The sequence below is a fragment of the Delphinapterus leucas genome, chromosome 7, assembly GCF_059928025.1.
Source record: "Delphinapterus leucas isolate spDelLeu-1000000601 "Yukka" chromosome 7, BTC_Dleu_Yukka2, whole genome shotgun sequence".
In the NCBI taxonomy this organism is placed as follows: Eukaryota; Metazoa; Chordata; class Mammalia; order Artiodactyla; family Monodontidae; genus Delphinapterus; species Delphinapterus leucas.
This window is the reverse complement of record NC_143135.1, coordinates 50,041,412-51,192,406: the sequence shown is the minus strand read 5'-3', so window position 1 is coordinate 51,192,406 and position 1,150,995 is coordinate 50,041,412. Positions and strand designations below refer to the sequence as shown.

The following is a 1,150,995-nucleotide window of genomic DNA, read 5'->3' as shown; positions in this document are numbered from 1 at the left end:
TTCATTTGTGTTGCCAGCAGGGCCTAGGGAATAGCAAGGACTAATAAATATATGCTGAATTAAATGGAAGCTCTTAATCCAAGACCCTCATTTTATCCATGGGGAACAGACTTGGAACAGACTTCTTAGCCCCCTTGCACCTTATATCTCTAACTGAGCTTAACACCTAAATGGTCCAGGTGGTCCCTTAAAAGTCCAGGTGTCCAAACTTAAACCATCTCAAAGTAATTTCATCATCCTTCGATCCCCCCAAACCTGCTCTTCTGTGAATGCTTTCCTCTAAACACCACCACCATGCACTCAAACCAAGACATCAGGTTGGCACTGCTGTCTTCACACACATCTTCCACATCATATTAGCCACCAGATCTCATGATTTTATCTTCTGAATATGCTCTTCTGTCCATCCTCTTGCCCAGTGCCAAGAGAATAAGCCATTGGTTTATTGGAAATTGTGGGCGACCTTGAAAACACTTTTCAGAGGAGTGGTTGGAGGAAGAAGCCAGACTATGGAGGACTGAAGAATGGTTGAGAGAGGAGGGATGGAATCAGCATGTCATGACATCTCTTTTAAGAAGTCTGGCTGTAAAGGGGAGTCCTCCAACCACACCTGTGATTTCAAGTATCCATGCCATTTCCCTTTGAAAGGGATTCCTTTCTCATCTTTTTAAATTCAACTACCTAACCTGTCTTTTAGACTCAACTCACATATCACTCTCCCTGAACCTCAGGTTCTGTTAGGGTCCCACCTGGGCACCCACGGCCCTTAGACTTCCATCATCACAGCACCAACCACTCTATGGTGTCATTGTTGTATCCCTGTGAGGTGTCTCCTCCATCAGACTTGAAGAAAACACCTCCTGCCCCCAACAAGGGCAGGGACTGGGTCTAATCAGGCCTGACTGGAACATGGTAGGTGCCTAATGTATTGAATTTATCTCAAGTGAGTCAAATACAGGGTCAGACTGGAACTAAGGTCACCCAACTCTAAGTCCAGTTTCAAGTTAGGTACAATGACCAGACCCAGAGCAATGCAAGAGGCTCAGACAAACAATGCTCAGTCTCAAGTGACTTCCCTTACTGTGCTCCTTCCCCAAGGGTGATCCAATAGGGCTTTCTGGTAGGGGTGACCAAGATCTGAGCTGTAAGCCTAGAAGGGGCTAGAGAGATCTAAGCACTCAAGAGCCCCAGTTTTACGGGTAGGGAAGTTGAGGTCCAGAGCCTACATCTGCCCTGCACTGTAAGCCAGTGGGCCTGTCCAGGCCCTGGAGAAAGTAGAAAGCACCATCTCATGTCTCTGTGGGGCACCTGTTTCTACCCTCCAGGCCTAAGAGGCCCAGAGGCAAGCTCATGTGGGTCACCTGGCAACGGGGCAGGGATTCCCCAGAGACCTCACAGAATCTAAGGATTTGATCCAGATCCTCTCCTCTCCAGGCCCAGCCCCTTTTGTAGGTGGGGACAGGGACAGTCAATCAGGAGGTCACATGCAAATGGACCCCTCACCTCAGAAAAGCTCAAGTTTATAGCTTTTAAATTCAATTTTTAGGCATCCCCACTTTAAACAAACTTTTATCCTAGTTTGGGTATGGGGGATGCCTCAGAATGCTGGGCTGGGAATCCCAGCCCTGCCACTGATGAATTAAGTGACCCCGGTCATGTTATGTAACCTCTCAGAGCTTTAGTTTTCTCATCTGTAAATGAGGACAGTCTTTCCTACACTGCCCATTCCCAGGGCACAGTGAGAATCCAGCAGAACCATGTCTATGCATCTAGGTGGTCCTAGCACTTCTGGACTCAGTGGTTCTGCACATCAGAATCGTCAGGAGAAATTTTTTAAACCATAGATTTCCAAGGCCCCACCCAGAACTACAAAATTAGAGCATCCAGAAGTAGGATCTGAACATCTGAATTGTTCTTAAGTCCATAAACGATTCTAATGCACAGCCACATTGAGCACCACTGTGCTAGAAAAGGAGTTCACAGCTGACCACAGGTACTCTAACCCAAGCCCCCTACTGTGCCCACCCCAGGTCAGGCTGAGTGCTGGAGACAGAGAGGGGATTCATCCCCAAATCCTGCTTTCCAGAAACACTGGGGAGGGGGGTGTGTGGCAGGGAGACAGACACGGACTAAATTATAATACGCAGTAGTGAGGCCATAACAGAGGTTTTTTTACTCCTTCCTTCCTCTCTTTATTCATTCACTCATTTGCCCATTCAGTGACTACTGCTTGAGACCTACTTGTACCCCACCCTCATGCACCAGGAATAGGAGGGTCAAAATAGACTGTCCCCGGGCTTCCCTGGTGGCACAGTGGTTGAGAGTCCGCCTGCCAATGCAGGGGACACGGGTTCGTGCCCCAGTCCGGGAAGATCCCACATGCCGCGGAGCGGCTGGGCCCGTGAGCCATGGCCGCTAAGCCTGCGCGTCCGGAGCCTGTGCTCTGCAATGGGAGACGCCACAACAGTGAGAGGCCCGCGTACCGCAAAAAAAAAAAAAAAAAAAAAAAAAAAATAGACTGTCCCCATCACTGAGCACTCATTGTGCACCAGCTGTATACCCAGCACTGTGCCAGGTTCCACAGGGCAGAGCTGACCTAACCTGATCCTTGCCTTGAAGGAAGTTCCAGGTCTCCTGGGAGAATAGAGACAAAAATAAAGGAACTAGAAATCAGGCAGAATGAAGACAGGACTAAGCACTAACGCAGTGGGTTGTGGGAGGGAGCAACAATGCGTGGAGGTCTGGGAAGTCCTCCCTGAGGAGGTGGCAGCCTTTGAGGTGCATCTTAGAGGATAAGCATCATTTTGTCAGGAAATTAAGGGTCTTTGCCGCAGATAGAGCAGCACACGCAAAGGCTGGAGAGACAGAAAAGGTCAGGCATAGCTGGGAGCAGGGGGTTGAGCAGAGCAGTTGGAGCGCAGGGGATGAGGGGGATGAGGTGGGCAAGTCTGGCCCAGGCCAGATTCCGAAGGCCTTGAAAGCAGGGCTGTGGCTGGTGTCCTATGAATGATGGGGAGCCATGGAATGTTTGTGAGCAGGGAAGGGATGTGACTGGGCCCACTGCTGGAGGCACATCCTGGTGCCAGAATGGAGGCCGGGAGGGCTGAACCAGCACTTACCCAGATCCGCCTCTCAACATTACAGGGGCTCCACGAGCGGGTCACACACCTGACCTTGGGGCAAACCCGGCGGCTCCTGGGAGGGACGGTGGCTCCAGCTGGGGCCTGCTTAAGCCACAGAAACCCAAGAAGGGGAGGGAGGCGGGTGTCAGAGGCCCTCTACATCTGGAGAGACTCGGAGCTCTTCACAGGCCCTAGCAGAGCCCTCTGCCAGCTGGGCAAGGGAAGGGGGTATCCTCTTCTTCCCCAGCCCATGGTAACGGTGGGAAGCTCAGAAGGGGTGGTGATTTTGCTGAAGTTACACAGAGAAGACGGATCAGTAGTGTCTCTCCAGAATTAGCCCACCTTCGCCTGTTTCAGGCTGCTGAGGCTCCCAGTCTCCAGGGAGGACAGTACAGCTCTGATCTGCCTGCCCACCCACCTGCACCCAGCACTGGCCCCACAGCCTTGCCCCTGACTGTGCCCCCTTCCCTGTGTCAGGGGCTCCTCCTGGAGCCTCCACCCAGAGTGGGGTATAAACCTGCAGGATGTGGAGGGACAAAGCATAGGTCACTCCTATTAGGCACAGGACAGACAGACACAGGCATGAACACTAAGAGATGGGCAGACACTAGTACAAAGACACAGAGGTACAAACACACCCAGTTCGAGCAAGCCTAGGGACCAGAGGGATGCGCGCGTGTGTGTGCACGTGTGTGCGTGTGTGTGTGTAGAGCAGGGGGAGGTGGAGTGGAGTAGAGAGATTTAGGAAGCAGAGCAGCAGGAAGGTGGATAGGCAGAGAAGACACAAGGCAGCTTCATAGAGTCACAGAGTACAGAACGGTCAGCCCTCACCTCCTTCCTCCTGCCCCTCTTGGGCGGGACTGGTCTGCCCTACATAAGTGGGTTTGGAGCTCAGAGCCAGGTCCCTCCACCCTGCTGACCACTGCCCCAGCCTCCACCCAGAAGCCTGAGTCTGCTCCAAAGCCTGACCACAGCCCCCGTGCTTAATGCCCTTTATTGCTCCCCACAACCCTCAGGATAAAGTTCAGTTCCTTCACCTGGACTTCAAGGCCGTTTGTGACATGGCTCCTCAGAGGTCATGTCTCCTATTTCTTTCCCTCCACACCTTACCCTCCAGCCAGGCCAGACTCCTGGCCTTTAGACACACATGTGTGCATATACACACTTGCACGTACCACTTCCCCACCTCTGCTCATGTAGCTCCTACTGCAGTTAGTGCCCTTCCCTCAAAGTCTCACTGACCTAGGTTCCAGTGCAGGCTCTTCCACTGACTTAAGACGATGAGACTTTGGACGAGTCAATTCCCCTCTGAACCTCAGCTCCCCAGCTATAAAATGGGACTAAAAATACCAACCCCTAGCCCTTCTTATTGAAGATTAAATGATACAACCAATGCCGGGTGGTCAAGCACAATGCCTGGCCCTCAGCAGGTGAATGCCTGAGGGAGTTTCTAAATGCATCCCAGTCTTCCCTGCTACTTCCCAGCGGACTTTTTTTTTCTAGATGACAAGGAGCTCCACCGTGCCACAGGTAGAAGGAGCAAGCACAGAATCTGGGGTCAGGCAGATGGGGGTTGAGGCCAAGCTTGGCCACCCGAGCTCCTCAAAACCACGCCTTTGGGCAGCTCCTCAAAACCATACCTCCATCAATCACTAAGTTCTGTTGATTCCACCTCTTAAGTGTGTCTTATCCTCATCAGCTTGTCTCTGCCAGCAAGGCCTTAGTCGAGACCCACAGGCGGTCACCTGCACACTGTCCCAGCCTTCTAACAGGTCTCCGGGCAACCACTCTTACCCTCTACAGTCCATTCCCTACCTACCAGCCAGACTATCTTTTTAAAACTACAAGTCTGGTCTGATCTGCTCATGCCGTTCCTCTGCTTAAAAACTTTCAGTGACTTCCCAGTATTCTTAGCTGAAACCACTATCCTTAACAGAGCTTTTAATGCCTGGCTTTGCTAACCCTCCTTCCCCCACGGCTCTCTCTCTCCCTGAGATCCAGCCACCCCAGCCTTCCTTCTGTTCTTCAACTTGCCAGCATCATAACCCCTCTCAGGGCCTTTGCACCTGCAGTTCCCTCTGCCTGGAAAGCTCTTGCCTTCACCCCACCCCAGCCCTTTCACCCAGTTGATTTCTGTTATCCTTCAGGTCTCATCTTAAGCCTTGTCTGGACTCCCACCTGGATCAGGCCATCAAGGTGGATGCACATTGAATGCACTGCAATGGAATCACTAACTCTGTAATTTGTGACTTCACGCCTAGCTCCCCATTAGGCTGAGTCCAGGAAGGCAGGGCCCACATCTCCTTAGCTACCCTCTGATCCCTGGTCCTTGGCACGGTGCCTGGCACATAGTAGGAACTCAGTAAATATTTGTTGTGGATGAATAAAACTCAATCCTGTCATCTGCGGAGAGAACAATAACCCCACCTCACGGGACGGCTGAGGGCAGTAGCTGGTATTGTAACTATATCACACCTGATACATAATGCTTGCTGGATAAAAGATAGTTCCTTTCCCCCTGCTCACATGCCACCCCCTTCAACAAGCCTTCTTGGAGGCCTCTCTCTCCCTCCTCCAAGCACCAGTTGGATGTCTTCTGTCCTTTTCCACTCGGGACTCAGTCACTCACATATATGGAAATTGAGAACTGCTGGCTGGCAGAGACCGAATCTGAGTCACCCATGATTCCATGGCAGGTAGGGGTGGGGAGGAGACAGGGAGGGAAGGGGGCTCACCGGGGTGGAGTTCGCCTCCAGCAGTGCCGTCTTCCATGCTCTGCAATGCAAACCCACCAGACCATGAGGAGGGAGTTCAGGAGAAAGGAGATTGGGCCCCACATTTTAGACTTTCCTCCCCAACCCAGCCTCTAGCCCTAGTCTCTTGTGAAGGGGGAGATCCTCTTGACTCCCTTGGGTAGACAAAGGTGACCCCCTCTGCTGCTCCAGTCACATAGACAAGCCCTCAGTTGAGCTGCAGCCTCCTAATGCATTCTTAGTCCATAGTCTCTTTCCCTCTAGAAATTCCGGTTTCCCCATCTGGACAAAAGACAGCTGGGCTTGGGTGGTCCCTTAGGAGTTCAGATTCTGACATGCCTAGGCTGGTTCTCTGGCTGCAGCCCACCTCCACATCCCAAACCTACAAACTCAGTTCCCCAATGCTCTGACCCCAGAGCCCCGGGAACACCCAGTGGACACTGGACAATTGAGCCTTTGTTGGTTGCCATGGCACCTGGCTGGGGTGGACAAGGCGGCTCTGTGCTTTGTCAGCCTCCCCTACTCCCACACATCCCATCTCTTTCACTCTCCTGTAGCACAAAGGCCAACTGACCCTCCGCCAGAGAGTGGGAAGGGCAAGAATGTGAGTGAGGAAGACACGCTCAGTCTCTCAGTGTGCATCTGCATCTCACATGGGGGGCCCGCGGGCTGCCTCTGTTAGGCAGGTTAGGGTCTATCCCTCAGATCAGAGTACCCCCTGCCCCAGGCCATCTTCTAGGAAGGGAGTGAGAAGGAGGGCCTCTGAGGATGCCATGGGACTGTCTGTTCCTTTGTATCACCCCCAAGCGAGGGCTCACCTCAGAGGCTGCTGGATGCCCAACTCTGAGTGACCAGGGACCACACACCTGAGGTAGGTATGCACACCCCTCCCCCAACAGTCCTGAATTCATCCCTAACCATATCAGTTTCCTGGATACCATACCAATCACCATGAGCCATTCAAATCCACTCTGCCCAGCCTCCACTGAGACTACCATGCTCACGGGTCTTTGTCCCCTTTTCCTACCTTTAGGGAACTAGAGGCCCAATGAGGAGGAGGCGTCTGGTCATATTCCCCAAGATCCCACCCCATCCTCTCCTGGGAACCACTCACATGGCATCATCCCGGGTCTCTGCACACAGGTGCAGGCGGCCGCCCTCTCGTAGGTTCACGATCAGCAGGCCATCTCGGCTCCTGCCCTCTGGGGGCTGCACATCTAAAGGCAGACACACATATACGGGGTTTCCACAGGACACAGGCCCCAGGTTTCCCCAGTAAACCAGAAACAAGAATAGGAATTGACTTCTCTGAGTCCTTTTTATTGGCCACTGCCAACATCATCTGATCCCACACACTTTCCTTGGGATTCTGCTCAACTCTTTAGACCCTTCCACCTTTCCACATTGCCTGCTTCTCTAGTTAGGTATATCTATCTCCCAGTTTCCCTGTATAATTATGGCCTGAGCCTTGATCAAGGAGATTTGCTGTGTGACTTTGGGCCAGTCACTTAATTTCTCTGAGCCTCCTTATTTCATCTTTTTCCATTCCTAGCATGGGAGAGGGCAAGAACTGTGTCTGACTCACCTCTGTGAACCCAGCATAGGGCCCAGGTCCAGCACAGAGTAGGAACTCAATAAGGAACTGATTTCTTAATTCACACCCACATGAATTGGAGGTGATAGAGGCCCAGAAGCAATGTCTATGGAAGGCCTCTGAAAGCCGCAAAGAGCCTTCCACCTGCGAAGAGCAGGTGTTCTCAGACGGACACAGTGTGGGGGCCGTGGCCATAGTCACAGTGCCAGAGAGAAAGGGGCTCTGCTTACCGTGGCACTCTTGGCCTATCTTTATGTCTCGGACGTTGAAGCGGATGAGCACGCGGTCCTCTTCATCCTGCGCAGTCTCGTCTTGGTAGTAGCCCAGGGTTCCATCCAGCCACAGGGCAAACCAATTCCGCTTCCAGCGGCGGAGGATGGAGCCTGTGCGATATTCCAGACCCGCCAGGCAGGCTGATCACAGAGCCTGCTGGGGGGCAGGAGCCCTGGGTGGGTTCCCAGAGTCCCCTTACCCCCGGCCCCCAGTGTTATAACCACCCCGTCCTTGCCCGTCTACTCCCTGCAATGATGGCAGGGCCTCTCTCTGTCTTGCTCACCCATTGCCTCCCACTGGGCCTAACACATAGTCAGGGCTCCATAAATGTGCTGAATGGTAAATGAATGATCAGATTCTTTCCTTGGGGGAAGCTGGAAATCTTTTTTTTTTTTTTTTTTTTTAAGTATCACAAGACATGGAGCACCTCCACAAATTTAAATTCACGTCCAATTGAACATTTGTTTCTATACCTACAGTTCGTCAGAGAAAAAGCATTAAGTTGTTTTTGTATGAATGCAGAATATGATTTATGCAAGAATTAACAAAACAACTAGTCGTCAAGTGCTTGCCTTAAGGAAACCCTTAGTTTCCATTGCATCCATTCTGCTGAGGGGGATACAATGATTACTTATAATTATGAGCATACTTGAAAAAAAAGGCCAAGCCCCAGCTGACAGTCATTTGTGTAGTGTCTGCCTCTTCCACCAAATGGGGAGCAGAGGGATTGGCCATAGCTCACCTCACCTGTCCCGGCACCCAGCAGGACCTGGACTCAGTGTTTGCTGAACTGAATGAAGTGAGTACGGGTCATAGGGTGTGGGGAGCTCCTAAGCCCGGGACAGCTCTGATTCAGATCATGACTCTGGTCAGAGGTGGGTCTGAGCCCTAGCTTTAGACATTTTGTGACTGGAAAACTTTACAGAAAAGGGTAAAGACATAAGAGATCTTCCTAGAGCTTTACAAATTCCAAAGCACAGAGGCATTTTTCATTTTGTTCTGCGCCTTGTTCTGTGGCCAGCCCTGGGTATGCGTGCTATGGACACACAGAGAATTAAACTCAGTCCCTGCATTTGAGGTGCTCACAGTCTGGAGCCAGTATGAGGTGGGGGAGTGGTGAGGCCCACAGGTAAAGATGGTTATATATTTATCAGGGCTATAACAGGGGTATGTATGAGGCACTGGGAACGAAGAAGGGGGCCACTAACCCAGCTTGGTGCTACAGCAGGGGCTGGGGTGGTGAGGAGAGAAAAGGCAGAGAAGGCTCCTCACAGAAGGGGACATCTGAGCTGGGTTTTGAAGAATAAGTAGTTTACCAAGCAGTCAGGAATGTGAAGGACATTCCGGGCAGAGACAAGAGTATGGACAAAGGAGGGGAGGATAAAAAGGGCATGATTTCTTGGGAGAAGGGTTCACTGTGCAGGTCCAACAGGCCACTTTCCTCATCCCTGCCCCTGGACAAGGTGCAGGACAGATGAGGGCTTGGCCCAGGGTCACTCACTCTGTCTCCACAGCCAGCCGCCCCTCACCAGGGCCATTTCCTCAAAAGGACTTTCCAGGGCAGAGTCAGGCGGAACCTGTCAGAGGAGCCAAAAGACGCACGGGCCTCATCGGCTGCTCCACAGCAGCTCCTCAGAGAAAAGCCCCCACCCCTGTCGTCCCTGGGGGAGCCACCGAGGAAACGTGTAAAGGAGTGTGAGTAAACGAAGAGGGCAAGCCTGTCTGTCTCCTTCCCATTCTCTGCTCCAGGCACATAATCGGAGCACTGTACTTGTAGGGTCAGCAGGGCAGCCACCCACTGTGCTGGGGTGGGGCTGGGGGTCAGAAGCCTGGATTCCAATCTCAGCCCCATAACCTTGACCAAGTCCCTTCTCCCTGGCCTCCACTTCCAGATCTGTAAAAGCATGTCCATCGGGCAGGTAGAGACTGAAGTGATGAACTCTTAAAATGTTAGAAACCCTGGAATTTTCAAACGCTGGCAGCAGAGAATATTAGAATCATGGCAATGAATGAGGGACTTTCATGATAAGAGAAGCCTCCCTCACATTTGAACCCCACCACAGCCATTTACAAAGTGCATAAAATAATAGTTCAACAGCAACTATGATTGATCGAGCACTATGTGCCAGGTATACTTCTCAAGTGCTTTCATCTAGTATCTCGTTGAAGCCCCACAATAATCCTTGTTATTCCCAGGAAACTGGGGCCTGGAGAGGTCCAGGCACTTGCGCAGATTTGCTTGGTTATTAAGCAGTGGAGCCAGGATTCACACCCAACAGTCCTGGCTTCTAACCATTATTCTAGTAGGAGCTTTTAAAACTCCCGATACACAGGTCATACCCAGTAATAATTAAATCAGAATATCTGGGGGCAGGAGGTAAGCACTGATAGTCTTCAAAGATACCCAGGTGATTCAGTGTACAGCAAAGTTTGGGCCCCACTGCAACTCTATTGAGTACTTTACTAGATGGGTAGGATCTTTCCTCCTATTTTACAGATGGACAAACTAAGCTATAGCATGTGACTTGTCCATGTGTATGACGGAGTTTGGATTGGAATCCAGGTGCCCTCTGTTCTTGAGTGCGGCTTACTTTTAAGCTAGTGCCTTCGCCCCTCCCCCCACTAGCTCACACCTGTTGCTGCGCAGCAAGGGCTGGCTGGAACACCTGGGTTGGAAGGCCCGGGCTTGTCCCTGCTTCTCTTGCTGCTCCCTCCCATCTTCAGGCTCAGACACAGGTCAGATAAGACGGCCAGGTGCAAACTCCCTCTCCAACCCCCCTTGATGCACCCACCTGTCTACACCTGTTGCGACGCTGCTGCCAAAACGGCCGCTACTTGGTGCTGCGGCCTCCCAACCCGCTGCGCCTGCGCTTTGTGCGCCCCAGAGCGCCCGGGGCTGTTCACTCCCCAGGCTGCGCCCGGGGTCTAGCTGCCTCGGGGCCCCGCCCTCCGGTCCCGCCCCGCCACCGGGGAGGGGGCGGGGCGTGTAGAGATGTGCGACAGGAGGCCTTCTGGGACTTGTAGTCTGCAGGCCTAGATATGGGTAATCAATATACAGCCTCTCGTGGGTGGTAGCCCTGTGCCCAACCGGAGCACAGGTGAGAGGCCGCACCTGCGATTTTATTTTGCTATTAAGTCATTATTTTGTTCATTTATCATGAAATACTTTTTTCCCAAGAATCTTGATCTCTAATTTTCTAGAAAAATGTAAATTACAAGGAGAAACCAGGCTCCTAGCTTTGCCATGTTTTCTTGATACTTAGTTTGTGCCTGGCACCTGGCGTTAGTGGAGGGCATAAAAAAGCATCCGACAAGGCCCTTCCTCTTCTTTTCCCAGCTTCCCGTCTGGTGGAGGAGACAACATAAACACACAATTAAAGCACAGGGTATGGTTTGACAATGGGAAAGAAGACTCTGACTTTGACCAAGGGGTTCAGGAAGGCTTCCCAGAGGAGGCTGAAAGAGGTCTTGAAGGATGAGTATGAGTGTCCAGTATTTCAGCGTGTTTGGAAAGTAGAGTGCAGGGGTGGGGGTGGGGAGTGCATGGGGATCAGCAGGTGATGAAGCTGCAGGGGTTGCAAGGATATAACATGAAAGTCTTGGATGACAGGCTCGGGAGCTTGGGCATTATGACATAGTGACTGGAGCTTGGGCTTGCGGGTTTCAAGGTGAGGAGTTAGGCGGTTCAATTTATGGGTTGGAAAGGTATTTCTAGGACAGTCAAAAATGGATTGAAAGGGGCCCAACTAGAGAAAGAAGACTGTTTCTCTATCTACCACCACAGTCTGTTCCTCCAGGATCATTTCCTTGAATAGCTCAGCCCTACAAACCCCCACCTAGGAGCAGACCCAGGATGTCATTCAGAGCTTGTCAGGGCCTGAAAGATCCCTTGAGAACGGAACCCACCCTGCCCTGGGCCCTTTCTCCTGTCCCAGAGATCTCTTTCTTACCGGAGCTGCAGGGCTCATGGTTCCAGGGCGGCCAGAGCAGCATGTCTCAGAAGGCTCCTGCAGGGGGACATTTCCCTAAGCGCCTTGGAGATAAGGGGATCAGGAAGGTGCTACCAAGTGGAAACCGGAAGGGGGTGTCAAAGAGAGGGGGCACATAGATCCTAGAGAAAGTCGTCCTTTCTTTCCAGTTCCAGGCCCACCTACTGATCCCCTATTTGACCTTCAGTTCACTGGATAACAAGTCATCTGTGATTCGGAGGTGGTCTTGGACTAGCATCGCTCAGATTCCCAGTGGGGGGCGAAGCCAGCCCTCCTCCCTCGGTTGGGGGCGGGGCTCAATCCTCCTCCAGCCGGGCTTGACCTGCCATCACCCCAGTCCTGGATGCACAGCTTGGCTATTTAAGCTTCCCTGTCTTGCTCCTGGTTTTCTGTAATCCTGACCTCAAGCTAACCCGGTGCCTCGGACCTCCATGCAGTGCGTGCCTTGCTGGGGGATCCGCCAGGGCTGATCCTATCTGCCTCTGAGCTCATCCCCTCCATGCAGCCCCAGGAATCAGTTCTCCTAAACCACGCTGTTTTCCATCCTTGTGTCTGTCTGGAATGTCCCACCCCTACCTTCTCCAGACTACAGTTGCCGCGGCTACTGCAGAAAGATGGAAAGGAGGGAGGGTAGGGTGGAGCTGGCCTCAGGGAATCTGGGTGCTGCCCCTCTTCCCTGCCCTCCCTGCTCCCCTTGGTGGCTCCTTCAAAGAGGGACGGGTCAGGGGAACAGTGCAGACAGCTCCCAGATGACATTCTCTGGATTTAGTAACAGATGGAAAGAGAAGATTTTCCAGCATCAGTGTGGAATTCAGGGAAAGGTCTCCCCATTCCCCAACCAAAGATGGGGGCGCTATGACGAGAAAAAAGGGAAAGGGGAAAGGATGCTTGGCAAACTAAAACCACAGATGCCACTACAGAATCTAAACGCAGCATGACCTGACATAAATCTCTAAAATGTTGGTCAATGACCCTCTTTGAGAAGCTGATAAATGTTGTAGACGCTGCCCAGGAAAAAATACACACACATCACATTTTGCAGATAATTCCTGGGGCTTCATAGACCCCTGAAGCTATGATGATTACTACTGAGATTGTTTTTAATCTTCACAGCTGTGCAGATGGGTGGGAAGAGTGTGGATGGACAAGTGAGAAGTGCTGAGAGCATAATAGGAAACAGCTTCAGCAGTACTGGCTTTGAGAGGCTGTTTAATTAACTACAATGTATTGAGACCAACAAGCCAACAAGTTAACTTTTACATTTCTGTTGTAACTGTGGTACATAGAGCCATTAGCAGAGAGAAAAGTATTTTGCTATTTCAAATGTCTCTGGTGGATGAACAGCTCATGGCTAATATATTGTTTAGAGAATAGTGGGCTGGCTTATCAAATTAAAATTTACTACTTACATTTTCTAGAGAGTATAATATAATGAGAATAACTTATATTATCTCCATTTATCAAAAAATTCTGAAATTTACATCAAAATGCAACTGGAGCAAAACCTCTTATGTAAAAGTTTAAAAATAATTTTAGTGAGATATAATTTACATACTATGAAATTCACTCTTTTAAAGTATACAATTCACTGTTCTGATATATTCACAAAGTTGTGCAACCATCACCGCTATCTAGTTTCAGATCATTTTCATCACCCCAAAAAGAAACTTGTATGGCCAGGCCACTCAAGATGGCTGTTCTCTTACTCTCTGTGAATCCCCTGCGGACCCGTGCCTGCTTCACCTAAACCCTACGCAAATGACTGACCTTCCTACATACTTGCCCCAGGCCCCAGCTGGTAATTGTTCTTATCAAAGGGGCAGTGATACTGGTTTCCCTGGTAACTAATGAGCCCACCTGACAACAATTCCTCTATAACTGGTAATCTTCCCTTACCTCGGGAGCGAAGACTGCCACCATATCCTGCCCGCCATCTGCCGCGCATAGTGGGGTGTCACTCCAGGACCTTGCTTCGGACCTGTAAGCCCCCCCCATCCATTAAACCATCGATGTCTCTGTTGATGACTTCGGGCTCTTTCTTCAGTCTTGAAGCTGGGCAAGCACAGGCCTTGTAGGCCTGTGGGGCGCAGCCCAACAAAACTCTGTATCCTGGGACTTCCCTGGCAGTGCAGTGGTTAAGACTCTGCGCTTCCACTGCAGGGGGTGCGGGTTCGATCCCTGGTTGGGGAAATAAGATCTCACATGCCATGCAGCCCAGCAAAAAAACACAACAAAACAAAACTCTATATCCTCTAGCAGTCACTCTCAATCCCCTTTCTCCCCAGCCCCTGCCGACCACTACTTTGTATGAATTTGCCTATTCTGAACATTACATATGTAACCTTTCATGATTTGCTTCTTTCACTTAATGTTTTCTAGTTTCATCCATGTTGTAGCAGGTATCAGTACAGCTGACCCTCTGTATCTGCGGGGAATTGGTTCCAGGACTCCCCAAAACACACACACCAAAATCCTCAGGTGCTCAAGTCCCTTATATAAAATGGCATAATATTTGCATATAACCTACACACATCCACATCCTATACTTTATTTTATTTTTTAAAATTTATTTTATTTTATTATTTTTTTTTTTGGCTGTGTTGGGTCTTTGTTGCTCCGCGCGGGCTTTCTCTACCTGCGGTGCGGGGGCTACTCTTCGTTGAGGTGAGCGAGCTTCTCATTGTGGTGACTTCTCTTGTTGCAGAGCACGGGCTCTAGACGCGTGGGCTTCATTAGTTGCAGCACGGAGGCTCGCTAGTTGTGGCTCACGGACTCTAGAGCGCAGGCTCAGTAGTTGTGGCGCACGGGCTTAGTTGCTCTGTGGTATGTGGGATCTTCCCAGACCAGGGCTTGAACCCGTGTCCCCTGCATTGGCAGGCAGATTCTTAACCACTGTGCCACCAGGGAAGCCCCACGCATCCTATACTTTAAAATATCTCTAGATTACTTATAATACCTAAAACAATATAAATACCGTGTAAATAGTTGCAAATACAATGTGTTTTTACAACTACATAAATTTGCCTTCCCTAGGCAAATTCAAATTTTGCTTTTTGGCACTTACTGGAATTTTTTTTTTTTTTTTTTTTTTTTGCGGTACCCTGGCCTCTCTGTTGTGGCCTCTCCCGTTGCGGAGCACAGGCTCCGGATGCGCAGGCTTAGCGGCCATGGCTCACGGGCCTAGCCGCTCCACAGCATGTGGGATCTTCCCAGACTGGGGCACGAACCCGTATCCGCTGCATTGGCAGGCGGACTCTCAACCACTGCACCACCAGGGAAGTCCTGGAATTTTTTAAAATATATTTTTGATCTGTAGTTGATTGAATTCACAGGTGCAGAACCTGCTGGTATGGAGGGTTGACTGTACTTCATTTCTTTTTATTGATGAATAACATTCTATACCATGTTTTATTTATCCATTCATTAGTTAATAGACATTTTTGGTTTCTACCTTTTAGCTGTTATCAACAATACTGCTATGAATATTTGTGTACAAGTATTTGGGTGGACATATGTTTTTACTCCTCTTGGGTATGATATTGCTGCATCATATGGTAACTGTTTCACATTTTGAGGAACTGTCAAACTATTTTCCAAAGTGGCTGCACCATTATACAATCCCACCAGCAATCCATGAGCATTCCAGTTTTTCTCATCCTCATCAACCCTTGTTATTGTCTCTCTTTTTGATTACAGCCATCCTAGCAGGTGAAAAGTATTGTCTTGTGGTTTTCATTTGCATTTCCCTAGTGATCAGTGATGTTGAGCATCTTTTCATGTGTTTATTATCCATTTGTATATTTTCTTTGGAGAAATGTTTCTTCTCCATTTTTCAGTTGGATTGTTCTTTATTGTTGTAAAAATTTTTTTTAACTTAAAAAATGTAGATAATTTTCAAATAACTTTGAAGAAAAAAAATGAAATGGTCTTGCAGTGTTTCAGAGGTTTGAGTAGAAAGAAGGGTTACTTTCAGGCTCAAAGAACCTGGAAGGTAACGTACTTCCATTTCATGGACAGGAATGTCCAGAGAAAAACCCCGCCCATGAGGGAAGATAAGAAGGACAGCAATCTCTTAGTGGAAAGCCATCCCTGAGGGCTTCATCCAGGCTTGTGGCATGGGAGCCAGTTAGCTTTATTTGTTTTATGTCTAGGCTATAATACCCGTTATTCAATCAAAATGCTAATCTAGGCGTTACTGTGAAGGTATTTTGTAGATGTGGTTAATCTTTACAATCAGTTGACTTTAAGTAAAGGAGATTATCCTTGATGATCACCCAATTAGTCAAAGGGCCTTAAAAGCAAAATGGAGATTTCCCTGAGGAAGAAAACTACATAGTCTGTGGACTATAGTCTCAGCCCCTGACTGAGAGTTTCCAGTCTGCTGGCCTGCACTACAGGTTTCAGGCTTGCCAGCCCTCACAACTGCATAAGCCAATTCCTTGAGATAAATCTCTTTATATATGTATGTATAGCCTACTGGTTCTGTTTCTCTAGAGATCCTTGACTAATACAGGGAGGAAGATGTCTTCTTGTCAGGAACTCCCTGTTTGAATGTATTGGAAACACCAGATTTGGGAATGGAGGAAGAAAGCCTGGCAGCCAAGGAGGGGGTCTGAGGGGAAGGGTGTTGAGACCCTCCTATCTCAGAAGAAACAGCACCCCATGCCCAGAGATGAGGGCTTGCAAATGCTCCCTGGAAAATTCTCCATCTGGATCATCAGATGCATGAGGAACCACTTCTAGAAGCTCACTGTTTCCATTGTTGTTTGTCTCATATCTGCAATGTTTTGTCTTGAGATGAAGAGGTTTCTTTCAGCCTCCTGTGCTCTTGTCCAGTGATCAGGACCTTTTGGTTCAAGGGAGATAATTTGGTTTTGAGAACGAATGATGCTTTCCAGCTTTTCGTAAAGGTCTTTGATTTGCTCTCTGAAGGTCTTCAGCTCTTCATTTGCATGCTCATCTTGTCATTTGCTTCAGAACTTTCCTCCTCTTGTTCCAAGTAATGATCTTCCTGGACAGATAATTTCTCAAGAGACTCCATTTCTTTCTCTTGACAACGTTCAGTCACTTCATTTCCTCTTCCCTGAAGACTTTGACATGCACTTTTTCAAAAGTCAAGATTTGCTCAGCCTGAATACTTCTAAGATGATTAGTCATGTCGGCTTTTTTGTTTCCTTCTTTAGCAATGTTGATGTAGAATTGATTTCTCCCTCCATCTTGGATGTTTAAATGCACACTCGACTTTTCAACATCAGTCAGTTTCCTCCTGGCTCCTCTGGTCTGGTCATAAATACTGTCTCCACTTCCCAAGTCCAAGTCATTATCTGTGTTCTCTTCTCCAAGGGGAGCTGTCAGGTCTTTCATCTTTAGCCAACATTCCTCCAGAGACTTGACCTGACTCTTCACACATGCCCTGGAATTCTGTATGAAGGCCCTGAGTCTTTCTTTTGTTGCCCACATAGCATCAAGTTTGCTTTTGCTTTTTCCACTTGTATTTTTGATGGATTTGGTTTCTGCTTCCAGAGACAGGATCTTTCTCATGTTGTAAGAGATTGGCTTATCTTGATATGAATATTGAAGTTTTTCTTTTCCTAGCTGGTTTGCTATTAAGCATAAGATGGACTAAATCATGTGGTTAGGCATTTCCAGGGTGTCAGGCACTTCTTTCATTGCAGTGTGAAACTGACAAGGCCTTTTATTTTTTTACAGCTATTGCTGAATTGTTAATAGTGTGTTCCTTGACTCTTTGTACAAAAAAATTCTGCCTAAAACCAAGAGAACTGTTAACACATATACTGTCATGGCACATGGAACCAACTCCCATTGATGCCCAGGAGAGTGAGACGTGGTCTCACATTGTCAGGTACTCCCGCATAGAACTCTGCAGCGGCTCCCAAGTTTGCCAACAGTGCAGCTCCATGTCAGGACAAAGCCCCTCCACAATATCTAGGCTACACAGAGCCCCCTCTGCTGTTACCAAGTCCCTCTGGGAGTGGAGAACACTGAGCAAGTTTCCGCCCAGAACCAAGCCTGCATCTGGCAACTGGGCAGACTGTGAATGAGAGGGTCAAGGCGGGACAGGAAGAATACAACAGCCCTGTGTCAGATACCCTGATACCCTCAACCTTGTCCAGGGTTCCTTCTTTTCTCTACTTAAACCTCTCCTTCTGTGGCCCTGGAGGCCTCATCCTATTCCGTCTGCCCAGAAAATGCTGCCCAGCTGTGGGCAAGGCCCATCCTGTGGTTACGTGGCCTCACTGTCTCTGTGTCCCCTGTGCCCAAGGCAGAGCTTGGCACAGAATAGGTGCTCAGTGCTCCATGAATATTCTTGGAGAGAATGAATGAATGAGTGAACAGATGAAGGAGGGACAAAGCCATCATTTGCCATCCCTGCAGATTCACACGTAACAGTAGCTCTGTTGCCTCAGGAGATGGTTCCCTTAGGAGAGCTTAAAACTCGTTTCCAATCCAGTGTAAGATGGCGGAGAGAAAGAGGCAGTGGGAGCCCTGCCCTGGGCTCCTCATTCCTGGGCCACTCCCACCCTGCCATCCCCGCTAGGAGACTGAGTGTTTTATCATGTGTACATTGGGACAACAATGCCTGCTTCACATGAAGTTGTGAGGAGTAACACAAGAGTAGACATAGAGCCTGGCAAGTAATGTGTTCAAAAGAGTTTAGTAAAATTCCGTCATCCAAGGCATTAGCAACTCCTTCCATTAATCAAGTATTCTGTTATTCCACCCAGGTTTAGCAAGAGCATTGAGATAAGAAAACAAAATAGCAGTTATAAACTTAAGAAAAAAAGAGATAAAACTCTTTTTATTGTTAACAGTATATGCCTGGTAAACATTAAGAGACTCTAGTAAAAACTGCTAGAATTAATAAAAGAATTGGGCAAGGTGACTGTATATAAAATAAACAAAAAGTGCAAATTTTTTTTTTTTTTTTGAGAAAACTTCATATCGAGGTATAAAAAGCAACTGTAGACTGTTAGCTCCTCTCTCCTTCGATTCCCTCCTCTGGAACCTGGCGTCCCCAGGCCTGGTTGGCTCCGCAGCTCGCCAATGCTGAACATATTTCTGGGGGCAGAGTGGTGGGTAGGGAGAACTATTTTATCTGGCTTTTGTAGTTGTTCTCAGCAGAAGTGCTCACTGCCAAAAGCTGCTCTATCGCACTTGGAAGCAAAAGTGTCAATCTGTTTTTTTAGCTCTTAGAATGAATACTTACAATGAAAATTGGAGGGAAAATTACATTTGTAGCAACCAAAACTATGGAATACTTCAGAAAACACTTAACAAGAGAAGTATAGAACCTATAAAGAGAAACCACCAAATCTTATTAAAAGGTATAAAACTAGACTTGAATGAGTGAAAAGACATGCTGCATTTTTTTTTTTTTTTTTGCGGTACGCGGGCCTCTCACTGTTGTGGCCTCTCCTGTTGCGGAGCACAGGCTCCAGATGCGCAGGCTCAGCGGCCATGGCTCACGGGCCCAGCTGCTCCACGGCATGTGGGATCTTCCCGGACCGGGGCACGAACCCGTGTCCCCTGCATCGGCAGGCGGACTCTCAACTACTGCACCACCAGGGAAGCCCTATGCTGCATTCTTGAATGGAAAGATATAAATTCATAGAAGTGTTAATTCTCCAAAATTACTATATACATTCAATTAATTCCAGTTAGAATACTAACAAATTTACTTCATCTTTTTTTTTAGGAATTGACAAAAGAAAGTATGAAGAATAAAAGCAGAGGAGATATTGCCTAAACTTGACCTCTGTTCACTGGTGTCGAATAGAAACAAGGAGACAGAGTTTTGGGTGAAGTAGAAAAGAATAGCTTTATTGCTTTGCCAGGCAAAGGGGGCCACAGTGGACTAATGCCCTCAAAATTGTGTGTCCCACCCTGGAGGGGGTAGTGAGGAGTCTTACAGTGTTCAAGGAGCAGTGCGTGAGCAGCTCATGGGCATTCTTCTGATTGGTTGGTGGTGAGGTAATTGGGAGTCAACATCATCAACCTTCTGGTTCTAACCTGCCTGGGAGTCTATGAGCTTGTGGGCAGCATACAGATATCTTCCACCTGGTGGGGGTTTCAGTATCTGCAAAACAGCTCAAAGGACATGGCTCAGAATATTATCTGTAGCCCTTGAGGAAGAACTAAATGTCCTTGACTTTGTTTAATGGCTAAACTATTATTATTTTGTCCTGCTTGACTGCTTTCCTTTCTTTCTGCATTTTCTCATTTCTCTGATTAAATTTATTCTTTTTTTTTTTTTCTCGGTACTTGGGCCTCTCACTGTTGTGGCCTCTCCCGTTGCGGAGCACAGGCTCCGGACGCGCAGGCTCAGCGGCCTTGGCTCACGGGCCCAGCCGCTCTGCGGCATGTGGGATCTTCCCAGACTGGGGCATGAACCCATGTCCCCTGCATTGGCAGGCGGACTCTCAACCCCTGCGCCACCAGGGAAGCCCTATTAACTTTTCTTGAAACATAACATACCTACAGAAAAGTACACAAATCATAATGGTGCAGCTTGATGAAGTATCACAAAGTAAACATGCCTGTGTAACTAGCATCCAGATCAAGAAACAACACCAGCCTCCTTCAAGCCCCCTCCTAGCTGCTGACCACAAGGAATATATTTATGTTTACATATATGTATTTGTAGTTATTTTTGTTTACATATATTGTATTTATTAACAGAAAAGTAGTTTATTTTCCTCCCCACTAAATGCATTTAAACACGTATTTAAAGAAAGTCATTTTAAAGGCGCATCAAGTTATTTGCCTTCACCAGGGCACCCACAAATCTCCATCTGGCTCTTCTGCTGCAGCGCGGTAAAAGCATCTTGAGGTGTTCCTGGTTGTAGCCAAACCCCTGCAGTTGGGAAGGTGTGCTACTGCCCCCTTGGGGCCATACTTGGTTTCTGCATCCAAGCCGGGCACCCAGATCAGTATAGGACTTTACAATGCTTTAGCCAAGGTGAAGAATTAGATAAACTGGCCTCCATTCTGGACTGGCATTTTATTTATTATTATTATTATGTTTTGGATGCACCATACAGCTTGCAGGATCTTAGTGCCCTGACCAGGGATTGAAACTGGGCCCCACCAGTGAAAGTGCCGAGTCCTAACCACTGGAGCATCAGGGATTGCATTTTAGAGCAACCCTTCTAGTTGACAGTCCCCCGCTTGAGTAGCACCTGTAAAGGTACTCCAGGGGCTAGTAGATGATTGCCACCAGCAGTGGTGATTGTCCTTCATGGGGAGAAGATGGGTTAAGATGGGGAGTAGGGAAGGGCAGCTGAAGGTTCCTCCTGAAAGAGCAGCCAGCTTTGGCTAGAGACTGGCTTTGACATTCTCAGAACATGGTATTTGGGAGGACCCTGCGTGGGCTCAAATGGCTGAAGCCCTGAAGTCCCACTTCTCTGGAGCTTCTCCCTGACTCAGGTCCTGTGGGAGAGGTGTGGGAAGCTTCAGTAAAAACCAGGGGGCATGGCCACAGAAGCCCTGGACTTCACAGGCTAGGACCCACCAGTGTGAGCAGGCACAGAGAGGAAGATAGGGGCGAACACACAGAGTGCGATGGAAAGCAGTGGAGGGTTTTCGACAAAGAAATGACATCACGAGGGCTTCCCTGGTGGCGCAGTGGTTGAGAATCTGCCTGCTAATGCAGGGGACATGGGTTTGAGCCCTGGTCTGGGAAGATCCCACATGCTGTGGAGCAACTAGGCCCATGAGCCACAACTACTAAGCCTGCGCATCTGGAGCCTGTGCTCCGCAACAAGAGAGGCCACGACAGTGAGAGGCCCGCGCACCGCGAGGAAGAGTGGCCCCCACTCGCCGCAACTGGAGAAAGCCCTCGCACAGAAACAAAGACCCAACACAGCCAAAAATAAATAAATAAACAAATGTGGGGTTTAAAAAAAAAAACAAAACCACTTCTCTAATAATAAAAAAAAAAGAAATAACATCATGTGATTTATGTTTTTAAAAGCTCACTCTTTTTTTATTCTTTTTTAAATATTTATTTATTTGGTTGCTCCAGGTCTTAGTTGCGGCTCACAGGATCTTCATTGCCACATGTGGGCTCTTTGTTGCAGCATGTGGGATCTAGGATTGAACCTGGGCCCCCTGCTTTGGGAGTGCAGCGTCTTAACTACTGGACCACCAGGGAAGTCCCTAAAAGCTCACACTTGGGAGGTGAAAGGAACTGGTGATTTCTTGAGGTGAGACCTGGTAGATGAAGGGCCACGGAAAGTGGATCCGCTGGGGGGGTCTCTATGAATAGATAGTGCTGCTGGAGGCCTTGTCTCCTGCCTCTCACAGCTGGGGCTTTACCCTGCAGCTTGAGGAGCGGGCCTGGTTGAGAGGACAGAGCTAGTTGCAATCAGTTGATGTTGACAGTGGTCAATTCTAGTTTATAGCTACTTTACTGTCCCTATCTTACAGTTTCCTCTTTGCCTGTCATGCAAAGAAGTTATGGGACACACACCACTAGCCCTACTCAGCAGGGCAGTTATAAAAGAGGGTAAAATAGGGGAAGCTAACAAGCAGAGAAGTCAGGCACAGGCAATCCTTGGAATTCTCATTACCCACTGCACTGTGGCCCAGTAGAAAGGGACTGTTCCAGCAATGCTGAAATGGAGAAGGAACATATTTTGCTGACATGAATGATTTTTACTTGTTTTTTGACTTTTTTTTTTTTTTTTTTTTGGCCACACCCCGCAGCTTGTGGGATCTTAGTTCCCTGACCAGGGGTTGAGTCTGCACCCTCAGCAGTGAAAGTACAGAGTCCTAACCACTGGACCACCAGGGAACCCCATGAATGATTTTTAAAAAATAACTTAAATGGAGTGGATATGGGGAAGAGAACAGCTATGTGTCTATGTCACATTGGAAGCTCCCTGTCGAGGAAGTAAACTTGTTAGAAAGGGGGAGCTCCTAGAACCCAGCAGCTGACGCCACTGGGCTCATAGAGACGCGCTGAGCTGACTGTCTGGGGGGTGAAATGAGCCTCCATTTAAGGCCATCCAGATATATCTCTTTATAGACTTAAAAAGATATTTCGTATCAATTAGGATGTTTTTGGCTGTAATTAATTCTTCCCAACAGAAAGTGACTAAAGCCATAGAAGTTTTATAATCTTGTTTCACAGGAAGTCAGCTGCACAGCCCCCGGTTTGACTCAGTGGCTCAATCTGTCACTCAGGACCTTGCTGTCTCTCCCCTCAGCCACCCTCCCTGGCAACATCTTCCTTCAGGGTTGTAAGACGGCTGCTGCAGATGCAAATATCACAGCATTACACAACAACGTACAAAATCCCACCACCCCACCCTGCCCTTGTCTCTCTCTCTTTACTCTTCTTTTTTATCAGGAAGTGAAATCTTTCTTAAAATTCTGCTTCCAACCTCCCACCAGGAGACCTCCCCTTTCATCTCACTGGTCAGAAGAGGGGCACACAGACTCCACTAAACCAACTGCAGGGGACAGAGGCTGGTTTGGACAAGTCATGATTCATCCTATCAATGGGGAGAAAGAGAGAAAGCCTGTTGGGAAGTGACTGCCTGTGTCGGCCATTATGTTTTTTGTTCTCGTCTCTCATTACAAAAGTCGTATATAATCATTGCAGAAGATTTGGGAAATCCAGAGAAGGATAAGAAGAAAATCTCCTAATATTCTACCACCCAAATCCAACCACTGCCTTATCCATTTTGCACTGGTTTTATCCTTCTCTGCACTCCACTCCTCCCAGCCGCCTCCATCCTCATTTTGCACCAGCCCAGAAATCTGCCCGCCCACTCTCAGGCACACAAAATGTTGTTGTAAGCCATGGCCCTGAACTTGTTGCTCACTTTTTTTTTTTTTTTTTACTTAAAAAAAAATCCCGAGGGCTTCCCTGGTGGCACAGTGGTTGAGAGTCCGCCTGCTGATGCAGGGGACACGGGTTCGTGCCCCGGTCTGGGAAGATCCCACATGCCGCGGAGCGGCTGGGCCCGTGAGCCATGGCTGCTGAGCCTGCACGTCTGGAGCCTGTGCTCCGCAACGGGAGAGGCCACAACAGTGAGAGGCCCGCGTACTGCAAAAAAAAAAAACAAAAAAACCCCCCAGGTTATGTATAATGGATGTGTATGGTTTAAAGAATAATTATGTAATGAACACTTGTGAACCCACCACTTGGCTTGAAAACTAAAGCATCACTAATACCTTAAAGTCCTGATCGCATCCCCTCCTCTCCCTTCCTGAATTTACCTATATTGGTCGACTATTGCCACAAAATGCCAAGTATTGCCTCAAAATTCAATGAGCATTTGTCTCACTCTCATGGTCCACAGGTTAACTGCTTTGCACTAATCTAGGCTGGGTGGTTCTGCTTCAGGTTGTGGGTCAGCTGGATTTGGATCCAGTCTGCTCTACGTGTCTCATCTTACTTGGATCAGAGTCTACCTGGGGCCTATACTTCTTTCGGCAGCTCACTGAAGCATGAGAGCCACGTCCAACGGCACAAGCACAAGGCACTGCTCATGTTATATCTACTAACAGCCCACTGGCCAAAGCAAGTCACATGGCTAAGCCCAACCTCAGTGGGGCGGGGAAGTGCAGTCCTTCACAGCAGAGGGAGGTACAGTGAACATTTGCTAAACCATAATCCAGACTGTCACAAGCATGCCTTTTGTTTTCTTCGAGGCTTTACCAAATAGGGATGTATCTCTAAATTATATTATTTATAATACAATATATATAATATTACATAATATATAATACATTTATATCAGTTGTTTTCTTCTGTTTTTGAACTTTGTACAAGTGGATTCAGAGTGGATATGTTTTTTCTGAGCTACTTTTCTCCTGCTTCCTCCTAACTTGCTCTCTCCCTGTTTTATCTGTGAGGATGTTGGTTATGAACACAGGTAACATTCCCAGCTCACTTAAAGGAAGGGAATTAGGTAGTTCATAGAATTGATGGGAAAGCTGGAGAACCAGGCTCAGGAAGCAGACAGGATGCAGATCAGGTAGTGGCCTGAGGCTGGAGATGGAGGAGGAATTCTCTGTAAAGGGGTGCAAGGAAACTTTGGGCAGTGATGGAAATATTTTGTATCTTGATTATGGCAATGGTTACACAGGATATATGCATTTGTCAAAGTTCATCAAACTACATGTTTTATTTTAATTTATTTTTTTAAATATATTTATTTTTGCCTGTGTTGGGTCTTTGTTGCTGAGTGCAGGCTTTCGTGGCGAGTGGGGGCTGCTCTTCATTGCGGTGCGTGGGCTTCTTATTGCGGTGGCTTCTCTTGTTGTGGAGCACGGGCTCTAGGCGTGTTGCCTTCAGTAGTTGCAGCACGTGGGCTCAGTAGTTGTGGCTCGCAGGCTCTAGAGCGCAGGCTCAGTAGTTGTGGTGCACGGGCTTAGCCACTCTGCAGCATGTGGGATCTCCCAGGACGAGGGCTCGAACCCATGTCCCCTGCATTGGCAGGCGGATTCTTAACCACTGCACCACCAGGGAAGCCCAAACTATGTCTTTTAAATGAGTGTAGTTTATTGTATGTGAATTAGACATTAAGTTGATATTTTTAAAAAAAGGACCTGCTTCATTTAATAATCATTTAAAAAAGTCTGTAGTGGCTAGGGTTTGAGAAAGCAACTGTGGGGTTCTCCCCAGACCAGTGTTATATGATTTGGGGTGATATTTCTGTCTCCATACCTGGTTCCGTAGGCCTCTTGTTGATTCTGTGAGATCCCTGATAGCATTTTTTGTTTTTTGAATATAACGGGTTTATTGAGATATGTCTCAATAAACAATTCAGTGCTTTTCAGTATATTCACAGAGTTGTTCAGCCACAACCACAATCAATTTTAGAACTGTCACCACCCCAAAAAGAAAGCCTGGATTCTTTAGCAGTCCCTCATCATTTCCCTCTAGTCCCCTGTATTAGTTTGCTAAGACTGCCATAACAAAGTACCATAAACTGGGTGGCTTAAAGCACCAGAACTTTATTCTCTCGCAGTTCTGGAGGCTAGGAGTCCAAAATCAAGGTACTGGCAGCACCACGTGCTCTCTGCAGGCTCTAGGTGAGCGTCTGTTTCATGCTTTTCTCATAGTTTCTCATGTTGTCGGCAATCCTTGGTGTTCCTTGGCTTGTAGGTGCATGGCTCCAACTGCTGCCTCCATTGTCACATGACATTCTCCCTGTGTCTTGTGTTTTCACATGGCATTCTTTCTCTGTGTGTCTCTTTGTGTGTCTATTCTCTTCTTATAAAGACATCAATCATAATAGATTAAGAACCCACCCTACTCTAGTGTGACCTTATCTTAATTTACATCTTAATTACATCTGCAAAGACCCTGTTTCCAAATAAGGTCACATTCACAGGTACAGTAAGTCCCCTACATACATACGAATGAGTTCCCTTCGAGAGTGCATTCCTAAGTCCAATATGTTCATAAGTCCGACAAAGTTAGACTAGGTACCCAGCTAACACAATCGGCTATATAGTACTGTACTGTAATAGGTTTATAATACTTTCCACACAAATAATACATAAAAAACAAACAAACACAAAAAGTAAAACATTTTTAATCTTACAGTACAGTACCTTGAAAAGTACAGTGGTACAGTACACAGCTGGCACACAGGGACACGTTTGCATCTTTGAAAGTTCGCAACTTGAAGGTTCGTAGGTAGGGGACTTCCTGTACTAGGGGTTAAAACTTTAACATATCTCTGTGGGGGACAATTCAACTACAACCTCTCATCCCTAGGCAACCACTAATCCACTGTCTGTATTTATGGATTTACTTACTCTGGACATTTCATATTGATCTTGGGTGGCCTCAACCTGCAGTGGCTTGAAGCAGGATCTGAGTTCCCTGACAAGAGACTGAAGCCAGGCCACGGCAGAGCAAGTGCTGAATCCTAACCACTAGACCACAAGGGCCAGTGGCTAATGACAAGGCCCTGGCTTGTCTGCTTTGGAGAAATGAATTTCAACAAAGAGATGGAAAGTAGTGAAACAAGTAAAATGTTTATTAGAAGGAAAAAAAGGTACATGTGGATAGACACACATGGGTGGGCTCAGAGAGAGAGAATCACATCTTTGTGGTAGTTTAAATCATTTATATGGGGCAGTTCTTCTGGGTTTCCTCTGGCCAATCATCTTACTTTGCGTGGCTCTGAGTCCACATTTGGTTTAGCTCAGGGTCCTCCCCTGTGCATGTGCACATCTCTTAGCCAAGATGGATTTCAGTGCAGAGACCTATGGGAAGGTTGATACCACCTATTATGGGGTTGTGCCCCCTCCCTTTTTGACCCCTAAGGAGGCTTTCTGAACATGTGTAGTCAAGGAGGTCTCCTTGACCTCAAGAATGAGAAATACATGATCTCTTTATCTCTTATCTGAGCAGGACTCAGCTCCTCCTTGCTCCTGCCATTATCTTTATCTTGGAGTATCTGTCCACAGGGGACAGATTCCAGTTGCTCAGCCTGGGGCCAATCTATCTCCTGCCTCAATATAGGTGTTATTATACAACGTATAGTCTTTTGTGACTAGTTTCTCTCACATAGCGTAATATTTTCAAGGTACATCCATGTTGTGGCATGTTGGATCACTACTCCATTACTTTTTATTCCAAATAACATTCCACTGTATGGATATATCACATTTTGTTTATTCATTCATTAATTGATGGACATTTGGGTTGTTTCCACTCTTTGGCTATTATGAATAGCACTCTCTGAATATTCATGTACACATTTTTGCGTGGACATATGTTTTAATTTCTCTTGGGTATATACCTAGGAGTGAAATTGTTGGGTCATATGGTAACTCTATGTTTAATCTTACGAAGACCTGCCTGATTGTTTTCCAAAGCAGCTACACCATTTTCATTCCTACCAACAATGTATGGGGTTTCCAAATTCTTCACATCCTTGCCAACACTTGTTATCTGTCTTCTTACTTATTAGCCATCCTAGTGAGTTTAATGAATATCTCATTGTGGTTTTGACTTGCATTTCTCTAATGACTAATGATGTTGAGCATCTTTTCATGTGCTTATTCCCATATTTTTAGATAAATCTCCTCTCTTAAGGGCCAGAAATTTTTGTCATGTTTTTGTTGCTTACAACTGTGAATCCCAGAAATGTTCCTGAAGGTCTCCTTGAGAGGTGTCTGTCTTCTGAGTTGGTTGTGGGCCTAAGAAAGGGGTTCTCTAAGGGTCTTTTGAGTCCTCACTAAGGTCCCTGAAGATCCCATGGGTACAGAAGTTTCATTCCATGGAGACACTCCAAATTCACCAAGGCCTTCAGGGATGAGAAGCTGTTTCCTAACTCATTCAATCATTCAGTAAACACTCGCTGACTCTCCCTACCTGTCCCTTGTCTGGCTCTGTGCCTGGGGTTCCGCCTTCAAGGAGATCTGCTACAGAAGGCAGATGTGGACATAGCTGGTCACTGTTCAGAGTGACCAGCGCTACTGCAGAGGAAAACGCAGGGGCTCTCTGTCCCTGGGAACAGGAGGCTTCTTAGAGATGGAGACAGCTGAGGTAAGACCTAGAGGATGAATGGGAGATAGCCAGGTGACAGGGCAGGGAGTGTGGTGGTGATCGAGGAAGGACTCAGTCAGAGGGACAGCTTTGTATTAGTGGTGATATACGTTCAACTGCTTTAACAGTGATCCTAAGGGACATAAACAGACCATCTTTAACAGTTCAAGGTAAGCAGTCCAAGTAGGAGTATAAATTACCTATTTCTTCATAAGAAATTACCCCAAAACTTAGTGGCTTAAAACAGTAGAGATTTGTTGTCTCATGTATTTTCTGTGGTCAAGAATTTGGAAGTGGCTTAACTCGGTGATTCTGGCTCAAGGTTCTCATGAGGTTGCAGTCAAGACATCAGACAGGGCTGTAGCATCTGAAGCTTAACAAGAAGCTTGGGTGTTGGTGGGAGGTCTCAGTTCCTCATAATGTGTATCTGCTCTCATGATACAGCAGCTGGCTTCTGCCAGAGCAAGTGATCCAAGAAAAAGTGAGACAGAAGCCACAAAGCTTTTTTTTTAGTCTCAGAAGTCATACTCTGCAGGGATGTGAATACCTGGAGGTAAGGATTATTGGAGGCCATCTTGGAGGCTGGTTTATGTAATCTGCCTTCTTAACTCCAGTGATTTATTTATTTATTTGTTTGTTTATTTTTGGCCATACCATGCAGTTTGTGGGCTCTTAGGTCCCCAGCCAGGGATTGAACCTGGGCCCTCGGCAGTGAAAGCGCAGAGTCCTAACCACTGGACTGCCTGGGAATTCCCCTTAACCCCAGTGATTTATAGCTCTCCTACATGTAACACAGTCTCACCCTCCTCCAGCTCCCTCAAAAGACTCATCCCATTACAGCATCAACGTGGAATCCAGAATTTTGTTATTTTAGTCCAGTTCAGCTGCAAATGAGGCTCCTTGGGAGTAATTCCTTAAGTATTCTTATCAAGTACAGTTCTGCTTTATTCGAACACTAGCAAGAGAGAGACAAGTTATCTGCTCTCTACCCACCCAACATACAATGATGGGACAGGCCTAGGACAACTGCTATGGACTCTCCTACTCGAAAAGGGAGGAAATAGGAGGCACAAAGGAGTCACTGCTCCATAGCAATTCTGAAATCAAGCAAGGCACATTGATTCTGAAATCAAGTAGTTCCATGATTCAGACCCAACCTGAGAATACACTGTGGGTCTCTGAGTCATCTTTTTTTTTTTCCCATGAAGTTAGCCTGTTTTTGTAGCTAAGTAGTTTTTTCAGCCAATTTCTTATTTGTACAAGTTTAGGAGTCTAAAGCCTTCTTTTCATCTTATATCATCTCTGTCTCTTTCAAATGTAGGCATTTGAATTTGTGACACATGGTATAGACAAAGGTCTTATATGAAAAAATAAAATCTGCATTCAGGAAACTAGGAGTTCAGCATGGCCAAAACATTTGGTGTTCCCTGGGTTTCTTTCTGCTAGAATGTCTAAATATACTCACAATTATTGTCTAGTTATACATCAGCCCTCACACCCAACTGTGAGAGCCTCTAGGACAGGGCCTCTTTCTCAAAGAGAAATGACAAATCCATAAATATGGTAGATTTTCACACAACTCTCTCAGCAACTGTTAGAATATGCAAATTGAAAAATCAATAAGGATAAACAAGATTTGATAAGATGTTTAAAAATTTTGACCTAATTGACATATATAGAGAACACTGGATCCAATAACTATAGAATACAAATTCCTTTCAAGTGTATATGGAATATTTATTGATACGCTAGGCCGTTACATAAGTTTAACCAAATTTCAAAGAACTGAAATCATGTAGAGTATGCTCCATGATCAGTGTTGGATTACGGTAGTAATAAATTTTTTTTTAATTAAAAAAAAAGGAAAAGAAAAATGTTTGGAAATTGAACAGTATACTACCAAATAATCTATAGGTCAGCAAATAAACCACAATAGAAATTAAAAAATATTTAAAAACTTGTGGAATGCAGCCAAAGCAGTACTTAAAGTGAAATTTATGTTTTAAAGGTATGTAGTGGAAAGAAAAAAAATTGCTGAAAATTAATTATCTATATATCTACCTCAAATAGGTAGGAAAAGCACCCAGAAATTAAATCCAAATAAAGTAGGAAGAAAATAATAAAGATGAGAGAAGAGTTAATAAAATAGAAAACATGAAAGAGAGCATCGAAAGAACCAAATGTTAATTCTCTGATAAGACTCCTAAAACTGATACATTTCTGGCAAGACTGATGAATGAAAAATAGAGGATACCCAACTATCACTTTAGAAATGAAAAAAGTGTGTCATCATTACCAATTCTACATTCATCAAAAAGATAACAAGAGGGGAATTCCCTAGTGGTCCAGTGGTTAGTACTCAGCACTTTCATTGCCGAGTGCCCGGGTTCAATCCCTGGTCGGAGAAGTAAGATCCCACAAGCCGTGCAGCGAAGGTATTATGAATAACTATATCCCAACAAACTTGAAAATTCAGATGAAATGGACAAATTCCTAGAAAAACAAAGCCTATTAAAATTGACACAAGAAGAAATAGGAGGGCTTCCCTGGTGGCACAGTGGTTGAGAGTCTGCCTGCTAATGCAGGGGACACGGGTTCGAGCCCTGGCCTGGGAGGATCCAACATGCCGCGGAGCAACTAGGCCCGTGAGCCACAACTACTGAGCCTGCGCGTCTGGAGCCTGTGCTCCGCAATAAGAGAGTCCGCGATAGTGAGAGGTCCGCGCACCGCAATGAAGAGTGGCCCCCGCTTGCCACAACTAGAGAAAGCCCTCACACAGAAACGAAGATCCAATACAGCAAAAATAAAATTAATTAATTAATAAACTCCTACCCCCAACATCTTCTTCAAAAAAAAAAAAAAGAAATAGGAAAACTGAGCAGTCCTGTTTCTAATAAAGAAATTGAATTAAAAAAAAAATCTTCCCACAAAGAAAACTCCAGGTCCAGATATTTCCAGAGAATAGAAAAAGTGGAAGTACTTTTTGACATATTTTATGTGATCAGCATTACCTAGGTACAAAAACCTAACAAGAACATTGTGAGGAAGGAAAATTACAGGTCAAACAGAGATGCAAAAATTCTAAACAAAATATCAGCAAAACTAAACCAAGATCTATAAATAAGATAATATGGGACTTCCCTGGTGGCACATTGATTAAGAATCTGCCTGCCAATGCAGAGAACACGGATTTAGTCCCTGGTCTGGGAAGATCTCACATGCGAGGAGCAACTAAGCCCAAGAGCCACAACTACTGAGCCCGCATGCCACAACTACTGAAGCCCGCTAGCCTAGAGCCTGTGCTCCGCAATGAGAAGCCCCTGCTCGCCTCAACTAGAGAAAGCCCGAGTGAAGCAACGAAGACCCAACGCAGCCAAAAATAAATAAATAAATAAATTTATATATTTTAAAAAAGATAATATTACACAACGAAATTTTGTTTATTCCAGGAATACAAAGTTGGTTTGACATTTGAAAATTAATATAATTCACCCCAATAACAGAATAAAGTTTTAAAAAATGGCAGATCATCTCAAGAGATGTAGAAAAATAACATTTGATAAAAGTCACTGCCCATTTATGGTAAAATCCTTTTCAAACTACGCATGGAAGGGAACTTCCTTTATCTGATAAAGAGTAGGCACAAACAACCTACAGCAAACATCATGCTTTTCGGGAATATATAAAAATCTTTCCCCCTGAGATGGGGATGAGAACAGGGTGCCCACTATCACAATTTCTATTCAACATTGTAGTAGAGGTTCTCCCAATAAAATAAAAAGAAAACTTAAAAGATTAGGGGCAAAAAAAGGTAAAACTGTCATCATTTGAGGGCTTGGTCTGATTCTTCTGCCAGGGCCTGGCACAGAGTAGGTGTTTGGTGAATAACTGCTGAGTGGACAGATGGAGCAATAGATGGACCATGAGAATGTTAAGTAATGGGCCCCAAGGCAGGGGCCTTCACTATGGACACTGGCCACTACACAATCAGTAGAAAAAAATAAAACAACAGTGAAATTCCATACAGTGAGAATTTTTATTGATGAAAAGTTGTTGGAAGAATCACAGAAATCTTGATAAAATGCAGACCAGCCAAGTCCTGTCTCCATTTCTATTTTCTCTCTAGGAGCTTCAGTAGAGAGGTCAGGAATTTGGCCCACTGTTTTGACCCTAAGGATGTTTTTGTCTTGTGTTTATAAATGCAGATTTTTAGATGGAATTATATCATATTGATTACTTTTGTCTGAGATAATATTCCCCAGAACAAATGCCATTAGGTCAGTTCAATACTTTTGATTTTTCTACACAGCCTATTAAATCTATTTCCAACCTATCCATATTCACTTAAACTGAGCTACAATTATCTTCATCTGAAAAACAGTTTTTTATATAAATTTTATAATGATGATATGAGTTAGTCAATTAAAAAGATCCATATCACAGTTTAATAATTATAGCTTCTGCCATCGTAAGGTATCTTCTGTGGTCATTATTTCTGTGTTTTATCAGGTCTACTTTTCCTGGGACAAATATGCCAATCTACATTTTGTCAAGAAGACTTATTTGATTTTTCCATCAAGTTTTAGTCAATAAGTAATTTCTCTGTGTGCAATTTAGCTACTGTCAGTGTTATTTTTTTCTCTTGATTATGTAGTGGGTACAAATCTTACTCCACAAACTTAGGGGTGTAAGAAATGACATTATTTTATTCAATTTAAATCAGATTAAGTCCTGGTCATTATTTGGGTTCCTTCCCTTCCAAAGATCTGGGGTGTTAGGCAAGAAAAATATTTGGGGAGTCTCCTTCCCATGCTTAGTGGATACCAATAGACTTCTGTCTACCATGCCACCTCCAGAGAACAGGCCACACACATGTCCAAGCCCCAGACCTTCCTGGTTCTAGGAATCTCCTCTCTTTCACTGCCTTCAAAGGCACTGGCCTTCTTTCCTCCACCCCTTAACACTCCCCGGCCCCAGCATAATCATTTCATGGCCTTTCCAGAAAACAGCCTCCCAGACTGTCTTGGGTGAGAAACAGACAAATTTCTCTTCCCCTTAATTTATCTATTTAAGGACTGGAGTATTTCAAGGGAAGTTTAGGAGAAAGCAAAATGCCTAGAAGAAAATATGAGAGCTGGAAAGGATGGAGTTGGTCTGGGAGCACAGATTTCTCATTCTCTTTGAAATCAGTCTTGATGGACAAAGGATGGTCATCCACAATATATAAAGACTTTCTAAAATTAGAGAAAAAAAGAACCGCCTCCCCCTTAAGACCACAATGAGAGCAGACTGGTGGGTACACTGGTGGTTGCTATTCTGTCCTCAGACCTTTTCCATCTCTTGGACTTCATTAATGTAGCAGGCCTTACATATTTGGGCCAAGCCCCAGCCTTTGAGGGGTATCCTGGTTTCCAGGCTTTTCCCTCCTGGAGGTTGTCCTGTCTCCATCCTGCTCTCTCTGCACTGTTTTGTTTAACTAAAGTGCATTCTCTGAGAAGTGCTAAGATTGCTCCATCCTGAGATAACTTCTCCTTGCCTGAACTTGCCACTCTGCTCCATGCATCCGGTCATCCACAAGTGCCTTTTGTGAATCTTTCTGGAGCTTTCCTCCTTCATAAAGAACAAAAAAAATACAGTTGTAAGCAAACAAAACAGAAGGCAAAATACTTGTCTCTGTACAGAGCTTAAGGGTTAAAGAGAAATTTACATTAGACTCTCAGAACAGCCTTGTGAGGTGTATGTGAGTAAACTTTCCCAAGGGACCTCAGTCCAGAATGGAATTTGATGACTAGAGTGCCAGTGACCCCTGTCTTGCCCCCTTCCCATTCCCATCCTTGCGCAGCCATTGCGGGAGTGTCTGTGCAGGGCAGCCTATTTCTCTGGCAATGCAAGGAGCTTGCTTTGCTGGTGATCTTTGATGGAATAGGTTAGCAAGGCCAAGTCAGAAGCTGGAAGGAGGCCTGCTGAAGCTCCAGGTACAAGAGCCCTGAATGCCTTGGGGCCCAGGTGACTGCACAGCACAGACCTGGGGAGAGGACCCATCTCTCCTCTTCTGAATGGAATCTGGTGCTCTACTGAACCTGAGGCTGAGCTAAGGGGATGTCAGCACAGGACACAGGGGAGCTGGGCCAGGGTTGAAGGAGCATGGGATTTACACAGGGAATTTTTTGTTTCCCTAGACCTTGAAGTTCATGAAATCTTGTTTGTTTTGTCTCACAACTCAGAACCCAGAATCCAATATGGTATCTGGCAAATGGTAGATATTCAGGAAAAGCCTGATGAATGAATAAATGCATGGACATTATACCTGTGGGAGTGGGGGTTGGAGGGGCTTTGTAGGGGCACAAAGTCCTGTGCAATGTGACTTAGTTTATATTCATTCACTTGACAAATATTACTGAGTGATTAATACGGGCCTGGCACTGTTACTGTGTTGGGGATACAGTAGTAAACAAAATAGACAAACATCCTGGCCCTCATGAAACTTATAGTGTCTTGAAAAGAATCTGCAGGTGGCAACACTATCCTTATACTTGACCTCTTGGCCTGGGTTAGGTGTTCCCTCTGGGCTCCCACAGTCCCTCACTTTCTTCCACCATGACACTGATCACATTGGGATATAACTGTCTGTCAGCAGATTCCCCTAGACTGTGAGCTCCTTGGGGACAAGGCCATGTTCAATTAACCCTGGGGCCCTACCACCAGCAAAGGATCTGGGGTCAGTACCTTAAGCTGAATGAATGATGAATAAATATCGAACATGGTCCATCTTCTTCCACAGGGGTCCACAGACCCCAGCTGGAGGAACCTCAGCTCTTCTGGGAATAGAAGCCCTTTGTTCTTACCCTTTTTATGGAAGGCTTACCCACCTTCTAGTTTAAATGAAAATTGGTGGCTCCCTCCCTCCCCCTTCCCCATCGTCCGTACATAACTCAGAAAAAAAAGGAAAAAAAGGAAGGAAGGAAGAAAGAAAAAAGAAAGGAAGAAAGAAAGAAAGGAAGGAAGGAAGAAAGAAGGAAGAGAGGGAGGAAGGATCTCTCCTGCTCTCTGGACAAAGCAAAGTTATGAAACTCCTAGGGGTCAGGCACTGAGTTTTCCGTGAATTAACTCATTTCACCCTATAGGGAGATAATTTTAGCCACATCTTACAAGTGAGGACTTGGAGGTCCCGTAAGGAGAAATGATTTTCCCAATGTCATAGCCTCTAAGTGACTGAGCTGGGTTATGAACCCAGGTCTGGCCTCCTCATATCTGTACATTTTGTATGACACCAGAGTTCTTCACACTGATTTGAAGTATGAGCCATCCCAGGAGGCAGGGAAAGAACTAAGAGTGCAAGAAGGATTAAGAACAGAAAAGGCACAATTCAAAGACAATGGATGTTAACACCAGTTTTCCATAGCTGCTGTTAGAGATGACAGATTAAGTGAAACTGAGAAACATTTCCCAAAATAGGTTCCTCTGAATCTATTTGGGGGACTTAAGATATTTGCTAATTACTTGATTATGTGGGTTTCCAGTTTAATTGGTGTATTAGTTTCCTCCCTGCTGTCTTAACAAATTGCTACAAACTGGATGGCTTAAAACAACAGAAATTTAGGGCTTCCCTGGTGGCGCAGCGGTTGAGAGTCCGCCTGCCGATGCAGGGGCCACGGGTTCGTGCCGTGGTCCGGGAAGATCCCACATGCCGCGGAGCGGCTGGGCCTGTGAGCCATGGCTGCTGAGCCTGCACATCCGGGGCCTGTGCTCCGCAATGGGAGAGGCCACAACAGTGAGAGGCCCGCGTACGGCAAAAAAAAAAACAACAGAAATTTATTCTCTTACAGTTGTGGAGGCCAGAGGTCTGAAATCAAGGTGTTGGCAGCGCTGGTTCCATTTGGAGGGTCTGAAGGAGAATCCCTCTATTCCTTTCTCCTAGCCTCTGGTGGCTGCCAGCAAGCCTCGGTGTGCCTTGCTTGGGGCCACATGCCTAATCTCTGCCTCTGTCCTCACATAGCCTTCCCCTTGCTGTTTCTGTGTTTCAGATCTCCTCTCCTTTCTCTTATAAAGACATCACGCATTGGGTTTAGGGTCCACCTAAATCCAGAACTGATTTCATCCTGCCTTCTTAACTGCCAAGACCTTCCTACCAAATGAGGCCACATTCACAAGTATGCAGGTATGGGGGTTAGGACTTGGACATATCTTTTTTGGGAGATGCAATTCGCGACTCAACGCACTATAATTGGTATGCTTTTTTGGGGGTTAAGTTTATCAACATGAGCAGCTTTATGTAAAAGATTCTCCTAAGTGTAAACTTTCCTCCAAATTCTCTTCTAACCTTTATCACTAACAACCCTCACCTTGGTCAGCTCTTCAGAGCTTGTAAAGCATCTGGTGCCTTAATTAACTATTTTATCTACCCTGGGAGTTCTGTAAGGTCAGCCATTTTCCAGATATGGAAATAGGTGCAGGAGGGGAGGGAATGTGAGGACACCCAATCCTGGCTGAAGCGGCATTTGAACCCAGGATGTCAAGGCTCTTTCTTCACTGCTGCTGCTGCGCTGGAGCTTTGGTAGTTGTAATCAGTTTTTGCCGATTCATTTGTAATTTACTTGTGCCCTAAATTTTATTTAATGTGCTCTTTTCCATTGTCAGTAATTTTTTTCAGCTTTATCAAGATATTTCCCTTGTCATTTTAATTGGTTATCTATAGCGTCTATATACGTCATGTTAATTGATTGATTCATTCATTAATTCAACCACCATTTACAGAAGCCTTACCCTGTGAGAAGCTTCAGGCTGAACTGAGCTCTATGCCACAGAGACGAATGGGACCACCTTGGTCCTTGTCCTTGAGGGCAGTAAATTGACAATGAACATCCAGTGTGAGCTGGCTGTGGGAGCTGAGTGGGCTCCTAACCTAACTGGGGGGTTAGAAGAGGCTTCCTGATGTCTGAATTAGGTCTTAAAGGATAGGCAGAATGCAATGTTATTCCTTTACTATTGGCTATTAGAATTAAATATTAGGATGGGCATTTGACATTCATCTGCTGAATGTCAGGAGTGTGCTATTAGTTTTCTAGCACTCTTCCAAGCTGGCATAACAGGTTTATATATCAGCCTTCATCACAAATGGCAGAAACATCCATTTGCCCAATGTTGGGTCATTTACAAAACATTTTCACACTCCTGGTCTCATTTGCTGTCACAAAAACTCTTTGAGAATGCTTTGTTTATATCCACATATTCCTCTTGCTTTGTATCTTAGTCAAACTCAAAAATTTTAATTTTCCAACAAGACGAAGTGCAGGGACTTCCCAGGCGGTCCAGGGGTTAAGACTGCACTCCCAATGCCAGGGGCACAGATTTGATCCCTAGTTGGGGAACTAAGATCCCAAATGCCATGTGGCTCAGCCAGAAAACAAACAACAGGATGAAGTGCAAAAGTTTTAAAATTAAATCAGATAATTTTGGAAATTATAATCATTCAAATTGCACTGAGAATTAAACCAGGGCCTGGTTTCTGTTCCTAACACGGCCAATATCTCCTTCTCTGGGTCTTAATTTCCTCTACTATAAAATGGCCATGTGAAGGAAATTTAGGCCGTAGGATTAAATGAGATAATGGATCTTAGACCCCAGCACAGCCCCTGGCTCATTAAAGATTGGTTCTCCTAACATGGTCTCTAACATCCATTTTCCTGCAATTCTGAGGCATTCTTAAAGTAATACTCCAGCCCACGCTTGTGTGCCAAGGCTCCTTCCTAAAGAGGTGCTTTGAGAGAGAGAGCTCAAAGCCGGCTCATTAACATAGCTGGGAAAAACCATTTCACAGTCTGAGTCAATCAGATAGTAACAGGCAAAGGATAATGTTTTGACACTGTCATTTTGTCCCTGAGTTTGTTTTTGTTGGGTTGCAGAAAAAAATTGGACGGGTAGAAATAACACAAAATAAAACTGACAATGGCTAAAACTACACGTGGTAAAAATTTCTTATGGATGGAAAAGCAAACTGAATGATCCCATCTTTGTTGGTAACATTGAACATTGCAAAGTTGACCCCTGGGAAAATTCCACTTGGTAGAAATAATCAACACAAAATAAAACTGCCAATGGCTCAAATTGCTTCCAAGAAAAGGTGGACTTTGTGGAAATAATGACTAGAAATTTCATGACAGCTGAAGCAATAATCAGTAAAAATCGATAAAGATAAAAGATAACAGATGAATCAAATCTTATAAAACTGATAGAGAAAAGGATATATCTTATGAAATTTCAATTTAGAAAAAAGTCTAGGAAAGTCAGAAATTGTTTAAGTGTGCTATATAGAAAATTTATCAAGAAATTAAATTGGCTTAATAGAGCAAATTCCTTAAATACTTTAATAAATTCATTAATAATAATATAATTCTGAGTAAAAAGTTTACATGCCAAGGATTAGATGCAGGGATTTGGAGAGAGAGTTCTCAAATTAGATGAAGGGCTGGATTGTAAGTGGCAATTTACAGTCTTCAAAGCACTTTCATACCCACTGTTTTATTGGACTCTCCTAATAACGTTATGAGGTGACACGCCAGGAATCATCCTTTCATTTTACAGACGTAAACATGAGGTTCAGAAAAAAAAAAAAAAATAAGGGACTTACTAAAGGTCACCCAGCATGCTCATGGCAAGGTCTAATTTAGGATCTGATTACCAGATTCCTAGTCTGGTAAGCTTCCTCATACCTATTCCCGTAGCTCAGATATGCTTTCCTCGCTGGACAGATCCGTCCCTTTTAATTTTGATTGCCCATCTCCCACTGTCTGCCAGTTGGAGAAGTGGAGAAGAGGAGAAGGAATGAAGTGGGTTTAGAAGATGGGATGGTCAGTGCCACACTCAGAGAGGGGAAGGGACTTAGCCCACATTTCATAGGCACATTTCTTATTATTCTCAGAGAAGGGAGCAGAGGATATAGGAATTTTGGTGGGGGAGGGGACCTGGAATTTTAAGGCTGGGAGAATAGGATGAAAAATGAGGTAGTTTGAAAAAGACAGTGCCTGACGTATTTGGGGAAAATGAGTCATAAGGCATAGGAGTGTAATTAGATTTAGGTGGGGTGAGGCTGCTGAAGAGATTGCAGCAGGACTATGGACTAAATTAACCTTTGATTCAGGTAACCTGGGCTTTCTCTGATAGGCCTGTGCTTCTCCAGCGGGCTGGCTAGTGGAGCTCGAATGTTCTGGTGTTTTCTTGCAGAACGGTGAGGAATAATTACACAAAATCTAAAATACTGTAATTGAATACTGGATTTATGTTAAGTCACAGATCATCTGATACTATATTCCATATTCTAGAAGAGCTGGACACAGAAGGAAACAAATTTTTTTTCACATGCCATGTGGGATTTTAGTTCCCCCACGAGGGATGGAACCCGTGCCTTGTGCAGTGGAAGTGCGGCATCTTAACCACTGGACCTCCAGGGAAGTCCCAGAAGGAAACAATTTTTAAGTGTAAGACTTATTTCTTCAGTCTATAGACAATGCTTTGTTTAAATATTGCTTTGTAGACCCTTTACAATAATTTTATTTCTCCCTCTTCATTCCTCTTTGCCACAGTGATCTCTGGCTCACAGATTAGAAACCATCGCTAGAAGAATTCAGACACAAGGAAAATCAGTATGCCTAAAATATATGTTCTAGGGAAGGTAGGACTTTGGCTTGAGTTTCAAGAATGAGTAGGAGAAAAGGAGGAAATGGGTGTGGAAAGACCAGAAGAAGGAAAAATTTGAGAAGAGACAATGAAAATTGAGAAAATCCTCCCTACTAACTTAATGTTCTTTTGTGAATTGTAAGTGGCCACCATTATTTGTTTTACTTATTTTTATTTATTTATTTATTTATTTATTTGCGGTACGCGGGCCTCTCACCGTCGCAGCCCCTCCCGCTGCGAAGCACAGGCTCCGGACGCGCAGGCTCAGCGGCCATGGCTCACGGGCCCAGCTGCTCCACGGCATGTGGGATCTTCCCGGACCGGGGCACGAACTCGTGTCCCCTGCATCGGCAGGCGGACTCGCAACCACTGCGCCACCAGGGAAGCCCTACTTATTTATTTTTAAAATATTTGGCTGCACTGGGTCTTAGCTGTGGCACGTGGGATCTTTGTTGCTGAGCGCAGGACTTTTAGTTGCAGCATGCAGGATCTTTTAGTTTCGGCATGCGGGCTCTAGTTCCCTGACCAGGGATTGAACCCAGGCCCCCTGCATTGGGAGCTTGGAGTCTTGGCCACTGGACCACCCGGGAAGTCCCCACCATTATTTGTTTTAATTAGTGGAAATGTTGAGCTCCCAGAAAATCCAGACAGACCTCGTTTTGGAGCACCACTGAGGGCAATAGAAAGCCATGAAAAGCTTTTAGGTAGCAAAGACAGGCTGTTGTTGGATTTGAAAATTATATTTTTTGAAAATAGTTTTATAGCTTAAAAAGTTATGTGCTCTTTTTAAACAATTCAGGCAATATGAAAATGAAAATTACTTGAAATCTGACACTCTTTACTCCAAGATAATCACAGATGTTATTTTGGGGAACCTCTTTCCTGAAATCTTTCTATGCTTATAGAACATTGTCTCAAGCTTCATATAATAGATCATTCTAAACTTGCTATTCTCTTAACAATTTTTTTCTCTCGATAATAAATTGTGAATAGCTTTTGATGTCAAGAAAAAGATCCATATCATTATTCTAAACAGCTGCTTAGTAATGCATTGTTTGTATATATAATTTAACCAGCTCCTGTTGAAGGACATTTACGTTTACTTCACTGTAATCAACAATCTCAGATAACAACCTTGTCCATTCATCTTTTCCAAATTGTTTGATTATCTTTCTAAGGTAAATTCTTAAAAGTAGCGGAGCTGGGTCAAGAAGTACGCTCTTTTTATATTTGGGTTCAAGCTGCCAAATCGTCTACAGTTTTGCAGGGAGAGCAGAAGGAGGCTGCTGCATTAGCTCTGGTGCGAGACAGTGGCAACGGGTATTGCGAAGAAAGTACAGACTTCCAAGTGATCTAGCCAATGTAGGCCTGTTCTCGGTGGGTTGACATATTTCCTTCCTTTTTTCCTCTCTTTCACTTCTTTTTCTTAACATGGAGGAAGAACTGAGAACTGCATCTCCCAGCATTTCGCAAGGACCACACTCCCTGGGAACTGTAGTACCGGGTCTGAGAAGGGTCCGGAAGGAGGGCGAGAGTCTGTGGGAATGCTGGGAAATGTAGTCCAGCGGGAGGTGGTGGCGGGGCTCCGTGTGGGGAGGTGTGCGCGCGCGTAAAGAAGGCGGAGACGCTGCTAAAAGCGTCCCTTTGGGGATGGGGCCGCTGTGGTGCCTAACTTGCCTCCTATGTGGTCTTTGAGTCTACAAAAGCCACCCGCGGATGGTTGGCTTTATTCCAGTGTCCGAGACCTAGGAGGGAATAGTCTCTCCGCATCGGGCGCGCGCCGGGGGGCGCCGGCTGCGCGCGGACCGGAGTGGGGCATGCCGGGAGTTGTGGTCCCGGCGGGCTGAGGCTGTGGGACGTGTCGCGGCGCTGCGCTGGCTCCTCCTTCCCAGCCCTTCTCAGCGGTCCCCCGCCCCTTCCCTCAGCCTCCTCCTCCCTAGCCCGCAGCCCAGCGTCCCCTCCCCCCACCCGTCGGGCTCCTCGGCGGCTACTGCAGAGGATTCAGAGCCGAGTCGCTGAGAAGGAGGAGGCTCCCAGTCCCTGCGCGCCATCCGCCACCTTACTGGACACGGGCGAGGGAGCGAGAGCGTCGCCTCTGTAGCCTTCAGAGAAGACAAGGGCATCGCCGCTTCAGCTGCCGCCGCCGCCGTTTTCGCCTGCTGCAGCTCGCCGGTGAGGAGATCACCCCCCCACCCTACCCCGGTCCGCTCTCCCTGAGCCTGGGCCGGTGGTACTGGGGAGAATGAGAGTGGGGACTGCGGAGCCCCTTCGCGGGTTGGGGGAAGGGGGTTGAGGTCGCGATGGAACGGCGGGCTGGCTGGGGAGACTTGTCCAGGCGCGGGCTGGGGGTGGGGTGAGGGTGGGACACAAGCAGGTTGGGGGGGGAGAGACAAGGGAAGGGGACTTTTAATGGGAACGATCTGGGACAGGAGCGTGGGGTTGTAGGGTTGGGGTGGAATTTGGATGGTTTTGGGCGAAATGGATGTTGAGACTGGAGTGGGATGGCTTTTAATGGGGGAGGGGACTGACTGAGGGTGGTGGATTTGGGGTTGGCCTGGAGCAATTGACAGCTTGGGATCTGGGCCGGGTTGCGGGGTAAGGGGTTGATTGTAATAGAGAGTGCGACTGCAGAGTTGGATAGGACCCTGGGGGGTGACTAATTCAGGAGGGTTGAATTTGGGGTGGACCTAGGGCAGGCTGATAGAGGTGGTAGGAGCCGGGGGTGAGGAGGGTCTTGGCATGGGCTGAGACCTGAGCTTGAAGTGGGCGCTTGCCATCTGGGGGTGGTGGAATTTGTTGAGATTTTATGGAATAGCGTGGGTTAGGAGAGCAGAGGAGGTAGAATTCGGGGTTTTCCTGGGGAGTGCTTATGGAGGTTGGAATAGGAGCTGGTGGGGGGTGGGACTTTGAATGAGGGGAGTGTGAGGGTGAGCTGGCAGGAGGGGGTAAAGTAGAAGTTAGGCCCAAAATGGGCGAACAAGGATTGGAATTGGGTGGGGAGGGGAAGGGGGGGAGCACAGTGGGATGGGATTTAGAGTGATCTTAGAAGCACTGGTGGCTTCCTGGGTACAGGGTGAAGGCAGAGGGCACAGAAGATGCTTCTGGGCTGGACTTAAAGAATAGTGGCAGGTGGTGAGCAAGGTTGGGGGATGGTATCTTGAAGAAAATGTCCCTTGGCCAAGGTGGCAGAGGGAGTTTTGGAGCAAGAGTGTCTGAGATGAACTGGTAGGACTGGAGAGGTGGTTGCTAATAGTGAGGTAGCAGATGTGGCTAATTAAGGAGTGGGAAACCTGGGGTTGTTGGTATGGAGGGGGCAGGGAGGATGGAGAGGGGCAGTGAGCAGTGCTGGGAAGAGGTGGATTGGATGATTCTGGAGAAGGATTGAGATGGCCTCCAAGAGACACAAGAGGGTTGGGGGTTGGACTTAAATGGACAGCTTTGGAGGCTGTGGTTGGGGAGAGAGAAGGTACATAAAAGACTTTTCTAGAGGACTTCTTAAGCTGTTAGTTTTTGTTTGTTTCACTTGTATTAGTATCATATTTGGAAGTAAACCAACACAAAGGGTAAAGTTGAGAGGGGCTTCAGTTAAGGTAGAATTGAGGAGGGGAAAGTATCTTCTTTTTTTTTTTTGAGGAGGGAAAAGTATCTTCTATTATTCATGTATTATAAAAAGAAAGTTGGGGGAGAAAACCCCACTCCAGTAACTAAAGATGAAGAAGATGAAACTGGAATGTGATAGATGTCTTTCTATTTGACGTCTCTGCCTTCTCCTTTCCTCTCTCCTCCAGGTGCATTTAAAAATTAGTCCTGGAATTTGGTATTAAATAGATTTGATGAGCTTGAGGTGGTTAAGGGAGCATTCCTTGCTTGAGAACTGATGAATGAGACTGAAAAATACAAGGCTGAATTTATTTCCCAGTCAGGCAACGTGCATGTATTCAGAAAGAGCTTAGGCCTTTTTTTTCCCCTCCTCTTAAAATTGATTGCTTGAAGACTCCATTTATTGGTGTCCTGGTTTGCAAGGCAATTAGGCCCATCATTGTATTGCAGGCTAATAATCCAGAGATGAATCTTGGTACCACCGTTTTATGTAAACAGAGAGAAGACAGAAAATATGGAAATGTCATAAATATTCATTGGTGAGATAGTTTGGTATTTTCATTTGATTCTCTTTTGACATTACCTGATAAGATTTAAAATAATTGGACTATATTTCTGTAGATTGAATTTTCTTCTGAAGGAATTCAGGTGGTTAGAATTCTGTCAGATGTGGATAAAAACATAAAGAATCATTTTTATTTTATTTTATTTAGGAGATGTAAGCGTATTCCATTAACTACAAAAACAATACTTCCATCTATTCATCAGAAATTTTATTTAAAGCTTAATGATATGCTCATTCTCATGGCAGAAGAGTGATGCTGGAAAGTAGAGAAGGGTGTTAATGGAGGAAACATCTTTAGGAAAATAGTTTTCTGGACTTAATTGCATTAACTGTGATATGTTAAACCTGAAATGGCTGTTGATTAGAGCTTAGATTGGGGAAAAAATGGGGAGGGATGTAAAGAGGGATGTAAGGCACCAACGGGATCAAAATAATTCTTTTTTTGTTCAAGCTTCAGGGTTCAGCTTGTAAACAAACCATTTTCCTTGGCCTTCACAATTGAACACATGAAAATACCCAATATTAAGAATCTTTTTTTTTTTTTTTTTTTTTTCGGTACGCGGGCCTCTCACTGTTGTGGCCTCTCCCGTTACGGAGCACAGGCTCCGGACACGCAAGCCCAGCAGCCATGGCTCACGGGCCCAGCCGCTCCGCGGCATGTGGGATCTTCCCGGACCGGGGCACGAACCCGTGTCCCCCGCATCGGCAGGCGGACTCTCAACCACTGCGCCACCAGGGAAGTCCCAAGAATCTTTTTTTTTTTTTTTTTTTTATTGTAGCTCCAAAATGGGCAGAATGATTGAAGGTTGGACTTATCCTTGGAATTGAAAGTGTTTTGTTATGAGGAAGCTTTCTGTATTGCAATAAAAATCAGGTTTGAGCAGTTACCCATAATTTGATGAGAGAGTAATCTAACTAATGCAAGCATTTCTCCTCATAACTTTACTCTGGGGTCCAGACGTTGCTTTTGTGGATCTGCAGGCTTGATTTAGAGGTGGGATATTTATATGAAAGCCCTAGCTTTTGAGAGCTCAAACTGGAAAGTAATCGCTTGGGAGAATTGTCTTGGTGGATTTTCTTTTTCCCCCTCACAGCTGTGTTCACCTGTGCAGTAGAAATGTATATAAAGTGTTTTAGTATCTTCACCTCATTTGATTCTTCCAGTATTCTGGTGAGAAGGGGAGAGCAGTGGAGGTATTGGTAGACAGGTACCTTGGTAGAATGAATAGCTTGTTAATTTAGAGGTTGAGAGTCCTGAGTTCAAATCCCCTTTCTACCACTTGATAACCTAGTGATTTTAGTAAAGTCATTAAAAACCTTTCATACTTAGTGGTAATGGTTGCATAACATTGTGAATGTACTTACTTCCACTAAATTGTACAATTAAAGACAGTTAAAATTGTAAAAAAGTGAACAAAAAACAGTTGTCAAGGAGCTTTCAGTGTCATGGGAGAGAGAGATGATTTAAATGTCGTGAGAAAAGTGAGGCAAAACTAACGTAGTGGTCAAGAGTGTGGGTTCTGAAGTTTGTCCACCATTTACTACTACCTATGTGACCTTGGGCACAGTGGTCTCATCTGTAAAATGGGCATAAGAGAACTAATCTCATAGGGTTGTTCTGAGGATTAAACAAAAGAATCCATGGTAAGCATTTAATACAATGTGTTACATTGTACACATTAAAAATATTAGATGTTATTATTATTAGATAGAAGAGACTAGAATGTGAATAGCCTTGTGTGTCCTACCGTTGAGTTCTTAGTATTATGATCTATTATTTAGTAAGGAGGTATTACTTTGTATTATTATCTCACAGTTTATCTGCATATTAGTATGTTGGTACTATAGTCTAGGAACTTAAAAAAATATATATTTATTATTTGATTCCGCCGGGTCTTAGTTGCAGCTCGCAACTAAGCCCATGAGCCTTTATTGAGGCATGCGAACTCTTAGTTGCGGCATGCATGTGGGATCTAGTTCCCTGACCAGGGATCAACCCAGGCCCCCTGCGTTGGGAATGCAGAGTCTTAACCACTGTGCCACCAGAGAAGTCCCTAGTCTAGGAACTTTAAACAGTAAAGTAGTAAACATATATTAGTTGTTAGTTTCCTCATCTATAAAATAAGAAGAAAAACTGCTGAGAGGTAAAATGACTTGCTTAAGATTACACAGTGAGTGGAAGAGTTTGGGTTACAGCCCTGAAATTCTGATTCTTCAACTCTGTTTATATCTTCTTTTTAAATTGTGAGATAAACCATATGTATAAAAGTGCATATAATATAAATCTTTAATTTAAAGAATGATAACAAATTGAAGGCCTATGTTTTTGCTACCCAGTTTAACAAAAAGGAGATTTTTAGTACCTTTAAAGCTTCTTGTGATTCCCTGCCTGATTGAATCTCTGTCCTTCTCCCTCAGAAGTAACCACTTTCCTGAATTTTGTGTGAATCATTCCCTTGCTTTTAAAAATAGTTTTACCAAACAAGTATGTATCCTAAACAATATATTTTGTACCTTTATAACTTTATATAAATAGAATCATAGTGTTAAGTATTTTTCTGTGACTTGCTTTTTTCTTATTTATTATCCTTATTTTTTAATTTTAAAAGAGCTTTATTTCTTCCACCATTAATTAAAATAACATGCTCATAGCAGAAATTGGAAATTACAGAAAAAGTAAAAGAAGCAATATTATTGTCTATAGTCCCATTACTCAGCAACACTTCTTATTTGTATGTATATTATATATACACATATAAAAATATATTCTTTAGTATATGTCTGTAAGTATGCGTGTACATACATATATGGGTAGTCTAGATGGCAAGAGGAAGCCAGTTTGCATTTATGGTTGATCAGATTATCCAGATGTGGATCAATCATACTTGGAAATAGGAATGGGAGAGGGTAGTAGCAGCCTTTGTGAGCTGTGAAAGAACAGCATCTTAAGAGTTTTTTCTTATTGGCGGATTTTTTATTTACTAGATACTGATTCTTTTAATACCAGCTTAGAGCTTCATGTCATGTTTTGGCAAGTCACGTAACTCTTCTGATCAGAATTTCTGTGCATGTTTCTTTTTGCAGAAAGGCAGCCTGGTACATTGGTCCTCACCTGATTGTACAGGAGGGTCTGTCCTCTGATGTACAGAGTGGACCATGAATAGGAAGTCATTAGTTATGCATATCAGAAGCTTAGCAACCTAAACCCCAAGAATTTTTTGTCTAAGAGATGTGAAATCCAAATGCATTAATAATCTGTTAGAGTTTCAGTTTACTCTCCTGTAAAGTGGGGCTCAAATGAGGTAATAAATGTGAAAATACTCTTTAAACTGTAAAGCACTATATAAATGTTAGTTGGGGTGTTTTTTTGTTTTTCCTCTCTAGTTTACAAAAATGAAGTCAGGGCACCCCACACAGAGGTGAAAAGCTTGTTATATTTGGTTTATTGCCTTTCCAAAGGGTTCTTCTCCCAGTGGAGGAGGAATACGTGAAGATCAATTCACAGTTTCTCCCTTAAATCTTGAAGATTGTTGGATATGGTGGGACAGAGAGGGTGCTAGAGGACTTTCTCCTAGTGAATTTATGGGACCTGGTTCTACATTAACTGTGCTGGCTTGCTCAAAATGAAACAATTGATGCTTTTTGAAGTGGAGAATGCAGTATACAACGTTTGCTCTTCACTATCCTGACAAATACAGTCATTTCCCTCTTAGTTTTCTACCTGTAACTTATTACAAGGTAGAGTAGTACAGTGAGATGGATTATTTATGCATATGTAAAAGAGAGATAATACTCAGTTATTGGGTTGTTAATGGATTATATGAGATAAGAAGGACAAAGAACCCGGAACACTGAATGGCACATACGTAGTTGATGCTTAATATGGTAAATACTACTGTTGTTATTTTTATTTTACTTATGAGTTGTTTACAGCTAACTTTTCCTCCAGGCTATTCTTTTATTATTCAGTGTTTTCCTGCTGCTATATCTCCCCTTACTCATTTTACATTTGGAATATAAATTTATTTTAAAATTATCATAAGTAAAGCAAAACAAAGAATGTAAATCCTCAATGCATTCCAAGACCAAGGAGCTAGTAGTCGGTGTGTGACAGATATGTTTAAGACATCTGTTCAACAAGTATCTATTGAGTGGTTATTAGATGACAGTCAGGGAGTGCTGGGAGTATGGGATACAAAAATTAAAATTCCCTACTCTTAAGGAGCTTATAGTTAATCTAGTGTGGAGACAGACATGTCACACATAACTGTAGCATAATGGAATAATTGCTATGGTGGGGACCTGGGCAAGGGCCATGGGGAGGATCGAGGTTGACATGTCCTGACCTGCCTGAGAGAGCAAGGAAGAGAGAGATGCTTGGGGGAGTTAATGCTTGAGCTGAGACCTGAAGGATATGTGGATGTACTGGGGGAAGTACTGTACTGGTGGCGCAGTGGTTAAGAATCCACCTGCCAATGCAGGGGACACGGGTTCGAGTCCTGGTCTGGGAAGATCCCACATGTTGCGGAGCAGCTAAGCCTGTGCGCCACAACTACTGAGCCTGCGCTCTAGAGCCCGCGAGCCACAACTACTGAGCCGTGTGCCACAACTACTGAAGCCCGTACGCCTAGAGCCCGTGCTCTGCAACAAAGAGAAGCCACTGCGATGAGAAGCCCGTGCACCACAACAAAGAGTAGTCCCCTGTTCGCCGCAACTAGAGAAAGCCCACGCATAGCAACAAAGACCCAAAGCAGCCAAAAATAAATAAAATAAATGAATTAAAAAGAAAAAAATAAGGGGAGAGATTCTCCCCTCCCTTTTAAAAAAAGACATGCTGTACTATTATGCCCTTATTCTTTCCATATGTTGTGCCTTCCACCTGGAAAGCCCTCCCCCTACTGAGTTCCTTAATCTTTACTTTGTCCATTAGATGAGCTGTACTAATGAATGTATTTCATGGTTGTTCTTTCCAGCCTGTTGTTTAGCAGGAAGAGATTTTTGAAGCTTTTGAAACTACCTGATATTTAAGAAGAGATCTTTATTGTTTCTGCTTTCTCAGTAAATGTTGATATTCCTTAGTGTTGGCTCTTTGACTCACTGGACTTTTTAAGTTTCTTTCTTTGAGTAGTGTTGCCCACTCTATTGGCTTTAACTGCTGCTGTATGGTGATGACTCTCAAAATCCCTATCTCCAGCTCAGACCTCTTTCCTGAGCTCTAGACTTGTATATCTCACTGTCTACTGGCAACCTGCATACATCCATTTTGATGGTCCTTAAATTCAGTAGGTCCAGAACAACTCATTTTCTCCACCTCCTTCTTCTGGCCTCTCCCCTTTTGTATCTCCCTCAAAAGCTAAAGTCATCTCTTCCTGTAGTTTTGTCCTAACTTAAAGGCACTGCTGTTCATCCAGTCATTCAAGATATGAATCTGTGCTATTAGTCTTTTCTTCTCCCTTATCTCTATAGCCAAAAATAAATCCTTCTAAATATTTCTGAAACTCATCTCCCCTTTACGGTTATCCCCTTAGTTCAGGCCCTAATCTTACCTGGACAAGGGCAGTAGCCTCCTAACTAGTTTGTATATCACCCATGTAGTAAACCTGTCTTCCACCCAGCAGCCGGAACATCTACCCAGTGGTGTATATGTCCACATCACTCCCTTGCTTAAATCCCTTCATTGGCTCTACAGTCTTAAGCTCCTTAGCATGACATATTAGGCCTTCTATGACCTGTTGTTATGTACTCCTTCTGCCTGATCACCCACCACTGGTAATACTGAGTAGCATGTAGTTTCTACAGATATTTTACAGTTTCACACCTTTGCTCATGCTGTTTCTCCTTTTATTCATCCCTCTGGGTTAAGTGCATCTCCCCTAAGGAACCTTACAGAATCCTTAAGGTTGTCGTAAGTGCCCCCATTTTGTTCACAGGGAGTATCCAGTGTGTGCCTCTGTCATAATATTGATAATTGCCCTGTTTTAGGAAAATTGACTGTTTCTGTCTGCTCCTTCACTTAACTGTAAGTTTCTTGGGGGCAGGGGCTGTGTTCTAGTCATCTTATACAGTCCTAGGTCCTGGAGGGTGCCTTGCAGGTAGTGAATGATTAATTTTTGAAGTGAACATAGTAAGGAGAGATGACAAAGTATGTCATGTTCTAACGAGCAGTAAGGTGATAGGTGTTTTTCCAGATGTAGGTTTTTATTTATTTAGAATGGAATTTAGAATTTAATTGGATTGATAAAGGCTTTGATGATGATGGTGTATAGCACAAGGTTCAAAAGTAGAAGACAGCAAGATGGTGTGCTCAGGGGTTGGCAAATGCTTTCTGTAAAAAAATATTTTAGGCTTTGTGGGTCACATACAGTGTCTATTATTTTTTTCTCCTTCTCTTTCCCCTCCCCATCTTCTCTCTTCTTCCCCCCTCCTATGTTTCATTCTTAGCTCACAAGCCATACAGAAACAGGCCATGGGTGTGCCATAGCTTGACAATCCCTGGTACGTTATCAGAAATCAGACTTAAAGTTGTAGACTCCCCACCCCCAACCCCGCCACCGCGAGGCTTGCGGGGTTCTCCGAACCGAGCCCCCTGCAGTGGAAGCACGGCATCTTAACCACTGAACTGCCAGGGAAGTCCCTTAAAGTTGTAGCCTAGTGAAGAGCAAAGAGACTAAAGCAAGTTCATTTTTCTTGTTTTATTTATTATAAAATTAATTCCTTAGGAAATTATGCATATCTTTAGTACTGAAAATAATTGTACAGAATCTTTTTTGTCAAACTACTGTTTATCTAAACGTTTATTTTGTTAAATAGGCCATCGATTTTTAAAAATATATATATATTTATTTATTTATTTGCTTGTGCTGGGTCTTAGTTGCAGCAGGCAGGCTCCTCAGTTGCGGCTCGTTGAGTCCTCTGTTGTGGCATGCGTGTGGGATCTAGTTCCTTGACTAGGGATCGAACCTGGGCCCCCTGCATTGGGAGCGTGGAGTCTTAACCACTGCACCACCAGGGAAGTCCCTAGGCCATCAATTTCTGTATAAAGATGCTATGAAAACACCTTGGTTTATAAAGCTCCAATACAGCTCCCCCACCTTCTTCCTTTTAGGCAGGTGTCTGGGTACTTTCAGAATATGCCTATTTTTATGGTATTATAGATTGTGCTTTCTCTTAGATACAGACATTTTGAAGGAACCCTGGGCTGATATATTTTTCACAGTAAGCTTCAATCCCTGGCTGACTAGAGATTATAATCTCGATTTGGCTTCTGATCATGTCCTTCAGGCTTGATAGTTTCTGCTGATGCTCATATTTTCTAGCTTCTGTTTTATAGCCTTATATACATATCCTAGTTTTCTTTTTTTTTTTTTTTAAGTATTGTGTTTTTGTTTTAGTTTTTTTTGGCCGCACCACGAGGTTTGTGGGATCTCAGCTCCCTGACCAGGGATTGAACCCAGACCATGGGAGTGAAAGCCCGGAATCCTAACCACTAGGCCACCAGGGAACTCCCTATCTTAGTTTTCTAATGTGTTGTCCTCTCTCTTTTATTTTGAGTTGGTAGCAGAAATCCCTGTCTGTAAATATAGTTACACTATTTATACTTCTGCAAATATAATTATACTATTTTATTTGATCTACAGTGTATAGGTTGGTCATGTAGCATTATTTTCATTTTAAGGATGAAGAAATCAAGAGTCAAGAGGGTAATTAATTTTGGCCTTAGGAGTAGTAGGAGATGAAGGTGGAAAGACAGAAAGGACTTAATATTTGAATATCTGTGGTAGGCAATATGCTGGGTGCTTTCTCTCCCTTATATAATTTAATCCTCACATTTACCCTGTTTAGGGTATTGTGCCCATTTTACAGAAGAGGAAGCTGAAGCAACTGAGGCCTATAGGGATTAAGTAGCTTGCTTGCATTTGGTTACATAGTAAAAGAAGAGAAGCTTGTATTAAAAACCTGATCTGCCTTGCTCCAAAGTCCTTGTTCTTTTTACTGTGTTGTATATAAAAGTTCCCTGGTTTTAAATTCTTAGATCAGTATTTTTCAACCTACTTAGGTGAGTAGTAGCTTGGCTACACATTAGAATCACCTGAAAATCTGTCTTAAAAAAAAAAAATGCCCTACTTCTACCCTGACCAGTGTTAACAAAATTTCTTCACGTGAGCCTAAAGCAGGTGTGTGTATGGGTGTATTTTTTTTTTAGAAAATATAGATTAAAAAGAAATTGTATTGAGGTATATATACAAGAAAAAGTGCACAAAAAGTGTAACCAGCACTCAGATCAAGAAAGGGAACGTTGGGAATTCCCTGGCAGTCCAGTGGTTGGGACTCGATGCTTTCACTGCTGTGGCCCGGATTCAGTCCCTGGTTGGGTAACGAATATGCTGACTTCCAATACCATAGATTATTTTTGCCTACTTATGAACTTTTATAAGGTATGACTGGCTTTTGCACTCAGCTTTGTTTATGAGGTTCATTTATGTTCTTGTATGTAGCAATAGTTTATCCTTCTCATTGCTATATAGCAATAGTTCTCAAAAATTTTGGTGTCTTCACTCTTCCTATTAAAGACCCCAAAGAGCTTTTGTTTGTGGGTTGTGTGTACCAGTATTTACTGTGTTAAAAATTAAAACTGTGCATTTAAAAATAAACTTATTAAATGTTAGCATATTTTAATGAAAATAACTATATTCCACAAAATAGAAGAATAATATTTAAAATTTTTCCAAATCTCTTCACTGTCTGACTGGATACATATCTGCTTCTACATTCAGTCTGCTGCAACTGGTTGTTTTGTTGGTGGTATATTAAAAAAATCCAGTCCCACATATATGTGGCTAGAAAAGGGAGGAATTTTTTTTTTAAATAAATAAATCTATTTATTTATTTATTTATTTATTTATGGCTGTGTTGGGTCTTCGTTGCTGTGCACAGGCTTTCTCTAGTTGCGGCGAGCAGAGGTTACTCTTCGTTGCTCTTCTCATTGCGGTGGCTTCTCTGCTGCAGAGCACCGGCTCTAGGCGCGCAGGCTTTAGTATTTGTGGCACGAGGGCTCTAGAGCGCAGGCTCAGTAGTTGTGGCACACGAGCTTAGTTGCTCCGCAGCATGTGGGATCTTCCCGGATCAGGGCTCGAACCCGTGTCCCTTACATTGGCAGGCGGATTCTTAACCACTGTGCCACCAGGGGAGCCCTGACAGGCGGATTCTTAACCACTTCGCCACCAGGAAAGTCCCAGGAGGAATGTTTTAATTGACTTCTTTTTTTTTGGCTGCACCGAGAGGCTTGTGGGATCCTAGTTCCCCTACCAGGGATTGAACCCAGGTCCCCGGCAGTGGAAGCGCAGAGTCCTAACCACTGGGCTGCCAGGGAATTCCCTTGATGGACTTTTTAGATAACTATGGATATTCTTTTTTTATATACTACACCAGAACTTGTCAGTTGGTAGTTTCTTTAGAGGTCCATTATTTTGTGGAATCTGAAACCATATCAGTGAGCCTTTCATACTCTGTTACACTAAAGTCCATTGGTCTGTTTTGTACTTTGAATGGATTTTCTACTCATGCATAATTTTGTGTCATCATGCTTTGGTCATTTTGAAAACACTGTTTCATTGAGTTACGCAGATCTTCTAAAATGTTGACATATTTTATTATACAGTATCAAAAAATCACATTTGTTAATATCTCTACCCATTTCATCAGACAAGTCTTCTCTAGTTTTTGCTTGAAAGCCCAAATTCTATCATTGGCAACAAATACTGACAGTTGTTTTCCTTGAAGTGACAGTCTCACATTGTTCATTTTTGAAAGAATGTCTGCCAAACATCCAAGTCTGAATAATCAGTTTGTCTGGCAGTTGTTCTTTCAAGTAAAAATGGTGTTTCATGAAAAAAAGCAGGTAGTTCAGCTTGCAACTTAATTGCACAAGTGCCTAAGTGCTTTTCTTTGAGATAACTCTTGTACTTTGCTATGCAGAAAGATGTGTAGTTAAGGACTGAGACTTTTGTGGCTTCAGCAAGACCTCAGAATAGTTCTTTTTTTTTTTTTGGCATGGCTATGTAGAATGCAATGACACTATTACAGTTTGATGTCACTGCCTTAATTCAATACAGTATGATATAGTTTTATTTATTAGTATAATTATGTTTCCAGGCTTTACTGATTGTTTATTGAAGGAATAGGTGGATTTGTTAAACCTTTACTAAAAGTACTGCTTTGAAAGCTAGCATGAATGCAGTTGGTCTTTAACTTAGTAGAACTTTAGAGTTGAGCAGTTTTACAGCTTTGTCAGGATGTTAGAAAATCATTGGGCTTGGGACTTCCCTGGCGGTCCAGTGGTTAAGACTTCGCCTTCCAGTGCAGGGCTTGCGGTTTCGATCCCTGGTTGGGGAATTAAGATCCCACATGCCTTGTGGCCAAAAAACCAAAACATAAAACAGAAGCAGTGTTGTAACAAATTCAATAAAGACTTTAAAAATGGTCCACATCAAAAAAAAAAAAAAAGATAAAGAAAATCATTGGGTTTGATGCTTATTCTTTACCACTTGTGCACGTGTGCACGCGCGTGTGTGTGTGTTTTAATATTTATTTATTTATTTTGGCTGTGCCGGGTCTTAGTTGCAGCATGCGGGATCCTTTGTTGTGGTGTGAGGGATCTTTAGTTGGCGGCATGCATGCAGGATCTAGTGCCCCTACCAGGGATCGAATCCGGGCCCCCTGCCTTGGGAGCGTGGAGTCTTACCCACTGGACCACCAGGGAAGTCCCACCACTTGTGTGGAAAGAAAGGCATGAAGTAGTCTTTAGAGAACTGTGCATAGCTATGTATAAAAGTGATTGTGTCTTCCTACCCTTAACCTGGAGCATTTGCCACAGAAAAAGAAAAAGATGCAGATGAAGCCACAGCCAAGTGATCTTGTTGTGTAATGACTTTGGTTTTTCACTATGATTGGGCAGAGGGGGATGGAGGAGGTTGGCTAAATAAGTCATAATAATGAGCATTGTTTTACCTTTCAGCCAACACCCCTATACAGCCTGGATCCTTAGTTCTGGGGGGAGGAGAATTAACATTCATTGTGTGCCTGCATTGTGCTAGGCCCTTTATGTGTGGTAACTTATTTAAACTCACAATTAAACTGTAGGGTGGCCATAATTATTTTATTTTACACATGAGAAAGCTTAGGCTCAGAGATGTAGCGCCTACTCAGGCCCACCAGCCAGTAAGTGACTAGGGTGGGATTTATTCTCAGACTTTGCTACCTCCATAGCCTATGAATGGTCTTTCCTATATTCTGTGCTATCTTCCAAGGACAGTGTGTCACTGATTATTTCTGTATCCTTGATACCTGGAACCTAGTAGGGTTTAGTATTTTTTTTTTGCGGTACGCGGGCCTCTCACTGGTGTGGCCTCTCCCGTTGCGGAGCACAGGCTCCGGACGCGCAGGCTCAGCGGCCATGGCTCACAGGCCCAGCTGCTCCGCAGCATGTGGGATCTTCCCAGACGGGGGCACGAACCCGTGTCCCCTGCATCGGCAGGCGGACTCTCAACCACTGCGCCACCAGGGAAGCCTGGTTTAGTACATTTTTGTTGAATAATTGAGTTGGTGCTAAATGAGTGAACCAGTTTTTACAGAGTAGGATATAACCTAACACCCCTGGGCTACTGTGTAGATTGGTGCATGGTAGGGTCTGGTCACCATTTGTTGTTGTGGGGAAAGGGTCAATCTTCTTAATGATAGACTCTTTGAAACTATTTAAATAATTTGGATATTTAGGAATTGAAGAGATCTAATAGGATGAATTTTCCTTAGATTGTCAATAATCTCTTCAGAAATAGGTAATATATCTATGCTGCCCTTGTTTTCCCCCATACTAGCTGTGAGACCTTGGGCAAGTTACTTTACTTTACTGTACCTCATTTTTTTAATCTTTAAAAAGGGAAGGACAGCAATAATAGTACATAATTCCTAGGTAGTTGTGAGGATTGAATGAGACAATTCATATAAAGAACTTAGCACAGTGCTTGGCATATATTACTGTCAATGAATGGGAACTGTTATTCATATTATCCTTCTAGAATGAAGCCTGGATTTAATGTGACTTTTAGCATGTGAAGAAGGAACAGTATTTTGGCTTTTAAAGCATTTTTATTAGAGAAATAAAGCACTGAATTTATTGGGGTTTTTTTTTTTTTGAATTTGTTTTCTGAGTGTAGTTTACTTGGTCTTCCTGGCAGGGAAGGTCTATAATTTTGGCTGTTTGCCTGGGTTTGTTGGTGAACCAATGCAGGTATAGTATGGCTTTTGGCTCTCCATCAACTTTTTAAACTTTTTAGTCTAGTTGAAACAGTTTGAATTGTTCTGGAGAGTTCACTGATGTTAATAGTTCTTTCTAGATGAAAAATGTCTGTGAATGTGAGAAATGCCCCTTTCTAAATTTTTTTTCTAACTATACCACTCATTACTGAGGGGATCAAATATTTCTCCATAGTACTCTGCCCCAGAACCAAAGGAGGAGGGTGTTTTTTGAATTTTTCTGCATTTATTTTTGTTGGTAGTAATTTTATCCATACTTTTGAGGTTTATGGCTTTGACAGAACTTTTTTTTTTTTTTTGAAGTATAGTTGACTACATTTTGATCAGGCTGTGGAGTTATGGAGGAGAAAACCAACTACCCATTCTAAATGAACATATCTGAAAGCCTGCCTGCCCTTCAGTCAAGTGTCAGTGTAGGCACACTGTCTCCTAGATGGGGTTCCCTAGTATGTTTTTTTTTTCTTTTTTCGGTACGTGGGCCTCTCACTGTTGTGGCCTCTCCCGTTGCTGAGCACAGGCTCCAGACGCGCAGGCTCAGCAGCCATGGCTCATGGGCCCAGCCGCTCCGCGGCATGTGGGATCCCCCCGGACCGGGGCACGAACCCGTGTCCCCTGCATCGGCAGGTGGGCTCTCAACCACTGCGCCACCAGGGAAGCCCCCCAGTATGGTTTTTAGTAAGAGAGTTAGCTCAGTGTTCTCTCCCTAACTCTCTCCAGTGTCATTCATTGTTTGCCTCTCCTCCCAGCTTACATGTTTTACCTTTAGTACTAATGATGTGTATATTGTTTGGTGTTTGCAGTTCTCCAGACTTGCCAAGCTTCTTGCTTTAATGTCTTTGCACATGCTCCTCTCTGGGCCTGGACATCTCCTTTTAACTTTTAACTTGTCTAGCTCCTACTCAGCCTTTAAGACTCAGCCTAGGAGTTAACCTTTTCCAGAAAGCTTTCCTTGACTTTTCCGGGTTGGGATTGGGTGCCCTGTCTCTGGGTTGCCCTATCTCTGGGATGTAATTATCCATTTATTATTTATTGGTCTCCTCTACTTGCAGTGAGCAGGGGTTGCATCTAATCATCCTTTTATTCTCAAGAGCTCATTTTTTGGACCTTACACAGAATAGGCACCAGTAAGGTCTTGTTGAGTGAATCCATAGTTTCAGCCTGGTCTGTTAGCACTGTAACTTCCCAACCATGTTGTTCTAGGCTGAGTTTTAGTAGAATGACTTTTCTTTAGTGGCCATTGCACCTTCCCCTGCCTCCCCTTGTGTTGTGTCCACTATACTTCAGCTCACGCTTATCCTCTATTCTTTGCCCATAGCTGGGTCAGTGGAATGGTATACACACTAGACATGTATATCTTCATAAAGAACTTGATTTGTGACAGATCCTGGAATCTCACTTGGAATGAATGAAGTCACATTGGTAAATGGAGAAGTTGGGACCTTATGATTGCTTTTCTAACTCTTAGCTCTTTTCTCCGCTTCCAAATTTCATCTTTATTAATTTTTTTGTCAATTTTAACTTTTAGGTAACATAAAATGAATGCTACAAAACCAAACCACAAGTACTCTGCTTATGCATTTGATTTTTTTGAGCCTAAGTATAGGATTTGACCTCTCTGTTATGGTGGTGGGATGACTGAGACTTTAAGAAATGTAGGGTTTTTAAGGCTTATTAAGCCCTTCATAGTTCCTGACACGTGATTTAAATTATGGCTTCCAAAAAAATTTTGTTGATTAGAGTCTTAGTAGCAGGCAAAAATAATCATTTATGCTTGCATTCATTTAGTTAACATGGATATCAGGTTCTTTGCTAGGTAGGTTCTGATGATACACAGAGGTGAGTGAGATGTGGTCTCTGTCTCCAAGGAACTCCCAGGTGCAAGGGAGAAGCTATAAATAAATACATTACAGTTCAGTGTATGGTACATGCTGTAGAATAAGTAGCAGAGAGGGAGGTGTTAATGACTTTTTCAGGGAAGAGTTCTTGGAGGAATAGACACCTGAGCTTATTTCTGAAAGAACATTAGGTCTTGTGTGTGGAAGATTCTGGATATATGGTCATAAAATCTGGATTTGAACCCCAGCTCTGCCACTTACTAGCTGTTTGACTTGGGGCAAGTTGTGTAAGCACTCTGAATCTCAGTTTTTTTCCCCTGTAAAGTGAGGATGACCACGTCTGTATCTGCTTTTGAAAGTTGTGAGGATTTAATATACGTGAAAGAATTTCATAAATGTGCTAAACAAATATTATATCCTATTTGTTTTTCCTTTTTAATAAGTTTATTTATTTATTTTTGGCTGCATTGGGTCTTCATTGCCGCGCGCGGGCTTTCTCTAGTTGTGGCGAGCGGGGGATACTCTTCGTTGTGGTGCTTGGGTTTCTCACTGCGGTGGCTTCTCTTTGTTGCGGAGCATGGGCTCTAGGTGCATGGGCTTCAGTAGTTGTGGCACAGAGGCTCAGTAGTTGTGGCTTGCAGGCTCTAGAGTGCAGGTTCAGTAGTTGTGGCACACAGGCTTAGTTGCTCCACTGCATGTAGGATCTTCCCAGACCAGGGCTCGAACCCCTGTCCCCTGTATTGGCAGGTGGATTCTTAACGACTGAGCCACCAGGGAAGTCCCTATATCCTGGTTTTTGTGTTTTATTTATTCATTGATAATGGTATTTTGACAGATTGGAGCATAAGTTTTCTTACTCAAGCCAGAAATGAGAAAAAGAAAAAGATTGGGTATGTTAGTGTATAGATGTCGTTTATAAAGCATTAACACTGTATAAACATCACGATTTAGAGCAAAGAGTTTTTAAGTCCAGAATCCATGAGACTTTGGTTCTGTGCTTCTATGGAAGATACTGCTTAAGATGCTTAAGGAGTGGTCTCTGAAAAAGTACTGAGTGTGGTTCTGAGTGACTTGGATGGCAATAAGCCAGACTGGAAAGAGCTCCATTTCTTGTCAGGAGACTTATATCTGTGCCACTATTAAAGGTTATTTAACATTTCAGAATTGCATTTTCCCCATCAATAAAACAGAAAAAAATAATAGTAATTTGCAGACTGAGAATTAGGGATAAAATGGGTAAAGTGCATACTGTTAGCCATAATCAGTTAAAAGTTTGATTTGTAGAATATTAAAACAAATTTTCTCCTCTTTCAATACAAGAGACTTCTTTTAGAGAAACTTGCTTAAAGAATAGAGGGGACTTTCTATCATTTGTACTATACTAAGACTTATAGTATTTTACTTCTTTCTTCAAGTTCATTCCTCAGAAAAATTTTGCAAGGTGAGTTTAAATCCCAGCTCTTGCATTCACTGGCTGTATGACCTCAAAGTTACTTAATCTTTCTGTAACTTATTTTATGTGTCTATGAGATAGGGATATAGTGGTATTTACAATGTATAGTTGTTGGGAGGATTAAATGAGATAATTACATAAAGTGCTTAGATTGGTGTTTGGCACATGGTACGATTTCAATAAATGGTAGCATTGTTATTATCACTTTCATTTTATAAATGAGGAACTGGATACAGATTTAGCAACCTGAATAGATTCACTTGAAACCTGGGATTCAATCCAGGTTTGTGCAATGCCATTACTCTTTATCCTTTTACCAGGCTGCATTTTGTAATTAACATTTTATTTGTTTGGATACTCTTCTGAAGTGCTGTAGAGTGTGTTTGGAAATAATCTGTTACTCTTAGGTATTTACAACTTCCTTTCTGTGATGTTTTACTAATAGTTTATATAAACTCAGAACTAAATTGGTTAGGGAAAGAACTCTTTGGCCTGGTTTTCCTGTGATTAGACACAATTTAAGGGCAGATATTCTGGGGTCATGGTCAGTGATTAGTAAAAAGAACAATGTGTTTCTTCCTTCCTGAACAGGTTTATTGAGGTAAAACTGACAAACAGTAAATGACACAAATTTAATGTAGTTTGCTAAATTTTAGCATGTGTGTACATCTGTGAAACCATCACTGCAATTCAAATAGTGAATATATCTATCACCTCCCAAAAGTTTCCTGGTACCCCTATGCAATCCCTTCTTCCTGCTCTCTCTGATCCCTCATCCAAGCAAACATTGGTCAGCCTTCTATAACTTTTTACTTCTATTATTATTATAGATTAAACAATGGTTTTGAAGTCAGAGCAATCAGGACTGAGATCCCCAGTCTGCCACTGTGTTAGTTGGGTGACTTTGGAGAAGTCATTTTATCTCTCAGCCTGGTTTACTCACGTGTAAAATAGGGATTCTATCACCGGCCCAGAGGACCATGAGGAAGAGAGGAACAGTGTGTAGAAAGAGCCTAGCGTGGCGCCTGACTCATAGCTGGCCTTCAGTCCCTGGAAGTTGCTGGCCCAGAGTACATTTAGGAGTCAGAGCTCCAAAATGCTTTTCTATCACCTAGACCTTGTGTTCCCTCTTAGTGAATGAGCTTTCTTGAAATAGGAAAGTTTAGATTAGGCAGCTTAAGGACCTAAAGGGCTTTCTGGTACTCCTTCCTTCCCTCCTCCATGCCCACTGTTCCACGTGCTATTAATTATGAACAGATGTTCTTCATAAATAAGCAAAGAACTCCACCACAGATTTTTGAGCTCTTTATGCCTATGTTTAAGTCTGGCATTGTGATAAAGCTGCATGAGCAATGAGGTTGTAGTCAAAGTTCTGGGTTTTAGTTTCCATGCTGCCTTGGGCAAATTGTAAAATCTTTCTGAGCCTCAGTTTTCTCAGATATAAAGCTGGGACTGGGCTTCCCTGGTGGCACAGTGGTTAAGAATCTGCCTGCCAGTGCAGGGGACACGGGTTTGAGCCCTGGTCCTGGAAGATCCCACATGCCACGGAGCAGCTAAGCCCGTGCACCACAACTACTGAGCCTGCGCTCTAGAGCCCGTGCTCTGCAACAAGAGAAGCTACCGCAATGAGAAGCCTGCACACCACAACAAAGGGTAGCCCCTGCTCGCACCAACTAGAGAAAGCCCGCGTGCAGCAGCAAAGACCTAACACAGACAAAAAAAATAAAATAAAATAAAAGTAAAGCTGGGGCGGATCATACCACACAAATTTGTTGGGAGGATTAAAGGAGAATTTTGAAAATGAATTGTATGATGATGTCATAGTTCATCTGCAATGTCCCGTGACTGCCTTGCAGTGTTAGAACTCTGTGAAAGGTTCAGGTAGCATTTAAATTTGTTATCCTAGAGGTTTGTTTGTTTGTTTTTAAAAGTATATTTTATTAGGTTTTACTAATAGGTAGCACAAAAAAGCAAAAACCAAAGGTTAAAAGTGCTTAGAATTTAAAGTCAGAGAAACGTTAATTCAAATTTTAGTTTAGTGGCTGTGTGACCTTGGGCAAGTTATTTATTTTCTCTGAGCCTTAAATTCTCACCTGTCAATAAGGGATATCTGGTCTTCCTCTGAGGGTTCTTGTGAGGATTAGAAATAATGTGTGTACAGTGGTTGGCAAATAGCAGATAGCCAGTGATGCTAGTTTCTTTCCGTCCATTTCCAAAATTGGTAGATTTGTGAAGTTCAGTGAACTATTACTGAAGGGATTACTTTTGTGTTCCCTATTCCATGATACAGTTTGGCCCAGGATAGCCATTAGGTGGTGTCTCAGATTTCCCATTTAAGTCTGAAAATGCAGCTCGAGGTTTATGATGCCAGCAGTTATTGTAAAGGGATTTTCTTTTTCCTAATGGAGGAACTGATGCCATGTTTTTGTACTTTGTGATTAATTCTCATTGCTGTAGATGGAGGTACTTCGTATTGTGGGAGCCAGGGAAACCGGTATCCATTTTCCTTGTCTCTTCTGTCTGTGTTTATTTGGGTTGGAGAATTGTCTAAAGGCTTCTTAGTGAATAAAGTAGATTTGCTAAGTTCAGATTCTTCCTTCCTGGGTGAGCCCAGGAACAACCTAGTGGGGGGAAAAGCAAATAGGAGAACGTGGGGGTGATTGGTGAGTTCTGCTTGTAAAGTTGTTAGCAACTTTGAGTTTGGGGGCAGCGGAGAAGAGTTGTTCCTCCGTTCCCCTCTTCCCCTCCAGAGCGTTTACAGCCCAACACAAAGGGAGCTTTAAGATGGAGGTCTGCATTGTAATTTCCTAGAAATTGCAGCTTCTGGTAACTGCTCATTCAGTTTGCACCTCTTTGCTGCAGTAGATGAAACAATGGGGACAATAAAGCCATTTATCTGATAGCTGTAGCCTCAATGGCATGTTTGTTTTAATAATGGTATAATTTGCAGGGCTCATAAATTGTGATTTTATTCTCATGGAAATACTGCCTGGTGGTATTTGGATTCTCAGGTCTCCTGTTGTGGATAATTTCACTAACATTCTGGCTGACAATTCTCTTTATTCCACACTTCGTTTTAGATTGTTCAGGCTGGTTGGGTAATTAGACCAGTGCAGAGCCAATTTTCTTTAGTTTGGGGCTGGCAGGTGGTTACTAGGTAACTAGAGGATCTTCTGAACAGGCAAGAAATTCTGCTTAGGGATTCAAGGCATAAAAGCCGAGTTTGTTTTTGATTGTCATATGGAATTTTTCTTTTTTTTGTGTGGTACGCGGGCCTCTCACTGTTGTGGCCTCTCCCGTTGCGGAGCACAGGCTCTGGATGCTCAGGCTCATCGGCCATGGCTCACGGGCCCAGCCGCTCCGTGGCATGTGGGATCTTCCCGGACCGGGGCACGAACCCGTGTCCCCTGCATCGGCAGGCGGACTCTCAACCACTGCGCCACCAGGGAAGCCCCTGGAATTTTTTTTTAAGGTTTTGTCTATCCAATGCCAAAATATCTGAAAGAAAAAAAAATTTTTTTTTCAATCATCTGAATATTTACTTTCCATGGTACCAAACATCCCATTCTATTTGGAAAATCATATAGTTGAGTTTTTAATTTTCATCTACATGTTTTTTTCTGGGAATATTCACAGAGGGCAAAGGATGAGACTAGCTACCATGTGCTAGACATTGTCCTAGGTGATGCACACATTATCTCTAAATCTTAATTAGAACCCTGAGAGGTAGGTATTGTTTCTTCCATTTTACATATGCAGAAACCTAAATTCAGAGAATTTAAGTAACCAAATTAAGGTATCTCAGTTAATAAGTGGTGGGCAGTTTACCGGAGTCAAACCTCATGTTAGGTTTTCAATTATAGCTTAAGATATTCTGAAGATACATTAAAGTTTCTCTTCAGCTCTTAGATATTACAGTGATTGCCTCAGTAATATATTGTACATGAATTAGTACCTGTCATCAGATGTATATCTGATTGTTCTTCCTGTCATCTAATTTTTTTAATCTAATTTTTATTTTATATTGGAGTATAGTTGATTTACAATGTTGTGTTAGTTTCAGGTGTACAGCAAAGTAATTCAGTTGTACATACACATACATCCATTCTTTTTCAGATTCTTTTCCCATATAGGTTATTACAGAATATTGAGTAAAGTTCTCTGTGCTATACAGTAGGTCCTTGTTGGTTATCTATTTTATATATAGTAGTGTTATATGTGTCATCTAATCTTATATTATTATAGCAGTTAAGGTTCTTGGAGTATTTTGATTATCTTACCAAAATTAAAGGCCTTCCAGACATACTCTGTTTTAGGAATTCTTTAAAAGTTTGGCACTATATCATGTGCCAAAACATGATAGAGTCGCTGGAAATAACCTCAGACTTGTAGTTTGGGAACTGGGTTTTAAAATCTGGGCACTGCCACTTATTGGATGGTTTTGGATAAACCTTTTAACCCTCATTGGCTAACCATTACTCCTTGCATAAGCCTAGTTTTGCTCATCTGATAAGAATAGGGATATGATACCCACATTAAGGGATTTTAGGGTTAGTGCCTAGTATATGCCTGTAACATAGTAGGGGCTCAATAAGTGCTGGCTTCCTTCCTTCTTGACTTACTCTATTACTGAACTATTGGGATAATTTGATGCTTCTTTCATCATTGGCCACAGGATTTATTAAAAGATGGCCAACTTCTAGTGCTATTTTGTTACATTTCATGTTGATGCTGTTAAACTGATAAGAGTTCATTTTTCTCTAGGAACTTGCTGCCGAAACTAGGTAATTTGTTTAAGGGACATTTAGACATCTGGTTCATTGTTTATACTCTCTTAGTCAGGAGAGTGAGTGCATATATGGAAAGGGCATTGGATTTGTGATTATACAAACTTGGTTAAAGTTCTAGCTTTGCTTCTTACTAGCTGAATTGCTTGGGACAACTGACTTTCTCTAGCTGAGACTTGGAGGAGGAATAATAATAACTGACCTGTTTTGTTGTGAGGATCAAATGAGAATGGATGTGAAGATGCCCTTTAAACTGAAAAATGCTAGGTGAGATAGTAATCATTACGTGACTTTCATAGTTAGACCAGGTGGGGCTTAGTGAGAATCCACTGCTGTTTTAAGAGAGAAATTTTAAATTTGACTTGAACTGTATAAAGGAAACATTTTGTTGAGTTTATGTTAGCTGTTGGGGACAGCTGAAGAGAACAGGCCAGAATGAGGTCCTGGGTAGAGAAAGTATTGAGTGACTATAATTGGATGGTAGAGGTGAGAATGGGGTGGGGTGGGAGTACAGCTGTGAGGCAGGCCAAGGGAACTTAGAGAATAGTTAAGACATGAAGTTTGGATCTTGGTCTAGTCTTGATCCATAGAGCAAAAAGAGGGAGGCTCCTTGATTAGAAAATCTTAGAACACTGAGCAGTGTGTGGAGAACTGGTTGAAAGAGTAGGGATGGTTGAAAGAGTAGGGATGAGAGAAGCTAACAGTTTTAGCTTCTCTCATGAGGACACTCAAGTTGAAATCCCAGTTTTAAGTCTTCTAGGAATACGTACAGAAGTAAAATAGATTTTGTTTCATTCCCAGCCCCTCCTACCCCACAACAGCTGTGTGTCCATCTGGGGGGGGGGAACGTTGCAAGTAAAGCTTGTGCTTACTGTGCATGAATCACTTGGTGGCTCTCAGGTGGGCACATCGGCATATTTTCATTTAAAGAGGTGCAGGTGGCTGGCAAGTGGGGGATCTGCTTTTATAGACTAGAAAGCTTAATTTTATGCAGTCATATTCAGGTTATCTCTCCCCTGAAAATTGGTTCTGTTTACAGCATTTCAGTAATGCAGATGGTATTTTTCCTAAGTGGAACATCAACCAAAAAAATTTTTTTTAAATAAATTTATTTTATTTATTTTTTATTTTTGGCTGCGTTGAGTCTTCATTGCTGCACATGGGCTTTCTCTAGTTGCAGAGAGCGGGGGCTCTTTGTTGCGGTGCACAGGCTTCTCATTACGGTGGCTTCTCTTGTTGCGGAGCACTGGCTCTAGGCTCATAGGCTTCAGTAGTTGTGGCGCACGGGCTTAGTTGCTCCTCAGCATGTGGGATGTTCCTAGACCAGGGCTTGAACCTATGTCCCCTGCATTGGCAGGCGGATTCTCAACCACTGCGCCACCAGGGAAGCCCAGCCAAAAATTTTAATGTGTTTAATTATTGATGTGTCTGAATGGTGCAGTGTATTGGTTAAGATAAAGATTTTTTCATATGAAGAAAGCCTTCTGGCTCTGAAGTTTGGTACTACACCAGTTTTTTTCATTTTTCTCTCAGGAGGATGTTTTTTTCTTTACTACAAGTGCCTGCATTATGCTTTCTGCATCATTGCCTTCTCTTTTGAGTATTGAGGTAGAATAGTTGTTGTATAGGATAGTTTCAAAGTCTCCATTTTATTTGATTATCAGAACACATTTAGGCTTCTGTTTTCTACCTCCTTTGTCTATTAGTTTGAAGGTGTTGCAGTGATTAGGTAGGAGATGGATTTCTATAGGCTCCACTCAGAATCAGTCTGAGTTATTTTATATTAACTTCTTATATAATAATGTCAACTGATATTTGCATAATTTTTTTAGGTAGGTATTTTGTTATTAAAATTTTTTCTTCTGACCTGTTTCTTGCACTAAATTGGTAGCTCTTTTGGGGCAGGACCATGTATTTCTTCATCTTTGTATTCACTGTATTCAGCACAGATCTAATAATGATGATGCTAGCTGCACTGTGCTATATGTCTGACATTGATCCAAGGGAAATATTTGTTTCAATCCTCATTATCCCCATTTTATAGAAGAAAAAACTGAGACTTGGAGAGAGGAAGTAACTTGCTCAGTCTCACATATAATGAAGGGATGCAGCTGTGATTAGAACCCAAGTAGTCTGGGACTTCCCTGGTGGTCTGGTGGTTGAGACTCCAAGCTTCCCACTGCAGGGGGCACGGGTTCGATCCCTGGTCAGGGAACTAGGACCCCACATGCCGCGAGGCATGGGGCATTCCCCCCCCCAAAAAAAAAAGAACCCAAGCAGTCTGACTTCAGAGCCTATGTACTTAACCTCTACCCTATAATTTTTCAGAAACTGCTTGTAAGCATATATAGGTATATATAAAATGTATCTGATTTGCACCTTAAAACTCTGTGAAGCAGATATGCTGTATCCACTTTATAGATGAGGAAAAGTGAAGTAAATTAATTATACAAAGTTATGCATTTGTTGAGTGGCAGAATCTGGAGTCCAACTCCCTGGTTTCCTGACTCCAACTCCCATATTTTTTCCCCTCTATCATTACTATAGCCATTGGTTAGAGCTATACATCTATTTTAGGAATAATGTTTTTAGGTATGGAAATAAATTTCTTTATCTAGACTATCTGGAGATAAGAGGCAGGTTTAAAGAATCTTTCTGTACTCCCTTCTTTTTCAAATCCAAGGGGCAAAATTCCCCAGTAGATAGACTATGAAAGCTCCTTGAGAGTAGATAGGACAGCTGTGTGTGTGTGTGTGTGTGTGTGTGTGTGTGTGTGTGTGTGAGAGAGAGAGAGAGAGATTGGAGGGGGGGAGAGAGAGTGAGAGAGAGAGAGAGAGTGAGAGAGAGAGAGGGAGGATCTCTATTTTCCTAGTACCTGACACGGAGTATGTTTTCTGTAAAGAAAGGTTGCTGACAGACTGCATGATTGAAAGAGTTCATGCTAAGTCTAGTACTATTAAAGAGTGATGATGCTAAAATTGCTAGATTACTATTATATCCTTTGCTTTCTCCTGATTGCTTCATCCTTGGTCACTGATTATGTTTGAAAATTACAGTAACACTAATTATAATGGCATTTAATATATATTTGAGCCAGTATATGGTCACTGTCTATAACAGAGCCTTCATATGAGAGAGGGATTGCAGTTATGCATTTGTAATACTTGAAGAAGCAATTTTTCTATGTCTAGGGGAACTTAATTGTACTGAACTCTTTCTGATTGCCTTGTCAGATTTTCTTTTTGTATTTCTATGAAGAAGATATGACAGTGGCAAATTAGTTTTCCAGTTTTTTTTGCTTAAATATGCATTTTAAATAAATTGAAGTAATGCTCTATTGTGACTTCCTTTTTTTACATTGAAATATTAACATTAAAATAATAGAAGGCTGACTCAGTAGTATATCATTAGAACATTTATGAACTTTGGAACTTCGTAGAGCTGGGTGAGATCATCATCTGCTCCACCCTCACACTGTCCTACATTTCAAATGAGGACTGGAAGCCCAGGAAACTCAGTTAATTTGTCCAAGGTCATACAGTTGGAAAATGGATAACCTGGAACTAGAACCTAAGTTTCTCTGTTTTTTCCACTCTTTTTCTCCTTTGAAAACTATTTTCTTACTTTGGCAATTTTGAAGCCAAATATTGCCTTTAAGTTGACATCATACAGCTGAAATCACAAGCTCAAGAGTTTTGGCTCATCTGTCCTGTAAATAAATAAATAGATAAATATAGATAGATTGTGTGGCTTTTGATAGGAACATCCTAATAGCAACAAACATCAAGGAGCAAGTTCCCTTAATAGCCTTCTTCCTGGTCTTTGAGAAGAAGCTGGTTTTGTTTCATTTAGCTTCTAGGCAATATCACATTCAAATATGGTCATGACATAGCCTAGCTACTTGATTTTCTGGGTACGTTGCCCTGAATTATTTTTTGCGTATAATTATAGTGCAACATGTTTGAGAATTCCTAAGCCCCTCTTATTTTAGTCTGACATGGTTGTTATGTTCATGTAAATTACCCCTTACCTAGGAATGTCATAATTGATTCCTTTGTTCCAGATTGTAGATTTGAGTGTCAGGTAGTATTCTACATATTACTTTATCTTTTAAGAGTTAGTTGTTTTATTCTGGGAACTGTATGAGATCAAAAAATTTGAATTTTCAATCTTGATTACTTGGCTACAGTCCTGGTCCTACTCTGTCACTTGGCATACATCAATCCAGCTGTTTTCTCATTTTATGTCTGTGAGTGCACACGTGCATACATCATGAATGTTCCCCTCAGATCTTAAAGGTATTATCAATATATAGTAGGGCCCTGAGATTTGTCTTGCATACTTCCTTGCAGGTTTTACAAGTTTAGAGGGTATATAATTAGAGTACAGGGTAGCTGCTGAAACAGATACTCAAAAAGTCAGTGGCTCAAACAGAGACATTTATCTCTTACAGCTGGGTTGCATGTGCCTCAGTTAAATCTTGGCAGAAAGTGCGGGTAGGGTAGTGTCTATACTAAAAGGAAGAAACGGAAAATGGATACTCTTAGCAGCTTCTTCCACAGAGTCATAGGTAGAACCCTTAATGTAGTCATAGGTAGAGCTCATAATGTAGCCCTTCCCGCATCCATTATTCTCTTCAGTACTCACCGCAGCCTTTGAGGTAAGTGGTATTATAACCATTTTGCTAACTAGGAAACTGATTTTGAGGTATTAAGTGACTGATTTAAAGTCACATGGTTGGCTCAAAACCTGAATCCATTATCTTCTTCCCCAAACCTTCTTCTCTAGTGTTTCTTGTCTTAACTAATGCCACCACCATTCTCTCAGTCACTCAAGCTGGAAATTTGGGATTTCCTTATCTTCCCATACTCCTGCAGTCACTAAGCTATATGGATATTATTATTAGTTTAAGTTTATTTTATTTATTTATTTTTGGCTGCATTGGGTCTTCATTGCTGCGCCCGGGCTTTCTCTAGTCGCGGCGAGTGGCAGCTACTCTTCGTTGCGGTTCGCAGGCTTCTCATTTGGTGGCTTCTCTTGTTGCGGAGCAGAGGCTCTGGGCGCACAGACTTCAGTAGTTGTGGCTCGCGGGCTCTAGAGCGCAGGCTTAGGAGTTGTGGCGCATGGCCTTAGTTGCTCCGCGGCATGTGGGATCTTCCTGGACTAGGGCTCGAACCCGTGTCCCCTGCATTGGTAGGCGGATTCTTAACCACTGTGCCACCAGGGAAGCCCTAAACTGTATGGATATTGTAACCTTAATATTTCCCAAATATGTGCCTTTCTCTCCTCCCCATAGCTGTTGCCTCAGCTCAGACTCTCAGTATCTCTTGTCCAGACAGTAGCTTCCATTCTTCCCTTTGCTGCCAGGGTCACCTCCAGTGACCCCCCCCCCCACCCTTCTCAGCCTGACCTTGCCAAACTACTTGCAATCCCTGGGATTTACCATATGCTGTTATACTGTCAAACCATTACTCATGTTGTTACTTCTGTTCAAGTGGTCCTTCTCTTCTTACCCTGGCAACACACAGCCTTATTGTATTTTAAAAAATCTAGCACCAATATCACTTCCTGTATAAAGCTGTTGCTTTCTTTTCCAGGTAGAATTGACTGTTTTTCTTCATGTTTCTCCTGTGTTGATGCCTGTCATAGAACCTGTAATACTTTGTTGTATTCATTTATGTGTCTTCCTTGAACCACCAACACTTACTAATTGCTTGAATGAATGGAGTATATGACAGGTACTTAAATCCAAATTCTGTGTTTTTCTTATCATAATGACTCATCTCATGTGAGTGTGTACATATTTCTCGGGAGTTGCTTCCCAGCACCGAATCTGGAGTTCTGACCTTCTGGGAGCTCTTTTCTTTGGCAGTCAGGAGCAAACTCTGCTTGAACAGGGCTATTTCAACAAATAGGTGCCATTGTGGTATCATCATTGCCCTGTCACATGTTTAGAGTTCACATAAACAGTTTAATTTGTAAGAGTCCATCTCTCCGAAAGGACCTTAGAATAATCAAACTTGTGGGAAAATTATTTTTCCATTTTTGGGTTTTGTTTATTTGGCTTTTAATGCAGGTGCTGCTAATACGATTGTCCATGACCTGCAGAATAAATGTTGGATGTTTGGACTTAATTTTTGTTGATTAAATCAAGGGACAAAAGAGGTTTGCTATACATTTTGGAGGAAAAGTAGACAAGTTAGAAAAAAATGCATCCCCTTAAATGTGGTTTTATTCTTGAGGTTATTTACAATGAAAATGAAAAATAAATAACTTCAATTTACAATAGGCACAATTTAGGGAAACGTAACATCTTAGCCATGAGTGTAAATTCAACTTGGTCATTATCATTTCTGATCACTGAAGCTTACTTATTGTGGATTGAAACCATCTGTTTTGGTGTTAATCCTTTAAAACTCAATTGGTGGATGTTAACATGATAAAGGGTAATAAAGCTTGAAAGATGGTAGTCATTTGGTCTGGTTTACTTTTCAACTAATTGCATGCAAACTTAAGTGTCTTTGGGAAAAAGGAAAGGGAGGAATTAATGCTGTAATCAACTATTTTGATCTCATCTTGAGCCCTGCACACCTGTCACTGGCTTGTGGAAGTTTTCCTCTGTAATTAAAGCTCCTCTCCCATATTATTACTTAATTGGATGCCACTAGAGCCTGGTGAAACAGTGGAATCCTCTTAATTGCATACCAGCTCTTAAAACAAATCACCAACGTTTAATGTGGTATTGTTTTTATAAGCCTTTCCTGGAAACAGTTTTGATCTTCCAAGTCCAGAAGGAAATGTAGTCCCTGTATTTTGAAGCATTGAGGATTCTGGTCTTTATAGAAGTCATATACTACTTTGAAACATCTTTCCACAAAGAGTTAAAAAACAGTAATGTTTACACGGTGGTTTACAATTTGATCATGTGCTTTCCCTTGCTCTGTGTTGTTTTTTTCCTATAACAGCTTCATGAAGAAAGAATATACTCATGTTTCCCATTTTACAGGTGAGGAGACTGAAGGTCAGAAAAGTGACTTGCCTGGTGTTACACAATTAGTAACTGGTGGGGACTGATGTAGACCCCAAACCCTACCTCCTTTTTGGTACCTCATGCTGTCTCAATGAGCATAAAGTGCATGTGTGGAAATGTCATTTTTGTGGGTTTTAATTTTAATTCTGTTTTGTCATATGATAATGTGGTCTCAGCTTAGTGTGTTTGGTTCTTTTCTCTTTGAACTTTCAACCCTTTTACATATAGTGGAAAGAGGCAGCGTGGTAGTAGGTAAAGAAGCTAAAATGCTGGGAAATGATGGATTGTTTAGTTCCATGTTTGGACCATGACTGTATCTAGCGGAAACATCTTTCTGTAGCGTTGGCATGGTCTTTGCAGTCCTGCTGCTTATGTGGACAAGGCCTTTGCAGTATATTTAAGTGCTGAGCAGTTTTGACAGCTAATTTAAGTGAGCTTCTGTGGCAGTCACCTCCGTTGATGCCCCAGTACCCATCTTCCTCTCCTACCATTAGGACCTAGTAGTGGAAGGAGCTCTTGACAGGGAATCAGGAAACCTTTGTTCTACTCTTGTAGCTGAGTGATTTGCTACCTGACCTGGAGTAAGTTTGGTTAGTACCACCTCTATGAAGACTTCCCTGAGTCCCCTGGTGGCCTTAATGCCTTTTGTTTCTGGATCCTGTGACACTTAGCCGCTGTAGCACTTATTGCTTTGTACTGCAGTTATGTTTCTTTCTTTTCCATTGGAACCATAACTCTAACCCTTTTTTCTACCAGACATTTGCACTTATGAATCATTGCCCTAAATTCTAAATTCCTTGAGAGCACAGTCACAGGGTTTCTTGTGGTGGACGTTTGTAATTTGCTTCTTTAGCTTGATAATGGCCTCAGATGTTGGTTTTAGCAACCCGACCTCCCCATTATTTTGTGGTTTGGGTAGGAACTTCTTAGCCCTGGTGTACCTGAACTAGGCCCAAGCTAACCAGCACATCACATTCCTCTAGCCACAGTGATTGATTTAGGGGTAAAAATATGTTCTAAGCCTCTCTAAACTGGATGTTCAAGACTTTTGTGGGAGCTACTATAGAAAACCCTCTCTCAATCCTGCTGGACTAGAAGGGTGCTAGCTTCTAGAAGGACTAGAAGATGCTAAGCTGTTTGGCCACCATAAGAGGGGACTCTGGCTCATGATAGAACCAACATTGAGGAAGCAAGGCTAAAGAGATGGAGATGATGACTTGAGCTCTGAATTAGAGGCTCTTACCTAGGCTTCCCTAATCCTGGGCTTCATTTAATTAAGCCAGTAATTAGACCTTTTGCTTAAACTAGTTTTGATTAAATTTTCTGTCATTTACAATGGAAAGAGTTTTAACTGATCTATTTCTCTTCTGCACCTAGCATAGTTCATGGCCTAGAATTTGTTACATGCGTAAATGATCTCTATGAACATGAACAGGAATTTTTTCTCTCTGTCTGGTTTTTTTTTATAAAATGAGAATAATAATTTCTGTCTGTGTGATTCAAAGAGTTTTTGTGAATTTCTAGTCTCCTTCAGCACTTAGTCTATGCCAAACAATTTACCATTTAATTATATAATTATATATAATGGTTAACTTGTTTTCTCTCAACTAGATTGTTGAGAGACCCTCTAAAAGTGGGACTGCAGCTATACCTATTGTTTCACTCTAGTGCTCAGCACAATGTTGGGAGAATAGTGGGCATTCATGAATGCTTATTAATGATGGCAATAACAGCTATAATTTATTGTATACTTTCTTTTAAAAAATATTTATTTGATTGTGCTGGGTCTTAGTTGCGGCAGGCAGGCTCTTTAGTTGTGGCTCACTCGCTCCTTAGTTGCAACACATGGGCTCCTTAGTTGTGGCATGTGAACTCTTAGTTGCAGCATACATGTGGGATCTAGTTCCCTGACCAGGGATGGAACCCGGGGCCCCCACATTGGGAGCATGGAGTCTTAACCACTGCGCCACCAGGGAAGTCCCTGCACACTTTCTTTAGGCCAGACATTATGTAGAGATTCTACGTAAATTACCTTTAAAAGTTACTTAGCTAATAGCACTACCTGTTAGGTAGCTATTAGATAAGTAGTGTTGTCTTCAGAAGTTAGGTCATATAGTTAACAAGTGAGAAAGCTGAAATTGTTGGTTGAGTTATGATGGGAAATAAATGTGACTGAGCCTTCCAGAGCATATACTAGAAATGTTTGAGGGGTCTGGCTGAGGTGAACGATAGAGGTGAACATCAAGTAAATACCTGACAGGCCTGGAATTGCTTCAGAAGCCACCGTCGAGTCTCTTCTCGGCATAATTTCATTGATTTCCCCAATTTTATCAGTATTAAATAATGAAAGATATAGAGAGTAGAGGCTTTGGCAATTCCGGTTGTGAATGTAGTGTATAGTATGGTGGTGATGGCCCATTGAATAGCCCAGTAAATGCCCGCTTCCTGGGTCCTTCATGAATTAATGCCTTAGCAAATGGGCTTGACTGGTGCCCAGAGAATATTTTGCTCAGGTTCTGGCAGAACTACCTTGCTAGTAGGTAACCTTTAGTTTTTTTTGGTTTTGTTTTTTAAAAATATTTATTTATTTGGCTGCATCGGGTCTTAATTGCGAAACCTTTAGTGTTTTTTTATTATTTATTTATTTTATTTGGTTGTGCCAGCTCTTAGTTGTGACAGGCGGGCTCCTTAGTTGTGGCATGTGAACTCTTAGTTGCGGCATGCGTGTGGGATCTAGTTCCCTGACCAGGGATTGAACCCGGGCCCCCTGCATTGGGAGCACGGAGTCTTATCTGCTGCACCACCAGGGAAGTCCTGAAACCTTTAGTTGTTTTTTGTTCTTTTTAAAATTTATTTATTATTTTATTATTTATTTTTGGCCACATTGGGTCTTCGTTGCTGCTTGTGGTCTTTCTCTAGTTGCGGCGAGTAGGGGCTACTCTTCGTTGCGGTGCTCAGGCTTTTCATTGCAGCGGCTTCTCTTGTTGCGGAGCATGGGCTCTAGGCACGTGGGCTTCAGTAGTTGTGGCACACAGGCTTAGTTGCTCTGTGGCATGTGGGATCTTCCCGCACCGGGGCTTGAACCCATGTCCCCCGCATTGGCAGGTGGATTCCTTTTTTTTAAAATAAACTTATTTATTTATTTACTTTTGGCTGCATTGAGTCTTAATTGCTGTGTGCAGGCTTTTCACTATTTGCGTTGAGCGGGGGCCACTCTTTGTTGCAGTGTGCAGGCTTCTCATTGCGGTGGCTTCTCTTGTTGCGGAGCATGGGCTCTAGGAGTGCAGGCTTCAGTAGTTGTGGCATGCGGACTCAGTAGTTGTGGCTCGCAGGCTCTAGAGCGCAGGCTCAGTAGTTGTGGCACACGGGCTTAGTTGCTCCGTGGCATGTGGGATCTTCCCGGACCGGGGCTTGAACCCATGTCCCTTGCATTGACAGGAGGATTCTTGACCACTGTGCCACCAGGGAAGTCTGGCAGGCAGATTCTTAACCATGGCGCCACCAGGGAAGCCCCTGAAACCTTTAGGTTTTAATGAGCTTTTTTTCTTTTCATAAATACAATTTATTTATTTATTGGCTGTGCCACACAGCACGTGGGATCTTAGTTCCCTGACCAGGGATCGAACCTGTGTCCTCTGCCTTAGGAGCGCAGAGTCTTAACCACTGGACTGCCAGGGAAGTCCCTTTAATAAGCTTTAAAGTCAAAAACCAGATTAAGCAAGACATCAGATGGAGAAAGTTCAGCATTATAGACTTCATTCTATGATCGAAAATACTGTCACCTTGAAGCAATTCATTTAAATGGTAGACCAGGGTCTGAATCGTATGATGCTATTTATTGAGGACCTGCTAGATGATTTGCATATATTGTCTTATGTAATCTCCAAAAGAGCCCTTCAGGGTAAGTATTTCTATCCCTACTTGTGATGAGGGTCAGAGAGGTGAATAGAGGTCATACAGCTGTAAATATTCCCTTTTACTGTTTTGAATCATAGTCCTTCCCAAGATTGCAGCATTGAACCTCAAAGCAATAACCACAAAAGAGAAGAGGATACTTAAATTATCAAAAAAAAAGGTATTTTTATTTTCCAGAGTGCATGGTGTCACTTTTTTTGTTGTTTTAATTGGGGCCTAGTTGTTTTACAATGTTGTGTTAGTTTCTACTGTACAACAAAATGGAGTTCCCTGTGCTTTATGGCAGGTTCTCATCAGTTATCTACTTTATACATATTAGTGAAAGTGTCACTTTTTCCCCCTTGGTTAAATTATACGGATATGAAAATAAGGTCATTTCAATAATGGAAGGAGGCCTGATAAAGACCTCATTTATCAGGAGGTCTTTGGTTTATGGATTTTTCTTTTAAGTGTCTGGCTCTGCCATTTCCGGTCTTATATGCCATAATTTTAATATCCTTGTTAGGGATATATTATTACCAAATTTGTGTGGTCTTTGTTGTATTCATTCTACAAAGAATTTAGGATAGTTTACAATAGTAACTTAATAAAATAATATAAAAAAAGTTATTCAGTACCAATGAAAATGGAATAACATATGTGTCTCCCTACTTGCTGTAGGTGAGCTACAAATTTACTTCTGAATTTCCTAGAAACCTAGGAGAGAAAGATGACTTTTAAAAGGAGAAAACAAGGGAGTTCCCTGGAGGTCCAGTGGTTAGGACTCGGCGCTTTCATTGCCGTGGGCCCAGGTTTGATCCCTGGTTGGGGAACTAAGATCCCTCAGGCTGCACGGAGTGGACAAACAAACAAACAAAAATAGATATATACACACACACACACACATACATACATACACACATGTTTATATACGTTTATGTATATATGTATATATAATATGTGTTTATATATATATATATATAAATGTGCAAGCTATAGTTTGAAGTAGTATAGGGTAAGTTCCCAGAGGTGGGATTAATCTGCACTTCTGTGATTATAGGAGCTCCAAGGAGAGGGAAGCCACTTTTGACTGGGGTAACCAGGAAAGACTTCTCAGCAGAGCAGTGGATATGTTGGGAGTCCAGCAGGTAGACATGTCTGGCTGGAATGGGGACTTCGTGTAGGAGCCTGGGCCATCCAAACACATAGGTATTCAGACACTCCTGTTGCAGGATAGGTTTCAACCTCTTCCCCCTTTGCAGGACTCAGAGGCTCCTCATTTCTCTATATCAGTTGCATCTTCTGCCAAGGCCCTCCTTTGTGGTCTGGCTTACCCCCGTTTCCCAGGATGGATATACTTGAAGAAGCTACTTTATCTCCTATATGTTCAAACATGCTTGCTCTTCTTTCTTTTTTCCTGAAATGACTTTTTCCCCAGCTTACATGTTTTTTGCACCTTTCAGGCTCTTCTCACTGGAAAAAGGAGAGCTGGTGATACATTTGTGAGCTCCTGATATATTTGTTAATGGTGTAAAAAAAAAGTGCTTTGGCATGTAGAAGTAATAACATATTTCTTAAGTATGTTAATAATAAATTAAGGTTAGGAAGTTTCCATATTAGAGAAAATCAATAGATTAGTCTCAGCAAAAAGTACCTTAATTTTAAAGTGGATAAACCAGGGATATCAAAATTGAAAAAAAATTTGGTTTTAGACAACATCGTACTAGATAAATTTTTTGATGAATTACATTACATTACAGAATATCTTTACATAGTACCTGACGTATTGTAGATATTCAGTAATTTTTTTTTAATTTTAATTTTTGGCTGCACTGGGTGGGCCTTCATTGCTGCACGTGGGCTTTCTCTAATAGTGGTGAGCAGGGGCTACTCTTGGTTGCAGTGCGCTGGCTTTTCATTGCAGTGGCTTCTCGTTGCAGAGCACGGGCTCTAGGCGTGCGGGCTTCATTAGTTGTGGCACGCAGGCTCAGTAGTTGTGGCTCACAGGCTCTAGAGCGCAGGCTCAGTAGTTGTGGCGCCCGGGCTTAGTTGCTCCGTGGCATGTGGGATCTTCCCGGACCAGGGCTCAAACCCCAGTCCCCTGCATTGGCAGGTGGATTCTTAACCACTGCACCACCAGGGAAGCCCAGTAAATGTTTGTTTAATTGTATTATTTAAAAAAAAAACAACAAAAAAAACCTTTTTATTTTGAAAGAAATGTAGACTAGCAGGAAGTTACAGAACTAGACATAGAGTCCTGTGTAACCTTCCAACTTTCCCCAGTGGTGACATCTTATACAATGAAGAGAATGTCAAAACCAGGTAATTGGGCTTCCCTGGTGGGGCAGTGGTTAAGAGTCCGCCTGCCGATGCTGGGGACACGGGTTTGTGCCCTGGTCCGGGAGGATCCCACATGCCGCGGAGCGGCTGGGCCCGTGAGCCATGGCTGCTGAGCCTGCGCGTCCGGGGCCTGTGCTCTGCAGCGGGAGAGGCCACAACAGTGGGAGGCCTGCGTACTACAAAAAAACCCAAACAAACCGGTAATTGACATTGATACAGTATATTTACTAGACTACAGACCTCATTCATTCATTTTACCATTGTTTTAAAAATGCATCGCTTTGTGTGTTTGTGTGTGTGTGTATAGGTCTATCTCATGTATAGACTTGTGTAACAGCTGCCGCAGTCAAGATACAGAGCTGTTCTATCACCACAAAGGAACTCCTCGTACTGCCCCCTTTATATTTGCACATAAACCTCCTTCTCTCCTCCAGCCTATTCCTATTGCTGTCCTCTGGCAATCACTAATGTGTTCTTCATCTGTAAACTAGTTTTGTAATTTTGAGAATGATATATAAATGGAATCATATAGTGTATAACCTTATGAGATTGACATCACTAATCATAATGCCCTTGAGAGTCATCCAGATTGTTGTGTGTATCATATCATATTGTCCTTTTTTGCTGAATAGAATTCCATTGTATGGATGTACCGGCATTTATTTAACCATTCACCTGTTGAAGGACATTTGGGTTGTTTCCAGGCTTTTGCTATTACAAATAAAGCTGCTATGAGCATTTGTATACAGGCTTTTGTGTTTTTATTCCTCTGGGATAAATGCCGAAGAGTGCGATTGCTGGGTTGTATAGTAAGTGCATGTTTTGTTTTATAAGAAACTGCCAAACTGTTTTCTAGGGTGGCTGTACAATTTTACATTCCCACCAGTAGTGTATGAGAAACCCAGTTTCTCTGCATCCTTGCCAGCATTTAGTATTATCATTGTGTTTTATTTCAGCTATTTTAATAGATATGTAGTACTTCTTTCAGTTTTTCTTTGATTAAAGATACATTTGTCTTTAGCATATGGTGGGTTGATAGCTTTTCTGATTTGTTGTTTGTACCCATTGCACTTAATTTTTTTATTTTAATGTACTTTACTTTTTTTGGGCCACGTGTTACGGCTTGCGGGATGCAGGGATTGAACCCAGGCCCCCTGCAGTGGAAGCTTGGAGTCCTAACCACTGGACAGCCAGGGAATTCCCAATGTATTTTACATTTTTTAAAAAATGTAGGCCTACAAGGCTATTTAAAACTTTTTCCAGTATTTTAGTTTTCTCTTTGTCTCTACTTGTATCCTGGATCCCAGCAACAGGAGTATTAGCAAAAGTACCTTCACTGGGCTTTCCTGAGTGAGACTAATTCTATGGATACAGCCACCTGGACTTATTTAATGTTAGTGTAGTGCAATTGAGAATTTTGTTTATATTCTCATTTGTGGCAGCTCCCTAGAGATCTTGTTTTCTTTCCTGATGAGAATCAAGAAATGCCTTCTGTCTGTTGCTATAATTTGGGCCATGGGAAGAAAAGGCAATAACTCAGTTTTGGGGATTGTTTGTAAGGGGAGTGTTCTCTTATTGACTGACCGAAGTGAAGTTCACATAACATGAAATTAACCATTTTAGAGTGAACAATCCAGTGGCATTTAGTACATTCACAATGTTGACAACTATATCTGTCTAGTTCCAAAACATTTTCATCACCTCAAACAGAAATCCTGTACCCATTAACTAGTCATTCCCCATCCTTCCTTTCCCCCAGCTGCTGGCAACCACCAGTCCAATTCTGTCTCAGTGGATTTACCTATTCTGTATATTTCATGTAAATGAAATCATACCATATGTGGCCTTTTGTGTCTGGCTTATTTCACTTAAGATAGTGTTTTTGAGGTTCATCCACACTGTAGCATGTATCAGTGCTTCATTCCTTTTTATAGTTGAATAACGTTACATTGAATGGATATGTCACAATTTGTTTATCCATTCTCCCGTTGATGGACATTTAGGTTGGTTCTACCTTTTGATTATTGTGAGTAGTACTGCTGTGAACATGTGGGTACATGTATTGTTTGAGTACCTATTTTCAATTCTTTGGGGTCTATATCTAGGAGTAGAATTGCTGGGTCATACAATAATTGCTTAAGTTGTTGAGCTGTCAAACTGTTTTTCGTAACAGTTGCACCATTTAACATTCCCACCAGCAATGTATGAGGGTTCAGATTTTTCCACATCCTTGCCAACACTTGTTATATTCGCCTTTTTTTTTTAAATGACCATTTTAGTGGATGTGATGTAGTATCTCATGGTTTTAATTTGTATTTTCTTATTAGGTTTTTTTTTCTTTTTTTTTTGGCCGGGCTATGCAGCATGCAGGATCTTAGTTCCCCAACCAGGGATCGAATCTGTGCCCCATATAGTGGAAGCATGGAGTCTTAACCACTGGACTGCCAGGGAAGTCCTGCATTTTCTTATTGACTAATGATGTTAAGCATCTTTTCATGTGCTTGTTGGCCATTTATATATCTTTAGAGAAATAACTATTCAAGTTCTTAATCCATTTTTAAATTGGGTTGTTTGCATTTTGGTTGTTGAATTGTAAACATTCTTTATATATTCTGGATACCAGATCTTTGTCAGATATATGATTTCCAAATATTTTCTCCCATTCTGTAGGTTGTCATTTCACTTTCTTGATCATGTCCTTTTTTGCACAAAAGTTTTTAAATTTAATGAAGTCTAGTTTATCCATTTCTTTTGTTGCTCATGCTTATGGTGTCATATCTAAGATCCATTGCCAAATCTAGGGTCATGAAGATTTACCCCTGTGTTTTCTTCTAGGAGTTTTATGGTTTTGGCTCTTATATTAGGTCACTGATCTATTGTGAATTAATTTTTATATATGGTATGTGGTAAGGGTCTAGCTTTATTCATTTGCATGTAAATATGCAGTTGTCCTGGCACCATTTGTTGAAGACACTAGTCTTTCCCCATTGATTGATCTTGACACGCTTTCTAAAAATCAGGTGGCCATAGATGTATGGGTTTACTTCTGGACTCAGTTCTATTCCATCGATCTATATGTTTCGCCTTACACCAGTACCATGCTGTTTTGCTTACTGTAGTTTTATAGTCAATTTTGAAATTGAGACTTAGAGTTCTCCAACTTTCTTCTTCCTTTTCAAGATTGTTTTAGCTATTTGGAGCTCCTTGTAATTCCTTATGAATTTGAGCATTGGCTCTTCCATTTCTACAAAAAAAGGCTGTTGAAAGTTTGTTTTTAATTTTTTTTTTTAATAATTAAAAAGAAAGTTTTTGGCTGCACTGAGCAGCATGTGGGATCTTAGTTCCCTGACCAGGGATAGAACCCATGTTCCCTGCATTGGAAGTGTGGAGTCTTAACCACTGGATTGCCAGGGAAGTCCCAAGGCTTTTGGAATTTTGATAGAGATTGCATTGAATTTGTAAATCTCTTTGGGTAATATTGACATCTTAACAGTGTTAAGTCTTCCAGTCCGTGAACATGGGATGTCTTTGCAGTAATAATTCAATTTTAAGGTCTTCACTTTTCCAGCCTCCCCTGTGAATCACGTTTTGAAAGAAGAATCCACCTTCTTTAATAATGTGGAAAACCCACTTTTTGGAGTCTTGGAGATTTACAGACATTCATGAAGCATCAAGTTCATCCCCCTTCTTAGTTTTTAGTTAAAACTGCTTAATCTAATAATCTTAGTGGTTCACTATCCTCAGTGGCATATACTGGAAATACCCTGAATTTTGTAATCAGATCTGGGCTCCAATCTTGGCTCAGATTGTATAACATTGTGCAGTACAGATACTGTGCTGAGCAAAAATAGATATAGTTCCCATAAACTTATGGAGCTTACAGTCTAGTGGATGAGACATTGATCAAATGATCATACACACACAATGTATAAAATTATAACCGAGGTAAGTACTACCAATTAGTGCTTTGTGTTGCTCTGGGTAAATATCATATGGGAATCTGACCTAGTCTGGAAGTTCTGTGAAAGCTTCTCTAAGGAAGTGATATTGGATGTGAAGTCTGAAGGATGAATTGGAGTTTTTTAGGCAAAGGCAAGGTGGGGATGGTGAGTAGAGTCTTCTAGGTAAAGGGAACAGCATATATAAAGCCTCTGTGACAGAAAAGAGCTTGGTATATTTGAGAAAATGAAATAAGGATTGCCTATCTACAAAGTATAGAGCTAGAGAGGGGACATAAATGAAAAACATAGAGGACCTGATGTTTTTCTTTGTTTTTTTGTGTTTCTTTGGTTTTTGGTTTTGGCTGCGCCACGCAGCATGCAGGATCTTAGTTCCCTGACCAGGAATTGAACCCATGCCCCCTGCAGTGGAAGTGCAGCGTCTTAACCACTGGACTGCCAGGGAAGTCCCTGATGTTTTTCTTTATACTAAGAATAAGTGGAAGCCATTAAAGAGTTTTTCTTTTTAAGTTATTATAAAATATTGGCTGTATTCTGTGTGCTGTACAATACATCCTTGTAGCTTACTTATTTTATACATAGTATTTTGTACCTCTTAATCCCCTACTCTTATCTTACCCCTCCCCGTTTCTGTCTCCCCACTGGTAACCACTAGTTTGTTCTCTATATCTGTGAGTCTGTTTCTGTTTTGTTATATTCATTTGTTTTATTTTTTAGATCCCACATATAAGTGATAACATTCAGTATTTGTCTTTCTCTGACTTATTTCACTAAGCATAATGCCTTTCACGTCCATCCATGTTGCTGCAAATGGCAAAATTCTTTTTTATGGCTGAGTAGTATTCCATTGTATATATATATCACATCTTCTTTATCCATTCCTCTGTTGATGGACACTTAGGTTGCTTCCATATTTTGGCAGTTGTAAATAATGCTGCTGTGGACGTTGGAGTGCATGAATCTTATCAAATTAGTGTTTTTGTTTTTTTCAGATATATACCCAGGAGTGGAATTGCTGGATCACGTGGTACTTCTATTTTTAGTTTTTGGAGGAACCTCTATATTGTTTTACACAGTGGCTGCACCAATTTACATTCCCACGAACAGTGTACAAGTGTTCCCCTTTCTCCACATCCTTGCCAATGTTTGTTGTTTGTGGTCTTTTTATGATAGCTATTCTGATAGATGTGAGGTGATATCTCACTGTAGTTTTGATTGCATTTCTCTAATGATTAGCAATGTTGAGCATCTTTTCATGTCTATTCAGTTCTTTTGCCCATTTTTAAGTCAGGTGTTTTTTTTGATATTGAATTGTATCAGCTGTTCATGTACTTTGGATACTAACCCCTTATTGTTTATATCATTTGCAAATATTTTCTCCCATTCAGTACGTTGTCTTTTCATTTTGTTGATGGTTCCCTTTGCTGTGCAAAAGCTTTTAAGTTTAATTAGGTCACATTAAGGTTTTTTTGCTTTTGTTTCCTTTGCCTTAGGAGGCAGATCCAAAAAAATATTTTTCCAATTTATGTCAAAGAGTGTTCTGCCTATGTTTTCTTCTAGGAGTCTTCTGGCCTTACATTTAGGTCTTTAATCCATTTTGAGTTTATTTTTGTAAATACATAGTGTGAGAAAATGTTCTAATTTTATTCTTTTACATGTAGCTGTCAATTTTCCCAGCACCACTTATTGAAGAGACTATCTTTCCCCCATTGTATATTCTTGCCTCCTTTGTCATAGATTAGTTGACCATAGTGTGCTGGTTTATTTCTGTGTTCTCTATTCTGTTCCTTTGAGCTATATATCTTTTTTTGTACCAGCACTGTACTGTTTTAATGACTGTAGCTTTATAGTATAGTCTGAAGCTAGGGAGTGTGATACTTCCACCTCTCTTCTTCTTTCTCAAGATTGCTTTGGCTATTTGGGATCTTATGTTTCCATATGAATTTTAGAATTATTTTTTCTAGTTCTGTAAATAATGCCATTGGTATTTTGATAGGGATTTCATTGAATCTGTAGAGTGCCTTGGATAGTATGGTCATTTTGACAATATTAATTCTTCCAATCCATGAACACAGTTTCTTTCTTTGTGTTGTCTTCAGTTTCTTTCATCTGTGTCTTATGGTTTTCCGAGTACAGTTCTTTTACCTCCTTAGTGAGATTTATTTATAAGTATTTTATTCTTTTTGATATGAAGGTAAATGGGATTGTTTCTTTAATTTCTCTTTCTGATAATTCATTGTTGTATATTAGTTTTGTATCCTGCAACTTTACCAGATTTGTTGATGCACTCTAGTAGTTTTTTGGTGCTGCCTTTAGGATATTTTCTATGTATAGTATCATGTCATCTGCAGACAGTGACAGTTTTAGTCCTTCCTTTCCAATTTGGATTCCTTTTATTATTTTTCTTGTCTGACGGCTGTGTCTAGGGCTTCACATTAAAGGGTTTTATGCAAGGGAGAATTGCAAGATCTGAATTTGGAAAACAGCACTATGACTGAGATGTAGAGAAAAGATTATAGAGGAGTATCAGTCAGTGCAGGGACGCTCTTGCACAGATATGGTCCATGTAAGAGACCAGATGGTAGGTTGGATGAGGAGGATGGTAGGCAGAGATGAGGAGAAATGTAAGAGATGTATTTAGTAGGTTGAATTGCTAGAACTGTGTGATGGATTATATATTGGGGATAAAGGAGAAGGAAGTGATAAAGATGGCTCCCAGTGCCTGGCTTAATCACTAGGAGGTAGATGGTAGTACCTTTCACTGAAATGAGGACACTGGAAAGGGACTGGCTTGGGAATGGAGTATTATGAATTCAGTTTTGGACATGTTGAATTTGAGGTGACTTTAAGACATCCAAGGGATGATGTTGAGTAGGCAGTTAGATAAATGTGCCTGGAACTTAGAGAAAGGTAAGGGCCAGAGGAAAATTGGTTGTATGTTTGGCAGTTAGATGGTAAGTAAAGTCATGGACGTGGATTAGATTGTCTAGGGAGAGAGAATAGAGTGAGAAAAGAATAGAGAATAGTATAGTCTTTAACATTTAACCACTGGGCAGAAGAGGATAACCTTGGAAAGCAGGCAGAGAAGGGGCAGATAGAGAGGTAGGAGGAAAATTAGGAGAATGTAATGTTCAGAAGCCAAGGGTTTCAATTAGGAGGAAATGGACAACAGTGCTAAATGATGCTGAGAGATCAAATAAAAATAAGCACTGTTCATTGGATTTATCAGTGTGAAGGTCATTCATAACTTTAGTGAAATATGGTGAAGTGATTAATGGGGGATTGTTTAGCTGATAACCTGTTTCATTGAAAAATAGAATGTTAACCTAGAAGGAAGGTCATCTAGTTTAGTGAATTAAAAAAAATTTTTTTTTGAGCGCTAGAACCCTTTTTCTACCAATTATTACGAGGCTCAATACAAAGAGATCGAATGAGAGCTATTCTAGTTTAAGTGGGATTTAAAACACTACTCCTTTGTATCCCCCTTCTATTTACTTCTGGTCCTGGATACCTTTTCATAACCCTTAATTCTCTGAAGACCAGTTTGAAAACACTTATCTAGGTGGTTTCTTATTACTAAAGGGGAAACTGAGGGTTGGGGAGAGGTAGTCCCTTAGCAAAGCCTACACAGCAGGATTTAAGTTTAGAACTAGTATTAGTATAGTATAGTATAGTATAGAACTTTTACTAAAACTAAAGACCCTAGATCCTCTTCTAGAGCACGCTCCACAGACTCTGGACTCTAGTCTGTTCTCTTTTCCCCAGGCCAGCAGTTCTGACCCCTTGAGTCTTCAGGGTCCCTGTGACATGAAGAAAGCGTACTAAGAGGGGTCTGGAGGCAGCCTGCTTCCCTCATTGTTTCATATTTGTGTCCTTGAGGTGATGGGCACTGTGGTGGTTGTGTGTTTGCCAACTTTCATTACAACTCAAAGAATTAATTTGTCAAGTGGTTATGGTAATCCCTTGCCTCTTGCCAGTGAATGACTTAGGAACGAGTATGTGCCCAAAGTCTGGCCAGGGAGACATGACAGGAATGCTACTAGAAACTTTTGAGAAAGGTTCTTGGCTTAAAAAAAGCAAACAGAAAAAGATACCTGAAAAGGTGGCCTTTTTTTCTGGTGGATATTTTCTGCTACTTAATTTTTTAGAATAAACTGAGTCAGTTTGGTCAAATGGAGATTTTTTTTTTAAGTGAATTAAAAAAAAATTTTATTTATTTTGGTTGCGCCAGATCTTAGTTGCAGTTCATGGGCTCCTTAGTTGCGGCTCGCCGGCTCCTTAGTTGTGGTTTGTCGGCTCCTTGGTTGTGGCTGGTGGGCTCCTTAGTTGCAGCCTGTGGGCTCCTTAGTTGCAGCTTGTGGGCTTCTTAGTTGTGGCATGCAAACTGTTAGTCGTGGCATGCATGTGGGATCTAGTTCCCTGATGAGGGATGGAACCCACGTCCCCTGCATTGGAAGGCAGATTCTTAACCACTGTGCCACCAGGGAAGTCCTGGTCACATGGAGATATTAATAGTAATCTCTCAGAGTTGCTGTAGGAGTAAATTATTTAATGCATTTGGAAATCTCTGAGAACTCTTTGTTCATTGGATAGTATTGTAGATCACCCAGTAGAGCTAGGTAGAGGAATGGGCCACAGGATTGGAATGTTTTTAAAGTATATGGAGGAATAAAAGATCTTATTTAAATTACCCTTGAACTTGGTGGTGCTGGGAGTGGGAGAGGATGAGGTAAACCGGCCAGAAGGAGACTGGAGCTGGTAATGATTTCTAGGGGTGGTCTGGGGGAGGAAAGGGAGTCAGGGTTATTAATCAGTGAAGCATTGTTAAGCAGTAGCAATATCTTGGGCAGTGCCAGTGGAGTGTTTTTGTGCTCCTGGAGGAAACATTGTAAACAAATGTCCTAAGTGTCTTTGTCCTGCTTGGTCAATTTGGGGTCTGAAAGACCTGTGGTGAGCCACTCCTCTTTTCTCGTATAGTGGCTCAGTGTTGAGAGCATCCGCATCTCTGGCGACTGGGGATTACCTAGAAAAGTACTTGGTAATGACTCAATCTAGGTACTCCTAGCTGGTAACTTCTAGCAGAGCTGGAGGGGAGGACAGGTCAGGGGCCTAGGCCCTGGTTCTAACACAGGAGAGGTACCTGCTTGGGAAGAAGGTAGCATTTTTGTTGTTGTTTGGCTTTTTTTTTTTTTTTTTAGACAACAGTTGATCACTCCTCAAGGGTTTTGGAATCAGATCGACCTAGATTCACATTGCATCTTTACCATTTATATCATCCTAGATAAGTCAGTATGAAAACAAAATTGTAACATTTACCTTTCAGGGTTACTGTTATGATTAGAGATAATGTTTACAAAGCTCCAACCATAGGGCCCCATGCATATTAGCTGTTCAAGTAAATGATAGTTGTTTTGCTGTTACTAACAATTAACAAGGTTAAGTCAATGAGACCACTTTCATAACACATCTCTCAGATTACCCATGGATTTGCTTGTTTGTGGCCCTTTGGGGGTTCTATGCTTAGTATTTGTTTTAATTAGGACTCAGTTGCATGTAAAATTACTAAATTGGATGTGGATGGAAATGGCAATTGAAGGGAGGGATGGGGGAGACATTGCTGTTTTCCTTTGGCTCCAAGCTCCTAAGGGTTGGCCTTAGTCTTCAGAGTTTTACTTCTTTATCCTTTTTTCCATTTCTTTTATTTTCCCCATTTTTTATCCTTAAGTAACTCTTTTTTGCATTTTGTAATTTTTGAAAAATTGTGGTGAAATATTTATATACACATGTTAAAATTTACCGTTTTAACCATTTTAAAGTGTACCATTCAGTGACATTTAAGTACTTTCACATTGTTATGCAACCATCCTACCATCTATCTCCAGAACATTTTTCCTGTTGCACAACTGAAACTCATTAAACAGTAACTCCCCATTTTCCTCTCCTTCCAGCCCTCAGCAACAACTATTCTACTTTCTGTCACTGTGGAATCATACAGTTTTTGTCATTTTATGAGTGGCTTTCACTTAGCATAATGTCTTCAAGGTTCATCCATGTTGTAGCATGTGTCAGAATTTCCTTTTTAGGGCTGGATAATATTCCATTTTATGTATATACCATTTAAAAAAATCTGTTCATCTGTCAGTGAACACTTAGATTGCCTCTACCTTTTGACTATTGTGAATTTCGCATTGCTTACTTGCTTATCTATCTATCTGTCTATCTATTTATTTATTTTCGGCTGCTTGGGGTCTTTGTTGCTGTGCATGGGCTTTCTCTAGTTGCGGCGAGTGGGGACTCCTCTTCAGTGTGGTGTGTGGGCTTCTCATTGCAGTGGCTTCTCTTGTTGTGGAGCATGGGCTCTAGGAGTGCAGGGTTCAGTAGTTGTGGCATGTGGGCTCAGTAGTTGTGGCACACGGGCTTAGTTGCTCCGTAGCATGTGGGATCTTCCTAGACCAGGGATTGAACCCATGTGCCCTGCATTGGCAGGTGGATTCTTATCCACTGCGCCACCAGGGAAGTACCCCCATTGCTTTTTTTTTTTTTTTTTTTTGTGGCTGTGTTGGGTCTTTGCTGCTGTGCGCCGGCTTCTCATTGCAGTGGCTTCTCGTTTCGGAGCATGGGCTCTAGGTGTGCAGGCTTCAGTAGTTGGCGGCGTGCAGGCTCAGTAGTTGTGACTCACGGGCTCTAGAGCGCAGGCTCAGCAGTTGTGGCGCACGGGTTGAGTTGCTCCGCGGCACGTGGGATCTTCCCGGACCAGGGCTTGAACCCGTGTCCCCTGCATTGGCAGGTGGATTCTTAACCACTGCGCCACCAGGGAAGTCCCCTCATTGCTTTTTATTTTTGCTTTTTTTGTTTTTTTTGCGTTACGCGGGCCTCTCCCTGCTGTGGCCTCTCCCATTGCGGAGCACAGGCTCCGGACGCGCAGACTCAGCGGCCATGGCTCACGGGCCCAGCCGCTCCGGGGCATGTGGGATCCTCCCGTACCGGGGCACGAACCCGCGTCCCCTAGCATTGGCAGGCGGACTCTCAACCACTGCGCCACCAGGGAAGCCCCCTCATTGCTTTTTAATATAACAGCAAGTCCCCCTCTCTCTTTTTCTTTTTCTTCACAAATATTTATAGAGCACCTTTTTCATGTTCACTGTTTTTAGTATTGGAGACATGGCAGTGAACAAGACAAAGCGTTTGGAGCTTACATTCTGCTGATGAGAATGGGTCCCCCTTTGGAGTCTTGCGGGGGCTGGTGCTCTGATTTGCAGAGTTTGTGTCAGGCCAGAGTTTGTATCAGTAGTGTACTACCATCTTGAATGTTGCTGCCCTTAGACCCATTTTTCCTTTGTGTCTCAACTTTGGCACCTTCTCTCAGAGGCCTTATATGAGCCCCCAGGCTGAATTGTTTGCTCCTACTCTGTGCTAACCACCTTTCACTTATCTTTACCATAATGCTACCTAACTGTCTCTTCTGCTGGAGTTATCTCCTACTGGACTGGCACCCTTGTTGATTGGTTCATGTGCAGCTGCTTGGCTATAGTACATCAGGCATTCAGGTCCTTTGGGACAGGCCCCTGATGACTTCTGCAACCATGTCTTTCACCACTGCCCGCCTTGCACTTTGTACTCTAGCAACACTGAAATGAATATCATTTCCCCAGATAAATTGTTAAATTGTTTCTATTCTCTAGACTGTGCCTTTTTCCTAGAATGCCCTTCTCCCCTTCTCCAGGTTCATGCCTTTTTCCTTTAAATGAGTCGTCTTTCAGAAAGCCTTTGTGGACCCTCTCTAAACTATTTTGCCACATTCTTTTTGCTGGCTTCTGTCATGGTCTTTAAAACACTGTATGGTAATTGACTGGTTTCATGCCATCAAGGAACTCACAGATTTTAGCACTAGGTATTAGCTGGATTTCTGCCGTCTTCTTCCAGTCATCAAGCTTCAGTCCTCACCTCACTCATTGAACTTGACTTTGCTGTTGACAGACATTCTGGAAATGAAAGTGACCTCCTGGGAATCTGATTGGATTTCCTTCTTATTGCTCTCCCATTGTGTTTCACCCTTGTAGTTTTGTCAGTTCTCACTAGGATTAACGTAATCCTTCTGTATAGAAATAATATGCCTTTTACATTCTTCTCACCTGGCAGAGAGTCCAAAGATCTTGATCAATCCTGATGGTATTTAATATTCTGACTTTTCTTCTGTAAATCTCCTCCACCCTGTGGTTTTTTTGAAAAATGCCTATTATGGAAAATTGGAAAACTTGGCAGCATCTCCCTATAGCCTATTCTTCCTACGTCCTACCATGCAGAAATAAACTTTAAAAATTTTCAGCATTTAAAAAAGTTTTTTTCCTGTTTTATATAAAGATCATTATATATACTGTTTGTGGAGTGCTTTTTAATTTAATATTAGGTTATAAGCATTTTTCAGTGTCAAATTTTTTTGTTCAGTATCTATGACTATGCATTGCATGATGTGATTTATTTACTCATAACCTTATTGTTGGACATGTAAGTTACTTTCCATTTTTGGATATTATAATACTGGGATAAGCATCTTTGTAAATTTTGGTCTGTATTTTTTGTTAGCTTTATTCAGATAAAAATTTAGGAATACAGTAATTGGGATAAAGGTATACTATTTTTAAGGCTCTTGCTATATACTGTCAAGTTGTTCTCCTAGTTCATTGCAGGGACTCAATAAATATAATATTTGTTAAAGGAAAGAATAAATACTCCCTCAAAAGACTGTACCTAGTCATGCTTTCAACAGGAGGGAATGAGTACCTGTAACCCTCATACTGCCTTTCATATTTGACCCTATAAGCACCCTCTGTCCTTATTTGTTCATAGTTAGGGCTTTATTCTCTTGTTAGTTTCAGATTTAGTTGCTTTGTCTATTTTCAGATCACGTAAAATCAGGTCTTTGCTCCTTCTTTCTCAAAGAAGAGACACTTTCTCCTTATTTGGTCATGTTCCTTCTTCACCCTTGCATCATTCGTTGGTAGTATCTTCTGACTCAGCGGTCTCTTCCTGTAACCACAGAGTATGGAAAAACTTGACCAGTCTCATAGGTAATGTTTAAAATATGGAAAGAGAGTAAGCCCTAGTAGAAGAAAATCTAGTACTAGTTTCTGAGAGACCAAAGGGGATTCTTGTTTCTGTCCTAGCTGAGTGATCTTAACCTTTATTCACTCTGGGACTGTTTCTTATCTGTGAGACAGACCTACAAGAATACTTTCCCTATTTACCACATAGGCTTGGTTGGATTAATCAGTTCTTGGTGTGATTAATCAATTCAAAATACATTCTTTTTTTTTTTAAAGGAATGTATCAGTGTTGATTTTTATTTCTACACTTATTTACTGGACAGAAGAAAATTATCTCTCTTGATTCGTTTTATACAAGTTAACTTCTAATTTTTTTTTTCACAATACATTCTTATTGAATGGCTGCTGTGTGAAGATTGTATGATAAATTCAGAGAGGTGTTCCTCTTGTCACAGAACTATGATATCTTCAGTTCATTCATTCAACCAGTCATCCATTATTTATTCAGCTGGTCAGCAGATGTTTATTGAGGTTTTATGCTAAATATTAATGGAGAGGAAGACAGCAGATAAGTTGTAGTTCAGTGTTGGTAGTAACAACAAGAGCAACTAACAGTTAATGATTGCCTACTATGTGCCGGGCACTATTCTAAGCCCTTTACCTGTATTAATTCATTTAATTGTCACAATAAACTTTTAAGGTACATGCATAATTACTGTTCTATACAAATTACAGTAAGGTACAAAGGAGAATGTAAAAATAGTTAACCATTTAGTGAATGCCCACATGAGCCAAATATTCTTTAGATAGTTTATGTACATTTTCTTTCATCCTCACCGCAACTCTGTAGGTTTAGGTATTATCATTTTACACCTGAGAAAGTAGAGTCTCAGGAAGATAAAGAAATGTGTTAATTTCATACAGTGTGTAAGAGGTAGAGTTGGAATTGAACCCACTTTTAGTCCAGTTCCAAAGCCTTGGCCCTTAAGATTTTATTGGTTCAAGGCAGGAGGGTAGGTAAAGCTCTCTAGGCTAAGGAATTATGGGATCAAAGATATCAGAGTCCATTGTCTTTTAAGAGAATTGGAGGTAAACTGAAAGTACTTTCTTAAAATTGTGAGATTGTGCCTTCCATTTCCCCATATATCCCCACCTTTCCGGGACAGGCTAAGTAATCCTCTTATACCAGTGTGAGCATGTAGATAGTTTTTTTTTTTTTTTTTTTGCGGTACGCGGGCCTCTCACTGTTGTGGCCTCTCCCGTTGCGGAGCACAGGCTCCGGATGCACAGGCTCAGCGGCCATGGCCCACGGGCCCAGCTGCTCCGCGGCATGTGGGATCTTCCCAGACCGGGGCACGAACCTGTGTCCCCTGCATCGGCAGGCAGACTCTCAACCACTGCGCCACCAGGGAAGCCCATGTAGGTAGTTTTTAAGTACTGTACTTGTGACTCTTGCTGTTTGTTGATGGCACATGGCAGTTCTGAATGCTTTAGCCAAGTGCCTAATAACTGAAAATGTTATATTCATTCAGGACAGCTGCACCATGTAACCAGATGGGATTTTAAATGGACATGTTCATATTTTTAAAGCTAATTAAAAAATGTCAATTTGCAACCTGATGTTGCCATGTTAGAATTAATTTTTTTCTCCAATAAAGAATAGGCAGTGTTTCGTTAAACTCCTGTTAAATTGTTCACACTTGTTGCACACTGCACAGATGTGCTCAGCTGGCTGAAGTGGTTTTCCAAGATTGTGTGCGGTGAAAAAGAGAAAAATGTACAGTTTTAGTCTGAAGTCCAGAATGGCTATTGAATAAAAAGAGTGAGTATGATATTTTAGAGTTTATGTAACTGACTTTAATAGTTGCTTTTGTAGTTGTGCTATATAATTGAATCATGGTGTTACAGCTTTGAGTGGCATAGACTAATGGAGAGAGACCCATTTAAAATAGGTTGTGTTTAAAACTATTTGCATCAGATGGGCCTTGTCTCATCACTTTTTTTTTTCCCCCATTTTTGAAAAAGAATTGTGGTAAAATATACTGTCTCTTCACTTTTTGCAGCAACTTCCTGACTGGTCTCCCTGCTTCTGTCTCACCTCCCCCAAATCATCCTCCATACTGCTGCTCTGTGAGTTTTAATGTAGCTTTCACTCCTCTTTCCTGCTTTAAAACTTTCGGAGGTTTCCCATAGCTTTGATGATAAAATTCAAACTCCTTAGTTTAGCTTGCAGATCTTTTTCATGATTCGGCCTCTGCTTGCCTCATTAGCCTCAAATTATCTTTCTCATGTTGTTCCAGCCAACCTGAACTACTTGACATTTACTGTCAAGTCAAATTCCTATACCTTCATCAATGACGTTGTCTCTATTTGTGACACCCTCTCGCCCTTTCTTCATCTCCCAACCTTTTAATTTCCTTTCAAAATGTAGCTTGGGTTCATTTCTAAGCAGCCTCCCTTGTGGTTCCCCCACCCTTTGCCACATCACACCACTGGATTCTGAGCCTGTCCTTTGTGTTCTTCATAGTTTCTGGTATTTCCCCTTATCATAGAGCACTTCGCACTTTGTGTTATTCCAATTTAAATTTCTATCTGCCCAAACTAGAACTTATTTGTTTCTCTTTCTTTAGCCCCTAGCCCTTATAGATGTTCAGAAAATGTGCCAAATGACTACTTTTTAATATAAAGAGCATACTTTATATTTTTTATATAGAGAGGATATATTGATTTGAGTCCCCAAAAGTGTGATAAATTTTGAACAGTGTCTCTCTGTTTTTATTTCTGCCGAGTTGTAAGATTGTTCCAGTATTTGAAAGAAATTCCTTTTACAATCAACTGCAGTTTAATTACTTGCCAAACTTGAAACAAGAAATAAGCTTCTTCTTTATCAAGTCTTACATTAAACAGTGGAGCCTTGGTTTGGGGAGAGGGACTGAACAAAGGCTTTCTCATTACCTCTAGCTATCGTGGTTCCTACCTCTTTCCACAAGTTGGGATGATGGTGGGTAATTATACTGATTCTAGCCTATAAGGAACATTGAACTTATGGAGCAGAGACTCTGGTGGGCTGTGATAATACGAAAGGTGGGACAAGCTCTCTGTTACCCAGTGTCATTCCTAAGAGACATTTACTGGGAGTTTAGTAAGTGCTAGATGCTGCGATAGAGAAATGAATTAGGCATAGCTCCTGCCAAACTGCCCGCTAGACTGTGTTCCTCAGAAAACATACACAATCTAGACACAGCCCTGTCCAATTGAACTTTCTGCAGTGATGGAAATATTCTATATCTGGGTTATCCAGTGTGGTAGTCACCAGCCATATGTGGCTGTTGAGTGCTTGAAATATAGCTAGTGAGGCTGAGGAACTGAATTTTAAATTTTATTTAGTTTTAGTTAACATAAATTTGAATTTAAGAAGGTATGTGTGGCTAATGTATGGGAAAGCAAACATCCAGAAGGGCAAATTGGTAGGTAGACAGGCATGTAAGTAAGGAAGTATAATTAAGTGTATGTAATAGGTGCTATGATAGAAATATATATAGGGTTCGGTCAGATAATATCTGGGGTAAAGTGGAACCCAAAGGAAGAAGTAGATTAGTCAATTCTGGCAGTGGGGAGAGGGATTTAAGAAAAGTTTCATACCTTTATGAGTCTTAAAAGATGAATGGGTATACCTGATTGTCACATGCTAGCTTAAACAGTTACCACTGTCTTAGAGCATTCACAGGTTACTAGTTTTCCAAGAATCAAGACATAGTAAAACATAGTTACTCTTGAAACGTCGCTGTACACAGTGTAATCTTATCTTTGATTCAAAAAGAAATTTGGAGATAGGAACTTGTAAAAGTTTGGAGATAGATCATTATTTTTTTTTGATCATTATTATGAGAGCACTTATTGTATAAAATTGATGAGAAAGCTGGTAAATTGGTAATCCCTTTATTATATAATATAATAACTTATATTAGTTGGCACTTGCACTTTAAAATGGAAAAAAATGTACAATTTTTGCATGAACAAACAGCATTTACTAGAGATAGGCTAGTTTTCTAGCCACTGGCAATAGAGTAACACAGGTATGTTCTTGCTGTAATGAGAGTTACTGGTTGGAGGAGCACACCATACATACCCTTGTATTCTTTTTAATTAATTTTTTTTTTTTTGGCTGTGTAGGATCTTAGTTGCGGCACACGGGATCTTCATCGAGGCATGTGGGATCTTTTGTTGTGGTGCACAGGCATTTCTCTAGTTGTGGCGTGTGGGTTTTCTCTCTCTAGTTGTGACACACGGGCTCCAGGGCACATGAGCTCTGTAGTTGTGGTGCGTGGGTTCCAGAGTGCGTGGGCTCTGTAGTTTGCGGCACGTGGGCTCTGTATTTGAGGCACATGAGCTCAGTAGTTGTGGCGCGTGGGCTTAATTGCCCCATGGCATGTGGGATCTTAGTTCCCTGACCAGGGATTGAACCCGCGTCCCCTTCATTGTAAGGTGGATTCTTTACCACTGGACCACCAGGGAAATCCCCATACCCTTGTATTGATCTATGTGTGGATATATGCCCTCTATGTAAAGATAACAACATGGTATTGTTGAATACGGGATGAGAGCTATGGATAGTACTGCCTTAAGTCAGGAAAGGAGATGAACACTATGATCTGGGTCAATTATAACAGATTTTGTAAAAATGGATGGGACCTGAGTTGTTTCATGAAAGGTGAATTGAACTTAGGTAAACCAAATTTTGGTGGTGATGAGTCTCATGGGAACTGCAGCAACAAAGGTGCTGAAGCAGGTTTTCAGGGCATACTTAAGGGGCAGAGGGCTTCATGTTTGGCAGGTGCTCAGAGTTCTTGAAAAGGTGTATCTGGAAAGAAAGGCAAGAGCCAGTTTACAGAAGGACCTTACCTGCTAATTAAGGTGTATAGAGTTTATTCTGAAGGTAGTGGGGAGCTGCTGATAGGTTTTATTAGGGACTTGCTGTCATTGTTTTTTTCCAGAAGCAGTTGTGGGTTATCTAGAGCTCTTGGGGAGATGGCCTGCAGATGCACCATACTTTTGTGTGTGTGGGTATTTATGAGGAATTATGGATTGCATCATGGTGCTTATAGGAACCCTCCTTGTGTAGTACTAGTACACTGGAAAAGATGGATAAGCTCTTTCTTTTAATCTGACTTTATTCATTTATGCAATTATTTATATATTCAAATATGAGTGCTTCTCTGTGCCAGGTTCTGTGCCTGGGGATCTAGATGTAAGTTATAATTTCTGCCCTTAAGGAGCTCATAATCACGTTTTCGTCTGGCGTGAGTTTTTGTTTGATAAATCAGGGGCACCTGACCCATCCTGAGGACTAAGGATGAGGGCCCCAGTGGGTGGTGCTGACCATCCATTTTAGATATTCCCTAGTCCCCACCACATGGCAGTGACTCCTTTTCCTCCCCAGTAGATGCTTATTTCTCCTCTCACTTTGCCAGCCAGAGAATTCTTGCTTCCCCTGCAGCCTGCTGCCTGGCTAGAACACTGTGGCTTTTTCTATTTCTGTCACTTTATGTTAATTAAGCTAATTGTGGCTTAAAAAAATTTTCCACCTGCGTATGTGTCTGTTTGTCTAAGGGAGAATAGAGGAGAGGAAGTAGTCTCTATGCAAGTTTCTGAGCAAAATGAGCTCTGCTGCAAGCATCCCAGCTGCTAGGTGAGCCAGAAGTGCTCCCAAGATATCCCAGGATTATGAACGTCCTTGTGAGGACCAAGACAAAACCAGTTAATAAGATAGCTAAGAAAAACAAAGTGTAAACTTTAAAAAATTGCCATTTGTTTGGAATAAGCCAACAAACCAGACATTTCAAGCATGAAGGAAAAAAGGAATAAAGTAACATTTATTGAGGAGCAGCCCCTGATCTAAGTGCTTTGCATATAATTCCTACATCAACTCTTCTTTTTTTTTAAACAATTTTATTGATTTATTGATTGATTGGCTGTGTTAGGTCTTTGTTGCAATGCGCGGGCTTCTCATTGTGGTGGTTTCTCGTTGCGGAGCATGGGCTCTAGAGCGCGCAGGCTTCAGTAGATGCGGCGCGTGGGCTCAGTAGTTGTGGCTCGTGGGCTCTAGAGTGCAGTCTCGGTAGTTGTGGCTCATGGGCTTAGTTGCTCCGCGACATGTGGGATCTTCCCAGACCAGGGCTTGAACCCTTGTCCCCTGCATTGGCAGGCGGATTCTTAACCACTGTGCCACCAGGGAAGCCTCCCTACATCAACTCTTGAAGATAGGTAATATTTCTTGCTGATGAGGAAATTAAAGTTTAGAGAGGTGAAATAGAAGGTCAGAATTTGAATCCTGGCTCCTTTACTTCTTTCCCTTTGCTTTTTAGCTGTGAGATCTTTGCAAGCTACTTAACCGCCTGATTCTCACTTTACTTGGTGGTTAAAAAAAAAAAAAAAAGGAAGGGTGGCAGCCAATAATACTTAAGTCAAATGATTCTTTTTTAGGATTAAATGAAAAACCTCCTGTGAAAAAATCTAATTCAGAAACATAGTAGGTGCTCAGTTAAGTTTGGTTGAATGTGAACCTTTTGACACTTTGTTTAATCAGTGATTCCTTTTAAGGAACAGATTAAAATTCCTAGAAGGACTAAGATGTTTTTACAAAGAAACATGGAGACTTAAATGCAGTCTAGGATTAAATAAATACAGCTAACAGGTATATTTATTATTTGGTGTATTATGTTTATTTGATAGAAGCAACAGGAGAGAAAGGAACTTATGTGCTGAGGAGGCTTCACTGACCTTCCTTGAATAATAAGGTCTGATTATGCAGAAAGTTAGAAAGTTAGTTCCACGTACCCTCTCTTCCATCATCAAGCTCCTCCTTAGGTCCCCTTCATGCTGTTGGCACTTTAGTTTGGCTTATTGTGCTGCTTTTTTTTTTTCTTTTTTAAAGTTTCTGCTTTTCAGATAAATAAGCACTGACACATAAGTCATAAACTATGAGGTATGAGGGAATAAAGAACTTAAGTAGAAACTAGGGATATTTGCTTAGTGTTGGGCATGGAGTTAAGTTATAGCATCCATTTGTGGGATGGGGATACAGAGTGTGATGTTTGTTCTGCAGAGCCTTGGGCTAAAGGGGACAGTCCTTTGCCCAGAGCAAATATGAAAACTACTCAAAAGTACAAAGTGCCACAAAGTAGGATGGTGGCACTTTGAATCTGACAGTATTGGAGGGCAGTATTGAATTTGGGATGCTGGAGTCTCGGGCAGAGGGGGTCTTAATAGATTGTGTGTGTGTGTTTCCTGCCTGTGATGATCTAGAACTGTCATTATTTTGCTTTTTCTTTTATGGGCTGCATTGGGGCATGGTTCCGAAGGGAGTGACTGTGGAGCCAGCTACATTTAATTATGTACTTTTTTTACAAGAATGCTCTTGATGTTTCCACAATGCTTTTAATCTGCTATATTGGTTGTATAGTATGTCTGCTTCTAATGTGGCTCTGTTCAGTTGAAAGCTTAGGTCGTCAGGACTAGCCTGAGTAGTTATCTTTGTCAACTTCTATCTGTGATATTTAATATAGTATTTTATGCTGTAGTATAGTGGTTAAGGGCCTGGGCTATAGAGTCAGACTGCCTGAGTTTGAATTCAGTCTGAGTTAACTAGCTATGTGATCTTGAGCAAGTGGGTTGGCCTTACTAGGCTCAGCCTTCTCATTTGTGAAAGAGAGGTCTAATAGTTGGGGTTATGGTCAGGGTTAAGTGAAATAATGTGCTCGCTCATAGTAAACACTCATAAACATTAGCTATTATTATAATTTTACTTGAAGTAACATTACCACATATGCCTAGCTTATCTATTTATTCATAAATAAATAAATTGTGGCTCATAAAATTTACCATTTTTTTAACTATACAGTTCAATGATATTAAGCACATTAATATTCTTGTGCAACCTTCCCACCATCCATCTCCAGAACTCTCTTCATCTTGCAAAAGTAAAACTCTACACCCATTGAACAACCACCCCCCATTGTCCCCTCCCCCAACTCCTGGCAGCCACCATTTTACTTCCTGTCCCTGTGATTTTGACTACTCAAAGTACCTCATATAAGTGGAAGCATACAGTAGTTTTCTTTTGTGACTGGCTTATTTCACTTAGCATAATGTCCTCAAGGTTCATCCATGTTGTAGCATATGACAGAATTTCCTTCCTTTTTAAGGCTGAATAATTGTATATATACACCAGATTTCGCTTATCCCTTCACTGTTAATGGATACTTAGGTTGCTTACACATTTTAGCTATTGTGAATAATGCTGCTATGAACACAGGTGTACAAACATCTCTTTGAGACCCTGCTTTTAGTTTTTTTGAGTATATACCCAGAAATGAAACTGCTAGATCATATGGTTATTCTTTGTTTAATTTTTTGAGGAAACATAGTGTTTTCCACAGCAGCAATACCATTTTACATTTCCACCAATGGTGCACAAGGATTCCAATTTCTCCACATCCTCACCAACACTTGTTATTTTCTGTTTTTTTTTTTTTTTTTTTTTTTTGGTAATAGCCATCCTAATGAGTGTGAGGTGGTATCTCATTGTGGTTTTGATTTGTGTTTCTTTAATGATTAGTGATATTGAGCATCATTTCAGTGCTTATTGAGCATTTATATATCTTCTTTGGAGAAATGTCTGTTCAGGTCCTTTGCCCATTTTTGAATCAGGTTTTTGTTGTTGTTATTGTGAGTTTTAGGAGTTATCTATATATTCTGGATATTAATCCTTTATCAATATATGATTTGCAAATATTTTCTTCCATTCTATGGGTTGCCTTTTTACTCTGTTGATAATGTCTTTTGATGCACAACAGCTTACTTTTTAATATGTATGCAGGTTTTCTTAAATTTTACTTTTATTTTTTATAAATTTATTTATTTATTTTTGGCTGCGTTGGGTCTTCGTTGCTGCGTGCGGGCTTTCTCTAGTTGCGGCGAGTGGAGGCTACTCTTCGTTGTGCTGCGCATGCTTCTCATTGCAGTGGCTTCTCTTGTTGCAGAGCGTGGGCTATAGGTGTGCGGACTTCAGTAATTGTGGCAGCCGGGCTCAGTAGTTGTGGCTCACAGGCTGTAGAGCACAGGCTCAGTAGTTGATGGTGCACGGGCTTAGTTGCTCCGCGGCACGTGGGATCTTCCCAGACCAGGGTTTGAACCCTGTCCCCTGCATTGGCAGGCAGATTCTTAACCCCTGCGCCACCAGGGAAGCCCCTTAAATTTTACTTTTAAGTTAACAGTAGAGTTGACCTTTCTGTGTCAGAATTTAATAATGCTTAGATTTGTGTAATCACTACCACAGTCAAAGTACAGAATAGTTCCATCACCCCAAAAAACTTCCTTGTCACAGCCTAGCTTTTTAATAAGTGCCTTTGGTGGTATCATTAAGATGTCTTGTTTCAGGAATTACCAAGGTCAGTTACAAACCCGTCTGAAGTGTGCATGGTTCTTGATTGGTTTACTGGGGAATGCTGTGAACTTTTTTTTGTCTTTCTTTCTTTTTTTTCCCCCACATAGGTGACCTTGGGAATCAGATCCAGCCAACTCTTTTTTCATGTAGCATAGCACTGCTGACCCAGTAGTTAAACGCAGGGATATTGGATTTTGTGTTATACAGTTTTGATCATCATTCTGTTAATCTGTGATTATAAATGTGTTCTTATGATCTCTTAGTTCTTAGTACTTACTTTTATGAGTAAGTGCTACAGCTAGGTCTTAATTATGCTTACTAGCAAGAAGTTGGGCTTGAGCGGTCAGAAAGAGCCCTAGATTTGGAGATAGTGAATGCAGGACCAACTCCTGGCTCTGATAATTTACTATAGGTCTGAAATCATTTATTTATTTGGCTGCACCATGCGGCGTGAGGGATCTTAGTTCCCCGACCAGGGATTGAACCTGTGCCCCCTGCATTGGGAGCGTGGAGTCTTCACCACTGGACCATCAGGGAAGTCCCTAAATCATTTAACTTTTATGGGCTATGGATTTCTTACCTGCAAAATGGATGAGTTGATAACTCCTGTCTCACAGCCTTTTTGGTTGTATTGAGTAAAATAAAGTGAGAGTTATCTAGCCTTCAATAAATGTTAACTTTTCTTTTTCCTTAAAATTTTTTTTTATTTACTGTTTTACAAAAACTATTTTAATTTTTAGAAATTCCATATATTTGGCAACCACAGCCAAGGCCAGTCTCATCTGTGCTTGGCTTTTATAAGCTCTTATTTTATCTCCTAATGCCAAGGACGTGTTCAAAGTCTGTCCGAAGATGAGCTCTGGTGAGCAATTTGATAGCTGCTGCTGTGAGATGAAAATCCTACCCTGAATAAATGTTAATTTGAATGTGAATGGTAAGAATGTTGATAAATGGAACCTGAAATAAACCCCAGATTATTTTTTTAAAGTTTTTTTTACTTTATTGAGCTATAATCCATGTACCATACAATTTGCCCATTTAAAGTGTACAGTTCAGTGCTTTTTTATTCACAGAATTGTGCAGCCATTGTCACAGTCAATTTTAGATCATTTTCATTACCCGCAAAAGAAACATGTACCCTTTAGCAGCCACCCATACTTCTCCCATCTCCACCAGCCCTAGGCAACCAGTAATCTATCTTCTTTTTTTAAAAAATAAATTTATTTATTTATTTATTCCACCCCATACTTCTCCCATCTCCACCAGCCCTAGGCAACCAGTAATCTATCTTCTTTTTTTAAAAAATAAATTTCTTTCTTTCTTTCTTTCTTTCTCTCTTTCTTTCTTTCTTTCTTTCTTTTTTTCTTTCTTTCTGTGTTGGGTCTTTGTTGCTGCGCGCAGGCTCTTTCTAGTTGCGGCGAGTGTGGGCTATTCTTTGTTGTGGTGTGTGGGCTTCTCATTGTGGTGGCTTCTCTTGTGGAGCACGGGCTCTGGGCACACGGGCTTCAGCAGTTGTGTCACGTGGGCTCAGTAGTTGTGGCTTGCGGGATTTAGAGCGCAGGCTCAGTAGATGTGGCGCACGGGCCGAGTTGCTCTGCGGCATGTGGGATCTTCCTGGACCAGGGTTCAAACCCATGTCCCCTGCATTGGCAGGGGGATTCTTAACCACTGTGCCACCAGGGAAGTCCACTAATCTATCTTCTACAGTAGATTTGCCTATTCTGGATATTTCATATAAAAGTTATCATATAGTAGTTGGCTTTTTATGACCAGACTTCTTTCATTTAGTATAATGTTTTCAAGGTTCATCCATGTTGTAGCATGTATCAATACTTCATTCCTTTTTACTGCAAAATATTCCATTGTATGGATATACCACATTTATTTATCTATTCATCAGTTAATAGACATTTGGGTAGTTTCTGCTTTTTAGCTATTATGAATAATGCTGCTGTGAACATTTGTATATGAAGTTTTTGTGTGGATATTTGTTATATGTTTTCATTTCCCTTAGGTAGAAGAAATGAATTCTAGGAGTGAAATTGCTGGATCACAGGGTAATTTTATGTTTAACCCTTTGAGGAACTTCAGACTGTTTTGTGAAGTGGCTGCACCATTTTATTCCCCCCAGCAGTGTATGAGGGTTCCGGTTTCTCCATATCCTCTCCACCACTTGTCTTTTTTATTTTGGTCATCCTAGTGAATGTGAATTGAATGGTATTTCACTGTGATTTGGTTTGTATTTCCTTGATGGCTAATGATGCTGAGTGTCTTTTCATGTGTTTATTATCCATCTTATTACTATTTTTATGTACCTCTCTATGTTTTACTACCTAGCTAGGTAATATCCTTCTTTAATAAGATGGTGCTCTGTACCTAAAGGTGCTTATTAATACTTACTGATTTGTTAGCTGATTATAAGAGGATCCCAGAAGAAGAAGAATATGGCTTCATTTTACCATTCTCTCCTTTTTAAATTACTTCTACATTATCACTAGTTGAATTGAAAGTTCTGAGAGAGGATATCCAGAATTGAGAGATTTTCATTTGAAAATAATATTTAGTCTGTTTAGGGGAAGACTAGATTGAGGACATAAGATATTAATACAAAATAATTAATGGCTAAATTGCTGGTATGGATTATAGAGCACATACAATCTTGGCACTGGGGATATAGCAGTGAATAAATTAAAGTCCCTGATTTCAATGGCACTCTAGTGGGCAGAGATATGAAAAATTAGGCAATGTATGGGGAAAGGGAGTTATTGAAAAGGAGTCTGTTTTACTTTTATTATTTTATTTTATTTTTGGCTGTGCCGCACAGCTTGCAGGATCTTAGTTCCCCAACCAGGATTGAACCTGGGCCTCTGGCAATAAGAGTGCCAAGTCCTAACCACTGAACCGCCAGGGAATTCCCAGGAGGGGTCTCTTTTAGATATGATTGGTTGACCTAGGCCTTTTTGGTGAGGTGAAATTTGAGAAGAGATGTTATGAAATAAAGGAACACGTCATATTAAAAGTTTGAGGGAAGAATGCTTTAGGCAGAGAGAACTGTAAGCATTAAATCCCTGAGGTGGGGTTGTGCTCAGTTTATCAATGAACAACAAGGAGGGAAAGAATGTTCCTGCTGTTCACATTAAGGAGTCCAGTGCTTGCATATTCTTGGTCTTTGCTTTTGGCCACTTCAGAGTGGTTCCCAAACAACATGAATGTTGGTGTTAAAATTTAATTTTACTGCAGTGTGGCTGAAGTGTAATGAGCAAAGAGGACAGTGGTAGTGGGTAAGATCAGATAGGTAGAATGGATCCAGATTACATGGTGTCTTGTAGCCCATGGTAATAACCTTTATTTTATTCTGGTTGAGATGAGAAACCATTGCAGGATTTCGAACAGAGTAGAGTGACATGCTCTAATTGAATTTAAAAGGATCATTTTGGCTTCTGAGGAGAGAGGGATAGGGGATGGATAGGGCAAGGGCAGAGGCAGGGGAATCAGATAGGAAGCTCTAACAAGAGTTAGGGAATGAGATAAAGGAAACTTGAGACAGTGTGGTAGCAGTAGAGGTGGTAAGAAATTGTTGGAATCAGGATATGTTTTGAAAGTAGAGCTGACAGAATTTGCTGGTAGATTGAGGATTATGAGATTAAGAAAATAGTCAATGGAAGGTTTTTGACTTGAGTGACTATAAGATTGGAGTTGCTGTTTTCAGAGATGGGAAAGGCTGGCAGGTGCAGGTTTGTAGAGGGGGGTCAAGTGTTTGATTTTAGACATATTACATTTCAGATGGCTGTAAGACAACCAAAAGGAGATGTTGGGTAGGCAGTTGGATATACAAGTCTGGAATTCAGAGAAGTCCAGGTCAGAAATGGAAATCATTAGTATATGTAAAGTCATGGAGTAGATGTGATCACCCAAGAAATGTGTATAGATAGAGCAGAGAAGAGATCTGACATTTGAGCTCTGGACACGCTGACCTAGGTGGTGGTGGGGCGGGGGTAGGGTTGAGAAGATCAAAGGATCAGCCAGTGAAGTACAAGAAGAATCAAGAGAAAGTGGAGTACCAGAGGTCAACTAGTTTGGGGGGTAATGGCAGGTGTCCCAGCTTGGTTGCCTGGAGACCTAGAGTCTAATTATTTTTCTGTTCTAAATAACTGTGGGACATTGGACAGTTCACTTTACCTTTTTGGGCCTTAGAGTGATCTCTGAAGTGAAAGCCTTGACTAGATTGTCTCTAAACTTTTTCTCATTGTCATAATTTCTCATCATATATTTACATAACACATTATAGTTTGCATAAAACATTTTCATGTGTTTATTGGATTTAATCATCATAATAGATCTATGGGCCTTATTTTTTTATACCCACTTTACAGATAAAATTAAAGAAGTTTAGAGACTTGTCCAAAGTCACACAGTCATAGTCAGTTAGAGACTTGAACCCACATCTGCCTGATTGCAAAGCCAGTGCTCCTTATGCTATGTAACAAGTACTTTTTTTTTTTTTTTTTGTGGTACGCGGGCCTCTCACTGTTGTGGCCTCCCCCATTGCGGAGCACAGGCTCCAGACGCGCAGGCCCAGCGGCCATGGCTCACAGGCCCAGCCACTCCGCGCCATGTGGGATCTTCCCGGACCGGGGCATGAACCCGTGTCCCCTGCATCGGCAGGCGGACTCTCAACCACTGCACCACCAGGGAAGCCCTGTAACAAGTACTTTTTTACACTAATATTCTAGAGCTCTGTGATTTTGATCACAGGATTCATTCATTGATTCACTGAATATTTGTTGAGCACCTGCAATGTACTAGTCACTGTTCTAAGCACAGGGGATACAGTTGTGACCAAGAAAAAGTCCTTGTCCTCAAAAATCTTTCATTCTAGGGGCTTTCCTGGTGGCGCAGTGGTTGAGAGTCCGCCTGCTGATGCAGGGGACACGGGTTTGTGCCCCGGTCCGGGAAGATCCCACATGCCGCGGAGCAGCTAGGCCCGTGAGCCATGGCCGCTGAGCCTGCACGTCCGGAGCCTGTGCTCCGCAACGGGAGAGGCCACAACAGTGAGAGGCCTGCGTACCGCAAAAAAAAAAAAACAAAAACCAAAAAACTTTCATTCTAGTGGGAGAGACTGACAGTAAGCAAACAAATAAACTAATAAATAATACAATTTTAGTGTCATAATAAAAAAATAAAGCAAAGTAAGGGAACAGTATATGTTGTGGGGGATGATCAAGAAAAGCTTCTCTGAAGAGATGGCGTTTGAGAAGAGCCCTGAATGATCTAGAGTAGAAAACGTTGAGAAGATGCGAAGGTAGAGGAAATAGCAAGCAGAAAGGTCCAGAGGTAGGAGTCTGCTAGCTGTGTTTGAGGAACCTCAAGAAGGCCACTATTGGTTGGACAGGAGGTTGACAAACAATGCATAGAGCTTTGGAATCATTTAGCCCTGGGGGGTCATTTCTGACACCTGTCACTTAATTTGCTGTGTGACTGGGCAGAGTACCTGACTTTTCTGAGTTTTAATTTCCTTATATACAAAATGGAGATAAAAGAAAGAGTGTCTTGAGAATTAAAAGACAATATGTGTACAACACCTAGAATGTTGCCTGGCACATTACTTTATTAAATATATGTTTACTGCACATCTACTATTATCAGCTGTGTCATTAGACACTCATTCCACTATCATCTGGTAAATTCAGTTCGTTTTTCTCTGTTTTTTCAAGTTATTTTACTCTGTTTTATCAAGTTGTTCTAGTCAGCAGATCTTAAAGTTCTATTCTTGTGCCTGGGCTCTGCTAGGCATTCTCCCTGAACTCACCTTTGTATTGAAAAATCAAGGAAGAAAGTGTTGGACTGAAAAGAAAATGATTTAGAAGTTGATGAGTAGGTACAAAAGTAAGGGCTTGGGATTCTGGTAATTGCAGCCTCTGATATATTCATTTATTATGGAAAGAAACTACCTGTGCATTTCTGTCATCTTTCCTCATCACTGAATGCTAGCTCTACTCCGGCACTTCCCGGCCAGGCTTCCTGCTGACCCAAACCTGCTTGCCTTAGGAAAATCAGATAGGAGCCAAGTCCTCCATCCTTATAAGACCATCTGTTTTCAGAGCCACAGCTGCTATCCTTACAATTGCAACCCAACACAACTGGAATGATTTATTCATCTCCAGGCAACATTTGTGCACCAGGCTTCCAGCAAACTATAGTATCAGCTTTACACTTAATGAAGCATCCAGCACAGGTGGGGAGCTGTACCGTAAAGGATGCTTCTGGCTTACGAATGGCTGATGGACAGGTAGAGGTAAGCTGTTAATCCTGAACGTGTGGCCAGGGAGAGTAGAGTAAATACTGGGCAATAGGGGAGCATTTCTTGTCCAGTAAAGAGTCTCGATTGTATATACAATATTCCTGGAATTTCAAGATAATATAACTCATCTTTAAGTGTTGTACCGCTGTTGAGTTAGGTGAGAAAATTAAAATCCAGAAAGGGGAAGAAAGAGACTTCATTTAAGCTGCATACCAGTTTGGCACAGTTAAGTCTAGGACTCAGGTATTCCATTTCCCAGCCCACTGTTTACCTCCACATGTTTCATTGTACAGTGAAAAACTTTAAAGCAAATATGAGATGGCATTATTATTTTTTTGCTCAGTTTATAACTTTCTGATACTGTGAACAAATCACAACTTTTGTCCCTTAATAACTAAATGACCGAATTGCTAATTTTTTTGAACCTCTCTTCTTATATATAAAATGAGGATGATTAACACTTGTTCTGAATTATTTTATGGATTAAGCAAGGTAAAGTATACAAAAGCTGTTTAGGTTATTTTTATTAATCAGCAGATACTAAACAAATGCTAATTTGTCTTTTTCAGTTCACTTGAGCAGACACTGGTTAAACGTCTACTTTGTGCCAGCTCAGTTTCTAGACTCTTTACTTACATTATCTTTTTCTTTTTTTTTAAAATAAATTTATTTATTTATGTTTGGATGCGTGGGGTCTTCTTTGCAGAGCGCAGGCTTTCTCTAGCTGCGGCAAGCGGGGGCTACTCTTCGTTGCAGTGCACGCACGGGCTTCTCATTGCGGTGGCTTCTCTTGTTGCGGAGAACGGGCTCTAGGCGTGTGGGCTTCAGTAGGCTGCGGGCTTCAGTAGTTGTGGCACGGGGCTCAGTAGCTGTGGCTTGAGGGCTCTAGAGTGTAGTTGTGGCGCATGGGCCTAGTTGCTGTGTGGCATGTGGGATCCTCCTGGACCAGGGCTTGAACCCTTGTCCCCTGCCTTGGCAGGCAGATTCTTAACCACTGCTCCACCAGGGAAGTCCCCCATTATCTTATTTAACCTTTAGGTTCCTTTCTTTCTCCCCTTATTATATTTAGGATCTAATTGATACAATAGTACTCTTTTTCCATAACAAAATACTTCTATAGTGAAATCTCCATGACCGAGCACAGTTGTTGCAAACAAGTGATTCTTGCTTTAGAAAAATCTGTAGTGTTAGTATGAACCTGTGATGATATCTGTGGACCAGTGCAGGTAGAGCTAGTCTATGAGTCTTGGCTTCTGCCCCTCCTATGAGGTGCTTTGGGGACCCTGTGTTTAGAGGGCAAGTCATAACTATGACAGCACTCTTTGTCACCTCAGAGAAAGTTTCTGTTTCGGAATGCTTGGTTTTAGTGAATTGCTTCCTTTTCCACCTTAGGTTTTAGGCTCTTTAACAAGCCATCTTCTTCTCAAATCCAATTTCCCTTTACCACCAAGGGCTTGTAGACAGTAGTTCAGATGGAGAAAAAAAGCTTTCTCCAGTTCCTGGTGGTTCTGTAAGAGTGAGAAGGCCTCAGGGAGAGGTTGCATCTGCTTAATGGAATTCATTTGTGATGTGTGCCTGACTAGGCTGTATTTTAACAGGCACTCTGCTGGGGCTGGCTGAGGAGACGAGATTTAGAAATGGAGATCTGTCAACATGAGTTTTGGCTATTTCTGTACTTGCCAGTATCAGCTAGGGCTCCAAAGAGCTTGTTGGAATCGATGTTGCTGCTGCTGCTTATTTTCTTTTTCCTTTTCCTTTTCCTCTTCTCGTCTTTTCTTCTTTCTTTTCTGTCTTTTTGCCACCTGTGTCTATTGTCCAAGTTTTCCATTTGCACCTGGTTCTTCTGTTTGGTTGTTTTTCTAGGTTGTTGATCTGTTCATTGAGTGGCTCAGTATAATGCAATTCAACGACTAAGTGGAGATTTAGTAATGACTAAAATAAGGTACAGGGAAACCTAGTGTGAGGTGTAGTAGAAAAGCATTGGTAAACCCATAGACATGTGGCTTCAAATCTCAGCTTTGCCTTATACCTGCTCTGTGATCTTGGGTAAATCATTTGTTCTCTTTGAGACATAGTTTCTTCATCTCTAAAACTGGGAATATAAATATCTGCTGTGCTCAAAGTTGTGGTGAGGATTAAATGAGAGAAATGAGGAAAGAATCAAGCATTAAGTTGGTGCTTGTTAAATATTCCTTTCCATCTTTCCTCCCATCTCCTTGAGGGAGTGTACGTGGGAAAATCAGACATGTATACAAATGAGTGTGTATGAGTGTGTGTGTGTTCTCATGTATCTATGTGTTAGTTTAATATAGCTCTGAGAAATGGCAGAAAATTGCCCTAGTCATTGGGAATTGGGAGGTGAGGGCTTGGGAATTGGGAGGTGAGGGCTTGGGGTTGATGCATATCTTCCTTAAAACCAGGCTGAGAGACATACTCTGATACAAGGTAACATAACACAATCTTTGTGCCTTTAAAGAAGACCTTAGGGGAGAAAAAGAAAGAACCTGGTGGTGGAGGCCGTGGGATGCTACATTCCTCAGGGGGATCATTAGAGTGTCTCTGGTAGCTACTGGTCTCTTAGAGGTAGAATAATCTGCTTCACAGTAAACTGAGCGTTTGTAAGCATGAGAGTTGCCTTTTAGGAACAGTTAGTACATAGCTTGGAAGGTTGTAGCCACCAACCTTCCCTTTCCCACCCCCAAAATCTGTTATATCATCATCAGAATGATCTTTTCCTAGATTCAAATCTAATCATCTTAATTTGCTGTTAAAACTCTTCATTGGCTCCAAGTTGCCTTCAGGTTAGAGTCTAAATTCCTTGTATAACATACAAGGTCTTCCTTGATCTGATTTCTGCTCATCTCCTACTGCTCTTGCCTGTGCTCTAGTGACACTGCATTGTTTGCAGCTTCTTAACCTCTCCATCCTCATGTATGTTGTGGCCCATGATAGTCTTTCTGCTGTGCTGTACTCTTTCCTGTTCTTCTGTTTTACTTGACAGTCTCTACTCTTTCTTTAAAACTCTTCTCAACTACTGTGTTTTCTGTGAAGTCTTCCCTGACTTCTGAAGGTGAGGTGCCATGGGATGAGAGACTTCCCTTCTCTAGGTTCATCTAGAATTTTGTACATACAGATGTCTAACTACATGTAGCATCAGTGATTAGTAGGCACAGTGATGTCTCTTAATGCTTTTATGACCCATTGGTTTCTTTATTTTAGTGCCTTCATTGGGACACTCAATCCATCCTTATGTAGATCTATACACAACAGATATCTTTAGAATTAGAAAAATAAATGCAGATACAATATAGCTCCTTGCCAGACTTAGCAAACTCTATTTTACTATATGCCTCTTATCCCTGATGAAGTGAATAGCCATCAGTAAAATGAACCATTAAGTTTGGAGGAGCTATTTATTATCAGGTTGATGGCATAAGTCCATCTGATCTGATTTTTTTTTTTTTTTTGGCCATGCTGCGTGGCTTGCGGGATCTTAGTTCCCCGACCAGGGATCAAACCCGGGCCCCCTGCAGTAGAAGTGCAGAGTCCTAACCACTGGACCGCCAGGGAATTCCCTGATCTGATTTTTTTTTTAATAGACTATTGTATATTTTATTTTATTTTTCTTGATTGCTCCACCTTTTTATTTTATTTTTATTTTTTTAACATCTTTATTGGAGTATAATTGCTGTACAATGGTGTGTTAGTTTCTGCTTTATAACAAAGTGAATGAGCTGTACATATACATATATCCCCATATCTCCTCCCTCTTGCATCTCCCTCCCACCCTCCCTATCCCACCTCTCTAGGTGGTCACAAAGCACCGAGCTGATCTCCCTGTGCTATGAGGCTGCTTCCCACTAGCTATCGATTTTACATTTGGTAGTATATATAAGTCCATGCCACTCTCTCACTTCATCCCAGCTTACCCTTCCCCCTCCCTGTGTCCTCAAGTCCATTCTTTATGTCTGCATCTTTATTCCTGTCCTGCCCCTAGGTTCTTCAGAACCTTTTTTTTTTTTTAGATTCCATATATATGTGTTAGCATACGGTATTTATTTTTCTCTTTCTGACTTACTTCACTCTGTATGACAGTCTCTAGGTCCATCCACCTCACTACAAATAACTCAATTTCATTTCTTTTTATGGCTGAGTAATATTCCATTGTATATATGTGCCACTTCTTCTTTATCCATTCGTCTGTTGATGGACACTTAGGTTGCTTCCATGTCCTGGCTATTGTAAATAGAGCTGCAGTGAACATTGTGGTACATGACTCTTTTTGAATTATGGTTTTCTCAGGGTATATGCCTAGTAGTGGGATTGCTGGGTCATATGGTAGTTCTATTTTTTAAGGAACCTCCATACTGTTCTCCATAGTGGCTGTATCAATTTACATTCCCACCAACAATGCAAGAGGGTTCCCTTTTCTCCATACCCTCTCCAGCATTTATTGTTTGTAGATTTTTTGATGATGGCCATTCTGACTGGTGTGAGGTGTTACCTCATTGTAGTTTTGATTTGCATTTCTCTAATGATTAATGATGTTGAACATTCTTTCATGTGTTTGCTGGCAATCTGTATATCTTCTTTGGAGAAATGTCTATTTAGGTCTTCTGCCCATTTTTGGATTGGGTTGTTTGTTTTTTTGGTATTGAGCTGTATGAGCTGCTTGTAAATTTTGGAGATTAATCCTTTGTCAGTTGCTTCGTTTGCAAATATTTTCTCCCATTTGAGGGTTGTCTTTTCATCTTGTTTATGGTTTCCTTTGCTGTGCAAAAGCTTTTAAGTTTCCTTAGATCCCATTTGTTTATTTTTGTTTTTGTTTCCATTTCTCTAGGAGTTGGGTCAAAAAGGATCTTGCTGTGATTTATGTCATAGAGTGTTCTGCCTTCGTTTTCTTCTAAGAGTTTTATAGTGTCTGGCCTTACATTTAGGTCTTTAATCCATTTTGAGTTTATTTTTGTGTATGGTGTTAGGGAGTGTTCTGATTTTGTTCTTTTACATGTATGTCCAGTTTTCCCAGCACGACTTATTGAAGAGGCTGTCTTTTCTCCATTGTATATTATTGCTTCCGTTATCAAAGATAAGGTGACCATATGCGCGTGGGTTTATCTCTGGGCTTTCTGTCCTGTTCCATTCCTGATCTGATTTTTTAATCATTGGTAAACTTTGGCCAAGATACGCATAATTGTTATGCTTTCTTTCAAATAACTTTTCACTTGCATCCTCAAATTTCTTCTGATATAAATAGGATCTGAATTCTGCTTTTCATGCTGGAGTTTTCCCCAGATGTCTGGTAATCCTTGATTGTTTGTATTTTAAAATGGGATACTAAAAAGCTGATTGGAAATTTTAAATATTTGGGTGGAGCTTACTGATTATGGACCTCAACTATAATGGTGATCTGCCTGGGCTATTTGGGGGGCAACTGCAATGTCAGTATCTTTAGATCTTTTTACTAGGGCTGGTCAGATTCCCTTGAAGGATCTTCTAGTCTCCTTCCTAGAGGTTATGGGCCTGGCTGCCAGTGGTCTGGAAGCTGGGGGGCGGGGGGCGCTGCAGGGGAAGGCTGTAGGGAGGCCCTCAATGTTCAGTTCGCTTAACACTATTATTTTCAGTATAGTAACCCTGCCTTCAACTGTGGTGCTCCCACATTATGAGTTTATTAGATATGTTTTTAAAGGAAGAGTGAGGCCCCAGGGACTCTACTGGTAGTCAAGTGTGAAGAATTAGAGGCAGTTATTTTGGTTTTGAAGATGCTTTTTTTACTTACTTCCTAGTTCTCTGTGTGTTCCAGAATGACAAGGTTAATTCCTAAGATGAGAATTCAGTGCAATAAGGAATAGTCCTCATTTGATCCTTATGGTAGCCCAGTGGGACAGGTAATATTTTTCCTGTTTCCCCCCCAGGGAAATTGAAGCTCACTGAGATTAAATGACTTGTCCAAGGTCACTTGGCAAAATAAAGAGTGGCAGAGCTGGGACTCATTCTCTTCCTTTGACTCCAAATCCTACTCTCTGATTGCAGTGCATGATACTTCCTCCCTCAATATGAATGGGCTGCCAAAAGAGAAAATATGCCAGCCACATGGGTATTAGCAGTAGTTTGAACTGTTAGTAAACAGCCGAGTCCTCTTCCCTGGGAAGATTTCAGCTGATTAGAGTTCTCAGTCTATTTTTCCAATTTATGTAAAGGAGGAGGATAAAGAACTGTTGTGTTCGGACTTGCAACAAACTTTAATTCCTTTAGTGGAAGCACTAAAGATACACAGTTGCATTGCCAGTTTGGCACAAGGAAATACTTAAGCTCTCAAGTAGAAATAGCTGAGTTTCTAGTACAGCTTAAAGGTTCTGGACTCCAAGAGGGATTCATCATGAATCCGGGAACGTTAAGGCTCTAAGATACATTCATTCTTGGGCTTGAAGGTTGAGTTTGTCTACACAATTCAGTAGAATAATTCTGTATACCTTTTTGAGCTCCTGCTTACTAGGAACAATAATAAACACTGGGAAATATCTTGCTTAGGAATCTCATGGTCCAGTTGGGAAGGGACACACAAACAAATAATTACATTATTTGTAAGAAATTAAGTGTAAGAAAGTACTATAATTGAGAGATATACAACAAGTGCTGAGCAGGGGATGATTCATTCTGCCCAGATCAAGGGTACAGGGAATGACTGGAGAAAACTTTACAGTGAAGATGATGATTGATTTGTGCTTTACAAGAAGGGTCAGATCTTTAGATAGATAGGAAATGAAGGGCATTGTAGGCAGAGGGAACAGTATGTGCGAAATCCCAGAAAGAAGAAAGAGCTTGTTGTTTTGAGGGAAGCAGTGGGCAGCTTGATTCAGCTAGAACTGGAGAGTAAGGTAAACCAGGCCTCTTCTCTGGTCTAGGGCTCCAGGGTCCCTTCCTATCATGCTGTGCCAGCATCTGCTCACCATAGGCATATCCTTCCTAATATGCAAGTGTTCTCTGAAGCAGCCTGCATCTCCTCTCTATTCTTGCTTGCCTTTCTTCAGAGCTTATTTAGTATAATTACCTCTCTTCTCCAAACCTTTGTTGCCCTTTGAAAGCCAATGCAATTCCCTCCTAAGTTAATAACGACAAGTGTTCATAATTTGTTTCTGTGTCGCTTCCTATTCTAGAAGGATTTTCCATTAGTGATATTTCTGATTATGCCCAGGGTGGAGGTTTATTGTTTGGTTACTTGCATTTCTTGAGCCTTGGTTATAGATTTATTTTCAAGTTAACCTTCTATTCAGCTCAGGAATCCTTCAGCTTAGAGAGTAAAGTGTGGTAAAATGAGACCACCTAGGAAGCATCTCTTACTAGCCTCGAAGAGCTAGTAATTTCTTTTTGTCTTGGTGTTTGTCACCCCTCCCTAGAACTTTCTCTTTTTTTAGTGTCTGTCTTCTCGTCTAGATAGTGGACCATCTGAGAGCAGGGATTTATTATAATTCATCTCTTGTGTTTTCAACAGCCAACATAGAGCCTGGACACAGAAGAAGTGTTTGATACATGTTTATTATTTATTGAGAGTCAGGATATAGGAGTTCTAGTTTCAGTTCTACAAGTGTGTGACCTTGAGCAGATTACTTTCAATCTTTGAAACTGCAGTTTTCTTATCTGTAAAATACGGAGGCTGGACTCCGTGGGCAGTATCATAGCATTTATCCTACTTATAGCAGTCAGGGTCCGGTTGAAGTGATAGAAGTCACACCATTAATTTGAAACAGGTAAAATTTAATATAAAGAATTGTTAACTAGGTAAAAAGTAGTTAACTAAGAGAGATAAAAAGAGAACTCTGAGGTATAATAGAGGTGGTGACTGCAGAAAATGACTACCATCCCTAAGGCTGAGGGAAAAGCAAACAAGGAAGGAACTTACAAGCTTAAGAAAAGAGAGCTCCACAAGGCCAAGATTCTGAGGAGAGTGCATGGAATACACTCATAGGAATGTGCTGCTTATTGCTGTGGTGAAGAAACTGCCTAGAGGGCGCTCGCCTCAGAACCTGGAGAGCCCCTGTCTTCAAATCTACCATGTCCCCCTGTATGCTGATCTGCTTGCTGCCTTATAGAAAAACCAAACACTGGAAAAAGTCCTTTCTTTCTCCCTTAGCCTTGTAGTCTCCTTCCAGTACCTTCTATTGGCATAACCTGATGTGAACCAGCTGGGGAAGGAGAAATGTAGTCTGCAGAATCCAGTCAGAGTAGGGCAATGAAGAATTGGTTTAGAGCTGTAAGGCAAAAATTAACAATTTCTATATTGTAATAATCTGTTTCGATATTTGTCTTCCTCATCGCATCATGAGCTCGGTAGTGGCTGGAGCGTTGTCATATTTGTCTCTGCATTGACCCAGAATGGGCCTGGCACCTCAGAGTTGCTCAGTAAATACTGTTTGAATGAAGGAAAGTCTCTGTAAGATAGGGAAAATTAGGTGTTTATCTAGGTTGGCTTAAGTCTTATTATCTTGAAAGGGATTGGGGCTAGTCATCCTCCTCAGCAGTTAAAACCTTATTGAATGCTATTGTCTTGGGCCTATCGTGTGCATAGTTGCATTAGATGCTAGAGTAAGGACAGGGAAAACATCCTGCAGTTAATATTCATATATTCTATGAAATTAAACATATTCCCTTTTCTAAAGGGTAACGATCTGAAATCTAAGTTAGGTACTTTGTAACCAAGGGTATTCCTCAGAAGGGCAAGGAGACTAAGAGAGTCATGTGCAATTTAGTCCATTTCATCCCTACAGCCCATTGTATTATGCCCATTTTACAGATACAGGGCTTTCCCTGGTGGTCTGGTGGTTAAGACTCTGCGCTTCCACTGCAGGGGGTGCAGGTTCGATCCTGGTCTGGGAACTAAGATCCCATGTGCTGTGAGGCCAAAAAAAAAAAAAAAATCCTCATATACAGAGAGAGAAACTGATGCTGGGCTTCCCTGGTGGTGCAGTGGTTAAGAATCTGCCTGCCAATGCAAGGGACATGGGTTCAAGCTCTGACCCGGGAAGATCCCACATGCCGTGGAGCAACTAAGCCCATGCATCACAACTACTGAGCCTTAGCTATAGAGCTCGCAAGCCACAACTCCTGAGCCAACATGCCACAACTGCTGAAGCCTGCATGCCTTGAGCCCATGCTCCGCAACAAGAGAAGCCACGACAATGAGAAGCCCACGCACCACTATGAAGAGTAGCCCCTGCTCACCACAACTAGAGAAAGCCTGCGCACAGCAACGAAGACCCAACACAGCCAAAAATAAATAAATTAATTAATTAAAAAAAAAAAAAAGAAACTGATGCTGAGGGATTTGACCAAAGTTATACAGCTAGTAAGTGGCAAAGCTAGTCCAGGCTTGACTGTTTTAAAATTTGAACAGGGTGGTATTCTCTCTCTTTTCCCCAGCTTATGAGGGCAAGCACAGAGTTTTTGTTAGCTGATGGCAATAGAAACCTGTGGAACTGATTTCTGTTTCTGGCTGTTTGGGGCTGAGCAAGTAACAACAGAACGAAATAGCAGCACTTGCAAGGCTGCAATCATAGTGTTTGCTAGTAATTGGCCTTTTGAATAAGCCAGTTTGAGCCTGTGCTTCAGACACCTGATTTGTGAAGCAGTTGCTATCTGGCAACAGGGTATTCTTCTTCTTCCTCTTTTTTTTTTTTTTAAATCCCACACTAGCAGCTCACAAAAGAGTTCTGATGCATTCCTTGCAACATTAAGCTTCTTTTCTCTTGCTCTTCCAGGTTTCTTCCCTTTTCTGGGGCCTGAAACTAGATAGACTGCTTAATTATTATTAGGAAGCAAAATTTATGAGGCTGGTAGTGTTTCTTGCTTCTGGACCAGCACACACAAAGCCTTTAAGTAAGTTATTTAGGATTGAGTGTCAGTTGTTCCTTTCTCAGGTCATCAGCCAGGCAGAGTTGGGGACCCTGATGCCTGTCTCATTGCCTGAAGGGTCAGAATATTGCAGATGGCCTGGGAGAGATACTCTTACAGGAAAAGCTTTCCATTAAAAGCACTGGAAGAGGCTGGTGATGTCAGGATTTGCTAATCAAATTATTCATCTGGTTATTTTGTGATTATCCATTGGGATGCCCACTGCGATTGGCTAATGTGGGAGTATGATTTCATCATGACAGTGAAAAGCCCTTGGACCAATGTCATCTATCCTTGGTTTCTTTTGTACTACCATTGACTAGGGAATCTTAGGATAGTCACTTTCCCCTTTGACTTTCCTGGGAGTAAATGCTGCTACTTTACTGCTTTTCAGAAATGATAACATTTATATTTTGGAAGGAGCTGAAGAAGGAGTCTATACATGTCATTTATTTTTAACTGCATACTCATTGGAGTTGAAGTCTTACTTTCATTTTGTGGTTTAGTATCAAACAAGAAAGGGGATGTAGTAGAACTAGTATGGGCTTTAATAGCAGAACCACCTGGCAAAACCCTATTTTGCTGCTTAATAACTTAATAGTTATTTATACTGTCTGAGCTTCAGTTTCCTTATCATTAAAATGAGAATAGTAATACATAATAACAACAATAATAGTGATCCACAATTTTGGGTAAGTGAATTTCTGTGAACCTCAATTTATTTATCTGTAAAATGGAGGCAGTAATTCCTCAGTAATGGGTTTGGTTTGAGAAAGAAACTGGCTAACCTAAATGGAAGTGTCTAGTGGAGTGACTGGCACATAGTATTTGTGAAAGTTAAGTGCTAAATAAATGGCTATGACTGTTCTTAGGAGATCTGAAGGAAAAGATTCCTGAGGGTAGCATAGTTCTTGTGGGATGGGTCAGGGCTTAATAAATATTCATTGATTAATTCTTTCAGTAGGGAGCTCTTGTCATTTTCTTTAAGGACAGTTTTACTTGATCTGCTGGTGTTCTTTCTCCTACCATCATTTCTCCAGACAGAGCTATGGAGTTGTTTCCCCTGAGAGTTTCCTTCCTAAGCTATAGTCTTGATTTTGTTGTTCCAAGTTGCTCTCTATAGAGAAAGTGGGGTACAAAGTCTGAGTTGTGGTTCAAAACCTAGTAGTGTGTATTTCTGGGTCAGTGTTTTGTATATAAGATCAAGGCGGGTTTGTCAGAGGTCTTTAAGGAGATGTGATCATGCTGTTATTTTGCTATTTCTTTGGTATATACCAAGAGGGAGGGCTGGGCACTAAAAAAATGTTTTATGGACCAGTAAACTAGATATCTCCGTAAAGCTGGCCTGTGATCTACTTAACCTCTTCAGGCAAGAGACTCTGGCGAGTGTAAATTCCAACTGTTTTAGTACAGGGTTTCATTTCTCTTTTTGTCACAGAATTATAGAATCTTTAGAGATCTTCAGAAGCTGAAACACAGAGATTAGAGGGCTTAAGTCATGTGGTAAAAACAGAACCTATATTTCTTCCTTTTAACTCTCTTCCTGTAGTTTTTTGGAAAATTAATGGTTTATTTCATAGAATGTCTAGCCAACAATAAGCAGTTTATTTTTGAGAATACTCTGATTTTCCTTCTTACGAATGCTACAGGATTGTATTGAGCTGTGAAGTTTACAAGGTTCTTTCATGGCCAGTGTTGCCCTTCTCTTCACACCTTTGTGCCATAAGCAAGTCAAATACTCTTAATGATTTGAGTTTTTCTTTTTTTTTTTAAAAAAAAAACTGATGAGAAAATTGAGGCCCAGAGAGGGGAGATGACTTGTTCAGAGTCACATAGTGAGTGAATGGTAGGGTTAGTATTAGCAAGAAGGCCATTTTATTTTTAGGTTTTTGATTATCCCTGGGAATATTGTCATACCTTGTCATCACTGGATATTATTACTCTCTAAAATTTTTGCATGTCTGTTGAGAGAAAAATACCTTATTGTTTTAATTTTCATCTCCCTAGTGAAGTTAAATATTTTTTCATGTTTATTGGCCATTTGTAGTTGTTCTGTGAATTTTATGTCATTTATTGCACATTTTCTGCTGGTTTCTTTTTTTTTTTTTAACATCTTTATTGGAGTATAATTGCTTTACAATGGTATGTTAGTTTCTGCTTTTTAACAAAGTGAATCAGTTCTACATATACATATATTCCCATATCTCTTCCCTCTTGCGTCTCCCTCCCTCCCACCCTCCCTATCCCACCCCTCTAGGTGGTACAAACCACCGAGCTGATCTCCCTGTGCTATGTGGCTGCTTCCCACTAGCCAACTATTTTACATTTGGTAGTGTATATATGTCCATGCCACTCTCCCACTTTGTCCCAGCTTACCCTTCCCCCTCCCCATATCCTCAAGTCCATTCTCTAGTAGGTCGGCGTCTTTATTCCCGTCTTGCCCCTAGGTTCTTCATGACCATTTTTTTTTTTTTTTAGATTCCATATATATGTGTTAGCATATGGTATTTGTTTTTCTCTTTCTGACTTACTTCACTCTGTGTGACAGACTCTAGGTCCATCCACCTCACTACAAATAACTCAATTTCGTTTCTTTTCATGGCTGAGTAATACTCCATTGTATATATGTGCCACTTCTTCTTTATCCATTCATCTGTTGCTGGACACTTAGGTTGCTTCCATGTCCTGGCAATTGTAAATAGAGCTACAATGAACATTGTGGTACATGACTCTTTTTGAATTGTGGTTTTCTCAGGGTATATGCCCAGTAGTGGGATTGCTGGGTCGTATGGTAGTTCTATTTTTAGTTTTTTAAGGAACCTCCATACTGTTCTCCATAGTGGCTGTATCAACTTATATTCCCACCAACAATGCAAGAGGGTTCCCTTTTCTCCACACCCTCTCCAGCATTTATTGTTTGTAGAGTTTTTTGGGTTTTTTTCTGCGGTACGCAGGCCTCTCACTGTTGTGGCCTCTCCTGTTGCGGAGCACAGGCTCTGGACACGCAGGCTCAGTAGCCATGGCTCACGGGCCTAGCTGCTCCACGGAATGTGGGATCTTCCTGGACTGGGGCACGAACCCGTGTCCCCTGCATTGGCAGGCGGACTCTCAACCACTGTGCCACTGGGGAAGCTCTGTTTGTAGAGTTTTTGATGAAGGCCATTCTGACTGGTGTGAGATGATATCTCATTATAGTTTATGTTTTTTTTTTGCGGTACGCGGGCCTCTCACTGTTGTGGCCTCTCCCGTTGCAGAGCACAGGTTCCGGACGCGCAGGCTCAGTGGCCATGGCTCACGGGCCCAGCCGCTCCGCGGCATGTGGGATCTTCCTGGACCGGGTCACGAACCCATGTCCCCCGCATCGGCAGGCGGACTCTCTACCACTGCGCCACCAGGGAAGCCTCTCATTGTAGTTTTGATTTACATTTCTCTAATGATTAATGATGTTGAGCATTCTTTCATGTGTTTGTTGGCAATCTGTATATCTTCTTTGGAGAAATTTCTATTTAGGTCTTCTGCCCATTATTGGATTGGGTTGTTTGTTTTTTTGTTATTGAGCTGCATGAGCTGCTTGTAAATTTTGGAGATTAATCCTTTGTCAGTTGCTTCATTTGCAAATATGTTCTCCCATTCTGAGGGTAGTCTTTTCGTCTTGTTTATGGTTTCCTTTGCTGTGCAAAAGCTTTTAAGTTTCATTAGGTCCCATTTGTTTATTTTTGTCTTTGTTTCCATTTCTCTAGGAGTTGGGGCAAAAAGGATCTTGCTGTGATTTATGTCATAGAGTGTTCTGCCTATGTTTTCCTCTAAGAGTTTGATAGTGTCTGGCTTTATATTTAGGTCTTTAATCCATTTGGAGTTTATTTTTGTGTATGGTGTTAGGGAGTGTTCTAATCTCATTCTTTTACATGTACCTGTCCAGTTTTTCCAGCACCACTTATTGAAGAGTCTGTCTTTTCTCCAATATATATTCTTGCCTCCTTTATCAAAGATAAGGTGACCATATGTGCGTGGGTTTATCTCTGGGCTTTCTATCCTGTTCCATTGATCTATATTTCTGTTTTTGTGCCAGTACCATACTGTCTTGATTACTGTAGCTTTGTACTATAGTCTGAAGTCAGGGAGCCTGATTCCTCTAGCTCTGTTTTTTGTTCTCAAGATTGCTTTGGCTATTTGGGGTCTTTTGTGCTTCCATACAAATTGTGAAAGTTTTTGTTCTAGTTCTGTGAAAAATGCCAGTGGTAGTTTGATAGGGATTGCATTGAATCTGTAGATTGCTTTGGGTAGTATAGTCATTTTCACAATGTTGATTCTTCCAATCCAAGACCATGGTATATCTCTTCATCTGTTTGTATCATATTTAACTTCTTTCATCAGTGTCTTACAATCTTCTGTATACAGGTCTTTTGTCTCCTTACGTAGGTTTATTCCTAGATATTTTATACTTTTTGTTGCAATGGTAAATGGGAGTGTTTTCTTTTTTTCTTTCTAATTAATTTTATTTATTTTTGGCTGCGTTGGGTCTTTGTTGCTGCACGCGGGCTTTCTCTAGTTGTGGTGAGCGGGGGCTACTCTTCTTTGTGGTGTGCGGACTTTCATTGTGGTGGCTTCTCTTGTTGCGGAGCATGGGCTTTAGGCGCACAGGATTCAGTAGTTTTGGCACATGGGCTTAGTTGCTCCGCGGTATGTGGGATCTTCCCAGACCAGTGCTTGAACCCTTGTGCCTTGCATTGGCAGGCGGATTCTTAACCACTGCGCGACAAGGGAAGTCCTGGGAGTGTTTTCTTAATTTCACTTTCAGATTTTTCATCATTAGTGTACAGGAATGCAAGAGATTTCTGTGCATTAATTTTGTATCCTGCTACTTTACCAAATGCATTGATTAGCTCTAGTAGTTTTGTGGTAGCATCTTTAGGATTTTCTATGTATACTATCATGTCATCTGCAAACAGTGACAGCTTTACTTCTTCTTTTCCAATTTGGATTCCTTTTTATTTCTTTTTCATCTCTGATTGCAATGGCTAAAACCTCCAAAACTATGTTGAATAATAGTGGTGAGAGTGGGCAACCTTGTCTTGTTCCTGATCGTAGTGGAAATGGTTTCAGTTTTTCACCATTGAGGACAATGTTGGCTGTGGGTTTGTCATGTATGGCCTTTATTATGTTGAGGTAAGTTCCCTCTATGCCGACTTTCTGGAGGGTTTTTATCATAAATGGGTGTTGAATTTTGTCGAAAGCTTTCTCTGCATCTGTTGAGATGATCATATAGTTTTTATTGTTCAATTTGCCAGTATGGTGTATCACATTGATTGATTTGCATATACTGAAGAATCCTTGCATTCCTGGGATAAACCCCACTAGATCATGGTGTATGATCCTTTTAATTTGCTGTTGGATTCTGTTTACTAGTATGTTGTTGAGGACTTTTGCATCTGTGTTCATCAGTGATATTGGCCTGTAGTTTTCTTTCTTTGTGACATCTTTGTCTGGTTTCGGTATCAGGGTGATGGTGGCCTTGTAGAATGAGTTTGGGAGTGTTCCTCCCTCTGCTATATTTTGGAAGAGTTTGAGAAGGATAGGTGTTAGCTCTTCTCTGTTTTTTTTGTTTTTTGCGGTACGCGGGCCTCTCACTGTTGTGGCCTCTCCCATTGAGAGCACAGGCTCTGGATGTGCAGGCTCAGTGGCCTTGGCTCATGGGCCCAGCCACTCCACGGCATGTGGGATCTTCCTGGACCGGGGCACGAACCCACATCCCCTGAATCGGCAGGCGGACTCCCAACCACTGTGCCACCAGGGAAGCCCTTCTCTAACTGTTTGATGGAATTTGCCTGTGAAGCCATCTGGTCCTGGGCTGTTGTTTGTTGGAAGATTTTTAATCACAGTTTCAATTTCAGTGCTTGTGATTGGTCTGTTCATATTTTCTGTTTCTTCCTGGTTCAGTTTCAGACAGTTGTGCATTTCTACGAATTTGTCCATTTCTTCCAGGTTGTACATTTTATTGGCATATAGTTGCTTGTAGTAATTTCTCATGATCCTTTGCATTTCTGCAGTGTCAGTTGTTACTTCTTCTTTTTCATTTCTAATTCTATTGATTTGAGTCTTCTCCCTTTTTTTCTTGATGAGTCTGGCTAATGGTTTATCATTTTTGTTTATCTTCTCAAAGAACCAGCTTTTGGTTTTATTGATCTTTGCTATTGTTTCCTTCATTTCTTTTTCATTTATTTCTGATCTGATCTTTATGATTTCTTTCCTTCTGCTAACTTTGGGGGTTTTTTGTTCTTCTTTCTCTAATTACTTTAGGTGTAAGGTTAGGTTGCTTATTTGAGATGTTTTTTGTTTCTTAAGGTAGGATTGTATTGGTATAAACTTCCCTCTTAGAACTGCTTTTGCTGCATCCCATAGGTTTTGGGTTGTCGTGTTTTCATTGTCATTTGTTTCTAGGTATTTTTTGATTTCCTCTTTGATTTCTTCAGTGATCTCTTGGTTATTAAGTTGTGTATTGTTTAGCCTCCATGTATTTGTATTTTTTACAATTTTTCCTGTAATTGATATCTAGTCTTATAGCATTGAGGTCAGAAAAGATACTTGATACGATTTTAATTTTCTTAAATTTACCAAGGCTTGATTTGTGACCCAAGATATGATGTATCCTGGAGAATGTTCCATGAGCACTTGAGAAGAAGTGTATTCTGTTGTCTTTGGATGGAATGTCCTATAAATATCAATTAAGTCCATCTGTTCTAATGTGCCTTTTAAAGCTTGTGTTTCCTTAATTATTTTCATTTTGGATGATCTGTCCATTTGTGAAAGTGGGGTGTTAAAGTCCCCAACTATGATTGTGTTACTGTCGATTTCCCCTTTTATGGCTGTTAGTGTTTGCCTTATGTATTGAGGTGCTCCTACGTTGGGTGCATAAATATTTACAATTGTTATATCTTTTTGGATTGATCCCTTGATCATTATGTAGTGTCCTTCTTTGTCTCTTGTAATAGTGTTTATTTTAAAGTCTATTTTGTCTGATATGAGAATTGCTAGTCCAGCTTTCTTTTGATTTCCATTTGCATGGGATATCTTTTTCCATCCCCTCACTTTCAGTCTGTATGTGTCCCTATGTCTGAAGTGGGTCTCTTGCAGATAGCATATATATGGGTTTTGTTTTTGTATCCATTCAGCCAGTCTGTGTGTTTTGGTTGGAGCATTTAATCCATTTACATTTAAGGTAATTATTGATTTGTATGTTCCTTTTACCATTTTCTTAATTGTTTTGGGTTTGTTATTGTAGGTCTTTTCCTTCTCTTGTGTTTCTTGCCTAGAGAAGTTCCTTTAGCATTTGTTGTAAAGCTGGTTTGGTGGTGCTTTTGCTTGTCTGTAAAAAGGACTTTAAATATGTCCTGCCAGTCCTTTCTGGCTTGCAGAGTTTCTGCTGAAAGATCAGCTGTTAACCTTACGGGGATTCCCTTTTGTGTAATTTGTTGTTTTTCCCTTGCTGCTTTTAATATGTTTTCTTTGTATTTAATTTTTGACAGTTTGATTAATATGTGTCTTGGCGTGTTTCTCCTTGGATTTATCCTGTATGGGACTCTCTGTGCTTCCTGGACTTGATTTACTATTTCCTTTCCCATATTAGGGAAGTTCTCAACTATAATCTTTTCAAATATTTTCTCAGTCCCTTTCTTTTTCTCTTCTTCTGGAACCCCTATAATTCGAATGTTGGTGCATTTAATGTTGTCCCAGAGGTCTCTGAGACTGTCCTCAATTCTTTTCATTCTTTTTTCTTTATTCTGCTGTGCAGTAGTTATTTCCACTATTTTATCTTCCAGGTCTCTTATCTGTTCTTCTGCCTCAGTTTTTCTGCTATTGATCCCTTCTAGAGAATTTTTAATTTCATTTATTGTGTTGTTCTTCACTGTTTGTTTGCTCTTTAGTTCTTCTAGGTCCTTGTTAAACGTTTCTTGTGTTTTCTGCATTTTATTTCCAAGATTTTGGGTCATCTTTACTATCATTATTCTGAATTCTTTTTCAGGTAGACTGCCTATTTCCCCTTCATTTGTTAGGTCTGGTGGGTTTTTACCTTGCTCCTTCATCTGCTGTGTGTTTCTCTGTCTTCTCATTTTGCTTAACTTACTGTGTTTGGGGTCTCCTTTTCACAGGCTGCAGGTTCATAGTTCCCATTGTTTTTGGTGTCTGCCCCCAGTGGCTAAGGTTGGTTCAGTGTGTTGTGTAGGCTTCCTGGTGGAGGGGACTAGTGCCTGTGTTCTGGTGGATGAGGCTGGATCTTGTCCTTTTGGTGGGCAGGTCCATGTCTGGTGGTGTGTTTTGGGGTGTCTGTGGCCTTATTATGATTTTAGGCAGCGTCTCTGCTAATGGGTAGGGTTGTGTTCCTGTCTTGCTAGTTGTTTGGCATAGGGTGTCCAGCCCTGTAGCTTTCTGGTCGTTGAGTGGAGCTGGGTCTTGGTGTTGAGATGGAGATCTCTGGGAGATTTTCGCCATTTGATATTATATGGAGCTGGGAGGTCTCTTGTGGACCAGTGTCCTGAACTTGGCTCTCCCACCTTAGAGGCACAGCCCTGACCGCTGGCTGGAGCACCAAGAGCCTGTCATTCGGATGGCTCAGAATAAAAGGGAGAAAAGAAAGAAAGAGAGAAAGAGAGAGAGAGAGAGAGAGAGAGAGAGGGAGGGAGGGAGGGAGGAAGGGAGGAAGGGAGGAAGGGAGGGAGAGAGAGAGAAAGAAAAGAAAGAAAGAAAGAAAGAAAGAAAGAAAATAAAATAAGTTATTAGAATAAGAAGTAAAAAATAATTTAAAAAAATTTTTTTAAGTAATTAAAAAAAGAAAGAAGAGCGCAACCAAACCAGAAGACAAATCCACCAATGATAATGGGCACTAAAAACTATCCAAAAAAAAAAACCAAACAAAAAAAAACGGACAGACAGAACCCTAGGACAAATTGTAAAAGCAAAGCTATACACACAAAATCACAGAAGCATACAAATACACACTCACAAAAAGAGAAAAAGGAAAAAAATATATATATCGTTGCTCCCAAAGTCCACCTCCTCAATTTGGGATGATTCGTTGTCTATTCAGGTATTCCACAGGTGCAGGGTACATCAAGTTGATTGTGGAGATTTAATCTGCTGCTCCTGAGGCTGCTGGGAGAGATTTCCCTTTCTCTTCTTTGTTCGAATAGCTCCTGGAGTTCAGCTTTGGATTTGGCCCCGCCTCTGCCTGTAGGTCACCTGAGGGCATCTGTTCTTTGCTCAGACAGGACGTGGTTAAAGGAGCAGCTGCTTCGGGGGCTCTGGCTCACTCAGGCGGGGGGGAGGGAGGGGTATGGAGTGCAGGGCGAGCCTGTGGCGGCAGAGCCTAGCGTGACATTGCAATAGCCTGAGGTGAGCCATGTGTTCTACCGGGGGTGTTGTCCCTGGATCACGGGACCCTGGCAGTGGCGGGCTGCACAGTTCCCAGGAGGGGAGGTGTGGATAGTGACCTTGCACACAGGCTTCTTGGTGGCTGCAGTAGCAGCCTTAGTGTCTCATGCCCGTCTCTGGGGTCCGCGCTGATAGCCGCGGCTCGCGCCCGTCTCTGGAGCTCCTTTAAGCGGCGCTCTTAATCCCCTCTCCTCGCGCACCAGGAAACAAAGAGGCAAGAAAAAATCTCTTGCCTCTTCGGCAGCTCCAGACTTTTTCCCGGACTTCCTCCCCGCTTGCTGTGGTGCACTAGCCCCCTTCAGGCTGCGTTCACGCAGCCAACCCCCTGGAATCCGACCGAAGCCCGAGCCTCAGCTCCCAGCCCCCACCTGTCCCGGCGTGTGAGCAGACAAGCCTCTCGGGCTGGTGAGTGCTGGTCAGCACCGATCCTCTGTGCGGGAATCTCTCTGCTTTGCCCTCCTCACCCCTGTTGCTGCACTCTCCTTCGTGGCTCCGAAGCTCCCCCCCTCCGCCACCTGCAGTCTCCGCCCGAGAAGGGCCTTTCTAGTGTGTGGAGACGTTTCCTCCTTCACAGCTCCCTCCCACCGATGCAGGTCCTGCCCCTATTCTTTTGTCTCTGTTTTTTCTTTTTTCTTTTGCCCTACCCAGGTACATGGGGAGTTTCTTGCCTTTTGGGAGGTCTGAGGTCTTCTGCCAGCGTTCAGTAGGTGTTCTGTAGGAGTTGTTTAACATGTAGATGTATTTCTGATGTATTTGTGGGGAGGAAGGTGTTCTCCACGTCTTACTCTTCCACCATCTTGAGCTCCCTCTCTGCTAGGTTCTTTGTCTCATCAATTTTGCAGGGTGGGGGAGCTCTTTGTATATTAAGGGTATTCACCTTTTGATATATATGGTGTAAATATTTTTCATGTTTTATTTATGAAACTTGGTGCTTCCCTAGAGCACCCAAAGAGAAGAATCCTTTATATTGGAATAGCTATTTAAAAAAAATAGCATACCAAAATAAAAACAAACAAAAAAGATAAAAAAAAGAAAAACATAGAATACTACAGCTACCACTAACACTATTATTGAACTTTTACTTTATATGTTTCCCAGAAACTTTCATATTCTGTATTTTGTCCTTTCAATAACTTCATGAGGGGGCTTATGATTAAAATAAATTGGATTGAACATGTATGTCTTACCTTATCTCCTTTTACAAACTCCGTTGAAATGGCATAAAACTAGTATTAACTCACAAAGACTAAGAGAATAGACAAGATGGGAAAGGCACAGATGGTGAATGATTTAGTGGATCAGGGAAAGCGGAAAGCTAAAGCTACAGAGGGGATGTGAATCTGTATAAAGGCGTTTTGTCATACAAAACTCTAGAAAGCCCTAGGTATTGGAGGTTCTTCGCATCTTGAATGTTAGGATGAGAGGTGGAGCTGAAAACAGGAGTTCAGAGGTATATAAGGAACAATTAAACCATCACATCTTTTCTCTATTTCAGCAGAACATTGGAGGTTTATCCTCTAGAGAAATAAAATCAGAGAGGCCCTGGCTTTGGGAATACCAAATTTAGCTGAGAGTAAGAGAGGTGCCATTCTAAAAACAGGGATTAAGTGAAGGGCTCCATCTAGTTCTTATCTCCCAGAAATAGGTAGTCAGGTTTATTTTCCTCAGGTGGGAGATTAGAAGATTCCTTGCTGAGAAACTGACTCACAGACATCTGGGAACCTCCCCAGTAAAAAACCGGCTTGACATTTTCTCTTGTTACATTGAAGCCTAGAAGTTAACATGCCCTGCTGCTCATACAATGTTTCTCTGTGTGCCTTACTCTTAAATATGAAAGAAAAGGCAAAGATCACCTGATGTTTGAGAGAAACCTCTAACATGAATAACAAATGAAAACAGATATAAAGACCCCCATCCCTCCAAAAGAGAGCAGTGGGTAGAGATAGAGCACAAGAGACAATGTAGGAGCAAAAGAAAATTTGAAGAAAACTCAGATCAGTGAAGATACTGCCTCAGTGAAACAAGAATAGGGTTCTGTTAAAAAAAAGGAATAGTCAGAGAACAAAAAAGAAGTTTTGGACACTTAAAAAATATATCAGAGTAAAGAATTTAAAACGAAGAAGTAGAAAATAAATAAGAGGATCAGTTTTAACATTTATTTAAATATAAAAGTTATTTAAATTTAAGAGAATTGATATAATTATTTTTGATGATTTTATTCTCTCCAATTCCTGTAGTTTTTCTCCTTTAGATCTTTGGATCTCCTAATAGTCAGATGTGGGGTCATAGAGTGACAGAAATCGTCAAAGAAATAATATAGCAGTTTCCCAGAAATTAAGTACACATATGTTTATATTGAAAAAACCCCATCAAGCACTCAGTACAATGAATTTTAAAAAAGAAACACATCATTATGAAATTTCAGAACACTGAGTAGAGTGAGAATATCATAAAAGCTGCCAAAGAGAATTAACAAGTTGCATACAAAGGCATTGGACTTCTCAAAAGCAATATTGGAAGCTAGAAGAAAGTGGAGGAATTGCCTTACATTCTGAGAAGAAATCATTTCCAACCTAGCATTCTATACCCAGTCAAAACTAACAATCAAATATGAAAGTAGGGGGAAAAAAGACATTTTCAGACATCTCAAAAAGATTTATTTCCCATGTATGCTGTCTCAGGCAACTTGGTAGTTTGATATACCATAATGAGATAGGAAAGAAATAGGAAGGCATGGACCCAGGAATCAAGGGAATCTAACATAGAAAAGTGAGTATAAGTCCCAGAATGATGATTAAGGGGTATTCCAGGACCACAGCTATGCAGGAGACCTACAGACTAGAGAGAGTTATCAGATTTGAACGAGAGGTTGGAGATTCCAAGAGAGATGCTTTAAAGCAGCGGTCCCCAACCTTTTTGGCACCAGGGACTAGTTTCCTGGAAGACAGTTTTTCCACACATGGGGTGGGGGTGGGGGGAGAGGATGGTTCAGGCGGTAATGCAAGCAATGGGGAGCGGCAGATGAAGCTTCCCTCGCTCGCCGCTTACCTCCTGCTGTGCGGTCCAGGGCCTGGGGGTTGGGGACCCCACTTTAAAGAAAATACAAAACGACACCAGTAAATTATCTGACATGTTTGACCATATTACAAAGAACCTTAAAGTTATTTTGGAGAATTTGGAGATGAATTGGGGAAAAGGACATTAAAACCAAGCAAATTAAAAACGAGACAACTATTAATTCTAGGAAAGACCAGAATTCTAGTTGTCCAAGGAAGACAATGTAGTCATAATACACTATGTGGTTTAGCTGTGAAAATCATTGTATAGATCCTGAGTATTCTTGAGAAAAACAAGAAAGTGTTGGAATACTGTTCCTCCAGCTAACAAAACATTAAAAAGCTTTGGTAATCACGCCTTGGTGTATTCCCAAGAGAAATGAAAGCAGATAGCCACATAAAGGCTTTTGTATAAATTTTCATAAAAACAATATTTATAATAGCTAAAATTTGAAATCAACCTGTTGTAGGTTGAATTGTATTCCCTCTAAATAAATATGTTGTGATTCCGCCTGAAAATAATATAGACCTTGATATTAATGTTTTATTTAATTTTTATTGGGGTATAGTTGATTTATGAATATTGTTATGAATATGATTTATGAATATTAATAAATTAATATTAATTAATTTTGAAAACATTTTATTTTGAAATAATTATAGATTGACAGGAAGTTGCAAAGATAAACAGAGAGGCCCTATATATATTTTACCCAGTTTCCTCCAATGGTTAGATCTTGTGTAACTGTAGTACAGTATCAAAACCATGAAAATGACATTAGTGCAATGTGTATATATGGTTCTGTGCCATTTAATCACATGTGTAGATTTGTGTAACCACCACTGCAATCATGATACAGAATATTCCATTACTATAAAGATTTTCCTCACTCTACCGCTTTATATTCACAGCACAACACCCCCTACCCCCATCCCTAACTCCTGGAAACCACTAGTTATTTAACATTTGTATAATTTTGTTATTTCAAGATAAATATATAAATGGAATCATACAGTATGTGACCTTTTTTTCACTCAGCATAATGCACTTGAGACCCATACAAGTGGTTGTATATCAATAGTTCATTCTTTTTGATTGCTGAGTAGTATTCCATGGAATGGGCATATCCTAAATATTAATTTAACTAAAAATTGTGATGTGACTGTGTTGGTGGAAGGAGAAGTGTGTGTACATGTGTATATATGGGTGGTCATGGGGGTGATGATCATGATATGAAAGAGCAGACCTTCAAAACAGAAAGATGATAAATAATGACTAAAATTGACCCCAAAAGTGCCAATATAAGCATGTTTTTTTGAAATAAAGAGATAAATGCTAAGAGAAAGAGCTAAAAGTTGAAAGTGATTGCCTTTGAGAAGCAGAAATTCAGAGTGAGGTAGGGGACTGCTGCTTTTTGTTATACATCTGAAGTCAACTATTACCATACTTAAAAATAAGGCCCAGAGACTTAGGGGCCCAAAGTTTTAGAATGAATAACTAGAGAAGCTGAGCCTACAGCTCAGGCTCTCTGACTCTCACCAGGGACCTTTCTGCCTCTCCCTGCCTTGGAATGTTTGCTGATGTTTATATGAGTGAAAACTTGTGCTCCCAACAGAGCTCTTTCAATATTTTTTATATTGGTTGTTACAGCCTCTGCAGTTGGGACACTGCAAAGTACCTGACATAGCAATCAAGAGTCCTAATGACTCAGTTTCTAAGTAGCTGATGCTGGGGTAATAAATTACCATAAAACTGCTTTTTGAAGTGCCAACTTGACAGCCATGTCCGTTTTCATTTCTTTTGATGAACTAGGGATGGCTCTTTTATAGGAATTGTATGGACCCATTTTTCGGTTTGTTTTGTTTTTTGTTTGAAAATCTGTTGCTGGCCCCTGACAAAATACCCCTGTCATGAGAGAGGGAAGTCACAGCCTAGGCTTAGGAGTCAGAGAACTTGAATGCAATCTACTGCTCCACTACTCTCTTTGCTTGTTTTGGTGGGGTGTGTGTGTGTGTGGAGGGGGGGTGTTTGTTTCTCCTTTAGCAAGGTTGGATTCCTTCCTTTCTAAGCTACAATTTCAGCTTCCTTGAGAATTCCCTCCTTGGCATCTTTGTTTAACTCTAGTGTTCCCAGATTTCCTGTGCCCCTGATAGTTCTTTGGGTCACTTCTGCAAATGATTTATTGCTCATCCATCATGCGTGAGAATTTTATTTTCAGTGAGGAACCCCATTGTCTAGTGCTGGAGAATCATTCTTTGCTCTTCGCCCGCATGTGCCAACTATAAGATTCAAGCCCAGAGGGAAGGCTTCAGAATGAGCTAGCGCCCTAGTGGTTTACTTCAAATATTAGGTTATCCCCTTCCCAACTGTTGTTACCATTATAGCATTCTTGTCCACAGGCATTAGCCGCAAGCTCCCTTGGTTTTCTTTGCTTACTGATGAGGCTGCTCTGTGGTTGTTTTATCCAGCTGAAGACTAATTTCCTAATTGTGAAGATGAAAATAAGAGCTGTTATTCACCACCAGAGCAAAATGTCATGACCACGTATGAGCACAACTGAGAACAGAGCTTCATTTTTATCACCTGCCACCCCTGGGCTCAGTGGAGAGGAAGAGGGGGGTCCTTAGCCTGGTCAAGTGCTCTTGACCAGAAGGTGGGTAGGGGTAGGTGTGTCTCAGCTCTCTTATCCCAAAGAGCGATCCCTTTGGAGGGTTCCACAGTTGTTGCAATAACAGTACAGACAAGAGTATAGAGTGCTGTTATTCAGACTGCCCTGGAGAGTGGGCCAAAGGGCTCCTTTTATGGCTCTTACTTGAGAGGCACAATGAACATTCATAGGCTAGGTTGCACATGCAGAAAAAAGCCATCAGTCCTTTCAAATTATAACTCTAAAATCAATCTCATTATTAAAATAATAGCACATATATTTCCTGAAACTACTGTTCTATAATAAAATTTTATCTCATTTATAACTTGGTACTTGCTGGTTTTAACTAATGTTAGAGATAGGCTTCTAGACTAAAGGACCTTGCTATAAAGTAGCGTTTGCTGGGAGATCCCAGGCCCCTGAATTGGTTTTCTGGGAACAATTGCCAGTAATATTTTTTCAGCTGATGATTTCAGTTGTTTTTGGGTGCAGGGATAGATGTTTGATAGTAGTGTCAAATAATGTGTAAACCCATCTTTTTTTTTTTTCTCCTGTGGGCTTGACACGTGATAAGAGGACAAATGCTTTGGGTGGAGTAAGCCTTTGGGCAGGTTATTAGGGAGTTGCTTTGATGTTCTGAATTCTATAAAGGAGCTGTTTCTTTTTAGACAGGGCATCCTTTGGTGACAGGCTTGATCATCCTCCCCGTTAGAGGATTGTGGTTTCAGTGAAACATTTTGAGATGACTGCTGAAGAAAACTAGGTCAAATCAGGTATGATTTATGAAATGTACCATTAACGAGGCAATGAGAAAGTCAATTTTGTCTTTCTGTGCCCTGAAATTCTAAAGAGGTTAATTACAGGAAGTCCTTCAAACCATATGGTCCTTTGTCTTGGAAACGTTCCCATTTTTGAATAATGTGCTTGTTATGTGACTACAGCTAGTCTTACAGTATCAGTATCAGCACTTACTACTTGAGTTCTTTTGTTTTACATCTGAACTTATATAAACCTGGCTTTAAAATAATATTTAAATTAGAATTTTGAGAGGTGAATCTACTGATGTGCTACACTCACTGATCTATGATTAACCCAACAGTGTTGCTTCAAAAATTTCTTCTCAGGTCCTTTTGCTACTCTCCACCTTGTTCACTCTGTTCTGCCCATATTCATTGTCTCTTAGTTCCTCCAAAGCATGTCGAGTTCTTTTCTGCTTCAGTGCCTTTGCCCATGCTGTTCCTTTCCCTGAAATGTTTCCCTGCTCCTCCCTCCAACATGACTAACTACTCATCTGTTATGGCTTATTTAAATGTCACCACCTTGGAGTGTTCTTTCTTGACTTGTCATTCTTGAGAAAATCTCTGTTTCCTACTTTATGAGCACCTCTTACATGTTATAATTATAGGATATATTAGATTTTCCCACTTGCTCTTCATCTTTTTCCTCCTCTAGAGTATAAACTCTGTGAGGACAGGGACAGTGGCTGAGTGGTTCACTATTGCATTCTCAGTGCTTAAGACAATGTCTAGGGCCTGACACATAGTAGGAATTTGTAACAAATATTTGTTGAAAGCTTGAATGAATGAAGGAGCCCTTTCTTTTGGGGGAGCATCCAAAAGAGCCAGGCAAAAACTGAATGGCCTATAGTTGATTATATTTTTGGCTCATTTTTGACTTAGCTTTGGAAGTCACACAGCATTACTTCCTCTGCATCCTATTGATCGGGCTAGTCCAGCTCAGATTCACTGGGAGGAGAGTTAGGCTCTACCTCTTCATGGGATTGTGGCAATCTTTGGAAAATACAATCTGTCACAAGAGATTATTCCAAGCTGGGTACTGGATATCACCTCTAAGAAATGATGTAGCTCTATTCTAGGCATTTATACTACTCTGATATCCCTAGATAGACACTCCTGGAGTATAGAGAGGCAGAGGTTCAGATCATGATTCTGTCACTTACTAGTGATAGAGAAAGAAAAACTTATCAAAAAATTTAAGTGGTTCCTTCATTCATTCAGGCTTTCAATAAATATATTTTGAGTACTATGTGCCAAGACTCGGACATTGTGTTAGACACTGAGAATGCAGTAGTGAGCCAGGCAGCCTTTACTACTATCCTCAAAGCACACAGTCAATAAATGGAGTCACTGGGACTCCCCCCTCTTTCTGCTAAACTCCACTGCCTCTTTTTTAAAAAAGACTCTATTAAAATAAATAATAAAAGACTCCATTTTCTTAGAGCAGTTTTAGGTTTACAACAAAATTGAGAGGGAGGTACAGAGATTTCCCATATACCTTTCCCCCCCACAGGTACATAGTCTCCCCCTTTATTTATTTATTATAAATATTGATATTTATCAATATCAGTCATCAGAATGATATATTTTTTTACCAAGGATTAGCTTACATTGACACATCAAGATTACCTAAAGTTCGTAGTTTACCTCAGGGTTCACTCCTGGTGTTATACATCCTATGGATTTGGACAAATATTTAATGACATATATACATCATTATAATATCATACAGAATATTTCACTGCCCTGAAAATCTTCTGTCTATTCATCCTACTCTCCCCTCCCCACCCCCACCAACCACTGATCTTTTTATTGTCTCCATAGTTTTTTTAAAACTTTTAAAATTGAAATATAGTTAATTTACAACGTTGTGTTAGTTCCAAGTGTACAGCAGAGTGATTCAGTTTTACATATATATATATTTTTTTCAGATTCTTTTCCATTATAGGTTATTATAAGATATTGAGTATAGTTCCCTGTGCTATACAGTAGGTCCTTGTTTTTTACCTATTTTATATATAGCAGTGTGTATATGTTAATCCTAACCTCCTAATTTATCTTCCTTCCTGCCCGCCCCCACTATCCCCTTTGGTAACCATAAATTTGTTTTCTATCTCTGTGAGTCTATTTCTGTTTTGTAAATAAGTTCATTTATATCATTTTTAAAGATTCCATCTCCATAGTTTTTGCCTTTTCCAGAGTGTCATATAGTTGGAATCATACAGTATGTAGCCTTTTAAGATTATATATTTAGTAATATACATTTAAGTTTTCTCCATGTATTTTCATGGCTTGATAGCTTATTTCTTTTTAGAACTGAATAATATTCCATTGGGTGTACTACAGTTTATTTATCCTTTCACCTGCTGAAGGACATCTTGGTTGCTTCAAAGTTTTCACAATTATGAATAAAGCTATTATAAATATCTTTGTGCTGGTTTTTGTGTGGACATGAATAACAAGGAGTGTGATTGCTGGTTCATGTGGTAAGAATATGTTTAGTTTTGTAAGAAACCGACAGACTCTTCCAGAGTGACTGTACCATTTTGCATTCCCACCAGCAATGTACGAGTGTTCCTGTTGCTCCACACCCTCACCAGCATTTGGTGTTGTCAGTATTCCAGATTTTGGTCATTCTAATAGATGTGTAGTGGCATATTCTGTTGTTTTAATTTGCATCTCCCTGATGACATGTGATGTGGAGCATCTTTTTATATGCTGTTTTCCATCTGTATATCTTCTTTAGTCACATGTCTATTAAGGTCTTTGGTCTTGATTGCTGTAAGTCTTGAGTTGGTAGCATCAGTCCTCCACCTTTGTTCTTTTCCTTCAATATTGTGTTGGCTATTCTGGGTCTTTTTCCTCTCCATATAAGCTTTAGAATCAGCTTGTCAATATCCATAAAATAATTTGTTGGGATTTTTATTGGGATTGCATTGAATCCATAGATCAAATTGGGAACAACTGCCATCTTAACAATATTGAGTCTTTCTATCCCTAAACATGGAATATCTTTCCATTTTATTTAGTTCTTCTTTAATTTCATTCATCAGAGTTTTGTACTTTTCCTTATATAGATCTTATAATATTTCGTTAGATTTATACCTAAGTATTTAATTTTCTTTGATGCTATTGTAGATGTTATTGTAAATGGTATTGTGTTTTTAATTTCACATTAACCTGTTCATTGTTAATATATAGAAAAGCAATTGACTTTTATAATTAACCTTTTAGCCTGCAACCTTGCTATAATCGCTTATTAATTCTAGGAGTTTTTTGTCAATTCTTTTGAATTTTCTATGTGGATGATTATTTCATTTGTGAACAAATACAGTTTTACGTCTTCCTTCCCAACCTGTGTACCTTTCATTTCCTTTTCTTGCCTTACTGCATTAGCAAAGACTTCCAGTACGGTGTTGAAAGGAGTGGTAAGAGGGGACCTCCTTGCTTTGTATGGGATCTTAGTGGGAAAAGTTTGAGTTTCTCACCATTAAGTATGATGCTAGCTGTAGGTTTCTTATAGTCATTATCAAGTTAAGAAAGTTCTCCTCTTTCTAGTGTACTGAGAATTTTTATCATGAGTGCATGTTAGATTTTGTCAAATGCTTTTTCCTGCATCTATTAATATGATTATGTGATTTTTCTGTTTTTTTAGTCTATTAATGTGATGGATTACATTAATTGATTTTGAATGTTGAACCAGCCTTGCATAGCTGGGATAAATTCCGCCTGGTCATGGTATATAATTCTTTATATATTTTTTTAGATTCAATGTGCTAATATTTTGTTGAGGATTTTTGCATCTATGCTCCTGAGAGATATTGGCCAATAGTTTTCTTTTCTTGTAATGTCTTTGTCTGGTTTCGGTATTAGGGTAATGCTGGGCTCATAGAATGAGTTAGGAAATATTCCCTCTGCTTCTGTACTCTGAAAGAAATTGTAGAGAATTGGTATAATTTCTTCCTTAAATATTTGGTAGAATTTACCTGTGAACACACCTGGGCCTGGTGCTTTCTCTTTTAGAAGATTATTAATTATTGATTCAATTTCTTTAATAGATATTGGTCTATTCAGATTGTTTCTTTTTGTGTGTTTTGGCAGATAGTCTTTCAGTGAATTGGTCTATATCATGTAGTGTTGTTCATAATATTCCTTCATTATCCTTTTAATTTCCTAGGGGTCCGTAGTGATGTCCCTTTTTCATTTCTGATATAAGTTATTCGTGTCTTCTCTCTTTTTTTCTTAGCCTAGTTAGAGGCTTACTGATTTTATTGATCTTTTGGTTTTGTTGATTTTTCTCTATTGATTTTCTATTTTCAGTTTTAGTGATTTCTACTCTAATTCTTATTGTTTTTTTCTTCTGCTTATTTTAGATTTAATTTGCTCTTCTTTTTCTAGTTTCCTAAGGCCCACTGCCTTTTTCATAGGCATTTACTATCAAGTTGCGACCCATGCTGAAAGGAATGGTTCCAAATCTTCTGCTTGTGTAATTGACCCCAACTTGAATGGCTTATGCTTCCCATCTTATGTTGAAAAGGTACAGTATCTGCCTTCATGTTAAAAAAAAAACACCCAGGGTCATATCGGGTATTTCAAAAAGTGATTGGTATCCCTGAGTCAAGACCAAGGTTTGCAGTATAAAAGACACTTAATGAGATGTTTTCCCCTGATCTCCTTGAGGGACAGAAATATTTATTTTTACATTTAGGAGTGTACTTTCAGAGAACTAATGGCAACAAGTTCAGAGCTCTTGTTATTATAGGCTCATTTTCTAGACTTCTGTAATGTTCCCTCAAAGGGCTAGAGTCCCTAGTGCTTTTGAGGAGTTTTCTAAGATTCTGATTCTTAGAACTCAGCCAAAATGCCATCTTTCATGATGCCTCTCCTGTGAGAAGTGATTTCTTCAGCCTCATTTCTCATTTATTAATATTCTGTGGCATTTTTACTTTTTAACTTTAGCTATGTGTGCCCAGTTTTTATCATTTCTCCTACTTATAGTCCTCTTGAGGGCAAGACAGTTGTTCTGGATATTTTTGTATTAATCAGCACATTTTCATTGAGCCCCTGTATTAGTTCATGGGCTTTTATAATTCGTATATCATGAATGGTTATAGTTTTTCATACCTTCACTAGAATTCTTTTGTTATTTAAATAGATTGAGAGTGCCACTTTTTCTTTTCCTTCTTTTATTTATTAGATAGTTGTTTGGTTTGTAAGAAGTAACATAACTGTTGAAGTGTTACCCCTTCCTGGAATAAATGTCTTATAGAAGACACTATAATTGGCCAGAGGAAGCTCTTCTGAGGCAGAGTGAATTACGGTACCTTTCCTTCACACCTGGAGGTAGTGATGAGGAAGCTGCTGACAGGGAAGTACTTTTTCATTCTGTTACTTTAAAAGGACACTTGTCTTTTCCTACTGATCCTTAGATAGGTGTAGATTAAGCTCTGGGGGCTTGTATTAATTTTTCTTTAATAAGAATCTTTACCGGATTCTCGTGAAGATCAAATGTAGCAGTGTATAGGAGGTCATTTGGACATATAAAGTACCATACAGACAGGAGTATGGTTTTTTACCCCCCTCGAAAATTAATAACTGCTCTTTCTGAACTAGTTAAAGCACAGTTCTTCTCCCAAACAGTATGTTTTTTCTTGCTTTTGTCAGCATAGACTCCTATTAGAATTTCTCAGTCAACCATCAGGTTCAATGTCACATTTTTGATGGTTCAATGTCGCATTTTTTCCCCCAAAGGCAATTGCATTATGACACCTGTTTTTGTATATTTCACTTAATTATCATAACAACTGAGAGGATACTGTTAACTACCTCCATTTAAAATTGAGTAAATCAAGGACCAGTGAGTTTAAATAACTTAGCCAAAATAGTAAGAGGTAGAGTATAGATCTGAATTCATATATTCTGGGTTTGTTTCTTGTTAACATTTATATTAGTCAGGACATGCAGAATTATGCTGTGGTATCAAATTGGCCACAAGATTTCAGTGGCTTAACATGACAAAGATTTGTTGAATTCTTGCTCATATGAATTCCACTGCAGGCCAGGTGACTCTGGAGTGCAGTTGTCCTCCAGGAAGTGATGACTAGCGCATTTATGTTGCTTTTGTCTTATGATGCCACCATCTCAACATAAGACTTCCAATATGTCTTTGCAGAATGGAGAGAAAGGGAGGCAGGGAGGGAGGGAGGACGTGCATGTCAGAGCTGTAGGGTCATATACCAGATTTTGAATACTTCTTCCTGAAAGTGAGACATGTCACCTTCATTCACAGATCATTAGCACTAACTAACTGCAAGAGGTCTGGGAACTGTGGGGGCTGGCCAGACCACTTCACCCAGATGTTTCCCAAGGGAAATTATTTTTACATAGAACATGTTTCCTTCTAGCTTGCAAGTTAGGGATAGTTTAACATGTCTGAGCCTCATTTTATACTGTGAATGCCTCAAGGTCAGGAATTAAATTAATAAATTCGATAATTTTTAAGTTCAATTCAGTTAAACATTATTGAGCAGTTTTAGGCCTTGTTTTCTTTCCAAAATCTATAGCCTGTATCTATCTGTCTATCTATATTATAGGTAAGTAATAGTAACTAGATAGTTCTAGATTTTAAGTTCCTTGAGGACACTATAGAATAACGGTTAAAAGCACTGATTTTGAGAATTAGAATTCTGGGTCTGTCGCTTCCTAACTCTCTGATCCTCGGCAAGTTGTTTGTTTTGGCCGCATTGCATGGCTTGTGGGATTTTGGTTCCTTAACCAGGGGTTGAACCCGGGCCCTTGGCAGTGAAAGCGTGGAGCCCTAACCACCAGACCGCCAGGGAATTCCCGTGTTTTTTTTTTGTTGTTTGTTTTTAAACAGCTTTATTAAGATATAATATACCATAAAATCTACTCTTTTTTTAAAAAATAAGTTTATTTCATAAATTTATTTATTTATTTATTTTTGGCTGCATTGTGTCTCTGTTGCTGTGCGCGGGCTTTCTCTAGTTGTGGCGAGCAGGGGCTACTCTTCGTTGCTGCGCGCAGGCTTTCTCTAGTTGTGGCGAGCAGGGGCTACTCTTCGTTGCAGTGCGCGGCCTTCTCATTGCGGTGGCTTCTCGTTGCAGAGCATGGGCTTTAGGCACACAGGCTTTAGTAGTTGTGGTGTGCGGGCTCTAGAGCACAGGCTCAGTATTGTGGCACACGGGCTTAGTTGCTCTATGGCATATGGGATCTTCCCAGACCAGGGCTTGAACCCGTGTCCCCTGCATTGGCAGGCGGATTCTTAACCACTGCACCACCAGGGAAGTCCCATCAGCACATGTTTTAAAATAATTCAACCAGTGGAGCCCTGCTGTTGTATTCCTCCCTTTACCTGCTCTGGCAAGAAAAAAAACAAAATCAAAACACAAAAAAACTGAGGACCAAGAAGGCCCAAGATGTGGCCTCAGCTCTGGGCAGGATGGGCTGTTTCATTTGGCTTTGTCCTTTGTCTCTCCTGCCAGGCTCCTGACTGGTCCCTCTCCTTCTCTGGTCAACGAGGCTTCTTTGTATGGGCAGGGACTTTGGGACCTCAGTGGAGTGTTTCTGCAGAGCTTCCTGTGAGAAGTGTTCCTGTGATTAGCCGTGACCTCCTAGCAGCAGATGCATTCATCATTTGGCTTCAACTTTCCCATCCCCCATTTGAAGTTCCATTGGATCTGCCCGTCACAAAGCAGCTTCCATTGAATTCAGCAGCCTGTTTCTGGTTACATTAGGCATTATCTGTATTGCACTTTTGGCTCACCTCATGAATGGTCTAGTACTATGGTTATTTTCCACAGAATATCAAAGTTGGCAGGGCCCTTAAAAATCCCTGACCTAGGGAATTCCCTGGTGGTCCAGTGGCTAGGACTCAGTGCATTCAATGCCAGGGGCCCAAGTTTAATCCCTGGTCGGGGAACTAAGGTCCTGCAAACTGCATGGTGCGCCCCCCACCGCCCCCCAAAAAAATCCCTGACCTAATAACCCCTGCTCATTTCACAGAGGAAGAAAACTGAGACCTAATAAAGGGAAGGTATTTATCCAGTCCCACAGTTTCTGTGGTAGAGGTAAGACCAGGACGGTGATACCTTGACTCTAGCCAACTTTCCCTTTACCAGGCTCTGCTACCTCCTTCTCCCCAACTTACACAACATCATAAGCTCTTAGAGGGCAGAGATCATTCCTTATGTACCTTTATATCCCTCAGAGAGCCTAAGTTATTGGGTGTGCCTAATAACCTCTGAGATTTATTATCTAATTTTACATATGGTGAATATGTTGCCTAGTCGAAGAAGCTAGGTAGTTGTGGGTGGGGATCTTGGCTAGGAGTTAATGGAGCTGGGGTTCCAACTCACATATTCCAAGTCCAGGTTGTCCAGTTTTCTTTCTAGTAAGTTATAACTGGATTTGTGTGATTTTGACAGTGGAAGAACAGTCCAGCCAAGCTCCAGAGACAGTAAGTGTTCATTTCATTTGGAGAGAAGCATTTAAACTGATGTGGCCAGGGCACAGGTTGAATTAAGTGGAGGGAGATGGAGGGAAGTCAATGAGAAATGAGGTGAAAAAGATTCAGAGCCAAAGAGGACAGATCCCTTTAATGTGGGCTTTTCAGAGGAAGCCTCCTGGAGTTGGGAGCCTTGAGCTGGGCCTGAAGGACGGTTAGGATTTGAATTTACAGGGATGGTGCAAGGTTTGAGAGCATACATTTCGATTTCTCTGTAAACAAAGTTAAAAAGCCAAGCACTAAAAAAAAAAAAAAAAAAAAAAGCCAAGCACTGGTCTAATTTGCATAGAGCATTGTTGACAAGTGAAGGATGCTGGAGAGTAGAAGTTGGGGCTAGGTTTTTAAAAGCCTAGAATTTTAGGTGTGAGGATTTTACTTTTATTTCCATTAATATCACTGTATGTGCTTACTCGTTCTTCAAAGATGAGTTGTGGGAACACTGGATGGCAGCTGAGTAATGAACTCTCTACCTTTTTACTCTGTACAGATCAGGACTTTGTTTTAGGCATTTCTCTTTGATGAACTTACCATATGTAGCTCTGGCTATTCTTGAGTGGCCTCAGGGGTCCATGACATGTCATAATTTACCACTTTCCTGAGGTGAGCATTTGAAAAGTATTTGATGAGGCAGTGGCGGATGAGAGTGATTTACTTAGCTAAGGAATGGCTCCCACTTACAGTTAATGGCATTTCTAAATTCGCAGATTCTTAAGCCATCTCTGGGGATTTGTTCACAAATGATAAGGTTTTTAATATATTCTCTTCCTACATACTTTATACTCAAGTCCACAATTGGCCTAGTCCTGGGTTCTGATCTCAGCTCTACTCCTTGTCTGTGTGACCGCTGATAAGCCTCTTTCCCTTAGTTCTTATATCCATAATAACAATGATGCTGTGCTGGATGATCTCTAAAGGCTCTTCTGGTTCTGATATTTTAGGACTCTGTATATGGGTTGCAGATCAGCCTTTTCTTTGGCATTCTTCATGTACACAGATCATAATGCATTAAAACGTATTTGTATCACAGTGACTACACACATATTGGCTTATTCATCACATGCTTATGAAACAGTTCCCATTGGTGATCATGCTACACTGACTTTTTGGGTATTTTTATTGTGTCCTCTCCTTTTTTTTTTTTTTTTTTTGTCCTCTCCTTTTTATGTCCTCTGCTGCCTTCATGTTCTGGCTGTACCTTCTGTCATCCCTCAGAGCAGGCCAGACCCAGACACCACTGTGTTCTAATAGTATCAGAAAAGCAAACAACAGAGAAACACAACCAGCTCCTTCAATTTAAACTGGCCTTCCTGGCAGCTACAGATTATCAATTCCTGCACAAGCAGCCTACAGGTCTAGAAGGAGGAGATGACAGTTTTGTCCCAACTTGGTGGTAAAACCCCAAGCCTTACCTTTCATGTTAGTTGCAATTACATTTGCAATTTACATAGCTTGCATTTCCACTCCTGCTTTACTGCAGTATTAAAGATGTTTGGAAGGAGGCCAGAAATGCAAAAGAGGGAGCTAGCTATAAGGAACTATATTTAGAAAAACGTTTAAGACAACTGTCTTTGGACATGTTTTTTCCTCATTTTTATTAATTTCCTGCATAGTTTTGAATATGAGTAATAGTAATAAGTATTCCAAACATTTCATGGCACTTTAAACTTCAGAACCTTTTTTTTCCTTATCTAACACATCTTTATAAACAACCGGGAGATGATGCATACACACTATAGTTACTATAGTATGAGTATAAGTAACTATAGTTACTTTTTATTATGTGCCTGACACTGTGCTGAGTGCTTAACATGTATTACTTAATTTAACTTTTATATCAGCTGTAAAAGTGGTATTATCACCATTGAAACAGATGAAGACACTAGGAACCAAAGGGGTTAAGTAAGGTGCCCAAATTCACACAGTTTATATGTGATGGAGTTAAGATTTGAATCCAGCCAACAGTGCCTGGCTTCACAGCTGCTGGTTCTGTTAACTTCTGAGTTTTACAGACTCTCTGTGAAGTGTGGTGTTGTATCTTGCTCACTAGAGAGGTTATAACTTGCTAATAATCATGTGGCATGTATATGGTAGGTATAGGACCTGAAGTTTGATCACTTGATTTAAATCTATGCCCCTGGTTTTTATTTGTTTTCATTTTTAACTGTCTTATTTTTATATCTTAATGAGATGAACTACTTAACATCCTTTTGGATTAGTCTTGGTATGGATTATAAATAAATTATAAAAAGGTCTTACTTGGGATGCAAAGGAAAATAAGATGTTTTCAAGGAACTAATAGTTGGTTATAAGAAAAAGAAATGCACAAAAATAAATAAATAAGTAAATAAATAGTTTAAAAAAATATATATGTATACATACACACACACAATGGAATATTACTCAGCCATTAAAAAGAATTAAGTAATGCCATTTGCAGCAACAAGGATGGACCTAGAGATTGTCATACTGAGTGAAGTAAGTCAGACAGAGAAAGAGAAATATAAATGATACAAATGAACCTATTTACAAAACAGACTCACAGGCTTAGAGAAAGAACTTATGGTTACAGAGTTGTGGGAAAAGGATGGGGGGAGGGATAGTCAGGGAGTTTGGGATTGATATGTACACACTGCTATATTTAAAATGGATAACCAACAAGGACCTACTATATAGCACAGGGAACTCTGCTCAGTGTTACATGGCAGCCTGGATGGGAGGGTCGTTTGGGGAAGAATGGATACATGCATATGTATGGTTGAGTCCCTTTGCTGTGCACCTGAAACTATCACAGTTGTTAATCGGCTATACTCTAATGTAAAATAAAAATTTTTATTTTTTTTTAAGAAGATGTTGGGGGTAGGAGTTTATTAATTAATTAATTAATTTTTGCTGTGTTGCGTCTTCGTTTCTGTGCGAGGGCTTTCTCTAGTTTTGCCAAGCGGGGGCCACTCTTCATCGCGGTGCGCAGGCCTCTCACTATGGCGGCCTCTCTTGTTGCGGAGCACAGGCTCCAGACGCGCAGGCTCAGTAGTTGTGGCTCACGGCCCTAGTTGCTCCGCGGCATGTGGGATCCTCCCAGACCAGGGCTCGAACCTGTGTGCCCTGCATTAGCAGGCAGATTCTCAACCACTGCACCACCAGGGAAGCCCTAAAATAAAAAAAATTTTTTAAATGAAGTTGTAGGAGTAGAGGATGTAGCAGGGAGCTTGGCATATAGTAATAATAATAACTAATTAAAGTGACTTTTTTAGTTCTAGCTATATGGATTGTTGTATTTAGTACTCAAGGAATCCTATTAGGTGGGTACTATTTTTGTACCCATTTTATGTATGAGGAAATTAAATTATGTATAAGGAAATTAAATTACGTATGAGGAAGTTAAATCTCAGAAGTGAACTCTACCGGGTTCATAAAAAAAAGTAAAAAAAAAAAATTTTTTTAAGAAAAAAAAAATTACAAAATAAAGAAAAATTAAAAGAGAAAAAGAAACAAAAAAAAACATTAAAAAAGAAAGAAAAAGACAGGTACAGAATTAGAGGTGCTCCCACTATATATTAAGTGGGGAAAAAACCCTGAGTAGTTTGGACTATGAGTGATTTAAAGAAGGGAAATACAAGTGTGAGCTGTGATTTAATAGGGAGAGGATTTTTTGGGGGGGGAGGGGTTAAGTATAGTATATAATAATAAAAGACCCAAAACTCTCTTAAGTGTGATTAGGGAAAAATAAAAAATTGGAGCCACATTTTGTTTTTAGTAGGAACACAACTCTGAAATGTTTCTGTGAATAGGAAAGGCAATATATGTGAAACTTTCATGAATTCATCATTTAGTATATTTGTGTTTTCAGTGCCTAGCTTACACAAATGTTTATTGAATGAATGAATTTTGGGTCTGACTCTGAAGGTGCGGGGGTGCTGTGCCATTATTGTAATACAATGTGCTATAAAGGGTTGAAGATGGAACCTTTAAAGAATACCTAGTCTAGCTTCTACTTCTAACTGTTGAGAGAAGTGGGACCCAGGGAGTGGAAGTGACTTTTCTAATAAGTTGTAAAGGAGGACTAGAATCCATTGCTCCTGGCAGCACTAATGGTTTTCTGGAGTAGATTGCCAGTATTTTCACAGAGGTTTCATGAACACAGATAAAATGTATAGAGTAAATATTGTTGAAAGTATTTTGATTCACTGACTTCTTTACAGATAAAGTGAGGATATAGCGATTTGTTCTTTTCTTCTTATTTCTGTAGATCTTGTGTACCCAGTTTAGATTAGAAAGTTTCAGTAGGTTGAACCTAACTTGACCATAGTTCTCTGGCAGTGCAAATATAGCAGAGCTTTTCCCCTCAAAGACCTGGTTGGAAGCAGTGGCCTTTATTTCTGATGTATAATTTACCTCTCCTTCCTGGTGTTTGAGTCTTGTTGGTCTTGATAAATGCCTGTTTTCTATGCACAGCATGCAGTTAACGTGGGGTCCTGGTGTGGAGCTGCTTAGGAAGGTGGTGGGTGAGAGTGGGCAGTTAAAGGCAGCCTGGGTCTTTAACTCCTTTGGTTAATCCATTAACCCAGAGAATTTGTCTAATCATAGTGAATCTGTAAATCTCAGTGCCAGAATGGGAAACTGATGTGAAAAGGATTCATTGGTCTTGTTTCACTGCAGAAAGGAATGGAGGTCAAACAGGGTTCAGAAGTGGAGAAGAAATTGGAGTCAGTAGTCCCAGATTTGAATCTAAGCTCGGTCATTTATAAGCTGTGTGACCTTGGACAGCTTCCTTAGTCTGAACTTCAGGTCTCCCATCAAAATGGTGTTAGTAATATCAAGTACCTCAGAGAGGATTCAGTTCTTCCCCAGATATCTGTGTGGCTTGCTCCTTTACTACTCTTTTCGGACCTTTTCTCAAGTATCACCTTCTCAGTGAAGGTTTCTCTAACTATACTCTTAAAAATTGCAGTCCCTGTCCTGGCACTCCCTGTTCCCTTACCCTGCTTTATTTTTCTGCCATATCACTAAATGGCCATATTTTTTGTTACTATTTGTTGATTGTCTTTGCTCCCACTAATAACAATAACAAAATACAGCAATAATAGAACAGCTAGTTCTTATATTTGGGGCACTGTTTAACTAATTTAATCCTTATAGAAACCCTATTAGGCAGTACTTTTTTTTTTTTTACATCTTTATTGTAGTATAATTGCTTTACAATGGTGTGTTAGTTTCTGCTTTATAACAAAGTGACTCAGTTATGCATATACATATATTCCCATATCTCTTCCCTCTTACGTCTCCCTCCCTCCCACCCTCCCTATCCCACCCCTCTAGTTGGTCACAAAGCACTGAGCTGATCTCGCTGTGCTATGCGGCTGCTTCCCACTAGCTATCTGTTTTACGTTTGGTAGTGTATATGTCCATGCCACTCTCTCACTTTGTCACAGCTTCCCCTTCCCCCTCCCCATATCCTCAAGTCCATTCTCTAGTAGGTCTGTGTCTTTATTCCTGTCTTACCCCTAGGTTCTTCATGACATTTTTTTTTTCTTACATTCCATATATATGTGTTAGCATACGGTATATGTCTTTCTCTTTCTGACTTACTTCACTCTGTATGACAGACTCTAGGTCCATCCACCGCACTGCAAATAACTCAATTTCGTTTCTTTTTTTTTTTTTAAGATGTTGGGGGTAGGAGTTTATTAATTTATTTATTTTTGCCGTGTTGGGTCTTCGTTTCTGTGCGAGGGCTTTCTCTAGTTGTGGCAAGCGGGGGCCACTCTTCATCGCGGTGAGCAGGCCTCTCACTATCATGGCCTCTCTTGTTGCGGAGCACAGGCTCCAGACGCGCAGGCTCGGTAGTTGTGGCTCACGGGCCCAGCCACTCCGCGGCATGTGAGATCTTCCCAGACTGGGGCACGAACCCGCATCCCCTGCATCGGCAGGCGGACTCTCAACCACTGTGCCACCAGGGAAGCCCTCGTTTCTTTTTATGGCTGAGTAATATTCAATTGTATATATGTGCCACATCTTCTTTATCCATTCATCCGATGATGAACACTTAGGTTGCTTCCATCTCCTGGCTATTGTAAATAGAGCTGCAGTGAACATTTTGGTACATGACTCTTTTTGAATTATGGTTTTCACAGGGTATATGCCCAGTAGTGGGATTGCCAGGTCATATGGTAGTTCTATTTGTAGTTTTTTAAGGAACCTCCATACTGTTCTCCATAGTGGCTGTACCAATCATATTCCCACCAGCAGTGCAAGAGTGTTCCATTTTCTCCACACCCTCTCCAGCATTTATTGTTTCTAGATTTTTTGATGATGGCCATTCTGACCGGTGGGAGATGATATCTCATTGTAGTTTTGATTTGCATTTCTCTAATGATTAATGATGTTGAGCATTCTTTCATGTGTTTGCTGGCAATCTGTATATCTTCTTTGCAGAAATGTCTATTTAGGTCTTCTGCCCATTTTTGGATGGGGTTGTTTGTTTTTTTGTTATTGAGCTGCATGAGCTGCTTGTAAATTTTGGAGTTTAATCCTCTGTCAGTTGCTTCATTTGCAAATATTTTCTCCCATTCTGAGGGTTGTCTTTTGGTCTTGTTTATGGTTTCCTTTGCTGTGCAAAAGCTTTTAAGTTTCATTAGGTCCCATTTGTTTATTTTTGGTTTTATTTCCATTTCTCTAGGAGTTGGGTCAAAAAGGATCTTGCTGTGATTTATGTCATAGAGTGTTCTGCCTATGTTTTCCTCTAAGAGTTTTATAGTGTCTGTCCTTACATTTAGGTCTTTAATCCATTTTGAGCTTATTTTTGTGTATGGTGTTAGGGAGTGTTCTAATCTCATACTTTTACATGTACCTGTCCAGTTTTCCCAGCACCACTTATTGAAAAGGCTGTCCTTTCTCCACTGTACATTCCTGCCTCCATTATCAAAGATAAGGTGACCATATGTGCGTGGGTTTATCTCTGGGCTTTCTATCCTGTTCCATTGATCTATATTTCTGTTTTTGTGCCAGTACCATACTGTCTTGATTACTGTAGCTTTGTAGTATAGTCTGAAGTCAGGGAGCCTGATTCCTCCAGCTCCGTTTTTCGTCCTCAAGATTGCTTTGGCTATTCGGGGTCTTTTGTGTTTCCATACAAATTGTGAAATTTTTTGTTCTAGTTCTGTGAAAAATGCCAGTGGTAGTTTGATAGGGATTGCATTGAATCTATAGATTACTTTGGGTAGTAGAGTCATTTCCACAGTGTTGATTCTTCCAATCCAAGAACATGGTATATCTCTCCATCTATTTGTATCATCTTTAATTTCTTGCATTAGTGTCTTATAATTTTCTGCATACAGGTCTTCTGTCTCCTTAGGTAGGTTTATTCCTAGATATTTTATTCTTTTTGTTGCAGTGGTAAATAGGAGTGTTTTCTTAATTTCACTTTCATATTTTTCATCATTAGTGTATAGGAATGCCAGAGATTTCTGTGCATCAGTTTTGTATCCTGCTACTTTACCAAATTCATTGATTAGCTCTAGTAGTTTTCTGGTAGCATCTTTAGGATTCTCTATGTATAGTAGCATGCCATCTGCAAACAGTGACAGCTTTACTTCTTCTTTTCCGATTTGGATTCCTTTTATTTCCTTTTCTTCCCTGACTGCTGTGGCTAAAACTTCCAAAACTATGTTGAATAAGAGTGGTGAGAGTGGGCAACCTTGTCTCGTTCCTGATCTTAGTGGAAATGGTTTCAGTTTTTCACCATTGAGGACGATGTTGGCTGTGGGTTTGTCATATATGGACTGTATGATGTTGAGGAAAGTTCCCTCTATGCCTACTTTCTGCAGGGTTTTTATCATAAATCGGTGTTGAATTTTGTCGAAAGCCTTCTCTGCATCTATTGAGATGATCATATGGTTTTTCTCCTTCAGTTTGTTAATATGGTGTATCACGTTGATTGATTTGCATATATTGAAGAATCCTTGCATTCCTGGAATAAACCCCACTTGATCATGGTGTATGATCTTTTTAATGTGCTGTTGGATTCTGTTTGCTAGTATTTTGTTGAGGATTTTTGCATCTATGTTCAGTGATTTTGGCCTGTAGTTTTCTTTCTTTGTGACATCCTTGTCTGGTTTTGGTATCAGGGTGATGGTGGCCTCGTAGAATGAGTTTGGGAGTGTTCCTCCCTCTGCTATATTTTGGAAGAGTTTGGAAAGGATAGGTGTTACCTCTTCTCTAAATGTTTGGTACAATTCGCCTGTGAAGCCATCTGGTCCTGGGCTTTTGTTTGTTGGAAGATTTTTAATCACAGTTTCAATTTCAGTGCTTGTGATTGGTCTGTTCATATTTTCTATTTCTTCCTGATTCAGTCCTGGCAGCTTGTGCATTTCTAAGAATTTGTCCATTTCTTCCAGGTTGTCCATTTTATTGACATATAGTTGCTTGTAGTAATTTCTCATGATCTTTTGTATTTCTGCAGTGTCAGTTGTTACTTCTCCTTTTTCATTTCTAATTCTATTGATTTGAGTCTTCTCCCTTTTTTTCTTGATGAGTCTGGCTAATGGTTTATCTATTTTGTTTATCTTCTCAAAGTACCAGCTTTTAGTTTTATTGATCTTTGCTATTGTTTCCTTCATTTTTTTTTCATTTATTTCTGATCTGATCTTTATGATTTCTTTCCTTCTGCTAACTTTGGGGTTTCTTTGTTCATCTTTCTCTGATTGCTTTAGGTGCAAGTTTAGGTTGTTTATTCAAGATGTTTCCTGTTTCTTAAGGTAGGATTGTATTGCTATAAACTTCTCTCCTAGAACTGCTTTTGCTGCATCCCATAGGTTTTGGGTTGTCATGTTTTCATTGTCATTTGTTTCTAGGTATTTTTTGATTTCCTCTTTGATTTCTTCAGTGATCACTTCATTATTAAGTAGTGTATTGTTAGCCTCCATGTTTTTGTATTTTTTACACATCTTTTCCTGTAGTTGATATCTAGTCTCATAGTGTTGTGGTCGGAAAAGATACTTGATACAATGTCAGTTTTCTTAAATTTACCAAGGCTTGATTTGTGACCCAAGATATGATCTATCCTGGAGAATGTTCCATGAGCACTTGAGAAAAATGTGTATTCTGTTGTTTTTGGATGGAATGTGCTATAAATATCAATTAAGTCCATCTTGTTTAATGTATCATTTAAAGCTTGTGTTTCCTTAATTATTTTCATTTTGGATGATCTGTCCATTGGTGCAAGTGGGGTGTTAAAGTCCCCTACTATGAATGTGTTACTGTCAATTTCCCCTTTTATGGCTGTTAGTATTTGCCTTATTTATTGAGGTGCTCCTATGTTGGGTAAATAAATATTGACAATCGTTATATCTTCTTCTTGGATCGATCCCTTGATCATTATGTAGTGTCCTTCTTTGTCTCTTGTAATAGTCTTTAAAGTCTATTTTGTCTTATATGAGAATTGCTACTCCAGCTTTCTTTTGGTTTCCATTTGCATGGAATATCTTTTTCCATCCCCTCACTTTCAGTCTGTATATGTCCCTAGGTCTGAAGTGGGTCTCTTGTAGAGAGCATATATATGGGTCTTGTTTTTGTATCCATTCAGCCAGTCTGTGTCTTTCAATTGGAGCATTTAATCCATTTACATTTAAAGTAATTATCAATATGTATGTTCCTATTCCCATTTTCTTAATTGTTTTGGGCTTGTTATTGTAGGTCTTTTCCTTCTCTTGTGTTTCTTGCCTAGAGAAGTTCCTTTAGCATTTGTTGTAAAGCTGGTTTGGTGGTGCTGAACTCTCTCAGCTTTTGCTTGTCTGTAAAGGTTTTAATTTCTCCATCAAATCTGAATGAGATCCTTGCTGGGTAGAGTAATCTTGGTTGTAGGTTTTTCTCCTTCATCACTTTAAATATGTCCTGCCAGTCCCTTCTGGCTTGCAGAGTTTCTGCTGAAAGATCAGCTGTTAACCTTATGGGGATTCCCTTGTGTGTTATTTGTTGTTTTTCCCTTGCTGCTTTTAATATGTTTTCTTTGTATTTAATTTTTGACAGTTTGATTAATATGTGTCTTGGCATGTTTCTCCTTGGTTTTATCCTGTATGGGACTCTCTGTGCTTCCTGGACTTGATTAACTATTTCCTTTCCCATATTAGGGAAGTTTTCAACTATAATCTTTTCAAATATTTTCTCAGTCCCTTTCTTTTTCTCTTCTTCTTCTGGAACCCCTATAATTCGAATGTTGGTGTGTTTAATGTTGTCCCAGAGGTCTCTGAGACTGTCCTCAGTTCTTTTCATTCTTTTTTCTTTATTCTGCTGTGCAGTAGTTATTTCCACTATTTTATCTTCCACGTCACTTATCCATTCTTCTGTCTCAGTTATTCTGCTATGGATCCCTTCTAGAGTTTTTTTTGTTTGTTTGTTTGTTTGTTTTTTTGTGGTACGCGGGCCTCTCACTGTTGTGGCCTCTCCCATTGCAGAGCACAGTCTCCGGACGCACAGGCTCAGTGGCCATGGCTGATGGGTCCAGCCGCTCTGCGGCATGTGGGATCCTCCCGGACTGGGGCACGAACCCGTGTCCCCTACATCGGCAGGCGTACTCTCAACCACTGCGCCACCAGGGAAGCCCCCTTCTAGAGTATTTTTAATTTCATTTATTGTGTTGTTCATCGTTGCTTGTTTCCTCTTTAGTTCTTCTAGGTCCTTGTTAAATGTTTCTTGCGTTGTCTCTATTCTATTTCCAAGATTTTGGATCATCTTTACTATCATTATTGTGAATTCTTTTTCAGATAGACTGCGTATTTCCTCTTCATTTGTTACGTCGGTGGGTTTTTATCTTGCTCCTTCATCTGCTGTTTTTCTGTCTTCTCATTTTGCTTGTCTTACTGTGTTTGGGGTCTCCTTTTAGCAGACTGCAGGTTCATAGTTCCCGTTGTTTTTTTTGTCTGTCCCCAGTGGCTAAAGTTGGTTCAGTGTGTTGTGTAGGCTTCCTGGTGGAGGGGATTAGTGCCTGTGTTCTGGTGGATGAGGCTGGATCTTGTCTTTCTGGTGGGCAGGTCCACATCTGGTGGTGTGTTTTGGGGTATCTGTGGCCTTATTATGATTTTAGGCAGCCTCTCTGCTAATGGGTGGGGTTGTGTTCCTGTCTTGCTAGTTGTTTGGTATAGGGTGTCCAGCACTGTAGCTTGCTGGTCGTTGAGTGAAGCTGGGTGTTGGTGTTGAGATGGAGCTCTCTGGGAGATTTTTGCCGTTTGATATTACGTGGAGCTGGGTGGTCTCTTGTGGACTAGTGTCTTGAAGTTGGCTCTCCCACCTCAGAGGCACAGCACTGACTCCTGGCTGCAGCACCAAGAGCCTTTCATCCACACGGCTGCTAGTGTTCGAGGGTCTCCTGCAGAGGTAGGGGGCAGCTGTGGCTCACTGTGGGGACAAGGACACTGGCAGCAGAAGTTATGGGAAGTACTCCATGGCATAAGCCCTCCCGGAGTCTGCCATTAGCCCCACCATAGAGCCTGTCAGTACTATTATTATCCCCTTTGATAGATTGAAAAACTGAGGCATGGAGAAGTTAAGTAATTTTCAGAGAGAACATAGGTAGTTAGCAGTGGAGCTAGACTCTGAACCTAAGCTCTCCGGCTCCAAAGTCCTTGCTTTGATCAGTATCCTATACTGCCTCATTAGAACATAAGCTTCTTTTTCTTTTCTTTTTAAAATAAATTTATTTATTTATTTATTTATGGCTGTGTTGTGTTTTTTGTTGCTCTGCGCGGGCTTTCTCTAGTTGCAGTGAGCGGGGTCTACTCTTTGTTGCGGTGTGCGGGCCTCTCATTGTTGTGGCTTCTTTTGTTGCTGAGCACGGGCTCTAGGCATGCAGTTTTCAGTAGTTGTGGCACGTGGGCTCAGTAGTTGTGGCTTGCGGGGTCTAGAGCTCAGGCTCAGTAGTTGTGGCACGTGGGCTCAGTAGTTGTGGCTTGCCAGCTCTAGAGCTCAGGCTCAGTATGTGTGGCACACGGGCTCAGTAGTTGTGGCACACGGGCTTAGTTACTCTGCAGCATGTGGAATCTTCAGGGCTGGAACCTGTGTCCCCTTCATTGGCAGGCGGATTCTTAACCACTGCGCCACCAGGGAAGTCCGAGAGCAGGGATGTTTGTCTTTTTGTTTACTGTTGTTTCCCCAGGACCTAGAATAGTACCTGGCACGTAGTAAGCAGTGAATATTTGTTGAATGAGTGAATGTGTAGTGATAATATGTGAGGGAAAAAATGTTAAATGGCATTGTTTTTACCTTGACCCTTCTTTATCTTCTGGGGTCCTAACTATTGCTTTAGTCCTGTTCTGTTCAATACAGTAGCCAGTAGCCACATTTCAGGTGCTCAGTAGCCACATGTGGCTAATAGCTTCTATATTGAACAGCACAGATGTAGAACGTTTCTATCACTGTAGAAAGTTCTCTTTGGATCAGGCAGAGGGCAAGTAAAGTGAGGCCTGAGGAGGAGCAAGTGGTGAGAATGGAGAGATAGAGAGGGATGGGCTCCTGGAGGGCTTTGGATGCTAACATAAAGTTTGGACTTTATTTTGAAGCCCATGGTTCCTGAATTTGGCCACATAGTAGAAAAACCTTGGGAAGCTTGTCTAAAATTCTGACTCCCAGGTGGTCTTTTTTTTTTTATTTGGTTGCATTGGGTCTTAGTTGTGACATGTGGGATCTTTTGTTGCAGCGTGCAGGCTCTCTAGTTGTGGCACGCAGGCTCTAGAGTGTGCAGGCTCAGTAGTTGTGGTGTGTGGGCTTAGTTGCCCGGCAGCATGTGGGATCTTGGTTCCCTGAGCAGGGATCGAACCAGCGTCCCCTGCATTGGAAGGCAGATTCTTAACCACTGGACCACGAGGGAAGTCCCCATCCTAACCATTTTTAAGTGTGCAGTACAGTAGTATTAACTATATGTACCTTGTTCAGCAGATCTCTAGTACTTTCCTCTGGCAAAACTGAAACTGTACCCATTAAATAATTCCGCATCCCCCAACAGCCCCTGGCAACCACCATTTTTTCCTGTTTCTCAGGGTTTGTCTGCTTTAGATACCTCTTATAAGTGTAGTCATGTAGTATTTGTCTTTTTGTGACTGGTTTATTTCACCTATCATACACTTATTCACAGTGTAGCATATGACAGGATTTTCTTCTTTGTTAAGGCTTAATAATATTATTTTGTATATATACACCACATTTTCTTTATCCATTCATCTGTCAGTGGACATTTAATTTTCTTCCACCTCTTGGATATTGTGAATAATCCTGCAGTGAACATGGGTGTGCACATATCTCTTCAAGATCCTATTTTCAATTCTTTTGGATCTAGACCCAGAAGTGGGATTGCTGGATCATATACTAATTATATTTTTACTTTTTTGGAGGAAACTCCATACTGTTTTCCATAGTGGCTGCACCATTTTACATTCCCACAGACAGTCCACAAGGTTCCAATTTTTCTGCATCCTTGCTAACACTTGTTATTTTCTGGGTTTTTTTGTTTGTTTTGTTTTTTTAATAGTGGCTATCCTCACAGATTTGAGATGGTATTTGATTTGCATTTCCCTGATGATTAGTGATGTTGAACATCTTTTCATATGTGTGTTGGCCATTCGCATGTCTTCTCTGGAGAAATGTCTGTTCATATTCTTTGCCCATTTAAAATCAAGTTATTTGTAAAACTCTGTTGTAAATAAGAACCCCAGGTGATTCTGATGGAGGGTGGTGGTGAGTGGGCCAGCAGCTGTGTTGGAGAGTGAGGAGGCTTGGATCACTCAAGCTGCATTATTCTTGACTAGGTTATTCTTGGCATCACATCTCCAGTTTGATTTTTTGTGTGTGATGTCTATACTATTAAGGTTCAAATTAGACAGATGCTTCCCTGGGGAGTCTTTACCATGTCCTGAAATTACCCTCTCTTCCATTTTCTGAGCTTTTAGCCTCTTCTAATACAATCTCTTTCCTTTTCATCAAGAGTGCTTTCTTAGTGTTGGTGCTTTGGGGCAGGAATCTAACTCTCCTTTGCTCCCACCCCCCCCCCTTTTGTTTTTTTCAGTTTTTCTTCAGCTTCATCACAGTAAAACTCTTCCTGATCCTGTGCCCAGGCCTGTAGCCCAGAGCATCCTGGGGTCTTTGCATCTAACAAGGGTGGTTCTGCCAGGTTTTTCTGAGCCTTTTTGTCCTGAGACAAAAGATTTGGCCTCATATTTAGAGTCTCAACTGTTTGGAATGCAGAAGCTCCTGATCAGTCTTAGACCTCCCATTGCAAGGGCCCAGTAGGCTTTGAACTAACCAGTAAGCAGAGGAGATCTCTTGTGCTTTGGGTAGAAAAGTGGCCTCATTGCTACTCTTCTGGCTGGGTGTCTGGAGGCCTGAGGTCCAGTCCTGGATCTGTTACTGACTTGCTCTGTGACTGAGCAACTTACTGGGTCTCTGTTTTCTCTGTTGCAAAATGAAAGACTTGAATTAAATGATCTTTGAGATCCTGCCAAGCTCTAACTTCTCTGGTTCATTTCAGTTACTTAATAGTGTCCTTGGCTCTGTATTAGCCAGTAAGGAACTCCATAGGTTAACAAGATAGCCTCTGCTTTCACAGAGCTCATAGCCCAGGAGAGAAGTAGTCATGTAAACAACCTGGTCTGACTTGAAGCAAGTCTAGAATGGGGCTATCACCAAGTGTGTTTGGAACAGAGTGATTAGTTCCAGTTGGAAGGATATGTGAAGCTTTATGTAGGTTGGAGTGTTTGAGCCTTTGGTCCTGTCTTCATCTCTTCTGTTGTTCTTTCTTCTCCCATCTCATATGAATAGCCAAGCCCATTCCCTTCCTAAACTGTCACAGTTTTCATGGTAAATCATGTTCCTCCTTAAAAAACAAAAACTAACAAAAAACCTAAAACAAAACAAAACAAAAAACCTAAAAATTAAAGACACACAGTCACAGAAATCCTCTCCTCCTTTCTCCAAACTCCTGCAATAGTTTATAGGTTACCTGTAAAATTCCTTTAACTATTATTGTCTTGCCTTTCTTTTCTTATTTGGAACTCTGAGTTCAAGCTGCTTCTCTCATTTTGTCTGCTACCAGGAGTTTCAGCTCTGAGTAATTGGGTCTCATTTTTGCTACTAGATTGTGAGCTCCATAAGGGCAAACAATATATCTTAATCTCTCATCATCTATGCCTCTTCCAAGTGATTTACATAGTAGAGTGTCATTAAATGTAGGTTTGTTTATTTTAAACCAAGTCTCTTTGCTCTGATATGGATGTCATATTTGCATATTTATTCAGCATGTGCTTTTTATGTTGTTAAGTGATTAATTTATAACATGTAACAGTCTTTTTGTCACTCTTGATCCTTCTTTCTTGCTTTAACCATCTTCTTGGCTCTAAGAAGTATAGTGAACATCATGACATGTTGGAAAGAACACTGGGCTTGGAGTGTGAAGAGTCAGAGTAAAATCTGGGCAAGTTGCTTTTCTTCTTTGAGGCTTTTCTCATCTGTAAAGTAGATCTCAGCCCTGATTCCCCACTGAGTTGTTGGATGGCCACAGAAATGCTTTGGAAAGTCAAAAATCAATCTTTTTATTTCTTTGGCTTTTTGGGCATTTTTAATTTAACAGACATTCACAAAGTACATATTATGTGCCAAGTCCTGTGCTAGAGGGGCAGAAGGAAGAATCAGATATGGCCTTTGCCCTCCAAGGACTTTACACACTAATTGGACAGGTAGGTATGAACACAAAGGAATCAAGGGAGTGAACAAAGAGGAAAATAATTGGGGAAATGCTTGAATGTGGGACTTGCCAGCTTATGGGGTTCAGTTTGGGCACTTGGCTTGCCTTGTGAAGATCCCATCTATGATATCTTTTCTCAGAGTATAGCTGAAGTTGGAGAGAGGGTCAGTGTTCAATCAGTTAGTTTTATACAACAATAACAGTGTGGCACAGGAAAAAGAACAGGGAACTTGAGTTTAAATCTCTCGTCTGTCACCTAGAGGATATGCATCCTTGAGTGTGTCATGTAATGTTGCTGAAAGCTCAGCTTCATCATGAGTAAAATTGGAGAATGAATGCCTCAAATTTAACAGACATTTATAGGAGTCTACTCTGCTAGCTGGATTCTGAAGTTGCAAGAGTGAAAGGATAGTCTCCCAGGAACTCTGTGGGAAGAATTGTGCCATTTAGAGTGTGAAACAAACCACGTGAGAGCATCCTTTGACTGTAAATGCTATATAAACATGAAGACTTCCACCACGGATGGCTGTTCATAGGGCTGCTTCCCACTGGAATGGTGTTACCATAAGTAATGTCCCATCATATCTCCTTTCTGTTTGTGATCCTCTCTCTCAGCCTAGCTCTGTGTGTGTGTGTGTGTGTGTGTGTGTGTGTGTGTGTGTGTGTGTGTGTGTGTGTGTGTATGTGTGTTTTCTTTATGATCAGCTGGCCCCTGAAAGCTCTGGATTATTATAAGGAGTAAATATAATAATATCCCAGTGAGGTCAACTGGGATTATCATCTGATACACAGTAGGCAGTGACTAATGGGAGCTTTCATTATCCATGATCTGTGTGTCATCCAAGTCACAGAACAAGGGCAGCCTCTCAAATTACTGCCATGTTCTGGGTCTTGATCTAGGTACTAAGGGCACAACAGTGAACAAAATAGTTGAAAATCCCTACCATCATGGGACTTATAATTTTGAGGAAGACACATAATTAACAAAATAAAGAGTAAAATATTAAGTATGGTGGATAAGTGGGAAAGAAGAAAAATAAAACAAGGAAGGGAGAACCACGGGGTGATGGGGGGGTGGTGAAGATTTAACTTTTAAATAGGGAGCCAAGGAAGGCCTCACTTGAGAAGGTGACTTTTGATTAAGACTTGAAGAAGGTGAGAGAATGTACTAGAGGAGGAACATTCCAGGCAGAGGGAACAGCAAGTGCCAAGGCTCTGAAGCCAGACCTGGTATGTTTCAAGGAATGGCAGAAGACAAGGATGGCTGAAGTGAAGCGGTCAGAGGGGAGATCAATAGAAGAGGGCAGAAGATTGTGATGGGAGCACATCTTTTTGGGTCTTCTAGATTCTAGTAACGAGCTGGCTTTTCTGTTGAGTGAGATGGGAAGTCACTGAGGATTTTGGTCAGAAGAGTGACTTTTCCATACGTTTTCATAGAATCATTCTGACTGCTGTGTTGAGAATAGAAGAAGTGGTAAATGCAAAAGCAGGAGACTAGTTAGGAAGCAATTGCATTAATCCTGGTAAGAGATGATGGTGGCTTAGGTTAAGATGGTGGAATTGGGGGTAATGACAATTGATTTTAAAGATAGAACTGAAAAAGATTTGTTGATGGACTAGTTGTGAGGTATAAGAAAAAGAGAAGTCAAGACTGACACCAAAATTTTGACCTGTGCAATTGAAAGGATGGAGTTGTCATTGGCTGAACTGGGAGAAGACAGGAGAAACAGATTTCAGGGGAGGGGATGAGTGAATATAAAAATATGGTGGTATTTAGATCATGAGATTAGATGAGGTGACGTTGGGAGTGCATGATGATAGAAAAGAGACTCAAGATTTGAGCCTAGGTCACCATAAAGTTTAGAAATTGAGAATAAGCTGTCAGAATAATGGGGGGAAAACAAAACACTCCCCCCTCCCCAAACTCAGTATAGTGTCTGGAAACCAAATGAAAGAAGTATCTAGGGCTTCCCTGGTGGCACAGTGGTTGAGAGTCCGCCTGCCGATGCAGGGAACACGGGTTCGTGCCCTGGTCCGGGAGGATCCCACATGCCACGGAGTGGCTGGGCCTGTGAGCCATGGCCGCTGAGCCTGCGCGTCTGGAGCCTGTGCTCCGCGACGGGAGAGGCCACAGCAGTGAGAGGCCCACGTACCGCAAAAAAAAAAAAAAAAAAAAAAAGTATCTAAAAGAAGGAGAGAGTGGTCAACTGTGCGACATGCTGCTGTGACATATCCAGGAAAATGAGAGCTGAAAATAGGTCACTGATTGTAGCATGGTGGAAAGGTCATTGGTGACTTTGATAAGAACAGTTGTGGTGGTATAGTGGGAATGAAAGTCTGGTTGGAGTGAGTTCAGAAGAATGGGAGGAAAGATGAGAGAAAGCAAATATATATATATATATATATATATATATATATATATAGCTCTTTCTAGAAGCTTTGATGTGAAGGGAAGGAGAGAAATGGATTGGTAGCTGGTGTGTTAGATGGAATAAAGAAAGAAGTTTTTATTTGTTTATCTTATTTAGTTTTTAGACAAGACAAGTAGCAGTATGTTAATAGGAATAATTCTGAAGAAAAGGAAAATCCTGATGACGTGGGAGAAAGAGGGGGGGAAATGCCTCTCGTTTGATGAAGGGATGTAATCTAGTGTATCAGTGGAGGGTTGGACATGGACTGTTATCCATAGTAATAGGAGAGAAGTTAGTTAATGTGCTCAGATGCAGTTTGATAGGTAAAAGGAAGGGGTCTTGTGAAACTGCTCTTCCGGATGATTGATTTTATGTAGACAAATAAGCTAAATCACTGGGTGAAAGTGAGATTAGGAGCAGAGAAAGCATGAAATTGTCTAGGAAAGTAAATTGTCTTCGCAAATATAGAATGACTGTCAGGTTGCATTTAGAGCCCACATGAAAATAGTGATCATGAATATAAAGTTTAACTATAGTGAGTATAGTTGTATATGTTTCCCTCCTCCCAAGACCTGTGCCAGTATAAGCAGAGAGTAGATGGTGAATTGGATTTAACCAGCGTTGTTGGTTTAATCAAACTAGTGTTAATATAAGTGATAGAGGGCCAAGGGAGTGATTTTAAAAATCGATTGAGGGACTTCCCTGGTGGTGCAGTGGTTAAGAATCTGCCTGCCAATGCAGGGGACATGGGTTCGAGCCCTGGTCCGGGAAGATCCCACATGCACTGGAGCAACTAAGCCCGTGCGCCACAACTACTGAGCCCGCACTCTAGAGCCCGTGACCCAGGACTACTGAAGCCTGCGTGCTGCAACTACTGAAGCCCGTGCACCTAGAGCCTGTGCTGTGCAACAAGAGAAGCCACTGCAATGAGAAACCCGTGCACCTAGAGCCTGTGCTGTGCAACAAGAGAAGCCACTGCAATGAGAAACCCGTGCACCACAATGAAGAGTAACCCCTGCTCGCCACAACTAGAGAAAGCCCACTTGCAGCAACGAAGACCCAATGCAGCCAAAAATAAATAAATAAATTTATATTTAAAAAAAAAAATCGACTGAGGAATTTAAACCTGCCAGGGTTAGGAGTAAGGAAGCTGATGGATAGGTAGGTAGGATCAATAGATTAAATGTCCTGATAGGCTAAAGGATTATTAGAGGTGGGGTACTACAGTGAGAAAACTGGAAAAATAAGAGATAGTGGTTGGAGAATGAAATCTTTGGGATTATGATTATAGAAGATTGGTAGTTATTGGTAACGACAAAGTCAAGAGTATAACCAGAGGAATGGGAGGCTGAAATAGAATGGAAGTCAAGATCAACAGAGGAGAGAGGCAGTCAAATAACTGGGAGGGCAGTATGTTGTAACCATTATTTATATAGTTATTAAAATTACCAAGAATTATGGCAAGAATGGTGTTGGAGTGGATTTCTGGGAGCCACAATCTTTAAGCATTAAAAGGGAGTAACTTGGGGGTGGTAAATGGCTGCAAGGAAGAGTGATGTTGAATCTGATAATGTCAGATTCAAAACTGGTTGTTTGCATACAGGAGGGTCTGGAAAGAACAACGAGGTTCAAGGCCCACTGGTAGATAGGGAGTGAGAGAAAACCAGCCACCCTTTGAGAGGGGTGCAGAGGAAATATTATAAGGGACTGCCAGATTTTACTTAGAGCAGGAAGGTGAAGGGGGCATTCACAGAAGAGGTTGAAGATACATACAGAAATTTAGCTAACCTTGAGGTCCAGAGGTTACAGTGGAAAAAAAATGTCAGGAGTTGAAGAGGGGAGAGAGATGAGAATCAGAACGTGTAATGTATAGAGGCACATAGGATTAAAGTCTGGGAAATGAGAGATGGCCTGGGTGTCCTGGGGGCAGGGGCAGGGGGCAGGTGGGGTGCGGAACAAATGACACTCCCAGCAGAGAAGGAGGAGGTCTTTTCTAATTGCTTGTAGTAAGATTATCCACATTGGTCTTCCAATGCTTTTGGAAAGATATGATTTGCTGGTTAAAAAATAATCTATGTGGATAATATAAATCAGTGTGGATAATAGAAATTTGTTTGAAAATGTTAAAAACATGCTGCTTTGGAATAGGAAACATTTATAGATGTATTATGAAAACCAGACAGATACATACTTGTCCTCCTCCAAGAAAATGTTTGGTAATATCAAAGCAGATCAGTATCTTGTTCTAAACATTAATCTTCTTTATTCAAACATTGATCCCATATTGTCTTTTTTATTGAGGGTTATTTTGCTTCTTAATGAACACGTTGGAATTTATTTTCAGAGTAGCAGTTTACTCCATCTGAATGATCTATAGTTGGAAATAGATGTGCAAGATTGCAAATCAATTTGGTAATCTCAGTAGAACCAGAAGGAAAAAAATCCTACAGTGAGCTTTTGATTTTATCTTGAAAAGCTAAGTAAATGGTGGTCAGCTTTATAGTTTGTGATCAACTTTATCTGAAATTGAAAGTCTGGAATTTTTGTTTGTTTGTTTTTTGCTGTGCCATGTCTTGCAGAATCTTAGTTCCCCAACCAGGGATTGAACCCGGGCCCTGGCAGTGAAAGCACTGAGTCCTAACCACTGGGCCGCCAGGGAGTTCCCTGGAATGTTTTAAGAACTAATGTTTTCATGCTACAATATGGATAAACCTTGAAAACATTATGCTAACTGAAATGGAAAGTAGCATGATGGTTGCTAGGGAGAGGAGAGAATGAGGAGTTAGTGTTTAATGGGTACAGAGTTTCAGATGGGAAGGATGGAAATGTTCTGGAAATAGATGGTGGTGATTCGCACACCAGTGTAAAGGTACTTAATGCCACAAAATTGTATACTTAAAAATGGTTAAAATGGTAAATTTTATGGTATATATTTACCACCACAAACCAAAAAAAACTTCCAGTGTTTTAAGTGTCCAATGCCTACAAGACTGCTTGTCAAATTTTGGTCAACTGTACTTGCATCATATTACAAATAATGAACCCCTTTGTCTTCAACACCTTATGTTAGTGTAGTACTCTACAGTTTAGGAACTGTCTTCTTACCTGCTTTCCCTTTGGATCTTCAGAACAGCCACAAGAAATACATAGATAGGAATAGATAAGGGATTCTAAGAGATTTGTAGGTCAGGGACAGAGATAAGTGTCTAGACCAATATGGTCTGTCTAGTTCCAGAACCTCCCTATCCATAAATGTGGGGGCTGAAAACTTAAAATGGGAGCTTTTCAAGAGTAGAGCCTTGGCATCTTTGAAGCAATATAGTTCCTCCAGCAAAGGCTTCCTTTATTAGAGCTCAGAGGCAGTTGAGCTCTACACTGCTGACTTGCACATGGGGCCTGGTTTGTCTCCAGACCTTCAGCAAAGCATCTGGGCAAAGGTGAATGATCATATCACATCATCACATCAAAGCTTGATTGACTAAATACTATATACCCAACTTTTTTTTTCCCTAGAGGAAATTAGTTTTTAAAATATGCATAATGTAGTAGGATCAAAAGTAAATAAAGAGTTTCACAGTGAAGGAGGAAATAAGGAAAACAGAGTAAGTGAATCCAGAAGTTCTAGTTTATTGCTAAGGTTTGGTTCAACCCTGAGCTTCCTAGTGGCCAGAGCAAGGCCTGGTCCAAGGTTCACAGGATCCAGCATTTATTCATTTATTCTTTCAACTGATAGTTTATTCCTTTTAAGTGTTTGAATAGTCAGAAGACACACACACTGATCTCTGGGTGTAATATCTGAAGAAAATAGAGCTCATCTTAAACAATAGACGACATTAGTGGTTGCCACAATAAACTTGATGGTAGAGTCTATGTCTGGTTTATTTCTGTTTAGCCTATACCTGGCACCAGTAATTGGCTTAGACTGAATACTTACTATGGATCTACTGAATGAATAAGAAATGGTTGCTTTTTAAGGATCTGATGTAAAACTTGGACAAAGAAATGACTTCATAACAGTCATTTTGATGTTCAGCAAATACTGAATACCTTTGGTGTATACTTGGTCCTGTAGGAGATAAAGACATGAATAAATTACGGCTTTACCCTCAAGGGGTATTTTTAAAAAACCAAGGATACAAAGTAGTGTGTGATGATATAAAATGCTTTGGGAGGACAATGAGAGCTCAGAGGAGAGTTCTTTGTAGGCCAACTGTCCAGTTTTCCCATTGGTAAGTTGGGAATAATAAATAGTACTTCATAAGGTAGATGTGAAAATTAAAGGAGGTAACATAATGTAAATATCTAAGAAAAATTCCTCTCCTAGCTAAACATTTCATAAATATTAGCTAATATAATATTCAGGGAAGACATCCTGGAGAAGGAGTGCATGGAGTTAGGTTCTCTAGACCTCCATGCTCATCTCTACCGCAGCACATGGGTGTCCTTGTTTGACTCTTTACCTGTTTCCCTTCTTTGCTAGCACCAAGGTCCTTAAGGGCATGTTCCATAACTTATTCATCTTCATATCCCTAATGCTGGTACTGGGCCTGGTATAAAATAAAGGCCTAGTGAGGTTTATTGACTGAAAGAAGGAAGCAAGCAAGCATATTGGGAACCAAGCAGGCTTGCTTCTTTAGTGACTGAGAAAGTTCTAAAGATATGCTTTAAGGGAGCCCCACTCAGCTCTGAATTACATCTGACAGCATATTCTCCTGTGCTGTTATTCTTCTTCCATGTTTCTTCATTCCTTACTGCTTTTATACGCTTACTGGACTACTACTTTTTTTTTCAGCCGCGCAATGCGACTTGTGGGATCTTAGTTCCCTGACCAGGGATTGAACCCGGGCTATGGCAGTGAAAACGCCAAGTCCTAACCATTGGACAGCCAGAGAATTCCCTGGACCACTTCGGCTAACCTCTAAGCAAATGAACATAATGGTTGGTGGGTAGTTAGTTCGCAACAGTCATAGTCTCTCAGATCAGTATTTCCAGATACCCAGCTGTTCGTTGGACATCTCTGCCTCTGCTTGTTCAAAAATGAACACTATCTTTCAGTGCTTACGCTAGAAACCCCTTACTTTCCCCTCATCAAGCCCTGCATATAGAGAGTTTCTAAATCTGTCAGTTCTGACTCCAAAATATTTCCTATATTCTTTCCTTCTTTTCTGTTTCGCCTTTTTTTTAGTTAAGACCTTCTGTTTCTCTTCTGCCAGTCCATCCTCCATCTTCTCATGAAATATTGTTCTAAAACACAGATATGTTTATGGCACTTTGTTACTTTAATCCTTCATGGCTCCCTGTTCATCTTCATAGCAATTCTTTGGATTAAATGGTAGTGTTTCCATATTATAGATGAGATAATTGCCTTCCTGTAGCAGACAGCCTCAAGGTGACTAGTACCCCTCTTACTCTTTTGAGGCTTTCTAATTACCCTTCTAAAGCCATAGACCTGGGAAGAGGATAGTCCACAGTCCTGGGTGTCACTATGGACATTGCGGGTCCCAGGCCATTGAAATCACATGTGATGGATGAGGATGTTTCCCCAGATGAAATAATGATAAAGCCACCATTTGTTGTGTTTACATGTCCTCTGGCAAAACAAACATTGTCTCATTTAATCCTCTCAACAATCCTAGGATGTAGTTATCCCTGGTATTTCCACTATACAGAAGAGGAAACTGAAATTAAGTAAGCTCTCCAAGGCCTCACAGCTTGTGGTGACTTAAAAACCTATGTTCTTGGGCTTCCCTAGTGGTGCAGTGGTTAAGAATCCACCTGCCAGTGGAGGGGACACAGGTTCAAGCCCTGGTCCGGGAAGATCCCACATGCCGCGGAGCAACTAAGCCCGCGTGCCACAACTACTGAAGCCCATGTGCCTAGAGCCTGTGCTCTGCAACAAGAGAAGCCACCGCAATGTGAAGTCTGTGCACTGCAATGAAGAGTAGTCCCCGCTAGGCACAACTAGAGAAAGCCCGCGTGCAGCAATGAAGACTGAACGAAGCCAAAAATAAATATAAATAAAAACCTATGTTCTTAACCATTCATTATATGAAATTGCTAGGCAGCAGTTTGCACATGTTACTTCCCCAGGAAAGGTGATGACTTTGGGTGGTATAAACTTACTGTTGAGAATTCCCAATATAGTGGGCTTCATGGGTTTGCTTCAGAGAACTAACATATTTTGGTTACACTTTGACTGAATGGGTTCTTCAAACAAATACCTGCATTTCTTTATATTCCCTTAGTATCCTATGTCTCATGACAGATGGATCTAAAATGCCAAGAAAGGGACTTCGCTGGTGGTCCAGTGGTTAAGACTCCGCGCTCCCAATGCAGGGGGCCCGGATTCGATCCCTGGTCAGGGAACTAGATCCCACACGCCGCAACTAAGACGCAGTGCAGCCAAATAAATAAATATTTAAAAAATGAAATGCCAAGAAAGACACAGGGCCAGCAAAACGGCAGAGGGGCATTCCTGGAACTGTATTGTCGTACAGCTTATTTGTTCATTTCTCTTTCCACTTAATTGTTTGATCATCTGTCCACCCAGAGGATGGTAGCAAGGTGATACAGTGGAAAGCCTCCAGTCTAAGGGCAGGAGACCTGGGTTTTGTTCAGGGCACTGTCCACAACCCTGACTTGCCATGTATTTCTAGGGTAGTCCTTTCCCTTCTCTGTGCCTCAGTTTTCGCTTCTAAATAAAAATAAATAAAGCTATTGGGTGTCATGACCATAGTCCTCTTCCAACTAGCTCTCTGCAACTAGAAGGTGATGGAGATAATATGGCACTCGTACTTTTCAAAAGGAGCACCATTATTTTTATACTGTGTCACAGGCCTTACTAAAAAGATAAAATATGGTTTATATCTTTGCATTGCAAATCTAGCCTCTTGTGTGTAACCATTAAAGAGGGACTCTCAGGATTGCTGATTCATAGTCTCTCTAGAAATGCCTGATCACTCACTGTTTCTTGTAGTTTGGGATGTTATAGCAAGTGTGGCTGCAGCAACCCATTTCCAGCAAATTTTAACTTTGCTTTAGAGTTGTGTGATAATTTACAGTCATTGTATTATGTGGTTGTGAAACTGTGTTTATTCAGCAAGTATTTTCAAAGCACATACTTTGTGCCTGACTTTGTTCTAGGTGTCAGGGATCCCAGCTGTCATGTGCTTTACAAGCAGGAGTATGATACAATTACATTACAGTTGACTCTTTTTAAGTCAACTTAAAAATTAATTAATTAATTTAATTTTTGGCTGCCTTAGGTCTTCATTGCTGCCCGCGGACTTTTTCTAGTTGTGGCGAGCGGGGGCTGCTCTTCATTGAGGTGTGCAGGCTTCTCATTGCAGTGGCTTCTCTTGTTGCAGAGCACGGGCTCTAGGCGTGTGGGCTTCAGTTGTTGTGGCTTGTGGGCTCCAGAGCACAGGCTCAGTAGTTGTGGTGTACAGGCTTAGTTGCCCCGCAGCCTGTGGGATCTTCCCGAACCAGGGCTCGAACCTGTGTCCCCTGCATTGGCAGGCGGATTCTTAACCATGGCGCCACCGGGGAAGTCCCTACAGTTGATTCTTGAACAACACAGATTGAGCTGCGTGGTTCCACTTACACATGGAATTTTTGCAATAAATACGTACTACAGTACTACACAATCCATGGGAGGTTGAATCCACAGATGCTGAACCATGGATACGGAGGGCTGACTATAAAAGTTATACTTGGATTTTCGACTGCATGGTTGGTTTGCACCCCTAATCCCTGCATTGTTTGAGAGTCAACTGTGTAATGTGGTAAATACTACAGAAGCTTCTCAATGAAAGTAGCATTTAATTGAGCCCTGAAAAGAAGAGTAGGAATTGTCCAGACTAAAAGATAGGGAGACTGAGGAAGAAACCCCTGTGATTCAGAAGGGTGGTATTTCAGACAGGAAGAATAGCATGTGTAAAGACTCAGAGGCAAGAGAGTATAGTATGTTCAGGGGAACTCAGAGAAGATCAAATCTGCTGGATTCTAAAGTGTGAAGGCAAGAAAATGTTATTTTGAAATTACAGCCGTTTTAGGTATCATGCCTGGATTGTGAAACAGCATGATGTCATGGAAGGGCACAGGACTTGGAATCTAAAGACCTAGGTTATAGTCCCTGGCTTTCCACTAACCACCTCTGGAATCTTGAACTAAATCATTTAACTTTTCGGATTCTGTTTCTTTATCTGTGAAGTGGTAATTGTTAACTCTTGCACCATCCTTTTAAGCTATGAAAGTGCTGCACTATGAAAGCTATCCTTGACCCTTCTGCCAAACAAAATGACTTCTCTCTGTTTTAAGCACTTTATTTTAAAGTATAACACTTTTATTGTAGTCATTCTTTTACAAAACTGTTTCCTCACTAAAAGATGAATTATTTTAAGGACAGAAAAATGACACATAGTAAATCCCAAGTACTTGTGAGGTTTAATGAATAATTGGATTCTATATTAAGGGAGATTTGTTTGCCCTTAAACACAAAATTTGTTTGCCCTTAAACACAAAGCAAAACAAAACAAAACAAAAACCTTGAGAAGAAATTTTGTATTATTTGCAAGCATTTGGCTTTAAAAACAATTTTGTTGTGTTTTTGACTAGGAAAAAGCCATTTTCCTAAAGCTGTTTCAATGGGCTGAAGTTAGAGTGTGACATTTTGCAGATAAGCATTTCGTTAACAGGTAGGCACAAGAGGTGGTATTGAGCCTTTAGATGGAAAGATCTGTTAACTGTGGGAGCCTTTTTGATATTGAGATCCTCTTGGCAGATTCCTAGAAATCAGAGTTCTCCTCCATTTCATCTTTAAATTGAAATATTTTCGGAGACGAAATGATATATACAGAACTGTAAAACACAGAAATATAATGTGCAGTCTGATTACATTTGGCAGACAGTATGAAGAAGTAGATAGCTGCTATAAGAACCGGGCTTCCTTCAGCTGCATAGCACAGGGAGATCAGCACGGTGCTTTGCGACCATCTAGAGGGGTGGGATAGGGAGGGTAGGAGGGAGGCTCAAGAGGGAGGGGATATGGGGACATATGTATGCATATGGCTGATTCGCTTTGTTGTGCAACAGAAAATAACAGTATTGTGAAGCAATTATACTCCAATAAAGATCTATTAAAAAAAACAACTGGGCTTCCTTTTGTATAGAATTAAGGGGAAAAAAATGCCGAAACTGTGTTTTCTTAAATTTGGTAAGAAGTTAATGTGATATTAAACTATTGAATTCCAATAAAGCTTTCTTTTAACTTACTCATTAGTTACTTCATTGATCTAGTCAAAAATATTTACTGAACACCCTGCTTTATACCAGGCCCTTTACTAGAAATTCAGTAGTGAATAAAACAGATATGGTCCCTTGACCTTATGTTGCTTAAAATGTAGCAGGAAGAAAAGAATTGGGCAAGCAAGTTACAGCTGCAACAAGTATTTATAACAGACAAGTTCAGAGAGCTCTGGGATCATAAAATGGCCTGTAGCCGTGCCCAGTCTGGCTTTCTGAGATCCTTTTTTTTTTTTTTAGCTGTGCTGCACGGCTTGCTGGATCTTAGTTCCCTGACCAGGGATTGAACCTGCACCCTTGACAGTGAAAGTGCAGAGTTCTAACCACTGGACCGCCAGGGCCTGAGATCCTTCGTAAGAGTTGAGAGGACACAATTGAGAAATGGGGACAGGATGATAATATTACTGCCATGTTTTCCCTCAGATTCTGTGTCCCAGCCTTTCAGAACTATTCAGTATTCTCTGAATGTGCCTTGCTCTCTCATGGTATAATTTCATGAATGGTTTTTCCTTCCCCTTCTCCCTGTAGAATTCCTATTATCCTTCAAAACATAGATCAAATGACACATTCTTTTGAAATCTTATATATCTCTCTCCCCAATTAAATAGGATTAGGTTCAGCTACATATAACAAATCTAAAATAACAGTGGTTTAAAAACACAGGATTTTATTTTCTCATGTAAAAGAGTACACAGGCAGTCCAGGGCTGAAATGATCAAGGATCCAGGCTCCTTCTGCCGTCCTTGGTTTGAGACTTCCATTCTCAAGGTCGCTTCACGGAAAAGGCTGATGAGCTCCAGTCATTATGTCCTAATTCTAGATAGCAGGAACGAGTAAGGGGAGAAGGAAGGACACCTCCCCCAGCTAACACTGTTCCCTTTAAGCAGGCTTTAAGCATAAGTCCTATACTGTATTTCAGTTATATCTCATTGAGCAGAACTAACCACATAGCCGCACTTAACTACAAGAGTGGGAAATAGAATCCTTTAACTGAGCATATTGCCATCTAGTGGCAGTTAGAGCATTTCTCCCCCCCCCCCCCGTTAAATTAGTTGTTCTTTCTTTAAATTCTAGCACTCAGTATAATAAGAGTACAATTTTGCTATTAATTCTCAGTCCATGTCTGTCTCCCTCATATAAACACCCCAGGGACAGAAAATATCTGTTATATCTGACCTAGTAACACTTTGCTCAGAGCTTGGCACAAGAGGTTTCAGTTCACGTGTATAAAATGAGGGTATTGAATTAAATAACTTAATTCCTTTCAGCTTATTTTTAAAAATCTGTATTTTTTCTTTGCTGATTCAAAAATTACCAATTTGTATTATTTTAAGTAGCTTTATTAAGGTATAACTTATATATGATAAAACTCAACCATTTTAAGTGTACAATTCAGTGCTTTTTAGTGAATTTACAGAGTTGTGCAACTATCACCAAAATCCAGTTTTAGACCATTTTTAGTTACCCCAAAGAGATCGCTTGCTCTCATGTGATGTCAGTCCCCATTCCCTCTCCAGGTCCCAGGTAACCAAATATCTATCTGCTCCTTTTTTTTTTTTTGCCTTTATTTATTTTATTTATTTAGTTTTTATACAGTAGGTTCTTATTAGTTATCTGTTTTATACATATTAGTGTATACATGTCAATCCCAATCTCCCAATTCATCCCCCCACACACTTTCCCCCCTTGGTGTCCATAACGTTTGTTCTCTACATCTGTGTTTCTATTTCTGCCTTGCAAACCGGTTCATCTGTACTATTTTTCTAGATTCCATATATATGCGTTAATATACAATATTTGTTTTTCTCTTTCTGACTTACTTCACTCTGTATGAAAGTCTCTAGGTCCATCTACGTCTGTACAAATGACCCAATTTTGTTCCCTTTTATGGCTGAGTAGTATTTCATTGTATGTATGTACCACAGCTTCTTTATCCCTCTGTCGATGGGCATTTAGGTTGCTTCCATGACCTGGCTATTGTACGAATAGTGCTGCAATGAACATGCAGCACTTTTTGAATTATGGTTTTCTCTGGGTATATGCCCAGTAGTGGATTGCTGGATCATATGGTAATTCTATTTTTAGTCTTTTAAGGAACCTCCATACTGTTCTCCATAGTGGCTGTATCAGTTTACATTGCCACCAACAGTGCAAGAGGGTTCCCTTTTCTCCACACCCTCTCCAGCATTTGTTGTTTGTAGATTTTCTGATGATGCCCATTCTAACCGGTGTGAGGTGAATGAACTACCTCATTGTACTTTTGATTTGCATTTCTCTAATGATCAGTGATGTTGAGCAGCTTTTCATGTGCTTCCTGGCCATCTGTATGTCTTCTTTGGAGAGATGTCTATTTAGGTCTTCTGCCCATTTTTTGATTGGGTTGTTTATTTTTCTAATATTGAGCTGCATGAGTTGTTCATATATTTTGGAGATTAATCTTTTGTCCATTGATTCATTTGAAAATATTTTCTCCCATTCTGAGGGTTATCTTTTCGTTTTGCTTATAGTTTCCTTTGCTGTGCAACAGCTTTTAAGTTCGATTAGGCCCCATTTGTTTATTTTTGTTTTTATTTCCATTACTCTAGGAGGTGGGTCAAAAAGGATCTTGCTGTGATTTATGTCAAAGAGTATTCTTCCTATGTTTTCATCTAAGAGTTTTGTAGTGTCCAGTCTTTCATTTAGGTCTTTAATCCATTTTAAGTTTATTTTTGTATATGGTGTTAGGGAGTGTTATAATTCCATTCTTTTACATGTAGCTGTCCAGTTTTCCCAGCATCACTAATTGAAGAGACTGTCTTTTCTCCATTGTATATCCTTGCCTCCCTTGTCATAGATTAGTTGACCATAGGTGCATGGGTTTATCTCTGGGCTTTCTGTTCTGTTCCATTGATCTATATTTCTGTTTCTGTGCCAGTACCATATTGTCTTGATTACTGTAGCTTTGTAGTATAATCTGAAGTCAGGGAGTCTGATCCTCCAGCTCCATTTTTTTCCCCTCAAGACTGCTTTGTCTATTTGGGGTCTTGTGTCTCCATACAAAATTTTTTTTTTAAAAAAAAGATTATTTATTTATTTATCTTTGGCTGTGCTGGGTCCTCGTTTCTGTGCGAGGGCCCTCTCCAGCTGCGACGAGCGGGGGCCACTCTTCATCGTGGTGTGCAGGCCTCTCACTGTCGCGGCCTCTCTCGTTGCAGAGCACAGGCCCCAGATGCGCAGGCTCAGCAGCTGTGGCTCACGAGCCCAGCTGCTCTGTGGCATGTGAGATCCTCCCAGACCAGGGCTCGAACCTGTGTCCCCTGCATTGGCAGGCAGACTCTCAACCACTGTGCCACCAGGGAAGCCCCATCCATACAAATTTTAAGATTTTTTGTTCTAGTTCTGTAAAAAATGCCACTGATAATTTGATAGGGATTGTATTGAATCTGTAGATTGCTTTGGGTTGTATAGTCATTTTCACAATATTGATTCTTCCAATCCAAGAACATGGTATATCTCTCCATCTCTTTGTATCATCTTTGATTTCTTTCAACAGTGTCTTATAGTTTTCTGAGTACAGGTCTTTTACCTCCTTAGGTAGGTTTATTCCTAGGTATTTTATTACTTTTGTTGCAATGGTAAATGGGAGTGTTTTCTTAATTTCTCTTTCTGATCTTTCATTGTTAGTGTACAGGAATACAAGAGATTTCTGTGCATTAATTTTGTATGCTGCAGCTTTACCAAATTCATTGATTAGCTCTAGTAGTTTTCTGGTGGCATCTTTAGGATTTTCTATGTATAGTAGCATGTCACCTGCAAACAGTGACAGCTTTACTTCTTCTTTTCCAATTTGTATTCCTTTTATTTCTTTTTTTTTCTCTGATTGCCATGGCTAGGACTTCCAAAACTATGTTGAATAATAGTGGTGAGAGTGGACATTCTTGTCTTGTTCTTGATCTTAGAGGAAATGCTTTCAGTTTTTCACCATTGAGAATAATGTTTGCTGTGGGTTTGTCATATATGGGCTTTATTATGTTGTGGTAGGTTCCTTCTGTGCCCACTTTCTGGAGAGTTTTTACCATAAATGGGTGTTGAATTTTGTCAAAAGCTTTCTCTGCATCTACTGAGATGATCATATGGTTTTTATTCTTCAATTTGTTAATATGGTGTATCACATTGATTGATTTGCATATGTTGAAGAATCCTTGCATCCCTGGGATAAATCCCAGTTGTTCATGGTGTATGATCCTTTTAATGTGTTGTTGGATTCTGTTTGCTAGTTATTTTGTTGAGGATTTTTGCATCTATATTCATCAGTGATTTTGGTCTGTAATTTTCTTTTTTTGTAGTATCTCTGTCTGGTTTTGGTATCAGGGTGATGGTGGCCTCGTATAAGTTTGGGAGTGTTCCTTCCTCTGCAATTTTTTGGAAGAGTTTGGGAAGGGTGAGTGTTAGCTCTTCTCTAAATGTTTGATAGAATTCACCTGTGAAGCCATCTGGTCCTGGACTTCTGTTTGTTGGAAGATTTTTAATCACAGTTTCAATTTCATTACTTGTGATTGGTCTGTTCATATTTTCTATTTCTTCCTGTTTCAGTCTTGGAAGGTTGTACCTTTCTAAGAATTTGTCTGTTTCTTCCAGGTTGTCCATTTTATTGGCATAGAGTTGCTTGTAGTAGTCTCTTAGGATGCTTTGTATTTCTGTGGTGTCCATTGTAACTTCTCCTTTTTCATTTCTAATTTTATTGATTTGAGCCCTCTCCCTCTTTTTTTTTTTTTTTTTTTTTGTGGTACACGGGCCTCTCGCTGTTGTGGCCTCTCCCTTTGTGGAGCACAGGCTCCGGACGTGCAGGCTCAGTTGCCATGGCTCACGGGCCCAGCCGCTCTGCGGCATGTGGGATCTTCCCGGACCGGGGCATGAACCCGTGTCCCCTGCACCGGCAGGTGGACTCTCAACCACTGTGCCACCAGGGAAGCCCTCCCTCTTTTTCTTGATGAGTCTGGCTAAAGGTTTATCAATTTTGTTGATCTTCTCAAAGAACCAGCTTTTAGTTTTATTGATCTTTGCTATTGTTTTCTTTATTTCTATTTCATTTATTTCTGCTCTGATGTTTATGATTTCTTTCCTTCTACTAACTTTGGGTTTTGTTTGTTCTTCTTTCTCTGGTTCCTTTAGGTGTAAGTTTAGATTGTTTATTTGAGATTTTTCTTGTTTCTTGAGGTAGGATTGTATTGCTATAAACTTCCCTCTTAGAACTGCTTTTGCTGTATTCCATAGGTTTTGGATCGTTGTGTTTTCATTGTCATTTGTCTCTAGGCATTTTTTGATTTCCTCTTTGATTTCTTCAGTGATCTCTTGGTTATTTAGTAACATATTGTTTAGCCTCCATGTGTTTTTTTCCTTGTAGTTGACTTCTAATCTCATAGCGTTGTAGTCGGAAAAGATTCTTGATATGATATCAGTTTTCTTAAGTTTACTGAGGCTTGATTTGTGACCCAAGATGTGATCTATCCTGGAGAATGTTCCATGCGCACCTGAGAAGAAAGTGTAATCTGCTGTTTTTGGATGGAATGTCCTATAAATATCAATTAAATCTATCTGGTCTGTTGCGGCATTTAAAGCTTGTGTTTCCTTATCAGTTTTCTGTCTGTATGATCTGTCCATTGGTGTTAGTGAGGTGTTAAAGTCCCCCACTATTATTGTGTTACTGTCAATTTCCTCTTTATAGCTGTTAGCAGTTTCCTTATGTATTGAAGTGCTTCTATGTTGGGTGCATATATATTTATAATTGTTATATGTTCTTCTTGGATTGATCCCTTGATCATTATGTAGTGTCCTTCCTTGTCTCTTGTAACATTCTTTATTTTAAAGTTTATTTTATCTGATATGAGTATTGCTACTCCACCTTTCTTTTGATTTCCATTTGCGTGGAATATCTTTTTTCATCCCCTCACTTTCAGTCTGTATGTGTCCCTAGGTCTGAAGTAGGTCTTTTGTAGACAGCATATATATTTGTCTTGTTTTTTGTATCCATTCAGCAAGCCTGTATCTTTTGGTTGGAGCATTTAATCCATTGGCGTTTCAGGTAATTATCGATATGTATGTTCCTATGACCATTTTCTTAATTGTTTTGGGTTTGTTTTTGTAGGTCCTTTTCTTCTCTTGTGTTTCCCACTTAGAGAAGTTCCTTTAGCATTTGTTGTAGAGCTGGTTTGGTGGTGCTGAATTCTCTTAGCTTTTGCTTGTCTGTAAAGCTTTTGATTTCTCCATCAAATCTGAATGAGATCCTTGCTGGGTAGAGTAACCTTGGTTGTAGTTTCTTCCCTTTCATCACTTTAAATATATTGTGCCACTCCCTTCTGGCTTGTAGAGTTTCTGCTGAAAAATCAGCTGTTAACCTTATGGGAGTTCCCTTGTATGTTATTTGTCATTTTTCCCTTGCTGCTTTCAATAATTTTTCTTTGTCTTTAATTTTTGCCAGTTTGATTACTATGTGTCTCGGTGTGTTTCTCCTTGGGTTTATCCTGCCTGGGACCCTCTGCGCTTCCTGGACTTGGGTGCCCATTTCCTTTCCCATGTTAGGGAAGTTTTCGACTATAATCTCTTCAGATATTTTCTTGGGTTCTTCCTCTCTCTGTTCTCCTTCTGGGACCCCTATAATGCGGATGTTGGTGTATTTAATGTTGTCCCAGAGGTCTCTTAGGCTGTCTTCATTTCTTTTCATTCTTTTTTCTTTATTCTTTTCTGTGGCAGTGAATTCCACCATTCTGTTTTCCAGGTCACTTATCCATTCTTCTGCCTCAGTTATTCTGCTATTGATTCCTTCTAGTGTATTTTTCTTTTCAGTTATTGTATTGTTCATCTGTTTGTTTGTTCTCTAATTCTTCTAGGTCTTTGTTAAACATTTCTTGTATCTTCTTGATCTTTGCCTCCATTCTTTTTCCGAGGTCCTGGATCATCTCACTATCATTATTCTAAATTCTTTTTCTGGAAGATTGCCCATCTCCACTTCATTTAGTTGTTTTTCTGGGGTTTTATCTTGTTCTGTCATGTGGTACATAGTCCTCTGCCTTTTCATTTTGCTGTCTGTGAATGTGGTTTTCATTCCAGAGGCTGCAGGATTGTAGTTCTTCTTGCTTCTTATCTATCTGCTTCTATAGATTTGCCCTTTCTGAACATTTTGTATAAATGAAATCACACCATGTGTTGTCTTTCGCTCTGGCTTCTTAAACTTAGCCCAGTATTTTCGAGGTTAATTCATGCTGTGATATGTATCAGTGGTTTGTTCCTTTTTATTGTTGATATCATTGATATTTTTATTAAATTTTAAAAATTGTTTTCTTAGTGGTTGCTTTGGGGATTAAATATATATCTTCATTTTTTACAAATTACATATTGATTATAATCTACTTCAAATATAAACTAACTTAATTTCAATAAAATTTAGAAACTTTGTTCAGGTGTAGCTCCATTTTCCCTGTCTTTTACTTTGCGCCCTTGTTTTTCTGTAAATTAAATCTTTATATGTTCATATACCCAACAATATAGTTTTAAAGTTATTGTATAGAACTGTCTTTTAAGTGTATTAAGAGAAAAATATTTATACTATCTTTATATTTACCTACGTAATTGCCTTTACTGGTGCTCTTTATCTTTTCATGTGGATTTGAATTGCTCTGTAGTGCCATTTCCTTTCAGCCAGAAGGCTTTAAGTATGTCTTTAGGGTTTTTGAAAGGCAGTTTGCTAGCAGTGAATCATCTCAGTTGTTATCTATTTGGGAATGTCTTTATGCCTTTAATTTTGGATTTTTTAAAAAATTAATTTATTTAAATTTTTGGCTGTGTTGGGTCTTTATTGCTGCACACGGTCTTTCTCTAGTTGAGGAGAGCGGCGGCTGCTCTTCGTTGTGGTGCGTGGGCTTCTCATTGCAGTGGCTTCTCTTGTTGCAGAGCATAGGCTCTAGGCATGCAGGCTTCAGTAGTTGTGGCATGTGGGCTCAGTAGTTGTGACTTGTGGGCTCTAGAGCACAGGCTCAATAGTTGTGGCCCACGGGCTTAGTTGCTCCGTGGCATGTGGGATCTTCCTGTACCAGGGCTTGAGCCCATGTCCCCTGCACTGGCAGGCAGATTCTTAACCACTATGCCACCAGGGAAGTCCCTTACGTTTAATTTTGAATGATAGTTTTACTGGGATCAGAAATCATGGTTGGTACTTTTTTTTCTTTCTTTCAGCACATTTATTATTCCACTGCTGCTGGCCTCCATTGTTTCTAATGAGAATTGCGCTGTTAATCTTATTGTTGATCCCTTTTATCTGATAAGCTTTTTCTCTTGCCACTTTCAAAATTTTCTCTTTGGCTTTCAACAGTTAATGATGTGTACAGGTGTGGCTCTTTTTGTGTTTAGCCCACTTGGAGTTCACTGTCTTGGGTGTAGTTTAATGTTTGTTTGTTTGTTTTTAAAATCAAATTTGGGAAGCTTTTGATGATTATATCTTCAGATATTTTTTCTACTCCTTTCTTTCTTCTTGCTAGAACTCCCATTACTTGTAATGTTGGTTTGCTCCAGAGTTTCCCACAGGTCTCTGACTTCATTTTTTCTTTTTGTTTTTTAGATTGCATTATCTATGTTGATCTCTCTTTGAGTTCTATGATTCTTTGTTCTGCCAGCTCAGATTTGTTTTTGAGTCCTCTTGAATGTTTCATTTCAGAATACAACTTCCAGGGACTTCCCTGGTGGTCCAGCATTTAAGACTCTGCACTTCCACTACAGGGGGCATGGGTTCGATCCCTAGTCGGGGAACTAAGTTCCAACATGCCGTGCAGCACGGCCAAAAGTGAAAAAACAAAACAAAACAAATAATTTCCATTTGGTTCATTTTATAATTTCTATTTATTGACATTCTCTATTTGATGAGTAATTATCATCATACTTTCATTTAATTCTTTAAATATGGCTTCCTTTAGTTCTTTAAAGTACTTATAATAGCTGCTTTGAAATATTTATCTGCTGATTCCAACATCTGGGCCCCCATAGAGGCAATATCTATACGTAGTCTCCTGTTTTTTTTCCCCCCTGGTAAATGGGTCACACTTCCCTCTTTCTTTGCATGTTTTATGATTTTTTTTTGTTGAAAAACTATGTTTTAGATAATATAGCAACTCTTGATTCAGATTCTTCCACCACTAGCAGATGGGAGGGTTGTTGCTGGGGTTTTTTTGTGTTTTTGTTTTTTTTTTTTCTTTTTGGTTTATTCAGTGACTTGTTCAGACAATTCTGTATCTGTCTCCTTTGTAGTGTGTAACTGCTGATGTCTCTCTCTCTTTTTAACCATACATATTTATTTAATTATTTATTTAACATGCAAGTAGTTTATTCTGGTCATATTTTTTAAATTATTGTTTTAATTGTTAAACTTGGCTTCTTAAAGGTCACCCTTTGGGTCAGTATAGATTAGTGATCAACAATGACTGGCTTCAATCCTAGGCCAAGAAATCTTCTACCCTTTGTTGATGGATTTGTTTGTTGAAATGCATTCAAATGCATTTGTTTGTTGGAATGCATTCAAAGTCCAGGCAATTTGCAGTTCTGCTCCAACCTTTACTTTCAGTGTGTTCAAGACCTTACATTCACATAGGATCAGTAGATAGCTAGGACCTCTCCAGTTTCTCCTTAGCAGGTATGAAACCTTATAGATCACCAGGGATCCCATAGTGGGTCTTATGTTTTGTTCCCCAGCACTCCCTTTAAAATTTCTGGCTTATCTGCAGGCCTGTTGCCTGCCCTAACGAGCATTATGACCTTAGGCCAGCTGTAGTAGTGGCCTTCCTGGATAACTTACTATTGTTCCCCAGATTGTCCCTCTGTTGTTTTTGACAATGACCCTGGGCAATATCCAGAGCAAATTTTCTACACTCAGCTTCAAATTAAATCAGCCCACTCTGGCAAGAGTCATCCTCTTGTCCTGGCCTGATGGAATTACCCCCAGGGAGCTGGGGGTTGTGGAGTAGGAGCAGCTTCAGGCTAAAATGCCACAGATTCTCACTGTTCTTAATATGGTTCAGTAATTCTTCTTGAATAAACATTTCTCAACTTGATGTATGCCTTTGGTTAATTTTCAGAGGCCCGAAATGGTTGTTTTTGACAATCTTGTTCAGTTTTATTGTTGCTTTTAGGGAAGAGTTTGCTAAGCAGTTTAGGTATTCCAGAAGTTCCACTTCCTTGTATTACTTATGGCATCTTTATTTTTATTTAACTTTTAAAATTCCCTAGCTAGACCATAACCTCCTTTGGGCAGACACTATCTATATCTTTTCCCTACAGTGTCCATCCTAATATGCATTAAAACTTTAAGCTTTAATTTCTTTATCTGTCTGATGAAATTAATAATCCTTGTGTTGCTTACTTCAAAGGATCAAGTGAAATAGTGGCTAAAATCTCATTGTAAACTACAGATCTTCCTCAACTTACAATGGGGTTACATCCCAATAAACCCATTGTGAATTGAAAATGCATTTAATACACCTAACCTACCAAACATCATGGTTTAGCCTAGCCTACTTTAAATATGCTCAGAACACAGCAGCCTACAGTTGGGCAAAATCATCTAACACAAAGTCTATTTTGTAATGTTGACTTTCTCATGTAATTTATTGAATACTATATTTTAAGTGAAAAACAGGATGGTTATATTTTTACAGAATGGTTGCAAGTGTAAATCGGTTCTTTACCCTCCATCACATGGCTGACTTGGAGCTGCAGCTCACTGCTGCTGCTGCTGCCCAGCATCACAAGAGAGTTTTGTGCTACATACCACTAGCTCAGGAAAAGAACAAAATTCAGAATTCAAAGTATGTTCCTACTGAATGCGTATTGCTTTGATACCATTGTAAAGTTGAAAAATCTTAAGCGAACCATCCTGATTTGGGGACCATCTGTATAAGCTTTGTAAATGGTAAAGTTCTTTTTTTTTTGCGGTACACGGGCCTCTCACTGTTGTGGCCTCTCCCATTGCGGAGCACAGGCTCCGAACATGCAGGCTCAGCGGCCATGGCTCAGGGGCCCAGCTGCTCCGCGGCATGTGGGATCTTCCCGGACCGGGGCACGAACCCGTGTCCCCTGCATCAGCAGGCGGACTCTCAACCACTGCGCCACCAGGGAAGCCCAGTGGTAAAGTTCTTTAAAAAGTTTTAAGGAGTTTGTAAACTACAACACTGCAACCTGTTGTGCATGTGGTACTTCCAAGTGTTCATCCTTCAACCCTGTAACCTTTTTCTTGTCATTTTGTGCTCATAGATTTTGCTGTTGATTTGAAAGAAATAGTTCAGGTGGTTTTGAGGACAGCAGCAGGCTATTTGCAAAATGGTCTGGGAATGAATGCCAGCTCCACTAGGAGGGAGGTCTTTAGCACCTCTGTCTGTTTTCCTCAGTCGTCATGCCACCACCTGGCTCACCATTGCTTGTTCTGCCCAAGATGAGCTATCGGTAGAGGCTTCTCTGAATATTGGAAGTAAATGCTGTAGAGATGTGAAGCCAAGTAGTTGACTGAGATATGCCAAGAAGTGCCAAGCACCTTGAAACTTTTTCCAGAGTTGTTTTTTGGAGTAGCATGAAGGATGGTTCATTATTTATTCAACTATGCATTTAGTGCCCATTATATGCTGGTAATATTCTGAGTATTGGGGATACGAGACAAAATAAACAGAATCCTTGTTCTCATGGAACTTATAACTCTAATTGGGGAAAGAATAAACAAATACACAAGAAAATATATCAGTTAGTGATTGGTGTCAATAGGAAAAGTAAAGCAGGAATTGGGGACAGAGAACAGTAGGAGTTATTTTTAGATAGGTTGGTTAAAGAAGTAATTTCTGGCAAGGTGAAATTTGTGCAGAGACCTGAATGAAGTAAGGGAGTATGCCATTTGAATATCTGGGGGAAGGGCATTTTAGGTGTGGGAAAGCGCAAGTGCAAAGACCCTGAGGCATAAGCATACATGTGTGTTCAGGGAATAAGGAGGTCATTGTGAGTGGAGTGGAGAAAGCAAGGGATAGTGGTAGGAGTTGCAACTAGAGAGGAGGGGATGTGAAACCAGATCATATAAGGTCCTGTAGACCTTTATAAGAACTTTGGATTTTATTCTGAATAAGATGGGAAGCTATTGCAGAGTTGTGTTTGCTGACACAAGTAATGTAGACTTACTGTGGTTCAACCCCAGGGAACAGGGGAAATTCCATACTTGGCTCTGGAGAGGGAGCTAGACGGGACTTGCACAGCAGGCACTTATCTTACTTGACTTACTTAAGAAGTAAAATCAGGGCTTCCCTGGTGGCGCAGTGGTTGAGAGTCCGCCTGCCGATGCAGGGGACATGGGTTTGTGCCCCGGCCCGGGAAGATCCCACATGCCGCCGAGTGGCTGAGCCTGTGCGTCCGGAGCCTGTGCTCCGCAATGGGAGAGGCCACAACAGTGAGAGGCCCGCGTACCGCAAAAAAAAAGAAGTAAAATCAGGTTGGATCGGGAGCATATCGCAGCTAAGATCCTAGACAGCTGGCAGTAATAGAAGTCAGGCAGACAGTGCTTTTATTCTCTCATAACTGCCTGTGTGTGTCCAGCAGCGACCCAGTAGGTAGATTTGAACTGCCTCCATGGTGGGATCTATCAGGGTCCAAAAAGAGCACAAAGGGCCCCGAGTTAAAGGAGGGTTAGGGAGGGGCCTGCTATTCCAGAGGAGAAACCAGTGCTGGGTTGGGAGACTAGGGAGACTGGGAAACTCAAACTCATCTAGCACAGTGGAATTAGCTTGGACATTGGAATCAGAAGACCTGGTTATTCTCTCAATTCTTAGTTATGAGACTTTGGGCAAGTTGCTTCATTTCTCTGGACTTAAGTTTATCCACCTATAGTACAGTGAAAATAATACCTATTTTGCAAGATCATTGTGATCTTATGAGACTTATAGGGACTAATAAGGTAAGTCGGTAGCACAGTACTTGTCACCTGGTAGATCTTCAACAAATAGTAGCTGCTGGTAGTAGAGGTAATATTTATAATAGTAGTAATGGTTGTTTACCTTTACAGAATGCTCATTGTATACCAACCATTGTTTTAAGCAGAATTCTTAGGCATCTCAAATTTAAGTCCAAATCCAAATTTCTGTCCTTCACAAACATGTCCTTCACAAAACATGCTCCTTTCATAGTTCTCATCCCAGTAAGTGGCATTTTTATTATTCCAGTTTCTCAAGTTAACTTTGGAGTCATCCTTGATGTCTTTCTTCCTCTCATACTCTATAGTCAATCTGTTAGTAATTCCCATCAGCTTGATCTTCAGATTATACCCAAAATATGACTACTTCCCACCACTACCACTGCTACCACCCTATTTCAAGCCACCATTACCTTTCATGTGGATCATTTTAATAGCATCCTAACTCATCTCCCTGATTCTCCTCTTGCCTTCCTGCTTTCTGATCTCAGCTCAACAGTCAAAGTAATGTTCTTAAAATGAAGTCAAATCAAGTCACTCTTCTGCTTGAAACACTCCTAATCTCATTTAGAATAAAAAACAACGTCCTTATACTGGCCTACAAAGCTGTACATGATTTGGCCTTCATCACCTGTCTGATCTCACTGCCTACTCTTTTCTCTTTCATTCACTGTGTGTGCTCCAGCTAAACTGGCCTTCATGCTATTTCTCAGACATGGTTCCACTTCAGGGCATTTGCCTTTGCTGTTTTCTCTACTTGGACAGTTTCCCCTCAAGAGACCTGCATGGCTTGCTCCTTCAGCTTTTTCAGGTCTCTGCTTAGATGTCACTCAATAACATTTTCTCTAACTATCTTATTTAAAATTGTACCTCCTCCCCTTGGTACTCCCTATCCACCTTCAGAGGATTTCTCTAGCATTTACTGCCATCTGATATACAGTATATTTTACTTTTTAAAAAAATTTTGTGTCTTCCTCCCCCCTCCCAACTGGAATGTAAGCAGGAATTTTTATTAGTCTCATTCACTGCTGTATCTCAATTCCTCTATCAAGCTTATGTAAGACAAATGGCATTTGACATAGAAAGTCTCAGGCAGTGTCTTCAAACTGGGCATCAAAATATCCTTGGAAACACAAATACATAGATTCCTGAGCCCCATGCCAGATAGAGCATAGAGGATCTTCTATACCATGTGAAGGAGTAGGGATTTTATTCCCAAGGCTTTTGAGGGGAGTAATGCCCTTATCCAACCTATGCTTCAATAAAGAATTCAAGGATTAATTAGAGTTGGTTAGAATGGGGGAAAAGAGTCCTGTTAGGACTGTTTAATATTTCAGACAAGAGATATTGAAATTTGAACTAGAGAGCAGTAGCAATGAGAAAGGTAAGTTTATGAGGACTTGGTGATTGATTGGGTGTGAAAGAGTGGGAGGAATTTAGGATGACTTTCAGGGTTTCTGGCTTAAAGTGCCAGGTGGATAGATTGTCAATAACTGTGAGACGGCCAATACTGGATGGAAGAATGGGCTTGGGGAAGAATGTTGAGTTTAGTTTTGAATGTTGTGAGTTTGAATTGCTTATGGAGTTATCAGGAAGAAACGTTCAGGAAGTAGGTATGTGTGAAAGTAGATGTAGGTGAGTACTGCATTATAATAATTGTTTTAAGAGAGATGTGAATTTCATATATCATGAACTAATCTAGACAACTACAAATCTATTTTCTGTCTCTGTAGATTTGCCTATTCTGGACATTTCAGAAAAATGGAATCACAGAATATGTGGCCTTTTGTGATGGGTTTTTTTCACTCCATATGCTTTCAAGGTTCATCCATGTTGTAGTATGTATCAATACTTCATTCCTTTTTATTTCCAAATATTCCATTGTATGGATATACCACATTTCATTTATCCATTCATAAGTTGAACATTTGGATTGTTTCCACCTTTTGACTATTATGGATAATGCTGCTATGAACATTTGTGTTCATACATTTTCATTTCTTTTGGTATATATCTAGAAGCGGCATTGCTGGGTCATGTGGTAACTCTGTGTTTAACTATTTGAGGAACTGTCAGATGTTTTCCCAAAGTGGCCATATCATTTTACATTCCCACCAGCATCGTATAAGGGTCTAGATTTCTCCACATCCTTTCCAACACATTTTATTATCTTTTTGATTATAGCCATCCTAGTGTATGTGAAGTGGTATCTCGTGGTTTTGATTTGCATCTTTTCATGTGCTTATTGGCCATATATATAACTTCTTTGAATAAATGCATGTTGAGATTCTTTTCCCATTTTTTAAATTGGGTTATTGGCCTTTTTATTATTGAGCTAAGAGTTCCTTATATATTTTAAATACAAATCCCTTATGTAAATGATCTGCAAAAATCTGTCATTCTGTGGGTTGTCTTTCACTTTCTCGATGGTGTCCTTTAGTACACGAAAGCTTTTAGTTTTCCTTGCCTTTTTTTTTTAATACATTTATCTATTTATGTATTTATTTTTGGTTGCGTTGGGTCTTCGTTGCTGCACGCAGGCTTTCTCTAGTTCCAGAGAACAGGGGCTACTCTTCGTTGCGGTGCATTACTCTTGTTGCGGAGCATGGGCTCTAGGTGCGTGGCTTCAGTAGTTGTGGCTCTTGGGCTCAGTAGTTGGGGCTTACAGGCTCTAGAGTGCAGGATCAGTAGTTGTCGCGCACAGGCTTAGTTGCTCAACGGCATGTGGGATCTTCCCGGAACAGGGCTCGAACCCATATTCCGGGCATTGGTAGGTGGATTCTTAACCACTGCGCCACCAGGAAGTCCCAAAAGTTTTTAGTTTTTTTTTTTTTTAACATCTTTATTGGGGTATAATTGCTTTACAATGTGTTAGTTTCTGCTTTATAACAAAGTGAATCAGTTATACATATACATATGTTCCCATATCTCTTCCCTCTTGCGTCTCCCTCCCTCCCACCCTCCCTATCCCACCCCTCCAGGCGGTCACAAAGCACCGAGCTGATCTCCCTGTGCTATGCGGCTGCTTCCCACTAGCTATCTACCTTACGTTTGGTAGTGTATATATGTCCATGCCTCTCTCTCGCTTTGTCACAGCTACCCTTCCCCCTCCCCATATCCTCAAGTCCGTTCTCTAGTAGGTCTGTGTCTTTATTCCTGTCTTACCCCTAGGTTCTTCATGACATTTTTTTCCCTTAAATTCCATATATATGTGTTAGCATACGGTATTTGTCTTTCCCTTTCTGATTTACTTCACTCTGTATGACAGATTCTAGGTCTATCCACCTCATTACAAACAGCTCAATTTCGTTTCTTTTTATGGCTGAGTAATATTCCATTGTATATATGTGCCACATCTTCTTTATCCATTCATCCGATGATGGACACTTAGGTTGTTTCCATCTCTGGGCTATTGTAAATAGAGCTGCGATGAATATTTTGGTACATGACTCTTTTTGAATTATGGTTTTCTCAGGGTATATACCCAGTAGTGGGATTGCTGGGTCATATGGTAGTGCTATTTGTAGTTTTTTAAGGAACCTCCATACTGTTCTCCATAGTGGCTGTACCAATTCACATTCCCACCAGCAGTGCAAGAGTGTTCCCTTTTCTCCACACCCTCTCCAGCATTTATTGTTTCTAGATTTTTTGATGATGGCCATTCTGACTAGTGTGAGATGATATCTCATTGTAGTTTTGATTTGCGTTTCTCTAATGATTAATGATGTTGAGCATTCTTTCATGTGTTTGTTGGCAGTCTGTATATCTTCTTTGGAGAAATGTCTATTTAGGTCTTCTGCCCATTATTGGATTGGGTTGTTTGTTTTTTTGTTATTGAGCTGCATGAGCTGCTTGTAAATTTTGGAGATAATCCTTTGTCAGTTGCTTCATTTGCAAATATTTTCTCCCATTCTGAGGGTTGTCTTTTGGTCTTGTTTATGGTTTCCTTTGCTGTGCAAAAGCTTTGAAGTTTCATTAGGTCCCATTTGTTTATTTTTGGTTTTATTTCCATTTCTCTAGGAAGTGGGTCAAAAAGGGTCTTGCTGTGATTTATGTCATAGAGTGTTCTGCCTATGTTTTCCTCTAAGAGTTTGATAGTTTCTGGCCTTACATTTAGGTCTTTAATCCATTTTGAGCTTATTTTTGTGTATGGTGTTAGGGAGTGATCTAATCTCATACTTTTACATGTACCTGTCCAGTTTTCCCAGCACCACTTATTGAAGAGGCTGTCCTTTCTCCACTGTACATTCCTGCCTCCATTATCAAAGATAAGGTGACCATATGTGCGTGGGTTTATCTCTGGGCTTTCTATCCTGTTCCATTGATCTATCTTTCTGTTTTTGTGCCAGTACCATACTGTCTTGATTATTGTAGCTTTGTAGTATAGTCTGAAGTCAGGGAGCCTGATTCCTCCAGCTCCGTTTTTTGTTCTCAAGGTTGCTTTGGCTATTCGGGGTCTTTTGTGTTTCCATACAAATTGTGAAATTTTTTGTTCTAGTTCTGTGAAAAATGTCAGTGGTAGTTTGATAGGGATTGCATTGAATCTGTAGATTGCTTTGGGTAGTAGAGTCATTTTCACAATGTTGATTCTTCCAAGAACATGGTATATCTCTCCATCTGTTTGTATCATCTTTAATCTCTTTCATCAGTGTCTTATAATTTTCTGCATACAGGTCTTTTGTCTCCTTAGGTAGGTTTATTCCTAGATATTTTATTCTTTTTGTTGCAGTGGTAAATGGGAGTGTTTTCTTGATTTCACTTTCAGATTTTTCATCATTAGTGTATAGGAATGCCAGAGACTTCTGTACATTAATTTTGTATCCTGCTACTTTACCAAATTCATTGATTAGCTCTAGTAGTTTTCTGGTAGCATCTTTAGGATTCTCTATGTATAGTAGCATGTCATCTGCAAACAGTGACAGCTTTACTTCTTCTTTTCCGATTTGGATTCCTTTTATTTCCTTTTCTTCTCTGATTGCTGTGGCTAAAACTTCCAAAACTATGTTGAATAAGAGTGGTGAGAGTGGGCAACCTTGTTTTGTTCATGATCTTAGTGGAAATGCTTTCAGTTTTTCACCATTGAGGATGATGTTGGCTGTGGGTTTGTCATATATGGCCTTTTTTATGTTTAGGAAAGTTCCCTCTGTGCCTACTTTCTGCAGGGTTTTTATCATAAATGGGTGTTGAATTTTGTCGAAAGCTTTCTCTGCATCTATTGAGATGATCATATGTTTTTTCTCCTTCAGTTTGTTAATATGGTTTATCACATTGATTGATTTGCGTATATTGAAGAATACTTGCATTCCTGGAATAAACCCCACTTGATCATGGTATATGATCCTTTTAATGTGCTGTTGGATTCTGTTTGCTAGTATTTTGTTGAGGATTTTTGCATCTATGTTCATCAGTGATACGGGCTTGTAGTGTTCTTTCTTTGTGACATCCTTGTCTGGTTTTGGTATCAAGGTGATGGTGGCCTCGTAGAATGAATTTGGGAGTGTTCCTCCCTCTGCTATATTTTGGAAGAGTTTGAGAAGGATAGGTGTTAGCTCTTCTCTAAATGTTTGATAGAATTCACCTGTGAAGCCATCTGGTCCTGGACTTTTGTTTGTTGGAAGATTTTTAATCACAGTTTCAATTTCAGTGCTTGTGATTGGTCTGTTCATATTTTCTATTTCTTCCTGATTCAGTCTTGGCAGGTTGTGCATTTCTAAGAATTTGTCCATTTCTTCCAGGTTGTCCATTTTATTGGCATAGAGTTGCTTGTAGTAATTTCTCATGATCTTTTGTATTTCTGCAGTGTCAGTTGTTACTTCTCCTTTTTCATTTCTAATTCTATTGATTTGAGTCTTCTCCCTTTTTTTCTTGATGAGTCTGGCTAATGGTTTATCTATTTTGTTTATCTTCTCGAAGAACCAGCTTTTGGTTTTATTGATCTTTGCTATTGTTTCCTTCATTTCTTTTTCATTTATTTCTGATCTGATTTTTATGATTTCTTTCCATCTGCTAACTTTGGGTTTTTTTTGTTCTTCATTCTCTAATTGATTTAGGTGCAAGGTTAGGTTGTTTATTTGAGATGTTTCCTGTTTCTTAAGGTGGGCTTGTATTGCTATAAACTTCCCTCTTAGAACTGCTGTTGCTGCATCCCATAGGTTTTGGGTTGTCATGTCTCCATTGTCATTTGTTTCTAGGTATTTTTTGATTTCCTCTTTGATTTCTTCAGTGATCACTTCGTTATTAAGTAGTATATTGTTTAGCCTCCATGTGTTTGTATTTTTTGCACATCTTTTCCCTTAATTGATATCTAGTCTCATAGTGTTGTGGTCGGAAAAGATACTTGATACAATTTCAAATTTCTTAAATTTACCAAGGCTTGATTTGTGACCCAAGATATGATCTATCCTGGAGAATGTTCCATGAGCACTTGAGAAAAATGTGTATTCTGTTGTTTTTGGATGGAGCGTCCTATAAATATCAATTAAGTCCATCTTGTTTAATGTATCATTTAAAGCTTGTGTTTCCTTAATTATTTTCGTTTTGGATGATCTGTCCATTGGTGCAAGTGGGGTGTTAAAGTCCCCTACTATGAATGTGTTGCTGTCCATTTCCCCTTTTATGGCTGTTAGTATTTGCCTTATTTATTGAGGTGCTCCTATGTTGGGTAAATAAATATTGACAATCGTTATATCTTCTTCTTGGATCGATCCCTTGATCATTATGTAGTGTCCATCTTTGTCTCTTCTAATAGTCTTTATTTTAAAGTCTATTTTGTCTGATATGAGAATTGCTACTCCAGCTTTCTCTTGGTTTCCATTTGCATGGAATATCTTTTTCCATCCCCTTACTTTCAGTCTGTATGTGTCTCTAGGTCTGAAGTGGGTCTCTTGTAGACAGCATATATATGGGTTTTGTTTTTGTATCCATTCAGCCAATCTGTGTCTTTTGGTGGGAGCATTTAGTCCATTTACATTTAAGGTAATTATCGATATGTATGTTCCTATTCCCATTTTCTAAATTGTTTTGGGTTTGTTATTGTAGGTCTTTTCCTTCTTTTGTGTTTCTTGCCTAGAGAAGTTCCCTTAGCATTTGTTGTAGAGCTGATTTGGTGGTGCTGAACTCTCTCAGCTTTTGCTTGTCTGTAAAGGTTTTAATTTCTCCATCAAATCTGAATGAGATCCTTGCTGGGTAGAGTAATCTTTGTTGCACGTTTTTCTCCTTCATCACTTTAAATATGTCCTGCCAGTCCCTTCTGGCTTGCAGAGTTTCTGCTGAAAGATCAGCTGTTAACCTTATGGGGATTCCCTTGTGTGTTATTTGTTGTTTTTCCCTTGCTGCTTTTAATATGTTTTCCTTGTATTTAATTTTTGACAGTTTGATTAATATGTGTCTTGGCGAATTTCTCCTTGGATTTATCCTGCCTGGGACTCTCTGTGCTTCCTGGACTTGATTAACTATTTCCTTTCCCATATTAGGGAAGTTTTCAACTATAATCTCTTCAAATATTTTCTCAGTCCCTTTCTTTTTCTCTTCTTCTTCTGGAACCCCTATAATTTGAATGTTGGTGTGTTTAATGTTGTCCCAGAGGTCTCTGAGACTGTCCTCAGTTCTTTTCATTCTTTTTTCTTTATTCTGCTTTGCAGTAGTTATTTCTAGTATTTTATCTTCCAGGTCACGTATCCATTCTTCTGCCTCAGTTATTCTGCTATTGATCCCATCTAGAGTATTTTTCATTTCATTTATTATGTTGTTCATTATTGTTTGTTTCATCTTTAGTTCTTCTAGGTCCTTGTTAAATGTTTCTTGCAATTTGTCTATTCTATTTCCAAGATTTTGGATCATCTTTACTATCATTATTCTGAATTCTTTTTCAGGTAGACTGCCTATTTCCTCTTCATTTGTTAGGTCTGGTGGGTTTTTATCTTGCTCCTTCATCTGCTGTGTGTTTTTCTGTCTTCTCATTTTGCTTATCTTACTGTGTTTGGGGTCTACTTTTAGCAGGCTGCAGGTTCGTAGTTTCCGTTGTTTTTGGTGTCTGTCCCCAGTGGCTAAAGTTGGTTCAGTGTGTTGTGTAGGCTTCCTGGTGGAGGGGACTAGTGCCTGTGTTCTGGTGGATGAGGCTGGATCTTGTCTCTCTGGTGGGCAGGTCCACGTCTGGTGGTGTGTTTTGGGGTGTCTGTGGACTTATTATGATTTTAGGCAGCCTCTCTGCTAATGGGTGGGATTGCATTCCTGTTTTGCTAGTTGTTTGGCATAGGGTGTCCAGCACTGTAGCTTGCTGGTCGTTGAGTGAAGCTGGGTGCTGGCGTTGAGATGGAGATCTCTGGGAGATTTTCACCGTTTGGTATTATGCGGAGCTGGGAGGTCTCTTGTTGACCAGTGTCCTGAAGTTGGCTCTCCCACCTCAGAGGCATAGCACTGACTCCTGGCTGCAGCACCAAGAGCCTTTCGTCCACACAGCTCAGAATAAAAGGGAGAAAAAGTAGAGAGAAAGAATTAGTAGAAGTAGGAAGAAAGAAAGGAAGGAAGAAAGAAGAAAGGAAGGAAAGAAGGAAAGAAAGAAAAGAAAGAAAAAAGAAAGAAAGAAAAGAAAGGAGGGAGGGAGGGAGGGAGGGATGGTGGGAGGAAGGAAGGAAGGAAGGAAGGAGGGAAGGAAGGAAAAAAAGAAAGAAGATAAAGTAAAATAAAATAAAATAAAGTTATAAATTAAAACATAATTATTAAGAAAAAAATAATGGACGGATAGAACCTTAGGACAAATGGTGGAAGCAAAGCTATACAAACAAAATCTCATACAGAAGCATACACATACACACTCACAAAAAGGGGAAAAAATCATAAATCTTGCTCTCAAAGTCCACCTCCTCAATTTGGAATGATTTTTTGTCTAAAGGAGGGAGGGAGGGAGGGAGGGAGGGAAGGAAGGAAGATAAAGTAAAATAAAATAGTTATTAAAATAAAAAATAATTAAGAAAAAAATTTTTTTAATAACAAAAAAAACACCAGACGCATAGAACCCTAGGACAAATGGTGGAAGCAAAGCTATACAGACAAAATCTCACACAGAAGCATACACATACACACTCACAAAAAGAGGAAAAGGGGAAAAAAATCATAAATCTTGTTCTCAAAGCCCACCTCCTCAATTTGGGATGATTCGTTGTCTATTCATGTATTCCACAGATTCAGGGTACATCAAGTTGGTTGTGGAGCTTTAATCCGCTGCTTCTGAGGCTGCTGGGAGAGATTTCCCTTTCTCTTCTTTGTTCTCACAGCTCCCAGGGGCTCAGCTTTGGATTTGGCCCCGCCTCTGCGTGTAGGTCGCAGGAGGGCGTCTGTTTTTCGCTCAGACAGGACGGGGTTAAAGGAGCCGCTGATTCGGGGGCTCTGGCTCACTCAGGCCGGGGGGAGGGAGGGGCACGGAGTGCCGGAAGGTCCTGCGGCGGCAGAGAGTGGCGTGACGTTGCACCAGCGTGAGGCGCGCCGTACGTTCTCCCGGGGAAGTTGTCCCTGGATTCCGGGAACCTGGCAGTGGCGGGCTGCCCAGGCTCCCCGGAAGGGGTGTGTGGAGAGTGACCTGTGCTCGCACACAGGCTTCTTGGCGGCAGCAGCAGCCTTAGCGTCTCATGCCCGTCTCTGGGGTCCGTGCTTTTAGCTGCAGCTTGTGCCCGTCTCTGGAGCTCCTTTAAGCAGTGCTCTTAATCCCCTCTCCTCTCGCACCAGGAAACAAAGAGGCAAGAAAATGTCTCTTGCCTCTTCGGCAGCTCCAGACCTTTTCCTGGACTCCCTACCGGCTAGCCGTGTCGCACTAACCCCCTTCAGGCTGTGTTCACGCAGCCAACCCCAGTCCTCTCCCTGCGCTCCGACCGTAGCCTGAGCCTCAGCTCGCAGCCCCGCCCGCCCCAGCGGGTGAGCAGACAAGCCTCTCCGGCTGGCGAGTGCTGGTTGGCACCGATTCTCTGTGCGGGAATCTCTCCACTTTGCCCTCCTCACCCCTGTTGCTGGGCTCTCCTCCACGGCTCCGAAGCTCCCCGCCTCCGCCACCCGCAGTCTCCGCCCGCGAAGGGGCTTCCTAGTGTGTGGAAACCTTTCCTCCTTCACAGCTCCCTCCCACTGGTGCAGGTCCCGTCCCTATTCTTTTGTCTCTGTTTTTTCTTTTGCCCTACCCAGGTATGTGGGGAGTTTCTTGCCTTTTGGGAGGTCTGAGGTCTTCTGCCAGCGTTCAGTAGGTGTTCTGTAGGAGTTGTTCCACGTGTAGATGTATTTCTGGTGTATTTGTGGGGAGGAAGGTGATCTCCGCGTCTTACTCTTCCGCCATATTCCGCTCGTCCCGTCCGCACCGTGCAGTCCACGTCGCATTGGCAAAGTCAGCCGGCTGCTCCGTCTAAACCCCGTCTGGCTTCCCTGAGGCCTTGGTGGAAGGTGTGACGACCCCAGCATGTCTGTCCTAGGCCAAGAGGTGGAGACGGCCTTCCCCTCACCCCGCCGCTCTCTGCTGGGCTCTGCAGAGCCGCGTGTACCCGGGGCAGCACACCCTCCCCTGTGGTCGCCAGTTTTTAGTTTTGATGAATCCATTTTATCTATTTTTTTCCTTTCGTTGTTTGTGCTATTGGTATCATAATTACCATTGCCAAATCCGAGGTCACAAAGGTTTAGGCTATCTTTTCTTCTTTCTTCTAAGAGTTTTATGTTTTTAGCGCTCTCATTTAGGTCTTTGATCCATTTGGGGTGCTAATCTTGACCTTGTCCCTTACTTTGTGACCTCGGACTGTTCATTTGCCTTTTTCAGCCTCACTTATTTCATCTGTTAAAATAAAAGTTGATATGTGAGTGCACAAAACAACAACAGAAAACAGATCAGTGGTTGCCACAGCTGGGAGTTGTGAGCAGGGTATTGACCACAAAGATGAGAGAACTTTTGGGGGTGATGAAAATACTTTGTATCTTAATTGTGGTGATGTTTGTACAACTATATACATTTTTCAGGGCTCATAGAACTGGATACCTAAAAGGAGTAAATTTTACTGTACATATGTTATACCTCAGTAAACCTAGCTTTAAAAAAAAACAACACAGAAGCCTTACAACAACTCTACAAAGTATGTGTTATTCTTTTCCATTTTGAGGCTAGAGGAAACTGATACTTAGGAAAGTTAGTGGACTTGCCTATGGTCCCACATTTGGTATGTGGCAGTTCTAGGATTTTAACCTAAATCTGCCTGATTATAGAGCTTGTGATCTTCCTACTCATTTTTAGCCTGTCCCTGACAGTGTGTGGATTCTATTGTAAAAGGCTAACCTTCTCGTGGAAGCCAGGAACCCTGTCTGCCTGTGAGCCACTCCCCAGAAGTAGCTGTCTTATTCTTATTCCAAATTCTGAACCCCTGGCAGATCTCATTTCTGCCAGTCATTAATTGAGATTGGAATCCATGCTGTTGTGGAGTGCTACTCAGGCATGGTCTCCTGAGACTGTGGCCCTCATTTTGGAGCATCAGGAGACCAGTTTCAAAACTGATGAGTTTCTTTGGTTATGAAAAGCAGTTTCTAACTTTGTCCAATGAGCAGCACAGAGTACCTTCTCCGTAGGAGAGTGCTCGGATGTTTACAGGGCCCGTTGTGCTGCTTAGCACAGCCTTCCTTACTCTGGCTTATTTAGCAGAGAACCGGTCGGGTGGAAGAGAGATCCAAGGCAATCACCGTCATCATTTACATCTGCATGCCACTTTATAGTTTGCAGTGTATTTTAACATCTGTGAACTCTCTTAATTTTCTTAGCACCTTGCCAGGAGAGTGCTTATATTTAGAGAGAGTATATTCTTGGATAACTCTGGCTGCGTGTCTTTTCCTTAAATTGTGCTGGAATGTGTATATCTCCTGTAACTTTTATCCTCGAATTGTTCTAGTTTCAGTTTGTCACCTGGTGGTAGTTTCATCTAGCCTCTTGCCCTGGGATGATTTGGCAGCACTGCGCATTGGGTACATTTCAAGTTCTATCCTCTGAATTTGACCAACATCATTTCCTTTTTTGTCTGTTTGACTGCCCCACCTTCCTCTCTTTGGGAACCCATCTTTCCTCCACCTCTCATTCCAGAACCCTGGACAGAGTAATTAATCTCAGAGCAATCGTCATCAAGCCAGCTGTTGACTTTAACAGCCTGTCTTCAATGTTTGACTTGTTTCCTATCCTGAGGTGCTATGAGAGAAGTTAATGACCTAAAAAATTGCCCATCTATCATGTGAGCCTAGTTAGGAGGGAATTGTTTGATTTTTTATGACGTGTAAATAATAGTTCGGAGACATTTTCAAACATGTGTTGGCCTGTGTGTCAGAGCTGGTTCCCTAAACAAGGTGGGACAAATTGGCTGGGTAATAGAGCTTAATGACAGATTTTCCATTAATCAGAATGGAGACCGTGCTTTATTAAGATAATTAACAGATCACTTGTGCCGGTGATACTTATTGCACAGAAATTTCCAAGTTTCTTTCCCTTGAATAAGCTTTGAAAGAGATCTTGGCTATGTTTCCTTGTTTGCATTAAAATGATCAATGGCAGTAAATTCCCGTTTTTTTCCAAAACTGCTAGTAACTAGTATCCTGTCCTCTGTAAGTGCAAAAGGTGGGTGACACACTTGCTGCTCTTCCAGCAGTCTGTGTGTTTATCACCAGGTACTCGGGCTCCCCTGGTGAGGAGTAGAATTGCATCCTTTCCCAGCTCCTAGACTAGCATCCTTAGAATTAGAAAGGGCCTCAGAGAGCCTAAAGTAATTGATTTTACATCAGGACACTGAAGCCCAGAGAGGGGGTGGGACTTGGCCAATGCCACACAGTACACTCATGGTAGAGGCATCTGTGGGATAGTGGGACTAGTACTGAACTGAGAATCAAAAGGCCGGGGTTGACATTAGGCAAATTGTGTCACCTCTCTGCCTCTCAGTATCTTCATGTGTACAATGGGAAAAGTGTCTAGCATAGGGCCAAATACAAACAAATGGCTTTTTTGTAGTCCTCTTTCTACTGTACCATGTTGCTTCTCTATGAGTGTAACCTGAAGATTATAGATCAGAAGTTGTCAGGGAGAATGAGCAATCATTAATCAATGCTGTTTTTTGTTTGTTTGTTTGTGTCTCCGTAGGATTCTCAGTTGTCCACAATGAACCCTGTTTATAGCCCCGTGCAGCCTGGGGCTCCTTATGGCAACCCTAAGAACATGGCCTACACAGGTGAGTGGTGTGTGAATGGCTCTCATTTTGAGAAGTGGTGGTTAAGGATGTTATCTCATAACATTTTGAATGACTTTTGGTATACTGTGCCTCCAAAAGCCCTAGTAAAGCTTGGGAACTTGTAGAAGGGAGACATGTCTGGGGTCTAGTGCAGATGGAAATGACATTCTTAAGACCATGGTCTGTTGAATTGCCAACTAGGAGAAAGGAAGGGAGGTAACATTTATTTATCACTGAGTACCTACCATGGGCCTAGCCCTGCGCTGGGCACTTTTATATATCATGTTTAACTTTAATCTTAGAAGTAGTTGTACAGGGTGTGGTTTATTATCACCATTGCACAGATGAGAAACTACAGTTTCAGCAAGAGGCCACAAACAAAAATAGATATTTGAACCCAGGTCTGCTGATTCTGAAGGCTGATCTTTTTCCTGACTGCATACCATGCTGTTTCCTACTGCACTGCCTTTGTGTATGTTGTCCCTCTGTCTAGTATGCCATTGTCCCCTGACAACTTCACCTTATCCTTTAAGATCTCAGCTCTGAGCTCAGACAGCACTTTTCCAAGGAGAATTCTCTCCCTTACTTGGCCTTGGGCAAGCTTTTTTTTTTAATTAATTAATGTATTTATTGATTTTGGGCTGCGTTGGGTCTTTGTTGCTGCGTGCGGGCTTTCTCTAGGTGCGGTGAGCGGGGGCTACTCTTTGTTGCGGTGCGCAGGCTTCTTATTCGGTGGCTTTCTCTTGTTGCGGAGCACAGGCTCTAGGCACGCGGGCTTCACTAGTTGTGGCTTGCGGGCTCTAGAGCACAGGCTCAGTAGTTGTGGCACACAGACTTAGTTGCTATGGGGCATGTGGGATCTTCCCGGACCAGGGCTCAATCCTGTGTCACCTGCATTGACAGGCGGATTCTTAAAGCTCTTTCAGATAATTGCTAGATGACTTTGGACAAGTTGCTTAGCCTCCCTGAATTTAAATTTATTTTATAAATTGAGATCATATTATCTATTTCACAGGATAGTTATGAGAATTAAATGAGATAATTAGTACTCCATAGGGAGAGAGGGAAGATTGTCTTTGTTTCTACTAATCAGTGAAGATCAGTATCAGCCTGGAACTATGGGGTTTTTTGGCTGAGTTGAGTCTTCGTTTCTACGCTCAGGCTTTCTCTAGTTGCGGCGAGCAGGAACTACTCTTCGTTATGGTGCATGGGCTTCTCATTGCGGTGCTTCTCTTGTTGTGGAGCATGGGCTCTAGGTGCGCGGCTTTCAGTAGCTGCAGCATGTGGGCTCAGTAGTGGTGGCTCGCGGGCTTAGTTGCTCTGCTGCATGTGGGATCTTCCCAGACCAGGGATGGAACCTGCGTCCCCTGCATTGGCAGGCGCATTTTTAACCACTGTGCCACCAGGAAAGTCCCTGGAACTATGTTTTCAGTTAATTTTTCTGCTGGGATTCTAAGACTACACAGATAGTATAAACTCCACATAAGTAGAATACATTCAAACTTCACACAGGCCAAGGTTTCAAATTCTTCAGGAAACTTTCTTTTTTACCCTTAGCTTCCTGTTGTCTCTGTACTTTTCAGACAAATTTTTTTTCTTTTAAACTGACTTATGACTTCTCTAAATTCTCAGCTTTATGCAGGGGAATTTGAGTTCCAGCTCTTGGCTTCTCCAAGGCCCAGAGCCTCATCTCCCATCCCCTCCATAGCTATGAAAAGCAAGCCCTTTGATTGCCCAGACCGAAAAACCTTCCCAGAGCATCCCAGTATCAGTTCACTGTGAGAGTTCCTGATTTTTCATTTCATTTTTTGACCCTGGAGATTTTTTCTTTCCTAAAATCTCAAGTCTGCCTGTGTTTGTTATATAACATAAACTGTTTGCTATACTTTTTATCCAGCTTTTCTAAGTGTTACGGAGTAGGCAGATTTTCAGGTTATCTTTTCCTCCACATTGCAAGAAATAAAGATCCAAGTGAGATAATCTGTAAGCAAATGCCAAATACAATGCTTTAGAGTAAACATTTGTTATTATTGTTAGTAACAATAATGGTTATGTTAAAGAGTGTTAATTACCATTTGGCAAGCACATACTAGGTACTTTATATATGTTAATTATAATCTTATTAATCATAAACCCCATAGTACTCTTCTTTTAGCTAGGTAACTGGTAGTTTAATTCAGGTTGTATTACTTGGCCAGTATATGTAGCTTCTGAAGGATGAAGAAAGATTTGAACTCGGATCTTTATGATATCAAAGTGATATGCTTTCTGTTATAGCAAGCTGATTTGTCTTAAAATATGTGCTTCTTTCACTGCTTCCAGTGATAAGCTAGGGGAGAGGGTTTTCTTTTCAGTTTCTAGGACTAGGGAGCCTCACCTTTGAGGAGCTAGGAGCCTGCTCCTGGCCAGCAATTTGGGGTAGACTGGGAAGGGGGCACTAGAAGTGGAGGGTCAAGTCCATTGTGCTGTCATGTGCTTCAGGGGTAATGGGGTGGTGGACACAGGGAATAGAGAAGTTGGGAAAATTCCTGATTTTAAATTCTCTCTGAAATGTAAGAGGGAAATAAAATACAGCTTTGCAGTTATAATTCTGACACTAATTCCAATGTGCGGGTTCTTTCCGCACACCAAGCTGTTCTCTGACACCAGCTGGGTGTCCTACAGTTCAACTCAATTCTGACACTGTCTACCTGGAGATAACGTCATTTCAGAGGTTGAGAGCTCAGCCCCGCAAAACTGTCCTCATTTCGGATGCCAATCACAAGTCCAGGTTGTGACCTGTGCTTCTGACTGATTGGCTATAAATCAGAGGTTCCCATAACCCCCCTCCTTGGGTTCAATTACTTTGCCAGAGCAGCTCATAGAACTTAGGAAACCAGTTTACTCACTAGATTATTGGTTTATTATAAAAGGATGTAGCTCAAGAACAGGCAGATGGAAGAGATGCATAGGGCAATGTATGCAGAAAGGAATGTGGATCCTCTAGAGCAGGGGTCTCCAACCCCCGGGCCATGGACAACTACAGGTCCAGGCCTGTTAGGAACCGGGCCTCACAGCAGGAGGTGAGTTGCAGGCCAGCGAGCAAAAGCTTCATCTGTCACTCCCCATAGCTCGCATTAACGCCTGAACCATCCCCCACATTGCTCTCATTACCGCCTGAACACCCCACCCCCCGTCCGTGGAAAAATTGTCTTCCATGAAACTTGTCCCTCATGCCGAAAAGGTTGGGGACCGCTGCTCTAGAGGGTGCCACTCTCCCAGCACCTCCACATGTTCACCAACCTAGAAGCTCTCGTCCTTTTTGGTTTTTATGTTGGCTTCAGTACATAGGTATGGTTGGCCATTGCTGATTGATTCAACTTGCAGCCCCTCTCCTCTCCCCAGAGGTCAAGAGGAGGGGTGGGACTGAAAGTTTCAGATCTTCAATAACATGCTTGGTCTCCTTGGCAACTAGCCCCCATCCTTAGGTGCTTTCCAAAAGTTACCTTATTAACATAAACTCGGGTGTGGTTGAAAGGGGTTTGTCATGAATATCAAGACATCCTTTGGGAAGTCCCTGGCAGTCAAGTGGTTAGGACTCTGCACTTCCAATGCAGGGGCAGGGGTTTGATCCCTGGTCAGGCCGTAGGATCCTGCATACCATGCAGCGTGGACAAAACAACAACAACAACAAAAAGATATCTTTATTGCTCTTACCACTTAGGAAATTTCAAGGGTTTTTAGGACCCCTGTGCCAGGAACAGGGATGAAGACCAAATATATACTTATTATGTCACAATATCACAGCAATACAATGTATTCCAATGAACAGTTGTCTTCTAGCCAATTGACAGCGTTCTCTCTCTCTCCTTTTAAAAGCTCTTTTACTGAGCACTTACTGTGTGCCAAAAATTGAGCTCAGTGTTTTACAGACTATTTATTTATTTATTATGTATTTATTTATTTATTTATTTATTGTGGTACACAGGCCTCTCACTGCTGTGGCCTCTCCTGTTGCGGAAAACAGGCTCCAGACGCGCAGGCTCAGCAGCCATGGCTCATGGGCCTAGCAGCTCCGCAGCATGTGGGATCTTCCCGGACTGGGGCACAAACCCTTGTCCCCTGCATCGGCAGGCAGACTCTCAACCACTGCGCCACCAGAGAAGCCCCAGACTATTTATTTTTATACTTGCAGTAATCCTATGAAGTGGTTATAACTAGCTCCTTGAACACCTTGGAAAAGTGAATTTAGAGAATATAATCTGTTCATATACTTTCAAATAACTGAATGTGTAGATAGAGTTGTAGAATGAATGTTTATGTCCCCCCAGATTCATATGTTGAAGCTCTAACCCGCAATGTCATAGTATTTGGAGATGGGGCCTTTGGGAGATAATTAGGTTTAGATGAGGTCATGAGGGTGGGGCCTTCGTAGTGGGATTAGTATGCTTATAAGAAGAGGAGGAGATACCAGAGTTTTCTCTCTGCCTGGGAGGACACAGGAAGAAGGCTGCCATCAGCAAACCAGGAAGAGAGAGTCCTCACTATAACTCAACCAGGCTGGCACCCTGATCACATACTTCCAGCCTCCAGAATTGTGAGAAAGAAATTTCTGTTGTTTAAGCCACCCAGTCTATGGTATTTTGTTGTGGCAGCTCTAGCTGACAATAAAGATAGTACAGTGAACACTTGAATATGCTTCACATAGATTCACCATGACAATGGGCTTTTTACAGACTGGACATTTCTTTTTCTGAAAGGCCTCAGAAATGTTTCTCTGCTAGAAGTTTGAAATGAAGTCAAGACCAAAACATTCTCTATTTTTCTTTTCTTTCTTAAAATATTCTAATAGTGAGAGTGTCCAAGGATCACCAGAGGTCTGGTATATGTGCTGAAGAGAGGACAGGTTTTGGAACCTATCAGATCTGGAGTAGAATCTAGGCTCTGCCACTAATTAGCTGCGTGAGCTTGAGTGAGTTATTTAACCTTTCTGAATCTCAGTTTCCTCAACTGTGAAATGGGATAATGATCTATACAGATGGTTGGTTCATGGGTCCATGTTTATAAAGCTTCTGGCACCAGACTTATAGTTGACACTCAGTTAATGGTTATCACAATGCACAGCAATGAGTATACCTCTGTAGGGGAAAGAATATGGGATATGGAGTTAGTGACTTAGATTATAGACCTGATTCTGCCACTTAAAAACTATGTGACATCAGATAAATTATTAAACTTTCTGGACCTCAGTGTATCCTTTGCAAAAAGAAAAAGGACTAGGAATGCCTTCTTTACAAGACAGCTGAGAGTAATAAATGTAACAGGGCCAACCATTGACTTGTGAAGTTTCAAAAACCCAATTAGAAAAGAATTCTGAAATGTGAGAACAGATGGACTCCCTTATACTAACCCATTATTTTATAGGTGAGAAGATAGAGGAGTGTTTGAGGAAAGTGTTGGAGCTAGGTCTTGTACCTAGGTCTTCCCACAAAGTAACAACCAAGGTTTTATCCTTGAAAACCTTGCTTGTCAACATCCTGTCCTGGCCACTTCCCAATCTTCTGCTGGCCCAGACCAGCTCACATGCTCTCCCCACTCCTGTTCTGAGCCCTAAATGCATTTTCTAGCTTCAGCATGCAGCAAACATGTTAAATACTTCATATACCTCCCACAAAAGACATGACCCTCAAGGTTGCAAAGCTAGGAAATCGATCTGTTCATATACTTCACTAGTGTTTTTCATCAGTTTGTTTTCCCCTAGAATGCTTTCTTTACTTAAAAAAATAAAGTCAATTTAAGAAGCAGATCTGGGGGCTTCCCTGGTGGCACAGTGGTTAAGAATCCACCTGCCAGTGCAGGGGACACAGTTTTCATCCCTGACCCAGGAAGACGCCACGTGCTGTGGAGCAGCTAAGCCCATGCACCACAACTACTGAGCCTGCGCTCTAGAGCCTGTGAGCCACAACTGCCGAGCCTGCGCACCACAACTACTGAAGCCCATGTGCTCTAGGGCCCACATGCCACAACTACTGAGCCCGTGTGCTGCAACTACTGAAGCCTGTGCACCACAACAAGAGAAGCCACCGCAATGAGAAGCCCACGCACCACAACAAAGAGTAACCCCCACTTGCCATAACTAGAGAAAGCCCTTGCGTAGCAACGAAGACCCAATGTAGCCAAAAATAAATTTAAATAAAAAAAGTTAAAAAAAAGCAGATTTGTATTTGACACGGCAGTTTATCAGCTAGAGGACCTCAATAATTAAGCTGACAGCCTGCAAATACGATGAATAATCTGATATATCAGTAAGGTTTAAATAAAAAAAAAAAAGTCTTTCTCTGCAGTGACCCAGGCCCTGTACCTTTCACCCTTCTCTGTTAAGGATCACCTGGTGGAGGTTTTAAGACTAACTGACATTTGTACTTTGTTCTTTGCAAAGAACTTTTGTGGGTTTTTCCCCTATATATTTCTTATAACAAGTCTGGAGAGATAGCCCTTATTTTCCAAATAAAATGACTGGGGATGAGCTTTCCCAAGGTCATGCTACTACTGAGCCCGTGTGCCACAACTGCTGAAGTCCACGTGCCTAGAGCCCGTGCTCCGCAACAAGAGAAGCCACCACAATGAGAAGCCTGCGAACCACAACGAAGAGTAGCCCCCACTCACTGCAACTAGAGAAAGCTCATGCGCAGCGACGAAGACCCAATGCAGCCAAAAAAAACCAAAAAAACAAAAAACAACTAAATAGTCAAGTTTTCCCTTTTAAAATAAATAAATAAGTAAATAAATAAATACCTTTATGTTCCTCAGATTACATCTTTCTTCCCCATCCTTCCCACCCTTTATCATTCAGGCCATTCTTACTCTTTCTTGGATTATTTACACTGCCCCCCAACTGGTCTTTCTGACTCCTATCACATACCTTCTCCCCAATGCGTTCTTTACAAATCAACTAAAATCATTTTTCTAACTTGAAAATTTGACCACATCACTCAAGTGCTTAAAACCCTTTAATGATTCTTCACTGTCCTTTGGATAAAGTCGAAACTTCTTAGCTTGCAATAGGAGATTTTTATGACCTGACCATTCAGATCTCTCCAGCCCATCTTCTGCTCATCTTATCTATCTATATTCTCAGTCCAGATGGTGGCTGTCATTATGTTTTAGAGCTATAATTTCATTAGAGGTCATCAAATACAATCTTATTCTCAGATGAGGAATCTGAGGTCTTATAAGTGCCTAAGGAAAGAACTTATTACAGTTCACAGTGAATTCAGTATCTGATTTACTAGTACCCAGCTTGCCCCTGGCATACCATGAATATTGTCTAAATATTTTTTGGGTAAATAGATGGATGGACAAATATCAAAATTGGAAGTAGAAACCAAAACTTTGGCAGCCAATCTAGTTCTCTTTCTACTTACTTTATGCTGCCTCTTTATTTCCAAGAATGAATATGTATATATAAACACCTGGTATGTAGTTAGGCTCTCATTAGGTACTAAAACATTAGTAGCCATTGTTTTATTAGTCATCATTATATCCCCAGAGCCTAGCACAAAGATGGGTACAGAGTAGATTCTCGGTAAATTTCAAAGGGAGAAGTGAAGGAGAAGAGAAAGGAAGGAAGAAAAGGAGGGAGGGAGGGAGGGAGAGAGAAGAGGAGGGGAGGGGACAGGGTCACATCAGAGAATTATGAGATGGGGCTGAGGGAAAGACTCCTTTGATCTGGCTGCCCTTTCTAATGAGTAGCCCTCTGTCATGGCAGGAAGAGTCTGGGACAGGTTGCCAGTGTGGGAGAGATTGTTCTTGCTTTGTAGGTGAATGAACTGAGCCTCAGAGAATTTAATTTGGATGATCTGTTGTGACTGGTCAACCCTTTGGACGGACCAGATGGAACAGGGGGATTTTTCTCCTTATGAGTTATGAAGAGACAGCAGAGATCCTCAGAGAAAACAAAAGGGATCTTCTCCCCTTGCCTACTTGGTTTATAGCAAATTTTCTTTTTTAGAACAATGATAGTTGAAGTCTAACAATTCCTTCGAGCTTTTTAGAAAGGAAGAGGTATCCTCAAACCTCCTATGTTACCTATGTAGTCAGCTTTGGACTGGCTTACTTTGGGTCTCAGCTTCTTTGCTAACAAAGCCAGATTTGACTTCTAAAAACAAAATTAACTTTCAGTTATAAGATAAATAAGTACTAGGAACATAATGTACAACATGATAAATATAATTAACACTGCTGTATTTTATATATGAAATTTACTAAGAGCAAATCCTGCGTCCTCATCACAAATAAAAAATATATTTTTCTATTTGATTTTATATCTATATGAGATTATGGATGTTCACTAAACTTATCGTGATAACCATTTCATGATGTATGTAAGTCAAATCATTATGCTGTACACCTTAAACTTATTATTATAAGTTATTATTATAAGTCAATTATAAGTCAGTTATATAAGTCAATAACTTATTATAAGTCAATTATATCTCAATAAAACTGGACGAAAAAAATTGGACTCGCCTATACCAAATTTTCTCTGAAGCTTTAGAAAACAAGGGTCCGCAGAACCCCATGTAATAATAGATAAGAAGTAAAATACTTTACAACTTTACCATTTGTAATTTCATTGAATCCTTATAACAGTTGTATGAGGTAGAAATTTTTATTAAAAAATTGATTTTACAGATGAAGAAAGACTAAGAAAAGTCAATAAGTGTGTACAAGTTTTTACTGCTTGTAAGTGGCAAAGCTAAGACTAGAGCTTAGGTTTACTGGAATATAAATCCAATTCCAGTGTACTTCCCACTCCACCAGACTGTCAGGCAAGGCCTCTCTGGGTTTTAAAGGGAACACAAGCAGTGTGTCTACCTCTGATACATTATATGTGGTGTCGGTACAAAAAGCAAATGGATTAAATCTTGTCTGGGCAAGAATCATGCACATTAAACTGATTTGCTCTTTGCTTGTGGCTGATTTACTTGCCTGGATCACAAAATTATTTCCCACTTCGGTAGGAAAGAAAGCAGTGTTTTCCCCCAAAGAAAGAAGTGTTGACCTTGAGTTATTATTCCCCTGCTCCTTTTGGCTTCCTGTTCTCTGAAGAAGTTGTTCATTAATTTCATGTCTTTCTAGACTGTGAGCTCCTTAAGTATAAAAGTCAAGAACCTCCTGTGCCTGGAAGAGAGCAGGCAGTTAGTTACTCATTAAATATTCATTGAATTAAGCTATCATTATGTTTATATTAATTATAAATTACTGTTGCTGTAGGTAATTGTTTTATAGTAATAACTACCATTAATGTTAAGAAAGCTAGGGTGGCTATGCTACATTATCAGACAGAATAGACTTTAAAACAACAACAAAAAATGTTACTAGAGTTAAAGAGGGACATTTTATAATAATAATAAAAGAGTCAATCATTCATGAAGGTATAACAATTATAAACATATATACACCTAACAATAGAATCCCAAAATATGTGAAACAAACTATACCTAACAGATATCTGTAGGACACGCCAACAACAGAATTTAGTTGTCTCTAGTACACATGAAACATTCTCCAGGATAGTCAGTATGCTGGGCCATAAGACAACTCTCAGTACATTTAGAGGATTGAACTCATACAGAGTATGTTCTCCAGTCACAATGGAATGAAGTTATAAATTAGTAATAAAAAGAAATTTGAGAAATTTACAATTTAGTGAAAAATAACACACTCCTGAATAATCAATGGGTCAAAGAAGAAATCACAAGGGAAATTAGAAAATACTTGGAGATGAGTAAAACACACCATACCAAAATTTATGGGATGTAGCTAAAGTATACTTAGAAGGAAATTTATAGCTATAAATGCCAACATTAAAAATGAAGAAAAGGGGCTTCCCTGGTGGTGCAGTGGTTGAGAGTCCGCCTGCTGATGCAGGGGACGCGGGTTCGTGCCCCGGTCCGGGAAGATCCCACATGCCACAGAGCGGCTAGGCCCATGAGCCGTGGCCGCTGAGCCTGTGCATCCGGAGCCTGTGCTCTGCAGTGGGAGAGGCCACAACAGTGAGAGGCCCGCGTACCGCAAAATAAATAAATAACCCAACAGGGACTTCCCTGGCAGTCCAGTGGTTAGGACTTCGCCTTCCAATGCAGGGGGTGTAGGTTTGATCCCTGGTTGGGGAATTAAGATCCTACTGGCCTCGCAGCCAAAAAACCAAAACATAAAACACAAGCAATATTGTAATAAATTCAATAAAGACTTTAAAAATGGTCCACACCAAAAAAAAAACAAAAAAAACAACAAAAAAAAGTAAATAACCCAATTAAAAAAAAAAAAAGCAATGTTTAAAAAAAAAATCATCTCAATAGACACAGAAAAAGCTTTTGACAAACTCTAATACCCTTTTGTGATTTAAAGTAACAAAGAAATGAACAAAAACTCCAACAAACTAGGAGTAGAAGGAACTTCCTCAACCTGATACAGGACATTTACGAAAAACCCATGGCTGTCATCATACTTAATAGAAAAAGACTGAATCCTTTTCCCATAATATTGTGAACAGGCAAGGATTTCAGGTCTCACCACTTCTATTGAACATTGTGCTGGAGGTTCTAACCAGGGCAGTTGGGCAAGAAAATGAAATAAAAGTCATCCAGATTGGAATGGAAGAAGTAAACTATCTGTATTTGCAGATGACACGATCTTGCATAGAGAAAATTCTGAGGAATCCATGCAGAAACTATTAGAACTAGTAAATGAGTTCAGCAAGGTTGCAGGATATAAGATCAATATATAAAAATCAATCATATTTCTGTACAGTTGTAATAAATAATCCAAAAATGAAATTATGAAAACAATTCTGTTTACAATAGCATCAAAACAAAAAAAATAGGAATCAATTTAACAAAAGACGCATAAAACATAAACTCTGAAAACTACAAAACATTCTTGAAAGAAATTAAAGATGTAAATAATTAGAAAAATATCCCATGTTCATGGATTGAAAGATTTAATATTTTTAAGATGGTAATACTCCCCAAATTGATCTACAGATTCAACACAGTCCCTATCAGAATCCCAGCTGACTTGTTTGCATATTTTGACAAGCTGTTCCTAAACTTCACATGGAAATTCAAAGGACCCATATTAGCCAAAACAGTCTTGAACAGGAACAAATTCAGAGGACCCACACTTCCCAATTTCCCAGAACTTATTAGAAAGCTACAGGTAATCAAGACAGTGTGTTTTTGGCATAGGGGTAGACATATGGATCACTGGAATAGTATTGAGTGTCCAGAAATAAACCCTCGTATTTACAGTCAGTGATTTTCAACAAGGGTACCAAAAACAATTCAGTGGGGGAAAGAACAGTCTTTTCAACATATGGTGCTGGGACAACTAGATATCTACATGTGAAAGAATGAAATAGGACCCCTCTTTCACATCATATGCAAAAATTAACTCAAAATGGTTCAAAGACCTAAATATAAGAGCTAGAACTATAAAACTCTTATAAGAAAACTTGGAGGTAAATCTTTGTGACCTTAGATTTGGCAAGGGTTTCTTACATATGATACCAGTAGCACAAGAAGCCAAAGAAAAAATAGGTAAATTGGACTTAATCAAAATTTAAAACTTTTGTACTTCAAAGGACACCATCAATAAAACAAAAAGACAACCCACATATTTGGGATAAAATATTTGCAAATCATGACAGATAAGGGACTTGTACCAATGTTTATATGTCAAGAACTCTTACAAGTCGATAATAAAGACAACCCAATTAAGAAATATGCAAAGAATCTGAATAGATAGTTCTCCAAAGAAGATATAAAGATGGCTAATAAACACATGAGAAGGTGTTCAACATAATTAGTCATCAGGGAAATGCAAATCAAAACCACAGTAAGGTTCTATTTAACACCCTTAGAATGGCTATAATTAAAAAGGCAGATAATAACAAGTGTTGGAAAGGATATGGAGAAATTAAAACTCTTATATACTGATGCTAGGAGTGTAAAAATGGTATAGCCACTTTGGAAAAGAGTCTGGCTATTCCTCAAATGGCTTCCTGTCTCTATGGCCTTGCTTATACTGTTTTTATTTGGGAATGCCAGTTCTTTTATCTTTGCCTGTCAGAATCCTGCCTATTCCACAAGGCCCAGCTCCAATTCCAGTTCCCCAAGCTTATATACTTAGAAACAGATTCTGCTAGGTTGTATGTCTTTATTTGGTATTACAAAATTGCCTTTCAGAATGCTTTTATTAATTCCCATTGTTTCAGATCCTTCCTAACACTTGATATTGTCAGACTTCAAAATATTTGTCAGTCAGATAGGTGTGAAATGATACTGTATTCCATCTACTTGCATTTTGCTGATTACTAGTGTCGTTGAACATCTTTTTCTTTTCTCCTCCATCTCCCGAGTCATTTGAGTGATTTCTTCCATGAATTGCATGATTAGATTCTCTTGCCTTATTTTCATTTTCTTACTGATTAATATAAGTTCTTTATTCTGGATACCAGTTCTTTTTAAATGTGTGATAAATTTCTTACTCTGTGCTTGCTTTTTTTTTTTTTTTTTCGGTATGTGGGCCTCTCACTGTTGTGGCCTCTCCCATTGCGGAGCACAGGCTCCAGATGCACAGGCTCAGCAGCCATGGCTCACGGGCCCAGCCGCTCCGTGGCATGTGGGATCTTCCCAGACTGGGGCACGAACTCGTGTCCCCTGCATCAGTAGGCTGACTCTCAACCACTGTGCCACCAGGGAAGCCCTCTGTGCTTGCTTTTTAACTCTGTTTATAGCATCTTGTCATACAGATTTAAATTTTGATAAGTTAAATTTATCAACCTTTTGGTCTCATCTAAGAAATATTGATACTTTCTAATCCCAAGGTCAAACTGATATTCTCCTTTTTTTTTTTTCTAATAGTTTTAAAGTTTTTGTTTCTTTGTTTAATTTAGGTCTTTGGTCTTTCTGGAATTGGAGAAGTGAGAGGTGGGGATCTAATTTTTTTTTCTTCACATGAAAACACAAGTATCCCAATATATTTTATTGAATCTGAGCAAGATTCTTTCCTTTACCAAATCTTGTTAAACAGAATAATGAAATGAAAGAGTGAATTGATCTGGGAGGGAAAGGGATTCATGGACCAAATCATCAGTTTGCAAGATTTCATCTTGCTTTTTTATCTCTTTTAAAAGATAAATGCAGGGAGGGCAGGAATCATTCACGAACAGTCTGTAAAGTGCTGAGCACCTCCCATCTGTCTTATAGATGGTGGCGGGGCGGGGGGAGCAGCAGCATACTCCTGGAGTGGTGGTTGAGACAGAATAGGCCATCTGCTTTCCATTAAAATTTCTCCCATACTGGCAGATAGGGAACTTTGGTGATATTTTTAGATTTGTAAAAGAATGTTTCCCCCTGAGGAATAGAACACACTTACCTTATGTGCTTACTTAGTAGCAATTTTATTACTAGCTTTAACCTAGCCAATTTTCTTATCTTTTTTTGTTGTGATATTGTTTTTACACTGAAGACATATCAAGTTAGGCCTGCTCTGGTTTTAGCAGCCTTTCTCTTCTAGGGCCCAGCCAAGGTGAATGACCTGCAGGTTGGTGGCCTTCCACCTGATTGATGAGTTCTCCCTGAAGATGCAACAACGTAACTCAGAGCACAGTTGATTACAGGATAGTGCCCCCTTTCTTGTTACCTCACGGGGGAGTTGCCTTGCCCCAACTAAGAACAATGCCTCACTTACACCCTTATATTTCCCTGGGGCTCACTAGTGGGAGGCTGGGTGGGTGGGCCTTGAATCCAGTGTACAGGCTTCCTCAGATTCAGGTCTGGTGGGCTGCTCCAGAGCCAGCACTGCAGAACTGCTGCCTGCCTCCCTGACCTACATTTCCACCAGTATAGCACTCTTAGCAGCCAGGCCTCCCAACTAGTAAGAGGAATTCAGATTTAGGCTTTTTATCTGGAGCGAAAACATTCAAGGGTCCATTTAATTTATTTTCTTTCCTTCTGCCTATTTAAAGAAAAGAGGGAAGAAAGCCCACAAACCCTGCAGTTAGAATGTTTCCCATCTTTACTTTTAGCCTTTCAGCTCAGTGCAATAAAAATGATTTTGCTGTCAGGATGAAGTTTTGTGAGCTCTGCCTCCTAAACATCTTTGTAATTCCACTCTCTTTATCCCATTGTTACTGTTTTAGCTTTGCCTTTGGGCTGTTGCACCAACTTCCCATCTGGTCCCTCCTCTGATCTCACCCACTCTGAACCCCTTTCTACATTGCTACTGTAGTTGTTTTTATAAAACACAAATTTGAAACTCCCCAATTTAAAATCCTCCAATGGATTCTTAAATTCCATGTCTTAGCCTGACATTCAGATCTCTTCACAATCTGTCCCCAGTGTTGTTGGGTTTTTTTTGCGGTACGTGGGCCTCTCACTGTTGTGGCCTCTCCTGTTGCGGAGCACAGGCTCCGGACGCGCAGGCTCAGCGGCCATGGCTCACGGGCCCAGCCGCTCCGCGGCATGTGGGATCTTCCCAGACCGGGGCACGAACCCGTGTCCCCTGCATCGGCAGGCAGACTCTCAACCGCTGCGCCACCAGGGAAGCCCCCCCAGTGTATTTTTTAAACCTTCATTTCCTGCCACTCTTCCCCACTCACTGTAACCTCCAACCACACTGAACTATTTGCCATTTGCCTGATATGGGATACATTTTCATGCCTTCATGCATGAAACGAATATATATTTCTTTGTCCTTACCCTCACACACCTCTGACAAACTCCTCTTATTCATTGTTCAAGGCCAGCTAAGATCTTTCTTCTTCTGAAAAGCTGTTCCCAGCTGTCCCAGACCTGTTCTTCACTCCTTCCTCAGCATTTCTAGAATACCCCAACATTCTCTGATTATATATCATATATATTGCCTATAGATTAGTATAAATAATCTATGTTACTTCCCTGTTAGACTGTAAGCTCTATGTAGAGAACCTAGCACCATGCTTGGCACGGTAAGCATGTGCTAGATGCTAACTATGCTGATGGATAATGATGAAGAAATCTGGATTAAGTCACTTTAGGCCTTCATTGACCACTTATTACCGGTCTTGTGGTGTCAATTCAGTTTTGTTTTTTTTTTTAATCAAGGGAAAAAAGGAAGAGTGAGCGAGGCAGGAAGAAAATGGAATTATTTTAAGGGAAGATGATTTGTAAATTGAAGTCTGACCAAAGGTGGACAATCAGGATGGGGAAGAGTTGAAGGAATTGAGTCTGGATTTGAGCAAGAGAAAGTTCAGGAAGAATAACAGATATCTTCATATCTGTGGACAGTTGTGCTGGAGCAGAGGAAACAGACATGTTCTGTGAGGGTGGAACGAGGACCACTAGTTTAGAAGCTGTTCAGGGTTAGATTCCTTACAAGGTTGATTTTTAGCACAGAGTAAAGAATTTCTTAACCTCCAGAGCTCTCCAACAGGAGCTTTGACTGCCTCAAGAGATTCTGAACACACCATCATTAGAAGGTGTGCTGGCAGAGGCCATGTGGCCAGCCATGTGGGCCACTATAGAAGATATTACAGTGCTGAGTGTCAAATTAGACTCAATCATCTCTAATAACTCTGCTGTGTAATTCAGTGCCTGTGTGATACTTTTCAGTAACGTGAGCATGACCTATATTAGGATACTGAGTGGGAACAGAATAGCTTTTTTTTTTTTTAAATAACTGCACCATCTTTGACCAAATCGATTCTCCTGAGTAATTTCCTGTTTTCTCAGGTTTTGAATCTGAAATAAAAGAATGTTGGCAAAGAAAACGGCAGCCAAATCCAGAGGTTTACTCAAAGTAGACTCATGTTTTGAGGGAGGTTGTTAGAATGGACTTTGTCTCATTCAGCAGGCCCAGTTCTGTCTCCACTCTCTTTTTAGTAGTTGTGTAAGATAAGTCTAAGCTTCAATATCCTCATCTATAAAATGGGACTAATAATGTATTTCATAGAGTTAGGGTAAAAATTAAGTCAGATAAAGAAGTGCCTGGCACAGTGCTCAGAACGTGTTACAGATTCAAAACTGTATCCTTCCTCTTGCCCTCTTCTTTTTTATTTAGAGAGAATTAAAGATTTTTGTTTTGCTTGTATGGTTTTTTTGGTCGCCCCTAGGGTTGGGGGACAGTTTTCTTCATTTTAATTGTGAGCTTCAGAACTAAAGCTCTCTCTTCATTGCATAAGTGTTCCCCCTGCTCACAAAGGAATAATCCTCTTTGTCTTCCTGACCCAAGGAGTTAGTCTTCCACTACCTTTTTGATACTCTGCTATTTTTACTTCCTAAAGATCAAGTAGTTTCAGAAATAGTTTCTGATTTCTTTGAAAGTAATTTCTAATTTCCATCTTAATCAAAAAAATAGCTTTACATTTCTTCAGTCCTAATCCTAGTAACAAGAAGTAAAAGGGATTAGATTGTATTAACATCTGTAAAGCAGTTAAAATGTACACATCAGAATCCTAGGAAACCTGATCACTACTGTAGCCTTTGAGGTACAGAGGAGAAAAGCTCACTTGTGTCCATTTATTCTCTTCACTCTTGACCTCCAAAGAATATAAATACAGGAGGGGCACACTTGTTCCCAAGGAGCAAGTCATAGTTATTTGGTAGGTGTGGAAAAGGCCAGTTTCCACCACTGATTTACTGAATAATCTCAGCCAAAATATCACTTTACCTCTTTGAGCCTTGATTTCCTTATCTACAAAATGGGGAAAGTAACATTAGTGTTGTTTTGAGGCTTGAATGACATAGCATGTATGAAAATATCTTTTGTCTGAGTGGTGGGTGAAATATCCATGGTGTATTATTTGAATTCCATGTCTTTACCCCCAATGCACTTTAACAGATCCAGGCAGTCTTGGGGAACTGGGACTTGGAGTGCGCTCCACTCGCTTTGGTGGGGCAGAACCTATCCAGAGTCTTGGGAGTGTGCTGAGAGGAGACTTCAGCAGGTAATAGCCAGTCTAGCAAGTGTTACTATGACCTGAAACTTACATTCTAGTAGTGGGAGATAGGCAGTCTCCCATAAATACGTAAACGTATAGTATATCAGGTTGTTAACTGCTGTGAAGGAAAACAAAGCATGATAAGGAGCACAGAGAGTAATGAAAGTTGAAGATAGTATTTTAGAATGTAAGGTGACCTTTGAACAGAGTTCCAGAAGGGAAGAAAGGGTCAGGGTAAAGGCTCTGAGATGGGAAAGTGCTTGACACATTTGAAGAACAGCAAGGAGGCCATTGTGGCTGGAGTAGATTAGCATGCGGGCAAGGAGAGGAGGTTAGAGAGGTAGCTGGTGGGTCATTGAAAGGATTTCACCATAATTGTCTTGGGAAGCTACTGTGGGGCTTAAAGAGAGGAGTGTCATGATCTGATTTAATGTTTTAATGGATCTGTTCTGGCTGCTGTGGTAAAGAGACTGCATAGGATCAAAGGTAGAAGCAGGGAGACCCATTAAGAAGCTATTGCAATAATCTAGGTGAGAAATAACAATGACTTGGACTAGGATTGAAAGTATTCAGGCAATGAGATGTGGTCAGATTTTAAATATATTCTAAAGGTGGAACTGAAAGGATTTGCTGATGGATTAGATGTGGATAGGAGAAGAAGAGTAGAGTCAAGGATGACTGTAAGATTTTTGGTCTGAGGAGCTAGAAGAATGAGTTGTCATTTACTGGTGTGGAGAAAAAGCTTAGAGAACAGATTTGGAAGGGAATGGGAAGATAAAAGTAAATATTTAATTTTGAATGTCATAAGTTTAAAATAATAGCTAACTTTTTGAAGTCTTAACTGTTTGCCTGGCTCCTAGTACTTTGAGGTCTTACTAATTTAATACTTATAGCAACCTATTAAGTAAATAATATTATTATTCCCACTTTACAAATGAGAAAACTAAAGCACAGAGAGGTTAAGTAAGTGGCCCAAAGTCACACAAATAATTAGTGGTGTTGCTGGAATTCAAACCTAAGCTTAGATCTAGCTCCAGAGACCATACTCTTAGCCACTCTATATAGCCTTGATGTCTAGCAAACATCCAAGTGGAGATGTTAAGTAGGTAGTTAGATACTGTGAGTCTGGAGTTCAGGACAGCAGTCCAGTCTAGCAATATGAAACTTGGGCATAGGTAGTGGACAGATGAAACTGAAAAGGTAAGTTAGGGTCAGTGACTGTAAAGGGAGATATGGTCACAAGAAGACAAAATGATGAGATCAAGACCTAAAAGGCAACCTACCCTTTTAGGTGTGGTTAACCCGTCAGTCCTGCTTCATAGAGCCAAGGAAGGTACAAGCGAAGCCACTTATGGATGTCCCCAAAATGCTACCCTTCATCCTTCTGCCTGGAATGTTCTTCCTCCCCTTTTTCTGTCCACATCAAGGGACACCTAGTGCCCAGTATAATCCCTGGCAGACAATAGGTACTAAATAAATGTTGGTTGATAAAGGCCCCTTTTCTGCTCACTTTACATCCTTGTCATGGCACTTTTCGGGCTGCATTCTAACTGTCCACTCATCTGTTTTTCTCTCTCATTACTTGGTGACACTCTCAGAGCCAGGGACCCTCTTGGATTTGTTTCTTTTGTTTTTAAACCTTTCATAGCTCCAGAATACAATGCCCTGGGTAATCTCTTTATTGAGTACCTATTCTCTACAGTTATCTGTGCTAGGCACTAGAGATGCCAGCATCATCAACAGAGGCAGCAGGATGAGTAATATCAGTTGGGGACAAGGAAACAAAATAAACAAAACAAACCCAGAAAAGTTGTAGGAAGGAAGCCCAGCTTTCATATGATGCCCTTTTTGGACAGGGGAAGTTGATGGTTGGGAAGGGATACTCTCTACTGGCCACACAGACTATTCATCACCACCCTGTGTTTGAGAAGCTTGGATGCTTGCTGTCCAGGCTGAGGGGAAGAGGAGGTGGTGGTATGCTCAGGGAGTGGAAAATAGGAACTGATCAAGAGCTGTTGTGTACAGGCAAATGAGACATAGCTATGCCTTCAAGAAGCTTACAGATTGGGGAAAGGGGGGAGGACAGGAAATATAAACAAACCGTTGAAGTACACTGTGATAAGTTCTGTCATTGGGGACGCATGTGTCTTCAAATTTGTTCTGTTCTACAGGGTAGAAGGTAGAGATAGAGTTTGGTGAAGTATGAGATGTCCCTTTCAGACAATCAGAGCAGTTTCACAGTGGAGGGGGCTGCCGAGTCTCAGGAAAGGACAGAGTTTATTATGGTCAGTAGAGGCGTAAGAGCGGGGATGAATGATGCATGAGTGTGTTGCAGAGTAACCGTAGCCTCAAATGGCCTTGAAGGTGCTTATAACCTCTGTAATCCCTTCCTTTTTCTCAGCCTAAGGATGTCACCTAGAAAATTAAGAGGGCTCTTTCTAATGCTGCCATTCTTTGATACCTGCCAAATTCAAGTGAATGAAAAATAATTCTACTTCGAAACACTGAAGGAAGATCCTGTAATTGCCCCTAAAGTAAAAGACATCTGAAATGACATAATAGGGGTATGATTACCCTTGGCTGTACAATCTCTCACATGAAGCTGAATACAGATTTCAGCCATGAGACCAGGTCACTTCGCTTCCCAGATTAAACCCTTGACTTTCTCCTTGAGAAGTGGCAGACCTCCATATTGCTAATTAAGTGACAACAAGTTGGCTGCCTTGGTTCTGAAATCAGAAAATGATTGGGAGTAAAGAGAGATGAATTTTCTTTGGAATTGGAAAGGATTTAGGGAAAGGTATATTAACAAAGATACATTATTAAAGCTCAATATTTATAAATCCCAAAGAAGCTTTTAGGGATTTGGGGATTTAATCTTTGACTTTTAAAATCAGCTTTCCATTGTCAGTCAAAATACCAATGAGCATTTAAAAACTGCAGGGAGCAATGAGACAGGCACTTACACACTGCTAGTGTGAGTACAAATTGATAGTCTTTCTAGAAAGCAGTGTGGCAAAGTATGTGAAGATTCTTAGCATGTCACTTCTCATCATTTCTGCTGCTACTTCCCTGATCTGAGCCCCATCATCTATTGCAAGGAGTTTGCAGTAGCCTCCTAACTGGTCTCTCTGCTTCTCTACTCTTCCCCCATTATAGTCTGTTTTCCACACAGCAATCAGAGTGACTCTTTTCAAACGTAAGTCAGACCATGTTATTATTCTGCTCAAGACCCCATCATGGCTTCTCATTTCACTCAGAGTAAAAGTTGAAGTCCTTACAGTAGCCTGAAGGCCCTACATGAACTGACCAGCCTTTTTTCTCTCTGACTCCTCTACAACTACTTTCCCCCTCGCTTGTTCCACTTCAGCTACACTGGCCTCTTTGCTATTCCTCAGACATATCCCATATCATATACTCCCAACTTAGGGCCTTTGAACTGACTGTTTCCTTCCTGTGAAATGCTGTTCCTTCAGCCATCTTGCTTGGTTAACTCTATTTCCTTCAAGTCTGTGTGGAAACCTTAATTTCTCAGTGTGTCTTATACTGGTTACCCTATTTAATAGTGCAGTCCCAACACCGTGGCACATCTGATGCCCTTTACCCTGCCCTTTTTCTCTTTTCCATAGCACTTAAGACTTTTTTAAATATTTACTATTTATCCACTGCCTTCTCCAACCCTCTTAAAATATAAGCTCCACAAGGGCAGGGATCACAGTGTCTGGCACAGAGTAGATACTGAAATATTTGTTGAATGAATGGGCTTTAAAAATAGCACTATCTTTTGACCTAGAAAGCTCACTTCTAGAATTCATTCCTGAAAAAATAATCAGAAATGCAGCCAAAGATTTATTTGGGTTGTTCTCATACCTTTATTTATAATAATGAAAATTTGAAAACAACCTAAACCTATAAAAACAGAGTTATGGTTAAATAATTTGATATATCTACATAATGGAATATTATCAAGATATTAAAAAGTGTTTTGAAGAGAATTACGTGGGAAAATGCTTATAATGTTAAAGTGAAAAAATAGAATTTAAAACAACATTTACCCTTATCTCACACCATATACAAAAATGAATTAATGATGGGAATTCCATGGCAGTCCAGTGGTTAGGACTCCATGCTTTCACTGCCGAGGGCCCGGGTTCAGTCCCTGGTCAGGGAACTAAGATTCCCACAAGCCGTGCAGCACAGCCAAGAAAAAAGGATCAATGATATAAATATAAGGGTCAAAGCCTTAAAACTCTTAGAAGAAAATATAGGGTAAATCTTCATGACCTTGGATTTAGGAAGTGTATTCTTAGATATGACACCAAAAACATGAGCAACAAAGGAAAAATAGATAAATTGGATTCCATCAAAATTAAATCTGATAAAGTTTTTTTGTTTTCTTAGTTTTTAATGGAGTATAGTTGATTTACAATGTTATTAGTTTCTGCTGAACAGCAAAGTGAATCAGTTATACATATATCCACTCATTTTTAGATTCTTCTTCCATATAGTTCATTCCAGAGAACTGACCTATGCTATAGAGTAGGTCCTTATTAGTTATCTATTTTATATATAGTAGTGTTGTATATGTCAATCCCAATCTCCCAATTTATCCCCCTCCCCCCACTTTCCCCCCCAGTAACCATAAGTGTGTTTTCTACATCTGTGACTCTATTTCTGTTTTGTAAATAAGTTCATTTGTACCATTTTTTTTTTTTTAGATTCCACATATAAGCGATATCATATATTTGTCTTTCTCTGTCTGGCTTACTTCACTCAGTATGACAAATCTGATAAAGGTTTAATATCCAGAATATATTAAAAAGTCCTACAACTCAACAACAAAACAACCCAACTTTTTAAATGGGCAAATGTTTTGAATAGACATTTCTCCAAACAAATGTACAAATGACCAATAAGCACATGAAAAGATGTTCAGCATCATTAATCATTAGGGAAATGTGCATCAAAACCACAAAGAGATACCAATTCACACCTGCTAGGATGGCTATAATTTTAAAAAAATAGAAAAAAATAATAGGTGTTAGTGAGGATGTGTAAAAATTGGAACCCTCATGCATTGCTGGTGGGAGTGTAAAATGGTATAGCCACTGTGAAAAACAGTTTGGTGGCTCCTCAAAAAGCTAAAGATAAAATTACCATATAACCCAGCAATTCTGCTCCTCAGTATATACCCCCAAAAATTGAAAACAGGGACTCAAACTGATACTTGTATATCAGTGTTCACAGCAGCATTATTCACAATATCCAAAAGGTGGAAACAACCCAAGTGTCCATCAACAGGTGAATGGATAAACAAAATGTGGTATATATATACAGTGGAATATTACTCAGCCATAAAAAGGAATGAAGTTCTGATACATGCTAAAACATGAATGAACTCTGAAAAGATTATGCTAAGAAGCCAGGCACAAAAGGATAAATAGTGTTTGATTCCATGTGTTAGAATACATAAAGTATCTAGAATAGGCAAATTCATAGAGACAGAAAGTAGATTAGAAGTTAATCATGAAGAACCTAGGGGAAGGACAGGAATAAAAACGCAGACCTACTAGAGAATGGACTTGAGGATACGGGGAGGGGGAAGGGTAAGCTGGGACAAAATGAGAGAGTGGCATGGACATATATACACTACCAAATGCAAAATAGATAGCTAGTGGGAAGCAGCCGCATAGCACAGGGAGATCACCTCGGTGCTTTGTGACCGCCTGGAGGGGTGGGATAGGGAGGGTGGGAGGGAGGGAGATGCAAAAGGGAAGAGATATGGGAATATATGTATATGTATAACTGATTCACTTTGTTATAAAGCAGAAACTAACATACCATTGTAAAGCAATTATACTCCAATAAACATATTAAAAAAAAAGTTAAGATGGGTATGGGAAGAGGGAATGGAGTGTTATTGCTTAATGGGTACAGAGTTCTGTTTGGGGTGGTTAAAAACTTTTAGAAAAATACATAGTGGGGATGGTTGCACAACATTGTGAATGTAATTAGTGCCACTGAATCGTACACTTAAATGGTTAAAATCACAAATTTTATATATATTTTGTCACAATTAAAAAACGTTTTTTTAATCCTTATATATAATATGCAGTGGTGGACTGGATCAGGCTTGTGTGCGCTCTCTAGACCCAATTGTGAGCTTCTCAGCTACTTATACTTACTCAGTGATGTTGGTAGCTTGAAATTGGCCATGGTTGGGAGTGCTTACACCATGGAACTTAGCAAATGCTACAAATAGGGCTCTGCCCCAATCCCCTTGAGCCAGTTGTTAAATATTTACTAGCTCACCACTGAATATATGTGTATAAAAATGCATGGAAAACCATCTGGAGACACAGATGCCAAACTGCTATTATCTCTGGGGAGGAGAGTAGTAGTATGGCAGGAATGTGAAAGTAAACTTACACTTTCTACCATATATACTTCCATAGTGTTTCAGGGTTTTTTACAGTGAGCATATAGACATATATTTCTTGTATTGCTTTGAAAAAACAGACAGAAAAATGTGTATATGTTGGGACTGTGGTATTGGTGATTTTTCTTGAGAGGCTAAAACCAGTCACATATACTACCTGAAATGGCCCATGAAGAGGCTGAAGGCCAAGCTTGGGACTTGGATTCCATTTCCTCAGAAATCTGCTTTCTTCTTGCCCAAATAAATGGAACTTTTTTGTCTCTTCATAGGTTACCCTACAGCCTATCCAGCTGCAGCCCCTGCCTACAATCCCAGCCTGTACCCCACCAATAGCCCCAGTTATGCTCCAGGTAAGGAAAAAGTGAAGCCAGCAGTGGTGAGTGGGGTGGGAGGTGAGGCTCTATTTGGGAAAAAAAAGCCCGAAACACTTGCTGGCCTTTCCATGTCCTTAATTGCTCTGGGCTCAGCCTGTCCACGCTTGATTGTTCAGGGAGTCCCCTCTGGGAACTGGGGCAGTTCAGCCTCCGGGAATAGAATTTCTTCCATTCTCCTTGGGACTTAAAGTTGGCCCATCTCTCTTCTGCTGGAATATCTGAGACGTGTATCCTCCTCACAGAACCTTTTCTGCTCTCCCAGTATCCACACCCAGTTTTTGCTCGGTTTCCCCTGAGGCTGCCGTTGACACACACACACACACACACACACACACACACACACACATCCTCGGTTTCCCCTGAGGCTGCCGTTGACACACACACACACACACACACACACACACACATATCCTCGGTTTCCCCTGAGGCTGCCGTTGACATATATACACACACACACACACACCCCCTCGGTTTCCCCTGAGGCTGCTGTTGACACATATACACACACACACACCACCCACCCACCCCTTCCTGGACGTGGATTTGGAAGAGAGTGAGAGACTTGCCACATTTTCAAGCTGCAGCGAGGAACTTGTTTTTCAAAAATAATAAAGGCCCAACACTCCTTGGATAGAGGTTGAAATAGATTTGAAACTATCGAAGTTTTTTTCAGTTTGGGAGCAATGCAGAGGTTTTACCACCATCTTGACCCCCACGCTCAAAAAAACAAGCCACTCTCAGCTGGTGCTTTAATACTCAAGGAGCAGGAGAAAGAATGTGAGCTCTGCAGTTAGTAAGTCCTGGGTTTGAATCCTGATTACTCAACTCACTAGTTGTGAGTCCTTAGACAAGTTACCTCACCTCTCTGAGAAATGTGCTACACCTACCTCATGGTTGTAGATGGTCTTATGTAAGTTCCTCTTCATTTACTCAACAAGTATTTATTTGCTGAATGTCCTCCCCACTAGAATAGAAAAAAGGAAGGATGCTGTCTTTGCCTGAAGTAGCTTACAGTCCATTTGGAAGCTGACGTGTGAACAAATTCGTGGCTGTACAGTGTGATGAATATTGTAAAAGGAATACGTACAAGAGGAGAGGAAGTGGAGGAGGGAACAACCTCTGCCTGGGGTTGAGGGTGTAGGGGAGGCTTCACAGAGGACCTAGCAGTGGAGACTTGAGGGAGAAATAAGAGGCACTCTTTTTTGGTTGTTGTTTTTTTGTTGGTTGGTTGTTTTTTTTGTTGGTTGGTTGTTTTTTTGTTGTTGCTGTTAAGAGGCATTCTTTTAAACATACAAAGGAAGAGTTGGGCATTCTAGGCAGAGTAGAGCCTGGGCAAAGACATGGAGGTGTGAGGAATGACACTGAAGAACCTTGAAGTAGTGAGAATGGTTGAAGCATAGGCTCTAGGGTGGCGGCGTAATAGATGAATCTGGACTACAGATGTGCGAGAGCCAGATTTGGAAAGGCCTTGAATGTCATGATAATACCCTCATTTTCTTGTTTAGTAATTATTTTTTTTAATACCATTTGTTTTATTTGGCAATTGTGACTTTTTAAAATAATTTATTTATATCTTATTTATTTTGGGCTGCTTTGGGTCTTCATTGCTGCGCAGGCTTTCTCTAGTTGTGGCGAGCGGGGGCTACTCTTTGTTGCCGTGTACATGCTTCTCATTGCGGTGGCTTCTCTAGTTGTGGAGCACGGGCTCTAGGTGCACAGGCTACAGTAGTTGTGGCGCGTGGGCTCAGTAGTTGTGGCTTGCAGGCTCTAGAGCGCAGGCTCAGTAGTTGTGGTGCATGGGCTTAGTTGCTCCACGGCATGTGGGATCTTCCCGGACCAGGTATCGAACCTGTGTCCCCTGCATCAGCAGGTGAATTCTTAACCACTTCGCCAACAGGGAAGTCCCTGCATGCATTCTTTTTTTTTTTTTTTTAATTTATTTATTTACTTATTTATTTATTTTTGGCTATATTGGGTCTTTTTTTTAAAATTTATTTAACTTATTTTTATTTTTGGCTGTGTTGGGTCTTCGTTGCTGCGCGCCGGCTTTCTCTAGTTGCAGTGAGCGGGGGCTACTCTTCATTGCAGAGTGCGGGCTTCCCATTGAGGTGGCTTCTCTTGTTGCAGAGCATTGGCTCTAGGCGCGCGGGCTTCTGTAGTTGTGTCTCATGGCCTCTAGAGCACAGACAGGCTCAGTAGTTGTGGCTCACGGGCTTAGTTGATCCACGGCATGTGGGATCTTCCCGGACCAGGGCTTGAACCTGTGTCCCCTTCATTGGCAGATGGATTCTTAACCACTGCGTCACCAGGGAAGCCCCCCGCATGCATTCTTAACCACAACATTATAGTTGCAGTCGGCTAGAGAGAAATTGAGGTGTTAGACTAGAGCAGTCAGATTAGAGAGGAAAGGGAGAGCAGACAGGAAGAGCCTGAGACTGTGGGGATGCGGGGAAGGGAGAGATTGGAAAGCTCCTGGCATGTGTAAAGTACTGATTAAGTTTTAATTTTAAAGCACACAAAATATCAACCCATGTCTAACTTGATTTTCCCCAATTTTACTTTTGAAAAGTCAACATATTTCTAAGCTGTGACTAAACCAACCCAGACCATTTTCTTACACAGTCCACTAGACAGGGTGGTATTAGCACATTGTGTCAGAAAGCCCCAAACTGGGAGTTGGAAGACTGGAGTTATAGCACTAACTCTGCTACTGATTTTGGTGTGACTTTGGGCAGATCCTTTTCCCTTTGGAGTTACACATACACACAACTGGTCCGTGTCATATGTTGGGAGGCTGGCCTCTGCTTCTACCAGGTCTCCTGACTGCAGTGGAGGAGCTGACTCAAGGTCAGAGAGGACAGTGTACGTACGTACTCTCAGCTTCCTTCCAGAGCTGGCCGTTTGTGATGCTGAGAGATGCCTGCGGGATAGAAGCCTGCAAAGGAGCCAGGCTCTCAGGTTTAAATTCCTCTCAGCTTTTTCAAGAAGACCAAGAAGTTGCTTCAGAAAGAGCTATTTTTAGCAGCTCTAAATACCCAAAGATGTCCTCTATCCAGGATGCAGGGAAATATTTCACTCCTTCGTTGGTTCTGAAAGCAATGTGGGTACTTGAAGCTTTCTTCCAAGCTCTTAGTGACTTCAGGGATCTTACTTAAGAACTGTTTGGCCCTGCAGAAGGCAGAGCCAATAGAGACTTGTTTTCAAAATCTGGAGACCAAAAGATGGGTCATATTAATGGTAATCTGACTTGAAAATGAAGGGAAAGGATAAACAGGATAACTAATATAGGTAAAAATGAAATACCTCCTCACAAAAAAATCTGTTTATCAGTCATTGTCATCTGTTGTCTCACTTGATTCCATAGCAGCATGTAAAGTACAATTACTGCCATTTTGCATATGATGAACCTGGGGGAGGGGAGGGAAAAGGAATTTGAGTTTTCTGAACACCTGCCGTGTTCCAGACACTATGCAAGTCTTGTCACAAATCTTAATTTTTTTTCCGTAATCTTGTGAGTTAGAGCTTCTTGCCTTCAGTTTTGCTCAGAGAGGTTAAATAACGTGTCCAAAGTTGCACAGCTAAAAAGCAGTGGAGCTCAGATTCAAAGCCAAGCTGTCTGCCCACAGTCTGTGCCCCTTGTACAGCACCATGCTCTCCCAGAGGTCTCAGGGAATTAAGTGCCTCTGCATTGGTCCCGGCCCTCTAGGACTTTAAACAGAGCTCTTCAGAGGCCAAAGATGATTGGTTTTGTCCCTGAACCTTTACCTCCTCTAGCACATAAAGCCTCTGTCATGTGTGAAGTCCCTTTGCAATGCTTCGGAGACTTGAAATTTATTCTTAGCATGGACAAGCAAAGAGCAGGAACTTGGACTTACATACTTCCAGGCAGCTTCTGGGTCAGCTGCCTGGAGGATGTCATGGCATCCAAGGACATACCCTTCCTCAATGAATGGGCTTTCCTGGATGGCAAGTCTGTCACCCTCTCCAGGGTAGAGGTACTTTGCACCCTCTGCGTTCACTGTTTCTTGCGTAGCCTGGGGGAAACTGCTTTTTTAAGACAAAGTTTGTTTTTGTAACTGCAATATGTACTACTTTGCACAGATTCTTAGTGGTAATTTCAACTAACATTTCTATCCAACAGAGTTTCAGTTCCTGCATTCAGCTTATGGTAGGAGAGCTATTTTTCCTCATCTGTATTATGGCCTATGAATGTGTTATCTCGTAACAAAAGTAGATCCCCTCTCCTTCCCTCCCCAAATCCCATCCCCTAGGCTTGGGCTCCCCCAGGTGGCTCAGCAGCAGTTCCTGAAGCATGCAGGAACATGTCTGATGGTGCAAAATCATGGGTTGGAGACACACACGAACCGTCCCCTAGGGCAGCAGTGAAGGATCATGGCACTAAAAGGCGTCTCTCCCCTTCCTCACCTCTGGGGTCCCATCTGACCGAGGTCAGAAACCTTTACCCTCACATGGCTGCTGAATTCAAACAAACAAGTGAACAAAAATTCCTGGGTCTCTATGGCTCCTCTGTTGGCTTTATGGCAGCCCCTGCGGAGGAGTACCTGGATTATGCCTGTAAGAATGCAAAACACCAGTCTGCCCCACGATCAGATTTTCCATCTCCATTGGCAGTCTCACATGTTTGAAGACCTGGTTAACTTTAGATACAATCTATTCCCTTAGCCCAGATCTTGAGCTCTGGCTCATTTGGGGGGCATTTTCCTGGATGGTGAGAGGTGAGGGTCAAGTGTGCTAATAAGCCAGGGACCAGAGCTGGATTCTCTGGGCAGTGTGGACTCCAGGCCCAAGGCACCACGGGAACTTCTGGGCACCTGTGAGGGTCCCAGCAGTGTAACTTGACTAGGTCCTTTTTTGTCATAGACAGGAAGGGACCATAGGAGGGACTTGCTGCTTTCACCACCCTCACCTGGGCTGCTCAGGACAATGTTTTCGTAAAGTCTCTGCACACTTTCTCGACTTTTAACCTTGAATTATTTGGATGTTGAAAATTGAATTTGTGTGTGGCACATCTTTTAGGAGATGAGCTGTGAAAATCTCTTCTTGCTGCTGCTGTGGGCTGCGTGATCTTGGGCAATTTGCTAATGTCTCCAGGCCATAGATAAAGTGTTTTATTCCAGATGATCTCTGAGGTCCCTTTAAATGCTAACAGGTTGCCCTCTTACCGTCTTATTCTTTCAATTTTGCTAGTCACAGACCCATTTCTCTTATTGTTTATGAGGAGTCGTGTTTGTTTGCCTCAGGATATATGAACTTGAACAGAAGACTCCATATGAAGTGAGAGAAGCTCTCCTGCCTCCTCACCTCCCCTGTTATAGCATCTGAAATAGAAATACTAAAGTGTATGTATGGAGCTCTTCTCTTCACAAAATGTTCTGTCCCAGACCCTAAGCTGGCCCTTTGAAGATACAAAGTTCAGTAAGACAGGGTTCCTGTTTTCAAGGAGCTCAAAGTTTAGCGGGGGAGATGGACAAACTAGCAAGTACAAGGGCTTCTAAGAATCACAGGAACTGGGATAGTGAACCAAGTGGGATACATGAGGGGGCTGTGATCAAGAAGTGGGGAAAAGAAAGGACTTCATAATAGAGGTGAGTCTTCAGCTCCTGGTTGATGGATTAATAAATGTCTACCAGGTGGTATTTGGGGAAGGACATGCCAGGAAGAGTGAGCAGTGTGAGCAAAAATACAGAGAAGTGATGCTTCTTGGCATAGTCTGGGAATGGTGAACAGTTTGTGTGGCTGTCATGTAGGGTTTGAGAGAGAGAACAGTGAGTCTGGAGAGATCATAGGGCTAGATCACGAGGGGCCTTGAGTGCCACACGAGGAGTTAGGTAATGGAGAACCATGGAATGTTTTTAAGAAAGAAGTTTTTGTGATTAGGTTTAGGTCTTGGAAATATCACTCTGACTGCAGCTTGGAGATTGGAGTTGGCAGGTTTAAAAACAAACAGAACAGTGAGGAAGCAATTGCAATAATTTAGGTAAGAGGTGATGAGAGCTTCCATTGGAGCTGTCCACACCTGTGGGGATGGAAGAGTAGACAGACACCAGAATTAGAAACTGTAAGACTGGCTGACACTTGATCTTTGATCCTCACAATCAGTACTATGAAGCAATCAAGGAGTGGTTATTATTGCCATTTTATGAGACAACAGACCTGAAGTTTAGAAAGGTAAAGTGACTTGCCCAAGGTCCCACAGCTAATAAGTGGCACAGCCCAGGCTAGAACTCAGATTTCCTGACTTACTACATTGTTCAGGATGATGGTCCCTTGCTGCCTCTCCTCCTTGTAAGTGTGCTTAACAGATTGTTCAAGTGTCAGAGGGCGTGAGGGCCCCGTGTCCAGGGATGTGAACAACCCAGCACTTGGACGTGGGCCGCATGCTGTGACTGGGCCGTGGCCCTTCACTGCCATGGGTTCTCTCTCTCTCTTTTTTTAAATTGAGGAATAGTACATATATAGTACTACATAAAGTGCAAAAGTACGTAGTCTCAAACGTACACCTCAATAATATTTGACGTATATACACTTGTATTTATTCAAAATATAGACCATTTCTAGGAGTTGGTACCTTTCATGGCACCCAAGAACAGGCATACCTGTCAGAGCAGCGTCCTCTATTACCATGCCTCTAAAAGCTTCAGTTGGCTTGTCTTCATCCCACAGCTGAGCTCTGAATCACTACCAGCAGCAGAATGGGTTTCTTTAGAATTGTATGTGGACGTATAGCTAACTAATGAGGAAGTCAAGTCGACAGCTGTTATTTGTTGTTTTTTGTTTTCAGCCTTCGTATTTATCCAGTTATTTAAATTATTATGTATTCATATATACAGAAAAATATAGAAAATATTAGTATTTGTTTTCTTTATAATGAAACCAGAAGAAAATACCCACTTCTTCAGGAACATGTATAGGTTAGCTCACTTGCTCAGTTGGGAAACACATAATCAAAGGCACAGTCGCACTTGCTTCTTTCCTGGTTAATCTGGAACATTGTTTTACTGTGTGTAATGCTGTCTTGTTCACTCTCTGGTTGGCGTGTGGCTGTGTTGCATCCCCAGCTAGACCATAAATACCTGGTGTGCGGTGACCATGACCCACGTGTGTTCCTGTCCACCGTGGCGCTCCCCTCAGTGCTGAGTGCAGTGTAGGCCTCAGTCACTCTTTGGTTAATTTTGATTTACTTACTTTAATTGTCACACAGTCCTTTAGGCTAATGTCAGGCTTTTGGCTCATGATTAAAATTATGGTAAAGATGCACCACTTGGGTTAAAAACTGGACCAGAACAGGTCCTCCAAATTCTCAGCAGCCAAATTTAGGCCTCCTGCTCCCTGGTGGATTCCTGTGGGGTCTTGAGGGCCTGGGCTTGCTCTATCTGACTTCTCAGAGCTACATGTTTCAGTTTTTAGGGAGTTGTTTTAGGTGGCCAGGGCTTTCCAGCCACGTGGAGTGGCAGATTCTAAATCTGGAGCTATCTTAATAAGATTTTTCAACACTAATTGGGTCCTTTATTAATTCCCACCACTCCACCCATCCCTGCCCCCCAGGAAAAGAAACCCATGATAATTGTTTAAATTGACTGCCCTCCTCCTGTGTTGTCTGCAGAGTCATGTTGTAATGTCCAGCAAAGGCCCTGGACTCTGCATTGGAATTCTGCTGGATCTCCATTTTCTTCTACCAGAATTCTCCTTTTAGTGTCACTTCCCTGCCCCTGATTTCCTTCTCATTTCTCAGCATCCGCTGTATATATTGCGGGCCATTGATGCAAGCGCAGAGGCAGCCCAGAACAGCTATACTTCTATCCTTGGTTCAGCAAAAACAGTAGAGTCTTTGACCTCCTCCTCTGACCCCAGTACTTCCATGACTGAAGGAACCAGAGGCATTTCCTGTTACCTGGACAGGCAGAGGAGTTTATGGAGATCTCTCTGGAGGTGGATTATCCTTGTCCTGATGGAATGAGAGGGTATAGGCAAACTTGCTTCTCATACCACCCTGTCTTACCTAGCCCCTTGTTAAAATGTTTCACGTATATCCAACTGTTGCCAATACTAATATACTTTAAAACACCCCATATCCATGTCTCCCAAGACCTCATCTGAGTGGAAAAGATACTGTTAAAATCATTCTTCAGCCACAAGTAGAAATTTGGGTCAAGAATATTTCTCCTCGGGAATTCCCTGGCGGTCCTGTGGTTAGGACTCCCCGCTTTCACTGCCAAGGGCCCGTGTTCAATCCCTGGTCGGGGAACTTGGATCCCAAAAGCCGTGCGGTGTGGCCAAAAAAAAAAAAAAAAAAAATTTTTTTTCCCCTCTATTGTTTGAAAATATCAAGGGAGATACCTAAAATGTTAGGCAATCCCTCCCCCCATCCCCTTTGAAACCCTATTTCCTCTCTCCTTCCCTACAGGACACATGAAGGTAAGTTTTTTGAGTCACTCCCCACTTCTATTCCATAGGAAACATCATCCTTCAAATTTCTCAAGCTGAGCTTTGAGTCAGCCTGGGAAGTCTCTGCAGATTTCTTTCAAACTGAGCCTCATCTCTATTTCACACCTACCCCAAGTTTGACATTTGCTTTCTTAGTGGCCCAAAAGATCATCTCTAATTCATGAGGCGATATCTCAGGTGGAGCACCAGTAGCGCCTCAGCAGGAGACATAAAAGGTGCAAGAGGTTTGTCTGGCCCTGGCTAGGTCTACAGGAGAAGAGGTTTGCAGGTAGTGTCCCGCTGGACAGCCTTGCCTTGTAAGCCACCAAAGCTCAGTCCCTTTAGAGGAGATGGCAGTCCAGCAAGGTTCATGTCATGTGGTTATTAGTATTTTGGGGTCGCTCTTTGAAAACAATTTGTTAAATACACCTCCAGATGAGATTTCAGGCATAAAAAGGGGTACTCAGTTGATCTGGCCCAGTACATAGTCAAAGGCTCCGAGTTGCTACACGTTAACGAGCAGGTGGCTAAGGAGTATCCCAGAGTCTTAGGCTAGAATGTCAGGCAGTAGAAGGCAGTATTCATAAGCATTTTCATGGGTTTGGTAGTGGGTAGAAAATCCTGACTCCCCTACTTAGTATAAGCTTAGGTCTTCTCAGTTTCAAATCGTTTAGAAGGTCACTTCAGCACTCCTCCCAACCACTCACCCATCTCAGAAAGCTGAACCATCCTGTGTGTCTGAACAGGGCCCCTTGGGTTATATGTTTCCGTCCAGCTCAAGATCCTTGGTTTTGTGTCTGTGATTGGTGGTGCCCACTTCTTATTTCTGCCTAATGCCATTCTTGTGTCTTCCCTTAAGCAACTCTGCTGATGAAACAGGCCTGGCCACAGAACTCGTCTTCCTGTGGCACTGAAGGCACCTTCCACCTCCCAGTGGACACCGGGACCGAGAACCGAACTTACCAAGCATCCTCTGCGGCTTTCAGTAAATACAGCCTGTCTCCTCCTTTCCTTGTTCCCCTTGGCTGGGACTGATTTGCCTCTTAGGAAGAAAGGAAAGGGAACTTTTAAAACTGACATTTATAGGACACTGTTTTAAGAGGTTCTCTCTCCTACCCACCAAAAAATTCGCCCTCCTCATATAGAAACGGTCATCCTCTTTGATCACACACCCTGCTTTGAGGAGACACAAAGCAGTGAGGGAGAGAGAAGGAAGTACTCACCTGGCCAATGAGTTTGATGAGGGAAGGACTGTTACTGCATTTCAAGGGAAGGACAGAGGGCACTTTAAAGTCTTGTGGACTTTTGGACAGAGGGGGTTCCTCCAACTAGCACAGGGTTTTTCAACCTCAGCACTGTGGACATGGGGAGCAGATAATTCTTGGTTGGGGGGGGGCTGTCCTGTGCATATCCCCGGGGGCAAAATTGCCCCCTGCTTGAGAAACACTGCCCTCGTGGAGGCTACACTGTGAGAGCAAGGTATGTGCAGGAAGTCCTCGTGAAGGTTGGAAACCATCTGGCCTGTCAGATTGGTCACTTCACTTGAGGCTCAGTAGAGTGACTGATGGTTTCACCTTCACATCTGATTTTTAACACAAAATGGCTCCACTGGGTAAAATGAGGACGAGTGTTTAGAAATGACTGAGTGGCATTTTGACTCTGTATGAGGAAAAGCTTCGTGCCTTGTTGCAGTTGTCCAGAAGAGGAGTGGCTGGCTTTGGATGTGGTGAGTGCCAGTCTCTTAAGTTGTGCCAGCAAGGGCTGCACAGGCCCTCGGAGGGATGTTGCAGACTAGGCCCGATGGTTTGGGGTTCAGTGAAGTGTTAATCTATTAAGTAAGTAAATTAGAAGAATACATTGTATTTTAAATTTTTCTTTAAAATGTTATTTTCTCCTTAGCTATCATTGCCCCTTCAGGTCAACATCAACTTACGTTTATACAACATAACTCTCACCTTTTGCAGAATATGTTTTCATGATCACCCTCTCATTTAATCTACACTATAGTCCTATTTGGGTGGATTTTTATTCCAGTTTGAAAGCTGAGGCTCAGAAAGGTAATATGCCCAATGCCATCCAACTGGTAAGCAGCACGACTAGAAAAGTGTATCACCCAAGTTAAGTTTCTATTACTGACTTTTTTCCTTGAGATTAAGTTTACTCTTATTTAAGAGAGGGATGATAGCAGTAGGGAATTTTTCCAGGTACCTATGATATTATATATGTAAATGGGCATATACATGCATATTCGGTCTTATATCTGCACGTATGGAGGTAGATGCATATAGACACACCTGCTGTAGTGTAGCAGAAAGAAGCCTGGAGTGGAAGACCAAAAGAGTTGGATTCTAGACTTGGTTCTGTGTAACCTTGGATAATTCATGTCTGTGCTTTGGACCTTGCTTTTTCCAAATGTAACATGAGTGGGTTGGACTAGGTCATCTTTAAGGTTTTCTCTAGCTATTAGGCTCCTGATTCTATCACCTTGGTGCTGTATACCCAATATCTTCCACTCTTTCAGGGGCCTCCTCTCTAGCTGCCCAGGCCAGTAGTTGGCCAACTAGCCTTTGTTCACACATCTCCAGGTATGGAGTATTCATTCCCTCCAGAAGCAACCCTTTCCACAATGAGAAAGTCTGAGTATTAGAAGGCCTTGCCTTCTACTATGTTGACATCTTCCTAAAGTTCCACTGAAAAGTCCAGTAGCTATATCCCACTGTCCTCTCACAGGCTATCACAGTCCCTAGAAAGGGCCAAGATGTGCTCTCTTTCTTATAATCCGTAAATAGAGGTGGGATTGACTGGTCCTCCCATGTCCCACCAGAGTTCCTCCCAGCACACAGATTTTGTGGCTTCTAATACCACAGAAAACTCAGGGCACTTTGACAAATTCAATGTAATTTCACTAACACTTGCTAAGCCTGTTTGTAGTTAGGTCTCCCTTCTACTTATTCAGCACTCTCTTGTTCAGGAGACTGGGGGGTCAAGGCAAGAATCATACATAGAGCTTTGTCCAGACATATAAATCTGATAGTCAATAAACTGATCAGTCTAAAAGGCATCCTTAATGTGAGGATCAATGTGTTTGAAGGTGGTAGGGGCTCTACAACTGAAAAAGATTTATGACAGTGCAGAAGGATTGAAGAGAGGGCTGAAAAAGTTTTATCTTGCTAATGTACACACTCTCTTTATTACCCTATTTGATGGAGTCTAAAATTATGGTTAGCAACCTGAGAGAAAGAATAGGGTACCATAAACAAAGCCTCTTTCATAAGTCAGGGCTGGGACGGCTAGTAATCAAATTCCTTTTTCCTTTCACAATATTGCCTTTAATGAAATGAAGACACAAAGGCCAATATACCAAATGTCCAAGATTGGACTACAGAGATGTATAATTTCAGAAATGAGCTCTGCCCAGGGCATGGTAAGCCCTGAACTCTGGGCCCAGCCCTGCACTGATTTGCTGTGCAGTTTGGGGAAAGTTGCTGCTCCCCTGGGCTCTAGGCTCTTCATCTGAATTGGAGAGGATTGAATTCAAGTCTCTAATGTCCTTAAGGTATAGCATTCCAAAGTCCTAATTCTGTAACCTTCAAACGGAGGTAGAACTCTTTTCAGGAGTCCCAGGCCCTGAGTGAGTGAGTTGAATCTGAGTTCATTTGAGCAAAATCAGTGAGTTTCTGTTTTGACTTGGTTTTGTTTCATTTTTGTTTGCATCAAATCCAACGGCTTTTTTTTTTTTTTAACTTAGGTGCATAAAGTAATAAACACTGAATTTTGTGATACCCAAGGTAGCCCAGGCTACAGCCCCAGGGGAATTTCCAGTGATCGTCAGGGGTATGGACAGGACCATCAGTCAGTTGTGGAATGTCCTCTGCAATGATTTTCTAATAGAAGTCCCACTGAAATACTCAGAACGTAGAATATCAGCACTAGAAAGGTCCTCTGATATTATCTGGTCCAGTGAAGGTATTCCTTGAGAGAAGAATTGACCTGAATCACTGACAGAGCCCAGGACTGGGACCACTGTAGTCAGAGGAGGGAACATTGAGTCCTGGGTCCTCGTGAGCCTTCGCTCATTTGCTCGCGTCTCATCTGTGAAACGTTTGCATTGGTCTTGATGATCTCTAAGGTCTTTTCTAGCTCTGCAGTTCTGCTTCTCCCTTCTCAACCTGTCTGGACAAATAGGCAAGGCCTTCTTCTCCAGCATCATCTTTTCGGCCACCCAGTGTGTTTTGGCTACTGATTTGTATTTTGAGTTTGTGTGTGTCTCATTTCATAACATGAAGAAAGGATACATTTGTAGACAAGGTTATTCTTGGATGTGGAAACCAAATTCTACTGCAGTCTCTTGGAACCTTTTGATTTTCCTCAGAGGGATAATCTCAACACTTTGTAAGATGGTTGTCCTTGTGACAGAGAGGGTTAGTGCAGGCTTCCTCAGAGGATAAAACTTCAGCACACATTCTCTGGCAGCATAAAGGAAAGTCACCAGCACTGTTGGCCTGTTATCTTTAAAGAATCTTAAAATCATGGCATTTTAAACCATCAAATTTTAGAATCTTAGAATCCTGGAGTCTGTGTTCCAAGCTGGATCACACCATAAAAGTCATACTAGTTTAACCTCCTATGTACTGTCATCTTTCAGACCAGTCTCTGCTTGTATACCCCCTAGAACAGGAAGCTTACTATCTCTCTATACAGTGAAAGAGAAAAGAATAATAGCTAACCTTTATGAACTGCTTTTAATGTGTCAGGCATTCTTTTAAGGGCTTTGCACTTATTAGTTAATGTATTCATCACAGTAACCCTATGAAGTAAGTGCTATTATTATCCCCATTTAATAGATGAGGAGACAGATGTATTCTACAGCTGTTAAGTAGGAGGGCTGGGGTTTGGACCCAGGCAGTCAGTCTGGCTCCAGACTACTTATAATCACAACCCTGTGCTGTGTGGCTTTCAGAGACAGGCATCTTAGGATTCAGGGGTGTCCTGCCCTCCTGCATGGAAGAGAGGTGCTCTCCACTCTGGCAGGACTCCCCATAACCTGTTTTATTCCTTTAAATCAGAAGTTAGCAGGCTTTTCCTGTAAAGGCCAGATAATAAATATCTTAGGCTTTTGGGGCCTTATGATGTCTGCCATAACTACCATTCTACCAGTAAAGCAGCCATAGTCAGTATGTAAATGAATGGGCATGGCTGTGTTACAGTAAAATTTGATTTACCAAAACAAGCTACAGTCACACACAAAATTGTAGTTTGCATGTTTTAAATGTGAATAGGATGAGTAAAAGATCCTGTGGTAAAACAAATTTGGAAATAGTCTCCTGCATATCCCTATCTTGGAGATTCACAGTTCATCCTATCATTTTAAAACTTCTCAGTGTCATGGAATAAAACCTATTTTCTCTCTTATTTTATATTTCTCCTCCTCCTCCCCCTCTTCCCCCTTCCCTCCCACCTTCTCCTTGTCTTTTTTTTTTTGGCGGGGGGGGGGTGGCAAAATAACACTTAGGATCCCTTGTATACTCTTGGGACACACCCATCTTGAGAATCCCCTTTTACAGACAAGTAAACTGTGTCTCCAAGGTGAAGTACACCTCAAATAGCTCCTTCTAGATGTCTGCAAACCTAGACTCCCTGTCTTCCCCACAGTATCTGTTTCTCCTCCTGTGACCACATTTCATGATTAGCTGCACAATCTAGAAACTTGGAGGAACCTGCTCTAGACTTTTTCCGCAACTGACTCGTACCTCCGCTTCCAGTTAGTTTCTAGTTCTTATCAGTGCTACCTTCTCATTAATGTATTTTTCCAGCCCCATTGCTACTTATTTCCCAAGCATATTTGACCACAAAATCAGTTTCTCCAGTTTCTCATGGAACAAACTATGGGTCTGCAGGTGGAAAGATAAATGACATGATTCCAGGGGAGAGGGCAGGACAGCTTTTCGGTGATGCCTTGGGTGGTGACTAAATAACAGCTCTCATACCCTTCTGAGTAGCTCATCAGGGGCAGGGGGTCACCATGCCAAAGCTGTGGTGTGACTTGAGAGAGATTTGTGACTGTGTGGCAGCTTGCTTTAACTTGGGGTTAGGGTAGAAGAGACCCAGGGTCTTCAGAAAAATGGGATTTTAGTTCAGGAAGAGATCTTCATTCTTAGCCTTCTAATTTTACAAAATAGGAAACTAAGGCCCAGAGACTTGCCAGTAATCACAGCAGATTGGAGGAAATCCTGGCCTGAAGCCTGGACCTCTTCTCTTCCAGTAAAGCACCCTTTTCACTCTGGCCCCAGTCCCTTCTTGTAAAAACAGCCCCATGTTACTGAAAGGGTCCTTGGTGAGCATCTTGTAGGAGAAAGACCTGAGGCCAAGAGAGGTTCAGTGATGTGTCAGCCAGACCAAGCCAGGACGGGGACAGGGAAGAAGCCCCAGCGGCACCCCATTGGACATCCAAAGCCAGGATCCCTTGGCACTGTCCCTTCAACTCAGAAAGAAGGTGGTGTTCCTAAAAAGACTTGCTCTTTCTGAACCCCAGGATCCCCTAGTACAGAGTAAGAGAGTGGGGGCTACTTGATGATCCCTTGGGTTCCAAAGAATCATTCCATTTTGTGATTCTCTAAGAACACAGTCTTGTTCCTGAGTGATTCATGTTTCAGGTTTTTCCCGCGAACTTAGGATCTGACTCTCTTTTCCAGAAAATTCAAAGGAAGCACAATTTGTTTGAATGGCTGATTGTGAGCTTCCTGGGGCCTGACTTCTCAGCCCCTACCCAGCTTCAGTCCACCCTGCTGACCCCACATGGCCTGGGTTCCAGGTCGATGTGAACCTTTTTGATCCTTGACTTCAGTCTTTCAGACAGTGGTGGCCCTCCCCCAAACCCCAGGAGGGGAGGAAAGGCCAGCTGTGTAGAGCAAAGTTTTTCAGCATCCCAGAAGATGAGGGTCTCTGAATGGGGTTTTCAGTGGGGTTTCCACCTTAAAACTTGGCAGGGAAGAAGGGGAACATGGTGGAGGGCAGTCCAAAAAGGGAGAGAGATAAAAGGAGAAAAAGAGAGAATACAGGAGAAAGCAAGACAGAAGCAGCAGCAGAGGATGCCCTGAGGTGCTGAGTACGGAGACAGAAAAGCAAGAGGAGAGAGTGCAGTATAGCGCGAGCAGGTTGAGGGTCTCCCGTCCATGCACACCTGCCTGTCTCATGGCACATGGCTCAGAGTCCCAGACTGTTTGAGCTGCAAGGGTCCCTTAAGAGATCATCTGGTCCCAGCCTCTTATTTTATAGATCAGAGCCCTGAGACAGAGAAATAAAAGATGCCACACATGCAGCCACTGAGGGAGCTGCCTCTGGGGCCCGGGCTCTCTGGGTGGAGCCCTGTTCCCTGTCTGTTCTCATCTGTGTTTCCAGCCTGGATTCAGCCCATGTTTGTCTGGGGAGTCGTTGACTGGGACCTGCTGCCTTCCAGTGATGCTGTTCTGCCAACTAATTGAAAGTTTCTCTTATTGCCTTGGTACAGGATATACTGCGGGGACACCATACAAGGTCCCACCGACCCAGAGTAATACTGCTCCGCCCCCCTACTCCCCATCACCCAACCCCTATCAGACGGCCATGTATCCCATCAGAAGTGCCTACCCCCAGCAGAATCTGTATGCCCAGGTAGGTACATGTAGAAGCCCGGGACCACTTCTTCTGCAGGAAGCCACTTCTTCTGCAGGAAGCCACTTCTTCTAAAGGAGCCACCAGCCTGGGTAGGGTGGAGGGGGGTGAAGAAGAGAGTTCGTGGCTCTGATGAACTGTCGCTGTTGTGTCATTAAAACAATAACCTTGCAGTCTACACACTCCCCCAGTCTACCTCAGTCCACAGTCTGAGGCTCTTGTTATTATTTAGCAAAAACATTTGAGAAGCTCTGGATTAAGATGATCCAGAACGCCCTGTCTACTCTGCCCAAAGGTCAGCAGACCTGTGGGGCTGTGACAGCACAAAGCAGTCATGTGATCCAGGCAGTGGGATGTCACCTCAGACTATTGTCTCCATCCTCAACCTTTTTTGCCTCCAGGGAAATAGTAAGAGACATTTGGGGAAGTGCTCTGCATTTATGATATTTTTCCAGTATGTAGAATGGCAGCATTCACACCAGTATGATACTCCCACCAGTAATCTCTCATGTGTGCACATGCACAGTGCTCTGAAGTTCACCAGCCTCGTCCACAGCCCTCTTCACTCACTGATCGTGGTCCCTACCTTTATATTTTAAGCAGTCTAAGAAGAAGCACATTGCAATAAGATAAACATAGTAGATCATCATAGCAGCCCTAGGAGCGAGGCAGGACAGGGTTCAAGCCTTATTTTTCAGACCAGAAGCTGAGCCCAGCACTGAACTGTCCACAGCCATGTAGAAGACAGAAGCAGAGCCCCAGACCTTGTGTCCCTGGGCCAGAGCTTCTCTGACCCCATCCCTTAGGGTTTGGGACAGGCTCCCCTCCTCTCCCGAAGCCTGTGTGACCTCAGCCTTTTTTCCCCCAGGGAGCCTACTACACACAGCCGGTGTACGCTGCCCAGCCCCATGTCATCCACCACACCACGGTCGTCCAGCCCAACAGCATTCCCTCTGCCATCTACCCGGCGCCTGTCGCTGCTCCCAGGACCAATGGTGTGGCCATGGGCATGGTGGCCGGCACCACCATGGCAATGTCAGCAGGTAAGGGCAACATCTGTGTTGGTGTCCATCCCCTTCCTCCAGGAACTCATGACAGTGGAGAACACAGTCATGGAATCGATTGTAGCAAAGCATGAAGAATTCTATGCCTGGGGGTTCTAGGAACACAGAGGAGGACCCTCTAACTCTGTCCACAGGGATGGGGAAGATTTCACCAAGGAGGACGTATTGAGCTAGGCCTTAAAGGGTGAACAGAGGCTAACCAGAAAGACGAAAAAGGGAAGGGCAGTCCAGGGGTAAAAAACATGGGTAAAGCACATTCACAGAATGGAAATGGTCTAAATCACTTAGAAAATAGGGGCATGGAGTTGGAAGGGTGGCTGGAATAGTTGTCAGAGATAAAGTGGTGGAGAGTCTTGAATACCTTTAGGTAACGGGGAGATAGAAAGGGGTTTAAGCAGAGGAGAGATGGAGTTTGGTTTAATCATTCTCTCTGGCTGCAAGGTGGAGGCAGGCTTAGCCAGGGGGAAGCTCTGGTTTAGAGGAGACATGATGATGCTAGGACTCTGGTAGCAGCAGGGTTCCAGAAAGGAGGGCATAGGGCAATGTTATTTAGCAGGCAGGAGCTTAAGGACCTGTCCAATAATTAATTGTGAGGCTTAGGAGAAGCAGGAGTCCAAGAGGACCCCTTCTCCATTTCTGGCTTACTCCAGAAACCCTGCCCTTCGGGAACCTTGAGAATGGGGGCAGGGAGAGATGCCAGAGGAAGAGCAGGTTTAGGGAAGTCTTTGGATGAACTGGCATTAAAAAGAAAGGCATGAGAAGAAAAGAGGGCTCTGAATAACCTTTAGAGACCCAACTTTCAAAGAATCAGCTAGGTCACCTTCTGGGGGAAGAGAGTATGAGGGGTTGAGTGGACAGGAGGTGGGAGTTAGGATTTTATTCTGCCCCCTAATGTAGGCGTTGTTGAGGCCTCTCACTCCCCAGATCAGGTCAGCAAGCTATTGAATGTCTGCTGGGTGCCAGCCTTGTTGGTTGGGTCCTGGGGACCAAATACTGATAGATCAGACCAGAACCCTACCTGTAGGAACAACTAGGTTAGTGGGAACACAACGATGTGAACCAGCGATCACCACTCAGTGTGATGTTGGTGCAGTGAGGGGAGCATACAAAGAAGGGTGAAAGGAGGCCACTGAAGATGAGTGAGTGACTGTCCTGGAGAATGAGGAACGCTTCCCCTGGCAAGATGCGGAAGGGTGGGCAGCAGCTGTGTGAAAGGCTGTGGCTTCATCCTCTTCATCCCAGCGCTCTGGGACGGCCTCATCAGGTTTACTCTTCTCTCTCTGGATGCTCAGGTACCCTGCTGACTGCACCCCAGCACACCGCGATTGGGGCGCACCCTGTCTCCATGCCAGCATACAGGGCCCAAGGGACCCCTGCATACAGCTATGTGCCCCCGCACTGGTAAAGCCTGCATCCCATCCAAGTGAGTGGGGCCCAGGGTGGGAGAGGTAGGAGGGTGACAAAACAGAATTGTTACAAAGCCCCTGTCTTGGTCTGAAGCACAGGTGTCAGCAAGGGGCAGGTGACAGTTACCAGTTACTTTCCTGCTCCAGGTTCAGTAATATCACTCTTAATAATAACTGTAACTTTATATATATTCTAGATACTTAACGTATGCTCTCTCATGATCATCACAGTAGCTCTGTGAAATAAGGATCATTAGCTCTATTTTACAGATAAATACATAGTTCAACATCACTTAACCAGTAAAAACTGGGACTTGAACTCCAATCCTCTAGTACTAAATTCTGTGCTCTTTACCATACAGTCTTCAGGCTCTCTACCTGTGGGCCCCATTCTTCCAATGAACTTTTACCTCAGTCAGATGTTGGCTCTGACTGGGGCCAGGCAGAAACCCTGGGCCATCCCCACCACCAGATTCCTTGCTGCCCTCCGCAGCTGCTGAGGCAGTGCCGGTGAACTGCAGGGCTCCAGGGATTTGAAAATCCTCTGCCCTACTTCCTCATCTCCCCTGCTCTCCTCCTCCAGGAGCTCTTGGCACTGGACGGGAAACAGGCAGCTCCACTGGGAAGGCACAGAGGTCTCCACTTAGGGCTCCCAGCGTGAGGGAGGGGGTCCAGTAGCTTCCTGAAGCGGCCTCAGGGATATCACTGTCACTAACGGCCTTCCCCTTCCTCCCCCAGATCTGGAGTCACACATTGTATGCAACTACTCAAGTCTTACACAGGTGCTGGAGCAGCTCCCTAGCAGCACCACCTCTATTTGCAAGAAGAGACAACGGAAGTGCAAGGGTCACTTTATGCATCTTTAACGGTTTTGGTTTTTATTTTCGGTTTTTGTAAAAGCTGCTTTTTCTAATCTCCTGCCTCTCCCCACTGTCCCCCTTTTAGCCACTGCCCTTCCAGCTCTAGCCCTCCTCCTACCTGACCAGGCACATCCTCTCTGCTCTTCTTTTCTTCCCCAAGAATCCAGTCCCGGGAGCCTAGTCTAGCAGCAGTCAGAGAGTGGGGTCTGTTGCAGTGGTTCAGCTGAACGCGCAATTTCCTTTGAAGAGCATGAGAGATGTGATCCTCAGGTCCAGGGTAGGAACTCAGAGCTGTTGAGCAGGCCACATCTCTGGGGGATTGTTTCTTTTTTGATTTTCCTCAAGCAGGATTAGTTTAAGACATTACCATGTCCTGACACAAATGAAATCTCCTCTGAGAACCATCGCAACAGACCAAGAACAAAACCACCTGATTAGGTAGGAGTGTTCATAGCAGCTTAATAATACCCCAGATCAGAACCTGGGAAAACCAGATTCTTTCTTTGGGAGAACTTGGGGGAGGGGTGGGGGAGGGCACTATGGAAAGGAAGAGGGAAGAGGGTCAAGAGGCGCTTGCCTGCTGGCTTTGGTTGGTAAGGTCTCTGGCCAAATTGTCTGGGCCTGGACCCTCTAACTTGCACAGTGATGTTAACTGACTTGGCACTTCCTCAGAAGGTGATTTTGACCTCAGACCTACCAAGCAGCTGCAGGGTGGTGGGATCCCAGCCTCCCAAAGCCTTGGAAGGCCAGGTGTCCTGTGTAATCCAGACCTTGGCCCCTGGGCCCTCATGGATCCACTCTAATGAGGAGCTTGCTCCTGATTAGAGTGGAAACCTATGGCATTTCTCTCCCTTCCCTTTGCCCTTCCCACTGCCAGGGCTCACCTGTCTGTCCATGGCGCTGGCAGACAGGCCAAGTTCTTGGTTACCTTGTGCCATTCATGGCCACAGTGAAGGAACCACATTCCAGGCGGGTGCTGGCAGCTCTGAAGGTCAGGATAGTGAAGGAAAAGCAATAGCAATAAACACTTCATAGACTCATGGAACTGAAGGGACCTTAGCAACCATCTCATCCATTCCCCTGTTTGACAGATGAGGAAGCTGAGGCCCAGAGAAGCGGAAAGGACTTCCCTAGACCTTGCAGTAAATCAGCATTAAATGCAGCCTTCCTGCCTGGGGCATGTTGCCCATGAAAATTTACCTAGGGATGGATTGGCTTGGTTTTGTAAAAATGAAGTCAGCAGTGCCCACACCTGGTGAGCTCGGGAACAGTCTCTGGGCTTTTGTTTCTGCTCTTTCCCTCCATGGATTCCAAAGGCAGGGATTGAAGACTGGGCAGAGGTGACATGGGGGCAGATGGCAGGAACAGAAATTGCAAATGAAGAAATAGCGTTTGGAAATTCTGTGAAGACATCTGGAACTCTCATCCTATACCTGACTCCAGCCCTAGGGATGGCTGAAAAGGAGTCCATGCTTTTAAGACAGTAGCCCCTCATCCTGAGAGGAGAGGAGGAGGAGACACGGGCTCTCCTGGGAGAAGAGGGACGCACTGGTCTCAGCCAGGAGCCCGGTAGTCTAGCACTGTCCCCCTACTCCCAGCACTTGGCTGGGCCAGCAGCCCCTTTGGGGATGCGGGGAGAGGAACATTTTACTGTACAGAATGGAATCATTGATAACATTTATAACTTTTAAATAACTCTCTTCATTTGAAATTCATGCATACTTGGACATAATCCCTACCCCTACCTGCCGTGTCTCCCTAAAGGAGGAGAAAATCAGGAAGCCCTTGGGCCAGAAGGACCTCAGAGGCTATCTGGCTGTTCCCAGGAGGGCAAAGCCCAGCAGCATCCTCAACCCAGAGCCAGGAGTTGAGGGCCCACCTTCTTGGCTTTCCAGGGAAATGCAGCACTGGTAAGGAGAAGCCCAGCTGTCCTAAATTAAATGGTCTGTTCTGGGGTGCTGAAGAGGTTTCATTTTAAAACAATAGGAAGTTTTCCAGTGTTAATCCATTTTTTGCAAATACCTCCTCCTACTCTCTGGTTTTCTAAGGGTGGGTGAAGGTTGTTTTAGATTATGTCATACATGTTTAGAAAATGCCAAAATAATAATAATGATTATAATAATAATAGGAAACCTTTGCATTTGTCAGGTGCCTCATAGACTTCAGAGCACTTCACAGCCTTTAATTTACTGGCCGAGAGAAAGGGTCAGAGTTATTACACCCATTTGACAAATGAGGAAACTGGTTCTAAAAGGAAAGGGAACTTGCCCAAAGTGAGCAGAATGCTGGTATCCTGACAAGCTTCCCTGAACCCTGCTGCCTCCAGATGGGCTAGGGTAGGACCACAGAGAGAAGGAAAAAGGGAGGAGATCTAGGAATGACCTTTTTATTTTTGTTCATTCTACACCAGTAAGTAAAAACTAACATCTAGTACCTGACAGTTCACAAAGCAGTTTCATATCCATCATCTGGTTTAACCCTGTGAAATAGATTATTCTCTCATTTGATCCATGAGGAAACTGAGACTTGGAAAAGCAAAGTGACTTGCTCATAAGTGGCAGAGCCATTTGAATCCCAGCCTGCTGCCTCTGTCCCTGCACTCTGAATCCACACACGGCTCATGGACAGAAACATCAATGCTCAGTACCCTCTCTTAGCCCTAGTATGTAATTCAAGATCAAAGACAGGCCCCAAGGCAAAAACAAGGTGTGAAAAGGCTGTGGTCTGGAAGAGCCCAGGCCCAGCGCCCCTTTTTCAGCCTGAGCCACTGGAGTCCCAGTTCAGCTGGCCTCACCCTTTTTGCTTTGACAGAGATCCACAAGCCTGGCCAAGCTTGGGGAGTCATTGCAGAGGGACTGAGCCCAGGAGAACAGGGGCAGTAGTGTGCCTGTGGTAGGATGAGAGCACACCTGGTAGGATCACAGGCGTCTGTTGGGAGGTACCATGGGTGTTATCCAAAGATACTGGATGGCCCAGTGGTCAAGCTGGACAGAGGTCAGAGCTGGAAGGGCCCTGCCATTGTAGGAAGGCCAGCAAGCCAGAAAGGACAAGGGGTGTGCCCACATACATAGCAAGCTACAGCGTGGCACCAGCAAAGCCCTCTCTCCACCCCACTCCACTGCCTCTCCCTAGTACCACAGGCTTGGTGGCCAGGGTCAGGGGTACAGGTGGTTCCAGTCACCAGCCAACCCCCTTGGCTTCTGCCACTTCTACCTGGCTCCTTCTCATTAGCCTGGGGTCTAGGAAGCTGGAGTCTGGAGTGCCCCCAAGTGGTTAAGAGCCTGGAATTTATCTTTCTGCCGCGTTCTGGAAAAATGTATTTAATTTCTTCCCCATGAGACAGGGCAGTTGCTGCTGTTCCTCTTTCTCTCCTGGCAGTGACCCAAAAGTACGTATCCCACTCCTGTATCTTGAAAAAGGACACTCGCACCTGTCCAGAGTTTTCTGTCTGTGTACAAAGTACTTCAACATTGATTGCCAAAAATCCCCATTTTGTAGATGGAAAAACTAAGTCTCAGAAGGCTTAAGAGACTTGCCAAAGGTCACACAGCTCATAAGAGAAAGAGCCAAGATTTGAACTGTTTAAATCCTCTGCTTTCTGCTGGCACCTGCTGGGTCTGGGTGGCAGGCATGCAGAAGGGATGGGCTACCTATCTGCCCCCAAACAGGAAGACCCCACGGAAACCTGGGGAGCTCAGTCCTGCCAACTGAGCAGATTTTTATGAGGAGCCCTGGGAACCCAGAGGCATATCCAGATGGCAGCACCCAGAGGATGAGAATTTGCAAGAAAAGGCTTAACTTGAGCAAAACATTTTGGGGTCATGAGGTTTAGGACTGAAGACATGTTCAAGGGCAGCCCCAGGCACCTGTCCGTTGAAAGACCCATGTCCCTGGGAAGCCTGCGTACCCTTACTTTCTGACCCTGGAGAGCCTGCCCACTGTCCAGACCTGGCGAGTTGGCACTTCCAGGGGACCTGGTGTAGCCCTGAATGGCCAAAAGCACATCTGACTCAAGTCTCTGGGCCTGTTTTTCCCCTGGGTGAGGACCAGGATCTAGAGAGACACTGTGCAGTCCTTTCTCCCTGTCCCAACTCTGACCCTTGGGCACCCAAAGTGTTCCAAGTTTGAGGTATCCCACTCCCAGAGATCTGGGAGTGCTTCTTCGGAGAGGCTGGCTTTGTTCTGAGTAGGCTTCAGAAATGAATCACATGGAGCATAAAAGTAGTGCAGATCCTCTGGTCACCAAGTTCTGGTGTCCTCACTGTACAGACAGGACTCTGGCTGAGTCAGGCCTGGAGCCCTGCATATCAGATCCTCAGCTCTGCTCTGTGGCCAGAGAGGGAGGGCCTAGACGGCATGGGTCTTGGAGTGCTCTTGGCCCCAGCACTGTGGTTGAAGCAGTCATTTAGATGTCACCATGGCATTTTCTCCTCAGTTGCTGTTGAGTGAAAGTATGTGGAAGCTCTGCTTTTCCATCCTGTATTCCACATCACATAGGATATGTGGTCCCCAGCTGCTTGCCAAGCTTGGGAATCCGGAGAGGGCAGGTGAGGAGGCTCCATACTTGTGTCCAGCCCCAGGGGAATCCAGGCCAGACCTACCTCCAAAAGCAGGATCACAGCAGAGGAGACCCAGCCAGGCTAACATCTAATTCCACACCTGAGCCTCTGAGAGCTCAGCCTACTATGGGTGTGCCAGGCTGGTGGCAGGATCTGTCCTTTACCTGTCCATGTTCCCTTCTCCTAGATAACTTGTTTCTGAAATTAGGCATTACGTGGTTCTAGGGCCCAGCCTTTAAAATTCCTGACAGGCCAGTTTCAACATTCCATAACCAACCTTGCCTGAGCCAGACTTGGGTCTCACTCCCTCACTTTCTCCAATGGGTGTTTTCTATCTTGCACGCTGTTGAGTCCAGCCCAGTGGTAGGTGATTGGGGTTGGTTGTCACAGAGCCAGACAGGGAAACTAGAACTCTTGCTTCCCTGTGGCTGCATGCGTAGTCCCTGGGTATTCTTGCTGTGGCAGTGAGGCCCTGTACCCAGTCCAGCTCCTGGTAGAGGGGGTATTTTCCTTTCTGAGGAGAACAGATATAACAGCCTTGCTGATAAGTACCAGCCCATAGGACTCAAATGGGTGAAGTCATCTTTGGGCCTGACCCCAGCAAGACCAGCATCTCCAGGCTCCAGCCTTCCTCCTCATGCCTGAGAGTCAGGGAAAGAGTGGGACTGCCCAAAGACCACCTTCTTGGGTCAGCCAGATTATCTGGATCTGTGGTGGCACTCCAGCTCTTCCTTACCCAAGGGGATGTAAGGCCAGGCCTCTAGCAATGTGGAGTTGTCTGTAGTGACCTTTAAAGGCCCAAGGGCCTGTTCCCATCTCCTAACTAAAAGGTATCTTCATCCCTGTTCATGTCACACGACAGAGAAAACTTGTTCTCATGACATGTACCATCCCTGTGAGAGAGCGTTGTATATGATTTTGTATTTTTTAATTCATTTTAATCTACAGGTTGGAATCTAATTTTTAAATTTTATTGGAACTCACATTTTAAAAAGAAAAACATTTAAAATAATAATAATAAACATTTGACCAGTGTCTTCCAAGTAGTTTGATCAAAGAACTTATAGGTGTTTTCAAAACACAGCCTGGAGTGTAAAGATTGGAAAGCCCCATGGCCTCGCTTGTGTGTATGAAGTGTAAATCTGGTTTTGTTTTGTTTTGGATTCTTTTGGGTTTTTGTTTCATTTTGTTTTGAAGATCAGATAGTGATCACTCTGAAAGATTGAAGCCAAGAATTTGTAACTATGATATTTACTGTAAGCTGTAGAACATTCAATAACTATTAAAAAAATTTCCAAAAAACGTCTGGGGTGACCAGACTGGTGGTTCTTGGGGGAGGGGGACACAGACACCTCCTGGGCCAGTGAGAGTCCCCTGGGTTTCTTCCCAAGTTGATCCTAAACTTGTTTTCACCAGTCAGGTAACACCTACGCTGCATCTCCGGGGAGGCCCTGGGACTCACAGTTGGGCCTGGGAAGTGGCCGTCGGCACCTGGACTAAGGTGTGTGATACCGAGTGCCCACCATGTGGCCAGCACTGTGCTTTATGCTTCGCAACTCATAATCCTCACAGCAGGATGGGAGGTGAGCCCTGTTGTTAGCCCTGTCCTTGGTAGTGGGCAGCTAAGGAGGGTTAAGTAAGTACCTCGACCAAGGTTACAGAGCTAGTGAGGGGCGGAGTTGGAACTTACACTTGGTTTGGCTCCAAAGCCCAGGCACCAAGCCCCAAGCCCCACATTCTCCTGCCCACCCTGGAGGAGGCAATGCCTGTAACTCACTTCAAGGGTAAATTGGTCAGGTGGGAAACCAAGGGAAGGGCTTAGTGTGGTTTGTAGTCCCAGAAGGACAGTTGAAGGCAGTCATATGGTCTCCATCCAAATGGTCATCAAGTGCTGTCAGTTTTATTTACATCCTAAACATCTCTCTCTTGTCCAGGCCTGGGCTTCTCTCCCTGGTTATCACAGCCACCATCCCATCCTAGGGCCTGGCCCCTGCAGTCCACGCTCTCCCAGCCTCCAGGTATTCAGCTTCCTCAAATGGAGAGAATACTTGAGGCCCAAAGAGGCTAAGTGACCTGGCTGTAACTAACACTCAGGACTCCTGACACTCGAGCCCTTTCCACCAAACCGTACCCTGGGCCTCCATAATGCCTTCCCCAGTTTCCTCTCCTGTCCTCACCTGACATGAAACTTATTCTCCCTCCCTTGCGATGGCAGAAAGCGCTGTCGGGTGTGGTAGGGGAGGGCCTTGCTGGGCTCTCTTCCCCTGCACAGGAAAGGGATTTTTCCCAGGGACTCAGCTCCAGGTCAGTGGCAGGGCTGGGGGCCAGGAGCAGGTGGAAGGCAGAGACCGGGGCCCCAGCACCGACCATTCTGGCCCATGGAGGAGGGATTATGGAGTGAGAGAGGGCAGTCTCAGAACTGTCCTCAGTGGTTGGCCCAGGGCCCCACTGTGTCCTCCAGCTCCCAGCCCTGCCAACAGCCTGGGCCTACCTTGCTCAAGAGCAGGATTTAGAGCCAAGAAAGCTTCCACGTGAGGGTGGGGGCCCTAAAAGCCAAGGGTATCAGACACACCCCTACCTGATCCCTCAGCAACTCATCCCACTCTTTTGGGAGCTGGCCTCAGTATCCTCCAGGGACAAGAGACTGGGGCCAGGGCTATTCTTTCTCTTACCTTCCAGCAAGCAGGAAATTGGGGTGGTGGGAGTGGTCTGGAGGGGAGCAGTGCTTATTACCCCAGGGCCCAGCACTGAGATGGGGTGTGCGTTACCTAACCCGGGAAGCCCAGACCCAGCCTCAGCCTCCACCGTCGCTGGCATCTGTATGTGCCTCACCCCAGGCAAGAGGGCATCCAGAGACCAGAGTCCAACTTCCCCCTGGGAAAGGAGGCCAGAGACTGGGAGGGCTCAGCCTCCCACCCCTTTCCCCCAGGGCACTGTCTCGTCCTCATCTCAATGTGTCACACAAGTCCTCGGTGAAGTGGGGTTGGTTGGCTGAGGGGACAGCCAAGTTTGAGAAGCCACACCCTGAGGTGCAGCTGAACAGCTGGCGAGTAGGGACACCAGTCGCACCATGGCGGCCCCAGGGAACATTCCCCGGGGTGCACTCGTGATGCCCACTGGTCCCCTACAACAGACACCCTGTCCTAGACTTTGGCAACCTTTGTTGCTCCAGAAAATTCCTCCTGATGTCCAGCCTGTCTCCTTCCCTCCCCTCTCCTAGAGCAGGTGATGCTTTGCCTCCTGGGTCCTCAGAGGTGCCCTCCCTTTCCGTCCCACCTGAGAAGCCCCAGAGAGAGAAGCCTGTGCCCTAAGAGAGGTGAGAGAAAGGGAGAGGTCGAATCTCAAAGCTCAGCCTCCCCTCAGGCGGGGATTTTTCTCTGAAGCTGCTAGGCCGGCCCCTTGTCATGGCTTCTGCCCTGTGTGAAGCCTGGGCCTCCCGCAGGGTGTCCCTTTCCACACCTCCCCAGGCTCCATGAACCGTCACTTTTTGGTTCTTCAGCCTCTCCTTGGGCCTCTTTCCCATTAGTGTTGAAATATGTCCTTTTCTTCCATCTTTTTTTTGTTTGTTTGTTTTTCTTTTTTGGCCACACCACGCAGCACGCGGGGATCCTTAGTTCCTCGACCAGGGATTGAACCCGCTCCCCCTGCAGTGGATGTGTGGAGTCTTAACCACTGGACTGCCAGGGAAGACCCTCCGTCTTTTAAAACCATACCAAACACCAACAGAACCTGGAATTAACTAAAAACCCTCTCCCCCTGGAGCCTGAGGGCCTACTAGCTATTACCTGGCACAGTCAGGCTTCTGCAGAAAGCTCAGCCCACTGGGACCTGGCTCTGGTCTCGCCACATCCCTGTGTTGGCTAGCCAGGGGACGCTAGTCCTGACCCTGCAGCAGCGCCTGGCTTTGTGACCCACCCTGCTCCCCATACTCTCGTCCTTCCCTGGCTTCCAGGACGCTGCACTCTCCTGCTTGCTTTCCTTCCCACCTTTCTGGGTCTTCCCTGAGCTCTCTCCCTGGAACGTGCTCCCTCCCAGTCCAGTCCTGGTGCAAATGCCCATCTGAGTGCTTCCAGGTATCATCGTAGGCCAGGTCTGTCCCTTGAGCGCCGCGGGCCTGCACGTGCAGGTGCCTCAGGACATCCCGTGGGTCTGCATCACTGCTCCCCACTCAGCTGGCCCTAATCCCGTGAGCCACATCCCGGCACCAAGGCCTAGCAGTTCCGTCCTCTGTCCCAGGAGTCTTTCCATCGCCCCCGCAAACCCCTGCTCCTCCGTCTCTTGTCTGGATGGCTGCAACAGCCGCCTGTGGATCCCTGCTCCCACAGCTCCTGCACCCTCTACAGTGGTCAGGAATGAGCTGGCTAGTCATACTTTTTAGCCTTCCTGAATGCTCTAGAGGCTCCTTGGGCATCCCTGGCATAGGGCCAGTGGCTTCCAAGAACCCATGTGGCTGCCTTCTGCTGCCACCCCCAGTCCAGCCTTCACACCTGAGTCACTCTATACTTGAAGCTTCTCCGGCTCCTCATATTTTCATTGCCGTCCGGCCTTTGTACATGCTGTTCCCCCTCTGTGGAACACAGCTCCCCTTCCCACATTCTCCAGCCCTCAATATGCCTTACTTACCCCATCCATTTGCCAGGCTCCACTTCCTCTAGAGCTGTGCTGTCCAATACAGGAGCCACTAGCCACATGAGGTTATCAAGCCCTTGAAATATGCTACTTCATATTAAGACATGCTTTAAGTGTATTTACCACATTTCAAAGCAAAAAAATGGTTAATTCATAATTTTTATACTGATTTCATGTTGAAATGAAAGTATTTTAGATATACTGGTTAAGTAAAATACATTGTTGATATCATTTAAAATAAGTTCACTTGGTTCTTTTTACTTTTTACAATGTGGCTATTAGAAAAATTTTAATTACATACGTGGCGCACACTCTATTTCCGTTGGACAGCACTGCTTCTAGGGCCTTCAGTGAGAACCAGGTGACCTGAGAGGCCACCTCCGGCCCCACTTCAGCTGCTGCCTGGTGTCCACCTGCCAAACAGCAGGCGCTGCCAGGGGAGGGATGGCCTGACCCACACACGGAGCCCGACCCACAACTATTCACTGAATGGGCAGACCTGAAAGAGAGCGCCTCATGACACTACTTTCCCACCTTTTATTCAACAAATGGATGATGTAGAGACACAAGGGTGGGACAACAGCAAAGTTTCAATAAATAAGAGAAACGGGGACAGCAGTGGGCCCATGCCTGCACAGCCCCACATAAATAACGAGGTTGCTGAGCCAGAGTGGAGACGCGGGCTGGGCAGTCGCCCGCACTGCCCAGGCCAGGGGACGGACACACCAGTACCACAGGGACACAGAAACCACCGAGGCCAGAGGCCTCACCCCTTACCCTCCAAAGCGCCTGAGATCTTGTGGGTGGCTGGGCAGGTTGGGGCTCTGTACCACAGCCCCGCCCAGGTCAAGCCTGTTTTTTCAATTTCAATAAAAACAGCAGGGTCAGGGGCAGGCACGTGCATTATGCCCCTTCTGTAGGCAGAACCATGGATGGGCAGCCCCTTGGGAGCCTTGAAGGTGGTGGCCCTGAAGCAGCAAAAAACGGGGCCAGGTAAAACTAGTGGGAGGGGTGGCAAGGGGCCAAGTGCTCCATCTACACGACCCAGCCCAGAGCCTGCAAGATGCAGGAAGGCCCTGGGCACCGAGACGCCACTCTCTCCCCACTTCACAGTCAGAAGAATTGGGACCCAGTAATGGCCAGGGGCTTGCCCAGGAACTCGGTTCCTAGCTCATGGCTTTTTGTTGACCCCTCCCTTTGCAGGACCTCTCAGGAAGGAGGGGGAGGTCCCCTCTACAGAAGCAAGGAGTGGCTCATCACTAAGGCGTGGGGCCAGGGGTGCCAGGTAGAGGGCCCCTCCCCACCACTGAGGCCTAGCCACCTGGCGGTGCAGAGGACCCTGTGGGCTCCTAGGATCCAGCCAGGGCAGGGCACAGCATCAGGGACATCCTGCAGGGAAGGAAATGGGCGGCAGGGACGGGAGGGGCTCTCAACCTGCTCCTGCACACAGCACCCGCCGGCACGCTGGCTGGCCTGCCTCCTCACTGGGGTGGACGCTCCCACCTCCAGGCCTTGGCCTTGGCTGTTCTGTCTGCTGGGCCATTCTGGATCCTCACTAGCTCAGCTGCAGCTCTACCTCCTCCAGGAAGCCTTCGGAACCTCCCAGGGCAAGGCTGCAGTATCCTCAGATGAGACAGCCCCTCAGATGACCAGGTTGCTCTCACTCAGCCGGACCACATAGCGGTTCTCCTGGGGGACAGGGGTGAGGGGTCAGAGCTGTCAGGGGGCTTCTGGACTCCAAGAAGGAGTATCACAGCAAACAGCTGGCACAGACCAGCCACAGGCCTCTGCCCAGGTGAGTGGGCAGGTGGGCAAGGAGGGCCCCAAACCAGGGCCCAGGAGACTCCAGGAGGTAGTGAAGGGGAAGCGGGGTGACAGGAGGGGCAACATACCCAAGTGGTGAGTCCCCAGGAGGCAGTAGCCCTCTGTACCTCCACCCCTGCCCCATCTGCAGTCGGGGTTGGCACAGGTGCCAACAGACACCTTTCCCCTCTGGTCCTCACCTCGGCCTTGTTCTCTGCTGGGGACTTCAGCCATTTAGGGTGGCTTCCACCACTTCCCAGCAGTGTCCGCTGCTCACTGGAGAGGCCACGTCGTGGGGAGTCAGGGAGATCACCCCCTGAGGACCCGGCCTCCGTGATGGTCTTCACCTCTGAGGCCACCGAACTCATCCGCTGCTCAGGAATTCGGGCCACACGGAACCTGTGGGGAGAGGTAGTGCGATCATCCTCCATTAGAGGGAGGACCCCAGGTGTGGAGGGCGCAGCACCCACCAGGGTCACACAGCAAGTTCATGGGTCAGAGCCTGAGCCCTCCCCACGTCTTCCCACCCACTGACAAGCTCCCAACACCTCCCGACACTAGGCTGCAGGTGGACAGGCTCTTAGCCTGAGGCGGCGCAGGTGTGATGGGGGCTATGACCCTGCCCTGGGGGACCAGGGACTCCATGTGAGAGAGCGTAGCTGGGAAGACCTGGCTTTTCCCTGGTCGCCCCCACTGCAAAGAGGCCCACTGAAGCCAGGAAGGGTGAGGCCACCACTGAACCCAGTGTTCATGGATCAGGCTAGGGCCCTGCCACCCCCAGAGCTGTCATGTCATGTTGTGGCACCCTGCTGTGTCTATGCCCTCCTCACCTGCCCACAGACAAGATGGTGATCTCGCCCTGGCGTCCTGCCTTGGCCCCGACCTTGGGCACCCTGGCCGGGTTGGGCAGGAGTCTGGGAGTAGGAGTGGTGGCAGCTGCAGCCTCGGGGGACAGCAGCACCTCGGGCCACTTCTGGCTACAACGGGAGCAGCAGGGGCCAGAGAGTGAGGCCAGGCCCTGCACAGTGTGGAGGTGGTGGCGATGCGGGCAGACGTGTGGCATGCTGGGTGGGCCCGGCGGCAGCCTGTGGAAGACACAGGTGGGAGCGGTCACTGGGGCAGGGCAGGCCCAGGAGACCCCAGGAGGTAGGTGAAGGGGAAGCAGGGTGACAGGAGGAGCAACATACCCAAGTGGTGAGTCCCCAGGAGGCAGGCTGATTACCTGTGGTTTGGGGCCCTCCTTGCCCACCTGCCCACTTACCTGGGCAGAGGCCTGTGGCTGGTCTGCACCAGCTGTTTGCTGTGATACTCCTTCAGCAGCTCCTCCAGGGCCGCCGCATTCTCTGTGGGCAGCTGTAGTCAGAACCTGGCTCTGGGCCGTGAGGGGCACTCCCCCCAACCTCCTGCCCCAGCACAAGTCCCCCTACCTACCCGCCACCCCCTCCCTGGCCCAGGCTGTGTGCCTTTTCCTCCACCTCTCACCAGGCAAGAGCAGGCAGAGAGGCGGGAGCACCATGAGCCACAGTGGTCAGAGAGGGGGCACGCTGGCCTGAGGTATCCCGGCGGGAGGGGCAGAGCAGAGCTCTGGGAGGGATGGGGTCAGACCTCCCCCCTCACCTTTCTTCTCTGTGATCAGGCGCACCAGGACCCCAATGGTGTCCTCATTGGCGTCATCAGTATGGTAGGCAGGGTTGACCCCTGGGGAAGAACAGAGAACCATGATCCTAGGGAAGGAGACAGTGGGACACTCTGGGCTCACAGGCTACACCAGGACATGGCAGCAGAGGGCGCCCCTGGCCTGGCTGTATGCGTACCTAAGGGCCTCAGCTCTGATTCTGAGCCCATTATCACCTTCACTACTTACTCAGCATCACTGCTCCCTGCACCCAGCAGCACCAGGGGCTTAGCGGTTTCAGGGCCATCTGAACTCCACCGTCCCTGCAGATGTGTGGGATGAGGGAACCAGCCTCTCCCAGGGCCTGCCCTCTCCTCTCTTTAGCCTCAGGGAGCTATGGGCTGCCTCTCTGCCCATGACCTCCGACAGCCCCAGCAAACTCTGCCATCCCAGGCCTATCACCTCCCTGCACACCGCCCTGTCGGTATAACTAACTGAGGACCCGAACCTCAAGAGCATGAGACTGGGCCATGCAATCATTCCTGGGCCAGCAGCAAACAGAACTCCTAGGACTCGCACCCAGGCAGCAGCCAACAGTTAAAGGGAGTCCTAGGCCAGGAAAACAAGTGCAGTTCCAGGCAAAATGGCCTGAGTTGCCACTTTCCTGCCTGCCTAAAGCGCCTGTCCCCCTCCTGACCTCTGCAGACTGCAGTGTCGGAGGTTGAAAAGGGCGCTGGCATGGCAGGCGCCATTCTATCTTGACTTGGCCCCCAATTTCTGTGAGCAGTGTATGTGCATGTGGGATCCGGGCCCTACTGGCCCTCAGGGGACAGCGCAGAGGGGTAAGGGGAAGAAGAAAATGGACCCAGGGCCCTGGGGTAGGGGCAGGAGGAACATGTCTCTCCCTCTGGGTCCAGGGTTCGTAACTCAAACCACAGCCTGGAGCTGAAACCTGAGCCTCTCATGGTCCCTGTCCAAGACAGCTGCCCTGCCAGCCCTTCAGGCCAGAGGTCGGAGGTCACCCTGAGTACCCAGAAAGCAGTCCAACCCTTGAACCACACACACAACTGCAGCCCCTGAGGAGTCCAGGCCCTTACAGCTGGGTAGGGCCTCACACAGGGAGGGAATCCCACTGAAGCCACTTGACCGCTGCTCTGCCTCTGCTCTGCCCCAATTGCCATGTCGGGCCGCCTCACCCTTTCTTCTACTTTGCCAGTCCGCAGTGTCTCCTCTGCGGCCCACGTGCGGCACCTCCGGGAAACTCTCCTGATTAGCCCTCTGCAGGCCTCTCTCCATGTCAGACCGTCCAGACCAAGTAGGTTCTCAGCCGCGCCCTCTGGCCTCCCCACCCAGCCCCAGGCTGGGCCTCACCGCTGCCTCCGCCTCCAGGACCAGGCCCGACCTCCTTGTGGGCCGTGCAGTGGTAGCCCTTCCGCTTGAGCAGGTTACACACCAGGATGCCTAGCAGCCCCATGAGGCAGAAGATGGGCACAATGGCAATAACCGCATACTGGGCAGCTGTCTCCTCGGGGCTGCCCGCCTGTGTGCTGTTCCCAGGCTGCCGCGTCTCCCCTGTGCCGCTCACCCCTGCTGCCACCTCCATGCCACGTCGGGCCCGTCGCCCCCGCTCTGAGCACCACGGAGGATGGAGGCATGGAGGAAAGACAGAGGCAGAGAGAAACACACTCAGAGAGGCCCAGGGCCCGGGTTACTGTGGGCAGGGGTCGGGGCGGTGGGTGGTACCGGCATGTCCAGAGCACCCACTCTCCACCATGGTGGGGAAGTAAAGGGCAACTCACACCCTCCTTTTTGGCCATCTGACCAGTCAGCCAGCCTGAGCAAGGCCTCCTCAGCCCTCAGGACGGCCAGACCCTGAGGCCCCTGTCCACCCCTCATGATGGGTCAGAGGGGTGAACAAAAGGCAACGGTGCACATGCCTGGGCACAGCAACACCGGATCCTGCCTCCCCACAGCCTGACGCATGAGTTAGTTGCCTCAGAAGGTGACCAACTCAACAGGTGAGAGGAGGTGCAAGTGTGTAAGCGTATGTGCTCACACTCAGCTACGTGGGTTATTTCGAGGGGAAAAGGACAGGAGACTGGTTGGGATGTGAAACCCAAGCTGTGGCAGCCACCTGCTGGACAGTCTCTGCCACTCAAAGACGGGGTGAGAAGACACAGCCAGTGGACCTGCTGGACACGCTGTGGCTGCACACCCTCCCCTGGGCTAGGGGAGTGAGGACCCCCACTGCCCCAGACGGACACTGCGGGGCCCTTGGGCTCAAGCTCGCCAGACCCCTTCCCACACATACCCCGCCAGTCCTAGCCATCACCTGCCACTCACCGTAACAGCCGCGAGTACCCAGGGGTGTCCAGGAGCACGGCTGACAGGGAACACGGGGGACCTCTGACGGGGCAAACCACCTGCAGGGAGGGAAGATGTTACTGAAGCCCAAAAACTATCCTTAAGAGAGGCTGGACCTTCCTACTGGGCACCCTCACTGGTCCTGGCCCACCCCATTTCACAGATGGGAAGACTGTGGCCCACTCAAGAGGTGAGTGAGCCTGGGACCCCAGGATCTCAAGTCCTGGTCACCTGGTCATGAACACCCACACCCCACCCCATGGCTCACCCAGGCTGGCAGTTTCCACATAGTGTGTCTCGAGTTGCCGTGCCCACCTGGGCCTCCAGCCTCCCTTGAGGGCTGCAGCGGGAGTGCGGCTGGCAAGGGCTAGAGCCCCAGGAAGCTGAGAAGGTGCCTGGGGGGCAGGACCTGCATAATGTGCCCCGCCCTGGTTCCTGCAGGAGAGAAAGAGTGAGAACAAAGCCAGGAGCCAGGCCTGAGGTCCCTGCCCCTGGCCGTCAACAGTCTTCCCAGGAGAGGTGGATGGGCAGGGCGAGCTCACCAGGTTGGGCTCCTCGCCGGGTGGGCACGGCCAAGGGGTTGTTGATGTTGCAGTGGCCAGAGGCCAGGGCAACAGCTGGAAGAAAAGAGGGCAGGACACACTGAGGGAGCGGAAAGCACCGGGACATGGCATCTCTGGGGCCACCTACCCCCCACCCACTTTCAGTCACCCCAGGCACAAGGACCACCAATATACAGGGCCACCCCCAGGCTTTGGGGACACTCTCTAACCTCAGTCCCTTGTGCTACAAGTAAAATCTGCCTGTCCCAGACCTGCTGCATTGCCATTGCCTAGGCAAGGGGAGAACCACATCTGCTTCTGGAAAGTGCTGAAACGCCTCAGACAGGGCCAGATCAGGATCTTGAGCCCCTGGGTCTGTGAGTCACGCCCTTGTAGCTAACCAGCATGATGAGGAGGAAATTCTTCTGAATTCCTCTCTCAGGTTCCGCCCCCCTTCCTGCTGCCTTGGTCCACACACCACAGTTGAAAATGTCATTAAGCAGCCTCAGTTCATCATCCCTGGGGCCGAGACTGCAGATGGGGCCTCGGGGCCTCGGCTGAGTCTCTGGGACCACATCCTCCTCCGTGACCTTCCCACAACACAAGGCCAGCCCGTTCACACCCTGGGACCCACACAGAGCATGACAGGCCCCAAAGGAAGGATCTTCTCCATTCGTGTCCTCCCCCTATTCCTCTCGGAGCTCCCTCTCTTCCCATTCCAGGTGTGAACTATCTGCCCTGAACCCTGCCCGCAGGGGAGATCCCCCAGTCCTCCAGTTGGGCCCCAGTTTGGGGCAGGCACAGCGTATAGCCAGCTACCCTGAAGGGCAGAGGGAATGTCACACGGGAGGTGCCAGAGACCTCCTCAGGCCCTAGACGCGGCTCCAGCACGTGCCAAACAGTGGGAGGCCGACGGCACCAGGAGCACGTGGGGCAGGAGGCGCTTCCTAGGGTCAGACTGCCTCGATTCTTCAAAAGAAGAGCCATGTAACTAACTCCAGTACCCACTGCAGCACGAGGTTCCTTGAGCACAGGGCTCAGGACTCACCTTCCCCACGGTCCCATCCCCAACTCACCACAAGGAGGCAGGATAGGGGCCAGTGCGGTGGGCTCAGCTTCATCCTCAAGCCCCAGTGGGTCGCCAGCCTCAGGCAGATGGAGGGGAGGCTCAGACGGGGATGGGACAGGCAGGCAGGCAGGCAGCTGCAGTCCTCCTTCCAGGACGGGGCTGGACGGGAACATCGAGAGGTGTCACCGGGCAGGCAGAATGCTGGGGCGGCTTGGCCTATGCTCACTGGCCCTGCCCTCTGGTCCACTGCAAGCCCTAGCAGAGGTGGGGGCACCCTGTCTGGGGCCAGCCTCCCAGGGCAGCTTCCCAGTGGAGGAAGGGCTTCCTGCCTCTTCCATAAACAGCCAGCTGTCCTAGGCCCGGGCAGGGGAGCAGGGGAGGAAGGAAGCCTACAGCCTACAGCCTCAGCCCCGGGGGTGGGAGGAATGAGAGTGCTGACAGCGACCCCACGCCCGGCCTCCCCACTTGCATCCCCAGCTCTCAGGCTCCTGCCTCTCAGAACTCCTTGGGGCGCACAAGCATGCCCGCCTCTCCTACTTCTCTGCCTTCACTCTTGCTGTTTCTGCTCCAAGGAAGGCCTTTTCTGTCACATTTCAAAGCCCAACACAAAGGCCTCTTGTTGTGGAAGCCTCTCTAGACTTCCATTTCCCCAAAGCTCCCCCACCCCAACCCCATCACTGTGCTGGTCCTCCCACGGGTCCCACGGTCCCGCCTGGCAGACTTCTCCAGAGATCTGGGATGTGTCTGACTGCATCTCTTGAGCTGCGGGCAGACCTGCAGGGGTGGGGAGTGACAACCAGCATTCAAGCCTTCTGTCTTCTCTTGGGCACCTGCTGTGTGCTGGGCACTGCCCTCAGCACGGGAAAAGGTATGAACAAGACAGGCGCTGTCCCTGTCCTCAGGGAACTCACACCCCAGGGGAGACCAACGACCAACAGATAAACAGTGAGTGTCCCGTGCCAGAGCCAGGGAAGTGCCAAGAAACCAAATAAGGCATGTGAGGGCACAGAGGGTGATGGGCACAGGCCTGAGGCTGAGCCCCCAGGCTCAAGGGTGTGGCCTCCTCTATAGAAAAGTCTCCAGCGGAGGACAAGGTTGGAAGAGCAGGAAGAAGAATATGGATTGCACAAAAGGGATAGTGGCAGAACAAGGGAGTTCAATGACCTCTTTCCAGGAGGCCTGTCTCCAGGCTCAGGAGGGTGAAGGAGGAGTGTACATGGAGGGCCTCAGGCACAGGCCACAGGCAGCCTCTGACCCCCAAGGGGCAGCCTCGAGCAGCCAAGCCCAGCCTGTTGAGGGGGCCCTGCCTGGAACCCCGGGGCTGTCTGATGCCCAGCCTGGCAGGAGAAGCACTGCCTGCAGTAAACCCCAGGTCACGGAAGAGCCGAGAGCCCCTTGGCCTACAGGCGGCCCGGACTTCCCCCCAGGAAAAGGAGCCGGAGGAAACTGATACGGCTGCGCTGTGGGCCTGGCCTGGCACAGACCTCGGCGGGCCAGGGGTTTGAATTACACCCAGGGGAGGGGCTGGGGCAGTGGTCACGCTATCCTCGGGACTCTCCAGGTCACTGGCAGCGGCTCTCGGCCCAAGGCCAGCTCAGGGGAAAACCTGGGACAGAAGGTCCAGCCACAGAGTAGAGTGAAGGCTGCGCCCTGGCAGTCAGCACCCAACAGGTGGCATCCTCTGACCCATCCTCCACCGGTCCCTCCTCCCACATGGTAACAAGTGTCCCCCTGCCCAGGCCCAGTTCCTACTCAAGCCCATCTCTCCATGGCCCCCTCCTTGGTTTTTCATGGGAGCTCACCCACAGACTTGACCACGAGCCCCAAGACCTCAGGTTGGCCCCGTGGCCCTGTCCAGCCCCCAGACCCAGCACCCGTCCATATCCCCAGGGTGGGCCAGAGAGCTGGGGCAGGGGTGGAAAGTAAGAGACCCAACGTCCACCGAGGAGAGACTCCCCCCTAGTCCCACCCCTGGCCGTGACTGGCACCTGCTGGGTGACCTGAGCTCACAGGGAGGGGCTGTGCAGCTGCCCACCTCCAGACAGACGGGGAGCTATGGTCTCAAGACTTCGAGGAGGAAAGTGGGGTCCAAAGGCCCAGACTCAAAGCCAGCGAGGGCCCACTCAGGCACATTCACAGACACTCGCTGCCTAGCGCCCTGACGCCTTCTAATTATGTGCCTTCTAATTACCCCAAACCAGCACTTACTCCAGTCTGGCTGCCCAAGTCTCTGCTTACAGCAGCTCCCCCTGCCCCCACAATCAGCCTGAGCCCCCAGAGGACCTGCCCGGTCAGGCAGCCGCTGGCCTCCACCCAGAACACCCCTGCACACACGTGGACCCCTGCTGCTCTGACTCCCCTCTGCGCCTTCTCCCCACCCAGCCTCCAGCACCTATGCTCTAAGCCCTGGAACCCTGACTGAAAAGCAAGTTCAGATCAAGCCCCTTGGCTGGGGGAGGGGAGACTGAGAAGGCTCCATCCCCACCCCTCTGCCTTCCAGAAGGCAGGGCAATCAGTGACCTTCCAAAGCCCTGCGCCTCGGGGCACCTCCTGAGGTCTTCCTGGGGGAGGGCTGTCAAAGATGGGCAGTGGTGGTGGTCTTCTCCGGCCTGAGGGCTCCTGGCAGAGGAGAACCACCCTTCAAGGCCCCAGGGGCAGAGAAGGAAGTTAGCTTAGAGGCCACTCCTCCCTGAAATCTCAGCCTGGGGCCTGTTCCCACTGTCATCAGCTCCCTGGGGGACCAGAGCCCCTGCTTCACCTTGCTGGGTCTCAGTTTCCTCACCTGCAAGATGGGGATGTTTACGTCCCAGAGCAAGGCTGTCATGAGGTTTAAATGAGGTAACAAGCCTGATGTAGGTCATGTGACTTCCTCCCCATCACCCCTTCTTTCTCTCTACACCTCCCACCGAGGCTGCTTATGACCGTTTGCTTACTTGTTTATTGCTTGGCCCCGCCCCCCTCCACCAGACAGCAGCGAGGGCAGGGATGTCTGTCTCACTCACCACAAAACCCTGCCCCAGTGTCTGGAGCAGGAGGCCTCCAGAAAACAGGTTCACGGGGGCGGGGGGAGGGGCTCCTCACGCTCAGCCCGTCCCCACCCTCCAAAAAAACGCCCAAACTATTAGAACCAGAAATTCCCTGGAAGAAAGCCAACTAGCAAAGCTGAGACCAGGGCCCCAAGCGGGAGATGCCAGAGCCCCAGGGAGGCACAGCCCAGGAGTCCTCAGAGAAAGAGGAAGCTGTGTCACCACCCGGGCCTCCTCAGGCCTCAGCAGCTTCCCCTTTCCCAGAACTGAAGCTCATGGGGTCACCCGGCCCCAGCCTGGGGCCCCATCTCTGCACATTCCCTCTCCAGCCTCACCCGCCTCCGCGGTGGCCTCCTCCGAGGGTCTCCCACAGCTCCATGCTCACCCCACCCCTCGCCTGCCCCCTGGCCTCCACTTCAGCCCCCCACAGCTTAGGCGTCTCAACACCCAGATCTGACCCCTGTCCCTCCCCGCAACTCCAGCCACTGACAGCTGCTTTCTGTCCCCCACACTTGCCTCTCTCACCTGGCACTGGTACCTGCTGTTTCCTCTGCCCAGAAACCCCTCCCATCACCCTACTGACAGCTACCCTTCCTTCAGAGCTTAGCTCGAAGTCACTTCCTCCTGGAAGCCCCCAACCACCACCTCACTTGTGCAGTCCTCGCCCTGGGTGTGACCAGGCTACGCACCCACCCTTTCCCCACTGACGTGCTGCCCCCGTACCGGGTGCCCAGCACGTGAATAGGTATGTGCTGAACCAGGGGGATCAAAAAAGGCACTCAGGAGAGGGTCCACCTTCTCCCAAGGTCAAGAGGGCCAGGGAGCAGGCTGACGATTAAGAAGTCTAGAGGCTGGGCTCGGGGTGGGGGATTGAACCCGGATCTGAAGCCCTTGCCTGACTTGAGGAGAACCAGCCTTCCTTGCTCTGCTCTTCACTGGCTCGGTGGCTATGGACCCCACCCCCATTCCCCATCCCTCAGAGGGCTGTTGTGAGGCCGAGAGAACACACATTAAATGCTCAGCACAGAGCCCAACACAGAGCAGGCCCTCAGTAAGCATTCACCGTGCCTCAGGTTCCCCACGTGTAAATCGTGGAGGGGGTTATGGCACATACTCGATGGGAGGTACGAGGTACAAACGAGATTCTCTTATATTTATGTACAATGCTTGGCGCAGAGCCTGGTACACGGGAGGTGCCCGAAGATACACACTGACAATCTGGGGGATTGGGAGGGTGTAGGAAGGGAGAGGAAAGGTTGGTGGGCAGATCCCAGGTCACACCAAGCTTAGGCTGCAAGCTGAGAAGCCTGCATTTCCCCCAGGGCCTTGAAGGGTTAGCGGGGGAGGGAGAGGTGCGGGACAACTTGCGTCTCAGAGGGCTTGCCGGGCTGCCTGCCAAGTGAGGCAGGGCTGGGGAGACGGAGGTGGGAAGCAGGTAGCCACCTGGAGCAGGGGGTGTGGGGCAGGTATTTGTTTCCCAGCCAGCCTGGGGACCTCCCTGCAGCCTCCAGGGGCTAGGGTTGCCTGGAAACACAGCTGGACACAGGCCTTTCTCAGCAGTGGCTGCACCCTAGGCAGGAAGACAAAGGCCGCCCATCAATAGAGAAATCCAGGTTAGCAAGGAAGCCAGTGGTTCCTTGGCAACTGGGGCTGAAGTAGGGCAGTGCCCACAGTGGGGGGTAGTGAGGACAGCTAGGCATTGCCTCCTTTTCATCCTCTGCCCTCACAGGGAAGGGAACAGACTCCCATCGCCTCGGGCCAGGCCCTCATCCTGGGTTGCCTCCACTCCTCACAGGAGAGGTGAGCGTCCCTGCTTCACCCTTGGGTAACTGAGGTCACCCAGCCAGGGGGAGGTAAAGCAGGGGTGGAGCCCAGGCCTACCTGACAGCTTCCCACCTCACTCTGGCCCCTCCTACCCAGGAGCCTGGCCCAGGACCTGGCGCAAAACAGATGTTCTGAGCGTTTGCCAACCTGACGGCAGAGACTAGGGAGCTGGCGGCACACAGGAGGCGGCTCACCTGAAAGACTATTACAAAGCGCGCGGGCAGGCGCCAGGGAAGGAGGTACTGCCGCCATGGGGGTCTCTGGGGCCTCTGAGGTTTCCTGCATGCAAAGTGCCCTAGTCTACCACAGCTCCAGTAGGAAAAGGCACTGGGACCTGTGAGAAGCAGGAAGCCCAGGGAAGGAGGGGGAAGAGGAAGATCCCAGGGTAGAGCCCAGCTCCCTAGGACTAATGAGGGGCTGGGAGCCCAGAGATGTGCAGAGGCTGCCTCAGGGCCACTCAGTGAGAAGGGGTCCCCCATTCCCACCCCCAGCCCAGCCTCAGGCAGCCAAGATCTCCCAGGTCACAACCCTGGGGTGAGGGCTCAGGGGTGTGAGGTGGGGCCAGGGGGCTAACTGGCCCTTGAGGCTAAGAAAAGGGCTGAGGCAGCCAGACAGGGCCCACTCAGCCCCTCCCAGTCTGGGTGCAGATGCAATCCCTGCCCCCTCCCTGGCCTAAGCCTGGGGCTGGGAGGTGTGGCAGGGGCCCAAACTAGACAGTCGTCTCTGAGGCAGAGCTGGGGGTCCCCAACACCCCTCACTAAGAACCTACTACACGCCCATTCCCTTACCAGGCCTCAAAGACAGGGCTCCAGGCTTCACAAACGAGGAAGCTGAGACTCAGAGTAATACCCTGTAACCACTTAGTCTGAAAGGAGACAAGGTTTCCCATGCCGAGTGGGGACAGGCAGCTGGCAGCCCCTGCTCTTGCCACCCCAGACCTGGCATTCCCGCTGCTCCCACATGCCCTGCTCCAGCCCAGCACCCAAGCACTCAGAACCAGAGCCTTCCTGCAGGGAGGCCGCGCCAGTTCCCAGGACAGGATGGCAAAGCGCTAGGAGGGCTGGAGGACACCCCACTGCCCACCAGCTGTCGCCACTGCTACCTTCTCCTCCGAGAAGCCACCTTTGCCTCCTGCCCCGGCCGCGAATCTGTACCGATCACTACTGTGCCAGGGTGCCCAGAGTTGCTCAGCCCCGACCAGGCTGACCTGGGGAGGCTTTGAGAGAGACTGAGGGGAGATCACAGGCCCAGCCTGCCCCGTTCTCCGACTCCTCCTCCAGACTCAAGGTGCTGGGGGAAAGAGATTCCCCTGACCCCAGCAATTCCAGGTCAGGACCTAACGAACAGAGCCTGAGGATGGAGGTCAGCCTGAGGGGAAGGCTGGACCCGGAGCAGTCACACCTGGGTTCAAGCTCTAGGTCATCACCTAGGAGCTCTGTGACCTTGGGCAAGTTACTTACCCACCCTGAGCTTCAGGGTCCTCCCCTGCAAACAGGGGTTCTGGTCCCTGTCTCCAGGGATGCTGAGGGGATAAATGGAGCCCACTGTAAGTAATACTGGTCAGGGCCTGGCCTGACCAGGCCTCTCCTGAGCACCAGTCCTCAACAGCCCACAAGGGCCAGAGGAGAAGCCAAGCTCAGAACCAAGAAGCATCCAACGAAGGTCACCCAGTGGCTCGGGAGCAGGCAAGAGTGCTTGGGGAACCCAACATCAGTCCCAACAGCATGGGTGGATGAGTCTTGGACTCGCCAGGTAGACCCTGGGTGCCCATTTCCCAGCCCTTACACAGGCCTGTGTCCACCTGCTCCCACGCCAACTGAAGCCACAGTCAGGAAGGCCAGGGGTGCTGAGCAGTCAGGACCCAGCCCTACATCCCCGAACTTGTTTCCGCCTCTGTGATTTGGGACAACTGTGCCTGTCCAGCTGACCTCTTGGCATGGCTGGAGGTTCCATGGTTCATCAGGGAACAGCGACTCTTCTTATAATCAGGCCTCAGCCCAGGTGCCACCTCCTGCAGGAAGCCTTCCCAGCCTCCCTGTCAGGGTGGACCCGCCCCTCTCCTGGCCCCTTCAGCCATCATTGTTCGAGGTCCCCTTCAGGGAGGGAGGCAAGCAAGTGCACGCAGGAGGCGGGGCACAGCTCCATCCCTGTGCTCACTGCTCCTTCTTACCGTGAGGGTGTACAGGTCCAAGTTAGGCCCCTCCTTCTGGAAGCCCTCCTTCCTTCTCCCTCCAACCACACACTCAGACCCTGCCTCTAATTGGCTGCAGAGGCCCCTCCATCCCTCTCCTGTGTCAAGTAGCCAGGGCACACGCTCATAGCCACATGGGCAGTTTATTTATAGAGCACTCATCTTTCCCAGGGTGGCCTCGGTAAAAGCTCTGGCCTTCCAGGCAAACATACCTGGGTTAGGATCCCAGTGACACTGGAGTCCTGCAAGTCCCTTTCCGTCTCTGGGCCCTCTTCTCAATGCCTGTACCTGGACGGGGCTGCTGATGACCTGGGCATGAGGCTGAGGATGAGAGCCTCATGGTCCTACCCAGGGCTGAACACACAGCAGGGATGCAGCATCGGCACCTCAGTCTTCCCTGCCACCCCAACTGGGTGCTAAGGTCTGCCAGAGGTCATGTCCCAATCCTGAGTCGGGGTTGGGCGGGGGGGGGGGCTGCTGGCTGATCTCAGGCAAAATGCCTCCCCCTCTGGTCCAGCCCTCCTGCCTAACCTGGCAGAAGGGCTGGCCCTATAACGGATGGAGTGGGCCTGAGCAGCCCTACCACCACTTCCTCCTCGCCCTGCAGGTAGCCAGCCTGGTCCTTCTTTGAAAACTGACACCAGAGTTGTCAGACAACCCTCGCCTCCCACCTGGCGCCTGTGGGAGATGGGGCTGGGGGCTGGGCACGAGCTTGAGTGCCAGACTCCAGCACCAGTGACTGTGTGACTCAGACTAGGACTAGACCCTTCTGCCCTCTGAGTCTGGGTTCCCCACTGAGCAGCTTTGGAAGGAAAGGGATGCCCTGCCAGTGCTGCTGCATGGAGCCCTGCACCCAGGACCTAACACACATTAGGGCCTCAGGGGGGAGCGTCCTCTGCTGGCCCAGAATGAGAGCCTTGCCTGAGGAGTCCAGGGCAAGCACCAAACTGGCCCCTACGCACAGGAGTGGCCTTGAGTTTTCGCCCCTAACCCCCAGCACACACCCGGGAGCACTGGAGACCCTGGGTACCAACCTCCCTGTGCATCCTAACACACAGTAGGCCCTCAGCCTACGATGGCTGCCCTTCCTCAGGAAGAGGCCTGGCCAACACAGATATGGCAGCGGGAGAGGAGAGGCTGTTGGCCAGGCCGGCCCCACCCAACTGGGCATGTGGTGCCCATGAGGACCCCACCCCTGTGCCTATTCCCAGAGGTGAGGGGGGACATGTGGCACATGGACCACACAATGAAGAAGGACTAACGTTGGGCTGGGAGGGCTTCCTGGGGGAGGCAGTGGGGCTGGGGCTGTACCCTGAATGGTCAGGAGGGTTCTAGAAAGGGGAGACAGCAAATGCAAAGGCAGAGTACAACCAAGGCATCTGGTAGGGAAGGAAGAGGGTGAAAATGTAAAGTTCAAAAGGGTCCTGGAAGGAAAGCCTCGATGCTAGGATGAGGAGTCTGGACTATATTTTGCAGGCAAACAGTACAAGTTACCTTAGGGAGGCCACTCTGGCGCCGTGTGTGAGGGAACTGGAAACGGAGGCAGAAAGGCCAATACAGGAGTTTGGGCAAGGACAGCAAGGCCCAAGCTGGAACATAAGAGACGCCCTGATTTTACAAAGGCATGTCTCAGGCCTGCTTCCAGTCCTGGGCCACGTCCAGTCTTCTGGGGGACGTGTGGCAGGACAGAAGGTAGGTTCCCTGTCTGGAGGGTGAGAGCCAGAATATCAGGGTTGTGCAGGGCCTTGGTAAGTCCCAGCACTTCTCAGAACCTCGTCTCTCCCTCTGTAAAATGAGGCTGACCCTATGAGCAGGGGAAGGGGGCTGAAAGCTTCCCCTCCTTGACCAGAAATGGGCACCTGCCTCCAGCAACTGTCACTTGAGTCCCAACTGGGGCCACACTGGAAACCCAGCCGGACCCCACCACCATCCCTGTGGTCCAGGCAGCACAAGTTCCCAAAAAGGTTTGGCTTGGGCAGGGCACAGGGTGGGGCTGGGACCAGAAGAGGAGGTTAACCCTTGGTTAACCCTTCCCCTCTCCCTCCCCTTCCAGGGCCCTGAGCTATTTCCACCTCTTTGCTGGGGATGGAAATAACTCAGGCTCAGCCCCAGGAGACCAAGACAGCTATTCTGATCAGCCCCAAGAAGCACAACTCCAGTCATTCCAGAGAGGACAGAGGGACACCCGGATCCCCAGCTCCAGCTCTTGGCAAAGCAGCAGCAGTGGGCAGAGCTAGCAGGGTCCTCAGGGAAGAATGGGGACACTGAGGCCCTGAGCGGGTAGGCACAAGCTCAAGGTCACTACTAGCCTGTCCCTCAACCCCCACAGTGTGTGGGTGGACTGGGGAAAGTGCCCCTAGAACAACTCTGAGCGGGGGCACAGGGCCTCTCAGGTATGGTGAAGGTCAAGTGGGACTCTCAATTCTCCTGCCACTCTTGGAGCCTGGGCTATGCTGCTGACTCCCAACATTCTTCAGAGCCACATGGATGCTCCCCAAACCAGTTACAGGCTCTAGAAGGCAGGAGACAGGACTTTCTGGTGACCTCTGGCTAGGAGGTGAGAGTTAGGGGGAGGGAGGAGGAACAGGAAGACCATGAAACCCAGCCACCCTTAATGTTCTAGACACGTGTACACCACACTCAGAACTCACAGTGGCACACCCTGCCGAGGCCACGTTGCCAGCCTGCGTTTGAGAGAAGGAAGCCCAGATAAGCCATGAGCAGATATTAGGAAGGGGAGTGGCCCTCTCCAAGCATCTTACAGGGCTTCAGGCACAGGAGACCTGAATTCCAGTCCTGGCACTGAGCTGACTCTGTGTGACCTTGGGCAAGTCACTTCGCTTCTCTGAGGTTCTGTTTCCTTCTCTGAAAAACAGTCATCACATCTCAGAGCCACTGTGAGGATTCAACAAGAGCACACCATAAAGCATTCAGCATAGCACCTGGCACTGTCTCCCCAAACTCTCTCCCCGACCCAGAATGCAATCAACATTTTCAGAGGATGACAGCAGAGGAGAGAACGTGCAGATCCTTCAGCAGGTGTCTCCTCACCTCTCCTGGGCTAGGGAGCCTGATTTCCATTCCACTTTGCACGAACCCAACAGACCCTCTTGTGTGGGTGGGGGCCTCAGGAGGGTCTAGCCCAGATGGTGAAGAGGCCCTGCTCCAGCTCTCCAAAGCAGAGACGACTCATGCCCCCCAGGAACATGCCCCCTCTCCCCCCAAGAAGGGAACTGAAGAAAGGAGATGGGCACCAGAGAAGTCAATGTCTATGGGTCAGAATTTTCGGCGTGATCTGAGGAGCTGTGCTTCCAACCCTGTCACCAGCACCTGGGTGCAGCCCTGGGCCACTCTGTCCCCAGCAGACAGCCTGCTCCCACCCCCTACTGCAGTCTTTCTGCCTGAAGGGTGGTAGGGGAGAACAGAGACAGTTGACAGTTGACCCCAAAACAATAGAGAATACCAAAGTGATGATTCACAGTCCATTCACAGCCCAACACCTCAGTGTGCAGACAGGGAAACTGAGGCCCAGCGAGGGTGAGCGGGATCTGAGGGCAAGATTATGCCTGGGCCCAGTGAGAATACAGGTTACCAGGGACAGAGCTTAGCCAGGCCTCTTGGACCTCTCGCGCGTGTGTGTGTGTGTGTGTGTGTGTGTGCGCGTGCGTGCGTGCGTGCGTGTGTGTGTGTGTGTGTGTGTGACAGAGAGAGAGAGATGGCGCCTGAAGCTACTTCAGAGGCCCTCAGCTGCTGCCAGACCTATCACCCCACCAGATGCCCCTCAGCCTTGGCCCCTCTCCCTCTGCCAGGGCAAGTCACTCAGGGTCCACCCCCCTCCCTAAACTGAGCTCCTGAGGGATGCCCTCTTGGGGACAGTCCTGGAGAGACCCTTGTCCCCTCCCTGGCCCCTCTCCCTCCAGCCCCCATCTGCTAGTAGGTGTTTGAGGTCCCTCCTCTTTCCGCCTTTTACTCATTTCCCTGAGGTGCAGACGCGGACACAGGCGGACACACACACATACACACACACACACACACACACACACACTGCACTACTTGACCCCACAGCACACTATTACCATGTTCACTCACGTTCATGAGGGCCCTGGTGTCCTGGTCACACCCCAGGCCACACACACACTCAGTGACCCCAGTAACCCGGGGTCGCACTCACAGTGGGCTGGGGTCACGGTCACGCGTAGTGACCCGGGGTGGCTCTCTCACACAGTCACACGCCCACACTCTGCCTGTCACAAACACACAGAGCCCCTCGGTGTCTCCCCCTCGGCCCAACGTCACTGCCCAGTGTCCGAGCCACACGTTCGCCCTGGCTGGGCCGCCTCACGCGCCGTGTCACCCACAGTCACGGGCTGACACCGTTCAGAACCCCCCCTCCGGCCGCCCCGCGCCGCAGCCACACTGAGAAGCCGCCGTCCCGCCCCGCACCCCGTCCTGGTCTCAGTCCAAGTATCCCAGGCCGGCGCGTCTCCGAGGCCCGCCGGCTCCTCAAACTGCAAGTTCCGCCGCCGCCTCCCCATCACGCACGGTCGGGCCAGGAGCCGCGGCCGGAGGACACACAGCTCCCCCGGCAGGGAGCTCAGAGACGGGCGGGGGTCCGTGCGCGGAAGGCGCCGGAACAGGACGCGGGGGCGGGGGCGGGGGGCCGCGGGGCCTGGGCTGCGGCATCCGCCGCGCCGGCGAACTTCCTCAGAGACGCTGGGAGGCAGGGGGCACCGCTCGGGCCCGCATCCCTCTGGCCCCGGCCTCCGGGCTGGGGCTCCGCGCGTCCTCCTTACCTGGCCGCCCCGCAGCAGCTCCAGCAGCCCAGCTCGCAGGCCGACGCGGTGCCCGAGCCCGGCTCGGCGTGCGCACGGGCAGCCACGCAGCCTGCGCGCCTTTTGAATGAATCGCCGCCCGGTCCGGGAAGGCGCGCAGCCCCGCCCCCGCGCGTCACGGCCGCCGGCCCCGCCTCCGACGTCATAGCCCAGGTTCGCGACCCCCGCCCCCCGCCCCTGGAGACCGCCATGGGGCTCGCGCTCTGCAGCCCGGCCGTGCTGTTCTGTGTCGCCATCTCTCGCGCTCCCCGGGAACTGCAGGGGGCTGCGCCGGACAAGGCCTCTCGGATCAGCCGCTTCTGGGCTCCAAACCAATAAAGAAGGGGTTGCAAGATGCAAGATAGACTGGAGACTTGGATGCTTCTCTGAGACCTGTCACCACTGCCAGTGCAAACGGGGCCGCCGCTGTCCCTCCCTGGGTCTCGTTTTCCTCCTGGAAATTGGCAGTCAGGGACAAGGACCTCACTTTGCCTTGTTGAAGAGGCCCAGGTCCACCCCCAGAAACCCCACCTAGTTGTTGAGAAAGGCCTGGTGAAAGTGAATCTATAATGGAGGCCCACTTGGTGGTCTCCTGCCCATTCTTCAGGGCCCAGCCCAAACCTCCTTCCTCCAGGAGGCCTTTCCTGTCTCCATTCCCCGCCCCTTCCCTCTCTGCAAGGATAGTTAGTCCCTCCTTCCAGCAGGACAGATGATACACTGCTGTCCCTTCCCTACCACCAGCTGTCCCACCCTGCTGATTCCCAATGCCAGCCATCAGGGTGCCCAGCAGGGTGTGACTAAGGACCCCAGGGCACTATTCATATTGTATTACCAGCTCTGTGAATCGTGCCCCTTGGAGTTGTGCCATATGGTGGGCCAGAACTGGAGGCAGCAGCTCAAGAGCCAGGGTTTCCCCGACTTAGTACCATTCAGGGGATCCCAGGTGGCCCTCCCAGGACAGCAGGGCTGGGAGAAGATGCAGACAGTAGGAAGGGCCTTGTGCTGGGGAGGCAGAGGCCTGGCTGGGATCAAGATAATCACAGCTCATGGCAGAGGTGGAAGAAGGTAAATAAGTTGTTAGGGATACATTGTGAGGGGAGGTGGAGAATTCTAAATAAACTGTCATAGCATCTGAGCCATGGGGTGAGGGGGTGGGAAAGGTAAGGTCTCCAGGGTCCAGGAGATCCCAGGAGGAGAACTGGACACCTGCAGAGGGAGGGGGAAAGGGGAAGAGTTTCCATCTCCTTGGGCCAGGCCCAGGTTGTGAGGGAAGGGCAGAAAGAGCTCCAGGTCACTGATGTTGGGATCATAGCACCAGCCAGGCCTCTTGTATGTCAACGGACACCCCCAGAGCTAGGTCAGGGGTGATCCCACATCCGAGCCCACAGAAGGAGTCCGGAGAAGATCCATGCTGGGGACCTGCTGAGGGGGCTAGAGCAGCCCAGGACGCTCTCTATCCCTGCAAATGTTTTCTTTGTAAGGGGACCTTCTATGCCCCAGTTCCAAGTACTGCAGTTCAAATGGTGGCATTTCACACGCACCCAGTAGGCCAAATGGGGATATGCTTTTTGGTCAAGGAGCACTGGCTATTAATCAGACATCCTATAGAGGGTCCAGGCCTGTCTCTACTACCAGCTCTCAAATCCTTCCCCAACTCAGTTTCCCCATCTGAAAATTAGGCTGCCAAACTCATTGCCTGGAGGTCATTCCAGTTCTCTGTGAGAGGAGGCGATCTGCCTGACGTGGCCGAGTGGGAAGGGTGAGCAGCCACCAGAGACAGAAGAAATGACCAGGGATGGAGGGGCCGAGGCAGTCCCTCCTGTCCTCTGAACCACAGCAAGCTGCAGCTGGGACCCTGCCCAAGAGTCTGGGAACATTTAGCCGCTACAGTGAGGAGACAGGGAAGGAGTTGTGGAGGCCGCGAGAGAGATTTAGATCGGCTTTTTATGGAGGTTGGAGAACCACAGGCTCGAGAACAAAGGACTCTCAGAATCACAGGCTTTTAAAACTCCTGGCATCTCAGATGGATCCACGGAATCTTAGCATTACAAGCCCTGAGCCCAAGGACCTCAGAGACGATCTTGTTGAACCTCTAATAGTGCAGCCAGAAAAGTGAGCCCAGAGAAGGCCCACACCTCATCCTAGGTGGCACAGCACAATAAGCTGGGATGAGCTGTGGTGATCCAGAGGCAGGGACATGGACTCCATGTCCCACTGAGACACTCCCCGAGGTGGGGTGGGGATCCTGGGCCACAGGATTAGAGGAAGGGGGGTGTTTGCAGGGGATCTGAGCAGATGGCAGCCCCTGGGGTTATGGACCAGAAATGGTGGTACCCTCTGCTGGCTACCCTTAAATTCCAACGTGGACGTCCAAAGCAAGAGGAAATGTCCCAGCTCAGATTTAAATTTCAAAACTCTGCACTTGGCTAACCCCCCAACTGGCCAAGTTCTACCTCAGAAGGTGGGCTGTCCTCCTGTGTTTGTGCCTTAGCTCCAGGGGGAGGGTGGGCTTGGTTTAAGGAAAAACTGGGTTGGGAGGCCAGGGTGGGGCTCAGCTTGGGGTAGGAGCTGAGCTGGGGCTGCTAGGCCTGAGAGCTGGGTTCTGTCCACCATTTAGGTCCAGACCCTGGCTTGGGTTTGGAGTCCCACTGGGGTTGGGCTTTGGTGTCACACAGTTAGGGGTCAAGTCCTAGTTCTGCCATTGTCAGGTTGTATGGCCTTAAACTAGTGACCTCACCTCTCTGAATGCAAGCTCACCTGCCCAGGGTGTTGTGAGGATCTGCTGAGACTCCATTTGGGGGATACCAGCTTATTCTAGGCTGCTGGGCTCAGAACCCCCATCTGCTCCCTCTGGTCCCCCACCCTCAGTGTTTGCCCTGTGTCTCTCCACAGCCCAGCATCTGGGCTCTGCCCCCATTTCTCCCTGAGGCCTGCACATTGCCCCCTCCCCATTCAGACCTGCATCCTGCCCCTGACCCAGCCCCTTCACTTGCCTTTGCCAGGCAGGGCTCCTCACTGGCCATAATGGGCCCAAAATAGCACTTCCCCTTGCCGCTTCCTGCAACCTGGCCTGTGGCTTAAGGTCTGTGAGGACAGAAGAGAGACTTGGCGTTTGGCAGGCATGCAAAAGATGTGAAGAGCTCTCAGAGGTCACCTGAGTAAACTTTCTTCCTTTTCTGACCACAGGAAATCTTCCTGCCTGGTTCTCCTGTACACCCACCCCAGCCTCAATGCTGCCTTGCTGTGTGATGTTAGGTAAGTCTCTATCCCTTTCTGTGCCTCATCTTCCTTGGGAGGTAGATGTCTACCTAAACCCTGCTGCTTGTCCCTAGCCCAAGGAAACACCTGGAGAACCCCCTTGGAGAGATGGCTTTTGGCCCTGACTCTCTCTTCTGAAGTCAGGACATCCTTCCCAGGGCTGGTCTGAGGAACATGTGCCAGATACCTCAAGAGTGACTGGATGTGTCTCTAGCTGCTCAGACTCTGTGTCCTGTCCTCCAGCCACCCCATGTGGCTGCCCTTCCTCTCTTCCATGAGGCACAGAGACCTGAGCAGACAGATCACGTGTGAATCCAGGCTCTACTGCTTAGTAGGCAGGTGACCTTGAGGAAGACTTTTAACCTCTCTGTACCTCAGTTTCCTCACCTGAAAAAGATGATAATAATGGTATCAACCTCCCAGGACCACTGAGGATTAAACCGGATGATCCATGCTCCTGGCTTGCAGCAAACAATAAATGGGAGCTGGGGCTATTGTTTTGTGACATTCAAGACCTAGAAGGGGATCCCAGCTGAATTCTCTAGATTTAATTAAACAGATACTTATTGAGCACCTGCTGTGTATCAGGCACTGCAGGTGGCCTGGGGATGGAGCAATGAACAAAACGTCCCTCCCCCCTCCTGGAGCCCACATTCTGGCTTCCCTGCCTTTTCCTCTTTCCCCTCTGCTCCAGCTGGGCCTACACCTCGGACCCCTCGCTCCAGGCTCCCCCACCCCTCCTTGCCTTGATTCAAGCTGTTCCTTCCCTCTCACATCAAACCCAGCGGGATCTTAGTTCCCCATCAGGGACTGAACCCGGGCCCGCAGCTGTGAAAGCGCAGAGCCCTAACCACTGGACCGCTGGCAAAGTCCCTGGCCGTGTCCTTTAATAAGCAGTGGTTCTCCACCTCACTAGCAAAACTAAACCATGGTGTCAGAAGCCAGGGTGGTTGTTACCCTAGAAGGGGAGACTGGGAGGGGGCATGTGGGGAGCTTTTGCATGGTGGAACGTTCTCTTTTTTGGCCGCACCACGCGGCATGTGGGATTTTAGTTCCCTGACCAGGGGTTGCAGAGGCTACCCCTCCTGCAATGGAAGCGCGGAGTCTTAACTGCTCGACTGCCAGGGAAGTCCCAGAAGGTTCTATTTCTTGATCTGGGTGCATTTATGAAAACTTACCTAGCTGCCCACTAATGACTTGAGTACCTTTCTGTACAGATGTTATACTTCAACTGTTTTCCTGAAAATATTACTGACACCTGGGTCCTACTCTCAGCATTCTCATTTAATTGGTCTGGAATGTGGCCTGGCCCCCTCAGGTGATTAGAATGTACAGCCAAGATTGAGAAGGACTGCTTTAGAGGAGCTAGTTCTTCCAGGCTCTCCCCTGGGCTGGGTGCCTAACAACTGTGCATCCCAGGACCTCCCTGCCCACAGTTGACCTACTCAGGGCTGTGCACCTGTCTCTCCACAGGCTGCCCAATGCCCTGGGATGTGACCTGCTAAGAACAGTGGGCTGGGCCGGGCCCATTCCTACCAAGGCACTTGAGGAAAAATGATGAGGATTCAGCCTTGGGTAACCAGTGCTCAAAGTGAAGTCTATCCAGAGGCGGAAGAGGGCCTAAGGCAGCAGAAGCTGGGAAGCAGAGAGAACGGCAGCTGGCTGGCGGCGAGGCAGAGACCAGAGACTCAAGGTGGAGAAGCCAGGGGTCTTGAGATGGACCAGCAATAATAGCTGGGCCACTGTACTGAGAGCTATTTGCTTCCAGTTCATGTCTCCACTAATTAGCTCCCCTTTTATTTCTGGGCAGAATGAATCTCTTCCTTGCAATCCAAAGACCTGTGCACACCAAGCAAGAGTCCCGTGGGGGAAAGGATTGTCAGCCCCGATTTACAGATGAGGAAATGGAGACTCAGAGGGAATATAGCTCATCCAGAGTCCCATGGCTAGTTAGTGGCAAAATTGAGGTTTCTGTTCAGCTTCAAAGCCTGTGCTCCTTGTATGCTTTGTTTCATAAATTCCACCACATGAATATGGCTTTCTACTCTGTATCTGTGTTTTCTGTAATCCCCTCCTCCAAACTGTCCCAGTAGTGATGCTGCAAGGACATGTTTCATGCATGTCCCATGGCATCAGGGGCCTGGCAGACCCGAGATATGTGTATACCAGTGTGCAAAGCATAAGCCTGCACTCCCCTTTAGCAACTGATTTCTGTAAAGTCCTAATCATTTAGGTTGGAAAATGTTGAAACGTGTTCAGGAGAGCTGAGGCACAATTTGTCCTTTTCTAGAAGTCACCCCCTTGCGCCTTGCCAGTGTACCCTGGTGGGAAGGGCTCTCTGCCCCTGCAAAGAATGGCCCCATGTTGTTGGCCTTTACATCCTTGTGTCTGATTTAATGACCAGAAATCAGACAGACTTGGATTCTGCCCCTGCTCACCTTGGCCTCTGTCAGATTCCGAGCCTCATGAGGCTTTGGAGAGCACCGATTCCTGGAGTTGTAGACAGGCTCACATTCGCCTCGTTTTTCCCTTACAGCATGTGTCAGCTTCAGATTTCCAAGCCTTATCCAAGACCCACTGACTCAGGAGCTAGGGGGAGCCTGGAAATGTGTATTTAGATATAAGTATAATTTATGTATTATGCTTTGTGCTTACAATGTAACCTGTAAGGGATTCTAACATGCAGCCCTGGTTATAAAGTATCTGACTAGCACAACTCTTGGTTTTCCTGACGAGGAAGCTGCAGCCCAGACAGAGGCAGTGACCTGCCTGGGAAAACACAGCAAATCAGTGGCCGCCTTGCCATCTCAGCACTCTTCTGGGTCTCTGAGTCCCACTTCTGCCCAAGTGGGTGGGTGTTGGGAGGCCCACGCAGCTAGGGAGCCCTGAGGTTGCTGGCAGGAGGCCTCCACGGCTGCCGATGGGGACCAGTCATTTGGTGTTTCTATTTATTGACTCTTTAAACTTCATCATCCAAGGGAAGTTAATACATGACTGTTTGGTAGCAAGAGAAACATAGTCTAAGACCGCAATGACCCGCCCACCCCAAACAAAAACAGAACCAAACAGAACAAAAACAAACCCCAACTGACACCAGAACATTGGAGCTGCAGCTGAAGAAGCACGGGGGCTGGGGTCAGACTGGCTCCTGCAGTCGGGGGGCAGGGGAGAGGCTGCCCTCCATGGTAGCCTTCCCAGCCGAAGAGGCCATGTCCAGCCCCTCAGCTTTGGGCATCCTTCCTGGAAGGGCTGCCCCTGGCAGGAGAGGGTGTGAAGAGAGGGAGTCAGTGGTCAGAGTGAGGGGGCTCCTAGGTCCACCCTCCCAAGGTGACCATGTGTGCCAGTGCATGAGACACAGGGGCTGGGGGGCAACTGTGAGGAGAGCGAGGGCCCTTTCCCTGCTCAGGCCAGGAGAGAGCCCTGGCCAAGGCCCAGTCAGTGTTCCCAAATTCAGAAACCACTAAGGCACTGCCAACAAGCAAGGAAATGCCAAGGCCTGGGGAAGCCCCCCCCCCCCCGCCCCGGGATGGGAGTCACTGCCTCCTGTAGTCATCACCTTGTTCTGGATGACTGAGGGGACTTGGCCCTTTTCTCTGGATACTGGAGGGCAGCCCAGTCAGGACGAGGCCGTGGAAAGTGTATGTTAAGAGGCAGCGTTTTAGTGCCCCAAACATGCAGTGTGTGTGTGTGCGTACATAATGAGAGGGGGACTGGTCCCTCCAGGAAGGCTAGTTAGGGTCCCAGGGTGGTTCCTAGGGCAAGAATAGCGTTTTTTTTTTTCTTCTTCTGTCATTTTCTCACATCACTCCCTGCCCCAGGTCATTGCATAAATAAGTGCTTGGGAAGATACACATCTAAAAAGAAACATAAATACTGTACATGGGAAAGGATTCCATCCCCTAGCCCTCCCACTGCCCCCAGAAAACCCTCCAAATATTGCACATGGCCCTCCCCAGACCTGTGGGGTCCAGGCCCGGCCGTGTCTTTGGTAGAAGCTCCAGGGACAGAGGTCCTGGGCAGCCCACGTGCCCCCCTCCCCACCCCCATCATGACTGGGAGCCCCGGAGCAGCCAGAGAGAGGGCCGGGAAAGGCCCTGGCCCGGCTGGCCCACAGGTGCTCCGTCAGGAATGCTTCCACGAGGATGGGAGGTGGCCCGTGCAGGCAGGGGCGCGGCCCTGGTCAGACACTCCTGGTCGGGGTCTGCCTGTGGGCTTGGAAGAGGCAAGCAGGCTGAGGGCAGGTGGGCGGGCGAGTCCTGGGCCACCATGGACAGGTCACACCCTCCACAGGAGGAGGTGGTTTGTGCTGTCGTCTCGGCCCACAGTCTCACTGCTGCCGCCGCCCCCACTGCTGAGTCGGAAGTCCTCGTAGCCGTCGCCTCCACTGATAACCAGCATTTTAGGCCTGGCCGAGGCAGGGCCTCGGTGCCGAGGGGAGTCCCGATGCTCCAGTGAGGGCAGCTTCTCGGGGCCTGGGGGGCGGAGGGGAGGATCCATTAGCCTGGAGGTGACTGGGGGTGGCACCATCTCAACCTGGCTCTCTTCATACTCATTTTCCACTTCCAACAGCCCTTTCCCAGTTAGGCAACTTAAGTCTTCTCTGGACCCAGACAACTCCTGACCGAGGCTTCCCTGATTCCTGATGCCACAGCTACTACCTCTTGGGAATACGATTTCCTGTCCTGCCAAACAAGACTTTGCTAACTGTGACCTCCTTCATGTACATTTCCTAATATGTTTCATTTTCTATCCTCAGGGTCCCTTTCCTATCCTATCTGCCACTCTATTTCTATTTCCTGCTCTGCACATCACTTCCTGACTCTACTTCCTGCCCTACACATCATTTCCAGTCCTGTTTTATTTCCTGTTGTATATATCCCTTCCTGTGCCATATTCTAATTCTTAGCTTGTAGTTCACTCCCTCGTTCTCATGACATTCTCTGGACAGAATTTTACACACACACACACACACACACACAGTATCCTAATAGATTTTATTTTGGGGTTTCTATAGCCTATTTCCTGTAATATATGCCACTTCCAGCTCTGTATTACATTTTTCCTCCCTCTTAACCTTCTTCTGGCAGGACAGTGCAGAGTCCTAAACCCAAAGCCGAGGTCCCTGGGTTAGGGTAGGATGTGTAGACCCACCTGTGTCTGGGGGAGGTGGTGGGGTTGAGCAGAGCAGGTTGAAGCCATCTGGAAGCTGGACTGCGGCCAAGAAGCGGACGTGGCCAGTGTGTCCCTGGCCTAGGCCAGCAGGGCTGAGAGGCGCCCGAGGGCAGCTGACAGTACTGGGTGAGGTGGGCATGGTGAGCACGACGCCGGCACTGGTGCCCACCCACAGCAGCTCTTCACACACCAGCAGTGCTGTGATCCTCAGGCAGGCAGCCTTGTGCTGCCGGATGATGGCATCTGAGCCTGGGGTGAGAGACAGACCAGTGCTGGGGCCGAGTCCTGGCCCTGGCTCAGCCTCCTCAATACCAGGGACAGAAAGGCTCCAAGGGAAGGGGCAGTGGTAGACTGAGGTCAGTACCTGCCAGCATCCTGTGCACGGGAGGTGTGACGTCTACCTCTGCCAGCTGCTCAAAGGTGTCTGGATGGTAGAGACACACATGGGCACTACCCTTCAGTGTCACCCACACGCCCAGGCTGGAGTCCACCATGCAAGCCACGCTGCGGCTGGAATCCTGCCCCACGGAGAATGTATGCTGGGGGGCGGGGGTAGAGAGCAGATGGGTGACTGACAGGCCTGCCTTCGCTGGCCCCTCCCTGCCTTGTGCTTCACCAGTGCCCATCCCTCCCTCCCGACAACTCACACCAAACCTCTCCAGAAAGCCCACCGGATTGACAGCAAAGGCAGCCTTGCTCCTTGGTCTGGATGATTAACCTTTCAAACCTTGGTGTCACTGGAGCCTCCCCACTGAAACCTCAGGAATTAAAATGGAAGTGCCTTTTCCCCATGAAATTTGAGTGAGTTAATGATCAGAGAAGTTCAAATCTTGAAGAGTTTTAAGAGCAATCAATGGCTTCACCCTGTACAGCTAGGGAACTGAAGTCTAGAAGGGAAAGGAACCTGCCCAAGAACATCAGCAAGTCAGTCACAAACCTGGGCCTGAACCCGGCTCTACACCTCTACACTCCCAGCCCAGCCAACGACGGGGTAAGTGAAAGGGAAATCAAGGGAACTATAGTTACCCCTGAATACTACCAGGCTGACAATCTCTAATGTATATATAAATCAAATCAGGACTAAAGGCCAGAGTAATGCTAAGGGATACTGACATCAGGAAGGACCTTTGTCCACCCCCCAAAGACGCCAATGCCTGACTTGAGAAATGGGGTTGGGTGCAGGGAGGAGGAATAAAGAATTCTAATGTACATGGGGCGCTTACTGCAGCCCTCATCAGCTAGAAAGGAAATAAGGATTTGGGAAGAACAGGGGCTGGCCCAGATTCATACAGGGGTCAGGGGAAAGCCCTGACCTCTCAGCCAGATGCTTTTTTATGGCCCCGTGGTCCCATCTCCTCTCTCGTGGGCCTGGCTCACCCCAAGCACCAATTCCCCAACCCCACGGACATCCCCAATACCTCCAGCTGCAGTGTGTCAGGACTCAGGACAAGGACTCGGTTCTGGCAGCCACACCACAGCCGCCCACCCACAGACACCATCTTGGTGATGGGGCTCCCCTGAGCACCCAGGGTCACCGATTTGAAGTTCTGGGGGTCCCAGAAATGGCCTGGGGTGGGAGTGGGGTAAAAAGAACAGCAAATTCAATCTAGTATTGCATTGAGCCTCACTCTCCCCTGAAATAAGGTGCTGATAACCTCATTTATCAATGAGAACACCAAAGCCCAAAGAAGACCTGGGAGTTACCCAAAGTCACACCTGTAGACTTGTGGCCCCAAGGCCCCAGCTTGCTCAAGAGGGAAATCCAATACCAGCAAAGGGGCTCCAGGGGGGCGGGGGAGGGGTGGGCACTCACCTACTTCTCTTTGGTAGACCACGAGCTCTCCATTGGCCAGAGACACAAACACCTGGTTATTCAGATACCTAGGCAAGGAAAAGGAGTCATCAAGGGTTTCAAGAAGCCGAAGGAGATCACCTGGGCCCAGGGAATTGCAGATGGAATGGCTATGGTTCCTGAAAGACCACCTCCTCCCACCCCCTGTTCTCTAGGTGGTGGGCACCTGAGTCTAAGAAGAGGTAGTGACTTGCACAAGGACATGGTGTGTGAGAGGCACCGTTAGCCTAGGGCAGGCCTCTGGCCACTGAAAGGAGGGGCCAGTAGGGAAGGGGAAGGGGACCCGGGGGTGCAGAAGGAGGTCTGCATGTGTAGCTGAGAAGGGTCTGAACCAGAAGAGCCATCCAGGGGCCTTACAGGATGCAGGTCACAGAGGCCGAGTGCTGGAGCTTCAAGCTGTTCCTGCGATCACGGATGCTGTCAGAGGACTGGTACACGTGGACACTGTGGATCAGTGGTGTGTACCTGTGACAAGTGCTCGGGCGTACCAATCCCTGGAGTCACCCCTATTTGCCTACTTGCCTCCACCAGGATCTCCTCCTGGCAGGTGCCCACCCAAGGTACCCAAATCCCACGGCCTCCCTGTAGGTTTCAGACCCTCCGGCAGCCCCGGCTGGCAGTGCCCTTGAGGTCTGAACCAAAACCCTCCTACTTCTGCTTCAGGACACCATACAAGTTCTAAAACAGGGACCTCAGGTTCTGGCACCGCGACCCCGGCACCTCCCCTGTCCCTACCAGCCATCCTCAGTGCCCAGCCACACAGAGCTCTGGTAGGCCTCAGGCTCAACACTCAGCAGGTCCTCCAGGCTGCCACGGGTGAAGGAGCCACGGCTGGACCGGCGAAGGGCTCTCCCATCCATTGGGCTGGTGCCGCAGGGACTGCCAGGCCCGAAGGAGCCGGACAGTGGTGGGAAGCCAGGCTCCTGCTCCTCCTCCGAACTGGTAGCCTCTGCTGTGGCCTCCTTGGAGCTCGGGGCCTCCTCGTCTGAGGAAGACAAAGGTCTCCTTCTCCATTCCCCTCTGCCAGGCCCAAGACCTGGTATCTTTCTAGGCCTTAATCTTCCCTCGATGCACCCTTCTGGGCCATGCCCCGCCTCAGGGCCTCCCACCATTGTTCTCCCCACACCCCCAGACCTCTGCATCAGGTCAGCCCTTGTTACCTTGCGGACCGACAGCTCCGTGCTACAGGCTCCTAGTCCTAGCCTGGCCCCCTCTAAGCCACCACCACGGACAGAGGGACCAAGCACTCCACCCCTTCTACTCCGTCCTCCTCAACTGGTCCTCAGGATCCAGCCGGACTATCCCATGCTCTCTGGATCCTTGGTGTCAGAGTCGCTGCCCCCAGTGCTCTCTGTGCTAACATCCTGAGGCTTGATTCCATGCCTTTGCCTATGCCCATCCCTACTCACCCATCACTAACAGCTGGGCTGCCCCCTGCTCTGGGCAGTCCACCCTGCCTGACAGCCCCAGCTGGATACTCACTGCCAAAGCTAGAGGAGATGGTGGACCGGCTGGCCTGGCTTTGCAGGGTCCCTGAGGGGCTGGGCGAAGACTCATCGTCAGAGTCACTGTCAAAGGGCACCAACTCCGGGCGGGGGTCACCCTCTGGGGGGCCTGGTGCCATGTCCAGGCCCGAGCCCGCAATGGAAATGTGCAGGCAGGGCTGGGGCCCTGGCTCAGCCAGCGTCGCCGCTTCCTCGTCTGCCGCCTCGACGTCCAGTTCCGGCCCGGTGGGCTCGGGTGCCGTCTCTGGGGGGTTCCTCAGAGACGCAGTCCGCTCCCTGCGAGACGAAGCGGTGGGGACGAGGCCGCTAGTAGCCAGGTTCTGCCGCACTTGCCGGCACGCCCTCCAGGCCCCGCCCACATTCCCAGGACACGCCCACACGACGTCGGAGCGGCCGCTGTGTGTGTTGGGGGCGGGGACCCCGTCCCCAGGCCCCGGCCGGCCGGCGCCTCACCTGTGGCACCGGCGCTGCAGGCCTGGCACGGCCCCGATGCAGAGGATGCGGGCGGAGCAGACGGCGATGCAGGCCTCCACGTCAGGCTCGGCGCGCAGACTCAGCAGGCACACCTGGCCCACGTAGCCGTCGCTGTTGCACACCCACACCTCGGGCGTGGGCTCTGGGCAGCTGCTCAGGGTCGGGGCTGCGCATGAGAACTGCGGAAAGCGCCAAAGGATAGGGGAAGGTGAATGGAGGAACTGCTGCCAACTCCACACTGCTCTCCAGGCCCTTGTGGGTGTGTTTGGATTCTCAACACACCCTATGCATACACGTGCACACATACAGCACACGTGACACTCTTTACACATCAGATGCACACATCCCTCTGTGATATAGGCATCATATATTCATATATGTGTGTACACATGTATCTACTCCAAATATGATCACACATACATGTATGTGTGTAACAAATGTGAAAAATGGTAACTTTTGTCCATATGTATGCAGACTTATACAAGCACATAAATGAGACACTTTCACATCAATGATATAGTTCTGTTCACATGAACAGATACATACATGCACAAATGTACCCATATACGTGGGACACACATGCACTGACCATGTACTTGTGCAGAGAGCTGTACAAAGACATAGGGAGCCATTGCAATGTTCAAGACATGTACATGATGCTGTACACAGAACAAAAACACACGAACACATGCTGGCTTAGACTACATGCCCCCACCTACCCAGGTGCATACACACACCTGCATGCCGCTGCGGGTTTTCATGATGGGAATGGCCTTCAGGAACTCAGGGTCTAGACAGCTTTTGCTGGAGGCTGTAGTGGAGATGGACAGACAGACACTACTTAGCACCCACCTCACCCTGGTCCTGACCTCGCCTGTCTCCCTTCCTCTCGTGCCTCTCAGGGTCTCTCCAGGGAGAATGAGGTGGCTGTGGGTTATGTCCTACTTGTCCTTGCCCTCAATTTTCCCATCTGTACAATGAAAGAGGTAGACCCAGAGGTCTCTAAGGATTTTCTATGGACCTCAATCAACAGCTTTCCCTGATCCAGGCCTGCTCAGTGTGTGTGTGTGGGGGGGGGGGGTGCTGGGGGGGAGGTCCCGGCCATCCACTCCCGCAATAGGGCCCCTGCCCTAAGCTGATCTTATCCACAGAATCCCTGCCAAGGAGGAAGTCCTGGGGAAGTCCTATATTTCTCTGCAGAAGTCTAAGTCCACCCTCCCACCAGCAGGGACTGGAACATAGGACATAGCAGTCTCGGGATTTCTGGCTCCTGATGTCACAGACAGCTACAAGGTGCTGCCCACTTCCTGGAGGTTCTGGGAGGAGGGCACTGGCCCGGGCCCTGGCTTACCCAGTTTCCTCTTGGCCTCATCAAAGGCCTGCTCGAAGCCAAGGCGGGCATCAGGGTGAGGGAACTCAAAGATGAAGGAGTCGGTGCCCTCGGGCCTTGCGGTGCACAGCTCCAGCTTGGTAGGAGGGAAGGAAAGCGCGTAGCACAGTGCCTGCTTCTCCGACAAGTCCCGGTGCATGGCAGCCGAGAGGTCCCGTAGTGCATCATCTAGGCTCTGCAGGGATGAGGGCCCAGGCTTCAGGGCCTCACTTCTCCCCACAGCCTGATCCTGCCCTGGGGATGGGACTGGGGGTCTGCCTTTTCCCTCAGACAGAAAATGGGACTCTGTTTCCCCCCTGAGACCACGAGGTAGCCTGGATCCCTCCCATAGACGTGATGGGCCCTCTCTCCTCCCTCAGCTGCGGATGGAGCTGTGTCTCCATCCTCAGGCCTGGAACACATGACTTCCTTCAGATGGGGTGAGGCTGTATTTTGCCCCTCAGGTAACTGACAGCGATGTCCTCTCCCTCAGGCAAATGACAAGGCTGTTATTTCTCCTTCAGACTGGGTTAGGGAATCTCAGGCAGAAGGCGCAGACCTGGTGGGGGAAACCGAGGCTCTCAGAGAGCTTGCTCATCTGGCCCAGGGTGGTCAGGTCCTCGTCCAGGCGGCTGATAGCTTTCTGGATGTTCTCTCGATTGGCGGCTTGGGATGCCCCTAGTGGGGACAGAGGAAGGCCATGGGCAGATCCAGACACAGACAAGGTCAGGCTTGGACAGACACTCCTCCCCTCCCCTCCCCACCCCTCCCCTCACAACTTGCAGTTGGGTGCAGGGAACAGCCTGACTAACTGACAGCTTGTAAACCACAAGACCTCAGGTTAACATTAACCCCAAAGTTAATGGGCAGCTTGGACAGAACCTCCAGGCCCAAGAGCAGGGGACTGGGCCTGATTCACAGCCACCTGGCACAGGGTGTCGGTCCCTTGGAGGACTCCCTGGAAGAGCACAAAGAATAAACAGCAGACGGCTCTGCAGGTTATGCAGTCTCCAGCTGACACTGGAGTGTTGGGTGGTACAGCCTCCCACAGGGGAGTCAGCTGGGCAGGCAGAGCCTCCGGCAGTCAAATTTGCTGACCAGGGACTCAATTCCCCCACACAGGAGGGAGCAATGAGCTGACGACCTAGATCCTCTGGTCCTGTCCCGTACCTGACCACTGCCAAGTAGCTGGCCCTACAGGCCTGGCTGGGGGCGAACGCCCTGGACCAGTGGCCCACCAATGGGCGGAGTAGACAGCAGTGGAGTGTATTAGACAAGCCAGGGCTGAGGATATCTCCTGCTCCTTCTGAGGGGAAACTGTTCCCCCAGAACCCTCCCCCACCTGGGCAGCCACGCTTTCTTCCCTATGACCCTGGCCCTCTCTGGCCACAGCTGACTGGACCAGGTGTGGTAACCTAACCTAAAGGTAGTCATTTTCTCCACCGGCCTGTTCTCTGGTGAGAAGAGATGAGCTGGACCAATAATCAGCTTGTCTTCCTAAATAGAGGCCCGTGTGGGGCAGGCCTGGGTTCACCTAGGGGCTGAGTGAGCCTCTCCCTCACCCCGAGGGCCACCTCAAGTGAGCTCAGGGACAGAGTCTGGGCCTGACCTGCCTGCCGGTCCAGAGGTGCCTTCACCACCATCCCAGAACCACCACCCCACTCAGGAAGATGAACTGCGCATCCTGGAGCAGCTGGGGCTAACAGCTGAGTGAGAAAGGCCACAATGCAGAAAAGGCCATGATGGATCACAGGAGTTCGGAGGAGGCAGAGAAAGCTGACAGCAGTGAGAACCGGCCCAGAGGGGAGTGGGGGAGGAGGGGGGAGGGACGGACACACACAGCCGGAGGAGCCGTTCTTTGAAGCCACTGCCTCAGCTCCCAACAGTCTCAGCCCCAAACAAAAGGTTCATTCCAACCAGCCTTTTGACTGGACTGACTTGAGTGAGTCTGTTCCCCAGGCACAAAACTGGTGGCCCAGAACAGTGCGCCACCATCTACTATGGTGCGCTTGTGCACTGAATCAAGGCTACAGGTATGTCTGCGCTCCCTGCACCACCGCAGCCTAGTCCACCTGCTAGCCCATGGCAGGCCCCTGCCCAGTGAGAAGGTGGTCTGCACGGACAGGCACTGGTCCGGCTCTGCAGGGCACAAACTGGATCCCGCACGTCAGCCCCCTTGGACAGGATGGGAAAGTGAGGCCAGAAAGCAGAAAAGCAGATAGATAGCCAGCCAACCTGACCACAGCGCAAACCCTCCAGGCAGGTTTCTCAGAGGAAGACCCCCAAAGCCCAGAACCCCGGGCAGGCCTGAGCCAGCCCCACCTTTGATGATGTCTGCGTCTTCCAGTGGCAGCTTCCATAGCAGCTTGTACTTGCTGGCCGTGTCAATGACGCTGGCTGCCGTGTACCTGTGGGGAGCCGAGGGCGTGCTCTGGCCAGGGCTGGGGAGTGGGCCCACGGAGGGACAACCGCTCCCGCTGCCCGAGCTCCCCAACCGTATCCCGGCCACTCACAGGCTCATGGAGCTGCGCCGCAGGGAGCCTGACTTCCGCTTCAGGGTGGTGCAGACGATGAGGTCCGTGAACAGGAAGAGGGACCGGTCCTTCTTGCCACCGACTGCCTTCTGTGGGGACCGACGCAGGATTCAGGCCCAGAGGCCCACCCTCCTGCCCACCGTGCCCAAGGGGACAGCCAGGCCCAGGGAGGGGGGAGGGCTTCCCTGCATGCCCAGAGGCAGAGGCAGAGTTGGGACGTGACCCAGGGCTCCTGCTGGGGTGGAAGAGCAGGAGGCCGGTGGGCAGAAGCTGTGAGCAGAAGTGTGGAGAAAGCAGGGAGGTAGCGACAGGTGGGCAGATAATGGGACACTTCTTACCACTTCAATGACCATCTCCTGCCTCAGGAACCGCCGCAGAGGGGCCTGGAGCTATGGGGCAGGAGGGACAAGGGATCTTGAAGGCTCATTATGACTCCCTCCCCTCCCCAGACCCCGGTGACCCCTTGGCCCCGCTCCACGGGCCAGGTCAGTGGAAGCAACATCTTGTCCACCCTCTTGATGCTGTGTTGTCAGGCCATGGGATATGTGGCCAGAAACAGACACGGGAGAGGACACAGATGTAGACAGAGATGGACACAAACACACTGCAGACGCTGCTATGGACGTGGACATGGCCACAGTTCCAGGTTGGAACCAGGCATGGGTGGAGTGGGGCAGGGCGGCACTCACATCCTCCATGCCCTCGATGTGGGCCTCGATCTCCTGCAGCACACGGGCGTGACGCTCTGCCTCCTCGGCACTCCGCACGCCCTTGTTGATGCGTTCAGCCACCTGCTTGATGCTGCGCTGTGCATCCAGCAGGAGCGGGTGGTCCGGGTGGTCCTCAGGCGTGTGCTTCAGGAGGTCCTGGGGTGGGAATGGGCACCAGACCTCTGCTTAGCTGCCCCTGTCAGGCCCTGGGGCCCCACAGTGACTGCTGGAAGAGGAGGGACTGGGGGTAGACTCCAGAGAGGACTTCCTTTCCTACCTGACCCCTGTGTCTCCACCAAGTGGGGGCCACAGAGCCCCCTGCATCCCCACATGCCTCCAGGCTTTGCCCACCTGCCCACCCAGCCCCATGCCCACCTTCACCAGAAGCTCATAGCGTGGGATCCGCTGCACGGGCTTGATCATGAGGTCGGACAGTGCCTGCTTCTCCTTGTTCTCACGCATGCTTTGCTGAAACCCAAAACAGGGTGGATGGGCACCCAAGTGAGGAATGACATGCAAAGATGGAAATGTCCTGGGACAGGTCCCCAGCAAGCCCCTCCAGCTCAGCCCGAGGGCAGACGACCTACAGGGTAGGGCTCTGGTGCCCAGGCTGGGGGCTCCTGGGGTCCCCAAAGCTGGCCCACAGAGGGTGGCCTCCATCCCCCTGCCCAGCCCCAGTACCTCCAGGAACTTGAGAAAGGCAGGCCTCGCCTCCTTAGCCACACGCACGGCGTCCTTTGCATTGAGAAAGTTATCGACATAGGCAGAGTAGATGTTGACCAGGATGTCCTTGGAGAACTGTGGGTGAAGAGGCAGGTTGGGGACCCTCAAGGTGTCCCCTACCCCACCTCACCCTGTCCTGGTTTCCACTGATTCGCGAGCCAACATCTTTTCTCTCCATCTGGAAATGATAATGGTCTCTAAGGGTTTGGGCATGTGCTCCTGTGTCATGTGTACATGTCATATGTGTGACTGTGTGATTAAGCGTGTGCATGCACACACATGTTTCTTATCTGTGTGTGTTCATATGCACATGTACATATGTTTGCCTGGATATGTTCTGTGAGTACAGACCAGGTTCTCTCTCTTCTGACTGGGCTTTGCCATCCTCTGGTCTCCAACCCCACCAAGTCCAACCAGCCAGGTCTCCCTCCTCTGAGTGACACAGGCTCTTTCCCGCTGCGTGGCTTTTGCTCATGTAATTCCCTCCACCAGGAAGGTCCTTCCCCGCATCCAAATCTCACCCACCCTAAGGCTGAGCTCCAGTTCTGCCACCTCCAGGAAGTACTCCCTGCCCTGACAAGGGCTCTGCCTGGAACTATACCTGGCCTCTGGCCTCCCTGATCCCCCAAGACAAGTCTTCCCTCTCCAAGGAGACAGGTGCTCCCATCCCTCCTAGTAAAGCCCTGCTCAGGGCTGGCACACACTGCCTGGTGGCTAATACCTGCTGGCTGGCTGATGGCTGGGCTAAATGTGGATATTCTCGGTCAGAAGCCCTGGCTGCAAGTTCTGACACCCCAGTTCCTGTCTCAGCTGCACCATGGATGGACCAGGTGACCCGTGGTGCTGTTTCTGGCCCCCTCTGGGCCTCCAAATCCATGGTTCTAGGTTATAGAGGCCACTTGTTCCCCTACCCCAGATGTGTTGCAGAGCAGAGGCTGAAGCAGCTCAGGGAGGAAGACAGCCCCTCAAACCACCCCGCCCCCGATCCTGGGACAGGGCACCCTATGCTGAGCCCTCCGTCAGCATAGACTTCCACTGCTGTCCTTGGTCAGCATTAAGGTCCAGGCAGGGGGATGAACTCAGTGACAGTGAGGGTTGTGATGGGCTGGAGATGTCAGCACTCAAGCTGGGGTCCCACCACCACCGGGCCAAGGTTCTCGTCACATCGATTTGCAGGTCAGCAGGGACCTTCTTAGGCCCAAGGTCCACCCCACAACATCACAAACACATGCAAACACACCCACATCACATAAAAATAGATAAGGTGTTTTTTTGCTAGTAGAATTTTTTGGAAGGAGTTTTACAATTTTACTTTTGAATTATTTGGCTCTGAGTAAACATTCAGTTTGTGTTTCGCTAGGATTTCTCATCCATCATCATGCTTTTTTGGGAATTCTGGCAAAATAACAAAATGTAACTGAAGTTTTTTCAAATGGAATTAAATTCATGTAAATGAATACTAAATTTAACAATTAAAGAAAATGGCTTGTTATGTTTTACAAACATTTAGTTGAATGTTCATTAGTTTTGCTTTGCAGTCCTATTTGAACTCTGAAGCCAACACCTTTCCTAAGGTCCCAATCACTATTGTAGGATCTTGAAAAACTCACAGGCAGAAGGAAGTCCTGTCCGTGGTGAAAGGGCGGACGGGGTAGGGTAGAGCGTGGGTGCTGGAACCAGGTTTCTTGGGGGTGAATCCACCACCACTTACTAACTGACTTTGATCAGGTTACTTTTTCTCTCTCTACATGGCGGAGTCATAAACTTTATTTTTTGTTTGTTTGTCTTTTGTGGGTTTTCTTTGGCCATGCCCCGCAGAGCTTGCAGGATCTTACTTCCCCGACTAGGGATCAAACCTGGGCCCTAGGCAGTGAAAGTGCAGAGTCTTAACCACTGGACTGCCAGGGAATTCCCAGAGTCATCAACTTTAAACTTGGGAATAATCATATCTTTCTCCTTAGTGCTGTTGATATGTACAATGTATTTAGAATGCCTAGCACATAATAATTGCCAAATAGCCATTATTATTAAAATGCCTGATAGAGAAAAGAGCTAGAAGACTAGGCCAGTGTCAACATCAAGCCCGAGTCCAGGGTCAGGATCAGGGCAGCTGTTTACATTCAAGTTAAGGTAGGGGTTGAGGTCAGTAAGAGCATCCATTTGAGGTCTGGGTCACGGTCAGTGGCAGCTCAGGGTCAGGAGTAGGGTCAGGTCAGTGCCAGCAACTGGGATTGGGTCCAAGGTCAGGGTCAGTGTCTGGTTGGGGTTGGGATCCATGCCAGAGTCCAGCCAAGCTCTAGGGTTGGGCAGTGTCCAGGTTCAGGTCAATCCAGGATCTGGGGTCACTACCAGTGTCTGGTCAAGTTCTGGGGTTGGATCAGGGATCAGAGTCAGTCTCCAGGAGGGGTGGAGGGGTCCATGGCAGCACCCAGCCCCTCCTAGGAGAGGCCAGAGCTTGTGGGGGCTATAGCAGTAGACAGCAGGGCCACTCACCGACTGGACAAGGAGGTCTCCCACCTTCTGCTGGGCATGCCAGGTCTGCACGCAGTGCCGCACTTGCTCCAGGAACTGTTCATGGTGCGCCAGGAGCTCCGGGATCTGGTCAAAAATCTCATCCACCAGCGACGGGTCACATAGCAAGGAGTTCTCTGGCTGCTTCAGTGGCTGCATATAGCCCTGGGGGACCCACAGGGTCAGTACAGGTTCCCTCAGAGAGATGGCACCCCAACCCACCAGCATAGGCACACACAAAATCAACTGGGCCTGCAGCTCACTGGCCCTGCCTCCCGGATCTCCCTCATTAGACTCGGAGCTCTGGGAGGGAGATGGGAAGATCTATTCCTATGCCCCTCACTCTGCCGCCCAGGGCCTGGCACAGGATGGGGGTGAGGGGTCTTGGGAAAGATCTGTTGGATGCATGAGCTTGGAGTGAGGAAAGCATGAAGACTGGGCTCCTGGGAGACCCCACACATTAATTCAGCAATTATTTTTTTGAGCACTTACTATGTGCCAGGCACTGTTCTAAGAACTGGGAGACAGCAGTGAACAAGAAAGATCAAAATCCCTGCCCTGATAGAGCATACAGTCTAGTCAGATTAAACACACGAATAAAATAAATAAATAAAACCACATTTCATCAAATTTAAGATGTATCATTAATCATTTTTTTTGAAAAACAATTTTATTGAACTATATAATTCACACTCCACACAAGTCACTCTTTTAGAATATACAATGCAATGGTTATTAGTATGTTCGCAGTTATGCAACTATCACCACAATCAATTTTAGAACATTTTCATTATCTTCCCAAAAGAAATCCCATCCCCATTAACAGTCACTCACTCCCCACTCCCTACAACCCTTCCAGCCCTTGGCAACCACTAATCTACTTTCTCTATGGATTTGCCTTTTCTGGGTGGTTCATATAAATGAAATCAGACAATACATGGTCCTATGTAACTGACTTTTTTTAAAATTAAAATTTTTTATACAGCAGATTCTTATTAGTTATCCATTTTAGATGCATCATTAATCTTATTTATCTCAGAAAAATTTGCTGCCAATTAAGTTATTATAGGCCATCAATTATAGAATGAACCTGAATTTCAGAGATGGTAAAATGTGAAGAATGTGTCTTAGAATTGACTACATGTGGAAGTTCTGTGGTAAATTAAAAGGCGTTAATTGCTGTGGGGAAAATAAAGCGGGGGGGTGTGGGGGGGGGCATATGGAAAGTTACTGAAGGCTTAGTTGACACTATCTGAACACTGTTTTCACAGTCTTCAGATCTTCTGGTCAATCAGTGACTAAATCTCCCATTTTTCACCTCAAATCTGCATTCAATGGCGTTCCTGAGCATGAATAGCCCTGCTCAGTGGCTGCTGTCTCATTTAGATGTCGCCCTCTACTGGCCTAAACTGTAACTACAAGCCAAAGAAACAAGGCGGTTTGAAAAAGTATACGGGATGCTGCAAAAAAATTTATATCAAACATTTAAAAAACCTAGCTTGTTGTAAAACAAGCTTGAGAAAGTAAAGCTCAACAGTATCCTCTCGCCTGATTTGGGATTCTGAAAAGGTTGGTGAGGAGACAGGCGGCCTCCCTCTCACAGCTCCTTGGCTAGTCTGAACCAGGGCCGGATCTGTGCCAAGGTCTGTTGCCCAAGCAGCAGGAGCTAAACCGCTCACTTCCAGGTCCCAGCGCCTCACACAGAAGCCTGCACACAGTGGCAGGGAAGAATAAACAGTGACTGGGAACCCGATGCAGAACCTGCTAGGAGCCAGCACCTGCATTCACTCACCACATACTCGTTGAGCAACTACTGTGTGTGCAGCCTTCTAAGCGCAGGCTGCATCTGTGGGCAAACAGAAGTCCCTGTGCTTGTGCAGTTGACAATTTAGTGGAAGGAGGTGGAAAATAAGCACCATAAATAACAAAATGATCACACAGTATATCAGAAGGTAGTAAATGCAGTGGGAAATAAGACAGGGGGTTGGTCAGGGAAAGAGGGGTTGTTAGCTAGGAAGTGCGAGTTGAAGAAAGACTCCAAGGTTGAGGGTGACACTGAGGAATGGGTGCAGCCTTGGGACCTGGGTTCAAATCCCACCTCCTTCTGGCTGTTAACCTTGGCATTTAACTTCTTTCTTCATTTTAAACTCCTGGTCTGCAGGAACGATACCAATCAATTTGGGTGGCAGCGGTCACTAGGAAGGGGACACCGGGGCTGTAGAGTCCAATCTCAGTTTGAATACCACCTATGCTTAGGGAGCACCGCAGAGTGAGACTGACAAGGATTCAACCCAGGCTACGGCACTTCCTAGCTCTGTGAACCTGAGCAAGTTGCCTTACTTCTCTGTGCTTAGTTTTATCATCTGTAAAATGGGGGTTTATAGTGAGGTTTATATGAATTAACTTATGTAACACACACATATTAAGCACTCAATAAATGTCAGCTCTTAGTACTACTTGCTACGGTCTGAATGTGTCCCCCCAAAATTCGTATGTTGAAACCTAATCCCTGATGCGGTGGTTATTTGGAGGTGGGGCCTTTGGGAGGTAAGAAGGTCATGACGGTCAAGCTCTTGTGAATGGGATTTGCGCCCTTTAAAAGAGGCTCTAGAGTGCTCCCTCAGCCCTTTCACCATGGAAGAAGACACAGTGAAAAGACAGCCGTCCATAGACCAGGAAGCTAGTCCTCACCAGCAATGAATCTGCCAGCACTTTGACCTTGGACTTCTCAGCCTCCAAAACTATGAGAAATAAATTTCAATTTGTTTAAGCCACCCAGTCTAGGGAATTTTTATTACAGCAGCCCAAAGAGACTTAACAGTCTGTTACCACTTAATAGATGGATGACCCTGGGCAGGTTTCTTAACCTCTTTGAGCCTTCATTTCCTCAGATGAAGAAGAGCATTATAATATCTGCCTCACAAGGTTAATACAAGGATTAAAGGTGATTTTACATACACACACTCACACACACATGCATGTATGCAGGCAGAATTGCCAGGCAGTATGCTAAGTTATTCACGCATCTCATAATCTGCACCTGAGACAAGTACTATTATTATTCCCACTCAACAGACAAGGAAACAGAGGCAAGAGACTGGATATGTAACTTGTTCCAGGTCACATGGCTGGTCAAGAGGTAGTGCCAAGTTTGAACACTGGGGGCCTGGCTCCAGAGCTGTGCTCTGCACCCCTGGGCTGGACCTCAGTCCCTCCAACACACCAGGGCTGCCTCGAGCGACGGCTGGCTTCAGCTGACACTGTCTTGGCTCACCTCCACCCTTCCCCACCCAACTCTCAGTCTGGTGTCCTCAGCACCATCCTCCCTTAGATCTTCCACCCGCAGGCCCTGCAAGCCTCCACGTGTGCAGCCCTGCAGCCTGGAGACTCGGAGGTAGAGAGGCACGCCCAGCCCCATCGCCTTTTAATCTTCGCGCTGAGAGAAGGGGATGATTAGTTACATCTTGCAGACAAAAACACGGAGGCTCAGAGGGGTGAGGTGATCAGGCTAGCATCACCCAGAAGGGAGGCAAGTGACTCAATCCCTGGACTGTCTGACTCCCATGCCTTTGACTCCCACCTAGGGGACGACAAAGGACCCCTCAGACCCCTGCATGTCTACTCCTGCCTGGCAGGCAGGGGCACCTCTTAAAGATGGAATTCCAGTTATGGCCCTCCTGTGACTTCCTTGTACTCACAGTAAAGGCCAGCTCCTTGCCCAGCAGCCACACTGGCCACCTCCCCATCCCTAGCTACTCTAGGTTTCCTCCGGCCTCCCAGCCATTGTTCCCGCGGTGCTCTCCGCCTGGAACAACTCCCTCCGGGCTCTCCCTTTACTTAACTCCTACCCACCCTTCAGGTCTCAGCTAAACACCCAACACTCTGGCCCCCGACACCAGGGCAGACCCCCAGTCTGTGTTCTCATCTCTCTATGCATTTAAAAAATATATACGCATAAAAGCAATGTATTTTTGTGGTAAAATATACATAGCATAAAATTTGCCATTTTAAACATTTTTAAGTGAACAGTTCAGTATGCCCACATTAAAGTACATTCATGTCGGGATTTCCCTGGTGGCACAGTGGTTAAGAATCCGCCTGCCAATGCAGGGGACACGGGTTTGAGCCCTGGCCCAGGAAGATCCCACATGCCACAGAGCAACTAAGCCCATGTGCCACAACTACTGAGCCTGCGTGCCACAACTACTGAACCCCGTGGGCCTAGAGCCCGTGCTCCGCAACAAGAGAAGCCACCACAATGAGAAGCCCGCACACCGCAACGAAGAGTAGCCCCCGCTCGCCGCAACTAGAGAAAGCCTACACAGCAACCAAGACCCAACACAGGAAAGAGAGAGAGAGAGAAAAAAGGAAGGAAGGAAGGAAAGAAAGGAAAGAAAGAAAATTCATGTTATGGAACCATCACCACCATTCATCTCCAGTTTCATCTTCCCCAACTGAAACTCTGTACCCATTAAACACCAACTCCCCATTTCCCCTTCCCCCCGCCACTGGCAACCCCATTCTACTTTCTGTCTTTATGAATTTGGCCATTCTAGGTACCCCATATAAGTGGAATCATTCAGTATTTGTCCTTTTGTGACTGGCTTAGTTCACTTAGCATAATGTCAAAGAACTTGTTGTAGCATGTGTCAGAATTTCCTTCCTTTTTAAGGTTGAAAAATACACTAAGTATACTCTCCGTGCACTTTTGCATCACCATTTGTCCTCATGCATGGTCTGCCTGGTTACTGTCAGTCTCTGCCACAGACTGTGAGCTCCAGGAGACAGGACCTTACCCCTCACGCTCACTGCTGAACCCCCCAGAGAACGCTGCCTGCTACGCAGAAGGCGCTCGTTGCGGATTTGTGCAGTGAATGAATGAACACTCTGAATGTTTCCAGGGCTCTCCCTTCCACCCTTTGCTCTCGATCTGCCCAGGCGGCTTGAACAAACCTGTCCTCAACTGTGACTGCCAGGCCCCACTTCAGCACAGACCCACGCTTTCTATCCTGGGCCCCAGACCCACAAGTGCATCCCAGATCCTGGGCTTTCCCAGACCCACGCATCTGAACCTGAACTCACCCTCTTGCCCCACCTGTTCTAGGTAGCGCTCCTCTAGTGCCTTCATCGCCCAGGCCAGAGCCCAGGCATCACCCCGGGCTTCCCCAACTTGCCCCACACAGCCAACCAGTTACCATGCCTGGCCCGACCAGTCCACTTCCTAAATGTCTGTCCCCAACTCTCCCTCCCTGCAGCCTCTGGCCTGGTCGTGGCTTCTCCTCCCTTGCCTGACCTCAGTGGCCTTGGCCTCCTCTTCTGCTACCCCTCTTCCCAGCAGTCAGACAGATTTTGTAAAGCATGAGGGAGGCTACACATCACCCCTGCTCAAAGCCTCTCGGTAGTCTCCAGGGCGCTTGGTAGAGTCCAAACCCTCCTCCTGGGATCGAGGGCCCCCACCACATGAGCTCTGCTGGCTCCCTCAGTGTCACCACAGGACTGACCCTTTGTGCTCTGTGCCGGCCACATGGACCCCTGAAAGTGCCAGGCCTCTCCTTACTCGACTTTGCACATGCTGTTCCTGCTGTTGAGAGGCAGGGTAGGAGGAAGCCAGCACCTCCTCCAGGGAAAATTCCCCGACCCCACACCTCCCCGGCGCCCCCTGATGCCTTGAGAGCCCATATACTCAACTATGTCCCCAGCAGGACTGTCAGCTCCCGTGGCAGAGGCTTATCTCTTATTCATCCCTGTGTTTCCTGCACCTGGAACAGGGCCTGGCACAAAGCAGGTGCTAACATTTAATTCCATTCAACCAATATTTTTCCAGTCAATGAATAAAGTGAAGGCAGGGGGTGGGGAACCAGAGGGGATTCACAGATCGAAGCTCAGACCCAGGGCTGCCAAGGTGTGTGGAAGGACGGTAGGAGGAGGGAGCATCTGCCCTGGGGTGCCCCGGTCACACCAGCATTAAGGCCCCTCCTGCATTCTCTCCTGCCCTGGAGGGGGCTTCCTCCCATGGAGGAATGGGATGCCCCAGGGTCATTCCTCTCTAACTTCAGTCCCCTGTCCACAAAATGGGTTTGTTCCCACATGTCTGACAGCCACCTAGACTCAGAATGGTTGCTCTCAGGGACCCAGGCCAGGGCAGCCTCAAGCCTCACCTGCATCAGGGTGCGCAGTGACTCCACATACGACTGCTCTGTGTCCAGCAGGGTCATGGTCACATGCTTCCGCATGTCCTGGGGGGACAGAAGGCAGAGGATGAGCAGTGCCTTGTTCCTCTCACGCCCACCACCTTCAGTCACACGGGCCCAGAGAGCCCATCCATGCCCTCTCCCCGGTCTTCAAGGCCTGTCCTCCCCGCAAAGCACCCTGGACCCCCCACTCTGCAGGTCTGTGCTCATGTGCTCCCCCTGCAGGCAGTGCCTCCTCCTGCAACTCAAATGCCTGCCTCCCCGGACTGTGCCCCTCAACCCTTGCCCCTCTGCTCCCATCCCCACAGCTACTGGCCGATCTGGAGATCTCCTGTTTACTTCTTGGCTCCCCTGTTGGGCTCCTGAAAATAACTCAAAAAAACCCAATAACTTCTCACATCTGTGAAAGTCAATGCCTCCAGGCCACCCCCCACTCCAGCTGCCAACTCTGAAAACCCCACCTTCAGGCTCAGCACTGTGGGGTCAGTCCCTACCTTGGGCTTCACACCATTCCAGAAAGTCAAAAATGTCACCTCCTGCTACATATGAAGAAAAGGTGGCCCAGAGAGATAAAGTCAGTGCTGAATGTCATGAAGCAAGGTGGGGGCAGGGCTCAGCCACTCTCAGACAAGCCTGGATCCCAGTTCACTCAGTAAAAGAGGCTAACTGAGCCTTACTCCACACCAGCCACTATTCTCAGCATTGTGCATTATTTTACCCTTTTGACCACTCTGGGAGTATATGTGATTATTCTTCCCATTTTAAGGATGAGGAAAAGGAGATCGAGGCATCAACACCTCCATCCTGAGGCTCTGAGGATCTGCATTATGGAGTCCCTAAGGGGTCACCCAGACTCTGCAGCCACACACCCAGGGACAAGGTGCATATCCCTGACAGGGCAGCCCATATTCTGTGGGAAGGTTTTGCTGGAAGTCAGTCTAAGGATGCCTTCTCTGTGTTCCACCCCCTGGGACTCAGCTTACCTACTGCCCCCTGCCACCAGTTTCTATGCCTCTGGCCCGCTCCTCCTCCAGGAAGCCTTCCCAGGGGGCGCACCTCCAACAGATGCCCTTCCCAGGAAAGGACTCCACTCTAGGTCTCCTCCAAGCCCTGGAGTGGTCCTGAGCAAGGTCCCAAACTCCCCAGGGCCCAGACCTCTGGGGCTTATACTTCCCTCTCCACTCTCCCTCCCAGTCCCCTCAGCTTGGCCTCAGCTGGAGTCTGGGCTCCAGCCATCAAGGCCTGCTAGTCTGCGTGGATGCTCTTTGCATGTGGCAATGCCATGGTGGGTTGTCCATGTCTGTGGCATCCTTCTAGTCCCCACCCTTGGGAGCCCCTCAGGGTAGGGACTCAACCAGTGGAGCTGCCTTGGTCACTACTGCACCCAGGGTATGTCTGCTGAGTGTGCCCAAGTGCCGGGCTGGTCCAGCCTGCCTGATCCAGCCACTGCTCGTCCCTCTGCTTGCGGACACCTTAGGTCCCCCCACCCCCCGACCCAGGGACTCAGGGATCATGCCTGTCCCCAAGCCTGTACTATGACGAGGCATACTTAGAAAAGTGATCACCTCTGCTAGGAACTCGGGTTGGGGGTGTGAATGACACCCCCTTGGGGGAGGGGAAGAGGCTGCCTTGCCCCACCCCCCAGCCCTGTGCTCTGATGGGTGAGAAGGCACTGAACCCTGCCTCAGAGCCCCAGCTACAGCCAGACCATCTATCCTCAGTGCTTCTGAGGCCTTTAAAAAACCGGGGCAGCTTCCAGTAGGAGGCAGCACCAGTTAGGCCCACCCTAGGATGGAGAGCTTGGGAGAGCATCAAGGGCCAGAAGGGCCTCCCAAGGAAAGGCCCAGATGCCCCATCTCCTGCAGGGACACCTCAGCACTTCACAGATATGGCCTCATTTCAGCCTCACACTTCATAGCTCTGTGACAGGACTTGTCATCTCCACTTCACAGGTGAGGAAGTCAAGTCAGAGAAGTGACCTGACCTGTCTGGGGTCACACAGCCAGTGACTGGCAAAGCAGGGACCTGAGTCTCTTCAGCCCCCTCAAGCTGAGCCTTCGGGCCCAAGAATCCGGAGTTCACACTCTGACCAGCCAGCCGTGGGCCACAGGGTCCTCAGCCTGGCCCTTACCAGCTGTGTCACCTTGGGTGGTCACTTAACCATCTGGGCTTCCACATTCTCCTCTATGAAATGGAACAAATAATACCTCCCTCCTAGGGCTGGGAAAGCAAGGAGCTGGGGAGCGGGGCAGCTCTCTCCACACACCAGGCCTTTCAGGTCCATTCTTTCTCCGCCTCAGCGAGGCTGTTTATCGACATCCGTCTCCCTGCTGGACAGGGAGCCCCCTGACGGTAGGACCAGGCCAGGCTCAGCCCTGGGTGGTACAGCCACCACCCTCCACCTCACTTCCCCAGCCCAGCCCTGCCAGGCCCAGCAGTGAGGGTCATGGGCAGGGAGGCCTCCTAAGGGAGGCAGGGCTGCTGCTGGGCCTCATGGCCCGGGGCTGGGGTAACTCATGCAGGGAGGCTGATGCCGCAACAGCCGCCTTTCCCAGCCTCCTCCCTGCTTGAAAGCTCAGTGGGTTGTCACTCAGCTGTCAGGTAGAGGTATGGAAAACAAGGCCATCTCCCTGTCACTGCATCCAGCACCCCTTCCACACGTGCCCAGACACGGGTGTGAGTGTGAGTGGGGGTGGGGCTGGGGGCCAGGGCAAGCGGGAGGCAGGCAATGCAGCTGTCAGCCAGGTCAGCAGGCCCACCTGTTCTGAGCGGGACAGCCCGGGCGGCCCAGCCTCCCCCAGAGCCTCTCACCCCTCAACAGCCCCATCCGCAGACCTTCGCTGCATGGGGCACTGAAGGGGGAGAGGGATACGGGGCCAAAGGCATGTCACGCAGGAAGACAGAGGAGGGCCTCTCCTACAAGTATAATTGGGACATCATGACCCAAAGCCCGAGACTCCTATATACACGGCGTGAAGGCAGAGATACGTGTACACGGAGAGAAGCCGTAAAGACCAGACTCCCCCGCAAAGAGAAAAAAAAATGCAGCCATGTCACCCGGCTGAGAACCAGGTCCTTCATTCCAGAGACTTGAGGCAGTGGAGAGAGATACATACAATACAGCACGGGGAGGAAGACAAAACCACAGTCCTCACTGGAGCCCAGGAGAGTGGAACAATCAGAGTCCAGCTCCAGAGAGACGCACAAAGGCACAGAGACAGCCTGTGAAGCCTCCCCCTCCCCCGCAGGGGAACACACCACCGAGCCAGGAATGGGGACACCACCACTGCCACCCCAGCATGACACCACCCAGGCCCAGCGGCAGGGTTAGGATGGCAAGGGGGAGGGGCGCTAAACTGACTACCTCCTACCCCCCAGCACATACATTCATCTGGGGATTGCCTCAGGCCTGAGATGGAGGCTGGAAAAAACCTCTCCCTGAGCCTATGGGTCCAGGATACCTACCCCTGGTGACAGCCCCTGCCTCCACGCAGACCTGTATCGCATGCTTAGTGCCATTAGGCCTTGCCAAGGCTGGGTCTCAGGGTGCAGGCCTCCCACCCCCGCTGAGCTGGCTAGCCCTTCTGCCATCCCAAGTTTGCATTCTGCTGGCACCAAACCTCAGCGTCCTGCCAGCCACACCACCCCTGCCAGGGCTCCTCACAAACCTTCAATCTCCCTGCCCCCATCACTGGTCATTGAGCCCCCAGCCCCACGGCCAGGCGGCTGGTGTGCCGGATCAAAGTTTCTGGCCCTGAGCCCCAGCATCTGCTGGTGCCTCCCCCAGTCAGGGTCACCTGAGCTCTAGGCCTTGGCCCTGGTCCCTCGCTGCCCCTCCCCCTCCCCGTACCTGGGCTTCCCCGGGCTCAGCAGCGTCAGCGCTGCTGCTCCCTCCGGCGGGCTCCCCGGAGGCGGAGGCGGAGGCGGAGGCGGCGGCTGGGCCCAGATCACGCATGTCTTCCAGCGCGATGGTGAACTGGGCCAGGGTCTTCACCATCTGTAGCATGCGGCCGGCCTGCCGCCGGGGCAGGGGCGCCGGGGCGGCGGGGGTCTACGGGCCCCCTCCCTCCCACCGACGCTCCCTCCGGGGGCTCGGCCGGGCCGCAGCGGCGGTCGCGCGGTGTCAGTTCCAGCGTCGATCTGATGGCGGCGGCCGGGCCCGCGGCGGCGCTGTTGCCTCCTCCGCTCGAGTGCGCCCGGCGAGCCCCGCGCGCGGCGCCGCCGACGGCGCGGAGGAGGGGGGGGGAGTCGCCCGCTCCCGGGCCACCCCCCTGCTTCACGCGGCCGCATCTCCCCCAACACGCAAAGGACGCCCGACCTCGACCCCGCCGCTCCGCCATACAGAGGTGTCAGCTCTTGGGCCCACCTCCCTCTGAGGACACAAGTCCGCGCACATCCGTGGACAAAGGCGAGTACACTCGAAAACACGCACTTTTTGTCCACACCTGTATGCACGGAGGCACAGGCAGTGGCATGCAAATACCTACACAGAACAGGCTCACATACATGGATACCTGCCCTCGATCCTCGATTAGGAAACACGCCTGGGTCAGAGCCAAGGGCACACACAACAATATAGTTCCATACAGACCTGAGCCCTGACACACAAGAAACCCAGCCAGGGCTGCACACAGTGACATGTGCTTCTGTGTTCACACAGCTATAACCAGGCAAAAGTAGGCGCACAAATTTAGGGATGTGCACACATACACATCCCTGGGAACTGCTGCTGTCCTCCCGTCCAGGGGCAGAGCACTTGGACCGTGGAGGGGGGGCTACCAGGGAATGGGGCCCACCATGAGTCATCCCTACTCCCACCCCACCCAGCTGACCTGTGTCCTGTGCTTGAGACACTCCCAGAGGGTTCCAGTCCTATCCCTCTCCACCCCATCCCACTACCCCCCCCCCGCCACGTGGAGTGGCTCAGGCATTTACACCCTCTGCCCCACACCACCACCAGACTGTGCTCCAGGATGTCTCCTGGCAGGGTCCTCAGGACCTGTTCCTCAAATCCCAGGTGATGCCTGAACCTATTCCAGACTCACTTAATCATGAGGGGGGCAGGGTGAGCTTAGTTTTGCACCAGCTTCTACCCTTGCCAAGGGACTCTGATGCACCCTGAAGCTGACCCGGGAACTCATACTCCCCTAGTGTACTGAGGGCTCCCACACTCACCAAACCCCCAACTGACACCCTCCCCCAAAGCTGCTTCCCCCAGGGTTTTCTGTGCAGTGGAGACCTTCTGAACCCATCAACAAGCCAGTCCCAGCTCCACCTTGCTTGATATCCCCCTCCCCTGCCACTTCTGTTCTAACTCCTAGAAACAGACCGGGCTCTCTCCTGCCCCAGGGCCTTGGCCCATGTCTTTTCCCTCTCCTACAAGTGCTTTTTCTTTTCCTTTAAGACTAGTCTTAGCACAAATGTCACCTCAGGGAAGCCCTCCCTGATCCTCAGATTAGGTCAGGTGCACCTGCTCATGCTTTCAAAGAGCCTCAGTTTTTCTTAACCAGGTATCATAGTTTGTAATTATACATCTGAGCAATTGCTAGATTGATGCTCATTTCTTCCCAGGGGACAGCAGGTTCCCCGAGGGCAGGGTCCACGTCCCTTTTGCAAGCCATAGGACTCTGCACATAGATGCCAGCTCATGACAATTAACTCCAATAACACCTCCTCCTCCCTTCTCCCCACACACCAAGCAGTCACCACCGAAAGGCAAACCAGCCCATGCAGGTCCCTGCTTATAAAACTTCCCTGGCATCCCACGACACAGGATCAGCCCTTCCTGCTGGTCCTTGCAGCCTCTTATCCTGTTCTGCCCCACTGCCCACCCCATCCCCCTATTCAGCCCTCAACCAAGGTGAGTCCACACCCCACACCCCTGGCTAGCAGTGGCATCTTCAGAGAGTCCCAAATAACCAACACTAAAATCTTAACTCCCCAACAGACAATCCGCAAGTAGCCGACAATGAAAACAGGCAAGGGAATTCCAAGAGAGTAGCAAGAGAAAACCGGTGTGACCTGCACCTGGCAGGGGCTCCCAGAGCAGTGAGCACTACACAGACCGGGGGTGGGGGGTGGGGGGGATGCTCCCAGAGCCTGCATTGGGGGGCGGAGCCCGACACCAGATGGGTGCTCCCTAAGTTTGTGCTGCATAATGAGAGAACAATTGGTGAACCCATTTGTCTCTCCTGGGTCACATGAGGGCCCCGCCCAGAGTAACTCTAGAGCCAGTCGGCTGAGAAAGAATGATGCAGGCAAGAGTGTGTACTCTGCGCAAACTCCCTTCCTGGTCCCTCTATAGCAGTGGTTCTCAAAGTGCGTCCCTGTGGAACTCATGGGAACCGTGTTAGAAACGCACATGCACATTCTCAGCTTCCCTGACACCACCCTACTGGGATGGAGCCCAGCAATCTGTGTACGGGCAGCACAGAGCCTTCAAGGCCAAGAGCCTGCCTGGCCACCACATCCCCAGAGCGGGTACTTGCCCAGCCGCTTCTGCCCCACAGATGCGGAAGTGAGGGTCTTCCAGGAGGGCCCCAAGCCCTCTTCTGCCTCTGGTCTGTACCGAGGAATCCCGTGAGACCCCCCATCTCTCACCCTCCGAATGGGGTGGATTGTGGACTTCCCTGGGGGTGGGACCTGCTCCCCTTCCTCCTCCTCTTGGGCTCATCACATTGCGGAGGACTTGGAACAGCCAGACCAGTTGACTGAGTGATGATACGAGCAAGGAGGATGGACACCAGTCCAAACAGCCAGGTCCCAAAGATAATCCCACACTAGCACAAGGGCCTGTGGTCTGAAGGCCTCACCCCAGGCCCACTGCCTGATACTGCAGCTACTTAACCCACATTTGGCTTTCTCTCAGAACACCTCCTCCCCCATCTGACCCTCTCTCCAGCTATATGACCTGGGCCTTATTTCCTCTAAATTGTTGGGAGGTAGTGCACAGCTTGGGCTTGTTAGTGAGGTACACTCATTCCCTCACTCACTCCAGCGGGACCAGGCCCTGCAGAGATGAATCCATTCTGGCCGGCACCCAGGAGCTCCCAGACAACACACAGGGTTCAGCAGAGGGAGTGGCCTCTGCCTGGGGGACTGGAGGGGAGGGGTATCCAGGGAGGGCTTCCTGGAGGAGGCAGGGTTTGAACAAGGTCCTAGGGTCAGGAGATTCAGAGGCATGTGGGTGCCCAGAAGGCAGAGTTCACCAGAGGCCCCTGCCCTGGAGAAGGGGGCGGGGCCTGGTGCTGAAGGCTTTGCTTGCTGCCGCTGCTTCATTAATGATAGCTAATTAGATCCAAGCCCATTGCCGTGGCAACACAGGGGCTGGTCGGAGTAGGGAAATGAAAGGAAGCTGAGAGAAGGAACAGAAATGCACAGCTGCTGAATCAGGGTGTCCAGGGATCACCCCCACAACACCACAGGTATCAGAGCCCCTCAGGGTGAGGTCAGCTGGGGTGGAGGCTGGGGACACCCCTGGGCAGGTCTGGTTCTGCTGTTGTTCCTCTGAGCTCCCATTTCAGACACTGATTTCCTTTTGGGTATTGGCAGTTGTTTCAAGTGAATCTGGCTCAGAATAGTTTTTGTTAAGTGTGTAAGGTAGTTGGTAAAGGCCCATCTAGCCCTCCTCTTCATACCCCAAACCCCACCACACCCCATGTACCTCCCTCCTCACCAAACAGCTTCCCTCCCCCTCCTCAGTCAGGGGAAGGCAAGAGGCAGGGATAGGAAAGGGCTCTGCTCTGCAAGGCCACCACCCCACTCAAGGAGCCAGCTGGGCACCCCCTGCCAGCCCTGGGGAACACGAATCCTCCCGACCCCCATCTAGTCTGCTGACAACTTCCCCATCTCTGAGGGAAGCCTAACAACCTGCTTGCCTACTTCTAGACACACTCCCACCCTGAGCCCCACCAAGACCACCTGCAAGACCTCTTACCCACTTGGGGCCACTTGTGCTGGACCAGCTGGGGGACCAGTGATGAAAAAGGACATATGGATGGACAAATGGATGGATAATGAGTAATAGCTGGATAAGTGAAAGGGTGGATTGATGATGGATGAATAAATAAACGGATGGAAGAACAGAATGATGAATCAACGACAAATGAACATAAATGGATACACAGACACATGGTCCAGTGGACGAGAAGTTAATTGAGTTCTTATTTTATTCATTTGCTGATTAGTTTAACAAATATTTATTGAGTACCTTCCAGGTACCAAGCACTGTGCTGGGGACTTCAAGGTAAGAAAACAAGTCTGCGCCCTGCTGGGCACCACAGTATACGTGGGAAGACGAGAGTTGAAAAAGAAATGACAAGTACAATGCAGGTTCAGGGGCAGCAAGTCTCATCAGGCTCCTGCAGGATGCGGAGGGGTCTCCAGCCTTTCACAAGTGCACAGCTCTAACATATTTGCCAGAAGAGTGTCTGGGCCCCAGAGCTGCCCAAATCAGAACACTGGGAATGCCATAATCTTAGAATCCTCACCATCACTAATGCAAATTGAACACTTTTCAGGTGTGAAAGCACCCCACCATTGCTTTCCAAGCCCTGGCTCCTTTAATCCCCACAGGAGCCCTATGTCAAGGGCTTTGATATTGTTACTCCCCCATTTTACAAACAAGGAAACTGAGGCTCAGGGAGTCACCTAATTGGTAAGGGGTGGAGCCCAGGTGGCTGCCTCCAGGTCCCATGCTCTTAAAACCACCACCTACCCTGGAGAGAGCCCCTCTCCACCTCCCCTCAGGCTCCCCTGCCTCCCTGGTGCCGTGGTTGCCTGAATTCCCTTTCTCCAGCCTCATCTGTACTGAGACAGTGAGGCAAACACATTCTCCCGACCCAGGACGGATTTGGTAGAAAACAAAATGCTGTCCACAGGCAATGCTGGGATCACGGAGGATCCTCTTCCCTGGGAACTGCGCCCTGGCTAACGGCCCAGATGGACTGTCTGAGCTCCTGACCTCACTGATGTCCACGGGCATTAAGTTAGTACTGAATGTTCCCAACCTAACGTGCTATCCATTTTGCCGATGGCTGCTGCCCTCCTCAGGTCCTCAGGTTCATCAATGAAATGAAAGTTCCAAAAGAGGGACTTCTGGGTATAGCCATTAAAAGGGCAGACTGTGGAGCCAGACAGCTTGGGCTCAAATCCTGGCTCTACCACTTACTGGTGCTGTGACCTTGAGCAAGACACTTCCCCTCTTGGGGCCTCAGTCTCTCCATCTGTTCCTGTCTGAGACCCCTTCCCTCTTCTTCCCATCATCCATCCCTTCCCACGTCATGGCCTGTCCCTTACAGACCCTCCCTTCTAGGAGGCGGAGCCTTCTCAAGGCTCCACAGAGTTCCCAGGCCTCAGGCAGCTGCAAGGACAGTGTCCAAGCCACAGGACTCCCTTGGGACTGGCTGTTCCGGGTGGGCCCCAGAATTCTGGGGAATGTACTTTGAGAACGGGAAGGAGAGATCAAGGGCCTAAGGAGTCCTTCCTGCCACAGGGCCACTGCCCTACTTAGGTTGGACCGTGTGCACCTGGAGGTGGGACTATGAGAGACACGATGCGTGTCCCGACTGTTCGGATTCATCCACATGTCTGTGTATGCCCCTGCCAGTGGTCTTCTGTGGCCATGTGACTACACAGCCCCTCTGCTGTGGGTGATGGTCTGTGTGGTTCTGTGGCAGAGGTGGAAAGGGGCCACTTCAGTAAAAACCAAAACCAGCTATAGCTGAGCATTAACCATGTGCCAGGCATAGGTGAAGTACTTTACATCACTGTCTCAGTTATCCACACGAGCACCCCAGGAAGGTGTGGTACACTGCATTTTTAGGTAGCTACCACAATACTTTCCATGCCACATGGTCTTCTTACAATGTGGCGTTGACACTCTTCCTACAGAGTGATGAGGTTTACATTCCCTCTCCTTGAAACTGGGTGGACCTTTGTGACTACCTTGACCAACAGAGTACAGCAGAAGGGATACTGTGCGACATCCAAAGCTAGGCCATACACATGCCACGTACCTTCACCTTGCTCTCTTGGGTCACTCATTCTTAAAGGCCAGCGCCATGTTGTGAGGAAGCTCAGGCCGCAGGCAGAGACCATGCGTAGGGTACTCCAGCCAACAGCCCAGATGAGGTTCTACTCAAATGCCAGCAGAAGCTGCCAGACTTGTGAGTGAGCACACCTTCCAGATGAGTCCAGCCCAGCTACTGTCTGATTGCAGTCGCACGAAAGACTCTGAGTAAGAGCCACCTAGCTGAGGAAGCAGGCCCAGAGAGGTGAAGAAGCCACAGTTATGTAGCCAGTAAGTGGCAGAGCTGGGCTAAGAACCCAGGGTCTTTAATGTCCTGATGGGATGAATGAGGCAAGAGGATGCTTTCTGCACAGACCCAGATTTCATCTGTTGGCCCAGTGGGGTCCATCTGGGACCCCAGCCTCTGTAGCACTAGAAAATCTCACCATCCTTCCAGAAACTATCTCTGATGGCTGAAAGGAGGACTGAGGGGGCAGCTCTCACTCCCTATGCTGGGGCTCAGGCCCAGCTTCTGGCAGCTCAACCATGCTGGCCTCCCTTCAGCCCAGAAGAGACACCCTACCCACTGTACTGACCCCCTCACCTCAGGGAATGACATACATTCCCTATACCCTTGGTGGGGCCTTATTTTTACTGCCAGCTCATGTTTAGCGAGGTGCTGTTTCTTCTGTATTATCTCATTTAATCCTCACACCAATCCTCTGAGTTATATATCACTATTATCACCACTTTACAGATAAGGAATCAAAGGCTCTGAGAAGTGAAGTAACTTGCCTGAGGTAATGAAGTCGGATGTGGCAAAGCTGGGATTTGACCCCAAGTAATCGGCATATCCGAGAAGTTGAGTGACTTCACCAGGGTCACAAAACACATAAATGAGGAGTTAAGCCAAGCCAGAGCACCTAGAATTAGATGGCAATGGGCTATATCCTCTTCTCCGGATGACTGGAAATAGAGATGAAAGTAGGCAAATAGGAGGAAGGTCTCTGTGTGTCTCCCCCACCCCCCGCCTCGCCACTATAATGTTCATAAAAGCAGAGACCAGGTCTCTCCATGTTCACAGCTGTGTGCCTGAAATACAGTAGGTGCACCATACATATCTGATTGACTGACTTGCTCTGTGACTTTAGCCAAGTTGCTCCCCCCTCTGGGATTCAGTTTCCCCTCTGTAAACAAATGAGGGAGGAAGGAAGGTGCAGGTGGACTCTAAATTCCCCACCAGGCTCCCTGAGGGAGGTGGGTAGGTAAGGTCATGCTCAGAGATGGGGCATGGACAGCTTGACCTTCCTCCCTGATTGCAGGCGCCAGGATCCAGCCTTCTGGCCTAAGTGAGGAAGCTGGAGCTCCAGAAACTGCACTTCCTCTAGACACCCACAGGTGGCAACAGAGGCCCGCATGGCAGGGGCTGCGGCGCATGTGGTTTGAATTTAACTCCAGTCTTGTTTCATGTGGGTTTTTTCCCCTTCTTCTCTGCCCTCCAACAACCACGCCTCTCCTTTCTTTAATTTCAAGAAGATACAGCTGGATCTTCCAGCCTGGGAAGGAAGAGTTTCTTAACATTACGGATAATGGCCAGAAGCAGGAGGCGGGGGTTGGGGGTAGGTGGACAGACAGACGCCAACAGATGTGAAAAACATCTCCTGAAGAGCTAGTAAGCTCTGAATTTACTCACCTCCAGGGCCCAAGAGGTTGGGACTGTCATCCCCATTTTACAGGCAGAGAAACCAAGACCCAGATCTTCTGGGTCCCACATCTGAGTGGTGATGTGGGGTGGGGTGGCGGATGGGCAGGAATACCATTGGGAATCTGATGAAGCCTTCAAGTAGGATCTGCTAAATCTGGCAACCCTGGCTCCCAGGAAAAGCACCCACGCACCGCTGTGCACGCTGCTGCTCATAATAGTGGTCTGGCCCCTGGTCCCAGCCCTGGCTCAGAACTTGTGGATGAGGTCTGCTTCCAGAGCCCTCCCATACGAGCTCTAAAAATTACTTCCTCCAGAATGTCTAAACCTTGCTCAGCATAGAACACTGTACAGGGAATCGAGACCATATGGTCTGGGCCCAGCACCATCATCTTCCAGCTGTTTCAAACATCCCTTTCCCTCAGCCTTGGTTTTCTCACTTCAAAAATGAGGATGAACACCAACTGCACAGCAGGTGCTCTGCAAAGGAAGGCTCCCTTCCTTCACCTCCACCCACTCTCCAGCATACAGGGAGGCTGGGGTGAGGGATCGTGGGAACGGAAGTTATCCACTGCCTGTTTCCAGCCCCTCCTGTTCCCTCCCTCCTTCCCTCGAACCCAGGCACAGTGGGGGGGGGGTTCCATTTGTGTGTGTTGTTCGGGTGGGATGGGGTGTCCTGCCTCTAGAGCGGAAAATGATTCACTGGGCTGTGGGCCAGGCACCCTGGGAAAGGCCAGGCCAGCCTCAGGCCAGAGCCCTAGGGAGCCAGGAGGCAGGGAGGAGGGGGCAGGGCTTGCCTGATCTGGAGATATAATCCTGGGGGCTCTCAAAGCTCCGCAGCCAGAAGAGGCCATCTTCCCCACGTACCACAGTGCCAGAAATTCTACTCAGACCAACAAAGGCCCAGGGAAGCTTGGGGTGTTAGCAGCTCCTACAAACCTACTAATCTGACCTCTGTTCTAAGCACGGACGCTGCTGGAACAAGGCAGAGGTGCTCCCTTCCCTTTGGAGCTCACAGACTTCTGTATGCATGCCTAGAACAGAGCCCACCAATAGTAAGTAAAATACATCTTTGTGAATCAGTGGATGAATGAAGCAAGCATCAGTGTAATGAATGTGCACAGCAAGTTTAGAATGTCCATGGTCAATCCTCCCTTGAAGGAGGGAGCCAGAGAAGGGACTGTTCTTTCCCATTTTACATATGGGCACTGAGGCCTGGAGAGGAAAGTGTCTCCTGACTCCGAGGGTGGCAGGCAGTCAGCTGAGGCTAGAACCAGGCCCTTGGGGCTCTGCTACCACATCTTGTTCAAAAGGACCCAACCAGCTGGAAGGCATTACGGTCTCCACCTCCCTTGCCCCTACCCTATTCTAGGACCCAGGGGACACTCCCAGGAAGGGAGCAAGCTCTATCCGTCAGTCACTCTGGCCCTAGAGTGAGCTCTGGTGACCCTTGCCCAACTCAGAGGCCAGGGAAGCCCCTCCCATCACACCAGACAACTGTAGGGTGGTTGAGATGCGCAAGGAGAGTGACCATGCCCTGCTCAACGATCCCTCCATCCCAGCCTCGAGGGGGCTGTCACTGGGCTGGGGCCATGCTGGCAGAAGTGGTCTCTGCCTTGGCTGACAAGAGGCAGCCTCGGCTTCTAAGCCTTGCTGCACTGTATCAGCAACTAGTGACCAGCCGTAATGCCTGTGTGCACGTAATGCCTGTGTGTGTGTGTGTGTGTGTGTGTGTGTGTGTGTGTGTGTGTGTGTTGGGGGGGGTGGTACACAACAAGATTCATAGCTAAAGATCAGCCTGAGCCAGATCTAGGTTCCACTCTCGCAAGGCATCGGGGCTAGGACCACCACTGCCAGGAAGCTGCCCTGACAGCCCAGACCTGCTAACTCCCCTCCTTTTCTGAGCATCTTGGGTTTCTGGAAGGGCAGCCTTGAAACCTCAGACTTTCTCTAGGCTTACAATCGTAATATTGACAATAAGGGGCACCACTCAGAACTTCACAGTTTACAAAATGCCTGCAGGGCCTAATTTCATCTGATCCTCACAGCAACTCAGTGGGGAACCAAGGCTCAGTGAGGAGCCATAAGTTGCTCAGGTTCTCAAGACTAGGAGGTGGTGGGGCTGGGGCTCAAACCACGCCCCCTCTTCCACTGACCTGCTGTGGGACTCTGGGTAAATCACTTAACCTAGCTGTGCCTGCAAACAGGAAGACAGCAATGGCATACAAATAGGAGTTGATCTCTCTTGAGGGGTTCCTATGTGCTGCTTACAGGTATTTATTTTAACCTCGAGATAAGCCTCCTGGGTGGGCCCTATTATTACCCTGCTTTACACAACAGGACTATGGGCACAGGGAAGTTAAGGGCCTGGCCCAAGGTCTCACAGCCTACAGGATTTGTGCACCCGGCAGGCCAAGGGGTCAGGATATCCACATCTATTCCACAGAGCAGGAGAGGGGACCCCTTCCAGCCCAAGGGAGTAACCCAGATAGCAGCCCAGGCCCCCAGCACAAGGAGGACACTCATACTGCCTTCTTCACAACAGTGGGAACTGACCACAGGGTGAACTGAATTGTGCACTTATGCAGCTGTTTCAAATGCCATGGAGAAACGTTCAGTGTAATATTAAATGAAAGAAGCAAGGAGTATATATACCACACCGTCTCAGCGTCATGAAATACATATATGTATATGCAAAGAGAAAAGCCTGCACTGATGGCTGCCCTGACCTCTGGGAAGCCCACATCTGTGCCTCAGTTTCTTCATCTGAATAATAGAGAATATAAAGGGCTTACTTAGCACAGTGTCTGGAACAAAGATCTCTCAATAAATACTGGCTGTTATGAATAACCAGAGAACCTTAGAAGGCAGGTCATCTCAGAGGTAATCTGGACCAGCCCTCTCCCAGGGCAGGCATCCCTTGGCAGCTCTTTCTTGCATACCCCCAGGACCAAGGAGCTCACCCCTTACAATGGTACCCTGGTAGCTCCTTCTATTATGGGCAGGTCTGCTTGGGAGAAAGCCCAAGCTGGGCTGGGCCCCTCAGTCCCTGGGTGGCCTTAGCATTGGATGGTGGTGACCTTGGGAAGGATCATCCATCTCCCATTCTAAATCCTCTGTCTTAGACCTTCCTATGGGGCAGTTCTCCAGGTGCAAGGTTGGGAGGGGCTTTCTGGGTGGCTCTCTTGTCCCCAGCCCAGGAGACCACTTCTGTCCTTCCCACTGTCTCTGGGATAACTGAGAAGCATTTGCTGCAACACTTTGTGCCTTTTCTATTTTCTCCTTTGGAAAACAAAGAGAAGCCGGCTGGGTCTGACCTCCTCCCTGCCCCACCCCCAACCCCTCCATCCCCCAGGGGAGGGAGGCCCTCTCTGCCTCCTCCCTGGACTAGTGGAGAACCCCAAGAGGAGGGGCCCTGTGAGCTGGCTGTTGCCATGGCAACGGCAGCCCTGGAATTTGACCACTGGGGCCCAGGAGTGGGGGGTGGGGAGTTGGTACAGGCCATGCTGGGGGCAGGGAGGAGGGTCCAGAGGCCCAGGAAAGCCAAAAAGAGCAAAGGCAGAGCAGGGGTCTGGCTCCTTCCATGGCCTCAGTTTCCTCATCTGTAAATGGGAAGAGGCTTGGACCTCAAGATCTCTCTTTCCAGCTCTAATCTAAACTGGAATCTGGGTGAGGGCTAGGGGTGGGGGAAGTAACCAGAGCAAGGTCAGTTGCCCCTTTGATGGACAGAGACCCCAGGGGACAGAGACTCGTCCCAGGTCACATAGCAAGTCCAGAGCAGTACCAAGACTAGACCCTGGGGGGGTGGTCTGTCCACTGTGGCTTCCCTGTTTCTCCACTGGAGAGGACGAAGGATGCCTGCTTCATGTCTGGGGGAAGAGGCCCTCCAGGAATGGCTATGGCTGGGCTGGGCCCACAGTCCTGAGACAACAATGTGCCTACCCCAACAATCCCCTGCATTCCTGGACCCCGCAGGCTGGCAGAGGGCCTGCCCCCACACCCCTGCTTGCAGTGCCAGGCTGCAGTGGGTATTTTTATTTTTTTTAATTTTTTTGTGGTACTCAGGCCTCTCACTATTGTGGCCTCTCCCGTTGCGGAGCACAGGCTCCGGACGCGCAGGCTCAGCGGCCATGGCTCACGGGCTCAGCCGCTCCGCAGCATGTGGGATCTTTCCGGTCCGGGGCACGAACCCATGTCCCCTGCATCGGCAGGCGGACTCTCAACCACTGCGCCACCAGGGAAGCCCTGCAGTGGGTATTTTTAAATGGGTGCCTGCCCCTCTCCGCCTTCCCGCCTGACCACTCCAGGAACACAGTGAATTCTGCTGCCAGCCCCACTCCCTTTCAGCCAAGCCTGAGTAGGGGCTAGATCCACGGCCATCCTCTGTGTCCCTGCCTTCAGACAGCCCTCTCTTGCTGCCTCCTTCCTCACAGTCAATCCTGGGATCAGGGTGATCTCCAGGGCCCCTTCAGCCATGATAGTTTAGGCCCAGAGAGGGATGGGACTTGTCCAAAGTCACACAGCACAGATGAGGATTTGGGAATGCTATGCCACCAGCCTGTGCCCCACCTCTAACTGTCCATCAAGTTATACTGGTGCTGCCCCAAGGCTTCCTCACCCTCACCTCTCTGACATTGATCCTCAACAGCCACAGCCTTGCTCCCCCAGGGGGTCCTCACACCTACCTCAGAAAGATGCTCCCATTCTGACCAAGTCACTCCTGAGCTTAAAATGCCAGCCGTCTGGGAGAAAAATAGAGTTGGAACCGTAACTCACACTGCACACCAGGGTAAATTCCAACTGGAGCGAAGATTTAAATGTAAAACAAAACAAGAAAACATAAAATACCAGAAGAAAGCATGGGAAAATTGCTTTATAAGCTTGGAGAGGGATAGGCCTTCCTAACCATGACTCCCAATCCAGAAGCCATAAAATAGAAACTTGATAAATTAGACCACATAAAAATAAAAACTTACTGCATGGCAAAAATACACTATAAACAAACTCAAAAGTCAAGTGACAAGTCAGGAAAAAATATTTGCAATTCATAACCCAGACAAAGAACTAACCTCCTTACTATTTTAAATGTTCTTAGAAATTGGTAAAACAAAAGGCCAACAACCCAACAGGAAAATGGGCAAAGGATGCAAACAGTTCACAGAAAAGAGAATCCAAATGTCTCTTGGATATGCGAAAAGATGCTCAGCCTTACTCATTATAAAATAAATGCAAATTAAATACACTGAGATACCATTTCACCCATCAGATTGGGAAAACACCCAAAGGTCTGACTTGGTAAGGCTGTGAGGAAGAGGTCTCTTTCTCAGGTGGTGGACCCCCGTGGAGAGCATCAAAATTAGAATCACACATACCCTCTGTCCCAGCAATTCCATTACCAAGAAACTGCCCTAAACGTACACCAGCCCCCATACAAAATAACCTATGAAAAAGCTCATTCACTGCAGCACTATTTGTAACAGCAAAAGACTGAAAATGACCGAAATATCTTTTAAAATGTGGTTAAATACAGTTCGGTAATCTGTGCCATGAGACACCACGCAGTACAAGAAGGAATATGGAAGCTCTCAGGACACTGAAAAGGCAGATCTGCAAGCAATACTCAGCGGAGAGCAGTGTGGACCGTGTGCCATCATCTGTGTGGCAAGTGGGGAAAGATGGTGCATTTGCTGGTGTTTGCACATAAAAGGATTCACAAGAACTAATAACCGAGTGTCCCGAGGTACGCCAGGGTGGCTACTGGCGGGAAGGAGACTGTTTACCCGTTCTAATTTTTCCTAACCATGTGAATAAATTATCTATTCAAAATTTTATATATATAGACTGAATTTTTAAAAAACTTCACCTCACAGTCTGGCCTTTAAGCTTGCTCCAGGCTCACATCTCAGCTGTGAACAGCCTTTGCAGCCCTCATCCTCCTTCTCTCCCATCAAAGGCTTTGCTGCAGCCTCTTCCTCATGAACCATCCCTTCTTTATGCCCCCTCCTGGGTAGGAACCCTCTGGGCTCCCCTGGCCACCGCGCATCTCTGTCCCAGCCCTGATCACCCCTGGGATCCCTGTCTGTTTATGTGTCTGCACACTGCCCTGTGTTCCTGCCTATATACAGGACCGAGTCCTGAGGGGCTCTGGGTGAATGAAGACCGAATGGAAGAATGGGGGCTGCTCTGGAACACTGAGTTTAAAGACTTTGTTTCTGCTTTCTCTCTCCATTCTAACTGGTCTCCTCTTGGACAATTCCAGTCCCATCTGTGAGCTCCTCCAAGACGCTCTCCCTGCCCACCCTGCAGTCATAGAAGGGCTCGGCACTCCAGCCCTTTCTGCAGAGAATTGCTAAAGTCCTCCTTCACAGGCCACCTCCCCACCCACCCACTCCTTAGGTTGAGCGACCTCAGGGCTGGGCTTTGACTCAACCAGAGTGTGGACATGAGTCCCCAGCCTTGAAGGCCCAGAGGCTAGAACTCACTGGGCAACCCTGGCAATCCTGCTCCTCTCTGGGCCACAGATACCGTCTGTAAAGTGAGGTGGGCAACAGGCAGCTTTACAGCAGGGTGAGGATTTCTGCCAGTGAGAATCCAGCAGAGCCCCAAGCCCACAGAATCCCACCCCATATCTGTGTATCCCCTTAGCTCTGTTCCTAGGGCAGTTGCCTGGTGGGGCGGGGAGAATTTTGAGCCTCCCCTGGGAAACTCAGCTTATCCCTCCTCCCACAAAGATGACTATCTAGACTATTCTTGGTAATTCCATCCACTCTCTCCACCCCTGGGACCCCACCTCAGCCAGGCCAGGCCACCACCCTCCCTTCTACTTCCAACTTGCTGTATGATTTCCCACTGATCCCCACTGGTCAGTGGTCCAGCCCAGCTACCAGAGGCATTATCATGTTTGATTCTCACCAAAACCCTATAATAGGTGCCATCACAATTATCCCCATTTTACAGGTGCATAAACTGAGCCACAGAAGGACTAAGTACTTGCTCATGGTCACACAGCTAAGAGGAAGAGCAGGATTTGAACCTCAGCCACCTGGGTCCAATCTGTTCTAATCATTACACCGACACAGCTGGATACAGGATCAAGTGCAAGCACTCAGGCTGACCCCGACACCCTGGGTGACCTGGCCCTTGCTGACCCACCAGTATCAAATTTCCCCACCTGTATCATACTCTGGCTGCATCGTGCTCTGGCCACAGTAGTTCCTCCAACCCATCACACACTTTTTTTTTTTTTTTTTTTTGCAGTATGCGGGCCTCTCGCTGTTGTGGCCTCAAGGAAGCCCCCATCACACTCTCTTACACCCTAGGCTTTGGCACGTTGCTGGTCTCTGCCAGGTGCACCCTCCACTATCTTTATGCTCGGCAACTTCCTACTCATCCCACTTTTTTTAACATCTTTATTGGAGTATAATCGCTTTACAAATGGTGTGTTAGTTTCTGCTTTATAACAAAGTGAAACAGCTATACATATACATATATCCCATGTTTTTGGTGGCCAAAGAAGTGGGAGCGTAGGCTGCGTGGTGGGCCAGGTTAGGCTAGTGCCCAAGGTGGGCAAAGCCTGGTTCCTGAGGCCTTGGACTTACCAGGCTCAGAGCTCAGGCTTTCTCCTGCCAACACCTGTTCACACTTCCTTTTACTCACTCTCAATTCTGGGCAAGTCTTCCTGATTCTAACCTAAATTGCCTCACCCCAGAGGAGCCAGTGGGTCTCCTGGACCTCTAGAGAATTTGCCTCCACCTGTCTCCAGGTGACTGAGTGAGCTGCGCCGGACAGCATGCCCTCTGGGAGCATGCCTGGCTACTAGCTCCTACCTTCCACAAAGGGCCTGCACTTGCCCAGGCAGCAGCACTTGGCAATCAGGGTCTTCCCACCATTCTGACAGGTCATCCTCCTAGTCACATGGGGCCCAGCCCAGCGCTGGAGGCCCCTGGTGGGGACACTGCTTGCTCATAGGAGCCCCAAGGTAGGGTGCTCCATCAGCCTGGCTCCCTCTGGAGACCTGGTCCCCAACAGAGTCTGTCCCTGCCCAGGGAGGCTGGCTGGGCTGAACTTTTTTTTTCTTTTTTGGCTGAACTTCTGAGCCTGCAGAGAAACTGAAGGGAGAGGCTTATCCAGCTCTAAATCCTCCACCAGAGCCCCTCTGCCCCAAACAGAAATTCTCTGCCTGAGTCTCAGGTGGCTTCATGGAAGTACATGGTGGGGAGATGTGGTCAAGGGGGCAGACACGCTCCCCCACCTTCACTTAAATCAACGAGGTTCCAAGTTGACCTAGTTTATAGCTCAATGTCAAGATTCCTCTACAAGAAAGGGTTCTACTATTTTTAAAAGCTTGGAAATTACTGCCCTGGGATCAAATCCAGACTTTCAGTGCTGGCCTTCCAGACTCCCCAGGAACCACCCAACTTCTTCAGAACCAGGGAGATTTCATGGTAACCTAGACGCACCAGAGCTTTTCCGTCATAGGCCTCTGCCTTCCTGGTTCTTTCTGCCTGAAGGCCCTTGGCCCCATTTCTGTCTGCCAGGGCCTTGCTCGTTCTCCAAGGCTCTAGCCACTGCCCCACATTAGCCTCCCTCACCCTCCTTCTGATTCTCAGTTCTCAGATGGGGCTTCCTAGGGCAGGAACCCCTTCCTGTTTCTCCTATAGCCCATGTGCTCACCCTGCACGTACAGGCACTAGCGGATGGCAGTGGAATTGAATTTTATAGGTTACCCTGAGCTCTCCAAATGCATTACCAGGCTGATCCCAGAGTTAATTACCCAGGGCTAACTATAAAAGCTAGAGGCAGCTGTGCAGTCAGCTCAGTTATTCCACCAGCGACAATGAGCACCCCGGCCCTCAGACAAATTGCCAGGCTTCCCCCTGGCAGTGAGGTCCTGCTCCAGGCAGAAAGCAGGCTGAGGCCCTCTCCCCCGTCACCTGGTTCTGGTGTCCGCTGCCCAGCCCAGCCCCATGTTGGACACGCAGGGGTTTCAGCAGCAGGGAACTGCTCTGTTCACATCTCCCCAGATGGATAACGCCACTTATATCACCTGTTGACATCTGGCCGCCCATATCTACTACCACTTCACTGTCATTAAACCTTGCTCCAGGCCAGGTATGAGGGGGTTCTCAGGCTAGGTCCTCACTTTTGATTATCTGCCCAGATGTCTTTGTCAGTATAGAAGTCTGCTGGGTAGTGTGTGCGTGTGTGTGTGTGCGCGCGCGTGTGTGCGCACGCCTACCTGTTGTGGACCTCAGGCATTGCTCTTGTTGGGGTGTATGGGAGTCTGCAGGCTCTGCCAGGGCTCCTGTGCATCTCCAGCTGGAGCTCAGAGACCAACACTGGCTGTTTCTTCCTCAGCGCCCACGGCCCAGGTCTGGCCACACAGAAGGTGACCTGATGACTGAGGGGAGGGGGCCACAGTGCTGCCTGATGACCAAGAATTAAGCTCGTGCAACAGGGCTCAGGGCTAGGGGCCCAGAAGGAGACAGGGCAGGAGGCCGGGGATGGGGGAGGCAGTCTGGGCTGGCTGTGGGTCCGGGCCTCTCTGGGCTCTTTGTCCAAATATGGAAGGATTTTTTGTCTCCATTTGAGTCACGCCGGCCATGGCCCAAGAGATCTGCTTTCCAGATACTGCAGGCGGGACTGCGCCAGCACTGCCTGGCCTGCACCCCCGCCCCCAACCCTCCTTTTCCTGCCTGTGGCTCAGCTCAGCACCCTTCCAACCTCCTGGGCCAGAGCTTTCTCCACCGGCCGAGAGCCCAGCACCTACCTCAGCAGCTCTCCAGCACCAAGAGAAAGGTCCCTGGGTCCACAACGGGAGGAAACATTCCCTCTGTCTGCTCATCACCTACTCTCACTCCCCAAGGGCACCTCCTATTCAACTGAGCCACTCAACTAATATTTACTGAGCAACTACTATGTGCTAGTTCCAGGGACTAGGACTGTGGACTGTGAATCCTGCGGGCTCCCCATGTCCACTCTCTCCTCCTACGTGCCCACCTTGGTGATGGCACCACCCCTCACCCCGGCAGTCCTGAAATCCAGGAGCCTGAGTAACATTCATGGATTCTGGAATCAGACCGTCTGGACTTGGATTCCAACTCTTGGTTACCTTTCCTAACCTGTGCAAACTACTTCACCATGCTGTGCCTCGGGTTCCTCATCTGTGAAACAGGGAAACAGTCCCTCCCCAAGGCTGGTTGCGAGGATTAAATGAGTGAACATGTGCATAGGGCTCAGACTAATGCCAGGCACACAGGAAGGGCTTTACAAGCTTTGCTACCGTGACTGGTGACTCTCCACCCGCTGCACTATAGTCACGCAGGTGCTGTGGACTTTCCATCAGCTCCCTCCCTGTTCTCTCTGCATTAGACAAGGTTCTCTCCTGCAACCCTGGAGGGAGGCCGGCCTCGGTTCCAATACCACCTCACTCCTGAGCTCAGTTGTCTGAGCTTGGCACCTCACCCTCTCTGGGCCTCAGTGTCTAGGTCCCACCCCCACCCTCAATTGCTACTGGCTTGGAAAGTACCCTTTGCTCATCTGCCTGGTTGCTCGGGCCTGTGATTGCCCAGGGCAATCCGCAATTGCCCGCAAAGGGCTGGGCACGGGTGGTGGGAAGAGCTCAGAGTAGCCTGGGAACTCCCCAGGGCCACTGCCCGTGTGCCAGGAACAAGAGGGCTTGGCACAGGTGACGTCACCTGACCAGAACCAAGCACTGGGTCACAGGGTTAGCTGCAGGACACACCCACATCTCCACAGCCCAGACTTCTTGAGATCTGTCCACCTCCACAAGCAGAGAGGAGCTGAAATAGCTGTTGAGTCCTGCGTAGCGGAGGGGTCCTGACACTCAGGCGAGGATGCTGAGGAGACACCGCCCTATACAGGGCCCTCTTCCTGAGGCCTGGTTCTGGCCAGGGGCCTCCGTCTGCCTCTGTAGGAGGCCGAAAGATACAGGGGGTCAGAGGAGACAAGAGACAGAAGGAGCAAGACAGGGAGGAGGACAGGGTGAACAACAGAGGAAGGAGGAGAAAAGAAAGCAAGGCGCCCCCAGTGATGGAAAGGTCTGCTATGAGTAGAGGAAAGAGGTGGAGGAGGGAGGAGGCCCTCCCAGCCCAGGCCCAGGGTCCAGGTGACGAGGTGGGGCAGGCAGAGGAACAGCTCACCCTGCCCTCCTGCCCTCCTCCTCTTCCAACCGCTGGGCCAGGCCAGGCCCAGGACTATTTTTAGCCGGGGCTGAATTTAGCTGTTCCCTCGGAAATTCCTCACCCGCCCCAGGCAACGCCCCCGCTGGCCTTGGGGAGAAGCCTGGAAGCTCTGGTCCAGGCAGGAGGGGAGAGGAGGGCCCAGAAGCAGCAAGAAGCTAGAAGGATACTTAGGCCTCTGACGAGAAAACCAAAGCTCAGGAGCAGGCCCCAAATCTGAATCACTCCTCTCCCTACAGCCTCTGCCCTACTCTCCTCCAGGAAGGCCTCCAAGATTGCAGGGCCACACAACAGCACTTGTCTTGGGGTCTCTGGTACAAATATTATGAGGATACTTTGTGTTCAATTACAAACTACTCTGAGCACTGCTAGCAAGGCTGCCTGCCTGTCCACCTACCACTCTTCCCCCAATTCCTGAGAACCTGCAGAATCCAGAGCTCTCCTGGGCTCTGCCACATCTGGGACTCCCACTGTACAGATGTGGAAACTGAGGCCAAGTGCCGTGCCTTGGGTCATAGCCAGCCAGGCAGCATGGGCCTGCTCCTTCTCTCTCCCACATGCTCCCTACCCAGGCTGGTCCCAGAAGGGCTGGATTGGGGGTGCAGCCTGGAGCTCTGCTGTTCTCTGGTGACCCTTGACCCCACTGAGAAGCAGGGCACTTCCGCTGGAGCAGAAGGAAATGGAAGTTAGACAAAAAGCATATGGGGCACAGAGGCAGGGTCCTGAGCTGGCTGAGAGGTCCCTCATCCTTCCAGAAATGCAGAGGAAAGTTCTGCCCGGAGGCAGGGGGATGACTCAGATGACCCTGCATCTTGTCCACTGCCTCATTCTCTAACTCCAATAAGAGAGGTCAGCCCTACTCCCCCTACCCCCGTTTTGAATAGGGCCTCTGAGCCTAAATTTTACCTACAAATTATCTCCCTAGGAAGTTCTTTTCCCTCCATCCCTCCATCACGTGGCTCCCCTAAGCTCAGGCTTCTTCTCTCCCTGCTCCCTCCAGTCCAATCATCCCCCCTGACCAGAGAATGCTTTTTCATGTGCCCACCGCGCACTGTTCCTCCTCAGCTCTTTATCTTCCACGGCTCCCCACAGCACAAAGCCTCGGCAGTTTAACTAGGACTTGAGCCAGTTTAACCTGGCTCCTGTACACACAGCCCCTCCCTGTGTTGTCTGGTCCAACAAGAGACCTCCTGTCCTCTTGGCCCCAGACATACATCGAGGCTTCTCTTTCCTGGCTGGCTCAGCCCAATTCTCTAAAATGCCGAGTGACCCATGTCCCCTCCCCTCTCAAGAACTCCCAGTGGCCCCTTAAACCGGCTCTGAGGTGCACGGGCAGATTGCTGGGCCTGGTCCACTACTGCGCGGCCTCGGGCTAGACCTCTTCCCTCCCTGGGCCTTCATTTCCCCTCTGAATAATGAAGGGGTGAGGGGTGGTTAGAAGACACACTGGTTTCTAAGGGTCTTTTCGGGTGGACCATCCCGGCATTCAAGGCCCTGCCCCTCTTCTTCCTTCTCCTGCCTCCTGGCCTGCCAAGAAGTTGGACGTCTCACCACCAGGACCCACCCCAGGGAGACAAGGAGAGACAGAGGTGGGCAGTGAGGAACCAGGAGCAAGACTTCAGTGACACAGGCAGCCAAGAAAGATGGAGCCAGTAGGATTTTTTTGGGGGGAGGGGGGGTCCCTTCCCATCCTTCTGCCCCTTCCCTTCACATCTGCTCCTTGACCTCCAATGCCCTGTCCTGGGAAAGGACTGGATGTTTGTCCAAGGGGGCTTGGGGGAGGGGTCTCAGCAGTCCCAGGAGGCCAGGCTATGGGGCTGGCTGGCAGCCAGGACCCCAGTCCTCCCTCCCTCTGCTCCATGCTGCTCGGGAGCAGAGCCTGCTCACCCCCTGGGAACCAATAAACAGGAAACAGACACCAACCTGGTGCTTGCTCCCTCCGCCTGGCCCCCACCATCACAGTCCCCCAACTGCCCTCCCATTGGCCCAGGACCTGCCCCGCCTCTCCCCAGCCCCAGAATCTCAGAACCAAGAAGTAATAATCTCAAGTGAACGAACAAAATCAAGTTAAGAGGAAGCCTTCTGGAAAAAAACTCAGACTCCTTCATCTTGAAGCCACGAGATTCTACATCTGAACTGGTAATCTCAAAAGCGCACACTTTAAAGTGGCCACAATTCTGAGAGCTTCCAGACCTGGGGTCATGGGCTGAGGGTTCCGTAAGTATTCTCTTCGGCCCTCACGGTAACTCCATATCATCCTCACTTTGCAGAGCAGGAAACTGAGGCTCAGAGCTGAGATGCAATGACTTGTCAGATACCACCCAGCTGTGAGTTAGTCAGGTCAGAGAGGTCAACCCTTATCAGTCTGACCCCAAAGCCCAGGGCAAACAGACCGCAGACTCCCTGCCTTAGAGGGGCTCTCAGCCCAGAATGGTAAGCAGAGGGGACTGAGACCCACTTCACAGGCTGGTTCCAGTGGGTCTGGGGCTTTGACTCTGCTCTGCTCGCAGGATGGGGCTGGTGGTAACAAAATGGGAGGGGGAGCTGGAGAGAGGAACAAGGTCAGTGGGCATTTGGCTCCACTTCACTGCCCAGTCCCTCTCCCTCCACCCACCTCCAAAGGCCCAGGCTGCTGGGTCACTAACCCTACAGATGTAGCCAGGACCCCACCAACCCTCCTGTCCAGAGCTTTGTCCTGCTTCATGGCTGGAAAGAGATAACGAGAATCTGAGCAACTGGAATCAATTTCTCTTAGAATCTTAGAATCCTAACATCTTAGCATCTTTTTTTTTTTTTTTTTTTGGCGGTACGCGGGCCTCTCACTGTTGTGGCCTCTCCCGTTGCGGAGCACAGGCTCCGGACGCGCAGGCTCAGCGGCCATGGTTCACGGGGCCCAGCCGCTCCCAGGCACGTGGGATCCTCCCGGACCAGGGCACGAACCCGCGTCCCCTGCATCAGCAGGCGCACCCCCAACCACTGCGCCACCAGGGGAGCCCACATCTTAGCATCTTAGTCATGGGGGAGGAACTAACATTTTTTGAGGAAACCCTCTTGGCATTATTTCATTTAATCTTGATAGTAATCCTTGGTGGAGTAAAGGGGTAATGCACCCATTTTATGGATTCAGAGGGGTCCGTAAATGGTTGCCCTGGGTCTCAAAGCCAGCCTGAGAAGAGAAGGGACGCGGACCATGCTCCTTACCCTTCACGCGCCATCCTTCAGGTGCCACTTCCTGGGCAGCACCTCGGCCCCTCAGGGCGTGAAGGGACCTGACAGGCCCTCTGGTCCAACCCAGCACTAGGGTCGCCGATCCCCAACATGGAGCTCCCAGCACATGGGAATAGGGAGTTCCTCGCCATCTGCCCCGAGTCAGCCCAGGCCAGCCCAGCAGAGATGTGATTCCCACCCCCATCCTAGATCCCCCTCTTTTCTCTTTGCCCTGGCTCTAAACTCTCCTGCCAACTGCTCTTCTTGGGAGCTGCTTTATCCCAATTTTTAGCCAGCCACCCTAGAAGCCAAGCCCATCCACAGGGGACCCATTGGCTCTTCTGTTCCTCTCCCACCAGAGCAGGGCTCGGCCACCCTCTGGACCTCACCCACATCAGAGGGCTAAGACCCTTGCTGAGAACTCCTGACAAGCAGGGATGATGTCCAAGCTTTCCCTGTGTGTCCTTACTGCCCATCAAGGGGCTCAACAATTGCTGAATGAATGAAAAAATGACAAATGATCAGGGAAAGAAATGAATGCAGGATAAAAGCAGTGGGCCTGCGTCCACCAGCTCTACCCTGTGCCAGCATCTACCCTGGGCTCTGGCTTCCAGGAGCCGACAGCCCGACGCCTCTGCTCACCTGTCACAGGCAGAATAATGGCCCCCAAAGACGTCCACATCCTAATACACCTGTGAATATGTTATCCTACGTGGCAAAAAGGACTTTGCAGATGTGAGTAAAGATTTTGAGATGGGAAGATTATCCTGGATGATTCAAGTGGGCCTAGAGTAATCACAAGGGTCCTTATAAAAGGGAGGCAGGAGGTTTGGTTTAGAGTGAGAGAGAGATCTGAAGATGCTATACTGCCGGCTTTGAGAATGGAGGAAGGGGCCAGGGGCCAAGAAGTGCCGGCAGCCACCAGACCTGGAAAAGGCAAGGAAACGGGTTTTCCCCTAAAACCTCCAGAAGGAACGCAGCCCTGCTAACACCTTAATTTTATCCCAGTGAAACCCATTTTTTCTGACCTCCAGCACTGTAAGGTGACATTTGTATTAAGTCACTAAGCATTACAATTTGCTACAGCAGCAATAGGAAACTAATACACCACCTATCTGCCAGCCTAGACCCTGGTATTAGCTTGTGTGCCTCCCACCTCAGGTACCTCTGGAGACTCCCCTCTCCCTCTCTCCCTGCCCAGGGAGTGTCTCAGAGCCCTGTGACTTCCCCAAGCCCCAGAGGAAGTGTTAACATCCCAGCAGCGGCAGCATCAACACTTCTGTGCACAGGCTCCAGAGTGAGCCCCACAGCTCACAAGTGCGGGGAGAGGCCCCCCTCTATGTGTGTGGAGGGGTGCAGAGCAGCAGCTGGTCGTAGGGAAAAGGGCCCTGGGGGCCAGGCCTGGGTGAGTCCCGGCCCCACTCTGAGCCTCAGTCTCCTCAGTGGCCTAAGGGGGCTGTGAGCCCCACACCGGCACTTCAGTCTACAAGTTGGGATCCTACTAAGGACAGCTGTTGCCTCTCCTAGCAGGAGAGGAGGTTTTTCCTGGTGCCCAAGAACATGGAGGAATCCATGGCTCTGAGAGGGGAAGGGTCTTACTTAAGGCCACACAGCAGGAAAATGGTGAGGCTAAGGCTGGAACCGACATCTCCTGACCCCTAGTGCAGACCTCCATGTGTCATACCAAGTCATCCCTTGTGAGCCCCATAGCTACTGGAGCGGGGCTCAGATATCCTGGCTGGGGCCCTAGGCCCCTGCATGCCATGGGCTGGGGCCCACTTACAGCTCAGAGCGTGGCAGCCTGGCAGTCTTCCTCTGCCTCTGTCCACCCCTGGAATGCCTCAGAGGCCTGGGGGTGGGTAATGGCGGGGGAGTTGCATGAAGTATCAACTCCCATGGGGGGGGGCATGTCTCTAATAAGCTCCTGCTTCCCAAGGGACCCAGGGCCCCCATTTCAGGGCCTGCCAGCAAGGCGCCAGGCTGCCTGGGCACATTTCCCAATAAGTACGCCAGAGCTGTGAGCCTTTCTGGGAAACATAGGCTCCCCCTTCCCCCGCCCTACTACCAGCATCCCTGCCAACTCTGCTCAATGGGAACTCTGCAGGGACAATGTATGGCCTAGGAGTCAGGACACCTTGAGCCAAATTCCATACTTGAGACATAGGGCCTTGGGTAAGCCTCTGTCCTCTGGGCCTGCTTCATCCGTATACCGGGATGCCCACCTAGCTAGAGGACCAGATGGGAGGGACAGGGCTGCCTTTGGGTGGTGTGAGCTCCCTGTCTCAGGTAACGTGCAAGCTGCAGCTGACAGGTGTCATAGTGGCTGTGGAGGAGACACCAGTGGGATAAGGCACTGTCACTTGCCTCACTGGGGCCCTGGGAACCTCCATCCTCCTAGCCTTTGAGTCACACCAACAGAGGTCTACAGGGAGCAGCTAGTGCAGCGTAAAGCTCCAGTCTACCCTGGGGGTTTTGTCAATCTCCCCTCCTCACTCTCAGTGACCCATCACACACTGCCCAGGCATAGGAGCTGGAGGAGCTCTTTGTTCACCTTGAACGCTGGAGTCCAGGCCCTCACAAAGCCCTCTGGGCTGCAGCAGAAACCCACCACCCTACTGCCTCTGCCCCAGCCCAAGCCACCATCACCTCTCGTCCAGATTATTCCAGTGGCCTCCTGATCAGCCTCCCTGATCCACCCGCCGCCCCCCCCCCACGGCCTCTGCAATCTACCCCCACAGAGTAGCCCGAGCAGACTTGTGAAAGCCTAAGTCAGATTAGGTCACTGCTCTACTCGTAACCGTGCAACAGCGCCTGCCCCAACTCACCTCAAGTAAACACGGAAGACCTCCTATTGGTCTACAAAATCTACCTCATCTGGCCCCAACCCACTTCCACCCTCCCTTAATTCTGACCTCAGCGCCTACTTAACTCCATCCACAGAGTCCTCTTGACTTCTACCTCAAGGCCTTTGCACTTGCTGTTCCTCTCTTCACCTCACGGGTAGCCACCTGTCTTGCTCCCTCCAGGCCTCTGGTCCAATCTCACGTCCTCAGAGAGACTTTCTCATATCTCTTAATCTAACAGAGTACCCCTCCCTGTCATTCTCTAGTCCCTTATCCTGGTTTCTTTTGTTCCCCAGCCCCCATCTCTCCCTGTAGCACAATGTATCCATTTACAGATAGGTCTCCTCACTAGTCTGGAAGCTCCATGAGGTCAGGCCTTTGTTTCGCTTGCTGTTGTATCCCAGGGTCTCGGAGAGTGCCTGAGTGTCTAGGGGTTCAGTAAGTATTTGCTAAATGGACGAATGCATTGCCTTATCAAGGCTCACCCAAGTCTCTGAAACAAACTCTTAGGGCACACAACTTAACATATTCTTTCCCACCTACCAGCCTCTGCCCATGCTATGCCCTCCTCCTAGAAACCCTCCCTCTCTTCTCTGGATGTTCAAATTCTCCCAGTTTTCAAAGCCAAGCTCCAGACAGAGGCTCCTTCAGGAAGCCTCTCCTGCCAGCCCCCAGGCCACTCCCTCAACATCCTACAGCCCCTTCCAGGCTGCTACTAGATCCTGAATTCTCTTGAGTGTTTCGGCTCCCCAGGCAGCCTGGGGATGCCTCCACCCCACTGCTGGGCAGCATGTGTAGCCTGAAAGATCACAGATGGGCGGGAAGGAAGCAGGAGGGGCAAGTTCCTACACTGGGAGCCCCCTGGGGACAGGATTAGCAGCAGCCTCCCAAACCCAGCTGGTCCTGGAAATGTGGGGCTGGAAAATGTCAGACTCAACTCTGGTCCATCCCCCAACTCTTCCCTGTGATGAGGGGAGGACAACCCATTCCTGGGCCACACTCCCCCAGTAGCCCAGGGCGCTTAGGAAGGAGTGGGTGGGGGCAGGGAATAAACAGAGGAAAGGGACAGCCCCGTGCCTGTCCTCCCCCTCCCACCCTCCTCCTGCTGGGTGACAAGACATTTAATTATAGATATTTGGTACCACTCATAATTCCAAATGTCCTAATCGCCTCCTCTCCCAGAACCAGTTTCCATGGAAAAATCATAGCAAAGAGCCAAGGAGGGAAAGGAGAGAATCCCCACCCCTGTGGGTTCCCTGCCAAGGAGACAGAGTGAAGAAAGGTGACAAAGAGCTGCAGCCTGGCGTTCCTCTGCAAGGCAGGGAGCTGGCTGGGCAAGCTGGGGATGGGAGCCATGTCTGCTGCGGGCAGGGGGCGGGGGCAAGGTCAGGGTGGTGCATGGACCTCGCTGTGCCCTGCCATACTATGGGACCTTAAAGTCGGCATTCTCCTTTCTGAGTCTTGAAGTTCTTCCCACCGCAAACATGGGCTCCAGTGAATTAAATAACTACCATGAAAGTGTTCAGACAGGGGTGTGCAGGTGATGCCCCCAATGCCCCCTGACCCTGCCCCATTACTCATATGGTAGGCCAATTCCACCAAGAAACAGGGACCCTTCGGACCTCTTCGACTCTAAGACAATGACATTCTAGGATTCAGTGGGAATCTGAGTCTGCAGTTCTAAGAATTCAGCCTTGTGAGATTCTCACAGCTCTCTTTTTTTTTTTGCAGTACACAGGCCTCTCACTGTTGTGGCCTCTCCTGTTGCAGAGCACAGGCTCTGGACGCGCAGGCTCAGCGGCCATGGCTCACAGGCCTAGCCGCTCCGCAGCATGTGGGATCTTCCCGGACCGGGGCACGAACCCGTGTCCCCTGCATCGGCAGGCGGACTCTCAACCACTGCGCCACCAGGGAAGCCCACAGCTTTCATTTTTGAAGAATGAAACATTCAGAGTGTCTGGCACATAGTAAGCACTTAATAAATGTTAGCCACTCTTACTGCTATTTCAATATGCTAAAGTTCTCTGAGTCCATCCATCTGATTCTGAGACTTAAGTCACTTCCTATTTCTGGACTAGAGTTGTCACTTCTGTCAAACGGGTATCAGGTACCTGAGGGCAGAAGGTTAGATCATGAGACTGTACTTTAGGGCAGGATGGGAAGCCTTGGGATGAAGAGTCGCTGATCATCCAGGCCACCGTGGGTCTAAGTGGAAATGACAACGGCTGTGGGAGGGAGCAAGGCAGAGAGGCTCCACAACTGGGCCTCCTCCCCCTAGCACATCCGTTCATGGAAAGCGACCATGAGTGATATCCCTCATTCCCTGGGCTCCTAGGTTCTTACAGCTGATGCACAGAGCTGCCTTTCTCTCCCTTCCGGCCACACCCCGACTCCTCCTGTTTCCCTTGACCACCCTGCAGGCTGAGTCTCTGCTACAGAGCTTCAGTGACCAGGCAAAGACCACCCACTGTACAGATGGGAAAACCGAGGCCCAAGATGACTCTGTCCAGATCTCAGGGCAAGTCAGAGGCTAAGCCAGGTCTGGAACCAGGCTTCCTGCTCCCAACAGAGAGGCAGCACCATACAGAGCGCAAATACAGATTTTGGGGTGGGAGAGACCTGACTTTGAGGGACTTCCTGCAGCCCAGGGGTGGGTCAGGGACCCCCTCTGTCCCGGGGGCCTTTCCTGTCAGCCCCCTAGCTGGGCTCACACTGGCTTCTGCGTCATCAGCAAAGCGTGACAGACTCTTCCCTTCTTATCCTGGAGCCCACACCACACCATCTTCACCCACAGGCCAGGGAGCGCGACTGGAGCCCTGGGCCCGAAACAAGGGAACACTGTCTCCTCCGTGAAGGCCAGAAGGAGGGCTGGACAGCTGCTCCCCATCCTCCTGGAGCCAGAAAGAAAGGGACAGACAGCAGGAGGGATTCAGGCTAGCAGAAGGAAGAACTTCCAGGCTTTATGAGTGGGTGGGGAATTAGGGGATGGTGAATCTCTTCTGAGCTGACTGAAGTCCACCAGGTTATACTGAGGCCCAGAATGCCCAGCCCTGTGCTCAGAAATCAGTAGGTGGCAGGGAGGAGGGGCCAAGGCTGCTCCCTGAGAAGCAGCTGAGGCAGTGGACCCTGTTTTTTTCCCTCTCCTGCCCCCAGGGAGGGCATGATCACACCACCCACTCACAGTACACAAGCCTGCCAGGCAGAGACCATTAACCCCATTTTACAGAAGGGGAAGGTGAGGCATAAAGCAGGGATGTGACTGATCCTAGGCCACACAAGGATCTGGAGCCAGGGCTCAAACCCTGTTCTTCCAATGACAGACTCACCAGTTCTCTCCCCTAAGGGGTAAGAGGGGATAGCGAGCTGGGCCTGGATAGGGGGACTGGAGTGAGCAAAGGCTTGGAGGCTGGAGAGAGCCTCCACTGACGGCAGGGAGAAACCTGTGTTATGGGCAGGTATGTCCCCTCTCACAACCCCTAGGGGCAGCTGGGGTGGCAGGGCTGAGATCCCTGTCCCACATGATCCCTGAGGATCACATGGGACACAGAGACAATGTGATGAGAGTAGACCAGGAGCCAATTCTGCAAAAACTCCCACCTCTCTGGGTCTCAACGCCTCTTCTTAGGAACAGTCCCCCTCCCCCCAGTCTCCCTGAGTCCCTTGGTTCACCCCTGCTCACTCTCAGAGGAGATAATTATAAGGGAAAAGCACCTGGGGATGGGGTCCCTGGCAGGAGCTGCCCCTGCTGTCACCCTCCCCCACCCCCACATTCCAAAGACAACTGGCACTGGAGTTAGGGGCACCTGAGCCGCCCTACCAGGCTCTCAGAAAGAAGGACAGGTCCAAAATGTCCCCTCTCCCCACTCCCTGCCTACTGACTCTGCAGCCTCTGTTAGAGACACCAGAGCCAGGACCGGGGAACTAGAGACAGCAGAAAGAAACAAAGAGAGAGAGAGTTTAGAGGGGCCGTGAGGGCACTGAGAACCGGCAGTAACCAAAGTAGTCCAGGGTTTAGGGTTTCCAGGCACCTCACTCTGGCAGGGAACACAGTGGGAGCACAGGCCACGGCTGAAATAACCCCAGGCCATCTCCACTCTAAGCCCCAAATCCAGAGCCTCGAATCTAGCTTCCAGCTGGGATGCCACGTTACCACACTGCCGAGAACCCATCTGAACCCACAGCCCAAACTCCAGGGACAGCTGAAGCCAGAAGGAAGAAGGGGAGGCCGAGAGCCTCTCCCCGAGAGCGAGTCCCCCGGGGCCTGGGGTCTGACAGGGGAAGGAGGAAGCATCTCAGAGTCACCAGGAAGGGGGTGGGGTGGGGAGAAGATGCAAGCCGGCAGGATGGGGGACCAGCGCCCCCATCCTGACCCAGAGAGGCAGCCCTGCCTGTGGGGGCCAGAACCACTCCCAACCTCTCTCAAGGCCCCTCTCTGCTGAACTTCAGCAGCTCCTCCCTGACCCTGCCCTCCCTCAGAGGTACCCATTCTAACTGGAGGAGGCTTTAGCAGATTTCAGGCCCAAAGAGTGTCCCAATTCCAACCCATGGACTCCCCACAAATCTGTACAGCACAGCTGGAAGGAGATATAGGCACCACCTTGTCCACAACCCCTCTGATTTTACAGATGGGGAGATTGAGTCACATAGAATAGCCAGGGCTGCCAATGTACTTTATGGAGCCCTCTCCACTACTGCATAAAGCAATGCCTTGTACCTCTCCAATTCTCCCAGGCCCAGGTTCAGACCCAGATTTTGATCTGACATGGGAAAGCCACATGAGTAATGGCAAACCCGTGTCAACTGTGGGCCCCTGAGCCAAACATCCTACAAGGGGTTTGGCCAATAAGGCAGCAAGGTTTTTGAGAAAGTTCCATCACCCTCACATCTCCTTATGTATTGATAACAAAGAACCAGATAGGAATCTTTAAAACCAGTCCCTGAAAAACATCTAAAGGACCTGATTAGAACCCTTTGTAATTATCACCCAGAATACCCTAGAGCAGATAAGAACCTCTGACATTAGTACCAGCAGAAGCCTGAAGCCTCTGGAGCCTGAGAAGACAGGAGCCTTGTGTCAGTAACACTCTTAAAACTGCCTGGGCACTTCCAGAACCAGAGAATCTCCCTCAGACCTGGGCACCTGCCCAGTGAGCACACTCTAGAGACTCCTGCATAAGTCACTGTCCCTGGCCCTCCTTTGTCCCCACCCCAAAGGCCCCCCACAAAGACTCACCACTTGTGGCTTGCTGCAGCACTTGCTGGCTGGAGCAGGCTCATCTGGAGCCCGGACTGTCTCAGGGGGCTTGGCCTCGGCAGAGGGCGGTGCAATCGGAGTCAAGCAGGGCATATCCACTGGCACTGGGGCAGGGACCTCACTGGAGTGGAGGGTCAGCACGTACTGCTTAGTGACGTCCTCAAGAGACGGTGCCTGCAACGTGGGGTGGGCTTGGGCAGGGAAGCCCATGGGCTCTGGTACGGCCACAGGGGGGCCAACGGAAGTCGGTGGCTCAGGCACCATGATAGGCGTGAAGGTGGAGGGCACACTGGCATGACGAACGTGTTTGGAGGAGGGTCGGGCCCGGGACAGGCTGCCAGCCTGGTCCTGAATGCCCTCCTCTCTCGGTAGCTCCTGATGACTGCTCCGAGCTGGGCGTTTCTTGGAACCACGGCGGATGAGCCGTGGGGACAGAACATCAGCCAGTTTTGGGTCAAGGTGGAAGTCACGGTGGACAGTGGAGGAAGCAGGCAGGGCCTCAGGTAGGGCCCTCTCAGACTGTGCCCGGCCCCTGGCAGGACTGGGCTCTTCTGGTTCTGCCCGCCGCTCTGTGAGGATGGGCTCACTGCTGGACGGAGGCAGCATGGGCTCGACCTCTCTGATGGGCTCCCCTCCAGGGCCCTCGAATCCAGGCCCAGCCAGCTCCCCACGGCGGCTGGGGTCACTCAGAGATTTCTTCTTGGGGGCTTTGCCAGCAACCCTGTCATCAACCACACACCCTAAGGCACCAGGGCCCTGAACAATGCTCTGAATAACCTCTTGGTATCCCTTGCTCTCTTCACTGCCCACAGACCAGTCACTGTGGCCGCTGGTCAAGCCCTCGTCCACAGCTGGGGCTGCCGGAAGCCCTGCCTTGGGGCTCAGCGAGCCCAGGAGGTTGCTATCCACGGAGAACCCAGAGGGCTCCTCAGAGGTGGCAGCCCGGTGGCGCTGTGGAATTGGGTCACTCAGAGATCGGTAGGCCTCACCCGCCTCCCCATTGCTCAGTTCAGTCCCACCAGGGCCTGAAGGCGGGGCTTTGCGTCTCCTGCGGAGGGCACCTGGTGTGGGAGGGGTATCAGAGGACACCAGGGCCCACCCTCCCAGACTGTCTTCAGCCCCAGGGCCATGGTGGTTGGTCTGGGCTGAGGATGAGGAAAGGGGTCGCCACACCCCTGCGGTATCCAGGCTGCAAAATGCTGAAACAAGAGGCTCAGGGTCTGCCCCAATGCCCTCATCTGTCAGACTAGACTCAGGGCCGGAGAGCTCTTCCTGGGACCGCTGCCCTCGCATCACGTCTCCTGCCCAGTCAGGACTTCCAGGGAGGACATCACTTCCATCATCCTCCTGGGCACCCATGCGCTGGATCTTCTCAAAAACCTGACGGGCCTCTTGAACATACTGATCCTGGACGACGAGGGGCAGTGGATCCTCCTCGGCACCTGGGCCTGCCAGCAGGAGTTCAGATGAGCTGGGCTTCAGGGCACTGGTGCGGAGTAGGCGGCGGGCCACGGGCTTCTCAGAGCAGGTAAATGACTTTGCCCTTCGAAGGGTGGCCGTCAAGTCCTTCAGTGTGGGGCGGGTGCCAGATGATGCTGGGGCTGGGGAGGGCATGGGCTCAAGTTGCCCCACAGAGCCACCTGCTGATGGCGAATCTCTGCCATCTAAAGGGCTGCTCCCAAGGTCCTCATGTCGCCCACCAGGCTTTCGGACCCTCAGCTCTGAAAGGTCTGAACGCAGGAAACTGAGTAGTGTCAGGGTCTCTGAGGCAATATCTGGATTCGACAAGGACTTCCGTTGCCGGCTCTTGTCCAGCTCCAATCCTCCATCCCTCAACGCTCTCATGGTGCCCACAGGTCCCTTGGTGCCGGTTCGAGCCTGGGGCCTTAGAAGCCCTTCCCCAGCTCCAGAGCTAGGGGAGCGATACACGCCCCAGCTCCCAGAGCTCCGGCTAGCCCACAGGTCCTCTTCTTTGAGAGTCTCTGTGCTGGAATAACGGCTGCTACCACGGGAGCCTGCTGGGCTGGCCAGGTACGTGGGAAAGCTCACCTTGGCCACGCGGAAAGTTCCCCCCACAGTGTCTGACAAGGGCCGAAGTCCTTCTTGGGGACCTGGTCCACAAGGAGGAGAGCCAGTACCCCACTCCTGGGGTCCTTCCTCCCTAGGGGCTCTTGGAGATGTTGGGGGGTCGGGGCTCCTGGCTCCCCTTGCCGAGTCCATGCTGCCCAGATTTAACCCATAACTGTCCGGCCTACAGTCCTTATCCAAGAGGGAGCTTCTAGGCCTGGGCCCCGGCCTCCCTCCCCAGCAGTGGCCGCCCTCACCGTCTTGGTCCTCGTCACTACCTGAGGAGAGGCCGCCGTGGTAGGCCGGACTCTGCGCCCCGGGCTGCGGCGGCGGCGGGCCCTCCTCTTCCTCCTCGCTGGAGCTGGCAGTCCGACTGCTGCTGACAGGATAGGAGGAAACGATGGAGGAGGAGGAGGAGCGGGAGGCCCGGGCCCAGGCCTGCGGTTGGGAGAAGCTATGCCAAGAATGTAAACCATCCGCCGGACGCTGCGCTCGCTCCTGTTGCTGCTGCTGCTGCTGCCGCCGCCTCCTCCCCTCGGTCCCTGGGCCCGGCAGCGGCCGCGCCGAACGCAGGCCCGCCAGGGGGAAGCACGTCCGAGGAGGTGGCGTCGGTGGCTGCCGGGGTTCCCGGGTCGTGGGCTCCCACGCGGCACCGTCGGGGCTGGGCGTCCCCGAAGCCTCAGAGTCGGCACTGGGCCGCCTGGATCCGGGGCCACCAAAGAGCTTGCGCATCTCGGTGACGCTGGGCCAGGCCCCGCGCGCGGCTCCCTCCGCCGCTTCTTCCGCGGCCCCAGGGGAAACGCCCCCGTCTCGGGCCCCAGTGGCGTTGTCGTCCAGATGCTGCGCGTCGAAGCGCCTGGAGAGCTGGCGCACCGACGGCGAGAGGCTACGGAGCGGGCGCGGCTGCGCGGGGGCGGCCGGGGGCCCAGACGCCAGCTTGGACACGCGCCGGGAGGGCTGGCTCGCGACGTCCGAGACCGGCCGGCACGAGGCGCGGCGCCGCAGCCCGGAGGCGTCCGTTGCCACCTCCCTCGGCCCTGGCCCGCCGCTCCAGCGCTCCAGCAGCTTGAACGAGACGCTGCGATAAAGCTGGGGCCGGGGCGCCCCGTCCGCCATAGTGGCGGCACTCACTCTGGGGGGGCTGGCCTCGGGGAGCCGCGGCCAACCCCCCCTACGCCCCCGCCCCAAAGGAGCGCAGCGGCCGGCGTCCGAAGGCCTGGGTCCCGCAGCCGCAGTGCGAGGCGGTTAGCGGGGAAAGGGTGCAGGAACCGGAGCACAGGTTTATCTGCTGCGGCTCAAGTTTCTGCGCCCGCGGGCCGCATCGGCTCCATCCCGCGCGACCCCTCCCGCCTCAGAGTCGACTCCCGGGCCTAGCCCCCGCCTCGCCCGGTGCGACCCGGAGCATCGCGGCGCGACCCGGTACTGGCTGGATCCCAGCGCTCCGTTCCTCGGCTCTGCGCCCGCCCGCCAGCCGGCCTGCCTGCCTCCCCTCGCGCTCCCGCTCCGGCTCCCGCTTCCTCCCTCTAGGCTGCCTGCTCCTCGCTCCCTTTTGTTGCAAATAAACTTTGTGGCGAAGGAAAGGGGGTGGGGGGCGGGGCCTCGCGCCCAAAAGAGGGGGTGGGCTCCCGGCGCGCTCTAGTCTGGGAATCGGGAGTGAGGGGGAGGGGAAGGAATCGGGGAGGAGCGGAAGGAGAAATAAGACTGCTTGAGCACAGGCTGACTGAAGCGACCCTCCAGATGAGCCCCTCGGGAGCTCAGCGGGCAGAGCTGACCCCCATCCCCCCAGCACTCGCTGCAACACGCAAACTCTGAGTGTGGTCCGCTCCACAGGCGTACAGTCGGGGTGGCGCACCCTCTGCATTCGGGCGGAAACGCCTCCTGCCCAAGGGACCCCAACATGGCAACCTCGGACCCACAAACTCTCGTACACAACACCGACACTCAGGTAAAAGCAGAAGCACTCTCCCAGCCGAGAGACTCGCCTCCAGGGGGAGCGGTGCGCGCCGCAGACCAACCCAGGCGCTTGCAGCTCTCTGTCCCGCCCCTTCACCCCGCCCAGGCCACGCCTCCTACTAGGTCCTTCGCTGCGAATCCCGCTGTAACTGCGACCGGGTCCAGCCCCTGGCGCCCCCAAACGCCCCGCCCCTCCCACCTCTGCGGCCAGTCCAGCTCTGACTGTCCCCCCACCCTCCCCAAGCCGCTCCAGGGGCCCTCACCCTTTGTGACCACGCCCCCACGTTTCCAGCCGCGCGCCTTGTACCCCGCCCCCTCCTTCTCCAGCTCTCTGGGGTACGCGGCTCTAGCGCTGTCTACCGGCCGGATTCGCCCACCCCCGTGGAGCCTTGGACGACTAAAGCTGCACCCGCCACAAAAAAAAAACCAAAAAAAAACCCCGGAGAGTTGGGAAGACTTCACTTCCTTTACTTCCTTCTAGTCGTTAACTAGTCCCTTCAGGAGCCGTTTCAAACCTATTCCCTTCGCAAAGTGCACTGCCCTTCCTTCGACTTCACACACAAAAGGCGCTTTGACGGGAACGCCCTCGATTTACCACTGCCGAACCTACACTCCTACCTGACTCCCATCCGCCCTCCTGTCAGGCAAGGTGTGGGTGGCTTCTACTGCTTCACACCACCCTTGGAGGTAGATCTTATTGCCCCTTCTCTGTGGCTCATGAAGAAGAACTTTGACCAGTGTCAAAGTCAGGAAATGGCAGCTCCTGGTATGATTCAAATTCAGATTTCAGGAGCTTCAAACACCGTGCTTCTCCAGACAGCCTGTGCTGGTTCCATATCCCTGATGAGCCCCCAGCAGTTTCCTCCTCCTCCCTGGGCCTGGGATCAGCCTCCCCAGGAACAGCGGACACTCATGTTACCCTTAGCCCAAGAGGACTGTGGCTGAGCCCCATTAGCTAGGAGGCCCTGGAAGCAGGAGGCCCCGATCCAGATGAACAGGCAGGGCTGGGCGTAGGGCAGGAAGGTAGACACTCAGGCATTGCCTGACTACCGCATGAGACATGGAGGACTCAGCGAGAACCCCAGGGCCCTGCTTGCTGCTTCCCTTGGGTTGTGGGAAGTAACTGTAGGGAGAAAGCTCTTCCTCTTTGAGTTGAGACCAGCCTCCAATAAGTCCCTCAACTCAACCTTACCTCCTCTCTGTCTCAAAGGGGCCAGCGTATCGCTCACTCTTCAATGGGAAATTGATAGCAAGGAAGAAAGCTCTGTCTGGCCTATTGTCTCTCTGCCCTTTCCTTGCTGTGTGACCTTGGGTAAATACCTGCACTTCCCTGGGCCTCAGCTGCCTCATCTGAAAAGTATGGAGTGGGTTTAAGTTTCCCCAAGGGTGCCTCTCTCTGACTCTATTTGAAATCAGACTCTTGTCTCTTCTAGGTTGTTTTGGTATGGTGGGGGGGACCCTCATCCTGGAAGTCACTGCTCCCCTCCAATAATAATGATGGCCCTTGCCATCTGAAATTGATAATTTTCCAAGCTCTGTCACACCTGGTCATTTTCTGTCTTCAGGTCACTTCTGGGATAGAGGATAGAGGTTTTTATTCCCAAATCACAGATGGGGAAGCTGGTGGAGAGGAGCAGAGACTCAGGTCACAGGCTCCCAGCGCCCTGCAGCTTGGCCTTGAGGTGGGCTCCTTGGGGCCTTTGGACGAGGAATCCCCTTGGTGGGGAGGGAGGGTGTTTAAGGAGCTACGCTGGGCCTCCACCCAATGGGAAGCTCACCCAATCAGAGATCGGCTTGGCTGCTCCCCGCACCAGCCCCTTCTGATTCAGGATGAGACAAAGTCATCTTCCAGGCACAGAGAGGGCCTGGGTGTTTTTAACCCTCAGAATATTCATCTAGAAGGGGTCTGGAAGCACTGGGTGCCAGGGCGGACAGCAACACTAAGCCGGGCCCAGTGCAGGCACCCTCACAGATGTGACAGGTGGTCCTCAGCATGTTGCTCTTTCCCTTTGGGCCTCAGGCTCCTCACCTGTGAAAGGGGAATGAAAACAATAACCCATCTACCCAGTGAGTTGTGGTGACCCAGCAATATCAGGGCTGTAGAATCCCTTGGGGAAATGAAGATAGGAAGATTGTGATGGTCACAGTCAAGGCCAATGATGGGCCTCAGGCACTTACGAGGGAGAAAGATGAGGAGTGAGGGGACTCCAAGAAGCAATGAGCTCTGGACAGGAGCTGTCTTAGGGGGAGTCTGGCTCCTAACTCCGTTCCAAAGTCAAATAGAATTGACCCGAGATGGTCCCCTTTCCTGTATAATTAGGCCTCAAGTGCACAGAATTGGATTATTTGTAACCTTTTGTTCATGACACATTCTTACCAGTTATTTAATTGATTCCCATCAAAAAACAAAACAACTAGGGCCTTTACAATGTTCTATATCTCATTATATAGTTCTCCCACCACTCATTCTCCTGCTGCTATCCCGCCACCCACGGTTACCATCACCTCCTGTGTTCAGCATTCCCTTGCTTTCCTTTTTATATAGTTTTAGTGCATCTGTGTATTCCTTCAAAGTATATATTTTCATTCTAGTTATTTAAAACTTTATAAAAAGGGCATCTTGCTGTGTATAATTTTTTGGGATTTCTTTGTACTTAATATACTGCTAAGATTTATCCACTTTGCGTGTCGGTATAGTACATTCTGGCTGTGTGTTAACATTCCAATGTGTGAACATAGCACAGTGCATTCACCCACTCTCTCATGGACGGGCATTTGGGCGGTTCCAGCTGTTCGTGCTTGTGAACAGTGCAGCTCAGTGTTGTGCATGACTTCACGTGCACATGCGCAGAAGTGCTGGAGCAACAGCTATGCTGTTGTTCAACGTTGGAGAGGCATTGTCAAGCTGGGGTCGAATACCTCTTCTATGTTTTTTGATGGTGTGTTTCCTTTTCTGTGAAGTGCCTGTTTGTGTCTCCTGCCCATTCTTCTCTTGGGTTATAATACTCTTTTGTACTTTATGAAAATTATGCCCTAACTTTTCCACACTCCATACCTCTGGGGGCATAGGGAGGGCTGGTAGTATTAACATCATTTTACAGGTAAGGAAACAGAGGCTCAGAGAAGTGAAGGGGGCTTGTTCAAAGTCAGAGTCAGAAACAGCCCTTCTGCACTGAGGCCCAAAGACCTCAGCTAAGAAACCTTCTCTTCACCTCAAGCTGGGTCAAGGCTCCCCTGGTCCTCAGCCTCTATTGGTCCCTGACCATTCCAGGAGCTTTTTGTCTCCTTAGTGACACCTTCCTTGTCCCCTGGCCCTCTTTATGTTCTTCTGAGCTCTCCTGCCTGGTTGTAATGATCCAGATATGTATGTGTTTATTTCATTATTGCCATCTTCCATCAGACTAGGAGCTCACTGAGGGCAGGGACCCAATGCGCAGCATGATGCTTGGCATACAGTAGGTGCTCAATAAATGTTGTTTGCTGGATGAACTGTTTCCTTGTCTGCACCCCCAGCCCTTGGATTCTTTCTGAGGGTTGGGCTGGGTCTGAGCTGGAGGGAGGAACCAGCAGCATCCTCGCTAGGACAGATCCAGTACCCCTGGGCTTTTCCTGCTTGGCATGGAAGTCTCCTGAGACAAACCCTGGTTCCTGACTCTCTGGCTCCCCCATCTTGGCCCTGCCCCTCTGACTCCCTGTCGTCAACTTCCAGCAGCCAACACTCACGGGTTTCCTGTCTTGGAAGCTCCTTCCGTGGGCCTGGCCTCCTTTGGAATCTTCCTCTCTCTCTTCTTCCCCACCCAGCATCTCCACTTCCTCCCCTCCAGCTGCTCCTTGACTCACCTACCTCCACTGCGCCATCATGCCACCATCATTCCAAAACCCCAGGCTTTGACCCTCTACCTCTCCGGCTCCTCCTCCTTCCCAGCGCCCTGATGCTAGAGTTCCCAGGACTCTATCCAGGCCCTCTCTTACTCTCTTCCTCAGGAAGCCCATCCACTCCCTCAGCTTCAAGCCAAAAGTGGGATGAGCACTCCCCAGGCTTTGCCACTCTTCTAAGAAGCCTTCCTGGTGTCTCCAGACCCTGTTGACTCCTAGCTCCTACTTAGGTGGAGGCCTCAGCCCTCCACACCAGGCTGGACCTTGTCCCCCTTCCAGTCCACGACACTGCCTGGCCTCCACCGAGGTCCACCATCTCAGTAGGCATACTGAGTAAAGGGATTAGTTCTGGCTGTGGGTAACAAAGGCCTGAAAAACTGGTGGCTTAAAAAAGGTAGACATTTATTTCTCTCTCATGCAAAAGTCTGGATTTAGGTGACCCCAAACTGGAATGGTCAGAAACGCAAGCTGCTTTTCATGTTCCAAGATGGTGCTCCAGCTGTGATGTCACAATGTAAGCAACAAGAAGGGAAGGGAGGCCAGACACCACCTGTCTCTTAAAGACATTCCCTCCTCCCATATTAAACTGCCTTAGGGCATTTGGCTTATATCCCATGGACCAGGAGTAATTTATCTGGCCATACCTAGCTGCAAGAGAGGCTAGGAAATGAAGTTTTCATCCTAGGAGACTCTGCCTAACTAAAAGAGAATTGACAATGTGGTTGGCACAACTTCCTAGGGGTCCCCAGTTACTAGGACTGGGTGAGGCAGGTGGGCACTTGGAAGTCAGGTGAAGAAAGGAAAGGGGAGGGAAGGGAGGGTGAAGCAGGGGAGGATCTAGTATTTGGGTTAGAGAAAGGCTGTGTGACCTTGGTAAGTCAGTTCCCACATCCTGGTCTCAGCTTCCCCATTATAAGGTATTATAAGGATTAAATGAGAAAATGAGTATACCACACGTTGCATGGTTCCCAGAATGCACAGAGCCCGGCCTATGGCCACTACTGTCCTTGTGGCTCCCCAGTGCTTCCCTGGCCGGCAGCCTTTTCCTCTCTAGCCCTGCTAACCCTCCAGCTTTATATCAGGCCACAGCCCCGCCTATCCTTCCTCCGGCAGCCTCCATGCCTTTGTTTGTGCTGTTCCCTGCACCAGGGAACACCCTTACCCTTTTTTCTTCAGTGTAATTACATCTATCCTTTAAGACCCAGCTGCACCGCTCCTTCCCCCAGGAAGTCTTCCGCAACCCCTTTGGTCCCTCCTGCCCCTCACTGCACTCCACCCCTGTCTGTGTCGTCTCTGTCCCCATGCCAGCAAGCAGACCTTCCCAGAGTAAGCCCCCCACCCCTGCCCTGCCCCTCCATCACTGAGAGTGCTCTGGGTTAAAGTGAGAAGGGAGAAGGGCGGTGGGGAAGAGGAAAAGAACAAAAGGAGGAGGAAGGGAAGGAGGAATTCAAGCCCCCCCAAATGGTGCTTGGAATCCCTCCCTGGTCCTGGCATGTAATAAATGATTTTTTCCTTCTTATAGGAACAGATGGGGCTCATGGATTATGGCTCTTATTCTCAAAAAAGTGTGCTGAATTTTTTTTTCTTAAAAGACTAGCTGCCTCCTAGCTAAAGGAGGAAGAAAAACCCTTGCAATCTCCCCTGCTTAAAGCTCCTTGTTTAGAAACCTCCTATGCCTATTCCTAGAGACAGACCCTAGAGGAACTTGTGTGAGCAAAAGGTGAAACCATTATAACAGTAACATTCATTGCATGCCTACTATGTTCCAGGCGTTGTTCTAAGTGCTTTGCACATATTAGTTAATTTAATCCTCACAACAACTTTACAAAATAGGTACCATTATTACTCGCACTTTACAGTTACGGAAGTTAAGGTATGAAGAGGTTAAATAACTTCCCCAGAGTAACACAGCTAGAAATGATAGACCCAGGATACACACCCAGGTGAACTGGCTCTGGGGTCTGAACCCTTTATGCTCTTCTGCCTTGCAAGGGAAGCTGGGAATGGAATTTACCTGCGGCCCACAATTTCCACTCTTGGAAAAGTAACCAAGGGGTCACAGTTCTTGGCATCCTGCTGGGACAGTCATCTGGGACTTGCTGCCGCGCTCAGCCTGGGCTGTTGGCGGAGGCCCTCTGCCTTCTGCTCCCCCATCTCTTACTCCCCCGTGACAGGCAGCTGAAGAGCCTGGTCTCGGATGCAAGATGGGTAACACCTGGACTGCTTGGCACAGCATTGCACTATATGGGGACTAAGAACTAGTCTGTCTTCTGATGTCCCCACACATCTACCTCACTGTGACCCAAAGAATCAAACTGCCTTCTGTCCAAATTGTCAGCCCCTCCAGCAAGGACACTTTCAATGGATTCCCAAGATGGGCTGGGGCCTGGTTTTCCCCCTTCCTCTACCAGCTGCAAGCACACCTCAGACATTACTGTGGAGTTTAACTCCTGCAGAGCCCTCCTCTAAAGGTCCCCTTGGCTGAAGAGCCTTGGAGATTAGGCAGGGCTAAAAGAAAAATGCTGAAGAAGTTGTACAGTCCTTCCCCTCCCTGCCTTGTCCCTCTGCCCTTTCCTCTCTCCGCTCTAACCTTCTAAGGTGGAAGACTCCCTTTGCCATGGCTGGTTCTGCCAGTACTGGGTCTGTGTGGCATACTAGCAGCCATGGGCTGGTCACATTGTTCCACAGGAGGAAAACTGAGATCTGGGAGGAGGGAATAAGGAATGGAGGAGTAGTGAGCGGGGGTGGGGCGGGAGTGTGTGGAGATGAGGACAAGGAGCAGAGAGGACCAAATGAATGAATGGAACACAGCACATCCCCCAGAGATCTCATATTCATCCCTCAAAACCCAGCTCAAATGGCCCTTCCCAGAAGCTCTCACTTACCCCTCCCATCTTCTCTTACTCCCTTTATTGGTGACTCCAAAGTATGCAGCATACTCCTCAGTTACAGTACATGTCATACTATATTTTTGTGAGCAGCTTAACTCTCTCCCCAACTCTCCATGGCTTCTTGAGACCTTCTGGAGAACCAGCCCCAGGCTTGTCTCTCTCTGTATCCACAGGACCTGGTTCAGAAAAAGGGCTTAATAAATAGTTGCTGGTGAAGTTTTGGGGTCGGGGGGGGTCTCACTCTATGCCCAGCTGAGCTAAGCTCTAATTCTCTGCATGGTTTGGGGCTGGTGCAGCTTTTGATGCCCCAGCCACAGTGGCAAACACAATGGTTGCCCAGACCCCACGTGTCCTGCCCCAGTGGACTCAGCGACCCTGTCGCTGCCACTTGGCTGTGAGTTTCTGTAGCAGCTCCTGTGGCTGCCGGCGGAACTTCTTCTGGGTAAAGTAGAAGAGGATGGGGTCCAGCACACTGTTGGCACTGGCGAAGGGCCGTGTGCCCTTGTAGGCGGCCGCGAAGGCCTCCAGCACAGGGCAGGGGAGGCCGGGCGTAGAGCGCACCGCCAGGTAGGCTGTCTTGGTGATGTGGAAAGGCAGGAAGCTGATGGCAAAGGCAGCTGCCACCACCACAGCCATGCGGGCTGCCTTGCTACGCCGCTCCTGGGCCACAGGCCCTGCTGGGCCATCCTGGCGGCACAGACGACGGGCCAGGCAGCAGTAGCAGGCCAGCAGGGCAACAAAGGGCAGCAGGAAGCCAATGACTGTGAGGGCCATGCCATAGGGCATGTAGTGGGTGGCCAGGGCAGGTGGGCTCAGGTCATAGCAGACCGTGCGGTTACGCTGGATGCCTGTGGCAGCAAAGAGGGCTGTGGGCAGGCACTGGGTCGTCACGGCCAGCCATACAGCCCCACACACTAGCCAGGCAGCCCGGCGGCCCCCACGCTTGTGCCAGGGGGCCAGAGGGTGGCAGATGCCTAGGTAACGCTGGAAGCTGATGCAGGTAAGAAAGAGGATGCTGCCGTGTAGGTTGGCGTAGAAGAGGAAGCGGACCAGGCGGCAGGCGAGGTCTCCGAAGGGCCAGTGGTCACCTTGGGCATAGTTGTAGATGAGCAGGGGCAGGGAGCAGGCATACAGCAGGTCCGCCAGGGCCAAGTTCAGGGTGTACACGGCCGTGCGGGTCAGGGCCCGGCGGGATGTGCAAATCTGGGCAATGACGCAGGCGTTTAGTGGCAGGCCGGCTGCCAGCACCACCGAGTACACGGGCGGCAGCAGTAGCCGCTTGAAGTTCTCTTGGTAGACGCAGGTGGTGGGCGGCAAGCCCAGGGCCCGGCCTGTGTCATTGTCCCATTCCATGGCTGTTCAACTGGACTTCCTACATTCAGAGATGCTGGGGAAGCAACATACAATCTGTCAGTGGCCACACTCATTGACCACCCAGTAGGCCCCTGTCCCTCTCTGGGCCTTGATCTCCCCACGTGAACCATCTCTGATACTCACCACCCCACGGAAGCCCTCCACAGCCCTCACTTTAAGGAAACCTGGAATACGATAAAGCTCAAGCTTGGGAGAAATCCAATCCACTTTCTTGCTGTAATATTCACTTCCTACCAACCTTCTTGGTGAATTTCTATTCATCCTTCAAAACCCTAGTCAAATGTCTCCTCTGTAAGTGAAGATTGACAGACTTTGGTTTGAATCCCAACTCTGCTACTTACTAGCTGTGTGAACTTGAGCGAGTGATATGATGTACCTTATCTGAGTCTCAGTTTTCCCATCTGAAAAATGGGGGATTGATGTACCCACCTGTCAGGATGCCATGAGGTTAGAGGCACTAAATCGTGCTATGCAGGGCTTCCCTGGGCTCCCTGGAATTTGGAGATTGTGGTCATGGTGGGCCTGCTTGTCTATCTCTTCCCCCACAGACTGCGAAGCTCCTGAGGAGAAGTGCCAGGTCTGGTGCCTCTCTGTGTCTGAGAGCCCAAAATTGGGGCCTAGGGCAGGGAAGGCCCTGGTAATTAATTAATCAGCATGAGTAGAATGTCCACACTTCTGAGCTAAGGACAGTGCCCACCTCCTCAGCCTGGACTCCACCTTCCAAAGCCATGGTCATTCTTTTGGCTGCAGTCTTCCTATCTGTAGAATGGGGGAAGGAGGTGATTTAGGAGTTCCCTAAATCCTTCCACGGGACTTTTGGCTACAAAGGCGTGTCCGGCTGAGCCACTAGGGCCACAGCGCCCCCTGGTGGCAAGAGTGAAAACCGCTTCCCCCGAAGGCAAATGGCTGAGGGACCAACCAACTCCACAGCTACTTTACAGAGAGGGAAATCCAGGCACAGTGAGGGGCACTGACCGCTCAATCTTAGTGAGTTAGAAGCAGAGGCAGAACCAGAACCCAACTGACTAAGAGGAGGCAACTTAGTGTGACCCATGGACATGAAGTATAGAGGTTATAAATCTAGCTTCAGAGCTAGGCAGGCCAGGTTCAAATGCTGGCTCCCCTACTTCTATGCTGTTCTACAAAGGGGAGGTTGCTTGCCTTTTCTGGGCCTGTGTCCTTATCAGTAAAACTGTCATAGACCTGATATTCAGTAGGTGCTTAATAAATGCCATGCCATGCCATTGTATCCTACACCTTATCTGTCCACTCATCCCTTCAAGCTAGGTTTTGGGGGAGCCAGCAGCACAAATGCCTCAAGAGTTTCCCTGGTGGGATCAGTCTGACTTATTGATACTCACCTCCCAACTGGCATTTCCATATTTACTGGTGTCCAGAGAGAATTCACAACTTAAATCCAATGGTCCTGGAAGCCTTTGGGATAGTGAGTCAAATCACCCCCTCTCCCTATTTTACAGATGGGAAAAACTGAGGCCCAGAAAAAAACATGAAGTCCTGCAAATGCACTCAGAAGGTGACAGAGGGTTGAAGCTGAGTATAAGGGCTCTGGTCTAGATGCCCATGTTCAAATCCCAGCTCTGCCACATATAAGCTGTGCGGCCTTAGGCCCGTTACCGAACCCCTATGCTCGGCTTCCACACCTATAAAAGGGGATAATATAGTACCTGCCTCATAGGGTTGTTGTGAGGATCAGTGCCTAGCACAGGGTAAGGTGAGCTATTCGTTTTTTCTTTTTTTAAATTGGAGTATAGTTGATTTACAGTGTTGTGTTAGTTTCAGGGGTACAGCAAAGCGAATCAGTTGTACATATACATATATCCACTCTTTTTAGATTCTATTCCCATATAGGCCATTACAGAGTATTGAGTAGAGTTCCCTGTGCTATACAGCAGGTCCTTACTTGTTATCTATTTTATATATAGGAGTGTGTGTATGCCAGTCCCAATCTCCCAATTTATTCCTCCCGCACCCCTTACCCCCTGGTACAAGGTGAGCTATTCTTAATGTGAATATACCTGCTAAATAAAGTTATGAGATTTTTAAAAGTTAATTAGAGCAAAACATAACTCCTCAAACTAATTTCTCCCAACTTAAAATTTGATTTTGATGAAAATAGTTTACCCAGATTCGGGGCAACTGCAAAATGATGATGTTTGGATTCTCTAGTCTGTAACCCACATGCTACAACACCTTTAATTATCAAAGATTCTTCCTGGGGCTACAGTCCATGTGCTAGGAGTGCTGGGCACCCAGCTAAGCAGTTAAGCATGAGGTAGAGGCCAGAGGAGGAGGCACAGCAGTCCTCCCATTGTCACCAAGAAGCCAAGATTAGTATAGGCAAGAGAAAGTTCATTCATCTCTTCATTTGTTTGTTCCAGCCATTCTTTCATTCATGCATTCATTCTTTGTTTTCACACGCCAAACATTTAATGGGTACTCACTACTTGCTCATTGCATGTGGCATAGTGTACAGATGTAGATGTAGATAGATACATATACAGATATATGCATACACATACACATATTCATATACATATACATATGCTAGTCTGAGGGGGGAGACCAGTGTGAGCCACGGGATGGAAGAAACTTTTCAGAGGAGGATGAAAGATGGAGCAAGTCCCTGGTGGTTGAGGAAGATTTCCATGGATGGAGAGGGGTGTGAGGCCCCCGGGGGGGGGCGCCCAGGTGAGGAGGAAGAGGGCGCAGGCAGGGCCTGAGAGGAGAGCAGCATGCTAGGACAGAAGGTTATGGCGAGGATGGAGAGCAGGTGGAAGGAACTGTGCTGTGCCCCCCCTCTTTGGGGAGGTCTGTCGCCCTTGGACACCACCCCGAGAGGGAGCCCTCTGCCTCAGGCAACTGCAGTTTCCAGGTGTTTTCTGCCTCGCACTCCCTGGCGAGAGTGGCCCTCTGGGAAGGAGGCAGGGGCTGCTCTAGGGGATCCAGGCAAGCCTTCAGGTCTGCTCCAGGAAAGGTCACACTGGCTTCCTGATCCACTCGCCTTCTGAGGACCTAGGAGTGGTGAGCTGTTCTCCCACTTCCCGGCAAGAGCTGCTCCCAGGGAGGGCTCGTGTCGTCCCTGCCTCTGGGCAGCAGCTGACACTCCTTCGAGTTCTCACACCTGTCACTCACTCTTGGGCCCTGTGCCCTGGACCAGCTCAGACCCCAGCCTCTTCCTGGGCTCCAGCTGCTCTGCCTGCGGTGGAGGGCTTTCTAGCAGGTGGCTCTGACTACATCCTTCCCTGTATCCCTCTGCCCTTTGAAGAAAAGCTCAAACTCTTGTCCTGACAGTCAAGCTCCCTGCCGAGCCCTCCAGCCTCATCTGAAGTACCCCAGATGAGGTACTTCACTCTGCCCCTTCCTCTCTTGCCACACTGTTCTCAAGACACACGGCCATTCATGGCCAGAGATCCAGACTTCCTCTCGGGTTTCCCCATTTTTGCTGTTCCCGTCACACAAAATGCCATTTAACCCATCTCTGTTTGTCAAAACCCTAAGTGTCCATCAAGCTCCAGATCTAATCTTACTTCTGTCTTTTCTGATCCCCCAGTTGGGTGGAGTCCCTTTCTCTCTGCCCACCTCCCAAATCTGTGGACCTCCTTTAGGTCAGCGCTGGACCCAGCCTGCCTGCCCCCGTCCACCACCCACCCTGGCCCACGGCCCCCGAGATGTGCCAACACTTACATGCAGCCTCCTGTCCCTGAAGCGCCTTGGCGGCCCCAAGTGTGTTAGGTCAAGGGGAGGCCAGACATGCCCTGAGCCCAGGCTGTAACACCTCCGACAGGGCAGCTTCCTCTGTTTCCTGGCAGGGCTGTCTCCGATTGAAATAGCCCCTGCGGGGGCCTCCCCCCGCCGCATCACCCTCAACACCAAAGCCTAGCGGAAACTGAATCTAAGGAGCGAGGAGGCAGAGAAAAGATCTCCTTCCTGGAAACATCCCCACCCCAGCAGATGAAAGCGGGTGATGAAGAGGCAGACAGAGGTGGGGGAGGACCAGAGGCTGCTGCTCTAAGGCCAGCCCCACAGACCCAGCAGCTTCCTTTCTCCTCAGCCCTCTCTCAGTCTATCCATCTATCAGATGGGTAGTTTGGTGATTAAAGAACTGTTGGTCTCTCTTTAGCTATAATACCCAGAGCCGTTTTCCTAGTCACTCCTCCATCCATCCCTCCTTTCTTCATCCACTCAGTAGCTCATTCACCGACCCATCCATTCTTCTCTGTGGCAATCCACTTATGCACTCACTTATTCAGCCACCTTCTCCCTCCCTCCTTCTCTCTCTCCTTTTTTCCACAAGCGTGATCTTCCCACATTTCCCCACTTAGCAGTCACTGTTTCCTTGGACACTGCAGGCCCAGAGCTCCCTGGGAGTGAGGGGCGTGGGTTGTGGGGATAGAGGTGATGCCTGAGAACTCATCTGGGTGCATTCTCCCTGCCTGTGCCAAGTCCTTCCCAGGCCCCTCCGCACCACCGCACCAGGACTCGGAGCTGTTAGGACAACCAGAGGAGGAGATGTGGCTCCTTGCTGTCCCAAGGGGGGCAGCTCCAGTGGTGGAGATAGTACTCAGGGGCTGACCTGGAGGAGGTGGGCTTTCATTTGGAGTAGCTGAGGCAAATAGGGACAGAATGGTACAGGAAAAGATCACTGCCCAGGGAGTTTGAGGCCCAGGTTCTTGTTCTACCTTGGTACCTACTCACTTTGTGACTCTGGACAAGCCCCTCCCCCTCTCTGACCCCCCTCAGTACAATGTGGTCATACTGGCCACCAGTATGTTGTGAGGGTGACCTGCCAGAGGGAGGGAGGACTCTTTTTACCTTGTAAGGTATAAGCACCGATCTCACCCCCAAACCCATTTTACAGGCAAGGGGATTGAGGAACCGAGGTGGGGCCAAAAGTTTGGAACAAACTGAGAAAATTCAGGTTTGAACTGCTGGTAAGCGCTTGGTCAGTTGTGCATGGATTGGTCACCTACTGCTTATTCAAGTCTGTGCCAGGAGGTCGCTTGTGCCTGCTGAGAGTGTGGACCTCCTGGTCTGATTTGCGCTGTGCTAGGGCTCAGGAGGGCAAGGAGGCCTGGCCTTCATCCCAGCAGCCAGTTCTCTGCTGGGTTCCCAGGACAACCTCCTGTGGTCACCCCCACCGGGGTGTCTGTCCCAAGAATGGGAGCAGGTCCGAGGACTTGCTGAAGAGGTCAGCCCCAGCGTAGGGCTTGGGTCTCAGTTCCTGCCATCTGGATGGGGCCCTGAAGGGAGAGCTCAGGTCTTAGCGGTCATGGGTACACCTGGAAGGGCTCCTGGAGAAGGCATGTCTGCTGCTGGGCTTTAAAGGGCTGGGGTGACTTGGACACATAAAAAGAATGAGGAGGGCATCCGAGGCAGGAGGCACAGAGGTAGGGAATGAGTCTACCCTGTGAGAGAAATGAAGAATAAATATTGCAGCCAGAGCATGGGATGAGTTGTGCGAAGAGGGGACAAGATGGGAAGCCTGACGGGGGTGGCCTGTCATAAAACCTCAAGCAGAACCCAGGTGCCACTGCTTTGCTCCCAAGCCTGCCAGGGCTCCCAGCCCAGCCTCAGCCTTCCCCACCAGGCTTTCCAGCCCTTGGACCTATCACATGCTGTTTCCTCTGCCTGGGATGCTCTCACTCACCTTCTCTAAATAATCTCACTTATCCTTCCTTGTAGTTTTCTAATCTGTAAAATGAGAGTGATCATTGGTACCCTACCACATAGGCTGTTGTAAGAATTAACTGAAACCATGTATGTGAGCGGCCCTGGTACACAATAAATACTCAATAAACGGTTTTTTGGTTTTTGGGTTTTGGTTTTTGCCGCACCGCGCGGCTTGCGGGATCAGGGATTGAACCTGGGCCCTTAGGCAGTGAAAGTGCAGAGTCTTAACCACTAGACAACCAGGGAATTCCCAGACATTTGTTAACTGAATGAATCAATTCCAGGCCCAGCTTTGGGCTCCCTCAGTCCACCCCAGCCTCCACTGATTTCTGAGTCCTCAGCACCAGGTGTCATTCACTTAAGTACCTTCCCTGTGCCCGATGTTTTATCTGCAGTTCTGGGCTGGTAGTGGGTGAGATTATTCTCTCCATTTTATCGAGGAAGGAAGGCTAGTGAGTTTCCCAAGGTGTGCAAGACTGGTGGCATTTCAACAAGGTCCTCCTCACTCTACAGCCACCTTCCCCATTGTTGCCCCAAAGTCCATGCTTAGATGGTCAAGCCAGAGAATTCCCCTGGGAGTATCTTCCCTGCACTCAGGGCCTTTGGCCATGAGATGGCGCCAGGAGATTGCCCAGGATGGCCAGCCTCGTGCCTTCAGGCGCAGCCCTAAGATGAGGGCTGGGGGCAGGTCTCCATACCGCAGGGTCCTCCCCTCTGTGGCTGGCACTGAGCAACCTCAGGGACGGGTTTCCAACCTCAGTTTCTCCTGACCCACTCCCCAGCCTTTCTCCCATTTATGCCTGGATAAGCTCAAGCCTTGTTCTCAGATCCCTCACCTGGGCTCTCAGGAGCCACTGGGGACATTGGCAGGGCGTAGGGCCAGTGCTGAGCCCTATCTGGCTGAGGGAGAGGCCTGGGGAGTGTCTCCCTGACACCAAGCTTTCACCGTCCATCTCCACTCCAGGCACACCTTCAGCGGAAACACTGAAATCCCTCACCCCACAGAGAGGACAACCTCTGCCATTTCCTTTTTTCAATTCAGGCAACAGTGCATAGGGTTGGTTTCTGCCTATAGCAGAAGCAATTAAGTTTAGACATAAGGAAGAACTGATAGGGGTTGAAGCTCCTTGGGCTGGTTGGATCCTGTGGTCTCAGGATACCCCTTTAGATGACTTGGCAGCCTCACTCCATCCCAAATCCCGCCCCAAGGCCCTCTTATTTGGAAGGGATGAAGAGGCCTGACTACCAGAGGCAGCAGCTGGAAGTCTGAGCCATCGCCTGCCAGCTGGCCAGGAACCAGCTCAGACCAGGCTGGACATGGGAAGAGACCTCCTAACCTTGGCCTGACTGCCTTCTGGGTAACAAGACCTGGAAACCCCCTTGTCTGCCCCTTGCTTCTAAGCTTAGCAGCAAGGGCACAGGATGACAGAGATCAAGACCAGGCTTCCTTCCTCTGAGGAGTCAGACAGGCTAGGATGCATCACCAACTTGCTGTGTGACCCAGGGTGAGCCACCTACCCTCTCTGTGCCTGAGGTGCCACCAGATAAACGGCTAGATTCCTGAGACCAGTGCCTCCCAGGCACCCAGGGAACAGGGTGCCCCAGGGAGGCACCCAGGGAACTCCTGGAGGAGTTTTGGTCTCACCTGTGGTGTCAGGCTGGCCACTAAAGCAGGCAAACTTGGCAGTAGGAGGGCACAGGGAGACTTGATTTCTCTTTTCTTTTTCCACTTCCCCTTCTTGCCTCCTGCTCAACAGGAAGGAGTTCAAGCTGGAACTGAAACAGTCATTTTGAGTACAAGGAAGGGGAAGCTGCAGGCTTGGGGAATTTGGGGGTCGAGGCTGCAGAGCCTCCAGCCTCCAAGCCTACACACCATCACTCCCTTTTTTTTAAAACTTTTTGGCCATGCTGCATGGCATATGGGATCTTAGTTCCCCGACCTGACCAGGGGTCGAACCTGCCAGTTTTTCTCTGGCCTCCACAGGTTGAGCAAAGAGGAAACTTGCATCTCCTGCGGCTCTACTATGCACAGGCCCCAGTTGCCCATCCGTGAGCTCATGTAATCCCCATCACAATCTGGACAGATGTTTTTATTGTGCAAAAATACTTCATATGGGGACTTCCCTGGTGGCGCAGTGGTTAAGCATCCACCTGCCAATGCAGGGGACACGGGTTCGAGCCCTGGTCCGGGAAGATCCCACATGCCGCGGAGCAACTAAGCCCGTGCACCACAACAACTGAGCCTGCGCTCTAGAGCCCGCGAGCCACAACTACTAAGTCCACATGCCACAACTACTGAAGCCCGCATGCCTAGAGCCCACGCTCTGCAACATGAGAAGCAACCACAATGACTGAAGCCCGCGCACCGCAATGAAGAGCAGCCCCCACTTGCTGCAACTAGAGAAAGCCCGCGCACAGCGACAAAGACCCAGTGCAGCCAAAAATAAAAACAAAAAATAAATAAATTTATTAAAAAAATATACTTCATATGCCATATCTCATTTACTCTTCACAGTTACAATTCCCACTTTGCAGATGAGGAAGCTGAGGCCTGGCAAAGTTAGCAAGAGGTTCTCTCTTAGGCATGTGTATAAGGAGGTCTGAGATCACGGTGACCTGGTGGGCACAGGGCTGAGAAGTCACAGGTCAGCCTCGGGGTGAGGAACTGTGGGACAGAGCACAGGGTCCCGGAGAACAGCTGTGACAGGGCAGCCCCTGTCAGCAGGAGAGTCCATAATGGCCAGCTTTCCAAGTCCATGCCCATGGGGCTGTAGCAGCTCCCACCCAGGGTCCTGGGAGATCCCAGGATCTTTCAATAAACCCCCTTCCCTGGAGCTAGTGTGAGAGGGTTCCTTGCCTGGATCCCCAGGCTGTCCCATTTTTTAAATCTCCCCATGGAGGTGTGCCATTTGGATCCCCCTTCAAGAAAGACCCTGCTGTTTAGCTGCAAGGAGTACAGTTGGCTGACAGCCTCCATTGGTGCCTTCAAAACCCGGCCATCCTCCCAGATAAACAGGCTCCAGTCCGCTGGGGAAGAGATGGCCTGGGTCCAGTTGTCTGTCCTGTCCTGCAGGCCATCATTGTTCCTCTGTCATTTCTCCCACCCAATTCCCAGACCCCCTTCATCATGATGGCCTCCCTTCCTTCCTCTCCTGGAGTCTTTTTTTTTTTTTTTTTAACTTTTTGGCCATGCTGCATGGCATATGGGATCTTAGTTCCCTGACCTGACCAGGGGTCGAACCTTCTCCCCCTGCAGTGGAAGCACGGAGTCTTAACCACCTGACCGCCAGGGAAGTTCCTCTCCTGGAGTCTTGAGGATCTGGGAGAGGTAGGCCTGTGGTGACCTAGGTCTGCCAATGAGACAAGAGTGGGCTCCTCAGGCCCTGTAACTAGCTCAGGGGTGGATGGGCAACCTTCACTGGGCGCCTCAAATTCTGGAGCTTTTGTTGGAACACTGGGAAGCAGACAGGTTTCCCACTGAGTTTGCAAAGCTGGTAGGATGTAAGTCTGGAGCTGCTGCAGCCATGCTGACTGTCCTACGAACTGAAGATACTACCACCAGGGAGGAGACTGTCCAAAATAAAGCCAAGGGATGGCAGAGTTGAGAGGTGGGAACACGCAGGTTCCTGAGAACACCATCGAGCACCTGCTTCCGGCTGTACCTGAAGCTTTACCTTTCACTGGACTTTTTGAAGGTATGAGCTAACAAATTCCCTTTTGCCTCAATCTGTTTGACCTAGGATTGTCACTTGAAATCAGGAGTCCTGCCTATAGTCCTGTGCCCCCATTCCTCCCCTTTCCTCTTTCAACAGCCCATCTTTACAGCTTTGGCCTCAGAACCCTAATATCCATGCAGTGGAGGCTAGAACTGGCAATGAACCTGGAGGTCACCAGCAGAGGGGCAGGTAGGGACTGAGGGACTGTCAGGTCAAGCCTGGCTTCCATGGGGCAGCCAGGGAAGCTCCCCAATTCACTTTCCATGGGGAGAGCCCCTCTTCCATCAGCTTCCAGGGTAACCACTGTGTCATCCCAGTAGCTCCTGAGAAGGAAACTAGAAAGCTAGAAATCCAGGGTCTAGTCCTAGATCCATCACCCACTTGCTGTGTGATCCTGGGGCAGTCATTTCACCTCCACAAGCCTCATTTTTTCTGAACAACTTCACTGCTACAGTTTCTTGGCTACCCAGCAAGTGCCATCCACTGAGTTAAATGCTTTTGCAGCAGGATCTCTTTCACTCCTAGCCCTGTGTGGTGGCCTGTTTATCCCCATTTTACAGACAAGGAAATGGGCTTCGAGAAGGCTGGTGTCTTGCCCAAGGTGACACAGTGAGTCAGTGGTGAGCCAGGACTAAGACACGGCTCTGAATAATGATAAAGTTCATGCTCAGGGAGAGAGATGACATTTCCCTACAGAAAAATTGAGGCCAGAGAGATCAGGAGCTTCCCCAAAGTACACAGTAAATCCACCATGCCACCCTGTGTCTCGGGAACACAGTGTCCTGAGACAGGACAAAGGAATGGGGACTGGGCGTCAGGGCAGAAAAGAACAGCCCAAGGGGCGATGTCAGCCAGACTCCCTCCCTTCTCTTTGTCAGGAATTTGGGACAAGGTCTGCTTTCCCTTTGTGGTCCCAGAGACCAGCACAGGCTCCAGCTCCCAAGAGACACTGGGAAATGTTGAATGAGTAGACCCCGTCTGTAAAGATGAGCCTCAGGGCTCTGTCCTTGGCGCTGCCTGGCAAAATAAAATAAAATAAAGCAAATCAAATTTTTGGCTTGGCTGATGACATAGAATACCTGTCAGGGGGAATGAAGGTCATGGCTACAGGAATAGCACCTCTGAGACTTCTTGTGTCCCCCAGCCCCTGACCCTCAGGAAGGGCAGGCCACCAACACTGCCTGAGTGTTTACTGTGGATCATGGTCCTACCCATTTCACAGACAGACACTGAAGCCCCAAAGGTAGGCAACCAACAGCTCTCACAGGCAAGGTTTAGGTGCAGAGAAAATCTCAGAAGACCCCTCACTGCCCACAGAAGGCAGCCCTCTGCCTTCACCCTGCTCTGACCGTCTCTGGTAGCTGAGCCCACCTGGCAGACACAAGAGACTCAACTGGACCCCAGAGCCCCGGGTCAATGACAAGGCTCTGAGATCTGGATCCTCGGGCCAGAGAGGCCTTAAGAGCATCTGACCCAGAGCTCTCCACAACCTCTCAGAGAAGGGAGGCTCCCTGAAGCCTCTTCGATAGGCTTGTCTGGCCCCTGCTCACATATTTCCCATGACAGGGAGCTCACCCCTTCTCTCCCAGGCCACTGAATTCCACCTTGAGAAAGCTCAGTGAGACATATGCTTTGCCATACCAAGCCCTGAGAGCTGCCCCATCACTGCTTCTGTTCTGTAGTCCAACCTGCCTCTGGGGCCCCAGAACTTGGCTGCCCTCAACCCCCTAGGACATCCTGCAGAGACTGTCCCATTCATCAGCTGGTCTTCATTCCCATGAGCAAGTCCAGTCATGTCCAGGCCCAGGGAACCTAGTAGCAGAGCCCAGAAACCAGGCATGAGGCCAGGAGGCCATAACAATTTCCAAACCTGAGGACAAAGCCCTTTTCCTCCGTCCTGTCTCATTCCCTGCCTGGGGGCTGTGAGGGGGGCATGGCCTCTTCCCTCACCTTCAGATGTCAGCCATGTGGCACTGGGGCCCCCATGTGTGGCCAACCCAGTGTGGGAGGAGCAGCACTTTGTGGGCATCTGAGAGGTGTCCTGGGGGGAATAGATCAAAGTCAGGGCAGCTGCCAGGCTCAGGGTGTCATGTGGAGGGGTCAGCGGGTGGCACAGGGGGTCCTGCCACAGAGCACGTTTTTGTGTGTGGAGTGTGTATGAAAAACACAGGACAGACCTCATCCCCTTCAGGTGGTCACTCAAACAACATCTTCAGGGTGAGGCCCTCCCCCTCCACTCTAGTGAAAATTGCAACCTCCCAGTAGCACACACACGCCTCCGCCTCTGCTGTATTTTTATCCTTAGCATGTATCATCTTTTTCTTTTCTTTCTTTCTTTTTTTTTTGAGACATCAATGGTTTATTGGACAGGGAAGCATGTACCATATTTAAATGTATTATTTTATTTGTTTGCTTATTGTCTGCCTCCTCCCACCAGAACATAAACTCCACCAGGGCAGGGGTTTTCATGTTTTCTTCACTACTGCAACCCCAATGCCTAGGAATGGTGCCTGACACATAGTAGGTACTCTATAAAGTATTTGTTGGATGGATGGATGGATGGATGGATGGATGGATGGATGGATAGATGAATTTCTAGGGGTAGCTCGAGAACAGAGAAGATATAGGGACAGAAATCTGACTGGGGGCATAGGGGACTTGGCTCAAGGCTGTGTTTTATCACAAGCTGCAGTTGGTACTTGCAACATGTGTTTATTGGAGATTAGGGGCCGATAGAGACCTGTGGGGCTGCCTCTAACTGGCTGTGTGTGTGAGATTCAGGCTGTGAGCAGTCCCATCTGAGAAGGGTGAACAGGACATGGCCTGGTGGGCCTGGACTGCCTGCCTCTCCCTCCTGCCCTGTCCAAGGTCTCCATCTCCCCAAACCCCTACACTGGCCCTGCTTTCCCCCAAGAGCCTCCAGCCTCCAAGCCTGCACACCATCACTCCCTTTGCACCAGGGCCTCTGATTTGGAGGCCTCCAGCACCCTGGGCCAGCATCTTCTTGGCCCCTCTCCCTTCCTTTGCCAGCCTGGACCTCTACCCCAGGACTCCAGACTCCTGAGAACACAGCTCATCCATTTGTATCCCTCATTCCTGGTACCAGCAGCCTGCTCAGCCCTGCACTACAGAGCTGAGCGTGGATGGAGGAATGTGACTCAGCCCAGGGCCCTGAGGCCCCACAAACTGGTTGCCACCCCACTTGGCTGGGCTTCCAAACTTTCACCTGTCCCAGAGTGGCCTCTCTCCCTTCTTGTCCAAGACTTTGCCCTATCTTTCTTGTCAGGCCTACCCTCAATCCCAATAGCCCTCAACTCATACTTCAGAGCAAAGGAAGGCCTTTCCGAGGGGCCCCCCCTTCAACTTCCTGGCCATCTAAATAAATCCAAGCCTGCTTCCCTCTCTCCTCATTCCTTCTATGCCTCAGGCCACCTCCTCCTGTGTGGATGCCCACCCCCTGCCAGCTCCACCCCTCAGCCCGCAACACTTTCCATCCTCACCTCTCACCTTAGCAGCACCTCTTCCTTGACCCTGTGCCTCTCCAGCTGTGTCTTCTTCCTCCCTTCACAATCAAGCTTCTGAAAGAGTCCTTGCTGCTCTGCCTCTACTTCCTCCCTCCTTGCCCCCATTTCTCACACCCCTACCCGAGGGCAGGGTAGAGCAGGGAGTCTTTGGGCCCAGCTCAGGGGAGAGCGTTGGGCACCCTGTCCTTCTAGGTGAGGCTGGGAACCTGTGACTGTCTGAGCTCCATCATAAGCAAATCTCAATCTCAGAAGTGACCTTGATGCAATAGACTTTTGGAAAAAAACAAGCCACTTCTGTTTGACGTCGCCCCTGCTGAGGCTGGTGCAGGACTGGGGGAGGGGAGCCACCTCTGTGGCTTCCAGAAAAAGGCCTGGACTCTGCTGAGAATTTGGGGTGGAGCTCGGGATAGGCATGGCACCTCCAGAACATCTGTTTAGGTGGGAACTGGGTGATTCTGGAGGGGGTAGGTGAGAGGACTGATACCTCTGCATAGCTCATGATATTGGTTTGAGAAAACATCAATTGTCTGTATCACAGAATAGGATGGGCTGTCGATCATGGGGCAGGTGTGGGTGGGAGGCACAAAGCTCGCCCAACTATCCCCCGGCATCACTCCTGATCATACAAAATACGAGGATCCACTCCCGAATGGGTCTCTCCTCAGAGCTCCCTGGAAAACCCAGAATTCTTCAAGCCCATTAATTCTAATTCTCCAAGTCAGTCCCATACACTCTCTGCAACCTACCCCTACCCCTGGGTGGGGTCCAGGTCAGTGAGAGCCAAATGTCCATTCCTGGCATCCGCACCCCTCTGCCACCCATCACTGCTCCCTCTACAGATCTTGGTACTTGGCAGACCTGGTTTCCACCCTGGCTCTGCAGCTTATAAACAGTGACTCTAGCTCTCTGAGCTTTAGTGTCCTTAATTATAAAATAGAGATAACCATACCCATCTCACAGTACTGTTGGGGCTCAAATGCAGGAATGATCTAGAACGCCCAGCCCAGAATCTGGTGCAAGCAGGTATTCACTCAGTGGGGCTTTTATTATCACTCATAATTTTATCACAGACCAGCTTAGAAATGGCCTCACTTTCAGTCTTTGCTTATTTACCCACTCACTCACTTATTCACTCATTCATTCATTTCCCATGCATTTGCAGGGAGCCTTAAAATGTGCAGGGACTTCACTGGGCTTTGGACCTTGTCCTTGAAAAGCCTCAGCTGGTGGGAAAGACAGATGAGGGGGTCTCTGGGAAGACAAAGGAGGCCCCTATTCTTGCCTGGATTATCAAGGAAGGCTCCCTGGAGGAAGTGATTCTTTGATGGACTGTGGACGAAGAAGCGGAGGGTGTTGTTCCCCACAGAGAGACCTGCTAGAGATATGAGGGCACGGGTATCTGCAAGTGTTCGTGTTTGCAGGAGGTGAGGCAGAGAGGTCAACAGAGCTAGGTCCCAACAGGCCTCACTCAAATGCCAGGCTACAAATTTGGCCTCTGCATGGTGGGCGTCAGCCAAGGAGCCCTCGATGGTTTGTAAAGCAGGGCAGAGGGGTGAGCAGAGTTGAGATTTAGGAGGTTCCTTGTGCTGCTGGATGGAGGATGGATTGGATGTGGTTAGAGTTCAGGTCAGAGACAGTAGCCTGAAGTGGCTGGGACAGGGAGGCTGCAGGGCCAGCTGGTGGTAGGGCCAAATCAGGGGCCTCGAATGCCTGGCTCACAGCAGCCTCTCACCCCTCCTCTGCACACCCCTCCACCAGCCTTGACAGCCATCATGCTAGAAAGACAGATTGGAGGGGTCAGGTTCTCAGAACACAGATGAAAATCCAAGGCCCAGAGCAGCTGAAAGGCTGGTCTACAGCCTTGTAGAGTCTACAGGGGTCTTCTACCCCTGAACCTGTTCCCAAGCCTGCTGCATTAGTCTGACCCTCCTCTCCAGGGGAAGCAAGGGTGTGGCTTTGGTAGATGGAGACTCAGAGGAGTCTGGAAGGATGACTTGTTCCAACTGCCTGGGCTGCATAGGCCCTCCCGTCTCAGACTGGGGAGGGGGGCCTTAGAGCTTCCCGAGTTCTCTCCTCTCCTCCTTCACACCCATTTAGCAGCTGAGGAAACTGAGGCCCAGAGAAGAGAGGCATCCGGCTCCCAAGATAAACACAGCTTTCTGGGTCTTGGGATGGATGTCAGGTGTGGGAGACAGAATCCTTGGGTCCTAGCCTCAGCCCTGCTGCTGCGCAACTGGATTCATGATTCCTAAGGACACTCAGCTGGTGAGAGTGGAATGTCTGCGGCACCAGCATCTGGCCCTGGGCCTGCCCTTGTGCCCAGCACCGTTCCCAAGGCGCTTCTCTTCCATTCCAGCCGCTGGAAGGCATGGCTGAGGAGGACAAAACAGGGAGGAACCATCTGTTCCCAGGAACTGAGGGTCTGGGCTGGCCCCTCCTTTGCCAGAGGAGCCCAGGCCCCACCCTGCCTGAGGGGACAAATGATCCCATCAGCACAGCTCAGCCGAGCTGTGCCTCAGCCCCACAAGCTCTCCCAGAGTGGGCTTGGTAAGGATGCCCAGCTCTGGTCCCTGGCGCTTGCAGACTTGACCAAGCCCCCTCAGCGTCTGGCCTTGCACTTGACCTGGACCCTACCCAGGGGAGGGGATGGACTGTGGGGAGCGTATGGGATTGCACGACAGAGACGGGGTTACTAACTGGTTAAAATGGTCAGTGCTCATCGCATTTCCCCAATGGGAAACCTGAGGCCCCACTTCAAATTAATTACCAAGCCCTGTTTGCTCTCCATCTTTACACCTGTCAGACTGTCCCCTCCTCTCATCCTGTGGTCCCTGCCTCAACCCAGTCAGCAGCCACTTCATGCTCTGTGTCTTCTATGCAGGCAATGCATCCCCTTTCTGCAGTTAGAGAGGTCCTTGCTCAGCAAAAATCTAACTTCTTCACTCCCCTGCCTAAGCATTTTATGGCTTAGGGCAAGCCGGGGCCCTGACGACCCCTCTGTTCTCAGCACTAAGGCCTGCCCCTCACACACAACCCACTAGGCCCTGAGCTACTTTTACTTCCTGAGACCAGCTGTGCTCTCCTTTGCAGCCCAGTCAGTGCTGTTTTTGCCCCTGGATTGCCCTCTCCCCACACTGCAGCTGGCAGGCTCCTGCTGGGAACTCAATGGCACAGGAGACCCAGGTCCTGCCCTCAGGAGCTCAGCCTAGACAAGGGACATGTATCTGAAGACACACAATCTGAGGCAGACATCCTGCTCCAGAGCCCTGTGGGAGCCTAGACAGGGAGCGATGGTTCTGCAGGCAGGAAAGGCTCGGTAGAGGAGGTAGCAATGAAATGGCCAAGTGTGTACAGAGGCAAAGGTCATTTCAGGCAGAGAAAACAGCAAAGGCAGAGGCTGGATGAGGCACACTGAAGGATGGTGAACACAGCTGGAGCAGCCAGTATACCAGCAAATGTGGTCAGAAAAGAGGCTCAAACTTATAATAATAATGATACAAGCACTGAACCCTTACTGGGTGCCAGATATACAATACTCCATTTAATCCTCATAATGACCCTGTGAGATTAGACTGGTATTATCTTCATTTTATACCTCAAGTGGGGAAACCAAGGCACAGAGAGGTTAGCTGACTTGCCTGAGGTAGCACAGGTAGAAGGAATGGCTACTGGGCTATGAACCCAGGCAGTGTGGCTACAGAGTCTATATTCTTAGCTCCTACAGTAAGGGCTGGGGTAGGGAGGTTCTCAGGTGGCAGGGAAATCCAGCCCCTCCATTGCTCTGCTCAACCTGCCTGGGACCCAGCTTGCTTAGGCTCACCTGCTCACTAATCACAGGGTCCCATAAACATTGCCTCCTCCAGGAAGTCTTCAGGAACCAACTAAAAGGATTCTCTCTACTTCCAGTAGCCCCCATGGGAAATCTGAGATGAGGTATGTCCTTTCAAACACAGCCTCCCAACCCCAGCTGTCTATCAGATTCCTAGACCCCTTCTGGGGAGGAGTTTGCCTGTCAAGCATCTCTGCCTATAGGGAGCCCTGTCCTCCATTCCATGGTAATCTTGTTCATTCAAGGTGGACACCTGAGCCAGAGCTGATCAATCAGAGCATCCATCCAGACCCCTTACCAGTGACTGGTTCAGGGGGAACCAATTAGAGTCTACCCCAGGATTTTGGTGGAACCAGCATGAAAGTTTCTCTCCCAGGATTATTAGCCATGAGGGCCATGGAAGCCTGGTGCTTCTGGAAAGAACTTGGATGAGAATGTAGGAAGCCAGTAGAAAATCAGGAGAAATGATACAAAAAGAGAGACTGCTGATGGCATCACTGTAATTGCTGAATCTAACCATGTCTGATCTAGGTCTACTTTTGAATTTTCCTTTACATTCACTAACACCGTTCTTGCCCAAATTAGTTGCATTTGTTGTGTGCAATCAAAACAGACCTGACCAATATGACACCAAAAGCACAGGCAACAAAAGAAAAAATAAATTGGATTCCATCAAAACTAAAAACTTTTGAGTATCAAAGGACACCATCAACAGAGTAAAAAGGCAACCCACAGAATGGGAGAAAAATATTTGTAAATCACACATCTGATATGGGATTAATATCCAGAATATATAAAGAACTCTTACAACTCAACAACAACAAAGAAACCAATTCAAAAATTGGCAAAAGACTTGAATAGACACTCTCCAAAGAATATATCCAAATGGCTAATAGGCACAGGAAAAGATGCTCAACATCACTAATCGGTAGGGAAATGCAAACCAAAACTATCATGAGATACCACCTCACACTCATCGGGATGGCTATTATAAGAAAAAACATTAACTAACAAGTGTTGGTAAGGATGTGGAGATATTGGAACCCTTGCGCGTTGCTGCTGGGAATGTAAAATGGTGCAGTTGCTATGAAAAACAGTATGGCAGTTCCTCACAAACAAAACAAACATAGAAATACTAAAAGATCCAGCAGCTTCACTTCTAGGTGAAAAGAATTGAAAGCAGAGACTCAAACAGATATTTATATAAATGCCAATGTTCCTAACTGCATTATTTACAATAGCTTAAAGGCAGAAACAACCTAAGTGTCCACGGATGGAAGAATGGATAAACAAATGGTGGTATATATATACAATGGAATATTATTCAGCCTCAAAAAAGGAAGGAAATTCTGACACATGCTATAACATGGATGAACCTTGAAAACATTATGCTAAGTGAAATAAGCCAGATACAGAAGGACAAATATTGTATGATGCCACTTATATGAGGTACCTGAAATAGTCAAATTCATAGAGACAGAAAGCAGAATAGTGGTTACCTGGGGTTGGGGAGAGAGAAATGGGGAGTTATTGTTTAATGGGTACAGTGTTTCATATGGAGATAAAATAGTTCTGGATTTGGATAGTGGTGATGGTTATACAAAAATGTGAATGTGCTTAATGCCACTGAATTGTACATTCAAAAAAGGTTAAAATGTTTTATGTATGGCATAAGAAATATGTATTTTATCTTTGCCCCTAGTTCCTCACACAGAGCTCCTAAATCCCTTGGAATTTCCTGAGTGACAGGAGCAACTTTTGTTAACAAGTTGACTCTTGGCAGGCACCTAGAGAACAGAGAACTTCAGGATGGGGGCTGGTTGCCAGAAAGAACAAACCTTGATTAGAAGCTTAGAACTTTCATCTCCACCCTCTAACCTCCAGGGAGGGGGGAGGGACTAGAGATTGCATTCAATCACCAATGGCCAATGATATAATCAATCATGCCTCCAAAATGAAGCCTCCATTAAAAAAATACCCTAAACAACAGTGTTCTGAGAGCTTCTAGGCTGGTGAACACATCAAGGTGCTGGGAGGATGACCCACCCAGAGAGGGATGGATGTTTCTCGCCTCTTACCTTGCCCTATGCATCTCTTCCATTGGCTGCTCCTGAGTTGTATCCTTTATAATAATCTTGTTATAGTTAAAGTGCTTTCCTGGGTCCTGTGGGCCATTCTAGTGAACTATGGAACCTTAGGAGGGGGTCATGGGAGCTCCTGATTTATAGCCCATCAGAAGTACAGGAGGCCTGGGACGTGTGACTGACATCTGAATTGGGGCAGGGGGTGGGGGAGACAACTGAGCCCTTAACCTAAGGGGTCCAGGCTTACTCTCAGAGTTGGTGTCAGAATTGGTTGGTGTTACTAATACTACATATAAAATAGATAACTAATAAGGACCTACTGTATAACACAGGGAACTCTACTCAATACTCTGTAATGACCTATATGGGAAAAAAATCTAAAAAAGAGTAGATATATGTATATGTATAACTGATTCACTTTGCTGTACAGCAGAAACTAACACAACACTGTAAATCAACTATACTTCAATTAAAAAAAAAAGAATTGGTTGGTGTTAGGAGGAGAAAACTGCACACATTTGGTGTCAGAGGTGTTGTGAGTAAAAACAGTTCATTTTATGTTATATATATTTTCCCACTAAAAAATGATTAAAGGGACTTCCCTGGTGGCACAGTGGTTAAGAATCCGCCTGCCAGTGCAGGGGACGTGGGTTCGAGCCCTTGTCCTGGAAGATCCCATATGCCACGGAGCAACTAAGCCTGTGCGCCACAACTACCGAGCCTGCTCTCTAGAGCCCGCAAACCACAACTACTGAGCCCACGTGCCACAACTACTGAAGCCCGCGCGCCTAAAGCCCATGCTCTGCAGCAAAGAGAAGCCCGCGCACCCCAACGAAGAGTAGCTCCAGCTCGCGGCAACTAGAGAAAGCCCGCAAGCAGCGATGAAGACCCGACACAGCCAAAAATAAATGAATAAATGAAAATAAGTAAATAAATAAATAAAATGATTAAAAGGGTAAATTTTATGTTATGTATATTGTACCACAATAAAACACAAACAAAAACAACCCTGACCATTACACCTCTGTGTCGGGAGATAATTCTCCATGGGTCTCTCAGATTTTGGCAAGTCTATTAAGCAGAGACAGATAGCCTTTGCTCTAGACCATCCTTTCAACGGTGTTTGCATAGCAAACAGACTTGGAAGAGAGTGACAGTGTCTCCCTTTGGAGCACAAGGCAGTTTTGCTGGCTGTCTGGTATGACAAAAATAATGTCTTCCTTTAGGGCAAAGGTCAAGCAGGCTCACTGCCCATTATAAAGGATTTGAGTTGCCTCAGGTCTGGGTTCTTCCCTTGTAATGAAAGGCAATGCATGGGCAGGTATTATCTGGCCTTTACATTACCCTGTGGGAATTGGGGCTTGAGGAACCAGTGCTAACACTGGTATTCTCCCTGCTACTACTGTTGTGAGGAACAGAGTTCTTTGTCTCTAACCAGGAGTCTTAGGTCTTCTGCCAGCCTCCATGAAACTGTACTAGGCTAATTTAGTAGCCTGTAAGTGTGGTACAATCTCATGCCCTTCACAGTTCTTTATGCTATCTGCATCAGAGTCTCGGGTAGGAGATAAAGGAAATTCGTGTTTTTGACAATTCATTATGATAGCCAACTCAGGCTTGTGGGAATCTTGCCCTAGAGCTACACCCTGGAAGAGCTGGTTTCCCTAAGGTGCTGCACTTTCTTCCTCTTGGAGGCTGCTCCTCCCTGTTCGCTCCAGCTGCCAGGAAGCACACAGTTGAGTTTCCCTGACCTCCTACTGTAGGACCAATGTTAGTTTCAACTTCTTTTTAACTGTATATTCCTGCTCCTGTTGTTTTTTAAATTAAGATGTAATTCAACTACCATAAAATTCACCCTTTCAAAGTGTACAGTTCAGAGGTTTTTAGTATATATGTATTTTTTTTTTTTTTTTTTTTTTTTTGCGGTACGCGGGCCTCTCACTGTTGTGGCCTCTCCCGTTGCGGAGCACAGGCTCCGGACGCGCAGGCTCAGTGGCCATGGCTCACGGGCCCAGCCGCTCCGCGGCATGTGGGATCCTCCCGGAACCGGGGCACGAACCCGTGTCCCCTGCGTCGGCAGGTGGACTCTAAACCACTGTGCCATCAGGGAAGCCTGGTTTTTAGTATACTTTTAAGATCGTGCAACATTAATCCCAACTATATAATTTCAGAACATTTTCATTACCACGAAAGAAATCCTGTACCCATTAGTAGTTACTCCTCATTCCTCTCTCCTTCCATCTTGTGGAAGTTACTTATCTACTTTCTGTATATATAGATTTGCCCATTCTGGATGTTTCACATAAATGAAATCATATAATAAGCGTGAGTTTGTTACTGGCTTATTTCACTTAGCATAATGTCTTCAAGGTTCATTCAGGTTGTAGCATGGCTCAGCATTTCATTTTTGTGGCTGAATAATACCCCATTGTATGGATATACCATATTTTGTTTACCCATTCATCAACTGATGAACATTTAGGTAGTTTCCAGTTTTTGGCTATTATGAATAACATGGCTATGAACATCTGCATACAAGTTTTCATGTGGATGTATGCTTTCAATTTTCTTGGGTACATACCTAAGAATAGAACTGCTGAGTCATGTGGTCACTCTATGTTTAACTTTCTGAGGAACTGACAAAGTTTTCCAAAGTGGCTGCACTAATTTACATTCCCACCAACAACATATGAGAGTTCCAATTTCTCCAAATCCTCACCAACACTTGTTATTGTCCGTCTTTTTCCTTACTGCCATCCTAATGGGTATAAAGTGGTATCATATTGTGATTTTGATTTACATTTCCCTAATTACTCCTTTTTTATGTTGTCATTTATATTTTACCTTTTTGGTATATGTATTTCTGATTGGAGGCCTGACGTCTTTTGTGGAACAAGTACCCCATGGAGTAGGAGAGCCATGGGTGTCAGGGCCAGACTGTCCTGGTTTTGAATCCTCCCTCAGCTTCTGTTAGCTGTATGACCTTGAGCAAGTTATGTAAAACTCTGAGTCTCCGTTTCCCCACTTACTAAATGTGGCTTACAGTATTAACCTTTCATGGTTGTTGCTGTTATTATAAAGATAAACCTGTAATAAAGCCACGGTGTGGGCCTGGCATAAAGTAGGTCCTCGGTGAATCTTAATAAGTCTGAGAGTCTGACAGGGAGGTTTCCAGCTTGGTCAGGAGACCTAGGCTGGGGACTGTTCAGATTTTAATCTATTATCTCTTTTATTGAAGCAACTTTCTACAGCAGAAGTATTTTAGGCTGCCTCAAACATCAGCCTCTCTGTATCTCTATTTCCCTTTTGTGACTTGAGAAATGAGGCTGTGCACCATAATGTGAATGTTGGTCAGCCTGGAGGGCTCACTGTAACCTCTTACAAGTCTCGTCTCTTGCCTCAATCATCTTACTAGCTGCTGCCTAAAGGAATATCTCCTCCCTCATGAAGGGCTCTCCAGGGTGAGGAGGGAAGTGAACTAAACATTCCTAAGAGCCTACAAGTAATGCGCACTACCTTATTTTATCCGCTCCGTGAGCTGGCCAGGTAGGTTCTAGTACCCCATTTCACAAATGGGGAAATTGAGATTCCAAGAAGTTAAATAACTTTTCTGAAATCACACAGCCAGCAAATGCTGGCGCCTGGATTCAAACCCAGCTCTGATTTCAACATCTGATTCCTTTTCCCTGTGCCCTCTACCCCCCCCTGTCCCCCAACGGAAGGCCCTCCAGGAACTTCTGAATGAATGAGTGGCTGATTCTCCTCCTCCGAGCTCGACAGAGACAATGTCATCCCTCTGAGCTGAGATCTGCCCCTCAGACGCCACAGGTAGGCTCTCTCCTGGGGCCACAGAACAACCCCCAGTCTGTTCCAGGCCACAAAAAGCAGCTCTGCCCTGGGAGTCAGGATGCCGGGCTTTGCCCCCACTACTACAGACTTAACCCACCCAGGCTTCAGTACTCTGCCCATGAGTTCTCTAAGCGAAGGACTGGATCTACTCGCCTCTAGGTCCCTGGCATCCAGCACAGGGCTGGGCACAGATGCCACTGACCCAGCCTAGGCCATCTCCACAGACCCACAGCTGCATCTCGCACAGGCCTGCCCTCGCATGGGAGCTGTTAATGACAGGGCTGGCCCTGGGGCAGGGGGAACAGGAAGACACCTCCACATGTCCAGGCCAAGGCGCTGGCCCTCACCAGATGTGCCAACAGTCAGAAAGGAACAGTCAGAGCTGGGCCAGCAAATCCCCACCCCAGACTGAAATAGAAACCCATTTCAGAGACAAATGGGGAAATGGCCCCGGGACAAGAGGGGTGGGGTGTGGGTGTCATTGGGGAGGGCCCTGGAGACACAGTTTCCTGAGAGCCTTGACGTGTCTCTGCTGCAATGGGTGGGCACTGTCGCCAGGCTCTGCTAACTCACCCCTCCTCTAGGGAGGACAAGTTAGAATTCCGGGTCCCATCCTGGATAATATGCTTTAACCTCTCTGAACTTCATCTTCCTCAACTGCAAAATGGGGATAATGATAATCTTGGCTGCATTTGCTTTTATGTGAAGCACTTAACACATAGTAGGTGCTCAATAAGTGATAGCCATTGTTATTATCGCTTAACCTTCTCTTTCAGCTCAATATTGACTGAGTGATTTATTCATTTGTTTTTTCATTCATTTACACATTCAGCCAACCAGTCAGCACACCCTCGCTAGGTAGGCCGCAAGAGTTAAGGATAAAGATTTTGGAGTTAGGTAGGAGTTGAAACCCCAGCACTGCCCCTAGTTGGGCTGGGTAACGTTGGGAAAGCTATTTCCCCTCACTGAGATTTCACTTCCTTGCCTGTAAAATGGGATTAATAAGAGCACCCGGAGGGTGGGGGTACTGGGATGTTGTGAGGAGCCAGTGGAACAATGATGTGAGAGTGGCTGACACAGAGCCTTGGAGGGAAAAATGGGTGGCAGGTGGGCTGCGCAGGGGAGCCAAGCAAGCTGCCAGCCCTGCAGACTGGGCAGCCGGGCCTCCAGGGGCCAGATGAGGTGAGGGCGGGCTCAGAGCCTCCAGGGGCCGGATGAGGTGAGGGCTTCTCCCCTCCAGGGAGAAGAGTGGGCGGGCTCAGAGACAATTGCTAGGTTTCTGGACCACAGGTTGCTCCCTTCTGATAAACTAAGGAGCAGTGAGGAAACACGGAAAAAAGACTCGAAGAAGTTTAGAGAAGAGTCCCAGCCAAACAGGGAGCTTCGGACAGCATGGAGTTACTGCCCCAGCCAGGCCAGGGAACGTGAGCACGCACACCACGTGTACACACGCTCACAAGCTGCACATTCTCACTCATGCATACACACCCGAGGGCTTGTACACACACACACAGATGCACCATCAGAGGCACAGCACTTTATAGTTTACAAAGAGCCTTCTCTTTTATCTTCTCATTTGATACTGAGGGATGGAGACACTGTCCCTGAATTGGTGTAGGACCCATTCTAGAGCTGGCAAGAGATGTGCATCCCTGGTATCTTCCAGAGGCCAGGGCCCATACCACGGGCTGTGCTGCTCAGTTTTTCCCTTGTGGTGGTGTCGTGGGAGTTGAATGGCAACAGAAACGCCAGAAAAGTTTTAACACAGCTCCCTCAGATATACCCGTTCACCCTGCCGCACTCCCCTTTAGCAGACCGCACCAGGACTCAGGGACTCACTTTCTCCACCAGTCACGTGGAGGCAAGAGCTTTCCTAAGGGCCTCCTCTGTGGACTCCTATCTGGTCCTGATCCTTCCCAGCCTCTTCCCACCACAGGCTCCTGGGGGCACAGCCTCCTCTCTGAGGGTCACTCACCAGCACAGAACGCTTAACAGTTCTTCAAAACTCAGGGGGAGATCGTTGTTACCCCCACGTTACAAATTGAGGCCCAGAGAGGGAAAGTGACTCAAACCCAGGCCTGTGTGGCTCCCAGGCCCGCCTGCCCTGTTCCCCTCCTCTACCGTGGCCCAGCCCGGTCCCCAGGTCGCTGTCTCCTCTGCCCTCCGCGCTGCACAGGCTGCAGCTCTAGGTACAACCAGGCCAAGGAAGGGAGGAGGACCCCAAGTCCGCTCCCACTCTCTCTCCAGCTTGCAGCGAGCCAAAGTGGCTGCAAGCGGGCCATCTGTCAAGATCGCTGAGCTCTGAGGGGAGGTGGGGTCTTAGCACTCTCAGGGCACGGACCCAGAACACTCACCCAGGAGGGAATGAGCGCCACGCAGCTCTGTCAAGCGCTGGGGGAAATTCTGACTCCTGGAGCAGTCCCTATTCTAACCAGTTCTGGTGCCACAAACTGTCACATGCACATCTCAGAGTCGTCCCGGGAGACAGCCAATGAGGAAACCGAGAAATCCGAGGAGGGGAAGTAACTTGCCTCAGCCCAGAGCTGGCAAGCTGGCAAGCAAGGACTGAGACCCAAATCCAGAACATTCCAGCTCAAGTCCCTAACACCAAGGCTAACCAGCCACTTCCCAGTCACTTTGCCTTCTGAGTGTGCTCACCCCCAGAATGGGTATCATCAATTCAGCCCCAAGGGCTGTTGGGAGGATTGAGTGAGGTGGCATTGAAAGACCAGGGCTTGGGCTTCCCTGGTGGTGCAGTGGTTAAGAATCCGCCTGCCAATGCAGGGGACACGGGTTCAAGCCCTGGTCCGGGAAGATCCCACATGCCGCCGAGCAAATAAGCTTGTGTGCCACAACTACTGAGCCTGCGCTCTAGAGCCCGCAAGCCACAACTACTGAGCCCGTGTGCCACAACTACTGAAGCCCGCGCGCCTAGAGCCTGTGCTCCGCAACAAGAGAAGCCACTGCAACGAGAAGCCTGCGCACCACAACGAAGAGTAGCCCTTGCTCTCCGCAACTAGAAAAAGCCCGCGTGCAGCAGCACAGCCAAAAAAAGTCCCAACGCAGCCAAAACAATAAAATTAATTAAAAAAAAAAAAAGAAAGACAGACCAGGGCTTGGCCCGAGGTCTTGGCACCCAGCGGATGACCGTTTTCTTCCTCATCTCCACCCCACCCCTCAGCCCTCTCCTGGCTTTTCTCAAGTCTGAAGAGAGTCCTGGCACTGCTCATTGCTGCTGCAGGGAATGACTAACCTGGTTTTCTCAGCAGTGCCTGGAAGGTCCATTAAAGGATGCTGAGACTCTGAGATTAATGGTTCTGTTGTCTGGCTCTTGCCCCACAGGTCCAGATGCCTTGCCTTCCGCCTGTGGGCTGAGTATGGCTCCTGAGATTGAGGGTGATTTGGGGGGAAAAGTCTGAGCCCAGGCCACCATCGCCTTCCCCAGCTCCAATCCATCCTAGAGCTTGGGCTTGATGAGAAGGCAGCCAGGGTGGCTCTGCCTCTGGCCAGTGGTGGGTCTGGGCCAGCCACTCCCCATCCGTGAGATTAGTCCTCTTCCTCTTCCTCCTTTTTCTTTTTTTACAAGTACTTATTGGGCACCTACTCTGTGCAGGTAATGTTCAATGCACTTGAGAGCACAAAACTCCCTGCCCATGTAGCACCTACATTCTAGCAGGGGAGACTAGTTTATTTTAGTTCATGAGTAAATATATAGCAGGTCAGGTAGTGATAAGAACTATAGAGAAACATAAGGGAGGTTAAGGGGCAGAGATCCACAGGGCTTGGGGGCACTGTCTGGATTTTCTGGGTCCTCTTCTCACACCACCACCTCCCGCCTAGCCTGGAGGAGGCCCCAGACCCTGAGCCCCAACTCTGTGCCTGGCCCTGCCTTGGTGGGTCTCAGCAGCAGGCCAGGGGCCAAGGCGAGGGCTCCCTGGGCACAGGCCACCGCTCAGGACCACTAAGGCTGCAGCGCGGAGCATCCTGAGCCTGCCTTCCACTCGCAGCCTGCAGAAGCTTTCCCCAGGCTCGGAGAGGGAGTGCATCCTCCAACCAACCCCGATGTTTCATTGTAGAGACAGGGTGCTGGGCCCAGAGAGGGGCAGGGACTTGCCTGGATCACACAGCAAGGCAAAGGTGTCTTGTCCCCCTCCTGCCCTCTCCTCTGGCATGTCCACAATGGTGCACTAAGGGCTGAGCCTCAGCAGAGCACTGGCCTGTGAGGGACTGCCTGTGTCCTCAGCCTGCCCCATCCTCCCAGCTCTGACAGGCCAAACTCGTCTTCTCTCAGCCCCAGGAGGTTGAAGCCACTTCCCCTCAGCCCAACCTCAAGAGGTTAGAATTTTGGTCGACTGCCTCATCTTGCTCAGATGTGATTTCAGGTGGGTCCTACCCCTCTCTGGGCCTCAGTTCCCTCATCTGCCAAATGGAGGAAATGAAGGCACCTGCATCTCGGGTCTGTCAATGAAGAATGAGCACAACACTGGCAAGAGGGCAGTTTGCAGACTTTTAGGTACCACTCCAACGACAGAGGTTGTTATATGTTCCACACTCCTGTTTATCTGAAAACCAGCCTCCTCATGCTTGTGGGGCCCTGAGGCAACCCCCAGAGCAGGGCAATAAGTGAAAATTCCACAGAACCAGTTCTACAGAAAAGACAAAAACACCCCGGCTCCCAACCAGCGGGCCAGCAGCAGACAGGAAAAGCCCTTTCTCTGTCCTTGCGGTGAGAAGGTGAGCAGGGAGACACGGAAAGGGACAGGCCTGGGAGGACTGGGAAAGCTTATTCCGGAAGAAGGTGTAAGCCTGAGGTAACTGTAAGCCTCAAGTCCCAGGCTGGGAGAGGACGTACCTACACGAATGGCAGGTACATGCATGTCTATGTGGCGGGGGTGGTGTCAGCTATGAGTGGGTCTGACCTGCAAGAGGCACATGTATTCATAGCAGTGCATGTGTTTGGAATTGCACCCATGTGTATACGGTACATGTGTGTGTCCGTGTGAGTGGCCCTGGAGTGTGTACATTCACACGTGTGTTTGCCTGTGCTTGTGTCTCTGCATGTAATGCACACATGGGCCCACTCCTGGGGTGCCCACAAACCCCCAGTTTAGAGGCCTTGTTTTCCCAGGCTCAGCAATCCTTGCCACAATCCCAGGCAGGCCCAGATGCCGTGGAAGATTTGTGGGGTTCCTGGTCACAGCAGGCTCTCAATTTCCCTGGGGAACAAAAGCCATTACACAAGAGGAGGAGGAAGGTTTAGAGGATTAACTTGGCCTGCTCAGCCCTGGATATAGGCTTCTCATAGTGGGGGAGGGGTGTGCCCAAGGCCGAAGCCCTCCTCCTGGGGTCCTCAGCTGCCTGTGGGCACTGACCCCTTCACAGCTATCCTCCTGCCCTCAGTCACTGGCAGTAACCCCTGTCCAGGTACAACAGTCAAGCACTTTACAGTTTACAAGGATTCTATCCACAGTCACGTCCTCACAGAGTAGACTGAAGCGTGGACTTCGCACAAAAGCTTTGGCATCCTCTGAGAGCAGGTCAGGAATGTGCCTGGAGGCCTCACCTTGACCAAGTGAATCAGATCCTTAAGGGTTTCAGGCAGACATTGACTTTTGAGAAGCACTGATATAGAAACTCCATACAGAGCCAGCTCCTCGGCCTCCAGGTTCTCCCAGGATGGCTAAGACCCATTCAAGTAATCTATACAGGCAAACACAGTGCTTACCACAGTGCTTATACTATCTCATTTAATCCTCATAAACCCACGCAAAGTAGGTACCATTATTATCCCCATATTACAGATGGGAAAGGGAGGCACACTGAGTGGTTAGGTAACTTGCCCAAGGTTCCTGTAGCTAGTAGTAGCAGAGCCAGGATTTGAACACTGCTTCATTCAGCTGCAATGTCTCCATGTCTGGGTGGGAGTCAGTCTGGTGGGAGAGGCAAGAAAAAAAAAGCGAAAAATCCAAGAAGCCAGTGGATGTTCTCATAAGAATCTAGGGAATAGCAGATTTTACTTATGGATTGCTTTAGAATTTCCAAGCCCATAAAAGGCTGGAAGCAGCTCAGACAAAAGCCACATATGCCACATGATCCCATTAGAGGCAGAGCAGTGAAACAGCAGCAGAAACCTAGACTAAGATGGTGACTGAGCTTCCTGGCAGCCAAAGTAAGAGGTGGGAGGTGGGGAGGCTGTGAGGATTCCAGAGCTGGGCCAGAGTCACAGGACTGGAGATAAGGGGACCACTAGAGAGATATTCAGGAGGCAGGTTCCGTGGGACTTGATAACTGAATGGTGGAAATGGGGAATAAGGAGAAATGAGGAAGAAGCCCAGGATACACCCAAACCCCTCCTTCCTGCCAGGGTGGCTGGAGGACAGAGAGCACACAGGCAAGAACTGGGCACAGTGCCTCACACAGCAGGTGCCTAGTGAGTGTGTGCTACCGGCCCCCCGTTTTCATTCATGCCAACACCTGCTCAGGCCTGGGCCACTCCCCCCCTCACCCTGCCTCACATGGCCTGGGGGCTCAGGACCCTTCTGGCTCTACTCTTCCACCAATCTCTTGGGGGCTCCTGCTTACCATCCCAGCCTCCAGAGCCACTGCCCTGAAGCTACAGTTCCTTCCTTCAATCATCAGCTCGGGGGCTGGGGGGTGATCATGAGGAAATAATCAGGGAGAGAGTATCGTCAATCAGCAGGCCTGCTGCCCAGGACTCAGGGCAGGGCTGGCAGTGGAAATGCTGCAGGGCAAATGGTGACACCCAAGGAGTTCCCACCACCCAATCTCTTAAACTCTCCACCAATCCAGGTCTGTGCCAAAGGAAACTGCCCCCACCCCTCCACCCCACCCCCTAGTTCTTTAAGTTCTGAGACCAGTTTCTCAGATGTGGGCTGAGGCTGAGTGGGGAGGAGGGAAGGGGTTCATAATCATGGTGCCTTAGGCTATATTTTCACATCTTTTCATCTGATCATTCATCTGTTCATTCCCTCCTCCCTCATTCGACTAATGTTTATAGACTTGTCCAAGGACCGGGTCTCCATGACAGTGATGATGTCCCCAGTGGTGAGAGAGAGAGATCAGGGAGTTTTAGTCCTGTGTGCTAGATTGCCAGAGGAGGAAAGTGAGGCCTGGAAAGGGAAAATGACTTGTCCAAAGTCACACAGCTGAAGCGGGGACTGGCCCTCAGTTCTCCAATTGCCAGCCCGTGCTGAGTTCAAACACGACTGCGCATTAATGGCGCTGTTCTTACTAACACCACAGGAATCTTTTCTACAACCTAAGGTGCTTGGAGAGTCTCTCAGACAGAATGAGGTTTGCCTTTGGGGTCTCCTCAGCCCCATTTCTTGTTCTTTCCCTTCTTCCTCTTCGTGTCCCCTCCAAGAGCCCAGTGATCCCACAATTCCTTCATCCTGTGGGGAATGATGACAACTCGGTATCTGAACCATTTCCTCTCCTGAGACGCCTTCCCCTGAACCCAGAGCTACTCCAAACACTTCCATTGCCCCGATGAGAAGGAACCTCTGGGTTCACTGTCAGCCCTCCCAGGCAGCATATGGCCATGGACCAAGGACATTCCCATAACACATAGGAGCAGCTCCAGTGCTTGTGGCTGGCTGTGGAGGGCCCTTTCCTGGGGGCTTCTCAAATAGCTGCAGAAGTGACCTCTAGTATACCTTTCCTGGTAGTTTATACACTTGAAAGTGTCAGACTGCCAGACTGGTCAGAATCCTTGAACACTTGAGCTGGAATCAGGGAATGTTATAGCTGGAGAATAGAAAGTTGGAGTTTGGATTATAGACTCTTAGAATGTTTCAGTTGAGATTACAGACTCTTAGGGCTAGGGCTGTAGAATCATAAATAATTATAGCTGGAATTATGGATCAAAGGAAATCAGGGACAGAAATGATGCCAACATTACTCCATCCCCCCCTCTCTGACAGCTGAGAAGAGAGAACTGGCCTTGTCACCCAGCCAGTGGTGGCTGGGCCAGGCCTTCTGCTGCCCAACAGGGCTCTGTCCTCCAGATCTCCTGGAGAAGCATCCAGGGCCTCTGGGGCCGAAGCACTCCTTGCCTGGGGACAGTGGGGACAGTGGTCTGCCAGTCCTCTAGCCCAAGCCTCACCGCCAGCCCATCACAGCACCCCACCACCAAGGCGGATATATTTAGGTGTCCTCCCTGAATATGTTTCCACAGCTCTGGACACTGCCTTCTATGTCCCCTCCTTCTCCAAGGCCTCTGGGCACTTTCTCTAAAATGACCCAATGAAGTCACCAGGAACAAGGGCTCTTACTCTGCCAATGCAAATATTTCTCCCGCAAAATGAAGCCCAGCCTGCGGGGTCTCCTGGTTCAATTTGGTCTGGAGCTCAGACCCATCAGCTCTAACTCTGATGTTGCAGCATTCCTCTAACTTCCAGGGCCTGCTTTGGCCCAAGGACCACACATCCCTAATCCTACTCTTCTTAACTTTCCTCATTCCAGGCAGAGGGCACTCCTGCCCCTGCCCCTGCCAGTCCCCAAACACACACACACACACACACACAAACACACGTGTACACACTCGAGGGCACAGGCCAGCATTTTTCTGTTCCTCCCATGTTTGTCAGGAAAGAGGCCTCCATCCAAGCTCCATGCCTGCACTGGCAGCTCTCCCTTCAGCCTCTCTCCCACGCCCCATCCCAGACCTTGCCAGAGACTCAACATCTTCCCCTTTCAGACTGTATCTTCCCAGGAGCCAGAGTGTCTCTGAGACTTCAACAGCGATAGAGGTTGGGGACAGGAAGGGATCCTTCAGACATACTTAAGTGGGAGACTCTCAGATTCCCACCTGCCCAGCTCATGGGAAATCACTGGCTCTGTGGAAACGGAGAGTTCTTAGAGCAGGAAGGGACCACTTATATGGCAGCTCCATCACTGTCATTATAGTTTTACAACCTGTTAAGGGTTGTTATATGCCAAGCACTTTATAGCCAGGAACTCAGTCAGTCCTCACAATAACCCTACAAGGCAAATACTATTAATGTCTCCATTTTACAAAGGAAGAAACTGAGGCACAGAAAGGTTTTGCCCTAAGTCCTACACGTAGAGAGTGCCAGAGGTGGGATTTAAACCAGGCTTGGATAACATAACCACCTTGACAGTCCCAGGTGGTGGCTTGCTATAGGAACCCCCTTCACCTTGGTCCCCTGGGGTCCTGCAGCCTCTTCCTGCCCAGTCAGTGCAGAAAAGGTGAGAACTTCATTGATGGTCACAGCTCCTCCTGAGAAGCCCAGCTTCCCTGCCCCTGCATTAGAAATGACAGACAGACCCCACCACAGTTCCGCCATGCAGGACACATCCCCACGCCCCTGTGACCCCTTCCTTCACATACAGTGCACATGGCCATACACAACTCCAGCTTCCCACCACACAACTCGGCTGAACATCTGCACACAGCACACACCAGACATGCTGCCACACTCCCCCAGGAGGTCTAAGTCCTGCTATCTCAGTTTGGAGGACAGGCAGCGGAGTCCTCCTACTTTACAGGTGCTGAAGGGCCCCCAGCAGGATAAACCCAGCTCATCACCAAGCCTTGAGTCAACTCACTGGATGGGAACTTACCAGAACAATATTTTTACATTAAAACAAATGCAAAAATATTACAGAGAGGAATGCAAAATCCACATGAATTTTGAAGATTAAACAATGAGACTTCAAAGAATCTTCGTGTGTGTGTGCCTGTGCGCACACCCACGCGTGCCTGTGGGAGGGTGAGCATGGGACTAGCTGTACTTCCTCCACCCAGGTCCGGGGTGAGCTTTCACTCTCCCAAGCCCTTAGGGGCGCTGGGTGGAAAAGTCAGAACCACCCTAGGGAACACTTCATGGAAAATGTTCTGTCAAAGTAAGAGCTGCACAAATGCTTCTTGTCTTCCATTACTTGGCTCAGCACACTACACAGAGCCATGGATGTGCCACACACAGAACACACATCTCACAACAGGCACCACATGCATGCATGCACCATCGTGTGATTGCTCCCACCACACAGTGGACACACACCCTGGGCACACACGTGGAACCCCCGGGTTACCCTGGCACAGTCAGTCATGGCTATAGGGAGGTACCACACTTCTTGCACGCAGACAACACCACAATTCATTGGTCACACTCGACACACCTAGCACACACCACACACTAACTGCATACAACCCAGTACACACACATTGCCCACACTAATCTCTTACATACTGCCCACGACATACCCACCACACTCCTTCCCTCACGTACACACTCACTCCCCACGGGGAAACCCACCTGGGGCCCGCAACGCGAGACTGGCGTGGGCAGAGCTGCCCTCTACCCGCTCACCCCGGCACCGCCTGCCCCTCGGTCCCCCCCCCCCCGCCCCCACAGTCCTCATCTGGACCGCAAAGTCCCCCGGGCCGGGGACTTCATTTGCTCCGGCGCTGGCACGAGGCGAATCCGCGAACCGAAGCTCCGCACAGGCAGAAGGCAGCGGCTGCAGCTCAGACCCCGGGCGTCCCCGCTCCTCGCGCCGCAAGAGCAAAGAGGTGGGGAGGTGGTGTGGCCGGGCGGCCTCCAAGCCGGAGCTGGACTCCCGCTCCCGCCCAGGCGGGACCCGGCTGGACTGACAGTCGCTGGGGAACCCGGGGGAGGTGATAGTTCTGGAAGAGGCCGCAGGTGTCAGGAACCGGTGCTCTGGACTGGGACCCAGGAGCCCTGGACTCCAGCCCAGATTCCCTCACCTCTTCTACCTTCTCTTGGCCTCAGTTTCCCCCATTGTATTGGGGCCTGGGGTGGGGTGGGGGGCTTAAGTGGTGATTCCGACTTTCCAGCTCTGACATTCTGCAATTCTGGAATGGTGGTGGGGAGGGAGGGATAAAAATAAATGCTATTTCTTGAGCACCTACTATGTGCCAGGCATCATACTAGGTGTTTTAATACATTACCTCATTTAATCCTCATAGCAATTCCAGAAGTATTATTATCCCCATTTTACAGGTGGCAAAACCCAAGCACAGAGAGATGAAGTGACTTGTCCAAGGTCACACAGCTGGTAAGTGGCAGACCTGAGGTTTGAACTCAGACAGTCTGACTCCAGAGCTCAAGTACCCCTAAAGCATGGATTGGTGGCACTTTCTATACTGTACACTGCTCCCTCATTCTCATAACAACCCCAGGATCTTGTTGTCACAAATCCATTTTACAGATTAAGAAACTGAGGTTCAGGGGGATTATTTTACCCCAGGTCACCCAGCTAGCTGGACATCCTACTAAAGATGGGGGGTGGGGGTGGGAGTGATACTGGGATGGTATAATGAGACAGTGCCTGTCACATAATTGGTGCTCATCAGTGTCAGCATTCCTCCTGTCACTCCTCTTCCTTCTCTTCTTTTATCTCCTAAGCTCTCTTATGGACAGTGGCCTCTAATTCCCTCATCTCTGAAACCTCCCCTGACCAGTAGCCCTCAGACAAGCCAGCCCCTCCTCTTGGCTACCGCTGCAGCTTTTAACGAACAGTTGTTGAGTTCCTGTTCTGTGGCAGGTTCTGTGCTAGGACTGCAGATCCAAGTCAATAGGACAGTGCAGATAGCGCTGGCCTCATGGAGTTTATAATCTGGTGGAGGCCCCAGATGTTAAATAAATAGTCACATAAATTAATACAGAATTACACATTGTGGTAAGCGCTAAGAAGGAAAAGTGAAGGGTTAGAGGAGAGATTATAATGGGGGTGGGAGGGGGAAGGAATCTAGTCTAAATTGTAAGATTTGGGAGAATTCCCTGGCGGTCCAGTGGTTAGGACTCCATGCTTCCACTGCAGGGGGCACGGGTTCAATCCTCAGTAGAGGAACTAGGATCCCGCATGCCGCGTGGCTCAGCCAAATAAATAAATAAATAGTAAGATTTGGGAAGATTTCCCAGAGGAAGTGCCCTTTAAGCTGAGACCAGAGTGAGGAGTTGGCCTCAGCCAGGTGATGGTGAGGGAGAAGAGAGTCCCAGGCAGGGGAAACTTGAAGAGGGTGAGACAGGAAAGGGCTTGGCATGTTCCGGGAAATGAAGCACAGCCAGAGTGGGAGGTGCCCCACGAGCCAGGAGGCATGGTGGGAGATGGGCCTGAAGGAGCGGCAGCAGCCAGCCCAGACAGCCCAAAGTCAGGACCTTGGCTTTTGTCCAAAGAGCCGTGGGAGTCACCAAAACATTTAGAGCAGCGGAGTGACATAATCAAATATCTTTTTTTAAAATTGGGGTATATGGGGCTTCCCTGGTGGCGCAGTGGTTGAGAGTCCGCCTGCCGATGCAGGGGACGCGGGTTCGTGCCCCGGTCCGGGAAGATCCCACATGCTGCGGAGCAGCTGGGCCCGTGAGCCATGGCCACTGAGCCTGCGCTTCTGGAGCCTGTGCTCCGCAACGGGAGAGGCCACAACAGTGACAGGCCCGCGTACCGCAAAAAAAAAAATTAATTAATAAAATAAAATAAAACAAAATTGGGGTATAGTTGACATATAATGTTATATCAGTTTCGGGTGTACAGCATAATGATTCGATATTTGTATATCAAATGTCATTTTAATCAATCTCTCCAGCTGCTGGATGGAGAATAAGGAATGGGTAGGAGGGGCAAGGTAGCAGCAGGTGCCCAGCTAGGAGGCTGTTCTACAGTCTGGGAAAAGATGATGGCCGCTGGCCCAGGGAGGATGTGGGAGGTAGAGACTGGAGGACAGAGCCAGGGATATGTGGTGTCATGGGCTGTTGTCATACCCACTTCGCCTGACTCAAGGGGCCTTGAGGCCTTGGCTGGCTCAAGGGGAAATGGTTGCTGCCAGTCCTTTGAGGGGAGAAGGTGTTTGCCTGTGACTCAACGGATCTGGGCCCCTAGAAACCCTCACCTAGGGAAGCTCTTCTCTCCCTTCATGGTAGCTCTTCCAAATCTTCCCTCTCCACAAGCTCTAACTCACTGACACCGCAGCCCCACCTGCTACCTGACTGACCAAGAAAATTCACTCACCAAATGCTCACTGGTTCTTACCTGTGCTAGGTAGACATTAGGACTGAGGCCAGGCTCAGTGGAGGGGGCTCACTTAAGTTCCTGCCCCCGACCTCTCTGCTCAGCAGCCCCCTCCCCAAGTGGTCTCCACCCCTGCTGGCCTGTGAACATGCTCCAGTGTCTTCTTAAGCCTTGGAGCGCCCCTCTCCAGGCACTGCCCCCTCTCTTCCCTTCACTGCTGGTGGTCTCAGAAAAGTTGCCTCCTCTGCAGTCCTCAGCCCATTTATCTAGTCTCTGCTCCCAGAGCATCCCCAAAATGGCTCCTCTAAGGACCCAGTGACCTCCGTGCCCCTGAAGGACTGCCCAGGAAGTCACTCGATGGATACTGTCAAGAACTCCCTGTGTGACCTCCATAGCACCCTTCTCCTCCTGCTTCCCAGACTCCTCTCAGGGCTCTGTCCCACCCTTGTCTTCTCTGATCACTCAGCACATTCTCCCTGGGGGAGGGCAGTGGCTCTCCTTAAATTACCCCTGTGTGCTGGACACTCACAGTTCCCACCTCCAGCCCAGCCTTTCTCCTGCACCTCAGATCTATTGCTCCCTGGACTTCTCCTCTCTGATGACTGAAGTGCCCTCTTCTCTACAGTAATCTCCCCCATGCCCTCATCTTCACGACAACACCGTCAGCCCCTGTCACCTTAGCCCAACACCTGCAACACTCAGACAACCAGCCTCTCCTTTCAGCTCCCATTGCAGCTTGTATTCAACAATCATTTATTGAATTCCTACTATGTGCCAGGATTAAGGAGGCTTTCTTAAACAAAAACGTAAACAACAACAAAAAAGAAAACATCATAAAGGAAAAAAAGTGATAAACTCAAGTATAATAAAAATTTTAAAGTTCTATTAATCCAAAATACTAAAAGGGACTTCCCTGGTGGTCCAGTGGCTAAGACTCCATGCTCCCAATGCAGGGGGCCCAGGTTCGATCCCTGGTCAGGGAACTAGATTCCACATGCATGTTGCAACTAAGAGTTCACATGCCGCAACTGAAAGATCCCACATGCCTCAATGAAGATCCTTCACACGGCAACGAAGATCCCGCATGCCTCAACTAAGACCCTGTGCAGCCTAAATAGATATTTAAAAACAAAAAACAAAATACTAAAAAAAAAGACCACAAACTGAGAGGAGGTATTACAACATGTTAACAGACAAGGATTATAATTCAGCATATATAAATAACTCCTATATACCAATAAGAAAAAAACCAAACAACCTAATAGAAAAATGAGCAAAAAACGTGAGTAGGCATTTCACAGAAGAGAAAGCAAGCACGGCCAATACACATATGAAAATATGTTCAACCTCACAATCAGTCAGGGAAATTTCAAGTAAACCCACACATTTCAAGTAAATACAATTTCACACACATCGGATTAGCAAAAATTAAAGAGTTTGATAACACCAACTTTGTTGAGGGTGTGGAGAGATGGGAACTTTTATGCACTGTGGGTGGGACTCGAAATTGAACATACCAAGTTGAAGAACAATTTGTCAGTATCTAGTAGTTGAAGATGCACGTCATCTGAAAGAGTTATTCCACCCCAACATAAATAACCCGGATAAGCTTTAGCAGGTGTAGAAAAATGTACATCACAGCATTTTCTCTAAAGCAAAACATTGGGGACAATCTAAATATCCATCAATAAGAGAATGGAAAAATACATTTGCATTCAGGTGTCCCTTTCTATCTGAACGCTCACTCTCCCGATAATCGTTACAATGACTTTCAAAACTTTTTACTAGTAGAAAACCTGACTTAACAAACCTGCACGTGCTCCCCAGCACAAGTCTGGGTGAGAGGATGTGGGGTAAGCTGTGGTGGTAACTCCTCTGTTCTCCCAATAGGATAGGCTCGCACCTCATGCTTGTGTTCCTTAAACTTATTTGGTACATAATTGTTACCATCTTCCCCTCATTGTTAAGCAAAAATGTCTTCTAAGAAAGTGGGAAAACCTGAGCCTGAGAGGCTTAAGAAAGCCCACGCATTAGAAGAAAATGTGGAAGTAATAAAGCTCATTGAGAGGGCTGGACGCGTGAAAGATGTAAGCTTAGCCAGGCATGTATCCTCCTCCATCACACACAGGAACTGTCCTACGTGTGAGAAAACAAACAAACAAACAAAAACAGCCCATTCAGGAGACTTCCCTGGTGGCACAGTGGATAAGACTCCGAGCTCCCAATGCAGGGGGCCCGGGTTTGATCCCTAGTCAGGGAAATAGATCCCACGTGAATGCCGCAACTAAGGAGCCCACAAGCTGCAACTAAGCAGCCCACAAGCTGCAACTAAGACCTGGTGCAGCCAAATAAATAAATATTAAAAAATATTTTTTAAAAAAGAGCTCATTCAGTGTTAGATAATGAAGCAATCAGTGTTTTAAATGCTTTAGAGCTTTATGCAATGATGGAAATAGCCTATATCTGCTGTCCAATGTGATATGATAGCCTTCAGCCGTATGTGTCTACTGAGCAACTGAAATGCGTCTAGAGCAACTGAGGACTTGAAATTTTTAACTTCAAATTCATTTACATTTAAACTTAAATAGCCTCGTGTGGCTAGTAGATACCATATTGGACAACACAGCTTTATACTGTGCAGAAATCCTTGGTGATCATTAATAGTTTTAAAGAATTTCAATGATATTGGGGTGAAATTAGTGGAAGTTTTTGGATGAGCTGGCAACATATTATTATTTTTCCCAGATAAAATTCTGTAATATGAGCTTTTACTATCTACAGATTTACTATCAGGAATGGGCTATGTTAAGGGATGACTGTATAAGCATGTAATGGAATACTATACAATGGACAAAAATGAATGAACTAGAGCAGCACATGGACAAAGCTAAATCTCACAACTATAATGGAACTGAATAAAGAAGTATATGGGAGGATACACACAGTATGATACTATGAACATAACGTTTTAAAACATGCAAAGTAATACTATACTTATGTATAAAGACATGAATGGGAATGACCAACTGAGTAAAGGTCAGCTTTGACGGGAAGGAGGAGGTGAGATTATAGGGGACGCAGTAATAGACCCTGCTTCTCCCCTGACTCCCCAGCCCCCCACATGCTTTGCAAAGACAAAGGGTGATCAGGGCCAGCACAGAGAGGAGGCACCTCCTCTCAGAAGCCTTCTCTGTCCCCCTCCCCATCAGACAGTGCCCAGGGCCTCCTCGGGGCTCCCAAGGCCCCAGTGTTGGCCTCTGATGCACCGGATCACTCTGGCCTGATGTAGTCTCTCTCCACATCGCTCCCTCACCAGCAGAGGTGAGACACTGTTCCAGAACAGTGTCTGGAACACTGCCTACGAACACAGGCACTGTGTCTGTGGTTCACCAGCCCTGTTTTCTCCACACTTGGCACAGGGCTCTATAATAACTAAATGAAGGAATGAATATAGGTCTCTTTGGGGATTTAGAGTCATCATTATCATTCATCTCTTCTCTGACCCTCTCTATGTGCCCAAGCATGGTCAGGGCACCGGGGATACAAAGATGAATTGTCCACGGCTAGTGCCCTCAAGAAGTGTCTGGCTCGGAGAGGGGATAAGCCAGGATGTTGTGGGCAGAGGGATGCAGTGATGTGCACTGAGGCATAGGAACCCAGAGGGGCCCCTGGCCCAGCCTGGAGACATGGGTACAGGGGAAGTCAGGGTACAAGTCCTAAGCTGGTGTTTAAGAACAACTAGGGTCATCTGGGTGAAATCAGGGGAGGGGGCAGCATGCAAAGACCTGGAAGTGAGAGAGAACGTGGCAAATTCTGGGAACCTTATGTGTCTCAGTTCAGTTGGAGAGTCCAGTGGAAGGGAGGAGTGGGACAGACAAGGCTGAAGAGGCGGGAGGGACCAGGTCTTGCAGGGCCTTGAATGTCAAGCTGGGAAGCTTAGTTTATCCTCAGGGTGATGGGAGCCATGGAAGGGTATAAGCAGGGGAGGGGCATAATCAGAGTAATGTCTTAGAAAGCTTGCTCATCCCAGCTGCTGTGCGGACAGGCAGAAGAGGAGGCAGGGGACCAGTGAGGGCCAGTAGTCCAGGCAGGGGCCAAGCTGGTAGGGATGGAGGAGGGGTGATAAGTGAGGAACTGATTAGAAGGGGGATTGTGGGGACTTTTTAGGAAGTAGAATCAGCAGGATTTAGGCAGATTGGATGTGAATGTGAGGGAGACAGAGGGTTATCTTGGTTTGGGTTCGCCCAGAAGCCAACACCGGGGCAAGGAATCAAGTGCAAGTAGTTAATTTCTGAGATGATCCTGAAAGCATCACTAAGGGCCTGGGGAAGTAAGACAGGGAAAGGAAGGAAGCCAATTCAGGGTGGTTGTATGTTCAGGCCACTCAAGGTGGCTGTTCTCTTGTTGCCTTTACATCCCCTGCCCGACCAGTGCCTGCTTCACCTACACCCTACTCACATAACTGACCTCCCTACCTACTTGCCCCAGGCCCCAGCTGGTAATTGTTCTTATCAAAGGGGCAATGAGGGGTGTGCCCCTCTGTTAGTTTCCCTGGTAACCGATGAGCCAACCTGATGTCAATCCCCTTCTACCCCCTGGGAGTGAAGACCGCTGCCATGTCCTGCCCCACGGTTGCTCCAGGACCTTGCTTCAGACGTGTAAGCTCCCCCATCCATTAAACCATTGATATCTTTGTCGCTGACTCCCGGCTCTTTCTTCGGTCTTGAAGCTGGGCAAGCACAGGCCTTTGTAGGCCTGTGAGGTACAGCCCAACAGTGGTCAATGAAGAGATTATCCCTGGGGGTCAATCCCATTGGGAACCTCTAGGAGGCAGCACAGAACATGCCTCAGAGATTTCCCACATGAGTGACAAGGAATCTGGAGCATTTATCTATCAACTCTAGTTGTCATTGGTTAAAAGCTGGTCCCCAAATTTTCTGGCCCTTCTGGCCAAATGTGCTCCAGACGGCCAGAGAAAGCTCCCAGGCAGAGTCCCAGGTACCGTCAGTGAGAAGGTGTCGGGGCATAGGGAATAGTGAGCACTGAGGGTCATGATCAGGGACCTGCTCCAACATCTGCTACAGGGGAAGAGGAGGCCCATTTACTCCCAATAGGCTGAGCCCTCGTTCTCCAAGGTGGGCAGAGGAGAGGAATCTGTGTTGAAGTTGGGGTGTGGGGGTTGTCTTGATGGCCCTGACTTCTCCCCAGCGTCCTCTCCCCAGTCCTCAGCCTTCTTGCCTGGTCCATCCACTGCCCCCGGATGGTATGCAGAGCCTCATCTGATTTCCGTGGAGACTGTGCTCCAGCCCCTGGAAATGCCTACTCCGATTAGCTTTGCCAGGTGGTTTGATCATTGCACCCACGTCAAGTCAGAGAAAATTGGTGGCTCTTTAATAAAATAATATCCCATCACCAGGGGTTGACAGCAGGCTGGAGACACAGATTTGGGGAACTTACCAACTTAATGTTCGTTTTTCTAGGCCATAGGGCAGTGAGTTTGCTTAATGGAAGAGAGAAGATAGAGAAGAGGGTTTGGGCTGGAGCCATCAGTTAAAGGAGGGAAGAAGAGATGCCCAGGGACAAGACTGAAGAGAAGCAGCCAGAGCAATAAGATGTGCAGCAGAGCACTGTGGTGTCACTGAGGGCGAGGGAAGACAGGCTTGGGAGAAGGAAGGAGAGGGCTGCAGGCTCAGAGCTGGGCCCAGGAGCCAGGCGCCATCTACCGGGATCCAGGAGAGGTCAAAGAGCCCTGCGTTAGAGTGTGTCTGGAAGAACGCTTGCTTCCTCCTCTTCCTCTCCCTCCCCCTCCCCCCTCTCCCTGCCTCTGCCTGTGGCCTCAGAAGCCTTAGCAGCTGGCAGACGTCCAGTGAGACCCAGAGTTGACGAGCTATGTCTGACATTTCCAAAGACTTCTGAGACTTCCCTTGCTCCTCTCAGCCCCCAGCCTTGATGTACCTGCAGCCTCCTCTCCAGACCAGTGCTTTTCTTTTAGCCCCAACCATGGTCCCAAGACCCGCCCAACCCCTTTCCTGAGGTCGAGGAGCCCCATGCCGCACCTGTTTGCTCTGTCAGTCCAGCATCCGTGGGCAGCTTATGTCCTGAAAAGGGCCACCACTTCCGGAAGTTCCCCCTTTCACATTCCTACCACATTCCAGCTGCCCAACCAAGTATTAACCCACAAATTCATAACCCAGGAATTTTAGCCCTGGCAGCTGCTCCTCAGGGCTTTGAATTCCTCCCCTGCCTCCATGTACATTGATGGGAGATGGGGGTGAGTCATTGCCCCTTTCTGGGTCTTAGTTTCCTCAGCTACAAAATCGGGTCGACAATCCTTGCTCTGCCTCCTCCCATGGCTGGCTCTGAGGGTTCACACTTTGTAAATTCTGCTAGTTGTACGTGCTGTTCCCCCTCTTGGAATGCTGTTCCTTTCCTTTCTTCTTTGTGAGTCCTGATCACCCTTCCAAGCTCTACTAATAAAACATGCTACCATTTTTTTCATGTGTGCTATGAGCCAGCATTGTGCTAAGGGCTTTACATATGTTATCATGCTTCATTTGTACATGGAGTCTGAATAGATACTCTGATTATTCCCATTTTACAGATGAGGAAACAGGCTCAGAGAAACTATATGACTTGCTTTAGGTTACGCAGCTAGGAAATGTTGGTCAGAACTAGAACTCAGGACTTCTGAGGTAAGACTGAGACCTTTCTCATTTCAGTCTGGCTCCTTCCTATCATGCCCACCAGATCTGCCCCTGATTCAGAAGTTAGCTTGTATTAAAAGGAACACAGTGCATGTAGTAAAGAGGCGATAGTCCACAGAGGTCTGCTGGAGCCTCATTGGCCTCTGCAACACTGCCTGCTGCAGGGGGTTGGAGAGGGTAACAAAATCAATACGAGGAGCAAGAAGCCAAATTACATGAGAGTTGAACCCTGAGATCAGGGGGGAAATCTTTCACTGAGTACCAACAGTTCCCTGTCCCTTTTATTTATTTATTTATTTTTATTTTATTTTATTTTATTTTTGCGGTAAGCGGGCCTCTCACTGTTGTGGCCTCTCCCGTTGCGGAGCACAGGCTCCGGACGCGCAGGCTCAGCAGCCATGGCTCACGGGCCCAGCCGCTCCATGGCATGTGGGATCTTCCCGGACCGGGGCACGAACCCGTGTCCCCTGCATCGGCAGGCGGACTCTCAACCACTGCGCCACAAGGGAAGCCCCCCCTGTCCCTTTTAAATCAGACTAGTTGAATCTGAGGTACAGTCAGACATTCTTGTTTTGTTAAATAGTTTAAACCTCATAATGAAGAAAGAATTGATGTTTTCATTCATTTCAGCTCTTTAAAAATCAACAAATCAATATCCAAAGATTGGAAATGACCTAAATGTTATTCATAGGGAACTGGTTAAATAAATTATGGCTGTGAACAGAGCAAGTAAGCTTTTTGTGTATTGGTGTGAAAAGACTTTCAGGAAATCTGCAGAAGAAAGCTAGAAATATGTGTACAAGTATGTAGCCTTTTGTGTATAGAGAAAGAAAAAAGAGCACACGGCTTTTAGGGCTTGTATATGCATACAGTTATCTGGAAAGATGAAGAAACCATGAATGGTGGTTGTTTAATAGAGTTAATGAGAGAGAGACTCTTCACTGTTTACCTTTCAATATTTGTTTTGTTTGACCTGAGTGAATGCATTCTTTAGTTGAAAATTAAATAAAGAAACATATCACTTTCTTAAATCAAGGTGTCACATTTAATAAAGTTGCTGCAGGGACTTCCCTGGTGGCGCAGTGGTTAAGAATCTGCCTGCCAATGCAGGGGACACAGGTTCGATCTGTGGTCCGGGAAGATCCCACATGCTGCGGAGCAACTAAGCCGGTGCGCCACAACTACCGAGCCTGCCCTCTAGAGCCCGAGACACAACCACTGATCCCACGCACCGCAATGAAGCCCATGCGTTCTAGGGCCCGTGCTCCGCAACAAGAGAAGCCACTGCAATGAGAAGCCCATGCACTGCAACGGAGACCCAATGCAGCCAAAAAATAAATAAATTTTAGAAAAAGAAAAAAATTAAAAACAAAACAAACAAACCCACAAAGGAGTGTGCTAAGAAAGCATTCTTGAAAAAAAAGTTGCTGCAAATGAAGGGGTTTGACAGAAAGATAGATCAATGGAACAGGATAGAAAGCCCAGAGATAAACCCACGCACATATGGTCACCTTATCTTTGATAAAGGAGGCAGGAATGTACAGTGGAGAAAGGACAGCCTCTTCAATAAGTGGTGCTGGGAAAACTGGACAGGTACATGTAAAAGTATGAGATTAGATCACTCCCTAACACCATACACAAAAATAAGCTCAAAATGGATTAAAGACCTAAATGTAAGGCCAGAAACTAACTCTTAGAGGAAAACATAGGCAGGACACCCTATGACATAAATCACAGCAAGATCCTTTCTGACCCACCTCCTAGAGAAATGGAAATAAAAACAAAAATAAACAAATGGGACCTAATGAAACCTCACAGCTTTTGCAGAGCAAAGGAAACCATAATCAAGACCAAAAGACAACCCTCAGAATGGGAGAAAATATTTGCAAATGAAGCAACTGACAAAGGATTAATCTCCAAAATCTACAAGCAGCTCATGCAGCTTAATAACAAAAAAAGAGACAACCCAATCCAAAAATGGGCAGAAGACCTAAATAGACATTTCTCCAAAGAAGATATACAGAATGCCAACAAACACATGAAAGAATGCTCAACATCATTAATCATTAGAGAAATGCAAATCAAAACTACAATGAGATATCATCTCACACCAGTCAGAATGGCCATCATCAAAACATCTAGAAACAATAAATGCTGCAGAGGGTGTGGAGAAAAGGGAACACTCTTGCAGTGCTGGTGGGAATGTGAATTGGTACAGCCACTGTGGAGAACAGTATGGAGGTTCCTTAAAAAACTACAAATAGAACTACCATATGACCCAGCAATCCCACTACTGGGCATATACCCTGAGAAAACCATAATTCAAAAAGAGTCATGTACCAAAATTTTCATTGCAGCTCTATTTACAATAGCCCGGAGATGGAAACAATCTAAGCGTCCATCATCGAATGAATGGATAAAGAAGATGTGGCACATATATACAATGGAATATTACTCAGCCATAAAAAGAAATGAAATTGAGCTATTTGTAATGAGGTGGATAGACCTAGAGTCTGTCATACAGAGTGAAGTAAGTCAGAAAGAGAGAGACAAATACCGTATGCTAACACATATATATGGAATTCAAGAAAATAAAAATGTCATGAAGAACCTAGGGGTAAGACAGGAATAAAGACACAGACCTACTAAAGAATGGACTTGAGGATATGGGGAGGGGGAAGGGTAAGCTGTGACAAAGTGAGAGAGTGGCATGGACATATATACGCTACCAAACGTAAGGTAGATAGCTAGTGGGAAGCAGCCGCATAGCACAGGGAGATCAGCTCGGTGCTTTGTGATCGCCTGGAGGCATGGGATAGGGAGGGTGGGAGGGAGGGAGACGCAAGAGGAACATATGTATATATATAACTGATTTATTTTGTTGTAAAGCAGAAACTAACACACAATTGTAAAGCAATTATACTCCAATAAAGATGTTAAAAAAAAAATGAAGGGGTTTGATAGTTTCTCATTATTGAGAAAAATTGAAAAAATTTATAAACAAAATTTTATATAGGGATTTACCATTTTTCTAAGTAGTTTTGCATAAATTAACATATTAATCTTCTTAAGCCTTACTTAGAACAGATGACTACTCTCATTTCTTAGAGGAGGAAACTGAGGCTCAGAGAAGGCAATGGTCTTGTCCAATGTCACCCAATCTGTAAGGAAAGGAACTGGAACTGGAGCCCCGGGGCCTGATAACAGGAACCACAGAAAATGCAGAACAAAGCCACACCTTTGCTTCTCAGAGTGCTGGTGACCCATAAAAAGGGGGATAAAATAATTCTGTCCTCTTGAGTGGTTTGAAGATTAACTGAGGTAATGTATGTAAAACTCTTAGCACTGTGCCTACCACAGAGCAAATAATCAAAAACTTTCTTTAACTGCTGCTTTATTTAAATTTTATTTAAATAACAGAAGAGGATGTTCCAATTCAGTTGGCATTTCTTGAAATGCCATGAAATATTCATGAAATATGAACACCCCATATTTCAGCCATACGAACTAAGAAGGGGAGAAGCATCAGAGAACTGAAGGAAGTCTAGGAAGTGATCTTTGCCCTAACGATGCTTATGGTCCTATCGGTGAGACAAAGTTTAAGTAGACTCACATACCTTTTCTGTAGTTATTATTGTCAGTGTTCAGGTAATTTTTTCCATACTAAGCCTCATTGTAAAATTAAAAAGGAATTGTCCAATTTTATGTGCAGTGCTTTTAAATGACAAATGACAGAATTTGCAGGGAGAACTAAATTTTTTTTCAGAATATTTTATTCTATTTTGGATACTATTGTGCACAACGTTTATCCTCCACCATAACTGAGGTCCTGGGTACATATCTAGTCCCCTAATCATCCTGCGTTAGTGAGGGTTTTGACATTAATGGCGCCAAAATGGCGGTGCTGTCGCGTGTTCACTGCTTTATCTAATGTTTATTGTATGGACATACACGATGCTCACCTTGGCTTCTGGCAATTCCCAGATTAGAAAAATACTAACAGAAATGCTGTACTTATTGAAAACTGTCATATAAAAAAAACAACGGAATTGTTCTTTCCAGTTAATTTTTTTCCCCAAAGTTTGAGAATAAGGGGATTAATTTGCATCTCAGAGGAGAAAGCCCTTATTTCCTGGAGAGAGAAGTGTGAGGAGGGCCGCAAATGTCCTTACTCACCAGAGAGCTTGGTTCATGTGGAAACACTTCCATCTGCCACCACTTGAAGATGTGACTGGCAGAAGCTCTTAGATGTTGCCACTCTCAGAAGTGGACAAGAAAGGCCAGAAGAACAAAAGGTAGGATAACAAAAGGGCAAGATCAGGAGGGTTTGTGTCCACCTTGAGCTGCTTATGCAGGTTGGCAGGGAGGCATTTCATTGCAATCCTGCTGCCTCTTTCAGTAACCGAACTGACAAGACAGAGAACCCTTCCAAAGGATTTGGCACTTCTGGGTTTAGGGAAGCAATCCACAGTGTTCAACTTTTCTCCAGGTGGCTTATGGACTGATGGTGTATGTCCAGGATTTAGAGCAGGAGACAAAGGGTTCCAAGCAGTAATGTCTAGTGTATAAACAACTACACTTGGTCAAACCTGTATACAAGATGTGCAGGAGAGGAGAAAGCAAAGCACAAGCCAAGATTACCTATGAGGGAAGTGATGAAAAGCGTCTCTTAGAAGAAAGATCGAACAATCCTCCATCTATAGAATGGACATAGGGACAACATCCCTCTGTGAAAAAACACCAATAAAATAAAAACCTGGATCTCCTTACGTGATCACTGCTTTTCCTGGATTTTAACCAGCATTTTTCTTGTTCCTCAGGCTTTAAATAGGGAGTTCAGCATGGACCCCCGCACTGGAATAGAAAACTCACCAGTTTGCTGACCCTGGTTCATAGACCCTGGAGAATGTCTGATACAGGAATACTACTAGCCAAAGAAAAGAGAAATGGCATTGATGTGAGAGAGGCAGGTGCCACATGGTTTTGATTTGCCTTGAGCAAACTGGATGAAAATGAAAAGAAATGAAGACTAGGTACTGTGATAGCAATGCCCACTTCAATGAAAACCACCACCTCACTGACATAGGTGCTGGTACAAGGTGTTTAGAAGACGAGGAATCTGTCATATAGATAGTGGTTGATGACATTGACATTGCAGAAGGTTGGCCTAAGCTTCTGTCCTGTGTGGGCAGTGGCTCCAGCAAATCCCATCTCACACATGCACGCGCACACACACACACACACACACACATATGCTTGCACAAACCCAAACCTCAACACCGAATACATCTGATGAGATGTGGTGCTTTATACAATCATGGATTATAAATAGCTACAAAGCAGTCACAGGCCATTAATGTCAACACATAGTATTTAGGAGATGATAATGAAGAGAAAGAAAGTCAGCTGAGTCACGCACCCAACACAGGAGATGATGTTCTTTGATACAAAAGTCAACATCAACAGCAACAGAAATCCATGAAGCATTTGCTGAAGAGGAAACATAGCATTCGGGTGTAAAGGTAAGAACTTAGGCCAATTAGAGTGATTAGGGCCAGGTTCCCCACCATGGTGACAACTTGTTAACCCAGAAATGGTGAGTTCAGGCCCTAAGAAGTAGTTTCCGCCAGGCATTCCCATATGGGGAGACATGTGCAAAGAAAATGCACCTCCCTTTCAAACTATAAAAGATGGGATGATTCTCATGAGTACCATACACACTAAGTGGTCTGCTAGGGCTGCTGTAACAGAGTACCACAGACTGGGTGGCTTAAACAACAGAAATTAATTTTCTTACCATTCTGGAGGCTAGAAGTCCAAGATCCAGGTGACAGCAGGACTGGTTCCTTCTGAGGGCCTTTCCCCTTGGCTTGTAGATGGCCATCTTCTCCCTGTGTCTTCATACCACCTTCCCTCTGTTGTGTCTGTGTCCAAATAGCCTCTTCTTGTAAGGACACCAGTCCTACTAGATTAGGGCCCACCCCAGTGACCTCATTTTAACTTAATTGCCTCTTTAAAGATCCTTTCTCCAAAAAGGTTACATTCTGAGGTACTGGGTGTTAGGACTTCAGCATCTTTTGGGGGAGGGATTCAGCACAGAAGAGTGGAGAAAAGCAAAATGTAGTCCAGTCTCTTCTCTGTTTCTGATTTCCTCCCCCTGTTTCCCTTCGAGACAAATGGCTTCTGATCATTTGGGGATTTGGGACTTACACCTTTGTAGCAGTGAGTAGAGATGGGACCCTGGCTTCTACTTCCATTCCTATATTTACTCCTCTGCCATTTTTTCCCCGTATTTTGTTTTGTTTTGTTGTTGGTTGGTTGGTTTTTGTTGTTGTTGTTGTGGCAGGTATCCTGCTGGCTCTTCCTTCAAAATACATCTGGCATCCGTCCGTTTCTCACCACCTCCATTGCCTCCACCTGGTCCTAATCTTCATGATCTCTCGCCTGGATTTCTTCATTGGCTCCTTCCTGCTCTGGCTGCTCCCATCCTCAGCCCACTGTGGTTTATTCACCACACTAAAGCCAGATTCAGCCTTCTAAAACGTAAGGCACACTGTATCTCTGCAATGGCTTTCCACCTCACTCACTGTCCTACAAGATTCCACCAACCTCTGGCCTCCACTTCAATTCTTCCGTCTTCACCCCAGGCACCAGCCTCCTTCCTCTGGCAGCCAGACCTTTGTACTTACTGTTCCCTCCGGCTGGAAGGCTCTCCTTCAAGTCTGTTCGAATGCCCTCTTTTTAGCCTCTCCTGAGGCTTCACCTGACCACCCTACTTAAAAATCAGGGTTTCCGGGCTTCCCTGGTGGCGCAGTGGTTGAGAGTCCGCCTGACGATGCAGGGGACGCGGGTTCGTGCCCCGGTCTGGGAGGATCCCACGTGCTGCGGAGCGGGCTGGGCCCGTGAGCCATGGCCGCTGAGCCTGCCGCAAGGGGAGGGGCCACAGCAGTGAGAGGCCCGCATACCACACACACACAAAAAAAAACAAAAACAAAAATCAGGGTTTCCCTGGTGGCGCAGTGGTTGAGAGTCCGCCTGCCGATGCAGGGGACACGGGTTCGTGCTCCGATCTGGGAGGATCGGCTGGGCCCGTGAGCCGTGGCTGCTGCGCCTGCGCATGCAGAGCCTGCGCTCCGCAGCGGGAAAGGCCACAGCAGTGAGAGGCCCGCGTACCACAAAAAAAAATAAATAAATAAATAAAAAATCACATCCTCCTTCTCCTCCTAATCCCTCTTCCCTCTCTGCTGTTTTCCCCACAGCACTTGTCACCTCCTAACACAGCACGTAATTTACACTTTATGATACCTGTTCCTTTTTGTCTCTCTCACCCTACTAGGCTATAAGCTCCGAGGGAAGGATCTTTCTTTTTCATTTACTGATGATTTCCAAATACCTACAACAATGCCTACAACATAGTAGGCTCTTGGTAAATATCTGTTGAATAAATAACGAATGAATCAATAATAATAAGGTTCCTGCCTCAAAGGGCCCTTGTGAAACTTACAAGAAATAATTAATTTGACTTGCTTTGCAAAGGAAAGGAATTATATAATGAGTACCCACTGGTACTAGATGTTCTGCAAAACAGTTACATGGTTTATCTCGTTTATTCCTCACTATGAATCTCATTCATTCATTCAGTGAGTAACTGTTGTGCACCTACTATGCACTAGGCACCGTTCTAGGCACTGGGGTAAAGCAGTGACAAAACTAGACAAAACCCCCTGTCCTCTGAGAGCTTTCAAGAAGAGACAGACAATACAAATAAAACATAAGGGACTTCCCTGGTGGCGCAGTGGTTAAGAGTCCGCCTGCCAATGCAGGGGACACGGGTTCGATCCCTGGTCTGGGAAGATCCCACATGCCGCGGAGCAACTAAGCCCGTGAGCCAGAACTACTGAGCCTGCGCTCTAGAGCCTGCGTGCCACAACTACTGAAGCTTGTGCGCCTAGAGCCAGTGCTCTGCAATAAGGGAAGCCACCGCAATGAGAAGCCCGCACACCACAACGAAGAGTAGCCCCCGCTCACTGCAACTAGAGAAAGCCCACGCGCAGCAACGAAGACCCAATGCAGCCAAAAATATAAATAAATAAACAAACAAACAAGCAAATAGAATGTAAAGTGTATGTGATTATCCCTCTTTTTTATGACGAGGAAACTGAGGTGCCCAAGGTCATCTGATTAATGAGTGGCAGAGCCAAGATTCAAATGTAAGTCTTCAAGGTTTATGTGCTCTGTGCCTCGTGGATGAAGGCACCCGGGTTTAGGTGGAGTGAAAGCTTGTGGACAAGGTGTGTGGGTCTGGGGTGAGGATGCGGGGTGGGGTCTGGAGGGCTGGCTGAGACTCCCCCCCTTAATTTTTGCTTCCCACTCTATCCCAAGGGCCTCCCCTTCCTCATGATTGAGAGTCAGATGCATTTTACTTACTGCCATGCTGGTGGGATCCAAATCACAGGCATCTCGTGGGTGGTGGGTAAACTCTTCTTCCCAGATGGTGTCACAGGGGACGCTGGGAGGAGCAGTTGAGCTCAGTCACACCTCCCAGGGGATGGAGTCCTGTTGTAGAGGCTGCCATTCGAGGAGGCAAGGACTTCTGGGGGCATACAGAGGGCAGGGCTTTTGGTAGGGGTGGAGGCCCTGGAGTGGGGCAGGGTAGCCCCGGAGGGGGGCAAGGTAGGGAGCTGGGGGTGCCAACCTGGAGAAGAGCCAACTCGGGGTCATGGTGACACCTTCCCGTGGCTGCCCTGGGCTGAGGGCAGGTGTGCCGTGTGCCCCTAAGGCCAAGCTGGGGAGACAGAGCTCCTGTGAGGAGGGCTCTCCCACAGGGACAGGGGTTGCCTAGGAGGGAGTGATCTCTCCATCTCTGGATGTGGGGGGAAGATGCAAATGAGGACAGGGTGTTAGGGAGGTACAGAGAGGACCCTTGTTGGCGGGATAAGCCCTTTCAGAGACCCCAGCTTCAGAGAAGGGAGAAGATTCTGACTTCCCTTCAGAAGAGCTCCCAGACCAGATGGAGAGGCGGGTCCTCAAGGCCTAGAGCCCAGCCTGCAAGTCCTTTGGGAGGGCCTCTCTAGCCCCACTCCCCAGCACTCAGCTGTGTCCTCAGACCCAGGGTTTGGGTGTCTTCCTGGCAGCCAGTGAAGGTGGGGGACACCATCTGGGGCCTCTGGAAGGTAAGCAGGAGGTTAAAGGAATACCCATGGCCAGAGGACATCATAGAGCTGTCCTTGGGGACCACTCCTGGCAGAACAAATGAGTGTCAAGTCAGTGCCTTTGAAACCCCAAGCTGGGACACTGGGCCTCAGAGGGGCAGCGCCCTGAGGATGGAGCAGCTGTATCTGCCCCTCAGTCTTGCCCTCACAAAACCAGCAGTCCGACACATGCTCCTCTGAGGGAATAAAATACCCCACAGTGCTGGTGCAGAGTGGATGGATCAGCTAGGGGCTCTAGGGCGCTAGATGGGGAGTCCTTGCAAGCCCACAGGGGCAGGTTGGCTGGAATGGAGATCTGAAACGTCACCTGCTCTCACCCAGGAAGAGGCAGCAACCTCTTGTCAATGCTGATCAGCCCCCACCATCAGGAACACACCTGTAGCCAACAAGGCCGGGCTTACCACTTGCTGCAGCAAAGACTTCCCATCAGGGGATTCCCTGGGGTGTCTCCAAAGGGAGGAGTTAAGGAAGGGGTGCTTATAGGGTTGTGGGGCTGGAGTGAGTCAAAGGATGGTCTCTGGCAGAGATTGGTCAGGATTTGCAAAGCAGGAAGTTGCTGGAAGAGTCAGAGATCTTATGTAGAGAACACAGGAGCCCTCGTGGAGAATTACTATTAAATCAGTTTGCCTGTGGTTTTCTCTTGGAACATGTGGGTCTAAATACATGGGTGTTTTCAAGTGTGAGCTTAGTCTGAGATGGACATCACAGCTTGGTCAGGCACTGTTAACTGTTTTGTAAATCAGGTATGTTTTGCAAATTGTGTTCCCAGTTTCAATTCTCAGTCCTACCCCTATCTCACACTCTCCAACAACCTGGCTGCCAGCAGGATCATTTTCTTCTCATCACTCCACGGGAGAAAGTCTGGACCCCAGCCCCCATTCCTGCCTCTGCTGCCAGCTCTGGGCAGCAGGGGGCAGCAAGGCAGCATCCATGAACCCAGGACCCACAGTAGACTAAGCACAGCCTGGCAAGGGAGTTGAGCCAGCACTCAGATTGAAGGGATATGTTTGAAGCTCTGAACTGCCCCTTTTGATTTCCTTTGTTCCCAGGAATTCTGGGGACAGGGAACAAAAGGGTGAGGGAAATGGGAAGTAAGGAGGGAGGGAAACTGAAGGAAAGGGAGGAAGAATGGCGAGGGAGAGAAGGAAAGGGGGTCTACAGAGCTGGCAGCTGGATCCCCTCCCCACTCCCATCTCTTCCTGTCATCCCCAACCCTGTCTACTTCCATCTCCTGGTTTTAGTCTGACTCCATGGCAGCCCCTCCTGGTCCCTCTCTTTCTCCCACAGGCTAGGCACCCACCTGTGGCCCTTCTGTCTCCAGGTATCTATGTGGTACCTGCCGGGACAGCCCCTACCCCTCAGATTTCTCCCTCACACACAGATGTGACCACTGTGTGTGACATAAACACAGACATAAACACACACACACACACACACACACTACCACAGGCTGGGTGACGACTTTTAATTTCCTCCCCCACATTTTTCAATTGCTTTGGTCACAAAGGCTGGTCTGACAGTTTAATCCCACAGTGAGGTAGGACTTTTCATGTGGCTGCTGATTTGGAATTTGGCTCCAGGACATAAATCTGAGGACACAGAGGGGTGAAATACCCACCTACTAAAGTAACCTGAAAACAGTTGGGGTTAGATAACTTCTCTGAGTTTATTACCCAGCTCTCTACCACCCTTCACTCTTTTTTAACAATTATTATTTATTTAGGTGCACCAGGTCTGAGTTGTGGGAGGTGGGCTCCTTAGTTGCAGCTCACTGTCTCCTTAGTTGTGGCAGGTGGGCTCCTTAGTTGCGGCATGCATGTGGGATCATAGTTCCCTGACCAGGGATCGAACCTGGGCCCCCTGCATTGGGAGCACAGAGTCTTATCCACTGGGCCACCAGGGAAGTCCCCCACCCATTACTCTTGACTCTACAAGCAGAACACCTGACATCTCTGCAGCTGTGAGTTCACAACCTAGTGGGAGGGGGGAGGGGGCCGGACAAGGGCTTTCCCACTCCCAAGCCAGGTGAGGGATGCTCTAGGAAAATCACTCAGGGAGACTGGAGTATATCAGTTAAAGAGTTTCAGCAGGAAAGATGGGTCACACTCAAATTGGTGACTTTGGGATTGTTTAATGAAGAGACTCTTACAAAAGTGTGGTCTGGTGTTTGGGGGATTCCATGCAGAGGGGCACTGATGTCAGGTTGTCAGGATCAGAGAAGCAAGGACAGCAAGAGGGGGCTGTGGCAGTTCTGGGGATGATCCACTGGTCCCTTTCCTCCTCACCTTGCCCCACATCCAGAGGAGAGGGGCACGCAAAGGAGAGGGAGCAGGGTCCTCCCAGCACAGGGGAAGAGGAGGAGGGAGCAGTAAATTAAGTAGGCGACTGGAATTTTAAACTGGACTGAACTTCAGTTGTTATCCAAAAGTGACTCAAAGTTTTGGAGTTTACCAAATATGCAGTTATGGATGGAAAAGGGAAATTAGACATCATCAAGCAGAGAGAGTCGATGGGAGAAAAATAAAACAGTTGCATATTTGTGCCTTACTGCATGCTCACTGTTCAGTAAACTGGAAAAGGAGGTACTATCAGTTCCATTTTACAGATGAAGAAACTGAGTTTGCAATCACAGGGCTAGTGGTGGCTAAACTGGGCCAGAACCCTGATCTTCCTGCCTCAGCTTCCCTGTGTCCCCAGACCTCCTCCTTTCCCTGAAGCTGCTACTTGGTAACTCTGAGTTCAGCACACACTAAAGTCACAGTTGGTACAAACAGAACTGAATCGGGAGCTCCAAGGTCAGAACCCAAGGTACACCCCCTCTCACCCACATCACTCAGGCTTCTCCCCAGGATGTCCACCCCAGGCCTTCCAAGATGAGCTGTCACTCCCAGGAGGTACAGACCAGTGCTGATGGAGGAAACGGAAGAAGCCAGAGAGCCCTGGCCTCGCATTTATTCTCTATGCTGATCGCTGCATGACCTTGGGTGAGGCACAGCCCTCTCTGGTCTCCAGTCTCTCAATGCAGCCAAATAATCCCTGGGGTCCCTGCCAAGAGGGAAAACTGATTCCAATTGGTCAGGTCTCCCAGGGGGCTCACATGCTGTTTCACAGTGGCTTTTAGGAGTAACAGGCCCAGGAAGTGATGTCAAGTTTGGGAGGTGAGGAGTAGGGCAGGGAGGCCCAGAGGGTAGAAGCAGGGGAGATACTTTGGGGCAGGCGGATGCCTGCTGGACAATGGTTCAGGGCAGCCATTGTGCTGGGAGTGGAAAATCCTTTTCTGACTTCATCTCCAAGGGCTGAAAATAGTCTCAGGTGAGCCCCTGGGGGCTGGCTCGGTCTGGCCCATTGTTCCTGGCTGGGACAGGGCTGAGACTGGACACCTGGCTGAGCTGGAGCCAAGAGAGAGGCGAGCCCTACTGAAGAGGCTGGAGTGGCCGGGCAGAGCCAGGGCCCGCTGCATATGGGGAAATTGGAAACTGAGGCCCAGAAAGAAAAAAGTATTCACCATGTCACTCGGTGCATCAGGACAGAGGAGGATGAGTTTGGTTTCTGGAGCTCATTTCCCCCACCCTTCACCCCACACCTCAAGCACATACCCCTGGGGAAGGTAAATGCATCCTTCAACCTGCAGCCCAGTGACTCCTGGCCAAGTTCCAGCCTCCACCCCACAGGAGGCAGAAGCATCAGACATTCAACTGGCTCCACTCCAAGGCAATATGGGGTGCCAGTGGAGTCACTTCACCTTTCTGGTCACTTGATACTAGGGGAGACCCACTGCCCCACTCTAGTCCTCAGAACTGAGGGCTCATGGGGTCTTGGGAGTGCCTGGGGGAGTAGCTGTTAGTTGTGTCTTTGATGAAAAATCTGGGTGGCTGCTGCCCTAAGGTAGGGAGAACTGGAATGTGGGAAGCAAGGTCTTCAGGTTCTATAGAGTGACACAGAGAGGGCAAGCAGTTGGCCTCAGGTCACACAGCAAAAACTGCCCATCCATTGCCTGCTCTGGCCCAGCTCCAGGCCAGTCCTCCAGCCCTGGGTCTCTGACTCTTGGATAAACCAAGGAGAGGCTGCAGCACCCTGTGGTGGGCACCACCAGTCAGGGAGAAATGGCTAAGCCTGCTGCCATGGGTGGGTGGGAGCCCTCAAGCCCATAGGGGCGGGCTCTGGAAGATCAGGGGCATCCTCGTCTTCCTCCTCCTGCCATCACTTCTCCTTACTGCCCTTCCACAGCTCATCGCCTGGACAAGGTTCTGTAAACACACACAAGCTCATGAGCCTGAGAGCCACCCAGTGTCAAGCAGGGCAGCGGGTGGTCCCACACCTCACCCCAGGATGGACCTGCTCTTTCCTCCCACACCCTGGGGAAGCCTCACCCACAGGGGACACTCTATTGCTCACTGGCCGGACACACTGTCCTTTCCTTCAACTCACTTATCCCAGTGTGGTTACTTATTAAGTTATGTCAACTCCCTGAGGGCAGGGTCCAGCTCGCTCGCCTCTGTATCCCCTTGGCACAGTGCCTGGTGTGTAAACGCTTATCATGTGCCAGGCCTTGTTCTAAGTGCTTCATGTGTATTCATTCAGGTAAGCCTCCCAATGCCCTACGTGGGAGGTAGTATCTCCTTCTAGAAATGAGAAAATGGAGGTGCTGCAAGATTGATTTGCCCAAGGTGCCACAGCTGGAAGAAGTGGAGACAACCCTCAAACGCAGGTGGTCTGGGCAGAGAACTGGTGCTCTTAACTACATCTTCACTAGACTGCCTCTCTCATCTTGAATCACACAAAGGGTCGCTTACAAACTCTCCTGCCCCGCAGGGGTTGCAAGTGGCATGCAATACTGGAAAGGGAACTAATCTGGGCATCAGATGGACCTGAACTCAATCTTGACTCACCCGTTTACTGCCTGTATAACCTGGAGCAAGTCCTCACCTCTCAGAGCCTGTCCTCTCATCTGCTAAATGGGGGTAATAATGTCTATTTCACACGGTGGTGGTAAAGAATAAATAATAATGGATGTGACAGGGCGCTGCCTGGTGCCTGGGACATGGGTCAGTACCTTAGCTCCCTTCCTCAGGGGCCTGGTTCTAAACAGATCAGCCCAAATCTGCCTTGACAAGGGTGGTGGCAGAGGGGTAGCTTTGGTGGCCTGACCTGGACCAAGATAGGAGTAACTGTGTCTGGAGGGCATGTTGGCCAGGGCCTTTCCTAGCCTTTGGAGGGTAAGAGTGTCCCTCCTGGGACAAATGCCACCTGGGGCAGAGACCCCTATGTGCCAGGGCCCCTGCCCCCATTGCACGGAGCTCACTGAGAAGAGCTGCTGTAGGCCAGTCAGCAGGCATTTACTCCTCCCAGCTGCTCTCCCTGCCCCGCTCCGCCCCAGGTCCCTGGCCTCAGCTCCCCAGCTCCATCAGAGGTGGGAAGAGCTGGGGTGGTGGAGGTGATGGCAGGATTCCCACAAAGGCACTGACTTGCACTAAATGGAGCAGAGCTGCAGGGGCAGCCCGAGCCCCTGGCGCAAGACCAGGCGCCACGCTGACCTGCTGAGTGACCTTGGACAAGGCCCTGCCCCTCTCTGGCCTTGAGTCTGCAGCTGGGCTGGATAATCCCTGGGGTCCCTGTCAGGGGCTGTGACCTTTCACAGCGTCCTTCAGGAGTCAACAGCCCCAGGAAGTGATGTCAGGGCGAGGAGGTGGGGAAAGGGCAGCAAGGCCCAGAGAGTAAGAGGAGATATTTTGAGAGCAGGCAGGTCCCTCCACGTCACTGCTGGACAATGGTCTGGGGCTGGGAGTGGAAAATCCTGTTCTTACTTGGGCTGAAAATAGTATATGGCAACAGAGTAAAGAACCTCACCCACCAGGCGGGGGGCCTGGGCACTGAGAACAAGGCCAGATGTCCACACCGAAGAGCCAGACGGTTTGACTAGGGTCCGCAGGAGGGGCCCTGGGCCTGTCCCTGGTTCCCTTAGGGTCTTCATTCCCCACCCCCATCAGTGCCTGCCACAGGATTAGATGGTGAGTCAGGCCCTCCTGTCCCCTAGCTCCTGTGTCCTTAGAAATCTGTAGGCAGTTGGTTTAAGGAAGGCGTCCTGGCCCTAGGCCATAGTGTGGTCTCTATGTGCTGTGGGGCTCTCAGTTCTTGGGGTCTCCAGGACAGCTGCTGGAGGGGTAACTGGGCAGGACATGAAAGGAATGGGGACTATAGGGGAACTTGGGCCTGTGGTGGACACAGCCCCATCCCCAACCACAGATAGACACTCGAGAGCCCCCAAAGTCACAACGTATAACTCCCTGCCTCTGAGTCTGAGCAGGGCTGAGGGGGTCAGAGCTCAGCATTAACACTCCTGGCCAGCAGAGTATCTCACCTGGGTAGAGGCACCTTATAAACTGGGATTGGGTTCAGCCTGAGCAGCAGCTGGTAAGAAAGAGATAGGCTCAGGCCTGCAAGAAATGTTCAAGGACAGACTGTAAGAGATCATCACAAAAATGCTCATAAGGACCTGGGCTACATTAACAGGAGTATAGAACCTAGAATGTGGGAGGTGAGCATTTCACACTACTTTGGGCAAGTCACCCACATTGCACAGTGCAGAGGAATCATTTGGGTCATGGCTTACGACAGATCCCTGTCACATGGGGGAGCCCACGTGAGCAACCTCTGGGGGGTGCCGTTTTGAAGAGGCAGAGTGGGAAGGGTGGAGAAGTCATAGGAGGTAGGTGTAGGTGGGGTGGGGAAAGAAGGACCTTCTCTCAGGCAGAGTGGGCCCATCGGGCAAGGGCTCTCCCACAGGGAGAGGGAGAGAGAGAGTCCTTATCCTTGAGGTTCAAAGTGAGGTCTGTCAGTTTTGCCCTATTCCTGCCCAAAGACTAGGGCTGGGCCCTGTCCAGATGAACTCCACACATCTCCAGAGTGGTCCTGGCTAGACCCAGAACCTGTCCCAGGTGACACTCATCTCCCCCACACTAAGCTCTGACCCAGCCTGAGCACCAACCATTATGCCAGGTAGCTGGATTTTCCCAAGAGGCAGAGGACTGGACAGGAAGAGTGAATCTCTCCCACGCTTATCCCCAGTGCAAAAGAAACCTCATGGTTAGGGCAAGGAGGGAGCCCTGACTTGGCCTCCTTGTGACCCGCCCACCCTCCCCATTCCTGCCTTGAACCTGGGTACCAACTGCCCAGCCAGCTTCCAGTTCCTGCAGGCCCTGCTCTCCTGCCCCCATGTCTTTGCCTAGAATGCACCTGCACCTGGATGTTCTTCTCTGATGAAGTGCTTTTCTCAGAAGTCCACCCACTCCAGGAAGCCTTCCCTGATGCCCTGGTCCACTGCCCCAACCACTCAGCATTATCCAGTGGTGTGCTAGAGAAACTTGTACCTGCTCTCAAGAGCCCTCTGTTAATTTTTCAGGAATTTTGCAAGGAGGCTGATATCACATTGGTAGTCTGAAACTGGCTGTGGCAGGAGTATTTGTACCACAGAAACTGGCAATGCTGCAAATAAGGGGTTCCCCTCACCCCCGCACCCCCCGCCGAGAGTCAGCTAAATGGTTGAACTTTCACCAGCGCATGACTGGTCATCGCCATTAAATCCTAAACTGGGGGATCCTGAGGACTGGGACCCCACCTGACTCCCCTCTGCACCCAGCAAAACCAGGCATAAAAGCCAGTTAACTTTAAAGTAGAGGATGGCCTGGGGTCTGGAGAGTGCAGTTATATTCCTCGTATGAGGCCACCACTGAGGCAGCTACGGGGGAGGCAGAAGAGAACAGGTTGGAGAAAGGACACTAGTGTGGATGGTGAGAGCTCGCCAGGCTGTATCCCCAACCTCCAACTACACAACGGGGTCCGGCTCAGCAGGTAACAACACCTTTAGTACAAGTCCCAGCCTCAAACTGGCTCCCAGCCTCCAGATGGGTTTATGACATCAGTTCCCAGACGTTCATCCCTTGGGCTGGGCGTCCTCCTCAGAGCTGAGCCCACAGTGGCACTCAGACCACTCCGACTCATCGTGGGAACCTCTGGCTCAGCCCTGACTCCTTACCAGCGTCCTCTGGTCAACCTGCGACCCTGTCCCTCCCAGGTAGCTCAGGCACAGGCTTGGCTGTGTGACCTTGGTTAAGTCACTTTCCTCTCTGGGCCTGTTTCTCCACTTGACTTGATTAGTCTGGAGCCCAGCCTAGGTACCTTGGCAGGCACAGCCAGGTATTTATGTGGGATTCAGGCCAGGGGCAGCGCTGGCCCCAAACCCTTGCCTTTCTTAAAACCTTACCCCCCAAATCTCACATACAAATGGTGACTCAGGATGTGGGAACTGCTGAGCTCTCTGGACCACAGAGAACAAACTGCGCCCCTGTCAAATGACAGAGCACTGGGGTCATGGCCCCCTTGACCATCTGGCCTGATTCACTGATGGTCCATATCTGGGGAGACTGTCCCATTTGGACAAGTCTACAGTCCCACCCGACACAAACTGGCACAGGCCCAAGGGGTTCAGGTCCTACAGCCGGATGTCCTTAGTGATTTCACTACCAGGCGGTGTGGACTCTATCTGTCTAGAGTTCTCACTGCTGGCCGAGTCTTCTGTCCTCTTAGTGTCAGTTCTGTTGAACCTACGCAGGCCCAGCCTGCGGCGAAGCTGGGTGGTAGGGGTGGGATCTGTGGGTGGCTTGGCATCCCGAGCAAAGCGCACGAGCCTCTGCCCAGCCAGGAAGTAGAGCACAGGGTCAAGGCAACTGTTGGCGCTGGCCAGCGGCCGGGTGATCTTGTAAGCCATGTTGATGGCGTTGAGGGTGTGGCAGCTGAGGTCCAGTGAGCGGAAGGAGTAGTAGAGGGTGCGGGTGACGTGGAAAGGCAGGAAGCAGAGGGCGAAGACAGCTAGCACCACGGCAATGGTGCGCACCGACTTGCGCTTTGCCCGCGGCAGGCCTCCCGTGGTCCCGTGGGTTGGCTTTAGCAGCCGCCGAGCCATGAGCACATAACAGACCAGGATGATGGCGAAGGGCACCGTGAAGAGCAGGCTCAGCATGATGGAGCTGTAGGCCACGAAGTGGCTGAAGAGCTCGGGTGCCGAGGTGTCGTGGCAGGTAATGCGGCCACCACGTGCACTGGTGGTGACGAAGTAAAGCACGGGTGCCTGGCAGGCCAGCACCAGCACCCACACGGCAACAGCCACCCTGCGGGCGTAGCGGGCCCGGCCCCAGCGCAGCGAGCGCAGTGGACGCAGGACACCCAGGCATCGGTGCACGCTGATGCACGTGAGGAAGAGGATGCTGCAGTAAAGGTTGGTGTAGAAGAGGAAGCGCACCAGCTTGCAGAGCACTGTGCTGAAGGGCCAGTGGTCACCGCGGGCGTAGTAATAGACCAGCAGGGGCAGGGAGGCCGCGTACAGCGCGTCCGACATGGCCAAGTGGAACATGTATGTGGTGGAGGCGTTCCAGGTCTTGAGGCGGCACAGGAAGATGTAGAGAGCCACGGCGTTCAGACACAGCCCGAGCACGCACACCACGCCGTAGGACACAGGCAGTAGCACGTACTTGAAGTTCTCATTGAAGCGGCACTTGTAGCCCAGCTCATCCCCATCCCAGGTGCCATTGATGGTGCCATTCCAGAGGCCCGGGCCTGTGGCCATCGCCCTGAAGGGAAGGGGGTGGTGGGGAGAACGGTCATCAGGACCCAGCAGGGAAGCCTGACACCCCCACCTGACCAGGGCCATGAGGGACCCCAAGTGCCCACAGACTCCGTCGGTTAAGATCTGCCCAACTACGTTCAAGGCTTTTATTGTGTCTGATCTGCCTCTCTCCCTGGACCCAGGGGGCCCAGAACCTTGGAACCCTGGAACCTTAAGGATGCATGAGATCCATGACTGTCAGGATCATATAATTCTAACACTTTGGAACAGGGAGAGGCAAAATACCCCCTGAGGGCCAAATCCAGCCTACCAGTCTGTTTTTGTAAATAAAGCTTTATTGGAACACAGCCATGCCCATCTGTTTACATAGAGTTGAATAGTTGTGACAAAGACCATATGTTCCTCAAAGCCTAAAATACTTACCAGCTTGCCTTAAAAAAAAAAAAATCAGTGACCCTGTTTGAGAACCTCAGGAACACAGAGTTCTAGATCTAGGATTCTGAGCTCTAGAATCTGAGGATCTGGTGGTCCCAAAGGGGTACCATCTGAGATTCACGGAAAGGAGCCTTTGAGGCTGACTGGGTCCACCTCACACCCAGTGCCCACTGCCTGTTTGTGGCCAGTGGGCAGCCCACACCTTCCTGGTGGCATTAGGAAGTTCTTTCCTTTGGCTCAGCTTTCTTCTCTCTGAGGAGGCTCTGGCCCTGTGCCTGGTATTTTGGTATTTGAGGGAGTATTTACAAGGGTCTCCCTCTTCAGTCATTCATTCACCTCTCAGCAAATATTTTTAGGCACTCCTATTCTGGTACTTTCTGCATCTGTAAACAGAAGTTCTGCTCCCTGGCTTATGAGGCTACCAGATGGGGCTGTGACCCTCCTGAAGATTCCAGGGAAGTCTGAGGTGTAGGTGGTAGTGGGGGCATCGGGGGACTTCTGCTGGGGGGCAAATTCAGCTTCTCCAGGCTTGCCCAGCTTCTCTTCATGCATCATCACTACCTTGACCTTCTCCTACCTTGTCCCCAGTGAGCATATCTGATGCCTGACCACCCAGACAGTGAGCACCTGGAGATCAGGATGCCACCTTCCTCCTCTCCCCACCCCTCCAACGTGACCAAGAGCTCTGTCTCAGACTATCTCAGTCTGGAAGGCAAAGGTGTGCCCAAAGGTCTGAGGAGGTAGGCTGGAAATCATAACGGGAGTCCCAGAGGGGTAGGTTTGGGACAAACACAAAGAATAACTTTCTAATAGTGTGAAGGGGCAGGGGGAGCTGACATTATTCAAGCCCCACTACTACTATGTGTGCTTTATTCATGTGACTTCATTCTATCCTTACAACACGGTTGTGGGAGCCAGGTTGTCATGCCCAGGTTTCCGATAAAGAGGCTGAGACACAGATTATTCAAGTAACTTGGCCCAGGTCACAGGCTGGGAATAGGCTGCAATTCCTATCTGGGTCCATCCCACAATGGAAGGGGCTGTAGGAGGAGGTAGTGAACTCTCTGCTAAGGGGGTGTGCAAGTATCTCTCTAGCAGAGTCTGCAAAAGGACTTGTGCCCTATGTGTGGGTGTGTCTGGGATGACAGAGAGGACAGATGTCGTGTGTGTCCTCCCCACCCTGAGAATCTGGGGCTGTAAAATCCCTTTCATTTTGGAACCTGGGGTCCTGAGAGGCTGGGGCTCAGAGATTCTGCGGGGCCGGTGACATCCACTCCCTTAGACACTGAGCTTCTTGCCCAGCCTGGTCTCCCAGAAGCAGCCTGAGGCCCATGAAGTTAAGATTAGGGGGGGCTGAAGGACAAACTGCTCCCTCAGCTTCCTTCTTTCCCCATAACCCTCCCCTTCCCCCATCTTCCCTGCCTCATATCGTCAGCAAAGATGCTACCAGGAGGCAGGGAGCCTGCACTTGTGACCTCCCTCCCACGGACACAGGTTCCTCCCCAAGGAGCCGGGGCAGATCCAGGGTGAGGAGGTAGGTATGGGGTTGGGGTGGGGGGCGCTGGCAGGGCCAAACTGCTGGGACCCCTCTGGCCTGGGGCCAGGACTCAGGACCCAGCATTAAAGCACTTCCTGCATCCCACTCCACTCCTTGCAGCCCAGTGTCACCTCCACCCTTGCTGCTGGAGCCACTGCATCAGCCTCCCTGTCTCCAGCCTCAGTCTCCCCAGTCCAGAGGGGTCTCTGGAAAAGACAAAGTCATTCTCCTGCTTGAAACCTCCTGTGGCTCCTGTCTGCTCTCAGGAGAAAACCCAGCTCTTCGGTCTGGTACCAGAGGTTTTCATAATCCAGCCTCTGTCACCAGCCACATCCCCTGTGACCTGCAGTTTCCTGAATGCACCCAATGCTTTTCGCCTCCCAGCCTCATGTTGCTCCTTCAATCTGGGATCCATTCACACCTGTCGCCTCCACCTGTTGAAATTACAACTCTATCCATCAGCGCAGCAAACTCCGGTGATTAAGAAGAACCCGGCCTCTGAACACAGACTGCCTTTGTTCCCTCGTCTGTAAAATGAGGTGATTAACAGAACCTATATCACAGGGCTGCTGTGAGGATTAGGTAATTCGTGTAAAACGTTTGGAGCCATGCCTGGCACACAGCAGGTACGCTGTGTGTTACAAGCTTCGAGGCTCAGCTCACCTGCGGCTTTTTCCTGAAATCTTTGGGGAGCTCTCTCAGGCCAGGGGTGGAAGAGAGAGATAGAAGGTCCTGGAGGCTGTGAAGCAGGTGAGTGTGGTGGACCAGGGGAATGACTCCAAGGCCCAAGCTGGGGTCAGGCCTGGGGACCTCGTGAGGGAAGAGGTCTGAGAGCTGTTTGAGAGGGTGGCTGGAGAGACTGGCCCAGAGGGAGTTTGCATGGAGGAGGGGCCAGGATGCCTCAGGCTCAGGGGTCGGGAGAAGGGGGAACTCAGTGTCAGGCATGGTAAGTGTGAGATGCCACATCATGGACTGTGGGGAAGGGCGAAGGCTGGGACCAGCAGGTCTGGTGCACTGGGAGATGAGCAGGAGTTGCTGGCTCACAGGAGCTGTAGGAGGAGCCTGGAAGCCCGGGTGTGAGACTAAGAATCTGTGGTGGAGTCATTCCCCCTGGGGACACCGGCTTGGGGTGTGCAGCTCTGCCACAGAGCCCCAGAGGACATCAGGTATTTCCTGCCCTCCTGAGGTTCAGACCTCTCATGGGCTGAATCCCCTGGCCTGGTAGAACTGTGGTTCTCAAACTTCCCCCATGAGGTGCTCTGCCCTGCTGGAGACAGGGAGGGTGGCCCCTCTGTACTCCCTGCTCAGGGAGCATCCCCCCCAGCCCCACCTCCCCACTGCTGCTCCGCTCCTGCCCAGGTGCTGAGGCCTGCTGGGTCTCTCCTCAGAGTCGGGGTCAGGGCCCTCATCTTCCCTTCATGGTCAACATCTCATTGCTCTACACAGTTTCTTGCTAATTACTCATGATGGAATCTCTGACACTGATGAGAGGGGCAGAAACTTCCCTAAGTCTCTCATGAACCAAGGGAGCTGCCCTTTCCACCTGTTTTAAGACATCCTGACCTCCACCCTCACAGGCCAGCTGGGGACTCTATCATTGTGGCCCCTGTCCAGACTGACCCTGCCTGTCCTCTCCCTCCACAGGCTGGCCCACCAACCTGTGAGAACATCTTTCCTGCCCCACCCCCTCTGACCAGCCCCTGCTTATGGAGACAGCCAAGTGCCCAGCCCTCTCCATCAACCCTCTCCACTGCCTCTTCTGACCCCTGATGCCCTTAGGGCCTCACTCCCAGCTCCCCAGGACCAGCTCCCGCCTACCTTTGTCCAACACCACTCACCAGCCCCTCTGTGTCCAGTTCTGGCTGGCCCTGCGCTCAAGAGCTCCTAGTGTGGAGGGAGATGTGAGCCATGTAAGTGCCTGCCAGGCTTTCCTGCCTTTGTGTATTGCTGTTCTTTCTGTTTAGAAAGCCTTTCCAGACCCACACACACTGCACTCTATCCTGCCCATCCCTCAAGGCTCTTCTCAAATGTCACCTCATCTCTGAAGCTCTCCCCCTCCATCACTAATCCCCCAGGGCATTCCTCACACCCTGCTGGGAATTTGTCCTTCCACTCTCTACCCCAACACATTCCAGGTGCTCCTGGAGGGCTGGGTCCATCTGATTCCTTTCTCTGGTCCTATCATCCAGCAAGAGGCCTGATCCAAAGCAGGTATGACATGAATGAGAGAATAAATGAATGAGTGAGTGAATGAATGAATGAAGCAAGCACAAGAGCTATGGGAGGCCAGAGGAGGCTAAGCTTTATGATGGTGGCTCTCCTTTCCCTTATTCCTCTGAGGACCTTTCACAGGACAATGACATTGAAGGATTTCTCAGCAGCTGATCCTAGGTGGCCAGGGGTCACAACAGCCCTCCAGGGGCCCAGCTCACCTGAGGCCTGCTCCTGCCCTAGGCAGGCTCCTGGACTGTCTCTCTTTCAAGAGCCCTGCCCTACTCCGGACACATCAGAGAAATGCCAGAGGGAGGGGAACCGGACCCAGGCATTCTGGAGATGGGTCAGCTCTCTGATTCACATTCCTTTACCTCACCCATCTCTGGCTCAGGTCATGGGTCAGTCTGATCAGGAGCTCCTGATCCTAGATCACCACCCTCCTTCACTTTGTAGGAGTCAAGTCTGGGCAGAGCAACTTCCCTGCAGCATCCTCATTTCATCCTTCACCTCATTCCTTGGCAGATGCCGCCATAGAGGTTAAGCTGTTTGTTCAAGGTCACACTGCCAGGAATTGGAAAGATTGGGTTTGATACCCAGGGCTGTCTGGCTCTGAAGCCTGAATTCATCACAGCCTGGGAACGAGGGAGCAGGGCACAGATCCCCTTGATTTACCCCCAGTTCAGTGTATACACATGCACAAGTGCACCGGCCCCAGCCTCCCAGCCTCCCAGCCTCCCAGCCTCCCAGCCTCCCAGCCAGTAGACCCTGCCCTTGCACACCCATACCTGACCAGCCCCTGCTCTCGCTGTCAGGATGCTCAGCGCAGGCTCAGGTTCCTCACTCATGAATGCACCCGCCTGGACCCCTGGACCGAGCTGCAGGGAACTCTGTGGGAAACAGGAAAAACAGGTCCCCTGGCCTGGGGCCTCGCCCAGCTTCCAGCATTTCTCAGGGCAGGCAGTGCCTGGGCTCCTGAGACAGGGAGGTGGAGACAGCTTGGGCTCTGGGTCACAGGAAGTCAGCCAGGCCGAGCCTTCCCCGGGCTGCCTCTTCTGCTCCAGTCTTGGTCTGAAAGAGGCAAAGAGGTGAGCTGGTGTGCTTGTCCCGGTAGGCAGGAGTGTCCTCTGCACACCCTCAACCCCTAGCTGTCCACCCTTAGCTCACATGTTCTAGGGACGGTTGTTCCCAGCCTTCAGGCCCAGGTCCCCTTTCACAGGAGGGTGGCTCTGCCAGGCAGGGTCTCCCCCATACCCTGCAGAGTTGAGCTGAGCCTCCAGTGTCCCCTCCTTTGGTCCTGGTCTGGAAACAGTCAATACCCTCCTTGTCCAGTGTACACTCGACAGTACTCTGGCCAATCTAGTTTAGCTCAAGCTGGGTCTCTATCTGGAATACCCTTCCTCCCTCATCCCACCTCTAACCATTCCTCCACAGATGTTGTAAACACACAAGGACACACACAGGCATGGATACACCTAGATACACAGATACACAGAGATGTACATAGTCATACTCAGATGTATACACAGTATATACACACACACTCTCTCCCAGAGTGTTAAAACAGTCAGGGCCTGGAACAGCCTTTAGAAATCACCTCTGCCAACCTCCCATTTGACAGAGGAGGAAACTAAGACCCAAGGCCTCACGATAAGCCAGGGACAGAGCCAAGAGCAGAACCCAGGTCTGGATTCTGGCCCTAGTTTTATGTCTTGCCTGGAGCTCCTCCCACAGAGCAGGCACAGTGCTTCAGTGAGGGGATGGTGGCCTGGTGGAGGAACGCCTCTGTGTGGTCAGGCCCCAGCAGAACCTCAGACCCATCTCGGAGAAGAACATCCCCTTCCTTTTTCTCCCAGTTTCATTTCCCTGCAATGGGGGAGCGGGGTCTGAGACAGCTGAGCCAGGTCCCCAAGCTGGAAGTACAATGCAAGCATGGGGGAAAGTGGGGAGAGGAGATGGGTGGCTTCAGGAATAGGGCAGGGGGAAGGGGCACTGGAAAGGCCCTGGACCACCGTTTTCCCAGTGCACCTTGCCCCAGGAGTCTCAGGCTGACATTGGCCAGCGGGCTGGTAGCTGTTTGCCAGTCTGTTCTGGAGTCTAGTGACAAGGTGAAAGAAAGAGCTTCACCTTTTCACCCACTCCACCAGGGTCACACCCAGTCTTCTCCTCCTAGGCAGATATCTTCACTCAAAAGACTAAGGTAGAACAACACACATTCTCAAAGCCACTCTCCCATTTCTGAGAAGGGTCTCTACCATCCATCCTTCCAGGCTTCAAAGCTCCAGTATACCCTTGACAACCTCTCTCTTTCCCACCCATGTGAAACCATCACTCACCAAGCCCTGTCAGTTCGACCAATGCAGTGGCTTAGACGTGCCACTCTTCCCGACCCCGTGGTTTTGAGCCTGCATTTCTCCTCCAGACCATTGCACTAGCCTGCTTACTCCCTGCCTCCACTCCTGCCCCTCCTGTCCATCTTTCATACTGCAGTTATGGGTCTTCCTAAACCACACATCTGACCACATACTATGGAGCTCAAAATCCTTCCATGGCTCCCCATTGCCCTCAGGTTGACATCTAAGTTCCTGAGCCTGGCACTCAAAGCCCTGCTGATCTGGTGCCTGCCGTCCTCCACACCACTCTCCCTCTCCGCCTTCACCCTCATCTTTCTGTCTCCAACACAGCAAAAGCAGTCCCATGGTCATATCTTTGCTTAGGGATACCCTCCCTTATCTTCTAACAGCTATGTCATAACAAGAGTTGAATGCTTTCTCTGTGCCAAGTTCCATGTTAGATGGCTCCATCAACCTCTTCTCGTTTAGTCCTGAGAATTTCAGAGAGGTTGAATGACCTCTCCAGGGTCACAGAGCTAGCAAATGGCAGAGCAGCCCCCGTCTGTCTGACTTTAGGAGCTATGCCCCTGACTGTAAGCAAATAAGGTAGGGGTTCCCCAGAGAAAGAAAACCAGGCATGGCTTTCTTGGCATAAGAGAAGCCATATTAGGCCTAGGATTTAAGCCTGGCCAAAAATGCTTGCCCTTGAACAGGTCTCAGTAATTAATGATCTTAAGGGCAAGAGAAGTAGCAATAGCAAATACAATAAATCAGTTGTAAAGATTCCCAGCTCTGTTTCAATGGTAAAGATTAGCCTGGAGCACTTTCTTGAGCAGTTCTGCAAAATTGAACCCCCCCTTGAGGGCTCAACCACCAGATCAACTGGAACCTGAGGAATGAGGATGATGACCTTTTCTGACTTGAGTCCTCAGTCAACTAAAGCTTAGACCCTGTCAACCTTTGCCCCAGTTATATGCTGAGTTCTCTGCTCATATCCCTTGCAAGTGAATATTCATGTACCCTTAGCTTAAAGCTCCCCCAATTTTGCTGTTCGGTGAGACACTGCTTTGGGAAAGGTCCCCGGTGTTCTCCTTACTTGCTGCAAGTAGTAAGTACTTCCCTCTCCCGCTCTTTGGCTGGGTTATGCCTTTTGGCTTGATGCCCATGAAGAGGCGAACCCAGTTTTGGGGTAACTACCTCATACCCTCCAAAGCCCGGATCCTCTCTTCCAGGAAGCTCCCTGACCAGCCCTCTTTGAGCCCCACAGTTTTGCCTGATTAATTCTCCACCGGAGGGAACGTCTTACTGGCAGGGCCCAAGATCTACTCTTCCTGGTAGTTCCCCATTGTGAAGCAGCCATGATGGTTACTGTACCCATCTTACAGTTAAAAAAAAAAACCCATCAAGGCCAGAAAGGGTAGCCCAAGATCTCACCCAAGGTCACCAATAAGCCAAGGGCAGAGCCAAGCCTAGGATGCAGACGGACTACCCTCTCCCTTAACCTGGCTCTGCCTCTATCCCACACTGGGTCTTTCTCCCTGTGGTCCCAGGCTAGTGACCCCAAAGCCAGGAGGAGTGACTGGGGCAGTTCCCAGGCTGGTTGCAGAATTTCCAAGGTGGTTGGACAACATTCCAGCTTCTCCACTAGGGTGGCTCTGGAATGTACTGCCTGCTCCATACCCACCTGGCTGGCCCTGTCCAGTTTGACAGGGGAAAGTGACCCATCACCATTCTGGAAACTCCTGCTGCCTGCCTCTGCTGGGGGTGGAGTGCTGTGAAGGGAAAACAGAGGCTCTGGATCCAGAACACCACTGAGGGGCAGGGGAGGGCACTGGGCAGGTGAGAGATCCCAGTTCTGCCATTCCCAGCTATAGGATCTGGACAAGCCTAAGCTCCACAACTTAACTCTCAATTTCCTTGCAATCTAAGAACAGTACCTGCCTCGTAAGTTTGTCGAGATAACTAAAGGAGATGATTTAGACTCATTTTGTGAAATAATTAAAAGAGATATGATTTTAGCACGTGAAGAAGGCAGGGAGGATGGGGGTATCCCAGGAAGATAAGAGGGGCAGGAAACCCACAGGTATTATGGGCAGAGAAGCAAAGTCACAGCCAGACTGACCACAGATCAAGGTTCCCACACTGAAGGCTATCCTCAGAAGGGAGGGCAGCTTAGGGACCCCCAGCAGGACTTACACCCCACCATACCCTATCACCCACTCACCCTTTACAGGGGCTGCCATACCTACACCTGTCCCTGTGCGGGGCACTTAGGGACTCTGAGGTGGGTCAGACCCTTCCGTGATCTTGAGGAGCTCACTGTCAAGGCTGAGGGTGGAGGGAAGAGGACGGGGGAAGAACCAGAAATAGTCAGCGACAACTTAAGGTGATGAGAGCTGAAGGAACCAAGAGGGACGCTAATGGGAATGGGGGGCGGGCAGTGATCAGGGAAGGCTTCCTGGAGGAGAGGACACCTGCCTTTGAAAGATGGGTAGGAGTCAAGAGGGTGGAGAGAGAAGAGGAGCAGAGTGAGCAAAAACTGGGGCAATATGTTTGGGAAACTGTCAGTCATCCCTGTGGCTTGAGGGGAGTAGAGAGGGCAAGGCTGGGTTGGAGGATAGGAAGAATCTTGGAAGTCATCCTCTGCCCCCTCCCAAATGTCCTCCATGCGGCTGAAGGCCAATAGGTCCCCAGCCTTGTCTGGTGTGCTTTCTGCCCACAAACACTGGGGCTTGTCTGGGGAAACAGCTGAGGGCTAACCTCAGATGTTATCAGCAGGTGTAGTGTGAAGCCTCTGCAGCCTCCGCTGGAGGCCCTGGGTCTCTGTAGCCCCTTCTGGAATCTCTCTCCCCCTTGGGAGCCCTCAGGATCCTGACCGTAGGAGCCACCCACTGGGGTTGAGCTCAGAGCATCTGAGTGTGTGGGTCTCAGGTCAGCTAGGCTGGTCCTCCCACCTTACAGATCAGGAAACTGAGACTCCTGAAGAGGAAGGGCCTTATCAAGGTCTAGTCTTCTAATTTTCAGTGTGGGGTTGAGCACCCCCAAACCCACTCCAGGGCAGGACTCCAAGCCATCTGATCCACCTCTGAGCACAGCCCCGCACAGTTGCTAAACTGAACAAGTTCAGAACCACAATGCCCTGGACTCCACCCCAACCTATCACACTCGAACGTCTCCAGCCGTACTCAAGAGGCAAGAACCCTGGGTTCAGGCTCCAACTTGGAACCATCCATGATGTGCAATCTTGGTCAAGTCAGTTCCACTCTCTGAGCCTCAGGTTCTTCACTGGTCAGACAGGGAGAATCACTGCTACATAAGACAGCTCATGAGGAATGAGCAAGACAAGGGGGCAGGTGGGTGCTCCGTGGGGCTAGCAGATCATGCACTGTCCTAATGTGGAGGCTGCATCTGCCCATCTTGGCAAAGAGACCCCGAACACTTCTCAGCAGGGGGTCTTACCAGGTGACCTAGCAGAGGAGGAGGGGTCATGGTCAGAGGAGTCAGGGAAGCCTCCTAGAAGGGGCCGTGATCAGGTCTGTGGAGAAGCAGGAAGGGTCCAGTTTCGGAGGAAAGAGGGAGAATGGAGACCCCAAGGTAGAAAAGGGACAAAAGTGTTGGCCAGAATATACGTGAGCCTGTGATTCTGATTGTCTCACTCAGAGTGCTTCCAGGATTTGGAGTTCATTGGTTCTTACAGTCCAGTTCCAGGAGTCTCTGGTTCCAGGAGTGAACGCTAAATGTTTCTTCGCTTCTGTTATTCATTGCTTCTGATAGCTTTGGTTTTGAGATTTTCAGAACCACGGGAGTCTAGACTCTCAGAGTAACACAATCATAAATTGCTTTCCCAGGAGTCACAGTGTCTCAACAAACACTTGCTAATACCCCCATATGCCCAACCTCGGAAAGACCCTGCAAACCCAGACTCAGATCAGACTCTGTCAGGCCCTTGAGGAGCTCCAGTCCGGATTGGGAGAAAGACACAGACATGGACCAAGTCCGCTTGAGTGATTGAGCCATGACTAAGGGAAGCCCTGGGGAGGAATCCAGAGTAACCTCTAACTGGCGTGGGGAGGTAGTCAGGGAGAGCTTCCCTGAGGAGGGGTCATTTGAGCTGGGACTTGAAGGATGATATGGAGTTTGTCAGGTAGACAAAAAGGTAGGAGAGCACTGAAGGCAGAGGGAGGAGCACGTGCAAAGACGCCGTGGTGTGACAGCGTGGCCTGTCGGGGGAAGACTGGGGGGTCATGTGAAGTTGGAGTGGAGGGTTAGGTGGCACAGAATGTGGGAGGGCCTGAGGTCTCACACGGAAAGGCTTGAAGGCCGGGCTGAGGCCTCAATCCTGAGGAAAATGAGGAGCCCTGGCAGGGCTTAAGCAGGGAAGGACATGGTAGGAGGTGATCTTTGCAAAGATGGTGCCACATGGAAGTTGGATAGGAAAGGGGGGTCAGAAAGGAGGGATCGGGGGCTTCCCTGGTGGCGCAGTGGTTGAGAGTCCGCCTGCCGATGCAGAGGACACAGGTTCATGCCCCGGTCCGGGAAGATCCCACATGCTGCGGAGCGGCTGGGCCCGTGAGCCATGGCTGCTGAGCCTGCGCGTCCGGAGCCTGTGCTCCGCAACAGGAGAGGCCACAACGGTGAGAGGCCCGCGTACCGCAAAAAAAAAAAAAAAAAAAAAAAAAGAAAGGAGGGATCAAGAAGGAGACTACACACATAATGGTCCGTTGAGGGGAGCTGATCCCTTGGCCCTGGATTTCCTTGTGAGATGGAAAGCATCCTTGCTGGCCCACAGCCCAGCCACAGCAAGACTCCTCCCACAAGCTGAGGCTGGGGAGATTGGGCACTCACCAGGAAGCTGTAGCAACACCAGGATCCTCCCCAAGGCAGGGGGAGAGGAGAGGAGAGGGCCCCAGGAAGTCTGAGGGAGGCCCTCCTCCCATGCTTCAGTGCCCAGGCAGTGTCATTGTCACTGTGATGACAGGGCACCAGGGTGGAGCACCAAGGAGGAAGCAGCTGCCCAGAAGGGCCTAGGTTGCCCACCTTCCCAGCAGGGACTCCAGCTACTCACTGGACCAGACACAACTCAGTCCTTGGAGATGGCATGACAGAGGAGTAGAGGAACCCCTCTGCTCAAGAACCAACTGTATCTCTCCATGGAGCAAGATCTTTCTCTTCTATTATACACCTACTTTCACCTGGTCGTTCATTTCCCAAACACTCACTGGCACCTTCTCTGTACCCAGCCTGTGCTGGGTGATGTGGACAGAGAGAGACAGTGGGCCCGGCCTGACCTAGTCCTGCAACTGACCTCTAGGATGAGTACAGAGGTCAGGGAAGGCCCCCATAGCCAGTCTCCCAATGGCTGGGAGAGGCCAGACCTGAGGACACAAAGGCAGGCCTAAGAGGAAGGTGTGGGTCAAAAGGTACACCAGACAGACCCACAGAAGGAAGCTGGGGAGAGGAAAGATTTCACCGGGGTAACTGCACCCCCTCTCACCCAGATCAGCAAGGCTTCTCCAGCCCTGTGGGCAGCCTGAGCAGATACTATCTTACCAGCAGCTGGGTAATCAGGCCACAAGCAAGAACTGAAGACGTGTTTTCAGGATGGAATTCAAACTTCCCTCAGCCTGAAAACTAGAGGACCTGGCCTCACCCAGATGGGGCTTCTGTCTTGAATGCGGAGGGATAAGCTAGGTAGGGCAGGTAGGCAGGAATCCCAGCTTTCATCAGCTTTGTGACTTTGGTCAAGGTGCTCTCTGAGCCTTTATTTCCTTATCTGCAAAATGCGAGTAATAATTCCTCCCTTACAGGGCTGGTGGACGATAAAATGAAGTACATTTATAAAATGTTACTAGTAAGCTGTCTCTGCAGAGAGGGCAGGGAGAGGAAGGCTGTCAATAGTTAAAATTCCAATAACTAGCACGATCCCTCACTATTGCATTTGTGTTCTTGTATCGTCTTCAAAATGCATTTAGGTCTGTAAGTATCACGCGCCTCCCCTGTGCATTGCATTTTACAGCTTACAAGGCCCTTTCCTAGACACTGTCTTAAGAATCCTCATAGCAACCTGCATCCGAAGACACAAGGACCATCATGCCCAATTTACAGATGGCAAAACTGACACCTAAAGGGGCACAGTGGCTCCTCACAGCCAGGAAAGAAGCCAAATCAAAGCCTTCACGGGGTCACCTATGAGGACTTGGTGATGTTCTCACACTCTTTTAGCTGGTCCTTGGAGGATCCAGAAACCTCAAAGCTCTGTGCACCCTGGGCAGGAGGAGGACAAAAAAGGAGGGGCCATAGTCTCACTTTGTAGTCCAAGCTTGGCAACCATTTGTGAGTGTCACCCACCGTGACACTCCAACCCCTCCAACCAGACCCCAGGACAGCCCAAGGTAAGACGAAGTGGAAAGTGATAAGCCTTTCATGTCAGCTCTCCCCTCCCCCCAGCCCCACATATTCTCAATTCAAGACTTCACTGGTCCTGGCCTCCTTTTAGAGGCTGGCAGGGCAAGAACTGTCCCAAGGTCACCCAGCGTGTTGGGGGCAAAGCTGGGATGAGATCAATTTCAAGTCTCCTGGCTCCTACTAGGGGAGGGAGAGTCCTAACTCTCCCCAAATTCCTCAGCAAGAGCATCTGAGGACTCAGAGAACTGTTTGGCCAAGGGGACAAGGGCTCCAACTTTAAATAATGCTTGGATGGTTCTGGTGTCAATCTCACAAATGCCCTAAGCTTCACGTACTCAACACTACTCAATCCATTCTCCACGCTGCAACCAGAGAGATCTTTCTGAAATGCTGTTCTGACCATGCCCTGCTCACAAAACTTCCAAGGCTCCCTATTGCCTTCTGGATGAAATCCACGTTTTCAGCTTGTGCACTCTGAGTCCTGTAGTGCCCCAGGACACACTGTTCTGACAATCTGTGCACCCATTCTGGTGACCTGATTCTGGTTTCCCCTTCTTTGTAATGACGTGGAGCTCCACTGTAGACAGGCTTTCACTGGGGAAGCTGGGGACAGGGGGCAGGGGTTAGGGGCTGCTGCTGCTCTCCCAGTTTAGCTCAGCACTGTGCAGGGTCCTGGCAACACAAAAATGAGTGAGACCCAGTTCCTGCCCTCCAGGGGTCCCCAGACCTTGGGAGAGGGAAGGAGGAGACAGACAGAGACCGTAACAGTCCAAGTGGGACCAGGACTGCAAGAGCACAGAAGAGGCTCCAACCCAGCTGGGGGAATCAAGGAAGGCTTCCCAGAGGAGGGGGCATCTGAACTGGCCTCCAAGGCTGGGTAGTTCTCCAACTGAAGAAGATGAGAGTAGGAGGGCAGTTCAGGCAGTGAGTATAGAATATGCAATGGTCCAGAAGCAAGAAACTGACTACTGTGCACAGCAGCTTACATGCATTTACTAGAGGGTGAAGAGTCAGGCAGGAGAGGTGGCTGGAGAAAGTAGCAAGGACCAGTTCTCAGGGGCCTTAAGTCCCAGGCCAAGGGGCTCAGGCTTAGTCCAGTGGAAGTCCTGTGAAAGTTTAGCCCAAGGAGGAGAATGATTGGGATTTGGGTTTCAGGAATTTCCCTCCAGGAACTGATCTCCCCACCCCCAAGCATTGAGCCTGCCCAGGAGGATATTTGTGTTGAACATGACCCACACACCAGCTCAACTGTCCTCATGTTCCACATCATTATTACTCCCCCTTTACAGACGAGGCCACTGAGGCTCAGAGAAGGGACATGCCTTGCCCACGGTCACAGTGTACAAGGCACGAAGGAGTATAGCTCTCTGGGTCTCCAGAGAGCTTTTAGGGGGCTCTGTTTGCTCAAAGACTCTCTTTCCCAGCCGCTCCCACCAATAGATAGCTGAGACTTTATCTGGGCCCCACCCTGGCCCTCAAAAGCTCCCCATTATTCCAGCCTAGATCCCAAACAAAGTGGGCACTTCAGGCTGTGGGCCCAGGGAAGCTGCGGATGCATGATGAAAGGAACAGTTGCCATCAGTCCCACAGACTCCAAACTGGCAGTTCTGGTTCGCAGCAGGGCCTGGCCCTTGGGTCTGGCTCCCGGCGACCCCAAGCCTGACACCTGCAGCCCTAGTTGGGGTGGGGAGAGAGGGAACTGTCTTTCTCCTGACTGACCCTTCGTACCGCAGCCTGCCAGATTAAAACTGCCCTGACAGAGGGTTAACTGTCCTTCTAGGCCTCTGCTCTGGCCCCCCCAAGTCTTGCCGATGCCCAGGCGAGGTTGTCCCCCAGAGCGCCCCTGGAGGGAGGGGGCTCAGCGGGCTTCCAAGGCTGGCCTGTCTCTGGCTCTGGTCCCACGCTGCCGGGGCGCCCACACCAGAGCACAAACACAAACAAGTTCCACAGGTTCAGCAACTCGACCCCGCAGGGGCGCACTCACTCACCCAGTGACAAAGACTTTCCCAAATACGCGGACGCACATTCAACCGGGTATCCGTGCACGTTCACCCGGGTATCCGTGCGGGTATCCGTCCACATTTCCCAAGATCGAAGCTCCAGTGGAGACCCAGCTCTACCACGGACCTGCCGGAGCGCTCACACCGGCCGGGAACCGCGCCTCCTCGGCCAGCTCCGCGCGCTCCGCTCTGCCTGCCCGGTGCCGGCTGAGCCGCCACCGGCCGCGTATCCGGGCCCGCCCGCCGCCGTCTCCTCGTCTCCGGGCCCTGCAGGCGGCCCGCCCTCACCTCGCAGGGCGCTCGTCAGCCCGCAGTGCCCCGGCCGCGACTCCCGGTTGCCAGCGCCAGCGTCCAGTCGCCGCGGCGGGGACCCACGTGCCTGAGAGCCCCGCCCGCCCCGCCCGGCTTCCTACCCTGCTGGGTCAGGCCGGGGGCGGGACGGACTCTGGACAGACCCAGGCACAGCCATCACCACCTCCCGTCCCGACAGACACTCCGCCAGCCACTTGGGGACGCTGCCGGGCGATAGGGCCGAGGGGTCACGGAGTCCGCTTCGGGTGCTGCCCGGGGAGGGGCTGGCGGCGACTGTCCTACCGCCTGGGGACCGAGGCTCCCTGGGCTTCCTCATACGGGATGATGAGTGGTTTTCAGAGACGCTAAAGTTTTGCAAAGTTTGGTATCCTTGTGGCCCCTGTCACTGCCCACCGCGAGACCTTCCCCGAACCTGTGTCCACTCTTCCCAGGCACCTTGCTCAGAGCACTCGCCTCCTATTTCCAGGAGGAAATCCGGGCATTCAGGGTTCTGACTCTCCAGCTCTGGAGAGGAGGGTGGGGGGACCCTCCCCTGTGCTCTCTGTGCTTAATCTCAGCCAAGAAGAGTCGCTAGAAATTTCCTGAACACTCGGCTTGTTTTGGTCATCTTCAGCTGCTTCCCTTGAGCTGTCTTCTCAGACGACTCCAGACACAGACGTCACTCCCTTCTCTACCCTCAACCCCACTCCCATGGCTCCTGTGGCCAGGGACCCTATGTCTGTCCCTCTCCTGGACTGTGAGCTCCAGGAGAGCAGCGACCAGGCCTGTCTGCCTTCTTCTCACTGGTCCCAGAGGTCCCAGGAGTTGTTCAATACTTGTTGGATGTTTGAATGGATGAATGAATGAATGTCCCTCTCTCTCTCATTCTGGTCTAGGCGTCAGGAGTGCATGTTCTGGCTCAGCTTCAGCACTGACTCTGGGAGACCTTGACCCAGTTCCAGCCCCTTTCAGGGCCTCCTTTTCTGTGAATTAGAGGCAATTACACTCACCCTCCCAACAACCAGTGACCTTCCATGTATGGCTTTAGACAGTCAGTGTCTGGACCAGTGCACAGGAGGTCTGTTTCTGTGGCCAAGGAGCTTGCCCAGGGCCCTGGGACCTTGAGTCCTGCTGGGCTCCACATCAGCTGACTGGGGCCTGGCTGCAGCCTTGCCAGGAGTGGAAGCAGGGTAGACACACAGTCCTGTGTGGCTCAGCCGCCTCGGCAGTGCCCCAGGGACCTTCACCCGGGAGACACAAAGGCCTCTTGTCCAGCCTCCTCCACCTATTGTCCAAGCTGGTCCATGCAGCTTCTAGGGGGCTAGGAATCTCTGTGGCCCCTACTTATGGAGTCCGGGCCTTGGGGTCTCAGTGTGGGGAAGGCCCCCTGGACACTGGAGGCCTCAGCCAGCCCCCTTCTTGCCCCTCCCATCAGCCCTCTACTGTAACTGCTATTTAGGTCCAGAGAAAAAATTCCTTTGTTACCATTATGCGGAGCCAGGGCTCCGCCGCAGCCTCCAGTCGACTGGAAGGTGGGCAGCCCAGGTTCTGCTCCTGCTCTGGTCAAGTCCCGTACTTTACAGCAGAAGAAACTGCATCCCTGAGAAACACAGGGTCTGAGCTACCACAACAGGTGACTTAGGCCTGAGGCACAGAGGCAAGGGATTTGCCCTTGAACACCACAGCCTTGAGTCCCATCTTGCCTCACCTCCTTTGATGCTTCTCTGAGCCTCAGTTTCCTCTTCTGCAAAATGGCAATAATGACCCCTTTTTCAGTGGCCCGTCTGGTGTCCTTTTTTCAGGGTTTTGCCCATCATCCCCAGTGACCTTGGTTCAAAGGGTTAGGATTCCCCTCTAATAAGGGGCTGGAAGTCTAGGTCTCCTGACATCTTTCCCTGACACTCATTACTGGGCTTTGGAGATCATCCAGTCCAGCAGGCTCCAAATCCCCCAGCTGAGTCTCCTCTACTTAGGGCAGCCTGAGGAGCCCCCATCCCACTTCAACCTGAGCTCCTTTGCTTTTATCTTTGTATTTACTTACATTTTCTTGTAAGAGTTTGATGAACCATGATCCGGCTGGGAACTGAGGCCCAGCGAGTCCCATAGCAAGCCCCACACAAGGCTCCGTTACAGCTGGGTGGAAGAGCATGCAACCAAGCCAAGTCGCCACGGCGGGGACCAAGGCGGGCTAGTGGCGAAGGCCCAGACACGTAATGGTCCCCACGAGGAGGGGGGACCACGAGAGGAAGCAGGGAGCAGGGCTCCATTAGCAGCAGCGGGTCAGGATGGGGAGGGCAAGCCCAGGAGTGCTTCTCGCCAGGCATTAGGAGGCTTCCTGCCTCTCCAACCCTGAGGAGGCATTTGGCTCTCTCAAGACTTCTCATCTTCCCTCTCTGACTGCTCTCATCTCCCCTGAGAAAACCCACTCTGAGAATTTGTGCTGGGGGTGGAGCCCCGGCCCCGGCTCAGGTCTTGTCGCTCAGCTGGGACGTGACACCTCCAAGCCCTCCTTCACAGGTGCCATCACCCCCTTTATCCATTGCCTGCCTTACACCCTCTGGTGGCCACCACCACCCTCAAGATAAATCCTGGCTCTGCAGGCTACCACACCAGGCCTTTCCTCCCCCCCACCTCCCCTCCTGCCTCTGCTCCAGTCAGACTGCAGTGCTGAGTCCTCACTCGCCTCCTGCCTGGCACTTGCAGCTCCCCCTGCCTGTGCCCCTTGATGCTTCTCCACCCTTGGCCCTTTCTCCTAACTCCCCACCATGGCTCCTCTAAGTCCCAGCCCAGGTGCCCCATCAGGTACCTCCCTCTGTCACATCACTTACCACAGTCTTATCACTGTCGATATCTATCTCCTCCTCTAATGGGGATCTGCTTGAGGGTAGGGCTAGGGTCCCTCCTGTTCACAGTTAAATGTCCAGCACACAGCACTGTCTTTGTCACCTGGGCAACCTCAATGAATATTTATTGTATGAGTAAACGAGTAAGAACTCTACTGATCACCTTCTTTGTGCTTGTCATTGTCTCTTTTTTTATATAAATTTATTTATTTTTGGCTGCGTTGGGTCTTCGCTGCTGTGCGCGGGCTTTCTCTAGTTGTGACGAGTGGGGGTTACTCCTCGTTGCGGTGCGTGGGCTTCTCATTGCAGTGGCTTCTCTTGTTGCAGAGCATGGGCTCTAGGTGCGCGGCCTTCAGTAGTTGTGAGTCGCGGGCTCTAGGGCGCAGGCTCAGTAGTTGTGGCGCATGGGCTTAGATGCTCCACGGCATGTGGGATCTTCCCGGACCAGGGATCGGACCCATGTCCCCCTGCATTGGCAGGCGGATTCTCAACCACTGCGCCACCAGGGAAGCCCTAGTCATTGTCTTAAAGTATCTAATTTAATCTTCACCAGAACCCTAAGAGGTAGGTGTTATCTTTATCATTTTACATATAGGGAAACTGAAGTGCAGAAAGCGGAAGTGAATGTCCAAATCACACAGTGAGTCTGCGGTAGGTCTCCTGGCCCTGAAACTGCAGTGGGCTGGGAAGGAAGGCCCTGCTGAGTTCCCGGAGTGATGACTGAGCCATGGCACTGGGACCCACGCTGCAGCTCTGGTTACACAGGGCTGGGCTGGCTCCAGCAGCCTTGTCTTGCTAACTCTCTGGACTGCTGCATTGGCCTGGACCATCCCTGCCTCCCTCACCGACCGGGAACTGTGCTCCTCAGATTTCCAGGGCAGGGGCCAGGCCTCTGATGTCAAATGCGGCCTGGAAGCTCTGGCTCTTGGCATGCCAAGATGCTGGCACCCAGGGGAGGCAGCCCCAGAGGCAGGAAGCCTGGTCCAGGCCTAGGCAAGCCTCTGTTCTACCTTTCTACTAGCAGGACCAGCTACATAATTTGAGGGACCCAGGGCAAAATGAAAATGCAGGCCCCTTATTCAAAAATTAGTATGAATCTCAAGATGGGATAGTAGAGCATTAAATCAAGTACAGGGACCTTCAAAGCATGGGTCAACGCCTGTGAAGCCAGTCCTATCCTCAGAACTTGGTTCCTTCATCTGTCAAATGATGGCCACCTGGCCAGGCAGTGATAAGGATGAGGTGGGAGATGTAATCAGGAGTTTCAGTGAGCAGCACGAGGTTGGGTAGGGGTCCGTGTGGCCATCATTTGTTGTTTACCTCCCACTAACTAGCAGACCAATTCTTGTCAGGAGCTTGATTCCTCACACAGTTCCTTTTCATGAACTAAAAACTAAGGCTCAGGCAAAATGGCTTGGTCAGGGTCACAGAGAGACTCAGTGGGGGAAGCCAAGATCAGAGCCCTGGCCAGCCTCTCTGCAAAATTGGTGCTTTTTGTAACACAGGCAGAGAGAGAAGGGCAAGAGGGAGGGGGTTGTTGCTCAGGACAAAGAAGGCCACTGTGCAGACACAAAGACCTGACCACAGAGGCCCCTGCAGGGGCTGGGCCAGATGGGTGGATAGAAAAGCCCCTTGGCGACTGGGGGAGGAGCCAGGAGCTGCCTCCCAGCCTCTCCCTGGTCGTGATGGGGGTGGAGAGGTGGCTCGCAGAAGCTGGGAAATGGGTCAAGGAGGAGAAACAGACTCAGGGCCAGGCCCCTTATCCCAACCCCAGGCCCAGGCCACCAGAGCCAGAGCTCCCCACTCTGCCTCTCCCCAGCTTCTCCTGGGCAGCCTGCCAGCTGAAGGGATCCCCCCCGCACACCACCCACCACCTTGCTTTCCCCCACCTCAGTGAGAGTGGGGCTTGTCAGGGAGCTGACCATCTGACAGCTCCAACCTCACAATCCTGCTCAGAAACTTCTGGCTACTCTCCATCCCCCACAGCGGGAGGAAGCATAAGCACCTCAGTGTGTCATTCAAGGTCCTTCGTGACCTGCCCCGTTGACCTTTCCACACCCCCCCGTCCCCACTCCCTATCAGCCTTCCACAACCTAGTCACATGAGGCATCCCACAGTTTTCCAAATCACTCAGTCCATTCACACACAACGCTGCGTTTGCTCATGCTTTTCCTTCCTCCTGGAGAGATCTTTCCCCCTGCTCATTGCTGACTGGAATCCTTTCTCCTTCACTAATCAGTTCAAGGCCCCCTCTACCAGACAGCTTTCCTCTACCCCCACGGTTGGATGTAACCTCCGCTCTGCCCCCAATGTTAGATTCACCCATTCTTTTGCAGAGCTTACCCCAGTCTGGCTTGAGCTGTAGTTTGGATCCATAAAGCCTGCCTGGAGAAGGGGGCATTTGAGCTGGGCCTTAAAGGGTAGGTGGACTTGACTGGTGGATGACAGTGGTAAGCAACCAACAAGAGCTCACAGAACCAGCTCTCTCTCAAACATTTTATTTAAATCAATCTATTTGGTTCAGATAGCAAGGGGTCCATAGTTCAGAATGGCAGGAGGTGAGTGTGGGGGGCCGGGTCAAGGGATAGATAAACTGCAAGGGCCAAGTCATGACAGGTTTTATATGACATACCATGGACATTTTTCTGTTTGCTTGTTTAAAACACACCTGAATTTATTTCTCAGCTCTATGGTTTACTAAGTAATTCTGCTTTTATCTTTATTATTTTCTTCCCTTTAATTACCTTGGGGTAGTTTTCTGTTCTTTTTCTACAATCTTATTAAAGTGAATGCCTATTTTGTTTCTTGGCATTTTTTTAAATAACATAAGCATTTAAAGCTATGTTTTCCCTCTGAATTTAGCTTTGGCTGCACATTGTACGTTTTGATATGTAAAGTTTTCTTTATCATTATTTTATAAATAGTTGGTCATTGAATTTCTTATTTCTCTTTGACCCAGTAAAAGTCTTTTTAGGGGAATATTTAGGCTTAGGAGTTGTTTGTTTTGTTTAAAAGGAATATTGTGTTATGAATTTCTAGTTTTATTTCAGGTGTATAGGGGGACGTTGGTTTAATTAAAGTCTGTAGTTTATGTATATTTTATTTTTTATAATTTACTTTTTATGTGTTCTATGGAATTTTTAAAAGGAGATGTGTGTTCACTTTTTATAGGATCCATCTTTTGATATTTTATTAGTTTAGTTGAACCATACACATACACACACATACATTTTAAAATAATGTATATCCATATTTATTTTTAGCCTATGTAACCTATCAGACTGATAATGATGTATCTCTTAATACTTTTTTATTTACATTAACTTCTCCTTCTATTTGTACTTCATCTATTTTGATGCTCTATGATTCAATATATAAAAGCCTTCCTCATTATGGATTTTTTTTTTTTTTTTTTGGCTGCGGGCAGGCTTTCTTTAGTTGCAGTGAAGGGGGGCTACTCTTTGTTACGGTGCACGGGCTTCTCATCGCAGTGGATTCTCTTGCTGTGGAGCACGGGCTCTAGGCTCAGGCTTCAGTAGTTGCAGCGCGCAGGCTCAGTACTTGTGACATGCAGGCCCTAGAGGGCACAGGCTTCAGTAGTTGTGGGGCATAGGCTCAGTAGTTGTGGCACAAGGGCTTAGTTGCTCCACGGCATGTGAGATCTTCCCGGACCAGGGATCGAACCTGTGTCCCCTGCATTTGCAGGTGGATTCTCAACCACTGCACCACCAGGGAAGTCCATGGATTGTATTTTTTAAATGAATAAAAGTATCTCCCTTTTAGCCCATTTAATGCTTTTAGTCACAATTTTTATTATTTCTTATATCACTCTTACCATCCCCTACTTTGCACTTACCTAACATAGCTTTGTTTGTGGTTTTTAATGTAAATTTTCTTTGTCTTTTAACTTTTTTACTTAAAATTTTGAATGAATAATGTATCTACGTTTCAACAATTAAAAATACAAGAAAAAAAGATATACAGAGAAAAGCCTCCCTCCATTCTCCATTATTCATCTACCCACTTCCCACTTCTCCCTTCACCCATAAGCTAGAAAGTGGTTTCATTATTTTCTTGTGTATCCTTGAGTTTCTCTGTGCAAATACAAATATTTCTACTTATTTTCCTTTTTCTTTAAACGCAATCCATTTTATTTTTTAATTTTTTTTATTTTTGTGTTTTTGCGGTACACGGGCCTCTCACTGTTGTGGCCTCTCCCGTTGCGGAGCACAGGCTCTGGACACGCAGGCTCAGCGGCCATGGCTCACAGGCCCAGCCGCTCCGCGGCATGTGGGATCTTCCCAGACCAGGGCACGAACCCGTGTCCCCTGCATCGGCAGGTGGACTCTCAACCACTGCGCCACCAGGGAAGCCCTAATTTATTTTTATTTATTTATTTTTGGCTGCATTGGGTCTTCGTTGCTGTGTGCAGGCTCCCTCTAGTTATGGTGAGCGGGGGTTGCTCAGCAGTTGTGGTGCAGGGGCTTAGCCGCTCCGCAGCATGTGGGATCCTCCTGGACCAGGACTCGAACCCACATCCCCCGCATTGGCAGGTAGACCCTCAACCTCTGCGCCACCAGGGAAGTCCCTATTTTCCTTTTTTTAAAACACAAACATAACATACACAATACACAGAATCTTGCATTTTATCACTCAATTGTACCTCGGGGATTTTTCTTAATCTTCCTTCTTCAACTTGCACATTGCAAGTTTCCTCATTCTTTCTAGGGGCTGCAGAGTATCCCATCGTATCGAGGTTCCAGAATGTATTTAACCAATTCTGTGTTGGTAGACATTTGGATTGTTTCCAATTTTTGCTAGTACAAACAATGTTGCATTGAATAGCTGTGTGCATACTTTTTGTCCATGTAGGAAAATTTCACAGAAATATTATTACTAAATCAAAAGTATTGTGCATTTGTAAATTTGATAACTACTGCTGAATTGCATGTCATTGGGTTGTACCAATTTACCCTTCCATCAGCACTGTGAGAGAACTTATTTCTCCATAGCTTCACCAACACCGTGATAGCAAACTTTAGCAATTTTGCCAATCTGATAGGTGAAAAATCTTGTCTCGGTGTATTTGGATTTGCATTTCTCTTATTTTGAGCACATCTTTTCATAACAAAAGAGGCATTTAAGATCTATGTGCATTTCTTTTTCTATTATACCCTTTAACCATTTTTCTATTAGGTTGTTGGGCTTATTGATTCCTATTAGCTTTTTATATTTTAGGAAGATTATCTATCCCTCTGTTATCTGAATTAAAAATGGTTCTTCCCAACTTATCATTTGTCTTTTGAATTTACTTAGGTTTTTCTTTTTTAATTGTAGAAGTTTTTATTTTTCTGCCGTTGAATTGATCAATCTTTTCTCTTATGGTTTCTCGATTTTGAGCCATAATTAGAAAATCGTTTCCTACTCTAAGATCTTTTCCCCATGTTTTCTTTTAATACTCATATCCTATTTTTTACATATATATCTTTACTACACTTGGACATTATGTGTATTTGAAGTATTTCTTATAAGCAGAATATAGTCTAGTTGAATTTTATTTTTAAACATGAGGCTGAGAATCTTTGCCTAGCATAGCATAATTTATTTATATCTATTTCATAACTGACGTAGTCTCATTTTACTGCTTTATTTTCGTGTTTCCTTATTGCTTTGTTTTTTCTTCTCTGCTATACATTCTAGGTTTTTCTTGTTTTTATCTTCTATAATGGTTTAGAAAGTAGAGCTCCAGTTTGTAATTCTATAAACCTTCAGATTGTCAAGCACATATATTTAAACTCATATGTACCCAGTTACTAAAGTCAATAAAATGTGTCACTTATGGATTATGTGCTAGACACGGTGCTGGCTGCTTTCCCTGAGTCTCTACTGCTGTCTGCATTTTACAGACAAGGAAACAAAGCTCCGAGTGCCTAAGTAGCCTTCCCAATTTTCGATGATCTCCTCTGGGTGATACGAAATTTAGTAGGCTTCAGGCCATCAGGGCCACCCCTGGAGCTGGAATGGAAGAAATCTCACTTAAACAACATGGCTGAAAAGGAAGGAGGAGTGAATTCTTCGAAGTCAAATCCCCAAAGGATTCAAAAATCCCCACAGTGGATTTCACAAGGGCCTCACAACCCTGTGATATCAAACTGTTGGATTCCTGCCAGTCTGATAGGTGAAAAACCACGTTTCCTGTAGTTTGGGTTTGCATTTCTCTTATGAGGGAAACAAGCATCCTTTCATGTTTTCAAGCCATTTGCATTTCCATTTCTATAAACTGCTTGTTCACATCCTTTGCCCACTTGGGAAGCATCCAGCAAATAACCACTGTATCAAAGCTTCCTGGGGTATGTGTTTGTTTTGAGAATACCAAGCAGATGACTTTTAGAGGTTTATTCTGTTTCTCATAGAAAATCATTTCAGACATAATAAACTCTTCATCTGAATTTTCAGAACAGTTTTCTTCCTCCTGTGTGTAGGATCTTTTCACAGGTCCCGTGTCGATTGTTTTTGTTCACTCTTGCTCCACCAGGCAGAGAAAAAGCCAGGCCATGCACCGCCTCCTGCCCCTCTCAGCTTTACGTTGCATTGCTTAATAATGGTGGAAGTCTCAATCCCACCGTGAAACAGATGTTGTAGACACAAAAAAAGAGAAGCTGATGGGGTTTATTAGGGAATTATCACCAACATCATCAATAATAGCTGGAACTTAAATATCACTATCTATCTATATTTATATCTATATCTAGTGTATATTATATGTAGTATATAGCATATATAGTATAATATATAGTATAGTATATACAGGTACATTTATTTATATATATGTATGTGTATACATATATATATACTAAATATATACACACTAAATTTACACACATGTACGTAAATTTAGTTCTCACAACAATGCTCTAAATTGGTATTATTACTATCCCCATTTTACAGGTGACAAAGGTGAGGCACAGAGAGGTTAGGTTACTCGCCCAAGCTCACACAGTTAATAACTGATGGAGCCAGGACTCTACCATGACTTTCTGGCGCTGGAATCCATGCCCTCAACAACCCTGATGGTTGGGGTATGGCCAAAAGTCCATTTAGTCATTGCTGTCCCTGGGTCCCTGAGAGAAGAGTAAGCAGTGGGAATTAGTCTGTTTTATTTACTTTGGAACCATTGGTTCTTCATTCATTAATTCATTTAATCCTATGATTCATTCATTCAACAAATATGTATTGAGTGCCTATTACGTGCCAAGGCATGTGCTAGGTGTCAGAGGCATCAAGATAAATTTTAGACACGGTTCTTTTCCTTAAGGAGCTTGCAGTAAAGGAGAAGGGAGGCACGTGGTCAGTTAATGACACAGTATGACACATGCTATTCTGTTTCAGAGGGAGGAGCAAGTGGTGTGTCATCCAAGAATGTGTTTCTCAATCTGTCCCTGTCTACCATCTAGTTAGTGCAATTTCTCCCTCACACTTTGCCTTGTGATCCTCTCTTATCTTTAGTTTATATAGTATCATGGCAAGTTTTTGTATTATTGCTTATCTTCCTGATCATTTCACAGGGAAAATGATAGTGGAATGATCAGTCATGTCTACCCTAATTTTTTTTCATCCAAGAAACGTGGCCTTGTTCCTGAGAGTGATGGGGACCCAGGAAGGGCTCTGAGTAGGACAGACGGGCACTTTAGAATGAGGTCTCTGGATGTAGTGTGGAAAATAAATTGGATGGGGGAGGTGAGGCAGGCAGTGCAATGAGAAGGCTGCTCAATAGTTCAGGTGGAGGATGAGATCTGAGCAAATGCTGTGGCTGGGGGAAGGGGGAAGGGTATGGATCCAAGGAATATTAAGGGAATGGAATTCAAGGGATTTAATAATGTTTAATGAGCATCTACTAAGCACTGGCACTGTGCCAGTGCCAGGAATACAGCAGAAAACAAGATAGACACAGTCCCTGCTTTCATTCAGTCTAGAAGGAAAAGATAGACAATTGGAGCTTTTACAATAAAAGATAATAAATGATGTGACAGGACACTACAGAATAACAGAAGGGGAGACGTGGAGGGTGTGAGGGAGGAGTCCAGACTGATGCCTGGATTTCTGCCTTGGCTGTAGAAGTAGATGGTGGTATCCTTATCTGAGCCAGGGAACTCAGGAGGGCAGAACCCCATGGATGTCTCTTGGAGTCCCCCAAGCCCAGGACACGCAGGAGAAGGGGAGGTGGTGAGCAAATGACCATTGAATGAATAAATAAATGGATGAGGGTTTGTAGATACTCCCCAGCCCCCAGCCTGACCCTGAAGGAGGAAGATGGGGAGTGGTCCAGAAAGAAACTTCAAGTTTCAGGAAGCCCAGTGGTTACTCAATACCTGCAAACTAACCTCTTTTCAGTTACCCAACGGGCCACACGCGGCAGCTGTCACTTTCTCCTGATGTCCAGCAACCAGAGCTGGGCTGCCATGACTCAATATATTTGGGGCCTGGGCAGCAGGCAGACTCAGCATAGCCCTTGGTTATTCAGAGACCATCAGCCTGGGCCCCACAGAGTGTTGGAGGAACTGAGGGAGGAGAGAACCAGCCTTGCAAAGTCCCTGGGTACATGTCCCCAGAGTTAGGGACCCTTCCTCTGGCTCCCGCATCCCCCGTGTGCCCTCTGTCTCGGCATCGAGACCCCATCTCTGGGTCTATCTGCCTCCATTCAAGGGCAGGGACTGGGTGATCACTCTTTGTACCCCCAGCACCCAGCCCAAACAACCATTTCTCCCCAGCACATGATAGAAAATGTTTCTTGAGTTAGTTCATAGTGCTATGCCTTCACCACCAGGGGTTAGTCTCCTCGACCCTCAGGAGAAGCCCCGCTAGCAGCCACACAAACACCAGTCCCATTCTTGGCATGTGGCAAGGATGCCCATGGTGGGACTTCCTGATGGTGCCGTGGTTAAGACTCTGCGCTCCCAATGCAGGGGGCCTGGGTGCGATCCCTGGTCAGGGAACTAGATCTCACATGCATGCCGCAACTAAGAGTTCACATGCCACAACTAAGGAGCCCAAGGGCTGCAACTAAGGTGCCCGCCTGCCACAACTAAGACGCAGCGCAACCAAATAAATAAGTAAATAAAAATTAAAAAATAAACCAGAATATATTTTAAAATTCATTTCAAAAGAAAAGGATGCCTATGGTTATGTCCCTGAGTGGGCAGGCTGAGGCTCTGAAAGCATCTGAGCAGGTAGGAAAAGGCACCAACCCACTGCCCCCCTCCGAGCCTGTCAATATCTGAGAGTCTTAGAATTGTAGAATCTTAGAATCTGAAGGACAGAAAGGCCCTCTGTGGTCATGACCTCCAATTGCCCTTTTGTGAAATTCCAACTGTCCTGTCCAGGCCCTGATCACAGTGCCCTTGGCAACAGGAACTCACCGCAACCTGGGATCTGGGACCTGCCTTATGTGATTTCCCTGAGGGTCTCCTTTCTATCTTCAAGCCCACACAAACCCCAGCTGCCCCCAGGGACCAGAACGGGCCACCAGAGCCAGGGCTGGGGATGGGAGTGGGGTCCCTGCAACTGTTACCTCCAGCTCTCTGCCGTCCCCAAGAGATGAGGAAGTAAGCAGGAGATCCTTTCTCCAAGGCCACAGTTAAAGTGTCATCACATGCAATAACCAAACGATCAATGCGGCTGCATCAAGGTCAAGTAGGACAAGAGACAGGCCACTTTACCAAGCAGAAAGCTGAAGTGTTGTAGACAATTTTAAGGTCGTGTGCAATAGTGGTTAAAAGCATGTCTGTTACGTATGAGCTGTATGACCTGGTGCTTAATCTTTCTGGCCTTAGTTTTCTTGTAGGTAAAATGGGACACTGACCCGGTGGGCTTGCTGTGTGGATTAAATGAATGTACACAAAGGGTCAGCCCAGTATAGCACTAAGGAGGCACTCAGTGAATCCGGGCTCTCACATGGAGATGTCTGGAGACCATGTGAGCCGAACACCGCCCCTGGCTCCTCAGGACTCGGAGTCCGTCCAGGCTGATGGCCAACTGCAGTGCCATTGGGAAGAGAGAGGCCTGCTCCATCCTGGCAATTGCCCAGTGCTGTTGGCTGTGCCCGTCTTGTGGTCTCCCCACCCCTTGGGTCTTTTCTACCTGAAAGTGGGCTAGGGCTCTTCTTCCAACTCTTGAGTCACTTATTTGTGTGGCTCTTCAAGCAAAATGTCATGTGTTTACTGAAGTTTCCCAAGTGCCTGCTGGGAGCAGAGCCCTGTGTGGGAGGTCCAGGGGACAAGAAGAACCACTGAGAGTGGGTCCAGGGAGGTGGGGAGTGCCACACAGCCAGCCCCGGGGAAGGCAGGAAGTGGCCAGGCGAAAACTGCAGGCAGCTTCCATGGAACCCCACAGCTATCCCAGTTAAATTCATTCTCAAGTACGTATTAGACAAAGTTTTTTTTTAATGACTATAGAAATAATGTCTCTTCATTAAAAAACATCTGAAAAATACAGAAAAATATAAAACAAAATAAAAGGTCTGACAGTCCTAATCCACACAGATAACTGATGTTAAGATTTTGGTGTGTTTTGTATCAGAGTTTTCTATGCATTGTAACCTAGTCATAATGCACATATAATTGTATCCTCTGCTTTTTTTCACTCACCATCATGGCACAAACAAACATTTTCCTGGGATTTTACAACCTAGTCATTTTATTTTATTTTATTTTATTATTTTATTTTATTTTGGGCCGCGCTACACGGCTTGTGGGATCTTAGCTCCCCAACCAGGGACTGAACCCGCGCCCTCAGCAGTGAGAGTGCAGAGTCCTAAACACCGGACTGCCAGGGAATTCCCTATAACCTAGCCAGTAAAATTCTACCCTGTTGATTTCAGCTCATCATTCTTACAAAAATCCTTAACTTGTGTTGAGATTTAGCCGCCTCTTCCCAGGATAGAATGGTGCTGGGTGTCAGCCTGCAGGAGAAGGGAGAAAGAGGAGGAGAGGAAGCGGAGTGGAGGTGAAGAGACAAAACCAACCCCACTGGAGGTTCATTCTCTTTTCCCCTCTCTCCCTGTCAGGCTAAATCTGTTTCTCAGTATTGAAAAACCCAAGGGAGTCATCTGACCCCCAGAGTCACCTGGGCATACCTGATGTTCTTCTGAATCTTTCCCCTGCTCATTCCATAACCCTTCCTTAAAAGGAAGGGAGCTCACTCCCTGGTGGGTCAAAAGCCTTCTTTCCTGGGCACCAGTCCTGCAGACCCTGGACAACAAAGACCCTGCTCCAGCCTCCCTGCCTACACTTGGATCCTGTGCCCACTTGTCACGTGACATGGTTTCCAGGCCTCTGTAGTCTGGTCACCTTCTCCTGACCCACAGCATACCCCAACATGTCAGAGAGGCCTGAGAGCTCAGGTGGGTCTGGCTGAGTGTGCAGCAGAGCAGGGCAGTCACCTCTCTTCTGAATGCTATGTCTCTGTTAATGCCGCCTTCATTTGCTTGTTTGGTAGCTGTTGCCTTGGCTCACATAGAGTTGTGCTCAGCTCAAACTCTGAGCTCGTTTTTGCATAGTTGTTGGTAAACCAGTTCACCCACATCCTGTGCTTGGACAATCATTTGAAGAAATCTGCTGCAAGACTTGATTCTTTGTTCTCTTTATATATTTGAATTGTGATTCAACTCTTTCTCTCGGCTTCTTGCAGGAGAATTTGATACATGTGTGCTGTCTTTATCCAACCTATTGATAAGATGATAACTTGACAGGCCCAGGACAGAAATCCCCTTCCCACAGGCCCTAGTCCATAACCAGAGCTGCTACATAAGTTTGACCAGCTTCCTAAAAACCTGTGAAGATATATCACCTTCTTTAAAAATCTAATCATGCAGAGGTATACACAAAAGAATTGAAAACAGGTACTAAAACAGATATTTATACATGAATGTTCATAACAGCACTATTCACAATAGCCGAAAGGTGGAAACAACCCAAATGTCCAGGAATGGATGAATGGATGAACAAAATGTGGTATATTCATACGATGGAATATTACTCAGCCGTAAAAGGAATGAAGTTCTGACACATTCTACAGTGCAGATGAACCTTGAAAACATTATTCCACGTGAAAGAAGCCAAACACAAAAGGTCACATATTATGGTTGCATTTATATGAAATATCCAGAATAGGTGTGGGGGCTGAGGAGAGAGGGAAATGAGGAGTGACTGTTTAACGGCTATGGGGTTTTCTTTTGGGGTGATGAAAACATTTGGAACTAGATAGAGGGGGTGGTTGTACAACACTGTGAATGTATAAATGGCACTGAATTGTGCAGTTTAAAACGGTTAATTTTATGTTAAGTGAATTTCACCTCAACTTAAAAAATGCAACAGCAAAACGAAAACAAATGCATCTGCAAAAGAAAAAAAATCCAATGCATTCATCAGACAACCTTGTGCCAAGTACCGGGGACACTGAGATGAAGGGGACCAGCTCCCTGTTTTGGCCTGGTAGAGCCCAAAGCCTTTGACACTAACAGGGCGCTACCCTCTGAGATTCACCATCCTTTTTGTGGGTTCCCTCATTGGTTACTATTAACACCACCATGCAGACTTCCAGGGGTGCTGCCCCTCCCATCTTAGTGACTGGGCTGTTACAACACAGAATGCATCCTCTTAGTAACTTTGCAGTGGAGAAACCTAACAGACATAACCTTGGCCATGTGATCAAGGTTAACATCCACAGTAATAGATCGAATGTACCCTTGATCCGACGTGATGAGAATAGCACTTTAGCTGTGAGGTCTTACTCCTAAGGACTCTTAACTCTAGTCTAATCACGAGAAAAACATCAGGAAAACCCAAATTGAGAGACAGTCTACAAAATACCTGACCAATACACCTCAAAACTGTCAAGGCCATCAAAAACAAGTAGAGTCTAAGCAACTGTCCAGACCAGAAAGAGGGTAGGGAGGCATTATAACTAAATGTGAGGAAGTATCCTGAGATGGAAAAAGGACATTAGGTAAAAGTTAAGGAAATACAAATAAAGTATGGACTCTAGTTAGTTGACAATAATGTACCAATACTGGTTCGTTAGTTGTGACAAATACAAGATGTTACAATAGAGGAAACTGGGTGGGGGAGTGTATGAGAATCCTCTGAACAATCTTTGCAACTTTTCTGTAAATATAAAACTATTCTTGGGACTTCCCTGGTGGTCCAGTGGTTAAGACTCCATACTTCCACTGCAGAGGGCACAGGTTCGATCCCTGATCAGAGAACTAAGATCCTGCATGCTGTGCAGCATGGCAAAAAAACAAAAACAAACCAAAAAAAAGCTATTCTTTTTAAAACTTTATTTATTTTAAAAGATTATCTTAAAAATGTATCCTTCTAGGGGCTTCCCTGGTGGCGCAGTGGTTGAGAGTCCGCCTGCCGATGCAGGGGACACAGGTTCGTGCCCCGGTCTGGGAAGATCCCACATGCCGCGGAGCGGCTGGGCCCGTGAGCCATGGCCGCTGAGCCTGCGCGTCCGGAGCCTGTGCTCCGCAACGGGAGAGGCCACAACAGTGAGAAGCCCGCGTACCGCAAAAAAAAAAAAAAAAAAAAAAAAAAAAAAAAAAATGTATCCTTCTAAAATCCTTACAAGGGCTATAACAAGGCTGTTCAGATAGAGGTGACAATGGAGAAATGAACAGAGTGGAGTGTGACCTGCTAAACAGTTTGGTGTAACAGGTGTCATTTGTTCTCAGGTGCTAAGTGACCCCAGGGAGAAAAATAAGGGCTTGCCTGACTGCGACCCTACTTTCCAAGTTCCTCAGCAGCCTCTTCCTGACTTGGGAACCCCCTTGTAGACACCAATACCTTTAAAAATCCAGACTAAGAATCAGGGTTTCTCTTCCATAGCCAAGGACCCCATAGCAGTTCTGCTTTCCAGACCCTGGACCACACATCTTCCCCAGAGGACTTACACGGGGAAGAAATTTAGGTGAGATGCCTCATTGCCTTTTCACAGGTGTAGTTTCGAGGCCTGATGGTTATGTTCTAAATCAAAAGTAGAATGATATTTTAATCCTACATAATATCCATAGATGCTCCCACCCATTAATTAGGGATTATTTCCTTCTCTACTGAGCAAATATTCCTCCATTTGGTACGTGATATCATGGATGCCTCTGAACGAGGCTTTTCTCAAATACAAATGCAGGGCAGGGCACTGTAGAAGTTAAGAGGAATGGTTTAGAATAAACAACCCTAGATTCAAACCCTGATTCCATCACTTGTTAATTTACTTAAACCCTATGACCCTGTTTCCCCCACTGTAAAATAAGGATGATAATAATAATGTCTATTTTATAGGATTGTTGGAGGAAGAGATAATTCATGCAATGTGTGTAGCACAGAACCTGATATAATGTCTCAGGTTCCTGTCAAGTTTCTTGGATGGAGCTGATGAGAAATCCACAGGCTCCAGGGAAGTGGCACCTGCCACCAAGGCCACCAGCCCCTGAGTGAAACAGAAGCCAGAATAGAGACAGAGGACTGGCTGGATCCTGGAACCAATAGGAGGAAAGGAAGGGGTAGCAAAGGATCTATCCACAGCCAAACTTGACTCTGAGGGCTGCTGGTGAGGAGACTGGCACAGAGTGGCTCTCAAGGTCTCAGGCATGTCTGCATCCAACAGTACGTTATATTCTCCGAGGCAATCATAAGATGAATCATCGTGAAAACTGCCCCACACCCGCTCCTGTGAGGACTTGCCCTGTACCAGGTACATACCTGGAGAGGCCAGCGAAGTCCAGGAGGTCCAAGATGTGGGTTTCGATGTGCCCTGAGCTCCTGGAGCCCTCTAGTTGAAGGACCGTGAGGAGGCTTGTGTGGTACACCCAGGGGCAGCCAGGGTGGCAGAACAGTCGGAAGCCTCTGGGCGTTTCAGCCCCAATTGCACCCTGGTGCCCAGCACTGTACCTGGCACACAGTAGGTGCTTACTGAGCACACAGATGAGAGAATGAAAGGTACTTGTCCTCAAGTCCTTCACGGTCTAGCAGAGGAGACATGGCATGCTGCAGACCCATGAAGCATCTTGCCCAGAAGTAAGCCTGGATTGTGGCCGTTGAATACCTTGAGGGAGCAAAGCACTTGCAGTGTGATGCGTGGTAGGATGGTGTGAGCCTGGGCCACGGAGAAGAAAGGCTGTGTCTGCACAAGGGGACCAGCTACCCCAAGAGTGCTGAAGAGTGCATGACTCAGGGTAGGGCAGGGCTGTGGGCTGGAGGAAGGGTGGAGTACCCTGGGAAAGTGCCAGTGAACCCCAGGAGGAGCCAGCCTCATCTCTGCCTTCCTGATTCCTTCCCTCCTTTATTGTTTCTGTGCAAAGCCTGCTGCAGAGTTCAGAAACAAGCAACAGCTTTGCTGGCATCTGCAGCATGAGTAGCAAAGATCAGAATGGGATAAAGCTGGAGTGAGTTTCTCAGGGCCGAAAACAGGCAACATCTCAGAGATTACTTTAAAAATAAGGGCGGGGACTTCCCTGATGGTCCAGTGGGTAAGACTCCACGCTCCCTAATGCAGGGGGCCCAGGTTTGATCCCTCGGTCGGGCAACTACATCCCGCATGCCCTAACAAAGATCCCACATGTCCCAACAAAGATCCCGCATACCGCAACTAAAACCCGGTGCAGCCAAAATAAATAAATTTTTAAAATAATTATAAAAATAAAGATAAGGGCGGCTCAGGCTGACAAAAGCTTGAGCCTCAACATTGGATAAAGCTGGGTTAAAATCCTCGTTTAGTCTAAACTCCTAGCACCTGAATTCCCTGCTTCTTTAATCTGGGTATTGGGCATGGTGTCAGTAGGGGCCTGGCTCTTTGAGTTGGGGCTCAGTGCCTGGCAGGTGGACATCGCCTGTCACTGTTACTGCACTGCCCCAGACCATGGCTGAGAGCAGCAGGGGCCTCCACGTAGGGCAGAAAGCCACTCGCCTTACCTGATATTGCTGAGTGACTGTTTTCATCTACAAAAATTGCCCCAGCAACACCTGATGCCCTGAGTATGACTGGTCCTCCCAGCCAGCCGGGAGCAGCCGTACCCTCCCTCAGCTCTCTATCATTTCATCTTCCGTTCTGGGTTCTCAGCCCAGTTCTAGAGAGCATGAGAGAAGAGAAGAACCCAGCCCCTGCCCTCTGGAAATGTAGGATCTTGCAGGACAGGTCACCCTCCAAGCAATGGCACGTCATGACGCTAAGCCGCCACAGGGCCACAGCACTGGAGCTCTTGGCTCTCAGCCTCCTCTGCACTGATCCTCTACGCCATCCACACCCCTCCCCCCTTAGTTCATTGCACACACCTGGCCTTCACCTGCCCTCTTCCCTCCGTCTGGAAGGCCCTTCTTCCAACTCCAATGGGGAAGGTCTCCTGGGAGGCCCTTCCTCCACTGTTCGCCCCCAGCACTTTCATTTTTTCCACTGATTGAAGCCTGCTCTGTAGTAGGGCCCGAATAAAACAGAACAGGTAGGGCCCCACTGGCACAAAGCCTCTAGTCACGTGGACCGGTCAGCCCTGTGAAAGCACGATCATCCTCCTGTTTTGTGATCGTTTGTGTGCCTGTCTCCCCACTGGACTGTGAGCTCCAGGGAGGCAGGGGCTGTGTCTGTCCTGATCACTGTTGCGTGTCCAGCACCTGCTACATAGCGGGCACTTGGCTGATTGAATGGTTCTGTGACAGTGAGTCTGACAGCACACTGGGAACTCAGAGGAAGCGGTCCTGATGCTAAAGAACAGCTGAGGGAGCTTCCTGCAGTGGGTAGAGTTTGTATAGGAGGGAAAGGGGCAGGAATAGAGCAAGGGTGTGGAGGTAGGTATGAGTCTGGGCTGTGCTGGAGATGGTGGGGAGACCTGCCTGCCTTATTGGGAGGAGGGGTGGTGACATCAGCTGGATACGGGGCAGGAGGAGTTCAGGGGCTGCCTCTTGGGGCCTCTCTGCCTCTCTACACAGCTCTTGGTTTCCCCCAACTCCTGGTTCTCCCTGCCTCATCCCCCTACCTTCTAACAAGGCATCAAGAAGTCCATGGATAAAGGACTCAGAGAGCAGCAAAGTAGGTGACCAGAACTCTGGTCATCTGAGCGTCTGGGACCTTCCTCTGTTGAAGTCCCGGCTCTAGTCACCTTTCCCACCTGGAGTTGCCAGGTAAAATACAAGACACCCAGTTGAATTCAGACAAACAATGAGTAATTATTTAGCATAAATAACACTGGGGACATGCTTATACTAAAAAGTTATTCATTGCTGACCTGAAATTCAAATTTTTATTTGCTAAACCTGGCAACCCTTTCCCCACCCTACTCACCCCTGTCTTGGGCCTCCGGGAAGCCATCAGAGAGATCCTGGGCCTCCTGCAATATACTCAACAAAGGCAGAATTTAGATGGAAGAGATACTGAAGATTATTTAGTCTCATCCCTTGCCCCATGGACTGGGAGACTGAGGCCCAGAGGGGACAGGCACTGGCAAGTCCTTGGGCCCCTCCCAACTCCCTGGCTGTAACTTGGGCCTCCTGGAGAGCAGAAGGACCATTGAGGGTAGGGGTTTAGGAAAGGCCAGGGCCCTCCTGGGTAAGGCAGGGCAGGGAGCCTCCAGGTTAACCTACCCCCAGGCAGTTTCCTGGATCCTGACACCCCAGGTGAGTCACCACCTGCCAGACTACATCTAGAGCAGTTCCAAGGCCCTGCTGGGCTTGCTGCCTGAGGAGCTGGGCGGCGGGGTGTGGGGGGGGAAGGGATAGGGGGGCTGGGTGGGAGGGGGTTCTCTTGGGCGGGAGCAAGTGGGTGGGGCTGGACTTCACGGGAGAGGCCTGGCTAGCCCCCTCAGGCACTTCAGAGATGACTCAGTTTCACTCCCAATGAAGAAAATGGGTGGGGGGGCAGGGGAGCGTGGTAGAGGCAGGAACTTGATCAAAATCATCCAGTTGGGCTTCCCTGGTGGCGCAGTGGTTGAGACTCCGCCTGCCGATGCAGGGGACATGGGTTCGTGCCCCGGTCCGGGAAGATCCCACATGCCGCGGAGCGGCTGGGCCCGTGAACCATGGCTGCTGAGCCTGCGCGTCCACAACGGGAGAGGCCACAACAGTGAGAGGCCCGCGTACCGTGCAAAAAAAAAAATCACCCAGGCAAGTCAGACCCACAGGTCAGGGTTTTTCTATCAAATTGTTATTCCATGCTCCCTGCTGAACCTGCTCACTCCCCTCCCTGCTCTGTGTTTCTTCATCTCACTTTTCCCTCCTTGATATTATATTATGTGTTAGTTTATTATCAGTCTCCAGTTAAAACATAAATCCTGTTCACTCTCTGGAGATCCCAGAACAGTGCCCGGCACTGAGTAGGTGCTGAATAAGCCTTTGTTGAAGGAAAGCGTCGCTATTACATCTCACCTTGTGTGGAGCACGTGGCATGATGCTGCAGTCCCCCCAGCCCCAGGCGTGCCACACAGCCTCTGCCAGGAGCGCAGCTCTGTACGGGTCTGTGAGCCCCAGCCCCTGGCCTGGGTCAGTGGCTCCCTCCTCCACTTGCAGCCCAGCCTGGGTCCGGAGAACCAGGGCTGGGATGGCTTAGGGGTTGGGCTCTCACCTGTCTGTCCTAGCGTACCCTGTGAACCAGACACCACCCGGACATGGCTGGGGGGCTCAATCCCAGAGTTACACTGAGCTGAACTTCCCAGCCAGTGTGGCCCAGGGGATGGCACTGAGCCAAGAGATGATGACATGTCTGCCTTGCCACATTACCGGGCCTTTCCCCTCCCCTTGCTAGTCCTCTTTCTCCTTCTTTGTACAATGGCAGCTTTGGGCTGACTGATCGCTAAGGCCCACCAGCTCTGCCTGTCTTTGGTTTCTTCTTATTCCCTGTCCACCCCAGACCTCTGCACCAGCCACTCTAAGCCACTTGGTAGAGGTACCCAGTTCCAGCTAACAGCTATGTTCTCACGGCAGGTTTGCACAACAGATTTCCCTTTTTTTTTTTTTGCGGTACGTGGGCCTCTCAGTGTTGTGGCCTCTCCCGCTGAGGAGCACAGGCTCCGGATGCGCAGGCTCAGCGGCCATGGCTCACGGGCCTAGCCGCTCCGCGGCATGTGGGATCTTCCCGGACCGGGGCACAAACCCGTGTCCCCTGCATCGGCAGGTGGACTCTCAACCACTGCGCCACCAGGGAAGCCCCAGACTTCCCTTTTAACGTATGGATAAATAGTAACCTCTCAGTAAAACCTTGGAGTCCTCTCATGGCAGTAATTGTGCACGTACTGATGGGAAGGAACTCGCCACAGTGAGTAACATGCTCTGTTCCCCTCTCTTTGATTATCACTTTGACATCTGTCACAAACATACCTTCTGTTCCTCTAATAATATCTATGGGTCTATTTTGCTGTCAGCAGCAAAGCTTCCCTGAGTAATCTCAAAACTCTGAAGAAACAATACCTTGGTGTCACATTCTTCTCAAGGTTTATTTTGTAGGCAACTTTGCCAACAACAACCTCTGTTTATGCATTATACCCTGGGGGTGTCCACTGCTCCAGCCACTACCCTAAGGGTGTCCCTTATCTTTAGGTCCAAGACCCTCCCCTCTATCCTGGTCAGGCCCTTTGCTGACCCTATTCCCTGTCCTTCCCTGGGGCTCAAATCCAGGCCTTATCTGTCTTAGAGACCATGGATGGTTGGGGCCTCAGGGACTGTCTTAAGGGCACTTGGAACACTTCAATGTCAACCAGAGAATGTTACTCAGAGAGGTCTGTCCAGACTTGTCTGGCCCCAGCCCTCTGGCCAGTCTAGACATCTCCACCTCTAGTCAAACGATCTCCCTGGTATGTCCAAAGGTGAGCTTTGCATCTCTCCCCAAACCTGCTGTTATCTCAACCTCAGCGAGGGCACCTCCAGCCAGCTGGTCACCTGTGCCAGGAACTTGAGGATCATGGAGCCTCCTCTCCCTCCCTCCCTGCTCTCCTCCAATCACTCAGTCCTGGCCATCCCTCAGTGATATCCTGGGGATTGTCCACTTCTCACCTTCAGTAGCCTCACCTATGTTCTTATTTCATCTTCTCTCATCTGAACCTTGAGCAGTGGACTCCTTCAGTCTCTGCCCTCAATCCGTGCTCCATGCAGCAGCAGGGAGGAAGCCTACTGGCAGCACATCCACCCTCATCATTCTCCTGCTCAAAACCTTTCCATGACTCCCCATTGCCCTCAGGATAAAATTAGCTCCTTGTCCTGATATTTGAGGCTCTTCATGATCTGGACCCTGCCAGCCTCACCAGCTCACCTCACACTGCTGTTCCACGGACTGCTGAGCATTCTCCTCCTCCCAGCCTTGGTTCAAGGTGATCCCTCCACCTGGAATGCTCCCTCCTTCCTAATCCTTAGATGCCTTCACCTTCAATCATCTGGAGAGTCCAAGCCGTGGGAATCAACTGGTTATCCAGGGAGGATGGATAAACAAGGCTTTTCTCAGGGCACATGTGTATGTTTAGCATCAGTCAACGTTTATCTGTTTATTCATGTATATATAGGCTTGTTTCAAAAAGGATTTGAGGGCTTCCCTGGTGGCGCAGTGGTTGAGAGTCCGCCTGCCGATGCAGGGGACACGGGTTCGTGCCCTGGTCCAGGAGGATCCCACATGCCGCGGAGCAGCTGGGCCCGTGAGCCATGGCTGCTGAGCCTACGCGTCTGGAGCCTGTGCTCCGCAGCGGCAGAGGCCACAACAGTGAGAGGCCCGCGTACTGCAAAAAAAAAAAAAAAACGGGATGTGAGGTGGACCATTACACATTTACTGAGTTGTAGCCAACCGCCGCAAAGCTCCATGTGTGCATGTGCATCCACACTCCCTCTGGCAGACGTGAGATCCAGGAACCGCAAGGGCCAGGGCACAGGGCTCCAAGGTGAGGGAAGTCGGGGGAGTTGGGAAAGAGGAAGGAGGGTGGCTAGAGAGGTGGGGGGACTTGGAAGGAGGGAACAGTGAAAAGGGCATGACAGGAGGTGGGAACAGAGGGAACAGAAGGAGCAAAGGCTGCAGGTGGGGGGAGGGAGGAGAACCACAGGTGGGGGGAGGGAGGAGAACCGCAGCTTCCTTCTCTGACCCTTGCTTGCATTTCCTTTCCCTTTTGCCCATGTTGGCTTCAAGATCTCTTCCCCTTTCCTCTTGCAACATTGTCCAGTGGGGGACAGGGTGGCGATGGAGGTAATGGGGGCTGAAACTGCGGGAGCCACTCAGGCTCCAGATTCCCCTCAGGAAGGAGCCCTGGTCCCCAGCCAATGAGCAGCCCTGTGGTCACAGCACACTCTGGAGTTCCCAGCACGCTTTCCATCCTCCGTTCATCTCCCAACCAGCCTGTGACTATGTATCACTGTATCCATTTCATCAGAGAGGAAACCAAAGGCCTGAATGTTGGTGACAGAGCAAGGACTCCATTCCTCCGTCCTCAGAGGATAAAATCCTTCTTCTGTCAACTATTCCAGGTGCCATCTGCTCCTGAATCCTCTGGGCACAGCACAGGGAGCTCAAGAAGTAGGTTGGGGGCTTCCCTGGTGGCCCGGTCGTTAAGAATCCGCCTGCCAATGCAGGTAACACGGGTTCGAGCCCTGGTCCGGGAAGATCCCCCATGCCACGGAGCAACTAAGCCCGTGTGCCACAGCTACTGAGCCTGCGCTCTAGAGCCTGTGAGCCACAGCTACTGAGCCTGCGTGCCTAGAGCCCGTGCTCGGCAACAAGAGAAGCCACCACAATGAGAAGCCTGTGCACCGCAATGAAGAGTAGCCTCCGTTCGTCGCAACTCGAGAAAGCCCGCGCACAGCAACGAAGACCCAATGCAGCCATAAATAAATAAATAAATAAATAAATAAAAATTAAAAAAAGAAAAAGAAGTAGGTTGGCATCGGGGAGGGTCCCTGAGAAGGGTCTCCCCTCACTGCACCCTCCAGGCCGGGGAGCACCAATACCTGGGCTTAACATTCATGGGCTACTTTAGTCACTGGGCCCCTCTGCATTTCTACCTAGCCCTGGTGCACAGGGCATAGAACCCGGCCAGGCACCAGGAAGCCCAGGCTCCAGCCCCAATGCTGCCATCACTAGCTATGTGGCTCTGGCCAAGACCTCAGCTCCTCTGCCCTTTGCCTTCTGCAGGCAAGTTGCTGAGCTAGAGGGTCTTCAAGGTCCTGAGCTCTCTGACTCAGATTTCCCTGTATTTGGTTTCTCTGTCTGCAGAGTGTGTGCCAGGCTGAGAGCAGGACCAGTTCCCACCCCTTCCCGCGGGTCATCCCTGAGGGGGGGCTCCAGGCAGTGGGGATGGTGGCCAGGGGGTACAGATTCTAGTTTCATCTGTTGCAACCAAAGCTGGGGCTGGCCTGGCCCACTCCCCAACCGTCCCCAACTGACCCCAACACTGAGCGGCTGGTAATTGACCCAGGTTGAGCTGAGGCAGCTGTCAAGGCAGCCCTAAAATTAGCCCCAACAGGGATAGGGAGAGAGCCCTGGCCCGGGCTTCTGGCTCCAACAGCCCCAAGGGACTGAGCCCACACTTCACTGAAGGCGGGAGAGGTCAGCCAGAGTTCTGGCAGTGTCCCTCCCATGATGTTGGGTGGGGAGAGTCACAAATGAGTATGGACACATTTCAGGAGAGGGGATGAAGGGTGGGCACGCTCTGCCAGTTGCTTGGGCCCTGATGGAGTTCCCATTCCCCAGCCCATCAGGACCCTGGGAGGGTCCAGGGAAGGACCTTGCTATTTATATTCTTTCAGAGCAAGGTTGAGGCAGCCAGCCTCTCTTCCCAAGGCTGAGTTGGACAGCCTCACACCTTAGCATCAATTCCCAAGCACAGAGGAGCCAGGAGGTATGTCAGCCTGCTGTGAGAGTAGGTTGGAGATACCAGGGACAGGCCCAAAGCCAGCCCCTCCCACTTAGGAATATCAGCTCCGCCCACTTCCTTCCTCTCTGCCTTGTGCTCTGAGGATCTTGTTAAAATGCAGATTTTAATTCAGAAGGTCTAGGGTGGCATGTGAGATTCTTCAGGATTCTAACAAAGTCCCGGGTTGGTCTGCAGACTACTTTGATCACAGATCTTAGTTCCCAGCCAGCCTGGGTGGACCCCAAGGCCAGGCTCCTTGTCTTCTGTTTCATAGGCATTCTCCAGCCAACCCCAGTAGAGCATGTGGGCACATGATATAGTAGGTGGCTGACTGTTTAATTGTGGGTTCCTGTGTGGGTGTGTAGACGTTCATGGCAATCCTTGTGTCCCTGTGCATCCAGCTTGTGACTTGTTACATGTATAGAGAGTGTTCAAAAATGCAAGCAATAAAACAAAAAAACAATAAAAACAAAAGTTGCTAACATTAAAAAAAAAATAGCCAAGGGACTTCCCTGGCAGTCCAACAGTTAAGACGTGGTGCTTCCACTGCAGGGGGCACGGGTTCAATCCCTGGTTGGGGAACGAAGATCCCACATGCCTCATGGTGTGGCCAAAAAATTAAAACTAAAAAATTGAAAAATAGCCAACTTCTGTTGAGCACTATGCCCAGGCCAGGTACTAACAAGTTTACATACAATGTCTTATTTAAGTCTCATAACAACTCTGATGAGATGAGAAAATTGAGGCTCACAGAGGTTAGGTGACTTGCTCAAGGTCACATGACTGTTAAGTAGCTGTCAGGGTTGCTGTCAGGGCTGGGCTACACATGTGCACCAGTGTCGACCAGGGCACCCACCTTGGTGCCTGTGAGCTGGGGGGCATGTGTGCAGTTGGGTGGACATGGGCGAGTGCAGGAGCGAAGCCGCACCAAGGATGAGTAGGGGAGGTAGGAGTCAGTGCATAACGATCAGAGCATGTGCAGAAGGCAGGTGGGGAGGAGGAAGGAGACACAGGCATGAGTCAGACCAGCCTGGGCTTGATCCCTCCCCCTGCCAAGCCGCGTTTCCACTTTCTCCTCTGTGAAATGAATGTATAAGAGTTGCCTCATGAGGCTGCTGCTGTGAGAAAGGAATGTGATAACATGCACAAAGCGGCTCACCCAGGGCCAGCCTGACACACAGTAGGTGCTCAGGATGTGTGAGTTGGCCTTTCCTTCCCCCATCCCCCCATGACTGAACTGCTTGGCAATCTGGGGAGTGCATTCTCGCCTGGCTGGTTGCCGCCAGTTCATTGGATTAAAAGGAGGCATCCTGGGAAGGGCCAAGGACAAGCAGAGACAAGGCCAATAGGGTGGTGTTGGCATCACAGCTGAGAGAGCCCCCCAGAGAGAGACAGACATCCAGACAGAGCTTAGAGCCTGGCCCACTGCCTCTTGCACTGGCTGAGACAGGAGAGCTGCAAGGCTGGAGACCACCTCCTCCCACAACTCAGGAGAAGCCCTCTCAGGAAAGTAAACACCCAGTATCTTGACTCAGCCCTCAGCTATGCCAGGCACATCAGTCCTCATGGTACAGACCTTGGCCCCCAGTGGGGGCCAAGTCTCCTCTTGGCTGGGCCGGGCCGGATGTCTATTAGGTCAGGCTTTTGTAAGTCCCTGATGACTCATTTTCTCTTCCTCCACCCACACCCTAACCTTGCTCCCAGAGCTGTGGTGTCCCTGATACTGCCCACACCTGGATAGCTCCCAGCATGGGCAGTTTTGAGGCATCAGTAGGCAGACCCCTTACCCACCGACCATGCATTGCCAGCAAGTTTGCTGCCTGAGTCACTCCAAGAGTAATAAGCTGCCTCCTGTAGGCCTCTGCAAAGAATGGGAAGTCGCCTGGGGGGGGGCATTAGTCTCTCCTGGGACTCAGGTGAATGGAGAAGGGGAATGGAGCCTAGGACACACTGCTGATGAGAGATGCCTAAAGCCCATCAGGGAGACTGAAACAGCACTGGTGAGTCCAGATGGCTCACAGCATTCACCTCCTAAATTTCCCACGTGACGATCCTAAGGCCAAGAGAGGGCCATCACCAGGCCAGGGTCGCCAGGAAAAGGTGCGCAGAGCCCACCCCACCCACTTTGCTGATGGGAGAGCGCGGGGATGAGGCTGCGAAAGACGCTGGCTTTGGCGCCCCCATGTGGCAGAAGAGAAGAAAGACAGGGCTGGGCTGAGATTTGGGAAACAGGTTCCCCTGGGTGGAGTGACCCCACTGTGTGGGGAGTACCCTTCCTGGATACAGGGCGAGGACTCTCTCCAGTTACACAGCCCCTGCCCCAGCTGGTCACTTCAATCCAATATCTACCTCCCCCACCAGACTGGGAGCCCCCCAGGAGCAAGGTGGGGTCTGATCCATCACATCCCTCGGATATGCTGGGAGGGCATTGTGAAGCTTTGAGGAAGTGGTTTGAACTGAATTGAATTCAGTATACATGGAAGGAAACAGGGTGGAATGTGGACAAAGATTTATGCACAAGAATGTTCACCAAATCCATGTCTGTAAAAGCAAAAATGGTGTTGATTATTGTTGAAGTGGGTGATGGGTACAGGGGTCCATTATACTATTCAATTCATTTTAGTGTGTGTTTGAAATGTTTTGAAACAAAGGAATTAATACAAAACATAAAATTCTAACAATAGAAATCTAAATAAATTATGATGCAGCTGTGTAAAGGAATAGTGTCTAGAGGCCTTAAAAATGCTGCCATGGAGTTCTTTTGTTTTTAATTATAATAACTTTATTCATCTATAATTCACATAACATACAATTTACCCACTTAAAGTGTACAGTGCAATGGTTTTTATCATATTCACAACGTTTTGCGGCCATCATCGTAATCAATTTCAGAGCATTTTCGTCACCCCCAACAAAACCCCAAACCCGTTAGCAGTCGCTTTTCATCTGCTCCCAAACCTCCCCCTCCCCTCAACCCAGCCCACAAATCTACTTCCTCTCTCTGCAGATTTGCCTATTCTGGACATTTAATGAAAATGGGATCACATGATATGTGGTCCTCTGTGTTTGACTTTTTTTTACATAGCATAATGTTTTTAAGGTTTGTCCATGTTGTAGCATGCATTGGTACTTCATTCCTTTTGTGGATACACCCCATTTTATTTATCCATTCATTAGCTGATGGACATTTAAGTTGTTTCCACTTTGGGCTATTATGAATAATGCTGCTAATAACATTCATGTACAAGGTTTTGTGTGGATATATGTTTTCATTTCTCCTGAATATATACCTAGGAGTGAAACTGCTGAATCATATATTAACTCTATGTTTAATTATCTGAGGAGCTGTCAGACTATTTTCCAAAGGGACTGCATCATTTTACATTCCCACCAGCATTGTATGAGTGTTCAAATCTCTCCACATCCTTGCCACATGTGTTATTATCTGTCCTTCTAATATTCTAGCCATCCTAGTGGGTGTGACCCATGTAATTTTTAATGACATGGAAAATGTCCTTGGTGTAATGTTAGATTTTTTAAAAGTAGACTTTAGAACTGTTATACAGTGTGATCTCAACTCTATATAATATAAATTTCTACAGAAATCAGACTAAAAGATAATCTACCAAAATGTTAATTTAGTTATCTGCGGACAATTTTGTGTGATTTTTATTCTTTCCTAAATTTTTGACAATTTGAACATGCTTTCATAGGGGAAAAAAAGCCAATATTATAAAAGAAGTTTAAAAAATCAGTAAATATTAGAAAGAGATAATGCAAATAAATTAAAATAAAATATCAAAAATGTATCGAATGAAACTGATTAAGCGTCAGTATGCAGGACCTTGGGCACTTGGAGATGGGGTCTGAGTGGGGATGGAAGAGGCAGAAGAGTCAGGCCACAGATTTTAGGGTATAGGGGTGTCCAGAAAAGGAACATTACTTTCAGTAGGAATCAGGGAAAGCTTCATGGAGGAGGCAGCCTGCAGCTATATGGACTCTGAAGCAAGAGGCAGATTTAGACTCATGGAGATAAAGTAGGGGGATAGATTACAGATCCCAGATATCAGACATAGGCCTGACCTCTGTGTGCACAGACTGCTGGGGTTGCAGAACAAGGACTCCAGTGTCTCTATAGGAGAGACGGTGACCTGAGCAAATCTGGCTCTGCCTAATTTGGGGTGACTGACCTTGCCCAGTATGCTGAGGATGAGTTTCCTACTCTCTGAAATGGCCATGATAACCTTCCTTGAGAGTTGTCATGAGCACTGAATGAGATAGGAGTGTGAAGCAGTCTCTGGCACAGGCCTGACCCACAGCAAGTGAGTGATTTACTGCAAGGAAATAGGGAGATGCAAGGTTGACTCTAAGGATGGGATGATATAGGGGGAAGTCTGAGGCGAGGGACACTTAACTGGACCTTGAAGGATGGAGGATTGGTTGAGGAGGGGGCTGACATTCCAGGCAAAAGCAGCTGGGATCCTGAGTCCCCAGCAAGAGGCAAAGGGTTAAAGGACAGGCCAACTGTGGGTGGGATACTGGAGGGAGGAGCACCTAGCTTTCTGACAGTAGAGAATTTACCACAATAAAGCTACAAATACTCCCCCGGGAGGGTTGCCAAGAAGTCAGCTTATCTACTTTTACCAGCCAGTCCAGAGAGGCTCAAGGTCACACAGGGAGATTGGGGTCTCCCAGGCGAGAGCTCTTCTGCAGGAAGTGGCCCCAGGACTGTGGACTGCAGTGGGAATCAGGGGTTTGCTCCTGAGCCCTGTGTGTCCTCCCCACCCACCTCTCAGACAAGTGGCCCCCCTGGGATTATGGATGGAATTGGAATAAAGAGAGGAGGCAGTTTCATTTTCTTCTTCTTTTTTTTTTTTTTTGCGATACGCGGGCCTCTCACTGCTGTGGCCTCTCCTGTTGTGGAGCACAGGCTCCGGACGTGCAGGCTCAGTGGCCATGGCTCACGGGCCCAGCCACTCCACGGCTTGTGGGATCTTCCCGGACCAGGGCACGAACCCGTGTACCCGGCATCAGCAGGCGGACTCTCAACCACTGCGCCACCAGGGAAGCCCTCATTTTCTTCTTTATTCCTGTTTTGTTTCAGGTTTTTTTGCCCTCCACACCAGGCTAGTGCCGCCTTTGTCCCTGTAATAAATGACACAAGTGGCTGTTGCCGCTTTTTTTTTTTTTTTAATTAATTAATTTATTTATTTATTTATTTTGGCTGTGCTGGGTCTTAGTACGGCACACAGGATCTTCATTGCGGTGTGTGGACTCTTAGTTGTGGCATGCATGCAGGATCTAGTTCCCTGACCAGGGATTGAACCCGGTCTACCTGCATTGGGAGCACAGAGTCTTACCTGCTGGACCCCCAGAGAAGTCCCTGGTGCTGCTTTTTAAAGAATATTTCCAGAACAGCTTGTTTAGACTTTGTAAAAAGTCAATGTTACAAGATTTTGCAACTTATTGTCAAATGTTTCTGGGGGTGAAACCATATCCAGGGAGATAAAGCAAACATGGCAAAATGTTAACAATGAATGCACTGTAGATGCAGGGTATGTGGGTGGACATGGTACTACTCTTTAAACTTTTCCATAGATTAGAAAAGAATTGTTTTAAGTTTCGGGGAAAAAATGCAACATATAAAACCATACATAAAATGTGAACCAAAAATTAGAAGGAAGGAACACCAAAGAAACAGAATCTTTCTGACCTTGAGTTAAGCAAAGCGTTCATAGAAACAATACCAGAAACATGACCTGTGAATGAAAAATATTGATAAATTGCGCTTCATCAAAATGAAGAATTTCTGCTCTTTGAAAGACACAGTTAGGAGAATGAAAAGACAAGCCACTGTTCGGCAGAAGCTATTGCAAGTCACTCTCCATAAAAGGAGTTGTATCCAGAACAACTATAAAAGACAAAAACAAACAAACAAAAAACTGAAACAAATATAAAGAACTCTGAAAACTCAGTAATAAGAAAACAAACCACCCAATAAAAAATGGGCAAAAGATATGAACAGTTACTTCACCAGGAAGGTGTATGGATGGCAAATAAGCACATGGAAAGATGCTCAAAAGGCAAAAATTAGTAGAAGTACAGAGAGGAATAGGAGAATCTGCTATCATAGTTGGCGACTTCAGCACCCCTATTAGAAATGGGTCTAGCAGACTTCCCTGGTGGTCCAGTGGTTAAGAATCCGCCTTCCAATGCAGAGGACACAGGTTTGATCCCTGGTCGGGGAACTAAGATCCCACATGTTGCTGGGCAACTAAGCCTGCATGCCACAACTAGAGAAGCCCGTGAACCACAATAAAGAGCCAGCGCAGCCAAAAAAGATGGATCTAGAAGGCATAAAATCAGTAAAGACATAGCTGAACTTAACAGCACCATCAATCAACTGTGTATAATTGATATCTATAGACTACTTCATCCAACAACAGCAGAATATACATTATTTTCAAGCTCACATAGAACATTCAGCAAGATAGACCACATTGTGGGTCATAAAACACTTAACCAAATTTAAAAGAATAGAAATCATACAACTTCTGCTCTCAGACCAAAACAAAAATAAATTAGACATCAGTAACAGAAAGATAATTGGAAAATCCCCAGATACGTGGAGATTAAATAAGGCACTTCCAAATAACACATGGGTCAAAGGAGAAATCTCAAGAGAAATTTTTTTAATATTTTGAACTAAATAAAAATTAGGAACTTCCCTGGTGGCGCAGTGGTTAAGAATCCACCTGCCAATGTGGGGGACACGGGTTTGAGTCCTAGTCAAGGAAAATTCCACATGCCACAGAGCAACTAAACCTGTGCACCACAACTACTGAGCCTGCGCTCTAGAGCCTGTGAGCCATAACTACTGAGCACATGTGCCACAACTACTGAAGCCCATGCACCTAGAGCCCATGCTCCACAAGAGAAGCCACCACAATGAGAAGCCCCCGCACCACAACGAAGAGTAGCTCCTCCTTGCTGCAACTAGAGAAAGCCTGAGTGCAGCAATGAAGACCCAGTGCAACCAAAAATAAATAAATAAATGTATTAAAAAAGAAAAAATTAAAATACAACATCAAAATTTGTGGAATGCAGTGAAAGAATTGCTTAGAGGGAAATTTATAGCATTGAATGCATATAATAGAAAAGAAGAAAGATCTGAAATCAATAATCTGTTTCACTTTAGGAAACTAGAATAAGAAGAGCAAATTAAATCCAAAGGAAGAAGAATAAAAGAAATACTAAGATTTAGAGATGAAATTGAAAACAGAAAATCAACAGTGAAAAATCAAGGAAACCAAAGCTGGTTCTTTGAAAAGACTGATAAAATTGATATACCTCTAGCCAGGCTAACTGATAAAAAAAGAGAGGATATAAATTACTGATATCAGAAATGAAAGGGGGGACATCACTACAAATCCTATGGACACTAAAAGAATAATAAATGAATATCATGAGGAACTATGCCCACAAATTTGATAACCTAGATGAAATGGACCAATTCCTTGAAAGACACAGTCTGCAAAACTCATACAAGAAGAAATAGACAATCTGAATAGGCCTATATCTAGTAAAGAAATTGAATCAATAATTAATAACCTTTCAAAACAGAAAGCACCAGGCCCAGATGGGTTCACTTGTGAATTCTACCAAATATTTAAGGAGAAATTATACCAATTCTCTATAATGTCTTTCAGAGGCTAGAAGCAGAGGGAATACTTGCTATCTCATTCTATGAGGCCAGCATTACCCTAATACCAAATCCAGACAAAGACATTACAAGAAAAGAAAACTACAGACCAGTATCTTTCAATAACATAGATGCAAGATGCTCAAACGTGTTATTAGTCATTAGGGAAATGCAAATTAAAACCACGAGATGCCATTACACACCTATTAGAATGGCTAAAATTAAAAAGACTGACCATATCAACTGCTGATGAGGATATGGAGCAACTAGAACTCTCATACACTGTTGGTGGGAATGTAATATGGTACAACCAGTTTGGGAAAAAGTTTAGTAATTTCTTAAAAATTTTAACATAAGTCTCCTATATAACCCAGCCATTCCATTTCTAGGTATTTACTCAAGAGAAATGAAACCATATGTCAAAACCAAGTCCTGTACCCAAATAATCAAAGCATCTTTATTTGTAATAGCCCCAAACTGGAAACAACCCAAATGTTCATCAATGAATAAGTGGATAAACTAATTGTGGTACATACATACAATGGAATCCTACTCAGCAATAAAAAGGAATGAGCTGATGGACACCATCTGGAATGGTGGTATGAGGATCCCTGCAGACCCTCCCCCCAGTGGAACAACCGTAACTGTGAAAAATTACATATATATATATATATATATGTAATTATATATATATATATGTATATACACCATTCTCTGGAAATTGCCCTAACAGCACACAGCAAAGGACAAAATGTTTACTCAAGAAAATCTATTAAATCTTGGTAAAGACAGTAAGAGTCTGGAGCATCTGAGCCATGACCATTTCTCTGCCCCCACCAGCTAGCTCAGTGTGATGGAAACCCCACTGTAGACAGATGAAGCTAAGAACACAGGGCTCCTTCTTCTCCAGCTTTCAGTTGAGGGGTATGGTATCTTCCTAGGAGGAGCAGGCTGCCAGCATTTCTCATTGTCTCAGCTCTCTGTTGCTGGGACAATTGGTGCCACAAGAAAAAGGATTCAGTCAGTTGCTTCCTTCACACCATATACAAAAATTAATTTAAAATGGATCAAATACAGAAACTTAAGAGCTAAAAGCATAAAACGCTTAGAAGAAAACATAAGAGTAAATATTCAGCACCTTGGGTTTGGCAGTGGAATCTTAGATATGACAACAAAAACACAATCGACAAAAGAAAAAAAAAACTTTACAAATTGAACTCTGTCAAAATTAAAAATACTTTTACTTCAAAGGATACCATCAAGAAAGTGAAAAGACAATCCACAGAATGGCGAGAAATATTTGTAAATCATGTATCAGATAAAGGACTTGAATCTAGACTATATAAAACTATTACAACTTAATAGTAAAAAAACAAATAACTCAATTTTAAAATGGGCAAAGATCTAACTAGGCATTTTTCCAAATAAGATGGACAATTAAACAAATAGAAAAATAGACCATAAACACAAGAAAAGATTCTTGACATCATTAGTGATCAAGGAAATGCAAATCAAAACCACAATGGGGGGCTTCCCTGGTGGCGCAGTGGTTGAGAGTCCGCCTGCCGATGCAGGGGACACGGGTTCATGCCCCGGTCCGGGAAGATCCCACATGCCGCGGAGTGGCTGGGCCCGTGAGCCATGGCCGCTGAGCCTGCGCGTCCGGAGCCTGTGCTCCGCAACGGGAGAGGCCACAGCAGTGAGAGGCACACGTACAGCAAAAAAAAAAAAAAAAAAAAAACCCACAATGGGATATCACATCATATCCACAAGGATGGCCATAATTTAAAAAAACATAGAATAACAAAAGTTGGTGAGGATGTGTAGAAATCAGAATCCTCATAGATTGCTGGTTGGAATGTGAAATGGTGCAATTACTATGTAAAAAAGCTTAGCAGAGCTAAGGCTGGGGGTGGGCAGCCTGGAGGGCCAGGATCTGAAGCCCTCTAGCTTCCCCTTCTAGAAGGGATGTGCCCAGAGGGATGGGCAATGGGGAAAAACCTGTTTTTCTGGCATCAACTCATGCCAGCAAGGTACTAATGAGTGACTTTATATGCATTTTTTTATTTAATCCTCACCACATCGCCATGAAATAAGCACTATGATTATGCCCATTTTACAGTTGAGGAACCCGAGGCCAGAGTTCAGTAACTGCTTGGAGATTCTTCTCCTGATCCAAGGGTTGTGCCCGGGCTCCCTGGAGGCCAGAGAAGTCACAGGATTGTATCCCCTAGGATCAGCCTGTGAGAAGCTTGAACGAGCCCCTGGCCTTGGGGAAGAGGGGAGGCTCCAGGAATCAGGGCCTTTGATGCTGGGCAACCTGAACCAGAGGGGATAGGGTTGCAGTTCAAGGTAGGGACTGTGTACCTGCCAGCATCAGGGGTCAAAGCAGGAGGTGATCATGGGGGGCAGGGAATTGCGGGGAAGCTCTGATGACTACAGGTACCAAGGGCTGTGACCTTTCTGACCTCATATCCTGACACTTCCTCTTCCCCCTCAGTCCTGTCACCCTCAAGCTTACACACATAAACTCTCTCCTCTGTGCCTTTGCACAGGCTGTTCCCTGAGCCCAGAATGCCCTTTGTTCACAAGGCAAATTACTATCATTCTCTAAGCCCCAGCTCCAAGTGTCTAGCCCTGGGCTCCTACCTCTTTCTCATCCTTCTCTGTGAGATCATAATTGACTCCTTGAGAAGGTCCCCAGGACCTGGCCCAGAGGAGAGTCAATGGGAGTTGGGATGACAGTAATTCCTCTTCTCCAGCCCTGGACTTTCTGCTGTTGCAGCCCCTTATCCCCAGTGGCGGCTCTCAGCAGGCCTCTTCCTCCCATGGCTGGGGCCAGAATTCCTTCAGCACCTACCACAGAGCAGCACAGAGGTCCTTCAGTGAGTGAAGGCTGGAGGTGGCATCCCCAGTTGGACTCAGGTCCCACCGATTGGGCCCCAGGTGGCGCTGTCAGCCCAGGCAAGAGCTGAGAACCCTCAAGCCCCGGAGCCTCTGGCCCTGGTGCAACCTGGCACACGGAGATGGTGCAGGGTTGTCAAACCCTCAAATTCCAGAGCTGCTTCTCCTCATCCTATCCAGTGCATCCATATCTGATTTAAAAGCTGCTCAGGATGGGGCTTCCCTGGTGGCACAGTGGTTGAGGGTCCGCCTGCCGATGCAGGGGACACGGGTTCGTGCCCCAGTTTGGGAAGATCCCACATGCCGTGGAGCGGCTGGGCCTGTGAGCCATGGCCGCTGAGCCTGCGTGTCCGGAGCCTGTGCTCCGCAATGGGAGAGGCCACAACAGTGAGAGGCCCACGTACCGCAAAAAAAAAAAAAAAAAAAAAAAGCTCAGGATGTCAGGCCTAGATTGACAGCGGTGATCCTTCTAGCGCCCAGATACAGAGCAACATCAGTCTTTGCAAGGCCACACAGTTGAATCAAGAATGCCCAGATCTCCTGAGAGGTCTAGGGTAGGCAAGCAGCTGCCTAGGTACAGTCATTTCACCCAGACTCTACCACAATCAACTATATGATGGGACAGCCCCTTCCCCTCTCTGAGTCCAAGTCCTACTGCCTCCTGTGGGCCAATGAGAGCTAAAAAAATGGCCAGAATGCTGGGTTCTGGTCCTGGAGTGCTGACTGGCCGGTGCCCAACCCCTGAGCCTCAGGGACACTGGCTGTGAAATGCGGGCTGCACCCAAGAGCTCTGAGCTGCTGGAGTCCAGGATCCCACTGGGTGAGAGAAGCCTGGGTGTGGGGCCAGTGCCTTGGCCAAGGACAGACGGCTCCAGGAGCTGCCAGACGGGAAGCATTTTCCACGAGCCGGAAGGGCTGGCAGAGCCCAGGGCCAGGCTGAGCAACCACAATGGACCCTTGTGTGGAGGTTTAGCTTGGACTTACCTGCATGCCTGGCCCCTGGGCTGGGGTGGGCCCTGCTTTCTGATCTGCAGCTAGACCCAGCTCCCAAACAACTCATCCTAGGCCCAGAGACTGGGATCCCAGTCCAGCTCCAGAGTGACGCCCACAGGATTGTTGCCTGTGCCTGAATTTCTGCCATCAGCCTTCCTGGAATCTGCTTGCCTAAATGACCTCACACAAAATGAGAAAGCCCATCTCCCCAACCAGATGGGAGCCCCAAGAGGGCAGGGGCAAGTCTTCTTCTCCTCAAGCCAACTAAGGGAGCTCAGGACAGACTGTTGGGCCAGCCTGCTTCAGGTCTGACAAAGATTGCTGGCTAGGGAGCCCATCTGGGAGACCTTGGCTCTAGTCCTGGCTGAGCATTTCCTCCTCTGCCAGCGAGAGGGAAGAAGGGGTGGTAATACTCATTTGAGGGGACCCAAATGCTGGTGGGGAGGACCTTCAATGCATCTGGCTCCCCGTCTGCCTCAGGAAGGACTCCACCTAAACTGGACAGTCTCCACTCATTCTCCCCTCTTGCAGGCTCCCAATCACACTTGCCCCTGGAGCCCTGCCTGAGGCTCTGAGCTGCTTCCGAGGCAGCCCTCAGGAAGCCCTTCTGGACGCTCATGTGGGCTGCACACAGCCTCCCCTTCTCTGGGTGCCCATGGTCTTATATCCATCACTACTTGGAGCACAGGATCCTGCCCACCTAATGCTCATGGTCATCTCAGCAGCTACTTCTGGGACCCCTGCCATGACCAGGTTCCCCACGGGACACATCAGCCACCTTTGTGAGGTCCAGTAAACTGTCCTAAGCATGAAAGGAGATGATGCAGGAGAAGAGGCTGTACATAAACTGTATATACCACCATGAGTTGCTAATATTTACAAGATGGAAAATTTAAAAAGACCTAGTACCTGGATCAAATTTATCAAGGCTTGAGGTCTGAGATGAGAGGAACACAGTGGAACGTGAGTAGCACAAAGGTGGATTTGATGTCTGGCTACATTAGCAGAGGCATAAAGCCTAGAATGTGGGAGGTGACCAACCAGCTCTTCTATGTAGCCTTGTGCCCATTTCTCAGGAAAGGCTTCGGCACTGATGCCCCTGCCCAGGTAGTTTTACACCCAGAGCAGAGAAGATGCAGACTCACTGTCCTCCCAGTTTAATAGGGCCATTCGGGGCCATAGGGCACTGACTTTGGGCCCCAAAGAAGATCTGGGGTGGTCCTGGGAGGCTGGTCTCAGCTCAGAATGAGAAAGGCAGCCCCACAGCAGAAGGAGCTGCTTCTAGAGATAGGCAGTGAGGGTGTGAGACCGGGCTTGGATGAGCCCATATGGGAAGTCTGTGGAGAGGATTCCTCTCTTGGTGGGGTGGACTGAAAACTTAAGTGGCCCCTCCGTAGTAGGGCTTTGAGAGAGTCTAAGTTCCTGAATCACTCTAAGAATTTGAGTTTCTAAGGTCAGTGGTTCCTTGGCCTAAAGCCACTTGGTAGTGAATATCTCAGCAACACAAGAAACCATGCCATCACCTCTGTTTGTTTTGCAGGGTGTGGATCAATATACCTATAAAAAAACACAAAAAACAAAAACCTGTCAGCAGGAGGCAAGTTCCTGCTGTCCCAAGGTCATTTCTGTTGATTTTGTCACTGATACAACCGGGCAGCTGGGAGCCGGGGCAGTGCCTGCAGTTGGCCCCTGGCTTTCCCCCTCCCGCTACTTCCTTGTATTGTCAGCCCTGGGTATCAAACACAACCTAGCCTGGGTAAGGTCAAGAGCACAGGCTTTGGAAGTAAACAAACCTGGGCTTGAGTTTCTGCACTACCATCTACCAGCTGTGTGGCCTTAGGCAAGTAGCTTTGCCTCTCTGAACCTCTGTTCTGTGATTTGTTAAACATGGTCAAGAATGTCTGCTTCCAAGGTTGTGAGGATTAGAAAGAATATGTGCTAAGAACCTGGTACATAACAAATGCTCAGCAAATGTGGGCTCCTTTCTCTTTACCCTTTCTTCTCCTTGGGAGACATTGGTGCAGTGAGAGACCCTGGACTGGGGGTTAGGACATTCCAGGTCTGGTGAGTGGGTTTTGTTGTTCACTGGCTGCCTGACCTCAGACAAGTCCCTGGCCCTCTCTGACACTGGTTCATTACCTGAGGAATAAGGCAGGGGCACCAGACCATCTCTCTAGGGGCCCTTCTTTTTCCCCAGACCCAGAGAGAGCACTGACTTTCCTGAGCATGGATGGGAAATGCTCTGGCTGGGAGGCAGGACTCTGGTTTGAGGCTGGACCCTGCCCTGACATACCAGGTAATCTAGGACATGCTCCTTTCTCCTCTGAACCTTGGTCTTCCCTGTAGTGTAATGGATTGGATGCCATGGGCTCTGTAGCCCCTTTGGCTCTGTTGATCCAGGATCCAGTGATCCCCGTGGGTCAGGCAGGTCCCCTGTCCATGGGCACTGCCACCCGCCTCCCCACCTATAGCAAAAATCTCAAGTCCCGCATTCTCCGTGGCAGAATCCACCCTGTATCCAACCTCATGGTCTTTCCTTCTACATCTCCTCTAAGACCCTGAGAGCTACTGGGACTCCTGTCCCACTGCTTCCTTCTCAGTGTTCAGTGTCCCATGAGCCACCAGGCCTCTCTGGGCCCTTCTTCCCTGAAATCATGAGATTTCCTCCAATAGGGAATCCTCTTGATGCCTTCCTACTCATCTCACAAGAATAGAAGGAATGCTTGCTTGCAGAAAAGCCCCCAAGTAATGATGGCTGCACTTTGGAGCATGCAAGCACACCGCTTGAATTCCCACCATCACAGAGGCATCCCTTTTCCTGCAGCTCTGCAGAAACACATGTTTCAGGTTGGGCTATAGGTCCAGAGGACTTTACACTTTGCACCTCCTTGGAGAAGTAGGCAGAGCGCTTGAGAGAGCCCTGCACTTTGGCTTCACGAGCCGTAGCACGTGAGGTGAGAGGCAGTGACTATGTTGGTCTCGTTCCAGACAGCTGGCAAATGGCAAGTTCACAGCCTCACAACCAATGGCTCTAGAGGGCATCTGGAACAGTGAGAGGCCATCACTCTGCTGGGAGCCAAGCTCCTGCTCAGCATCACCATGGGGCTGTGCCCAGATACTGCCCCCCTGCAGGAAGACAGCTGCCCAGGTGCGGAGGCCTGGTTCACCCTGCATCTGATTTCCTCCTGGAGAGGCAGCCAGAGGTAGAACTTGGGGTTCTCCTTCCCACTGAGCCTGCTGGCCGTGTTGGCTACTGCTACCAGGTTGGTGAGGTCTGGCCAGGAATTCCACACACACCTGCCTCCCCCACCCCGAGGCTGGGGGCCTCCTCTGGGCATCCACAGTCCTGAGCCCTGTTTCTCATGGACTAGCTTACCACATTGTGCATGGCAGTCAGCATACTCCCCAGCTCAAGTGCTCTGGGGAAAGGGGATTGAGTCATTTTGATCCCCACGGCCCATGTTAGGGCTTGGCAAAAAATAGATACTAAATCATTTCTCCCATCTATGCCCTGTTTTGAGTCCTACCAGCACTGACCCATAAAGGTCCTAGCAGGGACCTCCTTCTAAGAGAAACAAAGAGGCCTTGGAGTGGGCAGTCCTTAGCTACAAATGATGGAAAGCCAACATTAGCCTCAGGGCAGATCCTGAAGGGGAAGTAGGGACTGTGGTGTGGGATATAAAGAGCACTATGGGGTCCCAACAGTCTCTCTGCTTTGGTCTCAACCCACTCTCTGCTTGCGTCCTGGGCTCCAGCCCACCCAGACACACTGCCTGTGAACTGCCAGATTTCTAGGTGTACCATCTCTGTGCCAGGCCTCTCACTATTTCCTCCTCTTGAACGCTTTCTTCACCCCCTTTTCTCTGGAACCCCTCCTGGCTCCAAAGTCTACTGACTGTGGGACACAGAGGTGACCGGTCCTCTCCATGTTCTCCCAGTTTTTTCTGCTTATCAGCTCACCTGCTCCCAGAGCTATTAGTGCTCTTTGTCTTATCCGTCTCAGGAGGCTGCTCTGAGAGAAAGCAAATACCAGCCTCTGCAGCCTCAGCTTCCCCATCTGTGAAATGGGGACAGCAATCCCTACCATTCCAGGTTGATATGAGAGTTAAATGAAATTAGTCAGGTCAGAACCCAGCACGGAGTCATTGCACTTGTCCACATACGTGGCAGGAGGTAAGGCATAGCCAACCTGCACCAAAGATGCAGGGGCCTCTGGGCTGGGGTTCTCAGCCCTGTGGAAAAGCTCCACTAAGCAACTGAACACCTCACCTCACCTCCCAGGCACAGGGAGGAGTGGCCCAGGGATGTGGGAGGCCAAGGAGAGAGGGCAGGCACATTATAACATCTCCAGGTACGGGCGGAATGAAGACTGCTAACCTCCTCTGGGCACAACTTGTGTGCCCAGCCCTCTGCCAAGTGCAACATGGGCTCCATCTGATCCACCCATGCCTGGCTTACAGGATCCTAGAGGACTCAGGGCACCACTTGGCTCTTTCCACTGTCCCCATACTGTACCAGTGATGTCATGATACCTAGAGGCAGACTAGTGTTTACTTATACTTATAATCATAAATGTAGTACTCCTCCACATAGTGAAAGTGAATTTACACCATGAGGAACTAACTCTTTTAAAAATAAACTTTATTTTGGAATAATTTTAGATTTATGTAAAAGTTGCAGAGATAATACAGAGAGGTCCCATATACCCCTTACCCAGTTTCTCCCATTAACATCTTACATTCCTATGGGACAGACACAACTAAGAAAATGACTATAAAACTATAAACTATAAACTACACTCCAGACTTTAATTGGATCTCACCATTTTTTCCAGCAATGTCCTCTTTTGTTCCAGGATCCAATCCAGGGTACCACATTGCATTTAGTCATCATGTCCCCTACTCCAGTCTACAGCAGGAGAGACTGACTTTTTAACTGATGATTTCACATGGGAAACAGAGGAGAGGACTTTTTCGTGGCTTCCTTCACGTTCACTTTCACAAGTTCACTTCAGAAAATCCCCGTTAGAGGTGACTTTTCTCACCGGAGCAGCCCACTCCTGTTCTCCCTTCACCATGATGCCTCTCCCAGACTTCAGGCTGCTGGATGCCCCAAGGAGCTCCCGCCCATCTCATGTCTCCCCTTTCCTCCTTTTTCTTACTGCAGGGATATTTAATTCTGCCCTGCCACTCTAACCCACCATTTTAACACCATCTTTAAGCATGTCAATGACTATTATTCTGGGAATTATAAAACACCTGGAATTTTAGTTTTAGTTCCACTCTCTTCCTGGGGCAAAAAAGTTATGCTCTCAGAGGAGTGAATGTGGAAAATACCCAACACAAAATTCCCCCAAATTCATCCTCCCTTCCTTCTTTCCTGCAGTTACCACATCCCTTTTGGGAACCCTGTGGTCCCAGGGAAGCCAACTCCAGGGGTGGAAATGTGACCTAAGGGACTTCCCTGGTGGCGCAGTGGTTGGGAGTCCGCCTGCCAACGCAGGGGACACTGGCTTGAGCCCTGGTCTGGGAAGATCCCACATGCCGCAGAGCAACTAAGCCCGTGAGCCACAACTATCGAGCCTGAGCTCTAGAGCCCATGAGCCAAACTACAGAGCCCGCGTGCCACAACTACTGAAGCCCACATGCCTAGAGCCCGTGCTCCACAACAAGAGAAGCCACCGCAATGAGAAGCCCGCACATCGCAACAAAGGGTAGCCCTCACTCACCGCAACTAGAGAAAGCCTGCGCGCAGCAACGAAAACCCAACACAGCCAAAAATAAATGAATAAATAAATAAATTTATAAAAAGAAATGTGACCTAAGCTTGACCAATCAGCACCTTCCATCTCTTGGCCACAGTGATTGGTTCAAGAGAGGCTTGTCGCCCAAGGTGGTCCAGTCAGAGTGAAGCTCAGGACTTTTGCAGGTGCTCTGGTTCACGGGTGCTTTGTTTTGCTCAGGGGGGTGGAAGGCATCCCAATGGAGATTGGAGGCCTGTGGCCATTTTTTTACCGCAACTGGTTGTTGAGGAGTTTCATTCAATCTGTTGAGGTAGACACATAAGCAATTATGGGTCTTTTTTTCTTCCTAATTACTCCCTTTACTCTTTCTTCTTCTTCTTTTTTTAACATCATGGGTAGACTTTTATAACTTTCTGGTCTCATTTATTTATTTAAACTTAGACCAGCCCAGTTTAAAACTTCAATCTCCTATCCAATTCATAGTGATTCTTCTACACCACCCAGGCTAGAATTGTGACTAGAGGGGCTTGGCATGGGAATGAACCATGATATGCCAATGACACACTCTGCTCTTTTCTGGTCACTAGCTCCTGGGGTTGGGGAGGAAGCTTGATGAGATCTCCTGCCAGCCCAAATTCACTCTGCAGTGGAGAGGGGTTCCTGGTCTTTCTCTGGTTCTGAGTGCCCTTGGTGGCCTCTGTGATATGGTGGTCTCCACAGAGGGGATATGTGTGGTTTCTTGGGTGCTGTTCAGCTCTACATTGGCCCCCTCATTGCCAAGGACTCCCACAGATAGGGGCCACCTGGCCTTCCTTTGTCCCTACCATTGGTCTGTCCCCAGCCCCTCTCCCAGATCAGGAGTCCTACTGCTTGGCCTAGTGGCTGCTGGTTGGCCCTCTGGTTCCTGCACCACCTCTAGCCCTCACGCTCTTTCACATGGAGCCATGGGAAGTATAAGGAACTGGGAGGGGTGGCCCTATTTTCCTCCCAGGCCCGCCACATCCTGGTCCTGACAAGCTTGCTGACACAGGCCCTTCCATGAGCTTCTTATCTTCAGAACTCTCTAAGCCACTATCTGTGTTCACAAACAACCCCAGTCTCATGGTAACATGGCCCAGGCACTCCCTGCCCACAGCCCAACTTTCTCACTACACTTTATTCCAGCAGCAGTGCCAGGATGAGCCTGTAGGGTTCTAGCTCAGCGAGTATCCAGGGGGAGAAGCCCCTCTCCCCCTCTGCAGGCACCGCAGTCTCTTCAAGGGAGCCTCTTGGATGCCTCCATTCTCCCTCTTCTGCCCCCCATACACACACGCTTAGCTTTGATGGGGAAGAGAAGTTCTGGAGATTTGGAGCCACTGTTGGTTGAAATGTGCAAGCATTAGTATGAAAAGGGGCCTGGAGAGACAGTGGGATTTCAGCCTGGATCTTCTCTCTCACTTCAGAGAAGAGCCCTGTGCCCACATCTTTGACCCCCCTCCCAACTCCCCAGCACTAGGTAAGCCCCTGCCGGCCTCAGCTCCAAGCCCCCCATCTCCTGTAAAAGGAAAAGAATGGTGCATTTACTGAGCTTCCTCAGACGTACATCTACCACAAGATGGCTTTCCTGGTCACAGTGAAAATAAGTGCTGAAGTGTTTCAAGTTCATGAGTCCTTGGCATTCATTAGTTTGCCCCTCAATCTGATTAGCAAGTGCAGGGACCAGCTAGTTGCCCCCAAGTGCCAATCCTCCTGGGTACCCCCAAGTGCCAATCCTCCTGGGTACCAGACTCTCCTCAGTGGAAGAGAGGATGCCCAGGGCTTTAGCCTGAGCTTCAGACTGGCTCTGCAGAACTTTCTGTTGGTTGCTAGCCTTCTGCCTGCATCAGCCCATGTCTCCTGTCAGGAATGCAGACTCAGGAGGCTGGGTATATCTGCATCCCTTCTGTCTCCCCAGTTGGTACTGGCTCCTCCAGCCAGAACTCTGCTGTTCATTCTTATTCTCTGAGGACTGCCCAATTCACCTCTCCCTCTTCTTCTTCCCACTTAGTTAACAGGGAGAATTTCAGGGACAGCATCATTCACGGTCCCAACAAGACACAGATGGCCCACTCAGTGGAAAATGGAAGGAGGTTTATTTATAAAGGGCCTATTTACAAAGTGTAGGGGAACTTCAATTGCAATATCCTGGAACTAGTAACAGCAGAATGGCCTGAATGGCCAAGGCGGGTAGGAAGCAGTTACTGGAACCTGGAATGAGAAAGACTCATGTGGAGTCAGCCTCTTCGAGAGGAGCAGTGACCTTTAGTTGAGGGACAGAGCCAACCCAAGGCACTGCCACTAAAAGGGAGCTGAGGGAATAAATACCCTGACCTCACTCTCCTCCCTTCCTGGGATCTCCATTGGCCTAGTCCAGCCTGAAGCCAGAAACACAGGACTCCTGTTAATTGAGTCCCCACAGATCAGCCTCCTGGGGCAGAGAGCAGAGTGGAGAAGGCTAGAGGATGGAAAATATCCAGCATAGGGAATCCAGTGTCTGGGGAGTTTCTGCCTTTTTCTGTAAGGCTTCCCTATCACTTGTACCCATGATTATCTGTTCTAGCAGGGCCAGATTCTCCAAGCTGTGGTCAAGCACACCTTGTCCTATAGCTCATGGCTCACAGCACAAGTTTTCAGTCTTAACGCATGTGGGGAGCACTTGTCTCTTTCCTGTTGTCTTTAAGACATATGAATCCTGGCACCTCCCCTTGGCACTGCATATCCCTTTAAGCGGCACTGGTCAGTCTTGCACGGAGATGGAGGCATTGATTTGCAGCTTTGAATCCATGTTTGGTCCCTACTGCCTGAGCCTAAAACCTCTTAATTTTTGCCAATTCTCTCCCTCTTTCCACCACCATCCTGTAACGTTTCGTTGGGAAGCTCTAACCACAACTCAGCATCCTCCTCTCTTTTCCCTGGGACTGCACTCCCTGCAAATGTCTCTCCTTTCTGGTAGCACATAACCTTGACCAGAGGTTTCAGTGCTTGTCTGGTAGCCAGCTCTATAGCAGCAGCTCCAGCTCCAGGAAATCCTGTCTCTGAACCTCAGGCTAAAAGGGGAGGGAGTGGGGGCCCAAATCAGCCAAGGGTATCTGCCCCAGTCCACCTCGCCCCTTCCTGGAGATACTCTGGTTTCTTAATAAGTCATGTGTCCTTCAAGGTTGGATTAAACATCAATTTCCAGCCTGGGGTCATACAAGGACGTTTGGTGGGGAGGGGTGTTGACATCAGTCTGTTGAGCTCATTTTGTAGGGTGCATGTCTCCATTTTTCACTGACTGTTATTTTCCTATTCCCATTTCTGGTATCAGCACCTTGATTTCCTCTGGGAGATTTTCCTGCCTGTGCGCTCAGTTCAAGGAGTTCCTGTGTGGCTCACCCCATTCTCCTAGCTCCAGGGTTGGGGAAGTACCCCAGCCAGTCCCATAGGACTCAACCCTGGTACTTTCCTCAGAACTATTAGGAAATTAAGCTCTTTCCCATAGGGCTGATGATGTCCTGATGGTACTTTTGAGGGCCATCTTGCCACCACATGCGGGACATAAACTGAGAGAGAAGCCAAAACAAAAGAAGGCAGAGTGGTGAGATGGAGACAAATTCCTGGTGACTTGACTTGTATGCCTGGATCTAGCCATTCCTGAAGCTAGACCTACTCCTGGCTTTCACATTTATGTGAGCCAATAATTCCACCCTCCCCTTTTATGTTTTTACGTTTTGTTTATTTGATTAATACATTAGAGATGAACTTCCATAATTTGCAACCCAAAGGATCCTGATTAATATACCTCTGGAAAAATCCATTCTTTTTTTTATTGGAGTATAGTTAATTTACAATGTTGTGTTATTTTCAAGTATGCAAAGTGATTCAGTTATACATATATATATTCTTTTTCAGATTATTTTCAATTATAGATTATTACAAGATATTGGGTATAATTCCCTGGGCTATACAGTAGGTCCTTTTTGTTTACCTTTTTTATATATAGTAGTGTGTGTATGTTAATCCCAAACTCCTAATTTATCTCCCCCTGCCCCTGCTATCCCCTTTGGTAATCATAAGTTTGTTTTCTATGCCTGTGAGTCTATTTCTGCTTTGTAAATCAGTTCGTTTGTATCATTTTTTTTAGATTCCATATATAAGTGATATCACATGGTATTTGTCTTTCTCTGTCAGACTTACTTCACTTACTATGATAATCTCTAGGTCCATTCATGTTGCTGCAGATGGCATTGTTTCATTCTTTTTATGGCTGAGTAATGTTCCATTACATATATGTACCACATCTTCTTTATCCATTCATCTGCTGATGGACATTTAGGTTGCTTCCCTGTCTTTATTTTAAATAGTGTTGCTATGAACATTGGAGTGCATGTATCTTTTTGAATTAGAGTTTTCTCTGGGTATATGCCCAGGAGTGGGATTGCAGGATCATATGGTAGCTCTGTTTTTAGTTTTTTAAGGAACCTGCATACTGTTCTCCATAGTGGTTGCACCGATTCACCTTCCCACCAACAGTGTAGGAGGGTTCCTTTATCTCCACACCCTCTTGAAAAATCCATTCGTGATCAGGCCAGAATGCTGATCTCACAGCCATAACTTCCCTCTGGTGCTGAGGTAATATTCCAGGGTTATCTCTACTTGGGCTGAATCAGCCTGTATTGGCACTTTTGCAGCAATGGGGAGGGAGGAGCATGTTGGCTTTTAATTTTTATATTGGTAAGAACATTCAACATGAGATTTACCCTCTTAACAAAATTTTAAGTCCACAGTAGAGTAATATTAACTATAGGTACAGTGTTGTATGTTTGGCTCTTTGTTTAGGGTAATGATTAAAACCCAGATTCAGCTGAGAATTTAAATTCCCATCAAAAGCCCTGGGCTGGGACTTCCCTGGTAGCGCAGTGGTTGAGAATCCACCTGCTAATGCAGCGGACACGGGTCCAATCCCTGGTCTGGGAAGATCCCACATGCTGTGGAGCAACAAAGCCCATGTACCACAACTACTGAACCCGCGAGCCACAACTACCGAAGCCCACGTGCCACAACTACTGAAGCCCACGTGCCTAGAGCCCGTACTCCGCAACAAGAGAAGCCACCGCAATGAGAAGCCCGCGCTCCACAGTGAAGAGTAGCCCCCACTCGCTGCAACTAGAGAAAGCCGGCACGCAGCAACGAAGACCACATGCAGCCAAAAAAAAAAAAAAGCCCCAGGCAGGGTCCCAAATGTGGTGTCAGCCCTCCTACCACAGCCTCCTCTCACGCCCCTCACCAAGAAGCAAGACTCAGAACTCCTCTCAATTACCCCAAAGTAAATCTTCACCACAAGGCCTTAGTGAGAAATGGACGTCATATTGAAGATTTCTATTTAGAGATGGAGTAGGGTTTACATCAAACGGGCTTCTCTCCCATCAAGCGATCCTAAGCCTCTCTCTTCTCCAGCGTCTCCCCTACCCCCACCTTTCTTGCCTCTCTTTTTTGCAGCACAGTTAGCTCTGGGCTACTCTTCCTTACCCATGATGTAAGGCTGTGATCTAGTGTAGGAAAGGCCATCACCCTCACCAAGACTTTGTTCTCAGCAAACCAGAAACCCTCGAGCTACCTGGGTATAGCTTCCTGAGAAGGCATGGGGGGGAAGAGAAATTTTAAATTTCTGAAACACATACATATTTTTCCCTGCCATGGGTTTTAATTCTTTAGAATCAAATATATACCCCACTACTAAATCATCCTCTACTGAAGATCAGGTTCTGCAAGTTACCTGGAGTCTTTTTCAGAAATTATTTTTCTGCTTAAATTGGTCAGTTTGTTTCTGTCACTTGTTCCCACAAGCTGACTGATGTAGTGGATCCCCTCTTTCCCTCAGTCTCTGCTTCCTCCCAGCCTATACTGACTCAAGCCCTTCTCTCTGTCTTCCTGCCTCATCTCCTGCTTCTAATGGCTTAGCTCCTTCCTCAGAATGAAGAGGAGGAATGGCTTGCCCACCTAACCCCTGTTGCCCCCACTTGGGAAGAGCATTGGGCCAGGCCATCTCTGCGGTCTCTAGCAAGTCTATAAACTAGCTGCCCTTGGGATGCTCAGCTGTAGCTAAGGAAGGTGGGTGGGAGGTATATGGAACAGGAGGAGGGGAGACCCCTTCACAAAATGGCAGGCATGACAAACACTCTGGGGCTTGGTCTGTTCAGAACTGGAGGTGACTGTCCCCTTACCTCAGAACTGGCCACATCACACCTGGAAAGTAGCCTCTGAATCCAATCCCCAGATCAGGAGAGAGCCCTGGACTGAGTGAGGCCTGCCTGACCAGAAGAGAGAGACTGGAGCAAGGAGGGAACATCACCCACAAGGGCCAGGTGAGGGAAGTAGGGAGCCCAGAGGACAACATCTCCATCTATACCTACTGACAGGCTCTCTTAGCATGGGAGCTGAATTGTTCTAGGTGGCCTGGAAGGCAGCACCGAAGAAGATATGAATATTGCAAGGGGCTGAGAAATATTTTCCTACAGCCAGAGCTGTCCCACAACAGTCCAGGCAGCCTATGAAGACAGTGAACTCTCCGTTGCTAGAGGAACTCAGTAAAGCCTGGGTGACTATCTGGCAAGGTTACAATGGAGAGGATTCCTAGAAGATTAAATTGGCTGAACTAGATGCTCTTTGAAGTCTCTTCCAGCCCTGAGCTTTGATATTTGGAATACTGACTTGGAATGAATAAAGACCGAAATGACTACTTAGTGCTTTGCTGCATGCGGCTGATTTGTCAAAGAAAGTGTCTGCTGAATGCATGTTGATTTGTCAAAGAAAGTGAATGAATGAAATTAACTGGTTGCTCCAATAAATACAGGATGCTTGAATAAAGACTGGTTCATTCATTGATTAGCTGAATGAAGATTGATTGCTTCGTTGCAAGCATGAATTAGCAAACGTAGGGCATAGATGAGCAGGCTGGTTAAATGAAGGTTTGATGGCTGATAGGATTCAGTTCCTTGGTTCCTGCTCTATTCTCTTATCACGACCTATATCCTGCTTGTCTTTCTTTTCCTTCCTCGTATAGTCCTAAGGAAATGTTTTCATTTGTGTGCTGGGTGTGGAAAACATTGCAGGCTAAAGATTCCTTATGCATAATCAGGATTTCATTGTAGGCAAATTTGGTTGCCCAGGCACGTGCCTGTGGTGACTGGTCTAACCTGCTTCAGGACTGATGGGAGATCTGAAATTAGTATCTTGACCAGGGGAACTGAAGGTCACAGCTGGGGCTGGGCCTCATCTGGGCTCACTCATGTGTAGGCAGAAAATGCTATGTTCTCTGTGGGTTAGCAGAGGGTGCCTATTTGGCAAGAAAATATCTTCCCAGACATTTTTTCAAGGTGCCTAAAATTCCACCAACAGAATCATACCTTCTTTGCACAACAGAGCTGAAAGACTGTTGAGGCAGTACCTTCCAACAACCTGTTCAGATTTTTGCATTTTGGAATAAGTAAGATCCCTGGTAAAATGTGAATGGAATCAGGGAAGGAATGTATGTGAAGCTCTAGTGGCTAGATTAACCAACTAGTGCCATCAATTCCTTAGGTCAACTTGGTCTGTCACCTGAACTCAGTGTCCCCAGTGAGGTTCAGAGAGATCTGGGCACAGGCTGGTTAAGCTTGATAGAGGGAATGAACAGGAGATAACCTGAACACTTGAGTACTATCCTGGGCTGTAGACCAGGAAGACAGTCCAAAGCCGTAGAGTTGAGCCTGGACACCAGTGCAAGGCCCCTTTCCCACACCATTGAGTTCCCCTTGGGGACCCAGGGGTCCTTCCCCACTGACCAGTGGAGCTTACTGGGGATGGCTATCTTGGGAGAGAGTTGAATAATTTTGAACCTCACAGGGGAAGGGGCTGGGCCTTCTTCCACCAGCGCCCTGGAAGCTCCTTTTTTCCCTGCAAATGTATTGCCTTCCTCCCCAGCTCTGCATCCCACTGGATCTTGAGCGAGGCAGCCTTTGTCGGGCCACAAAGTATTTTGTTTTGTTCTGCCAGGTCCTATTTACATCTGATAACCTCAAGTGACTGCCAAAACAGAGAGCCTCCTCCAAGGTGACTGGCTAAGTCCTCCCCCAAGGACAAAGAACGAAAAGCTTCCTGCTGCTGTTACACTTGGCCTCCTCCACTTAGTACTCTAGAAGGGAGGTGGCCACGAGTCAGGGACATTTTGAAACTGTGGAACCCACATTGGGACTTGAACCCATGGTCTTTTAACTGACATCACACACCTGGTCTCAGGACTTAATGAAGCTCAGGTTCTTGATGTCTCATCGTAGAAAGAATTCAGTGAGAGACAAAGTGATAGGTAAGAAGTGGATTTCTTTAGAGAGAAACACACTCCACAGACAGAGCTGGGCCATCTCAGAAGGTGAGAGCAGCCCCAGGGTATGGGGTTGTCAGTTTTTATAGGGGTGGGTAATTGCATAGGCTAATGAGTGGGAGGGGTATTCCAGCTATTTGGGGGAGGGGTGGGGATTTCCAGGAACTGGGCCACTGCCCACTTTTTGATCTTTATGGTCAGCCTTGGAACTGTCATGGCGCCTGTGGGTGTGTCATTTAGCTTGCTGATGTGTTACAGTGAGAGTGTCCTGAGGCTCAAGGTCTAGTGGAAGTTGACTCGTCCGCCATCTTGGACCTATTTGGTTCTAACCAGTTTCTGTCGTGTCCTCGGGCTATGTCATTCTTTTAAAGGTTGTGCCCTGTCCCCTTCCCTCCTGTTTCAATTTTACACTGTGCCATCAAGTTCCTCAGAAAGACTTCAGGGACCTCTGGGTGGGGCAGGACAGGGAAGGGGAGACCCAAAGAAAGTAAACTCAGACATGAGCCCCCGACCCCAACACCTCTCCAGCCCTTCTTGTCTCCAGCCACTGCCAGCCACTGCCAGCTCCTCACCCAGACTTCATGGAGCCTTTGGGTAACTTCCACAGCTTAAATATGTTAAAAACAAAACAACAACAACACAGTCCAACCGCAGTGAGATACCACTTCACACTCATTAGAATGGCTAATGTTATAAAATAACAAAAAGGAAAATAACAAGTGTCTCTAGCCTGTGTCCTCAGGAGAAACTGGAACCCTTGTGCATTCCTGGTGGGAATGTAAAATGGTGCAGCCACTGCGAAAAATGGCTTGGTGGTTCCTCAAAAAGTTAAACATGGAATTACCAGAGGATCCAGCAGTTTCACTTCTAGGTATATACCTCAAAGAATTGAAGGCAGAGACTCAAACAGATAATTGTACACCCATGTTCAGAGCAGCATTATTCACCACATCTGATAGGTGGAAAAAACCCAAAAGTCCATCAACAGATGAATGAATAAACAAAATGTGGGATATCTGTATAATGGAATACTATTCAGCCTTAAAAAAGAATGAAGTTCTGACACATGCTACAACATGGATGAAATTTGAAAACACTGTGCTAAGTGAAATAAGCCAGACAAAAAGGGGCAAATGTTGGATGATTCCATGTACATGAGGTACCTAGAATAGGCAAATTCAAAGAGACAGAATGTAGAATTAGAGGGTACCAGGGGCTGGGGGGAGGGAGGATGGGGAATTATTGTTTGATGGGTACAGAGTTTCTGTTTGGGATGATGGAAAAGTTCTGGAAATAGCGGTGATGGTTACACAACATTGTGAATGTACTTTATGCCATCTGAAAATGGTTAAAAATGGTAAATTTTATGCTGTATATATTTTACTACAAAACAAAACCTATCCAGGCCACGCTTCTTTGCCTAGAGCCAAAATTTCGTAGCTCCATCTTGGCTCAAAGGCTCTTCCTGCCCAAAGGTGCAGTTTCCGAAGGGGCCCGCAAACTGTGCCCTCAGTTCCATCAGCTATACTTGAGCAGAGATATTCTTTCTTACTCCATGGCTGTGAGATTAGACGGGATGAGGGATATTGGAACACCCAGTTAGCACACTGTACACAGGAGCAATTTCTTCTGCTTCATCCTGCCTACATACTGTCCTGAGTAGAGGGGCCCTTAGGGTTTAGAGTCCATTTCTTCATTGTACATGTAGGGAAACTTCATAATACAGATGAGGCCCAGAGAGGAGGCATGACCTGCCCAAAGCCACACACTCTTCCTGACTCACTGCCCAGTATCCTCTCCGGGGCTGGGGTGCTGAGAACAGATCACCTTGGGGCTGGCAGTGTTTCTCTGAGAGGTGATGATCTGTGACTTCTAGGCTCTGAAGCCTCTTCAGCTGGGCCAGTGTGGGGACCAAGTCACTAGGATGAAAACTAGGATGGTCCCACACCCAGGTGGAGAAGCAGCCACTTCCATCTAGGTGTGGTAGGGATGCCCCACCTACCCCCAAGCATTTCCCTACCCCTACTCCCTCCCTCCTCCTGCCTTCTCCTCCCAACTCACAGTGTCCCTAATTACTTCACTAGCATATGTCCTCAAGAGACCCCTTCAGACACAGGGTGACAGGCAGGACAAATTGATGGGTCAGGCAGTAGGGTGCCCAGATGAGTTTATCCAGTCAGCAAACTGTCACGTGCAGGCAAAGCCTGCCCGAGGTGCTGGGGAGCATTGATTTGGAGGGTAGGCATGTCTGGGGCCCAAGGTCGGGGGTCTAGAGGACAGACATTTCTTCCTACTCCAGCTGTTCTTCCAGGCCTAAAATTCCCTGATCTCATTTTCCAAGCAAAGTGAGAAAGGTTTAATGGAAACCCATTCCCAGCCCCAGAGGGCAAACAGCAAGGTCCTGACCTTGTGTGGGGTGGGGGAATCTGGGAGGGCTTTCTTGCATAGGGGATCCCTAATTTGAAATCCGGACAATCTATGGGAGTTGGGCAGGCCCAAGGAGTAGGAGTTAGAGGGAGGTGGTCTAGTCGTAAGGGGGTAGCTCTGACACTGTCTGGGGGCCCCTGTGTCCTGGTCCCAGTGTGAGCTGGGATGGGGGGAGGGTATAGGAGAGGATGGCTCTAGGTCCCTGGAGGGAGGGAGGGATGGGGGAGGGGGGTGGGAGATGGCCTGCCCAGGAAACTTAGAGGGGAACCTTACACAGGTGAGGGCAAGGTATCCTGACCTTGCAGGAGCCCAGGATGTGGAATCCCACCACCCTGGGAGGAGCCTACAGACTTTCCAGGGTGGGTTTTAGCAGACAGCCTGGCTGGTTGTAAGAGCTCTCTTTGGCCTGGTGGCTTTCTTCCTGATAACCTCCAAACCCCCTCAGGATGTCTCCTTTATCTCTACCTGACACGCCACCCTACCTGCCCCCCCCCCACCCGCAACCCCAGGCTCTGCTTCTCTGCCGTTGTTTCCACCTACCAGCCTGGTGCAGCACTGACCTCAGAGATGGGGTTGGAATGGTGTGTGTGGGGTGGGGGGTTGGGGATGGGTGGGGATAAGAGTGTAGTTCATCATAATTTGGAATCCCGTCATGTGAGCCAGAAGGGACCATGGGGATTGTCTAACCCAAACTATTTTACAAACGAAGAAACCTAGACCCAGACCTAGACTTGGGTAGGGAGTTGTCCAAGGCTATTCAGTGAGCTAGGAACAGAGACAAAATTAGAACCCAGGTCTTCTGATCCCAACTGAGGGCCTTCTTGCTCTGCCCAGAATCCTGCAGGAAGGAAATAAGCATTTTAGCTAGAGCAGTGGGTCTCAAATTTATGTCAGCTTGAGACACTGCACTGAAGTTCAATGTGGTCACTTTAGGGGTTCTTTGGAATCAGTTTGCTGATAAACCCAGACATGGGCACTGACACCTGTTTTATAAGATGTTTTGCATTCCAGCCAAGCCAGAATATTCTCCTGTCAATTTGTTTAGATTATTATTAAAGTGAAGGTACAACATTTTGAAATTCAGGTAGAGATTTTGCAGACTCTCATGACTAAGGCTAGAAACCTGGTTTGAGAAATGGGCTGGAAGGACAGACAATCCTGGGGAGGTGAACAGACAGGACTACACTGCAGAGTCCATTATGATGGGGAACAGGGAGGGGCTGGACTCCTGCCCCCTGCCCGCCCCATGCCCCAGCCCCCCAGCCCTCTCACTGTGACAGGCAGGCCTGGGAGTGTCCTTCCCATGGTTTTGATCCCATGGGAATCTTCAGGTTCCAGACAGAAGTCAAAGTCCTTCCTTGATGAGGCCTTGATGAGGGATCCTGGACTGGACATGCCCCATTATGATGGGGCACAGGGAGGGGCTGGACTCCTGCCCTCTGCCCAACCCATGCCCCAGCCCCCCAGCCCTCTCACTGTGACAGGCAGGCCTGGGAGCATCCTTCCCATGGTTTTGATCACATGGGGAATCTTCAGGTTCCAGACAGAAGTCAAAGTCCTTCCTTGATGAGGCCTTGATGAGGGATCCTGGACTGGACATACCCTTTTCTGGGCTTTGGTCTTCATCTGAAATACAGTGAAGTGGAGAGATTGGTGGGGATAGGGTAGGGGGAAGGGGGCAGGAGCATCTGTTTGTTAGAGCTGCCACTGCAAACTGGGCAGTTTTTCTGGTAGTTGAGATAGGTGGGAAGCTAAAAAGATCATCTTACCCTTTACTCCAATGCTGAGACATCATCTTTCAGAAATAATGCAAGAGGAAAAGGCATGGCTCTAGAAAGGACTGATAATCGCCCTTTAGTTATAATCTGGAGTTTGTCCCTTGGCTGGCAGCTTACATTTTTGTCCACAGATAATCATTTGGTCCTGTGGCAGCCCTGGGAAACCAGCAGACCGCCCCCACCCCTCCCCGAGCTCCCCCAAAGTGATCTCAGTGTGTTATTGCTGTCTGTGTTCCCATCACCTCCAGCCTCCCGCTCCACCCCAATGGAGCTGAGCCGCTCCAGAGTTGCCTCCTTTCTGTTCTATATCCCTAGGGCCCAGCAGCTCACCTGGACCAGAGAAAGCACCCAAAGAGCTAGCTGAAGGAATCAATTGAGACCAAGTAAGTGTTCCACATACATTCTCCCCCTAAGGACCTGCAAGAGCTCTGTACCTGGCTACCCAGAAGGAGGCAGATCAGTGACAAGTCAGGGGACCCAGAGCTTGAGCACAATAGGCCTGAGCCCGGGCCTCTGGGAAAACGGATGGCCAGCTGACCTTGGTGACGTAAGAGCCAGGACTGGGGCCACATCTTTTGGTTCACCCTCTGCTGGCCTCCCAGCTTCTTCGGCTCAGGAACGCCCAGGATTCCGGGCATGTCTGCCTGTAGCCTTCTAAAAATATCCCGGCTGCCCAGTGCCTCCCAGATGTCTGAGCACTGACTCTGTGATTTCCCTGCTGGTAATGGGTCAGCCCTGACATGAGCAACTGGTCTGGCTCAAGCCACTTCCTCTGCCTCCCACCACACAGCCTACCGGAAGCTTGGCCCAGCCCCACTTCCCAACCCTTGAAAGGCAAGGAGGGGTAGAGGCCTGACTGAGAGGCCTCAGAGATTGTTGACTCCAGTGCCTTCTGGGAACAGACCAGAGAACCAAGGTCCAAGGACTTGCCCAGGGCTCTTGGGACATTAAGGTCCTCCCCAACCCACTCCCCAGCACTCTGTTCATGCCTGCTGCTGCCCCACTTCCCACATGCTACCTGGAGTCCAGGTCTGTAAGCTGGATCTGACTTCCCCACTCCAGCTGTAAACTCCTGACAGCAGTGATGGGGAAGATCCCTGTGATGCCCATGGTGCCCGGAAGAGTGTCCAATCTGCAGTGCATGTCAGTAAATGTAGATTGGATTAAACGATGTAGTGGCAGCCAGGGCTGTGCACAGAGCCCTGGGCCAGGGACTAGGGCCTCTGGGTTCTAATCCAGGGTCAGCCTCTGTGATACCATATGTCCTCATTAATTGCTCTGGATGAGCCTCAGATGAACGGAGTCTGGATGAGATAGTGTCCAAGGACTAAGCCAGCTCTGCTGTCCCAAAGCCATGAACTGATGACCTGTTGGGTATTCCTGTCCTTCCCTTTGCTCCACTGTGTATGGGGAGACGGCATATCCGGCTGGTTCCACCCAGCTCCAGGCTCTCAGCTCCTACTCCCCCTTGTGTACCTCTGAACGTCCCGCCTCTGGTCCGACCCCCGCAGACCGAGCTCTTCCAGTGGTGCCACCCTCTGACTCTGCAACTGGGGGCCCAGGAGTGAACACACCAGCCCCACCCCTCACTTACTAACCGTGTGATCTTAGGTAAGGCATTGACCTTTTCTGGGCCTGAGTTTTATCACTTGTACAATAGGGATAAGAAGACCCACCTTAGAGGAGTGTTAGGAGAGTCAAAGGAGATTCCACATCTCAGATTTGAGGGCATACATCTCCTGCAGAATGTCTCCCCTGACCTCCCAGAATGGCTCAGGTGCCTTTGCTGGCCCTCCAGTTCTGCCTTCCCTCCCTCACACCACGTCCATGCTGTGTGGCTCTCCATGCATCCATCCCCCACCAGGCTGGTGGCTCCTCAAGGCCATTAAGTCCCCAGGGCCCAATACAGAGTCTTCACAGATGAAGGCCATGGGAAGTTTTTTGGCCAACAAAGTGAGTGAATAAAGCCTGGGGGAAACACAAAGTGTTGTGTAGAAGTCTGGGAGTCTGACTTAGGAGGGGTCTGCTTGAGAGTGGGCACTAGTGGTATGAATACAGAAAGCTGCTTGGAGCCCTTCCCTCATATCTCTGATTGGTGAATTCATCTGTGACAATCCCTGAGAAGCATCTTCTTCCCTGAGAAGCATCTTCTTCCCTGAGAAAGCTGTTCACCTGGGCACATGATGCACTCCACTGCAGGATTCTTTACAGGTCTGTCTCTCCCCTCACGATGTGGTGAGTTCCTTGAAGACAAGACTCTGTTGGATCTCATATACCAAGCACTGTATCTGGTGTGAGTCCAAAAAGGGCTGTGGAGAGAAAAATGTAGATGAAGACAATGATTTCTGAATGTGACATGTGGTTGAATTGCCTCATCGTTAATGCCCCTCCCAGCCTCGGGGAGGATGTTAAGTTACCAAGCTGTTGTCTTCCTTCTGGAGTCACATGTGGGTTAAGCGTAAGCTGGTGAAGATTGATAAAGAGCTGTGACTTTCCTCCGCTAAGGGAAGGCTGCAGAAACCAGACTCTAGACATAAAAGGCCCCTGGATATCCCAAAGATGTTTCTCAAGCCCTTGATCTGAGTCTATTTGCTCGTATTTTATACATTAATTTTACACCCTTGGCGATCTGGTTGTCAACAGTTTAAAGGTTAATTGGCAGCCATGGTGGGGTGAGGTTGCTGTTACAGGCAGGTGTCAGGCAGGCTGGCACTCACCAAGGCAGCAGAGAGAAGCGGCAGGGAGATAGAAAAACAAAACAATATTACACAGGCAAAAGCACTTAAGAGCAACACAGGTTGGGACCATTTAGTTAAGGTCAGGCCTCCCTAAAATAAATGCCCCTTGGTACATCACTGCTTCTGTTCTGGGAAAATACCTTTTTGGACCTCAGTCTCCCCCACCTGTAAAATGAACAGGTTTCATGAAGGGCTCTGTGTGTTTATGATCCTGCAGGAGTTCCCTCATGTGAAGCCTTTCACTTCACAACTATACAGGTCAAATGAGGTCAAGACTCCAGTCTCCAGGGGTTTTGGGTAATCAGGTTTTCCTGCCACAAATCTCCAAGGGTGGAGACTGTCCTTAGCGGGAGTCCACCACCAAAGCTGTCTGGGCTGAACTCCCAAGAAGAAATGACACTCCCCAGGTACTGGCACAGAGCCTGTGGCCCATCGTCAGCTTGCTGCCTACGGAAGGGGTGAAAAGGAAGCCTGGCTCTGAGTGAAACGGAAGTGCCTAAGGTCTGACAGTTGCTCTCAGCATTCTGCAGCCAGGAGGGAAGTAAAACTGTCCGGGCATCTGGCAGCTTCCATCCTGAAAGCCCATGGGACAGCAACAGGTGAGGCCTGGTGTAGGCATGCTCTCTGGTCCAGAGCCCTGGCCCATGCCGGCTAGCGGGGAGGTGGGAGGGGGAGGTCCCTGGAGAACAGAGAGATATTCACAGCCTAGTGGGAGATAAGTTACAAAATCATGGGTTAATCGTGATTATCAATGTACATATGGATGCTGAAAAACTGTCAACAGACCTAATCCAGCCTGAGGCTCAGGGAGAGCTCCAGAGCAGGTTAAATAACCTGCCCAAGGTCATATAGCTAAAAAGCTATCCAGCTGGGCCAGAGACTTGAAAGGAAGGGGAGTTCAGAAAAAGGCATAACTAAATAGTAGTCTAGTCAGCTTGTGCTTAGTGCTGTCATCAAGATCTGAACAAGGCTATGGAGACCCAGAGGCATAAGGATTAATTCTGACCTGGGGGAAGAAGGAAGGTTTTCTAGAAGCAGGGGTTTTGAGCTGGGGTTTGAAGGATGAATATGAGCTTATCAGGCAGAGAAGAGGAGGAAAGGCTGAAGGCAAAGGGAAGTGCATATATATGTTGTGTTTGGAACAAAGACACCTAAAATGATGAGGTTGAGAGATGAGGTCAGGTGGTCCAGCAGGAGTCATGTGGTGAAGGGCCCAGAAGGTCATGTTAAGAAGCCTGGGCTTCATTTGGAGGGCAGGGGGAGCCATAGAAGCGTCTTGAGCAGAGGAGTGCATGGTCAAAGTAGCACGTTAGAAGGCTTGCTCTAGCTCCTTAGGAGGGCAGAGGGTAGGAGAGAGCCGGGTTTGGGGCGAGGCAGGAATGTTGGCAGGGAGGCAGCGACAGAGGATTGAGGGTAACTAGGTCAGTGTCAGGCCCAACCCCTGGTGAGGAATTGAAACTTTTTAGGAGCCTATAGAGGTGTGGAGGAAATGAGAATTGAAACCTGGGCCCTGCTATGGCTGCGGTCTGTGCAGGTGCAGTTAGCAAGGGAAGTGAAAGAGTTGGGGTGACTGGCCGTCCAATCCTGAGGGAGGTGAGAGTGCTTGGGAGGGAATGCAGGAGGCCTGTCCTCAGGTGCGAACCTTGTTCCAGGCTAGGGCAGCGTCAGGCACCATGTCCAGGGAGGCCGAGGGGCACCTGCCACTGACCACTGTGTGGCCCACCAAGTCCCTGCCCCTCAGGGATCTCACTTCCTTCTGCCAAGCCTTTGCTCAAATCTCTCTTGAGATAAGCTTTTCCTCCCTCTCCTCCCTGCCTTTCCAGCAACCTGTGATTCCGGATGAGGCCCTGCCCAGCCCTCCAGGGAGCCTTCTCTGAGCAGAGCAGGTTCCTGACTTCCCACCCTGCCTGAGTGGTGGCATGGCCATGCCCTGCCTTGAGGCATGTCTTGTTCTGTGGTCTTGGTCCACCGTACTAGTCACTGTTGCCTTGCTGCAGGTGCCCCGTCCCATCTGACCCTTCCCACAAGAGTACATTTAGGACTGATGGTCAGAATCAGACCCTGGGGCCCTCAAGCCACATTGCACATGTCTGCCCTAGAGCAGGTGAATGGGAGGGCTGTTCCTGGGTCAGGCTGGTTGGGTCTTTGTTCTGGGGAAAGTCTTGGCCTGACTGAGCCAAGTAGGCAGATCTAGGTGGAGGGTCCCGTATTTTTTTTGGTAGTCTATTTCATTTTTTTTAAACCGAAGTATAGCTGATGTAGAATATTATATGTTACAGGTATACAATATAGTGATTCCCAACTTTTAAAGGTTATACTCCATTTATAGTTATTATAAAATATTGGCTATATTCCATCCTTGTAGCTTATTTTATACATAACAGTTTGTATCTCTTACTCCTTATCCCTATATAGCTCCTCCCCATGCCCTCTCCCCACTGGTAACCACTAGTTTGTTCTCTACGTATGTGAGTCCGTTCCTTTTTTGTTATTTTTACCAGTTTGTTATACTTTTTAGATTCCACTTATAAGTGATATCATACAGTATTTGTCTTTCTCTGTACGACTTATTTCACTTAGCATAATACTGGAGGGTCCTGTATTAGTCAGGAGGTCAGCAGGAAGCAATTCACCTGTAACGGTTCAAACGAAGAGACTTAATGAAGGGACTGCTGTACTGAGGTGTGGGCAGGTTAAGGGAACAAATAAAAGATGGTGAGGCACCCACCCAGAGACTAGGGCTGAAAGGAGGGGCAGGAATCACATCACCAGAGCCCGATGAGAGGTAGGGCTGCCTGGCAGAAATGGGATCAAGGAGGGAGTGGGGAAGGAGCAGAGGGAGAAATAGCCCAACCACTCTCTCCTGTCATCCTCCAGTCTCCTGTCGTTTCTCATTGTCCAAACCCAAATGGAAGCCAGTTGGCAAGGGGGTCTTGTGATGCAATCCACAGGGATCAACCTCCTGCAGGGCTGAGGGTCTGCGTTGAGGTGCAAATAGAGAATAACAATCCCCAGATATGCCTGAAAAATTGTCACCCAGATAGAATATCTGGAAGAGAGATATTCATTGGCCTTGACCCATTCATTTCTCTGTGATCAGTGCTGGGTTGGAGGTTTTTCTTACTGCCCCAGAGAGAAAAGACCAAACTTCACCTTTACATTCATATTGCTACCATCTAGAAAGCACTGTCTGGTGACCTAGAGAATGACAGAGCCACAGGGGTCTCAAGGGTAACCATCCCAGCCTACACAGTGCCTGAGACTCAGAGAAAGTGAGAGCTGTGCCTGGGGTCACAGGGCCAATGTGAGAAAAGCAGTATCCAGATTATGTAGTTAAGACCACATAGCTAGAAAGCAGCAGAGCCAAAATTCAAACTGGTTAGTCTGACTTAGAGCTTGACCCAGGCTCTTAACAGAGACCCCAAGCTGAGTGCCCAATATACAGGGAGGAAAGGCACTGGAGTTAATGTGACCCAGCCCAAGGTGCCTTGTCCTTCAGACCCACCCAGCCTCTCTTTGTGGTCCATGCACTCATAAGCCTCCTCCTGGGAGGAACAGCAGTGAAGTCACTAGCCCAGTGCAACGTGTGAGAACATAAACAGACAATAGGCCTGAGTAGGCCCTCAGGCACACCCTCCCTTAGGGTGCTGTACTGGGCCTTCTCTTCTGTTACCTGGCTGCCCATACTTAATGTTCCACTTCTGGTAAACCTCGCGGTCTTCAGGCCTTCAAATCCATCCATCTAGGATGCCTTGTCCTAGGTGCTGGGGATACAGTGGCACATAAGATCTTTTCCCAGAGATCTATGGGAATGGGGAGCACTGATAGGAAGGGTGAGACAGGCAATACACATGCCTATTATAGAGTGTGTCAAGCACCATAAAGGGGTATCAGTTTTCAAAATTTGAAGCAAACATCAAAGTGGGACGCCCACGAAAGGCCACAGTTCAACTTCGCAGGCTCATTTCCCAGAATTCACTATTCAAGCTCTTCCTAAACATGGCTCAGGCCCATCCAGCCTGCAGTTTTTGCTCTCTCTCACTGTTCCTTTCCTGGGAGTGTCCACCTCCCATGCTTCAAGGCCCACTTCCGGTGCAGCCTTCCAGTTTCCCTCTTTTAGACAGAGGCAGCTTCTGCACCTGGAACTACCATAGCACTTTGATTCTGTGCTTTGGAACTTCTTACTCAGGCTCAAACAATAGTGAAGCAATTCTAGATCTTTTTTCTCCATCTATAGCTCCTGGGTTTTTTGGGGTTTTTTTTTTTTTTAGCATCTTTATTGGAGTATAATTGCTTTACAATGGTGTGTTAGTTTCTGCTTTATAACAAAGTGAATCCGTTATACATATACATATGTTCCCATATCTCTTCCCTCTTGCGTCTCCCTCCCTCCCACCCTCCCCATCCCACCCCTCTAGGTGGTCACAATATAGCTCCTGTTTTTTTTAAAAAATTATTTATTTATTTTTTGGCTGCACAGGCTTTCTCTAGTTGCAGTGAGCGGGGGCTACTCTTCATTGCAGTGCGCGGGCTTCTCATTGCGGTGGCTTCTCTTTGTGGCAGAGAATGGGCTTTAGGCTCGCGGGCTTCAGTAGTTGTGGCACGCAGGCTCAGTAGCTGTGGCTTGCGGGCTCTAGGCTCATGGGCTTCAGTAGTTGTGGCACGTGGGCTCAGTAGGTGTGGCTCGCCAGCTCCAGAGCGCAGGCTCAGTAGTTGTGGTGCATGGGCTTAGTTGCTCTGTGGCACGTGGGATCTTCCTGGACCAGGGCTTGAACCCATGTCCCCTACATTGGCAGGTGGATTCTTAACCACTGCACCACTAGGGAACTCCTATAGCTCCTGTTAATTCAATTTTTCATTCTCCTCTCCTTGAATACTACAGGTGCAGCAACCATTTGCTCAATGAAAGTTTGGCAGCCTGGTTCTCAAGAGGAGGGGCTGGGTGAGTCCAGAAACTATGACAGAGTGGTTAACCATTTGGACACTGGAGTTCCAATCCTGTGTCTAATTGTGTGATCATGGGGAAGTTACTTAACTTCTCTGAGCCTCAGTTTCCCCATCCTGAAAGTCAGGATAATTGGTGTTGTGAGAATCAATGCGTTAACATAGTCAAAGCCCTCAGAGCTGTGCCTGGTACTCCATAAGCATGTAAGAAATGTTAGCTATTATTATTACAGCTGTCATTAGGAGCCAGGGGTGTGAGCTTGTAAACAACTCCTCACACCTAAGCAAAGCTTGTGCAGATACACACAGTGACTCAGCACACAGCCACATTTGGAGATCGGACTGAGTGGGTAACTGTAACCCCATTTTAGAGATGAGCAGAGGCTCAGAGAAGGTAGGGGCATTCATTCATTTGACAAATATTTATGGGAAATTTCCACATGTCAGGCACTGCCTCTCTTCCCACATGAAGATTACTGAATCCTCAGAGGAGGGGATGAAGGTACTGTGTTTTAAACAGGTACCCCTAGGTGATTCTCAGCTCAGGCAAGTCTTGGAAAATGCTTGGATTCTAGGATACTAGGACAAGCATCTTGCCACATTCCAAATTTGGAACTGAGTTTTATAAGAAATACCATTTTCTGGTGGCAGATTTGCATATCAGATAACAGCACAGACCCTGGAGCCTGATTAATTGGGTACAAATCTTAGTTTGCTTTACCCTTAGCAAGCGTAGGGTAAAATGGGGCTAATAATATTACCTACTCCAAAGTTGTTGTGAGAATTAAATTAATTATTTATGTGAAGCGTTGACACATAGTAGCTATTATAAAGTATAAGCTATTATTATTACTGTACCCAGTGTAGACAAGCATCAGAGAGAAGGCGGGGGTGGTGGATTTAATGCTTCTTACCCCAGGATTGGCTCTGCCTACAGTGTTGGCAGTGTCTGTCTCTTCAAGGAGACTCACCTCCTGCTCCCTTCCGCTGGAAGAGCTTTCCTGAGCCAGGGAATTTCCTCCCATAGCAGCTGATAGCAGCTCCCAGCATTCTGATGCCACGCGCTCTGCCTGCAGCAGCATGGCAAGAATTAGATCCCATGTTGGGGCCAAGGCTAGACTGTGAAGACAGGTGGGTTTAGGGGTTGGATGTGTCCATTTAGGAGGGCTGAAAACCAGAGGGGGGAGTACAGGTCCTGGGGAAGCTTCTCTCCTTACACTGGGTCAACTTCTGTTGAGAGTGGTGCTGAGCTCGCCCAGGCCACAGGATGTGGTATGTGGATGGATGTGTTGCAGACAGGGGAAGGGTGGGTGCCCAGGGAGCAGGCAGAATGCCAGGGCATCTGCCAGCCCTCCAGGACACTCATTTTGGCCTACTGCCCTCCAGCAGGGAGCAGGCAAGCATGTTTTGTTTTGGCATTAACTGGGCAGGCTGTGGGAAAATAAGCAACAGGCTTTCTAAGCTGAGCAGGGCCTGCTCCCTCCACAGGTCAGCGCACAGTGGTTACAGAGCTGCCACCTTCCCATACTGCTGTCCCTCCCAGACAACTCCAACTCCCTCCCCTGGTCTCTGCCTGACCCCCATCCCCCAGCTTAGCCTGGAGGGTCTTCTCCGTGGAAGAGGCTGACAGATGGGTAGCATCCCATGCCTTCCAGGCTGGGAAGCCCCAGTGCTACAGATGAGGAAATGAAGGCTGAGGGAGGGCAGGGACTTCCCGGGTCCTCACGGTGAGTCAGGATAAAACCAGAACTGTAGCTGAGCTTAACCTCCTCCCACGGGAATTCCTCTTTTTGTGTTTTATTATTATTTTTTTAATTTGCAAACAAAACCAGAACAAAATGAAGGGAAGCTGAAGGAAAACACATGTACGCACAGAGGAAACTCACATTTGTAGGCAGTATGATTGCAGGCATTTTATATAAACATTCCCATTTAATTCCCATCACAGCCCTGCAAAGAATCATTATTTCCCTTTTATGGACAAGGGAACTTGGTTTAAAAGAGGTTTCAGGACTTGGTCAAGAACCCAAAGCTTGGCAGGGGAGGAGGTGGACATCTAACCCAGGTGTGCCTGACCCCAAATCCCTGTGATGTTACCCCTGTACCCAAACCTGACTGTTTTACCCATTGGTCCTAGCTTCACAGAACTGTAATCGCAGTGCAGCTCCCAGTGGGAAGCCTCGGTCAGCATCCCACGTGGCAGTCATTCAGCCTTCCTTAACGTATCCCAGGATGAGTAGTCACTTGCTTACATAGCTCCCCAGCCTTTTGCAGATCATGTACCCGTTATTTCATTTAAACTGCACCCACCCCCCTAGGAGGAACACAGGCCAGAATTTGCAATGTGCCAAAGGTCACACTCGGCAAGTGCCTGGCAAAGATAGCACTAGAACCGTGGTTTCCTGCCCCCTGATGTCAAAATCATGTGACTCTTAGCTCCTACTGTAGCCCTGGAACTGTCCCCTGACCCCCCATCCAAGCTGTAACACTCCTTGACAGGGGCACCAGCTGACCACGTAATTCCCTGCCCCAGTGCCTGCCTCTCGGGAACTCACCTCTGGCATTAGATCCCTGCTACCCGACTCTCCTGGGCTGCCTTGCATGACTTGGACTCACTGTTATACCTTTGGTCCATGTGTTGAGATTGGGAGTTGCTGGAGTACAGGGCCTGGGTCTCACCCTAAAGACCTGCTTACAACTGAGCCCAGAATGAGGGGCTTGTTGACGCTGGATGGAATCCAAGGTCTAGTTCTGCCACAAAGTGACTTTGTGGCCTAGGGAGAGCCTCTGCCCTCTTCTTGTGGCCACAGATCTTGAAGCCTCACTCCAGTGGGCTGTGATTCTCTGTCTGCAGAGCTGACCAGTGGAGGAGACAGGCACATTCCTACAACAGGCTGACCAGAGGCCTGTGTTGAGAGATCACCTCAGGCAGAAGCAAAGGCCAGTATGTGTGTGGGAGACGGAGGTGGAGGGTGAAAGATGACTAGGGTAGAAAGGAAGTGAATGGGGGTGGGGTTCACAGGCTGCATGGTCTGCAGCATCATCCCCAGGTCGGGGTGGTGGGGCTCAGGCAGGGGACAGCTGGCATCTGGATGGGCTGACAGGTATTCCTGAGCGGCCCATGACAATGTGAGTGGGAGATAATGACAGAGCACGAAAGGGAGTAGAGGGGGCTTTGAATCCCAGCTGCAGGAAGGGTAAGGGGTGCCTTGGTGCAGAATGGGCAGATGGGATGGTGGCCATCTTCTCTGGAGAAAGCCTTGGATGGAGTGCCAACCTGTTGCGGGTGTCCATTCTGGACAAGGGTAGGGTGGGGTGCTGTTCACATTCTAGCCACGCTCAAGTGCTGCTGCATATTTTGCCTCCCTGAGGTTTCTCCCAGGAGCCCTGTGGAATTTTGGAATAGCTCATCTTCCAGTGCCCACTCTTATATCTGCTCCAGGCCAACTTTCAGTCCTGGCTCTGACTTAAACTTAGAATCACATTACTTCCAGGAGACTTCATAGCAGCATGCATGCTGGAGGGAGAGCATAGCTTCAGAGCCAGAGGTAGCCAGGGGCCAGGCCTGACTCTCCTGGCCCAGCTGTGTGACCTTGGGTAGGTCATTTCACTTCTGGGCCTCAGTTTGTGAAATCTGTGAAATGGATCATATGTATCATTAGGGGTTGTTGTGAGGGTGTAGAAACAGTGTAAATAACACGCCTAGTTTAACGCTTGAAATGTGGAAGAGGTGAAATAAATGGTAGCTGTTATCAATTCCTTCCCAGGGTGAGAATCCCATCTGTGGCCTCCTTGATGGAAGGGAGCCAGCACCTGCCTGCACAGACCCAGGGATGGGGGAGCTCACCCCCTCCAGGGGCAGCTCTGCCTGGAAAATCTCCTTCCTTAGATGCAGCTGAGACCTGTTTCCGTTTGGTCTCTGGGGCCACAGTGCAGGCTGCTCTGTGGTCACAGGAAAGCTTTGTGGCATTTCCCCCAAAGAATCTCAAGAGATCTAACTGGTAACACAGTGCTTGCCTGCATTGAAGGAGCAAGGCTCTGGAAGTCCCCAGCCTGGTTCAAAGGGTACATTTTCGTCAGGCTTACATGTCACAGAAATCTCCTTCCCCATCCCTGTGGAGTTTGGAACATACAGATTGTATCCTCCTGAGTCTCCTTTTTTCCTGGGTGAACTCTCCCAATTCCTTTGAACATTCCTCATAGAGGCGAACAGGAGAACTAGGTTCTGGTCCCAAGTCCATCACTTTGGGGCAAGTCACTTATTTTCACTGAGCCTCTGGTTCCTCATTTGTAAAATGAAGAAAACAATACTCTCTCATAGGATTACAGTGAAGATTAGCTTGGAAAAGTAATATAAAAGTTTGGGGTTTGGAAAAGGCACTTGGTAAATATTAGACACATTTTAAAAGAAACCACATTTAAAACAAATTTATTTATTTATTTGGTTGCACTGGGTCACCTTCCTTTTTTTTTTTTTTTTTGTCTGCATCGGGTCTCAGCTGTGGCACGCAGGATCTTTGTTGAGGCATGCGAAGATCTGTCCTTGGAGTGTGGGCTCTTCGTTGTGGCATGCGGGCTTCTCTCTAGCTGCAGCGTGCGGGTTTTCTTTCTCTAGTTGTGGTGCATGGGCTCTGTCATTTGCGGGCTCTCGTTGAGGCACTCGAGCTCAGTAGTTGTGGCGCACGGGCTTGGTTGCCCTGTGGCGATGTGGGATCTCAGTTACCTGACCAGGGATCGAACCCACGTCCCCTGCATTGGATGGTGGATTCTTTACCACTGGACCACCAGGTAAGTCCTGGCACTGGGTCTTAGTTGCGGCTCCAGGGCTCCTTACTCGCGGCATGTGGGCTTCTCAGTTGTGGCATGCAAACTCATAGTTGTGGCATGCATGTGGGATTTAGTTCCCTACCAGGGATCAAACCCAGGCTTCCTGAATTGGGAGCATGGAGTCTTATCCACTGCCAGGGAAGTCCCAGAAACCACATTTTTTGAGAAAGCAGTTAACAGGTAAGCCCATTTGGTGTTGCCCATTAGCTTTCTTTTTTTAATAAATTTTATTTAATTTATTTATTATTTTTGGCTGCATTGGGTCTTCGTTGCTGCGCGCGGGCTTTCTCTAGTTGCGGTGAGCGGGGGCTACTCTTCGTTGTGGTGTGTGGGCTTCTCATTGCGGTGGCTTATCTTGTTGTGGAGCACAGGCTCTAGGCATGTGGGCTTCAGTAGTTGTGGCTCGCAGGCTCTACAGCGCAGGCTCAGTAGTTGTGGCACATGGGCTTAGGTGCTCTGCAACATGTGGGATCTTCCTGGACCAGTGATCGAACCCATGTCCCCTGCATTGGCACGCGGATTCTTAACCACTGCGCCACCAGGGAAGTCCCGCCCATTAGCTTTTTATAACACCTGCATAATCATTCCAGAAATCATTCCAGAAAGTCAATGCCATTCCTGGTTTCAGAATAATGGCAAATCAGGTGGAGGGTGCCCTCCTAAATCCATAAAATAAAGCCCCAGGGTTTGACTTCAGCTGTGAAGAGCCTACTAAGTTCCAGGCTCATTCACTTACCTTACCCTGCAATTGGGGACCAAGGCCCAGAGAAGGCCCAGCAGACCAGTGATAGAGGCTGGATCCCAAGTCTCCCAACATCCAGCACCTTTATACCCCCAGTCCTCACTTCCAGTAAAGGGAGGTGAAGGGAGGATAATTTCTGGGCCAGACTAGCTGCACCCAGGACTAGGATTCAGCAAATCTTTGTTAAGCACCTTTTGTGTGCAGGACACATCTGGGCAAGCACTGTTACCCCTTCCTGGCACTAGCCTGGTGTCATTCATGGAATGGTTAGTCTGGAACTCAGCTATGGTGAAGGCCCAGGCTGATTCTTTCTTGCTCATCCTTGTGTCCCCAGTGTCTGGCCCAAGTCTTGGCACAAAGCAGGACCTTAGCAAATATTTTTTGAATAAAGGATGAATCAGAAAGCATTTATTGAGCACTATGTGCCAGGCCACATGGTAGGAGAAATTCTATTTAATACAAGACTGTATTAGAGGCTGGTATTAGATCCCATTTTTACAAGTGAGGTAATAAAGGTTGAAAGAGATGAACTGACTAGGTCAACACTTCACAGTGAATTGGTGGTGGAACTGAGACTGGAGCCCAGCCTGGCTACCTCCAGCTGGCAGCCCCACATCTATCAGGGAGCTGGGCCTCCAGCCACCTGCTCCCTTGCCTCAGGCCTTCCCTGATAGTAATTGGGGACTCTGATAAAGGGTGCACTTTTGAATGGCTTCAAGGAAACCAGGAATAGCAAGCCTGGTCTCCTAATTCCTATACAGATTAATCTGACTCAAGCATAGCTCTGATTCTACCGCCTTCCTATACAAGAATCTAGGCTAACAATGTAAACAACCTAGGTTGTTCCATCTTCCCAATTTCTGGCCAAGTGGCATTGGGCAACTTATTTGGGTCTCTCCAAGCTTCACTCACCTTCCTCTTTTGCCTGACCATACTTCTGAGAATACGTGTTTGAGACCCCAACTTCTGATAAAACTTGATTGATCTAATTCACCCTTCACACAGCTCACACAGCCCTATGGCTCTGGAAGAGGTATTTTCATTCTAAGGACCTCAAGGGAGGCTGATATCCCTACCCCAAGATGGTCTGGATAGAGGAGGAAGTTGGGGTGGGGAGAGCCGCCCAGAACATCCTCACAGGGAGATGAGGAAGCCTGAGCTCACCCAGCCAGCCAAGGGCAGGCAGAGTGAACTGGCACCAAGAGGCCCTGACTCCCATTCAAGAGCTTTCCTCTATTGCCCCTGCTGCTCCTTTATTTTTCCTCATGATTGTCATCGGCACCTGTTTCTCTATAACCCAGAGAACACTTAGTTACCCAGAGATTCTAGTCCTGCTGTGTAACCTTCATAAGGTCTCCACTCCTCTGCCTCCCATTTGCGAAATGGGGATCCTGGCCTTAACAACCTCATGGTCCTCTAGCACGCAGTCCACACTCTGACTTGGACGCCCTGTAGCAGGGAACCGATTTTTTCTTTGCAGGGCAACTAGACGCCCTCCCTCAAGCCAGGCACCCTCGGCCGCCGCGAAAGGACTAGTCCACGCTGCTCCTTGGTGCCTAGATCGGCCAGGCTCATCCGCCCGAGGGGAGAGGGGTGTTGGAGGACAGAGAAGCAAAAAACGGTACTCTCCTACTGTCCCCCTATTATCACACACACACACACACACACACACACACACACACACACACACACACACTCCTGCAGGAGCGCCTTATGCGCGTGCGTCGGCGCAAAGCCCTCTCCCGCCCACGTGCGCGCCCCCAACCGGGGGCGCGCGCCGCGGCTGGCGGGAAAGCGCGCGGGAAGCCCCCAGCTGGCTCCCACTGTGGGGGAGGGACAACAGGAGGCGTTTGGAACGTGCCATTCTCGGAGAGAACGGGGGGATTTTCGTGCTGCGGTAGCATTTTTACCCCTCTCATTCGCCGACCGATCCGTTAGCTCCCCCCGTCCCCCGCCGCGATACGGAGCTCCGCGCCGCGGCCACGCTCCCTCCCTGCAGCCAGGCCCGGCCCCTCGAACCCAGCTCTGGCCTAAGCTATTCCCTCCGCCGCCGGAGCGGGGCGCTGCGCCACGCGCTGGGGCCGGAAATTCCCGCGGCCTGAGTGGAGGAACCCAAGCGGAGAGTGCGGCGCCGCCTTCCACCTCCCCCGGCCGGGCGGGGGTGTTGGGCCCAGCGAGGGCCAGGCTGCCTGAGTGGGGGCGGGGGGGGCCGCGTCTGAGGAGCCGCGGAATCGGCGGCGGGTGGATAGCCGCGGCGGGCAGGGAACCGGACGACGGGGGTGCTCCTCAAGAGCCGCTCGGCGAGCTGGGAGAGCCTGCGACCCCGCACCCGGGCCCCCGCCCCCTCGCGGTCTCCGCCTCCTTGCCTCACACACCCCCAGGGCCGCCGGAGCCCAGGCCTTCTCGGCGCTTCTCCTCCTTCTCTTCACACTCACCCTCGGACCCGGTTGTCCTGCTATCCGCCGGCCTTGCTCCCTCCGGGGCGAGTCCTCGTTCTCAGGCTCTCCTTAAACACACAAGCACACCCCGCTCGCTGGGCGGCCTTCTCTTGGCCCTCCTCCTTCCCTCCTCACGCCGCCGTCGGAGGAAGATTGATGTCCCTTCAGCATCATGCAGCCGCCGCCGAGGAAGGTGAGAATGCAGCTGGGGGTCTTTGAGGTTTTGGGGGGATGCGTACAAGGAACGCGGCTGGGGCGACCACTGCGCCCCCTCCCCCTTTGCGCAAGGGGCCGTGACCGCCGTCGTCTCGGGCTTGTCACTGAGTTGCCGCCGGCTCCTGGCGGGGGGCGCGCGTGTTTGGTGCCTTCGCGTCGGAGGGGCGGCGAGGGCTCGTCCCCTCCACCGCTCGGTAGACCCCCCCCCATCCCCAGACATTTCACAAGAGTTTCGGGTGTGCGTGTGTGTATGTGTATGTGTGTGTGAGAGAGAGAGAGCGAGCGCGCATGGCAGTGCTGCTCTCTGCAAAGTGCTTTCTCGGGGCTGCACCGAGGGGAGGCGGGGGAGCCCCTGCAGCTTGCAGAGCCTTTTGCTTGTGTGATTGTTTAGTCTGCACCAGGTTTGAGCCCTCCGCCCGCTTGTCGCCACCCTCCCCCATTGGCAAATTTACAGGGAATTTGTTTCCAGCCTAGCCTTAATGTTTGGCTCGCTTTTCCCACGGGGTGACCGAAGAGAAGTCGCAATAGTCACCCCCACCCCAAGGGAAAACAAGAAATTAAGCATTGAGCGGTCCTGTCTTTCTCTTCCCCATTCCTGCCCCGCCCCTCCGACTAGGGGGCGAGGAAGGTGGTGGTTCTGTCCCCAGGAGAGAGAGAGCCGGGCCGTGCTTGGCGTGTGAGCCGTGATCTAGGCTTCGGGTGGGAGTGACGGAGTGACGGGTGCTCCGGGCTTGTCAGCAGCTTCCCCGCTTCGCCTTTCCAGAACTGTTTCAATGTCCCCCTCCCAGTTTTCCCAGGGACTGAGGCTGTGTCCTTGTCTTTTCAATCCTGCAGATGGTTACTGAGTGTCTCCTCTGGGTGGAGGAGGCTGTTCTATCCTCCCCTTGTGGGCAAACATTTGCTGAATGCCTAACTCATTCGTGTCTGCTCCCTCTTTTTTCTCTTTCTTAACCCGGGTTCTCCGGTTAAGTGAGTCTTTTTCTTTCACACACGTACACTTACCCCTCCAGTGGCCCTGCTTCGGCCATGGGGGTTCCAGGCCCACTGTAACCTGGATCCCGGCCTGGCGGGCGAGGCACTGGCCGGTTTGCATATACTGTTCTAGCTGTTTGAAGTGGAAACGCCACGGGGACCGGCTTGCTGTGGTGGCTTAAAAGCACTGCATATGCTGGAAGGTCACTTTTGCTTTCTCCTTTGTGAGAAAGAGATTGTGATTTGATGTGCTGTCCAGCAAGTCGAGGGCATCATCCTGAGAGTGTGCTTCTCGTAGCCATTATGGAATAATTTAAATAGTTGATTCATGCATATAATTTCATGATTGTGTAAGTTTCGGTCATGAGATATCTAGGCATTCTTATGCCCACTTCTCCCATCTACACTCTGCTCACCTCTCCTGATGTTTTAATGTCTTTGTATCCTTTTTGGAAGAAATAGAAGACAGACTCTTAAAGACCTGGATATGTATTGAGCTTGTACATGAAATGAAATGACTGGCAGTTTATTTTGCACCTCTTTAATCTGTAATTTTTATACTCGTGTACTTTCATTTAGCCTCTGCTTCAGGTTGTTTTAGCTAGTTTTTTCATTAATTATCTGCAGTAAACAAAATTATGTGGCTAATAATGGGTTTATGCTCCTCAGGGGAAAGGCAAGTAAGAGTTATATATTCTGACAAGTATTTCGTATTTTCCTTAAGTAATTTTTTTATTGTTAAAGTTGCAGTAAGGCCTCATAAATATATGGTATATTTTAGGTGAAAGTTACACAAGAACTGAAAAACATTCAAGTTGAGCAGATGACAAAACTTCAAGCCAAACATCAAGCAGAATGTGATTTGCTTGAAGATATGAGGTAAGGTTATAGTAAATAGCTTGAGAACTTCTGTATCTCTATTTCAAACAACCTTTGCATTACCAAGCCCCAGGAACTGATGATGGAATTTCCTTTTGGATTTCCTGCTTTAAGGCTGTTAGAGCTTTGACTCAGCTAGAAATTATAACTGGAATTAACACAATACAAACTTTTTTCCTTTAGTGGAGAAACCTATAACCTACACATACTATTATGAAAAAACAAGGTTCTTACAAATTTATCAGTCAGATTATAACCACTGAAATAGAAATTCTTATTTAAATAATTTTTCTGCTAAATTTCTTTCTACATTTATTGACCTTAACGATTTCACATGGAATTTTAAACTGACACATGGTTAATGGTTAATATCTGGGGGTGAGCCAGTCAATCTCAGATGATTATTAGAACATGGTAAATATAACTTTGTCTTTGAACATTAAATTTAGTGGGAAATGTGTTTATCATATTTTATTATTAAAGTTACTTGTATCCCTATTCAAGATAACTTTGAATTAAAAAGATAAGCCATCTTGCCAGCCTTGTGAAAGTCAATGTCTTTCTTTATAGAAGTAATCATGACTCATTTTATTGAAAGAAACACCACTGTTTTAACAATCCTATAATACAAACTGACAGTTCAACAAACATTTTTGTAAAGGAAAATGATTTGCATGTTGAAACAGAGTCGCTGCAATTATTTCCCTTTATTAATACATTTATTAAATTGGAATTGGGTCTGTAAGCCTCATCAGTTACTTATTTTTTCCTGTGGTGCACAACCTCATGTTGGTTTCATGAAAAATATTAACTATATGTTATTATAATAAAACTATATGTGTTTGGATAGCTGAATTGTTCGTAGCCCAAAGATTTTTACTTAGAGTTCCTTTTCCCCCCCATATTTAATTTAGATACTAAATTAATATTTCTACTATTTACGTATCTTTTCAGGGTTTCTAAGGCATATTAATTTAGACTCATCCAAACTTGGATATATCAAGATCATTGTTTTCTGACTGAAAACTACTCTATTTTTTTTTAACTTTTAATTTTATATTGGCGTGTAGGTGATTAACAATGTTGTGTTAGTTTTGGGTGAAAACTACTCTATTTTAATTCTGCATTTGTTTCTTTGTTTTTCTTGTGGACACAGGGAAATTTTTAGACTTAAATAATTCCTGTGCAAGACACCTGAAACTTTTCATATGGTTACGAATTAAGCTTTTAATATTTATTAAGTGAACGAAGGTATTTTATATTTTAGTAGTTTAGGAAGGCAAAATTCGTTTGTAAGTAAAGATCCTCTGTGGGGTATGGCTAGTCAGTAGTCATTAAGTCCTTTTGATTATATTCAAAAGACCTCTTGTTTGCATATTCTCTATTTCCCCTGTTGCTTGTACCTTGACTTATGGTCAGCTATATGGACACGTCACTGCTAAGTTGATGTAGATTGCTGCTCCTGTTGCTACTGTTTAGTTGTTTGTATTATTTCTGACTTCATCACATTTCACTGGCGTTGTTGCAGTAATATCCTAATTATTACTGTAGTGTTCTCATATCTTCCACCTCCCAATCTCTCCTTTTAAATCTGTTTTCCACGTTGTTACCAGTTAACTTTCTAATAATTGTTTATTTATTTTCTTTTTAAAAAAAATTAATTAATTAATTATTATTATTTTTGGCTGTGTTGGGTCTTCGTTGCTGTGCATGGGCTTTCTTTAGTTGTGGCGAGCAGGGGCTACTTTTTGCAGTGCCCGGGCTTCTCATTGTGGTGGCTTCTCTTGTTGTGGAGCATGGGCTCTAGGCTCGTGGGCTTCAGTAGTTGTGGCATGTGGGCTCCGTAGTTGTGGCTCACGGGCTCTAGAGCGCAGGCTCAGTAGTTGTGGTGCACGGGCTTAGTTGCTCTGTGGCATGTGGGATCTTCCTGGACCAGAGCTTAAAGGTGTCCCCTGCACTGGCAGGCAGATTCTTTTTTTTTTTTTTTTTAACATCTTTATTAGAGTATAATTGCTTTACAATGGTGTGTCAGTTTCTGCTTTATAACAAAGTGAATCAGTTGTACACGTACATATGTCCCCATATCGCTTCCCTCTTCTATCTCTCTCCCTCCCACCCGGCAGGCAGATTCTTAACCACTGCACGACCAGGGAAGTCTCTCTAATAACCGTTTATTACGTATCAGGTTCTCTGTGGTCTTCAGGATAAAGACCAAACACTTTGTCATAGCACATGTGGCCCTTTGCAACCTAGGTACAAGCTACAAGCTTCATTTCCTGGCTTAGTTATTACCATTTCATGCCCATGCATATCCTTTCTCCTTATTCCCCCTGCCCTGGCCACTTAAGACTTCTGGTTATCTAATTGTATTCTCGACATTCATGCTTTTGTGCCCTCCTAATTTTCATCTGGCAAATTCTGGTTACCACTAAGTTTGCAAGTTTGATCTTCTCTGTGATCTCAAAGAATTTTGATTTTGTACATGCTTCTGGCTTCCCCCCTCATGTGAATTCCTTGAAGTCAGAGGCTAAGTCTTATTCATTTTTGTATATTTGTACCCTTTGTAAACAGCTGACAGAATTGTTAAATGAATGTAACTGCTTATATTTACATGCAGCTTATTTGTGTTTAAGTGAGATATTTTATAAGCTTTGTTTGTAGGGGGCTGTAGTGGTGTCTGTTGAGCTTGTGTTTTAATTTGATTCATGTAGGCACTTTAAAATGTACTGTGGCTATTTGATGTAGAGTATATTTGTATTTATATATAATATGTAAATACAGAGACTGTTGGTGCTCCAAGGATTCATGGATTCTTTATTATTTTAAAGGAGTCAGTGTGGTTTTCTTTGTATTAAATAAATGGGATGAATCCCTTTATTCCTATATAATTGTGAGCAGAATACTGTATTACCTCCTAAAACATGAGTTTAGGTTTCTGATTTGCTCCCCCCCCCAATGGTAATACTGAATTTGGAAATTGAAAATTTTTACTCTCAATATTCATAACTTTAATTCCTTGAGGAGGAAGTGGTCTGGCTTTGTTGATTTATCTTAGCAAGTGGAATGACCTTTTAAAAAAATTCATTAGAAATCTCTGAACTTGGATTTTTATATGTATTATGTTGTAAAGCATCTTGCCTGCTTTTCCTTTTTTGAGGCTCTCACCACCTTCCTTCCCCAAATCCCACAAATATCTCTCCTTCTCACTGATGCACCCCCCACCAGTGTTATGCTCAATTTAAATTAGTATGAATTCACCCCTCAAAGTGCAAATACCTTTAATTCTTGACATAAAGAAGTAAGTAAGCAGAGAGAAATTTTTTGACTTTAAAAAAAGTTAAAAAAAAAAAAAAAGACCACAACACATTAAGCTGTAAATAGGAAAATTTTATTCTGGGTTATGGCTAGTTCCCACTCCCCTCCCCCCTTCTCATCTTCTGGAATTTTGAAAGGAGATCAATTATGATATAGTATTTTTCCTTTGCTCTCTTCCCTTTCTTCAGTTCATTTGAGTTCCAGGGGTGCGTAGAAGCTGGTGTGTTGGAGTAAAGTATGAGAAGGAAAGATAACTTATTTGTTGTTAATCAGGGACATTCCATGCTTTGGGGAGATTTTTATACTGAAGTGTTTCCTGTTGACATTTGCTATCAGCAGTAGACTAGCATACTTTACTTTCTTTTTCGTTTATTATTTTTTATTCTCTCTTTGCTTTCTAGGGCCACTTATAAATAAGTTTCTAAATACTAGAGCCTATGTGTTGTGTATTAATATAATGTATTTCTTGTTTATTCTTATGATGTGCTAACTCAAGTCAGTAAAGAAAGTTCTTTGCAGGGATGCAGAATATAAAGAATTACCTTCTTAGCAGACATTTTTAGGTCATTATATAATATTGAAAAGTCATAGAATTTTAGAGTCAGGTGGATACTGTGATGTTTGCTGATTTTATAGGTGAAAATGGAAACTGAGACAGTTGATAGGAAGTGAATCATATTGAGGTGGACTCTTCAGTTATTTCTCCTAATTTCTAGGCTAGTGTACTTTCCCCTATATCTGTATTTCCCAAGCTTCTAACCAAGGAACTCATCATGGCTCCCATTTTTGGAAACATTTTACATATCAAAAAGTACATTTTTGTTTTATTTTTCATTTTTCATATACTGAGCTGTCAGTCAGCTTTGAGTCAGTATTTTAAAACTAGTAACATGAGTCCAGCCAAAAGCAAAGATACTTAAACTTTACCTCAGAGCAGGTTGAGGGTATGTGTGGTTTCTCACAGATGTTCTGAAAAATTTAACCTGGCTCAAGAAGCATTTGTCCTTTCTTTGCAGACATCTGGAGGTCTAGTGACCTCAAGTGAGGAATTGCTATACTATATGTTGCCTTCTCTAAACTGTAGGTTCATGGGAGTCACTGGGGATTGGATTCTGAAGTCTGTTGATGGAAGCTCTGAGACTTTTTTTCATTATCTCAGAGACCTTTATGTCTAAAAGGGAAACTTAGAGGTAATCTGGTCTAGAGAGTTTTTTTAAAAAACAGGTTTATTGAGATCTAATTCACTTGCCATCCAATTAACCCATTTAAAGTTTTTTTGTATATTCATAGGGTTTTACAACCATCACGATACTTTAACTTTAGAACATTTTTGTCCCTCCTACAGGAAACTACCTATTAACAGTCACTTCCCATCACCTTATCCAGCCTTAAGCAATTATTACTTTCGCTCTCTGTAGAAGCAGAATCTATATAAATGGAATCATACAATATGTGGTCTTTGGTGACTGGCTTTTACTTAGGATAATGTTTTCAACTTTCATCCATGTTATAGCATCAATACTTCATTCCTTTTTTATTGCAGAATAATATTCCACTGTATGGATATACCACATTTTATTAATCTGTTCCTCAGTTGATGGACTTTTTTGCTATTATGAATAATGTTCCTTTGAGCAAATTTTTCTGTGGACTTATGTTTTCATTTGTCTTAGGTATATACCTAGTAGTGGAATTGTTGGGTCATATGGTAACGATATGTTTGACTTTCTGAGGAACTTTTCAAACTGTTTTCCAAAGTGGTGGTACCATTTTATATTCCCACTAGCTATAATGTATGAAGGTTCCAGTTTCTAAACATTTTTACCAGTGTTTGTTATTGTCTGTCTTTTGATTATAGCCATTCTAGTAGGTGTGAAGTGGTATCATATTGTGGCTTTGATTTGCATTTCCCTAATAGCTTATGAAGTTGAGCATTTTTTTGTGTGCTTAATGGCTATTTGCATATCTTCTTTGGAGAAATGTCTATTCAAATCCTTTGCCCATTTTTTAATTGGGTTATTTGTCTTTTTCTTATTGAGTTGTAAAAGTTCTTTAAATATTTATCTTATCAGCTATATGATTTGCAAATATATGCAGTATTTGCAGTATTTTTCCCACTCTGTGGAAGAATCACCTGAGGTAATTCTTATGTGCCCTAAATTTTGAGAACCAATGAAGGGGTGAAAAGAATAAGGACTTTGAAGATAGACCAGAGATTGAAACTCAGCTCTGTCACTAATGCTGGATAATCTAGGACAAGTTACTAAGGTTCTCTGAGCCTCATATTTCATGTATGTAAAACAAGGTTAATGCTTACCTTTTTGCTTTTCTGTAAAAGTTAAATGAGATAGGTGAAATGCCAAGCATGGTAGATATTCACCATTGGTAGCTATAGGATGTTGTCTTATACAAGGTAACAAAATAAGTTATTGTGTTTTATTAATTCTAAGAAGCACATTTTTTTTTACATTCTTATATTTCTGAAATCCGGTTACATCTTACAGTTGCTTTTGGTTGTGATGTGTTTGTCCTTGTCTCTTCGTGCACAGAACTTGCAGAGTAGTTAGCAGCAGGCTTAGAAGAAAATCCCAGAGATAATGGTTTGAATACAAATGTTGGATCACCCAGGCTTTTGTAAAATAAATAAATTTATTTATTTATTTATTATTTTTGGCTGCATTGGGTCTTCATTGCTGTGCACAGCTTTCTCTAGTTGCGGCAAGCGGGGCTACTCTTCGTTGCGGTGCATGGGCTTCTCATTGCAGTGGCTTCTCTTATTGCAGAGCTCGGGCTCTAGGCACGAGGGCTTCAGTAGTTGTGGCATGTGGGCTCAGTAGTTGTGGCTCGTGGGCCCTAGAACGCATGCTCAGTAGCTGTGGCACAAGGTTTAGTTGTTCTGCGGCATGTGGGATCTTCCTGGACCAGGGCTTGGACCTGTGTCCCCTGCATTGGCAGGTGGATTCTTAACCACTGTGCCACCAGGGAAGCCCCCCACCCAGGCTTTTGATGGCACAGAGGATGATACTGTGTGGAAAAACAGTAATGACTGATTCAAAAGTGATTCAGAAGAGTTTGAGCCTGAGTGTGACCAGTTTATGCACCAATTTATTCATTTACCTTTTAAAGATTGTGCACAAGAGTAATACATGCTAAAAATCTAATTAATGGGGACTTCCCTGATGGTCCAGTGGCTCCATGCTCCCAATGCCACTGTGGGGGGCCCGGGTTTGATCCCTGGTCAGGGAACTAGATCCCACATGCCACAGCTAAAGTTCTCACACACTACAGCTGAAAGATCCAGCATGTCGCAACGAAGACCCGGCGCAGCCAAATAAATAAATAAATAAATAAATATTTTTTAAAAAATCTAACAAAGTTTAAAAGAGCTCTTTTAATAAGTATAAATAAAAATTGTATCAATAAGTGATAGGGTATTGTATCAATTTAAATGGCAGCATTTTTTCTTAGTGGAACATAATGTGACTTGTAATCAGTGGAGTTTTAGATATGATGAAAATTGGAAGTAGCAGGTCAGGTGCTGTACCCTGGTCTTTTTCATTCATTCAACAATCATTGTTTCTCAATCCAGTATTCTTTCAAATTAGAACTTGATGTAAATCATGAGAGGGAGAATTTTTTAAACAGAGTCATATGGAATTAAACTAAGGAGTAATAATGAAAGTTACCCACCACTTGGGTTAAGAACAGAAGTATTGAAGAATTTTTATGCGCCCTTTTCCTTGATTTGGTCTTTTTAGCCACACCCAAGTATATACGTATGAGAGGTGGTGAAGATGATCCGAGTGGTAGGGTAGCTGATCACAGCTAGTGGAATGAGTACCAGCTTAGAGATATACAACCTGGGTACGAATCCTAGTTGTTAATCTTTATTAATTATGTGAATTTGGCCACAAGTAACCACAAGTTACTTAAACTTTAGTGAGCCTCATATTTCTTATCTGTAAAATAATGATAATTATAATACCTTATGGGGCTATTTTGATAATTAAAGTAATGCACATAAAAGCTTTCTTGCATAGTGTGTGGAACATAGTAGGTGCTCAACAGATGCATGTGGACTGTAATTTTGTTAAGTAATTGAGAATATCTGTTCAGAAATTATGGTCTTTGACTTACTTATCCTGTAAAGAGTTAACCTGTGAGTTAAAAAATGTAATGAACCTCGAAGATAAACTGTTCAAGTAATACCAAAGAATTTTCTTCACTAAGTTCAGCAGCCTTAGGTACCTTCCATCTTTCTGTGTGTTGATAATGATTCTCCTTATGATTGCTGGATGGCATACACAGTTCCAAGCATGCTATTCTCGTACAACATGAGGTGGAAAAAGAGAAAGGAAGTGCAGTTTTTCCTCATGCAAAATTTCCCTCTTTACCTTCCCTCCTTTCCTTCTACTAGGGAAGACAGTTTCTACCAGAAATTATCCCAGAAGACTTTCCCTTGTATCTCATTGGCTGAGTTTGCTTCATATGCCCCTGCAGCCTAGCTGCAAAGGAGGCTGGGAATGTGATTACCTTCTTGGAGAGGTGGTCTTTGCCAGTAAGAAATAGGTATTGGTTGCAGTAATATGGCTTTTCCACGTTACTGTTTGCCCTGTTTGCCACAGGGACCCATTTCTAATTTACTCCTAGTGTTTCCCATAAAAGTGTAAAAAGTGTGTTGACTTTAGATTATGAAAGATATAGCTAAAATTTCACTTGTCCCAAACAGATTGGGAATAAGAGACTCCTTAGAAACCATTTGTATCCCCTCCTTTCAACTGCTTTTAAGTTCAGTGTCTTAGGTTGGGAGTAGATTTTTGTATTTACCGTAGGTAATGGGCCAGTAGGCCAATGGCCTCTTAGGATTCTATTGTTAAGAATACTTAAGAGTGTTTAAATATCTTGCCACTTCTGGTTTTCTGATAACTTGGGGAAATCGTGGTCTAAGGGCCCTCCAGGTAGTTTCATTTTTGCTGAACTCCTTTTACTTCTCAGGTGAAAGTGTTAATAAGTAGTAAAGCGGCTAAACTGAAAGCAGGGAAGGACAAATAAGAGCTAGAATTACTCCTAGAAATTGAGGATTGGCAATTCCATCATGAAAGTGTAGAGAATGAAGCCTTTTACCTGAGGAGGCCTGTGGTGATAAGTTGATGTTTTTCTTTGTAAATTCTTCGAATGTTCATTTGAATTCCACAGATGCTGTCTGTTTTGTTGGTGTCAATCTTCAGGAATGACCTGATGCATAAGCAGGAGTTAGTAAGTCTGGTTTGTGCTGTTGGCTCTTCAGTGACTAATTGGGGAACTAGGCACAGAAACGCAACCCTCTAGTTTGTTCCATTGCTGCAGATTTCCTGTCATGTGTTGGTCAGGACTAACTTAATAGAATCTTAGCTGATATTTTTATTTCATTTTATTGTTTCCTCACAGTATTCCTTGGTCATGCTTTAACATTCCATTTGATCTCCTTTTTGGCATTCATGTATGAGTGTCTTGTCATCCAGATGTTTTCTGTTTTGTGAACTTTGAAATAATCCCAATTCAAAAAGAAAATGTTATTTCTGGTGTTATGTTAAAGTGTTACCATGTCTGTGGTCCCACAGGAAACAACTGGGAATGTATATCCCTTGATTATATTTTAGTGTTATTTGTTTTCCCCCCATTGGTGGCTGGAGAAGGGGGCGAGAGGCAGAGACTTTTTATTGTATACCCTTTTTGGTAAGTTTTGAATTTGGAACTATGTGAATATTATCTACTCTTAAAACTAAAATTAAATGATTCAGTATTGGTGAATATTTTATTGCTTGTCTGTTAAAGATAACATACTATAAGAATTTATATTAGTTGATGCTAAAATGTCATTTTTGGCTTTTAGTTAGTTTTTAGTGAAGTTATTTTCATCATTAATAGACTTTACAGTTTATTACTAATATATACCAAGTATTAAGAATACCTGATTCACAAACTTCATAAAATGATTGGTCTCAAGCTGGTTGTTGTTCAGAGTTGGGGAAACAGGCTCTGTGTATTACTATGTTCTTTTCTTTGTGTGTTGTGGAATTGTTTTGTCTCCAAACAAGCAAGCATATTGGGTGGTTAGATTGATGTACAGCTCAAATTTTATTTTAGTTAACTTTATTCAAAGGTTTTATATCAAAGTCATCATTTAACATATTGTTTCTATGGTAAAATGTATTTTGCATTATTAGCCAACTTTCTCCATGGGGAATTCTTTCATCTGTTTTACTCTAGAGGTATTTTATATACTAGTTTTCTCAGCTATATTGACCTAAATGAATATTTTTGGTATTCCATTTGCTTCCCTTGCATTTTTAGCTATATCTTTCTATTTTTCAAGTGGTGTTTTAGGTGTTACACCATGCATCTTTAATCACTCATTGTATACCTTGAGTTAATATTACACCATGCCACGTAAGACACTTACAACAGTCCAGTTCTAATTACTCCATCCCAGACTTTGTGCTGCATACTTTATAAACCTCACAGTACAATGTTAGTTTTGCTTTAAACACAGTTATCTTTTAAACAGATTAAGAGAAGGAAAAAACTTTTATATTTACCAGTTTTGACTCTCTTCCCTTCTTGAGACCAATACATAGGTTTGAGTTTCCATCTGGTATCATTTCTGTTTCGGTTGAAGAACTTCCTTCAGCATTTCTAGTGCAATTCTGCTGGTGGCAGTTCTCTTAGCTTTCACTTATCTGAAAGTGTCTTTATTTCACCCTCATTTTTGAAAGATAATTTTTGCTGGATATAGAATTCTGGATTGACAATTGGTCACTCCATTATCCTCTGGCTTCATTGTTTCTGATGAGAAGTTAGTTATTATTTATATACTTGTCTTGTCCTCTTGTATCTAATGTGCTCCTCCCCCCCCCTTTCTGATAGCTTTTTTCCTCCTTTTTATTGTTTTTCTGCAGTTTGAATGTGATGTGACTAAGTACCTTTGTAATTATTTTTCTTGGGGGTTCATTTAACTTTTTGGATCCATAGGTGATGTTTTTCAACAAACCTGGGAAATTTGGGGCTATTATTTCTTCAACTATTTTTTTCTGCCCCACTCTCTCTTCTTTCCTTTTTGGACTCTAGTTACACGTGTGTTAAACTGTTTGATAATAATCTGTGTTCTTCAGATTGGATAATTTTTAAAAAATTAATTAATTTATGGCTGCATTGGGTCTGTTGCTGTGCACGAGCTTTTCTCTAGTTGCGGCGAGTGGGGGCTACTCTTTGTTGTGGTGCTTTCCCCCCTGATTATGAGTCACGTTTCCTGCTTATTTGCATATCTAATAATTTTTGATTATTTGGACATTGTGGATGACACAGTATAGGAAGTTTCGATTGCGTCATCTTTCTTTAATGAGTATTGAGTTTTGGGGTTCCACTGAAAGCCTGTGTGTCCAAGGTGTGCAGCATTATCTCCACTCTGGCTGAATTGGAATTCCAGTGTGTCCCAGCAGTGTGCAGTTTCTGGTATCTGTTCGGCTCTCAGGCCTGCAGTAGTGACTCTCCTAGGCCTCATGGAGTCTCACCCTGGCTTGTGTGTGGCCTAATACTCAGGCAAGGATGCTCAGGGAACCCCCATGCAGATTGCTGGGGCCACCCCTTCTCATTGTTGTCTCCTCTCTAATACCCTGTCCTACAAATTCTAGCTTCTTCAGTAGCCCAGAACTGTGATCTCTGCATCTCAATTCAGTGAGACCATCATGCTTGGCTTAGGCTCCACTTCCCTGTGATGGAGTTGGGAAAGTGTCTCGGGCAGAAAGCTGGAGCAGATGTGGTACACACTTCCTCTGCTGCCAGTTTCATACCTAAAAATAGTAGAGTCATATATTTTGTCTAGTTCTATAGATGTTACTTGAGGAGGGCTAGTCTGGTACCAGTTACTTCATCATGGCTAGAAATGGAAGTCTACTTCTCAGATGTATTGGAAGAAGATATTTAACTGATTATGAATTTATATATATTTAATATCTACCTAATCTAAATTAATCCTTTGCTTTTGGGTATATGAATTTGGATATTACCTATAAAAATGTATGTATTCTGTAGCACAAAAAGTTTTTAACAGCTTTATTAAGATATAATTTTTATAAAAAGGACATGCTATGTAAAAAAAAAGATATAATTGATATATTATGTAATGCACTTATGTAAACTGTATAATTCATTGGCTTTTGGTATATTCACAGAGTTGTGCATCTATTACCACAGTCAATTTTAGAACATTTTCATTATGCTAAGAAGAACCCTGCACCCCTTAGCCATTACCCTTCCCTTTTCCCCCCATTTGCCCAGCCCTGGGCAGTCACTAATCTACTTTCTGTAGGTTTATTTGTTCTGGACATTTCATATAAATGGAATCATACAGTATGTGGTCTGTTGAGACTGTCTTCTTTCACTTGGCATAAGGTTTTCAAGGTTCATCAGCATTTTAGCATCTATCAGTACTTTATTCCTTTTTATTGTTTGGATATACACTTTTTTTTTTTTTTTGCTTTTTACTGTAACATTTTAAAATTGAGATATAGTTGACATATAACATTCTTTTCAATTTAGGTGTACAACATAAAAATTTGATATATGCATATATTGCAAATGATCGCAGTAAGTCTAGTTAACATCTATCACCACGCATAGTTACAAATTTTTTCTTGTGATGAGAACTTTTAAGAACTTTTACTCTCTTAGCAACTATCAAATATACAATACAGTCTTGCTAACTATAGTCACCATGCTGTACATTATACTCCCAGGACTGACTTATCTTATAACTGGAAGTATGTACCTTTTGACCCCCTTTACCCATTTCACCCACTCTCTGCCTCTGGCAACCACCAATCTGTTCACTGTATCTATGAGTTCAATTTTTTTTTTTTTCTTAAAGATTCTACATGTGAGTAAGATCTTGTCTTTGTCTGAATTATTTCACTAAGCAAAATGTCCTCAAGGTCCATCCATATTGTCACAAATGGCAGGATTTCCCTCTTTTTTTATGGCTGAATAATTTTCCTTTGTGTGTATTTTTGTGTATACATGTGTATATATCGATATACATATCACATTTTCTTTATCTGTTCATCCATCCATGGTCACTTAAATTGTTTCCATGTTTTGGCTATTGTAAACAATGCTGAGATGAACAAAAGGATGCATATATCTCTTCAAGAGAGTGATTTTATTCCTTTTAGATACATACCTAGAAGTGGAATTGCTGGATTATGTGGTAATTCTATCTTTAATTATTTGAGGAAACGTCATACTGTTTTCCATAGTGGGTGTACCAGTTTGCATTCCCACCAACAGTGTACAAGGGTCCCCTTTTCTCCACACTCTCACCAAACACTTGTAATTTTTTTCCTTTTTTTTTTTTTTTTTTGCGATATGCGGGCCTCTCACTGCTGTGGCCTCTCCCGTTACGGAGCACAGGCTCCGGAAGCGCAGGCTCAGCGGCCATGGCTCACGGGCCCAGCCTCTCCGCGGCACGTGGGATCTTCCCGGACCGGGATGCGAACCCATGTCCCCTGCATCGGCAGGCGGACTCTCAACCACTGCGCCACCAGGGAAGCCCTTTTTTTCCTTTTTGATAATAGGTATTCTAACAGGTGTGAAGTGGTATCTCATTGTGGTTTTGATTTACATTTCCCTGATGATTGGTGATGTTGAGGACCTTTCACTTATCTGGCCATCTGTATGTCTTCTTTGGAAAATGTCTATTCAGATTCTCTACCCAGTTTTTGTTTTTTTTTAATGTTTATTTATTTATTTGGTTGTGCCAGGTCTTAGTTGTGGCTCACGGGCTCCTTAGTTGTGTCAGGCAGGCTCCTTAGTTGCGGCCCGAGGGCTCCTTAGTTGTGCATGCAGACTCTTAGTTGCGGCACACGTGTGGGATCTAGTTCCCTGACCAGGGATCGAACCCGGACCTCCTGCATTGGGAGCTCGGAGTCTTATCCACTGCGCCACCAGGGAAGTCCCTCTGCCCATTTTTTAATTGAATTGTTTTTCTCTATTGAATTGTATGAGATCTTTATATATTTTGGATAATAGTCCCTTATCAGATATGATTTGCAAATATTTTCTATCATTCTGTAGGTTGCCTTTTCATTTTGTTGATGACTTCCTTTACTGTGCAGAAGATTGATGTAGTCTCACTTGTTTATTTTTGCTTTTTTTGCCTTTGCTTGTGCCATCTATAATGTAAAATATTAAAGATGATAGAAGGAGGGTGCCATCTCTGGTCATTCCTTGAGTCAGGCTTTACTCATTATTATCATTAATAATAATAATAATAATAATCATCTAATTCAAGGAATGACCAGAGGGTGTCACTCAAGAATGACAGTTCTTGGGCTTCCCTGGTGGCACAGCGGTTGAGAGTTCGCCTGCCGATGCAGGGGACATGGGTTCGTGCCCCGGTCCGGGAAGACCCCACATGCCACGGAGTGACTGGGCCCGTGAGCCATGGCCGCTGAGCCTGCACATCTGGAGCCTGTGCTCCGCAACGGGAGAGGCCACAACAGTGAGAGGCCCGCATACCGCAAAAAAAAAAAAAAAAAAAAAAAAAAAGAATGACAGTTCTCATGTTTTCCTAACATATGTATCTGGATCTGTTGGCTTTTTAGCTATATTTCTTTGCATTATTATTTTTTGTGGCTGCCCTGGTGATTACAGTATACATCCTTAATTATTTACTGTCTATGTGCAGTTAATATTTTACCACTTGAGATAAATTGTAGAAGTGTTATATCCATCTAGGTCCATACTACCCTTCTTTCCTTTATGCTAAAGTGATTATTTGTAGTATATCTACACACATTATAAACCCCACAAGACAATGTTACAATTTTTGCTTTAAACTGATACATGGTTTGTAAGTAAATTAAGAGGGAAAAGGCAAAAGTTCTAGAAGTCTTTTGTATTTACCTGGATATTTACCATTTTCAGTGCTTTCCATTCTTTTCTGGGGATTTGAGTTTCTATCTTGAATCATTTCCTTTCATCCTGGAGAACTTCCTTTAGCATATCTTTTTTTTTTTTTCTCCTTATAATTTTTTCAGCTTTACTGAGATATAATTGACATGTAACATTGTGTAAGTTTAAGGTGTAGATGTGTTGATTTGATACACATGTATTGTGAAATGATCACCACAGTAGCTTACTTAATACCTCCATCACCTCACATAATTACCATTTCTTTTTTGTGGTGAGAACATTTAAGATCTACTCTCTTAGAAACTTTCAAGTATCCAATGCAGTATTGTTAACTATAATCACCAGGCTGTACATTAGGATCCCAGAACTTTTCCTATAATGAAAGTTTGTATACTTTGACGAACATCTCCCCATTCCCCCACCCCCCAGCCCCTGGCAACTACCATTCTACAGTCCGTTTCTGTGTGTTTGGCTTTTTTAGATTCCACATATAAGTGAGATCAATATAAGTGATATATTCCACATATATATGTGAGATCAATATAAGTGATATATTCCACATATAAGTGAGAAAGACAATAAATTGTCTTTATCTGACTTATTTCACTTAGCATAATGCTCTCAACGTCCGTCCATGTTCTTGCAAATGGCAGGATTTCCTTCTTTCTCATGGCTCAATAATACTCCATTGTATATGTGTCATTCACATATATACATATGTATATATAATTCATATGTCATTCGTGTGTATGTGTGTGTATATATATATATATATATATATATATATATATATATACACACGGTGATTCTTTATCCATTAATTTGTTGACAGACACTTAGGTTGTTTCCATATCTTGGCTATTGTCAGTAATTCTGCAGTGAACATGAAGTTGCAGATATCTCTTCGAGATAGTGATTTTGTTTGCTTCAGATATATATCCAGAAGTAGAATTGCTGGATCATTTGGTAGTTCTACTTTTAATTTTTTGAGGAACCTCCACACTGTTTTCCACAGTAACTATACAAATTTACATTCCCACCAACAGTCCACAAGGGTTCCCTTTTCTCCACATCCTTACCAACACTTGTTATCTCTTGTCTTTTTGGTGACAGCCATTCTAACAGTGTGATGTGGTATCTCATTGTGGTTTTGATTTGAATTTCCATTTAGTGTATCTTGAAGTTCAGGTCTGCTGATGACAGTTTTGTTTTATGTGAAAATTTCATTATTTAGTCTTCATTTTGAGGGTATAATTGCCGGGTAATGATTTCTGGCTTGACAATTTTCTTTTTTTTAATCTAAGTGTAGTTGGTTTTTACAATGTTGTGTTAGTTTCTGGTGTACAGCAAAGTGATTCAGTTATATATATGTACACACACACGTGTGTGTGTGTGTGTGTGTATTCTTTTCAGATTATTTTCCATTACAGGTTATTACAGGATATTGAATATAGTTCCCTGTGCTATACAATAGGACCTTATTGTTGATCTATTTTATATGTAGTAGTGTGTATCTGTTACACTCCTATTTTATGCCTCCCACTGCCCCCCCTTCCCCTTTGGTAACTCTGTTTTCTATGTCTGTGAGTCTGTTTCTGTTTTGTAAATAAGTTCATTCATATCATTTTTTAGAATCTACATATAAGTGATATCATATGATATTTGTCTTTCTCTGTCTGACTTCACTTTGTATGATAATCTCTAGGTCCATCCATGTTGCTGCAAATGACATTATTTCATACTTTTTAATGGCTGAGTAATATTCCATTGTATTTATATACCTCATCTTCTTCATCCATTCATCTGCTGATGGACATTTAGGTTGTTTTCATGACTTGGCTATTGTAGATAGTGCTGCTGTGAACACTGAGGTGCATGTACCTTTTCGAATTAAGAGTGTTCTCTGTATATATGCCCAGGAGTGGGATTGCTGGATCATATGGTAGCTTTATTTTTTGTTTTTTTTTGGAACCTCCATATAGTTTTCCATAGTGGCTGCACCAATTTACATGCCCACCAATAGTGTAGGAGGGTTCCCTTTTCTCCACACCTTCTCCAGCATTTATTATTTGTAGACTTTTTGGTGATGGCCATTCTGACCAGTGTGAGGTGATAACCTTGTAGTTTTGATTTGCATTTCTCTAATAATTAGTGTTGTTGAGCATCTTTCCATGTGCCTGTTGGCCATCTGTATGTCTTCTTTGGAGAAATGTCTATTCAGCTCTTTTGCCCATTTTTTGATTGGGTTGTTTGTTTTTTTGATGTTGAGCTGTATGAGCTGTTCGTATATTTTGGAAATTAAGCCCTTGTCGGTCACATCATTTGCAAATATTTTCTCCCATTCTATAGGTGGTCTTTTTATTTTGTTTTTGGTTTCCTCTTCTGTGAGAAGCTTATAAATTTGTTTAGGCCCCACTTTTTTGGTTTTTTTAAATATAATTCTGAATATACTCTATTTTTTAAATAAATTTATTTATTTACTTTTGGCTGTGTTGCATCTTCGTTGTGGTGTGCAGGCTTCTCATTGCAGTGGCTTCTCTTGCTGTGGACTATAGGCTCTAGGCATGTGGGCTTCAGTAGTTGTGGCACGCAGGCTCAGTAGTTGTGGCTCGTGGGCTCTAGAGTGCAGGCTCAGTAGTTGTGGCACACGGGTTTAGTTGCTCTGTGGCATGTGGGATCTTCCCAGACCAGGGCTCAAACCTGTGTCCCCTGCATTGGCAGGCGGATTCTCAACCACTGTGCCACCAGGGAAGTCCCCACTTGTTTATTTTTGCTTTTATTTCTGGGATATACCACGATTCATTTATCCATTTATCAGTTGACGGACATTTCGGTTGTTTCACTTTTGGCTATTATGAATAATGCTTCTGTGAACATTCACGTACACATTTTTTCCCATGTACGTGTGTTTTCCTTTCTTTTGGGTGTATGCCTACATGTGGAATTGCTGGGGAATGTCTTAGCTCTATCTTTATTTTTGTTTGTTTACTATTTATTTACTGATTTGGCCACACAGCATGCGGGATCTTAGTTCCCTGACCAGGGATTGAACCTGTGCCCCCTGCAGTGGAAGTGTGGAGTCTTAACCACTGGACTGCCAGGGAAGTCCCTCTTTACTCTGTCTTTAAATGTTTAAGGAACTGCCAGACTGTTTACCAAAGGGACTGCACCATTTTATATTCCCACGAGCAATGTATTGTTCTGATTTCTCCATATTCTTGCCAACACTTGTTGTTGAACATTAATTATATCTCAGAGCCTCCCAGTACCTATGCATTCTGTCATCATCACCATCATCATCCCTGTTTTGTAGATGAGGAGACCGAGGCTCAGATTGGTTAAGTGACTTGCCCAAGATCAGAGTACTAAGCAATTAAACATCTGGGTTTGAACATAGGTGCATGCCTGACTTTAAAGTTTAAGTTCTTTGTCCATTGAAAACTATTGGTATATGATATATATATCATTTGAAATCAAGGGAAATTTCATCGTATTTCCAAGCAGTGAGAGCACCTATGTAGATAGATATTTTCTCAGCCTTTATTAGCTTTTGGCAGGGATCCATTGAATATAGGAACATCTTTTCCCTGGTTTTGATAGCTGTACTGAGTTTTCTTGAAAGTAGAAGACAGATGTCTTTCAGGATTATTTTAAATAACTGGGGCACAGCATTTTCAGTGCCCAGCATGTCTAGATATTTGGGAGGGAGGGTCTTGTTTCAAGAGTTACTACTTAGAATAGATACCAAAGAAGAGGTGTAAGATTCAGTGCCTTGCAGATCTTTCAGTCTGGCTGATTAGTACAGGATGGAAGAAGATCCACTGCCTGGAGTTTCATGTTTTTTCAGATGCAGGATTGTTGAAGGACTGTGTGAAAACTGGACTTTTAGAGATCTTTTGGCTCTTCCAATAATTATATCTGGGGTTTAGGTTGTATTTTGAGATGTTTCCATAATCAAAAATGCCTTATCTATTTTTTTTTTTTTTTGGTTGTTGTTATAAGTTAAGACCAGGAAGTTTTGTGGCCTCGGGGCGAAGGATACCATTTCTGAATAGAACTAAAGTCTTGCTATGCAGCAAGGTTTTTTCTGGCCACCTAATTATGTTTATTTTTAACCTTTTGGCAATGTACCTAAAATAAAATGTACTCCACAAATAGCTTAGAATCAGCTCATACTGGGTGGTAGAAATGTATATAATCTCATGATACTTTATATTAGTAAACTCACTTTAATAAAAAAAATTATTCTTTACATGTTTGAAACTAATAGGTTGCAAAAGTTATTGAAATGCTTTTTATGCAGAAAATAGGTGCCTATTAGCTAATTATGTTGTTTCATTTTGTATAGCTATGTGCATGAGGACAAATATTTTTCTGAGGAGAAAAGAATAATCATAAATTTACTTACAGGAAAATAATTAGATTTTCAAAGTTTCATTAGTTTATAATAAATACGGAAGAATAATAGTAGCAAATTGTAAAACTTAAAATTTTTTAAATGACTTTGACAGTGGCCTATTTTGTTAATATAGCATCTTTTGACATTGATTTAGGTCTAGTCTTGATATATTCGTACACATGTATTAAAATTAAGTCTTCACACCTCCTGTATGTTATACATCAGTATCGTTTTAAGGAAGCAGAAAGCAAGGAAAAAGATCTCAGAGATTAATTTTATGTAACTGGCAGGCAGAAAACTGAAAGATTTATGATGTACTGTCTTTTAAATGTACAGTGTAATTCAAGTATGAGGAATAAAATGTATGTTGCACTCATGATGTTTAAAGACAATGTAGTAAAAAATTATGTTAGCTTTTATTTGCATCCTATAGAAATAGCAAAAGTTTTCATTTGATTAAAATGTTTGATATTTGTTCCTTGCCATGATCTCAAAAGAATGTGTGTTCCATTTTAATAAAAGATTATCTGACTAATGAATGTCTCCCACTCTTCCTGGCAAAGAAAGCTTGGCATCTTAAATTGAGTCTTAAGCATGATATATCATAGATGAAAACATTTAGAGTCATGGTATTCAAAGGTGAACTTGATTATGGATCTCCCAACAAAATGCTTCTGGCAACTTTGTTAATATTGATAAATCCTAATGGAAGGTTATTTTTTTTTTACTTAAAAATGCAGCTTTAGGTGGGTTTTTTTTTTAGCTTTTTAAAAAAAGTTTATATTTATTTTTGGCTGCTTTGGGTCTTTGTTGCTGTGTGCAGCCTTTCTCTAGTTGCGGCGAGCAGGGGCTACTCTTCGTTGAGGTGTGTGGCCTTCTCATTGCGGCGGCTTCTCTTGTTGCGGAGCATGGGCTCTAGGCACGTGGGCTTCATTAGTTGCGGTGCATGGGCTCAGTAGTCGCGATGCATGGGCTCAGTAGTTGTGGCGCACGGACTTATTTGCTCCGTGACATGTGGGATCTTCCTGGACCAGAGATCGAACCTGTGTCCCCCGCATTGGCAGGCGGATTCTTTTTTTTTTTTTTTGTGGTACGCGGTCCTCTCACTGCTGTGGCCTCTCCCGCCGCGGAGCACAGGCTCCGGACGCGCAGGCTCATTGGCCATGGCCCATGGGCCCAGCCACTCCGTGGCACGTGGGATCCTCCCGGACCGGGGCACGAACCCGTGTCCCCCGCGTCGGCAGGCGGACTCTCAACCACTGCGCTGCCAGGGAAGTCCCTAGGTGGGATTTTTTAACCCTTTCTTTCCCAGGTCTTTTGTGTGTGTGTGCCATGAGAGCAACACTTTTGAAAAATGAGAGGACATAGTAATCTTCTATCATCATGCAGTTTTTACTGAATTGACCTAATACTACTTAAACGATGTTATGATAAAATGCATTAGAAGGTTTCTTGTGACTGTCTTCATCTTAGGGCCTATCCGTGACAAACTTGGACTTCAGTTTCTTTGTGATAAAATTATCTGTTTTCAGGTAACTCATTTTGACAGCATTACTTCTCTTTATTTATAGTACATCAAGAGCTGAAAGGCAAAGAAGTTTAAAGATGCCCAATTAAAATAAGACAGTTGGGGCTTCCCTGGTGGCGCAGTGGTTGAGAGTCTGCCTGCCGATGCAGGGGACATGGGTTCGTGCCCCGGTCTGGGAGGATCGCACATGCTGCGGAGCGGCTGGGCCCGTGAGCCATGGCTGCTGAGCCTGCGCGTCTGGAGCCTGTGCTCCGCAACGGGAGAGGCCACAACAGTGAGAGGCCCGCGTACCACAAAAAAATAAAATAAAATAAGTCAGTTGGTCAACACATGTAACTAGAGAAAAAGCAGCTGTATTTTAGACTGTGTTTAATCAGTCTGAGAGGTGGTGCTCCCCAACTCCTGTGGTGTTGGGAAGTAGGAGGAGGAAAGATAGTTATGTGATAAGGAAGATCATAGAGTTTTTCCAAATTTCTGAATGTTTCCTTCACAATGTGATGATATTGCCTTTGAAATATTTTGAATTCCCAGAATTAAACACAGCTTATTCAAATGTAGGTGATAACGCATTGTATAAGGAAGAATCCCCTGTGGACTTTGCAACATTACAGATGCTTGGCCCTACTCTTAAGATTCAGAGTTGGTTGATTTGGGGGAGCGATCTGGGCATGTATATTTTTAAAAGCATTGCAGATATTCACATTTGTAAGTAAAAATGAGAACTGGTGTTCTAGGGGTTATCACAGTTGTTTAATATGCATTTCAGATCTTCTTCCTGACCTTAGACATTCTAGGAAATGTTGCCTTGGCTAAGAGATACTACAGGAGAGGTGGATTTCTAGGATGTATAAAACTATCAATTGGTTAATCAGCCTGAGTAGAATAACTGAGTAGATTATTTGTAGGTTGAAAATGTCAGCAAGGGACTTCCCTTGGGAAGGTCCAGTGGTTAAGACTCCCTGCCTCCACTGCAGGGGGCGCGGTTTCGATCCCTGGTTGGGGAACTAAGATCCTGCGTGTGGTGCAGTGCAGCCAAAAAAAAAGAAAATGTCAGCAAAATAACGGGTAACTTTTCACGTTTATTTTACTTTTAACACAATCTTGTTGGATGAGTAAGAAGGTGGTGGTCTGGCTTGTTATTAAGTGTTTTTCTCCCTTCTTTTATTTGTATGTGATTTTTAAAACTACATCTATATATAAAAATGATTTTATTATTATTATTTTTTTTGTTTTTGGTGGAACAAGGAAGGATGAATAGTTTTATAATTATAATTCTCTGATTCTCCAAGTGTGTTTCCTAGACTAGTAGTATCAGTACCAACTTGGAACTTGTTAGAAGTGCAGTTTCTCTGGCTTTATCCCTGTTGACTGAAAAAAAATGCACAGCATAAGATTTATGAGTTAAGTTTTATTTTGGGCAAAATTAGGATTATAGTCCCGGAGATAGCCTCTCAGATAGCTCTGAGGAACTGCTCTGAAGAGGTAAGTGGAGAGGTATGTGATTTTGGTGAAGGAGGATATGTGTGTGCAATCAAGCGCACATTTTGGCAGAAGGTTACTGCTAGTCACAAGAAGGTTGCTGCTAGTCACAAGAGGCAGATGTCTCTGTTAATGATTTTAGTACTTTTCTAGATATGAGAAGATGCAAGAAATTGGGCTCATAAAATCTCCTGAAATTATCTAACTATTTTTTTCCAGTTTTTCCCAGAGAACAGAGTGCCTCATTCTTTATCTCCTCCCTGAACTCCTTTCAGGGTGTGTGAAGGTCAGCAACTGAAGTGACTAGTGACCTAATCCTTGTAGAGGCAGAAGGCAAGTGATAATTTTTAGTTGGCATCCCAAACCTACTGAATCAGAAACTCTGGGAGTGGGACCCAGCAAGCCCTTTTAGGTGATTCTTATGAATGTTAAAGTTTGAGGACCACTGTTACAAATTATAACTGTTGTTTACAGTGGTGTTTTATTATTTACCTATCTAGTACTTAACTAATTCATTGTTAGAACTTCCAAAATTTTATTTTAGATAATGCTCCAGTATTTTTGTATACATACCTAAGGATGTAGACATTTTTTGGCCCTTAAAAATTACTAATATTTTGTTAAGGCTTTAAGCTTTACAGGTTGCTTTTCTGTTTTTAAAATGCTTAAAAGTTTATTTCATTTAAATCTCAGCTACTCAAGAGGTAGGTATTATAACTCACTTCATATAGGTGAGAGAACCTAAGCCCAGAGAGATTCACTAATTTGTCCAAGATCACAATTTTTAATTTTTGAATATTTTATTAAAGTTATATATTTAGAATGCTTTAATCTCGGAAGCCTTTTCTGTACCCCTCTACTCGTTACTTTTTAGGTGTCCTTCCTCTGTACAAAGTTGAAATAATGGACTGTCTAGCTAAGTGGGACATAACAGAATAGTACTTGAAATATGAGGTGAGGGAGAAAATTACATTTACCAGAACTCCTTTCTGGGATAAATATGAGAGAAATAAGCAGAATCGGATAATCTTTGTGTGTGTGTGTGTGTGTGTGTGTGTGAGTGAGAGAGTGAGAGAGAGAGAGAGAGAGAGAGAGAGAGAGAGATTCCAAGGAATATGTACTTAATTGCCTTTTAAAAAGATTGAGTAAAATTAAGTCTAGGAATAAGTTTCACTTAGTAGGATATGCAAGTTTGGCGCCAGAGCTAAGTTGCTGGCATAGGGAAGAGGGCTGAGCTGGCCCTTATTCACTGCCCTTCTTTTCAGCAGCATTCTGCCTCTTTTCTAAACAGACATTCAAAAACAACAACAAAATTGACTTGAGGAGGTGCCAGATTAGCTTGCTTGGGGAGCTTGTGCTTTTTACTCTGCCTTTGTGCTCCCATAACGTCCTATGCTTGTCACCGTTAGAGCACTCATCACATTGTATGTTAATCTTCTGTGTTTTGATTTTTTGTTTTTTGGGTTTTTTGGTACATTTTCCCCTCCAGTCTGTGAGCTTTTTGAGAGCAAGACTGTATCTTTTATCATTGTATATATTACAGCCTGGTATATAGATGCTGAAGAAATATTTCTTACTGAATGAGACGTTGGCCAAACAATATTTAATACATTTTAAAATATAATTTTTAAAATTGTTGTTAAACTCAAGTTTTATTTTCCTTTGTTTACATAAAGACCTCGTATGCACTATAGTACCTAATTTTCAGTGTTGCATGGTGGTTGATGTCCTTATTCACATCCTTGTATATTTATGTAACTATCTTTTTAGAATAAATTTGTAGAAGTAGAATTGATGGGTCAAACGTTATCTACTGTTTAAACGATTGTTTATACTTGTTGCCATATTACCTACCCCTACTCCCCACCCCCACTGTCTGTATAGATTTACTTATTTCCAGACGTGGGAACAGCATATATTATCATTATTCTAATGTTCTAATATTGGTCATTCAAATAGGCAGAATAGTCTTATTTTTTATTTTTTTTGCGGTACGCTGGCCTCTCACTGTTGTGGCCTCTCCCGTTGCGGAGCACAGGCTCCGGACGCGCAGGCTCAGCGGTCATGGCTCACGGGACCAGCCGCTCCGCGGCATGTGGGATCTTCCCGGACCGGGGCACGAACCCGTGTCCCCTGCATCGGCAGGCGGACTCTCAACCACTGCGCCACCAGGGAAGCCCGGTCTTATTGTTTGAATCTGGATTTCTTTGGTTGTTAGCAAGGTCAGGTTTTTTCCTTCATATTGGACTATTTCACATTACTTTACATTTTTTTGTTAATCATCTGTCCTGTCTTCCTCCGTTTGGGCTGCTATAACAAAACGCCACAGATTGGGTAGATATAAACAGCAAAAATTTATTGCTTACAAAAAAACACAAATTATTGCTTACAGTCCCGCTTGCTGGGAAGTTCAAGATCAAGACACCAGCATGGTCGTGTTCTCCCGTGAGGGCCCTTTTCCTGGTTTATAGCTGGCATCTTCTTGCTGTGTCCTCACAAGGCTGAGGGGCTAAGGATCTCTTTGGAGCCTCTTTTATATGGGCAGTAATTCCGTTCGTGAGAACTCTACCCTCATACTTAAGTTCCTCCCTAAGGCCCACTGACTAATACCATCACATTGGATATTAAGATTCTAACATAGGAATTTAGGGAGGATATAAATATGCACACTGTACCATGTCCTTAGCCTAATTTTCTGTTTGAATATTAGGAGTTTTATAGGAGTTTTAAGTATTTTAGGCTGTTTGCTTTGTTTATTGCAAATACTTTCCCCCAGTTTGTTGTTTCTTTTTTAACTTTGACTTTTTTTAATCTAAAAATCAAAAGTCTAGGTTGGTACATACTCATGGGACACATGTGAAAAACCTAATGATACCAAAATTGAATATAAAAATATTCTAGAAAGTACTTTAAAAAAATGATATTCCATTATTAGATAAAGTAGAATTGAAGTCTAATCATTAATAGGAATAAAGATACTTAAAGATAAATGGAACAATCCACCTGGAAGAACTAATAAGCATGAAGATTTATTCACTTAATAACATAAGAAAGCACAAATTATAAAATTGTAAGGAGAAATTGACAAATCTGTAGTCATAGTGGGAGATTTTTAACATCAGGCAAATTTTATAAGGTATGTAGACTATTTAAATTCCATAATTAATAAGCTTAGTTACATACATGTAGATTCTACCTAATATGGAGAATATATTCTTTTCAAACACAAAAATTGATTACATAATTATTAGTTCATAAGGGAAGTATCAACAAATTCCATGAAAATTATATCATACATTTTTTTTCTTTTTTTTTTTTAATAATTTAATGCTGTGTTTCCTTTATTTATTTATTTGGCTGAACCGGGTCTTTGTTGCAGCACGCAGGATCTTTTTTTTCAGTTGCGGCTCACGGGAATCTTTGTTGTGGCATGTGGGATCTTTTTAGTTGCGGCATACAGGACCTTTAGTTGCAGCATGTGGGCTCTTAGTTGTGCTGTGGGATCTAGTTCCCTGACTAGGGATCGAACCTGGGCCCCCTGCATTGGGAGTGTGGAGTCTTAACCACTGGACCACCAGGGAAGTCCCAGTATAATTTTATAGATATAAAAATTGAGGCTTAAAGAGGTAAAGATACTTATCCAAAGCCAGGGTTAGAAAAACTCAGGTCTTTTGACTTCTAACTTGTTCGCCTTCTGCTTCCCTAGTGTATCTTTCTTTTGGAGGTCTTCCGCTGGGAAAGCGAGGTCAAAGAATAAAGAGTCTGGTATATTGTGGGGGCAAATGGTGCTGTCTTATGTGGAGGGTATACTGTAGACTGTGGAAGGGAAGGTGATGAAGTAGGGAGAGAATGCAAAATTGATTATTATTCTGTTTCATTGTCCTTGTTCTCTTTATCTTTGGCCTCATTTCTATCACCAATCTTTACAACATATTATTTATTGTGAAAAAAAAAGTCTTAGATAAAAGTGGTTCTAGGTTCTCTTCCCAGTTTTTCCCCCTACCTAACCAGAGCTACATATTAACAATTTTGTGTGTCTTTTAATTGCTCTGATCTGTATTTTCCTCATTTATGGAATGGAAATAACCTTTTCTTCTTACTTCACAGGGTTGTTGTGAAGGGCCGATGGGATAAGATGGGAAAGGACTTTGAAAAACTTGAAGTGCTTTACTAACAGGGGGGATTATTGTTTGCACACAAGAGTCTCTGTGGCTCAGTCCATTGCTAGGCTGCTTCTAAATTAATGTATTCTATTCAAATGCAATGAAACTGTGTTGTATAATTTGGTATTTCACCATTTAGTGTTCTAGCTCTCTTGCTTTATGTTAGTAAGTTTGAACTGTCTTTTCTGATTAGCAGAGGAGAATTAGGTGGTAATACCTTGAGTGTTATTTAATTGTACCAGGTGTAAAGAATACCAGGTGGCAGGCCAAGTGAGCTGGACTGGAATTATACTGTTAGCTACTAGCGCTCATATTATAGCTTGCATTTGAGTTCTCTGCGCAGTGGGGAAGTGTGATTGTCTAGTCCTTGGGAGCTGTTTAAAGGTTTTAATAACAGAAAACATTTCTTTGCATTTTTGTCTTAACAGTAGTATTTACTAGGACCTTAGGCACCTTGTTCCAGGTATTACAAAAGTAAAGGGTATAGGAATGCTTTTCAAAAATTTAAAGACTTACGAACCTCTGGAGGAGCGTTTACTTGATTCTCGGGATTCTTAGAGGAATAGTATGTCAGATAAGTGTGGCTTATTATAATTAGATTTTATGACTATCTAAAATAAATTTACATACATTTAAAATGACATGAAGAATGATGATGTTAACAAGCCCCTTCTCCTTTTTTGGGCATTTCTTAACTTTTTTCTTGAAAAGCATATTTTTTTTCCATTTGACAGTAATCTATGTTTTATGTTCAGATTTTATATAGGTTCATTTCAATTTAATTGAGCATCTATGTTCCAGGCATCAAACTTAATGCCTGGGGATGTATAGATGTGTAAGAGACATAAATGTAGGTATTTTCAATGTAACGTAGTTAGCAGTAAGAGAGATATTTGGTTTGGGAGTGTGTAAGACAGATACTTGGTCCAGCATAGAGTTTCAGGCAATGATCTCTGAAGAGATGATACTTAACCTAAGTCTAATCAAATCTTATAAAAGTGGAAGCAGGTTAAGTTTTCAGCAGCGATAAAAATTTTTTTGTCAATCTTTTGCAGATTCTGAAGTAGTGGTACTTAAAAGGATGGTAGTTGTTATTTATCATTTTTATTTTTTTCTCAATTTTATTGAGGTATAATTTACATAGAGTAAAACTCATCCATTTAAAAGTGTATGTCATTTGAAACATTTTAGTTTGTATGTAGTTGAGTTATCAAGGCCACTGCTTAACATATAGAACGTCTCTACCATCCTGAAATGTTTCTTTGTACCCTTCGATGCCCCAGCCTTAGAGGGCTACTGATCTACTTTCTGTCATTACAGTTATCTTTCTTAGAATTTCATATAAATGGAATCATACAGTGGGTATTTTGTATTTGACATCTTTTATTTAGTGTAATTTGTTTTTTAGTGCAGTGTTTTTGAGATTCAAGGATTTTTTCAGTGTTCCATTTCCACACACATCTTCATGGACACTATTTTGATTCATTAAGCTGTATGTCTATCCTTAAGCCACTACCCCACTGTTTTGATAAGTATAGCTTTTTAGTAAGTCTTGAAATCAGGTAGTGTAAGTCTTCCAATCTTGTTCTTCTTTTTCAGAGTTGTTTTAGCTATTTTAGATTTAAAATTTTTCAGTATAAGTTTTTATCATTAACTTGTCAGTTTCTTCAAAAAGCCTGTTAGGATTTTAATTGGGATTGCATTGAATCTATAGTACAATTTGGGGAGAATTGTCGTTTTAATAATATTGAGTCTTCCAATCTATTATTATTTAATTTATTTAATTTCTTTTTGTGATGTTTTGTAGTTTTCACTATACAGGTATTCCATATCTTTTGTTACATTTATTCCTAAATATATATATATATTTTTGATTTGTGTGTAAGTGGAACATTGAAAAATTCATTTTCTAGTTGTTTATTGCTGATATGGAAGGGAAATTAATACTATCAGCTTATATCCTGTGACCTTGCTAAATTTATTTACTATTTTAGTAGCTTTTTTGTAGATTCCTTACTATTTTCCTGTACCTGATCATGACATCTGAAAATAAAAATAGTTTTCCTTTTTCCTTTCCAGTTGTTGTTTTTTTTTTTTTGGCCGTTCGCGGGGCTCTCACTGTTGTGGCCTCTCCCGTTGTGGGGCACAGGCTCTGGACGCGCAGACTCAGCGGCCATGGCTCACGGGCCCAGCCGCTCCGCGGCATGTGGGATCTTCCCAGACCGGGGCACGAACCCGTGTCCCCTGCATCGGCAGGCGGACTCTCAACCACTGCGCCACCAGGGAAGCCCCCTTTCCAGTTTTTATGCCTCAGTGCTTTTTCTTGCCCTTTTGTACTCTCTAGGACTTCCAATACAATAGTGAATGGAAGTGGTAAGAGTGGATATCCTTGCTTTCTGTCTCCTTGCTTTCTTCCTAATCTTAGGTAAAAAACATTGAGCCTTTCATTGTTGCATATGTTTTAGCTGTAGATTTTCCATAGATGCCCTTAAACCAGGCCTGTGGAGTTTTTTATTCCTCCCTTCTTGAGGGTTTTATTTAAGCCATGGTATTGGATTTTGTTTGTTTTTTTCCAGCCATATTGAGATACGATTGACATATAACATTGTGTAAGTTTAAGTTATACAACAGTGATGATTTGATACATGTATGTATTGCAAAATGATTACCACGATAAGGTGAGTTTAAGACATCCATTGCATCACATAATGACTTTTTGTGTGTGTGTGTTGAGAACATTTAAGGTCTACTTTCTTAGCAACTTTCAATATACAATACAGTATTGTTAATATTAATCACCATGCTGTACATTAGATCTCCACAACTTATAACTTATTTGTACTCTTTGACCAACATCTCCCCATTTTCCCCAGCCCCTGGCAACCTCTATTCTACTCTCTGTTTCTATGATTTCAGCTTTTTGGGATCCCACATATAAATGAGATGATATAGTATTTGTCTTCTCAGATTTATTTCACTTAGCACAATGTCTTCAAGGTCTATACATGTTGTTAAAAATGGCAAGATTTCCTTCTTTTTTTATGGATGAGTTTATATATCTGTATACCTATCCAAATCCCTATCTATCTCTCACATTTTCTTTATTCTTTCATCTGTTAATGAACACTTAGGTTGCTTCCATGTTTTGGCTGTTGTGAATAATGCTATGGTGAACGAATATGGGCCTACAGATATCTCTTTGAGATAGTGATTTCTTTTCCTTCAGATATATATTTAGAAGTGGGATCATATGAATCATACAGTAGTGTTGAGTTTTTTGAAAAACCTCTATACTGTATTCCATAATGGCCATACCAGTTTACATTCCCACCGGCAGTGCACAGGGGTTCCCTTTTCTCCACACTGGCCAACACTTATTTCTTTTCTTTTTGGTAGTAACCATTTTAACAGGCGTGAAGTAATATCTCATTGTGGTTTTGATTTGCATTTCCTTGATGATTGGTGATGTGAGCACCTTTTATTGTATCTGTTGGACATTTGTGTGTTTTCTTTGGAAAACTTCCCTTTCAGGTCTTTGACCCATTTTTAATTGCATTATTATTATTTTTTGCTGTTGTATAATTTTCTTATATATTTTGAATATTAATGTCTTATCAAAATATGGTTCGCAAACATTTTCTCCCAATTCATAGCCTTTTCATTTTGTTGATTGTTTCTTCTGCTGTGTAGAAGCTTTTTAGTTTTGATGTATTCCCACTTGTTTTTTTGTCTTTTGCTTTTTGCATTTGTTGCTTGTGCTTCTGTCTCGTATCCAAGAAATTGTTGCCAAGACCAGTGTCAAAGAGCTTTTGCCCTGTGTTTTCTTATAGGAGTTTTATGATTTCAGGTTTTACCTTTAAGTTTTTCATCCATTTCAAGTTAAGTTTTGTGAGTGATGTAAGATAGGAGTCTGATTTCACTCTTTTGACATTCCTTTTTTTATATTCTTTTCCATGATGGTTTATCACAGGATATTGAATATAGTTCCCTGTGCTTTACAGTAGGACCTTGTTGTTTATCCATCCTATATATAATAGTTTACATCCGCTAATCCCAAACTCCCAGTCCTTCCCTCCCCCACCCCCCTCCCTCTTGGCAACCACAAGTCTGTTCTCTATGTCTGTGAGTCTGTTTCTGGTTTTTTTGTTGTTTGTTTTTAATATTTATTTATTTGGCTGCGCTGGGTCTTAGTTGCAGCACACGGGATCTTTGTTGCCACATGTGGGATCTTTAGTTGCAGCATGCATGATCTTTCAGTTGTGGCATGTGAGCTCTTAGTTGTGGCATGCGGGATCTAGTTCCCTGACCAGGAATCGAACACGGGCCCCCTGCATTGGGAACATGGAGCCTCAACCACTGGACCACCAGGGAAGTCCCTCTGTTTTGTAGATAGGTTCTTTTGTGCCATATTTTAGATTCCACATATAAGTGATATCATATGGTATTTGTCTTTCTGTTTCTAACTTACTTCACTTAGTATGATAATCTTTAGTTGCATCCGTGTTGCTGCAAACAGCATTATTTCATTCTTTTTTATGGCTGAGTAGTATCCATTCGTCTGTTGATGGACATTTAGGTTGTTCCCATCCAATTTTATTCTCTTGTATGTGGATATTCAGTTTTTCCAGCACCATTTATTGAAGAGACTATCCTTTCCTCACTGTGTATTCTTGTCTCCCTCGTCAAATATTAGTTGACTGATTACGTATGGGTTTATTTCTCAGCTCTCTGTTCTGTTCCATTGGTTTATATGTCTTTTTTAATGCCAGTACCATCCTGTTTTGATTACTGTGGCTTTGTAATATAGTTTGAAATCAGGACATGTGATACCTCTGAGTTTTGTTCTTTGTCAGAATTGCTTTGGCTATTCAGGGTCTTTTGAGTTTCCATACGAATTTTGGGGTTGTTTTTTCTATTTCTGTGAAAAATGCCATTGGAATTTTGATTTGCATTGAATTTATAGGCTTTGTGTAGTATGGACATTTTAACAATATTAATTCCTCCCATCCATGAACATGAGCTTTCTTTCCATTTATTTGTATCTTCAGTTTCTTGCATGAATATCTTAAGTTTTCAGTGTTCATCTTTCACCTCCTTGGTTAAGTTCATAATGTTGAATTTTGTCAAATATTTTTTCTGCATCTATGGGAATGATCATCTGGCTTTTCTCCTTTATTCTGTGGTGAGTTACATTGATTAATTTTTCAGTGTTGAACCATGCTCAGATAAACCCCATTTGGTCATTATGTATTATCCTTTTTATATAATGCTGGATTTGATTTGCTAATATTTGTTAAGGGCTTTCAAATCTATGTTTGTAGGGATATTGGCTGTAGGATGTTTTTGCTGCTGGTTGTTGTTGGTTTTTGGTGATGTCTTTTCAAGTTTTGGTGTAGTGGTGATATTGGTCTCATAAAATGAGTTGGTAAGTGTTCCTTTTTTTCTCTGCTTTCTGGAAGAGTTTATGTATGGTGGTATTCTTTCTTTCTTGAACGTTTGCTAGAATTAACCAGTGAAGCCATCTGGGCCTGGAGTTTTGTTTTTTGTTTTTTGAGAGATGAGTCTTTAATTACAAATTCCACTTTTTTTTTTTTTTTTTTTTGCAGTACATGGGCCTCTCACTGTTGTGGCCTCTCCCGTTGCAGAGCACAGGCTCCGGACGCGCAGGCTCAGTGGTCATGGCTCACGGGCCCAGCTGCTCCGCAGCATGTGGGATCTTCCCGGACCGGGGCACGAACCCGTGTCCCCTGCATCGGCAGGCGGACTCTCAACCACTACGCCACCAGGGAAGCCCTACAAATTCCACTTTTTAAATTGTTGTAGGGCTTCTCATACTTTCTATTTGTCTCCTTCAAGGAATTTGTCCATTTCATCTAGATTGCCAAATTTTTGGAGCATGTCTGTGGGTTCTTTGCACTTCCTGTGCATTTCCCATGGCTGACCTTGTACTTCTTGGATCCGTATAGTCATTTTTTTTTCTGGCTGCATACTGCTTCTGTAGCTCCTAGGAATTCTGGGGTTCACCTCTTGCATCTATTTTTAAGACCCATTGACACACCAGGTGACCCTATTCTATGATACCTGACAATTTATATGCTGACATTCACTCTCACTTTTAGGCCCACATATATTCACAGAAAACATCAATAATTTTTTTTAAATTAAAATTGAAGTAAAATTAACATAAAGTTTACCGTTTTAACCATTTTAAAATATACAATTCAGTGGCTTCCAGTACATTCACAGTGCTATATAACCATCACCACTATCTAATTCTAAACCACTTTTATCACCCCCAAAAGCAACTAATTAAGCTGTCATTCACCATGTTACCCCTCCCCTAAGTCCCTGACAATGACTAATCTGCTTTCTATTTCTATTGATTTTCCTACTCTGGACATTTCATATAAGTGGAATCATACTGTGTGAGACTGTAAAGGTTAATTTTATATGTTGGCTGGGCTGTGGTGCCCAGATTTGTGTCAAACATTATTCTGAATGTTTCTCTGAGGGTGTTTTTGTATGAGGTTAGCATTTAAATCAGTAGATTTTTAAGTAAAGCAGATTGCTCACCATAATATGGGTGGGCCTCATCTAGTCAGTTGAAGACCTGACTAGAACAAAAGACTGGTCTCCTGAGTAAGAGGGAATTCTGCAGGAGATGGCCTTTGGACTTGAACTGCATTATCATCTTTTTCCTAGGTCTCTGGTCTGGTGCCCTTCAACTTAAATTACAGCATCAGCTTTTCTCTAGGTCTTCACCCTATTATCCCACCCTGCAAAATTTAGACTTAACATCTCTATAATTCCATGAGCAAATTCCTTAAAATAAATGTCTTTTTATACATCTACACATGGTACTGGTTCTGTTTCTCTGGAGAACCATACTAACACAGTGGCCTTTTGTGACTGACTACTTTCACTTAGCATAGTGTTTTTGAGGTTCATCCGTGTTTTAATATACGTCAGTATTTATTACTTTTTATGGATGAATAGTATTTTATTTTATGGATATACCATATTTTGTTTATCCGTTGATCTCTTGATGGACATTTGGGTCATTTCCACTTTTCGGCTGTTATGAATAATGCTGCCATGAACTTTTGTCTACAAATTTTTGTTTTAACATCTATTTTCAGTTTTTTGAGTGTATACTGAGGAGTGGAATTATTGCAGTATATAGTAATTTTATGTTTAGTTTTTTGAGGAAGTACCGAGCACAACAGTTTTGCACAACAGGTGTACCATTTTACATTCTTACCAGCGGTGTATAGGGGTTCTTGTTTCTCCACATCCTGGTCAATATTTGCTCTTTTCCATTTTGTTTTTGTTTGTTTATGTTATAGTCATCCTAATGGGCGTGAAGTGATATCTCATTGTGGTTTTGATTTGCATTTCCCTAACAACTAATGTTGTTGGACATCTTGTCATATGGTTATTGGCTAGTTGTATATCTTCTTTGGACAAATGTCTGTTTAATACTTTTGCCCATTTTTAAATTGGACTGTTTGTCTCTTTGTTGTAGATTTGTAAGAGTTCTTGATATATTCTGGTTATTATACCCTTATTAGATATATGATTTGCAAATATTATTCCATTCTGTTGTCTTTTCATATTCTTTATAAGTTCCTTTGATGCACAAACATTTTCAATTTTGATGAAGTTCATTTTACATATTTATTCTTTTGTTGATTGTGTTTTTGGTGTTCCATTTAACAATCTGTTGCCAAATTCAAGGTAAAGATATATTCCTATGCTTTCTTTTAAGAGTTTTGTAGTTTTAGCTATTACATTTAAGTCTTTGATCCATTTTAAGTTTTATGTTTGGAATGAGATAGGGGTCCAACTTCTTTCTTTTGTGAGTGCAGATCCAGTTGTCCTGGCACCATTTGTTTTTTTGTTTTTTTTGCGGTACACGGGCCTCTCACTGTTGCGGCCTCTCCCGTTGCGGGGCACAGGCTCCGGACGTGCAGGCCCAGTGGCCATGGCTCATGGGCCCAGCCACTCTGCGGCATGCGGGATCCTCCCGGACTGGGGCACGAACCTGCATCCCCTGCATCGGCAGGTGGACTCTCAACCACTGTGCCACCAGGGAAGCCCTGCTGGCACCATTTGTTGAAGAGACTATTCCGCCTCTAATGGTCTTGGCATCCTTGTTGATAATCAGTTGGCCGTAGATGTTTGAGTTGGTGTCTGGACTATCAATTCCATTGAAAAATACTGTAAACCAACAGACATATACAGAACACTCCACCCAACAAAGCAGAATATACATTTTTCTCAAGTACACATATCTCAAGGGTAGACCATAAGTTGGGGAATAAACAACTATCAATACATTAGAAAATACCAAAATCATGCAAAATATCTTTTCTGATCACAATGGAATGACGCTATAGAAATCAACAGAAGGAAAACTGAAAAATTTGCAAATATGTGGAAGCTAAACACTGTAATCTTGAACAATGAGTGGGTTAAAAGAAATCACTAGGAAAATTAGAAAATACTTTGAGAGGGATGAAAACAAAAACACAACATAACAAAACTTATGATATGCAGTGAAAGTGCTTGGGAAATTTATAGCTCTAAACACTTACATTAAAAATGAAGAAAGATCTCATATTAACCTAACTTTACACCTAAGGAACTAGAAAAAGAGCAAGCCAAAACCAAAGCTAGCAGAAGGAAGAAAATAATAAAGATTATATTAGAGATAAACAAAACAGAGAATAGCACGACAATAGAATCAATGAAACCAAAGTGGGTTCTTTGAAAAGATCAACACATTGGCAAACCTTTAGCTAGTGTAAGAAAAAGAGAAGATGACAATAAATAAAATCAGAAGTGAAAGTGGGGACGTTACATCCTGTTCTACTGAAATAAAAAGGATTATAGGAGAGTACTGTGAGCAGTTGTACACCAACAAATTGGATAACCTAGACGAAATGGATAAATTCCCAGAAACACACAAATTACTAAAACTGAATCAAAAAGAAATAGAAATGCTCAACAGACTTTTGACAAGTAAAGAGATTGAATTAGTAATCAAAAAATCTTCCAACAAAGACAAGTCTAGGACTAAAATTCACGGTTGAATTTTACCTTATGGTTAAAGAAGAACTAACATCAATACTTTTCAGAATCTTAAAAAAAATAGAAAATGAGGGAACACTGCTAACTCATTCTATGATGTCCTTATTACCTTGATAACCAAAGTCAAAGATACCACAAGAAGCTACAGATCAGTATCCCTTATGAACATTGATACAGAAATCCTCAACAAAATACTAGTACACTGAATCCAACAACACATTAAAAGGATTATACACTATGACAAAGTGAAATTCATTCCAGGAATGAAAAAGTTCAATATAAGAAAATCAAGGAATGAAATATACCATATTAATAGAATGAAGGGGAAAAAAAACCCATTAATAGCACGAAGGGGACAAAATTCAATACCCTTTCATGATAAAAACACTCAAACTAGGAATTGAAGGAAACTTCTTTAATAATCCTGTTTTTTTAAATATTTCCTTATTTAGTTGGTTGCTCTGGGTCTTAGTTGTGGCAGGTGAGCTCCTTAGTTGTAGGATGTGAACTCTTAGTTGCAGCATGCCTGTGGGATCTAGTTCCCTGACCAGGAATCAAACCCGGGCCCCCTGCCTGTGGGGCTTGGAGTCTTAACCACTGCTCCACCAGGGAAGTCCCCTGAAGGAAACTTCCTTAACATGATAAAGGACACATATGAAAAGCCTACAAGTTAACATTATACTCAGTGGTGAAAGACTAAAAGCTTTCCCCCAAAAGGAACAAGGCAGGATGCCCACTTCACCACTGCTATTTTCTTGTGACTTTGACATTCTATAATTCTATCTGGAAGTGGTATTTGCTTCATTAGGGTTTTTGTTTGTTTGTTCGTTTTTTGTTTTTAAGTTTTAAAAATTCATCTGCTCCATGGCAGCATTTTTCTCATGAGGGTCCTTCAGCTACTCTGTTTTTCCTGTGCTGTTTTTTCTTTTTAAAATTTTGTATTTGCATAGATCTATTCTTGCTCCTTTTGGGGTTATTTTTGAATGAAGAGGGTTTTTCCTGTACAACTTTTTAGGATACCAGAAGTAGGTATCTTAGGGTAGCTACAGTCTTCAAATTTACAGTAATTTTCTCTATGACCAGGGTTGAGTTGTATGAATTTATTTTCTTTCTCCTCAGCCAGAGAAGATGGCTGCTGCAGGGCCGTTCATAGTGCAGGCTGTCTCACTTTTTTTTTTTTTTTGCCATACCAAGCAACCTAATTTCTGCCAGCGTAGATTGTTTGTGTGATTTCTAATTTAGTACTTTCTCCTCTGTTTCTTCAAACTGAGCAGCAAACAAAGGTCCCTCTACCAGCACATGTCCCCTGTTTTTTTTTTTTTTTGCGGTATGCGGGCCTCTCACTGTTGTGGCCTCTCCCGTTGCGGAGCACAGGCTCCAGATGCACAGGCTCAGCGGCCATGGCTCACGGGCCCAGCCGTTCCGCGGCATGTGGGATCTTCCCAGACCGGGGCACGAACCCGCGTCCCCTGCATCGGCAGGCAGACTCTCAACCACTGTGCCACCAGGGAAGCCCTGTCCCCTGTTTTTGTTGTTGTGAATGTGGTTTAAATTTTATACCTCAGAAAGCTGCAGTTGAAGAAATGTACTCCCCCCACCCCTTTGAGTTTTGGAACCTCATGCCTTATATCTACCCTCCTTCTCCAGTTTAATTGTCTCTCCTTAGGCCTCTCTTCCACTTACATTTCTTATGTTTACTAGTTTTATTGGAGATCATGTTTGCATTTATGTTTTATATTCTGTTTGTTGCTTTTGGGTAATTTCTGAGAGAAGGGAGATTCTGACTTTGCTCTGTTATCTAATACCAGAAGTACTTAAAATGTAATTTTTTGTTAGTGCTTTACATATTCAGTTAGTCAAAATATTTTAACTGGATTAAATTTCATAATTATAAACTGTAGATGTGATATTTTCACTTAGCTAACAAATACTTTTCTAGTATTTACTATGTGCCAAGGCTGTTCTACGTGCTTTATCAATATGTACTCATAATTCTATGAGGTAGATTTTTTTTTATTCTTATTTAATTGATCGGAAACTGAAACATGGTAAGGAAAATTAACTTGCCCAAGGTTACCTAATGAATAAGAAATAAGAATGAACACTTTCTACCTTTCATTCTATGCCTGTAGCATTTGTGGGTCTTGGCATCATTTGATTATACCTTATGCTAGTGAATCCCTTGAGCAGAGTCCATGCCTCATTCATTTTTATATTCCCAGTGCATATTTAGTAGAATACCTGAAATTCAGAAGATACTCAATGAATGTTGTTGGTGAATTAATATTTTTTATTAGGAGCCAAGTAATCTTCTCTCTGTCAGACTTATATAGCTTCAGTTGTTTGTTCTACTTGCCTTGTTTAAAAATATTTATTTTTTGGTATTCTCATGTCATCATTTTAATGCTATTGCCATATTTGTGTTAATAACACCTCTAAAAACAGCTGTTGTATTCCAGGGCAAAATTATAAAGTTTTCCTTATGAAAGAGTTGTCAGTGTCCTGATAATATAGGTACTAGTACCCTTACCCCAGTTTGCTATCCGTGCTAACAGATTATTTTTTATATTCTGGTATTAGTTATTTTTAAACAGTGTCATTTGTAAAATAAGAGGTCAGCGAACTCAGAGTAGTAAAAATGTGGTGGTCATCTTGTAGTTCATTTGTTTTTATTGCTGAGTTTTATTCCACTGTAAGAATATGTCACTGTTTGTTGATCTATTATCCCACTGGCGGGCACTGGGACCGTTTCCTGTTTTGGGCTATTTATGAATAAAAGTGCTATGAATATTCTTGTGAAGTGTTTTTGTGGAGATTTGTTATCATTTCTCTTGGTAAATGCCTAGTATTAGAATTTATGTCAAGATAGATGTATGTTTAGTTACATAAGAAATACCAGATTTTTTTCCCCAAGTGGTTGTACCATTTTACATTCCCATGGACTACATGTTAGAGTTTCATTGCTCTGTACCCTCACTGATATTTATAATTATCAGTATTTTTAATTTTAGCCATTCTGGTGGGCGTGTTTATTTTTAATATTCATCCTTATGGGTTTGATATCCCATCTCCACTACCACCATTAATAATTTGAATGTTCTTTGGTGTTCTGCTTATCCTGGTGATGAATTACAGAGTTTGGGAGTTCTCAGACAACTCTCACTCCAGATACCAACTGCAAGTTTGGAGGCCTCCAAGACCACTCTCACTTCTGTCATGACTTGCAAGATCGTGGTCCCCAAGACTAACCTTGGATTTGATAATTTGCTAGAAGAACTCACTGAAAGTTTACTTAAAATTATGGTTTATTATAGTGAAAGGATATATTTTAAAATTGGCCAAGGGAAGAGGTGTATTTGGTCAGTTAGATAGATTGACTGCCCATGTGGCTGACCTTGGTCTCCAGCTCCTTCAGAAGTTCAGCTGATACCACATGCGCCCCAGCCCCCCGCGCCCCCCAATAAATCACATTGTTGTTAGCATTTTCTATCTGGCATGGCCTAAGGGTCCCAGGTAAACAAAAACACTCTTATCAGGCATGACATTCCAAAGGTTTAGAGATTACCTCCCAAAGCCAAGGGCAAAGGCCAGACCTCTCTTTGGGCAAGGCTAAACCTTTATTACACACCTTTATACCTTCCTTGGTTGTTTTTTATTTTTCTTTCATTAATTTTCTAAATATTTTTTGACTTTTTAATGAAAATTTCAAACATACAACAAGGTTGAAAGAATTTTACAGTAAACACCCATCACCCAAACCTAAATTGTACTGTTAATATTATACTGTGCAGTATACTCGCTTTGTCACTTATCTGTGCATTTACCCATCCTCTATCCATCAACAATCCACCTTATTTTAAAAATTTATTTCAAAGTAATTGTACACATTACCAGACTTTTCCCTAAATAATTCCGCATGCAGATCATTAGAGTTCAGTATTTCTTATAGTTTCTTATTTTGAGGTAAAATTTATATACAATGAAATATAAATCTTAGGCATACAATTGCTAAGTTTTGACAAATACATACACTCAAGTAACCCAGCCTCTATCAAAATTTAATTTTGTATTTTTCTTTTCTTTTTTCTTTCTTTATTTTTATTTTTGGCTGCATTGGGTCTTTTTTGCTGTACGTGGGCTTTCTCTGGTTGCAGTGAGCGGGGGCTACTCTTTGTTTCGGTGCACGGGCTTCTCACTGCGGTGGCTTCTGTTGTTGCAGAGCACAGGCTCTAGGCGCGCAGGCTTCAGTAGTTGTGGCACGCGGTCTTAGTTGCTCCGCGGCATGTGGGATCTTCCCGGGCCAGGGCTCGAACCCATGTCCCCTTCATTGGCAGGCAGATTCGTAACTACTGCGCCACCAGGGAAGCTCCCCCCTTTTTTAAAAAATATTTATATATTTATTTGGCTGCACCGGGTCTTAGTTGCAGCATGCGGGCTCTTTTAGTTGTGGCAAGTGGGCTCTTAGTCGAGCCATGCGGGATCTAGTTCCTGACCAGGGATCAAACCCGGGCCCCATGCACTGGGAGCGTGGAGTCTTACCCACCGGACCACCAGGGAAGTCCCGTTCCTTGGTTTTTAAAGCTCACAAAATGTTTGTGTTAACTGATACAATCTGTGACCAAAGTCAAGAAACTTAATTGGTTTGTATGGGATATAGACTGTGATCTTGGATCCGCCTATCCCAGGAGCTAACCTAACTGAGCTGTTTAACTGAAACTTATGAAGTCTAAAACCTGATTATAGAGTTTCTGTCTGTTCTTTCATTCATTAAGCAAACGTTTATTGAACTACTACCGTTTTCAGGCACTGTGCTACACATGTAAATACAAAGCACACTCATTGCTCCCAGGGAACTCCATAGTCAATTAACAGACAGTTACAGTACTTGAAGCACGTGCTGTGTTATAAGATGCTGGAGGATCACAGAGAGGGTGTCTAAATCACCAGTGGAATTCAGGAAGATTTCTCAGGAGAGGTCATGTTTAAGCTAAGTTTTGAAGGATATGAGATTTAGGTCAAGTAATAAGGGAAAGGAATTCCAAGCAGAAAGGACCACGTTTGCTAGAGTGTGAAAGCAGGAGCCTAGGTCCTTTTACTATACTTATCTGTAGCCTAGGATGTGAATGGAGGAGTTTATAGACATGAAGCCACACTAGCAGTCAAGTCTGGATAGTAAGTAACCTCATCTGTCATGTTAAAGGAATTTAGATTTTTTTCTAGGAGTGATGAAGAGCCATTTCAGAAATGTTAGCAGGAAAGTGGCTTGATCAGATTTATTTTACGAAAATTATTTAGAGCATTAGATTTTTATTAAAGAATTGTTGCATGGATTTATTCTTATTCCTTTCTATATCATATGGAATTTATATGAGTTGATTGAAAATTAGTGCTTTTTTATCTTTAATTTTTTTTCTAATTATAGAAATATTAAATAATTATTAGAAGAAAAACATAGAATAGAAAATAAAGAATCTCATGTCCCCTTATTTTAACAATAAAAATTCGGATATATTCTTTGAGTGGCCCCCCCGATACGTATTTTCCAGGTATACAGAATTTATACAGATACCTGTATTACATAGAGGTATATATTAATATTTTTAAGATAAAATGAGATCTTGCTTTACATATTCTTCTGAAGCTTTTAAAAAATATTGGGTAATATATTGTAGCTTTCTTCACAGTACTTATAATTATCCCATTTATTATTAAATATTTCTTTGTATAATGATTTATTTACTATCTGTTAGTCCTATTTGATGTCTGTCTTATTCAGTGCTATATCATCAGTACCTATACAGGTACTTTGTTCCTTTTTATGGTCTTTTCCACGATAGCCAGTCAGTTAATGTTTATTGCATGAGTTAATTGAGGCTATCTTTCTATACCAGCACATACAGAATTACCACATTCTTTTTAGTGGCCATATAGGATTCTTCTGAATGTAATAGAATATATTTTGAAAGGTTAGTTTGTTCCATTTAACTATTAAATTTTTAAAAATACGCAGTGGGAATGTAAAATGGCACAGCTGTTATAAAAAATGGTTTGATGGTTCTTCGAAAAGTTAAGCATAGAATTATCATATGACCCAGCATTTCTACTCTTAAGTATATATTCAAAAGAACTTAAAACTTAGTTCTACATAGAAATTCATAAACGAATGTTCACAGCAGCATTATTCATACTATTGAAGATGTAGAAACAACTCAAATGTCCATTGGTGGATGAATGGATGAATTGTAGTATATCCATGCAATGAAGTATTATTCAGCCATAAAAAGGAGCAAAGTATTGATACATTCTACAACTTGGATGGATCTTGAAAACATGCTAAGCGAAAGAAGGCAGACACAAAAGATTACATATTACATGATTCCTTTTATATGAAATATCCAGAATAGACAAGTCTATGGAGAGAGAAAATTGGCTTAGTTGTTGCCAAGGGTAAGGGGAGTGGGAATGGAGAATGATTACTTACTTAATGGTTATGAAGTATTCTTCTGGAGTGATTAAAAAGTTTTGAAAGTAGGGAGAAGTGGTGATTGTACACACTGTAAATGCACTAAATGCTGTTGAATTGTATACTTTAAAATGCTTAATTTTATGTCATATAAATTTTACCTCAGTGAAAAATATATACATGTACACATGGTATAGATTCAAACAATACAAACAAGAAATCAGTAAAAGATCTTTCTTTTACCACTATGACCAATTCCTTTCTTCATAAGGAACCATTGTTAGACCAGTTTCATGTTAAATATTTCAGGGAATTCTATCACAGTGATTCCTAAGGGGACTGCAGTAGCATTTTTGAATGGTACAGTTTTATATCTGATGGACTGTGGTAACTGAGAAGTATCATAATGATCATAATCCAGCATATACATATAAACATTTTTATATGAAAAGATAGTAATATACTATATATATTATTCTGTAACTTTTTTGTTTACTAACCATTGCATCTTCCTATAAAGTTGCAATTTATTAAATAATCCATCTTTTCCCCTTTGAATCAAAATGCCATCTTTTTTAGTTACTAAATTTTTATTTATTATATTGATATTTGGTATTTGGGTATATTTGGGTGTATTTCTGACTTATGTTTCATTATCTCTGTTTGCTCATTTCATTACCGAGCTGTTTTAATTACTGTTGCTTTTAAACTTAATTTTTACTATCTGGTGAGAGTAGGTGATAATTTTTAACATTATTCTTTCTCAGAATGTTTATAACAATTCTTTTTTTAAAATATTTTTATTTATCTTTGGCTGCGTTGGGTCTTTGTTGCTGTGCACAGGCTTTCCCTGGTTGCGGCGAGTGGGGGCCACTCCTCACTGCGGTGCACGGGCCTTTCATTTTGGTGGCCTCTCTTGTTGCAGAGCATGGGCTCTAGGCGTGTGGGATTCAGTAGTTGTGGCACACGAGTGCAGTAGTTGTGGCTCGCGGGCTCTAGAGTGCAGGCTCAGCAGTTGTGGCGCACGGGCTCAGTTGCTCCGTGGCATGTGGGATCTTCCCGGACCAGGCTCGAACCTGTGTTCCCTGCATTGGCAGGCAGATCCTTAATGACTGTGCCACCAGAGAAGCCCCTATAACAATTCTTAAGTGTTCATTTTTCCATTTGAACTTTATAATCAACTTACCTACATAAAAGAAAAATTCTCCTGGAATAATGGCAAACTTATCTCTCAGCTCCTCAAACCTTGGCAACTGATAATCTACTTTCTGTCTTTATGGACTTGCCTATTCTGAACATCTTGTATAAATGGAATCATATAATATGTGGGATTTTATGTCTGGCTTCTTTCACTTAGCCTGATGTTTTCAAGTTTCATCCATATTGTAGCATATATCAGTACTTTGTTCCTTTTTATGGATAAGTGATATACCATCATATGAATGTAGCAACATCTTGCTTATCCTTTCATCAGTTGATGGACATTTGGGTTGTTGTCACTTTTTGGCTATGATGAACAATGCTGCTATGAATATTCATTTATAGGTTTTTGTGTAGGCGTATGTTTTAAGTTTTCATGGGTATATACCCAGGAATATAATTGCTGGGTCTTATGGTAACTCTATGTTAAACCTTTTGAGGAACTCTCAGACTATTTTCTGAAGCAGCTGTACTGTGTTACATTCCCAAAAGCACTCTACGAGAGTTCTCATTTCTCTACATCCTGCCAGCACTTGTTTTTGTCCATCTGTTTAATTATAGCACCCATTAATATTTTAAAAGAGAAACTGATGTTGAATTTTAACAAATGCCTTTATATCTTATATGAAGGTTATTTTTTTGCTCTGTTCTCTTGCTGTGGTTTATAATAAATAGATTTCCTAATATTGATGATGTAAATTTTGAGCAGTTGTGATCTTGTGTTTGTTTTATTTAGAGGAAGAAATTACTTAGTAGACATGTAATTGTTTAACAACAACTAAAAATTGCACTGACAATTTTAAAATTAGTTGATATGCATGTTCAGAGTAAAAGAGTTTAGTTCCCCTTTTCTTGCAGACTTCACTTGAACATTCTTATTTCAAGATGAGATACATCTAAGGTTAAAAGGGTTCTAAATAAATAGCTGAAATATTTCCTTTCATCTTTTGTAAAATATTAAAAATACCACCTCCTTCAAAATACAGGTAAGTTTTCAGATTTTTAATGATTAAAGTTTAAGCGAGTTCATTTTAATTAGTCTTGTTTGCCTGGGGAGATATATTTAGTAACACAAGTCATAATAATTTCTCAGTCCAATTTTAGTAAAACAACATGGGTGTAAAAAAGGTTTGTGCATATGTTTATAAGTGCATTTATTTACTTAAAATAAGAACTTTATTTTTTCAAACATAATGTATATTCTTACTAAAACATCAGAAAATATAGAAAGCAAAATCAAAAGAAGAAAGTGAAAGCCAGTAATCCCACTGTCCAGAGAAAACTTACATTACTATTATATATATGTATATGCAGACACACATAATTTACATATATATACACATACACCAAATATATATATAATAGAGTATACAAATGCATGTATACAGTGTGCTTTACATATATGCATATATAATATATAGTTTATATGTTTTCTCTTAAGGAGAGTAGACGAATTGTATTTTAAAGGACTGTGTTAAACACTTTATAATGCACCAAACCCCATAAGGAAAAGGGTCTTGCTCAACTCTTTTTTTGTTTGTTTTTTAAATTGTGGTAAAATACATATAAGATTTACTATCTTAATCATTTTTAAGTGTACAATTTAGTGCTATTAAGTACATTCATTTTGTTTTGCTGCCACCACCATCCATCTTCAGAACTCTTTGCATCTTGCAAAACTGAAACTCTCTACCTATTAAATAATAACTCCTCTGATCCCCTCCTCCCACTGCCTGGCAACCACCATTCTCCTTTGTGTCTATATGATTTTGACTGCTCCAAGTACCTTATATAAATGGAATCATACAGTATTTGTCCTCTTGTGGCCGACTTACTTCACTCAGCGTAATGTCCTCAAAGTTTATTCATGTTGAAGCATATGTCAGAAATTCCTTCCTTTTTAAAGCTAAATAATAGTTATCCATCCCAAACAAATGTAGTGAAATTTTAAATACTTTAATTTCTTACAGAAGAAGTGAGTAGTCATGTTGGTAAATTTAAATAATCATTAAAATGGGGAGTTTTGGTTTATTGCCTTTTTTTCTATTCCAGCTCTTTCTTTATATTTTTTACTTTTTACTGTGATATCTCTGCCTTAATGAAGTGCTTTTAAGAGCACAGATACCTGACACCTCACAGAAAAGTCTTTAAACTCAGACTACTCAAAGTAAATTGTTAATGTTATCATATTTCATTGACTCTACCTTGCCTGTGGTTTGTAAGGTACACTGTTATTTCATGTACTGTTAAGATAGAAGAAAATACTGCGAATCATTATTTATTTGTTTATTTATTTATTTTTAAAGGAACATTTATTTATTTTTTGGCTGCATTGGGTCTCTGTTGCTGTGTGTGGGCTTTCCCTAGTTGTGGCGATTGGGGGCTACTCTTCGTTGCGGTGCGTGGGCTTCTCATTGCGGTGGCTTCTGTTGTGGCGGAGCATGGGCTCTAAGTGCGTGGGCTTCAGTAGTTGTGGCACGTGTGCTCAGTAGTTGTCTGCCAGTCATTTAAAAGATGAATACCAATATCATAAATGTTAAAATGTGAAAAGTATTTACTGTAGAATGTGAAATATAATAACATGTGTGGAAAGGGTGCTCTTATTATGCCATAACATGTGGTGGCCTTGTACTTTGTTCTGTGACTCCTGTAAAAGAATGGAATGAAGGAAATGATTTGACTATTTCATGTTGAGAAGCTCATCAAATTTTGATTTTCACCTTGTTTTCTATAGTCCCTCTATGTTTATTATTTATATTCATGAAACATTTTTACTACCTACTATGCACTAGCCATTGTGATAACAGTAGCTAACACACACACGTGCGCACACACACACACACACATCTGTCTTTTACTCTGTGCTGGTCACTGTTTTGAGCACTTTATATATTGTCATTAACTAAATTTTACACTATCCCTATGAGGTAGATACTATTTCTATATCCATTTTACCAAGAAGGAAACTGAGGCACAGAGAAGTCAAGTGACTTGACCAAGGTCATACAGCTAGTAAGTGGTGGAGCTAGGATTTGAATGTGGATTGTCTTAACTCCAGGGTCTGTGGTGTCAGCAGTATTCTTAGGCACATAAGGTGAATGACATATTGTGCCTTCCCTCAACACAGCTTACCAAGCAGTATGTGAGGGTGTATTGATAACTTTACATAAAATTATTGTTATATGTTTGGTAACGAATTTTTATTTGTGTTTTTAGGACATTCAGTCAGAAGAAGGCTGCTATTGAAAGAGAGTATGCACAGGTAAGCTTGGAAGTGGAGGTCCCCATCCTAGAATACCTCTTCTTTGGCTTAAGGGCAGATATGGTTGTTGGAGAGAAGTGTTGGCATCCCTGTATCCTCCTTTTCTTATTTTTGGTTCTCTCACTTTGATCCTCCTTTTACTCCATTTGAATCCTCAAATGAAGAGCTAATTTGCTTCTTACTACAAAGAATGTTGTGAACATTCTGGGAGAAGATAATAGTCACAATATTTGTAAAGTATTTACAAGTATAACTAATAGTGAATACATTTTACAAGTATATATATTCATTCTCCCTTATATATCCCATACTCTGCAGTTTTATGAAAGGTTAATTATTTTTGTTCAATCAGGTATTTATTTCTCATTAGGTCCCTGTTGATAGAGAATGGCGTGCTTTCAGTGGATGATACGGTGCTATTTATAGGGAAATTTAAGCATTTATTTTATTTTTTAAAAATATTTATTTATTTATTTATTTATTCATTCATTCAATCATTCATTCTGTACCGGGTCTTAGTTACGGCATGTGGGATCTTTGTTGCGGCATGCGGGCTCTTAGTTGCAGCATGCGGACTTCTTAGTTGTGACATGCGCACTTCTTAGTTGCAGCATGTGGACTCTTAGTTGTGGTATGCAGGCTTCTTGGTTGTGGCATGCGGACTTCTTGGTTGCAGCATGCAGACTTCTTAGTTATGGCATGTGACCTCTCTGTTGTGGCAGGCATGAGGGATCTAGTTTTCCGACCAGGGATCGAACCTGGGCCCCCTGCATTCGGACCGTGGAGTCTTACCCACTGGACCACCGGGGAAGTCTCATAAGCACTTATTTTAATTAGAATCTTATTTGCTCTCAGATAGCTAAATGTGCCAAGGAAAAATTATGTTGATATATCATTTTGTGAGTATGTAAGAATTAATAACTACCCATCCTTATACAAAAACAGTTTAACATAATTTGGAAATTTTGGCCCTTGTAAGCAATTACTTTCCATGTGGAGTAGAATTATAAAATTGATCCCCCCCCCCAAAAATCATAAAAGTAGTATTTGTTACAAAATTTAAAAATACAGGAGAGCACTAGAAGGAAAAATTAACACCCAGGAAATGCTGTACATGATAACCCCTGTTATCAGCGTAATTTGTGTTGTTGCTGCTGCTATTGTTATTATCAATATAAATAATAAAATTGGGGAATGATTTTATTTGTACTTTGTTAGTTTGATTTTAGTTTTATTCTGGTTTCTTTGTAGTTTACCAGGTAGCTGTCTGCCTTTATTTTATTTTATAGTCTTAGAAAAGGAATTATCTATTTTTGAAAACTTAGATAGACTCAGTAATTCATTAATTCAGCTGTTAGTTATTGAGTGCTTATTATATATCAGGTGCTTTACATAATGAATATCATTAGTTCTAACTTTAGTGCTGGACCTTTATTCTTTGCATATATAATAGATACTAGTATTGATAGCTAATATTGATTTAATCCCGACATTGTACTAGGCACTTTGCTGATAATTTTACATATATTATCTGGTTTAATTCTCTCAATAAACCTTTAAAATAGGGAGTTACTATGCTGTTCACAGGTATGTTTTCATATAGTCCCTTTATAGATATGCTTCCATTGGGATCAGAGTATATGATCTGCTTTTAAAATTTAATACAGGGGGGCTTCCCTGGTGGCGCAGTGGTTGAGAGTCTGCCTGCCGATGCAGGGGACACGGGTTCGTGCCCCAGTCCAGGAAGATCCCACGTGCCGCGGAGCGGCTGGACCCGTGAGCCATGGCCGCTGAGCCTGCGCGTCCAGAGCCTGTGCTCTGCAATGGGAGAGGCCACAAAAGTGAGAGGCCTGCGTACCGAAAAAAAAAAAAAAAAAAAAAAAATTTAATATAGGGAATTCCCTGGTGGTCCAGTGGTTAGGACTCTGTGCTTTCGCTGCTGAGGGCCCGGGTTCGATCCCTGGTCAGGGAACTAAGATCCCAAAAGCTGCATGGCCAAAAAAAAAAAAAAAAATTTTTTTTTAATACAAAGTGAAAATTTTTTCATGATACATTCTTCTGTAACATATTGTAAAGTTTTAATAATCAAATAAATAGGACTGGTTCATAATTAAAAATATTAAAAAATACATTAAATTGTATGAAAAGTAGCAGTCCTCTGATGTAATGCCAGTCTTTTTCCTCAGAGAAAAGATTAAAAACGGATCCTGTTTTGGTTCTTTTGGTGATCTTTTCCATATCTTTAAATAATGTGCATAATTGATTCTTGATTTATCAACTCTAGACATTATTGCTTGATTACTACTTAATTAAATGAGAAATTAGCTTCTTAAGCCATTCCTTTCCAGCCTACTCTTTCCAATATAATTTGTCACTATTTTAGGGCCTTTGCTACTTTTCTTTTTTTTTTTTAAAGGGAACTTTATTTTTCTTCTTTATTTCTTCCTTCCTTCCTTCCTTCATTCCTTGGCTGCGTGGGGTCTTCCTTGCTGCGCGGGCCTTCATTAGTTGCGGTGAGTGGGGGCTACTCTTCCTTGCAGTGTGCAGGCTTCTCATTGTGGTGGCTTCTCTTGTTGCGGAGCATGGGCTCTAGGCGCACGGGCTTCAGTAGTTGTGGCACGAGGACTTCGGTAGTTGTGGCTTGTGGGCTGTAGAGCGCAGGTTCAGTAGTTGTGGCACAGAGGCTTAGTTGCTCCGTGGCAGGTGGGATCTTCCTGGACCAGGGCTTGAACCCCTGCCCGCTGCATTGGCAGACGGATTCTTAACCACTGCGCTACCAGGGAAGCCCAGCTACTTTTCTAACTCTAAATGATCTACTTAGCCTTCTATCTCTTCTGTTAAACACACACACACATATGTTACATGTATAGATATATGTATTTATGTGTATATACATATACACACGATGCAGTTGAATTATATTTTACAAAGCAGTCAGATTTACTCTTGAAAAATTTCTTTAAATGTCTGTCAGGTAAATTATATCTGGTTGTGTTTATATAATTCTATATAATAATGTATGCAAACTGTATAAGGTAGCTAATAGTAGATATTTCAAAATTTCATATTCATAAAGTAGAATATTTCTTTGTCTCTCTGCTTTGGACAGTTGAGTACATTTATGGAGAGCCAGTTTGCTGACTCTTCTTGTTATTTGTCATATTTGCCTTTTAGATGATATTTTTCAGTGTTTTCCCAGTTAATTTTTCAATTTATTTCTTTTCTTTTGAATTTATTTATTTTATTTATTTATTATTTTTGGCTGTGTTGGGTCTTTGTTGCTGTGCGCGGGCTTTCTCTAGTTGCGGCGAACGGGGGCTGCTCTTTGTTGCAGTGCGTGGGCTTCTCATTGCAGTGGCTTCTCTTGTTGCAGAGCATGAGCTCTAGGCACGCGGGCTTCAGTAGTTGTGGCTTGTGGGCTTCAGTAGTTGTGGCTCATGGGCTCTAGAGCGCAAGCTTCGTAGTTGTGGCGCATGGGCTTAGTTGTGGTGCATGGGCTTAGTTGCTCTGCGGCATGTGGGATCTTCCCGGACCATGGATCAAACCCGTGTTCCCTGCATTGGCAGGCGGATTCTTAACCACTGTGCCACCAGGGGGGCCCCTGAATAACCTGTAGATTCAGAGCCATTAATTTCCTTGTTTTTCCACACTGTATTACCTCTCTACCACTTAGTGCATTAGAAAGCAGCATTTCTTGACAGTCTCCCAGTATTTCCTCCAGGAATTTTTCCTCTTTGCTGATACCACTCTCTAAGTTTTCATGCAGAAAAGTTTCTTGATCTTAGATGGTGTCAATGGAAGGTTTTCTGACAATGATAAGATAGTACTTAAATGTTTGTTGTTGGAAATGTGTAGGAGTTCATTGTTTCCTCAAGCCACCAAATTCTGTTGTATCCTGACAGCAGTTAAGGGATGTTCTCAATAGTTAGATGCATCCTGATTTCAGAGATCTTAAAATGTTTAAAAAAATGTATTTTGTTAATAGAATTGATGAGATATGTTCTTTTTTCCCCCCAGGCTGTGTAGAGATTTCATTGTTTGAAAAAATGTTGAAACTTGCAGGGGGGCATTAAAGAAAGGATACTCCTAATGGCCTCTTTCTTTCGTAGACTGAGGAATGTGTTGCAAAGTAAAATATTCATAATATTATATATATAGATATAGGTATAAATATAATGTAATATATCCATATTGAGCTTTTTTTTTTGGTATGGGAAAAGATATCTAATTGCCGTTTTTTTATTTATTGCCGTAGCCACTAACTACATATTTTTCAATTTATGGACAAGAAGTGGGATACTAATTCAAGGAAAGGCGTTTTCAGTCTGAAATACAACAAATTAATGATGATGGGAAGATTACTTGACTTCTCTGACCTTTTTTTCCCTTCATTTTTGAACGGAGAATGATAACCATTCTTTCTTCCCTTCTTCTCAGCTAGTTCTGGAGACCAGATGCACTGGCCTCCAGAAATGAAGACTTCCCAGTCTATGTTTACACGTATAAGAAATATGAAAATAGTTCCCAATCTATGTTTACACATATAAGATGGTCCTTTGTGTTCTTATTGTGATAGTTTTCCTTTTTTTTTGCAAATTGTTGTAACCTAGCTTTGCTAGATAATAGATTTCCATATTAGAAAGGAAGTGATGAATTAATTATGGGGACCTTTGCATATAATATTAGATAATCCAAGTCCCATTTTTCTGGGAAAGGGTATAAGGTAAGGTAGTTGGAGGATCTTCTTCCCTTTGGAAAAGCACTGTAAAAACTCTGCCAATACGAGAACGTTTACTGTTTCATTAGGGTAACTACTTAACCTTTTTATTATGCCAGGTTTTTTTTTAGCTGTCTTTGTTTTTTTGTTTTTGGCTGCGTTGGGTCTTCACTGCTGTGCGCAGGCTTTCTCTAGTTGTGGTGAGCGGGGGATACTCTTCATTGTGGTGCACGGTCTTCTCACTGCGGTGGCTTCTCTTGTTGCGGAGCACAGGCTCTAGACGAGTGGGCTTCAGTAGCTGCGGCACACGGGCTCAGTAGTTGTGGCTTGCGAGCTCTAGAGCTCAGGCTTAGTAGTTGTGGCGCATGGGCTTAGTTGCTCCGTGACATGTGGGATCTTCCCAGATCAGGGCTCGAACCCATGTCCCCTGCATTGGCAGGCAGATTCTTAACCACTGCGCCACCAGGGAAGCCCAAGCTGTCTTTAAAAGTCTTTGTAAAAGCTTACAACCACAGCTCAGATTTTGTACTAGAAATTCATGCAATAGGATCAACTTTATGGAAATTTTCTTTATAACCCAAGTTATCTAGAATGTATCTATAATAAGAATCAATAACAGTTATTATCTTAAGCCATAGAGGTTTACAAAGTGAAATTTCCATATGTTAGCCAGCTTTAGATTTTGTAATTTTTACTGAATTGAATTGAAATATGAAGAGAAATTTTGACCTAATGACATTTCCTCTAACTTTTTATTTGAAAAAAACTTCAGATCTGTGGAAAAGTTGACAGAATAATATACTGAAGAATGGTCAATTTCCTCTATATTAACCAATTATTAACATTTTGCCCCATTTACATTATGTAGCTACACTTTTTTTCTAAGCTGGACAGTTTGAAAGTAAGTTATAGCTATCATGAGACTTTTCATCCACTTACTTTACTTTGCATCTTCTGAGAACAAGATCATTTTCCAAAATAACTAATGTCATTATCATATCCAAGATAATGAATAATAATTCTATAATGTCATTTAATATGTAGTTTGTATTCACATTTCCTCATTTATTCCCAAAATGTCTTTTATAGCTGTTTTTCCAAGATCCAGTTAAGGTTTACACATTGCGTTTGGTGTCTCTTGATTTTATTTAGAATATTTCTTTCACCTTTTTTGTTTTTCATGACATTGACTTTTTGAAAAATCTGGTCATTTTTCTTTTTTTAAAAAATTACATTATTATTGACTGTATTCCCCAACTGTACATTTCATGCCCGTGACTCATTTATTTTGTAACTGGACGTTTGCACCGTTTAATTTCTCTCACCTATTTTACTCATCTGGTCATTTGTCTTGTAGGAAGTTTTTTCGAATTGTCCAGGTTTTTTCTTCATGATTAGATCTAGGTTAAATTTTTAGCAAAAATACTACATAGGTGATGTTGGACCTAATAAGATTTTATGGTTTGTTTTGGCGAGTCTGATAGATTAGGACATATCACTGATATTGCCGTTTTCAAGCCTGATTGAATCTTTAACAGTGATAGTAGATTTTTATCATTTATCAGTTTTCAAAATTATCTCGAGCCATTTCTGTTTTATTGGTTTTTTGCTATATCACATTTTGCTGGTGCTCTAAAAAAAATGAAGACTTGTTACAGTAAAAGTATTTGGCAAGGCATAATTAAAGAAAAATTAAACATTTGAGAATTTGGTTTAATTTTAACTTATACATTTTAGTTTAAGTTATTAAAGTTTTTAAAATGTCAAAGCCTGTATATTCTTAACTTACATTTATACATATTTAAAAATCAACTGAAAATCAGAACATTTGTCATTATTGTGGGAATTTCTTTCAGAGAGTCTGCTAGTTGTTAAATTGAAAGTATGTGAAACATTTATGTTACCAACTGTCTAATGGATAATGTTTGATAATGACACTAGTATAAGCTTCCTTTTTGGGACGTTCCATAGTTTTGGCTATTATTTGTTGTTGGTACATCATCTAAATAGTCAAAACTATTTAAATAGCTTTAAAAGAAATGGAGTCACAATTTATGTGAACAGCTGCTTTGAATTTTTAATTTCCTCTATCAATTTTAAAAGTCTTTAAAAATATAGTAGTTGTGTTTTGGTTTCTTTTTGGTATCTAATATTAATATTCTTTTAAGTATTTTAATATTTTGGTTTGTCTCTGTCAGGAGCTTAATCGTGTGAATATTGATGTTTCCTTAGTTAGACCGTAAGATGAATGGAATCTATACTCTAGCAGGACTTACTCCACTTAATTTTTTTATAAAAGTATTATTTTAAAATTAGTTTATTTTAAGTTATACCACATTTCATGTGTTGAGAAAATATTTTGAGCACTCTTCTAGGTACTGTGGATACAGCACTGTCCAAAAAAGAAGAAAAAAAAGTTCTAGCACTTACAGGACTTATATTCTGTGGTTGTATATTGTCTTCCAATTAAATATATTAAATTCTTTCTTGTCAGGGAATTCCCTGGTGGTTCAGTGGTTAGGACTCTGCACTTTCACTGCCAAGTGCCTGGGTTCGATTCCTGGTTGGGGAACTAAAATCCCATAAGACGCACAGCACAGCCAAAAACTTAATAATAAAATTAAAGAATAAAAAAAATTTAAAAAGAAGTTAAAAATTCTTTCTCTTCAAAGCCACTGATGTGGCATTATAGTCAACTGAAAAGAATGACCTTTATAGAATTATTACTTGTGGTATATGTTGTCATCCTCTACACAAAGAATTGATGGGCCAAAAAGGTTGAGTATTATTTGTGAGATTTAGAGATCATACAGATGAGCTATCCCAATAAAAAAATATCATAAAGGAAAAGAATTTAAGTGGGATTGATCAGATGACAGCAACTTGAAAAATAGTACCTCAAGTACATGCACACTAAACTTGTAATACATTTTTAGGGAGATGTTAGAAGAAAGAAAGAAAATAATACTATGTATACCTATTTACACTTGAAGGGATTTGAGCCCTGAACTCTTTCAAGTTTCTTGGTACTTTCAGTTTCCTACAAGAGTATTAATGTTTTATGTATTAATGTTTATTAATGGTTTGTGAAATTCCAAAAATAATAGATAATAGATGTATTATTCAAAAATAATAGATGTATTGCATATCTATTTATACAAACAGAGCAAATGAACCTCTGAAAACACAGAAGCCATATGAGTCACTAACAACATTAAGTATTGGTGTAAAATTTAGTCTGGCTTTTGAATGTAGTTAGCTAACCACTGAGGTATTGGTAAAATCATTTGCAGTACTCAAACTGAAATTGCTAAAGGCAAGTTCTGTGTATTAATATACTTACTGTAGTCTTTGGCAGAATGCTGCTAGTGAAGGAAGGATACAAAAGGTTACTGTGGCTGGAGAGAAAGAGCAGGAAAAGATTGTGGACTTTAAGGGTGGCTCCTTGTCTGAGGACAAACACAGAGCAAACACAGGCACCCTGTCAAAAAGCCTGTGGTTATCACCACAGTCCCACCTCAAGTGCAACTTTTTGCTGTTTTTATTCTTTTAAGAAATAAATTTATGAAGAGTTGGGAGTACTACCCAAGAAGTTAGTGTTGTGTATATGTGGCAGGGTTCTTTTTTGGTAAATTTCATCAGCATAAAAGTTTAAAATGTAACTTATTTTAGCTGTGTACACCTAGCTTTCTGGACATTGCTATTAAAGAAGCACTGGTAAAATTATTTGAAATGGTGGACTGTATACTTGGAGTTTTCTATTTTGCCAGTCTTGTCCTGTAAAACAATAAGGATAACTATCTTGAGAGAAAGTTGAGGGTTGTTTTCTGTGTTCATGTTGATACTTATGTTTTTAAATTATTTTATTTTATTTTTGAGCTCCTTAGCTTGCAACAATGGTTAGAAATAAATTTTGGGAGAAAAGCAGTCTGATTTTTTTCCTCAAAATACTTGATGTACATAGTTTGATTTTTAAAGTTTTAAAAACTGTTGAAAGAAGCACTGGTGGATGTGAGTAAATGTTAGTATTCTTGGGCATGTAGATTTGCTAGTTTTGTCTTCTTTTTTGAAACTTTGTTATATTTAGTTTTATTATCTTGCTTGTTATTTGGCTCTGCTCCCATATATTATTGAGGAATTAATATGCAAAATATACTTTTTAAAATTTATTTTTTTTTGTTGAAGTACAGTTGATTTACAATATTGTATTAGTTTCAGGTATACGTACAACATAGTGATTCAGTGTTTTGCACATTATATTCCATTATAGGTTATTACAAGATATTAGGTATAATTCCCTGTGCTGTACAGTAAATCATTGTTGCTTCTCTATTTTATGTAGTTTGTATCTGTTAATTTCATACCCCTAATTTGTTCCTCCTTCCTTTCCTCTTCCCTTTGGTAACCACAAGTTTGTTTTCTATATCTGTGAGTCTTTCTGTTTGGCATATACATCTATTTGTAGTATTTTTTAGATTCTACATATAATTGATATCATATAGTATTTGTCTTTCTCTGTCTGACATTTCACTAAGCATTATATTCTCTAGTTATGTCCACATTGCTGCAAATGGCAGTATTTCATTCTTTTTTGTGGCTGAGTTAATATTCCACTGTGTGTGTGTGTGTGTGTGTGTGTGTGTATCTCACATCTTCTTAACCCACTTGTCTGTTGATGGGCACTTGGGTTGCTTCCATGTCATCATGGCTGTTGTAAATAGTGCTGCTATGAACATTGGGATGCATGTACCTTTTAGAATTAGTGTTTTCCTTTTTTCCTGATACAGACCCAAGAGTGGAATTGTTGGATCATGTGGTAGTTCTATTTTTAGTTCTTTAAGGAACCTCCATACTGTTTTCCATAGTGGCTGCACCAATTTACATTCCCACCAACAGTGTAGAAGGGCTCTTTTCTCCACGTTCTCTCCAACATTTGTTATTTGTAGACTTTTAATGATAGCCATTCTAACAGGTGTGAGGTGATACCTCATTGTGTTTTTGATTTGCATTTCTCTAATAGTTAGCAATGTTGAGCATTTTTTCATGTGCCTGTTAGCTATTTGTATGTCTGCTTAGGAAAAATGTCTATTCAAGTCTTCTGCTCATTTTTTGATTAGGTTGTTTTTTTGATATTGAGTTATGTGAGTTTTTTTTTTTTTTTTTTTGGCCGTTCGCGGGGCTCTCACTGTTGTGGCCTCTCCCGTTGTGGAGCACAGGCTCTGGATGCGCAGACTCAGCGGCCATGGCTCACGGGCCCAGCCGCTCCGCGGCATGTGAGATCTTCCCAGACCGGGGCACGAACCCGTGTCCCCTGCATCGGCAGGCGGACTCTCAACCACTGCGCCACCAGGGAAGCCCTGTGAGCTGTTTTTATATTTTGGATATTAACCACTCATCAGTTGCATCATTTGGAAAGATTTTTTCCCATTCAGTAGGTTGTCTTTTTGTTTTGTCTGTGGTTTCCTTTGCTGTGCAGAAGCTATTATGTTTAATTAGGTCCTATTTGTTTTTGCTTTTATTTCTTTTGTCAGGCATTATTTCTTCAAATATTCTCTCTGCCCTTTTCTCTCTTCTCCTTCTGGGATTCCCACAATGCATAATTAGTCTGCTTGATAGTATCACACACTTTCCTTAGGCTCTGTTTGCTTTTCTTCAGTCCTTTTTTCTTTCTCGTCCTCATACTTGACAGTTTTCATTGTCCTGTCTTCAAGTTCACTGATTCTTCTGTCTGCCCAAATTTGCCATTGAATTCCTTCAGTGAAATTTTCATTTCAGTTATTGCACTTTACAGCTATAAAAATTGTTTGGTTTCTTTTTTAGATTTTTCCATTTCTTTATTGATATTTCCATTTTGTTCACATATTGTTTTCTTGACTTCCTCCACATCTTCCTATAGTTCTTTGAGCATCTTTAAAGTCTTTGACTAGTTTGTCTGCCATAAGTTCTTTCTCAGGGACAGTGTCAGTTGATTTATTTTTTTTCCTCTGAATGAGCCATACTTTCTTGTGTCTTTGTATGCCCTGTGATCTTTTTTGTTGTTGTTGTTGAACGCTAGATATTTGAATCTAATAATGTGGTAACTCTGGAAATCAGATTCTCCCCTTTCCGAAGGGTTTGGTGTTTTTTGTTGTTTTTGCTTTTTGATTGTTATAGTTTGTCTCTGTGCCAGGTATCACCCTGAGGTATAAACTTAAGTCATTCTCAGGTTTTTTCTGAGCCTTTCTCTGTACATGCATGGTCACTTTCTAATTTTCCCTTTATATGTAGTAGTTTTTGAATTTTCTAGTCTTTAATGTCTGGCTCCTTAAAGGGAAAAAGTGAAAAATGACAGGAGGGAAAAGGGTGCTAGTCCCTTAAATTCCCTCAAAATCACTTCATCTGGAGGTGGAGGTGCTTTCAGCAGTGGGGGAAGGGGTAGGTTACTTAAACAAGAATGGCTGCCTGCCTCTTTGTCTGCATCTCTGTGATCGGAAGCGGCAATCAGCAGTCAGAACAGAGATCACTGATATTTAGAGTACAGTGTCTTTTTTGCCCATCCTGGTTCTTGGAAGTTATGTGCAAGGTGCTTCAGGAACACGTAACACAAGCTGAGCTGCCTGCCATGTGCCAGGAGTAAAGGATGGATAGCTGCTACTGTGTGAAGAATTGAAATTGACTGGAAAACACCCTGCAATTTACCCATCCACATCTTCCCCTGGAAGTTGCTAACGTTCAAGGTCTTCAGAGTTCCAAAATAGTTACAGCAGATAGATTCTACCAGAGCAGTTGTTGTGTAGGTAGGGAGACTGATTCCTGGTGCTTCCTACTCCATCATTTTTCCAGAATCCTCCTCCCATTGTCTTCTTTTTAACCTAGAGTCTAATGTGCTTCTGACTTCAACCCTGATCATAGCTTCGCTTTCTGGTCCAGGGAGATGATTACCTCATTTTGATGCCCATCTTTGTCTTATTGGTTTTCTCCTTTAATTTTCTAATTTCTCATTTATGTATATTTTGAGTGGGGTGGGCAAACATTGTATCAGGGCATGAATTTATTGTATGATCTTCACTTAAAGTCTTCCTTTTTTTAAAATAAATTTATTTTATTTATTTACTTTTGGCTGCATTGGATCTTCGTTGCTGGGCGTGGGCTTTCCTAGTTGCGAAGAGCGGGGGCTACTCTTCATTGCAGTGTGCGCGCTTCTCATTGCGGTTACTTCTCTTGCTGTGGTGCTAGCATGGGCTCTAGGCACGTGGGCTTCAGTAGTTGTGACACATGGGCTCAGTAGTTGTGGCTCGTGGGCTCTAGAGCACAGGCTCAGTAGTTGTGGCGCACAAACTTAGTTGCTCCGTGGCATGTGGGATCTTCCCTGACCAGGGCTTGAACTCGTGTCCCTTGCATTGGCAGGCGGATTCTTAACCACTGTGACACCAGGGAAGCCCTAAAGTCTTTCTTAGATAGTATTTATGGCTCCCTTTGGCTCTGGCATTGTATGGTATATTGTTGCCCATTTCTCCTGGAAAACTTTCTGACTGGAATGTATTCCCTCATTGCCTTTGAGTAGGAGCACAGGAAAAACAAAGCAGTGCTATCCTGGGTATTTTTCCACACCCTTGGCATTAGAAAGATCAGGATGTCTCAAAATAAATCATGAGTTCTTGGGATTTTATGTTTGAATTTACTAGTGACAGAGAATAGTAAGAAATGTGCACAAATTAAGACATGAATAGCGCCTCAACTTCCTGAACCGCTAGATTTGGTATAATTAGATTTTTGGTTAAAAGTCTCCCTTGTACATGTATTATTTTCCTTGAGGTTTAACTTTAACTAGTAATTACATTTGCATTCATTTAGTGAATTTATAAAAAAATTATTAACTCCTTTTTCAGTAATACAGACACAGAGGTTAGAGCTAGGCTTTGAGTGGTGTTATATCATAATTGATCAGGGTGTATTCCACCTAGTTTTTTAAAAAAACCTTTTAGTAAGGATAGTGGGTATACCAGGACAATATACAATTTGCTTTGCTTGTTAAAATAGGAGTACTTTTAAAGCTTTTTTTCTTTCTTTCTTTTTGGCTGTGTTGGGTCTTTGTTGCTGCGTTTTATTTATTTATTTTTGGCTTCATTGGGTCTTCGTTGCTGCATGTGGGCTTTCTCTAGTTGTGGCCATTGGGGGCTGCTCTTCGTTGTGGTGTGCAGGCTCCTCATTGCAGTGGCTTCTTTTGTTGTGGAACAGGGCTCTAGGCACCTGGGCTCAGTAGTTGTGGCTCATGGGCTCTAGATCGCAGGCTCAGTAGTTGTGGCGCACGGGCTTAGTTGCTCCACGGCATATGGGATCTTCCCGGACCAGGGCTCGAACCCATGTCCCCTGCATTGGCAGGCGGATTCCCAACCACTGTGACACCAGGGAAGTCCCAGGAATATTTTTTGATGCTATCATAAATGAGACTGTTTTCTTGATTTCCTCTTTGTATAGAGTGTTGTTATAAAGAAGCACAACTGTTTTTTGTATGTTGATTTTTATATTCTGCAACTTTACTAAATTCATTTATTCTGATGTTTTTTTTAATAGAGTCTTTAGGGTTTTCTGCATTTGAAATTATGTATTTGTAAACAGAGATAATTTTACTTTTTCCTTTCTGATTAGGATGCCTTTTATTTATTCTTGTCTGATTGCTCTTGCTAGTACTTTCAGCACTATGTTGAATAGAAATGGCAAGAGGGGGCACCTCATGTATTGTAAGTTGTGTATATAACCTTTTATCATGTTTTGTACTAGTAGTCTTAAAGTCAAGAATCTAGTCAGTTTGATTTTTAGGTGATTGATGGGCAGATTGTGATGACATCCAGTTATACCAGTGTTACATTGAGATGCTACATCTGAGATTGTCCATTTTAAACTGAATATTGGTATATGTTGTATACTACGTAATGCCTGATTTTTAGAGCCCTTTATGCAGTAATAACCTCAAGTCTTAATGCCAAGTTGCTATGGCATAAGCCTGACTGGTTTTATGACATTAGAAAAAAATGTTGCAAAACTTTTAAAGAATGTAGAATTGGCAGTCCTGGTGGCTCAGTGCCTCATGTCCCTCTTAGCTCACTGAAAGGCTGAGGGATTCTCATTCCTGGTATAGCTGTGGGGGTGCAGTACATTATTTGGGAAGCTCTGATTTAAAGCTAGTAGAGAGACATGGAATGGATCCTCCTTCAGAGCCTCCAAAAAGGAACCAAGCCTGCTGACACTTTTATTTCAGACTTCTAGTCACCAGAACTGTGGAAGAATACATTTCTCTTGTTTTAAACCACCTAGTTTGTGGTACTTTGGTACAGCAGCCCTGGGAAATGGATACAGTAACCAACTATAATTTTCCTATTCAGATATTAATTTGAGCTTCTTCATGTAGCTACATGTATAAATATGATTGAAAAGAGGACCTTCTCCCTCCTAAGTTATGATAACCATAGTTTTTGGAGTACTAAGTATATGTTAGACATAATTATTTTATTTAAATTCTTATAATAAACACTGTAAGATACTGGCTATTATACCTACTTTTAAAATAAAGACACCGAGGCTCAGAAAGGGCACCCCTCACACAGTCTGAATGTTGGTGTCTGACCAAAAGCCTGTGTTTTCTTTCCTGTCTCACTGTTTCTGTATGTACTTACAGAGGTCAGTTTCCGTTGGTGTTTATAGATTTTCTTGTGTAACTCACAATTAACTTTTTTATAATCTAGACAAATAAAAAATGATGGTCTCTTAAATGTACCAACCTTTTCCAAAAGTTCTGAGTTCTGTATAATTTTAGTATTTGTTTGAATTTCTTATTTTCAGCCAGGGGCCAGAGTATAGAACCAATTTATTTCATTCTATTATATCATTCTGTTCCTTTGGGATCATTGAATGGCTAAAACCAGTAGGTACCAAAAATTTCTCATGGGAGGTTCAGGAGCCTTAGAGTTATGTCTAGAGAATCAGAATGATTAGATATCCATTCTTGTTTATTAATAGCTTTAAATAGATCATTCAGAACAAATAGTTAGTAGTCGATTTTTATTTAAGAGAACCCCCCAAATGTAGGGACTGCCAGTAAAGACTAACATAATTGAAAGGGTATCATCTATCCCATTTATGATGACTGGTCATAGAGAAAATCAAACCTATTATCTGTCTTCAGTGGAAGGAGATGACATAGTCCTGAACATGATGGTTTTGTGCTCATGTTTGATTACAGATAATTTTGGGGGAGAGGTTGTGACATTGCCGAGTAAATATTGAAACACTGCAGGGATCAAATGCATACTTGACACTGCAGGGATCAAATGCATACTTGTGCAGCTTCTCCATTCAATCCCTTTTCTAAACAGTATTTATTAATAGTGTAGTTCGACTAACACTGAGGACCTACCATGTGGCAGGTGCTGTTAGGTGGTGAGGATATCATTAATAAAATTAGAATATTTCCTTTTCAGATACAAGTTTTTTATATTGGTAATGGAAAGTAACATTTTAATTGAGCTGGGGGAAGATAAAATAAAAACTATTTGCGGGCTTCTCTGGTGGTACAGTGGTTAAGAATCCACCTGCCAGTGCAGGGGACAGGGGTTCAGGCCCTGGTCCGGGAAGATCCCACATGCCGCGGAGCACCTAAGCCCCTGCACCACAACTACTGAGCCTGCGCTCTAGAGCCCCTGAGCCACAACTACTGAAGCTGGCGTGCTTAGAGCCTGTGCTCCACAACAAGAGAAGCCACTGCAATGAGAAGCCCGTGCAGCGCAACAAAGAGTAGTCCCGACTTGCTGCAACTAGAGAAAGCCTGCGCACAGCAATGAAGATCCAACACAGCCAAAAATAATAAATAAATTAAAAAAAAAACTATTTGCAAATATGTTATAAAAGTGGAATTTTAAAAAATGGTATATATAGGTAGATAATTTACTTGATATTATACATAGTTTAAGCTTTAGAACTAAAATGGAGGGGGCATGCCTTCTAGGATATTATAAAACCTGAAAAAAGAGAAGCAGTCTCTGCAAAATGAAATATTTTTATTCATTTGTAGTTATTAATAGGAATAATATAGCACTGGTTACTTTTTTTAACATCTTTATTGGAGTATAATTGCTTTACAATGGTGTGTTAGTTTCTGCTGTATAACAAAGTGAATCAGCTGTACGTATACATATATCCCCATATTCCCTCCCTCTGGCATCTTCCTCCCACCTTCCCTATCCCACCCCTCTAGGTGGTCACAAATCATCAAGCTGATCTCCCCGTGCTATGTGGCTACTTCCCACTAGCTATCTATTTTACATTTGGTAGTGTATATATGTCTCTGCCACTCTGTCGCTTCGTCCCAGCTTACCCTTCCCCCTCCCCGTGTCCTCCAGTCCATTCTCTACATCTGTGTCTTTATTCCTGACCTGCCCCTATGTTCTCCAGAGCACTGGTTACTTTGTGATGGAATTTAATTGCTGTGTTGTTACATTCCTCTTAAAAGTAAAAAGGACATGGTTGCTGTCTTTGAGTAAGTCTTAGTCTAATGGAGAAATAGACCCATAAACAAATGAAACTAGCTCACCTCGTTTTGCGAAGGAGAATCATTGTTCATCGTCAAATAAATGCATATCTAATGCTCCTCAGTAGAGCACTGCTTCATAGTATTGCCCACGTGAGAGAAGCTTCAGCACTTTAAATCATCAGGTGAGTTTAAATTTGGGATTCATATCTGAAATCACTTTTTATCTTTCATTTCAATGTGCATGTTATGTTATTTGCAATCAATAATTACATAGGTCTGTTGTTTGTTGTATCTTAGCATCAGTTTTTCTGTAGTAGGACTGCCTGTCTCTTTGATGCACTCTATACAACCTGCAGAGTGACTTTTGAATACGCAGTATAGCCTATGTTTTAAATCAGCTGGTCCCAAAGAATTTACAAATTGGGTGAAACGCCATCCAAGCTTTTAATGTGATGTATGGGAAAAAATATGAACAGAAATTTAATTTTATAAACTGCCATTACTCTAGCATAAATAGTTGCTCTTTCTGATTCTCTAAGTTGGTTTGCTTTATGGATTTTCTGAGAAAGCAGGAGGTAATCTAATGCTTTTACTTTAAAAGAGGGAACCGTAACACTGTCTAGGAAGCATTCCATGATAGCACTCATACCTCACTTCCCCACTTATAGAGTCCTTAAATACAGGATTATATTTCCCTTGTGATTTATTTCTAGCACTTAGTACAATATCTGGCACATTATACGTGCTTAAATAACATCTGATGCATGAAGAATGCTTTTTTCATGTGTGCTGTGTTAGAAATTACAATTCAGAGTGAGAATCAATAAAATGTTATTCTTAAGCTGAGAAAGTGATATTAGTAGAGGGAAATAGAAGCATGTCTTTTGACTAATAATTGAGAGCTACAGGTGGCTCATGTGGTATAAATTACTGCTTTATCTTCTCAGAAATTAATCATTTAATGAAGTTTACATTTAAATAGTTTGCAAAAACTTTATTTCTCATAGTAGGATTAAACTTTTACATCCATTTAATGACACTTGCCTTTGACTTTTAGAGTATTATATGTATGTAATTTAGCAGAGTTTTATATATATATATAATTTAGTAGTATTATATGTGTATAATTTAGCAGAATTATAGTCTTAGTCTTCATGCACTAATAAATGTAAACTAAACATTGATTCAAGGAGTATTCATTTTTATTGAACTGCTGTTAATGTTATTAACTGTTATTTTAATGAACAGTTATTCAAATAATTTTTTTAGTGACTTAAACATTAGAACTTGGTGAATTTTTGCATATGAGCAAGTGGTTTCTTAAATCAGTTTTTCAGGGTAGCTGCAAAGATAAGTAAAACTTGATTCGTATCCTCAAAGGATTTATAATCATGTAGGATAAAACAGATATGTAAATGAGTATGGTATAAGGCAAAATCAGGTGGTTTCCAAATCACAGTTGTATTCAGCAAGATTATAAGCAGAAACAATGCATACTAGTAGTGAATGATGAGAGAAGACTGGATAAAGCATTCACTGTCAATTACTGTTGGAATAAGATACTCCAGTTCTTAAAGTGAGGTTCCCTTTGTCCTGTTTGGCTCAGTTCTTAAGAACTAGGGCCTATTTTCAGTGTTTTTAGATTTTGTGAATTAGAAATCTTGACTATTTGCTAAAGATGGGTCTCTGGAGGATAAGAATTTTCTAAATGAAGAGTATAGCCTGATGGTTAAGAGTATGGTTTGAATTCCACCTCTGTCACTTATTAGCTGTATAACCTTGAGCAGTTTACTTAACCCTCAGTGCTTCAGTTTACTGATCTATAAAATAGTATGATGATGATGATGATAATAATACCATGTAGGGTGGTCATTTGTCTTTATTTCTTATTAGAGTATGCTTTCTCAGGGAAAGACACTTCATAGCAAAATAAATGGCTGGAGAGTCAGATAAACAAGACATTGTCCATGTGTGTGCGTGCTCACACATAGACTAAGACTCCAGTTGTAGTGCAGTGAGATTAGAACTATACTGAAAATAAGAGCAGGGAAACTGAGCGTTTTAGAGTAGGTTTTTAATCTGGAATTTTTAATCTATGGCGGGCTTCATTCAGGGAGAGAGCAACCGTTTCTTTCCTTTTTTTTTTTTTTTTAGACATTGACTTTTACGTTTGGAACAGTTCTGGAATTCTGAGGATTCTAAAAGCCTGGATGTTAGTTACCTAAGTACCTTCTCTGATTTTTAAAATATTTTCTCTGACTCCTTAAAAATGATCAGTGCAAAATTAATGAGACCCCCCCCTTTCTTCTATTTAATTTTCCATTATTCTCTGTGTGCTGTTAACTAATTCTCTATTTCTGTGTTTTCAATTCAAATCATTTATTTTTATTATTTTTTTTGTGGTATGCGGGCCTCTCACTGTTGTGGCCTCTCCCGTTGTGGAGCACAGGCTCCGGACGCGCAGGCTCAGCGGCCATGGCTCACGGGCCCAGCCGCTCTGCGGCATGTGGGATCTTCCCGGACTGGGGCACGAACCCGTGTCTCCTGCATTGGCAGGCGGACTCTCAACCACTGCGCCACCAGGGAAGCCCAATTCAAATCATTTAATCTGTACTTGTGAATAAAATTGGGCTCATTCCAAATCTTTCTTTGTAGCCAAGTATATTGTAGTCACTAAATTTTTCATCTAATATACTGAAAGGATGTTAAAATGTTAATATGCTTTATATTGTTCCCTTTTATTATTAATACATCTAAACATACAGCAAAGTTGAAAGAGTATAACAGTTAATACCCATATACCCACCACCTACATTCTACCATTAACATTTAGTATACTTGCTTTATCACATATCCATCCATATTTTGATCATTGTATCATTCAGTATTCCATTTTATTTTTGGTGTGTTTCAAAGTAAATTGCAGACATCAGGACACTTCCCTCTAAATACCTCAAGTGTGCTTTGTTTTTGAAAGATCTATTTTTTTCCCTTTTTTGTTTTGTTCAGAGTTGATGTTTTAATACTTTTTATTTTCTATTTATATGCTTTATTTTAATTTTGGACTGAACTCACTGCAGTTAATTCTGTTACTAAGACTTCTCATTATTAATGCTCAAAACTAGATTTGCTTTTTTTGGGGTTTGGATTTTTTGTAGTCATGTAAGTCAATTTTCTTAAATATTTTTGGCTTACATAATTATAGCATTTTTACCCTATAGTTTCCAATACTTTAGGATATGATTGCTGATACAAGTTTTGAAGATAAGTTCTCCATACCGTTAGACATTAAAAGTATTTCTTGTTTTTAAACTATGTAGAAGATCTCAACTAGTTTATGAATTGTTTTTAGCCAAGAATTGTATATCATCTTTCCTTATGGCTTGTAACTTCTTGAAAGGAAGAACTCAAATATTCGTTGATATATTGACTCTATGATATCAATGCTCAAGATATTCTGGGCACTGTTATTCTAAAGTTGAAAGTTTAAAAACAAATCCTAACATATTTTTCAGCAACTTTCAAGAATTATATTCATTATATATGTGGTGTATATTATAATGGAATTCAAAAAATCATAATAGGAAATTATTCAAGAGCTATGTAATAGTGAGGCATTGTTCTCAGAATAACAGGATATCCTTCTATTTTATAGACTTTGCATTTCCAGCCTATAGAAAAATATAATGACCTACTCTGGGCATAACTTTTTACAAAAATAATTTTATTATCTTAAAATAATTGAACCTTGGACATTGAATTGGATAACTATTATAGATTAACTTGTTATTTTAGAATTGGATTCCAAGTAACAAATAAAATCCAAAACACATCAAACTAAAATGATCTTTTCTACTATTTTCGTTGTTGCTTCTTGAAATCTATATAGGATACCATTTTTTGAAAGTGTTCAAAGTGCAATTAGATAAAAATTATAACAGAAGAAGGTCATTTTTCCCTCTGATCCACACACAGATGCACTCCTGTAGTTGGAACTCTTGTTTGTCTGGCTTGAAGATTCTTTTGGGTCTTCCAGATTTAGTGCTTATTCTTCTATCTGGATCAGATAAATCAAAATCAGACATGCAAATTAGAGTTTTAGGATACCCAGAGACAGACACCATGTAGAGGGGTTTTACATGCCCTTCATTCTCTGTCAGAGGTGATGCCTAAGTAGTATCTAAACTTAATTCTTCTGGCCCTGTGTCTGCAGGTAGGAATGTTTAATCATCTTAATGGTCCTGAGCTCCAGTAATGTCTTTGCTTATTGAATGATTGGGGCAGAAAAACAGAGAAGCCTTCTCAAAATTATGTTCAGCCATCTAGAGCAAGCGTTGGCAAACGTTTTTTTTTTTTCTTCAAAGGACTAGAGAGTAAATATTTTAGACTTTGAGGGCCATATGCTCTCTGCCACAACTGTCCAATTTTGCTGTTGTAGAGTGAGAGTAGCTGTAGATGGTTGGTAAACAAATACATGTGTTTGTGTTCCAAGGTTTATTTAGAAAAACAGATAGCAGGTTGTAATTTGCCAGCCTGTGCGATATCGCTGTGCTTCTTGAACTACCTGTTGTGAGGATTTTTTTTTCTTTAATAATTTGTGCATGGGGGAGGGGGAAGGGTAAGCTGTGACAAAGTGAGAGAGAGGCATGGACATACATACACTACCAAACGTAAGCTAGATAGCTAGTGGGAAGCAGCCGCATAGCACAGGGAGATCAGCTGGGTGCTTTGTGATCGCCTGGAGGGGTGGGATAGGCAGGGTGGGAGGGAGGGAAATGCAAGAGGGAAGAGATACGGGAACATATGTATATATATAACTGATTCATTTTGTTGTAAAGCAGAAACTAACACACCATTGTAAAGCAATTATACTCCAATAAAGATGTTTAAAAAAATTAAAAAATAAAAAATAAAAAAATAATTTGTGCATGGACACTTTTGTAAAGTACAATAAAAGTAAATTACTAGGAAAACAAAATTTATTTTTTAATGATAATTTATTCATTTTAATAGTCCTTTTTAAAAAAAATCTTTTGGCCACACCACATGGCATGAAGGATATTAGTTCCCCGAACAGGAGCTGCACCTGTGCCCCCTGCATGGGCAGCGCAGAGTCTTAACCACTGGACCACCAGGGAAGTCCCTGGAAAATGAAATTTAAAAAGACAAAATATAAGCCTAAAATTTTAGATTAAACAGATAATTACATTTCAATAAGTATAATTAAAACAGTTGTATGTAAGGAAAAAGAAAAGAATTAGAAATATTATAAATGTTGTTACTGGAAAGTATCTTCTAGCCTATTAATATAGAGTTGCTATAAACAGTCATAATTTTTTTGTCATTCTACAGTTCTAACAAAACAAAAAGTTGAGTGGAATTGCAACCCATTTATTAAATGTCTATATACACTCTAACAAACATTGTATATATCAATAAAATTTTTAATATGTCAAATAAATTTGCTTCTTGCTGTTACTTTATCTAATCTAGGTTGGATTGACAACAGTGCTATTCACAAGAGATAATGTATATCTAAACTATTCCTATGTTTTATTTTAACAACATTCAGTGTAGAGAAACCAGACTCACAGAGGTGTGTTGATGAGAATGGGAGAAGAGATTTAAAAGAAATTTCAACTAACTCAGGATATTCATTTCTAACTTTTTTTCTAAGATGAAGCAAATGGTTTTTTATTTACAGAATACATTTTTCATTAGTAGTCAGTTCCAACAATTTGTCCTGTAGAGTTATAATTAAATTTAAATTCTTTCTCAAAGAAATGGATTCTGGAGTCATAAATGTCCTGTATATGGATCTTCTTTTGATGGGAAAAGAAGATTGAAAATGTTTCATCAAATTTGTAAGGTGTGTTCAAACTTTAAATGACACAATAGACCAAATAGACTTAATTGATATTTATAGGACATACTACCCGAAAGTGGCAGAATACACTTTCTTCTCAAGTGCTCATGGAACAGTCTCCAGGATAGATTACATCTTGGGTCACAAATCAAGCCTTGGTAAATTTAAGAAAATTGAAATCGTAGCAAACATCTTTTCCAACCACAGCGCTATGAGATTAGAAATAAATTACAGGAAAAAAACTGTAAAAGAAATACAAACACATGGAGACTAAACAATACTCTACTAAATAACCAAGGGATCCCTAAAGAAATTAAAGAGGAAATCAAAAAATACCTAGAAACAAATGACCATGAAAACACGATAGACCAAAACCTATGGGATGCAGCAAAAGCAGTTCTAAGAGGGAAGTTTATAGCAATACAATCCTACCTCAAGAAACAAGAAACATCTAAAATAAACAACCTAACCTTACACCTAAAGCAACTAGAGAAAGAAGAACAAACAAAACCAAAGTTAGTAGAAGGAAAGAAATCATAAAGATCAGAGCAGAAATAAATGAAATAGAAATGAAGAAAACAGTAGCAAAAATCAGTAAAACTAAAAGCTGGTTCTTTGAGAAAATAAACAAAATTGATAAAGCTTTAGCCAGACTCATCAAGAAAAAAAGGGAGAGGACTCAAATCAGTAAAATTAGAAATGGAAAAGGAGAAATTACAGCTGACACCATAGAAACACAAAGTATCACAAAGGATCATAAGAGAGTACTACAAGCAACTATATGCTAATAAAATGGACAACCTGGATGAAATGGACAAATTCTTAGAAAAATACAGCCTTCCAAAACTGAACCAAGAAGAAATAGAAAATATGAAACTGTGATTAAAACTCTTCCAGCAAACAAAACTCCAGGACCAGATGGCTTTACTCTATCAAACATTTAGAGAAGAGCTAACACCAGTCCTTCTCAAACTCTTCCAGAAAATTGCAGAGGATGGAACACTCCCAAACTCATTCCATGCGAGGCTACCATCACCCTGATACCCAAACCAGACAAAGATATCACAAAAAAAGAAAACTACAGGCCAATATCACTGATGAACATAGACGCAAAAATCCTCAACAAAATACCAGCAAACAGAATGCAACAACACATTAAAAGGATCATATACCATCATATACCATGATCTCAGCGATGCAAAGATTCTTCCATATATGCAAATCAATCAGTGTGATGCACTGTATTAACAAATTGAAGGATAAAAACCATATGATAACCTCAATAGATGCAGAAAAAGTTTTCAACAAAATTCAACACCCATTTATGATAAAAACTCTCCAGAAAGTGGGCACAGAGGGAATCTACCTCAACATAATAAAGGCCATATATGACAAAACCACAGCAAACATTATTCCCAATAGTGAAAAATTGAAAGCATTTCCTCTAAGATCAGGAACAAGACAAGGGTGTCCACTCTCACCACTATTACTCAATATAGTTTTGGGAGTCCTAGCCATGGCAATCAGAGAAGAAAAATAAATAAAAGGAATACAAACTGGAAAAGAAGAAGAACTGTCACTGTTTTCAGATGACATGATACTATACATAGAAAATCCTAAAGATACCACCAGAAAACTACTGGAGCTAATCAATGAATTTGGTAAAGTTGCAAAATACAAAATTAATTCACAGAAATCTCTTGCATTCCTATACACTAACAGCAAAAGGGCAGAAAGAGAAATTAAGGAAACAATTGCATTTACCATTGCAACAAAAAGAATAAAATACCTAGGAATAAACCTACCTAAGAAGGCAAAAGACCTGTACTCAGAAAACATACAAAACACTGATGAAAGAAATCAAACATGACAGAAACAGATGGAGAGATATACCATGTTCTTGGATTGGAAGAATCAATATTGTAAAAATGACTATACTGCCCAAAGCAATCTACAGATTCAGTGCAATTCAATGCAATCCCTATCAAGTTACCAATGGCATTTTTCACAGAACTAGAACAAAAAATTTTACAATTTGTATGGAAACACAAAAGACGCCAAATAGCCAAAGCAATCTTGAGAAAGAAAAATGGAGCTGGAGGAATGAGGCTCCCTGTACTGTACTTTGTAGTATAAAAAGTTACAGTAATTAAGACAATATGGTACTGGCACAAAAACAGAAATATAGATCGATGGAACAGGATAGAAAGCCCAGAGATAAACCCATGCACCTATGGTCACCTAATCTATGACAAAGCAGGCAAGAATATACAATGGAGAAAAGACAGCCTTTTCAATAGGTGGTGCTGGGAAAACTAGACAGCTACATATAAAAGAATGAAATTAGAACAGTCCCTAACACCATACACAAAAATAAACTCAAATGGATTAAAGACTTAACTGTAAGACCAGACACTATAAAACTCTTAGAGGAAAACATAGCCCAAACACTCTTTGACATAAATCACAGCAACATCTTTTTTGACCCACCTCCTAGAGTAATGAAAAAACAAAAATAAACAAATGGGACCTAATGAAACTTAAAAGCTTTTTCACAGCAAAGGAAACCATAAACAAGACAAAAAGACAACCCTCAGAATGAGAGAAAATATTTGCAAATGAAGTAACTGACAAAGGATTAATCTCCAAAATATACAAGCAGCTCATACAACTCAGTATCAGAAAAAAACAACCCAATCAAGAAATGGGCAGAAGACCTAAACAAACATTTCTCCAAAGAAGACATACAGATGGGCAGCACACACATGAATAGATACTCACCATTACTAATTATTAGAGACATGCAAATCAAAACTACAATGAGGTATAGACCTCACACTGGTCAGAATGACCATCATCAAAAAATCTGCAAACAACAAATGCTGGAGAGGGTGTGGAGAAAAGGGAACCCTCCTGCACTGTTGGTGGGAATGTAAATTGATATAGCCACTGCAGAAAACAGTATGGAGGTTCCTTAAAAAACTAAAAACAGGGCTTCCCTGGTGGTGCAGTGGTTGAGAGTCCGCCTGCCGATGCACAGGACACGGGTTCGTGCCCCAGTCCGGGAGGATCCTGCATGCCGCGGAGCAGCTGGGCCCGTGAGCCATGGCCGCTGAGCCTGCGTGTCCGGAGCCTGTGCTCCGCAACAGGAGAGGCCACAACAGTGAGAGGCCCGCGTACCGCAAAACAAAACAAAACAAAACTGAACTAAAAACAAGTACCATATGACCCAACAATCTCACTACTGGTCATATGCCCAGAGAAAACCATAATTCAAAAATACACATGCACCCCAATGTTTATAGCAGCACTATGTACAGTAGCCAGGACATGGAAGCAACCTAAATGTCCATCAACAGAGGAATGGATAAAGAAGATGTTGTACATATGTACAATGGAGTATTACTCAGCCATAAAAAGGAATGAAACTGAGTCATTTGTAGAGATGTGGATGGACCTAGAGAGTGTCATACAGAGTGAAGTAAGTCAGAGAAAAGCAAATATCGTATAATAATGGATATATGTGGAACCTAGAAAAATGATATAGATGATCTTATTTGCAAAGCAGAAATAGAGACATAGACGTAGAGAACAAATGTATGGATACCAAGGGGGGAAGGGGTGGGGAGGGAGGAATTGGGAGACAGGGATTGACACATATACTTTATTGATATTTTGTATAAAATAGACAACTGGTGGGAACATACTGTATAGCACAGGGAACTCTACCTAATGCACTGTGGTAACCTAAATGGGAGGGAAGTCCAAAAGGGAGGGGATATCTGTATGTCTGTGGCTGATTCATTTTGTCGTGTAGTGGAGGCTAACACAACATTGTAAAGCAGCCATACTCCAATAAAAATTAATTAAAACAAAAAAGCAAACAGAGAAAAAACTGAGCAGGACCTTGCGGGGTCTTCCCAGGTACAAAAAACGAAACAAAGCAAAACAAATTTGTAAGGTGTGTAGAGATAATCTTTCAACAAATGTACAATATCTGATGAATGATAATTAATGAAATGAAATTATTACTTCAATGAAAATTATTATATTATGGAACATGTCATAAGTATCTCATTCAGTCTACTAACTTCCTTGTTTGCTTTGATCTTTTTGGCCATTGAGAAACATTTGTATGTCTTCCTTACATGAAGTATGAAGATCATTAAAAATAACAAATATATAAGACAGATAAGTCTGGCTGTCTAATTCACACCTTTAAAGTATTGGGACCAAACATTTTTTATCTTATAGAAACACTAAGAATTCATTTAATTTTTCATTTTTGACAGAACATTTCCCCTTGATACCATGGAACCTGTAGTATATGATCAGTTTCCATATTATCACTCAGTGAGGATACTCTCTACTATGTTGCATTAACCTTTAAGTAATCCACAATTATAGTACATCAGTAAGCATATTGTGTAGACAGGTGACTTTTATTTAAAATCATGGCAAGAATTTCTCAATGAAGGAAGCAGTGCATTGACTTACACTCTGGAGTAAACTCCTTAATCTGGCAAACTCCTTAATCCTTTAACTGTCCAGAATATTCCTGTCATGACAGTTGCACCATCAGAAAATACTGTTACACAAAATTTAAACTCCAAATCACATTTGTTGAATATATAATCTTTCATAAGTTTATGCAGTTCGAAGTTATTTATGTTTGGCAATTAAGCTGAAAAAAAATTCTTCCTTCATAACACCATCCTATTCAAATGTAATTGCCATGTTATCTTTGCATTTATAAAGGGTCAATAAAAACACATTGCTAGGTTTGTGTGTTCTATGAATTATTTTCCTTATCATTAGCCAGTTCCTGAATGCATTGAACTATGGTATCACTAGAAATTGATTCTTGCAGTGGGGGTGGTAGCGGTGGGATGAACTGGGAGATTGGTATTGACATATATACACTAATATGTATAAAATAGATAACTAATAAGAACCTGCTGTATAAAAAATAAATAAAATTAATTAAAAAATTTTTTAAGAAGATTATTGCAGACTCACTGAATATTTCCAAGCACACATATTTGATGGAGTTTTTCCTTAATGTCAACATATATGGTTTTTTTTGGTTTTAGTATCCTGAGGAACTACTGTGTAAGAACCCTAGAAAACACTAATGTTATATGTGAAAGAAGAAATGTGCTTCTCTTGGCTTTGTAATTCAGTACTCTTTATTTTCAAATTAATTTTTTTTGTGTTGAACTGTATTTCTTTATATTTTCTATATAAATGTTTTATTGTTTCATAGCCAGTCCATCTCTGCAAATAACACATTGTGGTTTTACCACTTCACTGTAAATTATACTTATAAGTAAAATTAGTATGAACTCTTTGGTCTTCCTTGTTTTGAAATCACTTCCATTGTTATTTGATTTACTATTTGTGCCTCATTCAGAGGTGTATCTTTCCTCCCCAAAGAAGGCCAGTTAAGCTTTTTGCTGTTTGTAAAACAGAAGTAAAAATATTTATTTTCTTAAGTAATAATATTAAATTATAAATTACTGGATTGATTAAAAATTTAAATGATTATAAAATGACAAGTTACATAAATAAATGATTTTATTTTCTCAGATTGTTTTCTCTTGCATTATAGTTGACAAACTAACCAATGTCAGATTGCTGTAAAAGTGTCTAAATGCGTACATTTAATTTCTGTACTTTTCTTATTGTGGACCAGTAACAGTTGGAGGACCTTTGTTCTGATCTAAGGATTACTGGAGGGTCACTGGGAGATGTTCTGAGTTTTTTTTACTATTTTTCCTAGAGTAGAAATTCTGGGCCTTTGGTGAAACCCAATTATAACTTTGTTTTGCTTTGTTTGAAATACAATGGGGAGAATATCTTCCCATATCTTTGTATGGAGATGTAATACCCAACAAATATAAAGTCAGTTTGAAGTAACTTTAAGCAGGCAGTTTGCAGATGTTCCTTTTATCTCCCTGTGTAGACATGGAAAAGCTTGTTTAAGGATAATGGTTATAGTTAATGCTGTCGTATTTTTTCACCTGATACTGAAAAATCATTATGGCAGTGCCTGGGTTCCTATGTCCATTTCACGATTACACCAATGTCCTTTCATAATAGGGACCTGTTTAAGAGTCTTATATGTTTAGCAGCTATCTCTCAAATATATTTTAACGAGGGTGACCCATTTCATATATGTTTATAGCAATCTTCTGTATATGATTTATAAATGTACACATACCTGTGTATCTGATATACCTATATCTTATATTTATCTAGACTGATAGATGTCCTTTTTTCCTCACCTACTTCTATATATGATTGAATTGTTTTAATGACTTTTTTTTTTTGCGGTACGCGGGCCTCTCACTGTTGTGGCCTCTCCCGTTGCGGAGCACAGGCTCCGGACACGCAGGCTCAGCGGCCATGGCTCACAGGCCCAGCCGCTCCGCGGCATGTGGGATCTTCCCGGAGCGGGGCACGAACCCGTGTCCCCTGCATTGGCAGGTGGACTCTCAACCACTGCGCCACCAGGGAAGCCCTGTTTTAATGACTTTTTAATGGAGCCTTGGAGCCGGAAGTGATGTAAAGTTCGTATGTTCCAATTCTCTTTACATTCATTCTCTCTTTTTAATATAGAGAAGGGGTTGGCAAACTACAACCATTTGGCTTGACACCTGTTTTTATAAGTAAAGCTTTATTGGAACATAGTCACGCTCATTTGTTAATGTTATCTCTGGCTTCTTTCTTGCTGCACTGGCAGAGTTGTCACAGGGATCATATGGCCTGCAAAGCCAAAAATATTTACTCTCTATGCACTTTACAGAAAAAATTTGCCAAACACTGATACAGAGGTCTTGCAACTTCTTTCTGAATTCAGTGATAGTAATTTTATTGTCGTTCAAGGCATTCATCTTCTAGTTAGAAAGTTCCTATTTATACTGAGCAAAAATCTTCTTTTCTGTGTAATCTTTGGGTACACGACAGTCTTTTACGAATTTGAAGACAACTTTTATGCTTGCTCTTACCTCTTTCTGCAGGTCTATACACCATTCCTAGTCTTCCCAGTCCTAAAATTCTGTAGTTTATTTAGTTCACACTTGAATGACCTATGTGCCTCAGTTTTAAACCTTTTACCAATGTTGTTTCCTGTCATTATTCCTCAGACATTGATACTCGGATCAGAACCCTAATAATCCTATGGATATGATTGGCTCAGAGTAGAGCAGACTGTTTAAGTTTTACTATGCATTTCTTATGTACTGGTCACTCAGTGATGTTATTTCTGTTAATATAGACTAAGATGCATTATCCTTTTAGATAGCAATGTTACGTTAGTGGCTTGTATTGAGCTTAAATTCAAAACCACGAAGTCTTTTACGTATTTTACCATTAAATCAGATCTTCTCCATTCTATTCTGAACCCACAGCAGAACTTTTACCTCTGTGAGGGTCCATTTTATTGAGATAGCCCACTGTGCCAGTTATATTGAGAAGTTTTTGCATCTTGAGTCTGTCATTCTTATATTTACTGTTTCTCTTAGCTGTCATGTAAGAATATGATAGTAGTGAGTTGCTTGATCATCACCTTGCTATATTTGCATGTTCATTATTGAAATGAACATGTGAAATTTTTATGGGAGTTTCTCTTAGAATTGATTGTAATTTGAATCATTTCTCAGCAAATAATCCTTTCCCACCCTTTTCCTTGGGGTGAAATAGTCATCTCTGACTCACTGACTTTGGACTTGGTCATATGACTTACTTGAGCCAATAGAATGGAGATGGAAGTGACAGCAGACAATTTCTGAAGTGAGGCTTTAAGAGCCCTGGCAAGTTTCTTATAGTTCTCTTGTACTTCTGCTATTTCCTACAAGAAAAACTTGCCCCAGCTCATTACTGCCCCTTCAGATTGGGTCCCAGAATGAAAGATAAGTGAAGGAGAACTGAACTCAATTCACAAACCTGAAGTGGAGATGCTCCAACCAAACTCGAATCATGAATAAGAAATTAGCATTTAATGTGGTAAGCCATTGGCATTTTTGGAGTTTTGTTATACAACATCAATTCAGCAATAGCTGACCCATACATGGCTAAACAAGTCATTCTGTTTGTAGGGAGTCATCTCTGAAATGCCTATTACCTGTAAATAACAAAATGATTCAATACTAGACCATCTACAGAGTGAAGTAAGTCAGAAAGAGAAAAACAAATATCGTATATTAACGCATATATGTGGAATCTAGAAAAATGATACAGATGAACCAGTTTGCAGGGCAGAAATAGAGACACAGATGTAAAGAACAAACGTATGGACACCAAGGGGGGAAAGTGGGGTGGTGGTGGGATGAATTGGGAGATTGGATTGACATATATACACTAATATGTATAAAATAGATAACTAAGAACCTGCTGTATAAAAAATAAATAAAATTAAATTTAAAAAAATACTAGGCCATCAAGAACCCTGGATAAAAGGAGATCAGAGGTAAAATTTCGGTCTACGTGTGCTGAGATGCATGTCCATGGCATGAGGTAAGAGATCCTCTGAGGAAAGGAACTACAGTTACTAAACAGGATACACAGATATATGCTGCTGCTCTCTAGCTGTGCCTCAAATGCTTTGGGTCAATTCTTTACTTCTTTACAGTTTGACTTGCTACCATTGTTAGGTTTTTCTACTTCTTTCTATTCCGTTTTCCTGTACCTCCTCATCTTCTGTGATTTTTTTTCACTTTTGGAAATAGCACATATTTTCACAGTTTATATGTAGTATGTAAAGAAATAACAGAATAAGACCACTGGAGTTCTAATTCTGGCTCTGCCATTTAACACAATCACTCCAAATAAGTTATTTAAACAATTTTGTCCTCTAAATAGGGGGGTTAATAAATAACTCACAGTTGCTGCTAAGCTGAAATGAGATGACAAAGTCGTTGGCTCAACGTCATTTGTATATACAGTCATTTAGCAAATACTTACTGAGTGAATTCTGAGGGATACAGTGCTTTGCACATTATTAAAAAGTCAGTGTGGGACTTCCTAGCGGTCCAGTGGTAAAGATTCCACACTTCCACTGCAGGGGGCACAGGTTCAGTCCCTGGTCCGGGAACTCAGATCGTTCATGCTGTATGGAGCGACCAAAAAAAAAAAAGTCTGTGCATTTTATGGCATTTTGATAATCATAGTCTTACAAAGTACTTGTTCGTATCACATTGATGTCAAGTGAAAAGAAAAGAGAATTCTATTTCTATTTGTGGAACAAAAGAACATAAGTATTTGCCACTAGAAATCATGGAACAGTTTTATGGATGTGTTTATGTTACATCATGGCTTAATGCTTTATTTCAGGACTTTTTACGTTACCCTTGGCAGTGAATAGGTACTGTCAGTAACTGGTAATTTTTGTTCTATCCGAAGATATGAATCCAAGGCAGAGTATAAGAAGATTGCTTATGCTCTGTTTGCTCTTCTAGTTACATTTATTCAGAATATAAATTCAAGTAGATATCATGCCACTTGGTATTACAAATGATCATATTCTTTTTGTATAACCTTGGATAAGGTACAATAAAAACAATGAAGCTAACAACTTTTCTCTCCTATTATTTGAGCTCATATCAGACATTTTGACTGTTTCATAGAAATTTTTGTTTTAATTTAAAAATTAATCGTGGTTTCAACAATTCAAATAGTACAGAGGTATATACAGTAAAATCAATTGTCTTCTTTTGTTTCTTTTCAAATCTTTTCCTTTTATGTGTGCTCAGTTAATATGTAGGGTTTTTTTTAATCCTTTATAAAAAGTAGGATCATACTTAAGTTTATTCTATACCTTGTCTTTCATATTTAATAGTATTTTTATCATTGATATTTTCCTCAAGTGAATACTTAAAGATGGCAGTTTTGGGCCTCCCTGGTGGCGCAGTGGTTAAGAATCCACCTGCCAATGCAGGGACACAGGTTTGAGCCCTGGTCTGGGAAGATCCCACATGCTGCGGAGCAACTAAGCCCATGCACCACAACTACTGAGCCTGTGCTCTAGAGCCCATGCTCTGCAACAAGAGAAGCCACTGCAATGAGAAGCCCGCGCACCACAATGAAGAGTAGCCTCCGCTCTCTGCAACTAGAGAAAGCCTGCATGTGGCAACGGAGACCCAACGCAACCAAAAATAATAAATAAAATAACTTCTTAAAAAAATTTATAAAAAAAAAATCTCAGTTTTATTGGCAGCATCATAGTTCACATTATGGCTGTAGATTATTTAACATCCACATTGACCCGCATCTGATTAATGTAAGCTGTTGAAAAACAATGCTGTAATGAACATCCTTTTTTATCTCGTTATACTTGTGCTTTTATTTTAATAATTTTGAAAATGGCGTTCCTGTAATAAAGCATATCTGCATTAAAATTTTACTTATTTATTTTAAAAAATATGTATTTATTTATTTTTGGCTGCATTGGGTCTTTGTTGCTGCATGCGGGCTTTCTCTAGTTGAGGCGAGCAGGGGCTACTCTTCCATGTGGTGCACGGGCTTCCTGTTGCGGTGGCTTCTCTTGTTGCGGAGCATGGGCCCTAGGTGCACACAGGCTTCAGTAGTTGTGACACGTGGGCCCAGTAGTTGTGGCTCGCGGGCTTTAGAGTGCAGGCTCAGTAGTTGTGGTGCACGGGCTTAGTTGCTCCACGGCATGTGGGATCTTCCCGGACCAGGGCTTGAACCCGTGTCCCCTGCATTGGCAGGCGGATTCTTAACCACTGTGCCACCAGGGAAGCCCCTAAATTTTTAAATAAATATTAATAGGTAAAACAATTTTTTTTCTAATAGGTAAAAAATTTTTAAATGCTATAGCAATTTATGTTTCTACTAACGATTTGTAGGAGGATCTGGTGCGTCTCACCCTTACCAGGAGTGGATATTGCCAGTCATTAATTTGTTTTTGCCAAGCTGGATCAAAAATAGTATCTAACTTTAAGTTTTATTTCTCTGAATACTGGTGTTTATGCACATTCCCATGTTTGTAGCAATTTGCAGTGCCTTTGGCTATTCACGTAGTTTTTTATTGCTTGTTTTTCCTTTTAAAATCATTTCATAGGGGCTTTTCAAAACTTATTGCAGGCATTCAGGCAAGAGGTCTTTTTTACTTTCCTTTCCATCTTTTGTATTAGAGTTTTTTATATAACATACTAGAAAAATAATGAATTATTTTTGTATATAATATGTGCATTGTTGTATATACATTAGTTACACACCATTTGCCTAATTTTAATGTATATCTCAAACACATTTGTGCTTTAGTCTCTAAAAGACAGAGTTTGAATTCTTTTATTATAGGTTGGTAGAATTTTGGAAATAAGATTTGGAAGTGACTTTGGAAATATTTTTTGTGAAGTTCATTTCTAAAAAAAATTTTTTTAGTTAATGAATTCAACGGTATTAATAGAGTCAATAGTCCTAGAATTCTGTGGTTGAGCTTTAGAGTAAAATGATATTTATTCAGCATCTGCTGTGTCCTAGTTACTGTGCTATAGGCATTTCATAGGATCATTTTAATTCTCACAACAATTGTATCCCTTTGGTTGAATCTCCAGGGGTCGGACTTGAGGAAATTTGTAACAGGGGTGCACATTGGAAATATCCATTGTTAACCCTTTTACTTTTCAGATGAGCAACCTGAGGTCCTAAAAAGTTACTGATTTTCTTGAGCAAGTAGTGCTATAGCTCAAACATCTTGGCCAGGCTGGGATTTCTTCTACCATCCTCCGCAGTAGTTACCCTGGGCTTAATTTTACTAAATGTCAGGAAAACTGGAACTTGGGGTAATTTAAAATTAATAACAGTGAAAAGTATGTCTGTGCTGTACTTGCAATGAATTTTACTTAATAGGGTGAGAAAGTTAATATTTACTTTTAATTTTTTAAAAAAGCAATTTGAGCTTGTTTTTGAACTTTATTGGAATGAAAGAATGATTCACTGCCTAAATTTAAATGAGTTTTATTTTAAATCTTTTAAGAATTATTTTTATGGTTGTCTACCTAAAAAATGACCTTACATATATGCAGAAAAATTAATATGTGCCTGTTTTACTGAATTATGGTTGATATATAAAATGTCAGGGAAACTTAAGGAGCATCGTAGTCCTATTGTAGGAAGAAGAATGGTAGAGAAGTATGTCCAGGGCCTTCTAGAACTCTTGTACAGTTTGTGCCCTTGCTAAGCTAGGGTTCCAACGGAAACCGAAAACCAGTCTTGGCTTTCCTCGTCACGCTGAATGCCTTGGCATAGTCCCTTGAGGAAAGGCCCCCTTTCCTTCACACAGAGATAATGGTTGCCTTGCCAATCTGTTTCCTGTGCAGTTGTGTCCTCCCAGAGAGGGCACCTTTAACTAATTCATCTACTAGAATGGTCCCTTTGAATCATACAGAGGTGATATATAGGATAGTGGCAGGCTCTGAATGTATCAGTAATCACAAACTTGGAAACAGTTACAAATACAGACTCTCACTGGTAATTGTTCTGTGTTCATCAGGATAGGCTATTGGTTTAACCCACAACCCCCAAATCTCTGAGGCTTAACAAGAAGAAACCGATTGTCACTTACTTAACACTTTATTGAAGGAGTTTGGTGAATGGCCTTCATGTGATCCAGGCTTCATTAATGTTGAGGCTCTAAGATTTTTTTTTCTTGTGGTATGCGGGCCTCTCACTGTTGTGGCCTCTCCTGTTGCGGAGCACAGGCTCCGGACGCGCAGGCTCAGCGGCCATGGCTCACAGGCCCAGCCGCTCCGCAGCATGTGGGATCTTCCCAGACCGGGGCACGAACCCGTGTCCCCTGCATCGGCAGGCGGACTCTCAACCACTGCACCACCAGGGAAGCCCTCTAAGATTCTTTTTGATTGATTGATTGATTGCCGCTTTGGGTCTTCCTTACTGTGCGGGGGCTTTCTCTAGTTGCGGTGAGCGGGGGCTACTCTTTGCGGTGCTCAGACTTCTCATTATGGTGGCTTTTCTTGTGGAGCATGGGCTGTAGGCTCACGGGCTTCAGTAGTTGTGGCTTGTGGGCTCTAGAGCACAGGCTTCAGTAGTTGTGGCACACAGGCTCAGTAGTTGTGGCTCACAGGCTCTAGAGCACAGGCTCAGTAGTTGTGGCTCACAGGGTCTAGAGCACAGGCTCAGTAGTTGTGGCACATGGGCTTAGTTACTCCACGGCATGTGGGATCTTCCCGGACCAAGGCTCAAACCTGTGTCCCCTGCATTGGCAGGTAGATTCTTAACCACTGCGCAACCAGGGAAGTCCAAGGCCCTAAGATTCTTAGGGCCTCAAGTCCTCTGCTGGATACTCTGCATCTAGCTAGCAGGAGAAGGAGGGAAACAGATTGTACAAGGGAGGTCTTGATGGGCCAGACCTGAATGTAGCATGCATTATTTCTTCTTACATCCTGTTTGCCAAAACTCAGTCAAACGGTCACATGTAATTTAAGAGGAGACTGTATGCCTTGAAGGAGGGGAGAATGAAAGTAAAGCTAGCAATCTCTGACTTGTTTGATTTTAAAATACAGAATTAGTGTTTTTTTAATCTGAAAATATTATTTTATCTATCTATACTGTGTACTGTTGAGTCAGTGTTTTAAGAGAACGATAAAAGTTGTATGTAATTTAACTGATTAATTCCTTTAATTACATAAATGGTCAGTGGATCTGGTAACCAAGATAGGAAGGAACAATTAAAGAAATAGAAATTTTAAATGATATATTACTTGGCAGGTTGCCCAGAAAAGTAGATGGAGCGATAAATACCTGCTTATGAAAACTAATAATATTTGCATTCACTACTTAATAGAGGCTTTTAATGATTTAATCTGTGATGCAAAGAGTTTTGTACTGTAGCTAATAGAGATCTTGTTGTATATGTTTCGTTAGATTTATATCTAAGAATTTCATTTTTTAAATGATAATGTAAATGGTATTGTGATTCTAAGTTCCACTTTTCATTGCTGGTTTGTAGGAAAGCAGAGGACTTTTGTATATTAACTTTGTATCCTGGGATTTCCCTGGTGGTGCAGAGGTTAAGAATCCACCTGCCAATGCAGGGGACATAGGTTTGAGCCCTGGTCCGGGAATATCCCACATGCCACAGAGCAGCTAAGCCCATGTGCCACAACTACTGAGCCTGCGCTCTAGAGCCTGCAACCCACAACTACTGAAGCTCGTGTTCCCTAGAACCTGCACGCTGCAACTACTGAGCCCACATGCTGCAACTACTGAAGCCTGCATGCCTAGAGCCCGTGCTCTGCAACAAGAGAAGCCACCGCATTGAGAAGCCCGTGCACTGCAATGAAGAGTAGCCCCCACTCACCACAACTAGAGAAAGCCCGCATGCAGCAATGAAGACACAACGCAGCCAAAAAACAAAAAAAACTTGGTATCCTGCAACCTCACTACAATCACTTGTTAGTTCCAGAGGTTTTTTCTGTTGATTCTTTAGGATTTTCTATATAGACGATCGTGTCATCTACAAACAAAAGACAGTTTTATTTCTTCCTTCCCAATCTATATACCTTTTATTGCCTTGTCTTATTACATTAGCTAGAACTTCCAGTATGATGTCAAAAAGGAGTAGTGAGAGGGGACATCCTTGCCTTGTTACTGATCTTAGCAGGAAAGCTTCAAGTTACTCACCATTAGGTATGATATTAGCTGTAGGGATTTTGTAGATAGCCTTTATCAAGTTGAGGGAGTTCCTCCCTATCCATAGTTTACTGAGTTTTATCATAAATGGGTGTTTGGTTTTGTCAGATGCTTTTTCTGCATCTATTGATATGATCATGTGACTTTTCTCTTTTTGGCCTGTTGATGTGATGGATTACATTAATTGATTTTCAAATGTTGAATCAGCCTTGCATACCTGGGATAAATCCCACTTGGTCATGGTGTATTTTATACATCATTGGGTTCAATTTGCTAAGATTTTGTTGAGGATTTTTGCATCTATGCTCATGAGAGATATTGATCTGTAGCTTTCTTGTAATGTCTTTGTCTAATTTTGGTATTAGGGTAATGCTGGTCTCATAGAATAAGTTAGGAAGTATTCATTCTGCTTCTGTCCTCTGAAAGAGATTGTAGAGAATTGGCATAATTTCTTCCTTAAGTGTTTGGTGGAATTCACCGGTGAACCCATCTGGACCTGGTGCTTTCTGTTTTGGAAGGTTATTAATTATTGATTCAGTATCTTTAATCAGTTGAACATTAATGATTTAAATTATGAATTAAAAGAGATGTCAGATTAGATCAATAAATAAGATCCAACAATATGCAATTGACAACAAACATATTATAGATATATCTATATCCAGGTATAGGCCTCTTCAGATTGTCTCTTTCTTCTTGTTTGAGTTTTTGGGCACATTGTGTCTTTCAAGGAATTAGTCCATTTCTTCTAGGTTATCAAATTTATGGGCATAGTTATTCATGGTATTCCTTTATTATCTTTTTTATGTCCATAGGATCTGTAGTGCTATTCTCCTCTTTCATATCCTATATTAGTAATTTGTATCTTCTCTGTTTCTTCTTAGCCTGGCTAGAGGCTTATCAATTTTATTGATATTTTCGAAGAACCAGCTTTTAGTTTTATTGATATTCTCTGTTGATTTCCTGTTTTCGATTTCATTGATTTCTTTTTTTTCTTTTTGGCTGCTCCATGCGGCCTGTGGGATATTAGTTCCCTGACCAGGGATTGAACCCATGCCCCCTACACTGGAAGCACGGAGTCTTAGCCACTGGACCACCAGGGAAGTCCCTCAGTTTCATTGATTTCTTTTCTAAGTCTTAGTATTTCTTTTCTTCTACTTCCTTTAGATTTAATTTGCTTTTTTCTTTTTTTCTAGTTTCCTAAGGTGAAACTTAGATTATTGATTTTAGATATTGTTTAAATTTTTGTAATTTATTTTGTTGAAGTAAAATAGTTGATTTACAATGTTGTGTTATTTTCTGCTGTACAGCAAAGTGATTCAATTATACATATATATATATACATTGTTTTTCATATTTTTTTCCATTATGGTTAATAACAGGATATTGAATATAGTTCCCTGTGCTGTACAGCAGGACCTTGTTGTTTGTCCATTCTGTATATAATAGTTTGCATCTGCTAATCCCAAACTCCCAGTTCATCCCTCCATACCCCCTCTCCCCCTTGGCAACCACAGGTTTGTTCTCTGTGTCTGTGAGTCTGCTTCTGTTTTGTAGATAAGTTCATTTTTGTCATATTTTAGATTCCACATATAAGTGATATCATATGGTATTTTTCTTTTCCTGACTTACCTCACATAGTATGATATTCTCTAGGTCCATCCTAAAATACATGGAAATTAAATAACACACTTCTAAATAACACATGGGTCAGGACTTCCCTGGTGGTCCAGTGGTGAAGAATCCACTTTCCAATGCAGGGGACACAGATTCGATCCCTGGTCAGTGAACTAGGATGCCACAGGGCAACTAAGCCCATGCACCACAACTACTGAGCTTGCATGCCTTGATGGGAGAACCTGTGCGCCATGAACTACAGAGTCCATGCACTCTGGAGCCCACTTGCCACAACTACAGAACCCACGCGCCACAACTAGAGAGGGAAGGCCTACACTCCACAACTAGAGAGAAGCCCACATACAACAATGAAGAGCTCATGCCACAGTAAAAGATCCCACATGCCTCAACGAAGACCCTGAATGCTGCAACTAAGACCCGACGCAGCCAAAAAAATAAAGAAAATAAACAAACTTTTTTAAATTAAAAATAAATAAATAAATAACACATGGGTCAAAAAAGAACCTCAAGAGAACTCTCAAGAGAAATTTTAAAATAGTTAAACTAAATGAAAATGAAAACTCCTTATCAAAATTTGTGGGATGCAGTGATAACAGTGCTTAAAGGGGAATTTACAATATTAAATCCATATTTTCATTGTGGTCTGAGAGCAGACATTGTATAATTTCTGTTCTTTTAAATATCTTAAGCTATGTTTTATGGTCCACAATGTGGTCTATGTTGGTGAATGTTCCATATGAACATGAGAAGAATGTGTATTCTGTTCTTGTAGGAAGTAGTCTATAGATGTCAATTATCCAGTTGACGGTGTTATTGAGTTCCGCTATGTCCTTACTGATATTCTGCCTGCTGGATCTGCCTATTTCTGGTAGAGGGGTGTTGGAGTCTCCAAGTATGATAGTGGATGCATCTGTTTCTCCTTGCAGTTCTATTAGTTTTTGTCTCATGTAGTTTGATGTTGTTAGCCATATGCATATTAAGACTTGTTATGTCTTCATGAAGAACTGACCCTCGTATTATTCAGTGCCCTTATTTATCCCTGATAACTTCCCTTGCTTTTAAGTTTGCTCTATCTGAAATTAATGTAGCTACTCCTGCTTTCTTTTGATTAGTGTTAGCATGGTGAATTTTATTTATTTTTTTTTATACAGCAGGTTCTTATTAGTCATGCATTTTATACACATCAGTGTATACATGTCAATCCCAATCTCCCAATTAATCACACCCCCAACCACACCCCCCACTGCTTTCCCCCCTTGGTGTCCATACGTTTGTTCTCTACATCTGTGTCTCTATTTCTACCCTGCAAACCGGTTCATCTGTACCATTTTTCTAGGTTTCACATACATGCATTAATACACGATATTTGTTTTTCTCTCTCTGACTGACTTCTCTCTGTATTACAGTCTCAAGGTCCATCCACGTCTCTACAAATGACCCAATTTCATTCTTTTTTATGGTTGAGTAATATTCCATTGTATACATGTACCACCTCTTTTTTTTTTTTTTGGTTTTGTTATTCCATATTTTTATTGTTGAGTTCTAATTTAGTTACCCTGTAGTCAAAGAGGCTGTTCTGTTTGAATATCAACTGTTTTTTTTTGTTTCGTTTTTTGGTTTTGTTTTTTTTAACATCTTTATTGGAGTATAATTGCTTTACAATGGTGTGTTAGTTTCTGCTTTATAACAAAGTTAATCAGTTATACATATACGTATGTTCCCATATCTCTTCCCTCTTGCGTCTCCCTCCCACCCTCCCTATCTAGGTGGTCACAAACCACCTAGCTGATATCCCTGTGCTATGCGGCTGCTTCCCACTAGCTATCTGTTTTATGTTTGGTAGTGTATATATGTCCATGCCACTCTCTCACTTTGTCACAGCTTACCCTTCCCCCTCCCCATATCCTCAAGTCCATGCTCTAGTGGGTCTGTGTCTTTATTCCCGTCTTACCCCTAGGTACTTCATGACCTTTTTTTTTTTTTTTATCTTAGATTCCATATATATGTGTTAGTATACAGTATTTGTTTTTCTCTTTCTGACTTACTTCACTCTGTATGACAGACTCTAGGTCCATCCACCTCACTACAAATAACTCAATTTCGTTTCTTTTTATGGCTGAGTAATATTCCATTGTATATATGTGCCACATCTTCTTTATCCATTCATCCGATGATGGACACTTAGGTTGTTTCCATCTCTGGGCTATTCTAAATAGAGCTGCAATGAACATTTTGGTACATGACTCTTTTTGAATTATGGTTTTCTCAGGGTATATGCCCAGTAATGGGATTGCTGGGTCATATGGTAGTTCTCTTTTTAGTTTTTTAAGGAACCTCCATACTGTTCTCCACAGTGGCTATATCAATTTACATTCCCACCCACAGTGCAAGAGGGTTCCCTTTTCTCCACACCCTCTCCAGCATTTGTTGTTTGTAGATTTTCTGATGATGCCCATTCTAACTGGTATGAGGTGATACCTCATTGTAGTTTTGATTTGCATTTCTCTAATAATTAGTGATGTTGAGAAGCTTTTCATGTGCTTCTTGGCCATCTGTATGTCCTCTTTGGAGAAGTGTCTCTTTAGGTCTTCTGCCCATTTTTTGATTGGGTTGTTTGTTTTTTTAATATTGAGCTGCATGAGCTGTTTATGTATTATGGAGATTAATCCTTTGTCCATTGATTAGTTTGCAAATATTTTTTCCCATTCTGAGGGTTGTCTTTTCGTCTTGTTTGTAGTTTGCTTTGCAAAAGCTTTGAAGTTTCATTAGGTCCCATTTGTTTATTTTTGTTTTTATTTCCATTACTCTAGGAGGTGGATCAAAAAAGATCTTGCTGTGATTTTTGTTAAAGAGTGTTTGGGCTATGTTTTCCTCTAAGACTTTTATACTGTCCAGTCTTACATTTAGGTCTCTAATCCATTTTGAGTTTGTCTTTGTGTATGGTGTTAAGGAGTGTTCTAATTTCATTGTTTTACATGTAGCTGTCCAGTTTTCCCAGCACCACTTGTTGAAGAGACTGTCTTTTCTCCACTGTATATCCTCTCCTCCTTTGTCATAGATTAGGTGACCATAGGCACGTGGGTTTATCTATGGGCTTTCTATCCTGTTCCATTGATCTGTATTTCTGTTTTTGTGCCAGTACCATATTGTCTTGATTACTGTAGCTTTGTAGTATAATCTGAAGTCATGGAGTCTGATTCCTCCAGCTCCGCTTTTTTCCCTCAAGACTGCTTTGGCCAATTGGGGTCTTTTGTGTCTCCATACAAATTTTAACATTTTTTGTTCTGGTTCTGTAAAAAATGACATTGGTAATTCGATAGGGATTGCATTGAATCTGTAGATTGCATGGGTAGTATAGTCATTTTCACAATATTGATTCTTCCAATCCAAGAACATGGAATATCTCTCCATCTGTTGGTATCATCTTTAATTTCTTTCAACAGTGTCTTATTCTGCATACAGGTCTTTTGTCTCCCTAGGTAGGTTTATTCCGAGGTATTTTATTCTTTTTGTTGCAATGATATATGGGAGTGTTTCCTTAATTTCTCTTTCAGATTTTTCATCATTAGTGTATAGGAATGCAAGAGATTTCTGTGCATTAATTTTGTATCCTGCAACTTTACCAAATGCATTGATTAGCTCTAGTATTTTTCTGGTGGCATCTTTAGGATTCTCTATGTATAGTATCATGTCATCTGCAAACAGTGACAGTTTTACTTCTTCTTTTCCCATTTGTATTCCTTTTATTTCTTTTTCTTCTCTGATTGCCATGGCTAAGACTTCCAAAACTATGTTGAATAATAGTGGCAAGAGTGGACATCCTTGTCTTTTTCCTGATCTTAGAGGAAATGGTTTCAGTTTTTCACCATTGAGAACGATGTTTGCTGTAGGTTTGTCTTATATGGCCTTTATTATGTTGAGGTAGGTTCCCTCTATGCCCACTTTCTGGAGAGTTTTTATCATAAATGGGTGTTGAATTTTGTCAAAAGCTTTTTGTGCATCTATTGAGATGGTCATATGGTTTTCTTCTTCAATTTGTAAATATGGGGTATCACATTGATTGATTTATGGATATTAAAGAATCCTTGCATCCCTGGGATAAATCCCACTTGATCATGGTGTATGATCCTTTTAATGTGTTGTTGGATTCTGTTTGCTAGTATTTTGTTGAGGATTTTTGCATCTATATTCATCAGTGATACTGGTCTGTAATTTTCTTTTTTTGTAGTATCTTTGGTTTTGTTATCAGGGTGATGGTGGCCTCATAGAATGAGTTTGGGAGGGTTCCTTCCCCTGCAATTTTTTGGAAGAGTTTGAGAAGGATGGGTGTTAGCTCTTCTCTAAATGTTTGATAGAATTCACCTGTGAAGCCATCTGGTCCTAGACTTTTGTTTGTTGGAAGATTTTGGTTTTTTTTTGCGGTACGCGGGCCTCTCACAGTTGTGGTCTCTCTAGCTGCGGAGCACAGGCTCCGGACGCGCAGGCTCAGTGGCCACGGCTCACGGGCCCAGCTGCTCTGCGGCATGTGGGATCTTCCTGGACTGGGGCACGAACCCGTGTCCCCTGCATCGGCAGGCGGACTCTCAACCACTGCGCCACCAGGGAAGCCCTGTTGGAATATTTTTAATCATAGTTTCAATTTCATTACTTGTGAGTGGTCTGTTCATATTTTCTATTTCTTCCTGGTTCAGTCTTGGAAGGTTATACCTTTCTAAGAATTTGTCCATTTTCATCCAGGTTGTCCATTTTATTAGCATATAGTTGTTTGTAGTAATCTCTTATAATCCTTTGTATTTCTGCAGTGTCAGTTGTGATTTCTCCTTTTTCACTTCTAATGTTATTTACTTGAGTCTTCTCCCTTTTTTTGTTGATGAGTCTGGCTAATGGTTTATCAATTTTGTTTATCTTCTCAAAGAACCACCTTTTAGTTTTATTGATCTTTGCTCTTGTTTTCTTTGTTTCTATTCCATTTATTTCTGCTCTGATCTTTATGATTTCTTTCCTTCTGCTAACTTTGGGTTTTGTTTGTTCTTTCTCTGATTCCTTTAGATGTAACGTTAGATTGCTTATTTGAGATTTTTCTTGTTTCTTGAGGTAGGCTTGTATAGCTATAAACTTCCCTTTTAGAACTGCTTTGGCCGCATCCAGTAGGTTTTGGATTGTCGTCTTTTCATTGTCATTTGTCTCTAGGTATTTTTTGATTTCCTCTTTGATTTCTTCTGTGATCTCTTGGTTATTTAGTAGCGTATTGTTTAGCCTCCATGTGTTTGTGCTTTTTACGTTTTTTTCCCTGTAATTGATTTCTAATCTCATAGCGTTGTGGTCAGAAAAGATGCTTGATATGATTTTAATTTTCTTATATTTACTGAGGCTTGATTTGTGACCCAAGGTGTGATCTATCCTGGAGAATGTTCCGTAGGCACTTGAGAACAAGGTGTAATCTGCTGTTTTTGGATGGAATGTCCTATAAATATTAATTAAATCTATCTGGTCTGTTGTGTCATTTAAAGCTTGTGTTTCCTTATTAATTTTCTGTTTGGATGATCTGTCCATTGGTGTAAGTGAGGTGTTAAAGTCCCCCACTATTATTGTGTTACTGTCGATTTCCTCTTTTATAGCTGTTAGCAGTTGCCTTATGTATTGAGGTGCTCCTATGTTGGGTGCATATATATTTATAATTGTTATATCTCCTTCTTGGATTGATCCCTTGATCATTATTAAGTGTCCTTCCTTGTCTCTTGTAACATTCTTTATTTTAAAGTCTATTTTATCTGATGTGAGTATTGCTACTCCAGCTTTCTTTTGATTTCCATTTGCATGGAATATCTGTCCATCCCCTCGCTTTCAGTCTGAATGTTTCCCTAGGTGTGAAATGGGTCTCTTGTAGAGAGCGTATTGATGCGTCTTGTTTTTGTATCCATTCAGCAAGCCTGTGTCTTTTGGTTGGAGCATTTAATCCATTCACTTTTAAGGTAATTATCGATATGTTTGTTCCTATGACCAGTTTCTTAATTGTTTTGCATTTGTTTTTGTGGGTCCTTGTCTTCTCTTGTGTTTCGCATTTAGAGAAGTTCCTTTAGCATTTTCTATAGAGCTGGTTTGGTGGTGCTGGATTGTCTTAGCTTTTGATAAAGCTTTTGATTTCTCCATGGAATCTGAATGAGATCCTTGCCGGGTAGATTAATCTTGGTTGTACGTTCTTCCCTTTCATCACCTTAAGTATATCATGCCACTCCCTTCTGGCTTGTAGATATTCTGCTGAGAAATCAGCTGTTAACCTTATGGGAGTTCCCTTGTATGTTAAGTGTTGTTTTTCCCTTGCTGCTTTCAGTAATTTTTCTTTGTCTTTAATTTTTGCCAATTTGATTACTATGTGTCTCGGCATATTTCTCCTTGGGTTTATCCTGTATGGGACTCTCTGCACTTCCTGGACTTGGGTGGCTCTTTCCTTTCCCATGTTTGGGAAGTTTTCAACTATAATCTCTTCAGATATTTTCTCAGGTCCTTTCTCTCTCTCTTCTTCTTTTGGAACCCCTATGATGCGAATGTTGTTGCGTTTAATGTTGTCCCAGAGGTCTCTTAGGTTGTCTTCATTTGTTTTCATTCTTTTTTCTTTATTCTGTTCCACAGCAGTGAATTCCACCATTCTGTCTTCCAGGTCACTTATCTGTTCTTCTGCCTCAATTATTCTGCTATTGATTCCTTCTAGTGTAGTTTTCATTTCAGTTATTGTATTGTTCATCTCTGTTTGTTTGTTCTTTAATTCTTCTAGATCTCTGTTAAACATTTCTTGCATCTTCTTGATCTTTGCCTCCGTTCTTTTTCTGAGGTCCTGGATCATCTTCACTATCATTATTCTGAATTTTTTTTCTGGAAGGTTTTCTATCTCCACTTCATTTCGTTGTTTTTCTGGGGTTTAGTTGTTTTTCTGGGGTTTTATCTTGTTCCTTCATCTGGTACATAGCCCTCTGCCTTTTCATCTCGTCTGTCTTTCTGTGAATATGGTTTTTGTTCCACAGGCTGCAGGATTGTAGTTCTTCTTGCTTCTGCTGTCTACCCTCTTCTTGCTTCTGCTGTCTTAGATAGATGAGGCTATCTAAGAGGCTTGTGCAAGTTTCCTGATGGGAGGGACTGGTGGTGGGTAGAGCTGGCTGATGCTTTGGTGGGCAGAGCTCAGTTAAACTTTAATCCACTTGTCTATTGATGGGTGGGGCTGGATTCCCTCCCTATTGGTTGTTTGGCCTGAGGCGACCCAACACTGACGCCTACCCAGGCTCTTTGGTGGGGCTAATGGCAGACTCTGGGAGGGCTCATGCCAAGGAGTACTTCCCAAAACTTCTGCTGCCAGTGTCCTTGTCCTCACGGTGACACACAGCCACCCCCCGCCTCTGCAGGAGACCCTCCAACACTAGCAGGTAGGTCTGGTTCAGTCTCCTGTGGGGTCACTGCTCCTTCTCCTGGGTCCCGATGAGCACACTATGTTGTGTGTGCCCTCCAAGAGTGGAGTCTCTGTTTCCCCCAGTTCTTTCGAAGTCCTGCAATCAAATCCTGCTAGCCTTCAAAGTCTGATTCTCTAAGAATTCCTCCTCCCGTTGCCAGACCTCTAGATTGGGAAGCCTGACGACGTGGGCCTCAGAACCTTCACTCCAGTGGGTCGACTTCTGTGGTATAAGTGTTCTCCAGTTTGTGAGTCACCCACCCAGCAATTATGGGATTTGATTTTATTGTGATTGCGCCCCTCCTAGCATCTCATTGTGGCTTCTCGTTTGTCTTTGGATGTGGTGTATCTTTTTTGGTGAGTTCCAGTGTCTTCCTGTCAATGATTGTTCAGCAGTTCGTTGTGATTCTGGTGTTCTTCCATCCATTTACTTTTAACCTGTAAGTGTCTTTATATCTCAAGTGGGTTTCTTGTACACAACATATTGTTGGATCTTATTTATTGGTCTACTTTGACAGTCTCTGTCTTTTATTTGATGCATTTAAACCATTAATGTTCAAGTTGAATATTGATATTGATATGGTCAAATTTATGTCTACCATATTGGTTACTCTTTTCTATTTGTTGCCCTCGTTCTTTCTTCCCTTTTTAGTCTTCCACTTTTTTCTGCCTTTTGTGGTTTTGATTGACCCTTTTATATTATTCTATTTTCTCTCCTTTCTTAGCATATTAGTTATATTCCTCTTTTTAAAGTTTTTTAGTGTTTGCCCTAGAGTTTTCAGTATACATTTATAACCAAATCTAAGTCTGCTTCCAAAAACTGTTATACCACTTAATGGGTAATGTGAGTACCTTATAATAACAAAATAATCCTAATTCCTCCCCGCCATTGCCTTCATTCACTTCACTTATATAAAAGCATACTTAACATATATACATATATATAAGATATATACATAAGTATGCATAATAGAATACATGGTTGCTATTATTATTTTGAACAAACTGTTATATGTTAGGTCAATTAAGAATAAGAAAAATAAAAGATTTTATTTTACCTTTATTTATTCCTGCTTTGATGGTTTCCTTTCTTTATGTAGATATGAGTTTTTGACCTATATCATTTTCCTTCTCTCTAAAGAACTTCTTTTAACATTTCTAGTAAGGCAGGTCTACTGGCAACAAATTCCCTTCACTTTTGTTTGTCAGAGAAAGTCTTTATTTCTCCTTCACTTTTGAAGGATAATGTTGCAGATTATAGAATTCTAGGTTGGCATGTTTTTTTTCTCTCAACACTTTAAATACTTCAGTCTTCTTGCTTGTGTGATTTCTGAGGAGAAATTGGTTTGATTCTTACCTTCGTCCCTCTGTAGGTTAAGTATTTCTTTCCTTTGACTTCTTTCAGGATTTTTTTCTTTATCTTTGATTTCCTGTTGCTTGAAAATGATATGACTAGGTATAGTTTTTCTGTTATTTATCCTGCTTGCTGTTCTCTGGGCTTCCTGGATCTGTGGTTTGATTCTAACATTGATTTGGGGAAATTCTCAGTCATTATTGTTTCAAATATTTCTTCTGTTTCTTTCTCTCTTTCTTTTCCTTCTGTCATTTCCATTATGCATATGTTACATCTTTTGTAGTTATCCCACAGTCCTTGTATGTTCTGTTCTGTTTTTTCTGTCTTTGTTCTCTTTGCTTTTCAGTTTTCCCCCTTTCGTCTAATATATCCTCAAGCTCAGAGATTCTTTACTCAGCCATGTGTGGTCTACAAGTAAGCTGATCAAAGCATTCTTCATTTCTCTTACAGTGTTTTTTAATCTCTGGCATTTTTGTTTATTTGTTTCTTAAGATTTCCATCTTTCTACTTATGATACCCACTTGTTTTTGCCTGCTATCTACTTCATCCATTAGAGCCCATGACATATTAATCTTAGTTGTTTTAAATAGTTTGTTGTTGTTGTTGTTGTTTTAACTTCTCAGTTTGACCCTCCTATACTGTTGGTGGGAATGTAAATTGGTATAGCCACTATGGAGAACAGTATGGAGGTTACTTAAAAAACTAAAAGAATAAAAAAAAAATCAAAAACTAAAAGTAGAGCTACCATATGAACCAGCAAGCCCACTCCTGGACATATACCCGGAGAAAACTATAATTCGCAAAGATACATGCACCCCAATGTTCATTGCAACACTATTTACAATAGCCAGGACATGGAAGCAGCCTAAAGGTCCATCGACAGAGGAATGGCTAAAGAAGATGTGGTACATATATACAATGGATTATTACTCAGCCGTAAAAAAGAACGAAGTAATGCCATTTGCAGCAGCATGGATGGACCTAGAGATTGTCATACTGAGCGAAGTAAGTCAGACAGAGAAGGACAAATATTGTATGATATCACTTACAAGTAGAATCTAAAAAAATGGTACAAATGAACTTATTTACAAAACAGAAAGAGTTACAAATGTAGAAAACAATCTTACAGTTACCAGGGGGGAAAAGGGGGAGGAATAAATGGGAGATGGGATCGACACATACACAATACTGTATATAAAATAGATGACTAATAAGGACCCACTGTGTAGCACAGGGAACTCTACTTAATACTCTGTAATGACCTACATGGGAAAAGAATCTAAAGAGTTGTTGACTTTTCAGTCTCTTTAGCTTTTTACTTGATGTTAGGACAGAGTGGGTAACTTACAAACTTCTTGCATGTAGAACCAGAAACTGGGAGCTCCACCCAAGGATCAGTGATTGCCTTTTTTCTTGTCATATGCCTTGGTGAATTGTTATGCTCTTTTCTGTATTTGAATTAGCTTCCAGCATTTGGCCTTTGAAGCTTCAGTGTCATGAAGTCTCTCTGAGAGTTCCTGTAATGTGAAATTTTTTTGTCGGCAGCATTCCTCTGGGATAACTCCATTCTTTTCTTCACACTCGCTTTCTTCATTTTATATCAGTATGTTCCCTTTCTTCCTCTGACTGCGTATCTAGAATCTCCTTTAAAATGGCAGCAGTATCAACATTCCCACAGTCAGCCATTTCTTCTGTAACTCATTGACATCTGGTTAGAATTTCACTTCCAACATTAACACTTTTTATTTCTTTGCTGCACTTTCATCTTTGTTAGCTAATTCCTTCTTTTGATTATACATTTTTATAAAGTGTCATGTGGCTTTATCACTGTAAGACAAAGAGGCAACATAGTTACATCTTTACTGTCTGTGTGTGAACTGGATAACAGATGCACAGTGATCAATCACTGACATACTTTCAAAGAAGTCACTGATCTTGATATGCATCTGTTATTTGCAGTGATTTGTGGTCCGAAGAGCTAGCAGCGAAGCCTGTACTTTATATAGTTACTCACGTTTAATGTACCATGGTAACTAAAATTCAAACTGTGTTGTTGGGGGAGTGGTAATCTAAACTGCAGTAACTGAAATTTATGTGTGTTGGAACCATGCAGAATGAGGACTGCTTGTAATTTTGATTTCTTTTTCTAGCTTTATCTTACTGTCAGTGGCCCCCAGTGTTGAAGGAGGGTGGGAATTGCAGCATCCTTGTCTTGATCCTGGTCTCAAAAGGAGACCTTTTAATCTTTCATCATTAAGTATAATGCTTGCTGTAGACTTTTTATATGCCAGTTGAAAGTCTTTTCTGACTTCCATTATGATTTTTCCTTGGATCAGTTGGTTATTTAGAAGTGTGTTTATTTTTTAAACATTATTTTTTATTGAAATCTGTATACATATATATTTGCACAATCATGAGTATGAAGCTGATGTACCTTAGTCAGCCACTACCCAAATGAAGAACTAGAACATTTTAGCCCTCCAGAAGCCTCCTTTTGCTCATTCCTATCACTAACTCCTCCCAAAAGGTAATTACTAACTTGATTTTAACAGATAGGTTTGTTTTGCTTGTTTGTGAACTTATTTAAGTGGAATCATACAGTAAGTACTCTTTGGTTTGGCTTCTTTACGTCAACATTATATTTGTAAGATTCTTATGTATTGTGTACTACAAGTAAGTTTCATTTATTTTCACTGATGAGAAGTATTCCATTATATAAATTACCACAATTCATTTATCTTTTCTGCTGATAGATCCTTGGTTTGTTTCCAGTTTATGGCAAAATAAAAATTTGTATACATTTTTGTTGGGTATATACCTAAGAGAGGAATTACTGGGTCATAGGGTATGCACCTCTTTACCGTTAGTAGATATGGCCAAACAGTTTTTCAGGTTGTTATACAATTTGCACTCCCACCAGCAGCATATGGGTGTTCCAGTTGTTCCATATCTTTGCCAACTCTTGATATTTTGGGTCTTTTTAATTTTAACCATTCTGGTTATTAATTAATCTTTGTGCAAATTATGGAGGGAACCTGTAGTAATTGTTTTCTTCTGTGTAGACACCTCCCTGGCCTGGTTGCTGCTTAGCCTCTTGGTTTATTTAATGCTACTCATAACTAGCCTATTAGTTTGAATTTTATGTTCCTGACCTGATCCTAATGTATTGTTTTTGACACTGGGAAGGATATTTTTTCAGTTGAGGCATATTTATTAAGCCCCTACTGTATCCTTTGGTGCCACTGTCAGAAACAGAACGACACTGGGCAATTTATGCCAGGAGTCTGAGAGAATAATAGATTAGGTATAGGTCCTCAGCAGTCAAGGGAAATGGTTTCCGAACTTCTTAAATGTCTACCCTGTACTAATACATTATGCATATTGTAAGCATGCACAAAATTGAAAATAAAAAGATAAGGTAAAATAAATAATTTTTAAAATATCTTATTATTATGGTTTCATATTACCATAATACATAAAAGTTATAATATACACTTTAGGCAAGACTCTGTGGTGGCAAACCAACCTAAAATCTCAGTGGCTTATAATAACAAAGGTTTATATTTTGCTTACTTTATAAATCTGTTGCAGGTTGGCTATAGCTCACTCCCACATTGTCACATCTTCATTCTGGGATTCAGTCTGATGAGATAGCCTCTATCTGGAATATTTGTAAATGGAAAAGAGGGTATGGCAGACCATGTCCTAATTCTTAAAGCTTCAGCTTGGAGGAAGTGTAATGCATCATTTCTACTCACATTTCATCAGCCAAGGCAGTCACATGGCCAAACCTGATGTCATTGGGATGAGAAAGTGTAATACTTTCTTAGAGGCAGGGGGAAAACCATCCCCCTGTATATATTTGTTTAATAACAGCCTTACTGAGATATAATTCACATACTATACAATTCACCCTTTTAAAGTGTACAGTTCAGTGGTGTTTGGTATATTCAGAGTTGTGCAACCATCACCACAAGCAATTTTAGAACATTTTTATCACCCCAAAAAGGAGCCCTGTACTCATTAGCAGTCACTCCCTGTTTCCCCATCAGTTTCTCCAGCCCTTGGCAACCACCAGTTTACTTTCTATCTTTATGGATTTTCCTCTTCCAGACATTTTATATAAATAGAATTGTATAATATGTGGTATTTTGTAATAGGCTTCTTTTGCCTAACATACTGTTTTCATGGTTCATTCATGTGGTACATGTATCAGTACTTTATTCCTTTTTATTGATAAGTAATAACCCATTGAATGGATATAGCTATGGATATATCACATTTTATTTATCCATTCATCTGTTGAGGACATTTGGATTGTTTTCATTTTGGGGCTGTTATGAAAAAGACTGCTGTGAACATTCATGTACGAGTTTTTAAGTGAAATATGTTTTCAGTTCTCTTGAGTTTGCAGTTAGGAATGGAATTGATGGGCCATTTGGTAACTCTGTGTTTAACATTTTTAGGAACTGCCAAATTGTCTTCCAAAGTGGCTGCACCATTTTACATTTTACTAGTAATGTACGAGGGTTCCAATTTCTCCACATTCTCACTAACACTTGGTATTAACTATTTGTTTGTTTGTTTGTTTGCTTTTAACTTTGGCCATCCTAGTAGAGTGGTAGGGAATATTTTTGAATAGTAAATAGAGTCTGCCATACTTAACTTGGGTGTCTACTCTATACATCAGAATGTATTGAAAACATTTTTAAAGAATCAGATACTTCCCTCACTAGAGTGTCAGTTCCTTGAAAGTAGAAACTGACTTATCTGTTTAAATTTAGGCTCAAGGAATGAATGGATGAATAAATTAAAGTAAGGATATGATAAGTGCTATAAGAGACATAAGTAAAATACTTTGTGAAGGTTTACTAGAAAAAAACTGGATCATTTCGAAGCTGGAGCTAAATCATTTTTAAAAGAGTTTTGAATGTTAACTTGTTTCATGGACAGAGTTTAATATATTTTTAAAAATTTATTTATTTTACTTATTTATTTGGGGCTGTGTTGGGTCTTCGTTGCTGCACACGGGCTTTCTCTAGTTGCAGTGAGTGGGGGCTACTCTTCGTTGCGGTGCACGGGCTTCTCATTGAGGTGGCTTCTCTTGCTGCAGAGCACGGGCTCTAGGCGCACGGGCTTCAGTAGTTGTGGCTCGCGGGCTCTAGAGCGCAGGCTCAGTAGTTGTGGCGCGTGGGCTTAGTTGCTCCGCGGCATGTGGGATCTTCCCAGATCAGGGCTCGAACCTGTGTCCCCTGCATTGGCAGGCGGATTCTTAACCACTGCACCACCAGGGAAGCCTGACAGTAGAGTTTATATTAACTAAATCTTATATTAGTAACACTACTGAGGTTAAAGAAGTTATCTACTTACGGTTGGTTTAATCTTAACAGTACATGTATTTTCTTTTTATTGAAGTATAGTTGATTGACAATATTGTGTTAGTTTCAGATGTACAGCATAGTGATTCAGTATTTTTGCATAGTATATTCCATTATAGGTTATTACAAGGTAATGGGTATAATTCTCTGTGCTGTGCAGTATATCCTTGTTGTTTATCTATTTTACTTATCTATCTATCTATTTATTTATTTATTATTGAAGTATAGTTGGTTTACAATGTTGTGTTAGTTTCTGGTGTATAACAGAGTGATTCAGTTATATATGTATATTCTTTTTCATATTCTTTTTTGTTATGGTTTATCACAGGATATTGAATAGAGTTCCCTGTGCTATACAATAGGACATTGCAGTTTATTTTATATACAGTAGTTTGTATCTGTTAATCACATACCCTTAATTTGTCCCTACCCCCATATTCTTAATTAAACATTAAAAATTTTGTAATGTCTTATTTTAAAATAATATATTTGACATCTATGAAGAATATCATAATCTGTTTCCAAGCATTTGAGAAAAATCCTCCCTTAAATGAATTTAGGGCAGAAGGACTTGGTCACATTTTCTAGTATAACATGAGTTCTAGAAACTGTTGAGTTCCATGTAGATAAAGTAGGACCATCTTATGCCTTTTACTGAATAAAACAGATAATGTCCCTTTGTCTTACGCAGGAGGGAATTGAGGAATGAGTAGGGCAAGAGAGGTTAAAAAAAATACTGTTTTTGAATCCTGTAGAATAAAAAATTCAACAGCAGTAATATTTGAAATAACATTAATTCTAGAGATAATTGTAAGATCAGGTGTCAGAGCAGGCAATTTTAAAACACTCATTTAGAAACTAAGGAATCTGATGACTTTATTTAAAATAAAAAACAACCCCCCCTCAAATTTTGATAACATAGTGTTAGTTAATAAATGCTAAGGAACAGTGTTCCCTTGTCAGTGTTGTATTTCAGATCTGATGGTTTTCTGTCTTCAGCCTGTTTCATTATGCCCCTGGGTGAAAAAGAAAAATAAGTATATGGAGTAAGAATAGTTCTTATTCAGCTTTGCCAGACAATATTTATCTCATACCTATAAGATGCAGTGGTCAAAAGTTAATACATTTCTGTATATATCTTACTGATAAGGGAAGGTGTAACCAACAGAGGAGATTTGGTATTAATAAGAAGGCAGAGCTGTTCAGCAAGGAGAGGTTGGAGAAGAAGATGGAATAAGCTGTGTATGCCATCTGAGAAATAGACATCAAACACAAACAGACATATACAACCCTCCCAATTGTGCCCCCCGCCCCATACATACAGTATGTAGCCTTTTCAGATTGGCTTCTTTCCCTTAGTGATATGCACTTAAGGCTCTTCCATGTCTTTTCATGACGTGTGTTTGTGTGTGTGTGTGTTTTTAATATCTCATGCATATTGTGGTGATACCCTTAGTGAAAGCACTCTGCCTCCAGCAAAAAAAAAAAAAACCTGCTTGTTTTTCCACATGACTGCGGAACAATTATAGCTTCTACTAGGAGCCCTTCTCCTGTTCCTGGGAAAATAGCTGGGTTGGCTGGTATTTGCATAATCGTCTTTAGGGCTATTGTGGGCGGGTTTGGGCTGCTGACACAGAGCTGCAGTCTGGCCACCTGTCCAGAACAAATGAACTCGGCCTTTGTGCAACATGATTATCTATTTCTTCATAGTGTTATTTCTGGGTAATGAATAATTTGATTAAAATATTATGAAACCTTTAGGAAATGTTTGTGTTGAACTTAAATCTTCCATTTGGGGGAGAGAGAAATTTCCTGCCTCTTCCACTGGCACAACTATATATTTCCATGCCACCTCTGGCATAGTTTTGTAACTGCTTTGTGAAATTATCATCATGAATATTAATTAGGGATGCGGGAATTTTAAAAGATACTTCAAAATGATTTGTATTCATTCTTCTATAAATTATAAATTAAGTGTTGTCTAATGTTTTCTAGGAATAATTAATTAAACATTTAAAGTCAGCAAAAGAAGAAGAAATATCTAAGGTCTTGAAATGCTAACCAGTCCTACTTCCTTCATTTTCCTTGATAATGAACCCCATAACTCATTTGGGAAGCTTCTGTCCTAATAATGCACACATTGCTATGTTGACTAATTTTATTAATCATCTATATTCAGCCTGTGATGGGAAATTTTTGTTTTTCTTTTTTTTAAACTTACATTTGACATAGTGTTGATATTTCTTGTATATAATGACCAACTGAATTAAATTTTCATGTTAGAATTAACTTGTAACTGATTGACCCTATAATCATAATATATAAGAAAAGTCTCAATATCAGAGAAGTGATCAGTGAATTAGTAAGCAATTTAAAAAAATTACTTGCCAGAGTTATTTGAGGACAAAATTTATGTGGTTGTGACAACCGTCACTTCTCTTAGTTCTCATTAAATATTTATTGAATGAATGAAAGATTGAATACTGCTAAGAGACATTATTGAGTACCTGTAGTATACACATCAGGTACTTTTTATGTGCTATTTCATTTGATTATTGCAACAATCTATTTTTTGAGGTAGGTGGTGTGCTTAATTTTTTAATAGACTTTAATTTTTAGCAGTTTTAGGTTCACAGTAATTTTGAGCAGTTAAGTTCAGAGTTCCCGTATACCCTCTGCTCCTACACATGCACAGCCTCCCCCTACTATCAACATCCCATACAAGAGTGGTACATTTGTTACAGCCAATGAACCTCTATTGACACATCATCATCACCCAAAGTCCATAGTTTACATTCTTCATGCTACACAGTCTATGGATTTTGACAAATGTATAGTGACATGCATCCAGCATCACACTATCACACAGAATAGTTTCAGTGCCCTAAAAATCATCTGTGCTCCACCTGTTTTCCCTTCCTTCCCTCCTAACCCCTGGAAACCACTGATCTTTTTACTGTCTCCATAGTTTTCCTTCTTCCAGAATGTCATATAGTTGGAATCGCACAGTATGTAGCCTTTGAGATTGGCTTCTTTCCCATGGTGATATCTGTTTAAGGTCCCTCCATGTCTTTTCTTGACTTGATAGCTCATTTCTTTTTAGTGCTCAATAATATTCCGTTGTCTGGATGTGCCACAATTTGTTTAGCCGTTCACCTCCTGAAGTATGTGTTCACCTACCTAATTTTACAGATGATGAGACTGAAGCTGAGATCAAGTAATTTGCCGGAGTTCACATGTATAATACATGTCAAATCTGAGACCAAAGCCCATGATCTAAATCAGTGATCTCTAGAATAGGTTGTTCACACTATTGGGGGTGTACAAAGATGGTTATATACACATTAAAGGGTTCTTTAAAAACTCTCACTGTTTGCCTTTGTATGTTGCACTGTACAGCAGTTTTCATCTAAGTGGATTTACTGATGATATTCTCTAAATTAAACTATCTCACAAACTGTACAAATAGCTTTAAAATATCACTGGGAATAATATGAAAATTCATTGGAGATAATTCTAATAATGCAAGGACAAGCAAACACCAAGAAAAGAGCAGAGATAACACTTCTTTTAAAAACACTTCATCAGCTTAAGTATAATGTAAAAATGATGATAGCTCAAACAACCTGAAAAAAGCAAGCCAAAAATAACTCGTGATTACCTGGAAGACCATTTAATAATGGATTTATAACCACGTTTATAATGAGGAGCTTTAAACTTGTAACTGTCTTGAGATAGTAGTTATTGGTATATAACATGAGACTATCAAATTGGAAAATTAATTATTGAATATTTATCTCATGCCTTTAAAGTTGTGTTTTTGTTATGGTTTTTGTTTTTTTTTTACATCTTTATTGGAGTATAATTGCTTTACAATGGTGTGTTAGTTTCTGCTTTATAACAAAGTGAATCAGTTATACATATACATATGTTCCCATATCTCTTCCCTCTTACGTCTCCCTCCCTCCCACCCTCCCCATCCCACCCCTCCAGGCGGTCACAAAGCACCGAGCTGATCTCCCTGTGCTATGCGGCTGCTTCCCACTAGCTATCTACCTTACGTTTGGTAGTGTATATATGTCCATGCCTCTCTCTTGCTTTGTCACAGCTTACCCTTCCCCCTCCCCATATCCTCAAGTCCATTCTCTAGTAGGTCTGTGTCTTTATTCCTGTCTTACCCCTAGGTTCTTCATGACATTTTTCTTTAAAATTCCATATATATGTGTTAGCATGCAGTATTTGTCTTTCTCTTTCTGACTTACTTCACTCTGTATGACAGACTATGTCTGTCCACCTCATTACAAATAGCTCAATTTCGTTTCTTTTTATGGCTGAGTAATATTCCATTGTATATATGTGCCACATCTTCTTTATCCATTCATCACTTATCCATTCATCACTTAGGTTGTTTCCATCTCTGGGCTATTGTAAATAGAGCTGCAATGAACATTTTGGTACATGACTCTTTTTGAATTATGGTTTTCTCAGGGTATATGCCCAGTGGTGGGATTGCTGGGTCATATGGTAGTTCTATTTGTAGTTTTTTAAGGAACCTCCATACTGTTCTCCACAGTGGCTGTATCAATTTACATTTCCACCAACAGTGCAAGAGTGTTCCCTTTTCTCCACATCCTCTCCAGCATTTATTGTTTCTAGATTTTTTAATTATGGCCATTCTGACTAGTGTGAGATGATATCTCATTGTAGTTTTGATTTGCATTTCTCTAATGATTAATGAAGTTGAGCATTCTTTCATGTGTTTGTTGGCAGTCTGTATATCTTCTTTGGAGAAATGTCTATTCAGGTCTTCTGCCCATTTTTGGATTGGGTTGTTTGTTTTTCTGTTATTGAGCTGCATGAGCTGCTTATAAATTTTGGAGATTAACCTTTGTCAGTTGCTTCATTTGCAAATATTTTCTCGCATTCTGAGGGCTGTCTTTTGGTCTTGTTTATGGTTTCCTTTGCTGTGCAAAAGCTTTGAAGTTTCATTAGGTCCCATTTGTTTATTTTTGTTTTTATTTGCATTTCTCTGGGAGGTGGGTCAGAAAGGATCTTGCTGTGATTTATGTCATAGGGTGTCCTGCCTATGTTTTCCTCTAAGAGTTTGATAGTTTCTGGCCTTACATTTAGGTCTTTAATCCATTTTGAGCTTATTTTTGTGTATGGTGTTAGGGAGTGATCTAATCTCATACTTTTACGTGTACCTGTCCAGTTTTCCCAGCACCACTTATTGAAGAGGCTGTCCTTTCTCCACTGTACATTCCTGCCTCCTTTATCAAAGATAAGGTGACCATATGTGCATGGGTTTATATCTGGGCTTTCTATCCTGTTCCATTGATCTATCTTTCTGTTTTTGCGCCAGTACCATACTTGTTATGTTTTATAATCGATATAATACGTAAATACAAAGCATTGGGGTATTATTTAAAACTAAATATACATATACTTTTTTTTTTTTTTTTTTTTACTGATACATTGGTGCAGTCAAAAAAGTTTTGGGATCCCTACTCTAAACTGTACTAGTTCATTTTGAAAGGTCTCATGCTAATTAAAAAAGTAAATTATCTTAATTTTGTTACCTTCTTCTCCTTTTAAGTTTTATCTGGATACTTGTTATCCTCCCTTCCTTGTTTGAAAGAGGGTTCATCTTTCTAATCAACCTTTCATCTTGACCCTAACCCTTTCCAGCTATGTTAACCTTATTTTTATAACTGTTAGCCGTTTTCTCCTGGTTTTCAATCCCTCTTTTTAACACTGGCTCCTTCTCTCAGCCTATGTTTTTCTTCCATTTTTAAATTAACAAACAGAACTTCCCTTTAACATACCTCTTATCAAACTTCTGCCTTCCCTTTATATATTTGTGGGGGGGGGAGGGAGAGAGAGAGAGAGAGAGAGAGAGAGAGAGAGAGAGAGAGAGATGTGTTGCTATCCTTGATTGGAGGAGGCAACTATGTTGGAAGAGACTTTAGTACCTGCCATACATGAAATTGTATGAAAGACTGAACTCGTGCTTTATGGAAAGAAAAGCTCAGACTCTTTCCTTGGTTTGTGTGTGATGTTTTTCTATTAAAAAATTTTTTTTACAATTATTTTTCACTGTGTTAAAATACACATAAAATTTGTCATCTTAACCATTTTTAAATATACAGTTCAGTAGTGTTAAGTGTACATTGTTGTACAGTCTCCAGAATTTTTTCATCTTGTAAAACTAAAGCTTTATATCCATTAAACAAGTGTCCATTCCCTCCTGCCAACAGCTCCTGAAAACCACCATTTTATTTTCTGTTTGTGTGAATCTACTTCATTTAAGGGGAATCATACAGTATTTGTATCATACCTAATGGGTAGAGTAGCTTTTAGATTTTTAAATTTATGATCAGTATTAAGAAATTCTTAATGGTAATCAATCTTGATGTCAATTTCTTCCCCCTTCAACATGTGGTTAGTTCCCAGGCTGTAGTTTTGCTTTGGAGCATCTCTTGTTCTTTTCTCTTTCCACTGCTTAGAGCATACTATAACTTCCTAATTGGATCACTCTGCTTTCTCTTTCTCTTTATAAGGAATCTTCCATATCAGCACCATGATCATCATTCTAAAATAAAGATCTGATTATTGTTCTCTCCTTTAAATTTCATTGGGTAACTTAACACTTACTGAATGCTTATTAAAATAGCTTTACTTAAACTTTACATGCCCTGTAAGTCATGAATTTACCTCCACTTTACAAATAAGGAAATTAACTGTTAGAGAGGAGATGTGACTTGTTTAGCATTGTACTACTAGAGAGTAATGAAACCAGGATTTAAACTCAGTATTATCTGACTCCCCAATTCCTTCCGATTTTTATACTTGACACATTTTTTTAATGCATATCTTTTCCCCTCTCCTTGGTCGCTGGGAAGTCCTTTATACTTCCTCCTTCAAGGCCCAGCTCAGACATGACTTTTTCTGTGAAACTTTTCCCTGGCTCTGCTTGTCTTCTCTCTCAAATCTGTCCAGTGGTTTTTGCTCTCTGTTACTTAATAGCACTTTCTACATAACTGTAATAAACCCTTTGCTTGATAAAGGATCATTTAAAAAACAGAAGATAACATGTTACTTTGTAACAAAGATTTATTAATTGAATTTGTGAAAATTATTCTTTACTAGTATTGTTAGAAGCATTAGGGATGAAAAATTATTTTTGTAGAAATGATATACCATTATAGATTATCCATATTTTTTGTTTGTTTGTTTGTTTGTTTGTTTGTGGTACGCGGGCCTCTCACCGCTGTGGCCTCTCCGCTGCGGAGCACAGGCTCCGGACACGCAGGCCCAGCGGCCATGGCTCACGGGCCCAGCCGCTCCGCGGCACGCGGGATCCTCCCAGACCAGGGCACGAACCCACATCCCCCGCATCGGCAGGCGGACTCTCAACCACTGCGCCACCAGGGAAGCCCGATTATCCATATTTTAAGAGAGCATGATGGTGACTGAAACTTTCAAAACAGCTAAATTATGAAACAATGATTTACCTAAAACTTTCTCATTTTATGAAGAGTTCAATTCAGGGTTCTATGTTTATTATTCCAAGTTAGATTATGTATAATTCTTCACAATCAGTTACACTGCTTTAGGGTGAAATACTACCTGTGTGTATTTTCATACTTAATCCATTGTCAGAACTAACATTGGAGCCTTAGTTTTTTCCTTTTTCACTAATCTGATTCCTAAAGACTAAAGATTCCTTAACCTTAGTTAATGAAAACTCAGTGTTAAAGATATAGATGTTAAATTAAAATCATCTTCTCTGAGAAAGACGCAGTTAAGAGAATGAAAAGACAGACTGAAAGAAAGTATCTGCAAAACATGTATATGATAAAGGACTTGAGTCCAAATTATACAAATACATCTTAAAACTCAACAATAAATAAATGACCCAATTAAAAAGGTCAGGGACTTCCATGGTGGCACAGTGGTTAAGAATCCGCCTGCCAGTGCACGGGACACGGGTTTGAGCCCTGGTCCGGGAAGATCCCACATGCTGTGGAGCAGCTAAGCCCGTGAGCCACAACTACTGAGCTTGTGCTCTAGAGCCTGAAAGCCACAACTATTGAGCCCACGTGCCACAACTGCTGAAGTCTGCATGCCTAGAGCCCGTGCTCCACATCAAGAAAAGCCACTGCAATGAGAAGCCTGTGCACCGCAATGAAGAGTAGCCCCTGCTCGCCACAACTAGAGAAAACCCGCACACAGCAACGAAGACTCAACACAGCCAAAAGTAAATTAAAAAAAAAAAAAAGTAGGTAAAAGACCTGAACAGACACTTCAACAGAAAAGATATACAGATGGCAAATAAGCATATGAAAGATGTTCAACATCATATGTCATTAGGGAATTGTCAATGAGATACCACTACACGCCTGTTTGGCTAAAATCCAAAGTAATGACAACACCAAATGCTGTCTAGGATGTGGAGCAATGGATTCCCATTGCTAGTGGGAATGGAAAATGGTATAGCCACTTTTGGAAGCTAAGCACAGTCTTATCACATAATCAAGTAGTTGCACATCTTGATATTTGCCCAAATGTGTTCATAACTTAAGTTCACACAAAAACCTGTACATCAATGTCTGTAGCAGCTTTGTTCATAATTGCCAAAACTTGGTAGCAAATAAGATGTCCTTTAATAGGTGAATGTATAAACAACTTGTGGTATATCTAAACAATGGAATAAAAGTCAGTGATAAAAGGAACTGAGCTATCAAGCCACCAAAAGACATAGCAGACACTTAAATGCATCTTGTAAACTGGAAGAAGCTGATCTGAAAAGGCTACAATGCTATATGATTCCAAATATATGACATTCTGGAAAAGGCAAAACTATAGAGATGGTAAAAAGATTGGTGTTTGCCAGAGGTTGGGAGGGAGGAGGATGAAGGGAAGATGAATAGGTGGCACACAGGGTAGTTTTAAAGCAGTGAAATTATTATTATGATAATGCAATGGTGGATACATAACATTGTGCATCTGTCAAAACTTATAGAACTGTACAACACAAACGGTGAATCCTAACGTAAACTGTGGCCTTCGGTTAATAATGTGTCAATGTGTTGTTTCATCAGTTGTAACACATGTATTACACTAATGCAAGATGTTAATATTAGGACAGTCTTATGGAGCAGGGGAGTATATGGGAACTCTACTTTTTGCTCAGGTTTTCTGTAAACCTAAAATTGCTCTTAAAAAAAAACTCTATTAATTTAAAAATGTATGTGTTTATTTGTTCACCAAAATGGTTAATGATTCGGTTCAGCATTTATTTACTGAGCAAAGACTGAACTGTGCTAGATTTTTATAGCCCTGTCCTTTAAAGAACTTACAGACATCCCTTAGCCAAAATATGTAGTGGTTTGAGATAGTCTGTGGTTATATCAGAGTGAGTTGAGTGCTCAGAAAGTGTTTTAAACTTTGAAAGAAGACCTGGTTTTGAACCCAGGCTTAACTAGCTACATGATCTTATACAAATTACTTAGGCTTTTAAAACTTCCGTTGCATCTACTGCATAAGGTGGTGGCTTTAAATGTTAGTTGAGTGCAAATAGTAGGTACTCAAATATTAACTCTAATGACTAGTTATGTTTTCCATTTAACAAGAGAAATGAGGAAAAATGGCTCTCATTTGCCTTGAATGTTCAGTCATATTTTGTCTGTTTCTTCTGGAATGCCCCCTTCTATTTTAAGATAACTAAGGGTCCAGCTCATGAAATTATTTGCTTGCTGATTTGCTACATTCCAGTTTCTGCTTGAAAGAGGAACTGCTTTTACAGCTGTCTTTGAGATCAAGTGGACAGTTCAATCATGCTGACTAATATAACACTTTTCTTACTGTTTAAAACAACAGCAACTAGTTTGTTTTTCCCCTCAATAAAACCCTTCAGTTAGAAGCTTACAAATAGATATCAGCTAATCCAAGCCTTGAAATCTAACTTTAATTTTAAAAATGGAGTAAGAACACAATTTTAATGATGTCTAGTGACTCTTTAATATTCTAAATAAGCCAAAATTTAGTATATTTTGCTCTAAAAATCTGTGTCATCATTTGTTTTCCAGTTGATAATGTTTTAAATATTATAAAATAAATCCCCCAAATTTGTTTTTTGACAAAAAATAATATTAATCTTTATTGGAAGATGACTGTAACACACAGTAAAAACTATTGTTTTTCTTACTAAAAGCTTCCAGCAATGTGAAAAGAAAAATTCTCAAAATGTGGGGGAAAGAAAAAACATTCAAAAAAGTATAACCATCATTTTGTGGTTAAACAATCTACTGAAAAATGGAAAATGAAGTAAAAACTATTGAAATAGGAGAGGTAAGCCTTTTAGTCAGTAGGGTTTTCTCTTGATTAAAGCTTGCATATAAATTGCTTTGGAAATAAATGGAAGAACTCTGTAGGCATAAACAAGACTATCTGGAGCGGGGGGGAAATGGTTGAAGTGAACTTGAAAATTATTAAATAACTGGCATTTAACATCAGGTAGATTTGGCCTTTTGCCTCCTAAAAGGAAGATACATTTTACTAAACAAACTTCCAAGTTATACAGTCCTATTGGCAACAGCATTATATAAACTGGACATTTAACATGTTCTCTCTGTTTAAGTCCAACACGATTTTTGCACATACTTTCTCATTAAACTGTTGTAATAGCAGCATTCAGTGGAGAACTAAGAATATTTCAGGCAGATAACTTCTATACGTCTTTTGTATATTAAGGGAAACACTGTGAGTTTTGTGTAAGCACAGTAAATTAACTTATTCCAGTTATTATTAGGACCATAACTCTCCAAGGAAACATCTTTTTAAATGTGTTTTTATGATGCTTTTTTTTTTTGCGGTACGCAGGCCTCTCACTGTTGTTGCCTCTCCTGTTGCGGAGCACAGGCTCTGGACGCGCAGGCTCAGCGGCCGTGGCTCACGGGCCTAGCTGCTCCGCGGCATGTGGGATCTTCCCAGACCGGGGCACGAACTCATGTCCAGTGCATCGGCAGGCGGACTCTCAACCACTGTGCCACCAGGGAAGCCCTATGATTCTATTTTAAGCTGAATGGTAGTAACGGTGCTTTTACTCTGAATTGAGTAAACGAAAGACATTGGAGGGTCTTTCTTAAAGAACGAGAATAACTTCATGGAAAACTTCTTTGAGAGTAGTTAACCCCTGAGCACTAAAGAAGAATTCACTATATAAGTGTAAGTGTAAGCTTCAAGGAACAAGTTGGATGCTTAGAAGTAAAAAATTTACCCCACCAACCTTCTCCCACATTTTCCCTACTATTTTTTCATCACGAATTTTTTTCACCTAAGTTATGCCAAACTGGAACTCCCTCTTCCTTTCTCAGTTGCTCAAATTCCTATTTGCTCTTTCAGATCCAGTTCCAATGTACTTAAGTTTATATAGGTTTTCCTGACATCTCTCACTTTAGGAGAGAGAGTGCCTTCTCCTCTTATACTTCTGCTAAACCTAGTATCATTTGTATTATAATCCAACAACCCTTTCTGCAATTAAATAGCCTACCAGTGTATTCATCCCTGGGGGACATACCATCATCTGTCCATTTGTATAAAGCCAAAATCCAAAGGGTCATCTTTGTTGTCTCCTTCCTTCTTATCTCTTCCATAGCTAGACCATTACCAATCATGTCAGTTTTTCCCTGCCAGATACCTTTATAAATGAGTTTGGTTCTCTCTATCCCCAGTGTCTCCACCGCAGTTCAAACCCTCATCATCTCTGCCAGAATACTGCTGCAATAGTCTTCTTTGGATCTAAAGAGTCTCTTGTAGACAGCATATAGTTGGATCATGATTTTTAATCTATTCTGCCAATCTCTCTGCCTTTCGATTGGAGACTTTAATCTATTTGCATTTAAAGTAAGAATGTACTGCTTTGTCATGTTGCATTATTGTCGCTTTTGTGTTGAGTTTTCGTAGTGGAATGTTTTAATTTTCTTCTTCCTTTTGCGTATATTCTTTGTGGTTATATTTAACATTCTAAAGTTGTAAGACTCTAATTTGAATTTACACCAGCTTAACTTCAGAAGCATTACAAAAACTCTGCTCCTTTACAGCTTCATCCCTAACCTTTTCATTTATTGATAGGACAGAATTATGTTTTTTTATATTATGTATCCAAAGACATAAACTAAAATTTTTTTATGCATTAGTTTCATATTATATAAAAAACAATATGTGGAGTTACAAAACAAAGTTACAATAACACTAGCTTTTGGACTAACAATTTTTTAAAGAAATGTATAGTCTTTTAAACCAAGTAGAAAACAGAAAGTGGAGTTACAAACCACTGTTACGATAATACTAGCTTTTATAGTTGCCCATATATTTACCATTAGTGAGATCTTTATTTCTTCATACTGCTTCAAGTTACTGTCTTGTGTCCTTTCATTTCACCTTCGAGATTCCCTTGAGCATTTCTTACAGGACAGGTCTAGTAGTCAGGAACTCCCTCAGCTTTTGTTTATCTGAGCATATTTTAATATCTCCCTCACTTTTGAAGGACAGTTTTGCTGCATATAGTATTTTCAATTGACAGGTTTTTTTCTTTTAGCACTTTGAATATATGGACCCACTGTTTTCTGCCCTCCTAAATTTCTGTTGAAAACTCTGCTGATAATCTTATTGAAGATACCTTGTATGTGGCTATTTGCTTTTCTCTTGCTGCTTTCAGGATTCTCTTTTTGTCTTTAGCTTTTGACAGATTGATTATAATGTGTCTCAGTGTGGGTCTCTGAGTTCATCCTACTTAGAATTTGTTGCGCTTCTTGGCTGTTTATATTCTTGTCTTTTGTCAAATTGGGGAAGTTTTTGACCATTATTTGTATAATCTCACTGTCCCTTTCTCTATTCTCCTTCTAGGACTCCCACAGTGCATATATTGGTCCACTTGTTGGTGGCCCAAAGGTTCGTTAGCCTTTGTTCACTTTTCTTCATTGGCGAATAAGGGTTCAGCAATGGCCATCTACCTCTGTGTCTGCACCTTTGTGTCTCCACATCCTTGATCAGAAGCAGCAATCAGTGATCAGAGCACAGATCCCTGATATTTGGAGGATGGGCCCTTATTGCCCACGGTGTCTCCTGCAAGCTGCATGCAGGCTGCTACAAGAACAAGTTCATGGCTGCCTGCCACTGGGCTGGGAGGTGGGGGGTAACTGCTGCTGAGCTAAGTAGAGAAATTGGTTGAAATTAACTTTGTTTAACATCCAAGCCTTTCTCTGGAAGTTACAGCCTTTAAAAAGACTTCAGAGTTCCAAAATAGTTATGTGAGACAGATTCTGTCATTGAATCTGTTGTCTGTGTTGGGAAACGGAATCCTGGTGCTTGCTACTTTGCCATCTTCACAGAATCCTCTCCTGCAATAGTCTTCTAAGTGGGAATATAACTCAGAAACAGCCAGATGGAAGAGATGCATAGGACAAGTATGTAGGAAGGGGTGTAGGGCTTCCATGCCTTCTCTGGGTGTGCCACTCTCCCACCACCTCTACGTGTTCACCAGCCTGGAAGCTCTGTACCCCGTACTACTGGGGTTTTTATGGAGGCTTCATCATGTGCGTGTGATCAATTATTAAGTCCATGTCTAGCCCCTTTCTCCTCTCTGGAGATTAAGAAACAGGGCTAGAAATTCCAAGAATATGGCTTGGTATTTCTGGTGACCAGCCCTCATCCAGGAGCCCACCAAAAGAGTCACCTCATTAGAACAAAAGACACTGCTATCACCCAGGAGAATAATTGGGACTTAGGAACTCTGTCATGAACTGGGGTCAAAGACTAAATGCTAGAACAAAATTCTCCTAGCACCGCTATTTACAAAAGTTTTATGAGCTCTGTGCCAGGAACAGAGACCAACACATAAATATTTTCTTTTATTTCACAAGGTACATAACTCTTGGATTTGACTCTTTTCCACTTGGCAAAATGAATTTAAGATTTATCCAGGACTTCCCTGGTGGTCCAGTGGTTAAGACTCTGCACTTCCACTGCAGGGGGTGTGGGTTCAATCCCTGGTTGGGGAACTAAGATCCTGCCTGCCTTGTGGCATGGCCAAAAAAAAAAAGTTGTGTAAATTAATAGCTTTTATTACTGAATAGTACTCTGTTCTAATGATGTACTATATTTTGTTTAACTGTTCCCCTATTGAGGGACACCTTGGCTGCTTCCACTTTCATGAATAAAGCTGCTAGAAACGTTTGTGTGCAGGGTTTTGTGGACATCAGTTGGCTAAATACTTAGGAGTGCTATTGCTGAGTCATATGGGAAGTCTGTTAATTTTATAAGAAATTTCCAAATTGTTTTCCAGAGTGGTTGTACCATTTTACATTTCCACCAGCACAGGCGTGTCCTGTGGCTCTGCATTCTCACTAACATTTGATAGTGTAGTATTTTTTTGGAATAGCTCAAAGAGCTATTCTAATAGGTATGTAGTGGTATCTCATTGTTGTTTTAATCTGCATTTCCATAATGACAAGTGATGTTCAGCATTTTTCATATGCTTATTTGCCATCCTTACATCTTCTTGATGAAGTGTGTGTTCAGATCTTTTGCTCATTTTAAAAATTGGGTTGGTTTTCTCTTTACTGTTGAGTTTTAAGAGCTCTGTATATATTCTGGATACAAGTCCTTTATCAGTTATGTGATATGTGTGTATTTTTCCTAGTCTGCAGCTTGTTTTTTTTTTTTTCTTCATTCTCTTAACAGTGTCTTTCCTAAAGGAAAGAATTTAATTCTAATAAAGTTCAAATTATCATTTTTTCCTTCATGTATCTTGCTTTTGGTGTTGTATGCAGAAACTCTTTGTCAGAGGTCAAAGAGATTTTCCTTTGTGTTCTCCTGCATGTTTTGTACTTATGTACTTTACATTTAGGTCTATGAACTGTTTTGGGTTAATTTTTATGTAAGTTATGAGATAAGTGTTAATGTTCATTTTTTGGCCTATGGTTATCCAATTGTTCCTGCACCATTTATCGATACAGACTATCCTTTCTCCATCTAATTGCCTTTGTACTTTGTGAAAAATCAATTTACTATATTTGCATAGATCTATTTTGGGGCTCTCTTCTGTTCCATTGAGCTATGTGTCCATTCTTTTGCCAGTACTACACTGTAACATTATAATATAGTAATTAGCCTTGAACTTGTAATGTGAGTTCTCTGACTTTGTTCTTGTTTTTCAGAATTATTTTGGCTATTTTAGTACCTTTACCTTTCCATATGCATTTTAAAATCAGTCTTTTGATATCTACAAAAAAGCTTTCTGGAATTTTGATTTGAATTTCTTAACAATGTGAACTCTTCTAATCCATTAACATGAGGTTTTCTTGGATTTTTTTCATCAGTGTTTTGGAGTTTTCCACATACAGTTCTTACACATATTAATATTTTGTTAGATTTATACCTGAGTATTTCATTTCCCCCCCAGTGCTATCCTAATTTTTTTTTTAAGTTTCAAATTCCAATTGTTCATTGCAGGTGCATAGGAGAACAATTGAGTTTTATATGTTGACCTTGTATCTTGCAACCTTGCTAAACTTATTAGTTCCAGGAGGGTTTTTTGGTTTTGTTTTGGGTTTTTTTTGTAGATTCTTTGGGATTTTCTACATAGACAATCATGTCATCTGTGAATGGAAGTAGTTTTATTTCTTCCTCTCCAATTTGTATACCTTTTACTTCTTTTTCTTGCCTTTTTGTACTAAGTGGGACTACAATTACAATGTTGTAAAGGACTGGTGAGAGAGGGCATCCTTGCCTTATTCCCAGTCTTAGGGGGAAAGCATTCACTTTCCATTAGAAGTATGTTAACTCTAGACTTTTTTTTTAATGTAATCATTTATTATTTTTAAATTAATTTATTTATTTGGCTGCATCAGGTCTTAGTTGCAGCACACGGGATCTTTTGTTGTGGCGCGTGGGCTCTTTGTTGCGGCTTGCGGGCTTCTCCTTAGTGGCAGGCAGGCTCCAGAGCACACGGGCTCAGTGGTTGCGGCACATGGGGTTTCTAGTTGTGGCACATCAGCTCCAGAGCACGTGGGAGCTGCCAGCTCCAGTTGCCCTGCTGTGTGTGGGATCTTAGTTCTCCCTCCAGGGATTGAACCTGCATCCCCTGCACTGGAAGGCAGATACTTAACCACTGGACCACCAGGGAAGTCCCAATAACTGTAGGCTTTTTGTATATACCCTTTATTAGCTTAAGGAAGTTTGCTTCTGCTACTAGTTTCTTCAGAATTTTTATCATGGATGAGTGTTAAATTTCATCTCTTTTTTATTCTGTTTGGTCCTCAAATCAAATAGGTCATTTAATATGTCATTAGAACTTGTTTTTTCTTACATAGCTAAATTTAAACAAAATTAATCTTTATTTTTGATAAAAGGAAAACTCTAAAAATATCTAAATACATATTTAATATGTAACATGAGATTAATACCTCATTTTATCATGAAATGAATAGAAAAGTAAGTAAAGACAATTTATTATGTAATTTAAAATAATATATTGATTTTTTTTACCTTAACTTCAATTATGTGCTGTACAAGACAATGAAAAATATTTCAAAGCTTTGCTTAAGGGGGGATGTGAAGTTCTCTATTACTATTAATTTTAGAATAGTTAAGACATTGTATAATTTATAATCATTGTATAATTTACATCAGTTTGAGAAGTATCCAACTTATGCAGTGGACTTTAATTTTTAAAAGTCATTTACATAATGTTGGGAATTTCATGACAAAAAGGTATATTATGTAACATGGCTTCCTATAATTTTGAAGTGCCATCTGATGTCATATCCTTATAAAATTTAAATATTAGTTTCTCTGTATGTTAGCGGTAAAAAATGGATACAGAATAACCTGTGTGAGATCCATGGGGCACACTTCTGCTCAGCTTTCTGTTGTAAATGGGCAAAAGGTTAAGCCATCAGTCCATTTCCCAGTGTCTATTGAACAGTGTCTTTCTTTGTGTTGCTTCACTTGTTAGAGCAATATAGCAAGTGTTATTGAGAGGTGAAACAAAGCAAGTCTTACATCAGACACTGATGGCTTTTTTAAAAGTTGGAATGGGATATTATTGGATGTTGCAAAGAGTATATTGATAATACATTTTTATAGAAACCACTGCTCCAGAGTAAACTGTATTGGAAATCAAATCAACATTATGTATTAGTGATACTCATGTAAATATAAATATTATATCTAATGCATCAGTTTTAAAGAGTAATGTAATGTAAAGTAATGTTGTGGGCCAGGGAAGTGATTCAAAAAAAAAAAAAACCATTTAAAAAAAAATTACCAGCCATGGGGTTTATCTTCCTTAGCCATTTACTTGTGGTAGATTTTACTTTCTACACAAGTAAACCTTTTATTCATAAGATGTAGCTTTAAGCATAATGTAAAAGGTAAACCAATTAAGTATAGAATGCTTTCAGAAGCATGAAGTGTTATTTAGGACCTTTCTTATAAGGGCCATGGAGTATTTCTTGAGCATCCATGCAGATTAGATCTTGAACAGCTGCATGGAGCACACAGAAGCTATGATTCCTGTCTCTCTGAACTAACTTGAATAAAGTCTTTCATCTAAAGATCTCACTGTTTGTCTATTTCATGAATCCCTCATCTCATCTCTGAAGCACTCCATTCAGTTTAGTACAGTTCAACATTGTGGTTTAGAGCTCTAGAAATTGCTCTTGTAACTTATAATGCACAAAAGTAACAAGTTGAAGTAATTTCAAAAAATTTTAAAGAATTATATAAAATCTACAGTGATTTTGTGGGCAAAGATTTAGAATGATAACTAGGGATTCTAATTCAAACTTAACTAGATTCTAATTCAAACTTAACTGTGACTTTAAGTAAATTTTGTATGTTCTAAGCGTCCAATTTCTCTGTAGTTATAACAGGGACTAACAGAATTAAGAGAAATAAGTGTGTTGAGATGCTCGTTAGTAAGTTCACTTGTTTTATATAAATTTACAGTGCTGTCATTCTGCCCTCTTAGTCCTTCTCATAATCTGAGGCTCCTATCATATCCCATGTTCTATAAAAATTGTTCTGCAACCACTTTAGCAGTTATTAAACTGAAAAAATCACTATCATATTATTGAGATGTAAATTTGTTAAGAACATATCAGATGATCCTTTCCTCCTCTGGGTACTTGTATCACATATTGCCACTTATTTGGCAACCCATCCGTTGCCTCCCATTTTATGCTGTATGCTTCCTATTCTTGTCTACATATTATGAGTTCTTTGAATTCAGGGATCTTACTTGAATCTTCATAAAAATTAATATGTACTGCCTTCTAAATATGGAATAAACTTTTTTCATTGCTTCAGAGTATCTTACACATATGTTCCCTTTCAGTAATGGACATGGTCAAATTTGACTATAATTTTACTAAGGAACTTATTTATTTATTGTATAAAAACCATCTGGTCATAATCTTAGAAATCTGATACATGTTTTTTTTTTATTTGAGTATATGAAAATTAGGGAACATTTCTAACTCAGAATGGCAAAAACACAAAAGGAGTTTGAGTATTATACATTAGAAATGGAATAATGTAGGTGGCATTTATTCGTGCAATCAGGGAACATTGTTGCTATCAGCTAAATACTAGGCTCTTTGCTATAGCCTGGAGACATAGTGATTAAAAAAAAAAAAGAAAGAAAGAAAAAGACAAGATCTGTACCTGATGGAGCTTATAGTCAGCAAATAGGCAAAGCATATTTAAACCAGACAGTAACAATGTATAAGGGTTATGAATACAGTAGGCTGATGAGAGAGAGAGCAACTGACTGAAGGGTGAGCTACTTTGTATACAGTGATTCGGAAAGCCCTTTTAGAGAAAGATACAAAGTAAGACCAAAAGGATAAGGAAGTACCTAGATTGTGGTCTGTAAATATGGTTTCTCTCTGAAAGTAATCAGAATTCCTTGGAAAACTAGCTTACTGCAGATCTGGAATAGGGACTGTAAAAGAAAACAAAGAAATTATTAAAGTCTATTGGGGTCATGATATGGGAGCCAACTTGGAGGAGCTCCCACTGACCACAGATGTAGCATTTGGAGCATCAAGAGAATTGTGACTGCAGTAGATTGAAACACATCCATTATTCAAAATATGTGAGTTCATAATGTTACTTTAAAAATTCATTGTTCACTTTTGGACCAAAACTGGACAGCCAAGTATTTATCTTGCCTTTCCTCTGAGAACTGTACCTCAGCATACCCAAACAGTCCAGGAGGGATAGTTCTTTAAAAAAGAATTCAAGCTAATAAATGCAGAAATAATGATAAACTATTCTCTCTCTTTTTTTTTTTTTTTTTATGGCGGTACACAGGCCTCCCACTGCTACAGCCTCTCCCGCTGCGGAGCACAGGCTCCGGACGCGCAGGCTCAGCGGCCATGGCCCACGGGCCCAGCCGCTCCGCGGCATGTGGGATCCTCCCGGACCGGGGCACGAACCCGTGTCCCCTGCATCGGCAGGCGGACTCCCAACCACTGCGCCACCAGGGAAGCCCTAAACTATTCTCTTTTAATGAAATGAAACCAAACACTTAGACATTTAAACTTTCCACATTTTTCTTTATATACTTTTGAATATTTTGTGTTCGGAAATTTAAAAATCAGTTTAAAGGAGGGGCAGCAAGAACTCCGCTGGTAGGAATGGGAGTGGTGGGAAGAGATTTCATACAAATAAAGAACGGTGTGAACAAGGTACAGAAGTGAAAAAAAATTCTGTACGTATTCAGGGAAGACTAAGTAATTGTATTCCCCAAAGTGCAAGGTATGTAAGTGGAAGTATTGTGGATATGCAGTTATATGTGAGTTTTCAGAATACATAGGACCTGAAAATAGTGAAACCAAACTATTGCCAAATTCAAAAGGAACTCGAGATTCAAAGGAGCTTCTCTGTAGTTCCTGCTACCCTTTGGGCTCATTGAAATAATGGTAAACAGAAACATTCAACAATGGATTTAATTAAGCCAAATTGATTTGGCAGCAGACCTTAGTAGAAAGGTACCATGTATAGAATGCACCACTGATTTTACTTGAGCAGCTTCTGCTTAAAGTAGGCAGTCAGTTAATGTGATTGTTCTTCATCTCAGCATTTTATTTGTTCTTTTTAAAGTTGCATATATAGAGATGAATATCCCAAAGTTAATGATTTCTGATCCATTACATTGGACCCTGTTACAGTGTTAGGGAACCGCATATGTTTCCTTCTAAAAGTAGTATGTTCTATATTCAGAGTGAGTAGTTTAACCTTGCCAATAAAATCCTGTACCTATTATGGATACTCTGTTTTGTCCAGGTTCATGTTTGTATGGATAACAATAAGTATTTCTTTGTGAAACTAATTTTTTCATTTTAAGTGATTTGTGCCATGGTATTATTTAAAAAGAAAAAAATTCTTAAAGTCTGTCTTGAAAATTACTAGTATGGAATAGCAACAAGGTTTGTCCATTAATTTTACCAGCCAGTGTTTATCTGTCTGCTCCAAATTGAATGTGTTGTAGTCTTTCCTGGTATATGAGTTTGACTGCTGGGATTCAGAAATGCAGTATATGCCGCAGCAGAGGAGTGATGGAAAATTGAGATGTCAAGCTGAGTAATCAGAGCTCTGTGGAGGTGGACAGCTGTGTTCCCTGTGATATACCGGGGTAGTTCGTTTTTATGGCTGGTCACATAGTTTGGTGACGTGGAAAGCATTTCAATTAAGTTTCAATTTTCTCATCTTTATACTCACCTTTTTCCTAAAAATGAGGACAAGAGAAGACTTTGAAAATAATGAAGCAAGTTATGGTGTTCTACCATTTATCATTGGTTCTTTACTTCTGAATTAAATTTATATATGGAAAGATGGGATTTGCTAAGTAATGTATTTTAAGGAAAAGAGCTTCCTTTATAGCACAATACTTATTTTATAATTTATATTATATTTTATTATATTAAATATGTATTTTTTAACAGGGTATCCAGAAGTTGGCTAGTCAATATCTGAAGAGAGATTGGCCTGGAATAAAAGCTGATGATCGGAATGATTACAGGTAACTTAATAAGTAGCTCTTGCCCATTTTCTTTAAAACTGGTTTCACACAGAGCCATGTCACATATATACAACATAGACTCCAGTTTTTTTAAAAATTGCTTCTTTCCTCTGCTGTGTTTTTAGATATAATATCAAAATTATCAGACAATGTTAATGTTCTACAACATATATATTGTATATGAAATAGATCATTTTCATATGTCTTAAGCCAAGATTCCATTTTGTTTAACTGATACCCACATAAGGAATTTAAAGCAGATAGATGACAATGGAACACAAATTGTTTCCTCAGTGTCCTATAAATGAAACACATTATCACAACAATAATGAAACAAGATTGTAATTTCTATCATGATTATTGATTCTTTACTTCTGAAACAAATCCTACATTTGGAAAGATAGGGTTCTGTGAGCCTAGGGGAAAAGAGTTTCTAAATTATATATATTTTATATATATGTATATATACATAGTATACAGACACACCCACAAGGTATCTAGAAATTGATTAGTCAATATCCCACATACAAATTTTAAAGAAGGTAGACAACAATGGAATATAAATTGTGTCTTCATGCAGATGTCTTTAAAATATTTATAATTTTGTTTAGAATTTGGTGTCTTTTTTGCAGTTAATTTGGAAGTATTTATTAGCTTTTGTGCTCAAGACTGTCCTTAGTGTTGAGGGAACCAGAAGTCAAAGACAGGATTTCAGAGCTTGCAGTCTGGTTGAAGTTAAGACTAATTATTACTCATGAAACAATAGCAGAGAATTCAGGGTAATTAAGAACTCAGTATTGAAGTGTGTGGTTTGGAATCTGAATATGAAATCAAGTTGCTGGATCATCAGGTAATCTCTTAATGGAGATGGAAAACTGCAGGATACACAAGAAACCTTAATAGTTCTTCACAGTTGCAAGACTGATAACTTGGAAGGTGGCATGATAGCTATAAATAATACATCTGTAGTTGCAATATGGAATAATAAAGCAAAACAGGAAATAAATATAGGAATTTTCTTGTGGACTTTTCAGTATCTACAAAGTTCAGCTAAGGGGGGAAAAGAGAGGAGATGAAACCCTAGGCGAAAGAGACAAAGCAGAGCAAAGCCTTGAGGTGAAAGTGAGAATGATATGTTCAGTATTGCTGGCATGAGGAAAGCCTGACAAGGAAGAGACTGGTTGCTAGAGAGTAAAGAAGGACTCCAACTTACAGATAGGTTCTATTCCAAGTTTGTTTGAAATTCAGGATGCAGGTTACCAAAGAAATAAGGATAAGGTTCTGCTCCCAGGCTAGCTTATGCAACCTAATTTTTAAAAGTATGTTAAGCCAACTTTTACTAAATATTTACTGTATACCAGATACTATGCTAGGAACTTTATCTCCCTTGATTATCAAAACGTGATAATCAAACCTGTGAGGTACATATGATTATCCCCTTTTTATATATGAGGAAACTAAGTCTTGGGTTGTATGCTTTACTCAAGGTCACACAGCTATGTAAACACTCAGTCATTTATTCATTCATTCTTTCTTTTTTCATTCTTTTTTTATTAATTAATTAATTAATTTATTTTTGGCTGCATTGGGTCATTGTTGCTGCACACAGGCTTTCTCTAATTGCGGTGAGTGGGGGCTACTCTTCATTGTGGTGTGTGGTCTTCTCACTGCGGTGGCTTCTCTTGTTGTGGAGCATGGGCTCTAGGCGCATGGGCTTCAGTAGTTGTGGCATGCGGGCTCAGTAGTTGTGGCTCGTGGTCTCTAGAGCGCAGGCTCAGTAGTTGTGGCACACAGGCTTAGTTGCTCCGCAGCATGTGGGATCTTCCCAGGGTCGAACCCCTGTCCCCTGCATTGGCAGGTGGATTCTTAACTACTACACCATTAGGGGAGTCCCTCATTCATTCTTTATTTATGAGATAGATGTGAAATATCTACTTACATGCTAGTTGTTAAAGTAGACTTCAGGATTAAAGAGAGTAGAAGGTATGGTGCCTGTTGTTAAGGAGCTTAAAGGAGATAGCCACTATAAACAGTTGCGATATTGGGTAGTAGTAGAGGTGCATTGGGACTGTAGAGGAAAACCTAGGCTTCTAGAGCTGAGTCTTAAAGGATGTGCAGGAGTTTGTCAGCACTGGGCAGAAGGAATTCTAAGCAGAAGTAACACCTTAAATGCAGGGAGACATGAGAAAATATGAATGTTAGGTAGCAATGAAGTGTGTATGGGTTGGAGGGTAAGAGGAGTGGTGGACCTGGAGGATACCTAGATAGGCATCATGAAGGACTTTGCATATCACAGAGTTTCTTTTTTATTCAGAAGATAACAGAACCATCAAAGAATTTCCATAAGAGGAGTGACAAGTTCAACATACTTTAGTAACTGTATGAAGGTGGACTAAAGGGATATGAGGAAGAATTCAGAAAGAATAGAATTGCAGGAATTTAATCCCTCATCATTTCTTATTTGAACCATGAAAATTATAGTAGAAATTAGGCTGTGGGGCAGATTTCAGAGATATTTAGAAAACTGAAGCTAGAGGACTTGCTATTGATTTGGCAGTTTTGTTTTTGTGTTTGTCAAATTTGTTCTGAGACAGACTACAAACAGTTTTCTGTAACTGTCAAACTATAAAGTAGTTTTCTCAGTATCTAAAATAGTTCTTGGAACATAGAAAGCATTTGATAAATATTTACTAACTGAAGGACGAAGTAGAGGGAGGGAGAGGAAGGGTTGTAGAATGACTCCCAGGTTTTTTAACTTAGGCAGCTGAGAGGATGGTGGTGCCATAGTGAAAAAAGACAGTAGATCAGGATTGAGGGTGAGAATGGCAGTTGCCATTTTTTGTTTGTTTATTAGGAGTTTATTTCAGCTCCAGTCAATTAAAATTTCCCTTTAACTTTTTTGTGTTTATATTTGTATTGTTAATTTAAAAATTCTTACCCAAATAATGCATGCTTGTTGAATGTGTAACAGAGTATAAAGTGTACCTCATCCTCTTTGCCAAGCATCTTCCATTCACATTTCTACTAGAGTAATTGCTGTTAGAAGTATGTGGTCTTTTCTTCCATATTTTTCCTGTGCAGTGCATACATGAACATAAACAGTTGTGCTGCTTTTAACAGAACTAGAATTATTATATACATATGCTTTTGTAATTCCCTCCACACATACACCTTCCATATACACACCTAAGGAGTCTATTTTACTTTATTTTTTATTTATTTATTTTTATTTAAATATGGTTGATTTACAGTGTTATGTTAGTTTCAGGTGTACAGCAAAGTGATTCTTCAGTTACACATACATATATTTTTTTCTGATTCTTTTCCATTATAGGTTATTACTAGATATTGAATGTAGTTCCCTGTGCTATACAGTAAATCCTTATTGTTTATCTATTTTATATATAGTGGTATGTATCTGTTAATCCCCTACTCTTAATTTATCCCTCCCCCTCCTCTTTCCCTTTCGGTAACCAGAAGTCTGTTTTCTCTGTCTGTGAGTCTGTTTCTGTTTTGTAAATAAGTTCATTTGTATTATTTTTTGGATTCCACATATAAGTGATATCATGTAGTATTTGTCTTTCTCTGTCTGGCCTACTTCACTCTGTATGATAATCCCTAGGTCCATCCATGTTGCTGCAAATGGCAATATTTCATCCTTTTTAATGGCTGAGTAACATTCCATTGTGTGTGTGTGTGTGTGTGTGTGTGTGTGTGTGTGTGTGTGTGTGTGTGTATCAATCACATCTTCTTTATCCACTTATCCGTTAATAGACACTTAGGTTGCTTCCATGTCTTGGCTATTATAAATAGTACCACTGCAAACATTGGAGTGCATGTATCTTTTTGAATTAGAGTTTTCATCTTTTCCGGATATATGCCCAGGAGTGGGATTGCTGGATCATATAGTAACTCTATTTTTAGTTTTTTAAGGAACCTCCATACTCTTTTCCATAGTGACTGCCCAGTTTACATTCCCACCAACAGTGTATGAGGGTTCCCTTTTCTAAGGAGTCTATTTTAGATGTCCCTTCAAGTCGGTTTGTTCAGGTTCCCTCTTCTTTTTAATGGCTATGTTAGTGCCATAGTGTGGGTAAATTATAGTTTGTTATCCATTTCTCTGTTGGTAGTTAATTACTATTGCAAATAATGCTGCAGTGGATAACTCACGTATGCATATAGTTATATCTTTGTGCATTGTGAAAGTATATCTATAGGGTTAATTCTTAGAGGGGAACATGCTGGGTCAAAGGGTTTATACATTTAAAATGTGAAACTATAAATTAACCTTCATAAACTCTGTCTTAGTATATTTTACATGTCTTCAAATTTGATTTGAAACTACCCATTTCTTTTTTTTACCAACAGGGCACATGGTCAATCTTTGAAAATTTTTGCCAGTCTGATGATACATGCACCATTTAATGCCATTAAACCCACCCCCGTTTGCCTGGAAACTAGACTTCTGTAATAATACTTTCTCTAAGACCTTTTTTTTTTTTTTTTTTAATCTTTGAGGACAGGTTTTTCAGTCCTGTCTTAGTCTGTTCAGGCTGCTGTAACAAAATACCACAGACTGGGTGGCTTATAAGTAAGAGAAATTTATTTCTCACAGTTCTTGAGACTGAAGTCCAAGACAAAGATGCCGGCATGGTCAGGTTCTGGTGAAGTCCCTCTTCTGAGTTGCAGACTTTTCAACTTTTAGCTGTGCCCTTACTTGGTAGAAGGGGTTTGGGAGCTCTGTGGGGTCTCTTTTATAACGGCACTATTCTGCCTTCACCTCTGCAAAGCCTCACCTCCTAATACCATCATCACCTTTGGGGATTAGGATTTCCACATACGAATTTCAGGGGACCACAAGCATTCAGACCATAGCAAGTCCTTTCTATGTAAATATTTCTTGGAGTTCCCTCAGCTCTGTTGTGACTGTTTTAAGTAATCTTATCTATATTTCTATCTTTAAATATTGCCTATTAACTAGTAATGATCTGTGTTTTTATTAACTCTTCAGCTTGGGAACCAACAAGTCAGCTGCCTCCAACTGTGACTTCTTTTCAGACCTCATCTTCTGTTAGGAATGTTAAGTAGCTGCTTCTTTGTCTGTGATCTCTCCCCTTCACAATTTCATTGCCACAGTACCACCAACCTGTACGTCTGTATGTCTTTGTAAAATAGGCCTACTCTCATCCCCTACTTGAAAATCTTCTATTGTTTCTCCTTGCTAATAGTATGAAATTAAAGAAATTTTTTTTTTATGATATCAAAAGCCAGGAAGAATCCTGACCCCAAATGACCTTTCTTTGCTCCTTTCTGGCCATTTCTCCTTTTTTCATGCTTGGTTCCCCAACCCTTGGGCACCTTAAGCTGCAGTTGTACTGCAGTTCTTATCACACCTCAGCTGGACTGATATCAGTCATTCTCCCTGCCTTTACTTCTGTTACCTAGGCTGAGGATAGTCTCCCTTCCTACTACCAAAAACAGCAATACATGAACACTTATTTATTAAACACCATACTTTCTCCTCTTATCAGTCACTATGTAACTTAATCTTAGATTATGAATTTAACTTGTCACATTTTCTAGAGTCCCCTTGATGTGTGGTGCTGTATTCCAGGCCAAGGGTAGATCTGTGATTTTTGTTTGTTAAACTTTTGTTTTTACTTAAAAAAAAATTATAGATTCATGTGCAGTTTTAAGAAATAATACAAAGAGTGTTCTTATACTCTTCACCCAGTTCCCCCAGTAGTAATAACTTGCATAACTATAATACAACATCACAACCAGGAAATTGATATTGATACGATCCACCAATCTAATTTAGAATTCACCAGTTTTATATGTACTTATTTGTGTGTATGTAAGTGTATGCATATTAAGTTCTGTGGTGTTTTATCACATATGTAGATTCGTGTGACCACCACTACAGTCAAAATAAATTTGTTGGTTTATTTCATAATAAAAATTTTCCCTGATAAGGTTTTCTCTGTTTTCCAGTGTAATAGTCATATGAGAAATAGTTCACAGCGAGATTTTAGGTGGTATATGGATCAATATTTTTGAATTTTACTAATTAAAACTTAATTATTATGGCAAGTTTTATTTTTCAATTAGAGTGGAATATGAAGTAGTAAGATACATATATTTTAGTTTAAAAGGTGAGTCATTTTAACAAAAAATAATAATGGTACAGGAGATAAGAGGCACACATTGTGTAAGACATACACAAAGAATTTAGTATACACCTTTTTTAAAGTGAAGAGACTCTTTTTAAAAATTCTTTAATAGTAATGCTGGACCTAGAACAGTCTTATGTCAGCAGAAGAGCAGAGGTTTGGGAGCCAGACAGATCTGGGTTTGAATCTAATCTCCATCATTCCCTCCTCTCCTTCCTCCTATAAATATATATTGAATGAGTGCTTGCTGTGCCAGACCCTGTTCTAGGTGCTGAGGATACAAGAGTGAATAAAACAAAGCTTCTGCTGCATGGAGTCTTCATTCTGGTGAAAGAAGACAAGACAATAAGCATATGAGTAATTAAACATTGTCACTTGGTGATAAGGACAGTAAGCATAGTTAAAAGAAAACAGAGTACCAAGAAGTGGTTGGCACTGCAGTGGATATACTGTGTAGAGCCTAGACTTTAGGGAGACAAGAGCAAAATCAGAGAGAGGTCATTTAGGCTATTATAGTAATCCAGGCATGAGATAATGGTGGCTGAAACCAGGGTAGTAGCAGTGGAAGAGATAGACAGTAATCAGATTCCATTATATTTTTAAAGTCTAGTGAACAGTATTTCTTGGTGAATCAGATGTGGAATATGAGAAATAAAAGGAGGAATCAATGATGATTCTAGGGGTTTGGGCTTGAACAACTAGAGGTTTGAGTAGCTGTCAATGAGATGGAATAGATTAACAGAACAGGTTTTAGGGAAATCAAGAATTTGTTTTTGGACATGTTAGTTTTAAGATACCTACTAAATATCCAAGTTGGATATGTTAAATAGGCAACTGAGGGGTTAGGGAAGATGTCTGAATTAAAAATTCAGGAATAGTCAGCATAGTGACAGTATTTAAAGCCTTGAGACTGCATGAGCTTATCTAAGGAGTGTAAAGAGAAGAAGCTGACTGTGGGGACACTCTAGCATTTACAGGGCAATGAGATGAAGAGGAACTAGCAAAGGAGCCTAAATTGTGGCTAGTGAGATAAGGCTAGACCAAGAGAGAGAGCTATCCTAGAAGCCAAGTAAAGATAACATTTCAAGAAGGATAAACTAGGTCAGTACTGCTGATAGACTGAATAATAGGCCCAAAGCTTGAATTGACTATTGGGATTAGCCACAGGGAGATCTTTGATGACCTTGACAAGTAATTTCAGAATGGTGGATGCTAAAACCTTATTTGAATTGAATCAAGAGTGACCAGGAGGAGAAGTGGAAACAGTAATTTCAGACATTTCTTTTGAGGAGTTTTGCTGTTAAAGGGAGCAGACATTGGGGTGGTAGCTGGAGAGAAATGGAGGGTTGATGGAGGGCTTTTTTTTTTTTTTAAGATGCAAGACATTATATGAGTATGATCCAGTAGAGAGGGAAAAGTTGATATTGTAGGAGAAAGCACAATTACTGGATTGCTGTTGAGTTAGAGGTTATATATACAGATGTGAAGGATTGGCCTTCAGAGCACAGGTAATTCATTGGAGTAAAAAGAGGGATGACACAGTGTATAGGTGCAAAAGCAGGGAGATAGGTAGATGTGGAGGGAGCATGTGGACATTATCTTCATACTTCATTATCAGCTGAAAGTGTGGTCATATTAGAGGTTTGAGATGAGAGGAAAAGGTGGGAAATAATTATCTAGAAGAGTGAGCAAATAAGTGGATTAGGGGAATATAGTAGGATCGCTGGGGGGCACTAAGGGATTATTTGACGTCAGTTGAAAGTGAGACTAGGCAGCATGATTATTGTTTACTCCAGCAACGTTCTATTGCACAGGCATTGGTATGGTGTAAACAGAATTTTGGATTTAACCAAGTTTGGAATTTGTAGATTATAATGACCGAAAGAGGACTTCCCTGGTGGCGCGGTGGATGGGAATCTGCCTGCGAAGGCAGGGGACACAGGTTTGATTCCTGGTCCGGGAAGATCCCACATGCCATGGAACAACTAAGACTGTGTGCCACAACTACTGAGCCTGCGCTCTAGAGCCCATGTGCCACAACTACTGAGCCCATGTGCCGCAACTGCTGAAGCCCGCGTGCCACAACTACTGAAGCCCGCGTGCCTAGACTCTGAGCTCCACAACAAGAGAAGCCACCGCAAGGGGAAGCCCACGCACCGCAACCAAGAGTGGCCCCCACTCGCCACAACTAGAGAAAGCCCGTGCTCAGCTAGGGTGTACATTAGTGGGTGATCATAATGGTGGACCATGAAATCTAGGCAGGGTAAGGAGCTGTAAAGGGAGATTATGAGAGGGAGTGAAAGACAGTGGAAAGGAGGTAGGATGAAATGGATTGTGGGTTCTGATAGGGTTGAATAATTGTTGAAGTGAGAATCCTAAAGGGAGTGAGTGGAAACAAGAGGTGTTGGTCAGAGATTAGATGATTAAATTGGTATTAGAACAGAGGGGTAGTTATTGTTAATGGCAAAGTTTAGGTTATGACCATGAGAGTACTATTTCCTGGTGAATAGCTGTAGAAAAATTTCAAAACCTCTCCAAGCCTTACTTTTTCTCCTCTGCAAAATGAGGATAATGCCTACTTTACAAAGTTGTCATGAGGATTAAATGATATGACAGATGTAAAATACATGACATAGTGCCTAGCATGAGATAGGTTCTTAAAAGAATTTTCTTCTTGTCTTATATAATTTTGAGCCTCATTTCCTGACCTGAGCAGAATAACAAAATACCATAAATGCTTGATACATTTCCTTATGTTTCAAAATTATATATATGAAGCCTAGTGAAATAAAATTTTTAGAAAATCACTCTATAACCCATTATTATTTTTTCACAATTGGAATGAAAAACACCACTGCCATTGGACCTACCACTATTGTGTTAACAAGAAGTACTTCTATTTCTTCTACAATTCTGTGACTATTACTATTTATTCATTTAAAAGAATCTGTGTGGCAAGAATTTTCACATCATTTTCATTTAATTGTTAAAATATCCCTGTGAGGTGCATGGTGCTGGTATTTTTGTTATTTTTCCATTTGCCAGTTGAGGAAATGAAAGTATAGTGAGATGTGCTACATACGATTATATTGGTTAAACTAGAACTTGAACCCAGGTCTTCTGACTGACTGGTAACCGAATTTCGTGAGTTTCATGGTGTGTCATTGTTGTGAATATGTTTGCCTGCTATTTATTTGTCTGCTAGTCTCTAAAGATCTCTTTTTAAACTCTGTAATGAAAGGATTTTTCTTTTTGTTGTACAGTCCTCATAATTTATACATTCATCCATTCATTCATTTTTTTTCATTCAACACATACTGATTATAACCTTTCTAATGGTTAGGCCATGTGCTAGGCCCTAGAAATAGCAATACAATTGTGAGAAAGACATGTACCCTTTATGAAACTTTTACTATAGTGAGAGGGACAAACATTAACAATTAACATAAAAATATTTATAATTGAAGGAATAGTGCTAGAACCATGTGAACAAATAACAGGGAGGGACTTGATTGAGTCTGTGCATTGGCTTGGTGGTGATCCTGAGACTTCCCTGAGGAAGTTACGTTTAAGTTGAGGTTTGAAGGTTGAGCAACAGTCAACTAGATGAAGAGGTAAAAGGAAAAGGGTGCTACCTAAGGGACGAGCATAGTTTCCTCCTTATTCCCCTCCTCTGTCCTTCCTTCTTTCCTTTATTCCTTCCTTCCTTCGGATTACAATTCATAATTGTCCTTGCTCATTTTCATTATGATTTAAAAATGTGTATTAAGTATAAATTAATAATTGCAAAACATAGTACTGAATTTTTCTCTCGGTGCATTCTCTGAGAAAATCAATTATCTGGACTGCTTAGGAGGTTCTGTGGTAAGTTTACATTCTAGATTCCATTGGTAGTCATACAGTAAGGTCATGGAGGACATTAATTTTGCTGGGTTTTTATTCCAGTTTTATTGAAAAATGATTGACATATATCACTGTATAAGTTTGAGATGTACAACATGACGGTTTGATTTACATATATTGATAAAATGATTACCACAATAGGTTTAGTTAACATTTATTACTTGTATTCATTTTGCTCTTCTTAAGCCCATCATTGCTTTTATGCTGACAGTTTTTGGTGGCACAACACACTGACTCTTTTTTCCAAAGGGAAAGTAATATACCTCTGCTTAAATAAGTGAATATTTCCATCAAAACTGATGTATTTGGTGTATTACAAGCTACTAATCCATTACACAAACTATTCCCTTGGTTGAGAAGTGCAGTTTCAAGTTTTTTTTAGTTCCAAGTAGGATGGAGACCCAGGCAAATTTTCTTTTTCTTGTTTTCACACTGTCATCCATTGACCCACAGCTAGCATTTTATGTAACACACGGTCCCATACATTGCTATAGTAGGAAATCCACGTGACACAAGAAGGGAAATCTTAGGAGATGGATATTATAATCTATCAGTGCAAGTATCTCTTTTTAACAAGGTACCATTCATTGTTATGGTAAGTTATAAAATATGTTTATAACTAGTTTAGGAGCATATTGGGACTGACTAAGGCATTTAGCAAAGCAGAAGAGAAGGTTTGAAAAGGAAGTTGGCTACAGAAAGCAAAGGATGAATAATTCTTTGACTTTACCAAAAGATTTCTGAGAGCACATTTATCAAGTAAAGGTGATGGGACTTGCTTGGAATGACTCCAGGCTGCAACGTGATGCTGGCGAAGCATTATTACAACAGAGAAACAGATGTAGAGCAATGATACCATAGACTTCTTTTCTCTAACAAATAGACTTCTCAAGAACATAAGCAGTTGTTCATGATTTTTTTTCCAGCACATCAGTTTATGTAAGAGAGCAATATAATATAGTTGAAAGAAAATGTACTTTAGAGGTATTCGTCTGTATCTCAGTATTGCCACACTCTATTGTGATCTAGAGTGATCCTCTAAATCAGCGGTCCCCCCACCATCACCGGGCCACACAGCAGGAGGTGAGCGGCGGGCGGGCGAGCTAGCAGAGCTTCATCTGCTGCTCCCTGTCGATCACATTACCACCTGAACCATTGCTCGCATTACCGTCTAAACCATATTCCCCCCTCTCGCCCCCCGTCTGTGGAAAAATTGTCTTCCATAAAACCAGTCCCTGGTGCCAAAAAGGTTGGGGACTGCTGCTCTAAATCTATCTGAGCCTCAGTTACCTCATCTGTAAAATCAGGAAAATAGCATAATGAAATAATGAAACTTGATATTCATAATGATACTCCTGAAACAGTGAAAGGCCTGGAAAGTCTGAAGTATTCACTAATTTTTATAGTGTTAGCTTTGTCTAGAATTGTAATCCTTGTATCAGTTTACTCCAGTATCAAGAACAGCTAGTGAATCAAAATAGCCCATTGTCAAGCTATAGAGGAATAGAGTGTATTCCAAGTTTCTACTTGTTATATATGCTAAAAATACTACTACCTATGAACCAATATAAATACACTTTAAACTATAAAGAAAACATTTATTTTGTCAGTGCTAGCCAGTGAGCAAAAGGTTAGACAACTTATTCTTCCTTTCCTCTGCCTAATACTTTTCTGTCCCTCTTTGAATTTAGGAGCATGTATCCTGTTTGGAAATCTTTTCTCGAGGGAACAATGCAGGTAGCCCAGTCTCGGATCAATATATGTGAAAACTATAAAAACTTCATTTCTGAGCCTGCAAGGACAGTGAAAAGCCTAAAAGAACAGCAACTAAAAAGGGTATTGTTTCTATTTGTTCTTTTCTTGTATGCATTTTAATATCTCACTGCTACATTTATAATCTGCAAGATTATGTTAAATTGCATTGTACACTTCGAGTTTTTCTATATGGTCCAAATGTTTCTGATTTTAACATGGATTTTCTGATTTCAACATGTTTCTTCTAACTACTGTATTTTATTAACTGACAAAGGTGAGTGTAATTTGAATCTGTGGACATTCTGAAAGCTCAGTAAACACTTCTTACAAATATTTTTCAGCTTAACTCAAGTAAATAGATTTACTTAGTTTGGTGTATATTAAAATAGTTACAGTGTTGTTAATCCCACTAAGTCTTGAGAAAATTGGTCTTAGTTTCAACTTGACCCATTTTGCATAATAATTTAAAGGAAGTTGACACATTGTTACTGAGTCTAAGCTCGCTATGCTGGCTACACACAGTACAGGCCAGTAAGGAATGGCGACTTTATTCGGAAAGCTGGCAGACTGAGAAGATGGCAGATTAATGTCTCAAAATAACCATCTTATCAGGGTCTGGATACCACTTTCTTTTATAGAACAGAAAGCGGGAAGAGGTGAGGAAGTAAAGTGAAAAGGGGTGTTAGTTTTGCCTGGCTTGGCCAGCATTGGGGAGGGGATGGGTTAATTTCTTCTTTTCTGAAGCCACTCACAGGTGGGCCGGGTCAGACAGTCTTCTTGTGAGCTGAACAAAGGCACTTTAGTTTAACTTTCTGGCAGAGGGTCAGGGTTCCCCGAGGCAGGCCATTATGTATGATTATAATAACAAAAGCAACGAAAAGCAAAGGTTAAAGTCAAAGAAACAGATCCAACATGGAGTCAAAATTGGCTCTTCCCTGTTACCATATCTTGACCATATATAGCAAACTTATTACCAAAAATGGTTTACTCTAAAGTTTAGCTATATAGGTTACATAAAAGTTTTTAAATAGATCTGTTTCTTTGTACAGAATTTTAAAATTCATAGAAAAAATCGTTATTAAATGTGATTTTTATGAAAAGCTTGCTATTGAAAGTAGGTGATTGAATTGTGTCCTTTTAGGAAAGGACACAGTTTTACAAAATTAGAGATTATCATGATGCCTAATAAGCAATTAAATTTTTCTTATAGAAGTATTAATACTTTAGAAAATATTAAAGTGATTATTTAAGGAAATAACATTTCACAAGCCATCCATTGTTTTGATTCTAATTGTCCTTTGGATTATCACTACTTTTTTACAAACAAAAACAACAAAAACCTAATCTTCCTTGTTTGCCAAAGATTATTTTAGTAGCATGAAATCAATATGTTAAATGTATCTCTTTCAAGCACTCACGTAGTATCAGTGGGTTTTAACATATTTGTTTAAGAATGCCTCAGTTTTATCTTTGCTCAAAATTATCTCTTTCAAAACAAACATAGCGAATAAACTACTGACCGAACATTGCTTTCTAATGGAAGAAAAAGCATTGTGTGTGTGTGTGTGTGTGTGTGTGTGTGTGTGTCCATGTCCATCAGTGCCTGCAGAGAGAGGGTGGGAGACAGGTAGAGAGTTGATACTACATCCTAACTGGAAGGAAATACGATGTTTCAAATAGCCAATGCATTCACCAAATGTAATTGAATTATTGGAAGTTCTACATTTCTCAGTATAGAAATTTTTTTTTTTTTTGGTTGCACCATGTGGCATGTGGGATTTCAGTTCCCCAACTGGGGATCAAACCCACACCCCCTACATTGGAAGGGCGGAGTCTTAACCACTGGACCACGAGGGAAGTCCCAATATCAGAATATTTTGAAAGAGTTAAAACCATTTGTGCTCTTCTCTGACCTGAATTTAACTAACATTCCTGGGCAAAGAATGTTAAGAATGTTTGGTGAGCTTTGACAAGTCCTTATATCTGTGAATTAACTTATATTATAGCTGATAATAATGGTATTTGTTTAAGCAGTTGTTAAACACTAAGTACATATTGAGCATACCTGTCAGGACTCTGAAATTACAAATGACAGAAACTTACTTCAAACTGGCTTAAGCCAAGAAGAGAATGTATAACTAAACATTTTAGCATGGATGGAATCCAGGCAGGGGTGGATCCAGGTCCTCAAATGATGACATTAGAATTCAGTCTTTCTTCCCATCCATTAGCTCTGCTTTCCCCAGTGGCTTCATTCTTTAGCAACTCTCTCTATGTGGTGCCCCCCAAAGTGCTAGATTTACAAATATCAAAGCTAGCAATCCTACATTTTCCACTTTCCCCAAAGTACTAACAAAACTACCAGAACTAAGGCTCATCAACTTATCTTGGGTTACAGAGGTTACAGTCTTCATGCAAACTACATGGACTAAAAATGGGAAAAGATGATTTGCCAAAGGAAAATTGAGATAGGTTCCCAATGGAGCAAGAAAAGCAACACATAGCCACAACTATTGGCTTCTCCAGTTGTACTCCCCAAACTTTACAACAAATTGACTCCACATAGGATCAGAAATCATCTATTTTTCTTCCTGTACTTCTCCAACCCTTCCTCTCCATGCTTTTTTTTTTTTTTGCCTATATTTGGATAATCTTATATTTTATTTTCTTCTTTTTTATTTTAGTGTGATAAGAACACTTAACATGAGACCTACCCTCTTAACAGATTTTTAAAGTGTACAATACAGTATTTTTGTACAGATGATCTCTAGAACTTGCTCATTTTGTATAACTGAAATTTTGTACCTGTTGGTTAACAGCTCCCTCCTTCCTTTTTTTCCAGTCCCTGACAACTACAATTCTATTCTTTGCGTCCATGAGTTTGATTATTTTAGATATTTCATGTAAGTGGGATCATGCAATATTTGTCCTTTTGTGACTGACTTATTTCATTTAGCATAATGTCCTCCAGGTTCATCGATGTTGTTGCATGCATAGGATTTCCTTCTTTTTTAAGGCTGAATAATATTCCATTGTATATATATACCACATTTTTTAATACATTCATGCATTGATGCACATTTTGGTTGTTTCCATATTTTGACTTTTGTGAATAGTGCTGCAGTGAACATGGGAATGCTAATATCTCTTTGAGATCCTGATTTTACTTCTTTTGGATAAATACCTAGAAGTAGGATTGCTGGATCATATGGTAGTTCTTTTTTAATTTTTTGAGGAACCGCCATACTGTTTTCCATAACAGCTGCACCATTTTGCACTCCCACCAACAGTGCACAACAGTTCCAGTTTCACTACAACCTTGTCAGTGTTTGTTGTCATTTGTTTTTTTGGTAATAACCATTCTAACAGGTATGAGGTAATATCTCATTGTGGTTTTGATTTGCAATTTCCCTGGTGATTAGTAACATTGAGTAATGTTACACTTTTTGTTATCAATTTTCCTCTATTAGCTTTTTAATTTTATAACCTTGTTATTCTTTTAGTAATTAACTTAGAGATTCCAGTATGCCTTTCTGACTTACTATAATTTACCATGAATTGGCACTTTTACTGCTCTCCAAACTTTACTCTAAATTAACTCATTAAAGCCTAATGTGAATTAGTATTTTAGCACCTTATGAACAATATAAAAATGTTTTAATAGTATAATTCCATTTACCTCCCCGTTATGACTTTTGTGCTGTTAGGCCTTTTGAGTCTGTCCATGTCTTTTGTACTTTTTCCACGTTTTCTGTATTAATACCCTTTTTTCTCTCTGCACTTCAGTCTGAATGTTTTCCACTGGTATCTTGCAGCTAATTAGCACTCTGTTCTATTTCTTTTTTTTCTTTTAATTTGTTTTGATTGATTGATTGAAGTAGAGTTGATTTACAATGTTTTGTTAGTTTCAGGTATACAGCAAAGTGATTCAGTTTTATTTTTTCTTCAGATTATTTTCCATTATGAGTTTTTACAAGATATTGAATATAGTTCCCTATGCTATCCAGTAAATCCTTGTTACTTAACCATTTTATATATAGTAGTTTGTATCTGTTAATCCCATACTCCTAATTTATCCCTTCTCCCCTCCCTTTTCTCTTTGGTAACCATAAGTTTGCTTTCTATATCTGTGAGTCTGTTTCTTTTTGTATATAGATTCATTTGTATTATTTTTTGGATTCCACGTATAAGTGATATCATACAATATTTGTCTTTCTCTGGCTTACTTCACTTAGGATGGTATTCTCTAGGTCCATCCATGTTGCTGCAAATGGCAATATTTCATTATTTTTTATGGCTAAATTATATTTCACCGTGTGTGTGTGTATACCACCTCTTTTTTAAAAAAAATTTTTAATTGGAATATAATTGATTTATAATATTGTCTTAGTTTCTGCTGTACAGCAAAGTGAGTCAGTTATACATACATGTATAACCACTCTTTTTTAGATTCTATTCCCATATAGGTCATTACAGAGTATTGAATAAAGTTCCCTGTACATGCCACGTCTTCTTAACCCAGTTGTCTGTTGATGGGCACTTGGGTTGTTTTTGTGTCTTGCCTATTGTATATAGTTCTACTATGCTGTTCTGCTATTTTTAATTTGCTTTTAAAACTTATCTTTTGGAATCTCAGTATATTTTTCAGTTCTGAAATTTTTATTTGATTTAAAAAAAATGGAGTCCATGTTTCTGGTGCAGTTCTCCATGTTTTTTCTTTATCATCTTAAATGTGTCACTCCTAATCTCTGTTTCATAATTCCACTATCTGAATCACTATAGGTCTCTTTTTATCATTTACTGTTTCTTTGTTTGTTTTTGGTTATTTGGGTCTACTGGTTTAGTAGGCCTCACAGTCCTACTGTGGATAAAAATTATAGAGGCTCTGGAAGATGTTTTCTATTTCCAAAGAGAGTTAAGTTTTCTAGCAGGCAGATAGAATGCTATCAGATCACCTTGATTGTGTTAGGGTCTGGTTTTAGGCTTTTTAGTCTGGTGTATTTCACTTATGTCCTTATTCCTAGGGTCTTACCTGAAAGTTTGGGGTGCTTACCAAAGCATTTCTACTTTGATGAGACTTGAACTCCAACCTTTGTCTTCTCAACATCATGTAGCTTCTCTGATCCCTCTGTTCACTGCTCAGCTCATTAGTCTTTCACCTACTGTTCTTTCCTGAATTTGTTGGAATTTCACTACACACATGCCATTTAGAAGTCAACTGATGACTCAGGGAAAGTGCATGCAGATTTTTGGATTTGCTTCTCTGTAGTACCCTTCTTTCCAGGTCTAGCCTCTCAAGTTCCTGCTGTTTGGGCATCCACAAACTCCAGCCTCTGTTTCCATAGTCTAGTAAAAAACCACTTTGTGTTTATATCTTACATCTCTGTGCCATGATTCAACAATTGCCCTAAGAAGAAAAGTCAAGGTAAATGCAGAGCTTACCTAGCTGTGCTCTGTTCTTCCAGATATCACAGTCCCTTCAGTCCAGCTTGTATTGCTGTTGTTTAATGCTGGCTATTTCTAAAAATCTCTTTTGTCTGACTTTTACAGTTTCTAGACTATAGGAAGATAGTCTAAAACAACTTGTTCTGTCATGATCACAACCAATTTTGACTTAAAATTCTCCCTCAGTAACATTTTCTAATTGAGGTATAATATTTATAATATAAAATTTTATAATATATATAAAATTTATAAGTTTGAGGTGTACAACATAATGATTCAAAATTTTTCTAGATTATATTTCATTTATAGTTATTATAAAGTACTGGCTATATTCCCTACACTGTACAATATATCCTTATAGCTTACTTATTTTATACATTGTTGTTTGTACCTCTTAATTCCATACCCCCTCTCTTGCCCCTGCTCCCTTCTCTCTCCCCACTGGTAACCAGTAGTTTGTTCTTTATATCTGTGAGTCTGTTTCTTTTTTGTTGTATTCACTAGTTTGTTTTATTTTTTAGATTGTACATATAAATGTTAACATACAGTTTTTGTCTTTCTCTGTCTGACATTTCACTAAGCGTAATACCCTCTAAGTCCATCCATGTTGTTGCAAATGGCAAATTTTCATTCTTTTTAATGGCTGAGTAGTATTCCATTGTGTGTGTGTGGCATGTGTATGTGTACATATATATATACCACATCTTCTTTACCCATTCATCTGTTGATGGACACTTAGGTTACTTCCATATCTTGGCTATTGTAGATAATGCTACTGTGAACATTGAGGTGCGTGTATCTTTTTGAATTAGTGTTTTCATTTTCTTTGGACATATACCCAAGAGTGGAATTGCTGGGTCATATGGTAGTTGTACTTTTAGGTTTTTGAGGAACCTTTATACTGTTTGCCACAGTGGCTGCACCAGTTTACATTCCCAACAACAGAGTACAGGGTTCCCTTTTCTCCACATCCTTGCCAACATTTGTTATTTGTGGTATTTTTGATGATAGTTGTTCTAACAGGTGTGAAGTCATATCACATTGTGGTTTTGATTTGCATTTTTCTGATGACTAGTGATCTTGAATATCTTTTCATGTGCCTATTGGCCATCGGTATATCTTCTTTGGAAAATTGTCTATTCACATCTTCTGCCCATTTTTGTAATCGGGTTGTTTGTGTTTTTGATATTGAGTTGTATGAATTGTTTATATATTTGAATTTTAACCCCTCTGTAAATTTTTTTTGAAGTCTTTGTTGAATTTGTTACAATAGTGCTTCTGTTTTATGTTTTGGTTTTTTGGCCGTGAGGCATGTGGGATCTTAGCTCCCCGTCCAGGGATCGAACCCACACCCCCTGCATTGGAAGGTGAAGTCTTAACCACTGGACCACCAAGGAAGTCCCCCCTCTGTAACATTTTAATGGTCATGTTCTTTTTAAATTTTTCTCTACTTCATCAGTTTTCTTTTATAATATTGGGGATAATTTCAGATACAACTATAAAGCGTCTGACCATTGTGAAGATTATAATGAGAATTATATCATGGCTTTTTCTAAATCACTTTCCGTATGCTGACATTTGCTTATAAATCAAAACAAGAGCCACAATAATCTATGGCTTTTTAAAATTTAATCTATTCTCTTTTTTTAAATTGAGTTAAAATTGACATATTTCAGGTGTACAATGTAGTCATTTGATATTTGTGTATATTGCAAAATGATCACCTCAATAAGTCTAGTTAACATTTGTCGTTCTTATATTAAACTAGCTATGCTTTTATCCATATCTTTCTCATTTATACTAGAGTTTATCTTCCTTGAAATAATTGGGACTCACATTTGTATGATACTTTAGAGTTTGTAAACAGCTACCATATCCATTATAGTCTCATTTGATTCTCATGACAACCTGTTAGATTTGTAAATATTATTATTTTTCAAATGATGAAACTGAGGCTAAGAATGTTAGAGAGACTTAGGTAGTAAATTATTGAGCAAGAACTTGAATATTCTACTTCCTAATTCCAAATCGTATTCAATCCTTTAAAAATACTTGGAGTTTAATGTTTAAATAGGCTTACAGAAAAATATATACAACTTCTTTACCTCAGTAGACTATTTATAGATGTTCCCTACTCCTTTACCTAATTAGTTTTTACAGTAGTTGTAATTAATACATGGATAATTTGTTTTAGGATATCCTGTTTTCTACATCCTCTATTTCCTAATTAATTGTTAACGTTTCTATACAAGCTTTATGTTTATTATTTTTTACTTCTGAATAAATTTTTCATTTACTCTGCTTTATTTAGTCATTCTTCTGTTTTATTACCACTAAGGTAATAAAAGTTAACTTTTTTAAAAGTTCTTTTCTTTTCTTTTTTTTTTTCTTTTTCTTTCTTTTTGGGCGCACAGTGTGGCATTTGGGATCTTAGTTCCCTGACCAGGGATTGAACCTGCACCCCCTGCAGCTGAAGCACGGAATCTTAACCACTGGATCACCGGGGAAGTCCCAAAAGTTTTTTTCTTAGGATGAATTTCCAGGACAGGACTGCTGGGTCAGAGGATGTACTAGTTTGTAGGCCTTCAATGTATTGGTCCAAGTTACTTTTATTTTTATTCGTGCCTTCAAGTTATTAGCAAGTCTGTCTATCCTAGTATCTGTCATACTCAGGAATCATACTTTTAATTTCTTTACTAGGATCCTGAATTTTAATATCCAAGTTTGTCGTTTTGTATGATCCCTTAGCCCTAATGTACACTTACACATCCATTTCTCTGTCTGCTCAGTGCTGGTAACTCTTGGGAAAGAGCTGGGCATATATCACATCAAGGCTTTTCTTAACGTAGTTATTATTAAGCTTGTTTTTAAGTATATGACTTAATCCACCTCAGAAAATTGGATTTCTACAGAAGAAACTTATTTTAAAAGTTGGAAAGGAAGTCCTGTTCCTTTGCAAATTAAGTTTGATGACTTTTATTTAATAAATATGTTTGATATTTTGTTATGTGCAGGCATTTTCCTTTGAAGAAGAACCCAGCTTACTCTCACTTGAAACAGTTCACCTGGGTGATGGAAACATTTGGTTGTCGTTTTAATGAATGCTAGGGAAGAAAGGATCACAAGAGATCTCTTCAGTGTGCACACAGGCTATCTCTAATACTGTTTGATAAACAGTATCTTAGAAACTTATGTAAAGGGAAAAAGCAAGTAGGAATAGAATCAACCAGAGTTTTCTGATGAGATTTTTGAGAAATCCTTTTAAAGATATGAACTGCCACAAAATTCATCTGATATTGTGGCACATATAGAAAGTAATTTAATTTAATAACCTTTTATAAATGAAAATGAATTAAGTAATCTCTATAAGATGTTTGGTTACCCGAGACTAAGGATAAATGTCCTTTAAAGGGTAGGGATATAAGGAGTGAGTGACTGTGTGTTTATGTTTCTGTGTGTGTGTGTGTGCACACGTAGGTGGGCATGCATATGTGCTCATGTACAGGTACCCATGGTGTTCACTTTGTGTGAATATACTGAGATCTTATCCACATGGTTTGCAGTCCTCAGGAAAACCTTTGACCTACTGTGTTTCGTTTCCTCTCAAAATATTCAAATTAGCAGACCCTTTCTTAATATTGCTTAATATCACCCTGGGACTCTTGGGCTTCCCTTCATTGATTAGTTTTCTGAGGCCAAGTTTCATTGTTTTGGATGAACATTTTGAATGTAGATACCTTACACCTGACGCCTCTTTTAAATAATCCATCCCATTTGCCCATTAAACACAGTTGTGTTTTTTCAGACCATGCCCCAGTTCCTAGTTATTAATATCTAATTGTAGCCATGGAGCATTCTTTCAGCTCTTCACACATGCAAACATGGCATTATTGGGATGTTTAGCACTTCTCTATGGGAGTGTCAGGTTGTCACGGTATTATTTAGTAAATAAGAGATTTGTTTATGATAAGGACTATTAAAAATTAAAGATTTGTTGCAAGATAAAAGCTTACTATTTTAGTATGTCTATATAATGAAACATTATTCAGCCATAAAAAGGCATGAAGAATTAGTACATGATACAACATAGATGAACCCTGAAAACATTATGCAAAGTGATAAAAGATGTATAAGGCTATGTATTATATGATTCCATTTAAACAGAATGTCTGGAATAGGAAATTTATGAAGACAGAAAGTAGATTAGTGGTTGCCAGGGGCTAGGGGGTAGGTGGAAATGGGAGTGACTGCTAATGGGTATGGGGTTTCTTTTTAGGGTGATGAAAATGTTCTGGAATGAGACAGAGGTAATGGTTGTACAACCTCGTGAATATCCTAAAAACCACTGGGGTTTGTGAGTTATATGTCAGTTCTTTTAAAGCTTACTATTTTAAGATAAAGTAACTCTGTGTGAAACCTTAAAAACATGGTTATCACAAAACTAGGGTACATACTATAATGGATTACATGGTAAATTCACTGTATGACTTTGGGTAAGTTGTTTAACCTCTTTAAGTCTGTTTCTTCATCTTAAAATTGGACTAATATGAATACTTTTATCACAGAGTTGTTTTGAGGACTAAATGTGATGTAATACCTATAAAGTGCTGGACATAGTGTATTGTGCTTATGCAGTGCACATAGGGAGTCTTCTTAAATGTAACTAAACATTCAGACTCATGAGTATCATAGGCCACACCTGGCATGAGGTTTACTTAGAAGGACATTCGGACAGGGAACACAGTTAAGCAGCAGGGCGGCATCCTGCATTGGTAGAATTAGTTCTCCCACCAGTATGCTTCAGTCTACATAGCTAATCAGAGTTATTCTGTTTGGTCCCCAGGTGACAGGTCTGGGACAAGGAAATGAGACTCACATGTGCAGGGGTAGCCGCAGACTCTAAAGGAGAGGAAAACCTTTTATTACAGCTCTATAGACAGAGCTTCCAAGGTCCCTGCAAGGGACATGTCCAGATACAGGAATCACCATACTCACAGAAGCCCAAAGCCAAGAGTTCTCCATCAAATATTTGTAGTTCATTTGTAGTTTATCCCAAGTTGATGCAATTTACCCATCAGGTAAATTCATATTTATACGTAGTGTTGCTGAATAACACAGTTGACGTCGTGTCTTAGTCAGGTTTCTGTTGAAACACAGACCTTGGAAGTTAAGGGTCCAGTTTTCATGCAGCGGGGAAAGAGGTGTTTTTTTGTTTTGTCTTGTTTTACCCTTTATTCACAGCCTGACACTTATTAAGTGCTCAGTAAATGTACCCATAGGGAACCTTCCAGATCTCTCACTTCCTGTAAAGTAGTGAAACTCTAGCCTATATGTCACATGTCTAAGTTTATTTGTGCTTTATCCTTGCTTTTCTGATGTCCTTGTTCTATTCCACACTGCTCACCGTGGCAAAATAGTCCCTTACTTACCAATGTCTCTTCCTGCTTTGCTGTGTTTTTTCAGTCTGCACCATGCACTGATGATGCTATTCCAGGCTCAGAAGTTTTTCAATGGGGGCTGCCCTGAACTGGCCCCAGACTGGTGAAACTTCTCAGTGGTTTGTTTCAAACTGGGGAAAATAATTCCCCCTTTGGATATCCAAAAGGGTCCCAAAGCAGTGTTACTTTGGCCCCATTGTGTTATAAGAGTTTTTTGTTAAGTATTTCTTTGAGTTATTATGTCTGTCTCTTCTCCTAGAATCTGTATGTGTATCCAAAGAGTTGAGTTGGGGATAGTTTTGAGTAATAATTGTTATGTGGTACCCAGGTTTCTTGCTTCTCTCCTTCATCTTGGGCTTATCCTGTCAGACTTCTCAGATTTCTTATTTATTTGTATTTTTGGCTGTATTGGGTCTTCATTTCTGCGCTCGGGCTTTCTTTAGTTGTGTGGAGTGGGGGCTACTCTTCGTTGCAGTGCGCTGGCTTCTCACTGGGGTCGTTTCACTTTTTGCGGACCACAGGCTCTAGGCACATGGGCTTCAGTAGTTGTGGCTCACGGGCTGTAGAGCGCAGGCTCAGTAGCTGTGGCGCATGGGCTTAGTTGCTCTGTGGCCAGACTTCTCAGATCTCAACCCTCCTTTCCCAGAAGTGAATCCTTCAGTACCCTTTGTACCATCAGTTCCCCAAACATATAGAGAAATTTTATTAATATTATGAAGATTACAGAATTGCTTTAATCTTTTGCCTTTATTGCTATGCTCCAACACTAAGAGCATTTTCACTGTTGCTCTTCTTATGCCTTAGCTTAATGTCAGTTATCAGCAGCACTCAGAGGTTATTTCTCAAAGCAGAGTTGTTAAGCAAACTGTGACACTATTCGATACATTACTTGAGATGGGAGTACTAGCTGTTCACTGTATTTCAGTTTGCAATTTGAAGGGTACTAAAAGTGCTGATTCTTCTCCTGGGTTTCCATCCTGAGGGCATAGTGCATAGTTCTTAGGACAAACTCATTTTCTGTAAGCCTGAAGACTAAAATCATAATAATTGCACTTTGTATTTTACAGTGTGTGGACCAGTTGACAAAGATCCAAACTGAATTGCAAGAGACAGTGAAAGATTTAGCTAAAGGCAAAAAGAAGTACTTTGAGACTGAACAGATGGCTCATGCAGTACGAGAGAAAGCTGACATCGAGGCAAAGTATGTGTTTTAGCATTTCTGAAAAAGTGATTATACAAATAAATGTTATTTTTGCCAGTACTTTGTTTTCTGTTAATACAGGGCATAGAGTCATTCTTAGGTTATATTGGTTTCATTGGACCTATAAATGTTACATACTTGAGATCAAATTTTCTTTTATATTAGTTGATTTTTATTTAAATTAATGTAAGCAAAATGGGAATATTTGATCAGTCAGTTTTCACATTAAATTGAATTTTGAAAAGGAAAGAAGACAGATGATCATGGTATTGGAAGCTTAGCAGAAGTCTGGTTAAAGTTGCTATGGTGTCTAAATATCAGGGTTTTAGAGCCTCAGTTTTCTCATGCCAGAGTAAATCAGTTGTAGTCGAAAATCCTTGATCCTCAGTATGCCTTTGAAGGACTATGGACGCATCAAGTGAGTAAGACCACTGACCTCAGTATAGAAACCTTGCCCCAGAATTTCTCTTATATGAAGTTCTAACGTATATAATTTTTAATGTATGCTTTAGGAACTGTGTGTGAATTTTACTTTCAATATATGTAAATTAAAAGTCCTTTATTTTGAGAATAATTAGGAAAAGAAGGAACTGGCAGTTTATAACAAAGAAATGCAAAGCTAGCAGTAGAGATTTTTGCAATGACAACTTGAGGAAAGATGAAAATTTTTTAAGGAAAAATAAACCTGTGTTATAGAATGGGATTCTGAAGATGTCTCTGAGGAAAGGTGAGACTCCCATTCGGTGAGCTCACTGATGGAAAATGTAGGAGTTTGAACACCTAGTCATGAAATCAGAAAGGCTATGCACATTTGTACAGACTAGGAAGGAGTCAGGGTTGTCTTTCTAATATACTTTTTTATCTGCAGGAAATTAAGCAATCTCATAGGCATCTTGTGAAAATTTAGGGGCTCCTGGAAAGTTTATTTTGTCCCAAGGGATGGTAAATGAATACTCATAAAGTGTTTAATGTTACTGGAAAACATATTTAATATTTCCCTAACTTAGTTTATCTTTATTATTTTATTTTTATAAGCATACAAATATTTCCTGTACTTTCATAGAGTCAGTGAACCCATCTTCCCAGTTAGACCTGAAGTTTTTAGATTAGGTGCTTTCCGTTAGGAATATCCTTTCATGGTGGTTCTTAAGAACTTGTTTTTTAAAATGCTCAGGGATTCTAGAACAGAGAATTGACAGATTTGTAGAGCATATATAAATACTTACTTTAGCCAAGGTCCACAGGGTGAAAATGAGGACAGTTGTGGGGCTGTTCCTGAGAAGTGTGGATTTGACAGGGTCTAATTCACAGGTGCTGATAACAAGAAACTGCCTTCAAATATAGCCCAGATTCAAAGGGGATACAGCAAATTAGACATTTAATTCAATGTGTAACTTTTCTGGAAAATTAATTCTGCAACAGAGAGAGAAATGCCTCTTTATCTTAATTCACTCACTAAGTGTTTATTGAATCACTACTCTATATCGGGTACTATGGATACAGAGATGAGGTAGATAAGTTTTGCCCTCAAGAAGTTTAAAGCCTAGAATTAAAAACAAACGTGTTTTAAAGTAGATTTATGATTTGTTTATTCACGGTAAACTTAAAGGAGTTAAGTACCTAAAGTCACTCACCTAGTAATTAATTTATTTTAGTAGTTGTGTGAAAACACTTTTATGTAAGCATAGAAAATAGATTAATTTTGCCTAATGAAAAAGGAAACCTTTATAGAAAAAAGTGATGTTTGGACACAGTTCTGAAGAATGGTTTTTCTAAGTAGAGATGAGGGCTTCCCTGGTGGCGCAGTGGTTGAGAGTCTGCCTACCGATGCAGGGGACACGGGTTCGTGCCCCGGTCTGGAAAGATCCCACATGCCACGGAGCGGCTAGGCTCCTGAGCCATGGCCGCTGAGCCTGCGCGTCCAGAGCCTGTGCTCCGCAACCACAAAAAAAAGTTTGTAGCTAAGTCGAGATGAGAAGGAAGATCAGGAAGGGGAATGAAAACTGGGCTGTATATATTGGGTTGACCAAAAAGTTCCTTCGGGTTTTTCCGTAAGATGTTATGGAAAAACCCAACCGAACATTTTGGCCAACCCAATAGTTTTTTTATTTTTATTTTTTTGTGTGGTACGCGGGCCTCTCACTGTTGTGGCCTCTCTGGTTGCGGAGCACAGGCTCCGGACGTGCAGGCCCAGCGGCCATGGCTCACGGGCCCAGCCGCTCCGCGGCACGTGGGATCCTCCTGGACGGGGGCACGAACCCGTGTCCCCTGCATCGGCAGGCGGACTCTCAACCACTGTGCCACCAAGGAAGCCCTAACCCAATAGTTTTGATAGATGATTTGACAGATAGAGATGTGTACATTAGGAAAGAGCATAGAAGGAAGGATACAGTTTGAAGGGATGGCTGAGTTCCACTTTGAATATGCATGTTCTGATAAATATGTGGGACCGTGGGGTGAATATATTTGGTAGAGGGTTATATATCTGACTCTCAGATGAGAATTTGGGCCTGAAGATCTTGCTTTGGGGGTCAGTTGCATATCAGATGATAGTTAAAGAGATGAAAAAAATCATATATAAAATGAGATGAGAAGTTGAGTTTGGAAACCTAAGGAACATTAACATATGGAAGGTAGGTGAGGAAGAGGAGTATGTAGTATGGTTCATTGTATATATTTTATTTGCTCTAGATAATAATCTTTGAGGACAGGAACTGTATTATTTTACCTATTACTAGTACCTTCTTTATTACCACAAAAGGATTGTATGAGGATTAGAAAATGAAGCAGAAGCCAGAGATTTGAATCCTTATATTGGAAAATCCAGATGCAACTCAGACTATTTAGATAATGGCTACAAAAAAAGTCGAAATGAGTATACCCCAAACACAGTCTTTCTTAACTCTGAACAGGCGCTCTCAAATTTTAAAGTCTGTGGCCTTTGCTTTTCTAGATCAAAATGAATAGGAATCTGATTAATAAAAACAAAGAAAACCCCCATCAAATATGAATATGGCAAGGTAGAAAAATAACAGGAGTCTCTTAGACCCAGCTTTTTTTTTAGTAGTGGAGTAGTTGGAATGCATGTTTGTACGTACGTCCTTGAATGTTTCTCTCTTGCTAGAAAGTTGAGAGGCAGCTTTTTCTGTCCTCACATTTGCTCTGCAGAGACTGGCTTGCTCTGTCTTCCAATACCAAACGGTCTGCAACTTTATTTCATATTATGGCATAGCTTCCAGCACATTCATTGACTTTTCCCATGGCAATCACCATGACACTGCAGTCAAGACAAACATTGCAGCTTCAGAAATTACTGGTTGTGGGGAATGTTGGTTGTTCCTTAGCATTTTTCTCCTTATGGTTCTCTCTAGTTGTTTGCATAAAGCCAAGATATTTTAATTACTGATTGTTAGATTATGGTTCCCCTCCCGAGCTGAGAGGGATTGAGGGAAATAAGGACACCAGAAAAGAGAAGCTTAAATAGAACAAAATCATATTAGGGCAGAAAGTCCAAGGGCTTTATCTCTATGTTCTGAATACTATAGATATGTTAAGAGTGGAGGGAGCACATAGGCAGGCACCCAAACAAGAAGAACTTTAAATGGGAGATGTGATGGAATTAAGGTCTTTGTAGAGCCTGGTTAGTATCATACAGTAGATTGCATTCCTGGCATTGGCACATTCATGGCACATTCCTGGCACATGGCCCTGAAAGCCTGATAATCTTTGTCTCCATAGGTTGGTTATCCATGGGCTTCTTTAAGCTTCCTTGTGGAAACTAAAGTATGTGCAATTGTATGATACTGGGAATAATCTATAGTTTGTTGACTCTTGTTTATTAGGAGATACCAACATATTGGATTTGTCAAATTGTATTTTTGTCATTCAGGATATTTTTATTTTATTAATCCCACTATTTTCTGTTTCACCATAATATTAAATTCTTCCTGTAGTAAAATAAAAGAAAATAATCATTGCTTTTGGTTTTCCATTTATTTAGTTCTCTTTTAGAATAGTGTCACGGGGAAAGGTCACTTTTTTAAAAATTTAGTAATTATAATACTTAATCATTTCATTATGTAATTTGATAATTTTATTAACATACTTTTCTATTTTTATTATAGATCTAAACTTAGTCTTTTTCAATCAAGAATCAGTTTACAGAAGGCAAGTGTAAAGGTGAGTTTTTGAAAACTGTATTTCACAATTGAGAAACCTTAGATTAAAAAAAAAAGAATTGGGCCTTTTGAGGGTGCAGTTCAATTATTTCCATCTGATTTCCATTTAGAGAAGCATTTAAAAGTCATTAGGGAAGAACTTTTTTTCCCAGTTCATGAGGGTTTTTCAACTAAGTGTCAGCACTTTGGATACTCCCTGCTTCTCAAGATTGCTTTAGAGATAAGTTTCTATACCTAACCTGCTTAGGTAGCCTTTTGTCTTCAACACTTAGTCCAAGAGACTTTAACAAGTCCATGGGCTTTAGAAAGCTCAATAAAATCCATTTCACTCAGATTTATACCTCTGAGCAGATATTTCGGGCCAGATGCAAGTGAATTTTTCCTGTGGGATCCTCAAGCTGTAGAATACCTGATAAATAAGCTTAGTGACCTACCTTTGTCTGCCTGGCTCCCAACTAGCATGCATTTCTTTTGGCACATTAGGGGGTGTTGATTTTTTTTCAAACTGTTTTCTAACTCCAGCAGATTTACCCAAGTCTTTGAAGATAAGGGACTTACTTAATTTGAGAACCTTTATCTTCCCATCATAATAAAATGAGCAAAACATTATGAAGTTCTCTCAAAAGCTTTGGAAATTCTTAAAGTGTAAATAACAAATATTTGAAAGCACTCTTACTGTGTCAAACAGTTCTAGTCACTGTTTATTTAATTCTTCAATAGTGTTGAAGAATTTTTATATGCATATAAATGTTTCTCTACATGGTCATCTTTACTCTTGTTGGGGAGCCAACTAAGAGTGGTATCCTCATATGTTTTTCAGTACAGTATCAGTTTGCACTGACTTTTTCTTTTCTCTTACTATGTTTTAGTTAAAAGCCCGGCGATCTGAGTGTAATTCCAAAGCTACCCATGCAAGGAATGATTATCTTCTTACATTAGCGGCAGCAAATGCGCACCAGGATCGCTACTATCAAACAGATTTAGTTAACATTATGAAGGTAATACAGCCTTAATATCTGTGGTAATATTGTATCATTAAAGACAAAACAACTCATGAGTTGACTGTTGGGTGTATGGGATTGAGTCTATACAATAGCAGCCAGGCTACCTCGCATTTTGTTGGAATATACTTGGTATTGTTTAGGTGACCTCTGTTTCATGTAATCTGAATTAATTTTAGTGTAAGAAAATGTTTAAAGCCAAATCATAGTAAAAGATTGTATTATTCCCTAGCAGCAGCAGATATTTACTGTATAGTGGTTATTAATATATGATTATTTTTTAAAAGCTTAGCTTTTTAAAATTTTATCATTTTATGCTTAATTGATAGGTAAACTTGTGCGTTAATATTTTATGAGGTGCCTGTGGGTAAAGCAAGAGAAAATGTAACTCGTAGTTATATGAAAATGTCTCTACCCTGAAATGTAGGGTTACAGTTTCTTGTATGACAAAATTCGATCTTGGTCTTTCTCTGTTTATACGCCTATATGTATCTTTAACTTTAACTCAAGTAAAGGACAAAGGGTGGAGGAGCAGAAAACTTTTTTAACATGCTGCCAGGTTTGCCCTCACTGCTGATAGACAAGTTCTGCTTTGAATTGTATCTCATTCTCTCCTGTTGTCTCAAGGACCCAAACTTTTGATTATTGTATCTTTATTTTCAACCCATCCCTCTCAAATGTATTGTTCTTAATGACTGTCCAACCACATTGCTTTCATTGAATTGCTTGCTTTACGAATCAGAGGTGTTGAGAACGGGGTGCAGCAGGAATGGGCGCTCTTTTTTTTCTGTAGTGCCTCTGGAAAAGAGATAAACTCTGTGCAGAAACTACGAGTTCTTTCCTTGAAAGTAGAGACAGGACATTTACTGGAAACTTTAAGGAAAAACGGAGGGATGGAGAGAGTAAAACTGAACTAAAATTTTTTATTTCCTTTTTGTTTATTGTCTGAAATCCCCTTTCCTGGCTTCTATCCTGTTCTGACTTCTGCTGGTTAGGATACAGGTGGTAAGAGAGACAAGGGATTGTTTTGACATCCCAGATGAGAACTCTGCATACATTTTCCCATAAAATGTTGGACCTAAAGGTTTAGACATTTTAGTATCTTATTAGGTGTTACACAGTGCTTCAGACTTACAAGGACCAACTGGAGACTTGGCCTCCCAGTATAACCTGGTTTCTCTAGGGAAATATATATACTCAGTTTCAAACAACTCCTTTATTAAAAAAGATTTTTAATACAGCTCACATTTAAGTTTGTAATTCCCCATATACCATCTGCTATTACAACAAAGCTGTTAACTATATACTTTCCCCTTTGCATATTTTTAAATGAACACTGTATTAGTTTAAGCATCAGCAAAAATAAAATCTTTATTTTTTATTATTTTTTATTTTTTTATTTTTTCGGTACACGGGCCTCTCACTGTTGTGGCCTCTCCCGTTGCGGAGCACAGGCTCAGCAGCCATGGCTCACGGGCCCAGCTGCTCCGCGGCATGTGGGATCCTCCCGGACCGGGGCACAAACCCGTGTCCCCTGCATCGGCAGGCGGACTCTCAACCACTGCATCACCAGGGAAGCCCCATCTTTATGTTTTTTAAATTGAATCCACAGCCAAAAAAGATCTCTTTCCTAAAACCCTATGGTCTTTTATAAACCAGGAAAGGTACAGAATTATTTGGGGGATCTACCCCCTGCCAGAATCAAAGAGGAGGTTAATGGGCCTAGCCAGCAATCAGATTATGTATCTTTGAACTTACTTTGAAGCCCTTATGCACCTAGGCATTTGATCATCATTGGGTAGGTTATGCTTCAGATTACTCATTTCATGAAACATTAGAGGGTACTGAAATGATTAAAAAAAAAAAATAGAGGCAGGAGTCCCTCCTATCCCTTAAAAATAGGAAAATATATTCTCAATTTTCATGTTGTATGTGTTCATTCATTTTCTTCCGCATGCTTATTCATAGTTTGCAGTATTGGAAAACTCCCATTAATGCTGTTAGCTACTTAGTAAGTTCCTATCATTGAAATGACAGTGGCCCTTTAGTAGCTGTCTTGGTAAGGTCTATTTTCTGGATTTTTGTTAAAGTTATAATGCCTTAAGTAGAATCTTTTTTTTAAATATTTATATGAATAGCTTGGAAACAGGAGATTTGAGTCATTGATTTCATCATACACATTTAATAGTCACTTAGAGTGTAGTAGCTATGCTAGGCTTTCGGAAGAAGCAAAAACGAAAAAGACACTCTTCTTATCCTCAAAGAGCTCAGTCTAGTCAAAGAAAGAGATACATAGAAATGATTACAAATTAGAATAATGAAATCACTTACTGCCAGAGGACCATGGTTAGTAGTAATAGCAGCTATCTTTTTTTTTTTTTTTTGATTGCTTGGTATTATCCTGATCACTTTGGGCATATTCTATCTCATTTTCTTCTTTATCCTGGTTAGAGTATATGGTTCATTATTTAAATAACACACTAGCCTATAAATGAAATGAAATGAAATGAAATGAAATGAAATCCCAGCTCTGGATGAACCACTCTCTCTATATCTGCATCTAAGTAGCCAAGCACTGTTGAAGAAAACTTTTCAACAGAACAGATTCATGATTATAAATTAATGTAGAACCAGTATCAAATGCACCCTCAACACTGCTCAGACATCCTACTGTATTTCCCTGGTTGACTTTCTCTACTATTTTCAACAATTTTTTCACCTTTTTCCCTTCTCCTCAAATCTGACTTACCCCTTTTCTTTCACACTTAGCAAGTGGTCTTTCTTCCTAATTTACAGAGAAAATAGAAACCATTAAAAGGGAACTCCATTATTGTCCCATTACAGGCTTCATCTGTGTTCAAGACTCTTCCAAAGAGTCTCAATAACTATCTAAAGATGACTGTTTCACTTCAGCTTTGGATCATATCTCATTCCCTCCTGCCTTCTCAGGGATTTATTAAACAATTGATTATTTTTTTCCTTATATTTCTTGGACGTTCTATTCTTACATTAACAGCTGATAGGATCTTAGTGATGACAGCCCTCAGTACGTCTTGTGTTACTCCTCTAATCTGGATTAATTGCCCTCTGTGTCCCGTGTAATGCAGTTATTCTGGGACCTTCCTTTGTCTCTCTCCTATGTTGGATCTCCAGCTGTCTGTATCACATCTTTTTTCTTGGTTTACTTTGTTCTTTGGTGGAATATCCTCCAGTACTTTCTTGAGAGACTGGGCATGGGAGGTAAGTTTTTTGAGATACTGTGTTATAAAGATGTCATTTTTCTGTGCTCATACTTGGGTATAGAATTAAAGGTTAAAAACCATTTTTATTCAAATGTTGAAGACAATTCTTCGTGTTTTCTTGTTTCCTGTGTTGGTACTGAGAACTCCAAACCATCTGATTCTTCATTCTTCATATCTGATCTAGTGTTTTTTCTTTTTAAAAGCTTATGAAATATTATCAATATGTCCTTTGATTCTTAAATTAATTCTTCCCTTTTTTCTCTTTCTAGAATTCTAATTATTAAGATGTTGGACTTAATTATTCTGGAATTCTAATTATTAAGGACTCCTGGCCTAGTCCTTCAAATTTCTTTTTTCTATTATTGTTCTTTGTCATTGTGCTCTACTGTCTGGGAGACCTCTTCAGCTTTATAGTTCAACTCTTTTATTAAGTTTTTAATTTTTTAAACATGGTTTTAATATCCTTTTGTTCCCTGAATGTTCTTTTTTTATAACAGATTTTTGTGCTTTATCTTCTCTTTTTAATTCTGGTGGTCTCAATAACAGAATTTATTTTAAAGTTTTGTTTTCCGTGCATAGTCTCTCTTTTAGCCTGTGGGTAGGACTTGTCAACTTTGAGCTTCACTGTAGGGTGTTCTCGTGGACCATATGTAGGGGAAATTGTAATGTCAGTATCCTTGTATCTCTCCTCTTGAGTTGGTCAAAACTCCTTCTTTGCTCCCTTCATCATTTCTTCAGATCTCTTTTCTTGTGTTGTTTGCTGAGGAAGACTTCCATGATCTCCTTAACCCAGTTACACTCCCACCCAATATGATGGTCTCATAAAATGGCTTATCTCATCTTTGAAGTACTTAACATGGTTGTAGTTTTACCTGTATCTGTGTGATTATGTGATAAATGCCTTATCTCCCACTTAACTATACATTCCATGAAGGCAACGATTGTGTCTGTATCACTTGAGACTCCATCCTTGCTACCTAGTACAGTGTTTGATTCCTAATATGTGCTAAATGTTTGTAAATTAATACATATTGAAGAATGAATGAATGAATGAGTGAATGAAGACTCAATCTCATTTTAATCCTTGCAGGATGAATCATTCCCATTTTACATATGAGGAAACTATGACAAAGCCTGTATTCAACTCTGGCAGGTCTCTCTGCCTTCAGAGCTGGTGCCATTAGCTCTTTAAATAATACCAGCTTATTGGACTTATTTCCTTTTTCCTTGTTAAATGTGGGATAATCCTGCGCTATCTTATCTCCTTTGGCTTCTGTGAGGAGCAAATGAGATAATGAAGAGTGTTTTTGTTAATTTTGAAACTTGTTTATACACGTTATATATTGTCCTATTAAGTAACAGAAATTCTATTATTCTGTTTTAAATAAACCTTGTTTTCGAGGAGGGGGAGAGCGTAGAAGAGACCTCAAATGCTTGGGAGTGAGAGTGGAACAACTGTTTGGGTGTCTAACATTGTTGGGTTCTCTGTCTAGGTACCCAGAATACATTATTTCATTTAGTTTTCATAACATCTTTCAAGGTAAATATCATTATCCCTGTTTTACAGGTCAGATAGCGGAGGCTCAGTGAGGTTCAGTTAATGTATATAATAGCCAGGACTTAAATCAAGGTCTCTGTAACTTCATACCCTGTATTCTTTCCTAGATTTCATGCTGTGTTCTTTTCTACATACCATTCCAATCTTCTTTTTGGTAAAATTTAGTATAATAAGTGGTAGCATACTATAAATATCATAAATTCTGAGAGAACTGTAGAATAAAATTAACAATTGAAAATGGCAGATTGTCCCCTGTTCTAATTATTCTAAAGAGTAAGATCATGTCAGTTTCTAAATAAAGTATTTAGACAGGTTCTCCAAGGAATATTTTGTATTCCTTATGCCAGTACTGATTAGCGTAGATACTAAATATATTACTCTGTGTCTGTATATTATCAGGCAAGTTTTTTTCAAACTCGAAACTAAAACAACAATGACAAAAAACAAAAAACTATTGCTAAGCCATGGAAACCAGATAACTGATTTCATCAAATCTATAGAAAGCAGTTCAGCTGACTGTTGGGAGGTAAGGTAGTTTGTTCCTCAAATGTTCCTTTTTTGTAGTGTATTCTTGTGCAATATATAAACTGATATTTTTACTTTTAGAAGCTTGTGGAATATTTTCTTAGTGGTTTGGATGAGGAAGGATGAAGTATAATGCATCATACTAGAAAAGGGAACAAATGTCAATCTAATGAAAGACTTTTTGAAAAGCTTAACATTAGGACCCTATCTCTAGACAAATGTTTAGTGGAAGCTAAACATATCTGGACTACTTGATAATTGGGCAAAGTAATAAAAGGTGAACATCTTTATATGTGACAAATATAGAATATATGATAATATGGCATATCTTTTACAGACATTTGTCTTGGTTAAATGAAGAGAAAGTCATTATTGGTATCCAAGTCTTTTATTTTTAAGGCTTTTCTGGCTAAAGCACTAATTATTCCGAAAGTCTTCTTCGTTCTCGTGTAGCATTTTTAACTCTCATCTTCTTGATTTTAAGTCATAACTCTTCTGGTTTCCCTGCCATCTCTCTAGCTGTTGTGCTTCTGATCCACCTAGTAATGTTTGTTAACTTAACAAATTAACATGGAAGTCCCCAAATCTCAAGATTGGCTCTCTGCTTCTCTTACTTTACATACTCTTTCTTTCAGAGAGTAATTATTTGGCTCTATTTTTATTAATATTGTATGATTCTCAGATCTGTATGTAACCTTGCCCTTATAATTATCCATATGTTTGCCTTTCCTTCAGTGGCTGAAACTTTCTAAACTAGAGGCAACTCTGTTTCCCATTGTTCCCTTGAATAAGTACCCCCTTCTAGGTTTCAGGTGACAACTGCTGACAACAGCTGCACTGTCAAATACAATAGTCCTTAGGTACATGTGACTATTTAAAATAATTAAGTATAAGTAAAATTTTTAATTCTGTTCTTCAGTCACAATAGCCACATTTCAAGTGCTCAGAAGTGACGTAGGTAGTGGCTACCATATTGAACAGTGCAGATATAGAATATTACCATCATCACAGAAAGTTCTGTTGGACAGCAGTGGACTAAAGCTTATTTAGTTTTTGCTTGTTTTCCTCCCTTCCTCCTTTATCTGGCTATCAATAACACTGATGATCATTTTCCCCAATAACCATAACCATGATTGTATTCGTATTATTTCAGAATTAATTGCTTCTTCATTTGCACTGTATACCTTGAAATCAAACAGAGGTTGGCAAACATTTTCTGTAAAGGGCCTAATAGTAAATATTTTAGGCTTCTCTGTCACAGCCACTCAACTCTGATGTTGTAGGATAGTCATTGACAACATGTAAACAAATAAATGGCTGTGTTCCAATAAAACTTTATTTATAAAAATAAGCATCAGGCTGGATTTGGCCCACAGGCCTTAGTTGCAGACCCTTGGTATAGAACTTTAAAAACTATATATGAAAATTTCTAAATATGTAAATACATTCAAAGAAAAATTAAATGAATACCCATTAACTCACCACTCAGCTTCAGAAATGAAACTCTGCTAATAAAATGGAAGCCTCCTGTATGACTACTCCCAAAACATCCCTCTCATCCACCACGTTGTAACCACCACTCTGACAATATATTGTATTGTCTTAGATGGTATTGTACCCTGTAATATTCTGCAACTTGCTTTTTTCCCACTGAACATTATATTTGTTGAAATTCATCAATATGGATTTTTAACCTTATTAATTACCATTTTGCTATTTAGTATTTCATTGTCTATGTATCATAAATTACTTATCCATTTTCTTAGCTGAAAGTTTAGTTGTTTTGGTTTTATTCTTATAAACAATGCTGCTATCAACATTCTTGTATGTGTCTCGTGGTGTATTTATGCAAGAATTTCTTAAGGAAATATCCATAGGAGCGGTGTGTATTATCAGCTTTACCAAAGAGGGCCAGATTGTGTTACAGCACTTTTTATTATACCTTTTAATACTGTTAGTGTATTATGTTAAACTCAGCAAATACTTGAGTGTATATTTGGTGATACGCATGGTGATACAGAGATAAATTGGACATGAGCCATATGAGCAGTGAGCCAGAAAGAAGAAGGTTATAATTCTCTAGAGCAGCCCCTAAAGGGTATATGGAATATGAGGTGATACATCCTTTCCCCTGCTATATTGTTTATATTATGGTTGGCTCCCTGTGACACAAAATATTAGGATACTTCTTGGCCATTTTTACCAAACTTCTAAAGCAGTGATTTAAAAATATTTTTAGCAGTTGAACAACTGCTACAGACTCCTACATGGAATCCATATACATAAAGCAGATAAAAGGGAAGCTGTTTGGTTAAAGCCTATGAGCCTCTTCCTGCTTTGTGTGGGTCCCATTACCCATACTTGCATATGTCATCCTCTACTTCTTTCCCTTAGTTCCTGAGGCATTATGCTGAATACTAGGGTTCCTTGAAATATAATTTGGAAACAACTGTTCTAAGACAGGGTTCCTTTAATAGAATTCTTAGCTTTACCTAGCTAATCTTCATGCTAGATTCCTTCAAAGTAATCTCTTAAAAATGTAAATCAGATCATGATAATGTGCTGCCCAAATCCTCCAGTGGACAAGACCAACAGGAAATTGAGTATTCTGATTTGAGAGCTTAATTGGATGTCTTAGGCTAGAGAGTCATCAATAATTGAGGGACAAAAGCAATCTTGAGAAAACAGAACAAAGCTGGAGGTATCATGCTTCCTCACTTCAGACTATTCTACAAAGCTATAGTAATCAAAACAGTATGATCCTGGTACAAAAACAGACACATAGATCAGTGGAACAGAACACAGAGCCCAGAAGTAAACCCACACACTTACAGTCAGTTGATCTACAACAAAGGAGGTAAGAATATACAACAGAGAAAAGATAATTTCTTCAATAAGTGGTGTTGGGAAAACTAGGCAGCTACATGTAAAAGAATGAAATTAGAACATTTTCTTACACCATATACAAAAATAGACTCAAAATGGATTAAAAACCTAAGTGTAAGACCTGAAACTATAAAACTCCTAGAAGAGAACATGGGCAGAACACTTTTTAACATAAATCTTAACGATATTTTTTTGGGATCTGTCTCCTAAGGTAAAAGAAACAAAAGCAAAAATAAACAAATAGGATCTAATTAAACTTAAAAGCTTTGCCCAGCAAAGGAAACCATGGACAAAACAAAAAGACAACCTACTAAATGGGAGAAAATATTTGCAAATGATAAGACCAATAGGGTAAATATCCAAAATATATAAACAGCTCATACAACTTAATGTTAAAAAAAAAACAATCTGATTAAAAGATGGACAGAAAATCTGAATAGACATTTTTCCAAAGAAGATATACAGATGGCCAACAGGCACATGAAAAAATGACCAAGTTGCTGATTATCAGAGAAATGCAAATCAAATCTACAATGAGATATCACCTCACACCTGTCAAAATGGCTATCATCAGAAAGTCTGCAAATAACAAGGAAGTGGAGAAAAGTGTTCTCTAATACACTGTTAGTGGGAATGTAAATTGGTGTAGTCACTATGGAAAACAGTATGGAGCTTTCTCAACAAAGTAAAAACAGAACTACCATATGATCCAGCAGCTCCACTGCTGAGTATATATCTGAAGAAAAGAAAAACACTAATTTGAAAAGCTGCATGCACCCCAATGTTCATAGCAGCATTATTTACAATATCCAAGATATGGAATCAACCTAAGTGTTCATCAACAGACAAAAGGATAAAGAAGATGTATGTAAACAATGGAATATTACTCAGCCATGTAAAAGAATGAAATTCTGCCATCTTTAGCACGGATAGACCTAGAGGGTATTGTGTTTAGTGAAATAAATCAGAGAAAGACAAATACTGTATGTTATCACTTATATGTGGAATCTAAAAAAAAATAAACAGATGAATGTATAAAACACAGGTAATCAAAACAGTGTGGTATTGGCACAAAAACAGATATATGGATCAATGGAATAGAATAGAGAGCCCAGAAATCCACACACCTATGGTCAATTAATCTTCTACAAAGGAGGCAAGAATATGCAATGGAGAAAGGGTAGTCTCTTCGGCAAGTTGTGTTGGGAAAGCTGCACAGCTGCATGTAAATCAGTGAAGTTAGAACCTCCCTCACACCATGCACAAAAATAAACTCAAGATGCCTGAAAGACTTAAATATAAGACAGGACACCATAAAACTCCTAGAAGAGAGCTTAGGCAAAACATTCTCTGACATAATCGTAGCAATCTTTTTTTAGGTCAGTCTCCCAAGGCAATAGAAATAAAAGCAAAAATAAGCAAATGGGATCTAATCAAACTTACAAGCTTTTGCACAGCAAAAGAAACCATAAACAAAACGAAAAGACAACCTATCGACTGGGAGAAAATATTTGCAGATGACACGACTGACAAAGGCTTAATCACCAAAATGTACAAACAACTCATACAACTCAATAACAAAAAAACAAACAACCCAATCAAAAAATGGGCAAAAGACCTAAACAGACATTTTTCCAAAGAAGACATACAGATGGCCAGTGGGCACATGAAAAGGTGCTCAACATCGCTAATTATTAGAGAAATGCAAATCAAGTACAATGAGGTATCATCTCACACCAGTCAAAATGGCCATCATTAAAAAGTCCACAAACAATAAATGCTAGAGAGGGTGTGGAGAAAAGGGAACCCTCCTATACTGTTAGTGGGAGTATAAATTGGTGCAGCCACTATGGAAACCAGTTTGGAGGTTCCTTAAAAAATTGAAAATAGAGCTACCATATGATCCAGCAATCCCACTTCTGGGCATATATCTGGAGAAAACTCTAATTTGAAAAGATACATGCACCCCAGTGTTCATAGCAGCACTGTTTACAATAGCCAAGACATGGAAGCAACCTACATGTCCACCAACAGATGAATGGATAAAGAAGATGTGGTACATATATACAACTCACCCATAACAAAGAATGAAATAATACCATTTGTAGCAAAATGGATGGACCTAGAGATTATCATACTAAGTGAAGTAAGTCAGACAGAGAAAAACATATAATGTGATATCACTTATATGTGGAATCTAAAAAATGATACAAATGAACGTATTTAAAAACAGAAACAGACTCACAGACATGGAAAACAAATTTATGGTTACCAAAGGGGAAATAGGGGTGGGAGGGATAAATTAGGAGTTTGGGATTAGCAGATACAAACTACTATATATAAAATAGATAAACAACATGGTCCTACTATGTAGCACAGGGAATCAAATTATATTTATATATCTATATATATCATATATATCTGAATCACTTTGCTATACACCAGAAACTAACACAGCCTTGTAAATCAATTATCTTCAGTTAAAAAATAAAACAAACCAGAAACAGACAGAAACAGACTCCAGATATAGAGAACAAACTAGTGGTTACCACTGGGGAGAGGGAAGAGGAAAGAGACAAGATAGGGTTATGGGATTAAGAGATACAAACTACTATGTATAAAATAAATAAGCAACAAGGATATATTGTACAGCACTGGGTAATATAGCCATTATTTTTTAGTATCTTTAAATGGAGTATAATCTATAAAAATATTAAATCACTGTGTTCTACACCTGAAATGAATATAATATTGTAAATCAACTATACTTCAATTAAAAAAATTTTTTAAACAATAAATGAGTATTGAAGCAGAGAGTATATAAAACTACTTACGGGATAATGTATAGGGTGATAAGAGGTATAAGGAGAATACTTAAACCAACTATTTTTAAGTCAACTTTATTAAGGTATAATTAACATACAATAAAATGCATCTATTTTAAGTATACAGTTGGTTGAGGTTTTTAAAAATATTTATTTATTTATGGCTGCGTTGGGTCTTAGCTGCGGTACGTGGGATCTTTGTTGCGACATGGGGGATCCTGTGCTGTGGCATGCGGGCTCCTTGTTGCGGCGCTTGAGCTTCTCTCTAGTTGTGGCACGCAGGCTCTCTAGTTGTGGCACACATACTCAGTAGTTGTGTCACATGGGCTTAGTTGCCCCATGGCATGTGGGACCTTAGTTCCCCAACCAGTGATTGAACCAACATCTCCTTAAAAGGTGGATTCTTAACCACTGGACCACCAGGGAAGTCCCCAGTTGGTTGAGTTTTGACAAGTATATATACCCATGTAATCATTTTCATAATCACAATCAATATTTAGAATATTTCTACCCCCCAAAACTTCTTTCTTGCTCCTTTGCAGTATATTCAATTTGTATCACTATATAACAGATTGACACAGACTTAGAGACTTTAAACTAACCCCATTTATTATCTCACAGTTCTGTAGGTCAAAAGTCCAGGTGGGCTCAGCTGGGTTCTCTGCTTAGGATCTCACAAGACCAAAATTCAAGGTGTCACCTGCTCTGGGTTCTCATCTGGAGCCTCTTGAGGAGAATCCAATTCGAGGATCATTCAGGTTGTTGGCACAGTCCTGTTCCTTGTGGTTATAGGACTTAAGTCCTTTTTTTGCCTACTGGCTGTAGGCTGAGGGTCACTTCTCAGCTCTTAGAAGTTATGGTCAGGTCCTTTGCACGTGACTCCCTTCATGTCCAAACTAGCACAGAATCCTTTTCAGTTTTTTTCAATCTCTGCTTTCTCTTTTGCTACTAACTAGAGAAAATTCTCTGCTTCTAAAGGGCTCCTGTGAATAGATTAAGTCCACCAGATAATCTCCCTTTTACTATGTAACATAACATAATTGTAGGAATGATGTCTCATAGTCATGTGTTCTGTCCACACTAAGATTTTATAAGGGCAAAAGACATTGGAATCATCCTATAATTCTGCCTACCTCAGCAGTCTTGCATATGTTTTGTTAAATGTATTCCTAAATATGTCAGTGTTACTATAATTTATGTTTTAATTTCATCTTTCAATTCTTTTTATTAATATTTAGAAATACAGTTGATTTTTACATATTGACCTGTCCAGTTGCTGTGTTACTCTGCATAACAGATTATTGTAAAGCTTAGTGTCTCAAAGTAGCATCAGCATTTTTTCTGCTCTTGAATCTATACTTTGGGTAGGGCTCAGAGGGGTTAATTTGTCTCTATACCATTCCATAGCAGCTAGAGCAGCTCAAAGGCTAGGGGCTGAATTCTTCTGAGTGCTTACTTTCTCATATGTTTGGTGATTGATGCTCCCTATTGGCTAGGACCTTGCTGGGGCTATTGGCTGGAGCTGCTGCACTTGGCTTCTCTGTGTTGCCTGGGCTTTCTCACAGTGTTGTGTTTGGGTTCCAGAGACAAATATATGAGTGAGGCAGGGAGGCTGACCAGACACAGGTAATATTGCCTTTTATGAAATTGTCTCAGAGGACATAGAGTCTTCTGCATTCCATTCATTGAAAAAGTTACAAAGTTCTATCCAGTGTCAAGAGGGATTGATGGGATAGATTCTACTTCTTAATGGGGGAGGAAAGGGGGGGAGGAGGCAAAGTTATGGAAGAACATATGGCACCAGAAATATTGCTGTGGCTTTTTTTTTTTTTTTTGCAAATGCAGTCTGCAATATGACATTGTATCCTACAGTTCCTAATTTCACTTATTAGTTCTAGTAGTTTTTTTGTGGATTCTTTATGGATTTCAGTGATCATGATCATGTCAAATCAAATATAGTTTACTTCTGTCTTTCTTATCCACAAGTCTTTTTATTTCTTGCCTTATAGCATTGGCTAGGATTCTTAGTATAGTGTTGAATAGAAGTGGTAAGAATGGACATGCTTGCCTTGTTCTGAGATCTTTTGGGGAAAGGAAAGTGAGAAAACTGACTTTCTAATTATTCTGGTAAAGTATACATAACATAAAATTTACTATTTTGACCACTTTTATATGTATAGTTTGGTGATGTTAAGTACATGCACAATGTCATGCAACCATCACCACTATCCACCTCCAGAACTTCTCAATCTTCTCAAACTGAAACTCCGTACCTATTAAACAATGACTCCCCATTCTCTTCTGTGGCCCCCTGGAAACCACAATTCTACTTTCTGTCTCTACGAATTTGACTACTGTAGGTACCTCATATAAGCGGAATCATACAATGTTTGTCCTTTTGTGTTTGCTTTATTTCACTTACCATAATGTCTTTAGGTTCACCCATGTTATAGTACATGTCAGAATTTCATTCATTTTTAAGGCTGGACTTTTATTTTCTTTATTCTGTATAGCATACAATTGTAAGTGCCTCTTTACCAAAGAAGTGAGATGAGTGCATTGTGAATCCTTGCTGCTGGGGATCTTAAAATTAGAAGTAGAACTAAGACCTCCACAAAAGTAACTACAATCTAAGGGCATATAAAAGTAATAGCCATTATTTATTAAGCTTTTATTCTATACAGGCTTTACATTCATATTATCTCATTTAATCCTCAAGGCAACCCTATATGTGCATGAATACCTTCCTTCCAATTATGTGGTTCTGTGAATGCAAATGGTTCAAATAGGTATAGGCCATCAGATCTCACTGGAATATAAGATTCCTGAGAGCAGGTTCTTTGTTTTATTCCCTGTTTTACACCTAACACCCCAAATTGGTGTTAAATGTATAAGGAGGGAGCAGTTGCAGTGGTCTTTCTTTGTGGAGGACCTTTCTTCATAGAAGAATTAGCATCTTAGGCCTTATGGGGAGTAGGATGTATGGTGGCAGAGAATGTGATTTCACAGGAATGGACTCAAATGAGCAGGGGAGTGAAAGTGATATACAGCAGAAATCACTGGTTCCATTGCTCTTGGGGAGAGGCATGAGAGTACTTGGTAAGAATGCTAGCAATAGAGGTTTTTTTTGTGGTTGTTGTTTTAATTTATTTTTTATACAGCAGGTTCTTATTAGTTATCTATTTTACACATATTAGTGTATACATGTCAATCCCAATCTCCCAATTCATCCCACCACCACCACCATACTCATCACTTTCCCCCCTTGGTGTCTACATGTTTGTTCTCTACATCTGCGTCTCTGTTACTGCCTTTCAAACCAGTTCATCTTTACCATTTTTCTAGATTCCACATATATAAGTTAATATACGATATTTGTTTATCTCTTTCTGACTTATTTCACTCTATATGACAGACTCTGGGTCCATCCACCTCAATACAAATAACTCAATTTCATTTCTTTTTATGGCTGAGTAATATTCCATTGTATATATATGCCACATCTTCTTTATCCATTCATCTGTTGATGGACACTTGGGGTGCTTCTGTGTCCTGGCTATTGTAAATAGTGCTGCAATGAACATTGTTGTACATGTCTCTTTTTGAATTATGGTTTTCTCAGGGTATATGTCCAGTAGTGGGATTGCTGGGTCATGTGGTAGTTCTATTTTTAGTTTTTTAAGGAACCTCCATACTGTTCTCCACAGTGGCTGTATCAATTTACATTCCCACCAACAGTGCTAGAGGGTTCCTTTTTCTCCACACCCTCTCCAGCACTTATTGTTTGTAGATTTTCTGATGATGCCCATTCTAACCAGTGCGAGGTGATACCTCATTGTAGTTTTGATTTTCATTTCTCTAATAATTAGTGATGTTGAGCAGCTTTTCATTTGCCTCTTGGCCATCCGTATGTCTTCTTTGGAGAGATGTCTATCTAGGTCTTCTGTCCATTTTTTGATTGGGTTGTTTGTTGTTTTAATATTGAGCTGCATGAGCTGTTTATATATTTTGGAGATTAATCCTTTGTCCGTTGATTTGTTTGCAAATATTTTCTCCCATTCTGAGGGTTGTCTTTTCGTCTTGTTTATAGTTTCCTTTGCTGTGCAAAAGCTTTTAAGTTTCATTAGGGCCCATTTGTTTATTTTTGTTTTTATTTCCATTACTCTAGGAGGTGGGTCAAAAGAGATCTTGCTGTGATTTCTGTCAAAGAGTGTTCTTCCTGTGTTTTCCTCTAAGCGTTTTATAGTGTCTGGTCTTACATTTGGGTCTTTAATCCATTTTGAGTTTATTTTTGTGTATGGTGTTAGGGAGTGTTCTAATTTCATTGTTTTACATGTAGCTGTCCAGTTTTCCCAGCACCACTTATTGAAGAGACTGTCTTTTCTCTATTGTTATATCATTGCCTCCTTTGTCATAGATGAGTTGACCATAGGTACATAGGTTTATCTCTGGGCATTCTATCCTGTTCCATTGATCTATATTTCTGTTTTTGTGCCAGTACCATATTATCTTGATTACTGTAGCTTTGTAGTATAGTCTGAAGTCAGCGAGTCTGATTACTCCAGCTCCGTTTTTTTCCCTCAACATTGCTTTGGCTGCAATAGAGTTTTTTTAATGAAGCTGAAAAAACTTTGACCTTGGGAAAAAATTCTAAAATGACTTTAAAGTAGCTCTTTTTAAAAATTTTAACCAAACAGATTAGAATGTGAATATTTGACTATTTATTATCTTAGCTTTTTATGCAGTTTTCTATGAAGTATTATATTTTTCCATTAAATTTGATTTTTTTTTTTTTTTTAGTGTAAGGCCACTTTCATATGTTAGAAATGTTGAATTATTTTTGCTGACTGGAAATGTAGACTTCGGTTTTGATTGGTCTTCCTAGATTCTGTAACATATTTACTGTTGGTTAAAAACTTGAGGTAGTGGACATTGATGGTATTAGCTTTGGGGCTAAGAAAAGAAGTGATATGTGAACAGACAAAATCTTCAACATTCTTAGCCATTTATAGCTTTAGAAAGTTTTCTTTTTTGGTCAGTCATTTATCAAGACCTTTCCCTATTGTTTTTCCTTTTCAAGCTATTTTGAAAAGGCACATAGTATTCATTTTTCTGATATTCTGGTGGCTTTTGATTCTGATTCTCATGCTGATGTAATTATGTCACAGAATATAATAGAGATTATATTCTGTCCCTGAGGTACTTAGTCACAGTTTAAACACCTGCCCACAGACAGGTGTTTTTCTGAACGTAGTGCCCTATTCCTGTGTTTGAGGGTCAGGCCTCACTTGTGTGCACTTGGTGATGTTTTACCTAGTGTAGCCAATGTGTAGGTTTTAAGTTTCATTCAGGAAAGCATTTAAACTTAAACGTTGTATTTCTTTATCACAAATAACATGCATAGAGTTTGCTGAACTCCATTTTCAGACATGACTTTATAATATCTGCCTTAAATGCATGTCAGGTCATTTTAATAGTTTTCTTATTAAATCAGTCAATTGACACATACCTTATTTTCTTGATTCTAAGGTTCAGGTTTTTAAAGAATCTTTTAATGTTTTCAAATCAGTGATACTTCTTATATTCTGTGGTTTCTTAAAGAAAAAGGAAGATAATTTTTCCTGAATTTCCAATTCGTACAAGACACAGAGGAAGAAGTTAAAAAAAAAGTGATTAAACACTCTACCCTCAAAAAATTAAGACAAAGACTGGTCTTTGTCTCTTTCTTTCTGTCTCTCTTTGTGTTTCTCTCAGACACACTTTTGAAAGTTAACTGACCATACAAGGTGGTAAAACCTAGATGCCAGTCACCTTTTCTGCATAATCCATTAATCTGCTTTTTATTCACAAGATAAACATTGCAAAGCCAAATGAAATGAAATGATTCTAATGTGATCCAAGGAGTAATTCCGTAGATGAAGGTGTAATAAGCACTGGGATGCAGTTTATTCTCTCATAACGTTTTGAAGGGAATAACTAGACTATTACTGTTGTATTTAATGTTCTGCACCAGAAAGTTCAAGTATTAACTTTAACAAGTGAGAATGAGGCTAAGTGGTATTCCAGGTGTGCTATTTGATATTGATCTTAAAAGCTGATAATAGGTAGCATATATATATTAATATATACACATATACATACATACATACACACACACGTGTGTAATAAAAATCATGTTTTTCATGTAAGATGAATCCTTGGACGAAACCTAAAAGTCATTATCCATCGATTTTATTTATTTATTTATTTATTTATTTAATTTCGGTTGCACCGGGTCTTTGTTGCAGCTCGCCAGCTCCTTAGTTGTGGTACACAGGCTCCTTAGTTGCAGCATGTGAACTGTTAGTTGCAGCGTGCTTGTGGGACCTAGTTCCCTGACCAGGGATCGAACCTGAGCCCCCTGCATTGGAAGCGTGGAGTCTTATCCACTGTGCCACCAGGGAAGTCCCACCCATCAGTTTTTGAAAGGAAAACTAGCTGGTCTTGGTCTTTGCTTTTGTAGCAACATCTTTTAACATTACTATTAAAAAACCATTAAAGCGCCAAGGAGAAGCAGTGGTCAGAGGATGAATCTCAGGTACATAGAAGCACAGCTGGATCCCTGGAGTGAAGGTGACTGGTCAGAAGCATTTTGACTTCTCCAAGCAGGCCTTATGTTCATGGAGTAGTTAGTTCATGGCCTTCAGTACTGTCAGGAGCAGTAGAAAGTTTCAGGACTTTCTGGAATGCCATCGCAGCACTATTATTTAAGAAATCGGAATAAAGCCTCATTCAGGAAATGAAAATTTATCCTCTATCAGTATAGTTGGAGATAAATATTATTTGGCAAGAAGGGCTCCCATTCAGGAGGGAGCCCACTGAGAGACCTGTGCCACAGTTATTCTAATCCTACCTGTTGCATTATGAGCCCTGATTGATCCTCATGTATTATCTTTCAATGACAGACACATCAAGACATAACTACAAATAAGATAGCACATCTGAGAAGGTGACCCTCTGGAGAGGAATAACTCTTTCAGAGCAAAAGGTTCAGGTCCACCTGAAGGTGTTTTCTAGGAAGCAGAATTATAAATAAAAGTTTAAATCAAAAGACAGAGAGATTTCTCAGTGTTGCAAAGAGTATTGGGTTATATATCATGAAGTCTTTTTGTTTGTTCAAAAAGTAATTTTGGAACAACTACCCCATACCCTACCTAGAACCTTCAGTGGCTTCTTATTCCTCCAAAGGGAACGGGAGAAGTCAAGATAATTTAAAAGGCACTATGTGCTCTTTTCTTTTGCCAACTTTATTTTTTGAAATTCAGGTATAATTTGCATACCATAAAATTTACCATTCTAAAGTGTACAATTCAGTGGATTTTAGTATATTCACAAGGTTTTACAACTACCACCCCACTATCTAAGTCTAGAACATTTTCATCACCCCAAGAAGAAACCCGGTACCCCATTAACAGTCACTCCCTGTTTTCCCTACCCACCAGCTTCTAGCAACCACTGATCTGCTTTCTGTCTCTGTGTTTGCTTTGTTCTGGATATTTCATAGAAATAGAATCATGCAGTATGTGGCCATTTGTGTCTGGCTTCTTTCACTTAGTATAATGTTTTCAGGGTTCTTGCATGTTGTACCATGTATCAACATTTCATTCTTTCTATGCTGAATAATACTCCATTGCATGGCTATACCTTATCCCGTTTATCTTTTCATCAGTTGATGGACATTTGGGTTATTTCACTTTTTGACTCTTTGTCTATCTCTTTATCCTCATTTCATATTTCTGCCCTCTTCACTCTCTGCACTTCAGTAAGTGACTCTCTTTCTGTTCCTCAGTAGTAACAAGCTCTCTCCTATGTCAAGGTATTTGCACATGTTCTTCTCTCAGCCTAAAACTATCCTTCTTCTCACTCTCCCATTCACTTTCTTAACTCTTAATCATGTTTCACGTCCCAGTTCAAATCTGTTTCTTTAGGGAAGCCTTCTCCAAACTATATCAGATTCCTCATTATATGTTCTCATAGCAGCAGATTTCTTTCCTTCCTAATATTCCTCCTAATTTGTAATTATATGCTTGATTATGTTGTCTTTTTGCTTTCCTCTCCTACCCCTAGTATACTGTAAACCTCATGAAAGCAAAGTTGTGTCTGTTCTCTACTCATAATTGTATCCCTGGGGCCTAGCACACTACCTAGCATATGTGTGTGTGTGTGTGTGTGTGTGTGTGTGTGTATTTGTTGAATGTATTAATGCATGAATCTATTTCCAACTATTAAGGACATAAAAATGAGAAACGATCTGCCCATGTGGAGCTTACAGTGCAGAGTTAAGCAGGCAAGTAAACAATTATTTTGCAGTAAGAAATGCTATAATGGCACTGTGTACAAATATAATGAGACCAGAGGAAATAGGAGGAAAGTCAGGAAAGGTTTCATAGAGGTGTTTTTGGTTTTTTTCTTTTTTTTAAAGTATTTATTTATTTGGCTACGCCAGGTCTTAGTTGTGGCATGTGGGATCTTTAGTTTGTGGCACGCGGGATCTTTTTTTTTTAGTTGCGGCATGCGAGTTCTTAGTTGCAGCATGTGGGATCTAGTTCCCTGGCCAGGGATTGAACCCGGGCTCCCTGCATTGGGGGCATGGAGTCTTACCCACTGGACCACCAGGGAAGTCCCACACAGAGGTGTTTTTGAATGAAACTTACTCTGTCTCATTTGGTAGAATGTAAGGCCTTGAAAGAAGGAAGTGTGTATTGTTTACTGTTGTGTTTTAGTCCATAGAAGAGTACTTAGTAAATATTTATACAGTTGAATCAAATTCAGTTTTCCTGGCAAACAGGCAAATTGAGAACATTCCAGATATAGAGACAAAAATAATTCCGGACTACAGAGATAAGTAGTTCAGTATCTGTACAGTATAGTGTATAGTGAGAGTGTAGCAAGAGATGGGGATGGGCTGTAGGAAGAGCATGTGACTGGATTTATATGCCCTACTGAGAAGATTCTGTAGACCAGGGGTCCCCAACCCCCGGGCCACAGACCAGTACCAGTCTGAACCGGGCCGCACAGCAGGAGGTGGGCGGCAGGCAAGCCAGCAAGTGAAGCTTCCTCTGTATTTACAGCCACTCCCCATCCCTCGCATTACCACCTGAGCTCTGCTTCCTGTCAGATCAGTGGAGGAGTTAGATTCTCATAGGAGCGTGAACCCTACTGTGAACTGAGCATTCACGGGATCTACATTGCTCATTCCTTATGAGAATCTAATGCCTGATGATCTGAGGTGGAGCTGAGGCAGTGATGCTAGCACTGGGGAGCGGCTGCAAATATAGATCATCATTAGCAGAGAGTTTGACTGCACAGAGACCATAATAAATCAATTGCTTACAGACTCATATCAAAACCCTATCAGTGAGTGGCAAGTGAAAACAAGCTCAGGGCTCCCACTGATTCTGCATTATGGTGAGTTGTATAATTATTTCATTATATATTACAATGTAATAATAATAGAAATAAAGTACACAATAAATGTAATGTGCTTGAATCATCCCGAAACCATCACCCCCACCCCCGTCCATGGAAAAATTGTTTTCCATGAAACTGGTCCCTGGTGCCAAAAAAAAAGTTGGGGACCACTGCTGTAGACAGTGGGGAGCTATTGAAGACTTTTGAATCAAGAAGCGAAATGATCAAATTTACATGTCAGGAAGATGACAGCGTGTGAAAGATGGATACTAAAAGCAGGAATACAAATCAGGCCATTACTACATGACCTGGGGCCATGAGTTAAAAAGGATGAGAGGATAGATTCAGAAGTTACAAGGAGGATTCTGCTGCTGCTGATGATAAAAGTTAACATTTATAGAGTGCTTACTATATGTCAGGAACTGTGCTAGACTCCAGATGAAAAGATAATGAATGACACAGCACTTGTCCTTGAGGAATGAGGACATATGTGTACCTTTAGAACATGTACACAATGTGATAGAGCACGGAGCGGAAAGAATGACCAACCCAGTCTCAGGGAGCAAGGAAAACTTCTCAGAGATGGCAACATTTGTTTTGGGCCTTGAAGGATATATGGTGGGATTTTCCTCTTCAAAGAAGTATAATGGCATCTTAAACAGAGAGAAGAACCAGTGCAAAGGCAAGAAGAGTGCCTTCTCATCGGTGTGGTTGGAACATAAGATTAGAACCATCAACTAGTCATCCTTTATTCTGCACATATTCCACTGATATTTTGCATTTGTTCCTTTAAAATTAATCCTCTTGATTTCTGTTCCATCATTGGAGTCTTTGGAGATATAAGTATTTGAATCTTGATTCTGTCATTCATGATATTGACCATACTCTCTGTCTTTGTAGCATCCATAAATTTGATAAGCTTTCCTTCTGTTTATCCCCCCAGAATTAGATAAAATCATTGAAACGGATAGAACCCTGTGGTTACTTGCTTAGTAAAGATCTACTTCCAAGTTTATCCCTGTCTCTTAATAAGCCACTGTTAATTCAACAACTGTGAAACCTGTTAGCTACACAGTTTTTTTCATCTAAGTTTTTTCAATCTTATTCACAATTAAGTATAATGTAACAATTAAAGGAGAGAAGTTTTGGAGCAAAGCAAATCTGATTTGACTCTTGGCTTTATCACTTCATAGTTTTGTGACCTTGAGCAAATTATTTCCCTTTTATAAGTCTCAGTTAACTCATCTGTAAAATGAGGCTGCTAAGTGTCCCATATTGCTTTTGGGAATATTATGTGAGGTAAATGTTTATTAAGTACAGTGGAAAAGTAGAAGTCAGCTGTATCACTATTAATAAAGATAATTTTTTGTTTATTAATTTAAAAAATTATATTGTGTGTCTACTGTGTGCATAGTACTGTTCTGGATATTGGAGGTACATCTGTGAAAAAGACAAAATAATACTTAAAAGCACTTAATATATGCTCAGCATTGATCTAAATTATTTACTCTCATTTACCTACCAACTCTCTATGGTAGGTACTCTTACTCTCCCTGTTTACAGAAAATGTAAGTAAGGCACAAAGAGGTTAAGTAACTTGCCCTGGTCACACAGGTAGGCAATAGTGACAGAGCTGGAATTTGAACCCAGACCAGCCTGGCTCCAGTGTGCTTTCTCTTAACCACCATGTAATACTGCCTCTCATCTGGAGTCACTTCCCCTGATGCCTACTGAAATCAGGATATTCCATTTTTATGGCAGTTCTACAATCTAGCAGCTCTAATTATTATTAAATAAATTAATTAAATAAGAGGGTCTGTTATGATCTCATGTTGGTATGATTTTTGTTTTAACCTGTGCTGGTTCCTAGTGATTACCTTTGTCTTTTCAAATTATAGAGCTATTTATTTAATAGTCTTTTCCCAGAATTTGATAGGAAGTCACATTAAGCTTACTCCTCTCTAAATTTTTTAATATAATTAAAGCACATTTTTACTGAAAAAAAATTGCAAAGAGAAAAACTCAAAGTTTATGTCCTTAGTTGACAGTTGTTGAAGAAAAACATCTCAAAATATGAGTTTCTTATATTTTTCCTGTTTTTTTTTTACATTGACTATCAATAGTTTATACCAGTGGTTCTCAAACTTTTTGGTCTCAGAACCCCTTTACACACTTAAAAATTACTGAGGAACCAAAAAGCTTTTGTTTATATGGGTTTTACCTATTGATAGCTGCTGTACTAGAAATTTTAAAACTGAGAAAATTTTAAGACACAAGAATAGACAAGTACAAATTTCATTAGCTGTTAGAGCAATTGCATCATCACATTACCTACTCTGGAAGACTCTATCATATATTTGTGAGAGAATGGTGAAAAAGGCAAATGATATTTTAGTATTTTTATGAAAATAATTTTGACCTCACACACCCCTAAAAGGGTCTCAGAGAATCCCCTCAGTGGTCCCTTGATTTCACCCTCAGAATTTATGCCTTATATTGATACTAAATAACATTTTTACTGCTTTTAGTCAGAAGAAACTCTAAGACTAAAATTGAAGGTCTGTAACAGTATTTCAATGGAATCCTTAGGTTTCAATAATATTACTTGTTAAGGACTATCTATGATTTAGATACTTTCAAGGATGCAGAGTTGAAACAGATACAGCTTCTTTCCTCAAAGAGCTTAGTCTCCTTAGGGAGAAACAGTATTTACAGGTCAAGTTGAAATACAGATTAGAAAGTGATAAGTGACATGCTGTGTATCTCAGAAAGTGAGCTCAGTATTGCAATTTATAAGGTAAGTTGCATAATTCCATAAAATAATGTTTGGCTCCTTATGATTCTCTTGACATAAGTGATTAAGTATAAACAAGAATTATAGCAAATTCAGAGATCTTTGTTTTGCATTTTGCTTAGATGGTACATTTAATAACTTACTCTGAAAGATTTGGGTACATAGAGAGCATGGCATATTGCTGTCATCAAGTCATTTAAGATTCAGTCTCAAAATTGTTCATTTCTGAACTACACATACTTTAAAAAAAAAATGCTTTAAAAAGCAACACTAAATACAGAGGAATACAATTCAAAATGGCTTGCAAACACCTGGATTTGATATACTTGTAGAGCAACTAACAATTAGGGCAGGCAGAGAACACATTTTTAACTGAACATTAAAAAAGAAAAGCAGGGCTAAAAGTTGCAATATTGAAGTTGGAAAGCATTCAATGTGATAAGTGCTAAGGCAGCCTCGCATGTATTGTACAATACCTGCCCATCCCTAGGTCACCATAGGTTACCCCACTTTGCAACCAACCAATAGTATTTCAGATCAAAAGCATGGTGAATAAGAAGTGTGCCTCTCTCCCCAAGCACGATTTACTCTCTGTACCTTCAGCCCTAAATTTCTGGCTCAGCTTTCTTACATCTGGGAATTCTTTTTATTACAGCCTTTCTTTACTTGCATCCTTTAAACCATAAGATTCTTTATTATTCTCTCTCCCTATCTTATACCTTCCCCCCACATCCACCCCTAACATTATCCAAGCAGAGGCAACTTTTTGGTGGCTTACAGGAGGGATGCTATTTTACTAGAAATCTTTGTAACTGTAAAAGAAATAGGGATGGCAAATAGGTTTCAGTTAATTGCCAATTGTAATAAATTAGTAGTGGCTGCTTGGAATGCTGTGCCAAGAAGTTACCTGAGACTGCTAGGCTCAAGTGCCATGATCCATTAGCAGTTTCTGTTGTGCGCATGAGAGGAGCAAATGCCAGCACATTGGCCTCATATTTGATGTCCCCAACCTAGTAAATCTCTGCTTTGGACCCATTTAAATCTATAGGAACAGCAAATTAAAACATACATATTCCATATTAATATGTATTTGAACTATGTAGTTTTTATCCTCTATGTCTGCCCTGTTTAAAATATCTTCCTCAAAGTCAGACTGAGGTCAGTGCATTAAATATCTGATGTAGCTCGATGACAGCAAAGCAAAAAACAAAAAAACACCCCCAGAAACTTAGAATCAGAGGAACTCAAATTGTAGTTCTGCCTCTACCAGTCAGCATATGACTTATCTAACCTGTCTGGATCTCAGCTGAACCAGTTTCTGACATACAATATTAAATGCTTTTATTGCTCCCTTCAAAAAACACAGGAAGCTATTGGGAGCAGATGCTGTGAAATGGCTATCTTTGAAGTTTATTGAAATCAGGCTTACCCTGTGTGGAGACTTGTCATTTAGCGTGACACTTGACTAAATATAGGAGCAGATCTTAAATTGATAGTCTAGATTGTTAATCTCAGAACGGACCAAGCCTCTCTGTTGAACAAAGACTGTAGAATATATGAAGTAGAAGAGAAAGATGACTGTTAAACCAGGATTAAAATTTCTGAAATGGGTGAAGAGTATTGATAGAACCTTAGAAACATCTAGGCTTGCAATCCCTTTGGCTAGTGCCCCACCCACTCACCCTCCAGATTCTAGTATTTAGAGAGACGCATGGCATACATGCACACACAAAGTATTACTTGTGAGTGTGTGTCATATTCTTTAGGTGTGTCAAAGGAGGAAAGTAATTGAGAGACTGATCTAGTCCAGTGCTCGTATTTCCATAGATGGAAACAGGTCAGGTATTTTGATAGACTAGAATATTCTATTCTGAAACAAGATTTTGGATTTTTGTGTTGTTTTGTTTTCAGCTTAAAAATTCTGCTTCTTAGGAATATTTGGTTAAAATAGATGATTTTTTTTTCTTAAATCTGATCAGTTTTAAGTGAGTATAGGTAAAAGTTAGGGAGGAGATGAGACCTTTCTCTGAATGTGGGTTTTTAATAAAAGGAGAATGTAGAATTGATGAACTTGGAACAGAAACTGATCAATGTGGGAATATATTGATATATAAAGAATACCCAGTTATTAGATTTTGTCCCACAGTGTTTATTTACATGAAGTCCAACAACTGTTTTAGAACTTTTCATTCTGCTTTTGTATTCTGCTCCTTAGCTCCAAAGGTTCGCCTATGACAGCTTAAAGCAAGCCATTTTCCCCCTTTGTAAAATAGTACTAAAGTGTGCAGGTGAAATAACGCCAAAATCTTTAAGATTACAGCAGAGTACTTTAAAGTAGTTAAATGGTAAAAATATGGTAAGGTGTGTGTGTGTATATACATATATATATATAGATTTTACATATATATATACATTTATCACTCAGTTTTTAAAAGGTTAATTTTTATGTTATTTTAAATAATTTATATTTGTATCATTCCAAACTTATAGAAAAATCGCAAGTACAGTAAAAACTAAGGAATCCCTTTTACTTGGATTTCTCCATTGATGTTTTCATAATTTTCTCCCTCTCCTTTAACATGTGTATGTATGTACGTATATGTTTGTGTGTGTATCCATTGTCATCATTCTTTTTCTGATCCATTTGAGAGCAAATTGCAGACATAATGCCCTGTCACTTCTAAATGCTCCAGAATTTTTTTACCCCAAATAAAGCTACTCTCCTACCTAACTATCCAAACCTACAACCATCCATATCAGGAAATCAACATTAATACAGCACTACCATCCAATTCACAGACATAATACAAATTTTACCAATGTTCCAACAATATCTTTTTTTGATTTCTGATATGAGATTCAATCCAGGACCATTTGTTCCATTTAGTTATCATGTCTCTTTAGTCTCCTTCATTCTGGAAGAGTTCCTCCATTTATTCCTGTATTTCATGACTGACAGTTTAAAGAGAATAGACCTTTGATTCTGTAGGTTGTCCCTCAAGCTGGGCTTGTCCCATATTGCTACATGTCCAATCTCAGGTCATGCATTCTTGACAAAAATACCTCAGAAATGATGCTGTGCTCTTCTTAGTATGTCATATCAAGAGGCCCGTGATATCAACCTGTCCTACCACTGATGATGTTAATCTTAGTCACTTAGTCGATTTGTTGTCTGCTAGGTTTTTTGCATTATAAAGTCATCATTCTTTCCTATGCAGTGGTAAATATTTTGGGAGGAAACTATGCCAACATCCTATTCCTCATCAAACCCCTATCCATCAGTCTTAGCACACGTTGAATCAACCTTCCTGAATCAACCACTTTTATGATGGTTGCCAAATATTGAAATATCTTCATCATTTCTTCTACATTTGTTAGTTGTCACTCTACCATACGGAAGAAGTTTCTATTCTTATTTATTTGTTTGTTTATATCATAGTGATGGATTTCTATTTTATTCAATGGATTGAAATTTGTTGCTCTTATTATTTATTATCATGCTCAAATTGCTCCATACTTGACCAATAGGAGTCTCTTCAAGCTGGCTCCTGTCCTTCACACATGTCCCTATCATTCTCTGAGCATTTCTGGTGAAAGATGCTCCAGGCTTATCATTTGCTTTCCTTGCCCCAATTCTGAAATCAACTGTTTCCTCAAGAACTCCTATTTTATTTTAGTGGAAGGTAATATTTAGAAACTAAATTCTGGGTAATTGGTGTGCTCATTGCTTCTGGGTATTATTGCTTCTTGTCCCTCTCAGTGAACAGAGCTAGGAAGTATAGACAGATACACATACATACAGCTACACCTATTTCTATATCTATCCGTGTGTGTGTGTGTGTGTGTGTGTAAACATAAACTCACATTGAGATGTCCAATTCCAATCCAATACCTCAGGATTCTTTCTAACCTTCGCCTTATCTATATTTGTATGCAAATGCCTTCTTTGACAGAAATTTGGCTCCCATTATCCTCAATATATTTACTTAAGCCCAGTCTCTTTGTATAATATTCATCTCCTGACCACTCTGGTCACCTGCTCAGCTTTGATTCCCGCCCCCCCCCCCAAACTTGCCACTCTTGAATTTTCCCAATCTCAGTAATGGTAACTGTGTCCTTGCAGTTGCTCAGGCCAGAGTCATCCTTGTTGCCCCTCTCCAAATCTCACAGCTATCCCATCAGTAAATTCCTTCAGCTCTACCTATAAATAGAACCATTTTCCCCCCATCCCCGTTGCTATTACTCTGAACCGTCACCGTTATTATCTCTTGTATGTACTTTAGCAAATCTATCTGACTCTGCTTCTACCCCACCCTTCAGTGTCTGTTCTCCACACAACAGCCAAAGCGATCCTTTTAAAACCTAAGTCAGGACTTCCCTGGAGGTCCAGTGGTTAAGACTCTGTGCTTCCGGACTTCCCTGGTGGCTCAGTGGTTAAGAATCCGCCTGCCAAGCAGGGGACACAGGTTCGAGCCCTGGTCCAGGAAGATCCCACATGCCACGGAGCATCTAAGCCCGTGCTTTACAACCAGTGAGCATGCACTCCAGAGCCCACAAGCCACAACTGCTGAGCCCATATGCCACAGCTACTGAAGCCCACACGCCTAGAGCCCATGCTCCACAACAAAAGAAGCCACTGCAATGAGAAGCCCGCACAGTGCAACGAAGAGTAGTCCCCGCTCACCACTAGAGAAAGCCAGCAGGCAGCAACGAAGACCCAACGCAGCCAAAAATAAATAAATAAAGACTGTGCTTCCAGTGCAGGGGGCATGGGTTCAATCCCTGGTCAGGGAAGATCCTGCATGCTGCACAGTGCCGCCAAAAAAAAACCTAAGTCAGATGTCATTCCTTCGCTTAAAACCTTCTGGTAGCTTCTCTTCTCACTCATTTTAAAAGTCAAAATTCTTATCAAGGTCCTATGTCTTCTACCACTTTTCCCTCATTGTAACTCAGCCATATTGGCCTCCTCACTGTTCCACAACAATCATCCTCTCACCTCAGGACCTTTGCCCTTACTATTTCCTCAGCAAGGTATACTTCCTCAGCAAGTATACCCCCAGATATCCACATAACTTACTACTTCTTCACTTCAGGGCTTTGTTCAAATGTGACTTTACCAGTGAGGCTTTCCCTGATTACCCAAAATAAGATAGCATCCTTTTCTTCACTCTCTAATCCTTTACTTTGTTTTTGTTTATTGTATTTACTATAACCGGGCATAATGTTTAAGAGCAGGGATTTGGTCTGGTTTTTCTTTCCACATAATATCCCTACCACCTAGAATAATGTATGACAAATAATAGACTCTTGATAAATATTTGTTGCATGACTTCTTGTGTATTCATGTTTGATGAATTCTTGTGGGTAAAAATGGTTTGGGTGGCATATTAGTGATGTCTCTTTTATATAGTTGTAAATTAGATAGATGTTTTACTTGCTTTATGAGGAGAATTAGTGTCAAATAAGCTAATAAGCATCAAATAACCTGGCCTTTAGAGAGACAGTTAACTTTCAAACTGTAAATCATTCAGAAAACAGAATTAGAGATTAGGGATATTTTGAAAAAGAACCTGTTAATGGAATTGGTAAGAGGTATGCTCACCACCAGTTACAAGTTTCTAAGATCTGGAGTTTACCTTGCTCCCGTAATTTCTGATGCTTGGCAAACCATCTCCAGACCATTTCTCAAAGAACGTCCTTCTTCCTCAAGTTTAATCTTTCTGATCCAAGACTGTTAGGCATCTCATTTTTTCCGGCATATTTTATTTTTCTTAATATTTAATACCATATTTATTTTATCTTCTGTTGGAGTACAGTAACTTCATTAGTTCCTTTTATTCTTTCCACTTCCAGTAATAAAATTTTTGAAATGTAAAGTATTTAGAGCCAGTAGAGGAATAGCTATTTTTTGCTTCACAGCAGCTTGAGGTTCTGGAGAGAGTGAACTATTTTTTTCACTTGGCGGGGGGTAGGTTATTAAAGTATAGTTGCTATACAGTATTGAGGGCAAACTATTGACATTAAGAAGAAACAGATAATTGTATCATGAAAGCCTTCCTCCAGGAGTAAGCTTTCATTGCCTTATATCTCTTAACCTGTGCAATCCTGTATCTTCATCTGTGAGAATAGGACTAATAGTATCCTTTTCATGAGTTGTAAATACGTGTAAGTGGTTGGCACATAGTAGGTGTTCTTTTTTTATATATATATAAATATATTTATTTTATTTTTGGCTGCGTTGGGTCTTTGTTGCTGTGTGTGGGCTTTCTCTCGTTGCGGTGAGCGGGGGCAACTCTTCGTTGCGGTGCACGGGCTTCTCATTGTGGTGGCTTCTCTTGTTGCGGAGCATGGGCTCTAGGCGCACGGGCTTCAGTAGTTGTGCCTCATGGGTTCTAGAGCGCAGGCTCAGTAGTTGTGGCACACGGGCTTAGTTGCTCTGTGGCTTGTGGGATCTTCCCAGACCAGGGCTCGAACCCATGTCCCCTGCACTGGCAGGCGGATTCTTAACCACTGCCCCACCAGGGAAGCCCCGTAGGTGTTCTTTTAAGTATTCAATTTCTCTTTCCACCTTCTGTGATCTTCTACTAATCAACATAACAATGTTTTAGCTATATTAATAAACACTTATGTATATAACCAAGTTTTCTTACCAAAATAGCTAACGTTGGTGAACAGAAATAAACAGAAAAGTGTTCGGAATTGTTTTTGCTCTGAAAATACTGAAGGCTAATATTAGATTAGTGTTTTCCCTTTCAAACCTTATATATCTTTGTGGCATTAAAATAGAGAAGAGAGAGTTACTTCACCTGAGCTACCAAGCAAACCAATATAAATGAAAGTATGTAGGGAGTTTCCAAGCATTAAACTCATTGGTGCTCTTCCTCCTTAACTTTATCTTCATTTGGTAAAACATGTGCAGACATACCATAAAGATGTAGGGATTTTTTTTTGGTTCTTACCAAAAATAAAATGCTCTAAAGTGTGCCTGTTGAGAGTGCCAACAGCGTGTGGATTCAGAAAGTTATCTTTTAAGTGAAAGAAAGAAAGAATGTGTTTTTATAGGATTCTTGTCAATTAGAATTTTCCCTAAGCTTTACAGGGTAAGAACTTTATCTCCTTTACTCAAGTCTAGCCTCATTTCCTCAGCAAGCATGATTGATCTCAGTTAGATATTAAGAACTTATAAACAAACTCTGAAATGGCAGATTTCAAATCAGTGGGAAAATTAACCAGATTATAAAGGTAATGATGATGAGGCTCTCTAGAAAAAGAAAAATTCTGATCCCCATATCATACCAAACCAAATTTTAGATTTGTTAAAGATAAACGCAACAGAGAAAAACATGGGTGAAGATTTATCTGATCTTAGTGTGAAGAGGAGATTATTAAGTATTCTAGCAAAGGTAGACACTGTATGGGAATGTGGTGATAGATTTGACAATCTTAAAATTTTAAAATGTGTAACACAACAACGATAACAACGACAGCTAACATTTATTGAGCTAAGTGCGAAGCCTTGTAGTAAGTGCTTTACATCTAAATCAAAGTGCCAAGATTGAGAAACTGTGTCCTAGAACTAAACGATCTATAACCCTGGTCTACTGTCCGTGTTATCACAGGCAGCAGTATCACCTGATGTTTTGCCATGGTGTGACAAGTATTACCAGCTTCCCAATCTGCAGCATCTGTTTCCTCACTGCTTGCTACTCTGCCACTTAGCAAATGCCACCTATATTAGTTTTGTTGTTGTTGTTGTTACAGGAACGTACCACTACAAGATACTAATTCTGTATTAATTAGGATACAGGCTAACCAACTGAAATAGAAAGACCCAAAATGTAATGGCTCAAACAAGATAGATGTTAATTATTTCTCATCCAATAGTTCAGGGTAGATAAGCAGGTTCTACCCCATGAAATTATTCAAGTACCCAGGTAGCAAGATGACTCTAGCGCTTTCTCAAATCACCCATTTGGCCAAACCTGGGTCATGACTTATATGCTTCCTAGCCAAAGGGTAGAGGAAAGAGAACCATTCTCTTAAGAGCAAAGATATACTAGATCTTAAGATCTAGTCCTGAAAGCGGTATATATTACTTCTGTTCACATTGTGTTGGCTCGCATGGCCATACCTAACAGCAGGGGAAGCTGGGAAGTACAATCCCACCATGTGCCCAGGAAGAAAGGGAGAACAGATTTTGTTGGACAACAAATGGTTTCCACCACAGCCACTATCTGTGCTGTTTCTAAATATCTGATAAGGTAGATGACAATGTAGGAGTTAAAAAGCTCTTATAAATCATTAAGAAAAGTTAAAACATCGTAAAGGAAATAAGGAAAAGTTACAAATTCAGTTTAAAAAAAGGGAAATACACTCTCATGTATAAGTTAAACTAATATTTGACAAGGGAGCCAAAAATACTCAATGGGCAAAGAAAGGATAGTCGCTTCAATAAATGGTTTTGGGAAAACTGGATAACTATATGCAGAAGAAACTGGACCCCTACCTTATACCATTACAAAAATTAACTCAAGATGGATTAGAGACTTAAACATAAGACCTGATATCATAAAACTCCTAGAAGAAAACACAGGGGAAAAGCTATTTCATATTGGTCTTGGCAGTGATTTTTTAGATATGTCACCAAAAGCACAAGCAACAGAAACAAAGACAAGTAGGACTACATCAAACTAAAAAGCTTCTGCACAGCAAAAGAAACTATCAATAAAATGAGAAGGCAACCTATGGAATGGGAGAAAATATTTACAAATCATAGATAAGAGGTTAACATCCACAATATGTAAAGAAATCATGCAATTCAATAGCAAAAACCAAAAACAAAACCCCCAAAAACCTCAGTTAGAAAATGAGCAGAGGGGACTTCCCTGGTGGCGCAGTGGTTAAGAATCCACCTGCCAGTGCAGGGGACACGGGTTCGAGCCCTGGTCCGGGAAGATCCCACAGGCAGCGGAGCAACTAAGCCCGTGCGCCACAGCTACTGAGCCTGTGCTCTAGAGCCCACGAGCCACAACTACTGAGCCCATGTGGCACAACTACTGAAGCCCGTGCGCCTAGAGCCCATGCTCTGCAACAAGAGAAGCCACCGCAGTGAGAAGCCCGCGCAGCGCAACGAAGAGCAGCCCCCACTCGCCGCAACTAGAGAAAGCCCGTGCCCAACAACAAAGACTCAACATAGCCAAAATTAATTAATTAAATAAATAAATAATAAAATTTTTTTTAAAAATGAGCAGAGGAACTGAACAGACATCTTTCCAGAGAAGACATAAAAATGGCCAACAAGTACATGAAAATGTGCTCAACATCCCTAATCATAAGGGAAATGCAAATCAAATCAAAACCACAATGAGATATCATCCCATACCCATTAGGATGGCTGTCATCAAAAAGACAAGAGGGGGCTTCCCTGGTGGCGCGGTGGTTGAGAGTCCGCCTGCCGATGCAGGGGACACGGGTTCGTGCCCTGGTCCGGGAAGATTCCACATGCCGCAGAGCGGCTAGGCCTGTGAGCCATGGCCGCTGAGCCTGCGCGTCCGGAGCCTGTGCTCCGCAACGGGAGAGGGCAAAACAGTGAGAGGCCCGCGTACTGCAAAATAAAATAAAATAAAATAAAACCTTTAAAAAAAAAAAAAAAAAAAAAAAAAGACAAGAGGGCTTCCCTGGTGGCACAGTGGTTGAGAGTCTGCCTGCCGATGCAGGGGACACGGGTTCGTGGCCTGGTCCGGGAAGATCCCACATGCCGCGGAGCTGCTGGGCCCATGAGCCATGGCCTCTGAGCCTGCGCGTCCAGAGCCTGTACTCCACAACGGGAGAGGCCACAACAGTGAGAGGCCCGCGTACCGCAAAAAAAAAAAAAAAAGACGAGAAAACAAGTGATGATGAGGATGTCAAGAAAATGGAGCACTTGTGAACTATTGGTGGGAATGTAAATTAGTATAGCCACTATGGATAAGTGAGGAAGTTTCTCAAAAAATTAAAACTAGGGACTTCCCTGGCGGTCCAGTGGTTACGACTCCACTTCCAATGCAGAGGGTGTGGGTTTGATCCCTGGTTGGGGAACTAGGATCTCACATGTGGTGCAGTACGGCCAAAAATTTTTTTTTAAATTTAAACTAGAAATATCATAAGATTCAGCAATCCCATTTCTAGGTATATATCCAAAGAAAACAGGGTCTCAAAGGGGTATCTGTACCCCCGTGTTTACTCTAGCATTATTCACAATGGCTAAGATATGGAAACCACCTAAGTATCTACTGATGGATGAAGGGATAAAGTGTGACATATGTATACAGTGGAATATTACTCAGCCACGAGAATCGAGGAAATCCTACCATTTATGACAACTTGGATGAAGCTTGAGGGCATTACTCTAAGTAAAATCAGAGAGAGAAGGACATACTGTATGATATTGCTTATATGTGGAACCTAAAAAAGCCAAACTCATAGAAATAGAATAGAATGGTAGTTACCATGACCTGGGAGGTGGGGGAAATGGGGAGATATTGGTCAAAGAGCATAAACTTCCAGTTATAAGATGTATAAGTTCTGGTGATCTAAGGTACAAATGGTGATTATAGCTATTAATATTGTATACTAGAAAGTTGCTGAGAGAGTAGATCTTAAATGTTCTCACCACAAAAAAGAAATGGTAATTATGTAACAGGATGAAAGTGTTAGCTAATGCTCTCTGGTGGTGATCATTTTGTAATATGTATGTGTCAAATCAACACATGGTACATCTTAAACTTAACACAATGTCATATGTTAATTAGATCTCAGTATAGCTGGAGAAAAAAGGAATAAAAGAATAGTGACAGTACATCTATAGCCATTTGAGTTTTGACTAGGGTGTCAAGACTGTTCAGTGGGGCTTCCCTGGTGGCGCAGTGGTTGAGAATCCGCCTGCCGATGCAGGGGTCACGGGTTCATGCCCCGGTCCGGGATGATCCCACATGCCGCGGAGCAGCTGGGCCCGTGAACCATGGCCGCTGAGCCTGCGCATCCGGAGCCTATGCTCCACAACGGGAGAGGCCACAACAGTGAGGGGCCCGCGTACGGCAAAAAAAAAAAAAAAAATACTGTTCAGTGAAGGAAAGAGTAGTCTTTCAGCAAATGGTGCTGGGACAATTGAATAGCCACATGCAAAGGGAAGAAGTTGGACCTCTACCTCACATCATGTATAAAATTTAATTCAAAGTAAATCAAAGACCTAAATGTATGAGCTAAAGCTATAAAACTCTTAGAAGAAAAAAGAAAAAATATTTTTCTTTCTTTGCCTCAGCAGTTATATCCTAGAAATGTATTCTGAGTGTATAAATAAATAACCATGAGAATATTTGTCTGCATACATGAGATTACGAGATGAAAAATTAAAAGCACTAAAATGTTTAAAAATAAAACATTCAGTATTTGAAGCAATATAAATATACTTTAAAATATAATATATTTAATAACAAACAATATGTTTATGATATATCATATTAATATGTATGTGATATAAATTAAATATGTAATAAAATATAATAACTGATATATCTAAATGATGTGATATGCTATAATTTTTTAAATTTTTTAAATTTTATTTTTTTATACAGCAGGTCCTTATTAGTCATCAATTTTATACACATCAGTGTATACATGTCAATCTCAATCGCCCAATTCATCACACCCCCACCCCCACCACCTCGCCACTTTCCCCCCTTGGTGTCCATACGTTTCTTCTCTACATATGTGTCTCAATTTCTGCCCTGCAAACCGGTTCATCTGTACCATTTTTCTAGGTTCCACATATATGCGTTAATATACGATATTTGTTTTTCTCTTTCTGACTTACTTCACTCTGTATGACAATCTCTAGATCCATCCACATCTCTACAAATGACCCAATTTCATTCCTTTTTATGGCTGAGTAATATTCCACTGTATATATGTACCACAGCTTCTTTATCCATTCGTCTGTTGATGGGCATTTCGGTTGCTTCCATGACCTGGCTATTGTAAATACTGCTGCAGTGAACACTGGGGTGCATGTGTCTTTTTGAATTATGGTTTTCTCTGGGTATATGCCCAGTAGTGGGATTGCTGGATCATATGGTAATTCAATTTTTCATTTTTTAAGGAACCTCCATACTGTTCTCCATAGTGGCTCTAACAATTTACATTCCCACCAACAGTGCAAGAGGGTTGTCTTTTCTCCACACCCTCTCCAGCATTTACTGTTTGTAGATTTTCTGATGATGCCCATTCTAACTGCTCTGAGGTGATACCTCATGGTACTTTTGATTTGCATTTCTCTAATAATTAGTGATGTTGAGCAGCTTTTCATGTGCTTCCTGTCCATCTGTATGTCTTCTTTGGAGAAATGTCTATTTAGGTCTTCTGCCCATTTTTTGATTGGGTTGTTTGTTTTTTTAATATTGAGCTGCATGAGCGGTTTATATATTTTGGAGATTAATCCTTTGTCCATTGATTCGTTTGCAAAAGATTTCTCCCATTCTGAGGGTTGTCTTTTCGTCTTGTTTATGGTTTCCTTTGCGTTGCAAAAGCTTTGAAGTTTCATTAGGGCCCATATGTTTATTTTTGTTTTTATTTCCATTACTCTAGGAGGTGGATCAAAAAAGATCTTGCTATGATTTCTGTCAAAGAGTGTTCTTCCTATGTTTTCCTATAAGAGTTTTATAGTGTCCGGTCTTATATTTAGGTCTCTAATCCATGTTAAGTTTATTTTTGTGTATGGTGTTAGGGAGTATTCTAATTTCATTGTTTTACATGTAGCTGTCCAGTTTTCCCAGCACCACTTATTGAAGAGACTGTCTTTTCTCCATTGTATATCCTTGCCTTCTTTGTCATAGATTAGTTGACCATAGGTGTGTGGGTTTATCGCTGGGCTTTCTATCTTGTTCCATTGATCTATATTTCTGTTTTTGTGCCAGTACCATATTGTCTTGATTACTGTAGCTTTGTAATATACTCTGACATCAGGGAGTCTGATTCCTCCAGCTCCACTTTTTTCCCTCAAGACCGCTTTGGCTATCTGGGGTCTTTTGTGTCTCCATATAAATGTTAAGATTTTTTGTTCAGTTCCGTAAAAAATGCCATTGGTAATTTGTTAGGGATTGCATTGAATCTGTAGATTGCTTTGGGTAGTATAGTCATTATCACAATGTTGATTCTTCCAATCCAAGAACATGGTATATCTCTCTATCTGTTGGTATCATCTTTAATTTCCTTCATCAGTGTCTTATAGTTTTCTGCATACAGGTCTTTTGTCTCCCTAGGTAGGTTTATTCCTAGATATTTTATTCTTTTTGTTGCAGTGGTAAATGGGAGTGTTTCCTTAATTTCTCTTTCAGATTTTTCATCATTAGTGTATAGGAATGCAAGAGATTTCTGTGCATTAATTTTGTATCCTGCAACTTTACCAAATGCATTGATTAGCTCTAGTAGTTTTCTGGTGGCATCTTTAGGATTCTCTCTATATAGGATCATGTCATCTGCAAACAGTGACAGTTTTACTTCTTTTTTTCCAATTTGTATTCCATTTATTTCTTTTTCTTCTCTGATTGCCGTGGCTAGGACTTCCAAAACTATGTTGAATAATAGTGGCAAGAGTGGGCATCTTTGTCTTTTTCCTGATCTTAGAGGAAGTGCTTTCAGTTTTTCACCATTGAGAACGATGTTTGCTGTGGGTTTGTCGTATATGGCCTTTATTATGTTGAGGTAGGTTCCCTCTATGCCCACTTTCTAGAGAGTTTTTATCATAACTGGGTGTTGAATTTTGTCAAGAGCTTTTTCTGCATCTATTGAGATGATCTTGTGGTTTTTCTTCTTCAATTTGTTAATATGGTTTATCACATTGATTGATTTACATATATTGAAGAATCCTTGCATCTCTGGGATAAATCCCACTTGATCATGGTGTATGATCCTTTTAATGTGTTGTTGGATTCTGTTTGCTAGTATTATGTTGAGGATTTTTGCATCTATATTCATCAGTGATATTGGTCTGTACTTTTTTTTTGTAGTATCTTTGTCTGGTTTTGGTATCAGGGTGATGGTGGCCTCATAGAATGAGTTTGGGAGTGTTCCTTCCTCTGCAGTTTTTTGGAAGAGTTTGAGAAGGATGGGTGTTAGCTCTTCTCTAAATGTTTGATAGAATTCACCCGTGAAGCCATCTGGTCCTAGACTTTTGTTTGTTGGAAGATTTTTTTTTTTTTTGCTGTACGCGGGCCTCTCACTCCTGCGGTCTCTCCCACCGCGGAGCGCAGGCTCCAGATGCGCCAGCTCAGCGGCCATGGCCTACAGGCCCAGCCGCTCCGCAGCATGTGGGATCCTTCCAGACCGGGCCACAAATCCGTGTACCCTGCATCGGCAGGCGGACCTCCAACCACTGCACCACCAGGGAAGCCCTGTTGGAATATTTTTAATCACAGTTTCAATTTCATTACTTGTGATTGGTCTGTTCATATTTTCTGTTTCTTCCGGGTTCAGTTTTGGAAGGTTATACCTTTCTAAGAATTTGTCCATTTCTTCCAGGTTGTCCATTTTATTGGCATAGAGTTGCTTGTAGTAGTCTCTTAGGATGCTTTGTATTTCTGCGGTGTCTGTTGTAACTTCTCCCTTTTCATTTCTAATTTTATTTATTTGAGTTCTCTCCCTCTTTTTGTTGACGAGTCTGGCTAATGGTTTATCAATTTTGTTTACCTTCTCAAAGAACCAGCTTTTAGTTTTATTGATCTTTGCTCTTGTTTTCTTTGTTTCTATTCCATTTATTTCTGCTCTGATCTTTATGATTTCTTTCCTTCTGCTAACTTTGGGTTTTGTTTGTTCTTTCTCTGATTCCTTTAGATGTAACGTTAGATTGCTTATTTGAGATTTTTCTTGTTTCTTGAGGTAGGCTTGTATAGCTATAAACTTCCCTTTTAGAACTGCTTTGGCCGCATCCAGTAGGTTTTGGATTGTCGTCTTTTCATTGTCATTTGTCTCTAGGTATTTTTTGATTTCCTCTTTGATTTCTTCTGTGATCTCTTGGTTATTTAGTAGCGTATTGTTTAGCCTCCATGTGTTTGTGCTTTTTACGTTTTTTTCCCTGTAATTGATTTCTAATCTCATAGCGTTGTGGTCAGAAAAGATGCTTGATATGATTTTAATTTTCTTATATTTACTGAGGCTTGATTTGTGACCCAAGGTGTGATCTATCCTGGAGAATGTTCCGTAGGCACTTGAGAACAAGGTGTAATCTGCTGTTTTTGGATGGAATGTCCTATAAATATTAATTAAATCTATCTGGTCTGTTGTGTCATTTAAAGCTTGTGTTTCCTTATTAATTTTCTGTTTGGATGATCTGTCCATTGGTGTAAGTGAGGTGTTAAAGTCCCCCACTATTATTGTGTTACTGTCGATTTCCTCTTTTATAGCTGTTAGCAGTTGCCTTATGTATTGAGGTGCTCCTATGTTGGGTGCATATATATTTATAATTGTTATATCTCCTTCTTGGATTGATCCCTTGATCATTATGTAGTGTCCTTCCTTGTCTCTTGTAACATTCTTTATTTTAAAATCTATTTTATCTGCTATGAGTATTGCTATTCCAGCTTTCTTTTGATTTCCATTTACATGGAATATCTTTTTCCATCCCCTCACTTTCAGTCTGTATGTGTCCCTAGGTCTGAAATGGTCTCTTGTAGAGAGCATATTGATGGGTCTTGTTTTTGTATCCATTCAGCAAGCCTGTGTCTTTTGGTTGGAGCATTTAATCCATTCACATTTAAGGTAATTATCGATATGTATGTTCCTGTGACCATTTTCTTAATTGTTTTGGGTTTGTTTTTGTAGGTCCTTTTCTTCTCTTGTGTTTCCCACTTCAAGAAGTTCCTTTAGCATTTGTTGTAGAGCTGGTTTGGTGGTGGTGAATTCTTTTAGCTTTTGCTTGTCTGTGAAGCTTTTGATTTCTCCATCGAATCTGAATGAGATCCTTGCCAGGTAGAGTAATCTTTGTTGTAGATTCTTCCCTTTCATCACTTTAAGTGTATCATGCCACTCCCTTCTGGCTTGTAGAGTTTCTGCTGAGAAATGAGCTGTTAACCTTATGGGAGTTCCCTTGTATGTTATTTCTCATTTTTCCCTTGCTGCTTTCAATAATTTTTCATTGTCTTTAATTTTTGCCAGTTTGATTACTATGTTTCTCAGTGTGTTTCCCCTTGGGTTTATCCTGTATGAGACTCTGTGCACTTCCTGGACTTGGGTGGCTATTTCCTTTTCCATGGTAGGGAAGTTTTCGACTATAATCTCTTCAAATATTTTCTCGGGTCCTTTCTCTCTCTCTTCTCCTTCTGGGACCCCTATAATGTGAATGTTGTTGGGTTTAATGTTGTCCCAGAGGTCTCTTACGCTGTCTTCACTTCTTTTCATTCTTTTTTCTTCATTCTGTTCTGCAGCAGTGAATTCCACCATTCTGTCTTCCAGGTCACTTATCCATTCTTCTGCCTCAGTTATTCTGCTATTGATTTCTTCTAGTATAGTTTTCATTTCAATTATTGTATTGTTCATCTCTGTTTGTTTGTTCTTTAATTCTTCTAGGTCTCTTTTAAACATTTCTTGCATCTTCTTGATCTTTGCCTCCATTTTTTTCCAGAGGTCCTGGATCATCTTCACTATCATTATTCTGAATTCTTTTTCTGGAAGGTTGCCTGTCTCCAGTTCATTTAGTTCTTTTTCTGGGGTTTTATCTTGTTCCTTCATCTGGTACATAGCCCTCTGCCTTTTCGTCTTGTCAGTCTTTCTGTGAATGTGGTTTTTCTTCCACAGGCTGCAGGATTGTTGTTCTTTGTGCTTTTTCTGCTATCTGCCCTATGGTGGATGAGGCTAACTAAGAGGCTTGTGCAAGTTTCCTGATGGGGGGGACTGGTGGTGGGTAGAGCTGGCTGATGCTTTGGTGGGCAGAGCTCAGTAAAACTTTAATCTGCTAGACTGCTGATGGGTGGGGCTGGGTTCCCTCCCTATTGGTTGTTTGGCCTGAGGCAACCCAACACTGGAGCCTACCTGTGCTCTTTGGTGGAGCTAATGGCGGACTCTAGGAGGGCTCTCCCCAAGGAGTACTTCCCAGAACTTCTGCTGCCAGTGTCCTTGTCCCTACAGTGAGCTACAGCCACCACCCGCCTCTGCAGGAGACCCTCCAAGGCTAGCAGGTAGTTCTGGTTCAGTCTCCCTGGGGTCACTGCTTCTTCCCTGGGGTCCCGATGCACACACTACTTAGTGTGTTCCCTCCAAGATTGGAGTCTCTGTTTCTCCGAGTCCTGTCAAAGTCCTGCAGTCAAATCCCACTAGCCTTCAAAGTCTCATTCTCTAGGACTTCCTCCTCCACTTGCCAGACCCCCAGGTTGGGAACCTGACGTGGGGCTCAGAACCTCACTCCACTGGGTGGACTTCTGTGGTATAAGTGTTCTGCAGTCTGTGAGTCACCCACCCAGCAGTCATGGGATTTGATTTTACTGTGATTGCGCCCCTCCTACCGTCTCATTGTGGCTTCTCCTTTGTCTTTGGATGTGGGGTATCTTTTTTGGTGAGTTCCAGTGTCTTCCTGTCCATGACTGTCTAGCAGCTATTTGTGATTCTGGTATTCTCACAAGAGGGAGTGAGAGCACATCCTTCTATCCACCATCTTGGTTCCTAATCCGGCAAGTTACATGTATAATTTATTTTTAAATTACGTTGTAGAAGATTATTTAATGATATGGAAAATAACACTACTAACTGTTAAAATGGATCATAAATAATATATAAGATATAGTCTTAAATTTATTTTTAAAGTCTATTGTATAACTATATGTTCAGATAGAAAGAAAGGATAGGATAGTCATCAAAATATTTAGAAGTGATTATTTCTGGATAGTGAGATTACCTATGATTTTTGTACAAATATGATTTCCCTATATTCCTCCAACCCCATACAATTCTGTTCCCTCTTTTCCAGCTGCTCTTTATACATAGTGTACAGTTTTCAAATTCCATGTTAGTTTCTGGTGCTCTCTCTTGAATAGCCTGACATTTGTGTTTTATATGACCAATCTACCACGCAGGAGTGACTAAGCTATAATGTTTCCCTTAGAAGCATATTTTAGACTACACTATAGTTACTTCTGCCCATTTGGTTTGAACTTAAGTATGTGTATTACTTATATATATTTTTATTTTACTTGTATTATTTTTATATTATATATTTTAATATAATTTATATTTTTAAGCCATAAAATGCTAAGCAATAAGTGAAATATTATTCTGCAGCAGTTTACCTATTTTCCATTGATGTACACAATAAAGTATCCCCAGATTTTATAAGTAAGAGTATAATTGGTGTCTATGTTAAGTGATGGGAGTAAAGCTGACCAGAAGATAGCTGCCCAGAGTTATAAATCAAAATCAATTATTAGTGTAAATGAAAAGGAGAATTAATATATTTCTGTGGTTCATCTATAAACCTCATCAGTAATTCTCTTCAATTTCCTCCCCTTTCATTATGACTATTAATAACTAACAAAGGTGTGTGAATTTCACCTCTACTGCCTTCCCATAATCGAAGGTAGAAACCTTAATGAGTAGTGAAATTAGGGAAAACAAAGAAACAGAAGAGATTTTTTTTTAAAGCCCCTAAATTAGCCATAGAGCAGATATATTTTCTACAGAATTATAGGTCTCCACCCAAGACTTGAGCCTTCCTGAACATCTGTGCTCTCCCATACCATTATATATTGATACCCTGCCAGTCTGTGCTGCCTTTGCCCTGATTCAATCTCTCACTAATGCTTTCCTTCTCAAACCTTTCTATCAGGCATCTTGGACTTGTGTTCAATAGTAAACAAATCCCTTATTTCTTCAACATTAAAAAATTATAAAATATTTCCAACATATAGAAAAATACAAAAAATAATATTATAAATGTTCATGTGTCCATTACTAAAGTTAACAAATAGTAACATTTTATTAGATTCAGAAAAATTTTTTAAGGAAATCATATACAGAGATAGTTTAAACTCCTAATAATTCTCATCTCTTCCATTCCTTCTTTTCTTATTCCCTTCCACCTGAGGGACAGCCACTATTCTGAGGGCACCATCTTTTCTTTCTAACCATGTTTTCAATACTTTTTAAAAATTCAGGTAATATATATTCATAAACAATTTACAATATTCTTGTGTGTTTTTAAAGAAATTGCATACAATGGCATTGTCTAGTGCTTGTTCTGCAAGTTAATTTTTTTTTTTTTGGGGGGCTGAATTGGGTCTTCACTGCTGTGCATGGGCTTCCTCTAGTTGTGGCGAGCGGGGGCTACTCTTCATTGCAGTGTACGGGCCTCTCATTGCAGTGTCCTCTTTTTGCAGAGCGCAGGCTCTAGGCACGCAGGCTTCAGTAGTTGTGGCACACGGGCTCAGTAATTGTGGCTTGTGGGCTCTAGAGCGCAGGCTCAGTAGTTGTGGCACACTGGCTTAGTTGCTCCATGGCATGTGGGATCTTCCCAGGCCAGGGATCAAACCCGTGTCCACTGCATTGGCAGGCGGATTCTTAACCACTGGGCCACCAGGGAAGTCCAACTTAATATTTTTATTTAACATATTATGGTTTTGAAATTTATCCACATATATATAACTCTGATTCATTCATTTGAACTTCTGTATTAAATGCCATTTTATAAACTGCATTTGATTTATGTATTATGCTATTGAAAGATATTTGAGTGATTTCTAGTATTTTACTATTAAAACAATGCTCCTGTATTTTTGTACATATTTTCGTATACACATAAGTCTGCACCTGGAATTGAAATTACTGAGTCATAGAGTATATACATAGTCTAGTACTGCCAAAAGGATTGTACCACTGTATGCTCTCTCCAGCAGTATATAGGTGTACCCATTTTCCTCGGTGCATAATAGTACAGACATTTTAGTTTTTGCCAATTGATGAGTTATAAATGGTATTTTCTATTTGCATTTCCCTAAACACTAGTAAAGTTGAGCATTTTTCATCATTCCTATTTTTTTCTGCTATGAATTGCTTACTCATATCCTTCATCATTTTTCTATTGTTATGTTTTTCTTATTGATTTGTAGGAATTCTTTTTTTATTCTGGATACTAATTGTTTGTTATATTTTAAAAGCACCAAAGTTCAGGAAATTCCCTGGCAGTCCAGTGGTTACAACACTGGGCTTCCACTGCACAGGGCGCAGGTTCGATCCCTGGTTGGGGAACTAATATCCCATATGCCGTGTGGTATGGTCAAAAAACCAAAAAAAAGTAACAAAGTCTGATGCTTTTTAATTTATATTTATGAACAGAAGATTTGAATTTTTATGTAATCAAAAATTATCATTCTTTTCTATTATTATTTGTATTTTTTGTGCCCCTACCTAGAAATCATATGGTTATTAATCTATATTTTCTTCTAAATGTTCTAAAATTTTGTTTTTGAGAGTTAGTCTTTAATCCTTTTGCAATTTACTTGTATGTATGGTTTAAGGTAGGGATTCTATTTTTCCTCTTTCTAGATAACCGCTTGTTCCAATACTGTCTGATTTCAATAGTGGACTGACCACTATTACAAATCAGTTCCCTTATACATGCAGATTTATTTCTTGGTTTTGTATTCTGTTTCATTGGTCTTTTTGTCTGTTCCTGCCCAGTATCACACTATCTGTTCTTCAAAATTGCAGTGGTTTGTAATGGTCCTCCTCTGTTATCTTTAGAATCAGCTTGTTGTCCCATGTGTATTTTAATCAGGAGTACATTGCGTTTATAGATTACTTGGTTGATATATTTTAATCTTGAGTCTTCTCATCTCAGTACAGGTTTCCACTGTCATCCAAAAGTAGAGTGTTCCTATGAAACCTTTTGTAAGCCACAGTTGCATAAAGCAAAGGAGCAATTACCTTAGGACACATCTTGCTAACAAATGCACAGAATAAATAAAGATAAAGTACAGCTGCTAACAGACACAATTCAAAGCTTTGGTGGCTTGGTGCTGAGATGCTGAGCGTAGTTTGTGAGGAAGGAGCCTTGGCAGTGCCTCTCTCGCAGCTTGAGGTGTGTACTGCCTCTATAACAGCTCACTGCAAAACAAATGCTGAATGCTTTTTTTTTTAGTAAAAGTGAAAATCCTCTTTGGATTTCTTTCAGTTAGCAAGAAACATATACTAATGTAAGTCTTCCGTAAAAGTGAAGTGGCATCAAGCGAACTTTCAATAAGTGGTGGATACCTGTATTTTTAGGTTTTTTTTTTTTTAATATCATTCAGTTAATGTTTATAATTTTCTTCCTAATGATGTGGAACATTTTTTTTTCTATTTTATAGTTTTTGCTCTTTTGGATTTTTTTTTTTTACGTTCCTTATTTGTTCATAATGCATATGAATGTTACTGTTCATTATATTAATATATTGACAGTTTTTTAAAACAGCTTTATTAAGATAATTTTTGTGTCATAAAGTTTACCCATTATAGGGCTTCCCTGGTGGCGCAGTGGTTAAGAATCCACCTGCCAATGCAGGGGACACAGGTTCAAGCCCTGTTCCGGGAAGATCCCACATGCCACAGAGCAACTAAGGCCGTGCTCCACAACTACTGAGCCTGTGCTCTAGAGCCCATGAGCCACAACTACTGAGCCCACGAGCCACAACTACTGAAGCCCGTGTGCCTAGAGCCTGTGCTCCGCAACAAGAGAAGCCACCACAATGAGAAGCCCGCGCACCGCAACGAAGAGTAGCCCCCACTTGCTGCAACTAAAGAAAGCCCACGCAGCAATGAAGACCCAACACAGCCAAAAATAAATATAAATAAATAAATTTATATTTTAAAAAAGTTTACCCATTATAAATACACAATTCACTCATTCTCAGAAAATTTATAAAATTTACAATTTCATTTTAGAAAATTTCTATCACCCCTAAATGTTCCTTCATACCTTTTTGCAGCTAATGCCAGCTCCCACTCTCAGCCCCAGGCAACCACCAGTCTGTTTTCTATGTCTATAGATTGCTTTTTCTGGCCATTTTATATAAATGAAGTCATACAATTTGTGGCTTTTTGTGTCTGGCTTCTTTCACTTAGCATGATATGTTTTGAGATTCATCAACATTGTACCATGTATCAGTAGTCCATTTTTTTTTAATTTTTGAATAACACTCCATTATATGGAAATATCACATTTTTGTTTATCAATTCACCAGTTGATAGACATTTGGATTTTTTTCTGGGTTTTGGCTATTTTTAGTAATTTTGCTATGAATATTCATGTACAAGTCTTTGTGTCATCAAATGCTTTTGTTTCTCCTGCATATGTAGACTTAAAAAAATGCACAATGTGAGAGTTGCAAGTTAAGTGTTTTTGGGGGCAAAATGAGGACTGCATCCCAGGAGACAGCATTTCAGATAGCTCTGAGAAACTGCTCCAAGGAGGTGAGAGGGGAGCTAGGATATATAGGAGTTTTGCAACAAAGGGCAGGTAGTCGGGAGCATAAAAAGATTACTGTTTTTTTTTTTTAATGTATTTATTTTTATCATTTATTTTATTTTTGGCTGCGTTGGGTCTTCGTTGCTGTGCTCAGGCTTTCTCTAGTTGCGTCGAGCGGGGACTACTCTTCATTGCAGTGCGCGGGCTTCTCATTGCGGTGGCTTCTCTTGTTGCGGAGCTCGGGCTCTAGGCACACAGGCTTCAGTAGTTGTGGCTCGCAGGCTCAGTAGTTGTGGCACATGGGTTTAGTTGCTCCGGGCATGTGGGATCTTCCCGGACCAGGGCTCAAACCCGTGTCCCCTGCACTGGCAGGCGGATTCGTAACCACTGCACCACCATGGAAGCCGATTACTGTTAATTAAAGTAACCAGATCATCAAGTTAAGGAATTTAACACCTTTCTGTGTATAGGAAGATGCGAGAGTCTGGGTCCACTGAAATCATTCCTTTGATATGCACTTCAGCTATCTGGGGCCAGTAACCTGTATTTTCATATCCTGAGTTTCCTCAGGGCTCACTGTAGGGAGTGGCTGCAGTCTGATGGCTGCTAGATGGCAGGTGTCCTTTCCTTCCTGAGTTCCCTCAGGGCTTACGTTGGAGGGCTAATTGCTGATGGCTGTGACATCCTTTGTTTACTGATATGGTAGGAAATATTCCATTTCTTACATAGATATCTAGCTATGGAGATTCCTTACTTTTTGAGTGGTTGTTATATTTCCTTTAAATTCTTTGAACAAAATTTCCTTTGAACATTTTCATAAAACTTTCTTTAAGGTCTGCATCTACTAAATCAAATATCTTGGTCTACTGAGGCAATATTTATTGCCTCCCTTTTTCTCTGAGTGTGGGTAACGTTTTAATGTTTCTTTGCATGTCTCATAATTTTTTGTTGAAAGTTGGACATTTGAGATTATAATTGTGGAAGATCTGGATTCTTCATATTTTCCCCCTCTGAAGATTGTTTTTATTCTTGTTTTTGTTCAGTTGGGTGGTTGGCTGTGTCACTGATTGCCCAGACTAATTCTGCAGAATCTGTCTATTCTGCAATATGGTGCTACTGACATTTCTGCTCAGTTTCTCTTTTTATTCTTTTCTTTTTTTTCCTGTATGCGGGCCTGTCACTGTTGTGGCCTCTCCCATTGCAGAGCATAGGCTCCGGACGCGCAGGCTCAGCGGCCATGGCTCACGGGCCCAGCCGCTCCGCGGCATGTGGGATCTTCCCAGACCAGGGCACGAACCCGTGTCCCCTGCGTCGGCAGGCGGACTCTCAACCACTGCACCACCAGGGAAGCCCCTTCTTTTCTTTTTGAAGAAATACTTATTTATTTATTTAAGGCTGCGTCGAGTCTTAGTTGTAGCACATGGAATCTTCGTTGCAGTGCACAGGCTTCTGTCTAGTTGTGGCATGTGAGCTTCTCTCTAGTTGTGGCGCTCAGGCTCTAGAGCTTGTGGGCTCTGTAGTTGTCGCGCACAGGCTTAGTTGCCCCGCGGCTTGTGGTATCTTAGTTCCCTGACCAGGGATCAAACCTGTGTCCCCTTCATTGGAAGGCACACACTTAACCACTGGACCACCAGAGAAGTCCCTTTTTATTCTTTTTTTTTTTTTAATTTTTATTTATTTTTATTTTTGGCTGTGTTGGGTCTTCGTTTCTGTGCGTGGGCTTTCTCTAGTTGCGGCGAGCGGGGGCCACTCTTCATCGCGGTGCGCGGGCCTCTCACTGTCGCGGCCTCTCTTGTTGCGGAGCACAAGCTTCAGACGCGCAGGCTCAGTAGTTGTGGCTCACGGGCCTAGTTGCTCTGCGGCATGTGGGATCTTCCCAGACCAGCGATCGAACCCGCGTCCCCTGCGTTGGCAGGCAGATTCTCAACCACTGCGTCACCAGGGAAGCCCTATTCTTATTTTTAAGCTTAGATTTCTATGGTTCATCCCTGTGTCTGCATAGCTTGGAAGTCAGTCTGTGATTGGTCAGAAATTGTGCTCAAACACTTCAAAGCAGTAAGGCTTTCACCCTTTGGATGGATCTGTTTGTTAGCTGGGGAGTACATTCAAAGTTCAGGCATTCTTACCTTGATTTTTTTTCTCCTGTGCCCTTTAAGGTCTCATCTGCATGTGCAAATAGCCTTCCTATCAGCTAGGGATACATGGAGAGTTTATGGCTCTTTCATTTCTATGATCTTTACGTTAAATTTCTGGGTAATCTGCTGGTCAGATGCTCACCCCCACTGGGACCACAATCTCAGTCTAGCAGAGCTGTTAGTTTTCCTGATGTGCTTCCCACCAAGATCACTGCTTCTATTAATAATACCCCTCGACATGAGTTTTTTTAAATCTCTGCTCCAAATCAAGTTAGTCTCTCTGGCAGTGAACCTGCTGGTTTTCACTGCTGGTTTTCAAAATAGTTCTACCTTATTCTGGTAGAACTATTACCTAACTGAACTGAACAGAGATGGGAACAGCCCCAGGCAAGAATGCCACAATTGCCACTATTCTTACCCAAAGGTCAGCAGTTTTTCAATTTATTGTTTGCTTTTGGTTGATTTCCAGAGCCTGTAATAGTTGTAAACACATACATTAAAAAAGAAGAGAGATCTCAAATCACTAACCTTCACTTCCATCTTAGGAACTAGAAAAATGAGAGGAAACTAAACGCAAAGCAAGAGGAAGGAAGGAAATAATAAACATTAGAGCAGGGACTTCCCTGGTGGTGCAGTGGTTAAGTCCCTGTGCTCCCAATGCAGGGGGCCTGGGTTCGATCCCTGGTTAGGGAACTAGGTCCCACATGCATGCCGCAAATAAGAGTTTGCATGCCACAACTAAGGAGCCCACAAGCCGCAACCAAGGAGCCCATGAGCTTCAGCTAAGGAGCCTGCGAGCCACAACTAAGGAGCCCGTGAGCTGCAACTAAGACCCAGCACAACCAAATAAATAAATATATTTTTAAAAATAAATAAAATAAACATTAGAGCAGAGATAAATGAAGCAGGAAATAGAAAAACAATAGAATCAGCAAAAAACAGAAGTTGGTTCTTTGAAAAGATCAACAAAATTGACAGACCTTTAAGTAGACTGACCATATTTGTTTCCTTGGACTGCCATAACAAATTACCACAGGTATGGTGGCTTAAAACCACAAAAATTTATTCTCTCACAACTCTGGAAGCCAGAAGTCTAAAATCAGGGTGTCAACAGGATTAGTTCCTTCTGGAGGTTCTGAGGGAGAATCCATTTCATACCTCTTTCTGGCTGCTGGAAACCCTTAGCAGTCCCTTGGCTTATAGACTGGCATCACTCCACCTCTGTCTTCACCTCAGTTTTTCTCGTGTCTCTTTCTCTGCTTTCTCTTATAAAAGAACAGATGAGGGACTTCCCTCGTGGTGCAGTGGTTAAGAATCTGCCTGCCAATGCAGGGGACACGGGTTTGATCCCTGGTCCGGGAAGATCCCACGTGCCGCAGAGCAACTAAGCCCGTGCACCACAACTACTGAGCCTGCGCTCTAGAGCCCATGAGCCACAACTACTGAAGCCCGCATGCTTAGAGCCCGTGCTGCACAACAAGAGAAGCCACAACAACGAGAAGCCCGCGCATCGCAACGAAGAGTAGCCCCCACTCTCCGCAACTAGAGAAATCCTGCACGTAGCAACGAAGACCCAACGCAACCAAAAATTAATTAATTAATTAATTAACAACAAAAAAAGAAAAAGAACAGATGAGAGTCTTAATTATATGTGCAAAACTCCTTTTTCCAAATAAGGTCACTTTCGTAGGTTTGAGGGGTTAAGACATGGATATATATTTTTTTTTTTTTTTTTTTTTTTGAGAAACTTTTTTTTTCTTTTGGCCTCACGTGGCTTGCGAGTTCTTAGTTCCCGACCAGGGATTGAACCTGCGCCCTTGGCAGTGAAAGCACAGAGTCCTAAGCACTGAACGACCAGGGAATTCCCAAGACATGGATATATCTTTTATGGACCACCATTCAATCCACTACCCTGCCCCCCCCCAAAAAAAGATTTAAATTACTAAAATCAGGAATGAAATTGTGATATTACTACCAGTCTTACAGAAGTCAGGATTGTAAGAGAATATTATAAGCAGTATACCAGCAAATAACCTAGATAAAATGGACAAATTCCTAAAAACACAAACTCAAAACTGACTGAAGGAGAAATAGAAAAATCTAAATAATTTTATAATAAATAAAGTGACTGAATCATAGTAAAAAAACTTCTATAGAAAAGTGCAGTACCAGATGGCTTCATAGATGAATTCTCCCACATATTTGAAGAATTAACACCAGTCTTTCTCAAATTCTTCCAAAAAATAGAGGGAACACTTCCTAACTCATTCTATGAGGGAAGCATTATTCTGATACCTTCTAATTTTTTCTACGCATATATTGTATATACATGCTTCAAAATCAGTATCATTTTGTTTTCACAAGTACCTTTTTCACATGAAACACATTTTGAAATATTCCTGCCTTTAAATATTACTTGAAAATGTGATTTTAATGACCACATAGTATTTGATTATATCAATATGCCATAGATTTTCACATCTGCTTTTGTCTGTTTTTATAAATCTGTAGTGAAGATTCTTTTATACTAACCTTTGTATACCTCTTTGATAACTTCCTTGAGACAGCTTTTTAAAAATGTATTCCCTGTTCAAAAACAAAGATTTGTTAATACTTTCCATAAGACTCATTACCTTCCAGAAAGATTATATCAATTTATACTCTGAAAAGCAGTGTACAAAAATACCTATTTCCTGACACCCTTATCAAAGCTGTGTTTTAAAATTAAATAGATACACTTATGAGAGCAACAGTTTGGATGAGTGTAATACTCTTTTTTTTTTTTTTTCGCGGTACGCGGGCCTCTCCCTGTTGTGGCCTCTCCCGTTGCGGAGCACAGGCTCCGGACACGCAGGCTCAGTGGCCATGGCTCACAGGCCCAGCCGCTCCACAGCATGTGGGATCTTCCTGGACCGGGGCACGAACCCGTGTCCCCTGCATCGGCAGGCGGACTCTCAACCACTGCGCCACCAGGGAAGCCCGTAATACTCTTAATTTAATATTATTTTAGGTTTTTGCTTACTGATAAGTTGAACATTTTCATTTTGTGCTATTTCAACAACTCTTCAGAACCGTTAAAATTTGAAGAAAAGGATGGATCATTAAAAGGATAAGAGAGTTAATGCTAAAGATAGTGATGATATATTAATAGAGTTGGAGCCCATATTTCTTACCAAGCGAACTGAAATCTAACATATTTTTATTAAGTACTTACATCCTCTTACATACTGTTTTAGACATGGAAGATAAAGTACTGTTAGCACACATTTTCATTGCAGGCCATTCATTCATTCATAATTTAACAGATATTTACTGGGTGCCTTCTATGTGCCTTTTACTGGAGATACAATATTTAACAAGATCCAGATGGCCTCTGGCCCCTTAAAGGAGAACAAAAATATAAAAATAGTCTTGTTCATTGACTATTTATTACTTTCCACATATTAAACTAACCTCATTACATATATTATTTTCTTTAATATTAAAATGATATTTGGAAACTGCATTTTGGAGACATGCATGTGTCTGCTCAAACCTGTTCACATCAACTAAAATACTAACATCCGTTATAAAAGACCTTTCAGTATTGAAAGTGTGGTGCATTTGTGATAAGCAGAGAATGAGCACACACCCCCACAAATACACACAGTCTCATTCCATTTAAATATTGTTTTAAGACTTTCAGTCTTTAGAATCTTGGTAGTGATGAGTTTGAAAGGCTAAGAATGATGACAAAGCTGATTCCCACTTAGGGCTAAAATTTATTTGTCCTGCTTCTATGAAATTAGAGCTAAGAATAATCATAAATGCCATTTTAGTTTGGCTTTGTTTGCACCTTTTACACAAAGGCTATAGCACTGTTGCATAAAACACTAGGGGCTCTTGCCAGAGGAGACTGAATAAGCTATTAGTCCACAGATGTTGTTAAAGAAGCTCCCTGGAACTTTACTTCTTGATTACAGAAAGATTCACTCACCATCTTCATAGATTTCCTATAAACCAGGTAGTTTTCGGTAAGAGATCAAAATCTAACAGAAACTGGAATGTTTTTACCAAACAGGCAACGTTTAAAATCAGAATAAACCTCCGTTAACTCTTTAAAGCTGTTATAATTGCAGATACCATTAAACTTTGGAATAAGAACCTAGAAACTTAATTTTTGTCTTATAATTTTAAATCCATTATTTAGAAAGGTATTTAAGGAGCAATCTATTACACCTACAGTCTTAGTAACTGGGTGCAAAAATGTTTATAGTTGTTACTTTTTTAGAAGTGGAATTATTGTTTTTACTGCTGAGAAATTGATTTTGTCTTTCTTGACTTCCTTCCTTCTTAAATGTCCTGAGCTAATGCTTTTTCTGTGATTCAAATACTGCTGAGCACAGCAGAGGTTGTTGCTGGAATTGGCTTCAGTATGGACATGTGAGTGTTTATAATAAGAAAAGCCAAATTCTTTTTTCATGGACTCTATACTTGAAAACTTTGATATACTGAATAACTATATGCCCCCCAAAGTACAGTTGACTACTGTGTTAAATTATGAAAACATACTGCTTTACATGTTTAGCTCAGAGCCCACTTCTGTTAAATGTAAAGACCAAAATGTTTATAGCTCTTATCCTTACTTTCTAAAATGTATTTTTTAGAAAACATTCATAATCTTAAATCAGCTTTAGGGTGCAACTTAAAGACCATTTTAAAACCTTCTGAATTGATTTATTAGGAAAAAATAATCAAAATGATGTTAGTCTTAGGTGAGCTTTGATAAATACTGATTTCAGTAGTTAAGTACTGAACCATTCTCTTAATAAAAAATGTGACTAATGTAATTCTTAAGACTTTCACATGCACCCTGGCATCATTTCCTCCAGAAAATCTTCCTTAAACCTCCACGTTTGTTCAGGTGCTTCTCTACTAGAACCCTGTATAATTAAAATCATACTATTACATGCTTGTCTCCAATACTTGGCCAAATTCTTCATAGTTATATACTCAAATACACACATACAAACACAGATTCAACTCTTAACATCATTCTTGGCATAGTTTAGGGTCTCAAGAAATATTTTATTGAATTGAACTGTTGAATAATTATTTTTTTAACTTTTTTTATATAGGAGTATAGTTGATTAGCAATGTTGTGTAGTTTCAGGTGTACAGCAAAGTGATTCAGTTATACATGTATCTATTTTTCAAATTCTTTTCCCATTTAGGTTGTTACATGATATTGAGCAGAGCTCCCTGTGCTATGCAGTAGGTCCTTGTGTCATAGTACAAATTACATAGAAAACTCAGGTGCAAAGAAATTTAGCTATCACATGTTAATATACCATATGTCTAAGATTGTTCCTATCACAGGCTGTCTTTGAGCTATAAAAGATCAGACCCCGTTCAGTATAACCACCAGTTGTAGTTCAGAAACCTTTGAAGGGCATTAGACTATTCCCTTTCTGTTAATCGTTCCATATATCCAAGAAATGTGTATTAACTCTTCCCTAAAATTTCAATGTAAGGAACTTTCAGACTACCTATATCTGGGATAATGCTTCTAAATTAAAACTAAGGCTTTATATTCTTCATGCTAAATATTTTCTGGCATTTCAGTACTTTAGTCTCAAAAGTGCACTCAGAAGATATTTAAATAATACAACCAAAAGATGAATATGGCGAAATTCTAGATCTAAATTGGAATGCCAAAAATTCTTCTATTTTCAGCAATCCTATTTACTAACTGATATGTATGTTTTTCTGGTTTACATACCTAACGATCTGAACTTCAGTCATAGTTTCTCCCAGAAGCCTTTCTGTTTTCCTCCTTAAGGCCTTTTGTCCCTACAGATCTTCTTTTTTTTTTTTTAATTTTTGGCTGTGTTGGGTCTTCATTGTTGTGCATGGGCTTTCTCTAGTTGTGGCGAGTGGGGGCTACTCTTTGTTGCACTGCGCAGGCTTCTCATTGCGGTGGCTTCTCTTGTTGCAGAGCATGGGCTCTAGGCACATGGGCTTCAGTAGTTGTGGCATGTGGGCTCAGTAGTTGCAGCTCGCAGGCTCTAGAGCACAGGCTTAGTAGTTGTGGTGCACAGGCTTAGTTACTCCACAGCACATGGGATCTTCCCGGACCAGGGATCGAACCCGTGTCCCCTGCATTGGCAGGCGGATTCTTAATCACTGCATCACCAGGGAAGTCCCTTCAGATCTTCTTGCTTCCAGCTGTGTGACTGTGCCCATATCATCACTACCTGTTGGTCATCAGGACCACAGCTGAGGAAGAGCCCCTCTTTACTGCAGGGGTGGTATAGTTGGTGAACAAAAATCTGCTATTTAACTAAGCAGGAGGCACGCTCTTCTAAACAGTCCTGTGGTGGAGTAAAAACTGGAACAGTGATGAAACTTTTTACCTTTGAATAATCTAGGACCCTCTTTTTCATGGGCAAAATTCCTGTAGGCTCTTAGATTATTTTGATTACAGTGTTATTTAAATATGTATAAATAAACCCAGGTTAAAAATATATGCTTATAGCTTTTATACAAGTATGAAACCAAAACAGAGTTATCATTTAATTACAAATGAATGTATAAAATCAGTAAAATTCAAATTGACAAAATGAATTAAATATAATAGCCGATAATGATCAGTTGACCCTAAATTGCTACTTGAAATGTAAGTTATGGTATTCTCTTCAGATTCTTTTGATTTCTCAGTGCCTATACTACCATACGCCTATAATGACTCTTTTCTCTCACCACTCTTTTCGCTTTGTTAGTATAGCACCCACTGATGTCATTTGATCTCCTCTGTGTTTCAACTATGTCATTTACATTTTAAGTTTAAAGTCATTTTAAGTTCAAGACCTATTCTCATTAACCTAAGACCACTGGAGCAAAACTACTTGGTCCATTGATTGTGAACACAAGCATTGGCACAGAAATCACACGGCAGTACTCCAGTAAAAGGTGATCATCTGTATAATCCTGGGTTAAATTATATCTTTTTAAATGATTTATTAAAATAAAAACAAAATGTAAATTCCCACAAATAATTTATGGACCGCAAAAATTATGTGATTATATCCTCAGCTTCCACTATAAGGAAAGCTACTCTAATTATTTTTGCCTGTAAGTATATATGTGAGGAACAAAATAGATTTGAGATTGGGATGGGAGCAAAAGGGATTTCCTAAAGCAGTATACTCAGACCAGTATAGTCTTGGCTTGACTCTCTTGAAGTACGCTGCTTTAAGTTTGCCTGCCCAATTCACTCACCTTTATCACATGATTTTACTTGATTGCTAATTCTGGAGTGTTTGTTGGAAATGAAGATTGTTTAGCAGGAGGGTGAGATGGAAAATAATGAATGGCTGAGGGACTAAAATTCATGTATATTTAAAAGATAGTCAAAGTGATATATATTAATATTAAAGCTTTTAAATCAAGTATTTTTGGAGTCTGTGAAGCTCCTTGCAAAGTTCTGGGATTCCCTGGAGCACAGAGATAAAACATGGTCAGTAAATAAGCAAACAGCAGGAGTAACAAGATATCCTGGGGAGAGAGGGGAATCTGATTTCCAGAATTGCCACATTATATTTTAAATGTCCCATTCTTAACCAAAAACTAGACATACAAAGAATCAAGAAAGTATAACCCATACACAAGGAATAAAAGGAGTCAGTAGAAACTGACCCCAAGGAAGCCCATATGTTGAACTTACTAAAGAAAGATTCTAAATCACCTGTTTTTAATATGATCAAAGAGCTAGATGAAACCATGTCCAAAGAACTAAAGGAAAGTATGAGAACAATGTTTCACCAAAGAGAGAATATGGACAAAGAGATAGAAACTATAAAAAGGAACCAAATAGAAATTCTGGAATTGAAAAGTACAGTAACTGAGATTAAAATACACTGGAAAGGGCTTCCCTGGTGGCACAGTGGTTGAGAGTCCGCCTGCCGATGCAGGGGACATGGGTTTGTGCCCTGGCCTGGGAAGGTCCCACATGCCGCGGAGCGGCTGGGCCCGTGAGCCATGGCCGCTGAGCCTGTGCGTCCAGAGCCTGTGCTCCGCAACGGGACAGGCCACAACAGTGAGAGGCCCGCGTACCGCCAAAAAAATAAAAATAAATTAAATTAAATAATAAAATAAAATGCACTGGAAGTATTTGGCAACAAAGCTGAACCGGCAAAAGAAGGAATCCATGAACTTAAAGATCAGACAACTGAGATTATCCAGTTTGAGAAAGGAGTAGATAATTTAAGGCTGATTTAAAATACAATGCATAAAAAAAATACAATGCATAAAAAAAAATACAATGCATAAAGCAATAGGGACTTCCCTGGCGGTGCAGTGGTTAAGACTATGTTTCCAGTGCCTCCACTGCACGGGGCATGGGTTTGATCCTTGGAGAACTAAGATGCCACATGCCGCATAGCCAAAAGATTAAAAATAAATAAATAAAATACTTCTCCCTTTAAAATAAAAGACAATGCATAAAGCAATAATTATAAAACATTGATGGGCTTATAATGTATAAAGATATAGCTCTATGACAAGAAGAGGGAGAGAATAGAGGTATGTAGGAGCATAGTTTTTTGTTTGTTTTTAAAGAATATATTTATTTATTTATTTGGTTGCACTGAGTCTTAATTGCAGCAGGTGGGCTCCTGAGTTGTAGCTCAAAGGCTCCTTAGTTGCACCTTCCTGGCTCCTTAGTTGCGGCATGCATGTGGGATCTAGTTCCCTGACTAGGGATCAAACCCCGGGCTCCCTGCATTGGGAGCGCAGAGCCTTAACCAATGCGCCACCAGGGGAGTCTCTGTAGGAGCATAGTTTTTGTATTCTGTTGAATTAAGTTTGCATTAATCCAAACATGTTTGCTTTAAATTAAGATGTTAATTGTAATCCTCAGGTGACCACTACGAAAAGAACTCAAAAAGAGCTAGTAAAAGAAACAAGGGAATTAAAACGGTACACTGTTTTACAGACCTCACAAAAAGATACTATTATTATCTCTTTCTAGATGAGGAAACTGAGGCTTAGAGAGGGTATACAGCTTAAGTACACAGCAGAATCAAGACTCAAAACCAGGTCTGTCACCAAAATCCTTTAATATAGGTCCTATAAGGGAAATAGGTGAAATTCTTGGGTAGAACATAGAAATGTTTAGGGTTTATTATTTTAATAACCATCTTTGGTAAGTACCATACTCTCTAGACTCTATCAGATCAGGAATTTAATGCTCAAGAAGGTTCAGTGTTTCCCCAAAGTGACATTTCTAGTAAGTGGTTGAACTGGGATTTGAATGCAGGTGTACGTGGTTCAAAGCTTTCTATTGAACCATGCTGCTTTGGGGTTGCAACCTAAATTTTGAGATAGTTTTAGCACACACAACTAGATAATGCATGCTAGTAAGTAACTCAAGAGGACGACACAGACGTTTTTTTTTTTTTTAAATAAATTAACTTATTTATTTTTGACCGCATTGGGTCTTTGTTGCTTCGCGCGGGCTTTTCTCTAGTTGCGGTGAGCAGGAGCCACTCTTTGTTGCGGGGCGTGGGCTTCTCATGGCAGTGGCTTCTCTTGCTGCGGAGCACAGGCTCTAGGCGCGCGGGCTTCAGTACTTGTGGCTCACAGGCTCCAGAGTGCAGGCTCAGCAGCCGTGGCGCATGGGCCTAGTTGCTCCACGACATGTGGGATCTTCCCGGACCAGGGCCCGAACCCGTGTCCCTTGCATTGGCAGGTGGGCTGTCAATCACTGCGCCACCAGGGAAGCCTGACAACACAGACTTTGTAGAAAAGCAGTATTAAATTTTCCTTTCCTGGCTTTGTAATTCACAGACAGAAAGTTTCTTACTTGTTTCCTCTTCCATAGAACTGAAGTAATTTAGTGCTTTTAAATAAAATAACCAAGTATAAAATTAGGTGATGTGTTTCTAATTTTACTTTATATCAGTTGACAAATTAAACCATCTATTAAGATATTTACAGTGATGCAAATACAGCCCAGTACTTGCTTTGATCTCTTTAAATTTGTAAAAATCTACTTTTTCTTTGCATCCTGCCTAAGTACACCTTGGAGTCCTTTCAGAAAGAAAAACAAATGTAGGCAGGCAATTATTGTTTTCTTCCATCAGCAAAGGAGGACTATAGAATTTCATGATTTAATTTTAAGACAGCTTATATTTATCATCATCTTGATATTTATATCCTTGACTTTTACCAAAGACTCTTGTAGAATACCCATTGCTGTCAGAAAAAGAAGGGTTTGCTTTTTCTAGGCTGCATTAAGGAAACTCAAGAGATTTCAGCATAACTCTATGACTACAGAATCTCTGCCCTTCCTGGATCTAAATAAGGAACCCACTGTTTAAAGTTCTTACTTTAGGGAAAATTGCATCAGATGCTTAGAAAAATGACAAATTTTCTTTCTCCTAACTCCTAGTTCATCATAATGTTCCTCTTCAAATAAGTTCCAGGAATTTATACTTTCCTGTAAAGTAAATGTTTAGTAGGACACCCTAGAATTCTAAGCTTCTGAATTTGTCTTTAGGATATCCCAATTTTTCTTTACTATTTTGAGTATTCACTACTATGAGTTGAGTTCCAAGCTCAGCTGATTTTAGAGATCAAGTTGATCAAATGAGTAAAGAGGGCAGAAGTAATATATAAGAGAATATATGGTCTACAGGTAACTGAAAAGAACATGGATGCTTAAAGGCATTCAAATTCTGATTTTTCAAAAACAGTGCTAGATTATTAAAACATATTGCTAATGAAAGTCCCCGTGGTTTCTCAGTTTAGGTATTACAGACTTCTTCCCCTAGCAATTTGTACCAAATAATCAAGAACAAAGTTTGGCTGTGTTTAAAATGTACACTTGGATGAGTTACCTCCCAAATTTTTGCATAATGGAAACCACCAAGAAGCTCATACTGCCAGATAAACTCATATTTGTGTAAACCTTGAAAGAATGCTTCTCCTGCCATTTCTGAGCATATATGTGAATTCTAATGTGTCATACATAGATTGTGAAATTTATGGCTCTGCACACATATCTATATAGGAACTGAAATTTGTGCAAATCTGCTCATTTGAAATTGAACATACAACTATACTTAGAAAACATTCTTGTGTCTTGCTCATATAAATGCTAGACAGGGCTCAGATGCATCTTCACCATGCATGTCCTTGTCAAACTATTATAGTCGTGACACTTTTATCATTTACTGTAAGCCTTAAAAAGTTTTTACCTTACTTTAAATTTATAAGAAATACATGGGGCTTCCCTGGTGGCGAGTGGTTGAGGGTCTGCCTGCCGATGCAGGGGACATGGGTTCGTGCCCTGATCTGGGAAGATCCCACATGCCGCGGAGTGGCTAGGCCCGTGAGCCATGGCCGCTGAGCCTGCGCGTCCGGAGCCTGTGCTCCGCAACGGGAGAGGCCACAACAGTAAGAGGCCCACATACCACAAAAAAAAAAAAGGAATACATGAAGCTTTTGGATTGTGTTTGTGATTCAGCTTTGAAATAAAAATTGCCTACTTCAAACTTTTAGATCTGTTTAATTGAACAGAACCAGGAATAGTAAGGCAAGCTATTGAATTGTTATTACTTGCAGTTAGTGATATTTATGAATCAAGATTTTTTCTTATAATGCAACCAAGAGAAATAATTTAGATATTAGGGCTGATATAGGCTACAAGTATCATCCATAATGCTTTAGTAAGGAATCTCTTAACTGCAAATAACAATGACTCAACTCAAAGTAGCTGGAGCAAAATAGGAATTTGTTGGTTCAGGTAAACAAATCACAAGTACAAGGTGATGCTTGCTCAGGAACTACCCAATCCAAGGATAGTCTCTTGCCCTCTCCTCTGCCCCCCATTCCCAGCTTTACTCTGCCAAGTTTCTCATCACTGCTTTTCCTTGTGAGTTGGTTTAAGTGTCCTGGGGGGAAGAATAGCCATTTGGTGGGAAGAATAGGCCATTTTGAACTCATCTTTCAGCTTCCATCCCAGGGATGACCTAATTTAGGTCAAGTGCCAGGCTCTGCCCAATAAGTTTGAGCAAAGGGCAGGGGTGTGCTGTTCTGTCTTGCATACCAGCTTGGCCTGCAAGTTTACCCCAGTGGTCAAGAGAGTAGGATCTGAGGGAGAGAGAAGGTATGCAACGTCATATATGTTTTATGTCTGGGATTCCACATAAAAAGATGCCACTACTAAAAAGGTTTGAAAACTACTGCATTAGACAGAGTTTTGTGAAATTAGTTTCTTCTCTAGCTTATACAAAATTTTACCAGTGTTACATAACATCACTAGGCTTACTTTTCCATCATGGGACTCAAGTGTGGGCTCATTCTTTTTTTTTTTAACATGTGAATTCTGATTGGTGTATTATTTGTTGAACAGATATATATTGAATACTACCAGTACATCAAACCCTGCACTCAGTACAGAAGACACAGTGGTAAACAGCCAGACAAGATCCCTCCCTTCGTGGAACTTAACAAACCAAAAGCAAAGACAGACAAATAGGCATTACCAATGCCTATTTTATGCTAAAATTTTACACTATGATTAGGAGTTATAAAGCAAAAAGACTTAATCATTCTGGATGTCCAGAATAGCTAATGATTAAGTGAAGATCTTGATAAGTAAGAGTTAGCCAAACCAAGGAGGAGAGGGTAGAGAGAAGTCAAGAAAGAAGAAGAGCCTTTGTGAAAACCCAGAGATAAAAGAGGAATATTGGAGGAATCAAAAGATGTACATTGTAGGGATAATAGGAAAGGAAATGGGGAGCAATAAGTAAAGAAGCGAAGAGGTAAGCCATGTCCAGATCATGCAGTCACAAAGTCATAAAGGTTTTTGTTTTGTTTTGTTTGTTCTTTAGTTTAAACGTAATGAGTAGTCAGTGAACATTGTTGAGCAGTCAAGTAAAATATGCAGCTTGGAAACATCCGCCTAGCCTCAATGTAGAAATAGGTTGGCAAGATGCAGGGCAACAGGAGATTGCTGCAGTAATCCAGATGAAACAGGATGTCTGGAGGGTAGTAGCTGTGAAGGTTAGGAGGAGGGGTTGGATTTGATTAATATTTAAGAAATTGAATCAACAAGATTTAGTAATTAACTAGATGTTGAGAGAAAGGCAGAGGGGAAAGTAAACCTTTACTTCCAAGTGTCCGACCTAGGCAGGTGAGTGGATAGTGGCATTACATACTAAGCTAGGAACACAAGAAGAAGAGCAGTTGGAGAAGAGAATGGTTTAGTCTGAGAGGCAGTTGGATATATAGGTGTGAAAGTCAGAGAAGGGAAATAGCGTCTGGTCAAAATTTAAGTCAGTCTGAATAATTACATGATATATTTTCATCGGAGTAAAGCTGACCCAATTAAGATAAAGTAAATGCTTGATTCTCTCTAATTTACTCTCAAAATATTTCTTCAGTGCCTTCCCTCTCATATAATTGGGGCCTGCTTTTGTACCTTCCACCCCTCTCAGTTCAGTTCATTTCAGTAAGCATTTATTGCAGGCTTTCTCTGCTAAGATTAAAGTAGGGATATAGGCAGAAACAAGTGTTGCTGCCCTCAAGGAATTAATGGTGTAGTGGGGAAATCAGATACATATAGAAATGTTTTCAGTACGCAATTTAGAATTGCATATTGGTGGGAGGGACAACTGTATGCAGAGCAATAGGAGATTGCAGCAATAATCCACATGAGACAGTTACTAAGTACTATGGTAGACAATGGTAAGTACTCTGTGTGATAAGTACTGTGATGGAAGCATTTGTAAAAAGCATTTTCAAGCTCTTTCCTTTGGTTCCCAATATTTAATTCTGTTTCAGGGAACTACTTCTTTTTAATTATTGGCTTTTTATCAAAGTCCATATATGCACTCTACCTTCTAATCACAAACCAGGTTGAGACAGTGTTAGCCAGAATTGCTTTGAACTTCATCTCTCGGCATCATCACTGGTTCAAACAATTGCAGTTAACTTGAGGCAGGGGGCTGGAGCCAATCATAGGGTAATCATCCACTTCCTGTGTTTTGAATTCCAGCCATTTCTTAATTTTTGTACCTCCTGCATTAACTTTATGAACACTAGCAATAATACACCTAGGCCAGAAGACCTCCAGCTCTCTTATTCTTATCAACCAGAAAAATTGGTACATGGGCAGGTTAATGAACACTGCAACCCTATAAAGGTAATAATTAAAATCTGGGGTATTCTGGGTGTGAATATGATGATATGATGAAAGAAATATTTTAAGATTAATCTCTGTGTGCTATAAGAGGCTCCCAGTCACTTGGCCCACCTCCCACCTAATGTAAATTCATTAAGCCTCATTTGGGTCCCTGAAGCCAAGAAAAGCCTTTACTGTATTTGGTACATGATGACTAATGGTACATTTTTCTCTTAACTGGAATATGGTGGGAATAGCTTGCCTGTGAGCTGATTCAGTGCATTTTTGTTGCTGTATTGAACTCTAGAGTAAAACGTTCATTTATTCTACAAATATTTTTGAGAATCTGCTATTTGCCAGGCACTGTGCCTGAATAAGACTTAATCCATGACTTGCAATAATACCCATGCAACATACAAAAGATTGTGGAAGCACTAAGGAGGAACTGGTTGAGTCAGCTTTGTAAAGCATTTGGAACATAGTGAGCCATTAGTAAATATAGTTGCCTGTGTTAGCCATCATTATTACTATTTGAGTGTGTAATAAGAAGGGAAGGACATTCCAGGCCAAGAGAATAACTTAATTGGAAACATTATAGTAAATGTCATTTTCCAGAATGACTTGGTGTGGTTAGGATGTGAGTACAGTGCAGACAACAGTGGTAAGAGATGGTGCTAACGAGAGGTAGTTTGGGACTAGATTATAAAGGCCTTTAGATACCAGCTGAAGAATTTTGACTTTTCAAAATATACAGTGGGAGCTTAAAAAAAATTTTTTTTGTAGCATCATTTTTTCTTTCTAATATGATATCCAGATTTTCTTTTTACATTTTTTATGGAAAATTTCCCGTATACAACAAAGTAAAAATAGTAGTATAATGACCCCCATGTATTCATTACCCAGCTTTAATAATTATCAATATGTGGCCAATCCATTAAAGATTTTTAAGCAAGGCAAAAAAGGAGACTAACATTGGGCCACTTCCATTACGTTAGTTGATCTTCATAGTGTCCCGTGGAGTATGTGGTATTCCCACTTTCCCTAATTATAGAAGAGAAAACCATCAAAATGATGAAGTAAAAGTTCTGAGATTCTAACCCATATCCAACTTATTTCAGAACTCAAGTTCTCTCCCATGCTGCCTTTATAATTCTGAAGTAGAGCATGATTCTCAATTGAAAACAGATGCTGATCTGCCTACTTCACATATTGGTGCTCTTGACCCTATTCAGGATGGTGGACTTCTCTGCCTCCAGCCACTGTTCTTCTACAGGGTCACCAGGATCTAAGTCTACATAAATATTCAATCTAATCAGCTAAAATGACTGTTTAGTCCAGTGGTTGTCAAAGTATGGTCCCCAGACCAGCAGCAAGTTGTTAGAAAATACAGATTCTCAGGCCCCACCCCCAACCTACTCAGTTAGAAACTCTGTGGGCTGGAGCTCATGATGCCTATATTGCTGTTTGCTATGTTTAAATAAAATGTTCCAAGGTTTCCTGCAAACACAAGGTCATATGACCATCTACCAAGAGCATTCTAAGGCAAAACCTCATATCAGAAGTAGCTATATGTTCATTTTTTAACAAGTTAATGAAAAGCATGTCCTAAGGTAGGAATTGTTATTCAGACTTAACACCAGCAGTCTCTCTGGGGATGTTGCCTAACCTCATGGAAAGGAATCTTAAGGAATTTGCACTGCCTATATTTACAGTGCTTGATGGTGCCATCTAGTGGTTTAAGCACTATAGAACGTGCAGATTTATTAATGCTTTGGGGACAGAATTTGTATATTTTTTAAAAGTCAATTTTATAGTGAATGTTTAATGAAAGTAGGATATATAATTTCCTTACTATAAAACCTCCATTGAGGATTCTTAGATATGACACCAAAACACAAACAACAAAAGAAAAAAAAAGCTAAATTAGACCTCAACAAAATTAAAACTTTTGTGCATGAAAGGACACTATTGAGGGACTTCCCTGGTGGTCCAGTGGCTAAGACTCTGCGCTCCCAATGCAGGGGGCCTGGGACTGATCCCTGGTCAGGGAACTAGATCTCACATACCACAACTAAAGATCCCGCATGCTGCAACTAAAGATACCACATGCTGCAGTGAAGAGCCCGTGTGCCGCAGCTAAGACCCGGCGCAGCCAAATAAATAAATAAGTAAATTTTTTTTTTTTAAAAAGGACACTATTAATAAAGTGAAAATGTAGCCCACAAAATGGGAGACTATGTTTGAAAATCATGTATCTTATAAGATATATGTATCCAAATATATAAATAGTATTCAAATATATAAGGAACTCTTACAACTCAACAACAAAAAGAAAAACAACCCAATTTACAAGTGAGTGTAGGACTTGAGTAGACATCTCTTCAAAGAAAATATACAAATGGCCAATAAGCACATGAAAAATCCCTCAACATCATTAGTCATTAGAGAAATGCAAATCAAAACCACAACGAGATACCACTAGGACAGCTTGAATAATTAAAAAAAGAAAAACGGAAAATAAGTATTGATGAGGTTGTGGAGAAATTGGAACCTTTATATGTTGCTGGTGGAGATGTAAAATGGTGCAGCCACTGTGGAAGACAGATTGTTAGTTCCTCAAATAGTTAGACACAGAATTACCAGAGGACCCAACAGTTCCACTGCTAGGTATATACCCAAGAGAATTGGAAAATCCATAATAGCCAAAAAGTGGAAACAATCCAAATGTCCACCAACTAATGAATGAATAAACAAAATGTGGCATATCCATACAATGCAGTATTGTTTAGCCATAAAATGTACTAATACATTGATGAACCTTGAAAACATGCTAAATGACAGAGGCAGGCACAAAAGACCATATATCATATGATTCCATTTATATGAAATGTCCAGACTAAGCAAATTCATAGAATTAGAAAGTAGAAGGGCTTCCCTGGTGGCACAGAGGTTAAGAATCCTCCTGCCAATGCAGGGGACACGGGTTTAAGCCCTGGTCTGGGAAGATCCCACATGCCGCGGAGCAATTAAGCCCGTGCACCACAACTCCTGAGCCTGTGCTCTAGAGCCCGTGAACCACAACTACTGAAGCCCACGTGCCTAGAGCCTGTGCTCCACAACAAGAGAAGCCACCTCAATGAGAAGCCAATGCACCACAACGAAGAGTAGCCCCCACTTGCCGCAACTAGAGAAAACCTGCGCACAGCAATGAAGACCCAACGCAGCCCCAAAAATTAATTAATTAATTTTAAAAAAAGAAAGTGGTTTAGTGGTTGCCAGAGGCAGGGAGAAAGGTCGGAATGGGTGCAGCCACTTAATGGGTATGGGATTTCTTTTGGAGGTGATACAAATGCCCTGGAATTAGATAGTAGTGGTGGTTGCACAACATTGTGAGTGTACTAAAAGCCACTGAATTGTACACTTTGAAATAGTTAAAATGGTGACCTTTATGGTATGTGAATTTTACCTCAATTTTTAAGAAGATCTTTGTTAATTTGTAAGACTGCAGAACCTTTATTATTATTACTATTGATATATTTTCCTATAGCTGTTGCTAGTATGTATGTATGTATTCTATTCTACTTTGTTAGCCTAAAATTATTCAATATATTCTTTTCCATCTACACAGTTTCCACAGTTTTTATTTTGGTGGCTATGCATATTTTAGTCTGTGTATATCATAACTTAATGTATCTCAAATGTTTAGTGGTTTTCTCTTCTTTTTTTCAATTTCAAAGAGTTCTGCTCTAAATGCTTAAATAAGTAAGAATGTTTAAAACTCTTCGTAGACTTTGCATTGGTGTTTCTTCCCCAAAACAGGATTTCTGAGTCTTTTTTTTATTTTTACTATTTCTATTGTGTTTTTTCTCTGACTGCTCTATAGTAAGAATATATTAATTTAGAATCTTACCAATAATGGATGAGGAAAAATGGAGGAGATTAATGTTTATTGAATGTCTGTTCTGTTCCAGGCACTGTGTCTGGATCCTTTACATCCATTATTTCATTTAACTCCCACACCTACTCTTATAAAGTGACTACAGAAGTTGACATAACTAATAAGCAGATGAACAAATGTCAGAAATGAAGCATTTTGTCTCCCAAGTGTTACCCTGTCCCCACAACTTTAACAATATTGGGGTTTACCTTTTTTAGTTCCTATTTATTAGAGAAATTCATGTTTTCCCAAGTGATTGTTTAAGGTTTATATTTATTCTTACATAACGACCTATATCTTTTATTAATTTTTTATTAATAGATTTTAAACTGAACTTACCTTTTAAACAATAGGCATTGTGTGTCAAAGCTTTATCATAATTTTTTTGCTTTTGTTTACTCCTCTTTTACAGGCTCTTGATGGAAATGTATATGACCACCTCAAGGATTATTTAATAGCCTTCAGCCGGACGGAGCTAGAGACATGCCAAGCTGTGCAGAACACATTCCAGTTTTTATTAGAAACCTCCAGCAAGGCGAGTTACCTTTAGTGCAATATGTGATGTTATCCATTTTAGAATCTAAAATGTTTTTTGCATACAAACAAAATGAAGGTACCAATGACATTAGAAGAATGCTTTAAAGGACAAATTTCCTGGAAACGCTATTTCTTCTAACAAAATTGGAGCGTGTATTGTTCTCCTTGATGAAGGTCAAAAAAGTCTATTGCCATGTATGTTGCTCTTGAGAAGAATGGTTTAAAGAGCTTTTATCTTTCACTCAAATGAATTTTGAATACACTCAGTTCGTAAAACAACAAGGTCATGTGTCAGTGTGAAGAATAATAAAGGGGCACAAAAAGGAAAATTAGCATTTTATAATTGATAAAGAAATTAATGTTATAATATCTTGTTTTTAAAAATTAACCTTGCCTTCTATATGCTGTCATTCTTTGATAGTAATCTTTTCATTCAAAAGTGTTGACATCCATCAACTTTGCTGGCCTGTCACATTGTTTACATAGAAAATAAATGAAATCGTTTTTCTTTAGGATCTGACAGATGAAAATTTTTTGCAGTAGAGAAACTGCCCTTTGGAAGATAAATTGTTCCTGCGATTAATAAATCTTATTTTCTTTCTGATAAATTAAGTGCATAGTAAATGTTTCCTGACTGAATGAATACATTTATTAAAATATATTCATTTTATAACTGCTATTTTAAAAGATCCAGTTCAATTCTCCTTTTTGGCAGGAGGAGCAGGAACTAGCTAATACCTTAGAAAGTTGTTTGGAAAGGAATCGGTCTCCATCTCACAAGACAGTGTCCAAAGACAGGAAAGAAAAGGGACACAGACTTTTCTTCCTGAACGCCTCCATGTGTATTTATTCTTATTTTCAGTGTACCATAGCTCCAATTCTATTTTTAGAAAAACATTTAAAATGTTAAGTTGATATGGGAATACAAATATCCCTAGTCTGGTGCTTTGAAATCCTGTCATATTTTTGTATTCTTATATTTTCACCCCCCAGGATTCAATAAAAGATATAAAAGGATGGATGTAGAGAAAGGATAAATGGATGAATAGATGGATAGTTAAGTGAAAGAAAATGTAGAAAAATAATAATTGAAGAATCTAGGTAGTGGGTATATAGGTGTTTCTGTACAATTCTTTTATTTTAACATGTGTACATTTGACATCTTATTATTACTATTGGTATATTTTGTTGTTGCAGGGAAAAGTCTATAAAAGTCTATAAAAATATCTTGGTTTTGTTCCTTTTATGGAGAGGTTGATTTTTGACTAGTAATCAGATTGTTTATATTTATTGGTCCATTCAGATTTTCTGTTTCTTTTTAGTACATTTTGGTAACTTACACTTTCCTAGATGAATTGTCCATTTCATTTATCAAATTTGATGTCATAAATTTGCATATAAAGTTGTTTGCCTCTGTAGTTGTCTCCCTTTTCATTTCTAATATTGTTTGTGCTTTCTCTCTTACTTTGATCAGACTTACCAGTCTATTTTATTAATGTTTTCCAAGAGCCAGCTCTTGTTCTACTTCTCAATGTTATTGTTTCCTATCTCCTTAATTTCTGCCTTTATATTCATTATTTCTTTCTACTTTATTACAGTTTATATTTTTATTCTTTTTCAGGCTTTTTTTCTATTAGGTTCTATATTTTCAGTCTTTCTTGTTTCCAAGTAAATCCACTTGAACCTAAAAAATTTCTCTTTCTGCTTTAATTGCAGTCTATGATACGTTTGTAGGGCTTTTTTATTGTTTCTGCATTCCACCCCCCCACCCCCGCCCCTGTCATTGATCCATGAATTATTTAAAAGTGAGTTTTTCCAGTTTCCATTCAATGGGGGGAGTATGTAATAGGGTGGCATTTTTCATTTCTAAGTTTATCAGAGAGACTGTCCCCAGACAGAATTCCTTGAAATCTCTTTTTCCAAGAATAAGTTAAGTTTGAATACACTACCTTTAGTTTATAAAACAGGTAAACATATAGTCTTTAAAATGTGCTAATATTTTATACAGCAGTTAACAATTTTCTAGGAGTTTTTAGCACATCCTCTGAGGTTGGTATTATCATGCTCATTTCATAGAGAGGAAAACAGACCCAGGAAGTTTATGTGGCTCGCCTGAGGTCACACACTCACACATAGTGATTTCCATGCTCTTCTACTATCTATGTTATCTCTTTAGCTTATATTATTTTCATAGAAAGTGAATTAAAAATGAATCAACTGATTTGGACACATAAAGAGATAAGCTTTTATTTTCCACTACATTCACTCATATGAGTATCTTACTCCCAGGGATGAGGAATAAATGAGATGCTCTTCTGTTTAGATTGAAAGTGGTAGTAATAAAAATTTTGTAAGAATGATGTAACTAGGAGTTGTGCCCTTTTGTTCCTAGTACCAGAAGAGCTCATACCTATAAGTTTTATGCCACGTGTTTTTCTGTTACAAAGAGCTTGTTATGTTGCTCTTGTTATACTGCTAAAAGCGACCTAGTGATCTAATAACCCAAAAAGAAGTTTGAAACTCTTTTGGTTTTTATTCTACACCATTACTAGCTTGTCTTTTTTTTTTGCGGGGTGGGGGGGCGGAATTCATTTTTTTCCACATATCTAAATTGTAACTGTACATGTTCTCAAAGATATTTTGGAGGTAATCCATAGTGACACATTGTAAATTTTACGATGCCCTCTATATCTTTTATCCCCTAAAGGGAAACAGCTGGCCCTAGGAACTTTTGTTTAATTTTAATTATTTATGAAGCTTGCTTTTCTTCTTAATATTTTATGAAATGCTTTTCTACATGTAACTGAAGCAGATGTTGTCAGAGATATTTTCTCTGGCATAGTTAATTCTAAAAGTAGTTCTACTGGCCTTACAGTTTGTTTATGTGTGTTTGCTTTCTGTCTGCATAAGGGAATTCCTACCAATTAATAATGTAGATCTTTTAACAATTCAAAAATAACAATGTTATTCTATATTTCTTTGGAAATTAAATTGTCTAGTATTGTCATTCTTAATACCTTGAAGACTTACCAAAAAAGTAAACTTAATAATATGAAGGGGAAAAAATCACATGATCATCTCAAAGGACACAGGAAAAGCATTTGACAGAATTCAACATTCTTTTATTATAAAAATGCTCAGCAGATTAAGAATAGAAGGGAACTTCCTGAACATGGTAAAGGGCATTTTTTTAAAACCTACATCACATATCACACTCAATGGTGAAAGACTGAAAGCTTTCCCCACCTAAGATCAGGAACAAGACGAGGATGCCCACTTTTCACCACTAATATTCACCATTGTACTGGAAGTCCTGGTCAGAGCAATTAGGCAAGAAATAGAAATAGGAGGCACCAGATCAGAAAGAAAGAAGTAAAATTATCTATATTTGCACATGACATGATTATAGAAAATCCTATAGATTCCACAAAAGTCCTAGAGCTAGTAAATGAATTCAGCAGAAGTTGCAAATACAAAATCAAAACACAAAAATCTGTTGTGTTTCCATAATACTCCCATCAGTGAATGAACTGAAAGAAAATTAAGAAAATAATTCTAACTACAATACCATTTGAAGAATAACTACTTAGAAGTAAATTTATCCAAAACGTGGAAAACTTGTACATTGAAAACTACAGAACATTGCTGAAATTAAAGAAGACCTAAATAAGTGGAAATAATAAATGTTTATGGATTGGAAGATTTCATATCACTAATATTTCAGTATTCCCCAGGGACTTCCCTGGTGGTCCAGTGGGTTAGATTCCATGCTCCCAATGCAGGGGGCCCGGGTTCCATCCTTGACTGGGGAGCTGGATCCCTCATGCATGCTGCAACGAAGATGCTGCGTGCCACAACTAAGACCTGGCTCAGCCTAAAAAAAAAATAAATATTTAAAAATATATATATTTCAATATTCCCCAAAGCAATCTAATCAAGATAGTATGGTAGTAGTATAAGGATAGACATGTAGACCAGTAAGAATTGACAGTCCAGAAATAAACTCAAACATCTGTGGCTAATTGATTTCGACAAGGTTGTCAAGGCCATTTGATAGAGAAGGAATAGTCTCTCCAATAAGAGGTGCTAAAACAACATGATAACCACATGCAAAAGAATAAAGTTAAACCCCTTCCTCACTCCATATATAAAAATTAACTCAAAATGGGTCAACAACCTAAAACTATAAAATTATAGAAGAGAACAGAGGTAAATCTTTATTGGTTTTGCCAGTGTATTCTTAGATTTAACATGAAAGCTCAAGCAATAAAAGAAAAGATAGATAACTAAACTTCATCAAATTAAAAGTTTTTGTGCATCAAAGAACATTATCAAGAATGTGAAAAAGACAGTCCATAGAATGGGAGAAAATATTTATAAATCATGTGTCTGATAGGAATTTAATAATCAGAATATATAAATAACTTTTACAACTCAACACATAAAAGACAAGTGACCCAATTTAAAAATGGACAAAGGACTTGAATAGACATTTTTCCAATGAAAATGTACACATGAAAAGATCCTCAGCACTGTTAGTCATTAGAGAAATGCAAATCAAAACCACAATGAAATACCACTTCCCACCTGGTAGGATAACTTTAGTATTTAAAAACAAATACACACACAATAGCAAGTGTTGGCAAGGATGTGGAGAAATTAGAACCCTCGTACAGCGTTTGTAGGAATGTAAAATGGTGCAGCCACTGTGGAAGACAGTTCGGTAGTTCCTTAAAAAGTAAGACACATGCAGGGGACACAGGTTTGTGCCCCGGTCCGGGAGAATCCCACATGCCGCGGAGCGGCTAGGCCCGTGGGCCATATGGCCACTGAGCCTGCACGTCCGGAGTCTGTGCTCCGCAACAGGAGAGGCCACAACAGTGAGAGGCCCGCGTACCACAAAAAAAATAATAAGACACAGAGTTACCATATGACTCGGCACTTCCACTTTAAGAGAACTGAAAAAAAGTGTTTAGGGCTTCCCTGGTGGCGCAGTGGTTAAGAATCTGCCTGCCAATGCAAGGGACATGGGTTCGAGCCCTGGCCTGGGAAGATCCCACATGCCATGGAAAAACTAAGCCCGTGTGCTACAACTACTGAACCTGAGCTCTAGAGCCTGCAGGCCACAACTACTGAGCCCACGTGCCACAACTACTGAAGCCTGCGTGCCTAGAGACCGTGCTCCACAATGAGAAGCTACGACAATGAGAAGCCCGCACACTGCAATGAAGAGTAGCCCCCACTCACCACAACTAAAGAAAGCTTGTACACAGCAACGAAGACCCAACACAGCCAAAAATAAATAAATAAATTTATTTTTTTTAAAAAGTGTTTAAACAAAAATTTGTACAGAAATGTTCACGGCAGTGTTATTCATAATAGCCAATAATTGTAAACACCCTGTGTCAATCAACTGATGATTAGATAAATAAAATACAGTATATCCATACAATGGAATATTATTTGTTCATAGAAAGGAATGAAGTACTGATACATCATACAACATGTGTCCCACAGAATAAAAAACATAAATAGGTATTACCATATTAAAAGACGTTTGTATGGGCTTCCCTGGTGGCGCAGTGCTTGAGAATCTGCCTGCCAGTGCAGGGGACACGGGAACGAGCCCTGGTCTGGGAAGATCCCACATGCCGCAGAGCAACTAGGCCCGTGAGCCACAACTACTGAGCCTGTGCGTCTGGAGCTTGTGCTCCGCAACAAGAGAGGCCACGACAGTGAGAGGCCCGCGCACCGCGTTGAAGAGTGGCCCCCTCTAGCCGCAACTAGAGAAAGCCCACGCACAGAAACGAAGACCCAACACAGCCGCAAATAAATAAATAAATAAATAAATAAAAGATGTTTTTATGGCCTAGGTTGTGTCCCCCTAAAATTCATATGTTGAAGTCCTAACCTCTGGTTCCTCAGACTGTGACTGTTTTTGGATATAGGGCCTTTAAAGAGGTTATTAAGGTAAAATGAGGTCATATGGACAAGCTCTAATCTAGCATGACTGGTGTCCTTATAAGAGGAGGTTAGAACACAAACAGGCACAGAGGGAAGACCATATGAAGACACCAGGGAAAGATGACCATCTACAAGCCAAGGAAAGAGGCCCTCAGAAGAAACCAACCCTGCCAACACCTTGATCTTGGACTTCTAGCCTCCAGAACTGTGAGGAAACAAGTTTATGTTGTTTAAGCCACCTCATCTGTGATACTTTGTTATGGCAGCCCTAGGAAACTAATACAGACGCTTATACTCACTATTAATCAAAGAAATGGAAATTCAAATCACCGTGAGATTCTATTCTATACTTATGAGATTGACAAAAACAGACAGGAATGACTGTTGGTGAGAATATGGATTAACGGAAACTCTTACACTGCCCCGAAGGGTACAGATTGATACGTCCAATATAAAAACATTTGACATTATCTAGTCAATTTAAAGATGCACTTAGCTTATGACCCAGCAGTTCTACTGCTCGGAATATAACCTAGAGAACCTCTGGCACATGGGTACCAGGAGACTTTTGAAAGAATGTTCATAGCAACTTCCTTTATAAGACTAGAAAAAGCTAGAAATAACCCAGCTGTCCACTGACAGTAAGATGAATAATGGAATACAAGATAGCAATAAAAATGGAAGTTCTGGGGCTTCCCTGGTGGCGCAGTGGTTGAGAGTCTGCCTGCCGATGCAGGGGACACAGGTTCGTGCCCTGGTCCGGGAAGATCCCACATGCCGCGGAGCGGCTGGACCAGTGAGCCATGGCCGCTGAGCCTGCATGTCCGGAGCCTGTGCTCCGCAACGGGAGAGGCCACAACAGTGAGAGGCCCACGTACCGAAAAAAAAAAAAAAGGAAGCTCTGCAGGCACATGCATTAATATGGATGAGATTCACAAATGTAATATTGAGCAAAAAGCAAATTGCACAACAAGGACCTACAGTATAGCACAGGGAACTATACTCAGTATTTGTAGTAACCTATAATGGAAAAGAATCTGAAAAAGAATATGTGTGTGTTTGTGCATGTGTGTGTATGGCTAAATCACTTTGCTTTACACTTGAAATTAACACAACATTGTAAATTAGCTGTACTTCAATTTTAAAAAAAAAGCAACTTGCAAAAGAATACACACACTAAGATGCCATTTATGCAGTGTTCAAAAATATCCAAGAAAACAGTATCATTTTGAGATACATCATATGTAGTAACTATTAAAAGGAAAAAAGAAAAGAGGAGCTTGGTAAAATTCAGTAGAGTGGTTACATCTAGAGCAGCATGCATTTGCAGAAGGGCAGATATTCCCCAAGGGAGTAAAAATTGCTTCTGGATTTTGAGGGGTGATTTGCAAAAAAATCTTAGATATTACAGCATTCCATAATACATAAACATATATACAGTATATTTGTGGTATTAAAATTTAATCAAAGAGGGAGATTAGGGGAAAAATGTCTTGAAAGGTTCCCTGGATTGGGGAGTGGGAGTGATAACACTTAAAAAACATTAAAAAAAAAAAAAAACAGGCTGAGGAACGTTCCTTTCGAAGGAACGTGGGAATGCAATAAGGAGAGGTTATATAGATTTTGACAGTAATAGTAATGTTTTATTTAATCTCAGTGATGGATACAGAGGTGTTCTTTAACAACTGTTTATTGAATGCTACTTTAGACAGAGTCACTGTGCTAGTTGCTGAAGGATACATCAGTAATGAGACTTAAGGCCTGACCTCAGTTGTCACAAGGAATGACAGAGGGGAGCAGGAAGGGACTGGAGGGAAAGATTACAAAGGGGATGAGGAAACTTTTGAGGGTGAGGGATAAGTTCATTATCTTGATTGTGGTGATATCTTTACAGGTGTATAGGTAAGTTAAGACTTACCAAAGTATACACTTTAAATATGTACAGTTTATTGTATGTCACTTATACTTCAGTAACAGCTTTACAGAGAGAGAGATTGGACATATATCCCAGAGAAAATGAAAATTTATTTTCACACAGAAACTTGGACACAAATGCTTTATTCATAATAGCCAAAAACTGGAAACTGCTTAAATGACCTTCAGTGAGTGAGGGATCAAACACATGGTGGTACTTCCATACTATGGAATACTACTCAACAATAAAAAGGAGTGAACTGTTGATACATGCAACAAATTGGATGAACTTATAGGAAATTATGCTGAGTGAAAATGGAAATCTCAAAAAGATATATGGTGGGACTTCCCTGGTGTTCCAGTGGTTAAGACTTGGTGCTTCCACTGCAGGGGGCATGGGTTCAATCCCTGGTCAGGGAACTAAGATCCCTCATGCCGTGCCACATGGCCAAAAAAGAAAAGATATATGGTGCATGATTCCATTATGTAACATTTGTGAAATAACATATTTATAGAAATAGAGAACAGATTAGCAATTGCCAGGAATTAGGGATGAGGAAAGTAGAGGGAGCTATTATGGAGTAGCACAAGGGAGTCATGTGGTGATGGTTCAGTTAAGTATCTTGATTGTGATAGTGGTTACATGAAGTTATACATATGATAAAATTGTATAGACCTCTACACATACACCACCCCAAAATGAGTGCATATATAACTGGTGAAATCTAAATAAGCTTTATGCTTTGTACCAGTGTCGATTTCCTGGTTTATATATTTATGCAAGACACCGACATTGGGAGGTGCACAGGATCTCTTTGCAACTTCCTTTCAAAATGAATTGTTCGAGACAGAAGACCAGTAACTAACCCAGTACCTCTAGTGTACAGATCTTGTTTTCTATGTACTTTCTCCTACTCACTTAAAAATAATAATAATAAAAGTAAATAAATAAAAACAGTGCTTCTTGGGAAAATAGCACTGATTCTAGATCTGGGACATGAAATATTTAAGGTAAATGTTAAATAATTTGTCATAATGGAAAGCAAGGAAACTGTCAAAATTATCAAAAACTACTAGTCCCATCTCAAAGGGACTCAGGATGTGATCTTGCTAGCCAAAGATGGGATAATTTTAGCATCAATAATGATAATAACAACAGTAGATTAAAACACATCAAATATTTTAAAATCCATGACTTCATAATAATAATTTATTAAAGCTATAATTGGTCATTCTTTGGAGGTTGCTAGGGAAACAGCTCAATTTGAAAACTAGATAATAAAGGGAAGAGGAAATGTTTATCCTGCCTTATACAAAATGTACCTCAAGGTAACTAAATAATTGACTTGGAAAGTTTTTCTTATGGAAGTATTCCAGCTAATAAATGAAAAAGGAATGATAGAATTCCTTGAAAAAGTGACAGAAAAAATAGAAAAATCTCTAGTTTTTGTAACCCCTAATATGTTTAGGCATTTATCATCATAGGTCTGTTCTATTAGTTTCCTAGGCTGCTGTACAAATTACCATAAACTGGATGGCGTAAAATGACCGAAATTTATTCCCTCTGAGTTCTGGAGGCCAAAAGTCAGAAATGAAAGTGTCAGCAAGGCTGCACTCCCTCCAAAGGCTTCAGAGGATAATCAGTTTCTTACCTCTTCCAGCTTCTCATAGCTTGAGACATTTTTTGGTTTGTGGTCACATTACTCCAGTCTCTGCCTCTGGTCTCATTGGCTCCTCTTCTGTCTGTGTTTTCTTCTGTTTGCCTTTTATAATGACATCACTTATCATTAGATTAAGGGCCCAACCACAGAATCCAGAATGACTTCCTAATCTCAAAATCCTTAACAATTACATCTGCAAAGGGCCTTTTTCCAAATGAGGTAACATTCACAAGTTCCAGGGATTAGGACGTGGACATCTCTTTTGGGGGGCCACCATTCATTCAGCCCACTACAACTGTTAATACCAAAAAGAGACGAGTCAGAGGCAAGCCTCTTCATAGAAGTAAACACCACCTTGTCAAAAAATAAAAATAAAACAAAAACCTAAACGCAAAGAAGCATCAACTTACAGGACACACAAGAAACAGAATACTGCGAGGATGGAGTCAACAAAACTTAGACTGTGGGAAACTCTACAAAACAAAAGCTCAGTTTCTTCAACAAACAAATTGCAGGGCGGTGGGGTTAAGGGAGATGGAGGAAGAAACCTATATATGAAAACAAACCTAAGCAACATCATCCATTTGCACTGTGGGAACCTTACTGTGATCCCGATTTGTAAAACTTTAAAATATGGAACAGAAATTTGAACATTTACTGGTTGTTTTATAATATTTTTTGTAAATTTTAATATGGATATATTTTTTAAAGTCTTTGTCTTTTAGACATTACACTGAAATATTTATAGATGAAATGATATGTCTAGGATGTGCTTCAATATAATTGGGGTGGGGGAGGAGCAGGTAGGTTTATAGATGAAACAAGAACTTGTGTTTTTGGAAGTTGGGTGGTAGGTACATGGGGATACATTATTCTGTTCTCTCTACTTTGAAATGTTCCGTAACAAAAAATTAAAAATTTAAAAAGGTTGATACTTCCCCCTTGAAAGAAAGAAAAAGAGGAAAGAAAGAAAGAAAAGGAAATTTGGTTTGTGGTGCTTGAGAGGATAGGTTTAGCAACTAGAAGGATGATCTTAGCTTTTTTCTGCATGGTGACTAGAGAGGCTGTGTCTCAGGGCTGTGTCAAGAGCTTTCACAGGGGACTTCCCTGGTGGCGCAGTCCTGTGTTCGATCCCTGGTCCTGGAAGATCCCATATGCTGCGGAGCAACTAAGCTACAACTACTGAAGCCCACGCACCCTAGAGCCCGCGTGCTGCAACTACTGAAGCCTGCGGGCCTAGAGCCCATGCTCAGCAGCAAGAGAAACTACCTCAATGAGAAGCCCACACACCGCAACGAAGAGTAGACTCCACTCTCCACAACTAGAGAAAGTCCGTGCGCAGCAACGAAGAACCAACACAACCAACCAACCAACCATCCAATAAATAAATAAATAAATAATTTAAAAAAGAATAAAAAAGAGCTTTCACAGCTACTCTAGCTTAAAACTGGAATCCAGGAAAAGAAAAAAACACATTTCCCTTTGAGAATATGCTTATTCAGCCAGCCTTTCATGACCATATTTTTTCAACCACTCCTTCCTCCATCCCTCCCCTTCAGTCTGGATTAAATAGCACCATCTTTTGTGCTCTCCTAGTACCTTCTACATACTTTGATAGGGTATTTTAATTGTGTGATCTGTTTAGTTCTCCCGGTTTCTAGATTATAAATTCCTTGAAGATATTAACTTTGTTTATTCATATTTATTCCTCTGTGTATTCCCCCTCTTGGCTGCATTTAACATTAGGCCTGGTAAGCTCTCTCAGTAAATGGTTGTTGAATGGGGGTGGGGGGTGCAGAGGAGCAATAGAGAATTGGGTTGTGCTGGTAAATAAAATGCAGAATATACCTCCTACTTTCTCCATCTCCTGAATGAATTCTTTTCCCAGGACTACTAAAGTATAGCCACAGAGCTGCTTTAAACTTTTCTTTTCTTTCTTCTGCCCGTCCTCTGGCAGAGGTGCTAATGAGCTGTAATATACTACAAATGAAAGAAGAGTTAAGGGTAAGCAGTGTAGCAAAATAGAAAATGGGTTTCTGCACAATCACATGTTGCTGATTTCCACTCTTTCCCAGAGTATATAATACAATGAATTCTTTTTAGATGACTGTCTTTCTGTGCTATTTGTTTTGTTACTTTATGTGTATTAGAATTCCCCTTCTCTATAAATTACTTTCTAGTCTGTCTTCTTGGTATGCTTTAAGATGGTAATTAGAATACAGCCTCCTTAAAAAGGTGGCAAGAAGTACTGGAAAAATACTATTTTGTGTTATGTATAAGGTTATTTGGCAGTTTCCTAGTAGATGGCAATCTCCATAAAGCAAACTTAAGAGGCCTACAAAACTTTAGAACTGGGAGAGACCTGACAAACTAATGGGCTTCCCTATTTGCACCCCCCACCCCCAACACACCCCCACCCCCCCACACCCACACCCCACACCCCCACACCCCCACCCCATGTTCAAAAGAATAACATTTTGTGTAATAGCCATCTTTTTGTAGTCTTAATGTAGTGCACATTGTCTAGTCCCCAAATCTGGGCTAGTTTCTAAACTAGTACTTTCCATACTTAGATTCTTGAGAAAATGGGACACAAGGATAACAACTATTATCTAAAATGACAAAAAAAAATTGTAATTATAATTTCTTTTTGACCACGTAGTACTGGATGATTGCTCATTTTTGGAAAACAGCAGAATAAAGCTTAAACTTTAAAACACAATTATTGAACATTTTAACCTTATTAAAGACTTAAAGATATTTTATTTTCTCTTTAGGTGGTACGAGACTATAATCTTCAGCTGTTTTTACAAGAGAATGCTGTATTTCACAAACCCCAGCCCTTCCAGTTCCAGCCTTGTGACAGTGATACTGTAAGGAAATTCCAGATTTTCATTTCATTTGTCTTTAAGCTATGTTTGTTCTTAAATAATTTCTATCCTTGGAATAGACAGACAAAAACTGACTGTATCTCAATATTATAACAAAACTGTGAGGATGCAGAGAAACTGTGACATTTCTTCTTTCTAAAATGTGACTAACACGCCCAGTATCTTTATGCTAACAACTTTCTGCTTAATAGGGTTAAATCATAAAACAAGTTACTGGAAATCTGAAAACTGAACTGAGGGAAAAAGAAAAAAATACTCAATAAATTTTTTTCAATTCAAATGTAAATTACATACTTTCTATTCATGAAATTCTTCACATGCATACCCTTCCAAAGAAACCAGTGGTTAAGTTTTAACCAGAATAGAATTAATAAATAGAATAATGAATATATGCATACAAATATTTTTACTGGTTTTATTAAAAATTATAGACCCTTTATAATTCCTTTCAGATTTCTTAGAATGTTAAAGTATTAACACAGATGCCAAATTGGCAGTGTTTAAAAAACAATCATTAATCATACATTTTTATCCTTGAGTTTAATCTATGAAAAATGATAGCCATTTTTTAATTAAAGAAAAAGAACCAGAATACTAATTTAATGACATTTTTAAAAAGGTATTTAACTTCTACAAGTTGAGAAAGCACATGTTGGCATATCTAGCACATTCTCTCAATGCAGGCAAACCAAGAGGGAAGTCAAGTTGTATTGGTAAAGTCTGTTGGTAAACCTAGAATCAAAACCAGGGGAGTTTATGATATCAGTTTAATGGTATCAGTTTAATAGAAACCTTTGCTGGAGATATCTTCATTACTTTTCCTACTAAATTTTAAGTAGCCCTGTTAGTGGCTATATAAAGAAATGTAGGAAATCAGCGTTTCCCTCTAGATTTATTAACCCTTGCCCTTTATAGTAGCGCCTTTTTTTATCGACCAGCTTTTGCTGAATGACTCGGAGACATTGTCCTGAGGATACAGGGTATGGACAAGTTTGCCAAGCTTGACTTAAAATTGCGACTAATTTGAGATTATTTTATCTTTGCCCATTTTCCTCAGGAAAATCAGAATAATAGTGACTCTCATCTCACTCATCCAAAGCCCAATGACAACCTGAAATCCTTCATTGTTTCTGAACACTGTGCTAAATGTTCTTAGCTGTGTGTCCCTGTTTGCCTTAAAATTCTAACTCTATGCTGTTTTCTGTCCTTGTGCAATCTGTACTGGGCAGAGTTTAAAAGCTGCCCAGCTGGTGGATATTGAGCTCTCCCCTGTCAGTGCTCTGAGAATGACCATAGCTGAGGTATATGGGGGTGTGGGTCAAGGGTGGGAGGGATGGGGTGTGTGGGTTTGCATGCTGATGAAGGGTGGGACCTGGTATTGGAATGAAAGTTATAAATATATGTGTAAGGGGCTACTGAATGCATAAGCTGGGGCTTTCCGTTTTTCCCTTATAAATTAGGGATTTCTTTTCCTCTTTATAGTGAAAAGATTGAGCTTTTCATTTGTCATCTTGTCTGAAGCACCTTAGTTTTCCTCAGCAGGAGTGCTGGAAAGAACCTTAGAGCTAACTTGCCTTTGTTAAAGAGGAAACTGAAGCCTAGAAAGGAAGAGAGACTTGTCCAGAGTCATACAGTGAATTAATGACACATTAATGTCTTGATTGCAGTTTAATGTTCTTTCCACATGCTACTCTGTTTTCTAAGAAGAAATGTTCAGCACTTGGGGAGCAGTTAATTTTGTCATAATGGAAAAAGATAAATGCTCACATATTTGTAAAAATCATCCCAGATTGTCAACCACTGAAAAAGTCTTTAGAATAATCATTTTGAAAATGTTTTTACCTGTAAAATTTGTTGTATGTACTTTTTGTTTTGTTGTAGATTAAGTATTCTTACTGCTCACAAAGAGTAAAATCCCAAATAATTGTTTTTACTCAGTATGGACTAGTACTGTTCTTTCATATGAGAATGGAACCATTGTTTACTTGCTTTTCTGGTTTCCTCTTGGAAAAGCCTGTCACGGAGAGTGCCAGTCAGTGCCCCATTAACTTACTCCTCCTGCCGGGGAAATGCAGGGCATGTAGGAAGCACTAATTGCCACTATCTTCTGTCGTATTTCTGAAATTGCTATTGTTACTATCCTATTTTGGAGCATATTTTAATTCAACAGACACTGAGTCCCTACTGCATCTGAGTGCCAGTCGTTCAGATAGAGGCTGAAGATAGCTATTACATGTTAAGAGCCTGGACTAGATGAGCTCACTGACATGTACACAAATAAGTACAATATAATGAGGCAAGTGCTGTATATGTTAGAGTGCTCCTGCTGTCCATTGATGGATACAGTTAATGCATCCTGATGTAGTATAATTTTTTTTTTTTGCGGTACACAGGCCTCTCGCTGTTGTGGCCTCTCCCGTTGCGGAGCACAGGCTCCGGACGCGCACGCTCAGCGGCCATGGCTCACGGGCCCAGCCGCTCTGCGGCATGTGGGATCTTCCCGGACCAGGGCACGAACCCGTGTCCCCTGCATCGGCAGGCGGACTCTCAACCACTGCGCTACCAGGGAAGCCCTGATGTAGTATAATCTTTTTACAAATTTTTTGAGGCATATTTACATATCATATAATTCACCCATTTCAAGTATATTATTCACTGATTTTTAGTAAATTGACCAAATTGTACAACCATCATCACAAGTAAGTTTTAGAACATTTTCTTGACCCCAGTAAGATCCCTCACGTCCATTTACTGTTAATCCCTATTCCCATCCCCTGCCCAGGCAACCTCTAGTCTATTTTCTTTCTCTATAGGTTTCCGTTTTCTAGAAATTTCGTGTAAATTGAATCATACAATATGTGGTCTCTTATGTCTTGCTTCTTTCACCTAGCATGTTTTTGAGGTTCATCTATGTCTTAGAATGTATCAGTAGTTTGTACCTTTTTAATTACTGAAGAGTGTTATGAATATACCACATTTTGTTTATCTGTTCATCAGTGATAGACATTTAGGTTGTTACCCACTTTTGGCTATTATCAATAATGCCGATATTAACATTTGTGTACAAGTCTTTGTATGAATATGTTTTCAATACTCTTGAGTTGCTGAGTCTTATGGTAAATTTGTTTCACTTTTTAAGAAATTGACAAACTATTACAAAGTGGCTACCATTTTGTGTTTCCATTACCATTGTATATGGGTTCTTGTTTCTCCACATCTTCACTTCCATTTGTTATTGTCTCTCTATCTCTTTGCTTATAGCCATCCTAGAGGATGTGAAATAGTATTTCATTGTGGTTTTGATTTGCATTAACCTAATGACTGATGATGTTGAGTATCTTCTAATGAGCTTATTAGTGATTCATATATTTACTTTGGTAAAATGTCTATTCATATCTTTTGTCTTTTTTTATCAGATTGTTTGTCTTCTTAGTATGGATTAGATCTTGAAGATGAATTGAAATTTACTTTGCAGTGATTGAAAAACAACATGCCAGGAAGTGAAAATAACAATTGAAAATAATAGGTGAAATTCACTGAAGATTTGTTTCATGCTAGATATTTTTCTAATTGCATTGCCTGTATTAACTCATTTAGTCCTCTCAACAATCCTATATTTTAGGTTCTCTTTTTAATCCTCATTTTATAGTTGAGGAAACTATAGTTAAGAAATTTGCTCAAGATCACTCAGCTAATAAGTGTTGGAGCCAGAAAAGCTTGAAAGTGCATCACCTGTTGAAATAGCAAGGAGGTTTGGTATGGTGAAGGTGTTGAACAACACCATAAATGTAGGTTGCAACCAGATTTTGTGTATGAGTTTTACATATGGTAGTATATGGAGAACTATGGAATGTTTTCAAGTAGGACAGTGATATGATAATTGTAGATGGATTCCCCCTGCGGGACAGTAGTGTTCCTTAATTTTATTTTGGATTTTATAATTTATATTAGGAACTTTGAACTCCTTATGGATTTAACACATTCATTTTTCACTCAATAGATATTTATTGTGTATAATTTGTATATACCCTTGCCTTATGTAGAGATGAGTAGTCAATAAATATTTGATCTAGATTTAGGTAAGATGCATTCAGGAAAGCCATAGGACTTTTAAAGTCACCACCATGATTAAATTTAACTTAATTTTCTTCTGAAGGTTTTCATATATTATCTTAACATTTTTTTAAAAAACTTTTTAATATAACCCATTTCAAATTCCAGTATTTTCCCTACAAAAGTCAAAAATGTCCAGTTGAAAACATACAGTCACAGTATTACCACTGGAATTTAATTAAGTGTTGAAATTATTGCACTTCTTCTTTTTGTGGCTTATCTTTTTTTATCTGCTGGTAAATCAAAATTCCTTTTCATTTTATTTTAATATATGATTATTTTGAGTCATGTTTTAGAATGATATACCAAAAGGAACTGGCCAAAATGATTTTATAAGGTCACAATTATCTATTCTGTGCAGCCATAGAATTAAATTAGGAATCTTAGTTTAACCATAAGATGGTTACAAGTGACAGTGATCAGTGCCAAGTTTCATCTGATGTAGTAATTTAGTAGCTGGCTTATGGTTAATACTGAAATATTTCCATGTCTGTATTTCCATATAGAGTTACCGATTTCTAAAGTATCCTTTCTTTATTCTTCTTTATATCTTCTGGTATCAGATGATACCAGAAAGTCAAAAATCTTTCTAGAAATAGTAAAGTTCACCTTTCTTCACTGAACTGAAAGTTTTTAATACAAGATTGTTCTGAGAAGAATATGGAATGTAGCCTAAAATTTTTTTAAAATAATTTTTTAAATTTTATTATTTTATTTTTTTGGCTGCTTTGGGTCTTTGTTGCCACATGTGGGATCTTTGTTGTGGCATGTGGGATCTTTTTTAGTTGTGGCATGAGGGCTCTTAGTTGCTGCATGCGGGATCTAGTTCCCTGACCAGGGATGGAACCCAGGCCCCCTGCATTGGGAGCGTAGGGTCTTAACCACTGGACCACCAGGGAAGTCTCAATGAGAGAATTTACATTTATCAGGCTCTCTATGTTGAAGAGTCATTCAGCTGTCACATGGGTCATACTTGTATTAGAGATTCATACAGGTGTTGTACAATGAGAAATCATGGGCTGTGCTGTGTGCTAGCTGTGTTTATTTATTTATTTACATCTTTATTGGAGTATAATTGCTTAACAATGGTGTGTTAGTTTCTGCTTTATAACAAAGTGAATCAGCTATACATATACGTATATCCCCATATCTCTCCCCTCTTGCGTCTCCCTCCCTCCCACCCTCCCTATCCCACCCCTCTAGGTGGTCACAAAGCACCTAGCTGATCTCCCTGTGCTACGCGGCTGCTTCCCACTAGCTGTCTATTTTACATTTGGTAGTATATATAAGTCCATGCCACTCTCTCACTTCATCCCAGCTGACCCTTCCCCCTCCCCGAGTCCTCAAGTCCATTCTCTAGTAGGTCTGCGTCTTTATTCCCATCCTGCCCCTAGGTTCTTCATAAACACACGAAAGAATGCTCAACATCATTAATCATTAGAGAAATGCAAATCAAAACTACAGAGAGGTATCACCTCACACCAGATAGAATGGCCATCATCAAAAAATCTACAAACAATAAATGCTGGAGCGGGTGTGGAGAAAAGGGAACCCTCTTGCACAGTTGGTGGGAATGTAAATTGATACAGCCTCTATGGAGAACAGTATGGAGGTTCCTTAAAAAACTAAAAATAGAACTACCATATGACCCAGCAATCCCACTACTGGGCATATACCCTGAGAAAACCATAATTCAAACAGAGAAATGTACCACAATGTTCATTGCAGCACTATTTACAATAGCCAGGACATGGAAGCAACCTAAGTGTCCATCGACAGATGAATGGATAAAGAAGATGTGGTACATATGTACAATGGAATATTACTCAGCCATAAAAGGAAACAAAATTGAGTTATTTATAGTGAGGTCGATGGACCTAGAGTCTGTCACACAGAGTGAAGTAAGTCAGAAAGAGAAAAACAAATACCATATGCTAACACATATATATATGGAATAAAAAAAAAAGTTATGTGTTTATTTTTATTTACATATTTATATATATTTAACCTCTCTGATTCAGCTTCCTTGTATGAAATGACTCTATTGAGTTTGAAAATTAAACTTGACTCAGTGCCTTGCACATAGTAGATAGAAAATAAATGTTGACAGCCTTTTTTTTTTTCTATCCACAAGACAGGCATATTTCATTTTTTTAGGTTGTGCCACTAATTACTATAAGAAATACTAAAATATCAAATATAGAAGACATTACCAAGATTATAAAATATTGCAGTCATGGCCCCCAGTTCTCAACTCCCTTACTGAGTCTATCACTGAAAGTCCCTTGGGATTTCTGCTCTCCTGTTTTATTCTACAAGGCATAACTCACCAACCTCTCAGCAGTTTTTAAGGCTAAAAGGCAATCTGTATGGAATAAAGAGCAGCCAATAGCTAACGATTAGTGTCCATTCTTATTCTTCTTATAAGAACATGACTTGCCTTGCTCAGCATCTCTCTGCCCTGTATACATCTCAATGTGTCTCCCTTCCATTACCAGAACTAGTGATATGTACCCTTAGGGAGCATTTCCTCACATCCTGTGAAAAAGGACAAGGTCAATCTGGGATGGGAAATAATACGAGAAACATGCACGTCCACAAAACTTAGATAAGTATGACCTATACAAGCAGGAAAAACTTAAGGAAACGTTTCCCTCAAACTTCCTGGTGGGGATGAGAAGACCTTTTCCTCTTTACCTTCTCTGAACTGCAAATAATAAGAACTTCACATATAATGATAAAAGAAAAGAGCTGACATTAAATTTCCAACATATGATCTTTTCCTGTTATTTGAACTGCTAGTTCTGATATTTAATTCTGCCTTCTATAGATTAACAGTTATATTAAGACGACCACTTGCTGCAATTAGGATTTTGCACAATAACGTTTCACTTATGTGGGGCATTTTATGCATCTATTTAAAAATAAGTATTTAGCAAAAATGCCCTTGTCTATAAAAGACTATATGGAGTCAATATATCATGCAGAGAATTTACCTGAAAATTCTCATTGTTACAAGTGGCTCTTTCTGTTGATGGGAATCTTATATTGCATATAGCATTGGCTCATCATCATGAAAGCATTGTGATAGAGAATTTATGAAAAATCCTCCTGATGGGTAAATAGGTACCATCATCTTGTACATATACTGGCAACAGTATCCAAAAATGAAAACCCTAATTATAGACGTGTCACTTTCTAGAATCAGCAGTACCTACAGTCAAGTGTTCAAAGGGGTCTGTCCTAAGTTCTAGAGCCTTTCAAAAAGGACTTACTTTTCACAGAAAACTTACCATCTATATAATAGATCTTTCTCCCAGTCTGGTGCCTTTTCTAGCCATTGAGAGGAATCCAGAGCTTTCCATAGATGCCTTGGTAACGTACTGACATGCAAGGAGCCTGGAAGTTCACTTTTTTTAAAAAATATACCTTGTGATTATAGCTCTTAAAGCAAAGTCTCTGTTAGAGCTACCAAACTAAAGGTATACTCCTCCTGAGGTTGTTCCATCCAGTCATGCCTCTACATACGTCTAGAGAGTACCAGACACAAGGTTTTTTTGGTAGTCTTTTGTTTTCATGTCAGGGACATATTCTCCTTTCAGATTTACGTTTGGTATTCTAAGCCAAGACAAGAGAAGGGTATTCCTTTTTCAGAGTTCTCATTAGTTCCTCAGCCCAGCCTTACTGTAATTGTATATCCTCTTCCTCAGTTGTCCAAGGTTTTCCAGAAATGTTCAAAAGCTCAAGCAGCATTAATTGTCTTCTAGTTTACTCCCCTGAGAGACAAGGCACACTCAACCCAGTTATCCGGATGAGTTGCCACTTCTCTTCTAAGTGAAAGTGCTGCTATCCAAGCATAGTTAAATCAGAATAAGTTAAATTATGTCTCATGAGGAACACTGCTACACTTCTCTCCACAAAATATGTGACTTAAAGATCCACGGTCTCGGACTTCCCTGGTGGTCCAGTGGTAGAGACTCCGCACTTTCACTGCAAGGGGCACAGGGTTCGATCCCTGGTTGGGAAAGTTCCACATACTGTGCAGTGTGGCAAAAAAAATAAAAATAAAAGATCCACAATCTCCTATCAAAAGCTTTCAGTCAGTGTGTCTCAAAATTTGGAATCTTTCAGGTTTTAGAAAGGTAATCCATCTGTCATATACTGTGTAACACCCTGAGCAGAGTGTATGGAAGTACTCAGTGATCAAACACAGCATCTTTGCAATAAAACATTTGAATATTCACATCAAATGAAATAAATAAAAACTATAAATAACCTCTCTTTAGTTCAATTCAAATTTTAGCTCCAAACTTACCAAAAAGAAAAGGAAAAAAAACTTAATGATTTTCAGAGCATTTTGGATTTCAAAATTACAGGACTGTGAACTTGTATAAACATGACTGCTAAGAATATAATAGCCTACGAAGATCCAGATGCTTTTTACATGAAGAGGTCCTTCTGAGAACAAATAATAATTAACTTTCTTAAAATAATTAACAGTGTAGTATTAAATTTCATAAAGAATAAGTTGGATCAAATATTTAACACAATACATCTCTTATCTACCAGTAAACAAGTAGTGCAGATCCCTTGAATGAGGGTTAATAAGATTGTTCCTGGCGTACGATATTAGCATGACAACCCTAACATTATCTTTCTTGAAAATGGATTGGAATGCTCGTATTTTACTCTGTTAGTGGTTTTCATTCATCATACATGACCATCTCTTTTCCTCTCTTTCAAATGGTTATATTTTGGTTACAGACTTGAAAAATAATGACTATGTTTCTTGTGTGAAAATCAGCTTTTCTATCCCTACTCACTTTGTCCTTCTGCGTGCAGGCTCAGATATATGTCTGAACCTTCTATACCCTTATGCTAACCTTAAAATGAACTGAAATCATATCTTTCTCTAAGGACAAAACAGTTAAGATGACTTAAAGACTAATATATCAAGAATATATTGGAATGAGCGGGAATTCCCTGATGGTCCAGTGGTTAGGACTCCTCACTTTCACTGCCAAGGGCCTGGGTTCAGTCCCTGGTCAGGGAATTAAGATCTCGCAAGCTGCACAGCCAAAAAAAATAAAAACATTCTGTAGTGTAGTTCTTTAAAGTTATTTAATAACTGTAAATTTTGAAGACTGTATTTTAATATTACTTTCTAAAAAGATTTGTAATTTTTAAAAACAACATTGCTAGGCTCTGAAAGCCTTCCTAAACTCTTGAAAGAGTTTGGCTTTTGTTTTTCTAAAAACAAAATTAAATCAAAAGATGTCTCTTCTTTTCTTTTGTTTTTGGCTGCATCATACGGCATTCGGCATCTTAGCTCTCTGCCCGCCTGACTAGGGATGGAACACATGCCCCCTGCAGTGGAAGTGCGGAGTCCTAACCACTGGACCACCAGGGAAGTCCCTAAATCAAAAGATGTCTTAACATTTAAGTAAAAGCCTAGACAAAATTTCATTGAAAAGAAATTTGTATTTTAGCAATGTCTTTTTTTTTTTCATTTTAACATCTTTATTGGAGTATAATTGCTTTACAATGGTATGTTAGTTTCAGCTTCACAACAAAATGAATCAGTTATATATATACATATGTTCCCATATCTCTTCCCTCTTGCACCTCCCTCCCTCCCACCCTCCCCATCCCACCCCTCCAGGCGGTCACAAAGCACCGAGCTGATCTCCCTGTGCTATGCGGCTGCTTCCCACTAGCTATCTACCTTACGTTTGGTAGTGTATATATGTCCATGCCTCTCTCTCGCTTTGTCACAGTTTACCCTTCCCCCTCCCCATAGCCTCAAGTCCATTCTCTAGTAAGTCTGTGTCTTTATTCCTGTTTCACCCGTAGGTTTTTCATGACATTTTTTTTCTTAAATTCCATATATATGTGTTAGCATACGGTATTTGTCTCTCTCTCTCTGACTTACTTCACTCTGTATGACAGACTCTAGGTCTATCCACCTCATTACAAATAGCTCAATTTCGTTTCTTTTTATGGCTGAGTAATATTCCATTGTATATATGTGCCACATCTTCTTTATCCATTCATCCGATGATGGACATTTAGGCTGTTTCCATCTCTGGGCTATTGTAAATAGAGCTGCAATGAACATTTTGGTACATGACTCTTTTTGAATTATGGTTTTCTCAGGGTATATGCCCAGTAGTGGGATTGCTGGGTCATATGGTAGTTCTATTTGTAGTTTTTTAAGGAACCTCCATACTGTTCTCCACAGTGGCTGTATCAATTTACATTCCCACCAACAGTGTAAGAGGGTTCCCTTTTCTCCACACCCTCTCCAGCATTTATTGTTTGTAGATTTTTTGATGATGGCCATTCTGACTGGTGTGAGATGATATCTCATTGTAGTTTTGATTTGCATTTCTCTAATGTTAATGATGTTAAGCATTCTTTCATGTGTTTGTTGGCAATCTGTATATCTTCTTTGAAGAGATGTGTATTTAGGTCTTCTGCGCATTTTTGGATTGGGTTCGTAGTTTCCGTTGTTTTTGGTGTCTGTCCCCAGTGGCTAAGGTTGGTTCAGTGGGTTGTGTAGGCTTCCTGGTGGAGGGGACTAGTGCCTGTGTTCTGGTGGATGAGGCTGGATCTTGTCTTTCTGGTGGGCAGGTCCACATCTGGTGGTGTGTTTTGGGGTGTCTGTGGCCTTATTATTTTAGGTAGCCTCTCTGATGGGGGTGTGTTCCTGTCTTGCTAGTTGTTTGGCGTAGGGTGTCCAGCACTGTAGCTTGCTGGTCGTTGAGTGGAGCTGGGCCTTGGGGTTGAGATGGAGATCTCTGGGAGATTTTCGCTGTTTGATATTACGTGGAGCTGGGAGGTCTCTTGTGGACCAGTGTCCTGAACTTGGCTCTCCCACCTCAGAGGCAGAGCCCTGACGCCTGGCTGGAGCACCAAGAGCCTTTCATCCACACGGCTATGCGAGGAGCAGCTCCTTGATGAGATGCAAAAACCACAGGCCAGCTGTGAACTCAAGAGTCTGCTTCCCAGTTCACCTGGTGGAAGCTGTGGGCTTTCCCTCCACAGAGTGCGCAGGCCCAGTGACTCCATAATGGCTGCTTTTTTTTTTTTTTAATTAATTAATTTGTTTATTTATGGCTGTGTTGAGTCTTCATTTCTGTGCGTGGGCTTTCTCTAGTTGTGGCAAGCGGGGGCCACTCTTCATCACGGTGCGCAGGCCTCTCACTATCGCGGCCTCTGTTGTGGAGCACAGGCTCCAGACGCACAGGCTCAGGAATTGTGGCTCATGGGTCCAGTTGCTCCTCAGCATGTGGGATCTTCCCAGACCAGGGCCTGAACCCATGTCCCCTGCATTGGCAGGCAGATTCTGAACCACTGCGCCACCAGGGAAACCCTAATGGCTGCTTTTTAAAGAACAAATAAATTTCATAAAATAAAATGTATAAAAATTCCTTAATTGGGAGATTCAAAAAAAATTCCTTCCTTAGTCATCCATTTTGAGTGGATTTTGTAGTGAGAATTTAAACATGAAGAAAGAGACCTTTTATTTTACAAGTGTGAGAGGGATCTCAATCCTCAAGTGAGCTTTGAGAACCTGTATTAAAATGCATGGTACTCAATAAATTAGTCCCCTTTCTCCTCTGTTCATTCTGTTCTTCCCTACATAAAATACTTTCCTTCATCCATTAGAAGCTGATTCTAATTCAGTATGTTTATTCTCTTGTCCCTCTGAAGGCACCATTCTAATAATCTGGTGGCCTGCCCCTCACTTTAGGTTATATGTTTACCAGCCTTTACTGAGGGCATTCTGTGTACTATTAGGCATGGTGCTAGATGCCAGGAAATGTATCCTTTCGAGGCCTCAGATTGCCTAAAGACAAATAGGAAACATACATGCAGCAGTCACAGTATAATTTGATGTTGGCCTGACAGTAGCCACTCAGTAGATGTCTAACAAATTTAATAAATTAATATAATGGAGATATGTCTAAAGTGAAGGAGCCACTGAGTCTATCTGGGAAAGTCAGGGAAGATTTCACAGAGAACAAGGACTTGAACTGAGATTTGAAGAATAACTAGGAATTTGTCTGTGGACAAAAAAATATAGGGGAGTTATTCCAACCAGAGGTAACAGTACTCAAAAGCATAGGCTTGTGTTTGGATTGACATTTATTTTCCAGGAAAAGACCTATCTGCTTCTGAAATTTTTTATTAAAGTTTGTATGATTTTTGAAATGTGATGTTTCCAAATTTTCAAGAATCACATTTAGTTGACCTAACTTATCAAATAACCCAAACTGACAGACTAATAAAAAACTACCTAATCTACATTTAAAAGTCGATAGGAAATTCCTTTTATAGCATTTCTCTTCAGTTTGTAATTTATTTGAATTATTTTTGTTCTACTATTACTCTGAGAATTGTTATGTTATAATATATGCCTCTTTTAAAATAATCAAATTAAATAAGTGCACTTTTCCAGAGCTAGGCTACAGTGCTGTTTGATATTGAATTGTAAAAGTCTCATGTTCTGCTTCAGGAAAATAACAATGTTCTTTAAATTATTGTGCTTAGTAGCCTATATGTTACTATTCCTTTATGTATTTTAACTATACTTTTAAGAGGTAAATGAAAAGTGTTAAAAGTATGAACCAATGATTAAATTAACCAGCATATTAAAAAGAAGCAGTCACTAGCATTCCTTTGCTGGAATCAACCACTACTGATACCACCATTTTAAAAGGTAATGATCTTTACTAGATTCAGATTTATATTCATCTTTGATCTCCGGAGTGGCATTAGAACATTTCTCTATGTATTGTTTAGTACCCTGGGCTGTGTTTGCCTTGTATGGAATTCTCATTTGTCTAGAACTGTATTATAGGTAGCCATGTTTTTCCATGGCTTGATTTCAGAATTCATGAAAAAGATCAATTTACTTGAATTTTAGTTATGTGTTATTATTCCCTGCCCAGAGGGTCCCAAAGTCACGTCTCCCAATCAGTGGTAATTGTGATCTGTTCTGATCATTGGGCACTCCTGAGTAATAGTAAACCCATTGGGAATGAGAAAAAAGCCCTATCTTTTTTTCTCCAGCTTTTAAGTACAGATAATACTCAGTAAAAAGGTACAGATTTGTATGGGCATGTTGGCCATGCAGCCAACACACATTTTTAGACCCATTTACCAGTTCCTAAAATGTACCTCAGTAATAAAAATTAAATATCTCTATCAGTTGCCTCCTTTCTGTGTGCTCTCTATAAGTTCATTCTCTTTGAGATCCTTTCATTATATCTTCCGTCTTGTTTTTGCTTTATTATTTGGGCTATCAAGAACCTGGGAATTATTTGGACTTTATTATTAACAGTAATGACAAAATTTTTTGTTTCAAGTAATTTTCTGTTGGGTCTTTAACATTAGCAGTTACCATCTATTGGATGCTTATGTATATACCATAAGAGAATGTTTAAAATATGACCTCATTTTGCCCTAAATAACCCCTATGAGATAGGTGGCATTTTCACCAATTTTTGGCTGTAACTAAGACACAGATTAACTAACAGCCCATGATCATGAAGCTAATAAATGGCATAGAGAGGATTAAAACTGGGTTTGTCTGGCTTAAAAACCTGTACCTGGGCTCTTCAGAGTATACCTTTCTACCATACATCCTATAGATTACATTTGCGTCTTCATCCAGGGTTTAACTTTTTAAACCCTGGCTTCTGAGGACAGATAATGTAAATGCCTAGATCCTTTTTCAAAATAAATATAATAAGAGAGCTGGTTCCCTAATAGCCCAAAGAATGAATCGGTGTAAAATGTAAATGTAAAGTTGGTTAGATTTGAATATGTTTCAATTCATTTATCATTATATAATCTAGCTTTAGCTGAAATGTCTGCATAGAGTAAAAGTTTTTCAACCTTGCCTACAGTCCCCCCAACAAAAATATTAAATTTTTAATCCAATTTATCAAATTCTGTTTACCAATTTTGAGCTATATGTGACCTTGCAAAAGTCAGTTTGGGTTTTTTTTCTTTCTTTTTTAATATTTATTTACTTTTGGCTGCGTTGCGCATGCAGGGCATGCGGGATCTTTCCTTGCAGTGCACAGGCTTAGTTGCTCTGCAGCATGTGGGATCCTAGTTCCCCGACCAGGGATTGAACCCGCATCCCCTGCATTGGAAGATGGATTCTTAACCACTGGACCACCAGGGAAGTCCCACAAAAGTCAGTTTTTAAAGATCTTTCCACTCTAAAATTTTGCTTTTTGTATTAAAATCATCTTTGGATAATTCATATTTTAAAAAATTATTTTCTTTCCTAGTTATTTTACTAAAGATTTTTTTCATGGGTTCTTAAGAGTTAGAGAAAGTTAAAATAGTTTAGTGGTTAAGAGCTCTAATTCTGGAATCGGAAGTGGTAACAATTGAATATCTGGCACACGCTGGAAATTTTATTTAACATCTCTGAGCCTTGATTTCCTTTTCTATAAAATGGCTGTGTGACCCATCTCATAAGATTGTTATAAAAGTTATGTGAAGCACTTTCCACAGTACCTTGCATAATAGTGGTAAACTATTACTCTTGTTTAGTTAGATTTTTCAGTTTGTTCTTTGTGAAATATGGTTATAGCATTTTAGGGCAAGAAGAAACCCTTAGTAATCATTTGATGTAGCACCCCTATCTTTGAGATGACATTAAAGCCCAGAAGAACGACAAAAGCTAGCTTGAGGTTTGGTGGTAAGTATAACTAAATTAAACCCAATATTTTTGAGGATGGATAGGTTGTGTCGCTGTTATTGTATTGTTTTATTTTTCTCTTTTCACTTCTATGCAATGATTCTTTAATCCCATTGAAACTGTTGAGTTGTTTTTGTCTGTGCAACTGTTTTAGTGTCATAGTAGGTTGGCATAAATACTTTTTCTTCTTTGCTTAGCTTAGCTAGCTTGCTTTATACCCAAAATGGATCATGCTACAGTTAGAGATGAAGCTTTAATGTTCAGCAGTGTAAGACAAAAAGCTGTGATCATTTACGGTTTTCATACCATCCTCTTTGTCTTCTGCTAATCTTCTGTGACATGAGACATTGCTTCCCACAGTAGTGGAGCATGCCTCCTGTTTTGAGTGCTGGTAAAGTGAAGGCCCTCTGGTCTACCTACAAAATGGTAGTGATTTCAATAAGGATAACAATACTTTTCTCTCTGTTTTCTCTTGTGTTGTAGAGCCGACAGTTAGAATCAGAAACTGGGACCACAGAGGAGCACAGTTTAAACAAAGAGGCTCGGAAATGGGCCACACGTGTGGCACGGGAGCACAAAAATATTGTTCACCAACAACGGGTAAGTGTGATAGAGAATCTTAGGTTACGTCTAGCATTAAGCCAAATGTCAAACCAGTTTAAGGAGTTGAATTTTATTGATGTGGAAAATACCTGATAGATGTTTTTTCTATAATTTCTCAGCACTCAGAAGTATGTTCTCAGCTATCTTCTAAACTTGAAAATTCCTTAAGCCCTCTAGCAGCAACACAGTAATTTATCTGTTTGCCATAGAATTGCTTAAGGAAGACTAGTGATAGTGTATTATAATCTTTTGGGCAGTGGAAGAGATGTGCATATGTTGAATTAGGCTTTTCATCTCCAAGACAGACTTTCTGAAGATGCAGTTGTAGATTCCATGAAAATGTATCTCCAAGACTACACTTTAGGGACTTCCCTGGTGGTCCAGTGGTAAGGAATCCTCCTTAACAATGCAGGGGACACGGGTTCAATCTCTGGTCATGGAACTAAGATCCCACATTCCGCCGGGCAGCTAAGTCCATGCACCACAACTACTGAGCTTGCGTGCCTCAACTAGAGAGCCTGCATGACACAAGGTACAGAGCCCATGTGCTCTGGTACCTGCACGTCACAACTACAGAGCCCTTGAGCCCTTGTGCCCTGGAGCCTGTGCACCACAACTAGAGAAGAGAAAACCCACACGCCACAACTAGAGAGAAGCCTGCACGCCGCAATGAAAGATCCTGCATGCCTCAACGAAGATCCCACGTGCCACAACTAAGACCCAACGCAGCCAAAAGTAAATAAAATAAATAACTAAATAATAAATAAATCTTTAAAAAAGACGAAACTTTAAGTACAAAGAAATTATTTTAGATATAGTAAATTTTTTTCTATTTTCCATTTATTTATAACTTTATTTTTCTTTTTCTTTACCTTCATATCCAGCTTCTTAAGAGAATTATCTGTGTTTAGTATCTGTATTTCCTAACCTCCTGCTTATTTTTTAGCCCATTACATTTGAGCTTTCCCTTCTTCCCCTTTCCCTGCACCAATTCATAGAGACTGCACATGCCAAAATTACCAATGATGTCTGTTACTAAATCCAGAATGGCCACTTTAATTTCTTATCTTACTCAACCCGTTGGCAGTTGTATCACAATTGACAGTTCCCTTTGTCTTGAAATATTCTCTTCTCTAGTCATCCATGACTTAAACACTGTCATGGTTTTCCTTTTCCTCTCTAACATTCCTAGATTCTTTTAAAGGTTCTTCTTTCTTCATCTTACATTTACATTTTAAATTCCTTACGCTTACATACTAGGCTATCTTCTTTTCTTATTCTTTATTCTCATTATAGGCAGTCTTTACTACTGCCGTGGTTTCATTTACCAACAAATAATAAATTACCATCTCCAACAATGGGCCTTTCTTCTGTGTATACATATACCCTCTAGCCTGCTTTGACATCTTCTTTTCACTGTCACATCTTTTCTCAGGCATCTCGAATTCAGTGTTCCACTTATCTAATGCTGCATAACAAGCCACCTCAAATTTAATGCCACAAAAAGAGAATCTTTTAAATTGTTTCTTACTACTCTGGGGATTGGACGGGCTCAGCTTGGCAGTTCTCATTTAGGAGGTGGGGGTGGGGGTCTGTCATGTAATTACAATCAGATAGTGGCTGGTGCTAGAGTTATCTCACAGGCTCCCCCACTGAAATATCTGGTGTTTGGACCAGGAAGACTTGAATAGCTGGGAACTGGAATAATTAGAGCACCTTGTGCATCTCTGTCTCTTTGTGGTCTCTCCATACAGTTTCTCCAACATAGTGGCTTCAGATTAGCTGTACTTCTTACATGGTAGCTGGTAGCACAGGGCTGCAAAGGTGTGAGCCCCAAGAGTGAGCCAAGTAGGAGCTATACCATCTTTTCTGATCTAGCCTCAGAAGTAACAAGATTTTAATTTGTGTCATGTTTTTATGAATTGAGGCAGTCACAAAGCCCTGTCCAGATTCAAGGAGAGAGGTCATAAAATATCAGTATTTCTTGGTGGGGAAATTGCAAGGTTCTAGAAGAACATGTGGAATGGGAAATATTGTAGTAGCTATTTTTTGAAAAACACAATCTGCCACAGCCTAACTTCTGGCCATAACAGTTCACATGCCTCTTGCATGCAAAATATAACTCTCCTCTTCACCCAAAGTACCCCAAAGCTCAGCATCAGACTCCAGCTTGAAATCTAGAATCTTGTCATCTAAATCAGATTCAAGGACAGATAAGGCTTTTGGGTACAGTTCCTCTAATACAGTTTATCTCAATCAAAAAATTTGTGAACTAGAAAGACAAGTTATCTGTCTACCACACATCTAATAAACAGAGATGAGATTAATTACTGCAGCTTTATACTTCAAAATATGAAGCACACAGAGAGATTTTTTCCACTAGAATGTCTGACTCTATTTGAAAGTAAATGTTCAGATGTTAAAAATAAATGTGTTTCCCCTCTCTGTTATCAAGGCATGTTGAGTCTTTCTTCTAGGAGGTAGAGACAGACAGATTTCAATGACTTTTCTAGTTCTTTATAGTGTGACCTCTGATGGGCTTTAATCTAGTAAGGTATAGTTTAAGCAATAAAATGAAAGAGAAAAATATTTGAAAAAAATTGTAGCTGAAAATTGTCCAAACTTAATAAAAACTGTAAACCCACAAATCCAAGGAGTTCAACAAACCCGAGGTAGGTAAAACACAAAGAAGCATATATTCAGTTTGTTAAAAAACAGTAATACTCAATGGTGAGAGACTGAAAGCTTTTCCTCTAAGATCAGGAATAAGATAAGGATGCCCCCTTTCACTACTTCTATTCAATATGGCACTAGAAGTTATAGCCACAGCAATTAGGCAAGAAAAAGAAATAAAAGACACCCAAATTGGAAAGGAAGAAGTAAAATTATCTCTGTTCACCAATGACAGGATCATTTATTTATTTATTTAGGCTGCTCTGGGTCTTCACTGCAGCATGCACTCTTCTCTAGTTGTGGCGCATGGGGTTTTCTAGTTGCGGCATGTGGGCTTAGTTGCAGTATGTGGGATCTTAGTTCCCCAACCAGAGATCGAACCTGGGCCCCCTGCATTGGGAGTATGGAGTCTTAACCACTGGACCACCAGGGAAGTCATAACATGATCTTATATGTAGAAAATCCTAAAGATTTCACACACATACACACACAGTCTCACACACACACACACACCTGTTAGAACTAATAAACTCAGCAAAGTTGCAGGAAACAAAATTAACTCACAGAAGTCAGTTGCATTTCTACACCATATAATATACATTATACAATGAATAATTAGAAAAGGAGATTAACACAACATTGTAAATCAACTATATTTCAGTAAGATAAATTTAAAAACAAAAACATAAAAAAGAAAGAAAAGGAAATTAAGAAAACAGTTCCATTTACACTTCCATCAAAAAGAATAAAATACTTAGGAATAAACTTAACCAAAGAGGCAAAATACTTCTACACTAAAAAGTATAAAACACTGATGAAAGGAATTTAAAAAGACATAAATAAGTGGAAAGACATCCTCCTTTCATAGAATGGAAGATAGTGTTAAGATGACATACCACCCCAAATGATCTACAGATTCAATGCAATCCCTATGAAAATCTCAACAGTATTTATTGCAGAAATAGAAAAACCTACCGTAAAATTCATATGGAATCTCAAGGGACTCCAAGTACCCAAAACAGTCTTGAAAAAATAACAAAGTTGGAGGACTCATACTTTCAAACTTCAAAACTTATTACAAAACTGCAGTATTCAAGACATTGTAGTACTAGCATAAGAACATATAGACCAATGGAATAGAAGTCTCAATATTTTTAAAATACCATTTATCTCCAAGTTAGTCCATATATAGAATGAAATCCAAGTCAAACACCCAGCAGGGTTTTTTTGTAGAAATTGACAAAATGCTTCTAAAACATACATGGAAATGCAAATGATCTGGTATAGCCAAAGCAATTTTGAAAAATAGGGATAGAGTTAGAGGGCTTACTCTACTTGATTTCAAGACACAAAACTGCAGTAATCAAGATGTTACTGTATTGGTGTAAGAATAGACTTATAGATAAATGGAACAAAGTGAAGAGTCTAGAAATAGGCACACACATATATGGTCAACTGGTTTTTAACAAAAATGTAACAAACTTGTAAAAATGCTAAATAAAATTTAATAAAAATAAATCCAACTGTGTTTTAAGCACATGACTAGGGTACAAGGACGATTCAACATTAGAAAATATATCAGTATAATAAAATGCGTTTACAGAATAAAGATGAAAAATTATATAATTATTGTCATAGTTGCCAATAAAGCACATAATAAAATGCTGTATGCCTTAGTGATTAAAAAGTAAAACGAAATTCCCAACCAGCTGGATTAAGACTTTTTCACTCTGACAGGGATAGCTTCCTGAAACTTGGAGCAAACATTATACCTGATGGTTGTATTAGTTTTCTATAGCTGCCATAACAAATTACCACAAACTTAGTGGCTTAAAACAATAGAAGTTTATTGTCTTACACTTCTATACATTAGAAGTCTGGGTGGGCTTGGCTGGTTTTTCTGCTCTAGCTCTAACAAGACCGAAATCAAGGTGTCCACTGGGCTGGCGTCTGGGGGAGAATCCGCTTCCAAGCTCATTCAGGCTGTTGTCAGAATCTAGTCCCTTATAACTGTAGGGCTGATAACAGTTCTTTAAACTGTAACAGCTAGGGGCTACTCTTAGCTCCTAGAGGGCACTCTCTCTGGTCCTTGCACATGGGCTCCTACATCAGAGTCAGCAGCAGTGCATTGCATCCTTCTTATGCTTGGAATCTCTCTGACTTCTCTTTTGGCCTGTCTCTCATCTCACTCCAGCCAGAGAAAGTTCTCTGCCTGTGAGGAGTCATGTGATGAGACTGGACTCGCTCAGATAATCCAGATGTTAATCTGTGTTAAGGTCTATAACTCTAATATATCAGTAAATTATGTCTTACATATACACATTGCCAGGGATTAGAGTGTGGACATCTTTGGAGACCATTCTACCTACCACAATGATAAAATAAGAAAACAGTACCTGTGATCACCACTTAATCAATGCTCTTAATGAAAGAAAGATAAGGTGTTTAAATATTTGGAAGAGGTACATCTGTCATTACTTATAGATGAGGTGATTGTGTACCCCCCCAAATATAAGAGACCCAGCTGTCAAACTATCAGACGTAGTTAAGAGTTCAGTAAAGTCAATAGAAACAAGACTACATACAAAAATCATTAGTTTTCATATTAGCTAGAAATAATAATCAATTGCAAAATGCAGTTGGAAAAAAATTATTCACCACAGCAATAAAATACTGATAAATAAACCAGTGTCATGGTTGTAAGAAGAAAGACTTTTTTTTTTAATCAAAGAAGACATGGGTAATTGGAGAGATTCAAATATTGTAGATTTTTTTTTAACTTTTAAATTCTTTTTTTATTGATGTATAGTTGATTTATAATATTATGTGTTTCAGATGTACAACATAGTGATTCACAATTTTTAAAGATTATACTCCATTTGTTATAAAATATTGGATGTATTCCCTGTGCTGTACAACACATCCCTGTAGCTTTTTGACTTTGTGCATGTCTGTATCTCTTAATCCCGTACCCCTGTTTTGCCCCTGTCCCCTTCTCTCTCCCCACTGATAACCACTAGTTTGTTCTTTATATCTGTGAGTCTGTTTCTTTTTTTGTTATTTTCATTAGTTTGTTTTATATTTTAGATTCCACATATAAGTGATAACATACAGTATTTGTCTTTCTCTGACTTTTTTTATGTGGTTTTTAAATTAAATTTATTTGTAATTTCAGTGAAATCCCAATGAAACTTAAAAAATATTTTTAGAGAAACTTCACAGTCTGATCCTAAAATGTATCTGAATTTTTCTTCATGTACAAGAATAGCCAGTAACAACAATAATGAGACATTTGTGCCTTAACACATACTGAAAGATGCAGTAATGATTATAGTAATTAAAACTGTAGTATCATACAAGAGTTAACAAATATATCAAAAAAAATGATCTGTGTATGTATGGACCTTTAGCTGTTGATTCAAACAAACCACCCTAAAAAGTCAGTTTCAGGCAGACAGGGAATTTTAATGGTGAACAGCATATTTTTTACATATATATATTTATTTATTTATGGCTGCGTTGGGTGTTCATTGCTGCCTGTGGGCTTTATCTAGTTGCGGCGAGCAGGGGCTACTCTTCGTTGTGGTATGCGGGCTTCTCATTGCGGTGGCTTCTCTTGTTGTGGAGCACGGGCTTCACTAGTTGCGGCACGTGGGTTCAGTAGTTTTGGCTCATGGGCTGTAGAACCCAGGCTCAGTAGTTGTGGCGCATGGGCTTAGTTGCTCCTTGGCATGTGGGATCTTCCTGGACCAGGGCTCGAACCTGTGTCCCCTGCATTGGCAGGCGGGTTCTTAACCACTGCACCACCAGGGAAGCCCTGAACAGCATATTAAGGCTACCAAGGAATTATTGTAAGGTTTGATAACAGTATTGTGGTTGTATTTCTTTTAAGTTCATGTTTTTAGAGACTTTCACTAAAATATATAGGAATGAAATGACAGGATGTCTGGAATTAGCTTTAAAATGCTTTAGCACAAGAAAAATAAAGGATAGTAGGTAAAGCAAACGTGGAAAAGTCTCATTAACTGTTGAATCTTAGTGATCAATATATAGGAGTTCATCATACTAGTCTCTTTACTTTTGAGTATATTTGAAATATTTCATAATAAAAAGCATGTTGGACTTCCCTGGTGGTGCAGTGGTTAAGAATCCGCCTGCCAGTGCAGAGAACACGGGTTTGAGCCCTGGTCCGGGAATATCCCACATGCCGTGGAGCAACTAAGCCCATTCTCCACAACTACTGAGCCTATGCTCTAGAGCCCGCGAGCCACAACTACTGAGCCCATGTGCTGAAACTACTGAAGCCCGTGCGCCTAGAGCCCGTGCTTCACAGCAAAAGAAGCCACAGCAATGAGAAGCCCGTGCACCACAAGGAAGAGTAGCCCCCACTTGCCACAACTAGAAGAAGCCTGCACGCAGCAGCGAAGACCCAATGCAGCCAAAAATAAATAAATAAATATTAAATTACTTTAAAAAAAAACTTATAAAAAAATAAGTAGATCAAAAATCAAAAACATGTTAATGGTATTTCAAATCTTTGGGGAGAGGATTTATTCAGTAAATCGCATTAAAGCAATTGTCTGTGTATTGGGGAAAAAATATGTGGTTAGATTTCTCCCTTCTGCCATATACAAGGTAAATTTCAAAAGAATTAAAGAGCTAAATGCTAGACACAAGACTACTAAAAACTAAAAAACATATAGAATATTTTTGGCATATTACCAGTGGCTTCTTAAGTAAGACACAAAACCCAGAACCCATAAAGTAAGATGCTTGATAAATATGACTACATAAAAAATTTCTGTAAAACAAAAGAACTTTTAAAAGTTAAGAGAAAGGGGGCTTACCTGGTGGCGCAGTGGTTGGGAGTCCGCCTGCCGGTGCAGGGGACGCAGGTTCGTGCCCCGGTCCGGGAAGATCCCACATGCCGCAGAGCGGCTGGGTCCGTGGGCCATGGCCGCTGGGCCTGCGCATCTGGAGCCTGTGCTCTGCAGTGGGAGAGGCCACAGCGGTGAGAGGCCCGCGTACCGCAAAAAAAAAAAAAAAAAGTTAAGAGAAAGGGAATAGAATGGGAGGAAATATTTGTGATATAAATAACAGAAAAACAACTAATATCTGGAAGGAAATAATATTTAAGTAATAAGAAAAAGACAAAAGAGTAGAAAAATGGTTAGAGGATATGAACTGCCTATTTATAAAAGTAGAAATAGAGATGACCAGCAACATATGAAATGATATTCTATTACAGAGAAATGAAAACTGAAACAATAAGATAATTTTTATAAAATTTCAAAGATTGACAATATCCAGTGTTGGTGAAATGTAGAGAAACGTGCTCTTACACACTACTAGAAGAGTAGGTACAGCCTTTTGTGAGCAATTTAGCAATGTCTATAAAAATGTAGTTTCCACTTCTGTGTTTTTACCTTAGATAAATATTCCCGTATGTGTTCAAAGAATCATTGACTAGGTTGTTTGCAGTACTGTTTATAGTATTGAGAAATTTGAAAACTCAGATAGCAATAAAGTAAGAGTAAACAAAATATGGTATGGTTGAACTATTGAATCTGTGGATTAATTAGAGAATGAAGTCAATCAGTTTGTACAAACACAAAAAGGTTTCTTAGACACATTGAAGGGAAGGTAGATCTCATTTTATTATTTTTCAAACAAAACTGTACAAAGCATGTAAGGAAATACATAAGAGATGGCTTGATAAAATACAAATAAATTGATGGGACAGTCTTTATCTTGGGGTGGGGAGCACATAGTGGGGTATGAAGATACAACAGACTTTTTACCATTTTGTATTAGTTGTTATTTAAAAACAATTGTTAATTAAAAATTAACAATTGTTAATTAAAAACAATTAGTTGTTATTTAAAAACAATTACATATTCATGTAATTTTTTAAAAATTAAAGGTATACATATCAAAACATGCAATTCAAATGAGGTTTATAGATAGTGCCAGTGTCAATTTTCTGGGTTTTATATTGTACTATAGTTAGATAAGTTGTTACCCTTGGGGGAAGCTGGGGGAAGGGACTCTACTACTTTTGCAACTTCCTGTAAGTCTATAATTATTTCAGAAGTTTTTTGTTTAACATCTGTATTGGAGTGTAATTGCTTTACAATGGTGTGTTAGTTTCTGCTGTTGCTAGCAAAATGAATCAGCTATACATATACATATATCCCCATATCTCCTCCCTGTTGCGTCTCTATCCCACCCCTCTAGGTGGTCACAAAGCACCGAGCTGATTTCCCTGTGCTATGCAGCTGCTTCCCACTAGCTATCTATTTTATATTTGGTAGTGTATATATGTCCATGCCACTCTCTCACTTCGTCCCAGCTTACCCTTCCCCCTCCCCGTGTCCTCAAGTCCATTCTCTACGGCTGCGTCTTTATTCCTGTCCTGCCCCTAGGTTCTTCAGACCCTTTTTTTTTTTTTTTTTTAGATTCCATATATATGTGTTAGCATATGGTATTAGTTTTTCCTTTCTGACTTAACTTCACTCTGTATGACAGTCTCTAGGTCCATCCACCTCACTACAAATAACTCAGTTTTCAGAGGTTTTTAAATTATCAAATAAATAAATGAAAACAAAGGTTAAAAAGGGAATCATGGTCACTTGTCACTAAAGTCTTTAAAATTATCTAGCTACTCTAATCACTTTAAGAAAAAAAAAGAGAAAAATAGAAAGCAATCATCATTTTCCTATTTTCTTTAATAGGTTCTAGATGATCTGGAATGTCATGGAGTTGCAGTTTCAGAACAAGGCCGAACAGAGTTGGAACAGAAAATAGATGAAGCTAGAGAAAATATTCGTAAAGCAGAGGTGAGGTGGCAGCTAATTGTGGCATTTTGCCAAGCTCCAGCAATGTCACAGCTGTGATGTGGACCTTTAGAATTCAGTTTCTATACACTGATTAATTTGAAGATTGATTCACCATCTGTGTCCAGAGTATTCTTTGTGAGTGCCTGTTTCATACAAGGTAGTACACAGAACAAAAAGACACTGAACCCATTATGAAGAGTTTACAATCATGAAACATCAAATAACGAAAGAATTAAGTTACAATAAAGATATTAATTTTAAAGTTTTCACAAGTTACATAATAAATCAGCCAGCATAGTATAGAAATTGATACATATAAGTTCAGTGCCTGGAAAAGTCTCCCCCCATATGAAAGGTTCACTGGATCCAGCGGCATAAGCTGACTTTTTAAGAACAGAGAAGAGTTGGTTAAGCAGACAAGGCAAGAGTTACAGCAGTGGATTTTAATCTTTTGTGGAGTCATGGGACCCTTTGAGGATCATATGAGAGTGTGAAACCCTCTGTACCACAAAAAAATGTACGTTTTATTTATAGTATTCAGAAGTTCATGTACCCTAGGCTAATATTCCGTGACCTAGAGGGGGAGAAGTTGAGATGGAAAGAAAAGTTATTTGCAAAGGAGGAAGATATAAGATGTAGTTTGGCAGTTGGATTTGATTAGCATGGAGGATTTTTGTAAAGAAATGTGGTAGAAAGTAAGGAAAGTCATTGTGGTTAAGACCAGTTCATGAAGGACCTGTGCACACTTGTATTTAGTTATCTATCCAGTGCAACATAGTGAAGGGATGTGGAAGTAGACATTAAAAATAACACTGCGGGGCTTCCCTGGTGGCGCAGTGGTTGAGAGTCCGCCTGCCGATGCAGGAGACATGGGTTCATGCCCCGGTCCAGGAAGATCCCACATGCCGCGGAGCGGCTGGGCCTGTGAGCCATGGCCGCTGAGTCTGCACTTCCGGAGCCTGTGCTCCACAACGGGCGAGGCCACAACAGTGAGAGGCCCGCATACCGCAAAAAAAACCCACAAATAAAACACTGCAACTGTCCAGCCTTCAACGAGAATATGTTCTTGTTAGGAAGGCTTAAAGAATGCCCAAGATAACTAAGACTGTAAAGCATAAGTGCCAAGGAGTGGTCCACACGAGTAAACTTAACCCTTAAGGAACCCAAAGGACACAGAGGTCACAGAGTTGTTAGGACAGGTAACACAAAGAGATAGGACTTAAGATGGATATTGACAGATGAAAAAGGGATAGCACAGACTTATGCCATGCAACCTCAAGAGGCAGAACTTGAACTGAAAGAAGGTAGGAAGGAGGCAGATTTGAGCTTGCTACTGGGAAATACTTTCTAACAGATCTGCCCAATGGCAAAATAAGCTGCCCTAAGATACAGTGCAGCACTATAAGTGTATAAGAAGACTCTATACAAGAAATTCTTGTATTGGGTTGAGCATTAATCTAAGCTAGTGATTTTCAAATACGCTCTCAGATCTCTAGAGGTTTTGAGGCAGTATTTCAGTGATGGGGGCGGGGCAAGGAGTGGGGGTTGGTAGTAAGTGGAGAGGCAGCATCAGCAAAGACAGGGAATATGAGCATGTTTCTGGCACAGCCCCATGGAAGTGATCTGAACCAGAAGAGGCTTGCTATCTTGCTATCTGCCTGGTCTAGAGAAGCCCCAGTAACCCCAGCTCGCCTTCATTCCTGGCACATGATCCACAGCCTCCATAGTGAAGAGAGTAGAGTGAACAATAACTAGCCATTTTCTTCACTGAATTCAGGGTCATGGCTAAACCGCTGCCCTAGGGTTCTGGCCAAGCACGTTGGCAGGCTCTTGCCTAGTTTGAGAAACGTTGGCTTGTGTAGAAGAACTTTTCTTGTTCGTTTCTCCAGACTCTGTGTGAAGCCAGTTTCAGAGCCTTGACAGAACAGGACAAGTCTCAGAAGTTTTCTGAAGGGTGTGTTCTCTCTTGTATTTTCCATTTCCAGACTTCATCCATGGTGTCACTGTCTGGTACCCTACCTCCACCATGCCCTTCAGTAGTAGCAGTAGTCTGCATTTAGGCTGAATGACCTGTTATTTCCATGAATGTGCTAAACTGCCTTCTGTTTGTTAGCTTAAAGCTAAAAATATGAAGTGAGAGTCCCACAACAGAATGTCTCATCTCTCCTAATACTAGTATTTAAGTCTGCAGTCTCAAAGGTAATTTTCTTACCAAAAATATGCAATATGCTAAAAACCGTGATGCCAGATCAATTATCTCAGTTTTGAATATCTGTGAAATAATTTATCCTACTGCTATCTTAAAGCAATCTCTTACTTGATTTCCACTTATCAGTTACAAAAAATAACCCAGCTAAAATTAGATGGAAAATATGAGGGTAGTATTAGAGTATTATTTACAAGATTGTCATAGTGAAATTTTTGCATAGACTAGACCACAAGAGCCTTCAGAGGAATTGACAGTAATGGTTTCAATAGATTCTCTTTTTCTTTTTTCTGCCTGTGTATCATTTGTATTGGATTTTCTCTTTCCATTCAATAGTTATTATAAATACTTCCACAAAAGAGAGTAAACTAGTTAAAATTCCATTATGTCCTTTATGTTTGGTTTTTAACTGCCGCAACATGAATGCTACCGTCCCTTGTTGATTAATCTGCTTTATCCAGTATTTTCTATAATGTGTTTCCATTCAGTGTTGCTAATTAGGATAGAAACCTTTGTGGCACTCAGTAATAGATTAAAGAAATTTTTCCAGTCCTAAGAAATTGAAAATGTAAATGGCCTGTGCTTTTCCAAAGAATAGGAATAGTATACTATTTCCAAAGAATAGTATAATAGAGGTTATACAGTGATTAATTAATTATTGGCTGGTTAATTTGGGGACAGACTCACTAATTCATTAGCTTAACAAACACTTAATGAGTATCTGCTGCGTGCCAGATACTGATGAATATACTAGATAAACATTGATGAACAACCTATTGTTATATTGTTATGATCTCTACGACTATCACAAGAATATTTGTACTAGCTGTGCTACTCTTTGCAGCCCCTGACTAATTTAAGAATTGGATTGAGGCAATAACTGCTTAAATTAAACTTTAATAACAATTTTCTTAACCTGGTATTTAGGTATTTGAATTTTTTGAAATGCCTTTTGTCATACGGATACACACACATTCTTGATCTGACATATCATACCTATTTTTAAGGTAGCTTGCCAAGAAACCAAGAGTTTTAAATGCCCTTTTTGGAAGCTGTACATGACTTATGTTTCAGGATACAATTATTTTTTTGTGTGTTTAAATTGTACCTTTATCTGGGTTGAGGGCAGTTTTTTCTCTTTTTCAACAGTGAAATGTTTAACACAAAGAGGAGGAAGTTAATGTAAGAAGTCAAAGATACCCAGAAATTTTTAATGATATTTTATACATGTTAGGTATTAAGGTCTGCAGGAGGAACTATAAACTATATGACTCTTTCTCCAAGATATTAACTAAATTTTATGATCTGAATTGAATGTTCATTTGAAAGCCAAAATACATGGTATCAAATGAATTAACAAAACCAAAACTAAAATCACTTCTTGTCTATATAAACACATTTTAATAGATACCATTTTTTTAAATTATCATCTCATAAGTTTCTCTTGTACATGAGGAATTCAAAATTACAATGTCACTGTTGTACTTACTCAATGACTCAAAAATGGTAAGACCCTTGCCATAATGCTCTAAGAGAAGTCGAAAAACCTCAGCTGCATAAAATGTGAGGCCTCATTACTACAAGGTTAATGAAATGCTAAGGGTGACCCTGCTATAAAAACAAAATTTCCAATCATATTATATCCAAATTTATATTACCTCCAGACTTGTTATTGTGGGGTTTCACTGTACTCTTATAATGTAGTATGTTAGTAGACCTCTTAACTAACCACTTTCTTCAATTTTTATTGTGAAAATTTTCAAACATACAAAAAAGATGAAGAATAAGTATATATTTTCCAATATGCTAAATTCAACTATTAATATTTTGCAATATAAATTTATGTGTTTATTTCTATACTATAAAATGGAAGTTAAGTTTAAAGGTCTGACTATAGTCTATATTTTAGGCAAGAATACTTTATAAACGATGCTGTGTTTTTCATCACAGTATGCTTTTATCAAGTTTTCTCATTACTGATGCTAAGAATAGTCACTTTCAATTCAGGTGGCACTACCAAATCTTTCTACTGTTAAAGTTCTTTTTTCTTTTTCCATTGCAATTAACAAGTACTAGTCACCTCTAGGGACAGCAAATGAGTATTTTTCTCCCTTTCTTAAGTATTATTACTATGTCATGGAATTTTAAAAATCAACTTTATTAAGGCATAATATACATAAAATAAAATGTAGCCATTTCAAGTAAACACTTTAATGTGCTTTGATAAATGCGCACCCCTAAATATCCACTGCCACAATCAAGATATAAAATATTTCTGTCACCCCAGAAGGTTCTTTTGTGGCCAGGCAACAGCTGATCTGCTTTCTGTCGTATAGGTTAGTTCAGCTCCAACAACATGAATATAGATCACTTGATATTGTCCTATACATCGCATATAAAGATGACCCCACACACTTTTATCCAGCCTTATTTTTTATCATAATCTCAGTTTGATGAGTTATTATGTATTCAAGTTCACTAATCTTTTCTTCTGTAGTGTATAACCTGCTATTAAGGCTATCCTGTGAATTGTGATTTCAGATATTACATTTTTAGCTCTATGAATTATATTTGGTTCTTTATATCTTCCAGTTCACTCCCATTTATCTTCATGTTGTCCTTTAAATCCTTAAGTATGTTTATGATAGTGACTTTAAAGTCCTCATCTACTCATTCCGTCATATCTGTGATTTCTGACTCTCTTTCTATTGACTGATGTTTCCTTTGGTTATGGCTCATATTTTTCTGCTATTCAAATACTTAGTACTATTTTTTACTGAATACTAGGAATTGTGACTGTTTGGCTGTTGAGTTTCTGGATTCTCTTTTCTTATTTTAAAGCCTGTTGAGTTTCGTTTGGGCAGCCAGCTCAGTTTGATCTGTTCAAGGCCTGTTTTTAAGCTTTGGGTTGGTTTAGAGTAGCCTTTCCAGTAGGGCTAATTTAGCCTTATTACTGATGAATTTCCTTTCTGCAGTTTCTTCTTTTGCCATGAGTATACAACAAGGTCTCTGGTCTCTCAACTCTGGCTGGATGGAACTGCAACATCTTTCAGCCCTATACAATCTCTGGGAGTTTTTCAGTTCACAGCTCCACGGTAGATGTTCTTTCCCCCAGTACTTATTCTTTACAAAGTCTCCTCATGGAGTCCCACCTTATGTATTTCGATTTATTATAGATTTTTATTCATTTAATCTATTTTCAGTATTACAGTTGTCCTTCTTTAAGCCCAATATTGTCTAAATTTGGCCATTGAGAGTCCATTTAAGCTGACTTCTGTGTCCTTTTGACATTACTCCCACTAGTCTTTGAACATTTTTTGCTTTCTAGCACAACAAGCTATCTTAGGCTCACCTTGTATTTTCCCTGCCCAGACTTAGAATTAGCCTTTTCTCCAAGAAGCTCTGCTTTCTTTTAATATAGAATAGTATTTAGACACCAAAGTCTAGGCTGTGAAGGTGCTTATTGTTATGGGTGTCATTTATTTCTTGGCCCTTCCTTTGTTGTTAGAGCTAGGAATTTTTTTTTAATCATGAGTTCATATTGTTATTTTCAATTCAAATTTAAAATTGGAAAGATTTTATTAAACTTCTTTATTTTATATTTATATCTTTTTATCTTATATTGAAATTTTAAGTTCCTAATAATATTATACGATATTTTATTTGCCTTATCCTACATCTATATTAAACGGTTTCAAAATTACAATGCAAATATTATTAATAGTAAATTACTGAGTGAAATTTAAGATTTCTTTGTAGAATATATCTCTACAAGGGTTTCTGCTTCTGATAATAAGGGGCTAGCTTATATCCTCTTTTAGATAACAATTATTAATAAGGGTAAAAAATATTTAAAATACCTATTTGATAGAACTGGAAAATGACCCAAAGCATATAAAATCTAGAGGAGAAAAGACTCTTCAGAGAATGGGACTATACGTGGTGACATTTACATTTTACAGCTCTTTGTGAGGGGCTGTACAACTAAAATTCAAGCAGAGAAGGGCTTCCCTGGTGGCACAGTGGTTAAGAATCTGCCTGCCAATGCAGGGGACATGGGTTCGAGCCCTGTCCCAGGAAGATCCCACATGCTGCAGAGCAACTAAGCCCATGTGCCACAACTACTGAGGCTGTGCTGTGAGCTACAACTCCTGAACCCCATGCACCTAGAGCCCCTGCTCCACAAGAAGAGAAGCCACTGCAGTGAGAAGCCCGCGCACCGCAACAAAGAATAGCCCCCACGCCCAGCACCGAATACCCAACGCAGCCAAAAATAAATAAATAAATTTACTTATTTATTTTAAAAAATTCAAGCAGAGAGCCTAAGTCTTTCTGGCTTGAGCTTGGATGTCAGGGAGTTCTCAAATTTGCATATAAATAACCATCCAAATCCTTGGCTAAACCTAAATAGACATGTGCAGCAGAAACTCCAAGGAACTTGGCAAGAAACAACAGCTAGGGCTTCCCTGGTGGCGCAGTGGTTGAGAGTCCGCCTGCCGATGCAGGGGACAGGGGTTCGTGCCCCGGTCCGGGAAGATCCCACATGCCGCGGAGCAGCTAGGCCCGTGAGCCATGGCCGCTGAGCCTGCGCGTCCTCCGCAATGGGAGAGGTCACAACAGTGAGAGGCCCATGTACTGCAAAAAAAAAAAAATCTAAGTTTGCAAATACCATGTTCCTCAATTGTTTGGTAAAGTACTGATAAGAATAAATCTTATGAAAACTAGATTACTTGGATTTGAGAAAACAGAATATACTTCTCTCTCTCTGTCTCTCTCTGTTTTCTTTGCTTCAGCAATTAAATGATTTACATTTATAATTTCCAAGAAGAGGTTTGTTGGTTCACTTATTTTTCAAAAACATTTCATTGCTTATATTAGTTTAAAATGCATACTAGAATGGTGCTGAGACAACTGGATATCCACATGCAGAAGAATGAAGTTGGACCCCTACTTCACACCATATAAAAAAATAAACTCAACTCAAAATGATCAAACACCCAAATATAACAGCTAAAGCTATAAAACTATTTTAAGAAACATAGGGATAAATCTTTGTGACCTTGGATTAATTTCTTAGATAAGACACCAAAAGCCCAAGCAACAAAAGAAAAAAATAGATAAATTGGACTTAATCAAAATTTTAAAACTTTTATGCTTCACAAGACACTATCAAGAAGTGAAAGACCCACATAATGGGAAAAAAAATATTTGCAGATCATGTATCTGATAAGGGACTTTGATCTAGAATACATCAAAAACTTACAATAAAAAGACAAAGGCAAAATAAAAGCAGTAAAAAGACAGCCCAATTTAAACATGGACAAAGGTTCTGAGTAGACATTTCTCCAAAGAAGATATATAATGATCAGTAAGCACGTGAAAAGATGACATCGTTAGTCATCAAGGAAATACAAATCAAAACCACAGTGAGATACCACTTCACACCCACTAGGATGGCTAGAATCAAAAAGGGCAGACATTAACAAGGTTTGCCAGGATGTAAAGAAATGGTAACCCTCACCCTGCTGGTGTGATTGTTAAATGAGGTTGCTGCTTTGAAAAACAATGACATTTCCCCAAATGGTTAAACATACCATTACTTTATGACTAAGCAATTCCAGTCCTAGGTATATAGCCACGTGAAATGAAAACATATGTCCACACTAGAACTTGTATACTAATGTTTGTAGCAACATTATTCATATTAGCTGAAAAGTTGAAACAACCCATCACCTGACAAATGGATAAACAAAATGTGTTCTACCCACAGTATCCATAAAAAGCAATGAAACACTGATACATGTTACAGCATGGATGAACTTCAACAACATTATGCTAAGTAAAAGAAGCCAGACACAAAACACCATATATTGTATGGTTCTATTTATATTAAATGTTCAGAATAGACAAATCTATAGAGAGAGAGGGTAGATTAGTGGTCCCATAGGCTACAGGGAATAAGTGATAAGGGAGCAATAACTAAAGGATATGGGGTTTTTTTTGGAGATGATTAAAAAATTCTAAAATTGTACTACTATATTTAAAATGGATAACCAACAAGGACCTACTGTATAGCACAGGGAATTCTGCTCAATATTATGTAACAACCTAAATGGAAAAGAATTTGAAAAAGAATAGATACATGTATATGAATAACTGGATCACTTTGCTGTACACCTGAAACTATCACAAACATTGTTAATCAGCTATACTCCAATAGAAAATAAAAAGTTTTAAAAAAAATAAAATTGTGATAATTGCACATATCTGTGAATATACTGTAAGCCAATTGTATTATACACTTTAAATGGGTGAATTGTATGATATGTGCACTTCATCTCAGTAAAGTTGTTACCAAAAAAATTATTAGAAGAATAAGATTTTTACAAGACCGTTTACCAAATAGTGTGCCTGCAAGCCAAAAACTTTATATAAAGGTCTATATGATATCCAAAACCATTGAATTGTGTACTTGAAAATGACTAAGATGGTGAATTTTATGTAATATGAATTTGTCTCTTTTTGTGTGTGTGTGGCCACACCATGCCGCACGTGGGATCTTAGTTCCCCAACCAGGAATCAAACCCGTGCCCCCTGCAGTGGAAGGGCAGAATCTTAACCACTGGACCACCAGGGAAGTCCCTTTATCTCATTTTAAAATCTTAGGAATACAATATAAATTCAGCAATGAGAGCTCAGTGAAACAAGTCAGATGTCAGATCCTTTTTGATACCAACTCCCTCAGCAGAGAATCCAGAGAGTGATCAAAATCACATACCAGAAGGGCTCAGTGAGCATACTTGTTTGTCCAAGATGTCCACAGAAGGCCATCAAGTGAAGGTCCTCAAAATTATCTCAGTGGAGCCTTCAAATGTTGAAGGAAGAGACAACCACTCTAGTATGAGGAAGAATGAAGCTGAGTTTACTACTTGCTAAAACAAAAGAGAATGATACTTACAAAATACAATCTTTCTGACAAAGTAGAACCAATGCAAAGGGTTTTGAGAAGTGTGGATTTCAGGGATTGGCAGATTTTCAAAACTGGGCATGTGTTACAGACTAGTTTTTAACTGGTGTGTAGGGATTGATGGACTGTTGGAAGCAGGAGTGGAAGCTTAGCTGCTGATGATTACTGGAGTGAGGCTGTGGTTGATTGGCTGCCTTGCAGAAGCTTGGGGCTGTCACAGATTGGCTGACTCAGAGGCATGGCTATTGGAGTAAAGCAGTTACTGTTTGATTGGGACAGGTTTAAACTAATTCTATGATTACTTGCTTATGGCTTGGAACAAGAGCCAAAGAACAGACAGTGTTTCCTTTTCTTGAATTTGGAGCACAGGAACTTTTTATTCTCAATATCTTCTGTTTCTGACAGCTGCATCATAATTTAATATAAAATCTGTACTCAGTAGGCAGTCAGGAATTGTGGAAATTTTTAAGCAGGGAAGTGACTGATGAGATCATTCGTAGACTTGTAAAAGATGGATTATAGAGGAGAAGAGAAAGTCCAGGAAATGGGTTAGAAGGCTGTTGAAAATGCTAAATTTTGGGATGTTCTGAGGCATAGCCTTATTAAAAGGAAAGGAAAGCAGACTTTATGGTGCGTTAACATCTTCCTTTTGATAAGTTATATTTGATGTAACTTGTCAAAATGCAAGTGAGCGTTTTGCCATTGTCAGCAAGCTCTGATTCCTGTTCTTGTGTTCCCTTCCCTCTTCCCTTCTTCCGCTGTTCCTCTCTCCCTCTTGCCAAGTGAAAAATTAACATCTATGCCAAGGAAGAATTGCTAATGAACATCAAGATTGTTCTAATTAATAAATCAGGAGTAACTTAAAAACAATCAATTTGAGGAAAAAATGCTCTGATTTCTGACCATTTTCTTGGTTTTCTTAGATAATTAAGTTGAAAGCTGAAGCCCGGCTGGACCTACTAAAGCAGATTGGTGTTTCCGTGGACACATGGCTAAAGAGTGCAATGAACCAAGTGATGGAAGAACTGGAAAATGAGCGATGGGCCCGCCTTCCTGCAGTGACCAATAATGGAACGTTACACTCGGTACGGTTTCTCTTCTTGGATACGATGGGCTGACTTCACTGGAGGATGCTATTCTTTGACTATGTAGCCAAACTTGATAATAGCCAAAATTTTAAAGAAAAAATAATGGTTTTGCTAATGGTTTGGGGTTTTTTCCTTTAGTCTGTCACTAATTGAGTTAAATTTAGTGCAGGAAAGCGAGAAGAAAAACATAGTGCTTTTCTTAAAATGTGCAGTGAAAAGTATGTTATCACTAGTAGCTTTATCATTATCCCACTCATGAAGTAGATATGTTTCTTGTCTGGAGGTAGCAGGATAAAAATTTTAGTCTGATGTTTCCAGAGTTTTCAGAGGTCTTCCCAGGGTAATGAAAATAAACATCCAGGGAGTTGTAAACAATTGTAAAGAAGGGAAAGGAACACAGTCTGTGGCTTAGTCTGTTTAGTTCACAAGGGCTGTCACACTCTGCTCACAGTATCTTTCATCAGGGAGACAGTGCTGCAGGTATAGTTTTACAAACAAAGCCAGAACTCAAGCTTAAGTTTTCTTCCTCCAAATCCAGGGCTTTTTCCACTCTGATGTCATCCAGTTCAGCCTTAGTTTTTCATCCTGGAGATCTGAGTATCAGAAAAGTTCAGTGATTTGCCTGATACTACATAGGTAGATATGTAATGCCTCCCTGGTCAAACTAAAGTGTTTTCTGCTGCTTTCTCCCTACCCATTATTCTCTCTCATCCAGTTTATTTCCATATGGCATTTATTACAATCTATACTTGTCTTCTTCTTTTCTTTTGTTTATTGTCTATCTTCTCTCGAATGTAATTTCCATGCCTACCTGGTTCACTGCTCTGCACAGCAAAGTGCCTGGCACATAGTAGGTACTCAATAAATGTCTGTTGAAGGACAGAGAATGAATTGATAGATAGATGGAATGTAGCAAACTAAAAGCTAAAACTCTAATCTTCCAAATTTCCACTGTATCCATAGTGCCTCTTCATTGTTTGTGCCTTTCAGATAAAAGGAATCCTTGCTAGAGAAATAGGCCAAAGTTTAAGAACATTTCTGGAAGTTTTATCAGTTTTTTCACATAGCATTCTGATTTTCTAATGAGAATACACTTGCATATTTAAAAAGGATTGTGTGTGGGTGTGCATATGAAGGAAAAACAATCTATTGAAGGTTTATTTTTATTTCACTATTAATGGTAATCTAACTGGGGGTAATAAGCACATATCACCCACATAACTTTGGGGTTAGAAGAACTTGCCCTGTTTCTAGTACAGCAGAGTTGCTCTGTCTCATGGAATGTCTCTTACTGTTGCGTCTTTTAAAAGTCCCAATTTCCATCTAATTCAGGTTATTCTATTGAACAGAACTTATGACGATGGCAAATTCCAGGCACATTCGTGCTTTTGGCTTCTTCAGCAGTACTGTTGGCAACCAGTCAAACACATGATTTTCCTCAGACTAGCACCTTTTCTAACTAAATCAACTGGGTAGGCACTTTCACTTATGTGCCTACTTCCTGGGCAAGTTGGAGATGACTTGGTGTTTCTCCTCAAAGAGCTTACAAGCTGGTAGAGCAGACAGATTTTTATGGATCTTAACAATACATGGCAGTGTATGACTGAGCTATTGTGTAGCAAACTCGAATTGCTAACTCCTAACTCATCAACACACCTTGGAAAAAGTCTCTGGGTTTCAGAGATTCTAAGATCCCTTCCAGCTCCAAAATCTCATGATTTTGTGAAATGCTATCAGAAAAGCTTAATATACCTCATTTTATTGCACTTCACAAATAATTGCATTTTTTAATGAAGTGAAGGTTTCCTTTTTCATTATTATTATATTTGTTATGGTGATCTGTGATCAGTGATCTGTGATGTTACTACTGTAGTGTTTTGGGGCACCATGAATCTTACCCATTGGGATACTTAATTGATAAATGTTGTGTGTGTTCTGACTGCTCCCCCAACCAGCCATTCCTCTGTCTCTCTCCCTCTTCTCTGGCCTCCCTATACCCTGAGATGCAACAATATTGAAATTAGGCCACTTAATAACCTACAAAGTGTTCAAGTGAAAGGGAGAGTTGCACATCTCTCAATTTAAATCAAAAGCTAGAAATGATTAAGCTTAGTGAGGAAGGCATGTTGAAAACCAAGATAGGCCAAAAGCTAGGCCTCTTGAGCCACAGTTAGCCATGTGTGAATGCAAAGGAAAAGTTCTTGAGGGAAATTAAAAGTGCTACTCCAGTGAATACATGAATGATAAGAAAGCAAAAAAGCCTTATTGCTGGTAGAGAAGAAGTTTTAGAGGTCTGAACAGATGATCAAACCAGCCACAACATCCCCTTAAGCCAAAGCCTTAATCCAGAGCAAGGCCCTAACTCTGTTCAATTCTATGGAGGCTGAAAGAGGTGAGGAAGCTGCAGAAGAAAAGTTGGAAGCGAGCAGAGGTTCGTTTATGAGGTTTAAAGAGAGAAACAGTCCCATAATATAAAAGTGCAAGGTGAAGCAGCAAGTGCTGATGTGGAAGCTACAACAAGTTATCCAGAAGATCTAGCTAAGACCATTAATGAAGGTGGCTGCACTAAACAATAGATTTTCGGTGTAGACACAATAGCCTTATTGTGGGAAAAGATGCCATCTAGGACTTTCATAGTTAGAGAGAAGTCAATGCCTGGCTTCAGAACTTCAAAGGACAGGCTGACTCTCTCGTTAGGGGCTAAAGAAGCTGATGATTTTAAGTTGAAGCCAGTGCTCATTTACCATTCTGAAAATCCTAGGGCCCTTAAGAATTACGCTGAATCTACTCTGCTTATTCTCTGTAAATGTAACAATAAAGCCTGGATGACAGTGTATCTGTTTGCAACATGGTTTTCTGAATATTTTAAGCCCACTGTTAAGATCTGCTACTCAGAAAAAAAGATTGCTTTCAAAATATTACTGCTCATTGACAATGCACCTGGTCACCCAAGAGCTCTGATGGAGATGTACAGTGAGACTTATGTTGTTTTCATGCCTGCTAACACAATATCCCTTCTGTAGCCCATGGATCAAGGAGTAATTTTGATGTTCAAGTCCTATGATTTAAGATATACATTTCATAAGTCTATAGTTGCCATAGATAGTGATTCCTTTGATGGATCTAGGCAAAGTAAACTGAAAACCTTTTGGAAAGGATTCACCGTTCTAGATGCTATTTAGAAGATTCGTGGGAAGAGGTCAAAATTTCAGTATGAACAGGACTTTGGAAGAGGTTGATTCCAACCCTCATGGATGACTTTGAGGGATTCAGGAATTCAGTGGAGGAAGTAACTGCAGATGTGGTAGAAATAGCAAGAGAACTAAAATTAGAAGTGGAGCCTGAAGATGTGACTGAATTGCTGCAATCTCATGATAAAACTTCAATGGATAAAGAGTTGCTTCTTACGGATGAGCAAAAAAAGTGGTTTCTTGGGACTTCCCTGGTGGCACAGTGGTTAAGAATCCACCTGCCAGTGCAGGGGACACAGGTTTCAACCCTGGTCCAGGAAGGTCCCACATACCGTGGAGCATATAAGCCTGTGCGCCACAACTACTGAGCCCGTGCACCCTAGAGCCCACATGCCGCAACCACTGAGCCTGCGTGCTGCAGCTACTGGAGCCCGCGCGTCTAGAGCCCCTGCTCCGCAACAAGAGAAGCCACTGCAATGAGAAACCCATACACCGCAACGAAGAGTAGCCCCTGCTCGCCACAACTAGAGAAAGCCCATGCGCAGCAATGAAGACCCAACGCAGCCAAAAAAATAAAATTAATTAAATTTTTTTTAAAAAGTGGTTTCTTGAGATGGAATCTATTCCTGGTGAAGATGTTGTAGATTGTTGATATGACAACAAAAGATTTAGACTGTTGCATGAACTTAGTTGATAAATCAGGGTTTGAGAGGTTTTCCTCCAGTTTTGAAAGAAGTTCTACTGTGGGTGAAATGCTACGAAATAGCACTGCGTGCTACAGAGAAATCGTTCGTGAGAGGAAGAGTCAATGAATGCAGCAAACTTCAGTGCTGTCTTATTTTAAGAAACTGCCACGGCCACCCCAGCGCTCAGCAACCACCACCCTGATCGGTCAGCAGCCATCAACATCTAGGCAAGACCCTCCACCAGCAAAAAGATTACGACTCGCTGAAGACTCAGATGATGGTTAGCATTTTTTGGCAATAAAGTATTTCTTAAGGTATGTAAATTTTTTTAGACATAATGGTATTGCATGCTTAATAACTACAGTATAGTGTAAACATAACTTTTATGTGCACTGGGAAACCAAAAAATTAGTTTGACTCACTTTATTGTGATAATCTCTTTACTGCGGTGGTCTGGAACCAAACCCATAATACTCCAAGGTTTGCCTATGCCAGCTAGAAAAAGAGGAGAGAAGTTTGCCTCATGAAGGAAATGTCATTAAAGATAGTCCTTGAAGAATTTTAACAGGAGATAAAGAAAGCTTCTGAGTATGAAGGAAGGAAACGAAGGAGATGTCCCTAGTATAGTGTCTGGCAGTGAGTAGTACAGTCTGGTTGTAAGTGTTGAATAAATTGGGTATTTTTGACAACTTTCCCAAAACAGCAGCTCATCTAGAGACATGTCATCCTCTGTGAAAGGAGCATTTTGCAATCCCATTCCACTCTTTCTTTCCTCTAGTCACTCTTACGGAGCCTGTGTCTTCCCACTTTCGGCTGAGGGATATAAAAATATAAATAAAGGAAAAGTGTAGGCATAAAATAGTTTAATGAAATCCCAATATTTATTTAAGCTGATTTTAAATGACAGCCCTGAAATAATTTAGAGGGATTTGTATCTCTTCATACTGACAGCTGGCTGGCGAGGGGCAGGGAGCATAAATACACATTCTGAGGGCCAAATTATTTCTTCCATTATAGATGCCAACAAAAGCATTAGTCATCAGGTTTAGAATTCCCTTCCATCTGGAAAACATGGTTAATAGTACTGTTAGACATTACTAGTGTAAAGTACCCTATAGAAGATAAGCGTTTTTAAAATATAGAGTCTGTTTACCTTATAGAATAAGGATAGAACTATATTTACTCGAGTATTAACTCTTTGCCTTCTGTATTATGCTGTGGTACAGAATATAGGATTGGGAAGGAAAAAAACACAGAATATAGCAATTTTTTTTAAACGGAGAGCATTCTACTGATATAATTATTCAGTTGATGGTTAACCGGAGTCTACATACAGCTTCCTATGATTGGATTGCTGCTAGTGACCCAGTCACCCTTCTGTCACTCATCCCTCCTTTCTCTTATTTTCTTTTTTTTTTTGCCAGTCTTAGAATTGTATTTTGGGGGGGCACAGGGTGAGGAACTTGAGAGAATCAACCCTTGCATTTAGAGCACCAGGACTTGAAAAGCCAAGTGCAGTTTTGTAAGTCAGTATTTTAAATAATGCAACCTCTACCAGAATTTCTTGTTTTTTCTTCATCTTCATATTCTTGGAATAGGAATACTGATAGGCCTGTTTTAATTGTACAGCAAATGCGGGTGCAGTGCAAGTTCAAAACAAGTTTGGGAGCTGGTTTACGTGAACCTGAGTTAGTTGCTTTGCGATCAACACGGTTTTTCATTCACCAGAATCTCGTGGGGCTTCTGGCTGAAGAACTTGCCCTCGTTCCTTCACCTCCGGCCGTTCCTATCCGTCTTCCAACGTTTTTTGGTTGTTTTTTTTTTTTAAGTCTTGGTTTTGAAATCATTTCTTCTTGCCAGGCCTCTAACCGGTTCTGTCAGTGGAGGACCCCTTCTTTCTCCCACTGACGAAAACAGGCCCTGCACTGACCCTGAACCTGAGATTTGGGGGTGACCCTTCATGCTGTGCAACTCTGACCTGCTCCTACTGAGATTTGGGGTGTGGGGGTGACCCCTCCACTGCATAACTGACGTTGCCCCCACACCCAGGTTGGTCTCTGGGCCTTTCCTTCTCTTATTTTCTTGCCTTCTCTTACTCAAAAACCCATACCCAGTTTACAACCTAATTTTGAAATTATGTTAATTGTAGAGTAGAAAGAGTTATATAACTAGATAATAAAAAATTAGGAAGTACGGTAGAGAAAAAATGACAAAAGCTCCATCCTTATAACACCACTGTTAGCAACTTGATTGAATTCCTTCCTCTTTCTACTATTCCTTTTTGAACATATTTATCATAATAAAGTTAATTTTGTATATTTTTATTTAACATTCCATATTGATGGTTGATCTTCATAATCATCCTTTTCATGTCTATAGTATTCCATCAGGAATGTGTTCACTTAACTGTTCTCTTTAGGTTTAATATTTAGATTGCGTCCGCATATTCTAAATAATACTCTTTAAAACATTTGTATGGGGGCTTCCCTGGTGGCGCAGTGGTTGAGAGTCTGCCTGCCGATGCAGGGAACACGGGTCCATGCCCCGGTCTGGGAAGATCCCACATGCCGCAGAGCGGCTAGGCCCGTGAGCCATGGCCGCTGAGCCTGCGCGTCCGGAGCCTGTGCTCCGCAACGGGAGAGGCCACAACAGTCAGAGGCCCACGTACCGCAAAAAAAAACAAAAAAACAAAAAAAAACATTTGTATGCATTTTTTTTCATGTTGGGGATTTTTTCTGTAAGATATGTTCTTAGAAGTAGAACTACTGAGTCAGAGATTTTTAGTTTGAGGTTGGTTTATTTTTGTTCTTTCTGCTCTTTTTTTCCTCCTTAGATTCTCAAACTATAGCTGACAGTGTTTACATAACTTCCTTGTCTTCAGCCACTTCCCCCAACTACCATGCCAAGGCATCCAGACAATTACTCTGTTGTATAGCCTCCCTAAGTGTATGAGCATTTTGCAGAGTTGCATAGAAGTAAATTCTAGGGGACTTCCTTGGTGGTCCAGTGGCTAAGGCTCTGTGCTCCCAGTGCAGGGGGCCCAGGTTTGATCCCTGGTCAGGGAACTAGATCCCACATGCATGCCACAAATAAGAGTTCGCAGACCGCGACTAAGAGTTTGCATGCCGCAACTAAAGAACCTGCATGCCGCAACAAAGGTCGAAGATCCCGTGTGCCGCAACTAAGACCCAGCGCAGCCAAATAATTAAATAAATAAATATTTTTTAAAAAATCATTTTAAAAAAAAATAAAAGAAAGAAGTTCTAACTCTACTCATTATAAAGACCATGTTGAATATGTGTTTGAAAGACAAGAATAAAGATTTTAAACCTTTAGGGAGCTAGTTTGGTTCCCATCTGCCTCAATAATGCCTTATAGTCCTTGCATCCAACAGGCTTTGTTTTTGTAATACAAAAATCTGTTTGTTGGCTTGAGCTAAATCCCAAAGAAAGAAACAATGGATTTTTGTAATGAAATAAATGTAAACTGTAGAAAATAATGGAACACACCTGCAACAATCTTCAATTGCTTTTATATTTACTGTATTTCCAAATGGGCAGTTGTCTTTTTATTGGACTAAACTCCATACTCAAAATGTCCACACTTTTAATGAAACTAACATTTCAAATTCCCAGTAACATCAGTTAAATTCAATTCAGTAAGCATGTATTGAGCCTGCACTGCTCATGAGACCCTTTGCTAGGTGCTGGGAATTACCTATAATGTCTGTTGAATTGGTGTCCACAGATTGAGGGAACAACTCTCACTTACTGACAGCCAAGACCAAAGTAGGACATTGAAAAAATGTAGAGCATTTCACTTCTAAGAGAAGTGTCTCTGACTGTGTTACGTTCTTTGACTTTCTCCATAGCCATAATAACAAGTAAAGTACCTGACGCAGATCCTTACATATATTACATGTTCAAAAATATTAATCTGAACCTCAAGATAAGTTGTCTACTCCAGTTCTACCAACTAGGCTTAAAATACTACCAAAAGGAGGGAATTCACATTGGTAAAGCATCTATTCTGTACCAGGTTCCATGTCAGGCACATTCATACATTATTTCAGTTAATGATCACAACCATCCTGAATGTATTTATAGATGAGAAGATAGATTTAGAAGAATTAACTGTCTCACCCAACAGTATACAGCTAGTAAGTGGAGAGAGCTGGGATTAGAACCCAGATATGCCTGCCTCTAAAGCACTGCTCTTTACTATACTTTCTTATTCTGTGGGTGACCCTTTATTCCTCTAACCTTTATCATGATTCATTTCAATTGCTGTGCATTTTTTTCCTTTTTTTCTTTTAAGCATCTGGTGAATCACTGACTGCCCTATTTTTATATAATGAATGGTCTTATAGCATCTTCAAATACTGTGTGGCCAGTTGTCATTAAAATTCCCAAGCTTTACTGATATTTTTAACAGTTTCACTGAGGTATAATTGACATACAATAGATTACACATATTTAAAAGTGTACAATTTGTTTTGTCTGACTTCTTTCACACAGCATGATTATTTTGAGTATCATCCATGTTGTTGCATGTATCAATAGTTCATTTCTTTTAATTGCTGAGTAGTATTCTATTGTATGAATATACCACAATTTGTTTATCCATTCACCCTGATGATGGGCATTTGAGTTGTCTGGGGCTATTACAAATAAAACTGCTATGAATGTATGTTTGGTTGGGTCATACAGAGGCTATATGTTTAACATTTTAAGAACTGTCAGGCTGTTTTCCAAACCGGTTGTACCATTTTACATTCCCTTCAATAGAGTACTAGTGTTCCAATTGTTCCACTACCTTGCCAATACTTAGTATGGTCAATCTATTTAATTTTAGGTATTCTAATAGGTGTGCAGTAGTGTATCATTGTAATTTTAATTTGCATTTCACTAATAATGTTGAGCATCTTCTTTTATGCTTATTTACCATCTGTATATCTTCTTCAGTGAAGTGTCTGTTCAGATCTTTCAACCATATTTTATTAGGTTGTTTGTTTTCTTTTTATTGCATTTTGAGAGTTCCTTTTATACAAATCCTTTATCAGATAGATGATTTACATAATTTTCTCCCAGTCTGTGGCTTGTCTTCTCATTTTCTTAACAATGCCTTTCAAAGAGCAAAAAAAATTTTTTTTTTTTTTGCGGTACACAGGCCTCTCACTGTTGTGGCCTCTCCCGTTGCGGAGCACAGGCTCCGGACGCGCAGGCTCAGCGGCCATGGCTCACGGGCCCAGCCACTCCGCGGCATGTGGGATCCTCCCGACCGGGGCACGAACCCGTGTCCCCTGAATCGGCAGGCGGTCTCTCGACCACTGCGCCAGCAGGGAAGCCCCCTGTGGGAGTTTTTTAAACAACAAATGCAATTTCTTTAATAGAGATAGGGTTATTCAACTTATTCTTCTTGAATGGACTTTGATCATAGGTATCTTTCAAAGAATTTGTCAGTTCCATTTAAGCTGCCAAATTTATTGGCATAAAGTTGCTCATAATATCTTTTATTATTCTTTGATTGTCTGGAGAATCTGTAGTGACATCACTTCTCTTATTCCTGATATTGTTTATTTGTGTCTCCTCTTTTTTTTCCCTGATCATCCTACTAGAGGTTTATCAATTTGATGTATCTTTACAAAAAGAAAAACAGCTTTTGATTTCATTGACATTTTTACCTTGTTTTTCCATTTTTTATTTTATTGATTTCTGCTCTGGTTTTTATTATTTCCTTTCTTCTGATTAATTTGGATTTAATCTGCTCTTTCCTAATTTTTTAAGGTGGAAGCTAAGGTCACTGATGTGAGACTTTCCTTCTTTTCCAATATAGGCATTTGGTACAAACATTTCCCTCTACATGTTGCTTAAGCGCCACCACACAAATTCAGATACACTGTGTTATTATTTTCATTCAGTTTTAAATATTTTCTAATTGGGCTTTTAATTTCTTCTTTGTTTCATGGGTTGTTTAGAAGTATTATTGAATTTCCAAATATTCGGGAATTTTACAGATACCTTTCTATTAATGACATAATTTATTTCCATTGTGGTCAGATAACATACTTGAATCATGTTAAATTTATTGAGACTTGTTTTGCGGCCCATTATATGGTATATCTTGGTAAATGTTCCATGTGTACTTGAAAAGAATATATAATCTGCTGGTGTTAGCTGTTATGTTCTATAAATGTCAATTAAGTCAAGTGGGTTTATAGTGTTGTTCAAGTCTTCTGTATCCTTACTGATATTCTCAGTTCCCTACATGATGCCCTGTGCCTTATGAGGTTTTCTGCTCTGTTAAGAGGGAATAGGAAATATTCCCAGACCTATGTGAATGCTGAGGATTGTTCCCTCTAATCCTTTGGGTGGTTCTTGCTGGCTTCAGGTAGTTCTTGACATATATGTGCTGATCAGTACTTAGCTGAAGACTTGAGGGAGACCTCTGCAGATTTCCAGAGTTCTCTCTATGCATTTCTTCATTACTCTACCCAGCAAACTCTAGCCACTTTGACCTTCCTGAATTCCCAGTTCCATATCCTCAATTCAGGGAGACCACCATCCTTTTCTTGGGTTCCCTCCTGCTATATCTCAGCTTGGAAACTTTTTTCATACAGTAAGTTGGGGAAATTGTTTCCCATCCACCAAGGATCACTAACTTTCATCACATGATGTCCAGTGTCTTGAAAACTGTTCTTTCATATATTTTGAACAGTTTTTTAGTTGTTTCTGGAAGGAGTTTAAATCTGGTCCCTAATATTATTCCATCTTGCCTGGAAACAGAAATCCATTTTGCTGATATTTTGAACATCATTTTTTATAATATACTTGTGTTGTGTCTGGAATGAAGTTCACTGTGCTGACTTTTCTGTCTAGATGGAATTCAGAGGCTCTGCTGGCCAGTTATAGGGAGCTGCCTTCCTCTGTGCTGGATGTCACCAGATTTTTTTAATCTATATTCTCCTTTTCTCATAAAAACAATAATGATGTATTAAGTACCTCCTATGTACCAAGCATGTGTTAAGGGTTTAAGTATTGCCTCACTTAATCCTTACTATAACCTTGTTAAGAAGTAATTGTCTTCATTATAGAGATGAGGTCATTGAAGTTGAGAAGTCAAATAATTTGCCCAAGGTCATATAGCAAGTAAATGGCATAGTCAGCATTCAAACCCAAGTCTGTCAGATCCAGGGACCATAAAGCTGATGAAGCCCTTCAGAGATAATTTTGCTGAATACAGGAGGTCAGCTACTAAAACCAACTTGGAAAAGTTCTTTTCTGCCCTTGCAATAAGAGTAAGCATTTTATAACATCTAAGAAAGGAAAAATATTAATACAGCTAGAAAGAATAGTTTTGATTAAAATTCTGTCAGATGACAGGAAGGAAAAGGGATGTGAGCAGTTGTTAAGAAACAGGAAGAATGTGATTTTAGAAATGCTGGGTCAAGAAGGCATTGCAACAGCTAAGTTACAGAGGGTGGAAGAGGAAAAAGGAAGAAATTGTCCTGAGATGACATACTTTGGAAAGCTGCTAGAGCAATGCAAAAGCATGTGGCAGTGACCCCTATTGCTGTCACTGCAACCTTTCAGTCCCTTCTGTGAGAATCAAAAAATGAACTCAAAATGAAGGAGAAAGAAAGGAACGTTTAGTATCAAACAACGTTGCCAAAATGAAATGTATTGGATTGATTCCCAGTGCCAAAGCACAGTACATACTAACATTCCTTATGCTATATTTTTGGAAACATGTTCTACCCACATTGGCTTGAATTTTAGTTTTTATAGATGTATGAGTATTTTGTTTTGTTTTTTGTAATGTCTATAACCTTTACTAGAATATAAAGGCAATGTCTTCCAAGTATATATAAATATGTTTAAGTTAGTTTTACGGCAGTTTCCTGCATGTGAACCTCATCTTTTATATGACACCATATTGGAAAATAATAGAATCATAAGCCTGAGATAATTTGAAAGGTCAAGATTTGAGTCTATTTTGTCATTGATCTGACTGACCATACATGAATATTTGTAAGATAAGGCATGTGAGGCACTCAGCTGTGGAGAATTTTCAGTAATAGTTATAAATGAGACTACTACAGGGGATTTGAAATGGAGGCAATAAATGTGACAAGAAATATGTACTATTTATTCTTCAGGAACCCTCTCCTTCACCCAGTTCTTTAGAATTTTATTAGGTAAATAGCAGGTGAAGAGAGTCTTTTAAAATGTCAGTGATAATTACACAAGAGAAATCACATTAACTCAATAAAGAGTAGAACTTGACATTATAGGCAACTTATACTTTTTGACTCATTGAATCTCAGGAAATCTCTGACCTTCTTCTCAATTCACCCTTTCCATATTCACAGGGCCCTCTGTGCACTTAGCATTTGGTTGTGCTCATTTCCCACTCTAGGTTGTGAACTCCTGCAATGCAGACAGCATCCTTCATTTCATATCTAAGAGCCTAGTTTAGTGTTCAGCATATAGTAGATATTTGGTATTCTAATTAATTGTTCTACTGTAAGGCCCAGTTCTGACTCTCCATTCCTTATATCCTTAATGTGTAAGCATTAGTGCCTTTGCATGTTTAAACATAGGGAAAAGTAGCCAAATAAGTGTTTATATGTAGCTAGAAGCCAAGAAACCTTTGAGCCTATTCTGTTTCTTCTTTATTGGATTTTTAATCTAAAAAGTAAAACAGGGGCTTCCCTGGTGGCGCAGTGGTTAAGAATCCCCCTGCCAGTGCAGGGGACACAGGTTCGACCCCTGGTCCAGGAAGATTCCACATGCCTCAGAGCAACTAAGCCCGTGTGCCACAAATACTGAGCCTGCGCTCTAGAGCCCGTGAGCCACAACTACTGAGCCCATGTGCTACAACTACTGAAGCCCACGCACCTAGAGCCCATGCTCCGCCACAAGAGAAGCCACCTTAATGAGAGGCCTGCGCACCGCAATGAAGAGTAGCCCCCGCTCGCTTCAACTAAAAGAAAGCCAGCACACAGCATTGAAGACCCAACACAGTCAAAAATAAATAAATAAATAAATTTATTTTAAAAAAATAAAAAGTAAAACATGCCTATTCTAATAGTTTATAGTTCAGAGGTATATAAAAAAACAAGCCAATCTCCTCTGTTCTCCAGTCTTTATTCTTCTTACTTTGCCCACCTCTGTTAGATATTTATGCTCATATAAATATTATTTGTATTTTAATATAATGGACAATACTCAAATACATTTTTTACACTCAATTCGATTTTAATTAATATATGCCTTTTAGCTATGATGGGTAATATACATTGAAACTGGGTTAAATTATTTTCCTGTGCTACATTTCAAAAGGAACTGTGCCCTTTTCTGTGGCAAAATATACATAACATAAACTTTACCATTTAAACCATTTTTAAATATAAAGTTCAGTGACATTAAGTACATTCACATTTTTGTGCAACCATAACTATCATCCATCTCCAGAACTCTTTTCATCTTGCAAAAGTGAAGCTCTATACCAATTAAACAACAACTCCCCTGGGGCTTCCCTGGTGGCACAGTGGTTGAGAATCCGCCTGCCAATGCAGGGGTCATGGGTTCAAGCCCTTGTCCAGGAAGATCCCACATGCCGCGGAGCAACTAAGCCTGTGCACCACAACCACTGAGCCTGCGCTCTAAAGCCCATGAGCCACAACTACTGAGCCCACGTGCCACAACTACTGAAGCCTGTGCGCCTAGAGCCCGTGCTCCACAACAAGAGAAGCCACAGCGCTGAGAAGCCCGCACACCGCAACGAAGAGTAGCCCCCATTTGCCGCAACTAGAGAAAGCCCGTGTGCAACAAAGACCCAACACAGCCATAAATAAATATAAATAAAAAATTAAAAAATAACTCCCCTGTCCCCCAACCCCTAAATCCATGACAACCAACATTCTACTTTCTGTCTCTATAAATTTGACTACTTCAGGTATTTCATATAAGTAGAGTCATACAGTATTTATCTTTTTTGTGACTGGCTTATTTCACTTAATATTAATGTCCTTAGGGTTCATCCGTTGTAGCATGTGTCAGAATGTCCTTCCTTATTAAGGCTGAATAATATTCTGTTGTCATATACCACATTTTGTTCATCCCCTCATCTCAGTGGATGCTTGGGTTGCTTCTACCTTTTGGCTATTCTGAATAATGCTGCTATGAAGATTGGTAATCAAATATCTGTTCATGTTCCTGCTTTCAGACTCTTTGGGGAGGAAGGATTGAAAGAATAGAATAGAAATTAAAATTGAAAAGAATTGAAAGAATAGAAGTGAAATTGCTGGATTATATGGTAATTCTGTGTTAAACTTTTTGAGAAACCATCATACCATTTTCCAAAGCAGCTACACATTTTACGTTCCTACCAGCCATGCACGAGTGTTCCAGTTTCTCCACATCCTTACCAACACTTAATTCCTCGTTTTTTTATAATAGCCATCCTAATGGGTGTGAAGTGGTATCTCATTGTGGTTTTGATTTGCATTTCCCTAATGATTAGTGATGTTGAGCATCTTTTCGTATGCTTGTTGGCCACTTGTATATCTTCTTTGAAGAAATGTCTTTTCAAGTCCTTTGTCCATTTTTGTTTATTTATTTTTTGGCTGTGTTGGGTCTTCGTTTCTGTGCGAGGGCTTTCTCTAGTTGCAGCAAGCGGGGGCCACTCTTCATAGCAGTGCGCGGGCCTCTCACTATCGCAGCCTCTCGTTGCGGATCACAGGCTCCAGACGCGCAGGCTCAGCGGCCATGGCTCACGGGCCTAGCCGCTCCGCGGCATGTCGGATCTTCCCTGTCCGGGGCACGAACCCGTGTCCCCTGCCTTAGCAGGTGGACTCTCAACCACTGTGCCACCAGGGAAGCCCGACTCTTGGTTTTAAAAAGAAAAGAAAAACACTCTGTCCTTTCATAACATGAAAAATGCAAGTGAGAACAGAACAGATACTTTTCTTTGTGCAGTTGAATAAGTAAATTAACATTTTGAAACAATCAGGTTTTAAGTGTTTTTCCTGCTTTCATCCATTTTCTTGAAGTAAGCAAGCTAGCCAATGGCTTCTGATTTTTCCTAGCTTAATGCAGATACCGAAAGAGAAGAAGGAGAAGAGTTTGAAGACAACATGGATGTTTTTGATGACAGCAGTTCCAGCCCTTCTGGCACCTTAAGAAATTATCCACTCACCTGCAAAGTTGTTTATTCCTATAAGGTTTGTATTTCTCTAACATACTTCTCATATTAAATTGTGACAACTCTGAAGATACAAGTAACTGTATCTACCCAGCCTCTTATACTGTACTTATCATAAAATTGGTGTTCAGTTCATGTTAGAGGCAACATAACATAATGGGAAAGAGTCCAGGCTCTGACGTCAGACTGCCTCGGTTAAAATCCTGTCTCTGACACTTACGATCTACATAACTACGCTAGTCCCTTGGTCTCTGTGAGCCTCGGTTTTCTTATCTATATTATGCGGATAATATTATAGGGCTAGTCTGAAGACTAAATGAGATGCCACTTTTATAGCAAAGCATTTAGCAAAGTGCCTGACATCTAGTAAATTTTCTGTAAATAGAACTCTTACCCTTATCAATTGCCTGACACAAGACCCCCCGTTACGATAGTTCTCAAAATTGATATTAAAATAAAATTGCTTGACAGAGCAGTTTTGTTAAACTTTACCTTTCCTAACCTTAATATAACCACCTCTTGTTTCCAGGTTAAGCAAGGATCTGGATAAATAGATTCCTGAACTTCCAAACCTGATTTGGTATAATAGTTCTTAATCTCTCTCACCCCTGCCCTGCTTTCCCATTAGCTTTTTACTCAAAGTAAATTGAGTTTCAGTTCCCCGGTTCCTCTCTTTTCCTTACTCCCTTCATCAATCACTAGCCAGTTCTGTTGAGTCCACCTCCAAAACATATCCTGAATCCATTCACATTTCGCATCTTGGTCTAGGCCATTGCTTTGATTACTGTAAAAGAAAAAAACCCTAATAATTGGTATCCCTTCTTCATACTTGTCTACCAACATACTTGTCTACCACTTTCCACTCTGCAGCCAGAATTATCTTTAATACGTATAGGAGGTTATTTTATTCCCCTGCCTAAAACCCTTTATAAGCTTTCCATCACACAAAGAAAAATAAACTCTTCACAAGGGTCTATAATGTCCAGATTGATCTGGCCCCTGCAAATCTCCTTACCTTCATGTCAGACCAACCCACCCAGCCCATGCACTACATGTTAGCAACTCTGGCTGCCTTTCAGTCTTCAAAAGCACTACGCACCTCTCTGACTTGACAGCTTTGCCCTTGCTGCTCCCCTACCTGGAACTGTCTTTTCCCAAATCTTGGTTGGCTGCCCACTGCTCTTCATATAGGCTCAGCTCAAATAGTGCCTCCTCAGGTTTCCCCTGACCACCTAAATGCATAGCCAACTCCCCAGTCACAACTCTATCCCATTGCCCTTTTGTCCTCATTTATTTACTATATAGCACCTATCACCAACCAAACTGAATCTTGTTTGTTTTCATACTTCTTTATCTGACTCTCCACTAAAGGTCCATGAAGGCAGAAACCTTGTCTATGTCTGTGTACCTTGTTTATGTGTCTTCAGCACCTAGGACAGTGCCTGGCACATAGTGGGTCCTCAGGAAATAATTGTGGAATGAATAAATGAATGATGTAAGGAAGGCATGAACAAATGAATGCCTTTCATTTTAATGAATGGCACTAATTTAAATGAATTCCTTTCATGTTAATGCCATGCTTAAGGGACAACAGCAGAGGAAGGGTCTGAGGAGAATCTAAATCATACATGGGACAGTCTCACTCCTACCACCACCATCCCTGGAGAGCCAAAAGCTGATATTATTTACTCCTCAATATCAGTGATTACCAGACTTTTTTTCATTTAACATCCTTTTATTGTATATTTAAGTTAACAATACTTCCTCTTTTCTAAAAGGGTTGGGATTTTTTTTTTCCCAATGTAAACTGTTTTGATAACCTTTTGAAAATTTGAAGTCATCTTCCGAGATACTTGTAAGGTGTTTTAAAATATTATAAAACTTGGTTGGGATTATTTCCCTATCTTCCGTCTCAGTATTATATTTACTTTGAAGTTCCAGAATTAAAATTTAAGGTCCTTAAACAGAGAGGGTCCTAGGTATCTGAGTGATTATTACATCTGAGGAATTTTACAGATGAGGTAGCATTTCAGTGGGGTCATGAATAAGATCTTTCTAGTTACAGTGATAAGGTAGGGAAGGGAAAGAGCCTTATAAGCAAACAGCAGATACAGAGACACAGTTTGATGAGATAATAGGGTGTTCAGGAAATGTTAAACTCAGTGTTGTGTGAGCATCAAGTGTGGGAAATAGAGCAGCTGGAAGTAAAGATGTCAGATAGACCTGTAGATCAGACTGAGTTTGGCTTTTATCCTGGCTGAAGGAAGCCATTGGGTGTCCTAAAATCAGACTAGGCTTTTAAATAAGGTACCCCTGGTCGTGGTATAGATATTCCAGAGAGGGTAGATTAGAGTGGAGTTAGTCTCTATAAGCCTAGTTGTGATTCCTATGGTCCAGACCAGCAAAGAAGGCCTAAGTTAATCTGGTGAGAACAAAGAAAAGCTAAATTTAAGGAGTAGTTTCAAAAGCCTTAAAAATGCTCATAACTTTGACCCTACTACTTACTATATATCCTAAGAAGGTGACCCACAATATAGAAAAACATTCTGGATACAAAATGCTCTTTCATCATAGTACTACTTTATAATAGCAAAGTTGGCAGTCCAATAAGGAAATAGTTAAGTAAATTAACCATTCATATAATGTAACCATAACAAAATTTTATGAAGATAATTGAAAATTATATTAGAGTTTTTTATGTAAGAAGAAATATGTCCAAAAAGTAAGATAGCAAATTGTATTACCTTAAGGTCTTAATTATACATATTTCTAGCTTTTCTACAGTGAACATGTGTTACTTTTGTAATCAGGAAAAATCATTGTTTTAAAAGAAAACAGGAAATTTAGAGAGATGGTGGTGGGAATGGAGGGCATGGCTGCTTCTGGGGTCCTGGCTGCCACTGCGTATTAGGACTTCATGAGGTAGTGTGAGACCACGTGTTTATTTAATAACTATTTACTGACTACTTGCTGTCTTTAGTTGGGATAAGTGAGAAGAATTACATTCCCTGCCTTAAGTAAGTCATTCTAATAGGAAGCGCACAAGTGCAAACAACTAACTTGAGTGCCACAGTAGTCAGTGTTAGAGGGATGCTCAAAGCCTTCTAAGAATAAAAGGAGGAAAAAGCAGCCAGCTCATTGTGGGTGGTCTTGGAAAACATATAAGCTTGGCATCAAATCATGAGTAATAATAATAGCTACCATTTATGAAGTCCTGTGTGCCCGGTATCGTACATATATATATATATATTTTTTCTAATCCCTTCAATAACCCTATAAGGAAGATATTATCAACCAACCCATTAATTCAACAAATATCAGTACGTGAGCACCTTCCATGTACCATGCTGTGCTCTTTTCTAGGCTTGGGGATATAGCATTGATGAACACAGACAAAAATCTCTGCCCTCGTGGAGCTTACATTGTAATAGGAATAAAAAAGAAAACTGAGGCTCTAAAAGGTCTTATGGTCACTTGCCTGTAGAAACAGACTGAAGCTGGACTTGAACTCACAGTAATCTAAATCTAGTCACCAGATGGGAAAGAGGGAGCAGGGCCTGCTGGAAAGAAGGAACAGCCTGATAAAAGCATAGAGGCAATAAAGAACGTGGTATGTTCAGAGAATAGGGAATAGTTTGCTGGGGCCAAAGCATCAAGAGACCACAGGGTTTTGAGTGTCATGCAAAGGACCTGACCTTGTCAAGTGGAAGAATTGGTCACTGCTTGGGTATGGTATGATCAAGCTAGTGTCTGCTTATATAACAATGTTGGACAACTTGCATGGACCTTCACGACTTTTTTTACAAGGGCAGCATTGTATTTAAAGGTGTTCTTAACCCTCCTGCTTTGCTATCACACACACTGAAATCTGGTTGTGTTGGATAACTTTTTAAGTTTTGCCACAGAATTTGTTATGTAGGTGCCTTTTGCTGGTATATTCAAGGCATAGTGTGGTTTCAGATTAGTGAAAAAATTCCATTGGAGGGGGTTGGTGGTGGTGGTGGGATGAATTGGGAGATTGGGATTGACAGATATACACTAATATGTATAAAATAGATAACTAATAAGAACCTGCTGTATAAAAATTAATTAAATTAAATTTTTAAAAAATTCTATTGGAAAAGCTATCAAAAATCAGTGAGCTTTTTTTTCCCTCATATTTTAAGATCAGAGGTAATCTACTTAAAATTCTGTCCTGGAGTATTTCTGTGATTGGTCAGCCATTTTCAATACTATTTTTCTGTCTCAAGTAGCTATTATAGCAATGTCCAGAATCTGGGTTTGATGAAATGAGTCTTTGGAAATGAGTCTTGCCTTACTTTTGCTTGTGTAATTTGGAGATATTTTACACTTTGAGACTGTGAAATCTGAAAAACTATATGGTCTAAAGCAGTAGTTTTAACTAATCTTGGGACTTGGGGAAAGCTTTTAAGGCTGTTCACTAAGAGCCAGAAGATGTCCACAGACCCCTCCTGTTACATGTGACAGGCAAGTCTCTTTATGAAACAAAGTCACAAAGTCTCTCTCTACAACCCCCCTGCAGAGTCCCTGAGAGCTTGCTCTCAGATTCTACTGCCTCAGGGGTAGTATTTAGGTGTCTGGTGCTAGTGGACTCCTGCTGTTAGGGATTTAAAAAAAAAAAAAACCACAGCAACTTCTGCAGAAGCACACAAGTGGATCAGCCTAGTTTCTACAGTTAAGTTGGAGCATCAGTCATTTCTCTCCTACAATTTTCTTCTCTTGGCCACTGTTTTACGGTGATTCCAGACAAATTCCAGGCACTGGTCAAGCTATCAGTCAATCCATGTACATAGCTCTTTGCATTTTCACAGCCTGCACCTCCATGGTAGCCCTCTGGTGTAGTTCTAATTCACGGCTTTCTCCTTTGCTTGTGCTTCCCAAATCATCATGGTTCTGTGCTTATTCATCCCACACTAACTCCCCCATCTTCCCGAGAATGGCAGGATTGTCATTTTGAAGAAATGGAGGCATCAAGAAGTTGAGTAACTTACCAATAGATACATAAGCTGGAGCTAGAACCCAGGTCCTCTACTTCCAGCAGAGTGCTGTGTTCACTGAACCTGATTGCCTCTTGAGGATTCCGTTTCTCCAGTTTTTGTTGTAGCTTTATTTTGTTTAGTTTTTTAAAGTAAAACTTCACCTCATTATGATAGTTTTACAACACTCAAATTTTTATGTTCAATACGTTTTTCAAAATCATTTCAATATTTTGATCCCCAGTTTTTGTTATGATCAGTTCACATCTGCTCTTTATCTAACCTTTTTAATTTTGTCCATGACCATCCTACATTGCAGGCTTCTCAACCAGATGAGTTGACCATTGAGGAACATGAGGTGTTAGAAGTGATTGAAGATGGAGATATGGAAGACTGGGTAAAGGTATATTCCTTTGCTCATATTGCCCCTTCTTGTGACATTTTCAGGAGTTTGTTTTGGTTCTTGTTGTACCCTGTCCAAATTGTGTGTGCAAACCTGTTTTGTCACATGTCTTTTACTCAGGCTCGAAATAAAGTCGGCCAAGTGGGTTATGTACCAGAAAAGTACCTACAGTTTCCCACCTCGAACAGTCTGCTGAGCATGCTGCAGTCCTTGGCTGCTTTGGACAGTCGGTCACACACATCCAGCAATTCCACGGAGGCCGAACTCGTTTCAGGCAGCCTCAACGGAGATGCCAGTGGTAAAGACTGAAACAAGGCACTCTTTATTTGGTCACATTTGGCCTAAACTGTATTACCCTGGAGTCAGCCTTCAGTAGGTTAAAAAGCACAACTTTATTCCTTTTCTGTAATATGTTTATTTGGTCACGTTTATCCTGTACAGTAGAACCCTAAAGTTGATCTTCAGTGAGTATAGAATTATAGCTGTACGATGGCCTTTTAGTTGTCACTTGTGCATGGGGTGGCTGCAAAAGTAACCTGGTTGTCGGTGTTCTTACTGCATTTTCCTCTCTCTTGCTACCTAGTCTGTTTTGTGAAAGCACTTTATGACTACGAGGGCCAGACAGATGATGAATTATCTTTTCCTGAGGGAGCAATCATCCGAATCTTGAACAAAGAAAACCAGGATGATGATGGCTTCTGGGAAGGGGAATTCAATGGGCGAATTGGAGTTTTCCCGTCAGTGCTAGTGGAAGAACTTTCAGCCTCAGAAAATGGTGACACTCCATGGATGCGAGAGATTCAGGTGCACAACAGGGGGAGAAAGCTGGATTAAAAGATGTTTAAAGAAAATGACTCCCAAGGAGTCTGTTGACCCACGCAAAAGTGGGCTGTGGTCTTGGCCTCACCCTCACCACTCCAATCCTTGGTTGCCGGGTTTCTGCAAAACTGAATTTGGGAAGCAGAGACTTGTCAGTCAGGCTCTTGTGCCATGGCTGTATGACAGCTCACTTCTCCCACATTCTGTTCTCTGAATTGGGGAACGAAAATACTAAATTGTGTGTGACATACAAAAGAATGGTTTGGTGGAGAGAAAGAAAGAAACCAGAGAGGGAATGTATTGTCTCTGTGGTTAGTTTATGCAGTAAAAATATTAGCTTGCTCTTTTTCTCCCTCACACTGTCAGAGCCTCCCTGCCCAGCCCAGGTCCTACTAGTCCTTTTCAGAGAACTGATGAGCCTGCCAGAGCTCCATAGGCTTAGCTCATCATAGCAAACCTTGTCTTTACGGGAAACTTCTAATTCGGATCAGTCACAGCAGGCCTGGCAGGTCCAGGACCATAAGGAACATGTCTGTCCATCTTACTTGTGTGGTATTGTGACCACTTAGCGTGACATTTACAGAACCTGGGGAAGTCAGAAACTCAGCCAATTATTTTATCTTCACTGAAAAATACAATTTGTCCCTTTTTTTGTTCTTCACTGAACTGACTAATTTGGTATGTTTTCAATAGAACTCTCGAGAATGGTTTGACTTGGTAACTGTTTAAGATAAACTAAAATCAGTAGTATAATGAGATCTGTGGAAGGAAAAAGTTAAATGCAACACAAAACTGGGGGTTGGGGTGGTTATTCTAGGCTCATTTGCTTCTAATGAGGCTGACCAAGAAAGTTAATAATCATAACTTAGCTCCAAAGAAAAGTAATTTGCCAGGAGTAGTCAGAGAAGCCTGCTCGTCTCTCCTTCCTCAAGTGAGCACTTCGTAACCTCTCTTCCCTTTGCTGCAGATCTCTCCCTCCCCCAAGCTGCCCGGCTCCCTGCCTCCACTGCCACTGTATGACCAGCCTCCTAGTAGCCCTTACCCCAGCCCAGATAAGAGGAGCTCCCAGTACTTCCCCCGCTCTCCTTCAGCAAATGGTAAGGGTTCTCCTGGGCATGGGTCTACATACACTTTCATTCAGAAATCCACACGTTCACCTGAAGAGCAAACAGATCTGCATTAGCATTTTTATTGCTCAACAACACAAATAAATTGAGCTTCTTTGATTCCCTCCCTTAGAAAACAGCTTCCATGCCGAATCGCCAGGATTCTCACAGGCATCCAGACATACTCCTGAGACCTCATATGGGAAACTACGACCTGTAAGTCTCTTATCTGGCAGGGTTATAGAATGCGTAGTTTCTCCAAATTGAAAGTTAGAAATTAATGTATCTCCATGACCCCTGTGTTGTTACTAATTCCCTCCATGCCAGGGTAAGATGGAGTTGGGAAGTTAAAAAGAGCTCTGGAAAAGGAAGGCTATAAAAATGAACACATCAAAAAAAAATAAAAATAAAAAAATAAAGAACACATCTTGGAAGGTCTAGCTTACACTGGTGCTTTCCTCACTGAGCCATGGAGAGATTGCAAGGTGACAGCTATGAAAGTGTATTTAAATTATAACAAGCTCTGAGAGCATTAAAGTGGTCTAATTGTGAAACAGAAGCATTTTTTTTTCCAGCAGGCATTTTATGAGAACCTATTTTCCAGGCCTCTAATTGCCTCTTTGAAGGACTCTGAAATAAGATACATGCATTTTGAGGTTTGAGAGCTTCTATTCTCAAAGGAATCTGTTCTTACAAATAATCACCTCTACTCGCCCCTCACTGACTCCACCCCACCACCCCACTGTGAAACAGCTCTTCCAGGGTCATAACTTTCGCATGCGAATCTAGTGCATATTTGCAATTTTATTTTCCTAGACCCCTTATCAGCATTTGGCACAGTTCTCTGAAGCACTCACTACCTTTGGCGTTGTTCATTCAGCAGATATTGAGTGCCTTGTTAAGGACTTGGCTCTTGATCCTAAACGTTTAGGAAGCTATTGTAAGATTGTAAGCAGGACAGTGGTATGACCAGTTGTGCATTTTAAAAACACTGTTATGGCAGCTAAGTGGAGGATGAATGGAAGGTGATAGAATGGACACAGGGAGCCGTTAGGAGGCTGGAGCAGTGGTCCAAGCAAGAGGGGACAGTAGTGTGGACTAGCGGGTAAGAGCGTGAATGGAGAGAAGTGGACCTGTTTGTTCTACCACACTTTCCTGGTCTGCTTTCTACTTCCTGGCCCTTCCTTTTTGTTACTGAGTCCAAGCTCACTCTTCTCGCCGCAGGACAGGCCAATAAATCGGGAGACGAGGTATTGAGGCGAAGAATAGCGACTTTACTTGGAAAGCCGGCAGACCAAGGAGATGGCAGACTAGGGTCCCCAAAAAACCATCTTGGATGCCTGTTTCTTTTATGGAACAGAGGTGGGGGAGGAGGTGAGGAAGTAAAGTTAAAAGGCCATTAGTTTTGCCTGCTTGGCCAGCATGGGGAGGGGATGTGTTAATTTCTTCTTTTCTGCAGCCATTCACAGGTGGGCAGGGTCAGATTGTCTCCCTGTGAGCTGAACAAAGGCACTTTAATTTAACATTCAGGCAGAGGGGCAGGGTTCCCTGAGGCAGGCCACTATGTATGATTATAATAACAAAAGCAACAAAAAGCAAAGGTTAAAGTCAAAGAAACAGATCCAACACAGAGTCAGAATTGGCTCTTCCCTGTTATATTTTCATTGACCTTTGCGGGCTTCTCTGCCTCTATCCATCTCTGTTGATGCTTCTCAGGGTTCTTTCCACAGGCTGCTTCTCTTAAAGTCATTAGAGTCACTCTCTGAGTAATCTCATCTACTCCCAAGGCTTTGATAACCATTTATTTACTGACAACTCCCAGATTTATAACTGCCAATCCAGTCTCTTCCCTGAGCTTCAGACTTGTGGAAATCTCAGTGTGTATGTACCAAAACCCCCAAAACTCAGCAAAACACGAGTTAATTATCTTCCCTCCCAGACATACTCCTTCTCCCATATTTCCTGTCCTGGTGAGTGGTACCCCCATCCTGCCAGTGCTCTGCCATCACTCGTGACACCTCCCTGACCCTGCCTTCCACAGAGTCATCGCAAGTCCTGCCAGGTTTACCTTGGAGACAGCTGTCAAGTTTTTCCACCCTCTGCTGCCCCACTGCCCGTACCCTAGTGCAGGCCAACATCAGCTTTCTTTCAGACCACCACATGAGTCTCCAAAACTGTCACCTGTATTCTCGCCCACCACCACTGTTTTCTTCAAACTTTTACCTGAGTCATCTTTTCACACATCTGATACTGCTGTTTAAAATCCACCAAAGATTCCTCTTTGCCTACAGAATAAAGCTCCGATTTTTAAATATGGATTAATGAGGCCCTTCATTACTTACCCCCAGCCTACCTCTCTAGTCGTCTCTCTTGCAACTCTCCTTCCAAGACATGTTGAAAGGTTTTCAGTTCTCCAAGCATTGCTCTCACTTTCAACTCTAGGCCTCTAGGCCTTTGCTTTGGACGAGGCTTTTAGGGCTACAGAGACTCTTGTGCCCATGAGGACTTCAGCCTAGGCAAGAACCTGAATCATGAGTTTCACATTTCATCCAGAACAATAGGTCCTTCTCAGTGTAAGAAGTTGTGAAAATTAAGTTGAAAGCACATGCTTAGAGCATTTCTGAGAGCCCTGGGGTGCCCATGTCCTTGGATAAATGACTAGTTGGGGTTTGGATGCTTCAGGCACTGAATCGGGAAGCTGACTGACAATCCATGTGATGGTTTCCTGCTCAGGTCCGGGCAGCTCCCCCTCCACCTACGCAGAACCACCGAAGGCCAGCAGAGAAGATCGAGGATGTGGAAATCACACTGGTGTGATGATGGCTTTGCCCGTCCGTTACTGCTACAATCAAGGCCAGGCTTAGAGTTTGGCCAGTCTTGTTTTTTAGGCACCTTTGCATGATGATGACTCGAACAGAGCAAAAACAAGGAGGATTATATGTGACTGGGTGGCCTCGTAGACTCCTCCCATGTTTTGAATATTTTGTGCCTTTTTTTGTTGTCATTTTCTATGTCATCTCTCCTACCACAGCACAAATCCTAGAGGGCTCTAGAAACACAGAGGGGGACAGCCCTCTTGCCTAACAGTGGCCCATTTTTGTATGAGACTCAAGACCAGGCCTCGATCAGGGCACAGTCACAGAGATACTGATCATGTGCACTCGTACAGTATATTACTGTGGCCACAAGGATGTGGCAAAGATTCTCATCTTTCTTCAAGTGGCTTCTGCTCATCTGATTGAGTTTAATCAGATCACATTGGCTACATAAGGAAGCAGGAGGAGGGATTTCAGGAGAGGCTGGCTCCTCCCCACAGTTAGTCCCCAAATTGAGAAACTGAAACCGTATTGGAAAAAAATGGACTGCCCTGAGTTTAGTACCAGTTGCATTAATGCACATCTCTTCCACAACTAACAGATTTAAAACAATAACAGTGTCCTTTGTATTAATATTTATGCCATTCATTTAGTATTAGTGGAGCTAACATGGAGGGGCTGAACTAGTAGCCGAATCTCATCCCATCACATAGACTAATAGAAAGGAGGCTGTGGCAAAAGCAGAAATGGAGCTTCCAGATCTGAAATGAGCCAATTTAATGTTCTTTTTATATTTGGGTATTTTTCATTTTAATTTTTACAGTGTATACTATTCTGACCAGTATCCTTAGAATCTGAATGTCTAGATAAGCTGGGGACACATACTTGCCTTGTCGAGCTTCTCTACTGGGGAGGCCTCTAGCATTATTTTATTCCCAAGCCAGTCCACTGGCCCAGGCAGCCACCCACCACATAAAATGCAGCTTCCCAGGTCCAACTGACCTGACATTTCCTTGGGAGGAAGAACCTGTGGCTCATGGAAACCAGCTTCCTGTGAAGGACTAAAGGATTCCACAGGTGCAAACTGACAGGTTCTCCACGTCACAGGGAGAGCCCGGAGTAGCCTTCTCTGCAGGCTAACAAACCCATAGCCGCAGGCGTCCCAGAGTAGGCCTCCAGCGGCCCTCCACCTCCTATGGAAGATAGGGAGTGCATTGCTTAGGGACTAAGGGATGTTTGCCAGTTGCTTTTTTTTTTTTTTTTAAATCAAATTTGTAGAATTTAATTCGAAAGTTGTCTTATGCTTTGAAAATGCCATCCCTCCTAAGAATCTAAAAACGTGAAATGCTCGCCAAATGTCCCCATGGGATTTTTGACCAAAAGTAAGGTCAGAGCTGAAGAAATTTTCAGTTAGTCATTTGATCACTTCAGTGACAGTACCCATTGATGAATCTTCTCCGTGATTTGAGGATTTTTTTGTTTTTTGCTTCTTAACCTGTTGATCTATTTGAGGTCTTTTTGTGTTTATCAAACTTATTCTTAAGTTTAAAAAAAATTTAAAGGGTGGGTTTTTTTTTTAAGATTTTAAAGTTTGTTGACAAGTTTAAAATCTTCAAAGCACTTTAGAAATCTTCAAAGTGCTGAAATCAGGCAATTCTTGCCACCCAGTCTTGTATTCTCTCTTTAGCTAGCAAAATTGTCCTTGAATCTGGGTTTTCCACATTCTCAGAGGGTTATTTGAAATCTTTTGTTATATTTTAAAATATTTTTTGGAAGAGCTGCTAATTTTATTTTAAAAATACAAAGTTGTAAAAATATGCCTCCTTTTTAAAAAGAACCCCTCCCTCCAGGACATGTAATCCAGTGTCACAGTGCACACGGCTGGGCTCAGAGGAAGCGCCTCTGTGCAGATGTGCTTTCTTTACAGTGGCTGTAAAAACTTTGTATTTATTATGTATAAAATGTTGAATAATAAAAAAATGGAATTAAGTTTTCTAAGTTTTACTTATAAAGAGATTTGGGTAAGCAGGCTTTTCCAAATACCCAGTGCTTCTTATAAAGATACTTCTAGGCCCTCCTTTAAACCCTACAACAGATACAGAGAGGGGGAAGTAAATTAATCCATCCATGGGACAAACAGCCCTGCATGCCACCCACCTGCCATGTGTAATACCCTGAATGCTAGAGATAGAAATAAATAAGTTGTGGTCTTGGCTCTCAAGGTTCTTTCCCAGTGGAGAAAAAAGGTATACACATGAGGACAGTACTGTGTGAGGTGCTGGAAGGGCGAGGCAGGGAGTGTGCTGAGGGAGCTGAGGAGGGAGCTCTGATTCTGCAGCTGGAAGGGCGAGAGGAGGGCCACTGAGTCCCCTCAGAGGATGTGACTGCTGGCTTCTAGGAAGTGGGCACTCTGGACTACTCTGTCCTTTCCTAAACCTCCACCCTGAGTAATGAGTCAAGGGAAGGAGATTTTACTGGTCTCGGGGGTGGCTAGAGGATTCCAGGTGAAAAGGTGAGTCCCTCTGGCTGCCAGCCGGCCCAGTGAGGATGAGAGGTCAGCCTGTTTGGGGAGGGGCCCCACAGCCCTCCTCTTCCAGAGCTGCGCATGTGCGATATGTATTCTTCCAGACGTTTTCTGTGCATAGAACTCATATGCACACACTGCCTTTTTATATGCGAGATTATATAATACATTTAGGTTTACCTCATTCTTTTTGAAGGCTGCATTATATTCCACTGTTTGGATATATCATAATTTAAACATTCCTGCAGTGATGGATGATGAGGTTGTATCCATCCATTTGCTATTTGAAAGTTGAAATGAACACCTTTGTACATAATTCTTTAAAAATTTGTTCCAGTAAAAATATTGGGTAAATTCCTAAATACGAAACTTGAGAGTCAAAAAGGTATGTGTGTATTTAATTTTGTTAGATGTTGCCAAATTGGCCTCCAAAATGACCGTATCCGTTGACACTCCCACCAACAGCATAGAAGACAACATGGACTTTGGAGTTGGAAGGTCTGAGTTAAATCCTGCCTCCCCCTTGACAGCTGTGGAACCCAGCTTCAGTGTCCCCATCGGAAACATGAGAATAATGCTGTGGATCCAAGGACATGTAAAGTGTGCAGCACAGGGTGGTCCCCACAAGCATCCCTCACCATCACTTTGCCCACCTTCAGCGGCCTCCCCTACAGAACTGCTCCTTGCTATCCTTCCAGCCTCCTAGTAACACAGGGCTGTCATGAGGCCCAATGGAAAGAGTGGGTGTGAAAATGCTTCACCATAAATATGGTAAGGACTATCAGTGCACATTTAATATCTCTTCCATCTCTTGCCTTCCCCTGCTAATGAAAGCTGCTCGCATTCAAGACTACTGTTGGCCCCAGAGGCCTGGTCTGTGACCAGCGGACGGAATTAAGCTAATCATCCCACCCCTGTATCATAGCTACATTGGGGCCTCCTTCATCACAGGAACTAAAGGTAAGGCAGCTGAACCAGGTTCGCAGCACATCACCTAGATCCCTTTCCTCTGACCCACCACCCCAGCCCACATCCACAGGCAGACAGAAGCAACTGGGAGGATATCCTCTGGCCGCAGCCCTGCCACCGCTTGATGGACGCCCTTTCCACTGGGCTGCCACAACCCTGACTTTAAAAGAAGTAGAATGAGATGATTTCCAAGGGCTTATCCAACTCTTATGTTCTAGATAAGTTCAGTTTCTAGATGCAGAGTGAGAACATCACACAAAAAGGTCACAATATTTGAGAACAGACTTTACGAACACAGAGACTTCTCAGGATGGCCAAAAGTTGAAAATTCAAGCCACTGAACTCTCCACTGGGACAGAGCAAACTGTCCTCTGGGTTGTGGTCACACCCGGGCTGCACTATTCACTCACTGCCCAACGAGCCCGGCCAAAGCTTTCGGTTGTGAAGCCCGTTATTTCCTAACCCTCTGAGGGGCCTTGTAACAAAATCTGGCTGCATCTTTGCATTTAATGCTCGTTATGAAGCTGTTTTTCATGACTAAAATACGTTACAGAAATTTTAGTTTAGAAGGGAGAGAGTTGTCCTGAAATCCTACAACTTAACCAGTATAAGTTTCCTCCTAGATGTTCCCTGTGTTTGCTGTTACTGCTTGATCTGCCAAGAACCCCGTGAATGCCAAAGAGCATCTTGTTTCTGGACCATTTTCCCCTGGTCCCACTGGCCAAAAAAACAAATGCAGCATTTCTGCTGTGTCTGTGTCAGAGAGCCCTGGTCTGAGAATATTTTCCTGGAATGTTATCCTGAAACAGCAGAAATGAACACACCTCTTAGGGTTCACACCTCTTCCACACTGTGTGCTCAACACCTAAGCATGTGTTTTGTCACTCACTTGCTCCTATGAGGGGCAGGGGAAGAGCCGGGTCAAGAGGCCTGTATTCAAGTCCCTGGGCTGCCTCGATTACCTGTGCCCTTAAGGTCATCCCTTCACCCCTCTGGGCTTTCCTCTTCTTGTCTCTAAAATAGGAACGAGAAGACAATACAAACTTCATAAGACCCAGGGGGATCAAATAAGATAATGTACAGATAAGCTGAAAATATTTTTGACTAGTGGATGAGCATCTGTAAGAAGAGAACTACCTGTACCAGACACGTCACGTCGCATCTCACAGATGGGTCCACACCTAGTGCCACCAGGATTCCTCCAGAGAACGATGGGCCAGGACCACCTCTATTTGTTCAGTCAGCAAACTTACTGCCCCAGGCCACGTTCTGGGCATTGAGACATAAGTGACTCAGTTCCCATCCCCGTCACCAACGGGCTCACATCTGGTGGGGGTGACGTGGGAACAGCAGTTTCAAGCCAAAGTGCTTCTCCCAGGACAGGGAGATGACCAAGGGGCAGTAGGACCCCAGAGCAAGAGCCTCTGTCATTTCTCCCTCTCAAGCTTCAGGCAGGTAGAGGAGGTGGTACCCATGCCTGTACCACAGCCCCAGGGAAGAGCCCGGATCACCAATGGTGAGGTGCAGAGCCATGGAGCAGGGAGAGTCTCACGGACGTGGAAACTCTTCCCACTGTGATTCGCCCAAGTTCTCTCAGGAAGGTAACTGGGAGTAGAACCTAGAACCTGGCCTCCAGAAGACCAGGCCAGCAGCTCTCTGCAGAGCCTAAGTCCAGTTTTTAGAAAAGAGGGAATCGGGGGCCTGGATTCTTATCCCTGCTCTGATGTGTGACCCTGGTCCCTCTCTGGCCCTCAGTCCATATGCACAGCAAGGGTGACACTTTTGACATTAGGGAACAAACTCAGGCAGGCAGCCCCTGTGTACTGAACACCTGAGTAGCAACTATTGAAAACCTGGAGAGAACCGGAAGCTCAGAGCGTTTTTTTTTAATACATCTTTGTTGGAGTATAATTGCTCCACAATACCGTGTTAGTTTCTGTTGCACAACAAAGCGAATCAGCCATATGCATACACATGTCCCCATATCGGAGTGGTTTTAAGCACAGGGTTCTATCCCTGCCCCCTCTGCTGCCCGGGACTGCAAAGACTAGAGGTGCAGCCTTCCCAGCTGGCACCCCTCTGAGCTCTTCCCCTGCTTGGCCTTTGCCAACCCTTTTCCCCACACTTGCCTCATTCCCTGGAATGCCCAGCCTGTCTCTGGCCTTCCAGACTTGCTCCTCCAGGAAGCATTCCCTCCAGGTAAGTTAAGTTGTGCATGTGCTCCCTGAAGTGAGGCAGGCATGTGCTAGCAGATCTGCCCCATGAAGAAAGGAAGACTTAAGGGGGGTAAAGGGGTCACTGTCCCAGGAGTTGAGTCATATAATTTCCTGAGCTCCTTTTCTGCATTCTCTAAGCAGTCTGAATTCACTGCAGTCCTGTGAGGTACTTGCCCCAGATGATGTAGCTGGTTTAACAGCCTCCCAGGATTCAAGTTCACCTCCCTCCTGCGGCCCTGCATGTCCCTCAGTTCAAAGGACACTAACCACCCCCCCCCGCCGGGCTCAGGCCTAGGCACCCAGGGCCAGAATGGAAAAAGAGAAGCAGGGAGGGATTTAGTTTAGACAGAAAGCTAGAATCATCTACCCGATGGAGGCAGTGGGCAGGCACACTGCTGGAGCACGGCAGGTAATGCCCTGCAGCTCTGCCTAATTGGGAGCCCAGATTCGCTGACATTTTGTTTAAAAAAAAAAAAAAAGTATGACAAGAGTCACAATCCTGCTGTGCCAACTGTGATGATCTCGTATCACTTACCCTCTCTGAGCCTCAATTTTCTCACCTGTGAAAGAGACACCTACATCACAAGGTGGTTGGGAGGAACAAGATACTGGATAGAAAGCACAGGGCACAGGGCCTGACGCAGCTCAGTAACGGTGGCTACTGCAAGCTTTGGTCTTTCTGAATCCCAGGAGGCGGGAGAATGGCCTTGGCAGACCTAGGCAGCTGGTGACTCCTGGTGGCCGCTGGGAGCCAGGGCATGAGGGCCAGACCTTCAGCAGCCTTAGATTCAAAAGATCCTGGACTCCTAGAGTCTTTGACTGTTAGACTTGCTGAGTCCTCAAATAAGAGAATTTAGTCACTTATGAACATTCCCTGAGGCTTTCTCTGGCTCTGAGGCCTGATCCCAGGGAATACTTTGCTCCCATCCTGGCCTCTGCCAAGAGCTTCCTGACTGAGATGGAGGGAAGCAGACACAAACGTGGTGGGGGGGGTATAGAGATGGAGGAGGCTCCTAGCCAGCCTGGCAGGTGAGGAGAGGCTCTCAGTGAGGGGATCCTGAAGGACAAATTTGAATTAGGAGTTGGGAGGGAAGAACATTCTGGGCAGAGAGAAAATCACACGCAAGACACATTCAGAGTAGCAACAAAGTGAAGATGCAGCTGAGGCCAGCAGGGCCACATCCTGAGGGTAAGGAGTTTCTCTGCAGGCAGTGCAGAACTTCAAAGGGTTGGACGTATGACCACAACACCTTAGAAAGTCACTCTGGCTGTGGCAAGGAGGGAACTAGGTGGAGAGAGCAGGTCGAGGACAAGGTGGCCTGCAGTGGCAGCAGGAATGGAAAGGAGAGTTAGACGCAACAGCCCCATGCCTTGGTGCCCAAGAAGAAGTGGGGTGTGAGGGGAAGAGACGCTTATGACAGGGATAGATAATGCCTAGGAGGCAGCTGGGTATGTCACCCAGAGCTCAGGGGACAGCTGGGCCGAGGGCAGTGAGTGAGCTGGGATCAGCAGAGTGTAGATTTGGGTATTTAGCCAACACTTAAACAGCCTTTGTCATGTGCCAGGAACTTTACAAATACTAATGCATCGAGTCCTTACAACAGTCTTCGAGGTAGATACTATTTTCCCATTTTACACAGGAGTAAACTATGGCACAAAGACATTAAGTAACTTGCTCAAAATCATTCTGCTACTAAATAGTAGAGCAGAGATTCAAACCCAGACAGTCTAGCTGCAGAGTCCTGGCTCTTAGCGCTCTCCTGCCCATCCTGGAAATAGTCTGCAAAACACTGGGACTCAGGAGAGACACTGTAAGGTAATAAAGGAGGCTGAGAGTTCTAGAGTAAAGCCTTGAATCTCAACTGAGCGGACCCCCAGAGGTCAGCCCCTATCACTCAGGGACAGAAGTCCCCTTCAACACCTGGTGACTGGCAATGGCCGTCCCACTGACCCTCCTCCACGCCCCAGGTTGGGGAAGGAAATGGGAGTGCCCAGGTTCCACCCTATTGGGTCTGCCATGTACTCCAGATGCTTGTTGTGTGGCTTAAATCTGATGCTGATGTAAGCGAGGCCCAGGCCCAGCCCACGGATGTCCTCCCCGCCACACAAGGGGTCTGCCTCTGGGGCAAGAATGCAGCCCCAGTCTAAAGGCAGGCCTGTTGTACCGAGTACTTGACATCACTCTGGTTTTTCAGGATCCTTTCCACAGGGCCCCTCTCGGCTGTCTCCCCTGCTCCCTCCTCAGAATTCACACGGCCCCTCCTCAACCTCGGTCTACCCTGGGTGCCTGAAACAGAAGGGCCCAAGGACCAGGACCAGCTTAGACCGAGGATGAAATTTCCACTGCTCCAAAAGCCACTGTCCTTTGCTGCCTCTGGGCCTTTCTTCATGCTGTCAGCACAGAAGGCGGGCCAGCTCTGCCCAGCTCTGTGCGGAGGCAGGAGGAAAGGGAGCCCAGCCTGGGTCTCCTTGAGCCTCCACCCAAAGGCTTCCCTGTTCCCTGAATGCTGCAAAGAGGCAAGCAGATGCCAGTTTAAATGTAATTTTTTTCCACTTTTGCCAGAGATAAAAAACAAAACAATACAGTAATCCCCCCCCCAACCCACACTTTGTTTTTAAACAAACAGGCCAGGTCCTGCCAGGCCTTCTTACCCACTAAATGCCACCCCCATCCCTGCACCCCTACTGGCCCTGGAGCCTCTGGGGCAGTGGGGAGCTGTCCTCCAGCTTCAGGCTTTGGACTAGAGCTCCAGCTCAGGCAGGGGAGTTGTGGCACTAATGCCAGAGCACAACCTTCCTGGCTTGGTCCACGCTCACCACGTGGCTCCCAGAGTAGCACCAGGCCACGGCATTGACGGCGGCGCTGAGGAGAGGGAGAGGCAGGCTTCAGGGGGCGTCCACTGCTGGGCTCTGCCCCTCATTACTGAACCTGGGCATTTTGAAGCCCTCTCTGAGCCCATCTCCTCACCTGTAAAATGGGCTCAGAGGGCTGTGGTGAGAGCAGACCCAAGTGCACATGGGAAGACACCTTGTGAACTATGAAGGGCTCAGGTGCGGGGGCAGGGAATGGAAGGTACGGGACAAGGGCTGGGGGTTCCAGGATGCCCAGCATGTCAGGACCTGGAATCAGCTTAGCAGGACTGGGGCAGGGTGGGGGGTGGGGTACTGGGGCTGGGGTGGGCAGGTGGGTGGGCAGTGGCCGTGCTCACCAATGGGGTCCCCGAAGGCTACTCTCCAGTTTCCCAGTGTCTACATCCCAGATGTAAAGAGCTCCATCCCAGGAACCTGCCAGTGCGTAGCTTCTGTCTGGGCTGCAGGGACCACAGCACAGCAAGAGAGAGGAGATTAGAGGTAAGGACACAGACAGAGACAGATGGGACACACTCAGGCATGGGTGCTGTGCTCTCATGGACACACCTGAACACAGCTTTGGTCCAGTCAGAACCGCACCTGAAGCCATCAGCCCTGAAAACAGACAGGGTCGGGTCAGAATGGAGGTGGCTCAGCCAGGAACTTACGGAGCTTCCTCTCTCCGGCAAGGGCTTGGCCACCTCACCAGGCCCTGATCCAGAGGGGCCTCCAGGGAGGGCCCCCCGCTGACGGGCCTTTTACAGGGGACAAGGCCCAGCTGCCACAGCCAAAGCCACAGGATCAGTGGGCACAAAGCAGGTACCTGAACACCTGGCGGACATTGCTGACACGCAGGTCGATGACCTTGAGCGTGTCGTCTCGGGAACAGCTGAGCAGATGCAGCTGGTCGTGGCTGAGGCTCAGGGAGGTGACCCGGCCCTGCACAGGGATGACCTGGGTGCAGCGGGGTCCCCTGAGGAGCAGGGACAAAGGCGAGGATGAGCAGCAGCCACCCTGACAAGGCTGCTCCTGACAGACTAACGAAGTCCAGAGGCGCCCCTGGTCTCAGGCCACTAAGGCCAAGGCTGACAACTAACCTCCCCCTGCAGCCAGCCCCTTCCATCAGGAACTTACTAAACCCTTGGGTCACTAAAATAAGTGCTGGGGGCGGGGGCGGGGAAGCAATGAAAGTCTGTCTTTAAATATGTGAAAGAGAGTGCAAAGGGTTTCAAAAGGCAATCTCTGCAGATGAGTCAGAAGCCTGAGGCAGGCCTGGCACTGGCTCTGGCACTGGTTCCAGCACTGGCTTTTATAAGCCATTCAAGCCTAATGCTGGGCTCTTAGGCTCAGAAAACAATATAACTTTTGTTCCTTTTGACTAAAAAGTGGTGATTATATGGGAAAAAAGAGATTCTCCATTTTGGTTGGCAAGACCCAGGCAGGGTCCCTTGGTTGGACCGAGGGCCAATAAGAAGGAGGCACAGGTCTCCAAGGGCAGCTGAGCCTTCAAGGGGCCGAGCCCAGCACAGAGGCCACCAGAGCCTCGCTTCCCCAAGGTACCCTCAGCAGCTCCATGGCTAGAAAAAGGAAGAGAATACAGGAGCCCTGCCCCCACCTCCACCACCCACAGCCTGCGCCTATCACCTGCTGTCCCAGAACCGGATCTTCTGGTCATTGTGACCACTAATGATGACATGGTCCCCACACACCACATCGTTACAGTAGGAAAGGACATTGATGGTCCTGGAACCTAGGGACCAAGGAGTAGAGCCCCAGCCTCAGAGAAGGGTTATCAGGAGCCAACCCACTGGATGTATGGAGAAGCTGAGGCCCAGAAGCCCCAGAGGTAAGGTGTCCTCCCAAAACTAGAACCCAGGTCCCCTGTTCCCCAGCCCAAAGCCTGAGGTCACCTAGAAACCAGGGAAAGCATCATCGATGGGGGGGATAGAAGAGGGGCCTTGGGAGGTTTCATCCCAAATGCCTGTAAATCTTGAAGCCACTCCCAGAGAGCAGGCTGAGGTCCCCCATAGCCTGGCAGGGTCCTGGCCGTTGGGAAAGGGGAGGGTTGGGCCTCACAGTAGGCTCGGCCTAGGTCCCACTCCTTCACTGTCCGGTCCCGGCTCCCGGTCACCGCCTGATGCATCGTTAGCTTGAATTTGGCAGCCGTCACCTTGTCTGTGTGTCCAGATAGTGTCTCCTGCCACCATCCCAGATATGCATCAAGGGTATGGCCAAGACTCCATAACAAACCCCTCCAGGTTCAAGGCATGACCCCTGACCCCCAGGCTGCCTCCCCAGTCAGGCCTCACCTTGGACTGTGCCTCCCCAACCTTCCAAAGCTGGGCGGCCTTATTGTAAGTAGCTGCCAGTACCTGGGAGCCCTGGGGAGATAGGAGGGGAAAGGATAGGTCCTGAACCTGGGCCTGGCCAGAGGCAACTGCAGGCCAGAGAGCTAGGGTCAGGGCTGCCTCAGAGCTTCCCCCAGCCCAAGTCACCCAGGTAGGCAGGGGAGAATCGAGGCCCAGGGAGGAGGATTGTGTAGGAGCTCTAGGATACCCGTGATGTTCCCTCAGGCCCCAAAGCCCCCACCTGCCCAGTGTGGAAACTGGGGGAGGGACATCCTATGCCCCCCAGGTCCTCTCACCGAGGGGTCAAAGTCCACACTGGTGATGCTGCCGCCAGCTCCTTCAAGGGTCTGGTTGGCCTCCAAGCGCCCTGGGGGGACCAGGAGAAGGGACAAGTGAAGTGAAGTCACTAATCTCACGAAACAGAGGAGCCTGGACTGTGAGTGGGAAGATGAGTCTCTCCTAAATTAGAGGACAGAAGTGCTGGGCCTGTTCTTGGGGGAGCGGCCAGGGTTGGGGAGTGGGGGTGGGGGTCTAGCTGGAGGCTGCACCTTCCTGAACTGCCAGCAGAGGGCCCCGGGGGGCTGCAGGTCATCTCGCGGATGTCTGGAAAAGACCAGAGAGAAGGGACTGTCCCTAGGTCACACGGCAAGCCAGAGCCAGGCCAGCTGGAGACTCACCTCCTCCAGGAAGCCTCTGGGAGCCAGCTCTCACTCCCCAGTACACCCCCCGCTACAGAACACAGAGTAGATAGCTAACATCTGCCTCACGACTGAGTTCTGAGGGCTCAGTGGCACTAGAAGAGGAGGTGGCCTGGTGGGGGGGCCCAAGGGCCTGTCCCTGTAGAACCTCGTGACATGGTGCCTCCACCACCCCAACAGGGACCATCTGAGCTCAGCCCTCCCCACCCCGCAGGCCTCGACTTCAGGAAGTGGGAGGCTCTGCCCTTCTTAGGAGCAGTGAGCCCAGAACTCTTGCCGCTGCCCACAAGAATGTCCCAGGTGAGGAAACGCAAAGACTCAAGACCCCTCCCACCAAGGAGCAAGCTGAAGGTGAGGCTGGCCTGTGGGCAGGGACCCTCACCTCCCACGACATTCCAGAGGAGGATGAGGCGGTCAGCCCCTCCAGTGGCCAGGAGGCTGCTACTGGGGCCAAAACGAACAGCATTGACCTCAGAGAGGTGGGCATCCTGTGGGGAAAAGGGGAGGTTGGTGCCCCTGGTCCTCGCCACACACACCTCTTTGCTCACACTCACAGCTCTCTGTCACGCATCTTTGCACACATCAGGTCTCTGTTCGAACACTGAGTTTCAAACTCAGCCCCACCAGGGCTCATCACCTCTGACTGGACCCCTGCAGCAGCCTCCCGCCATGTTCCCAATACTCCACTACCTGGCCTCCTGGTCTCCCGGCCTCCTGTCTCTCCCTCATTATAAAATGCCAAAGGGCTCCCACCACAAGCTGTGGGAGGAAAACTCCTGCTCCCAGTGAGGGGCCCATCCTTGCTTCCCCAGCCTCCTTGGACCACTCCTGGGACCTGCACTCCCATATCGTACCCCATGCACTTGGCCCAGCTCCTCCTTACCAGCACATCCTGAGCTCGGGTAGGAAGTCGGGCGGCCATGCACACAGGGATGCTCTGGTAACGCTGCTCAGGGGCTCCCCCAACTGAGTGGCCTCTCCTCTTCTTGAAACTGCAGGAGGGGGTCAGGAGGGCATTCAGCAAGGCCTTCTGACACGGGAACCTCGAGCTCTCCTGAAGCAGCAACAACAGGAAGCAGACACGGAAGGCAGCAGAACATGGCCAGGAGGTGCAGCAGGCACGGTCCCCACCAGCCTCTGACCCAGGGGTCAATGTGGAGACAGTAGGGGCACCAAGACAGGCACAGAGGCAGGGCAGGGTTGTTGGTGGATGCAGAGAAACCTCGGAGCAGGGTTTCAGTCCTGGCCTGGCCACTGCTTGGCACTGTGACCCTGAACGAATCCCTGACATTTCTGAACCTCCATTTCCCAAATGAGTAGTAGCTGCTTTCTGGCCTCAGGCTGGAGCTTTTGGTCCCCTGTGACGACCCAGGATGAGGGCCAGGGCCTGGAAGATAGCCAGGCAGGGGCTGGGAATGAGGCCATGCACCCAGCTCCTGCCTCTGGGACTCAGCAGAGACTCACACACAGAGTGCTGGGCAACGTACGGAAGGACACACTGAGACACATACACAGCCCAAGCCTGGGCTCCAGGAGCCTGACACATGCATCCAAGGGGCCCAGCACCTTCACACACATGTCGGTGCACACACACACTTACTCCAGAAGCCCCTTCACCACATCCACACAGCGGGACAACGTCAGGGAGGTGGCGGAGGCAGACCTGGGGCAGAATCGAGAGAGATGTGCTAAGGGACTGGCCGGTGGCTGTGCAGACAGCAGTCATTCATCCCTACACTCTTGAGCCTGGACAAGAACTTTGCTCCTCCAAGGCCAGGAGAGCACGATGACCCAGAGGAGTCCCAGGAAGATGGAGGAAGGGAGGGATTTGGAATGAAGTCTCCCAGTTTCACCATGATGGTTAAGACCTGCCTCACCACCCAAGTGCCCCCCAACAAAATTTCACGGGAGGCTGAGCTGGGGCCTATGGAAGGGGGTGAAGGCGCCCCCAGGCTGAGAAAGCACAAGGCTGGGAGCAGGGGGCTGGGAAACCTAGATCCCCAAAATACCCAGGAGATCATGTGTCCTGAGATGACCTGGCCCGCCAGGGCTAAGGCTTTGGGGACTGCATCTCATGCCCCTCCCCAGGGTTCCTTCACTACCCTGAGGCCTGGACACCAGCGACCTGCAAGAGAGGGCTGCAGGGGCTTCCCTGGTGGTGCAGTGGTTAAGAATCCGCCTGCCAATGCAGGGGACACGGGTTCAAGCCCTGGTCTGGGAAGATCCCACATGCCGCGGAGCAACTAAGCCCGTGTGCCACAACTACCGAGCCTGCGCTCTAGAGCTCGTGAGCCACAACTACTGAGCCTGCGTGCCACAACTACTGAAGCCCACGCGCCTGGAGCCCGTGCTCCGCAACAAGAGAAGCCACCGCAATGAGAAGCCCATGCACCGCAACGAAGAGTAGCCCCCACTCGCCGCAACTAGAGAAAACCCGCGCGCAGCAACGAAGACCCAATGCAGCCAAAACTAAATATTTTAAAATTTTTTAAAAATTAAAAAAAATGAAAGGACTGGAGGAGAGCTTACAGGCTGGGGAATGCGGGGAGGGCAGTCTCAATGCCAGGAAAATCAAGACAGACGGGGCAGACTGGGGGTGAGGGGCATCCAAGGACTGAAGCCTCAATCAGGTCCCACCCATATGAGCTCCCATCTACACATGCTTCACAGGCATTCAGGTACGCTTACCTAAGCTTGTACACACATATGCTCTGATGTCCCTGTGAGTATGCACACACATGCCTGTGACTGCTGAACCCTGGACCTTGCCAACAGGTTCCCTCCTGGTCACACCCTTTCACCAGCCTGACATCCCACCCCCAGAGCTCTGGTCCTGGGAAGGAGAAAAAGGGGGTGAGGACAGAGGTTGGGGTCCCGGAGGTGGCACTGAACCTAAGTGGCTCCAGGCACTGGAGGTCAGATCTGTCCTGGGGTCCAAGCTGTACCCCAGTCTCTTCTCAAGCCCCCTCTCAACCCAAGAGCTGGCCCAAGGTCCTAGAGGAAGACTCTGGGATGGGACCCAGCTCAGAGCTGTGGGACAGTGCTCACCTGAAGGGCCTCTTCCATTTCTCACCAGCCTCACTCTCCAGGAACGCTGGCTCAGCTGCCAGAGCCAGAGTGTCTGCTTCCTCTCTGATCCCATCTCCTAATGTGTCTGGGCTCCTGGGGGAGAGAATTAAGCTCAGATGGCTAAGGGACCAGGCCAGCCCCTCCGCGCCACGGTGAGGATGTGCAGACCCAGAGATGAGGGTGTCCCTGTGGACGCACGTGTGGCGGGCGCAGGTGCTGGCTCCTACGACCACACGTGTCTGCACGTGTCCTGGGCTCGTTCTGCCTGGGGGCCTCGGCACCGCGGCTGTGCACACTTGCAGTAAGGTGCACCGGCGGCCGCAGGCAGGTGGGGGCGGGGTAGAACTGTAGCGGCCCCGGGGCAGGGCACTGCAGAGGCCGCGGGGCAGAGCCCGCGGCAGAGCCTCGGCAGGCAGGTCTCAGGCGCATCCTCATTCTTACTCGCTTATGCTCACTGTCCGCTTGGCTGCCTTCTTCAGCTCCTGGGACACCCGCGCCTGCTTGGCCCTGGGATAGAAAAACTTCCTGAGAGTCGGGTCGCTCCCGTGCCCGGAAGGCGGGGCCGGCCCCGACCTGACAGGCCACGCCACCGCTCACGTCCCCGAAGGGCGGGCCCAGCGCTCTCACCTCTCGCGGCGCTCGTTGCGCAGGTTGCGCTCGGCTGCGGCGCGCGCCTTGCGCCGCACCAGCCGATCCAGCAGGTCGCGTGCCTCCTCCTCGAGCCTGCGCAGAGCCGCCTCCTGGTGCCCGACGTGCACGCGCAGCGCCTCATAGGCCGCCCGCTGTGCCGCGTTCAGCGCGCGCCGCGCATCCACCTGTCCCTCCTGCTTCTCCCGCGCCTCCTGCAGCTGCGCCACGCGGGCCTCCAGAGCTGCCAGCCTGGAGAACGCGGAGAGCCTCCATCACCGCCCTGGGGAACCAGTCTTGGAGCTGGGACAAACTTGCCCCTGGCCACGCGGCCAGCCGGCCGGCTAAGCCACGTCTCCGACCAAGCCTTCGCAGTCCTGCAGTTCCTGGCCTCTGCGACCAGCCACAGGCCTGGGGGCGTTTGAGGACGTGGGGAAAGCTGTCGGGCCCTTCCGGAGACCCGCGGGGTGACCCTGTCCCCTCCCCCTGGCAGTGATGGCCCCAAGCCTCCCCAAGGTGCGCAGGGGTGACCCCTCTCGCACCACCCGCGCCTCACCTGCTTTGCCGCTCCTCCAGCTGTGACTCCAGGGTGCCCAGGGCTGCGCTCTTCTCCACCACCTGGTAGGCCATCTGCAGCGGCGGAAGGGCCGGACAGGTAGGCATGGGTGCCTCTGGGCTGGGCCTCCAGCCCCTCTCTGGCCGACAGGCTAGTAGGACGGGGTCTGCCTCCCCTCTCACCTGCCCCCTAGCTCAAGAGAAAGCTGAGGCGCAGACAGGCGTTGCACCAAGCACAGGAATGCACTGCTGTTTCAGGGATCAACGGAAGGGCCTTAGGCTCTTTAGCCTAACACCCGAGTTTCAATTCTGGCAGTGCCACTTATATTCTCTGTGACCCGGGGTAGTCATTTAACCGCTCTAAACCAGCTCTGTTTCTTCACCTGTCCAGTGGGAATGGTTGTGCTTACCTCATTGGGTAACACGGAATTACTATAAGGAACTGTATCTCAAATAATGATGATTGGTCCTATAGCACTTAAGTGTGCTAGGTCTTATTCCGAGCACTCTACAGTATTAACTCTTTTAATCCGGTAGGAACTGCCATTCTCCCCCATTTTACACATGAGTACATTGACACAGAGCGGTTCAGTGTCTTGCCCAAAGTCACACAGCAGAACTGAGATCTGAACCCAGGCCACCTAACATGCTCCAAGTAAAGCGCTGGGGTATAGGAAGGGTTCAAGGGATGTGTGTTCTTTTCCCCACCTCTCCAAGCCCTGGCCTACCCAAGCGTAGATCCCAGAGAGCAAGAAGGAGCTCTGAGCAGAGGCACACAGGCTAACAGGAATGGACTGTGGGAGCGCCAGGCCCAGACTGAATACCAGAGCTGCCCCCAGCCCCAGAGTGGGGGTGAGCGTCATCTCATCTGTCCCCTGCCCCACTGAACAGTCCTTCATCCGAGAGCCAAGAGCTGGGGAAACCACAGAACTGAGGGGTCGGTGGGAGAGACAGATGCTAAGCAAAGCAGTTCCCACCACTGTGGCAAGAGGAATATGAAATAACCAAGGCTGGGGGCTCTTGCTGCTGACCTATCCCTGTGTTCTTTCTCACATGGGCCTGGCGAGAGATGGGCTGAGGAGCAAGGCTGGTGTCCACCTGCACTGACTCCTGGTGTGAGTGGGCCGGGGTTGGCCCAGTTTATAACATTTATAATTCCTTCCACCATTAAACAATCTGATCATCACTTCCACTTCCTCACCTGTCATATACTTTCACTGATGTTTTGGCATTCAGTATTTTTTTGATGCTTTTCAAAATCCAAATAATAGAGATGGAAAACAGATTAGTGGTTAGGAGTTAGGGATGATTGGAGGAGAGGGGCGAGTTGTGACTAAAACAGGGTAGCAAGAGGGAGGTCTTTGTGGTGATGAAATAGTGCTGTATCCTGATGGGCATGCAAATCTACACAGGTGACAAAATGACAAAGAACTATATACACTTCATACCAATATCAATTTCCTGGTTGTGTGTACTATAGTTACATAAGATATAACCAATGGGGGATATTGGGTAAAGGGTGCACAGGACCTCTCTGTACTGTCTTTGCAACTTCCTGTGGATCTATAATTATTTAAATAAAAAGTTAAAACAACAATACATGCTTGTTGTGATATGTGAAACAGTACTAAGAATTAAAGAAAAAGCCCCTCCCCATCCCTTGGCATATCCAATGGGAACTGAGTGGTTTGTGTCTAAGGACATGATGAGGAGGGAATGCTGAGGGCGAGGGGTGCGTGGAAGTATCCCAAACAAAGGGAACCATGAGCTCAGGGACAAGAGAGTGGCAGGAAATGCAACACTGAGGCCGGAGGACTCAACTTGGGAGCCAGGCTAAGGAGCTTTGGAAAATATGTACCAAACTGATCATGGGGAGAGGTGGTGAAAGGGGCTTCCACTTTTTTACTCTATGGGCTTCTGTTCTCTTGAAATGTTCACAACAAGCATGTATTTGTATATTACTTGTCTTTCTTTTAATGGAGATCATTTTTATTTTATTTATTTATTTATTGCGGTATGCGGGCCTCTCACTGTTGTGTCCTCTCCCGTTGCGGAGCACAGGCTCCGGACGCGCAGGCTCAGCGGCCATGGCTCACGGGCCCAGCCGCTCCGCGGCATGTGGGATCTTCCCGGACCGGGGCACGAACCCATATCCCCTGCATCGGCAGGCGGACTCTCAACCACTGCGCCACCAGGGAAGCCCTGGAGATCATTTTTATTATTAAAATATATCACTCTGGGCTTCTGGGCTTCCCTGGTGGCGCAGTGGATGCACGGGATATGGGTTTGTGCCCCGGTCCAGGAAGATCCCACATGCCGTGGAGTGGCTGGGCCCGTGAGCCATGGCCGCTGAGCCTGCGCGTCCAGAGCCTGTGCTCCGCAACGGGAGAGACCACAACAGTGAGAGGCCCGCGTACAGCAAAAAAAGAAAAAAAAAATCACTCTGAGTACATAATGGAGAATGGATGGGGGTGCCAAAAGAGGAGTGGTCCAGCGAGGAATGAGAGTAACTTGGACCAGGCAGACGGGGCACAAAAAATGGAAGTTGATGGATTTGGAGGCAGGATCCATGAGCTGGTGACTAGCTCAAGATGGAGGGCTGCTAGGGGTTAAAGGTGTCCCTGGGTTTCCAGCCTGGTGACTACCAGTGGAGGGGGGGATGATCTATCTCATTTATCACCTAGTCTACAAATATTCATTAGCATGGACTGTGGAGACAGGCCCCAGGGATACAATGGAGGCAAACCAAAGGCATCCCAGTTCTCGGGGTTCTCACAGCCCAGAAGGGGGCTCAGATTTTGAGAATCACCTCTCAAATGTAGAGTTGCAACTACAACAGAGGCTCTGAGGGAGAGGCTACCACTACGTTCATAGCCCCAAATACACATTAGTTGAGCAAGGGACTTGGCATGTGGTAACTAGGTAGGTGCTTACTGGCCCCTCAGCCTCCTCCAGTGGACTGGAAGCTCCATGGGGCCAGGTCCTGTTTACTGCTGCATTGCCTATGCCTTGGATATAGTGACTGTCAATAAATATTTGTTGAAAGAATGAATGGAGATCACAGAAAGGGGATTTGTGCGGGAGAGAGTTCAAATCCTGGCTCCAGCTCTCTAAGCTTTCGTTTCCTCTGAAATATACAGTTGTGGAGGATTAGCTGAAGTAACGCTTAGCCCAGCGTTCTCAACGTGGTGTTGGCCATATAATCACAGGGGCGATGGTTAGTCTGATTTTAGGCGTGAAGTCCAAAAAGCAGCTGAGCAAGAGAGTCTGGAGCTCATAAGAGAAGGCTGAGCTAGAGATGGGTCTGGGAGTTAGCAAACAGAAAGTCCTTGGGAGTCAGTTAACCCACCCAAGCTCCAAAGAACACCCACATCTGAAGGGAGGGGGTTAAAAAGGAGGGAAAGTAGCCAGAGAAGGAAGTTCAGAAGCAACAGCTACATAAGTGAGAGGAAAACCAGGACAGTGTGGTGAACCAGAAGCCAAGAGACACCATGGGGCAGGGGCGGGGGGAAGCAGTGGCAGGTGGAGCTAGCACACCCTGCCATGGAGATGGACCACCTTACTTTTGGTCTGCAAATGTGTATTGAGTGTCAGCTGGTACTGGGCCCTGAGGTTTGCAGGGCAAGTGGTGAGCAGAGCAGGCTGGACCATCCAGAAGGGGGAACAGAGGCTGCCTGTTTCCTGCACCCCTCACACACCCCTCCCTGAGCTCTCACTGCACTTCCTCCAGCTGCTGTTGGAGCCCACTTCATCCTGGGCTGCCAGGGCCAAGCTAGAGAGCACTCTGACCCCTGTCTGGCCTCAAGGCACTGGACTTTGGAATCTCCCTCACTTGCTGGCTCCCTTGGATGACATGTCCCAGCCCCAGAGTCCTGGATCCTGGGCCCACCCCATTCTCTCTCAGCCCCCTGCCCAGCCTACCTCTCCACACACCAGCCGGAGCCCCTCCTCTTCCTCTTGCCACTTCACCCTCAGAGCTGCTGGTGATGGGACTCCGTCTGAGTCAGGCCCTGACTCCTCCTCCCTGTCAACCAATCAGAGAGCGGTGTTCATTGTTCCTCCATTCAGCCAGAGGATACACACGAACAGTCTGAAACCAGAGCCGTGAACTTTCTCCTGAGGAAGGTGGGAGCCAGAAAGTCAGTAGAGGAAAAAGCAAGTCTCCAGAAACTAGAGCTGCCCGGGAACCTCTGCTCTTGGATTCCCCCAGGCCTGGAGTTCCCAGGCCAGGGTCCCCCTCAAGAAGCACCTCCCAACTCTGAGCCCCAGCCCATTCCTGGTTCTCATCTTCGCTCCCTCTTTGGAATAGGTGGCATTGTGCCCTTTCTGTAGGCATCAGGTGGCAAACAGAAAAAGACAGAGGTGTGTGGGCGTGGGAGGACAAATGCAGAGAGACGGACATTCTGAGCAGCTGGCCCCGGGGGAAGGCTGGAGAGCCTGCCTCCCCCTCCCCTGGGCAGCAGCCAAGGGCCACTGAGGTGCCTGGGAGAGAATGAACCCCGCATAGCCAGTGGGGGCAGGGCCCAGGAACAGGAAGCCCATTGTGACCACAAATACAAACACTCACCAGCCGCCCTGGTGGAGAGCCCGAGTGACATCGGTGGGCTCTGGCTGCAGCTTCTCTGAGAACTGGGCCAGCAGCTCCGCTTTCTCTAGGAGACGGTTATCTGCGGGTGCAAAAAAGGTGAGCCTGGAGCACAGACAGACTCTTTCCAGGAGACTCTAGGCATACAAGTTACCTCTCTGGCTGGGAGGGCTGCAGGAGCCGAGGGATGCAGAATTGGGAGCTACTGGCAGGCTGGGCTCTGCCCTTGCCTGAGGGGTGTCTGTGCAGCTCCATCAGGACCTCCAGCCCTTGCACACCCTCTAAGAGCATAGCCCCCAGGCCCTCCCAGGAGAAGACTTGCTCTCCCAGGGACACAGAAGGACGACCACTGCAGGGGAAGGAGATGGCTGGGTACTGCCTGCTGAGGTTCTCAAGGGAAGGAAGGGGCCAGGGGTTGATACCCAGGGCGGGGCCTGTCCCCAGAGAGCGATGAAACAGACTGAGCTCCACTAGCCTGTGGTCTTTGGCAAGATACTTCCCTTCCAGGGGCTCTTTCTGGGCTAAAAAGCAACCCTGACTTCCCCAGGGTTGGTGTAAGGCTCCCCCAAGGCCAGAACAGAAAGTCCTGGAGTTTGGTAGTTTCTGCTACAGACCCTGGAATACAGCCTCTCCACCCCCACCCATGGTCACTTCCTCTTTTCTCACCAGGCCCCGGTAGGGTAGAGATGGTAAGCCCAGGCCTAACTCCTCAGCTCCTTTCCCTATTCCTGTCCGCTACCAGTCACCTAGGTCACCTAGGTCAGTCACCTAGGTTGCTGGCCTTGTTCTCACACAAAACCCCACCCCAACGCTCAGGGAATTGCTCTGCCCCACCCTCACCCCCAGCAAATCTAAAGAAGATGCCATTTTGTCCAGTTTATGAGTGAGAAATAGGAGGCTTAGGGGTATGACCTGCCCAAGACCACAGAGAAGACTGGACTTCCAGTGTCTCTGAGTTCAGCCCTCCAGGATCAGTCCAGTCCCAAGATTTGCAGCTCCCAGGGGATGGGGTTGACTCCCTCAAATTGGACTGTTCCATTGTCCATCAGAGCAGTGGAGAAGTGAGGCTGCCTAGAGGCAGGGGGCTGGCCTCATATACCTGAACGGAGAGGACCTGCAGCCCAGAAGGCTGCAAAGAAATCTCCCAGGACAAGAGCAACAAATTCAGTTGTGGGGCTGGGGGGAGATGGTTAAGCAGCAGCCAAGATTAGGATCAGTGATGAAGCTGGAGGGACTGTGATTAGACTTTTAACCCCCAAACATACAATCTCAGATGACCAGAGGTGCTACACACAGGTGCACACCTGTTCATCCTGGCTTGAACTGCCATACCCCTTCCTGACCAGCTCCGCAGAAACACTATGAGAATCTGACTTCCCCAGGCTCAGCCACCTCCCTCCGCAGCCGGAATCCCCCTGCTTCTCCCTCAGGCTGGGGTTGGTTGGGCACAGAGATGCTCCAAAAACCTGAGCCAGGATCACCTATCAGTGGCAGAGCCTCAGACTCTGAACTGCCTCCCTAGAGATTCAGAGTTTAAAAGTAGCTGCTCTGGACAGCCCCGAGATCTTTCACTGTGCTTATGGGGACCAAATGGACTGACCAGGCTCTACCCCGAGGACGGCCCAAGAAGGGTAAGTCTAAAAGACCCTAAAAATCCAACATTCGCTTATGAAGCCGTGCACAGGAAGCCCAGCCGGTGGAAGGCAGAGCCAGGCCCAGAGGGGCGAGCAATAGCAGGGGCACTAGGAGGGAGCTCCGTCCCGGAGGGGGCTCTGAGCAGAGGCTGGACGGGAAAGGGCAGGAACGCTGGCTAGTCGGAGATAGCGCGTAAGAGACAGCGAGTCCAGCAAGCCCCAGGCTTCGGAGGCGAAAAGGCGTCGGGGCACTTGGGTCACAGACGGAGGGGCCAGACAAATGCTTCCCCGCGCCGGAGCCCTATCCCCTCGACGGCCCCGGGACGCACTGCACTCACAGGCCGGCACCAACTCCAGGAAGAGGGCCTTTTGCGTTCGGTCTCGCTGTCGAAGCTGCCGCACGATGTGGCGTTTCCAGCGGGCGGCTGGGACGCCGGGGTCGCTGGGCCCCGCCATGGCCGCCCTCTCCCGCCTGCACCGCGCGCTCCCCCCGCCCAAGGAGGCGCGGCCGGGCAGGGGCGGGGCTCCAAGGGGACTCCGTGACGTCAGGGGGCGGGCAGCGGCGGGGAAATCCCCGGATTGTACTAAGAGTGGTCTTGGGGGGGAGAACGGAACGAAAATGTGGGGGGGAACCGCCCCAGGCTCTAGACCACCCGGATCCCACAAAAACTCTCATATGAGTGGGGTCTCCTATCGCTGTCGGGGCAGAGAGCGAGGAGCGAGGTCGGAGCCTCCGGGGCGGCTTCCCCCTCGCCTGTTGGCGCGCTCCGCAGGCGGGGCCTCCGGAGCCTGTGTTCCTTAACCCCACCGCGCCCCGGCTGAAGTCAACAGTAACAGACGCTCTGGACCAGGCGGCTCTCTAAACCGGGCACCTGGAGACCACTCCCTCACACCCGGACCCTGCCCTCGAGGCCCTCAAGATCCGTGAGGGGAGGCGACACAGACACAAGGCAGACAATGTATGACAGCGAGATAAGAAAGCACGGAAGAGGAAGGGACTGAAGGGAGGAGGCCCTGCTTTGCGGAGGTGATGGCACTGAGTTGGGTCGTAAGGGAGGCAATAGGCATTGGCCAGGAGGAGAGAGAAACGGATTCCAGGCAGCTGGAAGAACAAATGCAGAGGTTCGAGGGCATAAAAACTTCCAGCAGATTCGAGCCTGGAAGGACGGGAGGCAGAACTGCCCTTGTGGGGAGCAAGGTTTTAGGGTCCAGTTCGTCGCAGAAAATTTAGGACCTTGAGAGTGAAGGAGTGCAGCTGATTTCATCCAGCAAACCCCTGGCCTAGAGGGGAGAAAAGGCTTGCCTGAGATTGCACAGGAGTGGATGGCTGAGCTGGCCTGCAACCCAGTATCAGCAACCCTGACTCAGGGCTCAACCGATCACTCTATTTGGGTGGCCTCTGGAAGAGCAGCAGCATCTCTTACAGGTACACTTGACAGTGAATCGTGGGTTTGCAGGGAACTGTGACAAAACTGCCTCCAGCAAGACCCCTGTGTAGAGCTCTGCAGACAGGATGGTGTGAAGAATGAAAGGAGAGATTTGCTGGAGCCATACAAGCCATGGAGGTGACAGGTTTGTTGAAATGCAGATGGGGATGGGTCACAGGTCTTGGAAAGCTGTAAATGCCAGTGACACCGCAGGAGAGTGTACCCTGCTCTGCTTTGAAACCACAATGAGTTGAGCTCAGTACCCTCTGTGCCACTGTCTTTGACTCTCATATCCTTTGCACATGCTATGTCTGCTGTTTGGAACATCTTTCCCTCTAGTGGGCCTGGCTCCTACTCATAGGTCACCTCCTCCAGAAAAACTTTGTTGCACCTGCACTGAGTTAAGCCTTCTCTGACCTCAGCCTCAGCCCAAGCCTAGCCTGTCTATTGAAGGAGTGGGTGGTGGGTGTTAACATTAACTAGAAGGTGTGCCCAGGAGAAGGGCATGGTACCCACTGGAGGCTCAGGGCCAGTTGACGACAGTGATAAATTCCCTTTAGGACTGACTGACTTGCAGGTGCCTGGGGACACCATCATAGGAGCTTAGGTTGTGCACATTGAAGGGTATATTATTGCTGTGAGGCACAGAGACGTTATTTCTCTCAGTTGGAGAGTCATATTGGGGTGAGGGTTTCCTAACCCTTTTCTGACTCACAAAACACTCCTAGGAAATTTAAAATAATTTTGTCATTTTTCGATAGTATATGATAAAGAAGTATTTGATTTTGGCTAAAAATATTTATTTTTTATCTTTAGAATATGAAAAGTTGGGACTTCCCTGGTAGCACAGTGGTTAGGAATCCGCCTGCCAATGCAGGGGACACAGGTTCGAGCCCTGGTCCGGGAAGATCCCATGTGCCGTGGAGCAACTAAGCCCATGCGCCACGGAGCAACTAAGCCCATGCGCCACAACTACTGAAACCGACGCGCCTAGAGCCTGTGCTCCGCAACAAGAGAAGCCGCCACAATGAGAAGCCCCCGCAGCCCAACGAAGAGTAGCCTCCGCTCGCCGCAACTAGAGAAAGCCCACGTGCAGCAATGAAGACCCAACGCAGCCAAATAAATAAATAAATTTATAAAAGAAAAAATATGAAAAGTTGTATTATAAAATTCGCTTTTTAAAATTTTAGGTAATATTCATAATATATGAAGGCAAATTTCTTTTTTTTTAATTTATTTTTTAATTTTTGGCTGCCTTGGGTCTTCATTGCTGCACACAGGCTTTTTCTAGTTGCGGCGAGCATTGCAGTGCACAGGCTTCTCATTGCGGTGGCTTCTGTTGTTGCAGAGCACAGGCTCCAGGATCGCGGGCTTCAGTAGTTGCAGCACATGGGCTCAGTAGTTGTGGCTTGCGGGCTCCAGAGCGCAGGCTCAGTTGCTCCACGGCATGTGGGATCTTCCCAGACTAGGGCTCGAACCCGTGTCCCCTGCACTGGCAGGCGGATTCTTAACCACTGCGCCACGAGGGAAGCCCTAAAGACCTACTGTTTTTTAGAATGTAGTTTGAAACTTGCACCTGGGTTAGGCATCTCCCAGCAGGCAAAGTGATTATTTAAAAGCCTAAATCAGTTCTTGTTACTCTACTTAAAACCCTTCTAAGGCTTTTCAGCATATTCAAAGCAAATCCCTAAACCTTTTCTGTGGCCTTCAAGGCCCTGCTTGGTCTGGCTCCTGCTCACATGTCTGACCTTACCTCTTTCTACTCTTTGATAAAACCTTATTCACAGCACTGAAATCACTGCCAAACTCAGTCCTACTGTGGAACCTTTGACCTGGCTATTTCCTATTCCTGGTGCTCTTCCTCCTGAACTTTTAGGGACTGACTCCTGCCCACAAGTCAGATTTCAGAAGGCCTTCGCTGTTCACCCAATCTGAAATAGCTCCCATCCCAATTAATGTCTACAAATCATCCAGTTGTTGTTCCTTTCGGAGCACTTATCACTCTCAGAAAGGATCATGTTTCTGTGTTTGTTTTGTTGTGTATGGCCTATCTCTCCGATCAGGCTGGAAGCTTCAGCAGAGCCAGGACCAAGTCAGCCTTGATCCCAGCTCTGTCTTCAAACACCTAGAACAGGGCCTGGCATCAACTGACTAGGTGATCAGTAAATATTTACTGCTGTTGCTGTTATCAAAAATATACAAAAACAGGGACTTCCCTGGTGACACAGTGGTTAAGAATCCACGTGCCAATGCAGGGGACACGGGTTTGAGCCCTGGTCTGGGAAGATCCCACATGCCGCGGAGCAGCTAAGCCCATGTGCCACAACAACTGAGCCTGCGCTCTAGAGCCCGCGAGCCACAACTACTGAAGCCCGCGTGCCTAGAGCCCATGCTCTGCAGCAAGACAAGCCACCTCAATGAGAAGCCCGCACACTGCAATGAAGACCCAATGCAACCAAAAATAAAATTAAAAAAAAATATATATATATATATACACACACACACACACACACACACAAAAACAGCTCTCATGACTCAGTACTTAGAAGTTTTGAATTCAAAATTGTAACCATTTTTAACTGAAAAATAAATCACATGCCTGTAGCCAAAAATTCAAATAGTCTAAGAGTGAGCCTCTTCACTTCACACCTTCATATTGGTTAGCATAGGACAGACTATTCAGTGGTCTTTTGGTTATCTATTACTTAATACAACTATTTCTTAATAGCTCTCATGATTCTGAGTGTTGCCTGAGCTCAGATGATTCTTGCTTTGAGTCTCTTACATGGTCGTAGTCACAACCAGGACTGGAACCATATGAAGACTCAGCCGGGTTGGTCGCTAATAATGGCTCACTTATTTAGCCAGCAGGAGATGCTGGCTCTTGGCTGGAAGGTGGATTCGAGCTGAAAACCTGAAAACGAAAGCCCTACATGTGGCCCCACCACATAGCTTAGGTTTCTCAGAGCCCGGTGGCTAGATTCTGAGAGGATGCATCCCAAAACAAGCATTCCAACAGACAGCAAGAAAGCTACTGGTCTCTTAAGCCTTGACCCCAGAAGCTAACACAGCATCACTTTCTCTGCATTCTACTGGCCGAAGCAGTCCCAGTCCAGGCCAGATTCAAGGACAGAGACCCCAGCTTTCAGTGAAAGGAGTGTCAAAGAATTTCTGGCCATCTTTAATCCACTATATGTGGTACCAAATAAACCTTCAAATCTCAGTGGCTTAAAACACAAAAATGTATGTCTCCTTCACATTCCAGTGTGGGGTAGACCATGTGGCGTACTATTCTCCTTCAACAGTGACTCAGATCCAAGCTGCTTCCTCCCAGCATCTCCATCATCTCAGAGTTCTTTGATCCCAACTGTTCGGATGGGAGAGAGGTTAGGGGTGGGGGTGGGGGGGAACATTCACACTGATACTTAATTGCCTTGGACCTGAAGTGACACATTCTTCTGCCCACCTCCTCGTTGGTGAGATCACATCTACTAGGAAGGCTGGAAAATGTAGTCTCCCCTGTTCCCTGGAAGAGAAAAATGGGTGTGAACGCATCATTATTGCTGATACACACCAATGTCCCAGTCTCCTTCTCTAGAAGTATCACCATGAACAATTTAGTGTGTATCCTTTCAGAAATATTTATATATATATGAGACTATAAACACACATGTAGCATTTACACGCTGTTCCACATTTGCTTCTTTATGTAACTATATTTTCAATGTCTTGCAGAACTTTCCATATCAGACTACATAGATCTACATCATTCCTTTTTTTTTTTTTTTTTTTAGTTTCACATCATCTTTATTATTGCTTAAAAAAAATTAAACAATGACTATCAAAATCTTTTTTTACTTTCAGGAAATTTGAGGATTTCTTTTGAATTTTAGAATTTTATTTTTTTATACAGCAGGTTCTTATTAGTTATATATTTTATACATATTAGTATATATATGTCAATCCCAATCTCCCAATTCATCACACCACCACCACCCCGCCACTGTTCTCCCTTGGTGTCCATACATTTGTTCTCTACATCTGTGCCTCTGTTTCTGCCCTGCAAACCGGTTCATCTGTACCATTTTTCTAGGTTCCACATATATGCGTTAATATACAATATTTGTTTTTCTCTTTCTGACTTACTTCACTCTGTATGACAGTCTCTAGATCCAACCACGTCTCTACAAATGACCCAATTTCATTCCTTTTTATGGCTGAGTAATATTCCATTGTATATGTGTACCACATCTTCTTTATCCATTCGTCTGTCAATGGGCATTTAGGTTGCTTCCATGACCTGGCTATGTAAATAGTACTAAAATGAACATTGGGGTGCATGTGTCTTTTTGAATTATGGTTTTCTCTGGGTATATGCCCAGTAGTGGGATTGCTAGGTCATATGGTAATTCTAGTTTTAGTTTTTTGTTTGTTTTGTTTTGTTTTGTTTTTGCGATACGCGGGCCTCTCACTGTTGTGGCCTCTCCCGTTGCAGAGCACAGGCTCCAGACACACAGGCTCAGCGGCCATGGCTCATGGGCATAGCCGCTCCATGGCACGTGGGATCTTCCCAGACTGGGGCACGAACCCGTGTCCCGTGCATCGGCAGGCAGACTCTCAACCACTGCGCCACCAGGGAAGCCCTACTTTTAGTTTTTTAAGGCTGTATCAATTTACATTCCCACCAACACTGCAAGAGGGTTCCCTTTTCTCCACACCCTCTCCAGCATTTACTGTTTGTAGATTTTCTGATGATGCCCATTCTAACTGGTGTGAGGTGATACCTCACTGTACTTTTGATTTGCATTTCTCTAATAATTAGCGATGTTGAGCAGCTTTTCATGTGCTTCCTGGCCATCTGTATGTCTTCTTTGGAGAAATGTCTACTTAGGTCTTCTGCCCATTTTTGGATTGGGTTGTTTGTTTTTTTAATATTGAGCTGCATGAGCTGTTTATATATTTTGGAGATTAATCCTTTGTCCGTTGATTTGTTTGCAAATATTTTCTCCCATTCTGAGGTTGGCTTTTTCTCTTATTTGTAGTTTCCTTTGCATTGCAAAAGCTTTTAAGTTTAATTAGGGCCCATTTGTTTGTTTTTGTTTTTATTTCCATTACTCTAGGAGGTGGATCAAAAAAGATCTTGCTGTGATTTATGTCAAAGAGTGTTCTTCCTATGTTTTCCTCTAAGCGTTTTATAGTGTCCGGTCTTACCTTTAAGTCTCTAATCCATTTTGAGCTTATTTTTGTGTATGGTGTTAGGGAGTGTTCTAATTTCATTCTTTTACATGTAGCTGTCCAGTTTTCCCAGCACCACTTATTGAAGAGACTGTCTTTTCTCCATTGTATATCCTCGCCTCCTTTGTCATAGATTAGTTGACCATAAGTATGTGGGTTTATCTCTGTGCTTTCTATCCTGTTCCACTGATCTATATTTCTGTTTTTGTGCCAGTACCATATTGTCTTGATTACTGTAGCTTTGTAGTATAGTCTGAAGTCAGGGAGTCTGATTCCTCCAGCTCCGTTTTTTTCCCTTAAGACTGCATTGGATATTCGGGGTCTTTTGTGTCTCCATGCACATTTTAAGATTTTTTGTTCCAGTTCTGTAAAAAATGCCATTGGTAATTTGATAGGGATTGCATTGAATCTGTACATTGCTTTGGGTAGTATAGTCATTTTCACAATATTTATTCTTCCAATCCGGGAACATGGTATATCTCTCCATCTCTTTGTATCATCTTTAATTTCTTTCATCAGTGTCTTATAAGTTTCTGCATACAGGTCTTTTGTCTCCTTAAGTAGGTTTATTCCTAGATATTTTATTCTTTTTGTTGCAGTGGTAAATGGGAGTGTTTTCTTAATTTCACTTTCAGATTTTTCATCATTAGTGTATAGGAATGCAAGAGATTTCTGTGCATTAATTTTGTATCCTGCAACTTTACCAAATTCATTGATTAGCTCTCGTAGTTTTCTGGTAGTGTCTTTAGGATTCTCTATGTATAGTATCATGTCATCTGCAAACAGTGACAGTTTTACTTCTTCTTTTCCAATTTGTATTCCTTTTATTTCTTTTTCTTCTCTGATTACCATGGCTAGGACTTCCAAAACTATGTTGAATAATAGTGGCGAGAGTGGACATCCTTGTCTTGTTCCTGATCTTACAGAAAATGCTTTCAGTTTTTCACAATTGAGAATGATGTTTGCTGTGGGTTTGTCATATATGGCCTTTATTATGTTGAGATAGATTCCCTCTATGCCCATTTTCTGGAGAGTTTTTTTTATGGTAAATGGGTGTTGAATTTTGTCAAAAGTTTTTTCTGCATCTGTTGAGATGATCATATGGTTTTTCTTCTTCAGTTTGTTAATATGGTGTATCACATTGATTGATTTGCATATATTGAAGAATCCTTGCATCCCTGGGATAAATCCCACTTGATCATGGTGTATGATCCTTTTAATGTGTTGTTGGATTCTGTTTGCTAGTATTTTGTTGAGGATTTTTCCATCTATATTCATCAGTGATATTGGTCTGTAATTTTCTTTTTTTGCAGTATCTTTTTGTCTGGTTTTGGTATCAGTGTGGTGGTGGCCTCATAGAATGAGTTTGTGAGTGTTCCTTCCTCTGCAATTTTTTAGAAGAGTTTGAGAAGGATGGGAGTTAGCTCTTCTCCAAATGTTTGATAGAATTCACCTGTGAAGCCGTCTGGTTCTGGACTTTTGTTTGTTGGAAGATTTTTAATCACAGTTTCAATTTCAGTGCTTGTGATTGGTCTGTTCATATTTTCTGTTTCTTCCTGGTTCAGTTTTGGAAGGTTATACCATTCTAAGAATTTGTCCATTTCTTCCAGGTTGTCAATTTTATTGGCATAGAATTGCTGTAGTAGTCTCTTAGGATGCTTTGTATTTCTGCGTTGTCTGTTGTAACTTCTCCTTTTTCATTTCTAATTTTATTGATCTGAGTCCTCTCCCTCCTTTTCTTGATGAGTTTGGCTAATGGTTTATCAATTTTGTTTATCTTCTCAAAGAACTAGCTTTTAGTTTTATTGATCTTTGCTATTGTTTTCTTTGTTTCTATTTCATTTATTTCTGCTCTGATCATAATGATTTCTTTCCTTCTACTAACTTTGGGGTTTCTTTGGTCTTCTTTCTCTAGTTCCTTTAGGTGTAAGGTTAGATTGTTTATCTGAGAATTTTCTTGTTTCTTGAGGTAGACTTGTATTGCTATAAACTTCACCCTTAGAAATGCTTTTGCTGCTTCCATAGGTTTTGGACCGTCGTGTTTTCATTGTCATTTGTCTCTGGGTATTTTTTGATTTCCTCTTTCATTTCTTCAGTGATCTCTTGATTGTATAGTAACGTACTGTTTAGCCTCCATGTGTTTGTGTTTTTTACATATTTTCCCCCGTAATTGATTTCTTACCTCATAGCATTGTGGTCAGAAAAGATGCTTGATATGATTTCAATTTTCGTAAATTTACTGAGGCTTGATTTGTGACCCAAGGTGTAATCTATCCTGGAGAATGTTCCATGTACACTTGAGAAGAAAGTATAATCTGTTTTCGGATGGAATGTCCTATAAATATCAGTTAAATCTGTCTGGTCTGTTGTGTCATTTAAAGCTTGTGTTTCCTTATTAATTTTCTGTTTGAATGATCTGTCCATTGGTGTAAGTGAGGTGTTAAAGTCCCCCACTATTATTGTGTTATTGTCAATTTCCTCTTTTATTGCTGTTAGCAGTTGCTTTATGTATTGAGGTGCTCCTATGTTGGGTGCATATATATTTATAATTGTTATATCTTCTTCTTGGATTGATCCCTTGATTATTATGTAGTGTCCTTCCTTGTCTCTTGTAACATTCTTTATTTTAAAGTCTATTTTAGTTGATATGAGTATTGCTACTCCACCTTTCTTTTGGTTTCCATTTGCATAGAATATCTTTTTCCATCCCCTCACTTTCAGTCTGTATGTGTCCCTAGGTCTGAAGTGGGTGTCTTTTAGATAGCATATATATGGGTCTTGTTTTTGTATCCATTCAGCAAGCCTGTGTGTTTTGGTTGGAGCATTTAATCCATTCACGTTTAAGGTAATTATCGATATATATGTTCCTATGACCATTTTCTTAATTGTTATGGGTTTGTTTTTGTAGGTCCTTTTCTTCTCTTGTGTTTCACATTTAGAGAAGTTCCTTTAGCATTTGTTGTAGAGCTGGTTTGGTGGTGCTGAATTCTCTTAGCTTTTGCTTCTCTGTAAAGCTTTTGATTTCTCCCTCAAATCTGAATGAGATCCTTGCCAGGTAGAGTAATCTTGGTTGTAGGTTCTTCCCTTTCATCACTTTAAATATATCGTGCCACTCCCTTGTGGCTTGTAGAGTTTCTGCTGAGAAATCAGCTGTTAACCTTACGAGAGTTCCCTTGTATGTTATTTGTCATTTTTCCCTTGCTGCTTTCAATAATTTTTCTTTGTCCTTAATTTTTGTCAATTTGATTACTATGTGTCTCGGCGTGTTTCTCCTTGGGTTTATCCTGCCAGGGCCGCTTTGTGCTTCCTGGACTTGGGTGCCCTTTTCCTTTCCCATGTTAGGAAAGTTTTCGACTATAATCGCTTCAAATATTTTATTGGGTTCTTTCTCTCTCTCTTCTCCTTCGGGGACCCCTATAATGTGAATGTTGATGCATTTAATGTTGTCCCAGAGGTTTCTTAGGCTGTCTTCAATTCTTTTCATTCTTTTTTCTTTATTCTGTTCTGTGGCAGTGAATTCCACCATTCTGTCTTCCAGGTCACTTATCCATTCTTCTGCCTCAGTTATTCTGCTATTGATTCCTTCTAGTGTATTTTTCTTTTCAGTTATTGTATTGTTCATCTCTGTTTGTTTGTTCTTTAATTCTTCTAGGTCTTTGTTAAACATTTCTTGCATCTTCTCGATCTTTGCCTCCATTCTTTTTCTGAAGTCCTTGATCATCTTCACTATCATTATTCTGAATTCTTTTTCTGGAAGGTTTCCAATATCCACTTAATTTAGTGGTTTTTCTGGGGTTTTATCTTGTTCCTTCATGTGGTACATAGCCCTCTGCCTTTTCATCTTGTCTGTCTTTCTGTGAATGTGGTTTTTGTTCCACAGGCTGCAGGTTTGTCGTTCTTCTTGCTTCTGCTGTCTGCCCTCTGGTGGATGAGGCTCTCTAAGAGGCTTTGAGGATTATTTTTTTTTAACTGATAATATTTTGTATTGCACAAATTGAATTGAGGTAATTCAATTACCTCAGCTGTTGCATGTGCTGTGCTTAGAAAATGCTTCTCTGCTTCAGTGTTTTATTCATTCAACAATATTTTCTTAGGTATCCACTCCATTTAAGGTACTTTAATGCAATTTGGGTCTCTTGGGGCACAACCCCCTGGATCATAGAACATGAGACAGCAGGACCCTGGTGCCACTGCTGCTAGTGTTGGAGGGCCCCCTGCAGAGGCGGTGGGTGGCTGTGGCTCACCGTGAGGACACGGACACTGGCAGCAGAAGTTCTGGGAAGTACTCCTTGGCATGAGCCCTCCCAGGGTCTGCCATTAGCCTCACCAAAGAGCCCTACTTCATTCTTTTTAAAGCTGCAAAGTAGGGAATTCCCTGATGGTCCAGTGGTTAGGACTCTGTGCTTTCACTGCCAAGGGCCTGGGTTCAATCCCTGGTCGAGGAACTAAGATCCTACAAGCTGCACAGCACAGCCCAAAAATAAATAGAAGAAATTTTAAAAAATAAAGCTGCAAAGTATTTCATTGTATGGATGTACTATATATATAAACCAGTCCTATAATGATCAATATTTAGACTATTTCCAATTATTTGCTCTTACTATGCTACTCTGTATAGCCTTGTATATAGATCTCTGCTTAAGTATGTTAGTAAACCCGTAAGAAGGTTTCTAGAAGTTATTATATATCCCAGTAATATCCAATTAGAAAATGTAGTAAAAATGAAGTCATTCATGACAGCAACAAAAACTAATATACTTAGGAGTATAACAAGAAAAAATTAACTAGCTGGAAATGAATGACATAAATTAATTTGATTGTATCACTTATATAATATATTTAATGTATCTTAATGTGATCAATTAAATTAACTGAAGAACATAAAAGAATATCTGAATGAAAGAAAATGTATAAAATGTTTGGGGTTGGGAAGACTAAAAATAAAAATATAATTTACACAAATTATGAATTCAATATATTCCCACTGAAATTCCAATAGGATATCATTTTTATGGAATTTGACAGGTTGTTTCTAAAACTCATCTCAAAAAGAATACCCCCAAAAAAATTTTTTTTAAGATTGAACAAAGAGGACCTGCTGTATAGAACGGGGAACCCTACTCGGTGCTCTGTGGTGACCTAAATGGGAAGGAAATCCAAAAAGGAGGGGATATGTGTATACCTATGGCTGGTTCACTTCACTGTGCAGCAGGAGCTATCACAACGTTGTAAAGCAACTATACCCGAATAAAAAAATAAAAAAATAAATGACAAAAAGAAAAAGAATGAGGAAAGACTATTATAATGAAAACTGCATGCTGTTGGTTCAAAAATAGGCAAGATTTGGATTTTCCCTGGTGGCACAGTGGTTAAGAATCCACCTGCCAATGCAGGGGACATGGGTTCGAGCCCTGGTCCAGGAAGATCCCACATGCTGTGAAACAACTAAGCCCTTGCGCCACAACTACTGAGCCTGTGCACTACAGCCTGTGTACCACAATTATGGAAGCCCGTGTGCCTAGAGCTCCTGCTCTACAACAAGAGAAGCCACCGCAATGAGAAGCCCGCGCACTGCAACAGAGTAGCCCTGCTCGTCGCATCTAGAGAAAGCCCAGGCACAGCAACAAAGACCCAGCGCAGCCAAAAATAAATAAATTTATTAAAAAAAAAAAAAAAACTTTAGAAAAAATAGGGAAGATTAGTAACTGAACAGAGAACAGAAATAGATCCTCCCCTGTAGGAATTTAATATAAGATGAAGGTGGCATTTCAAATAAGTGGAAAAAAGGAATCTCTTCAATAATTTACGTAAGGACAATTAGTTATCCAGTTAGAGAAAAAATTTAGTTAAAATTTTTTCTTCACACTATATGCAAAAGTAAATTCCAGATGGATTATATTACATTATAACTTATAATCATAAAATGATAAAGATATCAGAAACAAGTAGGATAGTTTATCGATAACCTTGGGATACAGAAGACCTTCCTAAACAACATTCACAGCACAAAAATCATTAGGGAAGAGATAGATAATTTAACCACATCAAAATGTAAAATTTCTGGATAATAAAAGACACTATGCCCTATAAAATTCCAAGAGCCTTTCTTGCAGAAATGGAAATGCCAGTCCTCAAATTCACATGGAATTGCAAGGGGCCCTGAATAGCCAAAACAATCTTGAAAAAGGACAAAGTTGGAGGACTTCACACTTCAAGATATACTAGAAATCTACAATAGTAAAAACAGCGTGGTACTGGCATAAAGATAGACACATAGACCATTACATTAGAATAGAACTGAGATCCAGAAATAAAGCCATACATCTATGGCCATTTGTTTTTTGACAAGGATGCCAAGTCAGTTCAATTGAGAAATAATTGTTTCTTCAACAAATGGCACTGGGGCAACTGGATTTCTATATGCAAAAGAATAAAGTGAGACCCTTACCTCACATCATATACAAAAAACTAACTCAAAATGGATCTGAGACCTAAACTTACGAGCTGAAATTATTTAAAAAATCTTTGAAGAAGCATTGGGGAAAATCTTCAATGACTATTATTTCATGAGTATGATACCAAAAGCACAGGCAACAAAGGAAAAAAAGAGCTTTTGTGCATAAAAGGAGATGATCAAGAAAGTAAGAAGACAACCTACAGAATAGGAGAAAATATTTGCAGATATATATCTGATAAGGGTCTAGTGTCCAGAATATATAAAGAACTCCTAAAACTCAACAACAAAAATAACCCAATTCAAAAAATAAGCAAAGGATTTGAATAGACATTTCTCCAAAGAAGATATACAAAAGGCCAATAAACACATGAAAAGGTGCTCAGTGTTATTACTCATTAGGGAAATGCAAATCAAAACCACAAGATACCACCACATGCCTACTAGAATGGCTATAATTTTAAAAAAATTGTTTTAATAGAAAATAATACACATTGGCAAGGATGTTAAGAAATTGGATGAATTGGGAGATATGGATGGACATATATACACTATTGATACTATGTATAAAACAGATAACTAATGAGAACCTACTGTATAGCACAGGAAACTCTACTCAGTGCTCTGTGGTGACCTAAATGAGAAGGAAATCCGAAAAAGGGGATATATGTAAATGTATAGCTGATTCATTTTGCTGTACAGTAGAAACTAACACAACATTGTAAAGCAACTGTACCCAATAAATTTAAAAAAAAAAAGAAAGAAAGAAATTGGAACAACCTTTGGGCATTGCTAGTGGGAATGTAAAATGGTACAGCTGCTGTGGAAAAGTTTGATGGTTTCTCAAAAGGTTAAACATGTAAACTACTGTATGACCCAGCAATTCCACTGCTAGATTTACTGAAGGCAAGGACTCAAAGAGATAGTTGTATACCCACTTCATAGTAACATTATTCATAATAGACAAAAGGTGGAGACAATTGGTGTCCATCAACAGATGAATGGATAAACAAAATGTGGTTTATACCTACAATGGAATGTTATTCAGCCATAAAAAGGAATGAAGTTCTGATACACGCTACAACTTGTATGAACCTTGAAAACTTATACTACGTGAAATAAGTCAGATACCAAAGGACAAATATTTTATGATTCCACTTATATAAAATATATAGAATACTCAAATTCATGGAGACAATGTAGATTAGAGGTTACTGGGGCTGTGTAGAGGAAATAGGTAGTTATTACATAATGTTTACAAAATTTGATTGAGATGATGAAACAGTTTTGGAAATAGTGGTGATGGCTGTGCAACATTGTGAATGTAATTAATGCCACTGAATTACTGTACACTTAAAAATGATTAAAGTGGTAATTTTTATGTTATATACACAAAGTAAAAAGAGAAAACAGATAGAGAGAATAGTATACACAAAGTGAAAGGACACTATACAAAGTAAAAAGACACTATACACAAAGTAAAAAGAGAGGCAGATAGAGAGATGGATGAGGAGAAAATACTTGCAACATGTATAACAAATTAGTAAAATCCAGAAGATATAAAGAACTTCCACAAGTCAACTAAAGAACAGAAAACCCAATATAAAAATGGGCAATGACTTTTATCAGAAGAAGAAAAACAAATGTTCCACAAAAAATAAAACTATGCAAAACTAGTGAAATGTAAGTTAAAGTATGACTGAGAGGTCAAGTTTCACTCATCAGATTGGTAAAAATTAAGAAATATATTAATATTTAGAGGTGAGGGGAAATGGAACCATCATTCCTGCTGGTGGGAACGTAAACAGGGCTAACCTCTTGGGAAGGCACTTTGGTCATACTACACACACACACATTCAAACACACCCTTGGCCCCAGCAGTTGCACTCCAGTATATGACAGGATGAATGGTTACATATATGGTATATCCACAAGGTGGAATTCAATGCAATCCAAAGAAGAAGCTGGATCTGTGTGTCCTAACATTGGAAATATATGTCTGAAATACTTCATAATACTTTTTAGACTTCCCTGGAGGTCCAATGGTTAGGACTCTGCGCTTCCACCACAGGCGGCCTGGGTTTGATCCCTGGTCAGGGAACTAAGATCCTGCAAGTCTCGAGGCTCGCCCAAAAATAAAATAAAATAACAGTAATCATAATACTTTTTAAAATTCAACAGGTTTATTTTTTGTTTCTAATGTTTATGTTTTGTTTCTAAATGATGAGATTAAATGTTCAGACTGCTGTTTGCAAGCAGTTTTCACAAATGATACCGGGGAGAGTGGGCTGGCTTTATTCTCGGAACATGAAAAGCCAAATGAAGTATGATCATCACGTCCACTTTTTTTTTCTTTTTTCTATCTGTAGCTTTGCAGTCTTAGTGACATCTGGATGTGCCGTGTATACATTTTGATTGGATAAATGCAAGAATCTGGCAACAATCATCTTTAGACAAATTTATAGGTTTATTTTTATGCTTCTCTTTAAATAGTTGTTTATGTCTATAACCAATGGACCACCAAAGATTATAAATTAAATAATATAGAACTAAAAATTAAACAGTCTAAAAGCATGAAATGGTCAAAATGCTTGGGGTTTGAGGGAAGTGAGTTCATCTGTAGCTAAAGGGGTCCTGGGACCCCCAACCTTCCCTACACACCACGTGCACGCACTGTTGACTATTGCATTAAAGTGAAAACAGTGTTTGGAATGGGATGAACTGAAACTACACCCACCAAGGAGAGAAACTTGTGATTTGGGCATCATTCAATATGGGCGAATGTGAACAATGCTTTGAAATGGGCAGGAAAGATGACCTCTTCTCATTTTCCAAAAAGGCAGGTCAAAGTTATATGAATAAGAGGAATAGAAAATTCTTTGGTAGATGAGATGTGGCAGAGGTGGGGTGGAATAAAGCGGCAAGAGGGTCCTTCACAAGGAACTTAAATCCTCAAGATGTTGAAGTATATTTGGTTTTAGGCGTGTTCAAGAGAAAACCAAGCACAGCCCAAGAGGAAGCTTCTTCCCACAGTACTCACCCTCCCTCTGGGCAGCAGGCAGGCCACAGCTTGACCCTATGCAAAGCCACCAGGCTCAGCGAAAATAGGTGGCTATGAAATTCCCAAGGCACTAGCAGGGACTAGGGACTGGATGAGCTGGTGACACAACTGGAAGAGCTTCTAGGGAGGAGACCATGAGAGATGAGGGGGAGACAGGTGGGATCGCCTCTGCAGCCTCCTCTGTGAGGCCCCAGCCATTATCGAGGGCTTGGGGGTGGGGGTGGGGGAAAGGGGCAGAGTAATTGAGACCCGCTTTTCACTTACAGCCCATCATTCCTTCCAACTTTCTAAAGTTTTAGGCTGCTGACCTATGTGAAAAGCAGCTGATCCAGTGTGATGCAGTTTGAGGACAGTGAGTGAAGAGGTACCTGACCCAGGTGAGGAGTGTCCCCACCATCTCATGGTCAGAGGTGGTCAGTGCCTAGTTCTTACTTGGAACACAGCAGTGAAGAGTGGTTGCCAAAAGAAAAAAAAAAAAGATTCAGTGTTAAATACACTGAGTTTGGGCTTCCCTGGTGGCGCAGTGGCTAAGAATCCACCTGCCAATGCAGGAGACACGGGTTCGAGCCCTGGTCCGGGAAGATCCCACATGCCGCGGAGCAACTAAGCCCGTGCGCTACAACTACTGAGCCTACGCTCTGGAGCCCGCGAGCCACAGCTACTGAAGCCCGTGCGCCTAGAGCCTGTGCTCCGCAACAAGAGAAGCCACCGCAATGAGAAGCCCGGGCATCGCAACGAAGAGCCAACGCAGCCAAAAATAAATACATAAATGAATTTCAAAAAATAAATAAATACGCTGAGTTTAAGGAACCAGAAGCAGACATCCCAGAGGCCAGAGAAAGGCCTAAACCATAAATTGGGGAATCAGCTTATGGATGGAAGTGAATGAGGTCATCCAAAGAGAGTACGCAGAGTGAAGAGAGGGCCTATGATAGAACCTGAATGGCACCAGTATTTCACCGTGTCCTAACCCAATCAAAGATCACCAGGGACAGATGCATAGTCCAATGAAGTCAGGTTTATTGACCCATTGCTAGGAGGAAGACAACACACCAGAGGAAAAATGAGATGTCCTACCAAACACAAAGGAATAGAGAGAGTTCTTATAGGATTTGAGAGAGAGGTGGAATTAGGTGAAATTTAAATGAGGCAATATTTTGATGGCTCAAAGCAAAGCAGAACTGCGTCTGGACTGCTCAGTGGACTCAAGGTCCTGTTTCCTTGGAAACAATAAAGTTAAGGCAGATGTGGAATATATGTTTAGAAATCCCTTATCTGAGTCTCTGCACCTGGATTGTAAATCCTGTCCTTTTAGGGATTTAACTCCTCCAGACAAGAGTTTCATTTCTACTTATATAATTTCAAACAGCAAAATTTCTGACAGTCTATGATTTTAGAAAACAAAGTTGCTCGGTAAGAAAGAAGTAGTCACTCAAAGGAGGGGGTTGTTATGACATTTTATAGTTGCAGTATATCCTTGGGGAAAATATTGTTTCTTATTAATTTTGCAGCTGGCTTTATCTGTGCCCGTTATTCCAGCCTGATGAACATCACAGCAGATTTTTACAGTCTGAACTAATTTTTAGGTTTTCAATGGACACACAATGGAGGTGGAATCTGCAAAGCCTAAGTGTAGTGAGTAGGCAGTGTGGACAAAAAAATGTTGCCTGACAAGTCAGTAAACAAAGAATGCTTCCTGCCATCCAGCCATCAGGCACTGCAGGCACCCCTGAACGGTGCACCCTGAGGGGAATTCTGGATGGAGAAAAACAGGATACTAGCCCTAGATAGTTAAGATGCATACCAAAGGAATAATTTCAATGAACCCAGACTCTTGCATCTTCCCATGCATAGGCACTAAAACAATTAACTGGAGATGTCTGGTTTCTTGTGTGTGATTAGCAGTAATCTTTGGATGTTCACTACATGTTTTTTTCAGGAAAAACTCCTTGCTCCTCCCTTACGTCTTTGGAACAGTCCTTCAGAGCTATCTGAGAGGCTGCCATCCCTGGCTATAGTCCTCAGTAAGGCTGCGAATAAAACAAAGTTCTCAACTTTTAGGTGGTGTACTTATTTTTAGTCAACAGTAGGAAGAAAACTAAATTGTTAGGTCTCACAAAGCGGGAAGGTGATTGTTGGTATTGAACACTAAGAGGTCTAGTCTAGTATAGTGTGCCGCTGTCAAATATGGTAGCCATTAGCCATAGGTGGCTATTTAAATGTAATTAAAAGTAATTAATTGAATTTAAAAAATAAACTCAGTAAAAGTTTTTCTTCCTCCATGGCACTTAGCCTCATGTCAAATGTCCAGTAGCCACAGATTAGACGCTACCCTACTGGACAATGCAGCTATAGAATATTTCCATTATTATAAACAGTTCTTTTGAACAGCAGTAAGAGAACTCAGAGTCCCAGGCGACGGTGACGCCTGGGAGTGCAGTCTCCTAAGAGTGATGGGGGTGGAAGCCCTGTGGGAGGTGCAGACACGTAGTGTGTAGTATTCTTTCTAAAACTCAGTCCAACAGCGCTACTCTCTCCCCATGACAGCTATCGTGTAACTCGTGCGTACCTCGAACCCACAGCCCAGGCTCAGAGAGCGAGGCTCCACCACTTCATCGCGTTTCCCTGCCTGCACAAACTCACTACCGTCCCCACACTCCATCTCCCCACATGCCCCAGGCCCTTTTCCTGCGTCTCTGGCTCTTGGACTTCTGGGAAATGTAGTTTTAACAGCGTTCCAACTCGGAAAAGTTCTAGCAGCGAATTGAGGCTCCCAAGAGGCAGTGAACGGGCCGCCATATCTGCCGTGAGGGGCGCCAAAGTCGGCACCCCTACTAAAGTACAGCGGTAACTGAGATGCTGGAGTCCTGGGAGACCGCGCTGTGCCACTCCCTGCCATTCCTTAGGTCTCCGCCTCTCCGGAGTTGTAGAAACGCCTCAACCCAAGCAGAGCAGACAGGGCCCCAGGGAATCATAGTAACTGGGCGGCCACAACCACTAGGGGACTTGAAGGCAGCGTCCGGCGGCGAACAGCCACAAGGCCATTGGGCAGCCCCTTACGCGGAGCGCACGCGCAAATGCTGGGCCTCAAGGCTTCCGTAAACACCAAAGAGCGCCTGCGCAAACGGAGCGCCTCGGGATGGACACGAGGGGGCGCCTTAGCAAAGGTAAGAGTAATAAATAGTAACGTAACCGTCCCGTTTTTTTTCTGTTGTCCTTTTTCTTATGGTTTGCAAAGCACAGCCCCCTTCATTGTCTCTCTTAATTTGATCCTTAGAGCAGTCATTTTACCAGTGGGGCAACGGGTCAGAGAAAGTCATACAGCCAGAGTCCTATCATCTTAAGAGTGTGGAAGACCACAGATGGTTCAGGATTCAAGGACTCTAGCCCAGGCTCTATCTCTGAGTTGCTGTGTGACCTTGATAGTTCTGTTCCCCTGAGGACCTAAGCTTTCTCATTTGTAAATGGAAATAGGTTATTGGAAGGATTGAATAAGATCCGGAAGTGAAACTAAGTTGCCAAGCAATGTTTAAAGGCAAAAGATTATTATAATTGGGTGATTGCAGATTGAGGAGCTATTTCCTCATTATACAAATTGCAAAACTGAGGGCCCCAAGAGGGGCAGGAGCTTGCCCCAGGTCTCAGCAGTCTGTGAGCAAGGGCTAACGCGCAGGCTTCCTGCGTTTGGGCTTGGAGCCCTTCCCTGCACCCCAAGGATTAGTATCTTTGTTGGATACAGGCTTAGAGAGACGGAGTCTGGAGGAGTCCCTATTCCTCATCCTTCTCCTACCCAACCCGGGCCTAGTGGAGAAAGGCCCTGTTCTGTTGAGATGACTACCAAAGGCCAGAAACTAAGGAGGAACTGGAGAATCCTGAAGACAGAGGACAGTGTTGCTGAGCTGTACAGACCCTGCTTCTCAGGAGAGTGGCCCAGGTAAACGAACGAACTCAAGTGTGACAGATGAAGGGGAAATATGAAGGGGACAGACCCTGAATGGAAAAGAGTGGGCTCTGTTTCTGAGCCTGGGAGGAATTGGGTGCTCAGGTGATTCCAGTTGGGGCCAGTGACAGCTGGAGGTGGTGCCTGGGCTGGCTTGGATGCTAAGGAGATGAAGTGATGCTGGTTGAGCTGAGAGGCTGTAGGAGCCACTCCTCCAACCAGGTGGAGCAGTCAGGTGGCACCATAGGCACACCTTACCACCCCCCAAGATCAGGCAGCTGCCTGCCAGGGAAATGAACTTTTCTCTGTCCTTTGGAGCTGGGCTGTACCCAGTTGTTTGTCTCTGGAGTGCTCTTAGAGGTTCTGGACGTAGGTATAGGAGGGGCTAGGAGACCCTAAGGTCTGGTTGCAGATGGGGCCTCCTCAGGCAAGTCATGAAAGGCAGGTGTTTGTAGAAATAGAAATTCAAGATCCTCCCCACCTCCAAGTATCTAATTCTCTGGGCCTTCACTTATCATCTGTTTTCAGCAGGGGAAACAGAGGCTAAAGGAAGAAAGAACTTTTCTTCAGGACACACAAGGAGCTGGCGTAAAATTGGACTAGGACAGGGATCTTTCCATTACATGGCAGTGATCAAACATCTTCATCAAACATTTATTGAGTGTCTAATGTATACGCTGAGAAGAGCTACCTTAGGGTACAAACAGAAGCCAGGAGTGCAGTCAGACCTGGCTTTTAACTAGCCCTTCCAGTGACTTAATGCTGGGATCCTGGACGAGTCACTACCCCACTCTGAGCCTCACTGTCTGTAGAGTGGCGTGGTAAGCCTTATTCAAGGGCTGTCTTGAGGTATAACTATGAAATGAGTTAAGAACTGTTACATGTATAGAACATCACCAGGCACGTGGTACATGCTCAGTAAACATTAGCCACTCTTTGTTACTCAGGAACACAGGTGGAGGCCACCTGCAGACAGGGTTCTCCCAGAGCCCAGCAGGGGCAGAGATGTCGCAGCCCCAGATCTGTCCATCTCCCAGATACCTCCACTCTGTGCCCAGGGAGCCTGCATTTCTGGAAGTCAAAGGGGGCACTCACATCCCCATTTCCCCCTCTGGCACTGGGAACCTGGCAGGGAGCATTTACACCTCTACATGCACATGATTCACTTCCCCACAACCTGGGTCCAGAGTAAAGGTGATTCTTGCCCAAAGGTCAGAGCCCTGGACAGTGAGACCAGAACCACAACCCTTTCTCCCGGCAGGACAGAAGTCCCAAAAGGCTGACAGCAGGGCCTTGACTTGTGTGTCCCTTGAACAGAGCAGGAGCCACGGGCAGAGAGGAGCCTGGGTGGGAGACAGGGCCCAACGTCAGATAACCCTGCCGCCAGCCCACCCTGTTTGAAGATGGCAGTCTGGCTCAGTGGTAAATTCAGCTCTGGTCCAGGCCTCCCTAGTGGAGGTCTGGTTCAAACCCCTTATTCACAGAGAAAGAAAGAGAAGCCCGGAGAGGCCAGGAACTCACCAGGAGCCCCACAGTAAGGTGGGAGTGAGCCTGAGCCAGAACTCAGGTGTCCTGATGTTAGGCCAGGGCTCTGCCTGGCAGCTGGTTTGGAGGGGGCAGGGCTTGGCTCCATGTCCTTCCCCACGGCCACCACAGTCCCGCTTGGAGCCAGCCACCCAGGGGGTGGGTGCATGGATAGGTAAAGGGAGGGGGGGAGCACAGGACCTGGTCTGAGAGAAGCCCAGAGCCGAGCTGGGGCAGGTGGACTGGGGAGCTCTCCTTGGTGTGTGTGGCTGCTGTAGGATTCTAGGGCCTTGTTAATCCGTCTGAGGCAGCAGAAGATAAAAGTACCACGGGAGCACACTCCTGGAGGAGGGGAGCAAAGCAGATTCAGGAATGAGTCACAGAGCCCAAGCCCTAAATTTAGAAGGTGCTGAAGGAGGCAGCCGCCCCCGGGAGAGCACTGTGGAGATGCCCGCTAATGCGGGGCACCAGGGCCTCAGGGAAGGGGGTAGAGGTTGGCAGGAGTCCCCTGCACAGCAGTGCCCCATGGAAGCTGGGTCTGTTCTAGGCCTGTTCCAGGTGTGAATTTTGGCCCCAGAATGAACCCCGACTCAAGGCAGAGCCTTCAGCCCCACTCACTGACAGAGCTCCTAGCAAGCCTTCCCCACACCAGCCCTTCACAGGGTCCTAGGAACCAGCCCCTGGAGTGTGGACGTCTCAGTACTGTCCTGCCCGCTGGCTGGGCATAGCCAGGCTCCCTGGGTCCTGCTGCTGTCCAAGCATCCAGTTGTCAGACACTGGGGAAGGGGCTGTGTGGATGCAAGGAGCTCATGCCATTGAGCGAAGGCCTTCCAAAGGGAACCCATCCAGGCCTTTGTAGCTGTTTGGAATTGGGGTGAGGGAGGGGGACAAGATGTCATAGCACTCACTTCTGCTTTATTCTCAGCCCTCCAGGCTCCACGTGCACCCAGACTGTTTCTTTTCTTCCATGTCTGAAGAGGGAGGCACTGCCTCCAGGTCAAGGAGCAGAGGCTTAGGAAAGAGGCCGTGCCTTGGGGACAGCTGGCAGACGGGGGTTAAGGGGCCTCAGGAGACAAGAACTGATAGCAGCTATGGTGTTTATTGAGTGCCCATTGCTTGCTGGGCACCGTGCTGAGCTCTCCACATGCGTGAACTCACTTCGTCCCCGAGGCAATGGTGTAAGTCCTACTAGCCTACTCATTCTAGAAATGGGAGTACTGAGACACAGAGAGGTTAAGTAACTTGTTCTAGATCACACAGTAAGAGGTTTTAACCCAGACAGCCTGGCTCCATAGCCCAGACTCTTAACCATTGTGGTAGACTGTTGAGCAGGGTATTTCACCCTGTCTATTCCTCCTCCTCTTCTGTCCTTCCCTCCCCATTCTCCAGTCCCTGTACCCTAGAGTCCTGGGAGCTTCTCTCTGGGCCTTGCGGGGTCTTGCTGCCCAGGGTGCTCCCAGGCTTGGGGGAAAGAGACTAACACAGCTCCACTGCAACCCCCCCACCATGCAGGACTTCACAATTTACAGAGCCCATCCACCTGCCCCAGGCCGGTGGAGAGGCATCTTGAGCACCACCCCTTCGACAGGAAGACAGACCAGAGAGGTGCAGGGCCTTACCCAAGGTCGGCAGGGCCCAGGGTGGAACCATGGAGACTCCTCTTCGGAAGGGCCCAGGCCCAGATGGCCAGCACCCCCTCTGCAGGCTGGGTCCTTCTGCTGATGATGTCTTCGGGGCACTGCCGCCTGCAGCAGCTCAGTTCGATTGCTGGGTTGATGCAGTCTTCCACAAGCCCTCAAGTTTCCAGTCAGAGGCTCCTGATCCATCTGCCTGACCCCAGGCCCTCCCCTCGGCTATGTGCTCAGGCTGGGTGGCAGTGGGGGTGGAGGTGCCTTTGTGTGTCTCTGGGGAGGATGAGGTTTTCTGGCCCTTTTACCAGGGCAAGAACTCCAGCCTTGGGACGACAGCCTCTTTTCTGGAAGCCCGCACAACTTCCTTCTTTCCGTTTCTTCGTATTTTTTAATCTCAAAGCTGGGCCCTCAGTGCCCTGCCAGGACAGTTTCCACCTCCTGGGACTAGAGGGGCCTCTGGGGAGCACTTAGGATCACCCGTTGGATGGGGGAAGGGGCAGAGGGTCCACCCCCCCAAGCCCCTAGGCTATTGTTCCTACCTGGGAGAGGCTCGTCTAAGAGGCCTGCTTGAGGAGCTCAGACCTGCCCAGGGACACAGCCCAGCCCAGGTATAACGTGACTTCCCTCGCACCCCTTCTGCCCCTGCCAGGGGACCACACGTGGGGATACCAAGGATAGGTTCTGTTTCTTGCTGGGCCTTATTTTTCTCATTTGTCAAATGAGGCTAAGAGTCCCTGTATGACCTTCCACCTAAGGTTATTGTGAAGGTTAGACAAAATGAGTGTGGCAGACTCTTACTCTGGCCCAGGGCCTCTTCACAGAGAGGATGTGCAAGGCCGTTCGTGTGTGTGTGCATGTGCACGTATGTGCACGTGTGTGCAACAGCTGTGACCCGGGTGCTGACTGTACCTTCCCAGGGCAGGTGAGGGACTGGTGTAGCTCTCTGAGGCTTTGTGATGTGGGTGTGGCACAGGGCCTCAGGTATAAGGTTGCCAGATTTAGCAAATATTTGCTACATGCTCATGCTAAAAATGATCTTCCTTATCTGAAAATCAAATTTCACGAGGTGTCCTGTGTTTTATCTGGCAACTCTACTTGGGTGACCTGGTGCACCCAAGCCAGTGTACCCATGTTGGGCTCCCACGCATGAGACTGAGGTTGTATGTGGCTGTGTGGGTCTGTGACAGGACATCAGTGTGATGGCACGTGGCTGTGACAGTGTCACCAGGAGGAGAGGGGATGTGGGTAACTGTGATTGTGTGCCTCTCTGTGACTCCCTCAGGCTCTAGCAGCTCCCTCAGGGCAGTGCTTGGGCTCTTTGCTCAGGGAGGCCCAGCAGGGGTAGGAGACCCACCCTGGGCAGACACTTAGATCCAGGTCCAGTTGGGACTGGGGTGCCGAGCCTATTGCCACCTGCATCAAACTGTAAAGGACATGTCTGTCTCAAGGCCGAGCCAGCCCTGGGGGCCTCAGGGTGCTCTGCCCTGGGCCCTTCCAGAGGGGCCTCAGGAATTACCTCTCTACTCTGCTCCTTCCTGGTGACATCACACAGGTCATTGCCCAGTCTTCTAGAACGGTGCCCCCAGGATACTGCCTCGTTACCCTAGGCAACCTGGGAATTTTCTCCGACTAAACTGGCAGGGCCAGTTACCCCTGAGGAGAGGGAGTTGGGGGAGAAGGCGTCAGGGGGGCCTTCTCATCTCCCAGGGGGAGATCCAGGCAGCCATCCGTCTGACTAGATGATGAGTTGGAGGGAGCACCCCAGAGCAAGTCAAGACCTGGTAGCCCCTCATTGTCCAGGACACTCGACAGGGTGGGGCCCTTGGGCAGAGGATGAATCCTGAAGCAGAGAGAGGGTGGTGACTACCCCAAGGTCACCCCTGGGGTAGTGAAAGTAGTGGTGTATAATGGGGAACAGGGACAGAGCCTTGGGTTAGGAGCTGGGAGACCTAGGATCTTACCTCTGCTTTGTCCCTGCTGGTGGGGCCTTTGTTTCTCCATCTGTACAGTTGGGGGCTGTGGCCATATGATATCAGTCTGAGGGTCTTTAGTCCTGATGGGGACTCAGCGAGGGGAGTTGAGGGGAATGTGAGGGACCAGGTCATGGATGGCTCCAGGCAGGTGCCCTGACCCTATTGCAACAGCTGTCAGGAGGCAGTGAGCAAGGACTGGTGTGGATATCTCCAAACGACCGCCAACCCCCATTCCAAGAGTCCTGTGGTACTGGAGGTCCCTAGATGGGTTCTGTCTTACTTTGATTCAGGGGCGTCCCCCTGCCTCTCACACCTCAGCTGCTCTCTCTGTGAGGGGCATGTGTAAGACCAGCACTTGCTCAGCACCCTGGGTAATGATTCCTCACATTCTCATGATCCCTCTCAGTTTGCCAAGCACCTTCTCTTTCTCTTACACGCTCCCGCCTTCCACTCCCACTCTGACTCCTGCTTGGTGTTGTCCCATTCTGGGGCTGGGGCCCAGAGAGGCACCTCACCCAATCCACTTTCCGTCAAGGGGCCCTGTGGCTGGTGCAGGGGCTGCAGCGGGCAGAGCAGGGTCATGCTTTGCCAAGCTTTTCCACTGTTTACTCTTTCCTGAGACTCTTAACAGCCATCCTGTCAAGATGTTACCTTAACACTTTTTTGTTGGAAATATGCCATTTTTGTACAGTGCATTTATTCCTCCCTACCCTTCTCCCTCCGGTTATATTTTTAGTTACTTGGGGGTGAAACTGATACATATACAACTCTTTTCCTTGCAATAATTCTCAGAGAGTAGGTATTATTATTCTAGATGAAGAAACTGAGGCTCAGAGAGGACATGTCACCTGCTCTTGGTCACACATTTAGGAAATGGTATAGACAGGATTTGAACCCAGTTCCACAGGCCCTTTGCACTTCCAGGCTATGGGAAGCAGGGATGGCCAAGTCCTAGGACTCCTCTCCAGACTCCTCCCCCAGGTCACCCATCCCAGCCCTCTAGCCTTCTCTCTGCTGCTCAGGGGTGTTTGAGACAGGATATGAATCTGCTTTGATCCAGGCATGTTTGGGAGGCTGTCATGAACCCTTGAGCCAGAGATACCTAAATTCCTGGGGTTTGGGGGGGCCTGCAAGGGCAAATTAATGATGAATAGGATGAGGAGTGATGCCCCAGCTAGCCTGGCCTAAACTTCCAGGCAGGGTTGAGCCCAGGACATAGCCATCTGAGCCCAGAGGTACCAGGTCACCCACTTTTACTGCCCCAAGACCCAAAAGATTCATTCTTGGTTAATCTATATTTGGATTTGAGTGTTGGTTTGATTTCTGCCATGTGTACCTCCCTGAGTTTGTGTGTCTCAGGCTGGCAGTGCTCTGGAGGGTGGAGAAGTCCTGTCTGTCCTCACTGCTATCTCCTGCTGTCACCCCAGCCTTATCTCTTCTACCCTAGACTGGGTGATAGGCATGAGAGGGGTACTGCCCTGGTGCCTGCTGTCAGCTGAGATGTGTGTCATTGGGGCCCTAAGAAGGCAGGAGCTGCCAGGCCAGTGCTCCTCTCTCTTTTCCTCGTGGCAGATCCCAGAGGCTACAGTTCACAAAGCAGGCTCTGTGTACCCCTCTTTGAATCTCCCGTTAGCCTGGGTATGAGGCTGTCAGATAAAACCACTGAAGCCAGGGGAGGGGCAGTGAACTGCCTAGGGTTGGGGTGGAGGCAGAAGCCATGCATAACAGAGAGCCAGAGCGCTGGCCTCCTGAACCCAGATCCAGCCCCCCTGCCACCCATTTCTACACACTTAAAGAATGTGGGTTAGAAGGGGTGAGGGTGATTATCTGACTATGCCCCTCACACTGGAGATCTAAGGTCATCACACAAGCCTCATGGGGACCTGCAACTCATTTTACAAGTTGGGCTCCCTGCTCACCCCCTCCACTTTTAAAATTGGGCCTGATTCACACACATCTCAGAGCCTTAAGCACTTCAGGAAGAAACACCTCTATTTGTGAACCCACCGTGACAACTCCTTATCTTTCTCGAGCACCTTTAAGAAAAGCTGTTCCATCCCAGAGCTCTAGGATGGTGAGGCTAGGAGGTTATATATTCTGATGCTCACATTCTACAGATGGGAAACTAAGGCTCAGAAAGATGATGGGGACAGCCAGAGCAGAGAAAGGAACCCCTGGGGTGGGAGGAGGCTGAGATCTGGGTTCTGGGAAGGATGGCCATGTACTCTCCGTGTGGCAGTGGGCAAGTGATGGGCACTTGTGCCCTATTAGCTGCCCATCCAGGGGAGCTCACCACGGGCCCTAGCTCTCCCTAGCCCTCTGCAGTCAAGGGCAAGTCACTAGGGTCAGTGAATGCTAGCCTTGGGCCCATTGCCACACTCTTACTGGCCTCACCTCAGAGAAATTGAACTATTGGCCTCAGGTCACACGGGGCAGCTGGAGGCAGAGCTGGCACTAGGACCCAGGGGGGCAGGTAACAGCCTCCCTGGCTGAAAGGGGTGGCTGGAGTACTGGTGGACCTACCTACCCTGTGGCTGTGGAGCTCTGGACAGCTCCGCCTGGGGAGGGACAGGGTAGCCCCAGAGCTCTGGGGCCAGATGCTCTTGAGAGCCTAGTCTAATCCAGGCGAGGTGTGTGAATACATGCATGGGTGCTCAGGAGGGGTGGTGGTGGACAAGGGCCAGAGTCGGGCTGGAGGAGAGCCTGGTTAAAGCTCCCAGCCGGGAGTGAGATGGGAGTGGCTAGTGGTTGTTGGGGGATGCAAGCTATGGGCTCTTGATTGTGGTAGGGGGAGTGTGCCCATCTTTGGGTCTCTGGGTGGTTCCTTGTGTCTAAGTAGGTTGTTGCAGAGGTGTGTACCTGTGAGTATGGGAGGGTGTTGAAGAGAAGGGGTTCGCAGGTAACTTCCAGAATCCCCCTTCGAGCACCTCCTCGCCCTTCTTCTCAGAGCCCACTCTATCTGGGCTCCTCCCCGACCCCTGCCTAAGGACTGGTAGGGCCAGGTCCCCTTCGGAGGCGGGTGGGGCGGGCGCTAGGACCCGGCGGGGCGGGGCTCCGAGACCCATCTGCTGTACCTCCGCAGCCAGGAAAATACCGAGCGCCGGCGAGCGGAGCCCCCAGAGCCCCCAGCCTAGCCCGGGAAGAGGGAGGGAGGGAGCGGGGGCGCGCGGGGCGGGGGGGGGGGCGCGTGGGGCGGGGCCGGCGGCGGGACCCACTGCTCCTCCCCCCAGAGCCCCCGCGCGGCCCCGGTCGCCCGGGCAGCGCGGCGGCGGCGGCGGCGGCGGCGGCGGCGGCGGCAGAGGCGCTCGCACCTCCGGCCCCGGCGGGCCCCGGCGGAGCAGCTGGCACAGGTGAGCGGGCCGGCCCCGCAAGCACCCCACCCAGCGCCCACCACGGGCCCCGCGCCGGCGCCGCTGCCGAGTTAGTTGAGCCAGTCCGGCCAGCGCTGCGCAGACCCCGCCGGGCCGTCCGTCACCTCGGGTCGCGGCCTCTCCCGGGTCCCGACGGGCCCCCCCCCGCACCCGATACGCAGCCCCCACTCCGGCCCCCAAACCGGAGGTCTGGGTCGCGCCTAGCGAAGGGGTCGGGGGGCGTACTGCTCTGTACCGGCGGTGCGCGCTGGCCAGCCCCTGCCTGTCTCTCTCTACCCGCCAGGACCCCGGACAGCCGCACCCGCGCCCCCAGCGCACTGACTCTGGTTCCCAAACCGGTCTTTCAGGTCCCTGGAAGGTGGCGTCAGCATCTGCAGCCGCGTCGACGTTGTTGGAGCTTCCGCGGAGGACCCAGGAGAGCCGGACTAGGACCAGGGCCCTGGGCCTCCCCATGGAGAAGTCAGCTGCCTCAACTGAGCCCCAGGGGCCTCGGCCAGTCCTGGGCCGCGACAGCGTCCAGGTGCCCGACGACCAGGACTTCCGCAGCTTCCGGTCAGAGTGTGAGGCCGAGGCGGGCTGGAACTTGACCTACAGCAAGGCCGGCGTGTCTGTGTGGGTGCAGGCTGTGGAGATGGATCGTACCCTGCACAAGATCAAGGTAGGGTTGCCCTGCAGCAGGTGTAGTCTGTACTGCACCCTTACTTCCTCTGACCAGGGAGTCTCCTGGTCCTCCCTCAGGGTTACAGACACTCGGTTGCACACCTCAGACTCTCCTGTGAGAAACCAGGAGGAGGCACAGTTTGCTGGGCAAGCCCCCATCTCACAGGTGGGCCAACTGAGGCCTGGAGAGGGGGTGTGACTCCCTCTGGCTCACTCAGCCAGAACCCAGGCTTCTGCACACCCCTGCCTGATCCAGGGAGGTGGGCTGCTGTCAGGCCTACCTAGGAGAATGGTCTCCCTCAGGGAGCCCTCTGCCCATGGAAGCCTTCACCACGTCCTGACTTGAGTCATCTGAGGAGGGAGACTGAGCCCTTCTCTCCTGAATTCTTGGTTCTTTCAGCCTGAGCTGGGTCTCTTTCCCCGCTCTCTGCACCCTTGGGTGCCAGGGACCTGATTCCTTCCTGTCTGATGCTCTGCTCTTCCCCCTTCCCTCCTGGCTGTTCCCTGAGTCTCCCCTGCAGGGACTCAGGATCCTGGCCGGCAGATCCTGAAAGCAGGACTTAAATGTCTCTGCCTTACACAGGGCCAGACTGGGGGTGGGCTGGGGGAGGGCCAGCAGATGCAAGGAAGATGTAGGCACATTTAGCCTCCCTCACAGCCATCAACCCCATTCCTCACAACCCCCTGATTTTCTTCTCTTTGCTTAGACAGGGCCGGCTTGGGGTTTGGGACCCCGTGAGCCCACCTACCCTGGGGAACTAGATGGGGAATAGGCTGGTGAAGGCTCTGATTAGAGGCCTCGGTAGCTTCCTCCAACATAACACATCTGGCATTGCTGTGAGTGCCACTTTTCAAGGGGGCAGGTCTCCCTTCAGTGGGGTGCTGGCAGTAAACTGTACCCTTCCCTTTCTCTTGCCTCACCCTTCCTGCTGTCCTTCTCGAACATGTGGAGGAGTGTATTCCTGTGGTGGAGGGGGGCAGAGGTGGAAGCAGGACACTGAACTCAGAGGGCACTCCTGCCCTTCCCCTACTTCAGCCCCCCTTGCCTGGGACCTGCTCTTGGATTTGGATTTAGCTCTGGCATCAGGGCCTCATACCAGGGCCAGAGATGTCTGACCTTCCCACTCTGACCTTGTGCCTTTCTGCCTCACTTTGTCTTAGTCATTTAGACCTTTGTCCACCTGTCCCCGTGTGGTCTTCTGGCTCACCCATTCTGTCTTCCCTTCTTCCTTCTATAATTCTCTGTCTGCACCCTGGCTATCTGACTGTCTCTTTCTCTCTGGGTTTCCATGTGTGTCTCCCCTCCTGGGACTCTCTACCCAGGCCTGAGGACCCTGGGCTGGGGCCTTCCCGGAGGCCTGACCTGTGTCTGAGCCTGAGGAGCAGGGAAGGGAAGGGCAGCTGGTATGTTCCAGCTTAGTGCTCTCTGAAGACAGAGAGCACTGTCTCTATCCTTCTTTGCGTCCTCAACCTCCAACACAGACAGAGCAGGGATGTTGGTTGAATGAAGGATGGAAGGAAGGAAGGAACAAAGAAACAAACTGAATAAAAGGTGAGCAAAGTTGTGAGAACAAGGTTGTTTTCCTGACTGTGACCTAGGAAAGGCTCAAAGGCTGGGCTGTGCAGTGGGGTGGGGAAGTGTAATTTCCCCACCGAGCTGGCTCTCCAGAGGGAAGAGAAGGGGAAAGTCTGAACTGTACTGAACCAGTACTCCCACCCTCTGTGTCAACAGGGCGGAGCTGCCTCCTCCAACTGGCTTGGTTAATGAATAAACCCAGCCTAGTCCAGGACTGGAGTTGGCAGTTCTGGGGACCAGAGTGCCACAATGGACCCCTTGTGGCCAGATCAGATTTGTCAGGTGTTCTTCCTTGGGAGTGGAGGGGACTTGGAAAAACAGGGGTATTGTGGGCTTGTGGTCAGGGCATACACCTGACCTTCCTTCCCTTTCAGACTCAGCAGAGGTTGGAGGTGCCTTTACAACCCCAGTTTCATACTCACTCCTCACTGGGGTGCAAGTATGGAAACCGAGGTCCAGAGAGGAACAGGGGCCAGCCCAGACTCACACAGCCAAGTCCCTGCAGAGCCAGACTTGGCACCCAGACCTTTAGCCTCCCTGCCTAGTTCTCTCTGCTGTGCTCCCCACAGTGGAGGGGGGACTAGGGCCAGGAGGTGAGCAGAGCTGGGGCCTAAGGAGGAGGCTGGGGCCTTGGTTACGGGCATCCCGAGATCTCTGATCCCCTCAGCACAGCCAGATGGAGCTGTGGGGGACAGGCAGAGGTCTCTGAGCTCCCCATCCCCAAGATTCCAGGAATCCATTTCTGGTAAGAGCCCCTGCTCTGAGCCAAGCGTTTCTCTCCACGGTCTAATTTACCCTCCGGCCAGTCCTGGGCAGTAGTAGGCTTGTCTCCATGCTACAAACAAAGAAACTGAGGCTGAGAGAGGTGATGTCACTTGCCTAAGGTCATATCAGCTGAGGCAGGAGTGGAACCCAGGCCAGCCTGGCTCCAGAGCCCCTGCCTCTCTCAGCTTGGGCTCACATCTTTGTCAACATTCTGGCGTTTGACCCCATCAGTAACTCTTTGAAGGGCGAGGTGTTCCCATCATCCCATTCTTGTTGGATAAATGAGAAGGCTGAGGCCCAGAAAGGGGGGTGGCTTGTCAAGGTCACACAGCAGGTCTGAAGCCAGAGTCCCCTGGGCCACTCCGGGAGGCTGCGACTCAACCACAGGTATTTGTTGAGCTCCCCCTCCCCACAGCCTGTTCTGGGCCTGCCCTCTGAGCCGGAAAAGCCAGCTGCCTCCTGTACATGCCCTGTGTGCATGATCCCAGGTTGGGGGAGCGGGTCCACCTATCTGCCTACCTGATTGATTTCCTCCACCTCACTCCCTTTCCCCCAGGCTTATCTTCTCCCTGCCCCTGCGTCCAGAGGTTTCTGGAAGACACTGTGGCTCTGGCCCAGCATTTGGAGCCAGGACAAAGGGACAGGGCTGCTGGAGGCCACCTCTTCCCTTTCCCTCCCTCCTGGCCTCCAGCCTGGTCTGGTCCCAAGCCTGCACTGTTCTCCGGGCACTGGAGAGGAGGCAGATACCACCTCCTGAGAGGTCAGGCTTCGTCCCAAAGGCAGACGCTGAACATGGATCCTGGGTCCAAGGCAGAGGGAAGCTTGGAACCTGAATACAGGTCTCTCGATGCCCAGGCCAGGCTTCCCCACAGCTCCTGTAGCAGTAGAGAAAAGGGAAACCGGGGGGGTCTGTCATTTATTCAAGCAGGGCCAGCTGGGGAAGAGGCTGAGGTCTAGTCCTGGCTATGGTATTCTTTTGCTGTGTTTGTGACTGTGGGCACATCCCTGCCCTCTCTGGGTTATGTCTCCATCTGTGCCATGGGGCTCTCCTGGCTCCAAGGGCCTCTAAACTCAACGCCTGGGCTGGGGCCCATGGAGAGGGATGAGGCACAGGGGACAGAAAGCAGGAGATGACACGGCCTGCCCAGCCCTGCCCTGGATGCTCATGTGCTCGGGCTCTCTGATGCTGCTGTGTACCTAGCCACCTGAGAGGCAGAGGAGACCTGGCCCCTGTCCTCAGAGGTGTCCAGACCTTGGTGGAGAGAAGACTGACAATTCTAGGTGACCCCCTGCCCACTGCATGAGGCAGGTGTCCATAGGCAGACCACAGAGGCAGGAGTGGGCCCGGTGGGTAGGGGCCTTGAGGGGCTTGACGGTTGAAGCAGGGGTGAAAGGTCTCCTGGGGGAGTGCAGCTGAGCACCTGAGGTTCCTCTTGCCACAAGAAGCTGGGTGGTGGGGACCTATCTCCTCTGACTTCCTGTCCTACGACTCCTCCTCTTCCCCTTTGGAGAAAGCTTCAGTGACCCCTCCTTGACCTGTCTCACTGGCCACCTGCTTCCACACCACAGGCCCCCTGGGTTCCAAGCTCTTAAGCCAGTGCTCTGGCCTGTCCCATCTCAGCACCTCATTCTCTCCCCCTGTAAAATTTGGGATCGTCTCAGGGATCTCCAAGGACCCTTCTCACTCTTAATGGTCCATGGGACTCAAAAGGGTCATGGGGAAGGTGGGGACAGCCGCAGGGCCAGGTGTTTTCTTTATGTTGTCCCACTGAGTCTTCACAACTGTCCTGTGGTAGTTGTGAGTCTTATGAACTCCATTGAACAGATGTGAAAGCTGAGGTTTAGGGCAAGAATTCACTTGTGCAGTCAAACAGCTAGAAGGTAGCCGAGGCAGGATCAGAGCCCAGGTCCTTGAGACTCCAAGGCCGAGATCCCTTCACTCCCTTGGGCCTGCTTATTAGCACCATTGGGCCCTTCCGTCTCCTGGACCCTGTGGCTCAGAACCTACCCCTGTCTTCTGCCTTCGATCTCCCTGTACTGTGCCGTTGTGGGAGGGCACCCTGGAGTGGTCCCAGCTGAGCAAGAGCCCAGTCCTTACTGTGTGACCTTGGGGGGGTCACTTCACCTTTACGAGTCAGTCTTCTTATCTGTGGTGGCAGAGGCAGGAGTTAATTGAGTTTTAGGGGTTTGGATTCAGTGAGTTCAGGTTCAGGCTGGGCCTCTGCCACCTCTGGGTCTGAGTTTCCCTCCTCTACAGGAAGAACTTCCTTCTGTACAGGAAGTTGCTGGGCAGGTGGTTTGTAGAGGCTGTCCTGGCCTTAGGCCATGGTAAAGGCTTCTGCACTGCTGGACACAGAGTAAGGATGGAGAGCTAAGGCCATGACAGTCTGTGCCACCTGAGAGGTCCCTAGATGGGGCTCCTGAATCCAGGCTGAGGCCCTGAGACCCCTATCTGGATGGCTCTAGCTCTGACTTGGTGTGAGGGCAGCTGGAGGAAGTAGTCCAGAGCTGTCCTCAGGGCACAGACAGGCCCCCAGAGAGCATGACCCCAGCGAGTCAGGGTCTGGACCTTCAGGTGCAGGAAATCAGAGAGAGGAAAGGTCAGAGGTGGCTGGAGGCTTCAGGGAAGTCTTTGTGGAGATGCCTGGGTTGATCTGAGGCCATAGGGGAAGAGCACAGGGTCCAGAGTCCTGGCCATGTGGCCTTGGGCAGATTGCTGCCCCTGCCTAGGCTTTAGCTTCCTCATCTGTCGCATGTGAATAGTAGTGCTGCCCTGCCTGTCTTTGGGCACTTCATTCAAGTTGAGGACAAAGAAGGAAATCAAACGAACCCTGCCCTCAAGGAACTCCCAGTTGGATGCTGGGACAGACACTTATCACAGGAGCTGCAGAGATCCAGAGCAGGCCTCTGAACCAGCCTTGGGGGCCAGAGAAAGCTTCACAGAGGAGGAATTCTCAGATGATCTGTTTGGAATTGGGTAGAGAATGAGGAGTACAAGTTTGACAGCATTGGGAGCATTTCATACAGAGGAACAGCTGTGTAAAGACCCAGAGGCAGGAAACAGGGCAGTGCATTAGGAGAGCTGCAGGTGGTTCATTGTGGGTCTTGGAACTCAGGGGGCAGGAGGTGATTAGACAGCTAGACCAAGGCTCTAGGATTTGGGTCCTGGAGGTTCTAGGGTACCAAGGAGGGTTTTAGACAAGGTGGGTGGTAGGAGGAAGATGCTGCTGTATTTGTCTGGACAGACATGCCAAGGCCTGCACTAAAGCAGGGACTGTGGGGAATGGAGCAAGGGATTGCATCCAGAAAGATTTAGGAGGGATAAAGGATGGGACATGGTGGTTACAGCATAACTCTTGTGCAGGCTGGGATGTAAGATAGTATGGACGTGCAGCCCCCTGGGGGCAAGGGACTGGTGGGGTGGGTGCCTTCAGTCAGTGTCCATCCACGCTGGGGCTAGAAGAACCCTCAGCCCCCAGGCTGGCTCTGTTCCTCCATGACCAGGTCCCCAGGCTCTGGCTTTTAAACTTTAACAAGCCCCAGCTCAGTTTCCAGCCGAGAGTCTTTAAAGTTTCAAGAGATGAGAGAAAGGAGGCAGTCCTGGAGACAGATGGGTTTTCTTTCTTCCCCTGTGTCTCCATGCCTGGCTGGGCCACCTGGAGCCAGGGCTGCGGGTGCCATGACCCCGGAGGCCTGGTGCTCTTTAGGGTTCTGGGACCTGAGCTGGGCCGCTCCAGTCTGTTCATGAGGGGCCAGCGGCCACCGAGATAGATGGGAATTAAAACTCTATTCCCACCCTGCCCCCTTACCTTTACCCCTGATCTGGGCAGGTAAGCATCCACCCTCCCCCCCGCAGCAACAGGTGAGAGGAAAGGTACTCAGACCATGCATTGGGCTCGAGGTGTCTCTGTCCCTCCCTGTGCCTCACTTCAGCCACACTTGGTCAGGCCTCGATGCTCTGGGACCCCTGGAGCTGTAGCAACACAGGGAGTGGAAGAAAGTGTCAGGCCCAGAACTTAGTGATGGGTCCCACACCAAATACAGACTCCTCTCACCTGTCATTAAAGAGAGGCTGGGCAGGTGGCACTGGGCAGCTGGAGCTGTTCTCTGGGGTTTTAGCATAATAATTGCCTCCCTGCCTCTCAGCCTGGCTCCCTGAAGGCAGCTACTTGCTACCTCTGACCTCTCTGTAGAATTCTTATGTCTTGGGGCAGTTGAACAATGCCTGCAAGTTTACCTCCCTCCCCTTCCCCTCCGCCACCCAATGGGAGGTACAGCTAAATACTGCCTTTGGTCTCCTCTGCATTGCCTGGGCCATTTAATCTCATCCTTTGAGTTCCCTGTCACAACCTGCATCTAACCTTGGTTTCCTGAGAAATCCCGCCACCACCTCCTTGATGCCTCCTCCCTGTTTTTGGACCCTTCTGGATTGCCTGGGACCTTGTACTAGACCAGGGAAGTGATGAGTCTTAAGGCAGAGGCCTGACAGCCAGAGGGGATGGAGTTCCCTTGTGTGTCTCCAGCATTCATTCATTCAACACATATTTGTTGTTCACATACTGTATACCAAGTATATCCAGGAATTTAGTGGCAAACCAGACACATCAGACCCTGTTGTCATGAGTTTACGTCCTGAGGGGGAGACAAGCAAAATAGAAGCAAATAACTAAATAAGACACCAGATGGTTGTTGTGTGTTATGAGGGCAGGATGATGTGATGGGAGTTGTCTGGCCTTCTATATTTGGGCCTTCTGTGTGTGGAGCTGGATTGTATGTGCCTGTGTGTGTGATCTGGTCCTTAGTTGGGTAGATTGTGAGCCCCTCAGGGGCAGGGCACCTGACAAAGTCATTAAATCTATATTGAATGTGTTTGTGTGTGTGTGTGTGTGTGTACACGTGCCTAAGGTTGGGTGTATGTGCCTCTGAATGTGAGACTCTGTGTGTGTTTCTGTGTCTGGCATTACTTTGTGTGTGTGAGTCACACCCCCTCACTGCAGCAGAGTTGTCTCTGATCCAATTATGTCTCCTCAGCTGTCTCCCAGTGGCTTCCGCCCCCCAGCTCAGCTCTGGCTCTGCCTCGGTTTTCCCCTCCCTGCTTCCCTGCAGCCTCCTGTCTTTGCCTCTGGGCATGTCTCTGGGTCTCAGAGTATCCCTTTGGGGTGTGTTTTCTATCCCTGTCTCTAATGGTTACTGCCTCTGCCTTTATGTCTCTACTTGTTCTGTTTCCTCCTTTTTGTTAATCTGTCCTGTTATTTATTCATTCAACAAACCTCTTCTCGTGTCTCCCACCCACTCTGCCAGCCACTGTGCTGGTGCTGGGGACCTGGAGATGGACCAGACCTGGGCCCTGCTCTTAAGGCCTAGTGGGGAGACTGATGGAGATGGTGACAGCCCTTCGTGAGGACTCAGGTCGAGGGAGACGTGGCTGACAACGTGGTGGGGGGCAGTGGCGTCTGGGTGGGACCTGTGGGGCCCATCAGGAGTCAGGTGGCAGGCTGAGAAGGTCTTGGTGGGTGCGGACTAAGGGTGAGGAAGGAGAGGAGGCAGAGCCAGAGTGGGGAGGACGTTTTGATTAGGATTTGATCTTGAAGGCAGAGAGAGGCAGCAGAGGCTTTCAAGCTGGGCAGTACCATCATCACTGGGTTTTATTTTTTAATTTTTTTATTGTATTTTATTTGTGGGATCTTATTTCCTTGACCAGGGATCGAACCCGGGCCGGCAGGAGTGAAAGCTCAGAGTCCTAACCACTGGACCGCCAGGGAATTCCCAGCACTGGGTTTTAGAAAGCTCCCTGGCCCCAGGTGGCAGATCAGCCTGGGAGCCAGGAGACCAGTGATGAGGCTGTGGCTGCACTGGTCCAAGCAAGGATGGTGAGGCCTGCCTGGGTCTGGCGAAGAGGAGCTGTTGGGAAGGTCATGGCCAAGCAGAATCCCAGGTTCCAGGCACAGGCGGGGAGCAGAGGGGAGTGGGCATTGGGGTTGGATAATCCAACAGTAGTGGATATGGTGAGGGTGAGCCTATGGGCTGTCCAGGGGGTGACGCCCAGGAGGCTGTTGAAAATGCAGTCTGGAGCTTGCTAGAGAGCTTTGGGGGTATGAGGCCACTGGCAGCGCCTGAAGTCCTGGGAAGTGTTTATACAATTTGTGTTTGTCTGCTTGTCTGTGTGTCAGCCCTGGCCCCTGTCTTGTCTCATTGATCTCTCCGACCCCCTTTCTTTTCTTGCAGGCCCACTCACACTCTGCTTTTTCTCAGGTCTCCCTCCTCTGTCTGGCTCCCCCACCTCCGCCAGGGCTGGAGCAGAGTGGTGGGAGCTCCAGACCAGGAGGTCAGCTTCCAAGAGATCAGAGCAGGATGTTCCTCAGCGGCAGAGGCCTGGGGGTGGGGAGGTGGGGGTGGGGGTGGGGGTCCAGGGAGGCTGCTGGAGACTAGGTAGGGGAAGGGGAAGGGGATGGAGGCACAGTAGGGATGAGTCACTCAGCCCTGCGTGGAGAGCAGCAGAGGGGCCTAGCTTGGTCTGCCTGCGCAGACTCTGGGAGCTGTGTCTAGGGGAGACATGGCAGTACCTCCGCCTACCACCGGTCTCAGGAGGGCCGCACTTTAGGAGAGAAGATGGGTTGAGGTTATCTGGTGCCAGATCCCCTTCCCTTCAGAAGAGGTTGTCTAGTCATTTTACAGGTGAGAACTCTGAGGCTGAAGGTGGGGGAAGGAGAGCCTGTGACGGGCCCACACCAAACCTGCTCTCTGTGTCCTTCCAGCTCCCCTTACTCCAGGCAGAGCTGCCCCAGCAGCCCCAGCCCCTAGCGTGGACCCTCCAGGGATAGTCCTCATCTGGCCAAATGCTGGCGCACCTGGGATTCCAGAGCAGAGCCTGGTTCTTAGGGAACAGCTTCAGGGGTGGACTTTGGGTCGACACTGGGTTCCAGGATGATTCTTCACTTCACTTTTCTCAGCCACCATTTACAAAAGGGCATAATCTTCCCTCCTCATGGGTAGTTGAGAGGATGGAATTAGGAGAATTTGCAAGGCCCTAGTGCAGAGCCTGTCACAGAGCTGGCACGCTCTTAACGTTTGCTGAATGGTTGAATGAATGAACAGTCTGAGGTACCCAAGGGACAGCTCCATTTCCTCCCACGTCCATCCTTGTTCACTTGGGTTACCTTGTGGAACTGCATGAGCCTTCTCCTTCCCCCAGCCGGTCCAGGCCATTTCCAGTCCCCTCCAGCACCTCTGCCAGGAGCCTCTTTCCCCTCCTTACATCTGGGTGCCATCTGTTATTCTATTCATCCTGTAGGACTCTGCTTAGGTGTGCCCGTCCCTGTACCTGCATCCCCCTGCTTCCTTCTGTCCCTGCCATGAGCCCCCAGGATTTTCATGCCTGTGTCCCAGCTGAGGGTGGAAGGACCCTGAGTCCCCTCTGGCTTTACTCTCGGCATGGCTACACCACACAGAGCATTTCCAGGCAATTCAGCATCAGCCTGGGCAGCCTCAGGCCCATCTCAGCAGAGTCCAGGCTCCCAGGTCCAGGGAACGAGGACCTCGGGATTCTGGACAACACACTTAACCTAGAAAAAAAAAAGTATGGTTTCTTTATCTTATATAAACTCTATTGTACCAACAGTAACGAGAACCCAAAAATGATAAATTAATCCCCCAGTGCCTCAATTCCTGAGTAAAACGTCTCCCTGGTTCCTTCCAGCTCTCATTCAAGGGTGTAGGTAATTTATGTACAGTTGAGACCATGCCACAGATGCAAGTTTGTGTCCTCTTTTGTTCATTTAACATTGCATCTGTGGGAATTTGTCATATTGCTATAGAATCATTAATTCAGGAACATTTCTGGCAACTGCTCCCTGCCAGACCTCTTCTGGGTTCTGAGGGGCCCCTGCCCCTGCCCTGAGGGAGACCACAGTCCTCAGTAGCTGGGCAGTGATCTTCAAGGTGATGTATCATTCTTTTTTTTTTTGCGGGCCTCTCCGGTTGTGGAGCACAGGCTCCGGACGCGCAGGCCCAGCGGCCATGGCTCACGGGCCCAGCTGCTCCGCGGCATGCAGGATCTTCCCAGACCGGGGCACGAACCCGTGTCCCCTGCATCGGCAGGCAGACTCTCAACCACTGCGCCACCAGGGAAGCCCAGTGCAACCAGTTTTTGCTGTCACTAACTGGGTAACAGTTTTACCATATGTTCACAAGCAGTGGTTATTTTATATACTTTTGCTATTTACTAAATGTAAACTGATACTTCAGTACAGATTGAATTTACTTTTCTTTATCAGAATTATTAAAGATCTTACAGAAAGTCCCAGAATCTCCCTTCACCTGTCTCTGCCCCTGCCCCTTACACTCCATTTTATGAGGATGATGGCAGAAGTAGTAATCAGCCTCGAGTGCCACAAAGAGTTTTACAAGCGTCCAGGGGGTTTTCACAACGACCCTTCCTTCTGACCTCCACAAAGCAGTGAGGGCCACCAGGCACGGCCCCAGCACTCTAAAAGTCAGAGAAGCTCACGCGGGCATGGCCTCTTTGCTGGCTCACCTGTCCCTCCTTCCATTCAGGCAGCATTTCTTTACTAGACCATGCCAGGCACTGGGGGTGCCAAGACGAGCAAGGGGCCAGGATGAATCGATGCATCGCAGTGTGTGCTGATGAAGGGAGGCGGTGGGGTGGAGGAGGAGGCCCCAGGCCAACCTGCATAAGTTAGGGACATGGTAGGTGGCCTGGGCAGGACACAGCCAGGCTGAAGTTTGAGGGCAAAATAGCAAAGAACCAGCAAGGGGAGGTCATGGGAAAGCAGGACTTATTAGATCTCTCTCCTCCTACACACCCCCACCTCTGCTTCCCCTGATGCCCTGTGTCAGTGCCCTTGAGCTGCTCTTGAGATTTGGTGGGGAAATGGGGGGAAGGTCTTAGGGGTCTCCATTCTGGGGGCCCCAGAAACCCAGAGGCAAGGGCAGGTGCTCTAGCAGCTTGGCTCGATGATGGCTGTGTGGGGCCTTTGGGAGGGGCAGTAGAGGGCCCTGAAGCCAGCAAGCAGGTGGTGCGCAGCCCTGGGAGGAGGACTTGGAGCAGACAGGGCAGAGGGGCCGCTGGAGCTGAGCCTCTCACGTGCCGTGTGCCCTGGGTCAGTGTCTGTATCTCTCAACACCTGGACTGACATGGTGAGGGCAGTGCCTGGTTGTGGGTTGTGAGGGTGGAGCCTGTGGACTTGTGCAGGGCCCTGGTATAAGAGGGCCACGCACCCCCTCCCTGTGCATCCACCCTGTGGCAGGATCTGGGGCACTTTTGTTGTTTTAAACTTTGTTCCTTGCCCCTTTGTATCCTGCCCTTTGGTGTCAGCAGGAAATTGCTCCCCTCGGCAGGGCCTGAGAAGTCAGGGAAAATTGCTGGGGCCTAGGGCTGGAGAAGGGCAGCTGCTGCTGGGGGCTTTATGTACAAGTCTCATTTAATCCTCACAGCTCTGCTCCGAGGGGAGGATTATCCGTTTCACAGATGAAGATATTGGGATTCAGAACTGAAGTACTTTGCCCAAGCCAAGGCCACACAGGCAAAAAGCAGCAGGACAGAGGCCTATCTGACCAGACAGCCTGGAATTGCTGCGAGTGTGAGCTTGTGGGGCAACGCGATGGCCCAAGTCTTCTCAGAGGAGACTTCCAGGTACAGAGCTCCAGTGCTGAGCTTTGGAAAAGCACAGCCTTGCCTTTAAGCCCAGGGAGGGCTGAGGATAGAGTCGGGAATTTTGTTCAGAGGAAGAATCTCAGAGCTTCGCCTGCCTGGTCAGCAAGCCTTTCTGAATCCAGTGAGTTCTGTGTAATAACCATCAATTAGGGCTTCCCTGGTGGCGCAGTGGTTAAGAATTTGCCTGCCAATGCAGGGGACGCGGGTTCAAGCCCTCGTTCAGGAAGATCCCACATGCCGCGGAGCAACTAAGCCCGTGTGCCACAACTACTGAGCCTGCGCTCTAGAGCCCGTGAGCCACAACTACTGAGCCCACGTGCCACAACTGCTGAAGCCTGCACGCCTAGAGCCCGTGCTCTGCAATGAGAGAGGCCACTGCAATGAGAATGCTGTGCACCACAACAAAGAGTAGCCCCCTCTCGCCACAACTAGAGAAAGCCCGTGCACAGCAACGAAGACCCAACGCAGCCAAAAAAAAATTTATTTTTTTAATTTAAAAATAAATTAAATAAATTAAAAAATAGTAGGGCTTCTCTGGTGGCTCAGTGGTTGAGAATCCGCCTGCCGATGCAGGGGACACGGGTTCGTGCCCCGGTCCGGGAAGATCCCACATGCCGCGGAGCAGCTGGGCCCGCGAGCCATGGCCGCTGAGCCTGCGCGTCCGGAGCCTGTGCTCCGCAACAGGAGAGGCCACAACAGTGAGAGGCCCGTGTACCGCAAAAAAAAAGGAAAAAAAAATATAATAATAATAGCCATCAATTAACTAAGGCAGTCTTCAGTTGCCAGCATGTTTGTTTTAGCTGGGCCAGTCCTGCCCATTGATGAAGGGAGCAGAAAGTCCTGACACTTTGGGGTCAGGCACACCCAGGCTCTGGTTCGCTCCACCACTGTTAGCTTTGTGGCCTTGGTTAATCATTTTACCTCTCTGGGCCTCACTTTCTGCATCTGTAAAATGGGGGTGATGATATCCATCAGGGTGTTGGGAGGGTAAGAGACAATATCTGCACAGGGTGCAGCTTGACGCCCTTGACGGCAGAGGTGGTTTGACCTAAATTTCAGCCCCTGTGGCGTCCGTGGTCCAGGTGCTGCTGTCTCTTTTGTGGGATGATGAGTTAGTGATTTGGAGCACATGGTAATGGTTACTGAGGTGGTAGCTATTGTTTGGGGCTATGATTGATTTAACAGCTAGTGCTCCACCCGGGTCAGGAGTACTTTCTCTGTTTTAAATACAGTTCTTTTGGGAAAGGGTGATTTGCTTAATAGTTATTCCTTTAACAAAACTGCTAAAATGCAATGTGGTGAGAAGTCAGTACAGCCTGAGGCACGTTTCAGAGCCCAGATGGACCCCTTACCCTTCTCTGGGCCTCAGTTTTCCCAGTGGTGACCTGAAGCGTAGTGGTGGAAAAGATCATCTCCTGGGTCCCTAGGACTTTGGGATAATCCATGTGCCCCATATATCCCACGGGCAAGGATATTGGAGACCTGCTGTGTGAGGTCTTGGCATTTGGGCCAGACTTGGATCCATCTGTCCGTGTCTCAGTTTGCTTGTTACTGCCCTGGCCATTGGCCCTCAAAGCCACACCACAGCCCCATGGACATGACCTGACTTCATTTCCTCTGTCTCAGGTCAGCCATCTCCCTGGGTCCTGGGAGATACTTCAGCCCCTTCCCCCACCACTTCCCTCTTCTTGTGGAGATTCCTCTTTCTGTAATGCTGAGCACTGGGAAGCCATCTCCCAAAGAAGCGCGGGGCAAGGGGTGGGAGAGAGGAGGGTAGAGTGAGACACTGCTAGGGCACTGGACCCTGCTCTTTTCTTATTTATTTAAGCCTCCAGGCTTTTGCACCCACCAGTCTCTCTGCCTGAAATGCCCTCTCTCCCCTTTCAGCAATTCAATTTCTTTCAGGTTCAGTTGCCCTCTGATCCCACAGTTCCCATGCCCACCCCCTCAACCCAGCTCATTCTCTACTGGGATTTTATGTCCCCATCTCTCCCACTGCCCACTTGATGGGCCCTCTTTAGGGCAGGGCCCAAGTCTGGTTCACTTCCCAGTTCCCTGCTGCCCAGTTGCAGCCCTTGCACAGCTGGCTCCGGGCAGTAGTGAATGGATGGACGGAAGGGCAGGGCCAGGTGAGGCAAGAGAGGCGCCTGGGGCCCAGAATGTAAAGAGGCACATGCAGACACGGCCTGGTCCTGGCCCTGTGGAAGGGTGCGTGGCTGCTCGTGGAAGCCTGCTTAAGTAAAAACAGCTACTGTTTTGGGGGTATCTATGTGCCAGGCATATTGCATACATTATCTCATTTAATTTAATCACAACATACCCATGAGATAGGTACTTTTTTAAATTTTAATTTATTTATTTAATTTATTTTTGGCTGCATTGGGTCTTCTTTGCTGCACGCAGGCTTTCTCTAGTTGTGAGTGGGGGCTACTCTTTGTTGTGGTACGTGGGCTTCTTACTGCGGTGGCTTCTCTTGTTGTGGAGCACAGGCTCTAGGTGCGTGGGCTTCAGTAGTTGTAGCACACGGGCTTAGTAGTTGTGGTGCATGGGCTTAGTTGCTCCGCGGCATGTGGGATCTTCCCGGACCAGGGCTTGAACCCATGTCCCCTGAATTGGCAGGTGGATTCTTAACCACTGCGCCACCAGGGAAGCCCTGAGATAGGTACTTTTATTATCCCCATTTTTCACATGAGGAAACAAAGACTCAGGTGAGTTAAATCTTGTGCCTAAGGGGAGGAACTGGAATTGGAACCTGGGATTGCCAGACTCAAAGCCTGCAGGAGTCACCCCTGATGGCCTTCCTTGCTTGTCCATTCCCTTCTGACCATGGCTCTATGGGGTTCTGGGCAATCCCAGTTCTCTACCTCATGTGGTTTGGAGAGAGTGGAGTGTAGGGGGTACACAGTCTAATTTCTCTAGTGTCACCTGCTCCCTCTGGGCCTCAGTTTTCTCAGCTGTAAAATGGCTGCACGTGGGACTTCCTGCTGTAAACCAGGCCTTAAGGGCTTTGCAGCCAAGCATGGCTTGCTCCTTGGCTGAGCAACCCCGGCACTGCCTCCCGTTCAGTTCTGGTTTCCAGGAGGAGCTCCCAAGCGTCCAGCCAAAGTAAGTGACTTGTGCAGGGCCCAATGGATTCTGGTCACAGCCCCGCCCACCAGGTGCTCTCCAGTGACTCACCTCTACCCCTACTTGTCCCTCCAGAAGCCTCTTAGAATTACCTTGCCCATGTGGTGGCTGCAGCTGCACACAGGAACAATGCTGGATGTAATTTACCCCTCTTGGCTCATGCACGCAGCCTTCTGGGGGCTGTGGAAAGAGCCGGGCCCAAAGCCAGACTGGCCACCTGGACCGCCTCGGTTTCCTCACCTGCAGCGCTGCCTCCACAGCCTGAGTTCTCCCCTTCCCAGCAGGCCCCACAGCTGACCTTCCTCCCTAGGAGCCTGCCGTGAGCTTGGGAACCCTTTGAAGTTTCCTTTTTTATCTTAAAATGTTATGCAGAGTTTATGCTCAACTCAGTGCCTGGTCTGTCTCATGGCTCTGCGTGCTCCTCCCACTGCCTGCTGTCTCAGAGGGAGGCCCCTGGTCCTGAAGCCACAAAAGTCCAGAGGGAGAAGAGGCAGTCTGGGCAGTGTAGGCCTTTCTCAGAGTGCACCCAGCCGTGGGTGCAGCTTGCCCTGGGGGCACCAAGGCTGGCCTGAGGGAAGAGGAATCCCCAGGCTGGAGTCTAACCTACAAAGCATAACTCTTTTGTCACTACTCCTTCATATACAGTCACTGTCTGGAACAACACGTTTGAGGACTTGCAAAGCCAAGCCAGCTTGCATACTTGGATTTAGAGAAGTTGTGGTTTCCTCAGAAGCCACACTTGAGTGCTCCTTCATGGTTAAGGGTATCGGAAGATCCGGTTTTGAAGTTCTGCTGCTTTCTTGCCATATGATGTGGACAGGTTGCTTCCTCTCCTGAGCCTCAGCTTTCTATTCTGCAGCACAGCTCACCGGAGGGTGAAGAGTGAGTGTGTGTGTTGAATGTCAGGTGCAACACCCAGACCTCAGTGTGGCTGCACAGTGGAAGTTTGTCTGTATGCTCCTGACCATGCCAGCTCCGGCCTCTGCCGTCTTCTCCATCCCATCCTTCTCATCACTTCGTTCGATCACTCATTTATTCATTCACTCATGTTTCATTAGTCTCTCTCAGTCTGATATAGCTCCTGAGTCTTTCCTTGACTTTCATGACCCTGACACTTACAGGCCAGACATTTTGTAAAAGTCCCTCATTTGGGGTTTGTCTGATATTCCTTATGATTATATTTACATCATGCATCTTTGGCAGAAATATCACATAAGTGGTACCTGTATTTTTTTTATTGCATCCTATCAGGAAACATCCAGTTGTAACTTGTCCTATCACTAATGATGTTCACTTTGATCACTTGATTAAGGTGGTATCTGCCAGGCAATGTGAAATTACTGATTTGATGGGAAGGAACTTTGAAACTATATAAATACCCTATTCCTCATTAAACATTAAATTTATTTATTCATACCTGTATATACTTTGCTTTCCTATTTTATTCAGTGGAATATAATCTGTTACTATCATTATTTATTTTAATACACGAGTTGGCCCAGCTTTAGCCCATGGTAGGGGACCAGCTGTCCTGTTTGCCTGGGACTGAGGGATTTCCCGGGATACGTACGGACTTCCAGTGCTAAACTGGCAAACCCTGATGAGTTGGTCATGGAACCAGCGGGAGCCCTCCACGCTGGCTCCTGTGTCTGCTGGGCAAGGTCCCTATCATTCTGTCAGTACATTGTCCTTACTTTCTGGCACAGTGAGATGTTCCAGGTACATCTTATACTTACTCCGACGTAGCCCTGGAATTATGCATTTCTCCAAGAAGACCTGGAGGCAGGACCTTTGAGTATTAGGCTGCAGCACATCATGGGCACTGGAGCAGATGGAACTCATTCAGCTTCCCTACAGGCCACACTGTTCTCTCTGCCAGGGCCACTTGCTAGATGCCTACCTTCCATGCTGAGCTTCTCCATGAAGACTGATTCCCCACATGCCTCACCCCACACAGCTGACCACCTCCTCTGTGCCCCACTGGGCAGTTTGGGTACCTCCCCATTTCCAAGTTGGTCTCCTTTCTCAACTGGAAGCCTCTGAAGGACAGGCCTCAGATTCATCTCTGACTCTTCTATGCTCTGCACAGAGCTGAAGCTGGTTAAATGACTGGATCTAGTCATACCACCTGGTGGAGCAGAAAAGCAAACAGAGGGCAGGGAGGGAGGATGACACACAATGAGTCTTTGCAGGCTGGAGCTGTCCTTGAACTTTGGTTTTCTTAACTAAAATGGGGCTTATCCCTCAGAGTGCTGCTGTAGGAATAAAATGTGGTAAAATGTGTAGAAAGCCCTTAGCAGGTGGTGAGCGCACCTCTCAGTATCTCTGGGAAACATTTTTATTTAATTTTTTTCATTATTGCAGAAGCAGTACTATATATATTAGAAAATTAGAAATACAGACAGCAAAAAGAAAATAAAGCTATTATATGCTCATCATTTATAGATTGCCACTCTTAACACCTTAGCGATTGTGCTTCCCAGGCCTTTTCTGTGCATATATTTTTCCCCCAAAATGAGATTATATCATGCACTCCATTTGGTAACTTGCTTTTCTTCAGGCAGCAACCTCCACCATTTTGTTTCAGTAAATTTTCAGCACATCTAATTAATACTCAGATCATATTCATATTTCTCCTGTTGTCCCAAATATGTCCTTATAGCTGTTGCATCCAAGCCAGTATGTAATCCAGGACCACACTTTCTATCTGGTTATTTGTCCTATAAGTCTTAGTCTAGCCCAGTTCCTTCCTTATGACATTGACCTGTAGAAGAGACTGGACTAGTAGCCCTGCAGAATGTCTCACCATCTGGCTTTGTCTTGTATTCTTATGGTGACACTTAACTTGTTCCTCTGTCCATTGTATTTTCTGTTAAGTGAAGCATATCCAGGGCTTGATGAGTTCACTGGTGCCTAGAATACCCAATGGGTAGTGTCCTTCCTGTGTCCTCTCATCACCATTAGTGGTGCCAGGGCCTAACCCAAGATTAGGGGGAAGGTGATGTGACCCCTCCCTCATATGGTTGCATGTATTTACTTTTTAGTAGAAAGTAATGTGTGGTTCCCTTGGCACCGTCTGAACACCCAGTTCTGGGAAACCTTTTTAAACTACGCAATAGAACTTGTCCATTTGCTGAGGGGAACATGATCCTGGGGTTTGGGCTTTCGGGTGAAAAAAAATCACAGAACAAGGATATGGACTGAGTTTCATCTTGCTGAGTGTAAATCTAGTAAAACCTGGTTCTGTTTTTATTTGCTTTCCAGACACGTGATCTAGGTTAAATCCCAGCTTTGCTACTTACCAGCTGGGTGACCGTGGGCAAGTTCCTTAACCTCTCTGAGCCTTAAGTTCCTCTTCGGATTTCTTATCTGGTAGAGTTATTGTGGGGGTTAAATAAAAAAAAAAAAAGTGTCCTCGGCTCTTTTCTCCCCTAGATGGAAAGCTCTTTGAGAACAAGGCTAATAAATAGTAAGAAATCCAAAGATGTTTGTTGGGGGAATTCCCTGTGGTCCAGTGGTTAGGACTCCTGTGCTTCCACTGAAGGGGGCATGGGTTAGATCCCTGATCGGTGAACTAAGATCCCACATGCTGCACTGGCGTGGCCAAAAACAAAACAAAACAAAACCCAAAACAAAACAAAACCAAACAAAAAACAAAGGTGTTTGTTGGATGGCGGAAAAAAGAGAAAAAGGAGGGCAAATGGTGATAAGTACCAGGTGATAAGTACCATGGAGGAAACACATCATCCATTTAGGCATTTGTTTGTTCATTCATGCTTTCATTTCATTTAACATGTACTCGTACCAGGCTCTGTACTGAATCGACTGAACCTCTGCCCATGAAGTTCAGGGACCTGGAGGGCACAAAGAGATTCAGTGTATGGCAGTCCAGAAAGTGGTCTGGGTAATTCAGGAAAACTTCCTAGAGGAGGAGACTGGGATGAATGGGGAGGTTTGGTGGTGGCTGAGATGGGGGAGATAGTCTCTGGATGCAGGGGCTTTTTCCTGGCACAGGTGGCTTCTGGGAGGGCTGGACAGGGCTCATGGCAAGAGGTGAGCCCATGCTGGCTTCAGAGGTCACTGCTCCTCCTGTCCTCCTTCTCCTCCTCCCTCCTTGCCTGTCTGCCCTCCCATCCCCTAGCCAGGACTTTGAGCCCTGTGTGACCTTGACAACCCATGTGTCTGTCTGCAGTGCCGGATGGAGTGCCGTGATGTGCCAGCAGAGACGCTCTACGACGTCCTACATGACATTGAATACCGAAAGAAGTGGGACAGCAATGTCATTGAAACTTTTGACATTGCCCGCTTGACAGTCAACGCTGACGTGGGCTATTATTCTTGTGAGCAGACGCAAGCACGCCGATCCCAGCCCCCTCCACCTCCATCCAGGCCTCCCGCCCAGCCTCCTCCTCCCCCGTTCCCTCCTTGGGGTCACTCCCATGGCCAGGCTGCTCAGAGACCTGAGTGCAGAGATGTAGGGCTGCCCTCGCTGAATCCCTATCCACTCCCAGACACTTGAGCACACATACATGTGCACTCACAAACACATACGTACTCCCATGTTCAAGCATACACATTCCACACAAACACACATGCACAGTCATGTACAAAACCCACAGCCACATGCCACCTACTCACAGTCACACATTTCATGGACACGCTCACAGTAATACTATTGTTTTCTCATACACTCACATTCACATATGCAAACAGATCAGGCCAGCAAGGTAAGGGCTGTGTGAGGCTGTGAGGAGCAGGGATGGCTGGATGCAGGAGGGGAGAGGGTTCTGTGCTATCTCTTTGCTAGTTGCAGAAACTAGGTCTGGTGGTGGTGGTGGGGTACATGTTTGGACCAGGGGGAGCTGCCAGTTAACCAGGCATCCCTATGTCTCTGGGCTTTGCCACGACCTTTCAGGCAGGCAGGCCAGTGGTCTGGCTGAACTGTCCCTTGCCCTCTACAGGGAGGTGTCCAAAGCCCCTGAAGAATCGTGATGTCATCACCCTCCGCTCCTGGCTTCCCATGGGCACTGATTACATCATTATGAACTACTCAGTCAAACATCCCGTGAGTCAACCTGCCTTCCCTGCTGGGTGGGCAGGGGAAGGTGCCAGCTAGGGCCGGGCCAGCAGGCCTAGCCCAGGGAGAGGACCCTGGCTGCTACCAGGACTTCTCTGTGACTTCAGGCCAGGCAGGAAGCCTTCTGTCCCTGTTTCCTTCCTATACAGTGAGAATAATGGCTCCTGTCTTCCTGCTGGGGCTTTCAAGCAGATGAGGAGAGGGTGGTGTGGGCCATCACTGTGGACAAGTGGGTGGGATGGACTGGCTGGGAAAGGGGGAGCAAGAGGTGAGAGGTAGGGTCCTCTGACCCTCCCTGAGTCTGGGTCTCCATGGCAGGCAGGACAGGCAGGTGCAGCTGGCCTGGGCAAGGGTGTGTGTGTGTGTGTGTGTGTGTGTGTGTGTGTGTGTGTGTGTGCGTGTGTGCGTGCGTGTGCACGCGCTCATGCGCGCCCATGTGTTTGCTCATGAGCCCTGACCCCAGACTTGGGTCTTTCTAGAGGGGAACAGGGGAAGCTTAAGAGGGGCAAGGATGACTCCTGACTCCTCCCTTTCTCCTCACCCCAATAATCAGGCCTGGCCTGGAGTGGATGCCAGGGGATGTGAACCAACTCTGTGTGTGTGTGTGTTAAGTGTACTTACAAAGACACCTTCTTTTCCCACACCTTGAGTCTCACCTCCCTGTGCCTTCCATCCCCAGAAATACCCACCTCGGAAAGACTTGGTCCGAGCTGTGTCCATCCAGACGGGCTACCTCATCCAGAGCACGGGGCCCAAGAGCTGCGTCATCACCTACATGGCTCAGGTGGACCCCAAAGGTGAGGGCTTGGCCCTGGAAGCCCATCATGGGATCCTTCTGTATACCTCAGGGGATGCTTGATCTACTGGGATCCAGAAGGGCCTCTGTTAGGAGGTGTTTTGTATTTGGGGGCATCTACACCCAAAACATTCTTTGAACCAAAGTTTGAGGTTTTACAATGGTTTGAAAAGCAAGGGCCAAGGTGGTAGCCACTGCTCCATGACGAAGCTTTTAGCACTCTTCATGGACTCCCGCTCCCCCACGCTCTGACTTGCTCCCTGCTCACTGGCTGCTCCCACTCTGCCTTGTTGGCTTCCATCCTGAAGGTCTGGGTTTCCTAGGCCCCAGTCCTTTTTCCCTTGGGAGGGCTCAGCTACTCCCCAGGCTTCTGTGGCTAGGTTGACCACATGTTTCTCTTTGCTGAGATCCAGATCCCTGTGGCCATTGGCCTCTTGGACATGTCCCTCAGGGTGTCTCTTAGGACCTGAGGCTCCCTGTGTCCAATGATGAACTTACTGTCTCACTTCCTAACTTGCCCCTTCTCCTAAGTCTCTTCCCTCCAGTCACTCATGCCAAAAACCTGGTGGTTGTCTGGGGTCCCCTCTTCTCAGCTCCCAAATCTAGCCACTAATTATTGATTTTACCTCCTAAATAGCTCCTAAATCTGTCATTTCTTTTCGTACTCAGCGACCTTGTCTGTCCATACAGCTACCAGAGGGATTTTTCCAAAGGACTTATTTCCTTGTGACTCTCTTCTGCTTAAAGTCCTTTTGTGACTTTCCATTGCCCTCAGAGTAAAGTCCAAGCCCCCTCCCCAGGTTTCCCAGTCCCTCCTCATAGCTTACACCTTCCTACCTATCTAAGCAGCCCTTTCCCTCGGCCTAGAAACACCTCTCTGCCCTTACTCATCCCTCCAGGGCTGCTTCACCACCTCTATCCCTGATACCCAGAGGACTTGCTGGCTCCCTGCCCTGTGGACCCATCCCCCTCTAGCAGAGTACTTGGCATACTGTTGGGGCCCCCCAGACAGTGAGTTCCTCTCTCGGTCCCCAGGGCTGGTCCAGGGTGGGTATCACTGAGTGAATGTGGAGTGAGTGAAGGAATGGATGAATGACTAGAGGAGGGGTAAGCCTTGAGCATCTTTGCCTGGGTATGCCCCCAGCACCACCGAGGGCCCACTGGCCCAGGCCCAGAGCTCCCCGGCACCTCACTGAGTGAGTTTATTGTGTGTCAGAGGCAGAGCAGACACTTGGGAATCAGACAGGGTGGAGAGCTGGGTTGTGGATTCTAGGTCAGGACAGGCTGGAGTGCTTAGCCAAGAGGTCTATGTAGCACCTAGGCTTCCTGGGCCAGGGGGCTTGGAAGGGCAGGCAGAGCAGCGGATGAGCACCAGGGCCATTCAAGGTAGAGGGACGGGTATGAGAAAAGGGAGGTCAGTGTGAGTAGAGGGGAGGCAGCAGGTGGGAGCTCGACTGGCCAGGATTTCAACCCAGGTGTTGCCTGTGGTCACCTAGGACCCTGTGGTTTTCTTTTGTGTAGCCCTTGGGCTCAGCAGAGGGCAGAGGCAGGGGGTGGTGGAGGTGGGGGGTTAACAGAGTTGAGCCTGAGGACCATGGTCTGAGGTAGAAAGAGGGGGTGAAGATGATGAAGTCTTACAGGACTTGCCTCACAGCACCCCCTCCCTAAGGAGAAGAGCATGTCCTCCCTGGAAGCCCCAGGCTGGAGTGAGGGGGCTGGTATGTGTGTTTGTGGGGGGCTGGTTCCCTGAGGTTGCTGCTTCCCTTTTCTCCTCACTACCCGTTCCTGCCCTCATAGGCTCCTTACCCAAGTGGGTGGTGAATAAATCTTCTCAGTTCCTGGCTCCCAAGGTGAGTGGCCTTGGGACTTTGCGGGTGTGGAGGTTGGGGGAGAGGGTTCCAGGATGAGGGGGTGGGGTCAGGGGCGGAGCTAGGGCTGAGGGGCGGAGTTATGAAAACCGGATCAAGAGTCAGGATCCTGGGAGCTGCGGACTGAGCCGCTGGAGGGCGCGGGAGGGGATGTGCTGAAGACAGTTCGCTCCCACCTCACCCCTTACTCGGCGGTGCGGCGGCTCCGCAGGCTATGAAGAAGATGTACAAGGCGTGCGTCAAATACCCTGAGTGGAAGCAGAAGCATCAACCGCACTTCAAGCCGTGGCTACACCCAGAGCAGAGCCCGTTGCCGAGCCTGGCGCTGTCGGAGCTGTCTGTGCAGCACGCGGACTCGCTGGAGAACATCGACGAGAGTGCGGTGGCAGAGAGCCGGGAGGAGCGCATGGGCAGCGCGGGCGGCGAGGGCAGTGATGACGACACTTCGCTCACCTGAGCGCAGCACCACGGCAGGGACCAAGACAAGACGGGGCGGAGCCCAAGGGTGGCGGATGCTCCCGCGCTTTCTTCCCTCCCCCACTCCTTGCGCCTCCTGGGGACGCTGGGCTCCGGTCCAGGCTGGTGCTGCGGCGTGGCTGGACACAGCCCCAATAAATGGTCCCACAGACTCAGCCGGCTCATCACTGTGCCTGCTTCCCACTTGCTCAGGGCACAGGCACCGCCCTCGGTCCCTCTGTTCTACAGTTCATTTTGTTAATTTTATTATTGATCACATGGACTTTGCTCCTTTAGATATCCCCTCATTTCCCGATATGCAGCTCGGAACACACCCTCTCCTGTCCCTGGTGTGTTCATTATCCTTGCATCCATTCATTAGTTCACTCTTCATCCATCCACCTGTCCTTGTTGTGTGTTCATTCGGCCATTCACTGCAAGCTATTTGGCTGCCTTTTGCTGCTCTAAGAGAAGGAGCAGGTCTGGCCAGAGGTCAGGGGTCAGAGAGTGGGCTTCTATTGCAAGACCTTCAGCCTAAGGCCGCCTGGGTCCAACCTATGGACTCGGGGTCTGACACTCTCCAGTTGTGACAGAAGGAGGGGGAGAGGTCCTCGGGGGCAGCATGTTCTGCAGGGAGTTTGGGGGTTGAGGTGAGTGTCATCAGACTCCAGTGCAGTGGAGGGACCAGGCCCTGTGACTTGAGCCCTCCCTAGATCATTTAGAAGACCTCAGGCCTGTGTTAACAGAAAGGGAGGGGCCTCCAACCCCTTGCCAGTGGTCAGATGCCAGTTCCCTGATCCTGTGTTCCACCTGGCTGCTTTGATGTCTAGGCTTTGAAGTCTAGAGGGATGCCTGGGCCTCTCCTGTTCTCTCTGTAGCCCACAGGTGCCCTCTGCTGCCTGAGGGTCACCCCCGCTATCAGGTCGGGAGGAGGGCCCCGTGCTCCACCCCTCTCCAGTGTTTTTGTACCCCATATGAATTTTGAGCCAGAAGTTCTCCCCAAGTTCTGGCCTTACCCTCTCCCGGTAAGTGACTTAACTTTGCCTGTCAGGAAGACACTTGGAGTCTACTTTTTCCTAGAGGGGCAGGGTGAATGTCCAGTAGGGGTAGGCAGGACATTCTGTAACTCATCAGGACTTGGCCAGTTTACCCAATACTGGCTTTGTAACTTTGGGCAAGCCCTGGAACTTCTTTGGAGCCTCATTTCCTAATCTATATCCTGGGGTGATGATTTTTCACCTTCAGGCAGATTGAGATGAAAGGAATAAGTTGCCCAGCACTGGGCTTGGCATGTAGTAGGTACTCAAATTAATGACACCCAATCTCAGCCCTGGACACAGGACCTAGGAATGCCTGCCAAACCCCAGACCCTCGACCCTCATCTGTGTGTATGCTGGCAGGATGGGTGGAAATCTCCCATTCTCTAGGCCAGGGAAGTTGCCTGGCAGCCAGGACCTCAGGCTGCCACCTTTATAAAGCCAAGGAATCCTTGGGCCCTCTGACTAGAATCTTCCCCACCACCCTGCTCCTGAGAGATGTGGGCCCAGGGAGAGAAGTAGGATTTTCTCGAAGAATGAAGTGGGTAAGGACTTCCTGGAGGAGGAGGTCAGGGACTGGTCTTCCAGCTTCCAACTGCCCCTTTCCGCTCTGTGGGTGGGGCGGTTTGTGGCTTGTCCCTCCCAGGGAGAGGGGCGGCAAGAGGCAGAGAGACTCAGGAAGAGATGAAGACTCAGAGGGCGGGTGTGGTGGAGGTAGACCGGAGCCGCAGGAGACGGAGACGGACCTGTGAGCAGCGAGAGGGACAGGAGAGAGGCAAAGATCAACCTGTCCTTAAGGCGGGCCAGGCCAGAGGACTCGAACACCCTGACTAGGCGTGGCCGGGAAGGGGGCGGGTCCCTGGAAAGGGGGCGTGTCCCTGCCCCCTTCCCGGTCCTCCCCTCCCCGGGGCGTCACGTGGGGCGGGCGGAAGCGCCCGGCAGGGTGGGCGCGCCCGGCCTGTGGCCGCGAGTTGGCTGCACCAGCGTCAGTGGTGGCCCCGGGACCCCGCGTCCCCGCGTCCCCGCGTCCCCGCGTGGAGTCTTCGCTCAGAACAGGTCAGTGCGGCTGCCGGGCCCTCCCCGTACGCTGCCCCTTGGCCGGGTGTGGCCAGGAGTTTCCCCATTCCGCAGAAGGGAACGCCGAGGCCGCGCGGCGACTCTGCGCCCGGCGACTACTTCCGCGGGCGTTTCTCTGGGTCACGTCGTCTGTTCTGACTGGTGGTGGTGATGGGGTCGCCTCTGGAGGATGCGCGGTCGGGCTAGAGACGGTAGGGAGGAGGGCGAACCGGCGGGACAGGGGGCTTCCAGCCTTCAGCCCTTTGGCGTGAAGTCTCTGACGTTCCGGGGCCAACTCGCCCTCGGGCACCTTGATTTTCTCATCTGTGAAATGAAGGCTCCCACTTCGTTGACTGCGGAGACCCTTACCGGTCTGCAAGTTCGTATGACCTTATGCGCTGGACCTGGGGCTCCACTGATCTTGGGCAGACTACTTCCGGGCTCTGCGCCTCAATTCCCCACCAGTAATTGGGGGCATGGCTTCCCAAGAGCCCCTACCTGGCCCAGTTGCTGGAAAAAGAAGGTGTGTGTTCACTGAATGGGGTCAAGCCAGGAGTGGGGTTATTGGGACTGGAGAGAGCAGACTCCGAGTGCAGCCTGAGGACATGGGGTGGGCGTTTGGTCCCAGATCTCCAGGGGTTGGTTTTTAGTGCTGGGGAACTCTGGTCGGTATCTGGCATATGCACCCTCACTCCCCCAAAGCTCCTGTCCTGGGGAGCCTTCCCCAGTCCCCAGGGCTGCAGGGTTGGACAGATATATGGAGATACTCAGAGAAGGATTTGACTGTTTGCCGAGCAAGGTCCAGACAGAGGCACCCAGGATACCTGTCCTCGGAGAGCAGAGTGTCCAGGCTGGGAGAGACCTCCCAGCAAGCTCATTACAGGGTAGAAGGAGCCCTGTGGAGTCAGAAGACAGGTGCAGACAGGTACTGGGATGGAATCAGGCACTGGGACTCTTGGAGGCTCAGGAAGGAGGAGATGGTTGGAATGGGCCTTGGCAGTTAAGTGGTAGTTCACAAGGATAAGGACCCTCAGAGGAGGGTAAAGCTTGTGCAGAGGCAGGAACTTGCATGGTGTGTTTGAGGAACGGCAAGGAGATGGAAGTGGCTGGAATGGGTAGCAGGGGTAGAGTGTAGAGAGAACCAATCCCCTGGTCCCGTGGCTGGTTGAGGGTTGTCCAGACCCTGGCTTGGGGAATCCTGTCTTCCCATTTGCTGCTTGCTCACTGGAATAGGGCAAGAGGGGGTTGTCCCAGGCAGAGCCCTGACAACTGTGAGGTGGAAGTGGGCAGATTGCTCCCAGGCTTCGTTGGGGCATTCAGGCCTCCCCAGTCAGCCCCAGCCTCACCCCCACCATCTCTTGGACTCCAGCCATGCCTTTCCACACATCACATCTCAGCCCTTTGTGCAGGTTGCTTGTCCTCCCCCCTAGCCTACAGAAGTTTTCTCCTCTTCCAAACCTCCCAGGTCCTTTGGGTCTTAAGAGGCGGGCCTTCTCCTGCCTAGCCTTTCAGTGAGTGCTGTGTAGGGCACCACTTAGGAAGGGTCTCCTTGGAGCTCTGTGGGGAAGGGGACTGCAGAACCATGGGGATGACTGGGACCTGGGATGGTCCCTGTGCAGCCACCAAACACTATGTGACTGTAAGTTCCCAAACCTCTCCAGTTCTCCATCTGCTGGGTTGGGTGATAAGCCCTGGCCCCATGCTCCAAAGAGAGACTGCTGGAGCAAGAATTGGGCCTGAGACTAATTCCTTCCCCCAGCAGTGAGTGTTTGAATGAAGAAAAGGGAGAACCTGGGGGGAAGGGGTCACTTCAGAGGGGTAAGGGGCCTCTGAGAGTCCTAGGGGCTAGTTGGGGACTAGACTAGTACAAAGCCCTAGGACAGAGGGGAGTCCCCTCCACTCTCTGGGGGCCCTCTCCCCTCCCCACCCCACTCTCCCTTTGGCCAAGCTCAAAGCCAGCCAGCTGATGCCCAAACAAGTGGCCTCTGTTCCCAGGATGGGGGGAGGGGAGGCAGGACCTGGGCTGCAGGGCCTGGGCTGCAGGCCCGTCTGTCCAGCACTGACCCTGGCCCCCCGTCCTTCACTCTGGATCTTAACCCTTGGGGGCCTGAGATGGGCCCTGGACTGCTTGAAGGCTGGTACCCCTTACCCACCAGCTGTCCCCGCCACCCCACTTTAGGGTCCCAAGGGTTCTGTTGCAGCAGGAGGGGGTGCAGTAGGACATGAATTGGAAATGGAGAAGGAAAGGAGGGAATGGAGGTGGGAGGGAGGCTGAAGCAGATATGGCCATGTACAGAGATCACTTGGCCCAGAACCTTTTCTCATAGATGAGGAGACTGAGGCCAGGGACCAGAGCTCAGACCAGGATCACACAGCAAGCCCTAGTGGGGGTCAGGACTGACCCGACTCCTAGTCTGGGCCCTCTTGGGGAGAAGAAAGGGAAAGGGAGGGACCTCTACTTGGTTTGAATACCTACGGTGTGCCTGACACTGCACATTTGTTAATTTATTTAACTTTACATCATTCCATGAGACAAGGGTCATCCTCCAGTAAGACAGGGGAAGAAACAGCCTCGGAGAGAGCTGAGTAATAATATCAGCGAGAATGACGCCAGCAGACATGCACACAGCACCTTTGTGGGCACTATTACGAATGTTAACCAGTTGCATCCTCCCAACAAGCCTAGAAGTTAGGCACCATTCTACAGATAAGGAAACTGAGGCACAGAGAGGTTAAGTAACTTGTGCAAGATCATGGCAAATTAAGTGGTAGAGGCAGGATCAGGACCCAGGCATTTGTTTGCTTCCTTTGGCCTGACTTCCCCTCCCCCAGCCTGACGTCACTCCTTGAGCGCAGTCCAGGGTCCCACTCAGTTAGGGGCTTTCCCCTGGGTGGTGGCCAAGGCAGCCTCGAGCAGAGTGTGACCCCAGCCATGCAGACCCGGCCCTCCCTTAGGAGCAGAGTCCAGTCCTTTAGGCGGCCCCTGTCACCCCCTCCTCTGGTCTCTGTCAGGCTGGACTCTTCCCCCTCCATAGCCCTGCATGGAGGGGCACTTCATGTTTCAGGAAGGGGCTCTGCACCAAGGGTCTGAACAGCAGGAGGGTGTGGGGAGGCCCTCAGAGATCCCCTACAAGTACAGTCCCAGTGGAGCTCAGGGACTCAACACCAGTATCCCCAGCCCTGATCAGAGAGGACATCTTGTTCACCTAGCCCCCCTCCACCCCCCCCACCACTGTCAGGCCCACAGACCTGTAGATTCCAATCAGGGTTCTGGAGAGGACAGTCTCAGCCCCAGAAGGCAGGTGACCTCAGGTTCAGGGATGGCCTGGGGTGGCGGGGAGGGAGGGCAGTGCATGGCTGGTCTTCCACATGACCTTCCTGTGGAATTTCTCTCTGTCTCATCCTTTGGAACATAGTTCAGAAGGGAAAAAAGATTCTGTCCCATAAACAGGGCGTCTGTCCCAGACCATTGAGACAATCAGAGTCGCTGGGAGGGGATGTGGAGTTAAGTGACCAATTCAATAACAAAATTATTATTTAATAGTAGTAATAATAGTAGCAGTAGCGACTGTTTTTTTGGAAGCTTACTATGTGCCAGACACTGTGCTAAACATTTTATGTACTGATTTCATTTAATCCTCAACAATAGTCGTATGGGGTAGGCCTGTTCCCATTTTACAGGTGAAGAAACTGAGGCCTCGAGAAGTTAAGTAATTTTCCTCAGATCATTTATTATATAGAAGAGCTGGGAGTCTGAATTTCTCTAGCTTCACAGTGAGAACCCTGAGCACTGGGAGACACTGCAGGCAGACAAGATCCAAACCCTGTCCTTCTCTGGGACCTCCCAGTCGGGGTGGCAGGCAGGGACTGGAGGGCCGCCGGGGCAGGTGACATTACTGGTGACGCGCTGTGGGGATGGGATGCCTGCTCTCAGGCTGGACTGGCTTCTGTCAAGTCTTAGCCCCCAGGGGCCCAGCCCTAGGATGAGCAGCTCCTGCCCACTCTTCCTGTCCTGTCCTGTCCAGTGTGGACTTTGTTGAGTACAGTGGTTCTCCTTTTTACTGCTGAGGAAACTGAGGTCAGTAGAAGTTAAGTGACTTGCCTAGAGTCTTTCAGCTGAGGAAAGGGAGAGCTGGGACTGGCACCAAGGGAGGGGGCTCTGAGGCCTGCACTCTACCTCCCTGCCTGGTCAGGGCCTCCTGGGCCTCTGAAGCCCTGAGCTTCCTTCAGATACTGCTCACCTTGCCTTGTCACAGTGTCCAAGTCTTTCTCTCTGGCCAAACCAGGAAACTGATTCCTCTCAAGGTGCCTGGGGTTTGGTACAGCTGGGTGTCGGTGACTGAACGAACAAACCTGGGGAACATGGTTGCAGAGCTAAGAGGCCAAGAAGCAGAGCCCAGCTGTGGTCAAGAGTGTGATGCTCATGGCCAGTGGGGTCCAGAGGAAGATTCAGGGGTCAGAGAGCATCCCCCCTCCCCACTGGGAGGGAGAAATGTGGCAAAATCTTCCTCCTCCTCATTGTTTTCATTGTTGTGAGAGCAAAAGACTGTGAGGACAATTGGGACCTCTCACAGCCACTCCTCTGTCCCCATTCCCAGGGCAGGGAACTGGAGGTCACACCTGGAATCTCAGCTTCCCAGGGCCTTTGGGGGACCCTGGCCCCGCCCTCCCTCCTTCTGGCCAGGCCAGTGCTGGTGTGGGTCAGGCCCTAGGACAAGGGTAGCGGTAGCAGGGCTAAGCTACCGCTTCGTGTTGCTCCCCTCCCCCACAGGTGCCTGGGTCTCCTCTGCCACCTTCCTTCCCTGCCCCTGGGCATCCCCTTCTCTCCTTCCCTCCCCTCCTTCCCACCATAATGCTGGGGCCAGGGCTCTGCCTATAATCAGGCCTGGAGTCAGGAGCTCATGGTCTGTCCCCAGTCTCTGGTTCAGTGAGAGGCCTTGGGTTGGTCATGGACTCAGCTTCCCTGGAGCTTCAGGGAGGGAGCAGGAAGCAGCAGCACCTGGGGCATCCCAAGCCCCCAGCCCCCAGGTGTGGACAGGTCAGGACAGAAACCAAACAACGCAGGTAAGGGGGGGCCGGGGAAGGGCTTCTCCATCCCTCTCCACTCCGACACTCCCTCTCTCCACATTGGGCAGCTGGGATTTTAGGATTCTGAGTCTTGAGACTGTGGGCATTGGGGATCAAGGATTCTAGGGTTTTATGTGCCAAAGATCCCCAGCTTCCAAATTTCCGAAATTCGAGGTGCCAAGAACTTGCAAAGCTTTCAGTTGGGCTGCGTGGATCCTGAGTTAAGGCTGTGAGCCCTGTGCCACACCTTTGGCCAGCTGGTGCCAGACAGACAAGGCCTGGAGAGTTTCTTGGGGCTGCTTGGTGGTGGTGCTGGGGGGGGAGGCTCTTCATGCCCTTTGCACCCACCACTCCCAGCAGACACCCCGTTGACACACACCTTTCAGGAAATCTGAGAACCAGGTTCTGGAATGGACTAGGTGGTAGCAGAAGAGATAGCCAGCTTAATGGGGGTGGGGAGGAGACAGACAGGGGCCAGGCCTCCTCTTCATTCGTTGGGGGTGGCGCTGTCCTGGATGCCAGGATGGGATTGAGAGGAGGCCCAGGGAGGGCTGGTGGCTGACTGGGTCACAGAGCAAAGCCTGGGCTGTACTGCCGGGCGAACCAGTTCCTCTCAGGGCTGGCATGGAATGTGGCTCAGCAGGCCCAGGTCCAGCTTTGGAGTGTCAAAGCCAGGCTCAAGGACTCTGAGGGGTGGTGGACAGAGACCTGGGCCCGGGAGCCCCAGGGGAGGCCCTGACCCTCCTCAGGGGGCAGGGAGACTGGACCTTGGCTGAGGGCATTCTAGTAATTCACAGTGCCTCTCCAGGTCCTTCCGGTGCCCATGTGGGCCTGTGGGCACAGCAGTTGCCCTCAAAGGGCCCTGGGCATGGGAGCGGGAGCTGCCTCATGGGGAAGAGGGCTGTTCCCTCCCCACAAGGGAGGTGCCCTCCTCTTGGAAGACTTCCTGGCTGGGTGAGTTCCTTTCTGCTTCACATACCTCTGGGGGGGGCGCCGTGCGTGTTCCTGTGTGTGCATGTGTGTGCTCTCAGGCCCAGAAACCTCCTTGGAGGACCTGTGCTTTTTCCTTTGTTTGGGTGCGATCAGCATTCCATGTCCCAGTGGGTTGGGGTAGGAGGTACCTGGCTCGGCACCCCTTGATGTGTGAGCTGGGTGAAGCTTTTACCCACTTCAGTGGGGACCTTCACCCAAGCGGGCCGCGGTGTAGTTCTGCAGCTAAAATGTGTTTCCAGAGGCCCTGGCCTGATGGGGAGAAAGGGCCTCCCTGAGCTTTGCCAGATGACAGCAGGACAGCTTTGGGGTGGAGTCTCTCTTGCTTGGGAAAGGGGTGCCAGAGCCTCAGCTAAAGTCCTACCTTTTCCCTCAGACTGCGGCTGTTCCTCTTGCTGTCTCCTTCTTAGCTCTAAAGATGGATAGCTAAGTCTAGGGAGGCCAAAGATCCAGGGAGTATCTAATGGTTCTAGTGGTTCTGTTCCAGGACGTGACAAAACACTCCTCTTCCTTTACTGCCTGTGACCTGAAAACCCACCTTTCTCAATGCAGGGCTGGCCTAGCCACTTGGAGATGGAGGGTTACTCCAGTGTCTCTGAGGTCACCTGAGGGGACCTCCCCCTCTTAGTTCTTCCAAGGAATAAGCTAGAGGAAGGGGATGGGGTGCTCAGGCTGGGGGGCCTGGGTCCTGTACTGACTCGTGTGGCCCTGGTTGGGTTCTTATCCCTTTCTGGGGCCCACTTTCCCCTTCTGGAAGCGGGGGGATTGGATTAGGATGTTCCAAAATGCCTAAGGAGCAGGTGCTTGGGCATGTGGGGAGCTAGGAGAAGGCGGGGCTGGGGTCTGGCAGGCAGGAGGCTGGAGCTCTAACTGGTGGGCACGAGCAGAATGGGAGGCACCTGGTCCTGGGGGGCTAGAGGCTAGGTTCTAGCCACGCTCTGGCCACTGATTGCAGTGTGACCTTGGACAAGTCATCACTTGCTTGGGCTCCTTGCTTTTCACGTGTAAAATTGGGAGATTTCATTCAAGCAGTAGATATTCACTGTCTGCCAACCCTGGGCTGGTAGCTGGGGATGCAGGGAAATCAGACCCCAGTCCTGCCTTCAGGGAGCACCCAGCCAAGGCTGGGGCGAGAAAGAATGTGTGTGTGTGTGACACAGCGACAGATAGTGGCATACCAGTGTGACCCAGGCTGTGACCGTGGGAGCCAGAAACTGCTGCCTAGAGCAGGTGACACTTGAACGTGAAGGGCAAGGTAGAGAAAGATGTTCCAGGCGGAGGGAGCCTGATGAGCAAAGTCCTGGAGGTCAAGTGTCCAGCGGTGAGGGTGGAGGGAATGAACCTGGAAAGGGGGAGTAAGTGGCCAGACCCAGAGGGTGGAGGCCCTTTGAGCCCCGCTGGGTAATGGGGAGCCGTGGGAGGGTTAGGCAGGCCAGGGAGGGGGGGATTGGTCTCAGAGATTTCTGGAAGTCTGGGGTGGTTCTCACCTGCTCTGGGGAACAGGACTTGCCCTGTGTGGGTGAGGGCTCCCCCAGCAGTGTTTATCGGGCCAGCACAGCAGGAAGTGGCAGGGGCAGCCACAGAGGTGGAGAGAAGGGGCAGGCCCAGCCACGGAGGGTGCCAGGAGTCTCAGAGTTGAAGCTTTCGCTCCTAGACCTCTGGACGTGAACCTTGAACCTTGGCACCTACCTCACCCAATTGTCCCTCACCCTACCCGTGTCACGGGCCCTGTCTCAAGCTCCTGACCAGGGCGAGCCATGCCTCCGTAGACGTCCTTTCACCCATGCCCCCAGTGGCCAGACACTTCTACCACTGGGGATAGAGCCATGAATGAGACAGTGCCCCATACTCTGGTTGAGGAGATTGACAATGAACAAATAAACATATAATACAGTGTCCGCTAGAAATAAGGGGGGTGTCGAAAAATGTCATGGGGTCAGGAGAGAGGGACTGATGGGGGCCACCTCTTTAGGCAGAGTGGTCAGGAAGGAAGGCCGTGCCGTGCATTTGAGAGGACGCTGGAAAAAGTATGGGAGTGAGTCATGCAGGTGTCTGGAAGAGCATTTCAGGCAGAGGGAGCTCGGGGCCCAGCCCTGAGGCAGGAGCACTCAGAGTCGGTTGGAATAACAGCGAGGCAGGCACAGACCATGCAGGACTGGCGGGCCTTGTCCTGGCTTTGGCTTTACTCTGAGGGAGGTTGGAAGTCACTGGAGGGTGAGAACTGGTAGGTTGGGATCTGTTTTTGTTTTTTGTTTTCTTAAATTTACTTATTTATTTATTTTTGGCTGCGTTGAATCTTCGTTGCTGCACGAGGGCTTTCTCTAGTTGCGGCGAGTGGGGGCTACTCTTCGTCGTGGTGCACCGACTTCTCATTGCAGTGGCTTCTCGTTGCGGAGCATGGGCTATAGGTGCACAGGCTTCAGTAATTGTGGCACGCAGACTCAGTAGTTGTGGCACGCAGGCTTTAGAGCGCAGGCTCAGTAGTTCTGGTGCACGGGCTTAGTTGCTTCGCGGCATGTGGGATCTTCCCGGACCAGGGATCAAACCCCTGCCTTCTGCATTGGCAGGCGGATTCTTACCCACTGCGCAACGAGGGAAGTCCCTGGGATCTGTTTTGAAGGCATACATTTATTCCCCACAAGCCCATTATACAGATGATGAAACTGAGACTCAGAGAAGTTATGTGAATTCTTAAGTCTCACAGCAGTAGGACCCCTGTCTGCGTGCCTCCCTGCCACCCCACGCACCCTGCTGCCCTTCATGGCTTCCTCTTGTCTGGACAGTGAGGCTGAGTGTCTTAGTGTGGTCTTCAAGGCCCTTCTCAGCCCACACTCATCCTCCCTCCCCTCTCCTGCCTGACTTCCCTGCTCCTGGTCTCCACACTCTCCCCTCTGGGGAGATGGAGTGGAAGGAGGGGCTCCTGTGTGATCTTGGGCAACTTACTGAACCTCTCTGAGGCTCAGTTTCTTCCTCATCTGTAAAGTCAGGTTTAAACCATCCACTTTCCAAATTGTCATGAGGATTATATGAAACAATCCATGTAGCAGGTTTGGCACAGCGCCTGGTAGATGGGAAGCACTCCATAACTATGGCCTTTTGTCTTTCTAAGCAGGGATGGCAGGGTCAGATAAGTAGGTTAGAATGTTCCCTGTGGGTGAGAGTCTTTCCTTTCTGTTGTCTGGTTATAGAGTCGGGGAGGCTGAGGTCCCACATCAAACTGGAGGCCAGAGCCTGTGGGGCTGGTCCCCCGTCTCCCTCTCTCCCTCTTTTCCTTTCCAGCCCCTGCCCCGCCCATCTGGTCACCTCCACCCAACCAACACAGGAGCTTCCTCTTTTCAGGTGCCAGCAGCAAGGGGCCTGCTGATCACTGGCTTTCCATTGCAGGGGCCGCCTAGGGAGAGGGCAGTGTCAGGTCCCTGTTCTCCTGGGCTGCTACTTCTGGGTGCAGAGGAGCCCCAGTCTCTCCTTCTGGGTGGGCAGGCACATCAGGTGCCCAGTTGCCTCAGAGAGGATGGAGTCAAGCAGCCTTCCCTTCCCCTCCCCCATCAGGCCAGGGCTGTCCTCAACCCCTCTGGTGTGTAGTGAGGCTCTGACTGACGTGACTCTGGTTCTGTCCACTCCTGCTGCCAGGGAGTCCGTCGTGTGCCCTGTGCACTCCCATCCTCCCTGTGGTTAGCCCTGTTTCCTCCTGTTTCTGCCTCATTTGCAGCGTTAAGAGCTCCCCCGCTCCGCTGCCAGCTCCCGCACGGGGGGCAGTTGTGACAGAGGAGGATCGTCCTGGAGTCACCCTGTGGTACCTCAGGCCTCCCCCTCACCCAGCACCTTTGGTGGGAGAGGTGCTCCCTGCCCTGCCTGGGGAGTCCCCAGCCCAGGAGGGCGTGTCTGTGACTGAGGGGCCGGGGGGCCAGGCCAGAGGCCGTGCTCTCCTGGTGAGAGGGCACCAGGTCTCCACAGGTGCTGTGCGGCTGGCTGGGCCCCCCTTCCAGGTGAGAAGGGCCTGAGCTGGGACCTGAAGAGTGAAGGGTTGGGGGCGTAGGGCAGGTGGATGTGGGTCTGGGCTGGGGGGTTCAGGTTTGGAGGAGCTCTGTCTTGTGGGGGGGGGGATGGTTAGAGGAGCAGGTAGAGGGTGCTCTGGTTGAAGGTGTGGGGACTGGAAGGGCAGGGAGGAGGGCCCAGGGGTCAGACGGGCTGGGGAGGGGCAGTGGGGATGGAGAGGAGGGATGAGTCAAAAGCGAGGTGATAAGGAGGCAGTTAGAGGAAGGCGAGGGCGTGGTCCAGAGTGATCTGTCTGGAGGTGGGGGAACTGGTAGGGCCAAGGAGTTCAGTGTGTCTTGGACTTTTTTTTTTTTTAATTGAATTATAGTTGATTTACAATGTTGTGTTAATTTCTGCTGTACAGCAAAGTGATTCAGTTATGCATATAGATTCTTTTTCATATTTTTTTTTAATAAAATTGACCATTGTAACCATTTTATTTATTTTTTAGAAATGCTTATTTATTTATTTATGGCTGTGTTGGGTCTTCGTTGCTGCACGCGGGCTTTCTCTAGTTGCGGCGAGCGGGGGCTAGTCTTCATTGCAGTGGCTTCTCTTGTGGAGCACAGGCTCTAGGCACGTGGGTTTCAGTAGTGTGGCGCACGGGCTCAGTAGTTGTGGCTCACAGGCTCTAGAGCGCAGGCTCAGTAGCTGTGGCGTACGGGCTTAGTTGCTCCACGGCACGTGGGATCTTCCCAGACCAGGGCTTGAACCCGTGTGCCCTGCATTGGCAGGCGGATTCTTAACCACTGCGCCCCCAGGGAAGTCCCTCCGTCATGGTTTATCACAGGATATTGACTACGGTTCCTTGTGCTATGCAGTAGGACCTTGTTGTTTATCCGTCACAGACTTTTTGACGGGGCCTGAAAACCAAACCTTTTAACTATCAGCTTCATTTATTGTGAGTTGAGGTACTTCAGACACTCACACTTCATCCTCTCCAGGGTGGAGAGGGGCTTGGGCATGAGGGGGGCCCCCGGTGAGGTTTGGGGGAACGTGGGTGAGGGGCAGGGCTAGGGTGGAGTCAGATGCTGTTTAGAGGACAAACCACAGGTACCCTGGCGTCTCATGTTCATAGTGACCCTCAGTCCATTTCTCATTTGAAAGTCTGTGGCCTTCAGTCTGGCCTCCGGATCTGTGGTTGGTGGGGAGGCGGGGATGTCATTTGATCAACTGTGTCTTAGACCTTCGGGAAGATAAGACAGTGAGGGAGAGGTTGAGCTTTGGGGCTCAGTTTCTCATCCTCCAGTCCAGATGGCCCAGGAAATCAGTTTCATTTACGATAGTTCTCTTGGTATTCTGTGCATGTTATATTGAAAATCACAAAGCTACTTTATAATGATGGTTTTGGGGAAGAAACTGGGACAAACTCATTTCTGATAGACTTAAAATGCTTTTATCATTGTAATTATGAAAGTGATATGCGACTGTAAAAGCTTTAAACAGTACAGACGAGGAGGTTGTAGAAAGTGATTAGTCTTTCAAGATTTGGGGTGGGAGTTAGAGGTAGGCCTGAAATTTAGGTCAGGGCTGTCTACTGTCCTTTAGTCTTAAATGTCCATTGATCATTAATAAAACTAGCGGTACATTTTATTAGGGCGATGCTGAGGGGGCTGCCCTAAGGAGGTTGTTAAAATATCCTACCTCTCATCTAGTCCACTGGGTGTGGATGTGCGTGTTGCGCACTGCCCAAGGGTACCTGGCTGGGTGCAGGGAGAGCTGGGAGAGGAGGACTGAAACTCAGCCTGTCCTCTTTGCTGAGCTGCATGCCCTGCTGTGGGGCTCCTGAAGCAAGAGGCATTTTTTTCTAATTTGCTCAATGGTCCCACCTAGGGTGGAGGCAGCCCCGCTTTCCCCAGGAGAGGCGAGTGGGTGAGTTCACTGTGGGGCGGGGCATATGCAGTGCCTGGGGCCCCCCAGGAGGAGGTCCAGGAGGCCATGGTGTATCCACCCTGGAGCCCTGCTGGGGAATGTGGCTATAGGCAGGGTGTGGGGGTCACTGGTATCTGGGGAACTGAGAATTTCAGGGTGCTGAAGGCATCCAGACTAGAGCCTGGCTACAGGGCCAGCACCAAGGGCTCCTCTGGACGGGCCCGGCCAAAGCCTCGGGGCTCGGAACAGGAAGTGTCTATCTTAGCAGCAGAGAAGTGAGCAGATGCCGAATGAGTGTGGCTTCTAGTACACACATGGTCATGTGTCATGGTCATCTGGGTGACAGCTCTGTTCTGTGGAGGGGGAAACTGAGGCTCAGAGTGTGACATGACTTGCCCAGGGCTTCAGGCAAGAAGTGATGGAGCCAGCACTGGAACCTGGTCTTGCCTGGCGTCCTGGGGGGATGGGGGTCTGGCCTGGAGCCAGTGGCCCCCAGTTCCCCACCAGATGGCTGAGGCAAGCCCTGGGGCCTGGACTCAGTCATTCCTCTGCCCTGAGGGCTGTTCCTTGTCAGCCCTCACCACTCCTGTCAGGCCACATCACAGATGGGATGGGGCAGAAATCTGGTGCCTGGGCAAGTGACGGGGCGGAGGTCCGGGGCTGGGGTTAGGGCAGGAGACGCCAGTGTGCCTCCTTGGCACCCATATGCCGTGGCCACCAGTCCCAGAGAGACAGAAAATAGGCTTCTGGGTCCGGGGGTTATAGTCAGCTGCCTGCCTGAGGGCCGCACCTGCTGCCTTGCCTGGCAGAGCTGGAGGGAGTTGGCTTCTGCGGAGGGGCGGGGGCCACTTCTGTGCCCTCTGGGCCAGGCACCCAACCCCCACCTAGTTCCTCATATCTGAGGGAAGTGTCTCTAAGTCCTCTTGCCTGTGTTAACAGAGCCCTGAGAACAGCCAGGAGGGCAGCAAACGAGGGTGGCCCTGCCCCCAGGTATGACCTGGTGATTGGGCTGGGGGGACTGGGGTCAAGGGGCGTGGGCAGCATCGGGCTCTGGGCAGTTGTACACAGTCCGGTTGTTGGTAGTGAGTATGGGGACTGAAGGCTGTGCGTGTGGCTGCTAGGCGGGATGGGCGGTGTGTGAACCTGGAGGCTGTGTGAGGTGTGCATTTGTGGTATGCGTGGGGTGTGCATAGTAGACCCAGGCCTAGCTGGATATGTAGTGCTTTTAATTCCTGTGTGGAGAGCTCTGAGGGCTCTCCTGAGTTCTGGGCGCTGGGGTCCCTGCCCAGCCTGCCTAGGATGGGGTGGAGTGCTGTGAGGCGGGGGCGGGGGGTGTTGGGGGGTGGACGAGCACAGGCCGCAGGTCTGAAGCTCTAGGCCTACCTTCCTCCCCTTCCGCTCCCCCCCACACCGTTGGGCCTTCCCTTGAATCCAGAGCACAGCTCTGTGCAGACAGGGGGCTTTGAAGATGCAGTTGGGGAAGGGTCCTCGCTGAGGGGACTCCAGAGCTGAGTGGGGAAGGAGTTGGGACTGTCAGGGCTACCGGATCCAGGCCTGACTCATTCATTCAAATCAGAATGCAAAGGAGGCTTACACCCACATGGGCGACCAAGGGCAGATCCCTAAACCTCTCTGGGTGTCACTACTGTCCTTTTACATCTCCTGTTCCTGCCCCACTGAACTCTCCCCATCTCTGGATCTGCCAGCTCCTTTTCCGTCCCCGGGTCCTGCACACTCAGTTCCCTTTGCCTAGAAGTGCAACCTCCTACTTATGCTCCAAGGCCCAGCTCAGGAGTGCCCTCTGGAAGCCTCACTGCCTCTGCCAGACAGTCACATCCTCTGAAGGCCCTGTTGGCTCTAGCAAGTGACCTGGGCAAGTTTCCATTTCACACAGCCTCCATGAAATGGGGTAAAAATCCCAGACCTTGGGACTGTACCGGGGATAATTCAGGTGAAGGTGGGAATCTGGTGGAGGCTGGGCATGCAGTGGATATTTAGGAAACCAAGGAAGTGGGAGTGTGCTTGTCCTTAGCTAAAGCTCAGGGCTGCCTTTCTGCTGGACTGGCAGTACTGGTGTCCCTAGTCAGTAGCGGGCAGGGATGGCGCGAGAGAGATGCTGTGCTGGGACAGAGAAAGGGCGATGAGATTTAAACTCTGCCATTGGGTGTTGGAAACGAGGTAGTTAAAGGACAGAAGGATGAAAGTTTTGGCTCCAGCAAGAGGGACTCAGGCCATACCTGCAGAAGGACTGGTTGGCAAGGATTAGGGAGATTCCAGACAACCCTTACTTACCCCTGGACTGAGTGCCCTTGTGAGCACAGCCAGGTCCTGGGCTCTACTGTGAGGGTTGGGGAGACAAGAAGGGGTACAGGGGTACAGGCTCTCAGGATACCCCAGGCCAGGTTGGGGGTTGGGTGGAGATGGACCCCCCACAAATGGGACAACCAGGAACAGAGCAGGAGCAGCACTGAGCTGCCTGACTCAGCCTCTGAGGCTTAGGGGCCCAAGGGGGCAGTCAGGGAGGACTTTCTGGAGGAGGCAGCCTGGAATCAGCACCTGAAGGTGGGAGGATGTGGTTTATTTACTCATTGACAACAGACAGTTTTGGGGGCTTCCACGTGTCAAGCTGGTGCCTGGTGCAAAAAGTGAAATGGAGGGAGTGGTGGGCCAGCTGAGCCTGGCTGGGGCTTGGGGCATGTGCTGACAACTTGGGCAAGTCACTTCCTCCCTGTGGGTGTTTGTTTCTTCATCTGTAAACGGCAGGGCTGGAGCCAGTCGAAGGATGGTCGGAGGAGCTGGACTTGAGGACACTGGGAACCATGGAAGGGGCTTTGAGCAGGCGTGGGACAGTGGTTGGCCCAGTGGAGAGGGGCTGGAGGGAGACAGGGTAGAAGCAGGGGCAGGGTGGTCTGGTGTGATGGTGAAGCCTGAGCTGGGCCCTTAGGGTTGGGGGAGAGGGGAACCCCCCACCCTGTGGCCATTGCTGTCTCAACAGGATGACACTGTCCTCTGCTGGTCCCTGCTTCCTTGTGGGTGGAGATTCAGTGATGTGTCATAGCAGCCGAAGGGCTTAAACCTCCAAACTTGGCCAGGATTAGGGTGGAGCAAGTGAGGCAAAATAAGTGAGTGCAAAATATGAGGGAGGGGGTGACCAAAAAGCTCAGTAATCAAAGTAAATAATAATTTTAGGAAATATTTTAAAAAAAAATTTTTTTTTTTTTATGGCTGCGCTGGGTCTTCGTTGCTTTGCACAGGCTTTCTTTTAGTTGCGGCGAGCGGGGGCTGCTCTTCATTGCAGTGCGCGGGGTTCTCATTGCGGTGGCTTCTCTTGTTGCAGAGCACGGGCTCTAGGTGCGCAGGCTTCAGTAGCTGCGGCCTGTGAGCTCGGTAGTTGTGGCTCGTGGGCTCTAGAGCCCAGGCTCAGTAGTTGTGGTGCAGAGGCTTAGTTGCTACGCGGCATGTGGGATCTTCCCAGACTGGGGCACGAACCCGTGTCCCCTGCATTGGCAGGCGGACTCTCAACCACTGCGCCACCAGGGAAGCCCCAAGCAATATTTTTTTAAAAATCAAAATTAATGAAAAAAATCCAAGATAAACAAAATATCAAAAATTTAAATAAAGAGATTCAGTATCACTGATTTCTTTTTTTTGCCTCAGGCTCTAGCATGGCTTAGCAGGGCACTGCTCCAAACTTCTTTTTCAAGCAGCTGCCTCCTCCAGGAAGCCTTCCCTGACCCCCGCCGGCTGAGGGCCATGTGGGCTGTTTTCGCCGGCTGGGTAGTATCAGACACCCTCCAGCCTGAGATTCCTGGAGGGTGGGTACACGTCTGAGGTCTGGCTCGTGCTTCTAATGCCTCAAATGAGGTTGTCCTAGAGGGGTGTCAGTGCGGAGTCCCAAGTCTGACCTTGGCCTGAAGCCTTTAGTGTAGGATTAGGAACTTGAGAGAGGCCCAAGAAGGGGCTGGGCCCTTCTCAGGGACAGAGGTGGTTTCTGTTTCCCAGTCCTCATCATTCCAGTAGCCTGGTTGGGCCATCATCCATCATTCCATGTTGAATCTTGAGAATACTGCCTGACCTGTAGCAGCTGCTCAGTTAGAGCTTGTCACTGTCGAGAGGCAGTGAGCAGACTGGTTAAGAGTCTGGAGCTGCACCGTCCAGTAGAAATGTAATGCGAGCCACAAGTGCAATTTGAAATTCTCTAGTAGTCACATTAAAAAGAAACAGGTGAAATTAATTTTAATAGTATGTTTTATCCAAATATCCAAAATGCTATAATTTTATTATGTAAGAAATAGAAAAAATTATTGAGATATTTTATATTCTTATTTCTTTGTACTAAGACTTCAGAATCCAGTGTGTATTGTATAGAGCATACTTCATTATGTGGCCACTTTTGGAGTTTCAGTAGCTATATGTGGCTACTACTAGTTACTGTATTGGACAAAGCAGGTATAGACTATATTCAAATTGCCCCTTCCCAGCTGTGTGACTTTGGGCAAGTTGCTTAACCTCTCTGTGCCTCAGTTTCATCTTAAATTGTGAGGTATTACCTCATAGGGTTGCTATGAGACTTAAACAAGTTAATAAAAAGTGCTTTAGGTGCGTGGCATGTAGTAAAGACTATTTACATTGTCTTATTAAATTCTTTTTAAAAATCGTCATTTGAGTAGCACTGCCATTTTTTGCCAACTCTTTATGAAGTACTAATTACTTAAGATTTATTTTTGAAATATTCACTTTTAAACCATACCTGTTTTAGCCCCATCCTAAGAGATAACTGTGAAGTCTACTTAAGATAAATACCTAATTAGTTAATTTTACATGTTCACCCGTACCCCCTAAAGTCATCCTGCAGAGACCAGCAGTTTGTGGTTGACCCTGCCCTAGTAGCAGGAAACGTGGCTCTGCCCAAGACCTGGCCCTTCGACCCACCCTCCCGAACAGAGCCCGGGCCGTCTGAGCTTGCTGGCGGCCTGCCCTCAAGGATGGCCGCTGCTTTCTCCTGCCTGGAAACACCTTCTTTTGGTTTCCATACACATTTAGGAGCAGAACCCCTGGGGTCTCACGCCCTTGCCTCACTCCTCCATCCCCCAGCTCTCAGGCTTAGTGGAGAGGGCCCTGTCTTCCTGGGTCTCCCCAGGTTCCCTTTGACAGGCTCTGCATTGTGGGGGCCCTGCCTCAGTCATGCAGCTGCATCTGCCCCCTCCCCATGTCTTCCCTGGGGGCAGTCCAGCCTCCTGGCCAGGCCCGACATCCCTGCCACAGCCACTGGTCCTGGGGGAGGGCCAGAGAACGGGGTGTCCTGACTCCCCTCTCCCGCTGGTGTGGCCTCCACCTCTGGGCAGACCTGTCGTTGGCCTGCCTCCTCACGCTGTCCTCACCCCTGCTGGAAGGCTTCCTCCCTTTAACCATCACCTGGTTTCCATTAGGCTCCCTGAACGCTTCCCTCTCTTCCTTCTCTTTCTCTACCCTCTTCCCCGTCTCTTGCTTTCTTACATCTCTTTCCTTTTCCCCATCCCTCGCCCCCTCCCCCTTCTCCCTTCCTCTTCTTCCTCCTGGCATCCAGCTGCCCAAAGTGGCCTTGCCTCATAGGCTTTCTCATTTACCCCTGTCCTTGCAGCTTCCACCTCAGGCCAAGATGAGGGGCCGTTCAGAATAGCTGCCGCCTCCGGGGGACCCTGGCATCCTGGGCAGCCCGGCTGGTGGTGAGTCAGGGAGGGATGGGGGCGCTGGGCTGAGTGTGGCAGGCTAAGTCCTGACGCTGAGGTGGAGGAAGCTTCATGAAGGTGAGACCTAAGGTCCTGCTTTCCATTTTGAAAACTGAGATTGAGAGGCAGAGAGAGGGTGAGGCCAGAGACCTTGCGAAGAGCCACCCGAGCGGGCTTGAAAGGGATGGGGCCACGCAGGGAGGGACCATTGGGTTGGGTGGGGTGTGTACCTGCTTACTTGATTTCCTTCCATGCCTGGTGAGTTATGGTCTCTTTCTTACTCTCAGATGATCGTGTTATCTTTTAAATTGTAATTTGTTGGAAAATGGTATAAAATTAAAAAGATACAGAGGATACAGTGAAAGGTAACCCTCCCTCTCTTGTCCTGCCAGCTGCGGGTCTCCTCCCCAAAGGCAGTTTCTTGTATACCCATCGGAGTATTCTGTGTATAATGTGTGCATATGTGTATATGTATTCTTTTTCTTTAACCCAGATTTTTACATAATAAAACAGTGTTCTGCACCTTGCTTTCCCACCCAACAATAAATCTCTAATATCATTGCATATGAACTTTAGAGTCTGCCTGTGGGTAATTTTAGTTGGGATTGTGTTAGCTTTAGCTTAACCCTGGAAGAACTGATGTCATTATAATGTTGAGAGCCAACTTATTTAAGAACATCAAATGTATTTCTGTTCATTCGTGTCTTCCTTTGGGACCCTCAGGAGCCTTTTATTTTTTATTTTTAAAAAAAGTATCTTTGTTTGGCTGCTGCGGGTCTTAGTTGTGGCACACAGGCTCTTTGTTGCGTCGTGCAGGCTTCTCTCTAGTTTTAGGTGTGGGCTCAGTAGTTGCAGCACATGGGCTCTCTAGTTGTGGTGCGTGGGCTCTAGAGTTGCCCCATGGCATGTGGGATCTTAGTTCCCTGACCAGAGATCGAACCCACGTCCCCCGCATTGAAAGGCAGATTCTTAACCATTGTACCACCAGGGAAGTCCCTCAGGAGCCTTTTAGAAAAATTCACATAGTTCAATATTTGGATGATAGAAAAAAGATGTAGAGTGAAAAGTTTCCCTCCACATGGAGGTGGGTTTCCAGGGAAGCTGATGGGGCCCAGGGAGGGCCTGGGCAGTGTGTGCATGTGGTCATGTGTTTTTGTAAATTCTTACAAAAGTAAGATGTTCTTTTTTTTGTGTGTGTGGTACGCGGGCCTCTCACTGCTGTGGCCTCTCCCGTTGTGGAGCACAGGCTCTGGACGTGTAGGCTCAGTGGCCATGGCTCATGGGCCCAGTCACTCCGTGGCATGTGGGATCTTCCCGGACCGGGGCACGAACCCATGTCCCCTGCATCGGCAGGCAGACTCTCAACCACTGCGCCACCAGGGAAGCCCTCTTTTTTTTTTTTAGTTAAAAATTTTTTTTGAATTGAGATGTAATTGACATATTAGTTTCAGGTGTACAACATAATGATTTGATATTTGTATATATTGGAAAATGATAAGATACTCTTGTATTCTTTTTCTGAAAGAGGGCATCCAAATTGGGTAAGCTTCAGGCCCTGTGAAGTCTGGCTCTGCCTCTGCTCCCTCCTGTCCTCCTCAACCCTCAGTTTTCCTCCTTAGAGGCAACCAGCGTCACCTGTCTCATATGTATCTTTTCAGAGGTATCTTATGCATTTAGTGGTAGACACATACTGATCTATCCTTTCCCCCCACCCCCCCCTTTTTTTTTTCCCATGTGAAAGGCAGAATGTTCTCTATACTGTTTTGAACCTTTCTTTGGTCACTTAATACATACTGGAGGTCATGCCTTATCAACATGTCAGGAGTTTCCTCCTTTTTTACAGAGTTTCCTCATTTTTCTTTAATCATTTAGCAACACATCTTGGAGGTCATCTCACACTAATATGTAAAACGTTTCCTCATTTTCTATGGCTCAGTATTCTCCCGTATGACTACACTGTAATTTAGTTAACCATTCCCCGATTTTTGGGTATTTTGCTTACTTCCAACCTTTTGTTGTTATACACAATGCTGTAACCAATAACGTATGCACGTCATTTTGGACATGCATCAGGAAGACTGCAGGGTAAGTGCCCATGGGTGGCTGGATCAAAGGGCACAGAAGCATCGGGGTTTCAAATCGATGGTGGCATTGCCCTTCCCAGAGGCACTGGCCCGGCCAGGGAGGGGAATGCCTCGCCCTGTCTCCACTCAGTGTGGGGAGGTTAAGTTCCTTTTCCTGTGTTGAAGAACCATTTATACTTTTCTTTCTGTGAATTTCTCTGTTCATATTCTTTGCCTATTTTTCTGTTAGGTTACTGGTCTGTGTCTTATTTCTAGGTGCTTTTCACTTTTTAGGAAAATTAGTCTATGTTTGGGGTGTGAGTGACAGCCCCTGGTTTGTCATTTATATTTTGGCCTTGCTTATGGTGCCTTTTTATTTTTTTTAATCATGCAGGAATGTTTGATTTGTATATAGTTGAGTATTTTACTCTTTTCTTTATCCTTCTGGATTTGTATCATTTCCAGAAGGCTTTTGCCTCTCTGAGACAAGGGTTTTTTAAGTCCTTTCATGGTTTTATTTATTATTTTGAAATCTTTGATTTGTCTGTAACTTATCCTGTTGTAAGGTGTAGAGGTCCAGCTTTGTAGCTTGCTCCACAGTTGTCCCTACAATTTAATAATCCATCTCTTCCCCACGAGTTTGAGATGTTACTTTTGTTGTATACTAAATTCTTAGATTTATTTGGGTCTATTTTTGAACTTTCTGTTCTGCTTAATTGATCTGTCTGTTCAAGTGCTGGTAACCTGTACTGTTTTAATTGCCATGGTTTTATGTTTTAATATGTGGTGAGGCTGATTCTCACTCTTTACCCTTCCTTTGTCCCACTCCCTCACTTCTGGAATTTTCCTGGCTCTTCCCGCTTGTTTGTTTTTCCACATGAACTTTCAGATAAACTTGTCTGGCCGCCGCCCGCCCCCCCCCCCCAGTTCTGTGTGTGTGCTTAGCAGGATAGTGCATGTTTATAAATTAACTGAGAATTAATATCTTTATGATATTCTCTATCCAGGAGAATATCATGTCTTTCTATCTGTCCAGCTCTCCTTTTTGCCCGTTAATAACACTGCACATTTTTCTCGCTATAAATCCTGCACATTTCTTTCTTTTTTTTTTTTTTTAAAACTTTATGTATTTATTTATTTTTGGCTGCATTGGGTCTTTGTTGCTGCGCACGGGCTTTCTCTAGTTGCCGTGAGCAGGGGCTTCTCTTTGTTGTGGTGCACAGGCTTCTCGTCATGGAGCTTCTCTTGCTTCTCTTGTGGAGCACGGGCTCTAGGCGCACGGGCTTCAGTAGTTGTGGCGCGTGGGCCCAGCAGTTGTGGCTCGTGGGCTCTAGAGCGCAGGCTCAATAGTTGTGGCGCATGGGCTTAGTTGCTCCGCGGCATGTGGGGTCTTCCTGGACCAGGGCTTGAACCCGTGTCCCCTGCATTGGCAGGTGGATTCTTAACCACTGCACCACCAGGGAAGCCCGATCGTGCACATTTCTTATTAAGTTTATTCTTGGTGGTTTTTATTTTGTGATGCTATTATAAATGAGGTCTTTCATCCTGGTTTCTACCTGGTCATTGCTTATAAATATCAATTCTGTTATATTAATTTTGAACCCAGCTATCTTACTAAATTCTTTTATTGTTTGTAATAGTTTCTCAGCTGAGCTTCTCGGGTTTTCCAACTCCAAACTTGTATTATTGTTAAGTAATAGATTAACTCTTCTTTCCCAGTTTTTATACCAGTGATATATTTTTGTTGTCTAGAACTTTTATGATGATGGAAGTTTTTCTACTGTTTTTCCATTAAGCAAAGTGCTGGTTTTTATTTTAAGGAAGTGTTGATCCATTTCTATTTTACCGATACTGCAATTTTTGTTTAAGTATGCTGGATATTGAGTTTTATCATAGGCCTCTTTAGTATCGGTGGAGATGAACAGATAACTTTTTTCTTTTGATCTGTTAATCACTGCTTTGCATCATCTGTTCCTTGACTCTTGCCAGTTCAGGAGTTCTTGAGTATTGGTAGGGGACCTTAGTCCCCATTGCCTAGCGCAAGGCTATCAAATGAATGAATGGCCTTTCCTATACATTTCCCCCTGTCCCTCCTCGGGGGTGGGGGGGGTTGCTCACTCACAGGACCAGGACCCCAGAGGCTGTGTGATGCGGGGTTGCCTCATCTCCTGGAGTATTCTGCTTCCTCCAGGGGCATGGAGGTGGGGGTAAGGCTCAACCCACAGACTGGGCCTGCAGGGGAACCAGCAGTGGTATCCCTCAATGCCACCTGTACTTGCTAACCCCTGGGCCTGGCCCTCAGCTGGAAACTGGCACCTCAGAAGGAATTGGGTCCTTGCCTGGGTCTTGCAGCGGGTGGGAGGGAATGTGTGTGCAGACATAGCCACAGCAGTGGCCAAGGCTGTGGATGGGGGTTCGGGTAGTACCAACTCTGAAGGCCCTGGAGGGCTTCCTAGAGGAGCTGGATGCTAGGAGGCCACAGGGGTGGGGTGTCAGGTTTCAGGCAGTGGGAGAAGCCTGCGTGTTCAGGGACCAGGCAGTACCTGGCCTTGCCTGGCACATGGGACACAGGGGAGAGGGCTTAAATACAGAGCTTACCCATGGCATGGGAAAGCCACAGAGAACTGTTGACTGGGGACCTATATCTGGGCAACCATGCCTCTGACCTGTGCCCATGTATCTCTTCCAGGTCTGGACAGAGTCCTGCTGGCTGGCTTCTGCTGACAGGAACAATGGCAGAGGCCGGGGATGGGGCCCTATCGGTGGCCGAGTGGCTGCGGGCACTGCACCTGGAGCAGTACACCAGGCTCTTTGAGCAGCACGGACTGGTGTGGGCCACAGAGTGCCAAGGCCTCAGCGATGCCCGCCTGGTGGACATGGGCATGCTGCTCCCCGGCCACCGCCGCCGCATCCTGGCTGGCCTGCTCCGTGCCCACACGCCCCCAGCCCCTGCACCCCGCCTGACCCCACGGCCCGTGCCCATGAAGCGTCATGTCTTCCGCTCACCACCTGTGCCCACCACTCCACCGGAGCCACTGCCCATGGCTGGAGAGGATGAGGGGCTACCCACTGCCCCACCCATCCCGCCCCGGAGGAACTGCCTTCCACCCACCTGCTTCTCCCCCCCATCCACGTCTGCCCCAGACCCTGTGCTGCCCCCGCTGCCTGCCAAGCGGCATTTGACAGAGCTCAACGTTCCGCCTGTGCCCCCTCGCACTGGGCCCCCCCGCCTGCTGGTGAGGTGAGTGGATGCCGTCCAGAATGGAGGAACATGGGCAGAGGATCTAGAGGGTTGAGGGGGAGTCTGTGGCCTTTGCCACTAGGGTAAGAAAGGCACCTTGGTGGAGGGAATAGCATGTGCAAAGCTCAGAGGTGGGAAGCACCGTCCACGGGTGCTCTGAGCAGACAGTGTGGCTGAACTGTTGTGTGAGCGAGGGTGGGTTCATGGATGGCGCTGGTGGGACATGCTGTGAAGGCCAGGCGGGGAGCCCAGGGAGGTTTTAAGCAGAGCGATCAGATGAAAGCTGAGTACGGAAAGGATGACCCCGGCTGCTGCTAAGGTTGATGGGGGAGGAGGCTGGGAGACCAGTGAGAGGGCGCAGGGCCAGGTGGGAGGCCCCCGCTCAGGCTGTGCTAGTGAGACTGGAGAGAAGTAGGCATATTGGAGTGAGAGGTCGGCCCTAGCGTGGACAGGACTTGGGGACGGCCTGGGCATGAGCAGAGAGGGAGAGAGGAGGCTCATGGTGTCCAGGTTCCCATCTTGGGTAGATGGTGGTGCAGTTCCTGACTGGGACCTGGCCACAGGAGGGAGCTTGGGAGGAAGTCTGGAGTTCAGTTTGGGGCCTGGTGAGTGTGAGATACTGGGAGACCAGAGTGCATTTCTCAAGTCAAGAGGTAGTATGTGGAAGAAATGGGAAGTCTAGAATGAAGAACTTGTTCTGGGGGACGCAGCAAGTGCCCTGGGCCTGGCGCGGGTGCTCCCATCTTCCCCTTTCACACTGCTCCTGCCACATGTCACCCGATCCTGGAGACACTTCTCAGGCCACATCCTGCTCACCCTCCCTCCTCCCCAGAACTGTTTTCTCCCCTCCTAGCTCCTGGTACTCCTTGTTTTCTTGAGTTTCCTCCTAATTCTGTGGACACGCCATTTAACCTCCTTTACATATGCCCTCCCTTCCTGCCATTTGCTGAGGTGCCCAGCTTGGAGGAGCATCCCCAAGTATGGCTGGATATGTGGGGTGTAATGGAGCTTTATTGCAGCACTTGGCCAAGTCACCCTAATCTGGGAAGGCTTCTTGGAGGAGGAAGAGATATGCAGAGAGAGGTCTCCTGGTCCGTGTTACTGTTGGGCACTGTGCTGGGTGCTTTGCTCACATGCTCTCGTTTGATCCCTGCTCAAGTGCTCCGGGGCATTTGTGTCCTGTTTTCAAGCAGAGAAACTAAGGCTCAGAGAAGGGAGGGCGTCACTGGCTGGATTCATGCCAAGTATATGCTAGGGGAGCCCCCGTGGGGAGGGTCTGGGAGGTTTTTCCTCACCCAGAGAGGGGCATAAAGTAAAGGGGCCTTCAAAGCCAAGCCAGGGCTGTGGTGTTTTGAGATTTGACGGGTGAAAGCACAAAAAGTTTATTGTGCCTTTCCCGGGTTCACACAACTGGGAGCACCACTGGGGTCCCCCGGGAGCCTGGCTTATAGACCGGACTGGAGTTTCCTGGTGCCACTGCACCCTCTAGTGGCCACTTTCCTGCAGGTAGGAGTAATTTCTCTTTTCTTTAACTCCATCATTAGGATGGAGTGTGTGTCTGTCTGTCTGTTTGCTTGTCTCTGGGGGTTGGGAGTGGGTGAACAAGGGCAGGAGGCAGGGCCCTGTCCATAGGACGTTCACGAAGGCTGAGGAGGCAAAAACCCCAGTCGAGGAGTGGAGGCCTGGGTTCCTGCCTAGAAGGCAGGATACCTGAGCAGGTCCAGCTGGCTCCATGACTCTGATTAGGAGCTGCCCCTCTGGGCCTGTTTCCCCATCAGGTGTCCTCCTTGGCCCTCCATGGCCCTCCTGGTACTGACATCTGAATTCAGGAGACTTTCTGGGTAGAGCAAGGGTCCTACCTTCACCCCAGGGTACCAGGCCCCACTCTCAGATCCTCAGTCTGAACTTAGCCAACGTCTGGGAGAGGCCAGACTCCCGTGGTCAGGAGTCCGGCCCCTTGTAGCTAGAGGACCCAAAATTCATTCCGTGCTCACAGAATTTGTAGGCAATTATTCCTTGCAATTTGGGGCTGTTCCTTAGGGCAGAGTAGCAGGTGAGCTGCCAAGCCTGGCTTCCTGTGTCATGGGGCCTTTGACATTTGGAATTGTGGGCATCTGCAGCCCTAGCATCCTGGGCTCGCAAGGTGTACAAAGTCTTTAAAGCCCAGAGGGAGAAAAACTAAGGGCGGACAGAGCCTCACATGTGTGTAACAGGCGAAGGCTGGGCAGGTTTGGGGCGAGGATTCAGCCTGACTGGCTACCCTGTCCCCTCATAGCCCCTTTCTATGACTCCAGGCTCCGTGGAAGACTGCTCAGCCTGGCCTGCTCCTGCCCCCCTTTCAGGAGTCCCTGCTTCCTGATGTGGCCTTCCTGTCCTTGCCTGCACCCTCTAGTGATGAGGGTCTCACCCTCTCAATCATAGGGCCTCTTACAACAGATCAGGTGGTGACTGAGGGAGCATTTTTGCCTGGCTCCGGTCCATCACTGGGCTCCCCAGCAGAATTTGGGATCTAGTGACTCCACATGAGGGCATGCCTGGCCAGTTTGTGTGTGTGCACCCCGAGACGTGTGTCTGTCAGGATAGTAGTGTGTCTGTGTATTTTTGCATCCGCACATGTCCTAAGGGAGGCGATGTATGATCCTAACATATGCACACAGGTGGGGATTTGAAACTGTACGCACCATACAGTTTCAGTGGTGACTTGCTGTAGTGTGTGCAAATTTATCAAGGCCTGTGTGCACACATACACGTGCCCATGCGTACTGGTATTGTGGGGACTCCAACAGCATGAGTGTATTTGTGAGTGCGTGTGATGTGGGTGGTGAATTGGCATGTGTGTTATTTGTGTACTGTCAGGTGTGAGCCAGTGTGTGCTTGTGCTGTGTTTGCACGCGCTGCCAAGAGGCTGAGCCCCCTAGAATGTCAGCTCCATTAGTGCTCAGATGCTCGTCAGTTTCATCTACGACTGAATCCCCAACATCTGAAACAGTGCCAGGTGCCTAATAGGCGCTCAGCAAGTGTTTGCTGTGTTAGTAAATAGATGAGGCCTGCATGAGCTTCTGTACTGCCAGGCGCTGAGCACATGTGCTGCCCGCGCTGACTCACCCCTAGTGGACCCTGGACAGTAGGGTTACAGGACACCCCAAATCCCTTCCCACTACCCAATCTCTGTCACCCCAGGCCTCTTAGAAAGGGAGAGACTTCAAGGGAGGCAGGCAGAAAAGGAGCAGGGATGGCGTCCTCTCCCCTCTGCGCCAGCTGGGTCAGGACTCTCAGAACCAGGTTCATTATTCTGCCTGGCCTGGGAGGACCCCATTGCACCCTCAAAGGGTTTGCACACCCACCATCACTTAAGCCTGTCATAGGGAACTAGTTAAGTCCAGAGATGCTGAGAAACTTGTTCAGAGTCACACAGCCCAGCGCAGGGGAAGCTGATGTTCAAACCCTACCTCCTGGCCTGGGACTGTCTACTCAGCCTTAAGTCTCATAGATGTGAACGCTCTGAGCCTGCTTCCCTGAGCGTGGCAGAGAGGTCATTCCTGATCCAGGGTTCCAGGGTCACCCTGCAGAGCCCCTCCTAGGCTGCTCTGGGCCTCTGTTTCCTCCTCTGACACCTGGATGTCTGGAGATACCTTGGGAAGAGGGAGTATTTGTCCAGACGGGACAGCTACCAGCTAGAGTCACACTGCAAGGCCTCCCACCTGTGCCCTCGACCACCCTGCAGCCCAGCCAATCCCTGGTCTTCCTGAAGGCTGATCACTTGTTGCCAGGGCAGAACTTGCTCCCTTCAGAGAGCCTCTTTCCCAGCTTCTCTGGGCCTCCTTGTGGGCGTGGGGAGGGGCCAGCCAGGGCCAGGGCCTTCTGGGTGTTCACTCTGTAAGGTCCTGCTAGATGGCACTGGGGTGGCTTGTCCACTCACTCCAGCTGGGTGGGGGGGCAGCCTGGGGGCGGAGAGGAAGTGTCTGTCCCGGGGGATTCTGGGTGACTTTTCTCTCTGTCTCAGTCCGTGTTTTCAGGAAGTGTGTGTGTTGGCCAGGGCTGCAGGGGGGCGGGGGGAGGCAGAGAGCAGGAAGCTAGAGGAGACCAGAGCTGGATTCAGACACAGACACACACGTACACGTACACACATTCACTCACTCTCCCGGACAGACCCACAGTTACACACAGGAACACACACTCAGACAAGTGATCACAGACACTCAGACCCAAATCACGGGTGCACAGAGCCATGCCTGGACCCAGACGCGGCCTCAGACATACCCAGGGAGTGGGGCCGGCCTGTCTGTGAGACCAGCCCAGGTCGGACACAGGCTGCACAGGCAGGGAACGGCACACGCTGGGCCCGGCTGACCAGAGCCACAGGAGTCCTCGGGCCCCGGACCCAGAGGGCGTCAGAGGGTGAGCGAGGGGCCACCGTGGGCTGGGCTGTCGGCCAAGGGAAGGTGGGGAGGCTCCTCTGGCGGGCCTGGGAGGGCAGGAATCCCTGTCTGTCTGTCTGCCACCTCTCCGCAGGCTGGGTTTTCTGTTCCGGTCTCCTCCCCCTCCCTTTTTTACTCTCAGAATTTTCTGTCTTCTTTCACTTTGTCTACATTTTCTGTTTTTCTCCTGCCCTTTCCTTTTCTCCCCTCTCTCTTCGCCCTCTCTGCCCTGGGCTTTCCAGGTCTCCATCTCCCCATAAACCTCTCTCCCGGGTCCACTCGGAGCCCCCTGGGGCCTGTTTCCTGGGCTTCACAGACTGCTCCTCTGTGGGGTCTCTGCCCTTCAGGGATCTGGTGCTGATCTCGGTTCTGGCTCCCTGCACCTCACTGAGGATTGCCTCCAGAGGCTTGGGTGACTTCTCTCAGGGTCAAATTCAAGGGTGCTGTGGCTCTGGGCAGCTCCTACCAGAGCCCCCTTGCCCTCCCCCCAGTCCAGGTGATAGGAAGGCCTGCCAAGGGCTGGCACTTAGCTGGCGACTTCCTAGCCCTCCTTCCAGGGCTGGTGGTGTGGTGTGGGTGCCTGTGTCATTGGGGGGCTCCCCCCAATTGCTGTGGTCCCTAATGAGCTCAATAACCCTGTGCTTGGGCCACTGGGGACATAGAGATTCCTCTAACCAGGTCCTGTCTGTGTACCTGGCTCTGCCCTGCGCCCTTGGCTCATCTTTCCATAGGGCCCAGCAGACACCTGCACCTTCTCCTCCAGCCAGGCCAGCCCTGGGTTGGGGGAGAGGGGCTAGTACAGTTGTGAGCCACCTGAAGGGTGAACTTCCTCCCCCCACTGCCTTCACAAGCCAGCACAGGGTCAGGCCTGGGAAGCAGGAAGAGCTGCCATGGGAGACCTGGGCCTCAGCCCTTTCCTGCCCATGACAGCAAGACTCCCAACTGTGTGAGCTTAGAGGAGGGAGCAGTTTGGGTAGACTTCCTGGTGAAGGAGGTGTGTCCTGAGCACAGGGGAGTCGATGAGGATTAAACAAAAAAAGACTCCCAGCAGGATGTCTGGCACATAGGGGGTACTTAGCAAATGATAGCTATATTGTTCCAGGGTGAAGTACAAAGAGCTGGGTGAAACCTTGGTTTTGAGGGTGGATGCCAGGTCCGTCGGGCACTGCTGTACGGAGGGATGGAGAGCTGCTGACCTCCAGTAATCAGTATGTGAGTGGGGCGATGGTCATTCATTCATTCAGAACACAGTCAAGGAAGCCCCCTCTGTGTTGGGTGATGCTGTGGCGTGGAGAGGGATTGGCCTGAGGGGACTCACAGCATATGCAAAAGCTGAGAGGCATACTGCAGACATCATGTCTAAGCAAGTGAGACCCCAAGAAGGGCTTTCTCTGCTGTGGCTTGGGCAGAAGTAAGTAGGACAGAGCCCGGAAAGCGCTAGAGGGGCTGACCCTTGGGCCTCATGATGGAGAAGGAAGGACGAGGGCAGCCACGGAGGAAGAAAGAAACGTAGGGCTGAGGCCTGGGCCCCAAGTAGGATGAGGAAGTGGGCAGTTGGGAAAGATTGCTCCTGTGGGAAGAGGAGGTCAGAAGAGGAGGCAGATGTGTCCAAATCAGAGTCTGATCCCACCTCTTGGCCCTGCTGGTGAAAATCCAGGAGCTGGGTTTGGGCTGGGTCCCTCCAAGGCCTGTGTGACCCTGTAGGCGGAAAGCCCTGATTCCAGGACAGGGTATAGGCCTGAATCCTTGGTCCTCTGAGGTCAGTTCAGTGAAGCAAACATTGACAGATACAACTATACTGAGTGCTCAGAAGTGTGGGGACTGGAGAAGCCTCAGGAGGCCCCTGGGGCATGAAGGGAGGCGCAAAGTGGAGGGGGAAGATGTATGATTTGCACCTTTGGAAGGAGAAGTAGGAGATGGCCAGATGGAGTTGCATTCCTGGTGGAAGGAACAACATATGCAAAAGCCTGGAAATATGCATTTATGGAATGCAGCTCAGTCAAGGATGGCTGGAATGTAAGAGTGGATCAGTTCAAGGCCAGCCTGAGATATTCAGGCTGCCCCACTCTGCAGCCCTGCCCATCTACCCTTATGGTGTTTGACATAAATAGAAAGGAGTGAAGGGAGAGCCAGGGGCCACCCTGGAGGAGAGGGCTATGGGACAGGTTCCTGGCCCATCCTGTGGGGCCTGAGCCTCCTTCAGCCACAGGCAGGGTGAGAAAGTTGTGCTGGTGACATGTGGCAGTTGGCTCTCCTTACTGAGTTATCAGTGAGCCTGGAAGCAGACCAGAGAGGAACCTGAGGCTCAGAGGTAAAGTGACCTGCTTTGTAAGGACACAAACTGATGTGAGGTCTAGCTGGGATGCAAGCCCAGACCCACCTGGCTGCAAAGCTCTGTCTCTTACCTACAGTGACCACAAATCTCATTTCATCCAGGACAGGCCTGCTTACATCTGTTGCCCTGACATAGTTATTAATAGGGCTTCTTTTAACTGTCAGAAATGTTCTGGTTTATATGATTAATTATATGGTCACTCTACTCTTACCCATTCTGGCTCAGGACCCTCATATATCCCTCAACCCACAGATACAAGGTTGGCTGTGTGTATTTGCCCTACACCAATAAAACAAACCTTCTTAGGCTGAGGGCCCAGGCTGGAGTGGGCCTGCCCAGGAGTGCCCAGATCCATATGTCACTTGGATAGAGGAGAAAGGGGCTTAAGGAGCAGAGGAGCCAGGAATGAGGGGGTGAGCAGCTCTGTGTGGGCATCTTGGAGGCTACCTAGAAGAGGCCCATTGAGCCGTATTTTGAGGTACAGATAGGCTTTCCATGGACTGAGATGTAAGGAGAGGGCAGGGAGATGCAGGCAGGAGGAAGTGGTGTGAGGGAAGGCTCATAGGAGGGACCACTGAGTCCCTGCTCAGGTTTGGGACTGATCTACTGGTCTTGTGGGGTCAGAGATCAGTGGGGAACATCCCAGCTGGACCTTAGCCACAGACTGGAGCTGGGGCTGCTCTAAGGGGTGCAGGCACTGAGTGGCTGGGTTAGGGTCATTCTGTGGGCACTGCCCCTTCCCCTGGGATATTCCCACATCCGTGCCTTCCTGATACCACTTCTCCTTTCCTGGGCCTGGCTCTGACTCAGCATGACCCTGGTCCCCTATGGTAGGCAGGCGGGGGGTCAGCTTGGAGGCTTCCTGGAGGAGGTGTCTATGATGAGGTCGGGAGGCCCATGGGGCCTCTTTCTCCCACCTTCTTGGCACATAGCCCTCTTCCTGCAAAGGCTTTGCTGGGAGAGGAGCCCTTAGCGTCTGTTCCCCTCTCCTTTCTTACCGTGGTAACACAGCCATCAGAGCTGTGATCACGTTTCCTTTTGGATGGAACATCAACCCTAGAGCTTCCTGGATCCTGAGTTGGGTGCCAGTGTGAGGAGACGGGCCTCAGAGAAGCCCTCAGATCCTGGCTGTGGCCTCCTCATTTGCCACTGGTGGTTGAGCTTTCAGCTGTGGTGCTGGATTTCCTGGGTGCAAATCCCAGCTGTGGGACCAAGGACAAATTAACTTCGTGTCTCTGTGCCTCCGTTTCCTCATCTGTAAAGTGGGAATAGCAATAAGCCATACGTTACTGAATGAATGAATCCACGTAAAGCACCTAGAAGACAGCTGGGAAAACACACACACACACACATAATTAATAAGAATTAATTAATCCAGGTCTTCATTTATTTATTCATCCCTGCTGAGTGCTGGGCATGCAGTAGTGAAGAAGATGGGTGTGGCACTTGTCTTAGGGAGCCCACATGCTGGGGAGCCAGGCCTCAGGAAGGGCAGGACCCTCTCATAAGATCAGGCAGTGATGGGGGAGGACTGGGGGCCAGAGATGGGAGGACCGATGCCGCTTGGGCTCCGAGGATACTCTGCTGCCATCACCTTTGCCTCAGCACTGGCCCTCAGTCCTGGGGGAGGTGGGGAGCCAGGCCCACTCAGGCTGCTTGGTATTGGAAGGGCAGAGCCTGTCTGTCCCCCCTGCTCTGAGCCAGTCTGACTGGTCCTGGTCCAACAGCTTGGAGCTCTGCTGTCAGCTGATCACAGACTGGGCCCCCAAGGGCCCCTTCCTCTTGGAGTCTGGGAGACTGTGTGGTCTCCAAGGACATTGTACTTGGCTAGCTGGGGGGCCGACACCGCAGGTCATGCCCTTAGGCCTGTGTGTGCTCACTCAGCCTTTCATTTGCTTCTCTCCCCACCCTGTCCGCCAACCTATCCACCTACCCATCCACCCCCCACCCACCCATCCAACATGCTCTTTTTGCTCACTCAGCCAGGCCCTATGGGTGGACTATGGGGATAAAGAGTCAAGTCCAAGGCTGCCCCTGCCCTAAAGAGACTCAGGGTCAAGTCGGGGAGACAGCCTAGTACAGTGTCCATCAGCGGGTCTTCATAGGTCCAGCTAAACCCCTACCCTAGGCCCCCTTGGCATCAGATTCCCTGAAAAGCATATAGAGAGGGAATAACTAGCCACCAGGACAGCAGCAGGTCTTCCTCTGCTGTGGGGTCCTTGTGGCAGTCAGTGCCACTGTCCACACATCTGTCCAGGAGCTGTTCTCTGTGGTCCTCCAGGGGCAGTTCAGGGATGAGGGATGAGACTCACAGCCAACAGGTGTGGGCGCCACCCTGGCTTAGAGAACTCTTGCCCCAAGGGGCCAGTATGTCTTGTAACAACCGCACAAGTGTGGTTTCAGGTCCCTGCACAGGCTGTGCCCGGTTATGAGCCACCACACTCTGGGAAGTCCAAAGCTCCGACTTCTCCCCCAGGTCAAGAGACCACTTACAGTTTCTCCTTAGTCTAGGTGCAGTTCCACACTCAGGCCACTTTTGCCAAAGGCACTGTTGCCTCAGAGCATGGCTGACATACCACTTTTAGCAGGTTTCTGGGGGAAAGAGTTTTTTTGTTCATTCTTTACCCTTGGAGAGGAAGGAGATAGGGTGCAGGGTAATGTGGAAGTAGCCAGGTGTCCTAAGAAGCACCCAGACTGTGGACTCAGGGTTCAGGTCCTGGCTTAGATGCTAGCACAGTACGTGGCACAAAGGAGGGAGGTAGTAAAAAGCAAAAGTTACTTGGAATAATTCATCTAAAGCTCATATCAGAGGGGAACATGGGCAGGGCCTGGAGGAGCAGGAAGGGGTCAGGAAAAACTTTCAGAGAAGGGGCAATTGAGAAAGAAGTTAAAGAATGAGTAGATGTTCTCTGATCAGAGACCAGGGAGCAAGGTATTCCTGCAGGAGGCAACAGCAGGAGCAAAGGTCCGGCATCATGGTCATGCCCCAGCCCTTCCTTGCCTTCTCGGCGGTCACACACTGTCAGCCACTGCCAGGAGCACTGGGGCAGTGGACCAGGCTGAGATCACCAGGGAAGAAAGTTGCCCACCCGCTCCGATGCTCTTCCTCAGCCCCTGCTGGATGCTGGCAGAGACAGCAGTTGGGGCCAGGCTTCTAGAGCTCAGGCACCTGTTCCGGCTGGTGGTCTCTGTGCATCCTGTGTGCTGACGCACGACACGCCTTGTCATGGTTAATCCTCCAGCCACCCTGCCACAACAGTTTTGTAGTCCTTATTTTACAGATGAGGAAACCGAGGCTCAGAAAGGCTAGGTGCTTGCCCCAGGACAGACAGGAACTGAGACTGAGGCGAGGTTGAAACCCACGTCTCTGATGTCCTTTGGAGACGCTCAGCCTGCAGGAAGCAGTGTGATCTGTGCTGAGACAGACAGACAGGAGCACTGTGGCTGTGGGAGTTCAGGTACCTTGAACCTGGCCTTGGAGTCAGAGAAGGCTTCTGGGCGGAGTGATAGCAGAGATGAGAAGTGTGGTGGGTTCAGGTGAGTTTGAGGGGTCCTGGGGGATGGTGAATATTCAAGACGAGAGAAGATGGTCTTGATCCAGAGACCCACGGCTTATGGCCTCAGGACTTGGTTTCTAAGGCTCTGGTCTGTGCCCTTGGCCTTGATGCCCATTTCAGTCCTGCGCCATCCATTCTCCAACAGACACCTTCTTATCCTTAAAATCTCAGGTCCAGGGACTTCCCTGGTGGCACAGTGGTTAAGAATCCGCCTGCCAATGCAGGGGACACGGGTTCGGTCGCTGGTCCGGGAAGATCCCACATGCCGTGGAGCAACTAAGCCCGTGTGCCACAACTACTGAGCCTGTGCTCTAGAGGCCGCGAGCCACAGCTGCTGAGCCTGCGTACCACAACTACTGACGCCTGTGCGCCTAGAGCCCGTGCTCCACAACAAGAGAAGCCACTGCAACGAGAAGCCCACGCACTGCAACTAAGGGTAGCCCCCGCTCGCCGCAACTAGAGAAAGCCCATGCGCAGCAACAAAGACCTAATGCAGCCAAAAATAAAAATAAATAAATAAATAAAAGCTCAGGTCCAGCCTTCCCTGACTCCCAGGCTAGGATGCACACCCCCCCCCACCCCTTTCTGGTCTTCATCTCTCTTTTAGAGTGGAGATCCAGTGGGTACATGTGGCTAAAACTTAGCACTTCGGGGACAGGTGACCCTGTCCCAGCAAGGCAGGGCCAGCTCATGAAGCCAAAGAAGGTGCCTGCTCTGGAGAGCTTGGAGGGTTTGGGGCAGGGGAGTGAGGCAGGGAGGGCTCTGTCTGAGTGTGTGGAATGAATGAGTTGTGCAGCTGCTCATGTGAGCTGGGGGGCGCAGTGGGTTTGAGTCCTGGTTCTGTCGCAGTGTCGCTGGCACAGTGACTCAGCCGCACTGAACTTGATGCCCAACTTTTGGTCTGTTCCCAGCCTTCCTGCCAAGGAAGAAGAGTTACTGTCACCGCCACCATCATTCCCTCCCCAGCCAGAGCCTGAGGAACCCCCGGCCATCTTCCCTCGGGGGCCTTCCCAGCCCCCATCTCCACCTCCCAGCCCCCCAGAGATTCCCCCGAAGCCTCTCTGCGTGCCCCCAGAGTTTGGTGAGTGCCGTAGCAAAGCATGGGGCTCTGGGTGGGTGGCCTGGGATCAGGGCTGGAGAGTCTGCAAGGGCGTAAGGATCGTGCTTCCCGTTCTGTTGGGCCCTGCCACCGACCCACTCTGTGGCCCTGGACAGGTGAGCATCTTCCCTTCATCCTCAGAATGGAGACAGCACCCAGCTCTCTGACCTATTGACTGTTAGGTGTGGGCAGATGGCAGACTTCTTGATTTGCCCGTGGTTTAAAGTCTGAGACTGTTTTCCATGGTCATGGGCAGTTTGCTTTTCCTTGGATTGTCCACTTTTTCTTGTCTCGATTCGGGTTGCTTTTTTTTAGCTTTTTTAAGACAGTCCCTACCCTGACCCCCAAGCTTGCTGCCCAGTCAGACCTCCCTGTGATGGCCTGGCCTCTCCTTTGGCCGCCCCCTAGTGCTGTCCTGTGAAGCCCCGAGAATATAAATAGCACTTCCTGTCCTTTGTGCCTTTTTTTGAAAGCCAAGCCAGGGTGGGGCAGGGTCTTTCTTAGGCTGGGGGAGGCCAGGCTTCTTTGCCTCTGAGTCTCCCCCTCCCCTCTATCTCCCCAGATGACCCTGACTACGATGAGGTCCCAGAGGAGGGGCCGAGGGCCCCAGCTGCCGTGATGACCAAGAAGGTGGGTCAGGCAGTGGTTAGGGTTTGGGCTGTCTGCCTGTCAGTGTGGAGGGCAGGCTACCCAGGCGCCTTTCAGACCCTGGGGACCACCAGATAGAGAGTAGGTAGCCGGCTCCCTGGAGAGTCCTCTTCCCCACTGTCTTGCTCTGTGGGGGTCTGGGGGCTCTGTTTTGTGGCTCCAGATCCAGTCTTCAGCTGCATCTGGATGGCTGTGTGGCCCCTTCTCTCTCTTGGTGTTTGGAGCACATCTGTCTTGGGGTGTCCCTCTGTCTCTGTTTCACTTTCTGTGTCCCCGTGTCACCCTCTTTCTGAGTGCCTTAATTTTCCATCCATGTGTCTTTTTCTCTATCCCTTTATCTTTCTGTCTTTGTCTCTCACCTGGGCCCGTGCCTGCACTGGTTTTCTCTGTCCCTGTGACCCCATCTCCCTGGGTCCCTATGCAGACTGCTGGGGGCTGGGGAGGAGAGGAGTGTGAGGAAAGAGAAGTAAATGTGCAGAGTTGTGTGGGTCCAGGATGGAGTGGACAGAGGGGGATGTGGCAGCCCCTAGTTGGGTGTGATCTGGGGCTTGGAGGGGAGCATGACACTGAGCGGGTCTGGGGAACAGGAGGACCCCCCAGTGAGCCAAGTCCCGCGGGCCGTGCGTGTGGCCAGTCTGCTGAGCGAGGGGGAGGAGCTGTCCGGGGACGACCAAGGGGATGAAGACGAGGATGGCCACGCCTACGAGGACATCCCCAAGTAAGCGTCCTCTTCTCTCGGGTGGTTCTCCCACCCAGCTATCCTCCTTCCCCAAGCCCGGCCTAGCCTCTCCGTGTCCTCCGCCCCCACCCCATGGGAGCCCCCACTCTGGCCTCCTCACTCCCTCTCTTCTCCCCCCAGTGGTGGATGGCACACTAGCAGCCTGAGCTCATCCTTGCCCAGCAGCCTCCTGCTTCCTGATCTCCCACCGCACCCCATGGACGGGCTGCCTGTGGGCCCCACTCCCAGCCCACCGGTCATCAAGGCTGGCTGGCTGGACAAGAACCCACCGCAAGGGTGAGTGAAGCCTGGTGGGTCCTACTGGTGCTCTGCATGGTGTGGGCTCTAGTATACTGGTATCGCGGATCAGAAAACCACAGGGGACAGGGTTATTGGAGCAGGTCTCCCTCCAGGCAGACTGTAACTGCTGATCATCCCCACCAGACCTATGCTTTATTACCCTTAACACTGAGAAGTCCTTTCTCTGGCGGTCCAGTGGTTAAGACTGCGCTCCCAATGCAGGGGGCACGGGTTTGATCCCTAGTTGGGGAACTAAGATCCCTCATGCTGCACAGAGCAGCCAAAAAAAAAAAAAAAAAATCCCGAAACTGGGAAGTCCTACTTTGAGTCTGACATCAATCACTCTTGCTGTAGGTAAAAGTTCATCTTCTCAGTGACCACTTGGGATCCTTCCTCCCTTGGACCTGGCTGTTCCTAACTTTGTATGTGGCTTCCAGAGGGGGCTAGGGTGATCCCGGAGCCTCTCCCTAATTCCCAGTCCTTTGCTCTGTTGTCCCTCTGCCTCTGCCTCTCCAGATCTTATATCTATCAGAAGCGATGGGTGAGACTGGATACCGATCACCTACGATACTTTGATAGTAACAAGGTGAGGCCCGTGTTCGTCCGTGATATGACCCTGCTTCAGCCTGGTCTTGGGTTGAACCCCAACACTGGACCCAGGTGGAGTCCGTCCCTAGATGAGTCCTCACCAGAGCTGTAGTGTGACTCCTTGAACTGTGTCCTCCTGGCCCATTGGCCAGCCTTGGCCTTGGCCAGGGTTGGTGTAGGGGCTGTCACCACCTGTGGGAGGTGGGGCTGCAACCTTCATTTCAACAGAGGTTGAGGGAGTCAAGGAGGGGCTGGGCCTCTGTGGGCCTCACCCCACAGTCGGCTCCTCTCTCTCCCCCAGGATGCCTACTCAAAGCGCTTTGTCCCTGTGGCCTGCATCTCCCGAGTGGCTGCTATTGGGGACCAAAAGTTTGAAGTGATCACGAACAACCGGACCTTTGCCTTCCGGGCGGAGAGTGATGGTAGGGAGGGGGGGGCAGGAGGAGGACTGGCAGTTTGGCTTGAGAAGTGAGGGAGGAGAACCAGGGCACATCTGCTCCCCCCACGTCAAACCGAGAGAGGAGTCAACCCTCTGTGAGGTGGGGGAGGGGAGGGCCTCCTCTGTCCAGCTTTGTGCTGAGTCCTCAGAACCACACATCCCCATTTACAGGGGAGAAGCAGGCTCAGAGAGGCCAAGCGCCTTGCCCACCCTAAGTGGCACAGCTGGGATTGGAGCCTGAGCTTGTCCAAGTCAGAGAACTTAGAGATAGGTGGGCCAGCCTGGGTGGGCTTTCTGGCAGAGGTGTTGCCTGAGGGGCCTGGAATGGGGAACCCTTAGGGGGATCCCCACCAGGCTGAGCTGGGGCTTGCCCCTTCCCCTGTGCCTGCAGCGGAGCGGAAGGAGTGGATGCAGGCCCTGCAGCAGGCGGTGGCTGAGCAGCGTGCTCGGGCCCGACTGTCTAGTGCTCATCCGTTGGGAGTTCAAGGCTCAGAGCCCCCTGACCGCGCCGGCAGCCTGGAGCTACGTGGCTTCAAGAATAGACTCTATGTGGCCGTGGTTGGGGACAAAGTGCAGCTTTACAAGAATCTGGAGGTGCGACTGGTCAGCCAGGCTGCCGAACCTCTCCCGTTTCCCCTGCCCACTTAGTCCCTTAGCCCTGCCCCCCACCCACCTGGTCCTTCAGCCCCAACCCCTGCCCACCTGTTCCCTCAACCCCACCCACCTGGTCCCTCTACCCCGCCCACCTGGTTCCTCAGCCCCTCAGCCCCGCCCACCTGGTCCCTCAAGCCCCCACCTCACCTAACCTTGTCCCTCAGCCCTGCCCACCTGGTCACCCAGCCCCGCCCTTTCCCTTTCCCCCTTCCCCTGACCCAGCTCTTTGCCTGCCCCGCTTCCTGCCCCTAGTTCTGACTCCTCTCCTGCCTGGTCCCTGAGCATTACCCTCCCATCACCGCCCTGGCTCTTGCACCTCTTACTTATTGCTACATGGCCTCTGATCAAGGTCCATTTACCCATGCCCAGATTCCTGAGCCCTCCCTTATCTCCTTCCTGGGCACTTTCTAGTCCCTAAAGTACCACCTCCCCCTCCTCTCTGCCCCCTCCCTGGGCCTTGAGCCCCACCCCTCAGGCTTGCCCTCACCCCTTCCCACCTACTGCCAGGAGTACCACCTGGGCATCGGCATCACCTTCATCGACATGAGCGTGGGCAACGTGAAGGAAGCAGCAGACCGACGCGGCTTCGACCTCACCACCCCCTACCGCATCTTCAGGTGAGCCTCCCTCATTGTTCACCTGCATCCTCACTCCCTCCCAGTATTTTCTTCTTGCATATGTAGGAAGCTGCCCCTTCTTCTAGGATGGATTTCTCCCCTCTCTTCCCAGCCCTACCCACCCTGCTGGGCCTTTACCTTCACTTGCTAACCTGCTCTGATCTCTTCCTTCTAAGAAATCTCACTTATACCCCCCTCCCTCTGTCCATCACTGTCCCCCCTTCCCTGCCACAGTGCTTCCATATGGGCTTTCTGCACCGCCCACTCACCCTGCTATCCCCTCCAGCCTGCCCTGCTCCCTCAAAAGTGCGTGTCTGTCAATAATAGTTGCTTGCGATCAAAGGCTGCTCTTCACTCCCTATCTCGTGCCCATCCTGGGTGCTTTTCCCTGAGCCTCCAAGACTCTACCATCTTGGTTTCCTCTGACCTCAGCCGTCCCTCAGTGATCTGTCTCTGTCCTCTGTCTTCTACCTAGATGGACTCGCCCACTCCCAGGCCTTCAGCCACTGCCTCTGAGGCACTGTGCCATGCCTGGGTTTAAATCCTGTGTATCAGCTCAGCTGCCGTGACGGAATACCACAGACCCAGGGTCTTAAACAACAGAAGTTTATTTTCTCACAGTTCTGGAGGCTGGAAGTCCAAGGTCAAGATTTTGTCAGGGTTAGTTTCTGGCAAGGTCTCTCTTCCTAGCTTGTAAGTGGCCGCCGCTTCACTGTGTCCTCACACGGCCCTTCCTCTGTGCACGTGGAAAGAGAGAGAGATGTCTGGCGTCCCTTCCTCTCTTTATAAAAAAAACCTGCTCTTAGGACATTATTTAACCTTAGTTACCTCCCTAATGGCCGTATTTCCAGATACAGTCACACGGGGGTTTGAGGCTGAAGCTCAATTTCTGTGAATTTCAGGGGGACGCGCTTCAGTCTGTAACATCTGGGGTCCATCCTTGGGTCACTTCATGACCTGGGCAAATCACTTGGCCTCTCTGTGCCTCAGTTTCCTCATCTGTGAGGCAGTCTCTGTAAAGCTGTATCTGATACAGCGTGCGGTGACTGCTCAGTCTAAACGATGTCACCCCTCCTCCAGCAGCATCTCTTTCGCCCTTAGCTCAGATCTCTGCCTTCAGGGTCTTTCTCCTGAGCTCTAGAGCTGCACGTCTAATGGTTCTGTGGACGTTTTCCCCCGTATATTCCTCCCCAGCTCACTGCTTCTCCTTGGGCCCCATCTCCACCCACGGGGACCCCACCTCTCCTACTCATCCCTGTGCAAACCCATCATCACTGCCCCCGTCTTGCCTCCATCACTCCCTCACCTCCGTCTGGCCCCTTTCCTGCAGGCCCTAGGCCTGTGGGCCCTCTGGCCTGGCGCCTGCCTCTTCACCCTTGGGCTGCCTATCTGTGACCGTCAGAGGATCCTTTTTCTTCCTTTTTGTTGAAAGCCAAGTTTGTATTTGTTCATTTCTTAGATTCGTAGTAATCTTTGATTGACGTCTATGGCCTGAGATTCTTTGCCATCCTCCTTAACTACCACACAACTGTAACCAGCCACTTTCTCTGGAGTTTTCCTTCTCTGTCAGCTCTCCAGAGCCCTGCCCATTTCCCTAGATCCTTGTTGTCATGGACCTTAATCAGGTTGATTTGGTGTTCGGCCCCAAGGGCCTCCACCAGCCTGGCGTGCGTGGGCTCCCGCAGTTGGACGCAAGCACGCAGAGATGGGCTTAGCGCTTGGCTGAGGCCTTGGCAGCTCGGAAGATTCAGGCTTCGTGGGCAAGGGTGGTCTCAGCACCTCTCGTAAAGCAGCGTTGACGTCCATTCCATCTCCAGCAGCAATGCCCTCCTCGGCCATGGCAGTGGTAGAGCCGAATCTTGAATGCACACATGTGACTTGGTGGCAGCAGGAAAAGAAAGAGCTAGAGGGAAAACATCTCTGTGTCCCTCACCCCCCTGAAACCCTCTACGGCTTCACTACTGTCCTCTGAGTACACTCTCACCTCCTCTGCATGGCACAGGCTTGCCTTCTCTGTCTCCCAGCTTCTTTTCTGCCAGTACCCCCATCCTGCCCGCAGGCCCTGGAATGCCCTGTGTGCCCTCCTGTCTCTTCACACGTGCTGTTCCCTCTGTCTAGCTAGAACACCTTTCTACCTCTTCACCTGGGTGAGCCCTCCTCATCTGTCAAGGCTTAGCTTGGGCACCATTTCTTCCCAACAGCATTTTCTACTCCCTGGGCAGGGCAGAGCCTCCTCTGGCCCCTCCGCCCCCAGCCCTCATTCACATGTCTCTCAGGTTTGGGGTGTCCTTGCCTTTGTCCACGCCCACCCTCCCCACAGACCCTGGGCGCCTCCCTCTTCCGACAGTCAGCTCTCAATGCATTATTCACCCCCCTTCGTGCTGTGCCACCTCATGCTGCCCCCAAATCCCTCTGAGTCCTTTCCCACCAGTCCCCTACCCCACTCCTGTGTCCCCAGCTTCTTGGCCGAATCGGAGCTGGAGAAGGAGCAGTGGCTGGAGGCCATGCAGAGAGCCATTGCCGAGGCCCTGTCTACCTGGGAGGTGGCTGAGCGCATCTGGGCCATGGCCCCCAACAGATTCTGCGCTGACTGTGGAGCTGCCCAGCCTGACTGGGCCTCCATCAACCTCTGCGTTGTCATCTGCAAGTGCTGTGCAGGTGTGTAGGGGGGTTGGGGTGCCAGACCAGGGCAGGACAGGGCTGAGGTGCTGAGAAGGCAGGTGGTCTGTCTGGCTGGTGGGGCTGGAGCGAGGGCAGTATCAGAGAGCATCGTTTATGAAGTTGCACCTCTGTGTCAAGCCTTTCCCACCGTAATTAACCTGCACGGCAGGGATTCAGCTTCTCACGTCATGAGTGGGGACACCGAGGCACAGAGAGGGGAAATGGCTTCTTCACGGTCACCTGGCAAGTAAGTGAGTCTGGATTTGAGCCCAGGCCTGTTGGAGTCTAGCACGGCTGTCACATCAGAAGAGCGGAAGTAGGCCAGGTCTGGCAGGGCTTTGCAAGCAGAGGGAGGAGCTGGTGTTTTATCCAGAGGGGGATGGGAGGCAGGGGCGGGAGGGACGTGGTCAGATTTGTGCATCCGACTCTGGCTGATGGGTGGAAGCTGCATCAGAGCTGGTGAGACTGGAGACTAGCAAGGAGACTGCTGCCGGATCCACGAGAGAGAGGAGGTGGAGCCTGGTCCCAGAAAGTGAGCATTTGAGAGGCGTTTAGATCTATGGAGGAAGAGTCCCAGGTCATACGCGGAGGATGAGAGAGAAAGAGGGTGGAGCCTCAGATACATTCATCTATTCAACCAGCGTTTATTGAGGGTCTGTGCTGGGCACTGTGCCGAGTGCTGGGAATTCGGCCCCACTGGGAACAGTCTTGGGTGGCTGGAGGTGGGGACCCAGGGGTGCAACAGTTCTGGGAAGTTGCTGTGGGACATCTAGGTCAAATGTCTAGGAGGCCTTGGGCTATGAGGGATGGGTGTGGAAAGCGATGACTCCATTGGAGACCAGATTAGGGAGGCATCGGCTCATGGAAGGAGTGAGGGTGTCCAGAGTGGATGAGATGCTCTGTAGGAGGTTGCAGAGCGAGGTGAGGCCTAAGCCAGAGCCAGGCAGTGCCAGGCACTCATGGTGCCCCCAGCCCAATCCCTGCTCCAGGGGTCCCTTGTGGGATCTGTAGCTGAGCAAGTTTGCGGCCTTCCAAGCCCAACTCCCCCCTCCCCTTTCATTTCACAGAGATTTATTAAGCGCTCACTGTGTCCCAGGCTTTGTTCCAGGCACTGAGGCTAGACCCTAAAGCAGGCAGTCAACATTCCTTCTCTCAGGCAGCTTACATTCTGATGGGGAGAGGCAGAAAATACATACACAAACCAGTAGAAGTATCAGGCAGTAACAAGTGCTAGGTAGAGAACGTGTTTGCCGAGAAGCCCTCTCTGAGGAGGTGACAGGTCAGCTGAGATCTGAATGTCAGGAGGGAGCTAACCTTGGGGAAATGGGGGAAGAGAATCCAGGCAGAAAGAACAGTGAGTGCAAAGGCCCTGAGGTAGGAATGAACATGGATGATTAGAAGAGGGAGGAGAATTTGAGTGTTGGGGGGGAAGGGGAGGCGGAGAGGCATGAGGTGAGAAGAAGCAGGTAAGGAATTTTGATCTAATTCTGGGGAGAATTAAGAGAGTGTCTAAAGCAGGGGTTTGAAGTAAGAGGTTTGCATTTTAAAGAGATCACTCTGGCTGGGTTGTGTGGAGAGTGGCCTGCAGGGGGCCAAGCATGGCTGTAGGGAACCAGCTGGGGGACTACTGCAGGAACCCAGGTGTCAATTACAGGGCTCAATTTTGGGGTGCCCTGGGCAGGAGTGTGTGGGAGATGGAGCTGCAGGCCTAGCCTCTGGGTCCTGCCCATGGCCTCTCCCTGTCTGCCCCCATGGGCACTGGGATCGGGGTGGGGGGGGAGTGCTCATGTAAAGGAGAGAGCCCAGATGACCCCGTGTCTGGCCCTCTGTCTACAGGGGAGCACCGTGGCCTGGGTGCTGGTATCTCCAAGGTGCGGAGCCTGAAGATGGACAGGAAGGTGTGGACGGAAACACTCATCGAGGTGGGGAACCAGCTATGTTTGGGGTCTGCCCCTCTCAGCTGCTGCCTGGGTCTTCCAACCCCATCTCCCCCATCTCACCAACCCCAGCACCCTGGAGCTAGAAGAGACCTTTGGGATCATCTAGGAGGTGGGATTTTGGAAAAGCTGATTCTTGGCAAAGTCAGCAAACTGGCCAGTGAGCTGAGAATGTTTTTACAATTTTAAAAGGTTGCTTGAAAAAACAAACAAACAACAACAACAAAAAACACCAAAAGGAATATGCCACAGAGACTGTGTCCTGCAAAGCCTAAAATATTTACTTCATTTTATCTCTACTCGTGCACCAGTGGGTGTGAGTATGTCCATTTGGGGGACGCTCACACGGGTACATTTGTGCCTGTGTACTTGGGGTTGCCAGGTACTGATACGTGTGGTAGTTACAGGGGAGAACCTGCAACAGGAGGCTGGACCAGGGCCTGACCACACATGGCCTTCCTGACAGCCCCAGGCAAGCTGCAGACTTCAGAGTAATTTGGGCGTCATATCCCCTGTGAGTTAGGGTTAGAACCCCCAGTTTACAGATGAGGACGTTGAGACCCAGGGAGAGAAAATGACTTGCCCAAAGTCACAGAGTGAGTCAGTGGCGCCTGGGACTGTTTCCTCTTTGTTCTCTGCTCTGACCCCAGCACCCCACGCAGGCCCTGACAAACAGGCAAGGTGGGAGGCCCAGGAAATGGCTGTGGAATGAGTGATCGGCAGAATGAAAGAATGAATAAACTAGTCCCCCGAATGCCAGACTCTTGTGCACAGTCTGCCCTCACCTCTTTTCCCCTGAGCCCAGAGAGGAATGTCAGGGACAGGAGATGCTTCCAAAATCCCTGTCCACCCAGTTGGCTGACGGGTTCGCCGCCACCCCCCGACACCCCACCCCCGGCTGTGATAGTCTCAGGAATGCAGAGTTCCAGATGTGGGACTGGATGGGGAAGTAGCAAGGCCCCCAGCCAGGCACCAGGCCTGGGGCGTCCGCCTGTCAGACTGCCTGCCTCTTGTCCTGGGAACTGGACTCAGGCCCAGGGTTGGTGGGGGAGCACCCATGGCCGCCAGCAGGCCCCGCTGTCCCTCAGCTTCCCTGATGGAAAAGTGGGCGTGTGGCCTGGCTCTTCCAGCCCCTCACCTAACAGCCTCAAAACCAGCATTTTGCCGGGCCTGGGCCCCTGGCTGTAGGCTCCCTTCTAACCTCTTGCCCACACCCGCAGCTCTTCTTACAGCTGGGCAATGCTGCTGGGAACCGCTTCTGGGCAGCCAACGTGCCGCCCAGTGAGGCTCTGCAGCCCAGCAGCAGCCCTGGTGCCCGGCGGTGCCACCTAGAGGCCAAATACCGTGAGGGAAAGTACCGACGCTACCATCCGCTCTTTGGCAACCAGGAGGAGCTGGACAAGGTCAGGGCACTGGGCCTGTGAGGCCTCTTAAAACACCCCCGTTATTCATGCCCCCCTGCATTCCCCCCTCTGTTTCAGCCCATCTTTTCCACTAGCTCAGAGTGATGAGTGGCCCTGTAGGGAAACTGAGGCCCAGAGGGCAGAAGGACCCTGCCCAAGCCACAGGGACAGTTGGGACAAAGCAGGGAGGAGCCAGGCCTGACCCTTGGGCCAAGGCCACGTCCCCAGCATCTGTCTGCCTCCCTCCGCTCCTGATTCCTCTGTCTCCTCACCCCGTCCTGCTCCTGAATCCTGCCAAAAGGAGTGAACTTGGTGGGGATGCTATTTCCTGTCAGGCTCATGAAAAACAGCTGGCTGCTCCAACCCACCCCCTTCCACACCCCACTCAAGATGAGGCCCCTCATGGGCCCCAGGCCCTGACAGGCTGGGAGCCAAGCCCTGTCCCTGGTCTGGCTTGGCCTGAGTGGGAGGTTGCCTGCTCCGAGGCAGAGGGATGCTGCTTGTGACTTCTGGTCAACCTTCAGCCCTTCCCCCAAGCAGCCCCACCCAGTCGGGCTCAGTCCAGCTAGAAGCCCAGTGGGAGCCAGGCCTCCACCTCCCAGGAACCCAGGCGTCCAGCCCCCAGCCCAGCCCAGTCTAGCCCGCTAGCCAGGAGGGGCGGCAGCTCCCATTGGTTGGGAGGGATGGGCAGGCGGTGAGGAATTCAAATGTGGGAGGAATGAGCTACAAAGCACCCCCCTCTGGCCTTCCACAAGGCAGAGGGAGCTTGAGAGCCTCTAGAGAACACGCCTGGTGGCTGACAGGGTCCCAGGGGGCTGTCAGCAGGGTGAGGCCTGGACTGCTAGGACCCCTGGCCTCTGTGGGGATGCCCCTGCCCCCCCCCCACTCCTCTTGGCCTTTCTTTTCCTCCTCCTGTCTTTCTTCCTCCCTTTCTTCTCTTTCACCCTGAGGATGGACCCCTAACCTGGGTGACCCCTTCCTCTTCCCGACCCCGCACCCCAACCCCACCGCAGCACGACCCCTGTCCCACTTGCCCCTCACTCTGGCTTAGGCTGACCCTCCCCACTCCTCTCCCCTCCTCCCAGGCCCTGTGTGCCGCAGTCACAACCTCAGACCTGGCTGAGACCCAGGCGCTCCTGGGCTGTGGGGCTGGGGTCAACTGCTTCTCGGGGGACCCTGAAGTCCCCACGCCCCTGGCTCTCGCTGAGCAGGCGGGACAGACACTGCAGATGGAATTCCTTCGAAACAACCGGACCACAGGTGAGTGGCTGGTGGGACCATCCTCCTCAAGGGATGGGGCCTCCCTGCTGCCAGGGTCTGGCCCTTTGGAGGGGATGCCAGTTATTGGGTGCTGGGGGCTGGGTATTGTCCTGTGAGGTTTGATTTACGTACCACTTGAGCTATAATTACAACTCCTCCAGGGGCCCTGGTGCAAGAGTGTGTGTGACGTTTCGGGTTTGCATGTCAGTGTACATCTGTGCCTCTGGCTTCCCCTTCACACGCGTGTTTGTTTGCATCTCCCTTTGTGTCTCCGTCTCTGCATCTCTTTGTGTATTTGTGGGTTCCTCCCTGACCCAAGTGTGGGACCTCGGGGTGGCATCCGTGTGCCGGTGTCCGTGTGTCTCTGAGTTGCTGTGGCTCTGCTTCCTTGCCCCTGGGGGTGTCGAGGGCGTTGGAGTTTGTGCATGTGCAGAGCGTGTCTGCGCTGCTGTCGGGGGGAGGTGCTGCATTTCTCTGTGTGCGGGGGACTCACCACAGCAGCCCTGTCCGCCGTTCTGTCTGGGTGGGGCTCTGTTGCAGACGGGTTGGGTCCCGTTTGGCTCCCACTCTCGGGGTAGCTGAGGAGGGGGTGGTGGGGGTGAGCGCCGCTGGTCATGGCCCAGCGCTAGCCTCTGGGGCCACATCCTAGGACTGAGGGTGGAGATCTGCGGCCAGGACTCTGGGCTCAGGGCCATGGGTGGGCGGGGTGTGCCGGGCTGGAGAGAGCCCAGGTGTCCAGGGAAGGCACAGGGGACCACCCAGCTGGCTTGGGCTTTGGGACTGCTGGGAGCAGGGCTGGAGCCAGGCTGCTTCCTTAGGCTTTGCATTGTCTGAGACATGCTCCCTTACTGTTGATGAGTTTGCTCGAGGCGCCCCCCCCCCACCCCCCACTCATTGTAGTGTGCCGGTCCTGTGCCTGCAACAGGAAGAGCTGGGCTGGGGATTCAGGGGAGCTCCCTGGAAGGAGAGGTACTGGAGCCGGGCCTTGTGAGTGGGATGGAATTCTCACAAGTGGGGAAAGGTGGAGAATGGCTTAGGCAAAATCCTGAATGTGGCAGTAGGAGCCCAGGAGTGCTAGTCAGGGAACGGTGCTGGGGAAGGAGGGGCGGGTGACTTGAGTGCCAGCTTAAATACCCAGCCCAGGTGGGGGCGAGGGGGACACCCTTGGATGGTGAGCGTGACCAGCCACTCTTTCCCCCCCTTCCCAAAAGAGGTACCTCGGCTGGATTCAGTGAGGCCCCTGGAAAAGCACTACTCAGTTGTCCTGCCAACTGTGAGCCACAGCGGCTTCCTCTACAAGACCGCTTCCGCCGGGAAGCTGCTACAGGACCGCCGGGCCCGGGAAGGTGGGTGCCGGGCCAGAGCCCGCCCTGGCCATGGCATTCTGGCATGGTGGCTGGGCCAGAGAAGCCAGAGCTGGCCAGGCTGGGGGATCCATGAGGGCACCAAGTGCACTCTGGGTGTGGTCTCGGGTACACAGTTGGTGCTTAATAAATGGGCTGATCGGGGTGGGAATAGAGCATGGCACTGCAGAGCAAGTCACTGCCAGAGTTTCCTTTAAAACAAAGAAGACTTTATTGAGTACCTATTAGGTGTGGGCCCTGTTTTGGGCATCTGGTATTTGGAGCACGTGGATGCTAGGAAGTTTGAGGACTAAGCTTAAAGGTCTGTCCATCTATCACCTCAGCCTTCCATTTGCTCCCAACTCTGAGTAAAATCCATGGTCCTTATTACCACGTCCCGCAAGGACCTGCACTCAGCCGCCCCACCCCATTACCTCTCTGACTCCTCTTCCCTCGCTCACTCTGCTCCAGCTTTACTGGCCTCCTTGCTGTTTCTCAGACATACCGTTCATGCTCACCAGACCCTTCGTACTTGCTGTTCCCTCTGCCCAAAATGCTTTTCTCTAAATATCTGCGTGGTTAGTCTCTCACTTCAAACCGCTCTCTGTTTCAATGTCACTCCTCGAAGACTTCCTTCCCCACCACTTAATCCAAAATAGCAAGCCCGACTTTCACACTACTTATCTGACATTACTTATGGGTCTGTTTATTGATTCTCTGTGCCCTGCTGGAATATAAACTTCTCTTGGCCAGCGCTGCAGCCTCCAGCACCTAGAGCAGTGTCTAGCACACAGTGGGCCCTTGCAGGTGTCTGCAGGATGAGGAGTGACTGAGGCAGGGCTGGCGCTCCTGGAGGGAGCCCAGGCTGGGAGGCAGGCTCTGGGACACACTGCCTTCAGAGGGCAAATGTCATGTCCTCGTAGCCAGGATGACAGACAGTATCTGCTGTGTGAGCATCGTTGAGGCCGTTGCTCACCGCATCCTTCAGCACCCCCGGATGAAGCCCTCCAACTCCCAAAGAGATTTCTTTGGAACTCTGTGTTACTCACCACCTCACTGCCCCTGGGGCACTGCCCCTAGTCTACCTTCCTCTGCCTGGTAATGTCATTTATATGACTGCCTGGGTCATCCTTTTTTCACTCTGGGTGCCAGGAAGCTCTGAGCCAGTGTGATACTCAATGCTGTGAACTATACGAGCCTGCGTGGCCTTGACAATCTGTTCTTTCTCCTACTTTCCTGGTCCAGATTCCCATTTCTGTTCCTTTATGGGATCTTGTCAGCCTCCTCAGAGTCACTATAGGAGGAAGCAGAGTATAGAACAATGGGCACTGCTGGCAAAGGAGGGTGGGGCACAGGGGGTTATGGTATGAAAGGCTTCCTATGGCATTTGGGCTGGCCTTGAAAGATAGAGGGTGTGGGTGAAGGGAACAGGGTGAGCAAAAGCAGGGAGTGTGGGGTGTGTGTGCAGGAGTGGTCAGAGAGGTGGCCGGGGAGGTGGGCAGGGGCAGACCTGGCAGGTCCAGGGGAGAGGTGTGGGCTGGGCTGGGTTGGTGGAGCTACAGGGAGGAGGATGGATTTGGGGGAAGCTTGTGAGTTAGAATGGAGAGGACATGGGTCAGGTGGGAGTGGAGGCCCAGGGAGGATGCAGAGGTAGTGTTCAGGTGAGGGTGAAGGGCTCCCTCATGGTTCCCCTGCCCAACTTCTTCCCAGAATTCAGCCGACGCTGGTGTGTGCTTAGCGACGGGGTCCTGAGCTACTATGAGAATGAGCGGGCAGTGACCCCCAACGGGGAGATTCGGGCCAGCGAGATTGTGTGTCTGGCAGTGCCCACTCCCAACACCCATGGGTGAGCACCCCTGGGCAGAATCACAGACTGTTATTGATGTAGAGTCCAACCCTCCACTGGGGAGACAGGGAAACAGGCCCAGAGAGGGGCAGGACCTCCCCAGGGTCGGACAGCAAGCTGGGGCTGTGCAGGGGCTAAACCGGGTTTCCCGAGGCCCTAGCCTAAGGCTTTTCTCCCACCTCGTAGGGGGCCAGGGGAAGGGTAGTCACCAGGGCAGTGTGGTGGGTGAGGGGGCAGTGCTGGGTGGAGTGGGCCTGAATCCTGGCCTGTGTATCTACAGTTTTGAGCACACCTTTGAGGTGTACACAGAAGGAGAGCGGCTGTACCTGTTTGGGCTGGAGAGCGCAGAGCTGGCTCGTGAGTGGGTCAAGTGCATTGCTAAGGTGGGCCTGGGTGAGCAGGCGGGCGTGGGAGGAGTCTGTCAGGGCCCAGGGTAGGACCTCCTGGCCAATCCCCCCTGTATCCCAGCTTTCCCACCGCATGGATCAGGGGCTGGATGGAGGGCAGCAGACACAGAGCCAAGGCCCTGATGTGATCTGCAGCTCCCTGGTGGTGGGGGAGGTCAGGAGACCTATCTCAACTATGTGGAAGGAGGGCCGTGGGCCTTGCACTCCCTAGGTGCTCAATATATGTTTAATAATGAATGACAGGCAGAGCCATCCTAGGATGGACAGTGCTGCCTCCAGGGGGAGCGCCTTGTCCTGGAGGAAGGAGGCAGGAAGGCTGCAGAGGAGACCTCTGCCCTGGGGACTAGAATCAGGTGCCCTCTGGCTCTCCTGTGCCGTGAGGGCCTGTGACTCTCATTCTCTTGTTCATCGACCAGTCATCTGTGAGGCTCCTGACAGTCAGTCCTCAGAGCCCCGGGGATCCAGGTGAACCCATCTTGATCCCAGCTCCTCAGTGGCTTCCATGCTGGTAGGGGAGACAGATGGGGTCCAAACAGCAAAAACTGTAATTGGTGCTACAACAGAGGGCAAGAATGCCTTGGTGCCGTGGGGCCCCAGAGAAGGGACATCCCTAATGGTGCCTGGGAAGGAGGAGGGCATATCTGAGTGAGTATGAAGTGGGACATGATACCCAACTTAGTTCACTGTGCTGGGTTCTGCCCTGGGGGAGAGAGAGGAGACAGCTGGGTAGAAAACAAGTACATGCCCACAAGCCAAAGGGCTGGGGTATCCAGGGCGGGCAGTGCTGTTGGCTGATGCAGCCTCCCTGGCCATCTCCCCTTTCTCTGGCCTCCCCACCAGGCATTCGTGCCTCCCCCGGCTGAGGATCTGCTGGCCCGGGATTTTGAGAGGCTTGGGCGCCTACCGTACAAAGCTGGCCTGAGCCTACAGCGGGCCCAGGAGGGCTGGTTTGCCCTCCTCGGCTCCGAGCTCCATGCTGTCTTCCCAGAGGGGCCCTGCGAGGAGCCGCTGCAGCTTCGGAAACTACAGGAGCTTTGTGCGTGCACCTGGGCCTGGGCCCCAATCTCCGGGGCACCCTATCCTGGGCTCCCAGGCCCCAGCCCCTCCCCAGAAGTTTGAACTGTACCCTAGCCTGGCCAGAAGGAGCCAGCCTGCCCTCTCATGTCCTCTCCTGGCCTTGGGGTGCATCTCAGCCACCCCAGGGGTTGGTGGGTGTGTCCCAGGGGTGTGTGGACGCAGAGAGCCTCAGCAGGGAGCAGGCTGGGGGCCATGAACAAGGCCTGGGCCTCACCTCAACCCACCCCTCCACAGCCGTCCAAGGGGACAGCGAGAACCAGGTGCTGGTGCTGGTGGAGCGACGGAGGTGAGCTCTGGCCTCCCTGAGGGGCTCTGAGAAGCCTGGAAAGTCTGACAGGCCTGGGAGGGGTGGGGCAGGGGTAGGTCCCCAAGTGACTGACTCCCCGGCCCAGGACGCTGTACATCCAGGGGGAGCGGCGGCTGGACTTCACGGGCTGGCTGGGGGCCATCCAGAAAGCAGCGGCCAGCTCAGGGGACACGCTGTCGGAGCAGCAGCTTGGAGACTCGGATATCCCGGTGATTGTGTACCGCTGTGTGGACTACATCACCCAGTGCGGTGAGCCCCGCCCCCATGGCACAGGCCCCGCCCCTCCCCACCCCGAGAGACTTTTACCTCCTGCCCCAGAGGCCAAGCCTCCCCTTCCCGGCCGTGAGGCCCTCCCCTTGACCAATGCTCCTGGCCCCTCACGTTTGGCTCCGCCCCCAGCTCAGCCCCACCCCTCTCCAGGCCTGACGTCGGAGGGCATCTACCGCAAGTGTGGGCAGACATCAAAGACACAGCGGCTGCTGGAGAGCCTGCGGCTGGACGCTCGCTCTGTGCGCCTCAAGGAGGGCGAGCAGCACGTGGACGACGTCTCCTCGGCGCTCAAGCGCTTCCTGCGAGATCTGCCCGACGGGCTCTTCACTAGAGTCCAGCGCCTAGCCTGGCTGGAGGCCTCAGGTGGGCCCTGCAGCCCGTGCCCAGCCTGAGACCAGGCCAGTGCTGCTGACTTGTACACTCTGATCTCAGTTTTCCCTCCCCTCCCCATCATGCACTTGGACTAGGCATGCCCCAGTGGTGGGCTCCAGTCCTTCTCCCTCCTTTCTTCTTATTCCCGTTTGTCACTCTATACAGAGCCAGGGTCCCTTGGAAAATTCTTTATCTTTGCTGCATGGCTGGCCTGATTTGACTTAGAGGGGGGCAGGGAGTGGTGTCACCTAGGATGAGAGGCAGGGCAGCCAGAGGGGTGGGATAGGGGAGGTGGTTACAAGAGGGTTCCTGACCCGATCCATCTTCCCCCCACCCAGAGATTGAGGATGAAGAGGAGAAGGTCTCCAGGTACCGAGAGCTACTGGCGCGTCTGCCCCCAGTCAACCGGGCCACGGTGAAGGCCCTTATCAGCCACTTGTACTGGTGAGAAGCGGCGCTACCTGGGGGCTGGGGTAGAAAAGACTCTTTTATTCCCAATCTGGCTGCCTGTTCTCCCCGGGAATCAGGTGGGCCTGGGAACTGAATGTTGCCTTATGATGTGCTCTGGTCTTGGACACTTTGTCTCCCAGCTTACTTCCTGCAGGGTGGGAGAATAGAGGCGGTTTCAGCTGGCGGACAGATCTCTCAGTTTCCCAGCCCTGCTTCTCCCCAGGACCCAAGATATGGCCAGAAAGACTGTCCCCTTGTCTCCTTAACTATTGTCCTCTCTGACTGGGACCTCCCCTGCCCTGTCTCCAGGGGCCATGCATGGGCTTGTCAGGAATTGGGCAGGTGAGGTGGGGAAGTCCTGGGCTGACTCCTCAAGGCCTCCATCCTTCCCTGTCCAGCGTCCAGTGCTTCTCAGACACGAACCAGATGAACACGCACAACCTGGCCATTGTGTTTGGGCCCACGCTCTTCCAGACAGATGGGCAGGACTACAAGGCCGGCCGCGTGGTGGAAGACCTCATCAGCCACTATGTGATGGTGTTTAGTGTGCGTCCCCAGCCAGTGGGCAGTGGAAGGCAGAACTCAGCCCTGGGTGGCAGTGACCATCTGTCCCTCTCCCTTTCCCAGGTGGACGAGGAGGAGCTGAGGAAGCAGCGGGAGGAGATCACTGCCATTGTGAAGATGCGTGTGGCTGGCACTGCTAGTGGGACTCAGGTGAAGGGCAGGGCCTGGGGTGGGGGGCTCAGGCCAGCCGCTTGCACCTGCTCCCCAGGCCTCCAGCTGAGCCCTGTCTCCCCACAGCACGCCGGTGACTTCATCTGCACTGTGTACCTGGAGGAAAAGAAGGCGGAGACAGAGCAACATGTCAAGGTGAGGGCCAGGGACCTAGAAGCTAAGGGGCCGGGAGAGTCAGGCTGGGCTGGGTGCAGGCTCAGATGACCAGGGGAGCACAGCTTACATGCTGAGGGGAGCCCTGGTTTGGGACCTGTATCTGGCTAGTGCCAGGGCCTGTCTCTTTCCCTTTTCCCCACCCAGCTCATCAGGACCACTCAGACACCCCCCTGCATCCCAGGACTCCAGAGGACCCTGAGAGGGGTGGGCTCGGCCCCTGGATCACACAGCAGGGTTGTGGCAGAGCAGGGGCTGGGGATGGGGTAGGCTGATCTCCTCCTCCTGCTGGGTCCCCACAGATCCCAGCATCCATGACAGCTGAGGAGCTCACCCTGGAGATCTTGGATCGCAGGAATGTGGGCATCAGGGAGAAGGACTATTGGACCTGCTTCGAGGTCAACGAGAGGGAGGAGGCAGGTGGGTGACCACAGGATTGGTGCAGGAAACGGGGTGGCCCCAGTCTGTCCTCCTCTACCCCACAGTGTGCTGACAGTGGTGGTAAAGGGGGTTTTAGATGATGGATGTTGCTGTCATGCTGTGATCTCAGTGATGGTGGTGGTGATGTGCTGGCAGGGGTTCAGGTGATGTGGCTGATGGAAGGGACCGTGAAGGGGTAGATGGTGTCAGCTATGGCGCTTTCTCAGGTGTCGGTGAGAATGGTGTTGCTTGCAAGGGTGGAGATGCTGAATTTGATAATGGGATTGTGAGTGACAGCATTGGTGGTGAGGGGGTAGTGGGTGGTGATGAGCATGCCGAAGGAGTGGGGTGGGGTGTTGTGAAGGCGCCAAGGGGAAGGTGAAGGGGAGTGATAAAGGCATTTTAGGGTGAAGGATGGTCTCAGTGGCAGTGGAAGATGAGGGCGTATCTGTTCATTTGTTTTACCGTTATTTGTTGAGTGCCAGGCACTGGGCAGGGAAGCCAGAAACACAGTCCCTACCCTCTTGGGGGTAGTCTGGTATGGAATAGAGACACTAGTCCCATGATCACACCGGTAAACGCACAACTATAGCCGTGTTAACTGCTGTGAAGGAAAGGGCCACAATGCCACCAGAGCTTTTTTTAAATTTTTATTATTCATTTATTTATTTTTGCTGCATTGGGTCTTCGTTGCTGCACGCGGGCTTTCTCTAGTTGTGGCGGGCGGTGAGCGGGGGCTACTCTTCTTTGCGGTGCGCGGGCTCCTCATTGCGGTGGCTTCTCTTTCTTGCGGAGCACGGGCTGTAGAGTGCAGGCTCAGTAGTTGTGGCTTGCGGGCGCTGGAGTGCAGGCTCAGTAGTTGTGGCGCACGGGCTCAGTTGCTCCGTGGCATGTGGGATCTTCCTAGACCAGGGATCAAACCCGTGTCTCCTGCATTGGCAGGCGGATTCTCAACCACTGCGCCACCAGGGAAGTCCGTCACCAGAGCGTATAACAGGGTCTTTGGCTTTGGAGTCCCTGGGTTAGGAGGTTAAGGCAGAGTAGGGGTTCCTTGGTGAAGAAGAGGGGAAAGTACTTCGAGGCAGTGGGAACAGCATGGGCAAAGGCCCTGTGGTGGCTGGGGACACTATTCTTTTAAGGAGCTTAAGATAAAGGACAGTGAGAGGTTGTGGCCCGGGATGGGGCTGGAGATAAAGGCGGAGGCCGCCCTCAGGGCCTGACAACAATGCAAGTCCATTGAAGGGTGAGTGGTTGGGAGCTTGAAAAGATTGCTCCTTACTGCTGGGTAGAGAGATGTGGGGAGAGGGGATGAGAGCACACAGCAGAGACTGCTTCAGAGGCCACAGTACTGGTCCAAGAAGATGGGATCATGGGCCAGGGTGGCTGCAAGGAGATGGACAGAAGCAGAGAGATTTGACACATGGAAGCTGAGAGGGAGGAGGGTTTGTTTCTGACCTCGGTGGCCTGGGGGGTGGTGCCGGTTTCCCTGATGAGGACACACAGGGAAGATCACCGGCTTGGTTTTGGACATGTTGGGTTGGAGCAGGTTTGGTCCCAGCCACATGTGTTGGGTGTGGGAGGTGGTCAGGGCAGCGATGTGGCGCCAGGAGGCAGAGGGAGTAGACAGTGCCCTTGGGCACGTAGGTGATGTGTGTCCATGGGCCAGCCCTCAGTGCTGTCAGGCCAAGTGGCCCTGGTGACGGTGTGCCCTCTCCCCAGAGCGCCCCCTGCACTTTGCGGAGAAGGTGCTGCCCATCCTGCATGGGCTGGGCATGGACAGCTACCTGGTGGTGAAGAAGCACCAGTCCATGGAGGCCATGCTGCTGTACCTAGGTAGGTGGTGTCCCTGGATGGGTGGTGCCTACAGGGTCGGGCAACCTGGTGGTAGGTCCCTCCATCCAGAGCTGGGGCAAGATCAGGAACAGCCCAGGCAGAGGGCGCCAGGCGGGCAGGCCTCTTCGGAGGCTGGGGCAGGATGGAGCAGTTTCTTTCATCCTGGGACCCTGCCCTGGGTGTCTGTGTCTGTGGGCGGGGGGCTGGTGCAGCCTGTGCCCACTCCACTCCTCCCCCAGCCAGCCATGTGGGTGAAACCAAGCACGGCATGATGAAGTTCCGAGAGGACCGCAGCCTCCTGGGCCTGGGCCTGCCCTCAGGTGGCTTCCACGATCGCTACTTCATCCTCAACAGCAGCTGCCTGCGGCTCTACAAGGAGGTCCGGGTACGTGATCCTGCTGGGTCCTGCCCCGAGGTGGGCACCAGCACCCAGGTGTGCTCAGACACCCGAGCACAGATGTCCCCCTGGGCCTAACAATGGGAGCATCCCCATCACGGGGTCTTGGGGTGGCACAGCAGTTGTGGGGAGCTGTGGATTCTCAGAGACCCTCCTGCTGTGGCCCTCGGTGATCACATGGCTTTGCCCTGGAGCCCTCCTAGGCCCTGGTACCTGGATGCCATCACATCAGGCTTGTGCTGCTCACCTGTGCCTGGTCATGGCACCCACAAGAACATGCTACGTGGTGACAGCCCCAGGTTGTGGCCTGTGCATGCCTTGTTGCTTCATAGGCCATACCCCGTCCCGGCCCACTCCATGCACGCCCATGCTGTCCACACGCCGGGCGTCCTCCCAGACCAGACGCCATCTCCGTCCTAGCACTGCCCCCGCTGCCCCAGCATACAAGCCACATCCCGCCATGTACCACTACACACACTGTCCTAGCTCTGGACCTGGGCCTCCTTCTTCCGTAACCCTGATCCTCTATCAAACAGAGCCAGAGGCCATGGAGCGGGGCCCCTGAGACCGTGAGTAGCTGTGGGTCAACTGCCGGCTGCCTTACACCTCCTGGGGGCCAAGTGAGCCTAGTGGGAGCATGGGGACCCAGCCAGAGCTCCTGGCCGTCTCCAGGCATGGTTTCCCAGCCTCCACCCTAGGGCTTGTGGCCTAGGCTCCTTCTCTTCATCCCCAACCCTATCCCAGAGTCCTTCCCCCAAGATAAGGTCCCCCATCAGTGCGATGTTCTAGACTTTTCCAAAAGATTCAGGGTGGAGGCTGTGGAGCCAGTTAATGGAAGCCCCTAGGTTTGGATTAGAGCTCTGATCTTCACCTCCTGCCACCCCTGGAACCACCCTCTTTCCAGCCCTGGAGAGAGTTCCAGGGCTATTAGAATGTCCTTGCTACTGCCCTCATCTTAAAACGTAAGAGCAGGACCACAGAGGCTTGTGGTGTATTCCCCAGCTGTAGTAGCCTCCCTAGCTGGTTGCCAGCCTTTGTTTGCACACCCTGGGAGAGGGGAGTTCATTCTCTCCTCCCTTGGTGCTGCTCTGTCCCTAGAATGATAGTATCATACTGAGTATCACTGTTCAGGTTCAGCTGAGATCTGCCTCCCATGACACCCCTGTGGATCCCAGCTGTGCCTTGGGTGCCACAGAGTATAGATGCTCTGCAGAGACAGGCAACAGAAACGGGTTTCTAAGGCCAGGGGTCCAGCCTAAGCTCCTACCGGTGTCTCCTGCCCTTTCTGCCCCTTGCGTCTCCTGAGGACATCTGGACAGGCCTGGCTGCCGTGGGAGCCCAGCAGATAGAGCAGGACCCTCACCTCCCTCTCTCTACACGTTACACCTCTATTAATGCAGCCTGGGCTCCTGCTGACCCTTGTGGGGAACGCCTCTTCTTCTTTCCTTTGCCTCCCTCTGTGATCACATCCTTGCTTCTGGGCCCGTCCACCCCTCCGGTCAGTTCCCCTTGGTTCTAGATGCTATTTCCCTGGTCCTCTCCCTCTAGGGGTGCTTAGCCCCTTGGAATAGAACCAGACCGTCAATGTGGACAGGGAGGAGGGAGAATGGCTGAGGCACCTGGAAAAGCAGCTGCTGGTCCCTTGACACAGAGGAGAGGAGGCAGGAGAGCTAGAAAGAAGCAGATCTAATGTTTATCGAACCAGGCTTGGTGCCCAGCCTTTCACATACTGGGACATGTAATCTCACTACTGTCCTGTGTGGAGGGGTATTGTCCCTTTTTCACAGGTGAGAAAGCAGGCTTCAGGTGACTTGCCCAAGGCCATCTCTAGGTGGTAGCTTGGGACTTGAACCCAGATTTGTTAGCCTCAAAGCTTCAGCTTTTTATTCCTTGAAATATAGGAACCAAGACCTCATAGCAAGGGCTGGTCAGCTCAGGGCTAGATGGTGCTCTCCCCAGTGGCAGCCGGCAACTGGTCTCACAGGAGCCCTGGGAAGGTGTGTTTTGGCTACTGAGGTGTTGGTGATTCTGGTATTTGCTAGTTTATGGGGCCGCAGGACAGAAGATTTGAAATTGGGACAGTCCCTGGCAGTTCAGGCTATGTGAACACCCAAGCCTCGTCCTGGAGTCTCGCATTGTTAAAGACCCTGAGGCACCTGGGAAAAGCACATTCTAGAAAGATCTTGGTTCCAGCAGAGGTCTTTGAGCATCAAGGAGTGAACTTCATTCCCTGCCAGTGACCTTATACCTCGGAGATGCTGGCAACATGAGCTGTTTGATCAGAAATGAAGATTACATTGACTGATGCTCCCCCTGCCCCCCAGAGTCCCCCTCAACCTTCTTGTCTTGGCCATGCTCACATCATAAGCCTGCCACGTACACGCCACACGCACCAGTACCCGAGGAAGTAGCGGCCTGAGGGTTGTTTTTTTCTGGTTCTGAAGGAGCCACAGCCTGGCCTGACCACCTCCATTCCCTTAATCCTCTCCACGCCCTGACTGCAACCACTGTTCCTGTCACACGCCTGGGCTGGCTCCGCCCACTCCGGAGTCACTTTACTCCTTGCTTTTAGTTCTCTTCCCCTCACACCCACAGCCCGACTTCTTCCAAGCCCACTGTCTGCTTTTCATTCCCTCAGCCTGATTCCTTCTGTACCTGCGGCTCAGTTTCCCCCACATCCTTTCTCCTGTCATGCTCAGAGCCGGATGTTCCATGCCTGCAGCCTAACTTCTTTTACGGACTCTGTCTCAGTCTTTCCATTCCTGCTGCCTGGTTTCTTCCAACTGCAGTCTGATTTCTTCAGTGCTCTCAGCCTTGTGTCTTCCCTGCTTGCATGCAGGCCTCTTCTTTCTTGTATTCTCCCTAGACGTTGTTTCTCCCATATCAGCAGCCTGCTTTCCTTATCTCTGCCCTGTTTCCTCCCTGCCTGCAGCCCTGATCATCCTGTACCCGCGGCTCACCTTGTTCTGGCCCTCTTGGGCACATAGCCGTTGTCCTGCTATGTATGTGCAGGAGATGTGGGGCTCCCCCTTCAGGGGCTTGGTCGGTAGGAGGACTGGGGGTGAAAGCAGGGTGAAGGTTCCTAATAAGCCCTCCTTAAACTACACCCACTGTGATAGCACCGAAGTCTCCACTGATTCCCTAGGCAGCCCATCCTATTGTGACCTCACAGGGAAGTCCACCAATTCCCGAAATTCTCCATCTCCCTGGCTATCCCCTAGTCCCCTCTTTTTGTTCCTGCTGAGGAGCCATGCCTGGGGGTGGCTGGGAGCAATGGTGGGGAACAGTAGAGGTGGCTCAATCTGTGACCCCCAGTTTTGGTTGTAAGTGACTCCCCCTCCCCTGCCATCCACCCTGGTGTCCCTGTTGGCACCAGGGGTGCCTGGTGGGGGCAGGGTTTCAAGCAAGTGGCTCTCAGAGCAGGAGGAAGGCTCATTAGCTTGACCTCCAACCCGCTGCTTCACTGGAGGTCAATGCTCCCATCCCCCTGCCTCTGAGCCAGCCTGCTCCTTCCGAGCCCAGACCCATATGCAGAGGTGGGGACCAGAGATGAGCATGTCAGTGATCTGGTGCCCCTCCCCAATACTTTGGTCTGTCGCTTCCTGGCCTAGACCACTGGGAAGTTCTTCCTGTGGTCTACGGAACGGCCATTCTGCTTCAGCTTGAGTCATTAGCCTTCACTTTGTGGAACCAAAGAGCCGGTAACTGCTCACCTCACAAGCCTTCTGTTCACACAGTCAACCCTGGAGCCTCCATGGGGCAGGGAAGGGTGAAGAATAAATAACCTGAGACAAACAGACAGCCGAGACTCTCAGCTCCTATACACTCGTTCAGTTTGGTGCCAAAGGGTGATGTGCAATGTGCAGACTTGTCCCTCTGCAGACAGCCTGGATCAGCCTATGATATTGACACAGATCAGTTCTCAATTTGCAGGGCAGCAGGGAGGGACTGGGGATCAACTGCTGTGGACATCCAGCTACCTCGGGGACAAGGGTTGACTGTCTGATGCTGGGGCAGGGAGAGAGGCCTGGGGGCTCTGTTGAGCTAGATTGTGAGCAGGGAGGGCTTTGTCAGGAAGGCTTGCTGGAGGAGGGCTCCTGGGCTGGGAGGTAGAGAGGCTGGGGAGAGGGGGGAGGGAGGCACCCAGTTGGGAGATCTGCCCCAGTGCGCCCCCTGACTGACTGAAGTTCCTACTCCTTCTTCCTCCGCCACCCAGAGTCACCGGCCTGAGAAGGAGTGGCCCGTCAGGAGTCTCAAAATCTACCTGGGAGTGAAGAAGAAACTCCGGCCACCCACCTGGTGAGCTGGGGCGGGGGAGGTGGGTCCACGACTAGGGCCTGCGGGGCTCAGAACTGATGGGGGAGGCACAGCTGAGGGCTGTGAACTTGACAGGGACTGGCTCATAGTTCTGAGGGTGTGGTCTCCCAGACCAGCAGCATCAGCATCACCTGGAAACACATTAGAAACCCGAATTCTTGGGTACCACCCCAGACCTGCTAAATCATGGATTCTGGGGCTGGGGCCAGCAGTCTGTGCTGTCACAAGCCACCTAGGGGACTCTGATGCTTGCTCATGTTTAAGAACCAGTGGCCTGGATTGAAATCCAGTTAGTCACTGACTAGCTCTGGGACCTTTCTGTGCCTCACTTCCCACATCTGAGGAATGGGGAAAATAATGGCACGCCTGTTCCAAAGGGTGGTTGTATGGTTTTTTTTTCTTCTTCTTTTTTGAGTTGAAGTATAATTGATACGGTGGTATGATTTAAAAGTTGAAAAGTGATGCATAGCCACTATCACTGTTGTTGACTGCAGTCACTAGGCTGGGGTTTCTGGCATTCACCTTTTACCCGCTGGCTGTGCCTGCTTCTCTCTGGGGGATAGGGCTGGGGGGTGGGGGAGCCGAGGCCCTGGGAGGCTGGCAGGGCTGTGAGAGGAACAGGCAGCGGCCGGGATGTGCTGTGCCCACAGAAGGACTTGAACTCTGCCCCCAGCCCTGGCCCAGGCTTCTGGGCTCTGTCCTAGGCTCTCACTGGGGCTATGAGGCCTCTCTGGGCTGTCAAGTGACCCCACCTGCCCCTTCTCTGCAGCTGGGGCTTCACGGTGGTGCACGAGACGGAGAAACACGAGAAGCAGCAGTGGTGAGTGAGGGCCCCATGCCGAGGAGAGATGGTAGCATGTCCCCCTTGGTTGGGTCCCCTCACTGTCCAGATCTGGGCCCTGCCCCCGAGACCCTGGGCGGGGCAACACGGTAGGGTATCCCTGCTCAGCCAGGCCCTGGCGGCATCCAGACCTGTGCCCCACCCTGTAGGTACCTGTGCTGTGAGACGCAGATGGAGCTCCGGGAGTGGTTCGCCACTTTCCTCTTCATGCAGGTACCAGGCGCGGGGTGTGGGGTGGGTCCCGGGAAGCCTCCATTACAGAGAAGGGGTATGAGTGCTTCTTCACTGTTCAGGCCACCGATTGCTTCAGGATGTTGAGTTGCCTTTAATCCACTTGTTCGTTCATTCTCATGTAAACCCTTCCTGGTACCTGCTCTGGTCCAGCCCTGAGCCAGGCATGCTAGAGACAGGGTGCAGACCCCTTCCCTCGGGCACTCACTCCCCACGTAGAAAGGAAAACAGACCCAGAAGGAGCCTGTTAGAGCCCAGTGCTGTGGTGACAGAGGGAAGCCAGGGACCCTACCTCGAGGAGGTGTTGGGTGAGGTGAGGAAGGCAGCAGGGAGGGGGTATCGTGGAAGCTGAATCTTTGGGGATGAGGGAGCCTTCACCAAGCAAAGGCGGGGGTGGGGCGGCTTCGAGGCAAAGGGAACAGTTTGCACACAGGCATAGCAGGATTGCCGACAGGGTGTAAAGGGAGAAGCCAGGCACGCTAGAAGTTGGCACTGGAAACGAAGTTGGGAGTAAAATCTCAGTCTTGAAGGCCATGCCAAGGAAGCTGAACTTGACCTAGTCGGCAGTTTGAAGGGAGAGTTTTAAGCAAGAGTGGTGCGCAGGGTTGAGTCTGAGTCTGAGGGTCCATTCTGGGTGCGGTGTGCAGGGGAGGATGGGCTGAAGGGCCGAGTCTGGAAGTGAGGAGGCCAGTGAGGTAGTTGCTGCAGTGGGCCAGGTGGGAACAGACTGGGGAGGACTCGAAGCCAGAGCAGGGCTAGAGGGGTGGGTTGGACATAAAATAGGTGTTTGTTTCTTTTGGCCGTATGGCATGTGGGATCTTAGTTCCCCAACCAGGGATCGAACCCGTGCCCCAGGCAGTGGGAGCACGGACTCTTAACCACTGGACCACCGAGGAAATCCCAAAACAGGTTTTTAAAATGAGAGCTCAGAATTGTTTGGGGAGAAGGGAGACAAAACTGTACCAGGGCTTGGGCTGAGCTCTTTTAGCCCTGAGCTTCCTGGTAGTCAAAGTCTAAAGGGAAACAGAGCAGATTCTAGAGTTTTCTTGGTTCCTGGTGAAAGGAAGCAGACACGTTCCTCTAGAACTGTTTTCTTGGCACTGCGTTCTTGAAGCGGTTTGTTTGTGGACCTGGAAATGAGGGTTGTTGAGTAATGTAATTGGCTGGGCTTTACCGGGGATACAGTCATGTTCTCCTAACAGCTGCTTCTCATATCGGCTCAGATCAAAGCTGAGGGTTTCACCTCACATCATAGCTGGAGGCATTTCTTGGAAGGGTGGGTGGATCCGGAGCTGAGTGTCTAGGCCAGCGAACAGAGCCCAGACCCCAACACCCCTCCTCTCCCCTGCTGCCCAGCACGACGGCCTGGTGTGGCCCTCAGAGCCCTCACGCGTGTCCCGGGCGGTGCCTGAGGTCCGGCTGGGCAGTGTTTCGCTGATCCCCCTGCGCGGCAGTGAGAATGAGATGCGCCGGAGCGTGGCTGCCTTTACTGCGGACCCCCTTTCTGTGAGTGGCTCTCCATTCCTGTGGGCAGGCGGCTGGGAACCTGGCTGGAGCCTGCCTTCCACCTGACTCACTTTGCTTCTCCTCTCTGAGTGCCCTCCGGCCCTGTCCCTCCATCCTCATTGGGAGTCCTCACAGGCCCCTTTGGTTCACCTGGTTCCCGGGAGACCCCTCTCTGCTGGCCCCTGGCCCCTGCTCCCTGTGAGTCTTCACAACGTGCTCATGGAATCTGGACTTCTGTGCCTTCCCACAGCTCCTCCGAAACGCCTGATCGCAGGTGGGACTCTGCCACCGTGAAGCCTTCGTGGGCAGACACCCTCATGCCCTGCGTGCCTGGTGTGAGCCAGCAGGGGGCACATGAGGAAGCCGCACCCCCAGACCCCTCATCCTGACTGCAGCCTGGGGTTCCCTGGCCAGGACGTGGGGGGCAGGCAGCAGGGTCTGCCTGAGGAGGAATCCCTTACCTGCTCTGTCCAGGTGCTCAGCCCTCCTGGCCTGGCCTGCTCCCCCACTGGGTCACACACCCTGAGTTTAAGGGGTTGGAGAGATGGGCATCAGTGAGGCACTCTGGCGGACTGCCATCCTTTCAGAGGCTCAAGGCCCTGGGGCCCCCGCTGGAAGGGAGCCCACCCCTCTGCCGCAGACTCCAGAACAGCTCTAAAGGAACACTCAGCTGGGGTGGGGAGGGAGCTCTTGGGTAAATGTATACAGGGCTGAGAACTGGACTTGGGGGACTTTAGCCCCCCTTCTGGTCTGGGCTTACTGGGAGGGCCTAGGCTGCCCGGTGCCCCTTCCCCACTTTGGGGACCTTTTGATAATATAAATATATCTGTATATTTTATCCCCTGGTGCTGAGGTCTATGATTGGTTGGGGGTTTCAGGTGTCCCAGGGTAAGAGGGGACAGGAGGACAGGCACTCCAGAGGTGAGTGCCTTGGACCCTGAAGCCGGGGACCTGACCCTGCTGTCTCCAGGCCCTCAGCTGTCCAGATACTCTCCCCCTGCCCCAGACAGAGCCCCAGGCTGGCTCCGAGCTGTCCTCATTGTACTCCTGTACAGATGGCGTGGGGATTGCTGGTCCTGACTCTGACCAGGACAGACCCCAGCTAGATTGAGTCCCTCTCCCTGCTGCAGTCTGATTCTGAGCCAGGGGCTGGTTGTGTGGTACGTGAGTGACTTAGGGTAGCTCGTCATTAGCCCTTCTAGAGACACAAGGTCACGGAGGGAGTGACAGGAGCTTTATTAAATTAGGAAGAAGGGCTTCAGGTTACCCTTGGCTTCCGTGCACACCCCTTCAGAGGTGCCCTGCCTTGGACCAGGAAGCTGCCCTCACTGGCCACCTCCAAGAAGACAAGGCCCTGGCAAGTGGGGGGGCGATAACGAGCTGTTCAGAGACGAATTTGGGACTCCCTGGGAAGGTGCCAGATACCACATTCCACCTCTGCCTAGAGCCTCATTACCAGCCTCTCTCCAGGGGCCCAGCGGGCAGACAGGCTGACCTCCCAGCCTCAGCCTCAGCCACTGGAGCTGGGCAAGCTGGGAAGCCCCTGACTTCTCACTGATCCAGTTCAGTGGGGAGGCCTGGATGCAGGTGGGGGTCTTGGTGGCCTGGACTCCAGGTTCCTTGTTCCTGTCTCTCGGGAAGGGGAGGTAGATGCCAGACTGGAATGGGTTCTCTGGCCGACTTCACAGGCTGGGACTAAGCCCCCCCCCACCCCGAGTCTCCCACTTTTGTCTTGCCCTAGGTGGGCTGCTCCGGGCCAGGCTGACCATTCCACCTGCAGCCAGGAGAAGACCGTTGTTCAAGTGCTCAGGGGCTGGAATTCTTCCCTGGATCTGACCTTGGACTGACCAGCTAACCCTGAGGCCCAGAGAGAGGGTGGGTGAGACTGGAGGCGCTCCCCCGCTAGGCTGCCAAGTGTCACTCGCCCCAGCTCAGGGACAGCCTGCAATGACCGCATTGGGCCACCAGGGGGCAGCCACGGACAACTCAACATTGCTGGGTCCCAGAACAGGTTCTGGAGGACCCCACGTCTTCTGTTGGAGTGTGGGGTGAGACCTGGCCCTCCCTGCCTTTGACCCCAGGGCTGGTGATACTGTGGAAGGCAGCACAATACAAGAAGTGCTTTGGACTCCCAGGCCATTGGAACCCGAAGGAGGGAGGAAAGGCCTTTGTGGGTCAGTGCCTGTGTATTCTATGTACTGTCTCCTGGCAGAGGAAGAAAGGCCAGAGAAGGGAAATGACTTGCCCAAGGTCACACAGCTCTTCTGAATCAGGGTTGAGGTCCATTTCCACTGCCCCATTTTGGGGGGTTCTCCTTCCTCCACTCCCTTCCTGATTCCAGCTCTGCTGTCTCCTCTCATGAGTGGCCCCATTTGTCCCCTGGGGAAGGGGATCTGAACGGTCAAGAGTTAATGATGCTTAAAGTGCTTTTCCTGGGGATCAGGGATGACATCCCAACGGGAGTCTTCGGGTCCTCAACCGTAATGAATTATGGTAAAGACAGCAGTGGTGGGTGGATTAGGGCAGGAGGCTCTGCTTGTCTTTGTGACAAAGATTTGTAGATATGGGGTCTCTTGGGACCCTGGGTGGTTTGTTCACATATTATTTGAGGTTGGGTTGAGGGGGATGGATAAAGAACCTGGAGCCAAACCTGCCGAGGTGTGGGCAGCAGCTCTTGGAGAGGCAGGAGGCTTCCTGGAGGAGGAGGTGCCCCTGAATTGGCCCTGAAGACTGGAAGCCTTTCCAGCTGTACATGGTAAGGAGGGGGTGCAAGTTGGGGTGAGGGTGGGTCGAAGTGTTGGGGGAGGAGGACAGGGCTTCCAGGGTCAACCCAAGTCACGGCCTAATGGCAGGGGAGCATGGGGAGGCCTGGGAGAGAAGGCTATGGCAAGTCAGAGCTTGGGGGTGAAGGCATTGTGGATGGAGAGGACGCTGAGCCAGGTGGGGAGTGGGGGCTGGGAGGTGGTGTGAGGTGTCTGTCTCTCTTCCGCCTCCTTCCTGTTCAACCCGCCTACCCTGCAAAGCATTCAGCAGCCATCCAGCCCTCGAGGGCCGGGCCTCAGGAGACCACTGGGCTCCACAAGAAATCGATGGGACTGGGGAAGGGAAGATGGGCCCTGCCTCCTCTCCGCCTCCCCCTGAGCCCGGGGATTGGAAGCGGGGCCTGGAGCTGAGACCTTCTTTCCTGGCCCCATGCTCTCATGGCTCCTAAGCCCCCTGCCCACAACTGGTTGTTTTTTTTTTTTAAAGAAGATGTTGGGGGTAGGAGTTTAGTAATTTATTTATTTATTTTTGCTGTGTTGGGGCTTCGTTTCTGTGTGTGGGCTTTCTCTAGTTGTGGCAAGCAGGGGCCACTCTTCATCGCGGTGCGCAGGCCTCTGACTATTGCGGGCTCTCTTGTTGCGGAGCACAGGCTCCAGACGCGCAGACTCAGTAGTTGTGACTCACGGGCCTAGTTGCTCTGCGGCATGTGGGATCCTCCCAGACCAGGGCTCGAACCCGTGTCCCCTGCATTAGCAGGCAGATTCTCAACCACTGCGCCACCAGGGAAGCCCCAAACGACTGGTTGTTTTTGAAAAGCGGGGGGTGTGGATGCCAACTGTCGGGGCAGATGCCAACACTCCCGTCTACAAACTAGATTTGGCTGAGTTCCTGAGGTCTCTGATCCTCAGTTTTCTCTTCTGTTCTTTGGAGGTATTAATAGCACCCACTAATGGGAGGATTAAATGAGCTAATAAGCGTGAAGTACCTAGCACTGTCCCTCGATAACCCCCTTCCCAAATATGTCTGGGGAGGCATCATGGCATCCAGAGTCCTTTCCAGGCCCAATATATTTTCATTCAACAAGCATTTCTTGAACACCTACAGTGTGTTCAGGGCTTCACTGAACAATGAGCTGGAGCAGATGAATAAGTGGTGTGGGGGAAGGAGGTGGTCTTCTGGTTGGGGGAGTCGATCAAGAAAGACTCCAAAGAGGAGGTGAGCCTGGAGGGACAAGCAGTGTTTCCGCAGGAGGAGTTGAGAGGGAGGCGTTTCTGGGAGAGGGAACGGCAGGAGCCACAGGCAAGCTGCTGTGGGCCTGCGGCGAGCAGCCTGTTGTGGTTGGAGCTTAGCGCACCACTGTCGCTCCAGGGCCTGTCCCCCAAGCCTCTGGTGTTGGGGTCTTCCCCAGCCAGCTTCCTTTGGTCAGCTCTGTGACCTAAGTGACCCAGACTTTGATCTGGGGTCTGTCTGTCTGTCTCTCATATACATAGAAGGATAGCTGGCATGAACCTCCCAACCTCTCTTCCAATATGACCCCTCCTTCAGGAAGCTCTTCTGGATTGTTCTTCCATGCAGAAGAACTTAGGGTGCACTTAGGATGTGTGTGTGTGTGTGTGTGTGCGCGCACGCGCACGCGCCCACATGTGTGTGTCCTGGCCACTTGGGTCCAGCTAGAGACTGGTCCAGGGAAGAGCTGTCAGGGAAAGGGTTCCTTGGTCAGACCAAGCTGGTTCAACCCCAGCGTATTCGCCGCTCCCATGCCACTTTCAGCCTGTGGAAATTTCCGCATTTTCTCTGCCATGGTTACAGCTCCTACTGCTGTATTTATCACCCTGGAGACACAGTGGCACAGGCACACACATGCCACACACACACTCATGCCCTGCACACACGTGGTGCCTGCATACTTTCTCCTGAACTTACACACACACACACACACACACACACACGCTGCACGTGTATGAACGCCCCTGCACACAAAGCTCTCTAGGAAAATTGCCGCCCTCCCTCCCGCTCCTTCACTCTGTCCTCCCACCACCACCCACCTCAAAACACTGAGACCAAAGAGATGGGCTGGATGGTGCCTCCCACCACTTGTCAGCTTGGGAGGCCCTTCCCCCTTCGTGACTACAGTGTGTTCTTCCCCACCACCCCGCCCTTCCGCCTTCTGCGTCTCCCCAGCTCTCCCTACCCTTCCCTCCTCTCTGCCACTCCTCTGCACTCCTGCATGTCTCTCCCTGCACCACAGTCACTCTGTCCTCTCTGGGTCACTCTTTTGACCCTCTGAGGTGGAAGCTGTCCTTCCTCCCTGCCCTCCCTCCTGAGGGGCACAGGATGGGGACCTCACAGGCACTGATGGAGACAGAGGGACAGGCCAGGGGGGCCCAGGGCCTGAGCCTCCTCAGCTTCTGTCACTTCCAGTCCCTCCTCCTGGGTGAAGGGAGGGCTGTGTGCCTAACACCATGGAGACCAGCGTCATGGCAACAAAGCCCGGTGGGCACAGCCTTCCTCCTCCGGGGGCCCCCAGAACCCCCTAGGAGGAGCTGCCAAGAGGCCCTGAGGAGGTGGGCCTTGTGCTGGGCCTGGTGCCCAGCACTGGCTGCCGTGCCCGCCTCCAGCTCATACCACCCCCAGATCACCCCCATCCTGACCAGCTCTCCTGCAGCTTCCACTACCACAGGTCACTAATCCCAGTAGGGTAAAATCATTTTGCAAACACGAACTCCAGAGCTGGGGACCCTGAGGGCTCATTTATCGACTGAGGGCCAGAGAGGGCAGGGGTTTGCCCAGGGGCACGCAGCATGTCTGGCCGAGCTCCTGACTCTTAGATCTCAGTTCTCTCCTCTGGCCTCCCACCTTCCACTCAGATCAGCTGTCAGTGGGGCGAAGAGGTCAGTTCAGCCGCCTGGGAGGTCTCCAGCCAGTCCTTAGCGTTGGCAGTAATGACGATGCAAATGATGATCCTGATAAGCCCTTGTGAAGCACCCACCACCTGCTGGGCTAAGGCTCTGTATGTGTCATTTTGTTTAATCCTTGTAACAAACCCTATAAAAAAGTTACTTTTTGTTCTCATTTTATCCGTGAAGAAACTGAGGCATAGACTTGCCAGTGTCAAGTGACTAGTAAATGGTAGAGCTGGAACAGGAACACAGGTCCTGCACACACGTGGTGCCTGCATACTTTCCCCAGCCAGCGCGGGCAAGCCAAGGCTTTATGCATGGTTCCCTTCCCAGCAGGCACTCTTCTAAATCAGTGACAAACTGTGTTTTCCATTCTGTCTTTCCTTCTGGAGAGAGTTCCTGGGGAAAGATCTGGGGCTCAGTCTAGGTCTGGCCTTAGGGTTTCGAGAAGTCAGGAGGTTTCTTTTCTAAGGTGATGGAGAGGGAACAGCATATTTAGTCCTAGGGAAAACCTTCCTTGCAGTCCGGCAGTGCATAAACTAGTTCGCAATCTCCAGGTTCTTTCAGAGTCCTGTCTAAACCCAGGCTGGCGCCTCAGGATGGAGGGAGAAGATCCTCCCTCCCTCCTGGGCCCAGACACAACTTCTCTCCCGGCCTTGATGGAGTCACGTTGCAGCTGCTTCCCTGCTGGCTTATGTAATCATTCAAATATAGCAGCTGCCTTTATCCCACTGAGTCGCACCCCCTCCTGCCCCCCCACTCAGGTGCAGGGAGTGACGAGGGGGAAGAGGTAGATTAGGGCTGAGTGGGTGGCTCGGGGCCTCCTGGTAAGGAGGATGCTAGTGTGCTGGATTGGAGGGTGGTGGAGGTGAGGGAGCTGGGCCAGGGCGGCAAGGAGGGTAAAACCTTTCCCAGAGTTGGAAGCCACAGAGTCACTCCTTTTCTGACCTGCCCCTGCTGAAATTACACATTCCTGGGGATCCCTTCCCAGGGTTACAAGCTGTATCTGCAGATTTCCCTCCCAGCCCTCTGTCCAGCTGGACGAGGGGAGGTGAAAGATTACAAGAGGAGGAGCTAGTCCAGTGGGGCAGTGACCAGCAGTCCTTGGTCATAGGCCCAGCCCTGCCCTTGACTCACCGTGCGACCTGGGTGTGTTTCTGCCCTCTCTCACCTGTTCCGCCATCTGTACAATGAGGGATTGGACTCTACTGGCTCTAGCACCTATGCTGCCTGATCTGTATCCCAGGAGATGACCTCGACCTTGGGCAGAAGGCACTTCCAAGTGTCTGGTCCAGCCCCATCCTAGGCTGACATCCCTCTCCTCTCATCTGTGCCCACCCTAAGTCTGCCAATCTTCCTGGGCCAGTTCAGCACTCCCACCCCATCCATGGGGCAGTGTAGGTAGAATGATAGGATTCTGAGCTGAGGGGCTGCCTCTCCCCTCCCTGAACTTGCTGTCTGTTCCACCACTTCACCCCCCTGCCCAGCAGGAACGGGGAGCTCACTGCCCCCACCTGAGGTCACCCCTTCCCTCATAGGGCAGCTTTGGCCGATCCTGGAACCTGAAGTAGGCCCACAATGAATGCCTCAGCTCTCAGTTTCTGCATCCCCAAAGCCACCTTCCTGAGATGTGGAAGAAGCCATTCTGGAGGCAGTGGTGACCTTTTGTTCCTTTCAGCAAAGGCCTTGTCACCACATGGTGTGGGGTCTGTGCTTAATGTGGAAATACAGGGAAGTATGCCAGGCCCCTGCCAAGGACATGGTGCTCCTCTAGCCATTGTCCTTGGAGCCACAGTTGGCAGCTTCTGGCTGATGAGGGGAAGGAGAAGCACTGTGGAATGGTTCCCTCTGTTGCTTTCCCCCACCTCCCTGCTGGGATCTTGCTGCCAAGACCCAGATGTAGACATCCTGGCGCCCAGCCAGAGGGAGTCACCCAGGAGTTTTCGGGCCAACCCTCCGTGAAACCGGTGTTCTGCCAATAACCAGCCTTCCGCCTGGGGTGTTTCACGCTCCACAGCCTCAGTCTTTTCCCTACAGGGGAGGAGAATTCCCACAGCAGATTGGTGAGGCCTGCACCACCTGTGTCCTCACATCCACCTGCAGCCTCTTACTGAGGGCTTGCTCCAATGTGTCCTGGACTGAGCTCTGAAGTGCCCCATCTCATTTCCACGCTCACCTGTGTCTCCTTCCTACTTTCCTACCTCAACATTTCTCACTTGTACCTGGTGAGGCTGCCCAAAGGCTGGGGTCTGGAGCTGAGGTGAATAGGACTTCGGCCCGTCCTTGAGGAAAATGTGATCCAGTAGGAGAAAGGAGATGGACCTGAGCAGGGGGATGAGGTGTTGGGACAGGTGGCAAGTTAGGGAGGGGAGAGACAGCCAGGCATGCTCCGCCCAGAATCCAGTTACCCCTCCTGCCTACCCTGTCCCTGGTGGGTGGGGGCAGGTGTGTGTTGAATTGGCCTAGGAAGGCTGGGCCAGGATTTGGGATGGGCAGAGAAAAGGAAGACAGAGGGAAGTCAACCTAGGAAGGGAAACAGACTATATACCAAGTCAAGGAGGAGGAAAGGACTAGCATGTGCTTAGGGACTAGACCCTGCGCCACCTGGAGCAGAGGGTGGAGAGGTCAGCCAGGGTCGATCATGAGAAACCTCAAATGCCAGGCTGAGGAGCTTGGCCTTTATCCTGAGAGCACTGGGAACCAAGCAAAGGTTTTGAGGAGGAGTTAACGTGACCAGCTAGATGTCTTAGAAAGTCAGTGCTAGAGGCAGGATGGAGATGGAATAAAGGGATTGTGTTGGAGTAGGGGGCTGGAGAATGACCAGGGAAGGGGGAAGTACGCTGGGGCTCAGCACAAGGAGGGAGTGGATAAATGTGAGAGAATTACAGAGGGAGAATTGACAGGCCTTGATGACAGATTTGACGGAGGAAGTGAAGGAGAGCGAAGAGTCAGGGCAACTTTGAAGTTTCCAGATTGGGGATTAGACGTTTGCTGATGCCTTTGATAAAGGCAAAAGATGTGTTGATGTTGAATATTTGAGTGTGAGGGGCCTGTGAGATGTTCCCAGAGGATATGTTGAGGTAGCCTGTACTGGACATCTGGAGCTCCAGAGAGAGGGCTGGCCCACAGGGGGCACTCGGGAGTTGCGGTGTTGGGGGAGCGCTCCATGCTCCGTGGGGGTGGGGTGGATAATGAAGGGAAGCAGGGTCCGGTCCTCCAGTGAGGGGGCAAAAATAGGAAGAATCAGTGAGGGAGACAAAGGAGCGGCCGTCTGGAAGCGGCGAGTGAAACAGCCGCTTGGGAGGGGCCGGGGAGGACAATGAGAAGAAGACGCCTTCTTTGGCAGTGAGGAGGTAGCTGGAGCCTATGGGGCCTGCGGTCCTCGCGAGGCGGTGGGCGCGGAGCGGAGGCCGGATCCCAGAGGCTGCATCCTCCCGTCGCTTTTGGCAGCCACCCGCCTCCCAGGAACATCCTGCTTCCCACCAGCTCCCCAACAAGCAAAAAAATGATGTCTGCTGGCCGGCTGCGGGGCAGTGGGCCAGGGCGTGTGAACGCGGTGCAAGCTGGTCAGCACCCTGGAGAGCGGCCGGGGGCGGGGCCTGCGGTGGGGCGGGGCTTCGCCGTAATCTCACGGGGCCTTTGGTTCCTGCACTGGCTGGTTTTGCAGGCCGGTTCGAGGTGGAGGAGTGAAGAGCAGACCTGGACAGTCTCAGGCCTTCTCTCTTTTCGGCACCTGCCCCCTCCCAACACTGCCTTGCAGGAACCCTACCCCAGCATTTGGGGCTGTTACTCCCTTGGCGCCATCAATTCAGTCTCTTTAGGGGAGGGAAGGGGAGAGAACGCACTATGTACCAGGAACTTTACGGACATTACCCAAACCTCACAGCTCTTTGAGTTTGGAGTTTGTCACCCATCTTTCAGATGAGAACACTAAATTGAAGTTCAGAGAGGTTAAATAACTTGCCCAGAGCACATGGCAGAGCTGGGATTTGAACTTATACCTGCCTGGCTCTAAGTCCTGGAGTGCGCATAGTCCTGGATCTTGCACCTCATTCCTACAGACTCCTTGCTTCCCGGGCAACTGTAGAGGCTGGTGTGGCAGTGGGGTGGGCAGGAGACCCTACCTCCCCCCCTGACTTGCTTGAGCATAATCCTGGGAGGTTGTTGAGGATGAGACCTCTACCATCATTTCCAGAGCAGGAGAGGAGAAAGAAGGCTGAGAGGCAAGTAAGGCCTCAATGCACCTGCTCCCCTCCACGCCCAGGAGGCATGCTCCTTTGAATCCTCTGACTCAGCTTCTGACCGCCAGGCTCCTCAGGGCATGAAAGGGAGCTGTGAAAGGCCAAAACTGGATGTGGTCCAGGGCCTTGGCTTTCTGAGCCCGTAGAATGCCTTCCTAGCTAGCAAGCATGGAGGGGCGAGGTCCTAGGCATGGGCCAGGTTGAGGAAACAGTTTGCCCAGAGCTTTCAGAGATCTAAAATTCCACCTTCTGAGGCCACAGTGGGAAGCAAAGCCTCCCTCACATTTTCTTTCCTAACGCTTCCTAAGTCACAGACAACTGCTTTCTGTAGCCCTCGGCCTGGGCAGGCCTCCTGCACAAGCTCGGTCATTCCTGTCCACCCCCATCCCTGGACGCATCCACACCCCTCAGCAGGGTCAGGTTTCCACTCAGCCTCGTGGGCTTTTCTGCCTGGAGCTCGGTGTGTGCGGCAGGGGTTACTCCCCGTCACAGCTCAGAGAGCTGGGGTTACTGGTGAGGGTTATGTGTAGCTCCTCTATCCTGGAATACACCCCCTTTTCCTGGGGCCCCCTCTTTGCCTTAAAAAACCCAGCTGATATCCTCTCTTCTGGAAATGCTTGCCAACTGCTGGGCTCCCTCTGGGCACCACAGACCCTGTGCTCCCCTCTGTCACACAGCAAGTACCCCCTTCCCCTTGCCTGGGTGCTGTTCCAAGGCAAGGCACCGTTGAGTCATATCTGATGAAGTTGGCCAGTGGTAGGTGTTCCTGAATGAATGAATGAGGAAGTTAGTGGTGGAACCAGGACTTGAACCCCCATCTCCTGCCTCCAGGTGTGGAGCTTTCTCTCCTCTGTCCAACAGGAGCTTTGCTGAGACAGTTCCCTACCTGTCCCATTGCCTAAAATGCCCCTATTCCATTAGGTTAACACTTCCTCCTCAGGAGTCTGTCTGCCCTCAGGGACATGGCAGAGGTGAAGCAGGCCCTCCCCTATGCCTATAGTCTGTGGACAGTGAAGCCGTGTGAGGCGTGCTGTGGCCTGGGTGCCACAACTCCTAGTAGAATTCCATGCTCATGCATCAGCTCCCACAGTGTCCGAGCTAAATAGAGCCCCCAAGAGGTGGACTCTGTGATGAGGCTTTGAGTCCAAAGACCATCAGCAAAAGCCCCCTGAGCCTCCTGTGTACCCAACTCCATGCTGAGGATGCACCCTAGGACATGATACAATCCCAGTAAGGGAAGCCAGAGAATTCAGTTCTGCCAGGAGGCCCTGTGGCCCTTCCATACTTGAGGAGGGCATGGGGGTGTCCCCTTGCCCTGAGGGTCTGGGTTCTGTCTACCTGCCCCTCATACCCAGATCCCATCCTAGCTCACAAGCATTGAAAATGCCTCAAAATCCCTTATCCTCACATTTCTCTCTGGGGTCCTCCATCAGCTTTCTCTCTCTCTCTCTCTCTCTCTCTCTCTCTCTCTCTCTCCATTTCCATGTCTTTTTCCCCCCCGTCTTTGTTCCTCTGTGTGTGTGTTTTCCCTATGACTCTCTGATCTTTTGTATTTCCATCTTGATCTCTATAGGGCTTTGATCCCTCGCTCCTCTCCTTCATGTGTTTCTCTACCCCGTCCTGTCTCTGTTTCTCTCAGTCTCTCCCTCTGTGTGTGAGTCTTTCTTTTCCTCTCTCCCAGCCGGAGCCTCTCTCTACCCCTCCCTCCCTCTCTCCCTCTGTCTGGGCCTCTCTGTTCCTCCTCCCTCCTCCCTCCTCCTTCTGCATTACCAGACCTGCTCCAACCTCCTCCCAGAGTATGCCTAGCGGCAGAGGCAGTGGCAGCCGAGAAGCAGGAGCAGCCAGGGCAGCAGGGCTGGGTTGGGGTGTTGAGTCCCGGCTGAGCCGGGGACAGGCCGCTGCTCTTGGCCCCCGTGCCTGCTGGGCCAGGCGCCCTGCCTGGAGCCCCGGGCAGGGTGGACAGGGCGAGGGGCCCCTTTAGTCTGGCTGGGGAGGCAGATGATGAGGAGCGATGGGGCAGGCGTGCGGCCACTCCATCCTCTGCAGGAGCCAGCAGTGCCCGGCAGCGCGACCGGCTGAGCCGTGAGTACTGTCGAGGGGCTGGGGTCCGGGTGCGTGGCTGCAGGAGGTGCCACGGACAGGGTCCTGGGAGTCCCTCCAAGGGGCTGGGGTTGGCGTAGAGCTGAGCCACGTGGTTGGATCGATCCTGCTCCAGGGCGCCCTGTTGCTGGACTATAGCATAGAGGGGGGTCTCTGTGTAGGGCGGGGGTGCCTCACATCAACCTAGGGCGTGTTGGGGCTGGGGTCCCATAGAAGGGGATGGTGGCTACGGGAGGGCTTGATAATGAATGTGAACCATCCCTTCAGGGGCTGGGGGTGGGGGAGGTCTGTGTGTGTGTGTGTGTGTGTGTGTGTGTGTGTGTGTTTCCAAGGAGCCCTGGAGTCTGATAGACTTAATTCAGGACTCTGGAGAGGGATGATGTCCCAGACCAGGGCGTGTGTGTGTGTGTGTGTGTGTGTGTGTGTGTGTGTGTGTGTGGAGAGAGAGAGAGAACATGAATTATGAATGAGTGGCCCTGGAGCAGGAGAGGGTCTGGGGCAACTGCTCTCCATGGAATGAGGATTGGGATTCAGAGCTGGCAATCTAGGCAACTTTGTCCCCGAAGCCCCTGTCCCAGAGAGAGTCATGGGGCTGGCTGGGATGTGGCTCCTGTGCACCAGCCTCATGAGCACCCACATGCAGCGAGATGCGCGTGCAGGTGAGTGGAGGGGGCTTCTGTGGAGATGCCCTTCCACCATCTGAGGGCTGCCGAGGTAGCAGGCAAGTGACACGTGTCTCCAAGTCAGTGGCGGTGCAGGTCTGTGCCAGGCTGTGTGTGTGTGTGTGTGTGTGTGTGTGTGTGTGAGTGTGCATACATGTGGGGGGTACAAGGGACATGTGGGGTGTAGAGGAGCATGTAGAGTTCTGGGGTCCTTGGTGGTTGGGTGTGCAGCAGCCTGTCAGGGTGTGTGAGCATCCCGGTGTGACTCTCAGAGTTTTTGTGAGAGTATGTGTGCAGGGGTGTGTGTGTGTATGCATGTGTGTGTGTTTGAATTTGCATATTGGCATGCATGTTCACGTGTGCTGTGTCTGCAAAATAGAGTGACTCAATATCGAGCATGTTGTTTGATTCCATGTGTATTCATGTCGGTGTGTGTGTGTGTGTGTGTGTGTGTATGTGTGGGTGTCTGTATTAGCATGTGTTCCAGTGTGGGTGTGTGATCATGGTGCTAGTGTGCATGAGCGTGTATGTCGGTGCTTGTGTGGCTGGTGTGTGTGTCTGTGTGTTCATCTGAGTGTGTGTGAGTGGCTGTTCCCTCCCCGCTGGCTGAGGACACAGCTGGGACACTGGCCCGCCGAGGCCGGGTTGGGGTGAATGAATGTGTGACCACCTCCGTGAGCTCAGGACAATTCATTCTACACCCTGTGGGGAGATCCAGAAAAGAAATAGGCAATAATGGCTCTGCTCTCTGGGGCCTCCTAAGCTTCCTAACATAAAATAGCTTGAAAATAATTAAGCAGTAAAGACCAAGATCAAGCTAAGAGGTGGGGGTGGGGCGTGGCCACAGAATAAGCAAAGGCCCTGGGTTGGGATGGGGTGTGTACCTGGAGCAATGAGGAAGCTGGAGGGGTAGGCAGGAACCACATCGTGCGGGGCTTTGAACTCCAGGCTTCTTGGGCTTTATCCTGAGGGCCCTGGGGAGTCCAGAAAGGTTTTGTGCAACAGAGGGACATGATCAGATTTGGGATTTAGAAAGCTGCCTCAATGGCACTGTCAAGGTTAAACTGGAAGGGAAGGGTGGGAGCCAGGAGGCCAGTGTGGAGGCTAAACCAGTGTGGGTATCAGTGAGGTCTGGGGCCACGTGGGCCAAGGGGCAGATGAGACCAGGGCTTTCTGAAGGGAGAGGTTGGAGGGCTTGGGAAAGAGGATGGGGAAGGGGAGCATGGGAGTGGCTCAGGCTTGGGCCAGGGTTGGGGGGGTGCAGTGGCATGACCTCAGAGGGTCCAGATGTGGGGAAGGAAAAGCTCTTGGAAGGCTCAGACATGGAAGGTAGTGAAGGGACACTTGTAGGGTTTCTAGCCAGGGTGCAGAGGGTCGGAGACTGTGGAGCCATCTCTTCCCAGACAGGGAAACCAAAGCTGTGGCATTGTCGCTCTCCTCCAGCTGCGAGGCTGGTGCTGAGTCTCAGTCCTCTTCCCTTTGGGCCTGCACAGGCCCTCTTGGTTGCCTGAGCTGGATGGCTCAGTGAGGGTTAACTGCCTTTATGCTCCTGCACCCCCAGCTCCCCCTGCCCACCAAACGGCTCCTGGCTCTCTTCCTGCTTCCCACTCCAGCCTCTTGTCCCTGGGGATTACTGATGGCTTGGCTGGGATCTGGCCAAATGGGGGAGGCAGAACTCCCAGCAATACCTCCCTTCAGTCTTAATGGACTGGGGGTCTCACCCTCAGCTACGCTGCTGTAACATCCAGCCTGCACTCCTCAGGCTTCTGCTGCTTTGGCCTCTCCAATCTACCCACTCAGTGTGCTTCCATTCCTGCATCTGATCATTCATTTGTTGATTCCTTTACTCAACAGAGATCCCCCAATGCCTGTTTGGTGCCCACTGGCTTGGCCTCTGAAGACACAGAGAGGACCCTGACTCAGACCCTGCTCTCAGGGAGTGCCCAGTCTGATGAGGAAGGCAGCAGTGGCAACACAGTGGAGAGTGCTGGGCAGAGAGAAGCTGTGGGAGTGGGGGCCTGCGCCAAGCCAGGGCTGCCCAAGAGGAGACATTTGAGCTGGATCTTGAGGGATGGATAAGAATTGCCCAGGCAGGGAAGGGCAGAGGAAAAAGCCTGTAAAAGTGGGTAGATGTGAGAAAGCACAGTGTGTTCGAGGGGCAAAGAGAGTTTGGGTTGGCAGGAGTGAGAAGGGAGTTGAGAAGAGGAAGAGAGGCAGAAGGGGCCAGATTCTGTAGGGTCTCAGGTGCAAGGCTAAGGGGCTTGTAGGGGCTTGGATTTTCCTCATAAAATTAGGGAGCTAGGGAAAGGCTTCGCATAGGAAACCTCCCCTAGGAAGCCCTCCTTGGTTCCCCGTTCCCTCTGATCCCATCACCCACCCTGAAGTCTTTCTCCCTGATGGTACAGGGTCAGGAATGCAGCCCCGATTCAGCCTTCCCCTGTGATGTCCCCTGTGTGTGAGCTCCTTACCCAGCCAGCCAAGGAGTTCCTCAAAGGCAGGAGCCACCTCCTTGTGCTTCCCCACCCCACTCACAGCACAGGGCTGGGCACCAAGGCTCAGTCAGTGCAGCCTCCAAGGCGGAGAGGACATGAAGAGCATCTGGGCCACCTTCTAGCAGTTATTTCACTCCTCTCTACAGCTTGGCCACAGATCTATCCAGCCCTGCTTACATACCCCCAGGGGCAGCATGCTCATCCCTTCCCTCTTGGGCAGCCCTTCCCTTGTAGGCCCAGCTACTCCAGGCTGCCTGGCCTTGTGTCATTTCTCCATCCTGGGTCACTGTCCTTCTTCCCAAGCAGGGCCAGGCTGGGGCATAGTGGTTCAGTAGTGCTATGAGAGATCAGTGGCCTTTATTCCAACTACAGATGGTAAAACAGATTGAGCAGTCCCTGCGCCCTCTCCAAAAATAAAGAAGCAGGCATGGCCAGAGTAGGGAATGGGGATAGACAATGAGGAGGACGTCCTACCGGCACAGAGGGCCTATGGAATCTCCTGGCTTCGCAAGAGCGGCTGTGGGCATGAGGGGAAGTTTCCCAGGACAGGAGGGGGAGTTGGAGGCAGAGACAATATTAGCCCCACCCCTCCTGCAGGTGAGTGATGTCATCCAGGGAGAGGGGGACTGGAGGGGCTCAGATAGACAGGGGAGGGGCCTCAGGATTCCTTCCTTCCTTCTTTCAGCAGCCATTCAATGGATTGCTGCCCTACCAAACGTGGCAGCTCTTCAGGGAGAGGGACAGAGCCAGTGACCACTTGGAGGGAAGCCTGTGGTCTTTCCTACCTCTGCCAGTGTCAGACAAAGGAATTTAGCAGGAGGGGCCTTGGGGCTGGCCTTAAAAGGAAGAGTCACTTCTCCCGGCAGAACTGAGAGACAGCTCCAGGAAGAGGGAATGCCACATAAAAAGGCCTTGAGGTGAGCACAAACATGGTTTTATTTATGTGAGGAATATTAAGAGTTCAGAGTGGCCTAAGTGTGAAGTTCAAGGGTGGGGGAAGGACTGGACAGAGCTGGAGTAGGAGAGGAGTGAAGGAATTGAGGTTAGAGTAGAGGAAGCACTTTCTACCACCAAGGTGTCCCCCAACAACTTTGACATGTAGGCCTGGTGCAGATTCTTGGGCCTGCTGAGGGTCTCCTCATTGTTTGAGAATGGGGTGTTCAGTGAAAAAACAGAGACTCTGGAAATGAGGGAGAGGCAGGGGCTGAAGAAAGTGGGCCCCTTCCAGAAAGTGGCATGCAAATGAATGCAAAGTAATATGCAAATAAACCAGCTTGGGCTTGGCAGCTTTGGCTGGGAGGATGAAACGTCACCCCCTTCCATGCTGGCCTCCCACCCCCTCTGCCCCAGCCCCCAGGACAGCCGGAGCAGCCTTGTCTGCTGCTTTGAGCACCTCAGTTTGTCAGAGCCACAAGATTGTGGCCTCCAGGACAGGGGCTACAGGCTCCCTGTCAGCAACCCCATCCTCTCGGGAAGTAGATGTATTTAGTAACATATTTTCAACGCATTTATCTCCCACTGTTCAGCTGCCCATTCCCTGGGAGAGGCCAGGTCCCCAGGGATGTGACCCACTTCTTTTAAGTCCCTGAAGTCACCCTTCTCACTGCCTTCCCTGAAAAACAGGAGGCAACTGGGGCTTGGTGCAGCAGAAAGGATTTAAATCAGACAACTGGGAGGACTTCCCAACGGTGTAGTTGCTGAGATATGAGAACCCTGTGTCTTCTGGGCTCTCACTCTTGAGATGGCTACCCTGGGTTCAGAGGAAGCTTTGAAAATAGAATAGAGAAGGTAGCAGACAGACATAGGTTCCAGTTTCAGCAACTTTACTCTGTATGGTCCTGGTCAACTTAATTAACTTCTCTGAGTCCCATGTGGATAATGGAGTGGGAATAATAATACTTTCCTGGCAGGATAACTGAAGGATCTGGAAGTGGAGCGCTTAGCGCCAGGCATGCAGCAGGTGCTCATAAAGATTCGCTGCTGCCATTATGAACCACCCACACTCACCTACCCTTTTAGAAAGATTCAGTGGGGGGCTGGAGGGGGAGAGACCAGAGCTAGTGAGCCCAGAAGCTGTCATCCCGTGGGAGAGACAAAGAGGTCTGAAATGGAGCAGTGGTGGTGGGAATGGTGAGAAGTGTGGATGTTCCGTGGGAGGGGCCGAGGGGCCTCAGAGACATGTGACCACCTCCCTGGGCTGCCCTGTCTGGTCTGAGACTAATCCCCAGGGAAAACAGTGGAGGAAAGGGCCTGATAAGGGCTTAGGTCTGTGGCCGCGCCCATGGCAGTCTGTGAGTCATTCTGGGAGTTGTAGTTTCCAGTGAATTTGCAGTGAGTACATTTTACTGCCACCTTGGATCCAAATCCACACCCTGCTGCTGAGGCTGGTGGGGCAGGCCCTGGTGAATGTTGGAATATTCGAGGCCCAAAGGTGAAGCAGCCTCTATCCCTTCCCTCAGGGATCGCTTAGCCTGATGTGTGTTGGCGGGTGCAGGGATAAAAGGATTAAGCCATAATTATGACTCTTCACACGTTCACACAGAAGTTTACAGCTTCCAGAGTACTGTTTTCACATCTATGATCTCATTTAATCCTCACCACAAACCCCAGAAACTGCTGTCTTCTGGATGAAGAGACAGGATCTGAGAAGGGAAAATAACTTGCCCAGAGGTATTCAGCTAATACTGAGAGAACAGGTCTGTCTGCCCCCCAAAGCTCCTGCCCTTTCCATGGATTATTGTCCCAGATGGCAAAGGCCAGGCCTCGAAGGACAGGCAAGATATGGAAAATTAGACATCTCAGCAAAGGAGTAGCTGAGCAAAGACCTGGCTCAAGAGTAAGAAGCAAGGGCTGGGCTCCCTGGGATATGAGACTAAGAGATGGACTGGCCAGCCCCAGAGACCTAACTCCAGGCTTTTGTTTGAACTTCTTGCTGTGGCCCACTAGGACTTACCCAAGGGTTCTGAGCAGAGGCAGGACCTGATTAGAGCTGAGCTTTGGGAGAATTGAGCTTACAGTCCTGGACTGATTGGACTGGAGCAGGGATACCCAAGAGAGCCTAAGACTTCTGAACTCCATTCTTGGTGCTCCCAGAATTTTGCTCCTGTTCTTCTGGCACACTTCTCAACTTCTCCTTCTTCCTCTCCCCCTTCCTCTTCTTCCTCTCCCTTCTACCTATTCTTCTCCACCACAGCCTGGGGAGTGATGACCATGTATCATAGAGCTGTGCTGTAATGCCACATATCTCCAGCAGGGGTGCTGTCACACAGTCCATTCTAGCCTTCTTTATGTTTGAAGAGGCTGGAAAAGGAGCAGAGATGAAGGGTGGGGAGAGGGCAATCCATTGTTCTCCACTTCCATCGTGCTGGGCGTGAGAGGGCCCTGCTGAAATGGCATAGGGAGGAAGTAGGCTGGAGAGACTGGACCCCACACGGCAGGGACAGACACGCTGGAGGGGTTGAACCTGGAAACAAGAAATTTTTTCCTCACCGTTCTGGGGCAGGCTTAGATTTGGAAATGGATTTAGACTGACATTGCAGTTGGTGTCTGGATTTCTATTGGATGATGATTTCCTTGATACTTAGATGGGGGCGAGATTGGTTGGTTTCTTTGTGTTTCTGTGTGTGTGTGTGTGTGTGTGTGTGTGTGTGAACGTGAACTTCCAGTTGTACATGTGTGTATATGGGTCTGAGAGGGTGAGAGTGTGTGGATCAGTGTTTGTATAAAAGTATGGACATATTCATATGTGTGAACATGTGAGTGTCCATTTTTATGCCCGAGTTATTGGTAGATGGTGGCTTGTTTGTATGTGTGCCTGTGTGTAGAGTGTTATATACATTGTTCTAGTAACGCTGTGTAGATGTATATGTCTGTGTATGTGGGTGAACATGTCCGAGTGGGAGAGCACAGATGAGTGGATATGTGTGAAGGTACCTGCTCTGCCTGACAGCAAGGCCATGCCCAAGGTATAGCTACTCAACACTTTCTCTCCTGGATAACACCTGCCTAAAGGGAGAGACAAGATGTGTGTGGACTTAGGCTGAAGGGGCTGTCATGTGTGGGGCTGGGCTTCCCCCCGGGGACTGTGGCCCGCTTCTAGTCAGTGAGGGCCCTGGAAGGAACAGATTGTCTCTGTGTCCAGGCTCAGGTGGGGCCAGCCAGGATCCTGGGCCATCAGACTGAGATGCTGGACATGGCTAAGAGGTGTCTAGCTTCCATTCTTCCTGGGAACTCTTAGTGGCTGCACCTGTTCCCCACTAGAGAGTTTCAGGGACTCTCAGTCCAGTCTTCTCATTATATAGATGCAAATATTGAAGTCCCAGAGTGGGGTTAGTGATTAGCCCAAGGTTTCACAGCAGGATCCGGGGAGGGATGGCAGGGCTTGGAGCAGAGAGAGGGGGTATGTCTGGCCTGGAAGGCCTCCCTCCCTCCAGCCTCTGGAGCAGGCAGGGGGCTCAGAGTAGAGATTCAAGTCTGTGACATGAGGCCACCTCCTGTACCTGGGCATTTCGACTCCTCCCAGGCCTCAGATGCCGCCTTTGAAGTTTCTACCAGAGCCTCTGCTTGCTGTGAGACTCCTCCAAGGAACTTGTGAAGCCTGTCATTCCGTGGAACATGGAGGCTCGAGGCAGAAGAGTCCAGCAGTGGGGTGGAACCAGGGAGGGGCCTCCTCTAGAAGCCTCAACGTCCTTATCTTTGTACCAGATGTCTTTGTAGGTTTCTGTTGTTCTAACATTCAAGGCTTTCCCTAAAATCTCTCCTTGGTCTCCTAGTACTGAGACTTTGCTGGGATTTGGGGCAGTCCTGGAGGCCCAGCTTGGCTCAATGTGAGGGGGCCAGGGTAGCCCCATAGGGAAGGGGCTGCCCTGGGAAAGAAGGATGAGCTTCCTGTCCATGGGGTAGGGAGGTGAGAGCAGGGGCTGGGCAGCCTGGTTAGGGACGTGGGAGATGAGACTCCTGCCCTAGCAGGGAAGTTGGTGGCAAACTCTCTGAAGTTTGTTAATCTCTAGCTGCCATGGAGGGACCAGAGGACATGCCTCTGCCCATTCTGTAGGAGGAGGTTGGAGCCCCAGGGTGCTCCCCCTGGCGGCCTGGCCAGTGGGAAGGTGCAAGGTTAGACCATCCAGCTGGAGGCAGGGAGATCCCCTTCCTAGGGGGAACTGGAGAGAAATTTGTCTTCCTGGAGATTTGGGATTGGAGGCAGGGAGCTGGATGTGAGGACATTCTGGTGGAGGTAGGAGTGCGATGGGTAGGACTGGCCAACTCTGCAGTGGTTTTGCTGGTTCAGCACTGGCGAGGAGGTAGCAGACAGGCAGACAGACACACAGCTTCCTTTGTGCTGAGTCGTTGGGGGTCTAGGGTGGGAGGCCCCTGGCTGGGGGCTCAGACATTGGCTCTGGGTGGAGCAGGGATGGAGCCTTTCTGGTGCTGGGGGCTGGGCGGGAATTAGGGTAGCAGAGGGGAGGAGCAGGCAGCCCAGTATTGCATCCTTCCAAAACCAGAGAATTCCAAGTTTTCTTTTTTTATAAATTTATTTGTTTGTTTATTTTTGGCTGCATTGGGTCTTTTTTTGCGGTGTGCGGGCTTCTCATTGCGGTGGCTTCTCTTGCTGCAGAGCACGGGCTCTAGGTGCGTGGGCTTCAGTAGTTGCAGCACGCGGGCTCAGTAGTTGTGGCACATGGGCTTAGTTGCTCCGCGGCAAGTGGGATCTTCTCTTACCAGGGCTTGAACCTGTGTCCCCTGCATTGGCAGGCTGATTCTTAACCGCTGTGCCACCAGGGAAGTCCCCAAGTTATCTTAAAACTTCAAGTGGGGTGGGGTTTAGGGGCTAGATGGAGAGAACAGTGTTTACAGAGTGCCCTTTATGCAGTTGTCCCTCGGTATCCTGGTCCCTCTGTGGACACCAAGCTCTGAGAATGCACAAGTCCCTTATTTAAAATGGCATAGTATTTGCATATAACCTCCATGTACTTTAAATCACCTCTAGATTACTTATAATAACTAATATAATGTAAATGATCTGTAAGTAGTTGTAAATACAATGTAAATGCTATGTAAATGGCAAATTCAAGTTTTGCTTTGTGGAACTTTCTGGAACTTTTTTTTTTTTCAAATATTTCTGATCCATGGTTGGTTGAATCCATGGATGCAGAACCTGCAGATTGGAGGGCCAACTGTATGTTCAAATCACCTCCTTCAGTCACCTCAACTAGGCTTCAAGGAGCTAGCCCTATTTTGTAGAGGGGAAACAGATGACACACTCAGATGGTTTAAGTGAAGGCAGTTTGATGCAGCAACAATTACAGAGAGGGGGTAGGATTAAGGGAACCAACAGGGCATGTGGAGGCACTCAGGACTAGCATCTGAGAGGCCCGAGGAGCAAGGAGAGTGCTCCAGATGCAAGCCGGGTCACGGATGGGAGCTGCCCTACAGAGCCTGTCAAAGGAGGTGGGGTGGGAGAGGGTGTAAATACCCTGAGCCCTCTCACTTCTCTCTCTGCTTGCCTGCCCTCACTGGCAGAACTGGATTGGAGGCTAGAGGGCAAGGGAGCTTGACGAAGCAGCGTTAGAAGTCATCCTCTGGGGCATAGAGAATGGCAGAAAAGGGTGGAGATTTGGAGGGACAAATGGATGATGGGAAACTGAAGCCCAGAGAGGGTGCCGACTTGCCCAAGGTCACACAGCCAGTAGGTCTCAGAGCTGGAGCCAGAAGTCAAGCCCTGCCTCTGAATACCCACTTTTTCATGCCCAGTGAGGCCTGGTGGGTGTACCCAGTCGTCTGCTGTTGGGTTGGAACTACTTCTTGCCATGACTGCCCTGCACCCTGTCGGGGCTGCACTGGGGCTGCTGCAGAATGTCACTCAGGCCATGGTCAACTTCGGGTTTAGGAAGCTCCAAGTGAAGGGTGAGTTAGAGAGGGCAGTGGGGAGGCTGGTGTGGAGACCCAAGTGAGAGGCAAGAAGGCTGCCATTAGGGGTGGCAGAGGACATGTGAGTTGCATCGACAGGTCAGGGGAGGAGTGACAGCGCCCACACCCCAGCTCACCTGCTTCAGCTATGGCCCTAGCTCCCCAGTGTCTGCCCACCTATGCAGGGATGTGTGACAACTCTAGATCCCCCTCCAGGGGCATTCCTCCCTGCCTCATCCTCCCTGGAGCTTCCACACTCCAGAGCACCCATCCATGGCACCCATAAGCCACCCCCTCAGACCGTGGCCCCCAAGAGCAAAGCTGTGTCACTGCTGCCTCATCTCTTAATAACACTTATTACCTGTCTACTGCCAAGTCTATTTAAAGTCTTCCCTTTTGAGACCTTCATGCTGGAGTTTGATCTCAGTCCTTCTTGCTGTTCAGAGCTTGGGCCTCGGGCCTCCCTGGGGGATGAGTAAGGGAGGTGGCCCCTCCTGGTGCTGGGGCAGTTAGGGGCCTTGGCCAGCCAGCTCATCCCAGTGCCCAGTGGGGATCCACTTTCAGCCTCTGCTGGACCTCAGGCTGCTGACTCATTATCAGTGATAATTAGTATCTCCAGTGCAACTTTCCACCCCACCAAGTGCTTGACATTCGTTAGGTGCTATTGTGAACGGCTGCATGCCGGCTTTAGCACCCCTGGCCCAGGCTTCTTCTCAGGGACTGAGTGCCCTGGCCACAAAAACACAGCTCCAGGCATGGGAGAAACAAACCCAAACAAAGAGAAAAACAGACACAGAAGCCAACATAAAAGAAGCGGACCACAGCCCACAGACATGGAGAGTCCCACAACACAAATATCAATACACACTGAGAAACAGACACAAGATGAGTCTAAAGATCAACCTAGACACAGAAGAAACAGAATGAACCCCAGTACCCTTGTGTATAACCCAGGCATACAGACCGCAGACATGCAACACAGATGCGGATTCAGCACATGCATGGTGCACAACCACAGAAACACTCATGCTCATCGTAAACACAGAATACCCATCAGGTAGCCATATCAAGCTACCTTGGATTCCCCACCTCTTACCTCTGGACTGTTGCATATGCTGTTCCTTTGGCCTGGAACACCCTTCCTCGACACCCCCTCCCTTTATTGGCTAACTCCTATCATTCAACAGGTCTTGGTGGTCCTTCCATACTCCCCAACCTCAGAGCTCTCCTGTGCCACATAGCATCACTGCTATGTTTTGCAACCAGTCTTTACAAGTTTGGGGATGAAGGCTTTTGGCCTGTGCCCCGTGAGATGGTGACTGAGTTCTGAGTGGGCGATTAGGGTCGAGAAACTAGGCAGAGACAAACTTTGGGGGGAGTGAGTCAGGAATAGCAGTGAGGAGCCCTGGCTACTCAGGGCCTGAGCAGGCATTTAACTCACTGGCTGGCACAGCTGGATGCCCTCTGCCTCATTTTTTTCAGACTCTGTCTGATTTCTTTTGCATTTCTTCCAGGCTTGTTACCTGACCCAGTTCCCTCCTTCCCAAAGGTGGCTCTGCCTCTTGCCACCTCTCCGAGCTCACACACACACGCTCACTTGCCATCTTTGCTTGGGTGTGCTCCCCTCTGCTTCTAAGCCTAGTGAAAACCTCATTATTGGAGGCCTGGGGTCAGAGGCACGACTTCCGTGCATGGGTGCATGGCTTCCTAACCCATGCCACTTAGTGTGGGAGAGGGAGGTGGTAGAGGGGAGTGATTATGAGCCCAAGTCTTCGGGACTGCCTCCTGGTTCAGCTCGCAGCTCCTCCACTCCTTAGCAGCAGGACCTGTGCTGAGTTCTACCACCTTTGTCTCCTCGTCTGTAAAAGGGGGATGATAATAGAGCCCACCTCGTTAGGGCTGCTGCGAGGATTAACTGAGACAAAGCTTGTGATGCACATGGCGCACGGTTCATCTCCCTCCCTGGGCTGCGTGAGAGCAGGAGGAGAGCTAATGAGATCAAGTCAAGTGCACCCAGGAGGTGCCTATGGAGTCCTTGCTAATTGGAACTGAATGAAACCAACATCTACAGTGTGAGCACCTACTATGTGCCCTCTGTAGCTGGTTCTCTGCACCTCCCTGCCTCAGTTTCTACATGGCTGCCAATTTTGCACAGCTGTTATACGATGGGGACCCAGAAGGTGGGGGTGTGACTGCTTTTTAAAATTTTTTTTACATTCATTTTATTGAGGTATAATTTACATACAAGAAAATCACCAATTTAAAGTATATGATTCAATGAGTTTTGGTAAATCTCTACAGTCATATAACCACCATTTCAATCAAGGAAAGCATAATTTTATCATCCCCTGAGACTTCCCTTGTGCCCTTTGCAGTCATTCCCCATTGGAGGTGACTCCTTCTAGGGCTGTGAGAGGTGCTGGGGTTTCCTTGAGCTGACAACCTGGGCACAGAGAGGGGACTGCCTCTGTATGCTGAGAGACACCAAGGAATGGCTTGCCCTTTCTGAGCCTTGGTTCCCGTGGACTGGTAGAGGCCAAGAGGCAAGAGGCCAGGGAAAGGAAGGGATGCTCAGGCCATAGTATCCTGAGGGTAGGCTCTGGGTCTGAGGGCTGGGTCAGCTGGGAGTGGTGGCCTCAGAAATCTACAGAGTGGGTGACAGCGATTAGGGAGTTGGTGTTCCCCAAAACCTGCCCCTGCATGGATCAGGTGTGCTCTGGGGCCCAGGTGGAAATGACCATATATCAGTCCAGACTGGAGCAGGGGCTTGTCCAACATGATTCCACTTGTGTCCTTATCTCCACCACGGGTCATAAACTCCCCTGGGGACTAGCAATTCCCCTAAAAGAAGGGGAGCTCTTTTGTTCCCCAGTCCTAGACCCAAATGTTAAAGCAATTATGTAACTAGCAATAAATTACTTAAAGTAATGACTCACTCAGCTTAATTAGAGCACGAGAGGGAGGGATTAAGGTATTTTTAGAGCACGCACCTCACTCCCTCCTGTGGAGGGAGACCTCTGTGCAAGGTAGGGGTGGAGAAAGGGCTGGGAGCTCATGGAAGGACCCCAGGTGTCTGCAAGGGGATGAAAGCTGGTCCTCTGCCCCGCTGAGGTCCCAACAAAGAGAGGGCAAGTCAGAGCTGCAGCAGGAGGGATTCAGGTAAGACTCAAGGAACACTTTCCAGTGGTGCTGATTAGAGAACTGGGACAGGTAAACTAGATTATGAACTCTTTGTGGGCAGGGACTATGTCTGTGACCCCTTCTCCACCTAGGAACAGAATAAGGATGAGACTTGGGGTCAGTCAAGCCTCAGTTTGAATCCCACCTTTACTGGATACTAGCTGTGTGGCCTTGGGCAGTTCCTTTATCACCCTAAGCTTCCATTTCCTTCACTGTAAAATGGGCATATCCACCTTTGTATATATTGTAAGGATCGAATGGGTTAATGTGACATGTAAAGCAAACCACAGTACTGACTTTACAGAACCAAAATCTCCAGAAGGGCAGGAATTAGGACTGTTTTGTTTACTATTGTATCCCAAGCTCCATTCACAGGGCCACGCATAGTAGGTGTTCAATAAATGCTTGTTGAGTGAAGCATGTTAGGTTCATTTCCATTTTCCAGCGCCATATGGGTTCCTTGTTTCAAGGTTTTGTGAATAAAGGAACTAGGTGAGAAGAGGGCAGGGGTATCTCACAGGTGGCATCTGGCCTTTCTCTCCCAGGCTGAGAGGAACAGGTGACTTCCAACAGAAAGAACCAGACTTCCAGGGAAAGGCCTGGGAGGTTTCAGAACCATGGACAGCCCCAGCCTCTGTCTTCCGGTTGCCAGGAGAGTTGCTGGGATGAAAGGGTCTACCGTGTATGCCCTACACAACCCTGGCTGGGAGGAGGAGCCAGCAGTCCAGTCTGACTGGGGAGACCAGAACCTTCGCTCACCATCACTGGGAGTTCAGAGGAGGGGGTATGAGTGCTGTGTGGGGCATCCTGAAAGGCTTCCCCATCCAGCTAGGATGGAACTGGCTGGAAGGATTTAGGCAGAGAGAACATCCAGGCATCTGCAAAATGCAGTAATAATTCCGACCCTGAAGGTTTTCTGGGAGGATTAAATGAGTTACTTCTTAGGAATGCCTGCTTGGAGAGGGCACAACATATGGGTTTACTTCCTTCCACCCCTGTGACATGAGGAGGGATGTTCCCCTGCTCTACTGAGGACAGCAGGGCCTGGACACTGCTCACAAGCCCTGGGGTGGGGACTTCCTATCCCAGCCTTCACTGACCCCCACCTCTGAGGCTGGACTGAGATGGACAAACAGTAGGTGCACAGGACAGACTGGGGAAAGGTCTGGGCTCCTCCTTCCTACCAGGGCATTGGGAGGCTGAGGGAAGGACACAGCTGGATTGGGCCATTAAAGTTTAATCCCTGACCCTCCCCCAGGCCCACAGCCCCAAGGCTCCTGCCCCAAGTGGCTGCTCTGATCAGTTCTGACCAGCTCTCCTCACACCTCACTGGCTTCCCAGGGCCTGGGTGATGAATTACTGATGACAGCATCGCAGCATCACTATGACGACCAGGCATGTTCTTAGCCTCCAGTCAGAATGCAGCGGCAGAGGCCAGAGACCTCTTTGACTCTGGGCCTTTGTACTGGTGTGTGACAGGGGCCAAAGGGGAGTGGGAGATGGGGCAGGACCAGGCATGGGGGCTCCATCTGGAGTGGACTAGAGTTCATTCAGATTGTCAGATGCAAGGGGACCTTGAGGACAGTTGTATCTCTCTGTCCCTCCTTTCTTATCTCTTTCTTTTCATTCCTCCCTCTCTTCCTCCTTCCTTCCTTCCATGTCCCTAGCCCCTTCCCTGTTGGAGGCCCACCACCTTCACGCCCTGGGAATGAGGCCCAGCCTGACCCTCACCCTTGGGAGCTCAGAGTGAAATGGGGACATAGACATTTCCTGGTCTAGGCTCCAGAGAAGGTGTGTCAGCCACTGGTGGCTCTGTTGGAGGGGTCTGGCTTAGCTCTGCCAGTGGCTGTGTAAAAGGCTTTGCCGAGGGGGTGATACTTCTTCTAGACCTATTGAGTGAGGAGGGGATTTTCCACTGGAGAGACAGAGGTCCAGGGAATTCCCTGGCTGTCCAGTCTTTAGGGTGCAGTGCTTTTACTGCTGGGACCTGGGTTCAATCCCTGGTCAGGGAACTAAGATTCTGCAAGCCAAAAAAAAAAAGAGAGACAGACAGACAGAAGTCTGGAGGTGAACTGGTGAACCACAAGGCATGAGTCCAGAGGTGAAACCTAAAGAGGGACGCGAGATTGATAAAAGTCCAGGACAGCCTAAGTGTGGGGTCTGCAGTGGGGAGCACAGGAGGAGTGGAGTCTGGGGAAGGACTGGGAAGGAGTGGACACAGTGAGGAGTTTGCAGTTTGTCCCACAGGGTAAGAGGAGCCCCTGAAGAATTTTATTGTTGTTGCTTGTTTAATTTTAGGGATGGGAAAACTGAGGCTCAGAGAGGGAAAGTGACTTGATTAAGCTCGATGAGGTCCTTCGAGACAGACTGAGACTATGGGCTCTGTCAGGGTCCAGCTAGACCCCAGCTAGGACCTCTTGCCCCAGACTTGCTGGCCAGAACTTTTCCAGGTAACTGCTACCTCCAGTGAGTGGGGAGGGCGCATGGGTGACTTTACCCTCAGTTTTAATGAAATTTGCATAGGCAAGGGCTGTGCTTATGGCCCTTCCTGCCTTGGAAGGATTGGGTGTGGGTGGGAAGTTAGTCGGGGAGGGCATCCAGGGAAGGACCTGGGGAAGTCAGGGGCTTGGCTAAGGTCAGCAAGAGATTAGGGTCAGAAATTGAATCAAACTTGGGTCTTTGGGCTGCCAGCCCCGACACAGTGCCACATCCCCTTACTCCACACCCTCAGGGATCCTTGACTGAACTGGGCACTGGTCCAAGAGGTAAGGGCATCTCTGAGCTGCTCACATTCTCCCCAGGGCTCTCCCCGGCCCTCGCGTCTGATATTGGGCCTGCTGAGGCTGGAATGTATCTGGGCAGAGAGAGACATTTGGTCCCATTGTTCTGATGAAGAAATTGAGGTCCCAAGATAATCACTCAGTAATGGGTCAGCACTAGACTGGGCCTGGCTGCCTGGCCCTTGGCTCGTCTACACTTCCCTTACCTGAAGCTGTCCCTTGCTTCTCTCCGTCCCGCTGTGCAGCATTGCTGGGCCTGCCAGCTTTGATGGATGGCCCCATGGCTCAGTCTCCCTCCCATTCCTTTCCGGATGCTGGGCCGTTAGCCTCCTAATCCCCAGTCCTACCTGGTGGCCGCCAAGCCATCCATCTTTCCTACACAGCCTCTCCCAGCACTGGTGGGTTTTTTGGGGTGCAGCAGTTCTCCCTTCTCTGTGACTGAGCTGAAAGTGTGGCTGCAGACCCTACTCTAGGGGAGTCAAGGGTTAGGGAGCAGTTTACGCCCCTTTGCTAGAGTGCCAGAAATCCCCCCTGGACCTTCCAAGGGAACTTACACATGCATACATGTGTATGCATGCGCATACACGCTCACGGTAACAATATTGAAAGCTTTCATGTATCAAAAAATACTGTATGTGAAGCATTGTGCCAGAGCTCTGCATGTATAATCTCATTCATCCTGTTAGTTGGGTACTATTGGTAACCCCACTGTACAGATAAGAAAACTGAGGCTCAGAGAGGTTAAGTAACTTGCACAGGGTCACATATCCAGAAGATGGAGGAACTGGGATTTGAACCCAGGTCGCATGGCTCACTTTTGCATTTGCAACTCCTCTCTTCTACTGACTTAGCACATGCACACACCAGCCTCCATGTTGGCCCCTACCTGGACCAGGTTCCTGAGGAATAGGGAGAGTGCTGGGCTGAGGAAGGGATGAGGGGAGTCACTGCTTATTGTCCAAAGGCGGCCCCCAGACTCTCACCCTGACAGTGACACTGATCAGCCTGGGAGGCTGCATGGAGGAGGCAGCCTCCAGGCAGTAGGAAGAGGTTGAGAGGCAGTCGATCGATCGTCCCTGCAGCGCTGCCTTCCAGGAACTTAGGCCCAGGGGAGTGTGGCACCGTGGGTCAATCATCCGGGCTGTGGCCCAGATTCAGCGTGCGGGGTGTGTGTATGTGGAGTGAGGCTGGCGTGGGTCCCCTGCCCGCCCCTCCCCCTGCTTTCCCTTTCCGCTCCCTCTCACCTTCAGCCTGCTGACCCTACACCTTCCCCTTGCTCTCCCCACTGCCCCCCACCGTGGGCCCTGCAGCCGAGAATGAAACTGCCAGTTCCCAGACACCTGTGTGTACCTACTGCTGTGGGGTTACCCTGCCCCAGAGGCTGATCCTGGGGTGGGCGCTGTGAGGTCGGGGGAGGGCAGGCAGGGAGGCCAGGGGTCAGGAGCTGCAGGAGGTGGAGGCGAGCCTTCAGAGACCTCAAGGGACAATTTAATGAGATAATGAATGTAGAGTGCGTCTTATCACCCGGGCATGCAGTAGGCGATTAGTCTTTGCTGGTTCCTCCCTCAGGAGTCTGGAGAGAGTGAGGCTGATGGGGGCAGATGGGGCGCCTCTGAGGGCACACAAGCTCCCAGAGTAGCTGCCAGGTGCCACTGACAGTGTTAACAATCACAGGAAAAATTAGCTCTGAGAGAGAGAGAGATTAGTACCTGACAGGTGACAGAGTCTAGCCAAGCACTATCATCTTTCTGACATGGGGAGGGGGACAGCTGGTGCTGGGAGGAGTGGTGGCCAGAGCAGGGCTTGGGACCCTCCTCACATTCCTACTGGGAAGTACCCCTGAACAGGCCTAGATAGCGCCCCCTTCCTGGAGCAGCTGCCCCCACCCTGGCAGAGGGGCTTCCGCCAGGCCCTCCAACTTTCACTGACCCCAGGAGACCTGGGTTCAAGTCCTGGCTCAGTCACCTGCTGGCTGGTAGTGGTTAGGGCAGTCGCTTTCCTGTCTTCTCATCTGTAACAGGTTACAGTGAGGATTAAATGACATGTTCCCTGTCCAGTTCCAGCCATTTCCCTGCCCCCAAGGGGCCATGCCCTTCTGAGTTCCCCAGAGCTTGTCTTCCCTAGTTGCAGCCCTGAGAGGGAGAGCTGTGAGCTGTCTCTCCACTGGATGCTGTCCGCTCCATCCTTGGGTCCCCACTGCCCTGACACAGGGCCTGTTGTTGAGGAAGAAGGAAGTAAAGGGGGTTCCATATTAGGCTCTGTCGTCTTCTCAGTCACTCTGGTAGGGGGACGAGTCTGCCTGTCTGTACTGATGGTGCCTCCACAGGTAACAAAGGCCTAGTCTGACTCGGATGGGGGTGGAGAGTGCGCTCTGGACTGGGATTCCCAAGGCCTGACTTTCTGCTCTTCCAGATACTGCCTCACTGTACGAGCTTGCACAAGACCTGTCCCTGGGGAGTAAGAGACACATGGAACCTTTCTGACCAGCCTCTTTTCTGAGCGTCTGTTCCTAGATGATTCTGTGTTCTGGGGGAGAGGCAGTGTGGTGGGCTGGTGGCACAAGGCTGGTGATGCCCATGCCGCAGATGGGCAGACCCAGGAGGAGGGGCTCAGGACTGGGGCCAGCCCAGGACTCTGTGCTCTCGGTGCCCTTGTCCTCATACTGCCCCTGCCGCTGCCTGCTCTGCCTTCCAGTCCACGTTGTGTTACCCCACCTGCCCCTCCATTTCTGGTCCTCTCTTGCTTTATTATCTGTCTCTATTGCCTCCTGCCTCAGGCTTATCTCCTCCTGTCACACTTCCATCCATCTCTGTCATTCCCCTGCGGCTTCCTCCCTCTCCCTCCCCAGGAGTTGGGCTTGTCTGAGAGTCAGTCCCTCTCTGCCGCTTGTCTGTCTCAGTGGTCTCTGAGCCTCAGCTCTTGTCTTCTTCCACCTTCCTGAATCTCCCTCTCTCTGATGGTGTCTCTGCCTTTCGCTGTCTCTGAACCCCCTTAGTCTGTCTCTGTAAGTCTCTCTCTGCCCTTATCTCTGGGTCTCTGTCTCTCAGAACTTGCCTGGTCCTGCCCCCTCTGCCTCCCTTCCTCCCCTTGCCAGCCCAGCCAGGGCAGTGGGTCCAGCCTTCCAGCCAGGAGAGGGGAGTGGTCCACCCTCCCTCTCTCTTGCTGGCAGCCTCCGAAGTCCCTGACAATTGCCCTCCGCCCTGCACCACGCGGGGCCTCGTTGCTAGGCCTTGGGCTGGCAGCACCTGGCTTCCATAGCGACGGGTGCCTAGAAACAAAAGTCTCCCGGTCCCACATGGAGTCTTTGCGGATTGAGCTCCTTTTGATCAATCAGGACAGGAAACGTGGCCCACTCTGGGCTGCCTCCAGCTTGGAGAGGCGTGAAGAGGAGACCACGGTCTCTGCCTTCTGGAGCTTGGGGGCTGCTGGGGTGGGAGGAGCTGCTCCAGTGTGGCCCTGAAGCCAAAGAGGGAGCCCCCTCCCACCGGGCTCTTCTCAGGAGTTGGCCTGCTACTGGGAGGCGTGGGTTTGCAAGGGACCGGGTTTGGATCGCTGTTCTACTGTTTCTAGCTGTGAGACTTTAGACAAATGACCTCATGTCCCGGGACCTCAGTTTTATGAACTGTAAAGTTGGGCTAATAATATCATGAGAATTAAATAAGAGAATCACCCGGGTGGCCCTGGCACTCAGTAGGTAGTCCCTGACGGCATTGCCCTCCCTGCCCCTTTAAAGTTGTCTAAGATTTAATTAGCAGAGAGGAGGGCGATGGAACCCTAGGCCTGGACAGTAGTATGAGCAAAAGGTGGAGGGTGGAAGGCAAGTGCAGGGGCTCACAGGGGCCCTCACCTCACCGGGTATTCACAGAGACGCAGCCCACACACCATCAGGCTCTGAGGGCTGTGGAAACCCTGGAGCTAGGGTTCTGGAGTCCCGGCACTACAGGCAGTTAGAATAATAAAATGTTACAATCTTGGGCTCCTCCATTCTCAGGACTCCAGGCTCTTGCATTCATAGAATGTAAAAAGCACAGACTCTTCTAATAATGGGATTTATAATAGAGGCTCTGATTTTCTTAGATCACAAAGCTCTGGGAGTTCTTGGAACCTGGAAGCCACAGACTGGGGCTCCCTCTATGACAGTGTCTGAGCTGGCAGGGAGTTTTCAGAGCATGGAGCCTCGGGTCCCTGTTGCTTAGAATTTCTTGTGCCTTGGCATTCCTCATGGGCTCAGCTCTGAGCAGTCCTGGTGTGTGTGTGTGTGTTTGTGTGTGTGTGTGTGTGTGTGTGTGTGTGTGTGCATGCGCGCATGCATGGGGGACTGGGGTCAGTGACCAACTGCAGCCTGAGGCACCTCTGGACCAGGGCCAGCCCAGGAATAGCTGGTGAAGGAAAGCTGGGCAGCTTGTGGGCTGCAGCTGTCCAGGCAGGGCTGGGTGGGATTCTGGCAGCCACCGTTGGCTGAGGACCTAATCGCCTTCATCCACCCAGCCTGCCCAACAGGGCTCAGGAGGAGGCATCTCCATGGGACACTTGAGGGCTGGGGTTAGAGCAGTCCTGCAAGGTCCTGCGGACTGGAGGGCAAGAGGCCCCGGTGAGGGGAGGAGATGGGGTGTGGGGGGGCTTGAGGGATGAGAGAAAGAGTGCGCTCAGTGAGGGCATGGGGCTCAGTGGCGCCTGCTGAAGAGTTTCTCAGCGCTGCACCCTCTGCACTGCCCCAGACTGCTGGGGATAGTGGTTGGTGTTGCGGAAGCCTGAGCACCTTGAATCTACTTGCCTATAGAAGCCTGGGGCGGGCTGAGAGCCAAGAGCTCCTTCTCCCACCTCTGCCCAAAGCTGGGAAGGCTGGTGGAGCTGTTGGGAAAGCTGGGATCTGCTGCTCCTTTTGCTCAACTTCCTTCCCATTCCCCATGGGAATCATGGCTTGGGATGATCAGGATTTGACAGGACGGTGCTGTGGGAGGAGTTGGCACCAGGCAGAGCCAGCTCCCACGGGAGGGGGTTGGCTGCAAAGAAAGTGAGCTCCCTGTCCCCGGGAGTGTGCAAGCAGAGGCTGGATTGCCAGTCAGGGTGACTTCAGCAAGGGGCTCAGATGGGGGAAGGTGGTCAGGAGGCCTCTTCTCTGGGAAAGGTGGGCTTTGTGTGATTGGCCAAGGTGGCCGCCCCTTCTAGACATCCCTGTGTCTCGTTTAGGGGGTCACCATCTGCCCCCCCTGTCCCCCACTCCTGCTGTGTGTGCCTGGCCCCATGCTGGGTATGCTGCATACGGACACATGGAGCTGAATCAGACCCAGTCTCTTTTGGGTCTGATGGGGGAGGCACACAGGGAAACAAATACAGTTGGGCAGGTCCTCCATAAGGAGGCAGATCAGGTTGGAAGGACGGTTCTACCACCGATTCCTATAGTCCACAGATGTCTTCTGGAGCAATTCCTCTGGGTCAAGCCTTGTTCTAGGTGCTGGGGCCACAGCAATGAGCAAAACGGGAAAAGAGTCCAGTCCCCTCGAGCTGACAGCACAGTGGGGAGGTCGAGTGCCTGGTAAGAGTACAGAAGTGCTGCTGGAGGATTGGTGAGCAGTGAGGGGTGTGGCCAGAAGGCAGAGTGTGGGGCCTGAAAGGATGGTTTGGAGGCGGGGTTAAGGACGAAGAAGGCCAGGACTGGAGCTCCAACTTTACCCTGCGGGCAGTGGGGACCCGTGTGGGTATGGGTGAGGCAGGGTCAGACTTGAGTGAAGAAAAGATTACTCCATCAGGTATGGGCATCGGGGAGAAGGAGACACAGTGGTCCCTGAAGGAGGTACTAGGGCAGGTGTGCCCACCAGTGTTCTATGTGCAGGAGCTCTGTGAGCAGGCGTATGGGGATGTGAGTCTGTGTGTAGGAGTATGTGTGTGTGTGTAGGAGTGATGGGAGTGTGTGTGTGTATCTACGGAAAGACAGTGAGTGTCTGGATGATTGTGTGTGGCCTGCAGCAGCCTTGTGTGACAGAAGGCTCTTGGGGTTTGCAGAGGATAAGGAGCAGATGCCAAGGTGTGCCAAGGCCCGAGTCCCCTGGACCTCAGCCCCGATGTGAGCTGGCAGGTCCTGGACTAGTCCTGGAATAGAATCCTCCGGGCTGCCTTCCCCCGCTAGGGTCGTGCAGCTGGCCATCTGCTGCAGACAAGATAAATGTGTATGCAAATAACATGGAAATGGAGGAGACCTGTGGTTGACCCACCCCTCTCCCCTCATCCCTTGAGCCTGAGCTCACTCAGCCTGTGCTCTTTCCCGGTTAGAGCTGCTGCGGGGGTTCTGGGAGCAGGCCCTGCCCACTCAGAGCCCAAATCCACATTGTCCCCAACACCTGCCTGCGGCCAGATTCTTTCTCTGTAAGGGCCACTGCCACATCTGGAGCCAATGCCAGCGGACACACAGAGCTGACCGGGGCTAGTGGCCGTTAGCAGCACCTCTGTTAGTTGTGAATTTGAGTACATGCAGACTCTCACATCTGCATCTATGTGCCATACTTGGACTCTTGTGCACACACACAATTGTATACACATACTTACATGTGTGCATACACACTCACACCTGGGCACACATACTGTCTGCACACACACATATGCACATTCCTGTAGATACGCACACATCTGTGTACACACGCACAAGCTCAGCTGTACAATGAAAGCATCACACATCCTTACAAAGATACAAACTTACAAAACTGTGCTCCGCCTTCACCCACATCATGCTCACAGACCTGCATGCAGGACCTTACACACATGCACACACCAGGGCTAACTAACGGTGGCTCACAGCTGTGCCCTCTCCGGGGCTGTGCCCACTGCGGATGGGCTCTAGCTGGACACAGAACCCGCAGAGATGTCAACTTCCTCCTGGGCCCTTCTTGGACTGTCCCCGGGCAGGGCCCCTTGGATGGTGGAACCCTCTTTTAGTCCATGGGCTCCACCTCAAGTCATGGAGAGACTGAGCCACACACACTGCCTCTTGAGGAGCCCCCACGTCGGGATCTGGCCCTCGCTCACAGTCCTTGGGCCTGGCATGCCCGGGCAGGCCTGCCTGCCCCAGAGAGCTGCCTTCTGCCCCGCTAGGCCTACCTGGATCCTGCCTTCCTCCACCCGAGCCGCTTGAGTCCTCAAAGAGAACCAGGCCAACCTTCACAGGGCCAGAGCCTTGCATGGGGCCACCCAGCATGTCAGGGCAGGGCTCAGGTTTGAACCTGGGCTTCTGGGAGTCTGACCATGGCTAGCAGCAAGAGGATAGATGCGTGTCAGGCACGCAGACAGGCTCCTGGAAGCAGGACACATGGTCATGGAGGATGGGAGCAGATTTGGGGTCTTTGGAGGGCCTGCTGGTGTCACACTCTTATATGGAGAGATGACGAGCGTGAAAGTCTGCTCACCAGTCCTGGGTGAGGAAGTGCTTTGTAAGCGCAGTGGTCCAGAGAGGGGTCATCGTTAGGAACAAGGAAGGGCTGGTTCTTGGACAGGGCCTGAGGTTGAATGGCCCAGTACCCAGGTTGACAGGCTGTCAGCTGAGTCACCTTTTCCTAAAATACTGAGTCTGAGGTAGCTGGGCCACTGGACTGCTTAATGTGGCCTGTAAGGTGGGGAGATGAAAAGAGGCGGCTGTGGAGCTGAGCCAGGTACCCCTGAAGCTGGGCTTCCTCATGGCAAAGGCGGGCTGAGGTTTCAGGGGCTGGGAGTGTAGGACCCTGACTGCATTCTTGGGGACAAAAGGAGAGGTGGGAAAATTCATTTTTCTCACATGCCTTTCCTCAAAAGGCAGAGAATGAATATAAAGCACAGATTGGAGCCAGATGGCCTGGGTTTGAATTTTGGCTCTACTACTTATTAGTTGTGTGACTGTGGGCAAGTTACTTAGTCTCTCTGTGCCTCAGTTTTCCTTATCTGTAAAATGTGGCTAATAATGGGTCCAACCTTATAGTGTTGTTGAGAAGATGAACTGTGAGTCACAGAGTAAGTGCTCAGCAAATGTTAAAGCCCAAGAGATGCTGGCCGTGCCAGGCCAGGGTTGGCCCTTGACTGTGAGGTCTGAGATGGCCTCTCCTGAAGAACAAACGCCTCTGGCGAGTGGCTGTAACAGATGCCTCCTGGATGCCTTTGTCCCACCCGCATATCCGGAGCCCAAGACTGAGCTGATGACAGATGCTCAGGATTTACCAAGAGATTTGTGCACTGGCCTCAGACTCAGTCCTTATAATAGCCCTTACATTGGTCACTCCCTTTACAGAGCAAGAAACTGAGGCCAAAAGAAGAGAAGGGAGGCCTTTTTCTGGGCCAGAACCTTTACATTATCTTAGCCCATGTAATGTTTTCTACAGTGTTAGTAAGTAGGACAAATTGCCCCCAATTTGAAGATGCAGTAAAATAAGATGCAGTAAAATTGCCCCCAGACATGACGCTTAGGAAAGATGCAAGAAGGGGGACCCAGAGGGCTGAGGTAGCATCCAGGGAAGGCCTCCTGGAGGAGGTGGGCCTCCGACTGGCCCCTGAAAGGTAAGCAGGCTGATAGGATCTAGAGGACATTAGGGTTGGGGTGGCTGGGTAAAAGCCTGAAAGTGAGAATGAGTCAGTCACGCATCTGAGTAGAGCAGGAAGTATAAATTTAAGGAACGGTGGCAAGAGGGTCAAAGCTGAAAAAACAAGTTGGGGCTAAGTCATAGAGGGTTTGCCGTGTCAGGCTGAGGGTTGGGACTTTATTGTGCTGATGGTAGGGAGTCACTAAAGGTGTGTGAGCAGGGGAAGAGGCATTGTTCAGAGTTGGCCCTCAGAAAGAGAGGTGGGAGAACTCTTGGCATGGAGGGCTTCCCCCTGAGCTGTGACACAGCTAGGACTCTGCCTAGCCTGTGTGCCAGGTGCCTGGACTGTGCCCAGGACTGGGCTCAATGACTCAACCTTGAGGAAATCACTCCCCAGGGAGAAAGGGCCCAGATGAATCAGCCCAGTGAGGTGGGGAGCTGGGAAGCTGGAGGGTCACTGAGTCACCCTCCAAGAGGGGTGGCGGGTGAGGGTTAAGGGGAGAATTGCAGAGAGAGGGGACCGCAGTACATGGGAAGGATTCAGGTCAGACCACAGCGAGGGCTGTCAGGGGACTCTGGCTGCCTTCACACCATTGTGGGGTTGATTCTCCCGGCAGTCTTGTGAAAGAGATGGGAAGACGAAAGCCCAGAAACCAACTGGGGAGGGGATCTGACCAAGGTCATAAAGTAAGTAGCTAGCCGGCAATGGCCAGGAGACACCCAAGAGCACCCTCCAGTCCAGACACGTCCCACCGCCCCAGCCGACCTCATGCCAAGCGGAGGCTAGGAACCGGTTGGGTCCAGGCAGGGAGCTGGCCCAGTTGACCCCTTTCCCCTCCGACACCCGCCCCTCCCGCGCAGATGGCAAATCGGGCCGGGCTGAGCCGCCGCGCTGGGACAGCAGGGGGCGCAGGAGCGTCACGGCTGCAGCGGGCGCCTGAGCACAGAGGCCGCTCTGCGGTGAACTGCGCTTCGGGCTCGCAAGTCCCACCGCGGAACTGTGGACTGTGTGGCCCTGGGGCCTGCACCCTCTCTGGCTTGCGGGGATGCCAACGCAGACCTGCCTGCCCAGTGCTGGAGGCCCAGTGCCCCTACCCACAACTTGGGAATGGTGCGCCTGTGTGTGCGCTCGCGTGTCAGTGCGCACGTGTCTCCCTCCCAGATTTGCTACTGCTTCCAGGGCCTGTCAGACTCGGAGCGACCTCTGAAATTTCCCCTGATTTCCCCCTTTTTCCTGGAAGAAGAGCAAGCCCAGGGCTCCTTGTTCGTGCCAGCGGTCCCTTCCCCTCTATCTATCTGCCCCTCCGGACCGCCCCCCCGCCGCCCCCTCACTGCGCTGGTCTCTGCCGTGGGACTGTAGCCTGGCTCCAGGACTTTATTAAGTAAGTGGTGGGGAGAGAGGATGTGATCAGGAGAGAGGCTCAGAGAGACGACCCCTGAGAGGTAGTGAAAGGAGTGGCGAAGGGGCAAGAGAAGGGAGCGAAGGCTGAGATCAGGCTATCAGGCGGGGGATCCTAATAGCGCACAAGCTGGAAGAATCTTGAGAGCAGAGAGATAAGGGAAGTGAGAGCTGGTCGGGGGCTCTGGTGGGGGCGGGAAGATTGGACGAGCTAAGAGGTGCTGTCCGGGGTTGCGGAAGGTGGGCGGGGCCGGGGCGGTCGGGGGGCGGGAAGTGGGCGGTTCGGGGCGGGGCCAGGGCGGACACTCGCGCGGATCAGGCAAAGCCGTCGCGGACGCCCTGGCCAAGCGCAGCGGCCAGGCCGGCGGGCGGGCGGGCGGCTGCGAGCATGGTCCTGGTGCTGCACCACATCCTCATCGCTGTTGTCCAATTCCTCAGGCGGGGCCAGCAGGTCTTCCTCAAGCCGGACGAGCCGCCGCCGCCGCAGCCATGCGCCGACAGCCTGCAGGTAGGGCCCCCCCCCCGCCCGGCTCTGGGCACGAGGGGAACGGGGTGTTGGGTGAGCGCCAGGCCGGGTCCTCCGCGGAGCGTGCTGTCGCCGGTCCCATGGTCTACCCCATCCCTGAACCCTCCTAGGGTGGGGACCCCTCCCCTAGCTGAAAATCCCAGTTCTGTGCTGGGACTGTAGCCCGTACCCTAGAGACATTGAGTCCTTAGCTCACAGTTCAAAACCTCACGCCAGACTCTGAACCCTTTTCAGATCTGGGACTCCACCCCCAAGCACTGAACTCCCAATCCACAATGGGACCCCTGTCCACACCCAAGAGTTCTGTTTGAGCCTGGAACCCCCTGCCTCCCAGATTAGTGGAGGACCCCTGCCCATAGCCCTGGACCCCCAATATATTTATCAGACTCCAGGCCCACCCAGAACACCTGAACCCCCGACTCTCAACCAGGACCCCCCCTCAGAGCTGGGGCCTCATCTCAAGCCCCTGAACCCCGACTCCACAGACTCATCTGTGCCCTCACCCAGATTCCCACTCAAACACCTGGACTTCAGTCCTCACACCAGACCCCACCCAGGGTCCAAATGCCTCTTTCCATTATAGTTTGTCTATCCTTCTCTGCAGGATCCCCCTCCCACCCTCTTCCTGCTTTCCCTCCTCCCTCCTGTATAGAAGATCCTAGCCTTTTCCGGCTTGTCTCACCCTCTCCTCTTGTCTCTCTCTGGGTATGGTGGCCCCCGTTTCTCCTCTGAGTCTTTCTGGGCATCTTCTCCCTCTGCCCCTCTATTTCTTTCTTGTTTGGTCTCTTTTGCCCACGTGCCCCCCTCTCTCAGTCTGCCCATCACTCTCCCAGTTTCTCTAGGTTTCTGTTTTTGTTCTAGGGCCTTTCCCTGTGGTCATTCTTCCCCTTATATCAGCCTCTACTTTGGGGTGGTGAGGGGACAGGCTCAGAATGCCCCACCGGTGTCCCCAGGACCTCTCCCCCTCCCCTGTTGTCAGGCATGGCATGGTGTGGGTGCTGGTGGAAGGGGCTAAACATGGAGCAAGCAGCCCTTGGGCGGTACCGAGGGATTTAAGGTGGGTGGGGATTGTGCAGTGGGGCACTGGGGTTCATAACTTATAAACCCCCTCATCCCTGCTGAACTGGACTTGGGAAGCCGGGGGCTTGGGATGAGGGAGGGGAGGAATAGCCTGCAACCTGGTGTCAGTCACCTGTGGTGGGAGGTGTCCAGGGCTGGGCGAGTCTGGGTGGTATGTGTTTGAGTAGGAAGAGCTGGGTTGTGTGTGTTGGGTGTGCCTTGTGTGTGATCCTGTGTGTTGTGTCATGTAGTATTGTGTGTGTCATCAGCGGTGGGATTATTGGGGGGATCTGTGGAGCTTATGCTGAGTGTGAGGACCGTGAGTGTAATGGCGTTGCATGGCGTGTGCAGCTAGGGAGGCCGAGTTGTGAGTGTGGAGTGGTAGATGTACGTATGACTGTTGTGTGTGGGGGGAACTTATGTGTACATGGCTGTGTGTCATCGTGGGGTGGAGTAGTTGTAGGGGCAGCTTACATGGGGGATTGTGTGTGTATTTGTGTGTGTTATGGACTGTTGTGTGTAACCGGGAAGAGCCGCTGGAGGGGTCTGATGAAAGGTTTCATTGGATGTCTTTGTAGAGGGGAGTGGGGGTGGGAGAGCTGTGTCTGAGTGGGTTTGCAGCCTAGGTGACTGGCTTCGAGTCACCGAGTTATACATCCTGGAGTTGCTCAGGAAATATATTGGGACCTGTGTGTTGGTGTTTGAGTGTCATGTGTCTGTGTGATGACTGTTTGTACAGCTCTTGGTAGGAAAGTGTGCAGCAGCCAGGGTCCAGGGGGCCAAGGCAAGGACTTGTTGACTGTGTGTGTGTGTGTGTGTGTGTGTGTGTGTGTGCATGCCCAAGTACATGTGGGGAGGAGGCAGTGTGCAGGCAGGACTGTCTGTGCTAAGGAGCTGTGTGTGCCCGCAAACATTTGACATTTTGGTGTGACATTAGGTGTGCACATTATCTATGCAGGGTGTGTCTCTATGTCTAGGTGATGTGTGTGTATTGAATTTAATTGGAACTGTGTGTCTGTGCTTGGAGAGGTGAGTGTCGGGTGTGTGAGGTGCGCGTGGGAGGTTGAGTGTGAGTGTGGCGTGAAGTGTGGGTGTGTGAGCTGGATGGCTTTTCGGTGTGACACGTGGATTATGTGATCTTCTCTCCCTGTGAGCTGTTTACATGTGAAGGGTATCCAGTTAGCTAGGGTATGTATGGGGAGAGGGGGGGCTGGAGGGCTGTGGAAGTTGCTGCAGGAGGTGAGGGAGTGGGTGTATAAGGTGTGTGGGGTGAGGAATGAGGTATGTGATGTTCGGGTGTGCAGAATACAGCAGGTGTCCCATAAATGTTTGTGGAGTGACGTGTGTGTGCAGGGAAGGCTTGGCTGCCATCCTGTTCTCGCTTCCCTCCCAGTTAGGTCCCCTGAGATGCCCAAGCCAGGCTGCCTCTACCCTTTGCCCTTCATCCTCCTCGCTTTCACCAAGGCCTTTGTCTTGGGTTTCCGGCTGAACAGGCGCTGGACAGGCGGGCGGCGGGCGACGTGGAGGTCCTGGAACCTTTGTTCTTTTCCTCTTAGCCTGTCTCATGTTTTGGGCCGGGATTGGAAGGGGCGGGGAGAGGATGCACGTGTCTCAGGCTCACTGTGTTTACTACCACCTCATGGTTCTCCGCAGAGGGTGGGGGTCCAGGCGCAGGCACTGAGGCCTGGGTGGTATCCCCGGCGGCGCCTCCTTGGCGCAGTAGCAGCTGGGGCTGGGCTGGGAGTTAGGCAAGTTTGCCAACCATGATGTCTTAGTCCCAAGTGTGGCCCAGTGCCCTTCCTTCTCATGTCATCTCTGGGGTGCTGAGAAGCCAAGTGCCCCCTTCTGCATGCTGCCCAGTTCTCTTCCCTTCTCTGTGTGGCGCCCAGAGAGGGTCACTGGGCTGGGAGGCAACCAGGAAGAGCTCAATCTATCTCCACTTGTGTTGACCCCATATCTGATGGGGGGATAGTTGCTTTCCTCACAGAGACCTTTTTCTGAAAAACGAAGCCAGATCACATCTTTAGGGACCCTCTAGTCTGATGGACCCAGTAGGAGGATCCAGGTCATGGGGAAACCTTAGTGGACAGTCTTCCAACAAGGACTTGAGAGCACGAAAGGCCAGGACTCCTTGTGGTTGGAAGGCACAGAGACCATCAGAGTCAGTCAGGGGAAGGGGCTCAGGGCCAATGCCTCAGCACCACATTCCAGAAGGTTCTCTGAAGTGAGTGGGCTTGAGCTGAGCCTTGAAGGGGGTGTTGGATGGGCAGAGAAATGTGGCCTGAGGCTGAGGAAAATTCTAGCCCAACTGGAAGAAGGGATCTTGAAGGCTGTTGATCATTCCCAAGCAATACTGTCTGGTTTTGAATTGCCATCCCTGAGCCTCCTACCTTCTCAAGCTTTCATGTCACCTTTTCCCATCCTGTTGTCTTTGGGCAGAATCATCATTGTCATCATCTTCATCATCACCGTTTAGGCAGCTCTTTCCAAATTCCAAGCTCCTTTCACAAATGTCTCCTTTAACAGGAGCTCATTCTGTTGTCTGAAAGCATTTATTGAGCACCTGCTATGCACCAGGCAGGCACAGTGTTAAGTGCTGCAGTCATAGCAGTGACTAAATAGGCCTCATGGGACTCCCATTTTCTGTGTCTAAGAAACCCCATCTTCATGGCCCAGCCACACTGTCAGCCCCTCAGGCCTTGGGCAGACGGCCCTCCCTTCTGTTTCCCGCAGCCTGACATGCACATGATATGCTCCAGGCATGCATCCCATGGTGTTGGGGTCTGGCTCCTGCCAGAATTCGAGCTCTTGAGAGGCTGGGCTGGGTCTGCCCATCCCATGTGTCCTGAGCTAGGTTCAACATAGATGCTTATATTGATCATCAGAGGTCTCTAACCCCCTGTAGGGGTGGCAGCCCCGCTGCCATCTAGGGAAACTGAGGCCCAGAGCAGGGAGATCTTTAGGGAGCCTCCTCTTAAGACCCTCCTTTGACCAGTGTTACCAGAGACCAAGAGTGGCCAGGTGACTTGTCCAGGTTTCACAGCAAGGTGGCAGGGCTGGTCCTAAAATACAGCTCTCCTGGCTGCCAGGCTGGGCTCCGGCCCCAGCACCATGCTGCTCCCTGGCTAGCCTCCGTGCTGCCTGTGGAGGGTAAATGATTATTAATGACCCCCCTGGCAAGGAGACAGGAAATGTTTCCCAACCACAGCTGGGAACCTGCTCCCTGCCAGCCCCAGCCACCCATACCCACCCTGGCTACGGTGTCAGCACTGATGTTAGCTCCATGCCGCCTTGGCCTTCTTTCTTTCCTCTTGCCCATCCGAATCCCACCTCCCTTTCCTTTAAGGCGTAAAGGACAAGAAGGAACAGAGCTTTCTCTTTCACATCTCTGTCTCCAACCTGCTTCATCTCCACCTTCTCCCCTGCCCCAAACCAGCCAGAAGTAGCCCCTCCTCCAGCAAGTCTTCCCCAAATGCACCACCAGCCCCTCCAGTGGCCCTGTCCTTGGCTCTGGTCACTGAATCTCCCTCATTTCAGACTCTGGTCCCACTCTGATGGTTTGCCCTGATGGCCCTAAGGCTGGCTGGGGACTTCCTGTGGCCTGTCCTCAACTTCTGTGTTAGGACTGACATGTGGAGGATCATCCCAAATGCTTCCTCCAGGAAGTCCCCAGCCCAGCCCAGCCCGGGGACTCTCACTTCCTCTGAGCACCCCAGCACTCCCCGCCCGTGCCACACACTGTGTGCAGCCAGGCCTTAATAGGTGGACAGTTAGTGAGCACCTGCGCTGTGCCCGGCAGGGAGGGTAGGTAGAGAGAGCATGGTGGGGGCCTTAAATTTCGGCCACACATTGTGCCAAGTCTGAGCAACAAGGCGTCTGCCTCTTGGCAGGTAGACAGACCCAGGTACCAGAGCCAAGGGTGGACAGGTGATAGGGTGGCGGAGGGGCACAGACAAAGATTGATGCTGGTAGATTGTGTGGGGGGAAGGCAGCGATGGGGAGAAACTTGGGGGCCATGGTGGGACAGAGCAGGGGCCCCGAATTCAGCCCAGAGTGGGAGGGAGGGCAAGTTGGGAAGCTTCCAGGAGGAAACATTTAAAATGAGAGCTGAGGAATGAGCCAGGAGAAAGTTCTGGACAGAGAAGGAGAGAATGGCGAATGTGAAGGCTTGCTGGTGACAGACAGAAGGAGGGAAGCATTCCATGGAGCTGGATGCTGGACAGCCAGGGTGGCTGAGTGATGGGATTGGTGTGTGTGTGTGTGTAGCATAGGAGACGAAGCTAGTGAGGCTGGCAGGGGCCAAATTGTGCAGGACTTTTATGCCATGTCAAGGAATTTGGACTTTCTTCGGAGGGAACTGCGCACTAGGGGAAGAGATGAAAGCAGTTCAGGGACTGTTCAGACCTGCGTGTTACGAAGCTCCCTGGGCCATGGGGTGGGGAGCACATAGAAGGAGTGAGGCAGGAGGCTGAGGCAGTGTGGTTCCGACATGGGATGATGAGACTGAATAGGGAAAAGCCAAATTTGGAGGGGAGGGGACAGAGGGGGCAGAGGTAGAGGAGGGAGCCCGTCAGCTGTAGAGGTGGAGGGAGAGAGAGCGCCACCCTGGGGTCTGGGTGGCCACATGAGGGAAGACACGGTTTGAGGTCACATGCCTGGGCCTGGGTCAGGGCCCTCTAAGGAGCAGAAGGTCTCAGAATGGCGTCCCAGATCAGGAGCTTTGAGGCTAAACAGAAACCAGGGGACCTGGATCCCACTGGGGGCTGCTGCGTCCTTGTCTGTAGCGTGGGGACACGGGATCTGCCCTGGGCGAAGAGCATTCAGAATTCAAAAGTTAAAACAATCTGTAAAATATAATACTTAATAAAATTCAAATTCAAAAATGTGTGAGTACATTCCAAAACGAGTTAAAATGTAAATTTATGAAAACGCTAAACGTACATCCGTGATGGTTTAATATCAACGGTAAGCCTTCACTGCTTTCCTCCTCTTTGATTCCAGCTTCCTTGAAGCTGCTGCCTCTGGTGTGGCTGGACCCCCAGGGGGTCCAGGACGTTCTGGTCTCTTGTTCAGGGCACCTCCTCTGGGGAGCCTGCTCTCTGGCTGGTAGCATCAGGGGGCAGGCATTTTGCTTTTCCTGTCCTCCACCCTGAGGGACTTGACCCCTCGAACTTCACCCATCTATTGTTGCCTTTATTTGAGGGGCCTGAGTACAGACCCAGGGAGGGGGAAAGGTGAGGGAGTTGCAGGAACCAAGGGTAAGAGGGGTGGAGAGATGCAGGGCCCAGTGGGGGTGGGGTCGGGAGGGAGGAGAAATGAGCAAAGCTAAAAGAGCAGCATCGCCCCAACTTGCATATCTGTATTTCTGAAAGTAAAAGTGGCGCCATTTCCGCAAGACTGGGTTACTGAGGTCCCATCTTGCAATCTCGGAGCCGGGCATTGCTTGGCTCCTACTGTCCAGTGACCTTGCATAAGGCCACTTTCTGGGCTGTATTTTCTCACCTGTAAAAGGAGGAAGTTGGGGTGGATGAGCTCTGGAGAATCTGGCATTGTCCGTTTGTGGGGTTCCAGCCTTCCATGACCCTCAGCTCCCGGCCAGGGCTGTGTGGATGCGTGGTTGTGTGATTCCGACATTCTGTGACTTTAAGATGCTGAGACTCCAGGAGCCGATGAAGCAGACGTTCTGTGATTCCAGGATTCTAGGATTTGATGATTTGATGATTCAATGATTCTAAATGGGGTTGCTGGGAAGAGCTGCAACCACCTGCCTTGTTAATGTCGATGTTCAGTTATTAAAAACATAGCAAGAAGCAATGGAGACAGCTTGGGGTGACGGGGTGGCCCCCACCCCCAGGGAGGAAGGGGAGGAGGGGCTGGGTTGGTGTCAGTGGGGAAGGAGACCATCTCAGCCTGGGTTGCACGGATAGTCTCTCCTGCCGCAGCAGAACTGGTGTGCGTGCGTGTGCAAGATCCACCACTCCCTAAGCTTTCAGGGTAAGGGGTCATCTCCTTCATCCCTCTGCCTCCAGTCTTCAGTCATTTCAGACTATGGCAGAGAGAGGAGTACCCTTTCCTTCCAGCCCCTAAAGCCTCTGGGAGGAATGTCCACAGTGGAGGAAGGAGAGGCCTGCTTACCCCCACCCTCTCCTTCCCTGGCAGCCTCGGCCTGAGGGGGAAAACAGGACATGAACACTTCCTGGACACAGACACGGGACTGCACGAAGCCCTGCCTGTGAGGGCCCAAGTACAAAGGGCCTCCGCCTAGGGCAGAGGCCAGGCAGCCAGAGGGGCAGTGTGGACATCGGCTAGGGACCCATTGGCACCCTTTGAGCGCAGGCCAAGGAGGGAGGACCCTGCTTGTGCCCTGGGCGTGGCTGTGAGAAGGGCTTACGGAAGGGAGGTCCCAGGCCAGGGGGCCTGGAGGGCTGATGACCGATGGGGGCTCCCTTGTAGCACAGGCCTCCTGCCCAGCACAAGGCCAGCTCCTTTGTCCAGCGGCTTGCTGCCTCTTGGACTGTGCACAGTCTTAGCACCCACATCAAAGGTGGGGAAAGAACCTCCAAGCAGGAGAGAAGGATCTCAGCCCTCTAGAGAGCCCACCCTGGCTGGGGCCCTCAGAACCCAGTACTGCTGCACAAGACCCAGCCTGCTGGGTTCACAGATCAAGTGATGGAGGCTGGGAGTTGGCCCCGATCCCACAACACAGCAGGGCCTAAAACACGGCTTCCTGATTCCCAGCCCTGGGAGCTCCCCTTTGCCTGCAGCTCCCCCCTTTCCCCTGGAACACCTGGAGAGCTGGAGTGGAGGCAGGACTCAGGTCAGGGGGGCAGAGCATTTGTCTGTTACCCACCATCTTTCTCCTCCCACAGGCCAGGAGGCAGGTGGGGCGGTGACAACTGCTCCCTGTCATGCGCAAGGCTGCATTGTCTACCATGTCCTGTCTTGGCCCTGAGGACAGGGTCCCCAGCAGGGAACCCCTCCCCAGCTCCCTGACCCACGATGGGCCTCCCTGGGGTTCTCCTCTCTTGTCCTCCTGCCATCCCACCCCTCGCTGTCGTCTCTGCTTCCTTTTGAGCTCTCTCCCCATCTCTGTAAGGGTCCATCTCTGGCTGTCTTTGTGTGTCAGTCTCTCCAAAAGATTGTTGGACTTGTGAGGGCCCTAGGAGGTCATCAAGTCCATTCCTTTTATTCTTCCGATGAGAACAGTAGCTCAGAGAGGGGAAGGTCCTGTCCAAAGTTGCACAGTAGGCTGTGGCAGAGCCCGGGTCACGGAAGCACCCTGTCTTGGCATCAGGCATCTAGGGTTTGAGGACTGACTGTGTCATGACCAACCTGACAGGCTTCTCTCCTCAGCCCTGAGCTGTTCTCCCTTCTTTTCTTTGTCCTCTGATCTGCTGCCTGGCTGACCCCTACCTCAGGCAGACCCTGCCCTTGGGACATAGACCAGAGCTGGGGACTCCATGACTGGGATGCACACCCATGCACAGATGGACACAAAGACACTTGCAACTACATACAGGTCCCAGGTACAAACCTATACCATGTAGTTAGGAGGCTGTCCTGGAACCTAGTGTTCTCTTCCTGTGAGGTACCACACACCTCCTCCAGGAAGCCCCCCAGGACCTCTCTGCAGAGTCTTCATCCCACCAGCCCCTTTGTGACAACTGAGTCCTATTGAGCCTAGGTTCCTCCTCTGTGACCCCAAGGGCACGGCTGAGTCTCTCTCTGGTCCTGGAGCCCCTCCTTCAGTGTTCCCTCCTTCTGTCTCAGGAGGGGCTTAGCTTCCTGTGGCTGGGTGGGGAGAGTCCTGAGGTCCCCAGAGGACAGTGGGACAATGGGGAGGCGGTGACAGATGAGACATTGCGTCTTTCCCAAAGTAGGCTCCACCCTACCCTGACCTCCTGGCTGGCGTCTGGGACACAGTCCTGGCCTGTGGACCTCTTAGGACTAGGGTCCTGGTCTGACACGCCGCCCCCTGCCCTTTCAGTGCAGAGGTCAGAGCATCAGAGCCCCTGGCCTCCAGCAGCAGCTCTCTAATTGGAAGCTGTGGAAGCCAGGTCCCCATGGTACCAGCAGCATATTAACAGAGTGGTGGAGGTTCCTGGGACCTCTGGGAGGGGTGAGCTGCTCTGAGTATGGGGCAGGCAGGAGGGTGGTAAACGCCGAGGCTGGGGCGGGATTATGGAGGCGCTGTGAATGCCTAGCCGAGACCCCACTCATCCTGTCCACCTTCCCTGTTCTTGAAGTGGGTGATGGGGACCCAGGGGGGCGTGGGGCAGGAGCCTCTTCAGGGAGTGGTGGAGAGCCTGGGGGGCAGTGAGAATCAAGTGAAACTAGCACTGCTTCTTCTCAAGGGGCAGGGGAAGGGACTGTCCTGGGGCAATTTGGTGGTGGTGGGTGGACCATTGGAGGCCAGGGTTAAGTAAAGAAGGCTTAGGCTTTCAGACAAAAGGGATGGGCCCTGAGGTCAGGCACTTATCTTGGTCCCCGTCATTTCCTCTGCCGGACATGGCTGGGTTAGCGGGGTCATCGCACAGAGGGAAGGAACTGGGCGAGCCAATGCACACGAGGCCCTGCAGTAGATGCAGGCGCATGCGCGACCTTGCCATGCCCTGGGCTGCAGACAGTCCCCCATCAAGGCCCAGCCATGGAGCCACAGTCGCCCTGGGAGATGGTCCCGTGTAGACCATCGTCCCCCACCCCACCCCCCAGACCCATGCATCCTGGGCGACACTCGGGCCCAGCTGAAAGCACTGCTGAGTAGGGAGACGCCCACAGGACACAGGGACACGTGGGACAACCAGACACCTTGCTACAAGCATCCACACGCTAGGTGCAGCTACTGTCACCCCTATGGTCACCACTAAGGAAAACCGTAGATTCCAGCAGTCACGGGCAGGTGTCCAGAGCCTGAGTGAGACGACGGGGCACCAGGCAGGGAACCCAAACCTCCCCAGCTCGCTGAGTGCCTGAGGCTATTTCCTAGCAGGGATGGGTGTCTCATCCCCCCCTCCCCCTCCCCCTCCCCACCACACGCTTCTGAAGCTGCCAAATCAAATCAGCCCCCGCGCCCGCACCAGGCTGGCATAGCGGCCAGCAGCTGACGGGAATGAATCCAGGCTCAGAATATCCCGCCGCCTGTGCCTGTCTGATGCCTGGGCATGCTTGTGGATGGGGGTGGGGAGGGACAGCCGGCCCCTGGGCAGTGCCTCCCAGGGCGGCTGGGGTTCCGGATGCCACCCAGGCGGTGGGCTCCTGAGAATGAGGAGCTCCTGAGGCACTGGCTTCTGTGTGTACCAGCCCTTGAGAAGCCGTGGAGTAGTGCTTATAGGATGCAGGTTGGGTGTCCGATTGGAGTCCAGACTGGGCTGAGGACTCCCACGTATGGTCCCATTCACTTAGGATTCACAGCAACCCCAGCTGGGAGCCCAGCCCAGTGACTGTGTGAGCTGGGCACTACAAATCCCATTTTATAGATGGGAAGCTGAGGCTTAGAGAGGGGAAGTGAAGGGAGAGAAGCAGAAGTGGAGGGGACCACAGAAAGAGTAAAAATGCGGTTTTCCACTCCTGAGGAGCCCCAGGCTTAAGGAAAGAGTTTAGCTCTGTTCTCAGAGTTGAGGGACTGAGAATACACCAGAGCCAGAGGCCATGGGAAGCAGGGTGCCATCAGGCAAGGCTCCCTGGAGGAGGCCACCTGTGGGAGACAGGAGACCCCAGATCTGCTAGGGGCTGGGGGAGGGGCAGCCTGGGGAGAAGGGGAGAAGGCCTGGCAGGCCTCAGCCCCTGGCCTTCTTGTCTCTGCAGCCAGCCGGGACCTCCTTGCACAGGAGCCAGTGCCCCCAGGGAGTAGAGACGGCACACTGCAGGTGAGAGCTCAGCGGAGGGAGGAGTGGGTGGGCTTGGGGGAGTGGGGGGCGCAAGCTGGGGGTCAGTCTGAGCATTGCCCCCACCCCTGGGAGGACTGGGAGGCTGGAGCCGAATCCCAGCCCCACCCCCTCCAGCCTAGGGTCACCCCACACCAAGACCACCTCTCCACCCTAGAGTTCTCTCCCCCTGAGGATTCGTCCTCCTCCCAAGTCACCTGGGTGTCATGACACCTCCCTTGTCCTCCCCACCCTCACCCAACAATTCCCTCTTGATTCTCTGCCCTAAGTATTTCCTGAACTCCTCTCCTGCTCTCCCTCTGCCTGCCCCAGTCCGGGACTGGTCATCTTTCCCCTGAACAGTCACTGGCTGTCTGCTTTCAGTTGCCCCCATTCTCCATGTGGCTGCCAGAAGGATCTTTCTAACACACAAACCTGAACTTGTCACTTTTTGGCTTAAAAATTTTCCATGCTCCCCCTCCCCCTGCTCCCTCTGCAGCCCAGGCAGGTTGCAGTCCCCCCTTCATCCACTCCTGCCTCCCTAGAACCGCTCCTGCTGGCCTCTTCCCCCCTCAGCTTCCCAAATCCTTCTGGGCTCAGCTCTAGCCTCCCCTCCTCCAGGAAGCCCTCCCTGCCTCTCATGCTCCCTCCTCTGAGCTCTCCTGCCCTGGCCACCGGCCGCTGGGGCATTCTGCTGTCTGTGCCTTTAGCACCCGGTTTTCTCCATTATGTGGCTCTGTGTGTCTTCCCCTCTGAACTGTGAGCATCTTGAGGCCTGCCTGGGATGTGCCTTTTTCATTCCTGGGTCTCCCACCGCCCTCCAAAGGGTACCTGGTGAGGGCTCAGCGAGTGCCTTTCCTTTGAGATGAGGGGTGCCGTCCCAGCCCCTGACCATGCCTTTGGGGGGCCTCATAGGAATTGTCAGTATCCGTGGGGCCTTGAGCAGCAGAAATGGGGTGGGCCGGGGGTGGTGAAGGTTGGCACAGAGGAGGGGTGTGTATGAAATCGGACCAAACAGCAAACCTCAGATGAACCTCCTTTGTGCCCAGGGCCTGGCTGAGAGGAAGGGGAGGCTGTTGCCATATCAGCCCCTCCTCTGGGCCAGGAGCTTTAGACACACTTCCCTGTTTAATCCCCACAACCTCCCTGGGAGGCAGGGGCTGTTAATCGTCTACTTTGGGGAAGCTGAAGCCCAGCGGGGTCACACAGTGAGTGAATCGGGTCACACAGTGAGTGAATCGGAGGCAGAGCTGAGAGTGGAGCTGTGTCTCGTGCCCAACCCTTGCTCTCTCCCTGCCCTCAGGTGAGATGGCAAAAGACGCTCACACAGGGCCTGGTGCCTAGTGGGGTCAGCGTGGGCTCACGGCTGGGACATGGAGCCCAGCCCTGAGAGTGTGCCTGCAGCTGGGCGCTGGGGAAGGGGGAGGGAGGAGGGGAACAGGAAAGTCATTATTAATTTATTTATGGTTACGGCACTCCCCGTGGGGTGGGGCTCCCCCAGAGCTGGGGCAGATGGCGTTCCTGGGAGCCAGCAGTGTCCCCGCAGCTGCTGCCACCCGCTAGGAAAGACTGGGTTTGTCATCCTCCCAGGAAGTGGAGAGGGGAGAGAGCTTTGGAGAAGCTGAGACCATCCTGGGCAATGGGAGCTGGGTCCCAAGGGAAGGAGTAAGGCCCAGGCTTCTTGTTTATGCCTCTGCTCATAGCTTCCTTTCCCTAGGCCCTTGGCCATGCTCCCTGCAAATTCAAGTTCTGCCCTTCCTTTCTCCCCCTCCCCATGAGGCATCCCCAGATCATCCCCATTTGCTCCCTCTGCCTTTCCTTGGCCTGGGTCCTGCTGCCCCCTCTCTCATACTGAGGATCTTGGGCTTTGAGCCCCTCAGTTCTTAGCTCCATCCTGCCCTCCAGCCCCACACCCACCACAAAGATGGCAGGCGTCTTCCTGGCCTCTGGGCGGAGCCTGCTTTGTTTCTGGGTTTACTTAGCACCCTTTTCCGAGTACCCAGGCCCACACTCAGCCCTGCTGGGGAGAGACAGGTTGATGCAACATAGAAAGGATAGGACTGGAGAGAATAGGGACCCTAGGGTGTTGCTCAACCTATTGGGACCACTGGAGGGAAAGAGGGAAGAGGGATGGGAGACTGATGAAGAGCCCTCCTGAGGGAGCAGAGCCTGGGGAGATGACGGCCTCATCCAGTGGACAGACCATGGGGTCAGATGGGCATGAGTTCAAGTCCCAGCTTCACCACTTCCTAGGTGTGTGACCTTGGGCCAGTCCCTTAACCAGCCTGAGCATCAGTTTCCTCACCTGTCAAAGGGGGATAAGAAGCTTCATCGTTATTGGACATAATCACTATTATTGGGCAAAGCTGCTTGGAGAAGTTACAAAGACAGTATGTGTGAGGTGCCTGCCTCAGGCCTGGCCCACAGAAGGTCCTTGGAGAGAGTTGGTACCCTCCCTGCTTCCCTCAAGGGTGAGATCCTTGGAGCCAGGTCTAGACAGCCGTGCTCTGTGAGACAGGGTGCACTGCAGGGCTAGGCTGGTGTTCATGGAGGTTCTGTGGGTACAGCACGTTCTCCTGGCACTGGCAGCACGACAGCCACGAGAGCAGGCCTGCCAGGACCCATTCCCACCTAGCGGGTGTCTGTTCAGCACACCGTCTTGGGATGGCCCCCTGGCCCCTGTGCCAGCTGGCCGGCTTGGGAGAGGGGCTCTTCAGGCACAGTCTGCAATCCTCCTTCAGCGCCAGGGCCATTGCTCTCTCTGGATGTCAGGGCTGAGGCAGTTCAAGTAGTAAGCTGAGCACTCTGGGTCCATGCCCTCTCTTTGCTGGCTCTCAGAGCCTAGATGGGGGCTTGGGAGCCCCAGCTGGGGCAGGGGCTGGGGAAGAGGCAGACATGGACAAGGTTACAGGTATCCACGCTAAGCACCCTAATGCTCTGCCTGGAGTTGACTCCTCTATTCCTGCGCATGGGATAAGGAAAGACCACACCCTTGTCATGGCATTGCCAGCGATGCCTGCTGGACCTCCTCATGTCCATCCCTTGTCCCCCAGACATGGCAGTGCTCACTTCCAGGGCACCCACTCTTCCTGACCTCCCTGACTTTGTTCGCACTGACCCCTCTCTCTGGAATGCCTTTCCCTTTTTTCTCCACCTACTCCCTTTTCAAGCCTCAGATTAGATGCAACCCCAGCTCAAGTCAGCCTCTCCTTTATCCTGGGCACTCACAACGCCAAGTTTCCCTGAGCTTACAGTGGGATAACTTGTTACCCCATGTGGTTATATATCCTTTCCCATGTAGTTGTAATGACTATACATCCTTTCCCACATAGTTATAAACACCTGGCAGGTAGGAACCAAGGCTGAGTTCCCTTTTTCTCTCCTGGGCCCATGTGGTTTTTAGTAGATGCTCAATAAATGCTTCCTGATGGAATGAGAATGGCTGTGGGCGGGGGGTGGGTGGGTGGGGTGCGGTTGGAGTAGTTCTAAGACGGGGGCAGTTGCTGTATTGGGTGCAGTCTTGGAGACTTCCTGGAGGAGGCAGCCTTTGAACTTTGAAGGATGGGGAGGGTCAAGGTCCCTGATGAGACCAGAGATCAGCTGGATAGTCAGAGCCATGTGGTCGACTTCTGAGAGGACCTTCTGAGGGCAACAAGGACCAACAAAGGACTGGGACCAAGAGCACAGAGGAGCCTGGAACAAGGACTCAGGGCGTGCTGCAGGAGACTGGCTCCATGCTGAGAACCCAGCTCCAAACACCTCTTTGCCCCTGGGTCCTGGTCTGAGGAACGCTTGGTCTCAGAGTCTGGAGTGAGGCTGAGGCCAGCAATGGTGGATAAGTGGGCCCCCGTGGTGGGACAGCCATAGGCAGGGGCAGGAGCCCAGCTGGTCCTGTCTGGTAGGATTGCTATGGGAGTTGGGAAAGGCTTTGTAGGTGAGAGGAGCAGCTTGTGCAAGGGTTTGTGGGAAGGGTGCCCCCAGGTCTCCACAGGAGAAGGCTGACATGTGAGTGGAGCCCTGGTTACTATGCAGGGAGCATTGGGGCGAGGCTGGAAGGGCTGCTGCAGGCAGCACTTTCCAGGCTCATATTTAAAATTCTTAAACGAATGCTCCTAACTGGCAGATGTGCCAGCCTCCTTCTGGATTCCACACATCAGGAGCAAGTGGCCTCCATGATGCCCCACAGCCCCGAGGGAGCTGCTGACAACAAGTTGGCCATAGCATCTGGCATCCCTGGGGGCCCGAGGCCCTGCCATCTGTCTGGGCCCACCTGTCGGGCTGCACAGGCCCAGGGTGTGCAGGAACTTGGGCCAGGGAGGCGGTCTCAGCTGCCACCACAGCCTGTTTCTCTGTCTGTCTGTCCATCCATCTGTCCACACCCCTGACTAAGGACAAGGCAGAGATGGGCAGATGCAGGTCCTGCCATTAGAGAAGCCTAGTCTGAAGGGGGAGGCATCAAGCACCAGGGATTTTCACCCAGAGAAGATGCAGGTGAAGCTGGGCCAGGCTTGTGGGCAGGCCAAGGCCCAGGGAGGTCCCCTTGAGGGCTTGCAGTGGAGGCTCAGAGAGAGGTGGGGACTGACTCAGAGTCACACAGCAGGTCTGGGGCAATTCCGGGCCAGATGCTGTGGGCCCCAGGGCTGGACGAGGTTCCTCTGGCTGGCCCCTCCCCTCCCCCCACGCTGCCTGGCCCTTGGCTGTAAACACAGAGAGAACAAGTTCCGTTTCCCGGGAAATATTTATCTTCGGCCGTGTGGGGAGCGTGCGCTGGCCTCCGCCTGTCCTTCCTGCGGGCTGGCCTGGGGCAGGAGGTGAGGGGGCTTGGCGGCCTTGAGGGGCAATCTGGGGGGCTCGAAGGCAGGGCCAGGAAGGGCATGCCCTGGGGCTCCGGCCTGGAGCTGGAGTCTGAATGCTGGTGTGAGAGAGGAGGGAGCAGATGGGAGAGAAACCCGCAGCCTAACCTCACGCCCTCTCACATTCCTATCTTCATCCCTGCCAACCTGTCTCCTCCGGTTCCTGCCTCCAACCCTTGGCTCCTGTCTGCTGCCCCCACCTTGGGATGCCTTTTCTTCCACTTCCTTGTCTGTCCCAGCTCTCAGCTGGCTTCCTCTGGGAAGCCTTCCCTAACTCCCTAACCCCCTAACCCTGTGTCCTCCCCCTTTCACGCCCAGTCCCTCTCCTCTGGCTCCCAGCAGCTTCAGCCTGAGCCTCGCAGACCAGCTAAGGTCTTGTCCCAAGCTACTCAGACAATGCAGACAGCTGCGTCCAGGCTGCCCAAGAGTCCCCCCTTCTGGGAAGCACAGGCCTGGGCACTCTGGGAGTGGGGCAGGGCCCAGAGGTCAGCTCCTTTCAGTGACACAGCACAAGCCCAGGTACGCGGGGGATCCAGGTTGATTGAACGGGGGAAAATCCCACGGGCCCAGCGAGGATAGGGGCAGGTAGAGGGGCCCAGGGCTCCTGCCAGCCAGCTGGCTCTGGGGCTTTAGGCTGTGTATCCCAGGCTGGGCCAGGCCTGACTGGGGCCCTGACAACAGGAAATCCTTGAAGGAGCAGGCAGTGGCTGAGCACAGCAACAGGAAGCAGCCTTGACATGGGGCAGCAGCTCTGGCGACTGGACCCAGTGGGGGGGGGCGGTGGGGGGAGCTTGTGGGACCCAGGGTGATGCTGAGGGTGGCACTGAGACACTGATTGCGGGGCAGCGGGTATTCTGCGGTGTGATACTGCGCTTGTGAAATCATGGGATACTGTGTGAAGAGTGAGTGAGTCACTGCGTGTGACACTGAGTGATAGCGAGTGTCTGACACCACTTGTCCAAGACTGTGTGAGACAGTGGATGTGCCACCAAGTGTGTGACACCGATACTGTGTGATACTGATTTTGTGATGCTGAGTGACCAAGTGTGACACTGAGGGTGTGACACCGTGAGGATGAAATATGTAAACACAGATGAATGACACTGTGCAATAACAGGTGTGGTCCTGAGTTTGGAGCTCAAGTGTCTGACACTGAATGGTCAGTGTGGGCCTCAGGCATATGGTGAGTCTGAGTGTGCGACCAAGGGCGTAACACAGAGTGACATCAAGTGTGTGAAAACCAGGGTGTGATACTGTGTGACCCTGACCCTGACATTGAATGTGTGATGCTGTGTGTAATGGTTGTGACAACGTGAACTGTGAACACACAGCCCTGTGTGTGATACTGTCATGGGAAGAGCCCGACGGGTTCAGGCAGGGAAATGACATGATCCAGTCTATGATTTTGAAAGAGTCTGTACTCTGGCTGCAGAGTGGATGCAGGGGACCAGTTGGAGGGGCCAAGAGGAGACGGGCAGACAGTTGGAGGCTGCTGCAGCCCCCTAGGCAGGAGATGGTGGTGCCTGGGCTAAGGGGTGGGCAGAGTTGGAGAGAAATGGACAAACCTTGGAGATATTCGCAGGTAGAAATGACTGAACTTGCTGATGAATTGGAGGATGAACCAGAAGGAAAAAGGGAGGATGGCTGCCAGGTTTCTGGCTTGAAGAACCAAGGGATGGTTGGTGGAGATGTTACTGGGATGGGTAAAGACTCGGGGAAGGTCAGGGCTCATGGGATGGGGGAGGACAAGGAGGCAGAGACTGACAGACCTGTTTCAGATGTAAGTCAGACATCCAGGTGAAGATGTCCAGTGGGCAGCAGAGGCCAGGCTGGGGATATATTTAGGAGTCAGCAGGCAGAGCTGCTTTATTAAACCATGGACCTTGCTGGGATGACCTAGGGAGAGAGCGTAGTGAGAGAAGAGGTGAGGAATGAGGACTGAGCCCTGAGGTGAAGGGGAGCAGCAAAGAGACAGAGGAGGGGCAGCCAGGGAGGTGGAGGAGACCAGACAGGTGAAGCCAGAAGTCACGGGAGGGGAGAGGTTCACCAGGGAGGGAGGCTGCCACGCTGTCAGGTAAGGTGGGATCAGGGAGATTGTGCTGGGCTGGGCCACGTGCTTAAATAAGCCTGGCAAGAACCCTGTTGGGGACAGGGTGGGGTCAGAAGCCAGATGGCCTGTGCAGGTGGTAAGTGGAGGTGAAGACAGAGCATAGTCAGCCCTTTGGAGACCTTCCACTGTGGGGATGCAGAGGAGAGGCATGGTTGCTGCAAAGAGGTGTGAGGTCAAGGGAGAGTACAATTTTTTTTATTATGGAGTATTTTAAACACACAATAGGAGGGAGAATACAATACGCTTGCCATATACCCCTCACCCAAATCTAGCAGTTATTAAGATTTAGACATATTTAGTTCATCTACCCCTCTTTTCATTTTCCTTTCTTGAAATACATTATTAAAAATTTTTTTAATTGTGATAAAATGTGCATAATATAAAATTTACCATCTTAACTGTTTTTAAATGTAGGGTTCAGTGATGTTAAGTACATTCACATTGATGTGCAGCCATTTTCCAGAACATTTTTCACTTTGCAAAACTGAAACTTATACCCATTAAACAATCTCCCCCTCCCCCCAGCCCCAGGTAACCACTCTTCTACTTTCTGTCTCTATGAATCTGACTATCCTAGGTATATCATATAAGTGGAATCATACAGTATTTGTCTTTTCATGACTGACATTTCATTCAGCATAATGTCCTCAAGGTTCATCCATGCCATGTTATAACATATGTCAGAATTCCTTTCCTCTTTGAGGCTGAATAATATTCTGTTGCATGAATAAACCACATTTTGTTTACCAGTTCATCCATTGATGGGCACTTGGGTTGCTTCCACCTTTTGACTTTTATGAATAGTGCTGCTGTGAACATGGCTGTACAAATAGCTCTTTAAGATCCTGCTTTCAATTCTTTTAGATATATAACCAGAAGTGGAATTGCTGGGTCATATGGTAACTTAATCTTTAATTTTTGAGGAACCACCATACTGTTTTCCACAGCAGCTGTACCATTTTACACTCCCACCAACAGTGTACCAGGTTCCAGTTTCTCCACATCCTCACCAACACATTTTTTTCTTTTTTCTTTAATTAATTAGTTAATTAATTAATTTATGGCTCCATTGGGTCTTCGTTGCGGTGTGCGGGCTTCTCATTGTGGTGGCTTCTTTTTGTTGCGGAGCACAGGCTCTAGGCCTGCGGGCTTCAGTAGTTGTGGCTCGCAGGCTCAGTAGTTGTGGCTCGCGGGCTCTAGAGTGCAGGCTCAGTAGTGGTGGCGCACGGGCTTCGTTGCTCCGCGGCATGTGGGATCTTCCCAGACCAGGGCTCAAACCCGTGTCACCTGCATTGGCAGGAGGATTCTTAACCACTGTGCCACCAGGGAAGTCCTTTTTTTTTCTTAATAGCAGCCATCCTAATGAGTGTGAGGTGGTATCTCATTGCGGTTCCTTTTTTTTAAAGTACATTTATTTATTATTTATTTTTTTATTTTTGGCTGTGTTGGGTCTTCGTTGCTGCACATGGGCTTGCTCTAGTTGCGGTGAACCAGGGCTACTCTTCGATATGGTGCACGGGCTTCTCATTACAGTGGCTTCTCTTCTTGTGGAGCACGGGCTCTAGGCACCCCAGCTTCAGTAGTTGTGGCACGTGGGCTCGGTAGTTGTGGCACACGGGCTTACTTGCTCTGTGGCATGTGGGATCTTCCCGAACCAGGGCTCGAACCTATGTCCCCTGCGTTGGCAGACGGATTCTTAACCCCTGCACCACCAGGGAAGCCCCTCATTGTAGTTTTGATTTGCATTCCTTGATTATTAGTGCTGCTGAGCGTCTTTTCATGTGCTTGTTGGCCATTCGTACATCTTTAGAGAAATGTCTATTCAAGGCTTTTGCCCATTTTAAAATCAGGTTGTTTGTTTACTTTGTGGTTGAGCTGTAGGACTTCTTTATATATTCTGGATACTAACCCCTTATTAGATATATGATTGCAAATACTTTCTCCCATTTTATAGGTTGCTTTGCTGAAGTATTTTAACACAAATCTCAGACATGATGTCATTTCACCAAAGGTGGATATTTTTAAGGTCAGAAGGTCCTGGATGACGCTGAAATGAGACAGTGCAACACAGAGCCAGCTTGGAACTGTATGTGTAAGGCTGTGTGAGGGTGACACTGGGGACCTTGAGACATTGTGTGTGACGCTGAAGGTGGGCCACCCTGATTGAGGGCAAAAGTGATAGTTTCACTGTGTGTGGCCCCGTGACAGTGATGTGTGACACTGTGGACACTGTGAAGTGATTGTGTGTCACTGAGTATGTGGGACGTGCCATATGAAGGTGACAGTGATCGTGTCCCTGTGTGTTGCCCTGAGGTGGTGAGTATGACACAGAGTGGATGCTGCATGGGAATGAGAGGGATTGCGGTGTGTTGTGGTTGACGGGGGTGTGTGCGATCGTGTCGGATCAGCGCCAGCCTCAGCTGCTGACCGTCAGACGGAGGACAGACATCACAGAGTGGACAAGGAGAAACGCTCGATGGGGACAGAAATGGTGTCTGGGCCCAAGAATGAGCTGGTGTGAGGCCTGTTCCTTTCTCTGAACTCTCCAGGAAGGCTTCCTGGAGGCAGGGCGGGAGCTCGGTAGTGGGACGCTGCAGGTACCTGTTAAGCTATGGTATCAGACAGCCCTGTCTGGCTGTGATATTTAGCAAGTTATTTTATCTCTTGAGCCTCAATTCCCTCAAGTATAAAATAGGGTGGTTGGGAGGATTACGTGAAATGGTGCTTTTAAATGAACACAGTGCCTGGCACTGAGCAAATGCTCAGTGGTCTCTTGGGGAGACCACCCCTCAAATCCATGTGCCCAGACACCTGGTGTGATGGGAGCGCCAGTGGGTGCACAGAGAGGGTGCACAGAATGAATGATGTATTCTATGCCCTCAGCCCTCCCTCTCCCGCCCCTTCTGTCCCCTGCTCAGCATTGTCAGGGCCTCCCCACCCCAGCTTGCTCCCCCCCACTCCTCTCCCTGGCTCCTGCCGTCCTCACCCGCTCTCAGCCTCCAGCCCAGGCTCCTGCAGCCTCATTCAATTAGGCCGATGCAATTTGCTCAAGAAAAAAATGCCATAATTTGGTTAATCACACCAGTAGGGGATCTGGCCCTGGTGGGGTGGGTGGGGATGGGTAGGAGATCCACCCCAGTAGCTGAGAGCACAGGTCTGGAAGTGCCTGTCTCTTGGGAGAGACCCACCCACTCCCTTGGGTTCCATTCTGGAGCCAGAAGAGTCCAGAGCTTGGGTCTCCCCAACTCCAGCCACAGAGATCTTGAGACAAAGGCTTGGAATGACCGGGTTCACTCGTGACCCTGGAGGGTCCCTGGCCCTTTTCCACGTCTCAGTCTCCCTGTCTGACAATGAGAGTGGGGTGGGGGGTAGTCTCTGAGCCTCTGGCCAGCATAGCTGGTCTCTGCATCCCAGATCTGGTCAGTCCCCCCTTATGGCTTCCGTAGGGCCTTCTCTTGGACTTTGGAGAGGGTGGGGTAGAGGGTGGGTGAAGGGGACAGAACCCTAGGGGGAGTTAGGAGGGGGCGGGTATCCTCAGAGCCTCATCTCTGTTCAGAGTCAGAGACCCTCTAGTCCCAGGCTGCATACCTGGAGCGAGGGCAGGAAGAAAGGGAGCTGGTACTTCTTGGTCACCTGCAGGGCCACAGCTTCTAACCTCGCAGGTTGTACCTTGCTTGCACAGGGCTCCAACAGAGGCAGGGTGGCACTAAAACCCAGCTCATTCTCCCCCACCAATCCTTGCCCCTCAGGCTGCATTTGCCCAGAGGGTTGGGGTCACCTCTTTGTAACTTGCACAGAGGTGGCCTAGCCCCTAGCTGGGAACAGCTTAGGCAGGACCTCATGGTTCCACTTGAGTCTTCCCAGTGGCTCTGGGAGAAGGCACCATTTTATAGACGAGGAAACAGAGCCCAGGGAGGTGAAAAGCTTGTCCAGTGCCACACAGGTGGTGTGTGGCAGGGTAGGGATGTGAGCCCAGGTCTGGCAGAGGTGATGGAGGAGGTGGTGGGGTCCACAGGGCAGGAGAATCAAGCCCCCCACAGGCACAGATGCCAACACTCAACCATAAACTCATTCACTTGCTCGGAGACAAAACCAGCCACCGGTGCACTCACAGTTCCACAGACAGCTACACACTTGCTGCACACACCCAGGCTCACACAGACACTGACAACCCACATCACACATGCACGGGCAGCCATACGTGCAGATGGCTCGTGCACAGATGGTGCCTCAGGGGTGCTCACACATTCACACTTTCACACACATTCTCCCAGAGTCCCAGAGCCACATGCTTTCACACAGATATCCTTCTAATAACCCAAGGGACATATTCTGCTGTGGTTACATGATGGCCTGTAGGGACATGCATCATGGACAACTAATGGGCAGGCCACACATGTGCTTAGGTCACTAGCAAAGCAGGAGCGGCCTACAAAGTGGGATAAAAAGTCAGTTGTGATGAGTGTATTCAGAATTTTGCAATCAGAAAAGTCACACAAATGTGATTTTAATGTTCATTTCCAAGACAAAATTTATATAAGGTCTGGTGAGAATGGGGTACATCCTCATCTTTTTAGGGTTTGGGGGCCTCTAAAGGACCTGCACAGATTCACAGGCATAAGAGTCACGTGAGATCTCCTGGGCTCACATATTTACCCGGCCCTGGGCTCTGTGTGTGTGTGTGTGTACACGCACTCGGTTGCTCCCGGATCCTTGAGATATGAGGATATGAGGAGGGAGAGTAGGAGAAGTTCCAGAGACTCCGGATGTTTGTTCTGTGGCTTCCTGGGCCCTCCAAAGGCAAATGATTTTGGATGCCAGCCTGTCTGCCCGGGTGGGGTGGTGGGCTGGTGGGTTGTGTGAGGAGCCCTGCCTCTGGAGCCCCAGCGAGGGGACCCTGCGTAATGATGCGGTGTGACCGAGGCCCACGGCCAGCTTCCTGTGGACTTGTGGACCCGTCAACGCCCCTCTCTGGGGCTCGGTTCCCCCATCTGAAAAATGGAGGCGGAGAGGAGGTGAGACTAGATGGGCTTTCACCCGGAGACTGAAATGGAGAGACATTCCAGGCCCAGGGTGCAGAAGAGAAAACCAAAGCTGGGGTGGGGAGATGGAGGGGCCAGTAAGGTCCAGGGTTCAGGGCAGGGCGTGGGGCCCCAGAGCCTGCAGTGTCTCCCCAGTGTCCCCTTCCCTGGAGAAGGGCCGCACCTCAGAGCTTTGCTCGGGGCAGCGGTGGCGCGGAGAGGCTCAGCCCTTGTTGATCTGCCAAGGGGAACAGTGGAGGGGAGGTGGGGATGAGAACAGGACCAGGGAGCAGGATAGCACAGCGGGGGTGGGGCACTGGGGCAGACCTGGGCTGAGCCTGGAAGCAGCAGTCCCCAACCTTTTTGGCACCAGGGACCGGTTTCGGTTTCGTGGGAGACAATTCTTCCACGGACGAGGGCGGGGGGAGGATGGTTCAGGCGGTAGTGCGAGTGATGGGGTGCATCGCGGCAGCTGAAGCTTTGCTCACTCGCCCACTACTCACCTCCTGCTGTGTGGCCGGGTTCCTAACAGGCTGCAGCCCAGTACCGGGTCTGCAGCCCCGGGGTTAGGAACCCCTGCCTGGAAGGACAGGAGGGGAGAAGAGAGGACATCTGGTGCAGGAAATGGAAAAGAAACAGCCAAGGCCTGGAGGTGGGGGGATGAAGGGGTTGGGGGCTTAAGGTTGGAGAGTTGGGAATAGTCTAGAGCGTGGAGCCTGGACCAGGGTGTCAGCAGGAACAGCAGTGGCCTCGTCTGAGGTGCTTCACAAACAACTCCAGCAGGTCCGGGAGCTCAGAGCCTATCCCAGGGCCCTGGGAGCCATGGCAGGCTTCTGCAAGGGAGGAATACAGCACTGCAGCTACGGGTTGGGGGAGGCTCAGAAAGGCCCCCCGCTCTGGGGAACAGAGCGGTTGGGAGCCCAGAGGCAGGGACATGCCTGAGATGAACCCTGCCCAGAAGATTTCTCATTCCAGCCCCCAATACAGTGGGACTATTTTTAGGAACAATTAAAGTGCTCACACATTCCTGCAGGGGCAGGGAGAAGGAAGGGGGGCCAGGAGCCAGTGCAGAGGGAAAGGGTGGACCCCGCTCCTCCCTCCAATTCTGGCTTTGTCCTCGGGACTGGGGAGGCTTGAAGACCCTGGCCAGCCCGGCCTCCCCAGCCCTGTCCCCAGGGTCCCCTCCTGGCTCTTGTGTCTGTCCCTCTGCCTCTGAATCGGTCCTCATCTCTGTCCCAGTCTCTTTCTCAGACTCACCCTCCCTCCCAACCCCTGCCCCCCATGCCTGGATTTGGGGAACAGCTGGGATGGGCCAGGCCCTGAAGACAGAGCCAAATACAGTCATGGGACCCACAGTGAGGCTGTGGGAGAGACACATACCAGAGAAGAACAGACTGAGAGAAAGAGAGACAGATATGGAGAACCCAGGAAGGCTGGGAGGGAAACAGAGAGCTCGGGTCAGAGCCAGGAGAGCCCCATGGCAGTGGCAGCCGCTCTGTCTCCTGCTGTCGGTCTTGTGCTGGAGGAGATGCTCTGCCAGACCTGCCTGCCCTTCACTCCCAGCAGCCCCTCCCCAGGTTAGCCCTTCCTCCCTGCCCTCTGCAGGCCCACACTGACCCTGGGCCTGGCCAGTGCCATCCAGCATTTACCTCCCACTGTGGGTACCGTGTCTGGCACAGAGGGAGAGACACGAGGCCCTGTCCCTGGCCTGGAGGAGGGCACCCAGCTCCACCCTGCACCTGAGAGGGGCTCAGCCCATCTGCTGGCCAAGGCAAGGAACTGGAGGGGCTGCTAAGACAAACAGTGCATAGCAGGGAGGGAGCCTAGTGTGTCCCGGAGGCCTCTGGACTGGGGCAAAGGCCTCCTGACTCCACGTGAGACCCTGGGCAAGTCCTTTCCTGCCTCTCCTGGTCTTAGTCTACCCTCATCAAGCTGGGGATTTGGCTCCATAGGCCTGGGGCCCTGTAGACTCTGATCCTGTGGGAATTCTCCGGAGGCCTGGGAAGAGGACAAGTGACCCACCCAGGAAGGCTGCCTGGAGGAGCCTTCATGAAAGAAGGTGATAAAGATAGTGCTCCTCTCAGGGAAGAGCCCCTCCTTCCTGGCATGCTGTCCCCTACCCTGCCTGCACTGGGAGGTGATCCTGAGGCAGAAGGGCCTCCTGGCCTGCAGAGATGCCTTGGAAAGGTTGCCAAAAGTTCTCAGCACAAGGCACCCTCATACCTTAGGCTCCTGTAAGACAGTCACTGTGCCAGACTTGGGAGACTTTGAGAGGGTGCAGCTGTCTCCCTGGCCTGGGGACCTCCTGACACCTGTGACAGGCTGTATGATACCGGGGTCCCCAGGAGGAATAGGGCACAACCTCTGCCCTCTAAGAACCCCCAGTCTGATCGGGGAGCCAGATGGACAGTAGTGGCAACTCTGCATGCCATGCCATCATGGGGAGCACAGGGCTGTACGAGCCCCTGGGTGGGAGGCTCATTTATTCATTCATTCGTGTTTCCAGTTGTTCCTTAAGCCATCATTTCCTGAGAGACATTAACTCTTTTCTGACGCTAGTCCACTGGGTCACTCAGCTCCATCCTCCTCTCCAGCTTGGGCCACTGTGCCTGCCTCTCAGAGGCTCCTGGACTTGCTTTGTCCAGCTCCCAGCCCACGCTGAAGGCCACGGAGCGGGTGAGGCTGAGGAGGGTTTGAAGACATTAAGAGTCATGGAACCCAGAGCTGGAGGCCAGCCAGGCTCATCAAGTCCTTTCTCATGGCACAGACTCCCTAGCAGGGCCCCTGTCCTTGTTTGCACACCACTGGGGTCGGGGAGCCCACCTCCTTCCTGCCCAGGCTTCTCTTTTGTGGTATGACTGACTCACAGCCAGCTTATACCTGCCAGCCCGCTGTGCCGAGCTCTGCCCACACGGGCCCTTGGCCCAGGAATCAAGGACAGGAGAGGCATCAGGTATTTGGGACAGCAGTGATGAGGGGATGCTACTGATGTGCTGGGGAGGGAGGCTGTGGCATCGAGAAGAATGTGGGCAATGGGAGTGGAGGCAGCTACTGGCTCTGCCCTGTGGATGAGGCAGCGGGACGTGGGGAGCTAGGGGAGAAGCCCTGAGCCTGTCCTGCAGTCCCCCCGAGACCATCTTCCCCCTCGCACACTGGGCTCTGCCCTCCCTCTCTCTTCCCACTCTGCTGTTCCCTCACCCCATCCTTTCCTCACCCCAGACCCTGTGCTAGGGACTGAGGGGGCCCAGCGAGTCAGGTCCTCAGAGAGCTGACTGTTCATACAATTCCTGCCTTCCCTCCCCAATTCCTTCCCCTTCTCCTTCATCCAACCCCAAACCTAGCCCTTGAGGAATCCAGGGGGCCCTGGGACAATTGGGAGGGCATTTTGGAGGAGGCAGGAGCTAGAGTAAAAGCTGAGACTGGCTTAGAAATGGTGAGGGTCCCGGGAGGAGCTGTGTGTAAATGTTGGAGGGAAGGAGCCCACAGGATGGGGCCGAGCTCATCGGGGAGGTCGGGGGACGGGGTGGGGGAGCGCCAGGACCGGGCTCAGGTGTATTCTACAGTGCACGTGTCTCCAGTGTGGCTCGGAGGCTGGGGACGCGGCCCTGTTGGAGTAACAACTGAAGCCAGAGTCTGCGAGGGGTGGGGGAGGGGAAAGGGGGGACCCAGAGGAGGGAGGAGAGGAAGAGAAGGAGAGGTAGGAGGAAGGGGGAAGGGCAGGTCCTTCCTTGAGGGCTGGGCCCCTGAGCTCCAAGAAGCCCCTTCCACATACCCCGGCCCCATGTCACCCCACTGTCCCCCCTCGCTCCTTCCAGGACGCCTGCCTCTGCCTTCTCTGGGGACCTTCTCTGAGGAGCCCCCTCGTGCGAGGGAAGTGGCACGGACCTGCTGCCAGAAGCTGGGTCATTCTCACCTGAGCAAGGCCCCACCCCTTTGATCCTTAGTCTCCTCAGCTCTAAAACGGTGTGGTCAGCACAGGTGCCTCCCAGGGTTGGTAGGAGGATGAGAGAGAGTGTGTGTCGCTGGGTCTCAAAGTGTGGTCCCTGGGGCGGCAGCAGCAGCAGCAGCATCTATGGATGTGTTGGAAATGCAAATTCTTGGCCTCATCCAAGACCTACTGTATCAGAAACTCTGGGGGTAGGGCCAGCAAGCTGGATATTAACAAGCCCTCCAGGGGATTCTGGTGCACAGTCAAAGTTGAGAACCACTGATGGATGCCTCTAGCACACAGTAGGTGCTTGAGAAAGGTGCCTTTTCTCCCCCAAAGCCTGATACCCCACTCAAGCAGGGCCCTGACATGTGAGCTTGTCCAACTGTGGCCTGGGTCTCTCTCCTGTCGCTTCCTCAGATCAGGTCTCCCAAGGGTCACCAAGCCTCTTTCCTCTATTTTCCTGCCCCTGGTCCAGCTCAGCCTTGTTGAGGGGAGGTCTGGGGCTGCAAGATCTTAGCACTCCTGGGCGGCTCTTGGCGTATTTAAGGCACCGGTGTCTGTTAGAGGCAGCTCCTGGGCGGGTGGCAGGTCTGGGCCGGCAGGAGGGGAGGGAGGAGATGGGGCTGCCTCTCCTGCTTCCTGGCTGTCTCCTGATTCTACAGGGCCAGACACGCTGTGAGGATGGTGAGAGTCACAGAGTAAGCTTGGGGTGCTTGGGCTCGGCTGGGGTCTGACGCCCAGCCCACAGGGGCTTCTCTGGCCTGAGCCTCCAGGAGGCCTCCTTTGGGGGAGCTCTGCCAGTCACCCCGGCGGAGCAGATGGGCTTACAAGTGCCAGGCACATGCTGGGCTCAGAGACAGATGTGTGCCTTTGCCCTTGAAGGCCCTGTTCTCTGGGAAGAGAAGAGACTGTGTATAATGCCCACCAGAATGGGAGGCAGGAAGCAGAAGAATAGATGGCATCTGCCCTGGCACCCCTGGTTTCTCTCATCATGGCCACTTTCCTGGGTTCCCTTGTCCTGTGGGTGCCTATCTTGGGTCAGGGGCTTTCTCCCCAAGTTTTTGAGGTAACCACTTAGAGGTTTGGGGGAGGAGTGGGCAGGAGAGCCAGGAGTTGGGGGGAGGGGCAGAACCATACAGGAGAGAGAGGGCGGAAGCCATCTGAGAGGAGAGAGGATTTGGAGGTGGGAAAAGGCGTTGAGATTCTTGGAGACAAGACAGGAGAGCAGCCTGTGACAGAGATGGGCGTCAACTGAGGGAAGCATGGAGAGAAGGAGCGAGACGTCACACTCGGAGAGATCAGGGAGACAGAGCCTGAGAGAGAGACACAGCCCCAGGGGGAAGGAAAGAGGAATAGAGAGGGAGAGGGACTCCAAAGTCCTGGGGGATCTTGAAGGTCCCCCCTTTAGAGAAAAGGACACCAAAGCCCAGAGAGGGAGGGCGCCCGCAACACCAGGCCACACAGGACCTAGCACAGGCAGAGCTGGGTAAGTCAGTATGTATGGTCAGTCCCAGTAACACAGCTTGTCTTAGGAGGCCCCTGAGTGTTGGGTTTGATGTTACTACCTTCTTCTAGGCCGCCGTGGGGGCACTAGGAGGCTTCCCTCCAGAGAGCGAGGGGTGGGCTCTAGGTTCCAGGCAGCGGGGAGAGCAATAGAAGGGTCAGTGGAGGTGGGGGAAGACATAGAGACTCACGGAGACAAGGCAGGAAACTAGCTTGTGATAGTGACACTGACCTTCAAGAAGGCCATCCGTGCCTGTGCTAGTGGCTCCAGAAGGGGTAAGGCCAAGGTCTCTGGCTTCATATAATCCATTAAGGAGTTAGAAGTAATTTTGTCCAGACCCTCTCCCCTGTCCAAATGAGTGCAGAAAGGCTGATCCAGCCCCAACGCTGGCTCCAGAGGAGCCCTCACTCAGAACAGGCTCCCCTTTCTTGGTATCTGAGGTGAAAGATTAGTGTGTGGGAGTGGCACTGTCTGTAGTGCTGAGTGGACCTACCTCCAACAATACAGCTGCAGGTAGGGAGCTGGGGAAAGTAGAAAGGCTCCATCCACCCATCCATCCATCCATCCACCCACTCCATCCATCCATCCATCCATCCATCCATCCATCCATCCATCCATTCATCCATTCACATATCCATCCACCCATCCTCACTGAATTAAAACACAAAATCATAGAACTATGTGTTGCAAGCTGGAAGGACCCATTTTTAATAATGAGGAAACTGAGACTCAGAAGAGGAAGGGGCCTACCAAGGCCACACAGAGCTTCCATAGTCAGTCCGGGACAGGACTGGAAATCGCTGCTCTTTTCTACACACCACAGATTCTCCTCTGGAGTCTGGGATTGCTGGTTGTTTTGCTGGTATTTATACTGATGGCTGTTCAGAATAGCTGCAAAAGCAGGAAACGTGACCTCTTTCGCCTCACCCTGAGCCTGGCTGTGTGTGTGAGTGTGTTTGCATGTGCGTGTGTGTACGTGCCTAAGTGCATATTTATGTGTGCATTGTATATAGGGTTGCGTTTTTATCCGTGTGTGTGCGTGTTTGTGTGAGGGTGTGTGCATGGCAGTATGTATATGTATGACATGTGTAGACGTTCGTGAGAACAGGTTTGGCTCTGTTTGTACTTTTCCTTTCCTCATCTTTTTAAGATTTCTGGGGTTTTAACCTCTGACTTGAGCTTTGTTAGTCCCCACCTGGGCCTCCAAATTGGGAATTTCCCTACTTCCCATTCTCAGCTGCTCCCCATTGATTCTCCTTTCACTGGGGCAGCCGCTCTGTCCTCTGAGCCCCGCCCCCCCGTGGACTTTGGAATTTGAGCTATTTCCTCCCTGAGTTGATGCAGGAGGTGAAGTTGCTTTGAGATCAGGGAAGATTCAAGGAGAAGGTGGCATGTGAGCGAGTCTTAAAGGCCAGGTATGAAGTGGCCTTTCCCAGCTGTGGTTCCTGCACTCAACACCCCCCATCCTGGGGCAGGCAGGGCAGGGCCAGGAGGTGGGTGGACAGAAGGATGCCAGGCAGAGAGCTCCGGGCTTCATGGGCCATGTCTGCATCCAGCCCACTCAGGACCCCTCCCCGCTGCTGCCCCAACTCTCCCAAAGTTTCCTTTCCCATTCCCCCCCTCACTGCCATTATCCTGCCCTCTGCCTTAGGAGTCACAGAAAACTGACCAATCCAAGCAAAGGCCAGACAGGCACCCACCAATTCCAGTAAAGGACAATTCAGGGCATTCCCCAATCCAAGTAAAGGGCAGGTCGAGGAGCCACCAATCAGAACAAAGGACAAACTATTCTCTCTAAGCCCCCTGAGGAGGGAGCTGGGGGTCAGTGCAGAGCAGAAGCAAGAGAGAGGCTGGAGATCCAGAGTCATGGGTTCTGGACCTGGCTCTGCCCTGACTGGCTGGCTGACCACAGATGGGGCATTGCTTCTTTTTGAGCCTCAGTTTCTTCATCTGTCAAATGGGGACACTTAGCTGTACCAAGTCTATGGCTTTGAGAAATGTCTCCCCCTACATGAGAGCTTACTCCATCACCTTGGCCCCTCTTCTCCAACTTCCACACTATACACATAAACTCCACTGGAGGGCAGGGTCCCTCAGGGCTTAGCTTGTCCATCCCCACTGTCTCCAGGCAGGAACAGACCTAAACCAGCACCGCCTCTGGAGCCAAGCCCTGGGAACCCAGTCTGAGGAGCCTGGGTTGACAGATTTTAGTTGGGGATTATTTGGGGCATCAGCTCTTCCTCCCTGCTTTAGTCTGCAGAATTGACCTCGAAAGGCCACAATAGCCCATGTGTATACTGTGCGTGCAGGTGTTGCTGAGTCCTGGCCTTGTGACTCCATAAGGAAGTAGCTGCACCTGTGTGAACCTGTACGTGTACCTGGAGGGTGTCTGAAGGCAGGCTGGGGTATTTCTGAGAGGACGTGAAGGTTTGTGGCTGTGTGGCTGGGTATGTGTGGTGCTGAGGGTGTGTGAACTGTGATGAGGAGTGCCTAAGGGTCAAAGGAGAATTGATCCAATTTGGGGATTGTATTGTTTGGAATGCGCAACTTCTGATGTCCTAGGATGGAGACACATCTTCATGACCAAAATGTATCCTCACTTGAGCAGTGAGGGGGATAAAAGAGGAGTTGGGGGCTCGAGAAAGCAATGCCAAGTGAGCATTTGGGGGAGACAGCCCATTACTGCCCCCCATCCTGCAACACAGGACTGGGTGGGAGTGGGAGGTGGGGTAGGGGAGGAAATTGAAGCCAAGAAGATGCAAGGTGAAATCTGGAGCTGAAGCTTGGACCCTAGGCTTCATCTGGACCCCAGTGCAGGACTCCCCTCTGTAGCCACTCTGAAAAATGGGCATCTAGCCATTTTTGCATACCCCCAGGTATGGGGAGCTCACTTCCTCTCTCCTGGTGGCCTCTGCCTGTGCAGCGTGGCTCTGCCTAGAAGAAGTTCTTTCATCCCACTGGGCCAAGGCCAGCCTCCTGTGAAATCCTATGGGTCTCCAGGCTGTCTCCAGGACCTTAGAGTCCAGTCCCCCTGCCCAGGAAAGCCTGAGATATTGGAGTCAAATACTGAGACCCCTGGGTTCTGCTCTGCTGCAGGCTAGGCACCCCTAGACTCTCCAAGCTTAGTGACATGCAGGACTTGATTTCCAGTTCCCTCCTTACATGGGTCACCTCCCCTGAATGAGTCTCATCTTGTCCTTACCTGGGACACAATGCACTGGGGATGATTGAATCAGTGAAGTAAGTCTCATCTTCTCTGTTTAGGTTAATGGATCTTTATTAATACGGCCTGCAGTTTCAGCATTTTAATGTATTACCAGCCACATTTACACTACGGGCTCATGCTGAGCCTGTGGTCCACTAAGACCCTCAATCTCATATCACTTTCACAAGAATGGGGCCACGCCATGTGTCCTGCATCCTACAGTTAATCACTTTGCTTTATGAACTCAGCCATCCACAAGGAAGCCATCAGAAAGAACTTCCAGGGGCTAGTGGGGAAGGCATAGCTGAGTGGATGGTATGAGTCACAATTCTGCCTTGGCCCTGGATCCTCTGTTCCATTACCTTTCTCTTTGATCCCCATGGTTCTGGCCAAGTTAATAGAGCGAGAAGCAGGGACCTTTCTTGTCTCTGTTCCGGCTCTCCAAGGACGGGGACTGTTCCTGGGACGGGAAGGCTGTGAGGCAGTCAAGGCTGATCTCTCCTCCTCCTATCTTGCCAGGGGCTGGCCCGTGTTTCTCGCATCTTGTGGGCTCATGCACCCCTTGGATTCTTGCTACTCCCAGCCCCTCACTAGGCTGACAAACGAGACTGTGTGAACCACCTCCCTCCTCAGGAAACTGAGGGGGACTCAGATTCAGCAAATGTTTAGCTGAGCACCTATGTGTGTGGGCACCCTGTGAGGCACTTCTAGGACTCAGTTTCATTTTATCTTCACATTAGCCTGTAGGGGGAGATAGCCTCAGTTGCCCCCAATTTACAGATAGAAGACTGAGGCTCAGTGACTTGACCAAGATGCCCACTGCTAATAAATAGTGGAGCTAGGATTCAAATGTGGGGTTTTTTGTTTGCTCGTTTTGCTTTGTATTAATGTGGAAGCTTGTACTTTCCCTGCTTTCCTGAGTTGTCCTTGTCTGAAGGACAAGAGACCTGGGGTCTAGTCTAGACTTGACCTCTTGACTCACTGTGAGTTCTTTGCTAAGTCCCTGGCCCTTCTCTGAGCCCCAGTCTCCCCATCTGTAAGATGAGGGGACTTGGACATTCTAGGGCCTTAAGACTGGTTGGATTCTGAGATCCTAAGATCCTGGGATTCAAGTGTCTGTGAGCCTTGGGCTCTGGTTTAAGCTGGGAATTTGTGTTCCCAGCCACCTGGGTAGGGGGGTTGCCCTGGCCTGCCTGGAAAAGGCCCTCACTGCCCTTTCCTCTCTTTCAGGATGCTTTGCTGAGCCTGGGCTCCGTCATCGACATTGCAGGCTTGCAATGGGCTGTCAAAGAGGCCCTGTCAGCTGTGCTGCCCAGAGTGGTAGGTACCTTGTCCCACGCTTCCCCTGCCCCCCTAAACCTTTGTCCAGCTCCTTGCTGTACCTACAGGGTTGAGAAGGAAAGAAGAAGCAGGGCCCCCCCTCCCCCTGTGAAGGGTTTGGGTGAGTGTTCTGAGAGGGCTTCCTGGAGGAGGAGGACTGAAGCTAAGCCCCCAAAATGAACTTATATAGGAATCCTGGAATGTCTGGGACAAAAAGAGCTTTAGAGCTTAATTGGAAAGATCATGTCTCAGATAATGGAATGGATTCACCTAGGATAATAGCTAGGACATAGTGGAGTCAGGTGGGCTTTGGAATATGTACAGCAGGAAGGATTGAAAGTAGACATGCAGAACTTCCTTGATGCCAGGTCTGGGAGGTGCTGAAATGGGGCTCAGCCTAGATGAATGGATCTGTGCCAAGTTAAAGTGTCCTGTCTGGAGTCAGGAGGCTGGACAGGGTGTCTTCTAGAAACCTTTAAGCTTCTCTCTGACCCGTCCCAACACCACAGATGAGGTTGCAGACTGGGGGAGACTGTGACCCTCTTCAACTGCCCCAGGCCACTCCCCAACCTGGCTCCAGTGGCCACTGTCCATCCCTTAGGCAGTAGCATGGATAAACTGGCCCTCAAGACCCAAAGCAGAAGTGTCTCAGCTGTGCCAGATAGAGGGAAGCAGGGACTGTCAGTCCAGGGAGGGAGGCTCTGACTTACCCTAAGGCACATGGAAGACTTCATAGAGGAGGAGATGCCTAAACTGAGTCCTCATAGCCTAGAATGTCCCCTCCCCTACTCTAGACATCACCCACCAGCAGAGCCCATTGTTTCTGAATCTGCTGGATGGATGAACCACCCGAGGCCCAGAGAGGGAGGGCACTTCCCCCAAGGTCACACAGCATGACAGGAACAAATGGGGCTTGACACCTAAGCACCCCCATCCCCTTTCCTCAGCTCTGCCTTTTCAAAACCTCCTGGAAGTTCAGAGCCCAGGAGGAGGGCTAATGAGTGAGCTTTATTGATTGTGAAATTGGTCGGAAGTGGGTGGTATGTTGGCTCCCAAAATAAATCCTCCCAGAGATGGGACTGAGGCAACATCTGGCCTGGGGTGGAGAAACATCTGGAAAAGAGGAGGTGGGGAGGATGGCAGGTCAGCGTCCGCGAGGCTGCGCTGGGAGTGGGGAGGAGGATGTGACTGGCCTAGTCTTCACAGGCAGGATGCCTGGTGGTTGTGCCAGCATAGACGCCCTGTACTGGATTAATCGTATCCCCAAAGCTGGGGGTTGGGAAGACAGCTGTGGTCCAGGTGACTAGGTTCCTGGGACAGTGGGAAATGTCTGCCTCGGCCCACCCCGGAGACCTGTATGAGCTAGGGAAGCCCTGACTTTGCAGAGCCCTGCTGCCTTGATTGCATGGAGGGGCTCAGCCCTCCAAAAAGGGGTGGGGAGATGGGAGGTCTGCTCTACCCCTAGGGAGGGGGGAGGAGATGGGGGAGGGGTCTCCCTACCCGCCCGCACCCCCAGGGTGGGGAGCTGCTGGCACCTGGCTCCCTCATCAGCACCCATTGTGGCAGGCGCCGCAAATGCAGATGGCGCTGCTGTGTCTGAAACGGTTCCCTCCTTCTCTGCAATAAACTCAGCTAATTTTAACCCAGAGGGCTGTGAGGGAGGGAGTGGGAGGCTCCTTCCTGCCTCCCCACCCTCAGGTTGCCCACCGCTCTCTCTGCCAGGGCAGGACTCTCTGTGTGACCCTGGATGCTGGGTAGTGTCTTAACCTCTTTGGGAGGCCAAATCCCTCAGGCCCCTCCCAGGCTGCTTAAAGAAGAAGGAGGCTGGAGACAGATGAGGCTTGGGTGGCTTCCTTCCCACTGATTTCTTCATCCCTGAGCTCCTCAGCTATACCCTCACCCAGGAGGACAGAGGGGCTCCAGGTCTTCCTGTGTCTGCCCTTCTCACTCTCCTCAGGCCCTATCATTTCCGGCCCACGCCACCACTAAGCTTGGCTCAGATTCTCTTGAAGTGAGACTGGGATATCTCCTGGGGGTTGGGAGAGGGTGAGGGGCTGGCTGGGGACAGCCACAGGCAACAAGAGTGTCTGACCGGATTGTGGACTGTCACAGTGGTGAAAGGCAACTGCTTCTGCTGAGAAAGATTCCACACTTACTGAGGGTGGGCCTTTAACATTTAGCTGCAATGTCACCTCCTCCAGAAGCCCTCCCTGATACAGTTAGCAGAGAGGAGAGCTCTCCATTCTCCCACTGAGAAAACAACACCTCTCAGCATACTTAGCTGGGCACAGGGGTGCCCCCTCGATGGGGTGTAGGCTCTGCTGAGCCTCTGCATCTCCCTTATCACCTGCAATGCGGGCAGTGGAGACGCTCTGCAGGTTGTGTTGGTTGTGGGTACCTAAGTGTAGCCAGTCCTGCTTGGAGGGAATGTGGATTTTCTCCTGTGGATCAGTGAGGGCAAGTGCTTCTGCCAGGACATGGTCTGGAACTGAAGGCAGGACTGCTCTGGGCCCTTGGGGAGGGTGGATTGACAAGCTGCAGACTTGACATTCTTCGACCAGAGCTTTGATCTCACTCTGGGGAGTGATCATTCCAAAATACAAATCAGCTCCTGTCTCACAGGGCTCACCAGCCCCTCCTCCCCAGCAGCAGACCCTCCCCCTAACACCCTCCCCTAGCTCCCTTCCAGCTCAGCACTGGGCTGACCCCAAGCCCACCTCCGGTGCCCCCTGCCCCCACCATCAGGTCTGTCAATGCTTTGGGCCCTTTACACTTACATACCTATTCCTCGGCCCAGAAGCCATTCTTCTGTGCCTCACCCACTCCCTGAATGTGTCTAATTCCCACTCCAGTTACAACTTTAAAGTCACTCCCTCCAGGAAGTCCTCCTGGCTTGGGTCATAGTTTGTGATTTCTTGTAGAGTTGTTTGTGTATCTGAGGTAGGAGGGAAGCTTCCAGGGTGTTCTGAGCCTCTCCTGCAGTACGGCCCTGAGAGGACACTCAGTTATTGTTTGCTGAGGCTGGAGACTTGGCAGGGAGATATCTCAGGACTGTGGGGTTGGGGCGATTTGTCTGTACCTTCAGCCCTTCAGACCCTCCCCAGCGCCTTGGATGTGGAGTGATAGGTAAGGAAAGCCGGCAGGGTGATGGGTCACTGCCTGCCCAGAACCCCTCCAAGAGGAGAGAGTGAGGTGCTGAGGTCATAAGGGAGCCTTCCTACCCTGACCGCACTTAGGATCACCTGGGGAGTAAAGACAGACAAACAGATGCCCGTGACCTTGTCATCCAGACCCGTGTCAGGCTGGGACTTGGCAGCTGGGAGGGCTTCTCCTCAGGATCTCATGAGTGCCTTCTGTCCTAGGAGACTGTCTACACCTACCTGCTGGATGGGGAATCCCGGCTGGTGTGTGAGGAGCCCCCCCATGAGCTGCCCCAGGAGGGGAGAGTACGGTGAGCTGTTCTCCACCCATTGCCCTCTCACACAGTCAAGGGTGACCACAAGGTCTGGTCTGACCCTCCCCATCTGACCTTGACCTCAGCCTCCCTGCCAGGTGGGGTTCCAGTGGCCGGGTCCACTGTCTTTTCTTGTGTTGTGTTGGGGGAGTGGATGGCACAGGGAAAGCGCCAAGTGGTAGGCTTTCTCCTGGAGAGCTGTTCTAAATCGCTGTAGCCTCCTCAGAGCAAGTCTCAGAAGATTGGGGCTACAGTTTATCAGTTAGAACCCCAGCAGGCTACGAGAACTGCCTGGCAGGTTCTCACAGAATCACAGAATTCGGAATCACAGAAGGCTGGCCCCACATGGTGTCAACTCTGAGAATAGGGAGATCAGAAGCAGCGTCCCGCTGTGGGTTCTGGAGCCCAACCGCTTGGATTCAAATCCCAGCTCCCATTTACTACCTAGGGCAAGGTACTCAGCCTCCCTGTGTCCTGATTTTCTTGCTTGTAAAATGGCAATAATAATAGTACTTACCTCATAGTACTATTATGGGAGGATTCTTGTGATGATTAAATGAGTTTAACACATGTAATGCACTTAAAACTGTATCCATAATGAATGCTAAATGTCTGTTTTTATTTTCATTATGATAGAACATTGGAATCACAGACTTTAGGAACATGGGCTCAGCACCCTATGGTCCCTTGATACCTCTGAGCTTACTGAATTCAGCCTCCCTATTTTCCAGATGGGCAAACATTGTGAGACGAGTCCAATGCCACATACCTGGTGTGAGGCAGAGCCAGGTCTGGGACACGGTCTCCTGGCTCCTGGCTGTCTAGGGGACAGTGAAGGGAAGTGGAGCTTGTCCGATGAGAAAGTGTTGACGGGCAGGGGTGCTGGTCCAGAGGGGGGCAGGCCATGGAGGACATGGGCACTGCCTTCTAAGCACCGCAGGGCCATTGTGGGCCCAGAGAGCACAGGGTCAGGAGCTGAGGGCTGAGTAGACACTAGCGGGGGTGTTACCAGAAGGCAGCTCTCCACTCCAACAGGCCAAGCAGTCAGGGATGTGGCTTTTTCAGGTAGTAGCTGAGGCTGGCAAGATACTCACCTTTCACAGAGGCCATGGAAAGAATGCCAGAGGTCCTGATGCTGGGGATGCTGGTGGTCCTGAGGCCCCTCCTGGCACTCGGAACCCTGGATTCCTTGACGCTAATTCTCTCCTCTGGCGCTTCCCCATGGAAGGGGCTGGCTCCCCTCCAACAGCTCTGAGCCTTCCCACCTCCTGTTCTCCCATTCAATTCCCTCATGGGGTGGGTGGTGGGTGACACTGTCCCCTTCAGCATCTCCTGACAACTCCTCCCCTCGAGGACAGTGTGAACCAAGCCAGCCATGCCCCTCTCTGGCCTCTAGTGTCCCATCTGTAAGACAGCGGGATAGGGCTGGGAGGTCTTTGGAATCTTAAGGGAAAAAAATGCTAGAATGTTCCTTCTGAGCCTTCCCTAATTAGCCCCTAATCCTCAAGAACTTTGCTTAATATGAGTTTGCCCGATCCAGGAAGTTTCGTCAAAGCAGCCTGGGAAGCCTCTTTTGGGAGAGGGATGCAGGATCGTGGGCTCAGGAGGCAAGAGGTGAGCATCCTTCGGGGTTTGCTCTGCTCCTGAGCCTGTGATGCTCCCCGTAGGCTTTCTACTGTGAGCTGGGGACGGGATGGAGGTTGGGGGGGTGTGCCGCCTGCGGTCCAGGCATCTCTGAGGGGGCTCAGATCCTCTGCGTCAGCAGCCCTTTCAGTATCCCCGCCCCCAGCCACCTCGGATTCAGTAAAGCCTTTGGAAAAGGTACAAAAAAAAAGCAATTGAAAGTGAATGTTCCAATGCAATTAGCCCAGAGTTGAGTGGAAATGGGGAGGCCTGCTGGGAGATTGGGCTCAGAAATCCCAGGAGGCCGAGGAGGTGAGGCAGGTGAGGGGGCAAGAGGGGTGAGGCAGTGGGACGTCCCACCAGCAAGCGTTGGGGGTGAAGGTTCAGGCCAGTCCTCTCCTCTGAAATCTGTGCTCTGCCCACCCACACACCCACCGTGTGTCTGGTGCTGAGCCCACCTCCTCGGCTCAGGCTGAGACTGAGGTTTGTGGAAGAGGCAAGAGCACTTGAATGGCAGTCAGACAGGCCTGGATTCTAGCCCGGCCCCATCCCTGCCCCACTGTATCCCCTTCCAAACCTGTTCTCTTATCTATGGAATGGAGCTAACAGTGGGCCCTGTCTATTAGCTTAATGAGATCATAGCTGCCCAGGGCTTAACCCCATGCCAGCACACAGTAGGAGCTTAATGATTGCTGACTGCTTTCCACCCCCAAGTCCCAACACATATACTCATTGGGTGACCTTGAGAAAATTACTTCCCTTCCAGAGGTGACCTCTGTGGCTCTGGCCCCATCAGGAGACCAGGCAGGAGCCCCAGGCTGAGGTGGAGCCTGAGCTCTGGCCATGCCCAGTGGAGGGGGCACTCCTCCAGGCAGCCCTGGAGGGCCGGCAGGGCTGGCAAACAGCAGCAGGTGTGAAGTAGAGGTGGATCATAAAGACAGATAAGGGCCCAGGGTGGTGTGGGGAGGCCCCATTAGCTACCCAGCCTCTCCTGCCACTGCCCCGTACCCCTCCGTGGGCTCACGGATGCCGTTTCACCCCCCCAGTGTGTTTTAGATTCCCTGCCTCCTTGTGCTTGGTTCATGCTCTTTCCTCCCCTGCAAAGCCCTTCCCTGTACCTTTTCCATCTCTACCAGCCCATTTCCCTTCTCTGCCACGGCCCAGCCAGAGGGCTGCTAGGAGGCCTGCTCTGTAGATCCCCGGCACTAAGGAGGATCCAGTTTTCAGAAAAGGTGTCTGGGTCTTGGTAGCCTCCCTCAGGGATGGGTCTGTCCACGAGAAGAACCCTGGGCTGGGAGCTGGGACAACATGGCTGCAATCACAATCTCATGCACTCTCTCTGGGCCTCAGTCTACGCTTCTGCGTGGTGATAAGATGGGACAGTGTGATGTCTGAGGGATGGTCCCACTATGAACCCTGAGGGCTGCAAGGGGGCTTCAGGGCTGGAGGGAGAGAATCCTGGAGGGCTGCCTGGGTGAGAGGCTTCCTGGAAGGCTTCGCCTCGCTCTTCTTGCTGCCCCGATCTCCCAGCCTATTGCAGCCCCCAGCCCTGCCGCCTTCCGCTCCTCATTGGGTCTCCTGCCGTCCTAAAGCCTCTGACTATTCGCTGCTGAGCGCAGTGAAATCTGGGGCCTTTCGGGCTGCAGCGGAGATACCGCCCACACCGGCCCCAGCTGTCTGTCTCCTTCTGCTACCGTGTGGGGGGCCCAGGGCCCAACCTCGAGAAATTTCTTCCTCAGAGCTGACCTGGTCACCAATCACTGCAGAATCTGTCTGTCCCTCTGATTTGTCTCAAGGGACACAGAGAACAGTCTTTTCCCATCTCTGGAGTCTCACATTCTGGGAGAGGGAGCGGGAGCGAGAGAGGAGGGTCCGGGGTCCTGCCCTGAATCATAATTAGTCTCCAAGAGAGATGAAAGGGTGAGAGTGAGGTTGAGGCCCCCGGAGTGGGAGGCGGCTCAGTCAAGAGGAGGGGTCCCCACCTAAGAAGGGGTTCAGAGGAGTGGAAGAGGGCCTGGCACTCTTTCCAGGCCATTGACTCTACTCTCCACTAAGCAAATAGTTGTTAAAGGGACGGAACTGTCATAAAGTCCACACCCGTTCCATCTCCCCACTTTGTGCCCATCTGTCTTTATCTTCGCTGGGGCAGCCACGACCACCCAGGCACCCAGGGCTGAGTCACTAGCCTTCAGTCTGGGGAGCGGGCCCTGGGCTTTGGCTGGGCCGACCCCAGCATCAAGGTTCACCCCCCAACATCAGCCTGGCAGGGGAGGGGGCCTTCAGGAGGGGAGAGGAGGCAGAGCAGGGGCTCTGAGTTGAGGAGAAGTCATAAGGGATGTGAGCAGTAGATGACGCCCCCAGCCCCAACTGGGTGGGGGAGACACAGCCTCGGAGTCCCCTCCCCGTTCCGATATCTTTGAAACCTCTAGGGGGACAGCAGTTCTGGGAAGGGTGAGGCAGAGGAAAAGGGCTCATATAGGAGTGGGTTGAGGTGAGCATGGCCTGGTGCCAGGGTGTGGGGACTCCTGAGGATGGAGGATCCTTGGAGGCCCCAGTGCTTGGTGGAAGATCAGACCCAGTCAAGGTTGACCTGCCCCAGCCCAGCCTCTCCTCTGCTGTCCAGGGACCGCTGAGACTATGGGGCCCTCACTGAGACCCGGTTTCTGTCTCTCAGATTCTCCCTCTCCAGTGAGAGTTTTACTCAGCAGCCAGCATGATCAGCCTGAAACTGAACCTGACCTTCACCTTTTCCTGCTCAAGTCCCTCTCAGGGCTCCCACTGTCCTCAGGATCAAGCCCAGCTCCTCAGGGCCCTGGCTGTCTCCAGCCTTGTTCCCTGTTGTCTGGCCACAGCAGCCTCCTTCCTGTTGGATCATCCAGCAGACACACATTCTTTCTTTCCTCTGAGCCTTTGCCCATGCAGTTCCCTCTGCCTGCACATCCTTTCCTGTCTGCTCTGCTTGTCCTCTAGGACTCAACTCAGGCATCTCCTCCTCCAGGAAGCCTTCCCTGACCCCACTTCTGTCCTGCACCTGGGTAGGCTGGGGCCCACTCTTCCTTCCTTTCTCAGAGCCCTTGTCCCTGCACTCAAGTGTGGGTCTGTACATCATTCCCCGCACGACACCACTCCTCCTCTTCTTAGTCCTCAGTAAGGAACCTGACCCAGAAGGACTCTGGAATAAATAACCACTCTGTGGAATGACTTTAAGTAGAATGTTCCCATAAGTATTTTAGTTGAGAACACTTGCCCTGGCTCTGGTTGGGGGGAATGGATTTAAGGGACCCGACAGGAGGCAGGAGGCGAGGGGAGAGGCTGCTGCAGGTTCAGGGGAGAGGTATCTCTGTTTGAGCTGGGCAGTGGCTTGGGAATGGAGAGCAGGGGACAGTTATGAGAGATGCATGGGAGGTGACTCATCCATTGGATGGGGGAGGTGAGAAGAGGGAGGCAGCTAGGACAGTTTGTGGACAAGCCGCAGGGGACCCGGTGGATGCTTGTGCTACTTCGGGGGAAGTGGTGGAGACGATAAGTTCCAGTCGGGCCTTGGGGCCTCTGGCAACTTCAGGGACACCCAGGGCAGGCCTCCAGGAGGCCTTTGGGTATCTGGGGTCTAGAGCTTAAGAGATGGGGGGGCTGGAGAGTCATGAGGCCATGAGCACAGAGGAGTTCTGTGCAGAAGAGAAGAAAGGCTGAGGGCAATTCCTTCATCAGGGTCCCGGGAGGAGGAGGGGAGAGGCCAAGGCAGCCCACGGTCTGGGGGTGGGAAGAGAGGAGTCAAGGGTTAGTGAGATGTAGCTGCAGCGCTTACTGACCAGCAGCGCAGGGACCAGCGCCACCTTGTGGCTGCCCAGTAACCAGATTGTCCAAGGCCAAGTGACTGGGTGGGGTCCACTAGAAGGGGTTTGGCTGAAGGTCAATAAGGCCAGCCCCCTGCCTCCACGAAGCCGCAGCCTTTATCGACTTAGTCACCAGGAAATGTGGCTGCTGTTGCCTCCTGCCACCCTAGCTCCCTATTCCTTCCTAGGGTGATTGGCACAGTTGGACAGCTCAGAACTGGAGCCCAGCCCTCCAGGAGCCTAAAGGTTTAGGTGTGAGGGCTGGAAGGTGGGAGACACCACTGGTTATTGTAGGTTCTGAACCAAGGAGCCAGGAGTGAACCGGCTGGGTTCAGAATGTTGCGTGACCTTGACTGAGGCATTTAACCTCTTTGGTCCTCGATTTCTCTAGCTGCTGTGACCTCCTGATCTGGTGACTTGCAGGCTGTCCCCTTTCTTTTCCTCACTTGACCTTTGCTGGGCTACCCTGAGTGACCCCACGTGCACACACCAGAGTCCTAGGCCCCCAAGCCTCTCTTCTCTCCAGGCCAGGCAGTTCCTACAAACACAATTAAGTGGAGGCAGCATGAGGGATGAAGAACCCAGGACAATTAATCATTAGGGAGTGGCATTTGGTGAAAAATCAGGCACTTAATTAAGCAGGAAGAGCCAGAGGCGGGGATGGGGTGGGAGTGGGGGGTGGGATGTGTGGTGAGACCAGAGAGAAACTCATTCTTCTTCCTACTGCAGCCTCCCCTGTCTCAGTTCCCACCTCCCCCTGCCCCCCCATCACACCTATGCCCTTTGCCTCCTCGACATTCATGCCAGTCCCTGTTGGAGGCTCAACCCCCTCAGGTCTTTAGGAAGACTCAAGTGTACTGGTCAGGAGTATGGGCTCTGGTGCCAAATGCCTGGGTTCAAATCCTGGCTCTACCACTTACTAGCTGTGGGACCTTGGACAGGTTACTTAACCACTCAGCACCCTAGTTTCTCCACCTGAAAAATGGAAATGATGGTAATATTTAATCCACAGGATCACTGCGAATTCTGAGTTCATCTGTGTAAGTTGCTTGGACGTGCATTGCCCAGTAAACTCCTGGAGTCCCCGTCCTGTGCCAACACCAAAACGTGCTCCAAAATGCTTTCCTGAGGATACTGATGCTTAGGATTCTACTCTCTTCACGCTAGTTCTCCCTGGGGGGCTCAGAGAGGTTAGGTCACTTGCCCAAGATCACGTAGTAGCTGTGGCAGGATTTAACCCAGACAGCCTAGCTCTGAGCCTTGGCTTTACTTGCTCTGGGGGATTTGTGAGAGATCCTGAAGGTGCCTTTCCCATATCTACCAGCAGGAGGCACCAGAGGCCAGACTGTAGCTGCCTGCTTCTCTACATGGGGAGGGGAGAGTTAGGGTCCGAGACTTTTATTTTTGCCCTCCTCATATCCACCCTGCAGTGGGTCAACTTGTCCAGATCCTCTCAGATGTGCAGGGTTCAGCCCACTGTGTGTCCCCAGGCTGGGGCCTGTTCCTCTTTGATCCAGGGACTGAGAGGTAGAATCATATCCTCTTTTCAGAGAGGCTGTGATCTCCCGGAAGCGGCTGGGCTGCAATGGACTGGGCCCCTCGGACATGCCTGGGAAGCCCTTGGCCAGGCTGGTGGCTCCACTGGCTCCTGACACCCAAGGTAAGGGCTGGGAGCTGGGCAGGGGCAGGGAGGGACTGTGGCCCCTGTCCCTGTCTGCATCTCTCCGTCTCCTTCTTTCTCTTGCTCTGTGTCTCTAGCACACCTGCCATCTAATTCTCTCTCTGTTGTGCTATTAACCTCTCTGAGCCTCAATTTCCTGATCTGTAAAATGGGAACAACAGAACCTACCTTGATGGGGTGTTGCTTGTGCTGGTTGTTAGATGGGCTGTAGTTGTCATGCTCTCTCTGTCACTGTCTGTTTTTCTTTCTCTTCCTCTCCATGCCCCCTGTCCGCCATGTCTCTCTGTCTCGTGTCTCAGTCTCTCTAGGTCTCTGTCCTCTGTCTCGATGTGGAAAGTGCACAAGACTGGGAGTCAGGAGACCTGACTTGCTGTGTAATCTTGGGCAAGTCACTTCCCCTTTCTGGACCTCAGTTTCCCAATCTGTAAAATAGGGGTGCTCAGCCTTACCTGCCTCCCTCCGTCCCAAGGTTGCTGGGAGGATCACGAGAAAGTTGTCAAGTGAGGGGGTTTCCTTCTATGCAGGGGTCGTTGCTGTGGTCATTGTTTTCACTGCCTCAAGACCCATCTCTCTGTCTCTCCGGGTCTCTGGGTCTCTCTGTGTCTCTGTCCTGGCCTCTGTCTGTCTGTGTCTTTGTCTCCCTCCCTGGGTCCTGGCTCAGTATCTCTGAGCCTCACTGGCCCCGCAGGACCACCTCATTGCCCTCTCCCCCTCAGTGCTGGTCATACCGCTGGTGGACAAGGAGGCCGGGGCTGTGGCAGCAGTCATCTTGGTAAGAGCAGTTGTGGGTAGGATGGGGGAGAGGAGAGCAGGGGAGGGAGCAAGGGAGAGAGCACTGGATGGAGCCCCACTGGTGTGTGTGTGTGTGTGTGTGTGTGTGTGTGTGTTGAGAGTAGCATGCTGGGCTGGAGCTGGGGAAAATGGGGATCTGGGAGGAGCCTGGGAGGAGCCCTCTGCCCCACCTTGAATGGGCAGAATGAAGCCGCGGGCCCAGTCAGCAACTTGCGGAAGGATGTACAAGCCCCATCTGGACTCTTACCACCACGGAGCCCTTGAAACAGCCCTGACCCTACTTGCTCTTTGGTATCCTCCAGGATGGGTTGGGGGCAGTGTCCCAAGAGGGCACGAATGCAGCGAGGTGGGAAAGGACTGAGGAGGGATGGACAGATATGACACCGACAGAGCCAGTGTGGGAAAGTCAGTCAGAGATTGGGGTCGCTGGAGCTAGGCGGCTTGAGGAGAGAAGGCCCATGGGGCAGGGCTCCTGGGAAGGCACCCAGCCCCAGCCAGACCTATGTCCGAGGCTGGGACAGACGCCAGGCAACGGGGCGGGCTTCCTGAGGTGGGTGACAGAGGGGCAGGGGCCTCAGCTGGAAGGGGGGGAACCCTAAGTGGGGGGAGTTGGGCGGGCAATTGGGCCAGGGCGCCCCCCTGCTGCTCTCTCGCGGAGCTCCCCGCTTTGGGCTCCCCCGTGGGGTTGGCCGAGCTTTGCGGAGTCCGAGTTCTGAGGTTCTTCCAGTCTCTCCTCCCGTGTGGAAGTGGGCGCTCAAAATCTTTGTCCAGTCCTGAGAACCGAAGGGTTAGCGCCCCCAAATCGCCCTCACTGGGGATCGACTTCCGCGGAGGCGGCCGCCACCCCAAGCAGGGGCGCGGACAGATAAATGAGCCGGTCTCGGTGCGCCCGCGGCGTGGGCGGGGGGGGGGGGGGACTCCTCCCAACCTCATTAAAACGGAATTAAAGGTTTCCGAGGCGCCTGACCTTTCCCCAGCTGCTGGCGGGGGAGGGCGGGGGGCGTGGGGGGCGGCCGCGGGGAGAGGAGGGGAAGGAAGGGATACTTACTTGGCTTGGTCTCCTCGGCGCCCCATCTGCCTGATTGAGGGGGATGCGGCCCCCTTGGTTTCTCCCGAAAGCTGCTCCCCCACCCCCAGCTTCTGTTCCCTGAAGGGAACGGATCTGCTGTTGGCACCGCGTTCTCAGCGCAGCTTCGCTCCCTCTTTTGGTCCCAGTCTGTACCAGAGCAGGTGGCTTGGAGGAGGACTGCATTCGTGCCCTCACTGTGCAGAGGTGCGCCGTGGTAGGCAGTGACTTGGTCGCCCACCTCTGTTGACGGAAAGGGGTCTGGGGGTGCCAGGTTCCTAGAAGGACTTCCTGTGCTGGGGCTGCGAGGGCTGGGTCAGCAAGGAAGCAGCCCCTGCAATGGGAAGATGCTTGGAAGGTTGTCTTGTGGGCAGGAGGATGGTCGTTGTGACCATTGTTCACCGTGGCTGAGGTCTGGCTGGGAGTCCAGGCTTCAGCCTTCTCCTGGGGGTAGGAAAGGCGTGTGTGTGTTGGGAAGAGGAAGGGTCTGATCAGTTGAACTTACCCCACCCTAGCAAAACTCTGCTCTGGGCCCTGTCCCAGGACAGGTGCTGGGGCAGAGAGAGGAGTCGGACCCATTTCTGCCTTCTAGAAGCTCAGTCTGGGGGAAGGCAGGGTCACCTTCAGACCACCACTGGCCAAATGAAAGAATGCAGCCAGCAGGAGCTCTAGTGGCAGAGGCTGGAGCACCAGGAGGTGCCTCACAGCGCAGACAGCATTTGAGTGGGACTTTGGGACACAGGTAGGGGGTGAACAGGCAGAGAAGAAGGAGACGGATATTCTCAGCAGAGGGCCCAGCATGAGCAGAGGCAGGGTGGTGGAGTGCTGGGGGAAGAGTGTGATCCCGGCAAGGCTGAGAAGGGGGGTGCATGCTGGTGAGCAAGATGCTACCTGTGGCTTTGGCTGCCAAGAGAAGCTCCCGATTACTGTCCCCTCACCTTCTCAAATACCCTGGGCAGTGAAGAGCTCTTGAAAGGTATTTGGATTGTTTGCCATCTGCCTCTCCTCCAAGCCTGAGCCTTCCTACTCAAGTAGAAATGTTCTTCTGAGGGACACCCCCTCCCCGGTGCACACACATCTGATGGATCCCGTCCTGCTGCTCCACCCCCATGCTCCTGGGGCCACAGGATCTCACATCCTCTGAGAGGCAGCATAGGCAGCCCCAAACCTCCCAGCTGTTGCCAGATCCTGAGGACTGAGGGCCTAGAGGGGGAAAGGGGGTGCCACAGGACAGATCTCTTGGGAGGGCTGACTCACCAGCTCCTTCCTCAACAAGCCCCATTCCTCTCTCTGGGTCTCTGCTCTTGTATTCATCATCCCTCCATCCATCCACTCACCCAGCCATCAATTGAAAGCATATTTCTTGAGCACCACCAGGCACTGTGCACTGGTGCTTCAAACACAGCAGCAATGACCGAGACAGACCAGATGGGCCCTGCTTTCACAGACCGTACAGTCTGGAGGGGTGGGCATGCTGGACATTAAACAAGTGAACAAAATAAAGAGAGAATTGCAAATGATGGCAAGTGCTAGCAAGGAAACCAGCAGGCCCTGCAAGGACTGTTGGGGCCTGATAGAGATGGGGTCAGCGGAGGGCTCTCTGAGGAATATGCTGCCCTGTGCAGGGCTGCCTGGCTGAGCTCTGGGACTCTGCAGCTCACAGTTCAAGGTGCCTTAATTGCAGATTCTTCGTGTGGAAAGAGTCTTTGGCTCTGTTTTTCAATTATGGGATAATAAGTCCCTCTGAGGAGCAGGCAGCCCTTCGTCTCAGGCATTTGATGTGTGATTTGCGCCCACTCTTCCCCCGAGCTGTGCCAGCACACCAGATCCTTACATGGGGGTGTGGTGTCCATTAGCCACGGTGAACTTGGTGAGGGTGGGGGGTGGGAGCTGTGCTGGGCTTTCAACCTTCTCTGCAGCTCCAGTGCCCACTCTTGAGTGCTCCCACTGGGCCCCAGACCCACCCCCTGGTTAGCAAGAGTAGGTGCAAGAGTATGTTCTGTTGGTTAGAAGGGAGCCGTGTGTGTGCTGGTGATTGTGTTTGCATATCGGTTGGGGGTGCGGGCAGAAGCGTGTGCATGGCTCTCAGGTATGTGAACTCAAGTATCCTGTTTACAGGTATGAATGTGCACGTGTGGATGGCAGTCACTGTGGGTGTGGGTGTGTGGATGTCTTCGAGTCTGTGACTGCACTGTGTGTGTGTCTATGTGTGTGCAGGTGCGCACATGCCTGAGTATCTCTATGGGACAGTGAATGTATGAGTGTGTGTGTGTGTGTGTTGGGGGGCGCTAAAGGTCTCCATGAAGTGTGTAGTGTGTTTGTGCACATGCTGGGTAGGGATGGGCTGAGGCAGCCCAGGAGTGTGTGCACAGAGAGGTACGTCCAGTGGGTGGAGGAGGACTCCATGATTCCTTCCTTCCCTCCAACCCTCTGAGGCTCTCATTCAGTCTCCCAGCTCTGTACTGGGACCAGGCTATTTTGCCAGCCCAGGAAGTCCACAGCCCTAGAGAGGTCCCAACTTTCCCTTTTCCTGAGAGATGAGTCCAGGTGGAAAGAACAAGAAGGATGTCCTCCCCCATCTACTAACAGTAAAATGCCCACGTTTCTGTAAACCATATGCAAATGAACCATGCTCCCAGCGCCTTTCAACAACCTGTCTTATAGGAGTCATAGATGGAGCTTCATCCAGAGCTTAACCTTCAAACCACCCTTGGCGGCCCAGCCCTCTTCCAGGTCTTCCTGCCTCCAGTCTTGCTCCCCGCAACTCCCCCTACCTTGTAGACCATGGTCCACAGATGCTAAAGCCTGCTGTGGGTCCCCAGTACAATCAAGCTGAAGTCCAATTCCTTAGACTTGCACCCGCCCTGTGGTACCATGGACCACACCACTGCCCGGGTCCTCAGCTCCCCATACCACCTACTACCCAGCACTGCCAGGACAGCCTCCCGCCTGCAATGTCGCCTCCGGGCTCTGCTTGTCTTCCCAGTTCTGGAAGGCCCCCAGGTGCCTCCCCCTCTGAGCTCCCACAGCCTATAAGTTCCCATCCACTCAATCTGCCCTCTCCTTCTTCCTCAGGTATGAAGTTCTGCACCCCCTTCATCACATCCACCACTCCATCCCACCCCAGCCAGACTGTGAGCTTCCTGAGCACCTGCTGGTCTCCTCCTCTCCATCTGCTCCTGGCAGGGGACTTAGAGCAGAGGCGGGCAGGGGCTGCTGAGTGGGGAGGGAGGATGAAGGAGGGGACCCCAGTGCAAGCACTGTGGTGAGCCCTGCAGGTGGTGAGCAGCTCTGAGTAGGTGCCCAGGAAGCTGGTGACGCAGGTGGGGAGGCTTGCTGGCAGGGCCTGCAGTGCTCCCCCCTTCATTTTCCTCACCAAGCACCCAAGCAGGGCTGGGAGAAGGGACTTCACAGAGCATGAAAGATGGGCTGAGGGGATTCCAGGTGACTGACACAGGGAAGTTGGAGAGGGACAGGGTGATGGGTGTGATGATGAGAAGGGATCTGGAGAAGGGAAGGTGTGGGCAGAGAAGGGGAGGGAGTGGGTGGTGCTGTCCCAACTCTGCCACTTTCTGTTCTGTGACCTTGGGCAAGTCACTCAAACTTTCTGGGCCTTGGTTCATCTGCAAGGTGGAAGCTTGCCTTACTTGTTGGTGAGAATCACATGCAAGGCAAAGCACCTTATCACTCCATTCATTCATTCCTTCATTCATCCTCCCAAGTTCTTTAGGCACAGCAGATGCATCATAAACGGTGGACCTCTTCCCCTACCCCAGACTTAGGGGCAGCTCAAATCCCAACTCAGAAAGAATGGAGCTGGGAGGCTGAGGCTAATACCACTGATTCCATAATCAGGGCCTGAAGGGCTCCATAGACTGAGAGATGGAGAGGGGTCCAGGGTCACCCCGTTTCCCTCACTATACACCTGGATTGTGCTGTAGATGGAACAGTAGTTGAAAAGGCAAAGATCAGCAAAGTTCCACTTCTTTGGATTAGCCCTCGAAGGCTTCCTGGAAGAGGGGATTTTCCTGAAGCCATCTGCTTGGTCAGAGGATGGGCTTATTGAGGCCCACAGACTGGAGTGTGTATGTGTTGGTGGGGACAGGTGTGTGCCGGGCATGGGGAGGGCACTCTGGTAGAGACAAGAGGCTAGGGGAGGTAGGTCACAGCTGGTCCCCTTGTCACTCCCCTCCAGGTGCACTGTGGTCAGCTGAGTGACAGTGAGGAGTGGAGCCTGCAAGCCGTGGAGAAGCATGTGAGTGGGGGTAGGGCCGGGGTAGGATGAGGGCTGCTGAAGACCCTCATCACAACTGATGGGAAGATGATCTGGCCCGGGAGATGGACAGACCTGGGTTCCAGTCCACTACCTCTGGGCTGTGTGACCTGGAGCAAGTCACCTAACCTCTCTGAGCCTCAGTTTCACATCTGAGAATGAGGATAAGGATAGCACTGACCTACTGAGGGTACTGGTGAAATAAGGGGAGTCAAATATTTTAATACTTAGGAAGGACTATCTACATAATGATATTGAGGCTCTTCCTGGAGATTTTATGATTTTGTGACTTTAACAAGAACTTACGACTCCCCATGGGTGCTAGAGACGGAGAAATCTGACCCTGTTCTGCCTTTTAAGAGTCTGGGGGCTAGGCGTGGAGACAAACCCTGTACTTAACCTGATCATGGACCGAGGGGCACTCTGGGGGCAGTGGGAGTCCACAGGAGGGTGGAGCGCTGAGGGATGAGTTGTTTGGGACGCGGGTGGGGGGTGAGGGCCATGGGCACCGCAGGCAGAGGGAAGGGCTCGAGCAAAGGGCGATAAAGGTGAGGCGTGTGGCTTGCTGACCGCTCTGCCCGTCCCAGACCCTGGTGGCCCTGAAGAGGGTCCAGGCCCTGCAGCAGCGTGGGCCCAGCGCGGCCCCGGAAGCGGTCCAGAATACTCCAGAGGGGGCGGCGGGAGACCAGAAGGGTGGGGTTCCGTACACAGACCAAGACCGAAAGATCCTGCAGCTTTGCGGTGAGGACCCGGCTGGGGCAGGTCCTTGGGGGCGGGGAAGGGCGGGGTCGAACCTGGAAGGGAGGGGCCCATGGGTGGGCGGGGCCTGAGGGTGGCGCGCACCCTTGGGGGATTCTGTGGGCCCTCTCTCTCTGACCCGCGCCCCGCCATTGCAGGGGAACTCTACGACCTGGATGCCTCTTCCTTGCAGCTCAAAGTCCTCCAATACGTGAGTCCCTGTGCCCCTCCTGGGACCAAGGTCCCTGTGAGCCGTCCATCTCAGTTCAGAGTCCCGTGTCCTGCCCCTCTTCTCTTCCCCACCTACCCGAGGAACCTCAAAAAGGCCAGAGGGTGGGGAGTGGGTTTGCTCCCAGATCCACGGTCAGCCTCTCGCTGTGTCCCTCCCTCTCAGCTGCAGCAGGAGACCCAGGCGTCCCGCTGCTGCCTCCTGCTGGTATCTGAGGACAGTCTCCAGCTTTCCTGTAAGGTGAGGGCCCAGGTCCACTGTGGAGCAGGGCGAGGGACCGGGGTCTCTGAGAGGAAAAACCCTGCCCATCCTTAACCAGTCCACCTCGCTCTGCCCATCAGGTGATTGGAGATAAAGTGCTGGAGGAAGAAATCAGCTTTCCGGTGAGTCCCGCACCCCCCTGTGTGGGAGTCTGCAGAAGCAGTTAAAGTCGTCTAGGCTCTCCTGGGATCTGCCCAGAGAGATTGGGATCTGCTAGAATCTCTTGGAATCTGATGGAATTATCTGGATCTTGAGGTCTACTTAGAAATGTTGTGAGAGATCACAACCTCTCATGATCAGGAGCCATTAGGAGAAATCTCTCACAGTCTACAGAAAGACTCACCTGCGACCATTTCACTTCTGTTGGAGTATTTCTGGATTTGGCTCTCTTAGAATCTGTTAAGATCAGTGAGAATCCTTGGATTCTGCTTTCCTTTCTCCTAGTTAGGGAAGACCCTCAAGTCCTCCATAGGAGATTCTGGTCAAGAGCCTACTCCCCCACCCTCACCCCACCCTCACTCCTCAGTGTTGACTCCATCCACAGTTTGGACTGACTGAAGAGGTAGTTGAAACTTCCAGACTTGGGGAGGGGGAAGAGGTCTGACATCGCCTGATCTTGGGAAGAGCTGGGCCCTGACTGGCTCTCCTCACTCCCCCAGTTGACGATGGGACGACTGGGCCAGGTGGTGGAAGACAAGAAGTCTATCCAGCTGAAAGATCTCACCTCTGTAAGCCATGGCCTGGCTGGACTGGCGGGGAGCCAAGGGGAGAGCCCACTGCCCAGTCCCCAGGGCCAGAGTCTCTGGGCCAGGGCAGCCTAGGAATGGGGGGAGACAAGACCCCACCGCATGTCATAGCATTTCCCACCCTGCATGAGCCCTTCAGCCCCTCCTGTTGCAGAGTGTGGTGGAGGGCGGGGGAAGGAAGCATATTTCCTCCTTCCCTGCCCTGACTTGCCTCCCCCTTGCCTCCCCTTTGCAGGAGGATGTGCAACAGCTGCAAAGCATGTTGGGCTTCGAGGTGCAGGCCATGCTCTGTGTCCCTGTCATCAGCCGGGCCACTGACCAGGTGGTGGCCTTGGCCTGCACCTTCAACAAGCTTGGAGGAGACTTGTGAGTCTGGGTGGAGTGATGTGGATCAGGAGATGGAGCTGAGAGGCCAGGCGGGGCTCGACTAGGGTAACAGCGCGGGAAGGGTACTGGGAAGGGAGTACTTACTATTCCAGCAGCGGTAGGTTGAATGGTTTGTCTGTGCAAGAGACTGTGAGATTATGGGAGCGATAGACCCTTGCCGCTGCTCCATTTTGACTTTGTAAAATCATGTTGCGGTCCAGGCGAGTTCCCCTTCTCTTTGCCCACTTCCTGCAGTTTGGATTATCCACTTTTTGCTACTGGCCTTTCCCCCACTTGGCATCCTTTGTTTTGGCATTTCTGCTGGGAACTGCCTGATGGAGGAGCGATGAGCTCTAGAATGGGTGAATTCTCTGGGACCCGCAGAGCATCACCGACCCAGTGGACAGTGACTCAGGGAATAGGCATGGGGGCTGGGCTAAGCTGAGGGTCCTTAGAGGCATTGACAGGGCAGCTGTAGGAATCGTGTGAAACAGAGGGGTAAGCAGGACACACGGTCAGGTAAACAAGCTTAGTCCGTATCTCAAGAACTGAGGTCAGATTTGAGGCCTAGAAGTCGTATCATAGATTTCATGTCCCACACCAACTCATTAATTGGTAGCAGCTGCCTGAAGCATTGTATTAGTTTAGTGAGAAACAGTGCTGTGATCGATCAGCCGTGTCTGTCCTGGGTGCAGCTTTAGAATGTGAATGCTGCCACACTTGGTCCAGCAGGCCTAGCAGTAGGGTGTAGTAGGCAGGTGAGGGGTTGCATTCTGATTCCAGGATGCAGAGAGATGCTGTCAAGATGCTTGGCCCCTGCGGCCCAAGCAAGCAGGCTGGGTTTGAGGGCTCGGACCTCCTGCAGGAAGTGGAGACTGGAGATGTTGGGACTAGAGAGTGTCAGAAGCCCAGGGATGGGGCCTGCAGGGGTGGGGCAGAGATCTGGGTGTCAGAGATCTGAGTAGCAGGACCTGCCAGCATGGAGCTCTATTGGCAGTTGGATGGGCCTGGGAAAATAAAGACAGGGACAAGGCAGAACCTGCTGAGGCAGCGGGGATGTAGGATCTGTGTCATTTGTCCCATCCTAGTGGTGGGAGCATTTGTGCCATTCAATAAACACACATTGAGTACCTACTGTGTCTGGCCCTATGCTCCCAGAGGGGAGGGTCCAGCAGGGTTTGTGACCTCTGGCTGCTGGCTGTAGCCTTGGGTTCTGAGGTGGCCCTGGACCTGGAGGAGAGGTGGTATCAGAAGGGAAACAAGATGGGGACTTGGTGACAGCCCTGAGGCCCAGGGCAGGGGCAAGGTCATCTCTGGGTTCCACATATTTAAGGGAGTGAGTGCTGAACAACTGCATGAGCCAAGGTGGTGCTCAGCTCAGAGCAGACACTGCAGAGAAGCTGCCTGGAGCCCAGAGAAAAGGGACTCCAGAATCCCTTTAGCTGGGAGTGCGATGGGGCGGGTGGCAGGGGCAGAGGTACAGTTACGACATTTAGCAAACACTTTCCAAATATCTCCCCTGTACCAGGCTCTGTATTAGGGGATGATACAGTCATGGTCCCTGCCTTCAAGACTTGATGTTTATTTTTAGGGCGTAGAGGGAGGAGGGTGGGAAAGGTATTCCAGGCAGAGCGAACAGTGTGGGAAAAAGCATGAAGGTGTGAAAGAGCCTGAGGTTTTCTCAGAACGATGAGGATCTTACTGTGGCTGAAGCTGAGAGACGCCCATAGAAGAGGGGAGAGAGGTGGGTGGGACTAGATGGAGAGGGCTCAAATGCCACGAGAAGGAAGGTGGGCAGACAGACACAGGGTGGTGGGGATTGGGGTCTGGATCCAAATCACTGGACAGCGAGCACGCGTGGAGGATACCCCGGCAGAGAGGAGCACTGAAGGCAGCCCCCAAATGGGGAAGGGACTAGGCGGGGAAATCTGGGGGCTGAGAAATGGTCAGAATCTCTGAGGAATGCTGCATCTCCCCATGATCCCCATCTGGAGAGGCTTACCCACGTCCCCAGCCCAGGTCCCACCTCCAGCTTGGTCCATCCAGTCCCACCAAGCTCCCTGGTGACAAATCATCTGGTGACCCCACTGAATGACCTCCTCAGGATTTGGGGCTGATCTTGTCCATTGTGAGCCAGCTCCATGAATCTGATGGGCACTGCCCTGCCCACAGCACCATAGGACTTGTGGAGGCACCAAATCGGGGCCTGCAAAGTGCAGGGAGGAGGGTAGGACAGTGACAGGAGCTGGAAAAGACAGGGCAGTGCCACCGCCCCTCCCTGAGGCTGGAGGGGCCCCTGGAGAAGAGCAGGAGAACACCCAGCCCCAGTCTGAGGGAGGAGACTCAACCTCAGTCTGGGTAAGTCTAAAGTCAGAGGAGGGAGACATGGCTCTGGCTTCAAGAAGCAATAGCCTGAGGAAGAAAACACATTTTGGTCAGAGGAGGATTAGAACTCCCCCCCCCCGCCCCCGCTCAGGAGCCCCCAGTCTGAGGGGGAAGCTGGCCCAAGCCACCTGTGCGGTGAGCAGCCCCAGCAGAGGAGTGAGTTTGCTGGTGGATTTCCAAGTGGGCTTCCTGGAGGAACGGAAGTAAGGCAGAATGGGGCAAGCAGCCTGTGGTCTGTCCCTCGCCGGTGACCCCCGCCACCCCACCCTGCCAGATTCACAGACCAGGATGAGCGTGTGATCCAGCACTGCTTTCACTACACCAGCACGGTCCTCACCAGCACCCTGGCCTTCCAGAAGGAGCAGAAGCTCAAGTGTGAGTGCCAGGTGAGTGGTGCCTCTCTCGGAGACCACGTTGCCCAGCTCTCAGCTCCAGCGAGTCAGCCACAAGGGAAAAGCCCATGTCTTTGGGGGCTGGTGGCAGGGAGACTACCTATGCTCTGGCGGCCTCTTAAAGAGGGAGGACAGGGCTCCCCTGGTGGCGCGGTGGTTGAGAGCCCGCCTGCCGATGCAGGGGACACGGGTTCGTGCCCCCGTCCGGGAAGATCCCACATGCCGCGGAGCGGCTGGGCCCGTGAGCCATGGCCGCTGAGCCTGCGCGTCCGGAGGCTCCGCAACAGGAGAGGCCACAACAGTGAGAGACCCGCGTACCGCCAAAAAAAAAAAAAAAAAAAAAGAGGGAGGACAGTAGCTCTTCAAGACGGCACCTCTGGCTGCAGGCACTGTATGCGATCGCCCTCTAGTGTTCAGATTGGACATCACCGCAACAGCTGGGTGGCTAGAGCTGGAGGTGCATTGCGCACCTCAGACTCAGGATGTCTGTGCACCCTCACTGGGGCTATTCCTCCCACTCCTTCACTTAGTAGCCAAATGATATAATTAGACTCTGCCAGCCTCCAGTCTGTCCAGAGAGCCCTAGGGGAGGAATGAGAAGACCCTGGAGCTGATGGAGGCAGGAGGCTGGAGAGGGTGACCCCCTGCAACCTGATTCCCTGTGATTTCTATTTTCTCCATTCCAGGCTCTTCTCCAAGTGGCAAAGAACCTCTTCACTCACCTGGGTGAGTGCACTGCCCTCCTTCATACCTGGCTGTGGGGTGGGAGTGGGGGGGTGGCATTTTGAGGAGGGGAGGTGGGCGGGCTTGGCCTCAGCACTCCGGCCTGGTCTCACCACTGTTCCCCATGCTTCTTGCTCCCACAGATGACGTCTCTGTGCTGCTCCAGGAGATCATCACAGAGGCCAGAAACCTCAGCAATGCTGAGATGTGAGTGAACCCGCCCGGGGGTGGGGCGAGAGAGGCCTTGGGCCTCAGTAGTGACCTCTTCTTTCCTCCGCTCTTTTTTTCCCCTCCATTGTCTTCTTGTGGGACCCCATCACGTTTTCTGTGATTCTTTATTTCATGCCTGTGACTCTCACTAGACTGTGACATCAAGTGACAGCAGGGGTGGGGCTTACTTTGCTGGCCATGGGTCCTCAGCTCCTAACACAGTGCCTGGTACAGAGTAGGCGCCACAAAAAAAAAAAAAAATAGTAATCGATCTGGACTGATGTCTGGAGTCAGCCAGCTCTGAGGAGAGTCTCTCCCTCCAGGCCTCAAAATCCAGGCTTTGCCTCTAGTCGTGAGATTTGAGGGCTGGCAGGAGAGGGGTGGCGGGAGAGGGGTGTCAGAGCTCTGTGAACCAAAGCCATCTCTCCACAGATGCTCTGTGTTCCTGCTGGATCAGAACGAGCTGGTGGCCAAGGTGTTCGATGGGGGCGTGGTGGATGATGAGGTGAGGCAGGGCCTTGAGGAGGGAGGGTGTGGCCGTGGTCCTGGGGGCCGGGAGTACGCAGTGGGCGCTGTGGAGCAGGCCCGATGGTTGATGGTCCGCTCTGCGACCGGCCACCAACTTCCTCTCTACGCCATCCCTGGCCCGGCAGAGCTATGAGATCCGCATCCCGGCCGACCAGGGCATCGCGGGCCACGTGGCGACCACGGGCCAGATTCTGAACATCCCGGACGCGTATGCACACCCACTTTTCTACCGCGGTGTGGACGACAGCACCGGCTTCCGGACGCGCAACATTCTCTGCTTTCCCATCAAGAACGAGAACCAGGGTGCGTGGTCCTGGCGGCTCCGGGAGGAGGGGTGGGGCGGGGCCTGAGCAGGATGGGGCGGAGCCGAGCGGACGTTCCACAAGCCTTCTCCACCACCCTAGTGTCCCTAAGCTGAAGGGATGGGTTTTCCCAAATACGTGATGTCCCTTGAGGACACCCTGGGAGGGCAGATCTCCGTCGGACACATCCACGGGTTCATCCTAGCCCCTCTTTGGTCCCCAGAGGTCATCGGTGTGGCCGAGCTGGTAAATAAGATCAACGGACCATGGTTCAGCAAGTTTGACGAGGATCTGGCGACAGCCTTCTCCATCTACTGTGGCATCAGCATCGCACATGTGAGGAGGACAGGGGCGTGCAGGACCCTCTGTTCTCTCCACATTGGCTCTCCTTGCTCTGTCCAGACGGGTCCGTGCCCTGCCCTGGGGCTCAGAGCCCTGCTGCTGGGTTGCTGTGCAATCTTCAGTACCTACTGGTCACCTCTGGCCTCAGTTTCCCATCAGAAAATCAGAGATACTACTTCCTGTCCTGTACAGTTAGCCTCCCAGGACTATGGGAGATCTGTTTTATTTCCCTCCATTCTCTGGAAGCAACCTCAACCCAAGCTCCTGGTTATTCTTTTTGGGATATGTTGGGTCTCATTGTCCAAGGCTGGCAGCTCTGGCCCAGGAATCCAACCCCTAGGCCCCCAACGCTGTCCCCCTTCCTTGCTTCTGTCTCTCTGTTGTGGGCCTCAGGTTCCATCACTGAAACCTGGGACAAGCTCAGGAGAGTGTGCCAAGTGCCAGCTCAAGTGCTAAGAGGCACTTGGAAGGAGGGGCAAGGGGAGGTCTGGATGAAAGTTGGAGGGGGCCCCCTACTCTGGGCTGGAGCTTGAAGGCTCAGACTGGGCCCAGCATGGGACAGGAAGGGGGCAGGGGTTCTATCTGATCCCATTGTCCCAGTCCTGGACGTTCTGAGATTTCACAGCCACCTTGCCTGAGCCCCATCTTTCCCTCTCTCCCCGCAGTCCCTCCTATACAAGAAAGTGAATGAGGCCCAGTATCGCAGCCACCTAGCCAACGAGATGATGATGTACCACATGAAGGTGAGCCCTGCACGGAGCTTCTGCCCTCCTTGTCAGGGCCCCAGGGTCCCCTGTAGCCCACCTTTTCCTCCCCTGCCTCCCCAAATCCTCAGGCGCCCAAGACAGGCTGGGCTTTCTTATCTTCCTCTCCTGAATATAAGAAGATAGACCCAGGGCTCCCCTGGTGGCGCAGTGGTTGAGAGTCCGCCTGCCGATGCAGGGGACATGGGTTTGTGCCCCAGTCCGGGAAGATCCCACATGCCACGGAGCGGCTGGGCCCGTGAGCCATGGTCGCTGAGCCTGCGCGTCCGGAGCCTGTGCTCCGCAACGGGAGAGGCCACTACAGTGAGAGGCCCGCGTACCGCAAGAAAAAAAAAAAAAAAAAGAAGATAGACCCAGAGCAATGCCTCGCCTTTTGCTCTGCTGCTCTCCTTCGGGGCAGCCGGCCTTCAAAGCAGTTTCTGGTTCAGCCCCAAGGCTGGCAGCACTACTTAGCCCAGGGAAGAATTGATTCAGCCAGGTGTTCCCAATGTCCAGGGATAATTCCCATCCTGGGAATTACTGAAGGCTGGGAAGCCCACCCAGGGCCCTTCTGACATACCCCTTAAATACAGTGGCCATGCATTCCTGGGCAGTCCCATTCCCAGACCTTGTGTTAGAAAAGCTGTCCCGGACTTTAGTTCAGAGTATGTGGTGGTCATTGTTCATTTGAACATTCCTCTCATCTGTGTCTAAACCAAAGTGTCACAGACTTTGTGGCTACGGTCAAAGCTGTAGCAGGAGGGATTGAGGTTAGACTCTGGGATGGTCCTCCCAAAAGAAGGAATCTTTAATTTATTGTCCATGAAAGGCTACCTGTGCTGTCATGAAGAGGTGTTCTCTGTCTCTGACAAGGATAGGCTGTCACAGATGAGGGTGGTCACTGGAAAGGAGGCCTAGTAGGTGGGCTGCAGGATGGTGAGGGGACGGCGGTGTTCTCCTGCCCGGTGATAACCCGTGGAGTGGATGGCCCGACTGGTGTGCATTCTGAGTGGGAGGTGCCCGCCACTGCGGGAAGTTGAGGTTGAAGACGTTGGATTGGGTGCAGGCCATCTTCTAATACCCCGGCTCGTTCCCTCTAGGTCTCTGACGATGAATACACCAAACTTCTCCATGATGGGATCCAGCCTGTGGCTGCCATTGACTCCAATTTTGCCTGTTTCACCTACACTCCTCGCTCTCTGCCCGAGGATGACACCTCCATGGTGAGCTGGCCTGTCCCACTTGAATGTGGAGGTGGAGAGTGCACAGCCGGAGATTGAAGTTAGATGTGCATAGGAACTTCCTGGCAAGACAGAGTCATCGAAGAAGGCTATAGAGTCTCCTCAGAGATGGAGGGGCATGTGGTCTGCCAGCATGGGCCACAGGGCCTGCCCAGGGGCCAGGGGCTGGACTGGAACCAACGATGGCCTCAGGATTGGCACCTCCCTCCCTGTTTTTCTAAGATTTTGTGTGAACTTGGTTCCAAGAGTTCTTAGATGTCATATTTCTAAGTTCATGGCTCCGAGAGTGCTCGGCTCTACCGTTTTATAGTTCTCTAGTTTAGATCTCAAGTTCCAAGACTCCAAAATGTTGGAGGCTCCAAGAAGGGCCAAGGCTGGGGGTGGGGTGGCCCATCTTGAAACTGACGATGCCTCTGATCCCTCCTTTCCACTCTCTCCAGGCCATCCTCAGCATGCTGCAGGACATGAATTTCATCAATAACTACAAAATTGACTGCCCAACGCTGGCCCGGTGTGTGTCCCCAGCCCTCCCCTCCGTGCAGGCAGCCCCATCTCTGCCTCCCTCCTAACTCTACTCTCACATCCATTGCCCCCTGCACTCTGGGAAGGACTGTCTGAGGATGCCTAGGGGAGGCCCACTCTTGTGAGGGTGGGGGGGACCTGTGAGTGAGAAGCAGTTCACAGACACTGGGACCACAGGATAGGAAAGGAATGGGGCAGGGCAGAGCCTGGAGGGTTTCCTGGAGGAGGAGAGCCTGAGGCCCCTGTGCTGCCCTCTCCCCTCCCCCAGGTTCTGTTTGATGGTGAAGAAGGGCTACCGGGATCCACCCTACCACAACTGGATGCACGCCTTTTCTGTCTCCCACTTCTGCTACCTGCTCTACAAGAACCTGGAGCTCGCCAACTACCTCGAGTGAGTGACTGCACTTCCCCCCATCTGGTAGCTGGTGGGGTCCCCTTCCCTGGGACAGGGTGGCACCTCCTGTGTGGCAGGCTTTACATACACTGCCTCACGGGACCCTCTTAACAGCCCAGTTAGAAAGGTACAAGGCCCCTTTCCAAGAAGGGGACCCAGGTGTCCTGAGCTCCTGTCCAGGCGGTTCCTGGACATCTGCAGTCAAATACTCAACCACTGAGCTATTCCCCTTATCCTGGACGTCTCGTCCAGCTGGCCCTCCTTTGGAAGTGTGGGGAGGCAGCAGTGGCTGACCTCCTTGTCCTGTGTCTCCTCCCAACCAGGGACATGGAGATCTTTGCCTTGTTTATTTCCTGCATGTGTCACGACCTGGACCACAGAGGCACAAACAACTCCTTCCAGGTGGCCTCGGTGAGACCCTGCCCTCGTCACAGTGGGCACCCTTTCCGAGGTGTCTGGGAGTCTCTGCGCTCCAGCCTGGGGAGAGGCGGGAGTTGGTGAGGCCAGGAGCCGGTTTAGAGATGGGAGGAGGCTCTTGCAGGCGTTGGGAGGTGGCGGGAGGAGCAGGCAGTTCTGAGCCTAATACGGCAGCACTTGCCTCTGGATGTGAGGAGTGATGGACTTTTCTCGGGCTTTTCCAGAAATCTGTGCTGGCCGCGCTCTACAGCTCAGAAGGTTCTGTCATGGAGGTACCACCGTTCTGCCCAATATCCCCGTTTCCACTGTCCCCTTAAAGCCAGTGACTTACTAAGTTAGACTGTGGCCCAGCTCGTCCCCCTCCCAAGCCCTCCTCCTCAGACAGGCTATGAGAGCTGCAGCCACCCCCAGGGCACGCCTGGCTCTTGTTCCCCGATGGGCTTGGCCCTAGGGGTGCAGGTGCGGCTGGGGGTACGAATCAGGCAGCAGGTTCCGCCTGAGCCCAGGTTTGCCGAGGGAGGACTTGCATTTAGCATGTTTCTCTCTGCATGTCTGGGGACACCCTGTGAAACCCCCTCCCCGCCCAGCCGGGCACAGGCTTCCCTGCCATCATACTCAGCTTTGCCCTAGACTGATGTGGGTGGGTCTGCACGCCCCCGATGGGAGCTCCTGGGGGCAGGGACAGAATCGGGGACATCTCTGAGTTCCCTGCACCTGGCAGAGGGCTTGGCACAGAGTGGGAGTCAGACTTGCAAGCTCGCCTTGCCCCACGCGGCCCCCGCAGGCCCCCTCCAGAGCTGCTACCGCTTGCACACCCCTAGAGACGAGGGGCTCGCTTCCTCTTGGGAGGCATGGTGGCAGCCCTGCTTCTGCCCTCCATGCCCTGGGCTTACCTGCCCCTCCTCTGAGTGACAGCCCTTCAGCATCAGGAGACAGGGTCCTTGCCCTCGCCTCGTCACCGCCCTTCCTTGTCAGCACACAAATGCTGGCTGCGTGAATTAGTGTCCAGGACTCCGAGGGATCATTTCAGAATCGTTCCAGCTTGAGAGGCCCTCAGAGCTTACCTTGTTGTGTCCTTCCATGTGACAGCTGAGGAATCCAAGGCTCAGAGGTGGCCAGGGACTTGCCCAGGGTCACAGAGAGGGTTGAAACAGAGCCCAGAAAGGGAACGGGCCCCGCACCCCCGACTCCCCAGTTCTGCCTGCTCAGCTCACCTTGGGGGCTGGGGCTGGGCCGGGCCTGCTCCCACTCTTGGGGTCAGTGAGGAGGGAAGCCCCCCACCCCAGCTGGACCCCCATCACTCCTCTCCCCCCAGAGGCACCACTTCGCTCAGGCCATCGCTATCCTCAACACCCACGGTTGCAACATCTTTGACCACTTCTCCCGGAAGGTGATGAGGCCGGGGGTGGGGCTGGGGGTGAGGAAATGGGAGCTGGGAGCTGGCCTGAGACGGGAGAAGGAGTGAAGCCGAGGGGTGGAGGTTCCTGAGGTCTGGGGGCAAGGGTGGGGTGTCTGGTCAGAGGCCTTGACACCCTCCCCCACCCCTGGCCCTGGCCCAGGACTATCAGCGCATGCTGGACCTGATGCGGGACATCATCTTGGCCACAGACCTGGCCCACCACCTCCGCATCTTCAAGGATCTCCAAAAGATGGCCGAAGGTGCCTGCCTTTAGCCCAGGCCTCAGGGATGGGGAGGGACCACCAAGAGGGGGATTCGCCTGGAGAGCATCCCCAGGGGTTTAGATCCACCCCTTCTGGCATCAACCCAGCAGGCAGACCCAGCCCTACATCCCTGGCTCCCATCCAGGGTGCTGAATTCCCTGGACCACTTTGGGGTGGGCCCTGGGGCCTTGCCCTCCGAGAGAGGGTACCAGGATGCTGGGTCCCTCTCCTTGACCCCGTTCTCTCCCCAACAGTGGGCTATGACCGAACCAACAAGCAGCATCACAGCCTCCTTCTCTGCCTCCTTATGACCTCCTGTGACCTCTCTGACCAGACCAAGGGCTGGAAGACAACGAGGAAGATTGCCGTAAGTGCTGCCCCAGCCTGGGAAGGCGCAGGCTGTACTCCCTGCCTGGCTCTGTGTGGCTCCCGCAGCCTGAACACCCTCCCTGTGCTGAGCTCAGCCTGTGGGGGAGACAGGAACCTGGACCCCCTCAGGACGACAGGTGGGGAGATTCAGGGAGGGGCATGGACTCACTGGGGGGGTCACTCATAGCAAATCAGTGGCTGGTGGAAGGTGGGCCAGAACCCAGCCACTCCTTCCCATCTGGGGCCCATCCCCCTGCCAGGCCGGAGATGGTGAGGGCAGGTCCTGAGGTCACAGTGCCTCAGTTTGCCCCCTTGGGAATGGGCTGTGGAGGAGCGTGGGTGGATGGATCCCACTCACAGGAGGTAATGAGAGTGTTGACCTTTCAGGAGCTGATCTACAAAGAGTTCTTTTCCCAAGGAGACTTGGTATGTAGGGAGTGACCGCAGGGTGTCCAGGTTGGGGGAGGGTTCCTAGCCTGGGCCCCGGGAGGGCTGGGTTAGCCTGATCCGGGTGCTTATGGAGGAAGGAGAGGGCCAGGCCTGACGACTTGATGCCTGCAGGAGAAGGCCATGGGCAACAGGCCAATGGAGATGATGGACCGTGAGAAGGCCTACATCCCCGAGCTGCAGATCAGCTTCATGGAGCACATCGCAATGCCCATCTACAAGTGAGCGATCTCGTGGGGCCTGCTAGGGACCCCAGCCAGGGACAGCAGGGTGGGTGGGATGGGGCTGGCTGTGGCTGTCACAGCAGACACAAGTGGTGGGCTGGCCTGGCTCTGCTCCAGCTCATCCACTCCCTGCCTCTGGGCACAACCTCTCCTGCTTTGCCCCTAAATGGGCCCTTCACTTCATCCTTGGTCCCTTATGGAAAGAGACCGCCATGTTCTCCTTGTGCTTCCCATCCTATGCCTCATACTCTTGTGGAAGTTTTACCTGTGGTCCAGCCCTAATCTTTCTTGCTGCTCACAGTCTAATTTCTGACCTCTTACCCTGCGCCCTCACATCCCCAGGCTGCTGCAGGACCTGTTCCCCAAAGCAGCAGAGCTGTATGAACGTGTGGCCTCTAATCGTGAGCACTGGACCAAAGTGTCGCACAAGTTCACCATCCGCGGCCTCCCAAGCAACAACTCGCTGGACTTCCTGGACGAGGAGTACGAGGTGCCTGACCTGGATGGTGCTGGGGCCCCCATCAATGGCTGTTGCAGCCTCGATGCTGAGTGAGTCCCTCCTGGGACTCCTCTTCACCCAGGCCTCCTCCCACAACTCTCCACTGGCCTGGCCACATGCCCTGGGACCAGAGCCACGGGTCCTGGATTCTAGACCAGGACTTCCCATGTGACCCCGGGCAAGGCCGACCTTCCACGGCCTCAGCTTTCTCGTCTGTATAATGGAAGACTTCCAGCCTCACCAGGACTTTATTTGTCCTCTGAGAGCACAGGGATGACAATGAACAGTGCGCCCTGCTCTGCACCTCTGACCACACCTTGGCAAGTGCCCCCCCTCAGGCCACTCTTCCGAGGCAGCCTGGATGGTTTCTCTTGGGCCCCATTTCTGCCCCACCAGATCTGTGCCCTTTTCCTCTGAGGACACCCCCTGCCCCCCAGGATCCTCACGCAAGAAGGTGAGACATCTGAGTGGGCAGAGTGTGGGTCTTAGAGACAGTCATCAGCTTGGCTGGGGGACTAGAAATAGCGATGGGGCCACAGGTGGCCCTGAGGACTGCCACTGTACTTATAGTGGAGACTGGGACCTGAGGAGATGAAGGGGTCCCATAAGGAAGCTGCCAGGGGGGCAGCTCAGTGCTCTGGGAGAGGGGCTCAGGAAGAAAGCAGGATAAGAACAGTGGGCAGGAAGGATGCCTGGGCTGGGAGGCAGGCCCATCATGGGTCAGCAGTGCTTCATCCTGGCTGTCCCTGGGCAAGTCCCTTCCCCTATCTGGATGAAACAGGAGGGTGAGACAATCCATTCTCTAAGACCCCTTTTAGATCAAAGTCCCCATAGCTCTGTGGAGTCCCAGGAGAGGCCATGGAGTGTCCCTGGACCCCTGGGGCAGAGAGCCAACACTGAGTCCCTCAGTGGCCCCCTGAGTGCACCCCCTTAGCCCGAGCCCCTCCTGCATTCCTGCAGCCAGAGGGGAACCTGGCCTCAGCCCTGGTAGGGCTTGTCTCCTCTTCAAGGCCATATCCACCTGTGCCCCGGGGCTAGGGAGACCCAATAGGGCTGGGCCTCTGGGGTCATCCCAGCCGCAGGTTCCTCCTTTCTCTGTTCTGTTCAGTACAGTGTTGTGGGCTGGGGGGAGGGGGCCACCTGCCTTACCTATTCTGAGCTGCCTTTAGAGAGATGCGTTTTTCTAGGACTCTGTGCAACTGTTGAATATGGTCCTGTGGGCTGACCGCTTTGTACATGAGAATAAATCTATTTCTTTCTACCAACCCTCCCCCACAGGGCTGTTTGCAGACTTTGTATGTGGGGTTGGAGGCGGGGGTGGGGAAACAGCCCTGGGGGAGGCAAATGCCTTTTAGAACTCTCAGGCTACTGGAGGCCCCACCTCTGCTGCCTAGCCCCTCTTCTGGGGGAGTCCTAGACCTGCTGGGGTATCCCCGGACCAGTCCTGTGACAGATAGTAGGGACTTAGGTGTGGATGGCAGATACAGAGGCCTGAGCATGGGGCAGCGATTGTGGACTGGAAAGGGAGAATTGAGGGGCTGAAGCAATCAAGGAGGCTGCCTAGAGGAGGTGACCTGGTACTTCTCCTAGACCCTCTGTCTGCTGGCCTTCCTTAGTCATGAGTGCCCATACAGCCGAGGCCTGGGCCTCTGAACCCCCTCCGAGCCACGGGGATGCCTGTCTGTGTCCCTGTAAATCCAGCCAGAGGGGTAACCTTGAGTCTGACTCTACCTCAGATACAGCCCTGGGTTATGGCTGCGGGGTGGGTTCCCTGCTCTCCTGGCTGTGAGAGTGTTTGCTTCTGCACAGACAGAGAGGGGCAGGTCCCAGATTGGGGACCATGAGGAGGCTCTGACTGGCACAGTCTCCATACCCCACTCCCCACTTGCCTATACCCCTCCCATCTTCTATCCCTGTTCATCTCTCCCAGATCAGTAAAGGTTGGCACGTTAAGGGACTGAGCACTGGGTTCTCCTTTCCTAGGAGAAGGAGGGCTGGGAGGAGAGAGACAGGATCATCTTGAGACCACCCACAATGGCCCCAGGGTGCCAGCTGTGCCTTTGGGACCACAGAGCCTGTCTGCTTCTTCTGCCCCACAGTCTGTCATGCTTTGGAATCTGCTCCTCTGGGCTGAATGGTCCCAGGGCTCTAGACTCCCCTTGGGGCCATGGGGTCCAGGCCCCTCCCCTGCCCAGCCCCTCCTTTGGGCTCCCGCAGTCTGTCTGCCCTCTCACAGCACAGGACCCAGGCTGACCAGTGGGCCCCCAGGTGGGGATGAATCAGTTCCTGGCCCAAAGCTGACACGGGAGGACTATTCTAATGGTGCCCAGCTGAAGCCAGCGTCGGTGCGGGCTGACATAGGTGCTCCTCTACCTGTGACCCCCAACCCCGAATGTGTGTGTGTGTGTGTCCTCTTCCACAAGCCTTTGGACAAAGTGGAAGCACATCCTGGGTACCCACCCCTGGGCCTTACTTCCCCTGCCTTGCATCTGCTGTCTGCAGCCCAGCACTCCCTTGAGGACATTTAATCCCATTCGAGGCCCTCCCTCCTTGCCACCAAATTAAACAACTCACAAATATTTCCTCATGCACTCGGGACCCTACGCTGAGGCCCAGAGCTAAATTCATCCTTGTCCCTGGTCTGGAGGGTCTAACAGCCCGGTGGGGGAGACACAGGCCATGATACCTATGGTCCCAGGCAGGGGCCTGAGAAGAACAGCAAGGTTTGGAAGATGAGCAGGCATTTTCCTGCGGGCAAAGGGGGTTGGGCACCCCTGGGAGAAGGACCTGCTCCTACAAATGCACGGAGAAGGGGAGTGGAGTGGCTGGCACACAGGGAATGGAGACTTGGAGGGGGAGCCAAGGCCAGATCAGGGAGGGCCATGAATGCCAGGCTGTGGAGTTCGGCTTGATTTTGTGGGCAGCGGGGAGCCAGGGAAAGGTTTTCAGTGGGGAGTGGCTCAGACAAGCATTTTAGAAGCTCCAGCAGGAGGACAGAGCAAGGACTGGGCGGGAGAGGTTGGGCAGGGATCATTCTAGGGCGATGCTCCATGCCCTGGGCGAGGCGAGGGAGGAGGAATTCAAGACGCATTGGACCAATTGGATGGGGGCGAGGGCAGAGGGCGGACTGGCAAGTGCCCTGGAAAATGAGCTGGGAAACGAACCGGCTCGTGAGCAGCCCCGGGCAGCTTTTCAGCACCACTTTCACCGGCAACTGGGTGTTGGGTGGAGCCTCTAGCAGGAGGTGAGCTCCCTGGGAAGATGGGCGGGGCAGCTGTTTGGGGCTGCCAGGGGAGGGGGTGGGAGGAGGGTGTGGGAGGACAGATGGGAGGAGGGCCATGCATCTGCAGAGCCACGGGCAGCCCTCACCAGGTTAGAGAACCCAAGGCTTAGCCCCAGGGCTCCTAGTGGCTGCCCTGCCCTCCCAACTTAATGGTTTCATTTTACATGAAACCTCACGATTCTTTTATTTTTTTTAATTTAATTAATTTTTTTATACAGCAGGTTCTTATTAGTCATCCTTTTTATACATATTAGTGTATACATGTCAATCCCAATCTCCCAATTCATCCCACCACCACCCCCACCCACCCCCGCGCCACTTTCTCCCCCCTTGGTGTCCATACGTTTGTTCTTTACATCTGTGTCTCTATTTCTGCCCTGCAAACCGGTACAGATGAACTGGTTTGCAGGGCAGAAACCTCACGATTCTGTGGCGTAGATACTATTAGTCTCATTCTGTAGCCAAGAAGCTTGAGGTTCAGGAGTTTAAGTAATCGGCCAAGGTTGGTGTGAGCCTGACTCCTCTCCAAGGGCTCTTTCTCCGAGATAGAGGAAGGAGATTCAGGAGGGCAGGGTCCCACCTAGAACTCACACTGCAGGCTAGACCTGGGGAGCTGGTCTATGTCTCCCACATCACTATGTCCCCACATCCGTCCAGTGCTGGGATCAGGGTCAGGGAGGGGATGGTGTGGGTTAGAACAGCGGACCCTCTTTTCTCTTCACACCTGCCCTGAACCATTCCTCTGGCTCTCAGCTTAGACTCCTCGGGCGGTGTGTGCCTGCTGGGTGCATGTGGTTTCTCTCCTCAGTTAGACTGGGAGCCTGATAAGGGCGGGAACAGGTCTGCCTCAGCTCTGGTTTCCCACATCCCTCCTCAGTGTTTGGCACATAGTAGGTGCTCAAAACAGGTGTGTTGATTGACAGAAAGTGGCAGAGTCAGGACTCCAATGCATGCATTGATCAAAACTCAGCTGAACAATGAGGGAGACCCTCTGAAAATCTCCAGAATTCTCTCTCTCTGCAGCTCTTTCATCTCTGGCACTCTGCCCTGTAAACTCTAGCCATCTAGCCTCTTCAGACTCACAGCTCCATCTCCTCAACCCAGGGGGCTTTCCAGGCTTCATCTGGTTCATCCTGCCTGCATGGTGGCCTGGAAACTCTCTCCAGGCAGTGTGGGCAATGGTAGGGTTTACATGTGTTCTCTGCCTCTTAAGACCCCAAACATTGCCTGATAACCAATGCCTTGAAAACCTTTATTTCCTACCTTTTGTCATTTTGTTGTTGCTATTTCAGGTAGGAGGGTAAATTTGGTCTTTATTACTCCATCTTTGATGGGAGTGTAAGTCTATTTTATAACTTTCATTGCAGTATAGTATACCATGTAGGAATGTTGACAGACATTTGGGTATTAATGTTTTAGCCACTAGAAACAATGACCATATGACTATTCTTGTGTATGTATGTATTTTGTGTATTTCATTGTATGAATACCTTTACTCCTGCTGTTGATGCATATCTTCTAGCTTCCGTCTAGGACCATTCCTTTTTATCTATGAACACTCTTTCAGTATTCCTTTTATAGCAGGTCTGCTGCTGCTGAATCACCCTGGTTTTTGTTAGTTTGAAAATGTCTTTGTTTTTCCTTTATTCTTGAAGGATGTTTTTGCAGCTATCGAATTCTAGGCTAGGGAAGGATTTTCTTGTAGCACTTTGAAGATAACATTCTATTCTCTTTTTGACTTTCATTGTTTCTGATGAGAAGTCAGCTATCAGTCTTATTATTGTGACTTCAAAAGTAATGCATCTCTTTCTCTGGCTGCTTTGAAGATTTTATCTTTGTGGTTTTCAGCAGTTTTATTGCTATATGCTTAGATATGGTTTTCTTTGTATTTAGCCTGCTTTAGAATCATAATGTGTCTTGAATCTGTGATGATTTTCCCTCTTCTCAATTCAATCTTCATCAAGTGTAGATAAGTCATTTCTCATAATTCAATGCATGCTAAGAACATCCTACAAAATTTTACTGAAATCCTGGGATAACAAGAAAGAAATGATGCAGAGGTGGGGAAAATATTTGTAATCAACCACTAGGTTCTCATCCTTGGGGTTCAAATTCACACCTCTCCTTAGGAGAGAAGGGTCACCAGTGGTGGTCTCTCTCTTTAGCTCCTGATCTATAACTGAGGATCTGTCCCTGACAAGACATCCCTACCTGGAATCAAGACTTTCCACTTTGTTGGGTGGCTGATAAGAGAGAAAAAGTACTTTCTCTCTGTCTCTCTAAATTTTACCTCTCAGTCAACACATTTTAATGCAGAACAGTTCAGTATTTAATTGTTTAGAACTTCTACATATCAGAATAGAAGTCTGGATTTACCATCGAAGGGAATTCCCTTCATGATAGTAAGTAGATCCCTGAGTGCTGAGTTCTAGCCCAACAGAATAAAGAAGGGCCAACGGGCAGACAGGTTCCCCTGCCCTGGCAGGTTTCTTACTCTTTCCTTTGACCATTAGGCTTCAAGTGCACCTGTATGTGGAGGCAGGAGGGCATCAGGGAGCAACCGTCACACTTCTAGCTCTATCTCTATCAGCTCATTTGCTGTTTCAGTGGTGAACCAAAGTGGAAGCACCCTTGTACCTGGTCTGAGTCACCATTCTCACCAATCTTTGCACCTGGGGGAACCCTCTGTGATCTGTCCCAGCTCACTGGTCTGTATATCTTTTCTGAATTTCAGATACAAACATCCAGTTGCCCAGTCCCTTCTGGATTGCTTTCCTGTGTTATAGAAGCTGGAAAACGAAAGTAACATTTCCCACATTCCACGTGGGTTTCACCTGTAACCTGGGTTCCACATAGAAGATGTTCCGTTCTCTTTTTTTTTTGGCCACTCTGTGTGGCTTGTGGGATCTTAGTTCCCTGAGCATGGATTGATCCTGGGCCCTCGGCAGTGAAAGCACAGGGTCCTAACCACTGGACCACCAGGTAATTCACAAGGTGTTCCTGATAAGACATGGAAGTGGAAGGAAATGATGGGCACTGATGTCTGCATGCAGATAGATAAGATCACCTGGAAAGCATCTGTGATGGGGGTGTCTGGGTGTTCTGGGGCATCCGTGGAGGAGTTTTTAACAGCCATCACCTCACATAGGTGCCAAGCAACAGGTGGCAGGGTGGTGATATTTCCACTAGAAAATTCCCCTGGTGTGGATGGGTGTTTTGGCTGACTGCTTTGGCCCTGACCTTTAACTGTGTAGCAGTGAGCCTGATTCTCTTCTCCTTCTGCTTAAACCTGTATGGATTGTGGTGTAGACAGCCAAGAACCTCAACTGACAGTTCTCTTGAAGCACTGATCTCATTAGTTGTGATTGTCCATCTTCCCCAATAAAATGTGAGCTCCCTGGGCTTCCCTGGTGGCGCAGTGGTTGAGAGTCTGCCTGCCGAGGCAGGGGACACGGGTTTCTGCCCCGGTCCGGGAAGATCCCCTGCCGCGGAGCGGCTGGGCCCGTGAGCCATGGCCGCTGAGCCTGCGCGTCCAGAGCCTGTGCTCCGCAACGGGAGAGGCCACAACAGTGAGAGGCCCGCGTACCGCAAAAACAAACAAACAAAAACAACAAACTGGCTTCCAGAACACCGGCAGGCTTCAGGATATTCACCAGGAGTAGGCCTATAAAAGTAGGACAGAGAAAAATAACTGAATTTATATTATATCAATCATCAAATGAATTTAAAACTATCACCAATGGAAAATTCCTCCCTAAAGAAATGTCACCCCAAACTACATCTTGTTTTCATCTCTTCATGTGACCTGTGACTCCTTATCCCTAGGTCCTCTTAACAACCAAACCCAGGCCCCCAATTCTGTGTTCTTTCTTATCTCTTAGCAGTTTTCTCATGACACTCTTCTAAGTTGCTGGATGGGTTTACCTGGACCCTCTTGGCGGCTGGCAGATGTACCACTAAGGGAAGAAGCTAGGCGGTAGAGTGCGGTGGTGAAGGATGTGGTGTCTGCCATCAGGAAGACCTGGATCAAGTCTCTGCTCTGCCAGTTCCCTGCTGTGAGACTGTGTGTGAGGCACTTACCTTCCCTGAGTCTCAATTTCCTCGTCTATAAAATGGGAAGAATGGTAAATCTTCTTGAGGCTGTTGTGAGGATTAAATGAGAAAAGGCAGGAGAGCCTTTGGCCACTGTCAAAGCTGCCAGCTGTGGAATTGCAGGGCTCTATCAGGGTGCATTTCTGGGAATGAGGAGCATTACTTCATTTTTGGCAAAAGCTGAGGGGTCAGGGGAGTGGTCCCAGGAAGAAAGCTTCAGTCTCAGATACAGAAAGGGCAGGTTCAAGAGTTTGAAAGAGGTAACTGTGGCATTCTGGGTTAGTGTATTGAATTGTGTCCCCCAAACGATATATTAAAGGCCCTGGACTTCCCTGGTGGTCCAGTGGTAAAGAATCTGCCTTCCAATGCAGGGGACACAGGTTCAATCCCTGATCGGGGAACTAAGATCCCATCAATCCCTGATCGGGGAACTAAGATCCCACATGCTGCAGAGCAACTAAGCCTGCGTGCTGCAAACTACAGAGACCACGCACTCTGGAGCCTGTATGCCACAACTAGAGAGAAGCCCGGCTGCCACAAAGAAAGATCCCACGTGCCTCAACAGAGATCCCGCGTGCCGCAACTAAGACCCAATGCAGCCAAAGAAAGAAAGAAAAATAAATAAATATTTTTTAAAAAGATATATTCAAGTCCCATCCCATCCCTCGGTACCTGTGAATATGACCTTATTTGGAGATAGGGTCTTTGCAGATGTCGTTAAGTTGAGGTCCTTATGAGAAGAAGGAAATTTGGACATAGAGACACACAGGAAAATGGCCACGTGAAAACAGAGGCAGAGATTGGAGTGATGCGGCCATAGCCAAGCAACGCCAAGGATTGCCAGCAACCACAGAAGCTAGGAGAGGGTCAAGGAAGATCCTCCCCTAGAGCCTTCAGAGAGAGCACGGTCCTGCCAACCCTGTGATTTCAGACTTCTATCCTCCAGAGCCCTGAGAGAATACATTTCTTTTGTTCGAAGCCTCCCAGTTTGCGGTATTTTGTTACAGCAGCCCAAGGAAACAACACAGTGGGTGAGGCAGGGGGCAGGGTACTTCAGCTCACAGGGCACAGATGGATTGGAGGGAGGAGGGGAAATAACTGATCATCATTTTCAAGCTTTGGTGTCTTGGGGCCAGCTGGCAGGACACCTAATCACTGAAGACCATCTGGGACATACACACAAAAGCCTAGCCGTCTTGCCTCAAAATGGGACAGCTCTGCAATACAATCCATGATTTATGCTCCAGAACCTCCTTCCCCACCAGGCTGAGGCTAGGGTCCCCTTAGACCACATCTGTCCTCAGTTCCTTCCCCTTTCCTGTCCTGCTTGCCTCACTCCCTTCCAGGTTGTTTCTGACAAACACTCCCATCCCCATCAACCACGTGGCCACCATCACTCAGAGTGGTCAGTACACACTTCCCCAGGCCCAGTCATGTGCTGTGCACCTGGTGTTGGTGCAGAAATTTAAGGCAGGCCCCTGCCCCGAGGGAGCTCACAGTAACCTGGGTGAAACATTAATTTATTCATTATTCAACTAGTTAATTAATTAAACACACATTTGTTGAAAACATACTATGTGCCGTCCCTGGCTGGGCATTGGAAAGGCTGCAGAGAGATCAACGAAACAGGCCAACAAGCTTGTAGAGGGATAAACAATCAAACTGGGATAGGCTGGGGCCTGGGACCCTTTACTGCAGTGCTTGCACCTGGATAAACGTCTCTTCAAGCAACAGAATACAAAGAAAACAAAGACTAGAAGTAACAACACACATGCGTAGTTGAGGCAATTAGAACCAACAGGCTACAAAAAGGCCACAAACCAACTGCCAGTTGGGAGGTGCCAGGAGCAAAAGCTCGGGGCTGCGCATGATCCCTGCACACAGCACCACCAAGGGGGTGGGCAGACCACCTAAGCCACCCCTCTGGCCTGACCCACTAATCTGCCGCTACCCTCACCCCATGTAAGGGACCAGCCCTCCCTCCTCGGGAGCGAGCAAGGGCACCTGTTACTTGCTTTCATTCCCTTGTGCCTCAGCACGAGTCCCAGTAAAGCCTTGCTTGAATTCCTCATCTGGATTCTTATCAATTTCTATTGATTAAAGAGTCCAAGGACCCGAGTAGGTAACGTAACAAACTCACAAGCAAATGTAGAACTGTAACAATGCCAGCTGGGCCATTAAGGAAAAGTAGATGTTGCTACAAGAGCCTTTGACAAGGGGATTTGACCTGGTCATGGTGGTCAGCGGAGTCTTAACAAAAGGAGGGAGGCCGGGCTAAGACATCAGGTGGTAAGAGTTAACTAGGAAAAGAGGGGAGGGAACAGCTTGTGTGGAGAGGCCCCATGGCTGGAGGAAGCACAAGAAGAAGAAGGGACTTCAGCAAGGTCAGTGGAGGGTGTGGCTGGGAGAGTATGAGAGGGGGAGGGGATTGTGTGTAAGAAGAGGCGCAGGAGGCAGGCAGAGGCCAGGCTGTGTTAGAGAGTTTGGGCTTTATCCCCAAAGGAATTAACATGAAGGGTTTTCAGTAGGCACGCTACCTGGTCAGAAATGGAGACACCCACTCTGGCTGCAGCACAGGTAAGAGCCCTTAGGATGGCTTCAGTGCTGTGGACAGAACAGTGAGGGAGCTCTTGCAGTGGTTCAGGTGAGAATGTGATAGTAACACGGGTCACGGTCACGGAAGATGGAAAGAAATGCACAGATTTGAGAGACAGCCTTGGTGATGGTTGGATATGATGTGTGGGAGGGAGAGAGATGGGTTGATGGTTACCCTACTTTTCTGGCTGTGCAAAGAGATAGATGGTGGTGCCATTTGCTGGGAGAAGGATCCCTGAAAGAGGATCAGATTTGAAGGAGAAAATCCTAAATTCAGGCAAAAGTCCTTTGTTAAACCCGATGGTTGAGGGATGTCAGCTGTTACCATCTACTCATTCAAAAGTTATTTAATGAGCAATTGCTGGGCTTCCCTGGTGGCGCAGTGGTTCAGAATCCGCCTGCCAATGCAGGAGACACGGGTTTGAGCCCTGGTCCGGGAAGATCCTACATGCTGTGGAGCAAAAAAGCCCATGCGCCACAACTACTGAGCCTGCGCTCTACAGCGCATGAGCCACAGCTACTGAAGCCCGCGTGCTACAACTACTGAAGCCCACGCGCCTAGAGCCTGTGCTCTGCATCAAGAGAAGCCACCGCAATGCGAAGCCTGTGCACTGCAACGTAGAGTAGCCCCTGCTCGCTGCAACTAGAGAAAGCCTGCACACAGCAACAAAGACCCAACTTAACCAAAAATCAATCAATCAATCAAAAAAAAATGTGCTTGCTATATGCTGGGCCCTGTGCCAGGTGCTGGAGATTAAAGGGAAGGGAATTAACATTTGGTGCACAATTCTGCGAGGAGGTGGGGTAGAGAGATTAAGATGGTCATTATGGTATTAGACAGACTTGGCTTTGAGGCCTGGCTCTACAGCTTTCTAGTTGTATGACCTTAGGCAAGTCACTTAAACTCTTTGTGTCTTAGGAACCTCTGTAAAATGGGATTTATCAATACATCTGTATCTCCTAGAATGTTGTATGGGTATGGTGACAACACATGTAATGCCTTTAGCACAGTGCTTGGCACACAGTAAGTGCTTAATAAAAATATGCTATTATTGGTTCTCTATGTAAGGCACTGTCATGTGTCATTCTGTTCAATATCTAATCCTTACTACAGCATCATGAGGAGAGAATTATTGCTGTATCTCATTTCAGAGAAAAGGCAGCCCTGCTGATTGTCTCCCCAACAGCCTTTCCCCTCTTCCTCACTGTAAGGAAGTAGGTTTTATTTGAGTGTTCATCATTCTACATTCAGGAAAGCTGGCTCCCTCTCTTGTCTCAGGGTGTAAATCCCGATTAGTCTAAACCAATCATGGTAAGTCCACTCCCCTATCCAATGACTGATTTAGGCAGTCATAGGGTCCATTCCTACCCAGTTATGAACTCATTCACGTTGCCCAGGAATGTCCTGGTCTTAGCACTAGTAATGCTGATTCCCAGGAAACACGTCAGTCCTGGGCAGACTGGGTTGGTTGGTCACCCTGCTTAGCCACTGAGACCTGAGCAGGAGACTTCTACAGGTATCTGTGTGTGTGTGTGTGTGTGTGTGAGAGAGAGAGAGAGAGAGAGAGAGAGAGTGGGAGGGAGGGAGGGAGGGAGGGAGGGAGAGAGATGGGGCATCTGGAAAACTTTCTCTTTGCTAAGAATAAATGGTAAAGGCATATGTGGGAGGACACGCCCTCTTTGCTGGATGTCTTTGTTTCTATATGCTATGCTTGGAGTTGCTGTAGCCATCCCCTGACCACAAGAAGAAATAAACGACATGCTGAAGATGGCAGGGAGAAGAAATAGAAAACACCTGGGACCTTGAGGCAATGGCTGGGCTGGAAGTGCTTAGCTCAGGAGTTGTTGCTATGAGAGTGATAAACTACAATATCTACTGATATCTGTTGCTTGCAACCAAAAGCATCCTGGTGCAAAATGGCACCCAGCTGGGTATAAGCCTGTCTCCATCCTGATGTTCATATCTTTTTTTTTTGCGGTACGCGGGCCTCTCACTGTTGTGGCCTCTCCTGTTGCGGAGCACAGGCTCCGGACGCGCAGGCTCAGCAGCCATGGCTCACGGGCCCAGCCGCTCCATGGCATGTGGGATCTTCCCAGACCGGGGCACGAACCTGTGTCCCCTGCATCGGCAGGCGGACTCTCAACCGCTGCGCCACCAGGGAAGCCCTGATGTTCATATCTTAATACTAAACACTAGGACAGAGATAAGACAAACTCTGGGAACAATTCCATTTGCCTAGAACAGTATTTCTCAAAATATGTTTCTTCCATGAGATGCTCTTTGCAGAAGGATTCCATGGTCAGGTGGGCTTGGGAGACATGACATGCAATATTCTTACCAATACATATTAATCTTGGGTTAACTCAAGAGTTTCTCAAAATCATTTCAGTGTGGAATTTTTAGTTTCTTTTTGTTTTTGTGAAGCCCTATTGATATCTCCCAGGTATTCCACAGAACACAGTTTGGGAAATGGTGAGGTAACAGATGAAGAGGCTGTCTGGAGCATCAGACCTTAGTGTTGGGCTCTGGATAGGAGACCACACAGGCCTTGGTTTGCCTGTTGTCTGTTGTGATTATCAATGGTGCCCCGTTTCCCTCTTCACTGGGGCCCAGTTTGGGATGATCAACGGTGTGATCACTCAGCTCTGGATGAGGAGGAGGGCTTCCCAGGGAGAAGAGGAAGTGATGGGCCCCTTAGGATGAGAGATCGCTGCTTTCCCCCGCGGAGCAGGATGGTGTGGCCTGAGTGTGTTGGCTGGGGTGATGGCACAGCCCGTCAGGAAGAATGAGGGAGTATGAAGTTGAGCTTCTGCACACGCTGTACATGTGATGCAGAAAGGGAGGTGGGGCGGTGGTGCAGGGTGATTAGCCTGGCTGGGCGGAAAGGAATGGCACTTTTACGTATAGTACTGTACATTCTGACATGTACCATTCCAGGCTTCAGTGTACAGTCAGGTCTGTTCTTCACAGTGTATCTTTATAATAAATAAGATAGTTCTGGCAAAAAAAAAAAAAAAAGAAAGAAAGAAAAGAAAGGGATGGCAGTGGCTTGCAGGCTGCAGCAACATGGGGTTGGCCTGGGCACCGAGGCTGAGCACAGCACCCTTGGCGGGTGTCCTCCCAGGACCGTACTTCCTCCAGAAAGCAGGGTTGGCTAATGAGTCCCTTGGGCCGCAAGAACCCAGACGTGTAACCAATCTGGGAAGGCAGAGGCCTAAAGGGAGCTGCCCAGGGCTGTTTGTTAATCCCGCCCCCACCAGCCCTGAGCTTTCCTTTCATTTGTTACCTCCCTCATTGGAATAGAAGCTCTCCAAGGTCAGGTACTGTGTGTGTGCTGCTCACAGTTGTATCTGTAGCACCTGAGGCTGTTCCTCATCCATAGTAAAGGCTCAAAAATTATGTGTTGAATAAATGAATCTGAGAGGGAGAAAAATATCTTCCTAAACCACCCGGTATGGAGAATCAGAAGGGCATCAAGACTTAATGAGTCTCTACTGCGCCCGGGGGGCCTGTCAGCAGGTTACCTACTACAGCATCCTCTGGCCCCATGGCAGAGGTTATGAATGGGCTAATGATATGCCACCAAATCCCATTCATCTTCTGAGGCTCAAGCCCCTCAGCCTCCAGGAAACCTTCCCATTCTGAGCCACTTCCCCTTCGCTGAGCCTCTTCTCCTCCAAGCTTTATAAAAATCCAGCTCTCAACTGCATGCTGTTCACTGTGGTATTTCATCAGACTGCCTCCCACTTGACTATAAACACTTTAAGAACAGAGGCTACATCTCTTGTTTCCAAGTCTCCCCCACAGAACCAGGAGCTGAGTTGAAGAACAACAACCCTCTGTATCCCTTAATTGATAGGTTTATCTTTAACACTGGTCCCAGCACGACCTTGACTCAGAGCCCTCTTCTGACAGTTAGTTCCTGCTGCTCTGTGTATATTCTCTCTGTTAGGACTGCTTTCTGCTCTGCCACAGAACACCTGACAAGCAGTGTCTTAAACAATCAGATCACTTAATTATCTCACACGAGGAGAGGTCTGGAGGCGGGCAGCCCAAGGCTGGGGCAGTGCTTCTAAGATGCCATCAGAGGCTCAGACTCATGGAGGCTTTTCGCTCTGCCCCCCTTAGTGTAGTGGCTGGTTGCCTCATGGCAAGGTGGCTGACGAAGTTTCAGGCATCACATCTATATTCCCGGCAGGAAGATGCGAGATAGGGGTGAGGCCAGCTAATGTGTCCCTTTGATCAGAAAATCAGAAGCTTTCCCAGAAGCCTCTAGCAGACCTCTGCTTCACCATACTGGCTACACTAAATATAAAGGAGCCTGAGAAAACAATTTAGGTTTTCCCACCTCTGTAGTTAAGGGGGCAAATGAAAAGTGGTTTGAGGATGAGTGTTACATTAGCCATCAACAGTGATTGCTGTACAGTCTATAGAAAGAAGAGAGAAAAAATAATCAGACTTGTCATTCCCTCAGACTGGCCATTCTGAAATCTCCTCACACCAAGCAGGACCCTGCTTAGATTCATTTGTTTCCAGAGAGACGCTCTAAGTTCTTGATTATAAATAAACATAAAGGCACAGTCCACGCCCTTCAGGGTCACAGAGGCAGGTGGGGAGGATGTGAAGGGCTGGCGGAGATAAAGCAATCATCTCCATGATGTGTGCTCCATGATATGGGATGAGGAGGATCTAACATCTCGTCGGGGATGGTTAGGGAAGGCTGCCCAGAAGTAGTGACATATGAGGTTGAAATGGCAGGTAAATATATGAGGAAGGGGCTGGAGAGGATATTCTTGATAGAAGAAAGTGCATAGGCAAAGGCATGGTGTTGGAAAGAGAGCATAGCACATGTGAGGAGCATCAGAACGTCTGTTTTGCTGGAGTATAAGGCGCCTGAAGGAGAGAGATGAGGTTGGTGAGGTCAGGTCATGAAAGGCATGATGTACCCAGTTTGGGTGCCTGGGTAACTGGTGGTGCCATTTTCTGAGATAGGAATTACTGAACTTAGTTTGGCAATGTTGACTTTGGGGGTCTCACGCTGTTCTTACTCTACAGGATTTCTCAGTATAGACTCACCTACTGCCTTGGCTTCAGTTACCATCTTCTGACTCCTAAATCTCTATACCCTGTTCAGATCTCTCTTCTATATCCCCAGCCTGCATATCCAATGCGGCTTTTGCTACATGACAACCGTGTCCCAAATTTAGTAGCTTAAAACTAGAACCGCTTATTTAGTTCCTGAATCTGTAGGTTGGCAATTTATTTGGTCTCAGAAATTAATGTCTCCCTTAAGGACTTAAAGGATACAGGGTGGTGGCTCCCATTTTATCCCCCATTTAGTCTACCTGTATTAGTATCTGCAAAAACCATTTGGATCATGCTAGATCATGTTGGATCTGTCAGTGTGTTCTTTTCAATCCCCATTAGTAAGGGAACCAAGAGCATTTCAGGTGTATATGGGAAGAGCAGTCATTCATTCATGGTCATGCCCCAAGACTATGATAACTCTTCTGCTCTCGGTCACAGTGTAGTCTGCAAAGACCTCAGTCATCTTGACTTAACTTCAGAGCATCACTCTTGTCTACTATATTGATGATATCATGCTAATTGGGCCTCATAAGCAGAAATATGGGGTTACTCTGAATGTCTTAATAAGACACGTATGTGCCAGAGGATGAGGAGATAAAGTCTACAAAGATTCAGGAGCCTACTACATAGGTGAAGGTTTTAGGGGGTCTAGGTCTTGAGCATGCTGGGACATCCCTTCTGAGGTAAAGAACAAGTTAGCACACCGTATACTCCTCATTGATAAGCAAGATACACATGTTTTATGGGTCCTTTGGATTTTGGAGGCAGTGTATGCCACACTGAGAATACTACACCAATCCATCGATCAGGTAGTTAGAAGTCTAGCAATTTCAAGTGAGGCCCGGCGGAAAAGAGGCCTCTGCATTAGGACCAGGCTGCAGGACAAGTTGCTCTGCCACTTGGCTATACGGTTAGAGACATCTCATGAGGTAGGGATGCTGGGCGGAGTGTCTGGCAAGCCCCAGTAGGAGATGCATGGCACAGTCCTCTAGCTAGGCCATGCCTTCCTCATCAAGGAATTATTCATTCAAAAAGCAACTCATGATGGATCAGTGGACCCCATTAGATGCTGACCAGGGGACAGACACCAAGTGATTATGAGACAGGAGCTGCCTATCATGAGTTGGGTATTGTTAGGTCCATCAAGTCATAATAAGGTCAGGCAGGCATAGTAGTAACCCATCGTATGATGGAAATGGTACATTCAGGCCTGAGGAAGTCCAACAGGCTCAAATGAGTTACACAAGCAGGTGGCTCAGAGGTGGCCCATGTCATGTAATCTGTTGCACTGATGCCTCTCCTGCAGCTCACACTTAAGGCCTCATGGGGGCTTCCCTATGACCAGATGATAGGGAAAGAAAACATCTCGGCCTGCTTCATGTATGGGTAGGCTGATGTGAGCCGAAAGTGGACTGTTGCCACTCTAAAGCCCTAGGCAGTGGTGGCCCTAAAAGGCAGTAGAGAAGGAAAATCCTCCTAGTGGGCAGAGCTCTGGGCAGAGATTTTGGTTGTGAGCATTTGATGGAGTGAGAAGTGGTCGAATGTAGAGGTAGACGCTTCTTTTCTGAGCAGCAGTGAATCACTGGCTGGCTGGTCAGGGGCCTGAAAGAAGAACCATGGGAAGATGAAGGAAGAGGCATGCAGATGGGCCTCCCGGGGTGGGCAACAAGTGAAGACATTTAAGTCTCACATAGTGTTCACTAGGAAGCATTGACCTCAGAGGAAGTACTCAACAGCCTCGTGGATGGGATGACTTCTCTGGCGGATGTCAACCGACCTCTGTCTTTAGCCACCCCGGTGCTGGAGCAATGGATCCATGAATGGAGTAGTCATAGTGTCAGGGATGGAGGCTCTGCACTGGCCCAACGGCATGGGCTGCCGCTCACCAAGGCTGTTCTAGCTGCTGCCTCTGCTGATTATCTAACTTGCCACCAACAGAGTCCCCAGTGCCGCTCCATCCCTCAAGAAGATCAAGCAAGTTGATTGCATCAGATCCCTTCTAAACTGGAGGGGGAGTGATTCTTCCTCATAGGAACTTAAACTAGCTGTGGGTATGGGTTTGCCTTCCCAGTTTACAGGGCCTCTGCCAGGACCAGCACAGAGCTGAAGGTGTGCCTGATTTCCTGACAATCTAATGGGCTAATGCCTCACCCTAACAGCCCCATATCATGATGGAGAAGGTGTGTCAATGGGCACATTCCCATGAGATGCATTGGGCCTCCTATAGAATGTGTCACCTGAAAGCACCTGGCCTGAGAGTCTTAGTGAGGGTGGTAGCCTGGGGATGACTCCTTGTGGGGTTGAGTATTCCTGTACTGTGCTGTCCTGTACAATGTATATTGAACCAATGGCTGTGATGTGGTGCTCTGTCTCCACCAGTTGGAATACAGGGTCCAGGAACACAAGTGTAGAAGGAGAAGTGGCCCCTCTTACCATCATTTCCAGTGTCTCACTCGCAAAAGTTGTGATTTGTGTTCCTATAACTTTAGGCTCTGTTGGAAAGAAGCCGTAGTTCCCAGGGAGGGGTAAGCTCTTCATCAAAGGACACAGGAGGGTTCCATGTAGCCTGAAGCTATAACTGCCACTGATCACTTTTGGATCTCTATACCAGCGGTGCAGAAGGCAAAAATGGGCTTGTGATGGTGGCAGGATGTTATCAACCCTGACTGCCACAAGGAGGCAGGGCTGCTGACGCTTAGTGGGGCAGAAAGGAGAGAGTGTCTGGAGCTCAGATTCCCTAGGACACATCTTGGTGCTTCTGCGCTCAGTAATAACACTGCCTAGGCAACTGAGGCATCCGTGATCTGACAAAGACAAGGCCACCAAGGGCTCAGATCCCTCATGGACAAAGGTCTGGGTCATCCCCTTGGCAAGCAGCCTGAGGGTGAGGGAAATTCAGAATGGGCTGTGGCAGGGAGAAATGGTAAGTATCAGTTAGAAATGCAAATTCACACTAAACTGAGAGACAATTTCTCACCCATCAGATGAGTATAAACCCCACAGTTGGACAATTTCTCTTGATGAGGCTGTGAGGAAAAGGCACACTCACACATTACTCAGAGTGGGGGGGTCTCAAAATAGTACAGCCCCTCTGGAGGGAACATGGCAACACCCAGCAAAATGACATGTGCGTTTACCCATTTCTAGGAATCTATCCCAAATACACACTGGCAAAAACCTGAATTGACAATGGCACAAGACTACTCATTGCCATACTATTTTTGTTAGCAAAAGACCCAGACGAACATCATCAAGAGAGCTGCACTTCTTTTTTGTGGCAGCTGTTGGGAAGGGTTGGAATCTGGACAAAATGCTGTGATTTATTTGTTTCTAACGAATGTGCACTGAGGGCCTGCTATGTGCTTGGTAGCTTACATATGTCACTCCATTTAAACTCAACAATCTTTCATACTTCCTGGAAACACATTTATATCTGCAATCTCTAACACAGAAATTCTAAGAATACATCATGAAAAAAATGGCAACCATCTTTTATGCACAAAGTTGTCTACTGCAGTATTATTTTTCAGAATTACTTTTTACATTTTATCAAAGTTATGTAGGTACATGGTTTAAAAAAAAAAAAAGCCAAGCAGCACAAAAGAGCTTATAATGGCATCAGCAATCCCCAGCTCTTCATCTTCCTGTCACAGCCTGGTCTCCGGAGGTGGCCCCTTTGAACCATTTATGGTTTTATATCTTTAAGAGGTTCCTTCTATATCTTTAAATAAAATGTTTGCTTGTGTGACTCTGCTTTTAGCAAGTTTAGATATTATGTATTGGCTTTCTGCTATAGATTACATTAGGGCTTGTTCAAAAGCAAACACTACTTTTTATTCTCTTTAGAGCCCCAGGACCTGGCCTTGGGCCTGGCAGGGAGTGAGTATTAAATAAATATTTGTTAAATAAAGGAATAACCGGGGTAGTTGGGGTGGGGGACATTGGAAGCAGAGAGAAAAACATGGGCAAAAGAACAGAGGCCCCTTCTTCCTGACTAATAGGACCCGGTTCTAGTTCAGGGTGGCTATGTTCCACCTAAAATTGCTCACCTCCCATACTCCCTTGCAGCAAGTAGAGACCATGCTGAGTACAGCTTCTGGGAAAGGTTTCCAAAGGAAATCTGAGGTAGTTGGTGTATCTTAGGCTCCTTTTTGCTCTTCCTCATTCTTCCTTCCTGGAACAAGGATGTGATTTCCAGAGGCTAGGTAGCCATCTTGCAATCACATTCTAAAGATGGAGGACCAAAACGGGAAGGAGCTGAATTTTCGAGGACATCATGCAGTTCGACACCAGCCTGGACTACCTACCTCTAGACTTTGTTATCTGAGACAAATAGTGTTTTTATTTGTTTAAGATCATGTAGTTGGTTTTTCTGTTGCTTGCTGCTTCATGCATTCTTAAGGGAGGGAGATGGAAAAAGAATGCCCAAAAGTTGGTGGTTATTGTTGGTACCAAAGGGATGCTGAAAATTTTATTCCATTGTACATAACTACCACAACTTCTTTATCCATTTTTCTCTTTCCTGGGATAGTTAAGGTGTACCAAAGTCAAGGCTCTTGTAAACGGAGCAGCCCTAAACTTTGGGGTGCCTGTGTCTTGTTGATTTTTAGTCTTCCCAAGATATACACCCGTGAGTGGAAGTGCCCTATGCTCTGTTGCTCTGTTTTTCAGATGTTTTAGGAAACACCATACACTTCTCCAGAGTGGCTGTCGGCAATTTACATCCCGCCCATCAGTGTAACAAGGCTCCCTGTTCTCCATGGTCTGTCAGGCCTCTCTTGTTTTTACACTTTTTTCGGATGGCCCTTTTGACCGGTGGGAAGGGAGACTTCATTGTAGTGCGGATTTGCTTTGCCCGCTTGCTTGGTTGGCCAAAAAGGGCGTATGCGTTTTTTCCTGAATATATTCAGGAAAAAACGCATACGCCCTTTTTGGCCATCTGCATCAGTGTGAAAGTTCTGCCGCTTTTCATATGCTTTAAAGGCAACTCCAATCTACCTGTTGAAATCTGTTTCCTGCAGTTCTGCCTTGCTTTCAAGTCCTCTTCGTAGCCTTACCTCAATATATTTTTGTACAATAATTGTCCTTTATAACTCTGCAGGTTTGTGAATTGCAGTGCCCATGAGTTCCATTTTTCAACTTGCTTTTTTGTGAGCTGGCCGCAAAACCACAGGATTGCTTCAGGCCCTATTCTGGTTCCCGGCGGCAGGCTGAGCTTTTGGTTAATTCTTCCTGATGGGAAATTAGAGTGACATGTGTGCCCGTCCAAACACCTACAGCTAGTCTCTCATTGGTTCTCCCTCTTCCCGTTCATCCTCCGGACAAATTGCAAACTGTGTGAAACAAGAGGTTAAAGTGCTGATTCTCCAAGTGGAGAGATTGTTAGTAAAGCGGCTGGAATGGCAAACCCGAGCACCAGGAGATGAAAAATGAGGTGCGTTTTAGAAACTTTCCTGATCACACCGTGTACGATCCTCTGGGTTTCCCATGCATGTTTTAGCTGTAGGATGCTTCCCTTGAACCTGCAGATTTGGGACCCATGGAATGGGTCCCAGGCAGTATTACTTTAAAGGGTCTGCATTTCCTCACCCAACCTCACTAATTCTCTTAGCGTGAACAATTTCCAGCCTTATATCTCATCCTGCTGTGGGTCTAGATGTGTTCAATCCATGTTGCATCACAGCCCCTGAGCAAAAGTTGTAAGAATTTTTCTCTGTCTTACTCTTTTATTTTTTGAAAATTTATTATTATATTGGTTACAGCTGATTTTCAAAGCTCTGTTTCTTGCTGCTGTACATCCACTTGATTCACGTACAGAGAGACATCAATAAATTCTTTTTCAGATTCTTACCAGTCGTATATATTCTTTCCTGGTGACTTGAGCGTGCTGAGTGCAGTTCTTTGAGGTACCATGTAGGCCTTGTCGATTATCAATTTGGTATTTGGAACGGTATCTTTGCTAATTTCAACCTCCTGGATAATGCCTCACCCTTCCCCACCTTTCCCCTTTAGCAACCTTATGTGTGTTTTCTACATATTTGATTACGCTTCTGTTTTGTAATTTATTTCAGGTGTAGCCATTTTTGATTCCACTTTTAAGTGATATCTTATGATATGTGTCTTTTTCTTTCTGACTTATGTCACTTAGATTGATCATACGTAACTCCTCCGGTGTTGTTGCAACTGGCCTTATTTCATTGATTTCCGGGCTGAGCAATATTCCACTCTACATAAGTACCACATCTCTTTTATCCATGTTTTCCTTCCAGGGACATTTAGGTTATATCCAAGTCGAGGCAGTAAACGTTGGGGTGCCTGTGTCCTGTCGATTTTTGTTTTTCCCAAGATATACACCCATAAGTGCCAGTGCCCTATGCTCTGTAGCTCAGTTTTTAGATGCTTTAGTAAACACAATACACTTCTCCAGTGTGGCCGTTGGCAATTTACATTTCCACTATCAGCCTCACAGGGCTCCCTTTTCTCCTCACCCTGTCCTGCATTTCTGGTGTTTACACTTTATGAGGATGGCTCTTCTGACGGATGCGAAGTGATACCTTTTGTAGTATTGATTTCCAGTGCCCACCTGTTTTGTTGGCTAAAAAGGGTGTATGCCCTTTTCTTGAATATATTCAGAAAAAACGCATACGCCCTTTATGGCCAACTGCATCGTAGGCGATGTTCAGCCTCTTTTCTTGTGCTTTAACGGAGAGTCCTTTCTACCTCTTCAAATCCCTTTCCTGCCATTCTCCCTTGCTTACAAGTCCTTTTCGGTGACTTACCTCAAGACATTTTTCGATGATAGATATTTTCAACTCTGCAGTTTCGTGAATTTTAGTGCCCCTGAGTTCCATTTTTCAACTTGTGTTTTTGGGAACTGGCCATAAAACAGCGGGATTTCCTCAAGCCCTATTCTGTTTCCGTGGGCAATCCTAGCCTTTGGTCAATTCGTCTTCCTGATTGGAAATTAGAGTGACATGTGCCTGTCCGAACACCTAGGACTTGTCTCTCATTGTTTCTCCTCCTTCCGCTTCATCCTCTGGACAAATTCCAAACTGTGTGCAACAGGATGTTGACGGTGCCGACATCCCCAAGTGGGGAGATTGTTAGGAAAGACGCTGGAGGGGTGAAGCCGAGCACCAGGAGATAAGGAGACGAGACGCCTTTTCCAAACTCTTCCCGATCAAACGGTGTACCATCTTCTGGGTGTCACAGGCATCTTTTAGCTGTAGGAAGGGTCCCGTGCATGTAAGGAGAACACCAGGGATTTTTCCAAATCAGTGTCTTCCCGAACCCCAAACTGGGGAAGTTTTAAGCTACGGCTACACGTATGTTCATTAAGGGCCTTGGGCAGCAGGCAGAGTCCGAACTTTAGATGATTGAAGTCTTCAGGGTCAGAAGCGCTCACCATCGGCTTCCCTTAGGTTACATTTTATCTGTCGTTGATAGATGATGTCGATAAAAATATCTTTTCTTTTTCAGATTATTTCCCCTTATAGGTTATTGCAAAATACTGAGTGTAGTTCCCTGTGCTATACAGTAGTTCCTTGTTGATGATCTATTTTATACATAGCAGTGTGTATGTGTTAATCCCAAACTGTTAATTTATCCTTCCTCCCACCTTTCCCCTTTGGTAATAATAAATTATAAGATTTTATACTTCTCAGAAATGGGGGAGCTGAAAGAGAGGTATCATTTTCAATGGAAAAGCATTCAAAACAAGACTGAAGCTTCAGCCAAGATTATTAGATGTACATCCTTGGAAAGAAATCACTTCATTTCTCTAATGTTGACCTGACAAATAAGACAAACCTCTTCACTGAACTTGCTTATAATAAAGTGATGGAAATATCAAATGGAAGTGTTAGAAACATCTTATTTTACCCGAGCCTTATACACTGCTCTATGTTAATTACAGTTTGGCTCACACATCTGTTCATTGAAGTTACAATGTTCTCAATTTCTGTTACTGATCCTCCAGAGTGGGCCCCAACAAGGGTCCCCCTGCCCAGTGTCATTGGAGCCAACAGATCAAGACTGAGTTTGGTTCAGAAGCAAAGGAAACTTTATATTTTGATCAGAGAATGGAGAGGTGAGAGCGTGGGCTCCCCTGCGGGCTGTGGGCCGGGCTATTGTGTAGGGGTCCCGGCAGCGTCAGCGGGAGGGAAGGGGTGGAGCTCTCGAGGGCCGGGTTGGCTGCAGCTCAGGCTCTATGTCGCGGAGTCTGCACGGGCCCCGCGAGCTGAGGTGTCGGCCCAGCCGTTCTGCACTAGGAAATCGGGTCTGAAGTGCCGGGTGTGGGACCTCTGCATGCGGAACCCTAGGAGCACGTGAAATTAGACAAAGCACAAAGGAAAAAAAGGTTAGACTTTATTTTATTGCCCAGATTCTATTTTTATCTCCCAGGAATTTTTCATGGGCTTTGCCAGTGACAAACCCCTCCTCTGCCTTTTGTCCCGTTCGTCATTCTTGGGGTGCTGAGGGTGCAGACCCCTCTTCTGTAACTGCTTCGTGCTGAGTTGGGAGTCCTCATACCCGGGGGGAGGAGGGGCAGAACTTCTCCCCAGCAGCCTCCAGGTGAGGTTGATGGTCCCCAGGCCTCCTGCCTCACTGCTCATCCGCCTGAGCACCAGCATTGGAAGTGCTATAGATTCTAATGACCTTTAAGGGTCCAGGAAAGAGATGCGCAGAGACGCTGGGGGGGCCGGTTTTACCCCGCCCCACATTTGTTTGGCCACCTTACTTAGGCTGACGGTTTCTGCCAGCCTAGATGCTCTGACCTGTAGTCTGTGCTTTCTTCAATTAGGCCCCTGAATTAACGTACAAACAGCACCAGGTGCCAGAGCCCTGCCCTCTCAACTCCCAGACAGTCCAGGGTTGGTGTTGATCCAGGACCATGACGGCCACTGAGTCAACGTCCTTTTGAAGTAGCCAGGAGTCCAACCGGTCTTATTGGCTGCCATCACTGCGGTGTCTGTAGGCTTTTCTATGGTGACAGCGTGATATACGGTTCCCCCGCCAAGCTTATTAGCTCCCCTCTGGGTGCAGTAAGTCCTGCAAGCAGTAGTCTGCTCTTTTGGGGCACACTCTTGTTTTCTGAGAGAAACTCCAGGTCAAGTGATGGTCACACGAGTCGTCATGGGGGCGCGTTGCCCCCGGTTGTCTCTGGAGGTTGGAGTTGGAGGGCCTCCTCACTCGAGGTCAGCGTGCCCATGGAGCGACCCCTGCAACTTCAGGACATGGTGGGTGGTTAGGATCACCACGTGGGGTCCTTTTCCCTTAGGAGGGAGCTGGCCTTGCGGGCTGCTGATTTCCAGGTTTTTAGATACCCCCAGTATCCTGGCCGGATGGGGCGGCGGGCCAAGCCCTTATTGACCGTAACTTCTCCTACCTGGAGGGCATTCTTGCGTTGTTCCATTTCAAGTGGTCCCAGTTTTTGCACTAATACTCCAAGGGTGATTCACCTTCTATGGGGATGTAAAGGTCAAAGGGTTTAGCTAAATTAGGGAGGTCCAGGGCAAGTGTCTGGATTGACTGCTCTTTCCATTCTTGAAAGGCCGCTTCTGGATTCTATTCAAAAGGATCATCATCATTTCCTTTCAGTGTTTCATATAGAGGCCCAGCTATTAGACTGTAGTTAGGGATCCAGATGCAGCAAACCTTGGCCTCCCCAGGAACCCCTAAGCTGTCTTCTAGTTTTAGAAGGGGTAAGGCTGCAAATGGCTTCTTCCATTTCCAGGGATGGGCTTCTCCGACCTTCTGTGAGAATGAAGCCCAGGCAGGTCATCTTAGTCTGTGATATTTGAGCCTTTTTCTTGGACACCTTCTATCCTTTATTGGCTACGTAGTTCAGAGGCCTCCTTAGTGGGGCTGGAAATCAGAATGTCGTTTGCATATTGAAGGAGGGTTCCCTTTTCCAGAGGTAGAACTTTTAGGTCTTTAGCTAACGTTTCCCCAAAGATGGTGTGGGAATTTTTGAACCCTTGGGGCAGGACGGCCTAACAGTATTGTTTTTATTTTATGTTGAGTCCTGCCACTCACAAGCCAAAATTTCTTGTGACTCTGGGACTAATGGGACACAGAAGAAGGCATCATTGAAGTCTAATACAGAATACCATGTCCTGGTGGATGGTAGAATGACCAGCAGGGTGTAGGAATTAGGAACTACTGGATGTATGTCCTCGGTGGCTTCACTGACTGTCCTGGCATCCATTACCAGGTCTCCAGCAGCCCACGGGACTCTCGTAGTCAGGCCCCTCCCAGGATACGGAACTTCCCTGGGCAGGTACCCCAGCAGGGCTGGGCACACAGGATCCGTGCACATAGCCCTCATTGCAGAGCAACCCCAGCTCACCTGTTGCTCAGAGCTGACACAGAGCACCTCAGAGCAGGACTTGAACTAACAAACCGCAGCTCCGACAGGTCTGTGGCCCTGGGCATCACTCTGTGCGGCCTCCCTCCGTTTGGTCTTCCAGAGACTTCCACTGCAGCCGGGGCACCAGGCCTCTGTCTCCACCCATCAGCCCTCCTCTCCCTGACTCCTGGGTTCCTCTCATTAGGAGAGGGTCTTCTTGAAGTTGTCTCCCACTCATGGGCCAGATAAAATGATTAGAGAACAGAGCTGCAGCCCCTTGTCTATCCTGACTCTCAGGAGCCCACACCTGTTCCTTGGAACTGGCCGGTTCAGCAACGTCCAATTTCTGCAATGTGAGCCCCTGAGGCGTGAGGATTGGCTGACCTGGGCAGCCTGACCCTGCCGGCCAGCCCTCCCCAGGTGTGCCTGGGTTGAGGTCAATATAAACACCGCTCCAGGCAGCAAGAGCTCCTGCAGCTGTGCCTGATGCCATATTCTCTGCCCCGTCAGCAGTGTCGGGGCTGGGCTGGTGGGAGGGAGTGAGGGGCCACGGCTTTGTGGGTGGCCCGGTGTGAGTGGGGCTCTGCTTGACTTTCTGCAGGAGTTGCCAAGCTGCCACCTGCTAAAGAAGAGGATGTGTCACCCATACCTGCCGCTGGAATTTCTCCCCGGGCAGAGGTGAGGAAGGAAAAAAGCAGTGGGGGCCGGGACAGGAGGGGTATCCCAGGCAGGGAAATGGAAAGCTTCCAGAAGAGCGCCCGGGGCCAGGACCATCCTGGCTGGCCTGCAGGCACCAAGTCGGCCTGTGTGCTGTCGCTGGTGTGGCTGCATGGCCCTTCCTATAGGCTTTCAAGTCCTTGTACCTATTCAGGTGTTTTACCTGGGAAGGGTGGGAACAGTTCAGCAGCAGCTGGCCTGGGGCTCAGCTCACGTCTACTCACAGACGCCTCGGCACAGTCCCCCAGCTTTGCAATGAGGACGCTCCTTGCGGGGGCGCTGCTGGCTTCATGGGAGACAATTTCCCACCTCTGACCAACTTCAGAATTGTTTACCACTGGAGCAAGTGCCCTGATAGGGTTTTCCTCTGTTTAACTGGTGGTTTCTGGGTTGTTTTTCTTTTTTTCTTTTTTGGTTCAAGGTAGGTTTTATTCCTCTTCTTTGTATTTATAGATATAAGCATGGAAATAATTCATTCATATAAATACATCTATGGGAATGGAAGAACTTTTTTTCTGTTTAATTATTTTTTTATTTTATTTAATTTTTAAATTTTATTTTTTTTATACAGCAGGTTCTTATTGGTTATCTATTTTATACATATAAATGTACACACGTCAATCCCAATCTCCCAACTCATCCCACCACAACCCCGCCATGGCTTCCCCCTTGGTGTCCATACGTTTGTTCTCTACATCTGTGTCTCTATTTCTGCCCTGCAGACCGGTTCATCTGTACCATTTTTCTAGGTTCCACATATATGCATTAATATACAATATTTGTTTTTCTCTTTCTGACTTACTTCACTCTGTATGACAGTCTCTAGATCCATCGACGTCTCTACAAATGACCCAATTTCACTCCTTTTTATGGCTGAGTAATATTCCATTTTATATATGTACCACATCTTTTTCCATTCATCTGTCTGTGGGCATTTACGTTGCTTCCATTACCTGGCTATTGTAAATAGTGCTGCAATGAACATTGTGGTGAATGTGTCTTTTTGATTTATGGTTTTCTCTGGATATATGCCCAGTAGTGGGATTGCTGGATCATATAGTAATTCTATTTTTAGGTTTTTAATGAACCTCCATACTGTTCTCCATAGTGACTGTATCAATTTATATTCCCACCAATAGTGGAAGAGGGTTCCTTTTCTCCACACCCTCTCCAGCATTTGTTGTTTGTAGATTTTCTGATGATGCCCATTCTAACAGGTGTGAGGTGATACCTCATTGTAGTTTTGATTTGCATTTCTCTAATAATTAGTGATGTTGAGCAGCTTTTCATGTGCGTCTTGGCCATCTCCATGTCTTCTTAGAAGAAATGTCTATTTAGATCTTCTGCCCGTTTTTGTATTGGGTTGTTTTTTTTTTAATATTGAGCTGCATGAGCTGTTTATATATATTGGAGATTAATCCTTTGTCCATTGATTCGTTTGCAAATATTTTCGCCTATTCTGAGGGTTGTCTTTTCGTCTTGTTTGTAGTTTCCTTGGCTTTGCAAAGCTTTTATGTTTCATTAGGTCCCATTTGTTTAGTTTTCTTTTTTATTGCATTACTCTAGGAGGTGGATCAAAACAGATGTTGCTGTGATTTATGTCAGAGTATTCTTCCTGTTTTCCTCTAAGAGTTTTATACTGTCCGGGTCTTATATTAAGGTCTGTAATCCATTTTGAATTTATTTTTGTGTATGGTGTTAGGGAGTGTTCTATTTTCATTCTTTTACATGTAGCTGTCCATTTCTCCCAGCACCACTGATTGAAGAGACTGTCTTTACTCCATTGTATAGTCTTGTCTCCTTTGTCATAGATTAGTTGACGATAGGTGTGTAGGTTTATCTCTGGGCTTTTTTTTTTTTTTTCCTTTTACACCTTTATTGGAGTATAATTGCTTTACAATGGAGTGTTAGTTTCTGCTGTATAACAAAGTGAATCAGCTATACATATACATATATCCCCATATCCCCTCCCTCTTGCATCTCCTTTCCACCCTCTGTATCCCACCCCTTTAGGTGGTCACAAAGCACCGAGCTGATCTCCCTGTGCTATGTGGCTGCTTTGCAGTAGCTATTGATGTTACATTTGGTAGTGTATATATGTCCGTGCCACTCTCTCACTTCGTCCCAGCTTACACTTCCCCCTCCCCATGTCCTCAAGTCCTTTATCTACGTCTGTGTCCTTAATCCTGTCCTGCCCCTAGGTTTTTCATAAACATTTTTTTCCTTTAGATTCCATATATCTCTGTTAGCATACGGTATTTGTTTTTCTCTTTCTGACTTACTTCACTGTGTAGGACTGACTCTAAGTCCATCCACTTCACTACAAATATCTCAGTTTTGTTTGTTTCTTTTTATGGCTGAGTAATATTCCATTTTGTATATGGGCCAGATCTTCTTTATCCATTCATCTGTCGATGGACACCTAGGTTTCTTCCATGTCCTGGCTATTGTAAATAGAGCTGCAATGAACATTGTTGTACATAACTCTTTTTGAATTATGGTTTTCTCAGGGTAAATGCCCAGTACTTGGATTGATGGGTCATATGGTAGTTCTAGTTTTAGTTTTTTAAGGAACCTCCATACTGTTCTCCCTAGTGGCTGTATCAATTTACATTCTCACCAACAGTGCAAGAGCGTTCCCTTTTGTCCAATAAATGCCTCTCCAGCATTTATTGTTTGTAGATTTTTTGATGATTGCCATTCTGACTGCTGTGAGGTGATACCTCACTGTAGTTTTGATTTGCGTTTCTCTAATGATTAGTGATGTTCAGCATTCTTTCATGTGTTTGTTGGCAATCTCTATATCTTCTTTGGAGAAATGTCTATTTAGGTCTTCTGCCCATTTTTGGATTGTGTTGTGTTTTTAATATTGAGCTGCATGAGCTGCTTATAAATTTGGGAGATTAATCCTTTATCATTTGCTTCATTTGAAAATATTTTCTCCCATTCTGAGGGTTGCCTTTTCCTCTTGTTTATGTTTTCCTTTGCTGTGCAAAAGCTTTTAAGTTTCATTCGGTCCCATTTGTTTATTTTTGTTTTTATTTCCATTTCTCTAGGAGGTGGGTCAAAAAGGATCTTGCTGTGATTTATGTCATAGAATGATCTGCCTATGTTTTCCTCTAAGAGTTTTATAGTGTCTGATCTTACATTTAGCTCTCTAATCCATTTTGAGTTTATTTTTGTGTACGGTGTTATGGAGTGTTCTAATTTCATTCTTTTATGTGTAACTGTCCAGTTTTCCCAGCACCACTTACTGAAGAGACTGTCTTTTCTCCATTGTATATCCTTGCCTCCTTTGTCATAGATGAGTTAGCCATAGGCACGTAGGTTTATCTCTGGGCTTTCTTTCCTGTTCCATTGATCTATATTTCTGTTTTTGTGCCAGTACCATATAGTCTTGATTACTGTAGCTTTGTAGTATAGTCTGAAGTCAGGAAGTCTGATTCCTCCAGCTCTTTTAATTTCCCTCAAGACTGCTTTGGCTATTCCGGGTCTTTTGTGTCTCCATACAAGTTTTAAGATTTTTTTGCTCCAGTTCTGTACAAAATGCCACTGGTAATTTGATAGAGATTGCATTGAATCTGTAGATTGCTTTGGGTAGTATAGTCATTTTCACAATATTGATCATTCTCATCCAAGAACATGGTTTATACCTCCATCTGTTTATATCATCTTTGATTTCTTTCAGCAGTGTCTTATAGTTTTCTGAGTACAGGTCTTTTACCTCCTTAGGTAGGTTCATTCCTACATATTTTATTCTTTTTGTTGCAATGGTGAATGGGATTGTTTCCTTAATTTCTCTTTCTGATCTTTCATTGTTAGTGTATAGGAATGCAAGAGATTTCTGTGCATTAATTTTGTATCCTGCAACTTTACCAAATTCATTGATTAGCTTAAGTAGTTTTCTGGTGGCACCTTTAGGATTCAGTATGTGTAGTATCGTGTCATTTGCAAACAGTGACAATTTTACTTCTTCTTTTCCAATTTGTATTCCTTTTATTTCTTTTTCTTCTCTGATTGCTGTGTCTAGGACTTCCAAAACTATGTTGAATAATAGTGGTGAGAGTGGATATCCTTGTCTTGTTCCTGATCTTAGAGGAAATGCTTTTAGTTTTTCACCATTGAGAATGATGTTTGCTGTTGGTTTGTCATATACGGCCTATATTATGTTGAGGTAGATTCCCTCTATGCCCACTTTTTGGCGACTTTTTATCATAAATTGGTGTTGAATTTTGTCAAAAGCTTTTCCTGCATCTTTTGGGATGCTCATATTTTTATTATACAATTTGTTAATATGGTGTATCAGATTGATTGATTTGTGTATATTGAAGAATCCTTGTATCCCTGGGATAAACCCCACCTGATCATGGTGTATGATCCTTTTAATGTGTTGTTCAATTCTGTTTCCTAGTATTTTGTTGAGGATTTTTACATCTATATTCATCAGTGATATTGTTCTCTAATTTTCTTTTTCTGCAGTATCTTTGTCTGGTTTTGGTATCAGGGTGATGGTGGCCTCATAGAATTGGTTTGGGGGTGTTCCTTTCCCTGAAAATTTCTGAAGAGTTTGAGAAGGTTGGGTGTTAGCTCTTGTCTAAGTGTTTGATAGAATTCACCTCTGATGCCATCTGGTTCTGGACTTTTGCTTGTTGGAAGATTTTTAATCACAGTTTCAATTTCAGTGCTTGTGATTGGTCTGTTCATATTTTCTGTTTCTTCCTGGTTCAGTCTTGGAAGGTTATACCTTTCTAAGAATTTGTCCATTTCTTCCAGGTTGTCCATTTTATTGGCATAGAGTTGCTTGTAGTAGTCTCTTAGGATGCTTTGTATTTCTGTTGTGTCTGTTACAACTTCTCCTTTTTCATTTCTAATTTTATTGATTTGAGCCCTCTCCCTCTTTTTCTTGAGTCTGGCTAAAGGTTTATCATTTTTGTTTATCTTCTCAAAGAACCAGCTTTTAGTTTTATTGACCTTTGCTATTGCTTTTATTTCATTTATTTCTGCTTTGATCTTTATGATTTCTTTCCTTCTACTAACTTTGGGTTTTGTTCTTCTTTCTCTAGTTCCTTTAGGTGTGAGGTTACATTGTTTATTTGAGATTTTTCTTGTTTCTTGAGGTAGGCTTGTATTGCTATAAACTTCCCTCTCAGAACAGCTTTTGCTGAATCCCATAGGTTTCGGATCATCATCTTTTTGTTGTCATTTGTCTCTAGGTAGTTTTTGATTTACTCTTTTATTTCTTCAGTGATCTCTTGGTTACTTAGTAACGTATTGTTTAGCCTCCATGTGTTTGTGTTTTTTATGTTTTTTTCCTTGTAATTGATTTCTAATCTCATAGCATTGTGGTCGGAAAAGCTGCTTGATATGATTTCAGTTTTCTTAAACTTACTGAGGCTTTATTTGTGACACAAGATGTGATCTATCCCGGAGAATGTTCCATGTGCCATTGAGAAGAAACGTGTAATCTGCTGTTTTTGGATGGAATGTCCTATAAATATCCATTAAATCTATCTGGTCTCTTGTGTCATTTAAAGCTTGTGTTTCCTTATTAATTTTCTGTCTGGATGATCTCCATTGGTGTAAGTGTGGTGTTTAAGTGTCCTGCTATTACTGTGTTACTGTTGATTTCCTCTTTTATAGCTGTTAGCATATGCCTTATATATTGAGGTGCTCCTATGTTGGGTATATATATATATATGTACTTATAATTGTTATATCTTCTTGGATTGATCCCTTGATCACTATGTAGTGTCCTTCCTTGTCTCTTGTAACATTCTTTATTTTAAAATCTATTTTATCTGATATGAGTATTGCTACTCCAGCTTTCTTTTGATTTTCATTTGCATGGAATATATTTTTCCACCCCCTCACTTTCAGTCTGTACATGTCCCTAGGTCTGAAATGGGTCTCTTGTAGACAGCATATATAAGGGTCTTGTTTTTGTATCCATTCAGCGAGCCTGTGTCTTTTGGTTGGAACATTTGATCCATTCACGTTTAAGGTAATTATCGATATGTATGTTCCTATTACTATTTTCTTAATCGTTATGGGTTTGTCTTGGTGGGTCCTTTTCTTCTCTTGTGTTTCCCACTTAGAGAATTTCCTTTAGCAATTGTTTTAGAGCTGGTTTGGTGGTGCTGAATTCTGTTAGCTCTTGCTTCTCTGTAAAGCTTTTGATTTCTCCACCAAATGTGAATGAGATCCTTGCTGGGTGGAGTACTCTTGGTGGTAGGTTCTTCCCTTTCATCACTTTAAATTTATCATGCCACTCCCTTCTGGCTTGTAGATTTTCTGCTGAGAAATGAGCTGTTAACCTTATGTGAGTTCCGTTGTATGTTATTTGTCATTTTTCCCTTGTTGCTTTCAATAATTTTTCTTTGTCTTTAATTTTTGTCAATTTGATTACTCTGTGTCTCAGCATTTTTCTCCTTTGGTTTATCCTGCCAGGGACTCTCTGCGCTTCGTGGACTTCGGTGGCTATTTCTTTTCCCATGCTAGGGAAGTTTTTGACTATAATCTCTTCAAATATTTTCTTGGGTCCTTTCTCTCTCTCTTCTCCATCTGGGACCCCTATAATGTGAATATTGTTGTGTTTAATGTTGTCCCAGAGGTCTCTTCATTTATTTTCATTCTTTTTCTTTATTCTGTTCCATGGCAGTGATTTCCACCTTTCTGTCTTCCAGGTCACTTATCCATTCTTCTGCCACAGTTATTCTGCTACTGATTCCTTTTAGTGTATTTTTCATTTCAGTTATTGTATTGTTCATCTCTGTTTGTTTGTTCTTTAATTCTTCTAGGTGTTTGTTCCTTAATTCTTCTAGGTCTTTGTTAAGCATTTCTTGCATCTTCTCGATCTTTGTCTCCATTCTTTTTCCAAGGTCTTGGATCAGCTTCCCTATCATTATTCCGAATTCTTTTACTGGAAGGTTGCATATCCCCACCTCATTTCGTTGTTTTTCTGGGGATTTATCTTGTTCTTTGATCTGGTATAAAGTCCTCTGCCTTTTCATTTTCTCTATCTTTCTGTGAATGTGTTTTTCCTTCCACAGGCTGCAGAATTGTAGTTCTTCTTGCTTCTGCTGTCTGCTCTCCGGTGATTGAGTCTATCTTAGAGGCTTGTGCAAGCTTCCTTATGGGAGGGACTGGTGGTGGGTAGAGCTGGGTGTTGCTCTGGTGGGCAGAGCTTTAATCTGCTTGTCTGTGGATTAAATAAAAGTTTAATAAAAAGCTTAATCCGCTTGTCTGCTGATGCACGAAGCTTGGTTCCCTCCCTGTTGGTTGTTTGGACTGAGGCGACCCAGCACTGGAGCCTACCTTGCTCTTGGTGGAGCTAATGACGGACTCTGGGAGGGCTTACGCCAAGGAGTATTTCCCAGAACTTCTGCTGCCAGTGTCGTTGTCCCCATGGTGATCCACAGCCACTCCCCTTCTCTGCAGGAGACCCTCTAACACTAGCAGTTAGGTATGGTCATTCGCCTATGGGGTGACTTCTCCTTCCCCTGTGTCCTGATGTGCCCACTACTTTGTGTGTGCCCTCCAAGAGTGGAGTCTCTGTTGAGACTCTGAGTCTCTGAGTGCAGCTGAGACTCTGAGACTTGTAGTGGAGTCGCACAGACTCTGGGTCCTGTGAAGCTTCGATGTTTTGTGGTTCTAGAAATCCTATAGGAGACAGTCCACAGCAGGTGAAGCTAATGCTGTCAGTAGAGGTGGTGAAGCCAAAGATCTTCAGTTCCGATGAGAGGTGCCGATGTACATACAGGACAAAATCATCTCGTGTGAGTGTAGTTCAGGCACGTTTAAGATGAATGCAGTCATGTTAATGCCTAACATCTTCTATTTTGTGCCTGTCCTCAGGGACCCCCTCCTCAGTTCCTGATGCTCCTATAAGTCATGTGCAGGGGAATGGAGAATGCGCTCTGTCCAATCTGAGCCCTGAGTTACCCTGTGTGTATCTTAGGATACTTTATATTTCTGTGGTGGCTGTTGTAATATCATCTCTTTCATTTCTGATTTATTTGGGCCCTCTCTTTTTAACAAAACTTACTACTGTTGTCTTTTATTCTTTACAGAAGTTTAATAAGTGTTTGATCTACTATCCTTACTCTATGTATACATTTTGCAGTGAGATTTTTACTTTTGTTTGTTTTATTGTTACTATCAATAATTAGTGAGACTTCTTTTAAGCTACCTTCAACATTGCTTATAAAGCTGCTTTATTAGTGATGACAGAGCTTTAATGGAAGTCATGTTCTGGTTGTAAATTAGAATGCAATGTGCCAGCAAAAAGCCCCTTAAGTTTATGTCTCATTACTTCTTCTTTTTTCAATTTAATTTTTATTTTTTATCAGAGTAAATTTGATTAAAATGTTTTGGTTGTTCTAGGTGTGCAAGATGTGGTTCTTTTACACATATACATGTATCTATACTTCTTCAGATCGTTTGCTCATGTAGCTTATGACACAATGTTGAATAGTCTTCTCTTGGTATTCTGTAGGTCTCTGGTGATTATATATTTCACATGTGTTTCTATATCTATGTTGACACCCATATCATAATGTATCCAATCCTCACACCTTTTATTTGGTGAACCATAACTTTGTTTAATGAATCTGTGATTGCCTTTCTCTGTGGAAATATCTTCATTGGTATCAATTTTTAGCTAACACCTATAAGTGATATTATAGGATATGTGTCTTTTGCTGTCTGACTTAATACAATTTGCCTGATTACCTCTAGAATCATCTACGGTGCTGCAAATGGCTTTGTTTTATTTTTTTCCCTAGCTAATATTCCATCTGTACATGTACCAGTTCTTCTTTGTCCACTCGTCTCTTGATGGACTTTTTGGTTGCCTCCATGTCTTGGCTATTGTAATACTGCTGCAATGCACATTTGCCTGCCTGTGTCTTTCCAATTCTGTCTTCTTATGTTATAGGCCCAGGAGTGGGCCTCCTGTATCATATCGTATCTCAGGGTTTACCTTTTAAATGCACCACGATTCTCTTCTCATTAGTGGCTCTTTCCAGGTTACATCCCACTTAAAGTTGAGGGTATGCATTTCTCCACAACACCTTCAGCATTTATTGTTTGTAGTTTTCTTGCTGATGGATATCCTGAGTGGTGTGAGCTGATACATCTTTGTGGTTGAATTTGCATGTGACTCATAATCCGTTGAAATTGAGCTTTAAGGCACGTTCTTTTTATTTTTCAAACTGTGATTACTGCTTAGTTCTTCAAAGTGTTTTCTTAAAGTATGTGTCACATTTTGAAATTTATTGGCCAATACATCCCTCAAGACATTTTGAGGGAAGGTTTCACTTGCAGCCCTGCAGTACTTGTTCACATGAAGTGACCATTAGCACAGGCTTTAAAGCTTCTTTTGCAGGTAACAGACAGAGTGTGGCAGCCTTTCTTCATTCCCCATGCTGGTACTAGGGAAACAGACCTTCTGGCCAGTGGTCTTCCTCGGTTATAAATTGGAGTGGAATGTGCCCGGATAAACCCCGAAAAGCTGATGTCTCCTTAATATTGCTTGTTTTTTAAATTTAATTTATATTTTTATTGGAGTAATATTCCATTGTGTATATGGACCACTTCTTGATGCACTCCTCTGTTGATGGACATTTTCATTGCTTCCAAGTGTTGGCTATATTAAATATTGCTGGAGTGCAAGATTGCCAGCCTGTGACTTTTTGATTCTCATTTTCTCAGGTGCCAGGCCCAGCAGTGGGTGTGACTGATTGACTGGTAGCTCAATGTTTACCTTTTCAAAGCACCTCCATTGTGTTTTCATTAGTGGCTCTTACCACGCCCCCCTTAAAACCAAGAGTATGAATTTCTCCACAATCCCTTCAGCATTTATTGTTTGCAGCATTTTTACTAATGCCCATTCTGACTGCTGTGACCTGATAGGTTTTTGTAATTTGGGTTTGCATGTCTTTAAAAATTCCTAAAATTCATGATTTTTCCATGCCTTTTTTTTTTTCTGTTAAAAAAAATTGTGAGTACGATATATCTCTTGAAATTTTCTTCTTGGAAGGTTGCCCTCTTTTGAATTTTTGGTCGATATTCGACCCCAGGATCTTTTTGGAGGGCAGGTGTCATTACAGAACTGCAAGTTTGGTGAATATTTAGTGACCATTAGCACTGGGTTTAAAGCTGCTGTTGTGGGAAATGGCCACAAGGAGGCAGCATTTCTCCATTCCCAAATCTGGGTACTAGGGCAGCAGAGCCTTTCTGGAAGTCGTGTTCCTAGGTTGTAAGTTAGAATGGAATGTGCCAGGAGAAACGCCCATAACTTTATGTCTCATTACTTCTTGGTTTTTAAAATTTATTTAATCGGGGTAATGATTAGATATTGTTTGTCCAGGTGTACACAATCTGGTTCATTTGTACTATATATATATATATATATATATATATATATATATATGTATATATGTCTATTCATGTTCAGATCCTCTTCCCATGTAAAATATTACAGTGTTCCGTAGACCTCCCTTGCTATATGGTCGGTCTTTTTGATATATGTTTATAATATGTATTTGTGTACATATGGTAACGATAATCTTAATTTATCCATTCTGCCCACCTTTCCTTTTAGATAAGCATACTTAATTTCTAAGTCTGTGAGTGTCTTTCTCTTTGGAAATATGTTCATTTGTGTTAGTTATTAGATAACGCCTATAAGTGATATCATAGGATATAGATCTTTTGCTTTCTGACTTACCTCATGTTCTGTGATTATCTCCAAGCTCATCTATGGTGCCTCAAATAGCAGTGTTTCATTGTTTTCCATGGCTAATATTCTACTGTGTACATGGACCACTTCTTCTTTATCCATTCATCTGTTGATGGACATTTAGGTTGCTTCACTGTCTTGGCTATTGTGAATAAGGCTGCAGTGCAGCTTCTGCAGCCCGGGTCTTCTCGACTCTGGTCTTCTCAGGTGAGAGGCCCAGTGGTGTGACTGCTGGATTGAATGGTACCTCAATTTTTACTTTTAATCGCAGCTCCTTTCTGTTCTCATTATTGGCTGTTACCACTTTGCATCTCACCAGCAGCTAGAGGGTACACAGTTCTCTATAACCCCTTCAGAATTTATTGTTTGTAGACTTTTTGCTGATGGTCAGTCGATTGGTGTGAGTTGAAACCATTTTGTAGATTAGATTTGCATGAGTCTAATAATTCCTGAGGTTGAGCTTTTACCCATTTTCCTTTTTTTTAAAAAGAGTGAGTCAAACTTACCTCTTCATACTATCTTCTTGAAAATTTTGCCAGTTTTGAATTTTATTGGCCATTCCCCACCTCTGCACAATTGTTTAGGGCAGGTGTCCTTTACAGGCCTGAGTCCTTGTGAATGTTAAGAGACCATTAGCTGTGGGCTTAAAGCCGCTCTTGAGGGAAATGGCCACAAGGTGGCAGAATTTCTACATTTCTAACTGGGATTTTGGGCAGCAGAGCCTTCCCGGAAATTGTGTTAGTAGGCTTCAAATTAGAGTGGAATGTACCAGGGCACATCCCAAAAGATTATATCTCCTTACTTCTTGTTTGTTTTTTTAATTTCATTTTTATTAATTATCAGAGCAAATTTGATAAAAATGTAGATTCTCCTAGGTGTACAGAATCTGGTTCATCATATCAGTGTATCTGTCTATTCCTCTTTGGATCCTTTCCCGTGTATGTTATTACAGAGTGTTGAGTAGACATCTCTTGGTATTCCATAGGTATTTTGTGATTATATATTTCATATGTATTGGTACATGTGTGTTAACCCCCATATCATAATTCATACATTCCTTACACTTTTCCATTTGGTTAAACATTTTTTTTTCTTAATCCATGCTTTTCCTTCTCTTGGAAATAAGTTCATGAGTATCAATTTTTAGGTAACACCTATAAGTGATGTCATAGGATATCTGTCTTTCACTTTCTTTCTTACTTCAATTTGGGTGATTATCTCTAGGTCCTTACATGGTGGTGCAAACTGCACTGTTTCATTGTTTTCCGTGGCTAATATTCCATTGTTTACATGGACCACTTCCTCTTTGTGCATTTTTCTGTTGATGGACATTTTGGTTTCTTCCAAGTCTCGGCTATGTTAAATGTTCCTGCAGTGCAGGATTGCCAGCTTGTGTCTTTTCCATTCTGCTCTGCTCAGGTGACAGGCGCATGAAAGCACCTACCAGATCCCATGGTAGCTCAATTTTTACCCTTAATCGCACCTCCATTATGTTCTCACTACTGGCTGTTACCAGTTTACATCCCCCAGCAGCTAGAGGGTACGCAGTTCTCTGAAACCCCTTCAGCATTTATTCTTTGTAGACTTTTTCTGAAGAACATTCTGACGGCTGTGAGGTGAACATTTCTGTAATTGGATTTGCATGGATTTATTAATTGCTGATGTTGCACATTTTTGAATTCCCTTTTATTTTAAAGAAAAAAAAAAGAAAAGACAAAATGTGCGTAAAATATGCCTCTTGAAATTGTCTTCTTGGAATGTTGACGTCTTTTGAATTTTCTGGTCGATTTATGACCCCAGGATTTTTTTTGATGGCAGGTGTCATTTACAGGCCTGCAATTATTTTGAATATTAAGTGACCATTACTGCTGTTGTGTGAAATGACCAGAAGGTGGCAGCACTTCTCCTTACCAAATCTGCTTAATAGGGCAACAGAGCCATAACGGAAGTTGTGGTGTAGGTTGTAAATTAGAATGGAATGTGCCAGGAAAAGCCCCTTAAGATTATGTCTCATTACTTCTTGTTCGTTATTTTAATTTAATTTTTATTCTTTATCACAGCAAATTAGATTACAATGTTTTGTTTGTTCTAGGTGTGCAAGATGTGGTTCTTTTACACATACACATATATCTATTCTTCTTCAGATCCTTTTCTCATGTAGGTTATGACACAATGTTGAGTAGTCTTCTCTTGGTATGCCATAGGTTTTTGGTGATTATATATTTCACATGTGTTTGTATATCTCTGTTAACCCCAATATCGTAATGTATCCAATCCTCACCCTTTCCATTTGGTTAACCGTAAGTTTGTTTAATGAATCTGTGGTTGCCTTTCTCTCTGGAAATATCTTCATAGGTATCAATTTTTAGGTAACACCCATAAGTGATATGATAGGATAGGTGTCTTTCGCTTTCTCACTTACTACCAGTTGCATGATTACCTCTAGACTCCTCTATGGTCCTGCAAATGGCATTGTTTCATTTTTTTCCTTGGCTAATATTCCATCTGTACATGTACCAGTTCTTTGTCCACTCATCACTTGATGGACGTTTTGGTTGCTTCCATGTCTTGGCTATTGTAATACTTCTACAGTGCAGATTTGCCTGCCTGTGTCTTTCCAATTCTGTCTTCTTAAGATATAGCCCAAGAAGTGGGCCTGCTGGAACATATAGTAGCTCAAGGTTTACCTTTTACAGGCACCTCCATTCTATTCCCATTAGTGGCTCTTAGCAGGTTACGTCCCACTTCAAATTGAGGGTATGCCTTTCTCCAAAACCTCTTCAGCATTGATCATTTGTAGTTTTTTTTTTTTTTGCTGATGGTTATTTTGAGTGGTGTGATCTGATACCTCTTTGTGGTTGGATTTGCATGTTTCTCATACTCCCTTGAAATTGAGCTTTCAGGCATGTCCTTTTATTTTTCAAACTGTTATTACAGCTGACTTCTTCAAATTGTTTTCTTGAAGTATGTGCCACACTTTGAAATTTTTTGGCCTTTACCTGCATCAAGACATTTTAAGGGCAGGTTTCATTTGCAGCCCTGCAGTACTTGTGCATATGAAGTGCCCATTAGCACAGATTTCAAAGCTGCTGTTGCAGGTATCGGCCAGAGGACGGCAGCATTTCTACGTTCCCCACTCTGGTACCTAGAGAAACAGACTTTCCTGCCAGTGGTGTTCCTCAGTTATAAATTAGAGTGCAATGTGCCTTGATATACCCCCAAAAGCTTACGTATCCTTACTTATGTTTGTTTTTTTAATTTAATTAATATTTTTTAGTGGAGTAATATTCCATTCTGTACCTGGACCACTTCTTCTTTGTGCATTCCTCTGTTGATGGACATTTTTGTTGCTTCCCGGTGTTGCCTATGGTAAATATTGCTGGAGTGCAGTATTGCCAGCCTGTGACTTTTGATTCTCATTTTCTCAGGTGATGGGCCCAACAGTGGGTATGATTCATTGACTGGTAGCTCAATGTTTACCTTTTCAAGGAAACTGCATTGTGTTTTCATTAGTGGCTCTTACCACGTCCCAATTAACACCGAGGGTACGCATTTTTCCACAACGCCTTCAGCATTTATTGTTTGCAGAATGTTTGCTCATGGCCATTCTGACTGGTGTGAGCTGATAGGTTTTTGTAATTTGGATTTGCATGTCTTTAATAATTCCTAATATTCAGAATTTTTCCACATCTTTCTCTTTTATTTAGAAAAAAATAGTGTGAGTACAATATACCTCTTGAAATTGCCTTCTTGGAAGGTTGCCATATTTTGAATTTTGTGGTCGATTTCGACCACAGGATTTTTTTTGAGAGCAGGTGTCATTTACAGGCCTGCAATGATTGTGAATATTTAGTGACCATTAGCACCGGGTTTAAAGCTGGTGTTGTGGGAAACGGCCACAAGGCGGCAGCATTTCTCCATTCGCAAATCTGGTTACTAGGGCAGCAGAGCCTTTCTGGAAGTCCTCTTACTAGGTTGTAAATTAGAATTGAATGTGCCAGGAAAAAGCCCCTGAAGTTTATGTCTCATTACTACTTGTTCGTTGTTTTAATTGTTTTAACCGGGGTAATGATTAGAATACAGTTTGTCCTAGGTGTACACAATCTGGTTCATTCGTACATCATATATATCTATTCATGTACAGATCCTTTTCCCATGTAAAGGATTACAGAGTGTTCTGTAGACCTCCCTTGCTATGTGGTCGGGCTTTTTGATATATGTACTTAATCTGTATTTGTATAGGTATGGTAAACCTAATCTTAATTTATCCATTGCCACCACCTTTCCTTTTAGATATGCATAGTTTGTTTTTTAAGTCTGCGTGTGTCTTTCTCTGTGGAAGTGTGTCCATTTTTGTCAGTTGTTAGGTAACACCTATAAGAGATATCATAGGATATATGTCTTTTGCTTTTCAACTTACCTCATGTTCTGTGTTTAACTCTAGGCTCATCTATGGTACCTCAAAGAGCAGTGTTTCATTGTTTTCCATGGCTAATATTCTACTGTGTGCATGGACCACTTCTTCTTTATCCATTCATCTGTTGATGGACATTTAGGTTGCTTCCATGTCTTGGCTATTGTGAATAAGGCTGCAGTGCATCTTTTTCAGCCTCTGTCTTCTGGATGCTGGTCTTCTCAGGTGAGAGGCACAGCCGTGTGCCTGCTGCATCGAATGGTAGCTCAATTTTTACTTTTAAACGCAGCTCCTTTCTGTTCTCATTATTGGCTGTTACCACTTTGCATCTCACCAGCAGCTAGAGGGTACACAGTTCTCTATAACCCCTTCAGAATTTATTATTTGTAGACTTTTTGTTGATGGTCAGTCGACCTGTGTGGGTTGAAACCTTTTTGTAGATTAGACTTGCATGAGTGTAATAATTCCTGAGGTTGAGCTTTTATCCATTTTCCTTTTTTTTAAAAGACAGTGAGTAAAACTTACGTCTTCATATTATCTTCTTGAAAAATGTGCCTGTTTTGAATTTTGTTGACCATTGCCTACCTCAGCACAACTTTTTAGGGCAGGTGTCCTTTACAGACCTGAGTCCTTGTGAATGTTAAGTGACCATTAGCTGTGGGTTTAAGGCCGCTCTTGCGGGAAAGGGCCACAAGGCGGCAGCATTTCTACATTTCCAACTCTGGGCTTTTGGGCAAGAGAGCATTCCTGGTAATCGTGTTAGTAGGCTTCAAATTAGAGTGGAATGTGCCAGCGCAAACAACCAAGAGCTTATATCTCCTTACTTGTTGTTTGTTTTTTAAATTTAATTTTTATTAGGTATCAGAGCAAATTTGATTAAAATGTTGTTTCTCCTAGGTGTTCAGAATCTGGTTCATCATATCAATGTATCTGTCTATTCATCTTTGGATCCTTTCCCCTGTAGGTTATTACAGAGTGTTGAGTAGACATCTCTTGGTATTCCATACGTATTTTGTGATTATATATTTCATATGTGTTAGTACATGTCTGTTAACCCCCATATCGTAATTCATTTATTCCTTATACCTTTCCATTTGGTTAAACATAATTTTATTTTCTTAGTCCATGCTTTTCCTTCTCTTGGAAATAATTTCATGGGTATCAATTTTTAGGTAACACCTAGAAGTGATGTCATAGGATATCTGTCTTTCAGTTTCTTTCTTACTTCACGTTGGGTGATTATCTCCAGGACTTTATAAAGTGGTGCAAACGGCACTGTTTCATTGTTTTCCTTGGCTAATATTCCATGTGTACATGGATCACTTCCTCTTTGTGCATTTTTCTGTTCATGGACATTTTGGTTTATTCCAAGTCTTGGCTATGTTAAATGTTCCTGCACTGCAGGATTGCCTGCCTGTGTTTTTTTCATTCTTGTCTTCTCAGGTGATAGGCGCATCAAAGGACCTACCAGATCACATGGTAGCTCAATTTTTACTGTTAAACGCACCTTCATTATGTTCTCACTACTAACAGTTACCAGTTTACATCCCCCCCAGCAGCTAGAGGGTACAAAGTTCTCTCAAACCACTTCAGCATTTAGTCTTTGTAGACTTTTTGCTGATGGTCAGTCGACTGGTGTGAGTTGAAACCTTTTTGTAGATGAGATTTGCATGAGTCTAATAATTCCTGAGGTTGAGCTTCTATCCATTTTCCTTTTTTGAACAAGACAGTAAGTCAAACTTACCGCTTCGTACTACCTTCTTGAAAATTTTGCCTTTTTTGAATTTTTTTGGCCATGCCTCACCTCAGGACATTTTTTGAGGGCAGGTGTCCTTTACAGCCCTGAGTTCTTGTGAATGTTAAGTGACCATTAGTTGTTGGTTTAAAGCCGCTCTTGTGGGAAACCACCACAAGGCGGCAGCATTTCCACATTTCCAACTCTGGGTTTTTGGGCAACAGAGCCTTCCTGGAAATCGTGTTAGTAGGCTGCAAATTAGAGTGGAATGTGCCAGGGCAAACCCCCAAGATCTTATATCTCCTTACCTCTTGTTTGTTTTTTAAATTTAATTTTTATTTATTATCTGAGAAAATTTGATAAAAAATGTGTTTGTTCTAGGTGTACAGAATCTGGTTCATTATATATATGTATCTATCTGTTCATCTTTGGTTCCTTTCCCGTGTAGGTTATTACAGAGTGATGAGCTCAATTTTTAACTTTAAACGCACCGCCATTCGCATCTCACTACTGGCTGTTACCAGTTATCGTCCCAGCAGCAGCTTGAGGGTACACAGTTCTCTAAAACCCTTTCAGCATTCATGTTTTGCAGACTATTTTGCTGATGATCACTCTGATGGTGGTAAGGTGAAAGTTTTTGTAGATTGGATTTGCATGGCTTTATTAGTTCCTGATATTCATCATTATTCCATGCATTTTTTTAAACAAAAAGAAAAAAAAAGACAAAATGTGCGCAAAATATGCTTCTTGACATTGTCTTTTTGAAATGTTGACGTCTTTTGAATTTTCTGGTCGATTTACGACCCCAGGAATTTTTTGAGGCCCGGTGTCCTTTACAGTCCTGCACATATTTTGAATATTATGTGATCATTAGCGCTTGGTTTAAAGCTGCTGTTGTGTGAAACAGCCACGAGGCGGCAGCATTTCTCCTTTACCAAATCTGGTTACCAGGGCAACAGAGCCTTAATGGAAGTCCTGTTCTAGGTTGAAAATTAGAATGGAATGTGCCAGGAAAAGCCCCTTAAGATTATGTCTCATTACTTCTTGTTCGTTATTTTAATTTAATTTTTATTTTTTATCACAGCAAATTTGATTACTATGTTTTGTTTGTTCTAGGTGTGCAAGATGTGGTTCTATCTATTCTTCTTCGGATCCTTTTCCCATGTAGGTTATGACACAATGTTGAGTAGTCTTCTCTTGGTATTCCATAGGTCTTTGGTGATTATATATTTCACATGTGTTTGTATATCTCTGTTAACCCCAATATCGAAATGTATCCAATCCTCATACCTTTCCATTTGGGGAACCATAAGTTTGTTTAATGAATCTGTGATTGCCTTTCTCTGGGGAAAATCTTCATTGTTATCAATTTTTAGGTAACACCTATAAGTGATATCATACATTAGGTGTCTTTCGCTTTCCCACTTACTACAAGTTGCATGATTACCTCTAGACTCATATATGGGGCTGCAAATGGCATTGTTTCATTTTTTCCCGAGCTAATATTCCATCTCTACGTGTAGCAGTTCTTCTTTATCCACCCATCTGTTGATGGACTTTTGGTTGCTTCCATGTCTTGGCTATTGTAATACTGCTGCAGTGCAGATTTGCCTGCCTATGTCTTTCCAATTCTGTCTTCTTAGGTTATAGGCCCAGGAGTGGGCCTGCTGGATCATATAGTAGCTCAATGTTTACCTTTTAAAGGCACATCCATTCTGTTTCCATTAGTGACTCTTACCAGGTTACGTCCCACTTCAAATTAAGGGTATGCATTTCTGCACAACCTCTTCAGCATTGATCATTTGTAATTTCTTTCCTGATGGTTATTCTGAATGGTGTGAGCTGATACCTCTGTGTGGTTGGATTTGCATGTGTCTCATACTCCCTTGAAATTGAGCTTTCAGGCATGTCCTTTTCTTTTTCAAACTGTTATTACAGCTTACATCTTCAAATGGTTTTCTTGAAATATGTGCCACATTTTGAAATATTTTGGCCTTTACCTCCATCAAGACATGATGAGGGCAGGTTTCCTTTACAGCCCTGCAGTACTTGTTCATATGAAGTGACCATTGGCATAGGGTTTAAAGCTGCGTTTTCAGGTAATGGCCAGAGCGCAGCAGCATTTCATAATTCTATGAAATGTAATTGAACACAAAAAATATATATTTTTTCTTTTAAATTTCCATTGTTACTTTTTTAAAGTACAATTATAATTCAGGTTCTTAGTAACAAGTGAAATTTAAAAGACTAAAGGAAAAGATAATATTTTACCACTTGCCATCCTTTCCCATTTACTGAAACGACCAGCATAGTGTGTAGATTTCTCATTTTATCCAGGTGTTCTATACATCTGGAACATCATGTTTCTCACTGTAGAAAAACAGATTTAGCTCTCACACTTTTTATAGGCTACATAACAGTCCATAGAACACAAGTAGCAAGTATTTCAGACTTAGGTTTTTGAGGGACACTCAGGATACTTTCTCTTTTATTTTGTTGTTCTGCTAATTTTTTTTAGCCACAGAAAAATATATTTTTAAAATACAAAAAAAGAAAATTAAGTTAGGGGTAAGGATTAGGGTTTAGGATACGGGTTAGGTTATGGGTTAGGGTACGGATTAGGGTAAGGCTTAAGGTAAGAGTTAGGGTTATGGTTAGGGAACGGGTATGGTTTAGAGTACAGGTTAGGGTACGGCAACGGGTTAGAGTTTGGGTACATGTTAGGGTCCGGATCAGTGTTAATGTATGGGTTAGGTTTAGAGTACGGGTTAGGGTAAGTGTTAGGGTTAGGGTTACGCTTGGGGAATGGGTATGGTTAAGGTTACAGGCTACGGTATGAAAACGGGACAGGGTTAGGGTAGGTGTTAGGGTACGGGTTAGTGTTAGTGTACGGGTTAGTATTAGGGTATGGATTAGGTTAAGGTTTAGGGTTAGGGTTAGTGAACGGGTACAGTTCAGGGTAAAGCTTAGGGTACAAAAACGCCTTAGGATTAGGGTACGTGTTATGGTACTGGCTACTGTTAGTGTACGGGTTATGATTAGCGTACGGTTTAGGGTAAGGGTTAGGGTTAGGAAACGGGTATGGTTTAGGGTACAGGTTAGGGTATGTCAACGGGTTAGGGTTAGGGTACGTGTTAGGGTATATGTTAGTGTTAGTGTACGAGTTAGGATTAGGGTACGGGTTAGGGTAAGGTTTAGGGTTATAGTTAGGGTTAGGTTTAGGATTAGAGAAACTGTATGGTTTAGGGTAAAGGTTAGGGTATGACAACAGGTAAGGTTTAGGGTAGGTGTTAGGGTACAGGTTAGGGTTAGTGTACGGGTGAGGGTTAGAGTTAGGGTTAGGGTACAGGTTAGGGTATGGCTATGGGTTAGGGTTAGAGTACGTGTTAAGGTATGGGTTAGGGTTAGGGTATGGGTTAAACTTAGGGTACAGTTGAGGGAATAACTATGGTTTACGGTTAGGGTATGGGTGAGGTTATGGGTTACTGTTAGGGTACGAGTTAGGATTAGCGTACGGGTTTCGGTTCCATTTGGGGCTAGTGTTAGGCATAGGGTTAGGGTACGTGTTAGGGTTAGGGTACAGCTTAGGGTATGACTACGGGTACAGGTTAGTGTATGTGTTAGGGTACAGGTGAGGTTACGGGTTAGAGTATGGGTTAGGGTTAGTGTATGTGTTAGAGTTACGGTACAGGTAAGGGTTAGGGTACAGGTTAGGGTGAGGGTACCTTTAAGGGTATGGCTACGAGTTCGTTGTATGGTACAGGTTAAGGTACGGGTTAGTGTTAGGATATGGGTTTGTATTAGGGTACAGTTTAGGGTTAGGTTTAGGGTTAGTTTTACGGTTAGGGTACGGTTTAGGGTACTGGTTAGGGTACCACAAAGGCTTGGGTTTAGGGTTTGGGTTAGGGTTAGGGTACGGTTTAGGGTTAGGGTACTGGTTACGGTTAGTGTATGAGTTAGGGATAGGGTATGGTATGGGGTTAGGGTACGTGTTAGGGTTAGAGTACGGGTAAGGTTTAGGGTACTGTTTAGGGTATGGCTGCGGGTTAGTGTTAGGGTACGTGTTGGGGTACTGATTAGTGTTAGTATACGGGTTAGTATTAGGGTACGGGTTAGGGTATGGGTTAGTGTTAGTGTACGGGTTAGTTTTACGGTATGGGTAAGGGTTAGGGTTAGGGAACGAGTTTGGTTAGGGTTAGGGAACAGGTTTGCTTTAGGGTACAGGTAAGAATACGTAAACACGTCAGGATTAGGGTAGGTGTCAGGCGAACGGATAGTGCTAGGGTATGGGTTAGGGTTAGGGTACAGGTTAGGATTAGGTTTAGGGAACGTGTATGTTTTAGGGTACAGGTTAGGGTACGACAACGGGTTAGGGTTAGGGTATGTGTTAGGGTAAGTGTTACTGTTAGTGTAAGGGTTAGAATTAGGGTACGGGTTAGTTTAAGGCTTAGGGTTAGGGAATGGGTACGGTTTAGGGTACAGGTTAAGGTACGACAACGTGTTAGGGTTAGGGTAATGTTAGGGTATGGGTCAGTGTTTGTGTACGGGTTAGAGTAAGGCTTAGGGTAAGGGTTAGCATTAGGTTTAGGGAATGGGCACGGTTCAGGTTTGGTTATGACAACGGGTTAGGATTAGAGAACAGGTTAGGTTACGGGTTAGTGTTACTGTAGGGGTTAGGATTAGGGTACGGGTTAGGGAAAGGCTTAGGGTAAGGGTTAGGTTTAGGGATAGTATTAGGGAATGGTACGGTTTAGAGTACAGGTTAGGGTACGACAACAGTTTAGGGAAAAGGTACGTTTTAGGGTATGGGTTAGTGTTAGTGTACAGGTTAGGATTAGGGTACATTTTAAGATAAGTCTTAGGGTAAGAGTTAGGGTTAGGGTTAGGTTTAGCTTTAGAGTTAGGTAAAGGGTACGAATTAGGGTAGAGGTTATGGTGTGACAAAGTGTTAGGATTAGGGTAAGTGTTAGGGTATGGGTTAGTGTTAGTGTACGTGTTAGGAATAGGGTACGGATTAGGGTAAGGCTTAGGGTTAGGGTTACGTTTAGGGTTAGGGATAGGTAACGGGTATGGTTTAGGGTTAAGTTCAGGGTACAACAACAGGTAAGGGTTAGGGTACGTGTTAGGGTACGGTTTAGTGTTAGTGTACAGGTTAGGGTAAGGCTTCGGGTATGGGTTATGGTTAGGTTTAGGGCTAGGGAATGGGTACGGTGTAGGGTACAGGTCAGGGTACGACAACGGGTAAGGGTTAGGTTACATGTTAGGGCATGGGTTAGTGTTAGTTTATGGGTTAGGATTAGGGTACAGGTTAGGGTAAGGCTTTGGGTAAGGGTTACAGTTAGGGTTAGGGTTAGGGTTATGGTTAGGGAACGGGTACAATTTAGGGTACAGGTTAGGGTACAACAACGGGTAAGGGTTAGGGTACGTGTTAGGTTATGGGTTGTTAGTGTACGGGTTAGGATGAGGGTACGGGTTAGGGTCAGGCCTCAGGTAAGCGTTCGGGATAAGGTTAGGGTTAGGGAACGGGTAATGTTTAGGGTACAGGTTAGGGTACGACAATGGTTTAGTGTTAGCGTACGTGTTAGGGTATGTGTTAGTGTTAGTGTACAGGTTAAGATTAAGGTACGGGTTAGGGTAAGGCTTAGGGTAAGGGTTATGGTAAGCCTTAGGGTTAGGTTTAGGGTTAGGGTTAGAGAACGTGTATGGTTTATGGTACAAGTTAGGGTATGACAACGGGTTAGGGTTATTGTACATTTTAGGGTACCTGTTAGTGTTAGTGTATGGGTTAGGATTAAGGTACGGGGTAGGGTAAGTCTTAGGGCAAGGGTTAGGGTTAGCATTAGGGTTAGGGTTAGGGAATGGGTGTGGTTTAGGGTATAGGTTAGTGTATGACAATGGGTTAGGGTTAGGGTACGTGTTAGGGTACGGGTTAGTGCAGTGTACGGGTTAGGATTAGGGTACGGGTTAGGGTAAGGATTAGGGCAAGGCTGAAGATTAGGGTTAGGTTTCGGGTTAGGGAATGGGTACTGTTTAGGGTACAGGTTATAGTACGACAAAGGGTTAGGTTTAGGGTACATGTTAAGGTACAGGTGTTATTGTATGGTTTAGGATTAGGGTACAGGTTAGGGTAAGGCTTAGGGTAAGGGTTAGGTTTAGGGATAGGGTTAGGGGTAGGGAACGGGTATGGTTTAGGGTACAGGTTAGGGTATGACAATGGGTTAGATTTAGGTTACGTGTTAGGGTACAGGTTAATGTTAGTGTATGTGTTATGATTAGGGTACTGTTTAGGGTAAGGCTTCAGTTAAGGTTTAGGTTTATGTTTAGGGTTAGGTTTAGGGAACGGGTACAATTCAGGGTACAGGTTACGGATCGCCAATGGGTTAGTGTTAGGGTACGTGTTATTTTATGGGTTAGTGTTAGTGTATGGGTTAGGATTAGGGTAGCGTTTAGTGTAAAGGTTAGGGTAAAGGTTAGGATTAGGATTAGGGATACGTTTGGGTTAGGGTTAGGGAACGGGTGAATTGCAGTGCCCCTGTGCTCCATATAAAGTGATGGAAATATCAAATGGAAATGTTAGAAACATCTTATTTTACCCGAGCCTTATACACTGCTCTATGTTAATTACAGTTTGGCTCACACATCTGTTCATTGAAGTTACAATATTCTCTATTTCTGTTACTGATCCTCCAGAGTGGGCCCCAACAAGTGTCCCCCTGCCCAGTGTCATTGGAGCCAACAGATCGAGACTGAGTTTGGTTCAGAAGCAAAGGAAACTTTATATTTTGATCAGAGAATGGAGAGATGAGAGCGTGCACTGCCACGCAGGCTGTGGGCTGGGCTGCTGTGTAGGGATCCCAGCAGCATCAGCGGGAGGGAGGGGGTGGAGCTCTCGACGGCCGGGTTGGGTGCAGCTGAGGCTGTATGTCGCGGAGTCTGCATGGGGTCCTGGGAGCTGGAGTGTCGACCCAGCCATTCTGCACTAGGAAATCGGGTCTGACGTGCCGGGTGTGGGACCTCTGCACACGGAACCCTAGGAGCACGTGAAATTAGACAAAGCACAAAGGAAAAAAAGGTTAGACTTTATTTTATTGCCCAGATTCCATTTTTATCTCCCAGGAATTTTTCATGGGCTTTGCCGGTGACAAACCCCTCCTCTGCCTTTTGTCCCATTCCTCATTCTTGGGGTGCTGTGGGTGCAGACCCCTCTTCTGTAACTGCTTCGTGCTGAGTTGGGAGTCCTCATACCCGGGGGGGGGGCAGAACTCCCCAGCAGCCTCCAGGTGAGGTTGATTGTCCCCAGGCCTCCTGCCTCACTGCTCGTCCGTCTGAGCACCAGCATTGGAAGTGTTATAGGTTCTAATGACCTTTAAGCGTCCAGGAAAGAGATGTGCAGAGACGCTGGGGGTGCCGGTTTTACCCCGCCCCACATTTTTTCGGCCACCTTAGGCTGATGGTTTCTGCCAGCCTAGATGCTCTGACCAGTAGTCTGTGCTTTCTTCAATTAGGGCCCTGAATTAATGTACCAACAGCACCAGGTGTCAGAGACCTGCCTGCTCAACTCCCAGACAGTCTAGGGCTGGTGGTGATCCAGGACCATGACGGCCACTGAGTCAATGGCCTTTTGAAGTAGCCGGGAGTCCATCCGATCTCATTGGCTGCCGTCACCGCGGTGTATGTAGGCTTTTCTATGGTGACACCGTGATATACGGTTCCCCCGCCAAGCTTATTAGCTCCCCTCTGGGTGCAGTACGTCCTGCAAGCAGTAGTCTGCTCTTTTGGGGGACAGTCTTGCTGTTTTCTGAGAGAAACTCCAGGTCAAGTAATGGTCACACGAGTCGTCATGGGGGCCCGTTGCCCCTGGTTGTCTCTCCGGAGGTTGGAGTTGGAGGGCCTCCTCACTCGAGGTCAGTGTGCTCACGGAGCGACCCCTGCAACTTCAGGGCATGGTGGGTGGTTAGGATCACCACGTGGGGTCCTTTTCCCTTAGGAGGGAGCTGGCCTTGCGGGCTGCTGATTTCCCGGTTTTTAGATACCCCCAGTACCCTAGTCGGATGGGGCAGCAGGCCAAGCCCTTGGTGACCGTAGTTTATCCTACCTGGAGGGCATTCTTGCATTGTTCCATTTCAAGTGGTCCCAGTTTTTGCACTAATACTCCAAGGGTGATTCACCTTCTATGGGGATGTAAAGGTCAAAGGGTTTAGCTAAATTAGGGAGGTCCAGCGCAAGGGTCTGAATTGACTGCTCTTTCCATTCTTGAAAGGCCGCTTCTGGATTCTATTCAAAAGGATCATCACCTTTTCCTTTCAGTGTTTCATATAGAGGCGCAGCTATTAGACTGTAGTTAGGGATCCAGATGCAGCAAACCCCAGCCTCCCCAGGAAACCCTAAACTGTCTTCTAGTTTTAGAAGGGGTAAGGCTGCAAATGGCTTCTTCCCTGTCCTGGGATGGGCTTCTCCGACCTTCTGTGAGAATGAAGCCCAGGCAGGTCACCTTGGTCTGTGATATTTGAGCCTTTTTCTTGGACACCTTCTATCCTTTATTGGCTACGTAGTTCAGAGGCCTCCTTAGTACGGCAGGCGATCAGAATGTCGTCTGCATATTGAAGGAGGATTCCCTTTTCCGGAGGTAGAACTTTTAGGTGTTTAGCTAACGTTTCCCCAAAGATGGTGTGGGAATTTTTGAACCCTTGGGGCAGAACGGCCCAGGAGTATTGTTTTTATTTTATGTTGAGTCCTGCCACTCACAAGCCAAAATTTCTTGTGACTCTGGGACTAATGGAATACAGGAGAAAGCATCATTGAAGTCTAATACAGAATACCATGTCCTGGTGGATGGTAGAATGACCAGCAGGGTGTAGGAATTAGGAACTACTGGATGTATATCCTCAGTGGCTTCACTGACTGTCCTGACATCCTTTACCAGGTCCCCAGCAGCCGACGGGGCTCTCGTGGTCAGGTCCCTCCCAGGGTATGGAGCGCACCTGTGCAGCTTCCCAGCAGCCCATGAGGCTCTCGTGGTCAGGCACCTCCCAGGATACAGAGCTCCCCTGGGCAGGTACCCCGGCAGGGCTGGGCACACAGGATCCGTGCACATAGCCCTCATTGCAGAGCACCCCCAGCTCAGCTGTCGCTCAGAGCTTACACAGAGTGCCTCAGAGCAGCACTTGAACTAAGAAACAGAAGCTCTGACAGGTCTGTGACCCTGGGCGTCACTCTGTGTGGCCTCCCTCCGCCTGGCCTTCCAGAGTCTTCCACTGAAGCTGGGACACCAGGCCTCCCTCTCCCCCCACCAACCCTCCTCTGCCTGACCCCTGGGTTCCTCTCATTAGGAGAGGGTCTTCTTGAAGTTGTCTCCCACTCATGGGCCAGATAAAATGATTAGAAAAGAAGCCAGAGCTGCAGCCCTTTGTCTATCCTGACTCTCAGGAGCCCACACCTGTTCCTTGGACTTGACAGGTTCAGCAAGGTCCATTTTCTGCAACTGTGAGCCCGTGAGGGGCGAGGATTGGCTGACCTGGGCAGCCTGACCATGTGGGCTAGCCCTCCCCAGGTGTGCCTGGGTTGAGGTCAATATAATCACCACTCCAGGCAGCAAGAGCCCCCGCAGCTGTGCCTGATGCTATATTCTCTGCCCCGTCAGCAGTGTCAGGGCTGGGCTGGTGGGTGAGAGTGAGGGGCTACGGCTTTGTGGGTGGCCCAGTGTGAGTGGGGCTCTGCTGGATTTTCTGCAGGAGTTGCCAAGCTGCCACCTGCTAAAGAAGAGGATGTGTCACCCATACCTGCCGCTAGAATTTCTCCCCAGGCAGAGGTGAGGAAGGAAAAAAGCAGTGGGGGCCGGGACAGGAGGGGTATCCCAGGCAGGGAAATGGAAAGCTTCCAGAAGAGCGCCCGGGGCCAGGACCATCCTGGCTGGCCTGCAGGCACCAAGTCAGCCTGTGTGCTGTCGCTGGTGTGGCTGCATGGCCCTTCCTATAGGCTTTCAAGTCCTTGTACCTATTCAGGTGTTTTACCTGGGAAGGGAGGGAAGAGTTCAGCAGCAGCTGGCCTGGGGCTCAGCTCACGTTTACTCACAGATGCCTCGGCACAGTCCCCCAGCTTTGCAATGAGGATGCTCTTTGCAGGGGGGCTGCTGGCTGCATGGGAGACAATTTCCCACCTCTGACCAACTTCAGAATTGTTTACCACTGGAGCAAGGGCACTGATAGGATTTTCCCCTGTATAACTGGTGGGTTCTTTTATTTTTTTCTTTTTTGGTTCAAGGTAGAATTTATTCCTCTTTTTTGTATTTATAGATATAAGCATGGAAATAATTCATTCATATAAATACATGTATGAGAAAGGAATAATTTTTTTCTGTTTTTTAAAATTTAATTTTTTAATTTTTAATTTAATTTTATTTATATTTTTATACAGCAGGTCCTTATTGGTTATCTATTTTATAGATATAAATGTATACATGTCAATCCCAATCTCCAAACACCTACCACAACCACACCCCCATGGCTTTACCCTCTCGGTGTCCATACATTTGTTCTCTACATCTGTGTCTCTATTTCTGCCCTGCAAACCAGTTCATCTGTATCATTCTTCTAGGTTCCACATATATGCATTAATATACAATATTGGTTTTTCTCTTTCTGACTTATTTCACTCTGTAGTACACTCTCTAGATCCATCGACGTCTCTACAAATGACCCAATTTCATTGCTTTTTATGGCTGAGTAATATTCGATTTTATATATGTACCACATCTTTCTCCATTCATCTATCTCTGGGCATTTATGTTGCTTCCATTACCTGGCTATTGTAAATAGTGCTGCAAAGAATATTGTGGTGAATGTGTCTTTTTGATTTATCATATTCTCTAGGTATATGTCCAGTAGTGGGATTGCTGGATCGTATGGTAAGTCTATTTTTAGATTTTAGGGACCCTCCATACTGTTCTCCATAGTGACTGTATCAATTTACCTTACCACCAATAGTGGAAGAGGATTCCTTTTCCCACACCCTCTCCAGCATTTGTTGTTTGTAGATTTCCTGATCATGTCCATTCTAACAGGTGTGAGGTGATACCTCATTGTAGTTTTGATTTGCATTTCTCTAATAATTAGTGAGGTTGGCTTAGGGTAAGGGTTAGGGTTAGGGATAGGGTTAGGTTTAGGGAACAGGTACAGTTTAGGGTATAGGTGAGGGTCCGACAATGGGTTAGGGTTAGGGTACGTGTTAGGGTATGGGTTAGAGTTAGTGTATGGGTTACAATTAGCATACGGGTTAGTGTAAGGCTTCGGGTAAAGGTTAGGGTTAGGCTTAGGTTCAGGGTTAGGATTAGGGAACAGGTACGGTTTAGGGTACAAGTTAGGGTACGACAACGGTTTAGGGTTAGCGTACGTGTTAGGTTATGGGTTAGTGTTAGTGTATGGTTTGGATTAGGGTATGGGTTAGCGTAAGGCTTCCGATAAGGTTTAGGCTTAGGGTTAGGGAAAGGGTACGGTTTAGGCTGCAGATTAGGGTCCGACAATGGCTTAGAGTCAGCGTACGTTTTAAGGTATGGGTTAGTGTTAGTGTATGGTTTAGGATTAGGGTACGAGTTACAGTAAGGCTTCGGTTAAGTGTTAGGTTTAGGATGAGGGTTAGGTTTAGGGAACGGGTACGGTTTAGGATAAAGTTTAGGGTATGACTACGGTTTAGGGTTAGTGAACGTATTAGGGTATGGGTTAGTGTTAGTGTACGGGTTATGATGAGTGTATGGGTTAGGGTAAGGCTTCGTGTAAGGGTTAGGGTTAGGTTTAGGGTTAGCATACGTGTTAGGGTACGGGTTAGTTTTAGTGTACGGGTTAGGAATAGGGTACGGGTTACGGTAAGGCTTCGGGTAAAGGTGAGGTTTAGGATTAGGGTTAATGTTAGGGAAAGGGTACGTTTTAGGTACAGGTTAGGGTACGAAAATGGTTTAGGGTTAGTGTACGTGTTAGTGAATGTGTTAGTGTTAGTGTACGGTTTAGGATTAGGGTATGGGTTAGGGTAAGGCCTCGGGAAACTGTTAGGGCTAGGGTTAGGGTTAGCGAACAGGTACAGTTTAGGGTACAGGTTAGGATACGACAACACTTTAGGGTTACCGTATGTGTTAGCTTTCGGGTTAGTGTTAGTGTACAGGTTAGGATTAGGGTACGGGTTAGGGTAAAGCTTCAGGTAAGGGTTAGAGTTAGTGTCAGAGTTAGGCTTAGGTTAGGGTACGACAAAAGTTTAGTGTTAGCGTACATGTTAGGGTGCGGGTTAGTGTTAGTGTACATGTTAGGATTAGGGTAGAGGTTAGGGTAAGGCTTCAGGTAAGGGTTAGGGTTAGGATTAGGGTTAGGGAACAGGTACAGTTTAGGGTACATGTTAGGGTACGACAACAGTTTAGGGTTAGTGTACGTGTTAGGGTACGGGTTAGTGTTAGCGTACGGGTTAGGATTAGGGTATGGGATAAGGTAAGGCTCCAGGTAAGGGTTACAGTTAGGGTTAGGGTTAGGTTTAGGGAACAGGTACAGTTTAGAGTACAGGGTAGCATAACACAACGGTTTAGGTTTAGCGTATGTGTTAGGGTGCGGGTTAGTGTTAGTGTATGGGTTAGGATGTGGGTACGGGTTAGGGTAAGGCTTCGGGTAAGTTTTAGGGTTAGAGTTAGGGTTAGGGAACGGGTATGAGTTAGGGTACAGGTTAGGGTACGACAACAGTTTATGGTTAGCGTATGTGTTAGGTTACGGGTTAGTGTTGGTGTACGGGTTAGGATTAGGGTATGTGTTAGGGTAAGACTTTAGGTAAGTGTTAGGGTTAGGGTTAGGGAACAGGTATGGTTTAGCGTACAGGTTAGGGTACGACAACGGTTTAAAGTTAGCATATGTTTTATGGTACGGGTTACTGTTAATGTATGGGTTAGGATTAGGGTACGGGTTAGGGTAAGGCTTTGGGTAAGTGTTAGTTTAGGGTTATGGTTAGGGTTAGCGTTAGGTAATGGGTATGGTTTAGGGTACAGGTTAGGGTTTGACAACAGTTTAGTGTTAGCGTATTTCTTAGGGTACGGGTTAGTGGTAGTGTATGGGTTAGGATTAGGGTATTGGTTAGGGTAAGGCTTCAGATAAGGGTTAGGGTTAGGGTTTGGAAACGAGGACGGTTTATGGTACAGGTTAGGGTACGACAAATGTTTAGGGGTAACGTATGTGTTAGGGTATGTGTTACTGTTAGTGTATGGGTGAGGATTAGGGTACGGGTTAGGGTAAGGCTTCCGGTAAGGGTTAGGTTTAGGGTTAGGGTATGACAACAGTTTAGGTTAGCGTACGTGTTAGTGTACGTGTTACAGTTAGTGTATGTGTTAGGATTACTGTACGGGTTAGGTGAATGCTTCGGGTGAGGGTTAGGGTTAGGGTTAGGGAATGGGTACAGTTTAGGGTAAAGGTTAGGGTACAAGGGTTTAGGGTTAGCGTACATGTTGGGGTACAGGTTAGTGTTAGTGTAGGGGTTAGGATTAAGTTACGTGTTAGGTTAAGGCTTCAGGTAAGGGTTAGGATTATGGAATGGGTATGGTTTAGGGTACAGGTTAGGGAACGAGAATGGTTTAGTGTTAGCGTATGTGTTAGGGTACGGGTTAGTGTTAGCGTACGGGTTAGGATTAGGGTACGGGTTAGGGTAAGGCTTCGGGTAAGGGTTAGGTTTAGGGTTAGGGAACGGGGACAGTTTAGGGTACGACAATGGTTTAGGTTTAGCGTACATGTTAGGGTACGGATAAGTGTTAGTGTATGGGTTAGGCTTAGAGTACGGGTTAGGGTAAGGCTTTGGTTAAGGGTTGGGGTTAGGGTTAGGGTTAGGGAACAGTGACGGTTTAGTGTACAGGTTAGGGTACAACAATGGTTTAGGGTTAGCAAACGTGTTAGGGAAAGGGTTAGTGTTAGCGTACAGGTTAGGATTAGGGGACGGGTTAGGGTAAGGCTTAGGGTAAGGGTTACGGTTAGGGTTAGGGAACGGGGATGGTTTAGTGTACAGGTTAGGGTACGACAGTGGTTTAGGTTTAGTGTACGTGTTAGTGTAAGGGTTAGTGTTTGTGTACAGGTTAGGATTAGGGGACGGGTTAGGGTAAGGCTTCGGATAAGGGTTACGGTTAGGGTTAGGGAACGGGGATGGTTTAGTGTACAGGTTAGGGTACGACAGTGGTTTAGGTTTAGTGTACGTGTTAGGGTATGGGTTACTGTTTGTGTACGGGTTAGGATTAGGGGACGGGTTAGGGTAAGGCTTCGGATAAGGGTTCGGGTTAGGGTTAGGGAACAGGGATGGTTTAGGGTACAGGTTAGGGTATGACAACGGTTTAGGGTTAGCGTATGTGTTAGGGTATGGGTTATTTTTAGTGTACGTGTTAGGATTATAGGACGGGTTAGGTTAGGGCTTCGGGTAAGGGTTAGGGTTAGTGTTAGTGTTAAGGAACGGGGACGGTTTAGGGTAAAGGTTACAGTACAACAACGGTTTAGAGTTAGTGTACGTGTTAGGGTATGGGTTAGAGTTAGTGTACGGGTTAGGTTTAGGGGACGGGTTAGGGTAAGGCTTTGGGTAAGTGTTAGGGTTAGGGTTAGGGAACAGGGACGTTTTAGGGTACCGGTTAGGGTACAAGAATGGTTAACAGTTAACGTACGTGTTAGGGTATGGGATAGTGTTAGTGTACGGGTTAGGATTAGGGGAAGGTTTAGGGTAAGCCTTTGGGTAAGGGTTAGGGTTAGGGTCAGGGAACGAGGATGGTTTAGGGTACAGGTGAGGGTACGACAACGGTGTAGGGTTAGCGTACATGTCAGGGTATGGGTTAGTGTTAGTGTATGGGTTAGGATAAGGGGACGGGTTAGGGTAAGGCTTCGGTTAAGTGTTAGGTTTAGAGTTAGGGTTAGGGAACGGAGATGGTTTAGTGTACAGGTTAGGGTATGGCAACGGTTTAGGGTTAGTGTACGTGTTAAGGTATGGGTTAGGATTAGGGGACGGGTTAGGGTAAGGCTTCGGGAAAGGTTTAGGGTTAGGTTTAGAGTTAGGGTTAGGGAACGGGGTTGGTTTAGGGTAAAGGTTACGGTACAACAAAGGTTTAGGGTTAGTGTGAGTGTTAGGGTACGGGTTATTGTTAGGGTTAGGATTCGGGGATGGGTTAGGGTAAGGCTTCAGTTAAGGGTTACGGTTAGGGTTAGGGAACGGGGATGGTTTAGGGTACTGGTTAGGTTACGACAATGGTTTAGGGTTAGTGTACGTGTTAGGGTACGGGTTAGTGTAAGTATTAGCATTAGGGGACGGGTAAGGGTAAGGGTTAGGTTTAGGGTTAGGGCATAGGAACGGTTTAGGGTACAGGTTAGGGTACGACAACGTTTTAGGGTTAGCGTACGTGTTAGGGTATGTGTTAGTGTTAGTGTATGTGTTAGGAGTAGGGGACGGCTTAGGATAAGGCTTCGCGTAAGGGTTAGTGTTAGGTTTAGGGAACGGGGACGGTTTAGGGTACAGGTTAGGGTACGACAAAGTTTAAGGGTTAGCGTATGTGTTATGGTATGGGTTAGTGTTAGTGTATGGTTGAGGATTATGGGACACGCTAGGGTAAGGCTTCGGATAAGGGTTAGGTTTAGGGTTAGGGTTAGGGAATGGGGATGGTTTAGGGTACAGTTTAGGTTATGGCAAAGATTTAGGGTTAGCGTATGGGTTAGTGTTAGTGTACGGGTTAGGATTAGGGGACGTTTAGGTAAGGCTTCGGGTAAGGGTTATGGTTAGCGTTAGGTTTAGGGTTAGGCTTAGGGAACGGGGAAGGTTTAGGGTACAGGTTAGTGTACGACAACTGTTTAGGGTTAGCGTACGTGTTAGCGTATGGGTTAGTGTTAGTGTACGGGTTAGGATTAGGGGATGGGTTAGGGTAAGGCTTCTGGTAAGGGTTAGAGCTAGGGTTAGGGAACAGGGACGGTTTAGGGTACAGGTTAGGGTACAACAATGGTTTAGTGTTAGCGTACGTGTTAGGGTATAGGTTGGTGTTAGTGTATGGGTAAGGATTAGGGGACAGGTTAGTGTAAGGCTTCGGGTTAGGGTTAGGGGATGGGGACAGTTTACGGTACAGGTTAGGGTACAACAACGTTTTAGGGTTAGCATACGTGTTAGGATACGGGTTAGTTTTAGTGTACGGGTTAGGATTAGGGGATGGGTTAGGTTAAGGCTTCTGGTAAGGTTTAGGGACAGGGTTAGGGTTAGGGAACGGGGATGGTTTACGGTACAGGTAAGGGTATGACAATGGGTTAGGGTTCACATACGTGTTAGGGTATGCATTAGTGTTAGTGTACTGGTTAGGATTAGGGGACAGATTAGGGTAAGGCTGCCGGTAACGCTTAGGGTTAGTGTTAGGGAACAGGGACGGTTTATGGTACAGGTTAGGGTATGAAAACTGTTTAGGGTTAGCGTACGTGTTAGGGTACGTGTTAATGTTAGTGTACGGTTTAGCATTAGGGCACTGGTTTGGGTAAGGGTTAGGGTTAGGGAACAGGGATGCTTTAGAGTACAGGTTAGGTTACGACAATGATTTAGAGTTAGCGTACGTGTTGGGTATGGGTTATTGTTAGTGTACGGGTTAGGATTAGGGGACAGGTTAGGTTAAGGCTTCGGGTAACGGTTAGGGAAAGGGGGTGGTTTTGGGTACAGGTTAGTGTTCAACAATGCTTTAGGGTTAGCGTATGTGTTAGGGTATGGGTTAGTGTTAGTGTATGGGTAAGTTTTAGGGGACGGGTTAGGATAAGGAATCGGGTAATGGTTAGGGGTAGGGTTAGGTTTAGGTTTAGGGAACAGGGACAGTTTAGGGTACAGGTTAGTGTTAGTGTACAGGTTAGGATTAGGTGACGGGTTAGGGTAAGTCTTTGGGTAAGGGATAGGGTTAGGGTTAGGGAACGGGGACGGTTTAGGGTACAGGTTAGTGTACGAACACGGATTAGGGTTAGTATACGTGTTATGGTACAGTTTAGTGTTAGTGTACGGATTAAGATTAGGGGACGAATTAGGGTTAGGGTTAGGGAACGGGGACACTTTAGGGTACAGGTTAGGGTATGACAATGGTTTAGGGTTAGCATACGTGGTAGGGTACGTGTTAGTGTTAGGTACAGGTTCGGATTAGGGGACAGGTTACTATAAGGGTTCGGGTAAGTGTTAGGGTTAGGGTTAGGGTTAGGGATCGGGGATGGTTTAGAGTACAGGTTAGGGTACGACAGTGGTTTAGCATGAGCTACGTTTAGCATGAGTACGTGTTAGGGTATGGTTTAGTGTTAGCGTATGGGTTAGGATTGGGGACGTGTTAGGGTAAGGCTTTGGGTAAGGGTTAGGGTTAGTGGACGGGGACGGTTTCGGGTACAGGTTAGTGTACGACAACGGTTTAGGGTGAGCGTACATGTTAGGGTATGATTTAGTGTTAGCGTACGGGTTAGGAGTAGGGGACGGGTTAGTGTAAGGCTTCGGGTAAGGGTTAGGGGATGGGGATGGTTTAGGGTACAGTTTAGGGTATGACAATGGTTTAGGTTGAGTGTACGTGTTAGGGTACGGGTTAGTGTTAGCGTATGGGTTAGGATTAGGGCACGGTTTAGGGTAAGGCTTCGGGTAAGGGTTACAGTTAGGGTTAGGCTTAAGGTTAGGGAATGGGCACGGTGTAAGGTACAGGTTAGGGTACGACAGTGGTTTAGTTTTAGCGTACGTGTTACGGTATGGGTTAGTGTTACAGTACGGGTTAGGATTAGGGGAAGGGTTAGGGTAAGGCTTTGGGTAAGGGTTAGTGTTAGGGATCAGGGACGGTTTAGGGTACAGGTTAGGGTACGACAAAGGTTTAGGTTTTGCGTACGTGTTAGGGTACGGGTTAGTGTTAGCGTATGGTTTAGGATTAGGGGACGGGTTAATGTAAGGATTCAGGTAAGGGTAGGGTTCGGGTTAGGGTTAGGGAACGGGCACGGTGTAGGGTACAGTTTAGGGTATGACAACGGTTTCGGGTTAGCGTACATTTTAGGGTACTGGTTAGTGTTAGTGTACGGGTTAGGATTAGGTGACGGGTTAGGGTAAGGCTTCAGGTGAGGCTTAGGGCTAGGGTTAGGGAACAGGGACGGTTTAGGGTACAGGTTAGGGTATGACAACAGTTAAGGGTTAGTGTACGTGTTAGGGTATGGGTTAGTGTTAGTGTATGGGTTCGGATTAGGGGACGGGTTAGTGTAAGGGTTCGTGTAAGGGTTAGGGTTAGGGAACGGGGATGGTTTAGAGTACAGGTTAGTGTACAACAACGCTTTAGGGTTAGCTTATGTGTTAGGGTACGGGTTAGTGTTAGTCTATGGGTAAGGATTAGGGGACGGGTTAGAGTAAGGCTTCGGGTTAGGGTTGGCGTTAGGTTTAGTGTTAGGAAACGGGAACTGTTTAGGGTACAGGTTAGGGAACGACAATGATTTAGGGTTAGCGTACATGTTAGCATACGGGTTAGTTTTAGTGTACGGGTTAGGATTAGGGGATGGGTTAGGGTAATGCTTCGGGTAAGGGTTAGGGACAGGGTTAGGGTTAGGCTTAGGGAATGGGGACGGTTTAGGGTACAGGTTAGTGTACAACAACGGTTTAGTGTTAGCATACGTGTTAGGGTATGGGTTAGTGCTAGTGTACGGGTTAGGATTATGGGACAGGTTAGGGTAAGGCTTCGGGTAAGGTTTATGGTTAGAGTTAGGTTTAGGGTTAGGGAACAGGCATGGTGTAGGGTACAGGTTAGGGTATGACAACGGTTTAGGTTTAGCGTACCTGTTAGGGTACGGAGTAGTGTTAGTGTACGGGTTAGGATTAGTGGACGGGTTAGTGTAAGGCTTCGGGTAGGGGTTAGGGTTAAGGTTAGTGTTAGGATTAGGTTTAGAGAATAGGGTACAGGTTAGTGTACGACAAACTTTTAGGGTTATCGTACGTGTTAGGGTATGGGTTAGTGTTAGTGTACGGGTTAGGATTAGGGGACGGTTTAGGGTAAGGGTTAGGGTCAGGGTTAGGGTTAGGTTACAGGGACGGTTTAGGGTACAGGTGAGTGTACGACAACAGTTTAGCATACGTGTTAGTGTACGGGTTAGCATTAGTGTATGGATAAGGATTAGGGGACGGGATAGTGTAAGGCTTCGGGTAAGTGTTAGGGAAAGGGTTAGGGTTAGAGTACGAGGATGGTTTACGGTACAGGTTAGGGTACGAGAACGGTTTAGTGTTAGCGTACGTGTTTCGGTATGGATTAGTGTTAGTGTATGGGTTAGGTTTAGGGGACGGGTTAGGGTAGGGCTTTGGGTAAGGGTTAGGGTTAATGTTAGGGTTAGGGAACAGGGACGGTTTAGAGTACAGGTTAGGATATGACAACAGTTTAGGGTTAACATATGTGTTAGGGTACGGATTAGTGTTAGTGTACGGGTTAGGATTAGGGGATGGGTTAGGGTAAGGGTTAGGGAACAGGAATGGTGTAGGGTACAGGTTAGGGTATGACAACGGTTTAGGGTTAGCGTACATGTTAGGGTATGGGTTAGTGTTAGTGTACGGGTTAGGATTAGGGGTGGGTTTGGTTAAGGCTTCGGGTAAGGGTTATTGTTAGTGTTAGGGTTAGGATTAGGGTCAGGGAATGGGGAAGCTTTAGTGTACAGGTCAGTATACGATAAAAGTTTAGGGTTAGCATACGTGTTAGGGTACGGTTTAGTGTTAGTGTATGGGTTAGGATTAGGGAAGGTTTAGGGTCAGGCATCGGGTAAGTGTTAGCGTTAGATTTAGGGTTAGGGTTAGGGAACGGGGACAGTTTAGGGTACAGGTTTGGGTACGAGAAAGGTCTAGGGTCAGTGTACGTTTTAGGGTATGCATTAGTGATACTGTACGGGATCGGATTAGTGGACGGGTTAGGGTAAGGCTTCGGATAAGGGTTAGGGTTAGGGTTAGGAAACGGGGATGGTTTAGGCTACAGGTTAGGGTATGACAGTGGTTTAGGTTTAGCGTACATGTTAGGGTACGGGTTAGTGTTAGAGTACGGTTTAGGATTAGGGGATGGGTTAGGGTTAGGGTTAGGGAACAGTGACGGTTTAGGGTACAATGGTTTAGGGTTAGCGTACATGTTAGGGAATGGGTTAGTGTTAGTGTACGGGTTAGGATTAGGGGTGGGTTAGGTTAAGCCTTCGGGTAAGGTATATGGTTAGTGTTAGTGTTAGGGTTAGGGTTAGGGAACAGGGACACTTTAGGTCACAGGTTAGGGTACGACAAAGGTTTAGGGTTTGCCTACGTATTAGGTTACGGTTTAGTGTTAGTGTATGGGTAAGGATTAGGGTACAGGTTAGGGTAAGCCTTCAGGTAAGGGTAAGGGTTAGTGTTAGGGTTAGGGTTAGGTTTAGGGTTAGGGAATGGGGACGGTTTAGGGTACAGTTTAGGGTACGACAACGGTTTAGGGTTAGCGTACGTGTTAGGGTATGGGTTAGTGTTAGTGTAAGGGGTAGGATTAGGGGATGGGTTAGGGTAAGGCTTCGGGTAAGTGTTAGGGATAGGGTTAGGGTTAGTGTTAAGGTTAGAGAACAGGGAAGGTTTAGGTTACAGTGTAGTGTACGAGAATGGTTTAGGGTTAGCGCATGTGTTAGGGTACGGGTTAGTGTTCGTGTATGGGTTAGCATTAGGTGACGGTTTAGGGTAAGGCTACGGGTTAGTGTTAGGGGATGGGGATGGTTTAGGGTACAGGTTAGTTTATGACAACGGTTTAGGGTTAGCGTACGTGTTAGGGTACATGTTAGTGTATGGGTTACGATTAGGGGATGGGTTAGGGTAAGGCTTCACATAAGTGTTAGTGCTAGGGATAGGGAACAGGGACAGTTTAGGGTACGACAACGGTTTAGGTTTAGCGTACGTGTTAGGGTACGTGTTAGTGTTACTGTATGGGTTAGGTTTAGGGGACTGTTTACGGTAAGGCTTTGGGTAAGGGTTAGTGTTAGGGTTAGGTTTAGGGTTAGCTTTAGGGAACGTGGACGGTTTAAGGTATAGGTTAAGGTACGACAACGGTTTAGGGTTAGCGTACGTATTAGGGTATGGGTTAGTGTTAGCGTATGGGTTAGGATTAGGGGATGGGTTAGGGTAAGGCTTCGGGTAATGCTTAGTGTTAGTGTTAGGGAATGGGGACGGTTTAGGGTACAGGTTAGGGTACAACAACCGTTTAGGTTTAGTGTACGTGTACAGGTTAGGGTACGAAAACTTTGTCGAATTAGCGTATGTGTTAGGGTACGTGTTAATGTTAGTGTACTGTTTAGCATTAGGGCAAGGGTTAGGGTAAGGCTTTGTGTAAGTGTTAGGGTTTGGGTTAGGGAACGGGGACAGTTTAGGGTACAGTTTAATGTACGACAATGCTTTAGGGTTAGCATGTGTGTTAGGGTACGGGTTAGTGTTAATGTATGGGTTTGGATTAGGGGTCGAGTTAGGGTAAGGGTTCGGGTAAGGGTTACGGTTAGGGAATGGGGACAGTTTAGGGTACAGTTTAATGTACGACAACACTTTAGCGTTAGCGTAAGTGTTAGGGTACGGGTTAGTGTTAGTGTATGGGTTAGGATTTGGGAACAGGTTAGGGTAAGGCTTCAGGTAAGGGTTAGGGTTAGGGAACGGTTTAGGGTACAGGTTAGGGTACGACAACTTTTTCGTGTTAGCGTACATGTCAGGGTACGGTTTAGTGTTAGTGTATGGTTTAGTATTAGAGGACGGGTTAGGGTAAGGCTTCGGGTAAGTGTTAGGGGTAGGGTCAGTGTTAGGATTAGAGAATGGGGACGGATTAGGATTAAAGTTAGGGTATGACAACGGTTTAGTGTTAGCATATGTGTTAGGGTAAGGGTTAGTGTTAGTGTATGGTTTAGAGTTAGGGGACGGGTTAGGGTAAGGCTTCGGGTAAATGTTAGAATTTGGGTTAGGGTTAAGGAAAGGGGACTGTTTAGGGTATGACAATGGTTTAGGATTAGAGTACGTGTTAGGTTACGGGTTATTGTTAGTGTATGGGTTAGGATTAGGGGATGGCTTAGGGTAAGGCTTCGATTAAGGGATAGGGTTAGGGTTAGAATTAGGATTAGGGAACAGGGACGGTATAGGGTACAGATTAGTGTACGACAATGGTTTAGTGTTAGCGTACATGTTAGAGTACCAGGTAGTGTTAGTGTACGGGTTAGTATTAGGGGTGCATTACATTAAGGCTTCGGGTAAGTGTAATGGTTAGTGTTAGGGTTAGGGAACGGGGACGGTTTAGGGTACAGGTTAGTGTACAACAAGGTTTTAGGGTTAGCGTACGGGTTTGGGTACGGGTTAGTGTTAGTGTATGGTTGAGAATTAGGGGACAGGTTAGGGTAAGGCTTCGGGTAAGTGTTAAGGATAGGGTTAGGGTTAGGGCTAGGGTTAGGGAACGGGGACGTTTTAGGGTACAGGTTAGGGTACGACAATGGTTTAGGGTTAGCGTACGTGTTATGGTATGGCTTGGTGTTAGTGTACGGCTTAGGATTAGCGGACGGGTTAGGGTAAGGCTTCGGGTAAGGGTTAGGTTTGGGGTTAGGATAAGGGAATGGGGACGGTTTAGGGTACAGGTTAGGGCACAACAACCGTTTAGGTTTAGTGTATGTGTTAGGGTATGGGTTAGTGTTAGTGGGTGGGTTAGGATTAGGGGATGGGTTAGGGTAAGGCTTTGGGTAAGGTTTCATGTTAGGGTTAGGTTTAGGTTTAGCGTTAGGGAACGCCGACGATTTAGGGTACAAGTTAGTGTATGTCAGTGGTTTATGGTTAACATACATATTAGGGTACGGGTTAGTGTTAGTGTACGTGTTAGGATTAGGGAAGGGGTTAGGGTAAGGCTCCCTGTAAGGGTTAGGGTTAGGGTTAGTGTTAAGATTAGGGCACGTGGATGGTTTACTCTACAGGTAAGGGTATGACAATGGTTTAGGATTAGCGTACGTGTTAGGGTATGGATTAGTGTTAGTGTACTGGTTAGGATTAGGGGACAGATTAGGGAAAGGCTTCGGGTAATGCTTAGAGTTAGTGTTAGGGAACGGGGATGGTTTATGGTACAGGTTAGTGTAGGAAAACTGTTTAGGGTTAGCGTACGTTTTAGGGTACGTGTTCTTGTTAGTGTACGGGTTAGCATTAGGGCATGGGGTAGGGTAAGGCTTCGGGTAAGGGTTAGGGTTAGGGCACGGGGATGGTTTAGAGTACAGGTTAGGGTACAACAATGGTTTAGGTTTAGCGTACGTGTTAGGGTATGGGTTGCTGTTAGGGAATGGGTTAGGATTAGGGGATAGGTTAGGGTAAGGCTATAGCTAAGTGTCAGGTTTAGGGTTAGGGTTAGGGAACGGTTTAGGGTACATTTTAGTGTACGACAACAGTTTAGGGTTAGCATACGTGTTAGGGTAAGGGTTAGTGTTAGTGTACGTATTCGGATTAGGGGACAGGTTAGTGTAATGGTTTGGGTAAGGGTTAGGGTTACGGAACGGGGACAGTTTAGAGTACAGGTTAGTGTACAAGAACGCTTTAGTGTTAACGTATGTGTTAGGGTATGGGTTAGTGTTAGTGTATGGGTAAGGATTGGGGGACGGGTTAGAGTTAGGCTTCGGGTTAGGGTTAGGGTTAGGGAACGGGGATGGTTTAGGGTACAGATTAGAGTATGACAACGGTTTAGGGTTAGCATACGTCTTAGGATACAGGTTAGGATTAGAGAAATGGATAGGGTAAGGCTTCGGGTAAGGGTTAGGGACAGGGTTAGGGTTAGGGTTAGTGAACGGGGATGGTTTCGGGGACAATTTAGTGTATGACAACGGTTTACGATTAGCGTACATGTTAGGGTACGGGTTACTGTTAGTGTACAGTTTAGGATAAGGGCATAGGTTAGGGTAAGGCTTCGGGTAAGCTTTAGGGTTAGGGTTAGGGAACACGCATGGCTTAGGGTACAGTTTAAGGTACAACAACGCTTTAGGGTTAGCGTAAGTGTTAGGGTACGGGTTAGTGTTAGTGTACGGGTAAGGATTATGGGACGGGTTGGCGTAAGTCTTAGGGTTAGGGTTAGGGTTAGGGAACAGGGACGCTATAGGGTACAGGTTACGGTACGACAACGGTTTATGGTTAGCATACATGTTAGGGTACGGTTTAGTGTTAGTGTATGGTTTAGGATTAGGGGACGGGTTAGGGTAAGGCTTCGGGTAAGCATTAGGGATAGGGTCAGGGTTAGGTTTAGGGTTAGAGACTGGGGACGGTTTAGGTTACAGGTTAGGGTATGACAACGTTTTAGGGGTAGCATACGTGTTAGGGTATGGGTTAGTGTTAGTGTATGGTTTAGGATTATGGGACAGAGCAGGGTAAGACTTCGGGTAAGGGTTAAGGTTAGGTTTAGGGTTAGGGAATGGGCACAGTGTAGGGTTCAGGTTACTGTACGAGAACAGTTTAGGTTTAGCGTACGTTAGGGTAGGGCTTAGTGTTAGTGTACGGGTTAGGATTAGGGGACAGGTTAGGGAAAGTCTTTGGGTAAGTGTTAGGGAAAGGGTTAGGGTTAGGTTTGGAGAACGGGGACGGTTTAGGGTACAGGTTAGGGTATGTCAAACATTTAGAGTGAGTGTACGTGTTAGGGTACGGGTTAGTGTTAGCACACGGGTTAGGATTAGGGGACGGGTTAGGGTAAGGCTTCAGGTAAGGGTTAGGGTTAGGGTTAGCATTAGGGTTAGGGGATGGGGACGGTTTAGGGTACAGGTTAGGGTACAACTGTTTAGGGTGAGCTCACATGTTAGGGTACAGGTTAGTGTTAGCATATGGGTTAGAATTACAGGACGGGTTAGGGTAAGGCTTCGGGTAAGTGTTAGGGTTAGGGGACTGGGACCGTTTAGGGTACAGGTTAGGGCACGACAACGGTTTAGGGTGAGCGTACGTGTTAGGGTATGGGTTAGTGTTAGCGTACGGGTTAGGATTAGGGGACGGGTTAGTGTTAGGCTTAGGGTTAGGATTAGGAGACGGGGACGTTTTAGGGTACAGGTTAGGGTACGACAACAGTTTAGGGTGAGCTTACATGTTAGGGTACAGGTTAGTGTTAGCGTACGGGTTAGGATTGGGGATGGGTTAGGGTAAGGCTTTGGGTAAGAGTTACAGTTAGGGTTAGGGGACAGGGATGGGGATGGTTTTGGGTACAGGTTAGTGTATGACAACAGTTTAGGGTTAGCGTACGTGTTAGGGTACGGGTTAGTGTTAGTGTACTGGTTAGGATTAGGGGACGGGTTAGGGTAAGGCTTCAGGCAAGGGTTAGGGTTACGATGGGGGACGGTTAAGGGTACAGATTAGAGTACAACAATGATTTAGGCTGAGAGTACGTGTTAGGGTATGGGTTAGTGTTAGCATACGGGTTAGGATTAGGGGACGGGTTAGGGTAAGGCTTCGGGTAAGGGTTAGGGTTAGGGGACGGGGACGGGTTAGGGTACAGTTTAGGATACGACAACGGTTTAGGGTGAGCGTACGTGTTAGGGTACGTGTTAATGTTAGTGTAATGTTTAGCATTAGGGCAAGGGTTAGGGTAAGTCTTTGTGTAAGTGTTAGGGTTAGAGTTAGGGAACGGGGATGGTTTAGGGTACAGTTTAATGTACGACAATGCTTTAGGGTTAGCGTACGTGTTAGGGTATGGGTTAGTGTTAGTGTACGGGTTAGGATTATGGGACGGGTTAGGGTAAGGCTTTGGGTATGGGTTAGGGTTAGGGTTATGGAATGGGCACGGTATAGGGTACTGGTTAGTGTACGACAAAGGTTTAGGGTTAGCATATGTGTTATGGTATGGGTTAGTGTTAGTGTACGGGTGAGGATTAGGGGAAGAGTTAGGATAAGGCTTCAGGTAAGGCTTATGATTAGGGTTAGGGTTAGGGAGAGGGGAAGGTTTAGGGTACAGGTTAGTGTACGACAACGATTCAGGGTGAGCGTACGTGTTAGGGTATGGGTTAGTGTTAGTGTATGGTTTAGAATTAGGGGACGGGTTAGGGTAAGGCTTTGGGTAAGTGTTCGGGATAGGGTTAGGGTTGGGGTTAGAGAATGGGGATGGTTGAGGGTAAAGATTAGGGTATGACAACATTTTAGGGTTAGCGTACGTGTTAGGGTACAGTTTAGTGTTAGTGTATGGTTTAGGATTAGGGACGGGTTAGGGTAAGGCTTCGAGTAAGGTTTAGGTTTATGGTTAGGGATAGGGAACGGGGATGGATTAGGGTACAGGTTAGGGTACGACAACGGTTTAGGGTTAGCATTCTTTTTATGGTATGGGTTAGTGTTAGTGTACGGGTTATGATTAGGGGAAGGGTTAGTGTAAGGCTTCGGGTAAGGGTTAGGTTTAGGGTTAGGGTGAGGGTGAGCGAATGGGGACGGTTTAGAGTACAGGTTAGGGTACGACAAAGGTTTATGTGTAGCGTACGTGATAAGGTATGGGTTAGACTTAGTGTATGGGTTGTGATTAGGGGACGGGTTAGGATAAGGCTTCATGTAAGGGTTAAGATTAGGGATACAGTTAGTTTTAGGGTTAGGGAACGGGGACGGTTTAGGGTACAGTTTAAGGTACGACAATGGTATAGCTTTAGCGTAAGTGTTGGGGTACGGGTTAGTGTTAGTGTAGGGGTTAGGATTATGGGACGGGTTAGGGTAAGGCTTTGGGTAAGGGTTAGCATTAGGGTTATGTTTAGGGTTAGGTAACGGGCACGCTGTAGGGTATAGGTTAGGGTATGACCATGGTTTAGGGTTAGGGTACATGTTAGAGTACGGGTTAGTGTTAGTGTTCGGGTTAGGATTAGGGATGCGTTAGTTTAAGGATTCGGGTAAGGATTATGGTTAGTGTTAGGGTTAGGGAATGGGGACGGTTTAGGGTACAGGTTAGTGTACGACAACATTTTAGGGTTAGCGTACATGTTAGGGTATGGGTTAGTGTTAGTGTATGGTTGAGAATTAGGGAATGGGTTAGGGTAAGGCTTCGGGTAAGTGTTAGGGATAGGGCTAGGGTTAAGGCTAGGGTTAGGGAATGGGGACATTTTAGGGTACAGGTTAGGTTAAGACAACGGTTTAGGGTTAGTGTACGTGTTAGGGTACGGGTTAGTGTTAGTGTATGGTTGAGAATTAGGGGACGGGTTAGGGTAAGGCTTCGGGTAAGTGTTAAGGATAGGGTTAGGGTTAGGGAATGGGGACGTTTTAGGGTACAGGTTAGGGTACGACAATGATTTAGGGTTAGCGTATGTGTTATGGTATGGCTTGGTGTTAGTGTACGGCTTAGGATTAGCGGACGGGTTAGGGTAAGGCTTCGGGTAAGGGTTAGGTTTGGGGTTAGGATAAGGGAATGGGGACGGTTTAGGGTACAGGTTAGGGCACAACAACCGTTTAGGTTTAGTGTATGTGTTAGGGTATGGGTTAGTGTTAGTGGGTGGGTTAGGATTAGGGGATGGGTTAGGGTAAGGCTTTGGGTAAGGTTTCATGTTAGGGTTAGGTTTAGGTTTAGCGTTAGGGAACGCCGACGATTTAGGGTACAAGTTAGTGTATGTCAGTGGTTTATGGTTAACATACGTATTAGGGTACGGGTTAGTGTACGTGTTAGGATTAGGGAAGGGGTTAGGGTAAGGCTCCCTGTGAGGGTTAGGGTTAGGGTTAGTGTTAAGATTAGGGCACGTGGATGGTTTGCTCTACAGGTAAGGGTATGACAATGGTTTAGGATTAGCGTACGTGTTAGGGTATGGATTAGTGTTAGTGTACTGGTTAGGATTAGGGGACAGATTAGGGAAAGGCTTCGGGTAACGCTTAGAGTTAGTGTTACGGAACGGGGATGGTTTATGGTACAGGTTAGTGTAAGAAAACTGTTTAGGGTTAGCGTACGTCTTAGGGTACATGTTCTTGTTAGTGTACGGGTTAACATTAGGGCATGGGGTAGGGTAAGGCTTCGGTAAGGGTTAGGTTTAGGGCATGGGGATGGTTTAGAGTACAGTTTAGGGTACGACAATGGTTTAGATTTAGCGTACGTGTTAGGGTATGGGTTGCTGTTAGTGAACAGGTTAGGATTAGGGGATAGGTTAGGGTAAGACTACTGGTAAGGGTGAGGTTTAGGGTTAGGGTTAGGGAAAGGGGATGGTTTAGGGTACATTTTAGTGTATGACAGCAGTTTAGGGTTAGCATACGTGTTAGGGTAAGGGTTAGTGTTAGTGTACGTGTTCGGATTAGGGTACAGGTTAGTGTAATGGTTTGGGTAAGGGTTAGGATTAGGGAACGGGGACGGTTTAGAGTACAGGTTAGTGTACAACGCTTTAGTGTTAGCGTATGTGTTAGGGTATGGGTTAGTGTCAGTGTATGGGTAAGGATTAGGGGACGGGTTAGAGTAAGGCTTCGGGTTAGGGTTAGGGTTAGGTTTAGGGAACGGGGATGGTTTAGGGTACAGGTTAGGGTACAACAACGGTTTAGGGTTAGCGTACATCTTAGGATATGGGTTAGTTTTAGTGTACAGGTTAGGATTAGAAAAATGAATAGGGTAAGGCTTCAGGTAAGGGTTAGGGACAGGGTTAGGATTAGGATTAGGGAATAGGGACGGTTTAGGGTACAGTTTAGTGTACGACAAAAGTTTAGGGTTAGCGTACATGTTACGGTACCGGTTAGTGTTAGTGTACGCATTCGGATTAGGGGATGTGTTAGGGCAAGGGTTCGGGTTAGGGTTAGGGTGAGGGAATGGGGACGGTGTAGGGTACAGGTTAGTGTTCAACACTGCTTTAGGTTTAGCATATGTTTTAGGGTATGGGTTAGATTTAGTATATGGGTAAGCATTGGGGGAAGGGTTAGGATAAGTCTTCGAGTAAGGGTTAGGTTTAGGGATAGAGAATGGGGACGGTTTAGGGTACAGGTTAGGGTACGACAACAGTTTAGCGTTAGGATACGGGTTATTGTTAGTGTAAGGCTTCGGGTAAGGGTTAGGGACAGCGTTAGGGTTAGGGTTAGGGTTAGTGAACGGGGACTGTTTCTGGTACAATTAAGTGTACGACAACGGTTTAGGATTAGCATACGTGTTAGGGTACTGGTTACTGTTAGTGTACAGTTTAGGATAAGGGCATAGGTTAGGGTAAGGCTTCGGGTAAGTATTAGGGTTAGGGTTAGGCAACGGGGATGGCTTAGGGTACAGTTTAATGTACAAAGCTTTAGGCTTAACGTAAGTGTTAGGGTACAGGTTAGTGTTAGTGTACACACAAGGATTATGGGACGGGTTGGCGTAAGACTTAGGGTAAGGGTTAGGGTTAGGGTTAGGGAACAGGGATGCTATAGGGTACAGGTTAGGGTATGACAACGGTTTATGATTAGCGTACGTGTTAGGGTACGGTTTAGTGTTAGTGTATATTTTAGGATTAGGGGACGGGTTAGAGTAAGCCTTTGGGTAAGTGTTAGGGATAGGGTCAGGGTTAGGTTTAGGGTGAGAGACCTGGGACAGTTTAGGTTACAGGTTACGGTATGACAACGTTTTAGGGGTAGCGTACGTGTTAGGGTATGGGTTAGTGTTAGTGTATGGTTTAGCATTACGGGACGGAGTAGGGTAAGACATCAGGTAAGGGTTCGGGTTAGGGTTAGGTTTAGGGTTAGGGAACAGGCACGGTGTAGGGTTCAGGTTACGGTACGACAACGGTTTAGGTTTAGCGTACATGTTAGGGTAGGGCTTAGTGTTAGTGTACAGGTTAGGATTAGGGGACAGGTTAGGGAAAGTCTTCGGGTAAGTGTTAGGGAAAGGGTTACCGTTAGGATTAGGGTAGGAGAACAGTGACGGTTTAGGGTACAGGTTAGGGTACGTCAACGGTTTAGGGTGAGCGTACGTGTTAGGGTACAGTTTAGTGTTAGCGTACGGGTTAGGATTAGGGAACGGGTTAGGGTAAGGCTTCGGGTAAGGTTTAGCATTAGGGTTAGGGGATGGGGACGGCTTAGGGTACAGGTTAGGGTACGACAACTGTTTAGGGTGAGCTCACGTTTTAGGGTACGGGTTAGTGTTAGCGTACGGGTTAGGATTAGGGGACGGGTTAGAGGCTTCGGGTAAGGGTTAGGGATAGGGGACTGGGACTGTTTAGGGTACAGGTTAGGGCACGACAACGGTTTAGGGTGAGCGTACGTGGTAGGGTATGGGTTAGTGTTAGCGTACGGGTTAGGATTTTGCGACAGGTTAGGGTAAGGCTTCGGGTAAGGGTTAGGGTTAGGGGACAGGGACGTTTTAGGGTACAGGTTAGGGTACGACTACAGTTTAGGGTGAGCTTACGGGTTAGTGGTAGCGTACGGGTTAGGATTAGGGGACGGGTTATGGTAAGGGTTCAGGTAAGGTTTACGGTTAGGGTTAGGGTTAGGGGACGGGGACGGTTTAGGGTACAGGTTAGGGCACGACAGCGGTTTAGTGTGAGCATATGTGTTAGGGTATGGTTTAGTGTTAGCGTACGGGTTAGGATTAGGGGATGGGTTAGTGTAAGTCTTCGGGTTAGGGTTAGGGGATGGGGATGGTATAGAGTACAAGTTAGGGTATGGCCACGGTTTAGGGTGAGCATACGTGTTAGGGTACAGGTTAGTGTTAGCGTATGCTTGAGAATTAGGGGACGAGTTAGTGTAAGGCTTCGGGTAAGTGTTAAGGATAGGGTTAGGGTTAGGGGTAGGGTTAGGGAACGGGGATGTTTTAGGGTACAGGTTAGGGTATGACAACGGTTTAGGGTTAGCGTACGTGTTATGGTACAGCTTGGTGTTAGTGTAAGGCTTAGGATTAGCGGACGGGTTAGTGTTAAGCTTTGGGTAAGGTTTCAGGTTAGAGTTAGGTTTAGGTTTTCCATTAGGGAATGCTGACGATTTAGGGTACAAGTTAGTGTATGTCAATGGTTTATGGTTAATGTACATATTAGGGTATGGGTTAGTGTACGTGTTAGGATTAGGGAAGGGTTTAGGGTAAGGCTTCCGGTAAGGGTTAGGGTTAGGGTTAGTGTTAAGATTAGGGAACGGGGAAGGTTTTTTCTACAGGTAAGGTAATACAACCGTTTTGGGTTAGCATACGTGTTAGGGTACGGATTAGTGTTAGTGTACTGGTTAGGATTAGGGGACGGATTAGGGAAAGGCTTCGGATAACGCTTAGAGTTAGTGTTAGGAAATGGGGACGGTTTATGTTACAGGTTAGTGTACGTATTAGGGTACGTGTTCTTGTTAGTGTATGGGTTAGCATTAGGGCATGGGGTTGGGTAAGGCTTCGGGTAAGGGTTAGGTTTATGGAACGGGGATGGTTTAGAGTACAGGTTAGGGTACGAGAACGGTTTAGGTTTAGCGTACGTGTTAGGGTATGGGTTGCTGTTAGTGAACAGGTTAGGATTAGGGGATAGGTTAGGTTAAGGCTACGGGTAAGGGTGATGTTTAGGGTTAGGGTTAGGGAAAGGGGACCGTTTAGGGTACATTTTAGTGTATGACAAAAGTTAGGGTTAGCATACGTGTTAGGGTAAGGGTTAGTGTTAGTGTACGTGTTCGGATTAGGGGACAGGTTAGTGTAATGGTTTGGGTAAAGATTAGGGTAAGGGTTAGGGAATGGGGACGGTTTAGAGTACAGGTTAGTGTACAACAACCCTTCAGTGTTAGCGTATGTGTTAGGGTACGGGTTAGTGTTAGTGTATGGGTAAGGATTAGGGTATGGGTTAGAGTAAGGTTTTGGGTTAGGGTTAGGGAATGGGGATCGTTTAGGGTACAGGTTAGGGTACGACAACGGTTTAGGGTTAGCATACGTCTTAGGATATGGGTTAGTTTTAGTGTACGGGTTAGGATTAGAGGAATGGTTAGGGTAAGGCTTCGGGTAAGGGTTAGGGGCAGGATTAGGGTTAGGGTTAGGGAATGGGGACGATTTAGGGTACAGGTTAGGGTACTTCAACGGTTTAGTGTGAGCGTACGTGTTAGGGTACGGTTTAGTGTTAGCGTACGGGTTAGGATTAGGGGACAGGTTAGGGTAAGGCTTTGGGTAAGGGTTAGGGATAGGGGACTGGGACTGTTTAGGGTACAGGTTAGGGCACGACAACGGTTTAGGGTAAGCGTATGTGTTAGGGTATGGGTTAGTGTTAGCGTACGGGTTAGGAATAGGGGACGGGTTAGGATAAGGCTTTGGGTAAGGGTTAGGGGATGGGGACGTTTTAGGGTACAGGTTAGGGTACGATAACGGTTTAGTGTGAGCTTATGTGTTAGGGTACGGGTTAGTGTTAGCGTACGGGTTAGGATTAGGGGACGGGTTAGGGTAAGGCTTCGGGTAAGTGTTAGGTTTAGGGTCAGGGTTCGGGCTAGGGTACGGGGACGGTTTAGGGTAAAGGTTACGGTATGACAATAGTTTAGGGTGAGCGTACGTGTTAGGGTACGTGTTCGTGTTAGTGTTCGGATTAGGATTAGGGGACGGGTTAGTGTAAGGCTTCGGGTAAGGGTTAGGGGATGGGGACGGGGACGATGTAGGGTACAGGTTAGGGTACGACAACTGTTTAGGGTGAGCGTACGTGTTAGGGTACAGGTTTGTGTTAGCATACAGGTTAGGATTAGGGGACGCGTTAGGGTAAGTCTTCGGGTAAAGGTTAGGGTTAGTTTTAGGGTTAGGGGAAGAGGACGGTTTAGGGTACAGGTTAGAGTTTGACAACAGTTTAGTGTGAGCGTACATGTTAGGGTATGGGTTACTGTTAGCATACGGGTTAGAATTAGGTGACGTGTTAGTATAACGCTTCAGGTAAGGGTTAGGGTTTGAGTTAGGGTTAGGGGACGGGGTCAGTTTAGGGTACAGGTTAGGGTACGACAACAGTTGAGGGTGAGCATACGTGTTAGGGTACAGGTTAGTGTTAGCGTAGTGCTTAGGATTAGGTGACATGTTAGTGTAAGGCTTCGGGTAAGGTTTAGGGTTAGGGTTAGGGAAATGGGATGGTTTAGGGTACAGGTTAGGGTATGACAACAGTTTAGGGTGACCGTACTTGTTAGGGTATGGGTTAGTATTAGCGTATGGGTTAGGATTAGGGGATGGGTTAGGGTAAGGCTTCGGGAAAGGGTTACGGTTACAGTTAGGGTTAGGGTTAGGGGATGGGGACTGTTTAGGGTACCCGTAAGTGTACGACAACGGTTTAGGGTGAGCGTACGTGTTAGGGTACGGGTTAGTGTTAGCGTATGGGTTAGGGTAAGGCTTCGGGTAAGGGTTAGGGTTAGGGTTAGGTTTAGGAAATGGGGACGGTTTAGGGTACAGGTTAGGGTAGGGTACGGTTTTGTGTTAGCCTACGGGTTAGGATTAGAGGATGGGTTACAGTAAGGCTATGGTTTATTCTTAGGGTTAGGGTTAGGGGATGGGGACGGTTTAGGGTACAGGTTAGGGTACGACAATGGTTTAGGGTGAGCGTACATGTTAGGGTACGGGTTAGTGTTAGCGTCCGGTGTAGGATTAGGGGATGGGTTAGGGTCAGGCTTTGGGTAAGGGTTAGGGTTAGGGCTAGGGCACAGGGACGGTTTAGGGTGCAGGTTAGGGTACGACAACGGTTTAGGGTGAGCGTACGTGTTAAGGTATGGGTTAGTGTTAGCGTATGGGTTAGGATTAGGGGACGGGTTAGGGTAAGGCTTCAGGTAAGTGTTAGGGTTAGGGGACAGGGACGGTTTAGGGTACAGGTTAGGGTACGACAATGGTTTACGGTGAGCGTACGTTAGGGTAAGAGTTAGGGTTAGGGGTAGGGTTAGGGGTAGGGTTAGGGATAGGGGATGGGGACGGTTTAGTGTACAACGGTTTACATTAAGCGTACATGTTAAGTTAGTGTTAGCGTATGGGTTAGGATTAGGGGACGGGTTAGGGTAAGGCTTCGGGTAAGGGTTCGGATTAGGGTTAGGGTTAGGGGATGGGGACGGTTTAGGGTACAGGTTAGGGTATGACAACGGTTTAGGGTGAGCGTACGGGTTAGGGTAAGGCATTGGGTAAGGGTTAGGTTAGGGTTAGGGTTAGGGTTAGGGGACGGTTTATGGTACAGGTTAGAATACGACAATGGTTTAGGGTGAGCGTACGTGTTAGGGTACTGGTTAGTGTTAGCCTACGGGTTAGGATTAGGGGACGGGTTAGGGTAAGACTTCGGGTAAGGGTTAGGGGACGGGGATGGTTTAGGGTACAGGTTAGTGTACGACAATGGTTTAGGGTGAGTGTACGTGTTATGGTACGGTTTAGTGTTAGCATACGCGTTAGGTTTAGGGGACGGGTTAGGGTAAGTCTTAGGGTATGGTTCAGGGTTAGGGTTAGGGGATGGGGACGGTTTAGGGTACAGGTTAGGGTACGACAATTGTTTAGGGTGAGCGTACGTGTTAGGGTATGTGTTCGTGTTAGCGTACAGGTTAGGATTATGGGATGCGTTAGGGTAAGTCTTTGGGTAAGGTTTAGGCTTAAGTTTCGGGGACGGGGATGGTTTAGGGTACATGTTAGGGTACGACATCAGTTTAGTGTGAGCGTATGTGTTAGGTTACGGGTTAGTGTTAGCGTACGGGTTAGGATTATGTGACATGTTTGTGTAAGGCTTCGGGTTAAGGTTAGAGTTAGGGTTAGGGTTAGGGAACGGGGACGGTTTAGGGTACAGGATAGTTTACAGCGGTTTAGGGTGACCGTACGTGTTAGGGTATGTGTTAGTGTTAGGGTACGGATTAGGATTAGGGGACGGGTTAGGGTAATTCTTCGGGTAAGGGTTAGGGTTAGTGTTAGGGTTAGTGGACGGGGGTGGTTTAGGGTACAGGTTACAGTACGACAACGGTTTAGGGTGAGCGTACGTGTTAGGGTATGGGTTAATATTAGCGTACGGTTTAGGATTAGGGGACGAGTTAGGGTAAGGCTTCGCATAAGGGTTAGGGTTAGGTTTAGGGTTAGTGTTAGGGGACAGGGACAGTTTATGGTACCTGTTAGGGTATGACAATGGTTTAGGGTGAGCGTAGGTTTTAGGGTATGGTTTAGTGTTAGCCTACATGTTAGGATTAGGGGACAGGTTAGTGTAAGGCTACTGGTAAGGGTTAGGGTTAGGGTTAGGGGATGGGGAAGGTTTAGGGTACAGGTTAGTGTACGAGCACGGTTTAGGGTGAGCGTACGTGTTAGGATACGGGTTAGTGTTAGCGTACAGGTTAGGATTAGAGGACGGGTTATGGTAAGGCTTCGGGAAAGGGTTAGGGTTAGGGTTAGGGTTATGGTTAGGGTATGGGGAGGGTTTAGGGTACAGGTTAGGGTACGACAACGGTTTAGGGTGAGCGTATGTGTTAGAGTACGGGTTAGTGTTAGTGTACGGGTTAGGATTATGTGTCAGGATAGGGTAAGGCTTCGGGTAAGTGTAAGGTTAGGGTTAGGGAATGGAGAAGTTTTAGGGTACAGGTTAGGGTACAAGAATGGTTAACAGTTAACATACGTGTTAGGGTATGGGATAGTGTTAGTATACGGGTTAGGATTGGGGAAGGTTTAGGGTAAGCCTTCGGGTAAGGGTTACGGTTAGGGTCAGGGAACAGGGATGGTTTAGGGTACAGGTGAGGGTACTACAACGGTGTAGGGTTAGTGTAAGTGTTAGGGTACGGGTTAGTGTTAGTGTATGGGTTAGGATAAGGGGACAGGTTAGGGTAAGGCTTTGGTTAAGTGTTAGGTTCAGAGTTAGGATTAGGGAATGGAGATGATTTAGTGTACAGGTTAGGGTATGGCTACAGTTTAGGGTTAGCGTACATGTTAAGGTACGGGTTAGGATTAGGGGACGAGTTATGGTAAGGCTTCGGGAAAGGGTTAGGGTTAGGGTTAGGGTTATGGTTAGGGTATGGGGAGGGTTTAGGGTACAGGTTAGGGTACGACAACGGTTTAGGGTGAGCGTATGTGTTAGAGTACGGGTTAGTGTTAGTGTACGGGTTAGGATTATGTGTCAGGATAGGGTAAGGCTTCGGGTAAGTGTAAGGTTAGGGTTAGGGAATGGAGAAGTTTTAGGGTACAGGTTAGGGTACAAGAATGGTTAACAGTTAACATACGTGTTAGGGTATGGGATAGTGTTAGTATACGGGTTAGGATTAGGGGAAGGTTTAGGGTAAGCCTTCGGGTAAGGGTTACGGTTAGGGTCAGGGAACAGGGATGGTTTAGGGTACAGGTGAGGGTACTACAACGGTGTAGGGTTAGTGTAAGTGTTAGGGTACGGGTTAGTGTTAGTGTATGGGTTAGGATAAGGGGACAGGTTAGGGTAAGGCTTTGGTTAAGTGTTAGGTTCAGAGTTAGGATTAGGGAATGGAGATGATTTAGTGTACAGGTTAGGGTATGGCTACAGTTTAGGGTTAGCGTACATGTTAAGGTATGGGTTAGGATTAGGGGACGGGTTAGGGTAAGGCTTCGGGTAAGGCTTAGGGTTTTGTTTAGAGTTAGCGTTAGGGAACGGGACGGTTTAGGGTACAGATTAGGGTACGACAATGGTTTAGGGTTAGTGTACGTGTTAGGGTATGGGTTACTGTTAGTGTACGGGTTAGTATTAGGTGGTGGGTTAGGGGAAGGCTACGGGTAAGGGTTAGGGGTAGTGTTAGGGAAAGGGAATGGTTTAGGGTACAGTTTAGTGTACGACAACAGTTTAGGGTTAGTGTACGTGGTAGGGTACGTGTTAGTGTTAGTGTACGGGTTCGGATTAGGGGACGGGTTAGTATAAGGGTTCGGGTAAGTGTTAGGGAAAGGGTTAGGGTTAGAGTATGAGGATGGTTTACGGTACAGGTTAGGGTACGAGAACAGTTTAGAGTTAGCATACGTGTTTCGGTATGGATTAGTGTTAGTGTATGGGTTAGGTTTAGGGAACGGTTTAGGGTAAGGCTTCGGGTAAGCGTTATTGACAGGGTTAGGTTTAGGGTTAGGGAACAGGGACAGTTTAGGTTACAGGTTAGTGTACGACAACAGTTTAGGATTAGAGTACGTGTTAGGGTACGGGTTACTGTTAGTGTACGGGTTAGGATATGGGGATACGTTAAGGTAAGGGTTCGGGTAAGGGTTCGGGTTAGGGAACAGGGATGGTTTATGTTATAGTTCAATGTAGGACAACACTTTAGTGTAAGTGTTAGGGTATGGGTTAGTGTTAGTGTACAGATTAGGATTAATTGATGGGTTAGGGTAAGGCTTCGGGTAAGGGTTAGGGTTAGCGTTAGGTTTAGGAAACGGTGACAGTTCAGGGTACAGGTTAGGGTACGACAACGGTTTAGGTTTAGTGTACGTTTTAGGGTATGAGTTAGTGCTAGTGTATGGGTTAGGATTAGGGGACGGTTTTGGGTAAGTCTTTGAGTAAGTGATAGGGTTAGGGTTAGGATTAGGGAATGGGGACGGTTTAGGGTACAGTTTAGTGTACGACTACGGTTTGGGGTTAGCATATGTGTTAGGTTACGGTTTAGTGTTAGTGTACGGATTAGGATTAGGGGACGGGTTAGGGAACGGAGACAGTTTAGGGTACAGGTTAGTGTACGACAAAGTTTTAGGGTTAGCATATGTATTAGGGTATGGGTTAGTGTTAGTGTATGGGGTAGGATTACGGAATGGGTTAGGGTAAGCCTTCGGGTAAGGGTTACAGTTAGCGTTAGGTTTAAGGTTAGGAAATGGGCACGGTGTAGGGTACAGGTTAGGGTATGACAGCGGTTTAGTTTTAGCGTATGTGTTACAGTATGGGTTAGTGTTACAGTATGGGTTAGGATTAGGGGAAGGGTTAGGGTAAGGCTTTGGGTAAGGGTTAGTGTTAGGGATCAGGGACGGTTTAGGGTACAGGTTAGGGTACGACAAAGGTTTAGGTTTCGCGTACGTGTTAGGGTACGGGTTAGTGTTAGCGTATGGTTTAGGATTAGGGGACGGGTTAATGTAAGGATTCGGGTAAGGGTAGGGTTCGGGTTAGGGTCAGGGAACGGGCACGGTGTAGGGTACAGTTTAGGGTACGACAACGGTTTCGGGTTAGCGTACATTTTAGGGTACTGGTTAGTGTTAGTGTATGGGTTAGGATTAGGTGACGGGTTAAGGTAAGGCTTCAGGTGAGGCTTAGGGCTAGGGTTAGGGAACAGGGACGGTTTAGGGTACAGGTTAGGGTATGACAACAGTTAAGGGTTAGCGTACCTGTTAGGGTATGGGTTAGTGTTAGTGTACAGGTTCGGATTAGGGGACGGGTTAGTGTAAGGGTTAGGGTTAGGGAACGGGGACGGTTTAGAGTACAGGTTAGTGTACAACAACGCTTTAGGGTTAGCTTATGTGTTAGGGGAGGGGTTAGGGTTAGTCTATGGGTAAGGATTAGGGGACGGGTTAGAGTAAGGCTTCGGGTTAGGGTTAGCGTTAGGTTTAGTGTTAGGAAACGGGAACTGTTTAGGGTACAGGTTAGGGAACGACAATGATTTAGGTTAGCGTACATGTTAGCATATGGGTTAGTTTTAGTATACGGGTTAGGATTAGGGGATGGGTTAGGATAATGCTTTGGGTAAGGGTTAGGGACAGGTTTAGGATTAGGCTTAGGGAACAAGGATGGTTTAGGGTACAGGTTAGTGTACGACAATGGTTTAGGGTTAGCGTACGTGTTAGGGTATGGGTTAGTGTACGGGTTAGGATTACGGGACGGGTTAGGGTGAGGCTTCGGGTAAGGTTTACGGTTAGAGTTAGGTTTAGGGTTAGGGAACAGGCACGGTGTAGGGTACAGGTTAGGGTATGACAACGGTTTAGGTTTAGCGTACCTGTTAGGGTACGGGGTAGTGTTAGTGTACGGGTTAGGATTAGTGGACGGGTTAGTGTAAGGCTTCGGGTAAGGGTTAGGGTTAAGGTTAGTGTTAGGATTAGGTTTAGAGAACAGGGACAGTTTAGGGTACAGGTTAGTGTACGACAACCTTTTAGGGTTATCGTACGTGTTAGGGTACGGGTTAGTGTTAGTGTATGGGTTAGGATAAGGGGACGGGTTAGGGTAAGGGTTAGGGTCAGGGTTGGGGTTAGGGTACGGGGACAGTTTAGGGTACAGGTGAGTGTACGACAATGGTTTAGGTTTAGCGTACGTGTGAGTGTACGGGTTAGCGTTAGTGTATGGATAAGGATTAGGGGACGGGATAGTGTAAGGCTTCAGGTAACTTGTTAGGGAAAGGGTTAGGGTTAGGTTAGGGTTAGAGTACGAGGATGGTTTACGGTACAGGTTAGGGTACAAGAACGGTTTAGAGTTAGCATACGTGTTTCGGTATGGATTAGTGTTAGTGTATGGGTTAGGTTTAGGGGACGGGTTAGGGTAGGGCTTCGGGTAAGGGTTAGGGTTAATGTTAGGGTTAGGGAACAGGGACGGTTTAGAGTACAGGTTAGATATGACAACAGTTTAGGGTTAACATACGTGTTAGGGTACGGGTTAGTGTTAGTGTACGGGTTAGGATTAGGGGATGGGTTAGGGTAAGGATTCGGGTAAGGGTTAGGTTTAGGGTTAGGGAACAGGAATGGTGTAGGGTACAGGTTAGGGTATGACAACGGTTTAGGGTTAGCATACATGTTAGGGTATGGGTTAGTGTTAGTGTACGGGTTAGGATTAGGGGTGGGTTTGGTTAAGGCTTCGGGTAAGGGTTATGGTTAGTGTTAGGGTTAGGGTCAGGGAATGGGGAAGCTTTAGTGTACAGGTTAGGTTATGACAACGGTTTAGGGTTAGCATACATGTTAGGGTATGGGTTAGTGTTAGTGTACGGGTTAGGATTAGGGGTGGGTTTGGTTAAGGCTTCGGGTAAGGGTTATGGTTAGTGTTAGGGTTAGGGTCAGGGAATGGGGAAGCTTTAGTGTACAGGTTAGTATACGATAAAAGTTTAGGGTTAGCGTACGTGTTAGGGTATGGTTTAGTGTTAGTGTATGGGTTAGGATTAGGGCAAGGGTTAGGCTAAGGCTTCCGGTAAGTGTTAATGTTAGGTTTAGGGTTAGGGAACGGGGACAGTTTACTGTACAGGTAAGTGTATGATAATGGGTTAGGGTTAGCATACGTGTTAGGGTACAGGTTAGTGGTAGTGTACTGTTTAGGATTAGGGTACGGATTAGGGTAAGGCTTCAGGTAACGCTTAGGGTTAGTGTTAGGGAACGGGGACGGTTTATGGTACTGGTTAGGGTACGACAACGATTTAGGGTTAGCATACGTGTTAGGGTTTGGGTTACTGTTAGTGTACAGGTTAGGATTAGGGGATGGGTTAGGGTAAGGCTTCGGGTTAGGGTTAGGGGATGGGGACAGTTTAGGGTACAGGTTAGGGTACGACAATGGTTTAGGGTGAGCGTACGTGTTAGTGTATGGGTTAGTGTTAGCGTGCGGGTTAGGATTAGGGGATGGGTTAGGGTAAGGCTTCGGGTAACGGTTAGGGTTAGGGTTAGGGTTAGGGGATGGGGACGGTTTAGGGTACAGGTTAGGGTACAACAATGGTTTAGAATGAGCGTACGTGTTAGGGTACGGGTTAGTGTTAGTGTACGGGTTAGGATTAGGGGACGGGTTAGGGTAAGGCTTCGGGTAAGTGTTAGGGATAGGGTTAGTGTTAATGTTAAGGTTAGAGAACGGGGAAGGTTTAGGTTACAGTGTAGTGTACGAGAATGGTTTAGGGTTAGCGCATGTGTTAGGGTATGGGTTAGTATTCGTGTACGGGTTAGCATTAGGGGACGGTTTAGGGTAAGGCTATGGGTTAGGGTTAGGGGACGGGGACGGTTTAGGGTACAGGTTAGTGTACAACAAAGGTTTAGGCTTAGCATACGTTTTAGGGTGCGGGTTAGTGTTAGTGTACGGTTTAGGATTAGGGAACGGGTTAGGGTAAGGCTTCGGGTAAGGGTTAGGGTTAGGGGTAGGGCACGGGAACGGTTTAGGGTACAGATTAGGGTATGACAACTTTTTCGTGTTAGCGTACGTGTTAGGGTACCGTTTAGTGTTAGTGTATGGTTTAGTATTAGAAGACGGGTTAGGGTAAGGCTTCAGGGAAGTCTTAGGCGTTGGGTCAGTGTTAGGGTTAGAGAACGGGGATGGTTTAGGATAAAAGTTAGGGTATGACAACGGTTTAGTGTTAGCGTACGTGCTAGGGTAAGTGTTAGTGTTAGTGTATGGTTTAGAGTTAGAGGACGGGTTAGGGTAAGGCTTCGGGTAAATGTTAGAATTTGGGTTAGGGTTAAGGAAAGGGGATGGTTTAGGGTACAGTTTATGGTATGACAACGGTTTAGGATTAGTGTACATGTTAGGGTACGGGTTATTGTTAGTGTATGGGTTAGGATTAGGGGATGCTTAGGGTAAGGCTTCGATTAAGGGATAGGGTTAGGGTTAGAGTTAGGATTAGGGAACGGGGACGGTATAGGGTACAGATTAGTGTACGACAACCGTTTAGTGTTAGCGTACACATTAGAGTACCGGTTAGTGTTAGTGTACGGGTTAGTATTAGGGGTGCGTTACATTAAGGCTTCGGGTAAGTGTAATGGTTAGTGTTAGGGTTAGGGAACGGGGACGGTTTAGGGTACAGGTTAGTGTACAACAACGTTTTAGGGTTAGCGTACGTGTTTGGGTACGGGTTAGTGTCAGTGTATGGTTGAGATTTAGGGGACGGGTTAGGGTAAGGCTTCGGGTAAGTGTTAGGGATAGGGTTAGGGTTAGGGCTAGGTTTAGGGAACGGGGACGTTTTAGGGTACAGATTAGGGTACAACAACGGTGTAGGGTTAGCGTACATGTTATGGTATGGCTTGGTGTTAGTGTACGGCTTAGGATTAGCGGACGGGTTAGGGTAAGGCTTCGGGTAAGGGTTAGGTTTGGGGTTAGGATTAGGGAATGGGGACAGTTTAGGGTACAGGTTAAGGTACAACAACCATTTAGGTTTAGTGTATGTGTTAGGGTATGGGTTAGTGTTAGTGTATGGGTTAGGATTAGGGGATGGGTTAGGGTAAGGCTTTGGGTAAGGTTTCATGTTAGGGTTAGGTTTAGGTTTAGCGTTAGGGAACGCCGACGATTTAGGGTACAAGTTAGTGTATGTCAGTGGTTTATGGTTAACGTACGTATTAGGGTACGGGTTAGTGTTAGTGTACGTGTTAGGATTAGGGAAGGGGTTAGTGTAAGGCTTCCGGTAAGGGTTAGGGTTAGGGTTAGTGTTAAGATTAGGGCACGTGGATGGTTTACTCTACAGGTAAGGGTATGACAATGGTTTAGGGTTAGCGTACGTGTTAGGGTATGGATTAGTGTTAGTGTACTGGTTAGGGCTAGGGGACAGATTAGGGAAAGGCTTCGGGTAACGCTTAGAGTTAGTGTTAGGGAATGGGGACGGTTTATGGTACAGGTTAGTGTAGGAAAACTGTTTAGGGTTAGCGTACGTTTTAGGGTACGTGTTCTTGTTAGTGTACGGGTTAGCATTAGGGCATGGGGTAGGGTAAGGCTTCGGGTAAGGGTTAGGGTTAGGGCACGGGGATGGTTTAGAGTACAGGTTAGGGTACAACAACGGTTTAGGTTTAGCGTACGTGTAAGGGTATGGGTTGCTGTTAGGGAATGGGTTAGGATTAGGGGATAGGTTAGGGTAAGGCTATAGCTAAGGGTCAGGTTTAGGGTTAGGGTTAGGGAAAGGGGACGGTTTAGGGTACATTTTAGTGTACGACAACAGTTTAGGGTTAGCATACGTGTTAGGGTAAGGGTTAGTGTTAGTGTACGTGTTCGGATTAGGGGACAGGTTAGTGTAATGGTTTGGGTAAGGGTTAGGGTTATGGAACGGGGACAGTTTAGAGTACAGGTTAGTGTACAACAACGCTTTAGTGTTAACGTATGTGTTAGGGTACGGGTTAGTGTTAGTGTATGGGTAAGGATTGGGGGATGGGTTAGAGTTAGGCTTCGGGTTAGGGTTAGGGTTAGGGAATGGGGATGGTTTAGGGTACAGATTAGAGTATGACAACGGTTTAGTGTTAGCATACATCTTAGGATATGGGTTAGTTTTAGTGTACGGGCTAGGATTAGAGAAATGGATAGGGTAAGGCTTCGGGTAAGGGTTAGGGACAGGCTTAGGGTTAGGGAATGCAGACGGTTTAGGGTACAGTTCAGTGTATGACAACAGTTTAGGGTTAGCGTATGTGTTAGGTTACAGGTTAGTGTTAGTGTACATGTTCGGATTAGGGGATGTGTTAAGGTAAGGGTTCGGGTTAGGGTTAGGGTGAGGGAATGGGGATGGTGTAGGGTACAGGTTAGTGTTCAACAACATTTTAGGTTTAGCATATGCTTTAGGGTATGGGTTAGTTTTAGTGTATGGGTAAGCATTAGGGGAAGGGTTAGAATAAGTCTTCGGGTAAGGGTCAGGTTTAGGGATTGAGAATGGGGACGGTTTAGGGTACAGGTTAGGGTACGACAACTGTTTAGCGTTAGGATAAGGATTAGTGTTAGTGTACAGGTTCGCATTAGGGGATGGGTTAGGTTAAGGCTCGGGTAAGGGTTAAGGACAGGATTAGGGTTAGGGTTAGGGTTAGTGAACGGGGACGGTTTCGGGTACAATTTAGTGTATGACAATGGTTTATGATTAGCGTACATGTTAGGGTACGGGTTACGGTTAGTGTACGGTTTAGGATAAGGGCATAGGTTAGGGTAAGGCTTCGGGTAAGCTTTAGGGTTAGGGTTATGGAACGGGGATGGCTTAGGGTACAGTTTAAGGTACAACAATGCTTTAGGGTTAACGTAAGTGTTAGGGTACAGGTTAGTGTTAGTGTACGGGTAAGGATTATGGGACGGGTTGGCGTAAGCCTTAGGGTTAGGGTTAGGGAACAGGGACGCTATAGGGTACAGGTTAGGGTACGACAACGGTTTATGGTTAGCGTACGTGTTAGGGTACGGTTTAGTGTTAGTGTATGGTTTAGGATTAGTGGACGGGTTAGGGTAAGGCTTCAGGTAAGCATTAGGGATAGGGTCAGGGTTAGGTTTAGGGTTAGAGACCGGGGATGGTTTAGGTTACAGGTTAGGGTATGACAACGTTTTAGGGGTAGCGTACGTGTTAGGGTATGGGTTAGTGTTAGTGTATGGTTTAGGAGTACGGGACAGAGCAGGGTAAGACTTCGGGTAAGGGTTAGGGTTAGGTTTAGGGTTAGGGAACGGGCACAGTGTAGGGTTCAGGTTACTGTACGAGAACGGTTTAGGTTTAGTGTACGTGTTAAGGTAGGGCTTAGTGTTAGTGTACGGGTTAGGATTAGGGGACAGGTTAGGGAAAGTCTTTGGGTAAGTTTTAGGGAAACGGTTAGGGTTAGGTTTAGGGTTAGAGAACGGGCACGGTTTAGGGTACAGGTTAGGGTACGTCAACCGTTTAGGGTGAGTGTACATGTTAGGGTATGGGTTAGTGTTAGCACACGGGTTAGGATTAGGGGACGGGTTAGGGTAAGGCTTTGGGTAAGGGTTAGGGTTAGGTTAGCATTAGCGGATGGTGACGGTTTAGGGTACAGGTTAGGGTACAACTGTTTAGCGTGAGCTCACGTGTTAGGGTAGAGGTTAGTGTTAGCGTATGGGTTAGAATTACAGGACGGGTTAGGGTAAGGCTTTGGGTAAGGGTTAGGGGACTGGGACCGTTTAGGGTACAGGTTAGGGCACGACAACGGTTTAGGGTGAGCGTACGTGTTAGGGTATGGGTTAGTCTTAGCGTACGGGTTAGGATTAGGGGACGGGTTAGGGTTAGGCTTAGGGTTAGGATTAGGAGATGGGGACGTTTTAGGGTACAGGTTAGGGTACGACAACAGTTTAGGGTAAGCTTACATGTTAGGATATGGGTTAGTGTTAGCGTACGGGTTAGGATTGGGGATGGGTTAGGGTAAGGCTTTGGGTAAGGGTTACGGTTAGGTTTAGGGTTAGGGAACGGGGACGGGGATGGTTTTGGGTACAGGTTAGTGTATGACAACAGTTTAGGGTTAGCGTACATGTTAGGGTACGGGTTAGTGTTAGTGTACTCGTTAGGATTAGGGGATGTGTTAGGGTAAGGCTTCAGGCAAGGTTTAGGGTTAGGGTTAGGATGAGGGGACGGTTTAGGGTATACATTAGGGTACGACAACGATTTAGGCTGAGAGTACGTGTTAGGGTATGGGTTAGTGTTAGCGTACGGGTTAGGATTAGGGGATGGGTTAGGGTAAGGCTGCGGGTAAGGGTTAGGGGACGGGGACGTTTTAAGGTACAGGTTAGGGTACGACTGGTATAAGGTGAGTGCACGTGTTAGGGTATGGTTTAGTGTTAGTGTACGGGTTAGGATTAGGGGACGGTTAAGTTAAGGCTGCATGTAAGGGTTAGGGTTAGGGTTACGGGTTGGGGACAGATTAGGGAACAGGTTAGGGTATGACAACAGTTAGGGTGAGCTTATGTGTTAGGGTCCGGGTTCGTGTTAGCGTACGGGGTAGGATTAGGGGACGGGTTAAGGTAAGGCTTCAGGTAAGGGTTAGGGTTAGGGTAGGGGATGGGGACGGATTTGCGTACAGGTTACTGTACGACAACGTTTTAGGGTGAGCGTACGTGTTAGGTTATGAGTTAGTGTTAGCGTACGTGTTAGCATTAGGGGACAGTTTAGGGTAAGGCTTCGGGTAATGGTTAGGGTTAGGTTTAAGGTTAGCGGACGAGGACAGGCATGGTTTAGTTTACAGATTAGGGTACGACAATGGTTTAGGGTGTGCGTACGTGTTAGGGTATGGGTTAGTGTTAGCGTATGGGTTAGGATTTGGGGACGGGTTAGTGTAAGGATTCGGGTAAGGGTTACGGTTAGGGTTTGGGTAAGGGGTAGCGGATGGGGGCGGTTTAGGGTACAGTTTAGGGTATGACAATGGTTTAGGGCGAGTGTACGTGTTAGCTTACTGGTTAGTGTTAGCGTACGGTTTAGGATTAGGGGACAGGTTAGCGTAAGGCTTCGGGAAAGGGTTAGGTTCAGGTTCAGGGTTAGGGTTAGGGTTACTGGACAGGGATGGTTTAGGGTACAGGTTAGTGTACGTGTTAGGGTACGTGTTAGTGTATGGGTTAGGATTAGGGGACGGGTTAGGGTAAGGCTTCGGATAAGTGTTAGCTTTAGGGTTAGGGTTAGGGAATGCGGATGGTTTAGGGTACAGGTTAGGTTACGGCAATGGTTTATGGTTAGTGTACGTGTTAGGGTATGGGTAAGTGTTAGTGTATGGGTTAGGATTAGGGGACATGTTAGGGCAAGGCTTCGGGTAAGGTTTAGTGTTAGAGTTATGGTTACGGTTAGGGAACAGGGACGGTGTAGGATACAGGTTAGGGTAGGACAACGGTTTAGGGTAAACGTATGTTTTAGAGTATGGTGTAGTGTTAGTGTACGGGTTAGGATTAGGTGACGGGTTAGGGTAAGTCTTTGGGTAAGGGATAGGGTAGGGTTAGGGAACGGGGAAGGTTTAGGGTACAGGTTAGAGTCCGACCACGGTTTTGGTTTAGCATACCTGTTAGGGTATGGTTTACTGTTAGTGTATTGATTAGGATTAGGGGAAGGTTTAGGGTCAGGCATCGGGTAAGTTTTAGCGTTAGGTTTAGGGTTAGGGTTAGGGAATGGGGACGATTTAGGGTACAGGTTTGGGTACAAGAAAGGTTTAGGGTCAGTGCACGTTTTAGGGTACGCGTTAGTGATAGTGTACGGGATCGGATTAGTGGACGGGTTAGGGTATGGCTTCGGATAAGGGCTAGGGTTAGGGTTAGGGAACGGGGATGGTTTAGGCTACAGGTTAGGGTATGACAACGGTTTAGGTTTAACGTATGTGTTAGGGTACGGGTTAGTGTTAGAATACAGTTTAGGATTAGGGGATGGGTTACGGTAAGGCTTCGGGTAAGGGTTAGGGAACAGGGAAGTTTTAGGGTATGACAATGTTTTAGTGTTAGCGTAGATGTTAGGGAACGGGTTAGTGTTAGTGTATTGGTTAGGATTAGGGGTGGGTTAGGTTAAGGCTTGGGGTAAGGTATATGTTTAGTGTTAGGGTTAGGGTTAGGGAACAGGGACAGTTTAGGGTACAGGTTAGGGTACGACAAATGTTTAGGGTTTGCCTACGTGTTAGGGTATGGTTTAGTGTTAGTGTATGGGTAAGGATTAGCGTACGGGTTAGGATAAGGCTTCGGGTAAGGGTTAGGGTTATGTTTAGGGTTAGGGAACGGGGACGGTTTAGGGTTAGGGAACGGGGACAGTTTAGGGTACAGTTTAGGGTATGACAACGGTTTAGGGTGAGCGTACGTGTCAGGATATGGGTTAGTGTTAGTGTAAGGGGTAGGATTAGGGGACAGGTAAGGGTAAGGCTTCGGTTAAGGGATAAGGTTAGGTTTAGTGTTAGGGTTAGGGAATGGGGACGGTTTAGGGTACAGGTTAGAGTACGACAACGGTTTAGGGTTAGCGTACGTGTTAGGGTACGGGTTAGGGTTACTGTATGGTTTAGGATTAGGGGACGGGTTAGGGTAAGGCTTCGGGTAAGTGTTAGGGATAGGGTTAGTGTTAGAGTTAAGGTTAGAGAACGGGGAATGTTTAGTTTACAGTGTAGTGTACGAGAATGGTTTAGGGTTAGTGTATGTGTTAGGGTATGGGTTAGTGTTCGTGTATGGGTTAGGACTAGGGAATGGTTTAGGGTAAGGCTATGGGTTAGGGTTAGTGTTAGCGGACGGTTTAGGGTACAGGTTAGGGTGAGTGTATGTGTTAGGGTGCAGGTTAGTGTTCGTGTATGGGTTAGGATTATGGGACGGGTTAGGGTAAGGCTTTGGGTATGGGTTAGGGTTAGGGTTAGGTTTAGGGGTACGAAATGGGCACGGTACAGGGTACTGGTTAGTGTACGACAAAGGCTTAGGCTTAGCGTACGTTTTGGGGTATGGGTTAGTGTTAGTGTATGGGTTAGGATTAGGGGACGGGTTAGGGTAAGGCTTCGGGTAAGGGTTAGCGGTAGGGCACGGGAATGGTTTAGGGTACAGGTTAGTGTATGACAACTTCTTCGTGTTAGCGTACGTGTTAGGGTACGGTTTAGTGTTAGTGTATGGTTTAGTATTAGAGGACGGGTTAGGGTAAGGCTTCAGGTAAGTCTTAGGCGTTGGGTCAGTGTTAGGGTTAGAGAACGGGGACGGTTTAGGATAAAAGTTAGGGTATGAGAACGGTTTAGTGTTAGCGTACGTGTTAGGGTAAGTGTTAGTGTTAGTGTATGGTTTAGAGTTAGAGGACGGGTTTGGGTAAGGCTTCGGGTAAGGGTTAGAATTTGAGTTAGGGTTAAGGAACAGGGATGGTATAGGGTACAGTTTAGGGTATTACAATGGTTTAGGGTTAGCGTATGTGTTAGGGTACGGGTTATTAGTGTATGGGTTAGGATTATGGGATGGCTTAGGGTAAGGCTTCGATTAAGGGATAGGGTTAGGGTTAGGGAACGGGGACGGTATATGGTATAGGTTAGTGTATGACAACGGCTTAGTGTTAGCGTACATGTTAGAGTACCGGTTAGTGTTAGTGTAGGGGTTAGTATTAGGGGTGCATTATGTTAAGGCTTCGGGTAAGTGTTATGGTTAGTGTTATGGTTAGGGAACAGGGACGGTTTAGGGTACAGGTTAGTGTACGACAATGGTTTAGGGTTAGCATACGTGTTATGGTACGGGTTAGTGTTATTGTACGGGTGAGGATTAGGGGAAGGGTTAGGATAAGGCTTCGGGTAAGGCTTATGATTAGGGTTAGGGTTAGGGAGCAGGGAAGGTTTAGGGTACAGGTTAGTGTACGACAACGATTCAGGGTGAGCGTACGTGTTAGGGTATGGGTTAGTGTTAGTGTATGGTTTAGAATTAGGGGATGGGTTAGGGTAAGGCTTCGGGTAAGTGTTCGGGGTAGGGTTAGGGTTAGGGTTAGAGAATGGGGATGGTTGAGGGTAAAGATTAGGGTATGACAACATTTTAGGGTTAGCGTACGTGTTAGGGTACAGTTTAGTGTTAGTGTATGGTTTAGGATTAGGGACGGGTTAGGGTAAGGCTTCGAGTAAGGTTTAGGTTTATGGTTAGGGATAGGGAATGGGGACGGTTTAGGGTACAGGTTAGGGTACGACAACGGTTTAGGGTTAGCATTCGTTTTATGGTATGGGTTAGTGTTAGTGTACGGGTTATGATTAGGGGAAGGGTTAGTGTAAGGCTTCAGGTAAGGGTTAGGTTTAGGGTGAGGGTGAGGGAATGGGGACGGTTTAGAGTACAGGTTAGGGTACGACAAAGGTTTACGTGTAGCATACGTGATAAGGTACGGGTTAGTCTTAGTGTATGGGTTATGATTAGGGGACGGGTTAGGATAAGGCTTCAGGTAAGGGTTAGGATTAGGGATAGGGTTAGTTTTAGGGTTAGGGAACGGGGACGGTTTAGGGTACAGTTTAAGGTACGACAACAGTATAGGTTTAGCGTAAGTGTTAGGGTACGGGTTAGTGTTAGTGTATGGTTGAGAATTAGGGGATGGGTTAGGGTAAGGCTTCGGGTAAGTGTTAGGGATACGGTTAGGGTTAAGACTAGTGTTAGGGAACGGGGACATTTTAGGGTACAGGTTAGGTTAAGACAACGGTTTAGGGTTAGCGTACGTGTTAGGGTACGGATTAGTGTTAGTGTATGTTTTAGGATTAGGGGACGAGTTAGAGTAAGCCTTTGGGTTAGTGTTAGGGATAGGGTCAAGGTTAGGTTTAGGATTAGAGACCTGGGACGGTTTAGGTTACAGGTTAGGGTATGACAACGTTTTAGGGGTAGCGTACGTGTTAGGGTATGGGTTAGTGTTAGTGTATGGTTTAGGATTATGGGACGGAGTAGGGTAGGACATCAGGTAAGGGTTCGGGTTAGGTTTAGGGTTAGGGAACAGGCTCGGTGTAGGGTTCAGGTTACGGTACGACAACGGTTTAGGTTTCGCGTACATGTTAGGGCAGGGCTTAGTGTTAGTGTACGTGTTAGGATTAGGGGACAGGTTAGGGAAAGTCTTCGGGTAAGTGTTAGGGAAAGGGTTACGGTTAGGATTAGGGTAGGAGAATGGTGACGGTTTAGGGTACAGGTTAGGGTACGTCAACGGTTTAGGGTGAGTGTACGTGTTAGGGTACGGTTTAGTGTTAGCGTACGGGTTAGGATTAGGGAACGGGTCAGGGTAAGGCTTCGGGTAAGTGTTAGGGTTAGCATTAGGGTTAGGGGATTGGGACGGTTTAGGGTACAGGTTAGGGTACGACAACTGTTTAGGGTGAGCTCACGTGTTAGGGTACGGGTTAGTGTTAGCATACAGGTTAGGATTAGGGGACGGGTTAGGGTAAGGCTTTGGGTAAGGGTTAGGGTTAGGGGACTGGGACTGTTTAGGGTACAGGTTAGGGCACGACACGGTTTAGGGTGAGCATAGGTGGTAGGGTATGGGTTAGTGTTAGCGTACAGGTTAGCATTTTGGGATGGGTTAGGGTAAGGCTTCGGGTAAGGGTTAGGGTTAGGGGACGGGGACGTTTTAGGGTACAGGTTAGGGTACGACTACGGTTTAGGGTGAGCTTACGGGTTAGTGTACGGGTTAGTGTTAGCGTACGGGTTAGGATTAGGGGACGGGTTATGGTAAGGCTTCAGGTAAGGGTTACTGTTAGGGTTAGGGTTAGGGGACGGCAATGGGGATGATTTAGTGTACAGGTTAGTGAATGGCAACGGTTTAAGGTGAGCGTACGTGTTAGGGTACGGGTTAGCGTTCGGGTTAGTGTTAGCATACGCGTTGGAATTGGGGACGGGTTAGGGTAAGTCTTCGGGTAAGTGTTAGGGTTATGATTATGCTTCGGTTTAGGGGACAAGGATGGTTTAGGGTACAGGATAGGGTACGAGAATGGTTTAGGGTGAGCGTACGTGTTAGGGAACGGGTTAGTGTTAGCGTATGTGTTAGGATTTGGGGACGGGTTATGGTAAGGCTTCGGGTAAGGTTTATAGTTAGGGTCAGGGTTAAGGTTAGGGGACGAGGACGGGGATGGTTTAGGGTACAGGTTAGGGCACGACAGCGGTTTAGTGTGAGTATACGTGTTAGGGTATGGTTTAGTGTTAGCGTACGGGTTAGGATTAGGGGATGATTTAGTGTAAGTCTTTGGGTTAGGGTTAGGGGATGGGGACGGTATAGGGTACAAGTTAGGTTATGGCCACAGTTTAGGGTGAGCGTACGTGTTAGGGTACGGGTTAGTGTTAGCGTATGCTTGAGAATTAGGGGACGAGTTAGTGTAAGGCTTCGGGTAAGTGTTAAGGATAGGGTTAGGGCTAGGGTTAGGGAACGGGGATGTTTTAGGGTACAGGTCAGGGTATGACAACGGTTTAGGGTTAGCGTACGTGTTATGGTATGGCTTGGTGTTAGTGTATGGCTTAGGATTAGTGGACAGGTTAGGGTTAAGCTTTGGGTAAGGTTTCAGGTTAGGGTTAGGTTTAGGTTTTGCATTAGGGAATGCTGACGATTTAGGGTACAAGTTAGTGTACGTCAATGGTTTATGGTTAACGTACGTATTAGGGTATGGGTTAGTGTTAGTGTACGTGTTAGGATTAGGGAAGGGTTTAGGGTAAGGCTTCCGGTAAGGGTTAGGGTTAGGGTTAGTGTTAAGATTAGGGAATGGGGACGGTTTTTTCTACAGGTAAGGTAATACAACGGTTTTGGGTTACCATACGTGTTAGCGTACGGATTAGTGTTAGTGTACTGGTTAGGATTGGGGAAGGATTAGGGAAAGGCTTCGGATAACGCTTAGAGTTAGTGTTAGGAAACGGGGACGGTTTATGTTACAGGTTAGTGTACGAAAACTGTTTAGGGTTAGTGTACGTTTTAGGGTACGTGTTCTTGTTAGTGTATGGGTTAGCATTAGGGCATGGGGTAGGGTAAGGCTTCGGGTAAGGGTTAAGGTTATGGAACGGGGATGGTTAAGAGTACAGGTTAGGGTACGAGAATGGTTTAGGTTTAGCGTACATGTTAGGGTATGGGTTGCTGTTAGTGAACAGGTTAGGATTAGGGTATAGGTTAGGTTAAGGCTATGGGTAAGGGTGATGTTTAGGGTTACAGTTAGGGAAAGGGGAACGTTTAGGGTACATTTAAGTGTACGACAACAGTTAGGGTTAGCATACGTGTTAGGGTAAGGGTTAGTTTTATTGTACGTGTTCAGATTAGGGGAAAGTTTAGTGTAATGGTTTGGGTAAGGATTATGGTTAGGGTTAGGGAACGGGGACGGTTTAGAATACAGGTTAGTGTACAACAACCCTTTAGTGTTAGCGTATGTGTTAGGGTACGGGTTAGTGTTAGTGTATGATTAAGGGTTAGGGTACGGGTTAGAGTAAGGTTTCGGGTTAGGGAACGGGGATCGTTTAGGGTACAGTTTAGGGTACGACAACGGTTTAGGGTCAGCATACGTCTTAGGATATGGGTTAGTTTTAGTGTACGGGTTAGGATTAGAGGAATGGTTAGGGTAAGGCTTCAGGTAAGGGTTAGGGTTAGGGTTAGGGAATGGGGACGATTTAGGGTACAGGTTAGGGTACGTCAACTGTTTAGTATGAGCGTACGTGTTAGGGTACGGTTTAGTGTTAGCGTACAGGTTAGGATTAGGGGACGGGTTAGGGTAAGGATTCGGGTAAGGGTTAGGGTTAGGGTTAGGGATAGGGGACTGGGACTGTTTAGGGTACAGGTTAGGGCATGACAACGGTTTAGTGTGAGCTTAGGTGTTAGGGTATGGGTTAGTGTTAGCGTACGGTTTAGGAATAGGGGACGGGTTAGGGTAAGGCTTTGGGTAAGGGTTAGGGTTAGGGGATGGGGACGTTTTAGGGTACAGGTTAGGGTACGATTACGGTTTAGTGTGAGCTTAGGTGTTAGGGTATGGGTTAGTGTTAGCGTATGGGTTAGGATTAGGGGACGGGTTAGGGTAAGGCTTCGGGTAAGGGTTATGTTTAGGGTTAGGGTTAGGGGGTGGGGATGGGGACGGGAAAGGTTTTGGGTACAGGTTAGTGTATGACAACAGTTAACAGTGAGTGTACGTGTTTGGGTACGGGTTAGTGTTAGTGTACTGGTTAGGATTAGGGGACGGGTTAGGGTAAGGCTTCGGGAAAGGTTTAGGGTTAGGGCATGCGGACGGTTTAGCATAGAGATTAGGGTACGACAACAATTTAGGGTGAGCGTAGGTGTTAGGGTATGAGTCACTGTAAGCGTACGGGTTAGGATTAGGGGAAGGGTTAGGGTAAAGCTTCGGGTAAGGGTTAGAGTTATGGGATGGAGACGGGGAAGGTTTAGGGTACAGGTTAGGGTATGACAATGGTTTAGGGTGAGCGTACGTGTTAGGGTACTGTTTAGTGTTAGCGTATGGGTTAGCATTAGGGGACGTGTTACGGTAAGGCTTCGGGTAAGGATTAGGGATAGGGATAGGGTTAGGGTTAGGGGACGGGGACGGTTTAGGGTACAGGTTAGGGTATAACAACGGTTTAGCATGAGCATACATGTTAGAGCAAGGGTTAGTGTTAGCATACGGGTTAGGATTAGGGGATGGGTTAGGGTAAGACTTCGGGTAAGGGTTAGGGTTAGGGGACGTGGACGTTTAGGGTAGAGGTTAGGGTACAACAAAGGTTTAGGGTAAGCATACGTGTTAGTGTGAGCGTACGAGTTAGGATTAGGGTACGGGTTACAGTAAGGCTTCGGGTAATGGTTAGGGGACGGGGATGGGGATGGTTTAGGGCACAGGTTAGGGTACAACAATGGTATAGGGTGCGCATACGTTTTAGGTACGGGTTCGTGTTAGCGTAAGGGTTAGGATTAGGGGACGTGTTAGGGTAAGGGTTAGAGTTAGGGGACGCGGATGGTTTAGGGTACAGGTTAGGGTACGACAACGGTTTAGGGTGAGCATACGTGTTAGGGTACGGGATAGTGTTAGCATACGGGTTAGGATTATGGGACGGGTTAGGGTAAGGCTTTGGGTAAGGTTTAGGGTTAGGGTTAGGGGATGGGGACGGTTTAGGGTACAGGTTAGTGTACAATGGTTTAGGGTGAGCGTACGTGTTAGAATACGGGTTACTTTTAGCGTACGGCTTAGGATTAGGGGACAGGTTAGGGTAAGGCTTCGGGTAAGGGTTAGGTTTAGGGTTAGGGTTAGGGGACGGGGACGGTTTAGGGTACAGGTTAGGGTACAATGGTTTAGCGTGAGTGTACGTGTTAGGGTACGGGTTAGTGTTAGCGAACGGCTTAGGATTAGGGGACGGGTTAGGGTAAGGCTTCGGGTAAGGGTTAGGTTTAGGGTTAGGGTTAAGGTTAGGGGACGGGGACGGTTTAGGGTACAGATTAGGGTACAATGGTTTAGCGTGAGCGTACGTGTTAGGGTACGGGTTAGTGTTAGCGTACGGGTTAGGATTAGGGGACTGGTTAGGGTAAGACTTCAGGTAAGGGTTAGGGTTAGGATTAGGGGATGGGGATGGGGACAGTTTAAGGTACAGGTTAGGGTACGACAACGGTTTAGGGTAAGCGTACATGTTAGGGTACGGGGTAGTGTTAGCGTACGGGTTAGGATTAGGGGACGGGTTAGGGTAAGGCTTCAGATAAGGGTTAGGTTTAGGGTTATGGTTACGGTTAGGGGACGGAGATGATTTAGGGTACAGGTTAGGGTACGACAACAGTTTAGGGTGAGCGAACGTGTTAGGGTACGGGTTAGTGTCAGCATACGGGTTAGGATTAGGGGACGGGTTAGGGTAAGGCTTCGGGTAAGGGTTAGGGTTAGGGTTGGGGACGGGGATGGTTTACGGTACAGCTTAGGGTATGACAACAGTTTAGGGTGAGCGTACATGTTAGGGTATGAGTTAGTGTTAACGTACGTGTTACAATTAGGGGACGGGTTAGGGTAAGGCTTCGGGTAAGGGTTAGGGTTAGGTTTAGGGTTAGGGTTAGGTTTAGGGGACAGGGACGGTTTAGAGTACAGTTGAGTGTACGACAACGGTTTAGGGTGAGCGTTCGTGTTAGGGGACGGGTTAGAGTTACCATATGGTTTAGGATTAGGGGACGGGTTAGGGTAAGGCTTCAGGTGTTAGGGTTAGGGTTAGAGTTAGGGGACGGGGACGGTTTAGGGTACAGGTTAGGTTACTACAATGGTTTAAGGTGATCGTACGTGTTAGCGTATGGATTAGTGTTAGCGTAAGGGTTAGGATTCGCGGACAGGTTAGGGTAAGGCTTCGGTTAAGGCTTAGGGTTAGGGTTAGGGTTAAGGGAAAGGGACGGTTTATGGTACAGGATAGGGTACGACAAAGGTTTAGGATGAGCGTTCGTGTTAGGGTACGGGTTAGAGTTAGCATATGGTTTAGGATTAGGGGATGGGTTAGGGTAAGGCTTCGGGTGTTAGGGTTAGGGTTAGAGTTAGGGGACCGGGATGGTTTAGGGTACAGGTTAGGTTACTACAACGGTTTAGGGTGATCATACGTGTTAGCGTATGGATTAGTGTTAGCATAAGGGTTAGGATTCGGGGACAGGTTAGGGTAAGGCTTCGGTTAAGGGTTATGGTTATGGTTAGGGTTAGGGGACAGGGACGGTTTATGCCACAGGATAGGGTATGACAAAGGTTTAGGGTGAGCGTACATGTTAGGGTATGGGTTAGTGTTAGCGTATGGGTTAGGATTAGGGGACGGGTTAGGGTAAGGCTTCGGGTAAGGATTACGGTTAGGGTTAGGGTTAGTGGACGGGGACGGTTTAGGGTACAGGTTAGTGTACGACAGCGGTTTAGGGTGAGTGTACGTGTTAGAGTATGGGTAAGTGTTAGCGTACGGGTTAAGATTATGGGACGGGTTAGGGGAAGGCTTCGGGTAAGGGTTAGGGTTAGGGGACGGGGATGGGGACGGTTTAGGGTACAGGTTAGGGTACGACAACCCTTTAGTGTGAGCGTACGTGTTAGGGTATGGTTTAGTGTTAGCATACGGGTTAGGATTAGGCGACAGGTTAGACTAAGGCTTCGGGTAAGGGTTAGGGTTAGGGTAAGGGGATGGGTACTGTTTAGTATACAGGTTAGTGTATGACAACTGTTTAGGGTTAGCGTACGTGTTAGGGTATGGGTTCGTGTTAGCGTACGGGTAAGGATTAGGGGACGGGTTAGGGTAAGGCTTCGGGTAAGGGTTAGGGTTAGGGGATGGGGACGGTTTAGGGTACAGGTTAGGGTACGACAATGGTTTAGGGTGAGCATACGTGTTAGGGTATGGGTTAGTGTTAGCGTACGGGTTAGCATTAGGGGACGTGTTAGGGTACGGCTTCAGGTAAGGATTAGGGATAGGGTTAGGGTTAGGGGACGGGGATGGTTTAGGGTACAGATTAGGGTATGACAATGTTTTAGGTTGAGCGTACGTTTTAGGTTACGGTTTAGTTTTAGCGTACGGGTTAGGATTATGGGATGGGTTAAGGTAAGGATTCGGGTAAGGGTTAGGTTTATGGTTAAGGGATGGGGATGGTTTAGGGTACAGGTTAGGGTACGACAATGGTTTACGGTGAGCGTACGTATTAGGGTATGGGTTAGTGTTACCCTACAGGTTAGGATTAGGGGACGGGTTAGGTTAAGGCTTCGGGTAAGGGTTAGGATTAGGGTTAGAGTTAGGGTATGGGGACTGGGACGGCATAGGGTACAGGTTAGTGTACGACAAAAGTTTAGTGTGAGCGTACATGTTAGGGTACCGGTTAGTGTTAGGGTACGGATTAGGATTATGCGATGGGTTAGGGTAAGGCTTCGGGTAAAGGTTAGGGTTAGGGTTAGGGGACAGGGACGGTTTAGGGTACAAGTTAGGGTACGACAACGATTTTGTGTGAGCGTACGTGTTAGGGTACGGGTTAGTGTTAGCGTACGGATTAGGATTAGGGGACAGGTTAGGGTAAGGATTCGGGTAAGGGTTAGGGTTAGGGGACGGGGACAGTTTAGGGTAAAGGTTAGTGTACGACAACGGTTTAGGGTGAGCATACGTGTAAGGGTACGGGTTAGTGTTAGCGTACGGGTTAGGATTAGGGGACGGGTGAGGGTAAGGCTTCAGGTAAGGGTTAGGGTTGGGTTTAGGGTTAGGGGACGGGGCCGGTTTAGGGTACAGGTTACGGTACGACAATGGTTTAGTGTGAGCGTACGTGTTAGTGTACGGGTTAGTGTTAGCGTACGGGTTAGGATTAGGGGACGGGTTAGGGTAAGGGTTAGGGTTAGGTTTAGGGTTATTGGACGGGGATGGTTTTGGATACAGGTTGGGGTACGAAAATGGTTTAGGGTGAGCGTACATGTTAGGGTACAGATTAGTGTTAGCGTATGGGTTAGGATCCGGGGACAGTTTAGGGTAAGGCTTCGGGTAAGGTTTAGGCTTAGGGTTATTGTTAGGGGACGGGGACGGTTTAGGGTACAGGTTAGGGTACGATAACGGTTTAGGGTGAGCGTATGAGTTAGGGTATGGGTTAGTGTAAGTGTACAGGTTAGGATTAGGGGATGGGTTAGTGTAAGGCTTCGGGTAAGGGTTAGCATTAGGGTTAGGGTTAGGGGACAGGGATGGGGACGGGGACAGTTTAGGGTACAGGTTAGTGTACTACAATGGTTTAGGTTGAGCGTACGTCTTAGAGTACAGGTTAGTGTTAGCGTATGGGTTAGGATTAGGGTACAGGTTAGGGTAAGGCTTCGGGTAAGGGTTAGGGTTTGGGTTATGGTTAGGGTTGGGGACGGGGACGGTTTAGGGTATGGGTTAGGATACAACAACGGTTCAGGGTGAGCTTATGTGTTAGTGTATGGGTTTGTGTTAGCATATGGTTTAGGATAAGAGGACAGGTTACGGTAAGGTTTAGGGTTAGGGTTAGCGGATGGGGACAGTTTAGGGTACAGGTTAGGGTACGACAACGGTTTAGGGTTACCGTACATGTTAGGGTACGGGTCAGTGTTAGCTTACGGGTTTGGATTAGGGGACGGGTTAGGGTAAGGCTTCAGGTAAGGGTTAGGGTTAGGGAACGGGGATGGTTTAGGTTACAGGTTAGGTTACGGCAATGTTTTAGTGTTAGTGTACGTGTTAGGATAAGGGTTAATGTTAGTGTACTGGTTAGGATTAGGGTACGCATTAGGGTAAGGCTTCGGGTAATGCTCAGGGTTAGTGTGAGGGAACGGGGCCGGTTTATGGTACAGTTTAGGGTCCGACAAGGGTTTAGGGTTAGCATACGTGTTAGGGTGCGGGTTACTGTTAGTGTTCGGGGTAGCATAAGGGGCTATGTTAGGGTAAGGCTTCCGGTAAGGGTTAGGGTTAGGTGTAGCATTAGGGTTAGGGACCAGGGACGTTTTAGAGTACAGGTTAGTGTATGTCCACGGTTTAGGGTTAGCGTACGTGTTAGGGTACTGGTTACTGTTAGTGTATGGGTTAGGAAAAGGGGATATGTTAGGGTAAGGCTTTGGGTAAGTGTTAGGGTTAGGATTAAGGTTAGGGAACGGGGACGGTTTAGGTTACAGTTTAAGGTACAACGCTTTAGGGTTAGCGTAAGCTTTAGGGTACGGGTTAGTGTTAGTGTATGTGTTAGGATTAGGGGATGGGTTAGTGTAAGGCTTTGGGTAAGGGTTAGGGTTAGGGTTAGGGAATGGGGACCGTTTAGGGTACAGGATAGGGTACAACAACGGTTTAGGCTTAGCCTATGTGTTAGGACATGGTTTAGTGTTACTGTACAGGTTAGGATTATGGGACGGGTTAGGGTAAGCCTACCTTTAAGGTTTAGTGTTAGGTTTAGGGTTAGGGTTAGGGAACGGGGACAGTTTAGCGTACAGGTTAGGGTATGATAAAGGTTTATTGTTAGCGTACGTGTTACAGTACAGGTTAGTGTTAGTGTACGGGTTAGGATTAGGGGACGGGTTAGGGTAAGGCTTCGGATAAGTGTTAGGTTTAGGGTTAGGGAATGCAGATGGTTTAGGGTACAGGTTAGGTTACGGCAATGGTTTAGGGTTAGTGTACGTGTTAGGGTATGGGTTAGGAATAGGGGACGTGTTAGGGCAAGGCTTCGGGTAATGTTTAGTGTTAGAGTTATGGTTACGGTTAGGGAACAGGGACGGTGCAGGGTACAGGTTAGGGTAGGACAACGGTTTACAGTAAATGTATGTTTTAGAGTATGGTGTAGTGTTAGTGTACAGGTTAGGATTAGGTGACGGGTTAGGGTAAGTCTTTGGGTAAGGGATAGGGTAGGGTTAGGGAACAGGGAAGGTTTAGGGTACAGGTTAGAGTCCGACCAGGGTTTAGGTTTAGCATACCTGTTAGGGTATGGTTTAGTGTTAGTGTATTGATTAGGATTAGGGGAAGGTTTACGGTCAGGCATCGGGTAAGTTTTAGCATTAGGTTTAGGGTTAGGATTAGGGAATGGGGACGATTTAGGGTACAGGTTTGGGTACGAGAAAGGTTTAGGGTCAGTGCATGTTTTAGGGTACGTGTTAGTGATAGTGTACGGGATAGGATTAGTGGATGGTTTAGGGTATGGCTTCGGATAAGGGTTAGGGTTAGGGAACGGGGATGGTTTAGGCTACAGGTTAGGGTATGACAGCGGTTTAGGTTTAGCGTACGTGTTAGGGTACGGGTTAGTGTTAGAGTATGGTTTAGGATTAGGGGATGGGTTACGGTAAGGCTTCAGGTAAGGGTTAGGGTTAGGGTTAGGGAACAGGGAAGTTTTAGGGTACGACAATGTTTTAGTGTTAGCGTACATGTTAGGGAACGGGTTAGTGTTAGTGTACTGGTTAGGATTGGGGTGGGTTAGGTTAAGGCTTTGGGTAAGGTATATGGTTAGTGTTAGGGTTAGGGAACAGGGACAGTTTAGGGTACAGGTTAGGGTACGACAAATGTTTAGGGTTTGCCTACGTGTTAGGGTATGGTTTAGTGTTAGTGTATGGGTAAGGATTAGGGTATGGGTTAGGATAAGGCTTCGGGTAAGGGTTAGGGTTAGGTTCAGGGTTAGGGAACGGGGACAGTTTAGGGTACGACAACGTTTTAGGGTGAGCGTACGTGTCAGGATATGGGTTAGTGTTAGTGTAAGGGGTAGGATTAGGGGACAGGTTAGGGTAAGGCTTCGGGTAAGGGATAGGGTTAGGTTTAGTGTTAGGGTTAGGGAACGGGGACGGTTTAGGGTACACGTTAGAGTACGACAATGGTTTAGGGTTAGCGTACGTGTTAGGGTACGGGTTAGTGTTACTGTATGGTTTAGGATTAGGGGACGGGTTAGGGTAAGGCTTCGGGTAAGTGTTAGGGATAGGGTTAGTGTTAGAGTTAAGGTTAGAGAATGGGGAAAGTTTAGGTTACAGTGTAGTGTACGAGAATGGTTTAGGGTTAGTGTATGTGTTAGGGTACGGGTTAGTGTTCGTGTACGGGTTAGGACTAGGGAATGGTTTACGGTAAGGCTACGGGTTAGGGTTAGGGTTAGCGGACAGTTTAGGGTACAGGTTAGGGTACGACAACAGTTTAGGGTGAGTGTACGTGTTAGGGTACAGGTGAGTGTTCGTGTACGGGTTAGGATTAGGGGACGGTTTAGGGTAAGGCTACGGGTTAGGGTTAGGGGACGGGGATGGTTTAGGGAACAGGTTAGGGTATGACAATGTTTTAGAGTTAGTGTACATGTTAGGGTATGGGTTAGTGTACGGGTTAGGATTAGGGTTGGGTTAGGTTAAGGCTTCGAGTTAGCATTATGGTTAGTGTTAGGTTTAGGGTTAGGTTTAGGGAACGGGGAAGGTTTAGGGTACAGGTTAGTGTACGACAACCGTTTAGGGTTAGCGTACGTGTTAGGGTACGTGTTAGTGTTAGTGTACGGGTTACGATTAGGGGACGCGTTAGGGTAAGGCTTCTCATAAGGGTTAGTGCTAGGGTTAGGGAACAGGGACGGTTTAGGGTACAGGTTAGGGTACGACAACGGTTTAGGTTTAGTGTACGTGTTAGGGTACGTGTTAGTGTTACCGTATGGGTTAGGTTTAGGGGACTGTTTACGGTAAGGCTTTGAGTAAGGGTTAGGGTTAGGTTTAGGGTTAGCGTTAGGGAACATGGACAGTTTAAGGTTCATGTTAGGGTACGACAAAGGTTTAGGGTTAGCGTATGTATTAGGGTACGGGTTAGTGTTAGCGTACGGGTTAGGATTAGGGGACGGATTAGGGTAAGGCTTCGGGTAAGGTTTAGGGTTAGGGGTATGGTAAGTGTTAGGGGACGGGGACGGGTTAGAGTACAGTTTAGGATATGACAACGGTTTAGGGTGAGCGTACGTGTTAAGGTACGTGTTAATGTTAGTGTAATGTTTAGCATTAGGGCAAGGGTTAGGGTAAGTCTTTGTGTAAGTGTTAGGGTTAGAGTTAGGGAACGGGGATGGTTTAGGGTACAGTTTAATGTACAACAACGCTTTAGGGTTAACGTAAGTGTTAGGGTACGGGTTACTGTTAGTGTACGTGTAAGGATTATGGGACAGGTTGGCGTAAGACTTAGGGTAAGGGTTAGGGTTAGGGAACAGGGACGCTATAGGGTACAGGTTAGGATACGACAACGGTTTATGGTTACCGTACATGTTAGGGTACGGTTTAGTGTTAGTGTATGGTTTAGGATTAGGGGACGGGTTAGAGTAAGCCTTTGGGTAAGTGTTAGGGATAGGGTCAGGGTTAGGTTTAGGGTGAGAGACCTGGGACGGTTTAGGTTACAGGTTAGGGTATGACAACGTTTTAGGGGTAGCGTACGTGTTAGGGTATGGGTTAGTGTTAGTGTATGGTTTAGGATTATGGGACGGAGTAGGGTAAGACATCAGGTAAGGGTTAGGGTTAGGGTTAGGTTTAGGGTTAGGGAACAGGCACGGTGTAGGGTTCAGGTTACGGTACGACAACGGTTTAGGTTTAGCGTACGTGTTAGGGTAAGGCTTAGTGTTAGTGTACGTGTTAGGATTAGGGGACAGGTTAGGGAAAGTCTTTGGAAAAGTGTTAGGGAAAGGGTTATGGTTAGGATTAGGGTAGGAGAACGGTGACGGTTTAGGGTACAGGTTAGGGTACGTCAACGGTTTAGGGTGAGCGTACGTGTTAGGGTACGGTTTAGTGTTAGCGTACGGGTTAGGATTAGGGAACGGGTTAGGGTAAGGCTTCGGGTAAGGGTTAGGGTTAGCATTAGGGTTAGGGGATGGGGACGGTTTAGGGTACAGGTTAGGGACGACAACTGTTTAGGGTGAGCTCACGTGTTAGGGTACTGGTTAGTGTTAGCGTACGGGTTAGGATTAGGGGACAGGTTAGGGTAAGGCTTCGGGTAAGGATTAGGGTTAGGGGACGGGGATGGTTTAGGGTACAGGTTAGGGTACGACAACGGTTTAGGGTGTATGTACATGTTAGGGTATGGGTTAGTGTTAGCGTACGGGTTAGGATTTTGTGACGGGTTAGGGTAAGGCTTCGGGTAAGGGTTAGGGTTAGGGGATGGGGACGTTTTAGGGTACAGGGTAGGGTACAACTACGGTTTAGGGTGAGCTTACGTGTTAGAGTACAGGTTAGTGTTAGCGTACGGGTTAGGATTAGGGGACGGATTATGGTAAGGCTTCAGGTAAGGGTTACAGTTAGGGTTAGGGGACGGCGACGGGGATGATTTAGTGTACAAGTTAGTAAATGGCAACGGTTTAAGGTGAGCGTACGTGTTAGCATACGGGTTAGTGTTAGCGTACGGGTTAGGATTGGGGACAGGTTAGGGTAAGGCTTCGGATAAGGGTTAGGGTTATGATTATGGTTCCGCTTAGAGGACGAGGACGGTTTAGGGTACAGGATAGGGTACGACAACGGTTTAGGGGGAGCGTACGTGTTATTGTATGGGTTAGTGTTAGCGTACGGGTTAGGATTAGGGGACGGGTTATGGTAAGGCTTCGGGTTAGGGTTAGGGGACAGGAATGGGGATGGTTTAGGGTACAGGTTAGGGTACGACAATGCTTTAGGGTTAGTGTAAGTTTTAGGGTACGGTTTAGTGTTAGTGTATGTATTATGATTAGGGGACGGGTTAGTGTAAGGCTTCGGGTTAGGGTTAGGGAATGGGGACCGTTTAGGGTACAGGATAGGGTACAACGGTTTAGGCTTAGCCTATGTGTTAGGATACGGTTTAGTGTTAGTGTACAGGTTAGATTTATGGGACGGGTTAGGGTAAGCCTACCTTTAAGTTTTAGTGTTAGGTTTAGGGTTAGGGTTAGGGAATGGGGACGGTTTAGCGTACAGGTTAGGGTACGATAAAGGTTTATTGTTAGCCCACATGTTAGAGTATGGGTTAGTGTTAGTGTACGGGTTAGGATTAGGGGACAGGTTAGGGTAAGGCTTCGGATAAGTGTTAAGTTTAGGATTAGGGTTAGGGAACGCGGATGGTTTAGGGTACAGGTTAGGTTACGGCAATGGTTTAGGGTTAGTGTACGTGTTAGGGTATGGGTTAGTGTTAGTGTACGGGTTAGGATTAGGGGAGATGTTAGGGCAAGGCTTCGGGTAAGGTTTAGTGTTAGAGTTATGGTTACGGTTAGGGAACAGGGACGGTGTAGAGTACAGGTTAGGGTAGGACAACGGTTTAGAGTAAATGTATGTTTTAGAGTATGGTGTAGTGTTAGTGTACAGGTTAGGATTAGGTGACGGGTTAGGGTAAGTCTTTGGGTAAGGGATAGGGTAGGGTTAGGGAACAGGGAAGGTTTAGGGTACAGGTTAGAGTCCGACCAGGGTTTAGGTTTAGCATACCTGTTAGGGTATGGTTTAGTGTTAGTGTATTGATTAGGATTAGGGGAAGGTTTAGGGTCAGGCATCGGGTAAGTTTTAGCATTAGGTTTAGGGTTAGGATTAGGGAATGGGGACGATTTAGGGTACAGGTTTGGGTACGAGAAAGGTTTAGGGTCAGTGCACGTTTTAGGGTACGTGTTAGTGATAGTGTACGGGATAGGATTAGTGGATGGTTTAGGGTATGGCTTCGGATAAGGGTTAGGGTTAGGGAACGGGGATGGTTTAGGCTACAGGTTAGGGTATGACAGCGGTTTAGGTTTAGTGTACGTGTTAGGGTACGGGTTAGTGTTAGAGTATGGTTTAGGATTAGGGGATGGGTTACGGTAAGGCTTCAGGTAAGGGTTAGGGTTAGGGTTAGGGAACAGGGAAGTTTTAGGGTACGACAATGTTTTAGTGTTAGCGTACATGTTAGGGAACGGGTTAGTGTTAGTGTACTGGTTAGGATTGGGGTGGGTTAGGTTAAGGCTTTGGGTAAGGTATATGGTTAGTGTTAGGGTTAGGGAACAGGGACAGTTTAGGGTACAGGTTAGGGTACGACAAATGTTTAGGGTTTGCCTACGTGTTAGGGTATGGTTTAGTGTTAGTGTATGGGTAAGGATTAGGGTATGGGTTAGGATAAGGCTTCGGGTAAGGGTTAGGGTTAGGTTCAGGGTTAGGGAACGGGGACAGTTTAGGGTACGACAACGTTTTAGGGTGAGCGTACGTGTCAGGATATGGGTTAGTGTTAGTGTAAGGGGTAGGATTAGGGGACAGGTTAGGGTAAGGCTTCGGGTAAGGGATAGGGTTAGGTTTAGTGTTAGGGTTAGGGAACGGGGACGGTTTAGGGTACACGTTAGAGTACGACAATGGTTTAGGGTTAGCGTACGTGTTAGGGTACGGGTTAGTGTTACTGTATGGTTTAGGATTAGGGGACGGGTTAGGGTAAGGCTTCGGGTAAGTGTTAGGGATAGGGTTAGTGTTAGAGTTAAGGTTAGAGAATGGGGAAAGTTTGGTTACAGTGTAGTGTACGAGAATGGTTTAGGGTTAGTGTATGTGTTAGGGTACGGGTTAGTGTTCGTGTACGGGTTAGGACTAGGGAATGGTTTACGGTAAGGCTACGGGTTAGGGTTAGGGTTAGCGGACAGTTTAGGGTACAGGTTAGGGTACGACAACAGTTTAGGGTGAGTGTACGTGTTAGGGTACAGGTTAGTGTTCGTGTACGGTTTAGGATTAGGGGACGGTTTAGGGTAAGGCTACGGGTTAGGGTTAGGGGACGGGGATGGTTTAGGGAACAGGTTAGGGTATGACAATGTTTTAGAGTTAGTGTACATGTTAGGGTATGGGTTAGTGTACGGGTTAGGATTAGGGTTGGGTTAGGTTAAGGCTTCGAGTTAGCGTTATGGTTAGTGTTAGGTTTAGGGTTAGGTTTAGGGAACGGGGAAGGTTTAGGGTACAGGTTAGTGTACGACAACCGTTTAGGGTTAGCGTACGTGTTAGGGTACGTGTTAGTGTTAGTGTACGGGTTACGATTAGGGGACGCGTTAGGGTAAGGCTTCTCATAAGGGTTAGTGCTAGGGTTAGGGAACAGGGACGGTTTAGGGTACAGGTTAGGGTACGACAACGGTTTAGGTTTAGTGTACGTGTTAGGGTACGTGTTAGTGTTACCGTATGGGTTAGGTTTAGGGGACTGTTTACGGTAAGGCTTTGAGTAAGGGTTAGGGTTAGGTTTAGGGTTAGCGTTAGGGAACATGGACAGTTTAAGGTTCATGTTAGGGTACGACAAAGGTTTAGGGTTAGCGTATGTATTAGGGTACGGGTTAGTGTTAGCGTACGGGTTAGGATTAGGGGACGGATTAGGGTAAGGCTTCGGGTAAGGTTTAGGGTTAGGGGTATGGTAAGTGTTAGGGGACGGGGACGGGTTAGAGTACAGTTTAGGATATGACAACGGTTTAGGGTGAGCGTACGTGTTAAGGTACGTGTTAATGTTAGTGTAATGTTTAGCATTAGGGCAAGGGTTAGGGTAAGTCTTTGTGTAAGTGTTAGGGTTAGAGTTAGGGAACGGGGATGGTTTAGGGTACAGTTTAATGTACAACAACGCTTTAGGGTTAACGTAAGTGTTAGGGTACGGGTTACTGTTAGTGTACGTGTAAGGATTATGGGACAGGTTGGCGTAAGACTTAGGGTAAGGGTTAGGGTTAGGGAACAGGGACGCTATAGGGTACAGGTTAGGATACGACAACGGTTTATGGTTACCGTACATGTTAGGGTACGGTTTAGTGTTAGTGTATGGTTTAGGATTAGGGGACGGGTTAGAGTAAGCCTTTGGGTAAGTGTTAGGGATAGGGTCAGGGTTAGGTTTAGGGTGAGAGACCTGGGACGGTTTAGGTTACAGGTTAGGGTATGACAACGTTTTAGGGGTAGCGTACGTGTTAGGGTATGGGTTAGTGTTAGTGTATGGTTTAGGATTATGGGACGGAGTAGGGTAAGACATCAGGTAAGGGTTAGGGTTAGGGTTAGGTTTAGGGTTAGGGAACAGGCACGGTGTAGGGTTCAGGTTACGGTACGACAACGGTTTAGGTTTAGCGTACGTGTTAGGGTAAGGCTTAGTGTTAGTGTACGTGTTAGGATTAGGGGACAGGTTAGGGAAAGTCTTTGGAAAAGTGTTAGGGAAAGGGTTATGGTTAGGATTAGGGTAGGAGAACGGTGACGGTTTAGGGTACAGGTTAGGGTACGTCAACGGTTTAGGGTGAGCGTACGTGTTAGGGTACGGTTTAGTGTTAGCGTACGGGTTAGGATTAGGGAACGGGTTAGGGTAAGGCTTCGGGTAAGGGTTAGGGTTAGCATTAGGGTTAGGGGATGGGGACGGTTTAGGGTACAGGTTAGGGACGACAACTGTTTAGGGTGAGCTCACGTGTTAGGGTACTGGTTAGTGTTAGCGTACGGGTTAGGATTAGGGGACAGGTTAGGGTAAGGCTTCGGGTAAGGATTAGGGTTAGGGGACGGGGATGGTTTAGGGTACAGGTTAGGGTACGACAACGGTTTAGGGTGTATGTACATGTTAGGGTATGGGTTAGTGTTAGCGTACGGGTTAGGATTTTGTGACGGGTTAGGGTAAGGCTTCGGGTAAGGGTTAGGGTTAGGGGATGGGGACGTTTTAGGGTACAGGGTAGGGTACAACTACGGTTTAGGGTGAGCTTACGTGTTAGGGTACAGGTTAGTGTTAGCGTACGGGTTAGGATTAGGGGACGGATTATGGTAAGGCTTCAGGTAAGGGTTACAGTTAGGGTTAGGGGACGGCGACGGGGATGATTTAGTGTACAAGTTAGTAAATGGCAACGGTTTAAGGTGAGCGTACGTGTTAGCATACGGGTTAGTGTTAGCGTACGGGTTAGGATTGGGGACAGGTTAGGGTAAGGCTTCGGATAAGGGTTAGGGTTATGATTATGGTTCCGCTTAGAGGACGAGGACGGTTTAGGGTACAGGATAGGGTACGACAACGGTTTAGGGGGAGCGTACGTGTTATTGTATGGGTTAGTGTTAGCGTACGGGTTAGGATTAGGGGACGGGTTATGGTAAGGCTTCGGGTTAGGGTTAGGGTTAGGGGACAGGAATGGGGATGGTTTAGGGTACAGGTTAGGGTACGACAATGCTTTAGGGTTAGTGTAAGTTTTATGGTACGGTTTAGTGTTAGTGTATGTATTATGATTAGGGGACGGGTTAGTGTAAGGCTTCGGGTTAGGGTTAGGGAATGGGGACCGTTTAGGGTACAGGATAGGGTACAACGGTTTAGGCTTAGCCTATGTGTTAGGATACGGTTTAGTGTTAGTGTACAGGTTAGATTTATGGGACGGGTTAGGGTAAGCCTACCTTTAAGTTTTAGTGTTAGGTTTAGGGTTAGGGTTAGGGAATGGGGACGGTTTAGCGTACAGGTTAGGGTACGATAAAGGTTTATTGTTAGCCCACATGTTAGAGTATGGGTTAGTGTTAGTGTACGGGTTAGGATTAGGGGACAGGTTAGGGTAAGGCTTCGGATAAGTGTTAAGTTTAGGATTAGGGTTAGGGAACGCGGATGGTTTAGGGTACAGGTTAGGTTACGGCAATGGTTTAGGGTTAGTGTACGTGTTAGGGTATGGGTTAGTGTTAGTGTACGGGTTAGGATTAGGGGAGATGTTAGGGCAAGGCTTCGGGTAAGGTTTAGTGTTAGAGTTATGGTTACGGTTAGGGAACAGGGACGGTGTAGAGTACAGGTTAGGGTAGGACAACGGTTTAGAGTAAATGTATGTTTTAGAGTATGGTGTAGTGTTAGTGTACAGGTTAGGATTAGGTGACGGGTTAGGGTAAGTCTTTGGGTAAGGGATAGGGTAGGGTTAGGGAACAGGGAAGGTTTAGGGTACAGGTTAGAGTCCGACCAGGGTTTAGGTTTAGCATACCTGTTAGGGTATGGTTTAGTGTTAGTGTATTGATTAGGATTAGGGGAAGGTTTAGGGTCAGGCATCGGGTAAGTTTTAGCATTAGGTTTAGGGTTAGGATTAGGGAATGGGGACGATTTAGGGTACAGGTTTGGGTACGAGAAAGGTTTAGGGTCAGTGCACGTTTTAGGGTACGTGTTAGTGATAGTGTACGGGATAGGATTAGTGGATGGTTTAGGGTATGGCTTCGGATAAGGGTTAGGGTTAGGGAACGGGGATGGTTTAGGCTACAGGTTAGGGTATGACAGCGGTTTAGGTTTAGTGTACGTGTTAGGGTACGGGTTAGTGTTAGAGTATGGTTTAGGATTAGGGGATGGGTTACGGTAAGGCTTCAGGTAAGGGTTAGGGTTAGGGTTAGGGAACAGGGAAGTTTTAGGGTACGACAATGTTTTAGTGTTAGCGTACATGTTAGGGAACGGGTTAGTGTTAGTGTACTGGTTAGGATTGGGGTGGGTTAGGTTAAGGCTTTGGGTAAGGTATATGGTTAGTGTTAGGGTTAGGGAACAGGGACAGTTTAGGGTACAGGTTAGGGTACGACAAATGTTTAGGGTTTGCCTACGTGTTAGGGTATAGTTTAGTGTTAGTGTATGGGTAAGGATTAGGGTATGGGTTAGGATAAGGCTTCGGGTAAGGGTTAGGGTTAGGTTCAGGGTTAGGGAACGGGGACAGTTTAGGGTACGACAACGTTTTAGGGTGAGCGTACGTGTCAGGATATGGGTTAGTGTTAGTGTAAGGGGTAGGATTAGGGGACAGGTTAGGGTAAGGCTTCGGGTAAGGGATAGGGTTAGGTTTAGTGTTAGGGTTAGGGAACGGGGACGGTTTAGGGTACACGTTAGAGTACGACAATGGTTTAGGGTTAGCGTACGTGTTAGGGTACGGGTTAGTGTTACTGTATGGTTTAGGATTAGGGGACGGGTTAGGGTAAGGCTTCGGGTAAGTGTTAGGGATAGGGTTAGTGTTAGAGTTAAGGTTAGAGAATGGGGAAAGTTTGGTTACAGTGTAGTGTACGAGAATGGTTTAGGGTTAGTGTATGTGTTAGGGTACGGGTTAGTGTTCGTGTACGGGTTAGGACTAGGGAATGGTTTACGGTAAGGCTACGGGTTAGGGTTAGGGTTAGCGGACAGTTTAGGGTACAGGTTAGGGTACGACAACAGTTTAGGGTGAGTGTACGTGTTAGGGTACAGGTTAGTGTTCGTGTACGGTTTAGGATTAGGGGACGGTTTAGGGTAAGGCTACGGGTTAGGGTTAGGGGACGGGGATGGTTTAGGGAACAGGTTAGGGTATGACAATGTTTTAGAGTTAGTGTACATGTTAGGGTATGGGTTAGTGTACGGGTTAGGATTAGGGTTGGGTTAGGTTAAGGCTTCGAGTTAGCGTTATGGTTAGTGTTAGGTTTAGGGTTAGGTTTAGGGAACGGGGAAGGTTTAGGGTACAGGTTAGTGTACGACAACCGTTTAGGGTTAGCGTACGTGTTAGGGTACGTGTTAGTGTTAGTGTACGGGTTACGATTAGGGGACGCGTTAGGGTAAGGCTTCTCATAAGGGTTAGTGCTAGGGTTAGGGAACAGGGACGGTTTAGGGTACAGGTTAGGGTACGACAACGGTTTAGGTTTAGTGTACGTGTTAGGGTACGTGTTAGTGTTACCGTATGGGTTAGGTTTAGGGGACTGTTTACGGTAAGGCTTTGAGTAAGGGTTAGGGTTAGGTTTAGGGTTAGCGTTAGGGAACATGGACAGTTTAAGGTTCATGTTAGGGTACGACAAAGGTTTAGGGTTAGCGTATGTATTAGGGTACGGGTTAGTGTTAGCGTACGGGTTAGGATTAGGGGACGGATTAGGGTAAGGCTTCGGGTAAGGTTTAGGGTTAGGGGTATGGTAAGTGTTAGGGGACGGGGACGGGTTAGAGTACAGTTTAGGATATGACAACGGTTTAGGGTGAGCGTACGTGTTAAGGTACGTGTTAATGTTAGTGTAATGTTTAGCATTAGGGCAAGGGTTAGGGTAAGTCTTTGTGTAAGTGTTAGGGTTAGAGTTAGGGAACGGGGATGGTTTAGGGTACAGTTTAATGTACAACAACGCTTTAGGGTTAACGTAAGTGTTAGGGTACGGGTTACTGTTAGTGTACGTGTAAGGATTATGGGACAGGTTGGCGTAAGACTTAGGGTAAGGGTTAGGGTTAGGGAACAGGGACGCTATAGGGTACAGGTTAGGATACGACAACGGTTTATGGTTACCGTACATGTTAGGGTACGGTTTAGTGTTAGTGTATGGTTTAGGATTAGGGGACGGGTTAGAGTAAGCCTTTGGGTAAGTGTTAGGGATAGGGTCAGGGTTAGGTTTAGGGTGAGAGACCTGGGACGGTTTAGGTTACAGGTTAGGGTATGACAACGTTTTAGGGGTAGCGTACGTGTTAGGGTATGGGTTAGTGTTAGTGTATGGTTTAGGATTATGGGACGGAGTAGGGTAAGACATCAGGTAAGGGTTAGGGTTAGGGTTAGGTTTAGGGTTAGGGAACAGGCACGGTGTAGGGTTCAGGTTACGGTACGACAACGGTTTAGGTTTAGCGTACGTGTTAGGGTAAGGCTTAGTGTTAGTGTACGTGTTAGGATTAGGGGACAGGTTAGGGAAAGTCTTTGGAAAAGTGTTAGGGAAAGGGTTATGGTTAGGATTAGGGTAGGAGAACGGTGACGGTTTAGGGTACAGGTTAGGGTACGTCAACGGTTTAGGGTGAGCGTACGTGTTAGGGTACGGTTTAGTGTTAGCGTACGGGTTAGGATTAGGGAACGGGTTAGGGTAAGGCTTCGGGTAAGGGTTAGGGTTAGCATTAGGGTTAGGGGATGGGGACGGTTTAGGGTACAGGTTAGGGACGACAACTGTTTAGGGTGAGCTCACGTGTTAGGGTACTGGTTAGTGTTAGCGTACGGGTTAGGATTAGGGGACAGGTTAGGGTAAGGCTTCGGGTAAGGATTAGGGTTAGGGGACGGGGATGGTTTAGGGTACAGGTTAGGGTACGACAACGGTTTAGGGTGTATGTACATGTTAGGGTATGGGTTAGTGTTAGCGTACGGGTTAGGATTTTGTGACGGGTTAGGGTAAGGCTTCGGGTAAGGGTTAGGGTTAGGGGATGGGGACGTTTTAGGGTACAGGGTAGGGTACAACTACGGTTTAGGGTGAGCTTACGTGTTAGGGTACAGGTTAGTGTTAGCGTACGGGTTAGGATTAGGGGACGGATTATGGTAAGGCTTCAGGTAAGGGTTACAGTTAGGGTTAGGGGACGGCGACGGGGATGATTTAGTGTACAAGTTAGTAAATGGCAACGGTTTAAGGTGAGCGTACGTGTTAGCATACGGGTTAGTGTTAGCGTACGGGTTAGGATTGGGGACAGGTTAGGGTAAGGCTTCGGATAAGGGTTAGGGTTATGATTATGGTTCCGCTTAGAGGACGAGGACGGTTTAGGGTACAGGATAGGGTACGACAACGGTTTAGGGGGAGCGTACGTGTTATTGTATGGGTTAGTGTTAGCGTACGGGTTAGGATTAGGGGACGGGTTATGGTAAGGCTTCGGGTTAGGGTTAGGGTTAGGGGACAGGAATGGGGATGGTTTAGGGTACAGGTTAGGGTACGACAATGCTTTAGGGTTAGTGTAAGTTTTATGGTACGGTTTAGTGTTAGTGTATGTATTATGATTAGGGGACGGGTTAGTGTAAGGCTTCGGGTTAGGGTTAGGGAATGGGGACCGTTTAGGGTACAGGATAGGGTACAACGGTTTAAGCTTAGCCTATGTGTTAGGATACGGTTTAGTGTTAGTGTACAGGTTAGATTTATGGGACGGGTTAGGGTAAGCCTACCTTTAAGTTTTAGTGTTAGGTTTAGGGTTAGGGTTAGGGAATGGGGACGGTTTAGCGTACAGGTTAGGGTACGATAAAGGTTTATTGTTAGCCCACATGTTAGAGTATGGGTTAGTGTTAGTGTACGGGTTAGGATTAGGGGACAGGTTAGGGTAAGGCTTCGGATAAGTGTTAAGTTTAGGATTAGGGTTAGGGAACGCGGATGGTTTAGGGTACAGGTTAGGTTACGGCAATGGTTTAGGGTTAGTGTACGTGTTAGGGTATGGGTTAGTGTTAGTGTACGGGTTAGGATTAGGGGAGATGTTAGGGCAAGGCTTCGGGTAAGGTTTAGTGTTAGAGTTATGGTTACGGTTAGGGAACAGGGACGGTGTAGAGTACAGGTTAGGGTAGGACAACGGTTTAGAGTAAACGTATGTTTTAGAGTATGGTGTAGTGTTAGTGTACGGGTTAGGATTAGGTGACGGGTTAGGGTAAGTCTTTGGGTAAGGGATAGGGTAGGGTTAGGGAACAGGGAAGGTTTAGGGTACAGGTTTTAGTCCGACCAGGGTTTAGGTTTAGCATAGCTGTTAGGGTATGGTTTAGTGTTAGTGTATTGATTAGGATTAGGGGAAGGTTTACGGTCAGGCATCGGGTAAGTTTTAGCATTAGGGTTAGGGTTAGGGTTAGGGAATGGGGACGATTTAGGGTACAGGTTTGGGTACGAGAAAGGTTTAGGGTCAGTGCACGTTTTAGGGTATGCGTTAGTGATAGTGTATGGGATCGGATTAGTGGACGGGTTAGGGTATGGCTTCGGATAAGGGTTAGGGTTAGGGTTAAGGAACGGGGATGGTTTAGGCTACAGGTTAGGGTATGACAGTGGTTTAGGTTTAGCGTATGTGTTAGGGTACGGGTTAGTGTTAGAGTATGGTTTAGGATTGGGGATGGGTTACGGTAAGGCTTCGGGTAAGGGTTAGGGAACAGGGAAGTTTTAGGGTACGACAATGTTTTAGTGTTAGCATACATGTTAGGGAACAGGTTAGTGTTAGTGTATCGGTTAGGATTAGGGGTGGGTTATGTTAAGGCTTCGGGTAAGGTATATGGTTAGCGTTAGGGTTAGGGAACAGGGACAGTTTAGGGTACAGGTAAGGGTACGACAAATGTTTAGGGTTTGCCTACGTGTTAGGGTATGGTTTAGTGTTAGTGTATGGATAAGGATTAGGGTACGGGTTAGGATAAGGCTTCGGGTAAGGGTTAGGGTTAGGTTCAGGGTTAGGGAACGGGGACAGTTTAGGGTACAGTTTAGGGTACGACAACAGTTTAGGGTGAGCGTACGTGTCAGGATATGGGTTAGTGTGTAATGGGTAGGATTAGGGGACAGGTTAGGGTAAGGCTTCAGGTAAGGGATAGGGTTAGGTTTAGTGTTAGGGTTAGGGAACGGGGACGGTTTAGGGTACACGTTAGAGTACGACAATGGTTTAGGGTTAGCGTACGTGTTAGGGTACGGGTTAGTGTTACTGTATGGTTTAGGATTAGGGGACGGGTTACGGTAAGTCTTTGGGTAAGCGTTAGGGATAGGGTTAGTGTTAGAGTTAAGGTTAGAGAACGGGGAAGGTTTAGGTTACAGTGTAGTGTACGGGAATGGTTTAGGATTAGTGTATGTGTTAGTGTACGGGTTAGTGTTCGTGTACGGGTTAGGACTAGGGAATGGTTTAGGGTAAGGCTACGGGTTAGGGTTAGGGGACGGGGATGGTTTAGGGTACAGGTTAGGGTACGACAATGTTTTAGGGTGAGCGTACGTGTTAGGGTACTGATTAGTGTAAGCGTATGGGTTAGGATTAGTGGATGGGTTAGGGTAAGGCGTCGGGTAAGGGCTAGGGTTAGGGTTAGGGGACCGGGACGGCTTAGGGTACAGGTTAGGGTACAACAACAGTTTAGGGTGAGCGTACATGTTAGGGTATGGGTTAGTGTTAGCGAATCATTAGGTTTAGGGGACAGGTTAGGGTAAGGCTTTGGGTAATGGTTAGCGTTAGGGTTAGGGTACAGGTTAGGGTACGATAATGATTTAGGGTGAGTGTACATGTTAGGGTATGGTTTAGTGTTAGCGTATGGGTTAGGATTATAGGACGGGTTAGTGTAAGGCTTCGGGTAAGGGTTAGCGTTAGGGTTAGGTTTAGGGTTAGGGGATGGGAACGGTTTAGTGTAAAGGTTTGGATACGACAACGGTTTAGGGTGAGCATACGTGTTACGGTATGGGTTAGCATTAGCGTACGGGTTAGGATTAGGGAACGGGTTAGGGTAAGGCTTCGTGTAATGGTTAGGGTTAGCGGACAGGGACGGTTTAGGGTACAGATTAGGGTACAACAACAGTTTAGGGTGAGTGTACATGTTAGGGTTCGGGGTAGTTTTAACGTACGGGTTACGATTAGGGGACGGGTTAGGGTAAGGCTGCGTGTAAGGTTTAGGGTTAGGGTTAGGGTTAGTGGACTGGGAAGGTTTAGGGTACAGGTTAGGGTACGACAGCGGTTTACGGTGAGCGTACGGGTTAGGATAAGGGGATGGGTTAGGGTAAGGCTTCGGGTAAAGGTTAGGATTAGGGTTAGGGCTAGGGTTAGGGGACAGGGATGGTTTAGGGTACAGGTTAGGGTCCAACAACGGTTTAGGGTTAGTGCACATGTTAGGGTATGGGTTAGTGTTAGCGTACGGGTTAGGATTAGGGGACGGGTTACGGTAAGGCTTCGGGTAAGTTTTAGGATTAGGGTTAGGTTTAGGGGACGGGGACGGTTTAGGGTACAGGTTAGGGTATGACAACGTTTTAGGGTGAGTGTATGTGTTAGGGTATGGGTTAGTGTTAGCATACGGTTTTGGATTAGGTGATGTGTTAGTGTAAGTCTTCGGGTAAGGGTTAGGGTTAGGGTTAGGGTTAGGATTAGGTTTAGGGGACAGGGATGGTTTAGGGTACAGGTTAGTGTACGACAACGGTTTAGGGTGAGTGTACGTGTTAGGGTACGTGTTAGTGTTAGCGTACAGTTTAGGATTAGCAGACGGGTTAGGGTAAGGCTTTGGGTAAGGGTTAGGGTTCGGGTTAGGGGACGGGGACGGTTTAGGGTACATGTTAGGGTACTAGAACGGTTTAGGGTGAGCGTACTTGTTAGGGTACGGGTTAGCGTTAGCGTACTGTTAAGGATTAGGGGACAGGTTAGTGTAAGGCTTCGGCTAAGGGTTAGGTTTAGGGTTAGGGTTACGGGACGGGGACGGGGACAGTTTAGGGTACAGGTTAGGGTATGACAAAGGTTTAGGGTGAGCATACGTGTTAGGGTACAGGTTTGTGTTAGCGTACAGTTTAGGATTAGGGGACGCCTTATGGTAAGGCATCAGGTAACAGTTAGGTTTAGGGTTAGGGTTAGGGGACGGGGACGGGGATGGATTAGGGTACAGGTTAGGTTATGACAATGGTTTAGAGTGAGTGTACGTGTTAGGGTAAGGCTTAGTGTTAGTGAACGGGTTAGGATTAGGGGACGGGTTAGGGTAAGGCTTCGGGTAAGGGTTAGGGTTAGGGTTAAGGGACAGGGACGGTTTAGGGTACAAAAAAGGTTTGGGGTGAGTGTACGTGTTAGAGTATGGGTTAGTGTTAATGTACGGGTTAGGATTAGGGGACGGGTTAGTGTAAGGCTTCGGGTAAGTGTTTCGGTTAGGGTTAGGGTTAGGGTTAGAATTAGGGGGCGGGGACGGTTTAGGTTACAGGTTGGGGAAGGCCAATGGTTTAGGGTGAGCATACGTGTTAGGTTATGGGTTAGTGTACGGGTTAGGATTAGGGGACATGTTAGGGTAAAGCTTCAGGTAAGGGTTAGGGGACGGGGACAGTTTAGGGTACAGGTTAGGGTACGACAACGGTTTAGGGTGAGCGTACGTGTTAGGGTACGGGTTAGTGTTAGCGTATGGGTTAGGATTATGGGACGGGTTAGGGTAAGGCTTCGGGTAAGGGTTAGGGTTAGGTTTAGGGTTAGGGGACGGGGACAGTTTAGGGTACAAGTTAGGGTACGACAACCGTTTAGGGTGAGCATATGTGTTAGGGTATGGGTTAGTGTTAGCGTACGGGTTAGGATTCGGGGACAGGTTAGTGTAAGGCTTTGGGTAAGAGTTAGGGTTAGGGTTAGCATTACGGGACGGGGATGGTTTAGGGTACAGGTTAGTGTACGACAACGGTTTAGGGTGAGCATACATGTTAGGGTACAGGTTAGTGTTAGCGTACAGGTTAGGATTAGGGGACGGGTTAGGGTAAGGCTTCGGGTAAGGGTTAGGGTTAGGGTACGGGGAGGGTTTAGGGTACAGGTTAGGGTACTATAATGGTTTAGGATGAGTGTACGTGTTAGGGTATGGGTTAGCGTTAGAGTATGGGTTAGAATTAGGGGACGGGTTAGGGTATGGCTTTTGGTAAGTGTTAGGGTTAAGTTTATTGTTAGGATTAGGGTTACAGGACGGGGACGGTTTACGGTACAGTTTAGGGTACGACAACGGTTCAGGGTGAGCATACGTGTTAGAGTACAGGTTAGTGTTAGCTTACGCGTTAAGATTAGGGGATGGGATAGGGTAAGGCTTCAGGTAAGGGTTAGAGTTAGGGTTAGGTTTAGGGACGGGGGCAGTTTATGGTACAGGTTAGGGTATGACAATGGTTTAGTGTGAGCATACGTGTTAGGGTACGGGTTAGTGTAAGCGTACGGGTTAGGATTAGGGGATGGGTTAGGGTAAGGCTTCGGGTAAGGATTACGGTTAGGGTTAGGGTTAGCTGACTGGGATGGTTTAGGGTACAGTTTAGGGTATGAGAATGGTTTAGGTTGAGTGTACATCTTAGGGTACGGGTTAGTGTTAGCATACGGTTTAGGATTAGCGGACGGGTTAGGGTAAGGCTTCGCGTAAGGGTTAGGGTTAGGGTTAGGGTGAGGGGACGGGGACAGTTTAGGGTACAGGTTAGGGTACGACAATGGTTTAGGGTGAGTGTACGTGTTAGGGTATGGGTTAGTGTTAGCGTACGGGTTAGGATTAGGGGACGGGTTAGGGTAAGGCTTTGGGTTAGGGTTAGCGTTAGTGTTAGGAGACGGGGACGGTTTAGGGTACAGGTTAGGGCACGACAATGGTTTAGGGTGAGCATACGTGTTAGGGTACGGGTTAGTGTTAGCATACGGGTTAGGATTAGCGGATGGTTTAGGGTAAGGCTTCGGGTAAGGGTTAGGGTTTGGGTTAGGGTTAGGGGATGGCAACGGGGACGGTTTAGGGCACAGGTCCGTGTACGACAATGGTTTAGAGTGAGCGTACGTGTTAGGGTATGGGTTAGTGTTCGCCTACGGGTTAGGATTACGGGACGAGTTAGGGTAAGGCTTCGGGTAAGGGTTAGGGTTAGGGGACGGGGACGGTTTAGGGTAAAGGTTAGGGTACGACAATGGTTTAGGGTGAGCATACGTGTTAGGGTACGTGTTAGTGTATGGGTTAGGATTAGGGGATGGGTTAGGGTAAGGCTTCGGGTAAGGGTTAGAGTTAGGGTTAGGGAACGGTTTAGGTTACAGGTTAGGGTACGACAACGGTTTAGGGCGAGTGTACGTGTTAGGGTACGGGTTAGTGTTAGCATACGGGTTAGGATTAGGGGATGGTTTAGGGTAAGGCTTCGGGTAAGGTTAGGGTTAGGGGACGGTTTAGGGTACATGTTAGGGTACGACAACGTTTTAGGGTGAGCGTACATGTTAGGGTATGGGTTAGTGTTAGCGTATGGGTTAGTACTAGGGGAAGGTTTAGGGTAAGTCTTCGGGTAAGGGTTAGGGGACGGGGACGGGGAATGTTTAGGGTACAGGTTAGGGTATGACAACGGTTTAGGGTGAGCGTACGTGTTAGGGTATGGGTTAGTGTTATCGTACGAGTTAGGATTAGGAGACGGGTTAGGGTAAAGCTTCGGGTAAGGGTTAGGGTTAGGGGACCGGGATGGTTTATGGTACAGGGTTAGGGTACAACAACGGTTTAGGGTGAGCGTACGTGTTAGGGTACGGGTTTGTGTTAGCGTACGGATTAGGATTAGGGGACGGGTTAGGGTAAGGCATCGGGTAAGGGTTAGGGTTAGGGGAGGGGGACAGTTTAGGGTACAGGTTAGGGTTCGACAACGGTTTAGGGTGAGCATACTTGTTAGGGTTCGGTTTAGTGTTAGCGTACAGGTTAGGATTAGGGGACGGGTTAGTGTAAGCTTCGAGTAAGTGTTAGCTTTAGCATTACGTTTAGGGGACGTGGACAGTTTACTGTACAGGTTAGGGTACGACAACAGTTTAGGGTGAGCATACGTGTTAGGGTATGGGTTAGTGTTAGCGTACGGGGTAGGATTAGGGGACAGGTTAGAGTAAGGCTTCGGGTAAGGGTTAGTGTTAGCGTTATGGTTAGGGTTAGGGGACGGGGACAGTTTGGGGTACAGCTTAGGGTACAACAATTTAGGGTGAGCGTATGTGTTAGGGTACGGGTTAGTGTTAGCCTACGGGTTAGGATTAGGGTATGGGTTAGGGTAAGGCTTCGGGTAAATTTTAGGGTTAGGGTTAGGGGACGGGGATGGTTTAGGGTATGACAACGGTTTAGGGTGAGCGTATGTGTTAGGGTATGGGTTAGTATTAGTGTAAGGTTTAGGATTGGGGACGGGTTAGCGTAAGGCTTCAGGTAAGGTTTAGGGTTAGGTTTAGGGTTAGTGTTAGGGGACAGGAACGGTTTAGGGGACAGGTTAGGGCACGACTAAGGTTTAGGGTTAGCGTACGTGTTAGGGTACATGTTAGTGTTAGTATACGGATTACGATTAGGGGACGGTTTAGTGTAAGTCTTCGGGTAAGGGTTAGGGATAGGGGTAGGGTTTTGGAATGCCGATGGTTTAGGGTACAGGTTAGGGTACGACAATTGTTTAGGGTTAGTGTACGTGTTAGAGTATGGGTTAGTATTAGTGTATCGGTTACGATTAGGGTACAGGATGGGGTAAGGCTTCGGGTAATGGTTAGATTTAGATTTAGGGTTAGGGTTAGGGTTAGGGAACAGGTATGGTATAGGGTACAGTTTAGGGTACGACAACATTATAGGTCTAGTGTACGTGTTCGGGTAGGGGTTAGTGTTATTGTATGGGTTAGGATTAGGGTACAGGTTAGGGTAAGACTTCGGGTAAGGGTTAGGGTTAGGGTTATTGTTAGCATTAGGTAACAGGTACGGTTTAGGGTACAGTTTTGGGTACGACAGCAGTTCAGGGTTAGCATACATGTTAGGGTATGGTTTAGTGTTAGTGTACGGGATAGGATTAGGGTTCAGGTTAGGGTAAGGCTTCGGGTAAGGTTTAGGGTTATGGTTAGGGTTAGGGAATGGGTACGGTGTAGGGTACAGGTTAGGGTACGACAAGTGTTTAGGGTTAGTGTACGTGTTATTGTATGGCTTAGTGTTAGTGTAAAGGTTAGGATTAGGGTATGGGTTAGGGTAATGCTTCGGGTAAGGGTTAGGTTTAGGGTTAGTGCTAGGGAATGGGTATCATTTAAGGGTACAGGTTAGGGTACGACAACGGTTTAGGGTTAGCGTACATGTTAGGGTACGGGTTAGTGTTAGTGTCCAGGTTAGGATTAGGGTACGTGTTTGCGTAAGGCTTTGGGTAAGGGTTAGGGTTAGAGAATTAGTACATTTTAGGGTACACGTTAGTGTACGACAACAAGTTAGGGTTAATGTACGTGTTAGGGTAAGGGTTAGTATTAGTGTATGGGTTAGCATTAGAGTACGGGTTAGGGTAAGGGTTAGCATAAGGTTTATGTTTAGTGTTAGGGTTAGGGTTAGGTTTAGCATTAGGTTTAGCTTACAGGTACCATTTAGGGTACAGGTTATGGTACAGCCATGAGTTAGGGTTAGGGTACGTTACTGTATGTGTTAGTGTTAATGTACGTGTTAGGGTAAGGGTTAGGTTTAGGGTTATGGTTAGTTGTAGGGAATGGGTTCGTTTTAGTTTACAGGTTAGGGTACAATAGCGAATTGTGGTTAGGGTACATGATAGGGTATGTGTTAGTGTTAGTGTATGGGCTAGGATTAGGATTCGTGTTAGGGTAAGGCTTAGGGTAAGTGTTACAGTTAGGGTTAGGGTTAGGGAATGGGTATGGTTTAGGTTACAGGTTAGGGTTCGACAACGGGTTAGGGTTAGGGTACGTGTTAGGGAAAGGTTTAGTGTTAATGTATGGGTTAAGTTTAGCATACGGGTTTGGATTAGGTTACGGGTTAGTTTAAGTATTACGGTAAAGGTTAGGGTTAGGGAATGGGTACGGTTTAGGGTACAGTTTAGGATACAGAAACAGGTTAGTTTTAGGGTACGTGTTAGGGTATGGGTTAGTGTTATTGTCTGGGCTAGGATTAGCATAAGGGTTAGGGTAAGGGTTTGGTTTTGTGTTAGGGTACGGCTATGGTTTAGGGTACAGGTTAGGGTACGACAAAGGGTTATGGTTAGGGTTCATATTAGGGTCCTGGTTAGTGTTAGTGTATGGGTTAGGATTAGGGTACACTTTAGGGTAAGGCTTAGGGTAAGGTTTAGGGTTAGGATTAAGTTTAGGATTAGGGTACGGGTACAGTTTAGGGTACAGATTAGTGTACAACGGGTTAGGTTTAGGGTACGTGTTAGGGTACTGGTTATTGTTAGTGTACAGTTTAGGATTATTGTATGGGTTTGGTAAGGCTTAGGGTAAGGGTTAGTGCTACGGTTAGGGTTAGGTATAGGTTAGGGATTGGGTACAGTTTATGGTATATTTTAGGGTACGACAACGCTTTAGGGTTAGGGTACGTGTTAGGGTATGGTTTAGTGTTAGTGTACGGGTTAGTATTAGGGTACGGTTTAGTGTAAGGCTTAGGGTAAGTGTTAGGGTTAGAGTTAGGGTTACAGTTAGGGAACGGGTACGGTTTAGCATACATTTTAGGGTACGACAATGGTTTAGGGTTAGGGTATGTTTTAGGGTATGGGTTAGTGTTAGTGTATGGTTTAGGATTAGGTTACGGGTTACGGTAAGGCTTAGGGTAAGGGTTAGGGTTACAATTAGGGATCAGGTATGATTTAGGGTACAGGTTAGGGTACAACAAAATGTTAGGGTACGTGTTAGGGTCCGGGTTAGTGTTAGTGTATGGGTTTGGATTAGGGTACGGTTTAGTGTAAGGCTTAGGGTTAGGGTTAGGGTTATGGTTAGGGATATGGAATGGGTACAGTTTAGGGAACAGGTTAGGGTATGAAAACTTGTTAGAGTTAGGGTACTTGTTAGGGTAAGGCTTAGAGTAAGGATTAGGGTTAGGTTTAGGGTTAGGGAAAATATATGGTTTAGGATACAGGTTAGGGTACGACAACGGTTTCGGTTTAGGGTACGGGTTAATGTTAGTGTACAGGTTAGGATTAGGGTACGGGTTAGGGTAAGGCTTAGGGTAAGTGTTAAGGTTAGGGTTAGGATTAGGGTTAGGGTTAGCATACAGGTACGGTTTAGGGTACTGGTTATGGTATGACAACGAGTTAGGGTTAGGGTACCTTTTAGGGTACGGGTTAGTGTTAATGTACAGATTAGGTTAAGGGTTAGAGTAAGGGTTAGTGTTAGGATTGCAGGTAGGGTTAGGGAACGGGTAGGTTTTAGTTTACAGGTTGGGGTACCACAACGGATTGTGGTTAGGATACGGGTTAGGGTATGGTTTTGTGTTAGTGTATGGCTTAGTTTTAGGGTACGGGCTAGGGTTAAGCTTAGGGTAATGGTTAGGTTTAGGTTTAGGGATTGGGAACGGGTATGGTTTAGGGTACAGGTTAGGGTATGACAACGGGTTAGGATTACAGTTCATGTTAGGTTACAGGTTAGTGTTAGTGTACGGGTTAGGATAAGGGTACATGTTAGGCTAAGGCTTAGGGTAAGGGTTAGGGTACAGTTTAGTGTACGGTAATGGGTTAGGTTTAGGGTACGTGTTAGGGTATGGGTTAGTGTTAGTGTATGGGTTAGGATTAGGGAATGGTTTATGGTACAGGACAGGGTTAGGATTAGTGGTACGGTACGGTTTAGGTTTAGGGTACAGTTTAGGGTATGGCTACAGTTTAGGGTTAGTGTCCGCATTCGTGTATGGTGTAGTGTTAGGGTATGGGTTAGGATTAGGGTACAGGTTAGAGTACGGTTTAGAGTTAAGTTTAGCATTACGGTACGGGTTTGGTTTAGGGTACAGTTTATGGTATGGTTATGGTTTAAGGTTAGAGTATGGGTTAGAGTACTGGTTAGTGTTAGGGTATGGGTTAGGATTAGGGTATGGGTTAGAGTACAGTTTATGGTTAGGGTTAGGGTACAGGATAGGGTTAGGGTACAGTTTAGGTTATGGCTACGTGTTAGGGTTAGGGTATGTCTTACTGTATGGGTTAGTGTTAGTGTATGGGTTAGGGTTAGTGTACTTGTTAAGGTAACAGTTAGGGTTGGGTTAGGGTTAGGGAACAGGTACTGTTTAGGCTACTGGTTAGGGTACGGTTATGGGTTAGGGTTAGAGTACGGGATAGGGTTAGGGTATGGGTTACAGTTAGCGTTTCGGTTAAGCTTAGTGTATGGGTTAGGAATAGGGTTAGTGTTAGGGTACGCTTTAGGGTTAGGGTATTTATTAATCCTCTCCCACTCTCCAGATATCACTTAGCACGTTTCCCTAGGTACCAGGTTGGGGAATGTAGAAATGCTGCCGACCTCTGGCCAATACCTACAACAGCACCTTTGAAACCTGTGCTAATGGTCACTTCATATGCACAACTACTGCATGGTTGTAAATGAAACCTGCCCTCAAAATATCTTCACGCAGGTAAAGGCCAAAAACTTTCAAAATTTGGCACATATTTGAAGAAAACAATTTGAAGAAGTAAGCTGTAATAACAGTTTGAAAAATAAAAGGACATGCCTGAAAGCTCAATCAAAGGACTATGAGACATATGCAAATCCAACCACAACGAGGTATCAGCTCACACCACTCAGAATTACTATCAGCAAAGAAACTACAAACGATCAATGCTGAAGAGGCTGTGTAGAAATGCATATCTTCGATTTGAAGTGGGACGTAACCTGGCAAGAGCCAATAATGGGAACAGAATGGAGGTGCCTTTAAAAGGTAAACATTGAGCTACTATATGATCCAGCAGGCCTACTCCTCAGCCTACGACCTAAGAAGACAGAATTGGAAAGACACAGGCAAGCAAAACTGCACTGCAGCAGTATTACAATAGCCAAGATACGGAAGCAACCAAAAAGTCCATCAAGAGACGAGTGGACAAAGAAGAACTGGTACATGTAAAGATGGAATATTAGCCAAGGAAAAAAATGAAACAATGACATTTGCAGCACCATAGATGAGTCTAGAGGTAATCATGCAACTGGTAGTAAGTGAGAAAGCGAAAGACACATATCCTATGATATGACTTATAGGTGTTTCCTAATTATTGATACCAACGAAGATATTTCCACACAGAAAGGCAATCACAGATTCATTAAACAAACTTATGGTTCACCAAATGGTAAAGTGTGAGGATTGGATACATTATGATATTGGAGTTAACAGAGATATACAAACACATGTGAAATATATAATCACCAAAGACCTACGGAACACCAAGAGAAGACTACTCAACATGGTGTAGTCTGGTAAAAGGATCTGAAGAAGAATAGATATATATGTACATGTGTGAAAGAACCACATTTTGCATGCCTTGAACGAACAAAACACTGTAATCAAATTTGCTGTGATAAAAAATAAAAATTAAATTAAAAATACAAACAAGTGGGCTTCCCTGGTAGTGCACTGGTTGAGGGTGTGCCTGCCGATGCAGGGACATGGGTTCATGCCCCGGTCCGAGAGGATCCCACATGCCGTGGAGCGGCTGGGCCCGTGAGCCATGGCCGCTGAGCCTGCATGTCTGGAGCCTGTGCTCTGCAACGAGAGAGGCCACAACAGTGAGAGGCCCGCGTACCGCAAAAAAAAAAAAATACGAACGAGAAGTAATGAGACATAAACTTAAAGGGCATTTCCTGGCACATTCCATTCTAATTTACAACCTAGAACACGACTTTCATTAAGGCTCTGTTGCCCTAGTAACCAGATTTGGTAAAGGAGAAATGCTGCCTCCTTGTGGCCGTTTCCCAAAACAGCAGCTTTAAACCCAGCATTAACGGTCACTGAATATTCAAAATATTTGCAGGACTGTAAAGGACACCGGGCCTCAGACAAAATCCTGGGGTCGTAAGTCGACCGGAAAATTCAAAAGACGTCAACATTTCAAAAAGACAATAGCAAGAGGCATATTTTATGCACATTTTGTCTTTTCTTTCTTTTTCTTTTTGTTTAAAAAAATGCATGGAGAAATGCTCAATATCAGGAACTAATAAAGCCATGCAAATCCAATCTACAAAAACGTTCACCTCAGAGCCGTCAGAATGAACATCAGCAAACTAGTCTACAAAGAATTAATGCTGAAAAGCTTTTAGAGAACTGTGTACCCTCTATCTGCTGGTGGGACATAAACGGGTAACAGCCAGTAGTGAGAAGAGAATGGCGGTGCGTTTAAAATAAAAAATTGAGCTACCAAATGATCTGATAGCCCAACTGCTGGGCCTATCACCTGAGAACACAAGAGTCAAAAAGACACAGGCTGGGAATCCTGCACTACAGCAATATTTACCATAGCCAAGACTTGGAAGCAACCAAAATGTCCATCAACAGATGAATGCACAAGGAAGAAGTGGTCCATGTACACAATGGAATATTAGCCATGGAAAGAATAAAACAGTGCCGTTTGTACCACCATAGAAGGACCTAGACATAATCATCCAACTTGAAGTAAGAAAGAAACCGAAAGACAGATATCCTATGACATCACTTATAGGTGTTACCTAAAAATTGATACCCACGAACATATTTCCAAGAGAAGGACACGCATGGATTAAGAAAACAAAATTATTTTTAACGAAATGGAAAGGTGTAAGGAATGAATGAATTATGGTATGGGGGTTAACAGACATGTACTAACACAAATGAAATATATAATCACAAAATACCTATGGAATACCAAAAAATGTCTACTCAACACTCTTGCTGGTGAGATGTAAAGTGGTAACAGCCAATAATGAGAACAGAAAGGAGCTGCGTTTAAGTAAAAATTGAGCTACCATTCGATGCAGCAGGCTCACCGCTGGGCCTCTCACGTGACAGGACCAGAATCCAGAAGACAAAGGCTGAAAAATCTGCACTGCAGCCTTATTCACAATAGCCAAGACATGGAAGCAACCTAAATGTCCATCAACAGTTGAATGGATAAAGAGGAAGTGGTCCATGTACACAATGGAATATTAGCCATGGAAAACAATGAAACACTGCTCTTTGAGGCACCATAGATGAGCCTAGAGATAATCACAGAACATGAGGTAAGTTGGTAAGCAAAAGACAGATATCCTATGATATCACTTATAGGTGTTACCTATCAATTGACAAAAATGGACATATTTCCACAGAGAAAGGCAAACAAAGACTTAAAAAACAAACTATGTATAACTAAAAGGAAAAGGTGGCAATGGATAAATTAAGATTAGGTTTACCATACCTATACAAATACAGATTAAGTACATATATCAAAAAGACCGAGCACATAGCAAGGGAGTTCTACAAAACACTCTATTATCTTTTACATGGGAAAAGGATCTGTACATAAGTAGATATATATGATGTACAAATGAACCAGATTATGTACACCTAGGACAAACTGTATTCTAATCATTATCCTGATTAAAACAATTAAAACAACGAACAATAAGTAATGAGACATAAACTTCAGGGTTTTTTCCTGGCACATTCCATTCTAATTTACAACCTAGGAACACGACTTCCAGAAAGGCTCTGCTGCCCTAGTAACCAGATTTGGGAATGGAGAAATGCTGCCGCTTGTGGCCGTTTCCCACAACAGCAGCTTTAAACCCTGTGCTAATGGTCACTAAATATTCACAATCATTGCAGGCCTGTAAATGACACCTGCTCTCAAAAAAATCCTGGGGTCGAAAATCGACCACAAAATTCAAAAGAGGGAAACTTTCTAAGAAGACAATTTCAAGAGGTATATTGTACTCACACATTTTTCTTTTTTTTCCCCTAAATAAAGAGAAAGGTGTGGAAAGATGCTGAACATTATGAATTATTAAGGACATGCAAATACAAATTACAAAAACCTATCAGCTCACACCAGTCAGAATGGCCACGAGAAAACATTCTGCAAACAATAAATGCTGAAGGGGTTGTGGAGAAATGCGTACCCTCGGTACTAATTGGGACAAGGTAAGAGCCACTAATGAAAACACAATGGGGGTGCTTTGAAAAGGTAAACATTGAGCTACCAGTCAATGAAGCAAACCCACTGCTGGGCCTATCACCTGAGAAAAGGAGAATCAAGTCACAGGCTGGCAATACTGCACTCCAGCAATATTTACCATAGCCAACACTTGGAAGCAACGAAAATATTCATCAACAGAGAAATGCACAAAGAAGTGGTCCATGTACACAATGGAATATTACTCCCTAAAAAATATGAATTAAATTTAAAAAACAAACATAAGTAAGGAGACATAAGCTTTTGGGGGTTTATCAGGGTACATTGCACTCTAATTTATAAGTGACGAACACCACTGGCAGGAATGTCTGTTTCCCTAGGTACCAGAGTGGGGAACGTAGAAATGCTGCCGACCTCTGGCCAATACCTGCAACAGCACCTTTGAAATCTGTGCTAATGTTCACTTCATATGCACAAGTACTTCAGGGCTGTAAATGAAACCTGCCCTCAAAATGTCTTGATGCAGGTAAAGGCCAAAGAATTTCAAAATGTGGCACATATTTCAAGAAAACAATTTGAAGAAGTAAGTTGTAATAACAGTTTGAAAAATTAAAGGACATGCCTGAAAGCTCAATTTCAAAGGATTATGAGACACATGCAAATCCAACCACAAAGAGATATCAGCTTACACCACTCAGAATAACCATCAGCAAAGAAACTACAAATGATCAATGCTGAAGAGGTTGTGGAGAAATGCATACCCTCAATTTGAAGTGGGATGTAACCTGGTAAGAGCCACTAATGGGGACAGAATGGAAATGCCTTTAAAAGGTAAACATTGAGCTACTATATGATCCAGGAGGCCCACTCCCCGGCCTATAACCTAAGAAGACAGAATTGGAAAGACACAGGCAAGCAAAACTGCACTGCAGCAGTATTACAATAGCCAAGACAAGGAAGCAACCAAAAAGTCCATCAAGAGATGAGTGGACAAAGAAGAACTGGTACATGTAAAGATGGAAATATTAGCCAAGGAAAAAAATGAAACAATGACATTTGAAGCACCATAGGTGAGTCCAGAGGTAATCAGCAACTGGTAGTAAGTGAGAAAGCGAAAGACACACATCCTATGATATGACTTATAGGTGTTACCTAAAAATTTATACCAATGAAGATATTTCCACAGAGAAATGCAATCACAGATTCATTAAGCAAACTTATGGTTCACCAAATGGAAAGGTGTGAGGATTGGATACATTAGGATATTGGGTTTAACAGAGATATGCAAACACATGTGAAATATGTAATCACCAAAGACCTATGGCATACAAAAAGAAGACTACTCAACATTCTGTCATAACCTACATGGGAAAAGGATTCGAAGAAAAATAGATATATGTATATGTGTAAAAGAATCACATCTTGCACAGCCAGAACACACAAAACATTGTAATCAAATTTGCTCTGATACAAAATAAAAACTAAATTAAAAAAACGAACAGCAAGTAATGAGACATAAACTTAAGGGGCTTTTTCCTGGCACATTCTATTCTAATTTACAACCTACAACACAACTTCCATTATGGCTCTGTTTCCCTAGTAACCAGATTTGGTAAGGAGAAGTGCTGCTGCCTTCTGGCCGTTTCATACAACAGCGCTAATGGTCACTTAATATTCAAAATAATTGCACGCCTGTAAATGACACCTGCCGTCAGAAAAAATCCTGGGGTCGTATATTGACCAGAAAATTCAAAAGACGTCAACATTTCAAGAAGCTAATCTTAAGAGGCATATTTTACGCATATTTTGTCTTTTCTTTTTTTCTTTAAAATAAAAGGGAATTGAAAAATGCTCAACATCCGCAATTAATAAAGCCATGAAAATCCAATCTACAGAAATATTCACCTCATAGCCATCAGAATGATCTTCAGCAAAAAGTCTACAAAGAATAAATGCTGAAGGGGTTTCAGAGAACTGTGTACTCTCTAGCTGCTGGGAGGATGTAAACTGGTAACAGCCAGTAGTGAGAACATAATGGAAGTCCCTTTAAGGGTAAAAATTGAGCTACCATGTGATCTGGTAGGTCCTTTGATGCACCTATCACCTGAGCAGAGCAGAATGGAAAAGACACAGGCTGGCAATCCTACATTGCAGGAACATTTACCATAGATAAGACTTGGAAGAATCCAAAATGTCCAGCAACAGAAAAATGTAAAAGAAGAAGTGGTCCATGTACACAATGGAATATTAGCCATGGAAAAGAATGAAACTGTGCCGTTTGCACCACCATAGAAGGACCTAAAGATCATCACCCAACTTGAAGTACAAAAGAAACTGAAAGACAGATATCCTATGACATCACTTATAGGTGTTACCAAAAAATTGATACCCACGAACTTATTTCCAAAACAAGGAAAAGCATGGATTAAGAAAACAAAATTACGTTTAACCAAATGGAAAGGTGTAAGGAATGGATGAATTAGGATATGGGGGTTAAGAGACATGTGCTAATACATATGAAATATATAATCACAAAATACCTATGGAAAACCAAGAAAGGTCTACTCAACACTCTGTAATAACCGACATGGGAAAGGATCCAAACATGAATAGACAGATACATTGATATAATGAACCACATTCTGTACACCTAGGAGAAACAAAACATTTTTTATCAACTTTGCTCTGATAACTAATAAAAATTAAATTTAAAAAACAAACAAGAAGGAGATATAAGCTCTTGGGGGTTTGCCCTGGCACATTCCACTCTAATTCGCAACCTACTAACACGATTTCCAGGGAAGCTCTCTTGCCCAAGAACCCAGAGTTGGAAAGGTAGAAATGCTTCCGCCTTGTGGCCATTTCCTGCAAGAGCGGCTTTAAGCCCACAGCTAATGGTCACTTAACATTCACAAGGACTCAGGGCTGTAAAGGACACCTGCCCTAAAAAACTGTGCTGAGGTAGGGAATGGACAAAAAAAATTCAAAACAGGCAAATGTTTCAAGAAGATAGTATGAAGAGGTAAGTTTTACTCACTCTCTTTTAAAAAAAAAAAGGAAAATGGATAAAAGCTCAATCTCAGGAATTATTACACTCATGAACATCTAACCTACAAAAAGTTTTCAACTCACAACTGTCAACTAACGATCAGCAAAAAGTCTACAAACAATAAATACTGAAGGGGTTTTAGAGAAATGTGTACCCTCTAGCTGCTGGTGAGATGTAAAGTGGTAACAGCCAATAATGAGAACAGAAAGGAGCTGCCTTTAAAAGTAAAAATTGAGGTACCATTCAATCCAGCAGTCACACCACTGGGCCTCTCACCTGAGAAGACCAGAAGCTAGAAGGCCCGGGCTGCAAAAGCTACACTGCAGCCTATTCACAGTAGCCAAGACAGTGAAGCTACCAATTTGCATCAACAGATGAATGGATAAAGAAGAAGTGGTCCATGTACACAATGGAATATTAGCCATGGAAAACAATGAAACACTGCTCTTTGAGGCACCACAGATGAGCTTGGAGATAATCACAGAACATGGGGTAAGTCGGAAAGCAAAAGACCTATGTCCTATGATATCACTTATAGGCGTTATCTAATAACTGCCACAAATGAACATATTTCCACAGAGAAAGACACTCACAGATGTAGAAAAACCTATGCTTATCTAAACGGAAAGGTGGGCGGAATGGATAAATTAAGATTAGCGTTACAATACGTATACAAATACATATTATATACACATATCAAAAAGACCGACCATATAGCAAGGGAGGTGTATGGAACACTCTGTAATATTTAACATGGGAAGAGGATCTGTACATGAATAGACGTATATAATGTACAAATGAACCAGATTGTGTACACCTAGGACAAACAATATTCTAATCATTACTCCGATTTTTAAAATTTAAGAAACCAAGAAGTAATGAGACATAAACTTATAGGCGTTTCTCCTGGCACATTCCATTCTAATTTACAGCCTAGGAACACGACTTCCAGAAAGGCTCTGCTGCCCTAGTACCAAGATTTGGTAATGGAGAAATGCTGCCTCCTTGTAGCCGTTTCCCAAAAAAGCAGCTTTAAACCCAGTACTAATGGTCACTAAATATTCACCAAACTCGCAGGCCTGTAAATTACACCTGCCCTCCAAAAAAATCCTGGGGGCAAAAATTGACCAAAAATTCAAAAGAGGGCAACCTTCCAAGAAGACAATTTCAAGACGTATACTGTGCTCACACTTTTTTCTTTGTTTTTTTAACAGAGAATAAAAAGGTGTGGAAAATGATGAATTTTAGGAATTTTTAAAGACATGCAAACCCAAATTACAAAAACCTATCAGCTCACAGCAGTCAGAATGGCCATTAGCAAAAATGCGGCAAACAAGAAATGCTAAAGGGATTGTGGAGAAATGCGTACCCTCGGTTCTAAGGGGGACGTGGTAAGAGCCACTAATGAAAACACAGTGGAGGTGCTTTGAAA

General features: G+C 46.0%; 12 protein-coding genes, 1 long non-coding RNA gene, 1 other non-coding gene and 1 pseudogene across 48 annotated transcripts in view; 6 read left to right on the top strand and 9 right to left on the bottom strand.

Moving 5' to 3' along the window:
• PLEKHB1 (pleckstrin homology domain containing B1) overlaps positions 1-10,649 on the bottom strand; it is a 13,520-nt gene extending 2,871 nt beyond the window's left edge. Inside the window, exons 1-6 of one of the 3 annotated variants that reach the window (XM_022593774.2) lie at positions 10,535-10,580; positions 9,244-9,319; positions 7,700-7,852; positions 6,990-7,092; positions 5,858-5,897; positions 3,120-3,224 (exon numbers count right to left, since the gene is read on the bottom strand). In XM_022593774.2, the coding sequence (XP_022449482.1) occupies positions 3,120-3,224; positions 5,858-5,897; positions 6,990-7,092; positions 7,700-7,852; positions 9,244-9,280 (438 nt within the window). In that variant the 5' untranslated portion in view covers positions 9,281-9,319; positions 10,535-10,580. Of the gene's footprint in view, positions 1-3,119; positions 3,225-5,857; positions 5,898-6,989; positions 7,093-7,699; positions 7,853-9,243; positions 9,320-10,375; positions 10,490-10,534 lie in introns of those variants that run through there. The other 2 variants (XM_022593773.2, XM_089915303.1) reach the window with 2 other exon arrangements.
• Positions 10,650-41,539: 30,890 nt separating this feature from the next.
• FAM168A (family with sequence similarity 168 member A) lies at positions 41,540-243,548 on the top strand. Of its 5 annotated transcripts, XM_089915298.1 has the most exons (10): positions 41,540-42,119; positions 132,196-132,300; positions 194,374-194,461; positions 218,136-218,216; positions 222,382-222,408; positions 227,545-227,670; positions 234,193-234,335; positions 235,204-235,378; positions 236,692-236,822; positions 237,544-243,548. In XM_089915298.1, exons 3-9 carry the CDS (start codon positions 194,392-194,394, stop codon positions 236,802-236,804), a joined length of 735 nt encoding a protein of 244 aa, XP_089771424.1. In that variant the 5' UTR covers positions 41,540-42,119; positions 132,196-132,300; positions 194,374-194,391; the 3' UTR covers positions 236,805-236,822; positions 237,544-243,548. The 5 variants fall into 5 exon arrangements, with proteins under 5 accessions (XP_089771424.1, XP_089771426.1, XP_022449478.1 ...); XM_022593770.3 differs by lacking the exon at positions 132,196-132,300 and having other exon boundaries at positions 41,544-42,119; XM_089915299.1 differs by lacking the exons at positions 41,540-42,119; positions 132,196-132,300 and adding an exon at positions 87,968-92,588.
• On the bottom strand, positions 110,010-110,082 carry TRNAR-UCU (transfer RNA arginine (anticodon UCU)). The gene has a single exon. It is a non-coding gene; the product is annotated as a tRNA-Arg (tRNA).
• Positions 243,549-247,376: 3,828 nt separating the features above from the next.
• RELT (RELT TNF receptor) lies at positions 247,377-266,195 on the bottom strand. The gene is made up of 11 exons (XM_022593763.2): positions 266,081-266,195; positions 254,254-254,405; positions 253,178-253,252; positions 252,904-253,070; positions 252,615-252,694; positions 251,643-251,900; positions 250,274-250,354; positions 249,918-249,999; positions 249,487-249,741; positions 248,857-249,055; positions 247,377-248,542 (listed from the first exon to the last, which is right to left on the bottom strand). The coding sequence occupies exons 2-11, from the start codon at positions 254,296-254,298 to the stop codon at positions 248,495-248,497; spliced, it is 1,290 nt and encodes a 429-aa protein (XP_022449471.1). The 5' UTR covers positions 254,299-254,405; positions 266,081-266,195; the 3' UTR covers positions 247,377-248,494.
• Positions 266,196-272,290: 6,095 nt separating this feature from the next.
• ARHGEF17 (Rho guanine nucleotide exchange factor 17) lies at positions 272,291-330,117 on the bottom strand. Of its 3 annotated transcripts, XM_022593760.3 has the most exons (21): positions 326,593-330,117; positions 292,365-292,442; positions 286,189-286,371; positions 283,654-283,770; positions 283,348-283,440; positions 282,952-283,128; positions 282,601-282,651; positions 282,242-282,351; positions 282,051-282,136; positions 280,288-280,406; positions 279,711-279,924; positions 279,097-279,170; positions 278,339-278,538; positions 277,863-278,161; positions 277,116-277,365; positions 276,738-276,824; positions 276,342-276,409; positions 275,947-276,095; positions 274,893-275,067; positions 274,508-274,777; positions 272,291-273,828 (listed from the first exon to the last, which is right to left on the bottom strand). In XM_022593760.3, the coding sequence occupies exons 1-21, from the start codon at positions 329,794-329,796 to the stop codon at positions 273,632-273,634; spliced, it is 6,201 nt and encodes a 2,066-aa protein (XP_022449468.2). In that variant the 5' UTR covers positions 329,797-330,117; the 3' UTR covers positions 272,291-273,631. The 3 variants fall into 3 exon arrangements, 2 of the variants coding, with proteins under 2 accessions (XP_022449468.2, XP_089771422.1); XM_089915296.1 differs by lacking the exon at positions 292,365-292,442; XR_016393833.1 differs by lacking the exons at positions 272,291-273,828; positions 275,947-276,095 and having other exon boundaries at positions 274,669-274,777.
• Positions 330,118-330,764: 647 nt separating this feature from the next.
• P2RY6 (pyrimidinergic receptor P2Y6) lies at positions 330,765-392,381 on the bottom strand. Its single transcript, XM_089915297.1, has 2 exons — positions 386,980-392,381; positions 330,765-338,787 (listed from the first exon to the last, which is right to left on the bottom strand). The coding sequence occupies exon 2, from the start codon at positions 338,751-338,753 to the stop codon at positions 337,767-337,769; it is 987 nt and encodes a 328-aa protein (XP_089771423.1). The 5' UTR covers positions 338,754-338,787; positions 386,980-392,381; the 3' UTR covers positions 330,765-337,766.
• Positions 392,382-398,081: 5,700 nt separating this feature from the next.
• P2RY2 (purinergic receptor P2Y2) lies at positions 398,082-433,383 on the bottom strand. Of its 5 annotated transcripts, none has more exons than XM_022593757.3 (3): positions 432,828-433,383; positions 404,985-405,267; positions 398,082-400,017 (listed from the first exon to the last, which is right to left on the bottom strand). In XM_022593757.3, exon 3 carries the CDS (start codon positions 400,011-400,013, stop codon positions 398,883-398,885), a length of 1,131 nt encoding a protein of 376 aa, XP_022449465.1. In that variant the 5' UTR covers positions 400,014-400,017; positions 404,985-405,267; positions 432,828-433,383; the 3' UTR covers positions 398,082-398,882. The 5 variants fall into 5 exon arrangements, with proteins under 5 accessions (XP_022449465.1, XP_022449467.1, XP_022449462.1 ...); XM_022593759.3 differs by lacking the exon at positions 432,828-433,383 and adding an exon at positions 415,223-415,403; XM_022593754.3 differs by lacking the exon at positions 432,828-433,383 and adding an exon at positions 414,923-415,203.
• A 52,944-nt stretch (positions 433,384-486,327) lies between these two features.
• FCHSD2 (FCH and double SH3 domains 2) lies at positions 486,328-780,669 on the top strand. 3 transcript variants are annotated; one of them, XM_089915292.1, is made up of 21 exons: positions 486,328-486,714; positions 488,491-488,588; positions 534,395-534,440; positions 608,028-608,104; positions 619,872-620,016; positions 631,886-632,019; positions 636,144-636,198; positions 637,067-637,195; positions 703,592-703,714; positions 716,033-716,128; positions 717,376-717,447; positions 731,469-731,585; positions 740,996-741,100; positions 751,197-751,358; positions 766,331-766,465; positions 771,763-771,846; positions 771,967-772,144; positions 772,430-772,650; positions 773,633-773,762; positions 773,905-773,987; positions 776,505-780,669. In XM_089915292.1, the coding sequence occupies exons 1-21, from the start codon at positions 486,694-486,696 to the stop codon at positions 776,586-776,588; spliced, it is 2,295 nt and encodes a 764-aa protein (XP_089771418.1). In that variant the 5' UTR covers positions 486,328-486,693; the 3' UTR covers positions 776,589-780,669. The 3 variants fall into 3 exon arrangements, with proteins under 3 accessions (XP_089771418.1, XP_022449455.1, XP_022449458.1); XM_022593747.3 differs by lacking the exon at positions 717,376-717,447 and having other exon boundaries at positions 486,330-486,714; XM_022593750.3 differs by lacking the exons at positions 717,376-717,447; positions 740,996-741,100 and having other exon boundaries at positions 486,330-486,714.
• Positions 757,627-801,195, bottom strand: ATG16L2 (autophagy related 16 like 2). 3 transcript variants are annotated; one of them, XM_089915293.1, is made up of 18 exons: positions 799,001-801,195; positions 797,011-797,110; positions 796,365-796,467; positions 792,445-792,518; positions 791,889-792,140; positions 791,703-791,768; positions 791,241-791,354; positions 789,793-789,855; positions 789,076-789,184; positions 788,575-788,680; positions 787,791-787,861; positions 787,456-787,527; positions 787,223-787,343; positions 786,791-786,896; positions 785,970-786,119; positions 785,714-785,761; positions 785,506-785,607; positions 757,627-772,793 (listed from the first exon to the last, which is right to left on the bottom strand). In XM_089915293.1, exons 1-18 carry the CDS (start codon positions 799,116-799,118, stop codon positions 772,688-772,690), a joined length of 1,881 nt encoding a protein of 626 aa, XP_089771419.1. In that variant the 5' UTR covers positions 799,119-801,195; the 3' UTR covers positions 757,627-772,687. The 3 variants fall into 3 exon arrangements, with proteins under 3 accessions (XP_089771419.1, XP_022449459.2, XP_022449460.2); XM_022593751.3 differs by lacking the exon at positions 757,627-772,793 and adding an exon at positions 777,363-785,159 and having other exon boundaries at positions 799,001-800,506; XM_022593752.3 differs by lacking the exons at positions 757,627-772,793; positions 789,793-789,855 and adding an exon at positions 777,363-785,159 and having other exon boundaries at positions 799,001-800,509.
• LOC149748734 (uncharacterized) lies at positions 798,672-818,001 on the top strand. Its single transcript, XR_016393832.1, has 3 exons — positions 798,672-800,234; positions 800,906-815,216; positions 817,387-818,001. It is a non-coding gene; the product is annotated as an uncharacterized LOC149748734 (long non-coding RNA).
• Positions 801,233-827,731, bottom strand: LOC149748733 (uncharacterized). The gene is made up of 2 exons (XM_089915294.1): positions 821,923-827,731; positions 801,233-803,615 (listed from the first exon to the last, which is right to left on the bottom strand). Exon 1 carries the CDS (start codon positions 827,729-827,731, stop codon positions 826,739-826,741), a length of 993 nt encoding a protein of 330 aa, XP_089771420.1. The 3' UTR covers positions 801,233-803,615; positions 821,923-826,738.
• Positions 827,730-851,672, top strand: STARD10 (StAR related lipid transfer domain containing 10). Of its 2 annotated transcripts, XM_089915295.1 has the most exons (7): positions 827,824-827,936; positions 839,733-839,931; positions 847,271-847,418; positions 848,040-848,143; positions 848,835-848,952; positions 850,749-850,801; positions 851,031-851,672. In XM_089915295.1, the coding sequence occupies exons 2-7, from the start codon at positions 839,767-839,769 to the stop codon at positions 851,274-851,276; spliced, it is 834 nt and encodes a 277-aa protein (XP_089771421.1). In that variant the 5' UTR covers positions 827,824-827,936; positions 839,733-839,766; the 3' UTR covers positions 851,277-851,672. The 2 variants fall into 2 exon arrangements, with proteins under 2 accessions (XP_022449446.3, XP_089771421.1); XM_022593738.3 differs by lacking the exon at positions 839,733-839,931 and having other exon boundaries at positions 827,730-827,936.
• Positions 851,673-859,075: 7,403 nt separating this feature from the next.
• Positions 859,076-916,321, top strand: ARAP1 (ArfGAP with RhoGAP domain, ankyrin repeat and PH domain 1). Of its 4 annotated transcripts, XM_089915275.1 has the most exons (34): positions 859,090-859,389; positions 875,793-876,344; positions 887,566-887,735; positions 888,316-888,383; positions 888,989-889,119; positions 889,261-889,416; positions 889,936-890,005; positions 890,309-890,429; positions 890,838-891,040; positions 891,608-891,717; positions 894,176-894,375; positions 896,215-896,300; positions 897,536-897,718; positions 898,804-898,978; positions 900,190-900,324; positions 902,032-902,167; positions 902,448-902,550; positions 903,415-903,610; positions 903,886-903,937; positions 904,044-904,207; positions 904,358-904,591; positions 904,939-905,044; positions 905,449-905,596; positions 905,678-905,764; positions 905,852-905,920; positions 906,241-906,358; positions 908,078-908,191; positions 908,431-908,576; positions 909,125-909,157; positions 912,805-912,887; positions 913,675-913,725; positions 913,896-913,959; positions 915,334-915,483; positions 915,734-916,321. In XM_089915275.1, the coding sequence occupies exons 1-34, from the start codon at positions 859,259-859,261 to the stop codon at positions 915,749-915,751; spliced, it is 4,563 nt and encodes a 1,520-aa protein (XP_089771401.1). In that variant the 5' UTR covers positions 859,090-859,258; the 3' UTR covers positions 915,752-916,321. The 4 variants fall into 4 exon arrangements, 2 of the variants coding, with proteins under 2 accessions (XP_089771402.1, XP_089771401.1); XR_016393830.1 differs by lacking the exons at positions 913,896-913,959; positions 915,734-916,321 and adding an exon at positions 915,574-915,683 and having other exon boundaries at positions 859,084-859,389; XR_016393829.1 differs by lacking the exon at positions 913,896-913,959 and having other exon boundaries at positions 859,085-859,389.
• On the bottom strand, positions 890,838-894,543 carry LOC149748732 (small ribosomal subunit protein eS12 pseudogene; annotated as a pseudogene).
• Positions 916,322-921,439: 5,118 nt separating the features above from the next.
• Positions 921,440-1,040,362, top strand: PDE2A (phosphodiesterase 2A). Of its 15 annotated transcripts, none has more exons than XM_089915280.1 (31): positions 921,440-953,426; positions 953,882-953,951; positions 986,746-986,835; positions 990,198-990,286; positions 997,296-997,405; positions 1,002,360-1,002,418; positions 1,003,480-1,003,539; positions 1,004,145-1,004,298; positions 1,004,454-1,004,764; positions 1,004,866-1,004,907; positions 1,005,445-1,005,513; positions 1,005,767-1,005,897; positions 1,008,557-1,008,668; positions 1,009,361-1,009,400; positions 1,009,541-1,009,604; positions 1,010,040-1,010,112; positions 1,010,261-1,010,438; positions 1,010,661-1,010,773; positions 1,011,445-1,011,522; positions 1,012,623-1,012,745; positions 1,013,204-1,013,274; positions 1,013,554-1,013,676; positions 1,014,003-1,014,090; positions 1,014,321-1,014,368; positions 1,015,412-1,015,486; positions 1,015,656-1,015,755; positions 1,016,013-1,016,125; positions 1,016,515-1,016,553; positions 1,016,689-1,016,795; positions 1,017,141-1,017,288; positions 1,040,021-1,040,362. In XM_089915280.1, exons 1-31 carry the CDS (start codon positions 952,906-952,908, stop codon positions 1,040,033-1,040,035), a joined length of 3,414 nt encoding a protein of 1,137 aa, XP_089771406.1. In that variant the 5' UTR covers positions 921,440-952,905; the 3' UTR covers positions 1,040,036-1,040,362. The 15 variants fall into 15 exon arrangements, with proteins under 15 accessions (XP_089771406.1, XP_030616393.1, XP_089771410.1 ...); XM_030760533.2 differs by lacking the exons at positions 1,002,360-1,002,418; positions 1,040,021-1,040,362 and adding an exon at positions 998,143-998,198 and having other exon boundaries at positions 921,440-927,469; positions 1,004,454-1,004,506; positions 1,004,690-1,004,764; positions 1,017,141-1,018,562; XM_089915284.1 differs by lacking the exon at positions 1,040,021-1,040,362 and adding an exon at positions 964,833-964,894 and having other exon boundaries at positions 921,440-931,558; positions 1,017,141-1,018,562.
• Positions 1,040,363-1,150,995: the final 110,633 nt, after the last annotated feature.

Bases quoted from the DNA above. Each gene is read 5' to 3' on its own strand.
- FAM168A (XM_089915298.1), top strand. From the start codon at position 194,392: ATGAACCCTGTTTATAGCCCCGTGCAGCCTGGGGCTCCTTATGGCAAC. The intron at 234,336-235,203 runs GTAGGTACATGT...TTTTTCCCCCAG, and splicing joins AGCAGAATCTGTATGCCCAG to GGAGCCTACTACACACAGCC. The intron at 235,379-236,691 runs GTAAGGGCAACA...CTGGATGCTCAG, and splicing joins CACCATGGCAATGTCAGCAG to GTACCCTGCTGACTGCACCC.
- RELT (XM_022593763.2), bottom strand. From the start codon at position 254,298: ATGAAGCTGAGCCCACCGCACTGGCCCCTATCCTGCCTCCTTGTG. The intron at 252,695-252,903 runs GTGAGCCATGGG...CCCTCCCTGCAG, and splicing joins TGTGGAAACTGCCAGCCTGG to GTGGTTTGCCCCGTCAGAGG. The intron at 248,543-248,856 runs GTGAGGACCAGA...CCTGTCCCCCAG, and splicing joins CAGCAGAGAACAAGGCCGAG to GAGAACCGCTATGTGGTCCG.
- ARHGEF17 (XM_022593760.3), bottom strand. From the start codon at position 329,796: ATGGCGGACGGGGCGCCCCGGCCCCAGCTTTATCGCAGCGTCTCGTTC. The intron at 282,352-282,600 runs GTAAGAAGTGTC...CGGTCCCCACAG, and splicing joins AGGAGATGGTCATTGAAGTG to AAGGCAGTCGGTGGCAAGAA. The intron at 282,137-282,241 runs GTGAGTGGCCGG...GGCTCCCCACAG, and splicing joins CGGCGCAGCTCCATGAGCCT to GTACACGGCAGCCAGCGTCA.
- P2RY6 (XM_089915297.1), bottom strand. From the start codon at position 338,753: ATGGAATGGGACAATGACACAGGCCGGGCCCTGGGCTTGCCGCCCACC.
- P2RY2 (XM_022593757.3), bottom strand. From the start codon at position 400,013: ATGGCCACAGGCCCGGGCCTCTGGAATGGCACCATCAATGGCACCTGG.
- FCHSD2 (XM_089915292.1), top strand. From the start codon at position 486,694: ATGCAGCCGCCGCCGAGGAAG. The intron at 731,586-740,995 runs GTAAGTGTGATA...TTTCTTTAATAG, and splicing joins ATATTGTTCACCAACAACGG to GTTCTAGATGATCTGGAATG. The intron at 766,466-771,762 runs GTTTGTATTTCT...CCTACATTGCAG, and splicing joins AAGTTGTTTATTCCTATAAG to GCTTCTCAACCAGATGAGTT.
- ATG16L2 (XM_089915293.1), bottom strand. From the start codon at position 799,118: ATGGCGGGGCCCAGCGACCCCGGCGTCCCAGCCGCCCGCTGGAAACGC. The intron at 785,762-785,969 runs GTACCTGCTTTG...GTCTGTTTTCAG, and splicing joins AATGTCCGCCAGGTGTTCAG to GGCTGATGGCTTCAGGTGCG. The intron at 785,608-785,713 runs GTGTGTCCATGA...TGGTCCCTGCAG, and splicing joins TGGACCAAAGCTGTGTTCAG to CCCAGACAGAAGCTACGCAC.
- STARD10 (XM_022593738.3), top strand. From the start codon at position 827,730: ATGGAGAAGTCAGCTGCCTCAACTGAGCCCCAGGGGCCTCGGCCAGTC. The intron at 847,419-848,039 runs GTGAGCAGACGC...TGCCCTCTACAG, and splicing joins TGACGTGGGCTATTATTCTT to GGAGGTGTCCAAAGCCCCTG. The intron at 850,802-851,030 runs GTGAGTGGCCTT...GCGGCTCCGCAG, and splicing joins CTCAGTTCCTGGCTCCCAAG to GCTATGAAGAAGATGTACAA.
- LOC149748733 (XM_089915294.1), bottom strand. From the start codon at position 827,731: ATGGGGAGGCCCAGGGCCCTGGTCCTAGTCCGGCTCTCCTGGGTCCTC.
- ARAP1 (XM_089915275.1), top strand. From the start codon at position 859,259: ATGTGGGCCTGTGGGCACAGCAGTTGCCCTCAAAGGGCCCTGGGCATG. The intron at 897,719-898,803 runs GTCAGGGCACTG...CCCTCCTCCCAG, and splicing joins ACCAGGAGGAGCTGGACAAG to GCCCTGTGTGCCGCAGTCAC. The intron at 903,611-903,885 runs GTGCGTGCACCT...ACCCCTCCACAG, and splicing joins TCGGAAACTACAGGAGCTTT to CCGTCCAAGGGGACAGCGAG.
- PDE2A (XM_089915277.1), top strand. From the start codon at position 952,906: ATGGCAAATCGGGCCGGGCTGAGCCGCCGCGCTGGGACAGCAGGGGGC. The intron at 1,014,091-1,014,320 runs GTGAGACCCTGC...GGGCTTTTCCAG, and splicing joins ACTCCTTCCAGGTGGCCTCG to AAATCTGTGCTGGCCGCGCT. The intron at 1,016,796-1,017,140 runs GTGAGCGATCTC...TCACATCCCCAG, and splicing joins ATCGCAATGCCCATCTACAA to GCTGCTGCAGGACCTGTTCC.